We start from the raw sequence: 1153433 nt of genomic DNA, 5'->3' as shown, positions 1-1153433 counted from the left end.
GCACTGCGTAGGATCCTACGGTCTTGGCGTGCATCCGTGCGTCGCTACGGTCCGGTCCCAGGTCGACGGGCACGTGCACCTGCCGCCGACCGCTGGCGACAACATCGATGTACTGTGGAGACCTTACGCCCCACGTGTTGAGCAATTCGGCGGTACGTCCACCCGGCCTCCCGCATGCCCACTATACGCCCTCGCTCAAAGTCCGTCAACTGCACATACGGTTCACGTCCACGCTGTCGCGGCATGCTACCAGTGTTAAAGACTGCGATGGAGCTCCGTATGCCACGGCAAACTGGCTGACACTGACGGCGGCGGTGCACAAATGCTGCGCAGCTAGCGCCATTCGACGGCCAACACCGCGGTTCCTGGTGTGTCCGCTGTGCCGTGCGTGTGATCATTGCTTGTACAGCCCTCTCGCAGTGTCCGGAGCAAGTATGGTGGGTCTGACACACCGGTGTCAATGTGTTCTTTTTTCCATTTCCAGGAGTGTATTTGAGAACTTTCTATCTCAGGGTTCAGCCAGGTCTCAGTCCCGAGAATGATTTGCGCGCCACACGCTTCCTGGAGGGCAGTAAATTGAGGCACTTTATTCCGAACACTCTGAAAATGTACTGCTAATATCTTGATAGCTGAAGTGTCTTTACACTGAGCGCGTCCTGATTTCCCTACCTGCACGTCGACTGGTGAGTGTTCATCAGGACACCTCGCAGTATATCACGTGAGAAATGGGCAAGCAGATTTTCTCACTGGCGATGCCTCCTAAAACCATGCTGATTAGTGGGCATAAGTTTGCCACTCACAAGAAAGTTCATTATATTCGAATTGAGATAATGTTCAAGGATCTGCAGCTAACAGAATTTAGGGACAATGGTCTGCAGTTTTGGGTGTCCGTTCTTTTACCCTTCTTACATACTTGTGTCACCTGTGCCTTTTTCCAGTCACTTGGGACTTCATGCTGGGTGAGAGATATGCGGTAAATGCAAGCTAGTTAAGGGGCCAATTTCTTAGAGTACTCTTTGTAAAACTCGAACTGGAATTCCATTCGGTTCTGGTGATTTATACGCTTTCTGATCTGTACTGGGGCAATCAGGTGACAAACATTTAATGGCATTTACATGGAAGATTAGGTAGATGCTAAGTTCTCTCAATTAAGCGAAGTAATTAAATAATTTTGAGGAGGTTTTTGTAGAAGCAGCCACTTCAGCAGCAGCAGCTAGGGCAAATACGTGGATAAGAAAAGTTTTACAAAGTTCTCCCAAACACACAAACTTCTAAGTTCTTTCGAAAAGCCCTTAAAAAATCCAAATTTACAGAATTATTAATACAGATACAAAAAGATAGAGAGCGTAGTATTACTTGCGGCTAAAAGAATCTTTCAGTGAGAAAATAATAAATGGAGAGAAAATAATGTGAAATGGATATCATATAACATGAAACGAGAAAAGATAGACGCAAGTTTAGTAATATACAGATTGAAGATGGGAACAGGGTGGTATAAAATCATCAGGTATATGCACTTTCTTAATGACTATTGCTCTGTTATTGGGAGGAAGTTGTGAGGAAATCTTCCTAAAAGACATGTCGTGCGCGCAATAAATTACGCTACAAGCACAGGGATCTTGTTTTCCACAACATGACTTGAAGCCAGGAAGAGACTACAGAAAATAAGAAATAAGACGTAAGCAGGCATAGATGTAGTTCCGACCCCTGTTCGGATTTGGCGGACAGCAATCTGCGGTCGTTTGCTGGTGATGCCGTGGTGTACGGTAAGGTGTCGAAGTTGAAAGGTACAAGATGACCTAGACCAACCCTTTCAACAACATGTTTCCTTTAGTTATTTTGTAAACCCTCGCCGCCAGTTTTGTAAATCCTCGTCGCCAGTTTTGTACTCGCTACTGCTGTGGAGGCCGAGTTGCCACTGTTGTTACGGTAGGCGGAATTTGTGAGTTCGCGAAACGGCTTCCGGTGCAGTACACTAATAAGACAATTTCTACCTATCACTGTTACACAGTTGTGCCCCACGGTCAGGTAAGAGGATAGGGGAACCAAGATTCTGCAACACTCCAACAAATTAGACAAAATCAATCAAATGAGTTAAATTGTTTACTTTTCATTGTGACTAGCTGAATAAAGAAGTCTGCAACATTGCTTTTAACACAACACAAAAAAATGCCCTCAATGGCTAAGTGCAAATAATCGATGGTAAACTTCACAGTTCACTCGGCAACTGGCCGAGAGGATCTTCATTCTCAGCGCCGCCTGTAGCGCTGGTGGAACTCGCGCAAGTGGCGAGTCTCTATGGCACTGGCACCAGTTCGCATCTCTGCGCCAGTGGTGTTTTTTGCCCTAGCTGTATCTTGTTCGGACGACACAGCAAGTTAGCATTTTTCCAGAGCACCTAAAGCACGCGCAAATTATGGCCTTCTAACAGAGAGACAATAGAGGGATTGTGGAAAATTAAAGAATTTTCTACCAGGGTATAACATTGCGTAAGAAGTTTTCCAAAGATATGGGAAAGATTATTAAAATACGTCTTTTACAAGAGGTAGCAGAACCATGCTTCGTAAGTAACGCATACTATACCGTTGCATTGTAATGTGACAATATGTTCTCCCCTTTCGTTACGAACGCATTGTCACATTACAATGAATAATCACAGTGCTATTACAAGCAATGTTGCAAGGCCTGTAGTGTGTGACAGTAATGTCATTCTCCTGAGCTCAACACCCTGGTCATCTGGGGGGATGCTGAGTTAGTTTTCCAGACGAACTGAAGCGAGGACATGGAGACTTGCATGTTGGTGGTCCCGAAGCCACCTGTGGCCGTCTGCAGTAAGCGCAGTGGTGCAATTCAAAACTACGTTTTCATTATATATAATGCAAATTATGTATGATCAAGAGAACATTGTGTAGTAGGGACCAACCTAACGTGGTAGCGCACTTGTTAACGCACTGATTTCATATTCGGTGCATAATGTTTTCTCTGTCCGACCAACCTGATTTAGGTTTGCTGTGGCTTTCCAATAATTTAAGAGAAATGGCAGGACCGTTCCTTCAGTGGGACTACGGCCAACCATCTGTGCTATCATTGTTAATATACTCTGTGTGTAAGAAAATTGTAGTACATTATTTTCACTGTATCCAGAATAAGGTTTTCACTCTGCAGCGGAGTGTGCGCTGATACGATATTACTTTCACTTCAGCGCACACTCGCTGCAGAGTTAAAATCTCATTCTGGAAACATCTCCCAGGCTGTGGCTAAGCCGTGTCTCCGCAATATCCTTTCTTCCAGGAGTGCTAGTTCTGCAGGTTCGCATGAGAGCTTCTTTGAAGTTTGGAAAGTAGGAGACGAGGTACTGGCGGAAGTAAAGCCGTGAGGCCGGGCCGTGAGTCGTGATTGGGTAGCTCAGATGGTTTCAGTCTGTAATAAAAAAACTGAGTTAATGGATCAACGACGAACTGAAATGGGTGTCTTGTGACGTCCACACACAGCAGATGCAACGAACAAAATGAGTTTAAAAAAAAAGCAGGGGTCCAGAGTTCGAGTCTCGGTCCGGCACACAGTTTTAATCTGCCAGGAAATTTTTTATTTTCACTGTACTTTGATCACGTATCCTCTATCAGAGTGAGTTTATTCCTATATGAATGAATAAGTAAAATAAATAAAGAGATAGCTTTTCATCTGATTGCGTGTCATTATACGGGTTACTTTAGTTTTATTCACGGACGCTACAAACTGTTTCTACTGGTTCTAGCTGTTACTTCTAACGGTGATACAGCTGTAAAAGACCTAGGACTATCAGACCATCTCTGTCAAATAAAAACAGTGAAGTCAATAAAATCATTCCCTAAACTACGAGCCTACAAACGACACCTATCAGAAATCAAAATAAAAGATTTTTCAAAGGACTAGAAAAACAAAGCTGGGATGAAGTCTATAAGGGAATTAATGTGAATATGAAGTTCTCTAAATTCACCACATTGTTTAAACTGAACTTTGAAAAGGCATTTCCAAAAGTATCCATGTCTATATCAACATCTCACAAAAACAGATGGATAACAGCAGGTATTAAGAAGTCCTCCCAAACACTTAAATACCTCAGTTGCATGAAAGTTTCACAATGATTCAGAATTCTTAAATTTCTATCGTAGATACAAACTGATCTATAGGAAGGTGCTGATTGCTGCAAAGAAAGTCATTTAATGACAAAATAATATATAGTGCAGAGAATAAGAGCAAAGCAGTCTGCGATGTTATAAAAAAGGAAACGGGGAGAGGCAAAGATACGCAGAATAACATACTGTTAAGGGAGGAGGATAAAGTAATAAATGAGTCACAGCACTTAGCAAACTATGTAAGAGAGCATATTTCAAGTTTTGCAATTACAGCAAAAATTCTGCCAAACAAGTGTAACACCTGTAAATAATGTTGCACTAAATACAATGATGTTACTTCCAACCGCAGAGAATGAAGTCAGTAAAACAATTCAAAAACTAAAAAATAAAAAGTCAGTAGGCTTAGATGAAGTACCAATGCGTGTACTGAAACAACGCACAGGGATTATACAAGGCCTCTCAACAAATATAATAAGTGAATCCTTCACATCAGGCACATTTCCAGAGCAGCTAAAACAGGCAAGAGTTGTACCTTTGGTTAAGAAAGATAATGCAGAAGACCCATTTCCCTGCTGTCAGCATTCTCAAAAATAATAGTAGCAATTATGAAAGACAGATTAATGAATTACCTGAATAAATATAATCTTTTAAGCGAATCACAGTTTGGTTTCCGAAGTGGCAAAAATACGGTGTCAGCCATAGTAGGGTTCACAAAAGTTGTGCTTGATGCTCTTGATAAAGATGAGTGTGTCACAGGCATATTTTTGGATCTTTCAAAGGCGTTTGATACAGTCGACTACAAGATTCTATAAAATAAATTAGAAGCGTTAGGAATAAGAGGGGTAGGTAACGACTGGTTTCCATCATACCTAACAGATAGGGTAGAAAGAGTAGAGATAACACATACCTCAAGTAGATCCAAACATTTAGTAAAACACTTATCAGAACCAAAATACATTAATTAGGGGTTCCGCAAGGTAGCATATCAGGACCAGTACTATTCCTGATATACAACAATGACTTTCCCAGCAGTGTTACTCATGGTGAAAAAACCCTCTTCGCCGATGACAGCAATATTATAGTCACTGAGAAAACAAGAGAACTCCTTGCCGAGAAAGCAAATTAAACTCTCAAGGAAGTTTGTGATTGGTCAATAAATAATAAAGTGACATTGAGCATAAAGAAAACCAATGCCATGAATATCAGTTTGAAGAGGAAAAATGACAATGTTAAATTAAATGTATATGGCACCTCTATAGATTGTGTAACAAATGCAAAATTTCTAGGAATTAATATTGATTCTCAGTTGAAGTAGTGTGAACACACAATGGTACTTGCAAACAGAATGTCATCAGCATTTTTTGCCCTTACAATCCTATCGTCAGTGTGTAACATGCATTGTCTTTTAGTTACATATTATTCATATGTACACTCAGTTCTTGGCTATGGAATTCTTTTTTGGGGAACAAATGCACAAAATATGAACACAGTTTTTCAAACTCCAGAAAAGAGCCATAAGAATAATAACCAAAAATACTAGTCGAGCTCATTGTAAAGATCTGTTCAGAACACTGGGGATTATAACTGCTCCATGTGCCCAGTCAGTTGCACACATCAAAAATAACATTGGTAATTACTGCACAAAAAGCTCTGTCCATGACCATGCAACAAAAGATAGACTCGATATACATTTACCAAGAAAAAATAAAACATAAAACTCAAAACGCATTTTCTACCAAGAAATAAAGCCGTACAATAAATTACCAAAGAAGATCAAAGAAATTGCCAAAGTACAGTTATTTAAAAAGGCAGCTAAAAAGTACCTGATATGCAATACATTTTATACATTGAAGGACTACATAGTTAAAACAGTGTAGGCGTTTGATAAAGAATGTTATACAAATAAATAATAATAATAATGATTATGAAATATCCAACATTCCACATAACACCTTCACTTTACGTTTTTTCCGGGAAGTTGCGGTACAGAAAATGTCTCAGAGATCACTAGTGTGTGTGTGTGTGTGTGTGTGTGTGTGTGTGTGTGTGTATGTGTGTGTGTGCGTGCGTGTCTGTGTTGTGAGTGAAGTGTTATGAAATAATGTGTGTATAGTGTGCAGTGACTGATAGTGAGATATGAGTGAAAGTGTGGCATTACATTATTTAATAAGTTATTGGTAAAAAAAAATTGTATACCAGGAGTAAATCTAATGATTGTCTCTAACTAGAAGTCTGTAAATATATGTGTATACGAATTAGCTTATTTTAAATTGATCTATATTTGTAAATACTATGACATGTCCTATATACTTGTAAAAAGGGATCTACGGATGAACAAAGCTACTACTACTACTACTACTACTATTCGTGCACATCGTATCCCTCTATATGATGTAGTTTTCACACAACTCTACACCTTCTGTTGTTGTGAAACTTACTTTTTTTCATTCCTATAATGTTTTAAAGCATTATTAACAACTTTCTTTAGCTGAATTTCAATCTTCAAAATGGGTCATTTATATACATCACACGAGCTGTAAGCAGAACAAAGTCCAAGCTTCGTACGCCTTCAAAGAGCTTCTCATTCTTATTTTTTCAGTGCAGGTACTCCTAAATAGGTGATAGTAAACCAAACGTCTCCTTTGGGTCCTCAGTTGGGATTATGATATTTTCAGATAGAAATAACAGTGTAAATGTGACTGCACTTTTCTGTTATACGTTCCTGTACACAACGTTAACAAAGATTACATACACTCCTGGAAATGGAAAAAAGAACACATTGACACCGGTGTGTCAGACCCACCATACTTGCTCCGGACACTGCGAGAGGGCTGTACAAGCAATGATCACACGCACGGCACAGCGGACACACCAGGAACCGCGGTGTTGGCCGTCGAATGGCGCTAGCTGCGCAGCATTTGTGCACCGCCGCCGTCAGTGTCAGCCAGTTTGCCGTGGCATACGGAGCTCCATCGCAGTCTTTAACACTGGTAGCATGCCGCGACAGCGTGGACGTGAACCGTAGGTGCAGTTGACGGACTTGGAGCGAGGGCGTATAGTGGGCATGCGGGAGGCCAGGTGGACGTACCGCCGAAATTGCTCAACACGTGGGGCGTGAGGTCTCCACAGTACATCGATGTTGTCGCCAGTGGTCGGCGGAAGGTGCACGTGCCCGTCCACCTGGGACCGGACCGCAGCGACGCACGGATGCACGCCAAGACCGTAGGATCCTACGCAGTGCCGTAGAGGACCGCACCGCCACTTCCCAGCAAATTAGGGACACTGTTGCTCCTGGGGTATCGGCGAGGACCATTCGCAACCGTCTCCTTGAAGCTGGGCTACGGTCCCGCACACCGTTAGGCCGTCTTCCGCTCACGCCCCAACATCGTGCAGCCCGCCTCCAGTGGTGTCGCGACAGGCGTGAATGGAGGGACGAATGGAGACGTGTCGTCTTCAGCGATGAGAGTCGCTTCTGCCTTGGTGCCAATGATGGTCGTATGCGTGTTTGGCGCCGTGCAGGTGAGCGCCACAATCAAGACTGCATACGACCGAGGCACACAGGGCCAACACCCGGCATCATGGTGTGGGGAGCGATCTCCTACACTGGCCGTACACCACTGGTGATCGTCGAGGGGACACTGAATAGTGCACGGTACATCCAAACCGTCATCGAACCCATCGTTCTACCATTCCTAGACCGGCAAGGGAACTTGCTGTTCCAACAGGACAATGCACGTCCGCATGTATCCCGTGCCACCCAACGTGCTCTAGAAGGTGTAAGTCAACTACCCTGGCCAGCAAGATCTCCGGATCTGTCCCCCATTGAGCATGTTTGGGACTGGATGAAGCGTCGTCTCACGCGGTCTGCACGTCCAGCACGAACGCTGGTCCAACTGAGGCGCCAGGTGGAAATGGCATGGCAAGCCGTTCCACAGGACTACATCCAGCATCTCTACGATCGTCTCCATGGGAGAATAGCAGCCTGCATTGCTGCGAAAGGTGGATATACACTGTACTAGCGCCGACATTGTGCATGCTCTGTTGCCTGTGTCTATGTGCCTGTGGTTCTGTCAGTGTGATCATGTGATGTATCTGACCCCAGGAATGTGTCAATAAAGTGTCCCCTTCCTGGGACAATGAATTCACGGTGTTCTTATTTCAATTTCCAGGAGTGTTTAAAATCGCTTGAGAGATGTGTGACAGTAAATCATAATTTGAAATTCCCCTTGGTAAACAAGACAGCCAATCACCACCGCATAATGTGTGTCACGACTGTGGGAAAATGATCTATGACTGTACAATAGGATGGCTCGAAGGTTTCCCCTTTACTGTTCTTAAGGCTTTTTGAGACCCCAAGAGTCATAGGTGTCGATAATAAAATGTCATTTCGTTATCTATGCCAGCGTTACTATCCTCTGCAATACGACCTATACCATTCTCTTACTAAATTCCGCTCTACATAAGGATGACGCCGTTGCCTCCCACCAGTGAGACCAGTGAAGTCTCTGGAGGAAACAGACCTAGTCCAGTCACTGCTGTTTAACAAACGCCAGTCGCTGAGCAGTAGATCTTGTCACATGGGCTCGGCTACTTTGAATCATTCGAGGCCCGTAAGTTCCCAGTTATTTCCATATACACACATTTGAGCTCAAGCTATTTTCATACTAAGACTCGAGCCCAGAATCTACGTATGCAAACTGCATTATTTGCCAACAATTTCACGTATCTCGAATAACGCGCTCAGATTGGTACCCTTTACAACAAAAAGTGTTCAAATGCTTGTGAAATCTTATGGGACTTAACTGCTAACGTTATCAGTCCATAGGCTTACACATACTTAACCTACAAACACACACACCCATGCCCGAGGGAGGACTCGAACCTCCGCCGGGACCAGCCGCACACCTTTATATGTTATAAAGGTGTGTGGCTGGTCCCGGCGGATACATCAGGTAAACTGGCATATTGTGGGATATTCTGGATTAACTGTGAGTCCCAATGGCATACGACTGCACCTACACATATACTGACTGCCATGTTTGTGACTGTTCGAAGAGATTTCGGGATTGCAGCTGGTCATCGAAAACTTCATTCCACATGTAGAATGAAGTTTACGTCGACCGGCTGCAATCCCGAGATCTCTTCGAACATTTAATTCGCCGGGAAAATTTTAAATTTCACATGTTTATGACTGTATAACGCTGTTACTTTGCACAATTTTCTCAACACATAGTACTTAGTGGGCATGTACACAGTAATGCGATCATAGTGTGGTATCCAGAAATAAAGCCTAATCAGGTGCAAGTTAACAGCCAGTAGTCGATATGCAGAACAAGTTGGTGTATCTTTTGTGGAATTTACTGGGAATGACTAAATTACCACAGCTTGAAGATTCTGCACTGGGCTGCTCCTTTCAGGTCAGGCAGGTAACGAGTGATTTACGCCACTTGACATCACGTCTGACACGGGGTGTGTTGCTGTGTTGCGGCGTCGCTCACAGCGAGGGCGAGTCACACGGGAGAAGTGGCAGAGTGGCAAAGTGGCAGAGTTTTGTGACGTCACTAACCGCTATTTAACTTTGAGGAGCTATTTCGGCACATAAAACTTAACAAACTCTCTGTTATTTTTCGACAGAGTGCCTCGTAAATTGGATCCAGTAGGAACCAAGGACGCTCCCTACGTCACAATCAGAAAGCGGGACGCCTTACTGGAGTGGTTTCCAACCCTTGTTAGACCATTACCCCTCAGTACAGTCAGAAGGGGCTCTCCCCTTCCCCCCCCCCCCCCCACTCCCCTCTCACCCACATTATCACCAACTTCAGCGCCTAACTGAAGTATAGAATGAAAGACTTTTCTTGAAACATGTTTATTTTTATAATTATGAAGGACGAATGTATTTAGTTTGAGTATGTGAGGGAGGGGAGAGAGAGGGGAGAGGAAACGCATTAGAGTGTGTGACGAAGGAGTTCCTGGTGCACTGCAAGTGCTACCGACAACTCCTTCTCAGATAAGAAAGCTAACTATCCACAGTGAGGGTAGTCACTTGTTACAAAATGTGCTTCCCTTGCATTATTCCTCTCCAATGCAGCACCTGCTTGACCTGCAACCCCATTTAAAATCAAACAGGTTCAGATGTGTGCAATATACTCGCTGTTTGTAAATCACTTAATTGCTGTACTCCTTACTTAGGAACTGGCAGAAATTGGACGACTTCAGGCTGTTAAGATTTTGTGTCTGACTACTCTAGTCATAATAATAAGAACAATAATAACACTGTTACAGCACGATAGCACCCCATATGTAGTTACTGCTGTGTCGTGCTATCAATTAAATCTCTCGAAGCGAGTAATGAAGCCATTTGTGGACTACTTCAGGTACTATCTACAACTTGGAGAATATATTTTTTTGAGATATTTAGCTTTTGTTACGTATATGTCTCACTTTTATCATCAGTTAAGTATGGCACAATGCACAACATATGTACGTAGTGGGTGAACTCTGTGAGGAACCCGTAACGTCCACCACAATGATACTACTAATTGAGAAAAAGTAACTGTGATAATAGTATTGATCTTTTGAAAATAATTTAGTTTCGTGACTGAAACAGAATCGAATTGTTAAGTCTTTACCCCTCAGAAAATTTCATTGTACCCCTCAGAGTTTAATTACTCAAAAGTTGGGAACCACTACGTTATTGTAATAATATTCAGTTGGTGTTATACATGCTGTTTCTAGGCACCAGCACTCTCAATGTACTCAGAACGAATCGTTAATAGTACAATAAATCAATAATAATAAAATATAGGAAAACTACGGAAAACGTCGTATTGGTGGTTAAAGAAATTCATATTTAGTTCTTTTCGCATTGTAACTCGCGTATTGTGCAAGTAATCGTTTTAAGGCCACGGCACTTTGAAGATTCACGAAAAACATGTCCCTTTTGTTAGGAATTGTTAGACTTAGGAGATTAAAGCATTTGGAACCGACTCAATTTGCGACTTCAGTGGTGTCAAGCGAGAGCTCACTGAAGAAAATGCTTGTATTTACTGATGAAAACTGGTTTTGCCTCTGTGACAGTGATGGTCGTATGTTGGTTAGAAGGAACCAGTAGAGGGCCTCTATTCAACCTGTCTGCGTGGTAGACGCACTGTAGCTACACCTTGAAGTTATGGTGTGCGGTGCGAAATCGTATGACAGCAGAAACACTCTCGTGGCTATCCCACGTAGGATGACTGCAAACCTGTACGTCGATCTGGTGGTTCGAGCCGTTGTGCCGCCATTCATGAACGGCATTCTAATGTGTGTTTTCCAAAAGGATAACGCTAGCCCACGTACCACTGTTGTAACCCCTACATCCTCTATAGAGTGTCGACATGTTGCCTTGGTCTGGTCGATCAACAGATCTGTCTCCAGTCGCGCACATGTAATACATCATCAGACAATAACTCCAGCGTCATCCATAAACAGCATTAACCGTCGCTGTATTGACCGGCCAAGTGCAACAAGTATGAAACTCCATCCCAAAAACTGACATCCGGCACCTGTACAACAAATACATGCACGTTTTGCATTCTTGCACTCAATATTCTGGTGGTTACACCGGTTACTAATGTACCACCACTGCAAATTTTCCATGGCTTATTTTCAGCTTAACCTGTGATCTTGCAATTGCCACCACTTAAATATGTTACCTAGACAAATGTATTCCCGAAATTTCATTGCTGTACATTAAACTTTGTGGTGCTACTATTTTTTTCCGGTATTGTAAAACGGACTGTTGATATTTATTAAAAGAAAAAGAGTCGGCTCATCAGAGAGTTGTAGTAGAGAAAAATGATAATATTCGTAAGATTAATTGTTTAATTAATTGATTCTTAACAAATGGCTCTCAGACAATGTAAGTGAAGTGGCCGAACTGAAACATAAGATAAGCGTGATCCGAGGACAGCGAGATATTGGCAGCGGCGTCCCCATGAAGAGTGTGAGAAACAAAAATCGCAGAACATTAGCCAACTGCATGTACCTTTTTTCTTTGATGGGTGAGGGAGCGGGGTATACTGGACTATCCACAAGACCGTTAGAAAAGGCCAGAGGGTGCTTGGACAACCGAAAGACGACGAAAAAGGCCGGATGACCATTGCTCTATGCCATGCAAGGTCAGTGGACATGTTTGATAGGATTTCAGTGGAAGATTTCCGCCAGTTTACACAGTGGGTGCTTGGCCAATCAAAAGACAGTAACATGGCAGGATGAAGTTACTCCAAGCCATGCTAGGTTACGGAAGGGGTTGGAGCATGGTTCAATGGAAAATTTCTGCGACTGCACACATTAAAAGGAATAATGTACTCTTATATCTACTGGTACAAATGTACACTCAATTTGTTACACATTATCAAGCTTATTTCGGAAAGGAAAAAGTCTGCCCATGAGAGACACAAAAAGTAAACAAATAGGCTCTACGATTTTCTTCTCCTAGCACGGAATAGAAGCATGATAAAAAAAATAGCAGAAACCTAAGCTGCTAGGCAAATTCCGGAGCAAACAAAGTATAATAACATTCATATGAAAGTGGGCTGAAATAGGCCGCTTTCAAGGTTACCGTAAACCTGTGCCAGGATGTACATTCTCGGTGACATAGTGTTGCCTTCTCCTCTACATCATAATGATGAGTATTCTGTAACGCTACCATATTCCAAGACGACTACACCGGTGTTCTCAGGGCTTCACACGTACGCTCTAGGTTTTGAGAAAACTCAGGCATCCTATTGCATCTCGACTAGCCAGTGAAAATAACTCAATCTTAATCTTGCAGATAATATCTGTGACTTCCGGAACATTGGGTTAGACGCATCATTCAAAATCCCTGAAATACGGTAGTTCTACGGGATCTAATTATCAATGTTTGGCTTCAGCTGTATGTGGCACACTTGAAGAAACTTGCGGACCCTCGACCATGGCAAAATGAGCCATGTATCGAGACTAGAGATGGTGTTAAACGGTAGTAGTGTGTCATCTCTAGCGGGTAACCAATTTTTTGTTTTGCGTATTTTGCAAGATATTCGATGGCAAGAGACGAAGGCTCTAAATAAACAGCAGTCCTCGTTCCTTTATTGTCATTTCATTGTGCAGAAAGGTGGCAAGTCGGCAGTATAAAATGGCTACTCGTAAGCCGTATTTTTTTTAAAATTCACCTTACTTGAAAACATTAGAAGATCAAAACATACCATGTTAGTAGCAGTAGTAATAGTAGGCGGAGGAGAAGGAGGAGTAATACAGAGAGATCAACTTGAAAGAGACCCCATCTCTCAGTAGATTATACTATTAGAATATGGTTGAAATACTTATGTTGGTGTGACGTAGGTGAAATAATGTTTATACTGTTGGTATGACTGGAGATGCAGTGTAGGGATGTTCGTTGTCCACACACCTAACTCTCGTAAGGTGTTCGGGTGTGTTTTGACTCACAAGGATCTTGGATGGTCTATAATTTTGAAAATATTTGGTTTTAAGAAATTGCATTCATTGACTTTGTTTTCCCCTTAGTGAAGCATATTCTGTCAGAAAAAAAATTATTAGTTTGACATCTACATAGTTCTTCTCAAGCGGGTCTTGTCTTTTTAGACCCTGTGTATTTTAACCTTCATTATCACAATAAAGAGTGACAACATTAAATTTGCCAACAATATGACGGATATGTGCCCAGTAATGTGGGTATAAGGAAATGAAGTCATTGCGGTTTAGAGCAATGGAATGTCTATTTCAGTGGAAATGGAGGAAGGGGGAATGCGAGTAATTGATTTTTCGTGTAAACAAATCAGTTTATAAAATGATCCACTTCTACTCAGGTCACTAGGTTTGCACCTTTAGATTTTATATACTTCATAAGCATTGTTTCCCAGGATAATGGCGTCTTTACAAATTACTGAAATAGCAGGCATACTAACGAACATATCTGACAGTGACGAAGTAGTTTCGGAGGATGAAGATGATTCAGAATGTAGCTCTTCATTTTCACTAGAAGACGCAGATGATACTACAGAACAGCAAACGTTAAGCACTGCAGTTATGACGTCAAAGAATAAATTGATTAAAGGGAAGACAGAACCCCTACCTCAGCTTGGACGGCATACAGTTTGTAATGTTGTTCACCTGACTCCAAGACTAACAAGGATCCCTATTTTCCAATTATAAATGAATACTCAGCTTTCAGATTTTTCTTGCACTATCAAGTGAAAACATTATATTCATTCATTCTAATGCTGAAGAGATGCGTTTATATGGATATACGTGAAATAAATTAACGTTCTTGATCTAGTTGCTTACATAGGTCTGTTGTTCTTAACAGAAGTTTATAAGTCAAAGAATGAGTCTACTGAAGCTTTATGGAATGAGTACAAAGGTCACCCAGTTTTAAGAGCTTCAGTACCAAGAAAAATGTTCAAAACGATATCAAAGGTTACTCGATTTGACCGTGAAACAAGACTACGACGACGTGAACAAGGTATCGGATCTGTGGGAGAAATGGTTAGAGCTATTATCTAAATTGTACGATACCAATATGTTTGTTACATCAGACGAGCATCTGGTTGCATTCAGGGGAAATTATGCTTTCCGCCATCATATGCCTAGCAAACCGGAAAAGTATGGCACTAATTTTTGGGTACTTTGCGGCAGTCAAACAAGTTACGTATGGAACATATCATATACATGGTAATCAATGTCTAAGGGTTGAAACTGAAATAGCTTGTGGCTTGAAAGTGCATATCATTACCTGCAACAACTTTTTCATCTCCAACGAGCTAGGACAAATGCTGATAAAGAGAAATATCATAATGATTGAAACTGTGCGATAAAACAAGCCTTCCATCCCTCCAAAACTATTCAAGAGCAGTTGATTCCTAGTGACATATCAACATTTGTTTTCACAAAGGACACAACTCTTGTATCATACATCCCAAAGAAAAACAAATGTACCGGCTGGTCCATTGATCGTGACCGGGCCAAGTATCTGACGAAATAAGTGTCAAACGAAAAAACTACAAACAACGAAACTCGTCTAGCTTGAAGCGGGAAACCAGATGGCGCTATGGTTGGCCCTCTAGATGGCGCTGCCATAGGTCAAACCGATATCAACTGCGTTTTTTTTTAAATAGGAACCCCCTATTTATTACATATTCGTGCAGTACGTAAAGAAATATGAATGTTTTAGTTGGACCACTTTTTTAGTTTTGTAATAGATGGCGGTGTAATAGTCACAAACATATGGCTCGCAATTTTAGACGAACAGTTGGTAACAGGTAGGTTTTTTAAATTGAAATACAGAACGTAGGCACGTTTGAACATTTTATTTCGGTTGTTCCAATGTGATACATGTACCTTTATGGACTTATCATTTCTGAGAATGCATGCTGTTACAGCGTGATTACCTGTAAATACCACATTAACGCAATAAATGATCAAAATGATGTCCGTCAACCTCAATGCATTTGGCAATACGTGTAACGACATTCCTCTCAACAGCGAGTAGTTCGCCTTCCGTAATGTTCGCACATGCATTGACAATGCGCTGACGCATGTTGTCAGGCGTTGTCGGCGGATCACGATAGCAAATATCCTTCAACTCTCCCCACAGAAAGAAATCCAGGGACGTCAGATCCGGTGAACATGCGGTCCATGGTATGGTGCTTCGACGACCAATCCACCTGTCACGAAATATCCTATTCAATACCGCTTCAACCGCACGCGAGCTATGTGCTGGACATCCATCATGTTGGAAGTACATCGCCATTCTGTCATGCAGTGAAACATCTTGTAGTAACATTGGTAGAATATTACGTAGGAAATCAGCATACATTGCACCATTTATATTGCCAACGATAAAATGGGGGCCAATTATCCTTCCTCCCGTAATGACGCACCATATGTTAACCCGCCAAGGTCACTGATGTTCCACCTGTCGCAGACATCGTGGATTTTCCGTTCCCGAATAGTGCATATTATGCCGGTTTACGTTACCGCTGTTGGTGAATGACGCTTCGTCGCTAAATAGAACACGTGCAAAAAATCTGTCATCGTCCCGTAATTTCTCTCGTGCCCAGTGGGAGAACTGTACACGACGTTCAAGGTCGTCGCCATGCAATTCCTGGTGGATAGAAATATGGTACGGGTGCAATCGTTGTTGATGTAGTATTCTCAACACAGACGTTTTTGAGATTCCCGATTCTTGGGCAATTTGTCTGCTACTGATGTGCGGATTAGCCGCGACAGCAGCTAAAACATCTGCTTGGGCAATATCATTTGTTGCAGGTTGTGGTTGACGTTTCACATGTGGCTGAATACTTCCTGTTTCCTTAAAAAACATAACTATCCGGCGAACGGTCCTGACACTTGGATGATGTCGACCAGGATACCGAGCAGCTTACATGGCACACTCACAATGGGCATTTTGATCACATTAGCCATACAACAACACGATATAGACCTTTTCCGCAATTGGTAAAGGGTCCATTTAACACGGGTAATGTATCACGAAGCAATACCGTCCGCACTGGCGGAATGTTACGTGATACCAAGTACTTATACGTTTGTGACTATTACAGCGCCATCTATCACAAAGCGAAAAAAGTGGTCTAACTAAAACATTCATATTTCTTTACGCACTACACGAATATGTGATAAAACAATGGGGGCTCCTATTTAAAAAAAAAGAAATGCAGTTGATATCCGTTTGACCTATGGCAGCGCCATCTAGCGGGCCATCCATAGCGCCATCTGGTTTCCCCCTTCAAGCTGGACGAGTTTCGTTCTTTGTAGTTTTTTCGTTTGATGCTTATTTCGTGAGACACTTGGCCCGGTCACTATCAATGGACCACCCTGTATTATTGTGATGCAAAAGTCAGTGACGGAACCAAGCGAACCCTTAATTATTTTCGACAACAACGATACGAAATGAGCTGTGGACACCCTAGACAGACGTGAATTATACACTAAAGAGGTAGGCAGATGGCCTATTGTTACGGTGCCAAATGCTATCAACATTTCTGCATGTAACTCTTATGAACTATACAAGGCAACTTATCCCCTAGGGGTCAACAATTTACACAAATATCAGGGGTGGATAAGACTATTCCTAGAAACTCTTGACGAGCAGCTAATTGATGATGATATGAAAAGACGAGGACATCTTCCAAGAGGAAATGCTGCAAGAGAAGCTGTAGAGAGAAGAACATCTTCTGAATCGGCACGCTTCACATCAGAAGAAAATGATCCTAAGAGTAAGAAGAGTGCCAGATGTCACCTATGTGGAACCACTGAAAACAAAATTTTCGTGAAATCCGTTACGTGTACGCTATAAATTCCCTACCAAGAAACATCTTACATACATATGTAAAAACTGTTAGTAAAATTTGGGCATAGTTTAGTAAAATCAATAATCACATAATTATAATATTGATTATTGTATTGCTGTACTATTCAATTATGCAGTTTGAATGAGTAATGCATTACAATCTCTAAATTACAACAAATGAGTAATAAATACCTATAGGAAACAGAAAAAACGGATTTTTTTACCTGAACATCTTAAGTATATGTGCATAATAAACACTGTAGTAGAGTTGAGTTGTGTCCGTTACTGTTGAGCACTGGCTTTTGAAGATGGTTACGTAGTCGTGTCTTGTTCTGCATCTACATGGATACTCTGCAAATCATATTTAAGTTCTTGGCAGAGGCACTTGTTTGTTAAAGTGTGGTAAAGTGTTGAAGAATGTCTATGTTGTGATGAAATCTCATGATGAGTGGTGAAGGAAGTTCACGAGGGAACTTGCAAAGCAGGCACCAGTGAAAAGTATTGTTCAGAAGATAGTTAAAAAATTTCGCGAAACGGTTCAGTGTTAGACAAGAAATCTGCCTGACAACAGTTCTAACGACACAGGTCATTCAGTGTATTAAAGAAACTGGTACGACATCCGTCCATAAATATTTGGATAGATTAAGCTAGGAAAAGAACATTTCATTTGGTTCTGCCCAGAGCGCAGTGAGAAGAATACTGAAAAGTTATCCTTACCGCACGCAAGTTTTCCATAATCTGAATAATTCTGATTATGTAAGAAGGGATCACTAGTGTCATGGTTCAAGATACTATTTAGAGGCAAGATTGGCATTTCAGATCAAGTGTTTTTCACAGATGAAGCTTTATTTCATTTTGGTGGGTATGTTAATAGCCAGAACTACCGGACCAACGGTACTGTCAACCCGCTCCCTATCATTTAGTATTTCCTAGACACACAAACAATTGACGTATTGTGTGAGATTTGAAGGGGACGGGTAGTAGTACCTTTGTTTTTTGAAACCACTGTGGATGCTGCCTTGAACCAAGACATTATCCAAGAGGATGAGCGTGACTGCTGGATGCAAAAGGACGGCGCCACTGCCCGTACAGCACGCTCTACTGTGAAGATGCTACATGGTTTTTTTGGTGAAAGAATCATTTCTACAGTATTGTAACCGCCACGATCCCCTGATCTTAGTAGCTGACACTTCTTTCTGTGGGGCTACTTAAGAAATATTGTTCACAGGAGCAATGCACGTCACCTTCAGAAACTGAAGACAAATATTAGGAAAGTCATCAACAAAACAGACAATGCAAAAGCTAACAGGAGTAGCCAGGAACATTGTCAAGCGTGTCGAACAATGGATGGAAATGGATAGACAACATTTCCATTACTGCTGTTTTTAATGTCCTATGATATAAATTCGCTAATAAAATATTACTTATAGGGCAAACAAATTTTAAACTGAACAGCCTGTAGTAGTACTAGTAGAAGCAACAGTAGATGTTCACTCATCTATAGTTCACTTTTAAGCCGGCCGTTGTGGTCGAGAGGCTCTAGGCGCTTCAGTCCGAAACCGCGCTGCTGCTACGGTCACAGGTTCAAATCCTGCCTCGGGCATGGATGTGTGTGCTGTCTTTACGTTATTCAGGTTTAAGTAATTCTAAGCCTAGAGCACTGATGAGCTCAGATGTTAAGTCCCATAGTGCTCAGAGCCACTTGAACCTTTCGAACTTAATCACTTTTACAAGGCTGTCAGAAGTTATGAAAAAAAATAACGTAAGTTATATATGCAGACATCTACATACCAACGGGTCTATATTGACAAGGATGGGACAGGCATCTTATAAAAGGAAAAATTGGGGCGTGTGCCTGAAGTGATTTAGGAAAACCGTGGAAAACCTATATCAGGACAGATTCATGAAGACTGGATCCTCCGCCCTTCCGAAAACCAGACCAGTCTGTTTAAAACAGTACTACCTCATTCGGTTTACCGCTAGCGACCGATACCGTTTTACAGATAAATTATTTTATGATGTAAAAGGATAGTGCTGCACTGGTCTTTCATTTCTCACTCCCAAACACTGCACACGCTACGCACACGATAGACACTTTTTTTCATACTGTAACACTACACGTAAAAACACTATCAGCTGACACAAGAACCATAGTGATGATGTTTGGTTCGTCTAAAAATTGAGTCAGCTCCCTCTACAATGTGTGAGATGTTGAGCTCAGAAAGGAGATGTGCTTTGGGAATAGATTTCTCAAACAGAAGAGGAAAAAATACCTAGTGTGAAATGGTAGTATTACTATTTATTTGTGTCACATTTTTCTATCAAACTCCAAATTTGTATTACCTAAGTAACTGTTAACTGTAGAGAATGTTTTGATGAACAGCAACTTTCTCGTTGGAAAATTTATTCTAGTTTTATTCGCTGGAAGCAATTGTTGCCTTGGGTTTGATAGTGTTTTTTTTTCTTTTTCTTGGTACATGTATGTCCAGAGTAGATCTGTTCCATGGCCGTAGACACAGTTGTTTACGCAGTATGTATGATGTGTACATCAAATTGCTAAATGTACTTGTATGATGTAGCTAAAAATCCCAGTGCCGGCCGTTGTGGCCGTGCGGTTCTAGGCGCTGCAGTCCGGAACCGCGGGACTGCTACGGTCACAGGTTCGAATCCTGCCTCGAGCATGGATGTGAGTCATGTCCTTAGGTTAGTTAGGTTTAAGTAGTTCTAATTTCTAGGGGACTGATGACCTAAGATGTTAAGTCCCATAGTTCTCAGAGCCATTTGAACCATTTTTTAAAATCCTAGTGTTTTGAGCAGATTTTTGCAGTGAGCTCGACTATTATTTTTGGTTATTAGTCCTATGGTACTTTTCTATACTGTGATAACTGTGTTCATATTTTGTGTTTTTGTCCCCCAGAAAAGAATTCAACAGCTAAAAATTGAGCTTACGGGCGAGTAGTACGTAACGAAAAGACAATGGCTGTTACATACTATGACGGGACTCACAGGGCACAAGTCGGTTCCAGTCCACGTCCCGCCATCCAGATTTAGATTTTCGGTGTTTTCTTATCACTCCAGACAAATGCGGGGATGGATCCTTTGAAAAGGGCATGGCCGATTTCCTAACCCTTTCTTCTGTAATCCGAGATTGTGCTCCATCTCTAAAGACCTTTGTTAAGGGTAGTTGAACACTAATCTTTCTTTTCTCTTTTCTAAGGGCATAACATGCTGATGATACCCAGTTTACATTATTTATTTATTTATTTATTTATTGTTCCGTGGGACCACATTTAGGAGAAGTCTCCATGGTCATGGAACGAGTCAATACATGAAATTATAACACGATTGTAGAAACAGATAAAATGAAATATAAGAAACATATTCAGGCGACAAGTCGTTAGTTTAAATAAAGAAAATCAAGAATGTAACACTAGAATTTGCTTAATTTTTTAGCTCTTCCAGGAGCTCCTCGACAGAATAGAAGGAGTGAGCCATGAGGAAACTCTTCAGTTTAGACTTAAAAGTGTTTGGGCTACTGCTACGATTTTTGAGTTCTTGTGGTAGCTTATTGAAAATGGATGCAGCAGAATACTGCACTCCTTTCTGCACAAGAGTCAAGGAAGTGCATTCCACATGCAGATTTGATTTCTGCCTAGTATTAACTGAGTGAAAGCTGCTAACTCTTGGGAATAAGCTAATATTGCTAACAACAAACGACAATAAAGAAAATACATACTGTGAGGGCAATGTCAAAATTCCCAGACTATTGAATAGGGGTCGACAAGAGGTTTTCGAACTTACACCATACATAGCTCGAACAGCCCGTTTTTGAGCCAAAAATACCCTTTTTGAATCAGAAGAATTACCCCAAAAAATAATACCATATGACATAGGCGTATGAAAATATGCGTAGTATACTACTTTTCGTGTTGAAATGTCACTTATTTCAGATACTGTTCTAATGGTAAATAAAGCGGCATTTAGTTTCTGAACAAGATCCTGAACATGGGCTTTCCACAACAGCTTACTATCTATCCGTACGCCTAGGAACTTGAACTGTTCCGTCTCGCTTATAACATGCCCATTCTGTCTGATTAACATGTCAGTTCTTGTTGAATTGTGAGTTAGAAACTGTAAAAACTGAGTCTTACTGTGATTTAGCATCAAATTATTTTCCACAAGCCACGAACTTATATCATGAACTACATTATTTGATAATGTTTCAATATTACACACAAGATCCTTCACTACCAAGGTGGTGTCATCAGCAAACAGAAATATTTTTGAATCACCTGTAATACTAGAAGGCATATCATTTATATAAACAAGAAACAGCAGTGGCCCCAGCACCGACCCCTGGGGAACGCCCCATTTAACAGTGCCCCATTGGGACTGAAGATCATTACCACTCTCAATATTGCGGAGGATTACCTTCTGCTTTCTGTTCTTAAAGTAGGAGGCGAACCAATTGTAAGCTACTCCCCTTACTCCATAATGTTCCAACCTCTGCAGTAATATTTTGTGGTCAACACAGTCAAAAGCCTTCGTTAAATCAAAGAAAACACCTAACGTTCGCAACCTTTTATTTAATCCGTCCAAAACCTCACAGAGAAAAGAGACTATAGCATTTTCCGTTGTTAAGCCATTTCTAAAACCAAACTGTACATTTGACAGCAAATTATGTGAATTTAAATGCTGCAGTAACCTTGTATATACAACCCTCTCGATAACTTTAGCAAACACCGATGGCATAGAAATAGGTCTATAATTGTCAACATTATCCCTGTCTCCCTTTTTATAAAGTGGCTTCACTACCGAGTACTTTAATCGGTCAGGAAACCGACCACTCCTAAAGGAAAAGTTACAGATATGGCTAAGTACTGAGCTAACATACGTGGAACAATACTTCAGTATTCTGCTAGATACCCCGTCATATCCATGAGAGTTCTTTGTCTTTAGTGATTTAATTATTAACTCAATCTCCCTCTTGTCAGTATCATGGAGGAGCATTTCAGGTAGCAGTCTCGGAACACTTTTTTCTAAGAGCGCTATATGATTCCCTGTTGGGACTAGGTTTCTATTTAGTTCACCTGCTATATTCAGAAAGTGATTATTAAGTACTGTACATATATGCGACTTATCAGTAACACGGACACCCCTACTACGCACTGATTATATATTCTCGACCTGTCTCTGCAGACCAGCCACTTCCTTTACGACTGACCATATGGTTTTAATTTTATCCTGAGACTTAGCTATTCTATCGGCATACCACATACTTTTTGCCTTCCTAATAACTTTTTTAAGCACCTTACAATACTGTTTGTAATGGGCTGCTGCATTTAGATTTTGACTGTTTCTAACGTTTTGATATAATTGCCACTTTGTTCTACAAGATATTCTTATCCCATTAGTCAGCCACCCAGGCTGCCTGTTTGTGCTAGTACCCTGTTTTGAACGTTGTAACGGAAAGCAACTTTCAAAGAGCACGAGACAAGTCTTGAGGAAAGCATTATATTTATCATCTACTGTATCAGCACTATAAACATCTTGCCACTCTTGTTCCTTGATAAGGTTTACAAAATTCTGTACAGCAACTGGATCAGCTTTCCTAAAAAGTTGGTAACTATATTTAACATGTGTTGCAGCACAAAAATCTTTTAGACTTAAAATTTTTGCATCATGATCTGAAAGGCCATTCACCTTTTTGCTAACAGAATGCCCTTCTAATAATGACGAATGAACAAAAATATTGTCTATGGTTGTTCTACTGTTCCCTTGCATTCTCGTTGGAAAAAATACGGTTTGCATAAGATTATATGAATTAAGGAGGTCTACCAGCATCCTTTTCCTTGCACAATCACTTATACAATTAACATTGAAATCACCACATATAACTAACTTTTTCTATTTCTTATAAAGTGAACCAAGAACCTCCTCTAACTTTAGCAAAAACGTTGTGAAATCGGAGTCTGGGGATCTATAAATAACAACAGTAAGAAGTTTAGCTCCACTAAATTTAACCACACCTGCACAACATTCAAACACCTTTTCAGTGCAGTACTTTGAAACATCAATTGACTCAAATGGGATACCGTTTTTCACATACATGGCTACTCCCCCACACAGCAAAGAGCTCCTAGAAAAGCTGCCAGCCAACCTGTATCCTGGTAAAGGAAGCCTCTGAATTATCTCATTTAAGAAGTGTTCAGATATACCAATAATTTCAGAGTCAACATCTATAAGCAGTTCACTAAATTTATCTCTAATACCTTGTATATTTTGATGAAGTATACTAATTCCCTCATTAATCGGATACCCAAGCTTTGTAGAAAGTGGTTTCTTTGTTAGAGAGACTTCCCTTAAGCAGGAATACCTATCAGCTGACTTCAATCTAAAAAAGGTACAGCTCTAACACCCACAACTACCGGAATTTTCCCATGAGTGATCCCACCACCCCCACCTATGCTGTCACCTATAAGTTTTGCCAACCTCCCCTTCCCATACCTGTTGAGGTGCAGGCCATGTCTAGTGAAACCCGTCCTGCTGATAGACTCCACCGACACCACTGAAATGTGACTCATGCCTTCTGTCATCAGCGCACCCCCAAGTCTCATGTTATTACACCTGACGGCTGTATTAAGATGAGGCCGATCGTGACGCTGAAACAGCTCCACGAAATGCACATTCGTGTTGCCAGTCTGAGTGGCTATCTTTTCCAGGTCACCATCTATGTCATACTCCCCATCCCTATCAATACTATTACCAGCCCCACCCACAATCACTACCTGATCCTCTTTAGTAAAATCCCTACATAACCCCCCTACGTTAAAAGTCACCTGAGCCAATCCTGCATTAGGCTTCACAATGCTGGTGACCTGGTACTCACTCCCCAAAACTTCCTGCAACTGCTGGCCTACACCTCTACCATGAGAACTACCTAACAGCAGAACCTTCTTCTTTCTCTTAGACTTTGCAACTGTCCTAGCCACCGTAACTGCTGAGGTCTGCTGCATACTTCCTACATCTACAGCTACTAGAGATTCCTCTCCACTAGACTCTGACAGTTGGTCATATCTATTGTAAACACCAATAGTAAAACTATCTGAAAATCTTCTTCTCCTAGCAGATCTCTTGCCAACAGCCAGCTCCCATTCCCCAACCCCCTTCTCCCTCCTCATCCTATCTAGCTCCTCCTGTGCGTTTTTCAACTGCACCTGAAGGGCACAGATCTTACGCTCCTGCTCCTCTATCAACTTACTCTTGCTACATAACCTGCAGTTCCAGGAGAGGATCTCACCAGAATGCCCACTGGCTTCCCCACTGCATTCCCCCCAGTGAAAAAACTTCGAACAAGTCTCACACCGCAATCCACTACTCACGAACCTACGGCAAAGCCCACACTTCTCACTCATGGTAAAATTTTACAATTATTGAAACAAGAAAACAACTTTATCTAAGTTCCGCTACTGCAATAAGAAGATGTTAAAAACTGACTACAATAATCACAAACTTGCTCTACAAGGGAAGTAACTACTATTATTGACAGTATTAATAAACAACAAATGAGAATATAACAAAATACTAACACAGAAAGAAAATCAAACGTCTAATGACAGTAACGAAACTGAAAGCAGTTCGCAAAAATTTCTTCTGAAGTTATTTCACCGGAAAACACCAAGAACACCGGTTGAAGACTACTAAAGTTCCTAAATAAACTACTATACACAAACAATTAATTAGTACTTAGCTTTCGATGCGCCGCTACAGCTGCAACTGGTCAGCACGGAATGTAAACACGGGTAAGAGGTTAAGTTGCTCGATACGAAACACTCACAAATATCAGGCCACAACACAAGAAATAAAGAGGTGAATGAAGAAACCACTAATAAGTCACTTATATAGTAAATATTATCACAAAAACAGATAAAATATATATCTGAAACCTAAAAATAGATGAAAACTTAGAGAGCGATCTCACACGCAGTCACGCGCTTATGACGGCACACCAACTGCTTCAACCGAAAATCAATATTCATTCCCAGAAATCTTTTGTTTGTTCCCGAGTCTACATAGGTGCCATCTACATTTAATATAACAGGGTCATTTTCCCTGAAATTCATGGCGTTTGTTCTCTTTATGTTGAATGGCACTTATTGCATATTGACCAATTGAAAACATCCTTGAGGATTTCGTTTGATTTTTCTGCAAGGAGCTCTCCTTCTTTTCTCCGTGACGGTAATATTGCTATCATCAGCAAAGTGAATTTTTTACGGATGACGAAGTTGGTTGGTTGGTTGGTTGGTTGGTTGATGGGATGTTTAAGGGGGACTAAACAGCGAAGGTCATCAGTCCCCCATTCCAAAATCAGGCGAGCCGAAAATCTACGGAGGAGGTAAAAACCAAAGGGGGAGGAGACGTCCCCCCAGGCGCTAAAAGAACACAAACGCAGCAACAAACACTACAGACAAGAACAAGACAGGACAGAGGAACACCAGACAGAAAGAAACAGAAGAAAGGAAGATGGCCGGAGACTGGTTGACTGACCACGAGAACAAAAAAGGGAAAGAGTCAACCATCTGACGGCACACCAGAACAGCAACAGACACAAGGACAAAAGACACAGAAAGGGAAAGGTGCAGGACCTCCCTAAATCGAACCATAAAAAGGACTACCACAGATAAAATGTAAAACATTGTCAGCCATGGAGGCATCGTCGGATAAAACCAAAGCCAAAGTGCCCGGGAGATTAAAAGATTGCCGGAGCGCGTGCAGTCGAGGACACTCCAGCAAAATGTGGCCGACCGTCAGCCGGGACCCACACCGACACAGGGGGGGATCCTCCTGACGTAACAGATGGCCGTGCGTCAGATATGTATGGCCAATGCGCAGCCGACACAGGACCACCGAGTCCCTGCGAGAAGCCCGCAGGGAGGAACACCACACATCGGTCGCCTCCTTGACAGCCCGCAGTTTATTCGGGGCTGTCATGCCACGCCACTCAGCAGCCCACATCCCAAGCACCTTACGGCGCAACACCAGCTGCAGGTCGCGAGCCGTAAGGCCGATCTCCAAAGCTGGGGCGTCTATCGCCCCTTTGGCCAGCCTGTCAACACGTTCGTTCCCCGGGATGCCAACGTGACCTGGCGTCCAGACAAAAACCACCGAACGACCAGAGCGGCTAATGGTGGAAACAGACCCCCGAATAGAGGACACCAGAGGAGAAGAGGGAAAGCAGCGGTCGATGGCCTGGAGGCTGCTCAGGGAGTCACTGCAGATGACTATGGACGTACCTGAGCAGGAACGAATATGCTCAAGAGCGCGCAAGATGGCCACCAGCTCTGCAGTAAAAACACTACAGCCAGCTGGCAAGGAGTGCTGTTCAACATGGGCAGCGTGAGCAAAAGCGTAGGCAGTGTGACCATCAACCAGGGAACCATCGGTGTAGACAGGCTCACAGCCCGGAAATGAGGCGAGGAGCGCAAGAAAACGGCGACGGAGGGCCACAGGCGGAACCGAGTCCTTGGGTCCCTGTGCCAAGTCCAGACGGACGGACGGCCGGGACAAACACCAGGGAGGCGTAGGTGCACGGACCCGGAAGGGAGGTGGAAGAGGGAATGAACCCAATTCCGACAGCAGGGACTGAACGCGGACAGCGACGGAAAGCCCAGACCTAGGTCGCCGTTCGGGCAGATGGAGGACCATGGCAGGGAAAAGCAGGCGACGATTGGGATGGCCTGGCGAGCAATGCACGTGGACAGCATAGTCGGCGAGCAGTCGATGGCGGCGAATCCGCAGCGGGGGAACCCCGGCCTCCACCAATAGACTATCCACGGGGCTGGTACGAAAAGCGCCAGTTGCAAGCCGGACCCCACAGTGGTGTATGGGGTCTAACAACTTCAACACTGAGGGAGATGCAGACCCATAGGCCAGGCTCCCATAATCAAGCCGAGACTGCACAAGGGCTCTGTACAATCGCAGCAGCGTGCAGCGATCTGCACCCCAAGACGTGTGGCTAAGGCAGCGGAGGGCGTTGAGGTGCCGCCAGCATTTTTGCTTCAGCTGAGTAATATGAGGAACCCATGTGAGCCGAGCATCAAACACGAGTCCCAAGAAGCGGCAAGTGTCCACCACTTCAAGCAGGTGGCCGTCGAGGTAAAGGTCAGGATGAGGGTGGACCGTCCGACGCCTGCAGAAGTGCATAACTCGAGTCTTGGCTGCAGAGAACTGAAAACCATGAGTCAGAGCCCACGATGCTGCCTTCCGAACGGCTACCTGCAGCCTGCGTTCGGCGACTCCCGTAGTCGTGGAGCTAAATGAGATGCAGAAGTCGTCGGCATACAAAGAAGGAGACACCGACGACCCCACGGCTGCAGCCAGACCATTAATGGCCACGAGAAATAAGGACACGCTCAACACCGAGCCCTGAGGGACCCCATTTTCCTGTGTATAAGATGAACTAGAGGCGGCCCCGACTTGCACCCGGAAAGAGCGGTGCAATAGAAAGGTTTGAAGAAAAGCCGGGAGCCGACCACGAAGACCCCACGCATGCAGCGTGGCAAGAATGTGATGCCTCCATGTGGTGTCATACGCCTTCCGCAGATCAAAAAATACAGCAACGAGATGCTGACGTCAGGCAAAGGCCGTACGGATAGCAGACTCCAGCCGCACCAAATTGTCCGCTGCAGACCGGCCCCGACGGAAGCCACCCTGGGATGGAGCGAGGAGACCGCGCGATTCAAGGACCCAACACAAACGCCGCCCCACCATACGTTCGAGCAATTTGCACAAAACGTTGGTGAGGGTAATGGGACGATAGCTGTCCACCGCCAGTGGGTCCGCACCGGGCTTCAAGATGGGGACAATAAGACCCTCTCGCCATTGCGACGGGAACACGCCTTCGCTCCAAATGCGGTTAAATACCGCGAGAATGTGTCTCTGGCAGTCCCTGGAGAGATGCTTCAGCATCTGCGCGTGGATGCAGTCCGGTCCTGGTGCTGTATCAGGGCAATCGGCGAGGGTAGTGAGGAATTCCTTCTCGCTGAAAGGAGCATTGTATTTTTCAGAATGACGCGTGTGGAAGGATAACGGCGTCCTCTCGGCTCGCTCCTTTAGAGAGCGAAAGGCGGGGGGATAAGAGGCAGTCGCAGAGCTCTTAGCGAAGTGCGCGGCAAGCTGTTCAGCAATGGCGGCAGCGTCCGTGCAGACAGCGCCGTCCAAGGAGAGCCCAGGTACACCCATAGGGGTCTGGTATCCATAAATCCGCCGGATCCGGGACCACACGAGCGAGGGGGAGACATGGGAGCCCAAGGACGAGACATACCTCTCCCAGCACTCCTGCTTACGCCGTGCAATGAGACGACGGGCCAAGGCACGGAGCCTCTTAAAGGCGATGAGGGTCTCCAGAGACGGGTGCCGCCTATGACGCTGGAGAGCCCGCCTACGGTCGCGAATAGCCTCAGCAATCTGCGGCGACCACCAAGGTACAGCCTTCCTCTGAGGGAGTCCAGAAGAGCGAGGGATGGCAGCCTCAGCCGCCGAAATGATGGATGTGGTTATGACACGGACCACCCTGTCAATGTCACCCTGTGGGGGAGACTCAATGGTTGCAGCAGAAGTAAAAGCCGGCCAGTCAGCCCCGCTGAGAGCCCAGCGGGGCAGGCGCCCAGAAGAATGACACTGGGGCAGTGACAAATAGATGGGAAAATGGTCACTACCACACAGGTCAGGATGCACTCTCCACTGGAGGGATGGGACAAGTCCGGGGCTGCAAAGAGAGAGATCGATGGCTGAGAAAGAGCCATGGGCCACACTAAAATGCGTCGGATCACCGGTATTCAAGAGGCTAAGGTCGAGTTGAGCCAACACATGCTCCACGGCCCGACCGCGGTCATCGGAGACAGTCCCACCCCATAGAGGGTTGTGGGCATTGAAATCGCCCAGAAGCAGCAAAGGTGGCGGGAGTTGAGCCAGCAGTGCAGCCAAGACATGCCGGGGGAGCTCCCCATCCGGAGGAACGTAAACAGAGCAAACTGTAATAGCCGGCAAGAGCTCAACCCTGGCAGCGACTGCCTCTAAAGGCGTTTGAAGGGGTACTGGCGAGCTACAGACAGAGTGAAGAGGCAAACTCCACCTGATGCTCGGTGACAGGCAACACGGTTCTTATAGTATCCCCGATAACTGCGAAGGGCGGGGGTCCGCATTGCAGGAAACCAAGTTTCCTGCAGAGCAATGCAGAGAACAGGGGAATCACTCAGAAGCATCCGGAGCTCAGGCAGGTGGCGGAAATAACCGCCACAGTTCCACTGGAGAATGGAAGCAGGAAGGGACTGGGAGGGCGTGAAGGCGACTAAGAGGCAGACGGCGCCTCAGAGTCAACTGCCGCCACCGGGTGAGAGTCAGCTGCGTCCATAGGAAAGGCCTCCAAGGGTTCCATGAGGGCGAGATCCGCGGCAGAGGCGAGGATCTCCACCTCATCCCCGGAGCCAGGACTATGTACAGCAGGCGGTACTGAAACCGCCGGAACGTCCGTCTTCTTGGACCATTCCGTTCCTTCTTCTCGCGTCGGCCCTTAGGGCTGGGAGAGCTTCTCTGAAGGAGCATCAGAGGCTGACGACGACGCAGAAGCCCTACGACCAGCAGGTGGCGGAACCTTCAGCCACTGGCTGACATCCGGCTGGGTAGGAGAAGAAACGGAGGAAGGGAGAGCCCCGAGGGACCCCTTCCACTGGAGAGGAACCGGCAGAGGCAACGCCGGTGGAGGAGGAGGGGGAGGGAACGAGCCCCCCGGTTTTGGAGGAGATGTCACTCCCGAAGTAAGCGTGGGGGGAGCGACAGAAGAGGGTTTGCCCCCAACGGCTAAGGGGGCAACAGAGGAAGGCTTGCCCCCAGGCACGAGGGGGGCAGACAGAGATGCACGGCCCCGAGGGCCGACTGAAGGCGGCACAGATGAGGCGACAACCGTCGCTCGCGTGGGCGACGATAACGTGGCTGCAGCATAAGATGGTCGAAGGGAAGCAGGATACCTTTCATATTTCTGTTTAGCCTCTCGATAAGTAAGCCGGTCCAGGGTCTTAAATTCCATTATCTTCCGCTCCTTATGAAGAACGGGGCAATCCGGCGAGCATGGAGAGTGGTGCTCCCCACAGTTGACACATACAGGCGGAGGCGCACATGGAGAATCGGGATGAGAGGGGCGTCCGCAATCTCGACATGTAGCGCTGGATGGGCAACGGGAGGACATATGCCCAAACTTCCAGCACTGGAAGCACCGCATCGGGGGAGGGACGTATAGCTTGACGTCGCAACGGTAAACCATCACCTTGACCTTCTCGGGCAAGACATCACCCTCGAAGGCCAAGATAAAGGCACCGGTGGCCACCCTGTTGGACTTGGGTCCTCTATGTACACGACGGACAAAATGCACACCACGTCGTTCCAAGTCGGCTCTCAGCTCATCGTCAGATTGCAATAAGAGGTCACGATGGTAAATAATCCCCTGGACCATATTTAAGCTACTGTGGGGAGTGACGGTAACAGGGACGTCACCCAGCTTATCACACAAGAGCAACGCTCGTGACTGTGCTGGGGAGGACGTCTTGAGGAGGATGGACCCATTCCTCATTTTTGACAACCCCGCCACTTCCCCAAACTTATCCTCCAGGTGTTCCACAAAAAACAGAGGCTTCGTCATAAGAAAGGAGTCACCATCAGTCCTGCTGCAGACAAGGTATTGCGGCACGTAAGGCTCCCGCTTGGCACTAGATCGGCGTCCCTCCGATGGCGCAGCCAACGAGGGGAACGTCTGAGGGTCATATTGCGCAGCATCAAAGTCGACTCTACCTCGCTTAGAGACGCTGGTGGCTGTGCGACCACCAGCTTGGTGTGATTTATTGCGCTTCATTGCGCCACATCCGCCCAGATGCCACCTACTCCGAACGAGGGCTCTCCCCAAGGGCGCCACCCAGCCAAAGCAACGGGTACCTGGCCGATATCCCGTTGCCCGGAGTCCCCGTGCCCCAGACAAGATGGGCACATACTCCTTGGCATGCATGGGGAGGAAACAGCTCTGGCATCTGTAGTGCGATCCCTGCGTGGTCAGGGGGCTACCACCAAGAGGGTACATGACGACCCCACCACAACGGACTGGCTACCGTGCTGGATTTTAGGTGTCTAAAGGGTCCACAGGTGTCGTGGGCGCTAAGAGGAAGACTGCGCACAAGATAAGGAGACAACCCAGATGAGGTTGGGTGGAGTCCCCCCCCCCCCCACACGACAACAGGTAACATGCAAGATGGTGGTGCATGATGGACCAATAGAAAAACACCACGTAAGGTGTCCTTCCCCAAATGGCACGCACTAACAACGGAAATTTGGAAAAAAGGAGGTCAAACCCAAGAGGGGACCATCACAGAAGGCCGAAACGTTTGAGACTCCTTTTAGTCGCCTCTTACGACAGGCAGGAATACCGCGGGCCTATTCTTACCCCCGAACCCGCAGGGGGTGAAGTTGGTAATGTTGCTGTTGTGTATCAGGAAGCGGATTGGACCTAGTATGATACCAAAAGGAACTTCTATGTTAACGCTTGTTCGCCCTGATAAATGTTTGACCAAATATTGTAAGATACGATTTGGATTTTTGGATCAAGATATACGCCAGAATTTAGTACCGCCTTCAGTTACACAGTTAATTGGTACATTAGTTTTATACAAAAATAACTACTAGTGATTGCTGTTGTCAGTGATGGTCCATATTGTTTGGTTATTACAATAAGGCAGGAAATAATTATTCAGTGATTTCTGAGAAAATTATGAGCATTAAATTTCATACGTAGGAAACTCCTTTATTAGCCATATCTGGGAAGAACAGGCGAATTAATTATATAAAGCATTATAATCTTCAGATGCGCAGCCCTTCCCGTCTGCAATTTAACAAATTCATTGTTAGGACGCATCCATTAAATCCAGATTAATCACACGACGACGATTCCGACGAGGTACAGAGTAATGATGGACCGAGGGCGCTCGGGAATGATGAGCAAACAATCTGTCATCGACCGACAGCGCCGACTGACTTACCGATTGTCAGGTTACATTATGCTTCACAAAATCTCGTTACCATACAAAACGTATTATTCACGCTCCTTGACCCCTGTGCTTATAAGCTACTTCATCAAATTCGGAGCGCTCAAGAATGCGGTATTAAAGCGTATAAAACTCATCTTATGGCTGCCGGGCGAGGGTGCTTGCCGACACTTGCGCGGCCTCCTGGAAGCGGGGGCCAATCTGCAGTAATTACGGGGCAGGCCAATCCCGGGACCCATACGTCTTGCAGCTGTCTGGAGCTCGTCGCCACGCCGGCCCCGTACCGCGCGTTACCCTCGCGGCCGTTCTCATTAGCCGGCGATGGCTTCGCTTCACCTTTCCCGGACGAAACCCTTCCGGCCACGACCATATGCAGCCCTAATGGTGGGCGGCCCGAGTGGGCCCCTCTGAAGCTGATAGCGACTTCTCACAGCCGCCAAAACTCAAATCGCGTCACATAATTTTCGGAACCTTAAACATCTATATCGTGACGCTCAAACTGCGGACAGCTCACGAACCCTATGGCACTTAATACGTACGGTAGTGTTTTAATTACATCCTGTAAAAAAAACTAAGTTAATTTTTTTTTCTGCAGGAAACCTGTGCGCCACCTGCTCTGTATGTCACATGACGGTGAATGGTTGTCGTGAACTTCCAGAAATCCAGCAGAGATGCTTGTAGTATTTTTCTCCCCAAGATGCAGGAAACGAATTACTGCGCGATATTCCACTTCATGAATGAGCAGCACTGTTTGGTTCTAGCTCATGTAATGGAGTGCCACGGTACTGTAGCACAGATACTCCGATGTGTACCACAACTGCTGACATGTACGTCCAAGTTCTAGGCGCTCAGTCCGGAACCGCGCGACTGCTTCGGTCGCAGGTTCGAATCCTGCCTCGGGCATGGATGTGTGTGATGTCCTTAGGTTAGTTAGGTTTAAGTAGTTCTAAGTTCTAGGGGACTGATGACCACAGATGTTAAGTCCCATAGTGCTCAGAGCCATTTGACCCATTTTGTACGTCCAAACAAACAAAACACCAATTTCTTAACATTTTTTCGAAGTAGTAATTAGAACTTATAAATTACGTTCAAGACTTTAATTGCTGCATTACTTCGGCTTTTCTCAAACCTCAGGCACACAGCACAGTCATATACATACTGTCGATCTTATAAAAGCATAAATACTCTCGACACGTTTATTAGTATAGCATGCAGTAAACTCTTTGTGGTTCCTGTACCTGCGAGCCATTGAAACCTGAACGTGGCCTGTGTCCGTGATTGAACAGACGATGGAATAGGTCTTGTAGAGTCGAGCTGGGAGTCGCGGTGTGGACGAGGAGGTATGGCAAGATGCTGTGTTAAATAAACAACAGTCCCCTTCAGTCACAGTGGTTATTTTATTTCAATGCACGATGCACTTCGAGCCCTGAGGCCCATCTTCACGTGCTTTGAAAGGCTACATCAGTTTTCTTTTCTTTTTTTCAGATTTAGGTTAATTCTGGCCATGATAAGATTACGATAGTGTATTAAGAAGTGGTCATTGTGAACATGAGTTAATAGAAGTAAGACAACTCGAAAAATAACTATTTCGATTAGTGGACACGTGGTTTAGAAGCACATGGTGAGGAAACATGTTTATGAACATACATAAACTTTCAGTCCTGCAGCAAATTGGTAAACACTAGTTAAAACACGCCAAAAAGGTGTTTTTGTGCATGTTATTTTATTGTCCAGTCAAAGGAATAATTCAAGAAGTTCCATCAAATTAATCTTTTGTGCCTTTAAGTAGGAGTTATCCCCATTTCCTCTGGGACAAACATTTTTTTCAGCAAGTTTATTTTCCTCTTCCGAACATTTATTTTGTAAGTGGTTGATGAATGTGGCTGCCAGAAGGCTTGACTTGTTGTTACCTACAGCTACCTTCATTTCTGATAGTTGAGTTCATCATTAAATGAGAAGTAGTTCTGGAATACTAGTATTTCAAGCAGATCGATGTGCTGTGAAATTTCCGGTGTGGTAAGATTTTTGTGTTTGATATGGTTCTTATGGTAATTTCGACTGTCTCTTTCACAGATAGAATTGTTAAATAATAACAGCTGTGCCTTTGTACAAATGCAGCATCGTTACACTTGAAATTCTTTGACCTATTTTACCTTTTGTTTACAAACAGCAAGTTAGCTTTCGATTTGTCTTTGTACTTTAAACTTATATTTACAACGTCCACTTTGTAATGCACCACCATAATCTTACAAAGGCCAGAATTAACCTAAACATGAACAAAAAAAACCTATGTTGCCTGTCTAAGTACCTGAAGGTGAGTCCCTAGGGTTCGAAATGCATCTTGCGCTGAAATAAAATGACGGTTATTACAGACGGCAGTTGTTGTTTTTTTGTAAAAGTGATAAAGTCAAAGAAGAAACACTGACAAAAATGGACAAAATTAAGACGCTATATTTGAGCATAGCTGAAGTCAGAGTGTACTGTTCACTCGCAGACATTGTGCGACATTGTACCTTTTTTCTGAATCGTATTACAGGGTTTGGAGTGGTGTTTTTCTGGTTATTTTTAGAATTTTCGAACATACGTTCCACGTTGAGCTTTTCACTAACCCACCCAAATATTAAGGCACATAAGCTCGTCAAACTTCCATTTCATATGCTTCTTTTAGTGCTTTCAGTGAGAGATAGATTTTTTTTTTATTCGAACCTTTCATGTATTGTGGCTTTATGCGGAAATACTGCGTGTGCTGTACTGGCTTAACTATATTGTTGTTGTTGTGGTCTTCAGTCCTGAGACTGGTTTGATGCAGCTCTCCATGCTATTCTATCCTGTGTAAAGCTTCTTCATCTCCCAGTACCTACTGGAGCCTACATCCTTCTGAATCTGCTTAATGTATTCACCTCTTGGTCTCCCTCTACGATTTTTACCCTCCACGCTGCCCTCCAGTACTAAATTGGTGATCCCTTGATGCCTCAGAACATGTCCTACCAACCGATCCCATCTTCTAGTCAAGTTGTGCCACAAACTCCTCTTCTCCCCAGTTCTGTTCAATACCTCTTCATTAGTTACGTGATCTACCCACCTTATCTTCAGCATTCTTCTGTAGCACCACATTTCGAAAGCTTCTATTCTCTTCTTGTCCAAACTATTTATCGTCCACGTTTGACTTCCATACAAGGCTACATTCCATACAAATACTTTCAGAAACGACTTCCTGACACTTAAATCTATACTCGATGTTAATAAATTTCTCTTCTTCAGAAACGCTTTCCTTGCCATTGCCAGTCTACATTTTATATCCTCTCTACTTCGACCATCATCAGTTATTTTGCTCCCCAAATAGCAAAACTCCTTTACTACTTTAAGTGTCTCATTTCCTAATCTAATTCCATCAGCATCACCCGACTTAATTCGATTACATTCCATTATCCTCGTTTTGATTTTGTTGATGTTCATCTTATACCCTCCTTTCAAGACACTGTCCATTCGTTCAACTGCTCTTCCAAGTGCTTTGCTGTTTCTGACAGAATTACAATGTCATCGGCGAACCTCAAAGATTCTATTTCTTCTCCATGGATTTTAACGCCTACTCCGAACTTTTCTTTTGTTTCCTTTACTGCTTGCTCAATATACAGATTGAATATCAACGGGGAGAGGCTACAACCCTGTCTGACTCCCTTTCCAACCGCTGCTTCCCTTTCATGCCCCTCGACTCTTATAACTGCCCTCTGGTTTCTGTACAAATTGTAAATAGCCTTTCGCTCCCTGTATTTTACCCCTGCCACCTTCAGAATTTGAAAGAGAATGTTCCAGTCAACGATGTCAAAAGCTTTCTGTAAGTCTACAAATGCTAGAAACGTAGGTTTGCCTTTCCTTAATCTTTCTTCTAAGATAAATCGTAGGGTCAGTATTGCCTCACGTGTTCCAACATTTCTACGGAATCCAAACTGATCTTCCCCGAGGTCAGCTTCTACCAGTTTTTCCATTCGTCTGTAAGAATTCGCGTCAGTATTTTGCAGCTGTGACTTATTAAACTGATAGTTCGGTAATTTTCACATCTGTCAACACCTGCTTTCTTTGGGATTGGAATTATTATATTCTTCTTGAAGTCTGAGGGAATTTCGCGTGTCTCGTATATCTTGCTCACCAGAGTGTACATTACGTTACTCGGCAAATATTTAGATCAATATGTTCCGTCTTTATATGTTATGCTTTTTCAGAACAGAAATTAACTATATTCTGGAAGCAATTACAGAATTTTCTGTTAATTCTGAACGTGATGCAAATTTCTTATCTTACGCTTCAGTTGCCTTTTACAACAGATGTAAACTCATTCCAAATAATGTGTACACTGCCTTCGGCCAAGTTAGTTACTTTCTTGACTTATGTGTGCGATGAACATTACGTTACTCGGCAAAAATTTAGATCAACACGCTCCGTCTTTATATGTTGTGCTTTTTCAGGACACAAATTATTTCAGTTGCTGGCTTTGCTGGAGGTGCTGGAATTCATCACTTACATAAAGCATTATTGCATTAAATCTCTCATATGTAGCTTATGGCAGCAAACTGCTCCCAGCATGTTCCAAGTAGGCAGCTATGTCGCAAGCACAGTTACTTACACATTACTTACGTTCAGAAATTTGGAAATTTGTGCTAAGTTTCTATGGGACCAAACTGCTGGGGTCCCTAGGCTTACACACTACTTAATCTAATGTAAACTGACTTACGCTAAGGACAACATACACACCCATGCCCGAGGGAGGACTCAAACCCCCGACGGGGAGAGCCCGCGAACCGTGGCAAGGTGCCCTAGACCACGTGGTTAACCCACGCGCCATTACTTGTGTGACTGCAGATATTTACTACAACTAGTCAGGTTCACGTAAATTAGTTAACTATTTACAGGGTGTTTCACAATGTTTTGACGATTTCACATGTGAATAAATCATTTCGCACAGTTTCTTAACAAATTTCGATTTTTTAACTGCTGCTAGCTTCACAGCCGGTCTTCCTACACTCTCGCCTTCAAATAATCCCATAGGCAAAAGTTTGGTTCTGTTTAATGAGGCGAACTTGGCCTGTTCTCGGGAGTTCGGACGGTTTCCCGAGGGCCGGTTGACTTCCAGTTTCGATGCACTGTCTATTGCATGGAGGTTTATTACCCGTTTTAATATTTTTCAAAAACAGGAATTGGATGTCGTGGCTGAATTTTGAAACGCTAACGAAATGCACGTTGCATGTGAAAGAAGATACGCAGTAGTGAAAATACCACTTTACCGCGAACGTATAATGTTGCTTCGACCCCTACGACATGATTACTGACCTTAATGTGGGAAGTAACTTGACACTCCACACTACTAATAGACGATGCCGTCATTGCTGTATCTCGTTTTTAGCAAGCTTTATTCAAAGTTGAAACCATCAAAATATTATGAAACAACATGTATTTATGCCCATTATGTATACATTGTGCAAAGTAAATTACTCCTGTTCTTTCTCATTTTTCCTTTATGGCGCATTCAAATCGCGTTATTACACGATTTCATGGGTCTAAACTATGTCGATGAGAGGCATTTCAATTCAGGGCACATTTCAAGTTGCAAACTGTTTGACCACACCACTTACGAACCCAACTTGATTAGTGTGCTACGCCATTCTGTTTCGAGTCCTCTCGGGGCGTGATATGGTACTAGTTTTCAATGAGTGCCAGGATTGCAGAAATGCACCTGCAAAGGAACGAACAAATTTAATCAGGAGGCATATGATTTATGGCACAAATCGTGAACGTACTGGTAATCTCGCGACTCTCTGCAACAAATGAAGTCTTCAGTATGCTACTCAAGTAAGAAATCTTCTATTTTTTAGCTGATAACTGAATTACGTCATACGACGAAAGCCGGAGACGCTTATTATAGATGCTTCAGGGTAAATCGAAAGCCAGAATGTTACGAATAATACGGACAGTTGCGAAACAGGGTAATGGGATAATGCAATTCGTTCGCAATGCTAAAATCGAGCATGGTCATTGCGTTGTGTACAGCGATACTTCACCCGCCACTCCGTGGAGAATACTCCATAGCGGACGGCCGGAGTGGCCGAGCGGTTCTAGGCGCTGCAGTCTGGAGCCGCGCCACCGCTACGGGGGCAGGTTCGAATCCTGCCTCGGGCATGAATGTGTGTGATCTCCTTAGGTTAGTCATGTTTAAGTAGTTCTAAGTTCTAGAGGACTGATGACCTCAAAAGTTAAGTCCCATAGTGCTCAGAGCCATTTGAACCAGCTCCATAGCGTTGATATCGCAAAGGCGAAAGCAGAATCTGTAATTCGGGTCGCAACTGACGAACTGAATGAAGGTTGTCAATATCAATTAAATTCACAATCAGCCGTGTAACTGAGATATTATTTTATTTTATTTTGTCTACCAGTTTCGGTATTCCACTATGCCATCTACAGACCCAATAAGCATTTCCCTGGATATGCATATGTCCCTGGACGTCGTGAATTTGGTTTAAATTCACGAAATTCAGTGATTATGGCACTGTCGTTCATTTTGAGAGATGCATATGGGGCCTGAAGATGCTACAGTGGAATGCCGAAAGGGGTCGTCGAAATAAAATAAAATGACATCTCAGTTACACGGCTGTTGGTGAATTTTATTGACACTGACAGTTTCTTAACCAGCTGGTGTCCCCTGTCCATGACGGATCATCAGAGATTGAATGAAGATCTTACAGTAAAAGTCAGTCCCTTAAACTGCAAAAACCTTCCACTCACAAGATTCTCCACACTACGTTACTAATCCTAGCAGTTTCACCTGAAACACATTACAACACGACGCTAAATAATGAGAATCTCTTCAGAAGCGATATGCAAAAAGCTTCCACTCACAAGATTCTCCACACCACATTACTAATCCTAGCACTTTCACCTGAAACACATTACAACACGACGCTAAATAATGAGAATCTCTTCAGAAGCAATATGCAACGACGGTATCAGAATAACCAAGATTAAGTTTATCACAGGTAACATTGTAGCACATTAATGAAAAAGAAGCATAGTCCAGTGCATTCCTAAAAACGAAAAACCAGGCACGTTTTGATTACTCGCCAATTGGAATCTTACCAGCTGTATCCAAAAGCAGCAGGGTAAGGGCCGTAGGAGGACAGTTTTGATCTCAAATTGATACGCAAATTAATTAAATTAATCAGCTAACTACCCCCATCCCTACACCTCACATTCCCCCAACGACACCCACCCCAATCCCTACTTCCCAAAAACATCATGCGTTTTCCTCAGGCGGCACATGGGTTCCCTGACACCTCCCCCTCCAACCACCCCTCTCCAACCAACCCTGTTGGTGGGAATTTCGAATATTAACGGGTATTTTGAATTTTGACTGGAATTTCAAAAATGGTGGAAATTTCTTTGTGCCTGAGCTGTACTGACGTCTCTCTCTTCCGATATATCGAAGAACAAATACCGTCAGCATATTACATATACACGTCACACTCCATTTGTGCAGTCAGTCGTTTGTACACTGTTTGTATAATGTGATATAATGTCATTGTTCCCACTTTGTTTCGTTGCTTATAAAATTTGTAGTTAACAGAGTCGCAATAAATGACTACCGTTCTATCACACAACGGACGCACGAGAGTCCAACTTATTTTCTTACTCAATTATTCCTGTGCAATAGAAACAGATAGTTCCCCTGTAAGTGTTCCTATTGACAGGATTATCCACGCCATGCCCTCTGCACGACCTACGATTTAATGAGGAAATTTCAAAATCAATCTTTGTGAACGAAAGCCGTACTGTAATGCGTTTGTGTGTCACAGGAAACGCAGCCCTGTCAACGAACAGCGGGTTACCGCTAGAGGTAGTAAGGGAAGCGATATACACGCAGGCAATGTAAAACAATAGTCTCGTAGACCTTCCGCGGAGCTCTCGGGGAGGCATAATTAGGAGAAACCTCTGGAGGAACAAGTAATTGAAAACTGAAGCCATTATTTACGCTCACACGGCCATCATTAGGACGCGGCGTTTACCTCTGGGAAACACACGAAAGCACTCAGGGCGGCGGGCAGTGCGCCGTGAGCAGGTGAGGCAGTAGGCAGTCGGCAGTCGGCACCGACCCGCCCTACCCCAGCTGAGGCTGCGTCTAATATATTTAGTGCAGCCGGCAGCGAGAAACGCAGCGCTCGCTTCGCCCTGCCTTGCCTCAGATTACCTGCTGCCGCCGCCGCCGCCGCCGCCGTTGCCGCCGTGTGGAATGCCGCCCCCGCTGCGCCGGCGCCACCGCGGAAGTGTATGCTAAGCGCGCCCTCAGCCCTCGGCCGCCGCCGCCCCCATCGTGAACAGCGAACTCCGCCCCTCGGAAGAACGCAGGTAATACTACTGCGTCCCTTATGAAAACTGGTCCTGCTCCAGAAATACTTTCAAAATAAAGAGACTGCTCTTGTAGAGACGATGGCCTTCTGTGATAACTGTAAGGACACTGTGCCGGCTGTACTCGTACTATCTGACTAGCATGCGCTAGCCGGCAAGTCTGGTAGTCTGGAACCTTCGGTACTGTAAGAGTTTTTACGTCCATATGTTTGAGCGAAGTGAAAGAAATAATGCCAATAAATTACAGTATAGGTTTTTGTCCGAATTTTCATAGCCAAACGAGACGTGGGAAATATAGAAATGGTATGCGAGCTTAACCAGCGATAGATCATATTTTGGAAGAAATAGTTTATTAGCTTGCAGTAAATCAGGGTAAAGAAAAAGTTAATTAGTGATTTAATAAAAAACCTTTGTCCATATCTTCCATAGCCAAACGAAGAGTGGTAAATGGACATATGGAGTTAAAAAAAAGTTAGTTGCTTGAAAGTATTACGGAAATTAAGGACACGTAACTAATGATTTAAGGGAAAATTGAAATAGTTCCAGAATAGTAGTTACTAGCTATGTGAATGAAATGTCAAGATCTTCATCTCTTGAAGGCCTAGCTATTTGGCGTATAAAAAATCACACTGGTGTGACAATTAACCGTCAAAATGATTTCCTTCCAGTCAAGTACTAAATTCAGGATATTTCTAGAACAGAAGACGTAACACTTATGTTGAGTAACAGGTATCTGGGACTGCATAAGACAATGCTATGGCACATAATGCTTGTTGTCTGAACAGGACAACAGGGCGTCGGAGTGACACGATGGATGCACATTGGCGCCTGGGTGACGTGACCTGGCGTCTCGGCTTCACCAACGTCACAAACTTTTGGTATATAGGAAGACCAAATTTCTGTGGCTTGTACTAGCTGATTAGAGTGACGTGTGTCTTCCACTGTTTCTTCAGGCCTGAGGGTCATGCTGTACCGGCTGTCCGGAAGGGAGGGTCGCTGTAGACGCGCGGGCCGATGGTGGCTCTCGATAGTCGTTAAAAAAATTCGTTAAATGTAGGGAATCGCGTGGTGGTAAGGCGGATGAGCCGTGCCGGCTCGCATCGATCAGTCGGTCGCTAGATAGCGGTAGTGGGAGACGATCTTTGGTGGTTCTCCGGTCGAGGAATTTGACCGGCACGAAGATGGACAGTTAGAATTTGCGGGCTGAACTTGCAGGAACATTTGCGAAGCGCGAGGCCGATTTACCTCCTTTGTCGGGGGCCGATAGTAAACGGCTTTTGCAGACCACGGACCCCATCCCGCGAAGACGGTGTTTTGCGTTGTCTATGATAGTGATAGAACCCTGAAAATTTACCTGCGCCGAGCGTGTGGAGATTTTGATTGCCATTTCGCTACTGATACATCCGAGACTCATTCTGTGGCTTCCGCGCCTTGTTTTGTTAAAATCCTAATGCTGTGACTACTAGTTTCTCCTTCCCGGAAGGTCTGCTATGTTTGCTGTTTATGGGGGTTCACTCCGAAAGAACTGAAGTTTAGCTTAAAGGAGGCAACGCTGTTTCATTACAGACGTTAGTCGCAACTGTGTGTGAAACGAGTGCAAGTTACATGATCTGTATTATAGAGCTGGTAAAGTTACGTTAATCAGAACTGCCTGTTAAAATTGTATTTCGAGTGGCTTACCGTGGACCATGTTGAGGGAAGAACTGAGTATCGCTCTTCGTTTTAAATACAGTAGAATCTAGCTTAGTCAGAGTGTCTTTTCACCGTAATCATTTTAGTTAAGCATTTGCAAGACATTTTAGTAGCTTCAGCCTATTTTAATCAAAGTGCCTTTTCACTGTAGTCAAGTTAGTTAAGGATTTGTAAAATATTTTGGTCGGGTTGTTAGTTGACCCGCCCTGAGATTTTCCATGCTTTATTCTACTGAAATTATGTACTCTTCCACTGTAGTTGTTCGGACAGCCTGGTAAGTTTGACATTTGAGATTCGATAGCTGAGACATTTGAATCAGTGGAGGTTACGTTAGTTAACAGCCGCCCAATTCATTGGTTATGCCTAGCGTCTTACTGCAAAACGTCTTAGAAGGCAGCGAGTTTTGAATATTCTTCCACTTCAATATAGTGTTTAACGACTGTTTCTGTTGCGTAACTAGCCCAAGTAACTGTCTGACAATTAATTTTGGGGGCACGTAAGCTCTATTGGTTTTCTCTTTCCTGTAATAAGAGTGTTACCCGTTTGTTAATTGTTTTGTTGCTTGTCATATTCGCTGAATGGGTAGATGCTTGCTTACTTATTTATGTTTGACTGCCGGCCGCTGTGGCCGAGCGGTTCTAGGCGCTTCAGTTCGGAACCGCGCTGCTGCTACGGTCGCAGGTTCGAATCCTGCCTCAGGCATGGATGTGTGTGATGCGCTTAGGTTCGTTTGGTTTAAGTAATTCTAAGTCTAGGGGACTGATGACCTCAGATGCTAAGTCCCATAGTGCTTAGAGGCATTTGAACCATGTTTTTTTATGTTTGACTCTTAAATGGTAATGTAATCAAATATGTGCCGTCCTTTGTAACACAGTGTACTGTTACTAGTTTCCTAAGGTTTGTTCATAGTCTGTTATGCTTCACGCTGCACGGGACTTGACCCATCTGCCAGCTCGCCCGTGGGTGGCGGGTTGACACCGCCCACCCTGTCGGTCGGATTATCCCACCTGTTGCTGGGGTGAACTGTATAACTTCTCCTGGTCCTAAATTTACTTCACCAGCGGACGTGACACATCGATTTTGTGCCTGCTGCTATTACCAAATCTGCTGGAATCATTTAAAATTTTTCCGCCCCTGGTAGCTGAGTGGTCAGCGTGATGGTCTGTGATACCTAACGGCCCGGGTTCGATTCCCGGCTGGGTCGGAGATTTTCTACGCTCAGGGACTGGGTGTTCTGTTGTACTTATCATCCTCATTTCATCCCCATCGACACGCAAATCGCCGAAGTGGCGTCAACTCGAAAGACTTGCACGAGGCGAACGTCTACCCGCCGGGAGGCCCTAGCCACGCGGCATTTCCATTTAAGATTTAAAAGCCATTTCAAAAAATCTTAATGTGAAGGTTCAGATTTTTAATGTGCAGCGTGGCTAACTCCAAATGCCCGTTAATATTAGACAAATTAGCCGGCCGGGATGGCCGAGCGCTTCTAGGCACTACGGTCTGGAACCGCGCAACCACTACAGTCGCAAGTTCGAAACCTGCCTCGGGCATACATGTGTGTGATGTCCTTAGGTTAGTTAGGTCTACGTAGTTCTAAGGTCTAGGGGACTGATGACCTTAGAAGTTAAGTCCCATAGTCCTCAGAGCGATTTGAACCATTAGACAAATTGCTTAGTTTCTGAACTGTTTAAAAGATCTTTTGCTGACGTCAACTGCTGAACTCATTTCCTCGTTAATATGCGTCAATTTGTGTAGTTTCTTGCTTGTTTTTAAAATCTATTTCATTGTCTTAATGGGGTAGCTGACTTTTCAACTATGAACGCTGGTTTCTTGCCTTCTAGGCTAGCCCTAACGCCCGACAGCGTATTAAGCTGTTTTAGGGAAACTACACCCAGTTCACGGTCGAGTAAAGTGTATAGGATGCAATTAAAGAGACTTAAAATGTGGTCTATTTGTAACAAATGCTGTTCACCTATTAAGTGTACAATGAATATGATGTGAAACCCACAGGATTCATTAAATGGCATCACATGTAATATGTTGAACTGTGTGCTCTTTACAACAATTCAAATAGTTACGGATATTCTCCAAGTATCATCTTTCCTGTGCACCTTACGCCACTTCTGAACAAGCCCGATATCAACGCTTTCGCTGCAGAAGACGCCAGGCTAATGTAATTAAGAAAGCTGCGAGATGTGACGCATTTTTATTTGTTCAACGAAAACCTTGCGTCTACACGCACTATATCGCAACTAGAGGCTGGGGCACGTCTTGCCAATGTGTGGAGAGCGTTTTAGGACCCTAGAACAGCAAATGGGGTGTCAATAAGATGATGATTTCTGAATAAAACTTCAAAATTAAAAAAAAAATTGGCTAAAGGTAAGGAATAAAATAGAACCGCAACATTTGCCCTGTCTTGAATGGCGCTCCAAATCATGTACAACAAATGAGGTCTGTCAAATGTATCTCTACTCCATTTCATTTATTATTTTTTTATTTCATGAAAAACCTACACATTGTCTTCAATTTTCTTCTCGGCGGCGCGAATATTGTCAAGTCTCATCGGTTTTTTCCAGTACGTAACGAGCGGACGCGGTAGTAGTTGTATGTCTGGTAGTAGGATTGTTGGTCGCATCGTTAAGGTGGGGATCGGTTGTTCTAAAAGTCAAAGATATTGTGGAGAGGAAAAATCTCATTCAGAAGTCTGCAGATGATTAAATAATAATCAAATACATATAAAAGGTTATCAGAAGGAGTAAGTACTAACCTCTCTAATGCGAGCAGAAGTGAAGTTACTGATTAGGATTTACTTGAATTACCAACTGTAGGAGACTGTAGTATAAGCTGATTCTGGGGTCGACGAAAGAATCAATATCAGTTTAAGGGTGACTTTCCCGGAATCACAAATTGTCGGTGTGGACTGCAAAAGTAGGGGTGTTGGAGACATGGTCAGTGGTGAATGACCTCTATGGTGGGCAGCTGAGCTAGACTATTTGTGGTCAGGAAAGCCTTCCGTTCATCAGTCAAGGCGAGAGACATGAATCCAGCATGGTAATTGGTAGGTACTAGGTAGTTATTGCTGTCCGTTCATACAGAAAGCAGTTTCATAGGTTCGATAATTCTGTGTCAAAATACTGTAATGTAGACCCCGCGGTCGGTGAACGTAGTCGCACGTTGACCCTGGTGAGCGTTGGAGCTGCTGGTCTCAACATGTAGCCACGGCGGCATGATGACTCTGGCGAAAGCAGGCCTCAGCGACAGCATTCGCCATGCAGAGTCGAACTGGTAGCGCATGGCATCGTAAGTGCGTTGCAGCATTGAAATGTGCTCACACAAGCGATGACGAGAAGAAGCAAGGTTTGCCTGCACAGACGATGGCTGATGGCGACAATGTTTTCTTCCAAAGGGCGATGAATAGTAACGGAGTTCGCCCGCACAGACGATGACGCCAGGTAAGAAACATGGTCCACGAGGTGAAGGTGGCCCGCTGCCTGGAGAGACCCAAGTCAGCAACTTTCGGACGTTGTGCAGACAGCAGACGTGCAGCTAGTGGAGACAGCGTCTGGCGGTGGCAACTTGTTGACACATTTATTCGCGATGTCTCGCGTCTTCTTCCTCTCGTACACGGCTCCTCGCGCTTACTGAATACTGCCTGCCCAAAATGATTGGTGCGAGCTACACAAACGCGGCCCGCTATTGTTTCTGAAATGGCAGCAATTCTGTCGCCTAAGCTCTAACAGGCGTGCTTGCTGGGAAACCATTACATCACTTGATTAACTTCTCATAGTTGGCATTCACAGTCATATAATATTTCTTAAAAGACATCATAGTCGCCGTTGACAGTATAAAATATTTATTGTTACTATTGCAATTTCGGCCTTTTCGAGTAACACTGCAAAGTTACCTAAACACAAAAATACAAAAGTGAAGCACAGGGTGTATATACATAATTAACCAAACATTTCATTAAGAAAGTACCTCAATTATAAAAATTGGAACTAAATGTACATTACTTACATTCTGTCAGCGCTTAAGTCAATGTGAGAGCTTATTAACAGATAACACTTGTATTATCCCCTATTATGTTACAAATAAATATTCCCATCCTATCATACTGCCCATTATAATCATAGCACTATTTAGTAAGCTGTATGATGTTGACAGATGAAAAGACTTTACGATATAAAGCTTATAAGTTGTATCCTTGGTGTACACTATCTTTGCTAGGTGCACAGGCAGTATCTTTAGTAAATGTATTTTCGCGCCAACAGACTTAGCTCCACATGTTGTCAGTGCACCTGAACTTGTATGTGTGATAGGTTATTAGAACGATGGTAACATCGACAGTTCAGTATATATTTAACAACATATTACGATGTAATAAGTGTTGTACTCAAGGCATCTTGCTGGACTCTCACAGTCAAACGGCTGCATTTTGACGACAACATGTACTCATGTCAGATAGATTCATATTCTCACAGAATCTAAGTAATGTACATGTATCTCCAATATTTATAATTGAGCTTCTTTCTTAATGAAATGTTTGCTTAATTATTTATATACACCCTGTGCTTCACTTTTTTATTTTTGTGTTTAGGTAACTTTGCAGTGTTACTTGAGAATGGCCATAAGGCCGAAATTGCAACAGTAACAATAAATATTTTATACTGTCAACGGCGACTATGATGTCTTTTAAGAAACTTTACATCACTGTTCAACCGCTTTAGATGTGTCAACAGTCCGCAGCTCGTGGTCGTGCGGAAGCGTTCTCGCTTCCCACGCCCGGGTTCCCGGGTTCGATTCCCGGCGGGGTCAGGGATTTTCTCTGCCTCGTGATGACTGGGTGTTGTGTGCTGTCCTTAGGTTGGTTAGGTTTAAGTAGTTCTAAGTTCTAGGGACTGATGACCATAGATGTTAAGTCCCATAGAGCTCAGAGCCATTTGAACCATTTTTTTGTGTCAACAATTTCACAACCCTGGTTGTGTCCTAATGGCGTAGTAATTACTTCAGCAGTGAGAGTATAACCTGAGTACGGTTTCATATGCTACACTTGCTTATCCCTTGGTGCTGAGGTTACTTGTGTCACACTTTCTATGAATTCGCCTGTTAAGTTGGTCGTAAGGTTTGGTTCCCCTTCCAGGCGATGCCATGGCTCAACACGAGGAACAATAGTTGGTGGGAACAAATGAACTAAATTAATATACAATACGTTGTCATTTATAACTGGTTCTGATCATGTTTGACTACCAGGGTGACTGTCATTAATTACAGGCACGTGACGAACAGTAGATAGACGCTTTGTTTATGTGCCGGACGTGTTCCGTTATTACTCGTCTCCCTTAAAAGTGCAATCGCCAATAACTAAATAAACATTAGTACGCCTAAAATTGAAAACGGAGAGCTTACGTATTATTGTGTGATAATGGAGTTTTCTACGAAACACAGCAATGTGAAACTGCTAAACTTACTGTTAGCCTACTCTTTAAATACTTCTTTCTTTTCTGTTTTCTACTCTGCATGTAAAGCATCTGCTTAGAATACCTGAGGACGGTAAAATTCCTTCCGTTTTAAATGTTTTAATTTAAAAAAATATTCAATTTCAGTTACATGAACCATACACACTTCAGAATTCGATCACACTAATAATTGTTTTATCATTGCAATAAACCTATTGAAATTAAAAGCTCTTATTGTTCTCTCACAAACAAATGTTTTGCTTCTTTCAAACGCTTAGTATATAAAAATTTACTCTATTCAAAATTATCCTTTTTTTATAACATTGGAATCTTAATATAGGCCTATAAGCCTTTCACAAAATTCCGTGATGTAGTCTTGTAGCCCTGATTTTTCTGTTTACAAACATCTATAAATTCCCTAGAATAACTTGTTAATTTATGGAATAATTAAGTTACAAAATTTAAGCTTGCAGATTATTTTGGCAGGCTTCAGAAATCCAAATGCACATTAAAGCATCAACCTCATAAAACAGCACCTATAACTTTTGCCATTTTCAGATCATACGGATTGTAGTTAGAAGGTGAACAAAATTACTTCACTGTCTAATGTGATCATGTATTACTCATTTTTCCTGTTTTTTATGGTACTCTTGAAGACGACATTACTGAGTGAAAAAAATGAAATGACTGTGTGGTATTACTAGCCGGGAGTCAGCATGGTAGGTTACTTCGCCGCCCGGTGCATGCTTTTCTAATCGGCGCCACTTTGGCGATTTTCTTGTCTTTGTGCTGATTATGTTGTATTGGAGCGAAAGCTGGGTGGATTCAGGTTACCTTATCAATAAGATTGTGGTTACGGATATGAAAGTAGCTAGGATGATTGCAGGTACAAGTAGATGGGAACAATGGCAGGAGGGTGTCCACAATGAGGAAATCGAAGAAAAACTGGGAATGAACTCTATAGATGTAGCAGTCAGGGCGAACAGGCATAGACGGTGGGGTCATGTTACACGCATGGGAGAAGCAAGGTTACCCAAGAGACTCATGGGTTCAGCAGTAGAGGGTAGGAGGAGTCGGGGTAGACCAAGGAGAAGGTACCTGGATTCGGTTAAGAATGATTTTGAAATAATAGGCTTAACATCAGAAGAGGCACCAATGTTAGCACTGAATAGGGGATCATGGAGGAATTTTATGCTCCAGACTGAACACTGATAGGCATAATCAGTCTTGATGATGATGATGATGATGATGTGCTGATTATGAGACGAAATGATTAGGGCTACACGCCCAGTCTCAGAGTGAAGAAAATTTCCTATCCATCTGGAATTCGAATCCTGGACCCGACAATTTAGAGCGACGGTTACCGCTAGACCATGATATGTAGACGGTTAATTGTATTTTACAATTCTGTAAAAAAAGTGTTACGCGAGTCTTTAATGAGGCGTCGTGCACAAAGCCAGAATGAGTTGGCAGCCAGCATTCAAAGATCGCTGGTAGTGTGTCAGTCAGTCCGAGTAATAAAGTTTTGTTTGGATCGAGTTATGGCCTTGTGCACTTAATTATCTGTCAATTATTTGTGTAAACATGAATACTTACTCTATTCACAGCCCATTGAGCATACTGATTTGTGTTGTTGAATCTACACAATTCACAGCAACCGAACTGATTGTCGTGAGGACGTTAATTAACGATAAATATTAAGGAAAGGAAATTAAACTAGACTTTGTTGTACTGCATTATTTAATAACTGTGAAAGAATCTAGTAGTCATCAGGAAGTTAGCGGTAGAAGAAAATAGAGACTTTCGAAGCATCGAAACAAGTCGGTAAAGTCCCAAGCTGCTCACCATAGCTACTACAATAAGAATGTATTTACTCCCTGACAAATGCAGAGGTATAAGAGAGACATGAAGTCACACCTAATGCGCAGCCAATACGAACAGCGTGAATCCTACTTCACATCGATGCAATAAAGTTGTGAATGGTGGTCAGTACTATTTCACACCATTTACGATTCAAGCACTTATGCATAATTACGTAAGGACACTAGAGAAAATATTAGTAATATTGTGTCAGTTAAATAATATTTAAAATCCATAATTCGATGGAAGATAAATTACGCCACTGGTCTAGTTCTATAACCTATCTACATCAGAGCCACGACACAGACAATATATCTCTACCACCGCATGTAGTTGAACTCTCTGAATTCTATTTCAGGGAGCAATCTCTTAGAAAAACGCAAATAACTGTTCCGCGCAATTAAGTTACCATTTTATGCTTGTAGACTGAAGACAATCTTATTTTCTGGTGAGCATTCCAGAAAGCACTGTTATTTTTTATTATGCTTGACATTTTAAATGAATTATTTGTGGAGATGAATGGGACGGAGTAATACTTTTTATTGGTTTCAATGATCACAAGGAAACTTCATTTCAGTATGCTATCTCCTTCTACACATATCCTAATGACGAGTAACACATTTCCAATAATTTTCAATTTTGTTAGTGTTAAGATTTATTTTGCACTGATTTACTCTGTCAACGTTAAAATTTTATGATTCCAATTCACTACATATTCAAGCAATAGTCTCCACGGGAAACAGTCAGCAGTATTAAAAACTACTCTTGGAGTCTTGAACGGTTAATAGAAAAAGTCATTATTTTTTCGATATGATTGCAAGAATTCATGGTTTTTCCTAATTACAAATGTTGTCTACTCCTTGTTTCACGAGCAAAAATATAAGCCGCAGAGAAAAATTGATATAAATGATTGTTTGGCAACCATCTGGTGCAAGACCAAGAAAAAATTAAAAATGTGTGAAGCGTCGGTGGAGTGAAAGAAACCAAGTTCGAGAATATTTTTTATTCGTTCCCTATCTTCTGCTTGTATTGGAGTTTTGTCTAACATTTTCAACATTCAGCTAAAATCATTGGCTTTTCATAAGCAATGTAGATTTAGTTACAATCATCTTAATGAGACGGCTGTTTCGGCTGTAGAATGTGCGAATCGTCTTTACGTCTGTATATTTCGAAATTAGAATTATAATAGTTGTGAGATTCAGTTAATTTTAGTTTACTAAAACGTAATATTTAAATCCATTATGGATGAGTACGGTAAGGGTTGTCAAAGAGCATAAGATGACGCTACCGAAATAAATAGTGCTGAACATGTCGTGAAAGCGGAAGAATCATCAGTTCAAATAACCGAACCAGTCGATCATATGACAGAAACGTTAAAGGAAATAGATCTTTTGACCACAACAATGACTACAGTCCTAACACGCGTAGGAGAAATTTCATTAGTGCATACTGCGATGTCAGGTGAAGTTTCTAAAATTATCGAAGCACGGACTGGGTTCTCTGAAACTGTCCGCCAATTATCAGGTCAAGTTTCTGAAATTACTCGAGCCAGACAGGGGTAATAGACCCTGCCGCCAACCATCAGGCCAAGTAAATACTATTTCAGCTGAAAAGGAAATAATTTCAACGGAGCAGTTTGATGCAATTCACATCAATTGACCGAGGAATTGTCTAGAGAAGGACGAACAAACTTACGAAATAACTGACACAAAATCTAATAAATGAGAAGAAAAGGCTAACGAAAAGCGTAAGTCATGCGAAGTACAAGCTAAAATTAAAGAATCAGTGTGTTTACCAAAACTCAGTCTTAACAAAGGGCCTATAGAGGTTCATTGCAGAGAGATTTTAAAGATGAAAGCTGCCAATTCCAATGAACCTAGCCCACTGCTATGACATACTGCTGCATTGAACAGTACTATGCAAGTATTATTTTAGCACCCAGTGGCAGGATATCACAGGCAGCTGGCCTATGTGCCTCTCCTCTGGTTGTGAAGTCTGGCATGTGGCTTATCACACAACACATATTAAGAAGAGAAGTAAAAATTATGTTACTAAAAATCGAAAAGAGGCTGCTTCACAACTATCAGGTTTCTCACTGTCTGTAACTCTCAGCAAGGCATTGCATAATCTGATTCCCAGTCTCACTCACATTTAATTATCAACAGTTTCAATGATTCAAGTTTAACATACATGCTGTCCTCTCTCTTCATTCACTAAGACACTTCAGTTGAATATAGTAGTGGCTCTCTGAAAGTGAAAATTGTAAGCAAATGTTGTTTTTAACCAAAATGCTATTTACCTAGTTATTTATGAGTATTCAGTTAAAGTTCTTCACGAATTTTACTCAAAACACATTAGCATATTAGGAAGTTATTTATCTTGGAAAATCATAAATGCTCTGTTTCAACTAATTATGTGTATTTCAGAAGTTACTTTAGACATCACACTGAAATTCGTACAGACGTTAATTATTATCAGTAGAAATTACTGTAAAAATTTCATATCAACTGGTTTGATGTAAATGTCTCAAATAATACTGTGAAGGTGTGTGACGTTGAGTAGTTGCAAGGCACATGCACACAGCTCAGCTTGACGACCGTTCTGGCTTACCTGCAACGTATGGAACATCCAGCGTGCGAATGCATTCTCTGTAGGACTAGATCATTGAGTGCGGCAAAATATACTCTGACAGAATCACTAACGGCGACATGAATTCCCGTACCACAACCGTAGTGTAGCACAACAGAAGACGAGGTATTGAGGAAACCAAATATTGTATGGTTGTCTGCATGCTTGGTAGGAGCCGAGGTCAGTCTGTCTGCAGCGAGCGTCTGAAGTGGTAAGATCTCCAGCTAAGCGTGTGTCTGCTAAGTCCGTAGCACAATGGATTTCTTAAGTTCAGTCTAACTGAAAATTTAATCACCTTTATTTCAGGTTTATCTCTAAAATATCTAATGTTACCTTAAATTGCAACGCAGTGTATTTCGAGTGTGAAGTTCAGAATATCTTCCGCTAGTTGCTTTGTCACTACTTTGTGAGTAAATTGGAACCACGTATTGATCAGTAACTCTAACTAAGATCATCAATCTTAAATGCAAATGTGCGTGAGATTTTAACGTCTCGTCTTGACAATATTTTTCAATATAGCAACTTTTCCTTATGTTCAACCCACGTGAGCTGTACTTTGTGAGACCAGTACCATGTGCTTATACAATTGTTTGACCCATCAGGTTAATAGCAAGACGATAGTAACCAGTTTGAGGTTTTTCTTTTGTAAATTGCTTTTCGATGTAATTTAGTTTAACTATCAAAATTATTGTGGAGTTACACTCTTTGTATAAACCAAGTTGACCACGTGAAGCATGTGGTGTAAGCACCAAACTAGCCCTCAGCAATTCTTTTCGGGAAGATTTCACAGAGAGTTAGTATGAATTTAGTATACCAGTGTGTGGTAATTTCATGACGGACAGGATTGCGCTACGAACGTAAATTCTTTGGGTGAAAATTGAATCGGTTGGTTGTGGTTAATTTCCTCTTGGATATGTTTCAACGTTCTTCGTGTGTTATTTTATGAATGCAGTGTTGTATGTAGTCTCCCAATCTTGGCTCCCTATTTGATGTGTTCCGTAAGATTACAAACTCACATTTTCACAATCCTAAATAAGGCACCAGTTTAGTTATGAATCAAGTTTGATATGCTGAAATTTTAACGGAACAATGATCAATGTTAAAATAAATGTCCAAATATAAACTGATTTATTTCTTTTTATTTAAATTGTCTTTATATGTATATCTCACCGGCTATCGAAAGATGAATACTAAAAGGTTATAATTAATCTTAGTCTGGTTGGGAATTTGGTAAGCTAGACAGGATACTTGGTGAAACAGTTGCGCAGTAATGCAAGGTTAACTTTCTCACATAGCTCCCAGCTTTTAACCCACTTTTATGGTCTTGAATATCAGCACCGCTTACACGTCAAATTAATGCAACAACATTACAATGGATGTAAATACAAAAGTCGAAAAAGGAAGCGATCGAAAAGTAAGAAGTAGTCGGGGACTTAATTTAAATGTCAGAAATTTACTATTCGTGTCCAGCCACATCTCATTAACACTACGTATAATATTCCAGAAGATAAAAGCGTGACATGGGTGTTTGAAGTATTAAAAGTGTTTTTAGGGGTCAACTGCTCTTTACATAAGCGGGATGTTTGATTAAAATGCTAATGATGTATATGCAGTTACATGTGGCCGTTACTTAAATATGTGGAAAAAGATGTAGCGTACCTACTGCAGGATTGGAACCCAGATGAAATCTATTTACGACTATTCTGAATGAATACTGACTTTAGACTGTGGCTAAATTTAATTGCAATCAACTACTGCAAATATCCTGTAGTGCAGAACTTTCCTACACCCTCCAAAACTAACAATGGACATGCCAGTTCTTTAAGAACGAACCTCTAAATTTATGTGTGCATATTTAAATGGATAAAGCGAAGATTATGGACCTAGGCACAGCTCTTAAAGTGAGGAATTTCACTCCAACGCCATCTGACTGGTGTAGTGTATCGGCTAGGGTTTTGAACTAATTGATAATATCTTCCTGGACACAGGTGGAAAACCTACAACTTAAAGTGAGTGAATAGGTTGAACAGATATAATTGTTAAATTCAATACTCGCATTTATTCTTAAACTCGTTCACAGGAACAACATATAAAATGAATAATCAAAAACCTGTGGTAATTATATCTATCAAACTTTGAATGAAGATTAAATGGAAAGCTAAATAACTCCCACGTCAGTTAAATTACTTCTTGCCCTCTTTATAATTTAGTCTCTATCGACGTTCAATGATAAGTGATAACTTTTTAATCGTGTAATTCTCCCCCCCCCCCCTCTCGGTGGTTCGAGTCCTCCCATGGGCATGTGTGTATGTGTGTGTGTGTGTGTGTGTGTGTGTGTGTGTGTGTGTGTGTGTGTGTGTGTCTGTGTCTTCTTTAGCGTTACGTTAGGTTAAGTAGTGTGTAACCTTAGGGACCGATGGCCTCGGCAGATTAGTCCCATAAGACCTTACCTCAAATTTCCAAAATTTCGTGTAATTCTCATTTAATCGTGTAATCCTTAGTTGGAACATTGACTCGACGTTGGTGCGAAAAACCCAGACGTCCACACATACATAACTAGGCCAAAAGGAGATGAGACGGGTTATCTCCTGCATTCCACAAGTGTGCAATCAAATTCAGTTACTCTGCCGGTGCTGCGAATTATGCTCACCGCAAGTACGACTGTGGCGGTGAGATGTGCACTGCAGATATGCTAGCCGCTTCACATTGACGGAGTCGTCAGCAGCTTTGCGGGACTCCAAGATGTGGCAGCCTGTGCTGTGCTGCTGTGCGGTCAATCAGACATCACAGAATCCTAATCCGATTTCGATGCTGACATTCTCGTGTCCTATACCGATCTGCATTCCTCGCAGCGCTCACTTACCTTCTGCCTAGTCCTTGCCGCCAAATCGTGACAATCGACAATTTCAAAATTGCGAACCATCACATTTCAGTCACCAGGATTCCTTCCAACAGAGAGTAACGCCAACAATAGCGCATGTCTTTCGGCGTCCAAGGACAACATGAAACTCTTCCTTTCTACCTAACAGCATCCATTTCAGCGCTGCGATCCGACGTGACTTATCATTACGCGAACAACAAGTTCTCCCACAAATGCCAGTAGCCTTGCGAATGGATTCAAGAAATTCCGAGAGGACCGCTACGAGGCTAGAGTATGTTTACTGTGGGCATCACTTTCTACACGCGACACATGCTTACCTTCAAGAGAAGTCAGAAAACGTTGAACAGGGACCCCCGATTCCCATGCACGGTGCCATTCTGCTCTCCAGCTGAACGTTAGCCAAAAGCAGTCGTGTGGGAGGACAATTCCTGCCGCCCCCTATTGATTCAAGATTTACTTCACTTCCAAGGATCTTAGACCACCAAGGCCGCGGTCCAATCCACTGGTCCCAGCCTGCTTGGCCGAAGTGTTTCCTGTTCCTCTGTCTCAAGTCCAATGCACGGCACATTCGCAAGCACCACAGAAACATTCAAAATCCATTAAAATTCGCCACCAAATTAATAAACAGACGTTCAAATGACATTGGGCACCCTACTGCCAATCACCGAGGTTTGTAATATCAAGAACATTTTCATACCGATTTTCCTTCTTGGGACGAACAGCATAGTAGGACTGGTCATGATTCGTTTTACCGACTGGCAAGGACGACGTCACACCCATAACGTCTGTCCTACAGACAGTAAAGAGCCACAACATCAAAGAGACGTGATGGATACAATTAAACAACAGGATGACGTCAAACCTGTCAATAGTAGAGACGAAAGCCCGCCAACAGCGAGAGTCCTGATCAATTCATTAGGCGATTGGGCACAAGAAATGGCGAGATGCAGGAGGTCGACCTTCGGTTACTGGCTCCCACCGACAACAAGTTGGGAGGGAATCTCGTCCACGGTGACCAATGAGACGGTAACGTGTGGTCCCGGTCCAGTTAGTTGGTGCATAAAGTTCTAGCAGTGCACAGCGATACGATGGCAGGCCTCTACCGTACTGGTGCAGTTAACATCAATTCGCACACCAGTAAAGATCCAAATGCTGCAAGATTTGCCGCGTAGAGCTGTAGCAAAATGAGCACATTCTTATAATGTATCTGTAATTCATTTAACAATTCTCAAGCCATAATGTCTACAGGAAATGAGTCGCCACTACAAGGAAAAATTTTTCTCTATTGCCCATAGGCTCTTTGACAGTGGCATCGCCGTAAATCGACATTTACTAACCTGTGCTGATGACCGGCATACACACTGCACGTGACTGCTCATGGATGATGTTCTGTATTTGTTCATTTTCACTTACCTATCAACTTTAAATTCTCTAAAGAAGCCACGTTACAGCTTCATTCCGTGTAGTATTAACAAGCTTTAAATCATTTTCAATCATTTGCTCCAATCATCGATAAAAATGTAACACTTTAGCCATTAACTTCCCGTTGTTTAAGAAAAAATTATTTCTGCATTCTCTGGTATGACAATATCTTACTTAATATAAAGTTCCGCTTTCCGATTCTTTGGATCTCCCAGTGAATTCATAATCTGATGGAAACTGAGAAAGACAGGAAGTTTTATAGACAGACACCTTGTTATCGGGGGAATATTGCTAGCCATAGAAGGTGGGCTCACCCTCTATTACGTGAAGTATAAACTCTCCAGTACATCCTTCCGCAGTTCGGGGAGTTGTTCCTTCGGCTTGCTCTGTGGATTAATAAGGAGGGCTAGTGTGCCGGCCAGAATGACTGTGGTTTTTATGCGGTTTCTCACATCTCATTAGGTGATTTCCGGGTTGCGCCTCAGTTACACTATTCGCAGACACTGGAAAATGTTTTTCAGTGAACACATGGTGTGACGTGGGGCGATCACTCTGTTTGTTCGGCAAATAGTGTTCAGATACCTCTGCAGAGAGGTTGTAGGTTGCAGCTTAGTTAGTACACCCTTTCTAAAGAGCTCTTAAAGTCTTCCTGAATTTAATAGTGGTATTATTAGCTAGTCAGCTAGTATCAGTCAACGTCTGCCTGAAAGAACTACGTTTCCTCGAACGCAGCGATCACTCTTACTAGATTATTGCGTAGAGTTGCGCGTTTTCCACGCATAATTTTGTTTAAACTTTTCCCGGCGGAGGTTCGAGTCCTCCCTCGGGCATGGGTGTGTGTGTGTTTGTCCTTAGGATAATTTAGGTAAAGTAGTGTGTAAGCGTATGGACTGATGACCTTAGCAGTTAAGTCCCATAAGATTTCACACACATTTAAACATTTTGAACAAATTCCGTCTCACGAGGAAAGAGTGGCTACATCCAGACATCCTCTACAATTAATTTGCCAAATCTAAATTGAGGTACTGATTCCATGAAGGTAGGTGATGAGGTCAGGAAAAAGAAAAACAAGTTGCCATTACGGATCTAGAACTCAGGCAGATAATTTCACTCGTAGATGTTATCGCAGTTGTGTGTCCTGTTAGTCTTCCGTGGCGACACATCTGGATAAATAAGTTTCGTTATCTCTACATATCCAAGTTTATATTAAAATTCTACTTATGCTCATCTTTCAAGAAATAAGTTTTCCTTAGATCTCGATCTTGAACGGGAAGGATGATCTCGTTGCAGCCACGTACAGTCCAGCTCTGTATAGTGTAAACAAAAAAAATGTTCAAATGTTTGTGAAATCTTATGGGACTTAACTGCTAAGGTCATCAGTCCCTAAGCTTACACACTACTTAAGCTAAATTATCCTAAGGACAAACACACACACCCATGCCCTAGGGAGAACTCGAACCTCCGCCGGGAAAAGTTTAAACAAAATGATGCGTGGAAAACGCGCAACTCTACCCAAAATCTAGTAAGAGTGATCGCTGCGTTCGAGGAAACGTAGTTCTTTCAGCCAGACGTTGACTGATACTAGCTGACTAGCTAATAATACCACTATTAAATTCAGGAAGACTTTAAGAGCTCTTTAGAAAGGGTGTACTAACTAAGCTGCAACCTACAACCTCTCTGCAGAGGTATCTGAACACTATTTGCCGAACAAGGCCTGGAAAATCAGATAGACCCGACAGTACCGTGCAACTGTTAAGAAAATTTTGCAAAAAAATGGTTCAAATGGCTCTGAGCACTATGCGACTTAACTTCTGAGGTCATCAGTCGCCTAGAACTTAGAACTAATTAAACCTAACTAACCTAAGGACATCACACACATCCATGCCCGAGGCAGGATTCGAACCTGCAACCGCAGCGGTCGCTCGGTTCCAGACTGGAGCGCCTAGAACCGCACGGCCACTCCGGACGGCGAAAATTTTGCAGCCGCCTGAATCATATCAGAACCATTAGGCAAGATGCAAATGGCACGTTGTTCGCCGTCCCCAATGTGACTCAGGCATAATAGAGCAAGTGGCAGAGAACACTCAGTAAAAATGTTTCAAGATCACTAAAAAAATTCTTGTATGTCTTTTCAAGGCTAGTCCACGGTTAAGTTCCCTGAACGTGTAGCTCCGGTGTAGCCTTTATGTTAGTAGCTTCCCTAAACAGTGCCTCGGCATAATTTTATGCATTTTGGATGTTAAATTTATATCTTATGTTTCTGTTCCATATATGACACATTTATCTTAAGTTTTACTATACGCTGAATAGGTGTTGATTTATTGATGGTACCGTATTAATCACAGTGTCGACCATTAAAGAAAGGTATCGCCATGGCAGAGTCAACGGCCGTAACACACCAGAAATGCAACGCTTAATGCACAAATTACCGGCTATACATCAAAAGGAGATCGTGTTGCACACCCCGTGGCAACCCATACTAGCACAGCGGATACTTGACCCTAATGACAATAACGAATGTAATCTGGCAGCGTACATTATACTCAGAACCTTCACAAACGGATATGATCACAGCGCTGCTGTACGCTGGACCATAACTCGTCTCAAAGGACGACGTGGCGCTAGCGTCTTGTCCAGTGCTGTCGCTGGGCGAACTCCGGAGGTCTCACCTCTCCTTGTTCTCTCGTCAAGGAACGCCGGTAGCGGCAGTTACAGAACAGTTACTTTCGTGAGAGTTTTTGATGCTACAGATGCCGTCACACTGCCTGTATGTGACACGGGCCACACCTCACACATCTGTAGAGTGTGGGTCTCGATGAAGCGACCGAGCAGGGTAGCGCAGTAGTTTGCAGACTGGACTCGCTTTCGGAAGGACGACGGTTTAAATCCACGTACATCCATCCTGATTCACGTTTTCTGTGATTTCCCTGAATCTCTTCGGGCAAATACCGGGATAGATCCTTCGAAAGGGCATGGCCGATTTCGTTTCAAACGCTTCCTTAATCTGAGCTTGTGCTCCGTTGCTAATGACCTCGTTCTCGACAGGATGTTAAACACTAATCTTCCGTCCTTCCGTTAAGGGCAAAGGAATCCCCAGTAGTAGACTCTCTTGTCCTGCGGAGGCTGGTTGCGGGTGAGATGACTGCCAGGCGTACATGTCGACATTACATACTCACTCAATTCGAACAAAGGGGATAGACAAGCTGAGAAATACAAAATACCCAGGGCGATACACGGCCACTATCGACCGAGGCAGGTACACAGACCAAAACGTACACAGAGAACGACAGACTTCGCAGCCGACTTTAACGACGTAGACCTCAGTAATAATGTAAATGATTGGTATCACTAATACACAAACAATGATGAGTGACTGATTAAAATAACTTACTGTAACAGATACATACTAACCAGAATTAATAAATCTCTACAGGAACTAATAAACCAACAGAAAGTATCCCAAAACAGCGGGAAGTAGTCACTCGAGATGTCGATGGCGTTACTCCTGCACTTAAATGACCAACCCCATCTGACGCCTCTCCAACGTTCTCTCTCTCTCTCTCTCTCTCTCTCTCTCTCTCTCTCACACACACACACACACACACACACAGAGAGAGAGAGAGAGAGAGAGAGAGAGAGAGAGACAGACAGACAGACAGAGAACGGGGGTGGGGGGAGGGAGACACAGACACACGTAGAAACACACACATACACTCCAACTGAACGTCCTAACCGTCTACAGCACCTCGAATACGTACGCCGTACCCTAATCAGACACGAAATAAATGAACACCATGTAGCCGTAAGACAAGAGAAAATTCAGCGGGAACCTTGCTGGTAAAATGTATAAAATTTGTCTGTAACAGCAAGAAATAACAGGGAAAGAAATAAATGCTTCAAAACGTCACAAACAAGAGAAACTAGACCACAAGATAAATAAGAAAACAGTAACTCACACTCTGAATAACAACATACAATGATGCTCACTCTGAAAAACAGAATACGTTTCACTGTTTGGAGATGACAAACTGTGTTTTGCAAAATGGTTCTAATGGCTCTGAACACCATGGGACTTAACATTTGAGTCATCAGTCCCCAAGAACTTAGAACTACTTAAAACTAACTAACCTAAGGACATCACACACATCCATGCCCAAGGCAGGATTCGAACCTGCGACCGTAGTGGTCGCACTGTTCCAGACTGCAGCGCCTAGAACCGCACGGCCACAACGGCCGTGTGCGTTTTGCAGGGTAGATATAAGACCACTAGCATACACTGCTACTAATAGCTTCAGGTGACTTATGTAGCCAAATACAGTGCCGTATTATTTCCAAATTTAGTATATTAGGCTTAAGTCTTTAAGCATAACGTAAGTGAACAACATAAAAGTTGATCTGAGGGTTAATGGCTAAAGGTAAGTGTATTAATTTGAGGTTAGGGACCCTGGCTTGCAAACGACCGAGTCGAAAGCTATAAAGGAAACTCACTCTGTTGTCTCTGACGGTGTACTTCTTCTACCACAAGCTCTTTGCTTTCCAGATTTTCTGAGGAGCTAGTCTAAACCAAAACAAGAAAATACTGTCTAGTAAATATGGGCATACTTCAAGAGCATTTGTTCGATGTGTTTCACTGTGCCAAAGATGAACCAGTGCCAGTTTAGAGCCCATATTTACTAGAAAACTTCTGTTTTTCTTTGGTCCATACTAGCTTGTCCAAAACTTGGAAATCAAACAGTTTGCAGTAGAAGACGTCCGCTGTCAGTCGTATAAGAACGAATTCCTTTTATAACTTTGGACTCGGTCGTTTACACCCCAGGCCGCGCGGGATTAGCCGAGCGGTCTCAGGCGCTGCAATCATGGACTGTGCGGCTGGTCCCGGTGGAGTTTCGAGCCCTCCCTCAGGCATGGGTGTATGTGTTTGTCCTTAGGATAATTTAGGTTAAGTAGTATGTAAGCTTAGGGACTGATGACCTTAGCAGTTAAGTCCCATAAGATTTCACACACATTCGAATTTTTTTTTTTTTTTAATTCCACGCCAGGATCCCCTGCATCAAATTGATACATTTCTCATTCTCCATCGTCCCTGGAGGTCTGTAAGATCATAAAGGAATTACTCCGTATGATACCTCACGTCAGTGTATGCCAGACGTAAACTAATCTAAAATATTGGCACCTAATAATCGCTCCTTTGCTAATGTTATGAATTTTGAGACAAAAATTCATATAAGCTGTATAAAATTTGTAGGCAGAACATGATTTTTTAAGAAAACATTATACAAAAAATCCTCTGAAGATAGGAAACAAGGTGCTGAAACATGTTTGGTGATAATAAAACTATAAAAGTACCTTGTGTAAGGCGGAATTAGTCTTCAGTTTTTAAAATACCAGTTATATGATTATCCGTGGACACGGAACAGTTTGACTTGTACCGGGCAGCTATAATTACGTTGCTGCTATTCAAAGAGGTCCACTGTGGGCTGTAGTTATCGTATAGCAGCCAATGTTGGTAGGTATTCTAATGCGTTAACGCGGGACCGATGTATGCTGGATAAAATATTAGTTCCAATTATTGACACTATGTACAAACCTGGCACTGTACAGCTTCCCGTCGAAGTCTCATACTGAATAAATTGTGTAGATGGCGGTTAATAAAAACATCAACATTATGCCTTTCTCATTTGTTTGACCTTCTGTGTCGACGTCCCGTTCGTAATCCATTACTATGGACACATTTCGACACGTCTTTATTGAATTCACAGAGCCGAATTAGCACTTGGTGGCAAAAATTTGTACTAATTTTCTTGCAGCGTAGATCGGTTCCGCGCTAACGCATTAAAATCCCTGCCAAGTTTCACTGTCATTCGATAATTACAGCCTACATTGGACCTGTCTGAATAGCTGCACTTCAGTTGTAACCACCCGCTATTATTCGCCTCGCCGGCCGAAGTGGCCGTGCCGTTCTAGGATCTGCAGTCCGGAACCGCGAGGCCGCTTCGGTCGCAGGTTCGAATCCTGCCTCGGGCATGGATGTGTGTGATGTCCTTCGGTTTAACTAGTTCTAAGATCTGGGGGACTAATGACCTCAGAAGTTGAGTCCCATAGTCCTCAGAGCCATTTATTATTCGCCTCCCTCATGGTATCGCCAACCTACTGACTGGGAGTGTTGTTATCGTTAATGGTCCTTCACATATGATATGCCGGTGTAGTATAACTTTTTTCATGTAATTTCACTAATGCGATTAAGAGGTGATTATATTTTTCAGAGGTACATAATATTAATTTACATTCACAACAAGGAAGCGGTGCTGTATGTTCTTCTACTTTCATCGGAAGGCCCGCATGCGGCAGACGTTTGGATCAAGTATCTCATTCGACCGTTAGCTCATTACTGCGGTACGGTGGCCTCAACAGCGCACGCGGAATAATACCTTGTACAGGTGCACCATGAAGGCAACTAATTACTCGCCGGTGGAGAATCACTCGTGTAACACGCGGCCGCCGCACAAAGCGGGCGCTAATAAAACGCATCAGACGCGACACAACGGTATTGAGGGCGACCGCGGCCTGGCCGGGCCTGGCCCCGTACCGCCGCCTGTTGTGACGTAATTAATGTCAGCGGGGCGCGACGCGACGCGAGACGAGGCGGCTGCAAGTTTTACGGACGCTCCGCTCCGGAGAGGAGAATTAGCGCACCGCGCCGAGGCCCAGTCCGAACTTTAAAAGTATCCGAGTTCTTAATTTACTCCTGGAGGCGGAGCGCCGTGCTCTTAATGAGAGACTACATTACCACCGGCCGGCTTTCATCCCGGCTTGCGTTCGCTTCCGCGCACAGTCTACTGTCTGATCATCATCAGCCGCGATTCAACGCCGCCTGGCATGCGTAAGGAGTTACCTGCGTCAGCCCCAACTGGCGCCACCCACTGCCGACGCTATGTACACCGGATGATTTATTAGAGACCCCACAAGCTACTCGATATTTTCACTACAGCATTTGAATTAGAAGTACAGTTGGTGCAGAGAGTAAGTGCGTATTAAAACTTCGTTGTGGGATAACTTTATCGTATACACGTACGCAGACCAATGTCGCAAAATTTTGTACGAGGTATTCGTAACGATTCATACTTTTAGGGTTCAAATGGCTCTGAGCACTATGGGACTTAACATCTGTGGTCCTCAGTCCCCTAGAACTTAGAACTACTTAAACCTAACTAACCTAAGGACATCACACACATCCATGCCCGAGGCAGGATTCGAACCCGGAACCGCGGTTCCGGACTGACCGCCTAGAACCGCTAGACCACCGCGGGCGGCATACTTTTAGGCTTCAGAAGGAATGCCGGCCGCTGGTGGCCGCGCGGTTCTGGCGCTGCAGTCTGGCACCGCGAGACCGCTACGGTCGCAGGATCGAATCCTGCCTCGGGCATGGATGTGTGTGATGTCCTTAAGTTAGTTAGGTTTAACTAGTTCTAAGTTCTAGGGGACTAATGACCTCAGCAGTTGAGTCCCATAGTGCTCAGAGCCACTTGAACCATTTGAAGGCCGCGCTGATACTACCCATCTTCGATGGGGAACACAACTGTGGATCATGCTGGTCACAGGACTGCATCAACATAACACGCACAGTTCATAGAGATATATGCCATCTGTGGAATAGCATTGTCCTGTTGAATAATGGCAACGCGACATTTATCCGACAGGTAACTATGAGGACGCAGGATGTCTCTGACCTACCGTTGTGCAGTCACAGCTCTCTCAAACATTACCAGCCATGGCCTAAAATTATTACCGATACTTCGTCCCAACATGGGGGCGGGAGTAACTGCTGTGCCTCTCCGAAACAACGGCATAATGGGATCTCTTTCCATGTCACCACCACACTGACAACTGTCATTCTGTGCAGATTCATTGTTGAACACAATGCGACATCATTCGTCAGCACTTCTTGATTCTCAAGTAACGGCACCACTTTCACTTGTGGTGTTAACAGCACCCTACTACACGGGATAGGATATCCTTCATCGGCTGGTTTCAGACTCCATCCGGTAATACAGGACGACATAGAATGTTGCCGGGAGTTAGTTCCTTGTTCTCCGATGAAAGGCGCAAATATGAAGGGATTACAATATAATTGGTGCAGAACACACTGGATCTGTCTTGTGGCGGTGAGACGTGGTCGACTGGAACGACGACGAGACGTATACCTGCCCTCACGTTTCCATGCAGTCCGACATCGGGCCACTGTCACATCCGATTGCCACACAAATCTGGATATTACACGATTTGACCCCCCAACGAAGTGAAGACTCATAATGAGACCACTTTCTAACTCTGTCAAAATGCGCTATGCTAGAGCCAGCTCGCTGGTTTCATTTTTGGTAAGAGTACTAGCTTCTCAGTCAAGAGAAAGCTTTTTTTTTTTTCCTGCAATGCGGGTTTGGTATTAAAATGAATATTAAATGATGATTGCAGAGACTGAAACGTCTCTGTAACAAAGTAATTTCCATTAATTGCATTAATCGTTTGCACGTGGGGTCTGGCAAGTACGGTACTTGTTTCTGACTCGGTGCAGCATTCGGCAAGCCATTGATGGCAAAGCGATCCTATAGTGCAGAGTGCAATTGCACTGTCGCTACCTGGGCAGTCAGCTATGCGTGTTGACAGCAGGATAGGTAGTTCGGCTGGCTTTCCCCACCCCCTAATGCCGAGTACTTTCGGAGGGAGCTGACCGCTCGCCAGACTATTTCGTGCGGCGTCACGCACAGAGATTCTGGCCAGTTGTGGTGCGTGCAGGTAATATCTTGCAGAGGCCGTAAGGAGACAATCGTGCACACATTGGGCTCACACCGGAATTTCACCGTGTTACCGATGGCACCGGCCCGGCGACCAAAGGAAACGCTTCCGGAAAACTGGGGCAGTAGCTTGGACAGCAGGTAAGACGTTGCGCGGACGTGGAGTATTAACTCGCAGTGAATTCCACCGCCGCCTTCCTGGAGCCGATACTTGAAGATTAACAACCCGAACTTTTGACACGTGAAATAAAACACTTGTTGACTGGAGGACACCTTAAAATGTGGGCAGAGTAGGAGAACTACCATCGACTTTCGAAGGGGCGGAAGAACGATTTCCCTCATATTGGCCAGGGCTACCACAGTTTTCCTCGGTGTGGGTCCAGCACCAAATTGACGTAAATTTGTTTACCGTAACCTGAAAAAGTAAGAGACTGGCAGGAGTAATAAGAAAGTTTTCAGAACGGTGAGGGGCCGTAGGACGGATCCACGTAATTAAAGACATATATCGTTGGCGTCAGTCTGTTGCAGAATCATGGAACGTTTTATGCTTAAGAAACAGTGATTCCTTAAAGTGGTCTAGAAAAAAGCTCTGTCTCCTCCATGAGATCCATAGCACTGTAGACCACATCGCACAGGTTTATGCCGTGTTCCTTGACTTCAGGAAACTGACGTTTAGAAAAATGAAGTACAAGCTGAACTAATATCGGACCAGATTTGCCGGTCACCCTTAACGAAACAAAACCGTTAGTTGGAAATGTCTGGAGTACCACAAGCAAGTGTGATAGGACCGTTACTGTTTACATTGTATGCAGATGATTTAGCAGAAAGGATCGGATGCTGTTTAAGAATTTTCGCAGATGATGCGGTAGTCTATAATTAAGTATCAATCCCAGAGAACAGTATCGATTTGCGAAATGACCTACTGAGGATTGATGAATGGTATAGGGATTGGCAGTTGACCGTGAACGGAAATATACATAACATAATGTGCGTTCGTAGGAAAAGAAATCTACTGCTGTACAGCTAGACTATTGATGACCATTTGCTGGAAACAGTAACAACATTAGATAAGAGTGACTACCCAGAGCGATCTGAAGTAGAATGATCACAAAATAGTAGGAAAAGCAAATTTCAGATTGAGATTCATAGGAAAAATATTAATTAAATCCCCTTAGTAGCCGCGGTGTGTAGCCGTTCGGTCTCAGGCGCCTTGTCACGGTCCGCGCGGCTCTCCCCGTTGGAGGTTCGAGTCCTCCCTCGGGCATGGGTGTGTGTGTGTTGTCCTTAGGCTAGTTAGGTTTAAGTGGTTCTAAGTTCTAGGGGACTGATGACCTCAGAAGTTAAGTCTCATAGTGCTCATAGCCACCACTTACCACAAATAAACAATCCTCTAAGGAAGTGGCTTACGTGACGCTTGTGCGACTGATTGTTGAGTACTGTTGATAAGTGTGGGACCCTTACCAAGTAGGATTTACAGAAGAGATAGAGAAGATCCATCGAAAATGGGCGCATTTCGTCACGGGATTTTGTAGCCAGCGAGAGGCAGGCGTTACAAGAGAGGCGCTGTGCATCACGGAGAGGCTTATTACTGAAATTTCCAGAGAGCACTTTCCGGGAAGATTCGGGCAACATATTACTTCCTCTCACGTACATCTCCGCAAAAGACCACGACGACAAAGTTCGAGAAATTAGAGCCAATACAGAGGCTTACGTAAACCAATCTTCCCATGTGTCACCCGCAAGTGGAACAGGGAAGGGGTGATCAGTTAGCATCCTTATCCACACACCGTCAGGTGGCTTGTGGAGGGATGTAGATGTAGATGTGTGTTTGCTGCATGACCTCTCATTGGTGGTGTTTCCAACTTTATGTCTGGTACGGCAACCAGTAATATTTTGGGGTCTTTCCGTAGACAGCTCAGAGGAACCTCGGTCAGGGCACGAAGCTGAGCAGTACTCTTTGTTGAGAGGCGGAGGTGAGCAGATTTGTGGTCCGGATACAAAGCAGAAAAGTTCTCTTAGCTAAGACACGAAGCAGAAAATTACTATTGTTCGGGACTGAGTTATAGCAGTTCTCTTCGACAGGACGGGGACTGGTACGAGAAATTCAGCTTCTTATGTAGGTATGTGCAGTACTTGCAGTGCACATGCCTTCTGTAACGGCTGAAGTCGCAGCTTTTCTTTTCGCCTCTTAATATTGGTAAGCCAGACGAAACAGAACTAGGCACGTTTTCAGTTAAAGCATAGGGTGTTTCTTTAAAATAACTCTCTGGCGGTCAATGACTTAACCATAACTGAGTTATTTGGATTCCTGCACACATTTTCCTAATCCAATCAGAAAGACACAATCCTCACGTCAAACGCGGAACCATGTACTAAATATACCTGAATGATCTCTTTAGCTAGTTGCCTGACTGTTTCTTCCCTTCATTATACACTTTTTTATTCATTATCAGTCAACTGCTTAATAATACGAATTTCGTGTTACGATTCCTATTCGCCCCAAGGCACGAGAGAGTCATTACGTTTGTTCATTATGTCTCTCCTGTAGAATATTTTTTAATAAACGATGGTTTGTGTTACCATTTTTTCAATTCAGTATTTAGAGAAATGCATCTATATCATCATGAACCCCTTGATCCCTGCTATGACTAACTACTTCAACAAGAACCTCAAGCACGACTCGCTTGCCAAAACTAGTTCCTTTATTAATCGTTTTCATTGTGGAATGATAATGAAATGGACACCCTAGCTGCAAAGAGGCATTCATATACTTCATAGAGGACATGTTGGAAATGTGAGCCCCAACCGGGACTCGAACCTGGGATCTCCTGCTTACATGGCAGACTTTCTATCCATCTGAGCCACAGAGGACACAGAGGATATTGTGCCTGCATGGAATTATTCCGTGCACGCTCCCCGTGATACTCACATTCCCAACATGTCCACGCCACTACATTCGAACTGCGCCTAATAGATGTTTGCCCATCATACTCATTACTCGTGGCATATTAATCTGTCAAGTCCCGTAAGAGTTTGGGCATAGCGTGTGCATTCGCACGAGAAGGTCAATGGCCGAGAAACCATATTTTAACTATATATGAAGGTAGAATCTGTTTCCGAAAGAACATGGTCATTAACGGTAACTGTTCTTTCGGGAACAGATAGTACCTTCATATATAGTTAAAAATATGGCTTCCCCGCCATTGACCTTCTTGTGCGAATGCACACGCTATGCTCAAACTCTTACAGGACTTGGTAGATTAATCTGCCACGAGTAATGAGTATGATGGGATAAAACATCTATTAGGCGCACTTCGAATGTAATGGTGTGGACATGTTGGGAATGTGAGTCTCACAGGGAGCGTGCAAGGGATAATTCCCTGCAGGCGCACTATCCTCTGTGCCCTCGATGTCTTATATGGATAGAGTGTCTGCTATGTAAGCAGGAGATCCCGGGTTCGAGTCCCGGTCGATGCACACATTTTCAACATGTCCCCTATAAGTATATCAACGCCTCTTTGCAGCTAGGGTATCCATTTTATTATCATTTCATTCTAGCGAAAGCTGCGTGGTCATTAACGGTAACTGTTCTTTCGGGAACAGATACTACCTTCATATATAGTTTTCATTGTGCTCTCATGGCCTACTGTTTTAATTTGTGGATGCACAAAGTAACTACGAACTTTAAATCTGTCATGACTTATACACATACAACACTGCCAGGTTCACAACATAACATTTGTATTGCATTGTCACAATAGGATAATGTTCACCGTATAGCAGGTTTATTTGTGGTCATTTGTGGTCGCCTAATATCGAAGACCATCGATGCACCCTTTCACAGCAGAACGTTATCTATGTTGAGTTGTTATGGTGACCGTGGTTGGTCGATGAGCTGCGACATGGCTTGGAGAAGGCGCGTTACAGCTCCCGCTGAGAGCCCCAGAGCACACATGGGCACTGCCTGGACGAACATGACACTGGAAAAGACGTTTTCAAAGTAATACATGGTGGATGCCCCCCCGGCTAGACGCGCGGTGTAACGCGCTGCTTCCCGAGAGGGAAGGCATGCCCGTCCCCGGCACGAATCCGCTCGGCGTATTAGTGTCGAGATCCGGTGTGCCGGCCAGCCTGTGGATGCTTTTAGGGCGGTTTCCCATCTGCCTCGGAGAATACGGGCTGGTTCCCCTTATCCCGTCTCAGTTGCGGCGGTTGCTGCGCAAATACTGTCTCGTGAGCGTACACCATCATTACTCTACCACGCAGACATTTGGGGTTACACTCGTCTGGTATGAGACGTTCCCTGGGGGGGTCCACTGGGGGCCGAACCGCACAATGACCCTGGGTTCGCTGTGGGGTGGCGATACGGTAGGTAGACTGCTGTGACCTGTTGCGGGGTTGTGAACCACTGAGGGCTACGGCAGCGCGAAGCATCTCCGTCATTTCTGGGTCTCCGGTTTCAGTACACAATACATAGCCAAAACATGTCACTAGATCATTAACAATTGATGTCACACATTTATTATATAATGCTATTATTACGACGTCACTTACATAATTAAAAAATTCATCGGCAGAGCGATGTTTCAGAGTAATATGGGTAAATTTAAACTTGGCTAAACACATTTGTGATTTTGCTTTTAATTTTTTATTACAGTGAGGACTATTTTGCTATGTACGAAGGACTTTCTATAAGTAATGCAACACCTTTTTTTCTCGGCCAGTTATGTTGAAAAAAAGGAGATTTCCCGTGGGACATTGTGGAACACTCCCGCTTCAGCCCCTACAGTTTCATGAAGTTCCAAGATGTGGCGGCGCTATATGTAGCTTTTTAGAAAAAGACGTCTATAACGGAGCTGCTTTCCAAGTAGAGAGCTGCAACTGAGTTCCTCTTGGTGGAAAACCAGAGCATCGCAGATATTTATAGGCCCCCTACGGGGACCTGGCAGTGACCAAAATCGCAGTGAGTCTTTGGGCGAGGCATCAGGCATCATCGCAACAGGCTCGCGCATACGTGTTCAACATCTGGTGTGCCGGCCGGCTGCATACAGGTGTGACTGCCGTAATGTTGGAACGTGCGGACACTCTCATTCGAGGCGATCGACGGATCACAATCAAACATATCGCTGCTCAACAGCAACCTTCTGTTGGTAGTGCTGACACACTGCTCCAGCAGTAAAGGTGAAACGTCCCCTTAAAACAATTATACAAGACTATGCTTAAACTGACACACAATATTTTGTTAGCGCAATGCAATCTGACTTTCAATAATCCCTACAAAAGAATGGCCCTGACTAACATTAAACTATACCTTTCACAAATCACTTACCTCACAAAAATCTTTGCTACTCAAGCTACTGCAATACAGCGAGCGCCACTACTGCCAGCTAAAAAAAAGATTCAAACTACGGAAGGCACTAACTACTGATAGGCATAGTTAGCAAATGAAAGATTTTGATAGAGAACAAACAATGTATTTACCTTAATAGTGTTGAAAAATCATAATATACATAGCAGTTCATGATATCCAGTATTACAAATTTCAAAACTCCGCCATCTCTCTCCCCACATCCACCACTGCTGGCGGTTCACCTCCAACTGCGCAACGCTACGCGCTGTTCACATCCAGCTGCCGCTGTCCAACACTACAATGGCAGACAACAATGCAAACTAGCCACAGACTGCACACAGCACAGCCAGTGATTTTCATACAGAGCGCTACGTAACGTTGCCAATAAGAAAAAATAAACAGCCTACTTACAAAGGTCCTCACCACCTAACAGATTACAAAGAAATACCATCTGTTTCGCCCAATAAAGGATGCACTCCACAGGAAGTAATATGTGGATGATGGACGGGTTATTGACGTAGCAATACGTTGAAGCCGAGGTCGACGAATAGAGTGGTACCGTGTGGACATACAGGTCCTCCCAGAAAGATGGTGTAGGGCGATCGCATTGAACGGAGATTATGTTGAAAAATAGGGTTTGTAATCAAAAGAGTGGGAAATAATATTTCGTACTGGTATTCTGCATAACATAAACTTGCCTTCAGTGGATGAAAGTGTTGCATTAGTTATTAAACCCCCCTCTTAATTTCTTAATTTAAAATCTTCTGCTCTTTTACATAACTTTTACTTTACGGCTTTACAATATCAATAAATAAAATAAACTCCGTACATAGGAACCACTCTTATCACCACTGACCGCAGTTTACATTATTTTAAACTGAATTTGGGCGTTTTCTTTTGATATCTGACACACCTACTTGGGAAGCAGCGCACGCCTGTACGCCAGAGGTAAAAAATTATCTATACATTTTAAGGTTCACTATACGCCACGCGTTTGCTCTAATGAAGGAAAATATATTTATAAATTGGTCTTGCACCAGTGTTCTATGTATCTGAATTTTTTGATCATAGGATGGCCTGAGGATTATACTGTATACTGAAACATATACTTCTAAATACATCTGAGCCATAAGTGCTATCTTCGTATCGATTGAGTTCATTCGATTCAGGTCAGAGTCGCTGTTGGTGTTTAGCCGTGGGACATTGGCGTCTTACAACTGTTGACGCTATCTCACACGAGTACTCGGACGTTAGTGTCCTTCAGAGTCATCGCTCACCATCTTGCGTTCCTCATATCCCTTCTATTCCCTACCAGTCCAGATATTTACACAAAACACAAACAACACTAGAACACTCTAGCGGCCATACTACATGTCACAGAGAATTGCTAATCTAATAATTGACATATCCAGCCCTGGTGTATACATCTACGAAGTTAAACTGGCATATGAACATGTCTTCTGAGTGCTTCATTGTTTTGGCAGGCAGCGTAATTCAATAAATCTAAACAAAATTAAAAATTAAAATGAACAAAACGGGAAAAAATTAGTAACATCGTCACTACTATACTTCTGCCACCCTCCCCCTATTTTAGCGTAAAACTCTTCAGGTTCATCACTTAATACTGCAGGACATGTACCACAAACGTATCTGCCGAGACCGCCGAAGGTTTGTGGAACCACAGCTCCACGTCGTTCCATGAGAGGCACTCGATGCAGCCAGTCAGCAGCACCGTGGCCCCAGGTGTCTTGAAACAGCGCCAGTACGAAGATGGCGCCATCTGCACACTGGCGCTGTTCGTCTGTTGCACTTCCCAATTTTGTTGCTGCTATATTTTGTGCTTCAACTTCCTCTGCTGTTGGTCGTGTCGCAGTGACCAGTTCCTCCCAGACACAATCTAGGATAACCTCACCATTGCAGTACGAAAACTTACATACCGCTACAACGACCCTGGTCCCAGAAGAAAGAAATGTTGCAATACATAGCAAATCTAGTGTATTACCTTTAAAAGCAGTTTATCAAATTTCCACTGACGTCAATAAATGGTTCTAGCCAATCTTGTGGCATTAAACTTTGAAAAGGAAAGCAGATACTGTCCCGAACGTTTAAGAGGTTCCCCGCAGTTTATTTTTAAAACATGGCAACAAGTAGTTAAAAGAGTTTGACAGAGTTAAGTGCTTTGGATTAATCGTTGATAATAAATTCAACCTTGCGAAGCACACCACATATCATTCCAAACAAACCTTTATTTTCAGTGCGTATGTTGACAGTTGTAGGTGATGGAAGAGTGATACTTTCATTCCATTCCATGTAAGAGCAGTACTTTCTTTCTATAATGTAATTTTTTGCGGCAACTCATCAAGCCTAGCTAATTTCTTCCAAGGTCAAAAGGGCGTAATAGAAATTATTTCTGATGTAAACTAAGAAATGTCCTTATTTTAGAACATAATAATAGGCTTTAAACCGACTATCTTTAAGATAACGTTTTAGGTCATTATTTAGAATTTGCTTTTATAATTATTTTAGGTTCTGTTTTAAGATCCTTGATTTAATTTAATAATCTTTGTAATAATGACAGATTTAGTATATTTACTTGTATTAAAAGTTTGTTGTTGCTAACTTATTAACAGGAACTAGACAAAATTGATTTCCTTGTTTACCAATAACATGTCCTCTTGAAAATATTTTGAAGTCTAGCCTGCTCACTGAGTAAATTTTTAAAGAGCTGCGGTATTTTGACCGTGCAAAGGTAGCATAATCAATAGTTCATTTGTCTCTAAATCAGTGGCTCATACTAGTGCATCTTAACATATTTACGACTTACTCAAATGGAACATCCTTTGTTCAGATCAACAGCTCAGTTACAAAAAATAAGAATAAAATATTGAAAGTCCATTTCTTTCGACCTAATCAAGAAAACACATTGCAATACAAAGACAAAAGCCATTAGAATTTCAACTACTACTCAACTTCGATATACAGAGAGTCTAAAGGATTCATTGGTGTCCAACTACATATTCAGCAATCATGAATTTCCTCGTAGGACGAGTTGAGGAGTACATTATTAACAAAAAAATACGATCGTGAAGTAAAAATTGACTTCGGAGCTCCTTTAGTGCAGACAACTTTCTGTTCCAAGATACATGGCTACCGAATATTAAGTATTATTATATACACTTCCGTGAAAATACATTTATATTTTTGTGACAAGTTTTTTGTTAGTTCTTAAACGAAAATACATATAATATATTTTTTTCATTTTTCCACTCCCATGAGCTCAATATCACTTAGGATCTGTGGAAGTCACATTAGCATACTGCGCTTCCTTTTATATAAATATGCGTTACACCGAAGTAAAAAAAAAAATGGAATAGCGATATACACAAACACACAGGGCGGTAGTTCGCGCACAAGAGGTATAAAAGGCCAGTGCATTGGCGTATCCGCCATTTATACTTAGGTGAGTGATGTGAAATGGTTTCCGACCTATTTACGGCCATACGACGGGACTTGACAGACTATGAAGGCGGAGTAGTAGTTGGAGCTAGACGCAAGGGACTTCTGAAATCATTAGGAAATTCAATATTCCGAAATCCAGTGTATAGAGTTTTCCGAAATTACCAAATTTCAGGCATTTCTCACCGCGGACATTGCAGTGGCCGATGGCCTTCACCTAACGACCTGGAGCAGCGGCGTTTGCATAATGTTGTCGGTGCTAACAGACAAGCAACGCTGCCAGTAATACATGTGGGATGGTAAGAGTTCATGTTAGGGTTAGAGTGTGGCACGGCCCCCACGAAGCCATGTACTCAAGTACTCCACTGGACACTGTACAAGCTAGTCGTGGTTCCATGCCGCTCGAAGTAGCCGTGCGGTTCTAGGCGCTGCAATCTGGAACCGCGAGACCGCTACGGTCGCAGGTTCGAATCCTGCCTCGGGAATGGATGTGTATGATGTCCTTAGGTTAGTTAGGTTTAACTAGTTCTAAGTTCTAGGGGACTAATAACTTCAGAAGTTGGGTCCCATAGTGCTCAGAGCCATTTTTGGTGGTTCCATGGTGGTGTGTGCTGAGTTTACATGGCCCAACTGAACCCATCATTGACTGTCAATTGTTATGTTCGGCTACTTGGAGACCATTTGCAGCCATTCATGAACTTCATGTTCCTAAACAGCGATGTAATTATTATGAATGACAATGTGCCATATTGCCGGGCCATCATTGTTCGAGATTGGTTTGGCTACCAAGATCGCCAGACATTAATCCCATTGAAAATTTATGGGACATAACCGTGAGGTCAGTTCGTATACAAAATAATGCACCGCCAAATATTTCGGAGTTATGGATGCCTATAGAGGCAGCACGGCTGAGTATTTCTGCCGGGGACTTCCGTCGACTTTTTGTGTTCACCCCACGTCCAGTTGCTGCATTGCGCCGGGAAAAATGAGGTCCGTCACAATATTGGGAGTTACCCCATGATTTTTGCCACCCCAGTGCGTATTCGTGTTTCATTAGATCTTCTGTCGATCTACGTAACAAGAAGTAATGGAAATCTAATCTAATCCACTGCGAGCCACATGGCAGTCACTACTACCACTGTAGTTACACGTTTGAAGTCGGACTGCTAGGTGTATCACAATGAGGTACAGGGCCATGTGACTATGTTACTGTGCCTGTTAACGGTCGTGAAGGATTATTTCTTTTCTTTACCGAGGAAGAAAGTAATTTGTTAAAGTGCTTAGTGGATTATAATTGTTATCCAAACGATATTTACTGCCAAAATTGAACAAGTTCTTGTACAACACATAAGGATTGATGAAGTCGAATGAACCTTAGACTTTGTTCACTTACGAACCAAAATTAAGTTTTCCTAATTTCAATAACCTTTTCGGCCCTTTTATGTGTGATGGACGCCCTTCACTGGAGGTACGTTTAGATGCAATATTGTTATAATACAGGCAAGTATTAATGAAAAAGTCACCCGTCTTTTTTAACTTGCATGTCAAAGAGATTTTGGCTCAAAAAATGGTTCAAATGGCTTTGAGCACTATGGGACTTAACAGCTATGGTCATCAGTCCCCTAGAACTTAGAACTACTTAAACCTAACTAACCTAAGGACATCACACAACACCCAGCCATCACGAGGCAGAGAAAATCCCTGACCCCGCCGGGAATCGAACCCGGGAACCCGGGCGTGGGAAGCGAGAACGCTACCGCACGACCACGAGATGCGGGCTAGAGATTTTATGGGCATAAATTCCTTGAGCAAGTGAGCCTATGATTAGTATAGGACGAGAACCCGAATGAATATAATTGCAAACTCCACTTGAAATGTGCTTCATTATTTTTCTTCCATGCAACATGGGATGGTATCTGTGTTAGTGTAGACTCATTACAGCGATCAAACAAATTTCACTACTTGAACCGTGTTTCGTTTTTAGTTACCATTCAGCTTCCCTTTGATTTTTAGATTCAGTACGGTGAACTACTACAACTGACGTCACTTTAGCGAAATGTGAAAGTAAGAACGTTACGGTTGATATTTTGTATATGAGTAAGTATGGCAATAAACATAAATATTCATACATGTTCATAGGAAAATAGTTTTCTCCGACGGATTTATTTTGTTGGATGTGTAAGTCTATGAAGATGTCTTCTTCAAATGTGAAGTCTAAGTTCCATAAGAATTTCCCATGTTCTGCAAGTCTCTACTTCTCCGCACTAAGCGTTATGTCGAAGTTTGGGACAAACAAAGTACTTGGTTTTTACAGACATTCGCTTACTGTAGCTGAGAGAGTGTGGCAGGAATGTTGCTGGTAGTCAGTGCCTGCTGGGAGAGTGGAAACAAGACGTACAGTGATTTACTCTGTGTAAGGAGGAACTGGGCGATTTATTCTGGAGAAACTCAACAGTAATGCTCAGCACGGAGTCTGCAGTGCCAACGATAGATAAGGTAATTGTTAGTCGTAAACTGCGAGCTAATATCAAACTTTTACTCCGCTCCCTTTTTTTTCTCGTGACCCGGAAACCACTAATGAATAATGCAAGCAGGTCGTTTTTTAGACGAAGACGGGGCGACGCAAAGGCTTGCAAAGCAGGCCCGAGTTAGAAACAGAGACGGTGTCTACGCCGGCTCGCCTGCACGACATACATAATGCATGCCACCCTTTGACTATTCACCGTCTCTGTTACTGGCTCTGTGTTCTCGTCATCTTGGCCCTCTCGACACGAGATTTGTCTCTGTGCCTTATGAGATTATTTAAGTGGGCATGCATCATGAGCTGAAACCCACGCAGTTGAGAGTGGAAATTACGAAGTGTCAAAAGACAGACAACTTAGTAACGTGTTTGTTGAAGCAATTTTCACGATATCTCTCCACTGTGTCGCCGAGAAACTGTAAATGAACCAATTGCAAACCTAAAGGGTTTCCTGTTATGGATCATTACCTCTTCTCGTAGTGAACCTCGGAGATCCATTTGACGTGTCACGTATTTACGTTTAGGAACTGCGAAGATGGCTCTGAGCACTATGGGACTCAACTGCTGAGGTCATTAGTCCCCTAGAACTTAGAACTAGTTAAACCTAACTAACCTAAGGACATCACAAACATCCATGCCCGAGGCAGGATTCGAACCTGCGACCGTAGCGGTCTTGCGGTTCCAGACTGCAGCGCCTTTAACCGCACGGCCACTTCGGCCGGACTGCGAAGAAAGACTTCCTCCATTCACATACATATTACAAAGCACAATTTTGCAACGTCTATTTTAAGCGTGTGTAAGTCTATGAAGATGTCTTCTTGTGCAACAGAGTGACAGTATGGACTACATGGCTGTCGGTAATGTTTTGTAAGTCGTTGATTCTCGCCACTTCCTCAGCTGAGTGTGACACCGCGTTTATGGAAATGGAAAGTGTATTTCCTACGTTTTAGTTTTTGCAGAGGTAAGCTAATTGAGGCCGAGAGAGATTACAGACAAAAATAGTATTCACGAAATTTTCTAAAAGAATCTGTCGATAGTCTGTACTTCGTGTCTGTATGGACACTGTGCGTAGATCAGAGTGAAAGACATCATTTTCAAGATCCGCGAAGTTCTTCATGACCGGGTTGAGCACCTGCTGTGTATGGAGATACTTCTGGTAAAGATATCGGAATTAGGATTAGGACGGCTATAGCAGCCAGGGTGGATAAAGTGTCCTCATCATTTTATTGTCTTGGAGAGACATGTATCCTAGAGGCTAATATTTGAAACCAGCGAATTTCGTGAAGATAGTTGCGCGAGCTCGTCTCCAGTAAAATAATTTGTGTTTTCTCTACTTCTGATGTAGGCGCTCCGAAGTACCGTCCGAATAGTACAACGGTACCGACTGACCGCCGTTTAATCTTCTTATAACATCCGTCACTGGCTGCGGATATGGATTGGTATGCGGTCAGCACACTGCTCTCCTGGCCGTTGTCAGTTTTCGTGACCGCAGCCACTACTCAGTGAAGTAGCTCCTCAAAAGGTCTCACAAGGGCTGAGTGCACCCAGCCTACCAATAGCTCTCGGCACATCCGCACAGTGCCCAACAGCGCTTAACTTCGGGTATTCGGCGGGAGCCGATGTTCCCACTGCGGCAAGACCGTTGGCGCGTCTGATGTAGGACAGGTGACAAAATCATTTGCATGTATTGTATACGGGAGTTAATTGCTACATGCTGATAAAAATTTGTGTTTCACTCATCGAAGCCACGCGTATATGAAATGCATAAAAACTAAAAACTAAACTCCGTCCGAATATGCACGAAGGCCCAACAATACCGACCGGCCGCCGTGTCATCCTCAGCCTATAGGCGTCACTGGAATCTGATATGGAGGGACATGTGGTCAACACATTGCTCTCCCGCCCGCATATCAGTTTACGAGACTGGAGCCGCTACTTCTCAATCATGTAGCTCCCCAGGCTCCCCAGTTGACCTCACAAGGGCTAAGTGCACCCCGCTTGCCAACAGAGCTCGGCAAACCGGAGGGTCACCAATCCAAGTGCTAGCTTATTCCGACAACGTTTAACTTCGGTGATCTGACGGGAACCGGTGTTACCACTGCAACAAGGTAGTTGGCCTATGAAATGCTTACTTGATGTAATTTTGTATTCTGACAACAATAATGGGATTTCTAGCCTACAAAACATGCACTGCATGATGCAAGAAAAGAAAAGATACCGTTTGCTACAACAGCCATCAGCTTAAATAAAGCCAACATGCTAAGATTCCTCAGAGTACACGAATGACTGAAAGAAAAACACTTGCACCCAGCTCAGGATCTACAATGTAATGAAACTGGTGTAAAACAGCTCAATCGAGAAAGTAAACAATTTTTTTGCGGAAGACCGTACGATGAAAACAGAAATGCGCACAACGGAGAACTGAATGGCAATGACAATAATGTAGGCTCTTTTGTCACTGATTTAAATAAGATGACAACTCACCGGACATACACTCCTGGAAATGGAAAAAAGAACACATTGACACCGGTGTGTCAGACCCACCATACTTGCTCCGGACACTGTGAGAGGGCTGTACAAGCAATGATCACACGCACGGCACAGCGGGCACACCAGGAACCGCGGTGTTGGCCGTCGAATGGCGCTAGCTGCGCAGCATTTGTGCACCGCCGCCGTCAGTGTCAGCCAGTTTGCCGTGGCATACGGAGCTCCATCGCAGTCTTTAACACTGGTAGCATGCCGCGACAGCGTGGACGTGAACCGTATGTGCAGCTGACGGACTTTGAGCGAGGGCGTATAGTGGGCATGCGGGAGGCCGGGTGGACGTACCGCCGAATTGCTCAACACGTGGGGAGTGAGGTCTCCACAGTACATCGATGTTGTCGCCAGTGGTCGGCGGAAGGTGCACGTGCCCGTCGACCTGGGACCGGACCGCAGCGACGCACGGATGCACGCCAAGACCGTAGGATCCTACGCAGTGCCGTAGGGGACCGCACCGCCACTTCCCAGCAAATTAGGGACACTGTTGCTCCTGGGGTATCGGCGAGGACCATTCGCAACAGTCTCCATGAAGCTGGGCTACGATCCCGCACACCGTTAGGCCGTCTTCCACTCACACCCCAACATCGTGCAGCCCGCCTCCAGTGGTGTCGCGACAGGCGTGAATGGAGGGACGAATGGAGACGTGTCGTCTTCAGCGATGAGAGTCGCTTCTGCCTTGGTGCCAATGATGGTCGTATGCGTGTTTGGCGCCGTGCAGGTGAGCGCCACAAGCAGGACTGCATACGACCGAGGCACACAGGGCCAACACCCGGCATCATGGTGTGGGGAGCGATCTCCTACACTGGCCGTACACCACTGGTGATCGTCGAGGGGACACTGAATAGTGCACGGTACATCCAAACCGTCATCGAACCCATCGTTCTACCATTCCTAGACCGGCAAGGGAACTTGCTGTTCCAACAGGACAATGCACGTCCGCATGTATCCCGTGCCACCCAACGTGCTCTAGAAGGTGTAAGTCAACTACCCTGGCCAGCAAGATCTATTGATCTGTCCCCCATTGAGCATGTTTGGGACTGGATGAAGCGTCGTCTCACACGGTCTGCACGTCCAGCACGAACGCTGGTCCAACTGAGGCGCCAGGTGGAAATGGCATGGCAAGCCGTTCCACAGGACTACATCCAGCATCTCTACGATCGTCTCCATGGGAGAATAGCAGCCTGCATTGCTGCGAAAGGTGGATATACACTGTACTAGTGCCGACATTGTGCATGCTCTGTTGCCTGTGTCTATGTGTCTGTGGGTCTGTCAGTGTGATCATGTGATGTATATGACCCCAGGAATGTGTCAATAAAGTTTCCCCTTCCTGGGACAATGAATTCACGGTGTTCTTATTTCAATTTCCAGGAGTGTATTTTGCTCTAAGCCCAAGGGACATTATACCTTCGCCAAAATTGACAAAAAAAAAATTCAAAGAAAGAGAAGCCAGAGGAAGGAAAATCCATTGTGCCCATTCAAAACTGAGTAGTTACAAGATACGTTGTAGAAAAATAAGCAAGTCAAGAGATGAAAGGAGCCAATACAGACAGAAGAAAAGCCTCAAATGTCGACGCCTGCAGAAACGAATAGTAATAAGAAATCAAAGACGCAACAGGAAACCATCCAGGAAAGTGCAGGACGGAGTTGAAGAATGCAGTGAAAGAGGCAAGGAAACTGAATGTTTGCATCGTAACGAGACATTCTCGATCACTAAGGACAATGAAGGACTAATTAAATGCTGTAATTGGAAGCAGTGGCTCATAAAGAATTTGCTCCTTGTGGCGAGGGTGATGACATTGTTATGTGTGAATATTGTGTAATTTGACTTTGACCATGTGACAAGTGCTAATGTAAACTGAAAATCCATTAACATTATTCCTTATTCGATAAATTATTGATGTATTCAAAAATGTTTTCTCAAATTTAAACATGTTGCATTCTACAAATATGTGTCTTCTTCATTTCACAATCTTTCCCCTTACTCAGTGCCCCAAAATCTTCTTATGACTTATTTTTCCTTTTCTCTGTATCTAGCCACTTTCCTCTAGCTACTGGGCAATGTGGCGATTTTGCATACGCTCTCTTAAGCCCATTTTCTGATAAGAAACGAGAATTTGAAAAAAAGTACAATTATTTTGTAGATACAGAAATACACTTTATATATTTCATATATATATGATTATGAAATCAGGTCAGAGAAAACAATATTTTCAAAGAGTGGCTACTTTACCCAGCTTTTCCCCGCATGTGATCCTTAGTGTAAGACATTTAACAGTGCTATTGCACCAAAGCGTTTTACAGACATTTATTTCACTATGATTTTCTTTTTCGTATACATTGTAGTGTTGGCACACTGAAGAGTGGGTGGGAAATTGCTCCGCAGCTTCAAATGTTCATAAGTTTTGTGATTGTTGATATTTCTTAGAAAAGTTATTGTATTTTGTTACAGGATCTCTGAGAATATCTTGACGTTCTTGACATCTTCCTATGGTGAACGATAACGTGTAAGAAGGTAGACTTTAAAAGAGTGCGCCCAGGTTGCTTCGCAATTTGAAGCGTGGCGATCTGTAGCCCTTGTATAGCGATGGTGCCGCGGTGTTCATGGCACTGATGCCGCACTTGATGCTATATCCATTAGGAGATGTCTCACCAAGCTAACGACAACTGCGCCAATACTGAATAAACCAAAAGAAAGGTCTGTTCATGAACATTCTTTGGATCGATGGGGTGGTTTCGCACGTTGGGGGACTCATCAATCGACGCAGCTACCATTTTTGGGCAAAAACAAATCCGGGAATGACAACTGAAATATCACATAGTCGACCAAAATTTGCAGTCTGGTCTGGTATGATCGCGGATGGCCTCGTTGGTCCATTCATACTATGAGACATCTTGAACGGCGACCGGGATCGCCAGATGCTGAATGAATATGCGTGCCGACTAATATCACAATGGGAAATTATTGTGGATATTCCTCTCTAGAAAGAAGGAGCACCACATCAATTTACCTGGCTGCACGAATACTTTCCAGGACGTTGGCTGTCGGGGACCCCATGAATGGCCTCCGAGAAGTATCGACCTCACTCACTGCGACATCATCTGGTGGTGTTGAGCCAAATAAGAGGCGTACCGAACAAACCCAGATACTACACTGGACGAATTAGAGGGAGGATCACAGTTGCTGTCGGAAACGAATCTACGTTTAAGTCGGTTGATCAACAATTCAGGAGAATATGTTGAATTGTAGTGTAGTACATGTATTCTAATGGTACTGAGAACTGACACCAGCTTGTTCTGTGAGCAAATATTCATTAATAAAAAATTTATAGACATTTAAAAATAACGAGTGACTTCTCACCACCCCGTATACATTTGTGCTACAGCTTAAATTATGCTTCATCATTACTGTGGAACGCTCAGAAGTGAAATAAGGCAACCAAAAACGGATATTCCACGTCACTAAAGCTGTTCACTGCCATCCTACAGGAAGTTTCTTGATCCTTAAACTGGAAAATCGAAGAATGAAAACGTGTCAAAGAATACGTCGCGAGCCGGGAATACAACCGTCAACGTTGTTGTTGTTGTTGTGATCTTCAGTCCTGAGACTGGTTTGATGCAGCTCTCCATGCTACTGTATCCTGTGCAAGCTTCTTCATCTCCCAGTTCTTACTGCAACCTACATCCCTCTGAATCTGCATAGTGTATTCATCACTTGACCTCCATCTACGATTTTTACCCTCCACGCTGCCCTCCAATGCTAAATTTGTGATCCCTTGATGCCTCAGAACATGTCCTCCCAACCGATCCCTTCTTCTAGTCAAGTTGTGCCACAAACTCCTCTTCTCCCCAATTCTGTTCAATACCTCCTAATTAGTTATGTGATCTACCCATCTGACCTTCAGCATTCTTCTGTAGCACCACATTTCGAAAGCTTCTATTCTCTTCTTGTCCAAACTATTTATCGTCCATGATTCACTTCCATACATGGCTACACTCCATACAAATACTTTTAGAAACGACTTCCTGACACTTAAATCAACACTTGATGTTAACAAATTTCTCTTCTTCAGAAACGCTTTCCTTGCCATTGCCAGTCTACATTTTATATCCTCTCTACTTCGACCATCATCAGTTATTTTGCTCCCCAAATAGCTAAACTCCTTTACTGCTTTAAGTGTCTCATTTCCTAAACTAATTACCTCAGCATCACCCGATTTAATTCGACCACATTCCATTATACTTGTTTTGCTTTTGTTGATGTTCATCTTATACCCTCCTTTCAAGACACTGTCCATTCCGTTCAACTGCTCTTCCAAGTCCTTTTCTGTCTCTGACCGAATTAGAATGTCTTCGGCGAACCTCAAGGTTTTTATTTCTTCTCCATGGATTTTAATACCTACTCCGAACTTTTCTTTTGTTTCCTTTACTGCTTGCTCAATATACAGATTGAACAGCATCAGGGAGAGGCTACAACCCTGTCTCACTCCCTTCCCACTGCTTGCCTTTCATCTCCCTCGACTCTTATAACTGCCATCTGGTTTCTGTACAAATCGTAAAAGCTTTTCGCTCCTTGTATTTTACCCCTGCCACATTCAGAATTTGAAAGAGAATATTCCAGTCAACATTGTCAAAAACTTTCTCTAAGTCTACAAATGCTAGAAACGAAGGTTTGCCTTTCCTTAATCTTTCTTCTAAGATAAGTAGTAGGGTCAGTATTGCCTCACGTGTTCCAACATTTCTATGGAATCCTAACTGATCTTTCCAGAGGTCAGCTTTTACCAGTTTATCCATTCGTCTGTAAAGAATTCGCGTTAGTGTTTTGCAGCTGTGACTTATTAAACTGATAGTTCGGTAATTTTCACATCTGTCAACACCTGCTTTCTTTGGGATTGGAATTACTATATTCTTCTTGAAGTCTGAGGGAATTTCGCCTGTCTCATACATCTTGCTCACCAGATGGTAGAGTTTTGTTAGGCCTGGCTGTCCCAAAGCTGTCAGTAGTTCTAATGGAATGTTGTCTAATCCCGGGGCCTTGTTTCGACTCAGGTCTTTCAGTGCCCTGTCAAACTCTTCACGAAGTATCATATCTCCCATTTCATCTTCATCTACCTCCTCTTCTATTTTCATAATATTGTCCTCAAGAACATCGCCCCTGTATAGACCCTCTATATACTCCTTCCACCTATCTGAACGTACTCAGACATTTCCCTCTTTGAGGTTCTAGGCATTTCAGTCTGGAACCGCGTGACCGCTACGGTCGCAGGTTCGAATCCTGCCTCGGGCATGGATGTGTGTGACGTCCTTAGGTTAGTTAGGTTTAAGTAGTTCTAAGTTCTAGGGGACTGATGACCTCAGAAGTTAAGTCCCATAGTGCTCAGAGCCATTTGAGCCATTTCTTTTAGAAGAACTAAGTGACTCATGTGTAACATTGACGATGGTTGTATACTGCTTATTTGCACTTATCAAAGTAGGTAGTCACTACAAAATTGGAAATTTAAGGAGCTTTCATTGAACATTGGAGTGATTCATGTCGCAAAGTAGTAGAAGAATTAGTAAAACGAAACAGACTGTGCAGAGAAAAAACTGGAGTAAGAAACGGTTTGTGCAGTGAAGAGTCATATAGCGTGGCAAATGGATAGTAGACGGGCAAAGGAAGCTCATTACTGGTTTCTTGGAGATAACCAGCGTCGGCCGGAGTGGCCGAGCGGTTCTAGGCGCTTCAGTCTGGAGCCGCGCGACCGCGACGGTCACAGGTTCTAATCCTGCCTCGGGAATGGATGTGTGTGATGTCCTTAGTTTAGTTAGGTTTAAGTTGTTCTAAGTTCTAGGGCACTGATGACCTCAGATGTTAAGTCCCATAGTGCTCAGAGCCATTTGAACCATTTTTAGATGACCAGCATTTGGGTGGGAGACGGTCCACGTCTGCCAAGCCCTGTTGGTAAGCAGCCTGCACTTAACCCTTCTGAGGCCAACAAGGGAGCTACTTGATCGAGAACTAACGGCCTCGGTCACGAACACTGACAGCAGCAGGGAGAGCAGCGTGCTGACCGTGTGCACCTCCATATCAGTATCCACTGACGCCTGTCAGCTGAGGGCGAAATGGTGGTCGGTCGGTACTATTCGGTCTCCCGAAGCCTGTTCGCACGGAGTTAGTTAGGAGGTAAGAGAATACTGTAATAAAGGGAAAAGTGTACATGATGCATTGTTCAACAGTGGATGACACGTGGTCGTTGTTGTTGTTGATGATGATGATGATCATCATCATGATAATGAATCATGAACGTGCGAAACTACTTTCACTACACCTGACAGACGCATTTCATTCCACTTATACATCGGGTCTGCTGTTCCGCACGCACGTATTTTAGTTTACCAGCGGAAACACTAAACTGTACCCCTGTTTCCAGAGACAGGAACGTACCATCGACTTACGTCCCGCTATCTCCACTCTCTGAAACTGAATGGATAAATAACGACCTACGTTTCAAACCTATAGCACAATTTGGGCAAGTTAGTTGATGTATTAAGTCTCAAATTTGTGAGCAATCTGATCAGTGCCCTGCAGGAGGAGTTTCAAATTGTTCCTGAGGTCAGGTGGACCCGTCTAGTCGCCCGAAACTCGTATTCCGCCGTTAGCTCCGCGTCATTACGACTCCAGCTCGCGCTAGTTAGGACCGCCGCAGGCTCTGCAGCGTCGCCCCTATACAGGCACCTCGCTCGTATGCCTAAAGTGCCGGTCTGACAGCACCTGCTTCCAAAAAGGCGTTCTGTTATACCCGTTAAACTGTACAAATGCCGCAGCAGATACTCCCAAATGAAGGTGTTTTCCTTATCCGCAGAGCGCAGCTCGCTCCCTGGCGTTGCCCTGTCGCTTGCACCACTCGTGATTACAGGGGCGAGGAGAGCCGCAGGAAGGCCTCTCGAATCCGTGTGAAGCTGTCCGACCAGGAGCCAGGTTACCCCGATACAGATCAACAGTCCCCGCACCTGAGGTCGCCCGTGGCGGAGCGGCGGCCGCGCTGAAGATACAATCACAGACACATTGCCCTCCATTCTTCTCTGTTCCGGACGCCGGCCCGCCCGTCGGCAAGAACGCGGCCAGATAGTTACAGGCCACAAGGCGTATTTATCTCTGGAAACCGCATTCCCTTCTCAAGCGCTATGACTCTCCAAATCGTCACGCAATATACTACAATAAACGATTTTACTAGCGAGGCAGGTATATTCGTACCACTCGCACGACTTATTGACGTTAGCGCCGGCCGCGGTGGTCTCGCGGTTCTAGGCGCGCAGTCCGGAACCGTGCGACTGCTACGGTCGCGGGTTCGAATCCTGCCTCGGGCATGGATGTGTGTGATGTCCTTAGGTTAGTTAGGTTTAAGTAGTTCTAAGTTCTAGGGGACTGATGACCACAGCAGTTGAGTCCCATAGTGCTCAGAGCCATTTTATTGACGTTAGCATAAGCTCACAAATCTATCAGAAAAAAATGCTATCAGCAACGTGACTAAGGTTTTATACAATAAGGACCATCAGATTTTGTAGATGAAGTAACCTCAGTATGGTAACCGAGATGTGTTCCATGAAGAGGTTAGAATAGCGAATGCTTTTGGGTGTACGACGTCTGTGCTGTGGAAGGCTTGAAAAATAATGAACTATTTACGGATCTTCTATTCACAACTGTTCGAACTGGCTGGACTTAGCAACAGTTCAGTCGTTCCGACTACTATGACTTGTTGCAAAAGAAATAAGTGAAACAGTTACTTAAGCCCCAACTTCAGCACTTGACATTCAATCAGATCAAGTGACTGAGATGAGCTATAGAAAACTGCTCGACGCATTGATTTTCTGATGGTGGTTCATAGTATACGAAACTGGTAAACTTTTCTAAGTCCATCCAATGCGATAAACAGTCTTCACATATAATAAAAACGTAACTGGCCGATGTCTGTACATAACAGATATTTAAGAAAGCTTAATATGAGGAGTCTTTATGAAAGCAATAGAAGCCAAAACAATTATTTTTAGAATTTTTTTTTTGTTTGTCTGTCTGTCCAGATGTTTGTACGTGCATCACGCAAAAACTACAGCATGAAATTGGATGCGGTTTTTACAGTTGTATTGTTGGAGCTGTAACCTTAAATGTGGTACATGATTCATCTGAATACGCCATTTAGAAGCCGAATTATCTGTACATACACAGTGTTTTCTTTAATTGGGTCAGTACGGGGAAATAGTAAACCGTTGAAGATACTGGAAAAATGACTTAGGAACCTTTAGGTGCTTATTTATGAAAACAATTTTACCATAATATAATTTCTGGTCAAGCCTGAGTTGTCCATGAAAATGAGTAAAATTGCCAATTTTTTTATGTGGCTCAACTCAGTTTCGTATTACTATCATCTCGCTATACAGGTCGAGAAAAATCTGGATAACAAATTTTCATAAGACTAAAGTAAATAAGATAGGACAGAAATGATATAATGCGTAAAAAGTAGTATTTTGGAAAGTTTTATCGTCGTAGTTATAATGTTAACAGTTTAATCCCATTATCCATAGACATTCTTCAATCCATTCTTGAATCGGTATAACTATTATCGTTGATAAGTTTGTCAAGTTGACGCGACTATTATCGTTGGTAAGTTTGTCGAGTTCACACAAAACATCACTTTCATATATTTATTCAGAGGATTTCATCGTGTCTTGTCGATATAACTGAAGTGATACAATTACTATGATTTTGTATAAGTTCCTTCATGTGTTTAAGATATTTCATTCTTGAATTCATTCTTAAATTGGTGTAACTATTATCGATGATAAGTTTGTTGAGCAATAATAATGGCTTTCTCGCGAATTTGTTTGCGTGGATTTCGAACGCTCATGAGTTTTGAAAATCCTGTAGCTTATTATCGGTGAAAAACATGGATATAAAAAATTGAACGTGAAGCTGTAAAAAGGGTGCAACTGTAAAGAATTGATGTTCTTGCAGGCACAGATTCCTTAATTTTCGTAATTTCTTTAAATACAACACTACGCTAATCCACCATCCGGGGCCATTACTATTTCATACATCAAATGTTTGCATCTATGCTTACTAAAACATCAGTTCTTTACCATTACGACATTCTGACAGCTTCTCCTGCAGTTTTTTCTAATCATTTTTCTCACCGATAATAATCTCAACATTTTTCAAAATTTGTGAGGATTCGAGATTAAAACATACGAAATTTCGGGCAAGAGCTAGTTGTGAATAGAAAAATAAGAGACTTTTTTGAAAACTGTGTTCCGCATTTTATAAAAAAGTGCTTACAGTGAACGGTTTTTTACTGTAGACACATTACATCTATAGCTGTCAGCTGTTTTTCACTTAACTGCCTCCCACATTAAGGCATTTGACATGTCGAGAAATGAATTATTCAGTGCCGTCATATAATTCTGCGGCGTACGAGCTAAGCTATGTTTTGACACTCTACTTTAGGTCGTCGCCATCGTCAAGCAGCTGTGATCCTAGCCAAATTTTCATTTACGGAAACAGGTGACAATCAGTGGTTGACTAATCAGGGCTGTACAGAGTATGATCAAACAGTTCCCACATAAAAAGGTTAAATAACGTTTGCGTATATGTGGTAGCAAATTTATAGCGTTATCCTGTACAGAAATGGTGCCACAGCTCGACACACCACGCCTTTGGTTCTGGATGGGTGCTCCGAGCTCATTTGCACTTTCAGAATAAATTTCGGAGTTTATTGTTATGCGTCTTTCCATAAAGTCAAAGGAGTACTCCCTTTCTGTACCAAAGAACAATTGTCATTAACTTCGCTACTGACTAGCCACTGTACAGTTCCAGGGAATTTTCTAGTCTAACATGTTAATGAAGTATATATGGAGACTGAAGCGATGAATCAAAATTCGTTCGAAGGACGAGATCTGAACGCAGGTCTTCTGTTCATTGGGCAGATGTGCTAACCACTACCCCACCCTGGCACAGTGGAATTGCACCAACTATCCTAGCACGACTCCCTCCTCAATCCAAATTCCCAATCACGCCTCAGCCCACGTGGTATTACCCAAAAACTCAAACAGCATTGCACAGGCTCTCCAGCTGTATTTTAATAGAAAAAAAATGTGTCAAATAGCTATGAGCACTATGGGATTATACATCTGAGGTCATCAGCCCATAGAACCTAGTACTACTCAAACCTAACTAACCTAAGGTGTAAGGTGTCAGGCAAATCCAACACCTTCCCTGAAAACCCTGACATGATAAGCAAATCCAGTAGTATGTCACATAGCTCCGAATAAATCGTGACATTAAATTAACGAGTAACGAGTAACGAGTAACGAGTGAGCAAATGGAATACCACAGACTAACACAAGAATGCCTACATGCATGTCATAACTTCCCACCGTGAGACAGACGCAGTTCCGAGGGGAGAAACGAGAACAGAAGCCGAGAGCAGAACCGTGTTAAGTTGGAAGGCCCTACGATAAGGGACGGACACCCACGTCGCCAGCTAACCACCAGGACCACCCCCTAGCCCATGTTAAAAGCTAGAACCCTCCAGAAAAACAGTAGAGATCTTACAATAACACTAAAAGGGCCACACCAGCCGCAAGTTTTACCGTCAGACTTTTTCGCGTCTCTGTTACGTTGCAAACCTAAAAAACATTGCCCCACAACGAAAAGTAACCGACAGGACCACCCCCCAGCCCATGTTAAAAGATAGAACCCTCCAGAAGAACAGTATAGATCTTACAATAACACTAAAAGGGCCACACCAGCTGCAAGTTTTAGCGTGAGACTTTTTCGCGTCTCTGTTACGTTGCAAACTTTAAAAACATTGCCCCACCACCAAAAGTATATTGTTTCTCATTGGATGGACAGAATTTTCGTAGGCAGAGCTTAAGGTTAACATTGAGACCCTGACTGCTCAGATGAAAACACAGCCAGATAGTTTCTTTTTAAACCAACTTCGGTAAATTGTGGTAAGGAGAAGTTAGAAAGGAGTTGCTTCCGAGACGGCGAGCTGGATGGAGCTGCGCCGCCCGCCGTCCCCTGACGCTGCCTAACCATCGACAAGGTAATGAACGCACGCGATGCCGCATAACAGCGCATAAAGCTTCACTCAGAACTGCAGAAGTCTCATCTGTTACACCCCCTTGAGAAGCCACATCAGCCACTGTAATTTGTGAAACTTAATTTAAACCTAGATTATAGATGTGATATGGCATAGGTCATCCTTCGTTCCATTGTATAACTTGGAAACCTACTCAGGGAATATTCGTCCACATTTTTGTTGAACGCAGTTCGCTTTTATCATCCTCTATTAAAATATTTCCTTTTATCAATAGTGCAATTTATAGACAATGTTTTATGAGTAGAATAAAATTTCCAATGGTAAACTTAACTGCTTTTTCGACGTTATTTTACCAGCTAACTAAAAATAGGAAAGCCTCGAACCCCTTCCACTAAATTTAGTTAGTATTAAGATTCTTTTACAGGGAGTGCAGTGGGGCTGACGCTGAAATCATTAAGTATTTGGTTATATCATCGCTAGTCTCACTGAACTGTTCTGAACTCTACATATCATGTGTGGTCTGGCGTCTCCTTACCAGCAACAGGTCCCAGGTTCAAACTAGTCAATTCCCTAAAAAACACGCTCAGAGCGTCGTTGCGCAAAAGTGATAGGGAGACACGACTTAGAACAAACAGACACCACACAGAATATTAGAGACTGGCGACCCTGCCAGGATGGTAAAATACCATGATTGAAGGTCGACCACATGCCTAACTAGATCAGAAAAATATCCTGTTAAAAATTTTTCGTAGTAAATTTTTTTCCCTAAAGTTATAAATAGTCGAAAACAGTAGCTACAGCGATAGATAGTAAGAAAGTATTCAATAGAATGTGAGACATTCTAGCAGAGACAATAGCATAATTAAGTTATGAATTTTAATATTGTTAGAATTAAGTTTTCTCTCCAATGCATGCGCACAGGTGGCGGATACATCATTGACAAGTTGGTTCTGACCCAACAAGTAAGTGAATGGATTGTCAGTCTTGGGTATAATAAGTGTCAAGTCGTGTGAACAAAAAGTTTATGAAACGCGTGAGATCGTATGAGTGCATGTTGACTCGAAGTAGGGCGCGTGAATTGCTTTTAAAACAGAAATTAAGGGATTCGGAAAGATTAGCAATGGCAGATCGAGACCTTGACCGAATTGAGGTAGAAACCCAGCATGAAGATGGACAGAGAATAGAGGACAGTACAACAGACGATGCAGTATCGCGAGAAATAGGACATATAACGCACCATAACGAGGCATAGAAAACGTATGTCAGCATACGACAGAGGAGCAGGAAAGTAGAGAGACAGTTGATGAGGATTTTAACTTGCGTCTTGAATACTTAGAACCCATAGCACAAGTAATGAGAGCTCCCTCACCACAGAGTACAAGGAATGCGAGCAGAAACGTGTCACAGCACAGTTCAATGCAATCTGTTGCGAACCAACACTTGCGCGAAAACACAGAGCGTAGGACGTCAGAAGAAAACGCAATAGGACCCACCAATCTGGCAGACTTATTACAACAAATTGCGGAAACCATGACAAGGCAAAATAAAGACATAGCGAACCAAATTCAAATTCAGAATGCAGAAGCCACGAGACAAATGCGTGAGATTGAAGAACATAACAAAAAAATTCAGTTACACCTAAGTCATATTGAAGACGAGGCAAAAGAATCTCGAGAAGTGATAGGAAACTTAATAACAGGTCACAATCAATTGAGAACAGACATTGACAAGGTACAAGCGGACGTACAAACATTGCGTAACGACACTTAGAACGAGATCAAAACATTACCTAAGAACACCTAGGGAGAAGTCAAGAAACTAGAGAAACAGATAAACGTAATTACTAGACAAGCAGCAGGTACGGGGCGTGAAATTGTTGAAAACAGTGTGTTACACAAACGTATCACAAAAGCAGCGCTGAAAAGATATGATAACCGCATAGTCAAAATAGAAGCGCAAACGAAGCGACAATTTCATAAATTGCGAACAGAGTTGTTGCAAACCATTGAAGAGCGTAGTGAACAAGATCGAACAAGCACTGAGTCTGCAACCACATCCAACTGACGAAGATATTATGCATTTGCGATTCCAATCACAGGCGGAAAGTAACATACGTGAAATCAGACAGCCTGCACCGCGGGTACGCGAAAGTTACAGTGGACAACATCCGATGGATCTAACACAAGCGGAAAGAACGACGGGAGAAATGATCAGAAACAAAAGTGGCGAAAAATCGCGAATTTCATATGGAACTGTGAAGAAGTACGACAACGATCATTTCCTCACAGTCAGAAAATTTCAACACTTTCGAGAAGGAAACTCATTACATCCACGAACTTTTATTGATCAATTCCGAGTAGGATTACCAGAACACTGGACGCTAGCACACAAATTAGACTTTATATGTGCACACGTGTCAGGAACAGTCGCAGAAACCATGCAGAATGTTGCAGCGACATGCCGATCATACTAAGATTTCAGAGAGAAGTTTCTCTCACGATATTGGTCCAGCGAAGCACAGAACAGAGTGAAGTACGAATTATTACAAAACCCATATTTTGAAAATTCAGGAGAGAAGAGTCCCGTGAAATTTTTCGAATTAATGGCAAAGAAAAATCAATGCTTAGATGTACCATACAGTGACGGAGAGTTGATTAAATTATGCGCGATGAAGTCACCATTGAAATACCAGCAATCATTAATAGGTCGCAGAGGCAATGACGTCCAAGCATTTAAAGGTATTCTAAGGGAACTAGAGATCATATTTTCGGAAGATGACGCAAGAAAAAGACGAAGCGCACGTGAAAACGAAAGCAAAAAGCAGAGCAATACACAAGACACAGTACGAAGAAACAATAATTACGAACCACGTGATAACTTCGCACCAAGAAACGAATATAGATTTCAACAAAGAACCGGTTATGGATTTAGAAGAGAATATGGCAATAACTATAATTCACCCAGGAACGGCAACAACTATTACAGAGGGAATAACGACAACCGGAACGGGTGCTGGAGAACCAATAGACCGACAAATTATTAACAAAGAAACCACTGTCAACAAGCTGAACAAGAAAAGAGAATACAGATAGAAGAGGTGGAGGTAAGACCACCAAACCCCGATAAAAGTTCGAATTGACAGCTAAGCGCCCATGCCAAAGAGAATGAGCCACCGACCAAGGACAATTGCAGCATCTTGAACAGAGAAGTAAAAATCTTATCACGAGAAGAGAAGAAGGAAGAAACAAATACGCAGGGACCAGATGAAAACGAAGACAGGAAAATAACAATATTGTGTTGGGACGAAATTAATTGGGAGAATACTGACGAGGAAGATGAATTACCAAAGGCATGCACAACGAATGTAAGAGGAAAGGATGAAGTAATGAGTATTGCAGAGCTATTTGAGATGGAAACCAGGGAAAGCGAGTTCAATGAGGATAATGCCAGTTGACAGAAATTGAAAATAAGTTACTAGTGGGCACACAACCCAACGTATATAATAAAGGAAGTTATGAAGCGATAATTAGACCATTTAGATGCAATTATGTGGAAGTAGCGACGAAGAAGGAGAAGATAGACGAGGATGAGGAAAAATAGAGGATGTTGAAGAAAGCGTAAATGAAGGAAGAAATAGAGAAGAAATAAAAGAGAGAGAAGCAGCAGTCGTAGCTTATCCTACAGAAAGTTCGAATTCACCAGGGAAATTCCTGAAAAGACTCATGTATGATTCAGTGGAGGATTCGATAATGCAAGAAGAAGAAGAACAGAACCAACCCTTTCAAATTCAACAAATTGTGAAGGCCATGGTAAAGCATATCCCAGTCAATATTGTAATTCATAGCGGAAGTGAACTGACTGCGATCTCAGAAAATTTATTCATGCAGTGTAATGCCAATGAGGAATTGCCAGTTCTGATAACACGTAAGATGAAAGAAAGAGGTCCTACTAGAAACAATGCTCTGGAAGATACGAGACAAACAAGGTTAACTCTTTCGCGTCAAGGTCAAAAGATCGAACCCATGTTCGTGATAATACCTAAACTAACTGTAGATTTGATTATAGGCGCAGATTTTTTAAATGATAGACGAGCAATAATAGATATGGGGAAAGGTAGCGTAATATTCGGGAATGTCACACTTCTCTTTGAGCAAAAGCTAAAATTAGAAGAAATACCAGTTATAAACAAACAATTAAGAATGACACGAGATAAAGAGGATCAAGAATTAGAATGGTATGCACAAAAGGGGGAATCGCCTCAACTCATGTTAGAAGTCCATGAAGAAATCGACGAAAAATTGGAAAAAGTTCAAGGTATTTCGGAACACAGTAAAAGAGAATTAGAGGGTATTTTACGAGATAAAGCAGAGGTATATTAACCTAAGACTGGCAGTATTAAACACTTCCAGTACAAGTTTGAAGATTAATTTTATTACTGGTAAATAATCAGCACAATATTTCAAGATTATGTTGCAGATAAGATCGTCAGGAGAAAGAAGAATAAAGAGAGAGGAAGGTGGGAAAAAGAAAGTAGTTTCAATAAAAACAAAAACAAAAATAACACCAATAGTACCATAGATTAAGGTGAAGGGATAAAGCGTAGATAGTCTAACAGCATGAAATACTAAAATGCTATTCACCATGACACTACACAAAAATAAAAAACCAATTTGAGGATTCTTGAAGAAGTTAAGACTCAAAATATCTTTGAATTGTAACATGGAAAGGGCGCCGAATTTTTTAAAGCTTGTTAAGAAGGCGTAAAACAATGTAGGTACTAGACATATGTTAGATGATTATAAGTAAAACTTTTTGTAAGAACTATTGTAAAAACTCTAGCAAGGACGAGATGCAACGACCCACAAGTTGCAACGAGAGAAGTATCAAGAAAGAAAAAGACGTAATTAGCAAGACACGATTCCTACAAGGCAGAAGCGTCGAGAGAAGGGAAAGGACAGTGAGACCAACAGAGGGCCCTTGTATCGAAAGTGGACAGTAAATCTGCCCACTAAGTGGAACCCTGCTGGAACAGAACACGGAACCACAGAGTGGCTGAACCCTGCAGAGACACGACAGGACACCAAACGCCAGAAGGGTCTCGGAATGCCCTGACTCAGCGGAGCGAGCAAAAAACGGCCCGACGAGAGGACTGCTTAGGCAAGCCACCACTGGCAAAAAAATATGTGTAAAAGTCACACTACTGCTATTAAACAGCACACTGATGCACGAAACTGAAAAAACTTCCACAAGGTAAAAATGACACCCCCAAACAATTTACCAAACTTTTACTAAGAGGAGAATTTCAAAGCAACTAGTTATAAATAAATATTTCCGTATCCTGCTAGAGAAGAACCAAGGATCAAGTAAGAAGCGGAGAAAAAGCAGGAAGAAAAGAAGTTGAAGATTCGCAAGATTGAGACCAAGAAAGAAGATGGGTGAAGAATATACGACATACCTTCCCAAATCCCTATCCTATTGTAAACTAGTCGTCTGCGAAGTATTACAACGAAAAACGACCGCTTTCGCGACACATAACGATGACTTTCACGCATACAAAGCCAGTAAACCACAAGATTCTGCACTCACAGCTCCAATCCATTATGGGACCTCTACAACAGCAACACACTGTTACAAAGCCAACAAGGAATGACGAACGAAGCTGTACATCAAATACTTGCCCACATCCCTCTCGCTCAAGTCCATCACCTTCGTGCAAAAACATTCACCTACCTCATGCTTAAACATTCATAGGATTGTGTGAATGTGTGAAATCAAATTATGTGATGTAGGAATTGTGCAAAAGAAACATGTGAAAAACTAAATAAGTTAAGCACACCAGACAGCTAATCAACTACAAAATAACAGTCATTGACTATGGACTTAAGTAAAAAAAAGACTATCGATAAAAATAAGTCATTAGTTCTGAAATGGACAGTATATAAAGAACAAAAGTAAGGCATAATAAACACTAAAACTGTATGCCACTTATTTTCTCCTCATAAAAATAAAAGAATAACTATATTTTACTTATTTTCCCCTTATAAAAACAAAGAATAAAAAATTATCTTGTTGGATGTTTTCCCTTTCTTTAAACGTTTGTACCATTTGTTAGGATAATATCTCAATACTTGTCTATGTATATTTCTTTGTCAAAGCAATTCTTGGAAATAATTCTTATTTGTTAGTGTAACAATGTTGAAATGAGTGTGTAGAAACAAAAACATTTTTACTTGTACATGATATTTAGAAAATGTGTTAGGAATAGATTTTACTTAATTACTACATTTATAAAAAAAATTTCTAAGAAAATCGATGTGAAAGACTCCTCACTTTCGATAACAAACTTCTTAAAAAACAAACTTCACACTTAAATAAAGAAAGAAAATAATTAAAAATAATAATAATAATAATGTAAAAATACTCTTCTCTTGTCAATAGAAACATATTTTTGAGAATAATGTGGAAGAATATAAAAATATAAATTAGTAATACAAACTAGCATAGAACCAGAATAACGTGGCTGAACAGTAGGCAACAAAATGTAGATAAAGGAGCAATTTTTTACTGGCTTAGACAACGATTCAATCATTGCCTAACTTCAGTGCTATAATTAAGTTCAAATGGTGGTGATATGTAAGGTGTCAGGCAAATCCTACACCTTCCATGAAAACCCTAACATGATAAGCAAATCCAGTAGTATATCACATAGCTCTGAATAAATCGTGACATTAAATTAACCAAAGTAATACGAGTAATGAGTGAGCAAATGGAATACCACAGACTAACACAAGAATGCCTACATGCATGTCATACCTTCCCACCGTGAGACAGATGCAGTTCCGAGAGAAGAAACGAGAACAGAAGCCGAGAGCAGAACCGTGTTAAGCTAGAAGACCCTACGATAAGGGACGGAGATCCACGTTGCCAGCTAACCACCAGGACCAACCCCCAGCCCATGTTAAAAGCTAGAGCCCTCCAGAAGAACAGTATAGATCTTATGATAACACTAAAAGGGCCACACCAGCTGCAAGTTTTATCGTGAGACTTTTTCGCGTCTCTGGTACGTTCCAAACCTAAAAAACATTGCCCCACCACGAAAAGTAACCGATAGGACCACCCCCCAGCCCATGTTAAAAGATAGAGCCCTCCATAAGAACAGTATAGATCTTACGATAACACTAAAAGGGCCACACGAGCTGCATGTTTTAGCGTGAGACTTTTTCGCGTCTTTGTTACGTTGCAAACTTTAAAACCATTGCCCCACCACGAAAAGTATAATGTTTCTCATTGGATGGACAGAATTTTTCTAGGAAGAGCTTAAGGTTAACATTGAGACCCTGATTGGTCAGATGAAAACACAGCCAGATAGTTTCTTTTTAAACCAACTTCGGTAAATTGTAGTAAGGAGAAGTTAGAAAGGAGTGGCTTCCGAGACGGCGAGCTGGATGGAGCTGCGCCGCCCGGCGCCCCCTGATGCTGCCTAACCAATGACAAGGTAATGAACGCACGGGATGCCGCATAACAGCGCATAAAGCTTCACTCAGAACTGCAGAAGTCTCATCTGTTACACCCCCTTTTTACGTAATACTAGTGTCGATCGTCAATTAAATCTCTTGGTGTTCACATTTGCTACTTGAATTTAAAATCTGAAACGCGATGATTTTTCTGTTGTATAATTATTGAGAAGCCACATCAGCCACTCTTTTTTTAAACTTAATTTAAACCTAGATTATAGATGTGATATGGCATAGGTCATCCTTCGGTCCATTGTAGAACTTGGAAACCTACTCAGGGAATATTCGTTCACATTTTTGTTGAACGCAGTTCGCTTTTATCATCCTCTATTAAAATATTTCCTTTTATCAATAGTGCAATTTATAAACAGTGGTTTGTGAGTAGAATAAAATTTCCAATGGTAAACTTAACTGCTTTTTCGACGTTATTTTACCAGCTAACTAAAAATAGGAAAGCCTTGAACCCCTTCCACTATATTTAGTTAGTATTAAGATTCTCTTACAGGGAGTGCATTGGAGCTGATGCTGAAATCATTAAGTATTTGGTTATATCATAGCTAGTCTCACTGAACTCTTCTGAACTCTACATGTCATGTGTGGTCTGGCGTCTCCTTACCAGCAACAGGTCCCAGGTTCAAACTAGTCAATTCCCTAAAAAACACGCTCAGAGCGTCGTTGCGCGAAAGTGGTAGGGAGACATGACTTAGAACAAACAGGCACCACGCGGAATGTTAGAAAGGACATGACACACATCCATGCCCGAGGCAGGATTCGAACATGCGACCGTAGCGGTAGCGAGGTTCCAGACTGAAGCGCCTAGAACCGCTCGGCCACATCGGTCGGTTTTTAATAGCATCTCAGCATCGAACGAATTGGGAATGTAGACTGAGGTGTGCTTGGGTAGTCTGTGCAGAGATGCAAAGCCACTGTGCAAGGGTGGCGTAATGTTAAGCACATGTGCGCGGTGAGCAAGAGACCTTGGTTCGAATCCTCGCCTTGGTACAACTTTTAATTCGTCGCTCAGTCTGCATACAACAGAGTTAGGTAATTTCGGCTGCATACCACGTTCTTCACATTTCATCTTTGGAAGACGGAGAAAGTTAACTGGATTCCGCGGTACTGTGTAACTCTGGAACAGTTTGCCACAGCTCTGGTAATGGTGTACGCTTTTCCAGCCGCCAAGGGGTCTACGAATTTGCATATTTTCATTATTTTGTGAACAATTGTTACAGTGCGTCTTACTAGTTAAAATTTTGACAGTATATTTTTTATCTAGATATTTTGTCTCCGTTCTGTCGGGCTTGGCCAGGGCAGTTAAGGCAACCATTCTAAAGGAGCATCTGCGTTCGAATAAAAATCTGCCACAAATTTTCAGCCTTCACCATTAATTTATTTTACTGTCTCTATACGGGTGAAGTCATGATTTATCGTAAAATAGTATACATCTTTAGAATTGTATTTCCCATAGAAAACTTTCAGGGCAGTTTTCTATATATCGGACTGGACAATTCCCTGCTCAGCTTCCCATCCTAAGTCACTATACATGGTTAACAAATTAAACACTTCTAGATCATGATCCACGCTCCTTGCTCTTGGTAAGACATACTGCCCATATTAACCAGGTAAAAGCTAACGTTCGCATTCACACATCCCAGAACACTATATTAGTTTACTTGACACACTACACACGTGTAAACAAAATTAAACATCTGGCAAAAGATCTACTGACTCTCCATAATACCTGCAGGAAAAAGAAGAAGAAGAAAAGAAAAGGAATTCCACTTCTTATCTAGATGCTAACAGATGCGACTGTGTCGCTATGTTAGCTCAAGCTGACAACGATAATCTCTTGTCTGACATCTAATGTGAAGGCTCAATTTGGACGACCTCTACAGTGGTAAATGGTTCAAATGGCTCTGAGCACTATGGGACTTAACTTCTGATGTCATCATTCCCCTAGAACTTAGAACTACTTAAACCTAACTAACCTAAGGACATCACACACATCCATGCCCGAGGCGGGATTCGAACCTGCGACCGTAGCGGTCGCGCGGTTCCAGACTGCAGCGCCTAGAACCGCTCGGCCACCCCGGACGGCTCTACATTGGTAAGGTTGAGTTGAGGTGAGGATTTGTCAGAAACGTGACCGATCACAGCTCAGAGACACCATCATTATTAGTCATACCTTTTATTTAAGAACAAAGTACAACAATAGTAGCTGCACTCTGTGGTGACAACGCCCTGCAGAGCTTGTGCTGAAGATAGCGATTGTGGTTATCACTGAAACAACCGGTTTCCGGTTACATTAGTTTTCTTCACGGCAGTTTAACCTGAACGTTAAAACCAATCAAAATAACCTGTTTCAAAAATAACCGATATTCGATTGTTTGAGATTTCACAGGAGGTTGGTCCTATATGTTCATCCGCACTGAAGAAGGTGGATCCATTGCCCAGATAGGCCAAGCCAATCAACCTCTTCCAGTGGGAATGCCAGAGTAGCGAACATGGGGGAAAAGGGCAGGGACTGCTGATTGGTGGCGCTCGACGGGAATGTGGATCGGCCATGAGGTGTGCCGAATTAGTCCTCGCAGTCGCGGATGGTGCAGTGGTAAACGCACCTGTCTAGTAAGTAGGAGATACCGGCTTCGAATCCCCGTCTGGTATACGTTTTCACTAGTCGACGCTAATTCTACGAAATGTCCCGATGCAGCTGACAGCAGTGATACGTTCCCTTTTCTTTCATTTCTTCCTCTGTCCTCCTACATTTTACATATAATGTATAACAGGTGTGGGTTCTGCGTGGTGTCTTTTCTGTCGGTCATATCCAAAAGAACAGTCACCACGCATTCATATAATAAAATGAAGTCACTTTATTTGGTTAACAAGAGTGCCCATTATTCATAAACGCTTTCAATAAGTACCCAGCTACTGCAAAAATATTGTCTACGTACAAATTTCAGTTTAAGAGAGGCATAAAGGATTTATTGGTGGCCAATTCCTTTTACTCCACTGACAAATTCGTTGATGTAACCAAGTGATGTGTTTATTCTTTATGATATCAAATGAGAGAGTACAGCTGCGCTCCTCATATATCTGTTGGCAACTTTGTTCTTGTTAGAAAACAATTTTGGCATATTTATTTAATATTGGGTTACCGGTGGCCGAAGCAGAAAAGAATGAAGATCTGAATGTACACATCCTGTACTAGATGACACTTATGTCCTAATTTTTCCTGTTTATGATTTATGTACGACTGGATGGTATGTGGGTAAGTAGTGAGCATGGAAACAGATACAGAAGACCATAGTTAATGCATGTGTAGTCACTTAGTCCTCTTGTCGCCTAAAGTATATCAAAGAAGGCAGACAGATAATCTAAAGTAGTGAAGAGTCTGGACTCAGGTTGCCTAGTGTAGCAAAAGGATGCTCCCACCACTCACTGGATGGCCTCCTTTGTGGGCAGCCATATTCCGGTAGTCATCGCTGGTTCCTGATCTGAACGGTGACTTCGTTGCGCGCTCCGAATATTTTTCTACATATTGGTTTATTGTGAAAAAGCCTTAGTTATAAATGATTTATCTTATTCTGAAGATAATAGCAGTGACAAACAGATTGGGGAAGATTTTGGAAATTTTGACGACTCTTTAGGCAGGCAAATCTGGGAATGTTAGAATTCTTTGTTAGGCGGATTAGAAAATAAATCAACTGCGTGTGTAAGATTTAAATTGAAATATTACCGTGTATTGATTACGTAGGCTTTCCCGTCGTAATAAGTCTTGAAAGTCTCTTACTCAGGATTACCTGAGTAAGAAAATTGGCGTGATTAAGTTGATTTGGCTGAGTTCAAAATTGGTTCAAATGGCTCTGGGCACTATGGGACTTAACATCTATGATCATCAGCACCCTAGAACTTAGAACTCAAAAAATGGCTCTGAGCACTATGGGACTTAACAAGTATGGTCATCAGTCCCCTAGAACTTAGAACTACTTAAACCTAACTAACCTAAGGACAACACACAACACCCAGTCATCACGAGGCAGAGAAGATTTGGCTGAGTGATATCGTGTGAATCTTTTGATTTTGGGATGCGTGGGAAATAGAATGGTGAGTACATTAGTCATTTGCCAAACTACTGCACGAGGGGTGTATTGCACTGGGAAATGCGCATAGTCGCTCCGGAAATTAGAATTAAGTTTTTGCTGTTGCTGAGCAACAGTCACACAATATTTTCTTAAAGGAACACACCGTCATTTCACTGTTTTATTGTTTGTTCAAGCAGAACCCAGGTTTCGGCTTTATGTGCCATTTTCGAGTATCTGGCTTTATGTTTTTAACATATATATTGTAGGACACTTAATACGTTGTCAAGCTAAAGTTGGCTATAATTTAAGAAAAATTTTGGCTTCCCACGAAATGCCAGATATAAAATCATCATCTTACTGATCTCTTACAAGATGGTGATTTTACATCTGGCATTTCGTGGGGAGCAAATTTTTTTCTTAACTTATGGACAACTTTGAGCTTGACAACATTTTATGTGTCCTGCATATGTTAAAAACATAAACTCAAATGCGTGAAAATGGCATAAAGGCCGACACCTGGGTTTGACTTAAATAAACTACAAAACAGTCAAATAGCGGTGTGTTCCTTTAAAAAGAAGAATTAAGTTTGTCAGGAAAATTATTGTGCGTGTAGTACTAAAAGTACTAAGCGTGTACAGTAAATCCGATCATGGTCCACATTGGCGAGTACAAAGAAATACATAGAAAATTGCCCTAGGGGACACGGTGCATAAATAAGTTGCCACGATCACTACATAGTTAGGTAAGTGATGTGTGTAACAGCATTAAAATAAATTGAGGAGAAACAATAGAGATAGACATTTCGATTTTTGGTGGGATCCGCAGAAGTAAAAAAATACTTTCATGTTAATGTATGTTGATTTAATATGTCTTCAGACGGTCTTTGCATGCAAGACGTAGAAGCATAGTTTTCGTATTAGGCAGTCAATGAGATTTTTTCGGTGCATGAGAATGAACGGTGATAGAGTATGTGTTTGAATTTGTAGGTTAACAGAACACATGTGGTAGGGACGACATCCCAAACCACTCACAGGTTGTGCACTGCAGGGTTTGATTTCACGAAACTAAAGAATATTAGGATAATAAAGTAGAATTCTGATGTTAACGAACAGTTGTGCCCTATGGGTACCAGTATATAATGTACGAAATAGATTGTTTTAGGCATGTGAGATCTGTGGGAATAATAAATGAAAATCTAAGACGATGGTCCTTGTCAGTTCTAGCCAGTATCCATTTTATTCCCGTCATGCGATCACGTGTTCCACGTTCGACCATAGTCTAATGATAAGTAATAGAGTCATGAAATGTGTAGTACGGCGAAATTCCAAAGTTAAGATTTTACTTACTTTTGAATACATTACGGGAACAGCAGTGATCAATGTCTTATAAATAATTACTAATTTAACAAGATAAATCGTGATCAAGACTGTCTTGATCACGATTAATTTAACAAGATAAATCGTGATCAAGACTGTTTTTAATAGTAATTAAGATTTTACACTGTGGTGTGATTAGAGTTGAGTCACTGCAGAGGTGATGTCACGAGACGGTGTGTCTAGGGGATAGCTGGTCACAGTATTGATTCAGTTGCGCATATTAAAAGTCAAATTACAATCTAAAATTTATATCTCATTTGATTCGGAACTATTAACAAAAAATATGTTGTTCTCAATGTCGCTATATCTGAGACATCGATGTTACGCATATGGCTGGTATATATACTTGCTCGTCAAGTCACGTATCTAGTGGCTGTCCGCTAATTACACAAGAGACCCAAGGAAGTAAGTTCTCACAAGTAACGTGACATCTGCTCATCTTCATTGCAATAACGTGATCAATGTAAGTGTTGCACACCGTTTACTATTTGTTGATGCACGATTACAATTGCTCATGAATTATACATCTTATTGTATATAAATTTGCATGTTTTAAGAAATGAAAGGAAATAGCTTCACGAAAATCAACGAAATGAAAATATATTTCATATCTTTTTACATTTCTCAATTGAATATCAGTTGTGTAAGTGTTGTATACCGTTTACTATTTGATGATGCACGATTACAATTGCTCAAAAATTATACATCTTATTGTATATAAATTTGCATGTTTTAATAAATGAAAGGAAATAGCTTCACGAAAATCAATTAAATGAAAATATATTTCATATCTTTTTACATTTCTCAATTGAATATCAGTTTACTTAGAATCTGTAGAAGGAAAATTATTATTATTCTGTAGATATGTGTCAAGAATGAAACTTCCCGGCAGATTAAATCTGTGTGCCAGTCAGAGACTCGAACTCGGGACCTTCGCCTTTTGAGGGCCAGTGCTCTACGAACTTTTTTTTTAGATGTAATAATCTTTATTGAACAAGCTAACGGTACATATATATACACAATGCAACATTTATTCAAGGTACAATTTAAACATACACAAATGATTGTTCGTTTAACAAAAAATATTAGAAAAACATTAAATACAACAAACTGTAACACATTCTCACATCTTCCTCTTTTTTTGTCGATGCATGCAGAACGTGGATAAGGGTGTTGCATCATGTGACGGGTGGGCATGCCACACCCCAACTATGAAGGGGCTCAAGGAAGTCGCTGCGGAGACAAACGGCAAAAGTCTGTCGGTAAGCTGGTTTTCGGGTGAGGGTGCTATGCGCGGTCACAACTCGGTAAAGGAATTCGACGACTGTATGTGGACCACCCTGAAAGAGGTATTCTAAAGCCTGTCCTCGAAACCAGATGAGGGTGTAATGCTTATCAAGAGGGTAGTGTAATGTCTGGGACAACAACAAGGAATATGGGGTTACCGTTCTTGGCGGGGCACGGAGGTAAAAGCCCAAGATTCGTTGGATGAGGAGCCAAACGTTCCGTTTTAGAGGACAAGTGAGGCGGTGCTCGTCGGTGTCTTCGAGCTGACAGTAAGAGCAGAGTGCGGAGGTGGCCAGTCCTATGCGATAAAGTCGACTATTAGTCTGGAATCTGCCATAGACTGAAACATACTATAGTGCAGACACAGACGACGGTAAAAAGGGTGCAAGCACACACCCCCAAACCGTTCGCCAGTTAATGTCAGGGTGCTGTAGCACCATGGTGTCGCAAGGGTTGGACAGCGTAAACAAACGATAATAGTCTTTTGTACGGGAAGGACGAGTGACTGGAAGATCGGCCCGAACGTAGCTGAGTTATATGAAACAATTGGCGACATGGCGCAATAATGGAGAAATAGGTGTCACACTGATAGGTGGATCGAGAGAAGCTGGTTGGAGGATATCTAAGATACTGCGTGTTAAGGACGGGAACGGCTCCCACCAGTAATGCAACATAGTACGGACAAAGAATGCAGAAGATCGTGCCCGCACGTAGACGAGTCCGAGGCCACTTTTTGCAGTAGGCAGTGTTACTGTGTTGTAGCGGACTTTGAAAAGTGCCGCTGCTGACACAAAATATCCAAAGGCTGATTGGATGTGGCGGCCAAGGAGTAACGGCATTGGGAGGATCTGGGCGACGTTTACCAGTTTAGGGCGACATACTTGTTGACATAGGACACGTTGGATTTGGTTTAAGTTACGGTGCACTTCACCGTGCACATGGTGCCGAATCGACTGCAAGAGCCACCGGTAAGCGAGAGCCACTGTGCGGTGTGTGGAGCTCGTAAATTCGATACCCACGTAACGCATGGTGGTACTGACGGGAGCGGGGTCGGCACATTAACCGGGAGGCCGCGCCCAATGTGCATCATAGTCGATTTGCGGACATTAAGGACGCTACCCGAAAGACGTCCATACTGGTGGATCCATTGCATGGCGTCATTGAGCTCTGTGGAGGAGCAGGTGAGAAAGAGGAGGTCGTCAGCTTTAGCCCTGCAGTGAAAGGTGCAGTCACGTAAAGTGAGACCCTGCAGTCTAGAGGTAAGACCAGTGATGAGGGGCTCAATTGAAATGGCATATAGTAAAGTAGACATAGGGCATCCTTGACGCACAGAGTGGAGTATAGGAATCGGTCCTACAAGCCTCCCATTGACTTGTACCATCGAGACCGTGGGAAGTAGTAGCCGGCGAATGGCATGGACAAAAAGTAATGGGAACCCCATACGTGTCGCCAACATGAGGAGAAATGGGTGTCGAACGCGATTGAGGGCACTTGTGAAATCGACGGATACCAGTGCTGCACGAAGGTGACAAACTGCCGCCAGCGCGATGAGGTCACGGCATTCTCCTAGGGCTGTTTGTAAGGAGGCCCCACAACCACGTGCAATCTGCTCTCGTGAAAGGACCGTAGGTAAGACGGTGCCTATGCGCGCTGCTAAGAGGCGTGCATAGATTTTATAATGCTGCATTTACTAATGTAAGGGGGCGATATGCAGAGACATGAGACCTTTCATTCGCCTTGGGCACCGGTAGAAGAATACCAGTGAAGAATTCAGGTGACATAATTATACAACGAAGAAAAGGGCTACAACGCGTTACAAAGACACACCTTTGAAATGATGCCCTCCGATATCCATGAATATTTTTGCACGGAGAGGACAGATATCATTTTAATGTGAAACAAATCCAACCTGAAACAGGCGTAGAAACAAACAAAAAAGTCACTCCTAAGGAGTTCTTTGCTTACCACTTAATAAATAGAGACGGTGAAACACGACATCACATTCTCAACACTCGCCATTTATTCCAACAATCCCTGGTAGACATGTACGATGAAACAGAAGCGGAACGGATGTTTTGCGTAAGAGTCAATCAGAAGAAACTACGCACGGAAGAATGCATCCACCTTCGAAATGCAGTCATGAATGACGGAAACATTGACGACATTGAAGCAATGGTAATCTTATCCTTGTCATACATAGGAAGTCTGAGACACATGCACGAATACAATCAAGATTCAATGACCTACATAAGAAAATATGGACGACCTGACCTCTTCATAAGACTCACGTGCAACTCGTCGTGGTCAGAAATCAAAGAAAACTATGATACCGACTAGCCCCACTGCATCGACACGACGTAATAGCTCAAGTTTCCGGACAAAAACAAAGCAGATTTATTGAAGTCATCACAAAGTATCACATCTTTGGAACCATTAGTTGCTGCTCGTACACAATGCAATGGCAAAAACGACGACTGGCTCACTCACACAATCACATCTGGCTACAAGGCAGAATCCATCCCACCGATATCGACGAAATCGTCCAAGTGGAGTTTCCCCATCCCACACAAGATCAGGAACTGTGCAATATAGTGGTGAAAAACATGATTCACGGACCATGTGGACATCAGCCACAATTCTCCATGTATGAGTGATGGAAAATGTACGGAAAATTACGAAAAACCGTACTTGGACGACAAACAAACCGTAGTTGTTGGCTATCCCAAATACAGAAGACGGTCACCCAAAATCGTTTGCTTCACAGCAAAAAAACGCATACGAGGTAGAGACGAAATAGATAATAATCAGTAGTACCATATAACACACTGCTTTCCAATATGTTCCAATCACACAAAGATAAAATACTGCAATTCAGTGAAATCCATTAAATATTCCTGGAAGAATGTGAACAAAGGCAGCGACATGGCAGTATCTCATACAGCCAAAGACAGAGAACAACACAACAGAAACGACGAGATCCTCATGCTTGCAATGGGAAGATACATCAACAGTAACGAAGCAGCGTGTCGGATTTTCGGTTTTCCGATACACGAACGCGTATCAGATGCGCAACATCTAGCACTACATTTGGAGAATGGACAGAGAGTTTACTTCACCAAAGACATCGCCAGAAAAATTGCAACCGAACCACCTTAGAACGCAATATTATCAGCATTTTACCAATGTGCCAAACGGATCCATCCACGAAACAAATTACTATATGTCAATTTCCCTGCCTCTTGTGCGTGGAACACGACAAGAAAAATCATTCAGCGACGAAAACGAATTCCAGCAGAAGATCATCCAGGAATCATGAAAACTGCCGCACTAGGCCCAATATACACCGTACACCGTACACCGTACACCGTACACCGTACATCCGAACAACACCGAATGTTTCTAATTCCCGATGTTGCTACACGAAATATGACGTCCAACAAATTCCACATATCTCAAGACTATTGACGGATATCTACATCCGATGTAATGGGAAACATGCCAACGCTTAGGACTTCTGGGAAACGACAACCACAAGAAATTGACAGTACAGGAAGCTCCATTCACAATCTCAGCTGATCAATTGTGAGTCTTATTCACCGTAATTCTAACAGTATGTAACCCGTCGATGCCAAAACAACTACGGGATTCCTTCAAAGAGAATGTGAGTGATGACATAGTTTACTAAACTCGAAAAGCTCATCCTGAACTGACCATCGAATTCAACGAAGACATCTCCAATGAAACAATCACACGCCTAGAAATTAATGTTTAGCAACAAACAACCAGACCTTAGTACAACTTGAAATACAAGCACCACGAAAAGATGTAATTAGCGTGGTAAACTTCGAAATTACAAAGGGAAAAAGCTACAGCATCAACGAACTACAAATGGTTCAAATGGCTCTGAGCACTATGCGACTCAACTTCTGAGATCATCAGTCGCCTAGAACTAAGAACTAATTAAACCTAACTAACCTAACGACATCAGACACATCCATGCCCGAGACAGGATTCGGACCTGCGACCGCAACGGTCGCTCGGTTCCAGACTGTAGTGCCCAGAACCTCACGGCCACTCCGGCCGGCAACGAACTACACCTAAAAGCCTAAGAAACTGGTACACCTGCCTAATATCGAGTACGGTCCTGGCGAGCACGACGTGGCATGGACTCGACTAATGTCTCAAGTAGTGCTGGAGGGAACTGAGACCATGATTCTTGCAGGGCTGTTCATCAATCCGTAAGAGTACGACGGAGTGGAGATCTCTACTGAACAACACGTTGCAAGGCATCAAAGATATGATCAATAATGTTCACGTGTGGAGAGCCTGGTGGCCAACGGAAGTGTTTAAACTCAGAAGAGCATTCCTGGAACACTCTTTGGCACTTGTGGACGTGTGAAATGTCGCATTGTCCTGCTGGAACTGCCCAAGTCTGTCGGAAGAATGGATATGAATGGATGCAGGTGATCAGATGGGATGATTACGTGCGTGTCACGTGTCAGAGTCGTACCTAGACGTATCGGGGGTCTCATATCGCTCCAACTCCACACGCTGCCTACTATTTCAGAGCTTCCACCAGCTTGTACAGTCCTCTGATGACATGCAGGGTCCATGGTTTCACGAGTTTGTCTCCATACCATACACGTCCATCCACGCGATACAATTTGAAACGGGACTCGTCCGACCACATAACACGTTTCCACTCATCAGCAGTCCAACATCGTTGTTAGCGGGCCCATAGTGAGGCGTAAAGTTTTGTGTCGTGCAGTCGTAAAGAGTACATGGGTGGGCCCTCGGCTCCGAAAGCCCATATCGGTGATGTTTCGTTGAATGGTTCGCACGCTGATGGCCCAGCATTGAAATACGCAGCAATTTTCGGAAGGGTCCCATTTCTGTCACGTTGAACTATTCTCTTCAGTCGTTGATGGTCCAGTTGTTGCAGGATCTATTTCCGGCCGCAGCAATGTCGGAGATTTAATGGTTTACTGAATTTCTGATATTCACGGTACACTCGTGCAATGGTCGTACGGGAAAATCCGCACTTCATCGCTACCACGGAGACGCTGTGTGCGCCGACTATAACGTAGCTAGGACGCACCAGGCGGCACTGGGAAAACGTTTCTGACGATAAATGCGTGCTGAACAACAAATCTCACTTGCATTGGCTTCATCCGGCACTGCAGTCGTACTTATGGAAGGCGTACGAAGTACCCATTCCGGCCTACAACCACCGTTGAATATAGCCGATGAACGATTTCTGGTATGTAAAATGTCAAGGGCATCTGGACGGGCTGAACTTGTAATGGGAGCTAAAATTGTCTTCTGTGAGCAATGTACAATGACACATAAAAAATCACTCGAAGCCATGGGCAGAACATAGCAAGTTTTGCGAGGAAACTCTGAAGGGATGGGAAGAGCTCTGCTCATACTTTCAGGTATCTCCAAGTCAACACAAGCGGACGAGATCAATGCACGTTTACAAAAATTCTATCTCTGGCCGCACATACATTTTGCTCAACAACCGATACAAACAGACGAAGGCACATATCCTTCTGACCAGACGACCGGGCTCATTAAACTCAACAGTGACTTCTGTAACATAGCCGCTGCTGAAAACGAACTCATCGACCACATTTATCTAAACATTGTTCACAATTATACCAATCCGGGCTTTGTGTATGAAAGGTCAATCTTGCTTCTCATGTTTTGATATTATTGTGTAAAATGCACTTCAAACCAAATTTCTTATCAAAATGATCATCAGAATTCTATACAGCTTTAGAAGATACTCCGTAATACGGAGGAAAAAAAAGACAGAAAACAGAGTACACTACATACTGTCTCATATAAGTGAGACTATTTAAAGTGGTATTTTAGTTTTAGTGTTAAATAGGCGTGTTTTTATTCTTACAAACCACTTTCGCAACCAAATTTCAGATCACCAAATCGAGAGCATTCACTAATGATCTCCCAACTGCACTACAGCACAAAAGCTAAAGCACAACTGTCTGTATCGAATAAGTCTATTCGCGGCTCATAGACTAGAGCAATTACATTCCCATGAAATACGATTTTTCCAAACCGACATCTTTTCAGCTATCATTTAAAGGAAATAAAAGATTTATTACTTTATTTGGACCAAAATTAGCTAAGTATAAAATAATCACAGAACAAAAAAGTTATAAATAGTTTGTTAGTTTCTTGATAGCAATTCTTTCGCAGACAAAATACTACAGGAAGATATTTCTCTTAATAAAGGAAACAGTATAATGCAGCAGTTGGATTAGAAATGCAACTCAATACTTTATAAATGTCAAGGAATAATTGCGAGCTATTTCTGTCCAATTAAAAGTTTATCGTGTGTCTTATCGCATGATATTCTAACGAAATTGGGGGTCTTGTCAGCTAAAAAAAATTTTTTTGCGTAATTTTTCCTAAATAATGAGGGAGACTCTGGTGTCGTGTAAATTATGTTGACCATAGTGCGTTCTAGCATTTTAGACAGAAGCCCAAACCCCTTTGTAGTTTCTCATGAAGTGAGGGTAAGTAAAACATTATATGATTGAGGAGAATAATGGGTAAAGCAGGCGTCTCCCCTTGTGCTATTTCAGAGTAATAAAATGCGCGCTGGCATGAATGTAGCAAAGAACTGTTGTATTAATTCCTAAGAAGGTATCTCTCGTACATATCATTTATACACAGTAGTCGGGTATATATAACTATTACGTCGCAAATAAATATGTGTTGTGTAAACTGAAGTCCGTTGAACTCCATCTTTGTTCTTGTAATATACTTTTTCTTCCGACACCTTAAAATTATTCGCCTTCTGTAAAATCCAAGGAAAAGTTTAATCCCTCTCGGTAAAAACGTTGTAGCCTTAAAGTTTTTAGAACACTGGGTTTTCGTGTATACATGTAGTAAGCGGTAAGAGTGAGGCATGTGTGAAGGTATGCTAGTAAATATGTACATTAAGCTGCATTTTTCTTTTATTTTAATTTCGTCGCGAGTGCAGAAACGTTATAAGAATAGAGAAGGAAAGTCATGTGCAGAGAAATAAACAGGAGATGGAAATGCAGAATTACATATAATAAATGGAAGAGGAACGAGAAGAAATGCAAACGGAATTCGGGGCAACCCTATTTGGACCCACGATAAGAAACCAGCGGCTGGGAAAGTCCTTGGTGAACACGTAGGTCTAAAAATGTTGTGAGCCAGTATATCAACTGGAGATTCGTAACATTAATTGTAGATTTTATATTTTAATGCACTGAAAGAGTGCTGTCATATTTGCAATGATTTTCTGGAAGTTTTGAACATAAATGTGAATGACGTTGTGTATTTGATGAGTTTATTCAACTTCTGTAGTATCGATATAACCATAATCTTTGTGAGACTGTAACTGAGACCAAAGATATTGAGCAGAATAAGTCAGAGAGTAGCAGACCCAGTGTGTGTTGGACAGTCTGGCTATGTACTTGGTTTCAAAAGGATGGGAGCTGACCTGTCATGTAGTGGAGACAGCGTTATTTAAAAAAGGGATTTTGTAATAACATGTATTGACGAAAGGGATGAGATTACATTAATGGAAGAATGACAAAAGCCAACTTTCAAGGTAATCGAGGTTTTTTGTGTTTGTAACTGTGTAGCTTCTTATTTTTACAACGTAGCATATGGGTGAAGTTCGGTGTAGAAATTTTATAATGCAATATATGGCTTTTTGTCCTATTGTTGAAACAAGCGTCAGGGAAGGCAGTTGTACTCAGGAAAGTTATTAAGGAATATTTTACTAGCTTGTCTAGGTGTGAAAACTAAATGAAAAGGCGCATTGCTGTCATGGTTTAATGAAGCCAAGATAAGCTTGAAACCTTTAATCTCTTTTATCTGATGTTACGATTAGTTCCCCATTTTCGTTTTCTTTCATGACTCTGTTGCACACTCGCTTTGCACATCGCGGGTTGTGAGTGAGAAGCATTTATTGAAAATTGGTAAGATTCCATCTTGCACTGCAAATCGCAAGTACAGCAAATGAAATTTGATTTTTGACAGTCGCATCATTATTCCTATTAGCGACGGGTTGCAGAGCAGACGAGTGTGCCGTGCGCACGGGTAGACCAACATCAACTATCAAAGTTCATGTCCACTGTAAGGCACGGTTATTTTCAGAGTGCATTTGTTAAAATAATATCATACCAGTTCAGACGCTTTATACCAGTTAGCAGAAGATTTCAGTAAAGTGCTATAGCAAAATACTACATTGTAAATTCTCAAGCAGTGATATCAGAAAGTCAGATGTGTTTATTTTCATGTTCGTTTTTTGTGTGATTACAGTAACAGTTCTGGTACCGTGATTGTTTGCTAGACTAAAGATAAACAATATTTAGGGCCAACATTGTAATCTGAGACATTTTATTTTGCAGTCAGGTGGCATATGCAAATTTCATTGAAAACGGATAGCTTTCTCGCAGACGAATTGCTTGAGTTTCATATACTTCCATTCAAAATTTGAGTTTCGCGTAGTTTTGTCGCCCAGCATTGAAATTTCACATTTCTCAGAGACGATCTTGACACATACAACTACGTGTCAAAATAAGTAAAACACTTTCAGCGTAATGAGGTTGCTCATTATCGTCTGTATCGTATTTAAGTTTCCCGATAAATTCATCCTGCTCTCTTTACAGATTACTACCTGTATCTAGAAATAGCTGTGTAGAGCACTAAATTCGAAGGTCAACAAAATGCTGTTTCAAGAATTCTGCAATTTAGACTACAATGCACAGACAAGTTTCGGTGTGCACTGAAAAAGCATATTTCAAACGGAAGCCACTGGACGTTAACGTACATACATTTTAAGAAGAAATGAAGAACAAAATAATGAGGTATGTTAAAAACCCATGTGTATGTAGTACCACTGTCAGACGTCCGCAATTTCTCCTAGAGAAGATAAAATTTGACGTGTCCTTCGAAGACAGAAGAGGTAAGCATGAGAATCGACCGAACAAACTGCAGGAGGACGTGAAGGATTTGACAAGAAACCGCATAGAGAAGCTACCAAAACAAGAAAACGACTGATGAAGATACAGGAAGGAGTTCAGATTTATATGTTATAAAACTTAATCATCTCTTTAAAAATGAGCATCCTACATTAATATGCAGTGAACGAGCATGTGATATTTTCGTGGGAGAATAAATTTATGCTTTGGAGTACTATGTAGGTATTGCGACAGACTATTCCTTCGCTTAGCACTGAAAATGAAACAGAAAGAAAGAAAGATGAAGAAGGGAGCAAACTGCACCATACGCAGCTATTCAGTCCTACGGAATGATACTGAAAAGTCCGACATTAACAAAACTGGGTTTTCACATGCATCAATGTCCAGCAGGTTCTGTGCTATCTTACCTTTAACCATTCTTCAGTATTCTGTCAACATGAGCTGTAAACCTACAATCAAAAAACAAATAACGTTGATGACAATAAGGCGTTGTTAAGTGTATGGCTTGAAAACGTAGCGAGACAGGGAAAAGCAGAAATTACCTCTTGCCTCTTGAAGTACATAACCTTTAAAGTTTCAGTACTAAAATAGAATGAAGAAGGTCTTAGATTGCGGAACAGTAACCAGTAAACTATTGTTTTGAATCAGTATCTGCTGCTGAACTTGAGGCAGGTCACATCTGTGGAGCAATAATTTCTAATAACAAGGAACTCCTTTTGGCTTTGTAATACAGATTTTGCATTAACAGAGAGAAACAAGAAAAACCAAATTGTGTATTAGCCATTAGAATGGGTCCAGGTTACAGCAGCTGCAAGTCCAAACAACTCATTTTTGGTCTGTTACAAGCAGCTAGGGGATTTCATTGATCGGAGCGCTAATGAAAAGCAAATTTGCAAAGATCTCCAACGCAAAATGAAGGATTACGTTCGGATGAAGAAATCCTCAGACTCTCCAACAGTACTTCCGAACCGCAAGAGTCACAACTACTTTCAAGCGTGGTACTTCGCAGACAGCAGAACTTAGTAGGGGTAATAACAACATCACCATTCCATTTATGATGATTAGCTTGAGCAGCCTACCCAAACTGTGTGGAGTCATTGCCTGTATCTTCGGAAAAGATAACTGTTCTCATAGACATTTGTAGATAAGTTTCTAAAAAATATCGAGACTTTTACGAGAACCTGAGGATAAAGTGAAGTGACAATGAGATGCTTAATCACTGCAAAACAACTGTTGAGTGAGTTCTGTTAAACAATGAGAAGCTCTAACAACGATTGAAGCAAATCGAAATTATGGCTTCTGTTTCATTATTTTTGTACAGAATAAAACCAAGAAAAAGTGTTTATCCAAGCCTCTTAGCATTTTAATTTAATAACGCTCGCGTAATGGAGCTTTTCAGTACCATAGATGTTGTACCCCACAAAAATGTGCCACTTCCGGTGGAGTTCAACATTTCTAACGGACGTCCGAAGATCATCTTTCATATCTTCAAAATTGTTCTACGATAATAGCTAGTGAAATTTTAACTGATTACCAGTGTCAGAATAAACAACTATGAACTATTCGCTTGTTTGCTTGTTTTTCTTCTCTAGTGGTTTATGGGGTACAACATTTCTACCGGTCGATATTCAGTTAGGTACTCATGAGTAAATACTAACAGGAACATACAAAGACACACAATAAAATTTAAAATTCATTCACATATTTCCTCAATGCTGCTTATAGGTAAGAGCGTCGCCTATATAAAAATATTTATCCAGTACTGGTCGTGCCTACAGGCTTAAGTGTTGTCCCCCCCAATAGCTTGTGGTTCATGGTAGACTGTTCATTCCAGGAAACTGTATCGTCCTATACAGTGTCCTTCCTTCGTTTCGACATTTACAACAACGCAAATATACCTTCACAGCTTTCAGAAACAGCAACAAAGTTTCGTTTGTAGAGTCACAACTCTTACACGATGTTTTCTGTACTCGTTTCCTCGACACCAGCCACGTAGACAATTTTTTTTTCTCTTTGACGATTATTCATCTGAAATAGATGCAGACAGCCCGGCTATATTTCCCGAGATCGCCTTATCTTTGTTTACAGTAGATGCCTGGTGAGGGCGCGTCCGCTCCCAACGAACCATGGAAATCGATTCGCCGAGCATTCTTCTTCTGTATCGCTCGTCGCATCTATAATTCAATGAAAAGCTCCATTACGGCGAGTGTTATTAAATTAAAGTGCCTTAAAGTGGCTCGGCCATCCCTTTGTACTGCGGAGCCGCCCTTTCTTTTATAGCCGCATTAATACAGAGGAGCTCGGTTATTACGGTAAATCGCCACCAGAATCACACCCCACACTGCACCCCGTGCTTTGCCTTACCTACGCTGCTATAAGGTCGGCTATTAGAGGCGTGAAACCTGCACATTCCGTCAGTCATTAGTCGTGATGTGGAGACTTAAATAGGTGACTGATATACGCAGTGCCGGTTAGTGTGTAGCTTGATTGATATCTTACCGAAAGCACGAGGCAGGTTTTATAACGCTGTTGCGACACATCCTCACAGGATACTGTTAAACTTTTCTTGAGACACTTCAGAGTTAAAAACACTTGCAACGAGCATCAGTGGAGAAGAGAAACGAAGACACATATGAAATTTGGAAACGTAACTTTTATCACAGTTTCCAGATTATTCTTGATGTGACTGCATAGATCAATGACATGTTTATTAAATCTTCAGCAATAGGATAAGTGATCACCCCCATAAACACACAGATCCACACACACACACACACACACACACACACACACACACACACACACACATAGACGATCCGCCTTATGTACTCACAGCTAGGGCTGCTTATACGATTATTTCTCTGTACTCTCCTTTAATTATGAGTTTCAGCAGTAACGTAGTATTATCCAACCATGCCGCCCCTTCATTTCATTTTCTTGTATACTGTACTTTTTCCCTCATTAACTCGTTGCAGGACATATTTCTTTACTCGATCAATCCGACTAGTCTTCTGCTGACATCTGTTATACCACATTTCACTGCCTTTTAAACGTGTTATTGCTTCCACCATTGCCAGTGTGTCTTACGTTCACAGAACTATCTTCCAAGCATAGCTTTTCTTGAATATTTTTTCACGCTCGACGTTTATCGTTTTTTGTGTTAGCAGGTATTTCTTTTTGCAGAAAGCCTTTTACCCTTATGCAGTCTCTGCTACTGATTCAATCTGGCATCTTTCTGCTTTCTCTGTTCTGCTGCCAAGGTAGTAAAATTCGTCCAACCTTTCCATAATCTCTCGCCCTAGTTTAAAACTTAGTCATCAAGCATATCCACCTTCATTCCACAGCTTTACCTTACTGTTCTTTGCTTTGTGTGTGTATAACATACTTGTCAATAGAAAACTTCTGCTATCTGTTACAGTTAAATCTAGGAGTGCGTAGCAGTTACGACTCCGGTATTAATGACCTGAAAATATTCCACATAGGATAAATTTATGCATGAATAAACAACGCAATCTGAATACTGTTAATGCAATGTGGGGCTTTAAGCAAGCTTTCATAGAGCAACGGATTATGTAAAAGGCTTTTAACATGAACTAAAGGGAACCAAATCAGAACCAAGATTTTCAGCCATCCCAACAACTATAAGCGTAAATTTATCTCTTTTTGTAGAAAGATCGTGTGCAGTGCAAATGTTACTACGCCTTGTATGGAAAAATAGCTGTCAAGTATCATGGATCACTAAAACGCAAACTCTCGATGTATTATGGCTGCCAGCATGTCTCCTGAAGTTCTGTGGAATTTAAATCTATCTTATTTGACTGAAAAATTGCACGTAAAGGGGAAAATGCATGGTCTGTTGAAGGTAGGTTATAGCACTACTAATTCTGCTTAAGGTAGATCATTTACAATAAGTTTTGCTTGTGCCTCCTGCAAATGAGAACAAAGACTAAATGACTATGTCAGATTGAGCATAAAAAGTCATAAGGCTGAGGGATGAAATCAGGAGGAAAATAATTAAAGAGAGTTGAAAATTACCTTCACTTATTATTCAGAAAATAGACGCGAGAGTACAGGAATGGTAAATACAAAATGTCCTCATACGGACAACGTGGATGTACGATACCACATACTCACAAAAGCAACAAATTAAAACCACATGCTTTAAAATCTTTGTAATTCTGTTTAGTGAGTGGGAAAGTAAAATGAAAAACGACTTCCGTACGTAGATGATTCAAGCAAAAGTAAATATTATTTCTTACTCAGTCAGGCAAAGACGCGAGCCAAACAAAGGCTTGATCTCAGCTGTATGAATGCACAATTACAAACGTGAAAATGGAGTAATGTAGAATTACCTCAAAGCAACGCTGTCACCATAAACGCTGAAAGTTTCAGTCTAAAAATGCTTATCTCAAATCAGTTGCAAGAGAGAAATTTGAACAATGGAGCTCGATACAGATGGTGTTTGGCTAGTACCAAGAGCAGTAAAAGAGAAAGAGCAAGTGTGTTTTCCCTGGACGCCACGAGATCTAACCGAACTCAGATCTCGTTACTTAGCTACCTAATTAGCAGTCAGGCTTCTGCGTTCAAAACATTGCTTGCAAATACTATTCTCAGTACACAACCAAAGATAAGACTTCTCTACCAAATGTGAGCAAGGACTATACGACCCTTAAACCATTCGGATGAATCGCAACCCATTTACTGGTACATAATATGAAAGTCATTTCTAACAGATGGCTGTCACAATTAGTACACATTCAATTTCAGTTAGCAGCAAACTCATTTCTTGACCACTTTCAGCGACAACTGATATATCAGCAACGTTTCCTATCAAGCTGCTTCCCTGTCGTGAACAACAAACAACCCCCACATCAAGACGAACTTTTAATTCCACACAAATTAAAAATCAGTGGTGACAATGAGCAGTTCTGCCTTTGTCTTGGGGCTGTTGTACCATTCTATCAGTGCTGACCATTCCAGTTGTTCCATATCCCCCCTTTTATATGACTGCCTAAGAAAGGAAAAAAATCCATTTAGTTTAAAATTATCAAAAGCCTTTTCTATAAATACAATCAGCATCTGTATTTCCTTATTTGCAAAATTGGCCTTCTACTATTAAACACAGAGCTGATATAATTTCAACAGTGTCCCTCGATGAGGTCCTTCTTGGCTTCAACTTTCCTTTCGATTTTTTCCACAAAGTACACTTCCGACGGTTCTTACGGATGTGATACTAAAATGGCAGTGATGTAGTATTCACGCCATTTGCTCATACTTTCTTTAAAAGTGCAATACTTACATTTTTTCAAACTCTTTTGGAACTTCCCCAATTACATAAATTTCGTTTACGAGCCTGCATAATTTTGCGGCGCCCCTTGGCCTGATAACCGAAGGAGCTGAGTTTAAGCTAAACCGAATGCGTCCTCTGTCATCTTCTTGCACTCATCTTCTTGCACCTTATCTTCATTTTCTGTTTGTCCAGTTTTTCCTGGACAGCTACGAAGTTTCACCAGATAGTATTTCCATCTTGTCGACGTTTTGTCTGCTTCCCTTACTTAGTCTGCAAGCCATTTTCTCTTTATTAAATGCTCCCTCAACTGACTTTTTATTGGTCTGCAGCATCTACATTACCTGTTTTCATTTTTCAGCTATGTGACGACGTCCCTCTATCAAATTCCCTCCACCATTTCAAGAATTCTGCAATTTAGACTACAATGCACAGACAAGTTTCGGTGTGCACATTTCCAGATAATTTGATTTCTGAATGACCTGTTCACATTCAAAACTTCTACATTTCAGTCATTTATTTATTAATTCCTGTGACTCATCTGCCATCCACAGCTGCCCTTTTTTGCTTTCTTCGGTCTCAGTTCTATTTACAACTCGTCTTTTAAGAGCATTCTAACTTTTTTACATAACAGTAACTCTTCTAGTTCTGATTATTTATTTTATCAAATGTTATTCCAGAGTAGCCTGCATATTATTTCTCCCACTAGTTTAAGATTGAACGTTTGAGCTGTTTTATCCCTAATTTCTTGGATTTCAGTTGTCATTTCGTTCGTTCTAAATTATGGTCGCTGTCAGCTTCAACACCCGGTATGCTGTTATAGTCTTTAATTTGATTCATAACTCTTTGTTCTACTAAAATACGGTCAGTCTCATACCTTCTTTGATCCCCTACTCTCTTAAGCGTATAATTCCTTCTCAAGGGGTTTCCGAATAGTGGGTCACAATAAGTTACTTGCGCACCGCACAGAATTCTTTCAATCTCTCTCCTCTTATCACCTCTGATATGTCGTAGTATAATGTCAAACACTTTTATCATCTATATGTGCAGTTTTCATTTATACCAATGCAATTATAGTGACTGTTGGATATCCTTCAATCTGGCCAATAACATTTTTCTGTTCTCTACGGATAATCCTCAACTCTCCAGGCAATTTCACTATTTATTATTATTCCTACTCCTGCTCTATCATTACCGGGGCTAGTGTTAATAATCCTGTAATGTTCTCTCCATAATGCCCTTCTTTTGGCCATAGTATCTCACTTTTTTCTCAATTACGTTTCTCTGCCAATTCAATTCCTGCCTTTAGATTTGCTATTTCCCACACTGTCTTAGAGTTCTAACAGTCCAAGGGCCCACCCTAATCAACATTCTCTTTTCGTCTGATAGCTCCTCACGAGCAGTACCTGCCCTGAGGTCTAAATGAGACATTAGTCTGTATCTGCGATACTTTACCGATGTCTCCCCACTACTTTTAGCAGAGACCTGCGTGGTTTCCCGTTGTCTTCCACATCACAGTGCAGCATTCAGCATTCGGAAACTGAAAGTGGCTTCTTATATTCACGCATCTTACATAAGAGGCCTACAGGGAATGGACGAAAATACGGGAACACCGAAAACACAACACATTACGATGCCTAACACGGTGTAACAAACTATTTGGAATTGAGAACAGCTTACAATCTTCTCGGAATGGACAAATCCAGTTCCTGCATGGTTTTCAAGGGACTATTGTACCATTCTCCCAACAAAATAGTGGAAAGTTCAATTGATGATGGATGAGGATAGTGATCACTCATTCATCTACCCAAAGCAGATCACAATGGCCAAATAATATTCAGATCTGGTGACTGTGATGGAAGTGATTCATCCCCACGTTTGCAAAACAGATCCTGGACGATAGGAGCTCTGTGGGCAGGGGCCCTGTCGTTTTGGAACACTGCACCACCATTGGGACACAAACATTGTACCGTGGGATGGAAGTGATAGGGCAGTAATGTGACTTTGCAGAGCAACAATGGCGCCAGTGGAACATGTAAAGTCAACGCCAATATTTTGTGTTGCCAGCGTATGCGACAGTGCTCGAGATTTATGAAGTGATAAGTGATGCATTTTTTTCCAGGTATGACTTTTAAGCTTATGTGTGAGAACTGAGAAAAGACTTATTATTATATTGTGACTTATTAGTACATTATGAAATGTAAACAACGTCCAACAACAATATGTTTTATTATTCTTATAAACAGTTTTCTACAAAGACTAATCATATAACAAAACATAATACCACTAAAAGAATGTATTGGTATTGTATTGTCTGTGAAAATTTTCCTTCTTGTATTGTTCTCTATGATGTATGAAGCTGATGAGATGGAAGATAATCTGAGGTCTGTCCTCTTAAATACTGTAAAAGGTAGTCATAAGTGATCAATAGATGAATATAACGTACAATTTACTAAATGGAATTCTAATGTACAGACTTTTATTTGTAACTAGATAACCATCTATGAAAGTTTTAAGTTTTGTGTCCACAGCAAATAGGAAAGAATACCCAATCCAGATTGTGTTTTGTCTGCCGCCATTACGTGGGTGTATGTAGTGGCAATTTCAAACTGCAGAAATAATCAGACATTAATTCTTTCGATAGATATTACAATGTTTGAACTCCGAGGACAAGAACCCACAGGAATTTATTATTTTTCTATTCTAACAGTGAAATTAACATTCAGTAGAACAATGTTAGACTTTACGTAAATGAAATAATTTTATGTGGCTCTTGCGTAAGATTAAATTTTCTCACAGTAATTTATCAGTGACTTTAAATAAAAGTATTTACGACACCGGTGTTGTTATGGGAAGAGGTTGTGGAGTGATATATTAATTATTTGGTGCATACATTTTAATGTCACTTACTGAATCAGTGAAACAACGTTTCAGTATTTATTTGTACTGATAAGGTATGACAAAATAACTCATTACTGTCGGGCTCAGAAGCATGTAAATAAGAATTATCAGAGATTATTTATTTCTTTCAAATAATGCTGTTATTCTTGCTGCTACATTTTGATATGTTTTACAATAACACGTACACACCACCACAACATTTTTAAACAGAAACAAAACCCGTTACAAACACCACGATTTTGCTGACCAAATCATTACCGATCCCGCGCCATGTTTCAGTCTTCGGACAAAATCTCAGCTAGAAGTTGGAAACAGTGTTCACCAAAACTCATCGAACCAAATGACGTTCTTCCATTATTCCAAAGCCCAGGTTTTATTGCTTCGGCACTGCGTTTTCCTGTTATGGGAATTTGCATCACTGATGAGTGGTTTAGGAGTTCCAGCTCGCCCTGCAATTCCCTGCATATGGAGCTTCCTTTGAGTTGTTTTCATGCTGACAATGTTGGCGAGTGCAACATTCAGTTCTGCAGTGACTTTGGCAGCTGTCATTCGCTTATTTTTCGTTACAGTTCTTTTCGATGACTGTCTATTACAATCATTCAACACACACTTTCGTCCGCTTTGTGACTTAGTGGATGATGTGTTTCTGTTTTGCCTGTAGACGGTAGACGGTATAAATCATCTTGCCTCCTGACACATTAAACACATCGGCTCCCTTAGTTACGGGAAGCACCTGCCATACGGGCACCGACAATTTGCCCAGCTTCGAAGTCACTTACAGTAGCTATGACATAATGCACTCACAACACACAAATCACTGAGCTGACCAGTACCGACACTTGCAAAGTGTTGGTGCCGATGTTGGTCAAATACAACAGCTCAACCAGCAGGCTTATCTATAAATTGCGTTTGTGTTAAAGCACGCATTTCACGCGGTGTCTCCCTACTTTTGTCCAACCTGTGTATTTCAGTGTGCACCTATTTAATTATTTAGTAGTGACATCTCTCCATTCCTATATAAAGCAAACAAGCAAGCACTCCGTCTTCAGGCCACAAGCGGCCCATCGGGACCAACCAACCGCGTGTCATCCTCAGTTGAGGATGCGGAAAGAAGGGACGTGTGGTCAGCAGACCGCTCTCCCGGTCGTTATGATGGTTTTCTGTGACCGGAGCCGCTACTATTCGGTTGAGTAGCTCCTCAATTGGCATCACGAGGCTGAGTACACCCCAAAAAATTGCAAGAGCGCATGATGACCTGGATGGTCACCCATCCACGTCCCGGTCACGCCCGACAGCGCTTAACTGCGGTGATCTCACGGGAACCGGTGTATCCACTGCGGCAAGGTTGTTGCCCTCTGCGTATAAAGGTTATACAATAATTAATATCGAAAACCAACATCGATAAATTTATATTATAATGTTATCGCAAAACCAAACGTGGAAGTAAACATGGGTCCGCAAGTTACCTGTTTGTTCGACAATTCGATCATTCTACTGGGGCCTTCAGGATTCCAATGGTGACCTAGGACGGATAAACCCTTCAGAATTCTTCGAAACTCAACGTTTCGACCGCTCTACTGGAATTTTCAGGTTTCCGCAGGTGCTCCTGGATCGGTTTCCTGTGGAATCCTGAAGATCCCTGCAGGTGGATCGATATATCGAGCACTTGTGAAATTCGAGGAGGAATAGGACGATGTCTCACGGACTTTTACAATCAAATCAGTGATACCAGCTGCGAAAGCTCGTAGACTCATAACTTGGACCTGCTGCTGGTTTTAAGCTGTAAGAGGTGCAGTGCAGTACTCCCGACGAAACTTCGCCGCACAGAAGCAGCTGTTGAAACGGAGAGCAGTACGCTTTTTGTAATTTTCAGCGCCATGTCGACTCGACGAACACTGGGTGAGGATCGAGCGAGCAACTGGAGAACTCCTATACACAGCGATATAAAAGGGCCATCTTACAACTGGCGCCAAGCCATACTTTTAGATTCGATGCGTGAGTCAGTATTTTATCCTAGTTTCCAGCTTCATTCCGATGTTGTCTTATGAAATCAGAATCTTTTTGATACATTCATGTGTGTGGAGAGTAGTCGGGCATAAATACAATTTTATTTGCCTTCCCATACTCTTAAGGCAAGAGAGGCGCTGTGATATTAAGGTAGCACGCCACGTCACACGGTCGAACGCGTCTGCCTTTATGCTGTTGACGTCGTGTCCAGATGCAGTGGTGGTGGGCTCTATAATAATCGATGTCAGGTTACCTTAATCGATATGAACTCACACAGAACGAATAAAGAGCCTTATTTCGAGAGGACAGAGGACACGTGTGTCCATTGTCTACACATTTTTCAGAGATGAAACTCTGTAACCTCCCCACAACACATTCTAAAAAATATAACTATATTTATTAGTAATGGAGCCACAGCTAAGTGTGACCTTCCCACAGAAATTTTAAAAACAATATTTATTAGAAATGGTGCCACAGCTAAGTATAAACTCCCCACAAGAATATTAATGGCAAAGACAATTAAATGAAAGCTCGCTATCTGACTCAAGTACAAGTTCCCATAAAATAATGAACGATAATCCCATGATAATGAAACTGTAATGATAACCTAAACTCAATTCAACCGAAAAGTCGGTGTTTGCCCTGTGCGAAACGAGAATAAATTTCTTACCTTAGTGAAACTGCATGTCAAAATTCTGCTCTTATTGTTCTCTGGCGCTTGCATGAAAAGCATTGGAAGTACCTTTTAAAAATCTTTGTTAAAAGGAAATGGAAGGAAATTTGAATGATTGTCTTTAAAATTGCTCTTAAATCAAAATTATTATTGGGGGCGATTTTTGAAAGTTAAATTACAATGACTGTTCGTTACATTATCTGATGAGCGCAAAGCTGCATGATTATTTATTTAAATAAATTATACCTCGTCCTGAATCTCGACCATTGCGATGCCGACGCCCGCCGACTGCTCTCCGCTACTGCTAGCAACCGACTCCAAGCACTACTGAGGACTGACTACTGCAGACTGACTGACTGCTCGCTACTGCGAGTCGAGCGCAACTGCTCTGGTCAGAGATTCTACAATGTCTCAGCATCGCTGCCGCACAACATACGTGTTTCATAACCCTCCACTGGGGGGGCAAAAATTTGGCAGCGATGGTGAGTCATTTGGACTTGCCATCGTAACAAATTTTTCTTTTAATTAATTAACATTTACAAAATATTTAGATGTATCACATGAATTAAATGTTGTGCGCATGCACCGATTACAAAACATTACAGACAAGACAAAATATAAGTACAAAACAAATCAGGAAAGATGTATATACAAATTATTTGACAGATAACAAAGTGTACACACACTAAAAAATTCTTTAGCAGTTTCATAACAGGCAAAAAAGAAAAAAAAATCATGTTGACACGTGTCATGAGTGCACATGCACTGCAGTGGAGAACATATCAGTAAAAGACGAAATGTATATACAAGAGTAACAAATGACATAAATCATAAAAGGTATACAGAATGAACACAAATCATATCGAAAATTGAGAAGAGTGCACAGGCACTGTAGTTCAGTTGAAAACATATTCACATAAGTGCACATGCACTGAAAACTTTTGAACATTTTTATAACAAATAAACGCAAGAGTAGAAAAAATCATCAAATCACAAAAAGTATATACAATATAGATGACAAGAGTGCACACATTCTGCACTTCAAAACAAATCGAAAATGTCTTTAGTATTTTGACAACAAATGGCAAAAATCATGTCGACAAGTGACACAAGTGTACTCGCACTAGAGTTCAACAAATCGAGAAAAAAAAAATGTATAGGCCATGAACATAAATGGTGTTAGTAAAAAAATGATTTTCACTATTAGGATAGGAAAGGAAGGATTGCATCATGGTTGTAGCACTTTAGTTCGCACATAGCTGCACTGAAAGTCCATATCTTTCCACAGAATCACAACTAAGTGATACAATCTGCAGTTCCGTTCCCAGAAGTATTTATCAGCGTATCAAGACAGTGAAACGTCGTAGTAGTATTCCATACTATCATTTGGCAGTATACCAGGTACACCAAACAGTGGGACCAGAATAACGTCTTCATCGCTTACGGTGGTGGACAGCATGTCGTGTCAACACCACGCTCTTAAGAGGCGGCACACAGTGCTTCATAACAAAGTCTTGATTAGTGATTACATAAGTAGTTTCTTTGCCTACAGTGGTGGACAGCATGTCGTGTCAACACCACGCTTTTAAGAGGCGGCACACCAACGTAGAATTAGTGCAAAAACCAAATATAGTGCTCCATGATAATGAGGATGGACAAGACAAATGGATGTTACAATAATTTCAGGTAGTTAGGTCAGAAGGTGAAGGACATTAACTAACACACAAGTCTTGATTAGTGATTACATAAGTAGTTTGCGGTATCCATACTCTAGTCATTGAACATTTCTGTACCATGAATGTAGTATTACAGAAAAATGTTCATTAATTAATTTAAAGACAAGAGTGGTAATCAATCGCCATCAAGTATTGAGTATTACAAAACATTTTTCCTCATTCAAATAACATATTTACAAGTAACTATTAACATTCAGTGGCCTAGCAACTTTCGATTAGTACAAAATATTTATCATCATTCAGTATTAATATGGGAAGTCATCATTGAAAACACTAACAAAACGTTAAGTTACATTAATTATTGGCACTCAGTGGCCAGCAAGTATTGAATAGTATAAAACATTATTCATCATTCAGTATTCTTCATATCATTAAGAAATCATTATTAAAAATCAGTTAATTACAGTCATAGCCTTAATAAGCATGGGCATAATAAGTAATTACATTAATTATGGGCACTCAGTGGCCAGCAAGTATTGAATAGTATAAAACATTATTCATCATTCAGTATTATTCATATCATTAAGAAATCATTATTAGAAAAATCAGTTAATTACAGTCATAGCCTTAATAAGCATGGGCATAATAAGTAATTACATTAATTATGGGCACTCAGTGGCCAGCAAGTATTGAATAGTATAAAACATTATTCATCATTCAGTATTATTCATATCATTAAGAAATCATTATTAGAAAAATCAGTTAATTACAGTCATAGCCTTAATAAGCATGGGCATTATAAGTTACATTAATTATGGGCACTCAGTGGCCAGCAAGTACTGAATAGTACAAAACATTAGTAGCATTAATAAGCATGGGCATTATAAGTTACATTAATTATGGGCACTCAGTGGCCAGCAAGTACTGAATAGTATAAAACATTATTCATCATTCAGTATTATTCATATTATTAAGAAATCATTATTAGAAAAATCAGTTAATTACAGTCATAGCATTAATAAGCATGGGCATTATAAGTTACATTAATTATGGGCACTCAGTGGCCAGCAAGTATTGAATAGTACAAAACATTAGTAGCATTAATAAGCATGGGCATTATAAGTTGCATTAATTATGGGCACTCAGTGGCCAGCAAGTATTGAATAGTATAAAACATTATTCATCATTCAGTATTATTCATATCATTAAGAAATCATTATTAAAAATCAGTTAATTACAGTCATAGCATTAATAAGCATGGGCATTATAAGTTACATTAATTATGGGCACTCAGTGGCCAGCAAGTATTGAATAGTATAAAACATTAGTAGCATTAATAAGCATGGGCATAATAAGTACTCTCATTACAATAGATAGTGGCAATTATGTTTTGGTATCATTAAGAAGTCATTATTCAAGTGACATACTATTCAGAGCTGATCAGTGTTATTCAGAATTATCATAAACTAGTGACATTATCTGGGACTGTTAATACATTTTGTTTTTTCTGCTAGCAATGCATTGCTTTGGGTAATTATAAGGGAAAGCAAGAAGAAATAAGAGAAAAAATTGCTTCTAGGTTGTTCCTATAAATGAAAAGATTGTGTAACGTCATTCGTCATGAGTCAGCTGTAGCAAGGTTATCACATTTATAAATGATAGACACAAGTGGGTAAGAAAAATGCAAGTACTAGAACAGGTATAATAAGTAACAAGTTTAGTAACTATCATAAAAAGCTTCTCCTGAAAGAAAAATACAAAATGGATTATTGAGCTGAAAGAAGAAACGCAGACTATGCTGAAAAGTAGTGAACTTCGAATTAACAGGTAGTGAAATGTGTATAAAAAATGTGTTCCATAGCTGTCCTTTCCAAAACCTTCAGTCATCCTACTACGCAATATAACACCTGCTGTCAAAGTAAACTGCAACAAATACTTAAATAACTACATAGCATAAATACATAACTTCAACATTATCCTCATCTGTAAAGAAAAACTTCATTATTCATATCATCATAACTCCATCATTATCATCACCTGTAAACAAAAACTTCATTATTCATAGTACCATATTCTTCATCATTATTCTTCGTCAGCATTAATTATCATCTGCAAAAAAATCACTTCATTATTCATCACACAACTATTCCTTATCCCTAGCATATTTCATTACTTAAAACTAAAATGTGTAGTTCTGTCTGACAGCTTGCATCAATCGCTTTGTATTCTGAAAGAAAAAATTAGTTAAGACTGCTATTCTGCGATGTGTATAATATATTCTGGTTAATGCTTGTTAATTCTGATCCATTTACTCGTCCTCATTAGCTTATTGCATCTTCTTTCGTTTATTCCATAGGTGAAATTCCCACTTCTGTTTAATTCATTTCCTGTACGCATCATTTATTTCTAAAATTGATGAACAAAGATTAATGTCTTGCATTTAAATCATATACCCATTAAATAGTGACTGGTTAATGGTGACTCAATTAAGCATACAACATAACATGACAGAAAACGTAACATCTCAAAACACAGACAGTGTTTAAGGGCAAAAAGTGTACAGAGAATATCGTAATGCAGCAGCAAAAAAGGAAAATGTAAAACAGTCATGATGTTGAGATATCACAAGGCAAAATGTCAAAGTCAAATGGTGTGTGTTATACCTTAACTAGTTCACAGTGCATACAAACAAAACATGAAAACAATCGTACATACATAAGAAAGACAAAATGTGACATTCGTTGTGTTCAGCTTATATGTAGTGTAGTTAATAGATGCGATAATTAAAGACTTCAATGGAGAGAGAATTTGATAAAATTAATGCGTCATTATAGAGAATTGCATAATTATTCATAAAATGCGTAAGCTCATTTGGAAAATATGCACGGTCTAGTGTGTAACGACAAGAAGAGCGACCTGCTAACCTTACCTTGCCGGGCACTTGCCAAGAAAAAATATACGATAATCATCACTAAGTAGTCATGTGAATATAATTGCATAAGTGGTCATAAAAATGTGTAAGTTCATCTGGAAAATATGCACGGTCTGATGTGTAACGACAAGAAAAGCGACCTGCTAACCTTACCTTGCCGGGCACTTGCCAAGAAAAAAATACGATAATCATCAGTAATTAGTCATGTGAATATAATTGCATAAGTGGTCATAAAATGTGTAAACGGCCTCATAGCATGTTACATCGTAAAGTGGTTTCATTCGATAAAGGGTTTAATGTTTGACACATGATGGTTGCCTTTCGATTTTCTGGTTCTCAGAGTTTCGACGTGTACAACATTGGGGTGAGGAATGCTGCGAATCCGATATGGACCTGCGTATAGAAGTTCAAATTTACTGCACTTACCTTTTAATTTGCTGGATAAATAGTGTGTACGTACTAATATCTTCTGTCCAACGTGAAAATCTCGGTGTCTACAAACCTGTTTTTGCTGTCTTCTCCGGCGCTCTGCGGCACGTTTGATGTTGTTCAGCGCAATGTCAATTATTTCGTGGTGTCGTAATCGACGAGATGTAGGAAATGTTACTAATTCTTTGATTTTGTTTGGTGGTTCAACGTTTTTCAGTATAACAGACGGAGGTAGCATAGTGGATTCATTTGGAATGGAATTAATTACATCTTGAAATGAGTGTACGTGTGTGTCCCAATTAACATGTCTTTTGTGGCAGTATATTCTACACAGTTTACCAATTTCTTTCATTAGTCGTTCACAAGGGTTCGAAGAGGCGTGGTACCTGGATATATAAATCGGAGAAATGTTTCTAGCTCGTAACATGCGTGTCCATATGACAGAACGAAATTGTGATCCATTGTCAGAAATTACTTTCATCACATGCCCTACATGAAATAAGAAATGCTTTACAAATGCTTTCGAAACAGTTTTAGCAGTAGCTTTGCGTAACGGAGTGAAGGTAACAAATTTTGAAGTGAGTTCAACAGCGACAAAGATGTAGCAAAAACCTCTATTAGTTCTCGGAATTGGACCAAAAATGTCTACTGCGGCCATATGTCTTAATTTAACAGGTACAATGGGATATAATGGAGGAATGTGTGAAGTGGTGTCAGACTTAGCTTTCTGGCAAATTTTACATGACGCTAAAACTCGTCGTATACGTTTTTCCATGCTGGCAAAATAACAGTTCTGTCTCAGTATCAGAAAACATTTTCTTGCTCCATAATGTGCGTAGCTTAAATGAGTGTACCAGATTAATTTGTTAACCAGTTCGTCAGGAATGCATAATAACCAATTGTTACTGTCTGGATGAGAGCGGCGAAACAGAATGTCATTGCGTACAGTGTAGTGGTTTCTAATCGTAACATTATTCTTATCTTGCCAAAGGTGTTTAATTTCTTTCCACACATTGTCTCTGCTTTGCTCTCGTGCTATGTCCTGTAATGACGATGAAATAAAATTTTCAAATGCAACTTGTTGAATGTACATGACGCTGAAATTTGCTTTGCAGAAGTTGGTTGCTACGTCTTGCTGATTGTTGCTGAGAGAACGAGAAAGTGCGTCTGCTATAACATTTTGTGTGCCGGGAATGTGAACAACCGTAAAATTAAATTCTTGTAAATACAGTTTCCATCTGCTTAATCTGTCGTGAGTAAATTTAGCTGAAAGTAAAAATTGAATCGCTCTGTGGTCTGTGTATACGGTGGTATGTCTGCCATAAAGAAAGTGTCTAAATCTCGTAAAAGCCCATACAACACATAATGTTTCTAGTTCAGTAACGGAATAATTTCGTTCAGCAGGTGACAAAATGCGGCTTGCAAATGCGATGTTTTTAATTACTGTAGAGCCATCTTCTTCAATTTCCTGAAAAATGTGTACGCCTAAAGCTGTGTTGGAACTATCGGTGGCAATGGAAAAATTTCTAGTAAGGTCTGGGTGCGATAAAAGTGGAGCATTCAACAAAGCATGTTTCAGGTTCACGAATTCAGAATGTGCTTGCTTATCCCAAGACCAAATACTGTTTTTACCTGTTAATTGGCATAATCTAGGTGTATCTAAAGCAGAGTGATGAATAAATTTACGAAAAAAGTTAATTAAGCCCAAAAAACTGCGTAATTGCTTCTTTGTGGTAGGAACAGTAATGTCACGTAAAGCTTGAAGTTTTTCCGGATCAGGCGCAATGCCTTCTGCTGAAATTACGTGTCCAAGAAATTTTATAGAAGTTTTGCCAAAATGCGATTTATTGAGATTAACTGTTAGTCCTTGTGCATGAAAAGTTCGCAACAGTCGTTCTAAAATCAGATTATGTTCAGACCAGTTAGCTTCTGCGATAAGAATGTCGTCTACGTACGTCGTAATTCTGTCTTTAAGTTCTGTCGGAAGTATTGTGTTCAAACCGCGAATAAAAGCAGCAGAAGAAATAGTTAAGCCGAACGGTAATTTACAAAATTGATAACAGTCGCCGAAACAGAGAAAAGCTGTATATTTTCTGCAATTTGGATGAAGTTGAATTTGCCAAAATCCCGATTTCAAATCTAATGTGGAATAAATAGCTGTACCGTGAAATTTCTGTAAAAGTTCCTCTAATGTCTGTGGTCGATCTGTTTCATTAATAATAATGTCATTAATGTGACGTGAATCAAGTACAAGGCGAAGTGAGCCATCTTTTTTCTTAACAATATGCAGCGGGTTTATGTACGGGCTAACTGCTGGTTCAATAATTCCTTGATCGAGCATATCCTGCAATTCTTTTTTAACTTGTTCTCTGTGGATATATGGAATGGGATAATGCTTTGCTTTAAATGTGTCGTGCTGTTTGACTTGAAATTCATACATAAAGCCGGACATAGTACCAGGAATATTGTCGAAAACTGGAGCTTGCTGTAAAAGAATTTTATGTAGCTGCGTGCGTTCGTCGTCTGTATTTGCACTGCTCTGTTTAACTTTATCTGAAATCATCTGCATTACGTCGTAGTCAGCTTCGTCTGGAGTATTATAGTTATGTACGTACGTGTCTGTGAACAATGTGGGATTACAGTCTATGTTACGTGTTGCGGAAATAACCTCTGTGCGATTAATTGTTTCCTCTTCTGTCGATAGTAAATGCTGAAATTCCAAAGCCAATTGCACATTTTCATCCTTCAACATTAAATAAGAATTTTGAAAATCGACCACTGCGTCGTGTTGTATGAGAAAATTAGTACCTAAAATTACGTCTGTTGTCAACAAGGGAACAATCCAAAAATTTGAGTGAAATGTATGACCTCCAATACAAAATGATAAATGCGTCTGTAATTTAACGTCTACTCCTTTACTCGATACTGCTCCTTTCACTTTCGTTTTGCCTAAAGGAAATGTAGGATAAATATTCTCTTTGTTACACTCGTTGAAAGTTTCCTCATTAATGACTGACATAGGTGAGCCAGAATCAATTACTGCTGAAAATTTCGATGAACCTATTTTAATTTCGATGACAGGATGTGAAATAATTTTCTGAACAACTGGTCTTTCCTGCAAAAGTGTGTCTCTGATGTCGTCAAAAGTAATTACATTTTCATGAACAACATTCTGCGTGTTAAAAGTAGTGCTTGTATTATTGGAAGATGCGTCCTGTACAGTATCTAGTCAGATTCTATTCGACGTGTTACTATTATCAGGAGGATGTTGTGGCATTTCTACAATTTGAACAGTTCTATTACTTCTTCCAGACGTGTTACGCTCTGGATGGTACCTACTATCGGGTTCATTCATGAGAATATGTTCTTGCGGATGATTTTGCTGTTGGTAAGATCGACTGTTGTTAGATGTACGCTGAAAATTCTCGTCATTATTTTTACGCCTGTCGTAATAGTCATTCCTATACGGTGTATTGCGATAGGAATTGAAATACTGTCTTCTTTGTACATAGTTGTTTCCTTGCTGCCGTGCGTTACTATTTGTTGGATCTGGGACTATACGTTCACGCGGCGAAACATTAAAGTTGGGTTGACCTTGTGCATTCCATTGTTGGTTAGGTATGTTAACCGGTTGACTTTCACGCTGTTGTGGTGGAAAACGTTTATTGTTACTAAAAGGTGGTTCCTGTTGCTGAAAATTTTGATTATGTTGATAATGAGAATTTTGCCTGTTATTAAAGTTCGGTCGGTTGTCATGCCTAAAACGTCTATTACTTCTACTATTGAAATTACGTGGTTGATCATAATTACTGTAAGTTTGTTGACCTTGATTATTATATGAAAAATTTTTGTTTACAAAAGAATAATCAGATTGTTGCACTTCTAAAAGCTGCAGCAGATCTCTGAATGCCGAAATGTTTTCTTTTTGCTGACCCGTTAGAAGTGACACTCTTAATGATCGTGGTAATTTAGAGATACATAATTGAATAAGTGCAGATTCACTATAGGGTTCACTAAGGTACTGGTTTTGTTGCACCATGTGCTCAAAAAATTGCGTGACACTGGGAAAGTGTGAGTTCTCATAGTTCGGTAAGCTAATTAGTTGATCTTTAATTCCGCGCTGTGTCGTCTTCGACCAGTACGCTGACAGAAACGCATTCTGAAACTCTTCCACTGAATAGCATTGCCTCGCGATCGGTCTCATACGAGTTGCCGGTTCGCCTTCCAAAAAACTACAAATGAATTCAAGTTTGTGTGTTACAGGCCAAGTCGGTGGAAAAGCAAAGCTAAATTGTTGTATCCAATCTAGCGGGTGAATCTGTGTTCTGTCGTTTTTAAACACTTTAAATTTTCTTACTGACAGAAAATGTTTGTAATCGAAATTATCATCTCTGTATGATGGAACAGGTTCAGTATTGTAAGAAAATCTGTTGAACTGTGGTTGTTCGGAATCTAAGTCCCGTACTCTTTGTAGATTACCCAAATTACACGCGCTGCGTGACTCTGGCAAATGTTCGAAAAGTGGCATCTGCTGTGATGTGTTATTAACTGAAATGTTTTTCAACTCTGTTACTTCCTGCTGTAAACTTGACAGTTTTCGACGCAATGTGTTATTAGATGAATCTATCTCATTAATAGTCTGCTGTAGATTTTGAAATTCCGGTGTTTGGTTAAATGAAACCGGTGAAGTATCGTCTGATTTGTTGTCATTAGTACTTTCGATCACATCAATACGACTGGCCAATTCATCACATTTTTCAGTCAGTATTTTTGCCTGATCATCGTTTTTAGAATCGGACGCATTAATCTGTTTTTGCAACTTACGTGTAATTTCGTTCAGTTGTTTAATGTCAGCTTTGACGACATCGGAATCCTGTGTTATTTCTAATTCTTCAAATCTGTCTGTCACTGTCTGAATATCTGCTGTATGTGTATCTGTTTTTGATTTAAGATCAGAAATTTCATCGCGTAATTCCGCGTTCAACTGTTCGATGGTATTAATTTTATCGGACATTGTAGCAATATTGTTATCTACGTATGTTTTTGCTTTCGCAAACATCTTACGTTTGTCTTCTTGTCTCTGTGCAGTGATTGTTTCCATGACTTGACGTTTGACTTTATTTTGATCATCAATAAATTTGCGGAAACGCGTATCACTGTTCTGTATGTGAAGACTAAGACGTTCGTTAATTTGTGTATTCTGTTGATCGAATTTCGCGTCAATCTTTTCATCCATTGTGCGCGAAAGTTCTGTTGTCATTGCTTTAAATTCGTCGCGTAATTGTGTAGCCTTTTCCGAGCATTGTTTAGCGACTGTACTGATTTCCGCTCTAAGTGTTTCTGTTGTGGCTGTTTGCATTTCTCTTAATTCATGAGCAACAGACCTAATTTCTTCGCTACTTTTTCTTGAACAAGCCTCAATTTCCTCGCGTAACTGTTCCTTAGTGTCATGGCACTGCGCGGCAACGGCTCTAATTTGTTCATTTAACTGTCTGGAATTGTTATCTAATTTTTCATTTAACTGTCTGGAATTGTTATCTAATTTTTCATTAAGCTGTCTGGAATTGTCGTCTAATTTTTTATTAAGCTGTCTGGAATTGTTGTCTAATTTTTCATTTAAGTGTTGTTTAAGGTTTTCGTTATCTTGTTTGTTCTGTTCCCTAAGTTGTTTGAAATCTTCACTCTGTTGTCTGACCTGTTCACTAAGTTGTTTGTTATCTTCTTTAAAGTGTTGTATAAGATTTTGACTGTGTTGTTGTAGCAATCTTGCCATAAATTGTTCCAATCCATTATTACCTACTCTATTCTCCGTGCTGTTTAATGGTGGATCTGGAATTGTCCCGCTTTCTGTAACCATTTGGTTATTCTGAGATGTACAAAAAGGTTTGTCAGTCGGATGTACACTGTCAGACACTATTTCGGAATTAAATAAATCCGTCGTACTTTGTGTATCCTGTTCCTTTTCATTAGACAAATTTGTGTGTTCGTCACGTGAATTTAGTAAATCGGTTGTGTTACGCTGGGCAGTGCTCATTACAATAGAGCGTCCCGCGTCATCGATTGTCGTCAAATCAACAGAGGACATAACCGAGTTCGTTTGTTCATCATTAAGACAAAAGTCATCATTAGTGGTTGGAACGCATTGATTGTCAGTGAACGCAGGATTGTCATCATTACACTGCGTGTCACTAGTACTATCGGTCATGTTGTTTAAGTCGGTAATTTCATTCAAAATACCTCGCGATACACTATTCACAGTCTTTCGCGGCATTTTCACAACAGTCACAATTATTCACAAAATAAATAAGCACAATGCAAAATCAACACACAAATACAACAGAGCAACGAATTGCCGATGATCTGAAGAAAGAAAGTCACAAGATTAGTAAAAGCGTTGCGCCAAATTCTAATTATATTTAAGCAATAAGAGCAGATATCTGACTGTTTTTCAAAAGATTCTCAACGAAATACGATCCTGGACCGGGTGTCGCCAAGTGTAACCTCCCCACAACACATTCTAAAAAATATAACTATATTTATTAGTAATGGAGCCACAGCTAAGTGTGACCTTCCCACAGAAATTTTAAAAACAATATTTATTAGAAATGGTGCCACAGCTAAGTATAAACTCCCCACAAGAATATTAATGGCAAAGACAATTAAATGAAAGCTCGCTATCTGACTCAAGTACAAGTTCCCATAAAATAATGAACGATAATCCCATGATAATGAAACTGTAATGATAACCTAAACTCAATTCAACCGAAAAGTCGGTGTTTGCCCTGTGCGAAACGAGAATAAATTTCTTACCTTAGTGAAACTGCATGTCAAAATTCTGCTCTTATTGTTCTCTGGCGCTTGCATGAAAAGCATTGGAAGTACCTTTTAAAAATCTTTGTTAAAAGGAAATGGAAGGAAATTTGAATGATTGTCTTTAAAATTGCTCTTAAATCAAAATTATTATTGGGGGCGATTTTTGAAAGTTAAATTACAATGACTGTTCGTTACATTATCTGATGAGCGCAAAGCTGCATGATTATTTATTTAAATAAATTATACCTCGTCCTGAATCTCGACCATTGCGATGCCGACGCCCGCCGACTGCTCTCCGCTACTGCTAGCAACCGACTCCAAGCACTACTGAGGACTGACTACTGCAGACTGACTGACTGCTCGCTACTGCGAGTCGAGCGCAACTGCTCTGGTCAGAGATTCTACAATGTCTCAGCATCGCTGCCGCACAACATACGTGTTTCAACTCCACAGATTATATTGAATTCTACCAGAAATTTAAGAGCATACACTGCTGTCATTAAAACAGAAACAAACTCAAAAATGAAAATTATGTCGTTCTATAAATGCTCTTTTATACGGACTCGTTAAGGCGAGTGACTTCACCAGTTCATTTTTCATTGTCGCTGCATAACCCTTATTCGGACTTTAAAGACTTTAATTTGTTCCTTCCAGTACTAATTATCTCTCTAATAATAGCTTACACACGCTTATTTTCACATGTGCTGCGTAAAACGTTCTTTAATTGTGACAACAAAATATTAGAAACTGGTAACATTCAAGGCTCATTTCACTTTAGTATTTAATAGTGATTTTTTCATCTATGGTATTTTCAAGTTGAGTATGGCTGTGGTGTGAATGTTCTGATACGAATAATCATTTGCGACAGCGATTTTTTTCCGCTTTTATATGGCGTGTAGTCGACTGTTATAGCTGCTTTGAGCTGCGCTGGAAATGGCGTCACCGTTGTTATTTCTTGGAATTGGTCTTATTCTAATATTCGCCTTTTGTTAGTAAACTGTGTGAGAATCTTAAGTGAGTTTTCTGTATGGTAAAATTCGATTCAGTAAAATTAAGCTCAATGTTTGTGTTTTGGGAGGCACCTAGGTTATTGTTTCTCGCTGGGAACACACGTTGTTTCAATATAAATTCTGATTACCACAAACAAAAACAGAAAAGTTTTTGTTGCTATGGCGTCCTCTGCCTACATTTTTGACGGTCTATTTGGAAGGCTGCTCTACTCAGTCTTCCCTGCCATTGTTCTGTAGATTAAAAATTACAGAATTATGTATAATGGTAATTTATCAATACGGATGGATGTGTGTGATGTCCTTGGGTCAGTTAGGTTTAAGTAGCTCTAAGTTCCAGGGGACTGATGACCTCAGATGTTAAGTCCCATAGTGCTCAGGGCCATTTGAACCACTTTCTTCGTTCTTCCGACGCTAGTTGGTATTATCCGACAAAACGAAACACAGACCTGGTCTGCGTAGCAGCACCTTCGTGTTTACGCCCGAGAAACAGGGAGAGGAGATGCGACAGCGTACGTTGCAGTATTCTTGCAACAGAGGCGCTACACGTCTATACAGCAAATCCATGGGCGACACAACATTTAACCATTAATTTTACTTTTGGTTGACAATACTGTTTGCACAGTACAACTGTAATCGAATTTATCCACTGTTTAATGTATGGACACGTGTCGCCTTTACATCTCACATTTAATTTTCGCGTAAAAGTGTTGCTTGAAACTATGTCATCTTGCAGCGCATCACAACTTTTGACTGCAAGGAAAGTTCCTGCCGCAACATTCTACTGCGTCAATCATGCTAACGTAGTAAGTTGTTCCGTGCGTGACGTTACGTCGGATGAATTGCAGGGTAGCTAAGAGAGATCTGCTTACCTCACTTCCCGATGTCCCATTGGTTATCTTCTCTAGTGGCAACAGGTTCTTACTTGACAAACAGTGAGATCTAGGTTGGTAATGAAGATCACTACTATTATCTTGACTGCTGAACTCCACAAGAGATGCCATCTCATTTTTATTGATTTAATGAGAAAAAAATACTTTATACTTCAACACGTTGCCGACTGAGAATTAACAAAGCGAAGCATGTGGTGTCAGTTCACAGCTTCGAACACCGTATCAAATGATGGTGTGAAAACCTAAAGGACTAAAGTAACTTTCTTATAGCATTTCCCTGCCAAGTAACATAATACGATTAAATTTCGATCACACACAAAAAGAACTGACATAGTATAGTATAGAATGTAACAGAGAGAAATATGCACTGTGGGACACAGAAGTTACAGTGTTCGATGCAGTCGCGCCTCGTGATCCACATAAATGAAGACTGGGCCGAGTTCATCCATGAAGAAACGCGTTTGAGGAGGGAGTACAGTATCACAATAAGTTTGTCGGCGAGTACAGGCGGAGGAGTTCTAGGAACGAGAGGATTTTCAGTGAATGGACGGGTCTGTACTTCACCCCGGTTTAAACCCGATGCGTGGGATGCGCTGGGGAGACGTATTGCAGCATATTCACATGTACCAGCGACCATTCGCCAGTTGTCAACCGCGATGGTTGGTCAGTGGAATGCCCTCGCAGGAGAACTCGTCACTAACGATGTGGCCAGCATAGGATATGCACTGCCGTCCGTGATGATAATACACTATACTGTTCAGCCGTTTGTAATGTTGATGGGTCATCATTAATCGCCGTAGTTGTTGCCGTTGAATAAAAAATCATTTCACGTCGTCTCATTGCGTATTTCTTTCAGTTACGTTATGTAGTATCTGGTTGCAACTCTTTCGATCTATAGTCCTCAAATCACTGAGCTGTGTTACTTGGCACTGACAGTTCATGGAAACATTACATACATCGTTAAATTTTGCACCCCGGTGTATTACCAGCAGTCCATCCTCATATTATATCATTCGTGTCACTCCAAACAATGTCAGAGACACTTTTAACACTAAAATATACACTACAATAAACTAATTGCAAGCAACGTATAGTGAAGCCAGCCAATGTGGCTTATGGCTACGGTGGAGTCTTTGAAACTGAAGACTGTAAGGGAATCCTTTGCCCGCGCGAACTATAGTGTGTCAGCGCTCGACTATCACCGCCGAAATTTGTTTCTTAACACGATTGTTGTGATAAAATTATCAGAAAGATGAAATGGCTTAGCTTCCAGCCAGATCAGCTTTTGATTTAAATGTGCTAAATATGAATCATTGAGATTTAACTTTATCCAATTTGCTGTCAATTTTCATACTGGTACTTTTAATATACACAAATAGATCAAAAGTATCCCGACACTTGACTGAAAATGACTTACAAGTTCACGGCACCCTCCATCGGTAATGCTGGAATTCATTATGGTGTTTGCCCACCCTTAGCCTTAGCCTCCACTCTCGCAGGCGTACGTTCAGTCAGATGCTCGAAGATATCTTGGAGAATGACAGCCCATTCTTCCCGGAGTGCTGCACTGAGGAGAGGTATCGTGTCGGTCGGGGAGGCCTAGCACGAAGTCGGCGTTCCAAAAGATCCCAAAGATGTTCTGTAGGATTCGGGTCAGCACTCTGTGCAGGACAGTCCATTACAGGGACGCTATAGTCGTGTAACCACTCCGCCAAAGGCCGTGTATTATGATCAGGTACTCGATCGTGTTGAAAGATGCAGTCGCTCTTAACAGTGGGAAGCAAGAAGTTGCTTAAAACATCAATGTAGCCAGAGCTGTGATAGTGCCACGCAAAACAGCAAGGTGTGCAAGCCCCCTCCCTGAAAAACAGGACCACACCGCCTCCGAATTTTACTGTTGGCACTACACACGCCGGCAGATGAGGTTCACCGGGTATTCGTCATACCCACACCCCGCCATCGCATCGCCACGTTGTGTACCGTGATTCGTCTCTCCACACAACATTTTTCCACTGTTCAATCGTCCAATGTATACGCTCCTTGCAGCAAGCGAGACGTTGTTTTGCATTTACCGGTGTGGTGTGTGACTTACGAGCAGCCGCTCGACCATGAAATCCAAGTTCTCTCACCTCCCGCCTAACTGTCAAATCCTGATGCAGTTTGGAATTCCTGCGTGATGGTCCCTCTTCAACTTTCGGCGGTCTGTCAGTCAACAGACGAGATCGGTCTGTACCCTTTTCTGCTGTAAGTGTCCCATCACGTTTCCACTTCACTATCACATCGGAAACTGTGGACCTAGGGATGTTTACATTGAAATCTCGCGTACAGACGTATGACGCAAGTGACACTCAATCACCTGACCACGTTCAAAGACCGTGAGTTAGTTGAGCGCCCCATTCTCCTCCCTTACGATCTCTAATGACTACTGAGGTCGCTGATAGGAACTACCTGGCAGTAGGTGGCAGCAGAATGCATCTAATATGGAAAACGTATGTTTTGACGGGTATCTGAATGCTTTTGATCACATAATGTATGTTTCATTACAGTGTCACGTCTCGACCCACTTATTCTCACGCTCCTGGTTCCTTTGCTTGCCCATACTTCGTGCTCCGCACGTTATCATCTCCTTCTGAGGGGCACCATTTAAAATCAAACCCCATAGAACCACTTTCCCCAGTGTCCTTGCTAACTTTGAAGTGGACTTACGCACTGCAAAAGCTGTAAATTACACGCAAATATATTTCCTTGTATTCTTCATAATATCGCAGAAATTGTTGTCTCTTAACATATGTAGCCATAATGCTAATTGCATATTTATTGTAAGCATTTTTCTTGCTCCATCTCGTGTTCCTTGTGTCGTAATTTTCACATCTTTGACTAACTCAAATTTAGCCATTTCTGTACACACTCCGCCGCCTTATCCAGAATTATCATTACTCCTTCCTCCTATTCATCGTCAAAAATTAGAAATGAACAGTCGAAGTAGTCCTCCACGAGGACGTCTCGTCCAACCACTTTCCGTGTTCGCACTGCCAGCTAACAACGCACGCCATTTTGATCTGCAACGTGGCGGTACCTCGTCGCGTGACAGAACTACGTTTCGCTGAGGGCGATTCTACGAATGGCTTTGACGAATAATAATTGCCCTGTGCACTGTGTACATCGTGGAACGAAAGCTGAGCACACACATATACCGAAGTAGCCCAAATAGCTAGCAAATGACGTTTAAACTGGTACATGCATATTTGTCATTATTGGACAGTGGACGATAACCGCTATATATTATTATCAAAACGTTCGGTGTAGTACTAAACTGTTGCTGTTGTTGTTGTGGTCTTCGGTCCAGAGACTGGTTTGATGCAGCTTTCCATACTGCTCTATCCTGTGGAAGCCTCTTCATCTCCAGGTGACTACTGCAACCTACATCCTTCTCAATCTGCTTAGTGTATTCATCTCTTGGCCAGCCTCTACGATTTTTACCCTCCACGATTCCCTCCAGTACTAAATTGGTGAGCCCTTGATGCCTCAGAACGTGTCCTATCAACCGATCCCTTGTTTTAGTCAGGTTGTGCCACAGCTTCCTCTTCTCCCCAATTCTATTGAGTACCTCCTCATTAATTACGTGATCTACCCATCTAGTCTTCAGCATTTTTCTGTAGCACCACATTGCGAAAGCTTCTATTCTCTTCTTGTGTAAACTATTTATCGTCCATGTTTTACTTCCATACATGGCTACACTCCATACAAATACTTTCAGAAACGACTTTCTGATACTTAAATCTATACTCGATGTTAACAAATTTCTCTTTCTCAGAAACACTTTCCTTTCCATAGCCAGTCTACATTTTATATCCTCTCAACTTCGACCAACATGAGTTATTTTGCTCCCCAAACAGCAAAGCTCATCTGCTACTTTAAGTGTCTCATTTCCTAGTCTGATTCATTCAGCATCGCCTTTTTTCATTCGACCATATTCCATTATCCTCGTTTTGCTTTTGTGGATGCTCATCCTGTATCCTCCTTTCAAGACACTGTCCATTCCGTCCAACTGCTCTTCGGGGGTCCTTGGCTGTCTCTGACAGAATTACAATGTCATCGGCGAACTTCAAAGTTTTTATTTCTTCTCCATGGATTTTAATTCCTACTCCAGATTTTTCTTTTGTTTCCTTTACTGCTTGCTCAATATAGAGATTGAATAACACCGGGGATAGGCTACAATCCTGTCTCACTCCCTTCTAAATCATTGCTTCCCTTTCATGTCCCTCTACTCTTACAACTACCATCTGGTTTATGTACAAATTGTAAATAGACTTTCGTTCCCTGTATTTACCCCTGCCATCTTCATAATTTTACAGAGAGTATTCCAATCAACATTGTAAAAAGCTTTCTCCAAGTCTACAAATGCTAGAAACGCAGGTTTCCCTTTCCTTAATCTGTCTTCTAAGATAAATCGTAGGGTCAATATTTCCTCGCGTGTTCCAACATTTCTACAGAATCCTAAGTGATCTTCCCCGAGTTCGACTTCTACCAAGTATTTTGCAGCCAAGAATTATTAAACTGATAGATCGGTAATTTTCACACCTGTCGACAACTGTTTTCTTTGGGATTGGAATTATTATATTCTTCTTGAAGTCTGAGAGAATTTCGTCTGTCTCATACATCTCGCTCACCAGATGGCAGAGTTTTGTCAGGACTGGCCCTCCCAAGGCCGTCAGTAGTTCTGATGGAATGTTGTCTACAACCGTGACCTTGTTTCGACTCAGGTCTTTCACTGCTCTGTCAAACTCTTCACGCAGTATCATATCTCCCATTTCATCTTCATCTACATCCTCTTCTATTTCCATTATATTGTCCTCAAGTACATCGCCCTTGTATAGACCATCTATATACTCCTTCCACCTTTCTGCTTTCCCCTCTTTGCTTAGAACTGGGTTTCCATCTGAGCTCTTGATATTCATGCAAGTGGTTCTCTTTTCTTCAAAGGTCTCTTTAATTTTTCTGTAGGCAGTATCTATCTTACCCCTAGTGAGATAAGCCTCTACCTCCTTACATTGCCGGCCGGGGTGACCGAGTGGTTCTAGGCGCTATAGTCTGGAACCCCGCGACCGCTACGGTCGCAGGTTCGAATCTTGCCTCGGGAATGGGTGTGTGTGATGTCTTTAGGGTGGTTAGGTTTAAGTAGTTCTAAGTTCTGGGGGACTGATGTCCTCAGAAGTTAAGTCCCATAGTGCTCAGAGACATTTGAACATCCTCCTTACATTTGTCCTCTGGCCATACTTTATTAGCCATGTTGCACTTCCTGTCGATCTCGTTTCTGAGGTGTTTGTATTCCTCTTCATCTGCTTGATTTACTGCATTTTTATATTTTCTCCTTTCATCAACTGAATTCAATATTTATTCCGTTACCCAAGGATTTCTGCTAGTCTTCGTCTTTTTACCTACTTGATCCTCAGCGACCTTCACTATTTCATCTCTCAAAGCTACGAATTCTTCTTCTACTGTATTTATTTCCCCTGCAATTGTCACTCGTCCGAAACTCTCTAAAACCTCTGGTTCTTTCAATTTATCCAGGTCCCTTCTCCTGAAATTCCTTCCTTTTTGCTGCCTCTTTACTTTTAATGTACAGTTCATAACAAATAAATTGTGGTCAGAGTCCACATATGCCCCTGGAAATGTCTTACAAATTAAAACCTGGTTCCTAAGTCTCTGATCTACCATTGTGTAATCTACACTCATACTTATAAATTAAGGATAATTGCAGAAAGTGGTGCCACACAACGTGGCACTACACAAAACTGGCGCTAATAGCATAGGCACATTGGGAACACACACGACACAGACCTGTACGTCCACAGTATTGGTGATAAGTTGAGAAAATCGTCGCGAAACACATGTGCTACAAACCGCCACTGTATCCTGTGCATGTACCCCCACATCAATATGAGATATGATCACCAAGCACACGTACACAGGTCGCACAGCGGGTTGGCATACTCTGGAACAGGTGGTCGAGCAGCTGCTGGGGTATAGCCTCCAATTCTTGCACCAGTGCCTGTCGGAGCTCCTGAACTGTCTTAGGGATTTGAAGAAGTGCAGCGATACATCGACTGAGAGCATCGTAGACGAGCTCGATGGGGTTTAGGTCTGGAGAACAGGCAGGCCACTCCATTCGCCTGATGTCGTTTCAAGTTTCTCCTCCACGATGGCAGCTTGGTGGGGCCGTGCGTTGTCATCCATCAAGAGGAAGGTGGGACCCACTGCACTCCTGGAAAGGTACAAGGTACTGGTGCAAAATGACGTCCTGATATAACTGACCTGTAACAGTTCCTCTGTCAAAGACATGCAGGAGTGTACATGCACCAATCATAGCCCACCCCACACCATCAAACCACGACCTCCATACAGGTACCTTTCAAGGACATTGAGGGGTTGGTATCTGGTTCCTGGTTCACGTCAGATGAAAACCAGGTGAGAAACACTGTTCAGACTATACCTGGACTCGTCCGTGAACGTAACTTGGGACCAGTGTTCAAATGACCATGTGTTGTGTTCTTGACACCAGGCTTTGCGGGCTCTCCTGTGACCAGGTGTCAGTGGAATGCACCTTGCAGGTCTACGGGTGAATAAACCATGTCTGTTCAGTCGTCCGTAGACTATCTGGAGACACCTGTTCCAGTGGCTGCACTAAAGTCCTGAGCAAGGGTACCTGCAATACTCCGTGGCCGTCTGCAGTCACTGATGGTGAGATATCGGTCTTCTTGTGGTGTTGTACACTGTGGACATCCCGTACTGTAGCGCCTGGACACGTTTCCTGTCTGCTGGAATCGTTGCCATAATGTTGATATCACACTTTGTGGCTCATGGAGGGCCCGTGCTACGACCTGCTTTGTTTGACCGGTCTCCAGTCGCCCTAGTATTCTACCCTCATAACGTCATTTATATTTGTTCTTTGAGCCATTTTCAACACACAGATACCGTTAGCACGTCTGAAAACGTCTGCACACTTTTCGCTGCAATGTACTCTGACATGCACCAACACACCTCTGGGTATGCGAACTGCTGCCAGCGCCACCATGCGACGACCGCAGGTCAAATGCACTGCATGGTCATACCCCGAGGAGATTTAAACCCGCAAACCATCCACCAGAGCGTTGTTTCACCATGTACCAGCATTATCATTAATTTATGAGTATGATTATATCTGAAAACTTCCAGAATCTCCGGGCTTCTTCCACGTATATAATCTTCTTTCATGATTCTTAAAGCAAGTATTTGCTAAGATTAAGGTATGCTCTACGCAAAATTCTACCAGGCGGCTTCCTCTTTCATTCCTTACCCTCCAGTCCATATTCCCCTACTACTTTACCTTCTCTTCCTTACCCTACTATCGAATTCTAGTCCCCCACGACTGTTAAATTTTCGTCTCCCTTAACTATCTGAATAATTTCTTTTATCGCATCATACTTTTCTCCAATCTCTTCATCATCTGCGGAGCTGGTTGGCATATAAACTTGTACTACTGTGGCAGGCGTGTGCTTCTTGTCTTTCTTGGCTTCAATAATGCGTTCACTTGTAGTAGCTCATCCGCGCTCGTATTTTTTATTAATTGTTAAACCTGAGACAGGGTTGTAGCCTCTCCGCGATGTTATTCAAGCTGTATATTGAGCAAGCAGTAAAGGAAACAAAACTAAAATTCGGAGTAGGTATTAAAATCCATGGAGAAGAAATAAAAACTTTGAGGTTCGCCGATGACATTGTAATTCTGTCAGAGACAGCAAACGACTTTGAAGAGAAGTTGAACGGAATGGACAGTGTCTTGGAAGGAGGATATAAGATGAACACCAACAAAAGCAACGCGAGGATAATGGAATGTAGTCGAAGTAAGTCGGGTGATGCTGAGAGAATTAGATTAGGAAATGAGATACTTCAAGTAGTAAAGGAGTTTTGCTATTTGGGGAGCAAAATAACTGATGATGGTCGTAGTATAGAAGATATAAAATTTAGACTGGCAATGGCAAGGAAAGCGTTTCTGAAGAAGAGGAATTTGTTAACATCGAGTGTAGATCTAAGTGTCAGGAAGTCATTTCTGAAAGTATTTGTATGGAGTGTAGTCATGTATGGAAGTGAAAAATGGACGATAAATAGTTTGGACAAGAAGAGAATAGAAGCTTTCGAAATGTGGTGCTACAGAAGAATGCCGTAGATTAGATGGGTAGATCACATAACTAATGAGGAGGTATTGAATAGAATTGGGGAGAAGAGGAGTTTGTGGCACAACTTGACAAGAAGTAGGGACCGGTTGGTAGGACATGTTCTGAGGCATCAAGGGATCGCAAATTTAGCGTTGGAGGGCAGCGTGAAGGGTAAAAATCGTAGAGGGAGACCAAGAGATGAATACAGTAAGCAGTTTCGGAAGGATGTAGGTTGCAGTAGGTACTGGGAGATGAAGAAGCATGCACAGGATAGGGTAGCATTGAGAGCTGCATCAAACCAGTCTCAGGACTGAAGACCACAACAACATTCCTGCATTACCCCTTTTTGATTTTGTATTTATATTAGTATTAATTTTGTGCTGATATTAGCATTAAACTATAGATTAAAAATTCAATGTTTTCATTTAATTCACAGCCACAGTGTAAGTATAAAATATTTAGTGTGTAAGACACCTGCTATGATTGAAAAACGGATTACCTATGAAAGTAACTCCGAATATGCCTTGAATCATGAGAAATGTTAAGTCGTATCCAATGCTTAGACCCATGACACGAACCAGTAACGCTGTCTGACTGCACAAATATGATAGAATATCACATAGGGAGAGAACGCTTATCTCAAGCTACGATTTTTTTTAAATGTAGTTTCTGTAGAATAAACAGCCGTGGCTTTGGATGCTGCGGCAAAACCGAAACTTACCTTTCATCCCGAAAACTCATACACAGATCTTCAAGTACACTTTTCACAGTAAGCGATGATAGTTTTTATGTTAGTTGCTGGAAGAAATCTGTAGAGTCCTCCCAGTTACTGAAGGAAAGTAGCGCGTTCCGCATCCATTGATAGTATGTTGACTGCAAGTCTGGACGCACTCATTGCATGGGAAAGTGACTGGCAAGAGGAAAGTTATTTCTAAGAATACATAAATTGAAGTTCATATAAATGATTTCAGAAAAGTAATTGAATCACAGTTTCACGTGCATTATAAGTGCTCAGAAAACTGGTGGCACACAGAGTTTCGACACGTAAGGAAATGAAACAAAGCAAGTTTAATATGTGTGACAAATCAGGGAATGTGACAACATTAACTTTGCTACTGTTCGGTTAAATTAATAATAAACGTATTCTGTAGCGAAATGTGAAACACTATATCCTCACAAAGAGAGAAATAGCTGTTTTCCACACGTGAAACACAGTCCAAATCATTAAAATTTCACCAACTTCGAGAATATAATTATGCATTAACCATAGGCTCGCTGTGAACCTTTAACAATATCGTTTTTCAAGTGTGCTCTCCCTGCACAGAGCCAAACATATTACCACCACAGTCCGCAGCTCGTCATCTAGCGGCGAGCGTTGCTGCCTTTGGGTCAAGGGGTCCCATGTTCGATTCCCTGCCGGGTTGGTGATTTTCTCCATCCGGGGACTGGGTGCTTGTGTTGTTCTCATCATTTTATCATCATCATCATTCGTGACAGTGGCTAGATGGGACTGAGTAAAAATTGGACTGTGTACAAATTGGGACTTTGTACGGGCGCTGATGACCGCGCAGTTGAGCGCCCCGCAAACCAAACATCATCATCATCATCTCATCACCACAACTTACAACAAACAACAAATACCAACATCAGACCCTAGATAAGCCTTCTCCCAAGCTCGCCAGGTCAAATACAATTTATTCAGACTCCTGACCCAGAATTTGCAGCGAGGCAGGCCGTGACTTGATGGGTCGTCGCAGCAGTAATTCAAAAAATGCTTCCTGAAAGCGTCATAGAATGAACCGAAGATAACTCAAGTTGCTCGCAATCGACAAAATGGGTGCAGAATTGCATCTTTGCATTCAACCTGCGGCAGATAATACGCGGAAATATTAAATAGTAAAATTAGGGAACTATGTATGGAAAGTTACAATTGTAACAGCTAACTATCAAGTGGAACTGGAGAAAAGAGTGAAGGCACGTAATGCAGATACTCAGGAGCAGCAGCTTCAAAAGTCCATATGACGAATGAGAGCGAAATGGCAGTCTTGAGTCATATCAGCAATCCAGTAAATACTCAGTAATGTCTAAATTAATCCATCAAGCGCTTTCAAACGCGGGAAAGTGCTAAATGTTTATTCAAATATGTTTTTATGAAATCCTGAGGCAGTTATTTTGGCCTCTGACAGCGGTGCACGAACTGCAATTAGGGAGGGTGACTACCTTATCGACTTTAATCAAGATCGCTATCTTAATACCGAAGTTTTAATTGGACTAATAATGACTTAATAATGGAAGAGAGGCGCCCTCCTTGACGCACGGTCCAACTCGATCGGTGATCCCCGGAGGAAGGAGGCAGGCGCCGTGGCAAGAATGCGGGGGTGCGGGCTGATTGCTTTCGCTGCTTAACCGTGTCTGGCGCAGCACGGCCCTGATAGCTTGACAGCAGCGGAAGCGAGTTTGCTGTGCTACTGGCTCTCAGTTCTTAAACACGATCTATATAAATAATCGTGTGTCCCTGTTTCTTAACCGTACACACAGTGGACGCTAACTCCACTGACAAAATTTAGGAGTAATACCTTGAATTATAACATTAATTGTTGTGCTATTTTTGTTGCTGAACTACGTGTTACGAGACAACAAGGTGTCATCTTCAGGCTCAATGCAACTGAACTGCATTAATAGTTCCCTTCCCAACCCCCCCCCCCCCACCGAAAAAAAATCAATCGCCAGCACAAAAACATTACCACTACACGTACACTATATAATCAAAAGTATCCGACCACCCCAAAACATACGTTTTTGATATTTGGTACATTGTGGTAGCACCTACTGCCAGGTACTCCATATCAGCGACCTCAGTAGTCATTAGACATCGTGAGGGAGTAGAATATGGCGCTCCGCGGAACTCACGGACTTCTAACGTGGTCAGGTGATTGGGTGTCACTTATGTCATTCGTCTGTACGCGAGATTTTCACACTCTTAAACATCCCTAGGTCCACTGTTTCCGATGTGATAGTGAAGTGGAAACGTGAAGGGACACGCACAGCACTAAAGCGTACGTTGACTGTCAGAGACCGCCGACAGTTGAAGAGGATTGTGATGTGAAATAGGCAGATATCTATCCAGACCATCACACAGGAATTCCAAACTGCATCAGGATCCACTGCAAGTTCTACGACAGTTAGGCGGGAGGTGAGGAAACTTGGATTTCATGGTCGAGCGGCTGCTCATTAGCCACAATCACACCCATGCCAAACGACGCCTCGCTTGATTTAAGGAGCATTAACATAACGATTGAACAGTGGAAAAAAGTTTTATGGAGTGACGAATCACGGTACACAGTGTGGCCATCCGATGGCAGAGTGTGTGTAAGGTGAATGCCCAGTGAACGTCATCCGCCAGTGTGTGTAGTGTAAACAGTAATATTCGTAGGCGATGGTGTTATGACGTGGTCGTGTTTTTCGTGGAGGGTGTTTGCACCTTGTTGTTTTGCGTGGCACTATCTCCTCACAGGCCTGCATTGATGTTTTAATCTCCTTCTTGCTTCCCATTGTTGAAAAGCATTTCGGGAATGGTGAATGCATCTCTCAACACGATCGAGCAGCTGTTCATAATGCACGGCCTGTGGTGGAGTGGTTACACGACAGTAACGTCCCCTCTAATGGATTGGCCTGCACAGAGTCTTGACCTGAATCCTATAGAACACCTTTGGGATATTTTGGAACGCCGACATCGTGCCAGGCCTCACCGACCGACATCGATACCTCTCCTCTGTGCAGAAAACAGTGAACAATGGGCTGCTATTCCCAAAGACACCTTCCAGCACTTGACTGAACGTATGCCTGCGAGAGTGGAATCTGTCATCAAGGCTAAGGGGCCGCGCGGGATTAGCCGAGCGGTCTAGGCGCTGCAGTCATGGACTGTACGGCTGTCCCCGGTGGAGGTTTGAGTCCTCCCTCGGGCTTGGGTGTGTGTGTGTTTGTCCTTAGGATAATTTAGGTTAAGTAGTGTGTAAGGTTAGGGTCTGATGACCTTAGCAGTTAAGTCCCATAAGATTTCACATACATTTGAACAAGGCTAAGGGTGGGCCAACACCATACTAAATTCCTGCATTACCGATGGAGTGCGCCACGTACTTGTAAGTCATTTTCAGCCAGGTGTCCGGATACTTTTGATCACATGGTGTATTTGTCAATTATCCTATGAATCAGGGAGAGGAATAAAATAAAAAATTAAATGTGTGAAAGATATTTTAATCTTAATCCTGACTTTTATTAACATTTATAGTGGATATTTTTCATTGTACTTTTCACACAATAAAATATAGTCACGCCTTGTTTTTACCTTACTGTAAGGCAGAACAGTGTCCAACGGTCAGTAAACGGCAGTATCTTGCAGGCCGCGCAGTTCTTCTTCCAATCTCCGCTCACGATGATTGCATAGTATGCAGAGCCTGCCCGTATCTCGTTGTTCCGCCGACCGTCAAAATGCTGGAGATCTCATACACCAAATCTACCACTACAACTATCAAGCAAATATTAATCTGATGAAATTATATGTTCAAGAGACGTATTAAGTTTCACCTTTGTATATGATAATGAATAAAGGCCATAGCAACGAATTACTTTTCGTACCAAGGCCGGAGTTCGAACTCTGTTATCCAGCTCACCAGGCACTGCCCCACCCCGGTACTGCGGCTACAAGGATTATTCCACTACGTCTCCTTCCCTTATACGATCTCCAGTTCATACCTCATCCCCTCCTCATGTTCCCCTTCTTAATTCGTGTCGGTATTGCAGAAGCTGTCTAACACTGGAATTGCACCTCTACAATGAATGAAATGGAGATAATCTTGCGTGTACTTCAGGCGTAAGTAATCATTAAGCTGGTGAAACTGTTATGTTCCAGAGACATGTTAAGCTTTAAACTGTGTCTATGATAATGGATAAAGGCACGTTTATCCCCATTTTTTTCAGTGCTATGGTACCATTCCAATGTTGGGGAGCCTCTGCAATACTGATCGAGTTACGAAGGGGAACATTAAGATGGGCTGAATAAGGTGCTGGTGCTGCTGGGTAAGGTGACGTAGTCTGTAAAGAAATTATTGACGTCTGTGTTAGGGAGGGGGACATAACATGATAATCAGTACAGGTGTTACAGCTACACTGCGAGGGAGGCGCGTTGGTTAGAGCGTCTGCCTAGTGAGTTGAATACCTAAGCTCGAACTCCGGCCTTGGTAAGGATTGTGATTCATTGTTTCGGTCTGTGTTCATGCTCACAAGTAAATAGTAATGTTCTGGTACTTGACGACATCATTCGCCTTCTTCAGTCGTCCGCTAACCATATAAACTAAAACATTGTAGTATGTTATATTCTTTGATTAATGGTCGTTCAACTCATGCTTACGTGTCCGTCACCTGTTAGCTGAGTGGTCAGCGCGGCGGAATACAACGCCAAGGGCCCGGGTTCGATTCCCGGCTGGAGGAGGAGATTTTCTCCACTCAAGGACTGGGTGTTGTGTTGTTTTCATCATAATTTCATCCGCATTTCCGACGCTCAAGTCACCCAATGTAGAGTCGAATGCAATAAGTACTTGCCCTCGGCGGGCAAACTTTCCCGAATGGGGGACTCCCGGCCCACAATGGCGTACGCTCATTTCCATTTTTTTCCCTGTCTTTCTTTAAATTCCTATTGACACATGTAGTCAGTGGTGCTATAACGGCCTTATGGTCACAGATTGTTTGCTCTAAATGACTCAGAAAGCTCTGGCATGTAAGTAACTGAGAGATCAATGATATTGCCTTCTCGAGTTGCTTCTGCTCAAGTTATCTTTCAGGGAAGGCATTTAGAACTACTTCACATAAGTCCCTGTCTCCCTGCCTGCTACAGTCTATAGGTAATAGTGATGATATTCTTCTCTCTTTTGAATTATGACTTAATTTATCCAGCCTCTGGGTAGACTTCTACACCTAAAAAATTTGCACGGCATACATACTGTGCGATTCAAGTAGCAGCTTTCTGTGTGCAGCACACCCCTGACCTATTAAGAGGAATCCTAAAATTCTCCATCCGATAGCGGTGTAGTTAAAAGGGAAGACTTTTTTGTATGTAATATTCTCAGTGCAAGGTTAACGATCCATTAGGAAACACAGCATGGTTCTTCGTTAATGGATGCTTCCCAGTTGGATATAAAGGTTCAACAAACAAAAGAGAAAAGGTTATATATTTCAACAAACAAAAGTGGAATTTTCAGAGAGAAAGTTACAAACGCTCTAGGAGTTCTACTAGACGAAGAAACGTGATAAGATCAAATGCGCGTAACATTACTCTTACTACACACATAACTATCTGAATTACCGAGAACCTAGAGCATCAGTCCAGACATACGAACATGCACGACAGACAGACGCGTTCCAGATTTACTAAATGCGGTAGAGTTGTGATGACATAGGTCGCACAATCCTCAAATTCTTCAGATACATTCGTTAGGAATTACACCAAGCTCTTTGTTTTCTGTCAACATACGTGTTACGTATGACAAGGAAGACAAAATTACCGTTCGTAATCTTTATGAAGTACACATGTGGGGCATGTGCTAAGATGACTTAATGCACGTTGACGTAAGGCTTAGGTTACTACAGATATTCATCGTAGCACACTACCACACTTGGTCTGAAAACGTATTTGTTTTTGTGCGACTACTGTTTTAGTTTGTCTTTCGAAGCTCTTGAGTACAGCGTGCATGGTAGTCTGTGTTAATTTAATAAACGTCTTTCTCCCCTTGAGCCAGTTAAGTCTTGTATGCTGCTGGGCGTCGATGCCTATTCGCGTCTACGTAGGTGAGGGAGAACCGCGGAACATCGACGCTTGGTGCAGGAACTGATAATTGGCCTGGCAAGTAAACAGTAAAAGAGATCTATTACTGACATATTATGCTATCGGCGGTAAATCATTGTAACACTACAGCAACAACCTTAAGATTCATAGGAGTAACCGTCTGGAGCTATCTAAAATAGAATGATTTGAAACTTGGGAAAGGAAAAGCAGACGCCAGGCTGAAATTGACTGGAAGAATCTTACTTAAATAAAATTCATTCACAGGAAAATGGCTTACGAAACACTTGTTCGACTTATTCCTGCATTTTGCTCGTCGCCTGTGACCTTTGCCAAATTAGAATAGAAGAGAGTTAGAGGAGATCCAACGAAGAGCGACGTGTTGCGTCACAAGTTCATTTAGTCGGAACGTGTGCTGTAGAGAGATGCTCAGCAAGCTGATGTGACAAGCTACAAGACAGGGCGTGTGCGTCACGGATAAGCCTGCTGACAAAATTCTGGGAAAGCAACCTCAAAGAAAAATCCCCCTGCATACGTCTCTGTAAATGATGAGAAAAATCAGGGAAATTAGAGCTCACACGAACGATTACCGATAGTCATTCATTCATTCCACGTACCGTTCGCACTAACAACAGGTGGAGGGGAGTGTGTGGGTGTATGTTAGTGCGTGTCTGGGGTGGGGAGGGGTGGAGATATTAGCACTACAAGTACGCTCCTCCAAATACCGGAAGTAGCTTGCGCAGTATACGTTTAGATGTTTACAGGGTAGTCAGAAAGACTCTGAATAGTTTTTAAGGGTGTTGCAGGAGAGTTTGTGTTCAGAAACAATCGGTAAGAAAAAAAGTCAATACTTTGTCCCGTTTCCGAGCCAATAAGTTCGTCGCGCGCACAAATTCAAGCACTTGCGTGCCCTAAAATGTGATAATGCTTAGACAAGCTTAGGCCCAAGCGTTAAGTGAGCAAAAGTAATGTTTGTTCGGCCTAAGGAAATCAAACGGAGAACACGTCTGACGAAACCGCTTCTGGCAGGATGCTTGAATTTGCGGGCGCTATAACCTGGTGCGCTAACTTCAATGCCAAATGACAGGTATTTCTCGGCGTAACCACCCCTGAAACACCCTTACAAGATTTTCAGACAGTTTCTGACCACCCTGTATGCGTAGAGGGAAATCTCACAAAGAAAAACAGGGTGCCTCTAATATGGGAGGCATACAGATTGGTACAGATGTCTCAAATCTGAATACTGAGACCCACGATATATTTTTGTATAATTATTGCTATAAAATAGAATCGTCAAACAAGTGTCAGAATGCGCAATATAAGAGCGTCAATGAGGCCGAAAGAAGAAGAGAGTTCAAATTTCAGGAACTGTGGTTGTCATATCGTAACATCTTTCGGGCAATGTGATGTACGCATGAAACCAGTGAATAGAAAATGGTTTAATGTAGTCTTGGTTGGCCACTAGACCACGTAATGTCACTACAGAACAAATTGACAGCATTAGCAGTAACAGCCACTTAACTTCATCCACGTAGATTGCTAAGCGCTGGGCACTGCAGTGGGTATTAATCTGATTGCATCATCGGTTCTACGCCATCTGGTACAGGCTGGATGGATGGAACGCGTGTCATTGTGTCAGCGTCTGTTGCCGGCCGCGATGGTCTCGCGGTTCTAGGCGCGCAGTCCGGAACCGTGCGACTGCTACGGTCGCAGGTTCGAATCCTGCCTCGGGCGTGGATGTGTGTGATGTCCTTAGGTTAGTTAGGTTTAAGTAGTTCTAAGTTCTAGGGGACTGATGACCACAGCAGTTGAGTCCCATAGTGCTCAGAGCCATTTGAACCATTTTTTTTCAGCGTCTATTGTCCATAATCCACAAATATCAGATCGCATCTGGCACGCCAGCACCATCGTTGGAATGGTGAATGGTAGAAGTGTTCTCGGACAAGTCTTTCCTTCGGCCTATCCTACTGAAATGACGCTATTGTCATGAGTGGAATCTCCCAATCACCACTGTTAAGTGGCTTGACAAGAGACACTGAATTCGATGGCCACTCAATACAACACAGGGACTCTAGCCTCAGCTTAGAGATGCTGTTCAGCGAAAGGTACGCCCTTCGTTCTGGTTATTCCATGTATATTATTTCGGTGGAAAAAATACCCAGCCACATGTGATAAGGAACGTTCATTACTTCTATAAGATGTCGCCGCCTTGGATGCTCGTTCCACTGACATTTCGGCCACCGAACGAGTCGGTTAGTTGTCTGTCATGAGATTTCAGGAGATTCTGTGTATGACTGATGGACTAGCACACAAACATAGGGAGGGAAAAACCATAAGATTCACGTCGTTGTTCCGCGGTGTCAGAGATTATGATTTCAGTAAGTTTCACACCAGACTGAATTCTCGGGGAAACTGACCAAATGAGCTTTGTGAAACAAATCACTTCGTGTTGCCACGTCTGTTGTGCAAAGTTCATTTCAGTGAGATGTATCCTCCTTGGGTTTTACGAAGGTTGGTTTTTGCAAACTATCGTTTTGCGTCGGGTCCGATAAGATTTATGTCGCATCATCACGCGAACTTTCTGCTGCAGCTAGAATAGAAAGACTTAATAATTGCATTTACCTCTGTACTAGACACCCAGAGCCGAGACACGTAAGCATTTCTCTACGGTTATTGCGTTGTTTCAGCACCTAAAATAAGTACTAACAAACAACTGACCGTCTATACTTTACTCTCACGAAGACTGATTTGGCATCATACCTTAATGGTGTTTAGCCAGCAGTGATGATACTGATCTGCAGCAGTTAACAAAATGAACATAAATTCGTTGAACATAATTTGCTGAAAGACGTTCTGCTATAAAATGTTTAGTCAGGCAGGTATGCTGTACTAAGCATAGTACATCTGTCTTACTCTTCAATATTGGTATCCTAGACAGTTACGGAAACAATTATGTTAAGTTCAAGACCACATCTGATAAAGACAATAAGATTGAACAGCAGTTGTGTCCATGCCTGACATGTATTTTCGAAGGAAAGAAATGAAAATGGGTTATATTCTCTTCTTGGTTATTCTACAGTTCAGTAATGCACAAGCAGTTCTACTTAATATATGAAGACAGTAACTGTTCTCGAAAGAACAGAATACTGTTGAACTTCAACGGGCGTCAGGTGACGTCCGCCACGAACAATTGAAACGAACAATAACGAACAAAAAATGAGATTACAAAAAAAAAAAAAAGATGGTTAGAGCGTCTGCCATGTAAGCAGGAGGTCCCGGGTTCGAGTCCCGGTCGGCGCACACATTTTCGGCTGTTCACATCGAGGTATATCAACAACACCTGTCGGCAGCTGAGGGTTTCAGTTAGTCATCATTTAGTTCTACTTAAGTCGGCAGTTTTCTTGTGAATATCTTAAGGGGCTATACTTGCAATGTTAAAATAACGCTTATAAATTACATCTTTCCTCACAAAGTATTTGAGGTAGGAAGTTGAACTTTTTACAGATTATTTATTGGAATATGGGCTACAACTTAACACAGGGATTTTACAAAATTTTAGTTCAGTTATTAAAGATGATTTTTTTTCAATTGTAATGAAAATTCACAACATTTTTTTGCAATTTTTTATTTATATATTCAAAAATATACAGTTTTTTGGAAAAATGCTGTGTTAAATTATGCAGAAGGTACTGTGTAACATTTACTGAAAGTTTGAAACAAATATGTTAGGAAGATCCTTAGAAAACATGTAATTAGTATGAGAAAATAAAAGTTTTGGGAATCGAGCGACAAAGATTGGATTAACTTTTTAGTGCATTCCAGGTCCATAGGATGGATTATCTTCATCCTCTGCAAACTCCTCCTCCAGCTTCCTCTTGTTCCTCCTCCTGTTTACTCTTGCGTGTATTTCTAGACTCTTTACAGCCCTGTCTGCAGCCCGAAGGCGTTCCTTGTCTAAAGCAAGCATCACTCGTACCATGTTAGAACCTATCTTCATTCCCATATTTCTAAATACCTTGCACCTTACAATGTTGCCATCATTGAAAGTCGCAACAGCATCATACACACCAAAGTGAAGTGTTTCTATTCCAACACATACAGTCTTGGGGATTCTCGACCATATAACACTATTTACACTTTCATTGGGGTTTTGAGTTTTTCCGTGAATACACTTTTTCAACAGTTCAGGTGCTGCTAAGTCTCTGAAAATAGGTTTTATCACCTCCATTACTGCATGAGGCAGACTATGCGTATGAGTGTACACTTCACCAGTTAGCAATCCTTTGTTATATTTACACCAACTGTCTTCTTCTTTGGGACACAAGCTACGTTGGGGATTTTCATCGGTTGAAGAAGCATGAAAAAAAAAAGAGCCCAAACAGTCTTCTTCATTTCGTCGACACTTTGTGTATTTTGCCTAATAGCCATTCCATAATAGTGCTGTATTTTGTCAATTACACTGTCAGTTAACATTCCCTTCCCATCCAACCCTTTACCATCACTGAGTTTTTGTTTTTTGTACGAAGCTTTCAGTCGCCGAAGTCTTGTTCCCATTCGCTTCTGTACGTGTCCAATACACTCAAATTTCTGCACTACAACATCATCACCATAGGGCTTCAGTCCTTGAACATGTTTGAAACTTTTAGAATCACCGTCACCAAGGTAATTAACATATCGCACTTTATCACACGCCTCAGAAACCTGGAATATACTGGCAACACCAGCCACTTCCATTCCTCCACTACTGCCACTATAGTTAGCTTTGCAATTATTTTCATGTGTACCTTAATATTTCTGTGGACATCTACAATACTTTGATATTACTGCTACATCTAAAACTTTCCCTGTATACATACTGGTGGCAGATACTACACCATGAAGAGATGTGTGTCCCCGTTTATGCCAGGTACCATCGAACGCTGCAGTCAAATCTCTGTTACCATTATTTTCCATTACTGCCTCTTCCACAGCGTTCTTCATAGATTCTATACAGACATCTTCTACTTTAGACCCTATTAATTTATTATAGGTCGTAAACTTGGTTGGGGGATTTGGAAGATTCATGATGCCACAGAAAATTGCACCTGCAGTAGCACCCTTACCAACTGAACGCAAGGAATAAACAAATCTAATGTTGTGTTCGTAGATTTTGCTACCATTTTCTTCAGTTGCAGTTATTGCAACACTGTTCCAAAAGGTGGTCATGTATGAACACTTATCACATTTCAGTTGTATTTCACTAGCAAGTCCTACGTGCTTTATTATGGAGAGTTCCAGACCAACTTCATTACAATGAATACATCTTACACAGTTTGAAAAAATTCCTTTGAGAACCGACATATCAAATATTTCATTCACATCCGATTCGCCCATAAAACATTCATAGTTTTCACTCATTGAACCAAGCTTCTTCTGTGAAGTATTTTCTTTCCCACTTTGACTGCTATGGGCAGGTGTACTTGAGAGGTTAGGTTCACTCACTTGGTTATCGTCTTTATTGTTTACAGTAATAACATATACCTTTGGCTTTCCAACATTTCTCCTTTTCTTAAAAGCCTTCAGAGGATTTCTAATAACTTTACTTTTACTCATTATTATACTTCAACAAAACAGAGACTCAAGGAACAGAATTAATTACGAATATTTTCGAGATAACGACAGAGTAAATAAACATGAAACAATCGACAATCACACCAGCGATATATACTGAACCATCACAGGTTAGCCACAACACATACTTTATCTCACATCACTTAAATGTACCTGATGAACACGGACGTTAATAATAACACCATTTGACAGCAGTTTAACAGCGCCACAGTGGGTCACGCCCATGTAGAACACATTTCAAAAAAAATTTAAAAATATTTGTAGTCTTCGGAATTGAATAAATTATATATCTATTAAAAGGTAATAGTCTGCAGATTCAGAAAACGCAAAAAAGTAAAAATTGAACTTTTCATGATTTTGAGCCTTTCCGGAGCCCTTTAACTTCTTTATTCTAGCAGCTCTTCACATCACCTTACAAACCTGAGTAATTTCGGTTCCAGTATGTAATTTATTTATTTATTTATTCATATAATTCTTTTTTAATTCAGAAATCTTATGATCGATATGGTTTCTCCATCATTACTACTTTTAACTTCCTATTTATACAAACTACAACCAGTAGAAAATATAATCCTTTTCATATTGTAAAATCAGTCAACCATCAACGTTAGTCGTATATATAACCAATTAATACGAAAGCGATTTGGTCTGATAAATAAAGTAATTCTTTGCATATTATCGTAGTTCAAGGAGACCATAGATACATGGATCACTCCCACATGTAGTTTCGCTTGGGCGGAAGAACATGGACGGTGAAATTGCCACACAAAACGATTAAAACCAAAATCTAGCAGGAATAAAAGCAATGTGTATCACAAACTTGTTTCATTATTAATGGGCCAGGATGAAATTCAAAAGGAAAGGCATTCTGCCAAGTCTAGGTGATAGTCATTAACTATTCTGAGGTAATCAGATTCGATGAAACTTTTCCTTTAGTCTGTGACACACCATTAGTTCGCTGAGCAGAGGTAAAGTGGCGAAAACAAACAATATGACTGCAGCAGTAATTAAAGGACGCTCATGTAACCTGAGGTGACCACGTTAGCAGCTTGGATAGAAGTGACATGAAATAGATATAGTTTATAGTTTCATTTCATGGATGAAAGTAATACCAGAGCACTGGAAGGTTTCAGTTAAGATTTTATGAATTGAGTAGAGATTAACAGATACAGAGAATATTAAGGATTCCTTATCAGATAGGAAAAGCACGAGCAGCGAGGTAAATGTGTTACCAGTAATACTGTAGTACGGGTAGGGATTGCCTAGGCTCTTGCAAACACCAGTTCCAAATGGGCAAATTACAAGCGGAGTTACATTGACTGTACTTATTTTTACCGTTCCCGTGTCTTACTTTTCACAGTTTGCTTATTCTTTTCTGTTTGGGTAATGCTTGTTGATAGCTTAATAATTTTACGCAGTTCACACAACAATTGAAAGAAAGAGCTTCCAAACAGGATAAAACTGTTTGCTTGAGTAGGAATCAAACCCAGAACCTTGCCTGTCGCGGGCAATGGTCTTATCTACTGAGTTATCCAAGCACGACTCACCACCCACCCTCAGAGATTTACTTCTGTTAGCCACTTTCATCTCTAGCGGTTCTAGGCGCGCAGTCCGGAACCGCGCGACTGCTACGGTCGCAGGTTCGAATCCTGCCTCGGGCACGGATGTGTGTGATGTCCTTAGGTTAGTTAGGTTTAAGTAGTTCTGAGTTCTAGGGGACTGATGACCACAGATGTTAAGTCCCATAGTGCTCAGAGCCATTTTTGAACCACTTTCATCTAATTTCCAACCTTCACAAAAAATCTGATCCCAAACCAGTGGGACTACCAGTCCTACGAGAAAGGTTATATTAAAGTGTTGTGTCTAGGAATCCTGCATAGTCGGTTCACTAGACTAACTATCAGACAACTCGTATTAATTACAAAATACAGTTACAATTATATAACTTTGAACTGTGTCGCAAACAAAGGGCGACATGCAAAATAATCAGTGTTCTTCAGAATTGACGATCAGAAAGAAGTCTGTGACACATAGAGATAGATAACAAAATGGCTAACGGTGAAGCTGCTATTGAAGTCGGTTCACCAGTCGGGCGCGGTGCTTATGTCGTCTGCACGTCGGGGCCGCTGCTGTCGCGTTGTCGTCTTGGAAGGAAGGTCGATCAACGTGCGATTTGCTGATTTCTTACAGGCTTCTCTTCCCTGTCGTTCCTGACTGGCGTGCCGGTGCTGACTTTACGCCGTCAAATAAGGAAATGGCTTAACCACATCCCAGGGATTGCAACTAGAATGAATTTTTCATCGTGTAGCGACGTGCCTGGATAGCTGAGTCAGTAAAAGCGTTATTCGCGGAAAGCAGGTTTCCTAGATGGAGACCCGAACTTGCACAAAGTTTTAATTTGTTCTGATGTTTCAGAGTTCCAGCGGGATAATCAATATACAAACAAGCCATACCATCACTAAATAACCTGTGAATCCATCATCCCTTATCTGATATTAACTGTAACAGCACATCAGGTGAATAAAACTATATCAAAGAAGCTTGAAGAAATGAAAGAGTTCCTGCAGGATTAATCAGTAATCAAACAAGTCACACTTGTCTTCCCGGGTGCTAATTAATCGATGAACTCAGCATCCTTTGATAATAAATTTAATAGTTTAGCGAACGAATGAAATTTTCATCATACGCTGACGCGCCGGGATAGCTGTGTCGGTAGGAATATTGCTGCAGAAGGTAAGGTTCTTAGTTCGACTCTCAGTCCTGCGAGAGTTTTTATATAGTCTGAAGTTTCACAAATCGCACGCTCCACTGCAAAGAAAAAGGTTGGCTGTGGATCTGTGTTGGGTACTACTAGATTTCATATACACGGAAGTAAGCTTTCTTAGTCTGTGCTGATATACTTGATATATTCCTAGATTTCACCATCCTGTGTTATCCTGCTTCCTACTTCATTCACTACTACACTTACCTCGATTTTGTCGTTTAACAAGTCACTATTCGCGTTGGTTCTAGTTTTCACTTTATCCATATTGTCATCAACGTATATTCTGTGCTAAATATGTCGTAGAGTCAAATCCACAGATAGTTCTTCTACTTGCGATCGAAAGAATATTATAATTGATATCTCTTAGTTTGCCGCTTATCCACTTCTGAAAATACTTCTGGATCTTTTAAAATTTAGTCCCACAAAAAGCCTCAGAAATAAAATGGTCGGATTCGTTAACCAGACATTGATGCTATCAAAATATCATGAAAATTACAAATAATTTCAGAGCTATCATTACAGTTCATCCACGGGTGGCTAATGCTTAGCATGTGACAATTTATATTTCCTCAATGTTTTTACTTGAGTGAAAGCTAACAGCAAGCAACTCTCACATCTAGCAGCTTCATTGTATTCCTTTGTGTTTTTAACAAACACTAGAAGTAACTATTTATGATTTACGTTATAAAATACTGCGCCAGTAACGTTTTTTCACGCATAACAGGACGGTTTTCTGGAATTTATTCCCATTTCCAAGTGATACTATTTACATTACTACTCTAAGTGATTGCTTGTGTGCTGTTTTCTTCTCTTGCCCTGCAGTCCTGGTTTTACTGATTTACTGAGTTTAGATATTAGAGATTATCTCACTCACTCACTCACTCACTCACTGACTCACACACACACACATACACACACACACACACACACACACACACACACACACACACACTGTCTGTTACACAGGACTCTATCGAAAGAGTTTTCATGTATTCAGAAACACTCCATTTGTCGTAGATTGCGTTATTTACATCAAATTGTCACTTATGACACTAATGACTAGTTAAATTAATATTTATGCGTTACATTTTATTTTTATACAAATATTGAGTGGTACGTATGGAGGTGTGAACACATTCATGGATTTGCTAGAGTTATCTACAGGAGAAATATTTGAAGAAATTAATCGAATTACTATCCAGCTTGTCAGTGAGAATTTTGTTCTCTGACCTTCTGTGGCCTACAAAAATCTTCAGCCCCTCCACTAAATACATTGTATATGATTTTTGGAAGAGATCAAGTATCTTCAGATCATCTTCTGGGCTTGTGAATGGGTGTCCAGTATTTTCTAAATGTGTTGTTGTGACTAATTTCGTAAAATAGTTGTATGTGAAACTATCGATGAGTTCGATGTATTTGCAGGAAAATTCCTCCCTAGGTAGTGGCTAGAGCAAGTTTTACATATGATTTTATACATCCCTGAATGTGAAAATCTATTTGTTTTATTGTTTAAGATGTGAACTAATTTCTGTAGTGGTTGGTTTTTTGGGGAGAAATCTATTTCCCCTTTATGAGGCCTAAGTAGGTTTCCTGTTTTTTTGAAAATGTTGCTTACAAAAATATGCTGGCCACACATTTGATTGTATTACTAGTTTTTTCCATAGCACCCGCAATCGGTAACGGTTTTTGTATTTCCCATCACGGAACTGGCAAGTCTTAAGCTAATGCAGTTTACTTAATGTCGTCCAATTTCTGCTTCCAGTTCTCTTAGTTGGAAGGAACTTTGTTCTGTGTATTATTTTGTATGCTGCTTTCTTGGGTATATGTGGGTGCATGATGGGGCCAGGATTGCTGTGGTAGAAGTTGTATTTCTTCTCTTCATTTTGAAATAGTGCCTGCTGTCTTATTTTTATATTTATAAATGTAGCAAATTAATCCTACTATCCCTCTGGTATTCACACAGAAAATTTATTTTCTTCTGCACATTGTTAAACAGGTTTATGAATATAGTTATGTCTTGGTGTCGCCTTTGACTGACATTATGCTATCATCTACGAATCTTTCGTAGTTACTATGATTTTAAGAGGAGTTCTTGGGTACTGAATATTTTCTGTACTGAGTGGTTAACGAAACTGTTTGCTGTAGTGTCATATGTAGATGAGACCATGGCTAGACCATTTGGTCCTTGGTAAATATCACCACTGAAAGCAAAGTAATTTTAGTTTAGAATTAGTTCTAAGAACTCAATAAATTCAAAAATTTCAGTAAACTGTTCTTTCGAATTTCACTGACTTCTGTCGTATAGATACTGGAGTACAGGTGTGTGATTTATAGTGACACAAGATGGTTACAATGTGGCTTATTTATTTGTTATATTTCAGTGATTAATGCATTACAAAACTAAGATTATCAGATGGTTTGTGTGCAGTGTTGTTCATACGGCTCACTGTTGGTCTGTTTGGACATTCTTCCTTATGGACTTTAAGATGGCTTTTAATACAAGAGCTTTAGCATTTACGTAGGTAATTTATTTAATTTCTAATCCAGTCAATAAGAAATGTACTTTCGTTAACTGTCGCTTGATTAAATTCAGAAATATACACCATTTGAGAAGCAATCAACTGATGATTCGAGAAGTTCATGCAGTTGATTTAAGACCTGTAATAGCAACAAACACAGCTTTCATGACATCAATATTTACACAAAATAAAGTGTGCAGTAAGTTCCATTTAGCACTATGGCAACCACTTACTTCTTGTAAGGCAGTAGATTTAATAAAATGACTGGCGGAACGGCTATGGGGTCTACATTGTCCCGAGTTGTGGCTTACTTCTTTGTGGAACATGTCAGGGAACGTGTGTTAAGCGTGGCTCCACCTTCATTTTATCATTATGTTGACGGTATATCATAGTCATATGGAAGCAACATCTGGAGTAATGCTTCAGGGAGCCGTAGGGTACACAGCTGGGCTGTGACCACATCCAGGGTGACTAAAATATCGTTTGGGCCAATTCTAATTTGATTTTTAATTTGTTTAATGAATGTCTGAGGGTTATGTGATATTCGCAGCGGCCATGTAACGGAGACATAAGGGGCTTTCATCAGGCTGAAGTCGAATTGAGTTTGAGTGGCTGTTATGGGTAAAGAATTCAAATATGCATCAGATCTGTGGCAGAGATCTTCAGTCGCAGAGGCTGTCGCGTGGCAGCATGTCACTCTTTCAGCATCTCGTAAGGAGATGTTTTCGTCGCGTTAGAGGTCTAAAGGACATGCTAGCTAAGGCTACTATCGAAAAACCTCTCATTAACATATCTAAAGATTAATGGCTGCTGTCCAAATTCCTGGCTACGCGGACCAGAGGCGGTTGCGTTGAGTACCCAGTGGCTCCCCATGTCATTATACCAGGTGTTGGGACATGTAAGGAAGGAAGAAAGATTATGGTTTAACATCCGCAACACATCGAGCTCATCAGAGATGGAGCACACGCTCGAATGTTTCAACGATGGGGAGAGAAATTAGCTGTGCTCTTTCAAAGGAGCCACCCCAGCATTAGCCAGGAACAGTGCAGAGAAATCAGGTAAACCTAGTTCCAGATAGCCAGATTTAGATTTGGACCGTCGTCCTCCTGAATGCGAGTTGCTCCATGGCGTCGAAGTTGGTGACCAGTTCCTTGAACGCAGGACAGCACGCACCCAAACATCCATTTCACTATCGAGACAGAAGGAGAACGTAAGTTTCCAGTTTTGGGCGTCTTGGTACATTGAAAATCTGAAAGGTGTCTCGGCCGCTGCGTATACCAAAGCCGACGGAGAGTTTCCAGTGACCAGTCCAAACCAGAGTTACAGTCACAACGCCGATGACCACCACATGGATTCAGAAGTTAATCATCCCAATCAGACGGTCCGGAATAACTGCTACGGTTCACATGATATAAAGTCCGAGATCTCTAAGTTTTGGAATAATCAGGTTGAGCCACCTTCTGTGCTCCTTCCTTTCTGCGCTAATGTATTTGGCAAAATAGGACAAGCCATGAGAAGACGAGGAATAAAACTATTTTCCGACCACGTAAGAAGTAAAAGAGATCGTTGGCCCGGTTAGGGACAATCTCGGGATCGAAACCTAACCACTCCTCCATTTTTCTCCCTCACCCTTTCCTCCATGTTCCTCAGTTCTAGTCGCTAACTTCAGTTCCACAGGGCATTATGATCAACTTCTCATTTCACTTCCAGCGTGATCAAGATCATTTTCATGTACCATTTGCATCACTACTATTCCACAGTCATTCAGATAAAATTATGTATGAACTTAAACTATTTCTTAAAAGAATATCCATTTCTGCTTGTATGTAAAAATTAACAATTTGAAGCCACTGACTGCTGTGGCTCAATCTGGTTAAACGGAAAAGAAAGAAAACACATGTTTCTAATATGTATAGGATCGGATATACATCCTAATCTACTTCTCTCTCCTGTCTCTGACCGTCTCCTACTTCTCCCCTCTTTGTCCACCTCCTCCTCATTCAGACTCTCTCTGTCCATCTTCCCCACTCCATCTCCTCCTTACTCCTCTCCCCCTCTCTCCCCATCACCTTCTCCCTCCTTTCTGTGTCCATCTTCTTCTCCCCCCTTGAAGCCTGCCAGCCTCCCCCCTCTCTCCATCTCCTCCTCTCCCCTTTCTATGTCCACTTCCTCCCATCCCCCCGTCCAACTTCTCTCCCACCTCCTCTGACATTGAGCCTTGTTTGTAGCTGCTGCAAATTCAATTTCTGTAGTACTATTCTACCTATTCTGTTCAGAAGCCAGTAAGTCGCAAATACTACTTTTCTATATATACAGAGTGGTCCATTGATAGTGACCAGGTCAAATACCTTACGAAATAAGCATTAAACGAAAAACTTACAAAGAACGAAACTCGTTTAGCTTGAAGGGGGAAACCAGATGGCGCTATGGTTGGCCAGCTAGATGGCGCTGCCAACGGTCAAACGGATATCAACTGGTTTTTTTTTTTTTTAAATAGGAACCCAGATTTTTTATTACACATTCATGTAGTACGCAAAGAAATATGAATATTTTAGTTGGACCACTTTTTTCGCTTTGTGATAGATGGGGCTGCAATAGTCACAAACGTGTAACTACGTGGTATCACGTAACATTCCGCCAGAGCGGACGGTATTTGCTTCGTGAAGCATTGCCCGTGTTAAAAGCCGGCCGGAGTGGCCGTGCTGTTCAAAATGGTTCAAATGGCTCTGAGCACTATGGGACTCAACTGCCGAGGTCATTAGTCCCCTAGAACTTAGAACTACTTAAACCTAACTAACCTAAGGACATCACAAACATCCATGCCCGAGGCAGGATTCGAACCTGCGACCGTAGTGGTCTTGCGGTTCCAGACTGCAGCGCCTTTAACCGCACGGCCACTTCGGCCGGCCAGGCCGTGCTGTTCTAGGCGCTACAGTCTGGAGCCAAACGACCGCTACGGTCGCAGGTTCGAATCTTGCCTCGGCCATGGATGTGTGTGATGTCCTTAGGTTAGTTAGGTTTATTTAGTTCGAAGTTCTAGGCGACTGATGACCTCAGAAGTCGCATAGTGCTCAGAGCCGTTTTTGAACCGTGTTAAAATGGACCGTTTACCAATTGCGGAAAAGGTCGATATCGTGTTGATGTATGGCTATTGTGATCAAAATGCTCAACGGGCGTGTGCTATGTATGCTGCTCGGTATCCTGGACGACATCATCCAAGTGTCCGGACCGTTCGCCGGATAGTTACGTTATTTAAGGAAACATGGAGTGTTTAGACACATGTGAAACGCCAACCACGACCTACAACAAATGATGCCCAAGTAGGTGTTTTAACTGCTGTCGTGGCTAACCCGCACATCAGTAGCAGACAAATTGCGCGAGAATCGGGAATCTCAAAAAGGTCGGTGTTGAGAATGCTACATCAACATCGATTGCACCCGTACCATATTTGTATGTACCAGGAATTGCATGCCGACGACTTTGAACGTCGTGTACAGTTACGCCACTGGGCACAAGGGAAATTACGAGACGATGACAGATTTTCTGCACGCGTTCTATTTAGGGACGAAGCGTCATTCACCAACAGCGGTAACGTAAGCCGGCATAATATGAACTATTGGGCAACGGAAAATCCACGATGGATACGTCAAGTGTAACATCAGCGACCTTGGCAGGTTAATGTATGGTGCGGCATTATGGGAAGAAGGATAATTGGCCCCCATTTTATCGATGGCCATCTGAATGGTGCAATGTATCGTGATTTCCTACGTAATGTTCTACCGATGTTACTACGAGATGTTTCACTGCATGACAGAATGGCGAAGTACTTCCAACATGATGGATGTCCGGCACATAGCTCGCGTGCGGTTGAAGCGGTATTGAATAGCATATTTTATGAGAGGTGAATCGGTCGTCGAAGCACCATATCATGGCCCGCACGTTCACCGGATCTGACGTCCCCGGATTTCTTTCTGTGGGGAAAGTTGAAGGATATTTGCTATCGTGATCCACCGACAACGCCTGACAACATGCGTCAGCGCATGTCCGAACATTACGGAAGGCGAACTACTCGCTGTTGAGAGGAATGTCGTTACACGTATTGCCAAATGCGTTGAGGTTGACGGACACCATTGTGAGCATTTGTTGCATTAATGTGGTATTTACAGGTAATCACGCTGTAACAGCATGTGTTCTCAGAAATGATAAGTTCACAAAGGTACATGTATCACATTGGAACAACCGAAATAAAACGTTCAAACGTACCAACGTTCTGTCTTTTAATTTAAAAAACCTACCTGTTACCAACTGTTCGTCCAAAATTGTTAGTCATATGTTTGTGACTATTACACCGCCATCTATCACAAAACTAAAAAAGTGGTCCAACTACATCATTCACATTTCTTTCCGTACTACACGAATATGTAACAAAAAATGGGGATTCCTATTTTTAAAAAACGCAGTTGATATCTGTTTGACTTGTGGCAGCACTATCTAGCGGGTCAACCATAGCGCGCCATCTGGTTTCCCCCTTCAAGCTAGACAAGTTTCGTTCTTGGTACTTTTTTCGTTTAACGCTTATTTCGTGAGATATTTGGCCCGGTCACGATCAATAGTGAATAGACCACCCTATATATATATATATATATATATATATATATATATATATATATATATATATATATATATATATATATATATATCAGCTGAACAGCACTTTCATCTCCAGCCAGCCCAGTACAATACGGGGACCAGAAACGACATGAAACAAGGCAGGTTATTTCACTTGCCTTTTTTTGAAATCATGTTTCCCTTTTTTATAACAAATGCTTAATTACATATCACGTATATTAAAAGTAAAATAAACTATACTACACCCGAACAGGCCATGAAGGCCCAGCGGTACCGAGCGACCGCAACGTCATCCTCATCCACAGGCGTACCGGATCGGGATATGGAGGGGCGCGTGGTCAGCACACCGCTGTCCCAGCCGCATGTCAGTTTACGAAACCGGAGCCGCTACTTCTCAATCAAGTAGTTCCTCAGTTTGCCTCACAAGGGCTGAGTGCATCCCTCCTTGCAACATCGCTCGGCTGAGCCGATGGTGACCCATCCAAGTACTAGCCCAGCCCGACGTCGCTTAACTTCGGTGATCTGACCGGAACCGATGTTACCACTGCGGCAAGGCCGTGGGCCATGTATTAAAAATAAGTGTATAAACGTATGTGTAATCGAGCTGCCTATTGTCGCTTCCCTTCACCGCTCCCCAGCCGCGCGCCGTGGTCAACTCTAATACTTCCCTGGGGTAAACTAGCCTCAAGTAAATCGACGCGTTTCCACAAAGCTTTCATGTCGTGTGAATTACTTTAAAACCATCACCCAACATTAATTATTCCAATACGGCCATATTATACCCTCTACAAGATCCATTGTGCCTTGTCAGTCATTTTTTTTCAGCCCTACTGTTCGCTCAACGTGCGTTGGGTGATCTTCAATGAATTCATGTAAGGGGCATAGTTCTTGCCATCTTACAAATTTTAAAGCAATCGGTGAAAAAATTTCGGAGATACATGATTTTTCTGTTTATGTGGATTATAAACAATGTAGCTGTGTGTCTTTTTTTCTAAAAATTCATTCATGGCATCTGCTTTTATGTCGTTTGAAACATCTTTCCAAGTCATGTAACCTTTAGCTGAGGGGACTTCCATCTGCAGCTATCCCACCCCTTCATGTGGAACTGAAATAACATGACACTCGGTAAGCTATTTCACATGCCTTTTCCATTCTGTATGACGTCGTTTAAGTGATGAGAGGAAGATATCGGTGGTGATTACATGTTAAATGTTTATTAAACAGCATCAGATACCATGGACTAGGCATACTGCACTTTTCCTAGCCTTATTATAATTACTTTTCATTTGGTACTAGGACAGCCCGTTTTCTGGATGTCTTTTGATCTATATCTGCGTGATGACGCTGCTATTCACAATAAAGTGCCTGGCAGACGGTTCAATGAACTATCTTCAAGATATCTCTCTACCGTTCCACTCTCGAACCGCACGCGGGAAAAACGAGCACTAAAATTTTTCTGTGCGAGCCCTGATCTCTTATTTTATCGTGATCATTTCTCCCTACGTAGATGGGTGCCAGCAGAATGTTTTCTCAATCGGAGGAGAAAATTGGTGATTGAAATATCACGGGAAGATCCCGTCGCAACGAGAAACGTCTTTGTTTCAATGATTACCACTCCAATTCACGTATCATGTCTGTGATACTATCTCCCCTATTTCGCGATAATACAAAACGAGCTGCCCTTGTTTGTACTTTTTCGATGTCATCCGTCAGTCCCATCTGGTGCGGATCCCTCACCGGACAGGAATACTCCAGAATATGGCGGACAGGCGTCGTGTAAGCAGTCTCTCTACTAGACCTGTGCCACCTTCTAAGTGTTCTGCCAATGAATCGTAATCTTTGGTAGGCTCTACCCATAACTTTATCTATGTGATCGTCCCAATTTAGGGTATTTTTAATTGTAATCTCTAAGTATTTAGTGGAATTTACAGCCTTTAGATTTGTGTGACTTATCGCGTAATCGAAATTTAGCGGATTTCTTTTAGTACTCATGTGAATAACTTCACATTTTTCTTCATTCAGGGTCAATTGCCACTTTTCGCACCATACAGAAATCTTATCTGAGTCATTCTGAAATTCGTTTTGCTCATCTGATGATTTTTCAAGACAGTAAATGACATCATCCGCAAACAATCTAAGACGGCTACTGAGACTGTATCCTATGTCGTTAATTTAGATCAAGAATAATAGAGGGCCTATAACACTTCCTTGGGGAGAGCCGAACTGTGACCTTTCTGAGAAGAAATCACGAATCCAGTTGCACAACGGAGGCGATATTTCATAGGCACGCAGTTTGCTTAGAAGACGCTTGTGAGGAACGGTGTGGCTGTAGTAAGGTACAGTGCCTCGGATTTGGGACAGGACGAATAGACTGCTGTGAAAGAAAGAACAGTTAGTTGCTGAGAGCAGAGACTGTGTGGGTGACCACAGGAGTCTGTGATGGCGGATGTTGGGTTACCAGTGTGCAACAAGGAGCGCAGCAGCTGTTGTGTACTTTACAACCTGGGTTTGCCTAGCGACAGAACTGCAGCAGAATTACCAAGCAAACAGTGGGAGAGTGCCGCTTTTCTATGTTTTGTAAAAAGCTTTCACAGTTAACTATTGCTCACTTTCCCAAAGAAACACAGAGTGCATGGCTTCCTAATTCGAGACAACCTGTGATGTGAGGGTACTGCGGGGAGCGAAAATTTGCCATTTGTAAATCAGTCAGTCATGTTAAAGACATGAAGCTGAACCAACTGTGATTTGCAACGTGATTGGACTGGTATTGTGAATCGTTACTTTGGTGGGGTTGGGTCTGCTGGAGGGAATTCATACTGCTGGGCCATCGGATACACATGTTTTGCTATTGGCGGGCTTGTACGCCTTCGTACCAAACTACTGCTGGGTGTAGGAGGATGCTACAAAATGAGCAGATGGTGTGAGTGTTCGCGCTGGATGGAGTTCAGAGTGATTAGGCGGGACAGTGAAGTTGCTGTTCGAAGAGCGCATCTTAGCGGGTCCCCGGGGTTTAGATTTGCAGCTGCTGCATTGTGCCCACATCCTCTGCAGCAGAGCTATGCGTACGCCAGCAGCGTCCTGCACAGGTGACCGATGAATAATTACGGTCAACCTATGTTGTAGCATTAGAGTGATACGGCTTTCGCTGCACTGAGTGCATGAACCTCTGGATTAACCAGCACGTGTTCGTTTGATGTTGAAGAATTTTCAGACCAAATTACTGTTTGATATTTTGCATTTAGAAGGGTTTAGGTATCCCAGTGGGGAAAGTAACTGTGTAATCCGAAATACAGTATTTAAGCTTACATGCACTGAGTTTATAAACAGCAGTCTTGAATAATACTTTCGCTTTTTACTACGTTTTATTGAAAAAATTATTGCGTTTACTGAAAGACTGTTTCTGTTAGAAGCCTTCCACACACATTAAAGTTTTGTGTAAATGACCACTTTAGTTTCTCTAGGTAGGGCACCAGAAATCACGTTATCCATAAAACTGCGCACCTTAATACTGTCAACATCGATCTTTAAGACGTTTCTGGGTCAGAATTAGTTCTCTGATACAGGATAGTTTGTCGCATGCAGCAGGTTTCGCAAACATTAAAAAAACACATCCACAACAATCTGTAGATGCTGACAAACTTTGAAACGTCCCCTTAGAAAAATTAATGAATTACTGTGCTGATAAACCTCTTACGTTATTTGATTTTCAAATAGCTGAGTAGAACTGAACGTACTCAGAAATTTCTCTCTTTACTTACTCTGATCAACACTAAACTAAAACACAATATTTTTAGCGCAACGCAATCTGACTTTCAGAAATCCCTGCAAAAGAATGGCCCTGATTAACAATAACCTATACCTTTCATGAATCACTTACCTGACAAAAATCTTCGTTACTCAAACTACTGCAATACAGCGAGCGCCAATACTGCCAGCTAAATAAAAGATTCTAACTACTTAAGGCACTAACTACTGATAGGCATAGTTAGCAAATGAAAGATTTTGATAGAGAACAAACAATATATTTACCTTAATAGTGTTCAAAAGTCATATAAGTTCATGACATCCAGTCTTACAAATTTACTCTTTCTGGCGGAGACACGTCCAGATCATCCGCTCTCAAAACTCCGCCATCTCACTCCCCACATCCACCACGGCTGGCGGCTCGCCTCCAACTGCGCAACGCTACGCGCTGTCAACATCCAACTGCCCAACACTAGAATAGCTTCTATTCCAGCAATGCCAACCAGCCACAGACTTCACACAGCACAGTCAGTGATTTTCATATAGAGCGCTACGTGGCGTTACCAACATAAAAACCTAAACAGCCTACTTACAACTTGACAGAGGGAATCGACGAAGGCTGGGGGTTTTAACGAGAACTGTCGCCGCAAAATTCCGAGAATATTTCGTACCAGATCCCTTGTTGTTTCCACTTGTGTGTACTCAGCTTCGTATCCTGTATGCTCACAAATCATCTACAAAGCTAATCATGTATTCTTCCTAATGTACTGTACACAAGCAGTAAGTAACCATTAGTTATTTGCTATTTCATACAGGTGATGCACTTTTAATGACAGTGTGTGTTGCAAAGCGGCATACGTTCCTCTCTTCCGCTGCGGACTCAAATCCCGGCTCACAGAGGAATGCCGGATGTCTCCGCGCGGTGCGGCCGGTATTCGGGCCGAGACGTCGGCGCCGCGGGGGAGGGTGCGCTGCTGCGGGTTTAATCTGGGCCGGGGCCGGCGGCCGGCGGCACCCCGCCGCAGATCTGACAAATGAGAGCCGCGTGCTGGGCGGGGACTGCCGTAAATCCTGGCGCTGCCGCCGCCGCCGCCAGAAAAAGGCGAGTCCGAAAACATCGGTCAAGGGTCGGATATTGGCTGTAGCGGCGCGCGGCGTGCGACGGCCGCGCCCCGCGCTGCCACTTCATCTGCGGCCGCGGCTGCTCACTTCCGGATCTAGCCGACCGCCTTCACCTCTCCACGCTCTGTACGGCTGCGGCGGCGGCTTTGTTACACTGACAGTCTTTTTGTTCCGCGTTCATACGGGCCCTAAACAAAAAATGTACAATTGCCATTCACACTGCATTTTTATCACATGCTCGCCGATCATATCGTTTTCATCGGCTTTCCGTCCTAAGCTGCTTAGTAAATGTGTCAATAACAGATTCAATAACATGTTAGAGTCTTAATATCCACTTATCGTGAAGGGTGAAAAATCGCTTGCAACACGTTCTAGATGGGACTAAAATTTGAACTAAAAAATGTAAATGTCATGCGACTAGGGCCTCCCGTCGGGTACACCTATCGCAAGGTCCTAGTGTTTCGGATTGACGCCACTTCGGCGACTTGCGAGTCGATGGGGAATGAATGATTATGATTAGGACAACACAACACCCAGTCGCGGAGCGGAGAAAATCTCCGACCCAGCCGGAAATCGAACCCGGGCCCTTAGGAGTGACATTCTGTCGCGCTGACCACTCAGCTACAGGGGGCGGACAAATCTGAACTCATTATAAGGGGAGGAATAAACAATGCTGAAACTTGACAGATTAAAATAAAGTGCCCTACAGAAATTCGAAACCATAACCGTTGCATAATGAATGATTTTGTGCTAAAATTCTCTTAAATTCGATGCCCACAGAAAAGACTAACAGCGAGCAGTTGGTCTCTGTCTCAATGATTGTTTCTAGGTGTTACTTCCTTCTTCCATTGCCCTAACACATATTGGAAGATCATCCTTACGTAATATGACACATACTTTCGACTACACTAAGTACTTGAAATTACCTATTATCATCCAAAATTTAAGTATATCTTTATTCTATTTTTATTCATGACGTACGACTAATTCAAGTTTTTCCTTTTCGTTTTCTCTCTATAATGACGCCTTACGTTAGTAACGTTCATTAAATGTCAGAATCACCTTTAATCCGCAGTAAAATAAGGGGGTTGGTAGGGAATAGCTTCCCGAAGTAATCACATCAACCACGTTATGGAATCACTGCATCTTTAGTGTTTGATACTATTTAGAAACTGCCTCTTTAAATAATTGAGGCTCACTCTAGATGATATTTTACTTAGTATAAATTATGTGCTTCAATAGCAAAGAGTGGTTCAAATGGCTCTGAGCACTATGGGACCTAACTTCTGAGGTCATCAGTCGCCTAGAACTTAGAACTACTTAAACCTAACAACCTAAGGACATCACACACATCCATTCCTGGGGCAGGATTCGATCCTGCGACAGTAGCGGTCGTGCGGTTCCAGACTGTAGCGCCTAGAACCGCTACGCCACACCTGCCGGCTCAATAGCGAAAGATCGATTAAAGTTCATGTTGACTTTGTGTCTACATATCATTTATGTTTGACTGTTGTTTGATACACCCACGAATGACAACACAATCAAGTTTTATTTAAGTATTTTTACGGTAAGGTTAGTTCTTTTGTATTGTATCGATTCTACACGATACAGTCACATTAATGTGGCCACCTTTTGAATGCCCCAATAACCACCTTTTGCATTACGGACCGCTGCGAGACGTGCAGGAAACGAGTCAGTCAGGTTCTGGAAGGCAGTGACATGGATCTGGATTCGTGCCGAATCCAGTGCCTTGACCAGCCACACTAGGTTTCTCGACTGAGGATACCTAGCGCGAACACCACGATCGGAGTGGGCCCACAGATTCTCGATTGAGTTTAATTCTGGGAAGTTTGCTAGCCAGAGGATTACGGTAAACTGATCCTGGTGCTCTTCGCTCAACACGCTTACACTGCAACCTGTGCGACTCGTTGTGTTGTCCAGCTGGCTGATGCCATCGCGCTGAAGAAGAACAGACTGCATGTAGGGGTGTATTTGGTCCCCAAGGATAGATGAATACATGTCTCGATCCATCGTGATTTCTAGAATGTCGAGACACCCAGGAAATGCCACGAAAACATTCCGCAAAACACAACACTCCCTTCGTTATTGCACGGTTTTTGCTTTTAAACGTTCCACGCCAGGCGTCAACGGCCACCTGTCCGATGATGCATAACGTTTGATTGATCTGGAAATGCTACATGTCGCCATTCAGTGCAATACTGGCGTGCCAGTTCCAGCCTTCGTTGCCGATGAACAGCATTCAACAGAGGCGCATAAACCTGGTGGCTGCTGCGAAGGCTCATACGTAGCGACGTTCTCTGAACGGTGGTTGAGGAGACGCTGTCGGTAACTCTTTGGTTCATCTCGGCACCGTACACATCTCCGCAGCCGTCGTCACCCCTGTCATCGACAGCCCATGGTATACCACAGCTGCCTCGCTGCCGGTTTTAAATACCGCCACTTTGCCACGGACGGTATACTTCAACCACAGCGGCACACGAACAGTTTACAAACTTATCCGTTTCGGAAATGCTTCCACCCGAGGTCTGAAAAGCAGTGACTATGGGCATCAGATAAATCTCTCCGTATCCTCGTTACGGCAATGACTGGACTATTGTCCGCATGCTCCCCCCTCCTTCCCTCCTCCCCACCCCCCACACACACATATGCACACACGCTTTATACACCTTCCACTGCTAGTGCTGCCATCTAGGAGTGGTTATTGCACGTTGAACGTATTCGGTGATCACATTAATGTGACTGGACTGTATAATTGATTTCTTACTAATTTACTAAACATAATATAAATATTGTATGAAAGCATACTAAACTATCAGTCAGTGAGGGACGTCCCTTTTTTGTGATGCATTAGCTCATACTTTAAAGTAGCCATCAACACACACTGATATATACAAAACATTAACTGACTTTTATTTCTTGTCGCAGTTATGATGTAAAACCTAACAATGACGGCACGAACCATTATGTTACAAGGAACTGCCTAAGCTGAAAACGGGGTGGGGTGAGGGGGGACAGGATAACTGTGGCATTTAGTGTCAAAGACGAGTCCAGATACAACGTGTGCCACACCTATTACGTCAGTGTTTTCGTGTGACAAAACGTATAATCGGTGCACAGACTTGAATCATTGCCTGTGTTTGTGTGTTTTTGGTCGACAAATGATAAATAAAAAATTACACAAAGCATGTTTTACGTTATTCTTTGGTAACACAACAACAAAAAATGCTCAAAAACTTCGAGAGAAGAACTGGACTTGCACGTCTAGACAAAACAACGAGCTCAGAGATCAAAAAGATAAGCATAATACCTGCGCAAGCTGTAGATTCACCTAATCACTTTCACTATGCGATCAAAAGTATCTGGACACCCCCAAAACAGGCATTCCTCATATTAGGTGCATTGTGCTGCCACCTACTGGCGGGTATTCCATATCAACCACCTCAGTAGTAATTAGACATCACGAGAGAGCAGAATGGGGCGCTCCACGGAACTCACGGCCTTCGAACGTGGTCAGGTGATTGGGTGTCACTTGTGTCATACGTCTGTACGCGAAATTTCCACACTACTAAACATCCCTGGGTCCACTGTTTCCGGTATGATAGTGAAGTAAGTGGAATCGTGAATGGAAACGTACAGCACAAAGGCGTACAGGCCGACCTCGTCTGGTGACTGACAGAGACCGTCGTCAGTTGAAGAGGGTTGTAATGTGTAATAGGCAGACATCTATTGAGACCATCACACAGGAATTCCAGACTGCATCAGGATCCACTGCAAGTACTATGACAGGCGAGAGGTGACAAAACTTGGATTTCATGGTCTAGTGGCTGCTCATAAGCCACACATCACGCCATTAAATGCCAAAAGACGTCTCGCTTGGTGTAAGGAGCGCAAACTGACGGAACAGTGAAAAAACGTTGAGTGGAGTGATGAATCACGGTACGCAATGCGGCGATACGATGGCAGGGTGTGCAGAAAATATGTCAAACGACACTCAACATCAGCTAGAAGGAGACGGGCTGGATATTGCGTTGTACAGAGCTCGAAGTTAGGACAACGCCAAGTCAGTGCCGGGTGTTCATGGTGGGGTACAGCAAAAAATTTGAGAAGTCATCGTAAAAGCTCTATTCAGTTCCCGTGCTAAATCATTACGGGTTTCTAGCTTTGTAATGCGTTCCCTCTCGCGTCACCTGTTTTGGAAATGTAGATAAGTTACATTCATTCTTCTTGTTTGTGTTTTAGATATAGATGAGTGTACTTGAAAATGAGAAGAAATAAGTTAAAAGGATTGTCTGATGTTAGCTGCAGTACTCACTACAATTTAGTTAAAGTTGTAAAAGAGAACATGAAAACAGTTGTGAGTACTCTGGAAGATATGGAAGAACCATCCGAGGCAAACCTTGATAACAGACCTGTAGCGAGCTTGCGTTTTCCAGTTTAATGTGATTTTACCTGTCTGACTTACATCAGCTTTTGACACACGTAATGCAACAACACCTACGATTCCAGAAATGACTTTGGTTACGGGACTCGCTAAACTAAAAGCCCTGAATGAGGCTTTAACGACAGAATGAACCACCATTTACAGACAATGCTTCTACTTTTGTCACTAAAAAGTGCAAAGATATGCCGATTAACTATCACCGACGAAGAAGAGGAAAATAAAACAATGCCTGGTAAACTAGCTCAAGAAGCTCGATTATCGATTCAAAACGAAGTTAGTCGATCAGTTTTTGAATGCATAGACCGATTTATATAAGTGTCACAAATATACGCGACTATGAAGGAAGTCACAAAAATTTCCAGTTGTTGATTGTTTAAACATAAATTGTGCTTGAAGGTTCCAATGACGCTCTCGCTGCAGCACTCTAGAATATGGACAAATTTACGATGAATTTGATAAGGAGCTCGTGGTGAAAGAAACAAAATGTTCTCGTAGGCATCTATGGGCAACCAGTACTAGTGTGTACGCTGGTACTAGATGGACAGCCGAAGAATTCCTTCAATTTATAATGGAGTGGTACTTCAGTGAATTATTACACTGTACATCAGTCATTCCCTCTCGCCGCTCCCCTCACATGAACCAAGTGTCTTGCTGTGATGGAGTGGCTTTCGTGTCTCGACCATATAGATCGTCATACCGGGACTGGGATCACAACGGAGGGGTTTCTGTTGGGAGGCAAGACAAACGTCTGGCTCCTGATGAGAAGCCTCAACCTTTTCAGTATTTGCAGGAGCAACAGTCTGGACGACAGACCGATTGGCCTAATAGTAACACCCATAATGGCCTTTCTGTGCTGCTACTGTGGACAGCTGAAAGCAAGCGGGAGCTATAACCGTAAGTTTTTCCAAGGTTGTGCGAGCTAACATCCCATAGATGTTCAGGCTCACATGCGGTTCCTATTCGTCGAAATGTCTTGGCTCAAACTCATCTGGGGGTTGAACCGCACGTGCCGCATTACACGCCCTAAATTAGACACTTGTGACCTATTAGTTAAATTGTCTGGCTGATGGAAAGTTTGTTAAATACAAAGTGAACATAACATATAATAACAATAATAATAATATCGGGAACTAAATTAACGACTCACAAATTATGTAGGCCACACAGTTAAATTTGGTTAGAATAATGTTTAATCAGAAACCAAACAAATAGCGAAAGTGGCCGAATTTAGAATTACTATTACACTCGAGTACATATCCATTTGACACAGTTCGATCATTCACAATCTAATCGTGAATCAGAAGTCCAACACTCTGCCTCGTTAACTAGCGAAAAGTTGAGTTCACACCAGGCGCGCGGCTGCTCACCGCTCAGAGACTAAGTCCCGTAATACCACATAGCACCAAATTTTTCTAAGTAGTTTCACTTCTTATCTGCCTAAAGATCGATTGTCCGCTTTAACTTCTCTATTCGAACTGTACGCTTTGGTGTCTCCAGCCGAACTGTACGCTTTCGCGTCTGCGCCAGCATTGTATCTGCCCGTCCCTAGGGGATTTCCCTTTCTGAAGCCGTCCATCTGATTGGCTACAGCTTATTCTACATTATTTTACATTTTCACATATTTAAATAATCAAAGCTTGACCACTTTCACGTTCTAAATAAAGTAACAATAATATCCATTACATAATAAACGTTAAATTCTTTTACTTAAAACCAATACAATTTCCATCTTAACTTTGAATGTCGCGGCCAGTAGCCTTGCATCAGTGTGCTGTCTGTTAAATGAATACAGAACAAAAGTAGCTGTTATGCACTTAACTTTACAACAAATATTCTATTACCTAATGATTCAATAAGGTGTCATGCCGTCACCGTTCAATGTGTTTTGTGTGGAGGAAATGATGATTTGATGCTTAACTGTAAATACTGATAATTTAAATGTACTATACCTTTCCAACAAATGAAGTTACAGAGGCGATAAGTACAACATTTGTCATTTTATTGATGCTCTTCTATATGAAAAGTCGATCGTTAAGATCGACTAAAGCGTTCAGATTTTAGCATTCAGGTCGTTGTTACAAAACTTGTGAATTTCACTTTAACAGTAAATCCTAAACTATTATGGATATGTTAAATATTCAAGTTTTGTTGGGATCACCATGAAAATTAATGAAGGATGGCAGATTAAAATTACTGCTGTTTCATTCCCTGCATTACTACAGAATTAAATAATTTCCATAAATATTTCCCTTCGTGACCGATCTTTTGTCCGCCATCTTTAACACTGATGCGTCTCACTAGCCACAATCGGCTTTTACTGGGTTTCCCTATGACGTAGGTTCTCGCCTGTCTCACTCGCACACTACAGCGCTTCGACCTCAATAGACAATAGACGCCTGTGAGTTCCCCCATCTCGAGGTGAATCTGCGCCCTTTGTGGCACCCGGTCCTTGACGACAGGGTCCGTTTCACAATTCCTGAAGGCTGACTTTCTCGGCTATATACTTAAATGAGAGCGAAATGCTCGTTAACTCACACACCGTACGATTAACTGATGATGGCATTCTCTTCCATTAAACAATCTCCGGAATGATGATCATTATCATCATAGATCTCATTTGGATTTCCAGCCTGGAAGTACTCACGAGGGTGTCGTCTCAGGAGAAACGAAACTGGCATTCTACTGATCGGAGTATGGGATGTTAGATCCCTTGATCGGACAGTTAGGTTTGAAATTTTAAAAAAGTGAAAACCCACCACATTAGTACGACTTTCTCACCAAATAACTCCTTAAATCATGAGGAGATTGAGGAAATGTGTGATGAGACAAACGAAGACTTGTTTTTTATTTATGAGATTGATGCGGTCCGCCACGAATTCTTCTTCTGTGCCAACCTCTTCGTCCCACAGTAGCACTTACGTCCTCAGTTATCTGCTGGATATAGTCCACTCTCAGTCTTCCTCTACAGGTTTTTCTCTCTACAGCAGCCTTTAGTACCATGGAAGTGATTCCCTGATATATTAACAGATGTCCTGTCATCCTGGCCGTTCTCCTTATCAGTGTCTTACGCATATTACTTTCCTATCCGATTCTGCACAGAACCCCCTCATTCGGTACCTTACCAGTACACCTGTTTTTCAACATTCGTCTGTAGCACCACATCTCAAATGCTTCGATTCTCTTCTTTTCCGGTTTTTCCACCGTCCATACGTCATTATGATACATACATTATCAAAAATTTATTCCTCAAATTAGAGCCTATGTTTGATACTAGTGGACTTCTTTCGCTACGAGTGCACTTTTTGCCAGTGCTGGTCTGCTTTTGATGTCCTCCTCGCTCCGTCCGCCACTGGTTATTTTGCTGTCTAGGCAGTACAATTCGTTAACATCATCTACTTCGAGACCATCACTTCTGATGTCAAGTTTCTCGCTGTTCTCATTTCTGCTACTTCTCATTACTTTCATCTTTCTTCGATTTACTCTAAATCCATATTCTGTTCTCGTTACTCTGTTCATTCCGCAGACCATGTAATTCTTCTTCACTATATTCAGGATAGCAATATCATCAGCGAATCGTATTATTGATATCCTTTCACCTTGAATTTTAATCCTACTCCTGAACATTTCCTTTATGTCCAGCGTTGTTTCTTCGAACAGTAGGGTTGAAAGTTACATCCCCGTCTTACACCCTTTTTTTAATCCGAGCATTTCGCTGTTGGTCGTCCACCTTCATTATTCCATCTTCGCTCTTCTACATATGGTATATTAGCCGACTCTCCATAAAGCTTAACCCTATTTGTCTCAGAATTTCGAACATCATTTTTTTGGCACCATTTTTTTTTCTCTAACGCGTTTTCTAGGTCGACAGATCCAGCCAACATGTTTTGATTTTTCTTTAATCTTGCATCAACAGCAACGTCAGAATAACCTCTCTGGCTTCTTTTCCTTTCCTAATTCCAAACTGACCGTCATCTAACACATCCTCAATTTTCTTTTCCATTCTTCTGCATATTATTCATGGAAGCAACCCGGATGTATGAGCTTTTAAGCTGACTGTGCGATAATTCTCGCCCTTGCCAGATCTTGCAGTCATCGGAATTGTTGGATTATATTCTTCAGAGAGTCAGATGTATGTCGTCTGACTCATACTTTCTACACAAGAAGGTGATTAGCCGCTTTGTTGCCACTTCCTCCAATCATTTTAGAAATTCTAATGGAATGTTATCTATCCCTTTTGTCTTATTTCATTTTAAGTCCTCCAAAGCTCTTTTAAATTCTGATTCTAATACTGGATCCCATATATCTTCTAAATCGACTCCTATTCTACGTCTCTCACATGACACAAATGCAATTCTTCCCCATCATAGAGGCCTTCAATGTACTCTTTCCACCTCTCCGCTCTCTCCTCTTCATTTAACAGTGAGGTTTTCTTTGTACGTTTCATCACATTACACTTGTCTTTAATTTCACCGAATTTTATTTTGACTTTCCTATATGCTGAATCAGTCCTTCCAACAATAATCTCTTTTTCAATTTCTTTACATTTTTCTTGCAGCTATTTCGTCCTAGCTTCCTGCGCTTCCTATTTATTTCATTCAGCAGTGACTTGTATTTCTGTATTCCCGAATTTCTCCAAACATTTTTGAAATTCCTTCTGTCATCGATCAATTGAAGTATTTCTTGTGTTACCCATAGTTTCTTCGCAGTTACCTTCTTTATACCTATGTTTCTCTTTCCAACTTCTGTGCCTGCTGTTTTAAGAGATGTCCAGTCCTCTTTAAGCGCCGGCCGCGGTGGTCTCGCGGTTCTAGGCGCGCAGTCCGGAACCGTGCGACTGCTACGGTCGCAGGTTCGAATCCTGCCTCGGGCATGGATGTGTGTGATGTCCTTAGGTTAGTTAGGTTTAGGTAGTTCTAAGTTCTAGGGGACTGATAACCAGAGCAGTTGAGTCCCATAGTGCTCAGAGCCATTTTGAACCTCTTTAACTATACTTCATACTGAGCTATTCCTTATTGTTTTATTTATAGCCATCGAGAACTTCAAGTATATCTCGTCATTCCTTAGTAATTCAGTATCCCACTTCTTTGTGTATTCACTCTTCCTGACCCATCTCTTATACTTCAACCTAATCTTCATCACTACTACATTGTGATCTGAGTCTGTATCTACTCCTGGGTACGACTTATAATTCAGTATCTGAATACTGAAACTCTGTCTGACCATGATGTAATCTAACTGAAATCTTTGCATTTCACCCGGCCTTTTCCAAGTATACCTCATACTTTTGGGATTCTTGAACAGAACTCAGTTGGTCTTTCTCCCCTCTCATTCCTTTTCCCAAGCCCACATTGTCCTGTAACCATTACTTCTACACTGCATTCCAGTCCCGCACGACTATTACATTTTCATCTCCTTTCCCGTACTGTATTTCCCTTTTAATATCCTCATATGCTTTCTTTATCTCTTCATCTTCAGCTTGCGACGTCGGCATGAATACCTGAACTATCGTTGTCGGTGTTTGTTTGCTGTCCATTCTGATAAGAACAACCCTATGAACTGTTCGTAGTAACACACGCTCTGCATTATTTTCCTAGTCCTAACGAATCCTACTCCCATTATACGATTTTCTGCTGCTGTTGATATTACCCTACACTCATCTGACCAGAAATCCTATTCTTCTTTCCATTTTACTTCACTGACCCCTACTATGTCTAGATTGGACCTTTGCAGTTCCCTTTCCATATTTTATAGCTTCCCCACAGCTGTCAAGCTTCTGACATTCCACTCCCCGACTCGTAGAACGTTATCCTTTCGTTGGTTATTCAATCTTTTTCTCTTGGTAACTCCCCCCCCCTTGCCAATCCCCCCCCCCCCCCCCGAAGATCCGAATATGGGACTATTCCGGAATCTTTTGCCAATGGAGAAATCATCGTGACACTTTCAATTACAGGCCCCGAGTCCAGTGGATGCACGTCATGTGTCTTTAATCCAGTGGTTTCCATTGCCTTCTGTATCCTCATGCTGTTGATCATTACTGATGCATCCGCCTATCAGGGCAGTTTCTTAACTAAAAGACAAGAGATTGCCCTGAACCTCTGTCCGCTCCTCATCCCTCTTTGACAAGGCTGTTGGCAGAATGAGAGTGATTTCTTATGCGGGAAGTCTTCGGCCGCCAATGCTGATTATTAATCAAAATTTAAATGGCGACGTGTTTCAAACGCGGTACCTGGGATTTTTTGGTTCGTAACCAAAGGCGCTACAGCAAACGAAGGTATTCAGATAGTACAGGGAGATACAAATTTCATTCTGACTGAGGACTGGAATCCGATAGGAGAAAAGGAACGAGAGGGAAAAATACACTGAAGAGCCAAGGAAACTGGTACACCTGCCAAATATCGTGTAGGGCTCCAGAGATCACGCGGAAGTGCCGCAACACGACGTGGAATGGGCTCGACTAATGTCTGAAGTAGTGCTGGAGGAAATTACCACCGTGAATCCTACAGGGCTCTCCGTGAATCCGTAAGACTACAAGGGGGTGGCGATCTCCTCTGAGCAGGACGTTGCAAGGCACCCCAGATATGCTCAATAATGTTCAAGTCTGGAGAGTTCCGTGGCCAGCGGAAGTGTTTAAACTCAGAAGAGTGTTCCTGTAGCCACTCCGTAGCAACTCCGGACGTATGGGGTGTCGCATTGTCCAACTGGAGAGGCCCAAGTCCGTCGGAATGCACAATGGACATTAATGGATTCAGGTGTTCAGACAAGAGGCTTACGTACATGTCACCTGTCAGTCGTATCTATACGTATCAGGAGTCCCGTATCACTCCAACTGCACACGCCCCTTAACATTACAGTGCCTCCACCAGCTTGAAGAGTCCCCTGCTGACATGCAGTATCCATGGATTCGTGAACTTGTCCCCATACGCATACACGTCCATCCGCTCGATACAATTTGAAATGAGTCTCGTCCGACCAGGCAACATGTTTCCGTCATCAATAGTCGAAACGCGGTGTTGACGGGCCCAGGTGAGGCGTAAAGTTTTGTGTCGTGCGGTCATCAAGAGTGCACATGTGGGCCTTCGACTCCGAAAGCCTATATCGATGATGTTTCGTTGAATGGTTCGCATGCTGACACTTTTTGAAGGTCTAATACTGAAATGTGCAGCAGTTCGCGGAAGGGTTGCACTTGTGTCACGTTGAACGATTCTCTTCAGTCGTCGTTGGTCCCGTTCTCGCATGATCTTTCTCTGGCCGCAGCGATGTCGGAGATTTTATGTTTTACCCGATTCCTGATACTCACGGTACGCTCGTGAAATGGTCGTGCGGGAAAACCCCAGTTCATCACTACCTCGGTAATGTTGTGTTCCATATCCTCGTGCGCCGAGTGTGACACCACTTTCAAACTCACAAAAATGGTGATAGTCTGCCATTGTAGCAGCAGTAACCTATCAAACAATTGCGCCAGACACTTGTATAGGCGTTGCCGTCCGTAGCGCCGTGTTATGACTGTTAACATATCTCTGTATTTGAATACGCATACCTACAGCAGTTTCCTTGGCGCTTCAGTGTAGTAGGTGACAGCCATCTGGGTGAATTTTGCACAGAGTACAATTTTATCATCGCTACCACATGATTTAAGAATCATGGCAGAGAGTTGTGTACATGGCCGTGTCCTGATGGCATTTGAAGCTCTCAGACTGATTATAAATATAGGACAGAGATTTTGGAAACCGGTTTCTATATGTGAGACATTTCCAGTAGCAGATGTGAACTCTGACGATAATTTTCTGTGAACTGTAGATTAAAAGAGAATTGCAATTGGAAAAGGTAGGAAATTAAGGAGATGGAGCGTGAGTAAATTGAAGGAACCAGAGATTTTTTAGCGTCTCGGTGGGAGCTATAGGCAACGATTAACTACTACAGTGGAAACGAATATATTAGAAGACGAACAGGAAGCTTTGAGAGACTAAATAGTGAAGGCAGTGGAGGATCAAATACACGGTGTCGAAATTGAAAGCAACAAACGGAAATTTTGCGAGGTTGCGATTATTTTGCCACGAAACAAAGACGGTACTCGTAGTGAATGATGTCATCAGTCTCATGTTGAGGCAATAACGCCCATTCATCCTGCAGAGCTGGTAGCAAGTCCTGGTGAGTGGTTGGTGAATACTGACGTGATAGAACCCTTCACCCCATTGCATCCCAGATGATGCTCTATGGGATTCAAATCGGAAGTGCGATCAGGCTACACCATGCGTATAGAATCTTCCGTTTCTAAGAAAACATCAGCCATCCATTGTATGTGAGGTCCACCATTATTGCCCATCAATATGAAGTGTAGCCCCACAGCACCTCGCAACAACCGCACATGAGATATCGTCACGATACCTGACAGCTGTTAAACCTTGCCGATTCACCCGTACAATTTCGTAAAGAGCTGTTCGAGTGTTCAACATAATCCCTGCCCCCACAGTTAGGGATTCTCCTCGATATCGGTTTCCTTCCACAATGTTTGGGTCCCGAAATCGTGTTCCACGTTCCCTCCAGACAAGATTGGGACTCACCTGTGAGTAGAACATTCGCCCACTGTTCGACCGGTCCAGGTGGCACGTTGACGACTCCACTCTAGCCGTTCCCTTCTGTGAAGACGGGCCAGAGTTACACATATCAAGCCTCCGACAACAAAGGCCACCCTGCCGAAGTCTTCTATACACCGTTTGCCTCGATACAACACGTCCAGAGGATGCTGCGAGGTCATATGCTAGCTGCCGTGTGTCCTTCCTGCCAAATAACGGTCCTCTCTTTCTGGTGTCAAAAGTGGTCGGCCCTTTCCTGGTCTTTTGGATAGAGTTTCGGTCTCATCCAAGAAACAGCAGTTTGCGACTGTCGTGCTTCCATTCTTCCTGCGGCTCTCCACTGCAAAAAATGGTTCAAATGGCTCTGAGCACTATGGGACTTAACATCTGTGGTCATCAGTCCCCTAGAACTTAGAACTACTTAAACCTAACTAACCTAAGGACACCACACACATCCATGCCCGAGGCAGGATTCGAACCTGCTACCGTAGCAGTCGCGCGGTCTCCACTGCAAAGAGACTGGTAGACGTCTTCTCTTTGTGATACTGCACCGTATGTGACAGTGTACACAGCGATTGTGGATGTGAGATTACCCAAAAAATACAACCCCTTTAGTAGGTGCCCTGACGTAATCGCTCACGTGGTTGTCCTTTGACCGGAATACCATCTTCCGTGCAGGACACGATCGTGCTGACATCTGTAGACAGTTAGTATGATTATATAGTGACACACACACACACACACACAGAACGGGGAAATAGCGATTTATTAAAAAAATGGCTCTGAGCACTATGGGACTTAACAACTGTGGTCATCAGTCCCTTAGAACTTAGAACTACTTAAACCCAACTAACCTAAGGACATCACACACATCCATGCCCGCGAAAGGATTCGAACCTGCGACCGGAGCGGTGACGCGGTTCCAGACTGAAGCGCCTTTAACCGCACGGCCACACCGGCCGACTAGCGATTTATTATTTTAATTTTGGACACCAGTATAGACGAAAAGACAAGGACTGGTGGAAATCCTTGGATGTGACAAGAAAGATTGCATTTAATTGATGAAAGAAGAAAATATAAAAATGCAACTAATGAAGCAAGCGGAAAGGAACACAAACATCTAAAAACGGGAGTGACAGGAAGGGCAAAATGGCTAGGCGGAAATGGTTAGAGAACAAATATAAAGATTTAGGAGAAAAGAGCAGCAGCTGTACGAATATCAAAGGTTCAGATGAAAAATCAGTACTAAGCAAAGAAGGGAAAGCTGAAAGGTGGAAGGAGTGAATAGTGGGTCTACATATAAGATGTAGTTGAGGGCAATATTATGCAAGTAAAAATGGATGAGAAAGTACATGAAGACGAGATACGATACTGCGAGAAGAATTTTACAGCGCCCTGAATGATGTAAGTCGAAATACGACCCCAGGAGTAGCTAATATTCCGTCAGAATTACTAATAACCGCCGGCCGTGGTGGCCAAGCGGTTAAAGGCACTACAGTCAGGAACCGCGCGACCGCTACGGTCGCAGGTTTGAATCCTGCCTCGGGCATGGATGTGTGTGATAGGTTAGTTAGGTTTAAGTAGTTCTAAGTTCTAGGGGACTGATGACCTTAGAAGTTAAGTCCCATAGGGCTCAGAGCCATTTGAACCATTTTACTAATAACCATGGGAGAGCCAGCCATGACAGAACATTCCACTTGGTGTGCAAGACAGGCGAAATACCCTCAGATTTCAAGAAGAATGTAATAATTCCAACTCCGAAAAAATCAGGCGCTAACAGCCGTGAATATTCCGAACTATGAGTTTAATATGTCATATTTGCAAAATACTAACACGAATTCTTTACGGAAGAATGGAAAAACTGGTAGAAACTGAGCTTGGGAATGATCAGTTTGGTTTCCGGAGAAATGTAGGAACATGTGACGCAGTACTGACTGTTCGACTTCCCTTAGAAGGTAGCTTAAGAAAAGGAAAACCTACGTTTATAAAGTTTGTAGATTTAGAGAAAGCGTTTGACAATATTGACTGGAATACACTCTTTGAAATTATGAAGGCAACAGGGGTAAATTACAGGGAACGAAAGACTATATACAACTTTTACAGTAACCTGAAGGCACTCATAAGAGCCAAGAGGCATGAAAGGCTTGTAGCTTATCCTATGTATGATTCAACATTTCCACTGACCAAACAGTAAAGGAAGCCAAAGAACAATTTGTAGAAGAAATTGGTGTCCAGGAAGAAGAGATAAAGACTTTGAGGTTTGCTGATGCTCTTGTAAGTCTGTCGGAGACGGCAAAGGACTTGGAAGAGAAGTTGAATGGTATGGACAGTGTCTTGAAGGAGTATATAAGGTGATCGGAAAGAAAAGAAAACAGTTGTACTGGAATGTAGTCGAATTAAATCAGCACGTGCTGGGGGATTCGAGTAGGAAACGAGACACTAAAAGTAGATCAGTTTCGTTATTTGGGCAGTAAGCTAACAGACGATTGGCGAGGAAGAGAGGATATAAAGTGTAGACAAGCAGTGGCAAGAAAAGCGTGTCTCAGGAAGAAAAAGTTGTTAACATCGAATTTAGATTTTAGTGTCAGAAAATCTTTTCTGAAGACATTTGTCTGGTGTGTAGCCTTGTATAGAAGGCAAATGTGAACGGTAAACATTTCAGACAAGAAGTGAATAAAGGCTTTTGAAATGTGTTGCAACAGAAGAATGCTGAAGATTAGATGGGTAGATCATCTAAGCAACAAGAAGGTTTGAGTATGGTAGCAGAGAAAAAAGATTTACAGTCAAAACGAGGGGTATGGTTGATAGGACACATTCTGAGACATCAAGGGATCCCACTTTAATACCGTAGAGAAGTGTGGAGAGTAAGAATTGTAGAGAGAGACCAAGAGATGAATACAGGAAGCAGTAAGTTCCTGTAGCTATGCGCAGATGAGGAGGCTAGTACGGGAGCTGCATAAAACCAATCTTCAGACTGAAGTCCACAACCACAACAACACATATAATGCAGTACCTCTTGACCATTTGCGTCTGAGTCACATCAAGCGAGAGACATTTTTCTGAATACTACTAAAAAATCTAAACTACTAAAAAATCATCTTCACTGGCGATAAACCAAGAACGAATAGTCAGTCGTCCATTCTGTCAAATGAAAGAAAAGTTTCAAATGAATCAGGTTTCAACGATGTTATGTATGGAGAATATCAGTAAAACAAATGCACTATAATAATATTAATAATAATCGCTATGTCGCACTAAAGTTACGAAAGCAATCGATATTATAACCGTAAAAGCTTTGTTTCCAGGCGAATAAATAAAAATTAATTCTCTTACTCTATTCTTTCCTTGCATTCTAACTAAGGGTCGCTGTTCTAAACGCTGACTTTTATTTTAAATTTCTCAATCGCATCTTTAAGTGTTTTGTTATAGTTACGAGAGCGCAGAGTTCATCCATTATATATATGTGATCTTGGTGTCAGCCGTTACATTCACATTATTCATATGTTACAAAATGTTTAAGATACCTATCATGGGAGAATTATGTTGACATTCTGAAAGGTGAGCTAAGCGAAAAGCACATATTGTTAATGACTACGTTAGGGATCAATGCAAGCTGAGTTAAATCAAAGAAGTCTGCTACTATGTTGCGAGGTATCAAGTAAGCTATTGCTGTTATTTCTACGAATGAACCAAGTACAAGAGTCGTCAGATGTATGAGCATCAGTGATTAATGACCTGTATATTGAAAGCCATCTGTTATTTTAAAGAACAATTGTACCACGAAATTTTCAAAGGAAACAATGTCTCCCACATAAAATGGTGGCTGAAAACCTTGGTTAATCTATATTCAAGTGATACAGGATAAACCACCTACCGAAGTAATATTAAGATGAATTCGATTACCTCATATTCAATTCACAAATATCTAAAGGCAAGGAAAAGCTAAACATGGTGAATGACTTAGTTCAAAATAAATAGAAATGTTTGAAATATGAAAGTGTCTCAGTTACAACCAATGCATGTATGCTGGGTCCGCGAGCTACTGGGAGAAACAGGGTAAGAGAAGCGTTCCTTCCAGAGATCGCAACTGAAAAGACTTCAGATGTACCCGAAATAATGGCGTTACCGTGGTATTACAGAGAGGTTAGACATGCACCAGAATTAATACGTGCACCAGGTGATTTAACGAGCAAGTCAACTGTAACTCAATATCCACTCCAACAAATATTGTGTCCCGAAACGCTAAAGAACTAAAACGAACACTTAAAAATCGTGCCTAAGGCTGTAAAACGACTCTAAACTGATCACAGGGTTCCTAAACTTCATACGACGCCGATCGTAATTAAATGCTAACACTGAAGCGTAAATGCTCACCATTCTGGCAGCCGCCTCAGGTTTCAAATGAAGCCAGCAGCTCCACACCACTCTCCGAAACCGAATGTTCTGTTAACAGTTTGTTCCTCCAACTCTGGCGTTTTAACAAAAATAACTCCGCCAAAAACTCGCTTCAGCCAACCAGGGCTTGTGGTTATTAGTTTGCTCTGTCGAAGGGGAGAAAGTTTTCCACACGAGTTCTCTCCTCCCATTAGCTTCAGAAAGATCTGTGCCACATATTAGCTGGCAATGAGAGCTCTAGCCTTGACTAGCCTGTGAGACATGAGCAAATGGTCGTTTCTCTCCCTCCCTACCACCATGAATATTTTTCGACAGCGTCTGAACTCTCCCCATAGTTTTGGGAAACAATTATGACATCGGTAGGTATGCTATAAGGTAACTTCCTTCTTAATCAGGAGGCTGTCAACTTTCTTCTGGCGCCAGCGTATCGCCTGCTGGTGTACGTGGTCTTCAGTCTCTGACCTGTCTTTTCAGGGCTGGAACCATCGCATCTACAGGAGATATGTGTCCACCGTTAATCAACGAAATGTCGTCCCCGGTCCATACCGCTGAGAATGAACCATGACCAAGTCCCGCCAGGCATGCAAAGCGATCACCCTGGACAGCGCTTCGTCTGAATGTATCTTACGAAGGTTCAAAATTGTCGGAGTGCCGCTTTGCTGGAAAACGTGTGCAAGTCGCGTGTAACCTTGGCCACCCTAACATTACCTAGGAAAATTATTATTTCAAAAATATATGATTTAGTTAATCAAAATATCCACGGGTGTGCTGCCGGTCTATAGTGTCCAACGGGCACAATATTTCGGCTATCATACATGTCGCCATCATCAGGTGAACTGACGGACTGAGCTCCTGTGAACGTGCCGGCACGGAGATCCGTACGCTATGGCTGCTCAGAGCATAGCGTATGGCTGCTCAGCCATAGTGTACGGATCTCCATGCCGACACGTTCACAGGAGCTCAGTCCGTCAGTTCACCTGATGATGGCGACATGTATGATCGCCGAAATATTGTGCCCGTTGGACACTATAGACCGGCAGCACACCCGTGGATATTTTGATTATCAAATACGCCGGGAGAAACTCAAGAATCACATCTGATTTAGTTGTTTCTTGAAGTGTTAAAAGGGGTATCTAACAATCAGTCTAGATTCAATTACAAAAGACCACTTAAGAGGATGACTGCAATTGTTTCTCCTCTGTTCAGACCGAAATTACTTGTGGAAAACAATCTTAACCGACTTGTAATCACAGCGGAGATTTCTCTGTCAAAATGCAAGTGGTGGGAAACCCAACAGCAACTTCCTGTATTATTTGAAGTGATCCATCTCTTTGCGGTTTTTTGTCGCATTTGATGTTCATGTTAGTTGAAATAGGAAGGAGGTGGGGAGTGCCGCCTTAGATTATCACTCATCGAACATACAAACCTAAAGAAAACAGTTGCACACTCCTTTCCGAGAGGTTGGTTATTTTCGCAAGCGTTTATCAGGCTAATGCCAAGGCTAGCTCTCATTGGCCGCCAGTGTGATGCGTAGATCTTTCTGAAGCTCATAGCACAAGAGGAGGACTTGTGTGGACGACTTTCTGTCTTCCAAAAGTCAAACAAATAACAGGAGTCATGGTTGTCTGAAGCGAGTTATTGGCAGAATTGTTTTTGTCGAAATATCAGAGTTAGAGAAACTAACAGTAAAGAGGCATTCGTTTTCGGCGATCGGTAGAGATCAGTTGGTTTCGTTCGAGATTCGAGGTGGTAGCAACAATTGTGAGTATTCACACTAAAGTGTTAGCATTTACTTGAGATCGACTTGACTTAAGTTTAGGAAACTTGCGACCAATTTAAATTTGTTTGAATGCCGTTGTCATAATTTTTGACTTTCCATCCTAATTCTTTCGCGTTTTAGGACGCACCGTTTGTTAGAGTGAACAGTGAGTTACTATTGAATTGTTCGCTAATTCGTCTGGTGCTCAAGAAAAAAATAATCTAGTAAGCATTGGCTCTAAGGTACGTACGTTAAGAACTACTCGTACGAGATCTGTTCATTTACGTTACTAAAAAGCTGCTCATAGCTCTTACGATATGCATTTTAGAGCACGTGTTTACTAGACAATTTTTTTTCTTGTTTTGGTCCTTACCACTTCTCACCAAAATATGGGCAGTACGGAGCTTGCAGTAGGTCTGCTGTCAGAGGTATCAGAAACAAATTCGCTTATAACTTTCATATTGGTCGTTTCTGGAGCAGGGTTCCTCATCTCTGACACATTTACCCTTCTCCATCATACCTGTAAGTTTGTATCACCATCATGGGATCACTCTGTAAGAGTATGTACGGGAAACTAAAATCTAAAGTAGGCAGAGTGCGGACGGCTGTCTTGTGAGTGGCTGTCTCCCCTCTAGAAGAGCCTAGCTACAAGACGTTGGCACCTGCTGATGATATGTTTTCTCTTCTAGTGGAGTCATGGTGAAGCTCGTTTCTTACCTAGACTTGCTGACGATCAATTGGAGAGTTGGTAGGCGGACGATGTGGGATAGGCGAAGTGCTGTACAATTTTTGTAACTGATGGTGATGCTGCAACTAGTCTCTGCCCTCAAAGTTTTAAACATCATTCATATTTCACTTCCAGTAAATTGTGAGATATTGATGTCTAAATTGACATGAAGCCAACGGCCTTGCTGCAGTGATAACACCGGTTCGCGTCAGATCAGCGACGTTAAGCGTTGTCAGGCTTTGCTAGCACCTGGATGGCTCACCATCCAGGTGCGCAAAGTACTGTTGGCAAGCAGGGTGTGATCAGTCCTTATAAGGTTAACTGAGGAGCTGCTTCACCTAGGAGAAGTGGCACTGTTCACGAAAACTGATAAAGGCCTGGAGAGCAGTGTGCTGACCACATGCCCTCCGTAAGCGCATCCGGTGACGCCTAAGGGCTCAGGATGACACGGCAGCCGGTCGGTACCGTTGGTCCTTCAAGCCTTGCTCTGACGGTGTTTGTTTTTCTTTTTAACATAAGACACATGTGTTATTATCAACAACATACTAAACATACTGAAGTCAGCATCGCTGTTTCTGTCTTTAGTTAGAAGCGTTAATAATGTTTTATTAATGAACACAAACGTAACTAATCACTTGTTTTTACTGGAGTGCTCCGTTCCTGGCGATCCGGTCATAAGACATGAATATTAATATTCAACCAGCTCCCTTTCGTAATACTTCGATCGTTGTCTATAAACACCAACCTAAATACATACTCAAGCAGAAGACTTTGCAAGAGAGTAACTATGTTTTATCTTTTAACTTGAAGCAAAAGTAAAAATAATTTAGGAAGAAATGAAACGATGCTGGAGGCAAGGAGATATACGACCCTCACTCGCTATTCTCTCTTCACCGATCACTTTATGAATTTGTTCCAAGATCGAAGGAGCAGTTTGTACTGTCGCTTCATTTTGCTGGAAATATCCATATATTATTGCTCTAATAGCTTTGCCGTTTAGAGTAATTTATCAGAAAATGCTGAAAGCGCTTTGCAGGCGAGTTTTATTTTGGTTGCCGCGTAGTAAAATCCAATGCATCAACTCTTAGCTACGAAACTGTTATCGCCATTATTAAGATTTAGAAAATGACTACAGCGTAATCCAGGACCGTCCACGGGTGTTGTGGCACACTTATAAGATAATAACAGGCGGATCAACAGAGAAAATCCTCTGAAGCTATGTTACCAACATTTCCATAAGAAAACTTGTTCGCGCAAACTAAGTAGACACTCGGCGCAGTGGCTGATGTGAGCGACCCTAAAGGTATTTTCCATTTATACCGAGTCCGCTAGAAAAAATGTATACACTTTAAGGAACGAGAAATTTACTTAGGTGTATGTTTTACATTTAATAATTGGTGACACATGTTGTACAACCGTCAGTTCAGCACTATAAATGCTCAAAATGTTCACCGTTGGCGGCTACACACATAACAGCGGTCGCCGCAACTACCTCAGTCAGTGTTACAGCGGAGATCGCTACACATGTCACTGTAATCACCTGGCGAAGATTCTCCAGCGTATGTGGCTTACGTCGATATACGTTATCTATCACAGTTCCCCACAAGTAAAAGTCCGTAGTTGTTAGATATGGCGATAGTGGAGCGAATTCTATGGGTCTTCTTCGTCCATTCCAGTGCCCCGAAAAATTGTCATCCAGGAAAGGTCGTACGGCTAGGTGGTAGTGTGGTGGCGCGCCGTCTTGTTGGTAGAAGACCTCTTCCTCAGTTCCATAAAGCGCACATATACCTGGCAAAATTCCAGGTACATTTCAGCAGTGACAGTAACATCAAAGATAAAGGGTCCTACTAAGCCCCTAGATGATAATCCATGAACCCCTGGTAGAGTGACCGCTTTATCCACATAAACATGCGGATTTTCCGGTGCCGAGTACACACTGTTATGCCACTTCACGGTTCCATCAAGTTTAAATTGTGCCTCGTCACTCTACACTACCTTCGTCACAAATTGTTCGACATCAGTTACCATATGCTGATACCATTCGCGAAACTCCATTCGGCAATAAGGATAGTCATAATTAATAACGTGCAGTAATAGTGGAATGTAATGCTTTCAGAATTCTTCGTACACTTGTCCTGCTAACCCCTACTTCGCGTGTACATTGCGTAGCAGACTTCTGTGGAAAATTAAGAAACTTTTCCAACACGTGCGCCGACGAAGCAGGACTTGTAGCTGTAAGCTGTCTTCCTGATCTTCCTTTGTGAACATCACAAATCGTTCCTTGTAATTGATAATGATGCGTTTAATTGTTAGGCGGTTTGGCGGTTATGTTTCAAACTCCTGCCTTCACTGACGTTTTACTTCAACTATCAAACTTGAAAAACCACTTCACAATACATTTTCGTTGCTCGAATGTCAAGCGTGCTCCAGCTATCTTGTTTCCTCAATACCGAGATGAAAGTACTAACATCTATTGAGCGAAAGACCATAACACAACACGCTCGTCACTCAAACCGAACGACAATATCGATATCTCGATAGAGCTTGAGAAAGAGTGTATACACTTTTCTGGCGGACTCTGTAGTCCCTCCCATCAGCCTCTGTGTCAAATGTGAACTTGATCTGCACCAACAGTACGAGTTGCATCCAAGATGGCAACTTCCAAAATAAATGCCATTTTGATAGCATAGCTTCAGAGGTTTTCCCCCATTTCCTGCCTCGTGCTACTTGACTTTCAGTTTCACCCTGTAGATACTGACATTGGAAATCCTGCTAAAAGAATGAGAGAAGAGTAGAATAAGACTGCAAAAAATTATATATATATGAAGCGATATTGGAGGCTAGGAGATGTACTACCCCTACTGTCTATTCTCTCTTCACCGAGCACTTCATGAATTTGTTCCAATTTATACGAAATGCTACAGTGAAAAACAAGAAAGACAGCCTGCTGTATTCTGCGACTGCTGAATAACTGTGAGCCACATGTAGTTACATAACAACATCATACGCAGCGGCTCAACAAAGTAAGAGGATTGAAGCACAGCACGTTAATTTCGCGGTTTATTTAAGATCAATAATGGTGATTAACCAACACAATTGTGAATCAATTGTGCGCATCGGGTCCCATAAACCGCTCCAGCGCAGCGTGTAAGCCGGAAACGGCGTATGCTGTTTCGATAATGGAGAGTGCACTTTAATGAAAGCGGGCGCAATTCAGCGGCTGTGGCCGCCACTTCGGAGCCATATTGGCTGCGGTGACCCCCAACTACCGCCGCGAGACGCAAGACGCTGCCGGAAAGTGCTTTTATTACGGGCTGCGCGAGCCACGGGATGGGCAGTTACGGACACAAGATTTAAGAAGCCCCTGGGATGCGGTGTGACTTACGGGCGATGTAATCGGTACCGCAGTTCCCCACAGAGGCGCATCATAAAACACAGTGTGTGAAGCAAGCGTTATCACCTTTGAGCACGGAACTGTTAGATCCTGTTTTGGGATATTGTACTGCATATCGCAAGCAATAAAATTGTGAAGTCGTCTGGCATTAAGTTTAGGACCTTGAAAGTGGAAAGACTGCCAAAGGCATTACTGTTCGGCAGTAGTTATTGAACGTGAGGTTGGAACTGAAAGCCATATGCAATAGTATTTAAATAAAATTATTTGTCTTAGTCTGGCACCAAAACCGGAGCACCTCTGCTATTTAGTGCTCTTTTTTCGGATTATCTACGGCTGGCGCAACTTCTCTGCCCCTCAGCCGGTATCTTCTTTTGCCTTAATTCTCATCGATGTTCATATTCCTAGCCTCCATTGCCTCCTCCACATCATCTTGCCAGTTGCGTTGTGTAGGACACCTTTCCTTCGACTGGGATGGTATCCATCGTATTATCCTACTTGTTATCCATTCAACATGGCCGAACCACAATATCTGTTTTTGTTGGGTGTTGTTACAGATATCTCTATCCTTTTTATGCGTCATTTTTTATCCTATCCATTCTAGTATAGCTTCAGGTTCGACACAAGTAATCCACCTCTGTGGCCAGCGGATATTCAGGTTTTTTTTCATTTTTTCTGTTTTTTTCTAACGTCTACATTCTGGACTATAGCCTTATGCATTCCCTTCCACGCTGTTCTCATTTTTTTGTTCCGCAGAACGGAGTTCATTTCCCTTGTTAAAGCTCATTCTTTATTAATTTTACCTGTGTCCTGTTTAATAAATACTATCTACAATTACTTCTCCTTCTACCTCCAAATTATTTACTTTTTCGTGTCCAACTGTACTCACACTTCTTCGTGTTCATCTTCAGGCCAGCTTTATTGAACCCCTTTTCAAGCTTTCTTATCATATAGCTCAGACCAGCTTCATCTTCTCCTATTACAATCCGATACCCGATCAGGTGCAAAATACAGGCTTGCTGTCCATTACTTACATTCCCATAACCTGACATTTTCTGTACCTAATCTGCAAGATAGCTCTTAGGTATAGCTTAAAGGGTCCGATGGCAAGCCACTTCTCTGCCGCGAACCCTTATTCAGGACCAAATCTTCTCTCCACCTATTCCCAATCCTTACTCTCTCTGTGTTATTTCGTATAATTTCATAACAACTTTCAGCAGTCTTTGATGCAACTCAATCGCTTTCAGATTTTACCTCAGTTTGTTGGTGGATACATTACCATACGCTTTTTCTAGGTCACTCAATGCAACGTGCGTCTTCAAGCCGGCTTTCGTCCGTTTTTCACGTATTGGTTTTGTTGTGAAAATGTTATTCATCGTCGACCCTCTGTTAAGAATCCTGCCTGCTCTTCTTGCTGCTTGTGTATTGTTTCTTTATCTATCATACCTTTAAATATCTGCGAGAGCAGTCTTCCAACGAAACGCGTCGCAGCCCCTACTATTACCTGGGTAATGACCCTTTTCTTCTGCACCAGTTTTCTTCAAATTAGCGTCCATTACGATGGAAAAATCTCCTCTACTTAACACTCTTTCAAACTGATTCCATAGTACCTCCAACAATTTCGATGATACGTACTTCAGAAGCTCTGGATATGTTGACCCATATCCTAGTGCTGTCTTCATCTTACAGCCTCTTGAATAACTTTAATATCTGAAGTTCATAACTCCTGCTGCACACTCATCTCAGATCTAAGCGAAAATTCAGATGGATTTTCTCTGGAACAATCCTCAAAATAATCCTCTAAATACGTTTTACTATTTATTATGTAACATAAAAGTATCCCTTTTAATGTTTAAAGTCATATAATTTGATAGTTAGCTGTTACTTTGCAACTTTGATAAATAAATTTGCTATTTTCTGTATTTCAGTTGTTTCGCGTACTATTCGATGCATATTCACTGCAGATATACAGGTTTTGTACCCATCATTGATCGTGAAAGTCTGGTTATCTTTGGAGTAGCCGATGACGTGTAGCTACAGTAGCTTTTGCTCGGAATGTATTACTCAGTTTGATTCAGGAGTCGAAACTTTGCATTTGAGGGGCCATTTTTTCTCAGGTCAGAGCATGTACGAATCTACTTTCACAGGTAATCCAAATCAAAAACCTAGCAGTAGATTTACAAATTGCATAATACTAGTTACAGAGCCTGTCACATGCAATGTCTACTTTTGCACACTGCATCCCATCATTCTCATGTTGAAAATTTGCCTTTATCTGTGCTGTAGGTCTGAAGTGATGGTGTTCGGAGCCTGCTAATGATGCGATCTGTTTCACCTGAATCATGACGATTAACCCTGGGTAAGAGCGTCGCTCCCATTCTAGGCCAGCGGTATATACGGGCCGTGCCGCTTAGGTCACATCACGTGAGGCTATTACGTCTTACGAGTGCCAGAGACCGTCTCCGCCGAGAACCGACTTACTACTTCAGTTGATCTTAACTTCAATTGGTCTTGTTGTTGTAGTTGTTGTGGTCTTCAGTCCTGAGACTGGTTTGATGCAGCTCTCCATGCTACTCTATCCTGTGCAAGCTTCTTCATCTCCCAGTACCTACTGCAACCTACATCCTTCTGAATCTGCTTAGTGTATTGATCTCTTGGTCTCCCTCTACGATTTTTACCCTCCACGCTGCCCTCCAACGCTAAATTTGTGATCCCTTGATGCCTCAAAACATGTCCTACCAACCGATCCCTTCTTCTAGTCAAGTTGTGCCACAAACTTCTCTTCTCCCCAATCCAATTCAATACCTCCTCATTAGTTACGTGATCTACCCAACTTATCTTCAGCATTCTTCTGTAGCACCACATTTCGAAAGCTTCTATTCTCTTCTTGTCCAAACTGGTTATCGTCCATGTTTCACTTCCATACATGGCTACACTCCATACAAATACTTTCAGAAACGACTTCCTGACACTTAAATCTATACTCGATGTTAACAAATTTCTCTTCTTCAGAAACGATTTCCTTGCCATTGCCAGTCTACATTTTATATCCTCTCTACTTCGACCATCATCAGTTATTTTACTCCCTAAATAGCAAAACTCCTTTACTACTTTAAGTGTCTCATTTCCTAATCTAATCCCCTCAGCATCACCCGATTTAATTTGACTACATTCCATTATCCTAGTTTTGCTTTTGTTGATGTTCATCTTATATCCTCCCTTCAAGACACTGTCCATTCCGTTCAACTGCTCTTCCAAGTCCTTTGCTGTCTCTGACAGAATTACAATGTCATCGGCGAACCTCAAAGTTTTTACTTCTTCTCCATGAATTTTAATACCTACTCCGAATTTTTCTTTTGTTTCCTTTAATGCTTGCTCAATATACAGATTGAATAACATCGGGGAGAGGCTACAACCCTGTCTCACTCCTTTCCCAACCACTGCTTCCCTTTCATGCCCCTCGACTCTTATAACTGCCCTCTGGTTGCTGTACAAATTGTAAATAGCCTTTCGCTCCCTGTATTTTACCCCTGCCACCTTCAGAATTTGAAAGAGAGTATTCCAGTTAACGTTGTCAAAAGCTTTCTCTACGTCTACAAATGCTAGAAACGTAGGTTTGCCTTTTCTTAATCTTTCTTCTAAGATAAGTCGTAAGGTTAGTATTGCCTCACGTGTTCCAACATTTCTACGGAATCCAAACTGATCTTCCCCGAGGTCCGCTTCTACCAGTTTTTCCATTCGTCTGTAAAGAATTCGCGTTAGTATTTTGCAGCTGTGACTTATTAAACTGATAGTTCGGTAATTTTCACATCTGTCAACACCTGCTTTCTTTGGTATTGGAATTATTATATTCTTCTTGAAGTATGTGGGTATTTCGCCTGTCTCATACATCTTGCTCACCAGATGGTAGAGTTTTGTCATGACTTGCTCTCCCAAGGCCATCAGTAGTTCTAATGGAATGTTGTCTACTGCCGGGGCCTTGTTTCGACTCAGGTCTTTCAGTGCTCTGTCAAACTCTTCACGCAGTATCGTATCTCCCATTTCGTCTTCATCTACATCCTCTTCCATTTCCATAATATTGTCCTCAAGTACATCGCCCTTGTATAAACCCTCTATATACTCCTTCCACCTTTCTGCCTTCCCTTCTTTGCTTAGAACTGGGTTGCCATCAGAGCTCTTGATATTCATACAAGTGGTTCTCTTCTCTCCAAAGGTCTCTTTAATTTTCCTGTAGGCAGTATCTATCTTACCCCTAGTGAGACAAGCCTCTACATCCTTACATTTGTCCTCTAGCCATCCCTGCTTAGCCATTTTGCACTTTCTGTCGATCTCATTTTTGAGACGTTTGTATTCCCTTTTGCCTTCTTCATTTACTGCATTTTTATATTTTCTCCTTTCATCAATTAAATTCAATATTTCTTCTGTTACCCAAGGATTTCTATTAGCCCTCGTCTTTTTACCTACTTGACCCTCTGCTGCCTTCACTACTTCATCCCTCAGAGCTACCCATTCTTCTTCTACTGTATTTCTTTCCCCCATTCCTGTCAATTGTTCCCTTATGCTCTCCCTGAAACTCTGTACAACCTCTGGTTCTTTCAGTTTATCCAGGTCCCATCTCCTTAAATTCCTACCTTTTTGCAGTTTATTCAGTTTCAATCTGCAGTTCATAAACAATAGATTGTGGTCAGAATCCACATCTGCCCCTGGAAATGTCTTACAATTTAAAACCTGGTTCCTAAATCTTGGTCTTACTATTTCTTAAATGCTCGTTTAAATTCATGCAAACTTTCGATAACAGTCGACTAAGTTGCGGGTACCTTTTCACTGACGTATTAATTTCCCGTGGGCCCTGCATGGAGCCAGGCATTCACGATGTGTGGCGAGCAAGGCGACTAGTGTGGCATTACAAGTTTGAAAGCTCTCTGTTGGATTCCTTTCATGTTAATTTCTTAAATCTGTTGTCATTTACGGCATAAATTCCTCTTCTAAATTTACTGTGGCGTTTCTGACTATCTGGGAGGAGACTGAGTAGTGGAACGTGTTGCTTTTACACATAAACAAGAACGATCTGTCACACTACTACACTTTAAAACACAGTTTATATGTAATTCATGTCACACAGTCTCATGCGGAACCTACATCGGCTTTCTTTTATATACTGTATATGATAAGATACTGTCATCCCCCTTCCCTTCTGTGTGAGAGGATGAATGAGCAAATGTATTTGTAGTTGCATGCTGTTTGGTGGCAGACAAGCCTGTCTGCTAGAGAACAGTAGGACCAACGTCGGAACAGGTAGCTACGCTTTCTAAAAGCAAAGAGGTTTCTATGCTTAGTATGGTCCTGTCTGTCCCTTGTCATGTTGGTATAGGAAGCTGCCTCTCTGGTCACTTCCGTTTGTATTTGGGAAGCACGCTCGGTAGGAGCGCAGGTCAGTCGGTCTGTGGCGAGCGTCTGAAGTGGTAAGATCTCCGGCTAAGCGCGTGTCTGCTAAGTCCGTAGGACAATGGATTTCTTAAGTTCAGCCTAACTGAAAATTTAATCACCTTTATTTCAGGTTTAGCTCTAAAATATCTAATGTTATCTTAAATTGCAATGCAGTGTAATTCGAGTGTAAAGTTCAGAATATCTTCCGGTAGTTGCTTTGTCACTACTTTGTGAGTAAAGTGGAACCACGTGTTGATCAGTAACTCTAACTAAGATCATCAGTCTTAAATGCGAATGTGCGTGAGATTATAACGTTTCGTCTTGACAATATTTTCCAATATCGCAACTTTTCTTTATGTTCAGCCCACGTGGGGTGTACTTTGCGAGACCAGTACCACGTGCTTATACAATTGTTTGAACCATCAGGTTAATAGTAAGACGTTAGTAACTAGTTCGAGGTTTTTCTTTAGTAAATTGCTTTTAGATCTAATTTATTTTAATTATCAAAATTATTGTGGAGTTGCACTCTTTGTGTAAACCAAGTTGACCACGTAAAGCATGTGGTATAATCATCAAGGTAGCCCTCAGCTATTCTTTTCGGGAAGATTTCACAGAGAGTTAGTATGAATTTAGTATACCAGTGTGTGGTAATTACATGACGGACAGGATTGTGCTACGAACGTAACTTCTTTGGGTGAAAATTGAATCGGTTGGTTGTGGTTAATTTCCTCTTGCATATGTTTCAACGTTCTTCGTGTGTTATTTTATGAATGCAGTGTTGTATGCAGTCTCCCAATCTTGGCTCCATATTTGATGTGTTCCGTAAGATTACAAACTCGCCTTTTCACAGTCCTAAATAAGGCACCAGCTTAGTTATGACTCACGTTTAATATGCTGAAATTTCAATGATCATTGTTAAAATAAATTTCGAAATATAAACTGATTTATTTCTTGTTATTTAAATTCTCTTATATATATATATATATATATATATATATATATATATATATATATATATATATATATATATATATATATACCACCGGTTGTCGTATGACTATTAAAAGATTATAATTAATGTTAGTCTGGTTGGGAATTTGGTAAGCTAGACTGGATACCTGGTGAAACAGTTGCGCAGCAATGCAAGGTTAACTTCCCCAGACAGCTCACAGCTTTTAACCCGCTTTTATTAACTATCAGCACCGCTTTCATAGCAAATTAAAGTAACAACGTTACAAGTTCGTTGCGAGACCAGTATTTCTCGTGGGCCTTGTTCCCATTCTGGTGACGTCACTGTAAATCTTCGTCGTGATATTCATGAAAAGACGATTATATTAAGTAAGAAGTCCACAGTCATATTCGTTTGGGAGTCACGAATTATTACTTACTACGTAGGTTCGCAGCACCAACTATTAATGTATAGAGATACTACATAATGCACCATCTTTATCGATCGCGTTAGACAATTCGGCAAACGTCGAAAAGAACACGATACTTTGCTTATTACTGACTCGTTGTAGTCACACCTCGCTGCAATCACGTAAATATCATACGAGTGTTCGAAATAGAAAATCACGCTTTTCTCACATGATAGACTGATGCGCACAACACTTGTCTCAACAATTGCTTTTTTATCGTTACTTTTGTAACCAAAGAAATAAATGAACAGTCACTGACCTCATGGGCAAATTAAGATATAAATCACACATGTGTTAGTAAAAAAGCAATTTCGATAGACTAGAAGGAGACTAGAGAGCTAGGTGGAGAGACAATTGCAGATAGCTGTACTTTGCTGTCGTCACGTCTGTGGCAACACTGGGTAAAACCTAGGGAATGTAATGCCTGTCAGACGGGAAGTTGCGCTCTTCTAATAATCTTCGGGCTTCGGACCATGAAAGCGTCGTGTTTCTCCACTTACTGCAAGTGTTTCTCAACTAAATTGATTGTACAACTAAAGATAAAGGGTCAGATGGAAACCTACAGATCAGTAACCTTCAGTACATCCTATTAACTTTGAATGTATTGCGCAAGGACGCACAAATGCGAGATAGTCCTATCACAAAATTTTAACCAGTCCCCTCATAATCCTGAGTGACTTGGTTAGCTGCCAACTTACAGTACGACAAGTAATGAGAAACAGTGTCGAGAACCACTGGAAACTAAACAAGAATACGTCCAATCCTAGAGAGAGAGAAGGTTGTTTAACCGAGATGAATCAAGACAATGAGGGACGGTAGCCATGAGTTCCGAAATACGACCGCAGATGCAGGGGCCGAATGACAAAGCTTACTGCATTACCATCAGTGGAGTCGTGATGCCGTGGCGCAAATGGTCTGATTGCGTAGTAGCAATCAGTATAGTTGCTGCAAGCTTCCGATTGGACGGTTTTTGTACAAGGCTGCCGCGTATCGAAAATGTCTTACCGAGAAATTAAGAGGAGTGGCCCAATCAAACATCACAAATTTGGGTGCCACACCACGCACACAAACATATTAGTGAGAGGAAGGATAATGTAATCTACCAGAAACAGGTGGTCACTATAACAATCAGATTTATTACTGTAAAGTAATACACATGAGTTCTCCACTAATATGAACAAATTAACCCTGAAAACTTGGACAAGGATGTTCTAATGGTGAACTGTAACCTTGGCACGCAAGGATAGACACGACAACTGCGAATTTCTGCAGATAACACACGGATACAAGCAGTGTCTGTAAGCATGGTGAGTGAATTACAGGACGAACAACGAAAAACAAGGTGACACACCAGTGACATTGACAAAGAGCACTCTGGAAACAAACTAGCCGGCTGCGAAGTATTAAAACGGAATAATTGGCCCCTGAAAGGAGTGAACTAATTTCACATCCTACGAACTTGCCGACAGTAACAATGGCGGATCTTACCACACTCGCAGCGTAGTGCGGAAAGCAGCAGCAGTGGCTGCTGGAAGTATTGTGGTCAGCTCTCTCTCTGTCCACAGTACTCGAGTGGAAACATCTTCCTGTGCGACCGTAAGGCTCGCTTCACCTGTCTTCAAGCTTCTAATCTTTAATCCACCACCTCCTAACACGAAAAGTACTCTCTTCTACCCCAGCGGGAAGTGTTCTCTTCCAAAGCCTAAAGTGAAGCGCACTCCTCCAAAGTGTAAAGTACGTGTGCAGCTTGAAACGAGTACGTTTCATATGTTTTCATTAAAAGCGATGGCGAGGCATGACAGAATCTCTGACCAGAGAGTTATTTATCGTTGCTAGTCTGCGCTTGACCGCGCGAGAGTTGCGTTTAGCGAGTCGGCAGGAACACTTCAGTTGCGAGTTGGACTCGGTCGGAGTTGTGTGTGAGGAGTCGGCAGGCGTCGACATGGGTCTCTGGTCACGATTCAGGACGAGATATATTGTTAAATAAGGTAATGAAGCAGTATTGCGCACATCTGATAATGTAATGTATGTTAATTGTAATTAATTTGTTCAAGAAATGCCCTGTAACAGTTGATTTACTAAATGTGACACTTCTGTCACTAAATGTAACTGGGTTTTCTCTTTTGATGCAAGTCAATTGTCAGGATGAGCATTCTAAAGCATTCTGTCAGGGTGAAAATATTAAATAAATTAACTTTTCTCTCTTAACAACATGTGGGCAGGGTGGGTTCTTCCTTGGCTCGGGTATGAGGTCGAATGAAACATCATTTTTACGTAAGATAACTTTCATTGAAGATTTGTACAACTGTATCTTACGGGATGTTCTGGTTCGGAGAGCGGCAGCTGTGTCGTATGTGAAGTCTTCTGCTGCGGCGGCGGCGGCGGCGGCGGCGTCTGATTACGCGTAGCGGTGTGTATCTCGTGTCGCCGTCTCGCCCAATTGACTGGAGACAGGCAGTGCGAGGTGGCCCGTTTAATTATTGCGAGCGAAGTCGTGCATCGGATGATACCTCGGGTGTCGCGTCCCAATGTTTCTCTTCTCTAAGCGGCCGCGTGTGTTCTGCGTCGACCAGCGGAGCGGCCCGGCGGGGGAAGGCCAGTGTGGCGGACTTGAACCACGGACTCCCGCTTGCCAGTCTTCGGCTGTCAGGTCTTCATCCCAGCTCACAGGTGACTGCTGATGTGAGGCCGTCTCCTTCCCGTCCTCACGAGTCACCCGGGTATGTAAAAATCCGACTTCAAATACCTTTTAACTTCTGTCTTCTGGCGCCGCGGCTGCTGCTTGCTATTCCATTATAGCGGCGGACTTGGTTCGTCTGTGCATGATGCAGACTCTTCTTGCATGACGGTCTTCAGCACCGAAACTGACTGAAAACTACTGCTACTCTTCTTTTCTTCCTTCTTCGTCTCTCGTCTCGTCTCCGTCCCCGTCTCCGTCTTCGTCTCCGTCTCCATCTTCATCTGTCTGGTCCACTGCGTCTCGCGTATTTATTCACTTCAGTTTACTGGAGGTGAACGACTTCACGGTCATTGCCTCTTCTGTCACGTTGAGAAGCTCCTCGAAGAATCTTCTTAACGTCGGTCATTGGCTCTTGGAATGTAGGCGAGGGCTTTTGATCCCATGTGACGACTGAGAAACACGTGAGCCGGGTATTGCCTCTTCTGTCACGTTGTATAGCTTCTCGAAGAATCTTCTTTACGTCGGTCATTGGCTCTTGGGATGTAGGCAAGGGCCTTTGCTCACATACGACAACTGAGAAACACGTGAGCCGGTCAGGCGATGCCCTGACGGCTGAATCGACAGCGCCCGCTTATGTGGAACTTGCTGACTTCACGGTCATTGTCTCTTCTGTTCTGCTGTTCGGCCCGCTGTTTGCGAGTATGTAACTCTCTAAACTAAACCAAGTTTTTCATTTATATTCTAATTTCTAGTTCACTTTGATTTCACTAATTTATTTACTTAAGTACCACTCAACAGCCCCAATAATAATTTTGTTTTCAAAGCAATCGTTTTTAAGAAAAGAATCATTCCAATCGAAACAATATTTCCTATGCTTTTCCTCCCAGAATCAATTTATCAGATTAATTACTGCACAGGGCCTAAGGTCAGCGATGTTGCCCTTTTACTGTGGGTTTAATGATTAATGTTCATTTCTCAGTTTTTGTGTCGAGTTTACATTGGGCCATTATTTTTCAATATTTTTGTAGTGAAGGTACAGTCGCTTTTATTTCAATTTAACGATGTTTTGTGGGAGCTCAACAACATTTGGGTATGTTTCGATTAACATTCAAATATAGTGTTTTTACATTTTTTTGGGAAGGTTATTGTTTTGACATTATTTGCGGGGAAATTATTGTCACTTACATTATTTGTGGGGAGGCCACACTTGGCTCTATTCATGTTAACATTTATATTGTCTTGTAAAAATTTGCTGGAAGGTTACGTTTAGCACGATGCCCATTTACATTTAATTATATTTTCTTTCATTTCTGCGGGGAGGTTACACTTGGCGACCCTGCCAGGATCGTATTTCTTTGAGAATCTTTTGAAAAGTAGTCAGATATCTGCTCTTATTTACTTAAATATAATTAGCATTTGGCGCAACGCTTTTACTAATTTTGTGACTTTCTTCCATAGATCATCGGCAATTCGTTGCTCTTTGTTGTATTTGTATTTGTTGCTTTTTGTATTGTCTTTGTTTCATTTGTGAATAATTGTGACTTGTGTAAAAATGCGGCGAAAGACTATTAATAGTGCATCGCGAGGTGTAATGAATGAAATTACTGACTTAAACAACTTCATCGATAGTACTTGTGACACGCAGTGTAATGACGACAATCCTGCATTTACTGATAGTCAGTGCGTTCCAACCACTAATGATGATTTTTGTCTTAATGATGAACAAACGAACTCGGTTGTGTCCTCTGTTGATTTGACGACAATTGATGACGCGGGGCGTTCTGTTGCAATGAGCGCTACCCAGCTTAACACAACCGGTTTGCTAAATTCACGTGACGAACAGACAAATTTTTCTAATGAAAATGAACAGTGTACTGGAAGTACGACGGATTCATTTAATTCGGACGTAGTGACTAACAGTGCGCAACCGATGGGCAAACGTTTTTGTGAATCACAGAATGACCAAATGGTCACACAAAACGTGACAATTGCTGATTCACCATCACACAGTACAAAGAACAGAGCCGGTAATATTGACTTTGAACAAATTATGGCAAGATTGCTACAACAACAAAGTGAAAATCTTAAACAACAACTTAATGAAATGAATGAAAAACTAGACAATAATAATGAAGATCTCAAACAACTTAGTGAACAGGTCAGACAACAAAGTGAAGATAACAAACAAGATAACGAAAAACTCAAACAATACTTTAATGAAAAATTAGACAACAATTCCAGACAGTTAAATGAAAAATTGGACAACAATTCCAGACAGCTTAGTGGACAAATTAGAGACGTTGCCGCGCAGTGTCATGATACTAAGGAACAGTTACGCGAGGAAATTGAGGCTTGTTCAAGAAAAAGTAGCGAAGAAATTAGATCTGTTGCTCAAGAATTAAGGGATATGCAAACAGCTACGACAGAAACACTTAGAGAGGAAATTAGCGCAGTCGGTAAACAATGCTCTGAAAAGGCAACACAATTACGCGACGAGTTTAAATTAATGACAGCAGAACTTTCGCGCACAATGGATGCAAAGATTAACACGAAATTCGACCAACAGAACACTCAGATTGACGAACGTTTTAATCACCACATACAAAACAGTGATACGCGTTTCCGAAAATTCATACAGGATCAAAATAAAGTAAAACGACAAGTAATGGAAACAATCACAGCACAGAGACAAGCAGACAAACGTAAATTGTTCGCGAAGGCAAAAACATACGTGGACAGCAATATTGCTGCAGTGTCCGATGAAATTAATACCATCAAACAGTCGAACACAGAATTACGTGACGAAATTTCCGATCTTAAATCGAAAACAGACACATACACAACAGATTTTCAAACAGTGACCGACAGACTCGAACTATTAGAACTAACACAGGATTCCGATGACATTAAAGCTGACGTTAAAAAACTGAACGAAACCACAAGTAAAATACAAAAACAGATTAATGCCTCTGACACTAAAACCGATGATCAGGTAAAAATACTGACTGAAAAAAGTGATGAATTGGCCAGTCGTATTGATATTATTGAAAGTAATAATGACAGCAAATCAGACGATACTGCACCGATTTCGTTTAACCAAACACCTGAATTCCAAAATTTACAGCAGACAATCAATGAGATCGATTCATCTAATAATACATTACGTAGAAAATTGTCAAGTTTACAGCAAGAGGTAACAGAGATAAAAAATATTTCAGTTAATAACACATCACAGCAGACGCCACTTTGCGAACATTTGTCAGACTCACGCACCGCGTATAATTTAGGTAATCTACAGAGAGTACGTGAGTTAGATTCAGAACAGTCACAGTCGAATAGATTCTTTTTCAATCCTGAACCTGTTCCATCATACAGAGACGATAATTTTGATTACAAACATTTTCTGTCAGTGGGAAAATTTAAAGTGTTTAAAAATAACAGAACACAGATTCACCCACTGGATTGGATACAACACTTTAGCCTTGCTTTTCCACCGACTTGGCCCGTTACGCATAAACTTGAATTTATTTGCAGTTTTTTGGAAGGCGAACCGGCAACTCGTATGAGACCGATCGCGAGGCAATGCTATTCGGTAGAAGAGTTTCAGAATCCTTTTCTGTCAGCGTATTGGTCGAAGACGACACAGCGTGGAATTAAAGATCAACTAATTAGTTTACCAAACTATGAGAACTAAAATTTTCCCAGTGTGACGCAATTTTTTGAGCACATGGTCCAACAAAACCAGTACTTAAGTGAACCATATAGTGAATCTGCACTCATACAATTATGCATTTCTAAATTACCACGATCAAAAATGGTTCAAATGGCTCTGAGCACTATGGGACTCAACTGCTGTGGTCATAAGTCCCCTAGAACTTAGAACTACTTAAACCTAACTAACCTAAGGACAGCACACAACACCCAGCCATCACGAGACAGAGAAAATCCCTGACCCCGCCGGGAATCGAACCCTGGAACCCGGGCGTGGGAAGCGAGAACGCTACCGCACGACCACGAGATGCGGGCTACCACGATCATTGAGAGTGTCACTTCTAACGGGTCAGCAGAAGGAAATTATCTCGGCATTCAAGGATCTGTTACAGCTTTTGGAAGTACAGCAATCGGATTATTCCTTTATAAACAAAAATTTTTCTTATAATAACCAAGGTCAACATTCGTACAGCAATTACGATCAGCCACATAATTTCAACAGCAAAGGTAACACACGCTTTAGGAACGACAACTACCAGAACTTTAATAGCAGACAAAATTTTGATTATCAGTATCGACAAAATTATCAGCAGGAACAACCACATTTTAATAACAATAGACGTTTTTCTCCGCAACAGCATCAAAGCCAGCCGGTTAGCATACCTAACCAACAATGCAGTGTGTAAGGTCAGCCAGGGTTTAATGTTTCGCCGCGTGCACATATAGTCCCAACTGCAACAAATAGTAACGCACGCCGGCAAGGAAATAATTACGTGCAGAAAACACAATACTTTAATTCCTATCGTAATGCACCGTATAGAAATGTCTATCACGACAGACGTAAAAACAATGAGCACAATTTTCAGCGTACATCTAATAACAGTCGGTCGTACCAACAGCAGAATTATCCGCAAGAACATATTCTCATGAATGAACCCGACAGTAGATATCATCCAGAACGTAATACGTCTGGAAGAAATAACAGAACAGTTCAAATAGTCGAAATGCCACAACATCCTCCAGAAAATAATAACACGTCAGATAGAATCTGACTAGATACTGTACAGGTCGCATCTTCCAATAACACAAGCACTACTTTTGACACGCAGAATGTTGTTCACGAAAATGTTATTACTTTTGACGACATCAGAGACACTCTTTTAGAGGAAAGACCAGTTGTTCAAAAAACTATTTCACACCCTGTTATTGAAATTAAAATTGGTTCATCGAAATTTTCAGCAGTAATCGATTCCGGATCACCTATTTCAGTAATAAATGAAGAAACTTTCAACGAGTGTAATAAAGAGAATACCTATCCTACATTACCATTAGGCGAAACGAAAGTGAAAGGAGCGGTATCGAGTAAAGGAGTAGATGTTAAATTACAGACGCATTTATCATTTTGTATTGCAGGTCACACATTTCACTCAAATTTTTGGATTGTTCCTTTATTGACAACAGACGTTATTTTAGGTACGAATTTTCTGGTACAACACGACGCAGTTATCGATTTTCAGAATTCCTATTTAATGTTGAAGGACGAAATTTTACAACTGGCTTTAGAATTTCAGCACGCATTATCTGCGGAAGAACAAACAATTAATCGCACAGAGGTCATTTCTGCAACACGTAACATAGACTGCAATTCCACATTGTTCACAGATACGTACGTACTTAACTATAATACTCCAGACGAAGCTGACTACGACGTAATGCAGATGATTTCTGATAAAGTTAAACAAAGCAGTGCAAATACAGACGACGAACGCACACAACTACACAAAATTCTTTTACAGCAAGCTCCAGTTTTCGACAACATTCCTGGTACTATGTCCGGTTTTATGTATGAATTTCAAGTCAAACAGCATGATACATTTAAAGCCAAGCATTATCCCATTCCATATATCCATAGAGAACAGGTCAAGAAAGAATTGTAAGCTATGCTTGACCAAGGAATTATTGAACCGGCAGTTAGTCCGTATATAAACCCGCTCCATATTGTTAAGAAAAAAGATGGCTCACTTCGCCTTGTACTTGATTCGCGTCACATCAATGACATCATTATTAATGAAACAGATCGACCACAGACATTAGAAGAACTACTACAGAAATTTCACGGTACTGCTGTTTATTCTACATTAGATCTGAAATCGGGATTTTGGCAAATTCAGCTCCATCCGAACTGCAGAAAGTACACAGCTTTTCTCTGTTTTGGTGACTGTTATCAATTTTGTAAATTACCATTCGGTTTAACTATTTCTTCTGCAGCTTTTATTCGCGGTTTGAACACAAAACTTCCGACAGAACTTAAAGACAGAATCACGACGTACGTAGACGACATTCTTATTGCAGAAGCTAACTGGTCTGAACACAATATGATTCTTGAACGACTGTTGCAAACTTTTCGTGCGAAAGGACTCACAGTTAATCTCAGTAAATCGCATTTTGGGAAAACTTCTATAAAATTTCTTGGACACGTAATTTCAGCAGAAGGCATTGCGCCTGATCCGGAAAAACTTCAAGCTCTACGTGATATTACTGTTCCTACAACGAAGAAGCAACTACGCAGTTTTTTGGGCTTAATTAACTTTTTTCGTAAATTTATTTATCAATCTGCTTTAGACACACCTATATTATGCCAATTGACAGGTAAAAACACTATTTGGTCCTGGGATAAGCAAGCACATTCTGAATTTATGAACCTGAAACATGCTTTGTTGAATGCACCACTTTTATCGCACCCAGATCTTACCAGAAATTTTTCCATTGACACCGACAGTTCCAACACCGCCTTAGGCGTACATATTTTCCAGGAAATTGAAGAAGATGGTTCTACAGTAATTAAAAACATCGCATTTGCAAGTCGCATTCTGTCACCTGCTGAACGAAATTATTCTGTTACAGAACTGGAAACATTATGTGTTGTATGGGCATTTACGAGATTTAGACACTTTCTTTATGGCAGACATACCACCGTATACACAGTCCACAGAGCGATACAATTTTTACTTTCAGCTAAATTTTCACACGACAGGTTAAGTAGATGGAAGCTTTATTTACAGGAATTTAATTTCACAATTGTTCATATTCCCGGCACACAAAATGTTATAGCAGACGCACTATCTCGTTCTCTCAGCAACAATCAGCAAGAAATCGCAACCAACTTCTGCAAAGCAAATTTCAGCGTCATGTACATTCAGCAAGTTGCATTTGAAAATTTAATTTCGTCGTCATTACAGGACGTAGCAAAAGAGCAAAATAAAGACAACGTGTGGAAAGAAATTAAACACCTTTGGCAAGATAAGAATAACGTTACGATTAGAAACCATTACACTGTACGCAATGACATTCTGTTTCGCCGCTCTCATCCTGACAGAAACAATTGGTTATTGTGCATTCCTGGCGAACTGGTTAACAAATTAATATGGTATACACATTTAAGTTGCGAGGTGCCGGGGCTAGTAGTGTATTTATCACTAAATTCTACTAGAATCCACATGTGTAAATCATGCTCTAAGCCCCCCCTATTCTAACTCCGACTTTTGCTGTTGCACAAGGATAAAACAAATACGCGAACTGACTCTAATCAACCCTGCTAGTGGAGTAGAAGAGAGTTTGGCACCTGCAATAATTTAATTTGATAAATAAGTTAAATAAACAAAGGTTTCATTAGCATAGTGAGGAATGATAGGGTTGCTCTATTGATTAACAGAAAGAAAGTTCTGTCCAAAATAACAATATGATTTATTAAGATTAAACGCAGAATAGTAAAAGAGACACAGGAAATATAAAACATCAAATTGGCTAAAATTGGAGATTCATACAAACACAGTAAAGGTGAAGTTGTCCCTAACTTAGATCGTGAGGTTTAAGACGAAGTGGTATGTGGAGCCAATTCCTTTCCACTCAAATCTCAAGAGAGACACACAGCTAACCCAATAGTAATTGCTGCTACTCGAAACTGAACAAAGTTAGAAAAGGATGAACAGGCGCGCTCTGCTGAGCTCTGATTATCACCTAGGAAAATCCCTATCTGCCGGTGCTGCGGACGTACATTACCAACAGTCTTCTTATCTCCCAGAACACGATCTGGCGTACCGCAGGCGAGGGCTGGTTGCTCCGACGTCCTCGACCGAAAGGCGACTGCCGACTACTCAGAGCACCCGTACAGGCCGAACACCGAACATTCCCGCCCCCACGACAGTGGCCGTGGTTACGTTCCAATCAGCAACTCGAAAACCGGCGGAAATTCCACTCCATTGCCGGAGCACTACCATTCCACCAATGGAGATTCTTGGCGCCAATTTCTGTGCTGATTTTGCAGAAAGTGCGGGAATTTTCCCGCCACAACTGTGTGGGTACACAAGTCATTCCCACGCCTCGCTGGTAGCCCGCCAGAAAGTGTTTTCGCAAAGTTTCTCTGAAGTAACGGAACCTCTAGCCCAGCCGCTACTTCACACCCCAGCGGGCGTGTCTCTTGACAATGTCGGCGTCTGAAAAGCATTCACTCGACTGCCTCACACACGTCGGCTTAACTCTCTCCAGTTCCACAGAGCCCGCCTGTCACCGGCCCACCCGGGTGACGAGAGACGCTGCGTGGGAAGTACGCGTGTTAAGGAAAAGCAACCCTCCACCGCATGCAACTAGAGAGGAGAATCGTAAGATAGAAATATGAGAGGGGGCTCATGCCACCTCTCATTGCCCCTACGCCATTTTAGATTGTAATTGGTGAGCGGTTGGCTCACTTAGGAGCAAGGTAGTGAGTCAATCGCCCAAGAACAATCTTACAAAGTGACTCCACATACCGCACTCTATAAAAAAGATCATTGCAACTGAAAAATGCAACTCATAGAGGGAGGATTATTTATGATGTAGCCAACTTCACCTTCTTAATATGGAACACTAACACTCACATCACACATCCATACCCAGGGAGCCCCTTCCAAACACCGATTCACGCAGACATTCACGCTCTAAACATGGCCCGGGCATCTGAGCCAAATATGGAGCAGTTTATTCTTTACAATCAGAGTTGGAGTGCTCCGCAATTAAATGCCCAAGATGTTACAACAATTTTAATCATTAAACTAACCTGACCTCACTCACACATGATAATATTTAAGTTAACAATCTCTTTGTGAGTTTTCAGAATCTAGTTACAACCTCCGATTCATTCTGTCTCCCTGCAGCAAGAATAACCTTTACAAAATGTTCCCTGAACTGATGGTCCATTCACAATGACAGTGGTGGTATCTGCTTCAGTTTATGGGGACTTCAGGCACACTGTTAGCATACACACAACAATAAACACAAAATACAAAAAAAAACATGATGTGGAGAACAATACAGTAATCTGTAATAAGAATTACAGTGTAAAACACAAACGCATACAAGGTATAACATACATTACAGAAACAACATAAGAGAAAGAAATTTAAGAAAAACAAAAAAAAACAAGGTTCATGGGGCATCAAATTGTGCGTGCACATTGCACAAAGTTCACGACTGTGCTGAGAATGAGGCACTAAATCACATTGTTAGAAATATCCGTGGCACTTCACTGATTCCACTGTACTGACATCACATAAGGCTAAACGTCGGTTGTAGTTGCTACGTTGTGGCAACAGCAATAGGGAGTTCTGGAGTGTCTGCAGTACGCTGTTGAGATTGTAGTCAGACCCACGCATATGATCACGGCCGTATGGTAGGAAGACACAGTGATAGGCTCTCCTCACGTCGATTAATTGTCTCTGAGGTCTACTCGTTGGGATACATCACTAGTCTAGGTCTCTTCTCTCGCTGGACAGAACTTTATGTTTCCCAATATTGCAGTTCGACGAGGGATGATGGCACGTGGAGTGACTCCACAAGTGTGTGAGGTCATCCATACAGGATCGAACTAGGAGCGACTATTGTTAAAAACTGCTCTCTAATAGAGAGGAGAAGTAAGACATGAGACCATACATTTGTTAGTGTGGCACGATACTGCTTTGTGTATGCAGATCGGCCAATGCTAGTGAGTTGTAAAAACCCAAACAGGTGAGTATAGAGCGTCCCTTTCTGTCCTGAGGCACATGAGGCGCAGGTTCTGACACGATATGTGATGTTCTTCGTGTACTCACGACAACGTGGTCTGCCGCAGGGAATCCCTCCAAGCGGCTGCCGCGTCCGGAGAGCTAGCAGGCTGTCGCGTGTCAGGGTCAACGGCCAGCCCCACTTTCGCTTGTGGCGGGGCGAGGGTCCCGTGTAATCCCTCAGGTAGGCAGCCGGGTGACTGTCAGCGTGTAGGACGGGACGCTCGCCCTCTAGCAGGTAGCCGAAGACCTCTTGTTTTTGCGCTGGCTGGCCTCTGCATTGCCACGTTCCTCGTCATCTGTACAATTCTTACAAAAGTCTTATGCCTAACTTTTTCCCATGACCTTCTATGTTATAATAAATTTACATAATGAAACATTGATGGTCTGTCATTTCAGACACTCTTATTTTACTTTTATAGTTATTAATCTATGGCAATCATTATAACATCTAATCTAGACATGGAAATAATTTATTTTGATATATGTGTAGAGACCGATCTCAGTATGTACATGGTGTGTGATAACTGATGCTTTGTAATGGATGAACAACTAAATGTGCGGGCCCGCACTAATATTACTATTAATTATATAGATCGACAGTAGACATGCTTCAAGAATTAACTACCATATCCCAACGATCTACATTCTACGTCTTTTAATTAAATTATGTTGTTATGCAGGTCTAAGTTTTACTGTGCTATAAAGAACATGCAACTACGCTACTTTCGCTCGCCCGTCGTCCCTCCATCTCGGGTCTGTGGTTTGGTGACCTGAAAAATAGCAACTCAACAGGCGCGCGCCACACTTGTGGTAGAAAACCCCCACAATATTAATCTAGTTATTGTTAAATCCTACAGTTTAACTTATCCTAGTATCGTACTTTCCCTTTTATTTATTTATTTATTTATTTTATTTATTTATTTATTTATTTATTTATTTATTTTTTTATTTACCTTATACAATACCCTTACATAGTTCCTGTTACGCTGAGGTGTCTTGCTGCTCGCCGCTATTGACGACAGTGATGTGCGCGCCGTACGACATGACCTCCGAGTTTTCATTACGCCTCACTGAAACTCCAGAGACTGGGTTAGCCATGGCTATACACGACAATAAATTTATAGTTGCAACTTCCTTCTCTATGTGATGCGGTTTTCGCGATCAAAGCACACCTTTCCAGAAGCAATGTAATATGACCAAGCCAGGACTGGTTCCTGTTGAGGATTCAGACACCCAACACACGCCAGCTACACAGTATGTCACGAATATCCAAGTACAATTCCTTGGTGATTCATCTGTGACAAAAACGAGCAGCACGCTAAATCCCCAACCAGCACATTAGCATGGTAGGCTTTTATGCCCTCATTTCTCTCGTCTAGGGCACCATTAGAGTCAAATGCTCACAGGTTCACCCCGACTTGCAAGACAACGATACCGGCGCAGCTCTGCAAAAACTATACTGCCCATATTCACCCTCGAAATCGCGCAATATACCACAATCGTGCAGTGCACTGACGCGTGCCTGCAAGCATTGGTATGAACGTCTCACGAACTGGTTGTGGCCGCTATGGAGCGTATCACGACCTCTCAGAACGCTTCTAAGAGCACGTTCTTGTATGTGCCCGTTTGTGCGACGTCTCATCACTCATCCTTATCCCTTAACATGGACACCAGATAGGAACGGACAAAAACATTGCTCATGAAAAGGTAGTGTCTCCTACTCCATCGACATTGGAGATCGCAAACATAAACAAAAAGAGGATAGCAGCAGTAAATTCTTATGCAAGACAACGCAGCGTGTTAATACTTTAGCAATCTTAATCTATTAATGTAACGATTATTGTTCCCCGAACAAAGGTTCATATATTTGCCTATTCTACTATGTACATTTCTTACACTACTACTATTCTACGAACTCCTTTATGTGAGATATGTGGTGGAGTCCTATGGACTTCTTTCCTTTCAGCGTCTCCAATTCATAAGCATTGTGGTGAGCTGCTCTCCTTATACGGTACGGGCCGTTGTAAACAGAATAGAATTTTTGGCATTTCATTTTTTGTTTGTTCGAAAGTCGGAAAGACTTAACGAGCACCTTTTGTCCAACTTGGAAGTGTCGTAGACGAGCTCCCCTGTCGGCACGTCTCTTCCTGACCTCTGCTGCAGCCCGTATCCTCTTGAGAGCCAAATCCACTATGGCTTGGTGCTGCGTTCGCGCCCTTGGTGGGAAGTTTACGACCTTGGTTATCAAGTCCTTAGGAATCCAGTTTTTTAGTACTGTAATGGGTGCCAATTTTGTTATCCCATGGGGTGCCTCATTGATCACCTCCTGGAAGTCTTTAAGGAAAACGTCCCATGTCGTGTGCTGTTTGTTACAGTACAACCGGCACAAGTTTCCGAGTTCTTTAATAACCCGTTCTGCAGCATTCGAGCTCGGATGGTGTGAAGATATAAAAATGGGATCAATTTTACATCGACGCAACGTCTCCTTCCATGTTTTTGACTTAAACTGTGGCCCGTTATCAGAAATGATTCTACTCACATGACCAACCTGTGGTAGGAAATCCCGGATGAGGGCTCGTGATACAGTTCGTCCTGTCGCCCTCTTCAGTGGCGTAAAGGTAACGTATTTGGACGTTAGTTCAACAAACACTAATACGTAAGTATATCCTCTTCTTGTTCTTGGCAAAGGTCCCATCAAATCTGTTGCTGCTAATTGTCTTAATTTGGTCGGTACGATTGGGTATAATGGTGCCTGCATGCTCACAGTGGTGTGCTTCGCCTTTTGGCAGTCTTTACACACCGACAGTACCCTCCGAATTCGACGCTCCATGTTTCGAAAGTAACACATGGTCCTTAGCTTGAGATTGCACTTGCGTGGTCCGAAGTGTCCATAGCTAAGGTGAGTATGCCATATAACCTTGTTTATTAGGTGTTCAGGGATGCATACCCCCCATTCAGTGTCATTGGTATAATTTCGGTGGAAAATTATGCCTTTACGCAAGAGGTAGAACTGCCTGATGGTGGCGTGTCTTCTGTCTATCCATTTCTGCTTCAATAACACTAGGGCAGGGTCCTTGTCTTGCTCCTTCTTGATGTCCTGCATACTACAGGTAATAAAATTCTCAAAGGCTACTTTCTGCATATAGTAAAGGCAGTAGTGATTTTCCTCTAGATCTTCTTCCATGTTGTGCTCAAATCCGATCGGTGACCGTGATAAGGCGTCTGCAATAATGTTCTGACTGCCGGGGATATATTCTATCGAAAAGTTGTACTGCTGTAGATATGATGCCCACCTAATGAGCCGCCTGTGATTAAGCTTTGCAGTCATCAAGAACTCGAGTGCCTTGTGGTCTGTGTAGACTTTCGTCTGGCGACCAAACAGAAGGTATCTGAATTTTTCAAACGCCCATACAATAGCCAGCGCCTCTAACTCGGTTACTGAGTAATTCCTCTCACTCTTGGCTAGTACTCTGCTAGCAAACGCAATTGTCTTCCACACCCTGTTTCCTTCATGTACATAGTCTTGGAACACCATGACACCCAGACCGGAGTATGAACTGTCCGTTACTATGCAAAGCTCTTCAGCTAAATTAGGGTGTGATAGGATGGGTGCTTGTAATAATGCGAATTTTAATGTTTTCCATTCGGATTCGGCCGCCTCATCCCATTCCCAAGGAATCTTCTTTCCTGTAAGTTGATGCAACCGAGGACTGCTCTGAGTTTTGACATGTATAAAGCGGTTGTAAAAATTTATGATCCCCAAGAACCCCCTTAACTGCTTCTTTGTCGTAGGAATGGGAAACTTTTCAATCGCTTCGATCTTTTCGGGATTTGGCGCAATGCCCTCACCCGTGATGATATGTCCTAGAAATTTCACAGAGGACGTCCCAAAATTCGATTTTTCGATATTGATAGTCACACCGTATTCCTTGAATGTCGCTAGGAGTTCACCGAGGACCGCATTGTGCTCTCCCCAAGATTTCTCCGCGATCAGCAAATCGTCCACATAGCTGGTGACATGACGTTTCAAATTATCGCTTAGTATGCCGTCCAGCCCCCGAATGAATGCGGCAGATGAAACGTTCAAACCAAATGGTAGACGACGAAACCGGTAACATCTTCCAAATGCTAAAAAGGCTGTGTACTGTCTGCAATTTGGATGGAGCTCGATCTGCCAGAAACTCGATTTTAGATCAACTGATGAGAAGATTGATATTCCATGGAAGTTTTGTAAGAGTTCCTCTAATCGTTCCGGTCTGTCTGTTTCGGGTTCTATTATGGTATTAATTTGTCGCGAGTCCAAGACTAAACGAATACTACCATCTGCCTTCTCGACTACTCTTAACGGGTTATTATAGGCTGAAGCCGTAGTTTCTATTATTCCTTCACTCAGCATTCGCGTAATTTCAGCTGCTACTTTCTGTCGATATGCCAAGGGGATTGGATAGGGTGGCACACGAAACTGGTTGTGCGGACGTACACGAAATTCATATTGGAAGTTCTTTATTGATCCTGTCTTGGGAAGGAAGACCTCCGCATGTTCTACTAGTAATTTATGAAGTTCTTTGCGGTGTTCGCCCCTTATATTCTTTATTGCTTCCACTTTTTCTCCTATTTTCTCCTTTATTTCTCCCATTATTCCGACTTCATTCTCATCCGTGTCCTCTCCCCTATCCGCAACGTCGTCCTGTTCTTCCTTTCTGTCTTTCAGACACGCATAGTTTATCCGAACACAGTTAGACGGTAGTTGAGCTGGGATCAGCTGATCGTCGAACTTAATGTGGACGGGATTCCCTTTCCTCAAAACCACTTCACCTCGTCCTAGATCAACTATCGCTTCATGTTCATTTAGGAAGTCCGTTCCTATTATCATGTCGATCGCCAGATTTGGCACGATCCAGAAGTTAGACTCTATTTTGTGTCCTTGGCAGGAGAATTCCAGTCTTGTTTGTTGGGTGACCTCCGTACATTTACCCGCTAATGCCCCTTTTATTTTGGTTTTCTTAACCGATAGGACAGGCCAGTCCATCTCCTGAGAGCACCTCTTGTATGCTGCCTCAGATATTGCTGTTATGTAGCTTCCACTATCTATTATCGCATTCAGACTCTTTTCAGCTATTGCTACTGTGATAAGAGGCTGCCGATCATGTCGAGGAGTTGCTTTATGTTCCTCGAGCAGGATTTCTGATAAATCTTCGTAATCATCCGTAGTTGGCCAGGTCCGAGATTACGTGCGAAATTCCGGCGGCCTGTGTTCGCACTAGTCTGGCGTCAATCCCTAGTTAGGCTCCCCCTCCTCTGACGTGCATTAGGATTTGCGGGTCTGGTTTCAATCTCCTGGTTCCACCGTTGTCCTTGGTTTCGCTCTCTCCAATTACGGTCGCTTTGCCGTTCGTTATTCCTTCTATCCCAGATTCCTTGTCTAGATTGACCCTGCTCCCTGACGTTCTGGTTTCCGTGTCTTTGGTTTCCATAACCTTGAATAGCGTAACCTTGACTTCCGTAACCCTGGTTTCCTAACTGACCAGTGCGATTATGCAATCTGCTGTCGTCTTCTGTTCCTGGCCGGTGGTATTTGTTACTTTGCCCCTTCTTCCTGTCCTTTGCGTCTTGTTTATCAAAGACTACTTCGAGTTCGCGCAATAGAATCTTGAATGCTTCTATGTCAGCTCCACACTTGCCGACAAGTGTCTGTTGGTACCTAACTGGCAATTTGGAAAAGCAAAATTTAATGATTTCTCCGTTACTATATGGACTATCTAAAAATTGATTCTTCTTGAGTAAATCATCAAGAAATTTGGTTGCGCTCCTATGCCCGGACACTTCCAGTTCAGGACAAAATATTATTTCCTCTTTAATCCTATCTTGCGTTTCCTTTGACCAGTAGGTCCGCAGGAATGCACCAACAAATTCCTGATAAGTCCGACACGTCACTGCCACACCCCGCATCTTTTCCGCGGCTTGGCCTTCGATGTGTCCACACATGAATTCTAATTTTGCCTGGGTTGGCCATGATGCCGGTAATGAATTTGTAAACTGCATCACCCAGCTCTTCGGATGCATCGACCCTCCATTTTCTTTGAACTTCTGGAATTTCAGTATCGACAGGAAGTGATTGTGATCAAAATCCTGTCTGATCCTCGCACTGGTGTTGTCACTCGTTTCCGATACTTGCACGTCTGCTGAGTGTCCTGTTCTATCTTGCTGATAACTGTGATGTGCAACCTCTGTATCACAGTGGAAGTGGCACTCAGAATTCACTCTCCTAAGTGGGCTATAATTATTGGAGCTATTACTTGCTGTTTCTGCGTGTGCATTGTTAGTTCCGCACTCTGTCACTGGGCTAGAGCACGGCGGGCTTTTCCTCGGAGACACAATTATGTGTACTCCATCATGGGTATCCGAACGCGCAGTGCTCGTGTGCCCGTATTGCTCTAGTTTTGCTATCCGACTCTCTACTTCTTCCATTCGTTTCGTGGAGTTCGCAACCGCGATATTACCTTGAGTTTTTAAGAATGCTAGGGATTTTGAGTGGGATTGTGTTGTACGTCGCAAGCGCCCTGCGAGTTTAGAAGTTGCTTCCGCGACTTTCATTGCCCCTGTTGCTGCAGTTTTGGCAAGGCCTGCTACTTTTTGTGCTACCGTTGACATTTGTTTTGCTTCTCCACATTCTTTCTTTATTGTTAATAATTCCCCACGAATTTCCCCTATATGCGAAATTATTGCCTCCGTGTCCTTCTTACGCTGTTCGTCAGCTTCTTCCTTCTCCTTCTTACGTTGTTTCTCCTCTTCTTCCTTCTCCTTCTTACGTTGTTTCTCCTCTTCTTCCTTCTCCTTTTTACGTTGTTTCTCCTCTTCTTCCTTCTCCCTCTTACGCTGTTCGTCAGCTTCTTCCTGCTTCTTACGCTGTTCGTCAGCTTCTTCTTTCATTGATCGTAGGAAGCTCAGTATTGGGTTTACGTCATCTTCTTGATCCTCTTCAAACATGGGCGATGTAACTCTGGACACCTGGGCGCTAGAGCTCTGACGTGACCGAGCTGGCCTCTGTCTGCACTCGTTCGTTTGACTATAAACTTCTGCTACCGTCTCGACCTGTGTGCCTGTCTCTGTTTCATCCTCTACTTCACTATCATAATCACGGCCGCAACGCTGCTCTGAGATCGCGTCCAAATCACCTTCCTCATCAATGCCCCTGGCGTCCTGTCCTGCTAAAAATGTGCCCATCTCATCTCCGAACCTATTCCCGTCAGTAAACTGCCCCTTATCCATTATGCTATCCTCTTTTGTTTTAGCTTCGCCCGATAATAGTCGTGCCTTACTTCTCGTTATCATTCATAAAAACAAATTCATCTAAAATGCACAATAAAATTAATCTACTCCATATATTTTTTACACATAAACATAAAATTTCAACAACGCTGTTCCAACGCTGTAATCACAAACACAATTTGATGTGGTACAGAAACCGCACACAAATCCGACAAAGTGCGATGCGGTACAGACACCACATCAGCGAAACACAAAAAAAACAATGAACAAAAAATATATACACTGAAAACAAAAACTGTAGTCATGCGCCGCTACTTAAAACTAAACGCGGAACTACAAAAAAAAAACTTGGGTATTAATCATTAAAAAAAATAGAGAGAAAAAAAATTGAATGTTCCTACTAAGAATCCTGTTTGTTTATCAGAGATTCACAGGAAAGATCCGAGGCCAAGGGTCGCCATATTATGCGAGGTGCCGGGGCTAGTAGTGTATTTATCACTAAATTCTACTAGAATCCACATGTGTAAATCATGCTCTAAGCCCCCCCTATTCTAACTCCGACTTTTGCTGTTGCACAAGGATAAAACAAATACGCGAACTGACTCTAATCAACCCTGCTAGTGGAGTAGAAGAGAGTTTGGCACCTGCAATAATTTAATTTGATAAATAAGTTAAATAAACAAAGGTTTCATTAGCATAGTGAGGAATGATAGGGTTGCTCTATTGATTAACAGAAAGAAAGTTCTGTCCAAAATAACAATATGATTTATTAAGATTAAACGCAGAATAGTAAAAGAGACACAGGAAATATAAAACATCAAATTGGCTAAAATTGGAGATTCATACAAACACAGTAAAGGTGAAGTTGTCCCTAACTTAGATCGTGAGGTTTAAGACGAAGTGGTATGTGGAGCCAATTCCTTTCCACTCAAATCTCAAGAGAGACACACAGCTAACCCAATAGTAATTGCTGCTACTCGAAACTGAACAAAGTTAGAAAAGGATGAACAGGCGCGCTCTGCTGAGCTCTGATTATCACCTAGGAAAATCCCTATCTGCCGGTGCTGCGGACGTACATTACCAACAGTCTTCTTATCTCCCAGAACACGATCTGGCGTACCGCAGGCGAGGGCTGGTTGCTCCGACGTCCTCGACCGAAAGGCGACTGCCGACTACTCAGAGCACCCGTACAGGCCGAACACCGAACATTCCCGCCCCCACGACAGTGGCCGTGGTTACGTTCCAATCAGCAACTCGAAAACCGGCGGAAATTCCACTCCATTGCCGGAGCACTACCATTCCACCAATGGAGATTCTTGGCGCCAATTTCTGTGCTGATTTTGCAGAAAGTGCGGGAATTTTCCCGCCACAACTGCGTGGGTACACAAGTCATTCCCACGCCTCGCTGGTAGCCCGCCAGAAAGTGTTTTCGCAAAGTTTCTCTGAAGTAACGGAACCTCTAGCCCAGCCGCTACTTCACACCCCAGCGGGCGTGTCTCTTGACAATGTCGGCGTCTGAAAAGCATTCACTCGACTGCCTCACACACGTCGGCTTAACTCTCTCCAGTTCCACAGAGCCCGCCTGTCACCGGCCCACCCGGGTGACGAGAGACGCTGCGTGGGAAGTACGCGTGTTAAGGAAAAGCAACCCTCCACCGCATGCAACTAGAGAGGAGAATCGTAAGATACAAATATGAGAGGGGGCTCATGCCACCTCTCAAAGTTACGCACATTACAGAGCCAGAAAATGTTTTCTTATACTCAGACAGAACTGTTATTTTACCAACATGGAGAAACGTATACGACGAGTTTTAGCGTCATGTAAAATCTGCCAGAAAGCTAAGTCAGACACAACTTCACATATTCCTCCATTACATCCAATTGTACCTGTTAAATTGAGACATCTGGCCGCTGTAGACATTTTTGGTCCAATTCCAAGAACTAATAGAGGCTTTTGCTACATCTTTGTCGCTGTTGAACTCACTTCAAAATTTGTTACCTTCACTCCGTTACGCAAAGCTACTGCTAAAACTGTTTCGAAAGCATTTGTAAAACATTTTCTATTTCATGTAGGGCATGTGTTGAAAGTAATTTCTGACAATGGATCACAATTTCGTTCTGCTATATGGACACGTATGTTACGAGCTAGAAACATTTCTCCGATCTATATATCCAAGTACCATGCTTCTTCGAACCCTTGTGAACGATTGATGAAAGAAATTGGTAAACTGTGTAGAATATACTGTCACAAAAGACATATTGATTGGGACACACACATATTCTCATTCCAAGATGTAATTAATTCCATTCCAAATGAATCCACTATGCTATCTCCGTCTGTTATACTGAAAAATGTTGAACCACCTAACAAAATTACAGAATTAGTAAACTTTCCTACATCTCGTCGATTACGACACCACGAAATAATCGACATTGCGCTAAACAACATCAAAAGTGCCGCAGAGCGCCGGAGAAGACAGCAAAAACAGGTTTGTACACGCCGAGACTTTCACATTGGACAGAAAATATTAGTACGTACACACTATTTATCCAACAAAGGAAAAGGTAGGTGCAGTAAATTTGAACTTCTATACGCAGGTCCATATCGGATTCGCAGCATTCCTCACCCCAATGTTGTACACGTCGAAACTTTGAGAACCAGAAAATCCAAAGGCAACCACCATTGGTCAAACATCAAACCTTTTACTGAATGAAGACACTTTATGATTTAACATGCTATAATGCCATTTTGCTAGTTTTATGATCACTTATGCAATTATATTCACATGACTAATTACTGATGATTATCGTATTTTTTCTTGGCAAGTGCCCGGCAAGGTAAGGTTAGCAGGTCGCTCTTCTTGGTACATATCAGACTGTGCACATTTTTCCAGATAAACTTACGTATCTTATGAATAATTATGCAATGTTATCTAGTGACATATTAATTTTATTAAATTTTCTCTCCATTAAAGTCTTTAATTCTCGCCTCTATTAACTACACAACATACAAGCTGAACACAACGAACGTCACATTTTTTGTCTTTCTTAGGTATATACGATTGTTTCATGTTTCGTTTGTATGCACTATGAAATAGTTAAGATATAGCAAACACCAGTTGACTTTGACATTTTGCCTTATGATATCGCAACATCGTGACTACTTTACTGTTACATTGTGATACACTGAGTACATTTTTGCCTCTGAACACTATATAAGTTTTTCACATATTACGTTTTCTGTCATGTTATGCTGTATGCTTAATTATGTTACCATAAACCAGTCATTATTTAATGAGTATATGATTTAAATGCAAGACATTAATCTCTGTTTATCAATTTCAGAAAGAAATGATGCGTGAAAGAAATAAATTAAACAGAAATGGGAATTTCACCTTCGGAATGATCGAAAGAAGATGCTAGAGATAAGGAATAGTTATGTAGTGAGTAATGAAATGATTTTTTTGCAGATGATAATGAATGCTGATGAATAATGATGAAGAATATGCTACTATGGATAACGAAGTTTTTCTTTACAGGTGATGATAATAATGGAGTTATGATAATATAGATAATGAAGTGATGGATAATGAAGTTTTTTCTTTACAGATGAGGATAATGTGGAAGTTATGTATTCATGCTATGTAGTTATTTAAGTAGTTGTTGCAGTTCGCTTTGACAGCCGGTGTTATATTGCATAGTATAATGACTGAAGGTTTTGGAAAGTACAGCTATGGAACACATCTTTATACACATTTCACTACCTGTTAATTCGAAGTTCACTACTTTTCAGCATAAAATGCGTTTCTTCTTTCAGCTTAATAATCCATTTTTTTTTGCAGGAGAAATTATTTATGAAATTAATGTGCTATAAGCAGTTGTTCATTAAATCTAATCATTTATGAATGTGATTACATATACTCTATTTGTTTCATAACCTTGATACAGCTGGCTCATGACGTATGATGTTACACGTTTTCATTTACAGGAACAACCCAGAAGCAAATTTTTTTTCTTTTTCTTTCTTTCTTCTTGCTTTCCCCTATAATTACCCAAAGCAATGCATTGCTAACAAAAAATGTATTACCAGTCCCAAATAATGATACCAATTTAAGAGAGTTCTGAGTAATACTGATTAGCTCTGAATAGTATGTCACTTGAATAATGAATGCATAAATACTATGCACATAATTTCATTACTGTACTGAGATGACCAATGATTAATTAATAATTCTTTGTAACTGAGAAATGAATGCTAATGCTACTGATAACTGTATTGAGATGACCAATGATTAATTAATAATGCTTTGCAACTGAGAAATGAATGATAATGCTACTGATTACTGTATTGAGATGACCAGTGATTAATTAACAATGCTTTGTAACTGGGAAATAAATGCTACTAATTACTGTATTGAGATGACCAATGATTAATTAATAATGCTTTGTAACTGGGAAATGAATACTACTGATTACTGTATTGGGATGACAAATGATTAATTAATACTGCTTTGTAACTGAGAAATGAATGCTAATGCTACTGATTACTCTATTGAGATGACCAATGAGTAATTAATACTGTTTGTAACTGAGAAATGAATGCTAATGCTACTAATTACTGTATTAAGATGACCAATGATTAATTAATGATGCTTTGTAACTGGGAAATGAATGCTACTGATTACTGTATTGAGATGACCAATGATTAATTAATAATGTTTTGTAACTGAGAAATGAATGCTAATGCTACTGATTACTGTATTGGGATGACCAATGATTAATTAATAATGCTTTGTAACTGGGAAATGAATGCTACTGATTACTATATTGGAATGACCAATGATTAATTATCAACATTATTCTGCAATACTATGTTATTGACTACCTCCTGTTTTAAGTAATGACTTCTGATGATTTGTAATTAGGGAATCAATGTCAATGTTCTCTGTAAAATGTTCTCTGTAAAACGAGTGACTTCTGATGATTTGTAATTAGGCAACGAATTTCAATGTTCTCTGTAAAACGAGTGACTTCTGATGATTTGTAATTAGGCAACGAATTTCAATGTTCTCTGTAAAACGAATGACTACTGATGATTTGTAATTAGGCAATGAATGCCAATGTTCTCTGTAAAACAATTTATGAACATTTTTCTGTAATACTACATACATGGTACAGAAATGTTCAATAACTGGGCTATGACTGCCGCAAACTACTAATGTAATTCCCAATGAAGACTAGTATGTGACTTAATGTCCTTCACCTTCTGACCTAACTACCCTGAATTACTGCAATATCCATTTGTCCTGTATATCCTCTTGATCATGGAGCACTATATTTGGTTTTTGCACTAATTCTACGTTGGTGTGCCTTGTAAGAGGGTGGTGTTGACACGACATGCTGTCCACCACCGTGAGCGATGGAGATGTTATTAAGGTCCCACTGTTTGGTGTACCTGATGTACTGCCAAAATGATAACATGGAATATTACTACGACATTTCAGTGTCTTGACTACGCTGATAAATACTTCTGGGAAAAGAACTTCAGATTGTCTAACTTGGTGTTGTACTTCTGTGGAAAGATATGGACTTTCAGTGCAGCTGCGTGCAACCTAAAGTGCTACAACCATGATGCAATCCTTCCCTTTCCTATCCTAATTCTTGTAACATAGTGAAAATAATTTTTTTTTGCTAACATCGTCTGTATTAATGGCCTATACATTTTTTTTCGATTTGCTGATATATTCTGAACTACAGTGCGTATGCACTTTTATCATTTTTCTAACATGATTTCTATTTATTGTATATACATTTTGTGATTTGCTGATACATTCTGAACTACAGTGCATGTGCACTTATGTCACTTGTCAACATGATTTTTGCCATTACGTTTATTTGTTGTGAAAATGCTAAAGAGTTTTTCAGTGCGTGTGCACTTTTGTCATTTTTCTAACATGATTTCTACTCATTGTATGTGCATTTTGATTTGCTGATATGTTCTGAACTACAGTACATGTGCACTTATGTCATTTGTCAATGAGATTTGTACTCATTATGTTTATTTGTTGTGAAAACGTTGACGAATTTTTCAGTGCATGTGCACTTATGTCAGTTGTTAATATGTTTTGTACTCACATTTTGTCATTGTCTAATATGTTTTGTACTCGGTGCATGTGCACCACATTTACTTCATGTTCTACATCTGTATATTCTGTGATTGTAAAGTTAATTAGTCAAAAAAAATTTGTTGCTCATGGCAAGTCCAAATGACTCAGCATCGCTGCCAAATTTTTGCCCCCCCCCCCCCCCCCAATGGAGGGTTATGAAACGCGTACGTTTCATATGTTTTCATTAACAGCGATGGCGAAGCATGACAGAATCTCTGACCAGAGAGTTATTTATCGTTGCTAGTCTGCGCTTGACCGCGCGAGCGTTGCGTGTAGCGAGTCGGCAGGAACAGTTCAGTTGCGAGTTGGACTCGGTCGGAGTTGTGTGTGAGGAGTCGGCAGGCGTCGACATGGGTCTCTGGTCACGATTCAGGACGAGATATATTGTTAAATAAGGTAATGAAGCAGTATTGCGCACATCTGATAATGTAATGTATGTTAATTGTAATTAATTTGTTCAAGAAATGCCCCAATAATAATTTTGTTTTCAAAGCAATCGTTTTTAAGAAAAGAATCATTCCAATTGAAACAATATTTCCTATGCTTTTCCTCCCAGAATCAATTTATCAGATTAATTATTGCACAGGGCCTAAGATCAGCGATGCTGCCCTATTATTGTGGGTTTAATGATTAATGTTCATTTCTCAATTTTTGTGTCGAGTTTACATTGGGCCATTATTTTTCAATACTTTTGTAGTGAAGGTACAGTCGCTTTTATTTCAATTTAACGATGTTTTGTGGGAGCTCAACAACATTTGGGTATGTTTCGATTAACATTCAAATATAGTGTTTTTACATTTTTTTTTGGGAAGGTTATTGTTTTGACATTATTTGCGGGGAAATTATTGTCATTTACATTATTGGTGGGGAGGTCACACTTGGCTCTATTCATGTTAACATTTATATTGTCTTGTAAAAAGTTGCTGGGAGGTTACGTTTAGCACGATGTCCATTTACATTTAATTATATTTTCTTTCATTTCTGCGGGGAGGTTACAAGCTTGTGAACGCTCTGTAACTTCGCTGCATTTTCGCCAGAGTAGGAACTCGCCTGCGAATAGTGGCAAAAGTTGCAAGCGTCGTCCAGTAAACCTCAAGTAAACTCTCCTTCTTTTGCGGATTTTTGCTGTTTTCAACCGTTGCTGCTCTGAGGTGGCGAGTAAGACAGAAAATCTCTCCCATTACATGTCACAGTTTTGGAATGGACCTATAAGACAGCGGAGACGAAGGCACAGCCGAGAACCTGCGTGGTCTAGAAAACAGCTGTAGGAATCAACCAGAACTGTTGATTCTGAAAGTTATAACCGAACGCTATTGGGAGGCGTTGTAACGAAGATCATCTGGGAAACAATGCTTGACCTGAGATCTCTTATCGTGCCAAAAATGCCTCGTGCAAACAATTCTATGTTTTTGTGACAGAAAGTGGCCGTCCCAAGACCTGCCTGGAGATGAGACGGAACGAATTATTTCACTGTTTACCTGTGGCTGCGACTTCGCCTCGGATTCTGGACAATTTTATGGTAGTCACCTCCTCTCAAAAGGATTTTTATCTTTCGGTAGCCAGCCCATAGGCTTCCAGCTGAGCAGTCTCTTCACTGTTCCAAAAAAAGAAAAGTGAGCGGTAGCCAATAAAAGGAACAGTCAATCGGGGTGCTGACTTTCTGTTGCACCTCTTATACACACTGTCAGTATTCGATTGTATAATCAAAGGAAGTGAGCATAAAATATTCTGTGGGACAGTTTCAGAGAAAAATTGCCACCTTACATTGTGTGCCAAAATGGCGGTAACTGTTACGGCGTAAAGTCAAGCGCCAGCACGCCAGTTGGGAACGATAGAGACGAGATGGCTGTGAGAAGACGTCAGCCAATTACACACTAATCGACCCCTCACCAGGACGACAACGCAACAGTAGCGGCCCCTATATCTGCGGTGTGAAGACGTTAAGGGGTCAGAGATGAGTGTCACCTCTTAGCAATGAGACATATGAAACACAATGTGTGAAAGGTGTAGTTTAGGCCGGAGGTGGCTTCCTGATGGTTTAGGGGTGCATTTCTTTCAGTGACTTGAACTGATTCATTTAGATTACTGTGAACAGACCCAAGATATATAAATTAAATATTCTCTGTGACTGAATGTTATCCTTTGCGCTGCATCTTCAAGAAGACGGTGCTGTAAACAGTCTGGACTTCCAAGACGTTATTAGCCATATTCACAGACCTGCACATATTTATCAGCGGTGTGATGGCCACTCAGGCATCCTACCGCCACCCAGCCTTAATCCCTAAGGAGCGTCTGGGGCTATTTGGAACAGCAGGTGAAATGAAGCTATAAACATCCTCATAATTTGGTAGCTGAATGGACTCAAACCATCAGTGAAAGACTTCAGCTAAATACAGCACTCCTGAAGACACTTCTGGACTCTCTTCCTCACTGAATTGAAGCCATCACACCTAGAAGTGTTGCTGACGGTATTAGCGTGATGTGTCTTGGAACTGACTAATTCGTTGTCTAGTGTGCTTATTTTATATGTCTACATTATTTTTAACATTCCCATGATGGTTTTCAATGCTGCTTCAAAGCAGTAAATAGGTTTTTAGAAATATGTAAGAGAGCAATAGCGCCAAAACTTTTGAAAATCACATGTGGTCTGTAAAATGCTGAAAGGGCCGCTGACGGAAAAGTCATTGACCGAGTGCAAAATGACTTTTTTAATTCAGTATCACACATTTCAAAATTTGTCATCCTGGAACTGCGAGTACTCAGTAGACATAACTGTTATACACGAAATGCATTCACAGTCCCGAATGGAATGACAGCAATAAAATTTTGTGCCGGACCAGGATTCGAACCCAGATTCCCTGATCTTTCGCAGACTATTTGGAACTTTGGTGTCAGCACTCCAAACATGGTTGATGATTGGAGTGCTAACACCAGAGTTTACAGATAGTCTGCGAAACCAGTTATGTAGGCCACTGATGCTGTATATACAAGGATCGTGTCAACCCCTTCAGCATCAACTACAGCCTGAAGATGGTACACTGAAGCGCCGAAACTGGTAGTACAAAAAAAATAAAATCATAAGGACGGCGTTTCATTTTCTCACAACAGTAAACAGCCGTCGTCCCCAAGACCTCCTGTCAAAAGGATGGACATACAGAAAAAAATTTTCACTTACGTCATTCCATTATGCAGCTGATGGTTGTCCATATTCGCAACTGCGAGTACATTTCATGTATTTCATGACGCCTATAGCGCCCGCAGTGTCTGTTGCAGCATGCATGTCCGAAAGAATATTGCATCGTAACTGGGAATGACACAGGCACTGCAATATCGTATAATAGTTACTTGTTGTAGAGGTAAAAGACATGAGCAGACATTTGTGCTAGGTAAGGCACGCACCAGCAGGCGGAAATTTTTTCTGTACGCGGACCCACGCAGCGTCTTCACAGCTGCTTCCACAAAACATTTCAGGGAATATTTAAATGAAATGAATATTGATTCTATTGAAAGGTGTTAAAAAATGGAGAAATAAATGAAACGGATTAATCCAATATACATTGTTAATATTGGTGAAGAAAGCAGGAATTAAAAAATAAAGAAGACACTTTAATCTACAATTAGTAGATCAATATGCAACGTGTCAGTAGAGCAAGATGCAATAACTCCAATCTATGGTAATTCCATAAGAACGTGAAAATTTAACAGAACTGACGTTGCCCAAACAATAACGACTTATTGAAGAAAATCTACTAGGAGTAGGCCAATTAAATATTATACTAGTTACCACATTTCATGCAGAGATATAGGAATGAAGGCGCTCATCTAACTATAAAAGAAAGTTAACGGTCACTATAAAAACTTGGTTTACTACTAAAGGATGTCAAACAAATCATTTACCCACTGAATTAAGCGTGTAAACATTTACTAAGTCAAAAAATCGTTGTAATTATGGAATATAGTCTAGGCATACGTGGATGGAGAAACGAAAGCATAAGGTGAAACTATGTTGCAGCTACGGCAAATGACTGCAGAAATAATTAGTGATTTAAAGAAAGAACCCCGGGAAAGGAGGTACGAACGCCAATAGAATCGCCAAAGCGCATGATGGTAGCAACCAGTTGGCTGCGAACGTTAAAACTACTCAATTAAACCCTGATAAATTAATTAGCCCTGTGTCGTCCTCGGCTAGTTGACTGCATCGCCGGCTCCTGGTTACCACTCTTAAACGGTGAGAGTGTGGAAGATGGCAACAGTAGTGGCTGGAAGTTTCGAGTCCGAATCCACTTCTGTGCTCTGCTCAAAGTCAGAAAAATCCCTCTCTGCAGTTCTCTGAGATGACCTCGAGAATATGTTACCTTTGTCCTCTCTACAGCACATGTACTCATCGATCTGCTGGCTGCAAGTCTGTTTGGACTTTAGGTACTCACCTAAGCTTAGCTGATTCTGGCAGCATAGGAAACTCTCCGGCTAGCTGCAACAGACCTTATGAGTTCCCGCCAACAATAATTTTATAAACTAGTTTAAAAAATTCCTCCACTCACAGATTTTGTCATGGTTAACCGATAGTGGTGTGGCATGGGAAGGAACGCAGGAAAACTCCCCTGTTCCATGACAGGTTTCTAACCCCAGATAACCAAACAGCTTGCATGGAACATGCGCAAGAAAATGCACCTTCTACTGAAATAACTATTGTCAGTCAATCACAGACCGTGTTACTCAGAAGTCAACGAACATTTCTTCATGGAATGGCAACATGACTACAGACAATGGCTGATCCCACAGTATCACGCTCTGAGTGCTATACGTGGCTTTCAGATTTTCTCAAGCTAAGAAGTATACCTTCTAGTGTCTTGCACAATGCAGTTTTATGGCCTACAAGCCCTCTTCCTTTGTGCTCGCTATCCAGAGACGGGACACGGCAAACTCCTTGTCTTTACGAGTACGTGCTCGTGGGCTTCTTTCCGTGATAAACAAGTTTATGATACTCTGATATTCCTAAGTTAAATTTCATTTAATGAGCTAGCTAAAGAAAACTCCAAAGGCTGCAGAAATAATAGGTTCCCCTAACTATGAAAAAAGGAAAGTAGAAAAGAAGTAATAACGTATTATGCAGAACACTCTTGATCACATAAAAACACTTTTATTCATAAGAAGTGACCGACTTGATCTGATGTGGTTCATTTTCGGGCCATACTACTAGACTCATGATTTGTGGATAGGACCTACTGTTGTCACTTATAGGTAAAAGATTTTTTATTGGATCCAGACTGTTCTGTATAATATTTTATTACCAGCTCACTGCGACCTCTGCTGTTCCCAGTATGTTTTCAAAGATTACCAGAAGCTGTCCAATCATTTTCAGTAGTGAATACTGTCTGCAGTAATCAAACACAGTTGAAGAATCGACTGTACTGACGGGATGTGCACAGTACTCTATAAAATATTCTGTGTGCCAGTTTGAGCATTAGTGCATGTAACACACAATACACTTTACTCTAAATGTCCTATGATCCCGGGGCGTGTTCGCATGATGCAGTACATGAAGTAGACTCGTTGAGACATTAACCGTAACTCTACCAGAGCAACCTTGAGAAAAGATTATGTTGATAATCGGGACATGTACTGATGTGACCCATATGAAAAGGAGTCATGAGAACAACATTAAGGATGTTCTGCTATACATAACGATTAACAGAAATTTTTATTAAAAACGCTACTCCTCCAGCTGTACGTGATTTGATATTTATTTGGCTACTAGTTTCGACGTTGCGTCAACGTCATCTTCAGGCCCGTACACTTCGATGATAACAATTGTGTGTGGCTGAGTACTAGAAGTCCGCGGTGAGACCAATACGTGCTGGTATAAAAATTATACCAGCTGATGTCCCACCATCATCCAATTTAAATATGGATGTACGAAAATTAATAGAAATGGAGATTTGAAGTAAAAAGGCTTGCTGTTGAGCGAGAAAACTTTACGATTTTGTCAAAAGCCGATTTTTTTCTTTTGTTGAAAGGAATAGTGCAACGAGCGCACACATATGGTCACATTATTTGTAATAAGCAAACTGCAACGTATTTTATTGTAGCTTATTAAAAGGTGTATCTAGTATTACAGCTATGCTTTCATTTCCAATTATGCGGCTGTTTCTGTCCCTTGAGGTCACTTTTTTTCGTATTTTAAATCTATAATTAACTTCTAGAGTGGTCGCACTGTGTGTGGAGAGAGTAAATAGAGTACCAAGGACCACTTTATATCACTCACGTTCTATTTTTGTGAGGTGCACAGGTAAAAAAATATTTTGGTACTGCTCTGCCTATGCCCGAATTTTCTATCAACTTTTACCCTTACTGGCGTAAGATGCTCTCAATTTGCCCCTTATTTTAATCTTCCCTGTTTCTTTAATCCACTCTGGTAATGCTCCAAGTGTGATGTGTGATGTTAAAGAAATGGTCGAGCGACTGTTTTATTCGTGGATGAATTACATGTCTATAGAATTCGTTCGGCAGATCTCCGTTCTTTGGTAAGATCCCGGGAAAATGAGACGGGTGTAATAAAGAAACTGCTTCTGAAACACTAATGCTCAAATGCCTGATTCCCAAATCAGATAGGACTAAAAGGAGATACTGACCACATAAAAAATGGACGTCACGAATGGCCCCCGAAGTGATGAAAATCCAAAACTGGTAAACACTTGAAGAGAAACACTGACCATCCTAGCAAAGACTGCTTTCAAATTGCCAAAGAACGATGTTAGTAAGAAATTAGGGACTGTACTACAACCTCCTACAGGCTATATCGATCACGTAGAGACCGCTATGACAAGATTAGACTTACTACAATGAGCACATAGGCAATGAAGCAATAATTTGCCCCACGATCCCCACGCGACTAATATGGGAAAAAACCTTAGTACATGGTGCAATGGGAAGTGCCATCTGCTATTCACTACTCTTTTCTTTTTCAGAGAATAGATTAAGACGCAGATGTACAAATCAGTGTGGCACCCGAATTCTCCATGGATAGACTTGCCTAACTCTATCATGTATTCAACTGATATTGCTTCCCACCGTCAAAGTAAAGCGCATTAGGTAACATTTATTTAGGTTGTGTGTCAGCCTAAACTATTTTGTTCCAAATATTTCGGCATTACTTAATTTTTAAACTCCACGGTTCTCTAAACTGTGAATTGTTCCATAACAGTAATCTAAATTAGAACAACACTCTTGCAGCAACACTCTTAAACCATGCGAAACATAAGACCTTCACTGATGCTCTGCAGGAAGCCGGTTAGTCGTACTTTCAGAGCTGCCGCATGCCCCATTATCTCCGCGGTGTTTGCACGCCGCAGCAGGCACGACATCTGGCGATGCCATCACTGTACACAGGCACCACCCACGCACGAGGGGCTTCAGAGACACCTGCGAGAACACGGCCGTCATGTGTTCTTGCAGCTTAAAAGGCAACCGCCGCGGCGGCAGAAAGCCCAGGGCAGGGCGCACCCCCTGCTTCTGATGCTTTTACTCTGCTGCCTCGCTGCCGGTGTTCCATCAAGCTCCCCAAGAAAACGTGTCGGCCGTCCTGTGTAAGCAACGTAGACTGGGGGGAGATCGATGTGCTGACTCTGGTGTGTTGGTTTCTTTGACGGTATTTAGTTAAGCACTATTACACTAAAATAATGAACTGGCGACTTGCGATTAGGACTCGGGCGCTGAGTGATCGGTACAAATTTAATTATGTGTACAGACATTCCGAGAATCAAGGATAATGACGATTTTTTTTCCTCTTATCGACATTCATGCTGGGACGATATCGGTTCCGGTGATTCCAAGACATTCCAAAATGTTCTAAGTTTATATCTGAAATCGGATAATAAATAACAAAAGAAGTATTTATTTCGTGTGATATAATTACAAATCAACAATTTCTTATTTTTCCCCTTACTTATACAGTGAAACTTTGACTCTTGCAAAATTTCATGATTCTGGGCAACGAGAGGTCACCTAAAGATTATGAGGGGTGAGTTTTCAAGTATTAAAATATATGACATAAATGGCCGTATCTTTTGGGTGAATTCACTTACAGGCTTAATGTTTTTACACCGCCAAGGGACCTTCGGTTTTAGCATGTGACACAAATTTAAACTTGGCACGCCAGCTTGTTTCATAGAGAAGTGTCTTAACAGAAGGATATACACACAGACAGGCGGATAAAAGACGACAAAAAAGTATTTTTCGGGTTATATAATTGCAAATAAAGAATTTTCAAAATTTTCCGTTGCTTATACTGTGTAACCTTGTCTCTTGACGAATTTCATGACTCCATATCAGCTGCAAATGGCCTATAGGTTTTGGCGAGTGTGTTTTCCAGCCTCAAATTATGTCAGATAAACGGCTGCATTGGCTTAGAACCTTACAAGTTTCACATCACCAAGGAGCTATAAACCTTCATATCTGATATAAAACTGGATTTGATACGCCAAATTGTTCCAGAAAGAAAAGGGCCTTAGCAGAGGGACAGACAAGCAGATAGACGTACAAAAAAATGACAAAAATATTTTTTCGCGTTATATAATTATACATTAAGCATTTTCGGATTTTTTACCCTTTACCTTGGTTATGAAACCTTGCTTCTTAACCAATTTCATGATCCTAGGTTAACGGGAAGTACCCTACATCTTTTTATGAGTGTATTTGCGATATTCAGAATTTTATGACATAAATGGGCATATTTTTTGAACGCATTGCCTTAGAGACGGTACAGTTTTTGCATCGCCAAGGGTCCTTAGACCTTAATATGTGACAAATTTGAACTCGATACGTCTTCTCGTTGCTTAAGAAAAAGGTTCTTAACGGTCGGACAAAAAAAACTATACTCCATCCAACCAGGTCTCAATACTCTCAACGGTACTGACCGACCGCCGTGTCATGCTCAGACCACAGGCGTCGTTGGATGCGGATACAGAGGCGCACGAAGTCAGCAGACCGCTATCCCGGCCGTCGTCAGCTTTCGTGACCGGAGCCGCTACTTCTCAGCCAAGTAGCTCCTCCCTCAATTTGCCTCACGAAGACTGAGTGCAACCCGCTTATCAACAGCGCTCGGCAGACCGGAAGGTCTTCCATCGAGTGTTAGCCGAGCCCGACAGCGCTTAACTTTGGTGATCTGACCCGTCAGATCACCACCGGTGTTACCACTACGGTAAGGCTATTGGTAGACAGGCAACCAAGTGATCGTGTAAGGATTGGGTTTTTACAGACTGACGCACGGAATCCTAAAAGCAGAACTATAGAAACATCGTGTTAGTGGGGATACTAATATGCTTCTTTACGTTATGGAGCACTTAGTATCCTATATTTTGAATTTTAAAGTATCCCAAACCAAAACTCTTGAATTAGTTGAGTACGAAATTATTTTACTCTTAGCGGAGCGTACTTGGGTATACAAGGTAAAAAGCAACTCGATCTATAAAATTTCTCAGTTTTTTTCGCGCGGTCTTCAGTGGTTCGTTACAGAGAGGTAACATAGGTCTGATTTATTCGGCTTGTTACCAGTCGCTTCTTTTTATGTAAAAATAGCTTCACACTAGTGAATAAGCTTGTAATATTTAACCACCAAAATGTACAACACAAAATGCACAATAATGTAACAATCCTGACACTGAACACTCTACCGCACTGTTGTAACCGGCGTTGGGGACAGAGCTGAGAATAGCGTCGTTGTGACAGTGCTCTTGCATTGCAGTGCCTGAATCCACATACGAGGTTGAAAGAGACCCACTCTTTATTAGTAAACCTTTCCATTACTAGATTCAAGTTTCAGAAACGAAGAATAAATTGCTTATTACTGCTGTCAACAGCATATGCCATAAATGAATGTAATAACTAAACTAGACACACCTTATAACATCCACATATGCCTTGTTGTGCAGATATTTTCGGTGTCGAACAAGGACGAATGGGGGTAGGAAATAAAACTAAATGTCATTAATGTGTTACGAGCCACGGTAGAGCAACGGTCCCATATATACCAATACTTAGAAACTATCCCGTAACAAATTCCGAAAACTTATCGATGAAGTTCTCACGTGATGAAACTGTATTCGCATTATGAGAAAATTTTATCTGTGCAGAAGCTCCGCTGCATCTACTCCCCGAGTATTACCCCCAATTAATTGCTGTGTAACCTATGTTATCTTTCAAACATGAGGAAAGTATATAAAGCTGAAGCACTTAGTTGATTTTTTCAGGTTTCCGAATCGGAAGACCGCTGTCCTCGGGAGACAAAAAAATACAGGTTCTAACGTCAGTCTCGAACAAAATTTCAGATTACAAAAAAATTATCAGTTTCAAAGCAGGTCAAGAAAATTAGTGACCTGAGAAAGTTACAAAATAGGATCAATGCAAATGAGCTATATATCACTGTTATCCATGATCATTTGATCCCAATTAACAACCCTGAAAGCCATTAGCCAATGCAAATAGTAAGATGTGGACTGTATGAAATTGTGAGGTATCATAAATGACGGCTTCACATAAGATAAATAATGAGTGAAAATAATTGCAACAAGAAAGGGATCGATTTATTTTGGGCAGATCATCACAGGAAACAGCTTAACCACTGGAGAGCAAGCGACGACAGAACTGAAATAAGACTGTAAATCTACGTTAATGAAAGCAGTCTTGCGAGAATTCGATAAATGCAGTGAACTAAGTCGAGCTCCAGTCCTTTTGCGTCCAAAGATATTGTTTATTGGGGGCAGAACACTGACTTCTGAAATGAACTACAGCATAACGGTCTAATAAGTCATATACCATGTATTGGGTAACAATGGCCATTTGCATCAACCCACACATTTACATACTTTCCTTGAATCTTTTGCGCTCACAGATTCCACCGTGCCTGTGGGATTTAGAATCTATCAAACATTAAACAAGTACATGAGCAACACTAGGTGCAACTCTTCGCTTACCCTTCTGAGTTACTGATTTCATTTGTAAAAAAGGAGAGACTGCGTCTATAATTTTATCAGAAATTTTGTAGAGTCCATTAGTTTTTAACTGCTTTTGAAGTATAGTAGTCACGCATTCACTGTAGCATTAGGTTCTCCCAACAAGCGGCAAACGGCAACGCACAAGACTGCACTTTCCATCATAATTTGAAAAACGTAGCAACTGACATCTCCTATCGTCAGTGTTATCAGAGTCGTTGGCATGCCTCTGAGGATGTTGCCATAATGCAGCGAAGACGTACACACAAAAGTATCTAGACATGCAATATACCATATATCATAGTTTAAATGTCCAGGGGCAAATATGTGCATATATTGACGAAACGAGGACAATTTAAACACAGCAAAACAAACTTCTTTCTGTTCAGTCATTAGCGTAACGTCTGTCGTCTCTATAGTTTTTGTTTCATCTTTGCTATCTTCTCTCTATTCAAATAAAGCGATAACTCCTCCAATGAGATTGCTGGTCCAAACACACATCCTTCGGTCTCCAGTCTCATCCATCTATTGATCAAGCTGAACAAATGTGGATCTGCCATCTTCCTTGACACTGATCACAGATACAGAAAATTCCGAGATAAATAAATATATGAGTAAAAAAATTAAAAACAGAGTGTTGCTTAGTAATAATATAACCAGGCAACTCATCATAGTCACTGATGGTTGGAAAACGAGGTTCTGTTAATACATCATCGTTTGCCGCTCATAATCGCTCATCTGGTCCACACTTCGCTTGGAGCACCTCCACTTACAGGTTCTACCATTGACTGTAAGACATCAAACCAAAGAAACATTTTACAGGTACGTTAGTAGTACTAGGTACAGGGTTCAGGTTTTACACAACTCCAGAGGTCACTCCTCATTTCTGTATCCATAGTCCTAAAAGACTAGTTTATGTGACTGCTGCTAGTAAAACTGTGGTCAAGCAACAGCCCACATCAACAAGTGAAAGTCTGACGGAATTTAAAACTTGTAACTCGTTGAATCTCATAATAAGACCGTCTTTTACCACAAAACAATGTGTGATTTACATTTTTCCAGCCAAAGGGCAGCGCTGTGACTGGCTAAAGTCACAACGATGAAATGAACTTATCACTGATGAACCAAAGCAAAAGACCGTGCCACGGACAAAGCACTTGCTGTTGACGAACACTATGGAAGGTTTTTAGTCCTGAAACCATATGAAGGAGATCGATATCCGGATCTCTCTTGCAAGACTTTGTATTTCAGTGCCACAATTATTACTCCTGAGTGGTCTGTTTTCAAGGCTTAGGCGGAAAGATTTATTATTTGTCTATCGTTATTCAGGCAAGTCTGAAACATATTTCTAGATTTATATTAAGAATTTCCTTCTGAAACTGTGCTTCAGCCAGGAATGACGCAAGATGTAATAACAAGTGCTAGCAGTTTTGAATAAAAATCGTGCACGTGAAAATATCCATGACTGAATTCGTTTATTCAGTTATCCATTCAATGTCACTAAAAGCGACAGGTGCACATTTGTTGTGGCATATGACAGGATTTTCAACAATAAAGATACTGTGATACCGTTGCGATTCCAAAGTAGCAAGGGATAGACACGATTTTCAAGAGATTTGAACTGAAAGAATGAGAAATTCAATTATTGAGACACGAAAGAAACATAAGTAACGTCTAGTGAAAAACAAAATAAGGAGGCACGGCAAGAGAGGTGACAAAATTCTGGTTCGCACGAATGAAGATCATACAAGATGGCATCAATGAAGGCATACACTTTCGAACCAAAACGTTACGACCACTACGCACCGTGACGTTGGATGCCGGCTGATGGCATTGGATGCGGGTGACGCAGTAATACAGCTATGTAAGCGGAGCAGACACGGACGGGGTAACCGTAGCGAAGATATGGGCGCAACAGAGTTCTAGTGGTGTTGTGGCATTCGGTGCTTCATATGCTGGTAGAAGTTAGAAAGCTGTGGCGGGAATCCTAGCACCCAGCTGCTAGCTGCACCAGCAGAGCGGGAGTCCTAGCACCCTGCTCCTAGCTGCACCAGCAGATTCAATCTTGTTAGGAGTCAATTAGCCGGCGACAACGCGCACTGCTCCTGGGAGCCACGCGGTCGGATTCTCTTCAGACGTCGCTACACCGTCGTATTTATACCACCAACTTCATTTCCCTTCCTCCGTAGATCTTCAGTGCAACTGAGAGCAGATGTCTTTTTCTCTAGCTCCTTTTCTCTGTCTGTCTGAATGTCTCCCTGCCTCTCTCTCTGTCTCTCTCCCCCTCTCTCTCTCTCTCACACACACACACACACACACACACACACACAAACTCACTCAACAAATGTTTCTTCTGCGTGATTCTTTTATACGATGTATTAACACCAAAGCTATTTCAGCGAGCAAAAAGAACTACACAACGCGGTAGATACTCAAAATTGAGATTATGTACTGATCAATCAAAAAACCTAGAGAACGAAGAAAACAAAGACCGTACACGAGGTTTGTCGTCATACACGTTTCTGGCCAGCGGATTTAAAGAAAATTATTTGAAATCCTAATCATTAGTACACCAAAATTTACGAATAGTTCAGAAAAAGTTTTATAGCTTATTAGTTGAGGTAATTTGAAAACATTATTCGAACTTTAGGCTGTGCTGACTGAAAATGTCTATTGTCCTTCCATTGCTTCACTTTGTACAGTCGTAATTGTATGCACGATGAAGTGCAAGACTGCTGTTGATTGAGATTATATTTCTGGAAAGAATTTTACATTTAAGCAAGTGCACACTATACATCACTCGCTAAATATTCATATCAGTCCCGACTGGCCATTTCTTTTAGTTATGTCATCTCATTTGTTTGATGCGACATGCCACCCGGCCACGAATTCTTCTGCTGTGCCCACCTTTTCATCTGAGAGTAGCACTTTCAACCTACATCCCCAATTATTTGCTGGATGTACTCCGATCTTTGTCTTCCTGTGTAGTTTTTACCCTCTACAGCTCCCTCTAGTGATGTAGAAGGTATTCCCTGTTGTCTTAACAGATGTCGTATCATACTGTCCCTCCTTCTCAGTATTTTCCTCGCAGATTCTGCGGAGAACATCCTCATTTCTTACCTCATCAGTCCGCCTTATTTTCAATACTCTTCTGTATCACCAAATCTCAAATGCTTAGATTCTCTTCCGTTCCGGTTTCTCGGCAGTCCATTTTTCACTACCATAAAATGCTGTGCTTCAAATGTACATTCTCAGACATTTCGTCCTCAAATTAAGCCCAATGATTGATAATATTAGACTTCTCCTGGCCAGAGATGCTCTTCGTACTAGTGCTTGTTCGCTTTTCATGCTTTCCTTGTTCCATCACCGTTTTTTTTTTTTTTTTTGTCTAGGTAGCAGAATTTCTTAATTTCATCTAGTTTCCAATGATCATTTTTGATGCCAAGTTACTCGGTTTTCTAGTTTCCACTAGTTCTCACTACCATAACATTTATTCGATTTTCTCTCAATCCATATCCTGTACTCATTAAACTGTCCATTCAAGAGATCGTGTAATTCTGCTTCACATTCACTGAGGATACCAATGCCATCATTGATATCCATTCACTCTGACTTTTAAGCCCACTCTTGCTATTTTCTTTCACTTCCGCCATCGCTTCTTCGATGTATACACTGAACCTTACGGCGGAAAGGCTATATTCTTGTCTTACACCATTTTTAATCCGAGCACTTCGTTCTTGGTCATCATTTTTATTATTATGCCTTGGTTCTCGTACATACTGCGTATCACCCATCTTTCGTTATAGCATACCCTAAGTTTTCTCAAACATCTCGAATCCTTTGACAGTGTCTAAAGCTTTTTTCAGATCGAACACTTTGCACTGAAGTCTCGCCGACTGAAAGATCTGAGGAGAGCTTCGATTTTGTTAGGGGTTAAAGAAGATTATTATGAAATTCAGAAACACAGGTGGGCTTATTGTGTCACCAGGAAGAGGAACGCTTTCTATTCCCGTGGAAGTAATTGACGAGGTTCCAGAATAAGATTTTCACTCTGCAGCGGAGTGTGCGCTGATATGAAACTTCCTGGCAGATTAAAACTGTGTGCCCGACCGAGACTCGAACTCGGGACTTTTTCCTTTCGCGGGCAAGTGCTCTACCATCTGAGCAACCGAAGCACGACTCACGCCCGGTACTCACAGCTTTACTTCTGCCAGTACCTCGTCTCCTACCTTCCAAACTTTACAGAAGCTCTCCTGCGAACCTGCAGAACTAGCACTCCTGAAAGAAAGGATATTGCGGAGACATGGCTTAGCCACAGCCTGGGGGATGTTTCCAGAATGAGATTTTCACTCTGCAGCGGAGTGTGCGCTGATATGAAACTGCCTGGCAGATTAAAACTGTGTGCCCGACCGAGACTCGAACTCGGGACCTTTCCCTTTCGCGGGCAAGTGGTCTACCATCTGAGCTACCGAAGCACGACTCGCGCCCGGTACTCACAGCTTTACTTCTGCCAGTACCTCGTCTCCTACCTTCCAAACTTTACAGAAGCTCTCCTGCGAACCTGCAGAACTAGCACTCCTGAAAAAAAGGATATTGCGGAGACATGGCTGTGGCTAAGCCATGTCTCCGCAATATCCTTTCTTTCAGTATTGCTAGTTCTGCAAGGTTCGCAGGAGAGCTTCTGTAAAGTTTGGAAGGTAGGAGACGAGGTACTGGCAGAAGTAAAGCTGTGAGTACCGGGCATGAGTCGTGCTTCGGTAGCTCAAATGGTGGAGCACTTGCCCGCGAAAGGCAAAGGTCCCGAGTTCGAGTCTCGGTCGGGCACACAGTTTTAATCTGCCAGGAAGTTTCAATTGACGAGGTTGGTGTTCGTCGTGCCGTGTCACGATAATTGTATATCCCGTAATCAACAGTAAGGAAAGTTTTGCGATCTGTTTTACACTGGGGCCCCTACAAGATCCAGACATGCAGCAGCTGGAGCCTCATTATCCGCAGCAACTTTCTGAAAATGCTTTCGGTTTCTGGCATGGCCGGGCAACATTCTATGGACTAACGAGTCACGACGAATACACTCGAACTGCCTAATTTGGTGTACTTTTAAACCACGTGTTGTGCACCCAGAGACACTGCACTCGCCGTGTAGGAGAGTGTGCTGTTAGTTCACAGGCACCTTTACTCTCAGACCGTTCTTCTTTGAAGAGAATACACCCAGAAGGTTCATGAAAAGTACCGTGACGTCTGCATGTTTCCGATTCACCTTTGTGCCGGTGCAGTATATGATATACAGGGTGGTCCATTGATAGTGACCGGGCCAAATATCTCACGAAATAAGCATCAAACGAAAAAACTACAAAGAACGAAACTCGTCTAGCTTGAAGGAGGAAACCAGATAGCGCTATGGTTGCCCGCTAGATGGCGCTGCCATAGGTCAAACGGATATCAACTGCGTTTTTCTAAATAATAACACCCATTTTTATTACATAATCGTGTAGTACTTAAATAAATATGAATGTTTTAGTTGGACCACTTTTTTCGCTTGGTTGGTTCAAATGGCTCTGAGCACTATGGGACTTAACATCTGAGGTCATCAGTCCCCTAGAACTTAGAACTACTTAAACCTAACTAACCTAAGGACATCACACACATCCATGCCCGAGGCAGGATTCGAACCTGCGACCGTAGCAGTCGCGCGGTTCCGGACTGAGCGCCTTAACCGCGAGACCACCGCGGCCGGCTTTTCGCTTGGTGTTACATGCCACTGTAATAGTCACAAACGTATAAGTAACATTCCGCCAGGGCGGACGGTATTTGCTTCGTGATACATTACTGGACCGTTTACCAATTGCGGAAAAGGTCGATATCTTGTTGATGTATGGGTATTGTGATCAAAATGGCCAACGGGCGTGTGCTATGTATGCTGCTCGGTATCCTGGACGACATCATCCAAGTGTGCGGACTGTTCGCCGGATACTTACGTTATTTAAGGAAACAGGAAGTCTTCAGCCACATGTCAAACGTCAACCACGACCTGCAACAAATCATGATGCCCAAGTAGGTGTTTTAGCTGCTGTCGCGGCTAATCCGCCCATCAGTAGAAGACATATTGTGCGAGAATCGGGAATCTCAAAAACGTCGGTGTTGAGAATGCTACATCAACATCGATTGTACCCGTACCATATTTCTATGCACCAGGAATTGCATGGCGACGACTCTGAACGTCGTGTGCAGTTCTGCCACTGGTCACAAGAGAAAATACAGGACGATGACAGATTTTTTGCACGCGTCCTATTTAGCGACGAAGCGTCAGTCACCAACAGCGGTAACGTAAACCGGCATAATTTGCACTATTGGACAACGGAAAATCCACTATGGCTGCGATAAGTGGAACATCAGCGAACTTGGCGGGTTAATGTATGGTACAGCATTATGGGAGGAACGATAATTGGCCCCCATTGTATCGATGGCAATCTAAACGGTGCAATGTATGCTGATTTCCTACGTAATGATCTACCGATGTTACTACAAAATGTTTTACTGCATGACAGAATGGCGATGTACTTCCAACATCATGGATGTCTCGCACATAGCTCGCTTGCGGTTTAAGCCGTATTGAATAGCATATTTCATGACAGGTGGATTGGTCGTCGAATCACCATACCATGGCCGGCACGTTCACCGGATCTGACGTCCCCGGATTTCTTTCTGTTTGGAAAGTTGAAGGATATTTGCTATCGTGATCCACCGACAACGCCTGACAACATGCGTGAGGGCATTGTCAACGCATGTGCGAACATTACGGAAGGCGAACTATTCGCTGTTGAGAGGAATGTCGTTACATGTATTGCCAAACGCATTGAGGTCGACGGACATCATTTTGAGCATTTATTGCATTAATGTGGTATTTACAGGTAATCACGCTGTAACAGCATGCGTTCTCAGAAATGATAAGTTCAGAAAGTTACATGTATCACATTGGAAAAACCGAAATTAAATGTTCAAACGTACCTAAGTTCTGTATTTTAATTTGAATAACCTACCTGTTACCTACTGTTCGTCTAAAATTGTGAGCCATACGTTTGTGACTATTACAGCGCCATCTATCACAAAGCGAAAAAAGTGGACTAACTAAAACATTCATATTTCTTTATGTACGACACGAATATGTAATAAAAAATGGGTGTTCCTATTTTAAAAAAACGCAGTTGATATCCGTTTGACCTATGGCAGCGCCATCCAGCAGGCTAACCATAGCGCCATCTGGTTTCCCCCTTCAAGCTAGACAAGTTTCGTTCTTTGTAGTTTTTTCGTTTGACGCTTATTTCGTGATATATTTGGCCCGGTCACGATCAGTGGACCACCCTGTATATTTTGGAGTGATAACTTACTTTGGAAGAGCGTGGCTGTATGGAAACCACAAATCTCATGCAAGATGGGCAACACATGATGCCGCTCGGCCAGTGAAACATCTCACTAACGCAACTTTCCACAAACGTTTTATCTCCAGAGGTTTTCCACGTGCATGGCGTGGAAGATCACGTCATCTGAATCTGTGTGATTTTTGGCTCTGGATATACGTAAAAGAACGCGTTTACCGGGGACACGTTCGCTTTTTCCTTATCTGCAGGTCAGTATGCAGAAAAACGTTGTTCACATTTCACTGAAACCGTGGCAGTCAACTGCTGACCATGTCGTTTTACTGATGCAGTACAATGTCGGCATCTCTGGTGCTCATATCGAACAAATTGTGTAACTGGCAGTTAATAATAAGAACACCGTTGTGTCTTTCTCACTTGTTACATCTTTTCTGTCCCCATGCCCTTCCTAATCAGTTACATATAGAAACACTTCCATACGTCTTTCTTGCATTGAGAGCGCCGGATTGGCACCTGGTGTATGCAACTATGCTTTAGAATATGTACCAGGTTTCACTGCCATGCGATGATTGCAGCCCACAGTGGAGCTGTGGAGCCTGCACTATAATTATATACGAATGTTAATGAAATCCAGACGAAAATGTTTTGCACACTTTAAACGGAATAATATGAAGGAAGTAGAAACGGAGTATTGTAATGTACATATATGTACAATCATACAGTCTCTTTTCAATACTTCTAAATGTTCCTGCTGCAGCAACGCTTTTCAGTGCTACCGTAACTGCGCGTGACTTCCTGTATGAATCTGCGTTCGTACATCATGGAGATGAACCCGGCTTAGGTACAATGAGGTGCGCCAGTGAGACAGCACGGCTCAATAATGCAAGATTTCATACGTGTACGTTGCTGATTTCCTGTACAATTTCTTTCAATAGAGACATGGTGTCCTTAACCCCTATCAAAAATTTCACTACATACTTGTTCAACCAGTATTCTGGACCATCTGCCAAATCAAGATCTCTAGTGTGCAGCGGACAAAATCATATCGATAGTACAGTGTCATAAATCGATTAATTTGACAGTAATGAAACGATTTCAGTTACTTTGTGACTCGATGTCTCTCTGGGAAGGTCTGAGATTCAAAATCGAAAGGTCTGTGATTCAATGCTCACTCAGCCCTGGATATAGTCTGTTCCTTATTCATTCTTTCATCTCTGGCAATGATTTCAGTCTATGAAATATGGAGTAGTTGCTACACGGTCCTCGGTCTTTATTGAATAATATTCCAAATATTTAACAGGCTGGTTAAAGTTAGGTAGAAGATTGTAGAAAGGCTATTACATATCACGTCCAAAAAGTCAGTGGCTACTACACTCCTGGAAACTGAAATAAGAACACCGTGAATTCATTGTCCCAGGAAGGGGAAACTTTATTGACACATTCCTGGGGTCAGATACATCACATGATCACACTGACAGAACCACAGGCAACAGAGCATGCACAATGTCGGCACTAGTACAGTGTATATCCACCTTTCGCAGCAATGCAGGCTGCTATTCTCCCATGGAGACGATCGTAGAGATGCTGGATGTAGTCCTGTGGAACGGCTTGCCATGCCATTTCCACCTGGCGCTTCAGTTGGATCAGCGTTCGTGCCGGACGTGCAGACCGCTGGAGACGACGCTTCATCCAGTCCCAAACATGCTCAATGGGGGACAGATCCGGAGATCTTGCTGGCCAGGGTAGTTGACTTACACCTTCAAGAGCACGTTGGGTGGCACGGGATACATGCGGACGTGCATTGTCCTGTTGGAACAGCAAGTTCCCTTGCCGGTCTAGGAATGGTATAACGATGGGTTGGATGACGGTTTGGATGTACCGTGCACTATTCAGTGTCCCCTCGACGATCACCAGTGGTGTACGGCCAGTGTAGGAGATCGCTCCCCACACCATGATGCCGGGTGTTGGTCCTGTGTGCCTCGGTCGTATGCAGTCCTGATTGTGGCGCTCACCTGCACGGCGCCAAACACGCATACGACCATCATTGGCACCAAGGCAGAAGCGACTCTCATCGCTGAAGACGACACGTCTCCATTCGTCCCTCCATTCACGCCTGTCGCGACACCACTGGAGGCGGGCTGCACGATGTTGGGGCGTGAGCGGAAGACGGCCTAACGGTGTGCGGGACCGTAGCCCAGCTTCATGGAGACGGTTGCGAATGGTCCTCGCCGATACCCCAGGAGCAACAGTGTCCCTAATTTGCTGGGAAGTGGCGGTGCGGTCCCCTACGGCACTGCGTAGGATCCTACGGTCTTGGCGTGCATCCGTGCGTCGCTGCGGTCCGGTCCCAGGTCGACGGGCACGTGCACCTTCCGCCGACCACTGGCGACAACATCGATGTACTGTGGAGACCTCACACCCCACGTGTTGAGCAATTCGGCGGTACGTCCACCCGGCCTCCCGCATGCCCACTATACGCCCTCGCTCAAAGTCCGTCAAGTGCACATACGGTTCACGTCCACGCTGTCGCGGCATGCTACCAGTGTTAAAGACTGCGATGGAGCTCCGTATGCCACGGCATACTGGCTGACACTGACGGCGGCGGTGCACAAATGCTGCGCAGCTAGCGCCATTCGACGGCCAACACCGCGGTTCCTGGTGTGTCCGCTGTGCCGTGCGTGTGATCATTGCTTGTACAGCCCTCTCGCAGTGTCCGGAGCAAGTATGGTGGGTCTGACACACCGGTGTCACTGTGTTCTTTTTTCCATTTCCAGGAGTGTACATCACAGTAGTGGTAAAAGCAGCTTCTAGATTTTGCTAGTAAGGAAGGTTGAGCGGAAACGACAACAAAACGTTTTCTATAAAATATAGAATATAAAAGCAAGGGTAGTAACGTTAAAAATGCAATAAGAATTAAACTGTTAAATACAGAGGTGAGAGCAGATAGGAAGAAAGAGTACACTAAAAGCCACTACGAAGGGGAAGATTTGTCTAATATTGTGAACAAGGTGGAACAGGAATCGATATAGAAGCGGTAGGGGCTCCAGTAGCAGATTCAGAATTAAAAAGAGCTTTGGAAAACTTAAGATCGAATAATGCGGAAGGAAAAGATAACATTTCAGCAGAACTTATAAAGTCAGTGGGGAAGTGGCAGCAAAACACTACGAGTCTGGCGATACACCATCTGACTTCCGGAAAACGTCGTCCACACAATTGCGAAGATTGCAGGAGCCACAAGTGCGAGAATTATCACATATTAGCTTAACTACTTATTCATCCAACTTGCTGACAAGAATAATATACAGAAGAATGGAAAAGAAAACTGAAGATATGTTAGATAACAACCACTCTAGCCACAGTGAAGGCACCAGAGCGGCAGTTATGACTTTCTTGTTGATAATGGAAGAAAGACTAAAGAAAAATCAAAAGACGTTCATACGATTTGTCGACCTGGAAAAAGTTTTCGTCAACGTAAAATTTTGCAGTCTGCCTTAAATTGCCCATAAGGTTTAACTCCACGTTGTTCTGAATCTCACACTAGATCTGTTAGCGGTTTAGAACTAACTGATGAGACTATTCTGTTACGAGTGTTGAAGTATGCCAGTTTTTTCTGTTAAGTTCGGAAAGAATCTTCTGAGTTTGTGACAGTTGTAAGGGGGACCCTTGTGCAGAGATGGAATGTGTTGACATTTCTTCGGAGTCCGAAACACTTTAGGTTGTGGACCTCAGAACAGGCTGTTCCAGAAGTAGGACACACGGATCTGTTCGCTACCTGCGACGCACTACTGGAAAAAGGCCACTTTGGGCAGACAGTTTCGACAGTTGTTTATACTTCAAGCCGATCTTAAAAGTTCCTCGGAAGAAACAAACACTATTCCTGCTCTCTACACTTTGCTATGGAACAAAAAACGAGAGACATATGATAGTTTCGTAAACCATTAAAACCAACGTTCCTGGGTGGATTCCCGTGTCTTTCACGATGCACATCGAAATTCCTATCGTTCATCAGCTAGATTTTTGTTTTCTGAGAGAGTGGATCTTTGAGGAAACAAGTATGGTTTTGCAGCCCTGTTTCTTCCAATAAGGGAAATGAAGAAATACGCTGTCACATAAGATTGTGCACTACCATATTTTCTTCTGGAAATGTTGGATGATAGCTGACTCTGTATTCAGGAGAGCATGCTGTGGCTCGATAACGAGCTTGTGCCAAAACATAGTGGAATTGCAGTGGAAGGCGCTACAGTGATAACGCCGTCTCTGAAAGGTAGAACCCAAGGATAACATAATATCAGAAGTTCATCCAAATGTCAGGTCATTAGTAAAAAAAGCCTTCTAGAAGACGCAGAGTGTTACGGCAACCAGTTATACCGATTATCTTTAAATTTCGATGAGAAAAGAAAAACGAGCCAGTAATTAAGACTGAGGAGATATTTTCAATAATGTTTGAAAAAGACTCCAAGCTGACGACAGCTTAAAATAAGTTCTAAATCGTGCGGCCTGCGTATAGAAATTACAACGGTTGGAGATCATATACATACTGAAAAGAAGTTTAAATGCAAGTCATACCCATTGCCAAATATTGTAAATACGTTAAATTATGACGAATAGAGACTACTTCCTCGTCGTCTTTCTTGGAAACGACATGAAATCGGCTATTTTTTCACAATTTGTAAAATATTAACTAATGAAGACCGTCAGGACTACCTCAAAGACATACCCTTTCTAGGCAATCATTATAGTATTCCCCTAGATATTCTTAGGATTAAAGTCTGTATGATGGTGGGGACATCGAATATAAAATCGTTTCAGTCGGAACGCAAGCAGTGACATACAACTAAGCCTGCATCAGTTAGTTCTCCCTCTCATAAACACATCTTGTTTTAACATATGAAAAATGCGCATTAAAGATTACTGTATCTGTAATGCTAACAGTGATAACCAGTATAATGACAACTGCTACCTCGACTCCATAATGGATTATATCAAAACTCTATCTGTGTTGGATGTTGGACCTCCATGAGTGCCGATGTAACGACTGACTGAAAAATCTAACCGTCACTTCTTTATCCGTTATTCAATTACCGTTATGAATATCGTTGCTACATCCTGGGAACAAAAATGTACCCAAAAATGATGTCCTTAGAAGTGCACATACGTAATCCCGTCTAGAAGTGTGAAACGCGCCTGAAACTGGTAAAGACATAATATCCTAATAAAGCGAGTGGTCGAAGATTTTTCAAAGTTTCAACATAAATTAAACTAATTTCAAGTAAATCAGGTCGTAGACTACAATATGCTGTGATGCACTATTAAAGAGGACACAAATTCTTAGTGTGCCTGTTTGCTAGTTGGGAAAAGTGGTTTATCCCACCATTGCCTCTGCCTCTCCACAGAAGTGTCATTCCTCACAAGTGTTCCAACCACGAGTGTTTCCATTATTGAAGTTGCATGAATGTAGAGGTAAACGTCAGACTTCACGAGACCAACTCTCAGAACACTTGAAGTTGATTCCTCGTGAACACTTCTTACAAGTCCTTGACTTCTAAATAAATATTTCGCTTAATTTTGCAACGTTAACACGGTTTCTATTAGGAGCAGCGTACATAATCTTCGAGCTATCCTCACATACGTTTGCTCTCGGATGCTCACTTTGTGAACTTCCTGATCTGGTTACTGCTTTGAATATTCCTTTACAGTCCGAAATTCTGTCATCTGGAAGGAAATTTCATTACTAGAGTATTCCATTATCACGGAAGATACAGTCTGAGGTTTGTAATTTCATTATTCAGTTCATTTCGAGGTCTCGTTATTTAATCTCGTTCTTCGTTCACCTCATTGAATCAATTGTGTGTTTACAAATACAGGAAGCTGAAGACATCAAGGAAGAAATTATGAACGAAAAGTACAATATTGCCTACGTTCTGTAGTATTAATTTGTTATGTTAACCGGTTCTTGGTTTATGTGGCCATCTTCAGACTGCTGTAAGCGAACGGTAATCGAACTGTTTTTTGTGAGTTTTAATTGTCTTATCCCGCGTTGTCTCGTGTGTATTCATCTATCGTTATTTCTGTAACTGATATAACACTCCGTGTTAAATTACGTAATGTTTAATGTAATGATAGAGCCTAAGAGCTGCTCAAACCATGACAGCATCTGTAGTTTCAAAATACTCGTCATTCAGTATATCTAATTCATGTGTATCAACAGTAGCCGGATGGAACACCGCCTCACGCTATCTCTCATCCCCCTACCCTCCTAAAAAGACGGGAGACTGCAAGTCTGAGTCTCGGTCGTGAGTCATTGCAGCTGCTTGGGCACAGCAGCGTCAACCGACTGGAGTTTCCGGCGACCCATCGGCACTTTTGCATCCTGTAGCCTGTTGTTACGTCAGCTACCTGTTTGGAACACTTCGGCGCACAGGGCGTGCAAAGCGGTTGACCGACGTGATTGCCAAACACTGCATCCGGGAAGTTGACTTTCACATCCTCTCAGTCTCCAAATGGTACAAGCAACAGTACTTAGCCGCCATTACACTTGTTTCACACTGGATGCTGAAGAAATTCTAGGTTTATTTCGCAAGGCCGTAAACAGAGATAAGACGTTGTGTACATTGTTCCTTTCTGTCATCAGAACAAGCGGGCGGGTTAGATGTACGTTCATTTAATTGTGATACCTTGCGAATTTCTTATTAATAAGACACTGCACCCACGACAAAGCTAGAGTCGGATACGTACTTCTCTCTTCTGCCCTGGTACAGCATCTGAGAGCTGTTTAAAGCAGAGAGTAACACATACTTGTTTGATTAAACATTTATGGTAAGAAGGGTTCTCGAGATGAAAACACTCCCGATTAACTATGTTATCTTTGTCTAATTAAGGTCCTTACATGCAAATCATGCCGACGAGATGATTATCAGTGAGCGTAGCAATTGTATTACTAATTATTTTTCCCATAAACGTGTGACATTCAGTGCACCTTCACTGCGACAGTAGAGTGGTTTGGCAGAGATTTCTTGTATTCAGGCACCAACGCCTCAAAATGACAATAAGCCGTATGTTCGGACAACCACGCCGACTGCTCATGTTTTTTTCCATCCTAATTCGCCCTCGTAATTGTAGGGAAAGATAGAATTTAATCTTCTCGGAGGCAGTAATAGCTCAGTTCTACAAGTACGATGCAGAGTAAAGAAAGTAACAGCATTAGCTGGATACGATTTAGTGACTGCCAAATTCAGCTGTGCCTCACGAACATCGAGATTCTCCTTTATAAGATCCCCTGGTGCAATTTCCTGCTCATTTTCAATGTGGTAAATATCTGTGAATGGATGCAACGTATAATTCAAGGTCTCTGTTTTGTGTACTCTCTAAAATATGCTAAAGTATATTGAAGGTAGTAGTTTATGTAATTCATGATGACTTACTGCTCTTTGTAGGGGACCACATAATTAATCAGCAACATCACATGTGATTCGTAGTGGTCTAATTGGCATACGCTGAAGTGAATCTTTAGATTACGTCACATATAGGGTGTTACAAAAAGGTACGGCCAAACTTTCAGGAAACATTCCTCACACACAAAGAAAGAAAAAATATGTGTCCGGAAACGCTTGCTTTCCATGTTAGAGCTCATTTTATTACTTCTCTTCAAATCACATTCATCATGGAATGGAAACACACGGCAACAGAACGTACCAGTGTGACTTCAAACACTTTGTTACAGGAAACGTTCAAAATGTCCTTCGTTAGCGAGGATACATGCATCCACCCTCCGTCGCATGGAATCCCTGATGCGCTGATGCAGTCCTGGAGAATGGCGGATTGTATCACAGCCGTCCACAATACGAGCACGAAGAGTCTCTAAATTTGGTACCGGGGTTGCGTAGACAAGAGCTTTCAAATGCCCCCATAAATGAAAGACGAGAGGGTTGAGGTCAGGAGAGAGTGGAGGCCATGGAATTGGTCCGCCTCTACCAATCCATCGGTCACCGAATCTGTTGTTGAGAAGCGTGCGAACACTTCGACTGAAATGTGCAGGAGCTCCATCGTGCATGAACCACATGTTGTGTCGTACTTGTAACGGCACATGTTCTAGCAGCACAGGTAGAGTATCCCGTATGAAATCATGGCGGTGAATCGAGGAAGTACAGTACATACTGACGAAACTAAAATGAGCTCTAACATAGGAATTAAGCGTTTCCGGACACATGTCCACATAACATCTTTTCTTTATTTGTGTGTGAGGAATGTTTCCTGAAAGTTTGGCCGTACCTTTTTGTAACAACCTGTGTAATGCAGTTATGATGGTGTATATGGCTCATGGTATCGAAATACTTCGAAACAGGCAATAGAATGCAAGTGAAATGCTGTAATTTATTAAAATCAAAATTATTAATACTGTCACACGAAAACATTAATTATTCCATCAACATCCATCGCAGAAATACCTTGGCATCAGAGACAACCAATACACACCTAAATCAAGTTAATGAATTTGGGAGGAATATAGGTACTTTTAATTATAAATGGCACTATATAGTCTTAATCTTTCACATGAAAATCAGTAAAGTAATTACAATTAGTGCCTGCATACCAAAAGAGCAGACATTTTGTGAATTCCGCAATTCACAGTTGTATTGATTTATGTCTGACTCTCGCCTTCAGTCGACAAGGAAATTACTGAATATGTTTCAACTCGTGTGTTCGAACTTAGTGGTATTTTGACGTCGACTCTCTCTTAACTGGAGGTTTTGAGGTTTATACTCGATGATGCTCAGAGTCAAAATCTTCAATGCAACCCTCATCATATTCAACTTGTGGTCTCTCTCACGTAATGTAAAGCTAGAATCACACATTCTCAGGAATTGGTGTCGAATGTCTTCCATTAAATGTGGATTTTAGTAGTTATTATTGATGAAAATGTCATCTCCTTTATTGCAGTGTCTTGTGTCACTAGACGTTTCCATTTAATAAAATTTGACTTTTGAAGAAGCAGGTTATGACTATTGATTCTGTTTACACTACCTGATCAAAAGTATCCAGACAGCCCTGTGCAATGCGAAACTGACGACTGTTTGTAACGAGAAGCGGACCCGCCAGTATAAGAAAATGCGAGGAGCGTTGTGTTGACAGCAGAGAAGCAGTTAACAGCAGAATGGGTTGGTCAGAAGACTACTGTGACGCCGAACGTGGACTGTTCATTAGACGTCACCTTAGTAACAGATCCGTCAGACGTTTCAACGTCTGTATGGCTGCCCAAGTCAACTGTTGGTGAAGTGATTATGAAGCTGCAAAGTGAAGTTCCAACCGCAGCTAAATCAAGAACAGACAGAACTCGTGTACTGACAGACAGGGACTGCCAAGAATTACAGGGGGTAATTGTATAGAATCGCATGAAATCGGCGTCGGATCATTTACGAGTTCCAAAGTGCTACCAGCGATCAAGCTAACACAATGACTGCGCATAGGGAGTTAAAATTGGGTATATTGTCGAACAGCTCCTCACAAGCGTCACACATATGCAGCCAATGCTAAGCGGTGCTTGAGAAGGTGTAAGAAGCAACGCCACTGGAAGTTGGATGACTGGAAACAAGCGTTACGGCTCGATGACCGACGCTCTACCCTGTGGCAATCTGACAGAAGAGCTTGGGTTTGGCAAATCCTTACCTGCCGTCATGCGTAGTGCCAACAGTAAAGTACGGTAGAGAGTGTGTTGAAGTATGGCAGTCGATTCGTGATTATAGTGCGGTTCCCTCATTGGGCTTCAGAAAACGTCAAGTTGGGAAGGATATGAACACATTTTATAGAGTTGTGTACTACGCACAGTAGAGGTACAGTTCGGAGTCGATGACTGTATCAGCACAAAAATGCACCCTGTCACAAAGAAACATATGAGACAATGGTTTGGGGACGACAACATTCACGAAACAGACGGGAGGCCAGTGGAACGCTTTTGGGACGAGTTAAAATATCGATTTTGCTACTGTTCTCAGCATCCAATATCACTATCTACTATGGCTTCGGCTTTTCAAGAAGGGCGGACAGCCGTCTTTCGACAGATATTCAGATACCTCACTGATTGCGTCCCCAGCAGAATTTAAACCGTCATGAAGGCGAAATGTGGACATGCCCCATATCGGCGACCAGTGATCGGTGTCTATATATTTTTGATCAAACAGGATATAATTTATATTACTTTGATAAACTTACGATATGGTTGTATTACACAAATAGACTTACTTGCAAGCTTATTATATCACAAGCTGAACGATTCTGGCAACGAACAATGTACTATTCAACAACATACATCATCGTATTATTTATTATTTTAAAATTCTTGTCATTGTTTATTTAAAGCATCCAATAGTAAAAATTGAAAATTAAGAAACAGTCGCTAGAAAAACGCATGTGATTAATTTCAGCACGAAATATTGCTATAACCAGTCCGAGTTAAGTATGAGTATGATCAGCTGTAATAACCATAATAATGTATCACAACAAAATACTATCAACTTTTCGTTCCTGTACGAACACTGACGGAGAAATTTTCTGCAGAATAACATAGTAATTTTTGAAGAAAACGCTGTACAACATTTTGTACTAACTAGAAATAAGGTAACTTTTTTCTACCAGTTATTTTTCTAGTAATTTTCGAGTTAGTTGAATTTTCTGGCTGATTTAAATGCTTGTTCAAACAGTGTATCATTTTGTTCAACGATCGGAATAATTATGGATTCGTATATGCTTTGTTTTGCACGTTCAAAGACTTTTCGACAATTTTAAGCCACTGTTGAATAAAATCTTTGACGTAGGAACAATGAAACGATAATAAACAGCAATAACGAGTTCTTTTAGCTATACCAAAGGCAGCGCTTAAAATGCAACGCATTTATACGGAACAAGGTAACACTTGCAAAAGCGGGATTTTTCCCACATATAACCAGAACGGTAAAAGAGTATGCCAATGTTTCTTATGATAATCGTACAAATACATTTTTGTGTCATCTGTAAGACTTTAAACAGTCTCTTCACATGCAAATCACGAAAATCAGATTTTGAGTGCACTTTATGTGCAAATTTAGACTGCTGTATCGTGGCCATGGCTAAGGCTTCCACAAAACAACATGACGACAGTTAATTACATGTATTTATCTCCTTTCCTACAAAATTTGAACAGATTACCAGAAGTTGGAAACATATAAGTGTCGCTCGTAAAAAGTTCACAATAATGTGCTTTTTGCATATAAAATGAACCTAGATTTTTGAAAGCGAGTTTTCAATTTAATCGTAACACTGCATGTTTTTATTCAGTGATTCAAATCACGTAAAAACGAATTTTACATGCTACATTTAATTAAATCGTATCTCGACAATGCATAAAGATTACTGGATAAAAAACTTCGTTTTGACTTCATCTGTTTAACTGCCTTCGTGCAAAGTTTTAACTGATCCGTACAAGTTTAAAGTATATTAGTGGCACGTTTCAGAAACGTCCCAGAAAGGCGTGTTTCTTTGCACGTAAACTCCAAACGAAGCAAGATTTTTTCAATCGCTTAAAATTTATCTTAGACCAACATCCAATACACCAGTGGACCAAATTTACTCCAGTACGGAGTTATTTGAGGCTAACTGCTTTTTCACATAAAATCCGAACGGTAGACATACAAATGATGCAATTACCTGAGCATTAATTTCAGCCTAATTAGAATCTTTTGGAAAAGGAATTAATAGACTCGCATAATCTGCCTGAACGCCAGCTCCGGTTCGTCGTTCAAACCTTGCTTATTATAATGTTACATAGGTAAAGTAAGACAAAAACCAAAACTTGCTACACCTTATTCCCAATGCAAGCAGGCGCAGAGCACCAAGACTCTCCAAACCGCGATTCCCCGAGCGGCCTGTTCATACATATTTGTTACAGTGCTTTCGCTCTGTAGCGCTTTACATGCGTATTTAAGACTGGTTAACTGAACAACACAACGAATCCATGTAATTTTGGATCTGATCACGATGTAAGTATTAGCCATTAATAAATACAGGTACCTTCGAGATTTATTCCTTTACATGTTAAAATTGTGCATATGTAATGAAATGAATTAAAGCCTTATTCTAGTCGCACGATTAGCTAGCAGCGGTTAAAAACACTTATCAGAAAAATAAATGCTAGAGCAAATGCATTTAACGCTGATGAGAGGTAGTTTTCACCCAATACACAAAATGGGCTTGAACATTTCGCTTAATGAGGTCATAAAACAAAACGTTTATATGTCAGTATCAACAGCTTTTGGAAACTAAAGGCTTCTTTCTGAATCAGTTTAAGTACTGAAGTCACTCGTCTTGGGATATCCGTTGAAATGACACGATGAAAGCCGTGCATACCGAGGGTGACTCTGATGGATGCCTAAGCTACTCCGAACACGATTAGTAATCACAAGTCTCATTCGAAATTTTGCAAACACAAATATCTCAGCCACGCGAGTCAAAAAACTCTCTGTAAATTTCCATCCACGTTAGGTTCCGTTATGTAATATCTCTTTATATTCGATGAATTATTCTGATACAATTCTACCCCTGAATGACGTTTACAAATTTCTTCATACTCGCAGAATCCATGAGCAAAATAGTTTCATACAATAGCTATGCCATGAGCGCATAATTATTCATTGTAGTACTCTCTCTGGTGGTTGTTAGAAGAAAAAAGTTTCCGAGATTGTCTTCGTGCCGATTAGCCTGAGCTTGGTTTAAAGAATTGTAATCTGAATATTGAGATTTATGACAAAAGATAACTGAGACGAAATTGTAGGATTAAAAGGGAAATATACATATATATTGCTCCTTCATACAAAAGGTGTGTATTTGACATTTGAGAATTAATGATATTCATCGATATTTTGGGTAGTGGTTAATCAGAAGGGAACTTCCGAAGGACTGGATACGAACCTGCATTTAATAATCCAAGAGCTCCATCACTTCTTTGGAAGGTTAAACTTCATCAAAGCCAAATATCCGCTTGATCTGAGGTTTCCCGACTGATTACACAACACTCCCAAAATTACGAGGCATTTTATTTGTACAGATTAGCAGACTGCCCCAAAGCACGAGCCTCCAGAGAAGAAGAATCATCGCCTGATTTCATTCTAACAAGTAAAATTTCTGAATCATTTTGAGTGACTGAGCTATGACTGTGTCTCATATTATGAATGATTGATTGCTCGAACGAATTGAGAACTACATAATTATATAGAAAGGAGGAAAAATTACAATTAGTTAGTCAGTTTTTCAGATTAAAATGTAAAACACGCCTTCCCAGTCTTTGATAATGTTAACAAAGTACTGTCTAATCAACACTTTCTCTGATATCGATTGTTAGAGAAAGTAATAGATTTTCTGTCAGTACCTATGACACTTACTCGGTTTCGCCAGCCGTTATAGTTGTTGATGCTCGACCATGACTATTTCTTTCCATCTTGAAAACGCTTTAACCGATAATCATTACTTTTTCCTTGTAAGTCGTACTCTTAGCTCATTTATTTGTTTCATAGTTTAATTCTTATTTTCTTTGCGTGTTTTTGTGTACTTGCATAGTTTAATTCACAAATTTCGGGGGTATTATAGTATTTGAGAGTTGTAGCATCGCGTTTTAGTACTCGTATAGTGCAAATTCGCGTAGTCATCAGTCATATGTTTGTTTTGAATGGATTGTGAGATAAAAGAGATGAAAAAAGTTGTTTGGGATATATAGGGACTGAGCCTGTCGTTCAGGGGAAATTGGCCACCGTCCGTAAACAGCTGGAAGCTGTGTTGGGCGTGGTCGACAGGTTCCAGGCTGTTGCCCTGGGCCGCGGTGACGATGGGACCCCCAAGGCGAGCGCTTTGGCGCCTCTCGGACCTGTAGCATCGCCTAGGATGTTTGATGCCACTGCGCCCTCGGATTCGGACGTCCCTGACGGTCGACACTTGCCTGACGGTGATTAGCGATCCGTGGCGGGGTCGAGAATCCCTGGGCGGAAGGCGAAAGTTAGTGCTGGCCGCAAGGCTGTACCCTTACGCCTCCGTAACAAGTTTGAGGTGCTGCCCACTGCTCAAAGTACTCCTGAGCCAGCAAGGGCGGCCTCCCCTGTTGCGGCAGTGGCCGGTCTTCCTGAGAGGTCAGGACAAGCGCAGAGGGTGGGATTGGTTCTCATTGGGAGCCCCATGGTTAGGCGGGTGATGGAGCCCCTTACGGATATGGCAGCTAAGGACGGGAAGAAAGCCAATGTGCACTCCGTGTGCATACCGTGGGAAGTCATCCAAGATGTGGCAAGGGTCCTTCCGGATGCCATGAAGGGTGCAGGGTGCAGCCAATTGCAGGTGGTGGCTCATTCAGCACTAATGATGTGTGTCGCTATGGATCGGAAGAGATTCTCTCTAGTTTCCGGCGGCTGTCTGAGTTGGTGACGACTGGCAGTCCTGCTATCGAGATTAAGGCAGAGCTCACAATCTGCAGCATCGTCGACAGGACCGATTGCGGACCTTTGGTACAGAGCCGAGTAGAGGATCTGAATCACATGCTCAGACGGTTCTGCGGCCGTGTAGGTTGCAGATTCCTCAACTTGCTCTATAGGGTGGTGGGGTTTCGGGTTCTGCTAAATAGGTCAGGTGTCCACTATACACTGGAGGTGACTGCACGGGTAGCAGGGGCTGTGTGGCGTGGACTGGGCGGTTTTTTATGTTAGACAGTCTTGGGAAAGATCAAAAAGGGCTCCAGTCTCAAACGGTGCAGGGCAAAGAAACGACGAGAATCGACCAAGCAACAGCCGGTATTGTAGTTGTAAATTGTCGTAGCTGTGTTGGAAAAGTACCAGAGTTTCAAGCGCTCATAGAAAGCACTGAAGCAGAAATCGTTACAGGAACAGAAAGCTGGCTAAAGCCGGAGATAAATTCTGCCGAAATTTTTACAGAGGCGCAATCCGTGTTCAGGAAGGATAGATTAAATAAAGTAGGTGGTGGTGTGTTTGTGTCTGTTGGTAGTAGTTTATCTTGTAGTGAAGTTGAAATAGATAGTTCCTGTGAATTACTATGGGTAGAGGTTATACTCAACAGCCGTACAAAAATTATAACTGGCTCCTTCTACCGACCCTCCCCCCCCCCTTTCCCGGCTCAGATGATGTAATAGCTGAACGCATAAAAGAAAACTTGAATCTCATTACAAATAAGTACCCCACTCATACAGTTATATTGGTGGAGACTTCAACCTACCCTCGATTTGTTGGCGAAAATTCATGTTCAAAGCCGGTGGTAGACAGAAAACATCTTCCGAAATTGTACTAAATACTTTCTCTGAGAATTACTTTGAACAATTAGTTCATGTGCCCACACGAATTGTAAATGATTGCGAAAACACACTTGACCTCTTAGCCACAAATAATCCTGATCTAATAAAGAGTGTCATGACAGATACAGGGATTAGTGAACACAAGGTCATTGTAGCGAGGCTCAAAACCATATCAACCAAAACCACTAAAAATAAACCCAAAATATATCTATTTAAGACAGTAGATAAAAATTCGCTTGATGCTTTCCTAAGAGAGAGTCTACATTCCTTCCAAGCTGATTATGTAAGTGTAGACCAGATATGACTCAAATTCAAAGATAGAGTATCGACAGCAATAGATAGATCCATACCGCATAAGTTAATAAGAGACGAGACTGATCCACCATGGTACACAAAACACGTCAGAACACTATTGCAGGAGTAAGGAAAAAAGCATGCCAAATTCAGAAGAACGCAAAATACCCAGGACTGGCTAAGTATCACGGAAGCTCGAAATTTAGTGCGGACATCAATGCGAAATGCTTTTAATAGTTTCCACAATGAAATATTGTCTCAAAATATGGTAGAAAACCCAAAGAGATTCTGGTCGTATGTAAAGTATACAAGTGCCAAAAATATGTCACTGCGCGACAGCGATGGAAATATTATCGATAATGGTGCCACTAAAGCGGAGTTACTAAATATAGTTTCCCGTAATGTCTTCACGAAAGAAGACGAAGTAAATATTCCAGAATTCGAACCAGAACAGCTGTTAGCATGAGTGACAAAATGGTTCAAATGGTTCTGAGCACTATGGGACTTAACATCTTAGGTCATCAGTCCCCTAGAACTTAGAACTACTTAAACCTAACTAACCTAAGGACATCACACACATCCATGCCCGAGGCAGGATTCGAACCTGCGACCGTAGCAGTCACGCGGTTCAGGACTGCGCGCCTAGAACCGCTAGACCACCACGGCCGGCCATGAGTGACATAAGAGTAAATATCTTAGGTGTTGCGAAACAACTCAAATCACTTAAGAAAGGAAAGTCTTCCGGTCAAGATGGTATACCAATCAGGTTCCTTTCAGAGTATGCGTACACAATAGCGCCTTTCTTAGCAATCATATACAACCGCTCACTTGACGAAGGATCCGTTCCTAAAACTGTAAAGTGGCACAGGTCTCACCAGTATTCAAGAAAGGAAATATGAGTAATCCATTGAATTGCAGACCCATAAGACTGACCTCGATTTGCAGTACAATTTTGGAGCATATACTGAAAATTATGAATCAACTTGAAGAAAATGACTTATTGGTACATAACCAACACAGATTCAGAAAATATCCCATGAAGTAGTGAGTGCTGTTGACAAGGGATCTCAGGTCGATTCCATATTCCTAGATTTCCAGAAGGCTTTTGATACCTTTCCTCACAAGCGACTATTAATGAAATTGCGTGCATATGGAGTATCGTCTCAGTTTGGTGACTGGATTCCCGCTTTTCTCTCATAGAGGTCACAGTTCGTAGCGATAGACGGTAAATCACCGAGTAGAACAGAAGTGATATCTGGCGTTCCGCAAGGTAGTGTCATAGGCCCTCTGCTGTTCCTGATTTATATAAATGATCTAGGTGATAATCTGAGCAGCCCCCTTAGTTTGTTTGCAGATGACGCTGTAATTTACCGTCTAGTACAATCATCAGTCGATCAATTCCAATTACAAAAAGATCTAGAGAGGAATTCTGTACGGTGCGAAAAGCGGCAATTAGCACTAAACAAAGAAACGTGAGAGGTCATCCACATTGGTACTAAAAGAAATCCGATAAATTTTGGGTATACGGTAAATCACACAAATCTAAGGGCTGTCAATTCGACTAAATACCTAGGAATAACAATTACGAGCAACTTAAATTGGAAAGACCACATAGATAATAATGTAGGGAAGGGGAAACAAAGACTGCGCTTTGTTGGCAGAACACTTAGAAGATGCAATAAACCCACAAAAGAGACAGCCTACATTACACTTGTCCGTCCTCTGCTGGAATGTTGCTACGCGGTATGGGATCCTTACCAGGTAGGATTGACGGAGGACTTCGAAAAAGTGCAAAGAAGGGCAGCCCGTTTAGTGTTATGGCGCAATAGGGGTGAGAGTGTCACTGATATGATACGCGACTTGAGGTGGCAGTCACTGAAACAAAGGTGGTTTTCCTTGCGGCGAGATCTATTTACGAAATTTCTCTTCCGAATGCGAAAATATTTTGTTGACACCCAACTATGTAGGGAGAAATGATCATAATAATAAAATAAGAGAAATCAGAGCTCGGACGGAAAGATTTAGGTGTTCCTTTTTCCCACGCGCCATTCGAGAGTGGAATGGTAGAGAAGTAGTATGAAAATGGTTCGATGAACCCTCTGCCAGGCACTTAAGTTTGAATTGCAGAGTAACCATGTAGATGTAGATGAAGGTTTCTATTCAGTATACTTCCATCAACATCACGTACAGATTGGAAGATGTTTTTCATGATTTATAAAAGGACCTGATCCATTGTTATTTGTCACGAATTTTCAGGCCCACTTTGCTTGACGAACTATGGGAGACGGATCGGGTTAAATCCTACGCGGTGCTAGCTGACATGTCTTTTTCCAGGCATGCTTTTACCGTATACAGTGATGAGTTAAAACATTATGACCACTGTCCACTGCGACGCTCGATGCCGCCTGGTGACGTTGCGGGCACGCAACACACCATGTGTAAGCGCTGCAGAGACGGGATCACCCTAGCAAAGATATGGGCTGCAAACGGGGAAATTCAGCGAGGCAAGCGACTGTCAAAGGACACGCTATTATTATGTAGAGCCTGTGAAGGAGCATCTCTTAAACGGCGAAACCGGTCGAATGTTTACGTACTATCGTCGTGAGCATCTACAGAAAGAAGTATAAGGACAGTGAAACTACCACAAGGGGCTAAATCATTGGACGTCCACGACTCCTCCCAGAACGTGGAGTTCGGAGGCTTGTCTACTCTGTAAAGTAGGATAGATTCTGATCTGTGGCACCTCTGTCGGAAGAGCACAATGCTGGAGCACGCACAAGCGCTTCGGAGCACACGATTCATCGTACACTATCGAACCCGGAGCGCCGCAGAAGACCGCACATATGTGTTCACATGTTGACACAACGACGTCATCAGTTGCGACTGCAGTGGGCGTGGGACCATTGGGATTCGACGATCCATCAATGGAAACATATCGGCTCTTTAGGGGAATCAAGTTTTTGTTAGACTAGGTCGTCTCCACAAACACCGAGGTGAACGACGGCTCGAAATGTACTGCGCGCCACAGACGCAGGCTGGTGGGAGCAGTATTATGCTATTGGAGACATTCTCCTGCGATTTCATGGGACCTGTGACAGTAATCGAAGACACAATGAAGGCTGCAAACCACTTGCCTCCCTTCATGTTTGGTGTGTTCCCCGACGGCGATGTCATCTTTCAGCAGTATAATTGTCCGTGTCTCGGGGCCACTACCGTTCTACAATGGTTCCAGGAGCTTTACAGTGAATTCGCCTGATTTAAATCTAATGGAACCCATATGGGTCTCTATCGGGGGCCATCCCGGCGTAAGCAAGTCAGAGGCCCGTTACTTACATGAGCTGAGCTTAGGCATCTAATGCCACATACCACAACAGACCTACCAACAAACTGTCGGGTCCGTGATACGCAGAATGAGTGATGCATTTCGTTTCAAGGACGAACAGACAAGCTATTAAGCAAGTGGTGATAATGTTTTGCTCATCACTGTACACAGTACATGCACAAACTATTTACACATACAATCTGCGCAACACAGGTAACAATCTGGTTCAACGCTACTTGGCGCGGAACTGACATGTCTGCATAATACCTGAGTATATGCGCAACCATGCACGTTCGGTAAAACCGCAAAATTTTTACACACAGATTCTACGTATGACCTGGTCGAATGTAAAGAAGGTACCAAACGTGTAAACCCAACCTGCAGTGGTATTTTTCTTAAGAGAGACGTACAGCATAAAATTCATTATATAAAAGATGCGACAAAACCACAATTTTGAAAATATGTGAATTAAATGTTGCACCATGGTTTAAAACGAAATTAAAACATTTTCTATAAGGTTGTTTGGGTCATAGGTATTTAACTCTTTCATCGGATTTAAAAAAATTAAATGATAGTTAATTGAAATCCTCAGCTGCCGACAGGTGTTGTTAATATAACTCGATGGGAACAGCTGAAAATGTGTACCCCGACAGGGACTCGAACCTGGGATCTCGTGCTTACATGACAGACGCACTACCCATCTTTTTTTTTCTTTTTTTCTTCGATATAGTTCGTTGCGTTTGGTCTAAGAGGACGTCACAAGACATCCGTTCAAGTTGATCACTGATTCCTTGACCCAGTTTTTTATTACAGAGAGCACGCAACCCTCTGACCGAACACGCCGAGCTACCGTGCCGGCATTCCGTCTGAGCCACCGAGGACACAGATGAATAGCGCGACTGCAGGGACTTATCCCTTGCACGCTTCCCGTGAGACCCACATTCCCAACTGTCCACAATCTACATACGTAATGTACCTAATAGATATTTACCCATCCACTCATTTCTCGCGCACACTAAGGAGATGATTCCCGTAAGAGTTCGGGCAACCTGTGCACATTTGCACAGACGAAGGTCAATAGCTGGATAGCCTTTAACTAGAGATAGTAACTGTTCTCGAAAGAACAGATACCATTGATGACCGTGCAGCTTCTATAGAATAAATGATAATTAATTGAAACCATTAGCTGCCGACAGGTGTTGTTGATATACCTCGATGGGGACAGCTGAAAATGTGGATGGGCAAATATCTGTTAGGTACATTACGTATGTAGATTGTGGACAGTTGGGAATGTGGGTCTCAGGGGAAGCGGGAAGGGGATACGTCCGTTCAGTCTCGGTATTCATCTGTGTCCTCGGTGGCTCAGATGGGTAGAGCGTCTGCCATGTAAGCAGGAAATCCCGGGTTGGAGTAACCGTCAGGGCACACATTTTCAGCTGTCCCCATCGAGGTATATCAACAACACCTGTCGGCAGCTGAGGATTTCAATTAACTATCAGTTGTTCTAGAGAAGCTGCACGGTCATCAATGGTATCTGTTCTTTCGAGAACAGTTACTGTCTTCATATATATAGTTAAAAAAATTTATAAAATAATATATGTACCTTTTTTTCAGAAACTATTCATGAGACATCTACAAAATTTTCTCTTTTTAATATCTTTCCAGACTGAAAGCTTCTCTCACGAGGATTCGTGAATATATCGAGTAAGAGATTCTTAACAATTTTTTAATTACAATACTGTAAGCATAGTATAAACTTCATGCAAAATTACAAGAACTTTGCCCCATATGCCTTCTTACACTCAGAATTTCAGAGTTTACTCTTGAGAAAATATTTATTGTGTCTATAGAAATTAGTGTAGAAAATTTCATAGTTCTAGCCTTCATACACTCAGAAAAATTTACATAAACCTTAAAAACATAATTTTCAGGAAATGTAATTTAAACTTTAACATTTTTCGTATGTCATCTCTTCAGAAAGGCAGATATTTCTACTCAGGGTCCTCATTCCTTGCAAGATTCCTTTTCTGGTTTCTTGTTTTCTGCCTCGTTTCCCTTTAACTGAATTTTCAGCTCCGGAGAGGCGCTGTAAATTTACTCATCTTGATTTAGGGGTTTGCCGTGAACACACTACTTTAGAAGTTCAGGATCGCCTAGAAACCATTAAGAGGGCTTGTCAGTACGCAGGCTACAATGTGGAAGACTCTTCGTGAATGCAGGGGTTGTTACCCTCTGAGCCTGCAGACACTAACACGAGTTAATGTGGTAGAGATGATGAATGCTGATTTGTTGCTGTTTCTCATTTCTTACTTTCACAAATCTCTGCAAACGCAATTTATCCTGTTTTTTGCACACTCATTGTGACCGTGGCATTATTGACAGACGAGAAACTCGAACCCTTGCGCTAATTTCCGCCAGTACTCAGAGCAATACAGAAACTGCTTCTTCATAAACAAAGCAGCTGATTTGTTATTGTTTCTAAGTCGCAGTTGACCTGTAAAACTAAATAGTATGTATCACCGCCTTCTAGATTTTCCCGCTCAAGTTTACTGAAAGTACATCTACATCTACATCTACATACTCCGCAATCCAGCATACGGTGCATGGCGGAAGGTACCTCGTACCACAACTAGCATGTTCTCTCCGTGTTCCACTCGGAAACAGAACGAGGGAAAAATGACTGCTTATACGCCTCTGTACGAGCCCTAATCTCTCTTATCTTTGCGGTCTTTCCGCGAAATGTAAGTTGGCGGCAGTAAAATTGTACTGCAGTCAGTATCGGATGCTGGTTCTCTAAATTTCCTCAGTAGCGATTCGCGAAAAGAACGCCTCCTTTCCTCTAGAGACTCCCGCCCGAGTTCCTGAAGCATTTCCGTAACACTCGCGTGATGAAAGTAATCCACGGAATCGTTGTTCACTGAGCTAGTATTGAAGTGTTGCGTCAAAAAGTGGCCGAGCAGGAAGGCCGCGTCACACATTTAATTATTTTTCAGGCATTTCGGATGTGATTTAATCGTTGAAAATTTGGGAACTTATTGTTCATGTATTCTGCTGAAAAATAAAAAATAAACAGCAATTTGACATTTTCTGTCAATTTCATGAATGTCCTCCCTTAATGATATCAATCACCGAAAGCATAAGAAATGGTCAGAACTTACATACTGATTTGATAGAAGATGTAAACACAATATGCAAATCACTGTGCCACATGTTCAGCCATTGATCCCTGTGTTTGACATGAAACTATTCTGGACTAGCAGCGAGAGGAATCACGTTAGAGTAAGTCCCATCTTCCGCGGGAAGAGCGTGTTGTGGCGATTGATGTTCCAGCAGAGCGCCACGCACTAATTGACCGTTATCTGCGAGCGACGGTTCGGAATGAATGCGCACGCCATCCCCCATAAACGATATCTCCGCGGAACTGCCGTGGCAAGCAGCGTCTGCCGCCGGTTGAAACGTAATCCCAGGAGCGAAGCCAGACAAGCAGGCGGCGGTTTGTGGGGGCTGCGGGGTCGGCTCGAGTTCTGGTGTTGGCAGCAACGTTTACACAGGAAGCCGGCCCGACTTCTGTCCGAGAAACGGGCGCCGTGAGGTGGGGCAGCCATCCGCGCGCCTGCTACGCCCACGCCACGCTGCAGCAGGATGGGCCGCCTCGCTTCAGCAGTGGGCGGGCGCTCTGTTTCTTGCTCCCATCAGTAAGCGATGATCCCTTCATCCACCTTCCTTCCAAAGCTATTCTAATCTAGCCACTTTTCCCAAATACTATACAACAAAACTTGGCACTGTCCAAATATATTTGTTTTGCAAATTTTCTGTTAGAAATGAAAACGAAGAATGAACTCAGTTTGTAGTGAATTATCGAAAAAATTTAATTTCCATGTATTCATTAAAACACCTTTAAAATTACGGAACAACCGTACGAGGGTGAGTCAAATGAAAACCTTAAATATTTTTTAAATATTATTTATTGTGCAGAAGTGGTAAAAAGCTGTATCACTTTTTAACATAATCTCCCCCATGCTCAATGCAAGTACTCCAGCTCTTACAAAGTGCATAAATTCCTTTAGAAAAAATTCTTTTGGTAGTCCGCGCAACCACTCGTGCACCGCGTGGCGTACCTCTTCATCAGAACGGAATTTCTTTCATCCCATTGCGTCTTTGAGTGATCCAAATATATGTAAATCACTTGGGGCAAGGTCTGGTGAGTATGGTGGATGAGGAAGACACTCAAAATGCAGGTCTGTGATTATTGCAACTGTTGTACGGGTAGTGTGGGGCCTTGCATTGTCATGTTGCAAAAGGGCACCTGCTGACAGCAATCCTCGTCGCTTTGACTTGATTGCAGGCCGCAGAAGGTTCAAATGGATCTGAGCACTATCGGACTTGACATCTGAGGTCATCAGTCCCCTAGAACTTAGAACTACGTTAACATAACTAACATAAGGACATCACACACATCCGTGCCCGAGGCAGGATTCGAACCTGCGACCGTAGCAGTTGCGTGGTTGCAGACTGTAGCGCCTAGAACAGCTCGGTCACTCCGGCCGGCAGGCCGCAGATGATTTTTTAGGAGATCTGTTTATGCACTGGTGACAGTGGTCCCTCTAGGCATGAATTCTCCAGAATCACGCCTTTTTCGTCCCAAAAAGAGAGTCAGCATAAGCTTCCCTGCTGATGGTTCTGTTCGAAACTTCTTTGGTTTTGGTGATGAGGAATGACTCCATTCCTTGCTCGCTCTCTTCGTTTCCGATTGGTGGAAGTGAACCCTGGCTTCGTCCCCAGTAACGATTCTTGCAAGGAAGCCATCACCTTCGCGTTCAAAGCGCCGTAGAAGTCCTTCACAAGCATCAACACGTCGTTCTCTCATTTCAGGAGTCAGCTGCCGTGGCACCCATCTTGCAGACACTTTGTGAAACTGCATCATGCACAGTGTGGTGTGCTGACCCATGATTAATCTGTAAACATGCTGCAATGTCATTCAGTGTCACTTGGCAGTTTTTCTTCACTATGGCTTCAACTGCTGCAATGTTGTGTGGAGTCACAACTCGTTGTGCCTGATCTGGACAAGGAGCTTCTTCCACTGAAGTCACGCCATTTGCGAACTTACTATTCCATTCATAGACTTGCTGCTGTGAAAAACATGCATCACCGTACTGAAGTTTCATTCGCCGATGAATTTCAGTAGATTTCACACCTCCACTACGCAAAAACCGAATAACAGAACGCTGTTCTTCCCTGGTGCAAGTCGCAAGTGGGGCGGCCATTTTTATACTGATACAGCGACGGTACCTGTGCATCTGCACTATGCTGCAACCTACAGGTCATTCTGCACGCTGTTTGTAGCACGCTTACCAACTTACAGGATAACGGCGCGAAATTTCGATTTGTTATTACAAATTTAAGGTTTCCATTTGACTCCCCCTCGTATATGCATAATGAACAAATTAGCAATAAACGAATGTGTAAGACCAGTATCCTAATTAGGAAACATGATCCCGAAAGTTTCGGTACGCTGGGTGCAGCTGCTTCGCCTTACTCCCACGTGATTTCGTAAACGACTCTATGGTAATGCCTCTTCATTGCACTATAGATGGCTATCGTTTCGCCTAAAGCAGTTTCCATTTCGCAGATGAAAGCTGTCAAAAGTGCTGTCAGATATTAGGGATTTTCTTAAGTACACTCAACTGTAATAGTTACTTACTAAAATGAAAACTTCACGCATGATGCTGCAGTTTATCACATATCTCGTTGCTTTTAATGTCTTATTTCCCGGCCTACGTGTCGTGTAAAGATGTATATGAGTACGTACACTCTTTGACATAAAACTCGACCGGCGGCCGGCCGCTTCAGAGGCTAAGTCCGCGCCGATCGCGACATGGGACAATAAAACTGGCCAACTCGCTAATTCTCTAAGTCCGGTTATCTGCACAATCTGGCAACACTGCAGACTGCGGCACTTCCTGGAGGAAAACTTGTCCCATGATAGAGAAACACTAGGCTGATTACGCCTGTGGTCTAGCGGTAGCGTGCGTTGTTTCTGTTCGTAATGTCAGTGGATCGAGAGCAGCTGGCATAAAATATTTTTATAGCCTCTTCTGTCTGAATGCTGAAGACGTGAATGTAATGGTAGCGCAGATTCAATCTATTTCGCTTTTATAAATGCTTCATACCTCGTTTCTTTTCCTTTCAAACTCAATTATTTGTGCAACTTTTGGTCAATGTTCGGAAGTTTTCATCAAGTCGGGGTGAGCGTCTGTGTTGTAAAGTGTATTACAGTTCTTGTTTCATTCCTTATGGCAACTCTATGCGATAAACTGTGTGAATACCTTGCAATGCATGCTCTGTAGCAGTGCAGGAACACTGCACATTTGGAGTTCCATGTATGGGTTCATGAAGTATTTAATGTTGATCGGAAGTGATAGTTAAGGTCATCAGATTTAGACCAGAAAAATTTGTCGTTTTGGAGGTTTCAGAGAACGGAAAGGAATTGCTAACGCCGGTGTTAGAAAACGTCTACAGTTAAATGCTATTGCAAAAATTTAGAAGAGGGGAACTATATTAATCAACATGTGCACTTCATAAACAACCTTCTGACATGTTGGACCTATATGACGAACAAAACTCAAATTTATATCGTTGACGGTCGCTTTGAATCTTTTCAGGATCTATTTTACAGTGAAGCACCTTGGCATTTGCAAAGCAGACATCCATGATATTAACTTAATTTACTAAGTCGAATCGGACGAAGATTGATGTTTAAAGGCATTCTTCAGATTTTGTATAAAGAATTTTTACTAGCCGTTTGCAACTCCATTAATTAAAATGGAAAATAAAAGGTTGTAGTCAGCGGCTTCCACCGAGATTCGAACTGCTATGTCATACAGTACGACCACGGCAACGCACAAGGGAACCTCTTTTTCTTTAATTTTGCTTTTTTTCTTTTACTTTTTTTGACGATTACCCCTTTTTTTCTCTCTTATTTTAAAGCCCCTTAGGAAAATGGCCATAAAAAAAGAAACTAAGTGCCACCGCCACTTTTCATCCTATAACAAAAAAAAAAAAAATTGGTCCACTTCAGGCGTTGGCTCCTGACTAAACCTACCCCAAGAGTTGCCTATATACCAGGGGAAATATGGGAATTCAAGGTTAGGGCTATCATTACAAACAAAACAAAATCTTCCTTTTTGTGAATTTTATTTTTATTTTGATTTTGTTTTGTTTATTTTGGTTGTGTAATTGATCAGACGCCTTCTGCGCCCCGCTGGTAATATGTTGAGTCACGTCTTCTCGAAATTGGTGTGTTCCGTTCAGTAGTTCAGAAATGTTCATTGGTTCAAACTGGAAACCTTCTTCACTCTTGGCTTAACACATTCCAGCTGCGAGGCGGGTCGTGGAAAGCACTCCCAAGGAAGTTCGAGAAAAATTGTCTGTATTTTGGGTGGCGGACAACGACATAATGACGGTCGTTGGGGTATGTCCAAAAATCGAGTACAGAGTCTACAGTTTGTCCAACTAGTTAGTGAATGGCATGTCCGCAAATCCAATTCACAGCATTGGTCTTTGTTCGAGGAAAATAGTCACGTCCCGGAACTAATAATGAAAGGGGAGTATTCCGATTCAGAATGTCCCGCGTTAGAAAAGCCACAATATGACGAATAACCTCTGAGCTAACGACACACTGGCGACCACAGACGGACTATAGTCACTGCGATGTTGCCTGAGCCTCAAAACGCAACCTTAAAACACACAAACAGGTGTTACTTATGTGAAGAACGCCGTTCTTGGAGTGCAGAAATTAATTATACTTTCTAAGTGTCTCATCTTACAGTGGATTCTATCGTACGAGTCTTCGATGTGGAAAACGAATGTCAAGTGAATTTAGCGAGGTAACGCCGGCCTACACCCGGAAGTAAATGCACTATCAGAGTGTTGACAAATACTTGCTACGACGCTGCCATTTCTCGGTTCTCTTACGAGGCAGCTCTTCAGCGAAATGCTTGCCGTGATTCTCCGATACGGTCCTTCAGAGTGGAGACGCGCGCGCACGTTTGGTTTTTATGCGGCGTTCTCCCCTGATGGTTTCTGACGTCGCCTTGTGGGCTATGTCTACATTTGAGACATTAAATTATCATTAATCCAGAATGATACAAGTTTCAGCTTGCTTCCGGCGCGGAAGAAGGCTGTTGACGCCGACATTATATCATTTCAACGTAGGGAAAGCAAAACGGGTCATTCAATGTTTCTCATTCAACATAAAGCATGTGAGATAATTTTCCGTAACGTTCATAATCATCTAAAAATACAAACGAAGTAAAAATACATCTGAAGCTTATTCGAATTGAATATAATGTAAAATACCAAACGCTTTGCACCTCGATGTCGAATTTGTCCACGTGCAATCTTTTGTAGCATACAAAAAGAATGTCATGATTACCACGAGAATGAAGAAATATGTTGGTACAGATGGAAGCAAGAAGAGACGCAGTCAACAAATATTCGATTCCTCATGGCATTCATTTCATTTGAGACGTAAGAAGAGTTAAAGCGGGATATTACTTTCGTTAACACGAAAGATATGCCGCACATATTGATAACGAGGAAGTCTGCGTCTTCATACGTTTCCTCCTTGAAATCTGTATGCTCTCTTATACACTAAGTAGCCTGATCATTGTTTCAGTGATGTTACCCTCTTGTTTGACCCCGTAACGATGAACAGATTCCAAATGCATGTCTCTGCATGAAAGTAGCTGTTCGAACCCTTCCTGGGTTGCTTTTTGTGTTTTATTGCTTGGAATTCCTGAAGCAGACCACTGTGCCTTCCCCCCTTGTGGGTTAGGTCTCAAAACTAAACCGCTTTTTATCCAAAGGCATAATTTATTTAGACAGCATCAGCACAAGACTATCAAACAAAGCCTTCCATTTACAGTTGCAACACTCTAACCAGCACTGACCGAAGTGTAATCCACGGTCATGGTCCGAAATTAGCAGCTGTCTGCTACTGTGGCAAAGTCCGTAGTACACTTTCGATTCCGCAGCACCATTTTATCTGGTAACACTGTGTAGTTGCAGAGTTGTGCCAGCATGTCTGTCCTCACACTGTCAACTTTATGTATCTCACTTCTCCTGTAGCGTTGATCACAAGGAGCAGAAGTAAATGAGTGTATTCTGCATGACGTAACATTCAGTATTCCCTTCTTTCATAGCCACTCTTCATGTGCATCGATACCAAATAGGAATGTGAAAACTCTTGTGAGTGAGAGAATGACAATAACAATCGTAACAAGAACAATCAAATAATGAATAATGTTTATTCCAACGCAGAACGAGAATGGCTTTAAATATAAAAATCTATATCTATATCCATATCTATTGATCTTTGAGTTGGCACAATGCAAATATATTCTTAGCATTTAGTTACTGAATTTAGTTCGAGATGTTTGCAGAGAAAAGGAAAAGTCGGTACTTCTCGCTAGTGTAATATAATGTGAACCAGCAACTACCATTTCCTTAGAACACGACTCAAGCAGGTCCCCAAGTAGGTATCAAGGCACTGCTGCATTCTGTTCCCTGACATTGCTCTGATGACGGTTAATGCAGATAGTTCCGATTATGAAATACAAAACGTATTGCAGGTTAGTTCCTAGGATAGTAACATTAAATTTGCGTTGTAGACGGCACATGAACGTGACGACTATCCATATTACTCATCAATATAAAATGACAATATTATGGGAATTTAGCAGGATTACTCAACATGAATTCTGAAATTTGTTGACTGACCGCACAGGTGCTAAACGTCGTCAAGAGTATACGATGGCCTAATCGCATTAGGAATATGAAGATCGTCTTCGACAGCTCGCAACTTTCACATTGCTATCTCCACCCTACTCCAGACAGCCCTCGGTGGAGTTGCACTAAGTTGCCGTTGCAATGTAAGGCCTTCAAACCGACAACAGACCACATATTGAAAAATACAAGCGAGTTCTCTTGCAGCGTAAGCTTATTGTAACTAATTTAAAAATTATTGGACAGGAACATTGTCCTATTCAAAAAAAGCTGTCTAGCAGGTCCTCTAATCGCTCCTTGGTACAGTCGTTTGACTATTGAAAATGGTTCCAACAAGTCACCACTAGAAAACACTGCTCTGTACCGCAATAACTCAAGATGTAAAGTAATACCACGGTACTACAAATATCAGGGAACACCTTATCACAGATAAGACTGTCCTTAAGGCTTGTAAGCTCACATTTATTACAATAAATGACATACCTGAAATGTTACCACTCTCATTATTACGTCAGATTGGTAATGCACGTAGTAAGTTCGTCGTATTCATGATTTCCTCTTCAAAGTAACATACCGTACTTTTTATTTAACACAAAATGACATTAAAAATTTAAGTTATTCACGAGCAGCTAGTTGAGAATATGTATGAACTTCAAATGACACGACGAACCGTCTTGTTCCGCATATGGATTCAAACCCAGCTCATGCAGACTAAGCAAAGATTTCGTTACTGACGGAAACTAACAGTCATTCCTGATTAAGCATACAGAGAGTGATATACCTCGATTTCAGACAGTATCAGTTAGCAAATATCAACTTTAAATTGCATAACGCAAACATTTTTAACAGACGCGAATTCCTACCCATAATCTATTGTCCCTGTTAACGAACTACGAGAGATGTTAAATATTGCTTCTTCACAAGTAACTTACTTGAAATGCCGTGAGGTAAAGCTTTGTGTTGGACACGGATTCGAACCCAGAACCTAATCGGATTGCTATCGGAGCACAGTCAAATGTGACATATCGGATTTTCGCGGCAGTAGCTAGATGTTTTAACTGAAATGACGAGACGAAACATTAATTTTTTCCTTCCCAGGACTCCTACCCGGCACCTATCGCTGTTATATTCTAGAGAAAACGAACGTTAAATATGGGTTTGTTGCGCCAGCAGTGATATGTGAGCATGTTTGAACTAGAAATAATATGACGAAGAGTTCAGCGCTCACTGGGAATAGAGCCCCACACATATCGTTGTTGACTACACACAAAGAGACGTCAGCTACCGAATTTTTCTCCACCAGCTGCTCAGAATAACTTCTTGAACTTACAGTCATCTCGCAAATAGTTCTGTGTCTCACTGGGAGTTAAAAACGTCAGATATCGTTAGTGTTGACAACGAATGAAAATACATTAAAATGGCTCTGATGGTTCAAATGGCTCTGAGCACTATGGGACTTAACTGCTGTGGTCATCAGTCCCCTAGAACTTAGAACTACTTAAACCTAAGGACATCACATACATCCATGCCCGAGGCAGGATTCGAACCTGCGACCGTAGCGGTCACGCGGTTCCAGACTGTAGCGCCTAGAACCGCACGGCCACTCCGGCCGGCAATACATTAAAAATCAAAATTCTTATCCACCAGCAGATAGTTGTTCTCATGCTAGAGCTTCATAATACATAATTAAATCTTTAGTGCCGGGCCAGGATTCGATCCCATTCACGCGTGATATGTGGAGATGTTAAGGAATCTGCAGTTTTGAACAAACAACAAATTGTAGCCGAGCTGTATTGTCACGAAGGGATCAAATTCCGCGTTAAGGGCGGTCTGAGTTGCATTCCCAGTTCAGAACCAATCTTGTCGACATACAGAAGCTCAGATAAAAGATGGAATAAGTGTATTGTGACCATACATAGCGTTTGTTTCGTCACTTGAAATAAATAACTAGTATAAGAAAGGTTACTGGTGATAGAGTTTCTACATGTCGCCACTCCAGACTTTATTGTGGTTCAACCTACCGTCTACTTGGTAGAGAAGGAAAATCATCTTTAACGTGAATTTTCAGACCACACTACCATTACACCTTCTTCACTTGGTGTAGCCAGGAGAGAATGGACTCTGTCTCTCCCTATCTAAAATCATTGACAGAAGTGGGAATCTAACCCAGACCATAGGTATAACAACCTACCATCCGTCCAACAGACCACGAAATCCTCTTCTCTCATTTTTCTATCGTAACGCCGTTGCGCCACACTGGATGAGAATTCTGACACACAGGCGTCCTGTAGTAATTTGCACCATGTTCAGTAAATTCATTTACTTGGTTGACCGAATCACCATGAACTAGCTGCCTCGGCTACCCAGTGCATACATTCCACTCTATATTTTGTAATCACCGAAATAAAATCACGTAACTGCCACCTACACAGAACTGCCAACAGTGTAGGATGCAGAAGTTTAAATAGGAAGTGTTCCTTTCCACTTGTGCTATTCTGTTGCGCCATCTGTTTGTAGAAAACGTCGTTCAGTAAAAAAAAAAAAAAAAAAAAAAAAAGCTGTAACTGTTTGTCTCTCAGAAGTCAAGACCTGGCCATATGCATAATCTCACAGTGCTGTGGAATCAAAAAGTTCTGGAGGAATAGTTGTCGAGCTCTGGAGTTGTAGCTACGTGTCAGCTAGTAGCGTAGATAAGATACGCGAGTTCGAATACATTCAGTGCTACATTTTTTAAAACGCAATTCTGCTGTCTGCTGAAGTTGTCAATCTAATGGAACTTTGAACATACTTCCCTTCACTTCTCAACCCAAAGTAGTCGCATGTGGAAAAAGGGCTAACTACTGTGACATTTTGTTCTGTTCAGGTTTAATAGACAGCAGGCAGCAGATGCATCTCGAAGATGTGTAGGGAGAGCGCATCGTGCCATAATATGTCAGAAAAGTATTTTCTACATTAGCTGTCGTGTGGTAGTGAGATTTTATTCTTCTTCAAAATTTTTTTGACAGCTTTAACTCAGAACAAGTTTTCTACATGCATGTAATCAATAAACTGCACGTGCATTGTCATACTGTCATAGATAACATCAGAGAATTCGCATATATCGTTGATGATTAATTTCTCTCTCATGTTTACTATTGTTTTAACAACACTATAGGGAACCTTACGAAAATTGTGCACTGTATTATAAGAAATGAAATAAAACGAACCACGATAACCTTACGACGAAAGTATGTTTTAATAAAACCGAGTATCTGTACACAAATGTGCATCTATCGACACGAATTAGTAAAATACTACTCACTTAGATTTTGATTGGGTCTGTGTTTCATTGGTATGCTGTGTCGTACTCAAGAGGTATGCAAATGTGGCATTTCATAAATATAGTTACGAATTCCTAGAAACCCAAAATTCGCTTGTCAGCAGCGGAAAGAGGCGTTGCCTGTTGTGCAGCATTGTAAGTTTTTCAACATTGCACTATGAGCCGAAAGTATTTTCTTGCGATTTCCTTATTGATGTTTGATCCGACTCCTTGTAGCTCTTTCACAGAAGGGATAAAAACGTTGCAGTCAGTGAGACTGGAACTGTAAACCATAACAGACGCTTTTCCACAGGTCAGCACGTTACCACAGAGCTGGCGAAGAGGTATGGGTCTGAGTGTCCTCTTACGACGGCAATAGTGCCTAGAACTCGTAAACCGCTATTTAAAGGTCGAGATTAGTTGCGATTTCCACCTGCAACGACTTTCCTGGGCTGAAAACCGTAAATTTACAATGTTTTGTTACCCTTCAAGCGATAATAACTCAGATTATTCAATGGAAATGACAGGTAAAATCAAGTGAACTTTGAGGCTTAATTCCGTGCACACCAGGAAGTAACTCGTCGATCACAGAGTTGCCAAACATACGTTGCCTTGTTGCCAAATCTCAGTTACAGTACCAGCAGGAAGAAGACGAACCGATGTGATCCTACAGCGGGCTGGGAAGTGACCATAGCTGGTGTCTCCGAGTCGCGGCTGCTACGGCCTGGAATACGTAATGCGTCTGACTCGCTTACTGTAACTAGGTTTAGGGACTGGAGCGTAGTTACTAATAATTCTCAGAACTGACTGCAAACTAAGCATCATAAATCAGTAACTCTCATTGTTGTTTTTATATTTCTTTAGTAAGTGTACTCAAAACTAAGAAACTCATTCACAGGCGTTTTCGTGCCTCGCCGATAGTCGAGCACAACAAACAAATAAAAATAAAAAAGAATGTTTATATGTGTGTGTGTGTGTGTGTGTGTGTGTGTGTGTGTGTGAGAGAGAGAGAGAGAGAGAGAGAGAGATAAAAAAGAATGAGAGTGTAAAAAATTGTTGTAAAGAAATTGAATCATGGTATTTAAAGAAATCTTTCATTGTAATGACACGTTCCACATCATTACGAAATGTCGTATTCATGATCTATGGAACAAGAAGTAATCTAATGTAATGTAATCTAATCTAATCACATCATATTGATGACTAGCCATAAAGAGTCATGAATTACCGAAATTTTTGCAAATACCGGTAACCAAATCTAAACTTGAAAATAAAAGACGACAAGTTTTGTAATAAACCGTGACTCCTATCAAGACCCTTTCGTCCCTGTTATCTAACCACGAAAGATGTCTGATATACCTCCATTCTGAAGTAACAAAGTGTGCATGCATTTAAAGATGAAGTGCATGATGTGAAGTTCTGTAACGGAGATACAAACCCAACACGTAATCGAATTGTTAACTAAGAAAAATCAAATGTTACGTATCGGTTTTTCTTACGAGCCGCAAGGTGTCTGAATCTAAAATAAGGATACAAACTTTTGTGCCTAAGAGACAATCGAACTGCACACCTACCGTGCATCCACGAACGTAGCTTAAGTATCAGTGTTTTACTCACGAACAGTAAGATGTGTGCGTGTTTGACCAGAAATAACGACACCTATTGCGATTGTTGGCAACACATGAACAGTCATTAAAAATGCGCGTTAATTTTCACTAGCAGGTGGGTGTGCACTTGTTAGAGCTGGAAATGAAATTATGAATATTTTTGTACTGGATCAGAATTCGGACCCACATATTTACCTTTGGAGGAGACCTAGATAAGACTTCAGTCTTGGGAAAAGGAACGAAATGATTGAACTATAGTGTTCCGAGAGATTCAGATCCTCGAAAGAGGAGATACGAATGCGAATCACAGTCCAGCACCAAATTTTTCAACGTCTCTAGTTCAATCAAGTACAAGTAAACTAAGAGCCCTGTCCCTTTAAATGGCTATCGGTTCATCAAATAAAATAAAATTTGCTAATGTAAGTAAGCTTACTGGCGACTGTATTTCTGTTTACAATGACTTCCGCTATGTCATTTCCCAACGTACACTGGCTCTGCCCAGTTGGTAATGAAGGAACGTGATGCTGATTCTGGATTACAACGTCTTTCTCTTGAGGTTACCAGAGGTAAAATAAATCTGTTTGTGCTTCTTAAAAGCAAATGCCTGAACCCACGAATTGCACCTGTGATAGTTCGTTCCACCAGACCATTGTGGCCACATTTCCCAGCCCCTGGAGTGTGCTGTAACGGATGATGAGCTTAGTTTACAAAATTAATCACGGTGGAAAAAATGCGAGTCTATTAAATGGTTAAGTAGAAGCATGCTTCTGACGCAGAGATTATGCTATTCTCATGTCAGCAGGATGTAAAGACTATTCTAGGCATCATAGGCTGGATGTGAAGCCCTTTTTGATTTTTCACAAATTCAGCAAATTTCTTAGTTCGAGAAAATCCACTGTGAAGTGTGAAGTTGCCGGATAATTCGATTATTACTGTTATTATTACTATCATTTTATTCATACCGCTGCTGGAACACAAGTGCTTGAAGATCATTTAATGCGTTTTGGTTACTATAGAAGTAGTTTCCCAAGAACAGGTTCTTTCCCTGTCTACAGAATCCTTTTCATGTTAATATCAAACATCAGCAATTACTCTTAGATTACATTAAAACTGAAGTAATTGACGAAGACGTTACTTGATGACAAAAACGCGCTGCATTTCGTCATTTACTTGCACCTAGAAATGGTTATCGAGTACTGACAAACCAAAAGGCAAGAGATCTTACTGCCTTCCGATATACGTCGTTGTCAGTTCTTCCACATGATTTGGTCGACATGACCTGTTTCAAGTTGTGTATGACAGACAATGTTTTAGAAAATCTATTGTTTCCCTTTGAAATAAACAGAAGTATTTTCATTCTAAGCTGTCCAAGTACAAAATTTGCGCAATATTGGTTCAAATTTAATATTCGCTTCTATAATGTAGGAAAGTATTTCACAGCTGCAAAACTCGCATCCGGAACATTGACCTGACCATAAATTCTAGCTCAGAGTGACACCAGTTTAAATAACCTCATGTAGCGAAGACTGTTTGCCAGTGCTCTTTCTCACCGGAAAATACGCAATCCACTCATTTGGCTAAATAAGTACACTGTAACAGTAATTTCTGTCTGAAATTTGTCAGTAAGCTTTTGCCGGCGAAATACGGCAGAGTGCGGCCGGTAAACAATTCACAAATCACGACTTAGTGCCGAAAAGACGATTTCTTTAAACATTATCGAAGCTGAGGGAATTTAGTTTCTGCTTAAATCGTCTTAAGCAGCAACGTTCACAGATATCTCAAATAGGAAAAAGCTCATTATCCAGGTACGAAGGTTGTGAAACAAACTTCCCACAGTTTGTGTCAGGTTGATCTTTTCGTCTGATAACACTGCTTAAGTATTTTGTCTAAGAGGTATCACAAGTAGTGTTCCTGTAGCTATGGGAATCATTGGTTGAAAACGAGTTTAACACCAATTGGTACAGTGCCGCTAAATATTCAAAATTATTATCAACCTAAGTCTGAGTTCATCCACAAACTGAGGCGTATTTATAATATTGAAGCTAGATTGTGTATCCTTGTCTTCCTTGAGTGGTCATTGGAAGGCGTTTACACACACGTATACAATACTATGAATACTTCGAACGCTATGGTTAACGTTGCTCTCATAAACTACTTTTGTTTTTTTAATTCTTCTGGGTCTTCAGCGTGCAATATGTGTTGTAGATACAGTCTTAGACCAAAAAATTGACCGCCGAGTCGTTCACGTAAGGTGGACAATACAGTCGTGCTCCTCTCAGAATTCTATGTCTGGCAACATGCTCGATCTGGCAACATGTAGACTGCGGCACTTCCCAGAGGAAGTCTTGACTCCAGTCTTAGTACATTACTCTTCACTACGACCGTAGTCTTGAGGTAAAACGCGAGACCAGATAATATTATATAGTAGATTCGCTTGAATTACACTCATAGCTTCAGCACCGAGAGGAAAGGGGCGATAAAAATTTTGTCGATATGTGCTTTCGGTCGCCAGACGTCATATTAGCTGGTCTCGCGTTTTACCTCAAGACTACGGTCGTGTTCCAGCAGCGGTATGAATGAAATGATAGTAATAATAACAGTAATAATCGAATTATCCGGCAACTTCACACTTCACAGTGGATTTTCTCGAACTAAGAAATTTGCTGAATTTGTGAAAAATCAAAAAGGGCTTCACATCCAGCCTATGATGCCTAGAAGAGTCTTTACATCCTGCTGACATGAGAATAGCATAATCTCTGCGTCAGAAGTATGCTTCTACTTAACCATTTAATAGACTCGCATTTTTTCCACCGTGATTAATTTTGTAAACTAAGCTCATCATCCGTTACAGCACACTCCAGGGGCTGGGAAATATGGCCACAATGGTCTGGTGGAACGAACTATCACAGGTGCAATTCGTGAGTTCAGGCATTTGCTTTTAAGAAGCACAAACAGATTTATTTTACCTCTGGTAACCTCAAGAGAAAGACGTTGTAATCCAGAATCAGCATTAAGCATCACGTTCCTTCATTACCAACTGGGCAGAGCCAGTTTACGTTGGGAAATGACATAGCGGAAGTCATTGTAAACAGAAATACAGTCGCCAGTAAGCTTACTTACATTAGCAAATTTTATTTTATTTGATGAACCGATAGCCATTTAAAGGGACAGGGCTCTTAGTTTACTTGTACTTGATTGAACTAGAGACGTTGAAAAATTTGGTGCTGGACTGTGATTCGCATTCGTATCTCCTCTTTCGAGGATCTGAATCTCTCGGAACACTATAGTTCAATCATTTCGTTCCTTTTCCCAAGACTGAAGTCTTATCTAGGTCTCCTCCAAAGGTAAATATGTGGGTCCGAATCCTGATCCAGTACAAAAATATTCATAATTTCATTTCCAGCTCTAACAAGTGCACACCCACCTGCTAGTGAAAATTAACGCGCATTTTTAATGACTGTTCATGTGTTGCCAACAATCGCAATAGGTGTCGTTATTTCTGGTCAAACACGCACACATCTTACTGTTCGTGAGTAAAAAACTGATACTTAAGCTACGTTCGTGGATGCACGGTAGGTGTTCAGTTCGATTGTCTCTTAGGCACAAAAGTTTGTCTCCTTATTTTAGATTCAGACACCTCGCGGCTCGTAAGAAAAACCGATACGTAACATTTGATTTTTCTTAGTTAACAATTCGATTACGTGTTGGGTTTGTATCTCCGTCACAGAACTTCACATCATGCACTTCATCTTTAAATGCATGCACACTTTGTTACTTCAGAATGGAGGTATATCAGACATCTTTCGTGGTTAGATAACAGGGACGAAAGGGTCTTGATAGGAGTCACGGTTTATTACAAAACTTGTCGTCTTTTATTTTCAAGTTTAGATTTGGTTACCGGTATTTGCAAAAATTTCGGTAATTCATGACTCTTTATGGCTAGTCATCAATATGATGTGATTAGATTAGATTACATTACATTAGATTACTTCTTGTTCCATAGATCATGAATACGACATTTCGTAATGATGTGGAACGTGTCATTACAATGAAAGATTTCTTTAAATACCATGATTCAATTTCTTTACAACAATTTTTTACACTCTCATTCTTTTTTATCTCTCTCTCTCTCTCTCTCTCTCTCACACACACACACACACACACACACACACACACACACACATATAAACATTCTTTTTTATTTTTATTTGTTTGTTGTGCTCGACTATCGGCGAGGCACGAAAACGCCTGTGAATGAGTTTCTTAGTTTTGAGTACACTTACTAAAGAAATATAAAAACAACAATGAGAGTTACTGATTTATGATGCTTAGTTTGCAGTCAGTTCTGAGAATTATTAGTAACTACGCTCCAGTCCCTAAACCTAGTTACAGTAAGCGAGTCAGACGCATTACGTATTCCAGGCCATAGCAGCCGCGACTCGGAGACACCAGCTATGGTCACTTCCCAGCCCGCTGTAGGATCACATCGGTTCGTCTTCTTCCTGCTGGTACTGTAACTGAGATTTGGCAACAAGGCAACGTATGTTTGGCAACTCTGTGATCGACGAGTTACTTCCTGGTGTGCACGGAATTAAGCCTCAAAGTTCACTTGATTTTACCTGTCATTTCCATTGAATAATCTGAGTTATTATCGCTTGAAGGGTAACAAAACATTGTAAATTTACGGTTTTCAGCCCAGGAAAGTCGTTGCAGGTGGAAATCGCAACTAATCTCGACCTTTAAATAGCGGTTTACGAGTTCTAGGCACTATTGCCGTCGTAAGAGGACGCTCAGACCCATACCTCTTCGCCAGCTCTGTGGTAACGTGCTAACCTGTGAAAAACCGTCTGTTATGGTTTGCAGTTCCAGTCTCACTGACTGCAACGTTTTTATCCCTTCTGTGAAAGAGCTACAAGGAGTCGGATCAAACATCAATAAGGAAATCGCAAGAAAATACTTTCGGCTCATAGTGCAATGTTGAAAAACTTACAATGCTGCACAACAGGCAACGCCTCTTTCCGCTGCTGACAAGCGAATTTTGGGTTTCTAGGAATTCGTAACTATATTTATGAAATGCCACATTTGCATACCTCTTGAGTACGACACAGCATACCAATGAAACACAGACCCAATCAAAATCTAAGTGAGTAGTATTTTACTAATTCGTGTCGATAGATGCACATTTGTGTACAGATACTCGGTTTTATTAAAACATACTTTCGTCGTAAGGTTATCGTGGTTCGTTTTATTTCATTTCTTATAATACAGTGCACAATTTTCGTAAGGTTTCCTATAGTGTTGTTAAAACAATAGTAAACATGAGAGAGAAATTAATCATCAACGATATATGCGAATTCTCTGATGTTATCTATGACAGTATGACAATGCACGTGCAGTTTATTGATTACATGCATGTAGAAAACTTGTTCTGAGTTAAAGCTGTCAAAAAAATTTTGAAGAAGAATAAAATCTCACTACCACACGACAGCTAATGTAGAAAATACTTTTCTGACATATTATGGCACGATGCGCTCTCCCTACACATCTTCGAGATGCATCTGCTGCCTGCTGTCTATTAAACCTGAACAGAACAAAATGTCACAGTAGTTAGCCCTTTTTCCACATGCGACTACTTTGGGTTGAGAAGTGAAGGGAAGTATGTTCAAAGTTCCATTAGATTGACAACTTCAGCAGACAGCAGAATTGCGTTTTAAAAAATGTAGCACTGAATGTATTCGAACTCGCGTATCTTATCTACGCTACTAGCTGACACGTAGCTACAACAACTCCAGAGCTCGACAACTATTCCTCCAGAACTTTTTGATTCCACAGCACTGTGAGATTATGCATATGGCCAGGTCTTGACTTCTGAGAGACAAACAGTTACAGCTTTTTTTTTTTTTTTTTTTTTTTTTTACTGAACGACGTTTTCTACAAACAGATGGCGCAACAGAATAGCACAAGTGGAAAGGAACACTTCCTATTTAAACTTCTGCATCCTACACTGTTGGCAGTTCTGTGTAGGTGGCAGTTACGTGATTTTATTTCGGTGATTACAAAATATAGAGTGGAATGTATGCACTGGGTAGCCGAGGCAGCTAGTTCATGGTGATTCGGTCAACCAAGTAAATGAATTTACTGAACATGGTGCAAATTACTACAGGACGCCTGTGTGTCAGAATTCTCATCCAGTGTGGCGCAACGGCGTTACGATAGAAAAATGAGAGAAGAGGATTTCGTGGTCTGTTGGACGGATGGTAGGTTGTTATACCTATGGTCTGGGTTAGATTCCCACTTCTGTCAATGATTTTAGATATGGAGAGACAGAGTCCATTCTCTCCTGGCTACACCAAGTGAAGAAGGTGTAATGGTAGTGTGGTCTGAAAATTCACGTTAAAGATGATTTTCCTTCTCTACCAAGTAGACGGTAGGTTGAACCACAATAAAGTCTGGAGTGGCGACATGTAGAAACTCTATCACCAGTAACCTTTCTTATACTAGTTATTTATTTCAAGTGACGAAACAAACGCTATGTATGGTCACAATACACTTATTCCATCTTTTATCTGAGCTTCTGTATGTCGACAAGATTGGTTCTGAACTGGGAATGCAACTCAGACCGCCCTTAACGCGGAATTTGATCCCTTCGTGACAATACAGCTCGGCTACAATTTGTTGTTTGTTCAAAACTGCAGATTCCTTAACATCTCCACATATCACGCGTGAATGGGATCGAATCCTGGCCCGGCACTAAAGATTTAATTATGTATTATGAAGCTCTAGCATGAGAACAACTATCTGCTGGTGGATAAGAATTTTGATTTTTAATGTATTGCCGGCCGGAGTGGCCGTGCGGTTCTAGGCGCTACAGTCTGGAACCGCGTGACCGCTACGGTCGCAGGTTCGAATCCTGCCTCGGGCATGGATGTATGTGATGTCCTTAGGTTTAAGTAGTTCTAAGTTCTAGGGGACTGATGACCACAGCAGTTAAGTCCCATAGTGCTCAGAGCCATTTGAACCATCAGAGCCATTTTAATGTATTTTCATTCGTTGTCAACACTAACGATATCTGACGTTTTTAACTCCCAGTGAGACACAGAACTATTTGCGAGATGACTGTAAGTTCAAGAAGTTATTCTGAGCAGCTGGTGGAGAAAAATTCGGTAGCTGACGTCTCTTTGTGTGTAGTCAACAACGATATGTGTGGGGCTCTATTCCCAGTGAGCGCTGAACTCTTCGTCATATTATTTCTAGTTCAAACATGCTCACATATCACTGCTGGCGCAACAAACCCATATTTAACGTTCGTTTTCTCTAGAATATAACAGCGATAGGTGCCGGGTAGGAGTCCTGGGAAGGAAAAAATTAATGTTTCGTCTCGTCATTTCAGTTAAAACATCTAGCTACTGCCGCGAAAATCCGATATGTCACATTTGACTGTGCTCCGATAGCAATCCGATTAGGTTCTGGGTTCGAATCCGTGTCCAACACAAAGCTTTACCTCACGGCATTTCAAGTAAGTTACTTGTGAAGAAGCAATATTTAACATCTCTCGTAGTTCGTTAACAGGGACAATAGATTATGGGTAGGAATTCGCGTCTGTTAAAAATGTTTGCGTTATGCAATTTAAAGTTGATATTTGCTAACTGATACTGTCTGAAATCGAGGTATATCACTCTCTGTATGCTTAATCAGGAATGACTGTTAGTTTCCGTCAGTAACGAAATCTTTGCTTAGTCTGCATGAGCTGGGTTTGAATCCATATGCGGAACAAGACGGTTCGTCGTGTCATTTGAAGTTCATACATATTCTCAACTAGCTGCTCGTGAATAACTTAAATTTTTAATGTCATTTTGTGTTAAATAAAAAGTACGGTATGTTACTTTGAAGAGGAAATCATGAATACGACGAACTTACTACGTGCATTACCAATCTGACGTAATAATGAGAGTGGTAACATTTCAGGTATGTCATTTATTGTAATAAATGTGAGCTTACAAGCCTTAAGGACAGTCTTATCTGTGATAAGGTGTTCCCTGATATTTGTAGTACCGTGGTATTACTTTACATCTTGAGTTATTGCGGTACAGAGCAGTGTTTTCTAGTGGTGACTTGTTGGAACCATTTTCAATAGTCAAACGACTGTACCAAGGAGCGATTAGAGGACCTGCTAGACAGCTTTTTTTGAATAGGACAATGTTCCTGTCCAATAATTTTTAAATTAGTTACAATAAGCTTACGCTGCAAGAGAACTCGCTTGTATTTTTCAATATGTGGTCTGTTGTCGGTTTGAAGGCCTTACATTGCAACGGCAACTTAGTGCAACTCCACCGAGGGCTGTCTGGAGTAGGGTGGAGATAGCAATGTGAAAGTTGCGAGCTGTCGAAGACGATCTTCATATTCCTAATGCGATTAGGCCATCGTATACTCTTGACGACGTTTAGCACCTGTGCGGTCAGTCAACCAATTTCAGAATTCATGTTGAGTAATCCTGCTAAATTCCCATAATATTGTCATTTTATATTGATGAGTAATATGGATAGTCGTCACGTTCATGTGCCGTCTACAACGCAAATTTAATGTTACTATCCTAGGAACTAACCTGCAATACGTTTTGTATTTCATAATCGGAACTATCTGCATTAACCGTCATCAGAGCAATGTCAGGGAACAGAATGCAGCAGTGCCTTGATACCTACTTGGGGACCTGCTTGAGTCGTGTTCTAAGGAAATGGTAGTTGCTGGTTCACATTATATTACACTAGCGAGAAGTACCGACTTTTCCTTTTCTCTGCAAACATCTCGAACTAAATTCAGTAACTAAATGCTAAGAATATATTTGCATTGTGCCAACTCAAAGATCAATAGATATGGATATAGATATAGATTTTTATATTTAAAGCCATTCTCGTTCTGCGTTGGAATAAACATTATTCATTATTTGATTGTTCTTGTTACGATTGTTATTGTCATTCTCTCACTCACAAGAGTTTTCACATTCCTATTTGGTATCGATGCACATGAAGAGTGGCTATGAAAGAAGGGAATACTGAATGTTACGTCATGCAGAATACACTCATTTACTTCTGCTCCTTGTGATCAACGCTACAGGAGAAGTGAGATACATAAAGTTGACAGTGTGAGGACAGACATGCTGGCACAACTCTGCAACTACACAGTGTGCATGGGGGCTTAATAAAAGTTGAATGCAAATAATTTTAATTTTTTTTGCTTTAGTAGCTGTCTGTCCGATTACGAAGTCTCGTAACGGTTGGCCCTGACTGTTATTATTACGCTATCTGACTGCATAGAACAACAACAAAGAATGAAATGGAAATTTTCATTAACACACTTAATTAATTAAGTCCCCAGCAACTATAAAACCTACGAAACCAAAGCACAAGTGTAACTGTTCTGTGTGTGGAAGTATGACTCAACGTACGCATCTGGCACGGTTCTTCTTCAACAACACAAGAAATTTTAAATATCACTTATACTGAATTAATTAAAGGAAATAAAAATACCATAATTACTCAAGAAAACCAGAATTACACTCTAATCCAAGAACACAAGCCAGATCCTTTGTTGACTGAACCTGTAATGACGCATTATTTAAAACATGGAAATAATGAAAAATAAATCAAGTTTCGTTACCTTCATATATTGACCAAAATCACTCTCATAATTACAATATATCTCCACACCGACTCGCTATTACCACATCTCAACAAGAACTTTTCAGTATCACATCCCAGCAAACACTCCTTACTAGCACATCTGAACACGAACTGACTACTACGAGTCCTGGACAAGCACTGCCCACTACGACATCTAAATAATCACTGTGCCAGTGGAGGCGGCGGAACAATGCTCTCTAGCGATCTCTGGCGCTGTGGCTCAGTGTAGCCACCTTTCATATGCCCTTCCTCCACGGCTAGAATTTGATGGTATTTTTGCCAGCATTGGTGGTGAAAATACCACCAAATTCGTCAAAAAAATATAGACAAAAATAAAAGATAATATTAATACGTAAATATCATATAACTAGATAAAATTTTGGCTTTGCACTGACCTTTCAATAACCTATTATATAGAATACAGTAAGCAATACAAATTCTTTCATACATGTGACTTTACATAACAGTTTATACAAGTATTATGTGGTTAAACAGTTCAATCAATAGCGTCAGCAATGACGAATATGTGCAGGTAAGAGTCTCATAACTTTCCACAAACAGTAATACACAAAAAATCAGTTTATACAAATATTCACATAAACGCTTTCCATAGCCCAAGAATAAGCAGTTGACAGTTCCAGCAGTAGCACCCAGCAATGGTCAACAGGTGCAAATACCAATAAGTAACATTTTTTCAATAGAAGCAGTCCATCAGTGGCACCCGCAATGTTGAGCAGGTGCAGACACCAACAAGTAACACCATTTCAGTAGAAGCAGTCCATTAGTGGCACCAGAAATGTTGATCAGGTGCACACAGCAACAGGTGACTTCATTTCCGTAGAAGCAATCCATCAGTGGCACCCAGCAATGTTGAGTAGGTGCAGACACCAACAAGTAACACCATTTCAGTAGAAGCAGTCCATTAGTGGCACCAGCAATGTTGATCAGGTGCACACAGCAACAGGTGACTTCATTTCAGTGGAAGCAATCCATCAGTGGCACCCAGCAATGTTGAGCAGGTGCAGACAGCAACAAGTAACACCATTTCAGTAGAAGCAGTCCATTAGTGGCACCAGCAATGTTGATCAGGTGCACACAGCAACAGGTGACTTCATTTCAGTGGAAGCAATCCATCAGTGGCACCCAGCAATGTTGAGTAGGTGCAGACACCAACAAGTAACACCATTTCAGTAGAAGCAGTCCATTAGTGGCACCAGCAATGTTGATCAGGTGCACACAGCAACAAGTCACATTTCTCAGCAGAAGCAGTTCCATAAAATTCACTAGCACTGATCACACTGTTCATCAGAGTTTATAAGCAGAAATTAAACATGTCCTAGTGGCACCAATCATGTAGAAAAGGTACAAGTAACAGTCCATAATTTTTTACAATCACTGATCACACAGTTCATCAGCAGAAATTAAACATGTCCTTGTGGCACCAATCATGTAGAAAAAGTGCAAGTAACAGTCCATACTATTCACCATAACTACTGAGACAGTTCAGTCATGAACAATAGTTTGAATGCACATACAATTTCTTTAACAAATTATTATCAATGCTCTTACACTAAACATACAAATCATAATAAACACACAAATGATATCAGGTAATTGTCACATTAACTATTACAGTACACAATAACAGTTAACCTATAATATTTATGGGTGTCAGTGCAAGCCACAACAAACAAGTGAAATAATATTTAGGAGATAGGTTGGGATCACTTCTCTGGGATTATAAAAGGAAAACACACAAAACACACTCACTCATCTTTCATCCACATTAGTGCTACTGTGTAATTGAATAGTGTTAACTGTGTAAATGCAATTCTGTCGAAATTTTATGTTCATTATGTGTATCAAGTAGTAGTGGCAGCAATGTATAACAGTCAATAATAGTTAGTCAACGTCATAGTCATCATGTCTAGACCATTGTTTGCCAAGCCAGATCAAATTGTACTGTTGCTGAACAACTGTCAGTGAGCCAAGATATGCAAATACTTCCTCTCTTCAAAAAAAAGTGTATACTGCTTAGTGATTTGACAAAGTGTGTGTATAGACAATCTTCCTTCCACTTTAGTGTTCTAGTCTGCCATCTTCATCCTCCTTGTTCCATATAAACCAACAAAACAATATGCTCCTCATTTACTTTACCTCTTATCCACCAAAACTCCAATAATCATCAACTTCACCTAATCTCAATACCTCAATAATACGTCGATACATATAAACCTCAGCACCAATATCATTTCACTTCCATAACAACTCTTTCCTCTAGTCAGTCTCCTCGAACAAGTACAGACAAAATCCTAGTGCAACTTCAATTCATCATCCCATAAAATCCGAAGACACAGTGTCCACACACAACCTCTGTGTAATCCATCTGACCCAAATTTTCTACTCATTATAAATTATAAGATACATTTTGGTTCCTTGTCCATCATTAAATAAAAGAAATGCATACATGACCTCTAACAGACTTTAGTTCGAATAACTCTCAGTAATTAAGTACGATTACGGAGTGTGAATGATCATAATATTTCACAGTGTGTACACCACTTCAAGAATCAAAGCAGAAGCAAACATGTGGAGTATTTTTTGTGTCAAGTGTCACTTCCTATTTCAATTGCTCACGAAAATGCAGTGTAATACTGTCAATGGTCTAAACCTAGTTTTGGTCTGTCATGTCGTTAGCTTCCTTCCTATTAGCATAAATTTATACAGCTTCCATAAAACCTCAGCTCATGTGACTTCTATGACTTTCTTTTACTAATGTCGTTCGTCGAATTATAGCAGTTCATTTTCTTATCTTAAAAATATAAGGCACTGAGCGTAAGCAAAACATGCAATAGCGAGTAAATATACCAGTAGAGAACAGAATGTCAACAAGTGGATGCAGCACAATCCCTATAACAAGGCTCTGCCAAGCGAACAATCTACAATTAATACCATAGTGTAACCTAGTCTCTATGTTTGTACACAGTATATCAGCATTTCTATATACTAAATTGAAGAGTAGTTATGACAACAAAACAGAAATGTGTAAATATGCAATCCATAAGCAAGGCAGCAAATATGTTATCTATCATAATAAACAGGTCATTAGCATCATATCAGCATAAGCAAATAAATGTTTATATGTAATCTTAATAAGTAAACATGAAGGCGCAAGCAGATAAATCACAAAGTATAACTTACATATCTAACCACATCAGCACAATTAATCAGGTGACAATTATAATTTAAATAAATAAGCACAGCAGGCACATAATAGAAAAATATGACATCAGTGAAAAAGCATAGCAGCCAAGCGATGCATAATATACGCAAGTAATAACACTGTTCATTAATCAATAATTGTCAAAATCAGTTAATATGCGTAAGCACGTCGCTTCACTAGTAAATTCATAGAACATGAAATTAGCACAAAGTATGAATCACGTAATCGCAAGCAGCAAATTACGTCTGAAGTACGTACCTAAGTGGAATTATGTTACCTGAAAAATAAACTCAATTAACCGTTACCTTTTTTTGTTTATTACTTTCTTCTTCGAAATGACCTTCTTCCTGAAAATTTTCTCCAAAGCAAGTCGTCTTAACGTCGGACACGCACAGAATTTACCTGAAGGTCTTAAATACTTTATACAACCGTATCCTGAAAAATACTGAACGTTAATAACATAATTTATGAAGTCCTTATAGCTTTATACAGAATTTATTCGGAGAAATTAAACTGTGTATTTATTTACGTCTGTCAGTGCATTCGCACTGAGCGCTCGATCAGCTGTAGGCGCGTGACGTAGGAAGTGATTGTTTGCGGTCAACGACTGCCTTGTGCGGCGCGCAGACTGACTGTTGCTTTGAGTATGTGCCGCCGCCAAAACACAGCGCGGTACTCTTGCATTCTCCGCATGTTTACGTAGCTGTTAGTTTCTCTAAAGTATGTCATTCTACAAAAATTTTTACGTTCGATATATGATGTATTCCCTTAGAGCGCCGAGATTTAAGAGTTTCTACTTCAACAGTGTTATCATGAATAATTTTGCGAACTCTATACGGACCGTTATAAAGCAGAAAAAATTTGCGACATAAGCCTTTTCCTTTATGAGATAAACGGTGGGACTTAATTAACACCTTCTGGCCAACTGACAAGATTTTTAAACGACCAGGACGCTTAGCTGATTTCTCTCTTCTAGCAGCCGCCGATGCAATATTTTGTAGAGCCAGGTTGACAACTTCAGAATGCCGCAGTTTCCGTGAAGGCGGAAAAGGAACGATTTCAGAAATGCGATTTGTTGGTACTTTATTTTTTAATATCAATAGAGGCGGTAAAGAAGTTGAGTCATTAGGAAGTTCATTCAGAATGTTTTGAAAAATATGAAGATACTGATCCCAAGTTCTGTGATTCTGATGACAATAAAGACGGCACAATTTATTGATTTCCTTCATCCATCTCTCTGAAGCATTAGATTGAGGGTGAAAAAGTGAAATGAAAATTGGTTTAATCTTCCGACGCCGTAGAGTACGAAGCCAAATTTTAGAGCGAAACTGTGATCCATTATCTGATATAACCTTATCAACATGACCAACTTCTTTAAGAAAATGTTTGATGAAAGCGTTAGATACTGAACGAGCTGTTGCTTTGCGTAACGGTGTAAAACACACATATTTTGATGTCAGTTCCACTGCTACGAAAATGTACGCAAAACCATTAGTAGAACGAACCACTGGACCGAACAAATCGACTGCAGCCATCTCCTTTAATTTCGCTGGAATGATAGGAAACAACGGTGCTCTGTGAGAAACTGTTGGCGGCTTAGCCTTTTGACATAATTTGCATTTGGCAAGAACAGATCGAATACGTTTTTCCATATTACTGAAGTAGCAATTTTCTCGTAATTTATGAAAGCATTTTCTGGGACCAAAGTGCGCATAACTGAAATGTGTGTACCAAATCAATTTATTGACCCACTCATCAGGAATACAAACTAACCAAACAGAGTTGTCGACCGATTTTCGTTTGAAAAGAATATCATTGCGAACTAAATAATACTGTCTGATCGCTACGCTTTCCTTTCTCCTCCACTTCTCCTTAATGTCCTTCCAGATTGGATCCTTATTTAGCTCCTTAGCGATGTCCTGGAGCGAAGACGAAATAAAGTTCTCAAACGCCACACCTTGAATGTACATCAAACAATAATGGTTTTCTTTGCAGTCCTCTTCAGCACTTTGTTTCAAACCCATAGGTGCACGTGATAAAGCATCAGCAACAATATTTGAAGATCCCTGTATATAAACAATGCTAAAATCAAATTCCTGTAGGTACAACGCCCATCGTGACAATCTGCCGTGAGTTAATTTTGTTGACATAAGAAATTCCAGAGCTCGATGATCGGTGTAAACCTTAGTATGTCTGCCAAACAAAAATGTGCGAAATTTTGTGAAAGCCCATACAACAGCCAAAGCTTGAAGTTCCGTAATCGAATAATTCTTCTCTGATTTAGAGAGAACACGGCTTCCAAAGGCAACAGTTTTCTGTACTACAACGCCGTCTTCTTCTATCTCTTGGAATAAATGTGCACCTAGGCCTTTGTATGATGAGTCCGTCGCCAAACAAAAATCTTTAGATAAATCCGGATGTGAAAGAAGTGGAGCAGCAACTAAAGCATCACGAAGTTGTTCAAATTCTGATTGAGCTTCCTCATCCCAACACCAATTAGAATTTTTTCCAGATAATTCACATAAACGAGGTGTGGCCAAATTGTCCAATCTAACAAAGCGTCTAAGAAAATTACAGACACCAAGGAAACTACGAACATCACGTTTTGTGGTTGGAACAGCATAATTACGAATAGCGTCTAGTTTCTCTGGATCAGGGAGAATACCTTCTGTAGAAATAATGTGACCGAGAAATTTCACCTGAGAACGACCAAATTCTGATTTTTCCAAGTTTACTGTCATGCCAACTCGTGCAAAAATACGTAATAATGAATCCAAAATTTTGTTGTGCTCACTCCAAGAACGTTTAGCAATAAGAATGTCGTCAACATAAGAAGTAATATTGTCACGAAGATAAACAGGTAAAATTTCATTTAAACTACGAATGAATGCTGCTGAAGATACAGTAAGTCCAAACGGTAATTTCCGAAACTGGTAACAGTTACCAAAGGCTAAAAAAGCAGTATATTTTCTACAATCAGGGTGGAGTTCTATTTGCCAAAAACTTGCGCGCATATCAATCGTGGATAAAACTTTAATTCCATGGAAATGTTGAAGAAGTTCATCTAAATTTTGTGGACGGTCAGTTTCAGGAATAATAATATTATTTATCTGTCTGGAATCCAGAACCAAACGAATTGACCCATCCTTTTTAAGAACAACGTGTAATGGGCTGGTATAAGGGCTGACTGCTGGCTCAATAATGCCCTGATCTAACATGTATTGAAGTTCATTCTTAACCTTGTCTCTGTAAGCCAAAGGAATAGCGTACGTTTTCCCGCGAAATGGTGTGTGTTCTTTTACTTTAAATAAATATTGTAAGCCTTGTATAGTTCCTGTGTGATGACTAAAGACTGTAGCATGTGAAGTCAAAATATGGTGCAGCTCTTCTTTTGCAACGTCATCCGGCACTTCAGCTTTCTTAACCTTTTCATTAATTAATTCTTCGCTACTAATTATATCCTCCATCGCGTCTCTGTATCTATTGTCATTGTCATGAATAAACACACTGTCGTCATAATGCTCAACGAAAGCATCAGAAGTAAGAAACCTTAAACATTTTGTATCTGATTCAGATCTTGCTAAACACTCGAAAAATTTCAAACATTTCGGCATTCCGGCAACAGTCAAATTCACACTTCCTTCTTTAAAGTTCAAAATTGCCTTATGTGTGTTAAGAAACTCCATACCTAATATAATCTGTGTACTGAGTAATGGAACAATAATAAAATTAGCAGACAATTCGTATCCTTGACAAATGAAATTTAGGTTGGTCTGTTGTTTAACTTCCACACCTTTTCCTGAAATCGCTCCTCGAATTGTAGTTTTAGAAATAGGTAACACAGGACAGGCAATAGTTCTTTCACATATACGAAAAACTGATTCACTAATGACGTTCAATGGGCTCCCAGAATCTAAAACTGCAGTGAACTTATTCTTACCCACACATACTTCAATGACAGGATGTAAAAATGCGTCTACATTATTTTCCTTTTCATCTAGCAAAATGTCTCTCATGTCTTCCAGGCGTACGTAGTGTAAAGTCGTAGTGTCATTACTTTCTGAACCGTCTATATTGCTGCCAGAAGCCGAAGCTGCAAGTCATGGTCGATTGTTTGCGTCACGTCTTTGATTATTCCCGTCATTTCGCGGATCAATTTCTACTATTTCTACTTGTCTCTCTGAATTTATGTCACGCGGAGGATGCCAATTAGGTCCTTCCTGTCTGTTGGATGCAAATTCTTGGTTGTGTCTGTTATTAAAATTTCTGTTTTCCTGTCTGTCTGCATAACTACTTCTTGTATAATTTCGACTGTCACTTCTGAAATTATTGTTAGACCTACTACCCTGGTTATTTCTGTAGTAAGAGTTTCTATTATTGTATGAATAATTTCTGTCTTGATGATACCGATTACTGTTTCCGTATGATTGATCATTCCGGTAAGAATTACCGTTATTATAATTGTCTGTGTAATTTCTGTTGGAACGTCTGTTATTGTCATAAGGCTGGTATCTATTGTCCTGTCTGTTACGTCTGTCATTCTCAAAATTACCCATATAACGCCCGTTCCGATCACTATCCCTTTTCTCTGAAAATCTATCGTAATTACTGTTACTGAAAAAGTTACAAAAAGTCCCGTCGTCGTTGTCATACTCAAGTTCTTGTAACAAAGTCTTAAAAGTCTCAATGTCGTCTTTACATCTTCCAGCTAAAGCAATTTGTCTTATGGATTGTGGCAGCTTAGTTAAACAAATGCGAATTAATTCAGTCGGGCTATAAGGGTTGGAAAGGAACTGATTCTTTTGAATCATATCTTCAAAATATTCTGCTGGCGTGCGGAACTCAGACTGTTTGAAATTACGCTGCATAATAAGACTGTGTTTGACTCTGTCTTGTGTGTTTTCGGACCAATATGCCGATAGAAATGCATGATAAAAATCATTCAGATTATTACAATCTCTAATGAGTGCACGCATCCGCGTCGCCGGTTCGTTTTCTAAATATCCACACATAAATTCCAGTTTGTGACTTAGTGGCCAATTTGGTGGGAGTGCATACATAAATTGATCTAACCATGCACATGGATGTATGTCATTCTTAGAATTACGGAAGATCTTAAATTTCCGAACAGTCAAAAAGTGTTTATAGTCAAAGTTTTCGCCTCGTGGCGACAAAGACCTACCGCGTCTGTCCCAGTTTGAATGTCGATTATTGTCAAGTTCGCGCGCCTGGCGCTCTCTTGCTGCATCCCGTAAATGAAACAAATTACTTTCTTCAAACCCTTCTGCTATCTGTGATTCTAAATTTCTTCTACTATCTTTTCCTATAATTTCACCTTCGATTTGTTTGACTTGCTTTCGTAATGCCTCAACTTCCCTTTTAACGCGTTCATTAAATTTTCCTTGATTTTCAACATGCTTATTTATATTCTGATACTCTTCGGTTTCTGCAAATGGTAATGGAGCTGTACCATCCGAATCTCTGTCCCCATGTAAACTAAGATTTGTCAATTTATCTGAAATCTCCTCAACTCTTTCCGATAAGTCACCTATTTTTTCTTTCTGTTTATTTACGTCTTCCGTAAGTGTCGCGACTCGGGTTTCAGTGTTGACACATTTGGTAGTAAACTGTTCATATTGTTGTGTTAGGTTATTTAATCTGTCATTTGGTACGGATTCCTCGATTCTCTCAAATATTTCTTCCTTATCGTGTGCACGTTGTAAATTTAACTCTGAAAATTTCTGTACTATCACGCGATCTCTTTCTTCCTGTTCTCTATCCTGTTCCCTTTGTCTAATCTCTACTGCAATTAATCTATTATTGTGAGAATTCAAAATCGGTTGTACTTCTTCTCTAATTTCTTTCTTTAATTCATCTTTCATGTTTTTGAAACATGTCCCTATTCGTGAATCTAACCGTGTTTCCATTGTTTCCAACTCTGTTTTTAATTCAGATCCAAACCGTGTTTCCATTGTTCCCATATCAGTTTTTAATTCAGATCGTAAAGTTCCCATTTCTGTTTTTAATTCAGATCCCAGTGAGTCAAACCGTGTTTCCATTGTTCCCATTTGTGAGTCCAGCCGAGATCCCAAATTTAATATTGCACCCATCAACTGCTCCATATTAAATTGTTCAAAATTCTTTTCGCCCCTAACATTTCCCGCAAAACTAACTTCCTTCTGCATAGCCATTAAGCTATCTGTGTTCGATACTATTTCCGAATCTTCTATCGTTAATCTCGTATTCTGTGAATTTCCTGATTGAGAAAAATTTTGAAATGGTTCCGGACTATTTTCCCGACTTATTACATTGTTTTCCCCTTCATTATCCATCATACTGTTTTCCTCTGTTGGCGAGTTCGCCATGTTAACAATTTCGTTATTCTCACTATTCATCTTTTTTGCCTTTTTCATCGATCGCGTAATCATTTACAAAGCATACAAAACTCGTCACTGTACGGAATTTACACACAATGGCTCTTTATCTCCAACAATACCATTCACTCGAAATGTTTCCCTCAAACACGATTAACGAACAATTGAAATAATTGCACTAAGTCGTCAAACGCGTATACAAGACAACAAATCAAATTCAGAGAAAAAAACACCATTATAAGAATGACACTTACCAAATCTACACATGCAAAACAGACTATAATTACTAAACTACAAATTACTACAACAATGCTACTGTCCACTATTTCTACAATCAGAAGAATTCCAAGGGACGATCCGAAGCAGTGGTCGCCACGTGCATGGGGGCTTAATTAAAATAAAATGCAAATAATTTTAATTTTTTTTTTTTAGTAGCTGTCTGTCCGATTACGAAGTCTCGTAACGGTTGGCCCTGACTGTTATTATTACGCTATCTGACTGCATAGAACAACAACAAAGAATGAAATGGAAATTTTCGTTAACACAATTAATTAATTAAGTCCCCAGCAACTATAAAACCTACGAAACCAAAGCACAAGTGTAACTGTTCTGTGTGTGGAAGTATGACTCAACGTACGCATCTGGCACGGTTCTTCTTCAACAACACAAGAAATTTTAAATATCACTTATACTGAATTAATTAAAGGAAATAAAAATACCATAATTACTCAAGAAAACCAGAATTACACTCTAATCCAAGAACACAAGCCAGATCCTTTGTTGACTGAACCTGTAATGACGCATTATTTAAAACATGGAAATAATGAAAAATAAATCAAGTTTCGTTACCTTCATATATTGACCAAAATCACTCTCATAATTACAATATATCTCCACACCGACTCGCTATTACCACATCTCAACAAGAACTTTTCAGTATCACATCTCAGCAAACACTCCTTACTAGCACATCTGAACACGAACTGACTACTACGAGTCCTGGACAAGCACTGCCCACTACGACATCTCAATAATCACTGTGCCAGTGGAGGCGGCGGAACAATGCTCTCTAGCGTTCTCTGGCGCTGTGGCTCAGTGTAGCCACCTTTCAAGTGTTACCAGATAAAATGGTGCTGCGGAATCGAAAGTGTACTACGGACTTTGCCACAGTAGCAGACAGCTGCTAATTTCGGACCATGACCGTGGATTACACTTCGGTCAGTGCTGGTTAGAGTGTTGCAACTGTAAATGGAAGGCTTTGTTTGATAGTCTTGTGCTGATGCTGTCTAAATAAATTATGCCTTTGGATAAAAAGCGGTTTAGTTTTGAGACCTAACCCACAAGGGGAGAAGGCACAGTGGTCTGCTTCAGGAATTCCAAGCAATAAAACACAAAAAGCAACCCAGGAAGGGTTCGAACAGCTACTTTCATGCAGAGACATGCATTTGGAATCTGTTCATCGTTACGGGGTCAAACAAGAGGGTAACATCACTGAAACAATGATCAGGCTACTTAGTGTATAAGAGAGCATACAGATTTCAAGGAGGAAACGTATGAAGACGCAGACTTCCTCGTTATCAATATGTGCGGCATATCTTTCGTGTTAACGAAAGTAATATCCCGCTTTAACTCTTCTTACGTCTCAAATGAAATGAATGCCATGAGGAATCGAATATTTGTTGACTGCGTCTCTTCTTGCTTCCATCTGTACCAACATATTTCTTCATTCTCGTGGTAATCATGACATTCTTTTTGTATGCTACAAAAGATTGCACGTGGACAAATTCGACATCGAGGTGCAAAGCGTTTGGTATTTTACATTATATTCAATTCGAATAAGCTTCAGATGTATTTTTACTTCGTTTGTATTTTTAGATGATTATGAACGTTACGGAAAATTATCTCACATGCTTTATGTTGAATGAGAAACATTGAATGACCCGTTTTGCTTTCCCTACGTTGAAATGATATAATGTCGGCGTCAACAGCCTTCTTCCGCGCCGGTAGCAAGCTGAAACTTGTATCATTCTGGATTAATGATAATTTAATGTCTCAAATGTAGACATAGCCCACAAGGCGATGTCAGAAACCATCAGGGGAGAACGCCGCATAAAAACCAAACGTGCGCGCGCGTCTCCACTCTGAAGGACCGTATCGGAGAATCACGGCAAGCATTTCGCTGAAGAGCTGCCTCGTAAGAGAACCGAGAAATGGCAGCGTCGTAGCAAGTATTTGTCAACACTCTGATAGTGCATTTACTTCCGGGTGTAGGCCGGCGTTACCTCGCTAAATTCACTTGACATTCGTTTTCCACATCGAAGACTCGTACGATAGAATCCACTGTAAGATGAGACACTTAGAAAGTATAATTAATTTCTGCACTCCAAGAACGGCGTTCTTCACATAAGTAACACCTGTTTGTGTGTTTTAAGGTTGCGTTTTGAGGCTCAGGCAACATCGCAGTGACTATAGTCCGTCTGTGGTCGCCAGTGTGTCGTTAGCTCAGAGGTTATTCGTCATATTGTGGCTTTTCTAACGCGGGACATTCTGAATCGGAATACTCCCCTTTCATTATTAGTTCCGGGACGTGACTATTTTCCTCGAACAAAGACCAATGCTGTGAATTGGATTCGCGGACATGCCATTCACTACCTAGTTGGACAAACTGTAGACTCTGTACTCGATTTTTGGACATACCCCAACGACCGTCATTATGTCGTTGTCCGCCACCCAAAATACAGACAATTTTTCTCGAACTTCCTTGGGAGTGCTTTCCACGACCCGCCTCGCAGCTGGAATGTGTTAAGCCAAGAGTGAAGAAGGTTTCCAGTTTGAACCAATGAACATTTCTGAACTACTGAACGGAACACACCAATTTCGAGAAGACGTGACTCAACATATTACCAGCGGGGCGCAGAAGGCGTCTGATCAATTACACAACCAAAATAAACAAAACAAAAATCAAAATAAAAATAAAATTCACAAAAAGGAAGATTTTGTTTTGTTTGTAATGATAGCCCTAACCTTGAATTCCCATATTTCCCCTGGTATATAGGCAACTCTTGGGGTAGGTTTAGTCAGGAGCCAACGCCTGAAGTGGACCAATTCTTTTTTTTTTTTGTTATAGGATGAAAAGTGGCGGTGGCACTTAGTTTCTTTTTTTATGGCCATTTTCCTAAGGGGTTTTAAAAGAAGAGAGAAAAAAAGGGGTAATCGTCAAAAAAAGTAAAAGAGAAAAAGCAAAATTAAAGAAAAAGAGGTTCCCTTGTGCATTGCCGTGGTCGTACTGTATGACATAGCAGTTCGAATCTCGGTGGAAGCCGCTGACTACAACCTTTTATTTTCCATTTTAATTAATGGAGTTGCAAACGGCTAGTAAAAATTCTTTATACAAAATCTGAAGAATGCCTTTAAACATCAATCTTCGTCCGATTCGACTTAGTAAATTAAGTTAATATCATGGATGTCTGCTTTGCAAATGCCAAGGTGCTTCTCTGTAAAATGGATCCTGAAAAGATTCAAAGCGACTGTCAACGATATAAATTTGAGTTTTGTTCGTCATATAGGTCCAACATGTCAGAAGGTTGTTTATGAAGTGCACATGTTGATTAATATAGTTCCCCTCTTCTAAATTTTTGCAATAGCATTTAACTGTAGACGTTTTCTAACACCGGCGTTAGCAATTCCTTTCCGTTCTCTGAAACCTCCAAAACGACAAATTTTTCTGGTCTAAATCTGATGACCTTAACTATCACTTCCGATCAACATTAAATACTTCATGAACCCATACATGGAACTCCAAATGTGCAGTGTTCCTGCACTGCTACAGAGCATGCATTGCAAGGTATTCACACAGTTTATCGCATAGAGTTGCCATAAGGAATGAAACAAGAACTGTAATACACTTTACACCACAGACGCTCACCCCGGCTTGACGAAAACTTCCGAACATTGACCAAAAGTTGCACAAATAATTGAGTTTGAAAGGAAAAGAAACGAGGTATGAAGCATTTATAAATTCATCGAATGTAGCGAGGTGGTTTAATTTCGTCCCAGTCTATAAAATTAATTTCGGGCCATACTCAGCTCTTGCCGATTAATGTAATATAATACCCGCCTACTAACCAGGGCGTCTGTCTCCGTTGCTTTTGAGCGTGAATGGAAATCGTAGAAATTTTCTGTAGAGCAACACTTAATAATAAAGCGTTTTAAATCATCAAAAGCGATGAGCGGGAGCAGGCGCTTTCGATAAAGAACGGGGGAGTGCAGCGCCGCTGCTGTCGCCACGGCCGCTGCCGGTAGCCAGCAAATGGATCCCGGAGCTTTGCCGCGTACGGCGTCCAGAGGAGGACAGTCTGCAGGAAATCTGCCGCAAAATCGTTACTGGATAAAATTTTGATATCGGTGTGTCAGAAAGCGAAATAGATTGAATCTGCGCTACCATTACATTCACGTCTTCAGCATTCAGACAGAAGAGGCTATAAAAATATTTTATGCCAGCTGCTCTCGATCCACTGACATTACGAACAGAAACAACGCACGCTACCGCTTTTTTTTCTTTTTTTATGTTTTTTTAATTTTTTTTATTTTTTTTGTTTTTTTCTTTTTTTGTTTTTTTTTTTTATAAAATGGAACTAAAAAAAACAAGTGCCACCGCCACTTTTAATCCTAGAACAAAAAAAAAATCTGGGCCACTTCAGGCGTTGGCTCCTGACTAAACCTACCCCAGAGAGCTGCCTATATACCAGGGGAAATATGGGAAATCAAGGTTAGGGCTATCCTTACAAACAAAATAAAATCTTCCTTTTTCTGAATTTTATTTTTTTTTGTTGTTTTATATTTTTATTTATTTAAATTTTTTTTTTTGTGTGTGTGTGTGTGTGTGTGTAATTGATCAGAGGCCTTCTGCGCCCCGCTGGTAATATGTTGAGTTACGTCTTCTCGAAATTGATGTGTTCCGTTCAATTGTTCAGAAATGTTCATTGGTTCAAACAGGAAAACTTTCTTCTCTCTTGGCTTAACACATTCCAGCTGCGAGGCGGCTCGTGGAAAGCACTCCAAAGGAAGTTCGAGAAAAATTGTCTTTATTTTGGGTGACGTACAACGACATAATGACGGTCATTGAGGTATGTCCAAAAATCGAGTACAGAGTCTACAGTTTGTCCAAATAAGTAGTGAATGGCATGTCCGCGAATCCAATTCACAGCATTGGTCTTTGCCCGAGGAAAATATTCACGTTCCGGAAATAATAATGAAAGGGGAGTAATCCGATCCGGAATGTCCCGCGTTAGAAAAGCCACAATACGTCGAACCAAGTGCCAAACCTCCGCCGCCGGTCCGCAAACAAACCGATGTTCATCATTGTCTGGCACTCCACACGTGGAGCATAGAGGTGATTGGGCGAGGTGGATACGATGAAGGCGAAATTGGTTGATTTGCTTACCATTGACAGTTAGGTACCAGACAGATTGAACATTCGTGTCAAGGTAACAGGCGAACACCGCGCGCCATACATGACGCCAGTCAACTTGGGGGAACTTTTGTTCAATCGGGTTAGGTGGACGACCTAATTGGAGGACATTGTATACTGCCTTTGTCTTGAGTAAAAGCTGTCTTGGTAAGGTGAGGCGTAGATAACTGAGTTCCAGAAAGAAGTACCGGATATAATGGAACTGGGCCGGAACATCCGAGATCATCACTGGGGCTGACAGTGAGACCGGCGAGTATGCCGACAGGAGGAGACCAGTGAGGCTCGTTGGGCAACGGTTCCATACCGTCATCTGGGAGCTGATAAATAGGGCGCGAGCTCTATCCGGCACGTGAAACAGACCTATCCCACCTCGTTCACGGGGAAGAGTAAGGGTTGTATAATTAACTTTGAACAACATCCCAGAGCTGACGAAAGATGCCATCGCTGCCAACATGCGACGTGCCACAGTAAGCGGGAAAGGTAGAACTTGCGCTACATGGGGAACTCGGGATGCGATATATGTATTAACATATCGAGCTCGTTGGAGAATATCTAGGGATCGAAGGCGATGGTCCATAAGACCTGCTCTGATCATTAAAAGGAGGCGTCGGCAGTTGATGGTGGCTGAACGCCGGAGATCAGATGAAAAATCTATTCCCAAACAACGAATGGTATCAACGATGGTGAGAGGTGTAACGCACTCCACGGGAAGTCCGGTGCCAATGAACATAACTTGTGACTTACGTACGTTTAAAGAGCTACCCGACGCCTCACCATAAGTCGCTACCCACGTCAAAACAGCTCGAACCTCGTCGGCATTACGTAAGCAGATGACTACATCGTCAGCATAGGCCGTGCAACAGAATCGGTAGCGATCTATGGACAACCCTACCAAACGTTGTCTTAGTCCACATAGCAAGGATTCCAAGGAAAAGGCGTACAAAATTGCTGATAGAGGGCAACCTTGACGTACAGATCGACCTATTGTTATCGGTGGAGTGAGTCTGCCATTGTACATAATCCTGGATGAGGCACCCCGCAGAAGGCGCATCACTACCGTGATAACGGCGACTGGGAAACCCATATGGAGGAGAACGGCCGTAAGGAACGAATGGTCAACCCTATCAAAAGCTTGACTAAAGTCCAAAGACGCAAGTGCCCCAGAGAGGCGTTGTGCCTGGGTAACGGCGATCATATCCCTGTAGCGGCATAAAGCCGTGCGAATATTATTATCTCCTCCCAAAGATGCTTGGTCTGGCGACACAACATGTCGGGCAACGTTTTTAAGACGTGCTGCCAAAAGGCGAGTGAAGATTTTCATATCACTGTTAAGGAGGGTGAGGGGCCGATAATCACTGATATTGTTGCCACCGTGCGGTTTATGTACAGGAATAATAATTCCTTCCATGAAAGCGTCCGGCACGGGTACTTCCGGAGACATCAGTTCCCGACAGATGGAGGTGAAGGTGGACTCTAACAAATCACGGAAGGTGCGATAAAATTCGAGGGGAAGACCGTCGGGTCCTGGGGAGCGATTGATGGTTCCTGCCCGGATCGCATCGCGGACTTCCTCACCAGTCACCTCCGACATCAAGTCAATCGCCGCATCTCCTGGGATACCACCGAAGTTGAGCTGTGAGACTTCCTCGATCAACTCTGGGGAATGTGGAATTGCGGCGTAGAGCTGCCGGTAGTGGGCGTGAAGCACATTCCCTATTGCAGATTGGGTTACGTAGCGACGCCCTTCTTGATCCGTTAGGACGTGAATCAATTTTCGGCATCGATTTTGTCGTTCTTGGATGATATGGTACATCGACGGATGTTCATGAGGCATGCGATCAGCAGTACGAGATCGTACTATCGCTCCTTCCAAATGCCGTCGCATGAGATTGGAGATTTGGGCCTTAGCTTGGTTCATCCTTGTATGGCGCTCAGGGGAGGCTGGCATCGTGGAGCATTCTCGTAGGATCCTGTAGTAAAAGTCCATAGTGCTCTTCCTCCAGGCGACAACATCTTTGCCATACCGGATCAAAGTTTTTCGAAGAGCAGGTTTTGCACACTGGATCCACCAGGATATGGTAGACGGATACGTGGGTCGGCGTCTATTACATGTAATCCAAGTGTCTTCTATTAGAAGTCGACAGTCAGGTGAATTAAGAAGTGCCGTGTTCAGTTTCCATAAACCACGTCCGTGCCATACTGCCTGTCTTGTGAGAACAACATCACAGAAGTAAGCCTCATGGTCTGAGAAAGCAACAGGCCAGATTTCAGCCTGTCGAGTGTGTTGAATTAGGGATCGCGAGATGTAGATGCGATCCAGTCGGCTAGAGGAGTGCGCAGTGTAGTACGTAAAGCCCAAAAGATCACCGTGAACATGTCTCCACGTGTCGACAAATTGTAGCCGCGTGACGACTGTTTCCAGAGCTGCGCATGGTGAGTGACGCGGCAATTGATCCTGAGGTCGCTGGGTGCAGTTGAAGTCTCCACCCATGACCCAGTCATCGTGTGGTCCCATAAAAAGGGGTGTGACTTCATTCGCGAAGAAGGCATTGCGTTCACGACGGTAGCTGGAGCCCGACGGCGCATAAATGTTGACGATGCGTACACCAAAGAGAGTAAGGGCCATACCTCTGCCGCTGGGGAGGTATAGGACATCTTCGGCAGGAAGACCTTCGCGTAAGATGATGGCAACACCACTACCGGTGTCCGAAGCGGGAGAAAGATGCACCGTGAAGCCATGTGGTGGTGAAAAATCGGCGACATGCACTTCCTGAAAAAGCGCAATATCTATGTCCGCATCATAAATCATATCGCGGAGCAGCGCTAGTTTGTGGGGCGCACGAATGGTCGCGAGGTTAATCGTTGCGACACGATAATGCTGGTGTTGGAGTCCCACAGGCACAGGTGGGGCTTCTTCTTCAGGAGCGAGAGGTCGTCGATCTTGCCGGTCCGCTGAAGAGGCTGCTATTGTGGAGAGTTTGCGGGCGCGGGCGCAACCGATGGGGGTGCCCCATCATCAGCACCGTCCACCCCAGTCCCTTCGATCTCCACGTCGTCTCCCCCGGAGACTGATACTGCGGTAGGGCATCGGCTGTGCACATCATCCACGTGGAGAGGAGACGTAGTTTTCGTCTCATCGGATAGGCTCTCTTCAACGTCGACCTGTGGGGGCGACGGCGTCAGTAAGGAGGGGTGTTCGTTGCCAGTGGTCGCCTGTGGCGGGTCTTTCGCATCAGACTTTTGGTCATCAAAGAGCGGTTTGTCGTCCATCTTCGGGTCTGCATCCCTGGTATCCATCCGTAGAATGGATTCATCAAGGGTGTACGGCTACGTTTCTTTCTCTTTCGTGTCGACCCTTGTTTCTAACATGTTCAGAGTCCGATTGCGGGTGGCTTTCGTCTGACTCTGGACCAGTCTGAAGGAAAGCAGAAGTAGGTACCACTCCCGGATCAACATCCATCTCAGTAGCATTTTCAGTCACAGTGCTGCGATGATTCGGCAGGTTAGGATCTGGCGTCTGGGGCACCTCAGAAGGAATCTCAGGAGCGGTTGCATCTACCTGATCAGACGACGTCAACGGAGCAGGAAGACTCTGTGGAGACGTGCTACCTTCCTGGGCAACCTTAGCGTATGTGACAGGGATCTGAATCATCACTGCTGGGGACGCTTCCTCGCCGACCGGCGTCTGGATCAGGCGGCGTCGCATGCAGGCGGATCGGACGTGGCCTTCTTGTCCACAACCCGCACATGTTCGGGGTTGGCCGTCGTACATGACAATGGCTCGCACCCTGCCAATGGTCAGGTATGATGGAATATGTTTTTTCAGTTCAATTTTGACCTGACGCACACCATTAAGGACATGGTAGGTCGTGAAGGTTTGCCATTTTTCCTCTACGTAACCGATGACGTTACCGTATGGTTGTAACGCAGAGACAACTTCGTCCTTCGGCACTTCAAAAGGTAGTTCAAACACCCTAATCGTGCGTTGACCGTACTCTGCGAGTTCAAGTGTTACAGCTCCGACGTGACCATCAGAGTATTTGAACTTAAGTCCATTGGCATGGCGGCGAATAACATCTTCACACACCTCGGTGTTTGTCATTTTAATATGAACGACACTACTCGTGATCGAAAAATGGATTCCGATAACGTGGTTAGGATCTAAACGAACTTCTTCACGTATGAACGTTTCAACTTCATGTGCACGAGGTCGCGCATGTTCAGCTGGGAAGGAAACTTTAAGGGTCGCACGGCGGTAAGCGCTCGACATGTTGTTCACGGTGGACGGACACAAGCCTTAAAGCTACGACGCGGAAGTAAACAACGCCTGCAGCGGAGCACTGGCCGGCGCGCGGGGCCGTCCGCACGCTGCCACGGCTGAGAGCCGACTGGACTTAGTAAATTAAGTTAATATCATGGATGTCTGCTTTGCAAATGCCAAGGTGCTTCACTGTAAAATAGATCCTGAAAAGATTCAAAGCGACCGTCAACGATATAAATTTGAGTTTTGTTCGTCATATAGGTCCAACATGTCAGAAGGTTGTTTATGAAGTGCACATGTTGATTAATATAGTTCCCCTCTTCTAAATTTTTGCAATAGCATTTAACTGTAGACGTTTTCTAACACCGGCGTTAGCAATTCCTTTCCGTTCTCTGAAACCTCCAAAACGACAAATTTTTCTGGTCTAAATCTGATGACCTTAACTATCACTTCCGATCAACATTAAATACTTCATGAACCCATACATGGAACTCCAAATGTGCAGTGTTCCTGCACTGCTACAGAGCATGCATTGCAAGGTATTCACACAGTTTATCGCATAGAGTTGCCATAAGGAATGAAACAAGAACTGTAATACACTTTACAACACAGACGCTCACCCCGGCTTGATGAAAACTTCCGAACATTGACCAAAAGTTGCACAAATAATTGAGTTTGAAAGGAAAAGAAACGAGGTATGAAGCATTTATAAATTCATCGAATGTAGCGAGGTGGTTTAATTTCGTCCCAGTCTATAAAATTAATTTCGGGCCATACTCAGCTCTTGCCGATTAATGTAATATAATACCCGCCTACTAATCAGGGCGTCTGTCTCCGTTGCTTTTGAGCATGAATGGAAATCGTAGAAATTTTCTGTAGAGCAACACTTAATAATAAAGCGTTTTAAATCATCAAAAGCGATGAGCGGGAGCAGGCGCTTTCGATAAAGAACGGGGGAGTGCAGCGCCGCTGCTGTCGCCACGGCCGCTGCCGGTAGCCAGCAAATGGATCCCGGAGCTTTGCCGCATACGGCGTCCAGAGGAGGACAGTCTGCAGGAAATCTGCCGCAAAATCGTTACTGGATAAAATTTTGATATCGGTGTGTCAGAAAGCGAAATAGATTGAATCTGCGCTACCATTACATTCACGTCTTCAGCATTCAGACAGAAGAGGCTATAAAAATATTTTATGCCAGCTGCTCTCGATCCACTGACATTACGAACAGAAACAACGCACGCTACCGCTAGACCACAGGCGTAATCAGCCTAGTGTTTCTCTATCATGGGACAAGTTTTCCTCCAGGAAGTGCCGCAGTCTGCAGTGTTGCCAGATTGTGCAGATAACCGGACTTAGAGAATTAGCGAGTTGGCCAGTTTTATTGTCCCATGTCGCGATCGGCGCGGACTTAGCCTCTGAAGCGGCCGGCCGCCGGTCGAGTTTTATGTCAAAGAGTGTACATTTAGCGGCATATGTAGATACCGTCAACGAAGTGTGCTGCGAATTCCGTTAGCAGAAAATAAGTAATAAAATTAGTCATCATGCACGACCCGGCAGTTTTTCACTCATCTCAGAGTTTATGACATCATATCTTCTGATGTGTAGTACCTTGATATACATTTTGTACGTGCATTTAGCGGCATATACAGGGTGGTCCATTGATAGTGACCGGGTGAAATATCTCACGAAATAAGCATCAAACGAAAAAACTACAAAAAACGAAACTCGTCTAGCTTGAAGGGGGAAACCAGATGGCGCTATGGTTGGCCCGCTAGATGGCGCTGCCATAGGTTAAAGGGATATCAAATGCGTTTTCTAAAATAGGAACGTTTTCTAAAATAGGAACCCCCATATTTTTTACATATTCGTGTAGACATAAAGAAATATTAATGTTTTAGATGGATCACTTTTTTCGCTTTGTTATAGATGGCGCCGTAATAGTCACAAACGTATAAGTACGTGGTATCATCACGGTGTTGAGAGTGCTACATCAAAATCGATTGGTCCCGTACCATATTTCAATGCACCAGGAATTGCATGGCGACGACTTTGAACATTGTGTACAGTTCTGCCCTTTTCCCACATGCGACTATTTTGGGTTGAGAAGTGAAGGGAATTACGTTACAAGTTCCATTATACTGATAACTTTAGCAGACAGCAGAATTACGTTTTGAAAAATATAGCAGTGATTGTACTCGATATCGCGACATTTTATCTACCGTGCACGATACTTACCATTACGCTACTAGCTGACACGTGGCTGCAACAGCTCCAGAAGTCATCAACAGTTCCTCCAGAACTTCTACATTCCACAGCGCTGTGGGATAATGTATATGGCCAGGTGAATACTTTTGAGAGACCAACAGTTATACCTTTCCTTTTGCACTGCACGATGTTTTCAACAAACAGATAGCGCAATAGAGTAGCTCAAGTGGAAAGGAGCACTTCCTATTTAAATTTCTGCATCCTACACTGTTGGCAGTTCTGTGTAGGTGGCAGTTACGTGATTTTGTTTGGTGATTACAAAATAAAGTTGAATGTATGCACTGGGTAGCCGAGGCAGCTAGTTCATGGTGATTCGGTCAGCCAAGTAAATGAATTTACTGCACATGCTGCAAATTGATACAGGGAGCCTGTGTGTCAGATGTCTAAGCCGGTGTGGCACAATGGCGTTAGAAAAATGAGCCACTGAGAACAGGATTTGGTGGTCTGTTGGGATGATGATAGGTTCATATATCTATGGTCTGGGTTCGATTCCAGCTTCAGTCAATGATTTTAGATAGGGAGAGATAGATTCCCTTCTCTTCTGGCTACACCAAGTGAGGAAGATATAATGGCATTGTGGTCTGAAATTCACACTAAAAATGATATTCCTTCTCTACCAAGTAGACGTTAGGTTGAGCCACAATAAAGTCTGGAGTGGCGACATGTAGAAACTCTATCACCAGTAACCTTTCTTAGACTAGTTATTTATTTCTAGTGACGAAACAAACTCTATGTAGGCTCACAGGATACTTATTCCATCTTTTATCTGAGCTTTGTATCTTGATAAAATTGGTTCTGAACTGGGAATGCAACTCATACCGCCCTTAACGCGGAATTTGATCCCTTCGTGACAATACAGCTAGGCTAAAATTTGTTGTTTGTTCAACACTACAGATTCCTCAACATCTCCACATATTGCACGTGAGTGGGTTCGAATCCTAGCCCGGCACTAAAGATTTCATTATGTATTATCAAGCTCTAGCATGAGAACATCTATCTGCTGGTGGATAATAATTTCGATTTTCAATGTATTTTCATTCGTGGTCAACACTAGCGATATTTGACGTTTTTTACTCCCAGTGAGACACAGAACTATTTGCGAGATCACTGTAAGTTCAAGATGTTATTCCGAGCTGCTGGTGGAGAAAAATTCGGTAGTTGACGTATCTTTGTGTGTAGTCAACAACGATATGTGTGGAGCTCTATTCCCAGTCAGCACTGAACTCTTCGTCATATTATTTCTAGTTAAAACATTCTCACATGTCGCTGCTGGTGCAACAAACCCATATTTAACGTTCGTTAAACAGCGATAGGTACCGGGTTGGAGTCCTGGGAAGGAAAAAAATTAATGTTTCGTCTCAACTAGCTGCTCGTGAATAACTTAAATTTTTAATGTCATTTTGTGTTAAATAATAAGTAAGGTATGTTGCTTTGAAGAGGAAATCATGAATACGACGAACTTACTACGTGCATTACCTATCTGACGTAATAATGAGAGTGGTTACATTTCAGGTATGTCATTTATTGTAATAAATGTGAGCTTACAAGAGTTAAGGACAGTCTTACCTGTGATAAGGTGTTCCCTGTTATTTGTAGTATCGTAGTATTACCTTACATCTTGAGTTATTGCGATACAGAGGAGTATTTTCTGGTGGTGACTTGTTGGAACCATTTTCAATATTCAAACGACTGTACTAAAGAGCGATTAGATGACCTGCTAGACAACTGCGTTATGTGGTTGCATGCGAATCAGGCGAAATGCAATTCAGGTCGTTCGGATACTATCGAGCACGACTGTACATGTATCATTTTGTAAAGGAACAATATTGTTACTATTGTGTGTGTATCTCGTAGCGAACAAATCGCTGATATGTGTAAATGGATAGCTGCAAGGACATGAAAAAAAAATCGAATAATAATATTAATCAGTCTTAAATACCTGCTTCCTCTGACGTCCCTGATAAAGAGTATATAAAATAAAACTGTATCAGTGGTCTGCCCCCTTATCTGAGCGTTAAGAGAGTCAAAGTGTCACGCAGAAGACACGGGCCTCACTCCATGTGTTGCCTATAAGTGAAGGCCATTCACTCCGACGTTTGAATAGCTACTTGAATAAGATGCAGCATCTCAAACATTGACATTACGTTTTAACGTCACGAAAAGTATTTCATAAACTATACGTTCCTCTTATGCCGCTCCATAACGATGCCTTGCACACATATTGAACTAGGGTTCGCTCAAAATTCACACTACTTTTCCATAGTGAAGCTAAGCACGCATGCATCATCTATCAGATGACCTACTATACTGTCCCTTCCTCTATCCGCTTTTAACATCCTTCATAAGAACCACTTTTCAAATGATCTGCTTTCTTTCCTCTTCTTTTCCCTCGACCGTCATTTCACTTGCAAGAAATACTGTGACACATACAAACTGTTTTACTAACACATTTGTATTTCCAAAATTCGTAAGAGTAGTGGCCAATACTTCAGCAAAGTTTTTGCGCTCTGTCATACCATGTTCAAATGTTAATTACATCAATAGCAACGCTTTAGACTCTCTTCAATGTGATAAAATAACAAACCTTTTTATTTTCTCTCTAGAACAGCTTCCACCCCCCATGAACCATTGACTTTGCCGTCGGTGGGGAGGCTTGCGTGCCTCAGCGATACAGATAGCCGTACCGTAGGTGCAACCACAATGGAGGGGTATCTGTTGAGAGGCCAGACAAATGCGTGGTTCCTGAAGAGGGGCAGCAGCCTTTCCAGTAGTTGCAAGGGCAACAGTCTGGATGATTGATTGATCTGGCCTTGTAACACTAACCAAAACGGCCTTGCTGTGCTGGTACTGCGAACGGTTGAAAGCAAGGGGAAACTACAGCCGTAATTTTTCCTGAGGGCATGCAGCTTTACCGTATGGTTAATGATGATGGCGTCCTCTTGGGTAAAATATTCCGGAGGTAAAATAATCCACCATTCGGATCTCCGGGCGGGGGCTACTCAAGAGGACGTCATTATCAGGAGAAAGAAAACTGGCGTTCTACGGATCGGAGCGTGGAATGTCAAATCCCTTAATCGGGCAGGTAGGTTAGAAAATTTAAAAACGGAAATGTGTAAGTAGGCTGTTTAGGTTTTTTTATTGGTAACGCCACCTCTGTATGAAAATCACTGGCTGTGCTGTGTGCAGTCTGTGGCTGTTTTGCATTGTTGTAATACTCGCCATTGTAGTGTTAGGCAGCTGGCTGTGAACAGCGCGTAGCGTTGTGCAGTTGGAGGTGAGCCGCCAGCAGTGGCAGATGTGGGGAGAGAGATGGCGGAGTTTTGTAATTTGTCATGAACTGCTATATATATTATGACTATTAAGGTAAATACATTGTTTGTTCTCTATTAAAATATTTGCTAACTATCCCTATCAGTAGTTAGTGCCTTCCATAGTTTGAATCTTTTATTTAGCTGGCAGTAGTGGTGCTCGCTGTATTGCAGTAGTTCGAGTAATGAAGATTTTTGTGAGGTAAGTGATTTGTGAAAGGTATAGTTTAATGTTACTCAGGGCCATTCTTTTGCAGGGATCTTTGATAGTCAGATTGCGTTGCGCTAAAAATATTGTGTGTCAGTTTAAGCACAGTCGTCGATAATTTTTCAAAGGGGACGTTACATATGGCGACCCTGCCAGGATACCTCACTGGAATCTTCTGATTTTTTTCTTGTAGTTTGTGTAATTGGTGTAGCCATTGTTTATTGCTAGCGCATAATCATAGAGAGAACTTCCTTTGTAGTTGTAGTTTTTCATTGTTGTACAGTAAAACAGTTGTGGCATGCATGGTGGATTTGCACGAAGTATTTCGCAGCTGCAATTAACTAGATATTATTTTCAGTGTTATGTTAATGTGTTCTCTTATTTTTGCTCTTTAAATTGTGCTTTTCTGTGTTATCGTGAAATATTGTGACAATAATGGCGTGTGAAAAACGTAACACTAGGCTACAAAGTAAACTGAGAAATAATAGTGACGACGAGCGTAGCTTATCAGCACCACTGTGTAATGAAGTAACAGACATTCAAAGTAGTAATTTGGTAATTGTGCATAGGGAAATGGAGCGGGCGGCAAACAATGGCGTAGGCAGTGAAACAGTTAGTGAACAGAGAAGCATTATCGATCGATCGCTCGGCAACAGCTCGCCTCAGGAATCCGAAATGACAGGACACAATTTTTCAAATACTGTAGATTCAGGTTTTGCGTCCTCACCGTTTTCTCAAATAAGTCAAGACACATTTTCTGCTTGTCAAAATGTGAATGTTGCCGGTGCAAATGCACTGCCGAAAAGCGTGGAGGAACAGATTCCAGACACTAATGCATTGTTATTACAGCTAATGCAACAAATGGAACAACACCAGAGACAAACACAGCAAAAGCTTCAAAAGTTAGACACAATGGAACAAAATCTTCAAAATCTAGACACAGTAGAACAAAATCTTAAAAAATTAGACACAATTGAACAAAATCTTCAAAAGTTAGACTCATTGGAACAAACTCTTGAACAAACACGTGAAGATTTAACTACTGAGCTACATAACATTGAATCGAAATGTCAAAAGGTCTGTAATGACGTAAAAACTCAAATTTGTGAGCATTTTCAACCTATTTTTTCGCGGCATGAAAATGCATTACAGAATCACCAAGCAGCCATAAAAGAACTGCAAACTATTGTTCATGAAAATCATGAGACCTTGCAAGCTAAATTTGACTCAGTTGCATCTACCGATTCGGTTACGCAACTTGCAAAAACTCAGGAAAACTTAGAGGACACAGTAGATACTCTGAAACTTGGTTCAGAAAAACACACTGAGGAAATAAGTACACTATCGGAGAAAGTAGCCGAACTTTCGGATCAGTTCACTAATTTATCTACGAAGGTAGATGATAATCTGAATGACACAAAACCGGTAGTCTTTAATGACACAGAAGAGTGTGAACAAATTAGGAAATTCAATCAAAATCAAATCAATATACAGTACAAAAGAGAAATCCGGGAAGTACAAGATCAGTTGGCACAAGTAATACAAAAATTACAAATTTCAGAAGACACTCGCGCTCCAATACGGGAAGAGGGACTTAGAAATACAGAAAAGACGCAAAATAATAACACAGGGCATTTCGGAAGTTATGAAAGAAACTGGCAATGTGCACCGAATTTTGAGATGGAACGGCCGACACGACCTAACAATGACCGATATGCGACTCGCCGACATGATGATTTTGACTATAAGCTGTTCATTACTACACGTAAATTCAAAACATTTAAGAATTCTGGCAATGACATTCATCCACAAGCATGGCTCCATCAATTCTCTCATTGTTTTCCTCCCAACTGGTCGTTAGAGCACAGATTAGAATTTATGTGTGGCTACTTAGAGAATGAACCAGCTGAAAGAATGCGATCGGTCATTCTCGATTGTCACAGCGAAGGAGAATTTTATCATGCCTTCCTCTCAGCGTATTGGTCTCAAGCTACACAAGACCGAGTAAAACACAGCATCATAATGATGAAACGTTTCGAACAATCTGAATTTTCCAGTCTTATGAAATATTTTGAAGACATGTTGCATAAGAATCAGTATCTTTCAAACCCATACAGTCCCTCAGAACTCATCCGCATTTGCTTAATCAAATTACCTGAACATTTACGGCAGATTATTTTAGCAGGATGTTGCAAAGACGACATTGAAGCTTTTCAGGGACTGTTACAAGAACTGGAAATTGACACTGACAATCGCGGAACGCAGGAGCACAACAATTACAGATCACATCCGTCGCAATTCTGCGATGAAAGAAATAATAACTGGACGCGACAAGGCTATTCTCACAACACAAATCGTGACCAAAACAGACACCACCCGTATGACAACCGTTGGCAGAGTAGTAATAATTACAGGGAAAGATCAGCTCTCCGCGGTAATGACTATTACAGAGACAATCAGAGAAACAGACAATATGGGAACCAAAATAATTATTATCAAGGGAGGCAGAATAACTTCAGACGCAACAGTTCGGCGCACAGTTACGATTCAGGGAGAAATTCTCCACCACGTGACGGACAAGGAAGAAACTACAGAATCTGCCGACATGACGACAGACGATATATTCGTAACGACAGGCCTGAATTGCATCAGAACTGGTGGGATTCAAACAGGGCAGGGCCTTCTCGTCAGAGTGAATTTGTAGAAGTTAGGTCTCCTAATCCCAATAATGCCGCGCGCCAACAAAGAGACAGACAATGACTCGCACAGCAGGCAGCCGCGTGCGCCGGCTGGCTCAGAAAAAAATAACATAGACGCTAACCTTGAGAAAAATTCCAGTATTCTTTACCGACGTATACCGCATGATAATTGCGTTCAAGTTGAAAATCTGAGTACTATGAAGAGTAAAGGATTGCACCACATTTCACATGTAAAACCGTTTATTGAAAGATAATCTGCTTTTTAAACTTTGTCTTTGCCATAAAACTTTTCACTTCACATTCCTAGTATGCTTTGTCAGACTTAAGAAACTGTTAACATGCAACAATGTTTGAAGTTAAATATCCAGCCTAGAACCTAGGGAACATTTTTAAACAGAAATTACGAATGCATTGTTATAGTGAACAGACTACACAGTGTTGTATTTGTACATTCTTGCTTGTTAGTTGCACGATTACATAACGACTATCAGGCTTACATACTTAGGACACATACTGGTACTGCTAATGAGATTTTAATGCAACATTTTGGTTTACTTGAAAATACATTCTGGATTTAAAGCACTTTCCGTGAGATACCAGATGACACAGTGGTTAGTTTATGTGACAGCTACACGATTTTATCACGACGCTACTAATGAGTGATAGTTTACAATGTTGCTTTTGCAGTGTTTCAGTTTTATATCTACACAGTTTTCTGTTTTATTCTGGAAAGTAAAACATGTTTTAGTAGTAACTTTTGTGGTATAGCTACAATGAGACAGCCTTTTCCGTAGCACAACAATACGTTACAACACAGTACTTTCCCCATCACGGCAATAAGCGTAATAACTAAGATATCTATACGCATAGCATTTCACTTTTGTGTATCATGAGGTAAGTACACTGACTTCTGCAGAACTTAGCTTTCGGAGGACGATAACTACGACACTTCCACAGATATTATTTTGCAACAAGACGCACATTTAGCGCTACAGGACACGTATTTGAGTGATTAATTTCGCACTTAAAACATTTTTTTTTTAAGATATTTGAAGTGCAATGATACAAGGGTTTTCCGTGATACATTTCATTCCATTGCTGTAATCTGTAACACCTGAGGGTATAATTACATTAATCCTCAGGGGGGTACACGTTTACTTTGTGTACCATGTGTTTGGCAAGCACAAGGAGCCCTAGCTAATATGGTATTTGCTTATACAACTTTACACATCGGTACCATATTTCTCTAACACATAAATTACACAGATATCTGATTATTTAACAGAGAAACAAACATTTTTTTATTACATCAGTGACAGATGTTTACGCAATTACACAGTTGGATAACTTCACACTTATGAAACTGTATTTTGTCTGTACTTTGTAAACTGTTCATATTTTTTCGGAACCATTGTGATACTATGAGAGCTTTGAATGATGTATTTGGTATGGGATCATGATTTTTAAAGTACGTTTGAGGTAGATGACACTATTTAAATGAGCAGAGAATTTTTTTAGGTTTTGAAATTATTGCAGAAAGCTACGACGATTTTGAGATTTGACTGAGGTGTTATGATGTTATTATTACGACGACGATGTGTATTATGCTGCTGAGGTATGTTTATGATTAATAAGCTGATGCTATATGAGTTATTTGATTATGCTAATGATGAAATATTGAAGAAGTGTCGACGAATATGTATATTTGTAATAAGGTAAGGAATAATGAGTAGAGGTTAGGGACTCTGACTTGTAAAAAATGATGTTGGAAACCAAGAATCGTACTTTAAGAGTTATGAAATGTATGTAAATGCGTGAATGTATTACAATGCTGACGAAAATTTTTTTGGACTCTGTTATATCAATAGGATTTTGTTTCTACAGATTTGTAACGCAAATTCTTGACCTGTGAAATAGTTTTATGTGAGACTGTCACTGTAGCGGAAACTGCTGTCGTAAATATTTCCGTAAGAAAGTTAAATGCCCACGTGCATGTAATGCGTCGTGGGCACCCAGATGGGCGACAGTCGCCTGGAAAGAAGTCATTAGTGAGTGCCTTTAAAGGCACAGGTGAAAAAAAAAAAGGGAGGCCATTATCCTCGCTATTGACGTTCCTTTGTAGAAAGCATCGCAAAAACGACACGGTCGAACTTAAAAACATATGATTATCCTGTGGAGCTCTTAATTTATGATATTTACTAAAATGCCTAATGAAACAATGAGAAACATTTCACGCCTATTGTCTTGCTAATTGAGAGAAATGCCATATGGCTTGCTTTATGTATTTATTAACTCATTTTGTTTAATATCTAGTGTCTAGCTGCACTGCAGCATTGGTAAAAATAAAATTTTATAGATGTATTAATATAAATATTTTCTGTCTACAGATCGAGTAAATAATAATTTTTTTCAAAAAAATGAGGGAGCACAAAAAGACATTTACCTTCACAGGAACTGCATTCATAATTTTCTTTTCAGGTACTTGGTAATTTCTTTTCTAGAATAAATTGTGATGCATCACTCTAGTGTTAAGATGTGACATAGGTATTAGACATGGCCATTTTTAGTGTAATATTTTTTTCTGCTTGAGCTATGTCATGTTTAGATATCTGCTGTTTGCCAGGCATAGTGTTACTGAATTTGACTTTGTATTATTCTGTTAAGCCAGTTTTACTAATGATTTATTTTTATTGTTTGCTGCACATTGCCTTATATTAGTTGTAATATTGCTGCTTGCTTTGCGAATTTGAATATTTTGTCATTGCTGTTTGTGTTAATTGTTTTGTGCTGCTGCATTGCCTCATCCCTTAGTTTAGCTTCTGAGCTCAGTAGATTTAAGTTAGCTTAAGAGGGGTAGACTATATATGAAACTAACTATGATGAATTGGAAGAAATGCATTGAGAAGTTATACGAAAAAAGTACAGAAAGCAGGTATAGATAGGACTTTTTGGAAATAATGAAGAACGAAGGGAGATCTCCGAGAAGTAAAGAAAGTTTTGTTTGCAAAATACTGCAGTAGAAGAAACCCTGTCCTTTCCCTGTGTTATCCCAGTATGTGTTTGTGTACTCTTGTATATTTGTGTTTTTCCTGTCTTTATATGTTTAGCTGATGTTGTTCTGTTGTAGAATTTTTCTAATACTGTGTTATTTACTTTGTAAAGATGTTTAGACATTATTTATGCTATTTTGTTTTCATGCTCATGTGTGAAGTTGATGTTTCGAAAGTCATTCTGATCTTTTATGTATGTACTCAAGTCATAATTCCTGTAACACTGATGTATATGTTATTTCGATTCTTTTTTAAAGCCCCTATTACTACAAATGTTATCTGTATTGTTATGTTCTTTAACGATGTATTTTGTACCTTTGTAATTGTATTCTTATGTTATAAAATCGTAATTTACACCAGTTCATCAAATTAAGTAACACGTAAGTTACATTTCACTGCACACGTTTCGGTTGGTCATAATATATGCACAGTATGTGAGAAGTTGGGACTGTTAGTGTTTGCACGTGTGTTGATAATTCAGCAAGGGACTGGATAACAGCATTGCTGGTTCTAAGGACAATTAAAAAAAACTTTGTGAGTGCACAAGTGGTGGTTATGGACTTGCTATATTCTCCGCAAGACTCTTCGATGGTAATTGAGCACCTGCACAGTCGCAACAGATGGCTGCTGGCCGTCTCTACAAGGACTACAGTGGGTCTGCATCTTTGATGGCCCACCAGTACCATTATCTCTACAAGGACGACAGTGGGTCTACATCTTTGATGGCCCACCAATACCATTATTTCTACAAGGACTACAGTGGGTCTGCAACTCTGGTGGCCCACCAATACCGTAATCTCTACCAGGACTGCAGTGGGTCTGCTCTGTGATGACCTACCAAACGATATTCTTCAAAACTTCGATTGACTTCGTTGTGGGTTTGCTCTGTTGTGGCCCATTACCTATCAGCATGTCAAGAGTCAGCACTGTCTTTCCGTTGGAAGGACAACACTACTTCTACAAGACTGCATGGAAATCCACTACGTCTGTGTGCATTGTCTTTTACTGCTTAGACTTTGAGAAAAACACGGCAATTTTAGTGTGATCAACGATCAGGACTGTCTTTATGGACTGTGAGAAAATTTTAGCTTTTGACCAACATTGTATCAATAAGTGTGTGCATTTGATTTCTTTGTTATTGTAATTGTGAAAAAAATTTTTAACAAATATGTATTGGCCAGTGCCCAAAAAAATTTGTAAAATTTTTTGTGGGTAGCATGGGGGCTATGTAAGTAGGCTGTTTAGGTTTTTTTATTGGTAACGCCACCTCTGTATGAAAATCACTGGCTGTGCTGTGTGCAGTCTGTGGCTGTTTTGCATTGTTGTAATACTCGCCATGTAGTGTTAGGCAGCTGGCTGTGAACAGCGCGTAGCGTTGCGCAGTTGGAGGTGAGCCGCCAGCAGTGGTGGATGTGGGGAGAGAGATGGCGGAGTTTTGTAATTTGTCATGAACTGCTATATATATTATGACTATTAAGGTAAATACATTGTTTGTTCTCTATTAAAATATTTGCTAACTATCCCTATCAGTAGTTAGTGCCTTCCATAGTTTGAATCTTTTATTTAGCTAGCAGTAGTGGCACTCGCTGTATTGCAGTAGTTCGAGTAATGAAGATTTTTGTGAGGTACGTGATTTGTGAAAGGTATAGTTTAATGTTACTCAGGGCCATTCTTTTGCAGGGATCTTTGATAGTCAGATTGCGTTTCGCAAAAAATATTGTGTGTCAGTTTAAGCACAGTCGTCGATAATTTTTCAAAGGGGACGTTACAAATGGATAGGTTGAAGTTAGATATAGAGGGAATTAGTGAAGATCGGTGGCAGGAGGAACAAGACTTTTGGTCAGGCGAATACAGGGTGATAAATACAAAGTCAAATAGGGGTAATGCAGGAGTAGGTTCAATAATGAATAAAAAAATAGAAATGCGGGTAAGCTACTACAAACAGCATAGTGAACGCATTATTGTGGCCAAGATAGACACGAAGCCCACGCCTACTACAGTTGTACAAGTTTATATGCCAACTAGCTCTGCAGATGATGAAGAAATTGAAGAAATGTATGATGAAATAAAAGAAATTATTGAGATAGTGAAGGGAGACGAAAATTTAATAGTCATGGGTGACTAGAATTCGGTAGTAGGAAAAGGGAGAGAAGGTAACGTAGTAGGTGAATATGGATTGGGGGTAAGAAATGAAAGAGGAAGCCGGCTCGTAGAATTTTGTGTAGAGCATAACTTAATCATAGCTAACACTTGGTTCAAGAATCATGAAAGAAGGTTGTATACATGGAAGAAGCCTGGAGATACTGGCAGATTTCAGATGGATTATATAATGGTAAGACAGAGATTTAGGAACCAGGTTTTAAATTGTAAGACATTTCCAGGGGCAGATGTGGACTCTGACCACAATCTATTGGTTATGAACTGTAGATTAAAACTGAAAAAACTGCAAAAAGGTGGGAATTTAAGGAGATGGGACCTGGATAAAGTGACTAAACCAGAGGTTGGACAGAGTTTCAGGGAGAGCGTAAGGGAACAAATGGCTGGAATGGGGGAAAGAAATACAGTAGAAGAAGAATGGGTAGCTTTGAGGGATGAAGTAGTGAAGGCAGCAGAGGATCAAGTAGGTAAAAAGACGAAGGGTAGTAGGAATCCTTGGGTAACAGAAGAAATATTGAATTTAACTGATGAAAGGAGAAAATATAAAAATGCAGTAAATGAAGCAGGCGAAAAGGAATACAAACGTCTCAAAAATGAGATCGACAGGAAGTGTAAAATGGCTAAGCAGGGATGGCTAGAGGATAAATGTAAGGATGTAGAGGCTTATATCACTAGGGGTAAGATAGGTACTGCCTACAGGAAAATTAAAGAGACGTTTGGAAAAAAGAAAACCACTTGTATGAATATCAAGAGCTCAGATGGAAACCCAGATCTCAGCAAAGAAGGGAAAGCAGAAAGGTGGAAGGAGTATATAGAGGGTCTATACAACGGCGATGTACTTGAGGATAATATTATGGAAATGGAAGAGGAAGTAGATGAAGATGAAATGGGAGATATGATACTGCGTGAAGAGTTCGACAGAGCACTGAAAGACCTGAGTCGAAACAAGGCCCCGGGAGTAGACAACATTCCATTAGAACTACTAACGGCCTTGGGAGAGCCAGTCCTGACAAAGCTCTACCATCTTGTGAGCAAGATGTATGAGACAGGCGAAATACCCTCAGACTTCAAGAAGAATATAATAATCCCAATCCCAAAGAAAGCAAGTGTTAACAGATGTGAAAATTACTGAACTATCAGTTTAATAAGTCATGGCTGCATAATACTAACGCAAATTCTTTACAGACGAATGGAAAAACTAGTAGAATCCGACCTTGGGGAGGATCAGTTTGAATTCCGTAGAAATATTGGGCACGTGAGGCAATACTGACCCTACGGCTTGTCTTAGAAGCTAGATTAAGGAAAGGAAAACCTACGTTTCTAGCATTTGTAGACTTAGAGAAAGCTTTTGACAATGTTAACTGGAATACTCTCTTTCAAATTCTGAAGGTGGCGGGGGTACAATATAGGGAGCGAAAGGCTATTTACAATTTGTATAGAAACCAAATGGCAGTTACAAGAGTTGAGGGGCATGAGAGGGACGCAGTGGTTGGAAAGGGAGTGAGACAGGGTTGTAGCCTATCCCCGATGTTATTCAATCTGTATATTGAGCAAGAAGTGAAGGAAACGAAAGAAAAATTCGGATTAGGTATTAAAATCCATGGAGAAGAAATAAAAACTTTGAGGTTCGCCGATGACATTGTAATTCTGTCAGAGACAGCAAAGGACGCGGAGGAGCCGTTTAATGGAATGGATGGTGTCTTGAAGTGAGGATATAAGATCAACAAAAGCAAAACGAGGATAATGGAATGTAGTCGAATTAAGTCGGGTTATGTTGAGGGTATTAGTTTAGGAAATGAGACACTTAAAGTAGTAAAGGAGTTTTGCTAATTGGGTAGCAAAACAACTGATGATGGTCGAAGTAGAGAGGATATAAAATGTAGACTGGCAATGGGAAGGAAAGCGTTTCTGAAGAAGAGAGATTTGTTAACATCGAGTATTGATTTAAGTGTTAGGAAGTCGTTTCTGAGAGTATTTGTATGGAGTGTAGCCATGTATGGAAGTGAAACATGGACGACAAATAGTTTAGACAAGAAGAGAATAGAAGCTTTCGAAATGTGGTGCTACAGAAGAATGCTGAAGGTTAGATGGTTACATCATATAACTAATGAGGAGGTATTGAATAGGATTGGTGAGAAGAGAAGTTTGTGGCACAACTTGACTAGAAGAAGGGATCGGTTGGTAGGACATGTTCTGAGGCATCAAGGGATCACAAATTTAGTATTGGAGGGCAGCGTGGAGGGTAAAAATCGTAGAGGGAGACCAAGAGATGAATACACCAAGCAGATTCAGAAGGATGTAGGTTGCAGTAGGTACTGGGAGATGAAGAAGCTTGCACAGGATAGAGTAGCATGGAGAGTGCATCAAACCACTCTCAGGACTGAAGACCACAACAACAACAACAACAACAGCTTCCAAGGAGAAAGATCCGGGAAAAGAGTGGATGTAAAGGATCACAGATTCATTCGTTACTAGCTTCACTAAATTGTTTCAAGAGGCAACGATTATAAAGGTAATAATGCTGTTCAGCTTCCACTGGATTAAGAAGCCGCGTTTGGTTTTCTGAAAGGAATGCTAGCTGGCAGTAGCATTTCCTCATTTCATTAGTCTATATTTTTTCGGTTTGATGTGGCCCACCACGAATTCCTCTCCTACGCCAACCATTTCATCTCACGGCAACAATGAGCAGCAAACGCACCCTAAATCTTTAATTATCTGCTAGATGCATTCCAACTGCTGTTTTCCTCTACAGTTTTTACCCTCTATAAAAATGTTCAAATGTGTGTGAAGTCTTATGGGACTTAACTGCCAAGTTCATCAGTCCCTAAGCTTACACACTACTTAACCGAAATTACCCTAAGACAAACCCACACACCCGTCCATGACTGCAGCGCCCAAGACCGCTCTGCTAATCCCGCGCGGCTTACCCTTTATAGCTCCCTCTAGTACCACGAGCGATATCCCCTTGCCTTAAAAGATGTCCTATAATCCTGTCTCTTCTTTTTGTCAGTGTTCTCCAAAATTTCCTTTCCTCGCCGATTATGCGGAGAACGTCCTCATTTCTTGCCTTACCAGTCCACCTAATTTTCAACTTTCTTCTGTAGCACCATATCTCAAAGGCTTCGCTTCTCTTCTGTTCTGGTTTTGCCACTAACTGTATCCCACTCCCATGCAATACTGTGCATCAAATAAATTCTCAGAAGATTCTTCCTCAGTTAAGAGCTGTCTGATACTAACAGAGCACAAACAATTGATTGCTGGAAACGTACAGTCTCAGAAATTTCGTCCTAAGTTAAGAGCTATGTCTGATATTAGCAGACTTTTTTGGCTGTTCTCCTGCTCCATCCGTCATAGATTATTTTCCTGCCTAGGTATCAGAATTCCTTAACTTCGTCTACTTCGTGATTTGCAATTGTAATGTCAAGTTTCTCAGTGATTTCATTTCTGCTACGTCTCGTTACTTTGGTCTTTCTGCGAATTACTCCGAATCCATATTCTCTGCTGATTAGCCATCTACATCTACATCTACATCTACATCTACATGAATACTCTGAAAATCACATTTAAGTGCCTGGCAGGGGGTTCATCGAATCACCTTCATAATAATTCTCTATTATTCCAATCTGGTGTAGCGCGCGAAATAGGAATACTTATATCTTTCGATGCGAGCTCAGATTTCCCTTATTTCATTATGATGATCGTTTCTACATATGTAGGTTGCCGTCAAAAAATATTTTCACATTCGGAGGAGAATATACATGCAGTAACTCTTCTTCACATTCACTGAGGATACCAATGTCTACAGTGAATCTTAACTATGATATCCTTTCACCCTGAATTTTAAGCCCACTCTTGAACCCTTCTTTTATTTCCCTCATTGCTTCTTCGATGGGCGAAAGACTACATTACTGTCTTACACTCTTTTTAAACGAGCATTTCGTTCTTGGTCTTCCAGTCTTATTGTTCGCTCTTGCTTTTTGTACACAAACTAACTCCCCATGTTCTTTTTTTTCTCGGTACATATTTGTTGTTAAGTGTCAGAATTCGGTGACAATATACACTCCTGGAAATTGAAATAAGAACACCGTGAATTCATTGTCCCAGGAAGGGGAAACTTTATTGACACATTCCTGGGGTCAGATACATCACATGATCACAATGACAGAACCACAGGCACATAGACACAGGCAACAGAGCATGCACAATGTCGGCACTAGTACAGTGTATATCCACCTTTCGCAGCAATGCAGGCTGCTATTCTCCCATGGAGACGATCGTAGAGATGCTGGATGTAGTCCTGTGGAACGGCTTGCCATGCCATTTCCACCTGGCGCCTCAGTTGGACCAGCGTTCGTGCTGGACGTGCAGACCGCGTGAGACGACGCTTCATCCAGTCCCAAACATGCTCAATGGGGGACAGATCCGGAGATCTTGCTGGCCAGGGTAGTTGACTTACACCTTCTAGAGCACGTTGGGTGGCACGGGATACATGCGGACGTGCATTGTCCTGTTGGAACAGCAAGTTCCCTTGCCGGTCTAGGAATGGTAGAACGATGGGTTCGATGACGGTTTGGATGTACCGTGCACTATTCAGTATCCCCTCGACGATCACCAGTGGTGTACGGCCAGTGTAGGAGATCGCTCCCCACACCATGATGCCGGGTGTTGGCCCTGTGTGCCTCGGTCGTATGCAGTCCTGATTGTGGCGCTCACCTGCACGGCGCCAAACACGCATACGACCATCATTGGCACCAAGGCAGAAGCGACTCTCATCGCTAAAGACGACACGTCTCCATTCGTCCCTCCATTCACGCCTGTCGCGACACCACTGGAGGCGGGCTGCACGATGTTGGGGCGTGAGCGCAAGACGGCCTAACGGTGTGCGGGACCGTAGCCCAGCTTCATGGAGACGGTTGCGAATGGTCCTCGCCGATACCCCAAGAGCAACAGTGTCCCTAATTTGCTGGGAAGTGGCGGTGCGGTCCCCTACGGCACTGCGTAGGATCCTACGGTCTTGGCGTGCATCCGTGCGTCGCTGCGGTCCGGTCCCAGGTCGACGGGCACGTGCACCTTCCGCCGACCACTGGCGACAACATCGATGTACTGTGGAGACCTCACGCCCCACGTGTTGAGCAATTCGGCGGAACGTCCACCCGGCCTCCCGCATGCCCACTATACGCCCTCGCTCAAAGTCCGTCAACTGCACATACGGTTCACGTCCACGCTGTCGCGGCATGCTACCAGTGTTAAAGACTGCGATGGAGCTCCGTATGCCACGGCAAACTGGCTGACACTGACGGCGGCGGTGCACAAATGCTGCGCAGCTAGCGCCATTCGACGGCCAACACCGCGGTTCCTGGTGTGTCCGCTGTGACGTGCTTGTGATCATTGCTTGTACAGCCCTCTCGCAGTGTCCGGAGCAAGTATGGTGGGTCTGACACACCGGTGTCAATGTGTTCTTTTTTCCATTTCCAGGAGTGTACGTTAACATGTTATGTCCATGTCCTGTTTTTCTACGTAGTCTCCATCAAGTTCTATGGCCGTACGCCAACGTTGTGGAAGATCATGTATCCCCTGCTGGTAAAAGCTTTTGTCCTGTAGGTGTAGCCATGTTTTCAATGCATGACTGACACTCTTATCATCTTCAAAGTGTGTTCCCCGTAGAGAATCTTTAAGCGGCCAAAAGAGATGCAAGTCCGAGGGTGCCATGTATGGACTGTAGGTCGATGGGGCAATGATGTCCAACCAAATATGGTGATGTGTTCCCGGGTTCTCACATTTGTATGTGGGCGTGCATTACCATGTTCGAGTTAGATTTCTGCTGGATTATTGTCCTCTCGAACTCGTCGGAAACAGTTCTTGAGTTTATTCTGAGTCTTCAAGTGTCCCTCTGAATTGATGGTTGACCCTCCTGACATCACATCCACGAGAATGACGCCATCACAATCCCAGAAGATTGTCACCATGACTTTTCCGGCAGAGGGGATTAGCTTAAAATTCGTCTTTTGTGGTGAATGAGGATGATGCCACTCCATGGACTGCCTTTTTGTTTCCGGCGCGAAGTGATGCACCCAGCTGTCGTCCTCGTAACGATCCGTGACAGAAAGGCCTCTCCGTAGGTCTCAAAAAGCTCCAGCAATTCAGATGAATGTCCTTTCTTTGAATCTTGTGGTCCGCTGTGAGCATTCGTGAACCCATCGTGAGCATCTCTTTGAATATTCGAGAGTCTCGAACACTGCAGACGCACTTCCGATGTTCACCGACAACTGTAGAGCCAATTGACGTGTTGTGATGCGCCGGTCGGCACGAATAATGGTGTCCGCACGATTCAGCATGTCTGGAGCAGTGGCTGTTACAGGACGTCCCGAGCGTAGCTGCTCGTGGAGCTCTGTTTCTGCATTTCCTGGGGGCTCCAACCTTCTTTACCTATCACCCAACTGTACTCCTATCAACTGTAGCAACGCCATACGCTGCACACAAACGTTTATGAATGTTCACCACGGTTTGTTTTCTGCACAAAGGAATTCAATAACAGCACGCTGCTTGTAACGTGAGTCGTATGTAGACGTCATTTTGACGCTGCACTACGGCTCTGCCATCTGGCAGAACGGTTCGAAATTCACTGGCGCGCAGAAAAAACACCAAATGTGAAGCACCAACAAGGAAGTTTGTCTATGTGCATTAACGTTTTTTTTTTTTTTTTTTAAAGTGGGGCATTGCTTATTGAACGATCCTCGTATATTATCTGCCTTTCCCTGTAGCTTAACCCTATTTTTCTCACAATGTCGAACATCTAGCACCATCTTACGTTGTCGAATCCTAGAAACGTGTCTCGATTTTCTTTGTTCTTCCGTCTTGCTTCCATTAGTAACCACCACGTCAGAACCACCCATCCTAAAACCAGACTGTTCATCATCTAACAGATCCGTAATTTTGTTTTTCATTCTTTTGCGTACTATTCTCGTCAGCAACTTGCATGCATGAGCTGTTAAGTTGATTGTGCGGTAATTATCACATTTGTTGGCGATTGCTATCTTCGGAATTTTGTGATGTTTTTCCTAAAGTTTGAAGGTATATCGCCAGTCTCATATATTCTACACACCAAAATGAAGAGTCGTTTTGTTGTCACTTCCATCAATGATTTGAAATTCTGATGAAATGTTATCTATCCCTTCCTCCTTATTTTATCTCAAGTCTCCCAAAACTGAAGTGCTTGATTCGTTATCACAGTGTCTCTAGCCTCAGAGAATTTCAAGAATATCTCATCATTCTTTTTTCTGTATCTCACTTCTTTGCGCACTGACTTTTCGTGACTAGTCTCTTAAACTTCAACCTACTCTTCATCATTACTAAATTGTGAGCCATATCTGCTCCTGTGTATGCCCTCCAATCCAGTCTCTGGTTTCGGAATCTGTGCCTGGTCACGATGTAACCCGACTGAAATCTTCCCCTACCTGCCGGCCTTTTCCACATACTCCTCCTCCTCCTGTGATTCTTGAACAGAATATTCGCTATTACAAGTTGCAATGTATTGCAGAACCCAGTTAATCTTTCTCCTCTCTCATTCGTAGTACCAAGCCAACATTCTCCCGTAACCCTTTCTTCTACTACACCCCCCCCCCCTCACAACAACAGTATTCAAATCCCCCATGACTATTAGATTTTCATATCCCCTTACTTACTGAATTATCCATTCAATATCATATATTTTCTTTATCTCTTCATCTTCAACTTGTTATCGGTGTTGGTCTCTTGTCGATTCTGATGAGAACACCCTATCACTGAACTCAGTCTCTGTCCTTCCTTCCTATTACTGCGACATAACATTTTCCCTTTTCAGATTTTCTAGCGTCCCTACCACGTTCAAACTTCTGATATTCCACGCCATAGTCATAGAATGTTATCCTTTCATTGGTTATTCCATCTTTATTTCATGTTCCCCTCTCTCTTGGTAGTCCTCTCCTGGAGATCAGAATGGGTGACTATTACGAAATCTCTTGCTAATGGATAGATCATCATGACACTGTTTCAATTACAGATCGCGTGCCGTGTGGATACAAATGCAGTGGTTTGCATTGCGTTCTGCATCCTCACACCTTTGATCACTGCTGAGTCTTCTGCCTTTTTGTGCAGTTTCCCACCCCAAAGGCCAGTGAGAGACCTGAACCTCAATCCGCTCCTCCGCCCTCTTAGACAATGCAGTTGACTTGAATGTGACTTCTTACACCATTAGTGTTGATTTCTATTCAAAATTTAGGCGGTGGCGAGATTCGAACCAGGGACCGAGGATGCTTCGATTTCTCACTACAGACGGTACGCCCCCTTTTTTTTTACGCTACCCCTCCCCCACCCCAGTTTTTCCCCGGACCGCTTCCACTTCAGGCGTTGGGCCCTAACACCCCTATTACCCCCCAAAAACCTATCTAATCCACAAACAGAAACAATAGCTAGTGCCACAGCCACTCTCACCCTAAAAGGAAACTAGGACGTATGTTTGCCACCATTTCAGGCTCCGCCCACGAAAATAATGAAATTCCTCGTTGATCGGATTGTTAAAAAAATTAAAAATAATAAAAGAAAGTGTATAATACTTTTATTACATTTTATTTGTTTCATTTGTTATTTTTGTAATTTGTTTTTTATTTTTTTTATTTTAATCTTCTCCTGATGATGTCCACAGCAGCCAGAGGGTGGGATATCCAGGCCGTCTTCTCGTTCAACGAGGGTTTGCATCATGTAACTACGGTTTATGTCTTTCATCATTCCACCATGTGCTATATCGTCAATCTCTTCTCACACTCGGTACACCCCAACAATCTGGAGGGTGCATAAACGAGGACCACTAGTAATTCGCAAAGAGCGAACCGTAAGGCGCCTAGCGCCGTAAGACCGTGCAGTTGCTCGTTAAGCAGTGCCAAAAATCAAACAAGTCTGCAACGCCATAACTAATGAAGTAAGACAAGGCCATAACTTTAACCCAAACCGTGGCGTTGTGACGAGCAGCAGGGTAATAAGTGACGTGGGGATGGCTGAGTTCGATGGGCTCTACGGACTGAGGCGTCCGTCGCAGCGACAATACCAACATGCGAAGTGGGAGGAGTCAGCAGCCGGCAGCTGTATCACAAACGAAAAGGTGCGAGCCGGTGGCGACAGCGGTACATCCGGGACAGAGAGGGTCCTCGGCAATATGTATGTTGTATAAACGTTGTCGGATGCGGAATTTTTCAGTCGTTATCACATAACACAGCGCCCTCATCGCGGTGGGAAGGCAAGGCTAGTGCATTTTACTCCAAACCCGCTTCCAGCCAACCGCTGGTTGTCGACTTACTGTCACATTAGCAGGCAGCGTCCGTTGGAAGTAGCAGTTGAAGTCCTCAGATCTAGGAGCCCGAATGGCTGGTAGGACATTATCATTTCAATGCCGTTCGCCTGTATGGGTAACCTTAGTGTCTCGTAACGGGTCTTGATCACCCTACCATTGCTGACTAAATGACCAAAGGACGCCTGGAACTTGACAGCAACCGTAGCGGACATTGGGAGAACATGTGTGCAATGGTTAAATTTTCTGGTGAGGTAGATGTTCACAAAATGTACCCGAATGATCAAGTCAAGTGTTCGAAAAGTATGTAGACGATCCTGCATGCGGATCACATTAAGTAGTCTGCGATACGTAGCTGCTGCTGTACGCTGTACGCTGCACGTTCCCGCCGAAGGTCACTTCCTAAAATTTCATTGCCGGGACCTTCGTAATGGGCACTGGCGTACTGATATTCAGTCCTCTGCCAACATCCATGTAGTGTGACTTCTGCAGGTTGACACGGCCTCCGGCCACCTCGCCGCAGCGGCAAAGACTCGCGATCGCCGTACAGGTATCTTCTGCCGGTCTCACCAAGAAACCTACATCGTCCGCGTAGGCAAAAGATTTAAAACGCACATTGTAGAGGAGAATGCCCTCCGAAAGCAGCCGAAATCGAAGGCGACGGCGAAGAGTAAGGCTGACACATGGCAGCCTTGTCTCACTGAGCGCACTGTAGTAACGATGGCGAGCGGTAGCCATATACAAGGACGGTGGAAGGGGCTCCTTGCATGAGACGGAGAACCACATTTGCCGATATTGGGGACCGATTCATCTTCCCTAAGACAGTCTGCTGGAAATCTTTCTAAGCTCGGTCAAGTATGTGGTCTAGGTTAACCGCCTCAGGGGCGCCTTGTAAGCAACATGCCGATATGAGCTGTCTGTATATTACTGCAACCTCTCTGACGTGTTTGGTTGGCGTCATTGGCATCTTTGACAGTAGTGAGGAGGCGAGCACGATGTACGGGTGCGAACAGCTGAACAGCTTGTATTCCGAATTCACTAATGTCAACGGCCGAAAGTCTTACTTAGCCTCTGCACCCCCGCCCCCACACCTCCCTCCACCACCACTTTTGGTTTTGGCACAGGGATTACCATGTCCTCCAAAAAATCGCGAGACAGCACATTTTCCGTCAAACTTTCCCCATCAGATCAGAAAAGATGCTATAAAAATCAAGCTGACGGCCATCAGGACCAGGGGATGTGTTTCTTGCGCCCCGTGACAGGGTCATGCTTTATTCTTCCAGTGTGACGGACTCCAAGAATGTGGTGTCTCCCTGCGCCCTAGCCGAAGGTAGCAGGTCGTGCAGGATGTCCTCTACTCCTCATTGTCAGACAGTTGACCTAGCAGATAGAGTGTGCGGTAATAATCTGTGAGGACGCGGGAAATGGCGTTGTGTGTCTCTGCACGTTGCCCGTCCGCCGCAGTAACTGTCGTGATGAGTCACCTCTTACGACGTCTCCGTTCACTGACGATGTGCTAAAGAGAAGCACGTTCCTCTGGAATGAAATCTTGCAGTCTCGTCGAACAAGGGTGCCTCCAATCCGGCAGCCATGATCTGCAAAAGTCTTGCCTGTGTCTGGTGGACGGCTGTTTGACGCTCTGACGAAGGTTGCTGCGACGCTAGTTCCCTCAAGACTGTGCAGTGAAGCTGTGAGGGCGATCGTTGCCAAAGCGGCATGTCTCGTCCATACGCCATAAACGTGCAGTGCACAGCTGGTTCACCATCGTATCGTGGAATCATAGGTATGAAGTTGTCGCTCACATTATCAGTGATGGCCAGACGGCAAGCCTCTTCCAGGAAAATGTTGACGTTAAGAGTCCAAGGTCTTCTACTACGGGTCATCTGTTGTCGTAGCAGGACCACGGCGCAGATGAAGGTAGTTTTCACCGTGTAATCCCTGAATCTTCTCTTCAAGGTTTCCAGCAAGGGTCTAACCGGAGTCAGTACTCTATTTACAGCCCTTGATTCTAGCTCTAGACGTAAGCTACCTAGTGGCTTAGACACAGCTGGTGACAGACTGCTTTACGAACTCTTAGAGAGTTCGATAATTCCCCAGCCTACAACTCTTCCAGTCTCTTAGGCCAGGGAACACTGCAAGAAGCATGACGGAAGGTTTCGATTGAATATACATGAAATCTGCATTCATATCCACAGATGATACCAGGGCATTCGTCAACGTAGACCTTTAGTACGTGCTCTAGGTCATCTCACTATGAAGAGTGGAGGCAAACAAATTCATACACTTCCTCATGGATGACAAATGGAACATTTGTTCACTGATTATCCTCATTTTGCTGTTAGGATCCGTTAACTCATCAAAAAAATCTCATCTTCATTCCCTGGCTAATTTTAGCATGGCTCATTAATGCAGTAATCAAATCCATAGGCACGTTACTGCAGTTTACTTTTACGAGTAGTTTCCCAGTAGAGAGTTCGATCATTGCATTTGTCTTGCTCCGGAAATCAGTATCTACGATGTGTTCAGTCATCATGCCATCAAGGAACACATGAGAGAACATCCTTTTCCCTAACCTGATCTGCAACAAAGCCTGGACTTCCACAGGTTTAGATTTGGGGCTCGCTGTTCCTACACCATCTCACAGGAAGTGGCAGTACTTTCTTCGGCTAATTAATGTTTTTAAACATACTGGCAGATACAGCAGTTTCTCACACTCCAGTGTCGAGAATAACCATCACAAGTAATCCATTAACAATGGTTTTAACTGAAGACTGCACTTAGTGTTCCCTGTGCTAATCACATTCGCTGTGTTCCTGGCACAACTCATCCCGCTTGTTCACACGATTGATGTATCTAATGAAATGCATGTTGTGCTGCATTGCCGTACTGCTCTCTGAGACTGGGCCAGTGATTACCTTCCTGGTCTCATTTAGTTTGATGATTGATCGGGAATAGCATCAGAGTGATGTTCAGTGATGCTCATTCTATGCTCACGACTCCAGGAATGGTATTCAAATCTGTCATTATGTCAGTTTTTCCGCCAACGGGTCGATTAGCAATAATGTTGATTGTGATCAAGCGTGTTACCGCGATCATGATTTTCATTGTATTTGTCTCGCCTCTCACACCATTGCTGCACGAGCCCTAGCGATTATTTGATCTTCGCTGCTCGCTAGGAATTCCAATTGTTTCGATCGTATGGTGTTTTGTTGCCCCGTTGTGAAGTACGGGCACTTTGCACAGCCCTCTTGCCTCTGTGAATCAAATCTTGTTGTCTGTCATGGACAGGAATGCATCCAGTTCGTCATCTGGTGCATTAATTGATTTTTGCCTATTGGAATGGGCAGTTTTGCTTTCATTAAGAGAAGAACATTATCACGGTTTGTGAAGTCCTCGTCCCAGTATTTTGTTTATTGACATATCATTCAAAGTAGCGCCTAAGGCTACGTTGGCGCTCGTTGTCAGTCTCAGGATTCAATATTTTTTGAAAGAGTCCCTGGACACCCCTCAACCAGCAGCTCGCCAGAAACTACCTCTCAAAGTGTTCGTAAGACTGGCATACATCTGCAGTCTCTGTCGCACAGAGATTTGCATCACCTTTAGCGATTAATGGAGTCGAGCCTAGCCTGTAAATGGAGTCATTATTTGTCACAACATTAGCCTGTGGTTGTGAGCTCGGAGCACAAAAATGCCGTTTTTACAAAACAGATTGTTGCCAGAACTGTCGGATGTGCTATCAGTCTCGATCATTAGATTTATTCTGTTTACACTTTTCCTCACCTTAGTTATCTTTAAATTCAGAGGTGTTAGAATCTTTTGATTTCCTCAATATGTATGTTAAGATTCTGCCTGTGAACCGTGCTCTTTTTTAACTCAATTAAATTATCTGGTGACACCCTCACCTACACACTTACCAGTTTCTTGTTTATAAGCTTGGAGCATAGTTCTGCTCTTCGCCTGTTGTTCATTTTCCAAATGGAAAACTTTAATTCCGTAATATTACTTAATTGCTTATCCTTTTCAGTAAGCCACTTGTCCATTTCGTCTTTCATACACTTTTGGTGGCAGTCAATTGCTCGGAGATAATCTTCTCTGGTTTCTTAGAAACTTTTCGATTTTGACATCAAGGTCATCCTGCGCCTTTGTGTTTGCTGCTGACAATTACTCTTCTGAACGTGAGGACTCATGTGTACGAGAAATATTTTGCTCAATGCGAAAAAATTTCTTCAGTTTTCATCTGTACTTTTTTTTAGCCTTTGCGTGAATTGTCAAGACAGTGTTCATAGTTAATGTATCACTTTCTAGCTATTTTAATATCTTATCTATTAGACTAACAGGTGTTCTTCACTACCTGATTACATTTTGAATTAATATTAAAATTTATTACACATCCACAAGCAGATACACCACTGCTAATATACTAACCTTCACCGAGCGATGTGGCTCATTGGTTGGCACACTGGAAAACTGTTCAAAACCGCGTCCGTCCATCCTGATTTAGGTTTTCCGTGATTTCCCTAAATCAGTTCAGGCAAATGCCGAGATGGTTCATTTGAAAGGGCACGGTCGATTTCCTTCCCCATCCTCTCCTAATCCGATGGGACCAATGACCTCGCTGTTTGGTCCCCCTGTTTAGTACCCTCTCCCAAACCAATCAACCAACTAACCTACAAAAAGCGATAATACCAACAAAGACGCTTTTACTAAAATGTAGAATTTCACGGCCGGAAATATCATGTCCATTATAATTATCCGGGCTGTTATGCCGTGGTCGGTTGATGAATTCTGTGTCGATTCCCAACGTTTCGTCTCCGACTGCGGGAGACATCTTCAAGGGGGTCCGTAGCTCGATGGAAGGTCCAACACACCCGCTGGCTCGCTACTGACTGCCGCTAAATTCCGTGTCCGCGCGCTCCCACGCCGCGGCGTGACGTCACGTGTTTTGAAAACGTCAGTGCAATTGGCCGCTGTCCGTCGCCGTCGATCGCCGTTGCCATCACCCAGTAGTGGACGGGTGGTACACATCTTCTTTAACACCGGCATCCATATACCGTTTAATTTCACGCCGCCCTCCTTTCGGTTGAAATTATTTGGGTGTTTAGCGATTTCGATTGCTTCCCTGTAGAGCCTTTCGTAATATCCGCTTGTGGCCGCTAGTACTTGCGTCTCCTCGAAACGAATATTGTGTTTCCCTGGCTGGAAAGCATGCTCCGCAACAGCTGATCGTTCCGTTTCTCCTCTTCTACCATTTCCCTTGTGCTCTTCCAAACGTTTAGAAACCGTTCTTTTTGTGGTACCCATGTAAACATCACCACAGCTGCATGGGATCCTATACACTCCAGCTTTTTCCAATGGTTTGCGAGCGTTCTTGGCAGGCTTATGGTATTCCTGTATCTTCCTGGTGGGCTTGTAAATTACGATAATATTCCGCTTCGTCAAGATCCTCCCTATTCTTTCCGTTACATTTTTAACAAACGGCAGGAAACCCTTAGATTTTGCAGTAGCCTGTACGTCAGTATGATTTCTGCGTGGCTGCCTCAACGCACGTTTCATTTCGGCGGACGAATATCCGTTCTTCATTAGTGCATTGTGGAGATGTTCCATCTCAGCGTCGAGCAAGTCAGGTTCACAAATGTTTCTAGCTCTGTCCGCTAACGTCTTGATAACATCCCGCTTCTGCTGTGGGTGGTGGTTCGAATCCCGGTGCAAATAACGGTCCGTGTACGTGGGTTTGCGGTATACTGAGTGGCCCAAACTACCATTTTCGTTTCTAAAAACAAGCACATCGAGGAAATGTAATTTGCCGTCTACCACCTCCTCCATTGTAAACTGAATTCTCGTGTTTATACTGTTCAGATGTTCGTGGAACCGGCTTAGTTCCTCCCTACCATGTCTCCACAGCACAAACGTGTCATCCACGTATCGGAACCATACATTTGGTTTTTTGCTGGCAGTACCTAAGGCCTGTTCTTCGAATTTCTCCATAAAGAAGTTTGTAATTACGGGACTTAGGGGGCTTCCCATAGCCACGCCATCCGTTTGCTCATAAAACTGTTCATTCCACTTGAAATATGTGGTCGTCAAACAACACTTAAACAGTTCTGAAATGTCGGCAGGAAAAATTCGATCCAGCTGTTCGTTTTAGAAACGAAAATGGTAGTTTGGGCCACTCAGTATACCGCAAACCCACGCACACGGACCGTTATTTGCACCGGGATTCGAACCACCACCCACAACAGAAGCGGGGTGTTATCAAGACGTTAGCGGACAGAGCTAGAAACATTTGTGAACCTGAGTTGCTCGACGCTGAGGTGGAACATCTCCACAATGCACTAATGAAGAACGGATATTCGTCCGCCGAAATAAAACGCGCGTTGAGGCAGCCACGCAGAAATCATACTGACGTACAGGCTACTGCAAAATCTAAGGTTTTCCTGCCGTTTGTTAAAAATGTAACGGATAGAATACGGAGGATTTTGACGAAGCGGAATATTACCGTAATGTACAAGCCCACCAGGAAGATACAGGAATACCTTAAGCCTACCAAGGACGCTCGCAAACCATTGGAAAAAGCTGGAGTGTATAGGATCCCATGCAGCTGTGGTGATGTTTACGTGGGTACCACAAAAAGAACGGTTTCTAAACGTTTGGAAGAGCACAAGGGAAATTGTAGAAGAGGAGAAACGGAACGATCAGCTGTTGCGGAGCATGCTTTCCAGCCAAGGAAACACAATATTCGTTTCGAGGAGACGCAAGTACTAGCGGCCACAAGCGGATATTACGAAAGGCTCTACAGGGAGGCAATCGAAATCGCTAAACACCCAAATAATTTCAACCGAAAAGAGGGCGGCGTGAAATTAAACGGTATATGGATGCCGGCGTTAAAGAAGATGTGTACCACCCGTCCACTACTGGGTGATGGCAACGGCGATCGACGGCGACGGACAGCGGCCATTCGCACTGACGTTATCAAAACACGTGACGTCACGCCGTGGCGTGAGAGAGCGCGGACACGGAATTTAGCGGCAGTCAGTAGCGAGCCAGTGGGTGTGTTGGACCTTCCATCGAGCTACGGACCCCCTTGAAGATGTCTCCCGCAGTCGGAGACGAAACGTTGGGAATCGACACAGAATTCATCACCGACCACGGCATAACAGCCCGGATAATTATAATGGACAATGACGCTTTTCCTGTAACCAATTGCTACACACTGCCTGCTAACCGAAACAAAAATAAAGCCAAAGCTCTTCTTCCACTTTATGCTTGACATACAAAACTGTTATTATATTCAACACTGCAAATGGCAATCACAAATAGAAAAATAGTCTGAAAATTTGAGAAAGGCTCTGTACACAAATGTTTGAAAATGACATTACTCTGTGCAGAGATTCGACGATCAATAAAAGGAAAATCCTGATGTCCTATATTTCAGTCGTCGTCGTCTCTTAAATTGTCCTTCTTTATTGGTCGGTATACTCGTATTTCCTTCCTCTTGTGTGCAGTCGTAGTTACAGGTTTCGCTAGATGGAAGAGAGAAGGATTACATGTATTAACACTCAGTAATTACTGACCTTTAAACGGTGACCAACTAGCGTCGGCGAAATAAAAATAACGACTTTTTTATATGCAGAAAAAATTCCATTAAATGCTAATAACTGTTAATGAAAATAATGATGTGCCTCAAAAATAAATCACTCTCAAAAATGTGTTTTACAGGCACTTTTATCACTGGAATAATCAACGCCATCTGGGAAGATCAAATGTTACATCTGTTTACCGTTAGTTATATTCTCACGCAGTTGCTTAGATAGCCAACTCGTGGAACGGCACAATACTAAGAATAATAAATTTAACAGTGAGAGACATCTTTGAACAATGAATACATTCAGGTCATTAGATGCAAATGAGATATGTGTATTAGTTCTTTTATCTTAATACACTCCTGGAAATGGAAAAAAGAACACATTGACACCGGTGTGTCAGACCCACCATACTTGCTCCGGACACTGCGAGAGGGCTGTACAAGCAATGATCACACGCACGGCACAGCGGACACACCAGGAACCGCGGTGTTGGCCGTCGAATGGCGCTAGCTGCGCAGCATTAGTGCACCGCCGCCGTCAGTGTCAGCCAGTTTGCCGTGGCATACGGAGCTCCATCGCAGTCTTTAACACTAGTAGCATGCCGCGACAGCGTGGACGTGAACCGTATGTGCAGTTGACGGACTTTGAGCGAGGGCGTATAGTGGGCATGCGGGAGGCCGGGTGGACGTACCGCCGAATTGCTCAACACGTGGGGCGTGAGGTCTCCACAGTACATCGATGTTGTCGCCAGTGGTCGGCGGAAGGTGCACGTGCCCGTCGACCTGGGACCGGACCGCAGCGACGCACGGATGCACGCCAAGACCGTAGGATCCTACGCAGTGCCGTAGGGGACCGCACCGCCACTTCCCACCAAATTAGGGACACTGTTGCTCCTGGGGTATCGGCGAGGACCATTCGCAACCGTCTCCATGAAGCTGGGCTACGGTCCCGCACACCGTTAGGCCGTCTTCCGCTCACGCCCCAACATCGTGCAGCCCGCCTCCAGTGGTGTCGCGACAGGCGTGAATGGAGGGACGAATGGAGACGTGTCGTCTTCAGCGATGAGAGTCGCTTCTGCCTTGGTGCCAATGATGGTCGTATGCGTGTTTGGCGCCGTGCAGGTGAGCGCCACAATCAGGACTGCATACTACCGAGGCACACAGGGCCAACACCCGGCATCATGGTGTGGGGAGCGATCTCCTACACTGGCCGTACACCACTGGTGATCGTCGAGGGGACACTGAATAGTGCACGGTACATCCAAACCGTCATCGAACCCATCGTTCTACCATTCCTAGACCGGCAAGGGAACTTGCTGTTCCATCAGGACAATGCACGTCCGCATGTATCCCGTGCCACCCAACGTGCTCTAGAAGGTGTAAGTCAACTACCCTGGCCAGCAAGATCTCCGGATCTGTCCCCCATTGAGCATGTTTGGGACTGGATGAAGCGTCGTCTGACGCGGTCTGCACGTCCAGCACGAACGCTGGTCCAACTGAGGCGCCAGGTGGAAATGGCATGGCAAGCCGTTCCACAGGACTACATCCAGCATCTCTACGATCGTCACCATGGGAGAATAGCGGCCTGCAATGCTGCGAAAGGTGGATATACACTGTACTAGTACCGACATTGTGCATGCTCTGTTGCCTGTGTCTATGTGCCTGTGGTTCTGTCAGTGTGATCATGTGATGTATCTGACCCCAGGAATGTGTCAATAAAGTTTCCCCTTCCTGGGACAATGAATTCACGGTGTTCTTATTTCAATTTCCAGGAGTGTATTATAAAAACCCGTTCGCACAGTAATACATGAATCTCTATGTTCCTCGACGTTTTACACCCCTCGATATGTTATGCATGCAACCAGTACTGAATAGGAGCAGTTGAAAATTGTATTCTGCTCATATCACTGCTGAGAGTGGAAAGGCTGAAGACTAAACACACACGCATCCGCAATACACAAATGATATACGACATTTAATCAGCAATGTAAAATTAAAAATTAGAGTAGCTTCTGTGCTTCAAAAATTAATCACTGACTAAAATAAATTAAAATTCGAAAAAATAGTAAATTATTCTTTGATACTACAATAGATACCGACAGTACACAATGTAACGACTGCTTCTTATTAGATTTTGAGCTTTACTTTAATACCTCAAAGAACGTATTGAGAATAAAAGGCGCTATATGGAGCTTATGCTGTGCTTGCACGGACGAACTTTAGTATAAAATTGGACACAAGCATAGACAACAGAGGACAAATAAGCAAAGAAAAAAATTTGCCTTTGATGCAAATTTTATGTCTGACGTATGTTCCATGAATACAAACAAAACTTTATTTTATCGATTTTGGTTGAATAACATCGCAACAGTTTTAATCAAATACACTGTAGGAAATACTGCAACCAGCCACAAGTTTTCTTGAAATTATTTTATTATACCATTACTAGTTTCGGGCCTGAGCCCATCGTCAGTTGACTTCTTTGCAAGTTTACGTTTTTGTCTTACTAAAAAGCTCTCCTTTACATATTATAGGATATAGGCCTATCTCTGTCTTTTTAGGAAGACACAAATGTAAAATTTTTAAAGAAGTCAACGCTGCCATCTGACTATGGGTTCATGCCCGAAACTAGTAATGGTATAATAAAATCATTTCAAGAAAACTTGTGGCTGTTTGCAGTATTTCGTAGAGTATAATAAACAAGCAAATATGTTTTTGTAGCGAAAAGTCATGTCTAATTGAAAAAAAAAATTATGCGCCTCCTAAGTATGTCCCAGTAACATAAGAAAAAGCGTTTTCGTAGCAAAGGGTTATGTCTATGTGAAACATTTTCTTTTGTAGATGTTAGCCAGAAAATCAATTTCTCTGTCAAGCGACTGTGGCTACAGCTCTCGTGAGAAGACGTTCACAAGGCGATACAGTTGCTACACAGGGTAGATGAAATCTTCTCTGTGTGTGACATCCAGGAAAAGATTTTCTCCCACTCTTCTACAGAGCTCACTTAGTTCACCATCATTTTGTGTCATCAAAAATCAAATGTCTGTACAGCAACTTCTTCCGCAGATCCTCAAGAAAAGCTGTCTCCAGACGACTTTTCGATGTGCTAAGTCCAGTGCCTGCGTGTGCGTGCTTGTGAAGAAGAGATTTTCCTGAAGCTGCTGCACATCGAAAGCGGATTCTCTGATCCCCAGTCGATAATTAACTCAGAACAAGTAAAGGTTTTTCACGTAGACAGTTGTGACAAATTATTGCCGCCTACGGTTATCTTCATTTAATTCATGTGTAGAACAATTCTCTAACAGGGTTACAATGTAATGGGTACATGCTTAATATTATTGGTATATGAAGTATGTTGCTGACATAAATTTCATCATTATAGAATGTCATTGGTATGCAGGGTGGTCCATTGATAGTGACGAAATAAGCGTCAAACGAAAAAACTACAAAGAACGAAACTCGGCTAGTTTGAGGGGGGAAACCAGATGGCGCTATGCTTGGCCCGCTAGATGACGCTGCCATAGGTCAAACGGATATCAGCTGCATTTTTAAAAAAATAGAAACCCCCATTTTCTATTACACATTCGTGTAGTACGTAAACAAATATGAATGCTTCACTTGTACCTCTTTTTTCGCTTGGTGATAGATGGCGGTGTAATAGTCATAAACGTGTAAGTACGTGGTATCTGGCCGGATAGTTACGTTATTTAAGGAAACAGGAAGTGTTCAGCCACATGTCAAACGTCAACCACTACCTGCAACAAATGATGATGCCCAAGTAGGTGTTTTAGCTGCTGCTGCGGCTAATCCGCACATCAATAGCACACAAACTGCGCTAGAATCGGGAATCTCAAAAACGTCGGTGTTGAGAATGCTGCATCAACATCGATTGCACCCGTAAAATATTTCTGTGCACCAGGAATTGCATGGCGACGACTTTGAACGTCGTGTACACTTCTGCCACTGGGCACAAGAGAAATTAAGGGACGATGACAGATTTTTTGAACGCGTTCTATTTAGCTACGAAGTATCATTTACCAACAGTGGTAACGGAAACCGGCATAATATGTGCTGTTGGACAACGGAAAATCCACGATGGCTGCGACAAGTGGAACATCAGCGACCTTGGTGGGTTAATGTATGGTGCGGCATTATGGGAGGAACGATAATTGGCCCCCATTTTATCGATGGCAGTCTAAATGGTGCAATGTATGCTGTTTTCCTACGTAATGTTCTACCGATGTTACTACAAGATTTTTCTCTGCATGACAGACTGGCGATGTACTTCCAACATGATGGATGTCCGGCACACAGCTCTCGTGCGGCTGAAGCGGTATTGAATAGCATATTTCATGGCAGGTGGATTGGTCGTCGAAGCACTATACCATAGCCCGCACGTTCACCGGATCTGACGTCTCCGGATTTCTTTCTGTGGATAAAGTTGAAGGATATTTACTATTGTGATCCACTGACAACGCCTGACAACATGCGTCAGCTCATTGTCAATGCATGTACGAACATTACGGAAGGCAAACTACTCGCTGTTGAGAGGAATGTCGTTACACGTATTGCCAAATGCATTGAGGTTGACGGACATCATTTTGAGCATTTATTGCATTAATGTGGTATTTACAGGTAATCACGCTGTAACAACATGCGTTCTCAGAAATGATAAGTTCACAAAGGTACATGTATCACATTGGAACAACCGAAATAAAATGTTCAAACGTACCTACGTTCTGTATTTTAATTTTAAGAAACCTACCTGTTACCAACTGTGAGCCATATGTTTGTGACTATTACAGCGCCATCTGTCACAAAGCGAAATAAGTGGTCCAACTAAAACATTCATACTTCTTTACGTACTACACGAATACGTAATAAAAATGGGGGTTCCTATTTTAAAAAACGCAGTTGATATCCGTTTGACCTATGGGAACGCCATCTAGCGTGCCAACCATAGCACCATCTGGTTTCCCCCTTCAAGCTAGACAAGTTTCGTTGTTTGTAGTTTTTTCGTTTGACGCTTATTTCGTGAGATATTTGGCCCGGTCACGATCAATGGACCACCCTGTATACCTGTAACAACAGCACTTCCGTCTCTTTTCTGCCAACTACATACATATTGTATACGTTTTAATTATCATTAAATCAGTAAAGAAAAATTGTTAATATTTGTCCAGACGATTCGTTTCCTTCAATAGCAAAACTCGGTATTAGTAAGTATTCGAATACTAATGCCATTGGTATAGAATACCAAATTACTTTGCCTACTTAGCCGACTCGTTTGCTAATCGGAAAGCCGCACATCTTCCGCATTTAAGATGCACAGCAGGATCGTGTGTAACAGCTGGTGAAATATGCCGACCACCACCGCCGTAGTCAACAGCGAGTAGACACGGCTCGCCGTCCCAGAGAGGTCGTCGCGTGCCGCCTGGCCAGCTGGTGCTGGGGTCGGATGACGGGCGCACTGTGCACCAGGTGTGCCAACCGTGCCTTCCCGTTTCGTACAATCTGTCGCCCGCAACCTCTGCGGCTTCCGTCACGCCCGGCGTCCAAGTCAACGATCCATATCGACTGCATACTCCTCCGTTTTCTGAGGGTAGTGAATGAGATTACGATGTTGAAGTGGGACCAAGGTAAACATTCCTGGTCAGCTGAGAATAGCCTAGTAATTAAGCTTTCAGTGAATTGCGTAATACGTGTGAGCACTTTTATCGATTGTGTGTTGGTAATACGACATGACAGTCAGCACTATCTGCTGATCGTGCTTTACCGACATACTTTCACGTAATTTTTCCATTTTCCGCAATGTAAACGGTGACTTTTTGATGATGTTACAAACTATCTGGGATTATGGAGGAGGATAAATACATAAGTATGAGGCAAAGGATCCTGGTCCAGAAACGGTCGAGTCGAAAGCTGTCAGTGAAAATCGTTCTGATACCTCTAACAGTGGACATCATCCACTGGAAGCTCTTTGCTATGCACATTTTTGGAGGAGGTACTATGGACAAAACATGAGCTCTAAAGTGCATACATTTCTTTCTACTTTTGGTTCATACTATCTCTTCCCAAAGTACGGAAATCAAAGAGATTGCAATAGAAGACGTCCACTGTCAGAGGTATCAGAAAGATTTTCGCTTATAATTTTCGACTCGATCGTTTCTGGAGCAGAGTCCCTCACATCAAATTGACACATTTACCCTCTCTATCATCCGTAAAAAATTTATGACACCATCACTGAATCACCCTTTATATCTGGTAGTGATATTTGCCTAAAAGAGTAACAGTTAAAAACTCTATGTTAGCTAGATTGTAATTTTTCATTATTTTTGTTGTTTTGACTATACAATTTCCAGTTTCACTTCTTTTTAGCCAGTACTTTATCGACTGTATTTGTGATCACAATCCTTTCCCGCCAGATGGCACATACGTAGAGGAACGCTCTTTGGCGCAGCGGAAATAGCGTTTGTTTGCATTTATTCGTAGAGAAAATATAGTATTAGGAAATTTCTAAATAATTCATGATTACGCTAGATAGGGAAACGAAATTTAATCTCAGTGCAAGCCGAATGATGTAGTGAAATCGACTCCTAGTCAGGCAGCGCATTTCGAGAGCCGCAGCGGAATTTTAGTATGATTTAGCGGAACGGAAGGTATTTCGAAATTTTTAACTCCATTCGTAGCTGATTAAAATGGACAGCTGAAAATGCACTATCTATGAACGCAGGAATCCTGATTAAACTGTGCGAGTGGTACAACATCATATCTCGTCAGAAAGATATGCTGGTTTGTAAAGATTTATTAGACTTTGAAACTGAATGTACATTGGGGGCTTGGTATCTAATGATCAGTCACAGTTATGGAATACCCTTGTGCACTGGTCAAATGATAAATGTCTTGTAGCCTTGCTGCTCTGCAGTCCGATTTACCCACAGATAACACAGATGCAGCTTCTTCTTTTCTTTTTTTTAGGCTTTAGTGGAAAGCTGAATATACGATGTTTTTATCACCGATCTGATGGATGTGGTTACCAGCTGTAATAGAGATTGAAATGTTGAATGACTGTACTGTAGTAATGTATGTGATTATCTGAAGCGTACGATCAGATGTAGGTTATCCCATCAGCTTCTTTTATTCTTTAGACAGCGTTTCCTTTTCTTTATGAAACTTTTCTTGGTAGTCTGTTCTTCCAAACTATTTCACTGTTGTTGATCATTGAAACATATAAATTGGTTTACTGGAACGATGGTCAGTGCCAAGTACTCACGAATGTGTAGTCGACTTCATTCAATAGCCTGTTATTATGAAATCATAACAACCTTTACTGCCTGAACTTTAATGTCATTAGTTTCTGCATTGGTATTCCCCCCCTTAGTTGTGTTTATCACAGACCTTGAGGATCATACCGAACGAGGTGGCACAGTGTTTAGCAATCTGGACTCAAAGACGGGAGAACGGCAGCTTAGGCCATGGCCCATCATCCAGGTTAATGTTTTGCAGTGTTTCTCTTACGTGGCTCCTTTCGCAAAGGGTACGGTGATATCCTTCCTCATCGTACTTCCACCCCAAACCTGGGTTCCATTAATAACTACCTCATCGTCGACAGGACGTTAAAACACACGCTTCTTGAAAACGTGGTTGACTGCTGATGGGACATTTTATTTATTTCTCGAACCAGAAACATACATCTTATAAATAGTTATGACTATATTACTTTAACCCAAAACGTAGTCACAATGCCTTTTCTGTTCCTTGATGAAGTTCATCTGATGTGCAGGAGGCACTGAAGTATTTGATAAACAGTATGGTCATCTCCACAGTCAAACCTAATATCATCTTGATCAGTGTAGCCCCATCTTGCCAAAGAAACCTTTCATCTGCCAACTCCAGATCTCAGTCTATTCAGGGACATCCAAGTCGTCCATTCTTCATCATAGCCAAAAGGTAAAGTTTCATTAACTCTTATCCCGCCAGGGGGAAGGAAGGTCGTAGCCTTTTTATAGCTGACTTTTAACAGCCATCAATCAATTCATGAAATGCGTATTTGACCATCTGCTGTTTTATTGAATACATTATGCATCAACCGGTTTCGGTCCTAGACCATCATGAATGAATATCTACTCAAAAGTACAAGCGTAGACAAATACAGTGCACAGCTATATTTTAAGATATTATAAAGCGGTAGCAAAGGAACTTGAATACTTACAAGGTTACAAACAGTTGAAGTAAATACATCTCTCATTCCAGTACTTGACAGTGAATACGTCTCATGTGCTATAATATGTGATACATTCCGTTATAGTACATTCTACACAGCGCATTTAGTGTGCACTCTGCAGTGATATTAGGTATAGAATGGTATGTACACTAATGACAAGGCAAGAGAGGCAACTACTGCCACGGTACAAATACTGAAGAGCTGGTCAAAGACCTTCCCTGAAGCTTTTCATCATATGACACAACGTATATCGATTACGAGTTGCTGCTGATTGCAGGAGACTAGATTAACTTTGGTGAGGTTCTTTGATAATTTCTTATGTAAACAGATACTACCAAAGAAGTTCGCCAAAGATAATCTGGTCTCTTGCAATGAGCAGTGAAAATCCTTTCATCATATGATACAATGTATATCGATCGTGAGTTAACTGCTGGTTGCAGGAGACAAGATTATCTTTGGCGAACTTCTTCAGTAGTTCTCATGTAAACAGAAATTAACCTTCTCATTACTGTACATATTGCCCTAGTAACTGCAGTCACTACTATATGTACTGTGTAAAAATTACTATTTGTTACATATTATATAGCACATGAGATACATCCACTGTCAAGTAACGACATGAGAGATATATTTACTTGGACTGTTTTTAACCTTGTAAGTATTCAAGTTCCTTTTGTAGCCCTTTGTAATTTCTTAACATATTTCTGTGCACTGTATTTATCTACGTTTGTGTCTTTGGATGAACTCCGTTGATGCTTAAGTTTTTCAAGAAAACAGCTGATGGTCAAATATGCATTTGATATGTTATGGTTCTGCAGGTGTCACTGAGAGCTATTTCCACTTGCCTGACGCGTTTTGAATAATACCTGACAGGACATGCACAGTCTACCGCAGAACGGCAAAGTGCCATTGCAGAAGTTGGTGTAGCTTCAGGTTGGTTACCACCCCCCACATACACCCCTCCCCCTCCCCCACATACACACACATACACACCAGTGTCCGTAGATTTTTCCTGGTGGAAACTTCTGCCTTGCAGTTCGTGGGGTGCTTCTTGAAAGTAAGAGAACTATCAGATATCAGTCTTAGATATTTTGGAGACTCATAGTGTTCCAGCTTGACGCCTGACCATACTACCTTTAATTTGCCACCATCTTCACTGTTTCTCACACGAAAAGCACAGATTTGTGTCTTAGGTTGATGAACAGTCTCTTCCAGTACGAAACTGATGGGTGCATTAGTGGCTATCTCATGTAGATTTGTAATGGGCGTCAGAATTCTGTTAATGGATAACTTCTAATAGATATAATTTTTTGCTTCCTATTTATCCGTGATCTGTTGAAATCACATTCTTCTTGATTCTAGGAAGACATGACGTGCGTCAGGTATTGAGAAAAGTGGTAGCAGCAGTCACGAGAAAACTAATATCATAAATAAATAAGGTATCGATAATCGCGCTTTTTTCAGATACGGTATGTCGTCAGTTAATTAAACACCGTGAGCCCATTATTTACTGCCACGATCCTCCACCTCCCCGTTGATAGTGAGTCTCGTTAGGAACCGGGAAGCACACCTGCTGGTTGTCGGCGGAGCCCCATCTGCTGCTTCAAGTGTCCGGCAAACTTGTTCATTGCCGTCAGCATGTGGTCCTCCAGTTCCGAAGCTGTAAAGGGAAGAAAGAGGAGTGAGAAGGAGGGTGCGGGAGGGGGGGGGGGCGGTCAACCGAACGTGTGAACAGAACAGGTCGGTCTCCGGCCATCCGATACGAGGCGGCCGGAGAAATTATGTCTGTACACGGGAGTGGCCCGGTACCCTCAAGGGACCGATGGAGAGCAAAACAAAGAAAAAGAGAGGCACGCCGAGGGACGCCGAGGGTGATAAACATAAAAGGAGAAGGAGCGGCGACCGGCCGAAACACTCGAGTGCTTGCTCACTTCAGCATGTGTAATTAAATGCTATAGAGCGCAGCCGAGCGGCCGGCCACCGGCCAGGGAACGGGTTTGAGCCGAGCTACTGAGGGCCGCCGCCTCCGCCTCCGCCTCCGCCTCCACGACTCGCCACTGGCCCTCCACTCTGCCCCCTGCCCTCCCTCATCCCCTCCCCCCTCCCTTCAGTGCAGCGACACTCTCCGTGCTCTTTAGCAAACTCAATTAGCCTTTGGAAATTGGGAGTGCCGCTCTCTAAAGCCAGCGCGCCTCCTTTTCGGGGGCAAAACGCGTTCGTTTGCACTTGTAATTAAGATCGCTGCTCCCGTCCACTTGTCAACAAGGCCGGATTAAAATGAAAAAATTGGCCTTGGAAAGTCGCGGTCACTACAGTGTTTTCAGGGCGTTAGCTGGGACTTAAAGTTGATCCCTACGGAAACAGACCCTCACAGTCATTAGCTGACGCTGAATATTTTTCAGTTTTTTGGACACCACCGCGCACATGAGTAAATAAAGCCAACGTATTCTCTTCTTCAGGAATGTTTGTGTTCATCACGAAGTTAATTCCTTTTGCAATTGAAATCCCTAAAAACAGGATGAGCTAGGAGAAAGAAAGTATCGAAGGGCGAACCCAGAATACCAGAGTAATTTGTCGTTTGAATGGTTACATTTATTTAAGCACCACGTAATAACAAGACTAAATAAATATAAGAATCACAAATAATTATGAACGACAGGGTAAGGTAAATAAGTTGCTTACAGCAAATATCGTCTTTAACAAATGATTTTACCTCACCAGTACACAAAACTCAGAGCCAGTTGTTGTTGTGGTCTTCAGTCCTGAGACTGGTCTGATACAACTCTCCATGCTACTCTATCCTGTGCAAGTTTCTTCATCTCCCAGTACCTACTGCAACCTACATCCTTCTGAATCTGCTTAGTGTATTCATCTCTTGGTCTCCCACTACGATTTTTACCCTCCACGCTGCACTCCAATACTAAATTTGTGGCCGGCCGAAGTGGCCACGCGGTTCAGGCGCTGCAGTCTGGAACGGCGAGACCGCTACGGTCGCAGGTTCGAATCCTGCCTCGGGCATGGATGTGTGTGCTGTCCTTAGGTTAGTTAGGTTTAACTAGTTCTAAGTTCTAGGGGACTGATGACCTCAGCAGTTGACTCCCATAGTGCTCAGAGACATTTGAACCATTTTTGAACTAAATTTGTGATCCCTGGATGCCTCAGAAAATTGATGCGTCCCATTAGAAAAATTAATGAATTACTGTGCTGATAAACCTCTTACATTATTTGCTTTTCAGACAGCTGAGCAAAACTGAACGTACTCAGACATTTCGCTCTTTACCTATTCTGGTCTACACTGAACTGACACACAATATTTTTTAGCGCAACGCAATCTGACTTTCAGTAATCCCTACAAGAGAATGGCCCTGACTAAATTAACCTATACGTTTCACGAATCACTTACCTCACAAAAATCTTCGTTACTCAAACTACTGCAATACAGCGAGCGCCACTACTGCCAGCTAAATAAAAGATTCAAACTACTGAAGGCACTAACTACTGATAGGCATAGTTAGCAAATGAAAGATTTTGATAGCGAAAAAACAATGTATTAACCTTAATATTGTTCAAAAGTCATATATATATATATATATATATATATATATATATATATATATATATATATATATATATATATATACTCCTGGAAATGGAAAAAAGAACACATTGACACCGGTGTGTCAGACCCACCATACTTGCTCCGGACACTGCGAAAGGGCTGTACAAGCAATGATCACACGCACGGCACAGCGGACACACCAGGAACCGCGGTGTTGGCCGTCGGATGGCGCTAGCTGCGCAGCATTTGTGCACCGCCGCCGTCAGTGTCAGCCAGTTTGCCGTGGCATACGGAGCTCCATCGCAGTCTTTAACACTGGTAGCATGCCGCGACAGCGTGGACGTGAACCGTATGTGCAGTTGACGGACTTTGAGCGAGGGCGTATAGTGGGCATGCGGGAGGCCGGGTGGACGTACCGCCGAATTGCTCAACACGTGGGGCGTGAGGTCTCCACAGTACATCGATGTTGTCACCAGTGGTCGGCGGAAGGTGCACGTGCCCGTCGACCTGGGACCGGACCGCAGCGACGCACGGATGCACGCCAAGACCGTAGGATCCTACGCAGTGCCGTAGGGGACCGCACCGCCACTTCCCAGCAAATTAGGGACACTGTTGCTCCTGGGGTATCGGCGAGGACCATTCGCAACCGTCTCCATGAAGCTGGGCTACGGTCCCGCACACCGTTAGGCCGTCTTCCACTCACGCCCCAACATCGTGCAGCCCGCCTCCAGTGGTGTCGCGACAGGCGTGAATGGAGGGACGAATGGAGACGTGTCGTCTTCAGCGATGAGAGTCGCTTCTGCCTTGGTGCCAATGATGGTCGTATGCGTGTTTGGCGCCGTGCAGGTGAGCGCCACAATCAGGACTGCATACTACCGAGGCACACAGGGCCAACACCCGGCATCATGGTGTGGGGAGCGATCTCCTACACTGGCCGTACACCACTGGTGATCGTCGAGGGGACACTGAATAGTGCACGGTACATCCAAACCGTCATCGAACCCGTCGTTCTACCATTCCTAGACCGGCAAGGGAACTTGCTGTTCCAACAGGACAATGCACGTCCGCATGTATCCCGTGCCACCCAACGTGCTCTAGAAGGTGTAAGTCAACTACCCTGGCCAGCAAGATCTCCGGATCTGTCCCCCATTGAGCATGTTTGGGACTGGATGAAGCGTCGTCTCACGCGGTCTGCACGTCCAGCACGAACGCTGGTCCAACTGAGGCGCCAGGTGGAAATGGCATGGCAAGCCGTTCCACAGGACTACATCCAGCATCTCTACGATCGTCTCCATGGGAGAATAGCAGCCTGCATTGCTGCGAAAGGTGGATATACACTGTACTAGTGCGACATTGTGCATGCTCTGTTGCCTGTGTCTATGTGCCTGTGGTTCTGTCAGTGTGATCATGTGATGTATCTGACCCCAGGAATGTGTCAATAAAGTTTCCCCTTCCTGGGACAATGAATTCACGGTGTTCTTATTTCAATTTCCGGGAGTATATATATATATATATATATATATATATATATATATATATATATATCAGTTCATGACATGCAGTCTTACAAATTTACTGTCTCTGTCCAGATCAACCGCTCTCACAACTCCGCCATCTCACTCCCCACATCAACCACTGCTGTTGGCTCACCTCCAACTGCGCAACGCTATGCGCTGTTAACAGCCAACTGCCCAACACTGCAATGGCAGACAACAATGCAAACTAGCCACAGACTGCACACAGCACAGCCAGTGATTTTCATACAGAGCGCTACGTGGCGTTACCAATATAAAAACCTAAACAGCCTACTTACAACATGTCCTACCAACCGATCCCTTGTTCTAGTCAAGTTGTGCCACAAACTCCTCTCCTCCCCTATTCAGTACCTCCTCATTAGTTATTTGATTTACCCATCTAATCTTCAGCATTCTTCTGTAGCACCACATTTCAAAAGCTTCTATTCTCTTCTTGTCCAAACTATTTATCTTCCATGTTTCACTTCCATACATGGCTACACTCCATACAAATACTTTCAGAAACAACTTCCTGACACCTTCGCGTTAGTATTTTGGCGCCAGAATTAATATAAAACAGGATTTTTTCTTCTTTTGTGACGTCAAGATCTCCTGGCGAAAATGTTGTAAATAGTCTTCACGGATCTGCCGTCGGATGATGTCGTCCAAATTCCACAATATTTCCTCAGAGCGACTGTCCGACATCTTCATGTGGTTGAACCTAGGTACGACTGCCGGTATCCGCACGTCGACGCCCTGTACATAGAACACGCGAGCCAAGAATGCGCAGGCGCGGAATTCACGCATGCACGATTATTTGCAGGTAGATCTTGCCCTCTGCTGAAAATCGCAGAGCGGCCCTCCTGCGGCTAGACATTACTCACTAAAAATCCGTGCTAGACCAGTGTTATGACGAGTCTGTCATCGAAAAATCTTGATTTTCTCGTTGTGATTTTTTGTTTTTTTGTTGAAAAAGTCTTCTTTTTCGTGTAAAACAGAAGCTGCTCAATGGTCAACAGCGAAGATATCTTTAAGACAATTTAAGGAAAAAAACGTCACTTAAGACCTTGAAACGATTTTTGAAAAACTAATTAAGTACCTTTCTTTTTAAATTAAACAGTGCCTTAACACACAAGAGGGCAAATACACTGCTATAATCAGCACACTGCTATAATCAGCACAAATTCTGCTGAAAAACTTATCAAGTACCAAAACCGTAACATAGATAAAGATTGTCCACTCGTGAGACAAGTACAATCATAATTTAAGCTCAAATCGGTAATTATGATTAAATTATTTTTCAATAATAATAAAGACGGTACCTTGTGCTCAAACAAGTTTAGAAGAAAGTTAGCTATCCGAAATTCAAAACGTTAGCAATACAAGCATATTCCAAAGGAGATGTATAACTTTAAACAAAACTTTCAAAAAATGGTTCAAATGGCTCTGAGCACTATGGAACTTAACATCTTAGGTCATGAGTCCCCTAGAACTTAGAACTACTTAAACCTAACTAACCTAAGGACATCACACACATCCATGCCCGAGGCAGGATTAGAACCTGCGACCGTAGCAGTCCCGCGGTTCCGGACTGCAGCGCCTAGAACCGCACGGCCACCGCGGCCGGCAAAACTTTCAATAAGGTTCCATAGATCAGAAGATTAAGTAGTATAGCCACTACTTAACTTAAAATTTATTAGCAGCCAGCGCGAACCTGCGCACTAAGGCAGTCGCGTACGTTCCTGAAAGGCAGTGTGTAACAGCAACAAGCCCTCGCATCCATCGGCCACTGAAAAACTGGCTGCAAAGCTCAGAAGACTACATAGGGCTGTTAACACACACCATAGGGCAACCGAACAAGTTAAGCAAATATTAATGGCCACTTTATCGAGAAATGGTCAGCCAAAGGCCTTTTAATATGCCACCAAGTCTCATAAATTTATCTTTTACCACATTTACAAAATATCAAGGATGCCTATTAGTGGCGAGGGTAATGTCTCTTAAACCATTCAGTTGAATATAATTTCATACAGGAAGACTTAATAAACGCCCATAGAATAAGATCTGACAGCAATTTAGCCAAATCACAAGGCAAGAACCCTTGCGTGAACCAAACAAGCAGTAGTTCCTTCTATGGTATTTCGACACGGAAATCTACAACACAATTTTAACACATGTACTGTATAACATATGTATAACACATATATAACAAAATATATAACAAAATATTAAATGCAAATCCTTAAAAACACTTAAGATCACAATGCAACCTGCAAAAACTTTTTGCCACAGCTTATTCACAAAACAGCTTCCCTTAATACTACTGCACAAAAAGGCGTCGTCTATACCAATGGTAAAATCTAGCATTAAGGATAACCATTGAATTTAGTCTTTCACACTGCGTGTAGACAACACAGGCACACCACAGCGAAGCACTCAGTGGTAGACAGAAACCCCGAACCAATATTTCAGTAAGCCGTCAAGTACAGGCAACAGTGTGTGAGAAATACTGACCATAAACGCATGATGTGGCCAATATTTGATAATCCTGGAAATATCCAGTGCAGCTTCCAATACCTAGTCCCACACAGCAAGGAATATCAAAGCCGCACAAATTAACGGGCTCTCACATAAAGAAGCTGTACTCGGCACGGTGTCATAACTCTGACTTCACCAGTTACACCAGGCCCTCACATAAACTGAGCTAACGGCTGACTCACCCTGTACGTTCGGAACTCAGTCCGTGTTGCCCTCTAGTCTGCTGTCATTAGCTGTCCGCTCTTACTGCCCCACCAACACTGCGCAGGGCCTATTTTAGAACTCGCTCTGCCAGAGATAATCATCGGCAACCTACAACGATTCGCGCTGCCGATAGTACTGCCAGTGAGTAATACCGGAGATCAAGACATGCGAAATCGATTGCAAGCCCCCCGTGGCCGCGTATTAATTTACTAAATCATTTGTGGTGCAGACAGAATTCTCTGTCACAAATTCGTAAATTATTTTGAAATTTATCAACAAAAAAAAAAAAAACACAAATATGTATGTTCCACATTATTAATGTATTTCGTAAACCGGTTTTCGGCTTATAACACCATCTTCACATCTTAAATGACTACCGTCTTCAAATATGTTTCAATAATGGCCCACGAAATAAATGAACTCTGCAGAACTTCCACAACTTGTAACTTTCATTGATAAAAAATATCCGTGATCTACTATGGTGAAACCGATTCACAACTGTTAAGCTGCTGGGGGTAATGGGTGTTAACACTGTAAGAAGGAAGCTACTCTAGATAACTCTTTGAAAACACACACACACACACACACACACACACACACAAAGAGAGAGAGAGAGAGACATAGAGAGATACAGACAGACAGAGAGACACTCTTCACACACTCGCATGCATCACTGTTGCAGCCTTTTTCCTTTCATTATAAACCAAAGTTCATATTGGTTTCAGGTTTGTGTAAGGTTCTCACAGTACATCAGAAGAATTCCACCACCAAAACAACTGTTGACATCAAAAACTAAATGCTGATTAATATTTCACTTATGGAAAAGCAATGATTTGCAGAGGTTGAACAAATTTCACGTCACACTGTGAAAAAGAAAATTTTACTGAAGCTACTGTGCCGTTGTGCAGAGAAGGAAAAGTCCATTGTTTCAGTAATAAATCAACAGATAAGTTTCCAAAAGTATAATTTTAGATAACGTGAAACATAGCGACTACAAATAAAACCTTTTCCATACAAATAGCAGTCAAAATGTCTGAACATGGATGCAGTGATATAAAGTAGCAAAATAACGTATTTTTAATTAGAGTGTAATTTCATGATAGCGATGACAATTTTCAAAGAAGAAACTAAACTTTTTAACACACACTGGAAACCTCAGAACAAAAGCATACAGAAATATCAGGTCAACCATTTAATACACGTTTCTGTGTTTATACGAGGTGCATTCAAGTTCTAAGGCCTCCGATTTTTTTTCTCCAGACTGGAAAGATAGAAACATGTGCATTGTTTTAAAATAAGGCCGCATTCATTGTCAATACGTCCCAGAGATGGCAGCACCGTACGGCAGATGGAATTTTACCGCCAGCGGCGAGAATGAGAACTGTTTTAAATACTTAAAATGGCGATGTTTTCCTTACTTGAACAGCGTGCAATCATTCGTTTTCTGAATTTGCGTAGTGTGAAACCAATTGAAATTCATCGACAGTTGAAGAAGATCATGTGGTGATGGAGTTATGGATGTGTCGAAAGTGCGTTCGTGGGTGCGACAGTTTAATGAAGGCAGAACATCGTGTGACAACGAACCAAAACAACCTCGGGCTCGCACAAGCCGGTCTGACGACATGATCGAGGAAGTGGAGAGAATGGTTTTGGGGGATCACCGAATGACTGTTGAACAGATCGCCTCCAGAGTTGGCATTTCTGTGGGTTCAGTGCACACAATCCTGCATGACGACCTGAAAATGCGAAAAGTGTCATCCAGGTGGGTGCCACGAATGCTGATGGACAACCACATGGCTGCCCGTGTGGCATGTTGCCAAGCAATGTTGACGCGCAACGACAGCATGAATGGGGCTTTCTTTTCGTCGGTTGTGACAATGGATGAGACGTGGATGCCATTTTTCAATCCAGAAACAAAGCGCCAGTCAGCTCAATGGAAGCATACAGATTCACCGCCACCAAACAATTTCGGGTAACCGCCAGTGTTGAAAAAATGATGGTGTCCATGTTCTGGGACAGCGAGGGCGTAATCCTTACCCATTGCGTTCCAAAGGGCACTACGGTAACAGGTGCATCCTACGAAAATGTTTTGAAGAACAAATTCCTTCCTGCACTGCAACAAAAACGTCCGGGAAGGGCTGTGCGTGTGCTGTTTCACCAAGACAACGCACCCGCACATCGAGCTAACGTTACGCAACAGTTTCTTCGTGATAACAACTTTGAAGTGATTCCTCATGCTCCCTACTCACCTGACCTGGCTCCTAGTGACTTTTGGCTTTTTCCAACAATGAAAGACACTCTCCGTGGCCGCACATTCACCAGCCGTGCTGCTATTGCCTCAGCGATTTTCCAGTGGTCAAAGAACTCCTAAAGAAGCCTTCGCCGCTGCCATGGAATCATGGCGTCAGTGTTGTGAAAAATGTGTACGTCTGCAGGGAAATTACGTCGAGATGTAACGCCAGTTTCATCGATTTCGGGTGAGTAGTTAATTAGAAAAAAAATCGGAGGCCTTAGAACTTGAATGCACCTCGTATTAGAACAACATATTTCTAACGTTTCGAATATATTTACCAGTTTATGAAAGTAATGTAGATACCTTAATTTGAGGCTCTGAATCCTCAGTTACGAAATACTATAAATAGTTTGGCAACTCCTGTAGTACGGTAGGAAGTAGGTAAATTGGCAATGGTGGAAGGAAATTATTTTTCCACTTGAATACACAAACATTGTAACATGAAATCTAGGAGTCTATAGGCAGAGACTTTTATCACTGTTGAACCTAAAATTGACAGCGAAGGTAAACTAAGTGGCTGCTGCCTCGTAAGGGGAGAGCTAAGAGAGATACGTTCAATATCGCAATGCATACGCCTCACTCTCACACCGGCGAGGAGAACACGACAAATGCCATAACCCGATTTCTCATAAACTTCGCTCAGCGAAAGAAGACTAAAAATAAGTGAGCATGTGTCTTGGATTATCTGTAGATACTCGACCGTTTCTGAGAAAACGACAGTCAAAGTTTTCGACTAAATTTAGAAGCCTCTTGGCGTGTAATAATGTCAACTGAAATGGTGGCGCAGTAAGCTGCCTAGCGCCACTCATATTTGTATCCCGTGTTCGAAACCCAGTATTTGTTTTTATTTAAGGCTACTACACGAATGTTTAGAATCAAGTTAGGGGATACAAGGATATATCAGTTATAAAATTACGACTGGGTTTCACAATAAGTGACATACATTTGTTATATATATTTTCGGCTTAGATTCTTTCGACATTTTCGGATTGTCAGTCCACAAGTGATCGTTGGAATTTTCAACAGATGTGCCTGCAGACAAGCTTCAAGCTCTGTGTAACAAATTTAGTGAACTTTTTGTTGATGGTCTCGGCTGTGCGAACAATTTTATAGCTCATGTGTCACTCAAAGACAATGCACAACCAAACATTTGTCGAGCAAGGCAAATGCTCATTCCCATTAGGGTACAGGTCGGTGAACAATTACGGCAATGGAAAGCTGATGGGGTCATCAAGCCAATCAGTGAATGTTAGTGGTCTTCCCCATTAGCCATCCACCTCAAACCTTCAGGAACACACAGACAAAAAAAAAAAAATGTTCAAATGGCTCTAAGCACAATGGGACTTAACATCTGACGTCATCAGTCCCCTAGACTTAGAACTAACTAAACCTAAATAACCTAAGGACATGACACACATCCAGGACCGAGGCAGGATTCGAACCTGTGACCGTAGTAGCAGCGCGGTTCCGGGCTGTGACGCCTAGAACCGCTCGGCCACAGCGGCCGAAACTCTCAGACAGCTAAAGACATGTATCCCTTTCCCCGCCCGGAGGAACTGATGGAGAGGGTTGTTATTTTTCCAAGACAGACTTGGCAGATGCTTGCTCCGTTTGCCTATGGATGCCTACTCAAAGACTTTTGGTTGTTAATATTTATCTCGGGTTATTTGAATTTCAACTTCTGCCCTTTGGTAGTGCCTCAACACCGGCGATTTTTCAATGCTTTTTAGAAAAAGTGACTGCCAAGGTGACTTCTTGCTCAAATTTCCTGGATGACATTTTCGTGTCTGGAAATTCTGTAGAACAACATTTAGACAATCCCTAGTGCCTATTTCAAGTACTGTTATCGGCAGGCCTCAAGTGTCACAATGTGCTCTTTTTTTTAGAGATGGAAACAGAATATCTGGGACATGCCATTAATGCGCATGGTATTCACCATACTCAGACTCATTTGCGAGCCATCAAAGATTTGCTGGGTTCCAAAAATCTAAAGGAACTGCCTCTCAGATTGCAGCTACGCTTCACAAGTTACAGCGTAAGGATGTTCCGTGTGCATGGACCAAGGAATGATAGCTGGCTTTTGATCAACTGGAGCGGCCGCTACCTAGTAACACGTGTCTCATATATTTTGATCCGGCTAAACCAGTGATGTTAGCGGGCGATGCTTCTTCTGTTGGCCTAGGTGCTATTCTGTAGTATCGTGTTGGTGCAATGGATCATCTAACAGCATTTGCTCTAAAACTTCTAAGACTCAGGACTGAAACAAAAGCATTCTCGGTCATTTATGGTGCAACCAAGTTTCATCATTACCTCTACAGAAGGAAATTCTACTTGGTTACGGACCATAAGCAACTCCACTATTCCACCCAACCAGTTCTGTTCTGCCACACACGGCACAGAAATTGCAACGATGGGCTTCATTGGAATATCAAATCCTGTACTGCCCTACGGCTCAACATTCCAACGTCATTGTGTTGTCAAGGTTACCAGCGGACATGGATGAGCAGTTTGACTCCTCTGAAGCATCGTGTTGTCAGGCAGATGCACCGGACACTTCCACAGTTCACAATTTTCCCATGGGCTTTCGATGCATAGCACAAGCAGTAACAGTGAAAGCAAATTTAAGCATTTTGTTGAATTACATGCGGTCATGGTAGCCAAGGAGAGTTAAGACATTTTTCGGCAGGAAGTACGTCGATACCTTGTCCACCGTCTAGCCTCGTCAGTACAGCGCGGTGTTTTACAGTTACACACTGAGAATGATCGGGCCTTGATCATCAACCCATGCGCCCTTCAACAGGATGTTTTAAGGTTGTTGCCTCAGGGACACAGAGTCATTGTGAGGACAAAGCAGCTTGCTCGACGCCATTGTTCTTAGCCCATGCAAGACTATACTGGTCATGTACTTTGACGTGAAAGATTACAGGCAACTGCGCGTTTACACCCTGACAGCAATGCATATAACTTGTAGGACTTCCTCTGGTCTACCTGGCAATGTGCCTGCGAAATCGATTCCGCCCTCTGACAGTGGTTGTTGTTCCTAGCCTGCATTGTATGTTACCACTTTTATTAGAATCTTAAATAAAACTTGAATGCTGAAATGATTAATGATGTTGTGACCATGCCACTATTGTACTCAATTACTGATGGGCGATTAATATATCAACACAGGATTAATCTTTTACAATAAATGGTAAAAGTTTTTTGATAATAAAATAGGGCAAACAAATAAACCATGAACTGTTGATAACAGAAATAGAGGAACAAATAAGCAGCACTCCATTGGGTGGCATATGATTGGCAAGGACTAAGGTTTATCTGTGTAATCTATTTACCCTGGCTCAAAACATGTTTAACGCTACCTGAAACTATCTAAAGCTGAACAGACTTTGATGGGTTTATTCTCCACCTGGGAGAAAGTGGCGAGACTGTGATTCTGTTTTCCCTAACAAGCCGGAGCAGCGATATTACACACCTTCCTCGGTGCGTAGCACTGTGTCAGGTGACAGCCGTGATGCAGAATCTGCAGAGTAGTGATGTGCAGCGCCTGCAATTCGTTATCGCGGGCACGAAATGTGCGAAGTGGTGGGTAGGCAGATTCAAGCATATCACACTCCCATTCGCCGGTCGGTCCATGGACCAATTTGGCTCAGTTATACAGCAGGGCGCTCAAAGAGATGAAACATCAAGCCAGCAGACATGACATGAATAAGATCGTTATTGGAACAGTAGGTCACTGCAGGTGACTGAGGTCTGAATTGTTGATACAGCTAAGACTTCGCTACAGACTCCCCAGTCAAGACCAGTGCCAGTGCAAAGTCACACTCAGGACGAGTATCGCAAGTGCAACCCACTCAAAACAAGATTCAAGACCAGAATATCCTCTCCAGACTAGAGTCTGAATCACAAGGCCCATTTTTCCGCTTGTACCTTTCCATCAAACGTCAGTAAAATGCCCCTGCTGGAGAAGCAGCCAGTCCCTAATTCGTAAATTTCCGTGAAGGGAGAAGATGTTATGCTACCGAATTGCTTTTCCCATGGCCACTTAAGGCAGCATGTTTTGAATTTTCGTTTGGGCCTAAAGTGAACTACACATTTATCACAGACATCATATCATTACCTTGACTCTCGAACGCTACAACATGTCCAACCAACATGTCAAAATCCTGAGGGTTCTCATAATACTTGACAGGCGGCAGGACGACATCACCTGATGGCCCCACTGACAGCGTCCAGTCCAAGGCGGACATGGAAATCCGTGAATTTTTATGGACGCCAGCTCTTTACGCAATTGGCTTTTAGAACAGTGTCAAAACACTTTGGCTGGATGATCCACTTGTGTCCTGTGCCTCTGTGCCTGCTCTGGCCAGAAACGCCTAACAGGTAGATCCAGGTATGCAGTTCTTCGCCTCTGCAGCTGAAAGCAGTGTCTACACACTGTTCCAAGAAATTCTTGGGACCAGCGTTCTGTCCCTGGTAAGTGATTTGAGATGTTCCTCTTCCTAAGAGCTGCACATGGCTTCCATCCTCCAAATGTCCACTGCAAGATTCACTGTTAAATAGCCAAACTGCCTGTTTATTCTCGCTCCAGACAGTACTATTCAAAACAGAACTACCATAAAGGTTCGACACGCATTACCAACGTACATGCTCCTATCAACGACTACTCAAGTTGATAACTTCCTGTCATCTCACAAAAATGATGTTTCTGAATGGATTACCTCGTTATAACCAGGAAATTCTGAGTTCGACATACCCGCAAGGTCAGATTCCTCAGATTCGGCTGAGACTTCTCAAGTAACTTTCTCTTGATCAAAACTACCGGTCTGCTCAAAAATGGCTCTGAGCACTATGGGACTCAACTGCTGTGGTTATCAGTCCCCTAGAACTTAGAACTACTTAAACCTAACTAACCTAAGGACATCACACACATCCATGCCCGAGGCAGGATTCGAACCTGCGACCGTAGCAGTCGCACGGTTCCGGACAGCGCGCCTAGAACCGCGAGACCACCGCGGCCGGCAAGATACCGGTCTGCCACTGATCCATCTGTGACGAGACATTCTGCCATCTGACAGTGATTGTTATTGCTAGCCGGTGTTGAATCAGAGCGTTAGATAAAACTTGAATGCTGAAATGATTTAATGAAATTGTTGTAAGTCATTATTGTACCTAATTGTTCATGGATGATTAATATGTCAACAAGGGATTATTTTTTTATAAAATTTGGCAAAAGTTTTTTAATCATAAAATAAGACAAGAACACAAGTTATGGGAGATAACAAATAAATCATAAACTGTTGACAACACAAATAGAAGCAACAGATAATTAGCACCCCACTTGGTGGCGTTTGGTTGGCAGAAACTAGGTCTATCTGTGTAATCTATTTACCGTGGCTCAAAACATGAGTAATGCAGTCTGTAATTATCTAACACTGAACAGACTTCGATGGATTTATTCTGCACAGAAGTTATCCAACGCTGGTGCAGCTGGGAACAAGTGGCGAGACTGTAATTCTATTTGCCCTGACAAGCCAGAGCAGCGATATTACACCCCTTACTCGATGCTTAGCACTGTCTCAGGTGACAGTCGTGGTGCATGCGTCTGCAGAGTAGCGATGTGTGGTGCCTGTAATTCACTATCGCGGCCACAAAATATGCAAAGTCGGGGGTTGGTGATCTGTTAGGCGGATCGCAATTACTCTCTCATAGAGCACTGAAAATTCGGCAGATTAAAGCATATGACTCTTGTTCGCCGGTCATTCCATGGACTAATTTTACTCATTTATACCGCAATGTGCAGAAGGAGATACGATAAGACTGTTCTTTGCACAGTGAGTTGTTGAAGATGACTGAGGTCTAAATTGTTGGAAGAGCTGAGACAGCACCACAGGCTCCCCGGAAAGGACCAGGGCCAGTGGGATGTCACACTCAGGACAACCAGCTCTTAACAAGAGTCAAGACCAGAATCTCCTCTCCAGACTAGAGGCTGCTTCAAATGCAGCAATCACCAGTCAGTGTAAGGATTCTCATTTTGAGATCCAGGACGCAGTACTCTTCAGCATCTTCCGACCCAGACAGCGACGGCAACAGGGGAGCGTTTCGTGTTTCCTTGGTCACAACGTGTCCTTGGTTTCTTCCCCTGCAGACTCGCTGCTCAAAAGCACAGCAACCAGCTTAGCCCTCTGACACTATGTGATGCTATCGCTGCATTCCGTTTTACAGATTCAGCACGCAGCCAGGGGCCTGGGTCAATGCTGTCTACCGCAGTTTAGATGGCATCTCAGCCTGAGGCGCTTCCCATTCTTCAAATGGACGCGTCTTCGTCACAGTTGCCCATGCCCTGGATGCAGACGGGTGCTGTCTCTGCAGTTTGCCAAGCATTCCCATGGGGGCTCCAGACGAATCCTAGGGCACGGACGGGAGCCTGTCGCCATCCCATGTGCTGTGCCTGCACCCAGACCTCTCACTCGCCGTTCGCACTGCATCTGGGGGTGGGGAGGGGGAGCGTGGGGGGGGGGGGGGGAGAGAGTGGTCTCTTAAGTATAGCAGGCACCACCAGGTAGCACCACAGGCGTCGACAGGTCGACATCCCACTCCATGGATGGCATATAGCCAGCAGTTGCTGTACCCAAAAGCCGCAGCGGTGGGCGCCACCACAGAAGTGGCTCGCGCGGGTGCAACAACAGAGCAGGCAGTTCCAAGTCAGCTCCACAATCCAGAAGACCGCCTTCTATTTCTGTACTTCGCTATCGAGTCCTTTCAGTGAACATCCTAGAGAGAGAATGACTGTTTACTATCCAGTCTCAGATTCTGAAATCGTTGTTGAACTTCAGAGTCGGCTGCCTGAAGCGAATTTTACGTAGCTGAGTATACGTCAAAAAATGTGTGTGTTTTTGTCACTAATCATTATCAATGTTTCAGTTTTTTCTCGTTCTCCTCTCGTAGTGTTTCCATCAGGACGCTATAAATTTTTGAGGTTGGAGACAAGTAAAAACCCTTCTGTAGTTGTATCAGAAGTATGACACAACGCCATCCGCTACTGGCAACGAAGTTACCCACAGATGGCAGTACCAAAGTGATCAAGAACTACCATGATTAAGAAAATGACATGAAAGGACTAAGTCCCTTTAACTAATATCATTTATCCTTTTGACAACAGACATTTATTTTACAAACTACCAACAGGTTCCCATTAAGAAAAACAGATAGGAAATTTTCAAGGTAATTTGCCATGATAAATTTACGCACCTGAAAAAATTCAAAATGCTGAATAATACAGTTACTGAATTACAATAATACCCTCTTAAGCGCCTTAAGCAGGATACAAGATCATAGGACGTAAACAATATTAGCCTTTAAAAAATTTAAATAAAAAAAAATTAATGAAACAGTAAAATATTAAAACTGAGCTCTAGATAAATTTCTGCAAGCGAACTCAAGACCAAGACATTAAGCAACCAAGGTAAGGTCTTGCCATTAGCTGGAGGTGGTAATACACAAAACTTAAAGGGCTGGGTAATAATATTACCAGAGAGCACACCAGCTTCCAAAACATACTGGAAACCGATAATAAAATTCAGAAACCGTTTATTCTCTCGCATAAAATAATTTAAAAAGAAAACGCAAAACTTAACAGAAAAACTAGATAACTCATAGGATACTGACATAATTTTTCATGAAAGCGGGGTACACTAAATAATAACACAAACCGCCACAATAACCAAATATGATGCTAGGCACCAAATTTCGTACGCCACAAATGAACAGCCGTGATATTGAGTAGGCGTGACCACCAAATACAGATCGGGGATAAACCCTACAGCCTAAGGCCGGACTGAATGTGGTAAATCCACATTACATAAACATGTCATTGCTAGAACAATTAATCACAGCAAATTTTTAGAAAGACGCTGCCCAACGGATTGACACAAATCTCTTCAAAAACACACACATAAACAGGTTGTTTGTTGTTGTGTTCAGTCCTGAGACTGGTTTGATGCAGTTCTCCCTGCTATTCTATCCTGTGCAAGCTTCTTCATCTCCCAGTACTTACTGCAACCTACATCCTTCTGAATCTGCTTAGTGTATTCATCTCTTGGTCTCCCTCTACACCGAGCGAGGTGGCGCAGTGGTTAGACACTGGACTCGCATTCGGGAGGACGACGGTTCAATCCCGCGTCCGGCCATCCTGATTTAGGTTTTCCGTGATTTCCCTAAATCGCTCCAGGCAAATGCCGGGATGGTTCCTTTGAAAGGGCACGGCCGACTTCCTTCCCCGTCCTTCCCTAATCCGATGAGACCGATGACCTCGCTGTCTGGTCTCCTTCCCCGAAACAACCAACCAACCAATCTCCCTCTACGATTTTTACCCTCCACGCTGCCCTCCAATGCTAATTTTGTAATCCCTTGATGCCTCAGAACATGTCCTACCAACCGGTCCCTTCTTCTTGTCAAGTTGTGCCACAAACTCCTCTTCTCCCCAGTTCTATTCAATACCTCCTCATTAGTTATGTGATCTACCTATCTAATCTTCAGCATTCTTCTGTAGCACCACATTTCGAAAGTTTCAATTCTCTTCGTGACCAAACTATTCATCGTCCATGTTTCACTTCCATACATGGCTACAGTCCATACAAATACTTTCAGAAACGACTTCCTGACATTTAAATCTATACTCGATGTTAACAAATTTCTCTTCTTCAGAAACACTTTCCTTGCCATTGCCAGTCTACATTTTATATCCTCTCTACTTCGACCATCATCAGTTATTTTGCTCCCCAAATAACAAAACTCCTTTACTACTTTAAGTGTCTCATTTCCTAATCTAATTCCCTCAGCATCACCCGACTTAATTCGACTACATTTCATTATCCTCGTTTTGCTTTTGTTGATGTTCATCTAATATCCTCCTTTCAAGACTCTGTCCATTCCATTCAACAGCTCTTCCAAGTCCTCATTCTCTGACAGAATTACAATGTTATCGGCGAACCTCAACGTTTTTACTTCTTCTCCATGGACTTTAATACCTACTCCGAATTTTCCTTTTGTTTCCTTTACTGCTTGCTCAATATCCAGATTGAATAACATCGGGGACAGGCTACAACCTTGTCTCACTCCCTTCCCAACCACTGCTTCCCTTTCATGTCCCTCATGGTTGGTTCAAATGGCTCTGAGCACTATGGGACTTAACTGCTGTGGTCATCAGTCCGCTAGAACTTAGAACTACTTAAACATAACTAACCTAAGGACATCACACACATCCATGCCCGAGGCAGGATTAGAACCTGCGACCGTATCGGTCACGCGGTTCCAGACTGCAGCGCCTAGAACCGTACGGCCACTCCCGCCGGCCATGTCCCTCATAAACAGGTAGCGCAACAATATTGTCCTAGAATCACACAGAGTCAAATAACAGAGGCGTGCATAACGACTCAGTGAATATAAATTCGCAACATCAGCTCAAACAGCTTGCGGAGCTGGAAGTTGGGGCACAGAGCTGAACAACCAGATACCGACAGCATAGGCGAATCAAACCTTTACCTTCTAGCCATTCCAGGCAAAAAGAGTGAACGACGACCCGGAAAAGACGTCGGCCAATCCACATCACGTGACCGTTGCTCCAAGCACTGCCGCTAGCCCCAGTTTCACACTGCACGAAGACTACACGTAAACTGCCTGCAGTGCATTGTCGAAGGCCTCTTTCGACGCCGCTCTAGCGGCCGCCTTTGAAGCCTAACAGGGCAGCGATAACCGCACAAGGGAGTAATACTCGCTACCCGGTGAAACGCCAGGAAAAAAAAAGGTTCAAATGGCTCTGAGCACTATGGGACTTAACTGCTGTGGTCATCAGTCCCCTAGAACTTTAGAACTACTTAAACCTAACTAACCTAAGGACATCACACACATCCATGCCCAAGGCAGTATTCGAACTTGCGACGGTAGCGGTCGCGCGGTTCCCGATTGTAGCGCCTAGAACCGCTCGGCCACTTCGGCGGACGGCGACGGTTGTTAGGAACTTTCGACAGTGGAAAGGTGGAATGAGCCGCCTCGGCTCATCTATCTTCGTGATGTGAGGCAGAAAGAATGCAGTAAAGGAATTATTTTACTAGAGAGTCTCTCTATTCCCCTTAGCCAGTCGATCTAATCTATAGTGCACATAACGACTGGAGTCGTCGCATCTCTCGAAAGTCCCTGAGTCCTGGCTTTCAATCGAAACATATTTTTATTCTGTACGCCGTACTCTCCTCGGAGACCTTGTTCGTTCTCACAACTGGCTAGCTGCCTCAAGTTGCAAAAGAACACTACAAAGAACAGTCACGGAAACCATACTTCTTAGATTTGTTAGATCTGGTATAATTGGTATTACATTTTATTGTGTACATACTTTCAGGCAACATTAATAATTTAAATGGGTTGGATATCCGCAACGGAAAAATGATATGTTAATAATGTTACGGAGCAATTTTGGAAAATCTGTGCCGTAACGTACACTATCGCACTGGTAGCTCATACCTGCCGTCAAAAACACAAGTCCACTCTTACTTCGTATACATGAATACACCAGTACAGACGATATAAATTGAGGTAACTGGGTCGCAAGATACACTAAAACATGCATACGTTATCGTATGGAAACATCTGTTAGACAAACACTAAATACGTCAGTATTTGGTCAACTGCTCTCGAAAACATCCATGTCACTTGCAAGGTCTACAATATCACATTTTTAGTTAATTCAGCTGCACGGTAGTATAATGAATTTCATAAAAGTCGGTAACGGCCAACACATAAGTGGCTCTGTCATCAAACCTAGAGCATCGAATAATGTCGACCGACCTTTCCTTCAGTCTCTACCTTAATAGAAGTTGGATTCATCAAAGATACTCGTCGGCCAGCGTTAAATTCGGCCTTCGACATTCGATAACAGACACATTATCAGTTACCTCCTAAGTTCCCTTCATGAAGCGTAGTTGATGCCTTTGAATTTATCCCACCAAAATGATATTTGCGACTGAACCTTGGATGGAACACATTTTCTCCAGGCACCAGCTACGTAGATGAATACATGAATACTTCATATTAGAAAATATTAACTAACTTGCGACTTCTAGGCTGTACAAAGGAACAGCCTTGCTGCATGAAATATTTTATTTCATCGCTGGGATTTCGAACACTAATAAATTACGTTGTTCACAGCTACGATACATTCGTTTAGCAAATGGAAACTGTTGCAAAATTACTGAACACTCTTCGTACTTACGCATTTTGAGCTTTTTTGAGAAGGAAGATCTTTGAAAAAAATCAATACCCATTCCACAGACAGAGATCTTCTGACACTCATCCTGCTCTGTTCCTCCTTGAGACTTCCAGAAAGTTCAAAATATTCAAATGGCTCTGAGAAGTATGGGGGCTTAACAGCTGAGGTCATCAGTCCCTAGAACATAGAACTACTTAAACCTAACCAACTTAAGGGCATCACACACAACAATGCCCGAAGAAGGATTCGAACCTGCGACCGTAGCGGTCGCGCGGTTCCAGACTGAAGCTCCTACAATCGCTCAGCCACAGCGGTCATATCTTCCAGAAGGCATTCGGCATAGTCCCACATAATGATTTAGTGCATAAAATGCTGGCTTACCTTGTATCAAAACAGATTTGTTACCGGTTTCATGACTTCCGGGCAGACAGAGCTCAAATAGTCATACTTAATGTAATGAAACTGAGAAAACCCACAAGCTAGTGGTTTGAGGCCGTTACTGTCACAGTGTATATAAAAGATAATGTGGACTGTGTGGGAAGCTCCGTCTCCGTGAGACTGTTCATGGACGATGCCATTCTGTATAGAATAGTAGCAACGGCACAATGCTACCAAATGCAAGGCGATTTACAGAGGGTCGACAATTTGTGCATGAACTGGCAGGGGACCATAACCATAAGGAAATGTAAATTATCATGATGAAAAGCCGAAGAGATCTGATACTGTTCGATTACACTATTAGTGATGAATCACTGGAAACACTGACCGCTATTCAACAGAAGCCTGCAGAAAAAATTAGTACACCTTTTAGATGTTTCCATGTCATTCAAGATTTATTGTTACAACAGTGCATATAGAATACTTGAAATGATTACTTTTACAAATAAATACCACAAGCGGTTCTGAGGTACCAGTTATCGACTCAAGCTGAAACACTCATGTCAGCACGTGGTGTAGTCTCCACGGGCGGCAATGCAGGCGCTGACTCTAGCATCCAGTCGATCGAACAGATGTCGAGCACTCTCCTGGGATACATTATCCCACGATTGCGTAACCTGTTAACGTAGTCCTGTAAGAGTTGTTGGTTGACGAGTCGCACGAGTCACTTCTCGTCCCATCATATGCCACACGTGCTCGATTGGAGACAAGTCCAGAGATCGTGCTGGCCGAGGAAGTTGCTGCACGTCTTGTAAAGCACTTTAACTTTCACAGACAGTATTACTGTTGGAACAAGACTTCAGCTTCCTGTTGCAAGAATGGCAAAAGAACGATTCTAACAACTTTGAGCACGTCTGAGTGCTAGTTAGATTTCCCTCCAGAAACAAAAGGTGAACGAATGGTGTAGCTTATCGCACCCCAAAGCATAATGGGATGGGACCAGTGTGATTTGGATGAATACAGGCAAAGAGACAGCGCTCATCGAATCTACATCGTACTCGCAAATGACAAAAATGTTCAAATGGGTCTGAGCACTAAGGGACTTAACATCTGAGGTCACCAGTCCCCTAGAACTTAGAACTACTTAAACCTAACTAACCTTAGGACATCACACACATCCATGCCCGAGGCAGGATTCGAACTTGCGACCGTAGCGGTTGCGAGGTTCCAGACTGAAGCGCCTAGAACCGCTCGGCCACAACGGCCGGCCGCAAATGACACTCTCTTGTAGGCAGAATGTGCTTTCATCGCTGAAGACCACGGCTCGAAATTCCGTCTTCCAAGCGATCCTCTGATGGCACCAATCGAGCAGTGCAGTAGATGCTGTGGCGTGCGTGGAACAAAGGGTAGAGGTGTACGTGTCCATAGACCCACTGCTAATAATCGGTTCGCGACAGTTCGTGTTGACACATCTGGGTTCACAAGCCCTCTTATCTGTGCTGCGGTAGCTGTACAATCTGTCGCTGCTGCCCTTACAATACGACGATCCTGCCGGGCGTCCGTGCTGCGTGGACGTCTAGAGCGTCTCTTACTAGTGCGAGAATGTTCATGTGTCCACTGATATCAGCGTAATCGCACAAATGGCGCAACACATCAAACTTGTGTGACAATTCTCCAAAAGGACCATCCCGCCACCCGGAAGGCCACAATCTGCCTCATTTCAAGCTCGTTCAGTTGGCTGCAGGAAACAAGAATGTATCTCAGTGGTGTGGTTGCCTGTTTGTTTCACACGTTTCCACCACACTGAACCCTCTGGCTGTGAGCATTCCCTGTTAAGGGGTTAAAGGGAGACACAGATGGCACTTTGGTAACTATGCCACTACGCTTTTGTCGGCAGACGACGTTGAAACCATTATCATTACATCTACTACCAACCAAATATTCCGCTATCGGATCAAAATCGAACTCGTTTTTCTAGCTGTACTAACGTTTTTTCTGGCAGTGTAGTTAAGATTGACAGCCGGGAGCGACTTAAAGTTAAATAACCACACAGGACTAGTTGTAAAAAAAGCAGGCCTTATGAAGGAAATTCCTCACAAATCAGTCGTGTAAATTGACTGCATTCTGTGAAGTCTTTCTGCAGCATGGAAGAAGGAAAATCCAGCTTCCTGTAGGCCTACTGCACGACCTCGTTCAAACTCAGTGAGGTGTCGATAGTGGTGCCCTTGTCGACTTAAAAGCGTTCTTGACTAACATCAACAAACCGCGTCCAGTCTCAAAGATAACTAACCCTCGCAACCGTTACGGCGTGTATACAAAGCAATCCTGATTTGCATCCTCATAGAAGCGCTACTAGTGCCTCTCTTATGCAGTTGACGCAAAATCTGAATATTCAGTTGTAGAAACACGCATACCAATTTCCGTTTATGATGCGTAACTCCCTCATGGTGTTGCGATTTTTTTCCGTAAGTGTAAATGTAGATACTAGCAATACCTGCAACTACACAAAGTCCTCAATACGTCGCAAGTGTCAGTTGTGATCAGAAATTGTAAGTGCATTATATTGGAGCTAACTAAATTCTAACGTGGACAAATCATTTGTGGTCGTATAGTGGGTACTTCGTAATCAAGATAGCCAAAACGTTTCTTGTTTCAAGAGGCACCATATCGAATATGTATACGCATGTTGAATGATCGTATCGGCGGTCGTTGAAGAGGACCGTGACGAAAAAAAAAAAAATAACGATAACTAAACTCACTCCCACTCACGAACCCTGTCAATACCAAAACAAAACGAAGGAGGTTCCTCAAGGTGTGAACTGCAAGGCGAGATGGAATTCTGAAAACACTCTGTAGTGATGTATATATCTACAACAGGAAATGGTGGTACCAAAGTCATAAGACGTGAACTATGCAGCAATGGAAGGAACTCATTTGGTCGGGTGAGTATTGTAGAAAACTTTTTCCAAATCTTTGACCAAGTTTAAATCCCAACATGAAACATATCGTGGTATTACGGAAAAGAAAATTAAGAATGTGTTAGATGATGATCAGTTCGGCTTTAGGAAGAGTAAAGGCACCAGAGATGTAATTCTGACGTTGTGGTTGATAATGGAAGCAAGACTAAAGAAAAACCAAGAAACTTTCATAGAATTTATCGACGTGGAAAAAGCGTTCGACAATGAGAAGTGGTGCAAGATGTTCGAAATTCTGAGAAAAATTGGGGTAAAGTACAGGGAGAGATGGGTAATATACAATATGTACAAAAACCAAGAGGGAACAACAAAAGTGGACGACCAAGAAAGAAATGCACGAATAAAGAAGAGTGAAAGACAGAGTTGTAGTCTTTCGCCCCCACTGTGGAATCTTTACATCGAAGAAGCAATTACGAAAAAAAAAAAAAAAGATTCAGGAGTGGAATTAAAATTAAAGGTGAAAGGTTATCAGTAATACGATTTGCTGATGACATTGCTATCTCAGTGAAAGAAGAATTACATGATGCGCTGAATGGAATGGACAGTCTAATGAGTACAGAAAATGGATTGAGAGTAAATCGAAGAAAGACTAATGTAATGAGAAGTAGCAGAAATACGAACACGATTTATGGTCACGAAATAGATGAAATTAAGGAATTATGAGGCAGCAAAATAACCAATGACGGATTGAGCAAAGAGAATACCACAAGTAGAGTGGCACTGGCTAAAAGGGTATTCCCGTCCAAGAGAAGTCTACTAGTATCAAACATAGGCATTAATTTGAGGAATAAATTTCTGAGAATATGCTTTTGAAGCACAGCATCGTATGGTAGTGAAACATGGACTGTGGGAAAACCGGAACAGAAGAGAGTCGAAGCATTTTGGATGTGGTGCTACAGACGAATGTTGAAGATTACGTGGACTGATAAGGTAAGAAATGAGGAGGCTCTGCGCAGAATCGGAGAGGCGGCGAACATGTGGAAAACACTGACAAGGAGAAGGGACAGGATGATAGGACATCTATTAATATATCAGGAACTGACTTCCGTGGTACTAGAGGAAACCATAGAGGGCAAAAACTGTAGTGGAAGACAGAGGTTGGAATACATCCGGCATATAACTGAGGACATAGGATGCAAACTCTGAAATGAAGACGTGGGCACAGGAGAGAAATTCGTGGCGGGCGGCATCAAACCGGTCAGAAGACCAGTAACTCAAAAAAAAAAAAAAAAAAAAAAAAAGTGTGATATTCCATGGGCCTCGTTGATACTCTACATGATTGCATTACTGCCAAGTATTATGTGACGATTTCGGGTGATCAGGTCCATTCCATGATCCATGATACGATATTCGTTGCCCAGTGGTGGCGCTCTGTTCTAAGGCGAGAGGGCCCCTGTTCACACCGTTCGCATCGTAAAGCACTGGTTTTGTGAGCACGAGGGTGAATTTTCACATCTTCCATGACCACACAGTCACCAAATCTCTCGCTATTACTGAGTCTTTGTGGCCTAATTTAGAGAGAAGTTTGCATGATTGGTATGCATCTCCATCACTATTTTACACTATTTTGCAAGAATGGTGTCAGTGTAAGATTCTCTTGAAAACTAACAGGATCTCTATTTATCCCTTTCTGAGATGACTGGAAGCTGTTTTGAATACTAATGGTTTTCGTACACTGAACTCGGTATGGTAATGTGTTTGTGTTGTTTCCATATTTTTGTTGAATTCCTGTAATTAAATATTAGACAGCAGGAAAAAATGCATTTTCTTAATGAAACGAAATGATCTGTTGTTTACTTTTTACGTTTTATTCCATTTACATTGTGTTATCGCAAATTCTAGTTGTCCCCTGACGCTTACTTGAAGCAGATCCACTGGAATCGCAGGTAAAAACTGCAGCCGCTTGCGCTTTTGCGGTGGTCTAGGTCTAGCTAATTTTCTGCCATATCATTCAAGACACAAAATAATTTCCGCCACACAAACACATGCAAATACCTCTTGTGTCTGGTATGGTGTTCTTCCACTTCCCTTCTAGTACGGAGACCACAACCAGCAGAGAGCATTCATTATCTCGCAGGAAATCTGTTTTGTTAACGGGTGCTCATTAAATGCAGAAGACGAAGGCAAACACAATACCCATGACACCACTAATGAGCAGCTACTTGTTGCTCACGAACGCCATTACGGTATCGAAATACGAAACGGCCCCTTAGAAAGATTATAAATTACTGGGCTGGTAAACTTCTACGTTATTTGATACACAGACAGCTGAGTAAAACTGAACGTACTCAGACATTTCTCTCTTTACTTGTTCTGATCATCAATAAACTGACACACAATATTTTTAGCGCAACGCAGTCTGAATTTCAATAATCCCTACGAAAGAATGGCCCTGACTAACGATAACCTATACCTTTCATGAATCACTCACCTCACAAAAATCTTCTTTACCTGAACTACTGCAATACAGCGAGCGCCAATACTGCCTACTAAATAAAGGATTACAACTACGGAAGGCACTAACTACTGGTAGGCATAGTTAGCAAATGAAAGATTTTGATAGAGAACAATGTATTTACCTTAATAATGTGTGTGTGTGAAATCTTATAGGACTTAACTGCTAAGGTCATCAGTCGCTTACACACTACTTAACCTAAATGGTCCTAAGGACAAACACATACACCTATGCCCGAGGGAGGACTCGAACCTCCGCCGGGGCCAGCCGCATAGTCGATGACTGCAACGCCTAAGACCGCTCGGCTAATCCGGCGCGGCCCTTAATAATGTTCAAAAGTCACACCGGGTGATCCTTTGATAGTGACCGGGCCAAATATCCCACGAAATAAGCATCAAACGAAAAAACTACAAAGAACGAAACTTATCAAGCTTGAAGGGGAAAACGAGATGGCGTTATGGCTGGCCCGCTATATAGCGCTGCCATAGGTCAAACGTATATCAACTGCGTTTTTTAAAATAGAAACCCCCATTTTTAATTACATTTTCGTGGAGTACGTAAAGAAATATGAATGTTTTAGTTGGACCACTTTTTTCGCTTTGTGATAGATGGCGCTGTAATAGTCACAAACCTATAAGTACGTGGTATCACGAAACACTCCGCCAGTGCGGACGGTATTTGCTTCGTGATACATTACCCGTCTTAAAATGGACCGTTTACCAATCGCGTAAAAGGTCGATATCGTGTTGATGTATGGCTATTGTGATCAAAATGCCCAACGGGCGTGTGCTATGTATGCTGCTCGGTATCCTGGACGACATCATACAAGTGTCCGGACCGTTCGCCGGATAGTTACGTTATTTAAGGAAACAGGAAATGTTCAGCCACATGTCAAACGTCAGCCACCAACTGCAACAAACGATGATGCCCAAGTAGGTGTTTCAGCTGTCCGCACATCAGTAGCAGCAAATTACGCGAGAATCGGGAATCTCAAAAACGTCAGTGTTGACAATGCTACATGAACACCCGTACCACATTTCTATGCACCAGGAATTGCATGGCGACGACTTTGAACGTCGTGTACAGTTCTGCCACTGGGCACAAGAGAAATTACGGGACGATGACAGATTTTTGCACGCGTTCTATTTAGCGGTAACGTAAACCGGCATAATATGCACTATTGGACAACGGAAAATCCACGATGGCTGCGACAAGTGGAACATCAGTGACGTAGGCGGGTTAGTGTATGGTGCGGCATTATTGGAGGAAGGATAATTGGCCTCCAATTTATCGATGGCAATCTAAATGATGCAATGTATGCTGATTTCCTACGTAATGTTCTACCGATGTTACTACAAGATGTTTCACTGCATGACAGAATGGTGATGTACTTCCAACATTATGCATGTCCGGCACATAGCTCGCGCGCGGTTGAAGCGGTATTGAATAGCATATTTCATGACAGGTGGATTGGCCTTCGAAGCACCATACCGTGGCCCGCACGCTCACCGGACCAGACGTCCCCGGATTTCTTTCTGTGGGGAAAGTAGAAGGATATTTGCTATCGTGATCCACCGACAACGCCTGACAACATGCGTCAGCGCCTTGTCAATGCATGTGCGAACATTACGGAAGGAGAGCTACACGCTGTTGAGAGAAATGTCGTTAAACGTAATGTAAAATGCATTGAGGGTGACGGACATCATTTTGAGCATTTATTGCATTAATGTGGTATTTACAGGTAACCATACTGTAACAGCATGCGTTCTCAGAAATGATAAGTTCACCAAGGTACATGTATCACATCGGAACAATCGAAATAAAATGTTGAAACGTACCTACGTTCTTAGTTTTTTCGTTTGACGCTTATTTCTTGAGATACTTGGCCCGGTCACGATCAATGGACCACCCTATATATATATATATATATATATATATATATATGTATATATATATATATATATATATATATATATAGTTTTACAAATTTCCTCTGTCTGACGGACACACGTCCATATCGCCCGCTCTCAAAACTCTGGCATCCCTGACCCCACATCCACCACTGCTGGCGGCTCACCTCCAACTGCGCAACGCTACGCGCTGTTCACATCCAACTGCCCAACACAAGAGAATATGCCAACAAAGAGTCCAACCAGCCATAGACAGCACACAGCACAGTCAGCGATTTTCACACAGAACACTACGTGGCGTTACCAACATAAAAACCTAAACAGCCTACTTACAAATATATCTCTGCACAGATGTCTCCTCGAACGACTGGCTTCCAGTAAGAAGGTATTGAGGTAGACTATGGAAAAAAGCACTGTAACATGTTTTTTGTTATATTTCTGTTTCAGCATACCTGCATTTTATTTAACTCAGTTCATAGTTACGCTGTATATGCTACTGAATCATTTTCATTTTAACCACGTTTTGATTAAAATATAATATGTTTCTCTAATATTTGTGTGTTTTTTTCCATTATATGCCTTGTTTTAGACTCTCATACACATACAAAAAGGTATTTTTTTACGGCAGGACATCACATATTACAGAAATTAATTCAGTAGCGGCATTGCGTCTGATAAAGATAACTCCTGAGAAAGAAGGCGTTATCTCCTGATTAAAGGTGTAGTTTTGAAACAAAAATTTGATGACAGCATTTCCTTCAACACTCGAATTCCCTTATGGACTAAAAAGAAGTAGCAGCCCTTGTAAAAATAATTTCATGTTTTGGAAAACCACGTGACACTTCAAAATTGTTGGTAGTTTCTTTCCGTTTGTCGTCAAACTCCGTTTGAAGTACTAAGCCTTTTTAACGGGCAACTTTGACATTGATGTGAGTATTGCTGTAGTTACGAACAGAACTTTCGATTCTGTGCATTATAGTTACCAGGATATAATGTGATACATACTTCTTAAATGGCCGCAAGAGACCAGTTCATGTAATTCATACTGGAACTAAAACTGATTTTACACAAAGCAGACAGAGAAGTCATTTGAAAACCATTGTGGCACACACTGATATTTCAAATTACTCGTATTTAAATTCCGAAGAATGGATTAATTCAAGTATCATGTTTATGTCCCTGTGCAGTTTCCTGGCGATGAGAAGGGTTACAAGGTTATTAAAACCAAAGCACCGAGTTGTGAAACTGGTGCCCTTTCTTATGGATGTTTGTTCCTTTGCCAAAGATTGTATGTATATGATGATACTACTGAAGCAGAGCCACGAGTGACGCTGCGACGTCATAGCATCGCTGAATGTGCAGTCAGCCAGCTATGGTTGCGGTTTGCTACTGGATGTGGTAAGCGGCATCCGGAACGCAGGATGAATTAATTAGCCGCGACCGTACACCGTATGATTATTCCCGGCAATTTAATTGATGAAAAACTTGATAAATGATAGCGACAATGGACACAGAAAAGGAAGCATCAAGAGGATTTTTACATCGGCATTCCGCTCATCACCGGTGATAGGCCTTGATTGTAATGTAAAAGTGCCTCGTGTTCTGGCATTGTGAAGCAGAAGTGTACATTCAGTATTTCTAGGAGTTGGATAACACTAACTGTCCCTCATATATAACTATTAACAAGGAAAACACGTCAGGTGCCATCACCCAATTTCCCAGGAAGTTCGCTAAGTGGAAAAGAGGTCAAAATGAGCGAATACGTATCCCGGCTTATTCTTAGGTATTCGCCCGTTTCTGAAAAAACGAGGATCAAAGTTATCAAGGTACCCATGAGCTTTTTGGCGGGTAAGCAGTTCAACCGAGGATATGTGGTGGGTAGAATCGTGGATTCACACATTTGCGCACGCTGTTGAAAACCGATTGTTATTTTTGATTTTGTTTCTTATTTATCTACCAACGTTCGTAGGATACTACAATACGTATGTTTTCCTACGTATACTGAAATAAAGTTGTCTTTGTTCGTCTAGTAACTGTATTGCTGGTGAACGAATTTTAAAAATTAAAAGATGATATTAAATGATTTCTTGAAATCCTTTTTCGTGACATTACTGTAGTGTATCATTATTCAAAATCAATTTCAAGAGTCAGTTTTCGGCAAAGTGATCCGTTATGCGTGGTTAAAAGTGAAATTATTTCCGTCGTGTGAAATCATCAGCAATGTTAAAGACGTTTATTTCCCGAGGGAAATTTATAAAAAGAAATGTCATGTTGCAAACCTGCCTTCGCGCGATCTCGTGGTTTTCGTAACTTCGATGCATCCAAAATTTCTACGACCGGTTTCATCCAAGAGAATTCACGAACCCACCTGAACAATAAACATAATAATAAGACATAAGGATTAATATAAGAATTCCTTCTTCCTTGGCAAAAAAAAAGAAAAAAAGAGGATGTGTGATCATATCCGTGAAGGCGTGGCTGAAAACGCCACTTGTATGGTCGAAATTGAAAGAATTACTGGAGCACCACACTCCTGCTGACCTCGCTCTACCCGGTTTATGGAAGTACAGGTTGTTGTAGTTGTTTTCTTTACCCGCTAGATCAGTCACGCCAACGCACACGTTTACAACTGCCACACTGTCAGACACAGAAATTTGGGAAGTCTCTGTTTCCACAATTAATGAACCGGCATCTTCTTCTCCATGTAGCACTTTGACATCTCCGTCCTCAAATTTCTTCATGAGCATAAAAATCAAGTGGTTCTGATCGCTCTTATTTGTGAGAAATTTATGTGTGACTGCAGCCCTTGTATCTTCACGGAAAATGATATGTGATGAAGAACCTGGTGTCTTTCAACGACGAGGTCTTTCAGAAGACGTCCCCTTTTGCGAAGCATTAAGTGGATAAACAAAAATTCAGAGCTTGAACGTCTTCTTTTCCGATTAGTGTTCTTGTCGGAGACCATAGAGATTGCCATGATTCCTCCCATGGAATGGAAAGTATTTAGTCCGTCAATCGTGCAGATGTTAAAATCTGCGGCATCAGAGATGAGCTGGACTAATCTTTCCCTGGTTGTGTCAGAACGCTGAGGTCGTACAGTTGAGGGGGTCACAAACAGGGAAGCTTCCATACATGGAGCTCCGAATTCAGTTGCACTTCGAGCGTCGACAATAAGCCTTGATCCGAATCTTCTGTACATGAATGTACTGAGTCCAGTCAATAGTGAAGAAAAAAATCAGTGCATGTGACAAGGCAACACACTTTTTTCCATTTATCTAGAGTTCATTTTGACTTGCAAAACAACTACAAAAAAGAATTTCTTCGACCTTCAAGTGTATTCACGCTTAATAGTGCCTGAAAATGAAAATCTAGATGCTTATTTAAAATGAAATTTCACGCTCTGCAACTTTGATAACTAGGCATTTTTCATTTGGAGCAGCCGTTTTTGGATTACAAACGTTGGAGACGACTTTTTAGCCAAGTTAGTAAAAATGAACGAACTTTGACAACTGATTACAGCCAAAAGGCTGCACCGATTTTGACATTTAAGTATGTTATTTGACGAAAAATGTGAAGTTTTTTCATTTGACGCGGGAAACATTTTCAGTAGGATGCATAGATTTCCCGTATTGGGCGAAAATCTGAAACAAATACGAAAAATTGCTCAAAGAATTCTGGAGGACGAAAACCCAGATTTAACATACTATATACACAAGGTAAAAAAATATGACAGAGAGAGAGGGAGAGAAACAGAAACAGTAATGTCACGTGAAATGTACTAACATTAAATTATTTAATTCATTCGTAAATGATAAGATGCTGAACCATATTTAATCGGCTCAATTATGTATTTTGGCGTAACTGTGGGGATACGTCATTGAATGATCACTCAGCTTCGATTCCAGGCAAAGCAGGCAGCAGACTTCGCTTTGTTAGCAATATGCAGAGAAAACGCGGTGTGTGCTTACAAAACACTTATCCGTCCCATCTTAGAATATAGTCCAAGGATAGTGAGACCCATAACGAGCAGGACAAACAGAGGGAAAACTGAATACAGGGTGTCCACAATGCGACTCCAACATTGTAATATCCTATATCTTTCTCATTTCAGATGTTTGACCTGTGAATCCTGAAGGGGCAGACAGAGCAACTCAAGTTTTTGGTGTGCAAATTTGATACTCCAAGTGGCCGTAGTGGAGCTGCAATCAATTGTTTTAGCAAAATGGAGGATATGAAGGAGCGTGCACAAGTGGTCTGGTGGTATGCAGAGACAAAATCGGCGACCCACGTGCAAAGTAACTTTCGTCGAGTTTACAACATAGCGCCCCCGTCGTTCAAGACTATAAAGAAGTGGTGTAATCAGTTTTTGGCTACTGGGAGTGTTGCGAAAGGGCATGGTGGTGGTAAGCCTGGGATCAGCGAACATCATGTGGAACAAGTGCGGCGGTCATTCGAACAAAGTCCACAGATAACAGACCTGCAGCCAAATGTGATGTTTCAATACGACGTGCACCACGCCATTGGAGCCTTGATGTCCGAAAATTTTTACATGACACATTCCCGCAACGATGGACTGGCCGTGGAGGTCCAATTCCTTGGCCGCCACGTTCGCCCGACATAACCCCCTCGATTTTTTCTTGTGGAGTTATGTGAAAGACCGGGTATACGCTACACCAGTAAAGGATCTGCAAAACTTGAAACAGCGCATGAGAATTGTCATCAACTCTGTCACAGAACAGATGCTCCGCAACACATGGCACGAAATCGATTATACACTTGATATTCTTCGCGCTACCCGTGGCGACCATGTTCAAGTGTACTGAACCGTTCACCTGTGTATGAAAACTTGATAAGCTGCTGTATGATTTCCCTGTATTTTTTCGTCAATAAATTGTGTGTCCTCTCAGATTTTATGAGTTCAAATGTTGGAGTCTCATTGTGGACATCCTGTACTTTCAAATAAGGGTATAACGAATGTTCACGTGTTTGTCTGACTCACCGAAGAATGTCACGGAGAAACCGTAACTGACAGCTGATAAAAATCAGTTATCCCGTGAAAGAATACTTATGTAATATCAAAAACAATATTATTTAAAATGTCGAGGAATATACTGCGGCCCCCTACGTATGACTATCGCAGTGGTTATAGAAGAAATATAATTACAGAGCGCACAGGAACATTCACGTCACTGGAAGGGGAAGAAATCCTAACACGTGACAGAATACCCTATGCAATGTACTTCACAATCATTTGCAGAGTACGTATGTGGGTGTAGATGGCAAAGAAGACCGTGAATAGAAGGATGAACTAATACGCATAAAATGTCTGTTCCGTAGAAATAAACCACTTGAAAAAAGGTAAAGTCCACGTCTGGTTGCATGTGGGCGTGCTACTGACCTGACTGCAGATAGACTGCAGCTTTTTTCGCCCCGGCACTCGAGGGGGAGGGTGGGCAGTTCATAGCACCACCAGCCATTTTCACCCATGGAAGATTTCCGGCTCTCATTTGATAGCAGGATAAGTGGACCTCGGTCCGTCACCTACAACAGCTGAGCATGCAGACTGTCGAGGTCGTCTTCTCATACGGTGAAGAGTCCTGTACCCTTTGTACAGAGATTGAGATCAGTCTTGAATCCATCGAGATCAGTCGTGAACAGTGGACCATCGTTATCAATCTCTTCTCGCACCTGGAACACCCCAGCTGTCCGGAGTGTCCATGGAGAAAGAAACCCAGATAATTAGCAAAGTAGGACTGGTAATTAGCCGGGCATTGCAATTCCGTGTGTTTGTCCAGCAAGAAGGACCAGTAATCTAATACTTCTTTGACACCATCGCGGAAGAACCAGTGCAGCTCAATTTCTTTAAAAAATGGTTCAAATGGCTCTGAGCACTATGGGACTCAACTGCTGAGGTCATAAGTCCCCTAGAACTTAGAACTACTTAAACCTAACTAACCTAAGGACAACACAGACATCCATGCCCGAGGCAGGATTCGAACCTGCGACCGTAGCGGTCGCGCGGTTCCAGACTGTAGCGCCAGAACCGCTCGGCCACCAGCGGCCGGCATTTCTTTAAACCAATTGACTGCATTTCTCTCGTCAGGTGGAAAGAAGGCCGTATTCAGGTGCAGTAGATAGAAACAATGAGCGCGGGTGGCCGTCATAAGAATAGGGTTAACATCCGATCTGTGAGTTGCCGAATTGAAGCAGCCATACCACACGTTAACCGATGTACGCAGGTATACATCTGCCGTCAAAGTAGACATTGAAATCCCCGTGCCACGCTAGTAACACTGTGCTGGACAAACATAAAAAAAGTGGCACGTAGTCCATCTCCGCTGTATCTATGGGCTGCACAGTAGCACAGTATTACGACAACGTGGCGGGGCATTTCATTGTGCGCCATGTCATTAGACATGTAACTACATACATATTGTAAGGTGGCTATAATTTCGCACCTTACAAGCACTCATCTACCTACTTTGCCGTGATCTACAACCGCAATTAGGTATCATTTGATAGGTTGTACATGGTATACAGTGTTATAACAAATGATGGAAGCGATTTCACAGATCTACAATAACTTTATTATTTGAGATATTTTCACAATGCTTTGCACACACATACAAAAACTCAAAAAGTTTTTTTAGGCATTCACAAATGTTCGATATGTGCCCCTTTAGTGATTCGGCAGACATCAAGCCGATAATCAACTTCCTCCCACACTCGGCGCAGCATGTCCCCATCAATGAGTTCGAAAGCATCGTTGATGCGAGCTCGCAGTTCTGGCACGTTTCTTGGTAGAGGAGGTTTAAACACTGAATGTTTCAAATAATCCCATAGAAAGAAATCGCATGGGGTTAAGTCGGGAGAGCGTGGAGGCCATGACATGAATTACTGATCATGATCTCCACCACGACCGATCCATCGGTTTTCCAGTCTCCTGTTTAAGAAATGCCGAACATCATGGTGGAAGTGCGGTGGAGCACCATCCTGTTGAAAGGTGAAGTCGGCGCTGTCGGTCTCCAGTTGTGGCATGAGCCAATTTTCCAGCATGTCCACATACACGTGTCCTGTAACGTTTTTTTCGCAGAAGAAAAAGGGGCTGTAAACTTTAAACCGTGAGATTGCACAAAACACGTTAACTTTTGGTGAATTGCGAATTTGCTGCACGAATGCGTGAGGATTCTCTACCGCCCAGAATCGCACATTGTGTCTGTTCACTTCACCATTAAGAAAAAATGTTGCTTCATCACTGAAAACAAGTTTCGCACTGAACGCATCCTCTTCCATGAGCTGTTGCAACCGCGCCGAAAATTCAAAGCGTTTGACTTTGTCATCGGGTGTCAGGGCTTGTAGCAATTGTAAACGGTAAGGCTTCTGCTTTAGCCTTTTCCGTAAGATTTTTCAAAACGTCGGCTGTGGTACGTTTAGCTCCCTGCTTGCTTTATTCGTCGACTTCCGCGGGCTACGCGTGAAATTTGCCGGCACGCGTTCAACCGTTTCTTCGCTCACTGCAGGCCGACCCGTTGATTTCCCCTTACAGAGGCATCCGGAAGCTTTAAACTACGCATACCATCGCCGAATGGAGTTAGCAGTTGGTGGATCTTTGTTGAACTTCGTCCTAAAGTGTCGTTGCACTGTTATGACTGATGTGAGTGCATTTCAAGCACGACATACGCTTTCTCGGCTCCTGTCGCCATTTTGTCTCACTGCGCACTCGAGCGATCTGGCGGCAGAAATCTGAACTGCGGCTTCAGCCGAACAAAACTTTATGAGTTTTTCTACGTATCTGTAGTGTGTCGTGACCATATGTCAATGAATGGAGCTACATTGAATTTATGAAATCGCTTCAATCATTTGTAATAGCCCTGTACATGAATATCTTAAGAAGACTGACATTGTCACGTACGCCTTGTATATAATTGTTAACGCTTTTGCATGGAAGGGGACGGAGTGTCTTTATTATCAAAACGGCGTAATGAATGATTGCCTATACTAGTATAGACTGGAACGCCAGTGGAGATGAAACGGCACGCGGAACTCAAGCCCTGGGTGGAAGGCCCACACAGGTGTGTTGATCCTGCTTAAACACAGGAAGTAGCATGACGGACATTAGGACACCTGAGCGCTGGAGCACAATAGAGTCGCGGGCAGCCAGTATTGTAGCCAGTATTGTAGGATAACCAGGAACTCTGCAAATCCTGGACGCAGCTGAGAAGAAGGAGGAAAAATCTCCTCGGAAATCACGCAGGGTGGGTTATTTCCAAGGAGTTTTACTCAGAAGCGTACCATTGTATGAGTATAGGTATTTTTCAATAAACTCTCCGAACTGGACGTGAAGATGATTCGCCCTCTGCAGTTACGAGGGATGGGAGCAGAGTCTTGCTGGGAAGCCAGCGGTGGAGAGGAAGAAGTTTTCAGTTTTGAGCGCCCATGTGTGACAGTCGCTCAGTATCAGCTTTGTTGGTACAGACCGACTTGCTGTCTTTGCTTTCAGGAAAGTTATAGTTACAATGGTTAGACACTGTACTGTTGCGAACTTTTTCGATTCTGGATTTCACCTTCTGGTTGGAAGTCGTCGTTGAGTACGCAGCGGTCAGTGATTGAGAGCACTTCTTCTGCCTGTACTTACGTTGAGACGTTATTTGAACTCCTTCCTTGTGGCTGGGAGTTCGCGTTTCTCGTCTGTTGAACACAGAGAGGAGAAGACAGTATTAGAGTATATTAGTCAGAAGACCACCTTCTGCGTCCTAATGTTTGAAAGAGTTTTATTTCGTGGATGGAGCTCTTCCATCGTCGCAGACGTGTACGAGAACCATCACTCCGACGAACCGGACGCAGCACATACGGTGATATTGCTAATTACTTCGGCTTATTAGGGCTATAAAGCTAAACAGCTGTGATTACGCTAGTTTATTTCCACTGAGGTTCCACACTACCGTAGATCATCTTTGAAAGTAGTGTCTTCTGGTGTTTGCTACGTAGATGTTATTTATGTTAGATTGCGTGGCCATAAAAAGGGGCAGAGTTAGGCGATTGATCAGAAATTTTAGTTAGGAAGTAAAGACATTTGTAATAAAGGGTTGTTATTTAATCTACAATATATGTATAATAAGAAACAACGTTTATCATTTAGTAGTACTAGTTGCCGTAATCATCCATTTAAGTTGAGGTTGTAATTTATATGTTAAAGAGCATTAAGAGATCCTAAGATCTACTTCAAGGGGTAGTCAGAAAGGGCCAAATCATCATTTTAGCGGCCGGCCGCGGTGGCTGTGCGGTTCTAGGCGCTTCAGTCCGGAAGCGCGAGACTGCTACGGCCGCAGTTTCGAATCCTGCCTCGGGAATGGATGTGTGTGATGTCCTTAGGTTGGTTAGGTTTAAGTAGTTCTAAGTTCTAGGGGACTGATGACCTCAGATGTTAAGTCTCATAGTGCTCAGATCCATTTGAACCATCATTTTAGTGTTCAATATTTTCCGTTGCACACATGCATTTTACACCTGGAAAATAAAAAAATTAATTACGTAACTTTATTTTTTCGAGGTTATAATGACAACCTTATTCATACCCGTAATGTAGATCTTTTATTAAACACGGTTACTTAAGTCACTGTTAGCCAAGATGTGTCAATTTATCTTATCTTCAATGCATCAGTTTAGTTCGCTAGTTTCTGAAGAATTTTTCTCAATCAGAAAATTCCTGAGTGTTGTGTGACATGCTTCCTTTGATGAAGTTTATACGGAATCATTGTCTGCTTCGGGAAATACAACCCGCCTGTGCGGTGCTGTGGGCAGCTGAGAGGAGCTTCATTACGCCATCCCATGGCCATAATTCCTCCATAATTTCAATGAGAATTAAACGCTGAGCTTAATAGGCTAATCGAGCTTCTCGTGCACATCAGCCGAGATAATGTATCGCAATTACTGCATCGGCATAGCAATCTGTCAATAGACACGCTACATCCACTATTACCAATTATCAGAACACACAGCAGTCATAAATTAGTTGAAATTAATGTGTGATACGCAGTTTTTCGTAATCTACTACGCTATTAAGACAAACAGTTCTCGCTTCCTCTTGCTACATCCGAGCTGCCCAAATACAATATTTATTGTAGGTTCGTACCATCTTGGCAATATAACTTTCTCTCTACGTGTTCTGGTTTGCAATGCTAAAGAAAATCAGGTAGAATACTTCGCAGAATGGTAGAACGACAGCGAAACAACAATTATTCTGTCTGCCATATGAAATGTCATGGTGTAAAAGTGTCATGTGAGACGGTGGCTATTGTAGAGCTACGTTGTCTGTGTTTAAGTTTACGATTTTCAAGGTTGATTTATTTAATTTCCCAATTAACGACATTTAAAGTAACCGTTAACAGTGTACAGAAGAAATGCTATCTACTTAAGTAAAATACAGCGTTTGTCATTAACTGTCTTGGTCCGGTAAAATGTATATAATGATATTCGAAGGACCTACAAAAATTAGAAAGAGAGTTTAACCTTCCATCGATGATGAGGTTGTTAGGGACTGAGCCCAAGATCTGACAGTGTAGGGAACCACTGTGGTATGGTCCTTCGGCGATTTATGGAAACCACAGAAAACCTAAACCTGAAATATCGCTCGAGAATCTGAACCCTGCTCCTTCCGAATGCGGACTCAGTGACCCGCAAAATTGCGTGACTTCACATCAAGAATCAGAGTAACAGATGTTTCCTTACCAGTATTGATCATTTTAGTTCGCTAGAAAATACACGTCGTTGCATAAATCACCCACAGTTTTTTGGTTTCTGACTCACTATCTAAGGATCGATTGAACGTGACAGCTGCGTCTGACGAGATTACATCTCCCGTAGCGAAATAGGATTGTATCTAGTTAGGTTTTTCATGACTTTCGTGAAAACTTCAAGTGTAGGAATTCTACAAGTGGTAGAAACGTCACATATTTGGTACAGATCAATTAAAATGTCATTATGATCATGATCTCGAGAAGCACCCACGAGCTACGTTTCTGAAGATCAATGCATGGAGTCACAGACCTTCATGTAGTTTTTATAACAGGAATCAGATCATTTGCTCTGATTGTTGGAGAACCGTGGTGAAGTTTCCTTCTCGGACATGTTCGACTGGTCAATTGACGGCTAGGGAAGACACAGCGTGCGTCTTTCTGGCACGAATGCATGTGAATTTATCGGCATATTGAAAGGTCTCTGTTGGATTCCTTTCATGTTAATTTCTTAAATCTGTTGTCATTTACGGCATAAATTACTCTTCTAAATTTACTGTGGTGTTTCTGACTATCTGGGAGGAGACTGAGCAGTGAAACGTGTTACTTTTACACATAAACAAGAACGATCTGTCACACTACTACACTGTAAAACACAGTTTATATGTAATTCATGTCACACAGTCTCATTCGGAACCTACATCCGCTTTCTTTTATATACTGTATATGATAAGATACTGTCATACCCCTTCCCTTCTGTGTGAAAGAATGAATGAGCAAATGTATTTCTAGTTGCATGCTTTATGGTAGCAGACAAGCCTGTCTGCTAGAGAACAGTAGGACCAACGTCGGAACAGGTAGCTACGCTTTCTAAAAGCAAAGAGGTTTCTATTCTTAGTATGGTCCTGTCCGTCCCTTGTCATGTTGGTATAGGAAGCTGCCTCTCTGGTCACTTCCGTTTGTATTTGTGAGGCACCCTTCAGGTAGGAGCCCAGGTCAGTCTGTCCGTGGCAAGCGTCTGAAGTGGTAAGATCTCCGGCTAAGCGCGTGTCTGCTAAGTCCGTAGGACAACGGATTTCTTAAATTCAGCCTAACTGAAAACTTAATCACCTTTATTTCAGGTTTAGCCCTAAAATATATAATGTTATCTTAAATTGCAACGCAGTGTATTTCGAGTGTGAATTTCAGAAAATCTTCCAGTAGTTTCTTTATCACTACTTTGTGAGTAAAGTGGAACCATGTGTTGATCAGTAACTCTAACTAAGATCATCAATTTTAAATGCAAATGTGCGTGAGATTATAACGTCTCGTCTTGACAAAATTTTTCAATACAGCAACTTTTCTTTGTGTTCAACCCACGTGGGGTGTACTTTGTGAGACCAGTACATCATGCTTATACAATTGTTTGACCCATCAGGTGAACAGTAAGACGATAGTAACCAGTTCGAGGTTTTTCTTTTGTAAATTGCGTTTCGATCTAATTTATTTTAATTATCAATATTATTGTGGAGTTACACTCTTTGTGTAAACCAAGTTGACCACATGAAGCATGTGGTGTAAGCATCAAAGTAGCCCTCAGTTATTCTTTTCGGGAAGATTTCACAGAGAGTTAGTATGAATTTAGTATACCAGTGTGTGGTAATTTCATGACGGACAGGATTGCGCTATGAACGTAACTTCTTTGGGTGAAAATTGAATCGGTTGGTTGTGGTTAATTTCCTCTTGCGTATGTTTCAACGTTCTTCGTGTGTTATTTTATGAATGCAGTGTTGTATGTAGTCTCCCAGTCTTGGCTCCCTATTTGATGTGTTCTGTAAGATTACAAACTCACATTTTCACAATCCTAAATAAGGCACCAGTTTAGTTATGAATCAAGTTTAATATGCTGAGATTACAATGATCAACGTTAAAATAAATTTCCAATTATAAACTGATTTATTTCCTTTTTATTTAAATTCTCTTATATATATTTGTCGTATGACGATTAAAAGATTATAATTAATGTTAGTCTGGTTGGGAATTTGGTAAGCTACACTGGTTACCTGGTGAAACAGTTGCTCAGTAATGCAAAGTTAACTTCCCCAGACAGCTCACAGCTTTTAACCCGCTTTTACTGTCTATCAGCACCGCTTTCAGAACAAATTAAAGCAACAACATTACAATATGGCTGGCATCGTTCTGTCGAAACAACATTTCTCGTCGGAAAAATAGAGGATTATGCGTAAGTAATTATGTCAGGATTTTTCTTTGAAATATGGACTCCCCTCCCTCCCTTGGTGAGGTTTGGTGAGATGTGATACCTACCCTCCCTCCCGCCCCTCTCAACCCTTCATGAGAGGTTTAACCCGTAGTCGGGTTAAATACATATGTAGAACGATATTTTAATTTGTTTTAAATATTGTTTAAAACACGTTAATGAAATCATGTTTTGTTTAGAAAGCGCGTTGAAAAGTGTTTTTGACGCATGATTAAAAACACTTTATTTAAAAAAAAAACGACAACTCTGAGTAGTATTCGGGTGGACAGACAGACAGACATACGGACAAAAAGACTCCATCAGAATAGTATCAACCATCTTGACGTGTCCCTATGACACTAATCTTTTATTGGTATGTAATATACATTAAAGGTCAATGAACCTTAACTTGATTTGCAGATAAAAGACAACATTGTAATCCCGTAGATTTTCCCGGCATGTTATATGATTATGTTCTTCACGGGTATGCCGCCAGATATAATCGTCTACTATACATGATATTTCGGCGATCCATCTGGCCGCCATCTTCAGGTGCCGCAACAATTCCTCATCCTTGGCTGAGCCCAGAAGAGCACGAGTCTTTGTAGGTGGCCGGAAGATTGCTTTGACACGATGTTTCTTTAAAAAGCAATCTTCCGGCCACCTACAAAGACTCGTGCTCTTCTGGGCTCAGCCAAGGATGATCTGGGATTACGGAAGGCTGGAATTTATAAAATACCTTGCGAGTTTGGGAAAGCCTACATTGGTCAAACCACACGCACAGTACACGACCGCTGCGTTGAACATGAGCGCCACACTCGCCTTTTACAGCCCAGTAAGTTGGCCATAGCCGAACATTGTATATCCACAGGATATACTATGGATTATTCGGCCACGAAAATTTTGGCCCCATCGAGATCCTTCTGGGATTCAGTTGTGAAGGAATCCGTTGAAATACGTTTAGCGGAAAATCTCATTAATCGTGATGGCGGCTTTTTATTGAATAAGGCCTCGGACCCGTTGATTTCTTTAATTTCAACCAAAAGAAAGTTTTTTATGACTTCTGACATGTCAAGCGACAAGTAATTTTATATATAATTTTGAAATTTTCCTTTTATTGTTTTGGACACATCTGTGTGCATGTTTTACTTTTTTCATCCATTCGTTGGCGCTCCATAGATGCAGTAATATTGTAGAGGGCCTTGTAATCGACAGGTGGCGCGCATGCTACGGTAACTTGCGCATGCGCGCCTGCGGCACTTTTAAGTATAAATAGAGCGACTTGCACTAGCAATCTCCAGGCTGAAGAGCGGCGTAGTAAGCTGCTGCCAGCCCGCCCCCTTCGGGGGGAATTGAAATTCAATAAAGAAAAAAAAAAAAAAAAATAGCAATCTCCAGTGTCAAACACTCGCCTGAAGATGGCTGTAAGGCTGGCAGCCGAAATATCGTGGAAAGAAGTCGATGAGATCCGGCTGCAATCCCGAAATCTTATGGAATATTCGATACGCCGGGAAAATTTCAAGAGTCACAACTTAAATTTAGTTTTTAAAAGCTCTGTAGAGGTTATTCAAGAAACAACTCTGTATTTTGAAACAGTTGACATGAAAGTATGTTCTGGCCTCAAAGCGTCAATGTGGTAGACTTAAAAATCTGCTCCGAGAGATTTTGTAAGAAAACGCTAGAGACACTAAAAACTTATTTTCAGATTTTTCCGTTACTTCTTGGTAGAACAATTCCATAGTGAAGGTTGAATAACAGGGGCACTGTTTTCGTTCTACTGGTTTTTGTTTACTCAGACTAGTTTTCGGCTATTGGATCATCTTTAGTAAACGACCTGAATATGGCACAATAATCCGAAAACCAGTGTGAAACAAACAAAAATCTGTAGAACAGAAACAATGTACTTGCTATTCAACCTTAGATTCTAAAACTATCGCTTCGGTCTGGCATGTAGGCCTACTGGGGCAACTGTACACACGTAGAGGTATTCATTTGTATAAAGCTTCACGAGTGTCTTAAAACATGATTGAGCCCCACAGCTTTGTTATTCAGTGTAAAGTACTAGAAAGAATCAATATTAAAACTTAGAGGGCATTGACATATGAGAGTGTGGAGCGTTACTGCTGCATATGACTTATTCCGATCTGTCAGAATTGATTATTTGACAAAGAGCGTGGTGAGACCTTCAGCATCCCTGAAATTCGAAGCACTGCGAATAGTTTGTCTACCAAATTAATTATAACAATAAGGAAGGTTGACAAAACGCTTAATTAAACTTAGAATTACGTTTTATTTGCCCAATAATCACCAACATTTTTTCGCAACTGAATACGTGGGTTGAGTCTTGATGCTAGCTATGGATGCATGCAGTGCGGCGATGATGATACTACCTTCATTCAAATTGTTATATGTGCAAGAGCTGATATCGGGCTACACCGACGTATGCGCGACCGTGATGTTGTGTGTAATAGACCTTGTAACTGCTGCAAAACTGACCTTTTTTTTAAGTAGAAAATGTTAAAAAAGCACAGACGATATACACTGAGTCAGAAATGGTTGTTTGGCTTAGCAGTGCTGCCGTTAGGAGAAGGGCAGTGTGTAGAGGCATAATATTATCTGACTGTCGAGGGAGTGCAGCAGAAATTTGAGAAACATTTGCCGGCCGGGGTGGCCGAGCGGTTCTAGGCGCTACAGTGTGGAACCGCGCGACCGCTACGGTCGCAGGTTCGAATCCTGCCTCGGGCATGGATGTGGTGTGATGTCCTTAGGTTGGCTAGTCTTAGGTAGGTCTAAGTTCTATGGGACTGATGACCTCAGCAGTTAAGTCCCATAGTGCTCAGAGCGATTTTTTTTTTTTTTTAGAAACATTAACTGGCAGAATTCGTAGATAGGCGCCGTACATGCCATAAGAAGGTACTTCTAAAATTCCGAGGCCCGTTTTTCAGCGCAGAAACTATGAACATTCTTTAGCCACCTACGTATCAATCGCGCTGAGATCTTTCAGATAAAATTAGACATAAAATATCTCACACAGAGGCTACAACTAATCATTGAAACCAAGCTCCTTTTTTTCACGGAAAAGCGCAGGCTTTAATGAGTGATTCAATAAAAAGTATCCCCTGCTGTTCGCTTTACAATGACTGGCAGAGTACAGATGAAAGTGTGGATATACACACACAAAAAATGAAAGAGCACGAAAAATTGGTTTTTTAAAACAGGAAGGGTGGGGGTACAGTCTATGTACAGTTCTCAGTACTTACGTTAGAATACCTATAGGACTTAGAAATTTGTGGTTTGTGACAAGTGAAAGAATTAATCACCAAGCTTTTGTTATTATGTCAATAAGCCTTGCCCCTCCCTCCAGAGGTTCGTCCTCCCTCGGGCAAGGGTGTGTGTGTTGTTCTTAGCGTAAGTTACTTTAAGTAGTGTGTAAGTCTAGGAACCGATGACCTCAGCAGTTTGGTCCCGTAGGAATTCACACACATTTGAACATCAATAAGACTTGCTCGAAGAATGTCTAATCTGTGCATTCCTAAAGCATCGAGTGCACATCGTCCAGAGCAACGTCGTGAAACGGCATGAAGAAGGCGCTGACCCGCACGCCAATGGAAAGAGCGGGCAGCGCCACACCTCCCAGAAGACAGAGTTTGGCCGCAGACTTCGAGAGCATCAGTATTATTAGGAAGACGATCCATAGCCTGTGTTCTGCGAGTAGTAATAGCGACTAAATTACTTGCAGTTAGGAGGCATAGGAAGCCACTTCATAAAGGGAAGTTACATTTCTTTTCTTTTTACAAACAAAGTGTTATTTAATCTACAACTGTTATGTACAGATAATTTTGGATTCCTGCCACCGGCCATCGCAATTTCTCTCCTTACTTTCTTGAGTTCGAGCTGACTTCCGCAGTAACCGACACAGCATAATCTATATTCGATTTCACGCCATACGTTTGACAACATTCCGCGTGTAACACCAGCAACGCCATCTTTTATTCTTCTTTTTAACGTACCCAGGTAGGTACTTGTGTAGCGAAAGCATTGTCCTTTATTTAGCCCCAAGAAACGAAATATTAAGGTATCATGTCTGGTGAATGGCTCTGAGCACTACGTGACTTAATTCCTGAGGTCATCAGTCCCCTAGAACTTAGAACTACTTAAACCTAACTAACCTAAGGACATCACACACATCCATGCCCGAGGCAGGATTCGAACCTGCGACCGTCGCGGTCGCGCGGTTCCAGAGTGTAGCGCCTAGAACCGCTCGGTCACGCCGGCCGGCTCGTGTCTGGTGACCTTGCAGGCTGCACAGTGAAATCATAGCGCGCAGTACACCTGTGAGCAAATGTTTCATCAAGAAAATTTCAAACACGTAGTCCCCTATACGGAGGTGCACCATCTCGTTGGAAAATCACACCAGGCTGCAAGCCTCTCAGCTGCAGTTCAGTAGACTGTTCTAGCATTCCAGATATATGTTAGCTGTGTATGATTTTTTGACAAAAGGAAAGGACCCAATACTCCGTTATGCGCTGAACTACAGCACATATTCATTTTAGGGAAATCTTTAAATGTGATCTACGACAATATGTGGACATCCCTAACCCTATATCCTCTCGTTCTGGTTGTTAACTTTACGTAATATGTGTAAAGTATCCTCATTTGAAAAACAAATTCGTTGAAGATAGTCTTTTCTAGCATCGATTCGATTCAGTATCTCAATTGCAAAAGCTGGTGGACAAGTTGCATTAACTGGTTCTAGCGAGTGTTTCATTTGGTTCTTATACGCATGAAGGTGTAATATGTTACGCAGAATTCTTCGCACTGTGGTCCTACCCCCCTAATTCATAAGATGCGCGTCGAGTAGATTTGGAACGGCTTCATAAGAACGCATTGTGCACTTTGTTCACTGACCGAAGTCGCCCTGTTCGCGGAAGATCCAACACACAGCCAGTCTGCTTGAACGTCATGTATCAAGCAACAACACTCCTTCTGCCGGATGCTTCTCTTCAGTATTACATTCGAAAATTACACTGCATAGTGACTGAATATTTTGTCTCGTGGCCGGCCGGTGTGTCCGTGCGGTTAAAGGCGCTTCAGTCTGGAACCGCGTGACCGCTACGGTCGCAGGTTCGAATCCTGCCTCGGGCATGGATGTGTGTGATGTCCTTAGGTTGGTTAGGTTTCATTAGTTCTAAGTTCTAGGCGACTGATGACCTCAGAAGTTAAGTCGCATAGTGCTCAGAGCCATTTGAACCATTTTGTCTCGTGACACAACAGGACATAATACGGCTTCTCCTCGCGTGACGCCTTTTTATAATAACGGCGACTGTAGTGCTCTCTACTCATCTTCTACCTGCAACAAAGATATGAAAACAAGCTTGATGACTTATTCTATTATATGTCACAAATGACAAATCTTTAAGCTCTGCAGTTTTAAATACAAAAGTACAAAAACCTTAGACCTAGCCTCTAGATCAGTCTTTAAATACAAGAACGAAGAAAAGCATATTTAAGTAAGACCAGAATTCAGGTCACTAAGAAAGTAACTCCCATTGAATTCTGCACTACACTTAAAAGTAACACAGATAGATGACCCTATTTTTCAACTTACTCTCCAAATCTCTGTAAACAACGGTCGACACGTTCTGCCAATAGTTCAGTTCCTCTACGACAGAAATGTGCTCATTGTTCGCTGAGCCATTCGAGATTCGCTGTAAGACCGTCCTCGTCGTTGGAAAATATCTCTCCTTCCATACGTTCTTTCAACTTGCCGAAACGATGGAAATCGCATAGTGCAAGGTCTGAACTCATCGATTAGCAGAAATCACGGCGGCGTTGGTCGAAGTGGTGGCACCGTTTCGCTGCCATGGACTCGACATTGTATTTGGTCCATTCACCGCCAGAATTTAACGGTGAATCTGTGTGTCTAAATTTAGCCGTTTCGCCGACAAGAATCACAATGCCCCGCGTATCTTAACTTTCAGGTACGTTTCCAATTGCCTTAGCATTTCAGTGGCACACTGTATTGCACCTGTTATCCCCACACCAGTAGACTGCGTCTGCAGGAAACCCGGAACATGTACTCTCTTCCGCCAGCTCGCCGCTCTTTTTGTACAATGGTCTTAGCGCGATATGACGTGTCTAACTTCCTTTCTGATGTCCGTACGTAGTATCTGACCTGAAGTAAAAACGTAGCAGAAATATTAGGATATTCGTGTCTGTGAAGGACGTGTTTTGTGGCATATTCCTGATGTAATTGTAGCTTAGTTTTGACATAAAAGTTATCTGGGTGTGGTACAGCGTCATAATGTATGAAACTACTGCTGCAGGAGAAAAACCAGCGTTTCGGCCACGGTTGCAGCGGTCTTCTTCTGGGTCTATTGGTTACCCAGAAGGCCGCAGCAACCGAGGCCTAAACGTTGGTTTTTCTCCAGCAGCAGTAGCTTTATAGATTATGACGCGGTACCACACCTAGATAACTTTTATGTCGACTGACTCTGGCCGCAGAAGGCTGCGCAATTATAGTAGCTTAATTTCTTTGGCTGGATCTTTCTATGTTATAAACAAAGTACTAAATTATTTATGACTGCCTTTTATAACACTAAATTAGGCTAAACATTTATTTTTATTTAGTCCAAATCACTGTCGTTACTGGGACTTTGTTCTGTCATTTGCTTTTGAAGTCGTGCGACTGGTTTGGTGCTATCCTCCATCTGTTCCTATGTCGTGATAACCTTTATTACCTCTTCGTCATTACAACACGCAACGTCATTCACACTAATCTGTTTTCCATTTCTAGACTTTGGCAGGTCTTACTGTTTTTCCTGCTCCTCCCGCTGCTGAGTGATGGATACCCTAGCAGATTTCCGTCTGATCTATCCCATCTTCTACCAAATTAGTTCTACTAAAGGGTACGTGGCACTGAAAGGAAACCACTTTCTTGCAAACTGATTACACCCTGTCTGCGGGGCGTGGTATTGCGGTAGCGTTCTCGCTTCCCGCGCAAGGGGTCCCGGGTTCGAATCCCGGCGGGGGCAGGGATTTTTCTTTGCCTCGAGGTGACTGGGTGTTGTGTGTCTTTCATCATCATCTTATCCTCATTCACTCGCAACTTGTGGAGCGGCGGCCGAACCGCCCCGCGAGGGGTCTCCCGCGTACCAATGCCATACACTCATCATTATTATTATTCATTATTATTACACCGTGCAAGACAGCGAGCATGAAGTTCGCGTGTCGGAATGACTGTGGCTGACACGTTGCAGGTCGCCTCGCTGGCTGTACGTCGTGCAGCTGACAGCCGCTTTAAGCGGGCCGCCCCGCAGTGTCACGTCCTTTATGTGGTAGCCAGGTGTCCGGAGTGAAGTGTCCCCGATAATAAAGACATCTGGGTCGTACTTTACGATTACTGTTGTTTCCAGTGTTTTAGGGCCCCATTCCTTACGGCAGAGTGGAGGCGCGAGGCTGGAGGGAGGACTGAAGGAGGAAATATCCGACTCACTTACAGGAGAAGGAGCGGAACGATTACGGGGTCGGCCGTATAATTGTAGCCCATACGTAAACGTCGACTGTATCCAGCGTGCCGGCGCGTTTTTGTGCGACATGGCGGCGACTGGAATTTCTTGTTTTTGAAGCGGCGGCGCGGGAGACGATTAAAGGAAGGCGGCCCATTCATCGGGACAGCCGTGGTAAGGGGCGGGGGAGCGTGGTACTATAGAAACAGTGACAGCGAAACCAGGGGCTGAGTAAGGGATACAGGCTTCGATTTCTAAGCCAGTAACATAATTCCTTTGGTGCAAGTAAGATACTTTTAACACAAAAGTGAAGCACCAGATTAATATACCGGGTGATCAAAGAGTCAGTATAAATTTGAAAACGTAATAAACCACGGAATAATGTAGATAGAGAGGTAAAAATTGACACACATGCTTGGAATGACATGGGTCCTTATTAGAACCAAAAAAAAAGGTATTGCTTCACGCGTGCAAGATCTCTTGCGCGCATCGTTTGGTGATGATCGTGTGCTCAGCCGCCACTTTCGTCATGCTTGGCCTCCCAAGTCCCCAGACCTCAGTCCGTGCGATTATTGGCTTTGGGGTTACCTGAAGTCGCAAGTGCATCGTGATCGACCGACATCTCTAGGAATGCTGAAAGACAACATCCGACGCCAATTCCTCACCATAACTCCGGACCTGCTTTACAGTGCTGTTCACAACATTATTCCTCGACTACAGCTATTGTTGAGGAATGATGGTGGACATATTGAGCATTTCCTGTAAATAATATCATTTTTGCTTTGTCTTACTTTGTTATGGTAATTATTGCTATTCTGATTAGATGAAGCGCCATCTGTCGGACATTTTTTGAACTTTTGTATTTTTTTTGGTTCTAATAAAACCCCATGTCATTCCAAGCACGTGTGTCAATTTTTAAATCCCTATCTACATTATTCCGTGATTTATTCAGTTTTCAAATTTATACTGACTTTTTGATCACCCGGTACACCAAGAAGGACTTGTGCGACATAAGCGAAAATTGGTAGGCGTCTTTTTGCATCTGAAAGATGATTTATCTTCAAATTTCGCACCAGTCGCAAACGAGTGGCGTAGTAGTAGAGAATGCAAATCAGCATTGCTTTATACACATGATGTAACGTTTGTGTGTTAGTTACCCCCTGATACTGGACGTGGTGAGTTGATGTTAGCCAAGATTCCCTTTAGGGCGACAAAGAGGTCGTGTAAAAGGGTTACTATAAGCTGGATGAGCCTTTTGCTATATTGCAGGACTTGGCACGAATGTAGCCACTGTACATGATTGATGGCAGAAGTGGTCACGAGAGTGTACGGCTGCAAGAAGACCAGGCTCCGGACGCCCACGTGACACCAGCGAAAAGAAGGACCACCGTTTTCGGTGTAGGGCATCGTACTGCATGTGCAGCAGCAATTTGAGCAGTAGTTGGCATCACAGTGACGCAAAGAACTGTTACAAATCTTGAAGGACAGCTTCGAGTCAGACGCCAAGTAGCATGCATTTCACTGACCCCAAACCACATGCATTTGTGACTTTAGTGATATCAAGCGAGAAGTCATTGCAGGGCAGAAATGAAGTCTATTGTGTTTTCTCGTGGAAGCTAGTCCAGCATCGGTGGCACTATCTGCCGTTTGTTGGTTAGAAGGAGGTCAGCTGAGGACCTGCACCCTACCTCTCTGACCTCTCTGTGTGCCAGACACACTAGAGCTAACAGTGGAGTTACCGCCAGGGTTGCGATTTGATTTGAAAGCAGAAGCAGTCTCGTTGTTATCCCAAAAACACTGTCTGCAAAACTGTACATCTATGAGGTGATTCGACCAGTTTTGCTGCCGTTCATGAACAGTTTTCCTTTAGGAAACCACCCCTTGGACGTACACATACCGCTGTTGTAACGCAATATGCTCCACAGAGTGGCGACATGTTCTCTTGGCCTGTTCGATCACCAGACCTGTCTCCAATCGAGCAAATATGGAACATCGTCGGATGTCAACTCCAACGTCATCCACAAACATCGTTAACCGTCCCTCTACTGACCGACCAAAGTAACAGGCATGGAACTCTATCCGACAAACTGACATCCGGCACCTCTACATGCAGGCTTTCATGCTTGCATTCAACATTACGGCGGCTACACCCGCTGTTAATGTACTAGCATTTCACATTTGGAATGGCTTATCTCGCTCATGCATTAATCTGTAATCTAGCAATATTTCGCACTTAGATTGCCTTGTGAGCTTGTGATGTTAATCAGTTAAATAAGTTACCTATATTAATGTATTCCCGAAATGTCATTACTCTATGTTAACTATATTTTGGTGTTTCGTTTTTTTTTCATCAGTGTACTTTACTGAATCGATTCTAAAGTCACAATGAACGTCAGTCGGAAGTTATTCTTTAGTATTTCCATGCCTGTTGAAAGGCCTGAAAATGATGAGATCATTGGCATGAGGGGTATGGCAGCAGTACCATTAGATCACTCAAAAAGTTGGTTGCAGTGCAGCGACTGAAGAATGAGTGACGACGCGATGTGGCAAGACGAGTAGAAAATAAAACATTATCAGTGGTCTTTAATGAAAGATATTTACAATTAGACTTGTCTCCTAGATTGAAATACAGTTCTTAAAAAATTTACGTAGGATATTTTATGGACCGTTTTCGCGCACATTGGGAAACGCCGTCTGCTTGCATGCGTTTGAAGTATTCTTTCGTTTGTACTGCTGTTTCTATCTTAATCCCATATTGATTTAGAGAACTACATATATCTTGAAGTGAGAAACACTAGTACTATTTTTTATATATATTTCTGGTTAAATTTCTCATCTGTGTTTCCTATAGTGATACTAACTTTATCATTAGTTTTTCCTTTGATCTAAAAATGTTATCTTTCGCATTTTATATCTATTTTATGGTTTTAATTGTGTTACTATGTATTTATTTAAATACTGCTGTTACTCAAAAATGAGTAAACAGCAATGCAAAGTAGTGAAATGAAGAGTGTGTTAGAGGTAAAGGGGTGGGAAGCAAGAGGTGAATTGAAAGGTGGGGGAGGGTATAGAGGAGAGAGTGAAGGACAGGACAGGAAAAGATTCTTTCTTTCATTACGTGATTTTTCAGTTATTTAATACAGTGTCAGGATTTCAGTATTTTAATTGGTCACTGGGTAACTGTTGAATACGTGTTAATGCATTGTGTATAAGGACGTTTTATTGAAAAGGGCGGGAGTGTCTGTCTCTACTGAGTTTTAAGATGCTTATATCTTTTTCCATTGTGCTTGGCCTATGGTATTCCTGTTTAAGGACGTCTGCAAATGTTGAATGAATTCTACTGTTTTTCCATGGCCAGATGTGCTCTTCATGTCTAGTGTTAGATATCCTGGCAGTGATAGCATTGTAAATTGTTTCGCATTGCCTGCAATTGAAATAGGGCAAGATGCCAGACTATTGGCATCTGTCTGGTTTCGGTTTTAGTTTAGGGTTGTGTCTCTCTATTCTGCTCAGGCGTCGATCGCTATTACTTCATCATTTCACTTTCGAACTCCTGCACTGATATACATCTCTGTGCAGCTGGTCCAAACCTGGAAAAAGGCTCACCATTCAAGGCACTGCTCGTAAATTAAATTTGCTGGTGGACATTTCAGTGACTTGGTAGACCAGATTTAAACTAGGCTAACCAAGTTTTAATGTGGAACCTCCCATTCACACTACACATTAAGAACTTTCTTAATGAATAGTAATGCTTCTCGTAGAAACACGCTCTGTTCTGGTTGTTGACGCGGATGCCACAGATTCCTCTCTAGCTATATTTGGTGGAGATAATCCAACTGAACTTTAGATTCACTGGATTCATTATGATTTCTGTTCCTACTCTCTACTAGCAGTAAGTGCAGTACCGTCACTTGCGTTTGCCTTACTTCTTTCGTTAATGCCTTCATGTCTCGTTTAACTGTGACAAAATCCTCTTATTCAGAAAGGGGCACTGGCAGAATCGTCTCTGAAACCGGACGCTTGTCTAAATTTTTCATTCGCTCCTCAAGGTCTAAGTGAGAATTCTGCGTTTTTTTGACTTTCCATACAAGAGAAGTGTGAACATCCCCCTTCCTTTACTTTCATTTCGGCCTGGAAAAGACTATCCACTCCCCTCTGAGCTGTTTTGCAAACATTACGGTACGTTTATCCATAGCTTCGAATTTCTAATCTATCACTTCTATCTTCATTGAAAATTACTTCCTATCTTTCTTCATTTCTGCCCTGTCCTCGTTTACCTCCTTCCTCTCGTTTTCTATTGTTTCAGACCTTATCTTCACGTAGACTTCTCCTCTTCCAAACATTATTTTAACCCAAGGTGGCATATCTCCCATATCTTTCACCGTATTTTCACTTTCGTTTGGCTGTCCGTCACTAGTACTTTCGCTACCCATAACGCCTTCCTGCGTTTCGAGTACGCTTTCCGTTTCTTACTAGTTCCTGTACTGGAGACTGAGGCAGCTCAGTTTTAAAATCTGCAGAATTTTCTACCTTCCTGATTTTTTTCGCTTCGAGAGATCGGGTTCTATATATAATGGAACAGGCAACGAAACAAGAAAAAATGGAAAACTGAAAGATAATCTTTAAACATTATCGAGCCAACACTGTGACACAGAAACAAATTCCCTATTGAAAACTGAATAGATTTCACACTCTGAATATGTTTTCATCACACGTTAGATGAAACTATCATTGTAAGAACACCCTCAAAAACATACCTAAGACATTTATAATTAATAATAAAAAAGCTGCTGCTGCTGAAAAGTAATTAATTAAGTAAAGCGGTAGGCGATAGGTAGTCATCAAAACTCGGAAAAACACGAAAATGAGTCCCACTGTGCCATTCTGGTTGAATTTCAAAAGACTAACCAAAGGGAAGTATTCTGGATCGAAGCAGACGTGATACATTGCGGCTATCGGTGCTGTTGTATGTGCGTGTGCGCGTCGATCGGGGTTCAGAAGTCATTAATGCAAGCTGCCTGCCACACTTGTGAGCTCAACACTTAAAAAACCAAACAATTGATTCCATGCTCAGACACATTTCAACGCACTTGCACATCCGTTAAACCGATAATAATTCAAACTGTACGTACTGATGGAGCTGAAATTTCATTATCAAAGAAATAAAAATTTAATTAAATGCATATAATTAAAAATGACCCAGATAACTTTCAAGGTTAAAGAGAAACATATGTTTATCATTAGGGTACCTCTATGACATTGGAAACACCGTTACAGTGAGACTATAGTGAGTAAGAATCCACTGATGATATTTATTTTTAAGCACTACCTCACCATTATTTGTGGGAGAAAATTATGGAGTGAGAAAAGTTATTTTATAATACACTAATTTGCTTAGTCTCAATCACTATGATTTAAATTGAGGTTCTATTCATTCATAGTTAACTTTAATGAGAAACGCAAGCGGCAATGTGCTAAAAATTCATAGGTCTTTTTGGACAACCAAAATTATAATATTCAAATCAGTGAAAAAATTGTGTCTGTGCAGATGGCACCTGATGCTCTCTCGAAGACTGTAGACTGACATGCAAATTAATTTCCAAAGTCTAGGTAACTCACAAAATGCACATATACTGGATAACATCACTCTAGATCCAAATACAATAAAAAAATAACGATAAAATGCAATCACAGGTATTGAAACAGACCAAAAATGCAATAACAAGTTGTGAAACAGACCCGCAAATTGGGAGTTATGCAAAGTAAGAACAAATGCAAACGCTGAACGTGAGTCTCACTAGAAAACTGCTAAAGCAGTTCTCCGAACAGCAATGAACGAGACTCGAGCAGCCACCGTGCACTCGCTCGGAAATCGACACCTCCACACTCCAAGTGATGCCGACTAGACTGTCTCCCTCACACTTCTCACAGTTACCGAAGGAGGGGAGGAAATTACAAGTTTTACCACAGAGGCAACTGAAAATGTCTCTCTCTCTTCCTGCGTGCAGGAAAAGCCTTCAGAATTTCCTTATGTATTATTTATTGTCTTCTCTGTTAACAAACTGATGTTGGCAGAATACCGCCTCTCACCTTATGACTGGCGGAATGATACCTGGGCACATAAATGAAGCTCGCTTCCCATGCTTTTAACGGGAACATAGCAGTGGCCTTGCTCTCCTGCTTCCGTCTTCCGGACCACCTAAGGGGTGTGTTCAAATTAGTCAGGACCTCTTGTAGCCAGCATCACTTTGAAAGAAACTTTTATACCGCTATGGTGCAAGACACACTCATAGTGGCTTAACTCGTGTGGCTGCTGCCGGTCACATCTTCTGCTGGAAAACCTCTCAGGATTCGGCCAGTGTCAAGCTACTGCCGAAGACTTCATCACATTCCACAAACTGAAGAAAACACGAGCTAATGTACCAGACATCATAGGTCCTACTTTCCCATCCAGAAAGTTTACGACGGTATAACATAAAATGATTATATACATTGTCAATTAGTGAGATGTTACAAACCAGTGTCACTACTGGAGTTATACAGGTCGAACCAAAACTCACACACTCGAACACCATAAAGCGATTCTTTCCATACCAACAGTACAAAAATGACTAAAAATATTGTCCATCACATATTTTCGGTAGAAAATAGACATACAAAAAGATCATTTTCAACACCGTTATCACATCTGCGACAGGTATCTTTGTTCAGAATTACGAGCACGTAACTGTGGTGCTTGGTTAGTGCAGTGCGTGGAGTTTTGCGCTACAATACGAGAGTTCGAGAGCTCTAGTCCGGGTCATGATAAATTTTATGTTATAATTGTGGAGTGTGTTGTATAGTATACGGATTTTTAACCGTTATGTAGCAGCTACAGTAGGTCTTATACAAAACATGTACAGTTATTCACGAGACATGATACTGGTAACCATGATAGTTGGTACTAACCATCAGGTCAAAAAACAGGAGTTTATACTCTAACAGATATGTCATTGGAACAACTGCAGTGAGAGTTCCTAGGATAAAAGAGGCAGGGATAGACCAAGGAGGAGGAATATCGAGATTTCCTTTTTTAACCCCTCATGCGAAGGGAAGTATTAGTGGAAGAAGGAGGCAGTGCTGACAATGAACTCGATAGCAAGGAGCAGCGTAGAGCATGGAAGTTCAAACAAAAGATGTGTATTTTAACACTAATAGAAACGATCGTATTGTCACTTCGTGATGATACTGAAGAATTGCAAATGTTTTGTATAATTCACCAATGAAGAAACCAAGTATTATATCACACAGTCTAAAATGTAGAACCATTATCGAAGCCTCGAACTCTAGCATTGAGATGCAAAACTCTACCCATAACACTAACTAGGCAGGACCATTTCATAGTATGCTTATGGTACATGCCAAGACTGTTTACCTCTTCAAAAATGGTTCAAATGGCTCTGAGCACTATGGGACTTAGCTTCTGAGGTCATCAGTCCCCTAGAACTTAGAACTACTTAAACCTAACTAACCTAAGGACATCACACACATCCGTGCTCGAGGCAGGATTCGAACCTGCGACCGTAGCGGTCGCTCGGTTCCAGAGTGTACCGCCCAGAACCGCTCGGCCACCCCTGCCGGCGTTTACCTCTTCAAAACATTTATCGCTAGTTGCTGTATCATCCTGCCACGATAAAACCATGGTCTGCAGCAGTTAGTTTCTTTGTGTGGTCCAAGTTTTATTGAACTATGGTATTAGGCAGTGACAAATAATGTGGAAGTTACTTTTATCCGTAGGTTCTGGACACCAGTGCGTACATAAAACGGATTATTATCCTATGTGGAACAGTGCATAGTTCGCTAATTGCATCTAGCATACAGCTGGTAGCACTGGAAATCCGAGGCAAGTTTTTGTAAAATTCCTCTGCGATGTGGATCTGTCTATAATTCAGGTTCTCGGAAGTTTTAGACTTTTAGCTGTAGTCGGAATGAAGGGGCTGAAGAGGGAACACGGGGCTGAGCGCCGTATATCAAAACAAACGCCGACAGTAAGTTGCGCTCGAAGGAACAGGGGCACGGCCATTTTCATTAGAAACATCTGCGGCTACAAGGTCATTGATTTCTAGCGCAGCGCATTTTAGGCGGTAAAGAAAATTTATAATGCCATTTTATACCTTCTGTGGCTGCCCTCGCGAGCAGAGTTTCCCAACTGTTGCCAAGTGTAACAAATGGCAGGGGAGGTTTTGGAAATACCCTAGTCTCCTCCGCCGGCCGCCTCTGTAGGCACGCTACGACGCTTCGCGCTGCTGCGGCCACAAAAAAGCTCCTTTTGTGGTGGGCGGCGTGACTTGACAGCGCCGGGACCGCCTCCCATTGATTGCCGGGGATGGGTGGCCCTGCGGAACATCTCCGTCCGACCGTACGCCCGTCTGAGTTGCTGCTTTACCAAACAACGGCAGCGAATCGGTCCACGGCCGTGAAATAAGGGGAAACTGTTTTCTGTGAAATTTTTCAGCCCTGCTTCCAGTTAGTCGAGCTGTGCTCGTTTGGTCATTTTCATTGTTTCGATGTGGATTCGAAGTATTATCCTTTACACATCAAATATAGATGTGAACGACATAATTCCGCTTCAGGCTGTTAATAAAATGGCACGGCCTCCTCGTGAAATAAATATTGGTGCACTTCTCGTTAATTTGATAAAACATGACGTCACTAAATAAATGTGGGTATACTAGCCATGGAACAGAGCGCGGTGAAGTTTTTCTCATGTGAAAATTTATTTTCTCCTGTTTCTGTTCCACTGGTATATACTCATAAGCAAATAAACAGCATATCAGCTTTAGTATGTACGAAGGTGTTTACTAGTTCATGGGTCACAATCCTGAACTGAATGTGTATTGAACCTGACAATATGTTCCTTGAACGCTTCATGACGTACAGTGATTTCCTGATAGTATACAACGGCACATTCGTGCAATCCAAAGAAAACCACCACGTGCTTGTTTTAGAACTTCCCTTGCGATACCCGCGTGTGTGAACTTAGAAATCGTTAATGGTGCCAGAAAATAGACTCCGAAACACTCCTTAAGATCCACTGTTGATATACTTAACACAATGGGACTACGCTACCTGAAGTTTGGCCCTAACATGAGATCCAAAGCTGTTGTCACAAAATCAAATAATAACTACATTTTAAGCCGGCCGGAGTGGTCTAGCGGTTCTAGGCGCTACAGTCTGGAACCGCGAACTGCTACGGTCGCAGGTTCGAATCCTGCCTCGGGCATGGATGTGTGTGATGTCCTTAGGTTGGTTATGTTTAAGTAGTTCTAAGTTCTAGGGGACTGATGACCTCAGAAGTTAAGTCCCATAGTGCTCAGAGCCATTTGAACCAATAACCACATTTTAAATACAATTGGTAATATATATGAGATGAAGGGAACAGTACCTACTATAAATGAAATTCAAATTCAGATAAAGTTACTTTGTTAAAAGTTTCACTTCACACAAGAAAACTAACATGTTGACTATACGAATATAACTTGATAAAAAATCTAACATGATAAACAATTATCAGAATAGGTACGGTGTGCAAGGAAGGATATGGATTCAATGATGTGAATAAATACTACGAACCCGAGTTTCGGTACGCAGTGGTTGACTTCCGAACTAAACTGAAGAGAACACATCTTCTTAACTGGTATCTAATGACACTGTTGCGTCGGTGTATTCTAACAAAAAAGATAAACCCCAATCTAGCGAACCGGAGCTGTACAATAGGCTCCCCAATCTCTTGTCTTCTCGATGGACGCGAGGACGTGGGTCAGCACGCGATCTGCATCAGCCCGGAATCTGCAGATCGCGCTAACTCGTCGGCACGACGTCCACGCGCAGAACACCAGAATGGTGACCCCCTCAGCGATCAAGCACGTGAAGTCGCCTCGAAGACGGCCGATCCCGGAGTACTCCGTTTGCACCAGCGCGACAGCAAACCCCAATCACGCAAGTTGTTATTTACGTCTGCCCAATGGCGTGAAACTGGTTACATAATGTGCAATTAGAGGAACAATCAGGGCACACTCTCCTCTGAAAGTCTGTGGCGGTAATTCCCGTCTGAACTAAAGAGGCGATGGACGAATCAGAGAGTTGTTTATACAACTCAGAATTTCCTACATGCCATGCGAACGCAACGGGAACTTTACTAGTTCCTGCCGGCCGCGGTGGTCTAGCAGTTCTAGGCGCGCAGTCCGGAACCGCGTGACTGCTACGGTCGCAGGTTCGAATCCTGCCTCGGGCATGGATGTGTGTGATGTCCTTAGGTTAGTTAGGTTTAAGTAGTTCTAAGTTCTAGGGGACTGATGACCACAGATGTTAAGTGCTCAGAACCATTTGAACCATTTTTTCACTAGCTCCTGTCCCCACAGCAGCAAGCCTGGCCTCTTCAAGAACAGTGAGATTTCTCCAAGTGATATCAGGTGGCGGGCCAGTCTTTTAGCCCCACAGCCCGCTAGCCAGCACCGGACAGTACCGTACACCACAACACTGAGAATCCTATCCTTCTTTGAGTGACACGAGTGTCTCGCAAGGTTAACTCGAGTAGCTCTACCACCCACTTAAGCCAGGGACTTAATCCTCTGAGTGACGAGTGATCTGCCCCGTTATTCCCAGTGCTGGGTACCTCGGCCGTTCCCCACCTTCTGGGGAAATGAACTACAAGGTTCCCACAAAGTCCCTCGGCTGAAGCGACAGTAGTTTCGACAGACAACCTCTGTAATTTTTTGTCCAGTACAGTTCTTAGAATCAAGTACGCTAATCAAAGTGAAATAAAGTGATGAGAATTAAGTGTCCTGCATATCTCCAGTCATAGTAAGGAGCAAATAGAGTCAGCTTATTCATGGAAGGATGCAAGCCAAAGGGATTGTAAGCTTTCACCCTTCTTCAGTATTCTGCACAAATCCAGGACGTAAGGAGTTTCCACTATTGACTGGATGATCATTTAAAAAAGACATCTTGACATTTCAACCAGAATTACAGACATTTCAAACAGCACTGGGCTAACGAATTTTGTGTGGAAAAGGTCCTCTAATGGCCACTATTACTGCAACACCAAGAAGGATAGAAAATAATGAAATTTCACTTACGTTCAATGCCACGTGTACTAGAATAATACATTATTCTATTTTTACGTGATTTACGCTGTATACAGAGTTCGAAACATAGTACACGGTTCTAATCTGACTGCACATCATACCGAACTCAATTTAAATAAAAATTACGGGGACTATTCCATCGTGCTTCAGATCTATGTCAGAGTTCATCAAACGAAACGATTGGCGAAAGGTGGGTTACCTGTCTCACCATTGGGTGAGAGAGATTTGGACGTCGTACTGGCCTGACCCGTAGTCGGACACCCTCTGTGTCGAAGTAGGTCAGTGTCCTGGCACAGCATTATGTATTACGTTTTTTGTTGAAAGATGACGTCAAAGAGACCTCAAGGATAAAGACAGCCACCAACATGACCATACCAAAGTTACCGACTATGACGTACCACATGTCAGGTCGCGTGACAGCATAACGACGACGAAATCAATCTACCATTATTCGTTCTCGCAGGAGGCTCCACACTTTCATTATGATGCTGTAATCTGAACTGGGACTCCTCTGTTCGTGTGAAGTGGTGCCATTTCAGGGCGGGTGCTGCCGGTGGATGCATTGCTGTCGGCGCGCCACTGCCTCGTCGAGGGTGGCCGCAACAATGCTCTTCGTTCTGACATTCCGTGTTGCTCCAGACGCTCTCGTATGGTTCACTTCGGTAGTTCATTTGCTCCAGACAAGTGCAGCCCCGTATTCAAAGTACGTGACTTGGATGTACTATCTTGCACGGTCCAGTGGACTATATGTCAGTCCTCTCGGTCGCTAGGAACATGAGGCCGCTGAGACTTTGCATAGCGTTGAGTATGTTCCTTCTGAACCTATCAGCACCATTTTCTCATTAGAGTCGTGATCTCAGACCAACGCGAGCAGCAATGTTGCGGAACAGCAAATCATTGCCTCTTTAGACCATGTTAAATTGTGACATGTTACAGAAGTGTGACCTTCTTGCGCGTGTCATGACACTATCTTCTTACAACCAAACCAACATCCAAACGATTTTTGTAAGAGAAACAGGCACCGAAATTTTTCCTCATGTACAGAATGTAGATGGAGTAACTCTCACCTGCTATTATGGTTCTGCTGAAATGCTGAATGCATCGTGTGTCACGTACTGCGTCTTCCAATATTAGTGACCAGCAATATGTAACGTTTCCGACATTATTGACAGCGTATCACATTTTATTCGTTTCGAACCATTAGTGGCAGATATTTGACCACCTTACACTAATGGTTACAGCAACTCAATGTGAATTTGGATCTACGTAGGTATTTGTTAAAAAAAGAGATAATTCTTAGTTGTTTCATCCAGCGTGCTTAAGCTGTTCTTGACTTCCCAACATTTCTATCTAATACAAAAACGTGTCTCCGTTCAAAGAGTGAATTTATGCAAATAAAAATACTTCATTTATAGGTTTCCGGCATTGACAGAGGCACATTCATGTTTTTCCCATCAGTCTTCTATCTGGTTTGATGCGGCATCCCAAGAATTCATCTCTTGTGCCAACCTTTTCTCCTCAGAGTAGCACCCAAAGTCCTGGATGATACGTTGTGGTCCGCAGCTCGTGGTCGTGCGGTAGCGTTCTCGCTTCCCACGCCAGGGTTCCCGGGTTCGATTCCCGGTGGGATCAGGGATTTTCTCTGCCTCGTGATGACTGGGTATTGTGTGCTGTCCTTAGGTTAGTTAGGTTTAAGTAGTTCTAAGTTCTAGGGGACTGATGACCATAGACGTTAAGTCCCATAGTGCTCAGAGCCATTTGATGCGTTGTGTGCATTCTTTGTCTTACGTTTAAACATCTACAGCTAACTCTAGTATCACGGATCTGTTCCCTGATGTGTTAACTCATATATTATCACGTGTTCTTTCTTTTTTGCTAGTATTTTCTGTGTGTTCCTTACTTCATTCATTCTGCGGAGAATATCCTCATTCCTGATACTCCTTTATAACACGACATCTCAGTCGTCTCGATTCTCTTCTTCTACGGTTTTCCCACAATCCGTAACTCACTTCCATACTCTACAGTGATTCAAGCACACATTCTACGAAATTTCGTCCCCAAATTACACTAGTGGACGTCTTTTGGCGGAGGAGACCCTGTATGCCAGTGCTAGTGTGCTTTTGATATTCTCGCTTCGTGCATCACGTCTTCATTTGCTTCCAAGACAGCAAAATTTCCTCACTTCGACTAATCTGTGGTCACCAGTTTTGATGTCTAACTTATCGCTAATTTTATTTCTGCCGTTCCTCATTACTTTGGTCCTTCGTTAGTTTACTCCCAACCCACTTTGTGTAATGATTAGACTCTTCATTCCATTCAACAGGTCTTGCAATTCTTCTTCACTTTCACTGAGGACAGCAGCGTCTTCAGAGAATCTTATCACTGATATCCTTTCACCATGTATTTTAACCCAGCTCTTGAACCGTTCTTGTATTTCCATCATTGTTTCATCGACGTGTAGAGTGAACAAAGGGACGAAAGACTGCATCTCTTACTCTCTTCCCGTTTGGTTCTTGTGTATGTTGCCTTCTTTGCCTATATCCTACCACTATTTCTCTCAGAATATCGAACAATTTCCATAATTTTACACTGCCGATGCTTTTTACAGGTCGACAAATCCTTTGAATGTATTTTGATTGCCGGCCGGTGTGGCAGAGCGATTCTAGGCGCATAAGTCTGGAACCGCGCGACCGCTACAGTCGCAGGTTCGAATCCTGCCTCGGCCATGGATGTGTGTAATATCCTTAGGTTAGTTATGTTTAAGTAGTTCTAAGTTCTAGCGGAGTGATGACCTCAGATGTTAAGTCTCATAGTGCTCAGAGCAATTTTTGTTCAAAAGATGGCTCTGAGCACTATGGGACTTAACATCTAAGGTCATCAGTCCCCTAGAACTTAGAACTACTTGAACCTAACTAACCTAAGGACATCACACACATCCATGCCCGAGGCAGGATTCGTACCTGCAACCGTAGGCCATTTTTGTATTTTGATTTTTCTTAAGTCTTGATTCCTCTATTAACCGCAACACCAGAGCTGCCTCTCTACTTCTGTACACTATTCTTGTCACGAACTTCGATGTATGAACTGTTAAGCTGATTGTTCTATAGTTCTCTTACTTACCTGCCCGTACTATCTCCGGGATTGCGTGGGAGACATTTTTCCGAAAGTCTGATGGTATATTCCACCAGTAACTTAAATAGTATTTTGGTTGCCACTTCCCCTAACGATTTTAGAAATTTCGGAGGAATGTTACCTGTATCTTCTGCCTTATCTGAACTCAAGTCTTTCAAAGCTCTGTAGAACTGTGGATCTAATACTGGATCCCTAAGTCTTCCACATCTACTCCCTTTTCTGCTTCTGTCACGTCAACAGACAAATCATGCCCCTGGTAGTGAAAGATGCTATATCTAGATCACGGGTCTTACGATAACTACAACAAATACTGACCGCCACTAACATTCTTAAAAATGAGAGATCAGATAGCCCTCCCCAAATTAAATACTACTTTTTGTGGAGTTAGTGAGTCTTGGTTAGATGCGGCCCGCCAGAAGTTCCTGTCCTTCGCTAACCTGTTTATCTCAGAGTAATACGTACACCAGATACCCCTGATCATTCGTGGGGTATAGTTCAGTCTGTCTTCACCCATAGGTGCCCTTCACGGTTCCTTCTAGTATTAAGTCAGTCATTCCATGATATATCAACACAGTTCTGAACTCTTGACCCCTTTTTCTCGTTTTATTTTTTCACAGATTCCCGTTCTCACCGCACCATCTCCCTAGTTCTTACATTACCAGTTCAAGTAATTTTCGGCATCTTTATGTAACACCACATTTCAGACGCATCGATTACGCTCTTTTCTGCTTTTCCCACAGTCCAGTACAGCCTCAGAAATTTCTTCCTCGCTTTAAGATTTACATTTGATATTCGAAGACTTGTTTGAGCGAGGAAATTCTTCTTTGCCCCTGATAACGTGCCCTTTATATCCTACTTGTTGTTTTGCTTCCAAGACATCAGTATTCTTTCTCCTAGTCTTGGCACTCAACTTCAATATCAACTACTTCAGAACCAACGTCACTTATTCTACGTCTTTCTGATTTCGACTTACTTGCTTCATCGTCAGTCCAAATGCTGTGCTCACTAGACTATTCAATACATCAACAAATCTTGTTAATCTTCCTCAAGTTTGTTGATTGCCAATATAAAATGGGAAAACATGTTCAAAATTCTACGAAATACTACGGGTAGGCTGTAGAGTGAGGCGGGTAATAGAGTGAGACGGGGAATATACAAGACAATGAAGTGACAAAAGCCATGGGACACCTTCTAATACCGTGTGGGACCTCCTTTACCCGGCGTACCGCAGTGGCTTGACGTGAAACGAAGACCATAAGTCGTTGGAAGTCCCTTGCAGAAATTTTGAGCCATGCTGGCATTCTGCCTCTAAAACCGTCCATATTTGCGAAAGTGCTGCCGGTGTTTGATTTTGTCCACCAACTGACCTCTCGATTATGCCCCTTAAATATTTGATGGGATTCATGTCACGTGATCTAAGTGGCCATATTATTCGCTCGAATTGTCCAGAAAGTGGACGGTGACATAGCGCATTGTCACTTTTAAAAGTTCCATCATTGTTCGGAAACGTGAAGTCCGTGAATGGCTGCAAGCGGTCTCCAAGTAGAGCCCATACCATTGTGGAGCCACCACCAGCTTGTACAGTGCCTTGTTGATAACTTGGGTCCAAGGGTTCGTGGGGTGTGAGCCAAAATTGAACCACATCGTCAGTTCTTACCAACTGAAATCGGCACTTATCTGACCCAGGCCACGGTTTCCAGTCGGTCCAGCCGAAATGGTTACGAGCCCAGGAGAGGCGCTGCAGGTGATATGCTGTTATCTAAGGCACTCGCAACACTCCTCTGCTGCCAAACCACATTAACGTCAAATTTTGCCGTAGTGTCCTAAACGATACCTTCGCCGTACGCCCCACATTGATTTCAGAAGTTATTTCACTCAAACTCTAAGCAAGCGCTGCTGCTCTCATTCGTTAAGTGAAGGCAGTCGGCACTGCGTTGTTCATGGTGAGAGGCGATGTCTGAAATTGGGTATTCTCGACACACTTTGACACTGTGGATCTCAGAATATTGAATTCCCTAATCATTTCCGAAATGGAACGTCCCATTCGTCTAGCTTCAATTACGATTCAAAATCTGTTAATTCACACCGGACACCTTTCACATGATTTACCTAAGTACAAATTACAGCTCCGCCAATGCAGTGCCTTTTTATACCTTGTGTACGTATTACTAACGCCATCTGTGTATGTGCATAGTACTATCCTATGGCCTGTGTCATCTCAGCGTACGTACAAAAACCACAAGGGAAAAAAAGCAAAGAACATCAAAAATAAAGAGCTCGAATTAGAAAGGTTAAAAAAGAAGACTTAATATTTAATTCTTCTTAGTCCGTACATAACATCAATGCCAGAAATAAAAGAACGGCTCATAAATGGGATTACAATTCAGAATGAAATGATATTAGTGATAAGATTCGCAAATAATGTTCTGTTCTCATTGAAAGTAAGGGAGCCTTATAGGGATGTTGTATGAAATGAACAGTACAATGAGCGCATGCTATGGATTGACAGTAAACCGAAAGAACGTGAAAAAATGAGAAGCAACAGAAATGAGGGTAGCGACGATCTTCACATGAAGATTGGGGGGGGGGGGGGGGGGGGGACAGTGCAAACGTAAATATACAAACACCAAAAAAAAGTTTTCCATCAGCCTGGTTCCCAGAACTCCTACAGATAGACGTTGGCTTGGACATTGTATTACGGACAGTCCCTTTGACTGTTCAGATATTTCACTAAACCCACCAATAGATGTAAACAACCATGCATTAGCAGCGCCTATTGTAGTATGGGGTCCGACAGCCGATCAGTTTCAGGCATTCCACCAAGAAGGAGGTACATATCTCTTGTTGTCTGTAGTTCAACCACACCTACACGCTCAATACTGCGGTTCGATAGCGTCCGCGCTGTTACTTTGTACCAGGGAAAGGCTCGCAATAAGGGAAGTGTCCAAGCGTCTCGAATTGAACCAAAGCGATGTTGTTCTGACATGGTGGAAATACAGAGAGACAGGAACTGTCGATGACACGCCACACTCAGTCCGCCCAAGGGCTACTACTGCAGTGGATGACCGCTACATATGGATTATGGCTCGGAGGAACCCTGACAGCAACGCCACCATGTTCAGTAATGCTTTTCGTGGAGCCACAGGTGTGGTCCATCTTCTAGTGTCGGAAGTTCCATGCGGCTTTTCGCGGATGATGCTGTAGAAGTTGCCGCATTAGAAAATTGTAGCGCAATGCAGGAAGATCTGCAGCAGATAGGCACTTGGTGCAGGGAGTGGCAACTGACCCTTAACATAAACAGATGTAATGTATTGCGAATACATAGAAAGAAGGATCCTTTATTGTATGATTATATGATAGCGGAACAAACACTGGTAGCAGTTACGTCTGTAAAATATCTGGGAGTATGCGTGCGGAACGATTTGAAGTGGAATGATCATATAAAATTAATTGTTGGTAAGGCGGGTACCAGGTTGAGATTCATTGGGAGAGTGCTTAGAAAATGTAGCCCCCAACAAAGGAGGTGGCTTACAAAACACTCGTTCGACCTATACTTGAGTATTGCTCATCAGTATGGGATCCGTACGAGATCGGGTTGACGGAGGAGATAGAGAAGATCCAAAGAAGAGCGGCGCGTTTCGTCACAGGGTTATTTGGTAACCGTGATAGCGTTACGGAGATGTTTAATAAACTCAATTGGCAGACTCTGCAAGAGAGGCGTTCTGCATCGCGGTGTAGCTTGCTCGCCAGGTTTCGAGAGGATGTGTTTCTGGATGAGGTGTCGAATATATTGCTTCCCCCTACTTATACCCCCGAGGAGATCACGAATGTAAAATTAGAGAGATTCGAGCGTGCACGGAGGCTTTCCGACAGTCGTTCTTCCCGCGAACCATACGCGACTGGAACAGAAAAGGGAGGTAATGACACTGGCACGTAAGGTGCCCTCCGCCACACACCGTTGGGTGGCTTGCGGAGTATAAATGTAGATGTAGATGTAGAACCACGATACCATGCAGCACGGTGCAGATAGGCCCAACAACATGCCAAACGGACCGCAACCCGGTCAGGCTGAACGCCTTAGACACACTGTCCAGCGAGTGCAGCAAGTTGGAGGTTCTTGCTGTTTTGGGGTGGCGTTATGTGGGGCCGACGTACGCCGCTGGTGGTCATGGAAGGCGTCGTAACCGCTGTACGATACTTGAATGCCATCCTCCGACCGATAGTGCAAACTTATCGTCAGCATATTGGTGAGGCATTCGTCCTCATGGACGACAATTCGCGGCCCCATCGTGCACATCTTGTGAAAGATTTCCTTCAGGATAACGACATGCTGGCCTTTGTGGCCGAGCGGTTCTAGGCGCTTCAGACCGGAACCGCGCTGCTGCTGCGGTCGCAAGTTCGAATCCTGCCTCAGGCATGGATGTGTGTACTGTCCTTAGGTTAGTTAGGTTAAGTAGTTCTAAGTCTAGGGGACTGATGACATGAGATGTTAATTCCCATAGTGCTCAGAGCCATTTGAACTACGTTGTACCACCATACAGCGGGACATTCAGCGGTGATCGTCAACATTGGTGTACACACTGGTACCTCTAATACCCAGTAGCACGTCCTCTTGCATTGATGCATGCCTGTATTCGTCGTGGCACACTATCCACATGTTTATCAAGACAATGTTGGTCCAGATTGTCCCACTCTTCAACGGCGATTCGGCGTAGAGTCCTTAGAATGGTTGGTGGGTCACGTCGTCCATAAACAGCCCTTTTCAGTCTATTCCAGGCTTGTTCGACAGGGTTCATATCTGGACTACATGCTGGCCACTCTAGCCGTGCGATGTCGTTATCCTGAAGGAAGTCATTCACAAGATGTGCACGATGGAGCCGCGAATTGTCGTCTGTGAAGACGAATGCCTCGCCAATATGCTGCCGATATGGTTGCACTATCGGTCGGAGGATGGCATTCACGTATCGTACAGCCGTTACAACGCCTTCCACTACCAGCGGCATACGTCGGCCCCACATAATGCCACCCCAATTAGCAGAGAACCTCCACCTTGCTGCACTCGCTGGACAGTATGTCTAAGGCGTTCAGCCTGACCGAGTTGCCTCGAAACACGTCTCTGACGATTGTCTGGTTGAAGGCATTTGGTACAATCATCGGTTAAGCGAACGTGATGCCAATCCTCAGCGGCCCTGTCGGCATGTTGTAGGCCCGATCTTTAACTCCCTGCATGGTATCGTGGTTGCAAAGATGGATCTCACCATGGTCGTCGGCAGTGAAATTGCACGTCATGTAGCCTTTTTCGCACAGTTTGAGTCGTAACATGACGTCCTGTGGATGCACGAAAAGCATTATTGAACATGGTGGCGTTGCTATCAGGGTTCCTCCTAGCCATAAACCACTGGTAGCGGCAATCCACTGCAGTAGTAGCCTTTGGACGGCCTGAATGAGGCATGTCATTGACAGTTTCTGTCTCTCTGTATCTCCTCCATGTCCGAACAGCATCGCTATGGTACACTCCGAGACGCCTGTCCACTTCCCTTGTTGAGAGCCCTTCCTGCCACAAAGTAACAATGCGGAATTGATGGAACAGTGGTATTGACCGTCTAGGCATGGCTGACTTGCAGACAATACGAGTCGTGCACCTCCTTTCAGGTGGAATGCCTGGAACTTATCAGCTATCGAACCCCCTCTGTTTAACAGGCGCTGCACATGCGTTGTTGTTTACATCCTTGGGCGGGTTTAGTGAAATCTCTGAACAGTTAAAGGGTCTGTCTCTGTCATACAATATCCACAGTCAACGTCTATCTTCAGGAGTTCTGGGATCCGGGGTGATGCAAAATTTTTTTTGATACGTGTATGTACAGGTATGACACATTTATAAATCTGTCGCTCTTCAGTACACTGTCTACTCAGAAAATGCCGAGCCCTGGAGACTATGAAAGTCTGTAAATGTTATTCATCTGGCAAGCACACAAGAGGGGGGACAGTGCATGAATGTTGGAACTTAAGTACACCCGCCGCTGGAGCTCCGGGAGAGGAATAGTTGCATCTCATTGGCAGCGGCGTAATTGTTCGTGGCAGCTCCCTCGTGCCGCTGTGGCGGCTGTAGGAAACGCGGCGACGTAATTGGCTGCGCGCGTATTTGAAAGTGCGGCCGATACCGTAAAATACAACGCAAAGAGTGAAAAACTAGTACGAAGTAGTGTGAAGACAGGAAGAAAAATCACGTTTAACAGACGAAGAAAAGAAGCGAAAAACGAATAAGGAATTGAAACTGGCACGTCGTCCTTAGTTGGCCCGTCCGAGAAGAGAAATAAACTAAGCGAAATGAAAGAACTCTGCTGCCTTGAAAGAAAAATATTACATGACGGACGAAGCAAAGCAGACTAGCGTAGACAAAGAGGGTACTCCTCGGCAAAAGAAGTCTCTTAGTATCAAACATAGACTTAATTTCAGGACGAAATTTCTGAGATTATATCCTGGGACCCCAGTATTGTATGGATGTGAGGAAGAAGACTACTGAAGGGTTCCGATGCAGTGGTTTTTAATGTTGTTCAATATTAGGTGGGCTGAAAAGGCAAGGAATGAAGAGGTTCTCCGCAATATCGAAGGGGTGACGAAAATTTTCAAAACACTAACAAGAAGAGGGAATAGAATTTTGCGGAAAGTGTTTGGCCGTCGCAGAATAACTTCTATGGTAGTAGATGGAGCTGTAAAGGTTTAAAACTGTAGGGGAAAACAGAGAGTGGAATACACCCAGGTGAATAATTGAGAACGTTTGGCACATGTGCTACCCTGAAAGGAAAAGGGTTTCGTGGCGATCTACATTAAACGAGTCAGAACACTGTGACCGCAAAAAAAGAGACCTCTTTACCTAGATTTGTAATTTGCGAAAGTCCCTTACCTTCTTTTCGTAGCCTAGCCTTAATGACAGTGACTAAGCTAGGGCCCAAGGATAATTTCTTAATTATGATTGTTAGTACGAGTTGACAGGACAGGGCAAGTAGTCATTTTGACAAAATCATATCATACAAGGGTAGAGTTTTATTATCTGACTAATTGAGCTACAGAAAGATGAAAGAGAGATGGTAATTCAGCGTTCCATCGACAGCGTGGGCGTTAGATACGGTGAGCAACCTGGGATTACGAAGTGATGGGGAAGGAAATCGGCTTTGTCCTCATCTAAGAAACCATCCAGACATTGGCCTGGAGTGAGATGGAGAAATCATAGGAAACCTACATCTAGAAAGATAATCTATTTGAACCGTCATCCTCCCGAAAGTACATCATGTACGCTAACCTCTGAACCAGCCCGCTCGGTATTTAACTACTGTACCACACCTTGCGTTCTTTTCTCACTGGTACGCTGCCGAGAGCCACGAATGCCTTTCTGTATTTGCTAAAATGGTGGTATGAGGTAAGGAAAGCTCCTGCAAACGCTGTATTACCATTCTATGATAGTTGTGGTAGAATTACGCGTCTTCTTTCTTTCTGGTAGAGAAAAATGTGTAGAGTTGTTCCCTGAGGCGTTATCTCATCTGCTGGTCACTCCTCTGCGAGCTACGTGTCACCAGACAAGATCCCCGAATGCATACCTGTCCTGGCGGCAGCGAGAATGCGTCGTCTCCAAGGATCACGGACAGAGTGCAGAGAAGGAAAGAGGCGAACACACCACGCCAGTTTCTTCGGGACCTCTCGGTAGCCCCGAAAGCCGCCTCGGGGCGGCACTCGTTCGGGCCAGATCGGCAGCACTCGTCAGCACTCGTGCAGTGGCGGCGCGTCCGAGCTACCGAATCCGGCGAGCCCCGCCAGTAACCGCATCGCCTCCGCGCCGAGAGGTGCGCGCGTCGAGTGGATTCGTTGGTGCGACGCCGCTGTGCAATAGACAGAGAGGGAGCAACTGCAGTCCCGCAACACACCCAGACACTGGTACAATATGTGTGAGCCCCAGGGCGGAAACTGTGGAACCGGCAGCAGTGCTCTGACCGATAATGACAAGCTGTCACGAAAATTAGGAACACTTTCCTCTCAAATACACATGGTGTTTGACAACGTGATGTGCATCATTCCCAAAGAAAAACGTTCCCTACATTTCCATCTCAATCCTACGATCACTTACATAGATAACAGTATCTGAATACAGACAATAATATCACTTCGCACGTTTCGTTTGACACCAACAACTGATGGACTTTAACCTAGTGTGCAATGCATGAAATGACACACTTTCATCCGTATAATGTTCGGGTAAATCTTTCCTATCGTACAATTATTAAAATAGCTGTGTTATTTCAAAATAAAAACAAATGATATGCTGTCTATGAGTGCCGTAAATTTGGACTGATTTTGCTGGTGATGAAAAAATACGCAATGAGGTTATTAGCTACCGACCGTCACGCAAGAATGAGATGGCGGTGGGTCTTCAGCATCGGTTTGCTGTTTTGCTGCAGTGCTGCTGCGTCGAGGGTTACGGAGGAGGAGACCGGTGAGTGATTCATAGCGACCACGAGGTTGCTGCAGATTTCATCTTCGCGAACTCTATTTCCGTGGCCATTGCTTGTTATGGCAACCGAAGGTTGCACTTTGCCACTAATATAAACAATATTTCCTTCAGAGACATCATGTTTCATCGTGTACTTTGTGGTTGTACACCTTTCCAGACTGCAACACACAAAAATTCGTAACTGCCAGTGATTGGAACAGCTTTCAACACGTAATACGAGCAGTTATGACAGACCTTTATTGTTGTTTATTGTGCTACGTCTCGATGTTATTTATCCAACAGCTTCTGCAACAAGTAAACTAATAGGGACTCAGATTCCTGAGTGCATGTCCGTGCTGTATATTATCTCTGAAACCTTTGACACGTGACCTTATTATATTGTCATATTCAGACACGTTTGGCAACGACTTTAGCCAAATCGTATATAGCATTGAAGTGTCAATTGGGATGCGAATGTAGTATTACTTATATCACTCACACGAAAGCGGAACTTGTTCTCCCCAGATGCTATTTATCTAATATGCCTCATTTTTGGTCGGATACCAGTATTTTGTTCAATGAAATTGAAGTATGAAATTCATTGGACGATCCATCATGTAATAACGCATACTGCCCGCTACCGTAAAACTGTTCACCACTTTATTACATTTCAGCTGCCTCAATGCGACTCCATAACGATGACAGCAATAATGATTGCTTTCATACTGGCGTCCTGGTTTCGTTAGATTTTGCGAACCAGTAAATACTGAAACATGGCCGTGTAATGAAATCTGAATTACTCTGTAAAGGTCATCTGCTGGTACGCGTAACCAGCAATTAATTATAAATGACGCTGGCAGACAGTATTCGCTTCTGCAGTGTTATCCTTTGACCAAAACGATCCTCGGACTGAAAATATTGAACACATGTCACGTACTCGCTCGTCATCGAATGCTCGTCATTTAGTTAGGTTTGGCGTCGATGAGCACCTTTTTCCGACATTAATTTTTAATTTTTTAGTATGCAACTGAAGAGTTATTACTTTTTATACCATTCCATTGAGCTACGGCAGTGACCAGTGCTATCTATCTATGGAAAAATAAAACATTATAACATTTCAGCAAAACGTCCCATGACAGTGTACTGACAACATTTTCGATCTATATTAGCTTTCGATCTAGAGAGAGAGAGAAAGAGGAAGAGAGCGAGAGATGTGGGTAGAGGGAGCGAGAGAGAGAGAGAGAGAGAGAGAGAGAGAGAGAGAGAGAGAGAGTGAGTGAGAGAGGTACAATAAATGTCACAGGTTGGCGATGTTTTTCCAGATACCACAGACACCAAAACTGGCAAAAATATCGTAGTCTTGTTTTCCTTGAAAAATATTTACCCGTTGGTGCGTAGCCATTAAGTGAATAAATGCAGTATTGTCTGCCATTAGGTACTAAATGACCGATGCACTAATGATACGTAAACACAACCGATGTCCGTGACAGGATGCTGCGAGAAAGGAGAGGAGAGATGAAAAGGGGTTCCAGGCTCTTTGAGAGATGTCCTAATTAAAAGAGGACCCTCTCATTCTGTTTGATCCAAAAAGCTCATTTTCCTTTCGGGTCGAAATTTGTCACAGGCTGGACACCGTTAATTAGGGACTGGAGTTCAATCTAACAGCGGCGCCTGCGACATCTGAGGATTTGCAGCATGCGTGTGTGTGTGTGTGTGTGTGTGTGTGTGTGAGTGAGTGAGTGAGTACGCTGCCTGGCCGCTAGCGGGCGGCGCCATCTGGGCCGTATAACCTACCTAAATATTTGCCTTCGTACCACTGTGTCTGCACCTTTGTGGGAGTCTGGGTCTGCGACAAGTGCTTGCCCCTCGGGTGGTCAGGTCCCCTTTCAACTACCGAAAACCGTTCCAGGTCCCATGAGAACGACTAATTCTGGATTCACTGGTCTTGATGTTCCTTCCTACCGCTTTCAGGATTCGGTGTTATCCCCGCAACTTTAAATTAAATACCTTTAATTACAAAAATCAAGCCTCATCCGCAGTAGTGACTTACAAGACGATGTTTCAGGTGAAACTGCATGAAAAGTCAAGGCATAATCATCATTGTTATGTTCTAACCACGTAATTAAGTTTCAACTGAATAGAACTCGTAATCTCCAACTTTTATCTGTGAATGATAACAAGCAGGTAAACCACAATCTCCAGTTTATTAAACGATAGCACGAACAGAATGCTCAGTTACCCGGAAGATTTCACTTTCGAGTGAGCATTATATCCCTTCCCCTAGCCTCCATTCCCTCTCTCCCACCATCCTCGCCCTCCCTTTCCCCTTCTACTTCCCCCTCCTGTCACCGCGAGGCCCCTGCAACACAAAACAGAAACGTATTAGCTAGCAGCTGCTCAGTGATAGTTATTATATATAAGGCATGTTAGAAATAATTTTGCTACTCATCTAGATAAATTTATTTAAGTAGATCCTTTAGATTCTTTCTTTCGTTACATTTTTTCTAATTTTGTAAATGTTATATTTGACGAAAAATGCTTCTTCTTATGGTATCAGGTGGAAATGAATCCGTTAGAGCGGAGTTGATTCCTCCGTAATGGAAATTCCTGTTTGAAAAAGAGTGGGCGTGGTAGGGGCAGGGGGAGGGGTGGAAAGTCATGTGAAAGTAATAGCTGATTCTCTTGCTTTGGAAGAGAATGCATCTGAAACTATTGTTCACTGAACATGAAGTTCATTTCTCCACGAATCAGGCCAGTGCAATTAAGTTCATTGAGCTCCCATATCAGAATGCCTTATTGGCGCTCCCAAGGTTCCATTCTGACACACAGCTTCTCACCTTCCTTTCCCGAAACCTGTGGATAATGCTTTAGGCCTGTATTACGCTGTAAAAGAGAACTGACGAAAATATCTTTAATAAAAGATGTTGACGGTGTATTGGGGGTACATTTACTGTACAATAACGCGGTAAAAGGCTGGTCAGAGAACTCTGACAGTGAAATACGGGCATTTGACGCCAATCTGATATGAAAACTGACCAAAAAGGAGGAAAGGTTCGAACTTTGATCCGGCAGTCCGGTAACCTTTCGGAACGGGGAACATTCACTTAACTCCAAATGTTACGAGGGAATCTCCGGCTCCTAAGGAATATATACGTACAATAGTTTAGTTGTCAGTAGTGAATTCCGATTAAGACGAAATGTTTTTCTAGCCTACAGTGTTGGTGTAATTTATAATCCAATAAATTAAATGAAAGAACTTGCGATCAGTGGCATCACTGAGGAATCCTCTGAGATAAATATCATGAGTAACGGTAATGAAATAATGTTCTACCTGAATAAGCTACAACGCAGGTACTGTTTTGAACAACGTCACCATCTACTTTTTCTTCTCCTTTAGTTTTCCTTCAGTGAAAGTAGGATTGTTCACAATATTAAAAATTGTTTTACATTTTTCTGTTCATTAACATAGCACTTATATAGCGTGCTTGTTAATTCATAATTTATCATGATGATGGTTTATTTGTACGTCAGCGACACACGTAAGTAGACCTCACAGTATCGTTGTTACCTACTCATGTACAAATGAGTCGCATTTATATAAACGCGTTGCAGCACTACAGATCTAAAAAAATTCTTGACGACGTATTCCGTTGTACACCCTAAAGACTTATATTACACTGCGTGCTTTGCTAGTGCGATGACGTGATCATATTTTCAAAGGATGCCGCTGACCGACTTTGTTTGGAAACACGCACCCTCAGTGCTTTGAAAAATTCACGTGTTTAGAAACTGAATTAACGTTTAACAAGCGTGCTCAAAACCCAATATCGGTTCTGAACATGGATTATCCATAGTAATTAGTTTACGCAAAATTGAAGCTATTATTGTTAATTAGACAAAGAGTTCATTATATTGTGTGGCATTAACGAAAATCTAATTACCTCTGAAGGGCTTGCTGATGACACAGTCGAGCGTTTCCAGTCGCAAAAAAAGCTAACGAGTAGGTTAAGCGACGGGAAGCTTTGCCCGTCGCCAGGTTTTATTATCACACTTGCTTTAAATACAGGTTTTTTTTCTTTTTTTTTGCGTTTCATCGTCTGCTTAGCACTAATGCAGCGAAACGTAAACTAAAATCAAGGAACCGAAAAGCAGATACTTGCTGCAGTTATTGTAGTGCATTTACCAGCTGACTTAATGTGGAATACCATGTAAATTTCGATTTTACCATCTCTATCGTTGTCACTTTCACGGCAATGTACCTAGCTGCATTAGGACTCTCTGTTGTAGGCCTTACTTCTGTAGCAGCTCTACAAGGAACATTTTCAGCTGGTTGCACGCCTTGGTACTCGTTTCTATGTTAGTAGTGCATACAACTATTTTAACATCATTATAATGATCACAGGATAAATCAAGAATAAAGGCAAAGTGAAAAGCTCATTTTTTCACTTCAGTGACTGAACCCTAGACAGTGAAGTGGATACTTAGAGAACCAATTCGTATCCATCCCTATAGACAGCCCCTTCATGAAAGTAATAACTTTATGGTAAACTGGATAAGTGTGAAATTTTGAACTGTCGTTAAAAGTTTAGATAAAGTTTCATTTCTGCCTTTAGATTTAAATATCTTTTGCTTATTTGTAGTAATTTGTTCAAATACTTGACTATAAATGTTTTATGATCAAATATTGTAGATGGAAAGACAGGTTCCGTGTTTTCATGACGTTTGTCTATTTACCACCGCAGAAAATCTATCTTTTATACCTTGTTGTTGTTTCCTTCTCTCCGAATACTGGTTTGGTGCTCCATTCTGGGCTGGTCTATCTCTTCATAGCTACTGCAACCTACATTCACTTAAACCTGTTCACTGTAGTTAGTCCCTGGTCTCCCTCTACAATTTCTACGTCCGTCCCTCCCTCCCTACTCCCCCCCTCCCCTCACACACGCACACTCACTACCATCTACAACTGAAATGCCTGTTCCTTGGTGCCTCAGGATGTGTCCACTCAGTGGTTCCCTTCTTTAAGTCGCATTGTGCCATATTTTTTCCCCAGTACGGTGTCGTTCCCCTTCATCACTTATCCGATCCACCCATCTAATATTCAGCACTGAACTATAGTACCAAATTCTAAAAGTTTCTATACTAGTCTTTATACTGTCCTTTGTCCAAGTTTCTTTTCATACAAGGCTAAGCTTCAGATAAATACTTTAGTAAAATACTTGCTAACACTTAAACTCACGTTAGATGTTAAAATATTTCTATTCTAAGAGAAGTCGTATGGTCATTTTTTTCACATGTTTTTACATATCTCTGGAAATCAAACCGATCTTACCCGAGATCGGCTTCTACCAGTCTTCCTACTCTTCTGTAAGTAATTCTTGTTGGTGTTTCGAACCTTGATTTATGAAACTGCTAGGTCGGTAACATTCGCACCTGTTGGCACCTGAGTTCTTTGAAATTGTGTTTATTACATTCTTCTCAATGTTTAGGGCATTTTACGTGTCTCCTACATCTTACATACCAGGTGGAGAAGTGTTGTCATGATTCGCTCTCTGAAGGACCTCTATAATTCTGATGGAATATCATCTACTCATGGAGCCATATTTCAGCTTATATCTTTCAGTGTTCTATCAGACTGCTCTGGCAGTAGTATATCTTCTGTCTCGTCTTCATCTGCCTCCTCTTCTGTTTCCGTAATCGTGTCTTGAAGTTTTTCGCCTTTATATTGACCTTCCAACTATTCCTTCCACTTTCTTTGTTCACTAAGTGCTTACCATCTGAGATCTTGATATTCACATAGCTGTTCCTTTTATTTCTATTAAAAGTTTAAATTTTTCCTCAAAAAATAAACATGTGTTGGAGCACGCATGAATACTATGGCACTTCGTCATCAGTTCCTTTGCTACCTCTGAAAAAAATTGGCCGTGTCAAAGGAACAATCCCCGTATATGACTTAGGGAAATCACGAAATACCTACAGCTGGATGGCCTGGCGGGAATATGAATCACCCTCCTCTCGAATATGAAGCAGTCCTATGTCGGACAACTGCTGTGCTTCGTTCGTTGCTTTTTTATTGTTTCGGCTTCGTCTTCATTATGTCGTTGTTATATAACAGCTGATATTACACTGGACCCCATGGGGATCGTTGTCAGGAAAATATTACCTGCTACCCACGTTTCATTATACCCTAATGATAAATTGTCAGATTTTATATTACAAATTTCAGTGCTTACCACTTTCTGGTCGCGCAGGTTTGTGAAATTAGAGTTTAATTTTATTATGTTATGTTTAATATATCATTCTTACACACTTCGTGTTCTAGTAAGAACAAATTTTACACTTTATTAGAGATTAATGTGTTGACTCATACAGAGTGTGTGTGTGTGTTTGCGTGTGTGTCAATGCGCGGTGAGAGGAGGGTGGGTGGTGGGGGAGTGGAGACTGCTCAAGATGACTTTAGACACAGATAGTAACTTAGTACATGTCCTTTTTGAACTAATTCTGTCCGAATGGGACTGACGCGGCGCAGTGGTTACCATTTCGTACGTTGTGGATCAACACGGATACTGTATAGGTCGACACAAGGGCAATGTGTAACGGCTTCCAGGGCGAGACACGTTTTTAAATCGGTTTGCAGTGTTATTGAGTAATGTATGTACTGAAAAACTTGTCGAGTTTTTAAATCAACAGTAATGAGAGATAATTTGGCAACTACGTTACTGAAAATAGAATCTTAACAAATCTTTTTCTTTCAATGTTCCATCAATATGTTTGTTAGAATTTAAATGAGAAGTGTTTCACCCGACAGTTACAATACGCACTTTGTTCGCCATATTGAAATTTTGTCTACTCTTGCAGCCAAAGTAACCGTTTTCAGTTCAAGCTAATAATCAATTTGCAGGAACTCTGAATACGTCGCCATCGTATGACTCCTTAGTAAGACGTAATTTTTACATGTCATTAATAAAGGCCAGATTGAAACAGAAGACATAATCAATCTCCCTAATTTGTAAATTTCCTTCTCAAGGACTGAATTCTCCTACTTAAGAGTGCTATACGAATACTGAATACATGTTTACGTAATCCAATTTACTCCCTATAATACGTATTATAAGTTCTTTAAATACCAAGTGTTACTCGTGATTTAACAATCCATTGTTTTCCTATATCCTTATCGCTATGAAAGTTTCTTGTATTTTCAGTAAATTTCCAGCCCAATTCATGGTAAAATTTTTAAACTAACACGACGAATATCATCTTTGCAGAGTGTGGGAATACCAAACACTTCACTGTGAAAGCAATATTTGTACCCTCTCTTACAAAAATAAACGTACAGGTACGTGAGCATCGGATTGGAAGATGAACGAATGGTTTTCGAACGTCGTGATGAAACGAGTTTGGAGACTGCGAACTGGAACTGGATTCCGAATAAAATACGACGACCGCTGGAATTCTGTAATTGGCAAAGGCTTGCAACTCGCGATACTGGGACCATAATTTATTGGACATCGAACGCACATTGGCAATCAGCTAGAAGGGGCGAAAGGCACTTAAACCTCATCCAACATTCAGCAGCTCTTTCGCCTACAGCTGCCCACAGTGACTAACCAAATGCCTCGTTCTGCGTCGACCACCTCGACAAACGAAAAATCAAAACTGCAAGACGCTTTACATTCAAAGTGTTTCATTTAAAAGAAAGAGAGGACTACATGGCTTTCCTTTACAACAGACTATGTTACTCATTTCTTTTCTTTTTTTCTAAACATTTCCTTTTGATATTACATATCACGACAAAAATAAGTTAATTTTTAACGTTCCCCTTTCTTTTTGTTCGTCCGCTCAGCTTTAGTTATTCATTTCACATTTATACGCTGTCGATTTCAGAGCGATGTGGCTCAGTATTCAGATCGACTTACAAGGACAGATCACAAAGGACTGAAGCTGTGGTCCAAATTAAAACGTTAGAACTGCAGTCTTTCCAGGCTTGTGTTTACTTCTCTGGTGACATCTGCATTCTGGGATTTGGTTACACTGTTTAGCCTATTTGTACAAGTAAAACACTGAATACATTCGTCCATGTTGCAGTACATGTCTGAAAATTTGATGATCGAACGCGATGATGCTCCACACAACAGGAAATGTGACAGAAAAATACGCCTATGGCCAAAGACTAAGGCACAAAACTAGACGTCACGTAAGATATAATACTAGATCATACATAATCTACGCACTAGTGACTACCAACTCCTATTTCATCTCTTTAATTACTGCAATACTATCGTACATTTCCTGAACAAATACAACCATTCTATTAGGCGCCCCATAAATTAAAATTTTTTGGGAATATATGAATATTACTGTCGAAAAAATTTATTGATTTACTTCTGTTATTGGACTTTTTCATAGGCACGATGCAAACTCATTGATAAACTCTAAACTTGGAAGCACCAAGAGAAGAAGCTGTGCAGAGCGAGCACATCAGTCACCGGCACTTTGCAATATCATACTTCGCCTACATATACTACTTCCTCAAATTCGTTGCATGCCAACTACGGACCATGTCAGTATAAATGTTTATTTCTCTTATCATTCATCTTTCTCCAAAACTCTTTCATGTTCTCAGAATGTGCCCTTTTCCTGTCATATGACCATCAGAGAACAGGTTTTTCTGTTTTAGTTACCTGAAAGCCTTTGAATGTCTTCAATCCTAGTCTCGGTTTGTCTTTCCTGAGTGAGGTCTTCTGTTCGATCCGCATTTCTTCTAAGTCATTCTTTGTCTTGCCTCCCTACACACTTTCATTGTCTGTTTTCTTGTTTTGGAAGAACGTGTCGATCTCCTTTGTTAATCTGTCTTCCATCTCTCCCTCTAGACATCCATAGATGATTGTAGCATGTCTTTACCTGATCGCTTCTATTATTTTAGGCTAGTATTCTGTTATAATTATACTGTTCTATTATTTTATGGTGGAATGAGCATAATTGAATATTTTGTCTCAAAACCAAATTGCCGTCTGTTTTTCTTGAGTGGTCCTACTATTTTTCACAGGAGTGTTCTCTCTATCATTTCCAAATATTCTAACGCCCTTTTCAGTCCGGATAAAAGTAGTACTTCCATTTCTTAACGGACGTCTGGTTTCAAAACTGCATTATAAAGGGTTGAGAGGAACCTGGGTACTTAAAAGAAAACAACCAGCGCGCGATATTGGGTTTTTATGAGCTTTTTGAATTTTTTATTTTCGTAGTGACGGTTGAGTGGTTCAGTTTAAATCCCTATGATTCATTTATTCAGAATACTAACCCTTTGTTACAACTACGTTCTTAGTGCATCTTTTCTTGCCTTGCAAACATTGATAGAATCTCCTCCCCCCACTGGCCTGTTTGGCCAAAATAAAGAAATAATTCAGGAGAGAAAAGACCCTAGAAATTAGTCCAGATGTATATTAGTCCAAATCTATTCCTTTCTGCATGCCTTCAAAACGTAATAAATTGTACTTTACAGTCATTACGATTCAACTTCACGTTAATTTTTTCTTTTTCTGGAAGTGTTAAAGTTATTTTGCTGTATTTCTTACATTGCAAGAAACGGGAAAACACAAGATTAATTCTTGTGACAATAAATATTTTCCGTCGATAAATATAATGACTCCTTTTCATTTTTGTAAGGCTAACTATGTATACTTTTGATGTTAATCAAATTTTAGTAATTTAATTTAGTTGGGTTTTATTGGTTTTTGATGAGTTTTTAAGTGGTTTCCTTTAAAACCCATGTGGGTCTTTTTTAGTAGATTTAAATTACAACAACCATAATTTAACACCTTCAGAAAAATATTTTTTCAGATTTCTCGTTTTCATATATAGGCCTACTCTTTTCATTCTTTCGTTCCTGATTTCAATTGTTTCGTACTTTACTTGATTTTTTCGTCTATATTTTCACCCAGCTTCTGAAGGTGGCTGGGGTAAAATACAGGGAGCGAAATGCTATTTACAATTTGTACAGAAACCAAATGGCAGTTATAAGAGTCGAGATGCATGAAAGGGAAGCAGTGGTTGGGAAGGGAGTGAGACGGGGTTGCAGCCTCTCCCGGATGTTATTCAATCGGTATATTGAACAAGCAGTGAAGGAAACAAAAGAAAAATTTGGATTAGGTATTAAAATCCAAGGAGAAGATAAAAAAACCTTGAGGTTGGCCGATGACATTGTAATTCTGTCAGAGACAGCAAAGGACTTGGAAGAGCAGTTGAACGGAATGGATAGCGTCTTGAAAGGAGGATATAAAATGAACATCAACAAAAGCAAAACGAGGATAATGGAATGTAGTCGAATTAAGTCGGGTGATGCTGAGGGAATTAGATTGGGAAATGAGACACTTAAAGTAGTAAAGGAGTTTTGCTATTTGGGGAGCTAAATAACTGATGATGGTCGAAGTAGAGAGGATATAAAATGTAGACTGGCAATGGCAAGGAAAGCGTTTCTGAAGAAGAGAAATTTGTTAACATCGAGTATAGATTTAAATGTCAGGAAGTCGTTTCTGAAAGTATTTGTGTGGAGTGTAGCCATGTATGGAAGTGAAACATGGACGATAAATAGTTTGGACAAGAAGAGAATTGAAGCTTTCGAAATGTGGTGCTACAGAAGAATGCTGAAGATTAGATGGGTAGATCACATAACTAATGAGGTATTGAATAGAACTGGGGAGAAGAGGACTTTGTGGCACAACCTGAGAAGAAGAAGGGACCCGTTGGTAGGACATGTTCTGGGGCATCAAGGGATCACTAATTTAGCATTGGAGGGCAGCGTAGAGGGTAAAAATCGTAGAGGGAGACCAAGAGATGAATACACCAAGCAGATTCAGAAGGATGTAGGTTGCAGTAGGTACTGGGAGATGAAGAAGCTTGCACAGGATAGAGTAGCATGGAGAGCTGCATCAAACCAGTCTCAGGACTGAAGACCACAACAACAACATTAAAATTTTCTATCTTGTTAATGTTGCTGTACTTGATTTTTAAAATTCTTAATGAGATACTTTCATAGATCACGTATTCTGTCGTTTCAAATGATATCTATAGACCCGGATTCTCAGCTCTTTCCTTCAGAGTTCTGATCTTTTTCTTTGCAGTCTCTGATGTTCCTTCTATTGTTAAGAGATCGCCTGCAAAGGTCAAACAAATTACTGCTTCTTCCGATTTACACAGCCTTATGTAGTTATTGCTTTTTGTTTTCCCTCCTAAATAATAAAGGTGACAAAATCACCTCCTAATCTGACTCCTAATACAATTTGGAAGGGACTAGAAGTTGTTCCGAGAAATTTATGTTTAGATACTGTCTTCTTAGGCGTTTATTTAGTTAGTTCCAGAGTTTTCGTACGTACTGCAAATTCCATCTGGATTTTGCGAAGAAATTCTCTGCCTGTTGAATCATATGTCTTTTCAAACTCAACGAATATTAACGCTACCTTGTTATTTGATAGTTTAATATACTTAATTATTTGTTTAGGGCTTAGAATTTGTTCTGGACAGGATCTGTTATTCTTAATTCCAATTTGTTTATCTAATTGAAGAGATAATGTGCCCAGAAAAGATTTTGTATTCTAATGATAGTAATGAAGTTCCTCTGTAATCACTGGTATATCTTTTGTGCCCTTTCTTCTGAAGTGTGTGAATGAGTGAGACCTGTCACATTCTGAAACTCAGTGTCCCAGATATTATATAGCATTTCTTTTATTACTGTGACACCTAGACCTCCACCAGCTTTTAGAATTTTTCCTATGAGCCCATCTTCATTGGGACTTCGTTGTGTTTTAATTGTTTATGTAAGTTTTAATCATATCGATGCTTGGTGGTTTTGAATTTTCATTTGGAATATTATCGTGGAATTTCAGTTGTGTGGCCGATGTTTCTCAGTTCAATAGCTTTTCGAAATAAGCCGCCAATAACTTAGTTTCCTTCATTGTTAAGTGCATGTTTGCACTTTCTTTCTTGAAGCATAGCAATTGTATGTTTTGTAAAAATCTCTTATGTTTTATAAAGTGTCCTCTATACTTTTAAACTGCTCCTTTACAAAGAACTTCTTTTGTGCCCTAATAATTATCTGCACGCTTCTTCTCAAACAGACACATTTTTAATATACTGTTAGTTTTTCTGCTATAACAGCTGTTCCAAGCTTTCTTTTTTGTCTAAGTGCCTCTTCACATTTACTATTCCACAACCTGTGCGTACTTTACTACTTCAGATGCAATATGTTTAACTGTTTCTGTGAAGTTTTTGGCATCAGTATTCATCTCCTTCAGCATCTTATGAAAATCGTATTCCTTTTCTTTCAGGGTTTCGTTATACATTTTCTTAGTCGTACTGATTTTTCTGTGACTTTATGTTTTGTAATAAATCCCACGTGGATGTCAGATGGGCAGTGACCGTAATCAACTTCCATTCCTCTCTTGATTCTTCTGTTCTTCTTTCTTTTGTTATTACTTTTAATAGTAATATTTTAGGAGGATTAAGAAAAATTATTTCCAAGTTTTAATTACTCATCCTTACATGATTCGTGACATATTTCCACATCTGTATCAATATCTATACTCTGAAAGCTTGCGATGCATAGCACAAAGTACCTCCGATACCTCTCTCTTTATATCCCTATCCTCTTAACATTCGTGAAGGATACACGGGAAGAACGATAAAAGTTGCATGAGCTCTAATTTCCGTAATTTTCTCGACGTCGTAATTTCTCGAGACATATATGAGAGGAAGTAATATGATACCCGAATCTTCTCTCGAAGCGCCCACCACTGGAATTTGTTGAGCATTGTTACGCTCTCGCACCTACTGAATCATCCAACTACAAAACACACTGCTCTTCGTTGGATCTTATCTCTTCCCTTAATCCAAAGTGGTAAAGACTATATATGGATGACCAATAATCATGAACAGATCGAACATGAGTTTTGTAAGGCAGTGCTTTCACGGATGAATAAGATTTATATAGGTGAATAATCAGTGTTTAGCTAACCGGTAATAGGAGAAACTCCTGAAGAAGATCCCAGCACAAGGCTCGAAACGTCGACTGTGTAGAGAAAACTGAATAGGAAAATGACGCGGCTTAACAGTCTAGAATATTTGATCTTGTTGAGCTTTACCTGCTGGTACGATACTCGATAACCTCATATTCTGTCCAATAACGACAGGATGTCGTAGGGGAATGGTAAGTCTTCAGGGATATGACAAGACCGCTCGTTTGAGGCAAAAAACTTCTTATGTACTACGGTTTCTTAGACAGAACACATTTAGTGCATTTGATGCTTGACTTTACGCACGACTGGTTTGAATCATCCTTAACAAAGATAATGCAAAAAGTTGTACCGAATAATTCAAATGACGTTGAGGAGGTAGGAAGTTTTAGTGACTGGGTAGAAACCACGAAGTGAATCCAACAGGGTACTATTTTTGGCGCACTCCTACTCATATGGCAGAAAGGTATTCCGAGCTAAGCGGCTGAGAGCAACGGGGTAGATTGGGCTGGACTAAAACGTGAAACTGGTTGGGTGGGTAAGACAAACACATGCGTGCCACCATTCGGAATAGAGCGTATGTCCATACGAAGTTTTTTACTTCGAATGAGGGTGCCTGTCATATCACTGGATATTGATGATTCCTCCTGAAACACCCAGTGTGGAATGCAATACTATAATAAAGGAATAGAGTTTCTTCTAAGATGGCGCTTTGTCAGAATGAACTGTGTTCCGATACAACGTCTGTTTTTGTAAATAAGAGTTTCGTTGTCGAAAACGTTATAACGCTCACTATAAAGCGGGTTCCGCACTTCTACAATAAACTGACGATAGCTTTATAGGCGTGCAACTATGAGTATTCTCCCGACGATCTTTCTTGAAGACGCGACCGACGTTCGCTTCTTGCCTTCGCTGCACCAGCGACCTACGATAATATGCTGATAGAAGTGGAGTAAGTTTTTCTGCATAATCACTATACAGTCGAAAAAGTATCTCATCCAGTCCGAATGCCTTTCCACTGCTGGGTGATTGTAATTGAATTTATTTTTATGTTACGACTACTAGGCTGTCTAGAAGCCACGACGGTTATGACAGCACATACATGTAAATAGCAAACAAACATAGGAATTTAACTAAGGTACGAGCGGTGTTACGAGACAACATTCAGTACAGAGCCTGTTTGCTGAGAGCGATTTGCATCCGCGCCCAAGCAGCGTCGGCAGGCGACCTTGAGCGGGGCAGGGGAGCAGCGCCCTCTCCTGCCAAGGCCTCGGGCAATCTCCAGACGCTCCGAAATTGAGCAATATCTCTTGTGGTCCCGGTGGAAAAATCACTCGTTTCCGCTTATACATTCCGGACCAGTTACGGCCAGACACGTGGAGAGAGAAAGGAGGGCATGCGGCCTCCTGATGTATAATGCACGTGACTTTTACTTGAGGCCGCTCAAAGATGTTCTGCTGTCAATCTAGACGAACAGCATCCATGTTCATACGCATTGTACGAGTAAGGGAAATTCGTTTGCTAAGAATGTGCCACCGTTGTCTAAGTAAAGGACAGTAATCCTTTATCTCTCTCTCTCTCTCTCTCTCTCTCTCTCTCACACACACACACACACACACACACAAATCAATCACAGGCACACACTACTATATCTTCTACATCTACATCTACATACATACTCAGCAATCCACCATACGGTGCGTGGCGGAGGGTACCTCGTACCACAACTAGCATCTTTCCTCCCTGTTCCACTCCCAAACAGAACGAGGGAAAAATGACTGCCTGTATGCTTCTGTACGAGCCCTAATCTCTCTTACCGTATCTTTCTGGTCTTTCCGCGAAATATAAGTTGACGTCACCTCAACAACATACCCCTTGAGTGTTCATCGGAGGTGAGGGTATCATTTGGAGTGCCCCAGGGAAGTGTGGTAGGTCCGCTGTTGTTTTCTATCTAGATAAATGGTCTTTTGGATAGGGTGGATAGCAATGTGCGGCTGTTTGCTGATGATGCTGGTGTACAGGAACGTGTCGTCGTTGAGTAGGAGGATACAAGATGACTTGGACAGGATTTGTGATTGGTGTAAAGAATGGCAGCTAACTCTAAATATAGATAAATGTAAATTAATGTAGATGGATAGGATAAAGAATCCCGTAATGTTTGAATACTCCATTAGTAGTGTAGCGCTTGACACAGTCACGTCTATTAAATATTTGGACGTAACATTGCAGAGCGATATGAAGTGGGACAAGAATGTAATGGCAGTTGTGGGGAAGGCGGATAGTCGTCTTCGGTTCATTGGTAGAATTTTGGGAAGATGTGGTTCATCTGTAAAGGAGACCGCTTATAAAACACTAATACGATCTATTCTTGAGTACTGCTCGAGCGTTTGGATCTCTATCAGGTCGGATTGAGGGAGGACATAGAAGCAATTCAGAGGCGGGCGACTAGATTCGTTACTGGTAGGTTTGATCATCACGCGAGTGTTACGGCAATGCTTCAGGAACTCGGGTGGGAGTCTCTGGAGGAAAGGAGGCGTTCTTTTCGTGAATCGCTGCTGATGAAATTTAGAGAACCAGCATTTGAGGCTGACTGCAGTACAGTTCTACTGCCGCCAACTTTTATTTCACCGAAAGACCACAAATATAAGAAAAGAGAGATTAGGGCTCGTACAGAGCCAGATAGGCAGTCATTTTTCCCTCGTTCTGTTTGAGAGTGGAACAGGGAGAGAAGATGCTCGTTGTGGTACGAGGTACCCTCCGCCACGCACCGTATGGTGGATTGCTTAGTATGTATGTAGATGTAGATGTAGACATTTCAAGCATTCCCTTACTGCCCAAGTCGACTGTGGAAACTTAACTGTGAAGTGGAAACGCGAACTGACGACCGCAGCTAAACCATGACCGGGCAGATGTCATGAACGAGGACCGACGAACAGCGTGGCGGGTGGGGTAGGAGTGCGACGTAAAAAAGGATTTCAAATCAGTGGAAGGAATCACTCGTGAGTTCCAAAGTGCTGCAAGTAGACCAGCTGGCTCAATAACCTTGGGGGGGGGGGGGAGGAGGGAAGAATGGCCTATAATGGATGAACAGGTCCTCAAAAGCCACTCGTGTGTAAAGCCAGTGTTAACGGAAGTTAAAAATGTTAACAGTAGATGGCTGGAGATAACTGTTTAGTTTTCATGCTATAACCTGTACCAGACCGATGAAAGGATTCTAGATTGGTAAACGCCTCGAGAACGTTATCTGCTATGACGTGAAATACAGAGGAGGTCCTGTTACGGTATGGATGTGATTTTCGTGACTAGGGTGTGCTCCCCTTATTTCGTTTAAGAAAACGCAAAATTCAGAAGCCTGTGAACACATTTTCACATCATTATGTAATGCGTACAGTGGAGGAACAGTCGGAGACAAGAACTGTATCAGCTTTGCATTGCACCACATCAAAAAGGAGCAGGTATGATGCAAGGCTTGTAGACAATGTCGTTGTGGTCTTCATTCCAGACTGCTTTTAGGCAGCTCTCAATGCTACTCTATCCTGTGCAAGCCTCTTCATCTAATCATAACTACTGCAACCTACAGCCGTCTGAATCTGTATACTGCATTCATCTCTTGGTCTCCCTCTACGATTCCATCACCCCTCCCACCGCCCACCCCCCACACATATATACACAATCCCTCCAGTACTAAACTGGTGGTCTCTTGTCTCTCGATGTGTCAGAATGTGTCCTGCCAGGCGATCCCTTCATTTAGTCAAGTTGTGCCACAAATTTCTTGGCTCCCCAATTCAGTTCAGTACCTCCCACATCTAATTTTCAGCATTCTTCTGTAATACCATATTTCAAAAGCTTCTATTCTCTTCTTATCTAAACTCTTTAGTGTCCATATTTCGCTTTCATAGATAGCTGCGCTCCACAAAAATACCTTCAGAAAAGACTTTCTATCACTTAGTTCTATATTCGACGTTAACAAATTTCTGTTCTTCAGAAATGCTTTTCGTACTATTGCCGGTCTACATTATATATCATCGCTACTTCGGCCATCACCAGTTATTTTTCGTCCAAAATAATGAAACGTATTTATTACTTTAAGTGTCTGGTTTCCCAATCTAATCCCCTCAGCATCGCCTGAGTTAATTCGACTACATTCCATTATCCTTGCCTTGCTTCTGTTGATTTTCATCTTATATTCTCCTTTCAAGACAATTCCGTTGTTACTCTTCTACTTCTTTAGCTGTCTCTGACAGAATTATAGTGTCATTGGCAAACCCCATTGTTTTTATTCCTTCTCCCTGAACTTAAATTCCGACTCCAAATTTTCTTTTCCTTTAATGCTTTCTCAATGTATAGACTGAATAATAACGAGGATATGCTGCAAACCTTCTCAACCACTACTTCCCTTTCATGCACATCGACTCTTATAATTGGCGTATGGTTTCTTTACTAATTGTAAATAGCCTTCTCCTCTATTTTACCCCTACTACCTTTAGAATTTCGAAGACAGTATTGCTGTCAACATCATCAAAAGCTTTCTGTAACAATCGTTATAAACGTAGGTTTGCTTTTCCAATATTGCCTCGCGTGTTCCTACACTTCCTCTAAATTCAAACTGATCATCCCCGAAGTCGGCTTCTACCAGTTGTTCCAGTCCTTTGTACAGAATTAGTGTTCGCATTTAGCTACCATAACATATTAAACTTATAGTTCGGTAATTTTCACACCTGTCAACAGCTATTTTCTTTGAAATTGGAATTATTACATTTTCTTTTTTGGACAATACCGTTTGTGAAATTGATTGTCCTGATCAGAGTCCCGTCCGGAATCCAATCGAGCACGGTTGAGGTGGATGAGCTGGAACGTCTAGCAAGTTTCAGACCCGGTTTTCGTCTCCCGTTCTGAATCTAATCGAAGATGGCTGAGGTGGATGAGATAGTGTCTATCTCGTTCCAGACCCGACTTTGGCCTCCTAAGAAAGAACGGGTTGCTATTCCTCCACAGCGTTTCAGACACGTAATTGAAAGAGTCCCAAGAATGTTCAATCCGTCATAATGGCGATCGGTGGACGCACACTATAAAACTGTCCACTGATATGTGTGCGGATACTTTTGATCGGATTGTGATATAGGATAACTGTAGCATACTGCTGGATGGCGGGGACGAAATTTCAGCTGACATCTTATACCTGAAGTAGTAAACTTGAAGATCGCACTGTAAAATAAGATATTTAGTCAAATGTTTCAACACCAACCCACATCTCGATGAATGATAAACCTAAATTCGTTGTGAAAATCCATAGAATCATTCTGTATTTGCAAAAGAAAACGCATAAGACTCCTGTACAACCCACAAATTCATTCTGCAGCAGTGTCTGGAATCCTCGTCAAGCCTGTTTGAAGGAAGAGGTTCAAAGTTTGCAAATAATGTTATGGTTGTAAAGCTAATTAGACCCATTTAAAAGCCACACGAAGGTGATCAAGAATTTTAAATGAGGATCAAGGCCGAATACATGAAAATTATTAATCGCAATATGGTAAAAAGAGAGGTAACATTTCAAACCCCAGTACAACCTACTGTAGTAAATTCTCCCCTAATTCATCTACCGAATTCCGCATGTTATCCGGTACTGATTTGTGAATTGCGAATTAATCACCAGCATACTGGATTTTAGAGAGTTAATAAGTGGCACGTTAGAAGATATGACATGAAGTGTTTCTCAAACCTGTGTAATACGAGACTGATTAAGTGGCAATATCCATTTCATTACTATGAAATGCCGAACACGGGAACGTTACAACATCATCTACCCTCTAAGTACTGATAGCCTATCAATAATGGAAGCTCCTTCCCAGACCAGACACCCGTGGATAAAGCACCAATGTTCTATCATGCGTTATTGATGTCGTCTGCAAATGTCAGAGTTCCAACATGTTGTCTGAAGTTGATTTGTGAGCTATGAACCGACCACCACCACGCGGTGTTTCAGAATGTTGATAAACGTCTAATCAGGAGCTATGACATTTATTCATCCATATTTTTCTGAAACTTGCGTAATAAGAGACTGATCAAGTAGCATTACCCATTACGTTACGGATCAAGTGGCATGATCGATTACGTCGCTGATCAAATGGGATTATTATCCATAACGTTCCGGAAAAACACTAAAAGTAAGAGGGAAGACACCAACCAAAAAGAGATATTAATGGTAAGTAGTAATATTACAACCACTGGGCAAGCACCAGCACGTGCAGGTACACATATGGTTGGGAAGAGGATTAAATCTGACGTACCGTCGGCGATGACGCAATTAGAAGTAGAGCAGAAGCTCTGTCAGGATGCTGTATGAGAAGGAAATCGGTTGTTTACTTTGCAAACCAACTAAATCATTTCTTCATAGCGTTACGTACGCGAAACAGGAAGTTTTCAGTCATTTATTTTTTTCACAAAGCGTTAGTGTAATTGTGATACATGCGAACCGAAGACAGAGAAATTTCGCATGCCATTTAGCACATGCATGATGAGTTTTGTATAATAAGTTAATTTTGACTGCTTTCTCTGAAGTTAAACTTCGTGTTACGTGCACGCAACATTGGGAAGAAATGGGTTAATTTATGTTCGGAATTTACATAAACCTTTACTCTGGATGGTCGGACAGGAATCTGTACTTCCAGAAAGTGACTCCAGTGCTTTCACTCGACTAAAGAGTATCATAAGGCAACCATCAACGTGAAGTTAACAGGAAGCACTAATTGTGTGACCGGACGACTCGTTTCAATTGTTTGTGTACTCACTGCTATCGTAACAGACGGAGCTGTTAGGCACGCATACAGGACGGTTCAGCGACTGTGAAGAGAAGCACATCTGCAACCGTATGGGATGAACAGCGTGCTCCGAAATATTTGCGGGTTTTCTAGTACCGTTCTCTGCTCTCGCTCTCGCCTTATACTGCAGCCTGTTATAATTTAGAGAGCACGAAATATTTTTTTGTTATGTAAGTAACAGACGCCTTACTCTACCAACCTTTACCTTACATTCATATACTTCCGATACATTCGAACAAGCGACCAGCATCGACATCTCTGCAACGCTTATTCTAAGCCGACAAGAAATAGTAAAATATCCGGAATCAAAATCGCTTACACGAGTAGCTTCCCTTACTTGGTGTGCACAGATTCCTCCAAGTGTTTCCTTTCGTCATAGCTGTTACATGCCTTGCGTAAGCGTTACGTGACTTGAAAGAGTTGTTATCATATGGTTGCGTCGGTTTCCTGCATTTACATTAATGTAGGTTATGAATGCTGACAGCGCTTTTGATAGTAAAATGTTCAACATTTGATTGGTCCATAAGATAATGGTACGAATATTCCAGTGTCACTTTTCACTGTCTTTCCATAGCAGTTACCATCGGAAGCCACCGTTCATCTGAGGAGTGAAATACTATATTGTGAGTATTAATCTGCATTGGGAGAACAGTAACGCACTCTCACGTAGATAACTTACCCATAAAATCTGGAGTCACATGACTGAGGACGATATGTGAGACGTAAAACAAAGAGGTCCTCCATGAAAAAGAGTAAAACAAGGTAGAAAAACGCTCTAGTAAATTGTAGCTCATTTACCAGCACCGCAATTTTATGGTGAGAGAGAGAGGAGGTGGAAGTACAATAATTAAATTGGGTTTAATACGACCCACCATTATTCTTGGGTTGCAGGTTTTGTGTAATCGGCAACAAAAAAAATTACATCTATTGTGCGAGTAAGAAGCAGAGCCACTATAACGTTTCAACGAGAATAAAGTGTCTAATTAAGAACATAACGTAACGTTTGGCCACAAATTACAACAGGAGTCGTTTCTGAAAACAGTAGCTCAAGGGATGGCAGAACGAAAGAATCGTATAGGCACGTCTGGATATGAGCACATGAGGCACGTCCTCGATGATATGGGATGGAGCAGCTACGCTGAAATGAAGACCTGAATCAGACAATCATACGTCTACCTATGGGGACGCGTCATTAGTTACCGGATTCAAAATAAATGTAACGTATTATTCAACCTTAGGGAGCAATGGAAAATCTTTCGCAGCGAACACAGAATATAAGGCAACGTACAGACTGTGTGCAGTATGTTTTCGTTAAACCCCTCCAATATAGCTAAGATCACTCAGATTATTTATCGTTTATGTAGACTTTTATATTCATTACGATTTACTAAGGTTGTCTGAGATACAACCTTGGCCAACAATATTCTCCAGTAGGCTTTCTAACAGGCCAGATTTAGGCACAGACCATGTAGGCCCATGCCTAGGGCACCGACAAGAAATGATACGCCGATAGATCTCGATCAGCCTTTAGATTTTCGGTACACTTGATCACAGATGCAGAGAGAGAGAGAGAGAGAGAGAGAGACAATGAGAGAGGGAGAGAGAGATAGAACGTGGAAAAGCAGTGCAGTATCACTGCATCTAATATATAGTTTGGTTTGTTACGGCGTTCAATTGGAGGGCAAGTGTTATTGTAGCAAAGGTAGTAAGACAGATATTATTAATTACCGACCAGCCTCCCTACATATCTCTTTTTGAAAGATACTGCTAAAAATGACGTATGTAAGAAGCATAACACAGCTCACATAACACAGCTCTCTCAAAATAAGATACACATTCTCAATTTTGATTTCAAATGGTTTTCAACATAATACGCTATTTTCCAACTTACAGTCACAATATACAAAATTTAAAGGACAAAATACGGCCTAATGTCAGAAGCATTTCATCGTGCAGTTCACAGGCTTCTCCTACAGAAGCTATAATATCATGATATCAGTGGGCCCGACGATAACTTGTTTTCACCCAGTATAGCTGAAAGGATACAAACTGTTACGTTATGAAACCCAGTGAGTGTGTGCAACGAAACAGTAGCTTCATAAAAGAGAGTAATCACTGCAGGTGTATCACAGTGACCGATACTGCGTCCACACTTGTTATACATAAAAGATCTTTCATTACGTATCTAAGAAGAAGCAATGCTTCTCTTTGCTGACGATGCAAATGTTATAATCGAGCTCCATAAAATCAACAACTGAAAAGACAAACAATATTCTAAGATTTTCTGATTCTCTGCAAGCAGCTGTTGTGACACTGTTAGATAGGTAAGCCCATCCACCACGGCAGTATCCTAGTACATCAGACGCTAAAAGGGGTTTTAATTGTTCTTAGGCCAAAAAGCGCATAAAATGCAAAGTGACAACGGTTTTTAAATGTCTGTGGCGAAAAACCGGATGAAAAGCAAGGTGACATCGGTTTTTTAATTGTGCTGAGGCCAAAAACCGCAGAAAAAAAAATTAAATAGGTTTTTAATTGGCGCGAGACTGGCGCAAGACGTCTCAGTATACCGTCCGCCGTTTTTTGCCATAATCTGAGATCGAGAAACAACATTTCCATAACAGATCGGCCGGTCGGTGTGGCCGTGCGGTTCTAGGCGCTTCAGTTTGGAACCGTATGACCGCTACGGTCGCAGGTTCGAATCCTGCCTCGGACATGGATGTGTGTGATATCCTTAGGTTAGTTAGGTTTAAGTAGTTCTACGTTCTAGGGGACTGATGACCTCAGAAGTCAAGTCCCATAGTGCTCAGTGCCATTTGAACCATAACAGATCACAGCATCTCGAGACTCACGTTCAAAATGCTTTGCGCAATACATGCCTTCTGTTTAGCTACATTCATAATTGCAGTATTGGACACCACATCTTATCACCCCACAGTCAGAAGTCAACTGAATTATATCAGGTAATGTGGACGACCAGGCTATAGGGAAACGACGGCTGATAATTCTAACATTTCCGAAATGCCTCTGCATCAGCTCCTTCACTGACCGTACAACGGTCGGAGTAGCGCCGTCTTCCACAAAATGATTCTACCGACACATCCAAGCTGTTTAAGTGTAGGAATGACGGTGCGCAAAAGACTCTCATAGCGTTTACCAGTGATGCTACGGATAATAGGACTCACAGGACTCATCTCTTCGAAAAAATACTGCCCTACGATAAGCGACGTCGTCAACACGCACGACACGGTCACCTCCTGTAGAATGAAGTGTTATGTGCAGATTCTCTGTTGCCCATATCCTCAAATTCTGCGTATTGACATGTCCTTGAAGGTGTAAATGGTCATTTATTGTCTACTTCCATGAGAGAAGATATTCCAGAGCAAATGTCTTGACGGCAAGTCAACAGGAAGCAACTCCTGAACGTGGGTGATTCTTCATCGATATCAATGCAGGATGTTTCGTAGCGCTTTATACACCGTGCACGCAGGCATGTCCAATGTTCGGGCATTCCCCGTGCACTGCATGCTTGCAGTCCCTCGTGCAATGCTGTGCCCACATCTTCAACAGACGTCGAATCATCTGCTTTCCTCCCTCTACCACACTGCGCTTCAAAGAACTTGCTTTTTCGGTTTTTGTAATCATTTTTCCAGTTCATTAGCAGACGTCAGACGAATGCCGTTATTCAAACCCTTGAGCCTATCGAACTTTAGCTGGGCTACTGGCGCACAATCATAGTTCTTATGAAAGAGCTTTGCCAACAGCGTGCGACTTTCCATGGTTAGGTAGGGCCTCTCGGATGCAAACTAAGAGAAAGCCGTGTACCACGCCTCCCTTGCTGTGCGTATTCTAACGCTTACAGAGCCATGTACTGGTCAAATTTTCGTTAAATTCGTGAACTGAAACGTTCGGCATCATAGCGAGAGTTGCATTTCACATCGAGTCGTGTGCAGATTTATATTTTTGTTTGCCAGTTGTCATCATCGTCCTGATGTGGGATACAGTAGTTACGTTGAACTGAAGAGAGTAGCTGGGAAGCGACGAGAATGGATACGAGGTCAAACCATCCTTCGAGTTGACGATCAAAAAGTAACGCACCTTCTTCCTCCTCAGTAACTCGCTAAAAATGGCGCGCCGAAGCTAAGTGACCAACAATAAATGTGCAGTTTAATACAGTGTATATGTAGCCAACTCTGTCTACCACTGTAATCAAGATATAATTGCATAGCGTATTACATTTGTGGCCATTTCCAGACGTTTTGCTTTGTCGAAATTAAGAAACGGCCACCACCATACTCGTATTCGAATGAGATCTGCAACAGCTGCTTCGCGGAGCGGACGCAGCTGCTCTGAAGTTGAGTTTCCTCATTATGATTACCTGAACTTTGCTGCACACAAAGCGCTCTAGCCTTTTGTTCCGCCTCTACGATTACGTACAGCAGAATTTAACGTGAGGACTTCCGGAAGTTAAGTTGAGAGCGAGCCGATACGGACAACAGTCTGCGAGATGATCTTGACGTGTGTACTCGCAGTTGTGCAGGGCGCCCGCCCGCCACTGTGCGTGCCGCTCGCAGCCTCCGGGGGCAGAGCGGAGGCGGCGCTCAATGGCACAAGCGTGAATGAGCCGGCCCGCGGCTCTTCCGCCCTCATCGCGCGTCCAGAATACCCTCCGCCACCCACCTCCCCCCTCCCCCCTCGCGCTGCAGTAAGCACCGGACGCGCCTCGCAGCACTTTTGCGCGTTTCCTGCTGCCCCGCCAGTACTCTACCTGTCTGGCCCTCCGGAGCCTAATACGGCGAGCGCGGAAAGGAAAAGCCCTTCTTAGTGGGCCCTTCCGCAGAGACCCTCTCCTCTTCTCACAACGCGACCGCCGCCAGCTGCAAGAAATACCTCATTCGCGCGCACCTCGTTAAACTTCAGTGCCTGAATTATCCTCTGCAACCTTTCAAATTCGTTTGGTCGCTGGTGCTGTTCTGAACACTCGGCTGCACAGCTAATTTTACAGATTCTTCTCTATAAGGACGCAGCTTATTCCAGTGAATTACGACGAACCGCCTGCAAACACACTGTATGAAATCGGATTTTCCGATTTTAAGTTTTAGTGGTGTGTTGTGAAAGAAAGTAAGCTAGAGTGAAGATATCAGTTCATAAAATAAGTACACACAAGGTGGTAAAAATTTTCGACAAATGCACTTGTGTACATTCCAAAGATGCCGGACTATAACTATTAGCAGTGCGCCTATTTGTTGCTGCTAGATCGTATCATTTAGATCTGATCCATCGTAACGAAAATTATGCCATTAATTATGAAACTTGGTAAGCAGCTGACGCAGCGCCTGCCAATGGATCATATTGCCACTGACGTCTTCTGCGTAGTACAACAGAAGTGCTCAGCAGCTGTCAACAACACTAGACTTGTAGTTAGTTCAGTAAACTAATTTGGCGGTATCTGTCAGATGATTGCTTTGATCGACCAGACCGACGATTTACTGTCATGCTTCTCTTGCGTTCCAAATTCAGTGGAAAATTCCCTAACAGGCGCATTTAATTCACGTAAAACTTCTCTAAGGAAACAACCAAACTGTTTCCTTTTTTTGAAATTAGGTACACCCAACGTCCTCGTTTTCTTGCTGGATTCATTTTAATCATTGGTTTGATCTGCAAAGCACAAGTCCTATCATCTTGTCACTTCTCAACAATCAAGCTTTTCCACATATTCCTTTCCCCGTTGATTCTGCAGACGACTCTTCCATTTCTTGTCAGTCCACATAATTTTCAGAACACCACACCTCAAACGCTTCGATTCTCTTCTCATCAGGTTTTCCCACAGTCCATAGTTCATTTCCATCCAGTGTACACTCTCAGAAATTTCTTCCTCAATTTATTTATTTATTTATTTATTTATTTAACCTGATCAGATTAGGGCCATCAGGCCCTCTCTTACATCGGACCAGTGTTCCACTCATGCAGCATTTCACACATCAGAGTTACATCATGACCATAGTTTAAATGAGAAAATTAGCTTACTCTAGTGACAATATGAATAAAGAGTAGTGACTAAGACCTAATAAAGTAAATGCGGAAGTATTTTTACAACAGGTGCTATACATAGCGATAATGATAAAAGCAATAATAATAACAGTAAAAAAATCAAATAATAATGATAAACATGACTAAGACCTAATAAAGTAAATGCTGGCAGTATTTTTACAACAGGTGCTATACATACAGATTATGATAAAAGCAATAATAATAACAGTAAAAGAAATCAAATAATAATGACAAACATCAGAAGGATTGGCAATAGTAATGAAGGTTTGTGCAGATGTACATAATATCTTGGTGTGCAAAGTAGATGTTTACTAGTATAGCGAGTTTTGGGGAAGGGAGATTTAAGGAGGGGGAAAGATGGAAATAATGAGGTGAAGTGCATTCATGTACAGAGGAAGGCATTACTGTTGCTTAAGTAGATACATCTTTAACTGTTTTTGGAAGCCGGACATGTTTTTAAGTTCTCTAACATAACGAGGGAGGTTATTCCAGAGTCGGGTTCCCGCTACTGTAAAGGACTTGGAGAAGGTGACTGAGCGATGCAGTGGAACGGAGAGGATTTTATTATAATGGGAACGTGTGTTTCTGTCATGTTGTTCCGACATGAGCGTTAGGGACGAGGAGAGATATGAGGGACAGTGTACATTTATAAGGCAGTAGATGAGACAGAGTGTATGGAAATCTCTGCGTTTGTCTGCACGCAGCCAGGACAATTTTGCATATGCTGGCGAAATGTGATCAAAAAGTCGAACGTCACAGGTATATCGGACGCAGACATTCATGACCAGTTCTAGACGTCGGGAATTTTCCTGAGAGAGGCCTTGTAGGATAATATCGCTGTAGTCAATGATTGGGAGTATAAGCGTTTGTACTAATTTCTTTTTCAGATCGAAAGGGAAGAGTTTTTTATATTTTTGTAGGACATGAAGGGATGCTGATGCTTTTTTGCACACTGCAGTTATGTGCCCTGTCCAATTTTGATTTTCATCCATTATTACTCCCAAACTCTTTGCTGAGGGAGAGAAGTTAATATTTGTTCCATTTAGGATAAGAGGTGGTACGGATTCCCGATGTTTTGGGCTAATGAGCTTAGAGTGACCAACAAGTAACGCTTGGGTTTTAGATGGGTTTAGTTTTAGACCTATGTCCTGTGCCCATTTTGACAGTGCATCGAGGTCAGTAATGAAATTTTCAATAGCTTTCTTGAGATTGCTTGGTTTCGCAGTTAGATACAACTGAAGATCATCAGCATACATATGGTATTTGCAATAGGTCAGAACCGATGACACATCATTGACATACAGAGAGAAAAGTATAGGACCTAATACTGAGCCTTGGGGAACGCCTGACACTACCTGCCGCCATTGTGATTTTATATTCCCAGACAGGACGCGTTGCTGACGAGACGTCATGTATGAGCGAAACCATTGCACTGCACTTGGTGAGAAATTTAGATCGCTAAGTTTGGCCAGTAAGATGTCGAAGTCGACAGTATCAAACGCTTTGCTGAAATCTAAGAAGCAAATGATAGTCGCTTCTTGTCTGTCCATGGCAAGTTTCAGGTCATCTGTCACCTTTATCAGAGCGGATGTTGTGCTTCGATGTTTACGGAAACCTGATTGGTATTCGTCTAGTAGGTTGTTAGTACTTAGGTAGTTGGTGAGCTAGTCATGAACTATATGTTCTAAGGCCTTTGATAGTGCAGGAAGAAGGCAGATGGGGCGGTAGTCAGAGGGTGCTGTGGCGAAGTCCTTTTTAGGCAGTCGCTTAATTTGTCCCAGTTTCCAGGCCTCAGGGAAAACACTTGTGATTAATGAATCGTTGAAAATGTCTGTTATAGAGGGCAGTAGTTGGTCAATAATAAGTTTTACCATCTGGATAGTGATACCATCATGTCCAGTAGATGCTGATCTAATCCGCATTATGGCTTTCTTGACAGTACTGCAAGTGACGTGCTGTAGATAGAATTTTTCTTTGCTACAGTCGTTCATCCCCATGAAGTAATCAATGATTCTCTGTTTTTTTTTTTTTTTTTTTTTTTTTTTTTTTTTTTTGCGTTTCAATTTTGGTTGTAGGTAATGTGAAGAATCGGTTAAGTTCTTCAGTTGGGACCATGTGATTTTCTGCAACTTTTATTTTGCCGAAACCGAGACTACGGAGATTTTTCCACAGGATAGCTGGTCTACATCTATTGTCAGCTAATGTACGGGCATGTCTGAGCTTAGCGTTTCTCACCGCTTGACTGACTTTGTTTCGTTTCTGCTTGTATACAGCATGATTTTCAGGTGTAGGGTGTATCTTGTATGCTCGGTGTGCAGCATCTCTGAGATTCATGAGCTGTTTTAGTTCATCAGTCAGCCAAGGTGCAGGTTGCCTTTTTACTTTTCTGGTCTCTAGTGGAGCATATTTGTCATATAGTTGAGTAATTTTGTTAGTGAAATCCTGGAGTTTGTCGTTTATGTCCATGAGGGGAGTAGAGGTCATCCCCCAAACAATTTCTTGTGCCTCAGTTTTGAGTTCAGGCAAATTTATGCGTACCTTCGGTACCAGAAGCTAGTCCGCTTCTTAAATTCACCTTGCTTCATCTCTAATGTTGTAAGTTCTTCTTTGCTTTCATATAATTCCTTCATCCATACAATTCCTTCATCTAATACGTGACCCCATTTGCTTGTTAAGTTTATGGCTAATTTCATTCCAGCTATTCCTGATTACGTTAGTCTGTCTTTCAGTATACTCTTAATCCATTGAGTGTGTTTCCTGCGCTGTTCATTCAATTCAACAGGTCCTATACTTCTGCCTCACTTTTGATGAAGATAACAGCGTCATCTGCGAAATTCATTATTAATATCCTTTCACTCTTAACTTTAATCTTACTTATTGTTCCTTCTACTATTTTCATCATAATTCTTCATCGGACATGTTCAACGGTAGAGCCGAAAACCTCAATCTTTGTCTTTCTTAATGCGAACTTTTCTCTCTTGATATTGCAGTTTTATTCTTCGCGCTTGTTTCTTGTTCATATTGTATACCATTCGCTTTCCTTATAGCTTAGTTCTGAGAGAATTTAAAAGATCTTGTCCCATTTTACATTGTCAAAGGCTTTTCCTAGCTCTACAAATCCTGAGATCAAGGTTTACTGTAATTAACCCTCCAGTTGCCACTTATGACGTTGTAATGTTGTTGCTTTAATTTGCTATGAAAGCGGTACTGATACACAGTAAAAGCGGGTTAAAAGCTGTGAGCTGTCTGGGGAAGTTAACCTTGCATTACTGCGCAACTGTTTCTCCAGGTATCCAGTCTAGCTTACCAAATTCCCAACCAGACTAACATTAATTATAACCTTTTAATCGTCATACGACAACCAGAATTTAAATAAAAAGAAATAAATCAGTTTATATTTGGAAATTGACTTTAACATTGATCATTGAAATTTCAGCATATTAAACTTGATTCATGACTAAACTGGTGCCTTATTCAGGATTGTGAAAATGTGAGTTTGCAATCTTACGGAACACATCAAATATGGAGCCAAGATTGGGAGACTGCATACAACACTGCATTCATAAAATAATACACAAAGAACGTTGAAACATATGCAAGAGGAAATTAACCACAACCAACCGATTCAATTTTCACCCAAAGAAGTTATGTTCGTAGCGCAATCCTGTCCGTCATGAAATTACCACACACTGGTATACTAAATTCATACTAACTCTCAGTGAAATCTTCCCGAAAAGAATAGCTGGGGGCTACTTTGATGCTTACACCACATGCTTCACGTGGTCAACTTCGTTTACACAAAGAGTGTAACTCCACAATAATTTTGATAATTAAAATAAATTACATTCAAACGCAATTTACTAAAGAAAAACCTCGAATTGGTTACTATCGTCTTATTATTAACCTGATGGGTCAAACAATTGTATAAGCACGTGGTACTGGTCTCACAAAGTACACCCCACGTGGGTTGAACATAAAGAAAAGTTGCTATATTGAAAAATATTGTCAAGACGAGACGTTATAATCTCACGCACATTCGCATTTAAGATTGATGAACTTAGAGTTACTGATCAACACGTGGTTCCACTTTACTCACAAAGTAGTGACAAAGCAACTACCGGAATATATTCTGAACTTCACACTCGAATTACACTGCGTTGCAATTTAAGATAACATTAGATATTTTAGAGATAAACCTGAAATAAATGTGATTAAATTTTCAGTTTGGCTGAACTTAAGAAATCCATTGTCCTGCGGACTTAGCAGACACGCGCTTAGCCGCAGATCTTACCACTTCATACGCTCGCCGCGGACAGACTGCCGTGGTCCCTTCCTGAGGGTGGCTCACAAATACAAACGGAAGTGGCCAGAGAGGCAGCTTCCTATACCAACATGACAAGGGACGGACAGGACCATACTAAGGATAGAAACCTCTTTGCTTTTAGAAAGCATAGCTACCTGTTCCGACGTTGGTCCTACTGTTCTCTAGCAGACAGGCTTGTCTGCTACCCTCAAGCATGCAACTAGAAACACATTTGCTCATTCATCCTCTCACACAGAAGGGAAGGGGGATTACAGTATCTTATCATATACAGTATATAAAAGAAAGCGGATGTAGGTTCCGTATGAGACTGTGTGACATGAATTACATATAAACTGTGTTTTAAAGTGTAGTAGTGTGACAGATCGTTCTTGTTTATGGGTAAAAGTAACACGTTCCACTACTCAGTCTCCTCCCAGATAGTCAGAAACGCCACAGTAAATTTAGAAGAGGAATTTATGCCATAAATGACAACAGATTTAAGAAATTAACATGAAAGGAATCCAACAGAGACCTTTCAACGTTATCTTATTTGCTCGTCTGCTTTCGACTCTATTACAATTCATTCCAAAGTGTGTTAAGTGGTTACGCCGAGGACAGTACAGACACGTAATGAAATGCATAAAATTGGACGGCATGTGTCGTTACCTGTTGGAAAATAAATTTACTTAAGTATTAATTTAGTCCAAACAGTTTACCCAAAATCTACCGCACCAGAGTTGTAAACTGGGACGTCTGATTTCAGCAAGCATGAAGTCAATAACTGCAGATTAACTCCGGCATTCGAAGAGTGACAGCTCAACCACACCGTCAGGAGGGAGAGAACAGCATGGACTTTATAGGCCTGTACAATCACAAGTCATCTAAACCATTTCTGTCCTTTCACTTATTCTGATAGAAAATTTTTGTGAGAAAGGCATCTATGATACATACGATGGTGCACAGACAGCAGATTTAATTAAGTGACTGAAAAAAATTGTCCACATATTAGTAGTGGTCATCAGAACTGAACGGCAACCTAAATTATTAATAGAGTTACAATAGCGAGAACTGTATTTATTATTGCTTGTTGTGATTATTCCCCTTAAACTGTGGTTTTAATCCCAACGACACAATTTTCTCGTATCTTCTTCCGTACTTTCTATTCCCTATCTGTTTGTAAAGATCTCTGACGGATATTATGAAGACCTTCTCAGGTGATCCTCTTTCAGACCAAAAGGCACTTGCAAGCCTTATCACGAATATGAAACACGTGAAAATTAATGTATGTTCTGTACAACTCATGACACATCGTGCAATTCAGAGATTCTATATCTCTTCGAGAGTGTCTTCTCTCGAATTCCGTAGTGTCTGATTTTCTTAGAAACTTGTTCATTTATTTATATGTAGTAACAGCATACTACTAGTGATGTGAAGAAATGCAGATGAACTTCTGCATAATTATGTAAAAGGATTAGCAGTGAATGGCTAAATTTTTTAAAGTATCAGCAGGGTACCGCCAATTATCCAGCATAGTCGATAGTCAGGTGATTATATACGTAACACGGATTCAAAAGTTATAAACATCCTGCAGCACACTATCACAATTAGTGAGTATTATTTTATCAAAGAAACTGAGTTCTGCAGTCCATTTCATTTTATTCCAAATACCGGTATTTAAAATAACGATCACCTCGTCCATGCCTTGAAGGCCCAAGTGATGTCGACAGATCACCGTGTGATGCTCTGCCATACAGCATCATTTGGACGCAGTGTGGAGGGGTATGCGGTCACCACGCCACGCTTCCAGCCGTTTTGCTGGTTTCCCGATCTTGCAGCAGTTATTCTCAATCAAGTAGCTCCTCAGTAGGCCTCCATAGGGTGAGTGCATCCCATACCAGTCCTCCTCAGTGGTACTGGTAATTGAACTCGACTCCTCGCTCCGCCTGGCAGACGTCTATGCTAACCACCCAGCGGCGGAGGCAGACCAAATATGCAGGGTGTTACGGCTACAGGTGCAGCTATTGTGAGAGTTGGTAGCTTAATATGTACCCACTACAATGCGTTAGTAGTTTTTTCTCTGCATCTAACAGTCTTCCCACATACACATCACGTAACTTGCTATCTGATGTTTTCTACATGGTCGAGACTTCAGCATGAAATGGGCTACACCAGTCTGTACGGACTACCCGTTTGTGTTCGTGTGTGTACACTCCAACTCGTGACCTGCTGCCCAGGGAAAATAAACATTAATGGCTTGCTTGTGTTACGCGTAGGGGAAACCGGGGCTAGTTAGCATAGTTCTTACTTTACGACTTTTCTATTTTCTCCTTATATGATCCAATAGTGGTATCCCTTGGCTATTAATTAATGATGAAAATATCACTTAGAATTGCATGCTGCATTCGTAAAAAAAAGTTTACTAAAACGTTACATCTATGCCAATTTACCCAATACATGGGGCAAGTTGGCTGGACTAGTATGGCATGGTTAACAGATTCTGAGGAATAAACACAGGTTAGTAAATAAGACACTTTTACTTCAGAACAATATGAAGAATAAATGGTGTTGACATTTTCTTACTTTTAGATCTTTCAATTACCAGTACATTTTGTGTAAGTGTCTGTCAAAAAGGCAACAATATTAAAATATTATTAAGTCAGTAAATGAACATGATAATAAAATAAAAAATGACGACGAAATTATAGAATCACAGCTTCATGTCCACCAAGAAAGTAGCACGATTGCTCCTTGAAATGGTGGGTTTAGTTTTCGCACAGTCTGTTACTTCCAAGTGTTTCGTTTCGCTTTTTCTTAATAACCTTGCTGCACTTTTCGTATAGTTATGAATGATACTGAAGAGCACTGTCCCCAGCGTACCGCAAGTCTTCTTAGTCTATGCCGGTACCAAATGGACATCATTCGAAAAACTACGCATGTAATATCTAATATTTTAAAGTTTTTCAACAGATTTGCTCTTGATGAATATTCTAGACGAGACACAAAAAGCACAAAAACTACGGCACAAACATATGTGGTCCCAGAAAAAAACAATGCAACATGTTAATGCCATCGTAACTGTTGAAAAGCTGTAGTGTGATTTTCTGTTCGTCACGAAATGGATATAAACGTGAAAGGATATTTACCAAAATGAACGTTTTTAATAAAGAAGTGGTCAGCAGGACTTTGTTAAAATAATACAAAGGTCGGTAAAGTACGTGCCTAACTGTGACACAAAACTGAATGTGACGGTTTGGAATCATCCGTTAATCGCCTTTCAGGAGACGTTATGAATTTAGAAATTGTATCGGTGAACACACATATTTTATGGGACGAAGCGATACTGATGAGTCGAGAGCTTCAGTTTTGCGGGCTATGCGTTTACAGTATACGGAGGGAAACAGGCCCGTCGTTTATCTGGAAGAAACTGGCCTGAAAGAACCAACAGGCACTTTTGTATAGCGAATAACGGTGTGTTCGTGATGGCTGCAATGATGAAGAGTCTGCAACCGCTGCAAGTATAATCTCTTGGAGAGGGAGGGACTATTCTCGGCCCTATTAAAGAGAGCCGTCGGAACAAGAATCCTGGTGGCTGCATATAAGTCTTGCGCTGTCGAGCATGGAGCTCCTCGAAAATAAATCGCATTCGTAAGAGACACGATACAACAATAATGTCTCGTATATGTTACCAAAATTAATTTTATAGTTTTCTTGACAACCATATCGTTGTTAGTCTCTAAGAGGTCTAACAGAGAGCCGTTTCATCAGCGACGACATATTTCGTTACAAGACCGAAACAGTTTCGTATCTCTTATGGTATTTAATTTTTATTTCTGGTCTCGGAATAGTTCTACGTTGTACCTACAAAATTTTTGTCGCATACATCTGTAATGATTGATAATGTACATATAGTTTTTCAGTCCTAATATGTTACTTCTGGGCTTTTCTGTACGTTGAAACAAAAAATAAATGTCTTGAAAATTTCTTGTAACGTTAGTCTTTACTTTTTTCCTAACGACTGCTACAATTCTCTATCTGAAAGCACCCATCGTATTTTATTTGGCTACAAATAATAATAATATTTTCATTCGGAATTTTTACTTACATTTGAGATTACCGCTCACTGCTAATGTTGTAAGTAAGACAGATACTCTCAACCCGCCTATTTTAGTGACGACCACTGTAGGAAATGCAACATTGTCCATCTAAATTATGGTAGTGACGTTTCGTCGGCGTCCCACTTTCCCGTTATCATTATCAACAGAATCACCAACCCACTGCATTCCACGTAGTTATGACAGTCATTTTTCCATTTGAAAAATAATATTTATATTATTTGTACCCAAGATCGCTGCTGGGAAGGCTCCTTCGAAAAGTGTTACTCTGAAAAGGGTACGCCCGATTTCCATCCCCATCCTTTGGTAATCCGACCTTGTGCTTTGTTTAGAACGACTGCGCTGCCGATAGGACGATAAACTCTAATCTTCCTTCCAAGATCACTGTCTCCCAAATGGCAGCCAGTACATAGCCTCATAGATAACACGATCCCCTCTCACATCTCATGCTGCTTAATTAAATTTCTGTTCATCAACCTGGAATTGTTTGGAAGTGTGGTTCCAATCTTGTACGCTTCCCTGTACCATGACGCTATTGTCAGTATGCTTAACTGTTTAAAGAGCCGTCTACAACTGATCAGCTGGTTCTAGAGTGTACATTACACATTATTTGTATTGCACGTTTCTGTAGTACAAATATTGACTTCAACAAACCCACGAAATCATTCGTATTGACGAATGAGAGTTAAGGAGAGAGAGTGAGAGAGTGACAGAGAGAGAAATGGAGACAGAAAGAGAGACGTTGTTGTTTCTTCTGATGTTTTCATTTCCAGAAAAGATTGTCCTATTTCAGCTAACCGCAACGTGGACGACGGCAGAAGTCAATTTAAGCGCGGTCTTGATAGTACCTTGAAACAGTGTCCGAGAGTCGTCGTTGCCTTCCGTGCAGAGTGTCTTGCGGCAGAATTTAGGTTTACACCGCAGGACGGCAGTAAACCTCAGAGGCGGTCGTATCTGAGGCGGTCCTCGAGCTGCGCTTGCGGGAGCACCTTGTTACGGTGGCCAATGGGAGGAGAGGGAGCGGGCTCGCCCCGCTGCCGGCATGCACTTGTTATCTGCGGCTCCCCTGCCAGGCAGTCGCGGTTTCACGGCGGCCGCCCCCTGCGCAAATATTAGCTCGCCAAATGGGCAACGCCTGTGTACATTAATGCAGGAAAATATATGCGGCTATTTCCACTTCGCCACGCGGACCATATTTCAAAAGAAGGGACGTGAAGCTTGTTAGGCGATAGAAGCAGTTTTCTCCAGCACGTTGGCGCCCTACTTCATTAACAGAGTGGCACAATCCTTCTTAAATGTACAGGGCAATCTGAAAATAATGAGAGAGGTAAAAGTGTAGTACTCGAAAAGGGTCGTAGTTCGCTCAACTTTGTCACAAATTCATAATAACTTTAGTGATTATTTTACTCTGAAGTGGACGTTAATACGGGGTGTGAGCACCTTTCGACTTTCTGATTGCTTGAGCTCTGCTGCGAACACTTTCACTGAGATGTCTGAATCTCTGTGGAGAAATTACAGCTCGTTATTCCTCATGAGCCAAACCAGAGAAATTTCATATCAAAACATCTTCAGCCGTCTGAATTTCCAGTTTTATTTTATTTGCGCTACCAGATTCAGCGTTACATTACGTCATCTTCAGGAACCGTGACCGACGTGAAGCACGAATCCCATTTCTTGTGCAATCGAAATGGGGGCAGATTTCTTCATAACATAGCGAATCCCTTCGATCGTCACCTGGAGTCTGCAAGTCTACGGATATCAGCTACTGGACGCTGCCCCTCATTCTATTGTACATGAGGTGGGATTCGTCCTACACGTCGATCGGGGCCCTGAAGATGGCGTGATGTAACGCTGAATTTAGAACAAAATAAAATAAAACTGGTAATTTCGGCTGCTGAAGATGTTTTGATTTGACATTTTATATATGGTCCCGCGACCATCTTGTATAAAGATGGACTTACAGAAACCAGGAGATAGTGTGGTTGAACGCTGGGGTCTGTACCGAAGTCGACATCCTAACTAATCACAAAAGTGTTCCATTGGGTCCAGGTGTGTCCATTTCAGGACTGTCACTGTGTCACAAATGCCACTTTATGACAAAGGGCACTGTCATGTTGATATAAACGATCGCCTTCTCCGAAGTATTCCCCTGCTGTATATGGTACAAAACGCCGTAAAGTGTGTTCATATCCTTCTACATTTAGCGTTTTCTTAAACACGATAAGGGGACGAAACCCAATCCACGAAAAACGGTCCCAGACTGTAACGTCATCTCCTTTGTACTCCGCACAACACATGGTGGCATCTAACGTTCAGCAGGCATTCCCTACACCCAAACCCTCACATGGGCTGGTACAGGATATAAAGAGATTCATCGCTATAAACACTTATTCCCAGCCACCCGCGGTCCAGTAACGTCAATCTTCACACCACCTTAGTCGACTACTTCACCCCATTCTTTTTAACTACCTACACACACTGTTCTGGTTGAACTCCGTCCGCTCATTTCATGCGAGTTTTTACAAATACTTTTCGCAGTGTTCGATGCTCGACGTTCCCTGTCCGTCTGGACGTGATGTCTATCTGACCTTGGCTTAGCAGTGGTTGTTGCTTCGCGTTTCCACATCACAAGCATAACACCAACAGACGAATTGGGCCGCTTTGGAAGGGTAGAAATTTCCTTGATTTATGAGGGTCTGCCTCAGTATTTTTTATGTGAAAACTCTTAAGACATTTTAAACAAAACAAAAATTATGAACATTCTTCAGATCTACATATTTATTTCTCAACAGTGTCACCCTGGCGACGAACTCTCTTCTCTCAAAGAGACAGCAGTTTGTTGATACCGTCACTGCAGAATGTTTGACTTCGTTGACCAGCCACAACCTCACCTCTAATAGCATCGCTTCATCACTATCAAAGTGACGTTCTAGAAGGTTTTCTTTTTAAGTTTTGGAAATAAATGAAAATCTAATGGTGCCAAGTCGGGACTGTATGGAGGATAATCGAAGACAGTGAACCCAAGATGTCGGATTGATGCAGACATAGCAGCGCCTGGCATGCCGAGGGAGCGAGTGCCCCACGTGTGGACCGACTCTTCAAATTCGAAACTCTATTGCAGCACACTGTTTCTCTCGCACCGACATGGTTACGTTACACACCGCTATCTCACACGCTACAGTTGGCAGCCCTCTAGCGGCAGAGGACTGCAAATACTTATGTAGACATTAAATGTAAAAATGTAGAACGTTAATTGTTTTACTTAAAAGGTTTTAGTAGTTTTCACATTACTTTTAGGCACGCCCTCGTGTTTGGAACTCAATTGATATCCAATAACGGCGCCACTTTCGAAATGACTACACTCTCTTGATCGACCGACCCAGTCCGATGATGATTTTCGTTTGTCGGGCGCTCGACGGCGTAGTTATCAGCGGCCGTACAAATTCCCAATATTTTCACTTTCCAGCCTCGCCAATTGCTGTGTGATGATGAAATGATGATAACAACACGTAAACCCAGTTTCTGGGCGGAGAAAATCCCCGACATGCCCGGGAATCGCAGCAGGGACCCTGTTATCCCGGAGCAGCAGCGCTAACCACTAGCTGCAGACCAGGCCCAGTCTGCTGTACCTGCTTCCTTACTAACAATACAATACTTCCCGCCCTCTTTTATACTCTCAGACCCATCACTCGTGAGATCAAGGTGTGTATTCCGCTTTACATAGGGGTGTCTGGATACTATTCATCAGGTAATGTATATTACAACCTTTTATCGGAGGACTGTCAACTAACGCAAACACCTACGGCTATCTCTTGCAGGACGATTCCAGATCACACACCGCCAATATGTCTACTACTTCTGTCTACAGGACTTCTCCACTGCCGTTTTTACTGTCTTTATTTCGAAGACTGGCTTGATACAGCTCTGCGCGCTAGTCTGTCTTGTGCAATCCTCCCTGTGAAATTATCACAAACTATATCCATTCGAACCTACTTGCTGTAATCAAGTCTTTGCCTCCATCTAAAATTTTTACCCCTCAAATTTTCTTTCACTATCAAACTGACAATGCATTAGGGCCTCAGGACCTGTCCTATCAACCGATCCCTTCTTCTGCTCCAGATGAACCACAAAATTCTTTTTCCACAATTCTATTCAGTACTCCCTCAGTAACTATTCCATCTATCTATCTAATTTATAACTTTGTTCTGTAGCACCGCATTTCGAAAGTTTCATTTCCGTTCATGTCTGAACTGCTCATTGTCCACGTTTCACTTTTCTAGAACGCTACACTCCTTACAAATACCTTCAGAAAACACTTCCTAACCCTTAATTCATATTCTATACTGATATATTTTATCTGTTTGGAAAGGCATATCTTGCTGTTGCCTGTCTGCATTTTATATTCTCCTTGTCTAGGCTATCTTCAGTTATTTTGCGGCCGAAACAGTAAAAACTCACAGCTACTTTTCCAGTCCGATTCCCTCAGCATCACCGGATTTAATATGAATAAATTCCATAGCCCCTGTTTTACTTTCCTTGGTATTCATCTTAGAGTTTTTTCTTCTTTTTTCAGGACACAGTCCGTTTCGTTCAGCAGCTCTTGCAAGTCCTTTGCCATCGCCAGTAGAATTGTAATATCATCGGCAAATTTATTTCTTCTCTCAGAACTTTAATTTCTTTTCTAACCTTATCCTCGTTTCCCACTACTGCATTATGAAAGTATAGGGAGACGGTAAAACCGCGTCTTACTTTTTTCTCAGCTACTGCTTTCGTTCCATACCCTTCGACTCCTATAATCTCAGCCTGGTTTCTGCACAAGCTGTAGATAACTTTTCACCCCTAGGATTATGCGCTTGTTATTTTCAGAACTGCAAATATTACGTTCCAGACAACGTTAGAAAACGTTTTCTCTAAGTCTACAAAAGTTATAAACACAGCTTTTCCTTTCTGTAACCCATATGCCAACATGCGCCGTAGAGGCAGTATGACCTTGTCTTCGTACATCTCTCTATCCGTGACTTTTCGCGTACCGTTTCCACCAGTTTATCCAGTCTTCCATAAATAACTCGTGTCACTATTTTTTAACCATTGCTTGGTTCAGTAATATTCATAAGTTTCAGTACCTACATTATTGCTATAGGAATTATTACATTCTTATTGACACCTGAGGCTATTTCACTTGATCTATCTTGCATACACAGTAGATTTGTTTTGTCGTGGCTGGGTACCGCAAGGGTCTCAATAATTTTGAGGGAACGTCGCCTACTGCAGGGGACTTATTTCGAGGAAGGTCTTTCAGCTAAGTCAAATTTTTCTCGCAGTATTATATCTCCCAGCTCATCTCCATTTATTTTTTCTTTCAGATTTCGCTTCTGTGCTTAGTACTCGCATCTCGTTCGTGTGCTTTATATTCATATAGCTGATCCACATGTCTCCAAAAGCCCAGTATCTCTATAGACGTAACTTGTCTTTCCCCTTGCTGTGCATGCTTCTATAGCCTTTCATTTCTCGCCTAGGCATTTCTGCTTTGCCATTTTGCACTCTCTGACAATATCATATGTTAGACGTCTGTATTACTTTTTGTGTGCTCCTGCAGTTTTATATTATCATCTTCCGCCAGTTAGATTCAGACCCTCTACTGGGTCTTGTCCTGTTGCATTCAGTACTTCATTACAACTCAATTTTCTATTGAATTTCTTAGCCCTGATTCAGTCAACCGTTACCTAATGCTCCCTTTGGAACTCTCAATAGTCTCTCGTTCTTTCAAGTTTACCGGGTCACGTCTCCTTAACGTACTACGTTTCTGCTAGTTCTTTTTTTTTCATTTACTCAAGGAGCCTACAACTCAAATTGAATCAAAACCACAAAAGTCAGAAACAAGCTTACTATACCGTGTCCGGTGACGAGCGTCTCCCTCGTTTTGGAATCTACTGGGATACTAAATTTACACTGGCCTGACAGTATGTGAAACCGCAGATCTGCTTCCGCTGCAGCACCGAAAGCAATCCCAGGCAGCTTAGCAGTGGCTGTTGAGCGAGATAACGAGGTCAAACAGAACCTCTCTGCGACTCCCCAGTAGAATTGCCCGGAGTGCGCCTGAGAGGTATGCAAACCTCCACTCGTGGCTGTTGCGCACTGCAGCGTGAACATATTGGGTCTAGCGAGGTACACCAAGTAACAGTCTCATCTAACAACGCAGCCTTGATACAGAAAAAAAGAAAGTATCAATTTAGTCGGCTATTATATTTCCGAACGCTGTTAAATCTTTTATTAACATGATAGCGGCAATATAACCCACTAGTAGAATTGTCCGAAAAGGGGTCACACAAATTAAGAAATACAATACGTGGACTTCACTTTTATTTATATCTTTGAAGTTTTCATAATAGTTAAATGAGAAAAATGTGTTGAATAATAGCGCAGTCATGTAGAATCAAACATTTCATTAAGATAGTGATGAAGAATTAGAATTGTAATTAACTGGAAAATTGGTTTGAACACACTGGTTTACCAGGCATGGTCCTATTGGTGGTATGCTGCACGTTTCTCCGACCTTTAAAATTACTTCCTTAGTGTAGCATCAAGTAAATATTAAATCGGGAACTGGAGTAATAAGACTCGCTGAGATCGATAACTTCCAAAGAGTTTTAAATTCGCTGACGACCGTCTGCCTTCTTGCGTCTTTAACGAAAATCATAAAATTATTCATAATTTTTCGAGTTCCGTTCACTCTTACTGTGTCTCGCAATCGCGGTAGTACAAAAGTCAATGACTGTATTTGCAGGAGCATTACTGCCAGTTTTTCTTGTGTTTTATTTTGTTAAATTATGTGGTTGGGTCCATTCCCATTCGACTTCAGAGCTATTAAACACTGCCCCTAATACAAGCTTTGAAGTTTTTCTTTTGAGAAATTAAATTTTCATTGTATGTTTTACAGAATCTGCAACCTATGTGTTCAGATGAAAACAAACTACAGTTAAATGTAAAGAAATCTTTATACCAGTGTAATAATTACGGTTCATGTGTAACAGTGTCCGCAGCTCGTGGTCTTGCGGTAGCGTTCTCGCTTCCCGCGCACGGGGTCCCGGGTTCGATTCCCGGCGGGGCCAGGGATTTTCTCTGCCTCGTGATGACTGGGTGTTGTGTGTTCATCATCATTTCATCATCCATTGACTCGCAAGTCGCCGAAGTGGCGTCAACTAAAAAGGACTTGCAATACGGCGGCCGAACTTCCCCGCATGGGGCCTCCCGGCCAACAATGCCATACGATCATTTCATTTCATTTCATGTGTAACAGTGCACAACATCTACATCTACAAACATACTCCGCAACCCACAGTCCGGTGCGGGGCGGAGGGTACCCTGTACCACTACTAATCATTTCCTTCTCTGTTCCAACAGCTAACAGAACGAGGGAAAAACGACTCTCTGAATGCCCCGTATGAGCCCTAATTTCTTGTATCTTCATGATCCTTACGCGGGATGTATATTGCTGACAGTAGAATCAAGCTGCAGTCAGCATCATATTCCGGTTCTCTAAATTTTCCCAATAGTGTTCTTCGCAAAGAAAGTAGCCTTCACTGCAGGAATTCCCATTTCAGTTCCCGAGGCATCTCCGTAATACCTGCGTGTTGCTCGAACCTACCAGTAACAAATATAACAGCCCGCCTCTGAAAAGTTTCGATGTCTTCCTTTAATCCGACATAGTGTGGAGCCCATATATTCGAGCAGTAATCAATAATAGGTCGCACCGAGTTGTATAAGCTGTCTCTTCCACAGGTGAACCACACTTTCCCAAAATTCTCTCAATTAACCTAAGTCGACTGTTCACCTTCCCTACCGCAATCCTCACAAGCTCGTTCAATTTCATGTCGCTTTGTTGCGTTACGCCCAGAGATTCAAATGACGTGACTGTGTCAAGCTGGACTCTACTAATACTCTATCTGAATATAACGTTTTTTTCCGCTACTCATCCGAATTAACTTACTTTTTTTATGTTTAAGGCCAGCTGCTATTCAACAACAGTACAACTATATTGTAACTGTCAGTGACATTGTCATACCTATCCCAGCGCGCAGCAAGGCAGTGGATGGCTCTAGTGTAGAAACTCGTAGGTTGCTGATGGATCTAGCTTTCCGTGGTGTCCTGCACTTCCCTGTCACAAGTGAGCTGATGACTCTTCAGAGAATGTTTTAAGGGGCCGAAGATATACGAACCACCTGGGGAAATATCTGAGTTGAAAGGTGGGTGTTCCAGGACTTCACACCGGAATTTCTGAAGTGGCTCTAGGGTCTTCTTAACCATAGATACTGCCTCATAACGCTGACACTACTTTAATATTGCGCATCGTCCCCGTACGCCTCTTTTATCTTGCGATAGTGGAGCTTTCTCCCTTTATGAGGGAAGAAATTGGATTATCGCTCTTTGTGCTGATCGGGAGGAATGTATCATACAATCAGCTGCAGTAACAATTCTCCAGAAATGAGAAAAAATTGCTTCTAGGCCATTAACAAGGTAAACTCACACAACGGCCTTATCTGTGGGAGCGAGAAACCACACACCTCTAATAGAGCACAGCAGTGGCTTTTCAAAATTGGACGTTTCCTGTGAGGCATCGTGCCAGTAAATGACAGCCCATTTTTCTTCGAAAAATTGTTGTGAAGACTACATTTTGCAACTGGACGGTGCTCCACCCAATTTTCACTGGAACGTACGTGAGCTTCTTAATGGTCTCACAAGCTGCGCCAAAGTCGCGAATTGAACGTGACCCGAATACAGGTTCAACATGGTTCAAATGGCTCTGAGCACTATGGGACTTAACATCTGTGATCATCAGTCCCCTAGAACTTAGAACTACTTAAACCTAACTAACCTAAGAACATCACACACATCCATGCCAGAGGCAGGATTCGAACCTGCGACCGTAGCGGTCACGCGGTTCCAGACTGAGGCGCCTAGAACCGCACGGTCACAGCGGCCAGCCCCGAATACAGGATAAATTTCTTTTACTTTACGTCTATGGTTACAAATTTTTTGTCATCAGACTACCGCTTTCGGTCTGTTCAAAATGGTTCAAATGGCTCTGAGCACTATGGGACTCAACTGCTGAGGTTATTAGTCCCCTAGAACTTAGAACTAGTTAAACCTAACTAACCTAAGGACATCACAAACATCCATGCCCGAGGCAGGATTCGAACCTGCGACCGTAGCGGTCTTGCGGTTCCAGACTGCAGCGCCTTTAACCGCACGGCCACTTCGACCGGCTCTTTCGGTCTGTAATGACCATCTTAAGATCTCTTTTACAAAAACATGTCTCAACCGTGTTCTTTACCGACGCTGAATTGTTCGCGCTGCAACACCAGACAACATCTTTCTCCACTGGCCATCCCGTTCGCCGGATTTAACACCCTGCGATTCTATCTGTGGAGGTTTCTGAAAGACCGAGTGCCAATGCCCTTATTCCTTGAGGAAGTGTGTTATAGGATAAAGCATGCTCTGCAGACCGCACGGGATGCTTGCTACACCGAGTTTGGGAAAAATTTGATTACTATCTAGATGTGTGTCGTGTGAGAAAGGGTGTACTTATTGAAGGACTGTGATTAATACATCGAAAACCTGGACAGTTGGCGCTGCTTACTCTGTAATGCTTGCCCATACAAAGTAATATCGATTTATTATTAATTTTAAGACCACACCACTCATTTATAAAAAAATAAAAAATTGTTCAAATGGGTGTGAAATCTTATGGGACTTATTTGCTAAGGTCATCAGTCCCTAAAAATACTTAACCTAAATTATGCTAAGGACAAACACACACACCCATGCCCGAGGGAGGACTCAAAGCTCCACTCATTTTTAAACGGCCTTTATTATTGTATTAAATTATTCAAGCCATTTACAGGAAGGACATACAGTCTGACGCGGTCCTCGGAACACGAATTGTTAAATGGTCCTGCTGTATTTTTCCCTAGACTGCAGCAATCTAACTCTACAGAAACAAAATTAAGAAATATAAAATTACAAGGGCATAATTTCAGTAAAATCAGTTTGGGTATTGGGCCTCTCATTATGAAATATTAAAACAACTAAAATACCGACGTTCCGTGCGACATTGCAGCGGTTCTCCTCAGAGCGACTTTTCAGTTACTTGATGATTTTGTTCAGACTGACACTGGCCATGGAACTTACGAAGTTACAAAGATCATAATCCAATAAGATTGACATCGGAAGTTAGGATCTTCTGGACGAAGAGAAGATGCTATTGGACAGTACAATTACGGGCTAAAATAATATGATCATAGCTTATTGGGAGAGTGAATGCCTCCTGGTGGCGTAGAGGGTACTTGACGCTGTGATGAACGTATGTAAGTGGTCTCTCTCTCTCTCTCTCTCTCTCTCTCTCAGTCGGCTTCTTATTTGTACGCACCACTCTAGGATGTGGTCAGGCCGCCTCTAAATCTGTGCACAGTCGTAACGGTACAACGACCTCGCATTTGGATGCGCGCTTACGTGTGCGAACCCAGCGAAACGATGGAAGTAATATTGACAGAGTATCGGTTACATATTTTGTGGTTCAAAACACCGACAGGCTCATCTCTGTACACCGGCTCTCGGACGGTGACGAATCGGCGAACGAGAGGACGTGTTCGCCGCTTCGCGTGTCCCGCGCTGCCCCGGCTGGTGCGGGCTGGCGGGCGCGTGCAGCGGGTCGAGTGCGCTTTTGTGTGTGGCGCGCTATTGCAAGCCTGCGCCACTGCACGCCGCGCCGCACCGCCGCCTTTGTGCCGAGTGCGCCGGCAAAGCGTCGGTGGCCCTTATTCTTTCCAGCGCTCACACCGCTGCTCCGCTGAAGAGCTGGCGAAGGCAACGCCGGAATATTGCTTTCGGTGCTCCTGTGTTTTCTGTGTTGCTCGTTTTACTAGGGTTGACAAAACCCCTGCGCGGGAGCATCTCTTGTTATCGTAGAGCGGCAAAGCAGCGCCGCTGTCAAACCGCGCTGAGTGTCCCTTGGATCAGACCCTGCATACGTCTTACGCAGCGCTGGCGCATATTACCAGGACTTTTTTCTGTCGTGAACTCGAAACATTTTACAATACAGACTAGACTTCAATATTCACCGGTGCGTCTGATGCGCTTTGTTTCAATGTTGGCTGAGTTACGCCGGATTTCCCCTTTCTAAATAAGATAAGTCGAAACATCACCATTCTGTTGTTGATGTTGTGATCTTCAATGTGTTTTATGTGTAACTAGCCACCATTCTTTATGATTCTATAGTATCTATTCGAAAGCATCTGGACACCTATTACTGGACATTAATATGAGGTTGACCACCCTTCGTGATATGCCTAAATTACTCAGGGAAATGCCGGGATGGTTCCTTTGAAAGGGCACGGCCGGTTTCCTTCCCCATCCTTCCCTAGTCTGAGCTTGTGCTCCGTCTCTAATGACCTTGTAACCTCCAGACAAAAAATTTATATGTATAATAACCTCCCAACAGTAAAAAATATAATTATAACATTGACATTTAGTGTAACCTCCCAACAGTAAATTGCGTAACCTATCAATAATAAAAAATGTGACTAATCTCTCAATAAAAAATTGTGGCTCACTTATAACCTATCAACAATTGACTGTGAATTTAAACTGGTAAATTTTGGACGTCAGCAGTGCTGCGTCATGGCCCTGAAAGATCATTCTGAAAAAATTGAAAATTCTTACCTCAGGTCGCCAGATAACGCATATATATCTGCTCTTATAAGAAATTATTCTGGCACAGCCGAGTGCAACGCTGGCCGAGGCGCATTTACTTTATATTATATCGCTCAGGCTCCGCCATCGCTACCCCACGACCGGCCCAGCCAACTCGATACACACGACTGCTCGCTACTACTACACAATTCCTACTGCATACAACACTGCTCTCTGGTCTGAGATTCTCTTACAGCTTACATATCGCAGGCAGCGCGTGAGCAATCCATCGAAATTACATCTGCTCGAGTGCGCTAGCAACAAATTCTTTAGTCTTGGACCTCTTACATAACCCCCCACTGGGGGGGGGGGGGGGCAAAAATTTGGCAGCGATGGTGAGTCAATTGAACTTGCCATGAGCAACAAACTTTTCTATAATCTATTTAGTTACTAAGTCTACAGTCACAGAGTATATACATTATTGATAAGTGTAGAACATATTAAGAAATTAAATAGAGTGCACATGCACTGAGTACAGAACATATTAAGAAATGACAAAATGTATACGCAATGAGTACAGAACATATTAAGAAATGAAATAGTGTATACGCAATGAGTACAAAATGACATAAAGTGCACACGCACTGTAGAGGTCTTTAGCATATTTACAAGAACTGAATACATTACCAAATGAAATAATGTGCCCACGCACTGTATAAGTCTTTAGCATATTGAGGACAACTGATCATATTAACAAATGAAATGGAGTGCACACGCACTGTATAAGTCTTTAGCATTTTTTTACGAGAATTTAAACATATTGAGAAATGAAATAAAGTCTTCAGTATTTTTACAGGAACTGAATACATTAGGAAATGAAATAAAGTGCACACAGAATGTAAAAGTCTTTAGCATATTTAGGACAACTGATCATATTAACAAATGAAATGAAGTGCACACGCACTGTAAAAGTCTTTAACATTTTGCAAAAACTGAATACATTAAGAAATGAAATAAAGTGCACATGAACTGTAAAAGTTTTTACCATCTTTTTTTTGTATGAGAACTGAATACATCAGGAAATGAAATGAAGTGCATACGCACTGTATAGGTCTCTAAAATTTTATTTAGAACTAGGAAAGGAATGGGAAGGATAGCATCATGGTTGGAGCACAGTGGGTTGCACATAACTGCACTAAAAGTCCATATCTTCCTACAGAAGCACAACACCAAGTGTGACAATCTGAAGTTTTCTTCCCTGAAGTATTTATCAGTGTAGCCAAGACACTGAAATGTTGTATTATTATTCTATGTTATCATTTTGGTAGTACACCAGGTACACCAAACAGTAGGACCATAATAACATCTCCATCGTTCAAGGTGGTGGAGAGCTTGATATGTCAACACCACATTCTTGTAGATCCATACACTCACATTAGCGTAGAATTAGTGCAAAAACCAAATATAGTGCTCTATGATCATGAGGATGGACAGGACATATGGATATTGCGGTAATTGCTGGTAATTAGGTCAGAAGGTGAAGGACATTAAATCTTATGCTAGTCATCATTCAGAATTACACTAGTGTATAAAAAACTGTGAATAATTATTGGCATTCATTGGCTATTTACACAACATTTAAGTAGTATGTATGGAGTATTACAGAACATTAATCATAAGTCATATTATTACAGTAATTATTGGCATAGCATTTATGCGTAAGTCATCTAGTTACAGTAATCATTGGCATAGCATTTCTGCATAAGTCATCTCATTAGAGTAATTATTACAGAACATTGTTCATAAGTCATCTAATTACAGTAATAAGTAGCATCATAAGTCTTCTCATTACAGTAATTATTCGCATCATGTCAGCTCATTACACTAATCATTGACATTGCATTTATGCATAAGTCATCTTATAACAGTAATCATTGGTATAGCATTTATGCAGTGTTACAAAACATCTTTCATAATACATCTCATTACAGTAATCATTGGCATAGCATTTATGCATTATTACAAAACATCATTCAGTATTACTCAGAACTCATCATTCAAGTGACATAGGACATATTTAAAATGTAACACACTGTAACTATCACCCAAGGTCTGTAGTCCAATAATACATAGATCTAATGGATTCAATACATCAGAGAAATTTGCATTATATTTAGGACTAGAAATATATCTTAAACTGGGAGCATTATTTAGTTGTATACCGATAATAGTTGTGACTGTTAATAATTTTTTTTTTGTGCTAGAAATGCATTGCGTTGGGATCGATAATTAATTGCTGGGGCATGAAAATATTTGCTTTTGACTTATTGCTGGAAATAAGGATTAATAACGTCATTCGTCATGAGTCAGCTTTAGCAAGGTTATGAAACAAGTACAGTATATGTGATCACACTCATAAATGATAGAGACAACTGGGTAAAGAAAAGAAAAATGCAGGTACTAGAACAGGTTGAATAACTAACTGCTTATAGCACATTAATATCACGAAAAACTTCTCCTGAAAAAAATACAAAATGGATTATTGAGCTGAAACAATAAATGTATTCATATTATGCTGAAAAGTAGTAAACTTCGAATTAACAGGTAATGAAACGTGTACTCAATATCTGTGTACTGTAGCTGTCTTTCCCAAAACATTCAGTCATTATACTATGCGACATAAGACATGCTGTCAGAAGGAACTGCAACAAGTACTTACTTAAATAACTACATAGCATTTCTTAACTAACAGTAAATATATAAACGTCATCATTATCATCATCTGCAAAGAAACACTTCATTATTCATTTTACCATAACTTCATCATTATCATCAAATAGCTCTGAGCACTATGGGACTTAACATCTGTGGTCATGAGTCCCCTAGAACCTAGAACTACTTAAACCTAACTAACCTAAGGACATCACACACATCCATGCCCGAGGCAGGATTCGAACCTGCGACCATCATTATCATCACCTGCAAAGAATAGACACTTCATTATTCATATTAATATTACCATTTACTTCATACAACTATTCATTATCATTCATTACTTCATATAGTATAGAGTTTCTTACTTCTAGCATATATCATCACTAAAATTAACATCTGTAGTTCTGTCTGACAGCCTGCATCAATCGCCTCGTATTCTGAAAGAAAAATAATTAGTCAAGACTGCTATCATACGATGTGTATAGTATATTCTGGTTAATGCTTGTTAATTCTGATCCATTTACTCTTCATGACAAGATATTGCATTTTCTTTCCTTCATTCTGATGGTAAAATTTTCACATCATAGTAAACCACTGTGGTTGTTTAATTTATTTCTTTTACACGGTATTGCTTTCTGAAAATGATGAATAAGGATTAATATATTGCATTTAAATCACATACTCATTAAATGAAAACTTGTTTCTAGTGATACAATTAAGCATACAGCATAGCATGACAGAAAACGTGTTAGGTCAAAAACATAGACAGTTTTCAAGTGCAAAAAATGCAAACACAATACCATAATGTAGTTGCAAAAAATGTAAAATAGTCAAGATGTTGAGATATCATAAGGCGAAATGTCAATGTCAACTGGTGTTTGTTACATCTTAAAGATTTCACAGTGTATACAGAGAAAAATTCTACTTTCGATAGGAAAATAATCATATATACATAAAAAATGGAAAATGAGCACGGTCTGATGTCTAACGACAAGAAATACGACCTGCTAACCTTACCTTGCTGAGCACATGCCAAGGAAAAAAAAATACGATCATTATCAGTAAGTAGTCACATAAATATAATTGCATAAGTGGTCATATATATATATCAGGAAATGGCATTACACTGTGATAAATCATAAACTATGTTCATTCAATAAAGGCTTTAATATTGGAGACATGGTGATTGCCTATGCTTTTTGTGGTTCTCAAAGTTTCGACATGTACTACATTGGGGTGAGGAATGCTGCGAATTCTATATGGACCAGTGTATATAAGCTCTAATTTACTGCATCTACTCTTTCCTCTGTTGGATAAATAGTGTGTGCGTACTAATATCTTCTGTCCAATGTGAAAGTCACGGCGTGTACAAACCTGTTTTTGCTGACTTCTCCGGCGCTCTGCGGCACGTTTGATGTTGTTGAGTGCAATGTCAATTATTTCATGGTGGCGTAGTCGACGAGATGTAGGAAAGGATACTAATTCTTTAATTTTGTTGGGTGGTTCAACATTTTTCAGTACAACAGTCGGAGATAGCATAGTAGATTCATTTGGTATGGAGTTAATTACATCCTGGAATGAGAGTATGTGTGTATCCCAATTAATATGTTTTTTATGGCAGTATGTTCTACATAGTTTACCAGTTTCTTTCATTAGTCGTTCAGAAGGGTTCGAAGAAGCGTGGTACCTGGATATATAGATTGGAGAAATGTTTCTAGCTCGTAACATACGTGTCCATACTGCAGATCGAAATTGTGGTCCATTGTCGGAGATTACTTTCAATACATGACCTACATGAAATAAAATATGTTTTACAAATGCATTCGAAATAGATTTAGCAGTAGCTTTGCGTAACCGAGTGAAGGTAACCGATTTCGAAGTAAGTTCAACAGCGACAAATATGTAACAAAAACCTCTATTAGATCTGGGAAACTGTCCAAAAATATCTACAGCGGCCATGTGTCTCAATTGAACGGGTACAATGGGATGTAACGGAGGAATATGTGAAGTCGTGTATGATTTAGCTTTCTGGCAGATTTTACGTGACACTAAAACTCGTCGAAAACGTTTCTCCATGTTCGCAAAATATCAGTTCTGTCTCAGTATAAGAAAACATTTTCTTGCTCCATAATGTGCGTAACTTAAATGAGTATACCAAATTAATTTGTTAAGAAGTTCGTCAGGAATGCAAAATAACCACTGTTGCTGTCAGGGTGAGAGCGGCGAAACAGAATCTTATTGCGTACAGTGTAATGGTTTCTAATGGTAACATTATTCCTATTTTGCCAAAGGTGTTTAATTTCCTTCCATATGTTGTCTTTACTCTGCTCTTGTGCTATATCTCGTAATGACGCCGAAATAAAATTTTCGAATGCAACTTGTTGAATATACATGACGCTAAAATTTGCTTGGCAGAAGTTGGTTGCGATGTCTTGCTGATTGTTGCTGAGAGAACGGGATAGTGCGTCTGCTACAACATTTTGTGTACCGGGAATGTGAACAATTGTAAAATTAAATTCCTGTAAATAAAGTTTCCATCTGCTTAACCTGTCATGTGTAAATTTAGCTGAAAGTAAAAACTGTATAGCTCTATGATCTGTGTAAACGGTAGTATGTCTTCCATAAAGAAAATGCCTAAATCTCGTAAATGCCCATACAACACATAATGTTTCAAGTTCTGTGACAGAATAATTGCGTTCAGCAGGTGACAGAATGCGACTTGCAAAGGTGATGTTTTTAATTACTGTAGTACCGTCTTCTTCAATTTCCTGAAAAATGTGTACGCCTAAAGCTGTGTCAAAAGTTACTTTTTATGAGAAAGATAATTATTAAGAGATTTTTTAAAACATTTACATGGGACTTGATATGACAATACTACATATGCGCGAGGCTGCTTTTACCTTATATTATATTGCTCAGGCTCCGCCATCGCTCCCCCACGACCGGCCCAGCCAACTCGATACACACGACACACGACTGCTCGCTACTACTACACAATTCCTACTGCATACAACACTGCTCTCTGGTCTGGGATTCTCTTACAGCTTACATATCGCAAACAGCGCGTGAGCAATCCATCGAAATTACATCTGCTCGAGTGCGCTAGCAACAAATTCTTTAGTCATGGACCTCTTACAACCTCGACTTCACGTTAAACACTAATCTCCTCCTTCTCTATGTCCACTCGTCGCCTTTGTGACGACTTCAACTCTGCTGGGGACACTTTCAGTGACCTGTCTATATGTTTGTAGAGACGGAAGAAGAGAGGACTGTAATGTTGGACGCTGAGGTCTGCAGCGACTTGCTACTGCTCTACAGTTTCTATTTCTAACGGTCTCTGTTCCCGTGCAAGCGATGCCTATGCTCCACAAACGTCGGTTTTTCTTTCTGTAACCTACCTCCTAAGATACGTATTATGCTAAGTATTTTCTCGCGTGATCCCATATTCCTTTGGAACCCATACTGATTTTCCCTAAGGTCGGTTTCTACCTGTCTTTCCATTCTTCTGTAAATAGTTCGTGTCAGTAATCTAGCAACCATGTCAGCACGTTCCTTCTTCAGGACTTTTTTCTGTCGAGAACTCGAAACATATTACAATACATGCAATACAGACTAGACTTCAATATTCACCGTTACATCTGAAGCGCTATGTAGCAATGTTGGTTGAGTTATGCCGGATTTCCAGTTTCTAAATACGATAAGTCGAAACATCGCCACTCTGTTGTTGTTGATGTTGTGATCTTCAATCTGTTTTCTGTATAACTAGCCACCATTCTTTATGATTCTACAGTATCTATTCGAAAGCATCTGGGCACCTATTACTGGACATTAATATGTTGTCCACCCTTCGTGATTTGCCTAAATTGCTCAGGTAAACGCCCGAATGGTTCCTTTGAAAGGGCACAGCCGGTTTCCTTCCCCATCTTTCCCTAGTCTGAGGTTGTGCTCCGTCTCTAATGCCCTCTACTTGACGTTAAACACTAATCTCCTCCTACTCTATGTCCACACTTCGCCTCTGTGACGAACTCTGCTGCGGACACTTTCAGTGAGCTGTCTATATGTTTGTAGAGACCGGGAGAGGAGAGGGCAGTAATGTTGGACGCTGACGTCTGCAGTAAAGTCGACATTAAAGTTACGTGCGACTTGCTGCTGCTCTACAGATTCTATTTCTAACGGTCGCTGTTCCCCTGCAGACGATGCCTATGCTCCACAAACATCGGTTTTTCTGAAACTTCGTGGCAGATTAAAACTGTGTGCCGGACCGAGACTCGAACTCGGGACCTGGCAGAAGTAATGCTGTGAGGACGGGATATGAGTCGTGCTTGGGTAGCTCAGTTGGTAAAGCACGCGAAAGGCAAAGGTCCCGAGTTCGAGTCTCGGTCCGGCACCCAGTTTTAATCTGCCAGGAAGTTTCATATCAGCGCACACTACGCTGCAGAGTGAAAATCTCATATCGGTTTTTCTTTCTGTAACCAACCTCCTAAGATATGTTGTATGCTTAGTATTTTCTCGCGTGATCCCATATTCCTTTGGAACCCATACTGATTTTCCCTAAGGTCGGCTTCCACCTGTCTTTCCATTCTTCTGTAAATAATTCGTGGCAGTATCTAGCAACCATGTCAGCACCTTCCTTCTTTGCAATGGGGATTATTGCATCTTCTTCAAGTCTGACAGTATTTCTCCTGCCTCATATTTCTTGCAGATCAGCTGGAATATTATTTTCTTGAGAATCTCAAAAATTTTGATGTAATGTCGACTACATCTTGGGTCTTGCATTCTCTCAAATCTCCTGCCGGCCGCGGTGGCTGAGCGGTTCTAGGCGCTTCAGTCCGGAACCGCGAGACTGCTACGGTCGCAGGTTCGTGTCCTGCCTCGGGCATGGATGGGTGTGATGTTCTTAGGTTAGTTAGGTTTAAGTAGTTCTAAGTTCTGGGGGACTGATGACCTCAGATGTTAAATCCCATAGTGCTCAGAGCTATTTGAATCCATTCTCTCAGATCCTTCAGTGTTCTAATTCTTTCCCATGTCACCTTCGTATGTTACCTCTTTTTCTATAACATTGCTTTCACATTTGTTTCCCTTACGTAAAACTTCTGCATTTTCCTTCCATCTGTCAACATTCCTTTCCTTGATAACTATCGACCTGCCACCTAAGCTCTTAATATTCATACAGAAGCATATCTTTCCTCTTCAGTTTTCCTATAGGCGGCGTCAAATGTTTTGTATTTTTGTAACCATTCTTGTTTTGCCATTTTAGACTTCCTGTCAATCTAATTTTTAGACGTCTCTGTTTCCTTTTGCGTGCTCAATTTGATGCATTTATATATTTTCACCTAAGTCAGTTAAATTCAGTACCTCAAATGCTATGTAAGGACTTTTACGGGACCATCCTTTTTGCTTTTTGGATCCTCCTCTAACTACACTAAAGCTAAGCAATCGTCTTCTTTTGTATTTTTTCCCCTGTTGGTTTGGCTAATGCTCCCTTTACGCCTCCCAGTACCACCTGATATTTTCTCCTTAATTTCCTAGCCTTCTGTGCTTTTACGTACTGAGTGCTGGCTGTTGTCTCGGCATCTTCGGTCGACGTGTTTCATGACTTTCCTGGTTTTTCCCCAGCACTAGTTGCTTTCATTGTCCAAAATTCACTCTCCATTGCCGGCGGTGCTCTGGAGTCGAAACTGACGCTGGACATCATGCTTTTCTTTCGTGCCAACTTCTCAGTGTCGTTACCCTGTCACCTGCAACGTGTGTTCATCACAAAACAGGATTCAGAATCCGTTTATCTTGAAGGTTTCTACCTTTTTGCTACAACCATTGCCGTGTTTGTGAATTTCTAGGGCTTCCCTGAACAAGCGAGCCTGGTAACTGTATTCACAGCGTGAAACTGCATACCGGCGAATTTTATTATGCGGCCGGTCTCACACAGCATGTGCTCTGCCACGGTCGATGTCTTCATCCGACACAACCTACAATAAAGGAATTGGTACAAATACAGAATACCATTCATAAATTTCTCAGTTTCACAAAAAGCAAACAAAATATCTGTAGCACATACTCTGGGAAGTATTTTAATTCTAGGAACATCTCTAAACTAGGTTTAACACAAAATTTGACATTTTTGGCGCTTCAAATTATGAGGTACATACGTGGAATAGTCCATTGGTTCCAAGTTTATTAAAGCTATAGCAAATAATGAAAAATCTAATAAATAATTCATTGTCAAAGAAAACAGTACACAACAGAATACCACACAAAATAGACCATTTTCAGTTACTACATTCATTACTCTACGTAATTTCACTTGCGGAAGTCATACACATGTCATACTTAATCGTAACCTGCACATTCAGTTTACGCCCACATTTCGCACCTTACACACATTGCTCTCTCTTCCACTTTCTTATCCTGCGAAAATCTACCTGAGCAAAAGAGACAATAGGTGTCTTCATTAGTGGGGACACTGTTGTCCGAACCGCTGCTCAGGGTGGACGTAACACCTCTCAAACTAGAAACATCAACCTCACAATCAGATCATTCCTAGTTCCCAGGCTTCGATCGTCTCCAGTTCCTTGCTCCAGTTTATTTGTTGCTGTCGCCGATTCTTCAAGAGATCTGTCGTATGCTGGCATATTTGGGACTGGTGAAGAACCTACCTTTCTTTCGCCGGTGCCTGGCATCTTGTTTATTTGTGGAACGGATGAGATTTGCCGAGGTGTAATTTCGGATGTGACGGGAGATGTTCCTGCCTAGACTTCAACATTAGCCTGTAGGTTTTCTGAAGCCACAGCTGCTGCAGATGGTTCATTGACTGCGTATCACTGTGTAAAACCTCAATTATTCCTTCATTGTTGGAAAATCTGTATCACGAGATATACGAAGGTAAACAGGTATATCCCTCTCACCCTTATCTTATTTACTGCTATCTCCTGTGTCTGTCATTTGAGATAGGCCTTCCCAAGCAGTTCGATGACATCCGAGTTTGTTACTGGAGGTACATTTTCCCTCATGCATAAGCATACCATTCCGGAGTAACAGGCTTCCAAAGGACTCATGTAAGTTTCATTCAGTATTTGCACGTAGTGGGAGGCTTGAGGAGCTAGACACAAGATGGTGACATGCGAGATTTGTAACATCAAGATTTCAGGTGTGTCTGTAATCCCCATCCATATTCAGAAGCACCGGTGGTTCTATTGATGGCTTCATCTTTCTCTGGAAATATTAAAACCATTCAGTGAACAGCTAGCTTTGAATCCATCTAGAGGGATGGCATGCAAGAATGGACCCATGTGGTGCACCTCTCACTGATGTGGTTTATATGAAGGAATGTCATCATGGGCGCGACAAAATTTCGGGTAGCATTCTTACATGTGACAACGGTCACCAGTGATCCACGCTCTGCAGATGAGATGGATGCTGCTTGTTGCTTTCCCTTTCGTACAACAACAGGGGGAACTTTCTCTGCAGAATTCTTGGACCAGTTACCTCGACATTATATACTGTGTCCGGTGAAAAGCTTCTTTTCTACATCTCTACATCTACATCTACAATGAAAATATTGCCACATTTTCTCTTGTGGGATCTAGACATCTGTTAAAAGAGGTTGCTGTTGGTTCTCGAAATATCATTTTTGTGCCCCTTCAAGAAAATGCGTGATCACCCTCTTCTAGCCCGTTCACTCAAAAATGTTTTCTGGACATTAAAGGTTTTGGCAAACTAAAAAGCCATCTGTTGTAGATCCTTTCAGGAAAGTCCAAATGATTTACTTTCCATTGCCGTGCTATAATTTATCAGCTGTTTGTTTGCAGCTAAATAAGCTGGTAAATCTGATTTTACTAGCCTAAATATAGTGGCCGTAGAAACATGGGAAGTTGCCACCTTCAGCTCATCTTCTCTTTAAATGCTGTTTGCAAGCAAACTCATCCCACTGGTTTCCAGCTCCTGAAGTCATTCCTGAAGCAAACTTTACATAAAACAGGTGTGAAAGCACAGTACAAATATGGAAAACTGTTGTCAAATATGAAATACTGGTATTCCATGTTAGTGATACGTCAATCTAGAAATCTAGAATCGAAAATTAAATTTAAATAGGCAACAAGCACGCCATTTTCAAGATCACTCTATCAGCTAAACGTCTGTTTACAAAATGTATCAATAATTTATGCATTACGACAAGATTGAAAATGGAAACCACCAACCTGCAACAATTATGCCTCCTAGTGAATTCGTTAAAACAACTGCACTTACTCGTAATGTCTGTCAGCTGCAATATGAATTCATCTCAAACCAGTCTACAGTTGCTGAACGTGGTACTCAAGCAGCTCACCAGAGTGCAGCACTTAGAAGGCAAGAACAATAATAAGAAATACTAGTTTCATGTTACTAACCGTATTCCACACTTGTACCTCTTCCTGTACTACACACATCAAAAATGTTTTGTATCACCTTGGTTCCGAGAGTTCCGGAAGCTGTACAGAAAATTGGAATAGAGATCAACATAAACATCACCTTCGCCTTCTTTACTGCTCATAAAAACCACGTACTGCATGTTGTACTACCAAACAGCGAGACTTATAGAGGTGGTGGTCCACATTACAGTGCACACCGGTACCTCTAATACCCAGAAGCCCGTCCTCTTTCGTTGACGCATGCCTGTATTCGTCGTGGCATCCACAAGTTCGTCAAGGCACTTTTGGTCCAGATTGTCCCACTCTTCAACGGCGATTCGGTGTAAATCACTCAGAGTGGTTGGTGGGTCACGTCGTCCATAAACAGCCCTTTTCAATCTATTCCAGGCATCTCGATAGGGTTCATGTTTGGAGAACATGCTGGCCACTCTAGTCGAGCGATGTCGTTATCCTTAAGGAAGTCATTCACAAGATGCGCACGATGGGGGCGCGAATTGTCGTCCATGAAGACGATTACCTCACCAATATGCTGCCGATATGGTTGCACTATCGGCCGAAGAATGGCATTCACTTATCGTACAGCCGTTACGGCGCCTTCCATGACCACCAGCGACGAACATCCGCTCCACATAAGGCCACCCCAAAACAGCAGGGAACCTCCACCTTACTGCACTAGCTGGGCAGTGCGTCTAAAGCGTTCAGCCTGAACACACACGTCTCCCACAATTGTCTGGTTGATGTCATACTCGACACTCATCGGTGAAGAGAACTTGTTGCCAATCCTGAGCGGTCCACTCAGCATTTTGTTGGGCCCATCTGTACCGAGATGCATGGTGTCGTAGTTGCAGAGATGGACCTCGCCATGGACGTCGGGAATGACGTTGCGCATCATGCAGCCTACTGCGCACAGTTTGAGTCGTAACACCACGTGCTGTGCCTGCACTCCGAGACGCCTGGACGCTTCCTTTGCCGGCCGCAATGGTGCGGTTTAGGCGCTACAGTCTGGAACCGGGCGACTGCTACGGTCGCAGGTTCGAATCCTACCTCGGGCATGGATGTGTGTGATGTCCTTAGGTTAGTTAGGTTTAATTAGTTCTAAGTTCTAGGCGACTCATGACCTCAGAAGTTAAGTCGCATGCTGCTCAGAGCCATTTGAACCATTTGACGCTTCCCTTGTTGAGGGCTCTTTCTGGCACAAAGTAAGAATGTGGACGCGAACGAACCGCGGTATTGACCGTCTAGGTATGGTTGAACTGCAGACCACACGAGCCTTGTACCCTCTTCCTAGTGGAATGATTGGAACCGATCGGCTGTCCGACCCCCTCCGTCTAATAGGCGCTGCTTATGCATGGTTGCTTAAATCTTTGGGCAAGTTTAGTGACATCTGTGGACAATCAAAAGGGAGTGTGTCTGTGATACAATATGCACAGTCAACATCTGTCTTCAGGAGTTCTGGGAACTGGCGTGATGCAAAACTTTTTTGATTTGTGTGTTCACATTCGGTATTGATGGATCATCAAGTCATTTCAGCACCGACGTCTCACACGAACGCGGTATACATTATATTTCCGATATTGCGAAGGGATGCCTTTTGTCATTTGGCGATCTGAGACACTTTCATTTTCTCGGGTGTTCTTACAAATAGTCTTTACTCGATGTTTGTGCGATATATGGGAGGAGAATTTGTGCGTCACGTCCGCCATGATTAATGAAAAGTCGGCCGAAGATCCCGAGACGAAAGCCAACACATTAAGTAGTGCCATGAAAGCATCAACAACTTTTCTTCTGCAATTTATTCAGTTTTAATGAATGTTTGATAACCAATAAAAATGGTTCAAATGGCTCTAAGCACTATGGGACTTAACTTCTGAGGTCATCAGTCCCCTAGAACTTAGCACTACTTAAACCTAACTAACCTAAGGACACCACACACATCCATGCCCGAGGCAGGATTCGAACCTGCGACCGTAACGGTCGCGCTTTTCCCGACTGAAGTGCCTAGAACCGCACGGCTACTCTGGCCGGTATGACCAATAAATTATGACCAAAGTCCCCATGTTCCCCTGGAAATATTGTGCCGAGAATTATTTAGTATCGAAATCTCTGTTATGCCATTACATAATCTGAAAGCTTCCGGCGTCTCCAAGTTCCTTCGCATATACGATTTGTGTGATGTGAGAGGAAATTTACGTAGATGCTCTTAAGGAGTGACAAGGGTTCCGGCGACGGCTTAAGAACGGTTTCGTGTCACACGGAAAGTCCACGTTTACCGGATATAATACTGGTGTGCCCCTTGTTGGGAAGACGATCCCTGCCCACGGTGTCAGAGGATGGCAACCCAAGGTGGCAGGGCAGCTATTACCGACACGACTGGCGTTGGCGCCAGCACGCAGTGGGACGCGCGCGCCTGTGTTTTGCCCGGACCGCGTAATAATAACAGCCCTGGCCGCCCGGTACTCGCTACCCCTTGAGGCCGCGCCGAGACGGGGCGGTGCGTTTTTGTCGGCACTCGCCGCCGCCGCCTCCGCATCAACAAGTCGCCAGCCCAGCCAGGCCGCTTCCCGTAAACAGGGCCACCGCTCGAGGCAGCGGCAGCCCGCCATTATATCGCCATCATCTAAACACGGCGTGGCACACACCGCCTCCTACCCTTCCCACCGCCTCCCCTCTCCCCACCCTCTACACTGTTTGATTTTTCCCTGCGCGGCACTGCTGTTGGTTTTGTGCGCTCTGATGACTAGCATCTCCGAAATTTCCAAGCCGAGTTGATTCGTGTTCCCTTGTTGACACAGCGAGAAAAATCCCGATGCGAGGAATGTGAATCAACATGTACACGAAAAAGCGTTTTCCGCACACTGTTCAAAGTAAAAGTAACGGGACGGAGTTTCGAAACTCATTCAACGATCAGTAATCTCAATACTCTGGTGCGCAAATAAATAAATAAAATAAAAAAATTAACAAATTTTATCGAGAGAAAGCGTCCAAGGCATTGCTGTTGGTCTTAAACCGAAAAATAGCGATTACAAATACACTGAACAGTCCACGTTTTGCAGCACGGACGTCTGCGGCACATGCAGAATGAGAGTCAGTGAGGTTCTAGAAGGTACCAACAGGAATACGGAGCCACGCCCACTCCAGTGCCGCGGTCAGCTGCGGTAGGTTTTTCGGCTGAGGATCCATGGCGCGAACAGCCCGACCGAGGTGGTGCTGCATATTCTCGATCTGGTTTAACTCCGGGGAGTTTAGTGGCCAGGATACGGTAAACTCGTGCTAGTCCTCTTCGAACCAGGCACGAACAATGGGAGCTGTGTGACACGGTGCATTAGCCTGCTGGTAGATGACATCGTGACGAGGAAAAACAAACTGTTTGTAGGGATGGGCAGGGACCACAAGGATACAAGTATAGCTATGGTGATCCATTTTACCTTCCAGAGAATGCCACGAAAACATTCCCTGCACCATAACGCTTCCGCCTGGAACCACGCGACTGCTACGGCCGCAGGTTCGAATCCTGCTTCGGGCATGGATGTGTGTGATGTCCTTAGATTAGTTAGGTTTAAGTAGTTCTAAGTTCTAGGGGACTGATGACCTCAGATGTTAAGTTCCATAGTGCTAAGAGCGATAACGTTTCCTTCTCCGACCAGGACGTTTCGACGATTGCTGGAAGGGCGTGAACCCCAACAACCGTCTGTCCGATATAGAACGCGGTTCATATGAAAAGGCCACCCGTGCCACTGACTGAACGTCTACATCTACATCTACATGACTACTCTGCAATTCACATTTAAGTGCTTGGGAGAGGGTTCATCGAACCACAATCATACTATCTCTCTACCATTCCACTCCTGAATAGAGCGCGGGAAAAACGAACACCTATACCTTTCTGTTCGAGCTCTGACTTCTCTTATTTTATTTTGATGATCATTCCTACCTATGTAGGTTGGGCTCAACAAAATATTTTCGCATTCGGAAGAGAAAGTTGGTGACTGAAATTTCGTAAATAGATCTCGCCGCGACGAAAAACGTCTTTGCTTTAATGACTTCCATCCCAACTCGCGTATCATATCTTCCGCACTCTCTCCCCTACTACGTGATAATACAAAACGAGCTGCGCTTTTTCGCACCCTTTCGATGTCCTCCGTCAATCCCACCTGGTAACGATCCCACACCGCGCAGCAATATTCTAAAGAGGACGAACGAGTGTAGTGTAAGCTATCTCTTTAATGGACTTGTTGCATCTTCTAAGTGTCTTGCCAATGAAACGCAACCTTTGGCTCGCCTTCCCCACAATATTATATATGTGGTGTTTCCAACTGAAGTTGTTCGTAATTTTAACACCCAGGTACTTAGTTGAATTGACAGCCTTGAGAATTGTACTATTTATCGAGTAATCGAATTCCAACGGATTTCTTTTGGAACTCATGTGGATCTCCTCACACTTTTCATTTAGCGTCAAATGCCACCTGCCACACCATACAGCAATTTTTTCTAAATCGCTTTGCAACTGATATTGGTCATCGGATGACCTTACTAGACGGTAAATTACAGCAACATCTGCGAACAACCTAAGAGAACTGCTCAGATTGTCACCCAGGTCATTTATATAGATCAGGAACAGCAGAGGTCCCAGGACGCTTCCCTGGGGAACACCTGATATCACTTCAGTTTTACTCGATGATTTGCCGTCAATTACTACGAACTGCGACCTTCCTGACAGGAAATCACGAATCCAGTCGCACAACTGAGACGATACCCCATAGGCCCGCAGCTTGGTTAGAAGTCGCTTGTGAGGAACGGTGTCAAAAACTTTCCAGAAATCTAAAAATACGGAATCAACATGAGATCCCCTGTCAATACCGGCCATTGCAGTATTGGCGTGAAAGTAGCAGCACTGGTAGTTCATGAAGAGCAGTTAGCGTGGATGTATGAACCAGGCACTTGCTCGGAGGCTTTTATGCAGCAACGTCCGCTGAGCGATGGTTGAGGAGACATTGTTGGTAGACCAAAAAAATGGTTCAAATGGCTCTAAGCACTATGGGACTCAACTGCTGTGGTTATCAGTCCCCTAGAACTTAGAACTACTTAAACCTAACTAACCTAAGGACATCACACACATCCATGCCCGAGGCAGGATTCGAACCTGCGACCGTAGCAGTCCCACGGTTCCGGACTGCGCGCCTAGAACCGCGAGACCACCACGGCCGGCGGTTGGTAGACCCTTTGTTCATCTGGATGCTCAGCTGCTCAACAGATCCACTTCTATTCGCCCGTGTACACCTCCTCAGCCGTCGTTCACCCCTGTCATTTATGGTGCATGGTACGCCACAATTGCCTCGGCGCGGGTAAGCGAACAATTTAAAAACATAACCGTTTCGGAAATGTTTCCACCCGCGCACGGTCAGATAAACTTTTGCGTTTCCCCATTACGGCAACGAACGGACTGTTTCCCGCGTCCCCCGGATCGTGCAGCGAAACTTTGTAGGGCATCTTCATCTATTTACCTGAGAATCAGTTGGTATTATTTACACCAAACACAGACAAATTAACGTCCTCCTTAACTCTCTTAGACTGAAGCGCCTAGAACCGCTCTGTGTAGAAACGAATTGGTATCCCGTCAGGTCCAGTGGACTTTCCTGCTTCATGCTTCCATGCTTCCATCAAGATCAGTTTTTTACCCGATCATGCACGACCGCGAGCTTTTGAAGTGGAACGTTTTCTACGTGACGACGTTAAAATTGACCCGCGAGACATAATTGGTATCCATCTCTCTATCACGAGCAGTGTTGTCTACGTCAAGCTAGTAAGTGACGAGGTGTGCAACAGAATCGTGAGCGCACATGCGAACGATCTTAAATTCAAACATTCTGATGGCCATATTGGGGCGGTCTCTATCGATCACGCGGGGCTTGGCCTCCGTACGATACGCGTCTTCGAACTCCCTTTCGAAGTACCACCGGACGTATTCACCGCGGCTTTCCAGCCCTACGGCAGAGTGATCAGCCATATGGCCGAAAAATGGACCACCTTTACAACGTACCCAGTTCTTAAAGGGGTACGACAGATTAAAATTGAACTGACAAAACATGTTCCGTCATATCTTGTCATCGGCGGATGTAGGGCGATCATTATGTATGACGGTCAGCCACGCACTGTCTCTGGTTGTGGCCAAGTAGGGCACGTCCGGTCGGATTGTCTCCGACGACGGCTTATTCAAATCCCGACAGGTGAATCTATGACTCCTTCTACGGTGACGACCCTTCCTCTCAATTATGCCGAAGTTATACGGGCAGTAACCTTTTCCGATGCTGACGACATTAGTCCGATAGCCGCTCCCGATGGCGAGACCATAATGACTTCTGCAGTACAGGATCCGCCCTCTACAACGGCGCCCCCACCAGAAGATAATCACCGACCGACCTTGCAAGAAGTCGTGGATGCCAGGATGGACATTGACCCACGGGTTGTGCCGACAGCGGCTTTTCTTCCAGACATAGGAGCAGCTGAAGAAATCCACCCACATTCAGATACTGAAACACACGTCCGTAAACAGCGTTCCCCGCGAAAACACAAGAGACGGTGACGTGCTCCATCGGACGAGTTCTTGCAGCGATCGTCTGACATGGACTGTGGAAATTCAGACGACGGATCCGACGGAACAGAGGCCGCTGTAACTTCAAACTCAACAGATCGCCGTGGTGACGGCTTCAGCCCCACCGACATCACAGAACAGCAGGATCACAAGCAGACAGCCACTTCCGATTCCCAGCCAGCAGAGCCGATGGAGTCAGCGCCGAGTGCCGCAGCAGCCACTAACAGCCACCAACAGCCGTTGGTATTTCATGGCGACTGGGCGGACGACTGTGAGGAACACTCCTTGCCCATCGTGTCGGACGACACGGGGGGAAATTTACCCCACCAGTGTTGATCCTTTCCCGCCATCAGTTACAGTGACGATACAGCCTTACAAGGGTATTGATGGCCAACACGGATGCTGTGGATAGACCACAAACTTACCGCGTTGCAACTATAAACATCAACACTATACGGACGCGCGCTAAGTTATCCTTGATTCAGGATATGTTGAACTCTGCTTCCATCGACATAGCCCTTCTCCAGGAAGTGTACGTCGACGACTTCCTAGGCATGTACGGTTACGATGCTTGCGTCTCTCCAGCTTCCCCAACAGGCAGCGGTGTCGCTGTACTTCTTTGGGAAGGGATAGTGGCGGACGATATCCTGTTTCTGCCTGGGGCAAGAGGAATGTTGTAGAATTTTAGAACATGTTTTTTGCTCGAGTATCATGGATTCCGGAAACAGCGATCGTGTGAGACCCAACTCGCTTTATTTGTTCATGAGACCCAGAAAATATTAGATACAGGCTCCCAGGTAGATGCTATTATTCTTCACTTCCGGAAGGCGTTCGATACAGTTCCGCACTGTCGCCTGATAAACAAAGTAAGAGCCTACGGAATATCAGACCAGCTGTGTGGCTGGATTGAAGAGTTTTTAGCAAACAGAACACAGCATGTTGTTATCAATGGAGAGACGTCTACAGACGTTAAAGTAACCTTTGGCGTGCCACAGGGGAGTGTTATGGGACCATTGCTTTTCACAATATATATAAATGACCTAGTAGATAGCGTCGGAAGTTCCATGCGGCTTTTCGCGGATGATGCTGTAGTATACAGAGAAGTTGCAGCATTAGAAAATTGTAGCGAAATGCAGGAAGATCTGCAGCGGATAGGCACTTGGTGCAGGGATTGGCAACTGTCCCTTAACATAGACAAATGTAATGTATTGCGAATACATAGAAAGAAGGATCCTTTATTGTATGATTATATGATAGCGGAACAAACACTGGTAGCAGTTACTTCTGTAAAATATCTGGGAGTATGCGTGCGGAACGATCTGAAGTGGAATGATCATATAAAATTAATTGTTGGTAAGGCGGGTTCCAGGTTGAGATTCATTGGGAGAGTGCTTAGAAAATGTAGTCCATCAACAAAGGAGGTGGCTTACAAAACACTCTTTCGACTTATACTTGAGTATTGCTCATCAGCGTGGGATCCGTACCAGATCGGGTTGACGGAGGAGATAGAGAAGATCCAAAGAAGAGCGGCGCGTTTCGTCACAGGGTTATTTGGTAACCGCGGTAGCGTTATTGAGATGTTTAGCAAACTCAAGTGGCAGACTCTGCAAGAGAGGCGCTCTGCATCGCGGTGTAGCTTGCTCGCCAGGTTTCGAGAGGGTGCGTTTCTGGATGAGGTATCGAATATATTGCTTCCCCCTACTTATACCTCCCGAGGAGATCACGAATGTAAAATTAGAGAGATTAGAGCGCGCACGGAGGCTTTCAGACAGTCGTTCTTCCCGCGAACCATACGCGACTGGAACAGGAAAGGGAGGTAATGACAGTGGCACGTAAAGTGCCCTCCGCCAAACACCGTTAGGTGGATTGCGGAGTATAAATGTAGATGTAGATGTAGAATGGCACTCACAGTACTGGGTGTCCGCCTTATCAATATCTACGCACCTTCCGGGACGGACAAACGTCGCGAACGTTCACGATTCTTTGCGGAAGACGTCGCCCCGCTCTTCCAAGGCCGCCACGACCATCTGGTGTTTGGAGGTGACTACAATTGCATACTGGCGCCCAGAGACCAACTCCCACGACATAATCCGTGCCCGGAACTCGAGACGCTAATTCGAGACCTGCAGATGGTGGACACTCGGGAACATCTTCACGCCCACCGACCGGGATTCACGCACTTCACGAGTCACTCTTCCAGTCGTATCGATCGAATTCATGTCTCACGCTCTCTCGCCGCTGGAACACAGGATGTGGAACTGTGGCCTGCAGCATTCTCGGACCACTCAGCTTACATTTGTGCCGTCACCCTGCGGCGGCAACAAGTGTGTAGAAGCCGCAGCCCGTGGAAATTAAACATCGCTCACCTATCGTACCCGGATTGCCGCCAAGCCGTTGAGGATACGTGGCATTCGTGTGAAAATCGCCTCCTGTATATCCCACAACGATCCGCACTGAGGCGAACGTTGATAACCTACGGTCGTGACCACGCTACTTGGCGAAGACATACACTCGACTTTTACTTCCGGGTCATTCGCGACTGGGAAGCTATGGCGCCGTCTCCGGAACGACAAACGGCGGTCCACCGTGCTAAGGCTCAGATCCTCGCTCATATGCGACGCCACCTAGAGGGGGAAGTCATCCGCTCGAGGACGCAGGATCGGATACCGAGCGAACGCTCGTCAATGTTCCACGTCCTTCGTGAACGTAAACGACGCCAACGAGCGCTGATACGCTTCATCGACACGGAGGACGGTCATCGCCTCACCACGCAACACGACATAAACACAGCGTTCTACGATCATTATTCCCAACTCTATTCCGCTCAGACCCCTGATCCGACAGCACTGGAGGACGTCTCTCAGACGATTTACGGCACCGTCACCCCGGCAATGGAAGCGGCCTTGATGGAAGAAATTACAGAAGAAGAAGTGATCGACGCCATTAGAAAAGGAGCTGTCAACAAGTCTCCGGGTCGTGATGGCCTCCCCTTGGAATTTTACCGGACGTTTCAATATTTATTAGCCTCCCGATGGACGGACATCTGTCGCGAACTACTATCCCCGGACGTTCCGCTCCCTGCGGCCCATGTGGAAGGGATTATTATTCCTATTCACAAACCGTCCGGTGGCTCACGACTGCAGGACTACCGCCCGCTGACGCTATTGAACTGCGACTTTAAGATCTTTTCTTGACTGTTGGCGGCGCGGATACGCCAGACCCTACGAAATATTATCTCACCCGATCAAACGTCATTAGGAGGTGACAATAATATTCAAACAGCACTCAGTGAATATCGTGACTTGATCTCACTGGCGAGGGCATGTCGTCTGAAGGGTGCACTGGCGGCAATCGATTTTAGACAAGCTTTCGACCGAGTGGACCACAACTATTTGGAAGCGGTCCTCCAACATATGCGGTACCCACAGCCATTCTTCACTGTCGTCATGCGACTACTCCGTGGCGCGACGTCCAAGGTGATCGTCAACGGCCGACCTTCGCAGCCCCTCACCATTTCTCGATCGATACGCCAAGGCTGCCCTCTGTACACTTTACTTTACGCTGTGGCCATGGAACCTCTCCTCTGCGGCCTGCACCAACGACTAACGGGTATGACGTTACGAGGCCACACTTTCCGATGTAAAGCGTACGCTGACGACCTGGTGATTGTCATCCGCAACGGTGACGACACAGCTAGCGCACTGAATTGGATAGCGAAATAAGGCATGGCCACTGGTAGTCGTATCAACGTCGCAAAATCGGTGGCGATGAACATCGGGGTCGGATTGTCTGAGAACAGTGTCACCCCCTTACAGCTCAGAGATAGATTGAAATGTCTCGGCATTGATTTTACAGACGATATACGATGGACCGCTGCTCACAACTTTCGACGGCTTTTACGAAATGTTCGGAATGGAATTGCCAACAACCGCCAACGAGCCCTGAACATCGTCCAAAGGACCGTGTATGTTAACACACATTTAGCGTCACGCATTCCGCACATCGCCCAGATATTACCTATACCGGTGATGTTAACTCGCCGTATACTTGCGGCTTTTGGGTCCTTCGTGAGTTCTGGAATGCTTTTCAAGATCAAATATGAGACTCTCACCCTTCCCCCGGATCGGGGAGGGCTTGGCCTTTATCACGTTTATGACAGAGCGGTCGCCCTATTTGTGAGCACATTAGTCAAACTATGGCACCGCCGTCCGGACAGTCTGACCAGTTTGTTAATAGAAGAACTAGCACCGCCCTCCCTGTTGCCGCCTGTGCCGATACACCACGTCCCCTCCTCGCTCTTCTACATCGGTGTCTTTTACCTCGAACTCAGTTACGTTCGACTTGCCTAACCAGCGACTCAACTGGCGACGGCAAAGGCGGTTTATAGGGTCCTGCAATGTGGACGACCCGATAACGTTGTGGAGAGGAAGCACCCGAACGTCAACTGGCGAGTAGTGTGGAGGACAATTCACCACTTAACACTGGACACTGACGTCACGGCGATGTGGTATATCACTGTCAACGGTAAGCAGGTGACCAGATCAAGGCTACATGCGATCCACATGGTAGACTCACCCACGTGCACGAGCTGTGGCGTTCAAGACAACGACGAACACCGTCTTAGCTGTGGCGAGTCTACGGCTGTGTGGCACTTAGTGAGGCAAATGTCAGCATACTTCCTTCGGGTAACGCCGAATCATATCGACCCCAAGACTATCTTATTCCCGGATGAAACGTATTACCCACGCACTAAAACTAATGCAATGACGTGGCTTCGTGGACATGCAGTGCGTTATTTGTTTCAAGACGGCACTAAGGACACTTTAGACTTTTCGAACTATTTGCAGGAACGACATTGCAAGATCCTCCGTAACCCAAAGTATCCACAATATTTTTCCAATTTTTTGTGGAGTGCGTTCTACGACCCTCCACGTAGCTGGAACATCACGGGTAAGAGAAGCTAAAATTATAATACGATGATAGAACACTACACGGTACAACGTGGGATCTACTTTCATCATTACGAGAAGTCATACCTGGATGATACAGCAGATGGAGAGTTTCGTTGTGAATCCTCACACTCTGTAGCAGTATTTGCCCCATTTCCTCTTTTTGTCCCCGGTGCGAAAAGGTCTTCGCGGTTTTAGTTTTCCCATCCGGTGCAAGATGTAGCACTGGTTAATGGTGGTATGGATTCCACCCTTCAGTTTTGTTTCATGGTTTCCTTCGCCCCGTACTTTGCTCTCTTTCTTTATGCCTTTTTCTACAACTATTAGCATGGTTTTAGTTATGTGCGTCCCCAACTCGACGCAACGAGTGCACTTACTAGTTTTCAGTTACTTACTGTTAAAAAAAAGGGGGGGGGTTAGCGTAAAAAAAATGGAAATTTAATTTTTTATTTTCACTTTATGTCACAAACTCTTATAAAAAAGAGTGGTATCGTTTCTGAGTAGTAATCAAAACTTCCTCGGTCCCGGGTTCAAATCCCGCGATTGCTTAAATTTTGGTTAACAATCAGCATTGGCGGCCGAAGACTTCCGGCATAAGAAGTCACCCTCATACTGCCAACGGCCTTGTTAAAGAGGGTGGAGGAGCGGACGGAGTTTTAGGGCACTTTCTTGTCCTAGGGGTAGGAAACTGCCCCTAAAGGTGGAAGATTCATTAGTGATCAAGGGTATGAGGATGCAGAAGGCAATGCATTAAAGACACGTAACGTGTATCCACAGGACATGTGGCCTGTAATTGAAAAGTATCATGATGGGCTCTCCACTGGCAAAAGATTCCGGAATAGTCCCCCATTCGGATCTTCGGGAGAGGACTGCCAACGGAGAGGTGACCGTGAACAATAGATTGAATCGTCAACAAAAGGATAACGTTCTACGATTCGGGGCCTGGAATGTCAGAAGCTTGAACGTGGTAGGGGATCTAGAAAATCTGGAAAGGGAAATGCAAAGGTTCAATTTAGATACAGTGGGGGCAACTAAAGTAAAATGGAAAACAGACAAGGATTTCAGGTCAGATGAGCATAGGATAATATCAAAAGCAGTAGAAAATGGTATAACGGGGTAGGATTCGTTATGAAAAGGAAGGTAAGGCAGGGAGTGTGTTACTGTGAACAGTTCAGTATTAGGGTTGTTCTTATCAGAATCGACAGCAAACCAACACCGACAACGATAGTTCAGGTATATATGCCGATGTCGCAAGCTGACGATGAAGAGATAGAGAAAGTATACGAGGATACTGAAAGGGTAATACAGTACGTAAAGGAAGACGAAAATCTAATAGTCATGGGAGACTGGGATGAAGTCGTAGTGGAAGGAGTAGAAGAAAAGGTTACAGGAGAATATGCGCTTGGGACAAGGAATGAGAGAAGAGAATGACTAATTGTGTTCTGTAACATATTTCAGCTAGTAATAGCGAATACTCTGTTCAAGAATCACAAGAGGAGGTGGTACACTTGGAAGAGGCTGGGTGATACGGGAAGATTTGAGTTAGATTACATCATAGTGAGACAAAGATTCCGAAATCAGGTACAGGATTGTAAGGCGTACCCAGGATCAGATATAGACGCACATCAAAATGTAGTAGAGATGAAGAGTAGGCTGAAGTTTAAGACATTAGTCATAAAGAATCAATACGCAATGAAGTGGGATACAGAAGTACTAAGGAATGACGAGATACGCTTAAAGTTCTCAAAGGCAATAGATATAGCAGTATGGAATAGCTCAGTAGGCAGTACAGTTGAAGAGGAATGGACATCACTAACAAGGGCCATCACAGATGTGGGAAAGAAAAACATAGGTACAATGAAGGTAACTGCGAAGAAACCATGAGTAACAGAAGAAATGCTTCCATTTGATCGATGAAGAAGTACAATAATGTTCCGGGAAACTCGTGAATACAGAAATACAAGTCGCTGAGAAATTAAATAAATAGGAAGTGCAGGGAAGCTAAGACAAAATGGCTTCATGATAAACGTGAAGCAATCGAAAAAGAAATGATTGTCGGAAGGACTGACTCAGCATACAAGAAAGTCAAAACAGCCTTCGGTGACATTAAAAGCAAGGGTGGTAACATTAAGAGTGCAACGGGAATTCCACTGCTAAATAAAGAGAAGAGAGCAGATGGGTGGAAAGAATATATGGAAAGCCTCTATGAGGGGAAAAATTTGTATGATGTGATAGAAGAGGAACAGGAGTCGATTTACAAGAGATAGGGGATCCAGTATTAGAATCAGAATTGAAAAGAGCTTTGGAAGACTTAAAACAAATAAGGCAGAAGGGATAGATAACATTTCATCAGAATTTTTAAAATCAAGGGGGAAGTGGCAACAAAACGATTATTTACCTTGGTGTATAGAACGTATCAGTCTGGCGACATAGCATCTGACTTTCGGAAAAATATCATCCACACAATTCCGAAGACTGCAAGGGCTGACAAGTGCGAGAATTATCGCACAATCAGCTTTACAGCTCATGCATCCAAGTTGCTGACATGAATAATATATAGAAGAATGGAAAAGAAAATTTAGGATGTGTTAGATGACGATCAGTATGGCTTTGGAAAAGGTAAAGGAAGCAAGACTAAAGAAAAATCAATACACGTTCATAGGATTGTCGACCTGGAAAAAGCCTTCGACATTGTAAAATGGTGCAAGATGTTCGAAATTCTGAGAAAAGTAGGGGTAAGCTGTAGGGAGAGACGGATAATATATAATATGTACAAGAGACAAAAGGGAATTATAAGAGTGGACGGCCAAGAACGAAGTATTCGGATTAAAAATGGTGTAAGACAGGGATGTAGTCTTTCCGCCCTACTGTTCAGTCTGTACATAGAAGAAGCAGTGATGGAAATGAAAGAAAGGTTCAGGAATGGAGTTAAAATTCAAGGTGAAAGGATATGAATGATACGATTCACTGATGACATTGGTGTCCTGAGGGAAAGTGAAGAGGAATTAAATGATCTGCTGAACGGAATGAACAAACTAATGAGTGCAGATTATGTATTGAGAGTATGCGTAAATCGCAGAAAGACGAAAGTAGTGAGAAGTAGCAGAAATGAGAAGAGCGAGCAACTTAACATTAGGATTGATCGTCACGAAGTAGATGAAGTTAAGGAATTCAGATACCTAAGTAGTAAAATAACCAATGACAGACGGAGCAAGGAAGACATCAAAACCAGACTAGCAATGGCAAAAAGGGCATTCCTGTCCAAGGGAAGTCTACTAGTATCAAACATAGGTCTTAATTGGAAGAATAAATTTCTGAAAACGTACGTCTGGAGTACAGCATTGTAGGGTAGTGAAACATGGACTGTGGGGAAACCGGAACGGAAGAGAATAGACGCAATTGAGATGTGGTGCTGCAGACAAATGTTGAAAATTAGAAGGACTGATAAGGTAAGGAATGAGGAGGTTCTGCGCAGAATCGGAGAGCAAAGAAATATGTGGAAAACACTGATAAGGAGAAGGGACAGGATGATAGGACATCTGTTAAAACATGAGGGAATGATTTCCATGGTACTAGAGGGAGCTGTAGAAGGCAAAAACTGTAGAGGAAGACAGAGATTGGAATACATCCGGCAAATAATTGAGGACGTAGGTTGGAAGTGCTACTCGGAAATGAAGAGGTTGAGAGGTTGGCACACGAGAGGAATTTGTGGCGGGCCGCATAAAACCAGTCAGAAGACTGACGGACGACGCCCCCCTCCCCCCCCCCCCCCTCCAACAAAGTCTTAACGTCTAACTTGTCAGTCTACACGTCCCCCTTTACTTCTGTCCTTACAACACTGGGTGCCTAGCGCTTAGTTTATATCAAGCGCATCAGAAGTAAGTAATAGATGAAAGGAGAAGGAATTTCATTGCGTACTTAGCACATAAATGACAGGAACTACAGTTTTCAATTGTAGCAGTTGTCTGTTTAAAATATGTATCCCGTAGACCTCACGCTTTCGGATATAAGGTGTTTGAAACAACTGTTTCCTTATCAAGTTAGCTGCAGTTCTGTGCTGTTACATAAATTGAGTTTCGGTTTGTTATAAACGCACTAATAACCTATCTGTGAAAAGCCGAGCATATAAATTTTTACTTCAGTCCGCTGTCTTCTGTATTCACACAGGACCGGTCGATGAAGTGGTTTGTAAGAACCTTTGTAAGCAACTGATGTTTCCCAACTTTCCTTTTGTGAAGACTTTTCCGTTTCTTTAATGGAATTTCGGTACCCCCAACTACTCCTTCCTTTTTCGCTTTTGTACTTCACCTGTTTCGTTTCTCGCCTAATTTCATTGTGTAAGGCGAACTGTTTTAGAGTGCCTTTGTAATGTGTTATCTCATTATTCTATTTGTGACCTAAACCCTTATAACACCCTTCGTTATCATTTCAAGTATAATATTAAGTTTATTAACCTATGAATTTGTCACCAACTAACCTTTCTTGGCAGCTCTCTCAGTTTTCGGAATCTTGAATAATGATTTGCAACATAGCGCAAATCTTTCACAAGAATATGTTACACTGCCAGTGAAATTATTACAGGTACTTGTGGTTGTGTATACTTGTCGTAGCACTGTTAGACAATTTCCAGGCGGTAATTATTATCCAAAACTAACCATCTGTTAATGTGCAGTAGGTCCTTTTCAAAATTCATAGGGTAAGACACTCGGTGAATGATTTTGTAGGGACAGATGTCATATAATAACCAGAATGTTACGAATTAAGCTTCAACGCTGAGCAGTAGATCATAAAAATTAAAAGTGTTTTCCACATTTTGTGATAAAAGGTAACATGAGGTTTTCACACGTTTGCTACAGCATGGATATTTGAAGCGACTCGAGGGACAGCATTTACTCCAGGAACCCTTACAATTTTTGCCGTGGCATCTAGCGTACTTGGCAAAGCTTCGGTCTCTGTGTTCTCTACACAGTTGCTTTGCATTTGTTTGTAAAATGTTCTTATTTTACTTTCAACTCGTTTGGTGATAAGAATACCATTCAGCTTCTAAGGAAATATTTTCCTTTGCTACGAGTGTTTCTTTTTCATTATGCACACATTTTCACTGCACAAGACACACACATGGCAGGTTATGTAGCTTTGGAATTTTTCTTTCTGAATGTCAGAAAATGACCAACTGACAGTCCTTTTCTTACACATGTACGAAGAAACAAGCTCCTTCAGTATACCAATGGTACCTATTGTCGCTTTACAAACCAAGATCGTGTTTGGTTGTTGTCGTGTGTAGTGCTTATTTCTTTACAATTCTTATAGTTAATGAACTACTGTTCAACTTACAACAGGGTCCTCACAGCAAAAACCAATTTTTTTAATGATAACAATCTGTCGCACTGACTTTCAGTGAATGGAGTGACACATCTTCCTATTTTGTAATCACCAGTAATGACTAGTTTGGATGTTCATAGCTACTTTCATGTAGTAGTAGAATCCATTAAATGCTCTTTCACGGATTGTGGTCAAAGTGTTCATACAATGGAAAAAGCCGTATAACAGGAGGATACACTGTTCAATCGAAGCCTTACAACAGTGCAGCCTCAGATGAGCAGTCACAACAGAGTGGGTCCATTTGTTACAATTTTAGCCCTAAAGTAGAAAACGAGAAAATATAAGTGCAAATGAGACCTTATAAGTAGGCTGTTTAGGTTTTTATGGTGGTAACGCCACGTAGCGCTCTATATGAAAATCAATGACTGTGCTATGTGCAGTCTGTGGCTGGTTTACATTGTTGGAATATTTGCTATTGTAGTGTTGGGCAGTTGGATGTGAACAGCGGGTAGCGTTGCGCAGTTGGAGGTGAGCCGCCAACAAAGGTGGATGTGGGGAGAGAGAAGCCAGAGTTTTGAGATGTTAATATGAGCAGACGATCTGGACGTGTGTCCGTCATGAAATTTGTGAAGATGGATGTCATATATATATATATATATATATATATATATATATATATATATATATATATATATATATATATATTATTTTTCATTATTTATTTTATGGCCTTCATTGGACCACTGTAGTCAAAAATACAAAGTTCTAAACAAGTTGTTACACAGGGATACAATTTGGTTCGACAATAACTTAATATGATAATATATAATTATATAATAATATATATAATTATATATATAATATATATAATTATTAGAGGCTATTCTTATATGAAAGGCGTTTTGCTCTTCTGTCTGCCCAATATTTCTTCATTCTTTCAGATATTTTCTTTCTTTCTTCATCTGAGACAACTCTTCCTGTACTCCTTTTATTGATTTTCATTTGTAGTCTGGTTTGCGGGTCTTGCAGTATTCTGGTTTTCTCTGTCTTGTTTTTTAGGTCATCTACTGTAATTTGAAGTTCTTTTATATCTTCCTTAATTTCTGTGATCCATTTAACGTCGCTCTTGCTATTCCACAATTTTTGTATTATTTTTTTACTAATTCTGTTTTCTGGAGTTCTCATCAGATGTCCAAAGAATGAGATGCGTTTCTTCCTGATTGTGCTCATGACTGGTTCTATTTTATTATATACTGTTTCATTTGATGCTATTCTCCAATGTCCATTTATTTTATACTGTTTATTTATACATGTCCTAATTATTCTTCTTTCTATTTTTAGTATTCTGTCAATTTCCGCTGTATTAGTTGTTTTGAAGATAGTTTCAGCTGCATACGTTATTTCTGGTTGTGTAACTGTTTTATAGTGTTTTAATTTTGCACCTATAGATAGGCTTTTTTTGTTGTATGTAGTTTTGGTAATGTAATTTGCATAGTCAGTTTTTTTTATTCTATTTTGCCATGATGGCTTCTCATTTAGATTGTATGTTATTATTTCGCGTAAATATTTAAATTTATCAACAATTTTGATTTCCTGTTCTCCTGTTGTAATTTTGTTTGCAAGTGGTGTATCAGTTAGCATCATCTCCGTTTTTTCAAATGATATTCTAAGGCCTACTTTCTCTGCTATTTCGTGTAGTGATTTCACTTGTTGCCTGGCTTCTTGAACGGTGTTGGCTAGGAGAGCAAGATCATCAGCGAATCCCAAGCAGTTTAAGCTAATATCATCTTTTGCACTTCCAATTCTTATCCTCTTTGGATTGTCCTTGTACCATTCTCTCATTATGTATTCCAGTGCACAGTTGAAAAGTAATGGTGATAGGCAGTCACCTTGTCTTAAGCCTGTTTTTATGAGGAATGGTTCCGAAATTTCTCCTCTAAACTTCACTTTTGATTTGGTGTTGGTTAGAGTGAGTTGTATTATTTTAATTAGTTTTGGATGGAGTCCTAGATTTCTTAAAATTTTTAATACTGAAGGTCTGTGGAGACAGTCATATGCCTTCTTAAAATCTACAAATGTTATTGCCAGAGGTTTGTTCCGTTTCTTGTAGTATGCCATAATTTTAAACTAATTATCTGCTCTGCACAGCTTCTCCATGGTCTGAAACCTCCCTGATAGTCCCCTAACTCCTGTTCTAATTGATTCTTTCATATGGGATCTTGGATAGAATTTCATATGTGCAATCTAGGAGAGAGATTCCTCTGTAGTTGTCTGGGTTGCTCTTATCTTCCTTTTTGTGTAGTGGGTGGATGATAGCTGTGGTCCAATGTTCGGGAAATTGTTCTGTTACCCAAATTTTTGTTAGAGCCATGTGTAAGGAGGTCTTGACTGTGTCACTTGCATGTTTCCACATTTCAAGAAAAACTTGATCTTCTCCACATGCCTTACAATTTTTTTGTTCTTAAAGAATTGCTTCTACTTCTTGGGAAGTTGGAGGGTCTAGTTTGTTAGGTTTGGTTTTTATTGGAGTATTTATGTTGATTTGTGAGGGTTCTTTGGGGTCCTCGCAATTCAGAAGTTTGTTAAATGCTTTTGCCATGATTTCTGCATTTTCCTTGTTACTGTGTGTCATTCTTCCATCTTCATCTTTCAGTATTAGTGTAGGGGCCTCATATTGTTGTAGTTGTTTCCCAAAGATTTTGTAGTAGTTCCTGGAGTTGGTTTTATGATAATTACCTTCTATAGACTTTATAATATCTTTATGAAATCCTATCTTGATTCTTGTAATATTTTGAGTGAATTTTTTTCTTTCATTTTTTAGGTTGATGGCATTTTCTTCAGTTTTATGTGTTTGAAACTTTAACCATGCTTGGTATCTATCTTCATGGAATTTGTCACATTCTGATGTCCACCATGCATGTTTCCTTTGTGGGTTCAAGGGAGCTAGATTCTCTGCCTCTTTTTTAAGATTAGGCACTAGTTGTTCTAGATCATCTGTTAATTTGATGGTTTGTGTTATTTGTTGGTACTTATTATTGGGTCAAACCTCCTTTTTATTTTATTAGTTTTTCCGGTCCTCTTATGTAACGGTCTGAATTTGATTTTAATTTTAACCATATAATGGTCTGAGCCTGTGTCTACTCCTCTCAGTACTTTATCATTGTGGATCTCCTTGTGAAAATTTTTGTCCATACAGACATGGTCTAGCTGCCACTCGCCCTTACTCCAGTCTGGATGTTTCCATGTTTTAAGTTTACTTGGCTTCCTCTTAAAGTATGTTGATTTAGATATAAGGTTGTGTTCTCTGCAGAGTTCTACAAGTCTTTGACCGTTTTTGTTTGTAAATTTATGTGGACTCCATTTTCCAATTATATCTTTATATTTCCTTTCTTTTCCCAACTGAGAATTGAAATCTCCCAATAAGATTTTTACATTCTTTTTATTTATTCTGTTCACGGTTTGTTCTAGAAGGTCCCAAAATTTATCTACCTCTTCCTTTGTTTTTGTTAGACAACTTTTTCATTTGTTGGGGCATGAGGATTTATTATTGTATAGGTTTTATTCATTGTTTTAAAGCTTAGAGTCGCAATTCTTGGTGATACTGCTTGGAAATCCGTTACTGAATCTATTATTTTTATGTTTACTAAAAACCCTGTTCCAAACTGGGGACATTGTTTCATTGCCCTCGGTCCTGGTTTCCCATTATAAATTCTGTATCCTTGTGATTCGAATGGGTCCTCTGTGGCCTTTCTCATTTCTTGGATCCCTGTTATTAAATTTTTTTGTTTATTTAGTTCATCTGTGAGCTCCTTGAGTTTTCCGGTCTGAAGTAGGGAGTTTATGTTGTGTGTTGCTATATAATTTCTTTGCTCATGTTTAATCTTCTTTTTGTGTTTTATTGTGCATTTGGATGGTTGTAAACGATCCGATTCGTTGCTGTCTTCTAGTTGACTACCCACCGAATCCGTGGTAGCCTTTTCCTGCCTTTTTGAGCAGGACGGTGGAATTTTTTTCCTAAAAGACCTTTCCATTTTTGACTGTCGAAGGTTGTCAACCTTAGTTGGAGCAAGCTCCGATTTACAACTACGGTTGTTAACCGCAGAGGTTGTGTTTGGTCCGCGAGAGCTATTTTATTTCACTCAAGTCCGCCAGTAAACCGGTGAGGACTTCCCTATCCGCCACCTGGGACGCGCACGTAGGAGTATCACCTCTCCTCCTACTATGACAGCATAGTAGGTTCGTGGATATATATATATATATATATATATATATATATATATATATATATATATATATATATATATATATATATATTGATGACTTTTGAAGATTATTTAAGTAAATAAATTGCTTGTTCTCTATTAAATTCTTTCATTTGCTATTTGCTAACTATGCCTATCAGTAGCTATTGCCTTCAGTAGTTAGAAACTTTTACTTTGTTGACAGTATTGGCGCTCGCTGTATTGTAGTAGTTCGAGTAACGAAGATTTTTGTGAGGGAAGTGATTCATGAAAGGTATAGGTTATTGTTAGTAAGGGCCATTCTTTTGTAGGGATTACTGAAAATCAAATTGCGTTGCGCTAAAAAAAATATTGTGTGTCAGTTTACTGTTGATCAGAATAATTAAAGAGAGAAATGTCTGAGTACGTTCAGTTTTGCTCAACTGTTTGAAAATCAAATAACGTAAGAGGTTTACCTGCACAGTAATTCATTTATAATTTTCCAAAGGGGACATTTCAACCTGCGGAAATGTAGAACTATGAAGAGATAAAAAAATAAGGAAGAAAGCATTGTTTGTTGCTGAGGGCTTAGTTTCTCTAAAAATAAATGTCTGAGAAGTGTCTGCGCCAGTCTATATGTGATGTGAAAACTTTTGAGATGGTCTTGACTGCTTTGCTAGTAGCATCATGGCTCACTGATGTAGTGGTGAATATGTTACGTACTGTGCAGAATTTTCGTAACTATACTAATTAATTGATGTTTAAATTAACAGTTTTCCAGTAATATATAACGCTCATTATTAAAGCGAACACTTTACGCTGATATGTTGAAAACCATTTGAAGTGAGTAGGCCTACAATCCGAGGTCCCTGGTTACAGCATTAACTACGACATTTTGAAATGTGTTGGCCTAATGACAGAGACAAGTAAATTTGTTGAACGTGGACATTGGGTGTGAGAGATAAATGGCAGGTTTCTCACAGTGTTTACGACATAACGGGAGGTGAGGTGGTAGGGTAGGCGTAAGGGGATAGCTCCTTCTCCTTGACCGCAGCGATGCTATCTCGACAGCCGGGGGCTGCGGACCAAGTGGCCAGGCTGAGTGAGACGTTCAAGGGCCAGGCCGGCCCCTCTGAGGCTGGGAGGAGAAGGGGGCGCCTGACTGGACCCGGTCGCTAACGAGAGGCGAGGCGTGCTGTGTAGGTCTGATAGCAGCGCCTGCTGTCGCCGCCTGTCGGCTCCACTTCACCGCTGCTCACGCTGCTGCGCTCATCACGGTTATGCGTTGAGAAGAGGAGTGGCCTTCTCAGCTTACAACATCTGCCACGCAATTCCGCTTAATCTTCCATATTCTGAGAACAGCTTTGTTAACACGGCGAGCGCTGGCACGATGAGCAAGCGCCGGGGAGGCGGAGCTTACATTCCGACCCTCTTATCCTGATTTACTTTTCCTATGTTTTCCTTGTTGTTCTTCTGCTATATCAATATCATTCTGTAATTACTGATGTGAATAGTTTTAAGGTAGTATCAAGCAGGGCAATTCCCCAGCAACTACCTGATATTTACTTATCTCCTTTTTTATTTACAGGAACTGTAACACTTTCTTTCTCTTGGTATCCTACCTTCCTTCAAAACACTGTTAAATATTGTACTAATATGTTTATACTTATACTATTCTTCTATCAATTCATTAAATATGCCATCTGCCCCTGCTGATTTTCTGTCTTTAAGTCTTTTTATTCCAGTGCGTATTTCCTCCACTCAAAAGTCATTTTGCTTCTCATTTTATGTGCTTTTGTGCCTGTTCAATTTCCATTTGTTATGTCCTTATACTCTACTTTAAAATAATTTTCCGGGGAAAAGCTGCACGGTCATTAACAGTAACTGTTTCTTTCGAGAACAAGTTACTGTGTTCGTATATATGGTTAAAGGCTACCCAGCCATTGACCTTCGTCTGTGCGAATGCGCACAAGTTGCCCAAACTCTTACGGGAATCGCCAAAGCGTGCACAAGTAATGAGTGGTTGGGCAAATGTCTATAAGGTACAATACATATGTAGAATTGTGGACAGTTGGGAATGTGAGTCTCACGGGAAGCGTGCAAGGGATAAGTCCCTGCAGTCGCGCTATTCATCTGTGTCCTCGGTGGCTCAGATGGATAGAGCGTATGCCGTGTAAGCAGGAGATCCCGGGTTCGATTCCCTGTCAGGGCACACGTTTTCAGCTGTCCACATCGAGGTATATCAGCAACACCTGTCTGCAGCTGAGATTTTCGGTTAGGCATCATTTTCTTTTGTGTTCCATGAAGATGTCATTTCATATCTTTGTACATCGCTCCCAATATCCCCCTTTTTATTTTTCGAGTATCCGAGTTCACCCTATTACGAATGATCTTATAGCCCCTATAATCGTTTGTTGTTATTTGACACTTTGAAATATGGATCAAGCGATCTGTCATGTTCAAATGTATGGATTAAAAAACGTACGTCAATATAGCAAAAATGTGTTTATCGATACCTAGTTTCGATTCATTGATGAGCCAGCTAGATAGAAATATGAAATAATTATTTTGCTCACTGTGTATCAGTCACCAGACATTACACATCGTCGTCATCTGTTGGTCTGAATCGCTCTTATCTTTGACCTAAAAATGGTTCAAATGGCTCTGAGCACTATGGGACTTAATTTCTAAGGTCATCAGTCCCCTAGAACTTAGAACTACTTAAACCTAACTAACCTAAGGACATCACACACATCCATACCCGAGGCAGGATTCGAACCTGCGACCGTAGCGGTCGCGCGGTTCCAGACTGTAGCGCCTAGAACCGCTCGGCCACTCTGGCTGGCTATCTTTGACCTAGAATGGCTTTATATTTTATGAATACTTTCTGCTTCTGAACAGGTAACTCTTTAATATCTTGGTTAAACCATAGTGTAGTACTGCCTCTTAGTATATTTACCCTTTCCGCACCTAAAACAAGGAATTAGGAAAAAAGGAGCATAATATATGCTGTTTTCGCACTAAGACAGACTATTGAGAAAACCATACAGTTTAATAATCCATCCTACCTGTGTTTTGTTGACTTGCCAAAAGCTTTTCATAAGATTAGAAAAAACCTTAATTCAAACATTAATCGACGAGAGTGTCAGTGGATATAGTAAAACGTCATAGACAGTATACACACGAAGGATTGAGAGATGAAATTACGAGAAAGAAACTAGACAAGGAGACTCATTCAGACCACTCCTCTTAATTTAATAATGAACCAAATCACTGATGCTGTAACAAAAATTCTACTGTGTAAAATTGGAAATAAAGTGGTGAATATTATATACTATGCTGATGATGCTGTACTGACAGCAGATAATGAGGAAAATTTACAAAGATTACGTCACTAATCTAATAAAACAGCTAAGCAATATAACTTGGAAAACTCATCTAAAAAAAATCAGAGAGTATGGAAATTTCAAAAGATCTGTTAGATGTAAATTGGAAGCAGATGGTGTATTAATTGAACAAGTGATGAGCTTTAATTATCTAGAAACTGTTATCACCAGCTATAATGGCTTAACCATGGAAGTGAAAAACCAAGTGATAAAAGCAGTAAGGTTGACCACATGCCTGCAGAGTACTGTATTCAAAACTGAGGGGAAAGTGAAAATACAGAAGACAAAGGTGTGCCTGGAGCAGAAGCTAGGGTGGAAACGAAAAACAAAAGCTGACAGCAATGGAAAAGGAGGTACTAAGACGTATCCAAGATATGACCACGTGGGACAAGAGAACGAATGACTCGGTAAGGGATCCGTGTAAAATACAAAAATGGATTCCACAAGACTGGTTAACATTTGTAAACACGGACAGTCACAAATGGCTCGATAAGGGATCCGTGTAAAATACAAAATGTATTCCACAAGACTAGTTAACATTTGCAGACATGGACAATCACAAGGAAAACGACTGCCCAGACGACCACACAAAGGGAATGCGACAACAGTTGGTCCAGTGCAACCACGGAATGAGTTCGACAAACAGGGGAGACCCTAGTCAGCAGAGAAAGAAGAAGTGACTATCCACAACTATTTCAAGTCATTGTCGATCCTGTCGCCAACGGTCTTGCCGCAGTGGTAACACCAGTTCCCGACAGATCACCGAAGTTAAGCACTGTCGGGCCTGGGTAGCACCTGCATGGGTCGCAGTCCCGTCTGCTGAGCTCTGTTGGCTAGAATGGTGCACTCAGCCCTTGTGAAGCAAACTGAGGATCTGCTTGACTGAGAAGTAGAGGCTCCGGTTACGAAAACTGAGAATAGCCGGGGAACAGTGTGCTGACCACATGCCCCTCCATATCCGTCTCAAGTGACGCCTGGGGGCTGAGGATGACACGATAGTTTGTAAGTACGGAATAGAACCCTATACATTATTCTCGACTGGGAATACTCATCGGAGACATAGCGCGATGTAACCACTCTTCTTCTCTATACATGTAAAATGTCTGTGACTGTTAGCTGCTGACGCTGTAATGTACGAAACATTGTTACCTTTGAGTGACTGTAGGAGGAAAAAGGAAGACTTTGACAAAATTTCTATTTGATGTGATGAACATGGAAAAATGTAAGTTAATGCGGACGAGCAACAAAACTAATCTTGAGTTGAGCCGCTAGTGTTAAGTGAGGGTGTTCAATGGTGACTATATACTGTGTATCCATTAGATCTAAAGGTGCTGCTTAGCGAAACGTGTCAGGATTAAAAAATAATACGGCGACTACGACAAAAGTAAATTATTTAAGCCAAACTTGGTCACAGATCCGTTCAAGGATTTCGTGTCCACAGTAATGAGAAACAATCTTAAAATGTTCGACTACGGTGTTAGTCACGTCTATTAGTTATCTAGGAGAAACGATTCATACTGACATGAAATGGAAAAAGCACGTAAGGTCGGTTGTAGGGAAAGCGATTTGTCGATTGCGATTCACTGGCAGAATTTTAGAAAAGTGTAGCTCTTCTGTAAAGGAAACCGCTTACCTAATTTCATTTCTCCTCCGAATGCAAAAATATTTTATTGACACCGACCTACATAGGGCGGAAAGATCACCACGATAAAATAAGGGAAATCAGAGCTTGTACGGAAAAATATAGGTATTCATTCTTTCCGCTCGCTGTACGAGATTGGAATAATAGAGAATTGTAAAGGTGGTTCGATGAACCCTCTACCGTGCACTTAAATGTGATTTGCAGAGTATCCATTTAGATGTAGATGTAATATTGAGCAACACGCCCGTGAGTACTGCTTGAGTGTTTGGAGCCCACCCCATCGGACTAAACGAAGAAACCGAAGTAGCCAAGAGGTACATGTTCTATTAACACGCAAGTATTACGGAAATGCTACGTGAAATCAAACGGAACTTACTGAAGGAAACAAGACTTCTTTTCGCTAAGCACCATTCATAAAGTTTAGCAGAACGAAGCTGCTGCAGAAGGCTGCCGCTACCTCATAATACATCTCGCTTATTGACGACGAAGATAAGACAATAAGAGAAATCAGAGGTCGTACGGAAGCATACAGACAGTCGTTCTCCCCTCATCCCATTTGCGAGTTGAACAGGAAACGGAATGTCCAGCAGTGGTACAAGGAACCCTCTGCCATGCACAGTATGCAAGTTTGCGGAGTATGTACAGGATGACTCAAAAGTCCGTTAAGATTTGGAAGTTCAACACTTCACGGAATAATGTATATAGAAAGCTAAAAATTGACATACTTGATTGAAATGAAAGGCTGTTTCATTGAAACCAAAAGAAAAGTGCACAAAATGACCAAGAGATGGAGCTTCATATTGTACAAAAGCAGTAATTGACATAAAAACTGGTTTCTAGTTAACACTTCTTTATAACAAAGGCTCAGCGAGGCGGCTGTCATTCATTAGCAATACCTGTAGTGAGGGACAATGTTGTGAACAGCACTGTGCAGGTTATCAGTAGGTATGGTGAAGAATTGACGTCGGATATTGTCTTTTAGCAACCGTAATGAGGTAGGTCGATCACGGTAGACTTTTGACTTCTGGTAACTCCCTAGCCTATAATCACACTGTCTGAGGCCTGGGGATCTGGGAGGCCTTGCACGAGTGAAGTGGTGGCTCAGCATGTGATCCTCACCAAATTACAAGTTTAGCAATATGGGATGGAGCGCCATTCTGCGGAAAGGTAGAACCTTCCAGCAAGCGCTTATCAGCCAGATTAGGGTTGGATCGGTTCTGTCACATACCAGCATACCTCGTGCCCGTCACTCTGACAGTGTGGAAAGCAGCAACCCGCATATCCTCGAAGGAAAAGTGACCGTTCATGATTGATGTGGCAACTCCATATCACGCCGAGATTTCCTCGCCACGCGAAGTAGTTTCCATGAGAGTTCTCGGATTTTCGGTCTCCCAGATTCTGCAATTGTGCATGTTGACAGACCCCTGGACTGTGAAATGGACTTTGTTTTTTCACAACACGTTAGACAACCAACCATCGTCTTCCCGCAATTTCTGAAGCGCCCACACCGCAACAGCTCTCCCCATCACAAAATTGGTGTTAAGAATTCATGATGAGCAGGATTGTGTACGGATAACATTAGTGCTCTCCAAACAACAAAGAATGGAATGCCGGTGCGACTGCACGAGAACTGTTTTCACCAAAGGGCTTTCAGTAGAAGACACGTGCTCACAGTTCTTAAGGTATGTTTAGAGCCCACATTTAGTGGTCAATTTTTCCGTCCATGCTACCACCTCCTAAGGTTATAAAATAGTACCGGCACATGTGTTCCCGTGTCAGAGGTATCAGAACGATTTGCGCTTACAAGTATTGACTCGGTCGTTTCCGGACCAGATCCCCTTACTTAAAACTCATACATTTACTCTCCTCCATCATTCATGTAAGTTTGTAAGGTTATCAGGGGATCAGCCCGTATATGCAGATGTAGATCTTCATGACCCTCGATCTCACAGACTGTTAAAGAATGGACCTTATTCCATATAAGGTGGAGAGAAACAATCTGGCAGTAGGGTCAGAGCACTTGGGGGACGTCGAAATGAGCGACATTTTCCAAATAACGGTAGTTCGGAACTGTACCGTTGTGGAGCAACGGCTTTAAAATGGCAGGCAACCAGCGATGAGCGTGTGAAAGTACACTCCTGGAAATTGAAATAAGAACACCGTGAATTCATTGTCCCAGGAAGGGGAAACTTTATTGACACATTCCTGGGGTCAGATACATCACATGATCACACTGACAGAACCACAGGCACATAGACACAGGCAACAGAGCATGCACAATGTCGGCACTAGTACAGTGTATATCCACCATTCGCAGCAATGCAGGCTGCTATTCTCCCATCGAGACGATCGTAGAGATGCTGGATGTAGTCCCGTGGAACGGCTTGCCATGCCATTTCCACCTGGCGCCTCAGTTGGACCAGCGTTCGTGCTGGACGTGCAGAACGCGTGAGACGACGCTTCATCCAGTCCCAAACATGCTCAATGGGGAACAGATCCGGAGATCTTGCTGGCCAGGGTAGTTGACTTACACCTTCTATAGCACGTTGGGTGGCACGGGATACATGCGGACGTGCATTGTCCTGTTGGAACAGCAAGTTCCCTTGCCGGTCTAGGAATGGTAGAACGATGGGTTCGATGACGGTTTGGATGTACCGTGCACTATTCAGTGTCCCCTCGACGATCACCAGTGGTGTACGGCCAGTGTAGGAGATCGCTCCCCACACCATGATGCCGGGTGTTGGCCCTGTGTGCCTCGGTCGTATGCAGTCCTGATTGTGGCGCTCACCTGCACGGCGCCAAACACGCATACGACCATCATTGGCACCAAGCAGAAGCGACTCTCATCGCTGAAGACGACACGTCTCCATTCGTCCCTCCATTCACGCCTGTCGCGACACCACTGGAGGCGGGCTGCACGATGTTGGGGCGTGAGCGGAAGACGGCCTAACGGTGTGCGGGACCATAGCCCAGCTTCATGGAGACGGTTGCGAATGGTCCTCGCCGATACCCCAGGAGCAACAGTGTCCCTAATTTGCTGGGAAGTGGCGGTGCGGTCCCCTACGGCATTGCGTAGGATCCTACGGTCTTGGCGTGCATCCGTGCGTCGCTGCGGTCCGGTCCCAGGTCGACGGGCACGTGCACCTTCCGCCGACCACTGGCGACAACATCGATGTACTGTGGAGACCTCACGTCCCACGTGTTGAGCAATTCGGCGGTACGTCCACCCGGCCTCCCGCATGCCCACTATACGCCCTCGCTCAAAGTCCGTCAACTGCACATACGGTTCACGTCCACGCTGTCGCGACATGCTACCAGTGTTAAAGACTGCGATGGAGCTCCGTATGCCACGGCAAACTGGCTGACACTGACGGCGGCGGTGCACAAATGCTGCGCAGCTAGCGCCATTCGACGGCCAACACCGCGGTTCCTGGTGTGTCCGCTGTGCCGTGCGTGTGATCATTGCTTGTACAGCCCTCTCGCAGTGTCCGGAGCAAGTATGGTGGGTCTGACACACCGGTGTCAATGTGTTCTTTCTTCCATTTCCAGGAGTGTATATCCGGTGAGCGGAAGTGTCTGGATGTGTCTCAACAGTGCAATTCTGTCCCACTACGCTGCTGAATTTACTATAAAAATGATATTTGAGGGAAAATTTTTGTTTAAAATGTAATATACATTTCCTTTTTCATCGTTGTCTTAGTTCTCGGTTACTAATATACTGTACTTGTTAGCATAAAAGTTCATTCATTCTCTGCATTCATTAGCAAAAACTGGAAAACGTAGGCTTCCCATTTCATTATTAACAACATCGCGCCTAACAGTATCGGATGTCGACTACCTTACTGTACTGCTGTTGCTGTTATTGTCTAAAGAAATTAATGACGTTCCAATATTTTTATCGTAGTTCATTACTGAGGCTGGCTTTCCCCAGTAAAAATCACAGAGAATGCGAGACTAAGATCACAAGCTATGGTCAGTAATTTAGAGCTTTCCTACCTTTGCCTGTTCCTCTGAGACTATTATCTTCAGCTAATTTAATTGCTGACTGCGCTGTTTAGCAGAAGTATTAGCTGGCGCTCGCCGCTGATGGACTAGATATAATTTTTCCTCCACAACGCGCGTTTCCGACCAACGGTCATACGGATGCTCGATACGATACCTGCTATCCTGCTCTGACTTTATTATCAATCAGGCTGTTTAATGTACATCTACATTCACATCTGGCCCAGGCGTTCAAGTTAACCGGAAAAATCCCGGTTCGAGTCCCAGTCCGGCCAAAATTTTCAATTTTTCCCTCTGATGAATATCAACGTCCACTGACAGCTAATGTCATTATTTCACTTGGACAGTAATTCCACTTCGTTTCGCCGACAGGGCATTCATCGTGGAGGTCCTATTCCAAGGACAGCTGTATCACAAGACGTCAACAGACTTCTTCTTCTGGGGACATGTGAAGAGACTAAACAACGAGACAACGGTCGATACTGACATGGACTTTATGCTAACACTGTCTCAGACCTCGAAGTAGTACGCCAAACTCCTGCGATCCTCGGGGGCGTGAGATGGTGCTTCCGAGATCGTCGTGGTAGATAATTTGGTCAGTACCTGTAGAGGAACGTTTCTGTATTTGCACGTACTGTATTGTAGAGTGACAAAACAGACCGAAAACTCTGTGATAAAGGAGTACGTGTTTCATCCGATGCTTGTCTTCTATAGCGCACCGCTGATGAGCATGTGACCCAACTATTTGTTTGGAATTATAAATGTTTTTTCATATGCATCCTATGCAGCTGATAGCAACTTTTAGTCATAAAATTGAAAATTCTTGAGATTCGTGAGAGCTGTAGAGCGTTCTGTGTATAAAATATTTGGGAAGTTCATGTTTCATTTTTGTAGTTGTAATGTGTGTCCCACACAATATTTCAGTCGCACATGCACAGTAATCAATCAAAATAATATTGGATACGATTTGAGAATAAAGGAAGCAAAGCTAAAAACAATTTACCAAGGGGTTTTTCATTGGCTATTTGCAGAAATTTTACTAAAGATTGTTATGGCTAGTGACTGCAAAGCATGCTCCCGCAGGGGAAACAAGTGTACTGAAGACCGAGGTGGACGAATTTTGTTGATTTATCCACCCTGATCCTCACCGTTGCTAGATTTAGCACTTTTGACTTGACTGATAATTTAAAACTTGTGTTACAGCGATAAATAAAAACTATTACTACACTCCTGGAAATTGAAATAAGAACACCGTGAATTCATTGTCCCGGGAAGGGGAAACTTTATTGACACATTCCTGGGGTCAGATACATCACATGATCACACTGACAGAACCACAGGCACATACACACAGGCAACACAGCATGCACAATGTCGGCACTAGTACAGTGTATATCCACCTTTCGCAGCAATGCAGGCTGCTATTCTCCCATCGAGACGATCGTAGAGATGCTGGATGTAGTCCTGTGGAACGGCTTGCCATGCCATTTACACCTGGCGCCTCAGTTGGACCAGCGTTCGTGCTGGACGTGCAGACCGCGTGAGACGACGCTTCATCCAGTCCCAAACATGCTCAATGGGGGACAGATCCGGAGATCTTACTGGCCAGGGTAGTTGACTTACACCTTCTAGAGCACGTTGGGTGGCACGGGATACATGCGGACGTGCATTGTCCTGTTGGAACAGCAAGTTCCCTTGCCGGTCTAGGAATGGTATAACGATGGGTTCGATGACGGTTTGGATGTACCGTGCACTATTCAGTGTCCCCTCGACGATCACCAGTGGTGTACGGCCAGTGTAGGAGATCGCTCCCCACACCATGATGCCGGGTGTTGGCCCTGTGTGCCTCAGTCGTATGCAGTCCTGATTGTGGCGCTCACCTGCACGGCGCCAAACACGCATACGACCATCATTGGCACCAAGGCAGAGGCGACTCTCATCGCTGAAGACGACACGTCTCCATTCGTCCCTCCATTCACGCCTGTCGCGACACCACTGGAGGCGGGCTGCACGATGTTGGGGCGTGAGCGGAAGACGGCCTAACGGTGTGCGGGACCGTAGCCCAGCTTCATGGAGACGGTTGCGAATGGTCCTCGCCGATACCCCAGGAGCAACAGTGTCCCTAATTTGCTGGGAAGTGGCGGTGCGGTCCCCTACGGCACTGCGTAGGATCCTACGGTCTTGGCGTGCATCCGTGCGTCGCTGCGGTCCGGTCCCAGGTCGACGGGCACGTGCACCTTCCCCCGACCACTGGCGACAACATCGATGTACTGTGGAGACCTCACGCCCCACGTGTTGAGCAATTCGGCGGTACGTCCACCCGGCCTCCCGCATGCCCACTATACGCCCTCGCTCAAAGTCCGTCAACTGCACATACGGTTCACGTCCACGCTGTCGCGGCATGCTACCAGTGTTAAAGACTGCGATGGAGCTCCGTATGCCACGGCAAACTGGCTGACACTGACGGCGGCGGTGCACAAATGCTGCGCAGCTAGCGCCATTCGACGGCCAACACCGCGGTTCCTGGTGTGTCCGCTGTGCCGTGCGTGTGATCATTGCTTGTACAGCCCTCTTGCAGTGTCCGGAGCAAGTATGGTGGGTCTGACACACCGGTGTCAATGTGTTCTTTTTTCCATTTCCAGGAGTGTATTTCTTTCGTTTCAGAATGTTAGCTCGAAACGTCAGTAGCATCGTCCGAGTCCACACTGCGAACATTACTTCACTAGCGAAATGCAGCGACATAGCGAGGACGAAGTAAGTTCGTTTATGAGTGTTGGGCCCCCTGAATTAGCTAAATGCAGTCAGTCTTTCAGAAGCCGCTTACTGCGTTTTAATACGCCGGCGTCATTAGTACCATGCCTCAGCCGATTACTGAGGCTGGGATGCCAGCGTTTATACAGGGGTACAGTTCTCCACAAAGTAAACGACTCCTCCCCACGTTTGTTTAATGGGGTTAATTGCATGTCATTTATGGAGTGGCAACAAGGGTTAATTTTTACTGCAGTTCATTATCTCGCTTCGGCGTTTATTGTTATTGCCCTACCCGTGAAATTCTGGGAAACATAGAGGGAGCGTGACAGACATAAAACACCTGGCGTCCAGAGAATTGCCCGGGGCTTAATGTGAGGGGCTGTTGTTGTCTGAAAGGAGAGGGAAATCTCACCGTAACTGCAACTATCACGGCACCAACAGTTCGTGAGAAATTTACGCTGAAAATAGCTGAGATCGTTTTAAGCATAATAGCAGAAATGTCGTTAGGACAATATTGTCGTATGAAACACCCAAAGTTTGTTCATAGCGTCTGAGATCCCCGTTACTTTGGGATGGAAATGAATTATTCTCTGATATTCAGCTGGAAGTATTTACATATTCCTCCATAATTAATAATCTGAACTGTTCTTCTTTTTCAGGAAATCCACTTGCTCAAATGAAATATGTTTTCCATTCCTACAACTCAACGGCATCTGTCGTAGTTAACTGGAAAAAATAGTGAAGAAAACGTGTCGCCTCGACAGCAAATGGCAACGATTATCCCTCCCTGCTCATCATTCACAGCATCACACAACCGTGGTGCCACCGTTTATAATCTGAGAGAAACGGATCAGTTAATATCCAGCCAATATCGATGCTAACATGAGTAACCGATATTTTCCCTGTCAGTGCGAAGGAATGAGAGACCGCATTTAAGCTACTGTTTTCCCTTGTAGACACTGCTGAAAGAGTGGCATCACAAACTACTTAACGCCTGAGATTTAATAAGGCTTCTGTGCCTGCTGATCGGCAAGTGAATCACAACTCGTCACAGTAAAGCGATTTTGAAGTGAGCGCGTTTAGAGTGAACTTCATATCAGTGTGAAATCTTTCACTTCAGAAGTGAATCTTAGTTCAGCTTGCAAATGAAAGGAACAGATTTATCGATCAAACACTCACAACAGGACATCTCATTTCAAGGCAATATACAGGGCGTTTGATAGATCCACACGATTTCCAGACTAGACCATCTACACTAATGAGCCAAAATATTGCGACCACCTCCTTAAAAGCGTGTTTGTCCACCACTGGAACGCAATACAGCTGTGATTCTGCGTGCCATGGATTCGACAAGTACTTGATAGGTTTCCAGGGGTTTGTGGCACAGGTCACACAGTTTCCATAATTTACGAGCGGATGGTTTGTGGGAACGGAGCTGGCGCCAGATAACGTCCCAATTATGTTTCATCGGATTCAGATCAGCCGAAATGATGGCCAAGACATAACGTGAGTTCACTTTCATGCTTCTCAAACCATTGCAGCACGATTCTAGCCTTATGACAATGACAGTTATTCTGCTGGAAGATACCATTGCTTTGAGGAAGACATCAAGCATAAGGGGGTGACAGGTGGTCCCTAACAATTTTTACGTAGTCCACAGCTGCTTGTTGCCTTCGATTATTACCGCAGGTGCCATGGAAACCAAGGCGAACGTTAACCGTCACATAATAAGTTCCCACCGGTCTGCGTCCGTAGCGCGCTGCATGTTTCTAGCAGCCGTTCGCGTGGGTGACGGCGTATCTGGACAATACCATCGAAATGGTTTAACCATAAACGGGTATCATCCGACCAGGCGAAAGGAATCCATTGAACCGCGATCCAATCTAGATGCCGCCATGCCCACTGTAGCCATAACCGACGGTGATTTTAAATCAACATGGGAACACGTAGGGGTACTCTTCAGTGAAACACCCAGTTTAATACTGTGGAGTGAATAGTGTCCGCCAAAACACTTCCGCCTACGCCAGCAGTGTTTTCTACAATCAGATCTGCCACAGATCGCCGCCTATCCTACTTTAGACAGCGGGCAAGCCTCCGACCCCATGTTCTTCTCGTCTATACGTGGCTTGAGCATTCCTCAATCACTTTTGCGCGGATACTCAAGACAGCCGTTTCCGAGATGCTCGCTCCCAGGAACTGGGCCCCAACAATCTGACTTTTAGCAAAGTCGCTTTAAGTCGCTGGATTACCGCATTTGCGCCACTTATCGTAGTTAGAATGGTTCCCCATTCGCCTCTGTTCCGCTCACATACGTCTCTTATAGCGTCACATTGCGTCAGCGCTAGCAGGCAACATACAAACTCGAGATAGGCAGCGGTTTTGATGTTTTTGTTCGTCAGTGTACGTGAATATGAAATCTTGGCGTGCTTACGCATCGAAACTAAAAGTTAACTTGAGCCTTTTCTCAGTGTCTGGTTCATGCGGTTGCCAGCAGAGATTTCCCTGAAGCACCATTTTCCAACGAGCGTCAAGTCGAGATGGCGATCACACAGCAACAAAAGTTTTTCGTTTACCTTTTCAATAGGTGCAGCTCACTTATCACTGTGATGTCAGATTTTCGTGTAGAGTATGGCACTAGAACTCCTAATAACCGCGACGAAGGATCATCCGTGAGGATCATATGGACGTACATTGCATCAGTGGCCTCCAAAGTCAGTACATCTCAAGGTAGTTGATATTTCTTTGCGAAGAGTTTTGACTGACTCCGTCCTAAGTCCCTCTTCCCCTTCTAACAACTTTGGGTAAAATGTGATACAGCATAACAGCTTGGATGCTTGTCGTGCGTCCAGTGGAGGCATGTTGAATATTTGTGATTATGAAGAATGACCATGCTTAAGATCCAAACGGATTGCCCATCGAATTGTTCAGAAGGAGATCAGGTAAATTTCTCAGACTGTTGGTTGTTTTTCCTCTACGTCAAACAGTCTAGCTACAAATACAACACATAATTTACTACCTGATGTTTTATGGACGGTTGTAACTGCAGGACTAAGTGGGCTACATCCGAAGTATAGACTAGCCATTTTTCGTCCATGCGTCCACACTTCAACATCTGATGTGCTGCCCAGGGTAAAACTAGCATTTGTGGCTTGTTCTTTTCAAATGTGCTTGGTGGTGCTAACCCACCTAAAAATATACTACTCATAATAGATATAACTGTTAGTTTGCAAATGAAGTAAATACTGATGTAATATTGTTCAGCATAGTGTCATCAGTCACCAATAAAAATATTTACACTTCTACCCAGTAGTTCCTGTATATAAACGGTGACGGAAAAAAATATTCAAACTACAGAGGACTGAGAGTAAAGCATTCGGTGTCTAGATTGTATGGGAAAATTATAAAGGCGAGAATAGAATCACAGATTGTGGACGAAGACGAACAGAATGAGTTTCAGGCTAGAAGACCTTGGACAGGCAGTATCTTTTGCCTAGGACCGATCGTGAAGAAAAGATTGTCCAGGAATTTAGAAATCCAAATGGTTGTCATAGATCTTGAGAAAGCATATGATAGCATTCCCCCCTGTAAATTGTGGACTGCAGTCTTACAGAACAGAGCGAGTCTTTTATACGTTCAAGCCGTTATAGTTTTACAAGTGCTACAACTTGTCTAATTAAAGTAAAGATGTGCGATAGGACCTATATTATTTAAAATATACTTGATTTCTGCCGTAACGTTATGGAAACGTTCCAGGCATAGCGTGGGTGTGTCTACGCATCATGATAAGCTCTTTGTTTTGTATTGTGATTATGACCAGTATTGGAAATGAGGTTTCACCATCAGTTTAGAGAAAATGGAATGTTTGGCTACTACAGGAGCGTGTCAAGACCTAAGTTACATTTTGATGCACTAAGGTCTAAGACATCTTATAAATATTTGGGAGTCATCATTAACAAAAATGGATGCAGTAAAAGCGAAATTAATAGCTGCATTGCCCAGGGTAGGCAAACAACAGAACAATTAAATGGCATTCCATTCAGCACACATCAGAAACGAAGATTTGGATATTTAAAACTATTGTAAAATATAAAGCAACGCATGTAGCAGAAAGAGGGGAAATTCATGAAAGAACTGAGAGGAACTTATGGCCAGTATAGATGGCATTTGGAGATGTTGCTGCAGGTTGACACTGTAATGGATACAAGCGAAGAAAAACAATTCAATGGATTCCAACTAGATGAAGAGGACATCCGGTAACAACTTCTGAAGAGGGAGTCAGAAGAGCTGTGTCACAAAGAAATTTGCTGGCGATGACTCGAAAGAGAGGAGGCTTTTGAAACTAGGGTGTGAGAAACGAATATAATGTTGTATGAAATCGAAGTAAAGAATATGAAAACTTCGATCCTAAGCGAGTGTTATGTGCGTCCATGTAAAAGACATACATTTATTTTGAAAATAAAATCCTTTGTAGTCCAACCCGCAACGTAAAATTCTCTCTAAGTCTCTATCTTCATTTGCGTTGAGGATGTAGTTTTGTGAAATGGGATGAATCTTCTTTAGCTCCCTGTGTTACATGGTTTTGCACATGATTATGTGGTTGCACATACATTCATGCTTTTCAGCGTGGGACCGGGACTGCGTGCGTTTACTGAGATGAAATCTTTTGACACATGTATATTTCCCATTACTGGTCGGGAAAACAATTATTTCAGCCTGTGCAACGTCAGCATGTTTAGAACGCTCTCGCGTGACGTGCAGCAGTTTGCATCTCACCTCTCCGAATCAATGTCGTGCAGATAGTAGCTTTGCGATAGGCGTGGCATTAAACTGCTTTGAAGTCCATATACTTAATGGCACCATGCACTGTTGTATTTGCTGAGTATTGCTGATCAAGGCATTCACAATCGGCGTTGACCGAAATTGACACATCCTTTTCCTATACGACTTTTTTTTCCCTTTCAATTCGACTATGTACTTGATCCGTATCAGTTTGCTTGGAGTGTACAGTATTTCCCTACCATTTTCCGTGGTCACGAAGGACTGTTCGCTGCCGCTATCCGTACGGTGAAGACGATGATCAACACGCACGATTTCACTAGACGACGCATTTACGCTGCGCTACTGTGAGTAAACGAGTGTTATCGTAACATGGATCAACCGCCTGTACTCCACAATTTGTATTACTTTTTGCGTGAGGATCGTCAGTCACGATTTGACCCACACGTCGAGTGACATTAGACTCCGCTTCATTGTCACTGCTCGGTTGCAACGTGAAAGCATTTTGACTTCCACATTCGACCACTAAACCCGAAATAATAGTCATGAAAGGAAAGAGATCAATGTTAATGGTCTAGCCGATGACGAGACTATACAAGACAAATCACGTTTGACAATAATTGGGATGGCCATGGGCTGTGTCGATTTGAAGGTACAGTTCCATCATTTGTCTTAAGCGATTTAAGAAAAAAAAAATCACGGAAGAGCTAAATATCTCGAAGACGATTCACAAGCTATAGGTGCCGTGAGTAGTTCTGTGAAAGGTCTTGCAGGAAAACATCGCTGTACGGTATGGACAGGTGCTGAGGGGTATTCATGCCTTTATTCAGTCTGGTTTAGGTTGTCATATATTTCTTCTAAGCTCGTCTACGAAAGAGAAATATTTATGTTTGTCTGAAACTGTCAAAACGTCCTACTAATATGGGATTGGAGTCCAACCCATCCAAAACACAAGTGCTTCTCGTTTTTCAATTTGAGGGCCAAATTGAAAAAGAAGAAGCACTTGTGTCTTAGGTGGATTCGGCTGCAATCACATATTCCGTATCCTTTTAGCGCACAGGCCAAGATATAAATCCTCCTCGTGTTGAAGCATTTTGCACTTCAGCATCACTGGAGGTCTTCTGAGTCGCGTTCGGCTCAGTCGTCTAATAGAGGGTGCCTAGAAAGCTGTTTTCTTGGGTAGCTGGACAATAATTCAAGAAAATCTTATTAATGGAGTTTAATACAGGAAATTAAATACACAATATTTAACTTGCATATTTACAAAGATGGGTCGCCAGCAAATGGCGACATACAAATAATCAATGTCCTCCGAGATATACAATTTCCATGCACATAAATAATACAGTTCACAAGTCGATGCTATAGTGTTTATATCACGACTCGTCTTCTAGTGAGGCCGCGGCTGGGCAGAGCGGCACTTGTATTCTCTTCGTATAGTGGCCGATCCTGTCGTGGTGTCGTACTAGTCAGAGTAATATTGGCTGTGGTGTCACAGCCGTATCTGCTGTAACGTTCCAGGCCGACGTGCCGGCGCTTGATGTTACGCCGGAACAATCTGTATGCATGACGTATTCCTAGTGTGACAGAGCCAATGATTCGTCATTATCGGACATATTGACGACCACTGCGAGTCGCCTGCTAGCAGTTGTTTCTATGGCGCCCTTGTGGTCCCAGAAATGATGTATTTTTAACGAGGTCTCAGCTCGAGTGAAACAGTTGCACTGCACTTGAAGAAAAAAATTTGACTATTGATTCCTATTAATTACAATATTTTGTTACGAAAAGTTCATTTCACGCCTTGGAAAACCAACATGTTAAAGTGAGCTCAGAAATTCAATTATCAACACCGAGATAGAATGAAGGGTCTTCCCAGCTTTATGTATCTAAGCAAAAACAGTCCTATGTTAAATGAAAGTACTGATACATACTGATGGAGGCATGTACCACATTCTACTGAACCCCTGCTGATTGTCGTAGTGGAAAGAAAATTTCACTGATGCTGCGTTGCCTCTCAAAGTGTTATAATCGGAAAAAACCAGACAAATGCCCCCAACCACTCCCCCTCTCTCCCCAGGATTTATCACGGTAATTTTGTGTAATACAGCCTCTAGCCTTGATATTTACCTCAATAAAGGTAGGAAGACCACACCATTCTTCAAGTACAGCTCATCCAGCTGACGCCCGTAGAGCTACCAAATTAAAAGGGTGTTGATTGCTCCGTTTGATCCACTGTATCCAAACAGTCCGTATAATTTTCTTTTGGGATTAAGGGCAGGTGATTTATTGACTCAGCTGGGGTACGATAGAGCGCCTGAGTGTTCGTAAAACCAGGAACAGACCCGTGAGCATGGCTATTGTCATCTTGTAAGAAGGGAAAGTTCCCGGCATGCTCTTCAAGAAGACGTAGGAGAAAGGATAACACTTGGTCAGCGAAAACGTTGAAATAAACACTCTGGTGTCATGGTAAAAAAAAACACCTCCAACATCTCACACCACAGCCTCTTGTCTGAAATGCACTCTTCACGCACCCCAGCTTAAACGAGGCAACTTCGCGATTTATCACACCACTTTTTCCCTTTCAGATGATGTGGATTCGTTTGAAGCCATGTAGGATTTTCTCATTTCGTGGCATATGTACTATAGCTACACCTATAGCCACCCTTTACGTCTCCCGTAGATGCTGCCGGCCAGCGGCTGCAACTTGAACAACTTCATACGTTTCGAGTTTCAGCAGACAAGAGCAAATGCAGGAGCCACTTTTGTATGGAGTGTACGATTCTCTTTATTTTTAAATTGTGATTGAATTTATATCTATAAGGCATGTTTCGCCCAGGGATTAAGTAGAGAAAACTGTCCTGTTCAAATTTATACTCTGTTTACTGCGATAGTAATTAAATTTTTGTATTTATTTTCGTAATTATTGCGCTAGTTCCCTTTGAGGCCATTGAGGCTTTAAGGGCAACATGAGTATAGGTGACAGGTTTTTGTCTTTGCAGTTATGCACTATGTACTCTTGCAGAATAGGAGAGGAAATTCTTGCGTGCCTTTAGGAAGGGATTTCTTTTGATGCCGACACAAACTGATGGTAACAGTGAAAGTGGAAATGTTGTATTAGGTAAAGACAGTGATCTCGATTTTCGAACGAAAGAATCGGTGTTTTCTTCCATTTTTTCAGAGTGTGAGAGGAAAGAGCCATCAGTAAAAAATGTGAAACTGTTGTTTCAGTTAATAATAATAATGAGCGTGTGGCATTGGTGGCCGGGAGACCCCTCGCGGGGCGGTTCGGCCGCCGCTCCACAAGTTCTTTAACGCCACTACGGCGACTTGCAAGTGAATGAGGATGAAGTGATGATGAAAGATACACAACACTCAGTCATCTCGAGGCAGAGAAAAATCCCTGACCCGCCGAGAATCGAACCCGGGACTCCGTGCGCGGGAAGCGAGAACGCTACTGCAAGACCACGAACCGCGGACTTGTTTCAGATGAAAAACCTGCGCCAGAGGTGAAGTATTTGCCAATGAATGACACCTCTAGGTACTTGGTACACTGTAGCGCAAAGATGGTACATCACAGAAGCGGAAGTGTGCTCTCTGTCAAGTAGCCGTATGACTAAGTGCAGAAGCAAGGAAGTATATTTTACCTTATTATCAAAAATAACATTTCATGCACAGTGGCTCTGTATATGTTCAATTAATGTATGTAACACTTATTTTCACCTTATTCTGTTACTATGTATATCTAATAATTCAATAAAAGCAAGAATATTAAAAAAACTAATTTTTAAGATTTCGAGTGTGAAAAGGTTATATATGTCCAGTGACCTAGTATCCAGTTTCTGTGCTGTTTGCTGCATTAAAAGCAATGGCTTTTTTTAGAGGTGTTGCGTGTAGGGCCTAATTCCCTTCGCAATTTTTGCTCGGAAACGACTTGAAAGTACTTGCTTTCATAGACAGCATCGATACCTCTCGCTTTTGAGATCGCTTATCCTTGAGATGGCATGTCTTTAGTCTTTGCTCCGTGTCAGGATCTCTTTACGACCATATTTCTTACAGTATTTCACATGGCTACGGATGGTACGCTTTCCATTGTAGAGGCGTTGGTCAGTTTACGATTATACATCAACAAGTCGGGCAGCTTCATTCAGAGTGTAGTCATTCGCACGTCCTTTCCGCCTTTCTGTCACTGCTGCACGTCGACCCATCTTTCTGTGATGACTCCATACAACCCTCTCATTGTGATCAGGAGTACATGGACACTGCTCTGTAAAGCGTAACTGACCACTCGATGTCAAGAGAGGCGGCCCGCCAGTATAAAAGGAAGTAGGGAACATTGTGGTGTCAGTAGCGGAACTGGTCGGTCAGGTGAGTTCAGTGATTTCGAACGTGGGCTGATCGCTGGATGTCACCTGAGTAACAAATCTATCACGAACAATTCAACTCTTCTTAATTTTCCCAAGTCGACTGTTGGACATACTGGGAAATGAAAGTGTGTAATATCGACCCCACCTAATTCAAGATCAGGGAGACCTCACGTACTGACGGACAGGCTCCGTCGAGCGTTGGTATGCTGGTTATAAGAAAATGCATGGATTCAGTGGAACAAATCACACGTGAATTCCACAGTACTGCAGCAATCCGCCTAGCACAATGAATATAATTAGAGAGTTAAAGAGAATAAGGTACAATTGTCGAGCAGCTCCTCATAAGGCACACATTTCTGTAGTCAAAGTTAAATGACACATGAGATGGTGTAAAGAGGGACGTCGCTAGATATTGGATGGAAACTAGCGTGATTTGGACTGATGGATCATGCTGTACCACGTGGCGGTCCGAAGGAAGTGTTTGGATTTGGATATTGCCTGGGGAGTGCCAACAGAGAAATGTGGAGGATGTGATTCTGCGGAATGAGTGTGTTTTTCGTTGTTAGGGTGTAGTTCCCTTAGTGCGGGTAAGAAAATACTAAACGCTTGAGGACATGTGCACTTTTACGTCATTGCCTACTATAGGCAATAAGATCAGATGTGGCGATTATATCAGCATGACAATGCACCCTGTCATAAAGCATCTTTTCTGCGGTTCTAGTCTGCGAACAGCAATCATCCTGAAACGGGCTGACTGCCCAGTGTCCCGACCTGAACCCAATGGAATCCATTTGGAATGTAGAATAAAGGGCGCTCATATCCAGGGGGAAAGGAAGCAGCTCCACTTTAGCTCTCAAGTAAAGGAAAATAATTCAGTGTAATCTGGCTGTTTTTGTTTCAATAAAATGATTTAAAAGTAGGAATAACACAGATTTTTAACAGGACGGAACTAGAATTTTTTAATGGCTACTTAAAAGTCGCAGCTCGTCTTCCAAAACATTGAAAATGCTCCCAAGTCTTGCACACCCCCGCCCGTCCCCCTCCCACAAATGGGTGCCCTTGGTTAGAACGTCGGATTCCCTGCAGACCCAAGCGCCCAACATCACCACCTTTTCTGGGTTTGGTTCTTGAGGAAGAATGGGCTGCCATTCCTCCACAGACGCTCAGATATTCCAGTGAATGTGCCCCCAGCAGAGTACAAGACCTCAAGAGGGTATGGTTGGGCACGCCCCAACTTAATGTGTCCGAATACTTTTGATCAGATAGTGTACGCTCCATTTCACGGCTATGAATTTTATCAGTGGTAGAGGGTCACATGACCGTTTCGTACCAATTCAACATCAACTACAGCACTTCAGGGGTGACTCATTTTCTTTTTCTTTTTTTCTGCCAATCTTATTTAATCCAGCTCTCACTTAAAATACGTTGCGGATAGTACACTATGGCGAAATCCCAGACACACGCGGTAGTGACATGCTACGACTGTAGCTCTCACAGCTGGACAAGTCAAGCGATTCTCGTGCAGAAGGAACCTGGGCCTCCTCCCTACCGCCAAGCCGACCGCGAGGTGGCCAGATGCGCGCCGCGCTCTCGGCCGGCGCCCCGAATGAAGTAATTGCCGACAACCGGGTAAGTGGCCTTCAACGGTTGTGCGCACGGGGCCGGACGGGCCCCGCCTCATCATCCTATTCACTCCCAATCACGCGTGCCCACCAGGACGTGCGTGCGTCGAATGAGGAGAGCGGCCGCCGGCGACCCTCAAAATTGCACGCACACGCCACGACTTCACACTGTGCATTGTTAGATACCCCATTCTTAACTTTTCTTTCTTACGAAACACAAAATCGCTTCTACAGCATAATGAGTGTATACAGAAAGAGAAAAGGAGGCAAAGAGGAAGATAAAACTTCTCGGCTACGCAGGTATTTCAGTTTCGAAACTTGTTTAAGATACGAATGGTTGCGATAACGAACCATTGGCAACAAAATTTAGATGCTGCAAAATCTGTCGCCCATCTGAAACACACAAACAACAAAAATAAAATTTCACTCGTTGTCACATTATAATAGCCCTTTGGTGAGGTTCAAGAATTAGGTGGTTACATAGGCCTTTTTCTTTTATACAATGAACAGCCAAAGAAAGCGGTACACATGTCTAATATCGTGTAGGACCCCCGCGAGCACGCAGAAGTGCCCGAACACAATGTGGCATGGACTCAACCAATATCTGAAGTAATGGTGGAGGCAATAAACACCATGAATCCTGCAGGGCTCTCCATAAATCCGTAAGAGTACGAGGGGGTGGAGAAATCTCCTGAACAGGACGTTGCAAGATATCCCAGATATGCTCATAATATTGATGTCTGGGGAGTTTGGTGGCCAGAGGAAGTGTTTAAATTCAGGAGAGTGTTATTGGAACCACTCTTTAGCAATTTTGGACGTGTGGGGTGTCGCATTGCCCAAGTCCGTAGGAATGCACAATGGACATGAATGTACGCAGGTGATCAGAGAGGACGATTACGTACGTGTGACCTACTAGAGTCGTATTTAGAAGTATCAGGGCTCTCACGTCACTCCAACTGCACGCGCCCCACATAGAGACTCCGCCAGCTTGAACAGTCATTCTGGGTCCATATCGATGATGTTATCTCCATACCAGTACGCACCCATCTGCTCTATACAATTTGAAACGAGATTCGGCAGACCAGGCAACATGTCTCCAGTCATCAAAAAATGGTTCAAATGGCTCGGAGCACTATGGGACTTAACAGCTGTGGTCATCAGTCCCCTAGAACTTAGAACTACTTAAACCTAACTAACCTAAGGACATCACACACATCCATGCCCGAGGCAGGATTCGAACCTGCGACCGTAGCAGTCGCGCGGTTCCGAACTGAGCGCCTAGAACCGATCAGCCATTGCGGCCGGCTCCAGTCATCAAGAATCCAATGCCGGTGCTGATGGGCCCAGGCGAGGCGTAAAGCTTTTGTGTTGTGCAGTCATCAAGGGTACACGAGTTTGACTTCGGCTCCGAAAGTCCATATCGATGATGTTTCGTTGAGTGGTTCGTACGCTCACACTTGATGGCCCAGCATTGACATCTACAGCCTTCTGCGGAAGGGTTGCACTTCGTCACGTTGAACGAATCCGTTCTTGCAGGATTTTTTTCCAGCGCAGCAGTGTAGGAGGTTTTTATAATTTACCGGATTCCTGTGATTCACGGAACACTCGCGAAATGCTCATACGGGAAAATCCGCACCTCATCGCTACCTCTGAGATGTTATGTTACGCCGCTCGTGCGCCTACTATAACACTACGTTCAGTCTCACTTAAATCTTGATAACCTGCCGTTGTACCAGCAGTAACCGATCCAACAACTTCGCCAGACACTTGTTGTCTTATATAGGCGTTTCCGACTGCAGCGCCGTATTCTCACTGTTTACATATCTCTGTATTTGAATACGCTTGCTTATATCAGTTTCTTTGGTGCTTCAGTGTATATGCCAGTGAGTTTATTTTTGTGTTCCCATTTGAATCGAATGCACTTGTGAACTTCAAAAAGCTTTATGGGTCGCAGGTGTTTCGACACGGAGACAAATTACTGCGCTGAAATTTTCTAGGTCCGTTATCAACTCCGCACTGCGACTGACTGAGTTACCATTTGACTGCCCGGGAGCAATGCTGTTGTGTTCGTGTTGACTCGTCATCGTTACTATAGGTGTTATACGCGGCGGCTTTTTATTTGTAAAGCTATTGATAATGTGTCAGTGGCTACATCTTCTAAAGTTGGAGCACAGGTTATTTTGCAGGGATCGTCATTTTTTGTTGTTCGTGTCTTGAACTTCAGTGTGACTACGAGTGGTGAAGAGCAACATGGTGATGATTGGATAACTGCTGCTGTAGTTCGTTGTTCTGATCCCAAAACGATTCCTGGTCTAGAGAGCTTCGACAGTCGTGATATGACTTCGTATAGTACATTTCACATTGGCGAGGTATTTAACAAAGATATGGGTCGTTTCTAGTATGCCTTCGGTTTTGAGTACTAGGATTCGTCGTAAGATAAATGAGTCTGATTGAGTTTCCATTTGGTTTAAGGGTCATTTAAATTATAAAAGTATTAATATTATTCACTGTAACGTGGTGACCATTCATGAAAAATAGGCATAGAAAAGTATAAATCTGGCGTAAATTCAATAATAGAAACACTGCCTTGAACCAAATTTCTTCTTTCCCTTGTAAAAATCACCCAAGACAGTGAAAAGCAAATTTAAGCTGATACATTAATAAACACGGAAACCACAAAATTACTTTCAGCATCCGATTACTTGTTACACTTAATGCTTATTTGATCGAAAAATACTAATAGTCTTCTCACAGAGACGATGCAAGGTCAGTTATATCTTGAAAGGGGGAGTGGTATGATCATTTTTATTACTATGGTTTGCCATTAAACGTACTCACGCTCGCTGAACAAGTACACGGCCTGATATACGCAATGGGTAATGCTAACGCATTCCAACAAGCTTTCACTATAGTGAATCACCAGTGCTTGTTAATGTTCAGTGCTCTCAACCATGGGGAAAGGAAGTTGCAAATGAAAGAGACAACTCCTAACAAAAAAAATTCAGTTGAAGTATGTATTCTGTAGACACACTAAGACACAGTTACTAAAAGCAGAAGTAGTTGCATTGATACTTGAAAGGGGGGGGGGGAGGTTTACGTGAAGAACATACTACACTCTAGACAGTCCACGCAGTGTGCCAAAGTGGCTCAACAAGAGTAAGTGTCGCACATTAATTCTTACGTGAGAATGGAGAGAGAACACGGCTTAAAGTCGGTCTGATCGGAGAACACGAATAAAAGAACACGTGGGCGGCAAATTCACTCCGCAAATGATGATAGTCGATAATTAATAACCGAACGAGACGTTTAAATCAGCTACATTACCAACTTTCAAGCGGAAGCTTTTGTTTAATGGACGAACCAAAGAACGCTCTCAGGCACCGTAACGCACGCAGTATACCTCTTCTACAGACGGTGCTTTTCCAGGACTTCTCGTATGGTTGGGAAACAGCGGCAAAGTGCCTTTCAGCCAGTCTTTTGCAGCTAACGGAACTTTTAGGGTGCCAGTTATTTGTTCGTGCTATCAAATCCCTAAACTGCCGTTTCGCTGCTGCATAGCGAAAATATATCGCAGGCTGGGTGCACCAGGCTATGAAATATTCTTCCTGGCATTCCACGCATGGATCCAGCTTCTCGAAGTGAACGCCGCTGGAGACTTAAATTCATTCAACTTTGTGGGTATTATGTGGAACGTCCCTAACAGACTTGTATAAACAGTTCTGCCAGATTGATACGTTTGTATTCCGTAAAAGAAAGTTCTGCAACTCGCAAATTTAGAGAAGAATGTTCCGACTAAATCTCAGTCGCAAAAGGAAATCAAATATGAGTTACTAGATTCGATAATACTTTTCCCAAAGCTAACTTCTTCAAGTCAACAGACTTTCGATCGGTCTGATGCACACCTCCGCCTTTTCCTGTGCTATATACATTTTTTGTGATAGCCAAGATCTTTATTCTAATTACTAGTTTAGACAGAATCGTGCTATCATCTTCAGACTGGCATTACACTTTGCGTATATATTCACATACATTTGCAGTCAACATTTTGAGAACAAATTGAATACATTAAAAACTCTACACAGTTAGTCGTTTATAAAACAGAGTGCTATCAGATGGGTTGTCACATGAATAAAAGGTAAAAGTACAACATCTATAGCAGCAATAGAGTTAAAACAACTCGTCATGTCGACCCCACAAGAGGTCGTCGACAAGAAAGGTATACAAGGCCTTTGTTCCGCAAAATTGGCATAAGACTGTTGAGTTAGGTAAAGCTTACGATACCCATTCCACCTAATTCCAATGCATACAACCCTGTAAGGTCTCCAAATGCAGTATGATCATGGAACTCAAACAGCTATTAAAAATTCTTACTCTGAAAAAGAAAAATGGAAAAATGTCAATGTATTCAAAGGAGGAAAGTCCATGACCCATATACTTCATACTGTACTTCAGCTAAAACACCGGTCACGTTAATCAGCTGCAAAACAGAAAGCCTATGTTGTCATTTCTTCCTCAATAGAAGAATGAGTTTTATAGTAAAATTTGCAACATCTGGTCCAAAGAATGGAACTGTGTAAGATAAAGGAGTCATTTTTGAGTTCCTCTGTATGACTGACACTAGGAACGAAAACATTCTTATTTTCACTTAGAAACAGTCGGTTTCCTGGTACGACACTTAGAACGTTCTTAAGAAATTATTTATTTTCTAATTAGTCTGGTTCTTTTTTTTGTGTAATGATCAGGTGGGCAGCATAAGTGTCAGAATACCTTCTCAATCTTTTGAATATAAATAAGTTATGTACAAACAGAAACATTGTTTCTTGATTTCCCTGAAAAATGCCACAGTTGGTATTTGGAACGTTTTCCACTTCCGCTCTCATCTGTACATTCAGCAGATCTTCTAGTTTTCATATGAGAACTTTGTTTATATGCATTACGAACTACCACCGTTTTGATGAACAACTGCATGTCATATAAAAGCTCTTGTTTCATCAAGGAAATAATAATTTCGTCACCCCCTAAATATTTTCTAGAAACATTACGAGTGCAACTAATTACTCACCTGTTCTAATATATACGGTATCACGAATATTAGTGATGCATCTGATTACTTCCTTCCTTGTGTACTGTTACCTTTACGAAAGTGACCTCGCGTGTTGGGCCCTTTATGACCACTTATAACTGTGGTGGGCGTACTACATGAAACAACTGTCTCGATTTGTATTGTACTGTATGGAACTGGGGAACTAGAAACGACGGAGAGGATTCGTCCCCGCCGTAGCCCTCAGAGGTTTACAACCCCACAACATGCTACAGCAGTCCACGCACCCCACCGCCGAACTACACCGAACCCAGGGTTATTGGGCGGTTCGGCCCCCCTGTGGACACCCCCGCACCCCCGCCCCCCCCCACCCCTCGGGAACATCTCACACCAGACGAGTGTAACTACAATGTTATTGTGTACGCGAACGTGGAGAAAGTGTTTGCGCAGCAATCGCCAACATAGTGTAACTGAGGCGGAATAAGGGGAACCAGTCCACATTCGTCGAGGCAGATGGAAAACCGCCTTGAAAACCATCCACAGACTTGCCGGCACACCGGACCTCGACATTAATACACCGGGCGGATTCGTCCCGCCCTGAAAGCAGTGTGTTAGACCGCACGGCTAACCGGGCGGGCAATAACTATCTACTCAACATAATTCTCGCCGATAGATCAGATTCAGTTATCGAATAGCTGTCTCCGCCGAGATCCTGGCGCAGTAATTAATATAAACTGTACGCGCAGTAAGGACATGGGTCCAGTATCATTCAGCAGATAATCTTGGGGAAATGCTAGGATGTCTCCTTAAAACAAGGACGCCTGATTCATTCTCCACTGTTCTGCTGTTGGTTACTCTTACAATTATTCAGCAGGGAGAGAAATGAGGAACGGTGTTCATATCAGCATCCAGATTTAGTGTTTAGATAGTTCCCCGTAAAAGACCTGGGTGATTTCCTTCCCCCTCCTTGTTCTATTCCCGCTTGTGTTCGGTGTCTGCTGGCCTCGTCATCGGCAGGACGTAAAACATTCATTTTCAGCTCTTTCTTCTAATACACGAGACAACGCCAAGACGATGACATTGAAACGAAGAGGTAGGCTGCGGTATGACTGATTCTACTAATCGGGAAACGAAAGGATTTATGGAAACATCGATCTTTTGGCAGATACTTCGTTACTACTGAGTGTTGTATTATAAATTTCATAGGATTCCATAGGGAGCATCAATTTGAATAAAATGATTTTGGGTGTTAGTCCACGTCAAAAACAACTAAACCGCCGATGTGTGCTTGCTCGGTAGCCATGGATGCAGCAATGAAAAATAAGAGAGGCTATCGAAATAATTTAACGACCCAACAGGAAGGGACAAAGAACATGACTACAAGTTATCGATGGCCCGGCTGCTAGCGATCCCAGTCCCAAGGGCACCGGGTGATCGCTGCCGACCAGCACCTCCTCATGACCAAATTTCAGTTTATAAAGAAGGGGGCAGGAAACACTACCCCAGCATACAAGCTGCCGATTTGCTGTTGTCTACCACTTACCCGCCAGAGTAGCGCGGGCAATAGCTTACTGTAAAGCCGAACATTACACACGAAATATAACCTGGCCATGGCAATGGCATTCCAGAATGAGACCTGACAGGAGAAATATGACAGTATACATGGAACACCATCCCCAGAATCTAGAAATTGATCACTCTGAAGAGGGATGCCACAAAATCGGTCGAAACGTTGGTAGATTATTTGTTTTAGTGTTTTATAATGACGGGGCGTAATGATATTAATCAAAGAATATTGTATGCATTGGTAAGCTTATGGAACCACGATTGTGACAATGAAAGAGGAGACAATTGCAAAGACTAAAGGGCGCCAATGTGTTTATTGTTAACTCTATTTTGAAAAAGTGCTCATATATAGGGAATCAAATAAAAACGTGTAAGCAGGTATACGACGGACAGTTCTCGTCCCCATTCACTCTTTTTTTCTCTTAAAGGAAAAATACTTCGTCTTCTGCATTGATCCACCAGGTAACTCACAAACAATGACAGCAGTTCGTACGTTGCGGTCTTGTGATTTCATTAAATTTCTGTAATAATCGCGTGGGAAATAACTTATACAGTGCCTGGTGTCTCTTCCCTACTCCATCTTCACGAACCCTGAATTAACTTTTGGTGGTAAATATTACTATATTTACTACAGTATATTTCATTATACGTAAAGAAAATATTGTTTTCAAAGCTAAATCACGGACAAACTGTTAGAAGCAACAGACCAATTGTCAACTAATTTTCATCTGCATTACTTGTTTTGTTTTTGAGATTACAATTATTTTATATATAGTTGGCACTATCTGAGTTGGATTTCATAAGGTAATGAAACAAACCAAACTGATACTGATCTGCATTATTTATTTACGAATTTGTTTCCGAGGTCAGGATTATTTTATTGATTGTTGACTCTCTACGAGTTGACTTACGTAAGGTAATGAAATGTACACTTTTATTTTTAAACAAGAATCGTTGCTGCTCCCAAACTTATATTGATCTGCATCATTAATTTAAGAAACTGACAACAGAATGGAATAAATCAGTTGTTTGGGGAAATCGAGAGCGGAAACTTCGTTGTCTGGAGTTACTCCGCGATTTAACATACGAATTATCACCGAAGCTACGTCTAAAATAGTGAAAGATCAGTCAAAACTTCATAAAATTGATTTAGACATATCACATCGCACACATCGTAGGGGCGATGCTTCCTCTATACAAAGCTGATTTTAAACACAGCTTCTCTAAAAATTCATTAAATTGCACCAGTTTCATTCAACGCCTTCATTTGCTGACACCTTGTACTCACAGTCTACGCTTCAAAATCGTCATCCAGGTGCACGCATATCTCTATTCCATGGTGTCTTATTACTATACCTTCTGTAACGTTCTGTAAAAGGAAGATATGTGTGTCTCTCTATCACAGAAGAGAGGAGGGAACCTTGGGTCAAAGATGCAGCGTAAACTTTTTCCGATCGAGAATTCCATGGCTACAGTGGCCCGTATAAGGATTTGTATGGGTGTGTGTTATGACATTTTTCACGAGTAGTGTGTAAGGTCAGTTTTTAATTTATACTCTCTAGATATTTAAAAAAAATTACTTATTTTAATAGTATGTTATGATGCACGACTCTTATTTTGTCAATATATGATTATACAAAGATGCCATATTATCCAGTTGCTGCCCTTTTAAATATTGATGTGTACATAATGTACATAAAATCTTATCACAGATTGCATTTTCTATAGAGCAGTGGCAAATATTAGCACGTTTACACGTTGCACCTACATTACTCATAGTAGCAATAGAAACGTGAATTGTGGTTTAATATGTTTGTTATAATGCAGTTACTTATTAAAGTTTTATATTTCCTGCAACTGATCCGAAGATGGCTGCATAAGCTATCAATGACTGAAAATAATTATAGTAAAAGTGCCTCTACGAACATGGGTTCATGTTTGATACTATTGAAACTTCTCTGTTGGATTCCTTTCATGTTGATTTCTTAAATCTGTTGTCATTAACGCATAAATTCCTCTTCTAAATTTACTGTGGCGTTTCTGACTATCTGAGAGGAGACTGAGTAGTGGAATGTGTTACTTTTACACATAAACAAGAACGATCTGACACATTACTACACTTTAAAACACAGTTTATATGTAATTCATGTCACACAGTCTCATACGGAACCTACACACGCTTCCTTTCATATTCTGTATATGATAAGATACTGTCATCCCCCTTCCCTTCTGTGTGAAAGAATGAATGAGCAAATGTACTTCTAGTTGCATGCTGGATGGTAGCAGACAAGCCTGTCTGCTAGAGAACAGTAGGACCAACGTCGGAGCAGGTAGCTATGCTTTCTAAAAGCAAAGAGGTTTCTATCCTTAGTATGGTCCTGTCCGTCCCTTGTCATGTTGGTATACGAAGCTGCCTCTCTGGTCACTTCCGTTTGTATTTGTGAGCCACCCCTCAGGAAGGGACCATGGCAGTCTGTCCGGGGGCGAGCGTCTGAAGTGGTAAGATCTCCGGCTTAGCGCGTGTCTGCTAAGTCCGTAGGACAATGGATTTCTAAAGTTCAGCCTAACTGAAAATTTAACCACCTTTATTTCAGGTTTAGCTCTAAAATATCTAATGTTATCTTAAATTGCAACGCAGTGTAATTCGAGTGTGAAGTTCAGAATATATTCCGGTAGTTGCTTTGTCACTACTTTGTGAGTAAAGTGGAACCACATGTTGATCGGTAACTCTAACTAGCATCATCAATCTTCAATGCGAATGTGCTTGAGATTATAACGTCTCGTCTTGACAATATTTTTCAATATAGCAACTTTTCTTTATGTTCAACCCACATGGGGTGTACTTTGTGAGACCAGTACCACGTGCTTATACAACTGTTTGACCCATCAGGTTAATAGTAAGACGATAGTAACCAGTTCGAGGTTTTTCTTTTGTAAATTGCTTTTCGATCTAATTTATTTTAATTATCAAAATTATTGTGGAGTTACACTCTTTGTGTAAACCAAGTTGACCACATGAAGCATGTGGTGTAATCATCAAAGTAGCCCTCAGCTATTCTTTTCGAGAAGATTTCATAGAGTGTTAGTATGAATTTAGTATACCAGTGTGTGGTAATTACATGACGGACAGGATTGTGCTACGAACGTAACTTCTTTGGGTGAAAATTGAATCGGTTGGTTGTGGTTAATTTCCTCTTACATATGTTTCAACGTTCTTTGTGTGTTATTTTATTGAATGCAGTGTTGTATGCAGTCTCCCCATCTTGGCTCCATATTTGATGTGTTCCGTAAGATTACAAACTCAAATTTTCACAATCCTTGAGAGGCACCCACATGCCTTGCGCATACTGTGGCATCAAGCAGTCAGGCTCGCAAGATGAGTGGTCTGCCAAGCGAGTGGATTCATTCTTGTTTATCGAGTAACATGAACTCTCGTACTCACAATTAAGTTACAAATTATCCTCCTGTATGAATAATACGCAACGGAAACGCATATCTGACTATCAGTGATTTACAGAACTCTGACTGTTCACTATGCACTGGCAATACCACATTTTCTTTTTGTCTTTTATTTAACGGCTTTTATCAACACGTGGCCACCGCACTGAATATGAATGGCGCACACATTATCAATTCGGGACATCATGACAACATACAATTCGAAGGGAAAGTCCAACAATCTTTTTCTTTTCACTATCTTATTTATTTCGATAAATTCTATAACCTAAACATACAAATTCTATAACCTACAACAATAACACATGAGAAATTGCGCCCAGTGGGGCATGGCTTTACATTGGTGAATCTCTATCTTATGGTCTCGTAATTATTTAACGCTACAGTGCACTTTCTGGATTGGATGGTGGATCTTTTATTATTTCTCACACTTCGACTCTCACAATCATCATCATGAAACTTTCCTCCAGACCGAGCAGTACAAAAGGAACACGCATAACCCACCAATCTTTTGAAACTACCTCGTTACTCTCCCATGCAAACCACACATACCCAAATTACATAACATACACCACACTACGACATGGAATACAAACACTAAATAGTCAAAACACTATCACTTTCAGCTTTCCCACTTCAATTAGTATTTATCCCAGTTTCACACGACACTGCCCCACTTTGTAATTCTACTTTCCTACTATGAACTCTGGAGATATTTGCACGTCTTCCTGTGCAATGCAAGCCAAGTGGCGTTGCTGGATAGACGGCCGACTCACCTTGCTTCTCTCTCAGAGTTTGAATCTAGCGTCACACGGAATCATATCACGCAAAGTAATATTAAGAACATATTCATCACACACGCGAGTCCTCAACTGATACCATGGATGAGTACTTCTCTTTATCCTTTGTCTCATACACAGATTGAGACTCACACAGTACTCACCACGTGGAAGTACTCGTCTCTAATTTCAAGTCCTGCACACGCCATTTCTTAAATATTTCAGCTTATGTTACACACGCTATTTCTTAAATATTTCAACTTATTGTACACACGCTAGTAATTCAGCTTAACTTAAGCACACGGAAGTATTTCAACTTATTGCTACATGTGGTTTCATTGTGACCGTTGGTCACTTCCGAAGATTACTACAATCCCATTAATATTACCTGCCTGACATTTAATTCTCCCCACAAAAGTTCCTGAAATAGAGAAATTATTATTTCAAACTACTCTTAAATATTCCACATGCATACCATGTCTCCACTCTTTTGTCATTACGGAGCACAACTCAAACAGGTCTTAACAGCACAAGATCCAGCGGCAGAGTCCTGAAACATGGCCGTTCTTGAGGTCCTCTCGCACCTCTGCTGAAGTGGGGGAGCACCTTGCTACCGTATTGGTCAGCCACATTTCTGGCGCTCAAAGCTCAGGTAAATTTCATCTCTTTGGTCCCACCAAAGGTGGCCAAAGAATCGTCTCAAAGATGATCATATATTCACATTCACTATCTGCGGTTAGCAGACGACCATACATTCATTCATTTCACAGATCTCACCAAACTGGATGTAGGGATTTACTTTGTGGCAGTGCACATGTGATCAATTAAATAAATAAATTGTCATTCTTTCCCACACTGGTATCCGGCTTCGCTGTATTAATTGAAATTGAGTTTTTTTTTAAAAAAATGTGTTGCTCTGACAAAAATAATGAAGTATGTTGTACCTATTTTCAATGTCGGGCAGTACTGTACCCTTTCATCCTAAATAAGGCACCAGTTTAATTATGAATCAAGTTTAAGATGCTGAAACTTCAATGATCAATGTTAAAATAAATTTCCAAATGTAAACTGATTTATTTGCTTTTATTTAAATTCTCTTTATATATATATATATATATATATATATATATATATATATATATATATATATATATATATATATATCACCGGTTGTCATATGACTAATAAAAGATTATAATTAATGTTAGTCTGGTTGGGAATTTGGCAAGCTAGACTGGATACCTGGTGAGACAGTTGTGCAGTAGTGCAAGTTTAACTTCCCCAGACAGCTCACAGCTTTTAACCCGCTTTTATTGAATGTCAGCACCGCTTTCATAGCAAATTAAAGCAACAACGTTACACTATTACACTTCATTTGGCCAGGAATACTCAATTTGCATCTTATACTGTGCTTTTTATATCTTCCTTTACTCATCTGTAACATTATTTTCCTTCCAAGGTTGCAGAATTTCTTCGTGTGTTTCATAGTCTCCCATTTTTATTTAAAATTTAACTTAACTTCGTTTTCTGCTAATCTGCAGTTCTTTTGGCTTTATTCGGTTACTCTCAGTCCATATTCTGTACTCGAAAGGCTGCTCATTCCACTCAACAGGTCCTCTCAAAAACCACTCTGAGTGAGGGTAGTAATTTCATCGGCTAATCTTATAATTTATATCCTTTCAGTGAATTTTAATCCTCCTGTTCAATCTTTCTCTCATTTTCGTATGCTTTTTCAATATATAGGTAGATTGAGCAGAATTGGCGGAAAGACTGCTACTCTGTTTTACACCCGTCTTAATCCGAGCAAATAGTTTATGATCTCCCATTCTTATTTTTCAACCTGGAAAAAGTATTTCATATAGCTTTTTGCTTTTGGTTGGGAGCAAATCAATGAAAACAGGAAATACACTCGTCTCTTCTTCTGCTTCCGATGCCAACGTGTATGGTGTACAGTTGTCGAACCGTTTCGAGCAACTTTCGAATGTTCTGTCCATAAGAACAGTTCCGTTTGTACACTGTATTTTCTCCGCTTGTTCAAAGCTGAAAACCAGGATTGTTTTGAAAGGAGGAGACACATTAGCAGTTTTCAAAAGGACTCTTACCTTCGGAAAAAAAAGATGCATGGTTGTTCACCGAAAACTGCATTCTTAGGCTCTGAAATGGTTACAGTTACAGCCATGAAAACAGTGTTCCCCGAAATATCCACTTATGGTTGCAACATCATTTCAGCCAACGTCTATGTAAGAAAATACAGGAGCTTGTATCAACGAAGGCGCAGAGAAAAATAATTAAAGATAAAACATTTAAACATGCGTAGGATTTGTGTGCTTAGTTAGTCCTAAGCTTGGCTTATCCTTATTACAAAACGTAGGCGGAACCTCCCCACTGTTGCGGCTTCCTTTGATGGTCGGAAAACCCACTGCTAAAATACTTGTCGGAATACAACGGCGAGATCAGGGGTCGCAGAGCCCACGGTGGGCAAGCCCACGACAAGAAGGAGGCGATGCGGCTGCGGCGACCTTGGCGGCTGCTCCGCATACTAGGAGCGTGGCCAACGCACGGGTCACGGCGCTCCATTGTGTCGGCACCTTTTTGTGGGACAGGTAGGCGCTGCGCTTCACGGCACCCCCGGCTTAACCCTGTCGGGCGCGGCTGTTCTCCTTTGAGGCGTAATCTGGCGCAGCCTTACGGCGGGCACGCGCGCCCGTGTTCGCCAGCCTGCCGGCGTGCAGGCCCGGCCCGTGGCTAGTGGGTGAGCTGGAGCTTATACGTACCGTGGTAAGCCTCCGAGGCTTGTCGTCGCCTTCGCCTCCTCTGGTCGCCCTGACCTGCTGCGTCGCAACGGTGAGCAGCAGATAATACTTCTATATTACCTACACAATCTACATCTTCTTTCTGCTGTCATGCCTTAGACCTTGATCGGTCTGTTCCAGTGACGTTTCATCTTTCCATCTTATAGCTGTTCTTCCAGTAGTGTTAGAAGTCTTGACTCCTCTGTCCGCGACATTTGGGGTATTATTTTTTGCCTTTTTTCTTCAACCTTTCCATTTATACCAAATGTTTAAAATTCCTTCTTAATATCTATATTTATTCCACAATATAAGTTCTCGAGGAATTTCATTCCACTGGCCTTTAATATTATTTTATCTCTCATATTTTCATCGTCCAAGATTAGCTCCCAATGTGGCGATAGGTCACATAGCGTGAAAAAATAATATAGAACAACAAAGTGACGTCGTAACAAAATAAATGTTATCGCAGAAAATTCACAAAGACTATGTAATCAACTAATACGATCTGCGAATGTTACTGTAATCTCTGTACCTTTTTAAAAAGGATCGCACTCGCTTCCCTTTTGTTTCTTGGTAGTGTGAGAAGCTATTTTATGACGAGGCACGAAAACGTGCAAGTTTCATGTAATATTTAGTCTAAATATAATCAAATAGTACTTAAAAGTGTTGGTAATGTTTTACTGTAACAGATCAATATTCATGAAGTGAACGCTTTATGTCAATTTTACAGGGGAAAATTGGTGCAGAGGTTAACGCCATTGTTCTAAATGAGAACGGCCCAGAGTCGTAATAAATATTTGCTAATTTTGACAAATAACAATAAATGTAAATGTAGGAGGATTCTCTTGATGAACGGTTCTTCCTTTGTAATAGTAAATTTCATCAGTTTTTCCACCACTGAATAATATTTTACTGTCTTTCGTCCCCGCTTAAAGGAAGTTAACTGTGGGAATCTCGTCAGCATTGCAATATCACTTACGTCTAACAAATAAGTAACATAAATGAACTGCAGCAATTTAAGCAACTATATATAAATGCAACTTACTACGTTGGTGGTGTCTTTTAATATAAAAACAAGACGTCGGGCAAAGTAACTGCGAGAAGTACCACAACTGAGTCACTGGCTTAAATGATTTTTGAGTTGTGAAGCAGGAAGAATACTACTAAGACCAACTTCTCATAACATATAAAAACCAACACATAAAAAAGAACCACACCATAGTACAGCTTGGTAAAATTAAAGATAAGTTCCTATTCTTAATTTCTAATGGTACCGTTAACGTAACAACTTACCAATTCTACCTCCTCTGTATGTTAGCAAGGTCCATAAAAACTGATATCTGCTTGCACTGTGTCCTTGTTTTCTATTACTATTTCAGGCATCTCTCTGCAGTCCATCTTCACTGTTCCAGATTTAAGGCTGTACATCTGCTAATACACCACAAGACAAAAATAAATAAATAAATTAATTAAAAAAGCAACGCTCCATGAAAGAACTATCCAAATGCAAAAGAAATCAGTAGATGTCATTCACATCTACAGACAAACAAATGATCGCAATTTTAGATAAATTGGATGATTCGCTTCACACCTTCTGCAAGTCAGTAACGCTTTGGTGCACCTCTGGCTTAGCATCAATAGAATGCTTGGATTTCCTTCTGAGTGGTATCGTGCCAAATTATGACCAACTGGCACGTTAGATCGTCAAAATCCCAAGATGGTTGAGGAGCCGGGTCCATAATGCTCCAAGCGTTCTGAATCGAGAAAAGATACGGCGACCTTGCTGTCCAAGGTAGCATTTGGCAAGCGCATAGACAAGCAGTAGAAACTCTCGCCTTGTGAGGGCGGACGTTATCTTGTTGAAATTTAAGCCCACGATGACTAACAATGAAGGGCAACAAAACTGCGAGTAGAATATCATCGACGTCCTGCTGTGATGTAAGGGCGTCGCGACTGGCAACCAAAGGAGTCCTACTATGAAATGAAATGGTACCCAGATCGTGACTCCTGGTTGTCGGACCGTACGGCGGGTGACAGTTTGGTATCCCATCTCTGTCTGGGGCGTTTCCAGACATGCCTCCGCAGGTCATCGCGGCAAAATTCGATGCGGAACCCATCACTGAAAACAATTCTGCTTCAGTCATTGACATTCCAGGCCGAAGTCATATCTGGAGACGCTTCTGACAGCGGTGGGATACCAACGTGACTGTCGCCCCTATTCGGTCCCACCACCAGGACTGGTGATCTGGGTGCCTTTTTCACAGCACCCCTTTGGTTGTCATCCGTGGTACCCTTACTGCGCAGCGGTACGTCGACGTTATTCTACCTCCCCATTTGTTGCCCTTCATGGCAAACCATCCTGGGCTTACATGTGAGTAAGATAATGCCCGCCCGCACACGGCGACAGTTTCTATGCTTGTCTATGCCCCTGCCAAACCCTTCCTTGGCCGACAAGACGCTGGATCTCATCCCAATTGAAGCTTGGAGCATTATATGCAGGGTCCTCCAAACAGATCGGATTTTTGATGACCCAACGCGCTAATTGGACAGAATTTCGTACGATATCCCTGAGGAGGACATCCAGCAGCTCTGTCAATCAATGCCAAGTCGAATAACTGCTTGTATAAGAGCTCTAACATGGAAATTAAGCGTTTCCGGACACATGTCCACATAACATCATTTCTTTATTTGTTTCTGAGGAATGTTTCCTGGAAGTTTGGCCGTACCTTTTTGTAACACCCTGTAGAATGTAACTTGGCCATTATTAACCGTCTTGGTTAAAATTAAGTGTATTATTCTTTAGTTCCTTACACGAAACTACAACCAGAGACCTAGACATGGAAATCATAAGGATAAACAACAACAAAGCCGGCCGCGGTGGCGGAACGGTTCTAGGCGCTTCAGTCCGGAACCGCGCGACTGCTATGGTCGCAGGTTCGAATCCTGAATCGGGCATGGATGTGTGTGATGTCCTTAGTTTTTTAAGTAGTTCTAAGTCTACGGGACTGATGACCTCAGATGTTAAGTCCCATAGTGCTCGGAGCCATTTCAACTAGTTAAACAACAACAAAAAACTCCTCCTTAACTTACAGGAAAACTACCACATCCAAAAACAGAAAAGAAACAACTCATAAATCATCAGATCAGCTTGGCAAACCACACACTCTTCAAACTGATTGACCAATTAATATAACATTAAAACTACAAATATAACCACAGGCTCTATTTACCACTACCATTTTCTCCCAGATGTGTCATATAATCACTGTCCAGGCCACCTCTGTCTTTCCTCCCCCCCCCCCCTTGAGGAAGGAAAAAAAAATCGTTTCATAGGTTGGCAACACTCACAACGCGAAAAAAAACAAACGAATAGACATAAACACTGTGGAAGTGATGAATGAAAAACAGTTAAGAAAGCCAATCATAAATAATCCAGCGCTGGAAATAGCGCAAAAAGCCTAAAACTGCAGATGCTTTGAAAATAAAAGCGAAACGCGTCTGGTGTATTTCTTTTAAATTACATTGCTACGCGGTATAGTGGCAGCACTCAGATAAGCGTAGCCTGATGAATCCAAACGTCACGACAGTCCTTTTCTAACTCCTTAAGATTCAAATGGTACGGAATGACACACTCGCGTACGAGGACTTTCCGGATGTAGGACCTATACTACTCATGAAAGTCTTCCCGTTTTGCAGTTTATTCGCAGGGAAACCACGACTAAATCCGTAAGGGGTAACTGTAACGTATTTCTTTTTGCGCCCTTGTGCTTCTCCCTCTCAAGTCATCATCATTCTTTCTCCTTCCCCTAATCAGCCGCCCACACCCAAACTTACCACAGATTACCTATAATAACAGTTGTTAACAGTTGCTGCGGAAGACGGCCACACAAACAAACGTATTATTTCTCAACGGTATTTTCTTGATGGGATTGGTTGAGATAAATCTAACAAAACGTGAAAATGATTGTTTATAACTCGCAAAATATCGAGAGAAAAGGAGTGTGTTATAAACCATTCAATAGATCGATTTCTTAGCTTACCAATGGTATGTAATATTTCATGCCATCTGTTAAAAGAGAGGCCGAGGACTGTTGGCACATCGGGTGCACTCAGCTCCTGTGACGCTAATTGAGGAGCTATCTGATTGAGCAGCAGCGGCTGCGTGCACGAAAAACTGACAACGGCCGAGAGAACGGCGTGCTGGCCACATGCCCCTCGGAATCTGCATTCAGTAACGCCTTTCGGCTGATGATGACAAGGCGGTCGATCGGAGTTGTATACACGTAAGCTATGAAAGGAACAATTTTCTTTGTTGTATTCCTTGTGTTTCACCGTAATTTGTTCTTGTTTAAATTTATTGTCTGTACAACTTCTTCCTTTTCTGAATCAGTTTTAGTTTTTCCTTTCAAAGAATGCTCTCGATTTGGATTTCTGTGTTTTGGTTATTATTTTTGTATACGTGTTATACGTTGAGTTCAATAAGGACATCCTTCTATAATTTTTGGGATTTGATCTTCACCCTTCTGGAATACTGGTCTTATAATCGATATCTTCCGTTCTTTTGGTACTTCCTTCCTTCTCCAGTAAAGACCCAGATATCGAGGAACCTTGATGTCAATACCACCGAAGATGATTTCATCAGTTCGCTATTTACGCCGTCAGTTCCTACTGCCCTTCGGATCTTTCCGTATCTGATGTCATGCTCTACTTGTTGGTATTCAGCGTCATCTGGATTTCATTCCAAAGTTTCTTGATTTTATATATTCATTTCATTAGTCCAGATTTAACAGTAATAATGCAGTTGGTCTTCCTTCTTCATTATGTAACAGTGTGCCTAGGGTATTAAAAATAAATGAGTAAAATTTTATGTAGGGGGTCACTAATAGTATAACGCAGCTTTACATTAAGTTTTCGAAATTTTTATTCGAGTTTAGAAAATAATATAGAAATACCAATTTTAATGCATGTACAGTTATTAATAATCCTTTTCCTCGTAAGCTATTAAACCTATCACTGCCATACTTAATCTGAATTATGTCTACATCCATATAAACAAACAAACAATTGCAATTTTGAATATATTTGACAAAAAAGACTTTATAACGTTGTACATCTTTTGTATAGGAATCGGTATAGGAATTTCCGCTCCTTTGTCTATATAATCTCATCTTAAGCAAAACATTTGAAAATTTAACTGACTGTGTTAGTTTAATGCGCTGTGAGAAGTATATGGGCCAAATGTCAAGGCATTATATCTCAGATATCCTGAGAAAATATACGCAAGTGACAGAAAATGCAGTTTCCGCGAAAATGAATTTAAAAATTAAATTTCTATTTTCTTGAGCTTCTCAGAATCTTCCAGAATCGTAATCAGGATTTTTTTTGTCTTAAAGACTTGTCTTATTACTTCTTTTATCGTCTTGTTTTTCTTTACTAAGTTCTGCATAGGCATTTCATCTCTATATACATGATGACTGTTAGAACCGTTAGAATGAAAGCCCCAGGCCTGAAGCCCAAATGCTGTTAACACTCCCACTCCCCTTGTCTTTCAACGATTAAAAACAACTATAGCATCGTATCTTCCAAGTTTTACAACAGTAGATGATGAAAATATTGGGGAAGCATTTCCAGAGAATCACATTCAGAGACTCATTTTTAATATTTTGAAATTCTTCTGAACATACTTCCCTACTAGTAAAGGAATCTAAATGCGGACTTGATATCATTCATTACATATTCAGGAACTCATTTCTTGGCGGTGCAGAAACTGTTATTCCGCAGACATTTAGGTAAGGGAACGTGGACAGAAAATATCGAATAAAATAGATTTTTTTATCACTTCCATCTGATTTAGAACTTTGGGAAATAGTGGTCAATCATCATGCATATATTATTACTCAAGTCAGCATTTCTTTTTCCCAAAACGTGCAGTACAGGGATGAATGAGATACTGTTAGAATTTTTTTGTAACCGGCTTTGACACTGCGTTCCGATTTTGCCCTAAAACTTACGATTTGTGGTAAATTTTAACATAAAAGATAGTTTAAACTATCATAGGCAAAATGCCACCATGGATTCCCGGACTCATACCTATATTTTAAGAAGCTTATTAATCACCTATGAGAGACTCCTTTTTCATATTATCTTATTACAAATACCATTTTCTTTTTTTCATAGTACTTATTAAATAGATAATTTGTATGCAGCGTTGCCACAGTTAATAACCATGACCACAGCGGTAGTCTATTGTCTCTGTCCTTCGTACAAGCTATCTTTTATAAACGATTATACTTTCCGAAATGACAAAAATATCTGCCTTCACCGACTTGCATTGTGATTTACCTTTTGCTACTACGGCGTAACGTGCTTACTGTAACTGACAGTCCCTGATCTCTGCCCGTCATACAAGCCGGGATAACCAATCTGAATACAAAACATGTTTTTGGACACATGGAAATGTATATACAAGGATGTGCCATAAATTATTATTTCACGTCGTTCCGTATATTTTTGAAGATGTTTTATTTTCATTCCCACAACTACCCTTATCTCAACGACCAAACGTATTCCAAATACTGTCATTATTTAAAACTATAGAAGTGCGAAAGTTTCACACGGACCACCTTATAAATTTTTTTACTGAATGGAAACAAAATACAAAAATGAAACTTTTGGTCACATTCCACATCTGCCGCATCTGAAATTATGTCAGTGAAATTCGTGTGAATGTGCGGCCGATTCGTTATTTGATTAAGCTCCCGAGGTTTCGGCTGCTATCGCAGGAACCCACCCGGGTGATCACATGGGTGTTAAAAATTGCTGATTTTACCAAATCATGATGCGGTCACACACACAAAAGAATTTCATCGAACGTCCGCGAAAGCCTAGGATCATATACAGCGTGCACCCGAACTTTGAGTTTGTTGACAGATACAATCTAAGCATCGAAACGTGCCTTTTGTTCGTGACTGGGAGCTTGCGTAGCGTCGCGCGAGGTTACATTCGGTGGCCGCAGACATAGTTCACACACCTTTTGCGATATGTGGGACACGAGAAAAAAATTCGTGACGTATTGCTCGACATATTTAAGCGGCAATGTCTACTGAAGGGCTCAAATTATCTCTCTGTTCTACTACACACGTAAAAGCGGTCTAAATAAAGATCGGCTGCCTCACTTTGACTGTTAGACAGCATTTAACTTTTCATTGATCTGAAGTCAATAATTAAGAGCCCTGTAGCTAGCTGTATAAATATTCTCAAGAAGATTCGGAGATCTGGTCACAGGACTGGAATACTTACAAAGCTTACTGTGCCTACACCGCCTCCAACTGACTAACAACTTCCTCTAATATCCTCGTCACAATACAACAAGAATATACACGGTCCAGTCACATTAACGTGACCACTGCCTATGTTCGACGTTAACGTGTAATAACCACTCAAAGACGGAGGATGGCAGCACTAGAGTGGAGGATAAGTAAACGGCGTGTCGTAACCAATGAAACCGAGCGATTTTTCCGACGTCCAGAAAGGTACGATCATCGGTTTTCGAGTCAAAAGTGGAAGCATTTCCGAAACTGCTTAGTTTGTAGTCTGTGCCGCATGGTTAAAGTATTCCGTGCATAGCAAAAGAACGCAATCCAAAACCGTCGCCAAAGTAGCTGTGGTGCACCATGGGTTAAAGATGACAAGGATGAATGAAAACTCCAGATAAGTGTACCAGCGAGTAGACGTGCAACTGTTGAGCAAATGAGCTGCTAGATGAATCGAAGGGCTACCAACACTATCGCCTCAACGAGCGTTCAGCGAATGATGCTGCGTATGGGCCTCCGCTAGATGTGTACAAACTCCCCTTCCAGCTCAACCTGCGCAACGGAAAGCCAAGTGCTTAAAGCACAGTGGTTAAAGCACAGGTTGTGTTATCAGTCCAAGGTGACTAGCAGGGTATATGTTTCCGTCGGTAGTTTCACGGAATCTCGTTTATCATAACGATGGCAGCAGCAGAATGAATAAACCATACTTAAAGGCGATGACGAGAAATTAAAAATTTGGTAACATATACTAGCCAGGGAACAGAGCTCAAGTCCAGCAGGGGAAGCGTTTTCATGTGTTTATGAGGCAGTTTCAAGTATATCGGTAGGTGTCCCGCAATGAAAATTGTGTAAAAACATACTAAACACTCATTCGAGTATATTACCATATTGTTAAAATCATTCAAAAACCAAGATCGCACAAAATATTCCTCTTTTTCATTCAAAGCAACAGGTTTCAACAGTCTTAGTTGTCTTCTTCAGGTCTGCAACTGATTACAGAAGGATGCGCTGAGTCGACGCAGCACATTAAATAAAGAGAAGTAGACAACATAGGATTCCAATGAATGACACAGAACACTTTAGTACATGCGATACCTCCAAGTATTAGGCCGCTGTCATCGTGAAAATTATCCAGATACCAATTTAACTGGACAGTTTTAAAATATACAGTTGCATGCAGTGAACAGGAGCCAGTACGCTTGGAGGGCCCCATCTCCCTATCCTCGATGTGTCTAATGACCCGAAACGGGATAGTGCTGTGCCCGATGCGTCGCTATTGTTTTGCTGGTAGTGGGAAGAATTACAGATATAGCTTAATTGTCTCGAGCAGCCGGGCCAACTGGCAGCACTACTGACGCGAGGTGGTTATGTGGTGGTAGCACTGCAGAAAATTGTTCTGTACGTGTGAAGTGGGATGGTTGGCGAAGGTTTTTATAACAATGTGGTGGGGATAAAAACTTCAGGAATACTGTTTAGGATGCCATCAACTCTCATGTAACTGCGACTTACAAGGGAACCTCCCCATCGCACCCCCCTCAGATTTAGTTATAAGTTGGCACAGTGGATAGACCTTGAAAAACTGAAAACAGATCAATTGAGAAAACAGGAAGAAGTTGTGTGGAGCTGTGAAAAAATAAGCAAAATATACAAACTGAGTAGTTCATGGCAAGATATGCAATGTCAAGGATACTGAGAACGCAGGAGCGCCGTGGTCTGGTGGTAACGTGAGCAGCTGCGAAACGAAAGGTCCTAGGTTCAAGTCTACCGTCGAGTGAAAACTTCAATTTTTTATTTTCAGTTTATGTGACAAACTCTTATGTTTTCATCACTTTTTTGAGAGTTATTATCGCATCCACAAGAAAACCTAAATCGGGCAAGGTAGAAGAATCTTTTTACCCCTTCGCCAAGTGTACAAGTTAGGTGGGTCGACAACATATTCCTGTCATGTGACGCACATGCCGTCACCAGTGTCGTATAGAATATATCAGATGTGTTTTCCTGTGGGGGAATCGGTTGACCTATGACCTTGCGATCAAATGTTTTCGGTTCCCATTGGAGAGGCACGTCCTTTCGTCTACTAATCGCACGGTTTTGCGATGCGGTCGCAAAACACAGACACTAAACTTATTACAGTGAACAAAGACGTCAATGAACGAACGGACAGATAATAACTATGCAAAAATAAAGAAAATTAAATTTTCACTCGAGGGAAGACTTCAACCAAGGATCTCTCGTTCAGCAGCTGCTCACGCTACCACGGGACCACGACGCTCCTGAGCTCATTTTGTCCATGATGTTGCCTATGCGACCCGTGGACTGCTCAGTTTGTATATTTTGCTTATTTTTTCACAGTTCCACACAACTTCTTCCTGTTTTCTCAATTGATCTGTGTTCAGTTTATCAAGGCCTATCCACTGTGCCAACTTATAACTAAATCTGAGGGGGGTGCGATGGGGAGGTTCCCTTGTTAGAAGAAAGGAAGGTTAGGGTTTAACGTCCCGTAGACAACGAGGTCATTAGAGATGGAGCTCACGCTCGGGGTGTTTCAAGGATGGGGAAGGAAATGGGTCGTGTCTTTCCAAAAAACCCATCTCGTCATTTGTCTGGAGCGATTTAGGGAAATTACTAGAAACAAAAATCTGGTTGACCGAACCCGGATTTGATCCGTCGTCCTCCCTAACGCAAGTGCAGTGGACTTACCGCTGAGTCATCCCGCTCTCAATTTGTTGGACACAGAAGTAAAGTTTAATTTGAGTAACAGCACTGCCTCTGTTCCTAAGACAGGTGGTGTGTTTGACCTGTCTGGTACGCAATTTGTGGATGGTGACTCCAATGACACTAGAAAACAACGTGTTCTACACTGCAATATATTATGACAGACCATAAAACTGACTTCCAGGAACGGTGCATCGCAAGAGCAAGTTTCGACCGGCTCTCAGCCACAAAACTATCTTATAATTGGAAGAGATAGTTAACTGTGTTCAACCCCATTGTTCAAGAAGTGACTGAAGAGAACATACAGATCGAAGGAAACATTTCATCCATATGAAAGATGCAGGAACGGGCGACTAAAAGTTCATGACTGGTCTTAATGTTTTCCAGGACTTTCTATTTGATGCAGGAACGGGCGACTAAAAGTTCATGACTGGTCTTAATGTTTTCCAGCACGTTCTCTTTATATTCATTTACCTTTTAGCTTATCTGTTTACATCTATGATAAAACTGTATTATGAAAGTTTAATTGAACTCCGTTTCTACATTAGACTATCTTTGCGTCACAATCTTTTTAAAGTTATTCACCAGCGTTGTATCCTCTCTGATGACGATAGACGTTGTGTTAAAACGGCCCTGTAGTCGCAAAAATCTGTTCACTGAATAAATATTGTATAAGATTCACAGTTTTATTTTTCATTTACACTTTTTTCGTTTAATGAACAGGTAAAATACTCGTACATTCCTGAGCCGAGGGTGTATAACCATTTAGCAACATGATTATTGCTGTTAGTGAAATTGTCTGAGCTACACCCCCCGCCTGAGACTGCGCTTGAAGGTAGTAGTTATGTTCTAGGAAGAAAACCTGATAGCACTGAAATATCTCCAGGGTGAAATAAAGCACATCACATAACATGTTGATTGATAAAAGTGAGAAATAAAGTGAGAAACAAGATACATTAATCGAACTAGCTGATACTGAACGTAGGTAGTGCTCCTGCTCAACGGCAATATACACTGATCAAAAATTGTAAAGTGCTAAAAGACGTTAGTCGTCCTTTAAATAACGTGCGTCTTTAAAGGAGGAAAATTTGGGGGGGGGGGCGGGACTGATTAGGGGGGAGGAGAAGAATGATGATGACTTGAGAGGGAGAAGCACAAGGGCGCAAAAAGAAATACGTTACATTTACCCCTTACGGAATTAGTAGGGGTTTCCCTCAGAATAAATTGCAGAACGGGATGACATTCATGAGTAGTATAGGTCCTACAACCGGAAAGTCCTCGTACGCGAGCATTTGAATCTTAAGGAGTTAGAAAAGGACTGTCGTGACGTTTGAATTCATCAGGCTACGCGTATCTGAGTGCTGCCACTATACCGCGTAGCATGAATATTCCCATCTCTGGTGGAAACGTTGTTGCAGCGTCTTGACTCAGAAATATAAATCCTTGGTGGGCTTTCTTGTTGTAGTAATATTCCAGACTGTCGAATGCTGTTATTGGAAGAAGTCTGCGCATGTCACGAAGTAAGACAAAAAGGAGAACAGAGACTGAGATGGAGAAGTTGGCATCCGGTTGGCTTTTAGCGCCGTTACTTCGACTATCAGAAAATAAAAGCAACGAGGCGACGAGCGTCGGAAGTGTATTTCTGGCTGCCTCCTACTTGGTGGCTGCTGAATATTCACTAAGAAAATTGCTTGAGAGAAGAGCACCGTTATGGCGCAAAGTGTTCTCGGATGATGTTGTCGAAGCCTCTTACACCTAGCGATGTGCATTAGCGCCTGTCTCTTCTCTGTTGTTTCCTCTAGGGAAAATGAATGCCACACGTGGACTGTTTGTCTTTCATTTTTATTAAAGAAGTACGGTTCCGTCACTATAACCTGTTTAATTAAATCGTACGCGCAATTTTTTGTAACCTAAGCGCATGAAATATACAAATTACCTTCTAGCAGTACATATACAAAACATATAGCTGCTTCTAGAACCATGATTCGCGTAATTATCCCTTAGAATACGACGATATAAAAAGTTATTCTGATCACTAGTACCAAAAATTGCCTAAAGGACGAACTGTTCCACTGGTGAGTAGGTTAGACACTTCTGATCATGGTATAGGTTCAGTAGCAATAAATAACTATGAGGGAGTGATACTGGGAAGATGCGTTGCTTCATTTCGATGTTGTATAGACACACCGACCAAATAACGCATTAACTATCGATACTATCATGACTCACCTTCAGCACATTTTTTTTTTCCCCAGGCAATACTGAAATCCTCGAAACAGAAGCACATATTTCTACATCTGTTCCGAAATCTTATATTGTATATCGTTAAGGTCAGGAAGAAGGCAGTTAGTTGGAGTGCATTGTTTCGACGATGATCGCATGACTGTTTACATGTCTCAATAAATGGTACGGCACTTGTATTACGAAATAAGGAAAATGAAAAGAAAAGCCTATGCCTTTCGCTTTTAATGACTAATGACTACCAGTTCACCACAGAAAGAGGTGGATTACAGAGAAGACTTGAAAATAAAGTTAGCAATGGTAGAAGTTTCTAAAAGCACACTAGGAGGTAACTGATTACTTGGGAATACAGTACAATCTTTTGCAATTACCGCAAGTATTTTCCATTGTTACTCAGCAACATTGTTTATTGAGGTACACGTGAAAGCCTCTAAAGTCACTTTATTATGTCGAACGTGTTTCCCTTCGTTCAACCGAATGGATTAAATATTTCATAAAATATGTTTTAAAAGAAATCCGTTTACTGATCCCTCCGATTTCTTGAAAAATATCATTATTTACTCTACGTAAAGAAAATTTGTGAACCCATTAAGTATCTCTGCACGTGATAATTGCATCAGATTTTGAATTTCTAAATGTAAATGGTTTATTAATTAGTATTTTATTTGTGTCTGAGACGAAGTATATTCCATTAATTTAAAAACGTTTGATTGTAGTTTTCTGATCGGAAATCGAAATCTGACCACTGCTCTTGCCTTTAAGCATCAAAGAATTACCTTTAAAGGCTACAAGAGTAATGCTCACAAGTCTTTTGACTAGTATGATGCTGTTCGCCACCAGTTCATCTCACAATCAGAGGAGCAGTTGCACCTAACGTCTTCAGTTATTTGTTGCATACGTTCCGGCGTCTGTCTCCCCCAACAGTTTTTACCGTATGGTACAATTGAAGATATTTCTTGATGTCGTTGCACATATCCTATCACTTGGTCATTCTTTTCCACGTGTTCCTCTCCTCACAGACTCTGCGAAAATTCCTAATTTCACTCAACATGAGTTTCAATATCCTTCCACAGCATCACATCTCAAACGCCTCGATTATCTTCTTTTCTTGTTTCGCGTCCATACAATGTTACCGAACAAGCGTGCGCAGTGATCAGCACACTTGACTCACATTCGGGAGGACGACAGTCCAAATATCCGTCCAACCATCAAGATTTAGGTTTTCCAAGATTTCCCTAAATCGCAACAGACATATGCCGAGATGCTTTCTATGAAAGGACACGGCCGATTTTCTTCTCGTCGTTGATTATTCCGAGCTTGTGCTCCGTCTGTAGTGACCTTGTTGTCTATGTGACTTTAAACCCCAATTTTCCTTCCTTTTTATTTACAATTATGTATTCCACACGTAGATTCTCAGCAATTTCTTCCAGTATTTCAGACACCTTTCAGTGGGGAATTTCCTCTTCGCATCTTTTGAATGTTTCAGTCTGCTTCTTGAATTACCTTTGCTTCGTCGGGCATGTATTGAAAGGTCTCTGTTGGATTACTTTCATGTTAATTTCTTAAATCTGTTGTCATTTACGGCATAAATTCCTCTTCTAAATCTACTGTGGTGTTTCTGACTATCTGGGAGGAGACTGAGCAGTGAAACGTGTTACTTTTACACATAAACAAGAACGATCTGTCACACTACTACACTTTAAAACACAGTTTATATGTAATTCATGTCACACAGTCTCATGCGGAACCTACATCCGCTTTCTTTTATATACTGTATATGATAAGATACTGTCATTCCCCTTCCCTTCTGTGTGAGGGGATGAATGAGCAAATGTATTTCTAGTTGCATGCTGGATGGTAGCAGACAAGCCTGTCTGCTAGAGAACAGTAGGACCAACGTCGGAACAGGTAGCTACGCTTTCTAAAAGCAAAGAGGTTTCTATCCTTAGTATCGTCCTGTTCGTCCCTTGTCATGTTGGTATACGAAGCTGCCTCTCTGGCCACTTCCGTTTGTATTTGTGAGGGACCCCTCAGGAGGGACCACGTCAGTCTGTCCGTGGCGAGCGTCTGAAGTGGTAAGATCTCCGCCTAAGCGCGTGTCTGCTAAGTCCGTAAGACAATGGATTTCTTAAGTTCAGCCTAACTGAAAATTTAATCACCTTTATTTCAGGTTTATCTCTAAAATATCTAATGTTATCTTAAATTGCAACGCAGTGTAATTCGAGTGTACAGTTCAGAATATATTCCGGTAGTTGCTTTGTCACTACTTTGTGAGTAAAGTGGAACCACGTGTTGATCAGTAACTCTAACTAAGATCATCAATCTTAAATGCGAAGGTGCAAGAGATTATAACGTCTCGTCTTGACAATATTGTCCAATATAGCAACTTTTCTTTATGTTCAACCCACGTGCAGTGTACTTTGTGAGACCAGTACCACGTGCTTATACAACTGTTTGACCCATCAGGTTAATGGTAAGACGATAGTAACCAGTTCGAGGTTTTTCTTTTGTAAATTGCTTTTCGATCTAATTTATTTTAATTATCAAAATTATTGTGGAGTTACACTCTTTGTGTAAACCAAGTTGACCACGTGAAGCATGTGGTGTAATCATCAAAGTAGCCCTCAGCTATTCTTTTCGAGAAGATTTCATACAGAGTTAGTATGAATTTAGTATACCAGTGTGTGGTAATTACATGACGGACAGGATTGTGCTACGAACGTAACTTCTTTGGGTGAAAATTGAATCGGTTGGTTGTGGTTAATTTCCTCTTACATATGTTTCAACGTTCTTTGTGTGTTATTTTATTGAATGCAGTGTTGGATGCAGTCTCCCAAACTTGGCTCCATATTTGATGTGTTCCGTAAGATTACAATCTCACATTTTCACAATCCTAAATAACGCACCAGTTTAATTATGAATCAAGTTTAAGATGCTGAAATTTCAGTGATAAATATTAAAATAAATTTCCAAATATAAACTGATTTAATTCTTTTTATTTAAATTCTCGTTATATATATATATATATATATATATATATATATATATATATATATATATATCACCGGTTGTCGTATGACTATTAAAAGATTATAATCAATGTTAGTCTGGTTGGGAATTTGGTAACCTAGACTGGATACCTGGTGAGACAGTTGTGCCGTAATGCAAGGTTAACTTCCCCAGACAGCTCACAGCTTTTAAACCGCTTTTATTGTCTATCAGCACCGCTTTCATAGCAAAAAATGGTTCAAATGGCTCTGAGCACTATGGGACTCAACATCTTAGGTCATACGTCCCCTAGAACTTAGAACTACTTAAACCTAACTAACCTAAGGACATCACACACACCCATGCCCGAGGCAGGATTCGAACCTGCGACCGCAGTAGTCCCGCGGTTCCGGACTGCAGCGCCAGAACCGCTAGACCACCGCGGCCAGCGTAGCAAATTAATGCAACAACATTACAGTATTATTTGTCCTCGAAAGGAGGAGAATTCCTTCACTTTATCTATTTTGTGGTCCTCAATTTAGTTGTTATTGTATCGCTAGTCTCATGTCTGCTGTTCCTAATTACTTTCGTCTTCCTTCGGTTTACTCTCAATCCATATTTTGTACTCGTTAGACAGTTCATTTCATTCCCTGAGGATCGCGATACCATCAGCGAATCTAATCATCGATACCCTGTCATCCTTAAATTTGATACCCCTGCTGCACCTTACTTTTATTTCCGTCATTACTTCTTCGGTGGATAGATTGGTTAGCAAGAGTCAAAGATTTCATCTTTGTCATCCTTTCTAATCTGAGTACGTTCTTGGTCTTCCAGTGCTACTTTTCCCTCTCGGTTCTTGTGATCTTTGCGTGTTACTCCTCTTTCTCTTTTTTTCTGAGAATTTTGAACGTCTTCCACCAGCTAAACTATCGAATGACTTTTCTAGGTCGACAAAACCTACAAACATATCTTGATTTTTCTTAATTGTAGCTCCATTATCAAGCGCAGAGACAGAACTACATTTTCCTAAAGTTAAGCTTTTGTTCGCTTAACAAATCCTCAAATGTCTCTTCTATTCTCCTGTCTATTATATTTCTCAACGGCTTGGGCACGCTAGCTGATAAGGTGATTGCTCGATGACTTACTCCCTTATCTGCCCTTGACGTCTCTGGAATTGTGTGGATGTTATTGCTCTGGAGGTCTGATGTTATGTCAACAAACTCATAGATTCTGCAAATCAACAGTCATTTGGTTGCCCCTTTTCACAAAGGTTTTACTAATTCCGAAGGAAACTAATCTGTGCTCACCGCCATATTTGACCACTAGTCTTTCAAAGCTCTGTTGAGTTCAGACTCTGATACTGAATTCCCTGTATCTTCCATACAGACTTCTTCTTCTTCTTACCTACACACATCAAAAAAAGTTATGCATCACCTCCGGAACCTGTACAGAAAATTGGAATAAAGATCGACATAAACATCATATCCGCCCTTTTCATTGTTCATGAATACCACACACTGCATGTTGTACTACCATACAGCGAAAACTTCAGAGGTGGTGGTCCAGATTGCTGTACACACCGGTACCTCTAATACCCAGTAGCACGTCCTCTTGCATTGATGCATGCCTGTATTCGTCGTGGCATACTATCCACAAGTTCATCAAGGCACTGTGGGTCCATATTGTCCCACTCCTCAACGGCGATTCGGCGTAGATCCCTCAGAGTGATTGGTGGGTCATTTCGTCCATGAACGACCCTTTTTCAATGAATCCCAGGCGTGTTCGATAGGGGTCATGTCTGGAGAACATTCTGGCAGTGTAGTCGAGCGATATCGTTATCCTTAAGGACGTCATTCACAAGATGTGCACAATGGGTGCGCGAATTTTCGTCCACGAAGGCGAATGCCTCGCCAATATGCTGGCGATACGGTTGCACTATCGGTCGGAGGATGGCATTCACGTATCGTACAGACATTATGGCGCCTTCCATGACCACCAGCGGCGTACGTCGGCCCCACATAATGCCAACCCAAAACAGCAGGGAACCTCCACCTTGCTGCACTCGCTTGACGGTGTGTCTAAGGCGTTCGGCCTGACCATGTTGCCTCCAAACATGTCTCCGACGATTGTCCGATTGAAGGCATATGCGACACTCATCGTTGAAGAGAACGTGATGCCAATCCTGAGCAGTCCTTTCGGCATGTTGTTGGGGCCATCTGCCGGCCGGAGTGGCCGTGCGGTTCTGGGCGCTACAGTCTGGAACAGAGCGACCGCTACGGTCGCAGGTTCGAATCCTGCCTCGGGCATGGATGTGTGAGATGTCCTTAGGTTAGTTAGGTTTAATTAGTTCTAAGTTCTAGGCGACTAATGACCTCAGAAGTTGAGTCGCATAGTGCTCAGAGCCATTTGGGGCCATCTGTACCGCGCTACATGGTGTCATGGTTCCAAAGATGGACCTCGCCATCGACGTTGGGAGTAAATCTGCGCATCTTGCAGCCTATTGCGCACAGTTTGAATCGTACTACGACGTCCTGTGGCTGCACGGAAAGGATTATTCAATATGGTGGCGTTGCTGTCAGGGTTCCTTAGGTAGCGGTCATCCACTGCAGTAGTAGCCCTGAGCGAGGCATGTCACAGACAGTTCCTGTCTCTCTGTATCTCCTCAATGTCCGAACAACACCGCTTTGTTTCACTCCGCGCCGCCTGGAACATTTCCTTGTTGAGAATCCATCCTGGAACAAAGTACCAATGCGGACGCGACGAGCCGCGGTATTGCCCGTCTAGGCACGGTTGAACTACAGATAACACGAGACGTGTACCTCCTCCCTGGTGGGATGACTGGAACTGATCGGCTGTCGGACCCCCTCCGTCTAACAGGCGCGGCTCATGAGTAGTTGTTTACATCTTTGGGAGGGTATAGTGACATCTCTGAACAGTGAAACGTACTGTGTGTGTGATACAATATCCACAGTCAACGTCTATCTTCAAAAGTTCTGGGAACCGTTGTGATGCAAAACTTTTTTGATATGTGTATGACGTCAGTGGACAGTTTCTCACCTTCGTATGTCTTCACGATGTACATTCCAGCTACTTGCTCTCTCTCCTCTGCTTTCAAATGTAGATTCATTTTGCGCTCTTAATGCTTTCCGCTTTTAATGTCACCGAAGGTTATTTTGACTTTCCTATATGTGGAATCACTTCTTTCTCCTACCATTTGTTCTTTGATATCTTCGCGTTTCTCCTGCAGCCATTTCGCCTTGGCTTACTTGCACTGCCCACTTATTTCACACCGGAATTTCACATTGCCGGATTCCTGAACATTTTTGGACGTCCTTTTTCCGTGGATGAATTGAAGAAAGTCATCGTTGCCGAAGGTTTCTTCGCTGTTACCTTATTTGTACCTATGTTTGTTTGTCCTATTTCTTTCTGTTATCGCCATTTTTAGAGACATCTTCTACTCTTCAACTAAACTGCTTACTGTAGTACTCATATCGCAGTGATCTCTGTCTGCTTCTGGGTACGGCATACAATGATTTCGGGATTTCCTTCTGACCTTGAGTAACCCATCTTTATCACGTGTACCTCTCTCCCTTGTGAATTTTGGATAGTGAATTTGCTTACTATCTGAAATTTATTGAGGAACAGACTTAGTCGTTCTCCTCCCTCCTTCTTTCTGCTGCATTCTATTCTATAACTTCACCTGCTAAAGAGTTTCAATCAGCCATGTCCCTAAACATAATTACATTTTGATTATCCTCATATACTTTCTTTACGTTTTCGGTTTGTGACGTCGATAAGCGCCCCTGCTGTGTCCTTGTAGGCGTCGTTTTGCTCTCGATTCTGAGGAGATTAATCCTATCGCTGAAGAGTTCAGATGAATTCACTCTCCACTCTGCCTTCCAATTCATTATGAATCCCGTTCAATCTTTTTCTACTGCTGTTAATATTACCTTATTGTCATCTGATTGGAAATTCTCATCTTCTTTCCGTTTCACTTCAGTGATTTCCATTGTATCTAGACTGAACTTTTACATTTCCCGTTTCAAATTACCTAGTTTCCCTGCCACTCTCAGACTTCTGACATCCCATGCTCCAATCAGCAGAATGTTACCGTTCCTTTGACTATTCCGTATTTTGTATCTGGTCACCTGCCAATTAGCGGCCCTCTCCAGGAGGGGAACTAATTAGGAACATCTTGTCATTGTAGAGATTTCATGATAGTTTTTCAGCAACAGTTCACATGCTCTGTGCACACACGTTATGTCTTTAATGCTTAGATTATGTTGCCTTCTGCATTTTCATGCAGTTGATCACTGCTGATTCTTCCTCCTCCTGGGGACAGTTTCACACCCAAGGGCAAGATGGTACCCCGAATGTATGTCTTTTCCTGCGCCCTCTTTAATTGGGTCGTCATATGCTATAAACACACAATTGTGGTGTTTCATTTTATTTCTTACCCTCGCGGCGCAGCATTTTGCAATATTTACCTATCACTTCCGTTGAATATCTACTTGTAGGTCGTTAGAACTAAAGGGAAACTGAATGAGTAAGGAGTGACTGTTCTTTCTAAGTGTGTTACAGTCTCATGAAGGCATTTTTCTAGTGATTAAAAAGATATTCATGTCGTATTAAATCTGTAACTAGTGGAAGAAAGTTAGTATCACCCTACGTTGCATTTTATCCAAATTTATTCAATATATCGGATCCAAGATGGAGGCGATAGAAGTGGTAATGTCGCAATGACTTCATGGCGGGAAGCTCAAATTTTGGTAGGTAAATAGGTCAAATGGGCTACCTCCACTAACTTAAACCCCTCCCTTCCCCCCTCCCCTCCTCCATAAAATGGCAGGAAGTTCAAATTCCATCAGGACAATGCAACACACCATGGCTACCTCCACTGACCTAAGGAAACGGCTATCTCCTCTAACCTAAGTCATCCGACAGCCACCTCTTCCTAGGAATTGGTGGGAAAAGGACTCAGCCTGTGCTGGGTAGCTGGATAGGATGGGTGTAAGTCTTTATTTTGCAGACAGTCTTTATTTAAACAGAGACAGAGCTCCATCCAGTGTCTTCACCATGAGGTCTGGAGTCCTACTGACCTGATACACAGGCGGTCTGTGGGGAAAATGGCGGAAAAATGACTCAGCCTGTGCTGGGTTGCTGGAGACAGGAAGAAGTGTACTTTATTTGTTTTGGAACAATTTATTTAGGGACGGATTTCACGTAGTTTATTTATTACACTGATGCAATACACATTCTCTGACGTGCTTGGAGTCACATTTCACAGCCTACAGACCTGCAAACTACCCGTAAATCACCGAAATAATGCAGTCCATTGATGTGCAGACACACTTTCGAAATAATGCATACAATTTATTTATGGGCGGATTACTCATATTTTGTTTGTTACACTGATACAAAACACCTACCCTGGAGTGTTTGAGGTTGCAGTAAATAGTCTACAGACCTGCAAACTACTCATAAATCACCAAATTAATGCAGTATACTGATGTGCAGAAACGAAAACAACTAGTAAATTGTCAAAATAATGCATGTAAAAGCCTCTGCAAACACGCTTGCTAATTGTCAACCGTTGAAACCATGCATTGCACAGCCTACTGGCCTGTTCACAAAATAATGCGACAGAAACGAAAACAATTCGTAAACCTTCGAAATAATGCATATATAACACTCTGCCAACACGCTTACAACGATAAATAGCCTGAGCCGTGGCAGGACTGGAGCCAGTAGTATCTCTGATATGAGTTTCATCGATTTCCTAGTGCAGAGATTTGTCTTTGGGCTTGATCTTGCACTATTTCAGAAATAATTTCCATGAGGGGACCTTTAGCTAATGGAAGCAATAGTGCCAATAACATAGAATGTTCTACCATTAAAGCATCTGAGTAATTTTGCAACCACATTAATAACCACAACACCAATTGAATTTGATGGTTGCATCAATTCCTTTATATCACGGAACAGCACCATTATCAGATTGGCCGAGCAGTTCAAGGCGCTTCAGTCCGGAACCGCGCTGCTGCTCCGGTCACAGGTTCGAATCCTGCCTCGGTCGTGGATGTGTATGATGTCCTAAGGTTAGTTAGGTTTAAAGATGGTAGATCACTTGCCTGCGAAAGGCAAAGGTCCTGAGTTCAAGTCTCGGTCCGGCACACAGTTTTCATCTGCCACGAAGTTTCATATCAGTGCACACTCCGCTGCAGAGTGAAAATTTCACTCTGGAAACATCCCCCAGGTTGTGGCTAAGCCATGTCTCCACAGTATCCTTTCTTTCAGGAATGCTAGTCCTGCAAGGTTCACAGGAGAGCTTCTGTAAAGTTTGGAGAAGTGAAGCTGTGAGGACGGGGCGTGAGTCGTGCTTGGGTACGTCAGATGATAGAGCAGTTGCCAGCGAAAGGCAAAGGTCTTGAGTTCGAGTCTCGGTCCGGCACACTGTTTTAATCTGACAGGAAGTTTCATACCAGTGCACATTCCGCTGCAGAATGAAAATCTCATTCAGGTTTAAAAAGTTCTAAGTTCAGGGGATTGATGACTTCAGATGTTAAGTCCCATAGTGCTTAGAGCCATTTGAACCATTTAAGCAATTTGGCAAAATTAGTCTTAAGGTTAGAATTTCCTAGTGTCTCAATTGGTGGATTATTGACACTGGGTTCAAAACCCATACTTAAGGCAACCACGCGAGACTGCAAGTGTTGAATTTTTACTGGTAAAAATCGAACGGGTTTTTGCCTGGGCCTCAGTAGGCTGGATGGTGTATAAATCCGAGAGACAATTTAAATAAAGCGCCAGATAGGCCTGTACACGAGCAATTTGACTGTCTTTCGGCTGGACTGACTCAAGGAATGAAATGGTGGTTTGAACTTCCTCGACTGAAGTAGTCAAACGAGTGAAGACTCCACCCACCTCTTGAGATGTTGTAGTGGCTAGCGAAACCGGGATGCCAATAACTGTGTGAAGACGGGCAACCAATTAAATGACACTATTGTCCGTCGGCGCGTCCCTGACTTTTAATTCGTAGAGAAAGTGTTCGCGCCGAAGGTGCGAGATTCCCGCACAATCTCGTGAGAGCATGATGTACTTGCTTCCTGAAAGTTCAAGTCAACATTAGAATTACCAAAACAACATACTTCATATCAGGGCACATGAGCTGGCCGGAGTGGCCGAGCGGTTCTAGGCGCTACAGTCTGGAGCCGACCGACCGCTACGGTCGCTGGTTCGAATCCTGCCTCGGGCATGGATGTGTGTGATGTCCTTAGGTTAGTTAGGTTTAATTAATTGTACGTTCTACGCGACTGATGACCTCAGAAGTTAAGTCGCATAGTGCTCAGAGCCATTTTTTTGAGCCAGGGCTCATGAAAATTAACGCAATTCAGAAATGAAATGTTCACACTGCCCCCCCCCCCCTCATTATAGGTCAAAGCTTTGCTACCATTGGTACGCTTATACTTAACATGTGTTTGTTTAACCTTTAAATCTAAAGGGCTGGGTGGAAGGGCTGACTCAATAAAGTGAACACTTCAGTTCCAATGGGTTTATTAGCTACCCGAAACAATCACATAAAATTTGACATGCGCCACTCAGGCAAGATTATTTAAGAGACTTACATTACATAAAATCATAAACAAGTTAATAAATCACTAGGAAAACATTGTGAACTGCCACTCAGGCAAAATACTTAAGAAATTTTCATTACATAAAATCATAAGTTAATAAATCATTAGCCAAACATTAAGCACCGCCACTCAGGCAAAATATGACCATAACTTTAACAAAGCAACTCTAGTTAAGACACAACAGAAAATGTGTACGAACCGAAGAATGGTCCACGCTTGTAAGGCCGAAGTTTAACCACGCACGGTGGAACCGACTGAGAGAAGTAATAATACTTGAAATGGTTCAAATGGCTCTGAGCACTATGGGACTTAACTACTGTGGTCATCAGTGCCCTAGAACTTAGAACTACTTAAACCTAACTAATCTAAGGACATCACACACATCCATGCCCGAGGCAGGATTCGAACCTGCGACCGTAGCAGTCGCGCGGTTCCGGACTGCGCGCCTAGAACCGCTAGACCACCGCGGCCGGCAGTAATAATACTTGACTTCGAACCAAGATGTGGCTCTGTTTGCAACCCCACGTCGTGTAGGCCACCAAAATGTGAACCAAACATACGCTACGAAAGAGGAACACACGAGCTCAGGAGAAGTCCACTGCCTATAAGCCAAACTTGTAAGCTAAAGGGAAGCTCTACACTCCGGTTGCCCGCTGCCTCATCTTACTGAAACACAGACCACACCCGACAACAGGAGACAGGAAACTTTTCTTAATTTTAACATCTAAAATAGACCAATAAATTAACTCTATTAAATCATGGCTAAACAACAACTAATTTCACTCTCAAGTCCTTCAAGTGAAACAGTACTTGATAAACAAACACAAAGAGTGGGAAATGAACTGGCTCGCTAGAACCGACACTGACTAGAACTTAAGGACACACATCTGCAAATACATCGATATTATGCGGAAGCAGAGCACACGCTTAGTAAGAGGCCTCAAATGAAATCAAGCAAACATAACATCACACGTCTTGCAATGTCTTATTGCACCAAGAGCGATTAAAATGACAGTTAACTAAGCGTACTTAGTAAACAGCGTACTTGGTGTCTTGATGCTGGGACGATGTTGCGAAGATGTCAAACCATCGCTTAATAAGACCATAACAGCATGTCCCTACAAGGAAGCGGGCACATCCACAACTCACGAGGTTGCTGAAGAATGCACAGCGCCGACCAACTCCCGCCGCCTCCAGTATAACCACGTGACAACCGCCGTCCGGCCTCAGGCACGCCGTCTTCGCTCCTGTCCGCCAGCCAATCGCTGACTCGAGCACCGCGGTGTAACGTTCTCAAAGGCTTGTGTCCTCTCCCCTACTCGCGGTCGGCACACCCTTACATCTCATGCCGGCCCAAGCCCAAAGACAAACCTCTGCACTAGGAAATCGATCGTACTCATGTCAGAGATACTACTGGCGCCAGTCCCGCCAGGGCTCACAGCCGAAAATAATGCACAGACACCCAGTGCACGTGAAAACGCTTTCCAACTGTAGTCAACTGCGACATATCAGCGAACTGCTCCCCTACAGAACTCCTCTGGGCACACCGTTGATGGCGCGATCCCTTCCTCTACCTGCAGTCCAGCCAAGATCTAATTGCCGAGCGACTAACCCTCGCAGACGCTGCAGAAATCCGTTCCATTGCTTCCCAGAATAGCACAGGCTGCATTGTCCCTAGCGATCCTAATGGGACATGCGAGCTGCGTCTAGCCATGACCACGTTTACGCCGGCTAGTGTGACCGAGCGGTTCTAGGCGCTACAGTTTGGAACCGCGCGACCGCTACGGTCGCAGGTTCGAATCCTGCCTCGGGCATGGATGTGTGTGATGTCCTTAGGTTAGTTAGCATTAAGTAGTTCTAAGTTCTAGGGGACTGATGACCTCAGAAGTTAAGTCCCATAGTGCTCAGAGCCATTTGAACCATTTTTTGAACCACGTTTACCAGCCAAGCGTGGCTGACACATTGCCATGAAATGCTCGCGAAGCTACACACTATCGCAGGCGCATCCCAAAGGTTCTCAACGTTATACTGATGTCACATGGCTATATAAAATAAGAGCCAAGTAGACCTCTAGGAAATTGTATAGTGTCTCAGAAATAGTTAACGGTCGCTTTTGTAGGAGCTTTTACGATGTCTCAGCTTGACTGCATGGAAGTTCTTGCCCTAACAGAACCTGTTTATGGAAATAGCGCAGAACAACACCGAATACATCCCTCCTCATGTTCCTAACGTGGCAACACATCCGTCACATGTTACCCTTTATGGAAATCGTTATGTAGTGCTTTCAACAAACATCTGCGAGACGCAAACGTTCTCACCACTATGTAGAAGCTCCTACATCCTGGCACAAAGAACGTCTTGTGAATGAATGGAGCATTATGATCGGCTCTTATTGATTAGGCCATCGAATTACTGATGCCGCCGGTGTGGACGCACTGTCCATCTTTTCGTTTTTTTTGCTGCAGACGAGACTTCCAGCGGCGAAAAACTATTTTGTACAATCACCATGCTGCACTGACAATTGAACCCTGCAAAGTGACCCACAAATCATCAAATATGGCCGGACGCTGTGGCTGAGCGGTTCTAGGCCCTTCAGTCTGGAATCGCGTGACCGTTACGGTCGCAGGTTCGAATCCTGCCTCGGGCATGGATGTGTTTGATGTCCTTAGGTTAGTTAGGTTTAAGTAGTTCTAAGTTATAGGAGACTGATGACCCCAGATGTTAAGTCCCATAGTGCTCAGAGCCATTTTTGAACCGTCAGATGTGGAAAGACACTTACTCAATTACACCGCTCTGCCACTGAGGACAGGAGCTTGAATATTACTGTGTGAAACGGATCTCCAACCCGGCAATATATCACTGCCTACCATTTCGATGTAGTAAACATCGAATTAGTATTCTGCACCATACAAAATCGCCCCTTTTACATCATTCGTATAGCTGTCGACCGCCGGACGCTTGTAGTTATACAGCGAAGACAGACAGCATAATCACATGCACTGAAGGTATACTTCTCGCTGTCCTAGGTATTTCCGGCGAGGTCGGGCAGTCATCCACCCCTAACGTGTGACCAAAACGTCCTCAGTGGACCGAAGTCACTCTCAGAACTGTTCTACAAATTCGGGGTCGGCTCCCCTCGGCAAAAACTCGTTACTGTTTCTGGTTCCGACCTGGTTGCTTGCTTGCTTTCTACACCCATCTCCAGACACTGAGATTACAAAAACATACGTAACTTCGCATGGTTTGCCAGAATATCATGCCATTTACGCGATACTTCTCGATATCAGGCACATAGCAATATCGCTTGCATAGCAGTAGTCCTCCAGCAATATAATTCCGAAGATATGGACTGGAAATTATTTCTGTAGAAACCTGAAACCTTAGCGAGGTGGAACATGCTGTAAACCAATGAGTAACTGGAAACTTATCCTGTCTGTGAATACCTTCACATGGAAACGTGAAGAAAAAAATAGAGGAAACTGGTATTACCACTCGCGAATACTGATGTCGGTGATGTAACAGATTCCATATCATCCCTATAATTTTCAAAGTCAACTAAGATGTTTCTCATGTCTAGAGAACCAGCAAGTGTGTCTTCCACCTGTCTTTCACCTGCTAGATGCACACACCACAATCGCTGTTTCCTCAACTAAATAAAGGTGCGAAATGTGCAGAAGCAGTCAACTGGACAATTTACATGGGAGGGAATGGTCCAGCGCAAACACACATCCATATATAATCTTCTTCAATTTTTACGTGATCACGAAAGCTGTCCAACACATACTAAGTATTAGTTTTCTATTCAACCGTCCAGAGAACGACACGGTTAAGTCAGGTACATTCCTACACCCCCAACAGGCTTTTCCATTCGGACGCTCCTGCCGTTAACGGATACGTGACTCATTCCCGCCACGGGCCACTAGCACTGCACGCCAAGCACACATAAGCAGAATCACCATCCTGGGAAATCAGTCACATATATATTTGATCGCTATACTTAAAATTAAATGTTACCATTGCAGTCACAATTGAACGACATTCGACAATCAGCGAAGTATCGGAAATACATCCCGCTGACAGCTGCGGCTCTGGAAATAGAAATATCTGTACCATTCTTATGACATGACGTACTTTCTCCCTCGCTATCACAGTATTCCACGTCAAATCATACCTTCCTTACAACTTGACATAGTCATTTCCTTTGCACATGTCGCACATAAACACACACTTATAAGCCTGATGCTCAAGGCGAACCTATCACACATCCCCTACTACTAAGTAAAACACTCTGCCAATAACTGATCGCTGGCGATGCGAAATAATACTGAGAGAAAATCAGCAATGGTTGGACAAGTCCCATAAGTTTTTCTTGCGAGTGCAACGACTGTGTCATAGAAAGAGAGGCGTAATCGTCTCACAAACTGCTAAATATTGAACACAAAACATTCCCATACTACTATCACAATCGGTCTTGGTTCTGCAGGTGCACACAAGTATTCATGTTAACTGGCTTTATAAATCGAGGTATGGCATTACCTCCAAATGAAGTGGTGTTTCCAGACAAATACCGAGTTAATGAATATACATGGTGATCGCCAGAGTCTATTGTATCAGACCAATGGTGCAGTTACAAATCGCCGACAGTGAACCTCGTAATAAAATTACCAAATTTTGAAAGTGATTCGGCTAAGTAACATGGTATGAAACTAGTATTTGCAACTCCCTCACGCTGCCGTCGCTAGATATGTCTCCAGTATTTGTAATACATTATGTCTCGATGCCATGTCAGAGGTTCGGTGATATATCGACTGGGTTATAGGCAATGGTTGATTGAGAAGGATCACAAACAGTAGTAGATGTTGGGTGACTGAGGTCGTAATAAATGTATACCAGCTTTTCAGATCTCTAATGTTACGCTATCCGCTAGAAGTGCTATCTGGGATTTGGAATCAAGTCTTTCCATTCAACCACATACCTGCATTGTATCCTATGGAGAAATCCTTTAATTACTACAGCCACTAGTGAATCATATTTCTGACACTCTCATATCTCAAAACATGTCACCTCTTTCGAAACTATCAGCCACAGTAAATTTTAGATAGTCCCTATGCCTTTTGCAACTTGCCATTTCTGCATCTTTGGGCATCTGACTGTTCCAGTTTAAGTAGGAACTGAGCAGAAGTCAGAGAGCGCTGTATCTACCACCTTCTGCAACCCGTGTAGAAACAGAGTGAGCTGAGTTAGTGCGACAGGACTGTGTTTTGACCATTCGGTGGAAATAGGAACGTGTTGTTGTAGCTCTGCCAACATTGAACGATGCGTAAAGTCAGCGCCAAACGAAGCCTGCTCCTGCAATATGAGGTAGTATAAAAGACAGTATGGGAACTGGGCGGGAGGACGAGGATTTTGTTACTGCATTGTGGTGCGCCCCAAACTACATGCATGTACTACAGATACGCATACCTCAGAGCCCATTCACGTCTGTCACCCCAACATTCCATCATCGTTATTCTGTACCATCCACAAGAGAAAAATTACGGATTATAAAAGCTCCACTAGCTTCATCCAACAGAGAACCCTATAAGAAGATATTTACCGTATCTCTCCTCCCACATACCGAAAACAAATACCGTCTGCGCGCCGGCGTCAAGCACAAGTAACGTTCCTATTAAATATATAGCTATTGATCCGTGGCAAGGACCAGTGTAAAATTGCATCGCGTGTAGCGTAGGAGGATGATAGCAGTTTAGAAACTCTTCACAACGCCGCCAAACTCTTCCAGTTTCCTTACGTTGTACTTGAAATCATCCAGTGTGTGTGGTGTGTTATGGTAGCAGCGGTAACATCATGACTTACACTGTGCGACATCTAGTTTTCTGCGAGAGGCAATGGGCCAGATCGTGTTAATGTCAGTTTAGCAACTGACACAGCATTTTACCTCCCAAAAAATGTATCAAACAATGACACAGGGTCACATGGAGGGTCTCTTTGACTTATAGTTTGTGGTATACGGTTATCCTCTTCAGACCATGAAGCTTCCATTATGGTTGCGAATACCACTATACTTTCTTGTTTTTTTGAGAAAAGTAGAAATCAGTTTTACGTTTAGTGAAAACCTGTATTCAAGCTGCGTCTTTTGCTTCACTTTGCAACCACAAACCAAATTGCAGACAAAGACATTTGAAGACCTTGGTAACTTCCAGCCCTACACATTTCTTTGTAGTGTTCTACCAATCCAAAAAAGTAACATTTACCAAGTCCTTACTGTTTTGGACATGGCTGTTACTCAGCAACCGTATACTAGTTTCAACATAGGATTCAACAGCCAACATGTTGCACGTAAACGATAGGTACATTGATCTCGGTTTTGACACACACAAGGGGTGTCTTCATCGGAATGAAATGTTGCTAAATCGTACAGTTACACTGCAAAAAATCAATAGTCAGAATTTGGAGAAGCTATGTTCAAGTCAAAAGTAAAATAAGCCTCTGCCACATGTCCTCAGCTGGGAGAAACGTTAGACTTAAAACAAGCCATTTCCGAGGTTCTCTCTCGAGCAAATGATGATTTCAATTTTCTGCACATTATTTCGACGAATGTCTCCGCTAGGTGTAGTCTTATGAAGGAAGAAGTGCTAGCATATCACACTCGATCCAGACGCTTTAGAGATGCAGGTAGCGCCCACCATGATGTTCAGGCATGGTCTCATATTTCGCTGTGTTATTCTCGTTGGTAGTTGCCTCTAGCCTGGTTGACAACACACTTGGAAATGACAGTCGCTGCCACACATGTACAATATCTAATCTGCTGCGCTCTAGTCCAGTTTCATCTGTCAGAATTTATGAAGCGGCCTTATTGTGGTATATTTGGCTATTTGTAAGATACGGCTGTCCATGCCTGAATCTGTTGCTTCCGTCTAGAAACAAGATGGCGAGTATCTTCGAGCCTCTAGGCCACTGACACTATAACTGATACAGAGCTAACAATTTGCAGGCAGCCTGTTGGAACATATTTTCGAAAGGACCTGAAGCGCAAGACCGCAGCAAACCAACGCAGAAGTTTGGTTTATTGGATGGATTGTGGGCGTCTATGTTGTTCTGACACGACTACAAGATTTCCTGTCCCTCTACAATCTTCAACGGAAGAAGCAAATAATGTATTTAAACATGGAAAGACATTTATTAAGCGTTCTTTTACTTTGTATTGTAAAGGCACAGATATCGATCCGGCATTCGACGGATCGAATCTGCCCCTTACGCTTGTTTGCTGCTGTACAGCGCGCCTCTCTGAAACGGTATCGCTAAGAGGGATACACCGTAGTTCTGGAAGATGTGAATCGGGACTTCAGAGACGGTTGGCGGGAGAGAGTGAGTCAGTCGCACTCGAACCATACCCAGAGCTTTCACGTGAGCAGGCCACGTATAATATACGGTACGGGAGCGCGATCGCAGGTATTGCGTTAAAAATACTAATTTGTCGACTATGAAGCGTTTAATACTGCAAAGGTGACCGTACACCAAAAGAGTGGCAGTGGCTAGTCATATTATATCGTGAATGATGAGTATATGCAAGTGAAGTATGAGTGCGATTAGAAACCGTCTTAATGTGATTTGTTATCAAGGAAAAAATAAACTCGAATGTTACAAGTGTGTCAGCTAATTTATAAGCCAAATCACTTTTGGATGGAATTGTTTTGTGTGAACGGAGTAGAGAGGACATTTGTCGTAGGCTACACGGTTCAGACTCTAAATACCTACGGTTGTACAAGTTTTCCCCTTAATCAACTGGCTAATCTAGATGCAAGATGTGTTTAAAAATATCAAAAATGAGACGGCAGCTGCAGCTGGAATAATTGCAGGTCAGCAACTTTTGTCAATTGGCACAATAAAAAACCAGACAAAGTAGCAAATTTCACTATTTTGTATTTACTCGATGACTAGTTTCGGGCCGGGACCTATCTTCAAATCATAGTGGCTGATAGTCAAAACGGTGTTTCCAAAAATGCAAAAACCATGTCAAAAATATATACGAAATGCAAATGAAAAGTTACAGCGCATTCATGTGCAGATAAAGGTTCTTTTGCACTTTATACGTATGTGTTTTTGACATGGATTTTGTATTTTTGGAAATACTATTATGAGCCGTGGTAAATATTGCTGTTTTGAAGAGCGCGCCGCAGCGCGTTGTGTGAAGCAGTCGCGCTCCGTTTCTGGCGGTGGCGCCGCTGTGGCAATTGCAGCTGTGGTGTCTCCCTCTGGTGGGAAAGGGGAAAGGTAGCCTGTTCAAGTGCATTTAAGGGGCGCTATGAGCTCGGCGGCTGGTCAGTGGGGGCGAGTGGGGCTCAGTTGGTCAGCCGGGTCAGTGTGGGCCAGTCAGCGTCGGTCTAGTATGAGTTAGGCCGCCAGTCTGCTCGAGTATGCTCAGGCAATGGGCACTGGCGGTTGGATCGATCGGTTGGTCGGTTGCGCACTGAGACACCAGATGACTTGTCGGCCTGGAGCGTCGGCGCATGTGAGGTCGCCACGTGAGTCCAGTGGGCCGCGCCGTATAGCGCGGGGTAGTGGCTTCGCGGCCGACACCAGAGCAGCGGGAGTCAGCCTACGACATCGGTCTGGCCGGGGCGAGTTGCGACGCCGTGAGACGGGAGATCGGCGCGCCTTCCTGCGTCCGTTGAAGCGGCTGGCAGCGGACGGGTCTCTCGTCCCCAGCTTGCTCGTCTGTCTCCCGTCCGCTTTTGTTAGGCAGTTAGTGTCTGTCTGTCTGTCTGTCTGTCGGTCTGCCATACGTTAATAGCTGCCTTTGTCATGTTTGTCGGATTGGGTGTTAATGAATTTAATGCTTAAGGTGTAAAGGCCGAATTCCTGAAATATGTGTTTGAGAGGCGGTATATGTGTAATGTAGAGCATGGGTTTTTCTTTGAATGGTCATTTTAGTAAATAAAGTTGCCACCGTTCCACCGTAAGGGTTTTATTTTAAAAACAAGTTGCACTTTCGGTGGCAAGTAAATTTTTTTTAATGTGAGTGTTTTGTACCATTTCCATCCCTCCTACGGGGTGCATAGTTTATGTCTTTATGTGAGTTTTTAAAATTTTTAGTTTAAAGTAATCTGGTGTTTGCAGATTTGCACCAGTGTGGTCTTTCAGAGGCTGCTGTGAGCGGTCATGACTACGGCCGTGTGGAAACGGAGCGGCAAGCTTCTCAGCCAGAGAGCTCATACTGTCAAAAACAAAAAAAAAGGTTATTTCTGTATCTTAATAAACTGATATTTGGAGGGTGCTTTGTGATTATACTTTTTTTAATGTTTCCTTTTTTTTTAAAAAAAAGGGTTCTTAGGAATAATATTTCCATTTGTTGAAAGAAATTTGTTTTCATCAGTTACCCACTGGCAACTGGTTCCACGCGCACATAGTGTGATTAAATATGTTAATGTTCTTGATGAATCGCTAATAAATAAAGTAAATTCTTTGAGAAAAGATTTTGAAAGTAAATCCACGGTTCAATGACTATTTGGGACGATGATTTGAAAATGGGTCCTGACCCAAAACTAATATCAGAGTAGGTCAAGGAAACTGAAATTGGCAACTTGGGCCGGTTTTTCGTTGTACTGAAACGTTTCCAGCAACTGATATAAAGAACAAGGGAGAGCTCGCTATACGATTCCAATGAAGCTCACACCTCTGCCCTTGAATGCTCTAGAGGTAATGGAAAAGGTGTGGAGTGGGGCCGAGGAGGGACGACGCTTGTGACCTCAGTGAAACCCTCCTACCCTTCCCGTGAACTAACGGGAGTTGGCAGAAAAATCTCTGGTGATAAAACTACATGTAAAGGTGACAAATTATGAACAACAGTTAGTAGATAAGTTTGCGACTTTGCCTAAAACTCCAACGTCGAGTGCACATGTTCGCATTATTCATTGTCAAGTGAAATTAATCTTCTGCATGTAATGACCGCCACGTTGTACACACAGCTGCAAGAGATCACTGCGACACGCGAAACGGCGCGGCTCAGGCGTGCGTGTAAAAGCGTGACGGCGGCGTGCCGTTTCCCCCGGTAACGAGCTGTGTGCGTGTGCCGAGCGGGTCCGGGCCGGCGGGCGGCACGCGAACCCGACCCGCCTCCCTGATGCTGATCGCACCGCCAGGCAGCGATTACGGGCCTCGGGCCGCCGCGCCAGATATGCAGCTATCGCCGCAGAACGCGGCCGGGCGACCTGAGCGACACGACGACAATGCCGCGCAGATTTACAGCCGGGCTACATTTGTAACACGGCTGTGACAAACGTCGCCCGGACTCAGTGATACTTTGTTACTGTTTATGATGGCGCGATACATCACCGCGATACTAAATTGAGTATTTCCGTGCAGGTAGCAAGGACAGATAAATGTATCTGAAAAAAAAAAAATACGCGTTTGGAATTTATTGGGACTGTTCCCATCGCTGTAAAACCATGCTCCATGCTTGTTTCGTCTGTAGATGATGCACTAGGCTCGTATGCGTTTGGTGATCAACCATACTGATCAATAGGAGACAGCAAAGTCAATACAAACCAGTTGGATGCGCATACGGCAGCACTTCTTCTTAGCCGTCTACAAGAATAATATATGCATAAGAAAGAATTTAGTCATAGAGAGCTGACAAACTAGCAGCTCAATCGACTTTTCTTTTATTTTATACGCTAAGGGTAAACCAGAACACCACCGAAAAAATTTCAGAAACTGTTCAATGATTTGGGAGCACTGTAGTATAAGGGAAAAAAATGGTTCAAATGGCTCTGAGCACTATGGGACTTAACATCTGAGGTCATCAGTCCCCTAGAACTTAGAACTACTTAAACCTAACTAACCTAAGGAGATCACACATATCCATGCCCGAAGCAGGATTCGAAACTGCGACCGTAGCGGTCGCGCGGTTCCAGACTGAAGCGCCTAGAACCGCTCAGCCACACCGGCCGGCTAGTATAAGGGACACAAGATGTCTGTTGTCTTCTAAGGAATAATAATTCAAGTTGTGATTTATTCGATATTTCTACCACAGTCACCCTTCTACTGTAACACTTTTGAAAATGCATTACTTCTTAAGTAATAGAACCCAGTAAGTTGTCCTCGATGGTGAGTGTTCATCGGAGGTGAGGGTATCATCTGGAGTGCCCCAGGGAAGTGTGGTAGCTCCGCTGTTGTTTTCTATCTACATAAATGATCTTTTGGATAAGGTGGATAGCAATGTGCGGCTGTTTACTAATGATGCTGTGGTCTACGGGAAGGTGTCGTCGTTGAGTGACTGTAAGAGGATACGAGATGACTTGGACAGGATTTCTGATTGGTGTAAAGAATGGCAACTAACTCTAAATATAGATAAATGTAAATTAATGCAGATGAATAGGAAAAAGAATCCTGTAGTCTTTGAATACTCCATTAGTAGTGTAGCACTTGACACAGTCACGTCGATCAAATATTTGGGCGTAACATTGCAGAGCGATATGAAGTGGGACAATCATGTAATGGCAGTTGTGGTGAACGCGGATAGTCGTTGTCGGTTCATTGGTAGAATTTTGGGAAGATGTGGTTCACCTGTAAAGGAGACCGCTTATAAAACACTAAAACGACCTATTCTTGAGTACTGCTCGAGCGTTTGGGATCCCTATCAGGTCGGATTGAGGGAGGACATAGAAGCAATTCAGACGCGGGCTGCTAGTTTTGCTACTGGTAGGTAAATGCTTCAGGAACTCGGGTGGGAGTCTCTAGAGGAAAGGAGGAGCTCTTTTCGTGAATCGCTACTGAGGAAATTTAGAGAACCAGCATTTCTGGCTGACTGCAGTACAATTTTGGTGCCGCCAACTTATATTTGGCGGAAAGACCACAAAAATAAGGTAAGAGAGATAAGGGCTCGTACAGAGGCATATAGGCAGTCATTTTTCCTTCGCTCTGTTTGGGAGTGGAACAGGGAGAGAAGATGCTAGTTGTGGTACGAGGTACCCTCCGCCACGAACCGTATGGTGGATTGCGGAGTATGTATGTAGATGTAGATGAATGTGCAATCAACAACACGTACCTCACAAAATACTGAGTAATGCAACTATCTTCGTATGCAAAACTACTGCGGTATTTTTGCCACCGCTGTAGGATAATCCCTCAGTTGCCTTGCTTTGCCGCTCATCTGTTATATTCAGTGAATCCGCACACGACGTGCATATCGGCCAAATTTTCAGTATTAAACCTGCCCACACGGCTGCTTTTCACTGTTAATGTACTACTAAAATTACCAGAATAACATATCCGAGACAGGACCGAGCAGTACTGAATGTAAGCCTCAGGGAGAAGAGTAAATGTGGGAGTTATCGTTGGCAATATCAAGCAGCGCGAGTGAATGGAACAATTCTTTCTTTTTTAACCCTAACCACATACTGTAATTTGTAATGTTGCACAGAATTTTCACTTCAGAATGATTACAACATAAATAGGAGTAAGAACTCAAACAAAAAGCGATTACTCAGTAACTAGGTCATTGTTATCTTACGACAAAATACCCTGAAAATATCCCTCAATGACTTCAAAGCATTTTGTCAGTTGAGTTCGGTATCGCCCTAAGAAACTGGTGAGTCACGATTTTTATTGTAGTTGTGGTAGCTATTTGAAAGCATATTACTTCACAAAATAATGACAGCACAATTAAAATGATTTGTGAAGAATAACACTAGTTGACAAATTTAAACTTTTTTTCTGCATCTGGTTTGTAAATGGGTGGATTTGCCTAATTTTGGGGTTGTGAATACACTGATAAAATTAGTTTTTCTCTATGGCGTCACATTTCCAAGATACACAGCAGGATAAAAAATGGTAATAGAGAAAATTGACACACTTAAGTCAAACAAAAATACTCATTCAGAACATTTGAAATTAATACTATTTTGTATGTATGTATTGGCATGATGCCAATAAAAGGTCCAAAGGTCCAAATTAGTTCAGAAAAAATATTTTCACCTTTAATCGTCTTTTGTTTTTGAAAAATGCGACGACGGAGCTCTTCATTGTTTGCCGCTTCATCACTCCCCCTAACTAGACCCCAGCAGTAGCCACCCATCATCGAAGGGTTCCAATGGCCTTGGTAACGGTGTTCCGTGGTAAGAATGTTTTGGTGAAAGCGTTCACCATGCTAATCGCTTACGGCTCCCAAATTTTCCGTGAAGAAATCAAGGTGAGAATGTAAAAAAGTGAATTTTAAGTGACATTCAGCCCCCCATGTTCTTATAGTTGTCCAACAGATCATTCACAATGGTAACATAGTTCTTGTCTTTTCTGTTACCCAAAAAGCTCTTCACAATTACTTTAAAAGAAGACCAAGAAGCTAATTCGCTATCTGCGAGTTTCGTATGAAAGGTTGCATCTTACAGCAATTTTCTTATTTGTGGTCCAACAAATACACCCTCTTTCAGCTTTGCCTCACTTAATTTGGGAAACTTTTCTTTTAAGTGACTGAAGGCCTTACCTTCTTTATCCAGAGCTTTTACAGAGTTGATGACAATGCCCAACTTGATATGAAGGGGAGGCAAAATTATTTTATCTGGCTCAATCAATGGGGCATTGTTCACATTTTATGTTTCCAGGACATATGACTTTCTTATAGGCCATTACTTGACTGTGTAATCGTTCTTGGTGACACGGCTGTCCCAACGGCACAAAAAGCAGCAGTATTTCGTGAATACAGCCTGTAAACCTGTAAGGAGTGCAAAAACTTTTAAATCACTGCAAAGCTGCCATTCATTATCCTTATATTTGATTGCCTCTACCAGCAAAGCCATGGTTTCATAAGTTTCTTTCATGACTACTGCGTAAGCCAAAGGTACCGATGAAAATGCATTGCCGTTATGCAGTAGTACTGCTTTCAAGCTGCTTTTACTGGAGTCAATAAGTAGTCGCCACTCCTGTGGATTTTGTTGTACATCTAGCTGCGTCATCTGACCATTAACATCTTTACAGACACACACTGAATTCTGCATATCGAAATAATGAGCGAAGGAAGCACCTCTTGATCTGAAACAGGAAATTTTTGTCCCTGGAGCTAAAACGTTCCGTTGTTGCAGTCTAGACCCCAAGAGTTCAGCTTGCTGTTTCGAAAGTTTTAGATCGCGAACCAAATGTTCAGTTCCTTTTGATTAAAGAGCTGAGGCGAAGTGTTATGATATTAAAGGCAGTACTCTTCTATATGTTCAATACTTTCTGATTCACCTGGCATGGTGTCTTGTTCTGTGGCTTTCAAGTTACAGACAGGAACAGGCAATCCCTCATCATGGGGCACAGTCAAATGCACTGGAGATACATTTGGATACTTTATTTTATGTCTAGTTTTGCTTGAATGTCCCGAAATATTTGTAACAGTCTGAATAATGGTCGATATGCTCACACTACCCCACCAGAACAGCGAATGGTGCGGCTCGGCGTTTTCCTTTCAACCACTCGGTTAAGGTTGTAGTACACGTTATGCAGGCAATATGAGGTGCAAAATTTTTATCTTCATCATCAACAGGGCATCAAAATACAATTTAGATGCCTTCTTAACCAAATCAGTGATTGGTTTTCTTTGGGCTTTTGCAGTGAATTTCCCACACATATAACAATAGCTGTCGGGGTGGTTTAGACAGCAACGAGATTTACTAGTTGCCATTTTTCTTAGTGTAAGTTTGAAACACAAAAAGTTTCCACTAGCTTTCACAGGAAACAGTCACTGAGGATCTCTTTCACACCACTGGATTACAACGCCAACCATTTACCGACGATTTTCAGATCTTCTAGCTCTCCTGTGCAAATCAAAAACAAACAATTGAACATCAAAACAGAAGAACAGCAAAAATCGAAATATTGAATACAAAAAATAAAAAACCTTTAAAATCTCAAAAATGGTGCGTGGTAGAACTTTTGAAAGGCATATTCGGATTCTACACACCAAAATACAGAGTAGTTGACGTATCACATCACAGATGGCTGTTGACTAGTGAAATTGGTAAAACAACTGAGAAAGTATAAAAACTTGATAGTTTTGGTAAAGTGGAACCCTACAGTAGCAGACAGGAGAGAGCAACGTCTTCAAATAGAGGTAATCCCCTGCTGGAGGTCCAAAAAGAGTTTCAGTGACAGTGAAGATAAAGGGAAGGAAATATGAAAAGGAGGTATGAATTACACCACATAACACATTAAGACGATTCAGCCAAATATTGGCCGGAAAAGGGTACACGATGCGAGTAAATATTCTGAACGTTGCCTCGCTGTTAAGAAAAGGTACTTAAAGTCTAAGGAACGAAAAACAGACGGAGATGAATTGGAAACTGCTGACGGGAAGCTCAGTGCATTAAGCACAGTTCAGATGAAGAGTTACGGAATATAATGATGAACGAACTAATTAATTAGAGAGACCGTCTGAGGTACTAGGAAGAGAGGTCACCTTCATAAATAGTACTTAAGCTTCTCCACCAAAGTAAGAAATACTAGAACTCGATATACTTGGTCGGTCTCAAACATAACGAAAATGGTTTTAGAAAAACCCATTTTTTGAAGTCCACTTTGAAAACAAGTACAATACTTCTTTTCGAAGTTTTCCTCTTAAGAGTCTGTATATGGAGTACAACGAATTTATTTCTCTACTATTGGCTTCTTCTCTGAGGTTTAGGCGGTGTTACTTCAGTATCTTTGTCTTCCCTTATCTCATCTACCTGAGAATTGTTATAGTTCGTGGTTGAGCAGTAATTCAGTATAGCAACAATAATTAAGAAACCGCGCTACTCGTAAAGTACATAGTAACAAACAAACAATGGCCAATATAAAGAACCCATTCCGAATGGTATGATTTAAATAGACGACTATCTGAATGTGCATTACGAATACACAAAATATTAACGAAAATCGTAAAGTATACACTGAGGTGGAAGAAAGAGTGGTGGAATAGCGAAGTGCACAAGGTACAAAAGGGCAGTGCTTTGGCGGAGCTATCATTTGTACTCAGATGATTCGTGTGAAAAGTTTTACGACGTGATTATAGCCGCCCGATGGGAATTAACAAACTTCGAACACGGAATGGTAATTGGAGCTAGGTGCACGGGACATACAACTGCGAAAATAGGGAGTTCTATATTACGACATCTACAGTGTTAAGAGTGTGCAGAAAATACAACTTTCAGGCATTACATCTCACCAAAACATTGGCTGGCGGCCTTCATTTAAGTTCGAGAGCAGTTCCGTTTGCCTACAGTTGTTAGTGCTAAAAGACAGGCAACACTGCGTGAAATAACTGCAGAATAAATGTAGGACGATCGACGAACGCATCCATTAGGACAGTGCGGCGAAATCGGCGTTAATTGGCTATGGCAGCAGAGAACGACGCAAGTGCCTTTGCCAACAGCACAACACCGCCTGCAGCGCCGCTGTGGGCTCGTGTCCATATCGTGCGGACCCTAGACGACTGGAAAACCGTGATCTGGTCGGAGGAGCCCCAATGTCAGTTGTTAAGAGCTGATGGCAGGATTCGAGTATGACGCAGACATCACAACGCCACGGACCCAAGCTGTCGACAAGGCATGTGTAAACTGGTGGTGTCTCCCTAATGGTGTGGGCTGTGTTTACATGGGATGGACTCGGTCTTCTGGTCCAACTGGACCTATCCTTAACTGGAAATAGTTATTTTCTACTACGTGAACACCACTTGCAGCCATTCATAAACTAAACAACGATGGATTTTTCATGGATGACAACGCACTACGTCACGAGGCCACCATTCATCACAGTTGGTTTGAGAGAATTTGGAGAGTTCAAGCAAATACATGGGTGGCCCAACTAAATCGAACATTTATTGGATATAATCGAGAGGTGAGTTTGTGCATAAAATCTTGCTCCGGCAAAACTTTCACAATTGTGGGTGGCTGTGAAGGCAGTGTGGTCCAATGTTTCCGAAGGGGATTTTCAACCTCTTGTTGAAGCCCATGCCACGCCGAGTTGCCTCACTACGCCGGGCTAAAGGAGGTCCTACACGATTCTGGGAAGTATACAAGCACTATCGTTACCTCAGAGTACATTTAGCGAGGATTTTCTTAGAAGTATTTATTTTGCACAAACAAGAAAGATCGGCGATACATATAACCCGATGTTCTGTGACTTCATGAAAGACTTTGCTTATCCGTCTAAGCGATAACAGTCAGCAAGATACATAGTCGGAAGCTGTCTTTCCCAGTCAGACCTGGCCACTGCTGCAACACTCGGCCATCACCACCCACTAATTCATACCCTTCTCCAGAACCCAGAATGGACATTGCCAACCATTGGTACTTTACATGGTAATGACAGACGCTTAAGCACTTTCGTGATAGCGTGCCAGCATTCCAATTGTCCCACAGCAATACTGAAACCCAGAGAAAGCTGTCTGCAGATGGTTTTATTAATAAAATGGACATCATGTTTCTTCTATCAAACATCGTAATGTAATGATATTGTTTTGTAATTGCTTTTTGTCAACAAAAACTGAAAGTAACTAGCTGTAGTCCAAAACAGAACACTGAAAATTTGAAGTAGTGAAATGTAAGCTGATGGTCACAAATCGCCTTTTCAATATTAACTGAGAATTCTTCAGTCACCTGCAACTATTTTATAATTAATAATTCCGAGTAACATTACCTAGCTTTAGAATGGTTGAACTTAGACGTATCGCCATCTATCTGACCCCCAGCGGCGAACCTTAATCGAGATCCGCCGCTACACAAGTGATATCAAATGTCATCTGACAAGAATTCATACGTGAAACACTGCAAGGGCATCTTATTTATATCCCTCGTTCAAATTCGTACCCTTGAGAAAGTGGGTCTTTACGTTGGGAAGACATGTTTTTCGTATCTCTCTGTCACTAACTTAGCTGCTGACTGTCCAGTTTTTAGTCTGACAAGTCATTTATTTTGCCTCAAACGGCACGAGTATTTCACAATTCATTGTATGTTTTATATATTGGAACGAGGTTTGACTGAATGATTTCTATTGGGATTACGTCTGCATATTTTACAACAAGATACCATCGTCTTCAGGCTGGTTAGTTGACGTGAATGCTAGCTCGGGTCCTATTAAACTGTTATTTGCTTGTCTGCCGTGAAACGGCTGATTTGATAGAAAAGTCTGTAAGACGATTCACAGTTTGTTATTTACATGTCGTGTAGATCACATGTGGAATATAATCTGCGATACAGAATGTGAAGTTTAGACACTGGTTGAACCTCATATGTATGGCATTTACAGATATCTAACAGGCAAATTATTTAAAACTGACAATTCTTCTATCGTACAGAAGGAAATTCACCCAGAAACAACTGTAACCTGCGCATACGAATACCTTAGGTCTCTGTGAGAACTTTGTATTGCTGTGGGTAAATTTTTAGTAGCTTCATTCTTTTCTTTCTGGAACTAAGGTATGCAGATCGCGATTCCTTCTAGTGTTCTATTTGCGAATGTTACTATTATTCTCACAACCGAATGGTGTTGACAACATGTTTCAACAGTGACTAAATACTCTGTGTTACTCCGTACTGATCAAATTGTTGCTTCCGCGTAATAGCAATCGTAAGAATGGTATCGCTGTAGGTTTTTCCCCCTAGGGCTATAAAACTGAGCTTCGACCATGTTGTGCCCTACATACGCATGGCCTTAAGGGATTTTCCTTGGCCCGAGGTAGTGAGCATGTCGAAAACCACAATTCCAAACAATGGACGAAGGCAACTAGGTCAGCGTTAACTTTTCAATCGTGTTGCTGCATGAAGCAACGTAACAAATGTGGTTTGTAGCTTTCTTGAAAATCATACAAAGCAGGTAGACAGGTTGAAAGGGAGCTCTGTTTCAAATTTCGTAAAAATTGAAGCTAATTCTGAACGACGCATGCGGGTAAGTGTCACACGAGAAGAATAAAACCAGAAGAGCAAGAACTAAAAGGGACAATTTCCTAGCTAGAATTAATTTCCACGTGAGTAGAACTTTATGAAAAGGGAAGCTGTCTTCGCAGCAGCAGATGTGCAACCCACAATAGCGCGCGGAAAACGCCCACGACCAAAGGCCGCGTGTAAATGAATACGAGCCCCATTGTCTCAGCGGCGGCCGTGACACCCGTATGGGCATATAACCTCATTCTGCTGTCATACGTCAGGCCGGAGCATATGCCGGAGGGGAGAAAGAGGCTCAAAGCGATGTTCTCGTGTACTGCGACCCTCGCTGGGCCAACTCCCATCCCTTCAGGAGCGTCTCACTCGCCCCTCTACGCCACGCCACATACATACATACACACACACACACACACACACACACACACACACACACACACACACACAAAGCGTGCGCACGCGAGCGCGCGTTTACATAAGTACATATAGACACACAGCCACTGCGTTGCGATAATCTGCTTCTATATAGATCTTAAGGGACTTCAAGTATGTTGCTCAACATGTAACTTGATTTCGTGTAATGTAGAAGATATAAAGGGATTCTGACTGGCTCTGACCGAGGCTATCAAATGGCTTAAAAACTTAGAAACTCGGATAGTAAAACAAATTACGAGCTGCAGTGAACCATTTGAAATATATAATGACATTTTCCTTTTGCCCGGATGTGTGCAGCAACTCGACGTGGCAAGGATTCAACAACTCATTGGGCGTCCCCTGCAGAAATACTGCGCCATGCTGCCTCTGTAGTGGTCCATAATTATGGAAGAGTTGCCGGTGGAGGATATTGTGCTAGAACTGAACTCTCAATTTTGTCGCATAAATGATCTCTGGCCGCATCATTCGCGCAAATTGTCCAGAATGTTTCTCAAACAAATCGCGAACAACTGCGGCCCGTTGGCGTGGCCGGCCGGAGTGGCGGACCGGTTCTAGGCGCTACAGTCTGAAACCGCGCGACCGCTACGGTCGCTGGTTCGAATCCTGCCTCTGGCGTGGATGTGTGTATTGTCCTTAGGTTAGTTAGGTTTAAGTAGTTCTAAGTTCTAGGGGACTGATGACCTGAGAAGTTAAGTCCCATAGAGCTCAGAGCCATTTGAACCGTTTGAACCGTTGGCGTAACGCATTGTCATCCATAACATGATCTCTAACATAACCATAACCATTTCCTATCAATGTCTGGTTAAGTTGTATCAGAGGACCCAGTCCATTCTACACAGCCTACACCATTATGGAGCAACCACCAACTTGTATAATGCCTAAGAACATCACACAACACCCAGTCATCTTGAGGCAGAGAAAATCCCTGACCCCGCAGGGAATCGAACCCGGGAACCCGGGCGCGGGAAGCGAGAACGCTACCGCACGACCACGAGCTGCGGACTGGTTTTTAGGCCATTTCCCACACCCAAAATGTGAATACCGTACTGGCGTCAAACCCCTGCCTCAGTTACACGTTTCACTAAAATTTCGAAACTTTCGCATACTTTTGCATGAATAACACTGCACGCACACTGTTGCGGAACGCACTGCAGCTTCTGTGACTGAACTGCACGTTCTCAACGTGGATCCATCTTGCTTTATCTTGGAAAGTGAAAGCGTGTGTGCTACATTTCCGCCTAATTTTAATATGTTACTGTCTGTCAAATGCCTGTGAAAGAAATGCCAACGATGATGGCAGTGTTTATGTTATGGGCCATATATATCTTTAGTTGAATATGTAAACAGTGTCCATCGAAACACTGCAACCAATTCGGCAGTGTCGTTGGTTGACGTTATGAGGGCGCCATTTCAAAGACAACAACCTCCATTTATAGTAATTACCGTTCCTGGGAATTCTCCAAATTCGTGATATGTATTCGCAATTAAGAATATGGAATGCCATCAGCTGTATAATGGAATGACGACAATGACAATTCGTGCCGGACAGGGAGTCGAATCCGGATTTCCCACTTATCGCGAGTGGTCACCTTACCATCTGGCTACCCGAGAACGACTCACGACCAGACCCAAAGTTCCACATGTCGTCAACAATGTGGCTACAAAGTGTACTCGTACATCCATTGTGTATACTCCCATACAGGGGAGACCCTTTACTAGAAAGTCGCTGGCCCGATTTCGGCGGATAAAACGATACCTGTTATTCCGAATTAAGATGCAAAATTCCTTCGGAGATGCATGCACTGGAGTGTTGGCGAATATTATGGATTAATCTGAAACTATGTGTCCAGTGTCTCACGTAATGAAGCCATTGATGGCGGTAAACATGAGCTCGGCTATAAACTTACATATCGACAATGCAACTTGTAATGGTACATGAATTACGCAACCATTACGGCACCTCACCTGAACCTCTCGACTCCAGTAATATTCTACTGTGTTCCTGCAAAGTAGTTAACATATTTCTGAGACAACGTTCAGATTTGATTACATTTGTGATATATCGATATGTTTATATTGCAATGATATTATTCTTATGAGTATTCTTTCTGTTGTCACTATGATTTTTGACGTAGTTGTAACTCTGATTTTTGGGCGTGTAAGCGATTATTAGTTGGTTGTTAACTTGTTAGAGAGTCGGATCTAGAAAAAGTCAAGTCGTGGACGTCATGTTGGAAAGACGAATATTGTAGTCCGCTTACAAAATGTGAACTTTAACACTGTGAGGAAGATGTTTTCAACAAAAGTGTAATCTCCAAGAATGGTTTGAGAAGCGCATCTACAAAACTTTTGAATATAGCAGGATAAAACCTAGGCCTCTTTGCATCCGAGCTTGGAATCATAAACACCTAGATTTTCAACGATTGAGCCATGATTTTACGACGAGACGAGCGTGGGAAACACAAAAAGATGAGTACCTAGTTTTTTCATTATTACATGAAATGACTATTAACTGTGCTCTAATGACACCTGCCACATAATATGACAGTTGTTGCCCGAGATAATGCAGTATTTAGCAGCGTGAGCAACACCACAATCGTTATTAAAATTTTGACCTTTGTTGAGGTAGGGTTGTTAGAAACTCCTCGCTTTAATATGTATCACGCACAAAAAATGAATTACCACCGATTGGAAGTTATTTGTTTATAACACCATTTTCAAAGTAATGGTAATCGATATTCCTTACGATTTGGCTAAAGCGATAAGTGCTCACGATTTCTGTGGCGCAAATTATACCATTATGCTAACCAGCGTCTTTTATGTATTTACTAAGTTTCCACATTACTGCTGAGTCGTGGAGTTCGCTGGTGCAGCCATACTGAAAGAATGTTAGTGTCCCATAAATAGATTTACCCAGATATCCTCAACAGAACCATCCGAGACCACTATTCGCACTGACACACAACACCAAAGCACCCATATTTCTATTCCACAATCTAAACTTCACTTAGCTCTTTTTGAGTAAGAAAGCGAGGTGGAACTGTGGTTTCCAACACTGAATTCACATTCAAGAGAAACAGGACTCAAAATCTTATCCGGCCACCTGTAATTAGATTCCTGGTACCTCGCGTAAATGGTGACACATGAAGATCATCGAACGACAATACTTTCGTAATACTGCCGCACTACACACACCGCCTACCCGAAATTATTATGGCGTTTCTTGTCAGATGGTTTCTATCAGTATAGGTACATTTCTTAAGTACCTAGAAGCGTGCCGTGCGTCATTAAAGCTCGCGTGTTATTAAAAGATCGCGAACGGGACGTTGCAGTTGTAGTTGACTGTATATAGAACATCATCCTCCACTGCAGCGTTCAGTTAGGGAGAAATATGTGATCGAAACCCGCAAGCTGGAATGTAGTATGATCACGGATGTTTGAGAACGAAAGCTACAAATGATTATTGTTAAATACAAAGGAAGGGCGAAACGAAGACTAGGCATCATAGAAAAATTTTGTAAATTCTAGTAGTCTGATAACACTTACAGGTAACATTTTCCTTAGATTATTGAACTTTCGACTTCCAAGGGTAGCCAAGTGCTGATAAACATATGATTGCCCATTATTAGTCCTGAGAGTACTAAATATGGTCAGTTAGTCTTGAGCAGGGAGTTCTGTATCTCTGGGGTCATTACGATATAGACTGTAAAGAATCAGAAACAGTATAATTTGATATAAAACATCAGTCCACAGTCGACATTTGGATGGAATTCACTCGCAGATGTACGTCGCGTCACTGTAAAACCATGTAATAGTAAAAAAGTACTATTATGACTTAACACAAATAGCCGGTATGTCCACCTTTGGCACGGATAACTTCGGCGACGCATAGTGGCACGGAAGCAATGAGGCCTTCGTAGGTAGCTGGAGGGAACTGGCATCACATCTGCACACGCAGGTCACCTAATACCTTTAAATTCTGGGGAAGGGGGCGGTGAGCTCTGATGCCACGTTCAGTCACATCCCAGATGGTTCGATCGAGTTCAGGTTTTGCGAGTTGAAAGGGCCATCACATCAATTGCAACTCGACACTGTGTTCCTCGAACCACTCCACCGCAATCCTGGCCTCGTGACATGCCGCATAATCTCACTGAAAAGTGATCGTCATGAAGGGGTTTGTGTGGTCTGAAATCAGTGTACGATACCTCCTCTTGGCGGTCACGGTGCTCTCCACGAGCTCGACTGGCGCCATGGATGCTCACGTGAATGTTCTGCAGAGCATAACGGAGCCGCCGCCAACTTGTGTTCCTCTTGCAGTATAAATGTCAAGGATCCGCTCCCCTGGAAGAAGACGGATTGGCGCCATCGCATCGGCATGATGATGAACGTATCGGGATCAATGCTCTGTCACTGCGCTAAAGTCCGGTGCCGATCGTCGCGTGCTCATTTCGTTCGCAGTTGCCGATGTCTTTACGGTAGCATTGACACATATATGGGTTGTCGGCGGCGGAGACCTTTCGTCAGGGGTGTTGGGTGCACCATGTGTTCAGACATACTTGTATTCTGTCCAGCATTAAAGTCTGATGTTTGTTCGCCACAGTTCGTCGGCTTTCCTGTTTGACCAGTCTACAACGGCCGTCATCTGTGATGAGGGATGGTCGCCCGACCCCACGACGTCTGGACGTGGTTCCACCTTGGCTTCGGCTGGTGTTGAATACACTCACCACTGCGCACCTTTGGTGTTTCTGGAGTGGGTGCTGACCAGCGCTCGGTACATGCAGAATTTTAATAGACCTTTTCTTTCGCCGTTGTTACAACAGGAAGGCAGTGTGTTGTTCCAACAGCATAATGCTTGCCCATACATGTCCGTGAAGCACAACGTGCTCTGCAAGACGCTATAATGAAAGTGGTCTGACTACATCATGCCTTATGTACCATGTGTAATTATGGATACAAGGTGTTTTATCACTCATTCTGCGATGCCCATTTTCGTCATAAGTTTTGTAAATATTTCCTATTAAAAAAAAAAAAAAACTTGATGATGATGTTTGGTTTGTGGGGCGCTCAACTGCCCGGTTATCAGCGCCCGTACAAATTCCCAATCTTTACTCATTCCAGTCACACAACTTTCATGAATCATGATGAAATGATTAAGACAACACAAACAAACTATTTTCATGAATGTTATAAATGTCAGAGAGGTACGTAAGCATGGAGAAATTTAATAATGTGTGACCAATGTGTTGTTATCCTTGTATCTACAGACTATCAGCGGGTAAAGTAATTGAGTTGTTGTGATGTAGTTCGTCGAGAGAGCTTGTGTATGGCAGTATGTGGTCAAAGTGGGCTAGTATTGTTCATTATATCTAAATAAAAATGCTAAAAAGTATCTTTTAAAATTGTGAAGTACAAAGGAAATGTGTTATTTAAAATTTGTGAAATGAAGTTAAGAATATATCAACAAAGTGAAAACTGAAAAGTGTTCTTATTTTTTATTAGAATTGATGCAACAAAATAAAACACGTGAACTCCTGCAAACCCAAATATTCCGTGAATATTCTATAGGAAAGCGAGAAAGAAGGCCCATAGATGTGAACCATGAGTAACAGCGAAGAATTACTAATTATTTTGATCAATCAACATTTCTGAGCTTTCCATCCTGTTTACGCTGTGTGCTGTTATAACGGACGAAGTATATGTCCTGAAAATCAACAGAGACTGAATTTAAATAATTAATCAGTTATTATAGGGTAGGGGTCAGGACGTACAGCAACTTCCCCGGCCGACACAATCGAGCACGTGTCTGATATGATAGGACGAGAAGAGACTTGCGTGACTCGTCAACCAACAACTCTTACAAAACTACGTGAACAGGTCGAGCAGGCGCGGAATAACGATCGACTGGAGGCCTCTGTGGTGCCTACATCACGTATGAATATGGTTGTTTCAGAATGAGTCGATACGTCGTACATCAGAAACGCTTCTGCTACAGACCTGTAAATGTAATCATTGGATGTACTCCATATGCACTGTTGCAACAATAAATCTTAAGTGAATTGGACACAAGGGCGTACTAATTTCTTTCGGGCAGTGTGTGTTGCCTATGGCTGTCCGAATTTTTATTAGGTTACCGAGTAAATGTCTGAAATAAATCGATTAAAGACTTCACGAGATTTTTGCCAAAAAAGTTTCCCCTTTATTTAATATATGTGTATTTACATACCAAACGTATTACAAAACATGTTGCCTATGTCTGTCCGAACGTTTATTAGAATATCGTGCAGTAATGTGAAGTAAACTGGTGAAGCACATTTCGAGGTTTATGGCAACAAATTTAAACAACGACGTCTTTATATGGTACCATACATACAGATAAATATTTCAACAGCATTCAAAATTTATGACGTACACATGTGTAATAAAGCCAATGGAAGTTCTGCAAATACTATAAGGTTCATTCGTCAATATATTTACAAACTGGAAATAATTCCAAGTAATTCGTGTCTTGATAGTGCAGTTTCCGAAATCTGTGAATACGCCAGACGCCTGTTACTTCGGTTTAGGGGGAGATTTCAAATTTCATGTCAGTGGCGAGTTTACAGGAGGTTGGCAGATTAGAGGCACGATAGGTCTGGGACCTCATGTATCCGGATCCTAACGCGCACACTAATTGGTGGTTTGTGTAACGATGCGCTGAACGGCGCTTTAACTCAGTGAGCGGGCAGGACGCCAGCTGGCGTTGGCGGCGTTTGCCGTGTGTCAGTCGGCTTTTTATTTCGGGAGTTCGAGGGCGTAACTTCATCAGCGTGGTCACACTGACCCTAACTCATTACTGAGCGGCAGGACGGCTCAGGCAAGAAGTGTGTCCTACACGGTACTGAGGTTTTGCCACGGCGTCAGGGAAGTCTGCGGAGCTCTATGATAACCATCTCGTGTTTGTCGCGAGTTGATTCATAGTGTAGGTGGGGCGTACAATTACATTTTGATCAGTAGCATGAAAAGGGGGCATTTCAGAGTTTAGACCTCTACTCACGAAAGAGGAGATAGGGCGCTGGTAACTACAGCCCCTATGACCGCTACCTGCATTTTAATTGCTGTCGGAACAGCAATGCACACTGCAGTAAAGTTTGTTTCCTGTTTCTCTAAACACAATGTATTGGCTGATTCACAGTAAAGTGGTGGTACTCAATGATATAGATGATTACCAGCTCTTTTTGTGCACAACGAAATTTGGAAGCGCTTTGCTATACTGTAGCCAGTCCACACGACAACTGAGTCCGCAATAGCCGACGGTAAACCCTACCATTAACATGTGGTTTCTCCCATCATCAGATTCTAGCCGCCATTGTTCTCCGCTTGTCGAGGCATTCTCAGTGCATCCTTTATGCAGTGTACCGTGAAAAGCCTATTGACTACAAGACCTCAGAAGTGAGAGTATGCTACTCGTTGGCCATCGCAAATCTTAACACGGGCAACTGCTCTGATGTAGTGCGTCTTCACCCTGCATTGGACTGCTAAGCCGACGGCTGGTACAGTTACCACGTCCCAGTCACGTGACATGCCAAATTATTCCACACTCTGTGGCGAGAAGAGTTCAGACATCTTGAATTCATTTGCTCGTGGGTGTAATTTTGGTTACAAAATACAAGATGCTCTCTCGTTCTCCATAATGTAAATATTCACGTCGTGTTCGAGATTACAGCTGCTAACTGATCTCTACTTCTTGAAGCTTTAATCACTAATAATTGGTATAACAGTAAGCATTTTTCATGTAATACTGAGAAAGTATAATTTTGTCTTTCTCAACATTTGCAAATAATAAATTCGTTATTACGCCTCGCACCTCAAGATTTTTTTAGTGCACTGCTGGCCCGGTTTCCAAGTGAGGTTTAGAGTATGTCTCGATTCCTCGCATATTTAAGCTTGAAGAAACTAACGGTATGAACATTTATATACACTGTTTTCCATCAAAGTGTTTCATTAATAGTTTCGTACATCAAAGCACGTCTTTAAAAAACGGTAGAATGCAAAAAGGCGAATTGGTTGCTGCATGGTTAATATTTCTGATGTTTACATTTAGCAAAGCAGTGAGGGTGTGGTCTCTTAAAATGAAGTTGTACTTTTATTACCGACGTTTTGTATCTGCTGGAGATAATGGAACTGTTGTATAACTGATTTAATATTTGGGTAACAATTCACAAACTTAGCCTGGAAATTTATAAAGAATGAAAAAGAAATTTGATTGTTCCGCCCAAATTTCATTTATGTTGTTAAGTAAACATACGATAACGCGAGTGAAACTGCCTTGCAGCTCGGACTTTCGCATTGCATTTTTCACATTTCCCAGTTCTTTTAGCGAAAGCGTTCACTGCTGATATCAACATGAGTTACATCACTACATTCTTTTTCAAAATTTTGGAACTTTTTTTGATAAAGACGCAGATGTAAGTTGGAATTGTTGCGCCATGAAGCGCCACTCGGATATTGACAAAACGTTATGAAAATATTTATTACATGACGTACCAAATGATTACTGCTTCATTCCGTTCGGAAGTTCGTCATCAACATGAGTATCAGATATGACACTTCATTCCCCCCCCCCCCCCCCCCCCCTGGCACAGGTATGGTTCAAATGGCTCTGAGCACTATGGGACTCAACTTCTGAGGTCATCAGTCACCTAGAACTTAGAACTACTTAAACCTAACTAACCTAAGGACATCACACACGTCCATGCCCGAGGCAGGATTCAAACATGCGACCGTAGCGGTAGCGCAGTTCCAGACTGAAGCGCCTAGAACTGCTCGGCTACAGGGCCGGCTAGGCACAGGTATACTCTTGTATAAGTTTTAGCATGGGATCACATAGTCTCTGAATGTCACTGGGACGTTGCACGATCGACAGGTCGTGCCACGTTTCGTAGAACAAGATCATTGGCGTTAAGGGGGCGTGGCATGTTTGCCGCGACTGACTTGAGACCGTTTTCCGGGAGAGGCATTGAGTGAAGCAGCACGGAGAGCGCAGGCATGTGGGGCAACGGGCTGGCTGTTTGTTCTACTGCCTGTGTGACTGTCAAGTTTGTCTGGATGAGCATCTTCCGGACGCGAGGGACGTGCACTGGAATAGGGACCTATTATTCCTTTGGCCGGCCAGATTTGGAGGCGAGAGGCGGGTCGTCGTCATCCACTCATCTCCTGGCGATTCCAAGGTTTTCCGATGTTCGTCGCCGCACAGCGCCTTTGGATGCTCGGCGAGCTACTTTCAGTTCGATACTTCGGCGCCGAGACTACGCAGCATTCGTAATGATTGATCCTGCTCCCCGCTTTGAGGGTGATAATTGTGACTGGCTCGGTTCTAGGCGTGTTTGTGCATTGCTGCTTCTATACCGAAGTCGGTTTAGCCTCCTATTGTTGTTGCCTGTTCCTGTGTCTGGCCAGACGCTTCGAGGAGCGTGTTGCCGAATAAAAACGTAATAATAGTTGTGATTTGATTCATTTTTTTAAATTATTGAGGTTTTGTAATTTTTTTATTATGGTCAGTGTGTCATTGTTCGTAACGTTCAAAAGTTTGTTTCCTGGTACATTGTGTACTAAATTATCAAGTCGTTTTCTTTGGATATTTGGAGCCCAAAAGCTCGTACGTATTACGGAGGCAAATCTTGCTGCAGGTAATTTGGTGGGTTATACTTACAAGCCAAGCTCGCGTTTAACGTATGTGAGGTTCATCAGCCAGCCGTTGGGCTCTTCCTTCCACCAAAGCTTTCCGTCCCGCTTGGCGGTTAAGTATTTACTGTTTCCGCCGTGATTTGAAGCTGAACCTCGTGTGGCCGCTGAACTTTTTTACAATCAGGTTTAAGTCGAGGGATTGCCTTGGCCACTTACTTTACTGCCTATTCACGACTTATCACAATTTTTTTTCTCTGTGCTGTGAGGTTGTAGTCTAATAACTTAAGTTTTTACCTATCTTACTTAGAAGGTCCTTCTCTGTTCATATTTGTCCCTTGGGGTGTGTACCCACTGGTTGCTTATAAAAAGGGAAATGCAGTGTGTAGCATATGTAGGGGCCGTTCTTGCGGACCACATTTCCCGATGCTTGGTGGATCAATATAAATGAGCTTTGTTTTCCTTTATTTTAATGTACCTTTTAACTAAAAGTGAATTACAGGTTTTACTTTAGTCAAACATATTCTAGAGACGTTTACTACCAGCCTGTTTTGAAGACTGTTTTCCTATTTGGAAATTTGTGGTAAGATGTTATGGGACCAAACTGCTGAGGTCATCGGTCCCTAAGCTTACACACTACTTAATTTAACATAAACTAACTTATGGACAACACACCCACCCACGCCCGGGTGAGGACTCAAATCTCCAACAGGGGGCGGGGGCGGGGGGGGGCAGGGGCCGCCGAAATGTGGCAAGGCACCCTAGACCACGCGGATACCCCACGTGGCTGTTCTTCTGTCATGTTATACTTACTTAAAACAGGATAATTTCGGGCATTCTGCTGCAAGTGCTAATCGCAGGGATCGTTTTGTCAAAAAGAAGTCTACGGATACCAGTGACTGTATGCTGGCCCTTATTTCGATTGTGCAAGAGGTGGGATTCTTGCAACACATCGGTCAAGGAACCTGAAGATGGCATAGTGTAATGCTGAAACTGTTATCAAAAATAAAGTAAAACTGAGGACAGACAGCAGAAAGTGTATTGATTTGATATTTTCTGTTGAAGAGTCGAGGCCCCGCAACCATCCTATATAAAGACAGACTTACAGAGATTTGTGGTAATCTTTAGAGAACGTTTACCTGGTTCAGGGTCTAAGCTCTGGGTACGTATTTTACTGAGGCAAGTCCCCCTAGTACCAGTATTTCATCCAACCATTCAGCGTTTCATAGGGTACGTAAGGGCAAAACTCTTGATGTTCTCGAAGAACTAGAACTTTACCGTGCTGTAAAGCATGCTCTTAGTCACTCTCTCAACACCCAAGCTGGATTGAAACATAAATCGATCTTAGCTAATATTTAATTGAACTTATATCTGCGTGTCCATATTCTGATTCTTTGTCTCTCCCTCTCTACCCCATTCCCCATCTTTGAGTCTTTTGACGGTTCGATACTTTGTGGATCCATCTCCATTTACGTTTTTCAAAGAATTTCAAGATTTTCTATCATTTTTCTCACTCTCAGTCCACCTTAGCTCTTCGGCACATGTGCCAATTTTCTTGTGGAGGTGCGCCAGGAGGTGCGCTGGCTCCGAGGCGGGCTCTCTTAGCGGGAGCGCGCACCGCCAGCGGGCAGTTGGTGACGTGCGTGACCCACTTGCTCGGAAGAAGAATCCACCATCGTCCAGGGCCGCTCTGTTGCCCGGGATCCGTGATCCGCTCTCGACTGCTGGCGAGCGTACCTCCCGAGTGCAAAGAATAGGTTTGGCCGGGCCGAGGGGACGAGACCGGTCGGACTGAGTCAGCTGTCCGTCTCCAGTGCAGACAGTCTCTGCCCGATCTCTATCGCGGTCAGCACATCGGTATCCGGAAGACATCATTTCAGCTACTTTCCGTTTGTCCGGCAGTCGACAGGAGACTTTGGGAGCAGCGACTCACGGGAGAGAGAGCCGTCCACCACGAGATGACTCCCTCAACGCCTAAGATAGACTACTATAGCATATAGGCAACTAGATGTGCAGTCGGCTGGAGAAGCGTGGGAGTGCGGTCCCTCCATGCCCACTCTTGCATGGTGACCATTCAAAAAGATCTACTGTCACCTCCGCTTTCGTTAGTATCTAAAAAGTATTCCGCCGAAAATACAGCGATTTATTTTCGACTGGCTTGCTAACGATTTGTAATTTCAGTGAGGTGTCATTAACGGAAAATCTCAAGTAAAACCTGCACATTTCTCTGGTTGCCATGTCAAAATTTGTTTTCTTGCCAAAACACCACCGAGTTTACACTGTCTCACCTCACTAACGTGGTGTAGACACAGTTGCGAGCCGCGCGGGATTAGCCGAGCGGTCTGGGCCGCTGCAGTTGTGGACTGTGCGGCTGGTCCCAGCGGAGGTTCGAGTCCTCCCTCGGGCATGGGTGTGAGTGTTTGTCCTTAGGATAGTTTAGGTTAAGTAGTGTGTAAGCTTAGGGTTACACACTACTACACCCGTGGTCTAGGTTAGAGTTACCCGTGGTCTAGGGGTAGCGTCTTTGATTCATAATCAAAAATCCGGCACGGTAGCTCAGCGTGTTCGGCCAGAGGGTTAGCAGCCCTCTGTAATAAAAAAACTGAGTTAATCGATCAACAACGAACCTAAACGGCAGTCTTACGACGTCCGCCCCGAGCAGATGCAACGAACAAAAGCGAAAAAATGAGATTTTTTTAAAAAAAGGGTAGCGTCTTTGATTCATAATCAAAACGTTTTCGGTCCCGGGTTCGATCCCCGCCACTGCCTAAATTTTGATAAACAATCAGCATTGGCGGCCGAAGACTTCCGGCATAAGAAGTCAACCTCATTCTGCTAACGGCCTTGTCAAAGAGGGCGGAGGAGCGAATAGATGTTCAGCGCATTCTCTTATCCTAGGGGTGGGAAATTGCCTTATAGGCGGAAGAATCAGCAATGATTACGACATGAGGATGCAGAAGGCAATGGAAACCACTGCATTAAAGACACATAACGTGTATCCACAGGACATGTGGCCTGTAATTGAAGTACCATGAGGAAAAGATTGAATAATCAACGAAATGATAACGTTCTACGAGTCGGGGCGTGGATTGTCAGAAGCTTGAACGTGGTAGGGAAACTAGAAAATCCGAAAAGGGAAATGCAAAGGCTCAATCTAGATATAGTAGGGGTCAGTGAAGTGAAGTGGAAGGAAGACAAGGATTTCTGGTCAGATGAGTTTAGGGTAATATCAACAGCAGCAGAAGATGGTATAACAGGTGTAGGATTCGTTATGAATAGGAAGGTAGGGCATAGGGTGTGTTACTGTGAACAGTTCAGTGACCGGGTTGTTCTAATCAGAATCGACAGCAGACCAACACCGACAACGATAGTTCAGGTATACATGCCGACGTCGCAAGCTGAAGATGAACAGATAGAGAAAGTGTATGAGAATATTGAAAGGGTAATGCAGTATGTAAAGGGGGACGAAAATCTAATAGTCGTGGGCGACTGGAATGCAATTGTAGGGGAAGGAGTAGAAGAAAAGGTTACAGGAGAATATGGGCTTGGGACAAGGAATGAAAGAGGAGAAATACTAATTGAGTTCTGTAACAAGTTTCAGCTAGTAATAGCGAATACCCTGTTCAAGAATCACAAGAGGAGGAGGTATACTTGGAAAAGGCCGGGAGATACGGGAAGATTTCAATTAGATTACATCATGGACAGACAGAGATTCCGAAATCAGATACTGGATTGTAAGGCGTACCCAGGAGCAGATATTGACTCAGATCACAATATAGTAGTGATGAAGAGTAGGCTGAAGTTCAAGACATTAGTCAGGAAGAATCAATACGCAAAGAAGTGGGATAAGGAAGTACTAAGGAATGACGAGATACGTTTGAAGTTCTCTAACGCTATAGATACAGCAATAAGGAATAGCGCAGTAGGCAGTACAGTTGAAGAGGAATGGACGTCTCTAAAAAGGGCCATCACAGAAGTTGGGAAGGTAAACATAGGTACAAAGAAGGTAGCTGCGAAGAAACCATGGGTAACAGAAGAAATACTTCAGTTGATTGATGAAAGGAGGAAGTACAAACATGTTCAGGGAAAATCAGGAATACAGAAACACAAGTCGCTGAGGAATGAAATAAATGGGAAGTGCAGGGAAGGTAAGACGAAATGGCTGCAGGAAAAATGTGAAGACATCGAAAAAGATATGATTGTCGGAAGGACAGACTCAGCATACAGGAAAGTCAAAACAACCTTTGGTGACATTAAAAGCAACGGTGGTAACATTAAGAGTGCAACGGGAATTCCACTGTTAAATGCAGAGGAGAGAGCAGATAGGTGGAAAGAATTCATTGAAAGCCTCTATGAGGGTGAAGATTTGCCTGATGTGATAGAAGATGATACAAGAGTCGATTTAGAAGAGATAGGGGATCCAGTATTAGAATCGGCATTTAAAAGAGCTTTGGAGGACTTACGATCAAATAAGGCAGAAGGGATAGATAACATTCCATCAGAATTTCTAAATCATTCGGGGAAGTGGCAACAAAACGACTATTCACGTTGGTGTGTAGAATATATGAGTCTGGTGACATACCATCTGACTTTCGGAAAAGCATCATCCACACAATTCCGAAGACGGCAAGAGCTGACAAGTGCGAGAATTATCGCACAATCAGCTTAACAGCTCATGCATCGAAGCTGCTTACAAGAATAATATACAGAAGAATGGAAAAGAAAATTGAGAATGCGCTAGGTGACGATCAGTTTGGCTTTAGGAAAAGTAAAGGGACGAGAGAGGCAATTCTGACGTTACGGCTAATAATGGAAGCAAGGCTAAAGAAAAATCAAGACACTTTCATAGGATCTGTCGACCTGGAAAAAGCGTTCGACCATATAAAATGGTGCAAGCTGTTCGAGATTCTGAAAAAAGTAGGGGTAAGCTATAGGGAGAGACGGGTAGTATACAATATGTACAACAACCAAGAGGGAATAATAAGGGTGGACGATCAAGAACGAAGTGCTCGTATTAAGAAGGGTGTAAGACAAGGCTGTAGCCTTTCGCCCCTACTCTTCAATCTGTACATCGAGGAAGCAATGATGGATATAAAAGAAAGGTTCAGGAGTGGAATTATAATACAAGGTGAAAGGAGATCAATGATACGATTCGCTGATGACATTGCTATCCTGAGTGAAAGTGAAGAAGAATTAAATGATCTGCTGAACGGAATGAACAGTCTAATGAGTACACAGTATGGTTTGAGAGTAAATCGGAAAAAGACGAAGGTAATGAGAAGTAGTAGAAATGAGAATAGCGAGAAACTTAACATCAGGATTGATGGTCACGAAGTCAATGAAGTTAAGGAATTCTGCTACCTAGGCAGTAAAATAACCAATGACGGACGGAGCAAGGAGGACATCAAATGCAGACTCGCTATGGCAAAAAAGGCATTTCTGGCCAAGAGAAGTCTACTAATATCAAATACCGGCCTTAATTTGAGGAAGAAATTTCTGAGGATGTAGGTCTGGAGTACAGCATTGTATGGTAGTGAAACATGGACTGTGGGAAAACCGGAACAGAAGAAAATCGAAGCATTTGAGATGTGGTGCTATAGACGAATGTTGAAAATAAGGTGGACTGATAAGGTAAGGAATGAGGAGGTTCTATGCAGAATCGCAGAGGAAAGGAATATGTGGAAAACACTGATAAGGAGAAGGGACAGGATGCGAGGACATCTGCTAAGACATGAGGGAATGACTTCCATGGTACTAGAGGGAGCTGTAGAGGGCAAACACTGTAGAGGAAGACAGAGATTGGAATACGTCAAGCAAATAATTGAGGACGTAGGTTGCAAGTGCTACTCTGAGATGAAGAGGTTGGCACAGGAAAGGAATTCGTGGCGGGCCGCAACCAACCAGTCAGTAGACTGACGACCAAAAAAAAAAAAAAAAAATCTTAGGGACTAATGACCTTAGCAGTTAAGTCCCATAAGATTTCACACACATTTGAACATTTTTTATTTTGCTGGCACGATGGGATCGGGAAGTGACAATCATATAGCACCTTTTAACCAATTGCCTGCATTACTTCTGCTTCGGTACGCACAGGATCCTGTAGGCAAATGTTACGTTTTAGAGACCGCCATAACTTCAGTGGCGGAGAAGCAGCGCATGCGCAATGTTTGAGATACATTCGTTATTAGTTGCCGTTTAATTAACATGGAGCGTATTTTTCTACAACACATATGTTTTAACCGGTCATTTGGTAGTGCACACGCAGCGAATACTGCGCAATCAGTGCAGTGTTGGTCGACACTGTGCTGTCCCATGTCGCCCAACAGTAATAAAAGTCATTCAAAAACTTCAGAACTAGAGGAGCAGGGAGACCTGAAACAGTTCTGACAGTTAACACAGCAGAAAACATCGAGGAAGTTCGACAAGCTGTGGAGGTCAACCCTCGGCTTTAAGCAGTACGGCTTGTTCACGCTTTGTGCAATTCAGACAGGTCATTTCGTCACATCTTGCAGTTATACCTCCACTTTCATCCTTTTAAAAAATCATAGGATTCAACCGATGAAGCTCAATGACTATGCACGGCGGAATACGTTTGCAGCAAGCATGCTGGAAATCTGGGAAAATGACGTTATTCTGATAATGAACCCCATGAACAATGGACCTTGTCGTCGGTGGGGTGGCTTGCGTGCCTCAGCGACACAGATAGCCGTACCGTGGGTGCAACCACAACAGAGGATTACCTACTGAGAGGCCGGACAGACGTGTGGTTCCTGAAGAAGGGCAGCAGCCTTTCCAATACTTGTAGGGTCAACGGTCTCGATGACTGATCTCGCCTTGTAACATCAGCCAAAACGAGCATGCTGTGTTGGTATTGCGAACGGCTGAAAGCAGTGGGAAATTACAGCTGATATTTTTCCCGAGGGCATGCAGCACTACTGTACGCCTTAAATGATATGTTGTCTCCTTGGGTAAAATATGACGGAGATGAAACAGTCCGCCATTCACATATCCGGGCGGTGTCTACTCAGGAGGATGCCGTCATCAGGAGAAATAAAACTGGCATGTAGGTTTGGAAATTCAAAAATGGGAGTTGATAGGTTGCTGGTAGATCCAGTGGCAGGATGAACAAGACTTCTGGTGAGATGAATACACGGCTATAAAACAGCATAGTAAACGCATTATTGTGTGCCAAGAATCCACGAAGTTCGTGCCTACCACAGTAGTACAAATTTATACGCCAACTATCCCCGCAGATCATGAAGAGACCAAAGAAATGTATGATGATGTAAAAGAAATTATTCAGATACCTAAAGCAGACGAAAATTTTATTCTCATATGGGACTGGAATTCGATAGTAGGAAAATGAAGAGAAAAAAAAAAGTAGGTGAATATGGGCTCGGGGAAAGGAATGAAAGAGCAAGCCACGTGGTAGAGTTTTGCCAGAGCATAATTTAATCATCCCTAACACTTGGTTGAAGGATCATAAATAAAAGGTTGTATACTTGAAAGATACCTAGAGACACCGGAAGGTTTGAGACTGGTTATATCATGGAAACACAAAGGTTTCGGAACCAGACATTTCCAGGGGCAGATGTGGACTGTGACGGCAAGTTATAGGTTACGAACTGTAGATGAAAACTGAAATTGGATGAAGTACGAAATTAAGGAGATGGTATCTGGATAAGCTGAAAGAACCAGAGGTTGCTGAAAGTTTCACAGGGAGCATTTGGGAACAGTTGACTACAACATGGGAAAGGAATACAGTAGAAGACGAAGTGGTAGCTTTAAGAGCCGAAGTAGTGAAGGTAGCACGGGATAAAATAGGTAAAATGATAAGGCCTAGGAGAAATACTCGGATAACGCAAGAGATACTGAATTTATCAAATGAAAGGAGAAAAAATAAAAATGTAGGTAATGAATCAGGCGAAAGGGAATACAAACGTTCAAGGAAGAAATTGACAGCAAGTGCAAAATGGCAATGTAGGAACGGCTAGAGGAAAAATGTAACGATTTAGAAGCATATTTCACTACTGGAAAGATATATACTGCCAACAGGAAAATGAAAGAGGCCTTTGGGAGAAAGAGAATCAGCTGTATGAATGTCAAGAGATCAGATGGAAAATTATTCCTAAACAAAGAGGGGAAACTGAAAGGTTGAAGGAAAATATAGAGGGACTATACAAGGGAGATGTACTAGAGGGCAACATTATAAAAGTGGAAGAGGACTCAGATGAAGATGAGAAGGGAGATGTGATACTGCGTGAAGAATTTGACAGAGTACTGAATGATCTTAGTCGAAACAAACACTCGGTATTACATGACATCCCGTCAGAACTGCTGATAGCCTCGGAAGAGCCAGCCATGGAAAAGCTTCCATTTGGTGTGCATGATGTATGAGACAGGCGAAGTACCTTCACACTTTAAAAAAATGCAATAATTCCAATGCTAAAGAAAGTAGGTGCTGACAGGTGTGACCATTACCGAACTTTCAGTTTAATAAGTCGTGGCTGCAAAATACCAACACGAATCCCGTACAGAAGAACGGAAAACATGGTAAAAGCCGACTTCGAGGAAGATCAGTTTGGATTCCGGAGAAATGTAGGAACACGCGAGCCAATATTTACCCTACCACTTACATTCGAGATACGTTAACGAAAGACAAACCTACGTTTATAGCATTTGTAGACCTAGAGAAAGGCTTTGACCATGTTGACTGGAATATTTTCCTTAAAATTCTGAAGCCAGCAGGGATAATTTATACGAAGCGAAAGGTATTTACAACTTGTATGGAAATCAAACGGCAGTTTTAAGATTCTAGGGGCGTGAATGGAAGCAGTGACTGAGAAGGGAGTCAGACAGGGCTGTATGTAGCCTATCCCCGATGTTATTCAATCTGTACGTTGAACAAGGAGTAAAGAAAACCAAAGAAAAATATAGAGTAGGAATTAAAGTTTATGGAAAAGAAATAAAAAACTTCGAGGTTTGCCAATGACACTGCAATTCTGTCAAAGATGGCAAACAGCTTGGTGTGTGTGTGAAATCTTATAGGACTTAATAGCTAAGCTTACACACTACTTAACCTAAATTATCGTAAGGAGAAACACACACACTCATGCCCGAGGGAGGACTCGAACCATCGCCGGGACGTGCCGCACAGTCCATGACTGCAGCACCTTAGACCGCTCGGCTAATCCCACGCGGCACAGCTTGGTAGAGCAGCTGAGCAGAATGGACATTGTCCTGAAAGGAAGCATATAAATTAACGTCAACAAAAGCAAAACAAGGAAAATGGGATGCAGTCGAATCCGATAAGGTGACGCAAGTGATTTGGATTATGAAAGGAGACACTTAAAGCAGTAGATGGGTTTAGATATTTTGGCAGAAAAATAACTTACGATGGCCAGAATAGAGAGGATATAAAACGTAGACTAGAAATGGCTAGAAAAGTATTTATGAGAAAGAGAAATTTGTTAACACCGAAAATACAATTAAGTGCTAGGAAATTTTTTCTGAAAGTATCTGAAGTGTAACATGTATGGAAGTGACACTCATACCATAAACAATTTAGACAAGAAGGGAACAGAAGCTTTTGAAATATGGCGCTGTAGGAGAATGTTTAAGATTATTTCCGTAGATCACGCAACTAATGAGAAGGTACTCACCAGAACGGGAAGAGACAAGAAATTTGTGGCACACTTTGACCAAAAGAAGGGATTGGTTTATATGACACATTCAGAGACATCAAGAGATCACCAATTTAGTACTGGAGGGAATGGTGGAGGAGTAAGAATCTTAGAGGAGGACCAAGAGATGAATACTGTAAGCATATTCAGAAGGATGTAGGGTGCGGTCGATATTCGGGGATAAAGAGGCTCACACAGGTTAGAGTAGCCTGGAGAGGTGGGTCAAACAAGTCTTGGGAATGAAGACCGCAACAACAAACAGCGCCGGCCGGAGTGGCCGAGCGGTTCTAGGCGCTACAGTCAGGAACCGCGGGACCGCTACGGTCGCAGGTTCGAATCCTGCCTGGGGCATGGATGTGTCTGATGTCCTTAGGTTAATTAGGTTTAAGTAGTTCTAAGTTCTAGGGGACTGATGACCTCAGAAGTTGAGTCCCATAGTGCTCAGAGCCATTTGAACAATTTTTGAACAAACAGCGCGTGATGAGGCTCATTTTCACTTATAGGATGCTGTGAACAAACGAAGTTACCGGTACTGGCAGGAAAATAATTCATGGAAACTCCACGACAGGCCCAGTTTTCCATCAGTGGGCCCTACTTTTTCCGAGAAAATGGTCGCATTGTGACTGTGAACTCACAATGTTACCTTACGATGTTGCGATATTTTTTTGTCAGAATTGAGAAGATATCACATTTACTTTGGTTATATTTGCTTTCAGTAGGACGGGGCTACTTCCCATACCTCAAAACTACCCATGGCTTTTCTAAAGAAACATCTTCTAGATCGCCTCATTTCTTTGCATGGGCACGTGGAGTGTGGTCTACTCGATCTCCGGATTTTTCTCCGTCCCATTATTTCTTATTGAGCTACCAGAAATCTCTGGTTTACTTTGGAAAACCAACGGCTCTCGAAGTTCTATTAGACGTCATTCGTCGAGAAATTCCGCTTGCTATGTTTGAAAGGAATAATGACAATTTTTTCAGTCGCCTTAACAATGCCTAGATAAGTACAGCTGCCACTTTGATTATGTCATTTCTCGCACCTGAATTGCAACGCATTCTTGTTTATGCTGTATGTTTCTTGAACTGCGTTGTATTTGTAATCTTTGCGAAATATAAAAAATATTATTAATTTAAAAAAAGTGTTAAAATGTTATCCTGCAATCGGATCCTGTACTTTGCTGTTGTCAGGAAACAGTGGATACGTTATAATGCAACTGAAAATGAGAATCCCACACACCACAATAATAATGGAGGTAGTACGAGAAACAAAGATTGCCCTCCTCCCAATTTGGTAAAGAAGAAGAAACGAAATTCCTGCTTCTTCTGCATCTGACGTGGGCTAGTGGTTGAGGCTACCGTCGGGGGAGCTGCGCTTACCGCTTTTACGAGGAACACGATACCGTGCTACTAATTTGGGCAGCGCTCTAAGTCAGGCCGGGAGAAGACCGTAGCTGGGGAATGCCGGCCCGCACGGAACGGAGCGTGCAACGTGATACCTTTCCACTCTGGACACGCCGGTCGTAGCGTCCGGGTTACAGCGGCTCTGCAGCGGACGTACCGGAATAGGGCCTTCCGCTTCTGTTTCCATTTGCCGCGGGCGCCGCTGGAGAGAAGGCGAGCCGCAGGGCTGGCGTGGGAAGGAGACGGCAAACGGGGCCGGGCTCTGCCGCTATACTGGTGGTTTCGTTCCTGGAAGCCGCGGCTATTTCCGCAGAGGGCGGCTGCGGCGGCGGCGACGGCGGCAGCGGTGGCGGCGGCGGCGGCGGCGGCGGCGGCGGCGTTGGGCAAGCGGCTTGTTTGTGACATCATTGAGCCGAGCGGATACGCCAGTTAAAAAGTTCCCGTCCGCCAAGCCGTGGTCAGTTTGTGGTGGACCTCTGAGCGGCCGCGTGCTCGCAACGACCGCTCCAGCGCTTGCCTGTCCCAGCGCGATGACGTCATGGGGTGGTTCATGCCACCGTACAAACGGCTGCCCACCCCCTGGACAGAGGACGAAGGTTTGTGTGCAACACAGCTGATTTTCACCTCTCGGCTCAGCTTTTATTGCTTATTTTATTTGCTTGTGCCTCTAAGTACGAAACTGCTAATATCCGCTCAATTTTCTAAAAAAAAAATTATGATATTTCCTGTTTTTTCTTGTTAAACTGTCCGCTGCTCATGGTCTTGTGGTAGCTTCTCACTTCCCAAGCACGGGGTTCGATTCCCGGCGGGGTCATGGATTTTCCTTACCTCGTGATGACTGGGTGTTGTTGTGTCGTCATCATCATCATCATCATCATCCTTCATCCCCATTACGGTCGGAGGAAGGCAATGGCAAACCACCTGCATTAGGACCTTGCCTAGTACGGTGGTGCGGGTCTCCTGCATCGTTCCCCTACGCTTTGTCACGGAGTATGGGACTTTATCATCTCATTAAACTGACATCCATATTACAGTGTATGTACAGGAGTTGGACGAAAATACGGAAACACATGCTTATATAAATCCAGGTACTGGCCAAGCCTGCAGGTAGTGCAGTTTAGTTTGACCTTGAAAGGCGTCTGTCCAGTGTTTTCACTACGTTGCAAGTATCAGCAGATAAGTGATCTTTGTGGTTGTCAGCGTACTGTCGCGGACCTAAGTGAATTCTAACGTCGCAGTGTTGTACCTCGCATGGTGGGCGCTTTCGTACTAACGGGAACCGGAATGCTTGTTTTTGAAGGAACACCCCGCCATTTGACTGGTTTGCTGTTTATTTAAGTACATCCCAGGATACGGCCTTTTATACCATTTTTGATTTTATGTCTTTCACAGGTATTGCAGGACACTGAGTTGTACTTAAATAAACAGTAAAACAGGCAAATGGCGGAATGTTACTTTAAAAAATACTGTATGTCTGTTGCTCAGCAACATAAAAAAAATTGATGTTTCAAGAGGCATTGTATCGAAGACTTACATCGGCTACAGGGACGGCGGGAAAATACCATACGCTAAGTCACAAAGCGGACGAAAGTGATCATGACGGACGGGCATTGAAGGGGAGTTCAAAATGGTTCAAATGGCTCTGAGCACTATGGGACTCAACTGCTGAGGTCATTAGTCCCCTAGAACTTAGAACTAGTTAAACCTAACTAACCTAAGGACATCACAAACATCCATGCCCGAGGCAGGATTCGAACCTGCGACCGTAGCGGTCTTGCGGTTCCAGACTGCAGCGCCTTTAACCGCACGCCCACTTCGGCCGGCTTGAAGGGGAGTCTGACGAAAATTAAGAGACGACAACTGTGAAAGTCACTGCAGAAATGAATGTCACATTCGACAACCCGGTCAGCACAAAAACAACACGAAGGGATCTCTATAAGCTGGGAATTACACAGCGAGAAGGAATTCCAAAACCACACATCAGTGATGCAGATTCCAGTTATCGGATAACGCGGTACAGAAGCCACAAAACCTGGACTGTGGATCGTCACTTATGGCCTACTTTACGTCTTAAGAGCGAAATATGGCAGGGCTTTGGTGATGATTTGAACAGCCGTGTTATGGTATCCATTGACTCCACGGCTGCTCATCAAGGCCGCAGTATTGCCAAGGATTATGTGACTGTTTTGGCTGATCAGGCACATTCCACAATACAGTGTTTGTTCCTGAAAGGTGAGGCTTTGTTCCAAGACGACAGGGCCCTGTTCACACGTCTCGCATCGTCCAGGACTGGTACTGTGAGCACGAGAATGAATGGTCGCATCTTCGGTGTCAAAATGGTTCAAATGGCTCTGAGCACTATGGGACTCAATTGCTGTGGTTATCAGTCCCCTAGAACTTAGAACTACTTAAACCTAACTGCCCTAAGGACATCACACACATCCATGCCTGAGGCAGGACTCGAACCTGCGACCGTAGCGGTCGCGCGGTTCCAGACTGCAGCGCCTAGAACCGCTCGGCCACTCCGGCCGGCAAGCGTGGTAATGTGTAGTGTTTATGGTGTTTCTCTCATATTGTCGTCCACTCCGAGTATGATGATTAACATTACACATCAGAATCTGTGACAAAATTGTGTGCTGGACATGGACGCGAACCAGGATAATTGGCATTTGTACAGAGCGCAGTTCCTAATGTTCAATCGCACTCCGTTTTTCGGACAGACTCAGAGCTTCGGCTTAGTAATAAAACCTTTTCACCTCTTCGAAATTACCTAGCAACGGGTTTATACGGGGATTAAAAAAAAGTGTTCCATATTTTGAGAGATGGTAGGCCTAATATGCACCAAAGCAAGTAAACATGGGTCTAAAACGCATAGCTTAAGAGTTATAAGCACTTTTTGCTCTTCGCTACTGTGAAACACGTCTCTTCCACTGTAAATTATTTGATAATACGAACGACCCACAGATTGCAGTAAACAAATGAGGACACATTACTCTGTTATTGTCCATAAATATAATAAAATAAGACAACATACAGCTGTAAACCGGATTCACAGTTTCGGGTAAGTGCAGTGTATACCTTAGATAGAATCGAGCCAGTTTGTGTCTCGATAAACGCTTTATATCTTATTTTTATCTTTACACTTACCAGCATAAAGTTAGACTACATTCCACATGGTAAATGGCAAATACGGTCATCTGTTATAGTGTGACGAATGGAAGCATCCGTCGATCTCGTGTCCTGTATGCTGAAAAATGTCCAGAGCGGACGATAACATCTGCACAATTATTGTCCTTTTTGTTAGTTCATTTGTTTACTGCATCCTGCAGGTCTCCCGTAATAGCAAAGAGGTTGCAGTAGAAGAGATCAGTTTCACAATAAGATGGACAAGTGCTCAAAGCTCTTAAGACATGTGTTTTAGAGTTCAGGTTATTCGTCATTTTTTTCTTCTTTGTTCCATACTACCACCGTTAGAAATAAGAAATACTTCTTATTACACTTTGCATAATAAGTTATTATGTCAACATCGCCTAAATCCTACAACCACCAGTTTTAGCAATTCATTGCTATCTTCAGATATTGTAATTAATCCCCACACAGCGGCCGGCCGGTGTGGCCGTGCGGTTCTAGGCGCTTCAGTCTGGAACCGCGTGACCGCTACGGTCTCAGGTTCGAATCCTGCCTCGGGCATGGATGTGTGTGATGTCCTTAGGTTAGTTAGGTTTAAGTAGTTCCAAGTTCTAGGGGACTGATGACCACAGATGTTAAGTCCCATAGTGCTCAGAGCCATTTGAACCATTTTGAACCTCACACAGCTTCAGCCTCCTTAATCATATGACGACATACCTTGTACCATTTCGTGATGTTCTGAATGTGTATAAATTGAATTTTATATATAATGGCAAACTGTTATTTGATTAATTATTACATCTGACGATGGCAATAAACTGCCGTAATCGATAATGTGAATGTAGTAGTAATTAGGCACTCTTGATATAATAAATTACTGTAGAAACTTTTATAAAGTCGCATGCTCCTGTTTGACAATATGTCAGATTCTTAGCAACAGGTTGAAGCTCTGAGTCGGTCCATGAGAGCTATCGGATAGCTCAGTTGCAAGACAAGAAGCACATCAGATACCTGTCCAGCCATCCCGAATTAGATTTTGTTGTTTCCCTCTATCGCTTGACGCAAGTGCCCGAACGGTTCCTCGCAAAAGGACACGGTCTATTTCCTTTCCCACTCGTACCTGTGCGAGCTGAAAGTTCGCTTCCAATTACTTCCTCCTCCTCGGAGCTAAATCTCCAGATTTCATCTTTACTAAAAGCAGACGAATTGTTTCGAGTCCCGGTTCGGCACACAAATTTTAACCGCAGCTTATATGCCACTAATATGAATGTGTCACTTCTGTCAATTTAACGTTATTAGAGGCAAAGTTACGAAAAACGAAACGCAGTATTTCGCACACGCAAGTGTGCTTCTTATTCGAAGATCGTTCAGCTTAGTATTCACGATGTGCTACCATTAAAATTCTACTTATGCATTTCTTTCATATACATTTTTAAATAATATTTGATAGATCATGACGGTAGCAGACTCTGACGACAAATTAGATGGTTTCTGCGTCCATCCTGTTTCGGGACGACCAAGTTTGGTACCTTGCTTATAAACGAATACGAGTTTAATAAATAACTTTCATAATCGCGTTTTGGAAACGTGGGTCAGCTATCACGATGAAATGCCTTCCCGATTACCAAATACCTTTTTGTCCTAAACTACAGAGTAACAAAGAAGGCAAAGACAACTATGTAGCGTGGAAGAACCTTACAGAGTCACATATATGAACTGAATGTGGGTGAAACATAAAACTGGAAAAAACTGTTGAATCCTATAAAACAATGTCGAAGATCATCTTCTTATGGTAGTAAGTAAAGGCTAAAAATGACAATCATTCACACATTATTGTCGCCATGCCTTATTAACTTCGTAGAGCGCAGTACTACTCTCTCTGTGTATTTGTGGGGCTGAGGCTTGTGACACAGCGAGAGACCTCAAGTGTTTTGTTTACAGTGATGCCTAAAGCAGTCACTGACAGGCTCGGCTATTTACTGCTGGTATTTCCCAGAACAAAGATGCACTCAGTGGCAAACACTTCCTGCAACACACGAGAAACACTCGATTCCTACGCAAAGCTAATGTTCATATAAGCCCACTGCGAACGATATGGAATCTCTAAAACTGCTAAAATCAATATTATCACATACTGACTGCAACAAACTCTGAAATGAACTCAGAACAGCTGAGTCGCTCACGCGGTATTTTCATCCATTTGACTCCACGACAACTTTCCAGTGTTTCTGAGACAGCTTTGCTTACTGATGAGGCCAGATTTATTTTACATGTTTCATAAAATTCATATTACTTCAATGAAATAAACTGATAAAAGTTATTTTTCGTACAAATGTACGTCGTTGTGAAACCTGTAGTGGAAAACTGAAGAAAAACTGTATATTTATTTATTTATTTACTTTTTGGGTCATCAGTCTTCTGACTGGTTTGATGCGGCCCGCCACGAATTCCTGTCCTGCGCCAACCTCTTCGTCTCAGTGTAAAACTCGCAGCCTATGTCAAAAATGGTTCAAATGGCTCTGAGCACTATGGGACTTAGTTCATCTGAGGTCATCAGTCCCCTAGAACTTAGTACTTAAACCTAACTAACCTAAGGACAGCACACATATCCATGCCCGAGGCAGGATTCGAACCTGCGACCGTAGCGGTCGTGAGGTTCCAGACTGAAGCGCCTAGAACCGCTCGGCCACACCGGCCGGCGCAACGGGGTCATTCCCCCTCTTTGCTGTTGTGGCGTGATTGTAAGAAGATGGAATGGCCGCATATTATGTTCCGCACAGAGTGACAGGTGGGGATTACTTTGGCGGTGTCCTCAAGGACACTTAATCAAGTTACCTTCCATTAGGAATGTGGATACATTCAACGAATGCGATACGACCTTCAAATGATGGAGCACACCAATCAGCCGTCCTTCTCTATCAGGTTTCATTAGGCAAGACTACTACTCTTGAACGAGCCGTGACAGAAATCCGAACAACAGGGGGCTGACATATTAGGACATGCATTGATACCATGAGATAGTGCTTTGATAATGATAAGGCACCAGCCGAAATCTAGATCTGCCTAATAAAACCTGAAAGAAAAGAACGTTTGATTGCTGTGATCCGTCATTTGAAAAGACACTCTGTGTCCGTCCCACACCACACGCTGTAGTCGTGGCCTACCTTGGTAACCGGCAACTGCGGTCAGTGCTACATCTGATCGCTGATTCTCATCTGCCCCTCCCTAGACAAGTTTATGTGTTCGGGTAACTCACTGACGCCTGTCAACTTAATATCTGTTACGTTATCGCATCCGAGACTGGATCCGGCACGCTGGATTGGGCAACTGGCCAGCTGTTTTTAACAAATTTTTAGAAAATCATTGTTCCGTAACTGTAATGATGAAATTTGGCTTCTGTAATGTTAAGAATCTCATTAAGGGATATTGAAATTATCAGACGTACGAAATGTTTTATTCATTCATATTTTTATTCCGAAAAAACCTTGTACACACCGTTATTACACAATTTCCACGATTTTGGTATGTTTTAAATCATATCACAATTTCGACGTCACCACGAGTTTTTTTCGGTACGTTTTCTCTTCCGGCTCTTAATGGTACCGTAACAGACTTCGTAGACGCGTGTTGGGTGCAGTTGTTTTATGACGCTTTTTACTACCAGAGTTGTTTCACAAATGTTCATTTGAGACGCTTCAATACATTACACTGAGATGACGATAGTCATACGACAGCGATATCGACATATACAGATAGCGTTACGATCGCGCACGTGAGGTACAAAAGGACAGTGGATTAGCGGAGCTGTCGTTTGTATTCAGGTGATTCATGTGAAAAGGTTTCTGACCTGATTATGGCCGCACGAAGGGAATTAACAGACTTCGAACGTGGAATGGACATTCTGTTTCGGAAATCGTTAGGGAATCCAATATGCCAACATGCCCAACATGTGTCGAGAATACCAAACTTCAGGCATTATCTCTCACGACCGACCAACGGTCTTCACTTAACGACCGAGGACAACGGCGTTTTCGTAGAGTTGTCTGTGCTAACAGGCACGCAACACTGAGTGAGACAACCAAAAAAATGAATGTGGGACGTATGACTAACATATCTGTCAGGGCGGTGCGGCAAAATTTTGCGTTAATAGGCTTGGCAGCAGACGACGCGAGAGCCTTTCCTAACAGCACGACATCGCTTGCAGCGCCTCTCCTGGCCTCTTGACCGTATTGGTTGGACCATGTAAAACGGTGGCATGGTCAGATGGGACCCGATTTCAGTTGGTAAGAGGTGATAGCAGTGTTCGAGTGAGGTACAGACCACACGAAGCCGTGGGCCGAATTTGTCAAGAAGGCACTCTCAAGCAGATGGTGGCACTGGAATGGTGTGGACTGTGTTTACATGGAATGGACAGGGTTTTGTGGTCTAACTGAACCACTTGAGATCATTGCTAGCAACTCACGGACTTCATGCTCCCAAGCAACAATGGAATATTTATGGATGACAATGCGCCATGTCACCTGGTTCAATTGTTCGCGACTTGTTTGAAGAACATTCTCGATAATTCTAGCGAATGATTTGGCCACTCAGATCAGCCGATACGAGTCCCGTCTAACGTGTACGAATGAAACAGAAGAAGGAGGCAAGAAAGAGAAGCTTCCGCTAGTTCACTTACAGTATGTGAAAGGCGTCAGTGAGCGGCTAGGTAAAGTCATCCACCGGCGATGTTTGAAACTGATTTTTCGCAGGAGCCACAGGATCCACGACTTGACAGATTCCATAAAGAATGCAATGAAGAAACTAAATACTGCAGGAGTATATGGACTACTTTGTGAGTGCGGAGCTGCCTACGTACGGTGAGGCAGGGAGACCAGCCAGCTCACGAGTAGCAGAACACAAATGCTACGTGCGATCAGCACAGTATAACAAATCGGCGAATGCGGAACACCACCGTGACTATGCTCAGACTATCTTATTCTAGGACGCCAGTGTGCTGACGAAAGAGTCGTGGACACGTCAAAGCAAAAGACGAGAGGCGATTGATGTTATTAAGCAGCCTGACAACATTTATAGCGAGGACGGCTGCGAACTTCCGGCGTACTGCAGGCTATCCGCATTCAGCGGGGCAGTAGTCCCACCGGGTTCGCTAGTGACAGCCTAAACAAGAGGAGTTGTCAGTGCATTTCCGTCCGCACGAGGAAGAAAACGTGCCCACCAGAAACCAAACGTAGATCTGCACACTGTCATCAATCAATAATCCACGAACAGATTCTTTCCTATTCTCTCCCTTTCGTCATTCTAGAACCAAAATTGTTTCGCGAGTGTGACTCATTGACACCGATCGTGTGCAATAAACAGAGGCTTCTTCTCTCCACCAAAACCAGTCTTGACCTGAGGAAGGTCGTTGTAATACGGTGAAAACATCGGTTTTACAGTCTTCAATCAAAGTATTTTATACAATGACGCGGTACAACTGAAATAATCATGGCATCGACCGCGGAAGCCTCTGTAGCCCAGTTCGTACAGGTTTTGTTGGTGTCTAACCAGCTCCGATCCAAGCGAGGCTGCCCCCTCGCTACCAGCAGCGCACAGTGCTCCAGCGCCCCGCGGTCACGCGCCATTTCCCTCGCGTCCCGTGCCAGTGGGCACGCGGCTGGCGTCGGCCACGCGCTGCGGCGACCCGCATTGTGCTCACAAAGGCGGCTCGCTGCAGCAGGAAGCGGCGCCAGATGGCCGCGGCGCTACCCTTGTCTGCGCGCAGCCGCCGGCAAGCGCGCTAGTGCTCACTGTGCGCCTCCGCCGCCGCCAGCACCTTCTGCTAGGGATCAGAAATGAGCTCCGTGTACTCGCTTTAACCCTTTGAGTACCAACTTGGCGTATGTGTCTCACGATAGGTCACGAGAGAGCCAGTTGAAATCTGTTACATGTTATCGCTAAGTATCAGTGTCCCACTGGCAAGGGAAGCGTACTAATGGTTAGCAGAATTCTAATAGGTTGTGCTGTCCTCTAGTTTGATCGTTAACCCTCGTCTCTGTATTGCCACATCGAACCAGTTCGCACCTGTAGATAGGCCACCCTAACAGCAGATTCGCAAAGCGTACTGCCTTCGCGCCTTACCGGGCACATCGTGTCACCGACTTCCATCCACGGTGACGCTTGCCACATCACAAATGAAGCCCGTATTGAGCAGCTGTAGTGTGCGCTATATACTTGGAGAGACACTCTGCCCACTGATGTGTGTCTGTTTTCAATCTGCCTTTTAGTTTTTGCGGAGTCGTCTTCTGAATCCGTGGAAGTACTTATGAACAATCCTGTATGTGTAACTTCCTGGCAGATTAAAACTGTGTGCCGGACCGAGACTGAAACTCGGGACCTTTGCCTTTCGCGGGCAAGTGCTGTAACAAGTGAGCTACCCAAGTACGACTGACGCCCTGTCCTCACAGCTTTACTTTCGCCAGTACCTCGTCTCCTGCCTTCCAAACTTTACAGAAGCTCTCCTGCGAACCCTGCAGAACTAGCACACCTGAAAGAAAGGAGACGGGGCGTGAGTCGTGCTTGGGTAACTTAACTGTTAGAGCACTTGCCTGCGAAAGGCAAAGGTCCCGAGTTCGAGTCTTGGTCCGGCACACAGTTTTAATCTGCGAGGTAGTTTCATATTAGCGCACACTCCGCTGCAGAGTGAAAATCTCATTCTGTAATCCTGTATGTCCTATCCCAAATCCCAACCCCCTTAAAAAAATTGCGAGAAATGTATTGCTTCTAACTAGGACTTTTATTTAAATAACCATACATTAATGTTTTCGAAATGAAATTGGTAGCAAAGGGTTAAACTTGCCAGCGAGGCCTGTGGCGTCATCTCCAAGCTCACCGTCTGTCTCCGCCGCAGTCCAATTCTCACCTGAGGCTGCTGTTGGGTACAAGTCGACTCGGTTCGCTCAGAAAGGAGTAGACGAGCTCGCAGGTATATTCCCCCTACATACACCACCGTTTTGAAAGAAATTTCGGCCATTAAACTGTAAATTACTATTTCTTTATTCCACACAATCACGATTTCTGCCATTCTCGAGAGCAACATCAACTCTCACAAAACGTCCGACCTCCCTACAGAACAGAAGTAACCATTAGGCGTGACGATTACTACACAGGGTGAAGCACCTAAAACTTTCAACGGAAATATTACGGAAATGGAAAGTGCCATTGATGTGCCGTTTTTACAGAACAGATTGATAGTCAAGGGGCTCAGACTGTAATAGCACTTAGAAATTCCATTTTGTGCGAAAATACAACTTTTTAAATGTAACAATTACCAGGCTACAACGACAGTACCAGAAAACGTGACATGAGGATGAAGTGGAATCTATAAATGGTGATTAATTATTGAACTAAATCAAAGATATGAGTTCTAAGCGACACAAGTTGTTGTTAGCCCATAAACGCAAGCTGCCGGGACCAAATGAATACGGAAATAGTGAGCTTTCCTTAAGACAGTTACGTTGCAATGAGCCCAGTTACAGTTTGACGCAGAACATATGTTTTCTCGTGGTGGTGCTGGAATAAACAAAAATAAAACCTTTGCACCAATTACTTTGTAAGGGTGTATATAAAGTCCGGGAACACCTTCAATTATTTATTGCGCAAGAATTAAACATTGTACAGATCTCATACATATTGCATTTGGAAGAGAAACTCTGAAAGTTTTATTTTACAAACATTCGATAAGGCAACCATGAGTGACCCGGCAGACGTCAATACGGTAACCGAATTCTTGCCATACCCGTCCCAGCATGAGCCGGCCGAAGTGGCCGTGCGGTTAAAGGCGCTGCAGTCTGGAACCGCAAGACCGCTACGGTCGCAGGTTCGAATCCTGCCTCGGGCATGGATGTTTGTGATGTCCTTAGGTTAATTAGGTTTAACTAGTTCTAAGTTCTAGGGGACTAATAACCTCAGCAGTTGAGTCCCATAGTGCTCAGAGCCATTTGAACCATTTTTCGTCCCAGCATGGCATCGTCGACTCTGGCAGTCGCTTCCCGGATTCTCTCCCGGAGCTCTGCTACATCACATATTAGAGGCGGCACATATGTCTCCCCACAGAAAAAAGTCACACGAAGTGAGATCTGGTGATCGGGAATGCCATTTCATGATATAGGTATCCCCTTCTGTAGCACGGCGGATCCATCGATGCGGCAGCTCCGTGTTCAGGTACCCACGAACTTCACGATGAAAATGGAGTGGAGCCCCATCCTGCTGAAAGATTGCTTTTCAGGCATCAGACATTGCTGCAAGATGCCTAAGTAGGAATGTCTCTCGTACGCGCTCCACATTCACGTCACTCACACTGGGACGTCCACTTCTCTTCGCCGGGCAAAAGCAACCCGTTGTAACGAATTTGTTGCGCCAGTGGTAAATGGCCTTCCTTGTTGGTGGCTTCCTACCGTAATTGGTTCTAACTATCCGCTGAACAGCTGTAGCACACTTGTTTTTGTCTAACTCCAACACACAGAAAGCTCGCTCCGCACCTGAACTCGCAATGACTGCGACTAGCGATGACTATCGGTAAATTACCAAACTATGCTGTGGCGGTATACATGAAAAAAAAAAAACCTGTCAGGGATTCTCTTTACAATGGTATATGTGTGATATCTGTAGAATGTTTGGTTCTTGTGCAATAAATCAGTTGCACACCAGGATCGAACTCTTCACGGCAACCGGTCACATGCCGCTAGTAATGACAGTAATGCCCAAGAGGGACTACATTAGTAGCGTGTGGATAAGTTGAGATTTATGGTCTGACAGAAGATGGGCGGTTGTGATGACCAGTGTAGCCAGACGGCGAAGTGGTCAGCACATTTGCCTGCTACGGGAATACCCGGGGTCGAATTACGGTCCGGCACAAATTTTCAACTTTCCCTATTGACTTAAATCAATGTCCTCTAACAGCCAATGTCTGTATCTCCTTTGTGTCTCAGTAATTTGCGTTTAAGCTCTCCGCAGTCTCCTAAAACACAATTTCGTTAACGGCCACCTGATCTTGTGAGCCAGCCGAGGTGGCCGAGCCGTTCTAGGCGCTACAGTCTGGAACCGCGCGACCGCTACTGTCGCAGGTTCGAATCCTGCCTCGGGCATGGATGTGTGTGATGTCCTTAGGTTAGTTAGGTTTAAGTAGTTCTAAGTTCTAGGGGACTGATGACCTCAGAAGTTAAGTCCCATAGTGCTCAGAGCCATTTCAATAATTTTTTTGATCTTGTGAGTCGGTCATTTCGCCTTGTCAGTGCTCCTTTACAGCAGCAAGATCGTATGCCCGTCATCCGTACAAATAATAGGCCACCATTAGGCTTACAGACTTGCTTGCTTAAGAAGAGAGAACAAGTATGAAGCGACCGCAGGGCCACAGTTGTGTGACACACATTCGTGGAACTATAGCCGGAACGAAGGAAAACCATCAGCGGCGCTTTGATTTCTGAAATATGCCACCCGAACATCAGACCCGCACTCGGTCCGTTTTGGATCTCTACTTCCTGGTGGAGTCTCCCTATCTTTCTGCCCCTCCATAGGTCCAAGAGGGACCTAGCTCTTTCAGTTTGTCGACTCAGTAGGCTATGGCTTTCGTAACAGTGGCACCGACGTCGCTAACTTCCGTTAACAATCGACGTCAGCCTAAGACCGCCGATCATTTAAAATCAGTACGCTAGCACATGCGGGGGGCACAACACAGCCTGTCTCATTGCCCGAACATACAGACTTCGGACGACAGCCGATTAAATTAAAATTAGATGTTTCTCGGTCGAATGGGCCGACATTCTCAAACACGAAATAAGGACTACGAGAAACTGATGAGTTTAATTCAAGAAAGTAGGAGTTTGTGGCATCCTGAGGATGAAAGATATCTTAATCTGGATATAGTTCGGGATCTATGGACTGCATCGCAGTTTTATTGGAAACCATAAGTAGGAAAACCTTACGGCGTAAATTATAAGCCTAAAAAGAATATGTTCAAATGAGAAAGCTGGCGTATCTTACGCTTACAGTTACATTAATGATTCACTTTTGAGCTGTGTTAGGTGAGTACTGGATGCCTACAAATTATTATTATTACTGATTACTAATGTCTTTAAGCCACTAGTGTGGCGATTCTCTTATACGAAATGGTTTATAAATGTGGTATACGTGTTTTCCACTTTTCAGTGCCTTGTATGAACAGAGTATTTTATTCTAAACTTAATGTTTGTCATTCACACGTATGCTGAATGACACTCACTGGAAGTTAACTGACATATGTCGTTTTGTTGGATTTACTTGAAGTTATGCAGAGTGTTTGTAATCTTCCATTGCAATGTCACCATCAATCATCATATGCAATAGAACGTTTCCCTCGTCACAACATATATTTGTAAAACTTGTATGGCTGTTCCGGTGACTGAGGAAAGCGTGCACAGTACTCACCGCGTTCTATAGGAGACAGATTTCGTTCATTCGCATGCATTCGGCGCATTTTTAATAGCAAAAACTGCAATGCAGCAACTCCTCTCCAAACACAGAGGTGTCGAGGTGTCCATTTCGCCAAAGATGGTTACAGTAGTTTATAACCTCGTTCATAGAATATGTCAACCTAACTTCTTTTATCCCGCCAAAAACTGACGGAGATAGGACGTATTGCAGCCAAATAGTCGCCCTAAGTTATCGGACGGCCTCTGGCGATTGTGATTAAGATTCATCTGACAAGGGAAGCATAAACATAAGTGGGCATCGATTCCTCTCATCTTTGTCACGGTTCTTCTTGTTGTGTTCGCGGAAGGGGGAGGGGGGGGGGGGAGAGGAGGGCTCTGTTACCTCCAGAATATGTTACTAAGTGGTTGCCATTATCCTTATACAGTAACGACACGTACCCTCCGCAAATACAACGGATGTAATTCCACCATTCTTTCAATCCTTTAAAGAACCAACATAGCTAATCAATACTGCTTATGTTACAAGACCAGATCAGTTATTCAGACTGTTATCCTTGCACCCGTTGCAGAGACTGCTGACTCTCTTCAAGAACCATATGTTAGTCCGGACTCTTCAAAGATACCCTTGCAATCTAGAGGAAGTGGCAAAATAGAAACACCAAAAACTCATTACTTTGCCCCACACAATTTAGAAAAACAGTTGGCATTCAGAACAGCTTACAGTCGTTTAGCATTGATTAAATACAGGTCCTGAGTGCTTTTCAAGTGAATCATACCATCTTACTCCAAAATAGTGGGAGGTTAAGGTAAGGATGATGCACGTGGAGAGTGATCACGCGCTTTTCTCCTCAAACTAGACCACGAAGGCTCGATGACATTGAGTTAAATAATACTGGTGAGCAGTGGAGATTCGACAATACTTCCTCGTGATCACAAAACCAGTCCTGGACAATATGAGGTGTGTGAACAGGGTCATTATCGACTTGTAATACGGCATCACCATTGGAGAATAAACATTGGATAGACCTAATCAGCGAATGCAAGCTAAAATATAAGATAAAAAGTTGTAATATGTGCGCTGTTGTTCATTTATAAGTCAGATTTAATGTAAAAGAGAATGTTTTCAGGGCATTAAAACTGGACTCATAATATGTTAGGCACTCGAAGGTTATAGTTACACCACTGGCTACCACGAAGATGACGTGCTACAGACGCGAAATGTAACCGACAGGAAGAAGATGCTGTGATATGCAAATGATTAGCGTTTCAGAGTATTCACACAAGGTTGGCGCCTGTGGCGACACCTACAACGTGTTGCCAAAAGGAAAGTTTCCAACCGAATTCTCATACACAAACAGCAGCTGACCGGCGTTGCCCGGTGAAACGTTATTGTGATGCCTCGTGTAAGGAGGAGAAATGCGTACCATCACGTTTCCGACTTTGATAAAGGTCGGATTGTAGCCTATCGCGATTGCGGTTTATCGTATCGCGACATTGCTGTTCGCGTTGGTCGAGATCCAATGACTGTTAGCAAAATAAGGAATCGGTGGGCCATGCTGACCTCGTATCACTACCAGTCGAGATGACAGGCATCTTATCCGCATGGCTGCAACGGATCGTGCAGCCACGTCTCGATCCAAGTGTCAACAGGTGGGGACGTTTGCAACAACAACCGTCTGCACGAACAGTTGGACGACGTTTGCAGCAGCATGGACTATTAGCTCGGAGACTTTGGCTGCGGTTACCCGTGACGCTGCGTAACAGACAGGAGCGCCTGCAATGGTGTACCCAGCGACGAACCTGGGTGCACGAATGGCAAAACGTCATTTTCTCGGATGAATCCAGATTCTGTTTACAGCGTCATGATGGTCACACACATCCGTGTTTGGTAACATCGCGGTGAACGCACATTGGAAGCGTGTATACGTCATCGCCATACTGGCGTATCACCCGGCGTGATAGTACGGGGTGCCACTGGTTACACGTATCGGTCACCTCTTGTTCGCATTGACGGCACTTTGAACAGTGGACGTTACATTTCAGATGTGTTACGACCCGTGGCTCTACCCTTCATTCGATCCCTGCGAAACCTTACATTTCAGCAGGATAATGCACGACCGCATGTTGCAGGTCCTGTGCGGGCCTTTCTCGATACAGAAAATGTTCGACTGCTGCCCTGGCCAGCACATTCTCCAGATCTCTCACTAATTGAAAAAGTCTGGTCAATGGTAGCCGAGCAACTGGCTCGTCACAATACGCCAGTCACTACTCCTGATGAACTGTGGTATCGTGTTGAAGCTGCATGGGCAGCTGTACCTGTATACGCCATCCAAGCTCTGTTTGGCTCAATGCCCAGGCGTATCAAGGCCGTTATTACGGTCAGAGGTGGGTGTTCTGGGTACTGATTTCTCAGGATCTATGCACCCAAATTGCGTAAAAATGTAATAACATGTCAGTTCTAGTATAATATATCTGTCCAATGAATACCCGTTTATCATCTGCATTTCTTCTTAGTGTAGCAATTTTAATGGCCAGTAGTGTAAAATGTAGTAACAGATTTCAGGGTTCAGCGTCCCATCAACGATAGTGTCATATGCTCTGACGGAAGAAGGATGGCAAAGGAAATCAGTCTTGCATTTTTCAAGTATCTGTCCGAGTATTTGTCTTAGGCAATTTAAGGAAACCATTCAAAACCTAAATTTTTATAACTGGACTGGGATCTGAACACATGCCCTTCCGAATGAGAATACAATGTGTTAACTGTTTCGTCACCTCCGCTTCTACATGTGCTTTATTCAGCACCTTGCTTCCTAGCGATTACATTTTGTTCCTAAGCTATAAGGGTTCATGTCAAACTTTGAGGTTACAGTTGGGATAAATGCTTATTTTTAAAATTTGAGCGATTGTTTATTTTATGCTCTTATTAAATATTTGGAAAGTCGTTGGAATGAACGGTAATGTGTTGAAGAAAAACAAGCCCTTCTCATGTCACGTGTTTTGCAAAGGTCATTTTGAACGCTTCTCGTGTTTCAAAGGGCTAAGGTACTAGTGACATGGACTTCGAAACGCAGTAACTATCGACTGACTCGACTGAGGATAGTTTGTCTTACGTCGTTTACTTTCGTTAAATATTAGCTGGAGGACAATGCAGCATGTTCACCCTGAAGTGGGTGTTATACAGCTGTGGTAACTACCACCACAAAACTTTGCAATTTTTAAGATCGAACTTTACGGAGATGAATTCTGCAGACTAAACTGTTGCTACTCTATCCGCAACCTGCGAGGAGTTTAAAGGATCTAATGCAGTTCTGGAGCCGCCCATTGATTCGCTTCAGTATGCACTGACAGCGAGACCCGTGTGCCGAGCCAGAAATTCCCACGTGCTGCCCGGCCCGACAGGAAACGTCGCCACACTGTAAGTTGTGGCCCTGCATCGTCACGCAGTGAAGTGTGCTGCCGATTGAAACTATGTTAATCCAGTGGGGAAGTAGTACTGTGACAAGGGTGTGCAGCAGAAATCACCGGAAGGGCTTGTACGCATCGAAAGAATCGTGTGTTGTGTGTGGAACATGTACACGTATTTGAAATGTAAATCTCACCATGTGAGCGCATACAGTGAGTAAGCCAGGCGGAACTTGGGAATCTTCCCTGTGCTGATAATAGCTATGTCGAACTTTGCCTGTATGCCCTTCAAACACCAGATTTTTTTTTTTTTTTTTACTTTCTCGACAATCAGTTTAGCAAATTTTTGGGACTGAATGCCTGTTGTTTCTTTATTGTAAGAATCATTTCGGTTTATACTGGAACCATCTTCGGCTAACAATTAAACTGTGCAACCCTTACATTGTTTTAAATGTTCCGTTGCAGACAAAAAATCTAATTCAAATGTTCAAATGTTTGTGAATTCCCACGGGACCAAACTGCTAAGATCATCGGTCCCTAGACTTACACACTACTTAAACTAACTTATGCTAAGAACAACACACACATGCATGACCGAGGGACGACTCGAACCTCCGGCGGGAGGGGCCGCGCAATCCATGACATGGCGCCTCAAACCGCTCGGCCACTCCGCGTGGCTAAAAATTTAATTATTGAAACCAATCTTCACAACTAAGTCTGCCAAGCGAGTGGAACGAAACCATATCACCTGTCAATTATTTGTTAGGATTTTTTTTTCAGTATTTTAAGATGTATGTTTGCCTATCATCAATTTTCTGTAGTACTTTACTTATCTCACATTAGTCAATCCCTTTCACTACTTGCATAATATAGAACTGCCTCATTTCCGTTTCATGGCAAGGGTCTGATCATATTGTTAACGTTCATATTCATGGAAAACCGTTGTTAAGGTATTTGCGCACTGCCCGGTTAACCATATTTCTTTATCTGCTGTAGCGCTGCTAATGCTTGTGACCTACTGGATGTCATGTAGCCCTATATCTTGTACTGGACACGAGACTTCAAACACGCTGACTCCGTTGCCGAAATATTTTCCATTGGGCACTGTATATACACTGAGGTGACAAAAGTCATGGGATAACGATATGCACATTTACAGATGGCGGTAGTATCGCATACAGAAGGTATTAAAAGGGCAGTGCATTGGCGGAGTCGTCAGTTGAACTCAGGTGATTCATGTGAAAAGGCTTCCGACGTGATGATGACCGCACGCTAGGAATTTAACGCGGAGTGGAAGCTGGAGCTAGACACGTGGGCAATTCCATTTCGAAAATTGTTAGGAAATTCAATATTCCGTGATCCACAGTGCCAAGAGCGTGCCGAGAATGCCAAATTTCAGGCATTATCTCTCACGACGGACACGCAGTGGCCAACCGTCTTCACTTAATGACCAAGTGCAGCGGCCATTGCGTAGAGTTTTCAGGGCGAACAGACAAGCAACTGCGTGAAGAAAGCACAGAAATCAATGTGGGACGTACGACGACCGTATCTGTTAGGACAGTGCGGCGAAATTTGGCGTTAATAGGTTATGGCAGGAGATGACCGACGCGAGTGCCCTCGTCAACAGCACAACATCGCCTGCAGCATCTCTCCTGCGCTCGTGACCACATGATTGGACCTTAGACGACTGGAAAACCGTTTCCCTTCAGTCTGGAACCGCTCGACCGCTACGGTCGCAGGTTACAATCCTGCCTCGGGCATGGATGTGTGTGATGCCCTTAGGTTAGTTAGGTTTAAGTAGTTCTAAGTTCTAGGGGACTGATGACCTCAGATGTTGAGTCCCATAGTGCTCAGAGCCATTTGATTTGAAACTGTTTCCTGGTTAGATGAGCCACGATTTCAGCTGGCAAGAACTGATTGTAAGGTTCGAGTTTGGCTCAGACTCCTTGAAGTCATGGACCCAAGGTGTCAGCAATCCATTGTGCAAGCTGGTGGTGGCTTCTTGAAGGTGTGGGCTATGATTACATGGAATGGAGTAAATACTCAGGTCAAACAGAAGTGATCATTGACTGGAAATGGTTACATTCGGATACTCGAAGACAATTTGCATCCATTCATGCACTTCATGTTCCCAAACAACGATGCAATTTTTGTGGCTGACAATGTGCCATGTTACCCGGCCACAATTTTTCGCGATTGGTTAGAAGAACTTTCTGGACAGTTCAAGCGAATGATTTAGCCACTCAGATCGTCCGATATGAATCCCATCGAACATTTATGGGACATTATCGAGAGATCAGCTCGCGCACAAAACCCTGCACTGTCAATTCTTTCGTAATTATGGACGGCTGTAGAGGCAGCATGGATCAGTACTTCTGCAAGGGACTTAGAACGACTCGCTGAATCCATGCCATGTCGAGTTGCTGCAGCATGCACGACAAAAGGAGATCCGGCACGCTATTAGTAGGTATCCCATGACTATTATCACCTCAGTTTATTGAATTATAAATTAAAACTTTGCAAGTATTCAATATCAAGATATAATACAAAACAGCTAATCGCGATACTTAGGTTGTCGATAAGTATGTTCTAACATTGTGACTGCTCGTCTGTGGTTTGTGTGGCACAGGTCCGGCACCACTCCAGCACAGGTAAGATACCGTTCCAGAATAATAACTCCTAACATGTGTTCGATGTCGTCTTTTTAATTTCCATAAAGTTCTCGATTTATGAAAATGTTTCAGTTGGTTATGTTTGCAGTAATGTCCTATGAATTGGGTTACTTCACCATTATTCACTTCCTTCGTTAATTATTGTTGTACGCCCCATCATCTAAAGAATCACTAATTTTATTCCTCACATAAGAGTATACCTTGTACAGTGATACACTTATACAATGGAGTCCACTTTTATGAAAAGCAGCAAATACGAGAACGTATGTGGATATAAAATGAAAATAAATTGGCCATTAGGCAGGATTTGTCGTCGGAATCTAAGTGGAGACTTACACTTGTATTCATAAGCCCCTGTCATGTACATGAGCGCTCATGTGTTAGTTTATAACTTAGCGAGAGAGTGATGTTCCCATGAATGAAATAGGAGGTGGGTGAGGGAGGTAGTCGTGGTCGAGAGACAGCGAGAAAGTCAATTAGAAGAGAGAGAGGAACTGCGACTATGGAGAACAGCCAGTGCAAACAAAGGTCACAGAAATCTTTCCCTTCATTTCGGAAAACTAGACTGTTGACCGAACATTGTGGTTAATTTTCTTAGTCTCCCTTATTTCAGTGAAATGTCAGTTTGAAAAAGGCGCACTAAGCATGTGTCATTCCTCAATAAATTCTCCCACACTAGTTCGATTGTTCTCTCAAGTGCACCTGTTGGAAGAACATTGGTTATGCAGTCTAACCGTTGAAGTAGAAGATTTTCTATTACAGCTGCAAGTCACAGGTAAAAACAAAATATGATGACAGATAGCTTCTCTGCAACAAATCTCAGGAGACGTAATTTAAGGGGCATAAACATTTAAATCTTTGGTAACTGCATTACTTGAGAGAGTGTGTGCGGTGCGGGAACTTCCTTATTCGGCGGCCGTTACTCATTGTTGGGTCGATTTTCTTTTTTTTGACTTAGTTTAATAGTGATCATGCAGTGGACCTTGGCGACTTATTTTCCCGATGGCCATTCGGCCATCGCAGCCTAGCGTGCGTTCAAGGACCAGTTTAATACTGTGCATCCAGGTCATGTTCCTGATCGAAAATCGATTGTTATGTGGGTGGACAAGTTTATGGATGTGACTCTTCAAGCTTACTTGTTCATGGAGACTGGTAGTGTGCAGAAAATGAAACCAAGGACCTTCAAGGACCACCAGGTCAGGGCAAGAACGCCTGAGAGCTACATGAGGAATCCCTTTATACAGAACGTGTGAATGTTTGGTTTCCATTTTCCAGAACTGGAGTTATTGTCTAACGGTTTCTCAAAGTGAATGGTACCGCAGTAACGATCACTACTAATCGTTATGTTCAGATGACTGAGAAGTTTTTTCTTCCCGATCCTGATCGATGGAGGGTTTTCTGGTATCCAACAATATGACGCCACAGCTCAAACGGCTCGAACGTCGCTGACTCTCTGGAGTGAACACTTCCCCGACCGTCTTATCTCCTTGAGCGGCGATCTTCAGTGGCCAGGCGTTCGCCAAATTTAACCCCCCTGCGATTTTTTCTTATGTGGCTGTCTTAAGTCCTTGGTGTATACCACCAGTCCAAGGACCCAGGGTGAGCTGCAGAACAATATTCGTACTGTTCTTGCCAACATAGACGGGGATATGCTGGACAAAGTGGACCGTAACTTCCGATTTCGACTCTCCAAATGCATTTAGCGGAACGGAAGCCATATTCGAGATGTCATCCTGAAAACCTAATGATGTAGAGCTTTAAATGTGCCTCTGTGTAAAGGAAAGATAATTAAATTGATGTATCCAATACTCTCTGTTTTATGATTCTTTAAAAATAAAGAAATTCCCACGCCGCCCCCTGTACTTATGACCTGCTGTTACGAAATGAAACTAACCAGTTTAGAATAACTCATACGAACACTGAACCATCATCATACTGTTTAAAAAAAATGGACCCATCGTCAACATAGACACATATTTCAGCGCAATGGAACCTTACCAACATGTTCTATCTGAATGAAGCATACCCTTCCGCCGACCTTAGAGATTCACGTGTTGACACTTCTTAGAACAGATTCAAAATGGCTCTGAGCACTATGGGACTCAACTGCTGTGGTCATTAGTCCCCTAGAACTTAGAACTACTTAAACCTAACTAACCTAAGAACATCACACACACCCATGCCCGAAGCAGGATTCGAACCTGCGACCGTAGCAGCAGCGCGGCTCCGGACTGGAGCGCCTAGAACCGCACGGCCACCGCGGCCGGCTTAGAACAGATTCACCTAACAAATACAACCATTCACAGATCATTAGTTGGCCCTTGGATGTACTTCACGCAGAGTGTATAATGCATAGTTCTGTTCTATAGCCTCTTCTCATTTTTTTGATAGAAACTTTGAATTTACAAATACCCACTTTTTCAAATTTTTACCAAATATTTACGACAACGTGAATAGCTTAATTTTAGAATTTCCTTGCTGAAGACCTTATAGTTCGGATTAATATACAGATCACTAATTTCATAGTGTGTCGTAGTAAAAGGGCCCTTACTTTCCAAAATTATTTGAGTACATGTTTTGTGAATCTGTTTATTATGCATGAAAATCTTGAGTTTTCCATAGCTTTCTGTTTGCATGCAATAGAAATTTATTTAACATCATGTATCACTTAAGGTTTTTGCTCTTTGCTGTTGTACCAGAACTACCAGAACTTTGTATTCAAACTTTCTTTGTATTTCGGATGCTGTGGCCAGCCACTGCACTAACTTTAGGACCTATGTATGCTACTGAATACTTCCACACTATCACGTGAGTAACCCTTAATCAAGTTAGCACGTGACATATTACGAAAGCATATAGTTTATGAGGCATAAACGACACTAGCAACACTTGAGCTCTGTGAACTTAATTTTAGGCAATTTACTAGGTATTAGAAAAAATTGCGATTAGTCTTTGAAAGACAGATACTGCATAACTTCTCTGTTCAGTTTTAGTGCGAGAAAGTTTGTACGAGAAAGAGTGAATCCGGAAAAATGTAAGTGTGGCGTAGACCGGTTAGAATTACAATAGAGGCTTCAAAATGTTTAGAAAGCGAATCGAAATTTCAGTCTCTGGAAACATTAAGATGAACATGGTTTAGTTTGTTTTCTCTTATCATTTGTCTCACTGAGCATAAGAATACAAAAAATCTCTTGAAATTAACAGTTGTGGCCACAGACGTACGAAAAAAACCAGCTGTTACGTCATTTTCATTCTGTCTGATGCATCTGACACAAAGTAGAAAAATTATAAAGATTTGTTAAAGAAATATTTTTAAAAGGTAAATACTTTTAATGCCTAGACCAAAATTTTCATATCACAATTAAAGTTCGCTAATTAGTTTCGGTTGATATCTGCAACCATCTTCAGATCTGTAACACGTGTAGGAAACGTACTCTAAGAAAATTATGTACATTCAATTAGAATACAAAAACACTGTACAACACCTGAGAAAAAGTTATGGGTAGCCAACTCTAGATGTAAAAATGAACATACATGAGAGGCATTACCATAGTTTATACTACACTGTTAAGTTGCTTTGTAAAATGTTTACTTTTACATCTAGAACTGGGTCTCCATTACTTTTGCTCAGGTGTTGTAAATGTTTTTGTATTCTACTTGATCGTACATAATAATTGTGATAGGAAAGCTGCAGTCTAGGCGTTAAAAGCTTTTACTTTAGAAAAAATTATTGGTAAACCACATTACGACCACCGTCGCTCCCCTCCCCCCCCCCCCCCCACTTCCCCCGCCCATCGATCTTGCCAGGCTTCACTGCCGAATTATAAGAATTAGCCAGAAACTGAGGTCGTTTCGACCGACCATCCGCCTATGATAACTTCGAAAGTTATGTGATTTTAGAGTGAGTTGTGGAGCGGAAAAATACGTTAACTGTGTAGTTACTGAAAAAAATCTTGTTCTTGTTTGAATGGTGTTATTAATATCAACTCTTCGTATTTTTGCTGTAGGACTATGAGGGAAAAAAAACAGCTTCCCTCCAAAAAGCTAACCTAGCACTTAAAATAAATGATGAGCGCTTTACATAAAAACTGCCATAACACATCCACTAACGACGATGAAGCTAAAATTGCAGGAAACCAGTTTGACCCGAACACTTACAGTTATCTCAATCTTTGCTAGGGAACATTCATGAATGGAGCACGTAACGTATTTGCTTACGGTACAAGGTCTTAGTGAACTAGTTGTCTATCCTGACGATCTTTATACCTGCTGTTCGCAAGTGACGCGGTTGTCTACAAGAAGATAGTAACACCAGAAGACTGTAGCGAATTGCAAGAAGACCTGCAGAGGACTGATGAATGGTACACGGACTGGCAGTTGAGCCTGAACATGCATAAATGTAACGTTTTGCGCACAAGTAGAAGAAGATGTCGGCTTCTATTGATTTCACTATTGGCTTCAAATCACTGGAAACTATAACTACCGTAGAACACCTATAACAGGTTCGGTGGAAGATGAGACGTTACGGTTTCTGGGGCCTTGGCGCAGCTGTTTACCGCCTCTACTCAGGCACATAACACGATTGTGTATGCTCTTATACAGAAATACTTTTCAAAATATGAAAAAGCACTGTGCCAAGGATGGTACGAATTTTTTTGGTAACAAGTTTGGTACCGCTCTTTTTCATTGAGTCGTTGAGCAGAGGTGGTGATTGCTTACACTGACGGAACCGATTTCGGACGGTGGAAGGGAGACTTCGCTGTGATCCGAATGGAGTGATGTTGACTGAGGGATGCGAAAGACAACTGAAGTCAACAGTGGGGGGAACCCCATGTCCTAACGCCCGAGGTACTACACCAACTCGGCGTTTGGAATTCGTGGCTGTCCGCAGCTCGTGGTCGTACGGTAGCGTTCTCGCTTCCCACGCCCGGGTTCCCGGGTTCGATTCCCGGCGGGGTCAGGGATTTTCCCTGCCTCGTGATGACTGGGTGTTGTGTGGTGTCCTTAGGTTAGTTAGGTTTAAGTAGTTCTAAGTTCTAGGGGACTGATGACCATAGATGTTAAGTCCCATAGTGCTCAGAGCCATTTGAACCAATTCGTGGCTAGCTGGTGTTGTGTACGATTGATGCTATAATTTCTGACCTATTCTATAAGCTATCTTACAGCTAGTATCGCAAGTAAATGCGGTTACCCTGTGCCTAGAGAGCAATGCTTCGATCAGATACTGTAAGTTCACTTTTTAATAGCTTTTCTATCGTTTTGCTGCATTCATTGCTCTTTCGGTTCCATGGGAACTTCTGTAACGTGTTACTGCTGTAATGGCCAGGATATATACTGCACACTGCTTTGCATATTCAATGGGTGTAATCCTTTAGAATCAGATACTAGTTAAATCTATTTAAACTGACGATGCAACGTGTTCTTGTGTCGTGTAGCTAATGAATTGTTCAGGTGAACATTTTAGTGGTTCGTTACGAACTAAAGTTCATATGCCAATGAAGACTGGTTGTTTACCACTCCACGTGGCAATGGAACCAGGTGGATGTTAATAGAAGCCAGGGTTTGAGCAACACTGTCCATGATCCAAACCTGTAGAAAGCCAAGTTCATTGTAAAGGAAAGGTTATAAATGTTCGATTTTTAAAATTGTGAAGTCCTGCAAAGTGTGGTTTTACTGACATAGAATAATATTTTTGAAAATGCTCTGTAAACATTCCATTGGCAGGTGCTACAGGAGATGTGTTGTGCATCGCGGAGAAGTGTACTACGGAAATTACGGGGCAGTACGTTCCGGTCGAGGGCAAAACATTAATTCCGCCTGAATACTTCTCGGGAAAGGGGCACAATGGAAACGTCAGAGCAATTAGACCTGTTACGAAGGTTCGCCGACAGTCATTTATCTCACGCGCCATTCGATAATGGAAGAGGAAAAAAGGGTAGCAGGTAGTGGCACCGGAAGTACCCTCCACCAAACACGGTAAGCTAGACTGCCGAGTGTAGATGTAGATGTCGAAACAATGAAGATCTAAAATAAAAGTAAGTTAAGCAGTCGACGATAGGCAATGCTGTTTGTTCTTATTTTGGAAGAGTACGCAGTTAACGAAGACAGAACGTTGTGTGCGATTCACAAAATGTTTGCAAATAACGGGAAAAGAAGGAATTTGTTGCATGATTATGTAGTAATTCAATAAAAATATTTCTTATTTCGAGATGGTGACATTCCTTCACATTAACTTGCTGCACCAAAGCCTGTGTGCTCTTTGTAAATATAGGAACTTGAGGAAACTATTTGACGTCAATCTTTCTGGGGCAAAACATTTAACCTGTAACCAGCTTCAACTGACATAAGCAAATAAACTACTGGCCATTAAAATTGCTGCACCAACAAAAAATGCAGATGATAAACGGGTATTCATTGGAGAGATATAGTATGCTAGAACTGACATGTGATTACATTTTCACGGAATTTGGGTGCAAAGCAAAACCCAGAACAACCATCTATGGCCGTAATAACGGCCTTGATACGCCTGGGCATTAGTCAAACAGAGCTTGGATGGAGGGTACAGGTACAGCTGCCCATGCAACTTCAACACGATACCACAGTTCATCAAGAGTAGTGACTGGTGTATTGTGACGAGCCAGTTGCTCGGCCACCATTGACCGGACGTTTTCAATTAGTGAGAGATCTGGAGAATGTGCTGGTCATGGCAGCAGTCGAACATTTTCTGTATCCAGAAAGGCCCGTACAGGAACTGCAACATGCGGCCGTGCATTATCCTGCTGAATTGTAGGGTTTCGCAGGGATCGAATGAAGGGTAGAGCCACGGGTCGTAACACATCTGAAATGTAACATCCACTATTCAAAGTGCCGTCAATGCGAACAAGAGGTGACCGATACGTGTAACGAATGGCACCCCGTACCATCATGCACGGTGATACGCTAGTATGGCGATGACGAATACACGCTTCCAATGTGCGTTCACCGCGATGTCGCCAAACACGGATGCGACCATCATGATGCTGTAAACAGAACCTGGATTCATCCGATAAAATGACGTTTTGCCATTCGTGCACCCAGGTTCGTCGTTGACTACACCATCGCAGGCGCTCCTGTCTGTTACGCAGCGTCAAGGGTAACTGCAGCCATGGTCTCCGAGCTGATAGTCCATGCTGCTGCAAACTTCGTCGAACTGTTTGTGCAGATGGTTGTTGTCTTGCAAACGTCCCCATCTGTTGATTCAGGGATCGAGACGTGGCTGCACGATCCGTTACAGCCATCCGGATAAGATGCCTGTCGTCTCCACTGGTAGTGATACGACGGCGTTGGGATCCAGCACGGCGTTCCGTATTACCCTCCTGAACCCACCGATTCCATATTCTGTTAACAGTCATTGGATCTCGACCAACTCGAGCAGCAATGTCGCGATACGATAAACCGCAATCGCGATAGGCTACAATACGACCTTTATCAAATTCGGAAACGTGATGGTACGCATTTCTCCTCATTATGCGAGGGATCAGAACAACGTTTCACCAGGAAACGCCGATCAACTGCTGCTAGTGTATGAGAAATCGGTTGGAAACTTCTCTCATGTTAGCACGTTGTAGGTGTCGCCACTGGCGCCAATCTTGTGTGAATGCTCTGAAAAGTTAATCATTTGCATATCACAGCATCTTCTTCCTATCGGTTACATTTCGCGTCTGTAGCACGTCATCTTGTGGTGTAGCAATTTTAATGGCCAGTAGTGTATTATCACACTTTTAATTAACATATTGTAGAGGGCATCTATAAATCCACGTATGTCCTTCCGTTTCTACTGGCATTAGCTTACTGCACGCACCTCGGGGCCCAACCTGGCGCTCGCCGGCGCCGCTGGAGAGTGCAGGAAGCCGTTCCTCGGCGCCTTTGTTGACAGTGGTGGTGTTGTAAAAGCCCGCACTGTGCTCGCCACAGCGCCTGCCTCGGGCGGTTAATGCGGAAAACTTCCTCTTGAGCTACTCTCATTTCTCTTCGTAGCTCGCGTTAAAATTTCATCGAATTTTCCCAGCAGCCTCACAAGTGGGAGAGCACAGAGTGCAGGCTGAGGTGGTGCTGGCCCACAGGCAAGCTTCGCCGGGCTGCGCCGCACCGCGTTCTTTCGCGGACACTTGGCGCCCGCCGTCGTCTTTTTCTCCCCTTTGTAGCTCCACGCGGCGGTTTCGGTTCAGGCAGGAACCGCTGCTTAGAGTGCACTTTATCGCCAGGCGCTATACACATATAGCTTGCTTCCAGGGCAGACTCTTATTAAATAGCACTCTCTAGACAACTCCTTCGCCTTATAGCGAGTGGAGCCTAGATTGTCAATGATTACCATCTGGATTGCCATAAACAAGCACGAATTTTTATGCTTGTATGATATTGGATTCATTTATTTCTGGGTTTTCTCTGTGACTGGGTAAATGAAGCTAAAGTTTCTGTCATTCGTCTCAAGTGTTGGGACTACAGAAAGGAAGTTCCACTATTGCGCAATAAGCACGAAATACAAAAAATAGCGTCAAAAAATGGTTCAAATGGCTCTGAGGACTATGGGACTCAACTTCTACTGTCATCAGTCCCCTAGAACTCAGAACTACTTAAACCTAACTAACCTAAGGACAACACACACATCCATGCCCGAGGCAGGATTCGAACCTGCGACCGTAGCGGTCGCGCGGTTCCAGACTGTAGCGCCTAGAGCCGCTCGGCCACCACGGCCGTCAAAAATTGCCTCCCCTACCGCGTCAGCACCGACTCTAGCCTTCGAAATGGCCTCAGTTCACCGACCAATAGAGTCAACAAGTTTCTTCAGTTATGCCCTATTCAGTAGCAGCAACATATTCATGATTATTTCCCTTGGAGATACCATACAGCGAGATATTGTTAACTACGTTCTACCCTCTGTTACTAATACTCTCAGATACTTTTATGTGCTGTTTTAGCGAGGCAGGAGAGGTTCTATAACTTGAGTGTACGTCAGACCAGGAAAGTGTGAGTGTAGCTCTATGTTCACAGCTTTTGTCGTCTTGCTACACAGACGAGTTGACAGTTTGTCCATTATGAAGGTAAAGGAGAAAACGTAACCGTCAGTCAACGACAACGTTGAAATGAAGGTCCTAGTTCATGTTCACGGTAACCTGAGAGAAAGAAACATTCCCAAAACACCGCAGTAGCACTTTTTGCCTGACGTGATACAGTGGTTAGCACTCTGGACTCGTATGCGAGTGGAAGACGGTTCAAATCCCCGTGCGGCTTTCTGTGCTTTTTGTGATTTTCCTGACTTGCTCCATTCAAATGCCGGGCTGGTTCCTTCCCCGTCCTCTCGTAATCCGAGCTTGTGTTCCGAGTGTGATTACGGCGCTACCGAAGGGGCGTTAATCTTCGTTCTTTTTTTATCTCTTGTCTGAACCTAGAACCTCCGTCACACTGCAATTAAATTCACTGTTGTGCCATAGGTGCATTCGCTGCTGAGCGTCATTTTAAGACAAAAAAAAATCGCCACTCTCCGGACCTCACTATACTCCTCCCATCAGCTACTGTCCAATTTCTCTGCTGTAAGGGCCATCGAGGACGTGTAGCTTTATATAAGGTTTTGGCAAATTGCCTTTTGCGAGGTATAAGACTCCAAATGTCCTTTATAAGCTGTTACTTTCGCTATGTCCGCTCCGAAACGGATCTGCATTCATTAACACCAATAACTCCTGCTCGGTTTAAAGCCGATTGTCATTAATAAAGCGTGAAACTCGTACTGTCGGTCAATATCTTTTTACGGCCACTACACCCCGTGTTTCATAACAGTCATGTGGTACACCGTTTTTTCTAAACGTCTTGGACATTCCGTGGTGTTTATGAGCACAGTAGGTCCCTGCTACCAATCCGCGTCGCTTCACCTTGTCAAACACCCCCCCTCCCCCCCCCCCCCCCCCCCGCTGATTTTATACAACCCATTGGCTTATACAGAGTGTAACGGGTGTAAGTGCAGATATTCCTATTGGTGACTGAGAACCGTGTACTGGAAAACATGACATCAGTATTCACATCATTTACAGACTAATAATTATAGGCATTAAAAGTCGTATGTTTCTAGGTCGGTAAGTCCTCGGGCGTCTGTTTGTAAACAGAGGCCGGCCGGTGTGGATGAGCGGTTCTAGCCGCTTCAGTCTGGAACCGCGCACCGCTACGGTCACAGGTTCGAATCCTGCCTCGGGATGGATGTGTGTGCTGTACTTAGGTTAGTTAGGTTTAAGTAGTTCTAAGTCTAGGGGACTGATGACCTCAGATGTTAAGTCCCATAGTGCTCAGAGCATTTTTTTTTTTTAAACAGAGAGCGATAAGCGGTTACGTCATCACTGAGATAGGCTCAGACAGAGTGTATCCCAGAGTGCCCCAGAGAGCTACAACACCAAGAAAAATCGCTTCTCGGCTTTTGGCTCTGAGCACTATGGGACTTAACATCTATGGTCATCAGTCCCCTAGAAGTTAGAACTACTTAAACCTAACTAACCTAAGGACAGCACACAACACCCAGTCATCATGAGGCAGAGAAAATCCCTGACCCCTCCGGGAATCGAACCCGGGAACCCGGGCGTGGGAAGCGAGAACGCTACCGCACGACCACGAGCTGCGGACTTCTCGGCTTTTGGCAAGATCAGTGTGTAGTTCTTTTTTTTAGGTAGCGATAAGGTATAAGGAAGACTTCATTTAATTTCTATAATAATGAGTGAGATCACTTACAATTTTTATTTTTTTACAATTGTCAACACCTTTCACCTATACTGACATCCATGTTGTAAGAGCAAGAGCTTATTCCCCCCTGGGCAGCAGGTCAGATGCTTAAATGTGAAAGCCGTGGATGCAAAACTATACTGGCAGACGTAATCCACTTAGTGGTGCAGTGTTACTGTGCAGAAAACATCAGGTCATAAAGTTCGTGATATGTTTGCGGGAAGACTGTTCGAAGCAGGGAAGAAACGTTGATGTGGCTACATATTAAGGCACTACGTATACAAATATTTGCACTTATACCTGTTACACCCTCTTTGTAGACACACACCAATTTATGTATGAGCATGCATCTGAAAATCCATTATGTTCTTCCTGATCCTTATTATTTTTTCCGCAATTCAGTCATTCAGCCATTTTACCGTCACAGTCTTACGTCATATAGAAAATACGTTGCCATCATGAATAAGGTATATATTTACTTAACAGAATTTACTGACGCGGAGGGTTCGATTTCCGACAGTATGTCGTGAGGTCTGACACGGTGTGCATTCAGCCTCGTAAGGCTGATGCGAAATTTTTTTAATAAAATATTTTCTCTGTCCCTCTCACCCTATTCTCTTAAATGAAGAACTGCAGATTTTCAGTAGCCTCAAAATTATCTGCTGGCATCATTAATCACTTTCGCTCAGGTGCGTCCATCAGTAATTCAGCACGAATTGTGTAGAAAATACAGTCTTAGCTTTTCGGTAGAAAAAAAATTCGCTATCAAATGACAGAACCTGTTGTCATACGTAAAACTGTAGTAATTTATGAGATCCTTGGTCAAATAATATTTCATATGGCTCGCTTGTGTGTTAAAATCCATTGTCATTTGTAAAAGAAAGCAACACCCAGGGAGACATTACACAAATTTCACGAGGCAATGAGTACAGGAAAAACTCTGCTAAATATGAATTAAGGACAGAACTATCAAAGGCGAGATTCCCAAGAAATACCTCAGTGATGTAAAGATTTGAACTTGTTGACAACAAAACATTCAGCGAAAACTCAGGTTCTGCTTCATAAATGATAATATTCCGCAGAACAGAGAATAGAGGAAACACCACATTCACAGAATACAGGCCCAGAGGTAACCAAAGTAAGTAACACTGCTACCTAAGCCTTTCAGGAAAAGTCATCAGGGATTCGCGGAGACTCACTGTAACGATCAGTATCCAGAATATCACATGGAGCCGGATCAAGAGCTTTGTCTTAGTTCTGTCGGCAACGGCTACTAGCTATCCCCTTCATAAAGCGCAGCAGCTTCGCGGTAGCGAAAATATCAACCACTGCAGTAATATTAATTTTCACTGAAGTATGTCTATCAATAGTTCAGGTCTAAAACACCGGCACCACAGGAAATTCCTGGGATGGGCGGCAGTGTGAACATAAGCGCTACCTGCTGCTTCACACGTCGCTGTGTGCCTTATGCAGCATTCCGTATCGTTCCTTGGGGAAGGCCGTGTTCTGCCTCGCTGCTGTTTCTGCTGACGTCATACTCGACATGTCCGACGCCGCCACTGACGCAGCGCTTTCAGGCGACAGACGATGTTTTACATATAGATAACTCGCGCGCCTTCAATACGCTCCACGATAAATATTAATGTCAGAGTTTTGTTACCGAAAAAGGCAGCCCATATAAAGCTTCATGCGACGTCCTATGTTTCGGGATTAAGCGAGCGAGGTAGACTGGCGCACTGAAAAGAACCATCAAGTTACACATCTTGAAACACATGGCACCAGGCGGAAAGATTACCACTTCATCCACACTGTTGCTGAGTGAATTACAAGAGAGGGAGATAGAGAGATATCAGTAATCGGAAATGTGAACTCAACAGGCAATAATGGTGAAAAGACTTTTGCCTTTTATTTTATACGCAAAGGGTAATCCAGAACGCCATCGACAAAATTTCGGAAGCTGTTCAAAGGTTTGAGAGCACTGTAGTATAAGGGACACCAGGTCTCTGTTAGCTTCTGAAGAATAGTATTTTAACTGTGATTTATTCAGTTTTTTACCGCAGTCACCTCTGTTCCTATAACAATAATCTTACCAATAGTGAAAAAGCATACAATACGCAATCACCAACACGTACCACACAAAATACAAAGCAAGGCAGCAAGCCTCGTGAACAAAACTACTGTGATATTTTTGCCGCCACTGCAGGATAATCTTTGCATTGCCTCGTTACGCCGCTCTTCTGTTGTATTCAGTAAATCCATACGCGAGGTGCAGAACGACCACGTTTTCAGCAATAAACCTGTTCATACTGCTGCTTTTTACTGTTAACGTGCTACTAAAATTACCAGAATAACATACCTGAGACAGGTCCGATCAGTACTGAATGCAACCCGAAGGTGAAGAATTTTACCATTGTCAACAGCAGGTAGCGTACCATTGTCAACAGCAGGTAGCGTGAGTGAATGGAACATTTTTTTTTTTTTTTTTGCCCTAAACGATGTACAACATATATCGTTGCCATTTTCACTGTTGCACAGATATTTTCACTTCAGTACGAAAACAAATTAAATAGGGATAAGAACTCAAAATGCGAGTGCTCAGTAACGAGCCACTGAGGTCAAGGTTACCTCGTGAAAAAACACCCTGAAAATATCGCTTCATAAGCGCCAAACATTTTGTCCGTGGATCTCGGTATCGTCCCAAGAAACTGGTGATTCATTATATTTGTTGTAGATGTGAAAGTTATTTGAAAGCATATTACTTCACCATATTATGACGGCAAAATTAAAATGATTTGTGAAGAATAATTCGAAAACAATTGAGAAACTATAAAAACTTGATAAGAAAGTAGAACCCTACAGTAGCAGACAGAAGACAGAGACGTTTTCAAGTAGAGGTAACAACAATGTAGGAAGAGATAGAGTTCTACTTGCCGCAAAGAAAACACGTTAAGTTGCAGACAGGCACAACTGAAAGATACTTACATAAAGCTTTCGGACTCAGCCTTCATCAGTAAAAATAGAAACCATACCATTCATACTCACAATGAAGCACACGTGTTGCACACATGATCACCAACTCCAGCATCTCGGGTCGGAGATCCCTGTTTGTCTATTGCAATTTGCTTCTGGAGGTCCAAAAAGTGTTTTAGTCACAGTAAAGATGATGGGAAGAAAAAATGAAAAGGAGGCATAACACATAAGGACTGTTCAGCCACAAAATGTTGACCAGAAAAGGGTACCCGATGTGGGTAAGTATTCTGAAAGTTGCCTCGCAGTTCAAGGGACGGAAAGCAGACTGTGGTGAATGGAAAATTGCTAACGGGAAGCTCAGTGCACTAAAGGTAGTTCAGACCAAGAGTTTTAGAGCATAATAAAGAGATAATAAATTAATTAGAGAGACCGTGAGAGATACTGGGAAGGGAGATCGTAGTCACAAGCATGTACTTAATCTTCTCCATCGTAAGAAATGCTAGAACTCGATATCTGTCTATAAGGCATCGAGAAAGATTGTAGAAAAATCCTTTTTGTGAAATCAGCTTGGAAACCTAACTAACCTAAGGACATCACACACATCCATGCCCGAGGCAGGATTCGAACCTGCGACCGTAGCGGTCGCTCTGTTCCAGACTGAAGCTCCTAGAACCGCTCGGCCACGCCGGCGGGCAGGAATTAGTTTCTCTATGACTGGCTCCATTCTGAGGTTTAGGCGGTGTTCCTTCAGTATCTTTCTCTCTGTCTTCCCCTTCCCTTGCATCACTGAATTTTTACAGTCCTGGTAGGACAGTAATTTAGTACGATAACAGTTATTAAGATACCGTGCCATTCCTAAAGTAAGTAGTAACATAAAAACAAAGGCCAATGTAAAGAACCGATTCTGATGGGTATGATTTAATTAGACGAGTATCGGAATGTGCAATAAGAATACACAAAATACTGAAGAAAATAATATACTATACACTCAGATAATTAAAGTCATGGGATAGCGATACGAAGATATACAGATGGTGGTAGTATCGTGTACACAAGGTATAAAAAGACGATGCATTGGCGAAGCTGTCATTTGTACTGTGGCAATTCGTGTGAAGAGGTTTGCGACGTGATTATGGCGCACGAAGTGAGTTAACAGACTTTGACCACCGAACGGCACTTGTAGCTAGGTGCACGGAACATTCCATTTCGGGAATCGTTATGGAATGCAGTATTCCGAGATCCACAGTGTCAAGAGTGTGCCGAGAACCAAATTTCATACATTACTTCTCACCACAGACAACGCAATGGCTGACGGCCTTCACTTAACGACCGAGAGCACCGGCATTTACGTAGAGTAGTCAGTATTAACAGACAAGAAAAACTGCGTGAAATAACAGCAGAAAGCAATGTGGGACATATGACGAATGTATCCGTTAGGACAGAAAGGCTAAATTTGGCGTTTTATATGCTGTGGCAGCAGACGACTGCCGCGAGTGCTTTTGCGAACAGCCTGCAGCGCCGCTCATGGGCTCGTGGCCGTATCGGTTGGACCCTACATGACTAGAAACCCATGGGCTGGTCAAATGAGTCCAAATTTCAGTTGGTAATAGCTGGTGGGAGGGTCTGAGTGTGGCGTAGACCCCACATATCCCTGTACCCAAGTTGTCAACAATGCACTGTAAAAGCTAATGGTGGCTCCATAATGAAGTGGGTGTTTTGGTCTAACGGAACAGACCTTTGACTAGAAATGGTTATGTTCGGCTATTTGGAGCCCATTTGTAGCCGTTCATGAATATCATATTCCCAGATAACGATGGAACATTTATGGATGGCAATGCGCCAGTCACTGGGCCTCAACTGTTTTCGGTTAGTTTGAAGAACATATTGTACAAGTGTAGCCAAAAATGAATCTATCAAACATATATGGCACATAATCGACAGGTCAGTTCGTGGACAAAATCCGGCACCGGCAACACTATTGCTATCCTGAACGGTTATAGAGGCAGGCTCAATATTTGTGCAGGCGACTTCGAACGACTTACTGAGTTCTTGCCACGTCGAGTTGCTGCATTACGCTGGGCAAAAGGAGGTCCATCACGATACTAAGAGATATTCCATGACTTTCGTCACATCAGACTAGTGGCTTTCTGGTAAAACCAATGTTTCTCGGTTGATTCCTCATCGACTGTGAGCCGAAAATCGATGTAGGGTCTATTGAAATGGGAAAATTTCTTTGAGATATCGACCAAATGTATACTGGTAATGGCAAGGAAAGCGTTTCTGAAGACTATAAATTTGTTGAGTATAGATTTATGTGTCCGGAAGTCGTTTCTGAAAGTATTTGTATGGAGTGTAACCATGTATGGAAGTGAAAGATGGACGACAAATAGTTTGGACAAGAAGAGAATAGAAGCTTTCGAAATGTGGTGCTACAGAAGAATGCTGAACATTAGATGGATAGGTCACATACCTAATCAGGAGGTATTGAATAGAATTGGAGAGAAGAGGAGTTTGTTGCACAACTTGACTAGAAGAAGGGATCGGTTGCTAAGACATGTTCTGAGGCTTCAAGGGATCACCAATTTAGTATTCGCGGGCAGTGTGGAGGGTAAAACTGGTAGAGGGAGACCAAGATTCAGAAGGATGTAGGTTGCAGTAGGTTCTGGGAGATGAAAAAGCTTGCACAGGATATAGTAGCATGGAGAGCTGCATCAAACCAGTCTCAGGACTGAAGACCACAACAACAACAACATCGACCAACAGCTTCTGATGTTTACTGTATGTGTTAATCTGTTAACGTAGGAGGTCATTCAAATTATCGTCGAGTAGATTAAACCTGGTCACGGTTTCGCTCTTCTGTGATATGAGTTCCAAGACACCAAACACGGAGTATGTAGAGCCCTGCACTTCCAAGAGACAGAAAAAACGTATAAACAGCTCTGTCTCACACTCTTAAACGACAGTGATTGCCGATGTGTTCCTTTAACTCTCCAAATCAGAGCGTGACAGAAACCATTGTGTGGATGAATTCCAGGTTGACCTTTTATGGCCTCAATCTCATGTAACATGTTACGTGTTTTCACGCGTGGTGCTGTCAGGGAGCAAATGTACCGCCGGTCACTGGTCCCCTGTAACACAGGATACCCACAGAAATGCGTTTGCGGAGAGAATTCTCGGACACAGACCGGCCATAGCGGCCACATTGCCTGCACTCTGTTTCTTTGATGTGGCGCGTCTGTTGCTTCGAGCACTCGTGCAACATGTGTCTCCCTCAACCACTGGCTTTTTTTCAAGCGCAGCTCGCTTTACTGTTGTGACAGTAGATCTATCGCGTTGGATGGAATTCGTTGCAATCAATCAAAGAACAAAATTTCAGAGCCTCTTCGTTTGCTAATTATTTAACCAGAAAAAATAAACTTTCGACATATTTCAGTTATCTTTCTTATACGAAAGGCTCGGACAAGCAGTATGTTCCGTCACAGAGAGTAGAGGTTTGAGCAACCTTCACTATCTTAACACGTCTGTTGGGGAAACTGTCAGAAAAATATCACATGCCTACGCCAGTAAATAATTTGTAGTAATATCATCTTTATTCTTGTTCCGCATAATCACAAGTTCAATCAATCCTTTTGTTTCCAAAGTCCTGAATCATTCACCGCTCTAAATTAACATTTCAGATCTCGTTCTCGTACTGAATGTTATTCGAGCAGCTCGACTATTTTGAACAGAAATCTTGTAGCATATCATTTTCTGGCTTCGCGTATTACTGCAGTGGCGGAGGCTAATTTCCGCTTGCAAGGGGAAGAAATGTTTATGCGGCCTCAAGTCGACGGGCGAGGCTTTTCCTAATCCTCGTAAGTGGATAGTGCTCGAAGCAAACAAGGCTGACCTTAAGGACGAGTGAATTCTCCATGACGGCCGATGTTTTCGGAAGTGCTTGAAAGAAAGTTTTAAAACGTCGTGCTGGGATGCAGCATCCCACAAAGGCTCTATTATCGGGAGCAGGAAACGATGACTGAAAATGCCTACATCTTTATCCTGGATGAAATTTTCACTCTGTAGCGGAGTGTGCGCTGATGTGAAACTTCCTGGAACATTAAAACTGTGTGCCGGACCGAGAGAAGAATTTTTGGACTTCTGCGTTACGCAAGAGAGCTTTTGTGGAGTTTGGACGGTAGACGATGAGGTACTGGTGGAAGTAAAGTTATGAGGACAGGTTGAGATTTGGGTACCTTAGTCAGTAAAGCACTACCCCGTGGTAAGCAAGGTTCCGAATTCGACTCTCGTTCCGGTACATAGTTTTAATCTTCCAGGAAGTTTCATTTCGACCCTGACTCTGATTGACTGGAAGGCCAAAATTTTGATTAATTCCGTGGAGCGGTTTGGAGTTCGTGTAATGGAAATTCTGCCGGCAGCACTCGTGGGTTTGTATTTTAAAGTGGTTAACATTCCGAAAGACTAGAGTTAGAGATCCTTAATGATCAACTAGGTTACTTTTCCGATACGGAAATACTGGAAATCATTCGAAAGTGCATTCCCGTGCACGGGTGCAGAATTCTTCACAGGTGCTTTCCTGTTTTTCTCGCCCGCTGTTTTCGATCAGTGAGCGTACACTTGCAAAAAACAAAAAAATATATCAAGAGCAGAGCGTCGTGCATATTAGCTCGCCGGAGGTGCGGCTGGGTTAAGGAGACGGTCTTGGCTATGGTCTATTTATGCCAATAAATTTGATTTGTCTCTGTACAAAACTGAGAGTGGTGTTTTTGTGTGACTCTTTCCCTACCGACTTTCTGCTGTGTTTCTCTCTTGAAGTTTAGAATATCGGCGGAAGTTGCTAGATATTTGGGTCTGTGTATGAACTGTTAGTGGTAAACATATTCCACTCCACTATTGGGATTTTTTACTGTTTCCTGAAAGTAGATAGCTTCAGGGCTTGTAATTGATTTTGGAAAAGTTTAACCCTGTCTCGTGGGTTAAAGCGAGCGTGCCGGCCTTTATTTAGAATGACTGGTAGTGCAGCAGAGCAGAGGATTAAGTCATTTCCAGTTCAACCTGTCAAGCACTACATCGCGTAATTTGTCCTTACATCGCTAAGAGCAACTGCTTCTCGCCCCGGCTGCGATTGTAATTTCGCGCGACGCGACGGAATCTCCAAGGCACGGAATTCCGGGACGCTTCAGTGTCAGTTGACCTGAGAGCGGCATTTTTAACGCTTGCAGTACTACTGTTGATGAACTTTCCTGATTGGCTGGAAATGTACATGGACCGGAACCAGATTCCTGGGTAATGAGGCTACCAACAGAGTTACTCAAACACGACGCACGAACCACCCATAGCTGGCATACCTGTCAGTATTTTCTTCCACCGAATTTCTCATCTCAACTGCGTACCAAGTTCGCTCAGCGCTTATGCTTAGCGGGACATTACAGAGTGACTTGTTCATAGCTAATGGCTTGTTCCCATAATGATGATGTCACTCCAAGGAAGAGTGAATGCGGTTAATGAACTTTCTGGCACTCGAATACAGAACGAACAGAACTCTTGAATGTCCAGAAGTAACTCCCCGGAAAACGCTCTCTTCCACAAATGGGGTGGCGGGTACTAGTCCAGCGACGTAAGCAGAGCAGCTTCTTAGGAGTATATAAGTTATTGAGGAAATACCTACTAGTGGAAAATGTATAATGGTTCAAATGGCTCTGAGCACTATGGGACTTAACTTCTGAGGTCATCAGTCCTCTAGAACTTAGAACTACTTAAACCTAACTAACCTAAGGACATCACACACATCCATGCCCGAGGCAGGATTCCAGCCTGCGACCGTAGCAGTCGCGCGGTTCCAGTCTGTAGCGCCTGGAACCGCTCGGCCACACCGGCCGGCGAAAATGTTAATGGATCGTGGGTCGATTTCTATGTCCATCGCCTAGGACACAGAATTTTCACAGGCCTTGAATGAATCATAAACACATGATCCTCCAATCAGGCATGAATGAAGGATGTCACCAACTGAGAGAGGCAGCAATACGGGGAAGCATATCCGACAAACACCTAGCTAAAAGTGAAATCAGCTGCTGTTAAAACTAAACAAAGCAACACCAACAAATGAAAACTCATTTACAAAGTTAATGAACCCTCGAGAAACACCGACTTTTCAATCTACTGAGAAAAACAAGGTGGCATATATATTTATTTGCATAAAATGTGTCCGTATACGCCGGTGAGGTCAGCTGAAACTGGAGTTGTGGATAAACCTAAGCAAGGAACATAGAAATAACTGAAATTTTGAGTCTAGGAAAAAGGTTATCCTCTAAACACTAAACGCTATACGATGATGGGAAGCTACATCATCAGCAAAACCGATTAAGGCAGTTTTTTTAAGTGATGGTTAAGGCATTACTTTATCGAATTTTGATTTAATATAACCTTTAAATTCCCTCGAGACAGATTGGAATTATGTTTGTTCTTCTCACGAATTGATATTTATTTGTCGTTTTTTTATGTTGTGTCCTTAACCCATAAAAAAGAACGTATCTCATTCTTAGCTGAATTTTCCGTGAAAATTAAAATTAAGTGTTCAGGTTCCGGCCCGATATACAGTTTCAATCCACCAGGAAATTCCACAACATTGTGAAATCTACTTTTAGAATTTAACTATATTTATTAGTTGTAACAACAGCTACTACGTCAAGTATCTTTTGCTGTAATTGCGACAAGTAGGAACACAGAAAACAGGTTCCGTCGTTTTTGTTCAATGAAGTATATGATGTGTTCCTACACAGTGAAAGGTATAAATGGTTTCAAATCGTTAATGTGGGAAATTCGGTGTACTCAGATTTTCTTTAGCTTTTTTAATTCAACTAATACTTCCGGCCCTCGGTGGCCGCGACTGGTAGTGTAGTAAGGTGTAGCAAATGGCGAGATTTTGCCGTGAGTCAATATGAACTGGAACACAATTTTCAAAATTCTGTCGTCCGTCTCAGTGGCGTTATTGCGTCTGTGCACTCGACCTTAGACAACTTCTACAAAATTAACTATTGTGCAGCGGTAACTCAAAGTAACGGAGACAATATTTACTATGAAGGACCTACCATTGTTCCTTTTATTCCAAAACTGCATATGTATTCTGGAAAAGAAAACAAGAAGCTGCAGTTTTACCATAACCGAAAAATATTTGCTTTTTGCTGTAACTATGTAGTCGCATCTGACACTAAGTACCAGCACAAAACGAGTCCAACTACCCAGTAGCTAATTCTCTTGCATGACTGGGAAAGTCAGTAACACACCAATCTAATAGGGTCCTCATACTCATTTCATCCCTATTGTCGACGCGCAAGTCGCCCAATATGGCGTCGCTATGAGTGTGAATCCTGAATCCTTCCTGGTCATGCTAGCAAAGTTTTATGAATTTATTTGTAAAAGTATAGACAGTGTAACTTAAAATGTCCTGCGGTGCCTCTCCTGCTCCAAGTCGGCCCGTTTCACGTCCTACCCCCCTTAAGTAAAAAATTCGATACGTTGCGCTGTTTCCGAGTTAATTAGCATTGAAGTGACCCCATCAGGTCGTTGCGCGCGCAAATTCAAGCTCCCCGAACACGATTAGTGTCAGTTGTCCTTATAACGTAGAAGATAGCGGACGCGACAGCCTTTGGTTGGGGCTCGATCCTTGCTACCATCCCAAGTGCAATATTTCTACCGTACTCTTGTTCTGTTACAGGAAACCAAATGAAGACCACGTTTGGCGACACTGTATCTCGTGGGCCGATTAGATTTGCGCTCGCAACGGCCTGAGAAAACTTCAGTGCTAATTATCGCGGAAACGGCGACACGTTTAGAATGTTTTCTTCACCAATTCTTTCTCAGCACATCTACCCTGCAACTCCCTTACGAGGTTTTCAGACTGACTGCTCTGTACAGAGAGCAGATCGTCGACTTTGGGCCTACGAAATTTAGCATGCCATAAAAAAAATGTCCTGAATAAAACAGTTTCAAGGTGGGACGTTTCCTGAAAAAGCCAAAGAGTCGATTTCTGCAGTGGAACTCTAGAGAAGGCCTAATACCAAGTTTCATGAACTCATCTTCATTTTGTCGAGGTGATAATCGAAACTTTATGAATACCCATCTTAGATTAGTCCGTGTACAGTGAGAGGCCCAGAGAATAGGTAGCCGCCCCAGAACGCCGGAACGCGCCTCCACAGCCCTAATCAGCCGCCCGAGTTCTCCTCATCTTGAGCCCTCCCGTTAACGTGTGGATCGTGCCTCTCCCTCCTCGTATCGGAAAGACCTTGACGGACAAGGTGGGAACGCCCTGGAGGGCTTCGTGCAGGGTGCGCGGGGATTTCTAGGCAGAGGTGATAATAACGGCGATGAAAGGGGGCGTGGCCGACGCATTCCACCCCAGAGCGCCAGGGGGCAAGCAGCAGCGTGAGCGCTGACGGCTGGCACGGCACGGAGGCGCGTAGGATGTGCTGGCAGCAGACCACCGCCACATCAAACGTCAGCCCCAGGCGCTCCCTTCCCGCCTGATTGCTGCACCCAGTCTAACTCGCCTAGAGGGTCTGACTGATAACGTACTGGTTTGCTGGAATGTATTCGCGCAGTACATACACCCACCCAAGACGGAGAATATGTTTCCAGGAAACTTCCCCGACATTTTTCCACCGTAACCACGAGAGTAAGAAGGTCAGATTTATGAAGTGCTCGACTGTCTGCTCTCTTTAAGTAAACTGAAGGTGAAGGGAGGCAAAAGGAAGGAAATCATAATGTCAACTGCATCGGTACTTGACGGGGAGTGAGTGAAACTGTGTGCCGGACCAGGATTTGAACCCGTCTCCTCCTGCTTACTAGCCAGCTGCGTTAACCGATGCGCCATCCGGACACAGTGTTTATCGCAGTTGCGCGGACTGTCTCGGTACGCTCCTTGGCCGACCCATATTCCCACCTAGAGCCACCTATCCTCAATCTCTGTCCATGTCGTCGCTATTCTGAGATCCCCGCAGAAGGTCGAACGCTACTTTGCATTCTCAGTGAAGGTCGTGGGTTTATAGCCCATCGAGGAGATTCAGTTTTATGAATATGTGGTGTCTGTTCAGACATGTCCGAAAGAACAAACAACACGCTTTCATTTAATACCAGTACTCTTCTTCGTCACACTTCTCCCCGCTATTCATGAGCGGTGGAGGTCTTTTTGTCTTCAGCAGCATGTGCACGACAGTGGTCACATGTTTTACGTGGGGCATCCTATTAGGACAGTCGACGATAGATACGAGGGATATCAGATGCATGCCCTACTAAAACCGAGAAATAAGCTGTAGCTGAGCACAGCCTCGAATATAATCATGAAATGAATTCCGATGAAATGAGAATAGTGCTGCAAACACCAATTTCCTAGGGCACCGTAGCTGTAGGTGGAAATCAAACACAAAGGTTTCAGATAACGTAATAAACTAGAACTGATATTGCACTTTAAACGAGGCTGGGCGTCCGGATTCAGTTTATTGAGATGTCTGTGGACATCACATCCTTCAGAGCTGTGAAACGCTCAGAGAATGTTCATCACACGGAATTTCAGCGTGGGCTCTGAAGAAACAGAAGAGCATCAGAAGGCGTAGTGGGCGTCGGGAGTGAAACTCTGCTATAAATAAAGTCGCGAGACCAGCAAAAGTACATAGTCATTTTGGAGTCCAGCTGGCGAGTACACGTAAAAGACTGATGGGCCGGTTGTCGAAATATTGTGCATAAAATGCATGTTTCCGAAGAGCCGCAGGCACACTATTAATCATTCACGCCGAGAGAACCTGACGTTGCTTCACTGATGGTTACAATGTGTGTGTTTATAACTCTCTGTATCTTCACACTGTAATTTCCTTTAGACACCATACATGTCTGAAGAACATTGTAAAGTGAAAATACAGACACCGTATAAAAACAGACATTGTAACCATCAGTCATATATCCATGTTTGAACGGGCAAGAAAGACGATAAAATATTTGTCTCTAGCTGTGCAAGAATCACGAAATGTGGGAACGCAACGGTTTGTGGGCGTCGTGATACACGAAAATTTGGGTCGGTCCTGGATGCGTGATCGGATATCCGAAGTGGTTAAGGCGACCGCTCGCAATATGTGAGAAATCCAGCTTCGAGTACCGGTCCGTCACAATTACCAAGTGTTACAAACAGATGACGTCAATATACATTCGCAAAATGCGAATCCATTTCGTAATATTTGCAATGCTGCCGGAAATGAGTCATCACGCGGTGATCCACTTTGCAGCGGGCAGCGTCATTCTGTTTTTGATCATCTGTTTATTTGTTTAAGCTGATCTGATTAGGGCCATCAGGCCCTTTCTTACATCGGATCGGGATTTCACAAAGACATTACCTTTCTTACATCATAGTTTCCTAAGATATAACAATTTTAAAATGAAAAATAGGATTAAAGTGAATTGAGTGTCTGTAGTGGCTATGTGAGTAAATAATACTATGAAGTAATAAAGTTACACAGGCAGTACTTGTACTGCTGCAGCTTCTGCCACTGATAGTACTACTACTACTACTAATAATAATAATAATAATAATAGTGGCAAGATATAAAAAGTGTTTTCTGTATAACGAGTTCTGGAGAAATCAGATTTAAGGAGACTGCACCAGCTAAGAATACTGGGAAATGAGGCATATTTGGTCAGAAAGTAGGATGTACACGAGTAACGAGTGCGTACAGGGACAATGGTAATCCTTGTTCTTGCTTTAGTAGCTATGTCATTAACTGTCTTCTGAAGCTGGAGATGTTATTCAGTTCCCTAATATAGTGCAGAAGCTTTTCGAGAGCCGTGTTGCTACTTCAGAGAACTTCGAGAATGTGGCTGAACGTTGTGGGACACAAACAAATTTTTTCTGATGGGAACGGGTGTTTCTGCCATGTTGTTTGGCTATGAGCTTTAATCTCGAGGAGAGTTGTGAGAGACTATATACATTGATAAGACAGTAGAAAGACAGCGGGTATGGAAATCTCTGCATTTGTCTGCAGTCAGCCAGGATAGCTGTGCAAATGATGGTGAAATATGATCAAAGAGTGGAACATCACAGATGTAACCAACACAAGCATTTATAAACAGTTCCAGGCGTCGTGAGCGTTCCTGAGAAAGACCCTGCAGGATAACACCGCCGTAATCAGTAATTGGAACTATAAATACTTGAACAGGTTCCTTTTTCAGGTCAACAGCGAACAGCTTTCTATATTTTTGTAGCGCATGGAGAGATGCTGATGCTTTCTTGCATATGGCAGTTCGTCAGTCCAATTCATGTTTTCTTCTGTTATTACTCATAGGCTCTTTGCTGAAGGAGAGAAGTTCACGATCTCCCATAAAGGGTTAAAGATGATAGAGATTCCCTATATTTCGGGCTAATGAGACTAGAATTACCAACCAGTATCGCTTGGGTATGCATGGGTTGAGCTTTAACGATTTATGCTGCGCCCAGTTGGATAGTGGCCTGTTACTACCTATCTCCATTGCGCTTTACGGTGCCGGATATGACACAGTGTTAGCGAGACATCAGGTATGAGAGAAACCATTGCACTGCACTTAGCGAAAAATTTAGGCTACTAAGTTTGGCAGGTAAAATGTCGAAATCTACAGTGTCAAAGGCTTTGCTGAAGTCTAAGAAGCACATTATAGTTGCCGTTTTTGCAGCCATTGTAATCTGCCACCTTTATTAAGGAAGATAAGGGCTACGATGTTTACGGATCCCTGATTGCTATTCGTCTAGTACGTTGTCCGTAGTTTGGTAGTTTGTTAACTGGTCGTTACCTATATATTCAAAGGCCCTGGACAGTTCAGGAAGAGTGCAAATAGGTCGGTAATCAGAGGGTGCTGCCGCAACGGCCTTTTAAGGTAGTGGCTTAATTAGTTCCTGTTTCCAGGCCTGAGGGAAAACGTGTAGGATTAAGGAATGATTGAAGAGATCTGTTTTAGTGGGCAGTAGTGTGTCAGTAATAAGCTCCTATCATTTGGACTGTGATGCCATCATGTTCAGTACATCCTGATCTGATACACATGATAGCTTCTTGACGGCATTTGAAGTAACGTGCTTTAGATGGAATGTTTCGTGGTTACAGTCGTTTACCTCCATGAAGTTTCGTTTGTGGTTCAATTGTGGCTGTAGGTAATGTGAAGTAGTAGTTCGGTTTATTGGCTGGGCCTTGGCATCAGTTGCAGCTTTTACTTTGCCTATGCCAAGAGCACGTAGGTTTTTCCACATGGCAATTGGTCTTTTTCTGTTGTCGATCAATGTATAGACATGTCTGAGTTTTGCATCTGTCACACCGTCATTGAGCCGGCCGCGGTGGCCGTGCGGTTCTAGGCGCTCCAGTCCGGAGGTGCGCTGCTGCTACGGTCGCAGGTTCGAATCCTGCCTCGGGCATGGGTGTGTGTGATAGGTTAGTTAGGTTTAAGCAGTTCTAAGTTCTAGGGGACTAATGACCACAGCAGTTGAGTCCCATAGTGCTCAGAGCCGTTTTTCACACCTTCATTGATTCTGTTCCGCTTCTGCTTATAAGCAATACGATTTTCGGGCGTGGAGGCGTCTCTGTGATTCATAAACCGTTTTAGTTCCTCAGTTAGCCAAGGTGCAGATTTCCTTCTTACTTTTCCGGTCTTTAGGGCAGCATATTTGTCATACAGTTGAATAAGTTTGTTAGTAAATCCATGAAGTTTTCAGCTTATGTCCGAGAAGGGAATAGAGGACGTCCCCAAAATTGATCCTAGCCCCTAAGTTGAAAGTTAAAATAAACTAATACTTTCGAAGGCAGGTATGTAGTCAGCTGCAGTTTCTTTCTGGGACATTCTAGCGAGCACGTCACGAAATTTCTGTCATGTGTAGACATGCCAAGTGCAGATATTTGAGAGCTACGAATTATTCTGTTTGGGTATTTCGTTGCAAGTGTGTCTATGAGAGTGTGACTATTGCTCATATGATGGGTAGCAGCAAGCTGAAGTGGCAACATGTATTGCGTGCTGGGTACTGCCAAGTGGTTACGTAGGGCCTACACCAGGACTACACATCGGTATGTACTTGAAACGGAAAAGATAACTACACAGCTTTAACTTCCGAGGTAATGATTAAAACTTAATGATTGTACTTGTATATGGTATCTATGCGGCAGTAATAAAAATGGGAAATTATAATAATTTTGTTAAATATGTGAGATAATTATTTAATTTGCCAAATGAAGACGCACTGAATGAAATGACTGAATCTGCGGACTGAAAATTAGTGAAAAAGCGACGTAGCTGTGTTCTGTCGGCCGGAGTGGCCGAGCGGTTCTAGGCGCTTCAGTCTGGAACCGCGCGACCGCTACGGTCACAGGTTCGAAACCTGCCTCGGGCATGGATGTGTGTGTTGTCCTTAGGTTAGTTAGGTTTAAGTAGTTCTAAGTTCTAGGGGACTGGTGACCTCAGCTGTTAAGTCCTATAGTGCTCAGTGCCATTTGAACCATATAACACTTCTAATGTTGCAGGACTAGATGGAGACTTCGAAGAATTACAAATTGGACTGAACAGGTTATTTAGAACAGGATTCGGCGTGAGAAAATAATAATAAACACGAAATTGATTACGGCTAGTACGAAGAAGAAGCGCCAGATATTAAATATTGCATTACTCAGCAATCATTATTACAATAACTTTCTAATCATGACGCAAGTTCGTGTATGTTCAGAGCTCCACTAATTTCAAACTACGACATGAGTTATAACATGTATGATAAAACGACTGCGACAATGCGTTCCAAAGAAGCGAATGGATACGTGTAAAGACCGAAGAACTGAACTACGGGATATCCTTGAGAAGAAAGATCGCTCCTCCGCGGCTCGTGGTCTAGTGGCTAGCGTTGCTACCTCTGGATCATAGGGTCCCGGGTTCGATTCCAGGCCCGGTTCGGGCTTTTTCCTGCGCGGATACTCTGTATTTGTGTTGTCCTCATCATTCCATCATCATCATCATTTATGACCGTGGCTAGATTGGACCGTGTAAAAAACTGGACTGTGTAAAAAGTGAGATTTCGTATTGGCGCTTATGACCGCGCAGTTGAGCGCCCCACAAACCAAACATCATCATCAAGAAAGATTGCTCTTATAAGCCATCAATGAAAGCACATGATATAAGAGAACAGAAAAAAGGCTAAATAAATCACTTATCGGCGGAAGGACATCGGCTAACGTCAACAGAAATAGCGAGCTCGAAATTAATCAGAGAAACATAGTGAGTTCAGAATCAGCCAGAGTATATAGTATCTGTGCGGCAGTAATAAAAATGGGAAATTATAATTATTTTGTTAAGTATGTGAGATAATTATTTAATGTGACAAATGAAGACGCACTGAATGAAATGACTGACTCTGCTATTTTTGTTTGATTAGCAGCTGAAACCTACATGTCAACATATTTCAACGGTGTAATTGCCTGCAATCTTCTCACGAGACGCTGCTACTGAATCTTGTCGAACTCATTCGAAACCAGAGATGGCTCCCTACACAGGAAGCAAAAAGGGCTTGGCGCGTAAGGTAGAAGCAGAGTAGCGCCTGATACATGTATACACGGGGCGGATATTAATACGAAAACGGTCTGCCGACCTAGAAAGAAGCACTGTAACTTAAATAAGGTTAAAAACGGGTCCGCGACTTACTGACAGGGGAGCTTTTTCATACTGTGCAGCGCATGTGCCTGATAGGCTACAACCGCTGTAAAAATTAGTGGTGTCACTGTTAAGTCGTTGTGCACACCCATCCCCCCCCCTTTCCACTCACACACACACACAGGCACAAACACACGCACACACACAAACACACACACACACACGCACACACACAAACACACACACACACAATCAGCGGACATAGTTGCTGTCGGATCCTGTTGACCTGTTTTTAAGGATAACAAAGAAAAGTTTATGTGGCGTTTATCCTTCTGGATGCAATGTTACTTTAGAAATAATACTTTGCTTCATGCTGCTACATCTGTACTCTTTACAGATACGTACATATTTAAAGGTATTACTAAATTACAGCCGGCCGAAGTGGCCATGCGGTTCTAGGCACTGCAGTCTGGAACCGCGAGACCGCTACGGTCGCAGGTTCGAATCCTGCCTCGGGTATGGATGTGTGTGATGTCCTTAGGTTAGTTAGTTTTAACTAGTTCTACGTTCGAGGGGACTAATGACCTCAGCAGTTGAGTCCCATGGTGCTCAGAGCCATTTCAACCATTTGAACTAAATTAGAGACATTCTGGGGATAAAACTGAATCCTGAAAACGTTACTCCCTCTCCATCCCCTAAAATTATGTATATGATGTAGTTTTAAAAACTAGCCAAGATTTAAAATGCATATGGTAGAATTCACAAGAGGGAAAGAACGACATTTCTGCCGTAATGGAGACCACCGTGTATTTAAGCAATTACATTTCAAAATTGTTTATTTACTGACAGAAGTTCACAGGACTTTTCAGAATTTAGCAGACAGTCGTACATATCGGCCATCTTCAGACAGTATATAAAAATTCACATCATTCATAAAACTACGTAAGAAACTTCATTGTTAATTGACTATGTGGTTTCCTTAGTGATTTATTGAGTACGTGTGTGATCTGAGGATGGCCGATGCCGGCTGAAACCATGTTGTCTATTAAAATAATATGTGATTTCACCATTGTGCACAACGACCAACTGTAGAACTAAGAGCAAAGTACGTATCCAGTATGACTCCGTGGACATGTTATTCTAATTTTCTTGAAGTTATGATGGCAAATATTTTTTGCACATTATGCACTGTGGTGATAAAACTCGTGGGATTCCTCCTTATATCGTGTCGGACTTCACTTTGCCTGTCGTAGTTCAGCAACTCGACGTGGTATGGACTCAAAAACTCGTTCGAAGTCCTCTTCAGATATATTGAACGATGCTGCGTCTACAGCCGTTCATCACTGCGAAAGTGTTGACAGTGCAGGATTTTGTCCACGATCTAAGCTCTCGAGTATGTCGCATAAATGTTAGAAATGTTAGATGGGGTGATCTGCCTGGCCAGATCACACGCTCGAATTTTCCTAAATGTTATACAAACAAATTGCGAATAGTTGTGCCCTGGTGACATGGCACATTGTCGTCCATAAGAAATCCAGCCTTGTTTGGGAACATAAAGTCCATGAATGGCTGCAAATCGTCTCCAGGTAGCCGAACATAAACACTTTCATTCAATGTTCGGTACAGTGGGACCAGTCCACAACATTATGGAACCACTACCAGCTTGTACAGTGCCTTGTTTCCAACCTGAGTACATGGCTTTGTGAGGTCTGCGCCACACTCGATCCCTACCATCAGCTCTTACCAAATGCAATCGGGGCACATCTGACCACGTCACGATTTTCTAGTCGTCTAGGATCCAATCAATATGGTCACGAGCCTAGGAGGACCGCTGCAGGCGATGTCGTGCAGTTAGCAAAGGCACTCGCGCAAGCCGTCTGCTGCCGCAGCCACAGCCACAGCCAAATTTCGCAGCAGTGTCCTGACGGATACGCTCATCGTACGTCCCGCATTGATTGTAGTTAGTTAAAGCAGTGTTGTTTGTCTGTTAGCATTGACCAGCCAGGCAAACGTCGGTGCTCTCGAGAGTTAAGGCCATCGGGCATTGCGTTCTCCGTGGTGAGAGATAATAACCGGCTGCAACTCGAGATGACCTTTAAGACCAGAATCTACAGACTTGCAGGCGAAACGATATCCACCACCGCTTAGGAATCCGTAAAGGTCAGTTCATCACTTTATAACTGACGGCTCATTTACAGTGTTTCGAAATAAACGTAACCGTAGACGTTAACAATGTTGTGACAACGCCTTGCCTTTGCTTGCACATACAGTACATCGTATCGCGGAAACCATTGGTTTTCAGACTTGTGTGAATTATGATTGTTTCCTTAGTCAATTCTCCTCTAGTCGCCCCTTTCGTTTGTACCCATAATAGTCAAACACTTTGTATAGTTTCGAAAGTCTGTTTCAGTATATTTCGTAAGTTACCATTTACGAATAAAGTGTACTTTGATTAATTATATTTATTCCTCGTCTCGCATAATTTTATGCAGGGTGGTCTATTGATAGTGACCGGGCCAAATATCTCACGAAATAAGCGTCAAACGAAAAAACAACAAAGAACGAAACTTGTCTAGCTTGAAGGGGGAAACCAGATGGCGCTATGGTTGGCCCGCTAGATGGCGCTGCCATAGGTCAAACGGATATCAACTGCGTTTTTTAAAAATAGGAACCCCCAGTTTTTATTACATATTCGTGTAGTACGTAAATAAATATGAATGTTTCAGTTGGACCACTTTTTTCGCTTCGTGATAGATGGCGCTGTAATAGTCACAAACAAATTGCTCACGATTTTAGACGAACAGTTGGTAACAGGCAGGTTTTTTAAATTAAAATACAGAACGTAGGTACGTTTGAACATTTTATTTCGTTTATTCCAATGTGATACATGTACCTTTGTGATCATTTCTGAGAACGCATGCTGTTACAGCGTGATTACCTGTAAATACCACATTAATGCAATAAATGCTCAAAATTATGTCCGTCAACCTCAATGCATTTGGCAATTCGTGTAACGACATTTGTTTCAACAGTCAGTAGTTCGCTCTCCGTGATGTTCGCACATTGCCAGGCGTTGTCGGTGGATCTCGATAGCAAATATCCCTCAACTTTCCCCACAGAAAGAAATCCGGGGACGTCAGATCCGGTGAACGTGCGGGCCATGGTATGGTGCTTCGACGACCAATCCACCTGTCATGAAATATGCTATTCAATACCGCTTCAACCGCACGCGAGCTATACGCCGGACATCCATCATGTTGGAAGTACATCGCCATTGAATCATGCAGTGAAACATCTTGTAGTATCATCGATAGAACATTACGTAGGAAATCAGCATAGCCGGCCGGTGTGGCCGTGCGGTTCTAGGCGCTACAGTCTGGAACCACGTGACCGCTACGGTCGCAGGTTCGAATCCTGCCTCGGGCATGGCCGTGTGTGATGTCCTTAGGTTAGTTAGGTTCAAGTAGTTCTAAGTTCTAGGGGACTGATGACCCCAGATGTTAAGTCCCATAGTGCTCAGAGCCATTTGAACCAAATCAGCATACATTGCATCATTTAGATTGCCATCGATGAAATGGGGGCCAATTATCCTTCCTCCCATAATGCCGCACCATACATTAACCCGCCAAGGTCGCTGATGTTCCATTTGTCGCAGCCATTGTGGATTTTCCGTTGCCCAATAGTGCGTGTTATGCCGGTTTAAGTTTCCGCTGTTGGTGAATGACGCTTCGTTGCTAAATAGAACGCGTGCAAAAAATCTGTCATCGTCCCGTAATTTCTCTTATGCCCAGTGGCAGTACTGTACACGACGTTCAAAGTCGTCGCCATGCAACTCCTGGTGCATAGAAATATGGTATGGGTGCAATCGATGTTGATGTAGCATTGTCAACACCGACGTTTGTGAGATTCCCGATTCTCGCGCAATTTGTCTGCTATTGATGTGTGGATTAGCCGCGACAGCAGCTAAATCCCCTACTTGGGCATCATCATTTGTTGCAGGTCGTGGTTGACGTTTCGCTTGTGGCTGAACTCTTCCTGTTTCCTTAAATAACTTAACTATCCGGCGAACGGTCCGGACACTTGGATGATGTCGTCCAGGATACCGAGCAGCATACATAGCACACGCCCGTTGGGCGTCTTGATCACAATACCCATACATCAACACGATATCGACCTTTTCCGCAATTGGTAAAGTGTCCATTTTAACACCGGTAATGTATCACGAAGCAAACACCGTCCGCACTGGCGGAATGTTACGTGATACCACGTACTTATACGTTTGTGACTATTACACGGCCATCTATCACAAAGCATAAAAAATGGTTCAACTAAAAATTTCATATTTCTTTATGTACTACACGAATATGTAATAAAAACTGGGGGTTCCTATTTTAAAAAACGCAGTTGATATCCGTTCGACCTATGGCAGCGCCATCTAGCGGGCCAACCATACCGCTATCTGGTTTCCCCCTTCAAGCTAGAGAAGTTTCGTTCTTTGTAGTTTTTTTCATTTGACGCTTATTTCGTGAGATAATTGGCCCGGTCACGATCAATGGACCACGCTGTATATGTCCGGCTACTTTCGCCAGAAAAAGGTGGTGACGCGAGGAAAAGCAGTGGTGTCCGCCAATCATATGAGTCAACAAAAGAGAAAAACACTATAAGTGAAAGAACTGCTCGACTATTTAGAAAGGAAAAGCTGGTTTCGATGGAGAGTATTGAAGAGTCCCTACTCTCTCCGTGTCAGCGACTGCGGCTGGGATTAAGGGACAAAACTGGCCATAACCGGGGCGCTCTAACGGCACAGTACTCTCCCACTGCAGCTTCTCCACCAACGCTTACTTTTTTTTTTTTTTTTAATTCCACTGACCGTGCATCCAGATCGGACAGTGACGGCTGAGCGAGTCCTCCTCTCGCCGCCGAACAACAGCCCTGGTGCCGGCGCCGTCCACTTACCGGCGCTGATCCCGCACTCTTGGCCTGTGTTTTTATTTCGCCACTCCGGGTACTTTCCTATTTCCACGTGCCCGCTGGTGCGCGACAGCGAGCGCTCTGCGCCAGGCGAGGCGAGGCGAGGTGAGGTGCGCGCCACGTGGCCGGCCGACTGCAGCGTGCGGGGGCGGAAATAACGGGGGCGGATTAACGCCCGGCCGCCTGTGCGTCCCGATAAATCTGACGCCGCCACTACGGGCCGACACGTCGCGTCGCTCTGTGGCACTCGCCAGCATTACTGACTCTTCCCGAGGGATTCGCGCCCCAACTACTGCCGCCAGACACGTGCAAATTTCATTTCTGGTGTCGTTCCGAAGGCACGTCTCCACTTCCGAAATTACGGACCGGTTGACAAACTGACTTTAAACACTCAAGACACGTCATCCACTTCGTTCTTCTCAATTCAATGACCAGAATCCTGTATGGGTGACATCACGCTAAGCTCTTATGATAAATAACTCACCATCTCGAAAAAAAAGGTACGTTTTCCCAAACCACTATACAAATGAACGCATCGAATTAATTGTTGCACTACAGAGATACAAAATTGTGGTAGGACAAAAGATTTAAAAAAAGAATTATGAAATTGGAAGGAAGGTCAGCGTTGGCCGTAATATTGATGGTTTATTGATAGCAAAATCGATTTTCAATCACATAGTGATCATCTTCAGTGCTGTGGTGTACAAATTAAACTCATAGGCACTGGTATCAAGTCATTATCAGGAACCAAAGCTAACAAACGATCACAATAACTCACGAGTTATCTGCGTCCCAAAACACTGTGGTCACGATTTTTCCAGCTGAGGGCGGCGTCTTGAATTTCTTTTTCTGAGGCCAGTCTTTGTGACGATATTCCACAGATTGACGTTTCGTCTCCGGGTAGTAATTGTGTACCAGACTGACGTTTCGTCTCCGGGTCGTAATTGTGTACCCATGTTCCGTCTCCTGTCACAATTGAATGGAGAAGGGCTCATCTTCATTCTCGTAACGCGAGAGGAGTTGCTGGCCAATTTCAAGTCTGTGAGCTTCCATTTCAGGAGTCAGCAACCGGGGTTCCTATCGTGCACAGATCTTTCGATAGCCAAGCAAATCAATAATGTGACCCACACGTTTTTGTGAAATGCCGACTGCGCTTGCAGTTTCTCTCTGAGTGATACGACGATCGTCCTGAATCCATCTGTCAACACTTTGCTTATGAAACTCGGTGGTTGCTGTCACAAGCCGTCCAACTCTTTGTTTGAGACGCAGGTCAGATGTTCCCCCCTCAACATATTTAAACTTACTCGCCCAACGACGCACAGTACTCACATCGACACAGTCACTATAAACAGCTTTCATTCTTTGATGAATCTCCTTTGGGGTGACACCTTCTGCTGTCAAGAATTCAATGACTGCACGTTGCTTAAATCGCATTGACTGACTGTCTGCGCAGGGTTCCATACTTTCCACAGTAACAACACAACCGTTCAGTGCTAAAGCTTCCCGCCAACTGGAGCTGTAGAGAAGTGGCTACGGAACAAGCCAGTACCTGCTACATACCAATGGTTGCATCTCTTGAAGGATTAAGAAAGTGGAGGCATTACCTCACCAATTTCAGTCAACCCTCGTACTTCAATTCATAATGTTTTGGTTGTTGTTGTCTTCACTCCGAAGACTGCCTTGATGCAGTTCTCTATGCTATTGTGTCCTGTGTGAGCCTCTTCATCTCTGTGTAACAACTGCAGCCCATATCCTTTCGAACCTCGTTACTGGACTCGCTCCTTGAACTTCCTCTACAATTTTTACCTCTCCCCGTCCTCTCCAACAAATTTCCACAGTTACCGAACTGACAATTCTTTGATGCCTCAGGAATATGCATATCAACCGATTCCTTCTTTTAGACAAGTTATGCCACAATTTTCTTTTTTCCTCAGTTCGATTAGGCACCTCATCTGTTATTGTCTATGTATTTAATTCTTCTACAGCACCATGTTTCAAAAGCTCCTGTCTTCTTCTTGAGTCAATTACCTTTCACTTTCACACCAGGCTGCACTCCAAATACCTGCCAAATTCCCGCAAAAAAGACTTCCTACCACTGAAATTCCAGTGTTCAGAAATGCATGTCTTGCTATCGACAGACTACATTTTATTTCTTCCTTGCTTTGACGATCGTCAGTGATTTTCCTGCCCAGTAAAACTCGTCTAATGCTTTTAGTGGCTCCTTTCCTAATCTAATTCCCGCAGCATCGCCTAATTCAATACGACGACACGCTGTGCATGCCGTTCATCCAAGTCCTTAGCCCCATATGACAGAATTACAATGTCATCGGCAAACCACGAAATTTTAATTTTTAGTTCAAATGGCTCTGAGCACTATGGGACTTAACATTGGAGGTCATCAGTCCCCTAGAACTTAGAACTACTTAAACCTAACTAACCTAAGGACACCACGCACATCCATGCCCGAGGCAGGATTCGAACCTGCGACCGTAGCGGTCGCGCGGTTCCAGACTGAAGCGCCTAGAACCGCTCGGCCACACCGGCCGGCCCGGCTTTTATTTTTTCGTCGTGAACTTAAATTCCCTTTCCGAATTTTTTCTTGGTTTCCTGCACAGTTTGCTCAACGTACAAATTGAATAACATCGGGGTTAGGCAACATTCCAATCTCATTCCTTTCTCAACCATGGTTTCCCTTTCATATACTTCGACTCTTATAATTGCAGTCCTGTTTCTGAAATAACTTTCGATCCCCGTATTTTATCCCTGCTACCTGCAAAATTTCAACGAGTATAGCCCCGATCAAGGGGTTTTCAGACCAATAAGAAAACGGATAACCGTGAAACATCTGAATCTGCCCCCTATCAGAGAGTTCGTTTGAGCCTCACAGTGTTTTTATTTCATTTATTATGATTAAACAATATATCAGCACCAATAGTCATTTCAGTATTATTTTCTCCTTCTTTGCATAAATAAATAGATATTGATTTCGTTGTGTCTTCAGTTTCCTTCTTACAAGAACAGTTAATGGCTCGTCTCCTAGAATTACTCCGTACCATTTCTTTTGACAAAAAGTCTTGCAGCGATCTGCGACCATATTTGGCTGAATTCTTGTAGTAAAAAAAGAATATAGCGACCAAAACAAGATTATTTCTCCGTACGGCGCTTCGTGAAACAGTTGTCAAGGAGGTTGCATGCTCTTGCCTTCCTCCTACCTTTGGACTGAATTCCTCCGCCATTTATAATGGGCCCTATTGGTAACATGGATTTCAAATCACACATAAAAACCATTGCCACGGATGGAAAAACTGATACATGACGGAAAAAGAATGCTCAGACCATCTGCTGATGGAAACTCGAAACTTCGAATTTGTAATTTGACAGTTGACCACCCAGCAATCGAGCTACAGGAACATATACTAAAAGACATGAACTGAATTTTATAAAATATTCTCCGAGTTTGTTGTGTTATTCCTAAACATGAAGCACACGAGAGGGGTGTGAAATGGGAGATAAGTCAGCAGAAACGAGATATCGAGAGTATAGGCTCGTGAATACCATTTCACACACTAACGTAAAGGAATAAATAAATGTGAACTCAGTGCAAAACAAGATCACAGCAAATCAATTAGGTTAGCTATAAAATTTACAGAGGATCGGATAACGATATCTACTTACAGCTATAGTGATACTGCGATAAAACAGAAAAATACACTGGTGTGGAACACTGAAGGTCGAAACTAACTTTCGCATGATGTGTCGCTGCCAAGTAATACGGTTCGATAAAACTCGGACCATACATAAAGACATTGCAGTTATAAGCAATGAGACGAACGGAATTTGCACTTTTATTCAAAGAAAATTGTTACTCTGAAGTCATCATGATTTGTGACAGTTACCTAGATATTAGAAAAAACGGAAACTGGTTCTTAATAATGTGCATGATCACCACGGGCAGCAATGCATGTTCTGCAGTGTGCTCCCACTATATCGGTTGACCAGGAGTTGTTCTGGTAGGTCATTACGTTCCGCCATCAGCCTGTTGACACCAGCCAGCTGGTCACTGGTGCTCGTGTACCTGTTGCAATACGTCTGCCCAACGCGTCCCACAGGTACTCGATGGGATTTTAGTCTGAGAGCCGGCAGATTAGTCCATTTGCCTAATTTCCTCTCGTTCCAAGAACTATGCCGTCACGCATTACCATCCATAAAATTTTTCTAAAGGCCTCGTCGCTACTGCTATGGAAGTTAAGTTGCCACGGTTTACAGTAGGCCGAATTTGGGAGTTAGTGAAACGGCTTCGGTGCAGTACACCACTAAGACAATTTCTCCCTGCCAGTATTACACAGCTATGCCCCAAGGTGAGGTAACAGGATAGGAGAACGAAGGTTTACTTATCTTTCTGACTTGTGGAATAATCAAGTATGCAACACTGCAAGTAATATAAAACAAAAAAGGCCCTCAATGGCTAAGTGGAAATAATCTTAGATAAATGTCACAGTACATAGCAAATGCAATTTGCAACAAATGTCTGTTCACTAAAAGACTTTCTCTATCTAAGGCATCCCTGGACGATGATTTATAACCAAGTGGGTGAGAGCTGCTCTTTCATCTTCCGAGTAGGCTTTAGTCCGTTGTCGTCCAGTCATTGACAGATTGTACTCGGCCGGCAATTCGCCTAGGCGAAGTCGTTATCTTCATCCTCAGGGCCGCCAGTGGCGCTGGTGGAACTCGCACAAGTGGCGAATCTCTACGGCACTGGCGTCAGCTCGCATCCTTGCGCCTGTGCTGCTTATGTCGTGGCTGTGTCTGTTTCGGGCGACACAGCAAAAATGAAGGCAAGCCGGAATGCACCGTCCAAAAGATGCGCATGATGAGGTAGTTCAGCGACACAGTGAGTGCACCGTATTCAGGGGTTTGGAGGTCAGTACGGCTATTCAACATGATACTTCTACACTGCATAACACAAGGACCACCATAACGATCATGTGCTGATATGACCAACAAGCTTCGTCGGATGCAGTCCAGCGTCTTAACCGTGCGTCGTCTCATTGGGTTAAAAATTAATTGCAAAGACATCTCAGAACATTTCAAGAACTTGTCTTACTGTAATTGCATGAAAAACCGGAAATTTGTGGTAAGGACTTAAGGGACCAAACTGCTGAGGTTATCGGTCCCTAAGCTTACACACTATTTAATCCACGAGGGTAATCCCAAAAGTAAGGTCTCCTATTGTTTTATAAGTACAGAACTCTGTTTGTGTGGCAGTTGGTCACAGTGTTATGAAGAGCGTTTCACGCGCTGTGTAGACATGGGCACGTTGCGCTGGGGCGCTCAGTCTTGGCTTGGCACCCGTTGAGAATGGAGCTCCCGTTGGATGTTACCGCCAAGTGCGAATTTCACGCAGTTATTCGGTTTTTGAGCGCAAAGGGCACTGCACCGATTGAAATCCATCGCCAATTGACGAAAGTGTATGGTGAGTCGTGCATGGATGTCAAAAATGTTCGTAAGTGGTGTAGAGAGTTTGCAGCTGGTCGGACCGAAATTCACGACGAACGAAGGAGCGGGAGACCGTCAATTTCTGAGGAGAGAGTGTTGAAGGTTGAGCAAACCGTGCTTGCAGATCGGCGGATCACCCTGGATGAACACTGCACGTTGATTCCTGAGGTTTCTCGAAGCACCGCTCACAGAATTTTAACGGAAACATTGAACTACCGGAAGGTGTCCGCAAGATGGGTGCCACGCATGCTGACTGAGGACCACATACGGCAAAGATGCTTTCCGCGCATTTCTTCACCGCCTTGCAGCCGAACAGGACAACTTTTTGGACTCAATTGTCACGGGTGACGAAACCTGGGTATACCACTTTACACCTGAAACCAAGCAACAATTACGCCAGCATGGTGGCGAGCTGGTGTGACATGGGCATACAAAAACTGCCACAGCGTCTACAAAAATGCATCGACATAAATGGTGATTATGTCGAAAAGTAGCTAAATGTTCAAGCTGTAAACTGATGTAAACCATCGTAGAAATAAACAGGTCTATGTACTTGTAAAAAATAGGAGATCTTACTTTTGGGATTACCCTCGTAACTTAAACTTACGCGAACGACGACACAAACACACACCCATGCCCGAGGAAGGACTCGAACCTCCGACAGGGGGAGCCGCGCCGACCGTGACAAGACTGCCCAGACCGCGCGGCTACCCCGCGCGGCAATTGAATGATTTACGTGTAACTACCTGATGTAGTGTTTTGACGTACGGAACATTCATTATCCTTGCATAGTTTTGTCGATAGCAGTAGTGGGATGTGAAACTTGAATCGTTGTCTTCATCTTAAATCAGATTCCCTCCCGTATTACGAGCAGTTATCGCCAAGGAAAGTCTTCCTTCCACAACAGTTTACGAACAACAATTTGCTCTATCCGCGTCATTTCGCACAAAACTTCCGACGGAAGAGGCAATTGTTTGTTTTCTTTATCGCCTTGCCGTTTCAGAGAACTTGTCACTTGAAGCAATGTCATAAAAACAGAAGGCCGTTTATGTTGCTGTAAAATTTTCACTAGCGTATCAAAGAATTTTATGACAACAGTTGTTTCCCCTTCAAAAAAGTAGCACATACAGAGCAATACTCCATGCAGCAATAAACTCTTGGATTATCTTAAATCAAGAAACATCTTCATACTGAAACAGCGTAATAGAGTAATACTTAAAACTGATAAATGTTGTAGTTAAATTCTCAAATAACCCTAGGCATTTATCGCACGAAACATTGATTCTTTTACAATGTTGTCGACTGTGTGCGAAAACTGTGTGATACATTACTAGTGATACATTCTGCATATTGCTCGGTAGATGACTGCGATTTGTGAAACCACCTTTTCAATTAAACTATTAAATAATATGATGAAAAACGTTAAGTATATAGCTTGATAAGAAGCATTCGATAATCGGCAAACAAACCTGTATTTGAAAGGCAACTAGGACAAGTGACTACCATAGTTTTTTTTTTTAAATAGAAGTATCATAATATTTAATAAACGTTTAAAACGTTTAAGGAGTGTGCACACAGTATCTCAAATCTTCGGTTTTCTACAGTTGCTTTCTCCTGCTATAAGAAAGAGATTTTCTGTCGAAAGTATAGTTAAACTGTACTTTTTACCACTCTAACACATTCATTCTGGTATTAAACCTTTCCATCATAATCATTTCGTTTAAAAGAAATCCATGGCTGCCTGTTGAATGTTTGTAAGTTCTTATATTTCATTTTTTGGACAGTCAACCGACGTTTATCTATTAATCTATGGATTTTCTCTCTTTGATGCATCTCTGATCGTCTCTAGAGCCTTAAATATTTCGTGTTTTATTACATACCAATCCATTCCTCTTTCATACGCCTCCTTCTTTTTAATTAAATAATTTTTCACTGTCGTGGATAATTATTTCACTTCATCCTATTGTTTTCTAATTTGTCAAATATCCTACAGCCTTAAATGCTCCTTTTCTATATCATATCTCCCAACCGTAAGGCTGAGACTTGTGTCTGTATCCACTCTTTGGTGTGTTTTGTGATTAGTTAATTATTTCCGAATCTTTGACTGAGACAGTCACATACTTCTGAGCAGTATGTGATTATTTTTCTGTTTATTTCTTGACAAATTTTGAGAAGAGTACACAGCTCGCTAACTCAGGAAGAAGGCTTCTCGTAATCTTTTTAAGGAGGGTCGGGTACAGATTTTCGTAATGTGACCTGACTTGACCACAGGCCAGTGACAGGGGCTTTAGAGAAGGGACGTGGACCCCCAAGGGGCTGCAGTTTGCGAAACTCAGATGAACTAAGCCTCTGATTCACGCTTTGTAGGCAAATACCAGCGATTTTCTCCTTGGAGGCGGAGTGACGCGAAGGGGCGCAGAAGCCAAGCCTCCCACAGTCAGAAAAATTGGACCCATGCCCCTCTGACGTTAAAATATAGCCTGGGGCGCAGAACCCAAGCCTCCCGCGGTCATAGAAGGATCCCAGTCCTCAGGGTCAAAGCGAGCAGTAACATACATATTTGTAGTCCACGCCGTAACGCCTCTGATTATCTTGCTATTGCATAAATGTGAATTAGTGATTTTTGTACCGGTTCGTTTAGCCTTAACCAGGATGCACTGTTAGAAGATGAACTGTCTCAGCTTTACTTTATAGGAAACTTATTTCAAACATTGCATTCCATCTTTGTATTTTGCCACCTGTTCCTTCATGAAATTTAAATCCAGACAAGAACTTTACTTCTTTCTGTTTCTTGAGGAATTGGTTGCACTTTTGATGTTGAGTTAAATTTGTTTCATTACCGCTCTAAGTATCTGGGCTGCAAGAGCACTGCACTATTGTATTTGCTGTGGGAACTTTCGCAAGCGTCGGTAGATTCTGTCTGTTGCAATTTAGTTCTTGACACACGAATGGAGGGAAGGGTACGTTTTTGTCTACTTTAGCATCTGCTAAGTGGTCGCAGGACATTTGTAGTTTTTTACACGCAGGCAACACTGACATTAACTAAAATAGTCACCAATCATATCAGGACCCAGCACTGGCAAGCCAAATATCTAAGACAGATAATTCCTGATTTCATTTCTAGAATAGGAGTCAAGTGCTAGTCCCAACGTTTGTATCTTTCACCACCAGCTCTGTGTGAAATTTGCAACCTTGGATTCTTACTCACTTGCAGCATTCATCATGCTTACTTCACGCTCTAAGAACATTGTTGAAGGAAATAATGTCAGACATAGATTATCACATTTATGTACGACTGTTGGAACTAATAAAGGGAAGTTTTCCTATCGTTCAACAAAGAAAAAGCCATTGGAATATAATGTACATTAACAGTAAAATGGACCGTAAACAGCTGATAAAAACCTTGTGCAATATTTGAAAATTCCGTGAACATACAATGTGTAACATTGACTAAGTACCTTATGGTTTTTAGCTTCACATAATATTACAGTGTTCTTGTCAGCGTCAATATCCAACAACAAAGCAGTTCAACCTGAAGTCTTCACACTTAATGTGTACATAACAGAATACTTGTAGGAACTTTCGATAGAAATTTCCACTTAGCTTTGTAAATGGATTTACGAAAGCTGTCGATATATTTAATGGTTATCTCTTTCGTATGTTCTCATTTCGGTTTTTTATACCTTGCCGTTTGGGAACAGTGCACCAGAAATTCGCTGCCTTTCACTCCAGATTTCGTTATCCAGTGGATTGGGTCTTGCCTACTACTGTGGTTCAGTGAAAATGGTCGGCCGATGAATGGAAAAACTCTTGCATGTTGAGATGCGCTCTGTATGGCGAGAATGGGAAATATCTGCAGGGTTTCCCTGTATTCACAAAAATAAACCTTAAGTCTCGCTGGTCATTTTGTGAATGCCTGGGAGTCCTACCTCCACGTATTTTCGAAAGGTGTGGACTTGGATTTGATAAGGGAAAATTGGAGAGAATTGTGGTGGTGACGCCACCTGGTGCACTCGTGGTCCTTAGATGGTCAGGGGGGGGGGAGGGGAGCTTTTTCTGCTGCCGTTTCGGCCGTCCTTATCCGGTGGTGATTAGCGCTGATCGACGCACGCTTGCTGAGTTGTAGGTGGCGCTCTTTTCCGTGGAGGCGTAATCAACTTTCTGAACAGCTTACAACTTTTAAGATTTTACTTATACTACTTGTGTTGCTTGATTAGTTGTATTTTTAATTGAGTCTTGTATTTGTTGAAATTGCATTTGCAAGCTCCACAGATTAGGGAAGCTTGTTGCATTTCCCCCTGCAGTCTTCAAAGTGACTTCGTATCCCCACACCGTGTTAAGGAGATTCTGTAATTCCAGTTGAGATTCTGGAGAGCCTTCCACTCCTATATTGTATGTGTCTTGGTACTCAATCACATTGTAGAAAATTGTCTTTCATTAAGTGCGATACCTCATTAAGTGTAGTATCTCATTTTGATATACTGTAACATGCTGAATTTGGTTCGATCATGAGCGACTGTAGAGTAAGTAAATAATTTTCCAGTGTTATTTGAATCAAAATAAATGCTTAGGTCACACAACCAATTAATCTTGCATGAAACAAAGTAAGATAAAACAATATTCGCTAATTAGATAAAAGCAATTCATGTAGTAAAAACATGTATCGACCATACTGAAAGAAGTCAATAAGCTTTAGGAAACGCTAGTCATAATCAAAATATGTAGCTTTTTTATTTATCAGTGACGTGTTCCTTTCCTTATGGGTTTTTATATTTTTATGTTGTACTAGATTAAGTGTTTATACTGTAATGATTGCTGGTTGATCTTCTAATTCAAATTATTCTTTATTAGACTCTTTACATTACATAACAATTTTTGGTGTTTTCATTTAGGCAAAAAGTATCATCGTACATATGATGTGATTCACAAATGTTTGTAATGTTAGTTTATAGTCAGACTACTAGGAATAACACCCACACTCTCTGGAAAATGTTTGTTATACGAAGATGTATATCAACTCATTGTATACTTGCGTACGATATTTTTTCAACAGAGTAATTAGATTAGTAGTTAGATTAATATGCCTGTTGTTAAAATTACTTGTTTCATACCTCAACGTTAATCAAGAACATGAAGAAAAAAAAAAGTGTCACTACTATGCCATCAGCACAACTAAATTTCTTCGCGTTTCTCTGCTGCAAGAACAACGCGTGCAGCCTCTATTTTCTTATTCTGCCTCAAACCTCTGCAGCGTAGACTGTAGCTCTGTTTCAGCAGACAAATACTGCGTTTGTTTGATGTGGCAGTTCTTTTCTCTGCTCGCTCTCGCGCGCTTACTTTGAACAGGCGTCCTTAGCGACGTATTTGCTGTGAAATGCTGTTGGAAAATGCACTAACGTCACAGGCTCGACTTAACTTTTAAAGTGGCCTCCTTTGTGCAACAGCTTTACGATTCTCTTTGTAATCCCCCAAGTGATTTGGAACGTTTTTCTTTTGATAACATGACAAGCGCTTTGTCTTTCGTTGCGAAAGGCTTCAATTTTTACCTTTCGTCGGATTTGATGTGATTCTAAGGTTATGAGGCCTTTTTAGAAGGCTAACAGAAATCTTCTGAGGTTTACATGTTTACTTAATATCCTGCGTTTCTATGCGCTGCTTTCCAAGTACATACTATTTTTCATATGCCATACCACTCCCACAAGTTTGATATTCACAGAACTGTTGCATCATATATCTTTTTTCACAATTTCTTATATTTTTAAGTAACTCGAATTTGTGTATCGAAGAAATTGTATTTCGGTGTCATATAACTGTATGGACTAAATTCCAGATTATATCTCCCAGGAAAACTTTACGTTCGTCACCAGCAATCGAACGAACTAGGGACCGTCACGCCAGGAACAAAAAAGGGTCAAATGGCTCTGAGCACTATGGGACTTAACATCTGAGGTCATGAGTCTCCTAGAACTTAGAACTACTTAAGCCTAACTAACCTAAGGACGTCACACACATCCATGCCCGAGGCAGGATTCGAACCGGCGACCGTTGCGGTCGCGCGGTTCCAGACTGAAGCGCCTAGAACCGTTCGGCCACTCCGGCCGGCACGTCAGGAACACTAGCTATTACACCATGGACTTTATCACATTCGAACTAGAACAAGTACCTAAGTCACAATTCATTCATAAAATACCAACAGAGCTGGACAAGTGAAGGGCGGTCTGGAAGCAGTAACTCGTGCACAAGGGATTTTGTTTTTCATATATGAAGTAGCAGGATCGTTTTTCTAACTTTCTGACCAGATATCTTTTATTTTCACCTGTACAGCTAAGCAGCCGACCTGTCACTGAGTGAGGTGATGCAGTGGTTTCAAATTGGACCAGTTCAGAAGCTGAGTTTAGCCATTGTGTCTTTATATCTGTATAATTTGTTTATTGCATATGAAGTAGTATTACGGCTCCATAGTTCGTATCAAGAGAAATTTCACTTCAGTGAGTTCATATTCAACTTTCTCTACTGTCATTATTAACTGAAACGTGTCCAGAATATTTTTTAACAACATTCCCTGGTCTCACTTGATATTTTGTGGAGGTACTTATAATATTTAAGGAATCAGAATCACGCATGTTGCTCTGCTTTCAAGCTACAAATAATTTTGATCTCCGGTACACCGTGTACTCAACAATTTTAAATGTATTTCGGTTACATTGCGCTATAGATCAGCGTTTATGTCAGACGGTCCAGAGTGTAAATAGATGAAATTTTTTGGACAAAGTGCCTCCCTACAATCTACACCCATCTCCTAATTCCCGGTAGACTGTGAGCTGACAAAGACGATCATCCAATGCCTTCAGAGTGCCTTTCGAGCATCTGTTCATTGTAACCAACATTCCGTTTCCTATGGAGCACCATCGACTGAGCCTGAAAGAAGAAACGAAAATGTGATGCTGATGCTATTATTGTCTAAAAACTGTAGCAAATTTACTATCTTCGTGTCCATTAAACAAGTTTTTTTGAGGTTCAAATAATTCTTTATAAAATGTAGTTAAAACACCTTGTTCATCCAGGAATAAGTAAAATGAACTGATGGGGTGCCACCTCTCAGATAACACTATATCACTCCCATTCCCATACTTATCGTCAATCAACAAATTTCACAATTAACCAGGTAATCCACTATAATTTACTGAGACTCAGATAATTCCGTGGTAAATGTGCTTACATCGTAATTAATGAGCGTAAAAGTAAAACGATGCCACCCATCATATCAATATAACACTTTGATTCTTATATTTATCATCCATCACCAGAAGGCTTCTACTTCACCTGTAAATCTCTTTTCCACTGCTAATATCAATAAATCATGTAATTACGTCCTCGTACTCTAGGACACTATTGAGAGAGGGTTTTCCGATCGGCGAACTATTGGGCAATATCTCCCAATGACCCCACCAAATTCATCTGAGGTGTTTCACTTCATTATACAACACACGGGAGCTAGACATTAGTCATGGATAAATGTCACCATCTGTGCCGTTCTCCATAAATTGTACACCTTCTGAAAAAGGTACCAGCAGAATCTTGTGGTTTATCAATTCGACATCAGACTAACGTCAATAGTGTACCTGTAAATGCCTATCGTTTTGTCCTTCCATCCGCACGTTCCTTGCGTATGTAACCCCAGTTTGTCTCATATATCAGATTTTGACTCTGAGAGTTGGAAAGCGATTACCATTTGACGCATAACAGCATAAAGCACAACATCTGCGCAATGGTGTCATTGTCAATAGCGACAAGACACACGAAAGTGAAAAGACACTTGGGTACGTCCTATTTCAAACCTGCAACTATCTACCGTATTAGTGTCCAAATGGCAAGACAGAGTGTCACCGAGGATAGTTTTTAATGCACGTTGTATTACGGAATCTCGACATTCCACTAATGGATGGAGCGTGCGATGACTTCCATGCATCGATGCTTTTGTGTAAACCGCAACTAGTTTTATCTTTACTTTCTCAAGGGGGTGACTATAGCATGCTTACAAATTTCTCCCAGGAAGCCCACCAGAACTATTTTCCAAGTCGGTATTATGGGATGTTATGCGCGTTTTCTGGACTACTTGCAAAGTGAGATGTTGAAGGATTTGCTTCACACTTGTACGCCAGTCGAAAGTGATATACCGTTGTCGTATATAAGCGGTGTAGCTACAGCAAGAAGGATCAGGTTCGCCATTTGAGCCTTTGATGCTAGAAACTGCAACAGTGGTCCATTCCATTCCATTTTAGTATGGAACATTAATAGTTGACACAACAAAGGTGCTTGCACACGATAGAAAAGTTTCTGTTGTAATCTCATGCACGATCAGTGTTGATATTATTTTAGTTAGCCCGATCGGCTGGAAAACATACAGTAATTTGTGTTAGCCAACAGCCTTGCCGCAGTGCTAACACTGGTTCGCGTCAGGTCGCCGAAGCAACGCACTGGCGGGCTTCGCTAGCACTTCGATGGGCTACTGTCCGGGTCTGCAGAGCGCTGTTGGAAAGTGGGGTGCATTTAGACTTGAGGTAAATCTAGGAGCTACTCGGCTGAGAAGTAGCGGCTCAAGTAACGAAAACTGACTTACTGCCGGGAGACCGGTGTGCTGACCACATGCTCCTCCATATCCGCACCCAGTGACGCTTGTCATCCGGCTAAGACACGTTGGTCGTTCTGTACCGTTAGGCTCTTCGTGGCCTGTGGCCCTTCGAGGCCTGTTCAACGGAATTTAGCTACAATGTGAGTTTCATAATATTTCATGGAATTTCTTCTACACTCGCGCTCATAAATTAAGGATAATTGCAGAATGTGGTGCCACACAACGTGGTACTACACAAAACTGGCGCTAATAGCATAGGCACATAGGGAACACACACGACACAGATCTGTACATCTACGGTATTGGTGATAAGTTGAGAAAACCGTCCCAAAACACATGGGCTACAAAACGCCACTGTTTCCGGCACATGCACCCCGACGTCGATATGGGATATCATCACCATGTACACATACACATGCTGCACAACGGGTTGGCATACTCTGGATCAGGTGGTCGAGCAGCTGCTGGGGTATAGCCTCCCATTGTTGCTCCTGAAGTGCCCTAGGGGTTTGAAGACGTGCAGCGATACGTCGACCGGGACGTGCTCGATGGGGTTTAGGTCTGGAGAACAGGCAGGCCACTCCATTCGCCTGATATCTTCTGTTTCAAAGTACTCCTCCACGATGGCAGCTCGGTGGGGCCGTGAGTTATCATCCATCAGGGGGAAGATGGGACCCACTATACCCCTGAAAAGGTGGACATACTGGTGCAAAATGATGTCCCGATACATCTGATCTGTTACAAAGACATGCAGGTGTGTACGTGCACCAATCATAATCCCACCCCACTCCATAAAACCACGGCCTCCATATAGGTCCCTTTCAAGGACATTAAGGGTTTGGTATCTGGCTCCTTGTTCACGCCAGATGAAAATCCGGAGAGAATCACTGTTCAGACTATACCTGGACTCGTCAGTGATCATAACCTAGGACCACTGTTCCAATGACCATGTACTGTGTTCTTCATACCAGGCTTTACGGGCTCTCCTGTGACCAGAGGTCAGTGGAATGCACCTTGCAGGTCTCTTCAGTCGTCTGGAGACTGTGCGTCTGCAGACAACTGTTCCAATGGCTGCGGTAAGATCCTGAGCAAGCTTACTTGCAGTACTCCGTGGCCGCCTGTGGGCACTGATGGTGAGATATCGGTCTTCTTATGGTGTTGTACACTGTGGACGTCCCGTACTGTAGCGCCCGGACACGTTTCCTGTCTAATGGAATCGTTGCCATGATCTTGATATCACACTTTGTAGCACACGGAGGGCCCGTGCTACGACCTGCTGTGTTTGACCAGCCTCAAGTCGCCCTAGTATTCTACCCCTCATAACGTCATAAATATGTGTTCTTTGAACCATTTTCAACGCCAGGTCACCATTAGCACGTCTGAAAACATCTGCACACTTAACTCGCTGCATCTTACTCTGACATGCATCAACACACCTCTACGTACTGCTGCCAGCGTCACCGTGCGACGACCGCAGGTTAAATGCAGCGCATGGTCATACCCCGAGATGATTTAAACCCGTAAACCGGCCACCAGAGGGTTGTTTCACCATGTATCAGCATTATCCTTAATTTATGAGTGTGAGTGTAGTTCTTGAACTGAAATTCTGCACGGTGTTTAATAATTACAGAAAAATACATGGAAACTCTTCGGGATACAACTGACTATGCACATATCAGTCTATGCAAACGAAACAAGGAAGGGAAAAGTTATGCCAAATTCAATTTTCTGGGAAGAAAACGAAAAAATATTGTTTTTGTTATGTCCATGCATATGTGCTCTTGCAACATTACGTGTGGTGCAACAAAATATCTGAATCATTTATTAAATTATAAGAGGAGAACGTGCCACTAAACAATAGAGGGCTCTATAGCAAATGGCGTCACTACTCCGAACTCATCATATGATTTCCATAGATTCTCTTTTAGCTATACAGTCAAGGAGGTAAACGCACAGGAATACATGACCATCTAGCTCTTTACTGCCTGACCAAATATTTCGAAAGTAACTTTCTGAAACCTGAAAGCGGCTTCGTCAGTGGAAAGAGAAGTGCCAAACTAAACCTGCAGAGTATTATAGAATGCATCCTTTCACGTTACTCTGTGTAAAATAAAAACTTTTGCCTGCTATGTTTCATCTGAGTTGATGTTTATATTTTCGCGTTTGTAGCGTCTACGCAACTCATTCAGAGACACCAGACAACCCACATAGAGTTCACCGCATTCAGCGATTCATTAAGCCTGAAGCAACCGTATTTGTATGGCACTGTTTTATGTTACTACATTACTCACGTCGCATTGAGCAGGGCTTCTCGGATAGAAGATTCAAATCGCGCACATTGAATCACTGAGTGCGTACAAGAGCTGCAGAATTCAGCGAAACTTCAGTGCAGGAAACGAACAATCGCTCACTGGTGTGTTGGAATGAATCTGAGGGATGTTGGCGTCACGAAATTCCTCCGAATAATTTTAGGTAGCTTACTTTTTATGTTCTTTAGAAAAAAAGGAGGAGGTCCTTGCTTTGAGCTGCGGCGTTTAACTCTTCCCTCTCCTTTTTTTCCCCAAGTCTTTCTCCTCTTCTCTGTCTGCCTTTCCATTTTTTTTTAATATGAAATTTTTCCCATGTCCGCGTCCCAGCAATGGCGCTTTGTTACTCCGAGGCCAGGCGGAATGGTCTCCCGAACAGAGAGGACAGGGAGTAGTCGCGAGGAGGAGGAAGGAGGGAGGGAACGCGATGAAAAATGGCGGCGTGGACGTTCAGAGTTACAAGGAACATCCGCGTATTTTCATATTCGCCCCTCCAGGCACGTACAAAGCTCTGGCCGCCAGCTTCGCCCCAGGCCAGCCCTTCCGGGAGCCTTCCTGTGCCGTCCGCCGTTCCGTCCCTCGCTGTCCGCGGCCGACCGCGCATGCGCGCAGCGGCGGTCCTTGTTTGTAACGTACGAGTGCCACAGAACAATATAGCACTCGCTGGAATAATTTTCACTGCTGCGGGCTCACAGACGTACGTACGTACGTACGTCCCTCCGCTGCTGCGCTGAATTATGCGGCCGCTCCGCGTTTTCTGCTGCGACGATTTACGGTGGCTCCGCTCGCCGACACAGCGGGCCGCGGGAATATAATTTTATTCTCCGAAATGTTCGACGCCACGTGCCGGCCGCTGCTGGCAGCGCGAAACCACCGCGCTGATGGAAGTCAGCGCCTGTGAACGCGCATCTGCGATTGACGGCGGACGACGGATGGTGCAGTTGAGGAAATACCGACAGCGGCGGACAGAGTTTGATGGACAATTGGAGTGTTGTCGATTTTTTCCCCACTACACGAGCCTCTGCAAACAGTTCAAGCAAGAGCTGTCCCATTCTTTCGGTTTTATTCAGAAGGAAAACAGTATGCATCACAAAGACCAGTAATCGCTCCAGTTGCTAAAATGTTCATATTTTTAGTCAACGACTGTTTTTGCCTTTTACAATGAGGTCATTTTCTAGTGGTTCTCAAAATGATATTCGAAATGCATGATGTATGGATATTTAATTGAGTTACAAAGCCGGACATGAAAAACTTTATGTTTACACATGTGCAGTATAAGTACAAAAAAAAAAAAAGAAGGAAAAGAAAAAAATAATTTACGTTGTGCTTTGGTGAGGCAACGTCAAATGATTACGATACTAAATGTCGGGTAGATTCAAAAGCCATGTATCAAAAAATATTTTAGTAAAATGGTTCAAATGTTTCTGAGCACTATGCGACTTAACTTCTGAGGTAATCAGTCGCCTAGAACTTAGAACTAATTAAACCTAACTAACCTAAGGATGTCACACCCATCCATGCCCGAGGCAGGATTCGAACCTGCGACCGTAGCGGTCACGCGGTCCCAGACTGAAGCGCCTGCAACCGCACGGCCACACCGGCCGGCTTTTAGGAAACATCGACGCTTTATAACCATAAAAATTGTACATTTTGATAAATTAGAATACTGGTAAGCTTTAGCGTTAAAAGATGTTACATTTTGACACGGTGGAAACTCAAAATTGCACACTTTATCAATGAAAAGTAGTTATTTAGAGTAAGTAAAATAAGTCAAATGACGTCACATGACGTTAACGCAACGTAAGTCTTAGGCGCAGTACCAAAATTTGCTGTTCTGCCTGTAAGGCGACCAACACTGGATAAATCACAAATCATCACTGCACTTTTTACTGCACGATATTTACACTAGGCTTATTTATCAATTCTGTACATTGTTGCATGGCGCTGTGGGCGAGGGGTTCTAGGCGATTCAGTCTGGAACCGCGCGACCGCTATGGTCGAAGGTTCGAATCCTGCCTCGGGCATGGACGTGTGTGATGTCCTCAGGTTAGTTAGGTTTAAGTAGTTCTAAGTCTATGGGACTGATGACCTCAGATGTTAAGTCCCATAGTGCTCAGAGCCCTGTTTCTACCGAGTTAGGGAGTGCCAGCGCCCTCCAAGCGTGGAGAAACTAACAACCTATTGTGTTGCTCAGCTACATACCATGACCCGTTCCCCATTATCTATCTTCCATTAACAGCTTTTTGTGTTACTATATTTACAAAGGAGTAAAATAAATGCATGTGATCAATCAGTCTTCATGAATCAGAGAAGGAAGTACATTTTACGAAGGAGTGGATGTGTATACCAAAGACTGAAGTGATAATCAGCAAAGACAAAGACTCCCGTCAAAATATCACAAAGTAAAGTGTAAAAGGTACATAAAATGTTTGGTGACAGAAAGTAGAAGCTCTTTAGAAGAAATAAGAAGAAGAATATCCCCCTCAAAAAGAAAAAAAAGTATTACAGTTATGTTTAGCATTGAATGGTGGCGATCTGCTATTCGAGAACAGTCATTCCAAACCGATCCAGTTATTTTTCCACTTTGTTCCTGTGATTTTGGACAAAATTAAAACGTGCTGACAGAGTGAAAAGTGAAAAAATACTTATAGGAATATGTGAGGAAGGAAGACAAGTGGTAGTTCAAATTTCAAATGGCTCTGAGCACTATGGGACTTAACATCGCAGGTCATCAGTCCCCTAGAACTTAGAACTACGTAAACCTAACTAACCTAAGGACATCACACACATCCATGCCCGAGGCAGGATTCGAAACTGCGACCGTAGCGGCCGCGCGGTTCCAGACTGAAGCACCTAGAACCGTTCGGCCACTACGGCGGGCACTAGTGGCAATAACAAGAATGAGGGAAACGTATTGGCTGGGACATACTGGGCTGATTACGTGACGATGTTACAAACTTTCAGAGGTCATGAAGAACGGCAAATGCGTCACTGTGAGGTAGGTGACCAGGTCCTGTCAGAGGTATCGGAACGATTTTCCATTTTTTCAGCTCTATCGTTCCCGGACCAGGATGCCTTACCTTAAATGTATGCATTTACCTTTCTCCATCATCTCTGCAACTTTGTAATATCTTCACGGAATTACTCTATATACGGCGAAGAAACTGTTTGCAGCATTCAAGTGAAAATTCCACGGTGGGGAAAGAGAGGAAGAAGGAAACTTTTAATCGTAGACGTCATTGGCAATAGTTTAAGGACGAAACACTGGGCAAAATCGAAAGCCAGATATATAAAAAAACCTTAGGAAGAAAATAACACATAGAAATGGAAAGATAAATACATCGTTAAGTATGTAAACTTAAAATAGCGAAAAGACCGAAATGTTTGGCACTTGGAAATTTCATACGTTACCCTAGAATTAAAGAGAATGGAGGATAAAAAGTCTTACTATAAAATATGCCGCTCAGTGAGTGGAGATACATGTAGAGCCAAATGGAGAATACAGCAATCAGCATCTCCTAGCAACGCCATCTTAAAATGGATCAGAGTGGAATTAATATTTAGCATCACAGTACTCTGTGTAAAGATGAAATTCGATCAATGCGCGTCATACAACAATGCCCAGCGACATCATTTTGTGCAAGTAGAGGTATCGATCACAACATAATTTTGAACGATGACACCAATACTAGAAAATACGAGGGCCGTTCAGAAAGTAACCTCCGGTTGATTTAAAAAAATACACCAAGTTAAATAAAAATATTTTAATATATACATCTTAGAACTACATCTTTGCACTATTTTTCTACATAGTCTCCATAGCGATTGAGGCACTTATCGTATCTCTTCACAAGCTTTGAAATTCCTTCTGCATAAAAATCACCCGCTTGTGCCTGGAGCCAGCCTGTGACCGCATCTTTGAGCTCTTCGTCGTCATCAAACCGCTGTGACGCGAGCCATTTCTTCAAATGCGTGAAGAGTAGTATGATGTTTCTCTCTTTCGATTCTAGTCAGTTGTCTATTGTTCGCTTTGGCGTTATATCGTTGTATCACCCTCAAAACTCATGTAAAGGTCTCTTCAGTCTTTGATCCTTACCTGTACGCAAACTGAAGGTGGACGGGGCTAAAAGGTAAACTCTTTACACTCTTTATGGCAACTGCGCCGACTACCCCTGCACGCCTCTCGGCCGACACACACTCCCACGTGGCGCCATCTATCCGCAGTCCCTGTCGATGTCCCCCGTGCTCGCTGCTTACAGATTCCACAGGAGGTAAGACGTAATTGTGCCTACGCACTGAAGAAGGTAGATTCGTGTCCCATAGAGGCGTATCAATTACACGAACGCAATGTGTCTGCTCTTTTGGACATGTCCGAAAAAACAGACACCAAGCATATTTATTTCTAATTACTTTTATTGATATCTTGTAGTAAACTGTTTAATCAAAAGTATCCGGACATACCTATTAGTGCGGAAAAATAAAACGTGGTGTACTGTGTTGCCAGGGGACATGAAGCTTAGCCCTGTGGTCAACGAGGCTGAGCTGTTGGCGGAACTCTCATCCCAACATCGAAATCCGCTGGGCCCGTTGCATCTTTAATGATGCCAGGCATACTTTATCGGATATTCACCGAATCCTCATCCTCCATTGACTCTTCCTTACAGAGGGAGTCGTCACATACAATCGCTGTCATAAAGTGGACCCCTCCCACTTCCCAGTCCAATGCTACCGATGGCAACGCTGCCTCAAGTACATTGATCATGTTACCTCCGCCTGCAAGAGCCCCCCTACTTGTCCCCACTGCAAAGCTTCGCACTTCTTAAAGAACTGCCCCAGCCTCACCTCTCCCCCCTACTGCAACATCCGTAACGAACCCCACCCTACCTACTCCTCAAAGTGAAAAGCAAAACCTCGTCCTGTCACCCCTGAGCTCACCGTCCCTGTCCGTCTCGTTGATGGCCCCATTCACCCCAACAACTCATTCCGCCCTCCCCTACTGCAGAGGACATCATCCGTTTCATCACCATTGTGCTCCAAACCATCCATCCCTTCCAACACTTTCCGAAATCTTCCATCTTACCACCTATGCCACCTTCTCCCACAACCAAGCCCACATCACCTTCACCTCCCTCACCACCCTCATCTAAATCTTCCCTCCCATGACACAACAACATTACAGTATCCTGTGCAATAATGTCCGCTCTCTGCCCACCCACAAACTCCTCTTCCTCACCACCCTCCATCAGCACCACATGGATGCCTTCATCCTCAATGAAACCTTCCTTAAACCCCATATGTCCATCTCCACAGTTCCTTACACCCTTCTTCACACCAATAACCCGTACACTCTGGTGCATGGCGGGGTTGCTATCAGTCACCTCAAGCACCTCCCTGTTCGGTAACCACCTCTCCTCAACAATCCTGCCGAGCATCTCACCCACAACCTCTTCTTCCCCACCCTTACCGTCACCTGTGCCACCATTTATGTCCACCCTCATACCCCCATCCCATTCGATTTCCGGGCCCACATTGACTGCACCTTCTCCACCTACATGATTGCCGCTGACCCCAATATCCGTAGCCATTCTCCTGCTGAACTCCAGCAGTAGCATCGGTTTCTAACCACCCTCCAGGGGACCTGGTTCCCCTCCCCCAGCACACTTGACCCGAATCCAACACCACTACCAATGTGATCCTTACCTCTCACAACCTCCTTGGGCTCATCACTGTGGATGTCCTTGACCTCATTGGCAGTGACCATGCTCTTGTTATCCGCACAATCTCTAAAGGTCACCATCCCCACCCTGCTCCTCACCCTTATATCCCTCCTAAACTTGTCCACAATGATTCCTGTGCCAACTGGGTTGCCTACCGGAACTCCATTCACACCATCTGAACTTAACACTCCCGTCACTAGAAAGGACATTAGCCTCACACTCCACACCAAACGCAACACTGCTCCTGGCCACGACCGCATTACCTACTTCCACCTCAAACACTGCCTTCCCTGCTTCCTTGCAGTCCTTGCCACCCTTTACAACGAAATCCTTGCCACTGGCTTCCACCCCGTCGTGTGGAAAACCTCCTGTATACTGATGTTCTCCAAACCCAACAAGCCTCCATCTGATGCCTCTTCCTATCGCCCTGTATGTCTCACCTTCGTGTTCAGCAAGCTACTGGAATCCATCCTTACCCAGCGCAACCATCACCACCAATACCAATACCATCTCCTCCCCAACACCCAATGTGGCTTTCGACCTTCCTTCTCTGCTGATGACCAACTCCAAAACCTCACTCATCTCCTCTCCCTCCAGCTTAACTCACGTCACACCACAATTTTTGTCTCCCTTGACCTCGAAAATGCCTACAACTGTGTCCGGCATCCCAGTCCCCTGTTTTAATTCCAGACCTATGCCCTTCCTATCAGCTATGTTCATCTGATTGCCTCCTTCCTCTCCCACCGTCCCTCCTATGTTACCATCCCTAACGCCGATTCCCACACCTTCTACCCCTCCATGGGTGTGCCCCAGGGCTCCGTCCTCTCCCCTCTCCTTTACCTCCTGTACAAGACTGATATGCCCCAACAACCCCTCCAGTACACCTCCTGCAGTATGCCGAGGACACAGCCTTCCTTGCCCTCTCTCCTACCCTTCAATGGTCACAACGCCTTTTCCAGAATCACCTTGACCTTTTTGCTGCGTGGTGCAAACAGTGGCTCCTGAAAATCAATCCTTCCAAGAGCCAGGCAATCATCGTAGGCCAGCCGGAGTGGCCAAGCGGTTCTAGGCGCTTCAGTCTGGAACCGCACGACCGCTACGGTCGCGGGTTCGAATCCTGTCTCAGGCATGGATGTGTGTGATGGCCTTAGGTTAGTTAGGTTTAAGCAGTTCGAAGTTCTAGGGTACTGATGACATCAGAAGTTAAGTCCCATAGTGCTCAGAGCCATTTGAACCACCATACTGTCGCTAGTTGTGTTTTTATCTCATGCGAACAGAAACCAGACTGTCGCTGTGTTTTGTAATTGTCCATGTCTCCTTTCTGTATGTCTTCATCCGCATCGTCAACGTCGTATTTGTATTTTAAGTTCCGCAGCTTTCCGCCATTTTACTGTTATTAACAAAGTCACCATTTTATCGCCTTTTTCATATTGTTTGTTCTCTCATCATTGTTTTGTTTAAATTTCTCTCGGCTGTAGAGTAGTGTATTAAGCTGCTATCAGTCCGCCCCTCCACAGGTGGGGGGAATCAAAAATGAATAAAGAAAAAAAAATTGCCAGTGGAGAAGGAGTAACAACAGAATGGACCGGTCAGAAGAGCTCAGTGACTACTAATGCGCTCATAAAATGTCGTCTGGGTAACATATCCGTCATGAACTTTTCAAACCACCTAAAGCTGACCAAGCCGACTGTTGGTGATGCGACTGTGAAGTGTAAGCGTGAAGGAACAGCCACAGATAAAACAAGATGGACAGGGACCGTTGAGAAGAGAAGGAGGAAGAAATCGCTCGTGAGCTCTAAAGTGCTAACGTAAGTCCTGCTAGCACAACAATTGTGCGTGTGGGGATAAAAAAAAATCGAGTACAACGCTCGAGCAGCTCCTCGTAAGTCATATATTTATGTAGTCAGTGCTAAGCGATGCTTGAGGTAGTGTAAAAAGCAACACCATTGGACAGTGGATGACTGGAAGTGGGTGATTTTGAGAGATGTGTCACATTGTACCCTCTCGCAATCCGATGGAAGAGTTTGAATTTGGCACATTCGGGGAGAACATTATCTGCTATGACGTCCAGTGCCAGCACAGAAATATAGAGGAGTCGGTGTTATAGTTTGGGCGTCGTTTCCGTAATTGCGATGTGGCCAAAGCATTAGTCTTAGGAAAAGGCTGAATGCGGAAGGATATGAACACACCATTGTCTACTGCGACGATGATCATATCAGAGTGACAATGCACCCTGATATAAAGCGGCATCTGAGAAGCAATAGTTTATGGACAATAGCATCCCTGGAATGGACTAGCCTGCCCCAAGTCCCGATCTTAGCTCAAAGGAACACCCGCGGAATGAGTTAGAGCGTAGACTTCGCTCCAGATCCCAGCGTGCGACATGACCACTTTCTCTGGTTTTGGTTCTTGAGAAAGAATGGCCTTCCACTCCTCCACAGACGTTTAGACACATCACTAAAAGTGTCCCCAACAGAGCTCAAGCTATTATAAGGATTAAGAGTGGACACACCCACACCACTAACAGGTTCCCGGACACCTTCGCCACCTACTGTATTATTAATTCATCCTGTTCCCATTTGAAGTAAGAGTGACAGCGGGAGCACACATGGACAAAATTATCACTCGTTGACGTACATTGACGACAAGTTGCCCAAGTTGTCCAGTTAATGGTATTTTCTCGGGTAAAAATGCTCCTGTAATGTGCATAATTATTCATTACTCGTAAGGGGCTTCTTAGCAGCAGCGCTTTACCGTGAAGTACGATGTTAACAGTAAACAGTTTCAATGATTCGTTCTGCGGATATTACTTTCTGTGATTGGTACCTCGTATTACACCATTTCTCTCCTTAATTTACCGAGCGGGGTGGCGCAGTGGTTCGCACACACAACTCGCATTCGGGACGACGAATGAAATGCGCGTCTGACCATCCAGATTTAGTCTTCGTACATCCATAGTTGAAATAAAAATGAAGAAATTCCTCCATCTCTTTTTAAGGTGTCGATTTTATTTTGGCAACTAGTTTCAACATTGTAACAACGCCATCTTCACGCCCATACATTTGGTGACGTCAACTGCCTGCGGCTGATACTAGAAGTCAGTGGTGAGACATGGACGTGCTCCGTGTGGAAGGTGGTTACTAACGTCAACAAGTGTATGGGCCTGAAGATGACGTTGTTACAATGATGAAACTAGTAGCCAAAATAAAATCTACACCTTACATACAGCTGGAGGAATCTCTTCATTTTTAATATAAATCCAGATTTATGTTTCCGCTAATATTCCGGGATGGTTCCTTTGGAAGGGCATTTTCCTTCCCTCGATACAGTGCAATATTGCAACCGGTTTGCTGGCCTGAGTGGCCGAGCGGTTCTAGGCGCTTCAGTCTTGAACCGCGCGACCGCTACGGTCGCAGGTTCGAATCCTGCCTCGGGCATGGACGTATGTGATGTCCTTAGGTTAGGTAGGTTTAAGTAGTTCTAAGTTCTATGGGACTGATGACCTCAGATGTTAAGTCCCATAGTGCTCAGAGCCATTTGAACCATTTTGCAACCGGTTTCTAAAGACGTCGTCGTCGATCGGACTTTAAATCCTAATAATCTCTCCATCCTTCTCTTTTTATTTTTCCATCCACGAATCCTGATTTACGAGGTGCATTCAAGTTCTAAGGCCTCCGATTTTATTTCTAATTAACTACTCACCCGAAATCGATGAAACAGTCGTTACTTCTCGACGTAATCGCCCCTCAGACGTACACATTTTTCACAACCCTGACGCCATGATTCCATGGCAGAGGCGAAGGCTTCTTTAGGAGTCGGTTTTGACCACTGGAAAATCGCTGAGGCAATAGCAGCACGGCTGGTGAATGTGCGGCCACGGAGAGTGTCTTTCATTGTTGGAAAAAGCCAAAAGTCACTAAGAGCCAGGTCAGGTGAGTAGGGAGCATGAATAATCACATCAAAGTTGTTATCACGAAGAAACTGTTGCGTAACGTTAGCTCGATGTGCGGGTGCGTTGTCTTGGTGAAACAGCACACGCGCAGTCCTTCCCGGACGTTTTTGTTGCAGTGCAGGAAGGAATTTGTTCTTCAAAACATTTTCGTAGGATGCACCTGTTACCGTACTGCCCTTTGGAACGCAATGGGTAAGGATTACGCCCTCGCTGTCCCAGAACATGGACACCATCATTTTTTCAGCACTGGCGGTTACCCGAAATTTTTTTGGTGGCGGTGAATCTGTGTGCTTCCATTGAGCTGACTGGCGCTTTGTTTCTGGATTGAAAAGGGCATCCACGTCTCATCCATTGTCACAACCGACGAAAAGAAAGTCCCATCCATGCTGTCGTTGCGCGTCAACATTGCTTGGCAACATGCCACACGGGCAGCCATGTGGTCGTCCATCAGCATTCGTGGCACCCACCTGGATGACACTTTTCGCATTTTCAGGTCGTCATGCAGGATTGTGTGCACAGAACCCACAGAAATGCCAACTCTGGAGGCGATCTGGTCAACAGTCATTCGGCGATCCCCCAAAACAATTCTCTGCACTTTCTCGATCATGTCGTAAGACCGGCTTGTGCGAGCCCGAGGTTGTTTCGGTTTGTTGTCACACTATGTTCTGCCTTCATTAAACTGTCGCACCCACGAACGCACTTTCGACACATCCATAACTCCATCACCATATGTCTCCTTCAACTGTCGATGAATTTCAATTGGTTTCACACCACGAAAATTCAGAAAACGAATGATTGCACGCTGTTCAAGTAAGGAAAACGTCGCCATTTTAAGTATTTAAAACAGTTCTCATTCTCGCCGCTGGTGGTAAAATTCCATCTGCCGTACCGTGCTGCCATCTCTGGGACGTATTGACAATGAATGCGGCCTCATTTTAAAACAATGCGCATGTTTCTATCTCTTTCCAGTCCGGAGAAAAAAAATCGGAGGCCTTAGAACTTGAATGCACCTCGTACAGTCACAACAGAGAGCAGTCTTCTTTTGTACTATCTCTTTTTGTCGGATCTATATTTATTGAAGTAAATGTCTTTAACCGTGAAACACCACTGGCTTTCAGTAAGTAATATAACACACTTGGTTTTATTCAGGATTACAGTATACCATATTATCCCTCACTCTTTTGGCTAGAAAACACATTTTTCAGTGTAGTCTCCGATCAATGCGACGGCGTTATGCCACCTTACTGGGAGGGCGTGTATGCCCGTATTGTACCACGAGATGTTTGATTGTTGGTTTTGCGCCAAAAGAACCTCAATGACAGCTCTCTGCTTGGAGCACAACTCTGTTACAGACGCCATTTTGAAGGCTACGTATAGCGTCACCACCTTTCAGAACTTCATGAAACTCTAGGAACTGAAGCGGGTGTATTACATGATGCCTCACAACAAATTCCACATTTTTTCAATCGACACAGGCCGAGGAATAAAATGTGTTGCATTGCTTACTGAACGCCCCTCGCATATTCATACTATTTGGCCTCCAGAAGCACTAATCACCGTACCAAGTAATATAAGGCACTAAAAAAATTATGCTCCAAAAGATAGAGAGGGAGCAGCTGGCAATACAGTTAACCGGAACTAAATCAAAACGGAGAAAAAAGCTGACCGAAAATTCAGTTTTTAAAATTGTGAATCCCGGACACGCATGCTGCTTATGCACCCGGCACTGGGGCGACCATTGTTCGGGCAATCCATTGCAGGCGGGGTTCTCTTTATGGGCGCGTCATTTCCTATCGCAATAACACTTTTCCCTCGCCGCTTTTGGCGAGGGGCGGGAGCGGAGGCGGGGGCGGGTGCGGGGGCGGCAGAACTGGCCGGGCGCCAGGGCGTGTGTCGCGCGCCCCGCCGCCAGCCACCGACCGGCCGGCCGGCGGGGAGTTGCCAGAACTGCAACAGGGGCGGGTCTCTAATCTGGGACTCCGTGTCGCCGTCGCTATCTGTCTGCCCACGTCCCCATTTTTACGGCTCTTCCAGACCGGCGTAATGAGGGTTGGGCGTCCATCCCCATCTCGGAAACTACATACAGGGAGTTTCCGTGATGACTACATAATCTTTCATGCATAATGCAGCAGGGAAAAGTATTGATTTGAGGTAGGGAACTCTGCGCCAGGATCGGCCGACTCGGAAGTTATAAATCGAGAAGAGGAAAAAATGGTTCAAATGGCTCTGAGCACTATGGGACTTAACATCTGAGGTCATCAGTCCCCTAGAACTTAGAACTACTTAAACCTAACTAACCTAAGGACATCACACACATCCATGCCCGAGGCAGGATTCGAACCTGCGACCGTAGCAGTCGCGCGGTTCCGGACTGCAGCGCCTAAACCGCGTGGCCACCGCGGTCGGCCGAGAAGAGGAATTTTCAGATTTTCTATTGGTCTAATGAATGTAACACGAACCCTAGCACACATATTTTTGTAATAATTAACCTACACAGCTTTAGCAATGTGTTACATCAGGTAGGTGGGGGTAAGGCCCCTCGTGCGTTAAAAGCCCTCACTGCCATCGCCTCAAAGGTGAGAAAGTAAGGCAAGTCTGTTTTCTACTACTTTTTTCTGAATCATCAGTCTTATGATTTGTTTGATGGGGCCCACCAAGAATTTCTCTTCTGTGCCAGTCTTTTCATCTCAGAGCAGCAGATTCAACCTACGTCCTCAATTATTTGGCGGATGGTGAAGTCGAAAGAGGGTGAACTGTTGATCAACAGCTAGGAGCATCTAAAGCGATGGAATGAATATTTCAATGAGGTATTCAACATGACGCTGATCCATCAAGAAGAACAAAAGGAGGAGGAACTAGACTAACAGGGAGAGTCTGCACTGCAAATCAGTACTCACCCTCCCAGAAAGAGCGAAATTATCATGGCACTTAAAAGCTGCACCTGGTGTAGACAGTGTGGTGGCCAAAATGCTTATGGTAGATTATGAAGTAACAGCAGATATGCTACTGCCCCTGTCCCAAGAAATCTGGAATACAGGAACCATCCCAGTAGAGTGGAGATAGGGGATCATTATCAAGTTGCCCTAAAAAGGAGATCTGACAAAGTAGATCAACTGATGTGGCATCACACTCTTGTCAGTACCCAGCAAAGTATTGTCAAGGATTGTCTTAAAACGTCTCAGAGCGCCCATGGATAGTAAGATCAGGAATGAACAGGCTGGTTTCAGAGAAGGCAGATCATGCACAGACTAAATCAACACCTGGAGGATCATTATTGAGCAATCCGTGGAATACTGGTCTCTTTTGTATTGGGCTTTTGTTGACATCGAAAAAGCCTTTGATAGGGTTCAGCGTGAAGCCATGTGGAAAACAATGCAGACTTACGGAGTACCTCCAGAGATCGTCTGTATCGTGAAGATGATGTACAGAGAATCTACTTGCAAGGTTAAACATGATGGAAATCTCTCATAACCATTCACTTTAAATTCTGGAGTAAGACAGGGTTGTTTGCTTTCACCGCTGCTGTTTTTGCTGAGATTAGGTGGTGTCATGAAGAAGGTAACCCGAGAGAAAAGGAGAGGTATACAGTGGACTTTATATGATAGCTTGGAGTACCTGGACTTTGCGGATGAAATCTGCCTTCTGTCCCACGCTTTCAAGGATATGAGTGAGAAGCTTAAGGAATTGGAAACAGAAGCTCAGAGAGTTGGATTAAAAATAAACACGGCTGAGACTAAAGTGCTTAGCACGAATCGTAAGAACAAGAGTGCACTAGCCGTGAAAGAAGAGGAGATTGAGTAGGTGGAGAGCTTTTGTTATCTGGGAAGTATTGTTTCCAAAAATGGAGGGGCGACAGAAGACATCGAAAGCAGTATCAAAAAGGCAAAAGAAGCCTTTGCCCAGCTGCGACCAGTTTGGACATCTCGTGAAATATTGTTGATGGTAAAGCTTAAAATCTTTTACTCAAATGTAAAATCTGTTCCCCTTTAAGGGTATGTGACGTGGAATGTGACAACACAAATTAAAACAAGAGCAAAAACCTTCGTCAATAAATGTTTGAGGATTATACTGGGAGAGCGATGGCCAAATGTTATCTCAAACCAAGAACTATGCCAACGAACCCAACAACGGAAAGCCGAGATAACCGTAAAAGAAAGGAAATAGGGATGGACTGGACACGCGCTGAGAAGGGGCCCGCAACATATTTCACAGCAGGCTTTAGAATGGAACCCACAAGGAGCAAGGAGGAGAAGCAGACCGAGGTCGACCTGGTGCAGGACTGTTGAAGCTGAGGTAGCAGCCGTTGGCCACTCCTGGAGCAACATCAAGACGATGGCAACGAACAGGGTCAGATGGAGAGCTCTAATATGTGCCCTATGCTCCACATCGGAGTAAAAGGAATTAAGTAAAGTAAGCCACAATACCCAATAGGGAACAAAAAGAGTGGAAGGTCAAGAGCAGAGCGCTCGGATTAAAACGGATGTAAGAGAAGGATGTGATCTTTCATCCCCTCCGTTCACTGTACACATAGAAGAAGCAATGATGGAAATAAAAGTAGAGCTCTAGAGTGGAATTAACATTCGAGGCGCAAGGATATCAATGATATTCTCGCTGATAACATTGCTATCCTCAGAAGAAGTGAAGAAGAATTACAACGTGTGTTGAATGAAATAAACAGTCTAATAAGTACAGATTATGGATTGAGAGTAAATCTAGGAAACACGAAAATAATGCGAAGTAGCGGAAATGAGAGCAGAGAGAAAATTAGGATTGCTGATCACGAAGCAGATGAAGCAATTCTGCTACCTAGACAGCAAAAAACCCATGACAGACGGAGCAAGGAGGACATAAAAAGTAGACTGATACAGGCAGAGAGGGCATTCGTGGCCAAGAGAAGCCTACTAGCATCAAAGATAGGCCTTACGCTGAGGAAGAAAGTTTTCAGAATGTACGTTTGGAGCACAGCATTGTATGTCAGTGAAACATGGACTGTGGGAAAATCGGAAAAGAAAAACTCGTAGCATTCGAGATCTCGTGTCACAGAAGAATGTTGAAAACTGGTTGGACTGATACGGTAACCAATGAGGAGGTTCTGGGGAATCTGCGAAGAATGGACCATACGAAAAACATTGACAAGAGGAAGGAGTGGGATGCAAGGACGTGGAGAATTTTAAATGCAGTAGTGTCAATGAGGAATTCGTTCATTCATCTTTTCAAACACTACATAATACAATGTTAAAGTAAAACATCAGAGAAGTCACTTGTAAGTAGCAACTAGCAGGGACAGGATAGGATGTTAGGACATGTGTTAAAACATTATGGAGTAACTTCCGTGCTCTGTAGAGGCAAAAACTGGAGAGGACGGCAGAGATCGTAATACATCCAACAAATAATTGAGGACGTAGGTTGCAAGTGCTACTCTGAGGTGAACAGGTTGGTACAGGAGAGGAGTTCGTAGCATCAAAATAGCCAAAAGAATGATGACTGAAAGAATAAAAACAAGTGAAGAAAAGAACAACCACAGTACGTGGACGCAATATCCTCAGACGGACACGCACTGGAAACTAAGAACGGAAAGGTAACAAAAGTAGAAAGTTTTAAATACCTGGGAGAGATTATACACAATGAAGAAAGATTCATAAGACTACACAAGGTGTACAGACTTACATGGAACCACTATAACAAAAGAAATACCTCCATCAATCCCCAATTAAGATACTATAATACAGATAATACTTACAAAAGACCTTTTAGGAATCACGAAGTACAGAAATCGTGACGACAGCGAAAATGAGGGAGGCAGAAAAACAAGAGAGGAAAATAGTGAGATAGATCTACCGGCCAGTTGAGAACTCTACGACGAAAGAACTACACGAACAGACGGAAATGTTTGTAGACAAGATCTACAGACTTATGCACAGGAATAACGAAGACAGACAGATCAAGAAGAATTTTTAACATAAGTGACTAATGTAGTGGACTGACAAGGCAGCCAGTCCACAGAGACGGGTAGCCGAAAGGGCACACGTACACACACGCCGACTGGCGCGAAGTCTGGAACAGGATTCGTAATGAATGTGATAAAGAAAAGAACGTAGCTACTAGAACACTTTTATATCGTCCTTTGGTATACAGCATTCTTGATGATACAAGTGAGACTATCTTGAGATACATGCAGTGGTACAAATGGTGCCTTGCTAGGTCGTAGCCATTAACTTAGCTGAAGGCTATTCTAACTGTCTCTCGGCAAATGAGAGAAAGGCTTCGTCAGTGTAGTCGCTAGCAACGTCGTCGTACAACTGGGGCGAGTGCTCGTACGTCTCTCTAGACCTGCCATGTGGTGGCGCTCGGTCTGCGATCACACAGTGGCGACACGCGGGTCCGACATGTACTAATGGACCGCGGCCGATTTAAGCTACCACCTAGCAAGTATGGTGTCTGGCGGTGACACCACAACTAACTAATACACTTAATACCAACTTTGTAAAGGAAGCGATGGAACACTTTAAGGAAATAAACATATTCACAGAAGACACGACAGACAGGAGAAATTACAAAGAAAAAATTAGATAACTGAAATTTGAGAAAACGCACAAAGAGAAAAAAAACGCAGAAAAAGTGGAGTGGAAGAGTGGAGGAAGAAACAGAGTGAGTATACAAGAGGTTTTTTTGGGAATAAACAAGAAAGGGACAGATAAAAAATCAACGAAAATTGATTACGTTGTAGCGCTGTCTTTAAGAAGAAATTGTCGATAATATAAGAGGCGGTCAAAATGTTTCCATTCGAATGCTCGGAATCGGTATGCCAATCAAGCAAAATGCCATTCAGCATTAAGACAATCATCCCACCGGCGCAGCAGGATGAAGATGCCCTTTCTGTGAAACACCGTCTCCTGCAGCGTGAAGAAGTCTGAAACTAACTGCTGCACAACACTGTCCGACAGCAATCGTTGATACATCAAGGCCTTTTTCAGCGACGTAAGGCATGATAATCGCATGGGGACAGATCAGGACAACAGGCCGGGTGCTCGAATATCTCCCAATTGAGATGTAGTAAATTCTGCGTTACGACGTTTGTGATACGATGACGTGAGTTATCATGAAGCAATAGTAGCCCATGTCGCGCAACGTTTCACAACGGTGGCCTTCGGCAGATCTGCTGCCCCATACACATTCCTCGTTCTCCGATGGGTCTCTACCGATGTTTGTCTTTCGGCAACAGGGAAAAGAATACCGGCACGTTGGTCCTGTTTGGAGCATTCGGTATTGACGTCCCCATATGTCACGTTTCCGCATTTAACGCATGCGCGTCGGAAAGATACGAATGCCACACTGAACCCAAGCTACAGTAGTGGAAATCAGTATGAAGACATGGATAAGTCTGTTGGAATAGTAGCGAACATTGTATATGCAATAGTATGATACCTAGTATGCTGACAAATGGAGTCAAATGTTGTCGGATTTGATGTCAGAAGTACAGTATATAATGAGACATTAACGATTCAGGTGACAGAGGATGGAATTCGATATAAAGGCAGTCAACTCTGTGGGATGTTAGTACGGATCTGTCCTGCAGACACCATTAGTGGCAGTGCGTACTATGTACATTAACCATAATGTAATTAGCCACATGGAAAACAATTACCATGTGAGGAAAAAGCAAACTTTGCGTAGAAGGAAATGGAGCTCCCTAATCGGCAAATCGCCAAGAAGTTGAACCACTCTAGTACTGTGACTTATAACTTCGTCAAATTCGGTGCGCGACATGGACAGACGGAAACGGGGGGAAATTAGAAAATTATCTGAGACATGAAAACGGCTACTTTTGAGCAAAGCAAGGGTGACAAACTGTTGTTCCTCTGAACTTGTTGCTGATTTATAATTTCCAGAAAGTACCAAATGTATGCAATAGATTATGTCAAATTGAAACAACTTGCATTCCAGAAACGACTGCAGAAACCTGATCTGATACCCAAACACAAAACGGGCTGGATTGGAGTTTGCTGTAACACATAGGTAATAAACTTGTAAGTGGCAAAAAATGATCTTCAGTGATGAGAAAGTTTTTAATGTAGACAGTACGAATGGATTTAAATACGACTGGCACGGGCTGAGAACACAGCAACAGGTTAGAGTGAGCACAAATTTTGGTTGACGAAGTGGTATGCTTTGGGCATCGTCCTGCTCTAAAGGTGTATCACGCATTACTTGGATGAACACTAGAATGACCTATAAATTGTACACTGAGATTCTAGAGATGGTATGGATTAGAATGTGTGAGGACCTAGGGGACGAAAGATTAATGTTTCAACAGAATAATGCATCTGTTTAGGTTTCTGCACAACAAAAAAGTTGTTTTAAAACACAGATGTAGATGTCTTGCCCTAGCCTGCAAGTAAAACGGATCTGAACCCCGAGGAAAACCTTTGTGAAGTACTTGCAAGGCGTGTTTCTCGCAGTGGAAGGATATCTGAGGCCGTACGTGAGCGAGCGGTACGAGAGGAGTCGGCAACAACTTCGTTGCAAGACCTGCAACCATAACAAAGTCAATGCCGATGAAATTTTTGAGGTAATTCGGAAGAACGGAGAATGGATAAAGTATTTTAAACACAGCTGCACAACAGCAACGGTTCCACGTAATAAAATCATAAACAGCCGACCAGTTGCAATGGATAAAGAATTTAAATTTGTCTTCTTCAGAAGGTGGCAATTTTACATTAGTATGGACTGATGTATCATCGCCGTTTTTACAAATGTCTGCATAGATCCATTTGTCCAAATTAAAATATAGCCCTAAAAATAGGGTTTGTCATGTAAATATAAACTCGTACATGGATGTTGCAGAGCTCACAATGTACACTATTGGCCATTAAAATTGCTACACCAAGAAGAGATACAGATGATAAACGGGTATTCATTGGACAAATGTATTATACTAGAACTGCCATGTGGTTATATTTTCACGCAATTTGGGTGCATAGATCCGGAGAAGTCAGTACCCGGAACAACCACCTCTGGCCGTAATAACGGCCTTGATACGCCTGGGCATTGAGGGAAACAGAGCTTGGATGGCGTGTACGGGTACAGCTGCCCATGCAGCTTCAACACTATACCACAGTTCATCAAGAGTAGTGACTAGCGTATTGTGACGAGCCAGTTGCCCGGCCACCATTGACCAGCCGTTTTCAATTGGTGAGAGATCTGGAGAATGTGTGAATGAGAGATCTGTATCCAGAAAGTCCAGTACAGGACCTGCAACATGCGGTCGTGCATTATCCTGCTCAAATACAGGGTTTCGCAGGGCTCGAATGAAGGGTAGAGCCACGGGTCGTAACACATCTGAAATGTAACGTCCACGGTTCAAAGTGTCGTCAATGCGAACAAGAGGTAACCGAGACGTGTAACCAATGGCACCCGATACCATCACGCCGCGTGATACGCCAGTACGGCGATGATGAATACACGCTTCCAATGTGCGTTCACCGCGATGTCGCCAAACACGGATGCGACCATCTTGATACTGTAAACAGAACCTGGATTTATCCGAAAAAATGACGTTTTGCTATTCGTGCACCCAGGTTCGTCGTTGAGTACACCATCGCAGGCGCTCCTGTCCGTGATGCCGCGTCAAGGGCAACCGCAGCCAAAGTCTCCGAGCTTATAGTTCATGCTGCTGCAAACGTCGTCGAACTGTTCGTGCAGATGGTTGTAGTCTTGCAAACGTCCCCATCTGTTGACTCAGGAATCGAGACGTGGCTGCACGATCCGTTACAGCCATGCGGAAAAGATGCCTGTCATCTCGACTGTTAGTGATACGAGGCCGATGGGACCCAGAACGGCGTTCCGTATTACCCTCCTGAACCCACCGATTTCATATTCTGCTAACAGTCATTGGATCTCGACCAATGCTATCAGCAATGTCGCGATACGATAAACCGCAATCGCGATAGGCTAAAATCCGACCTCTATCAAAGTCGGAACGTGATGGTACGCATTTCTCCTCCTTACACGATGCATCACAACAACGTTTCACCAGGCAACGCCGGTCAACTGCTGTTTGTGTATGAGAAATCGGTTGGAAACTTTCCTCATGTCAGCACGTTGTAGGTGTCGCCACCGGCGCCAGCCTTGTGTGAATGCTCTGAAAAGCTAATCATTTGCTTATCACAGCATCTTCTTCCTGTCGGTTAAATTTCGCGTCTGTAGCACATCTTCGTGGTGTAGCAATTTTAATGGCCAGTAGTGTAGTAACACAACTGGACAAGAGTACCTTTTACCAATTTCCATCCAGGAAATGCAAAAGTTTTATTTTGGTAATCGTGTTATGACTGAAACTATGTAAATCCGTCATTGCTGTTTATGTCTACTACTTGTATAGTAAATTTGACACATTTATGCTTCAGAGATTGTGTATTACTTTCATAGGGTTGTGGGGAGGAGACCAAACTGCGAGGTCATCGGTTTCATCGGATAGGGAAGGATGTCTGCCGTGCCCTTTCAAAGGAACCATCCCGGCATTTGCCTGTGGTGATTTAGGGAAACCACGGAAAACATAAATCAGGATGGCTGGACGCGGGATTGAACCGTCGTCCTCCCAAATAGGAGTCCAGTGTGCTAACCATTGCACCACCTTGCTCGGTTTACTTTCATAGGATCCCTGCCTTTACAATCCTTTCCAATACCGCATACCCACATCGGAGTCGCACTTCACTGCATACACGCTGCAGCAAAGCGGAAACTTTTTGATCGCCCCTTATATAATAATACAGTAGATGATTCACAGTGAGTTTTCATTATTACTAAATCCGAAAAAACAATATGACGAATGTGGTATGCGAGTCAGATGCAACCGCAAAAGATCTAAATTTGAGTTCATACACAGCACTGGTAGCCATTTTCACTGGAGTGACAGTTGCCTTTCCCGAAATAACGATTCAACATCGGAAAAAGGACTCGCATTACGTCGGAGTGCACATGACCCGGAGTTGGTGCGGAGAGCAGTATTGGATCAAAGTCCGATAATTTCAGCCAGCAGGTCACGCACCGGCCGCTACTCTTTGCGGCGAGCCGCGAGCCGCCGGCGCACGAGCGCACGGCCCAGCGGGCAGCGGCGCGCGCTGTGAGGCGTGCGCCCTTTGGCGCGTGCTGCTGTGTTGTGGGGCACGCGCGCGTGCGGCCGTGACAGTCCGCCGGCAAGCAGAAAACACGTGCGCCGGCTGCAGCCGCCGCTGCTCCGTGCCCGAACTTACAGCGGTCGCCGCAATAAACGTCGCTGTAAATTTCTCTGGCTCCGTAGCAGCTTGAACGAGCAGAGAAAAGTGGCAAAAGTAAATAAAGACGGGAGAATAACGCCCCGGCGGGCAACGATCTGCGTCAGTTTTCCTCCGAGCTGCATATTTACTAATCTCCCATATTTGATGGAATAATACAGTACAGCATAACATTTTCTTCAAGTGCATCAAATACAGCCCTGTGAGTCGACATACAGTCAACGTCAAACTCGCACGCACTGAAATGAATGCTGAAACGCCATTTACGAGGATGTGCTGAAAAGAAATGCCACGAAAATGTTTATGTTTTGAACTCTTAACGCCTTTTTAATCAAAGAAACGTTGTTATCATTCTACAATTTTATTCCTCATGTTTATATATCTGTAGCCCTCAGCATCTAGAACGTTACGAATCGTTACATGTATTGCGTGGGTGCACAGCTTCGTGGCGTTGTTGCGTAAGTTTAATCAACACAATAGATGGTTCAAATGGCTCTAAGCACAATGGGACTTAACATCTGAGGTCATCAGTCCCCTAGACTACTTAAACCTAACTAACCTAGCCGGCCGCGGTGGCCATGCGGTTCTAAGCGCTTCAGTCTGGAACCTCGCGACTGCTACGGTCGCACGCAGGTTCGAATCCTGCCTCGGGCATGGATGTGTGTGATGTCCTTAGGTTACTTAGGTTTAAGTAGTTCTAAGTTCTAGGGGACTGATGACCTCAGATGTTACGTCCCATAGTGCTCAGAGCCGTTTGAACCATTTTCTAACTAACCTAAGGACATCACACAGATCCATGCCTGAGGCAGCATTCGAACCAGCGACCGTAGCGGCCGCGTGGTTCCGGACTGAAGCGCCTAGAACCACTCTTTCACATCGGCCGCACAACACAATAGACATACATAACAGAGACTTCAGTCATCAATAACATATTCTCCTTCACTATTTACAACAGTCTACTAACGCTGGAGCAAATTTTCGATTACACGACTACAGAAATCACGTGGTTTTGAGGCGAAGAACTCGTTTAACACTGTTCGGAGCTCATTTTTATCAGGAAAGAAAGGTCCTTGAAGATTGTTCGATAGAGGTCGGAACCATAGTGCTCAGAGCCGTTTGAACCATTTGATAGAGATTGGAAAAGATGAAAATCTGTGGGCGCAACATCACGTGAATGAGTTGGGTGCGGAAAGACTTCCAAACCCACCTCCTGTATAGCGTTTTTCTGACTGTCTAGCAGATGCCAGCGGACGTTATCGTGTAGCAGCATCCCTTCACGCAGACTTCCTTCTCCTTGTTCTTGGACTGCGATCACAAGACATCTCAGTTGTTAATAATAAATGTCAGGAGCGACGGTTACACCTCAGGCAAGCAGTTCATAATACACGACACCGTCGCTGTACCACCACGTGCATAAAAATGCCTTTTGTGGATGCGGGCAGATTTTTGTAAGGTGAATTGCAACTTTGTTCGGCTCTGTCATTCTTTTCTTTTCCTTATATTAGAATTAAGACATCATTTTTCGTCACCATTGACGCTGAAGGATGTGGTGGTTGGCGTTGTTGACAAGCCAATTGATGCGTTTAAACGATGTTCATCAAACTCCGAATGTCTTCCTAAATGTCACTAATGTCAAAACGATCCCCCCTTAAAATGAGAAAACAATTTTCTTGGCGTGTTCTGTCCAGCTTACATTTTTCTCATACGAGGAGTACCATAATAAAAACAACAACAAAAATGTATCGGAGTAACATTGCCATGGCCGCAGCTTGTGTGGTACGCATTTCTGCCGCTAGGCGTGTATAGCGCAACTCATTTGCCAGTTCAGTTCCGCCTATGTTCTCGACCTGGCTTATTGTGTTCATCTGCAGTGACTATTTTTGCTAGCGCTGTTTTGTTCTTGTTTCGTTTTTATGATCAAAAGTTTAAGTGAAGAACGTGCAGGAGTGAAATTATGTTTTCCACTTGGTAAAAATACTGCTCAAACTGTTTTAACGTTGAAAACAGTTTACCAAGATGACGCTATGGGAACGCCTCAAGTGTACGAGTGGTTTGCTCCTTTCAATAATACAACGCAATAAAGCAGACTGTTCATGCTATCCTTACCTATCTCGTTAAGTAGGTAGTACGACTGTAGCTCTTGCCAGCACTCAGTGAAAATACTTGATATTCTGTTACCAAGAGACCGGCACGCCACCACTAGTCAGCCACTATCATTGATGAATTGTTGTTGCAGCTTGGAATGACATACATCTGTCTGTAATGCAAGCTCGTTTCGAATCGATGTCCATTCTGGTTAGAGTTTCTGTTACTGTCACAGATGGCAGGTCTATGTACTAAATTGCACACCGTATACAGTCCCAAATCATCAAAATGCTTGATCGTATTTTCTTCCTACTACCTTACTGGGAGGATGTGTATGCTACCGTGGTACCACTCTACTGGTCGAAGTCGGAGACAAAGTCTTGGTGCATTAGTAATCTCCCTATCACCCTCGCACTGCGTCAAATAGATGGAAGTCGGAAGTTGCTATACGAGAACAGTCAGTGCAATTTCATAATTTATATCTTTCCTGGTACTGTATGTTTTAATGGGCGCAATATACGAGGGGTGTTCAGTAAATAATGAAACACTTTGTTTCTGAATGCAGATTGGTTTTATTCAGGAAAACAATCCACCATATTTATTCCCCACTCCTATTTGGATACAGAACTATATTTTTCAGCATAATTTCAGTTCTAACAGCTTTAATCTACCTTACTGGGAGGATGTGTATGCTACCGTGCTACCACTCTACTGGTCGAAGTCGGAGACAAAGTCTTGGTGCATTAGTAATCTCCCTGTCATCCACGTACTACGCCAAATAGATGGAAGTCGGAAGTTGCGAGATCCGCACTGAAGATTTGAGACATCGTCTCGTGTGCGCAGACTTCTGTGAGGCCTTGCGTTGTCATAGAGAAGTAGAAGTTCGTTTGCATTTTTGTGGCGTCGAACGCGCTGAAGTCGTTTCTTCAGTTTCCTGAGAATAGCGCAGTACACTTCGGGGATGATCGTTGGTTTATGAGGGGGGACATCGAACAGAATAACCACTTCAGAGAGGCGGAAGACTGTCGCTGAGGATGCAGCTTAAAACTTTTCTTTGGAGGAGATGAGTGGCGCTACACCGCGGGTAGCCGTTTTGTATCGGGCTCGAAGTCATGAATCTATGTTTCATCGCATGCGAGGATGCTCAACAAAAAAATGTGATCAGCTTCGTTTGGCGCAAGCAATTCCACACAAATGGTCCTTCGTTGCTCTTTACTGTCTTCTGTTACGCGGCGAGGAATCCAGCGGGCGCACATCCTTTGAGCACCGCAACTGATGGACAAGTGTGACAGCTCAGGCGACAGAGACATCCAATTGCACTGGGAGGTGTTATCCGTTGATCTGCTCGAATGGGAGTGTCCCCACGTTCCAACACTGCAGCAGTTAGAGCTGTGTGCTGCCGGCCGACTCGCGACAGCTCGGACAGATTTGCGCAACCTAGTTGTGATAAGGACTAATCCTTTTTTTCACTGCCAGGTCTCACAAGGGAACCTCCCCATCGCACCCCACTCAGACTTAGTTATAAGTTGGCACAGTGGATGGGCCTTGAAAAACTGAACACAGATCAATCGAGAAAACAGGAAGAAGTTGTGTGGAACCACGAAAAAATAAGCAAAATATACAAACTGAGTAGTCCATGCCCAAGATAGGCAATATCAAGGCTGAGGGGAGCTCCGGAGCGCCGTGGTCCAGTGGTTAGCGTGAGCAGATGCGGAACGAAAGGTCCTTGGTTCAAGTCCTCCCTCCAGCGAAAAGTTTTATTTTTTATTTTCAGTTTATGTAACAAACTCTTATGTTTTCATCACTTTTTTGGGAGTGATCATCACATCCACAAGAAAACCGAAATCGCGTAAGGTAGAAGAATCTTCTTACCCATTCCCAAGTGTACAAGTTAGGTGGGTCGATAATATATTCCTGTCATGTGACGCACATGCCGTCACCAGTGTCGCATAGAATATATTAGAGGCGTTTTCCTGTGGAGGAATCGGTTGACCTCTGACCTTGCGATCAAATGTTTTCGGTTCCCATTGGAGAGGCACGTCCTTTCGTCTACTGATACCACGGTTTTGCGGTGCGATCGCAAAACACAGACACTAAACTTATTACAGTGAACAGAGACGTCAATGAACGAACGGACAGATCATAACTTTGCGAAAATAAAGAAATTAAACTTTTCACTGGAGGGAAGACTTGAATCAAGGACCTCTCGTTCCGCAACTGCTGACTCTAACCACGGGACCACGGCGCTCCTGAGCTCACATAAGCCTTGATGTTGCGTATCTTAGGCATGGACTACTCCGTTTGTATATTTTGCTTGTTTTTTCATAGTTCCATACAACTTCTTCCTGTTTTCTCGGTTGATCTGTGTTCAGTTTTTCAAGGCCTATCCAGTGTGCCAACTTATATCTAAATCTGAGAGGGGTGCGATGGGGAGGTTCCCCTGTCAGTAAACACTCTGCAAGCGCCTGTGAATGTCTGCGATGCACTGGTCTGAAGGCTACGTATAGTATCACCACCTGTCGGAACTTCATGACACAATAGTGACTCAAGCGGGAATATTTCATGATGTCCAACAACACATTCATCATTTTTTCAAGCGAAATTGGCTACAAAAAGTGAAGCTGTTGCATTAATTACTGAATGCCCCTCCTATCTCTGGGAGACGTAAGTAACTCGAGATAATCAATAAATACGCAAGGAACTAAATCCACTAAAACAAATAACCGAGGCGAACGGGTACACAGAATGCTTGTCATACGTCCATACAACAAAACAATCGAAAAAGAACAATACAAGCATTCAGAACTACAGAAAACTGTAAACAGTGTGAAGAATTTTGGCGAATAGTGTATAAAAACAGAACTGCATTTGGACAGCGCTTGACTGCGAACAAACATAACGTAACTAGCGTAGACAACAATGTGCATACTGTACACGCTGCGCCTCAAAGGGAAGTCTGTTCACGTTTTTGGAAGGACAAAAGACTTATAGGACAGGTAACGCCACCCTTCCACACTTCTTAATGAAAAGAATTAATTTTCACCGAACGCCTACTTTTCATTAAGTGCCAGGCGGTTGTAAATCTTGCAGACGGTGGTCAAAACAGCCTGAAAATCATGTAAGGGTGTTGCGGGGGAAGTTGTGCTGAGAAGTAAGTCAAGAAAAAAATTCTATACATTGCACCGTTTCTGAGTTAATTATCACTGAAGTTAGCTAGTCAGGCCATTGTGCGCGCAAATTCAGGCCCCGACAGAGACTGTATCACCAGACGTGTTCTTCGTTTGGTTTCCTAAAATCGAAGAAGAGAACGATACAAAAATTGGGTCATCGGGTGGTAGTAAGGTTCGAAACCAGCCAAAGACTGAACAGTCTCGTGCGCTACCGTCTACATTATGAGACCACTGACACTAATTGTTTCTGGCGGGCAGCTTGAATTAGTGCACACAACGACCTGGCTGGCTACATTCAGTGCTAATTAATTCGGAAACTGAGCAACACGGTGACTGCTTTTCTTCATAATTATTTCTCAGGACAACCTACCCTGTAACATCCTTAAAAGCTTTTCAGACTGTTTCTGACCGCTCTGTATACTGGTGGAGCTTCGTTTCTACGGCGGCCCTGTGCTGCTCACTTTTCCTTGTCTTGAATTCGGCGAGGTTGCCGTGCGCGCAGCCTTTTCATCGTATTTTGATAAGCTGCTATGAATTCGCTTAATAGTGCACTGTATACGTCACAGACAAGCACAATGAACCAGCTATTATAATTTTAATGACATATCATTATGATACCTTTCTTGAAACATTACAGCTTTTATTAATTGTATTTAGCCGGCCGCGGTGGTCTAGCGGTTCTAGGCGCTCAGTCCGGAACCGCGCGACCGCTACGGTCGCTGGTTCGAATCCTGCCTCGGGCATGGATGTGTGTGATGTCCTTAGGTTAGTTAGGTTTAAGTAGTTCTAAGTTCTAGGGGACTGATGACCACAGATGTTTAGTCCCATAGTGCTCAGAGCCATATTAATTGTATTTAACATTGTGTCCATTTGCATTAGGTCTTCCCCGCGTCATCCGTGGTTTCTTAGTTCCATGTCGTCTGTGCCTGTGCCTTTTTTTTTTTTTTTTGTCCTTTGGGATGCTGCTGTCAATTATCTTCAGTGTACTACATATTTCACTGCTACGTTTTATAGCTAAAACAAATATTTCTCTTTACACTTAAATCTTCAACTTTCTTACGAGAAGAAGAAATTGACCTAGTACGTAATCAATGACTATTCATGTCTACACATTGACTGATACTCTTTGTTGATGGTTTTTCACAACCGTAGGGGTGGAGATTCTCATTGGTCCTGAGTAATACGACTATTTAGTATTGCGTCTCTGATGATAAAGCTTTCATGCGTGAAAAGTACTGACGAAGGAAAATGTGGATCGACTGTAAGACACTGCAAGAACTATTGGCTGAACAAGACATGAAGTCCGAAGCCAGCAAGAGTGAAAACATGCACTTTCTGTGGATGGTATGGGTGTGTCTGCATTTCCTGTAATCCTTGCCACACAGTTCTCTGCGGATCACTCATTTCTCGTGAAACTGGTCGACTGCTGGTTCCAAGTGCTTCATCCACTCGAGAAATCGCGTCATGTTCTAAGTCGGGAGTCATTGTAATTCTGCAAAACTTCTCCGCTTCTCTGCTGCTTCCATTTGCTTACCCAATTACGAAAACCATGTTTTAAAAAATGTTCAAACGTATGTGAAATCTTATGGGACTTAACTGCTGAGGTCATCAGTCCCTAAGGTTACACACTACTTAACCTAAATTAACCTAAGGACAAACACACACACACACACCCATGCCCGAGGGAGGACTCGAACCTCCGCCATGACCAGCCGCACAGTCCATGACTGCACCGCTATAGACCGCTCGGAAAATCATGTCTGCAAGCTCCGACACCAGGTACGACTTAATCTGCTTAGGACTACAGTGAGCTACAGTACAAACATTAACACAACGATTGCTTATGTCAGTAAACAGACGTCACCTGCATTCAATTAGTTGTGTTACCATCCAAACTTCTACACTTGAATGCTCGTCGAGATTGTGTTCCCTGTCAATTAAGCAACAATAACGTCGGTACGTGTGTTACACTGTCAGAGATATCAAAATGATTGTCGCTTATAAGTTCCAATCAAGAACGAATTGCGCAGGTTAAAAAAGAGTGTAAAACGGGGATATATTCGTATGCCTGTGCTGTTCAACCTATAAATCGGAGAAGCATTGTGATATATAAAAGAAAGATTCAAGACCGCGATTAAAATTCAAGGTAAAAGGATATTAACGACAGTATTCGCTGATGATATTGCTATCCTCAATGAAAGCGAAGAAATATTCAGTACACGTTAAATTGAACGAACAGTCTAATGAGTACGAAATATGGATTGAGTGTAAATCGAAGAAATACGAGAGTAATGAGAAGTGACGGAAATGACAACAGCAAGAAACATAGTTGGTGATCACGAAGAAGATGACGTTGTGCCAGAGCGACACAAACATCCGTCAGTAAACCCGATTATTCCACATGTCAAGATCTCGCCGGGAAATCCTGAAGAGTTACAGCTTTAGAGGGATTTAATGCCTGTGGTGGATTTTTGCTCAGGTGACGTCCACTGACACTAGTGTATGCACGAAGTCACTGGGTCTCCCGACCGACCAGTTCTGTTGTTACTGCTTCTCCCCGTATCCTTTTATACTTGCGAGTCTGCCGCTCGTGACACTTGGTGGTCAGTTCCGAATACATAGGCGTATCCGAATATTTCTGATCAGGTTGTGTATTCTGTTAGGTTGTAGCACAAGTTCGAAGCGTTTTTGTTTCGTTTGTTGTTATTCCGGTTACTATGGGTTCAGGAAGACCTTCGGGGTTTGATGCGGAGCTGTTGGCAAAATATCGATACATTCTCAATATGGCCAGTAGTGCATAATGAATTTGACGCAACTGTTTTCCGTATTGTTTACTTGCAGTAGAGTAAAAATTACTCAGAGAGATTCTGCACACAGGTGAAATAGGCATCTGTGAAAATTTGCAATCGACACAGTATGAGTATGAATAAGGGCACACAAGGTGGTGGGATATAGTCTGACAAGCTTGTTATTCCGGTTACTATGGGTTCAGGAAGACCTTCGAGGTTTGATGTGGAGCTGTTGGCAAAATATCGATACATTCTCAATATAATATCGATGAATGGCAGCGATACTTTCTTCCCGATATATCGATATCAAAAGCGCAACGTCGAGTGCCGACATTTTTATTTTATATTACATTTTTTCGCAGTTTTCGGTAAATATATGAAATTGTTCTTTTGAAGTTGTGGTCGAACATAATTACTTTCACTGTGTGAAGGGATCTTACTACTTTCTCAGCTTTCATCATGTCCAGTCTTTCTCTTTGACTGTGCGAAGCAAGTATAGATGGTAGAAGAGAAGTATTTCGGATGCACGGGGGGGAGGGGCTGTGTGGGTGGGTGGCTGTGGAGATGAAATAACGAGAAATCCGATGTAAAGGCGATAGCACACCGGTTGCGTTAAAAACAATTTTAATGGAACTACTCTGCTGTTTCTTCACACCGGCATTCTTCAAAAGCAGTTACTGAAAATGATAAACAAAAATATAAAAGACAAGATCGATATTTGCGGCGGGTGGAGACATGTAATGGGAAATGCCGATGGTATCGGCGCTACCATCAGAAAGTGCAACATTTACCTTCACCACGCAATTTTCCTACATCAGCATGAACAAAGGTTTCTTTCGTCATGTAGCCAATGACAAATTAAGAAAACAAGGTATCAGAGGTTAACTGGAATGAAATATTGCATGACAGTGTACCATGTACACAGTTGGTAATTAAAAACACAACAGTCGACCAAAAAAGATTGTAATACAAGCTTTTCATCTACACAATGACCCATTCATAATTTAAAGGTTTTCACATTAAGCGTTTTTCTTCCAGTTCTTCCTCTAAGGGGGATAGGCAGGCTGCTAGCTTGTCGATGTACAGAACACCTAACAATGAATCAATATTTAAATATACAAGTCTAAAACCGGCAGTATATTTACAACGTGCAGTCGATATCTGTATAGACCAGTAAGTGGACAATTTCCCTCCGATATATCGATGGTTTCTGTCAATACATTGAGCGGCTGCAATGGTCCTTTTAAATATCGATATATCAGATTACCGATATTTATAAAAATATCAACAGTCCTAGTTTAATGAAGATCGTTTAAGCGGATTAATCAACAATGATTCACGACACTGTATTCGACAAACGGTAGATGTGATGAACTGTGATCATTCCACCATCGTGCGACATTTGCATGCAATGGCGAAGGTTCAAAAATCGGCTGCTTACGTACCGCATGCTCTAAGCCTGGCGGGTGGCCGTTATGCATCTTCGCATGCTCGTCATCAATTGGCTCGTGAACGACACCGAGTATTCCTATCCTGTATCGTTGCTAGTGACGAGAAATTGTGTGTTTCCGCTAATATAAGGAAAATAAAGGGGTAATGTGCTCTAACAAAGCAGCAACTCCAAGCAAAAATACCTGTCCACATGCACAAAAGATATTGTTCTGCATCTCGTGGAACACCGACGTCGTGGTGTAGTATGGATTGCTTCTCCGAAGGGTAACCCTCTCCGCTGACATTTATAGTGAAGAACTGAGACGTCTTGCAGACGCAGTCGAAGAACAATTACCAGGAAGACTGCGCGAAGTGCTGGTACGCCACGAAAACGCACACCCACATTCTGCTACACTAACAAAAGAAGTACACATTCCGCACTCACCTTATTCATCTGATCTTGCGTCATCAGATTTTCACCTTTTTGGCTGTATATCGAATGACACAACGAGTCCTTTGCCCGCAAGACCATGAGACCTGTACATTCGCGGGACCGAAAAATTACCCCAGCGTCGGCAGATTGTTGTAAATAATGAAGAAGAATATACTATTGATGACTAAAGTCTGTTGTGTGCATTAAACGTATAGAATAACGACACCAACTCATGCAACGACCCAATATGTCACATATGGATCGTGAGTGGCAGTTAAATCGGGCAGGGTATAATGTAAGATTCGCAAGTTTAGCTTCTAATGTTAACTAGGCCAACTTATGCGATATGATTGATCGACTGTCGTGAAGTGAAGAGACGCGGACAGCGTGAGATCTTTTCTGGAGCTGCAGTCGAGGTGGCGCTTGATACTTTGCTTCTCGTCTGTCGTCGAGTCGTTTAACTGGCGACTCTGCCCTAAACAAATGCACTTCCTCCTCGCGGGAAGCGAGGGAAGAGGCGTGACAGGAGTCCCGACCGTTAGTTTTTGTAAGCGATTGGCTGCTGACGTGTGGCGAGCCAGACTGCCGCCACGTGGAGCGGGAACAGGCCGCTGGACCGAGCGCCGGCCAGTGTCCCACGGTGGTGGGCAGACAGGCAGTCCAGCAGTACACCTGCCACGCGGAGCAGCCGCCGCCACGTTGTTAGTCCCAATCAGGCTAATTCTCGCGTGTCCGCCCGCCGTCAACTGGCGCGTCTTGTCAACTGCGCCACCCTTCCCTTCCCTTCCACTCGCAAGCGGCTGACGGCAGCTTTATTTTAAACAGGCTGGGTTGAGTGGCTGACAAAGGCACAGTCACGGCAACCTGTGACTGGTGGCTGGTGCTTACAAGGGAACCTCCCCATCGCACCCCCCTCAGATTTAGTTATAAGTTGGCACAGTGGATAGGCCTTGATAAACTGAACACAAATCAATTGAGAAAACAGGAAGAAGTTGTGTGGAACTGTGAAAAAATAAGCAAAATATACAAACTGAGTAGCCCATGGGCCACATAGGCAACATCATGGACAATCTGACTTGTAGAGCGCTGTGGTCCCGTGGTTGCGTGAGGAGTTGCAGAACGAGAGGTCTTAGGTTCAAGTCTTCCCTCGAGTGAGAATTTTACTTTCTTTATTTTTGCTTAGTTATTATCTGTCCGTTCGTTCATTGACGTCTCTGTTCACTGTAATAAGTTTAGTGTCTGTGTTTTGCGACCGCATCGCAAAACCGTGCGATTAGTAGACGAAAGGACGTGCCTCTCCAATGGGAACAGAAAACATTTGATCGCAAGGTCATAGGTCAACCGATTCCTCCACAGGAAAACACATCTGATATATTCTATACGACACTGGTGACGACATGTGCGTCACATGACAGGAATATGTTGTCGACCCACCTAACTTATACACTTGGCGAATGGGTAAAAAGATTCTTCTACCTTGCCCGATTTAGGTTTTCTTGTGGATGTGATAATCACTCCCAAAAAAGTGATGAAAACATAAGAGTTTGTCACATAAACTGAAAATAAAAACATTAAATTTTTCACTCAATGGAAGATTTGAACCAAGGACCTTTCGTTCCACTGCTCACCTTACCACGAGACCACGGCACTCCTGGGTTCCCAGTCTCCTTGATGTTGCCTATCTTCCCGTGAACTACTCAGTTTGTATATTTTGCGTATTTTTTCACAGTTCCACACAACTTCTTCCTGTTTTCTCAATTGATCTGTGTTCAGTTTTTCAAGGCGTATCCACTGTGCCAACTTATAACTAAATCTGAGGGGGGTGCGATGGGGAGGTTCCCTTGTTAGCAATTTGCCACAAATAGCAGTAGTAGTAGTACTAGTAGCAGTGGCAGTAGTAGTTTTATTCATCTGTAGATCCCTTTACAAAGATATTGGACATGTCGTGGTATACAGTTTAAAAACAATAAAAATAACGCTGCATTTTCAGCGTGTGGAATACCTTGGTGGCGATTCCGCAACATTTTCAAATGCATTTCGCGTTTAGATCTCTCAGCATCATTTTCAGATCTTGCAGTTTTGTCAGCAACCCACCGTGCCTGTGTACGAGCCTTATATCAGAGTAACACATAGACCTGAAGATGACCCAGAGAGAGCAAGACATGTCAAGAAATTAAAAATGCGCAACTGAGACTGAAGAACAAATGAGAATTATTTTAAATCCCAATAGAATTGCTGCTCTCTCGCGACGAATGTGTCGGCTATAGTGATTTACATCCACATTTATACTCCACAAGTCACCTTACAATGCGTGCCGGAAGATATTCGCCCACTCTCCCTGGTCCATTCGTAAATGTCTCCTAGAGGAGTGGCTCTAGAAAAACATCCACATGAGCTCTAATTTCTCTCATTTGCCAAATTATTCTGACGCAATTCTTTTTAAGTATGCGGCGAAGTATGAGTGTAGGCCTCCGCAGCATTTGTCGCAGTCAATAAAATTCTTCTGGATATGTGACTGCACTGTCAATCGCTTTGCAACAGTAGCTGAAACGTCGGAGAATTTTACACATTGACAATGCAATCACGTACTAGGCAGAATGTTATTGAATATGAGACGATGATTTACAGAAGTGGATACGTCAGGTGAAACGTTGCCTGGTCCAGAAACTAATGAGTGAAGACTTTTTTTTGTCATCAGCCTTCTGACTGGTTTGACGGCCCACCACGAATTTCTTTCCTGTGCTAACCTTTTCATCTCAGATTAGTATTTGCAACCTGTGTCGTCAGTTATTTATTGGATGTACCTCACTCTCTGTCTTTCTCTACAGTCTTCGCCCTCTACGGCTCCCTCTAGTACCATGGAAGTTATAACCTGTCTTAACAAATGACCTATCGTCCTGTCCCTTCTTCTTGTCAGTGTTTTCCGAATATTAATTTTCTCGCTGATTTTGCGTAGAACCTCCTCATTCCTTACCTTATCAGTTCACCTAATTTTCAACATTCTTCTGTAGTACCACGTCTCAAATGCTTCGATTCTCTTCCGTTCTGGTTTTCCAACAGTCCATGCTTTCGGTTTTCCAACAGTCCATGCGTTACTTCCACACAATGCTGTGCTCCAAACGTGCATTCTGAGAAATTTGTTTCTCACATTAAGGCCTGTGTTTCATACTGGTAATCTCTCTTGGTCACGAATGTCCTTTCTACCAGTGCTAGTCTGCTTTCCACATCCTCCTTGCTCCGTCCGCCATGGAATATTTTGCTGCCTAGGTAGCCCGGAGGCATAACTACTGGACAAGATCCTCCAATATCGCAGTCTCAGGTAGCACCTGAAGAAGGCCACGAGTTACGTGGCCGAAATATTGTGCCAGAGCAACACAAACATCCGGCAGTAGACCCGATTATTCGACATGTCCCTCTATAGCTGTCCAGTCGTCTGTCGTGACACTGAAGTCGAGACGCGAAGGAACAACCACTGCTGAAGCAAGACCAGGGAGACCTCATGTACTGACGAACACGGACCATCAAGCAGTACAGGAGATAGCTATAAAAAAATCGAATTACATATGTGCAAGAAATCACTCGGACCTCCAAAGTGCTATCAGTAGTCTAGCTAGTACAAAGACCTTGCGCACACAGTTTAAAAGAATGGAATACAAAGGTAGCGAAGCTCCTCACGAGCCACACGTTTCCGCAGTCAGTGCTAAGCTGCTCTTGAGACGCCGCTGAACAGTGTGTGACTGGAGTTGACTGATATCGAATGCTGATGTGGCAGTCCTATGGAAGGATTTGCCTTTGTCGAATGCCTGAAGAACGTTACTTGCAATCATATGTAGTCCAACAGTGAAGTACGGAGGAAGTCCTGTTACGGTAGGGGGGTAGTTTTCGTGATTAAGGTGGGGCCCCTTTACTGGGCATAAGAAAACACCAAATGCGCTACGATATGAACACATTTTGCAAAATTTGCTCTGCGTACAGTAATGGAACACTTGGTTTCTTGCCCCAGTTAGCTTTGAATCAATACTGCACTGAAAATAGACACAGCAGTGCAAATATTGACAGTATTAGTGGACCACTGTATTATTGCATGTGGGAGTGAGGGCACTCCAGTCACTTATCGTGTTTATCGTGATACAGTGGTGGAAATTTATATTGGTTATTTGTGGAGAAAAGATGTTTACTAACATATTTGATATCGCACGCATTTTCCCGTACAATTAACAACAAATCAAAACAAAACACATTTCTGTTTCACCATCAGAATTAGGCCGAGTACCTAAAAATTTGGAAAAAGCTGGTCTTCGGGGCAGGAAGGGGCGGAATTTGCCATTGTGATAATGTCCCGTGAAAAGCCTCTCTCGGGTGAAGAGAAATCAAATATTAAGGAGTACCAAGAAATGGAGCCGTCTAATAGCCAGATTGCTAAAGAAATAGGACGTTCCAGTTGTATTAATGAAACATTTGTCAGACTGGGTGCACGGTATGGCGAAAATGTCAAATATGGCCGGACAAGAAAACTGTCGGCATCAAATACGCGTTTGATTCTGCGTAAAGCAATCGTCAACGGTTTGTGTTCCTCTCAAATCGTAGCTGATTTGCGGTTATCAGTCACTTCCAGACGCGTTAGATAAATCCTGGCTGAAGACACAAGTCTGGCGTTCTAGAAACATCTCCTTAAGCCATCTTTAAATAATGCACAAAGGGAGCTCGACTGAAGTTTGCGGAAAGACGTATGTCATGGGCCATAGGGTGGAACAAAGTGATTTTCAGTGACGAGAAGAATAATTTGGATGGATCAGATGGTTTTCAGTATTACTAGAGTTATCTCCGTACCAAAGAATATGTTCAGTATGTTCAGATGAGTAGAAACTTTGGCGGTGGCAGCGTTTTCATCCGGGCAGCATTTCTTGCTAAGGGCAGGTCCAACACAGCATGCATGCATCGGAAAACGAAGTCCACAGATTGTACAGGAATGCTGAAAATTAAATTGGTTTATATGCATGAGACATTTCACGATGGTAATTTACTATTACAACACGGTGTCGCTGGTATCCAAGGTTCTGCCAAAACAAAGTCGTGGTTTCAAGATAAAAGGATTCCATTTCTGAGATGGCCATCGAGATGTCCGGATTTAAATCCCATGGAGAATATATCGGGCATACTAGCACGACGTGTTCAGTATAATGGACAGTTTAAGACTGTGACCTAGCTGAAAACTGCAATTCGATTGGAGTTGACATCAATCTCCGAAAGAAAGTTCACTTCACTTATACAATCAATGCCTAAGAGGATTTTCGCAGCTTTTAAAAACAACGGGAAGTTCGACTAAATACTAGGTAAAAGTTTTGATATATTTACTGTATACGTTAGGTTATTGTGACAACAATTCTTAAGTGCCTTTATATCACTTTCCACCCCCAAGTACCAGTGCTAATGGGAAAATGAGAATGTGTTTTGTTTTGCTTGTTGTAAACTGTAATGGACTAAGTGCAACACCAAATACTTAAATAAAATTTTCTTTCCACAAATGCGTTTATAATAATTTTCACCATTGTATTTCATGACGACACACTGAAACACTTGACACTATTATGCACAACAGTTTTGAAATGATTCACTGCACGATGCGCTAGCTATCCTTAGTCACCACCGTACTCGTTTACTGTATCGTCACTACGAGTTTCTGATACTGGCTATTGGAGGCCAAGCGCAATAATATGATGGTCAGGTAGTACGCGCTGTGTGTCTTCCATTCATTTACGGTACCAGCTGTTGGCAGTAGTAATGTCCTTTGTAGCTCGTTGCCATCGAATCCGTATTCAGTACGGCTCGTTTCTGATTAGAGTTTTGTTTTCCGGCAGAGTTAATTCAGTGTAAACAGTGATACACAGCTGTACTGTTAATAAGTTTATTGATGAAGGCCACCGGCCTTGCCGCAGTCGTAACAGCAGTTCCCGTCAGATCACAAATCAAGCGTTGGCGGGCTTGTGTAACACTTGGACGGGTGACCTTCCGGACTGCCGAGCGCTGTGAGCAAGCGGGGTGCACTCAGCCCTCGTGAGGCAAATTGAGGACCTACTTGATTGCGAAGTTGTGGGTCCGGTCACTGCTGGGAGAGCGGTGTGCTGACCACACGCCCCACCTTATTTGCATCCAGTGACGTCTCTTGGCTGAGGATGACACGGCAGTCAGTGACTACTGTTTGACCCTTCCGAGACCTGTTCGGACGGAGCTTAGCTTTTTAAAGAGTTTCCTGATGAAGAGTTGACCAGTATGCAGCCCGTCTGAAAGCAGTGGAAGAGCAGCATTACAGTGCAAAGCTGAGCTCTCCGCCCTGACGGCAAACATATGACAGCACTTTGGTAACTGAAGGTTATTGCACGTCTCTCTGTTTTGTCTTGTACCTTTTTATTATTATCTGTTACAAGGTTCTTGGATTGTTACCGTAGTCTAACAAAACAGTCGCGACACTCCGTTTGTTTCTGTTACCCACTGCGAGAGCAGCGCACGAAGCAGCCAGCAATCTACGCTACTGAATATGATTTCGGATGAGGGAGAATGATATGGTTTATACAGATTTGTAACAAATTTTTTCAATATAGAGCGTATGTAGTGCTGTAAAAATCGACAAAAATGAGAAATGACACCTCATTTGCCTTCCTTTAGTTCCCAGAGGACTCTGAGATTCGGCTCTTTTTACATTTATTTCACCGATAATTCACATCTCTTGGTAATTTAAAATGCATGGAATGCACAAATATAATAACTGTTTCGTTAATTAAGTATAAAAATACATAAAGAGAAACGTTATCCTATGGACGCATGTGTGCTTTCTCAAAACTTGGAGCGTTAGTGTGGCTCGCAGCAGAGAGTTTGTTTCGCGTCAGACTGTTTTACTCTGCAACGATCCGCCAGAGACCTTGGGTCCCTTATATCAAAATAGTCTAAAGATATCCCAGGACATCCTCTGAAAGTTTGTCGGTAGACTTCTGGTTCTCCTTGTATTATATTATAATTATTATCATTATTAAAATCATAGACGTCTGTGGAGTATTAGAGCGAGGATGACCGCATTTGCTTGTCTGGAGCTTTAGGTTTAAATAAAACTCACATGTGTTCATGAAGAGACCCTATGACACCAGAGAAATATTCTCATATTGCTTGAAACAGTTATAAGTTTAATAAACCCAATATTCATCAGAATTGTGAAATTACTCTTCCATGTAAACACTGGATGTAATAGCTACGCGATGTACAAATTACACGGTGCTCCATTCTCTGCAAACAAACATAAATTTCAATTGGAAGAGGGTGAGCGCACAAATAAAAGTATGAACCGTTCCGTAAATTATCGCATCACGGATTGAATTTCTCCATCAGCAGAGCAAATAGTTGTATAACTCATTTCGGGCTCGGGTGGGAAGGTGTTAATAAACAGTACATTCAGATAGAGTGGGCGCCGTATAATACCGGAGCGCATCGCCGCAGACTGTTAAATTAGCGATTGTACGGGCTAAACACTCTCATCGACATACAAATGTGGGTGATAGCCGGGCTGTGGCGGCCCTCGCAGGATAATGGCGCAATTTCCGGTCCGCCCAGCATGTCTGGCGCGCCCGCCGTACCTGCGCGCCTGCTTGTTGTGACGTCACACTCACCGTGCAGTTGTCCGCCAGGGCGCAGCACGGTACTCCGCTACTTTCAGTTTGCATGGATAGCTCTGGTCGTAACAGTTATTGAGTTAAATGGGAGTTACCTCGACAGTGTTACCAAATCGCATAACTCTTTAAAGCTGTTTATGCCATGCAGATTATTCTGTTTAAGCCAAGCACACTTACACGTTGCCTTTTTTCGTCGATTTCTGAATCAAGTCACCCAACCGACAGAACAACTTTTTTGAAAAACATCTTCACCATTGGCTGCATGTATTTATTAAATATCCCAAAGCTGCTGTATCTAATTTAAGTCATCGTCAGGTGGATTATATATTGAAATACAGCAACTGTCAACACTGGTAAGGTAAATAAAATGTGTGTTTGCATTTACGACTCTTGTCAGCGTTTCTTGTACACACCGTCGACACGTAACAGATCGTAATGATTTTCGAGGTTCATAGTGTCTACACATGTCAACATGGTACACCATACGATAACGGAAGCTGAGAAGACTCATATATATCCGCCTCCTTTTATTTCTTTTACCTATGTTGACAGTTACGGTGTTTCAGCATTTGTCACATATTTTAAATATTTTCGCTGGTATAGAATACGCAGAAAAACATGATACCATTCTAATTACATGGTTGTTGAAGCCCTTCTGGTATTCCACCGCAATACTTTTCTTTGCTTTCATCGAAAGACCACATCATTTAGGGAGATCATGACAGGTCTACATATTATGTAATCAGAAACACCAATCCAACTCTTAAATTAATTCAGGCAGGACTGCAACTCCAACATATATTTTTCTCCGTTTTATGCAATCTTATGGATACATCACACAAAAAGTATCAATAGAATTAAGGAGACATGTAAGATAAGTTACATATAAAAGTAGATTTTATATGGAGTAAGGGACCATTTCAACTGAGATGGTTCAACATTCACATTAGCGAGCAGTATATCGTAAAGATGTTGTTGTGCTGGTCTTCAGTCCAGAGACTGGTTTGATGCAGCTCTTCATGCTGCTCTAACCTTTTCACACCTCTTCACTTCCGAGTAACTGCAGCAACCTACATCCTTCTGAATCTGCTTAGTGTACTCATCTCTCGGTCTCCCTCTACGATTTTTACCCTCCACGCTTCCCTCCAATACCAAACTGGTTATCTCTTCAAATGGTTCAAATGGCTCTGAGCACTATGGGACTCAACTGCTGTGGTCATAAGTCCCCTACAACTTAGAACTACTTAGACCTAACTAACCTAAGGACATCACACAACACCCAGCCATCACGAGGCAGAGAAAATCCCTGACCCCGCCGGGAATCGAACCCGGGAACCCGGGCGTGGGAAGCGAGAACGCTACCGCACGACCACGAGATGCGGGTTATCCCTTCATGCCTCATAACGTGTTCTACTAACCGATCCCTTCTTCTAGTCAAGTTATGGCACAAATTCCTCTTCTCCCCAATTATATTCAGTACCTCCTCATTAGTTACGTGACCTACCCATCAATCTTTAGCATTCTTCTGTAGCACCACATTTCGAAAGCTTCTATTCTCTTCTTGTCAAAACTAGTTCTTGTCTCTGTTTCACTCCCATACGTGGCTACACTCCACACAAGTACTTCAGAAAAGACTTTCTGACACATGAATCTATACTCGATGTTAACAAATTTCTCTTCTTCAGGTCGCTTCCCTTGCCATCGCCGGTCTACATTTTATATCCCCCCTACTTCGACAGACAACAGTTATTTTGCTTCCCAAATAGCATGTGACGAATAAAAATTTAACGTGTGAACAAATTTAACATGGCAACAAATAGCAATATCAATAGTAAAGATAAAGAATTTTAATTATACAGTAAGCATCATCTGGTATTGTCAGTCGTAGTAATTGAAAGCGCGAAAGTAAAAGAAATAAACGAATTAATGGAGTCAGGAAGGACCAGAAGCAGCGTTTTGTTGTGAAGTGATCTATCGGAACACTGATTTCTATTTGCCTTAGATACCAGAGGCGTCGAGATTTTCACAACAGGCAGTGCTGAAACGTGCATATTGTTGAAACAGTCTTATGACTGATATATGTAGGTTCTCTGCAGAGTACGAAACGTTGTGGTCCTGATGTGTCTAGTTTTTCTTTATTTTAGTCTTAATCTAATTATATTCTACTGAATTCGAGTGTGGTGAAGATGCTTGACATGTGAGAACGTTTAGACTAGCTCATTCACGAAATTCATAGTGTCATTACTGACTGAAAACTACAATCACCTAGAAATATGACAATGAGACGTAGCCACAGAAATACAAACAAAGCGCATTATGTGGTTGGTCGTGCCAGTCAGACACAGGCAACTTTCACTGTCATGGATTTTTTTCTGCCTTAGCAGATCTTTGAAATCGGCTTTCAAAAAGCAGAGCTGATACTTCTCCTTCTAGTAGCTTCGCAAATTTTCTTTGCTGATAGAAAACATTCTGCTCCTCGAGCCAGCTTCGAAGGTCGAGTGCCGTTCCGTCGTCTGAGACTCTGACACGCCGATGACGTGGCCAAGAAAGCATTCTCACTAATGTGTGTTACACCGAAAACGGTAATTGACGAGTTGCCATGTTAAATTTGTTCACATGTTAAATTTTTATTCATCACTAATTTTCAACATGTGTTATCCATATAAATAAAATGTAAATGTTTGTTTGTTCAGAATCGTGATCTCCAAAGCTCTTGACTGATTGCTTTGAAATTTTGACACAATGTTCCATTCTAATACAATCGTGTTTTCAGGTATCCATTTCTTTAATATATATATTGTTGTGGCGTAACAAGCTAGTCACTCCACACTGAGGAGGAAGCCGAAAGGCACGCGTACATACACGCCGACTGGCGTCAAGTCTGGAACAGGATACGTTATGACTGCTATAAAGAAAATACGTAGTTTTGGAATATACTTAACTTTTAATCAATCCTTGTGATACATCTCTCTTGACTATACAAATGAGACTCGTAAGATACATGCACTGTGACAATTGGCTCCTTGCTAAGTCGTAGCCATTAACTTAGCTGAAGGCTATTCTAACTGTCTCTCGGCAAATGAGAGCAAAGGCTTCGTCAGTATAGTCGCTAGCAACGTCGTCGTACAACTGGGGCGAGTTCTCGTACGTCTCTCGAGACCTGCCGTGTGGTGGCGCTCGGTCTGCGATCACACAGTGGCGACACGCGGGTCCGACATGTACTAATGGACCGCGGCCGATTTAAGCTACCACCTAGCAAGTGTGGTGTCTGGCAGTGACACCACATATATAATATATTATAAGCCGTCCAGATTGCTTTTCCCTCCACGCGCAGCTGCTTGCAGTTTGGCGTCGGCAGCCAGAGACAGTGGTCATGTGTACACATATGCTTTGCATGAGTGTATGTGTGTGTATGTTGTATAATTCGGAGGAAGGCCTTTTGTCCGAAAGCTTACTTGTTTGACGTCTTCTTGTTGTGCCTATCTGCGACTCAACATCTGCGCTGAATGATGAGTGTCAGTCTACACTTTTCATATTTTTGTGATGATACTGATGATGATGATGATGATGATGTGTGTGTGTGTGTGTGTGTGTGTGTGTGTGTGTGTGTGTGTGTGTGTGTAACTTTCTGAGATTTTTTGTAACGGAGTTTCCCTATTAATAAATAGATAAAAAATTATATATTATATTTGTTAAAAACATATAAAAAGCACATGCGTATTCCATTACAGCATTGCGTCTAAATTTTAAAGAATGCGGTCAAAAACTTTGGGAGATGAGTAACCAGGAACATTAACATTTTCTACTTAAGTGCAAACGTAGATGTTCGTTCCTTCAAAATCTTCTTCAACGTCTGCTTTGAAATACTGACACAACATTGCGTTCGAACTCTAAGTGTTTTTATATACCTACTGAAAAGCCATCTGGCATATGTTAAATATATATCAGTAGTAAAATGGGAAACGTTACACACATATGAATGTTGGTTTCTTCGAAATCGCTAATCTCCGAAAGTTCTTGACCGATTGCATTGAAATTTTGACACAACGTTCCATTTCTATAAGCGCATGTTTTCATTTACCTATTTTAAATACATTAATACATAAATTTATATAAATTTAATAATGCGAAGCATTACGAAATATAAAATAGCGAAACACTGTTAGCAAACAGGAAAGTTGTATTTATGGATTACTGGGTTTTGATGAGATTACTACTGCAGAATCTGAATTTGCAATAGCAATAAACACGGCTCAAAGCCAGAGAGGAAGGGGGGGGGGAGGAAGAGGAGATGGCACAGGGATGGAAGGAAATGGACATGGAACATAAGAAGGAGAAGATGGACAGAGGCAAGGGCAGGAGGAGATAGAAGAGAAAGGGCGTAAGAGAGACTGAGACATGGGCGACAGATGGGATAGGAGGAGATGTGGAGAGAGGGGGCAGGAGAAGGTGGACAGAGGGATGGGGAGGAGGGGATGGACAGAGATAGAGGGAAGGAGGAGGAAATGGATAAAGAAAGGGGGAGGGGGAAATGGACAGAGACATGGGAGAGAAGGAGATTAAGAAGTATATCCAATTCCTAAACATATTAGAAACGTGTGCTTTCTCTTTTCTTTCGTTTCCATTTAAGCTGAATGAGCCACAGCAAGGCGTCGCTGGGTACTGCTAATAAATAATATAAACTTCAGTTCCTTGTTTCACATTATAGTGTCATGAAATTCCAGCAATGATTTGATATCGCATTTCTACTACCTGACAACATTACAGTGTAACGTATAATTCCTGGAAGTCGTCCAACTGATTGTTGGGTTACCGAACGGTTTGTGGTATTATGGCGAAACGGGGTATTTTCCAACCATAAGATTATGTGTTGGTCTTCCTGTAATTTCTTTACGTGGTTTGTAGTTGTGTCGTAAAATAGTGGCTTAAGGGCACGTGAGGCAGGTGTTTTCAGCACCTGGCAGAAGGAGACTTACAAAAAGTCCTGGCAGGAGACAACGCCTTGAACAAAAGCTAACGAGCCTGCCGGCGACCCTCAGAAGGTCAGAGGTCATGTTCAAGAGTGTATAACAATTCTGAAGTTGTTCGGTAGTAATCACTAACGGTCAACAAAGGGATTTTTACATTATGGAATATCTATGAAATTACATAAGAGCCTGTAAGTTGGCAGGTTGGAATAAATTTCTTGTTATCTATGAGGGCGTGCTAAGAAGTAATGCCTCTGAATTTTTATTTGAAAACTCTTAAATCATTTTAAAGAAAATACGTCATTAACATTCGACATCTTTATTCTTCATGTCTGTACATCTGTAGCCCTCTGCCGTTAGAGGTCTACGAATTGTAGTGAATAACATACTACTAGTATGTCAGTGCCTGAGAAACAGCGGCCTATATTAGCGTTTCGATTCGAAGAGTTCATCCACACACAGAGCACCTACTCCTTGAGCGACACAGTGCCAGATCACACACTACCGCTGCGACATCTGCAACAAACCGACGCCCTGGACTCACTGTCATCGACCATCCTTCATACAGTCCCGACTTGGCACCATCTGAATGTCATCTGTTTCCCAAATTTAAAGGACACCTTTGAGGACCCCTCCTCAACAGTGATGTGGAGGTGCAAACAGACGTGAGGTTATGGTTCAAATGGTTCCAATGGTTCTAAGCACTATGGAACTTAACATCTGAGGACATCAGTCCCCTAGACTTAGAACTACATAAACCTAACTAACCTATGGATATCACACACATCCATGCCCGTGGCAGGATTCGAACCTGCGACCGTAGCAGTAGCGCGGTTCCCGACCAAGTACTACGTGCTACAGACGTGAAATTTAACAGACAGGTAGAAAATGCTGTGATATGCAAATGATTAGCTTTCCAGAGCATTCACACAAGGTTGGCGCCGGTGGCGACACCTACAACGCGCTGACATGAGGAAAGTTTCCAACCGATTTCTCATGCACAAACAGCAGTTGAATGATGAAACGTTGTTGTGATGCCTCGTGTAAGGCCCAATTAAAGCCTATCGCGATTGCGGTTTATCGTATCGCGACATTGCTGCTCGCGTTGGTCAATATCGAATGACTGTTAGCAGATTATGGAATCGTTGGGTTCAGGAGGGTAATAAGGAACTCCGTGCTGGATCCCAACGTCCTCGTATCACTAGCAGTCGAGATGACAGGCATCTTATCGGCATGACTGTAACGGATCGTGCAGCCACGTCTCGATCCCTGAGTCAACAAAATGGGGACGTTTGCAAGACAACAACCATCTGCACGAACGGTTCGACGACGTTTGCAGCAGCATGGACTATCAGCTCAGAGACCATGGCTGTTGTTACCCTTGACGATGCAACACAGACAGGAGCGCCTGCGATGGTGTACTCAACGACGAACCTGGGTGCACGAATGGCGAAACGTCATTTTTTTTCGGATGAATCCAGGTTCTGTTTACGGCATCATGATGGTCGCATCCGTGTTTGACGACATCGCGGTGAATGCACATTGGAAGCGTGTTTTTGTCATCTTCATACTGGAGTATCACCCGGCGTGATGGTATGGGGTGATATTGGTTAAACGTCTCGGTCACCTCTTGTTCGCATTGACGGCACTTTGAACAGTGGACGTTACTCTTGAGATGTGTTACGACCCGTGGCTCTAACTTTCATTCGATCCGTGCGAAACCCTATATTTCAGCAGGATAATGCTCGACCGCCTGTTGCAGGTCCTGTACGGGCCCCCAGCACGTTCACCAGATGTCTCACCAATTGAAAACGTCTGTTCAATGGTAGCCGAGCAACTGGCTCGTCACAATACGCCAATCACTACTCGTGATGAACCGTACTATCGTGTTGAAGCTGCATGGGCAGCTGTACCTGTACACCCCATCCAAGCTCTGTTTGACTCAATGTCGTGGCGATTTAAGGCCGATATTACTTCCAGAGGTGGTTGTTTCGGGTACTGAATGGTTCAAATGGCTCTGAGCACTATGGGACTCAACTGCTGTGGTCATAAGTCCCCTAGAACTTAGAACTACTTAAACCTAACTAACCTAAGGACAGCACACAACACCCAGCCATCACGAGGCAGAGAAAATCCCTGACCCCGCCGGGAATCGAACCCGGGAACCCGGGCGTGGGAAGCGAGAACGCTACCGCACAACCACGAGATGCGGGCTCGGGTACTGATTTCTCAGGTCTATGCACCCAAATTGCGTGTAAATGTAATCACATGTCGGTTCTAGTATAATATATTTGTCCAATGAATACCCGTTTAGGATCTGCATTTGTTCTTGGTGTATCAATTTTAATGGCAAGTAGTGTATGTTGAGAAATAAATATGTAGACATGAAGAATGAAGAAGTAGAAAATAATGTTTGTTTCACAGAAAAAAAGCGTTAAGAGTTTTCACATAAGAAATTTGCAGGCATTACTTTCCAGCACGCTCTCGTAAACGCCTGTTAAGCTTTAGGCTAGGCGCAAATTGAGACGCGTATAGCGCGTGTGGCGCGATGCAGCGCAGCGCGTGTTTTTGCAACATCACAGGTTCAAATGGGACCGCGCAAATTGCGACGCGACGCGACTGGGACGCGACACGCGCCTGTGCCAGGTCGCGCGGCGTTGTGGTTGAGGCCAGGCGCAAATTGAGACGCGTATAGCCCGTGTGGCGCGACGCAGCGCAGCTCGCGTTTTTGTAACATCACAGGTTCAAATGGGACCGCGCAAATTGCGACTCGACGCGACTGGGGCGCGACACGCGCCTGCGCCAGGCCGCGTGTCGTTGTGGTTGAGGCACAGTTTCTCGCGCCGCGCGTCGCGCTTGCCTCCCTACCACCGTGGGAAATTTGAGGCGGGGAGTCGAAAAGTAGCCCGGCCATATGTTCACATCGGAACGGCGCATATCAGCAGTGGTAGTATTGCCAATACGATAAATTTTGCCTTACTGTGTACTGAATTTTATTGCCTTTGGGCAGTGTTTCGTTTTTCGCCACTTAAACGCTCCAGCTTTCTTCGTTAGCACGTTATACTTTTCTTTTACTTATATCTGCATAGTTTTGTTTTGGTTTTCTTCTGTTAAGAAAAATGTATACTTCAGTAACTGATGAGCCATTGGCCGCTGGAATTGCACCATATGCCTCCGCGATGTTTTCAGATCGCAAAAGGGTAGTGAATAAGGAAGCAAGGAATACTATAAAATCATGTGATTAAGAATCAAGGCAGGAAAGTAAAGCTAGGTTATCTTCTCGCTGCCTAGTAAGCTAGCGTATCTGTACGATCTGTTACAAAAATTTAGAAAGGGGTAATCACAGGTGTGATCCCTTTGTGCTTCTGGTAAAAAGCGTCCAAGATTTGAAGTATAGAAGTTTCAATGTGATTACTCTGATACCGATGTAATAATGTAATACGACACACTGTACTACATGGATGTGAACAACATATTTCCTCTGCAAGCTAGAAACAGTCGAAAAGCAGTCATAAATAACAATGTTTTAATTGGTTCGCCGTGATGAGAAAAAGCATTTCAATTTTTGCATGGACATTATCAGCATTAATAAACTAATTATACAACAACAGGCTACACAAATGAAGAAAATGGTCGGTATTATTACGAAAGTAGGAATATCCTAAAAGAGTGTTATGACTAGATATATTTAATTTGTTGAAATGTGCTGCTGACAAAGGCAGATCTACTTTCATGACAATGTTTTTCGAACTCCATCTCACAAGGCACACATGGCTAGCTTGTGCATTCCTGTCAGTCGCATTATCCTTCGCTGCTGACAATACACTGACCATTGTGTTGTGCGACAGATCAATTGTTTATTTTTCTCAGTAACAACTATTTTATTCGCGATCACGCATTGTCAGTTTGGCAAGCCCTAGGTGAGTAAACAGTATCTGGCATGTGCCTATCATTCCGCCTGAAGGAACGCTCGTCATTATTTTAATACTGCTCACAAGGGAACCTCCCCATCGCACCCCCTCAGATTTAGTTATAAGTTGGCACAGTGGATAGGCCTTGAAAAACTGAACACAGATCAATCGAGAAAACAGGAAGAAGTTGTGTGGAACTATGAAAAAAAATAACCAAAATATGCAAACTGAGTAGTCCATGTGAAAGATAAGCAAAATCAAGGAGAATGTGAGATCAGGAGCGCCGTGGTCCCGTGGTTAGCGTGAGCAGCTGCGAAAAGAGAGGTCCATGGTTCAAGTCTTCCCTCCAGTGAAAAGTTTATTTTCGCAAAGTTATGGTCTGTCCGTTCGTTCATTGACGTATCTGTTCACTGTAATGAGTTTAGTCTCTGTGTCTTGCGACCACACCGCAAAACCGTGCGATTAGTAGACGAAAGGACGTGCCTCTCCAATGGTAACCGAAAACATTTGATCGCAAGGTCATAGGTCAACCGATTCGTCCACAGGAAAACACGTCTTATACATTCTATACGATAATGGTGACGGCATGTGCGTGACATGACAGGAATATGTTGTCGACCCACCTAACTTGTACACTTGGCGAATGGGTAAAAAGATTCTTCTACCTTGCCCGATTTAGGTTTTCTTGTGGATGTGATAATCACTCCCAAAAAAGTGATGAAAACATAAGAGTTTGTCACATAAACTGCAACAAATGAATGCAACAGTTTCACAGTCGCGCAGTTCTCCCTGTGCTCTGTCAAAACATGTTTTTAACGTTTTCAAATTTTTCCGTATGTAGACCAAATCCTGCATATGTCCAAGCAAATCTCAACATGTACTGGAATTTTGGAAAGCGAAGTTGATTATGTGTGAGTTCCTGAACTTGGATAATTATCTGAAAATAAAAAAATTTCACTCGAAGGAAGACTTGAACCCAGTACTTCTTGTTCCGCAGCTGCTCACGCTAACCACGCGACCACGGCAGTGCTGTGCTCGCATTATCCTTGATGTTACTTATCTTGCGCATGGACTACTCAGTTTGCATATTTTGGTTATTTTTTTCATAGTTCCACTCAACTTCTTCCTATTTTCTCGATTGATCTGTGTTCAGTTTTTCAAGGCCTATCCACTGTGCTAACTTATAGCTAAATCTGAGGGGGGTGCGATGGGGAGGTTCCCCTGTCAGATCAAGAGAAGGAATAAAATCCTTTGGTAAGTTTCCATTCCAGTCGCTCAGTGTTAAAAATATGATGGGTTACGGGGATTCCACCAAAATTCCAACAGAATTGCCAATCTGTTTTTGTGTGAGTTGCTAACCTTTTCTCATTCGAAGAAGCATCACCATTTATGAGTAAAGGCCACATTTCTCTTGGTGACTGGTTTAATTGTGCTTCCTTTGTCACAATGTAATTTGCCAAACTCATCTCACAGCAGCTATTGAGACAGAATTCCGAAACAGAGGGCCTCATTAAACAAGTAATTGGCAATCACAGAGCTCAATAGCTTACGAAAAACCTCATAGTATCGGTTTGCAGTAACATGAAAGAAGAAATTTCATGTTTATTTTCATACTAGGAAGCTCTTGAATCGCTAGCTGTCGATAACTCTTAAAAAATTAGTCACTGGAGTGAAACAAATAAAAAAAGAGGTATAAGTAGTGATGTATCGCCATAGATAAGAAAGTTCCGTGTGTTTAATAATTGCCAATTACTCTCCTCCTTGTGTGCTATCATTAGCCAAACTTTCGATGTCTCGAGCGGTTTAGGAGATACGAGAGATGTTGCGAGTATTTCATTCTCGCGGGCGTGAGATCGGGAGTGAGCGCGCTACATGGGATCCATTTTCTCGATATCCGAGGCAGATAGAGACCTCCTCCCAAGTCTAAACAAAAATTCAGCATGTTAGCTAAATTTCATACGCAGCAACTTATGGTGTAATACGCACCAAACGCAAAATCATAGTGACCCCTAATTTTCGTTGCAAACTTTTTGAGTTTTGCGTAGTGTCTTACTAAAATGTGTACATCACAATAAGAATGGTCATTAGCGATGTGATGGGCACTTCGTCACGAAGCTGACATATAACGCTACAAGTAAGGCAAAAATCATATATTTTCAGAGAATAGTTTCTGTAAAATCGTTTGAGAAAGTTAAGAGGTTGCCCACGCTTCGGCTCTGTCAGCGCAGAGCGTCGCCAGTAGGCGCGTGCGAAGTATGGTGTACGCGTCGCAATATGCGCTGGACCCGCGCGACCCGTGCGGCACGTGCGTGTCGCGCTGTAGTGTCATGTCACGTCACACGTGCTATACGCTTCTCAATTTGCGCCTAGCCTTAGTGTGTGCGCACATTCTTGGTAGGAAGAGGCCTCGTACTAAAGACTGCGACCATTGGTTAATTGGAGCTGGTGTTTAATAAAAGTGCAGGAATTGTACCTGTAAAACTGAAGCCCCAAATGACAGTTCTTTCGGTGCAAATTTAGCTTGTGACTTCTGACCTATCGACGAAGTTATCTTACAGCTGCTGCTCCTGGGTGGCAGGTGCACTCCAACCCACAGAGGGCTCCTATTGTTTACTTTGGAGCGGTTGCTCCAAGCACAGCCGCAGGCAGTGTACTGATTGTTAACGGTTCAAATTCTGACAGTTTGCAGTCGAGTGGTTGACTCTCGGAATATCGCCGAAATCAGTTAGATAGCTGAATGCTATAAACCACTGGTTTTGGAGAAGCGACAACTTCAAGTAATCCTTTCCGCTCGTCAAAGGGACGCTGGTGATCTAAGATGGTTTTCTAGAATATAGAAGTGAGGTGAACTAATCCGGGGACCGCCAACGAAAGGGTCCGAGTAAATTGCAATCCATTGCGTGAACTGGCTTGTGAGTCATGAGACATGAGCGTGTAGAGTGTAGCCACGGCTACGACATTATAATGATTATAATTATATATAAAGGAGCTACAAAATAACAAAGATATAGGAACTAGTAGCTTTCATTTAATTTATTACTTATGGCGTGCATGACGAATTTCTATAACATACATCTCGTCATTGTAACAGCCAAGGTTTTACTAAGAAGTGACCTGTCTAGAAACATAACGTACTACCCATAACGTACTACCTAATACGTAGTGAGCAACGTATTTCTCACAGAAAATAAGCTGGTTCAGCACATATTCAAAATTAAGGGAGCTCTTGAGAAAACTAGTCTCTGTAAAGCGTGACTGAGCTTGTTATTTTCCTGTATTGGACCCTTCCCGTAGCTTCGACAGCTGCGACGAGCCTCGCAGGTTGCTGGCAGACGTATGAAATGCGACGGAGGCGCCCAGGTGAAGCTGACAGCGCTCGGGAAACTTTATTGCATTTTGGAATCCGATTTCGAGACGCGACGTCGTACCTATAACATTCCGAGGATCCCTCTAAACTTAAGACGAAGGCTTGCTCTTCAAAACAGCACACTTGGGTGCACTCTCCCATGCATCTTGGCTTTGAAAACACACACACACACACACACACACACACACACACACACACACAGAGAGAGAGAGAGAGAGAGAGAGAGAGAGAGAGAGAGAGACTGAATATTTGTCACATTGTTTGCGTATGTTTGCCGTTTTGCAAAGGCCGTGTGACCACGAACGGCCTTACAAAAGTAATAGTAACACAAAAAGCCAGTATGTCTTCTTTATATTACATAACTGCTGTTTCAATCAGACGGAAACCGTGTCAGACCAGTATTCACTGTCATTTATATCGTTGAATGGAAACGCCGGCCAGAGTGGTCGAGCGGTTCTAGGCGCTTCAGTCTGGAACCACGCGACCGCTGCGGCCGCAGGTTCGAATCCTGCCTCGGGCATTGATGTGTGTGATGTCCTTAGGTTAGTTGGGTTTAAGTAGTACTAAGTTCTGAGGGACTTACGACCTCAGCAGTTGAGTCCCATAGTGCTCAAAGCCATTTGAACCATTTTTTGAATGGAAACATTTCCCGCAGTAGAATGTAAATATATACAACTTCACTCATAAATTAAGAAACTTACAGTGTGTACTGGGAAATATTTTCATTCAATCATTTCAAGCTGGGTAATTGTCAGGGAAGAAAATATTTTTATCCTAGTTTCTCTTTCCCGTACAGTTCTAACTTAGGAATTCTATCACATTTCCATTCGCCTAGGTACATTTTATCTACTGCTGTATTTCCTGAATATGAACTTAGTTTCATCATGATGCACTTAATATGGTGCATGATGTTGGCAAGTGAACATCAAGAATACTGGTTGTCATTTCATACCACACAAGGTCACTACGTACAATGATTCCGTAGCGTCTTAGCTTCGCAGTCACAAGATATTCCTCTCACACATTATGTCGAAGCCGATGCCTTACTTGAGATGCTAGCCAACTGTGTTCGAGAAATCTGGAGCTGTTTTTGCTGATGTCATCATCAAATTCGTGAGTTAGAGCTGCTGAATAAATGAACGGAGTGAACTTTATTCGGATATTGCCAAATCAGCAGCATAAGAATGATTTAACTTAAGGATTAAATTTATTTAAATGAAGAAAACTCTAAACAAAGTAGTTAAGGATAGCGATGGGAAAAGCCGACAGGTTAAAGTGATACCAGGAATAATCAGTATTTTTCGGTATGTGTTCGGTTTTGGTTGTAACAGGTTTCTTTCATTTTTTACTAATAACTGGGTAAAAAAACCGGCATATCAATGTTTCATACCAGCAGTGGTAAATTATTTTGTTTTTATATAGGACTCTTTTCAAAAACAAATAATGTTTATTCGTAAATTTTCCAGTGCATTCAAATATTGGGTTATTAAAGAAATTGGGAAAAGCATCCAGCACTATTTTAATAATAACGCTTACAGTTATAAACATGACATAGGAATGGGTACAGCATTTCTGAGGCAGTATTGTGCCTGTAGCGTGTGGCGTGGCCTATTAGACCTAAAGTGTGTACGTGCAGTGTGCAGTACTTGCTTCCACCTGGTCTGTAAGATAATCTCTCGCTGTCGTCATGGATCATCACTTGTAGTGCAGTATGGTACCAGTCCTAGTTTGGAAGTATTTCACGAAGTGAGGTTGCAATGAAGTACAATGTTCCGCATTTACTTTAAAAGATTAAAACCTGGAGGAGGCACTACAAACTTGCGACATCATACAAGGAGAAAACATCCGCGGTTTTCCGTGGAAGTGAAGGTAAATTTAATTGATGTCCCCATAATTTTATTAACATCCTGTGAACGTGGGATAATAACCGAACCCTTAATTTTGTGGTTGCTTCAGGGTTAAAAAGGGTCAAGAGTGACGATGTAGCGAAGTCGTCAGTTCCTCACTTTTAGCTCTCGATGTCACCTCTGCTTTCGCTATCTTTGCTGGAGACAGTGAGACGGATTTCTGTCACAGCCACAAACCTGTATCGTTAGTGATCTACTACTCCTTCACATTATAGGTTTTCAAATATTTTCTGGAGTCTTTGTTTATTATTGGGAGTTATAACAATAAAAACCAAAATCATTTATTTCAGAAACCGGTTATTTCGAGTAGTTTTAATAGTAGGTGAAATTGGAGAAGAAAAGAAACGATGTAACCGAAAACAGATAGTTTCGGCAGTAACCGCCATTCCTATTTCTGGATAAGTAACAAATGACCAGAAAAGGATATTCAGTTTTTTGATGACACTAACAACTTACATTAATCCCAAAAACTTAAGCTCATAACAGATGCGTGAAAGGATTTTTCTACCTCATAAATATATCTTTATCCCCAATTACAGAAATAAAAGAAGAGAAATTTCTATGTGAAAACGGTACTACCGTTGCGCTGCCACAGGCATCTCTTTCGACTGAGACCGGCGTCACTCTTGGATCCATATCAGCGCTCCGGGCCATAATGTGATTCTGGTATGCAGCTTCACGCGACGCGTGCCGGACACTGGTCATTACGGCTAGGAGGGCGAGCGAGCAGCTAATTAACGGTAACGAGCGGCTGGCGGCCACGGTCGACACTCTTCCGGGGTGTCCTTCAGTGGGCTCCCCTCTGGAGCAACCAGCGCGCACGCACGCACGCACACACACACACACACACACACACACACACACACACACACACACACACTCAGACGCACGCACGCACGTACGCAATGAGAGGTGACTGGAAAGTCGACGTCTCAAGACTGTGGATTGCTTCTCTTTGTGAAAAATTAAGGAGAACTACTCCGTTTGCTTTTAATCTCTTTATCTTTGTATCAGGAATCTCGCGTCAATTGAGAAAGACATAAAGAATCTAGACGTGGCAAGAGAATCTGAGAGAGTGTACTACTATTTTTAATCGCTGACTGTGCTGAGACTGAATGACCAAGAGATGTTAGGGGAAGAGGAAGAACTACAATTTACGTTCAAGGGGTTCGTAAAAATACAAATAGAGCATGAAATGACGATAAATGTAGGAAAGATCAAAATGATAAGAACTGGTAAATATAAAGATTATAAAATTTGTCGATAAAAAATACTGGGTCGATATCGCTAAAATTCCTTTATTTGGTAACTAGTTGCAGCCCACTGACGAGGCGTCTTCAGATTAATAAAACTTTTATCACTTAATTCCGTGTATACCAGCCACCAGGCAATACACATTGTCATAATCTGTCCAGGTGCATCACACTTATTGTCATGTACAAACTAAAGTAGCTCGTCATTTTTACATACAATTTACTTGGTATACACGGAATCAACTAATAAAAATTTTATTGATCTGAAGATGACTCGTCAATGAGCTGAAAGTTATTATTACATAAAGGAATTTTAGCTATCTTGACCTAAAATTCTTTATGCAGATATTTTAACACAACAGATCGCATGTATTCTCATTTGACAATGCCAAAAACAACGGTGAATGTTTCGCCAAAACGTCCACGGAAGGAAAAAAAGGTCTTTTAGGTACTCAGCGTGTTTGCTGAGAAAAAGTGGAAGCTGTGTTGATAAAATGAGGAGTAGTATATCTGTGGGTAATACAGCTTTTGAAGATGTGGAAAGCATTTTGACATCACAAAGTCTTTCAATAGAATTTAGAAAGTGTTTCATCAGAAGTTCACTATCGTAAAGTATGTAAACACCACTCATGGATTAGGCCTTAGACCTGTTTCGACTCGCCGGCTGCTGCCTATAAGGCAGTACAAGGAGCGATCCATCATCATGTGACATGTCATCAGCATGTGGCCAATCCCTCAAGAGGTCGAATGGACCCCGTACCAGCCCCCCCCCCCCCCCCCTGTCTCAGAAAAATCCGACGAGGCACTAGGAATCGAATACGAATCCTTCCGCAACGAATGCAGCGACGCTGACCTTTCGGCTTCGGAAGCGGTCGAGTATCCTATGAAACCGAATCGGGGAAACACGATTCAGCTTTCTCAAAGCTGAAAAATAGTTGGATAGTTTTGAAACGTTGTTTTGGAGAAATATTTTGAAAGTGATGTGCACAACAGATTGCTCTGTTATCTCTTTTGCCGTTTCATATAGCCTTGGGGTATTTGTGTGCCCATAGGCCATTATCGCAAGAAGATTATTTACGAGGAAGATACGTACTCTCACGGTGAATTTAAGGGCGCTGATAATCATGTCACTGAGTGCCGTGAAACCATCATCACCATAATAATCATCTCTATCAGCTGACAGAATGATGAATGGAGAATTGCTTCTAAGAAAAGGAGGGGAAAGATACTAGTGGTAATCGTAACAATGAGGAGGCAGAGCCATTTACTGCTAATACATTGCCTTGCAACGTGGAATTATTACACAAGAGATTATAGGAAGAGACGAAGAAGAAGGAATACTGAATAACATTGAAAATAACGAAATAACCAGCAGACGAAACGAAATGTGCAGGGCAGACAAAAGTGGAGGGAATCCTGTCGATATCTGTCATTCGACAGATACGCCAAGGATAGATTTTGGGAGAAAAAGCTAGCGAAGACAACGTCTATCTTCAGCTACGACCCGAGAGATATGCACTTCAAAACACTTTTTACTACAGTAGAACTGAAACTTCCAAAACCTATTGCGTTCCAAGAAAAGAAAGGCCATAGTTTCCGCACTCGCTCAAAGATTATTAAAAAATCGCATCCACAATACGTAATACATTCAAAACACGGGACAGAAACATTGGCTGCGGAACGAATACTGCAATACAAAAACAGAAATAAAAGTAGATAGACACGAATAGTCTGTTACCTTGCAGCCCAGTTGCAGAGACTGTGATAAAATCTATTTCGGAGTGACTAATATGACGTTTGATACAAAATATAAAGAACACACCAGGATGTGGAAATACAGCAGAAACCATTCAACATTTGCGAACGGAATATGGAAATCGTTATGTAATGACCAAACACTCTACCTGTCGCGTGCATTTCACTTTTATGGCTTGCCCTTCCCCGCCCAGCCCTCCCCCCGCATCTATATATTTCGTAATGAACTGGTTTTAGATGTAAAAAACAAACCAAACTGTAAGTTTTATATAAAGAAAAGGAAAAGTTTATGAAAGAATAAACACTTTTAACGGATTTAAAGCACTTTTAAAAAGTACACTCCTGGAAATGGAAAAAAGAACACATTGACACCGGTGTGTCAGACCCACCATACTTGCTCCGGACACTGCGAGAGGGCTGTACAAGCAATGATCACACGCACGGCACAGCGGACACACCAGTAACCGCGGTGTTGGCCGTCGAATGGCGCTAGCTGCGCAGCATTTGTGCACCGCCGCCGTCAGTGTCAGCCAGTTTGCCGTGGCATACGGAGCTCCATCGCAGTCTTTAACACTGGTAGCATGCCGCGACAGCGTGGACGTGAACCGTATGTGCAGTTGACGGACTTTGAGCGAGGGCGTATAGTGGGCATGCGGGAGGCCGGGTGGACATACCGCCGAATTGCTCAACACGTGGGGCGTGAGGTCTCCACAGTACATCGATGTTGTCGCCAGTGGTCGGCGGAAGGTGCACGTGCCCGTCGACCTGGGACCGGACCGCAGCGACGCACCGATGCACGCCAAGGCCGTAGGATCCTACGCAGTGCCGTAGGGGACCGCACCGCCACTTCCCAGCAAATTAGGGACACTGTTGCTCCTGGGGTATCGGCGAGGACCATTCGCAACCGTCTCCATGAAGCTGGGCTACGGTCCCGCACACCGTTAGGCCGTCTTCCGCTCATACCCCAACATCGTGCAGCCCGCCTCCAGTGGTGTCGCGACAGGCGTGAATGGAGGGACGAATGGAGACGTGTCGTCTTCAGCGATGAGAGTCGCTTCTGCCTTGGTGCCAATGATGGTCGTATGCGTGTTTGGTGCCGTGCAGGTGAGCGCCACAATCAGGACTGCATACGACCGAGGCACACAGGGCCAACACCCGGCATCATGGTGTGGGGAGCGATCTCCTACACTGGCCGTAAACCACTGGTGATCGTCGAGGGGACACTGAATAGTGCACGGTACATCCAAACCGTCATCGAACCCATCGTTCTACCATTCCTAGACCGGCAAGGGAACTTGCTGTTCCAACAGGACAATGTACGTCCGCATGTATCCCGTGCCACCCAACGTGCTCTAGAAGGTGTACGTCAACTACCCTGGCCAGCAAGATCTCCGGATCTGTCCCCCATTGAGCATGTTTGGGACTGGATGAAGCGTCGTCTCACGCGGTCTGCACGTCCAGCACGAACGCTGGTCCAACTGAGGCGCAAGGTGGAAATGGCATGGCAAGCCGTTCCACAGGACTACATCCAGCATCTCTACGATCGTCTCCATGGGAGAATAGCAGCCTGCATTGCTGCGAAAGGTGGATATACACTGTACTAGTGCCGACATTGTGCATGCTCTGTTGCCTGTGTCTATGTGCCTGTGGTTCTGTCAGTGTGATCATGTGATGTATCTGACCCCAGGAATGTGTCAATAAAATTTCCCCTTCCTGGGACAATGAATTCACGGTGTTCTTTTTTCAATTTCCAGGAGTGTATTATGTTGGTCTGCCAAACGGAGATAGGAGAACTGTCTAGTTTTAAGATCAAAATTATACAGGTGGTGGAGGATCCTAAACACAGTACTTCGGGATAAGAAACAAAGGTTCAGATAGGAACATTTAGTTTTTTGTTGACACGAACAACTTAAACCTATCACAGCAGCATAAGTTCCTAGTGACTGTTCAAAGTGAAAACCGCCAGTTTTATCTCATGCACTGCAAAATAGTTATCTGAAAATATTGAATTCTGGATTCGTAATGAATTGTCCCACTGCATATACGTGTTTATATACGGCAGGAGCATAATTACCTCTGCATACCATATTTTTCGAAGTGCACTCTTCAACTTTTAGTCGACGGTTGGTCATTTACGAATATTCCTGCTCACCATAGAACACATTGCCCCAAAATTCTACTGGGTGAATTGTTTTTCTCAAGAGTCTTGGTGTTACTCATCCAGATTCCCAAAACGCTTTACCCACAACTAATAATATCTTCCAATTAACATGATGCCCATTTATAAACTAATACCTGCATATTTTTTTGGCTTTTCAGGCCGTACATTAAGCTATTCCAAAAATAAATGGAAGGCTGTGAGTTATTGTAACGAGTAATACTATATATTCGACAACTGCTCATGACCTATAGTCAGTCAGTGGTAATTCACCATGGACACATCAGAGAAGATTATTAGTTAAGGCACGGGACCAGTGTCGAGGTGGAAGTGGTGGTTTATTACGAAATACAGGGCGGGGAAAAGAAAACATTCCCGGGAAATATTTCCTTCACCTTAAGCTAGACAACCCACTGTCTGCCCTAGGTAAGGAAGACGTAGTTCGGTTGCCTGTCTTAAAGTGCATGAAATATTTTCATCTAAGTTGTACATTACTTTTCCAAACATCTGTGTCACACACATATCTCGTTATAGGCTATGCACTCTTAATTTCGGATCTCTTACTATCTCAAGAATTTATCCTAAGAGTATAGGACAGTTCGTACAGAAGTCAAGACTAATAAGAGATACATGTGACAGTATAAAACTGTGTACTAAACAGAAACTTTTCACATAGACTCTATTGAGGGCATACTCGGCACAAACAAATTTCTTTCTCAAGGTAGTTACAAAACTGTGAAAGAGATATCAGGAGGAATTACGCATTACAAATATATCACAACAATATCCATAACAGAAAGGTTGGGAAACTCTGATATTCAGTTTTTTCCATGGTTATTTGTGATTTAGTGCCAAGAAAATAAGCGGTCAAAAGCAAATGAAACTTCTGAAATTTTTTGGTAAGTGGCGATGAGCGTTTCCTTTGCTTAAAGAGAAGCAAACACTGTACTGTAGGGTGAACCATTTATTTACAGGAAAGGCATCGATATGCCATATGCCGTCGCTCTTTGTAAAACCGAAGTACAGGCACAATGGAACCCAGCCATTCTTACCAATTGGTTATTTAGAGGAAAGTAGAAATGTTCCTAAATGGTTCGTAACCAAATCATAAAATAATCCTCTAAGGACATTTTTCAGCTTCAAGCTTTTTCAGCTTTACAGATTTCTGTTATTCCGTTTATCTGTCAGGTAACGATTTGCAGAATCATGTTGCCCGATAGTGTGGCATTCACTGAAAATATCCATGCGATGCAATTTGGTAACAAATCTCCTTTTCCCAAGAATATGTTTTCTTTGCAATAATACGAAAACTTCTTCTGACGGAAGAATTGTCTTATTCAGAAAGAGATCTGTATTCATTTCATGCGAATTTGTCTGCCGAGTGGAACCACTTCAAGAGTATAAATGAAGACCGCAGTTCATACGCCACGACCGTAGTGCAGAAACTTTAATTGCTACAAGACGACCGGTTTCAACAGTCTCATGCGGTCATCACCTGATCTTATGGAATTTGTTACAGAAATTGCATGTTACATTAAATGAAGGCAAAGCATGTAACACGGCATTTTTATAACCAGTTCCATAAGACCAGATTATGACGGGATAATCCTGTTGAAACCGGTCATCTTGGTACAAGAAAAGTTTCATTACTGCTATCGTGGCGTACGAAGCGTGTTCTTCATTTCCAGAGTACGTTTCACCAGAATCGTTACGATGCGCAATATATTACGAGTTCTGTCGAGCCACTGAGATTCGGAAACTGAAATGATAGAGAATGAGAGCCTCAAGAAGGTAGTCTTTTGCCCTATATCAGGCAACTTCAACTAAAATCTATCAAGTTTTAAGGAAACACAGTGTGAAATAACCTTCTCAGAATTCGTCGAACAGGTCCCTACTAGGTTACTGCTGCCTTTGGTTTTCACAAAGGTTAAATTTTCGTGTATGGGAAGTTTCGGACTGATATGAGCAGTTGAAAATACCAGTACTGTAAACGATCGGTGCAGGAAACATAAGCAACATACTCCTTTACAACAAGCAAACAAATCTGCAATTACAAACTACTGGGTCACTGTTATGGTCATCGCACGGATTACTCAAATACGCAAACATTGGGCTTAGTTTCAAGATACCAACTCAGTATAAATAACTAATCGATTTACATTCGATTACAAAAACGCCTTTTAAGGGGCATAGGGCGCTTAAATACTGCATGGGTCTGTGTTAAAACAATGTAAGGGTCAAGAAAACATTTGGATATGATAGCCTTTGGCTTAGATCGTTGGATGATGCCTATCAGGCGTATTTCGTGTTCTCGGTTGCTTTTTTCCACATTTTGCACCGGTGTAGTCCCACCCACAGGAAATTTAAATCGCGGCACATCAGGCTTTTCCCCTGCAGTTCGTGCTTTGAAAATGAGTGGGTGTTTCTCACCAGAAGTCAAGGCCGTCTCAGACGTTTTCACCTGGTTGCACTCCTGCAATCTTTTCAGGGAGTAAATGTGCTGATTGTGATTTAAGTATTATATTTTCTAGGATATAACTGACGTACAAACTGAAAGATTATAACAGCCTAGTAAGAAACAGCATATGTTGTAAGATACTACTGGTACGTTGGAGTCACAATGTTCAATCCAGCACACAGTTTTATTGTATCGAAAAGTGTGACACTGGGCTTAGCAGAATAACTAGTTAACAATGGCCCAAAATTTGGATCCCCGTCCAAAGTAAAATTAAGAATATTTTCCAGCTAAAGGTACGTTTTGATGGAACTCAGAGTGCTCCACAAAAGGACACCTTAGTGCTTTTATCGACATGTAATTCTTCAGGAATTCTGAAGTCTAATGTATGTCAGAAGTGATCGGAGTATGTATTTTATTTTTATATAGATCCACATACAGCAATTTCAACAACCTACAGTATATCTGTGCATGGAAATTTATCTGTTCTTGTTGGAAGTCCTGTATGTATATCGTTTCATAAAGTGTTTCTTGTTCTTCATTGTACGTATAACGAAAACTGGGTTAATCAGAAGGAAAGGTTTGGTCAGGGTCAAATACTATATGGGATATAAAAACGTCAAGAGCTGCTCCCCATTCTGTTACGAAAGTAATGCCTGTACGCTACCGGAGAAAGGTTCCTGTGATCGATTAGAGTTTTCCTCAGACTGAAATTCTTTCGCTATCGACGTTCCTGCTGCACACACTGTTTGATTTCCCAAGGGGTACCTAGATACGTGGACGACTGGTGTGTTGTCCGTACCCTCTTAAATTGGCCGTTCACTTCTAAATTCCTTATTTGATTCCTACCCTCTTACCTTTTCATATGTTGTACCTAAATTTTTTCTTGCACTGGAATTGGTTGCTGATGGTACTATTGAAAAAGAAAAGAACGTTTGACACATTTTTGTATTACAGTCACATTAAGTGTCTGTGGCAGAACGTGGTCGATCAGTGACCACATCGTCTCCTGTAATACCTTAAGTGCAATTTTGCTTTTGTACACGTTACGATAGCATAGATGTCATGGACTTGATATTCGCAGTTGCATATTTATTTTATTTTTCTACATTATGTCTTTGCAGCGCCGTCACATCGGCATGTATCACACTGAATCTTTCTGGGAGATTAAGACTGTGTGCAGGACTGAGACTGGAACCCGGAATCTTCCCATTCGCGAGTAATACTCTACCGTCTGAGCTACCCAGGCTCGAGTCGAAATCCGTCTTCACTGCTTCAGTCCTTATCTTTCAAAAGCTCCAGAACCTCTGCTATATACCTGGAGGCACTTCCGTTCTCGGAAGGAACCATAAAGCGGGGAAATTGCATAGCTGCTGTCTAGAGCGTTATTTCAATATTTTTTATTCTCCACTAAATGTCAACCTAGCGTTACGATTCGAGCTAATGTATCACATCCTTCCTTTCCTCAAGGTATCTGTTTAGAAGATTTCATATGTTTGTCGTGTGAAAACAATGTGTTCAGCTAAGTGGGTCCTTGTGTTCTGAACTGAAGTCTACCACATTACAGCAGTAACATCCATTCCCTAGTACAGGCCTTTTTTCTGTATCGTAGTGTTTCCTGACGTTGTATGTCCTCATCGGAAGGTGTCACCTCACAAGTTTAGTAGAAGTGAGAATCATGTACAGCTTCTGTTTAAGACTTCTTCCATAATCAACAGCCCCTTGTGAAGTACGCGATAAGGTTTCATTCTGAGCACCTGAAAAATAAATACGGAAACCTATTCCTACTTATCTACATTCTAATTGGGAATCGTCCATTGTAAGATAGTTACCGGTATTACCGAAGTGACGTGGCGTGTAAACTGAGAAAATTTTAATGGAAGTTACCCATGACTGCACTTATGTTCAGTAGCCGAAACATGGATTGTTTAACAGAGTCGAATGGCTTGTCCATCTCTAATGACGTACCCTTAGCTGGTAAGTTTCAAGTTCCTGTCTTGTCAAATGCGGCCATGTCTACCATTGTGTCATTAACTCGTTTCAGGCGAGGGACGGAACAAATCCGTCATCAAGGCTACAACCGATTCTGTCACCCATCTCTTTACAAACCTAACTACTGATCCACCACTAAAGGTGGCTGTCACAAAGGTGTCTTAAAGTCCCTCCTTCCATCCTGTATTGGCACTTTTTCACGCAACAGCTATAAGCTAAAAATACAACTTCTGATTTCTTTTATACGTTTTGCTCCTTACAGTTCGTATCAATTAAAGAAGTATGCCAATAATATTAATAATTTACAGAAATATAAATGAAGCAAATACAAATGACTGCTTCAATCATTTCCACAATGATCAGCTGCAACGTCAAAACGTTCTTCGTGACAATGAGACATGATTTCACCTAGACATTAAAAGCAGTATCGCCAAGAAAATATACAACAGTATTTTATTCGCTGATGTATTAGAACTCATCTACAATGGAGAGTTTTCATCAGCCTTAAACAGGGATATAATGAAATAGGAATTCAGTTAGCTGATAATAATAGGTATTCTTGGGCGGCAGTGAACTCAAAAGATCGAGGGCTTGAGATTAACATCGCTGTATGGGCCCGGGCGAGGAGGGACTGGGAGCGTTATAGACCCGCCAATAAACTCAGTTAATATGGGCGCTATCCCCCGGGCGTCCACGACAACTTAACTCATAACGAAGTTTGCTACCGATGGTGGTCACTCCGGGCAGTTAGGCCCTGCTATCCCACGGCCACAAGAGCTGGGGAACCCACAAAGCGCCATCGGATCCAATGCCCGATCTCAGATGGCGCTTTCAGCGTTAGACCTGCACACACACACACACACACACACACACACACACACACACACACACCACGCATCGTATATTCATATACACTGTTTTGAAGATGACTGCTATAGAAAAAATCATCGAACTACCCTGTCACTTAACATCTCCTGCGCCTCTTAAAGCAAGCTGCGTGTCCACGCTGAATGTATATGTGCTAGTCAAACAGCATAATTTCTTACCAAAGGAAGTCTTATAGATACGAATGACTTTAGTTACTAATATACTACCGTTCTAAGTGTTTTCACTATCTACCACTACTATGGATCTGTTGTTCAAAGCCGGCCGCGGTGGTCTAGCGGTTCTGGCGCTGCAGTCCGAAACCGCGGGACTGCTACGGTCGCAGGTTCGAATCCTGCCTCGGGCATGGGTGTGTGTGATGTCCTTAGGTTAGTTAGGTTTAAGTAGTTCTAAGTTCTAGGGGACTGATGACCTAAGATGTTAAGTCCCATAGTGCTCAGAGCCATTTGAACCATTTGAACCATTATTACGCCAACAAAATAAGGTGAAAATATTGCAGTGAGCACAGCAACATAAAAGCAGGAGCGCAAAGTAATGATTCAAGGTGTTATTCACGAGCTAATCTAAGTTTGTTCACCGACTTCGTGGAGAACGTCTGAAGAGTTAGAGTGCGACGCCAGAGGTGAAGCATGGTAGAGGGTCCACGATGGTGAAGGGACGTTTTACGGGTGATAAAGTTAGTAGTATAGTAAGAATTAACAGAACATTAGAGATGGAAAGATATCACAGGCTGTTTGTTAACCATCAGTGCAGTTCCGTCTGGCAAGAGACATATTGGTCTTGGGTTTGTTACGCAGCAGGACAACGATTCCGAACATGCTTCTGACTTGGACAGATCGTATGTCAACAGAAAATAGAAATGTGGGGAAATGAAGAACTTGATTTGGCAATTCAGTCACCTGATTTAAATGCCATTGACCTTACGGGTTGAACTTGACAGGGAGAGCAGGAAACTAAGGTCGTCTAATGGTGAAAATCTACGGAATAATTTACAGTTGTGTTGGACTGCGATATCTGCAAAAACGCAACAGTATCTTATCTCCACAATGCCAAAGTTTGTGTAGCTGTTCTGAGGGCAAAGGATGCATACTTCGAAGAGGCTAAAATCTAAACCATAACGTACTGCACTCAATGATAGAGTAAATATATATTTTGTTGGTCTATTTAGTTTGTACGACGTGTTTGTACACTCAAAGAAAGTATATAGTTCTGATCATGGGTGATCGAAAACTTTTGATCGATATTGTATAGGTCTACTGAACGGGGCTATTCTGAAGGTTTTGAGAATCAAATTTGTACTAATTTATTGACGTCTTCACAAATATTGCTGCGTATGTCGCTACATCATCCAAAAACTGTTCACGAATTGTCAACGACGTGTCTACTTGGGAATGTTACTCAAGAAGTAGTTGTAGATGTACACATCTGCTATTCATAACACAAACCGAAAAAAATTAAGGTCGGAGATTAGCGGTTCATCTCATGCAGGTCATTAGAAGCAATGGCATTTGCTCTGTCGCAAAGGAATCAATAGGACAGCATTATTTTACTTGCAGAGATACGGGAGGGATGATGCTGGCCGCAGATCTGCTAAAGGAACCAACCCAGTTTTCACCTCGAATGAATTAGGGAAACAACAAAACTCGTTTCTTAAATGGTTCAACTGGATCCAGAACTCCTGCCGAACGTGCGTCACTGAACTCGGAGGGCCGTTATTGGAATGATGTGTCAGTTAACAGTATTTCTAGTTTTTGCGTGATCAACAGTTCTCAAGCATGTTGTTTGATAACGATTAGAACCGTACTATACTTCACTGGAGGAGCAAAAACTTGTTAATTTGCTGTCATGTTCTACACCGACTGCCATCATTGATCTCCATCACGCACCAATTGATGTCATTCAGCCGGCAGTTCTGGCCGAGCGGTTCCAGGCGCTTCAGTCCGGAACCGCGCTGCTGCTACGGTCGCAGGCTCGAATCCTGCCTCGGGCTTGGATGTGTGTGATGTCCTTAGGCTAGTTAGGTTTAAGTAGTTCTAAGTCTAGGGGATTGATAACCTCACATGTTAAGTCCCATAGTACCGAGAGCCACCTGATCTCATTAAAAATTCCGAATATTATGATCTGGACTCAATTACTGAGGCACCCACCGACTGCAGAACATCTTATTATGAAGGCATTCGTCTCGTAGAGGTAACGGATGGTCCACTCTCAATACTAAGCAGAATGTACCGATAAGAGAGTCCCCCTCAATGATTTTCTGTAACTGTAACGCATTCGTTCTGTAGCATTGTTGCAGTGCTTCAAGATATTCCGTGACTGAGTTCGTTGCAACAACGAAATATCACTCGTGACAAAGAATACTTCCTATCATAGTTTCTCACTATAGCCAGTTTAGAAACAGCAACCTATTGTGGCTCAAAAAAAATCTTGAGAAATCCTCCGGTGACATCGAGTGAATACCATGCACAGCTGTAAGCACTGGAATGATAAACTTCCACGGCAAGACTTTACATAGTTGAAACTATGGAGAACACACTAAACTAAGAGCAGTTATCATATCAGTTTCGTAGAAATTCAGCAGTAGTATACCTTCGATTATTCAGAAAATTTGGACAGCTTGGAGATTTTTCTTCAAGACTGAGACGAATGGAAAACGAAGCTATGTAGGTTCCGGCGTCTATCCTATTATGAGCTATTACTTCAGCCTATGAACAGAGGAGAAGCTATTAGCATTTTCAGGCTGTCCCCTTCTTTTTGATGTGTACGTTTCCCCAGTATGTCAAGGACCCTTCGTTGCAGTTTGTCGAAGCTGGTCATCTCAGTTGTCTTCTCTCAATCTCAAAGTAGTAAGTCTTCCTGAAATCTGGAGAAAAACGCATATTCCCAACATGCCACTAACTACAGACTTGAAGTTTCACTGTTCCACTTTTCTGAGCAGCAGTGAGGAATTACGTGGCAGCCCGTGTGACCTCCGGATACGCTGCCAGTGGTTTCCGCCGGCGACCTGTCGGCTGCGGACGTTGCAGCTCTAAAGCCGGAGGCCAGTGACGTCATCGCCGGACGCGCCGCAGAGAACCGCCCACCTGCCGGCTGGACCTCCTTCCTGTCCAGGTTTCCTGCACAGCCTCCGGCCGCGGCAAAAACCACAGCGCAAGGCGGTCAGCGGATGCCGGTGACGGCAGTCAAGGCTCCAGAGACGTTCGCCTTATTTTTAGCTGTGACCTCAGCTTCTACGTCATTCACACATTATAAACGATACTGAAGTTCGCAAGCTCTGCATGATGTCTGACTTCATTTCGAGTAAGAGACAAGCAATAACAACAGAAATATGCACTCGCGGTTACATAAGTCAATGTAACCTCCCAGATGGACTTAGAACGCATATGCGTCAAGTGTAAATTTTCGCACGTGTAACTCTTCTGTGCAGAGTGTAAAGCAAAACATGTTCATGTCTGCCAGCGTTAAGGAACGACCGCTGTGATATTCACTGCTGACCTTTAAAGGTGCAGCATAACAAGAAGCCGGCTGCGGTGGTCTCGCGGTTCTAGGCGCGCAGTCCGGAACCGTGCGACTGCTACGGTCGCAGGTTCGAATCCTGCTTCGGGCATGGATGTGTGTGATGTTCTTAGGTTAGTTAGGTTTAAGTAGTTCTAAGTTCTAGGGGACTGATGACCACAGCAGTTGAGTCCCATAGTGCTCAGAGCCATTAGAACCATAACAAGAATAGAAAATAACAAAATATTACTTATTATTCCGAATAGTAGGAGAGATACTTGATTAAATTTGTAGTTAATTTGGGGACATAAAGGATGAAATGTAGTGGACACTTGTGCCACCTCCGGCAAAAGCAACGGCTCAAATCTGGATGAGCGTCGATTCGAATCGATCTTGGATGGCAGATACGTGTACGTCGTTGCATAGTTCTTCAGCTCTATGCCAGATTTCGTGAATCATAGTGGCTGGCAGCCTGTGGTATGCCAGTCCCTAGCCAACCCATCAACAGATATTTTCGGTGGGTGAGAGACCTAGAGACCTGCTCACGTGGGCAACAGTTAACACCCTCTGCACTGGGGCATGTCAGGACAGCAAAGGCAACATGCTGTCTCATTTGTTGAAAGAAAACATGACGAAGTCCTCGAAGAGACAGCACAGACTTTAGAAAAGTGGCGCCTACTGTCTAAATTTCCTCTTGGGCTAATCAAAAACGACAGTGTTGTCGTCGTACGCAATAGTAGCTCACAATATCACTAGGGATGTTCCCCCATATAATTATGGCAATCTGGCAACGGTCGTTCTCCTCGAAGTTTCCACACACGGGTACAACTGTACGTAGAAATGGATTCATCTGAAAACAAGACGTGGAGCCACTGCTACGTCCAGCGTTTACGCACCACTATCTGCTCGTTTATCTGTTACCGCGTCAGGGAAAGCCACGACAGTGGTCACCATTCGTGGTGTTCCACAGTACGTGAATTCTTGTCTTGCTGCAAACAAGCAGATTTCCTGGCACCAGGTCGCTGATGTGGTTGTACGATCCCGCACGGTCGAGCGTTTGGGATCATTGAGATCCTGCATAGCGTTATGTATGGCCCTCCTGATCCAACCAATTATACATTCGCATCACGTACGTCGGACTCCAACCAAGAGCAACAATACAGTGGTGGGATGCCTATCGACCGTAGTCATGCCACTGCCAGTTTCGGCATGCCCTGGTAAATTGTTTTGTAGACGACGCCTCACACGACCTACTCATAAACAAACAACGTTCTTAGTAAATTTATGAATGAGATGGCATATCTGTATTTACCTTATGTAGCAGCGCGATAGCACCAATTATTTGAATATCGAAGCGTGTAGAACTATACATGACAGTTTGTTGGTTGATGTATGTCGCCTTCATAGTGCTGTAGTCAGCAGTGTGCAGTTAAAGTACTCGGTTTTGAAGGTTTGGGTTCTGAAGAGCAGGTGGCACATGAAACGTGAAATGTGCATTATTCCTGAATTATATCAAGGAAACCAAGTAGCGGAGTGGGAGCTCTTTTCGAGATACTTTCGTTGTAGTATGATGATGGAGGTCTGTGCTGACAGAGATCAGGTACCCTCTTAACCCAGGCATCTGATGATCATCGAGTGATCATCATACTGATTTGTCACCAGATAGATGGGTAGCTCTGTGAACGATATGACGTCAGCGAAATAACATTATGAATATGATGATATCTCTTAAGATACAATTACAGAATTTACCGTAGCATTTAGATCTCGATAGCTGACAATCTAAGTATATCAGTTTATATCAAATGACAAGTCTTCGCGCACAGCGGAAAATCTGTCGAGTATCATTATGGTTTGCCACACTTCGCCCCATCGGCGTAAGATCTATGTATAGCAAAAGGATAATTGTGGGTTTCTAGAGATGCCTCAGACCGTTGACAGGAAGAGGACCTCTGCGAACAGGTCGACGCATGATGTTTTGTTTGGTAGCAGTAGTTAAGTTTCATAAAACTACCGAATGTCTGACATTACTTAGTTCAAAATGACATAGGATAAAATTATGGAAAATATAGAAGTAAAAACTAGATGGCCAAATATTACTGGACGGTAATACGTTGTTATTCTGTCTCCGTTTCCGAATGTACGTACTACAAATCTAGTATTTTTAACTGAGAAGTAAAGTCTACTCCAACTAACTTGTTCTTGTAAAAATAATGTATCACACAGAACGGTATTTAAGCGAATGTCAGAAATTTTGTTTTTCCCCACTAAATACATTTTCTAACAAAACCCTGGATTCACTTCCTCTCTGACAGGGCAGGTGTGGACAACCTTTGATGACCCACGTGTCTGATTCACATACTTACTTAAGCTCGTGGGCCACTCTCGGCAGATGACGCGACACCAGCGCTCCTAGCGCACGAAATCTAAACACCAGCGTCCATGATGTTAACGTTTATGGGGTGACGCACGCATTTTATCGGCACATGCCAAAAAACTATGCCTCAAAATACGTGTTTTTGAGATGTTTACATTAATTTTCGCGTCATAAACGCCGTTTCCTTTCTTACGAGGTTTCGGATTGCTGCCTTAAAAACTTCCATTGCGTAATTCTGTGACGCTGCTCTCTCCATTTCACGAATTTCTTACGCATGCTGCATTAAAACCAATTATTCGATACTCTACAACACATCAAAAGTCTCAACAGTCACAGGCGGATGCTAGAATAGGAGTTTGACATCAAATTGTTGGGGCAAAACACAGTTAATATAGTCGCTCCTTCCGCGTTTATTTCATCAGAGCGGGTACATCTATTTTACTGTACACAAACGAAACGTAAACTCTGCGAATGGCCCGAACAATTGGTCAGCTTCCGCAGTTTAAATTTCAGTCGATTACTTGAATGCGTCCTTAGTACAGCCCTGAAGAACAAATCACAGTCGGCCGGTGTGGCCGAGCGGTTCTAGTCGCTTCAGTCTGGAACCGCCCGACCGCTACGGTCGCAGATTCGAATCCCGCCTTGGGCATGGATGTGTATAATGTCCTTAGGTTAGTTAGGTTTAAGTAGTTTTAAGTTCTGATAACCTCAGATGTTAAGTCCCATAGTGCTCAGAGCCATTTGAACCATCTTTTGAACAAATAAATCACAGTCGAGACGCTTCTGCATCTAATTAAAACAGTTCATACTTCTTATCAGAAATTATTACTTATTAAATGTCCACCTCTCACAAATTCAAATTTGCGAGCGTATCTTTTAATAATATTCATGTTTAAGACAGCAATTACCTACATATTCTTAATAATGTAGGGTAAAAAAGTAGTAATCCACAGCCTGCACGTCATTATCACAGAGTCAAGAACAACGAAAGGTTCTCTGCGGAACCCGTTCCTAAAGCCCGTCTCACACGGAGCAAGGTTCGCCGCAAGTTTGCGAGATGGCGTGCATGCCTGACGGCTTGCAGAGAAAGGAGCCGGCTATCTTCCATGCCGAAGCTCTCCCACGACGCAAGATCGGCAGCTAGTTGTGTTATCAGCCGCATGTTGTATCGAACGAAGATGGCTGCTTCAGGTACAGATGTTCAGAGCAAACTGGAGTTATTAGCTGTTTTGCTGCTAAACGATGCAGAAATGCATGCTAATGAGGGAAGAAGAAAGAAAGAATGGACGAAAAACTGGATTAAGAGGAGAAACGCTGGAAAAGGTGTGCCCTCCATGCTTCATAAAGAGTTGAGGTTAGTTCGCATAACACCTACTTTTGTTTGAAAAGTATCACCATTTCATTACTGCTTGACTTTATAAATATACCAATAATGACGGTTATATACTACTTTATTTTGAAGGATAGAAGATCGTACATCCTTTGCAAATTTTAAACGAATGGATGTATTGGTATTTGAAGAACTACTTTGTATGGTTTCGCCTCTGATTCAGAAGAAAGACACGGCACTTGCAACTCTTTCGAGTGCTTCTGCACGCAAGTGTTTATTAATAATAGTTTGCTCTTTTCACGACGTACAGACACTGTTCTTCCATATAAGTACATATCAATGCTTCAATCGCTTCCTTGGACCACTGCGGTGTCATTATTTAATAATTATAAGAACTTCCTACCGCATCTCACAACAGCAGAAAAGCGACTATCAACAAAGACTTCCCACCCAAGCTCTCCGCGTCTGACGTCACATTCGAAACGTCTCATGATTGGCCAACGCAGGCAGCACGCAGGGAACCTTAGAAGAAAAATAGCACTGGACCTATCCTGGAAATCTTACAAGGTACCCAGCAAGGTAGCCCGCTAGCAGACGACGGAGCCTGCAAGGTAGCCGTCGCGCGAGACAGCAAGGAAACTTACAGCGAATCTTGCTCCGTGTGAGACGGGATTAACCCAGGGCTGCCCACAGCGCGCTGAACTTGGCGCGTGCAGCATGGGCGGGCTGCGTGTGCGCCAAGACCCGGCCTGTCACTCGGCTTTGCTCGGAGCTTCCCGGAAGTACCCAGTACAGCGCGGTCATTTCATGTTGCATTGCGGTGCGGCATTTTCGGTCGGCGTAACTGTCTTTAGTTCGACACAATCGTAGTGTCAGCACTGTTTACTCTTCGTTGTTTGTAGTGGTATGAAGGACATTCACATTCAGTGGTTGTTTCCCCAAAAAGAAGCAGAAGAATTGGCAAGTAATTTATTGTACTGCTGTGGTGATTGTACCTCATCTGACGTACTCAACGTGGCCTTTTCACCACGTAAGGCCACTGGTTGTGTATTGCATATTTGCGTGTAATGCTTGAAATGAAATTAAAAATAACAAATATGTTGTAATATGAATCGCTCACAGCGAAAGTTCCTGTGTCTGCACTGTTTAGTAATGCTTCACACGCAAATGATATGATCACTAACCAACACATTAAAGTCTCGTGTTTTGTTTATTCTGTGTGCATCAAATATCCACAAGACCAGGACATGTTATGAGAGCATCATGGCCACGTTATAACTGTCACCTAGGTGACAGACGTGCTAGCTCTTTGACATGGCAGCTCCCTCACTAATAGTTAGTTGTGTAGCTAGCAATGCTAGATGCCCTGTCAAAGTTCAGATGTGAACTGCGGGAAATGAATTCAGCCAAAAAGTGATGACAGTTCATTATATCTATGTAAACAGAGAAAGGTCAGTTAAGGGTTAGTTGAAGTCATCTTCCACGTTGCTGAGATGTCTATGTACTTGTATTGTGTAGCAGCAAAGCAAGGACACTACTATCGTTTTGATAGCTGGGCACTACCCGACTCCGAAAACACAGCAATTTTTGAGTACAGCTGGTCATTCTGGGACTCACAGAAAATAGACCTGTAGCACACCATAGAGAAAATTCAGAGAGATACTGCAAAAGAGTCATCAAGCACCGTGGAGAGCTTTACTTCTAAGTGTATGTTCCCATAGAATCATGTTACAGACTATGTATTTCCAGATAAATTTCGTGAAAGGACTGTAATGTGGAATTAGAGTTAATATAGGGGTTTATGAGGCTTAATCCGTATCCCGCGCAGCCATTCGCTAACGGAAGAGGAAAAGGAAAGAGAGAGAGAGAGAGAGAGAGAGAGAGAGAGAGAGAGACAGGGTGCATGAAAGAGAGAGTGAGAGGGGAAGGGGGGCTGTGATAAAGGTAGAGGTACCTGCGACACAGACGATTATTCTGCCCTTGGCATTTTGATATAGACAATATAGCGTTTTCAACACAATGCGAACCTTGCTGACTCAAGGTACGCTGCTTCAGAATGGTTAGTACGCAACTGTATAATGTTGTTGTTGTGGTCTTCAGTCCAGAGACTGGTTTGATGCAGCTCTCTATGCTACTCTATCCCGTGCAAGCTTCTTCGTCTCCCAGTACCTACTGCAACCTACATCCTTCTGAATCTGCTAAAAATTTCTCTTCTTCCCAATTCTATTCAATACCTCGTCGTTATTTATGTGATCTACCCATCTCAGCTCAACTGTATAATAACTTTTATAATTTTTCCTTACTTTTTTATTTCATTGTGTCGTTCAGGTAAAACAGTAGACATATAAGCTCGTATATTAATGAGCGTATTTGTTGCTCACAGTACGGATTTCCTTGTATGAAGCAGTTCATGCCTTTTGGTGCCATGTCGTGTCAAGAGTTACGGTTAATAACAAGGTGTGTGACTTTAGAACGAGCGAGTCAACCCATAGCACGTAACCACTGCAGCAACATCTGTATATTCACGCAACTGAGACGGACAAAATTAAAATTTATCAAATTTTCCGCACAATGATCTCCGCCAAACAGCTAAAGTTGAGATGAGTGTGTGTGTGTGGATTTGTGGTACTCTACGACGTGATTATTAGCGCTGAAGTAAAGGAACTCCGCTCTTACGACAGCAGATGACAATTTAATTTACGTAATTTATATATTAAAGAGATTGATAAGATATATTGTCGCATTGTCCATACAGTGCATTTTTTGATACAGGCATATCATTAGTCTTCCAACAAACCTCGGTTGACTGGGTATTTGTTTCGTGAACTCATAACTTGTGTTCTAGCCAAGAGTATTGGTAGGTGAAAGTGTGCCTCAGCAGATATTACGTACTCAGAATCTGAAAGTCGTGTCTCTGATTAATTTTACAGCCTATACAAACCTGTTTCATATATAAATAAAAGTACAATCCACCAGGTTTCCGTCAGCTTTGATTAAATAATTCCAATACTCTTTTTCTCCTTTGTACATGCCACCAGCCTTCAATAGACGTAATCCGGTGTAGGTCCTGCACGTTTGCCTCAAAGGATTGCAGACAAAAATATGTTTGAAAATAATTATAACACTCTAGATCGCAAGGAACATTTATTGAAAGGTGACTAGTTCCGATCATCACACGATCATCTTCAGACCTACAACAGTTTTGATGGACAATGGACGTGTTCAGTCTTCAGCAGTTGACTATAGTCATTCAGCTGTTCCTGCTCCAAACACAGCCATTGTCCATCAAAATGGCTATACGTCTAAAGATGACAATGCTATGATCAAAACCAGTCACCATTCAATAAATGTGCCCTGCGATCTAGACTGTTATGGTTATTTTTAAAGACTGTGTTTGGATCGCTGATATCTCCAGTAATATTTCTAAAAATAAAGAAAATGTCAATTAAATTGGGAAAGAATTACTCCGTTCGTACTAGTTACTGGTACTGGAATTCATCAGTACTTGCTCATACTTCTCGTTTCAATCCTCCGAAGAAGATGAAGACCAAAAAAAATGTGTTTGTGTTCCATCTGAGACTTCCACACTTGTCCCCGGAGCTAAAACAAGTGGCGTAAACATCCCGAACACTGCAGCTGCTCGCTCTGTTTCCTGAACTACTTATGGGAACATTTACACTACTGCTTGCTGCTGTCGGGAGACCAGAGCCACGGGCGCGTTGGTCGGTGGTGGTAACTGGAAACAATGGTTACTGATTTTGCGGAAGTCCTAAGATTGCGGGGCAATATTTTTTTTATTTCCCGCATTTCCCTGTTATTATATTACGATTGATTTACTGCCTTCCTGATAAATGAAACAGGTGGCACAATGTTATTTACCATAGATTTATAAGCTGTGAGGCGCAAGTGCTGCAGTCTCAAATAATTTGTTCTTATTAACGAAGTTTATCACGAGGCTTACACCCTAAATATAGTCATTTTGATAATGAGTATTTATGTATTGATTCTTCACTCATATTGGCACATGATTTCAGCTCGTGAACTGAACTGAACTACAGCGTTTCACAAGTTCATCTAGCTTTGCAGTATAGAAGCATTGTTTACTAACTTGGTAGAGTACTTTCATGTACACGCAGCCTATGAAGATATTCGTTCTACAACTTTTCGATTGAAATCTTGAATCGTTGACTAAAGTCAATGTCTGAGTTACTTTAGAGTTATGAGAGACGTTTGGTGATACGAACATTAGGCCGCGGTCGGTGTCTGTGCTTAGTGTTTCTTATTATAATGCTGGAGACGTCCTCAGAAGCTACAAATACTTCGTTAGTTGACTTTAGAATTCATACGAGCTCAGAAAGGCGAAGTGCTTTTTGTTCAGATTGTATGAGTTCGAAAATCAACCAACGAAGACGTTATAGCCTCTGACGATGTTTCCTGCATTAGTAGACGAAACCTTACGTACAGACATATACACCATCGGTCATGCCCTGTGCCCATGTAACTAAAATCAGCAAGAACGTAAACACTGGTCGTGAAAACCTGCATAGTATGATTCTGGGAGTTTATTATGAAAGCACAGTGGCGAAACACTTTCAATCGTATCCCTAAAAAGAGACTTTCATGGTTCGTCGTTGTTGTTTTAACGATTTGTTTCAGTAAATTTGTTGTTTGTTTGTACTTATCTCCACGGAGCTGAAGTCCTGGATTTCTCTTGCTTTTACCGTTATCATCACCTACGACTCTTTTGTGTTTTCTTTTCACACGGTTTTGATAACTCTTTGTCTTAGAGTTTGCTAAAATTCGGCGGAGACACCATCACCACTGTCTTGTCGACTTTCCATCAGTCTAACAGACATTTATTCACGCTACAGCCTTGTTCCTTCTCTCCAGTCATTTCATTCTTCTGTAGTGTTGTCATACCAAAACGGCTGTGCCTACGTGACAAGCCATGTATCCACTGCAGATGACTGGCCGAAACTTTTTAATACTCAACTTCTGTTCCCATACTTTTGTTTATGCTCAATGTTCTCTTTGCTAATCTATCTTTCCACGATACTGCATTCTTTACCGTCTAAAACTCAAAGAATCAAGAATGTACAACAGCGTCCGCAGTCCGCACTTCACTCGCTCGAATACAATATCTGAGGTAACTTTGTCCAAAATTGTGTGTGGATCTTGCACCGAGTGGAAATATATGCCTTAAAGGAAGTCTTCGCCGATTATTCTCATTTCCTTGCGCCACTTAGGCGATACTTCTACATCCACATCTACATCTACATCTACATCAACATGACTACTCTGCAACTCACATTTAAGTGCTTGGGAGAGGGTTCATCGAACCACAATCATACTATCTCTCTACCATTCCACTCCCGAACAGCGCGCGGGAAAAACGAACACCTAAACCTTTCTGTTCGAGCTCTGATTTCTCTTATTTTATTTTGATGATCATTCCTACCTATGTAGGTTGGGCTCAACAAAATATTTTCGCATTCGGAAGAGAAAGTTGGTGACTGAAATTTCGTAAGTAGATCTCGCCGCGACGAAAAACGTCTTTGCTGTAATGACTTCCATCCCAATTCGCGTATCATATCTGCCACACTCTCTCCCCTACTACGTGATAATACAAAACGAGCTGCCCTTTTTTGCACCCTTTCGATGTCCTCCGTCAATCCCACCTGGTAAGCATCCCACACCGCGCAGCAATATTCTAACAGAGGACGAACGAGTGTAGTGTAAGCTGTCTCTTTAGTGGACTTGTTGCATCTTCTAAGTGTCCTGCCAATGAAACGCAACCTTTGGCTCGCCTTCCCCACAATATTATCTATGTGGTGTTTCCAACTGAAGTTGTTCGTTATTTTAACACCCAGGTACTTAGTTGAATTGACAGCCTTGAGAATTGTACTATTTATCGAGTAAACGAATTCCAACGGATTTCTGTTAGAACTCATGTGGATCACCTCACACTTTTCGTTATTTAGCGTCAACTGCCACCTGCCACACCATACAGCAATCTTTTCTAAATCGCTTTGCAACTGATACTGGTCTTCGGATGACCTTACTAGACGGTAAATTACAGCATCATCTGCGAACAACCTAAGAGAACTGCTCAGATTGTCGCCCAGATCATTTATATAGATCAGGAACAGCAGAGGTCCCAGAACGCTTCCCTGGGGAACACCTGATATCACTACAGTTTTACTTGATGATTTGCGGTCTATTACTACGAACTGCGACCTTCCTGACAGGAAATCACGAATCCAGTCGCACAACTGAGACGATACCCCATAGGCATGCAGCTTGATTAGAAGTCGCTTGTGAGGAACGGTGTCAAAAGCTTTCCGGAAATCTAGAAATACGGAATCTACTTGAGATCCCCTGTCGATAGCGGCCATTACTTCGTGCGAATAAAGAGCTAGCTGCGTTGCATAAGAACGATGTTTTCTGAAACCATGCTGATTACGTATCAATATATCGTTCCCTTCGAGGTGATTCATAATGTCTGAATACAGTATAATTTTCCTTGTTCTTCCTGTCTCCTGCCCTGTATACTAGTGAATTACTTTTTATGTCACATACAACAAGAAAGTGTCACCGGCATAGTGAGACGTAAACACTATTCATGAAGGTGAGACTGGTAGTAAGACCATAATTTATTATTTATAATTTATTAAATTCCAGGAAATTCTCGATAGAGGCTGATGAATAGAGCAACGTATTTCTGTGTAAATCGTAGCTATGCAGAATATGGAGTTTTGTCCGTGTATAGTAGATAACCAATGCCTAATAACAATGTGGGATTGGCATTCTTTGCATACTTCTTCCATGACGCTATGTTGCTTAAGATCAATGAGTAGCCTCGTCGATGGGAATCAAGTTACATCACTTATATTAGACTGCGGCCCGCTTTACTTGAAAGGGGAGATTGATTTCTGAATTGTCGGATTCTTCATTTCAGTATTTTCAGCAAAGTTGTAATATTTAATGTTACTTTCTCTCTGAAGTTGATCACTGTTGTTGTGTCCACATGTAAATTTAGTCATATACGGTACTGAGGGGGGACACACAGCAGCCACTTTACAGATCTATCTATTTTGACGTTCGCGTCAAAGTTTTATCGTTAGTAGTATGAAATAACGCCAGGCGTCCTTTTTGTAGTCGCGACGAAGCAATATTCAATTTGCATACTGATGAAGCGGCAGAAACAAAACTGTGAAGCGAAGAGAATGAGATCGAAGGTATCAGAGGAAACTGCAGGTACGTAAACGAGTTCGTTAGGGAAAAAAATTAACAAGTGAATGAAAGGAAGTTTTTGGTTGCACAGGGAACCGAAAGGCAATTAAAAAAAGGAAACAAGTTATTGCTAATCGAGCCAGACGTAACTGCGTCAACAAACTGCATTAAACGACTATCACAGGAGAAACCTGAACTAATTTTTTTTCTGAGAACAGCGTGATTTTTCGAGAACAACAATGTTTCAATGGCACTTTGAGTACTGAAATAAGATGAGGTAAAATGGAAATGAGCTTATGGAGTTGTTGGCGAGGATGCCTCGTCCGGGGAAGTTCGGCCACTAAGTGCAAGTCTTACTGCAGGCGACGCCACATTGGACGACTTGCGCGCCGGTGATGAGGATGAAATGATGATGAGGACAACACAACACCCAGTCCGTGAGCGGAGGAAATCTACAACCGGCGGGAATCGAACCCGGGCCCGCTGCACGTTAGGCAAGCACGTTATCATACAGCTAACCAGGCAGACTAAAATGAAGTCATTCACTGATTACTAGCAAATCTTTTTCATGCGAATTTTTTTCCGGGTCAGAAATGTAAGTAGGCCTACATTATTACTTAAACTTTTGACTGTGGGAATGGCAAGAAATGCAACTTTTATTTCAACACTGACCTTACATTTGAACGTGTGCATACTGTGAAAGCCATTGTGTATCGTTATTTACGCAGACAGTGATGTTGCTTTAGTCAGTTAACTACTCACATCTTACTTCTCACTGTTAAATCCAGCCTGGTCGTCAATATGGGAAGTCTAGGAAACCTGTTTTCTCGGATGGCTAGAGAACATTCAAACACATCATATTAATGAGTTTTATTACAAAATGAGTAATTACAATACTTAACTTTGTTTTACACAGATGTGTCGCAAGCAAAGGGCCACATACGAAATAATTAACTTTCTTCAGTATAACAATTCCAAAGCTTGGTATATAGAGGGTTCAAGCGAAGTAATGAGCTTTGACGCTTCTATGCAAGTCGCTAGTTTGAGGTTGCTGTTTGACTTGGGCGCGGTAAGTCGGGCGCGGTACTTACGTTCTCTTCACATGGGGTCCGCTGCTGTAGTGTTGTCGTCCTGGAGAGCGATCGGTCAGTGTGCAATTGGCTGACGTCTTTTCAAAGCAATCTCTTCTTTCTCGTTCCCGACTTTCGTTCTGGTGCTTGACTTTACGCCCTAACATTTACAGTATACACTACTCAGCATCCCATGTCTACATTTGATAATACTGCAACATCTTACTTTGTGAAGTACTTACGAGATTTCAAAGAACTGAATAATGACATTTTACCATGATTTGTTTCTAGGTATTTCAGTGTCTCTGAGTTAGTGTAAGATTTTTACTTCTTTGCTTGGGGTAAAGTCTTGATGGTACGAATTAAATAGGTGCGGCAACAGTGAGATATTTTAATGTTAATAAAAATATCTTTTTCCCTTGTAAAATCTGTAATAAAGCTTCCTGCGTTGATTCAACTACTTATAAAATTCACACCTTAACTTGCATAACTTGTTAGGCTTTGAGGCTTTAATTGAAACTGATGACCGTGAATCAACTGTAAAATAACTGCCATAACAATGTATTTTTCCACTTGAAGGTATAGGTTTCGTGTACCGAATTGAACGAAGTGCATTGGCCAGGAAGAATTCATATCATGTTATTAACCTTCTAACCTCCGATACAAACACATGGGTATTACAAGTTTAACATGTGTATCTGCGTATATATGCAGGTCAGCCAGATGGGTGTTACGAACTTAACATGTGTATCTACGTGTCTGTCTCTAGCACAGCAGGTAGCAAACGACAGGTGCGATTTTAATGGAGTTTTTTTTTTAATTTGAAATCTGGTCTAATCGGTATTGTTCTCATCTATGCTCCACAAAAGTCTGTTCAGCCGTTTAAATTTTGTGTGTTAAACTAAGTAAAAATATTTTCCGACATTGCGCTCTCTTGGTATACACTACGTAATACTGTGTGTTTCATCTAGTACGTAGCACCAGATTGTAGAGCCCAAAAAGATCTAAATAAAAGTGCATGAGAACTTCAGGTAATCTTTTACAGTTGACCAGCAATGATGACTTCCGTCTTTTGAAGTCGCCTGTTTCAGCACCTGCAAAGTAGAAAAAGAGTGATTGTGACTCAAGTACAAGAGATAAACGTACGCTCCCACAGACATTTTTCTTGTTCTTTTTGAGGTCTATAATTCAGTACTAAATAAGATGATTTTTGTCCTAGTAGTTTAGGCAGCCTATTGTAAGAGTGTGCAACGGCAGCCCACTGTCTTCAACTTGATTTAGAATTATCGCCGCTACTTATTGCCTATGTTACCTAAATTAGCTAAATATGTATTAAAACGCAGTCAATGAATGGCTGTGTGTATGAAAAAAAAAATAAATTGCATCCGTGACTTATTAAACTGATTGTTCAGTAACTTTCACATCTGTCAGCACCTGCTTTCTTTGGGATTGGAGTTATTATATTCTTCTTGAAGTCTGAGGGTATTTCGCCTGTCTCATGCATCTTGCTCACCAGATGGCAGAGTTTTGTCAGGACTGGCTCTCCCAAGGCCGTCAGTAATTCTAATGGAATGTTGTCTTCTCCCGGAGCCTTGTTTCGACTCAGGTCTTTCAGTGCTCTGTCAAACTCTTCACGCAGTATCTTATCTCCCATTTCATCTTCATCTACATCCTCTTTCATTTCCATAATATTGTCCTCAAGTATATTGCCCTTGTATAGACCCTCTACATACTCCCTCCACCTTTCTGCTTTCCCTTATTTGGTTAGAACTGGGTTTCCATCTGAGCTCTTGATATTCATACAAGTGGTTCTCTTTTCTCCAAAGGTCTCTTTAATTTTCCTGTAGGCAGTATCTATCTTACCTCTAGTGAGATAAGCCTCTACATCCTTACTTTTGTCCTCTAGCCATCCATGTTTAGCCATTTTGCACTTCCTGTCGATCTCATTTTTGAGACGTTTGTATTCCTTTTTGGCTGCTTCATTTACTGCATTTTTACTCGCATATTTTCTCCTTTCATCAATTAAATTCAATATTTCTTCTGTTACCCATGGATTTCTACTAGCCCTCATCTTATTACCTACTAGGTCCTCTGCTGCCTTTCCTTAACTATGTGTGGTAAAATGATATATTTTTGTAGGTGCAGTTAGCGGCATATGTGGATACGCATGATGTGGCAGTTTTTCAAGCATCTCATTGTTTATGCAATCATATTTCCGAACTTTGTTAGGAGGTGTTTCTTAACCGCACTCCAATTGTTGCGTCGCGGCAAAGAACATTTGTGCCAAGTTTGGCTGCAATGGCTCCAGTGATTTAAGAGGAGGTATGGAACACAAACACGCACGCACGCGCGCACACACACACACACAGACACACACACACACACACACACACATCCGTATACTCACATACGTATACACATACACACACCTTCACGCCCGCACGGCACACACAAAAACATATATACATACATTTTTATAACATTTATGGAACACAGACATTCGAGAGGATGTTAAAAGCTTTTTAAGATTATATTCTCTGTCAGCTGACACCTTACACAAGATATTCAGTATGGATGCGTTGCTGAGAATTACGTCGAATTGTTTCCAACAGGCTTGGAAAGTGAGGCCGTGTGGCCGGTATCGGAGCGTCCGCTACGCCGCTCCGCCCCTGGAGCGATGCCTCGGCCGAGCACTTGTTAAGTGTTTGTAAATGTCGGCGTCTTACTGGAATTAGCGCTGACTTTAACTTGGCTATTAACGCTGGAGCGTCGAGTGGCTCGAGAGACGGAGCGGGATGGGCGAAGAGAAGAGAACAGACGAATCAGGGGCAACGAATGGAATGGGGAAGTAAGAAGGCGGTGAAGAAATCCCCGGAACATTTTTGGCCCGCCGCTGTCTTTCGCCAGCTACTCTCCGTCCCTGCCCCCACCCCCCTCCCCTCTTTGCTCCGGAGGCTTTTGTCGCCTGACGGCGAGGGGGGTCGCGCTGGAGAGGCGCTCCAGCCTCCTGGAGTGGCATACGCGTGCTACAGGGGTGTGCTCGGCGCTACTTTCTAGGCTATCTCATCGCAAATCTTGAACTCCGTGCGAGCCGCTGTGGTCGCCTCGTAGGTTCTTTCCTATATTATACTTATTACTACACATTCAGGATAGCGAAGGACCGTAGTAAGAGGCAGGGATCCTCCAAGTGAATGACAAGCATGTTTCATCCAGTAGCTGATAAAGGAATGAGTAAATGAATATGCTACATTTTATTCTTGTCGAATTTGAAGTGTTTGGTGCAGAAACCATATTCTTGGAGTGCAAAAAATTATATTTTGACTTGCTGTTTGCTGCCTGTCGTTTTGAGTGTCTTCACCGATGACTGCTTCCCGACGTTTCACCACCACGGAAGACTACCACTGTCACAGAATCACTGCAAGCAGAAGAAGCTGAGAAACAAGACATCGTTCAAAAATCTATTTTGTTGGCCCTTACCATATACAGTCAGTTCCACAAGAAAGTGTTCGCCATAATTTTAAATATACGAGTAATATCCGCAGTAACTTCCCCGGTAGTGGTCTAGAATCTGTAATAAATGTGTTTTTGCACAGTGTATAGATAAAGAACGTGAGAGTGGAATGTTTTGTTATGTCGGTTGGAGTTCAAAATGAGTGCAAAATATCTGAAGAGTCACGAGGCAGTGTTCCATGGAGCTGCTGCTAAAATTCTGAAGTTAGACATTCGCTGCGAAGTGGATCAAACGATATTTAGAGGTTAGAAACGTGGATGATTTACCAGAGAGAGGGTTAAGGTGCCAAGCAAAAATCGATAACGGCGAAGATTGGATTAACTATTAGGTAATTGTACAATTAGTAATAATACGTATTTTCATATAAACTTATACAATAGTGTCTTTTATTTCGTACAGATAACGGTGTACACTTTCTTGTGGAATTGACTGTATGACGCTTATTTTCTTACCGGTTTGAAATAATATAAGTAGGGCACCGACTCGATGCAAAACTTTTTCGTGCTTCCTACTCATCACTTTATGTACAAAACGTTAACAGCAATCGTTAAAAGGTACTATTATCCAGAGGTTAAATCGAGGAGAGTTACACAAGTGGCGCAAAACTTTTTGTGGAGTTTCTGTAAAATCAAATATGAAATGCTATATAACTCAAAGTACCGGGTGATCAAAAAGTCAGTATCAATCTGAAAACTTAATAAACCACGGAATAATGTAGATAGAGAGGTAAATATTGACACACATGCTTGGAATGACATGGGGTTTTATTAGAACAAAAAACAAATAACAAAGTATTTCTAAACGCTTGAAAGATCTCTTGCGTGCGTCGTTTGGTGATGATCGTGTGCTCAGCTGCCACTTTCGTCATGCTTGGCCTCCCAGGTCCCCAGACTTTAGTCCGTGCGATTATTGGCTTTGGGGGTACCTGAAGTCGCAAGTGCATCGTGATCGACCGACATCTCTAGGGATGCTGAAAGACAACATCCGACGCCAAAACCTCACGATAACTCCGGACATGCTTTGCAGTGCTGTTCACAACATTATTCCTCGACTACAGCTATTGTTGAGGAATGATGGTGGACATATTGAGCATTTCCTGTAAAGAACATCATCTTTGCTTTATCTTACTTTGTTATGCTGATTATTGCTATTCTGATCAGATGAAGCGCTATCTGTCGGACATTTTTTGAACGTTTGTATTTTTTTGGTTCTAATAAAACCCCATGTCATTCCAAGCATGTGTGTCAATTTGTACCTCTCTATCTACATTATTCCGTGATTTATTCAGTTTTCAGATTTATACTGACTTTTTGATCACCCGGTATAATAAAGGTCTCTTTACTTAAACGACTACTTCGCATATTTTTGTTACATAATCTTAGGTTATGTGTGTGCGTTAGAAAATTAATGACATTCTTTCTTGTTAACTGATTCTGTAGTCTGTATTTGCCTTCTCTCTCCAATTTAGTCGCTGTTGCGTCTAGAGTCTGGACATTTCTTGCCCATGTGTGTTCTTATACTACTATAACTGACTCTAACTCTTACTATTTCTAAGTTCGTTCATCAGTAGGTACCACGACGCACAACTAACTATATACATTGATACTGCAACAGTTGAAACTTTTGTAGCTTGATTTTCAGCAATTTGGAGCACTTCTACTAGGCTTCCATTAGTTACGCTTTGTTACTGTGCATGTAATTATAAATAAGGCAACAAAGTACGTATCTCAAAGATATTCATCTTCTTGAATTGGAGTTTACCTTTGGCACCCAGGTTGACCAATGACAGTCTTCTCTTCGTGACTTTCTTTAGTAGGTAACGTCATCTGAAGTTTGTTCGAAGGTTTTCGCAGTCACAACCAGTTTCTACTAAATTCCTCTGCATCACTCTGTAAAATGATGAATAATCGATTGGGTTGCTAACAAATTTTGTAGTATGGTGCAGATTACATTCCAGAAGAATTTTATGGAATATGGCATCACCTGTTGTCAGCAGCCCTTGTGTTCTCATGTACACATAGAGGATTCGTCAACACGAGCAGTTTCTTGATGTCTTTTCTAAGAACATAGTTGTCTTTCACAGCAAAGAGAATCTCTGTTGTGCGATTTGGTAGTTGTGTTACACTATCACTTACACAGAAAAGAGTTATCTGGAGTAACCGAAGACAACGTCTAGGTGCTTCTGCGGTTGGGGAAGTACCGCACGTCATGCTTTGTACGACACATTTGTGCGCTAACAGTCAGCGATATTGGCATGTAGGTGCAGGCTCTAATGACAAGGCCACAAATGCACAAACAGTTCCATGCCACAGAGCTCTCATAAAAACGAATAAGGGATATCAATTACGGCACTTGAAATGAAAGTCGGGAAATGAAAGGTAAGACCCTTTTATATTTCCTTAGTCACTTACAGATTACATTAGCTCTTCTTGAGATCGTGGGAAAACTTTCTAGAGATAGTTGAATTTCATAGCAATTATACGTCCAGTTTTTCGTAAGCTAACAAGAAAAGTTCATATCAATATCTCTTCTGTCTCGGTGCGACCAAATTTGACAAGACAATTGAACGCTAGCAGCGTCGCAGATACAGTACCCGCTCTTTGCTTTACACTCTTTACTGGATCAGTTGTTAAACATACACTCTGACTAAACCAAACATATAATTAATATAAACAGACATTATAATGCCCTAGGTGTTGATAAAACATTTGTAACTAGCGATGCATCTCTATCAACTGAATAAATAAATACAAGTCTTGTCACAAGCTGCGGGCGTACTGCTAATCTGTACGTGTGTGAAATGACTTATCACTGCGTATGTGAACTGTCTCTTTATTGCGACCGTCTAAGGAATTAAACTCATTACAGGGAAATCGCAAGTTCATGGCATGACGCAATATTAGTATGAATGAAATATATCTGAACTAAATCTATTTTTGTCGCTACGAAGAAAAAAACAACAGAATTAAAAATCATAAAAGCTCTCTGAGGGCTCGGAATAATTCTCCATCGATACCAGCGCCCCTGGCGTCTGACAGAGAAATCCGACTGACAGCGGCGCCGTAACGGTACTTAAGACGTCGGCACATGGATCGTGCTGTCGAACGTACACGTTGAGTGTGCCGAGTTCAACATGCTGCTTAACGTTCAGAAACGACGCAATTTGTGCATACTGTACGTGGGCCCCAACGTGATATATGCGATATCAACGCACCCCAGCGGCAATTGTCGGCGGTATGTGGCTCTTAAATCACACTGTTTACGTAATGGACTGGCGTGAAATTCCTGTAATAGTTTTATTAAAACGTACTTTCCTCGTTTGTCCACATGCTAGTCAGGTTGTTCTATCTGAGTATACATGTAAACTACAATATCTATAGAAGCATGTTAAGGCAAAAAGGAAATTACCATGTCCAGCCAATAAGTACATCCTCTTACAAATGTTTGATTACAATTAGTGTGACACAAATTTATAGTAGGTATCCAGATAAAACGAAAATTATTTCATCATGCTCACGTTTTAGTAAAAACTTAAGGTAATTCTTACTTGATCATTGCTCCTACTCCGTAGCAGAATCTGAGTAACAAGTCTACTACAAAACTTAAAGAAAAAAAAGGCAAATTATCTTACTGCTAGTAGTGCAAGGTGTCCTGTAGATCAAGCCGATCGAACAAACTTACTCCTCAAAAAGAGCGCACTTATATTTACGTAACATCGAATATTGTAGTATATACTTCTACTAAACAAATAAGAAAGTATCAGAGCCTACTAGAAAAGCGAAGGCTAGAAACAAAAAAATAGGAATTCAGCGGGACACAAACCGCCAACATTTCATTACTGTCACATACTAATGACGTTACCCAGTGCTCTACAGCTACAACTGATTCTGGTTGATCATATCTAGCTTATTACCATGTCTTGAAAGTCTTAATCACAGCTGTACTACTAACTGAAATTTAACTATAACAAACTGTACAAGGAACAAAACGTTTTAATGAATCATCAACATACCGTTGCCTTCAAATGGCATACTCTGATAACATGCAAGTTATAACAACCCTTTTACCACGATTTTCATGTTTCTCGTAATTTTATTACAACGAATCATATAATTAACGGGGGCTTTCGAGAGCTCGTCAGTTTGCAGGCACTCAAAAACGGCATATATACATACGGATTTCAGCTGAAAGCCAAACTGACGCTTTACAACTCTGCACCTGCGGGAGATGGCTTGCTTGTGAAGTAGCTGACGTTTTGGCATCTCATTCGCCAACGCTCAAACGCACGTTCAAAATATCTGAAATGTTCGATATTGATCTGCACGTTCGGAAAGACTCGCCGAAGTGCTATTCCACGGTGTGACGTCAGAAACGCAGCACGCTGAACGTACAACGTTCGGACGCACGGCCCTTGTGCCGACTTCACAGTCACACCACACAACTCTGCACTGCACTACACTGCCAGACAACTGAAGTTCGGATGCTAGAAAGCTTTTCAAGTTGGCGCCGTTTCGCTGGCTAGTGTGCTAGTTTCGCTATTTGATGAAGCGTCTTCTCATTCTGCTTCACCACAAGAAGTCTCAAGAAATCAATCCCGAAATCTGCAAGTCAGTAGCCAGTTTCTCTTATCTGTCCATCTGATTTTCAACATTCTTCTACGGTACCACATCTCAAACGTTTCGACTAACTTCTGTTCCGGTTACCCCATGCAGTGTAGTGCTCCAGACGTAAATTCTCAGAAAGTTCGTCCTCAAATTAAGGTTAGTAGAATTTTTCTGCCATTGATGCCCTCTTTGCCTGTGTTAGTATTTTTTTTATGTCCTCCTTGATTCGTCCGCCTTGTATTAGTCTGCTTCCAAGTTGGAGAAATTCTTTCCTTCGTCTACTCCGTTATACCTTATTTTGTTAAGTTTATCATTAATCTCATTTCTACTACTTCGCATTACTTTCGTTTTACTTCCGTTTATTATGTTCTCATTGGGCTATTCATTCCATTCAAGAGCTCCTTTGATTCTTCCTCATTTTCATTGACAATAGTAATTTCATCAACAAATGTTATCATCGATTCCTTTCCACTACGAAATTTTATTCCATTCCCGAGCCTTGGTTGCTTCTTCGTGTATAAAATGAATACTGAGGTCAAAAAACTACATCCCTGACTTACACAGTTTTTAATCCGAGTACTTGGTCTTCCATTCTGATTGTACCTTCTTGGTTCGTGTACGTATTGTATATTACCAGTCATTCCCCATAGCTTACATTTCATTTTCTGAAAATTTGGAACACTTCGCACTAATTTACATTGCTGAACTCATTTTTCAAGTCAACAAACCCTAATAACGTATCTTCATTTCAAGCGGATCATTACGATCTTCCCGTGAACTTGCAACGTTTTACATAGTTCACTGTGTGTTCTTCACGGACTTTCACCACAGTTTCCCGGGCGATCGGGAGTTGATATCTCGACTTAACTGCCGGATGCCGCGGCCTGCGGTAGTCGGATCAGTGATCGATCGGTCGCAGCGAAGCGCAAATTAGGTGGTGCTCCCTGCGAATGGCTTCTTCCGCGCTCTCAGCCCAGGGCTCTCCGGCGAGTAATGTGCATCCCGCAGAGATAGCGAATCGGGATTCCCATCAGTGACGCTGACTGGCGAATATTGAATAATGCGCGCCGACTCATTTGGAAGGCAGATTCAATGTTTGCCGGAGGACGGCGGGCACTCGCTGTGACAAACTGCATAAAACTTTGAAATGGCCCGCTCGTGTATTATGATATCTGCGTATTAGGGATTCCTGCGCTGTTAACTCCGATTTGCAAGTACAAAAAAAGGGGGGGGGGGGCAGGAAGTGAGGCTACTATTTTTTCAGCCAAAGGAAACAGCGTGCAATGTTTCTAGTGACACATCTTAAGTATTCAGAACCGCCGTGCTTAAATATTGTTCTCTCGAATGAAGAACATCAGCATCATGCTCGTGATGGATCAACGAGCAACAAAAATATCACAGTGTTGACTGCTTACCTACCATTTGCTTTCAGCGGAGACACAGTGACATGAAGAACGTGCTCAACTGCTTTGTTCAGTGCATCCTTTACTTCACATTTGTCCAAACTCTTTTCTTACGACGCATATTATGTAACAAAAATACTCGTTTGCACATAGCTACTGTAAAATATCGCACTATATCACAGATCCATAAATCACGACCTCCTTTTCGGATGCTTCAGATATATATATATATATATATATATATATATATATATATATATATATATATATATATATATTAGTTTCTTCCCACTTATAATCAGATCGACAAATATATTTTTCTGATTAATGGTTTCCGGAAAAATGATCATATTATAGCCTTACTATACGGGGTGATTCCGTTATGATTTTACAAGCTTCCAAGCATAGTGGAGATCAATTGGAGGTAAGGGACCTTGGTCTGATAAAGAATAAGTCGAATGTTACAAAGGAAAATCGTTCCGATGCTTCAGACCTTCTGACAGTGGACGTCCTCTACTAGAAGCTCTCTGCTTTGCATGTTTTGGAAGGAGGCAGTATGGACCAAAACAAGAAAAAATATGTAAATTGAAGCCGCGAGGGGTAGCCGCGCGAGCTTGGGCGCCTTGCCACGGTTCGCGAGGCTCCTCCCTTCAGAGGTTCAAGTCCTTCCTCAGGCATGGGTGTGTTTGTTGTCCTTAGCGTAAGTTAGTTTAAGTTAGATTAAGTAGTGTGAAAGCCTAGAGACCGAAGACATCAGCAGTTTGGTCCCGTAAGAACTTATCACATATCATACGACTAGTAAACACGGGCTCTAAAACGCCTACCTTAAGAGCTACGAGTACTTGTTCACTAGAAGAGATGTGTTTCACAATAGCAAAGATGAACAAGTGCTCGTGGGTCCTAAGATATGCACTTTTTGAGTCCACGGCGTTTCAGGACCAGGGTCCCTTATCTCAGATTGATAGATGTACTCATTACACCTAAAAATTTGTGACATCATCACGGAGTCACACAGAGTAATTACTTCAGCTCTTTACACTCTTCGTCTTTTTTATCTCTCTTATCGTCCCCTCATTTGCTTCCCCTCCACTATATTATAGGGTACATCATCAATACAGTAAATGCGAAAATTGACGCGGGTGGAAGTATGAGGTAAAGAAGCGAAGACGTTCCAGTAAACATGGATCCGCAAACGAGCTGTCTGAAAGTTAATTGTGAATCTATGGTTATCAGCCTCTCTAACTGCGCTGTGAAATAATGTCCTACTTCGTAAAAACGTATTTGAAATGTAAAGTTTTTGAATAAGTTCCTACCTAGATGGGCTGAAATTTCAGCCATGGTCCATGGTTCCGCTATACCGGAGCCGGCCACGGCGTGCCAGACTTCACGCACGCAGCGTGTGCTGACCGAGGCTCTGTATGTCTGTCTGTCGCTCAGCTTCGCTGGACTCTTCTCGGAAGTAGCCGGGGCAGCACGACATTTCATTCAACAATGCGGTGCGGCGTTTTTCGGTCAGCGCAACTTTCTGAGTTCGGATGAACCGTGGTGTCATTGCAGTTTACCCTTTGCTATTTGCTCATTTGTATGAAGGACGTTCACAGGTCCTGTCGCTGTATGCACACAAAGAAGATGTCTAATGGTCTGTCGCTGCAATCCTTTACAATAAATGGGACTGATAGAAGAGGGCAATGAGAATTTTGAAATTGCTGCAAGTCGACATTACGATGCGATGCAGAAAGTATTCAAAAATGTTGTTCGTAATGAAAGCGCAAAATAATTACGACGATCAACAGGCAGGATTCATTGTTTTGTACATCGAGATACATATTTTGCTAAATTTGCAAAAACGGCTCTGAGCACTATGGGACTTACCTTCTGAGGTCATCAGTCCCGTAGAACTTAGAACAACTAAAACCTAACTGACCTAAGGACATCACACATATACATGCCCGAGGCAGGATTCGAACCTGCGACCGTAGCGATCGCGCAGTTCCAGACTGTAGTGCCTAGAACCGCTCGGCCTGCCCGGCCTGCTCTAAATTTGCAGGCATGGAGCACGTGAAGAAGGTAATGGTACAAATAGTAAAATTTCTGTCGCATGGATTATTCCATTCCCAATTGAAAGTTTGCAACGGAACTGAACAAAGTATGGAGACCCCACGTATTACTGCAAAGTAGGTTGGTTAAGTCAAGGGGCATGCCTGGAAGAGTTTTTCGATTTAAACTCGCTGTTGTTGAATTGGTGAAGAAGAAAGGAGTGCAGGGACGAAAATTAGAACATCCGTAACAGATCGCAAACTTAGCATTTTTGGTGGACTTGATTGCACATTGCCACATTAAGACATTGCATTGTAATTTCTTTCTGATTTCAGGGGGATGAATTTTAAAAGAAAGTCGCGCTATAGAAGGGAGACGTTCTGATAAAAACAGTCCACAGACCCAAGCTCACTGGCGTTAAAGAAAAGGGGAGGTCTGAAGAATTTATTGTTACCTTGAAAGAAATACAAGGGTAGTTTAATAAAATATTTGAGGACACCGTCAATCTTACGTCTGATTTCGAGACCGTTTGCCATTTGAGTTGAAATGGCCCCTGTGTCTATGCAGATATATTTGATTGATCTGCAAGGTAATTTCAGGTTTTTTCCGCTGAAATCGTACAGGACGTCTACACTGCTTTTCTCAAGTGGAGTGTCAAAGTCTCCATAACGAGGTTCAGAAAGTCCTACAATATTTCGATCAACATACGTTTCTGAAAGAAATTTTTTCGATTAAGAAACTTAATAAGTCATGGTTATGTAGAAAATTTAGTAGGAAACTTTGTGAAATGGTCTACATCTGTCCATATGTCAATAGCTTGTAGGCCCTACCAGATAAAAATTGTATTACGTATTCAACACGCCAAAAATAATTAAGCAACACTAATATTTGCTCTGTTTGTGATCTGTGATGTTGAGAAATGTGAAATATAAAATCAAGTCATCTGCCGTGCGACTGCATTGCCATGTAAATGTAGCGCGTTCGCAGTATTCCTCTCTTCCCCCTCCTTGCACTCAGACTGCGTGGCATGGCGGTGGGGAAAACGTGCAGCGAGTCTGAGCGCTTTGGCACTCTGGCCCTGGCACGGCGTGCGAGCTGAAATCTTGACAGACCCTGTGCTATAAGGTAGATGCACGGTGGTGCACCAGCACATATTGCTGCTAATATAAGACGACATTGAAATGGTCAATTTGATCCAAAATGAACAAGCCGAAAAGCGCAGCATAGCCTCCAAGATCACCTGGCATCTAAGACCACCTCACCTCAATCTTCAAGATTTATGTTTCTTGGGTCTTCTCAAAATTTCCGTCTTACCTTTCGTAGGACATTACTTTATGATCGTCCGGTAGTATCTGTTCATACTGCGAAAGACAAATGCTTATCTAAGAACGACAGTATCTTCACTTTAAACTGCATTTAAGTTCTCCTCTTCTATTTATTACTTCTTCGTGAATAAAACTATTAAATCCAGTAACTACAACATGATTAGCCGAAATTACCTTTTTCAAAATGAGGTAGTAATTTTTTTGTGAGAGAGAAACTAGATTACAACACCACTTTAGATATTTAGAATGGCAGGTTGTTGTATGGATTTAAAAATATATGAGACGAATTGACCTTGGAAAGCTGACTGTGGTGGAAGCCAATTTGTTGACTGTTTCATTTAATCGCTTGGCCGCAGACCAGAGAACATTCTGATGCCAGCGGACGAAGTCTAAATCATTTATCCCCTTTTAAGCTCCACGTGGAACGGAAGTTGAAAAATCAGTACAAGTAAGTTGTAGAACAGGGATTAAATATAGAGTCAAAAGGGCTGTGAAATGTACGCGTATGTAGTATAAAGTGCTGATGTCTATGTAGTTCCTCCCCGTTACAAAAACTACATAAGATGTAACTGATATTTCTACTGTCACAGGTCAGATAATGTTCGACGTTCCTCGGAAGAGGTCCTCTGGGAGTGTGAATTTAACGATAGGTGCATTCATTTCGTTCCTTTCTAAGGCACTGTTTTTCTAGACAGAAAGTGAAAGCTGACTGCAGATACGAAAGCCTAGGTTCATAACAAGCATGCGTTACGGATAGAAAGACACGCCAACAGTCAGTGTTACATAATTACCGTCCCAATGGGTCCTCCTCTAGCTAGGAAACTGCACTGCCAATTAATGACACCGTTTGATTAGACTTTGTTCAGGAAAGCAGCTTTCCTAGATAGCTACGATGTCTTACCGATTTGTGATCGTGGCCGATGTCATTATTCTTGTTAAGACCGTAACGCTTACCCCGTCTCACCAATGCTTTGGTTGAATTTTCTCACTTTGAGAGAACTTAAGGGCGATCTGTTTAATTGTTAAAAACCATTCGACATCCAAGATGGCATAAAATATTTTTTATCTTAGAGAACGGGTTTCAACAGACCACGCTATCTTTTCCAAGTTTAAAATATTTTGTTGTAAAACACGTTCATTTTTCGCTGACCTCACGCACAAGTTGTAAAGTGGGTAAAAACAGCATGTTATATAAGGTTTTTAATCAATAAAATATTTAAAAACATAATGAAACTTGTGCGACACGCTGTATCCATACATAAGTTGCTCACAGTTACTTGAAGCAACAAGCAACTATGAGCAATATGTATATGGACATACCCTGTTGCACAAGGTTCTTTATGTTTTTAAACATTTTAGTGACGACAAACCTTGTATAATGTGATATTTTTATGCACTAGAGATTTTGTGCGTGAGATCAGCGTAAAATGAACACGTCTTTCAACAAGAGATTCTGATACCTAAAAATGACAGCGTACTCTGTTGAAACTGGTTGTCTTAGGTAAAATAATATTTTATGCGATCGTGGCTGTTGAATGGTTTTTAACAACGCTTTGGTCATCAATCTAGGTAGATTCGTCTACTTACACCAGTGGTCGGAACATCCACTAATCTGTATTATTACAATTCAAACACTTCGTGTCCTAAGAGGTTATGTGAGATGACGTTGATAGTGATCCATTTCATGTACTCAAAATAATATTTTAAGCATAACACTACAACGGGCAGCCATCACCTATAGGAATTTAGTTTCGCACATTATCCATTGATGCATGGAAGACAAACGACAAAACGGTCCCTTATGACATTGTCATGGGAGCATCTTTATCATCGTCAAACAATGTGTTCATGTAACGGTTGGATTAGCTTTCCCGTTACTGCAGAATACGCTGAAGTCTAATATTAGTTTTGAAATTTTCGGTAATCAGCTGACGCTTGGAAGGAGGTGCTGGCACAGAAACTCTCAAGTCACTATATATTTCTCATAGTGCATACTAAAATTCAAAATATGAATTGAAGGAAAACTTTTGACTGCTTAAGTGTCCACGAATCTTTTATTTCGAACGTCTAATTCAGAAGGGATATTCACATTATTTGCTCCGTTGCTTGGTTTTAATCTCTTTCACGTTGGTTAAAATTTTTTAATTAAAATCTCACGGGTGGCTTCGTTATGTTTTTGTTTCCATTATCTGTGCTCTCTGAATTGACTTATCAGAGAATTAATGAAAAAATCAGTCTTTTTGACTTTCAAACATGCAAATTGGTTCATTCTGCAACTGTCAGAAAACAATACATTTCTACCAACTCAATTCAGTTTTAATAAATTACAGCGCCGCTGTAGGTCCATCTTTCATTACTTCGTTATAGAAGCCGTCTAAGAACAACTTGGCTTAAGAACAGAAATGGTTGTGTGTAGTACATGTATTACCAGTACATCGCAGATAGCTTAAACGACTGACAACACAAATACGGTATGCTACTTGACTACAAAAGTTCAACTTTCCATTGTAGGCCATGTATATTTACGTCTCAACCTTCGAACTGTCACCATAAATGCAAAATAAATGTTCAGATCCCTGTGGTAGCTTAAGGACTGAACCAATAAAACATTTGCTACAGTTACTAGGTGATGAAATATTCGAGATTGGTACTTTCTTACCAGTACTAGTGATCCAAATGAGATACCCAGTTACGACCATCCAACTTCATGACATGACATCGGAATTCAGTCGACGCGCGGATTACGGGCAAACGCACAGGTAAGACCTTTTAGTAACCCTTTCCTCCCACTTCGCAAGCAAAGAAGCTATATTCGTTTTTTGGTATCATGGTTGTAAGAGCGGAGGGGACAGCAGTTATATGGTGGATACGAAAGTGGATGTAGTGTTATTGTGAATCTGTCACGCCTCGGATGTTCATCCGCTTGTATCCCTCTGCATATGAGCAAGCACCAATTCTCATGCGAATATTATTCTTTCTGTCTTATGCTACGCAGTGTTACACGAAATGTGTTGACGTAACTCAGTTACATGTTAACAAATGCCAGTATCTGTGTAAACATTCATTCATCGAGTAAGACCGGCATGGTGTTAGAGAAGGTAAATGACTCCTTGCGCACCTCCAGTATACTGGATGCAGAGGGACAGCAATCTCATTTAGATTGTAATGTAAAAAGAGATAGCCAGAGTTGCAACTAAAATGGGTGTATATTTAGTCTCTAATTGGTCTTGTGCTACGCCCTTTCTCAAACCAAGCTATGGTCAAAAGTCTAAATTACACTATATCCAAACACATGTTCACATTAAGCACGAGTGCAAAGCTTAAACGGACAGCATATCACAACCAGCACATACCAACGTTTTCCAAGCAACATGCACATGCAAAATAGCAGTGAACAAAGTGCTTACTTACGTTTAAGGTCTCAAATAGCGGTAGCTTTGGAAAAATTATTTTATAATTATGGTAAACATTTATTGTAATGCAGAGCTTAATATGTTCCGTATTTTCTGCCCCCCGTGAACCATGGACCTTGCCGTTGGTGGGGAGGCTTGAGTGGGTAAAATATTCCGGAGGTAAAATAGTCCCCCATTCGGATCTCCGGGCGGGGACTACTCAAGAAGACGTCGTTATCAGGAGAAAGAAAACTGGCATTCTACGGATCGGAGCGTGGAATGTCAGATCCCTTAATCGGGCAGGTAGGTTAGAAAATTTAAAAAGGGAAATGTATAGGTTAAAGTTAGATATAGTGGGAATTAGTGAAGTTCGGTGGCAGGAGGGACAAGACTTTTGGTCAGGCGAATACAGGATCATAAATACAAAATCAAATAGAGGTAATGCAGGAGTAGCTTTAATAATGAATAGGAAAATAAGAGTGCGGGTAAGCTACAACAAACAGCATAGTGAACGCATTACTGTCGCCAAGATAGACACGAAGCTCACGCTTACTACAGTAGTACAAGTTTATATGCCAACTACCTCTGTAGATAACGAAGAAATTGGAGAAATGTATGATGAAATAAAAGAAATTATTCAGATAATGAAGGGAGACGAAAAATTAATAGTGATGGGTGACTGGAATTCGGTAGTAGGAAAAGGGAGAGAGGGAAACGTAGTAGGTGAATATGGATTGGGGGTAAGGAATGAAAGAGGAAGCCGCTTGGTAGAATTTTGCACAGAGCTCAACTTAATCATAGCTAACACTTGGTTCAAGAATCATCAAAGAAGGTTGTATACATGGAAGAACCCTGGAGATACTGACAGGTTTCAGATAGATTAAATAATGGTAATACAGAGATTTAGGAACCAGGGTTTAAATTGTAAAACATTTCCAGGGGCAGATGGGGACTCTGACCACAATCTATTGGTTATGAACTGTAGATTAAAATTGAAGAAACTGCAAAAAGGTGGGAATTTAAGGGGATGGGACCTGGATAAACTGAAAGAACCAGAGGTTGTACAGAGTTTCAGGGAGAGCATAAGGGAACAATTGACAGGAATGGGGGAAAGAAATACAGTAGAAGAAGAATGGGTAGCTTTGAGGGACGTAGTGAAGGCAGCAGAGGATCAAGTAGGTAAAAAGACAAGGGCTAGTAGAAATCCATGGGTAACAGAAGAAATATTTAATTTAATTGATGAAAGGAGAAAATATAAAAATGCAGTAAATGAAGCAGGCAAAAAGGAATACAAACTTCTCAAAAATGAGATCGACAGGAAGTGCAAATTGGCTAATCAGGGATGGCTAGAGGACAAATGTAAGGATGTAGAGGCTTATCTTATGAGGGGTAAAATAGATACTGCCTACAGGAAAATTAAAGAGACCTTTGGAGAAAAGAGAACCACTTGCATGAACATCAAGAGCTCAGATGGAAACGCAGTTCTAAGCAAAGAGGGGAAAGCAGAAAGGTGGAAGGAGTATATAGATGGTCTATACAGGGGCGATGTTCTTGAGGACAATATTATGGAAATGGAAGAGGAGGTAGATGAAGATGAAATGGGAGATATGATACTGCATGAAGAGTGTGACAGAGCACTGAAAGACATAGGTCGAAACAAGGCCCCGGGAGTAGACAACATTCCATTAGAACTACTGACAGCCTTGGGAGACCCAGTCTTGACAAAACTCTACCATCTGGTGAGCAAGATGTATGAGACAGGCGAAATTCCCTCAGACTTCAAGAAGAATATAATAATTCCAATCCCAAAGAAAGCAGGTGTTGACAGATGTGAAAGTTACCGAACTATCAGTTTAATAAGTCACAGCTGCAAAATACTAACGCGAATTCTTTACAGACGAATGGAAAAACTGGTAGAAGCCGACCTCGGGGAAGATCAGTTTGGATTCCGTAGAAATGTTGGAACACGCGAGGCAATACTGACCCTACGACTTATCTTGGAAAATAGATGAAGGAAAGGCAAACCTACGTTTCTAGCATTTGTAGACATAGAGAAAGCTTTCGACAATGTTGAGTGGAATACTCTCTTTCAAATTCTGAAGGTGGCAGGGGTAAAATACAGGGAACGAAAGGCTATTTACAATTTGTACAGAAACCAGATGGCAGTTATAAGAGTCGAGGGGAATGAAAGGGATACAGTGGTCGGGAAGGGAGTAAGACAGGGTTGTAGCCTATCCCCGATGTTATTCAATCTTTATATTGAGCAAGCAGTGAAAGAAACAAAAGAAAATTTCGGTGTAGGTACTAAAATCCATGGAGAAGTAATAAAAACTTTGAAGTTTACCGATGACATTGTAATTCTGTCAGAGACAGCAAAAGACTTGGAAGAGCAGTTGAACGGAATGGATAGTGTCTTGAAAGGAGGATATAAGATGAACATCAACAGAAGCAAAACGAGGATAATGGAATGTAGTCGAATTAAGTCGGGTGATGCTGAGGGAATTAAATTAGGAAATGAGACACTTAAAATAGTAAAGGAGTTTTGCTATTTGGGGAGCAAAACAACTGATGATGGTCGAAGTAGAGAGGATATAAAATGTAGGCTGGCAATGGCAAGGAAATCGTTTCTGAAGAAGAGAACTGTGTTAACATCAAATATTGATTTAAGTCTCAGGAAGTCATTTCTGAAAGTATTTGTATGGAGTGTGGCCAAGTATGGAAGTGAAACATGGACGATAACTAGTTTGAACAAGAAGAGAATAGAAGCTTTTGAAATGTGGTGCTACAGAAGAATGCTGAAGATTAGTTGGGTAGATCACATACCTAATGAGGAGGTATTGAATAGGATTGGGGAGAAGAGAAGTTTGTGGCACAAGTTGACTAGAAGAAGGGATCGGTTGGTAGGACATGTTCTGAGGCATCAAGGGATCACCAAATTAGTATTGGAGGGCAGCGTGGAGGGTAAAAATCATAGAGGGAGACCAAGAGATCAGTACACTAAGCAGATTCAAAAGGATGTAGGTTGCAGTAGGTACTGGGAGATGAAGAAGCTTGCACAGGATAGAGTAGCATGGAGAGCTGCATCAAACCAGTCTCAGGACTGAAGACCACAACAACAACAACATTTTCTGCTCATCAATGGTTTGTAAATTTTTAAATAAGCACTACAGTTTACGTTGCTGGAATTCTCATATTTAGACTCCCCCTTGCCACCTTTGTACCCCTCCTTAGCGCCCATCTCCTCCTGGGCTTTCCCACCCCTTTCTAATCCTTTCATCCCATCTACCTCATCCACTTCATTTTCGTACTGCTTTTGTTTCCCCCTCCCCCTTTCGTTTCCCGTCGCCCTACCCCCTCCCCCTCCATCCTACCGTAGGCCGGTGTGGCCGAGCTTTTCTAGGCTCTTCAGTCCTGAACCGCGTGACTGCTACGGTCGCAGGTTCGAATCCTGCCTCGTGCATGGATGTATGTGGTGTCCTTAGGTTAGTTAGGTTTAAGTAGTTCTAAATTCTAGGGGACTGATGACCTCAGGTGTTAAGTTCCATAGTGCTCAGAGCTATTTGAACCATTTTGAACCCAATAGTGTTACGAAAGGGCAACGCTATGTAGACTAATATGTAGTAATGTTGCGTCGTAATTCTATGGTGACATATTGACGTCTCATGATTTACGGCACGTAAATCTTACCCTCTCTGGATCTGTAAGTTAAACTTTAGTATTATTCTTGTAGAAATAGTAAACAGGCAATCAGTTGCAAACTGGAAAGTTTGTTAAATGGTTTAATAGACCTTCGAATTTGCAACTTCTGGGCTGTTCAATATTCGTACAAGAAGATTTCATTCTACGGTTACTGCTCCAGCCATGTACAAAATTTTAAAACTTTAGTATTACATTGTATTTTATGTGATTGGATTAGCACGCTTACAAAACATATGTATGTGCCACGTGTGTTATGTAATCGCCTTGTACACTGTTTGTTTTTTTAAGATTGTGAAATGCTGTGGAAACAACTTTTCCCAACATAAAAGAATCACGGCTGGAAGAGGGCAACACCCCTCCTAGGTTTTCTAGTAGCTTCCAGCTTGACCAGCATCATTCGTTAACGAACCTATGTTGGGACCATACACAAATCTACGCACTTCGTTTACTGCTATTTTCAACGAGCATTTTACTTGGCAAACATTGGTATGTACTGGTTGTGATACGCTGTCCATTTATGCTTTGCACTTGTATTTAATGTAAATATGTGTTTTCACATACTGTAACTTTAATTTTTGTGCATAGGTTGGTCTGAGAATGGTGACCGGGTAAACAAACGTACATTTAAGTTGTATCTCTGGCTATCTGTTTTTGCATCGTAAATGACCCCTGTTTATTATTTTTTAGTTTACTTATTATTATTTGACGTGTAAGAAGAGAGTTTCTTTAGGTCATCATGGTGTGGAAATCTTCCAAGCAAAAAGAGCACAATACAGGGAAAGATAAGGTATCAATAATATCCACAATAACCAATACGAAAGTAGTTAAGTGAAGAATGAAGTAATGTCCACCGTAAGACCTTTACAAGACTGGTGTTATCGATTCTTTTACACGGACGTCGAAGAATGTAAAGAGGAAATAAATAAAATATCTATTGAAGAATAGAAGTACAACAGACATTCGTCCTAAGGTTTCCAGATCATGCAGTTTTTTTCTAAAGTAGCGAAAATGGAGCAGACAGATTGAGTACCACAGCAAGTGATTTAGCTTTGAAACAATACATAGTCGTAATGTCTGAAGAGCAATTGGAAACTGAAGAGCGGTTTTACCAACATAGGGGGAGACAAAGTAGAGAGAGGAAGTGAAAGTTTTATGTCGAGGAAAAGAAACACGTACCGGTACCTTCGACGATGAACTGGAGAAGTTATAAACGAACTTCGGGTGATGGAGAATGCTTACATTAACCGAAGTGATTAATAGAGTACCAATATGGTACTAGAAATGAGGAGATCGTTACTCAAAATGTATGTCCCACAGAGTGTGGAAAACCAATGAAAAATTAAGTGCAGCTGGAAGATATTAAAAACATAGTATGTTGGTAAACTACGAAATGGACAGGTTAAACAAAGAACGGGTTTCATAATAAATGGATTAAGTTACAGTATAGTGAGACAAGTGATAACATGTACGGAATATTTGACGTGATAGCCTAAGGAGCTTCGAGATCATGCAAAAAAGAAAGAATGACTGGAGTGTACATAAAGTGTATATGACATGCCAAGTAAATTAGAAGTAGTAGGTGTAGAACGTAACAAGTGATAAGATAATGATGGTAGAAGAGTTTGTGAAACCTCTGTCCATGAAGAAAAAAAAGCGGCAGTTGAAGTTTTAAAGTCCCGGTGCTCAGGTTGGCACCTGACGACGATGGCGTAAGAAATGAGCAGTGACCTTGTGGAAAACATCATTCCAACATCAGCTTCGAAAAGGATCATCAGCCGACAATAAGAAGAGGAATGCGAGTTCACTGTCTTCTCTCTCTCTGCTTCTAACCTGGTCCAATCACTTACTATGGAAATTACTTAGCCTACTCTGAAATCTACTTCTACATTATAATCAACACACTGGCTTATAGTGTGCAGTGGAGTGAACTTCGAGTACAGCTGTAACTGTCGTCTCCTCCACCCCCCCTCCCACCCCACCCACCCCCAAATATAAGTACCACCAACACCACCACCACAACAATTCACTGCACTGCAGGACTGATTGACAGCTTCCGTTTGACAGATGGTGTTCATCAAAGCTCAGCTCTACCTCCGCTGGTTTTTGTTATCCGTTTCAGTCATCAGCTATGGTTCAAATGGTTCAAATGGCTCTTAGCAGTATCGGACTTAACATCTGAGGTCATCAGTCCCCTAGAACTTAGAACTACTTACACCTAACTAACCTAAGGACATCACACACATCCATGCCCGAGGCAGGATTCCAATCTGCGACCGTAGCAGCGCGCGGTTCCGGACTGAAGCGCCTAGAACCGCTCGGCCACACCGGCCGGCATCAGCTATCAGCTACGAATCAAGCACAGGAATAACGGTTGTTGGCAATCCTCCGTGCGAGTATCTCGTGGTCTTTTCGCGGGATAAAAGTAGGATCGTACACTCTCTCAGTTTTGACAGTAAACCACACTGTGATGCACTACATTTCTTTTGTGCCTGCCCTAAGGTTTGGATGAGCTTCCCCGTGAAGCTTTAACGTTTATCAGACATACCTGTTACAAAACGAGGTACCTTTCTTTTAAGCCTCCGAGAACCTCTGGCTACAGTTGTGCACATTAACTTTTACTGTGTGTTAGCTGCAACAGAACTATTTTTTCCTAATGGAAACATGAGGTACACATTTCTCAGTGTTCAACCTTCTCATCACGCACAAGTGCTGCCAACTTTTGGGAATCACTATGAAAATATCCACTAGACAATGTAACAGTGCGCAGCAGGCTCGTAACCTCGCATTCGGGAGGACGACGGTTCAATCCCGCGTCCGGCCATCCTGATTTTGGTTTTCCGTGATTTCCCTGAATCGCTCCAGGCAAATGTCGGGATGGTCCCTTTGAAAGGGCACGGCCGACTTCCTTCCCCATCCTTCCCTAATCCGATGAGACCGATGACCTCGCTGTTTGGTCTCTTCCCCCGAACAACCCAACCCCAACCCCAGGCTCGTAACCATCGGAATTCACGGGTGTGGTTGGTTCACTATATTCCACTGTATAATTGAATATTGTTATTTTGCATGGTAATTATTGAATGATCAGTTTACCATTTATTACAAGAGAGAATATTTGATTGTTAGTTATTTTAGTCCATAAAATGAAGCCAAATTTAGAAAGTACGTTTTGAAAACGGTTACTTATTTTTGTATAAATAAAAAATCATTAAAAATAACCTAAGGGCATTACCACATAAAGAAAAAAATTCTTGTCTTACAGGATTAATTGTCTCTAATTCCTCTAGCAATCCTATCTGCTAATTTTGCCAGAATGGCGAACAGTATTCAAGCATGTTTCGAACGAGGGTGGATTACGCTTACTCTCTCGATGAACTGAATTTTCTCCTGTTGAGAAATGAGAAGGAGCGATCTGTTTTACTTGAAAAAATTTTAGAAAGCCAAGATCACATAAATATTTCATTACCTACAGCTACGGGTTTCAACAGACTTTGCTGCCATCTTTAGAATTTCAAAATTTTTTATGATAAAACGTGTTCATTTTGAGTTGGAGCCTCATGTCAAGTTGTCATGTTAGTAACTAAAATGTTGTTCAAAATTGTTGAGGCTTTCGTGGCCACTTGTTGACAAACTGCCTATTGGCTTCTGTCTCGGGTTCTTCGGCCGACGTTCATCTAATGATTTTTCTGACGTTTCGCCAGCACGAGTGGCTGGCATTGTCAAAGCTTCACCCTCCATTGCCGGTGGTGAACTGGAGCCGAAGATTATGAGCAAAAGATCCGAGACCTATTAGATCCGACGACGTACCGAAAACTAAGCGCAGATCCGACGCAACGTATCACGCGGAATACGAATCGATTAATCAAGGCGTCTTCTCTGCCGGCGGACATACAGAGAAACCTGCGCAACACAGAAGCCCTACCACCTCGGCTGTATGGATTACCCAAGATCCATAAGAACAACGTTCCACTGAGACCGATCGTTAGCGCTCCTGGATCACCGACATATAAACTGGCAAAACACTTGGCCTCTCTGCTCCAGCCACACGTGGGGAAGACCGACACATACATTAAGGACTCAGGACATTTCATTGAGAAGCTGAAGAAACTGAAACTTGCACCAAACGACATCCTGGTCAGCTTTGATGTTGTTTCGTTATTTACGAAAGTGCCACTCAGTGACGCCCTGGAGCACATCGGTTCCATTTTTCCGCTAGACATCAGAAAGCTGTTCCATGCATGTCTCACCACGAGCTATTTCACGTGGAATGGCGATTTCTACGAACAGCTGGAAGGCGTCGCCATGGGTAGTCCTCTCAGTCCAGTGGTGGCCAACTTCTTCATGGAACAATTCGAAGCACAGGCACTGGACTCGGCGACTTGCAAACCTAAGGTGTGGTACAGGTACGTCGATGATACTTTCGTGGTGTGGAGCCATGGTGAAGAACAGCTCAGTGACTTCCTAAGACACTTGAACAGCCTCCATGCCAACATAACATTTACCATGGAAGTAGAAAAGGACAAGAAACTGCCATTTCTAGATGTTCTGGTCACAAGGGATGTTCTGGGACACAGCGTGTATCGAAAACCGACTCACACGGACCGATACCTGCACAAACTGTCAAACCACCACCCGAGCCAGAAAAGAGGCATGATTAGTACGCTCGTAACGAGAGCAGGACGAATATGTGAGCCGCAACACCTCAAACGAGAAATGCAACACCTGGGAACTGTCCTGAGGAGCAATGGTTACTCCACAAATTATATTAGAAGTGTAACAGAGCCCAAACCTCGGCGAAGTAAGGAACCGGAAAAAGAATTGTCGGGTACGGCCTTTCTGCCATACATTCCCAGAGTGACGGACAGAATCGGCCGTATATTGCGCAAACATGGCGTAAAGACGATTTTCAAACCGACAAGGAAGATCAAAGAGTGTCTTAGATCGGCGAAGGAGAAAAGAGACCCACTTGCAATGTCGGGAATATACCGCATACCATGCACATGCGGAAAAGTTTATGTCGGAATGACTGGACGATCCATTAACACCAGGATCAAAGAGCATAAACGACATTGCAGGTTGGGGCAGGTGGAGAAATCGGCCGTGGCAGAGCACGCACTGAATGAGACCGACCATGTAATAAAATTCGCCGACACGGAAGTTCTGGCTGTAGAGAAGCACTATCACACGCGCTTGTTCAGAGAAGCTGTAGAAATACAAAAACACGCGAACAGTTTGAACAAGAAAGAGGAAAGCCATAAGGTCAACGGATCCTGGCTTCCCGTACTGCAGCGAACGACCGTCGCAGGTAGCAAGAGGAGAACCGCACCGGAAATGACCGCGGAGAAGCCCTCGGACGTTGGCGCGCCAGGTACATATAGCCTGCGCCCGCGAGCTCGGCTCCAGTTCACCACCGGCAATGGAGGGTGAAGCTTTGACAATGCCAGCCACTCGTGCTGACGAAACGTCAGAAAAATCATTAGATGAACGTCGGCCGAAGAACCCGAGACAGAAGCCAATAGGCAGTTTGTCTAAAATGTTGTTCTAACAAAAAGGCTTGTCATAAATAAAACATTTAAAATCAAAAAGCACCTTGTGCTCATGGCACTGAACATGTACGTAGCGCTCACAGATGATTGTTACGGTATAGAAATCAACATCAACAACATCAAAGTGCAAGGTGGATCTTCGATTATTAGAACATCTCCAGCTAACGTAAACAGATGTGTTACTATGAATTCTAAGGTGTTCTGTGATTTTTAACAATCAACTGCGAACGCTACATACATGGACATGGCCACATGCACAAGGTGCTTTTTGATTTCAAATGATCTATTTACGACAAACGTTTCTATAATGCGCTACATTTTAGTCACGAACGTGACAACTTGACGTGAGGTCCCCACTCAAAATGAATACGTTTTACAACAAAAATTTTTTGAAGACTTGAAGATGACAGCAAAGACTCTCGAAGTGGGTTGTTGTTAACGAATATTTCTGAGATCTTCGCCTTATAAAACGTTTACTGTCGGCGAACGTCACTCTGGCATCTGGCTTTCCTACGATTAGTTTCATATGGTCGTTGTACTTGAAATCCTTTGTGTTAGCAGAAGAGCCAACACCGTGTTACGAGTGGAGGCCGAAACGCACGCGTTTTAGCTCACGCAGGCTGGCGTGAGGCGGGAGGAGCTATATTGACGTGAGGTCTGGAGCATGAGAAGGAATGAGAATTCAGAAAGCGGACGTAATTAGTTTGATACTTAACTTTAATCCATTAATGATGAACGTCGCTCTTGACGGTACATGATGCACAATTTTATCTGTTCAGAATACATTCTTGAAGAGAGTAATTATAGTATCTGAGTATGGCGCCTTGCTAGGACGCAGCAAATGACGTAGCTGAAGGCTATGCTAAACTGTCATCTCTGCAAACGAGAGCGTATGTAGACAGTGGACCATCACTAGTAAAGTCAGCTGTACAACTGGGGAGAGTGCTAGGGAGTCTCTCTAGACTATACCTGCCGTGTGGCGGCGCTCGGTGTACAATCACTGATAGTGGCGACACGCGAGTCCGACGTATACTAACGGACAGCGGCCGATTTAAAGGCTACTACCTAGCAAAGTGTCTGGCGGTGACACCACAAAATCGCTGCATAAGCTTCCTCAGGGATATTTAGTGGAAGTGGATGCTTTCAGTGATGGCTCGAAAATAATGCAGTCACAACAGGACTTCAAGCCTATGAGAATGAATGAATGGTAAATTCCACGCCCACGAAGAGAAAACATCAGGGACGAGGGATCGAGGAACACAGCGAAACCAGTTTTGTTATCAGCGAACTGGAACCGCGGCGCAATCTCCACGCGAGCAGCCGGCGTACACGAGAGGCCGCGTTAAGTCTGCGTGCTCCGCTACGTTGGCGGCCGCATCGATACCCCGCGGCCCACCCTGGGCTGAATATTTCACGGAAACGCCGGCTGTCGTCGTGGAAGCCATCGATTGGTGCGTCGCGAACCGCCGCGGCCTGATAGCCTCGCTTCCAGCAGCGCCTCCGCCCCTGCCGCCTCCGTCTCCAGGGCAGTAGCCCCGGCGGCGGCCGCTGTAAATTTCCTAACGGGTCGCGACAAAAACCGGCGCGGGACGGAAGCCGCCACTCGACTGCCCGGCAGGGGCCGCATCGCCTCGTTACGGCCAGCCTGCCAGCTCCGGCGGCGCTCGCACTTGACAGTAATGAGCTCAGCCCGAAGTCAAGTCCAATTTCGGCCGCGTTTCTACGAGTCGCAGTGCGACTGCGCTACGATTGCCTGTCAAAACAAAACTTTCTTTTAGTTAATCTTTTGGTCTCGTAATGTCTCCTCTCCCACATAGGAGATTTTGGTTTTTCGACGATCGATAAGAAGACAGACAGCCCGCCAGCAGACGCGATTCCACCAGGGAAGTGGTCGTGATGGTCATCACTATGAACTGGCTTGGAAGAAAATCCTAAGAAATTTTGGTCTTATGTCAAAGCGGTAGGTGGATCAAAACAAAATGTCCAGACATTCTGATCGAGTGAGGTGGCGCAGTGGTTAGCACACTGGACTCGCAGTCGGGAGGACGACGGTTCAATCCCGGGTCCGGCAGTCCTGATTTAGGTTTTCCGTGATTTCCCTAAATCGCTTCAGGCAAATGCCGGGATGGTTCCTTTGAAAGGGCATGGCCGATTTCCTTCCCCATCCTTCCCTAATCCGAGCTTGTGCTCCGTCTCTAATGACCTCCTCCTCCTGCAGACACTCTGTGACCAAAATGGTACTGAAACAGAGGATGACAGACTATAGGCCGATATACTAAATGTCATTTTCCAGAGCTGTTTCACAGAGGAAGACTGCACTGTAGTTCCTTCTCTAGATTGTCGCACAGATGACAAAATGGTAGATATCGAAACAGATGACAGAGGGATAGAAAAACAATTAAGATCCCTAAAAAGAGGAAAGGCCGCTGGACCTGATGGGATACCAGTTCGATTTTACATAGAGTACGTGAAGGAACTTGTCCCCATTCTTGCAGCGGTGTACCGTAGGTCTCTAGAAGAGCGTAGCGTTCCAAAGGATTGGAAAATGGCACAGGTCATCCCCGTTTTCAAGAAGGGATCTCGAACCGATGTGCAGATCTATAGACCTCTATCTCTAACGTCTATCAGTTGTAGAATTTTGGAACACGTATTATGTTCGAGTATAATGATTTTTCTGGAGACTAGTAATCTACTTTGTAGGAATCAGCATGGGTTTCGAAAAAGACGATCCTGTGAAACCCAGCTCGCGCTATTCGTCCACGAGACTCAGAGGGCCATAGACACGGGTTCACAGGTAGATGCCGTGTTGCCGGCCGGTGTGGCCGTGCTGTTCTAGGCGCTACAGTCTGGAACCGCGCGACCGCCACGGTCGCAGGTTCGAATCCTGCCTCGGGCATGGATGTGTGTGATGTCCTTAGGTTAGTTAGGTTTAAGTAGTTCTAAGTTGTAGGGGACTGATGACTACAGATGTTAAGTCCCATAATGTTCAGAGCCATTTGAACCAATTTTTTTTGTTTTTTTTTCTGATGCCTTGATTCTTGACTTCCGCAAGGCGTGCGATACAGTTCCCCACAGTCGTTTAATGAACAAAGTATGAGCATATGGACTATCAGACCAATTGTGTGATTGGATTGAAGAGTTCCTAGATATCAGAACGCAGCATGTCATCCTCAATCGAGAGAAATCTTCCGAAGTAAGAGTGATTTCAGGTGTGCCGCAGGGGAGTGTCGTAGGAACCGTTGCTATTCACAATATATATAAATGACCTTGTGGATAACATCGGAAGTTCACTGAGGCTTTTTGCGGATGATGCTGTGGTATATCGAGAGGTTGTAGCAATGGAAAAGTGTACTGCAATGCAGGAGTATCTGCAACGAATTGACGCATGTTGCAGGAAATGGCAATTGATTCTCAATGTAGACAAGTGTAATGTGCTGCGAATACATAGAAAGAAAGATCCTTTATCATTTAGCTACAATATAGCAGGTCAGCAACTGGAAACAGTGAATCCCATAAATTATCTGCAAGTAGGCATTATGAGTGATTTAAAATGGAATAATCATATGAAGTTGATCGTCGGTAAAGCAGATGCCAGGCTGAGATACATTGCAAGAATCCTAAGGAAATGCAATCCGAAAAAAAAAGGAAGTAGGTTACAGTACACTTGTTCACCCACTGCTTGAATATTGCTCACCAGTTTGGGATCCGTACCAGATATGGTTGATAGAAGAGATAGAGAAGATCCAACGGAGAGCAGCGCGGTTTGTTACAGGATCATTTAGTAATCGCGAAAGCGTTACGGAGATGATAGATTAACTCCAGTGGAAGACTCTGCAGGAGAAACGCTCAGTAGCTCGGTACGGGCTTTTGTTGAAGTTTCGAGAACATACCTTCACCGAGGACTCAAGCAGTATATTGCTCCCTCCTACGTATATCTCGCGAAGAGACCATGAGGATAAAATCAGACAGATTAGTGCCTACACAAAGACATACCGACAATCTTTCTTTCCAAGAACAATACGTGACTGGAATAGAAGGGAGAACCGATAGAGGTACTCAGAGTACCCTCCGCCACACACCGTCAGGTGGCTTGCGCAATATGGATGTAGATTTAGAGATGTGGACCCTCTACTCTCCTCCAAATAATTCTCAGTAGAAGTATTTATATTTTATTGTACTAGTCAACTTGGCAATGTGCCAACGGACACGCCGCAGTTGTAACACCGCTTCTAGTCAGATTACTCAAATTAAGCGCTGTCTCGACTGGCTAGCACTGGGACGGGTGACTATTCGGGTCTGCCAAGCTCTGTCGGCCAGCAGTATGCACTCAGCCCTTGTGAGAACAATTGAGGAGCTAGTTGACTGAGGAGTAGCTACTCCGGTCACGAAAACTGACAATGGCCCAAAGCGGTTTGCTGACCACATGCCTACCCCTCCATATCCGCTTCCGGTGACGCCTATCGTCTGAGGATGACATGGCGGTCGGTTGGTACGGTTGGGCGTTTCGAGGACTATCCAGACGGAAGAGAGATCCCGTAATGCTTCACAATTGCTAAACGTGTATAGTATTTGGACATACGTCATAATCAACATCTCCCCCATATCTCTGTACACCTCTTCCTCCCACCGTCAACACAAGATATGTAACAGACGTAACCATACAGGCAGAAGGTGTAAAGAGGAGAATTGTCACATCACATGTAAGTCAAATTTCCATCTCTTATTTATTCCATTAAATACATCCACAACCTATTATGTATCTTATTTATTATCATTATCTAACTTAGCAACAAATTTAAACGAAATTGTCGATATGCATTTGTACTTACGTACAGGGTGAGTCACTAATTATTGCCACCAAGAATAACTCCGAAAGTATGATAGGAGCTGAAAAGTTTGTGGGACAAATGTTGCATAGAACAACGGGGGCCATAATATAACGTTTGTTTTTTGTTGCTGGGTGAGGTCGCGTCAGAGATATGAAGGTCAACTCCTTTTTTTTTCTAAATTGGATGGTTTAGATTGGTACTTATATTCTGATAGCGGCTATCGAGACGCCTCCAATTATATGTAACACTAAGGTGGATTGAGTGGTATTCCTTATCACATTGGCACTTATAGAAGCACATGCCCTGACAATACTCTCTTTTATATCTTCAGGTGTAGCTGGCACGTCTTTATAAACAATGTCTTTTACGTGTTCCCGCAAGACAAAATCCAGAGGCGTCAAATGTGTCGAACGAGCCGGCCACGACACATCTCCTCCGCGTCCAATCCAACGATCTGGGAATTGTCTCTGCAACTCATTTCTAGCTATCAACGAAAAATGTGCCTGACACCTATCGTGTTGATACCACATTCTGTTCCTTGTTCCCAAAGGTGTTTTTTCCAATAACAGACCTGATGTTTCTTGCAGGAATTTGGTGTACTTCCTACCATTAAGATTCCCTTCGATGAAATAGGAGCCTATAATTCTGTCCTCCAGAATCCCACAACATACATTCACCGATGACGGTTTTCTTTGTGCAACTTGCAGCAGCCAACATGGATTTTCAGTTGCCCAATAATGCATGTTATGCAAATTAACATTTCCGTGGTCCGTGAATGTAGCCACGTCAGTAAATAAAATCAAATTAATAAATGTGTCATCCTCTGAATCTGAAGTTGAGCCCATCGGCAGAATTCAAATGCGATGCATACAATCCATGCGAGTTAATTCTTGGTGGAGACTGATATGGTAAGGATGATATTTATGGCGATGCAGAACACGAACAACACTACTCTGGCTCATGCCAGATTCCTTTGCGATTTGACGCGAACTAACACGAGGATCTAGAACCACAGTCGCAAGTGTACCAATTACCGTCTCCTCGTTAGTAACCGTCCTTTGACGGATATTTTTCGGATGCGTTAAAGATCCAGTTGTTCTCAATTTATCATACAAATATTTAAATGTACGACGTGTAGGGTGAGTACGTTGAGCATATGTTTCAGCGTAAAAGCCTCTAGCTCTCACTGAATTTCATTGGCAGTCTCCGTAAATGAGAACCATATCGACTTGTTCTTCGATGGAATACATGATTCAGATTCGCTTGATTCGACGATACTAGTCTTATCGTTCCTCTTAGTGTTGTATTGCGAAACCGTAGCATGGTGTTTACGTGTTAATGGAACGTTAGATGGATACGTCATATTCGGCGAATATTTACTATTTGCACGATATACGAGGGAGAATTTTCAGAGCATACGCTTCGATAAGTGCCGAAGTGATAAGGAATACCACTCAGTTCATGACAAGAAGATTGCAGCGCTGCATGAGAGCAGTGGTCATCACTTCGAACACCTTCTGTAAAAGGACGTTCATGCCACCTTCGTGACCTTCGTTGACCTTCAAAGATCTTACTGTCACACATCATTGGATTCGCCTCGATAGCCGCTATCAGAAAATAAATACAAAACTATAGCATCCTGTTAAAAAAAGAAAAAAAAAGAAAAAAAAAGTTGACGTTCATATCTCTGACGCGACTCCACCAAGCGACAAAAAAACAACGTCATATAATGGCTCCCGTTGTCCCATGCAACAATTGTCCCACAAACTTTTCAGCTACTATCACACTTTTCACTGTCCACCTATTTATCCTCCTCTCTCTGGTCTTCAGTCTTGTTTATGGTTATTGCAATTTCAGATACCGTAGTATTATTCTAATCATACGCTCATTAGCTAAAAATACAACTTCTCTGATTTTTGTGAAAACCGATTGCGAGGAAGAAAACAAAACAGGAATCCGTTGTGTATACAATTTTTGTTTTAAAAAAAACAAGCATAATAGCAAAAGTATGTAGGGGAGAAAATTTTTTTTCTAATCGTTTAAATGCCCTACTCTCGTAGCTAAAACGGACTGCGAGAAAGAGCCGGCCGTCGTGATCGAGCGGTTATAGGCGCTTCAGTCCGGAATCGTGCTGCTGCTACGGTCGCAGGTTCGAATCCTGCCTCGGGGATGGATGCGTGTGATGTCCTTAGGTTAGTTAGGTTTAAATAGTCCTAAGTATAGGGGACTGATGACCTCAGATGTTAAGTCCCATAGTGCTTAGAGGCATTTGAACCATTCTGAACCGTAGGCGAAAAGAACTGAAAGAAACAGTTGACCTCTCGTCTACACGCTCGTATGATGACAGTGGTGACAATCGGAGTGCTTAGTAAAATAATAATCATACAGTGAGTGTGGACTTCCATTTTATACTGTGTGAATTATAAACTTATCAAATTTGACTCAGTCTAAACTAACTGCATGACACATACACGCAAGACCGCTACGGTCGCAGGTTCGAATCCTGCCTCGGGCATGGATGTTTGTGATGTCCTTAGGTTAGTTAGGTTTAACTAGTTCTAAGTTCTAGGGGACTAATGACCTCAGCAGTTGAGTCCCATAGTGCTCAGAGCCATTTGAACCATTTGACACATACACTCCTGAAATTTTAGGTCGTGTCCATTTCAAAGACTATATTTTTCTGAACTCAAATTTCTTGGACGTTATGCTGAACCAGTGTACCATTCATAATGTATTATTACATTAAAACATTTTGTGGTAATTAAACAATAATTTACATCTATATAAAATATTTTATGTATTTATTATTATTACTACTATACTTAGCGAATTCTCTCAATAAACTGAAGACTTTAAGCAAACAGCACAGACAAGTTTTCCCTAGTTTCTCCTTGCTGTTCCAACAGGCTTTCATTCTTTCCGAAGAGATTTGTTTCCGTTCTTGCGGCCACTTTGGCCTGTACTGTTTTTGTTTTGGTTGTTCTGATGTAATTTCTTATTTGTCTACTTCGTGTTCAAATGGCTCTGAGCACTATGGGACTCAACTGCTGTGGTCATAAGTCCCCTAGAACTTAGAACTACTTAAACCTAACTAACCTAAGGACAGCACACAACACCCAGCCATCACGAGGCAGAGAAAATCCCTGACCCCGCCGGGAATCGAACCCGGGAACCCGGGCGTGGGAAGCGAGAACGCTACCGCACGACCACGAGATGCGGGCCTACTTCGTGTCTCGTGGTGTATCTTATTATTGTTATTACTGTTATCAATATTAAAAGCACCTGTGGCACGTTACGAGGTGCATTCAAGTTCTGAGGCCTCCGATTTTTTTTCTCCGGACTGGAAAGAGATAGAAACATGCGCATTGTTTTAAAATGAGGCCGCGTTCATTGTCAATACGTCCCAGAGATGGCAGCACCGTACGGCAGATGGAATTTTACCACCAGCGGCGAGAATGAGAACTGTTTTAAATACTTAAAATGGCGACGTTTTCCTTACTTGAACAGCGTGCAATCATTCGTTTTCTGAATTTTCTTGGTGTGAAACCAATTGAAATTCATCAACAATTGAAGGAGACATGTGGTGATGGAGTTATGGATGTGTCGGAAGTGCGTTCGTGGGTGCGACAGTTTAATGAAGGCAGAACATCGTGTGACAACAAACCGAAACAACTTCGGGCTCGCACAAGCCGGTCTGAAGACATGATCCAGAAAGTGGAGAGAATTGTTTTGAGGGATCGCCGAATAACTGTTGAACAGATCGCCTCCAGAGTTGGCATTTCTGTGGGTTCTGTGCACACAATCCTGCATGACGACCTGAAAATGCGAAAAGTGTCATCCAGGTGGGTGCCACGAATGCTGATGGACGACCACATGGCTGCCCGTGTGGCATGTTGCCAAGCAATGTTGACGCGCAACGACAGCATGAATGGGACTTTCTTTTCGTCGGTTGTGACAATGGATGAGACGTGGATGCCATTTTTCAATCCAGAAACAAAGCGCCAGTCAGCTCAATGGAAGCATACAGATTCACCGCCACCAAAAAAATTTCGGGTAACCGCCAGTGCTGAAAAAATGATGGTGTCCATGTTCTGGGGCAGCGAGGGCGTAATCCTTACCCATTGCGTTCCAAAGGGCAGTACGGTAACAGGTGCATCCTACGAAAATGTTTTGAAGAACAAATTCCTTCCTGCACTGCAACATAAACGTCCGGGAAGGGCTGCGCGTGTGCTGTTTCACCAAGACAACGTACCCGCACATCGAGCTAACGTTACACAACAGTTTCTTCGTGATAACAACTTTGAAGTGATTCCTCAAGCTCCCTACTCACCTGACCTGGCTCCTAGTGACTTTTGGATTTTTCCAACAATGAAAGACACTCTCCGTGGCCGCACATTCACCAGCCATGCTGCTATTGCCTCAGCGATTTTTCAGTGGTCAAAACAGACTTCTAAAGAAGCCTTCGCCTCTGCCATGGAATCATGGCGTCAGCGTTGTGAAAAATGTGTACGTCTGCAGGGCGATTACGTCGAGAAGTAACGCCAGTTTCATCGATTTCGGGTGAGTAGTTAATTAGAAAAAAATCGGAGGCCTAAGAACTTGAATGCACCTCGTAAAAGCGCGGGTTTAGGTTAGTTATACATATCAAGGGAAAAATAAAAGAAAAGAAATTAATCGAACTGGATGAGATTGGAGGTTGTGCAAGATATGTAAAGATGTAAAAATTTGATGATTTGTTGAGGAGACAAAGGTTCACAAATTGAATAAGCCAGGAACGCGCTGCTCCATCTGTGGCCGTTAGGCAAGCAGTTATTCAGCGAGCGGGTATTATCTTGCTGAAATTTAAGCTCAGGAGGGCTTGCCACGCAGAGGCTCCAAAACGGTGCCTAGAATATCGCCGACGTACTGTTGCGCAGTAAGGATGCCGCGTAGGACAACCAAACGGATCCTGCTGTGAGATGAAATGGCACCCCGGAACATCACTCCTGGCTGTCAGGCCATATGGTGGGTGAGAGACGGGTTGGTATCCCCCCGCTGTGCCTGGCGTCTCCAGACACGTCTTCAGCCTGGAATCTCATTGACGATCGCCATTGTGGTGTCAAGTGAACGAGTGCGCTATGATATCAGCACAATGTGATGTACGTTTTATGTTTGTGGTATTTTGTGTTTAAAATGCTGATGTCCCTTGCCACCTTTTATTATAGAACGTCGTAACATTACTATGTGACTTTCAAGTTTGTAAAGACCATGTACTTCTGTTACAAGATCCAATGACGACAGCACAAATCTGTCGAAATCAGCATTCAGTAAAGGATTTACAAGTGCTCTTGGCGTACCTGATATTCCAGAATAATAGAGATATCTTGAGTTCCAGCCTTGGTACGGAGCAGAGGCTATTGGTTTCTGGTTTTCAGGCGGAGCAGATGGCCTCGTGCCGCCTGCTTTCGTCTCTACTCCCTCCGACGGTCACTTTCCGTATTACGCTCGCCGTCGTTCCTAAAACCAGCCCGCACGGACCCTTCTGTATTTCGTAATTTTCGTAACACACTGCGAGTCTCATTTAATTCTCTCGTTTCATTTCGAATAGGCCTCCGTTAAATACATCTTCCATCCTTGAAACAGGCCACCTCCATTGCCTCTAAAATCCAACCCTGACGGGCCCTTCTGTATTTCGTATTTTTCATAATACACCGCGAATCTCTTTTAATTCTCTCGTTGCATTTCGAATCGACCTCTGTTAAATTCCTCTCCCATTGTTGAAATAGGCCACTTCCGTTCCAGATGCGGTCTATACGTAACGTTTATTAATAATATAAGGGTAGTGACAATTTAACCATGCTTTCAGGTCAAAGCGAACGGACGATCCGTATTTAGAGTTATTTATTGGTGTAGCAATGCAGAAGATTACTCCGGGTCCGCTAATAAAAGGTTGTGATTAAATCTGTGGAGTAATAAGTCGCGAAATTTATCTTGCACGTCACAGCTGCCTGAGAGTCTGTGGACACCCGCCGCGACCACGATTGGAACCGTGCGCGCCGTTGCGGAAGCTACGATTTGAGACGAAAGGAGCGTTTCAACAAGAATGGGAGTTCTGGAACATATGCTGCGCTGTCGAATCCTTTTTCCTTCTCTGATCTGATGTAATAATTTAGATGTCGCCTACCGGGATCGTATGCAGCGTGCAGTGCCATGGGGCACACGGACGCGGCCGTCGGGGTGTTTTATAGTGACCTTGCGACGAAAGTGTGAGAAAGAGCGTTGCAATTGGTCCGAGTTTCGCAGTTAGGCCGAGACGCCATCATCAGGTGCCCCTAGCGCATATTGCTGGCTCCTCTGTCTGATAACGAAACATCATGCCTTTTGGAGCCTTACATCCGGCGCGATATAAAGAACAGAGTATATCATCTCGCACAGACTGCTAGAAATAAACCGCACTGCTTTGGTGACGTAGCAGCAGACGACCACCCCTCTGCACTTCTGTAGTCTGATAGCTGTGCACTGACGGGCAATCGCACGATGCGGACGTCACGGAGCCAAGTGCGTGTTGTTTTCGTCGTCAGAGAAGCATGTTGTGCTGCACTGCGCTACGGGCGAGCGGCGCGGAGGGGCTGTTTCATTAGGAGCGGCGGCGGGCCTGGAAATTGACTTAATTGCTACAGACCTCCGCGCGTGAGTCACCGAGCCACGGGCACTGGCTGCAGGGAGGGGAGCCCCTACCCCTCTCTGCTCGCGCGTCCCTACTAGAGCTCCCGGGCGCGCTTTATTGGCGTTTGCAGAGGGGGACGAAAAGTGGGCAAAGGCTGGTAAAATATTTATCGCCCCTCTGGCGGGATGTGCCGGGGGGGACTGTCGTCAACCAGATGCTGGCTCAGCAGCGCTGGGTGGTTAGTGCTGCGTTGTCCGACGCATGATGGCCGCACTCTACCGGAATGGCCGGACACCATCTCTGTGAGGCACTTCAGGTACGCTTGGCAAAAAACTTTTAAACAGCTGTACTGCGAGCAAACTCTCATCTTGTTGCAAAAATAGGAGAGTCAACTGACACAAGCTTGCTGCAGAGAATTATTTTATTTTATTTTTCGTTCAGTCTTCTGACTGCTTTGATTCGGCCCGCCACGAGTTCAGCTCCTGTGCCAAGCATTTCGTCTTAGACTGTCAGCTGCAACCTAGGTCCTCAGTTATCTGGTGGATGTATTCCTATCACTGTCTTCCTCTAAAGTTTTCACCCTCTACAGCTCATCCTAGACAATGGAAGTCATGAGGGTCGTTCAATAAGTAATGCTCCACATTTCCTTTAGAATGTCATTAATATGCATAGACAAACGTCCTTGTTGTTTCTTCACATTTGATGTTTGTACAGTGCACCGGTGAAGTTTCGAATCGTTCTGCCAGATGGCTGAGTCATAGTACAGCATCAAAATGGCGTCTACGTACGCCTCTCGTTACAAGCAGTGTGCTGTTATTGAATTCTTGCGTGCAGAAAAAGAAACTGTAGTGAGCATCCATAAACGTTTGTGTGCAGTTCATAGAAGTGCAGTTGGGCGATGGATAAAGTATGTTACTGCCTGAGAAAATGTAGAAACAGAGCTCTACGATCGGCCACCCTCGGGACGTCCCTCAAAGTCACTGCTCCAGACATGCTGCATAGTGCGGATGCCATTATTCGTGCCGACCGGTGCATCACAACTCGACAATTTGCTCTACAGTTGTCGGTCAAGATTGGAAGTGCGTCTGCAATGATCGAGACTCTCGGATATTCAAAGAGCTGCTCACGATGGGTTCCACCAATGCTCACAGCGGACCACAAGGTTCAAAGAAATCTGAATTGTTGGAGCGTTTTGAGATCGACGGAGAGGCCTTTCTGTCAGGGATCGTAACGGGGGGCGAAAGCTGGGAGTACCACTTTGTGCAGGAACCAAAAAGGTAGCCCTTGGAGTAGCATCATCCTCATTCACCATAAAACAAGAAATTCGAGACAACCCCCTCTGCCGGAAAAGTCATGGTGTCAGTCTTATAGGATTTTGATGGCGTCATTCTCGTGGATGTGATGCCAAGATGGTCAAACATCAATCCAGAGGCATACGCGAAGACTGAATAAACTCAAGAACTGTTTCCGACGTGTTCGATCGGACAAGACTCAAGCAGAAATCTGGCTCCAACACGATAATGCACGCTCACACACAAGTCTGAGAACCCGGAAACACATCGCAATATTGTCCGCCCCTGGTAGCTGAGTGGTCAGCGCGACGCACTGTCATACCTAACGGCCCGGGTTCGATTCCCGGCAGGGTCGGAGATTTTCTCCGCTCAGGGACTGGGTGTTGTGTTGTCCTTATCATTATCATTTCATCCCCATCGACACGCAAGTCACCGAAGTGGCGTCAACTCGAAATACTTGCACCAGGCGTACGGTCTACCCGACGGGAGGCCCTAGCCACACGGCATTTGCACGGCATCGCCAAATTGGGTTAGACATCATTTCCTCATCCGCCCTACAGTCCAGAACTGCCACCCTCGGACTTCTATTTCTTTGGACCGTTTAAAGATTCTCTACGAGGAACGCACTTCCAAGATGACGAGAGTGTCAGTCATGCAGTGAAAACATGGCTACGCCTACAGGACAAGAGCTTTTACAGCAGAGAATACATGCTCTTCCACAACGTTGGCGTACGGCCATAGAACGTGATGGAGACTACGTAAAAAAATAGGACAAGGAGAAGACATGTTGATGTATATTGTCACCAGAGTCTGACTCTTAACAATAATTATTTTCTGGGAACAAAAATGTGGGGCGTTACTTATTGAACGAGCCTCGTATTGTGTGATGTCTTAACACATGCCCTATCATCTTCTCAACACTGTTTTCCATAAATTCCTTTCCTCGCCGATTCTGCGGGGAATATCCTCATTCCATACCTTGTCCATCCACCTAATTTTCAACGTTCTTCTGTAGCACCACAAGTCAGATGCTTCGATTCTCTTCTTTACCGCCTTTTTCACAGTCCAAGTTTCAATACTATACAATATTGGGCTACAAACGTACATTCTCAGAAATTTCTTCCTCAAATTAAGGCCTATAATTGATTCTGGCAGACTTCTCTTGGCCAGGAATGCCCTGTTTGCCATTGCTGGTCTGCTTTTGAAGTCCTCCTTGCTCCGTCCGTCATTGCTTATTTTGCTTCCTAGGTAGCAGAACATTTTAACTTCATCTACTTCGTGACCATCAATCCTGATGTTAAGTTTCTCTATGTTGTCATTTCTGCTACTTCTCATTACTTTCATCTTTCTTTGATCTACTCGCAATCCATTTTCTGTACTCATTAGACTTTTCCTTCCATTAAGCAGATCCTGTAATTCATATTCACTTGCACTGAGGACTGCATTCCACCAGCGGATCATATCATTGATATCTTTTCACCTTGAATTTCAATTCCATTCCTGAACGTTTCTTTTATTTCCATCATTGCTTCTTCGATGTATAGGATGAATGGTAGGGGGGGAAATACTGCATCCCTGTCTTACACCAATTTTAATCCGTGCACATTGTTTTTGGTATTCCAATCGTATTATTCCCTCTTGGTTCAGGTACATAGAGACCTTCTTTCCACTGCATTTAATAGTGGAGTTCCCATTGCATTTTTTTTTGCATTCTTGAGTTATTTATTATCTGTATTATGAGATCCACTTCACACAGCTGCCTTTAATGTTGTTTCTTATTCTCTACAGATTTCAAAGTGTTCAGTGCTTCCTCATCTAGCGCATGTGATGACCATCAACGTACTGTGCAACCACAAAATACACTATCGTCTGTATAATGATTTTTCTGATGTTACGGCAGCGCGAGTGGCTGGCATTGTCAAAGTTTTATCCTCCGATAGCAACCACTTTTTTTTTATCAACAATAAGGGGCCTTGCCACAGCTGTCTCCTTCCTCAGGTTCTCTCGATCGCGGGCTACTCGCAGTGGCGTGAAATATCATTTGCAACCATATCTTGGCTATTTGTTTTAACGTTTTAGGTCTCTTGACTCGTCAAGTCGCTGCTCAATCACGGATAGAATACCAGCGAGCATCTAACATTCTGCGTGGTGTCTGTTTGTTCTAAGTCATGTCTCCCTACCACTTTCACGCAATGAAGCTCTGAGCGTGTTTTTTAGGAAATTGACTGGTTTGAACCTGTGACCTGTTGCTGGTAAGGAGACGCCAGACCACTCATGACATGTAGAGTTCAGAAGAGATCAGCGAGACTAGCGATGATATAATCAAATGCTTAATGATTTCAGCGTCAGCTCCATTGCACTCCCTGTAAAAGAATCTTAATACTAACTAGATTTAGTGAAAGGGGTTCAAGGCTTTCCTATTTTTAGTTAGCTGGTAAAATAACGTCGAAAAAGCAGTTAAGTTTACCACTGGAATTTTTATTCTACTCACAAAACATTGTTTATAAATTTTACTATTGATAAAAGGAAGTATTCTAATACGGATGATAAAAATCAACTGCGTTCAACAAAAATGTGAACGAATATTCCCTGAATGGGTTTCAAAGTTCTATAATAGTTCGAAGGATGACCTATGCCATATCACATCTATAATCTAGGTTTAAATTAAGTTTCATAAAAGAGAAAACTATCAAAAATGGTCTACAGTGACCCTCAATTATCGTTAATTACTTATTTAACTTGTCGTAAATTACAGTGGCTTCTCAATAATTATACAACAGAAAAATCGTCGCGTTTCAGATTTTAACTTCAAGTAGCAAATGTGAATACCACGAAGTTTAATTGACGATCGACACTAGTATTACGTAAAAAGAGGATGTAACAGATGAGATTTCTGCAGTTCTGAGTGAAGCCTTATGCGCTCTTGTGCAGCATCACGTGCGTTCATTACCATGTCAGTTGTTAGGCAGCGTCAGGGGCGGCGGGCGGCGCAGCTCCACACACCTCGCCGTCTCGGTAGCAACTCTCTCGAACTTATCCTTACTACTGTTTACCGAACTTGGTATAAGAAAAAGGTATCTTGCTGTGTTTTCAACTGACCAATCAGCATCTCAATGTTAACCTTAAGCTCCACCTACAAAAGTTCTGTCTATCCAATGAGAAACGTTATACTTTTCGTGGTGGGGCAATGTTTTTAATGTTTGCTACGTAATAGAGATGTGTATACTCTCACGCTAAAGCTTGTAGTTGGTGTGGCCCTTTTAGTGTTATCTTAAGATCTATACTGTTCTTCTGGAGGGCTCTATCTATTAACGTGGGCTGGGGGATGGACCTCCAAGCGATCGGCCAGAGATGTGGGTGTCCAATTGTCCCGCTCTTATCGTAGGGCCTTCTAGCCTACACAGCTCTGCTCTCGGCTTCTCGTTTCTCCCCTCGGAACTGCGTCTGTTTCAGGGTGGGAAGGTATGACATGCTTTTAGGCATTCTTGTGTTAGTCTGTGGTATTCTATTTGGTCACTCGTTGATCGTATTACTTTGGTTAATTTAATGTCAGCATTTATTCGGAGCTATGTGACATATTGCCGGATTTGCTATCAAGTCAGAATTTTCATGGTAGGTGTTGGATTTGCCTGACACCTTACAAGCCTTCCACCCGAAATTATCCATGACTGCCTTGTGACATGGTCACAACAGAAAGCACCTGCAGAAAATCCCCGTTTTATCTCGTTACCTCATCTCTTTGACCATTTCCCCCGTCTCTCTTCCCCTAATGAATTTCAGAAGCTTTAAGTACTTCTTATTTATAGCAAAATCAGGTTTTATAAGGTTATGAGTTCATCCTCCTATCTGACCATTCCAAGTTAGCAGAAACAAAATAAAATGGAAACAATATGTAAAAGATAGGGCATCCAATACTAGAGCCAGAATTGAAAAGAATTCTGAGACTGGCGACGTACCATCAGGCTATCGGGAAAATATCATACACATAATTCCGAAGATAGCAAGGGCAGATAAGTGCGGGAACTATTGCACAATCAATCTAACAGCTCATGCATCCAAGCTGCTGAACAGTGTAATACACAGACAAATGGAAAAGAAAACTGAAGATTTATTAGAAGATCGGTTTGGCTTTGTGAAAGGTAAAAGCACCGGATAAGTAATTCTCACATTGTGCTTGATCATGGAAACAAGACTGAAAAGAAATTAAGAGACACTCACAGGCTACGCCGACAAAGAAAAACTGTTAGACAGTGTAAAATGATGCACGATGCCCAAAATTCTGTGAATAATGGGAGAAAGCTACAGGGAAAGACGGTTAATACACACTATTTATAAATCTTAAACACGGCTGTAAATTCATCAATTGTAAGGTAGTAAACTTAGGTTGAAAAAAAGTCAGCCAACTAGTTCAAATAAATGTTTGTCTATACACTTTTCTTAAGCCCCCACATTTAGCAACCTCTGCTTGTGGCAGTCTTTAGCCTCAGAGTGTGTGCATTTTGCCATTTAACTTTTGCTATTTCCTCATATGCGTAATGTTATATTCCAGATGCCATCATTGTTTTTCATTGTACACAAACGCAGCTTTTACGTAGGCAAGAGTCTTACTTTAATGGGCCACTACAAACGACATTTAATCTTCACACCTGAAAAACTATGTTGCTGCAGTCTTAAGTCGTGGATTGTTATTTGAGTTCTCAAGATGACTGTTTCTTATGACAAGTGCCGTCTGCCTTTATTCAGTGTACTTTGTCAATACGTGGTGTAACAAGTAAGTTAGTTTATCTTACAAGTGTTTGTCTACAATTATTACTACTTTGTCTTGTTCAAAAGAAGTACTAATGTAGTTTTTTATGGTCCACAGCATAAAATTCATGTTGAAAGGATGTCAATGATACGATTCGCTGATAACAGTGATATCCTCAGTGAAGAGGAACAAGAATCACAGGACGTGTTGAATGGACTGTACTGTCTAATGAGTACGGAATATGGACTGGAAGTAGACCAGAGAAAGAGGAAAATAATTAAAAGCAGTGGAAATGAGAATAGCGAGAAGCTTAACATCAGAATTGGTGATAAAAGAGCAGAGAAAGTTAAGGACGTCTGCTACTTTGGAAGCAAAATAAGGCATAATAGACTAAGCAAGGAGGTCATAAAAAAGCGGACTAGCACTGACAAAAAGCGCATTCCTGACCAAGAGACGTCTCCTTGTATCAAACGTAGATCTTAATATGAGAAAGAAATTTCTGATAATGTATATTGAGCATAGTATTGTATGGCTGTGAATCATGGACTTTGGCTTAAGAGGAACAGAAGAAAATCAAAGCATTTGAGATGTAGTGCTACAGAAGAGTGTTGATAATTGGAGGAATTGGTAAGATAATGAATGAGGACGTTCTCCGCAGTATCGGCGAAGAAAGGAACATATGTAAAATACTGATAAGGACATGTGTAAAGATATGAGAATACGGTACTGGAAGGAGTTGTAGATGGTAAAAACTGTAGGGGAAGACAGAGATTGGAGTACACCCAACAAATGATTAGGACGTAGGGTGCAAGTGATACTTTGAGGTGAAGAGGTTAGCACCGTAAAGGATTCCTTCAAGGGCCGCAGCAAGTCAGAGGATTGCTGCTTCCCCTCCCCCGGTCCACCGCCACCCCTTCCCCTCAAAGAAAAAGAAAAAAAAAAACAGTTAATAGAGATTCCCTTGTCGGATAATATCATCAACATAAACTTATGAAGTAGTTCATCCTCTGTTCTAAATACCATGAAACTTCTCTGAGGTGCTTTCGATGATTGTCTTCCTTGCAGGAGAGAGTATTCACCAGGAAAGGGCGTTCGGTTGCTATAGCCGTCTTAATATTGTAGAAAGATGCATTTTTCTATAGAGCTGGGCACAGATGGTAAACGAATTGCGTTTCACAATATAAGAAGTAAGTTTGTTTTACTTTGAAAATACTTATGAAGTTTCTATTTGTAGAAGGTGTAGTAAAGACACAAAATAAATAAACATTGTAGAATCAGTTTTCGCTGTGTAGTAGCGTTTGCGTCAACATGAAACTTTCTAATGGATTCAAACCTTGCACCGAACCGGGACGCGAACCTAGGGCCTTTGCCTTCTCAAGACAAGTGGTCTACAAACTGACCTATCCAAGCTCAACTCACGATCTACCCTTACAACTTCACTTCCACCAGTACCTCTCCCACACCCCGAGCATCACGGAAGTTCATCTGCGTATCTTACGAGATTAGTACTCCTGGAAGAAAAAATATAGCTAAAAAATGGTTACCCACAACCCAGAAGATTGTTTCAAGAATGAATATTCACTCTACAGCGGAAGTACGCTGATTTTTAACTTCCTAGTAGAGAGCTCAGTCGATAATCACTTGCCCGTGAAGGGCAGAAGTTCCAGGTTTGATATGTGATGTAGCACACAGCTTTACTCTGTGTGGAAGTAGATAAACTGTCAACAATGTGTCTACAAATTTGTCGTATAAATGACGTCACAGTATTGATGGTATATCAGAAACTCTGAACAATGGTAAGTGTATCATAGAAATCACATGAAGTGTTCTAAATGGGTGTTAATCTCTGCAAGGGAGAAGCACGCAAAGCTGTTTACAGTTATATTGTAATTTTTCTTCGTTATTCACCAAACTATTCCTATGCTCTGTCAGCAGAAAGATTATGGTTGTTCTTCACGTGTCAAAATAAATTATTGACAGAATACGTTAAAACCATTATTAATGTGGAATAAATTAATTTAAAAATATAAATCACTTACACGTTCAGGTAGCAGTGATCGTCGCTGGTAATGGTGTTTCGAACGGGGTTGCGGGTAGTGGGTGCAGGACGCAAAATTTACTGACATAACTGGGGCCACAAGATTAAAGCTTTGAGGTACGGGCGGAATCAGGGAGATGCGAGCTGGGTGGTGTGTCCTGACTTTGTATAATGGTTTGTAACGATATAAATAAATAGTAGCCTATAAGTAAAATCATCGAGGTGCAGATAGAAACAATAATCTGTACTATCACTCGAATACGACACAACACACGTGTATGGGCTCTCTATCCAAGAAACGGGTGGAGCGTAACACAAAGTCAGTCTGTGTTCTTCCGTTAGCTTGAGAAGGAAGTCTGGAGTTCCCATGGTTGATACACTATTATGTCATTTCTCTGTCTACAGGGTGTTTTTTCAGAAAGCTTTTTGTAATGTATGCAGGTAACATAGTACGTTTAATGCGAAACTGGCCGATTACACACTCACTCACATGCACAAAATCCGAGAACTGACGTGTAATATAAACGTTTGCAAACAGTGTTAGTACAGCAGCAGCGTTTTAGTGTTGTTAAAAGAGAGTAGCCGAAGAACATATTTACTTCGATTAAGCGGTGATTGGATTCTGCAAATATGCTAATGCGATAGATACATATTGCCCACATCAGAATGAAAGTAATTTAAACGAGCGAGCGAGTTATGAGGTGGGCATAATAAATTTGTTCATGTTTTATCCGTTATCGATAAACACAGGGTGTTCGAAAATTATCATGGCATATATTGCTACACTCTCATCATAATACTTGCACTCTGCAGATTCACATTGATCAGCACCAATTAGCTGTAAAACGCGGGAATCGGAAGATACAACATTTCCTGAGTTTATAAGGAAGTCGTTCGAGTTCCTTCCTTTAATGAAGTCGAATGAACAAGGATCATATGAGAACTGCGCAAGAGTAAACGTAAGTTTTACTAACTTTCTTTGCGTGATCTGTGTAAGGCAAATACTTTTTTTTTTACTTTTCTTTAAATACTGTTTTTAGCATTCTGTGCTTCCACTTGATTGTCTCCTATCTTACGAAGAAACCTGTAAGTCCAGGTATTTTCATAAAATTGTTGTAAGTATTAGAGGTAATACTGTAAAATGATCAACCAGGTTCGCGCACAGTCAAAAGTGGCGTTCACTGAGATATGTAACATTGCTGACGCCACACAGTATGAATACTATGACTTCTCTCTTCTGTGCAAGCCCGCAAGAGAACGTAATCAAAATACGTCGTATGATGAATTTTTAGAGGTAGGTTATTCGAGGGTATTTGAGACTTGGTTGTTGCTTATAACTCGTGTTACTAGCGCTTAACTGGCAGACCTTGAGGGAGAATCATCTGTGGTGTGATGCTGTTCTTGCGGAGTCCGATGGCGATTAGGGTGGGTCGCAGGACTGTTTGCGTTAAACAAAATTGTGAATGGCAGTGCGTGGGTTGACAGCCTCACGAATAGAGTCTCTTCACTCAGGCTTCTGCTGGGAACTTTGATACAATTTCTTTATCGATTATCCATTATCGATGTAAAGTCGATCACGACACCTGACAACAAATCGTTTGACATTAACCAAATTTTATCAAGTGAATTCCCATTTTTAATTTCTTGTACGTAAGACATATTTATGAAGTTAGCAGAAAATTCTGTTTGCTTGCTGATCTCACTGAAACTGTGTTTTAGGATTACTATAACAAATCCGTATTTTGTATGTTGAAAGCAATTTAATACGTTATCCCATTTTCCTCTGCCATGTACTGAGGAACTAAAGACCATAGCAGGATAAAATATTTCATAAGGAACCGACTCATTTAGTTAATGTTAAACCTGTAACACATATTTACAAATGAATATTCAGATTAATTTTTTTTTTTTGGGTCATAAGCTGGCTTGATGCAGCCCGGAAAGAATTCCTTTCCTGCACCAACATCTTCATTTCGAAGTAGCATATACAAAAATGGTTCAAATGGCTCTGAGCACTATGGGACTCAACTGCTGAGGTCATTAGTCCCCTAGAACTTAGAACTAGTTAAACCTAACTAACCTAAGGACATCACAAACATCCATGCCCGAGGCAGGATTCGAACCTGCGACCGTAGCGGTCTTGCGGTTCCAGACTGCAGCGCCTTTAACCGCACGGCCAATTCGGCCGGCCTAGCATATACAGTTTACGTCCCAAATTATGTACTGGATCTATTCTAATCGCCGTTTTACTCTACAGTTTTTACTCTCTACAGATGCTTCTGGTACCTCGAAGACATTTCATGATGTTTTAACACATGTCCCACCACACTGTCCCTTCTTCTTGTCAGTGTTTTTCATATATTCCTTTTGTCGCCGATTCTGTGCAAAACCTACTCGTTTCTTATATTACCAGTCCACATAATTTTAAACATCTGAAATGCTTCGATTCTCTTCTGCTCCGATTTCCTTACTGTCAGTGTTTCAGTACCATACGATGCTGTGCTCCAAATGGACTTCCTCAGAAATTTCTTCCTCAAATTAAGACCTATTTTTTATACTAGAAGACTTATCTTGGCCAGCAACGTCCTCTTTGCTGCCACTAGTCTGCTTTCTATGGCCTCCATGCTTCGTCTATCGTGGGTTATTTTGCTGCCTAGTTGGTATTCTGATTTTAAGTTTCTCGCTGTTCTCATTCCTGCTACTTCTCACTACTTTCGTCTTTCTTCAATTTACTCTCAGTGCATATTCTGTACTCGTTTGAGTTAAATTCTTCTTCCTTTGCATTGAGAATAATCAGTTGGGTAACTCATCACTGATATCATTTCAGCTTGAGTGTTAATCCCGCTCTTTAACCTTTGTTTTCTTTCCGTCATTGCTTCTTAGATGTACAGATTGAACATTAAGAGGGAAAGACTACTTCGTTGTTGGTCATCAGAATCAATCAAAAGACCGTTTTTAATAGCAACAATTTATCAGAAGATGCTGATAATAAAAGACCATAATTTTAATCCAAATGCAACATCTGAATTAGTAATGATAAAATATAGATTATAATATTAAATTCACCATAACATCGGAAGTATTACTGACTGACAGAATGTAAGACCACTTTTGGAATCAGTCCAAAATTTCCTTTCTAATGAGTTATTTTAAATATTTTGTTTTAAATTTTATAAAAATTCCTCTTGTTTTATTTTGTTAAGATGGTAGACATGTCTGTGGAAGTAACAGTCGACTCAGGTACGACTGCTGCTACATTAATATACACTGAAATAAATTTAATGTGTTACAGAAAACCTTTTTAAGTTAATACTAACACAAAAATACCCCAAGCCTTCAGGCAGCTTGATTCTATTATGTGAAACTGACGAGGAGACGGATATTTTTAAATACATTTTAGAAAGACGCTAAGCGTCACTTGAGAGTGGATTGATGAAGGGAGACGGCACGTAGATATGCAGTAGTTTCAGTATTTTTGAATGGCAGCAAATTATCGGTTGACAATAGTGTACGAACGTGTTGGATGTCAACTGTGACTTTGAGCCTCTTTGTGAGTTGTTTACGAAATAAATAATGAGCTACGAAGACATGTTTTCGATTTTACAAAAGCCTAATATTAAAAGTGAACATTGGGATCGTCGATCTAGAATCGACTTCATCTTTGCCACAATCACTGGGGTCCAGAATTCATCTTTGTCAACCCTAAGCTAAGGTTATGTTACGCAACGAAGACAATAGTAGCTTGTGACCACCGTTGCAGATCGTGTTGGCTGGACGTTAGGCTATCTAGATCGCTTTTCACATCTTTCTGTTGAAGATAAGACACTGTCAAGTTAGTATGCGAGCCATCTTCAACTGAATGTATTTACCACAGAGAGTTTAACACGGCCGATAGTTATCTGAGACATATGACGATCGTTCTTACGCTCGGATAGGTCGCTCAGTCTCTGTAATATAATCTAACTCGCACTCACTGTTGGCATTATAGACAATATGTGCTTGAAGTGTATGGATAAACATCACTGATGTATGCTAGAAAAGGTGTAATTTTGTAGCTGCTAGGATATATTGGCTTAATGCGGACTCGGCAAAGAATTTTTCTACGTAGAATTGGTGAGGTCGTCCACGTACGGTACAATAGCGTTGAATGGTTGTTTAATTTTCTCTCCTTGACCCATGTTTTGCTTGTAGACATGATTCTGTTTGTGATTCTCCCCCGCAACGCCTAGCGCTGAAGTGCTCCTGGAAATATGTCTTCAAACGGCCAGCTTGACAGATCTGGTTTCAGTCTTCTCCAATAAGTGGTGGTGGGACAAAGCTGCAGGCATCTATTGGCATCTATTGGCATCTCTCTCATATTTTTTATTTTTTTACCGTGGATAGTATCTGTTCTGCCTTTAAAGTTCTTCTGTTTATCAAAGGCGGTCATATATGGAAATTATATCGTATGAAATTTATTTTGGAGTTATAGTGGTCATCGTCTAATTTCTTAGACCAATATCTGAATAGATATACGAATGCCTCCCAGTATATGTAAACAGATATATTAATTTTAAGACTGTGTTTTAATTTACATTTTTAATTTTTTTTCAATCAGTTGGGCTTAGCATAAGCGTAAGCGATGTTCATACTACCACCTTATTGTCAATTTAGCACCGTTGTGGGCAGAGCTCTAGTTCAGTTAGGCAAGGTTAGAGGAGAAAATAGGTTGTGGCCTTCAAGGATGAGCCACCTCGTCGTTCTCCGTCACTGACTTAAGGAAACCATTAAAAATTTAAATCGGAATTTACATAATGTTTTACGGGTCACATTGAACTTAGTCAAGATATTCAACTGCAGATATTCCACAAACATGTGTCTAAAAAAACAGTCGTATACAACCGAAACAAATAATAATACTCTCAGTTAATAAACTGTTTTCAAATAAAATTAATTGCAATTTCTTAAGCGGCTTCTTAGCAGCATTATACACAAGCATTGCCTATTATTTCGCTTATCGTTATGAACGTAGAACAGACTTCGTCCTGTAATGTGCCTTCATCCACACTCTGAAAGACACGTACGGTGTGTGCCGAAGTGTGCCTCCGCTACCATTATTATTTCTCTCTTTACCTGCCCAATCCGCAAGTGATGCGTGCGAGGTACTATGGTCGGTGAAGCGCCTATGAGCTCAAATTTCCTGATATCCTCGTCGCCTTCTTTTCGTGAGACGCGTGTGAGAACTATTAATATGTATACCAAATATTAGAGCGTACGTTCTCAGAATTTCAACAGTAAACCTCACATTGAAGCACAACACTCCGTTGTGTCATGTGCCACTCGAGTAAGGTGAGCGTCACTGTGGCCCTCTCGAGCCTGCTGGACGATCCCTTGGCGAAACTAATTATCTCTCACTTCTCTATCAGTCCTACCTGTAAGTGTTCCAGACTGATGAGCCGTACTCAAGCATCGGTCTATAGTCAAGCATTTTTTCCCCACAGCCCACTTCACGCAATCGCTCCACTTCAGGTCGCTTCGGAAATTTACTTCTCTGTACATTACCACTGTTTGTGTTTCCAGAGATTTATCGGAATCGAAAATCAGTGGATCTCTTCGGCTATTTATACCCAGTATTTACGTTCATGGTCAATAGCTAGCACCAGAACAAACCGTAGATCCCCGAAAATCAGTGGATCTCTTCGGCTATTTATACCCAGTATTTACGTTCATGGTCAATAGGTAGCACCAGAACAAACCGTAGATCCCCTGTTAATCTGCCTGCATTTCGCTAGTTTTGCTTTACACAGCAACACATCCCGCGGTTAGCCTCATGGATGATTCAAATGGCTCTGAGCACTATGGGACTTAACATCTGAGATCATCAGTCCCCTAGAACTTCGAACTACGTAAACCTAACTAGCCTAAGGACATCACACACATCTATGGCCGAGGCAGGATTCGAACCTGCGACTGTAGCGGTCTCACGGTTCCAGACTGAAGCGCCTAGAACCGCTCGGCCACAGCGGCCGTCCTAGGCTCATGGAGCTTTCTATGGTACACACTAGGTCATCTACACCGTAAACACTAACGGGCCTATAACACTACTGTGCAGTACCCAGAAATTAGTGTCGTCCTATCAGAGTAGAGAGCGGATAAGTGGAAAGATTATATTAAAGGAATCCATGAGGGAGAGGACTTGTCTGAAGACCTGATAGAAGATGAAACACTGCCGTTCAGTACCCCAGAAATTAGTGTCATCCTATCAGAGGAGAAAGCGGAGAAGAGGAAAGAGTATATTAAAGGAATCCATGAGGGAGAGGACTTGTCTGAAGACGTGATAGAAGATGAAACAGGAATCGACAGATAAGAGATAGGGGCTCGTTAAGAGACAGAATTTCAAAGAGATTTGTACGACTGAAGATCAAATAAGGCATATATAACAATCCATCGTAAGTTACAAAAGCATTGGGGACGTAACAACAGAAAGAATATTCACGATTGTGTTTAGAATTTATGAGCCTGGCGATATATCTCCACCCACACAAGGACAAAAATTGTCGCACAATCAGCTTAACAGCTCATGGATACTTTGCTAACAAGAATGATATACAGAAGAATAGAAAAATTAAGGATGTGCTAGATGACGATCAGTTTGGCTTTAGGAAAGATAAAAAGCACCAGAGAGGTAGTTTTGGCATTGCTGTTGATAATGGAAGCAATACTGAATAGAACTCAGAACACGTTCATACGTTTTGTCGACCTAGAAAAAGCGTTCTAAATTTTGAGAAAAATAGCGATATGCTATAGGGAAAGACGGGTTGTATACAGTACGCGCAAGAACCAAAAAGGAAGAATAAGACTGGAAGGCCAAGACAACTGTTCAGTATATACATCGAAGTAGCAACGACGGAATTAAATAAAGGTTGAAGATGGAATTAAAACTCAAGGTGAAAGGATATCGCTGATAAGATTCACTGGTGACGTAGCTGTCCTCAGTGACAATGAAGAAGAACTGCAGGATATTTTTAACGGAATGAACAGTCTAATGAGTACTGGATAGGCATTGTGAGTAAATCGAAGACAGACGAAAAAATGGGAAGTAAATGAAACGAGAACAAGGGAAAAATCAGCATCATAACTGGGAATCACAAAGAAGAATTGTAGAGTGGTCAGTAATGCCTTCTCTGATGCCGCTCAACCACCTTCCTGCTCGTGGCACGGTTATGCTACCCTCCTTCCGGCTCGTGGTGCAGCCCCGTCATTTTAAATACGGACTACCGATTTCAGCGCGCTATTTGTTTGCATCTGATGTGTGCGGTGGGGAGATGCTCTAAGGCAATTACCACTCCGCTGTGACTTGTTAACAACAATAAAGAAGGAGACGGAATTTCCTGCTGTTCCATTTGATTCCAGGCTCTCTCGTTACACCAGTCTGTGCTTCTAGGCTTTCTAATGACGAAAAATCGTACGTTGCAGGGCAAAAATTAGCTACAAAATACTCATCGTACACCTTTTAATATGACAATTACTCCAGCTGATCTGTGTCAGTAGTTTGGTACAGCTGTTAAGACAAAAGACGATAATGTTTCACTAAGTCGCTTTAAGCAATATACTGGATCATTTCTCCGAGAAGACTACGCCTAAAATTCTCCCTCATCTTTGTTCAACTGAGATATTGCTGTCTTAATGATCCTGATATTAACTGTATGTGAATTTCGTCACATTCTTTTTTCACTAACGTTGCTCGTTCTGTTTAAGATCATTACACCATTTTTTGCCTTGTGATATGCGAACAATGTAAAAAACGTTTAGAAACTGAATTCTCAATCTCAGAATATCTTCAAAACTCTGAGACTCTCAACGTAATCTCTGGGTCAAGGCGTACGTATCGAGGAAAGTACGTACGAGAGATGTTGCGCTGCCACTCTAACGGCGCCCCACCCTTAAATGGTAATAGAAGATGATCAGAAACTGCCTGATCATCTCTTAATGGTCTTCCTAGGTACATTGTGCTCACAAATAAGTTTTAAGAAAAAGTCCATACGTTGCGCCTCTCTCGAGTTAATTGGCACTGAAGTTAGGCAGTCAGGTGTTGCATGTTGCTTATTCAAGTGGCCCGCCAGAGACAGTGTCGCTAAACCTGTCCTTTATTTGGTTTCCTAAAATCGAGCAAGAGAATGGTAAAAAATTGGACATGGGACGGAGGTAACGATGGAACCCGAGCCAAAGACTGAGCAATCTCGTGCACTACCATACACGATATGACACTAATTGTATCTGGCGAGCAACAGCCTGACAGGCTAACTTAAAATTAATTAACTCGGAAAAGGCTTTAGATATCGAATTTTTTTTCTCAGCAGTTGTTTCCCGGCACAGCCAACTCTGCAACACCATTATCAGCGTTCCAGACTATTTCTGACAACCCAGTAATCTCACACTGAAGTATCATCCTCCGCCACCACACAAATAGAGTATCTACTGATCATCAGTTTGAAGGAAACCAGAACTCGTAATAAATATTGATAAGTAGCAAGTGTACCGAGATCCTTTTGTAGTGCAGTCTCAAAACCGTCTCGCAATTCACCACTGTTCTCTTTACCCCTGAAAACGGCAAAAGGCTCCATGTTCCAAAAGCTTCCAGTAACAATGTGATTTCAATTTCTCACACTAGTCTCGTGTTACCAGATAAAAAAGTACTGAAAAAACGAATACAAAAAATTAATAAAATACTCTCGGATTTCAAGCCGCCTCAAGTGGTTAACAGTCCACGAACTTTCATCAGAAATCTCATCTGCTACCGTCCAGTGGTTGACTGTCGTATAGATGCCGCTGCCGTTTTTATTCAGCCGCGCCGTTCCCAGTGAAGTCGCTCAGGTCCGCACCATACATGGTAATGTTTCGGTGGCGCGACCGCCGCGCCCCCATCAACTCCCCAATCACAGGACCCCAGACCGTGATCAGCTGCAATCCACAGCCTTCATTGAGGGTAGCGTCCAATATTTTGATCTCTATTGCTTCGTTTATTGCTCTATCCCAGAAGCCGTTGATCCGTTTAATAATAAAAGTTCCGTCGAACGCATTTCTGTGTCGGTTTTCCAGTGCGTGTTCCGCTACAGCTTACTTTGCATGGCAGCGGTCAGCAGTGCGGGCAGTCTGACTGACATAAAACTGCCGACACCCGCACCGTATTTTGTATATTCCATGTGTTCTGAGGCTTACATCGTCTTTCACAGGCTTCATTAGTTGCCCCATCTTGACGGGGGCCTGAAAACTGTTAATTTTTAGTCTCTTCAGAAGCCTGATAATCTTTCCTGTTATTGAGCCACAAAACGGTAAAAACGCATTCTTATTCGTGTCTAGGAGTTCATTCTTTCCGCGAGCTATACGAGATTGGAATAATAGAGTATTGTGAAGGTGGTTCGATGAATCCTCTGCCAGACACTTAAATGTGATTTGCAGAGTATCCTTGTAGATGTAGATGTAGATGTCTTCTTCGAAGGCCTTCTGCTTTCGTGAATTAGACGAAGGTCCTTGCGGAATTTGTCTGTTGTTGTAACCGTTTTCCTTGAAAGCTTTATGTAAGTGATCCAGCTCCCGTGGCAGGTTTTCGTGGACAGTTAATCACTTCCCGCGGCTAGAAACCCGAGAATATTTTGTTGATGGATATTGCCGCACGAGCATGCACCTAATATAATATAAAAAAGGTATTCGCATGTACTGGAACGTAGCATCCCCGATAGCAAAATAATATGCATAAATCTCTTCCAACTATACTGTCTCAGTTAAGCACATTATAGGCAGTAGGTACCTATTATGAAATGGTAACATTAGTCTGTTTGCTGATTAAGTTACTCAATAGCTATGAGTTTTGTTTTATAAGAAATTATACTTCGTTTGCTCTAAATCCCCAAAGCTCACATCCTGGCCACACGCTTGTTTATGTGATGCATGTTACAGGAAATCGGGTCAAACTTCAGCTGAAAAAAATGGCTCTGAGCACTATGCGACTTAACTTCTGAGGTCATCAGTGGCCTAGAACTTAGAACTAGTTAAACCTAACTAACCTAAGTACATCACACACATCCATGCCCGAGGTAGGATTCGAACCTGCGACCGTAGCGGTCGCTCGGTTCCAGACTGTAGGGCCTAGAACCGCACGGCCACTCCGGCCAGCAAACTTCATCTGAAGCCGAGAATAAAACGTTATACAGGTTGTAACGGTTATAAATGCAGATACTTTTATTTGTGGTACTTTAATAAGCAGACACATCAGTGTGTTGGTTATTTTTCTCTGTGTCGAACGGTCTTAGCGCAAACAAAAAAAAAAATGGTTCAAATGGCTCTGAGCACTAAGGGACGTAACATCTATGGTCATCAGTCCCCTAGAACTTAGAACTACTTAAACCTAACTAACCTAAGGACATCACACAACACCCAGTCATCACGAGGCAGAGAAAATCCCTGACCCCGCCGGGAATCGAACGCGGGATAGCGCAAACACTGCACAAAATTTACTACATGATGTTTTCTGCACTGTCGTAACTGCACCACTAAGTGGACTAATCCTGACGGTACAGACTAACCGTTTTGTATCCGCGTGTCCACAGTTTAATACCTGACCTCTTGTGCAGGGGAAAACAAGCATTAATAGCTTTTTCTTGTAAGTACTACTCAATCTAAAAACATACAGCTTGTAATAGCTATAGTTATTAGTCTGCAGATGTAAATCTAATGTTGTTCAACACACCGTGCACTCATAAAGTTCATCTCTTGGAACAAATATAAAGTTAACTAATTTATTTTCTGTTTGTTTGTTCATACACATCCCCAGTCCTCGTTCACACTGAAATCACCACACCACAATACCATAGCACGCCGCTAGAGGAGGTAAAAGCAAATATTGCAGCCTACCTTAATTTTATCATTAGGCTGAAACATTTGGTTTTGGTTTCTCTAGATGCCTGCTACAGTACTGTGGGGAGGGGATTTCAGTGTGTACCAGGACTTCAGACGCGTACGAGCAAACAAACAGGAAATTAATTACGTAACTTTATTTTTCGAGGTGATAATTAAAACTTCATGACCATTGATCCTATGTTTTCGCTGGTTTAAGAGCTGCTTCTCAGTCCTTCATTTTAATTGATTTTCAGTCACTGCGGTGTGTTAGTGAGCTGGTAATTCTGTATCAAACAACAGATAATGTTATTCACACTCAGAATACACGAACCAACGATTCTGTAAGGCATTTTCGAGAACTCAGCACCTTTAAACGGGAATTAAAAGCAATAAAAAAAGCCTACAGTATTTAGCAGCTTAAGCAAGCAGAAACGCGTGGAAAAAAAGGTTCCAAATATTTTAGTAAAGCGCAAGGACAGCGTGTAATTTATAGGCAATTTCCGCTCGCAATTATACGGGAGTGTTAGCGAGCTCTCTGGCAGCGCCGTGTATGCAATAAGAGCAACACATTCTCAACTGCGCGCCGCCGAGCCGCCTGGAATTAGGCTATAAATTGCGGTGCGCGACTCGTGTGGGGGCAGATCTCGCGCAGACTCCGCGTTAAGAGCCGCCGTGCTGCGGCCGCACACCTCCTCCACTTCCGGCTCGCCGTAGCAGGTGACGCTCCATCGCCGCACCGCCCCGTGATTTCCTTGCTGGAGAGTCGCCAGCCGCTGCGGCCATAGCACATGCCTCTGTGTTTCACGCTACGGCCGATACCATGTGCACTATGATTTCATTTGTGCGTGCGTTTTAGGTTTAATCCACTTTATATACTACTGGGCATTAAAATTGCTACACCACGAAGATGACGTGCTACAGACGCGAAGTTTAACCGACAGGAAGAAGATGCTGTGATATGCAAATGATTAGCTTTTCAGAGCATTCACACAAGGTTGGCGCCGGTGGCGACACCTACAACCTCTTGACATGACGAAAGTTTCCAACCGATTTTTCATACAAAAACAGCAGTTGACCGGCGTTGCCCGGTGAAGCGTTGTTGCGATGCCTCGTGTAAGGAGGATAAATGCGTACCATCACGTTCACCACTTTGATAAAGGGCGGATTGTAACCTATCGCGATTGCGGTTTATCGTATCGCGACGTTACTGCTCGCGTTGGTCGAGATCTAATGACTGTTAGCAGAATATGGAATCGGTGCGTTCAGGAGGGGAATACGAAACGCCGTGCTGGATCCCAACGGCCTCGTATCACTAGCAGTCGAGATGAGAGGCAACTTATCCGCATGGCTGTAACGGATCGTGCAGCCACGTCTCGATCCCTGAGTCAACAGGTGGGGACATTTGCAAGCCAACAACCATTTGTACGAACGGTTCGATGACGTTTGCAGCAGCGTGGACTATCAGCTCGGAGACCGTGGCTGCGGTTACCCTTGACGCTGCAGCCTTGACTCTGCATCGCATCAGGAGCGCCTGCGATGGTGTACTAACGACGAACCTGGGTGTACGAATGGCAAAACGTCATTTTTTCAGATGAATCCAGGTTCTGTTTACAGCATCATGATGGTCGCATACGTGTTTGGCGACACTGCGGTGAACGCACATTGGAAGCGTGATGGTATTGGGTGCCATTGGCTACACGTCTCTGTCACCTCTTGTTCGCAGTGACGGCACTTTGAACAGTGGACGTTACATTTCAGATGTGTTACGACCCGTGGCTCTACCCTTCATTCGATCCCTGCGAAACCCTACATTTCAGCAGGAGAATTCACGACCACATGTTGCAGGTCCTGTACAGGCCTTTCTCGATACAGAAAATGTTCGACTGCTGCCCTGGCCAGCACATTCTCCAGATCTCTCACCAATAGAAAACGTCAGGCTCGTCACAATAAGCCAGTCACTACTCTTCAACTGTGGTATCGTGTTGAAGCTGCATGGGCAGCTGTACCTGTACACGCCATCCAAGCTTTGTTAGACACAATGCCCAGGCGTATCAAGGCCGTTATTACAGCCAGAGGTGGTTGTTCTGGGTACTGATTTCTCAGGACCTGTGCACCCAAATTGCATGAAAATGTAATCACATGTCAGTTCTAGTATATTATATTTGTCCAATGAATACCCGTTTATCATCTGCATTTCTTCTTGGTGTATCAATATTAATGGCCAGTAATGTACCTACGGATTCGCGCAGGTCTTTGTAGGGTGAGTTGCTGCTTTGTTTGGGCTCAACCACTCCTTTCTTTTCCTTCTGTTACCATAAAGACGCCATTTCTCGTCACTAGTAATGAAACATGATAGGAATGGTCGGTGTCGTTCACGATCCAGTTGATGACGAGCAAGCAGCTCTGCCGCTGCACATAGGGCCTTTCGCTGATTTCTATGATTTTCGTTTAGAGCATGCGATACCCGTACACACGATTTCTGAACCTTCCCTACTGCATGCAAATGTCGCACGATGATGGAATGATCACAGTTCACCAATTTGCAAGTTCTCAATTACAAAGACGTGGATCATTGTAATGCGTTTAAACGATCTTCATGAGACCCCAATGATCTTCCAGAAAGCCGGCCGGCATGGTCGAGCGGTTCTAGGCGCTAGAGTCTGGAACGGCTCGACCGCTACGGTCGCAGGTTTGAATCCTGCCTCGGGCATGGATAAGGGTGAGGTCCTTAGGTTAGTTAGGTTTAATTAGTTCTAAGCTCTAGGGGACTGATGACCTCAGAAGTTAAAACCCATAGTGCTCATTGCCATTTGAACCATTTTCTTCCAGAAAGCGGGGAGTCACTAATCACAACGAACCTCCTTAAAACGAGAAAACCATTTTCTTTCTGTGCTCTGTCCAGTGACACTATCGTCGTACATGGCGCAAAATGTTTCTCGCTGCTGTCGCCCCTCTACTGAACTGAAACAGAAGAATAAGTCGGAAATATTCAGATTTTATCCATGTGGAACTCCATTTTCTAGCGTCTACTACTCCACTCACTATCATCAAATGACAAAATGACAATACGTAAACCCAAACAGCAACAGCGAACTGCGAATAAAATATGAGAGTCAGTATATATACTCAAAGCAGTCGAATTACCAAATGCAAAATTAAAAACGCTACGAAGTTACGTAGCAACAATAAGTAATATTCACATTATCATGTAACACCTGTTTGGATCGAATGATCAAATGATACGAGGATGGAAAAGCTTTGATCCTCCAGTGATTACTCCGAACGCCGCTAATCACATAGTGATCACCCGAAAAAGGGAAGATGGACCGTAAAATTCAATGTTTACTTGATACAAAGTTTGTTGTATATACGCAGAAATTAGGCACTGAACGAAAAGATAAATATTTTTGCTTCCGAAACCATCAGACTATAAACTGCATTTAATGGCCACATGCCCGCATCCCGTGGTCGTGCGGTAGCGTTCTCGCTTCCCACGCCCGGGAGGGTTCGATTCCCGGCGGGGTCAGGGATTTTCTCTGCCTCGTGATGGCTGGGTGTTGTGTGATGTCCTTAGGTTAGTTAAGTTTAAGTAGTTCTAAGTTCTAGGGGACTGATGACCATGGATGTTAAGTCCCATAGTGCTCAGAGCCAATGGCCACATTCTTAAACAAGTGTCCTATTTCAGATATCTCGTATGTGATATCAACTGCTAATGTAAGGAAGGCCTAAGCCAAAAAGTTAATACGTCTCAGCAAGTATGTGAGACTGTTGAACTAGCCAACATCATCTGCAAAATAAAGAAGCAGACAGACAAGAACAAAATTTTACAATGTAATGGCAGTTTTTTTCCTACTCAACGGAAGTGAGCGTTTTACTCTTACAGAGAAAGTTTAGTTAAGAATATAGACTCTAAGAGGAGTGGGCCGAACAGGAATACACTCCTGGAAATGGAAAAAAGAACACATTGACACCGGTGTGTCAGACCCACCATACTTGCTCCGGACACTGCGAGAGGGCTGTACAAGCAATGATCACACGCACGGCACAGCGGACACACCAGGAACCGCGGTGTTGGCCGTCGAATGGCGCTAGCTGCGCAGCATTTGTGCACCGCCGCCGTCAGTGTCAGCCAGTTTGCCGTGGCATACGGAGCTCCATCGCAGTCTTTAACACTGGCAGCATGCCGCGACAGCGTGGACGTGAACCGTATGTGCAGTTGACGGACTTTGAGCGAGGGCGTATAGTGGGCATGCGGGAGGCCGGGTGGACGTACCGCCGAATTGCTCAACACGTGGGGCGTGAGGTCTCCACAGTACATCGATGTTGTCGCCAGTGGTCGGCGGAAGGTGCACGTGCCCGTCGACCTGGGACCGGACCGCAGCGACGCACGGATGCACGCCAAGACCGTAGGATCCTACGCAGTGCCGTAGGGGACCGCACCGCCACTTCCCAGCAAATTAGGGACACTGTTGCTCCTGGGGTATGGGCGAGGACCATTCGCAACCGTCTCCATGAAGCTGGGCTACGGTACCGCACACCGTTAGGCCGTCTTCCTCTCACGCCCCAACATCGTGCAGCCCGCCTACAGTGGTGTCGCGACAGGCGTGAATGGAGGGACGAATGGAGACGTGTCGTCTTCAACGATGAGAGTCGCTTCTGCCTTGGTGCCAATGATGGTCGTATGCGTGTTTGGCGCCGTGCAGGTGAGCGCCACAATCAGGACTGCATACGACCGAGGCACACAGGGCCAACACCCGGCATCATGGTGTGGGGAGCGATCTCCTACACTGGCCGTACACCACTGGTGATCGTCGAGGGGACACTGAATAGTGCACGGTACATCCAAACCGTCATCGAACCCATCGTTCCACCATTCCTAGACCGGCAAGGGAACTTGCTGTTCGAACAGGACAATGCACGTCCGCATGTATCCCGTGCCACCCAACGTGCTCTAGAAGGTGTAAGTCAACTACCCTGGCCAGCAAGATCTCCGGATCTGTCCCCCATTGAGCATGTTTGGGACTGGATGAAGCGTCGTCTCACGCGGTCTGCACGTCCAGCACGAACGCTGGTCCAACTGAGGCGCCAGGTGGAAATGGCATGGCAAGCCGTTCCACAGGACTACATCCAGCATCTCTACGATCGTCTCCATGGGAGAATAGCAGCCTGCATTGCTGCGAAAGGTGGATATACACTGTACTAGTGCCGACATTGTGCATGCTCTGTTGCCTGTGTCTATGTGCCTGTGGTTCTGTCAGTGTGATCATGTGATGTATCTGACCCCAGGAATGTGTCAATAAAGTTTCCCCTTCCTGGGACAATGAATTCACGGTGTTCTTATTTCAATTTCCAGGAGTGTATATCAGACACGGAGACAGTCGACGGGTGCAAAATGCGTGTTCCATAAATCAGAACATCTCAAAATGCCAAGTGAACACAGCACATTGACAGAATGGCGGCTCTGAGATGCTCCAAGTAAATGATGCTTCACCAGTCCGCTGGAAAGGGATCAGGCTCCCTGAAATGGTGAAGTTATCAATAACGGGTATAAATTCCCTTCACGTCTACAGTCACAAATTTTTTTGTCATAAGACAACCGGTTTCGGTCTATAATGACCGCCTTCAGATCTGTTTTATAAAAGCATGTCCTAATGTTTAGCGCTGATTTTTTGTTTAGCATTAGACGATGTCACTAAGGCTCCAGCAATTAGGGTATGTCTTTATGAAACAGATCTGAAGATGGTCATTATACACCGAAACCGGTAGTCTGATGACAAAAAATTTGTGAGCATAGACGTGAACTGAAGGAAATTTATTCTCTATTCGGTTTCCTGTTCAATTCGCGACCATGTCGCAGCTCGTGAAAATAACGAGTATGTCACATGAATCCAGAACAAGCATTTTTATAGCAGTATAAGAAAGAATATCCCTTCTACGTACAGTAAAAATGGGAAAATTAGCGTTGTTTATGCGCTCTCGTGGAATCCTATGTAGACAGGAGGCACTTACGCCTCATTTGTAAGATGAGTAGTGTGTATGACGGGTGAAAAAATATTCGTTTTGAACTGTTCTGTCTCTACCGTTTCAAGTTGCTAATGCAACAACCCAACCACAGTGAAAAAAGTGTTAGTAAATAGAACTTGCTAGACCACTAGAGATGAGGCCAAGATTCTACTTTGAAAAGCAACTTCGGTTTGTTAGCTAGCAGTGGATGAATGTTTAGTATTAATGAGGCTTCCTAGATAAGTGGACAGAACCACAATTACTTGCACAGTCGTCTACTTTTGGGTCCATGGATACTTAGGTAAACTTTGGTGTTGCCGTAGATAATGACAGAATATCAATGTTATCCGCGTTTGAAGCTTTCATTTCGTCTCCTTCAATTTTTAGTTCCTTTTCAGAAATAATCCTTAGTTTCCTACACTACATGCTCTTGCTACAGGCACAGTTACATGAGAGGGAGGCTACAACAGTACCTCATTTCCATATTAACCATTTGCCAATTTTCCTGTCGTTCGCCTCTTATACACTCCTGGAAATTGAAATAAGAACACCGTGAATTCATTGTCCCAGGAAGGGGAAACTTTATTGACACATTCCTGGGGTCAGATACATCACATGATCACACTGACAGAACCACAGGCACATAGACACAGGCAACAGAGCATGCACAATGTCGGCACTAGTACAGTGTATATCCACCTTTCGCAGCAATGCAGGCTGCTATTCTCCCATGGAGACGATCGTAGAGATGCTGGATGTAGTCCTGTGGAACGGCTTGCCATGCCATTTCCACCTGGCGCCTCAGTTGGACCAGCGTTCGTGCTGGACGTGCAGACCGCGTGAGACGACGCTTCATCCAGTCCCAAACATGCTCAATGGGGGACAGATCCGGAGATCTTGCTGGCCAGGGTAGTTGACTTACACCTTCTAGAGCACGTTGGGTGGCACGGGATACATGCGGACGTGCATTGTCCTGTTCGAACAGCAAGTTCCCTTGCCGGTCTAGGAATGGTGGAACGATGGGTTCGATGACGGTTTGGATGTACCGTGCACTATTCAGTGTCCCCTCGACGATCACCAGTGGTGTACGGCCAGTGTAGGAGATCGCTCCCCACACCATGATGCCGGGTGTTGGCCCTGTGTGCCTCGGTCGTATGCAGTCCTGATTGTGGCGCTCACCTGCACGGCGCCAAACACGCATACGACCATCATTGGCACCAAGGCAGAAGCGACTCTCATCGCTGAAGACGACACGTCTCCATTCGTCCCTCCATTCACGCCTGTCGCGACACCACTGGAGGCGGGCTGCACGATGTTGGGGCGTGAGCGGAAGACGGCCTAACGGTGTGCGGGACCGTAGCCCAGCTTCATGGAGACGGTTGCGAATGGTCCTCGCCCATACCCCAGGAGCAACAGTGTCCCTAATTTGCTGGGAAGTGGCGGTGCGGTCCCCTACGGCACTGCGTAGGATCCTACGGTCTTGGCGTGCATCCGTGCGTCGCTGCGGTCCGGTCCCAGGTCGACGGGCACGTGCACCTTCCGCCGACCACTGGCGACAACATCGATGTACTGTGGAGACCTCACGCCCCACGTGTTGAGCAATTCGGCGGTACGTCCACCCGGCCTCCCGCATGCCCACTATACGCCCTCGCTCAAAGTCCGTCAACTGCACATACGGTTCACGTCCACGCTGTCGCGGCATGCTACCAGTGTTAAAGACTGCGATGGAGCTCCGTATGCCACGGCAAACTGGCTGACACTGACGGCGGCGGTGCACAAATGCTGCGCAGCTAGCGCCATTCGACGGCCAACACCGCGGTTCCTGGTGTGTCCGCTGTGCCGTGCGTGTGATCATTGCTTGTACAGCCCTCTCGCAGTGTCCGGAGCAAGTATGGTGGGTCTGACACACCGGTGTCAATGTGTTCTTTTTTCCATTTCCAGGAGTGTATGTCGATATATTTTGAAAAACCATGTGTTGCGAAATATCAGAGTAGTTATTTAACTAGGTCTGCAAGAAGTACTGCGCTTTCCAGACATGTGGTGAGTAACGCGCGCCCTTTCTGTGTTGCAGTGGTGGTGACGGATACACAGGCCGTCCAGGGAGGAGTGGCCAAGCTTCCGTGCGACATCGTCCCACCCATCGCCAACGATACGGTCCACCTCGTCATCTGGTACAAAGATGGGCTCAACTCGCCCATTTACAGGTGAGTGAACATCACACAAAAATCGAACAACGCCGTCATCGTCTACCTCACAGGGAAATCCATCAGAGAGCAGTTACGCATGACATAATCCAGTTCCAACAGTACCTTTTCATACAGGCAATGCCTTTTCATAATTTCCATGACACTGAATTTCGCCGTAATAAAATGAATATGAAGTGTTTTCGGACCATTGTCTCTAAAATTTACTATCACTGTTGCCTAGTATACTACGCCCAACTCCACAGATTCCGCTGTTCTAAGGTTCAATCATGATCTAATATACATTTTGTGGGTAGCTTAGTAAGGGACGAAGAAGTACACAGCGTGTCATACCTATGGCGTCATCGACGATGTCATTGGAGATACGCTCTGTGCTTCAGTGTCTCTTACTACACCACTAATGTGGTCGCAGGTCTCACGATTCCATAATGGCATCAGTTGGGAAATGTGCCGGAGTGCAGGTGTAATGTTCCACAGCAACGATATTTTTTTGTTCAAGTGATACAAGAGTGTATGAGAGCCACAGAGACATAACCCAGAGAAACGTGCTGCAACTAATCATTTCTGTAAGGGCCCACACACGTTTCGTCACATTCAGTGCACTGCAGTTGCACCTACTCACAATAACGGAGAAGTTTCTGAGAAGTGGAAACGTTATCAAACAAGTAAAGACCAGCATCTCTCCGGAATGCCTGAGAAATTTATTGATTTATAGCACAATTATAAATCGATCTATGTAAACCATTGGTCAAACATTCCGGTCAGTTCTTACAGACGTCTGCTAGTCCACTTAGCGTAACGAAATAACACTAGAAAGATAACACACCTGCAGTGGGGAAGCGACATACTGCAACACTGTGAGCGCAGTTAACCTTGCAGTATGATTAAAAGCGCCAATCACCTGGCTAGTTCATTTTTAAGAAACTCGTTTCGTTATGATTACTTTAAATAGAAGAATCTTTATTACTTATTAAAATCTGTGGAAGTTAGAAATTTGTGGACACCACTTTATGCTTCCTTCAGCTGAACGTTTATTTCGTTCTATATTTTCTGTGACTGCTTACTTATTTTATTCATAGGTTGATGTCAAATACAAAACATCGTCGCCCAAACATAGATATTTTGCCTACATTGTAAACGCTAATCATTCTCAACATTAGGAGAAAACATTACCATATTTAATGTTGAGGTACGTCAATGAAAACCAGGTGGCGATTTCGTTAAGACACTTCATTCACACTCGTTAGGAGCGGTGTTGAAACCCTTGTCAGTTCATACGAATAAAGGCTTTCTATTATTTCCCTGAATCGACTGAGGTCGACGCATGAATGGTTCCTTTGTGAAAGTGTCAGTTGAGCTTGTGCTCCATCTTTGTTGACACCATCATAGATACGGTGTTAAACCTGAATCTTCCTTTCTTCTTTCTTTCGAGTGTATGGTATCGTTCACACGTGGCTGAGCAATCATAAACGCGCTGTTAGCTGTCTGTTAGTTCATTAATTTTGAACGATTTGTGGATGTGAGTATACTTTGTGTTTGAAGCTCATTGGGAATAATCATTTTGGTATGTTTTACTAACTCTAAATTGTGTTTCATAGCTGTAGCGATAAACTTACATTTTCGCGGTTACGAATATAAAACAATGGTTTTCAGTCTCATTTTATAGGATTTAGGAATACTGCTGTTATTGTCTCTGATTTATCCCTCATCTTCTCTGCACTATACAAACGTGGTGAAACACAAAGGGACAAGAAATAAAACCGTTATTCATGGCATAAAAGTGACTCTATTAGTCATCCTTTCCTAATTTTCTATTCAAATTCACACAAGATACCATTTCTATTGAATAGAAGAAAGAGCTTTGGAGGGTTATGTGTCATAAAAACAAAGATATCTATAGCAGCTAATGGTCCAAAAAGTACAAAATATTTAACAATATTTTTTGTAAGTACTATGCCTTCAAACGTTACGATTTGGGTTAGCTATTAGGTGAATCTGGAGGACAAAATTAAGTTCTTTCTATACATTAATGTAGGAATGTTTAAATGACTTCAATATCCTTTGTATTGCCTTCTTTACCCTTGATGACTGATTAATCTGTTTTAATGCTGTAGATTGCCGCCTCATATAAACGGGCGCTAGCCATACGAATAATCTTTCCAACCTTAGTGAAGGCGGGATAACAGCTTAGTGGAAACGTTTGTTATAACGTGTAACAGCTCGGAATGGTAAGTTATGTATACTCTCTATCGAAAAGTGGGTTAAATGCATTGAATCGTCGAATCAGGTGTAACGTCTCGTTATGAAATAGTTTAAAGAACCAGCATTACGGATGCTTTCTTTGAAGTCGCTCCTGTTCTAAAGTTTGATGCAACCATGAATATCCTTGCAGTATTTATACTGCAGTTACGCACATAATATTTATCCGGACCGAAAAATTCTGGTAAAGCACGTAATTAGGCAGTGAAATAATAAGAACTAGCTTAAAGAGTGATTGGTATTCAATAAGCATCTAGATAACATTCATTAATCACTTCCGAAGTAATGTCGGTTGATAATATAGCTCGTGCCGCAGGTTAGCACCCATTGTCAGCGTAATTAAAGCGAGGCAATGATAGTATCTGTGCAGTTAAAGTGGAAGGACTGACAAAGCATTCTCCTTGGTCCTTGCTGTAAGTGAAATTTCATTTACAAACATTAATCAACTTCGCAGCACGTTTTTCTCGTCCTTAGAGCTTACTGTAGCTTTAGCTGCAAGCTATGTAGCAACATGAACGGTGTATTTCTGAGAACTTCGTCATGTGTTCCTATCTCCTTTTCCAACTGGGATACACAGCAGAATGATTTCTTAGTATCACGGTGCTTTGCTGATATTCACATATTTGTGGAGTAAATTGTCGGTTGAAATCACTGATTATAAGAAATCACCGATCCAGGTAACTACATAAAACAAAATTTAAAAAAAGAGATATGAATGGGAGACTGGAGCATAATGGAATAAATTACAGCTGTGTAGATAGGTTTCGCTTTCAACAAAGAGCTCAATCTCCTACACTGTAGCTGAAAACGTCAATAGAAAACTAGTAAAAGATTTTCAACAAAATTCTTTTCATTAATTTCATACAATCACCAATGTCGTTAATATTCTAATATTCAGTTTTATCGCATTAGTGAATTTCTGTAACGTTTCGGAAAAGTTTTCTTGCAATATTCAATCCTCGCTTGTCGTATATGAAATACCATTTTTTATGTTTTTGTGCAGACAACATCTGAGCAGGGGGGGATATGAAATGGTGAAAGTATAGGAATGGTATTGCCATGTAGTGTGGAACTGCCCACAATGCCAAACACAACGGTAAACAGACATAGAAGACCGACACAGAAAACTGCAGATAAGACCTGCAGAATCCAAAGAGTAACCACAGCTGCCACATCTCGTGTTGATAATGTCGTTCCTCTTAACAGAAGCAAAGTGATGTATTGGAGATTTGTATTAGATGTTACTTGGATCTGTGAAGTTAAATGCAAAGTTGAGTAATCCTTCTGCACAGCGAAAGTATGGGACATAATGTGAATAGATGTTATCTTAAACACAAAGTGATAAACGAAATGACTTGAGTTCGAGAAAAAATCTGTCGTATGTAAATTCCTGATGTAGCATTTACTGGTAACGATTAAGGCTGCTAAGACGGAGGAAGGTGAGATATTGAGAAGTGACATGTGAATTCGAATAAAATTGAAAATACTGAGCACAAATTTTTCAAGGATAAATGAATGTTACTAAAAACAGAAATAAACGCAGTCCGAAAACAAAGGTAGTAGTGATAGAATTTGGTTTTTCCTCTACTATTGCCTCCCACGCGTCACCTTCACCACTAACAAAAGCAGCCTGCAATTAGTAAACATTATTATTATTAATATGTAAATTGTAATTGAAGGAATTTCCTCTGGTAAATTACTGTCATTGGTACGAGATGAAAGAGGTAATCATCTTTGGAGCCGTGACAGTTTTTGTGGTAGGCATATGGATTTGTTTTCAATAAGAAATACCTCCTACTGTGTATTACTCAGCTGAACAATTTTTCCTTCTTCTGCAAATCGTAAATTAAATTGTCTTGAAAACCGCTAGTAAATTAACCGCTTGTTGCAGAAACCCCTCACGTCCACTCTTTAAGGAAATTGAAATTATGTGATCATATGATAGTTTGAGAATACACGCATCGATTTGTGTGAAAACCCTCATATCAGCGGTCAACAGTGGCTCCAGTAGCTGGTGGAAGTTTTCATTTGATGCAGGAACACCTCATGTGTAGCAGATAAGGGCTTTTCATACCTGCATTTTTCCCTGATGTACATTTCAGGATTTTGGCATCAATTGCAAGTGAAGCGTCAGTTAGTGTTGAAGTCAGTCTAAATATAAGGTAGAAGAAGTGCAAAGCGTTACAAACCAATGAGTACTAGAAAAAGAAAGTAGAATTAAAATCACAGAATATGTGAACTATAAAGGTGAAACAGTTAAGCCTAAAGAACAGGGTTTTGATTGCAGGTAAGTAGTTTTCGTTAACAATGCCTGCGAAACTACTATTATTTTTTGGTTTCTCTGTTACTGTTTCTCGTCTTACGAATGCACTGATCTGTTATTATGGGTGCAAGTGGAAATGCATGTCTACTAAAATCACTGTAGTACAGTATGATGAAATTATATTCCAAGTTCTCAAGTTTCGACGCTACAAATCAGCAAGATGGTTACTTGCAGAGTCCAATGCAAGTATGTGTCATTGTAAGGAAACGTCCAAGGTTGTCAGACGGCATTAGCCTACCTGTCAAGAACAAACCCAAAGGTCAAGTACAAATACTGGCTCTCTTGCTCTGATGGCCGTGTTCAAGTCTGCAAGTCTTCATTTTTATCCATGTTTGGTGTTTTTAATGACAGATTGTGGAGATTAAGAGATCGACTAATCTCTGGTAAGTCGCCCCAGAGATATGCGGGGAAAACAGCGGTCAGCAAATGTATATCCAGCTGACGTAACATTGTTGGTTGAGAACCACATAAATATATATCCAATTCATGAATCACATTACACAAATAGAGACTACAAATACTTGGCTTCAGATCATAATGAGAAGAAAATTTCAGTTTGAAATTTGGTGAACCGCAGGTTGATACATTTTGTGTTTTTGAAGAATTAAGTGTGAAAATAAGAATTCCCACCTTAGATGACAATGCAAATCGTGTGGCCGCATTCGTACTACTAATTCATAAAAGAAAAGCTGAAAAGTTCCACAGCATAATTCATCGTGTGCTGAACATATGCAGAGATTCTGAAGATGTTGCCAGAATTTGCGTTGATAAGACGCAAATCTGATGCTTCTAATTATCCCCTTTCAGGATACATTCTATTTGTGTCAGCTTATTTAAAATGTCTTCAATATATACAATTTAAATTCTGGGAAGGCTGTATTCTACACATGTGATGAAACAAAAGCTAAAACGAACCCCAATGAAGCTTACTGCTTTGTCTTAAGTTACATGAATAAATGTGTTGCCAAAAATGTCCTGCATTTCCATATTTTCTATGACGGCTGCGCTGGCCAAAACAAAAATCATTGTGTAATACGACTCATGTTAACATTGACAGCCAAAGAAAGCTTTGATTCAGTCCGTCAATATTTCCCCAGCGGAGGGTACAGCTAGCTGGCTTGTGATAGGCACTTCAGTGTTGCGAAGGGAAACGTGAGAAAGACTGAGAGAGTGAACTTGGTTGGATTATACAGAATTAATCATCTCTTCTAGTTCTAAGAGAGCTTACACGGTGCACATAGCGAATAAAGAACAAATTCGTGCATTCAAACCAAGGTGGCCTGCGCATTACAAGAAGAATGTGGTGTCTGTGAAATCACAAGGAAGGAAAATTCCTCGAGAAAGGAAGCAGCATTCCTCAGTTTCAGACTTTATGGAGTTTTCCTGCAGCAAACTTACTCCTGATGTGGTGAAAACTTGAACTTCATTGGCGGATGCAGGAACATATCTCCAGACTTGCAGATGAGCAAATTCCAGGTATTCCATCACAATCACTTTGCCATCTGAAGCGTCAGCGATTATTGACAAAATATGGCAGATGTAAAAAAAAATAAAACCTTACCTACCTCATTCCGAAGACATCAAGCGGTTCTACAATTATTTACACTCCCAGTCCACGTATGTGGATAAAGAAAAGTGACTGATCCAATACAGTGGTGAAATATTTACTGCTAGTAATGGTTTTACATGAAATTGTTTAATTCACTTAAGTTTATTTACATTTGTTTCAAAAAACCATCAAGATTCAAAACTTGTGGAAAATATGTACATCCCATGTCGTTAATACAGATTAAAACTGGTTCACATTGTGACTCTGCGTGAATAATTATCCAGTTTTTTCCATCCCCTGAAAAATCATTCGTACTGGACATGAGGGGTCTCTGCAACAAGCTACTTTTGTACTGTAGGAAAAATATCACCCTGAAGACGGTACTGTAATTGTTTATTTGATGACACACAACAAGAAGTTCCTTATTCATGCTGATTTCCACATCAACTTAAACGTTATTTTTAGCGTAAGTAAGACATACGTCGTACTTCACTGGACCTTCACCAGATTTCACCAAGAAACGAACAATTCATGCCTCTTATCGCACTGAAGTTGACAACTCTATGACGTGCAGTAAGCAGAGGTCTGCTCCATGCAACTCTGCTCCACATATGCTTGGAATATACTTCCAAAACGATGTCTGGTTGTGGCTGGCGTCAGTAGCCTTATCTTGGTACTTAACTACTGAAAGGACTGTTTGGTTCCAGCTGGTATGTCCACAGCAGAGCAGAGGGTAAATCTGTACTTGATGGTAAATTTAGGGCAGCGTCAATGGCAAAATAGTCATATTCAGCCTTACGGTTGTAATTTTACTAGTTTACCAGTCAGTGCTTATAATGGTATCAAAAGTGTCTAAAATATCGAAATAGTGCGCTGATTTCGATTTATAAAACATAAGTCATAGGAAAGTTACAAGAATTGATAAGGTCCTCCATACTTACAGGTAAAATTAGAGTTTTAGGTGGATCAGTTATCTGCAAGTTAAGAAGGTAAGGTGTTCACTAACAATATAATTCAGCTACAAAAATGTTAGACAAATAACAAATGAAGCTATCGTTCGTCCTAAAATTCGACAAATTAGTGAACGCAACAATAACTAGCTTAATCTGTGTGGAACACGCGTGCTAAATAGTTTTCCTCCGTAGCTTTTATCGGTGCGAGGGAAATGAACTTCATATAGCCCACAAAAATATTTGCATATAACACAAAATAATTTCTAGGTAATTTATTTTCGGAAATAAAATACGCACATTTTTAAGGAATTATTATCTCCCAAGGAAGATGCTTTTAGTCACGAACTGTAGTACGTCGTAATTTTCGTAATATCGTCTTTCGGTCGCAGCTATTCTTCTTTATTTCTCTTTTCTAACGTCTACCCCGTGGGTGGTAGGATATAGCAAATTTAATTTTCATATTTAACTTTGTGATCGGATGCCCCTCATGACGCCACAGTCGTCAAGGTAATCTAAGGAAGGGAAGTTGCGCGCGGCATCTGTCTGTGAGACATGCGAACTTCGTTCTGTGTATTCCCTTATTTTAACAAGTTATGTATCGTATTCTCAGAGAACTTAGGGACCAGCCCACCATTTTCTCCAACAAGCGTGGAAAATCGCTTAAAATCCACACTCAGCCAGGCCACTGTACCGTATCACGGTCGTTAAACCGCTGCGCTGCTTTGAGCCGAGACTTGGTCTGGCAAGCTATAGCGCTGGGCCTTATGCTATACAAGCAAGACTTTCAGCCGCAACCGTAACACTATTTTATTATACATCGGGACGTTTGTCTCTATCACTAAACCAGAAGTAGTGGAGTATATCGTGAAATTCATATGAAATTAGCTACGTTTTTTCAGCAGACGACTTTTGATACATTTGAAGCCAATTCCTAATCCATCACATCGGCATGGCACCGTATGTTACGCGGGGAAAGGAAATTTAACAATATTTTGTAGTATTTTCGTGGACATTCAACGTTAGTATTTATTTATAAGTGAACATTAAATATATATAACACTGTACATCACACTTGCTAATTTCAGTATCTTTCTTTCTCGTTGGAGTCAAGAGAAAAATGTATATTTGCTTGCTTGTGCTCCTAATTACCCTGTTCCTAAATTCATGACCCTATGAGACGTATCTGATGGGCACAATAGGACTGTAGCACTATATATGCCGAAAACCAATTCCCTAAATTTACCCAACCAGGCTTCGTGAAAACAGTGTCGGCTCTCTTTTGACGATACTCCATTACAGTTTCATATAGCTTAGATGCTTCACATCTTAGTTTTATTTCATGTCGCTTCTCATTATTGTCCACAAGTATTTAACGAGTTGTTCCCGTCCGCTTGTAGTTGGATACTGTCCGGTTCTTTCACACGTTTATCAGAATTATTTAGCGTGTCTTCGTATTTGAAGGGAGCTGTCATTCAGTCAGCCAATGGCCTTTCCGCAGTGGTAACACCATTTCTCGTCAGATCACCGAAGTTAAGCGCCGTTGGCAAGTGGGGTGCACTCATCCCTTGTGAGGTAAACTGAGGAGCTCCTTCATTGAGAAGTAGTGGCGCCGGTCTCGTAAAAAGACAGACGGCCGGGAGAGCGATGTACTGACCATATGCACCTCCATAAGCGCATCCAATGACGTCTGTGGGCTGAGGACGCTATGGCGGCCGGTCGGTACCGTCGGGCCTTTATGGACTGTTCGGACGGAGTTTAGTTTTTAGTGTCATTCAGACTACTTGGGGGACAGACTATCAAAGTCATGACGCATTTTCTTACGATCATCCAGCGTCGATAATTTCCTATAGCCAACGTCATCGTCAGCAGGTCCATTGGAGAGTGTCTTTAACACTGAAGTTTTCTGGCAGATTAACACTGCGTGCCGGATCGTGACTCGAACTCGGAATCTCTGCCTTTCATGGACAGGTGCCCTACCGTCTGAGCTACCGAAGCACGATGCGACCCTTCCTCACAGGTTTACTCCCGCTATTACAGGTCGTGAGGCGTGCTTAGGTAGCTCAGTTGATCTCCGGAGTGCTTTCTGCGACACCCCTCGTAGCTGGGTCATCCACGTTAGTAGCAACTGACATGCGTTCCATTCCCCCATTTTACAGATTCGATTCCTCAGCGGTTATACATACACACTTGCAAGAAGACATGCGTCGATGATCTATTGATGCGTCGCCGCCACGCGAGTTTTATCCCGCTGATGTCGAAGGCGATTGCCAGTCTTTGCGAAGACGCACTAGTGCGACAGAGATGGATTAATAATAATAAAAATAAATAAAATAAAAATAAAACAAATATAATTAAAAATCATAAAGAATATCCTTGCATCCTTCTGTCCTGTTTAGTAGACGTTCTTGGGGGCGTTTATCAAAGAAATTGGTAGAGTATCTGCCCGCAAAAGGCGAAGGTCCCGATTTCGAGTCTCGGTCCAGTGCACGGTTTTAATCTGACAGGAAGTTTAATATCAGCCCACAGTCCGCTGCAGAATGAACATCTCATTCTGGTTTTAATACTATCTGATACATCTTCTATGCATGTTGTTAATATGTCCCTATCATCATTTGCATTTCGGGCTAGAAGTATTTGTCTGTTCCGAAACCAAACAATTAAAATCTGATCGCACTATTTGCTTCCAGGTCGTTCTATCCTTATTTTATCCTTGAGTCTGTAGTCATTTCCGCGGTTTCCGGCTTTTTATCCATACGTAGTAGATGGTCATGCCATTCCTTTCTAAACTATTGGATCTTTTCACCTATTACCGTCAAATGGAGCTTCTCTCTTACCTTACTGTTTCTATTCCGATTTTTGTCAAGCCCAAGGTCACAGAAGACTCGTTCCTGCTCCTTCAATTATCTTTAAGTATTTGGTCGTTAAAGTCCATAATCCCGAATCACAGACAAGTAAAAGTACAGTCATAGTAGTGCAGAACTTAAGTGCAGTCTCTTTCCTCAGTCTGTGTCTGTGTTAGTCCATATTACAAGGCACTTCAAATGAAATCGAGACATATAGCAAAAATAAGTAAACTGTTTATTATTTCAAAATCAATCGCTATAAGTGTTGATACATTTATCTCACGGTGAGACAAGGCCGTCTTTGCTCTTATGGATAAATGTTCTCGGATTCTTACGGAACCATGACTGTGTCCGAAATCGACGGATCTCATGGGGAGAGACCGGGACTGAATGGAGGATATGTAGAGGCTTCCCAGCGAAACTTTAGCACCGTAGTCGAAACAAGCTCTGGAACACATGGGCGGGCATTGTCTTGCAACAGAATTATGCCGTCTCTCAACATTCCTGGACGTTTGGACTTGATGGCGCGCTTCAGTTTTTGCAAAGTGTCCACGTACTGCTGTGCGTTAATTGTGGCGCCGTTGTCCAGAAAGTCAACGCGCAGCTGGCCCTTGCAGTCATAGGAAAATGTCGCAATGACTTTCACGGAGCTGGCGTGCATGGCTTTGAATTTTTTTGCTGAGGGTAAATCCGTGAGCTTGCATTGGTGGCTCCGACGCTTTCTCTCCGGCTCAAAATGATGATACAATGTTTTATGTCACGCGAAAATAAGGGGCAGTAACCGATGCTCCTCGTCGTGATACCAAACCAGGTGCTGCAGTGTTGTCGAAATTCTTGTCACCTTCTACCTTTCTGTGAGGTTTGGGGATCCCACTACCAACAGATCTTCTGAAGCTTCAGATTCTCTCTCGTGATAGTTTGGGCGGTCCTGCGACTGATGGGTAACATGAGCCGAATATCTTTCACCGTCCATCGCTGCTCAGCATCCAACACAGGAATGACAGAAGGGGTGATGACCCGATGAGCCTGTTTTGACCGACTGCTGTCTTTCGAAGGCACCCGGCCTTCTCGAAATCGTTTATTCCACGCAACCACACACGCGCTCGACGCACTGTGTTCGCCATAGACAGCAGACATTTGGGCACGAATATCACTTCCTGACACTCCTTCCGCAATCAAAAACCGCACTAGACTCGGCGTTTCTCTTTGCCAGGGTCGACTGTGAGGTCGAGCACGTCTAACAAAGTAATTCTGGAAATTTGTGGCAAGGTTCTATGGGACCAAATTGCTGTCATAAGTTGCACGCTTACACATTAACTAACGTAAGTTAAACTAACTTACACTTAGGACAACACACACACCAATGCCCGAAGAAGGACACCAACCTCGACGGGGGGAGACGTGCCAAACGTGAAATGCGCGGTAGACTGCGCGGCTACCCAGCGTGGCTAACGACGTATAGCACAGCGGTGAACGTTCGCAGTGTTCCTTACTGATTCCCAATAGAGGACACGCGTACAACCCACACCTACCTAACTTACCAACGTCAGCGACCTGCTCCTTATTTGGTTTGCCTCGTTTCATTTGACTGCTCCTTACACTGACTGTATCAGAATCCAGCAGTCGGAAAGTGGTATCCATTATCAGCTGAAGGTTGTCCATCTACGGGCTTCCTGAGGCAACACAAATTATAATACCTATATTTCGCGTAATATTCTACCGAATTAAAAAAAAATTAAGTGCTATCGTAATCTTCTCATTAAGAAGTATACTCTTACGTTAAAAGTTTAACACAACAAGATAAGCATGACAGAAAATGTGTGTCTGTCTTGATGTAGCGTAGCTGACAGTGCGAAAACAACCGGAATTTATTCATCCTGTATTTGAGAGTGAGAGCACTTAGCGACTTGCAACCAACTTTACACATAATTTCAAATCTGTACGAAACTTTTTCTCGCTGACACCCCGTTCAAAATGATGAAGAGAAAAAAGTGTATCTGCTTGCTGTTCATGCAGTATAACTTCAGCAATAGACACGCGAAACACAGTTTGTACACAGTATCTAGACACACCACTGACTGTATCTGCAAAATTATATCATTGTACGACACATATTTCAGGACACATGTCGTCGCAAACATCGAGTTGCGTGAAAAAGTTGCTTTCGATTAAAATTGTGCCCAAGTCATCTAAAACATATTCAACCAGCGTTTCATAATAAGAGTCTAGCGACTTCCAACAAACTGAAAACATAATTTCAAACCTTTTCTGAACTTTCTTCGGTTAAACGCTTAACGCCAAATATTTGAATATTAACTCATCGCCGGCCGAAGTGGCCGTGCGGTTAAAGGCGCTGCAGTCTGGAACCGCAAGACCGCTACGGTCGCAGGTTCGAATCCTGTCTCGGGCATGGATGTTTGTGATGTCCTTAGGTTAGTTAGGTTTAACTAGTTCTAAGTTCTAGGGGACTAATGACCTCAGCAGTTGAGTCCCATAGTGCTCAGAGCCATTTGAACCATTTTTTTATTAACTCATCTGTAAAGTAATCAGACCTTTAAAGGTGTTTTACAAAACGGAGTTTTAAAGGGATTATTGGTATATCCTACTGCGCATACTTGTGTAGAGTGGATGTAACTTCGTTCTGTTAAACACTCCTCCCCAAGTATTGAGTCGTATCAGTCGAACATTCCTAGAGCCAATCGTATCTTGGGTAGAGGTAGTGTGCTCGTACAGTATATTATACATATATCTTTAGCTAAAATAAACAGAATCCACTCTTGCTAATATCCCAGGTCATGTTAACGTAACAACAGAAATAAGTCACCAGCTCCTCTGAAGGTTTGTCATTAATTTTAAAAAATTAAATTTAAATATGAAGATCCTAGTCATACAGACAGCTGTATCTCATTGTTAGTACAATAACTCTGTATCATTTATTCTTGGGCATTCATGTTAATGCCAATCATGATTAAAATATTTGCTATAAACAGCCTGTAGTATACGTTAATATATAAACAGAAATATGATATCAGATCACCTGAAGTTTGTTCTTGAAGTAATATATATATATATATATATATATATATATATATATATATATATATATATATATATATATATTATTTTGTACTCTCGTGTTATCGCCAGTATGATTAAAATATTTGCCCTTATATCGACTTTAATACATGTAAAAAAGAAGAAATTACAACTCTGTGCAAAGTAGGCCTATGCCACATCTTTTTGTCAAGATCTTTGTTACAAGCAACAGTTGTAAAGCACATGCTGAATGCTGGAAAAGTCTCGCTGTCAGAGTGTAAATTAATGTAGTTTGTTTGGAAGTCTATGTAGTGATATAACAACTGGACATCAAAATGGAGGCAGACAGAAGGACACTAAACGAAAAAGGCCGCCTATACTGTCGCAGTAAGTAAAAAACTAAATTTACTTGCATATCGACAGATAAGCAATAGCCATGGCGATACTTAAAGCGTGTTACATCTTTTTGTCATAGAGCCAGCACCCAACATTATGCTAGCAGTAATGATGTAACTTCCTGAAACAATCTGAAGATGAACCTGAAAAGGTTCGAAACCGGTTCATGGAACAAAACATAATTATTCAAAAAAGTTACTTTTTGCAGTTTTGAATAACTTAAAGTCACGGTTCTAAAATATCCGTAATGGGTAAGCATAATCTAGGATCTTCATTATCGGCATACAGTGTGGTGCAGTCTCAAGCCCACAGGGGAAATATAGCAACACACAAATGTGTCTATTACCCAGAATGATTTTTGTTTCACGTGAATGACGTTGCCTTAATTCATATTGACTCTTTGCTGTTAGGGGCATGGACTTGTAATTCTACCGGCCGGAGTGGCCGAGCGGTTCTAGGCGCTTCAGTCTGGAACCGCGCGACCGCTACGGTCGCAGGTTCGAATCCTGCCTCGGGCATGGATGTGTGTGATGTCCTTAGGTTAGTTAGGTTTAAGTAGTTCTAAGTTCTAGGGGACTGATGACCTCAGATGTTGAGTCCCATAGTGCTCAGAGCCATTTGAACCAACTTGTAATTCTATTTGGTTGTTCTTTCGTCCTGCTTATAGTCGAGAGTAACCAGCACTCCACATGCAGTTGCTACCTGCCCATCTCGTTTCAGGCCACGGAAGGGAACCTGCAGTTACAATTAGCTTCGACGCCCCAGGTGACCAATGTTTCGCCCAACGATCTTTCCAAGATGGGGTCGTAAATTGACACTGCCGTTAGGAAGCGCAATAATTTCACGGTCAGTGGCTCAAAGAGAGAACATCTGTTGTACCGTAAGGGTTGCCGCCTGCGAGGAACAAAAGAATTATATTTTCGAGACGATGTAGCAGGACGGCGAGCGCCGGTGTGAATGAACAACAGGTCATTACACGCTTGGGGAGCCACGGAGCCTCGCCTGCCTTGATCCGTCGCCAGCCGCCTGGCGCCAGCCATTGTGAGCCGCTGATAAGTTGGACGCGGGGAGCCGCCCCAGCCAGTTCATCATTCCGCGACACCCTTCCCTGCTCCCGGCCTCATTCCTCCAGGGAGGGCGCGTTAATCCGGATTTGCACACAGCGTGCCGCGTCACGTATCTTCCAGTAGCGAGGCTATCGAACACAGAAACGGACGAACGAGGAGCCCTTATCGAAGTTCCTGTTAGATCCTTTCAAGCATTTTACTCCAGTTCTTCCGTCCATTCCAATCTCGGCTGGATGACAAATTATTACCTTCGTTTCTACAGTTTAACAATGCCAGTCAACTTTTGTCTTCCCTTACGTTCAAAAACCGAGAACACTCCTTGCCTCAGACTGTGGTGAAGACATTGTCTTCTAGTTCTTACTATTTCCACAGCATCGAGAGTCAGGACCAAAAAATCAGGTCAGCCGATCATATGGGTGCAGATTCCGGATAATATATTTTGCAGCTACGGATTTTATGGAACAACGTGACTATTTCCTCTTATATGATGACAAAATTTCTGGATCGTGAAGAAAGTTCTTTTTCTAAAAAACACTGCTGATGATCACCGAAACTTGTTTGAAGATAACGTACAAAGAGATTACCTCAAGGCAGATTGCCAAATCTGATATTCAAGTGAATCTATATGGTTCCACAGGCCTTTTCAAGTCTCAAACATCTGCGTTGCATGTATGCGGACTGAAGTGAATGAATGAAAAATGATAAAAATGGTTCAAATGGCTCTGAGCACTATGGGACCTAACATCTGAGGTCAACAGTCCCCTAGAACTTAGAACTACTTAAACCTAGCTAACCTAAGGACATCACACACATCCATGCCTGAGGCAGGATTCGAACCTGCATGGTTGCGCGGTTCCAGACTGAAGCGCCTAGAACCGCTCGGCCACAACGGCCGGCTGAAAATTGATACCAAGGCCGGGATTGTAGCTCAGGTCCACCAGATAGAGGCGCTAAATACTACGTCACCCTGGTACAGTGTTTTTATACTCTTGCATGGCCTACCCTAGCATGTCTGCTTCCTCAGTCCAAATATCCATTTACACCTCAGCCGACTTGGTATTTTCCCCAACCGAATCAGCATTGCAGAGACTCTCAAACCGTATTGTAATAGCGAGAAATCATTCCTGAAACACAGTCATAGGTGCTTTATTCAAATGAAACTATATGGTTCCGGAGACCTATCCAAGTCTGAAACATATGTGATGTGTGTATGCACACAGAAGCAACGAATGAAAATGTATACCAAGGCTGGGATTCGAAACCGGGCTGGGGCGTCATTGGGTTTTCGGACTGAGGAGAGAAGCGTGCTAGGATAGTCCGTACAGTTGTGTAAAGTCACTGTGCCAGGATGGTGGAGTGGTTGGCGCTTGTGCCTGGTGAGCGGGAGAATCTGGGCCTTGGTACAATTTTTCATTCGTCGCTTTAGTCTGTATATATAAGTCCGATACTGACTCGTTGCAAATGCAGACCAATCATATGAAGAACTTAACTGTGCAAGGGCTGTTACAGAGAAACTCATATATTTCACAAATTTTCTGATGAGTATATGAAGTGATCTACGCAGAACTTAATTTTACACATTTAAAAGAGATCATGCGATTGCCGTGGGATAAGAGCAGCGGAAACTTCAAAGGCTTGAAGAAAAGGAAGAGTTTGGTCTAACGTCCGCTCCATGTCGAGCTCACTAGAAATGGAGCATAAGCTCGGATTGTTTTATAGACATGAAGGAAATAGGCCGTGCTCTGCCTAAAGAATCATCCCAGCATTTGCCTGGAGCGATTTAGGGAAATCACGGAAAACCTAAATCTGGGTGGCTGGACGTGGATTTGAACCGTCGCCCTCCTTAATATGCATCCAGTGTGCTAACTATTGTGCATCCTTGAAAAACCACACAGCTTTTCAATCAGTTATAAGAGTTTCTCGAGTAAATACTCACCAACTTTGTGAAACTGAAATGCTTCCCCTCCCGTGCTGTCAGACCCTAATGTAACACAATATTTTAACTTTATGAAATACGTACGTGCTGAAAATTTATGTTCGCATGAAAACTATATTTTCATTGCTTCCTTGAATTGCTCACATGGACTTAGGCTATAGGGCTGAAGAGTTCGATCTCGTGTAGTGTTAGAGTAGAGTAATAACATAATTCCTGTTGGTTATACAGTAGTTAGAACAGAGTCATGGCACTAAATACAAAGAATTTACAATAGTGAGAAAGCACACACAATTATAATAAGATTGGGAAAAGTAATAACATGGAGAGCAAAAAATTTTGCGCGTAGAAACGGACCATCCGTGTCTTACAAACGTCATATTTAATTGTAGTAAGGTAATTTGCACTAGGCCTGCTCTGTGGGACGTGTTCTAATCATGTTTACTGTCGAATAGACAAACCTGCGGACCAATGTGGGAACAGGGACAGCTGCTTGGAATGCGATAGATGAACCAAGTGAACGACGACTGTCAACACGTGCAGCGCAAAAAGGTGCAACATGAAGATCACTTAGGAAATTAATTCTCAGTAATTGGAATTGTGGAAAACTGGCAAGGATTATCACTCAGGACAGCAGAGCAAAACTCGGCAACACAGAGAAGCCCGAGAAAGGGCACTCTAATCCCCCTACTCGAACTCCTCAACTTCCCTTTCAGATAAAGGATTGCGATTTCCGGCAAACAGGTGTGTCCGGCAACGTCACCTTATGCAGTTGGAAACGTAGATCAAAACAGAGGTGTTAATTCCAGTGCCAAAAAGAAAGTTACTGAAAAGTTCTGTTAGACATGCGGGATAACGAAAATGAAAATCCAGAATAATATGTAGTACAAGGGGCCAGAGATTCCACCTTATCGAAAAAAAAAGTTGTAATAGTAAGTGACGTTTGCACTGAATCATTCCTAAATTTACAATTTTACGAGATACTTGAGAATAGTACAATCTATTACAGTCTGTTAAATAATGTCGGCTTTCGTTCAGTACCACAAACCTAAAAGAAAACTAACGATATACGAGCATTACTCCAGAACAATATTTACAGTGGCAAAATGGACTGATTGTACCCTCTGAACCGTGTTTCGCATGAAGCTTAAATATAAACATTTTTTGTCATACTGCCGGTGGGATTCTGTCTTGAGTGCTCCGGACGAAGTTTGTTTGATGATTTTTCTGACGTTTCGACAGCACGAGTAGCTCGTACTGTCAAAGCTTCCCCCTCCGTTCGTGGTGGTGGTCTGTCATCGAGCTCGCGGCCGCAGATTACATGTAAGCCCTTGGACGATGGCGTGCCAAGTATTTATAATCTGAGTCCACGAGATCGACTCGTGCCCGCCACCAGCGATGGTGTTGAAGCTTTGACAATGCCAGCCACTCGTGCTGGCGAAATGTCGGCAGAAGAGCCCGAAACAAAAGTCCACAGTCGGTTTGTCAACAACTGGCCACGAAAGGTTTAACAATTTTGTATTTTTCGTTATCAGTTACGACACATAAGATAATAATTTACGTTTATATAAATTTTGTAATAAACAATTGTTACAAATTTACCATTAGGTTAGAACGCGCATCTCGTGGTCGTGCGGTAGCTTTCTCGCTTCCCACGCCCGGGTTCCCGGGTTCGATTCCCGGCGGGGTCAGGGATTTTCTCTGCCTCGTGATGGCTGGGTGTTGTGTGCTGTCCTTAGGTTAGTTAGGTTTAAGTAGTTCTAAGTTCTAGGGGACTGATGACCATAGATGTTAAGTCCCAGAGTGCTCAGAGCCATTAGGTTAGAACTGTTTTCCTTATACAGTACGGTTTACCGACTGGTTTCGGAGAGTAATCGAGTGAAAATAGTGTCTGCTCCTTATTGCTAGGTTCGTGCACTGACGATAAGGGCAAGCTTGGACAGTTACGGAGTTCTTGTGTCCAACAGATAAAATTTGAGTAGTTAATGTGAGCCAACAGAGCACTTGTGGAGGGTTGAACAACCACTTTCTACATAAGCAGATTCAAATTCGAGTAGCACAATTTCAAATGTCTTGGCCGGGTAGGAATCTTCAAACTTCGTACGTGGCGTAGGATAATGACTATTTTACAAGAATAAGACACTAGAATTAGTTCCAACAATACCTCATCGATAAGGGATAATTTGGTTTTATTGTTCATACGAGATACCAGCTGAGGGGCTGACAGCATCTGTTCAAGCATTGAGCCTCCGAGAAACGTCGAATCGTCAGATCCTAGGAAGAGACACCAACAAAATGATACATCGTTTCGATCACTTACCTCTTACCGTTAAATACGCACTCCGCAGCCACATTATCTATTTATATGTTTTATGACTATAAGAAAATAATTGATGAATTAGCTCTCACAATACAGGAACTGATACGGTTCTACGAGAGAATTCCTAAATTTCAATGACTCGTACTGAAATTACACGGACAAAAAGTGCTGTCGGAGAATTTTGGAAATGATTGTAGTTTCATTGCGTATCTTAATCTTGAATCATAAATTTGATTGCTGATTTCTAGTTACGGAATTACAAAGGTACTAGGTACAATGTTAAGTCTTCTGACACTACTTCAATGCAAATGTTATTTCTGGAGCTCACGTCTCAAATAAATAGGCAGCGGTATGGTATAAGACAGTCAGTTTAATGATGGGATGTTAAAGTATTCATCAAGCCGGGAAAGCGCGCTGGAGCCCTTGAAGCGGGTCATTAGAGTCTGTGACTCATTCGATGTGCTCGCACGTCCCCTTGGAGACATTTCCCCTTTGCTATCACCACAGAGACCCCCCGGAATTATTCCTCCCGTTCCTTTTGGTGCAATTACGACCCCTGCTGTGAATTTTTCTTCACCCTGTCGACAGCCATCCTGCTGCGTAGCCATCATTTCGCCCCACGGAATTCATCTTCCAGGAGAGTCTCGCAAATAACAGTTCTGCTGCAGTATCAGCAGATGTTTAGCCCCACGTCCTCTGCACTATGCGCGCTATAAATGCTGGAACATGGCAGATATAGACTAGAAATATTAGAAGAAGTCGTTCAAAGTTCAACGCCAGCAATGCTGATTCTCTTTGGCCTCATGATTCAGTATGAGTCCACCTCATTTTGTTTTTCATTTCACTTTAACGTAGCAGCACTGTATTTGTCCTAAAACTTAAATTTCATGACATTTATAAGCCACAAAAATGTCATATTATTTAATTTTTTCATCAAATAAGAAAATCCGTTCGATAGCCTGCATTTTCACCCATGTAATACCATGATAGACCATCGTCAAGTACGAGGGACGTTCAATAAGTAAAGAAACACATATTTTTTTCGCCTAATTTCGGTTGAAAAAATTCGGAATTTTTTTGTGGGACATTGCGCTTCAGCCCTTATAGGTTCATTAAGTTCCGATAGATGGTGGCACTGCACGTAGCCTTCAAAATGGCATCTGTAGCAGGTGTGCGTTCCAAGCACAGAGTTGTCATTGTGTTTCTTTTGGCGCAAAACCAGAGCATCGCTGATTTTCACAGGCACTTGCAGAATGTTTACGGAGACCTGGCAGTGAACAAAAGCACGGTGGGTCGTTGGGCGAGGCATCTGTCATCATCGCAACAAGGTCGTGCAAACCAGTTCGATCTCCCGCGTGCCGGCTGGCAGCACCCAGACATGTTCTTCCTCATCTCGCACCATTCGACTTCCATCGGTTTGGTCCAGTGAAGGATGCTCTCCACGGGAAGCAGCACGTCATGTTGACCTTCCAATAATGTGGCATAAGGCTACTGTATTGAATGGAGTTTTGTTGAAATATAGGGATTTGTAACCAAAGGAATGAGAAATAATATTGTGTATTAGAATCCTGAATAAAACAAACCTGCTTTTAGAAAAAGAAATACATTGAATTATTTACTGAAATGCTCTCGTACATTCCAAACCCTACTAAATACACTGTCGTTCAAAACTCAAGGACGAAATTAAATTTCGCATGATATATCACTGCTACGTAACATAGCTCCATGAAACTTGAACCACACATGGGAACAGCTAGTACAGTACGGTACAGAAAGGAACTGAAAAAAATACGTAATGAGACCAGCAGCAATGACACTTTTATTTAAGGCAATAATTACACTAAAGTCACCGTGATTTGTGATGGTCCCTTTGACATCACAAAACTCGGGACATGATTATTAATAGGGTCTATGACATCTCGGAGTGAAACATGGACGATAACCAGTTTGGACAAGAAGAGAATAGAAGCTTTCGAAATGTGGTGCTACAGAAGAATGCTGAAGATAAGGTGGGTAGATCACGTAACTAATGAGGAGACATTGAATAGGATTGGGGAGAAGAGAAGTTTGTGGCACAACTTGACTAGACGAAGGGATTGGTTGGTAGGACATGTTTTCAGGCATCAAGGGATCACAAATGTAGCATTGGAGGGCAGCGTGGAGGGTAAAAATCGTAGAGGGAGACCAAGAGATCAATACACTAAGCAGATTCAGAAGGATGTAGGTTGCAGTAGGTACTGCGAGATGAAGAAGCTTGCACAGGATAGAGTAGCATGGAGAGCTGCATCAAACCAGTCTCAGGACTGAAGACCACAACACACACAACACAACATGACATCTCGGATGGCAAAGCATGCTCTGCAACATGTTGCCATGCTGTCCACAGATCCGGTAAGACATTTTTTCGTCAGGGCGTTCAGTTCCTCAACCAGTGCGTTTGAAAACTGTTGAAGGGTCGTTTGTGCGTGTCGACATGGTTCAGAACGTCTTCCCAACGCATTTATTATGTGTGCGATGTGCCTTAAGTCAGGAGACGGGGTCCATTCGTCGAATACCCTCTCGTTCCAAGAGCTACTCCGACAGCAGTGTTCGGTGCGGTCGCGCATTGTCATCCTTAAAATTGAAGTCAGGCCTAGTGCAACCCTCAAAAGGCACACATTGGCAACGAGTACAGTGTCGCAATAACGTTAGTCAATGAGTATGCCGTGTTCAAAGAGATCATTGCGGCATCAACATTAATAGCTCCCACGCACCATGACACTTGGACAACCAAAACGATAATGTTCGACATCGTTCCTGGGTACATTGTTCCTACTTCTCGCCCGTGAGGGTACGTAATGCTCGACTGGACCAGCGACCCAGATGGAGACCACAATGACACCCCATTCAAAGTCCCTAAGGTGCTGAAAGTGTCGCCTCTCACGAATACGCTGCCTTCAGTCACCAGTCAACACCTTACCCTGTTCAGCCTCTCTACCGTGCCTGGTAACAACAAACAACACAAAACACGAAAAACACTAACATACGCTGGTGGCCGTTCTACCTGTCACAAAGAATTACTACTCTAATTATTTTCATAGCCGCCGAGGGTATGTACTTCTCTTCTAGGTGCTTAATTTATTCGTCGGGTAGTGTAAGTTTAATAATGGACTCAGATTTTCACTGACTGGACAAAATTAATGGGAAGGCACTTTATGTGACTTTGGTTGCCATCTGCGGAAGCTTATGCGGCGTATTTTTCACCATACATTTCTGATATAAATGAGTTTCTGACCCCCACATTCCAACTGGAGGCAATTACGGTTCAAAGTGGACTGTCGATCTGTGTGCATACGGCACTGCGGCGGATACTAGATTTCCGTTCGTCAGATGCTTTTGGTCGACCTTGTGGCAGATTACACGTGTTACAACACCTGTTGACCTCGAGCACTCGAAGTCTTATGTAATCTACGATACACTATGACCCACTCATCGTGTACCGATTATCATCCCACGTTCAATGTCGGTTGTCTGCCGACGTACTACCATGATAATAACTGTAGCTACCTGTCTGCGGCAGGTTGCCCATATATCGTATCACCATTCACGTCATTCACGGCATCCAACCGCAACATTTGGGCGTCATGTACATCACGTCTTAAAATAGGGTGACTTTTCACGTGAATTTTTGTTATAGTTTACGGTCAACGGAAAGGTATGCTATGGTATCAGTAGTAAGGTCGTGTTGTGGTAGTGCATGTGGAGTACGCTACCTGTGAAAACCAGCGAATTATAATCTGCTTTGTACTGTTCAAACACAGCTGACCCTCACATCTACTTAAATTCTTTCCTTATTTGCCGACACATCTTTGCAGGTGACCGGTTTCGACCGTCTCGAGAAGTCCTCCTATGCGGCATCTGGATTAGAAAATGGCACTTTGTTAAAATGATACGATCGCAAAGATCATCTGTAAATATTAACGTGATTGTGTCGGATAAGAAAAAAAAATAACTATTTTTAACAATCACAGTCGTCACCAGACGATATAAAAATAGTGTCGTACCTTGTCCATACCTTCTCCTTTGTGACGTGTCGCACAGCGGACACGTCCGCTACGCCGAATAGAGCACTTGAAACAAAATCAGCCTAATAAAACGCCAAGAACACCATCAGGTTTCCAACCCGAAAAAAGCAAACCGAAGTCAAGAGAATATACTGGGAAAATTCCCACAAGCTGTTCGTAGGAATGTCTCCCCAGTTTCTTTATTTGCAGAAGTGAGAGTCTCACAACGTATGCAGGAGAACTCCTGTAAAGTTTGTGGGCTAGGAGATCAGATATCGGTACTGGCAGAAGTATAGCAGTGAGGCGTGTGTCTTGGGTCGTCCCTGGACATATCTGTCGGTAGAGCACTTGCCTGCGAAGGGCAAACGTCTCAGTTTTGAGTACCGGTCAGGCACACACTTTTAATACCAGAAACGTTTCAACATTGCCTTTATTAAAGGTACGACAAACAGTTGAAAATAAATATCCACAGTAAATTTTGATGAGACATTATTCCTATCCTTATCTACCCTAAAACGTCTAAGCCATGAATTGTTTCCTAACTGGCAAAGAAGGTAAATCGTACAGAATGTCGTTATAATTTTGTATAATACGAAACGTAGCCTGCATCAGCTGCCCGAGCGTCCTCTGCTTCGGCCGGCTGCGAATCCTAAGGAGCAAGTGTCACGTGGCCAGCTCGAGCATCGAATGTTTATGTTAACCAATAATGTACCGTTGCCTCCCCTCACGTCACTTTTGCTTTTCAAAATGCTTCAAATGGCTCTGAGCACTGTGGGACTTAACTTCTAAGGTCATCAGTCCCCTAGAACTTAGAACTACTTAAACCTAACTAACCTAAGGACATCACGCACATCCATGCCCGAGGCAGGATTCGAACCTGCGATCGTAGAGGTCGCGCGGTTCCGGACTGTAGCGCCTAGAACCGCTCGGCCACTCCGGCCGGCACTTTTGCTTTTAATGCAAGTTCTGTGTGGTATATAAAAATCGATTAACTTTCCTAGATGATCTGATGAGACACCGACTTTCTTCGCCTATTTTTCCTGAATTTAGGAAACACTTTTCCATAAATAGGCGATGCACGATTTTTGTGGACTCTTTGTGTTTTTAGACTCACAGGGCCTTTTGGACAGTTGGTAGTCACGGCAGGGCGGCCAATCATTTTGCCTGCCACCAGCCCATTGGCGCCACCCCCATCTCCCGCTTCATATCCTAGGCCTACACGTGGATACAATTTTTGAGCTAATTACAGCACGCGACATTTATCTCTCTTTATCTTAGTTACGTGTTTCGTTCGATTGCAAGTGACATTTTACGATGTTTGTCTAGAAATTAAGCTGTTGTTGAGGCCTCGTTTTGTGTTGGTTTTGATTTGGAGGACTAGAATAGACAGAAAGTATTTTGTTCACTATTTTGTAAATTTTACTACATATTTAGTTCGTTTGACCTCTGGCAAAGCACCCATAGAAAGGTTTTAAGATTTTGAAACGTAAAGTGCGGTGGAAACTTTCATGCTGTACGATTCTGCGCAACGAAATCGCTCTGTGTTTTGTTATGGATTTTAAAATCAACACATTTGTGGACGTGCACTATGTAAGTGTTATTCCAAGCATTAGAAAATACTTTGCAGCAAACCATTCTCTGTTTAGTGGTAAAACACAAGATAAACATTTACAAAGCGTGGTCAAGCTTCATATGAGTAACATGAGCAGTATTTTCAAAGATGCTGCTTTGGTAAAGATGTTTGGTTATCGATGCCGTGAGAATGTATGGGCGTAGTAAAATAAGTCTTAGCTAGTGCAATGGAATTAATTCTTTGTTAATGCAATGGAATTAATTAAAAAACTTATTTACAATAAATTCTAATATGCTGAATGGTTAGGATTACACTTAAAAAGGCTATATATAAGCAATACCAAACGCTGTGCGCAGTATCTGTATCAAACTATGAGTATAATTTAAATGTGGATTTGACTGTAAAGATATAAGTAATGTATGCTGCTTTCAGACACAATGGGTAAAAATATTTTTTGACACTGCTTTCAAATTACTGTGGTTATTTTAAACTTTGGGAAATTTACATTGATTTAAGCAATGAAAAGACTTCTCGGAAATTATTTAGGATGGAGCTGTTGAATGACTCTGTTTGGTCATTCATAGTGACATCAGGAAAAGTGTTCTTATGCTTACGAACCTCAACCGCCTACAGAAGAGAATCCCGAAACCGGTCATTATTTGATTAAAATAAACCTTTTTAAACCATACTTGTAGCTAGTTGTCGTTTCAGTTATTAGCCTGACTGTATTACAGTCGCGGTCCTCAAACGTGAATTTTTGATAAAATAGCTTTACTCTCCCTGTTTCAGTAAACTCAACAGAGCTATACGTAACAACCAGTGCTGCAGGTATGGCTGAAATTGGCAGCTTTTTTTCTTTTTCCTGTTGGCTACAAGGTTAGGTCAGTGATAAAGTTTCTTAATGCACGAATTGTAGCGCTAATAGAAATGTCTTGCCAGCTGTGTTAGTTGTAAGGGCCGAAACTTGAGAGCTAACTCATGCTACAACACCGGTATAGGCATTTTTCTGAAGTTCATCAAAGGATCCAAACTGAAAAGGGCCGTAGGTGATAGTCCCTTCATGGAAGACCTTGTGGATCTGGTATGGCAGTGCATTATGAAGAACCGTCGCTCCACGATTATGGATCTCAGCAGGTAATTTCCGCAAATACCCACCCTTGCTTTATGGATTTGATACTAAGCACCTGGCTTCGAAGAAAGTGTATGTCAGTTGGGCACTGAAACACCTGTCCTACGAATGCAGTATGAATCATTTACGAGCAGCACTGACATTTCTGCAGCGGTACAATGATGGAGTTAGTTCCTCGATATGATTGTCACTAGCGATAAGGCATGGGTGGCTCTCTTTACCCGTGAACCAAGCAGCAGTCGTTACATTTTTACAAAGAGAAAGAGCTGAAGATGACTGCCACACCCTAGTTCCAGTCCCAGGCGGCATACTTCTGGGAAACAGTAATAAAATGGTAACCCACGCTATGGTATATGTCTCAGTTCTGGCAGAATATACTCTGAGGTGGCTAAGGTCGTGGGACATTGATGTGCACATATACAGATGGCGGTCGCATCATGTACACAAGATATAAAAGAGCAGTGCATTGGCGTAGCTGTCTTTTGCGCTCATCTGATTCATGTGAAAAGGTTTCGACATGATTAGGGCCACATGGTGGGAATTAACAGACTGAACGCGAAAGGTACTTGCAGCTAGACACATGGGGCACCTCATTTAAGAAATCATTAGGGAATTCAGTATCCCGAGATCCACAGAGTAAAGAGTGTTCCGAGAATACCAAATTTCAGGCTTTACTTCTCACCACGGATAACGCAGTGGCCGACGGCCTTCACTTAATGACTGAGAGAGCGGCGTTGGTCGAATTGCTAGTGCTAACAGACAAACACAGCGTGATATACCCTCAGAAATAAATGTAGGACGTATGACGAACGTATCCGTTAGGACAGTGCGGCGATATTCGCCGTGAATGCGCTATGGCAATTGAAGAGCGAGTCGAGAGTCCTTGCTAACAGCACGTCATCGCCTTCAGCGTCTCTCCTAGGCTTCCGACCATAACGGTTGGACTCAGGACGACAGGAAGACCGTGGCCTGGTCAGATGACTTCCGATTTCAGTTGGTAAGAGCTGGTGGTAGGGTTGGAGTGTGTTTCCGACCCCACGAAGCCATGAACCTAAGCTGTCAAAAGGCACTGTGCAAGCTGCTGATGGCTCTGTAATGGTGTGGATTGTCTTTACATGGAATGGACTGTGTTCTCTGGTCCAGCTGAACCGATCACTGGCTGGAAGTGGTCATGCCGGGTACATGGAGACCTAGTTCCCAAACAAAAATGGAATTTTTATGGGTGACAAAGTGCCATGTCACCGTACCACAGTTGTTCGTGATTGGTTTTAAGAAGTTTCTGGATAATTCGGGCGAATTGACCATCCACATGGCCAGACATGAGTCCCATAGAATATTTTTGGGATATAATTGGGCGGTCAGTTCGAGCACAAAATCCTGCACAGGTAACAATTCCGCAATTATGGACGTATTTGTGGCAGCATGGCTCAATATTTCTGGAGGCTATTTCCAAGGACTTGGTAAGTCCATTCCACGCCGGGTGAAAGAAGATCCGACACCTTATTAGGAGGTATATCATGACTCTTGTCACCTCAGTGTATGACAAGAAGTAGCTCAAACATTACTACATATGTTGCCATTACAGTATGTCATGTAACTACGTCTTATTTTTTAAACAGGGTAACGTAACTTCTGGATTATGGTTGCAATTCTGGAGATAAAGTACACTTGTACGTCAGCAGATGAGAGACAGCGCGGCTTTGGTCTTCTTCCGGCAGCTTCGACGCGCGCGGGAAGAAGAGCCTGGAGCACGGCAAGCACTGGACGGACGCGCAGGCGCTGGGCGGCCGCGCCAAGTTCCAGCCGCGCGAGTCGCCCGCCAAGCTGGCCGTGGAGAACGTGCGGGACGCGGACGCCGGGGTCTACCGCTGCCGCGTCGACTTCCGCAAGTCCCCCACCCGCAACTCCAAGGTCAACCTCGACATCATCAGTGAGTACACATACACCGCCCTCCGACTGAGTCCAGTCGCTCTCTGCCATGCATCCGCTCAGCAGAAACATTTTGCGATGTTCGACGCAGTAAATGTGTTGCCACTGTTACAAATTACGAAAATCGATCATGTCAAAAGACCTTTGCCTGGAAGGGAGAAACTGCTTTTTGTCATCATTCTTCTGGGTGGTTTTATGCGATTCGCTAGGACGCCCTCTTCTGTGCCATCTTTTACATCTCAGAGCAGCAGTTACACGAACGTCCTCGATTATTTGTTGGAGATATTCAGATCTCTCTGTTCCTATACAGATTTTACCATCTACAGCATCCTCTAGCATAACGTAAGTCAATATTTGATGTCTTAATACATGTCGTATGATTCTTTCTCTTCTTCTTGCTAGTGTTTTCCACATATTCCTTCCCTCGCCGATTCTCTGGAGAACCTGCCTTTATTACCCGCCCCCTTCTCCCCAACTAATTTTCAACATTCTTCCATAGCATCACATCTCAAGCTCATCTATTATCTCATCCAAGTAGCTGACGCAGTAGGGGACGCGCATTCGAGAGGACGAAGGTTCACACCCGTGGCCGGACATCCAGATTTAGATTTACCGCGATTTTCCTAAATCGCTGTAGGTAAATTCCGGGATAGTTCCTTTCAGTGGGCACGGCCGATTTCCTTCCACATCCTAGACACAATCCGAGCTCGTGCTCCGTCTCTAGTGACCTCGATGTCGGTGGGACGTTAGACGCAATCCTCCTTCCGTCGATTATCTCCTTTTTCGGTTTTCACATATTTCATGACACGCTATGATACAATGGTGTTCTTCAACGAAATGTCTGTTGTGAGAAATCTCTTCTTCAAATTAAGACGCTTTCCAATACTAGTAGACTTGTGTTGGCCATGAATGCCGTCTTTGTCTTAGTCAGCTTTTTATGTCCTCCTACCTTCATTCGTCTTGTGTTATTTTCCTTTCAAGATAGAATTCCTTCACATCGTCCATTTGTGCTCCCCAGTTTTGATGTCAAGTTCAGCGCTAATATCATTCCAATCAACTCTCATTGAAACTAAGTCATTAATCTGAAGATGGTTTCGAACAAAATGCTTTACTAGGCATGATCCTTTAGGAGGTGGTTTGCCGTTCCTTCCTCCGACCTTTGAACGAACTAACCTAATCAGTTATTGGGGGACCAACGATCTGAGTTGGATTCCGGACCATGGAACAAAACAGCATGTTTCAAATCAAAAAATATTGCTAGAAGTGAAAGAATTAGTAAATGACAGATAAATCTATCGGGGGTCGAGCTGGAGGCCTCTGAATTTGTAGTCTGGCCCTTCACCACCGAGCCACATTAATCCACACTATCTCTGCCTTTGTGCTACTTGCTCTCCGATCATAGCATGTGCTTATTAGACTGTTCATTCTGCTCAGCAAGTCCGGGGAAACTTTCTTACTTTAATTAAGGATAGCAGCTGGGAACTGTTTACTGAACGATATTACATGAGCATTTACGTCATTTCCAGACTACTGTTAGGAGTAGTAAGTTTTTTGGCTGGTTACTGCTTCCAAGTAATGGCGGCAGGTGCATTTAATGGTTGAATTCCCCTGGTCAGCAAATCAGGTGTTGGAGTATGAACACATGGAGATGAAAAACGGTTAGTCTGTACTGATCTGTAATCAAAAGACGGATGTCCCCATTGAATGTTTCATAGCTGCCCCTTGCCATTCATGCAAGGGGTGCTTAGTAGTGCTATTACGACCGTGCAGAAAATATCTGTAAAAAATCAATGACGTGTTTATGGAAGCCTGTTCAACGGAGAGAAAGAACCATCAACGCATTGAGGTTTTGTACATATTCAGCTACTCATAAAAAATTACCATTCATACCTGTTACAGCTTGTGTATATACGCTCTAAGGCAAAAAAAAGAAAAAAAAAGAAAAACCCCTAAAGACTTATCTCAATGGGACGGAAATCGGTAGATGTGATGTACATTTAAACACAAGTAAACGATTGAATTTCGGAAAATTGGACGACGTATTCAAAAGAAAGAGGCTTCACAAATTGAGCAAGTAAATAGCACGTTGAGACCTGAGTTTCTCCTGGCGTATACAACATTCAAATAACTTCCGGGAATTCAGCCAGGTAACACTTTCAGCGACTGCCGATATTTCGGCGGGAGAACACCCCGCCATTTTCAAGGCAAACTGCAACGGACAGGCGACGTAAATGCAAATTTAAAACGTCGGTTCTCGGACTGATGCAGGAAACGTATCACACACACTGAACACTAATGCCACCAAAGATGACCAAAGTCAGAGATATCGATAGACTACGAACTCACACTACTGCCACCAAAGATGACCAATGTCAGAGATATCGATAGACTACTATCTCGCAGGTGAGGTAGCATTGACTCTGTCCCTCCGTTTTTTTTTTTAATGATAATTCTGAGTCGACACCTAAGTCTACTGCCTTTTTGCTTTACGTAGGAAACACTTGCAATAAGATCGGTCGTATTTTACGGAAATACGATGTGAAATGTGTTTTGCGTCCTCCATCTAAAATTAGAGTGCTTTTGACTTATGTTAAGGTTGACCTTGGTCTGTGTAAGGGGGGTGTATATCGCATTCCTTGTAGCTGCGGAATGGCATATATTGGTCATACTATCAGGACCGTGGAGGACCGATGTACTGAGCATAAACGGCACACACGATTACAGCAGCCAAGTAGATCTGCTATTGGCGAACATTACTTGGATACTGGTCACCCCATGTTATATAATAACACCCAGATATTAGCATGCACGTCCAGCTATTGGGACAGTGTTATTAACGACGCAATTGAGATTAAATTAGCGACCAACGTCGTTAACAGGGATGGAGGTTTTTGCTTAAATTCTGTTTGGAACCCGGCTCCCTCCCTTGTCAAAAACTGAAGGACGGAGTCAATGCTACCTCACCTGCGAGTTCGTAGTCTATCGATATCTCTGACTTTGGTCATCTTTGGTGGCATTAGTGTTCAGTGTGTGTGTTATCTTTCTTGCATCAGTCAGAGGACTGAGGTTTTAAATTTGCATGTACTAAGCCTGTCCGTTGCAGTTTGCCTTGAAAATGGCGGGTGTTGTCCCGCCGAAGTATCGGCTGCTGCTGAAAGTGTTACCTGGCTGAATTCCCGGAAGTTATTTGAAATAACACGTTGTTCCCCCTCGGCCTGGAATCTCATTAACTGAAGTAGAATTGTCTTCAGTGATCAGTTCCGCTTCGAACTGAGCCCCAACGACAAGCGAAGGCGGATCTAGAGAAGCCCTGGAAAGCGGTGGGATACCAACTCGACTGTCGTACGCCATACGGTCCGACAACCAGGAGTGATGGTCTGGGGTGCCATTTCTTTCCACAGCAGGACTCGTATAGCAGATCGGTCCGTCATTGATACTCTACGCTCCGTTTTTCTGCCCTTCATGGAAAGTCATCCTAGGCCTACACTTCACTTCTGTGAGATAATGCCCACCAGTACACGTCGAATTTCTACTGTTTGTCTTCATGTTTGCCAAACTATACTGTGGCCAGCAAGGTCGCCGGATCTCTCCCGAATTGATAACCCTTGGAGCATTATGGGAAGGGCCGTCAAACGGGATCCTGAGTTTGACGATCTGAAGAGCCAGCTGGACAGAACTTCGTTCTATATCCATCAGGAGGACATCGAACAAGTACATCAGACAGTGTCAAGTCGAATAACTGCTTGCATAAGGGGCGTAGGTGGATCTAAGCTTTATTGACTTCCTGTATTTCTGAAGCTCGTTTTCTTGAACAAATGATTGAGTTTTTCTGAATGTAGTGGACTGTTAAGGCAGCCAGTCCACAGTGAAGTAGCTGAAAGGGCACGCGTAAACTCACGCCGTCTTGCGTTAAGTCTGGAACAGGATTCGTAATGAATGTGATAAAGAAAAGAACGTAGCTACTAGAACACTTAACTTTTATATCGTCCTTTGGTATACAGCATTCTTGATGATACAAGTGAGACTATCTTGAGATACATGCAATGGTACAAATGGCGCCTTGCTAGGTCGTAGCCATTAACTTAGCTGAAGGCTATTCTAACTGTCTCTCGGCAAATGAGAGAAAGGCTTCGTCAGTGTAGTCGCTAGCAAAGTCGTCGTACAACTGGGGCGAGTGCTCGTACGTCTCTCGAGACCTGCCTTGTGGTGGCGCTCGGTCTGCGATCCTGACAGTGGCGACACGCGGGTCCGACATGTACTAATGGACCACGGCCGATTTAAGCTACCACCTAGCAAGTGTGGTGTCAGGCGGTGACACCACATTCCTCCCCCGCAAATCGGCGAACGGTTGTGTGATAAGGCTTCCGCCCGCTGTGGGGAGGACCCCATGTTGACGTAGGCGACGAGGTGGGGAGCCTAACAACAGGCGAGGCTGTGCCACCCGCACCATGCCATTCGGTCCGAGGGGAGCTAGGAAACGCCTGAAAACCTAGTCCAGGGTGCACGTCAACATGCGGTGTATGCGCCCGTAATGAGACAGGAGGGGCCGAAGGGTCGACCTCAATTGCGTCGGGGGATCCGACGCGCGATGACGACATCTGGTCCGGAGCGGGCAAGAGTCCCATGGCGGAGGACAGCTGGTCACTGGAAGCGATCGGCGGCGCGCGACCCTGGGAGGCGCTGGGCGGCTGCAGCGAAGCGTCCACTGCGGGCAGCGCCGGCGGGAGAACAGGCGGCGGCGGCAGCGGCAGCGGCGCGTCGCCATGGGGCAAAATGGAAGGCATCGTCGGTAACACCTGGGGATGAGGCGAGCCAGTAGATGGGTCCCCAGGGCGCTGACCGGACGGCACCGTCGCTGAAAGCAGACGGGGAGCGGCAGAACCCGGGCGACGACAGAGGCGCAGCCGATTGAGATGCTGACGCACCTCACCAGAGGCCCCCAAAACCAAATACATCGCGCGGCCGAGGCAGCGAAGAATGCGCCCTGCGAGCCAACGCTGTGAACCTCGATAGTTGCGATAGAAGACAACGTACCCAGGAGCAAAAGCAGGAGTCTGCCGCTGCACAGGAACCTGATGCGGCGGATGCAGCAAAGACATCAAGGTTCGATGAGGACGACCGTGGAGCAACTCAGCCGGCGAGCGACCATCGCGGGGCTGAGAGCGATACGAGGACAAAAAGAGCAACAATTCGTCCTCCCGAGAGTGCGACTCTTTCAACTTCAACATCTGTGACTTGAAAGTCCGGACCAATCGTTCAGCGGCACCGTTTGACTGAGGCGAAAACGGCGCGGATGTCAGATGTTGAATACCATTGGCCTTGCAGAATGACTGAAATTCTGCGGACATGAATTGTGGCCCATTGTCGGAAACAATAGTCTGTGGTAGACCTTCAATGCAAAAGATAGCGGACAACGCTTGGATGGTGGCCGAAGACGTCGTGGAAGACATCCGGACAACAAAAGGAAAATTACTGAAAGCATCGACCACAACCAACCATCGAGCATTCCAGAATGGACCAGCAAAATCGACGTGCAAGCGTTGCCAAGGGGAAGTGGCTTTCGGCCATGCAAAGAATTTCCGCGGCGGTGCGGATTGTTGTTCGGCACACGCCATGCAAGAAGAGCACATATTCGTTATCGCAGCATCGATTCCAAACCAAGTACAGCGCTGACGAGCAAGTTGTTTCGTACGCACTATACCCCAATGTCCTTGGTGAAGAAGCCGTAAGACAGAGGACTGTAACGAACGTGGGACCACTACTCTGGACTGATCATTATCAGAACGCAACAACAAAACACCACGTCGTACAAAAAGTCTCTCCTTGTGAGCAAAAAATCGGCGAACCAGCGGATCCGCGATCCGCGACTTGGACAAGGGCCATTGCGTAGCAACAAAACGCAAAACAGTAGCAAGGACAGGGTCAGCAGCTGTGGCTGTAGCTACACGACGAAAATCAATCGGAAACGATTCGACCACATCATCGGTTTCCGAATCCATGAACATGCAAGCAAGTTCGGAAGAAGCGAATGCTCGATCCTCAGCAACAGGCAAACGGGACAACGCATCAGCGTTTCCGTGCTGAGCAGTGGACCGATACGAGATATCGTAGTGATTGGCGACCTCATAACGCAATGCGTGGGGAACACTGCGAGCTCTGAAAAATTTCGGTTGCGCGTTCACTTTGAGTTCCAAATGTGCATCATAGTTCTTAGTGCAACCAAGGCCCGGTGCAAAAATGTCTGCAAATTCGTCACAGAGACTAGAAACACTGGCTGAAGGCACAGTCTGATTCACTGATAGGACCTGATTTACGATAGACAAGTTAAACAATTGAAATAAATCTAAACCAAACAAGTTCACTGCAGTAGAAGAACGAAGAACGTAAAATGACACAAGTTTCGTTTGGTCCTTGTAGGTAGCAAGAAGAGTGCACTGTCCTAACACAGGGATAGCTTGTCCGGAATAACTGTTGAGCTGAACATTTGCGGCACGCAACGGAGGTGCGCCCAGTTGTTTGTACGTGGCGTGATTGAGCAATGAAACTGCAGCTCCGGTATCGAGCTGGAACGGTATCACTTGTCCGGCAAAGTCCAAATCTACAAAAAGTTTATTGTCCTGCTGACGACAAGAGCGACTGTTTTGTGCAACGCGAACAGACACTGGTACAGAATCTTGCGCGACGTGACGGGACTTTCGTCGACGTCGACGCACACTTTTTGTGGGACGAACACAGTCACTGTTAGCGAGAGGAACACTGGGCTGAGTGGCAGTAACTACATGAATGTCCATGGGCGAAGGTTCCCGAGCCTGGGTGTCCTTGATTCGATTCCGGCGCGAAGCAAAGGGCCTGGAATGGGTGTGAGTGTCTGATCTAAGCTTTTTCTGGCAAACAGTTTGAACATGTCCTTTCTTATGACAGAAAAAGCAAATAGCCTGGCGTGACGGGCAATTCTCACGCGAATGTCTAGTTGCACACCGCGGGCATGATTTTAGAACTGCATTGGCATGCTTATGCGGCACACGTGTTTGAGAGCTAGGCTGCAGCTGCGCGGACGTGCGCGAGGGCCAGTTAGCGTCCCGTGCAGCAGGCCCGGCGGGCAGGTTAATGTGACACACGGCTGGCGAAGTTGCAAATGATTCCTGAGCAAAGTCAGGTGTGTCTTGCCTATCTAAAATGTCTATCACTTGTTGAAGGGAGGGATCGACTAGTTTCAAAATCTGTTCCCGTATGCGAACATCAGAAACGTTCTGTGCTATTGCATCACGCACCATAGTATCTGAATACGGGAGTCTACAGTCACATTCAAATGCACACTCCCTAGTAAGTCCTTGCAAAGTTGCAACCCACTCCCTATTAGTCTGACCGGCCGTACGTTTTGTACGAAAGAACGTATACCGTTTTGCAACGACATTGACTGTTTCCTTGAAATAGGCATCTAAAGCAGACAAAATTTCTTCGTATGACAGAGTTGCTACGTCGCGTCGGGGAAACAAGTTCACTATCACACGGTAGGTGGACACACCTACACATGAAAGCAAAAACGGCTGCCGCTCATTACCTTGAATTCTGTAGGCGGCGAGATGAAATCCAAATTGTCGGGACCATTCAGTCCACGTTTCTTGGGTTGAATCAAAATTACGGAAGGACGGTGCAACTGCGTTTTGTGGCTGCGGTAGCGATGAAGCGGCGGCTGCCGCATCGTTTTGCAGCGCACGTTGACCCTGGACGAGCTGTCCCAGGGCATCCAATAACGCCTGCGTCTGCTGATTCTGCAAACGATAAAATTCGGACAGTACATCTGGAGAATGTGGCGAAGCCATGACACAAGCAAATTAGTGCAATACGAACGCTAAAGTCCCTTTGTAGAGTCGTCGCCAATGTAGTGGACTGTAAAGGCAGCCAGTCCACAGTGAAGTAGCCGAAAGGGCACGCGTAAACTCACGCCGTCTTGCGTTAAGTCTGGAACAGGATTCGTAATGAATGTGATAAAGAAAAGAACGTAGCTACTAGAACACTTAACTTTTATATCGTCCTTTGGTATACAGCATTCTTGATGATACAAGTGAGACTATCTTGAGATACATGCAATGGTACAAATGGCGCCTTGCTAGGTCGTAGCCATTAACTTAGCTGAAGGCTATTCTAACTGTCTCTCGGCAAATGAGAGAAAGGCTTCGTCAGTGTAGTCGCTAGCAAAGTCGTCGTACAACTGGGGCGAGTGCTCGTACGTCTCTCGAGACCTGCCTTGTGGTGGCGCTCGGTCTGCGATCCTGACAGTGGCGACACGCGGGTCCGACATGTACTAATGGACCGCGGCCGATTTAAGCTACCACCTAGCAAGTGTGGTGTCTGGCGGTGACACCACACTGAATATGTATTAATTGATTTATTTGTACATGTACATCACATCTATTTCCGTCCCATTCGGATAATTCCTTCGTAGTGTGTCATTTAATTGAGCACAATGAAACTTCTCGAAAACTACACGTCGAATGTAAAGAAAGTTATAATTTCAATTTGATTGTCTCGGGGGGGAACATCCAATGATATCACACACGACACGCCACCCCACCCAGTACGTGGGTGGCGAGGGGAAACTTTGAAATCTTCAATGGGAACCACCGTCTTTTTATCGAAGACTACGATTCTACTGCAAAATCTACATACATTTTGTCTGAAGCATTTTCTTCGTTTCGCATAACCAATAGAAGCGAGAACACAATAGTAATTTGCAACACACTACTCAATCGCGCTTAAATATAAAGTGGCTCGTGGGATACGACAGGCCAGTATTTCATAGCTTCTAATTGGAAACGCCATTCGCAACGTTGTATTCCTCCGAGATATCGAACAGGGGACTACTCGACGCGCCACCGTGGCCGTGTAGCTAACTACGACGTGTCATAATAGGCAGGACACACATCGTGCAAATATAGAACAGACAGCTGCTCCAAACGATACAATACTTGTGCACTGTTTGTTGCCTGCGCATCTGTCTATCATTTGGAGAACAGACGTGCAACTGGACGATGAATGTTGCTACCACTGAAGAAAGAGTTGAAATGATTGTGATTTACGGAGAATGTAGAAGAAATATGGAGGAGGTTGTTGCCTTGTGTGTCGAGCGTTTTTCAGAGAAATCTCGCTCTCGTTCGTCCTTTTACAAGATTGTGAACGTCGTTATATCTGGCGGCAACAGACCGGCGAGAGAAAACAAAACAGACGTGTTACCGCAGAAGCTAATGAAATATCTATACCAGGGGCAATGCATCACAACCCATGGATAAGTGCCTGCCAATTAATCAGCGATTCCGGAATGTTTGTAGGTAGTACTATCACAATATTGCATCGTTATAATTACCAGCCATATCACGTGTCACTGCATCAAAAACTTCATTGCGCCGATTTCCATAACCGTATAGTGTTTTGCGAATGCGCATGTCAACAAATGCAAACGACCGCAGTATGCTTTGTCGAAACACTATTTTCTGATGAGTCTACATTCACAAACCATGATAGCGTTAACAGGAATAACACGCATTACTGCAGTCTAGAAAATCCCCACTGGTTACGGAAAGTTGACCATCAACGACCTTGGGCTGTTACCGTAAGGTGTGGCAGCATGGGAGACAAACTCACAGATTCGTATTTTTATCGACAGCAAGTTTAATGGACGCAAATATCCAACGTTTTTGGAACAGGAACTACCGGTACTACTGCAGGAGATGGCCCTGGACGTTCGACATCGTAATTGGTTTCGGCATGACCATTGCCCAGCACGTTTCGCAATTGAAGAACAGGAGACCGTATTTACACTGGTTGGTGGATCGGCACAGGTGGCCCTATTAATTACCCCGCTAGGTCGCAGGATTTGACGTCGCCAGATTTCTTTCTGTGGTGATATTTACAAGATAAGGTGTACCAGCAAGTGGCAACAGACTATGAGGACATGGTCGATCGCATGAGAAACGCCTATGCTGACATTCCATCAGATATACTTCTGCTCCGTGTATGGTCATTTGAAAAGCGGATCACTAATTTTATTGAAGTTTCGTGCTAAATTTCAAAACTTACTCTTATTGAAAAGGTAGAATAGCGTTCACCTCGAGCCACGGCCACAGTGTCGCTTCGAATAGTCCCCTGTTTCATATGTCAGAGGAACGCTGCGAAAGGGGTTTCCAATTAAAAGTTATGAAATACTGGCATGTCCTACCCTCTCAGAATGGAGATGTGGTCCCACGTGCCATTAGATATTCAAGGGCCATTGAGTAGCATGTCGTAAATTATTAGTGTACTCCTATTTCTATTCCTCCAATTACAGTGCCATCTTTGGCGAAACGAAGAAAGTGCTTCAGATACAACGTATGTAGATTTTGCCGTAGAAATGCAATCTACAATAAAAAAAACGAAGGTTCCCATTGCAGATTTCGAAGTTGGCCCTTGCCATCCACACATTGGGTGGAGTGGCGGGTCGAGTGTGGTGTCATTAAATGTTCACCTTCGAGATAAACAAATTAGAATTATAATTTTTTTTCGTCCGATGTGTAGTTTTCAAGCTATTTCAGTGTCTTCTGTTAAAATGAACACCCTTTATATGTGGATGTTTCAAAATTAATTAATTCAAGTTACACACTTCTAGAGGCTGTAGAGTGTACTTACTAGATAAAGTTTTAAACAGGAACCCATGTCCGGAAACGTCATCGAACAATGCTACAGAGCGTCAAAGTTGTAGGCGCCATCGCCTGTAAATGTGTGTATATACAGGGTGATTCCGTGGTGATGTTACAACTTTCAAGGGTGATGGACACTGATAAATGTATCACTCTGAGGCATGATTCCCTGATTTGGAAACGAACAAGTCGACAGATACGAGCCAAAATCTTTCTGATGTCTCTTATAGAGGAATACATGTAACGGTACTCTTGATACAGTGCATGCAACTTTCCGTAGTGGGACTCTGAACCAAGGACAAGAAAAAAGTCTAGTAAACATTGGCTCCAAAATGCATGCCTGAGGGTGAGTACTTGTTCATCTTCGTTAGTGTGAAACATCTCGCCTGTTCAACAAGTGCTCGTAATTTATAAAGTATGCGTTTTAGGGCCTGTGTTTATCGAACATTTTTTCTTGTTTTGGTAGATGCTACCACCTCTGAAAGTTAGCTACCCTACAATCTTAGCTACAACAGCACCAGTACATATCTTCCAGCATCAGAGATAACATACCAAAAACGATTTTCGCTTGTAACTTTCGGCTCATTCTTTTCCAGTACAGGGACCATTTCCTCAAATTGATACATTTTTTCTTCTCCATCGTCCTGGAAACTTTGTAAAATCATAATGGAATCACTCTACATGTAGATACACTTGTAGGCGCCGGCGCTTTTAACTTACAAGCGCCGTAGTGTCATTGGATGACGTTTCTGGATATGGGTTATTATGTAAAACTCGATCCACTAACTCTTCTCTACAAAATCTAGACGCGTGTAACATGAATTGTGAAGCATCCTGTATAATACATCTTTAACCTTACACATCAAATATTTTCCGTAATTGGCTACGTTACAGAAATAGTGGTGAGAAGTGCATACCATGCTGAAAAGAATTGTAATGCTAGACTCAAAAATTAGTTCACCAACAGAACATCAACGGCACATGTAAAAGATCTCCAACATGCCAACATATGCCGCAAGTAATGAAATTGTGTGTTGGTACAAGTTGCCACGTCGAGAACTGTGGGTAGCTTATAGGTTAAATGTCTTACATAAGTTAAATATGCTACGTTTAAATGAAAACGTGTACGTATCTCGGACCACTAAAGGTTCTTCAATAAATTGACGCGACACGCTGGAGGTAAAGACGTATATTTCATTTTTAGGCTGTACAAACTTACCTTCAAAGTGTCTGTTATTGCAACGCCTCTTAAAAATTCATTGTGTCTAGGCATAATACTATTTGATCTAATTTTGGAAGCTACCTCTTCCTGCATGTTGTGAATACTAGGCAGCAAGGTGTTTGTTTGTTAACGGGCCAACAAGCAAAATGACAGCTTTGTCTCTCGTTAAGACTGGAAACAGGGTATGTCATGGATAACGCTCCTTGCACTTGTCTACATGATAGTCTAGGGCGAAGGCGAAGTTTTTAGATTTCCCCATCCGCATCATTCTTTAATGAAGTATTTTAACTCAGATTTCAAAATTCTCTATAACTTGACATCTCATTTATGCCACTCTCAAAAGGTATCTTTTAGGTAATGGCTGGGCTTAATTTAAAATCGAGACCACTTGGGGAGATTAGAATATAATCTCAGTTTATTTGCTATCTCAGAAACATTCCTTGTATTCGATTCGCTTTCTATACTTACAAAATTAGTGGTTAATGACTTTAGATCTATTGTCAATGAGTCTCCTGATCCTTAATTAAGGGCATCACACAGTAAAGGAATCAAGGGGAGTATTTTATCATCTGAAAGTTACAGTTTCGGACTCAACATCCAGGCATGTAAATCGCACGATAATGCGCAAACTGCGGTAACTACGGGACTTGTCAGGTGTTCGACGAGTGCTGTGGTGTCTTAACCACTTTGTGAAACCAAGGGAAAACCGCGTCCAGACGTCGTGGTATTGGGTGGCCACCCCTCAGTACAGATATCTGACGTCGTATGCTGAGCAGACTGGTAAAACGAGACGGGCGGCGAACTACGGCGGAACTAACATCAGACTTTGATGCTGGGAGGAGTACAAGTGTGTCTGAACACACAGAGCACTGCACACCCCTAACGATGGACCTCCACGGCCGACGCCCCTTGCCATGTGACAATGTTAACAACACGCCATCGGCAACTGCGAATGAAACGGGCACGTGGCCGTCGCCAATCGACGTTGGCGCAGTGGCAGAGCGTTGCATGGTCTATGAAACCCGATACCTTCTTCATCATACCGACGGGAGGGCGCGAATCCGTCGTCTTCCAGGGGAACAGCTGTAATGCGAGACGGAGATAAGTGGCGGCGGCTTTATTATGCTCTGGGGAAATTCGTGTGGGCATACATGGGTCCGGTGAAGCTCGTGCAACGCACCATGACGGTACACTGATTGCCGACCACATACATACATTCATGACGATCATGTTTCCTGATCGCAATGGAATTTTTTAACAGGATAATGTGCCATGTCACCAAGACCAGGAGTGTGATGTAGTGTTTCGAGGAACACATTCGCGAGTTCCAATTAATGTGCTGGCTCCCAACTCCCCAGATCTGAACCCGATCGAATACTTCTGTGATTTGATTCAACGTGACGTCGGAGTTCATCGAGCGCCTTCCCCGGAATTTACGGGAATTAGGTACTTGTGTGTGCAGACGTCGTGTTAACTCTTTCCAGCGACCTACCAAGGTCTCATTGCTTCCATGTTGTAACCTCCCCACAAAAATGATCGATAACAATTAAATGTTTAATGGAGCCAAGTGTAACCTCCCCGTAAAAATATGAAAATAAAATGAATTGAATAGAATTGCAAATAGTGCCAAATGTTAGCTTCCCACAGTAATAAAACTTAATGATAATAAAAATGTGCAAAAATGTTAAGTCCCCACAAAATTAACGTTATGGTGCACCAGATAAATTTTATAAGGGCAGCTGCGCTGACCTTAGGCCCTGTGCAATAATTAATCTGATAAATTGTTTCTGGGAGGAAAAGCATAGGAAATATTGTTTCAATTGCAATGATTCTTTTCTTAAAAACGATTGCTTTGAAAACAAAATTATTCTTGGGGCATTTCTTGAACAAATTAATTACAATTAACATACATTACATTATCAAATGTGCGCAATGCTGCTTCATTACCTTATTTAACAATATACCTCGTCCCGAATCTTGACTAGAGACCCATGTCGACGCCCGCCGACTCCTCACACACAACATCCTACTCGCAACTGTTCCTGCCGACTCGCTACACGCAACAGAACTCTCGCGCGGTCAAGCGCAGACTAGCAACGATAAATAACTCTCTGGTCAGAGATTCTGTCATGCCTCGCAATCGCTGTACTGAATACACTGAACACATACGTGTTTCAATGTCATGACGCGTTACCGCTGCTATCCGCGCGAAAGATGAACATGATGGCTATTACGCAGCACGACAAAACTCTCTTATGTGAATGTAATGGAATGAAACTTTTATTATCCTATGATTTGCATCTGATTGGTTATGCGATCACTCTGGAACGCCACTACGTACTATAAATTATCGTGGACTGAATTTGTTTTAGGTGCAACAGGCAATATTATTATTCTGAATCATTGAAACTACTGGAAATATTACAAGCGTCTGGTGTCCATCACGGATCTGGGAACAGACTGACACAAGTGCTCAGAATCTACCTATGAATTTTACACACGACAAAAATATCATCATCATATTGATTTATTTTCTCTATTATATTCTCATAGCTAAAGCCTTTGCGCAGGGTGCGCAAATGATTTGAACACACTGACTGGGCTGTAACTACCTTTAAACAATACCTAAACTTACACTAATAGACGCACAGGAGGATATGAGCAAACTCAAAATAAGTGACAGATGTGGTGCGAAGTGCGCTTCCTTAAGTCAAGTACATAGAAAATCCTACAATAAGTTGAGCTTGAATTCACAGCTATTTCTGCTAACTGCTCAGCTAATCGGCATACAAGACAAAGAAATTCTCCAAAAATTTCAAATCTGCTGCTTTAAACCAACGATAACTCATTTTCTCAAACATGTAAAAGCTTTCCACTGCAGAACAGTTAAAGAATAGAATTTCCATGACTTAAGGCTCTCGTCTGTTTTCGCGCCAATTGTTCTCCCTACTATGATACAAAGAAAGATATGTAAAATTATCATTAATTCATTACAAAACGCGCCACGACATAGAAGCATTTCACTTGATCTATACATTGAAAGACCTGTAGTTACTAATTGTTTACTTACCCGAGTACCAAGCTGGTAGCCGGTACTCCATCTCACCCACCATATTACCACCATTTAATTAGCCCGAAATTGCCAAAATAATCACATTATCATGCGTTTCTTCATTGACACTGACTACAAAGCACACACTATTCGCGAGGTTAACGATTCTTTGGTTCACTGCCGAAAATGGCGTACCCCGCGGCCACCGTTCTCTGCTCCATGGCTGAGCCGCCTGACTCCCTCTCTATCTATCGAGACTCGATACCCTTAAAGTCTGCCAGTTTCTTTGCCAGTCTTCCCTAAACTTTCATCATTCCGAACCATCACCCTCACTGTATCTCTGGTTAGTCTTTCTGCTACTAGTACAAACACACCGTCATTTATACTTTCACATGGTAGGAAGGAGAAAAGGGACAAGTAAGTGTGACCATTGAAATAAAACAACACTCTTTGCCTTTCCACATGCTCATGGGGCTGGAATGTGAGAATCTTTACGTGTAGCTACACATTCTGCCATTACGACATTATTTCCACACAATGTAAATTAACTTCATATGCAAATAGCCTCATGGACTGTAATGGAACGAAAGATGCAATTACGTTTCATCTGTGCACAGAAATAATCTAAACGTAGTTAAAATAAAACTGATATCAGCTAAGGAATCGAAAAACTTCATTAAATATTTCTCTTACAGTTATTTGTTTAGAACGTTAGCCATGTTGTAATTTCTTAGCCACGACCCACAGAATTGATAGCAGACTTTAAAAGCAACGTTTCAATGTTCATCATGTTGTAACTGTGGACTACTTCAACGTTTGTCAATTCTGAATCAGAGCTGCAGAATTTCCTTGAAAGCACAACAGTTTCACATTATTCCATGTTTTCGCAGCGGTACCCTTTATATGAGGAATAGGCAACAGTTTTAACAATAACAACAAAAAATGGAATAGGATAGTTATTTTTTTGTTTATATGCCGGTACGTATCTACATTTCCGGTCGCACTAAAATATCGGTGTCACATAACAGTAGCTCACCGCCACATGTACCAATACAGTATCAGTGAGCAGCGTGCTCCGGCACTGTAGCTGTAGGATTTCAATGTGTTTCCTGTACCTGCAAATCAACAAAAAATAAATAAAGACGTAATTTAATTTTTCCGAAGTTATAACTAACACATAATTAACACTCCTCGTGGTTTGACTATGAAAGGCACCACAAAAGATTTAACCAAAGCACGTCCGCGTACTCTTGTCTTACTTCTGGCTTTCGATACCATTCAGAAAATACTGAATCCCTAAATCCTCAATAGTGGGACAAAAATACATCTCAATTTTTACTCACACATCAATTGCTTAGCTCTGTGTGCACTTTCTGAGTTCGCGTAAGTGCTGCTGTATATTCTGGTGCCCTGCATCATTCTGTAAAGTATTACCTTCACGTCATTCTCATCTACACTCTCCGACTGTTTATTCCTATAGTTTCCAAGAAAGAAGGTGAGAAAAATCCACCTGCGTATATTTTTTATTAGATTTCTGCAGTCACTTTAATACAGCAATAGAGGGAAAACCGCATACACTACTCTTTAAATTATGAATGTAGCCGAAAACAAAGTGACGCTTGCGGTCACCAACCGATGATCCGATTAACGACTTTGTATGACACAGTGAGTTCCAGCAAGTGCATTCTATATTAACCCCGAAAACTAGTGCACAAACTGTTTGTAAAACGTGACACTTCATTTTTGTCGCAGAGTCAAACTGAGTGATGTTTTTTGGACTACCCCACCAGCAGTCAGCAGTAAATTTTCATACAGCTGGTTCTGTTATGTCAGTTACAACGTCAACAGAATGTTGTTCTGAAGGCTTTCGCCGCAGTTCTGTAGTACTTCTATAATATTTCATCTTTGTAATTGCTGAGGCGCGCATGTGTTATTAAATGCATCATATTAAAATCCAGCGATGTTTTTCCTTAAATTAATAACGGTTTCTCTCTTTTTATTCTGATACAACAAGCTATTATTTTAACATTTGACCCCTTGATTTTAAATTACGGTCTCTCGGAATGAGAACAAGCCGGAAACATATCATTGTATTTTTCTTCCCAGACGGGTAGCGACATTGCAGTACTGAAACATGGTTACTTTGCTGTTCACTGTTAAAAGCATCGTTCACAAAATGGAAAAAAAAGTGTTTTGCAGCTGAAGCCATTCTTGATCATGGCTTCTGCGGTTTTACAGCTCGTGCGGCTACAAAACAAAACCCAGTGACATTTACGCAAATGCTCAATGCTGGAACGTTATGAAAGCATCAACGTAAATACAGTCACATTTTCTGCTCGTCATAAGGAGGTTGAATTCTATGAAGGACAAGGTCAGAGTACATACAACAGGGAGATATTTTTATAGATCCGGTATGTTGCCAGAACATTAATGAAGCTCCCAAGCACTTGGACAAAAGTCGGAGAACAGCCTACGCTTGACCCATTTGCTTAGCTATCAATGTAACCCGTGATCAGGATGTCATAATTTTCAAGCTAGCCTACTGTTATTTATGCATGAGGCTGGTAGGATTCATAATAGTGACATATACTTGTATGTTCTGAAGAATCAACAGCAACGCTAATAGAAACGTTGAATGTGGATATCAAATCAAGCGGCCGCAGATTTTTTGAAGGAGCTATTGCGGCTGTGTCATGAATTATTTAAAGAACATATAATGCCAAGTTTCAATCCCAATTGGAACCTATATTTTTCTGTCCAAGGGACCTGCCAGTTAGGAGTAAACATCCTGAGATTTGAAAAAACTTGTCCATTAAAGTAATTTAAAGCGTTAATCATAGCATAGAACATGAAAATACCCAAAGTTCTGCAAAAAAGTCCGCCTGCTTAGGTGGGTGGTAACGTGCTTGCCTCCCATGCAAGCGTGCCCAGGTTAGATTCCCGGCCGGGTTGGAGATTTTCCCGCTCATGGACTGGGTGTTTTGTTCTCACCATCACTTCATCCTCATCACCGCCACGCAAGTCGCCCAGTGTGGCGTCGACTGAAGTAAGACTTGCATTTGGCGGCCGAACTTCCCGGATGGGGCCTCCCGGGCAACAATGCCACACGCTCATTTTATTTCCGTAAAAAAGCTACAAGCTTCACTCTAACTTGACGAAATTGAACAATCAGTAATATAGAAGGATTCTTTGCCCAACATTTTAAACTTGATTATTCTTAATTTGACTCGTTACCTCTTTGTGGCTGTCCTCTCACCGTTAATGAAGGTAAAGATATCGTCTGATTCGTCAAATAGATTAAAAAAAAACATGCCAAAAAAAATCAAACAAAAATCTGTCTTCCATTATTTTGAAGGAACTATATCTTCATATTTACTTACAATTACACGGAGTATTCTTGAAAGTTAAGTACTGGGTAGACCCTTCCGTTTAGGTTTTATCCGCGTCAACAAGCTGAAACTGGCCTTGCATGCTTACAAACTATTAGTATTACTTCTTGTGCTGTAGTATTAGGTTAGTGCATAACTTCCTAGCGTTTTCGTTCTGCGTGTTTGTAATCGGGTTGCTAATGGGTTTATTTATCGACTGACATTTTTTATTTGTAGTTCACTATTGCCATTTGAGTTAACATGCTGTCATTTTCTCATTTGGAGATAGTGTGTGGTGCTGCAGACGCTAGAACATGAAGTGTCAAGTGGAGAAATCGGGTCACTTCTGACATTTCTTCTATTTGTGTTCAATAGACGGGTGACAGGAGCGGAGACAGCCGGAAACACTTACGCAGTCTATGGTGATAATGCCTTTGGACAGAGCATGGGAAGGAAACAGTTTTGTCGTTTTCACAACGATCATTTTGTCATTAATTACTCTCTATGTTCAGGAAGGCAATCGGGATTTGATGAAGATCGTTTAAGCGAATTAATCCATGATGATGATATTCAGTGTATTCGAGAACTGGCAAACGTAATGAAATTTGATCATTCGGCCAATCGTGGGACATTTCCTTGCAATGGAGAAGTTTCAATAATCGAGTGTATGGGTACCGCATGATCTAAGCCAAGAAGCGGGTGGGCATACATGCACCTCTGCTTTTTTGTCATCAACTGGCTCGTGAACAACGCCAACCATTCCTATCCTGTATCGTTACTAGTGACGAGAAATGGTGTGTTAATGCTAACATAAGGAAACTAAAGGAATGGTTGAACCCAACAAAGAAGCAACTCCATATACAAAGACCTGCACGCATCCACAAATAATAATGTTATGCATCATGTGGAACAGCGACGGTGTGGTGTACTACGAATTGCTCCCCGAAGTGTAACCATCACTGCTGGCAATTATTGTCAATAACTGAGACGTCTTGCAGACGCAATTCAAGAACAAAAACCAGGAAGAATGAGTGATGCGATGCTATTCCGCGGCAACGCCCGCCAGAATTCTACTAGACTAATAAAAAACACTAAACAACGGTTGGGTTGAGAAGTCATTTCGCACTCACCTAATTCACCTGATCCTGCACCCTCAGATTTTTACCATTTTCCCTGCCTATCGAACAGCCTCCTAGGAACTTCCTTTCCGGATGAAAATGTGCTCGGAACATCACTCTACGTGTTCTTCGCCTCAGAACCACGTGATTTCTACATTCGTGGAGTCGGAAAGTTACCCCACTATTTGAATACTGTTGTAAATAGTGAAGGAGTATAGACAGGGTTATTCTAGATGATGGGCCTATTTTCAGAAATTCGTATGTCTTCAAGTACAAATCCAAAATGAACAAGCTTTATACCAATGGAAAGGCGAAGTTGCGAAGTTTTTGGCGGGCGGCGGTGGGCGGGCGGTGATAGTTTCAGAAGCAGCCGGTAGAGTTCGCGGGGCAATAGGGCCGCCATTCCGTTTCACTGTCAGTTGTGAGTGAGATGGCGAGTGTAGAGCACAAGGTTGTCTGCCTTCTTGAATTCGCGAAAAGTGAGTCGCAAATTACAGTTCAGCGGGCATTTCGTACCAAATTCGGTATTCAACCACCAGCTCGCAAAGCCTTAGCCTTTGTTTTAAACACTCCCAGACTGGGAGTGTGTGCAAAGAGAAAAGCACAGGCCGACCGCGTGTGTCAGAGAATGATGTCCGATGGATCTTAGAAAGTTTTGTGCGCAGTCCCAGGAAGTCTACCAATAGAGCCAGTCGAGAACTTGGAATACCCCAACCAACTGTATGGAAAGTTCTGTGACGGCGTTTGCTGTACGGGATCTACCCATTACAACTTGTGCAGGCTCTCAACCCCAATGACAAAGAGAAGCGTCTCGCATTTTTTGGCTATGTGCTAGCAAAGATGGAGGATGACGTATTTCTACAGCATGTAATTTTTAGCGATAAAGTGACGTTCCACGTTAGTGGAAAAGTCAACAGACACAGTGTTCGCATATGGTGTTTGGCAAATCCGCATTCACCATTGCAACACGAAAGAGACTGACCGAAGATCATTTATGTACCATTTTTCTTTGCGGAAAGAACTGGAATGGGAATCACGTATCTGGACATGTTGGAACAGTGGCTGTTCCCACAACTTATGGGAGATTTCCAGGACTTCGTTTCCCTACAGATGGAGATCCGTCCCATTGGCACCGTGGTGTACGAGGCTTTTTGAATGACTCCCTTACTCAGCGCTGAATCGGTCGCAGGGGATTTGAGGATCTGGCTCTGCACTTCTGGGCACCGAGTTCTCCTGATCTCACACCGTGCGACTATTTCTTATGGATTATGTTAAGGTAACTGTTTAGGTCCCGCCACTACCAACGACTCTGCGTGATCTGAGGAACCGGGTCACAGCTACCGTGCACTCAGTAACAGCAGATACGCTTTTCCGTGTGTGGAACGAGTTTGGCTACCGCGTCGATGTTTTCCATGCAGCCAACAGGGGCCACACTGAACATTTATAAGATTTATCACATTTATAACTACTAAATAATTATTAAAAACTAATTTCTTACGAATTATTAAATTGATATCAAACTTTATGAACCGGCCGCGGTGGCTGAGCGGTTCTAGGCGCTTCCGTCCGGAACCGTGCTACTGCCACGGTCGCAGGTTCGAATCATGCCTCGGGCATGGATGTGTGTGATGTCCTTAGGTGAGTTTAAGTAGTTCCCAGTTCTAGGGGACTGATGACCTCAGCTGTTAAGTCCCATAGAGCTCAGAGCAATTTGAACCATTTGAAACATTATGAAACGAAACTTTCACAATTCCTCTTTGCATCGGTTTACAGCTTGTTCATTTTGGATCTGTTCTTAAATAAACACGAAGTTTTGAAAATGGGTTAGTCATTTAGAATAACCCTGTATTACTGACGACTGAAGTCTCTGTTACGTGTATCTGTTATTGAAAAACGCTACGAATTTATGCACCAATCCAGTATTCTGTTAGTAGGCTCTAACAACCGGTGGTGACTGTTTTCCCTTTTTTCATATTTGCCTACGTGCACGCAGACAACCTCAAACTTACACAATTTGACAATCAAGGTTCAATTAGTAGTATACCAGTAAACCCCCACCACTGATTCTTTAAAGATGCGAACACCCACGTATAAAAAAGCTACTAACGTCTGGTTACTTTTCAATGAGTTAATGCATTTAATATTTGACGTTAATCATATAAGAGAAAAAAGCATATAAAATATTTGAAATTATGTTTAAAGTTTGTTGGAAGTTTTTTAATGCATTCATAATCAAACACTGGATGAGTACAGTCTGGGTAATTTGCGCACAGTTTTAAGCAAAAGCTAGATTTTCTTGTATAGCACTATTTATGATGTCATATCTCCTGAACTATGTACCTGGAGTTGTATAATTTTGCAGGTAGATTCAGTGACTAATGTTCATACCTATTGGAAAATGTGTCTTGAATATATTTAGACGTAAAGAAGTTATAAGTTCACACGCCATGCCTGAGGCTTATGTTTTAATGTATGAACAGCGAAAATGTAGTAAGTGATAAGCTTCTTCCCTTTCATCTTTTTGTGTTGAGATAGGTGCGGGTGTGGAGGGAGGGGAGGAGAGAAGGTCGCTGTCAGTGAGAAAAAGTTTCTTAAGGGTTTTGAAATTGTGTGCAAAGTTTGTTGGAAGTTCCGTTACATGTTCTCGTCCTCAAACAGTGGTCGAATATATTCTGCGTAATTTGGAGGCCGTGAGTTGCGCTACCTCAAGACGTAGGCTAGACGAAACTTTAAACAATAATGCTTTTTCCTACTTTGTTAAACCTTCAACATAAAATTATACCTCCGAATGAGAAAATTACGATAACATATTACATTTTAAAGTTCGGTCAGCTATTATACGAAATATTGGTAACCAAATTTTTGTTGCTACTGGAAGTCGTTAGATGTGCCCCGGATGAGCCATATAGTAAGCCTGGTTAAACATTTGTAGTCGAATAAAATGTCACTTTCCGTTTGCTACTGTCCATACTAGACAGAGAGTTCGTGTCCTACAATCAGATGACTAACGTTCTGTCTAGCAAGTGCGAGAACAATCACCAGGTTTCGTCTCCAGTCACAATGACTCTCAGATATTCATCTGCCTCTTCTGCAGTTCTGAGATTACTCGTCATCGAGACACACACAGACTACTGCAGAGAGATTGTAGCATTTCCAGAACAACGTGAAAACAAATTTAAAACATATTCAGAAAACACAGTGCAGAAACCGTCTTGAGATTCAGTCACATCAAAGTTGTCGACCGTTCACTCGGCTGACTAATTTTTAATAGCGGTCTTAACTGAGTTTCGCAGTGGTGGGAGCGGGCAGGCGAGGCGATGTCAGTATCATGTGCATTTCGAAAACATGTAATTAACTCACAGTCTTACCACCATGAGTGGCTCTTAGTACCTACTGCTGTCTCATATGATGATATCGCCAGTAACACACATATCCAGTTATTCACACTCTGTTCATCAGATGGCGTTTATAGTATTGGACGAGTTGCGAGCGCTTCGGTTACGAGTTATTTCCACTACGACAACGGCTTGGTATTCTCCGCCAGTATAACGTACTCTATGCCTGTGATAACTGTAGTTAACGTACTATCTGTGTGCCTCATCCATTGGTAGAAGTCTTTGCACTGCCTTTGGCAGTTACCGTATCAATGTTTCAAGTGTTAAGTATCGGCGACCATCACGAGTGAGAGGAGAATGAAGTGGTGAGTTCGCGCTGTTGATAATATCGCTGAGTTTAAAGAGTCCCTTGTGGTGGCCCGACACTTGCCTTCGGTCCATGAGAGGTGGTGGAGAGGACCAAACTTAATACTGGATATTAGAAGGAAATCTGGTGAGCTGGAATGTTACGCCACCATAATTGCATCCCTCGTCTTTCAACGAAAATTTTATTGCTACCAGGCAATTCTAATCGGTTACCATTACTCCGAATACTACCGCACAAGCATGCGTTAGCATCCTGGTATGGGCCGGTAAATTTTTGAGAGTGGTATCAAACCTCGAAATGGAAATTTTCCGTCTACCACATCCCGACACTATTAGTATACTGAGTGTAGTCTTTCACTCAACTGCTTAGATGTCTGCAATTAATTGAAATTATAGTTGAAGTTCTCTGCTTTTTAAAAATTATTTGTACCTCTGTGGGCAACTATCTCTAGATCTGTAATCAGTTTCTGTATCTTAGCGGGTGTAGTAGTTAGATTAGGTGGTTTAGCAAGAAGAATTACTATATAAAGATCAAAACTATTTAATAGGAAATGAGGTAACTTTAGTCCCATCTTTTAGCGCCAACGGTCGGACAGAATTGACAAAAACTAATTTGACAAATTTTAAAAGTGAGAGATTTCCTTCTCACATGTGGAGTTTACGCGGCATCGTACTCAGAGTAAAACTACAACCACTTCTAAATAAAATCACGCATCAGTACGCAGCCACAGCAGACTGCTAGCTGCACTTGATGAGAAGTTGTTTTTAAATTTATGTATGTAACAAAAGAAGAAATATACTATTATTCTACTGCAGCACGCATCTATTTAAAATTGTCTCCTGCAATGGTGATGTTCTCGGAAAAAATGGGTTTCTTCTCTTTACTTTCGGAGATTTTTTGAGATAGCGCCTAGTCATCATTTTCACATGTTGGTAAGAATGAAGATAGGAAGAAATGTGTAGTAGCACGTTACAACATACATTTGTGCTTTAGTACGCTCACTGGTTCAGTAAGCAGTTTGCCATATATGACACTGAATTTCATTTCGAAAATTCTCTACGTCTGTGGCCTAAGATAACAAGAGTGAAACGTGCAAGGCTGAATAACACAGAAAAAATTCTTGTGCCGTTAGGACAGAATTAATCAAAAAGAAATAAAATTATTTGTTGATTAAACACTTTTCTGATAATGTATTTATTTTCACCTTCAGAGTCACTTTCACCTCGAGAAACCTTTTTCTGTTCTTTCTGCGTTTGAAAACACCATGTTAGTATGATTTTTAAGATACAACGACATACAGCCCAAGCAGTAAAGGAAACAAAAGAAAAATTTGGAGTAGGAATTAAAGTCCATGGAGAGGAAATAAAGACTTTGAAGTCTGCCGATGAAATTGTAATTGTGTCAGAGACAACACGCAGTTGAACGGAATGGACAGTATCCTGAAAGGAGGATATAAGATGAAAGTGAACAAAAGCAAAATGAGGACAATGGAATGTACCCGAATTAAATCAGGTGATGGAGAGGGAATTAGATTAGGAAATGAGACATTTAAAGTATTAGATAAAGTTTGCTGTTTGAAAAGCAAAATAACTGATAATGGTCGAAGTAGGGAGGACATAAAATGTGGACTGGCAATGGCAAGTAAAGCTTTTCTGACGAAGGGAAATATGCTAACATCAAGTACAGATGTAAAAAAAAAAAAAAAAAAAAAAAAAAAAAAAAAAAAACCACATCAGCCCCCTAGACTTAAAACTAAGTAGACCTAACCAACCTAAGGACATCACACACAGCCATGCCCGAGGCAGGATTCGAACCGGCAACCGTAGTAGCCGCGTGGTTCCGGACTGAAGCGCCAAGAGCCGCTCGGCCACAGCGACCGGTATTTAAATGTCCGCAAGTCTATTCTGAAAGTATATGTATGGAGTGTAGCCATATATGGAAGTGAACATGGACGATAAATTGTTTAGAGAAGAAGAAAATACAAGCTTCCGAAATGTGGTGCTACACAAGAATGCTGAAGATTAGTTGGGTAGATCACGTAACTAATGAGGAGGTACTGAATAGAACTGGGGAGAAGAGAAATTTGTGATACAACCGGAGTAGAAGTAGTGATCGGTTGGTAGGAAACATCATGAGGCGCCATGTGATCACTAGTTTAGTACTGAAGGGAAGCGTTGAAAGTAAAAATAACAGAGAGGGAACAAGACATGAATACAGTAAGCAGATTCAGAAGTATATATGTTGCAGTAGTTACTCGGAGAGGAAGAGGCTTGCACAAGCTAGAGTAACATGGAGAGCTGAATCAAACCAGTAATTGGACTGAAGACCCAACAACAACAGCAATTCATTTATGAAACAGCGGAAATGAAATACGCGCTAATTACTACAGAAACATTACCAAACCAAAGTAGTAGCGTTCAGACATACCTTCGGGACGAGGAGTTGTTTATTCTTAGTAGGAGTAACAAAAATAACAGTATTGATACGTCTAAGAAAAATACCTAGGACGCAATGGGTGTGTGTCGTTATTCCAGTGCATCGCGTCTGTCGTTGACTTAACGAATTGTCTTGAATTATTCAGCTACTGGGAGCCTCCACCTTGCCAGAGTACTCAAATTTCAACACGAATTTCGCCACATAGCGTCACATTCTAGGAGGGCATTGACTAATAATAAACAGATTGTTGTTGTTTACAAGCTACAGTATTTCGTCGATATAACAATTTTAGGAGGCTCGCCAATCGGAGAAATTTCGGCTTAATTTCACACGCCGTGTTATTAATTCGGAACGCACTGGCATTACCGGCCGTAGTCAACCGTAATTTGCGTCTGCTGACAACATGTTGCACGTTTAATTGACCATTAATTCGGGCGTTGATGTACTACTGTAATTTAGGCTTCGATGTTACTTCAAAATTACAACCTCGCTGTGCACCCGCTGTTAATGACAGTGACTTACGTTATGAGATTCGATAAAACGATATTACACGTGAGGCATACTGCTGACACCTAACACGTGTCAGGTCTAAATGAGGAAAAGTTCACTACGGCACTGACTGTGACGTGCTCATGTTCCAGGAGCAGTTGGCCGAAATTGCCTGGTGTATCCCAAACACTGCTTAAACTGAACTCTCCGACGTGGCATTTTCTACCCACTCCTTACTTCGATAGACAGTAACACTATCGGAGGGAGTTAGAGCCTGCAGAAGCCGGTTCTAGCGCTGGTGAGGTAATAAACACATAAACAGAATATGTCCGGGAAGAGATGACAAAGTGGTCCACACTTGAGGGACACAGTATTGTATGCGAATGTCGTGGCAATATCCTCGATCTCTCTGCAGTATCTTGTGAGGTATGGTCGGTACATTCATCTACATCTAAATCTACATACATACTCCGCAATCCACCATATGGTGCGTGGCGGAGGGTACCCCACAACTAGAACCTTCTCTCCCATTTCCACTCCCAAACAGAACGAGGGAAAAATGACTGCCTATATGCCTCTGTACGAGCCCTAATTTCTCTTATCTTATCTTTGTGGTCTTTCCGCGAAATATGAGTTGGCGGCAGTAGAACTGTACTGCATTCAGCCTCAAATGCTGGTTCTCTAAATTTCCTCAGTAGCGATTCACGAAAAGAACGCCTCCTTTCCTCCAGAGACTCCCACCCGAGTTCCTGAAGCATTTCCGTAACACTCGCGTTATGATCAAACCTACCAGTAACAAATCTAGCAGCCCGCCTCTGAATTGCTTCTCTGTCCTCCCTCAATCCGATCTGATAGGGATCCCAAACGCTCAAGCAGTACTCGAGAACAGGTCGTATTAGATTTCCGTCTGGCAACGCCGCCTCGAAAATTGAAGGCAAACTAAATCGATTTCCTCTCCGTCGGCCGCATTAGATAGCTGATCTCTTCCACACTACTAATCTGTCTTGACTCCTGGTTATCAAGTTGATGTTAATTTTCCTATTTTAGCTGTAATAATCGTCTACATACGAATATTTTTCTGACTTACGTATCGACGTTCTGTATACCTGTTTTTAGGTACCCAGTTTTCTCTGAAACTCTCACCCATCATATTCCCAAATATTTTTATGTTCATTTCTCTTGATCAATTAGTGTATCGCTGACATTGCATAATAATTTTGCAATCGAGTTTGAGTACCTCCAGTGAATGTTCCTTTTTATTGTTTTCTTCTCTTTTGTCATACTGTGAAGCTGACTAGCAAAAGATAAGAGTCCTTTTAACAGGAGCTGGCTGCGATAAGCTTCCCTTCTCTGCAGGTCACCAAACACAGGACAGTAGGATCATCGCGTTACGCGAAACAGCACAAGAGACTCCCCACATTGTGAATGAACATGCGGTACTCTATCTTCTTTAGGATGTGATCTCTCAGATTTTCTGAGCCTGGCAGATTAATGGTGTGCTTCCGAGCAACCTCTGCTGTCTCCCGGGAGCACTTCCACTGGGATGTTATTTTAGATGTCTGCGCATTATAAGAATACATCTACATCGATTACTTCCTTAATGACCAAATGTCAAAACCCATCAGAAATACAGAATAAAGCTTTGGGTTGGGTTGTTTGGGGAAGGAGACCAGACAGCGAGGTCATCGGTCTCATCGGATTAGGGAAGGATGGAGAAGGAAGTCGGCCGTGCCAGAATAAAGCTTTCATTCCTAATGAACAGCCAGAATGAAAACAGTTGTAGCTTCCACTGCCTATTTTGGTGCCATTCGGTGCGAGTAGCGCGTATAACAGCACTACATGTACTCTTCTTCCTTTCTTTCATTTGCATACACTTCCATGAAACACAAACCAAAACTAAATCGCACACAAATAATACAAGTTCCTCTGGGTGGAGCAAAACAGCTGTACATTTACGACAAATGACGGTTGTCATTATGAGTTAACAATTTACAAACAAAGGCACTAAACTGCTTCTTTAACCTTCGTCGATACTGTGTTTTCCTGGTATTTTTCTAGCCCCGAACTAATATCAACTAGAGAACTATCCACTATGCTGTCAGGCATACAAGTAAATACATCCTTATTATAAGGAATCTATGCCAATTTTGGTGAATTATAGTGTGTTTTTTGTCACTTTTTCTAACAACGTTGGTCTTCATTACGATTTCAGTTTTGCCCTCTTACATTGAAGATAGCTAATTTTCCCGTTTCATTACTCACTTTACTCCTTGTAGGGGTACTTTTATACCGATGTTGATGAACAAAGTGCGCAAACAAGCGAGCAGTCAGGATAGCATGAAACGATACCAACTGATTTCTAGATGAATTACAGACCACGACCGGCATTAGACGCGCAAGATTGGGTAGGAATTATTCATTGAAATGAGTGAAGTAGCTCTAGGAATGTGAAAAATGCTGTTGTTTTGTAAGTATGTAAGAGAGTGATGGCGGCTGTAATATGGTTCAAATGGCTCTGAGCACTATGGGGCTTAACATCTGAGGTCATCAGTCCCCTAGAACTCAAAACTACTTAAACCTAACATAAGGACATCACACACATCCATGCCCGAGGCAGGATTCGAACCTGCGGCTAGAATATGTTTGTAAAAATATTTAATAAATGTCTGGAATTTCAGCAGTAGTGTTATTTAGTAAAAACTGGAACCATCGTAACCAAAAATCAAGGAAATTATAAAAATTTTGAATTTCATACCACGGTTTGAACTAGTAGTTCAGTGAGTTACGAACCTCCACTAACGTTGTGTGAGACGTGGTGCCGTCACAGAGTTACGACGATGATCTTACAACATTCAAGATAAATTACATGTATATCGCTGAGGCTTATACTCCTGAATTATTAATTAATCTCGACGCAAAGTAACACAGCACCAAAGTAAAATTTACAAATCCTGTGAACAAAACAATATAATAGTTTGGCTAGAAGGTCCATATGTACAGCTATTCCTTTGTGCAAATATTCCACTGGATCTTGATACGACTTCGTAACTCAATATTTAACGGTACTACTTTATCACAGATTGCAGCACATTATCTTGTAACAAGGTGCCAAGTAATAGAGTGAAGAATGAAACAAAAAATATTTTCTCAAAGTCTACAAACTGCCAAGTTCAAATGTGTTGTTTGGATGCGTTTCCGCGTAAGAAGTAACGCTACCAGAAATGACTTCATCCACATTCGCCGGGCTCTGCTTTCAAGTCTGTCGGAGCCATTCAGCTGAATGCCCGCCGCAAGCACGTGTACTTTCTTTCGAAGGTACTCCCAGTTCTCGCTTCGATGCCCCCGGGAGAAAGTGGACTGCGGCAGAGCGCTACCTTTCCGCCTGGTCCCTACCCCGACCGCCGGCCAGGAAGGTAATCTTGGAAGACGTAATATCCGGCCGGCCTTATCTGGGCAGTTGGAACTCGAGACGCCGGCCGCCGGCCAGCCGATAGGGGCGAGCACGTGACCCGCGGGGGCGGCCGCCCCTGCCCGCCGTCCCGGCGCCGCGGCCACTGCCGCCGCCAAGGACGAGAGGCTCTCCTGCTATCTTGCCGCGCCGACCAGTAGCTGGTCAACTGTGGCATCACAAATAATTTGCTTATGACAATGTTCATTATTATTTTATCGTACGAACTCTTACCGGATTAATGCCAATAGCACTGTTGCTCCCCTAAGTTTCCCTGAATCAGTACTACTTTATAAAGACAAATTAATAGCTTGAATACACAGTATTAATAGTCCATAATAATATGTATTTCATACTTCGTTATGAATCGGTTTTCGGCTTTTAATGTTGAGTTATCTATTAACATTATACAAATGGTTCAAATGGCTCTGAGCACTATGAGACTTAACTTCTGAGGTCATCAGTCCGCTAGAACTTAGAACTACTTAAACCTAACTAACCTAAGGACAGCACACACATCCATGCCCGAGGCAGGATTCGAACCTGCGACCGTAGCGGTCGCGCAGTTCCAGACTGTAGCGCCTAGAACCGCTCGGCCACACCGGCCGGCGATATATTATACAGATAGTCCATACAACTGCAACGAGAAATCGTAGTTGTTCAAAGATTGTTGTACAAACCTACCCTCATCCTTATTAAAGTTGCAGCAGTCAGTTGTTATTTCTCCCATTAGATAATAAACTGTCCACACCCATATCCCATAGATTTCTCTTTCTCTCCCCCCCACCCCCCCACCCACCCTTCCCCCTTTTTCTGCTCATCACATTGACCAGTCTCGACATATGACATGACAACTTGTGCCATTACTCACTTGCACAACATTTTTCGATTATGCACACATATAAAACTTCCTGGCAGGAGAGCTTCTGTAAAGTTTGGAAGGTAGGAGACGAGATACTGGCAGAAGTAAAGCTGTGAGTACCGGGCGTGAGTCGTGCGTCGGTAGCTTTAATGGTAGAGTACTTGCCCGCGAAAGGCAAAGGTCCCGAGTTCGAGTCTCGTTCGGGCACACAGTTTTAATCTGCCAGGAAGTTTCATATCAGCGCACACTCCGCTGCAGAGTGAAAATCTCATTCATACACACATATAATTTTAAAATGTGAATATACTGTAGTAGACGATTTATTTTTTCAGAGTCTCTTCAGATACTAAGCAATGCTTGTGTTTTGTATCGATACACCCATAAAATGTCACACCTCTTTGCACAAAAATCTCTATACAGTTACGAAGTCTCGCTGAAATTGTGTGGACTATCCATTTAGTATTAAGTTATCTGACGATGGCCTAAGAAATCGAAAACCAGTTCATGACGAACCACTAAATAAATCTCATTGTGTAACATTAATACTGTGTATTTAAGTTATTAACATGTCTATGCTCCTTCAAGAACCAACGGAATAATCCATAAATATTTAAGACAAATTGTAGTTTAACGTTGTTGCCCAAAATCTCAAAAACTATTTGACCGACTTGCGTCATATTTTTTCACGACGCTCTAACGTACGTTCGGTCGGATACAAACTACACATTTTTTATGTATGTGGTACATAAATATTTGTATATTACATAAAAAAGAAATGTTGTTAGCAAAAAATTTTGAAAAGTTCTAGACCAATTTAATTAAAATGCTTACATGATACTCTAATATGCATTCGGGTGGACATAGACTGTATATGTATTCTGTGTATGTGGTATATGAATGTATAATAGTACATAAAGGGGAAATATTGCTAACAAAAAGCTCAAAAAGTTCTTGAGCGATTTACTTCAAATTTTTATAAGATAGTGTTACAAACGTTTGGACAGACAAAGGCTACTTATTTTTGAAACATGTACGGTAAATAAATAAATATGTAACACACAAACGGAAATGCTGTCAGCAAAAGTCTCGATACGTTCATGGCGAATTTATTTCAGACTTTTATACGATACTCTGATAAGCGCTAGGACAGATTTTGACTGTATATTTTTTAAAATATAGATCTTTATGATATACCAGGTGAACGTTAATAAAACTCCAGTGTTGGATTCCGGAGTGGAAATGGAAGAAACAAGATCCGACGAATATGTTTCCGGAAAACCCGCCAGGATAGCCGAGAGCGCTACCGCGCTGCTTCCTGGACTCGGGTAGGCGCGCCGGCCCCGGATCGAATCCGCCCGGCAGATTAACAATTACGGCCCGTGTGCTGGACAGCCTGGATGTGGATTTTAGGCGGTTTTCCACATCCTACTAGGTGAATACCGGGCTGACCCCCAGGTCCCGCCTCAGTTACACGACTCACAGACATTTGAAACACATTCACACTATTTCACGAAATTCACTCTACGCAGACAGCTGGGGTACACGAATTCTGTCCTGGGACGTACGGGGTGGCGGCAGGAAGGGCATCCGGCCACCCGTTAAAATTAACATGCCAAGTCCGGTTAACCGTGGCCGACCCTGCGTAACCGCGGGACAAGGCGCACGCAATAGAAATAAAATATTTTTCCGGAAATGGACGGTGTGCGTGAAACAACAATAAACCGTCCCAGAACACAGTACAGAGGTGCATCGCGTCCACGTCACAACAGATGTTGAAACTGGCCTGAGTGCAATGCAGTTCACCCGTTCACACGTCGCATCACGGATTGCCACACTCTTTCGCACTTTCCGGCCTCTACCCGAATAGTGTCACAGGCGTCGTAAATACGCTATGAAAGGTGTGCACTTCAGGAAATAGGTCAGTATACATAACACTTTCATATACTCCCTGAAGTAGAAATCGAGGCCATGCTACAGGACCTCCGTGCCGTGTCCCCTGTCCAAGCCGGCCGCGGTGGTCTCGCGGTTAAGGCGCTCAGTCCGGAACCGCGCGACTGCTGCGGTCGCAGGTTCGAATCCTGCCTTGGGCATTTGGGCATGGATGTGTGTGATGTCCTTAGGTTAGTTAGGTTTAAGTAGTTCTAAGTTCTAGGGGCTGATGACCACAGATGTTAAGTCCCATAGTGCTCAGAGCAATTTGAATTTGAATCCCCTGTCCAAAGCCCAGGAAAGGTGTTATTGAGGTGTGAGCGAACTGTAATGCGGAAGTGGGGTGGTGCTCCGTCATTCAGAAACCACATAACCTGTCGTACTGCCAAAGGCACATTCTCATGTAGGCCAGGGCAAAGTATCCCCCAGGAACTCTAGGTACGTTCCTCCATCGAGGCATTGTAGAATAACAACCGATCCAAGTGTGTAGTGGCCAAGAAGGTTTTTCCCACCTATTAATGATGAACTGATGCTAATGAGACCCCTCAACCATTCCCCAAAGATAGTCTGTCGCCCAGAGATGACGATTGTGCAGATTGATGTTGCCAGTTCTGGTAAACGTTTCTTCGTCGGCAAAGAAGAAGTTCCATAATTGTGATGGTCTGGTGCAAAAACCATCGACAAAATTCGGTCTGTAGGAGGAAATCCGCCTCTGATAGTCCCTCTATTCGTTGAAGGTAACAGGGATAGTAGCATTTGTCATGCAGGGTACAAATAATCGTACTTTGGCTTACACCATGTCGGCGATCCGTTTGCCTGGAGCTTGTACTGAAGTTGGTCTCAGTATCGTGTAGAACCCGGTCCTCCAAATCTGATGTACGCACAATCCGCCGCCCACCTGCATGTTCTGCCTGAAAAGATCCATGATCACGCAAACACCCAAAAAGGGCTTGAAATGTTACGTGATGTTCTTGGTGTCTGTGAAGGTACTTGTTTTGGTACAGCCGTGTTGCTTCCCGATCATTTCTACCTGCTTGACCATACATACACACCATTTCGGCGTGTTCTCAACTTGAATACCGGACCATTAAGCTGCTTACAGCACGCTGTGTCAATCACACAACCTGCAACACACAAGGACACACATGGCACGTGGCTAGAGAAACTTTCATTAATCAGCGCCATCTAACGTTGCTACGATGCATTTTGGACACACATTCATGGGACCTTTTTTCCTCCTTTTCCAGTCAGTATTCTGTTCTTGCAGTTTGCATGAGTTATTAATGTTCACCCCATATAAATATATATTATTTACTATATAGCAAATACTTGGTATATAGCAAAAATTTTGAAAAAGTGCTTGATCGTTTTACTTCAAATTGTTACATGATGTTCCACTAACATTCAGAAGGACATTGGCAATGTATTATTTTAAACAACAATGTACATGTTTTCTGTTACAAACGACTGTGAGAAAGGAAACGTGCTGCGAAAATCTGTAGTTTCGTTTCCTTTCTCGCAGTTAGTTGCAAAATATCTTCTAAACCATTAGACAAACTGTTTTTCCCCATATATTCTTCCTCCTTATATGTAATTGTAAACAAAAACTGTATACGCAACAGCATGCTGTTTTATTTTCTTCGTCACAGTCAGTTGTAAGAGGAAAGCTGTATCTATGCCTTACCAACTTATGATTAGAATACTGCGTGGAATCTGAATCATCCGAAGCTTTGCAGTCCCACCCGTTAACAGCTTAAACCTATTAGAAATACTGTCACTGAAGCTTCTATCCCCACAGATCCAGCAGCTGGCGATCTCCCTCTTGTACCTTTTATTTTAAGAATTCCAACCGATTTTACCATTCATTTTAAGTGACTTCATTTCTTCATTTCCCAATCGTGGTTTTGTTTGTAAAAACAGTAAAAAGGCTCAAGATAGAGTCAGAGAGAGGAAAAGGAGTCGGACAGGGAAGGGGAAGGGGATAAAATGGACAGAGAGTAGGGAAGGGAGGGGATGGACAGAGAGTGGGATGAGGAGGCGATGGAGAGACATTGGAGGGGGAGGGAGAAGGAGATGGACGGTGAGAGGGGGGAGGAGGAGGAGATGGGCAAAGAGAAGAGAAAGAAAACGAGGACAGAGAGAGATGGGACAAAGATACTTGGGCTTCTACAAAATTTCTGTTCATATCGGTCCTCACGTCTTTTGGAAAACAATCAAGACAGATTCAAGTAAACTCATAACACTAATTTTATCTACGGGAAATGTTATGGTTGCCGAAGACCAAAGTGACTGCTTTGATGGATACGGTAGCTGCAACTAGTTCTTCGAACTTCTGTAATTTCTCTTTCTACCATGAATTAAATCTCTAATCACTGTAGCCACTGGAATCGGGGGTAATCTATAGCTCCGATCTTTGAGATATTTGTTCTTTGGGAAAGAACAGTCATCCATTTTATGTTGGACCTACTAAAGAAACTGCTTATGATTTAAGTGCGAGTCTATACCATCAATGCAAGGTAGACAAATCTATCTTAAAAAACTAAATAATATTGTTTACTATGGTTTTCACTGACTCTCTCCTTTACCAGTTGATAAATTTTGGGCCACAGTTTCATAATGTTTCACAAGTCAACGCCTCCAGCCGGAGGTTCGAGTCCTCCCTCGGGCATGGGTGTGTATGTTGTTCTTAACGTAAGTTAAAGTAGTGTGTAAGTCTAGGGACCGATGACCTCAGCAGTTTGGTCCCTTAGGGATTAACACTCATTTGAACATTTTGAACAAGTCAACGAATTCTTCCCCACTTAAGTACTCCTATACAGTAAACAGTTAGTGTATAATGTTTTCCGTTTCTGAAACGTTATTAATCTATTCCAAAGATTTTTGGAGTCTGTATCGATGTTAGCTTACTCTGTAGTAGTACTTGACATCTAAGGATGGATCTTGCTGATTAAGAAATAGTTTGTTGAAACAGACAACTAATTTTACATAGATATTTGAAAGTAGTATAAACCAGTGAGAGTCTTATGATACACTGTAGAAGCGCCTTAGCAAAGAAATTCTTTGTGCAGTTACATTTGAGAGCACATACGCATGGGTGTATGTGTGTGTGTGTGTGAGTGTGTGTGCGTGTGTATGTTTATGTGTGGTGTGGCGCTCGTAAGTGTACACGTGTGTAGAGTATGATGTTAAACTAACCTCGTTAATGGCGAAAATAGTATTAGAGAGGCAGTCTTCTTAAATAACCCGGTCCACAGGAAATCTAGGGTATTCCCAGGGGGGCCACTGAGCGTAACGATTCCATCTGGCAACCTGATGTCTTCCATCTGAATGACAAGTACTCACTCAATGAGACTGCTTATGTACAAAACACTGAATCATTGAAAATAAATTACATTTTCAAGCCAATGCATTGCTTTCCGTGCGTGAATATTTCTTATCTCCTCTTTGAATGACAGTTATTTCCCTATCTCTGACCATTCCGAAAATCCCTTTTGCATGATGTTGAAGTACTTCATATGTCCCAATATTGACGTTAAAGGAAAGTGCGTCAAGAATCTGACCCTCATGAACCAAGAAACTTCATGCGTCGTATTATCCCATTTCCCATTAAATTATTAATGATGTTGGCTACAACTTATCTTCGTGCTTCATGTGATATTACAGGCGTAATCCTACAAAGCTAAGGGCTCTGGGCTTCTCTTAACAAGGAATGTGTCGCAAATCACGGTTCCGAAATGAAAATCAATGGTTCTCCCCCTTTCCCTATTCCATCCCTGGTGAATTCTGGAATATATAGCCCACAACGTTGTCGGACGATATCCCGCGCCACCCTCTTCCTTTGAAAGCGTGTGCACTGACCTAGTCGTCAACAGAACGTTCCGTAACTTTCTTTTGTAGGTTATGTGAAACATATATCGCGACCACTAGATACTTGTTCACCTCTCTAACATTACGTATTAGAGAAAGAAGAACTGTAAGGTTAAGACTCATATCTGCTGCGTGTAATGTAAACTACCAGTAAAACAAAATCACAGATCAATTGAAGACATGAAGTCTGTATATGAGTCCACGATGATTTTATTTTTAGCACTTTTATTTTCACAAGTCCGTCTTGATCACATAGATTTCTTTACACTTTATGACCGGTTCTGATATAAAGGATGGTCAACAGAATATTAAGTAACTTTCTTAACTTGACGATGATTTATATCAGAATATTTTAATGATTTGAAGATGGCGATAAGCCGAAACCAGTCATAAAGTCTAAAGAAGTCTATGTTATCAAGACGGACTACTAAAACTGCTGAAAACCACAGATAATTATTCACTTTCTCTAGAACTACAGTCTTCTGAATAGATATGTAAGTTTACAGTAGCTACCAATATTTTAAATCGTGGTGTTCTCACAACGCTGAATGAAGAGCAGCAATTAGTTCCTCCTTTATAAAAAGCTTTTTTTTTTGATAAGCTCAAAAACTGAACACTTTTAAAACCACATACGAATATACACTTATGTGATAACAGTTATGGAATAGCGAAATGCATAAATGGCGATGGTGGTAGTATCGCGTACACAAGGTACGAAAGGGCAGTGCATTGACAGAGCTGTCAGTTGTGCTCAGATGAGGCATGTGAAAAGTTTTCAAATGTGATTATGGAAGCACAACGGAATTTAACAGACTTTGAATGGGGAATGGTAGCTGGAGCTAGAAACATGGAACATTCCATTTCGGATATCATTAGGGAATTCAATGTTACGAGAACTACAGTGTCAAGAGTGGGCCGAGAACACCAGTGGCCGACTGCCTTCACTTAACGACCGAGAGCAGCAGCGTTTTCGTAGAGTTGTCAGTGCTACCAGACAAGCAACAATGCGTGAAACAAACGCAGACAACAAAGTGGGACGTACCGAGAACGCATCCTTTAGGACAGTGCGGCGACATGTGGCTTTAATGGGCTATGGCAGCAGACGACCGGCGGGAGTGTCTTTGCTAACAACACGATATCGCCAACAGGGCCTCTCCTGGGATAGTGACCATATCGGTTGGACCCTAGACGACTGGAAAACCGTGGCCTGGTCAGATGAATTTCGATTTCAGTTGGTTGGAGCTGATGATCGTTTCGAATGTGGAGCAGACTCACGAAGCTAAGGACCCAAGTTGTCAACCAAGCAGTTTGCAAGCTAGTCGTGGCTACGTAATAGTTTGGGCTATGTTTGCATGGGTTGGACTGGGTCCTCTTGTTCAACGGAACCCATCATTGGCGCGAAATGTTTATGTTCGCCTACTTGGGGACCGTTCGCAGTCACTCATATACTTCACGTTCCCAAACAAAGATACAGTCGTTATGGGTGACGATGCACCGTGTCACGGGGCCACAATTGTTCGAGATTGCTTTGAAAAACATTCTGGACAGTTCTAGCGAATAGTTGGGCCATCCGGATCATCCGACATGGATCTCATCGAACATTTAAGGGACATAATCGAGAGGTCAGTCCGTGTATACAACCCTGCACCGGTTACACTTTCGCACTTATTGTCTGCATAGCTCAATAGTCCTGTACAGGATTTCCAATGACTTGTTGAGTGCAAGCCACCTCGAGCTGTTGTACTGAGCCGCGGAAAGAGAAATTCCACGTGATATTAGGAGGTATCGCATTACTTTTGTCGCGGGAGTGCATTTAAGCGTAACTTTGGCAGTGAAGCCCAACACCACCGTCACAATCATTGGCAACAAGAAACTTCATAGAAATTATCTGTTTGTCGAGAACGTTTCTGTCTGCATCGTCAATGGTCTTATTTTTATAATCTGCAAGTTTTCGATTAACGCGACACTGAAGGTTATTTGTCTTCATTTGATTAATATTGGTGTTGTGCGTCTCATTTTGTAGCTCTGGTATTTTTTGTAGTTAGAGACACTGTTGAACAAATTTCGCCTTTAATCCCTCATACGCCTTTATAGTCTCCATTAACAGAGCGCTTGACGGTCTTATTGTGCAATTTCGTTACCGGGTAAGTTAATACAGAAGGAAGTACGGAATGTGACAAATTTCTCATTTCAGTAACCCTATTACAGAAGCACAAGCATCAAAATCAATCAGAGCGAACGTCTGACGTGGCGACATGGTTTAAATTTGGAGTAATTAAGAATGGATGATGTTTCGTAACCTCTTCAATCGATATAACGAAGGCTTTTCACTCTTTTGTTTCTCTATCGACAAAATGCCTAATCTACAGTACATTCTGTCTCCATATTCCGCTGACCATTTCACTCTTTACTTCTCTCTCTCTGTCTCTCTCTTTCTCTCTCTCTCTCTCTCTCTAACTCACTGACTTACACGCGCTCAAACACTCACACACACACACACACACACACACACACACACACACACACACACACAGAATATTCCAGAGTACTATACAGAATATTCCAGGGTACTAAGTCGCAAGAGTTCATCACCTTAAGAAAGCTATTACATCTATATAAGAATCAAAGGAATAAACGTGCAACATAGCTTTTCATGTTATACGCATTACGCCGTATCGACATCCCGACACTTCGCCTGAAGATGATGGAGACGCATTCCATCGAAACGTTGCTACGAGATGCCGACGCTATTCAGCTGTCAACCCGTGAAGACTTCATATATGAAATACGCCGAGAAAGCCTGCACTCACATACAATATTTGCAGTCTCCCAAGCTCCTTCATTAGGTGTTCACAAGGGTTTTAAGATGTGTGATGCAAAGACAAGACAAGTTTAATTTTACAGTGGCGTAATGTACTCAACCAATGCTGTAACCAGAACTGATGTCCATTATCAGATATTACTTTCTCTATGTGACCAACTTCCTTCACAAAGTGTTTAACAAATGTGGCAGATAGAAATTTTGCTGTTGCTCTATGTAGTGGAGTAAATGACACAAATTTCGATTCAATGCCACGAAAACAAATGAGCAACCCTTGTTTGTTCTGGGAAGGGGTCCAAATAAGTCGACAGCTGTGAGTTGTCTTAACTTAGTGGGGATTAAGGGAAACAGCTGATCAGAGTGGATATAGTAGGAGGTTTGTCTTCTGATCCAGTCTACATTTTGAAAGCGCCGAACAAATTCTTTTCTCCATATTATGAAAAAAACCATGTGTGATGTAAGTTGTAAAAACGTTTTCTGGCCCCAAAACGAGCGTAACGTAGGTGTATGTACCACACATGTTTATTCACCAAGTCATCAGGAATATATACCACCCACAATGCACTATTAGGACTCCTATGTTTGAATAGAATATTGTTCTGTATCAGATAAAATTGTCTCACAGTTACACTGTCCATGTCATTCCATTTCTCTTTGATTTCCCTCCATACAGGATCCTTACCGTGTTTCTTAGAGATGTGAGCTAGTCTAAGTTGAATGTATTTCTCAAATGCAACCTTCTGAATGTATAAGATACTAAAGTTATTTTCCTGACAATCTTCTTCAGTTGCTTAGAAAAGACCAAGAGGTCAACGAGACAAAGTGTCAACAATTGTGTTTTGTGTTCCCAGATTGTAAACGATAGTAAACTGGAACTCCTGCAAAGTTAAGACCCAATAACTAAGACGATCATGATTTGACTCAGAAGTCATCAAAACTGGAGGGCACCGTGATCAGTATATACCTCGGCACACTTGCGATAGAGGAATTAGCGAAATTTATCAACTTCCCAAACCATATTCAATGACTCCATTTTGGTCACTGAGTAATTACGTTCTGATTTAGTCAAAATGCAACTGGCAGACGCAATAGCTATTTTGGTAATGGCACCATTTTCCTCAAATTCTGGAAAAACGTGCATGCCTAGTCCAAATTTACAGATGTCAGTAGAAATACAAAAGTCACTTGAGAGATCTGAAAGATATAATGTAGGCACTGCAAGAAGTGTATCCCCAAACTTTATAATTTATCCTGAGCTATCTTGTCCCAGTCAACTCCTACAACATAGGAGTGGTCAAGTTTTTCAAGTTAATGAAATGAGGGCAGAAAGTAATGGGCACTGAAAACGCTCTGAGTTGACGTTTACTTGTAGGTAATTTTTGCGATAGCTTCCAACTTTTCTGAATCAGCGTGAATGCCTTCTTTAGATATGATATGATCAAGAAATTTAATACGTGTAGCAGTGAACGGAGAAGACTGTTATGTTCTAACCATGAATTTTCTGCAACGAGAATATCATGAACATAGGTGGTATTTTTCTCTTCTTCAAATGTTCAGGAAGAACTGAGTTTAATCCACGAATAAAGGCAGAAGACCAATTGTTAAGACCAAAGGGCAATTTACAAAACTGGTAACAGGTACCAAAGCAAAGAAAATCTGTATATTTCCTACAAGAAGGGTGAAATTGTACTTGCCAAAATCTTGACCTTATATCGGAAGCAGCTAACACCTCTACACCATGAATTTTATGTAGCAATTCCTAAAGTGTCTGAGGACGATCTGTTTCTGGAAGAATAATGGTACTGATTTGTCTGTAATCTAACACAAATGAATTGACCCATCTCTATTTTCAACAACATGTAGTGGACTGTTGTAAAATCTCATGGCAAGTTCAATTACACCTTGAGCTATCATGGGCTGGATCTCATTCTTTACTCTTTCCCAGGATACGAATGGAATAGCATAAGGAGGAACAAAAAACTTCGTATGTTCCTTGACATTGAATTCATACAGAAAATTTTGTGTGTTACAAGGTTTGTTGACAAAGGCTTCAAAATGTGACTAATATCGAATAATTCATGCCTATCTACTTCAGAAGCATCATCTACACTGTCTGCTTTATCAAGTATAATTTCAGAGATATCAAATGACAGTTCCGTTTCCTGAGAAGTATTCGATTTATGACAAATAGCATCACCGGAAGGTTATGATTTTGACGAAAATTTCGAACAATTGATGTCTTATTTATGTTTTGCTATCCAATCCTCGAACTGAAAACACATAAACTTGCCATCGACTACAGATTTCGCCTGAGCAATGTTAAAATTCGAAATGACTTTGCATTCAGCCAAGAAATTGACACCCAGTGTCATTTGTGTAGTAAGATGTAGCACAATTAAGAAGTTAGCAGATAACTTGGCAAATGAAATCCAAACGTATTTGGTTCATGACCTCTACAGTTTTACCAGTTTACCTTAAGTTTGGTTCATTGCAATATAATTGTTGGAGAAACAGTTGGCTCCTGACATTTACTGAAACCTGCCTCACTGTTAAATAGGACTATCCGAGTCTAATAGCGGTGATGAGGAAACCTGTACAACATAAACTGACAGTATGGGACTGATTAAGGTGTTCTGATTGTCTACTTCCTCTTCCAACAAGGTTTCTCTAATATTATCAAACTTGACAACATTTATTCGTCTCTCCTCTGAAACCATGTCACACATTGCTTTTCCTAAGAAGGTGTCACCAAAATCAACTACCATATCATTAGTTATGTACTCTACTGCTCGTGGATGTACACTTGTTTCACATTCACTATTATGTCATGCAATTAGTTACCCATTCAAAAACACTGATTTCCCTTAAGTTTAGTGCATGGTCCTCAAAGGTCTTCATATTAACAGGATTATTGTCGGCTTCGCAAAACATATGTTCCTTATTTTGATCACTAATAGGCTCACACTGTTCATTTAGCTCAGTAATGGGTTCACATTGTATAATTTCTATAGTATGAATGGAGGAATTATCTATATCGACAAGCGAGTCATTTGCCGCTAGTGCCATCAGTCATCCCTGTGATGGCCCGTCACGTCTAACATTATCACAAGGATTGGGCGGTCTAATCTCAACTACTTCAGCACGTCGTTCAGGACTAAAATTTCCACAAAGCACCTCTTCTGATTATTTCTTTCGTAATAAATGTTATAATCACGCGAACAATCTCGAGTTTGGTTGTGACGATAGTCATGTGATCTGAAATCAGTGTTATCAGTTTCTCGATTTAAATTAGAGTTTAGTCTTTCCCAATTACCGGTTTCTTTTCGTCATACTGACCTCTGTTGGAATCATCATTGTTGCCGTAACTTCCTTTTCTGTCTCTGAAACTGTCGCGATTGTACGACTGGTCTCTCGAATGTCAATTGTTTGAATAATTAAGATCATGACTATTAAAGAATTGATTATTCTGTTCATAATTGTTGTTCAGATACGCAGAATACCCATCATCTGATTGGCTTCGTTGTGACCGCTAACTTTGTCTGTTGCCGTCTCTGAATTTACTTCCTGAGTAAAATTCCTCGTAGTCAACTTTGAGTTCTGGCAGTAAATTTTGAATTGTCCTCTTTACAGTGTCCTGCCAAAATAATGTAACGCAAGCGTGGCGGTAGTTTAGTCAAATTCTTGTTAACTCAGAGGGACCGCACGATTTCATTAAAAAGTGAATCTTGACTATCATGTGCTGAAAATAGTCTGCTGCGATGGAAAAGTCTGATTGCTCAAAATTCTTTAGCATAATGATACTGTTTTTTTTTATTCTGTCTTGTGTTGTTTCAGACTAGTATGCCAATGAAAATTAAATGATCGTGTGGCACTGGTGGCCGGGAGCCCCCAACCGGGGAAGTTTGGCCGCCGAGTGCCAGTTTTATTTCAGTCGACGCCACATTGGGCCACTTGCGTGAATGGATGAAATGATGATGTCGACAACACAACACCCATTCCACTGGCGGAGAAAATCTCCAACCCGGCCGAGAATCGAATGCGGGCACGCTGCATGAGAGCCAAGCACTTTACCACCCAGCTAAACAGGCGGTCAGTATGCCAATTCATCTCCCGTGTGGCATTCTTGTGCGATTGCTCTCATTCTTGGGGCTCGTTGAGCTTCTAAATAAGTACACACATATTCGAGTTTATGGCCAAATGGCTATGAAGGTGGCAGACAGTACCGGAATAATTGTAGCTACTCTCCGGCGTGCACGTTATTTACAGAATTTCGAAAACTTTAAGCTTTCGATCTGTAAGAAAATGTTTGTAATCAAATGAGTCATTATGATGAGAGGGAAAATTATTTTTCACACTGTGTGAAGCATCCGCACTATTTTGTTTGCTTAACGTACACGGTTCGCGTGTCAGTATCCGCGCTATTTTGTTTGCTTAACGTACACGGTTCGCGTGTCAGTATCCGCGCTATTTTGTTTGCGTAACGCACTGCGTTCGCGTGTTAGTAGACCTACATGACACAAATCAGAAAATTCGTCAGGAGTGTGAAAACGCAAACTGTGGCTATCGGTATCATCATGACCTTGACTGATTTTCCGTTCACTGCGCTACAATTGGTCATCCACTTTCCTTACACCATACTTGTAGTATTGATTAATGGTCATCTGTCTCTGTTTAAAACGATGACGAAAAAGACATTCTTCCGACTCTGTAAAGGGAACAGGCTGTGTAGCTTGATAATTTTTGTCTGCACTGCTAGTCAGTTGCTTACAGGAAATTCGTCTACCTGCTTGGTAACTGTTTTTTAGCCTTAAATGATTCGCTTTGCTGTTGAAAGCCTTGTATCTGAGTTTGAAACTGACTATCCTTTTGGCCGTTTCAATTGGTTAAGCTCTCAAATTTAGATTATTTATTGCAGGATTGAACTACTCACATACATCTTGTCTAGTCTGTTTCATCTCATCGTTGAAACGTTTAATCTCTTCCTTAACAATTTCTTTAATCTCTTCTTTAAAACTTTTATTGTTTTCTTTAACTCTTTTAAACTCTGATAATAGTAGCTGCAACAGATCGTTGTCCGTATCTTTGGCACTTCACCAGAAGGAGTGGAAACTGCCTCAGTTTGATTAACAGCTGTGGGTGCAAAACCTGAATCTTGAACCACAGGAATTGACTGTCGCAATAAATTACGTCCTACGGACTCGCTGTCTAAAACAAAATCCCCAGCTGCACTTTCTTGTTCCACGTTTCTACATCTACATCTACAAAGGTACTCCACAAGCCACCGAACGGTACGTAGTGAAAAATTACCCTTATCAATAGTGGCAGGCATGTCCTATCTGTATCAGTTTAATCAGTATTGTGAGAGGATCACCATTCAAATATCCCTTCTGTGTCTACAGAACTACCAACAGCTACATCAGCAGCAGCTCTGGCATTTGACCTAGCTGTTGTACCTTTTGACATTTTAATACAATTACCTTACAACAGCAAAAGAAAGGCGATCTCGGACTGAATAGGAACACTGCACAACTACTGAAAACACTTCCTATACATTTCAATAAAAGCATAAAAGTATTTAATTTCCCACTGACAGGGTTCATCCTGTAAGTGCAAGTTAAGATTCTGGTAGTATCACTGTACAGTAAAATGACTATACTTCACTGTTGGACACACAATAGTGTACCCCATAATAAGTCAGTCTACCACAAACACACTTTTAAATGTAGATATAACGTCAGTAAAAGAAAAAAAAATCCTTGTCAGGAACTCTTATTTTAAGCACATACGTAACACTACAAATGAACTAAAATGAAAGTATCTCAGTTGCACTAAACTCTGTAAAATAGTTGTCACAAATCGGTATTCAGAACTGTAGAAAATACGCAAAACTCAATTCTTTTTCAAACAAACGTTCCTGCTAATAAATATAAAATCAAACTGAGTTGCTGTAATGGCATACAGTGTATAATTACTTCAGTTGTTGCGCCAAGTACCTTGAAAGTAACTTGAAATTTTAATATGTTCATGGTTGCAAAAAAAACTTTATCTGACTGCAAAAATCAGCTGACTACCATGTGATTACGCATCATGGAACAAAATGTCGACAGTTGAAAGATTCTTATTTATTTAAACTCATATTCGTAAGTGTCAGGTTGGTATCTGAGAAATATGTAAAATTTATTTTTGATATCGAAATATGTAAATCTGAATGCAGAGCAACAGAAATACCGGCGTGTGAAAATTCAATTTCGAACAGAAATATGCGGAGCTCATGCTACACGAAGTGAAATCCAGCCAAGCCGGTACATCAAACAATTCGTATACGAAAAAGCAGTCCGCTTTCAATGAAATTTACATATGTCAGTTGACCACAAACAAAATGACTCAGTTTAAAATGTTGGTCCTGAATATAGCTAATCTTTGTTTCTAGTCTTGTAAACAATTACTGTACCAGAACTTTTGTAATTACACAGCAAATGAACACAAAAATTCACGCTTCTGACTTTCTGATAAAATTGTTTGAAAATGCACAAGACAGCACTTCTGAATTCTTCTATTGGTATGAAGCCTCCGAACTGATACCGATACTGTTTTCAAAACTACACACTGCCAATCACTGTGCTTTACAGTGGATACGAACTCTAAAAAATGTTAAAATATGTGTGAAATCTTATGGGACTTAACGGCGAAGGTCATCAGTCCCCAAGCTTACACACTATTTAACCTATATTATCCTAAGGACAAACACACACACCCGTGCCCGAGGGAGGACTCGAACCTCCGCCGGGACCCGCCGCACAGGGATACGAACTCTGATGGCAATTAAATTTACTGGCGTACCAGTGAGCACGGAACGCTCTTCTGCTCTGCAGCTTGTTGCTATTACGAAATGGAATTTCATTTGCCGTACTTGCGATGTGCAATACAGGAAATACCTTACTTATTTTCATAGATGCTTGTCAGTACACAATTCGTGATGTGCAATCCGAGTCTGCAAACAGTCATGAAAGTAAACTAAAATGCGGAAATGATGTTAACTACTGATAAAAACGATGAAAGATTCCAAGTTTAACTGTGCGCCAGTAAGCAATAACAACAATGCTCCTTTTCACAAAGTCCCCACACTCAGACATGTTAGCAAAATATTTATTAATAACTCTCCATGTACAACTGCCTCCCTTGACACTTGCTTAAACTACAAGAAAAGACCATACACTTCATTACAAAATTACTACAGCAAACTTGAACCACATGTTATATTCCAACAGTGAGAAGCTACAAAGTTACAAATATAAAAAACTGGATTCTCTTAAAAGGTAGCTTTTATCATTCTTCTCATTTTCTCAATGCCCTTCCTCAAAACATACGGCGGGCCAGCTTCCACCCTTTTTAAACCAAGTACATTGCCAGACTGTCTAACACACTCTGCTACTGCTACTCTCTAACTTACCCTGACAAAGGAAAGTTAACCACCCCGACCAACACCTTTGGTCTCAAATACTGTCTTACTAAGATTATGGGTATATCGATATTACAAAGGTTGAGTTCATTTATCACATTCGCCAGTTCATTCGAATTTATGGCCAAAACATCCTAAAAACCGTCATCGCAAGTAGAACAGTCGCCTTTCATCTTTCCAGTCGAAAACGTTATTAGTACTAATCACATATCGCTCACTTTCTTACTGAATGATTGCACTGACAAACTGATAAACCGGAGAGTTGTTTAACATTTTTACATGTTACAGACCTGCTCCACTCATTTTCGACTTTCACTACTGATTCTAATATTTGATTCAGAATTTTTCTTTTGGTATATTCTTTAGTTGTGGATTACGCAAGAAAAACTGGAGGCACGTAGGTTAACTGTATTTTGAAAGTTGAAGAACGACATGTAATTGTCTCCGTGTTAAGGGACTTGTGTAGCACCGAGCAGCCACAAGATAAACTACGTCTGCTGCCGAGTCTGAACATACTGAATTTTGATTTTCCTTGGTAAGTAAGAAATTTCTGTCCGTTGAATTCCATGTGTGTGTGCATGTCAGTAAATCCATTCTAAAGCGTATCCTTATTCCAAGTGTATAAGCAGTATGAATCTCTATACAAATTGATGATCTCCGCTCCTCCATTATGTGCACGTGGTGAACAGAAGTTATGTAAGACTTTTATGTTTTACATGTCATCAATATGATACTAAGTTTGTAATAAATAATCATATTTCTGGAAACAGATTAATTTTCATTCAAGATTATTTCAGATCCCTTGTAAGATGCAACTAATCTAGCAAAGAAAATGGACACACTAAATGAAAGTAAATGAATTAGACACTGGATGGTCGTGCCGGATCTTGAGGTATCGGTTTCGTTAGTTTTTTCTTTGTCAGATGAATGAGAAAATGTAGGGCTGAAATGTTTTATTTTAGTAAGTACGACCCTTGCATTTACAGTAAACGATTTATCCGACCGCGAGGCGAACTACGGCGAGTGAAATCTTTCCCTGTGTATTAACTTATAACAGAACTTCGCTCCCCTCCCGTTTTCATGAAAACTGCGCTTGATAATAAGCAGTTAATAAAAGAAAATGGTACAATTAGGACAAAACCCTTTGCATGCGGCTACAGCTGATTAGGCTTACTTTATTAACAGTGTTTGCTAATGAAGAAATTAAGATACCCCTCTCTGTCACGTAGCCACCCGGTTTAGCAATGCTTTATGTGATAAACAGGCGTGCCTTACGTCAAATTAACATACCCCCTTGGAATTCAATGAGGGTTGCTAGTAAATCAATCAGATCAATGGAATTAATTCTTTTGTAACAATGAATCTCTTCAAATAAGTACCTGAATAAATGTAAAAGGCACTGAAAATATGAACATTTAACCAAACCGGTATTTTAATTAGAAGTAAATAAATACTCAAAACTTCTTAACAAAATACGTTGTGAGCTGTACGTGGCTTTCCGATTCTTAAGAGCAGGTAGCAAAATGGTTCAAATGGCTCAGAGCACTATGGGACTTAACAGCTATGGTCATCAGTCCCCTAGAACTTAGAACTACTTAAACCTAACTAACCTAAGGACATCACACACATCCATACCCAAGGCAGGATTCGAACCTGCGACCGTAGCAGTCACCCTGTTCCGGACTGAGCGCCTAGAACCGCGAGACCACCGCGGCCGGCAGAGCAGGTAGCAGATTGTTAAACGTCTCGTAGACATTAACAATGGAGCTATGGACGCAGGTACAAGGATGAGAAAGAAGAAAACGACCATGACCAATTTCAGAAACCATCCCACCATTCTGCTGCTGTAATTTAGAGAAACGATGGAAAATCTGAATGAGGAAGAACAGATGGTGACTCTAATTTCCACAGTTCTAAATACCAGTCCAGTATCTCATCCAGTTGGCAAACTTGGTTATTTATTTTCAACATGTTAAAGTCATTTGCAGAGTCAGGACACGAACACGTATGCTAACTTTTCAAGGGTAGTTGACCACCAATCATGCTTGCCAACATGGCGCTTAAGCCATAAGGAGCATCGTAATTCGATATTGCCTCGTTTCGTGAGCTTGAGACACTCCCACAAATGTAAAGAAAAAGCGACGACCAATTTCCAATTCCATAATTTATCCGCCCAAGCCTGTGCATCGTTTCTAATGACGTATTTCGGTGGAACTTTAAACTACGGCCATCAGTCGTCCGCCAGATATGATATTGCAATACATATCTATTCAACGAAAACGGTATTAATAGCGGGTTTCCAGCGTAGGATATTAACATTCGTATAGGAACACAGAGGTACAGCACCATTACTTACCTGTAATTCATTTTAAAATAAACTAAGCTATACGATGAGGTGACAAAAGACATGTGGCAGACATATGCAAATATGCATATGGCGGTAGTATCGCGTACACAAGGCATAAAAGTGCAGTGTATTGGCGCTGACGTCTTTCCTGCCCAGGTGGTTCATGTGAAAAGACCTCCGAAGTGATTACGGCCGCACGACGGGAGTTAACAGACTTCGAACGCGAAACGGTAGTTGGAGTTAGACGCTTGGGACATTCAGTTTTGGAAAACATTAGGGAATGCACCATTCCGGGATCCACAGTCACAAGAGTGCGCCGAGAATACCAAATTTCAGGCATTACCTCACAGTCGCCGGCAGTCTTCACTTGACGATCGAAAGCACAGGCGTTTGCGTAGAGCTGTCACTGATAAGAGACAAGTAACACTTCTTGAAACTGATAACTGTGGGACCCATGACGAATGTATCGCCGGCAGAGTGGCCGAGCGGTTCTAGACGCTACAGTCTGGAACCGCGTGACCGCTGCGGTTGCAGGTTCGAATCCTGCCTCGGGCATGGATGTGTGTGATGTCCTTAGGTTAGTTAGGTTTCAGTAGTTCTAGGTTCTAGGGAACTGATGACTACAGCAGTTAAGTCCCATAGTGCTGAGAGCCATTTGAACCATTTTTGAACGAATGTATCGGTTAGGACAGTACGGCCAAATGTAGCATTAATGGGCTGTGGCAGCAGACGGCCGGTGTGAGTGTCTTTGCTAACATCACGTCATCGCCTGCAGCGCCTATCCTGGGCTAGTGACCACATCAGTTGCCCCTAGACGAATCGAAAATCGTAGCCTGGTCGGATGAATCTCTATTTCAGTTGGTAGGAGCTGATCATCGGTTCGAGTGTGACGTAATCTCACGAAGCTAAGGACCCAAGTTGTTAACATTGCAGTGTGCAAGCTAGTGGTGGCTCGATAGTGGTTTGGGGTGTGTTTGCATGGATTTGACTGGGTCCTCTTGTTTAACTGAACCGATCATTGACGGTAAATGGTTATGATCGGCTACTTGGGCTTTATGTTCCTAAGCAACGATAGAGTGTTTATTGATGACAATGTGGTATTTCATGTGGCCACAGTTGTTCGCGATTGGGTTAAAGAAAATTCTGGACAGTTCGAGCAGATGGTTTGGCCACCCAGATCGCCAGCCATGAATCCCATACAACATTTATCGGAGATGATCGAGAGGTCTGTTCGTGCACAAAATCCTGCACTGTCAACATGGCTCAATACATCTGCAGGTGACCTCCAACGACTTGTTGAGTCCATGCCCCGTCGAAATGCTGCACCATGCCGGGAAAAACGAGGTCCTACACCATATTAGGAGGTAACCTGTATGGTAAATGAAAGTAAATATCAAAGTATTACATTGATATTTAGTTGTTTCCTCGCTGGTTCTATTTGCCCCTGGGTTAGGTTTATACCAATTTTACAGTGTGTTGATGTTTGTCACTCACCTTCCATTTCACTGATTTGTCTAATTATGTTTTAGCTGCACCTGTAAGTAGTGCCACACTGCAGTTTTCTTCCTTCCTTCAGATTTGTCAGTGCACATACAGGATAGTAAAACAAGTATTCAGCTCGATGCAAACGGAATACGTCCGCCACTCGGCGTCAGCAGACGGGGAATACCCTGTAGGCAACGCAATCAGTGGCGGCTTCCCACAGTCTTCGCCTCCCTGCGTAACAATGGCACCAAGGAGCGCAAGCCGGGAGCGGAATCCTAACTACCTGTTTTCCATTCCCCGTAAACGTCTACGCCGTTATCTAACTTAATTCCAGCCGAGGACATTAGAACGAATGTCGAGGCGAGACCTAGCGCGGTGTTCTTCACAAACGTGGCTCCCTCCTCGGAGTCTCGCCGGTTGCCACCAAGTTCGTGATAAGCCTCTTGGAGACGAGAACTTGTAAATAATAGTGCAACGTCGGCTGCGAAGGTGTTGCGCAAAGTTGCCCTCGCAATATTACTTGTGCTAAGGGCGGGAACGTACCCAAGCGAGACCTCAGAGCATCTACAAGAGGTTGTACACTGGTCCAGACATGGATTGCGTCGTTCTGCTCAGTAATGGGAAACGTACACTTTTATCCCCCCGTGAATCCAAACAGTTTCGAGACTCGATTAATAAAAAAACCTAGAAATGCCGATAGTGTGGTTTTAATGCTTCACAGGTTCTACGTAGCCTTCTCCTCCCCCACCGCCCCTCCCCCTCACTCTGTTACAGTGCAGAGAACTTTCACATAACCATTTTAAAGTGTCATGAAAGTTCTTCTTTGACATGTTCTTCAACTAGCGCGGGATACGTATGGGATACATCGTCAAAGCGTTGAATCTCCACATGAAGCTCTGCACTTGCTTTTGGTAGATTCTTATTGATAACGCCAGTTTTCGTTACCCATGATAACTTTTTCCAGAAATGAATGGTCCGCGTTTTGCATTTCAATGAAGCGGTGGTAGGCGTCCACGCATCGTTGTTCTTGTTTAGAGTCAAGGCGTACGGGACAGAATTTGCACAGGCACTTCTGGAGAATGTCTCGAACACTTCATTTAGAGGCGATGTCTCATTGTGATATACCACACAACAATGTTGACACACTACGGCCTCACTTACACTACTGAGACTCCTCACAAGTAAATAATCAACTAACAGAATGGTCGAATCCACATCTGTTGCTTACAGATGTTAGTTCAAGCAGCCACCGTAGCTTCTGCGGTGTCGTCGCTTATACGCCAGGAATAAAATGAGTGTAGAATTGTTTTGGACGGATGGTGTGTTAATAATAGGCAGTTAATAATAAGATTCACAGATGACGTTGCTGTTTTCAGTAAAAATGAAGACTAGTCACAGGATCTATTGAATGCGATGAACGGTCTAATCAGTGCATATTGTGGACTCAGAGTAAACCGGAAAAGGACAAAGGTTATGAGACGTAGCACAAATCAGGACAGCGAGAAACTCTACATGAAAATTGGAGATCACGAAATAAACGAAGTTAACTAATTTTTCTACCTATGTAAGCCATTATGGACGGAACACAGAGGACATAAAAAAGAAGAAGACTGGCACTGGAAAAACGGGTATTCCTGACCAAGAGAAGTCTACCAGTACCAAACATAGGCCTTTATTTGAGGAAACAATTTCTGGGAATGTATGTTTGGAACACAGCATTATATGGTAGTGAAACATGAACTGTGGGTAAATCGGATCAGAAGAGAATTGAAGCATTGCACATGTGGTGCTGCAGAAGAATGTTCATAATTAGGTTGACTGATTAGGTAAGAAATGAGGAGGTTCTCCGCAGAATCGGCGAGGAAAGGTATGTACGGAAAACACTGACAACAAAATTGGCCGAATGATAGAACATCTGTTAATATTTCAGGGAAAAACCCCCATTATACTAGAGGGAGTTCTAGAGGGTAAAAACTGTAGAGAAAGACAGAGATTGGAAAACATTCAGAAAATAATTTAGGACGTAGACTGCAGGTGCCACTCTGCCAGGCACTTGAATGTGATTTGCAGAGTATCCATGTAGATGAGATGGAGTGGATGGTAGAGGAGTGGAATTCGGCGTGGCGGTCAGCTTCAAACCAGTCAGAAGACCGATGACCGAAAAAAAACTGCCTTTATTTCTACTTTATACTGACCTACATATTTTGCAGCATGAAAGGCTCCACGGTCGGAACTGACAGATTTCACTGGGGATCTTCAACCTGGCGGGCTAGCCGCTCCGAAGACAGGTAGTACTAACAAAAAGGGGAAATGGGTCTTCGTGCCAATGCAAGACGAATTGAAGTGCTATCAGAGACCAGTATTTTACCAAAATCTGCTTAAGAATTCGTATATGATGCTTCATCAACAGCACAGACATGTCATCACAACAAACTCATGCACAGAGATTTGGTATCTAGTAATTACGAGACTGCCTCATACAAATATTTTAGTAAATGAGAATAGCAGCCTCTTCATCAGCGAAGGTTTCCTTCAAGTTTTGAGGTGGATGTTAATTTTGCTTTTGCTCAGTAATATTGGCGGTCAACCAAACTGGCCGTTACGCTCGTACTACGCCAGCAGAGCTGCGGTTGATAACTATTTCACCACCTTTTTACAGGCGTATGTAGCGAGATTATACGAGGTTGGCAAGATAATGCTTTCAGCGTTGTAGTATTTTCAAGCGCTATTACCCAAACGTAATTCATCATGTTTTTTTATTATAGTGTCTGATTGCTGATGGGGCTGAGCAAATAGATCTTCTGATGAGAGCCGTATAATTTTTGCACAACATGTGTCTTAGTGTTAACCATACCTTCCAGAAAGTTAGTTTTGAATTGCTAGATCAAATATTACGTATTGCCTGTTATCTCTTTTGGTCTCTCAAAAAGAGTTACGAGTGAGAAAACTTTTGTCAAATGAAGAGATCGTGATGGAGATGAACACGTTCCATAAACTGAAGGAACAATGGGGTGAGTAGTACAAACATCTGTCAATACGTGAATCAACAAATTTCCTGATGGGAGGAGCTTGGTAGATTTATTACGTACTCTTCTGATTTTATTTATTCGTTTATGTTTTGTTATATTATGCTTTGTTAATGATTTAATTAGATGTTCAGGTCTGATGCAGAGATGGAGAGAAAATCAAAGGAATGTCCGCTTTAAATTGCTGATGAGTCCCTGGCTCATACAGGAACATTACGGAGAGTGGCATAAAAAAGAATAAAACAATCAAAAGAACGTACGTTTTAGGGGTTACGGGGATAATGTAAACAGAACAATATCTTAAAGTATTGAGTAAATGTTTTAGTAAATACAAGAGCCAAAATAACGAGTTATCCTTTGGACAGTAGAGTGATTCCAGTACTGTAAAGTGAGATTTCTGTAATGGTACACAAACGTTCTGTTATCGGATCCGTATCAGGACTTGTCTATCCAAACGTGTAGACTCACAACCAGTGAGCAACGACAGACGAAAACAAAAGGTTATAAGACAACTGTGGCTTACAACCTCAGGAATGAAAGCGTTAAGAGAACTGCAATTATTTGTTAAAACCTTGTGAAATCTTATGTTAATCATATTTCAACAAACTGCCACTTTAGTACAACTAACTAAACTGCTTGCTATCGCTACAAGTTATATTGTTTACTTTTTCCGCAGAGTAGCTAATACTCCAGTAAGGTACCTTCATTAATAAAGCGCTCCATATCTTTAGAAGCAGAGTAGAAGTTAAAGTCAAGCTGGCAAAGAAGAAGTTGAGATGAAAGTGCCTCCGGGCATTAGAAAATCTGATATTGAAATTCCCGAGGATGCCGGAATGTGTAACGAAGTTCCAACTCTACAGCAAATTGTTTTTCATGTGTGAAATATGCCGGGAATACAGTTCACAAAAGTCAGTCTTTCTACACTTGGATTTCCCTTCGTAACACTGTGTATATTGATGCAATACACAGATGCATTAAGGCTTCTATGAACCTTTCTAATTGTGTATCCGTCAAGGTCACTACAGAGACAACTGTTTCTCCATCCACATCGTTATTTTGGAACCTAGTAACCATACTTTGTCATATTAAAAACAGTCACAACATACATAAGAAAATATTAAACTTTCGTCCCGTTTAAACCTCACAGACGATAAAATGGTTGCGTTCAAGGTGAAAGCAGGAGATATGGCCATAGTTGTGTGGTGTCAGCGCTGAGATGTACCTCCAAGGCGCGCCAGCATATATGATTGCTTCAAAAATTATTCCGATTTCTTTCCTTTTTTTTGGGGGGGGGGGGGCACCCGATAAAGCCTCAGGGAACGATTCAGAGCTTCTGTGAAACGATTAGTAATGTCTCCTTTGTCCCGGCTACATGTTCGCACAATACAGGACGCATACTAATTCATTACACAAATGATTCGAGATGCCGATTAAGAAAAAACTGCTACTCCAACATTATTTTGACTTGGATCTAGATGCTACAAAATACTTACTGCTAAACCGAACATTGCTACTCCAACATTATTTTGACTTGGATCTAGATGCTACAGCTAAACCGAACATTGCTACTCCAAAATTATTTTGACTTGGGTCTGTATGCTACAATATACTTACTACTAAACCGATCAGTTCGTGACGCTCATGGTACTACTTGAAGGCCATGGTACTAGACTATCGGAATTACACGCAAAAAAAAAAAAAAAAAAAAAAAAAAAAAAAAAAAAACTATGAGTTGAGAAATTTTAGAGAAAACATTGATGTTGAAGAAATAGGAAGCAATACTTGGACAGTACTGCTACCTACTTCGTCGCGCTTTAGTTATGTTTCGTAAGTTGTATTTAAATTGGTCTTGCCATAGACAGGAAAAATGTTGGTCTGCTGGCAGTGAAATGGATACTGATTACGCATGTTTATCGTTTCGAGAAAGTAACAAAACTATTTATCTGAATATAGCTTTCACAAAGATTAGTGTCATCGATTCAAACTTTACGAGAATGTTGAAGGTCAAACGGTAGCATTACTGCACGGAGAAAGAAAGCTTCAACATTACACTACCAGAAAACATATTTGTAGCTCAATCTTCGTATAGTCCAATAAGATATTCCAAACGTATTCATAACTTAAAGTAGCCATTATTAGAACGAAATGTATATAATTACCTCTCCTTTAACAGCATCAGTAAAATATCATAGCATTGAAACTGTTCTCTCAACATCCGTGGGGCCGGCCGAAGTGGCCGTGCGGTTAAAGGCGCTGCAGTCTGGAACCGCAAGACCGCTACGGTCGCAGGTTCGAATCCTGCCTCGGGCATGGATGTTTGTGATGTCCGTAGGTTAGTTAGGTTTAACTAGTTCTAAGTTCTAGGGGACTAATGACCTCAGAAGTTGAGCCCCATAGCGCTCAGAGCCATTTTTGAACATCCGTGGGTTAATAGTGCAAAGCAAATTGCTTCTATGAGCGAACGGAATGAGGTATTTTAAAACAGCAGTGAAAGATAGTCAATTCTACTCTCTTCTGTCGTTCTGAATGACTAAAAATATCGATTTACTTCCTCTTAATCTCTCTTATGGGATGTAAACCACAATTTTTTCCATACACCTACAGTTACCGTGACATTTCATGTAATATTGAAATACTTCATAAGCATACTTATATCCTTCAATTCCTTGTCCTCGAAAAACCACGAACCTGAAATGGAGCTATTCTTCCGCATCTACGTCTATTACGTTTGTACAACTTATTCTTCGCCTCTTCTAACTTGAAAAGCAGCTATCAGAAATGAAAATGCAGCTGTTGAAACAACGCTTTGAATCTTATTTCATAAGTACGAGGATCAATTTAAAAGTAAGAACCGATTTGCAATGGAGTAAGAGAAACTTTATTTATGTACTTCAGTTGTATCAAAAACTACAATATAGACATTTTTCCACTTTCAGTATAGTCTCCATGAACATTTAAACATTTGTCAAGTCGTGGCTCTAGCTTTTGTATCCTAGCATCAAAGAAGTCTGGTGCCTGACCGCCAAACTACCTACTAACAGTTTCTTTCAACATGTCATCATTTTCCAAGTGTTTTCCAGCAAGAAATTCCTTCAGTTTAGGAAACAGATAAAAGTCTGATGGTGCTAAGTCAGGGCTGTATGGTGGATGATCCAGTAACTCCCAGTGAAACTTGTCCAGCTGCGGCTTTGTTCTTGCCGTAACGTGAGGCCTAACATTGTTGTGAGGCAGAACGACGCCGCTAGATAGCAGTCCCCGTCTGCTTTGTTCTGCGTTCTTCTGTCAACAATTTCGGCACCCATTTTGCTGTAGTGAAGTTTGTCACAAAATATATAATAAACTGCTGATCTTGAAACTCGTGGAAATTTCTGAGGCAGCTCGTTAATAGTGAAGCACCTGTTTTGGAGAATTGCCTCACCAAATATTTATGTCAAGTCTTCATTCATGACAGTAGGCCGCCCAAATCGCTCTCCATCATGAACATTTGTCCTGCCTTCATCAAACAGCTTACACCATTTACGCACATTTCAATCATTCATTACACTTGCACCATAAACTTCAACAAGCTCCTGGTCAATTTCAGCAGGAAGAACTTGTTATGCATTTAAGAACCGAATAACCGAGCGCATTTCACAACTGGAGAGATTACTGACTGACATGGCGACAAACGAAACAGTGTAACCATATACCCAACACCGGCACAGACGTGAAACGTTTTGGCGGCCTTGTGAGAGACGGGCCAAGAATGGCCGACCTTCAAGGAACGGCACTTGACAGAACGCGGGGCATGATATGCTATTGCTGTTTTTTTTTTTGAAAATGACCCCACTGTATTGCCCAGAGATAATTCTTTTAGCATTGGGCTTATACCTAATATGAGTATGGTGTATAACGTTAACTGGCCCTCAGAGGGGGGGGGGGGGGTGTGACTACAAAATCTACAGGTAAAGTGGGGGGGGGGGGTTGACTACAAAATCTACAGGTAAATTAATAACTTTCACAAAGCATAATTTCACGTCATACAGGAAATGATAAATAATATTGTTCAGGACTTCGCCTTTTGGCAGCACCAGTCATTACATTAGTTAATGTTTTCAAGGTGTATGCAGCTAGTTGCGGAAAACGAAAAATCAGTCATGGAATCGGACCGCTTCCGTATCCAAATAATTAGCGTCGTTGCCTATGATAAGGAAGGACCCGTGTTCGTCTCCGGATACCTCTTCAGATTCTTCTGATTTAAGGAGGTCAGGACGGGGGGCCGCTCGGCCTTGAGAAGTCAAATGAGGAGCTGCTTGAATAAAGAAGCAGCGGCGCCTATCATGGTTCATATACTGGTAATAGCGGCTGGAGACATTGGTGACCTGCTCATCATATACTCCATGATCACCATTCACTCGTCGTGCACAGCAGTCGACCTGTCGGAACAGGCCGAAGGCCCCAATCCGTGAGTAGTTTTACGTTCACTACTGAAATCACATTTCACTTTGTTGCCCTGCCGGATATTTCACTCTGCTCCCTGCAACAAGACAACCGAGCATTTGTCCTGGTCATTTTGAAACCCGCACTGCCTTCACCACGGTCACAATGTCGCAAAAAATACAATAAATTTACGCATTGTTTTAATTGCTAAATTAAGTTTCTTCTTAATTAAGCACGATTATTCTTTTCTGCTCACGAGAGAAAATTCCCCCAATTTGTGGCGCAAGAATTCAAATCACGCACAATACATGTAACAGCCAGAAACCTTTCGGTGGAGGCAAATGGATTCGGGACGGTAACATCTCTGTATCGACGGCAGATTAGCAGGACCAGAGAGTATATTTTTCCACTATGCTCAGGACAAGAGAGAGGCGTCTGCGGTGGTGTAACATCAGACAAATGGTTCAAACGGCTCTGAACACTATCGGACTTAACATCTGAGGTTATGTCCCCTAGAACTTAGAACTACATAAACAGAACTAACCTAAGGACATCACACACATCCATGCCCGAGGCAGGATTCGAACCTGCGACCGTAGCAGTCGCGCGGTTCTGGACTGAAGCGCCTAGAACCGCTCGGCCACTGCGTCCGGCTTAACATTAGACTCTGGATATAACAAGTGGAGATGGTGCTGTAGGCTTACACAGTACTTTGCTTTGAAGCCAGCGCCGCCTAGGTAGATGACCCAAACATTAGCTTGTTCTTGTTCTTAATATCTGTCGAGTGCACGTAATATTTGTTTTAAACAGAAAACGTTACAGTGCTTTCATGGATAACACAGCGTCACTGAGGCATTTTGAGATGTTTTTCTGGTCTTAAGTGCAAATTTGATCTAATAATGCAATCCATTTTGACTTGTTAACGCAAGTTTCTCTTCGTTATACGTTTCAAATAACGAAAGAGAAGCATGTGATACATAATGGCTGCTTTCGTAATCTAGCATTTTCCTTAAAACGGACTGACGAAACTGTGTTCCGTCTATGTCGTCTTCCTGAAACATGCTGAGAACATATCGCATCCCGCCAGGAACAGTGACACAACTTCAAAATGCAATACCTGAGAGAACTCGACTTAAAGAATTAATTCTATAAAACTTATACTGATATAGCAAAAGCTTCTTTTAAATTTCTAATACCGGCAAGTATTGACGGCAGTAAATTCCATTATATTTTTCGTGCACGTTGGAACAACTCAGACGTTTTTTTCACAGACTTTCACTAAAGATGACGTTTTCCAATTTGTGTCATCTTCTTTTCGGGGTGCAATATTTTGCTATGTCTAGTCTGTTTCCCAGCTTTCTTTCTCACAGCTTTCACCCAAAGAGTTTTTCGAGTCAGACTGAGAAAATCTAAAGTTAAATTACGGGACTGAAACCACTACAGTATACGTAAACGACGCAATCAAAGTCAATGTATATAAAAGAAGATATCGCCTGAACGACTCCACTTACGAATGAAATGTGATTCCTTGAAAAAGCTTCTGGCGGGAGCTAAATATGCATTCTGATTCGAATGAATTATTTTCCTTTTATGAAGCACAATGTACAGTTGTAAATGTTACTAACATTGTGGACGTCAGCATCAAGTTTCTGACGTAATGACAGCTCCCACTTATTACACCTTACGGGTAGCTTCTATCCAAAGCTGGACTAAGTCTACCAGAAGCAGTGGCTTTGAACTTTACATGTATATTGACATGTGAAGTAATAAGCAGATGTGACAGCCATGTGGAAGTCAGGCAAAAACAAAACACGTGCGTCTGTGTCCAGCACACTGAGAAAACTTGCGTTCGACATCCTGTATTATTCAGGTCATTCGCTAGTAATGCAATATCTTAAGGAAAAGTTACAGTTATCATCGTAATTATGAAATCTATACAGAATGTGTATACGTAGTGAAGAGTTTTGTTTGTGCTAATAAAGCAGATCTGCGGTGTCTTTCTTGAAGATAGCAAATTAAAGATCTACAGATGATGCAGTGCATCTGAAAGTACGGAAAGACGACATGGCCCCAGAGAAAATTTAAAAAGTGTTTCTCAGTTTAGACGAAAAAAATTATAAAGATGAATATCATACGCAGAATTTCTTCTTGCGTGTCCTTCTAATGTCTGTTACTCCGCGACCTTATTATTTGGCCTTGACTTCTTGGATAGCAAAGGATTTTTTTCTTGTTTATGATATCGATCAAATGATCAGTTGTTCCGTTCTGGACTATTTACAATTTTATATTGTGCTTTATAAAAGGGAAACAGTTCATTCAAATTAGAATGCGTGTCATAATTTTTCAGTTGACCTCGCGGAGTGTCGTAGGAACGTTGCTGTTCACAGTATATATAAATGACCTTGTGGATAACATCGGAAGTTCGTTGAGGCTTTTTGCGGATGATGCTGTAGTATAAAGAGAGGTTGTAACAATGGAAAATTGTACTGAAATGCAGGAGGATCTGCAACGAATTGACGCATGGTGTAGGGAATGGCAATTGAATCTCAGTGTAGACAAGTGTAATGCGCTGCGAATACATAGAAAGAAAGATCCTTTATCATTTAGCTACAATATAGCAGGTCAGCAAATGGAAGCAGTTGATTCCATAAATTATCTGGGAGTAGGTATTAGGAGTGATTTAAAATGGAATGACCACATAAAATTAATCGTCGGTAAAGCAGATGCCAGACTTTCATTGGAAGAATTCTAAGGAAATGCAATCCGGAAACAAAGGAAGTAGGTTACAGTACACTTGTTCGCCCACTGCTTGAATACTGCTCACCGCTGTGGGATCCGTACCAGATAGGGTTGGTAGAAGAGATAGAGAAGATCCAACGGAGAGCGGCTCGCTTCGTTACGCAATCATTTAGTAATCGCCAAAGCGTTACGGAGATGATAGATAAACTGCAGTGGAGGACTCTGCAAGAGAGACGCTCAGTAGCTCGGTACGGGCCTTTGTTGATGTTTCGAGAACATACCTAAACCGAGGAGTCAAATTTGTATGAAATCTTAAGGGACTTAACTGCTAAGGTCATCAGTCCCTAAGCTTACACACTACCTAACCTAAATTATCCTAAGGACAAACACACACACCCATGCCCGAGGGCGGACTCGAACCTCCGCCGGGACCAGCCGCGCAGTCCATGACTGTAGCGTCTTAGACCGCTCCGCCAACCGAGGAATCAAGCAGTATATTGCTTCCTCCTACGTATATCTCGCGAAGAGACTATGAGGATAAAATCAGAGACGTCAGAGCCCACACAGAGGCATACCGACAATCTTTCTTTCCACGAACCATACGAGACTGGAATAGAAGGGGGAACGATAGAGGTACTCAAACTACCCTCTACCACACACTGTCAGGTGGCTTGCGGAGTATGGATGTAGATGTAGATGTAGATGTCCGCGTCGTAGCTAACAAACGCTGTCACGGCATTGTGTACATGGATCACCCTTTATTTATTTTAGATCTTTATTGATTCACATTCTTTCCTTTGTAATCAAGTTAAAAAAAAGTACAGAAATAAGTCCTCATTGCAATAGTGACATACAAATTATCCGTATTTTGGCGAAAGGAAAAGCTACGTGTTGTTTTATTACAGGTGGCTGTATTCCAGTTAGAAAACAGAGACGGAAAGGCAGAAATAGAACAGATTCACAATCGCGTGAATCGAATCCCCACGACATGCAATCTGTCGCTACACAAGCAGTTGCTGGGAGAGGACGAAGCCTGTGACGCAGAGCGAGGGTGGGAGGGAGGGGGATGAGCGACGCAGACACAGTTAATCAGAGGACTGTGTGCGGGGCGTGTGCGATATCGCTGATATTGCAAATGTAAACATAATCCAGCGAGCACGCGCGGCGTATGTTAAACCGAGCTCTCTCTCTCTCTCTCTCTCTCTCTCTCTCTCTCTCTATCTCTTCCTTCCTCTCTAGTGAGATTTGCAGCGTTAGCAACTGTATTGATGTAGGACTTCCAGGTACCGAACTTCATCAGCGTTGTGGTTAGGACACAACTGTTACGTGCGTCCATTTTAAATACAGTCAAAATTTAAGGTGCTCTACATGAAATATGCAAGCATAAAGTGTGGTTTCAGATTGCAGCTACCCCTCCCTACTCGGCTACTAACTAACGTTTACCTGCAGAGCCCTTACCTCAAACTTTATCATTAGAGAAGCTTTGGTTTAGTATTTGGAAGAATGAGAATTCCATCCTTCGTTTGACTGTCCCGATGTGCGGACGTTCTCCTAATCTCTTCAGACAGATAATCAATGTCGATTTCTTTCCCTTTCCACGCACAACTAAGTACACCATCTATGACTTATTCAACATCAGTCCTAAGCCGAGTAAGAAATTTCTGATAATTTACGTTTGGATTGAATCACGGGCTGTCGGATAATCGAAAAGTAAGAGAAGCGAAGGGCGAAGGGTTTGAATGTGGGATCCAGTTACCCAGTTGTAATGTGTTTCGTGTTTCTTAAATCATTTCAAGCGAAGTAAGTGTGGTTCTTTCAACAATTACGGTTCTTAACATTTTCGTCATTCTTGTCAGATACGAGGCCACTGTATTTATACATTGTCATGAGGGTCATGGGAACTAAAACATTAAACTTAAATACTTCTCATCTCTGTTACTGGCGACGCCAAAACAAAGGTCGAATCTGTAGAAACAAGCGAATGGAGTGTGGAGAGCAAGGGTAAGTACAGCTTTAAAGTGACGAAGAGCAACTTTTAAGTTTTTTTTTTTTTTGTACTACGTGGTTTGCGATGGACATGTCTGTACTGTCTACGAATGCGAACTGCTTTCCCAGGCGCATATTGCTCGCAGTGTCTACTACACTCTTAAATTTACTACAGCTTTCATGTAGTACGCAAGTATGTCAAAACGACATCTGTTCGGTAGATTTTACTTAACGTTAGCACCACAGCACATCCTAATCATCAGAATATATCTCTGGAAATTTCATAGTTGATTTTAATATCATCAACTGCGCCCATCAACTAGAAAGGTACTGCTCATATCCGTTCATGGAATGATATGCATCGGAGTTTCAATCAGTACTGCACACTACCAAGTACGAGTCATGCCTCCATAGGTAGCGCTTTTGCCGTCTGCCTGTGTATCAAAATACTCGTCCTAAAGTGTGTCCCGTTGATTTTCCATTATTTCATTATAATGGATAATTCGCACATGGGAAGGTACAAGAAAACGAAGGAGAAATCATAGGAGAAGGTAAAAATGCATTTTCTGTGTGTAACATAGCTCGATTAATTCAGCGAATCGTGAGACTATGTTATACAGGTATGTTTGGCATACCAGTGAAAATTTACAGCTAAGTTTCTGATAACTTCATTGTTCTTTATATATTTTTGTTTTACCTCGTAATTGGAAAGGATTTGCTTCCTCGCACAAAGTCACACCTTCACGTAGGTGACGGTGGTAAGTCCACGTGGATTTCAGCGTCATGTTTAATTTGTTTATGACGTTTAGAGAGAGACAAAAGGGCCTGGGTGAAAGCCATTGCCGGTGAGTAGCAATATCCGATGGACAGATAATTATCAACAGAGATGTCCTCACTCCGTGAGGCACTATGTAGAGGTAGTGAATCTAACTCAGGACATTCGCGCAACCTCATATTAGCACTAACTGTGCAGAACAATCTTTTCTCTTTTTGATGCCCAAGTATTCTTTCTTCACCAACAAGAATCGAGCCGTGTATCTCTAAGTGAGGGACAACGTACTACCATGCTTTAGCGTCTTCAACTACGAAGTCAGATGTGTATTACGTATGGAAGGCATTCGAGCAGGCAGCGAAATGTAGTATCTATAACTCGTATTCCGAAACCAAGGCTAGTTTAGCTTTTAGTTTTTTAAATCACTCTTTGCTAGCGACTTAGTGATGATACCTGAGGAAAGGCGAAAGGGAAATTCCGTTAAAATCACCTGCATCATAGCACATTATTAGTGCCAATTGTCTGTATTATTTATACACACTATATCTGGCCTAACACAGCACCTGATGTTGCCGAATTTAATGATTTTCATTGACGACCTGTACTGTAAATATGGCCCTTAGCCCATTGACGTGGGGGACAATCAAAGCGCCCTTTTCTTTCTCTTTTCCATTCCTTTTCTCTCTTCTAACTAAATCAGCAAATGTATCTGTCGCTATAGACCATTTACAAATTTCTTCTTGCTCTTCTTTATCGACAATGCAATATCGCTGTCAACGTGGAAGAAGGGAGACATGTAAGTTTTTAGAATATCGTTCAAGAGGACCGTTTGGACACGGATCTCTGTGTACAACTGTCCCTTATTCCAGTCGTAATTTCGGACTAACTGTCCATGAACTGTCTACCTTTCAGTACAGACCCAAGGTCGACGCGCAGTTTGCCGAGCGCTAGCTGACAGTACCAGTTTCGGTTGCCACAGGGCAGCAAAACCGCAGACCTAAAGAATCAATAAAAAAGGTGAAGTCAGCGCTGCAGTTTTTTTACGGTTGAAAGAAACAAGAGGCTGTCAGAGCAGTTCGTATATTAATGGCGCTTCTTTTGTAGCACCTACGAGCACGTAATTGGCAGGAAACGCTCTACAGAATCAGACAGCCGGGTAGTAACTTTTCTGTTTGGATTTTTTTAACCTATCCCTGTACCAGTTCTAAGTGATTTACTGTCAAGATACTGAATAACCATTATTTGTTGTAAATCACATTAATTCAGCCATTTTCTCTTGTCGGTACCGAATGCTAACGTCTTTCGTAGGTATTTAAGATTCACATTTTCCAGTTTATTCTCCATAATTTAAGGGAAAATGAACAGTAAACGATTCTCAAGGCATGCCAAGGTTCCTTGTTATTATTTAGGTAAAAAAGTTTGAGTAGAACTTTCTGTAGCTAAAATATAGAAAGATAATTTCAGGAACCTTATTTAACCATGAGAAGAACAGTTTTACGTACCAGTTGCTATTAAATGAAGTCACAAAACGTATTCGTGACGAACAGGTTCGCGAAATTATAACATGCATCTTGAGTGTAAGTAATTGCCCATGACAGCCGCATCCGGTTCCATTACTCTTCCCGCTTAGGTATGTCAAAGATAAAAATTTGGGGTGAATAGCTTCAGTTTCATCTCATTAAAGGTGTAGTTTAAGAAAAAAGTTTATGTTACTTATGAATTCTTCCGTTACTTCTTGATAGACGAATTCCATATTTAAGGCTGTTTCCTGAAGAAGGCCCATTAAGACAAAACTAGATTGAAATAAACAAAAAACAAAAATCAGTAAAACAAAAACAGTGTACTTGTTATTCAACCTTAAATAAAAAATTTATTGCTCTCCGTGAACTTGGTACGTTACACATCCAGAGGGGGATAACCTAGTACGTTATGTTCGGCAGTTCAACCACGGTGGTACCTATAGGCTTCCAGATCGTTCATCAGTTGTGAACTGCACAATAATTCAGGTACATATTATGAATAGTACGTAGGTATGAAGAAATACAGACCTGATGTATAACAGCTTCGCAAGTATTATATATTCACTGTTGTTTCTCGCACACAGCTTGCGAGGTACAGGGTGTTTTATCTATGATGGAAGTGCTGTCCCCGGAGTTGAGCGCGAACCAGTACCCTCGCAGATAAGGCTGCCATCACTGAATCATGCTTCGTCCCATTGTTAGTACAGCGTGCAAGGTGTCAAGTTTATTCTCGCTCAAAACCTAGAAACCGAGTAAGCAGTGTTTTTGAAAAGAAATCGTTGTGTAACTTCAGGCTGGTATGTAGGCAGAGCCTGTTCACAAAACCACGCTCACAAAGTGACGGCAACGCCTAATAAAGGGACTACACTACTTTTTATGGATATCTTACGGGTTGGTTTTACTAGATTGTCAGGGAGAGGTAATGGATAATAAACTTAAGTTTCATCGTGGGTAACAGGGGTCTAAGACCACTGTTTTGTCTCCTTGCTTAAATGAAATCATATTACTGTGTTTCGATGTCGTTTCTACGTTGTTGTAGTTTCTGCATCGTAGAGAGGTTGATCCTGAGATGGTTTCTCTTCTGATGAAGCAAGGTTACCCTCATAGAGATACGTAAACTAACAGAACAAATGAGATGGAGTTCTGAAAGCCCTTTGCACATACACAATGAGCCTCAGCTTGATATGAAAACAGGACTGGCATCTGCAATTATTGCAACACAAATTGTGGGACAGATCTTTACCCTCCAAACCATAACTTCCAATAGACATTTGAACACTAATTAGCTCGTTTACTTTTTTCCCAGAGAAGTAACAAAATCTGAGAAGGCCTTACGGTATCTCATGTAGGGCAGTGTAAGAGCGCACACCGTCTATGCTTCATTGACAGTATTACGATAAGTTTTTGGTGATAGAGATTACCCTCTATCACACAGATCCTCGTGACGTAACTTATATTGATTTTCATAACTGCAACGATCGTACTGCAAACTGCAACGATCGTACTGCAAGTTCTCGAACGTTACCTGGTGAAAGGTATCCGGACACACACCAGTGCACAATATTATGAGGCTTTCCACATGACCTGCACTCTGCTAGGACATGTATGGGGTGTCTCGATGTCTGAAAAGGAATGATAGTGCAGTCTTCCTCAAGGGCCGATATCTGATAAGTTCTTCGCTGGGGTCTAGTGAGAAATCGACATTCTAACTCATCCCAAAGATGTTCCATCGCATTCTGGTCGGTACTCTGGGCAGACCAGTCCACTTCGTGAATGTTGTTGGTGACGAAACATAGTCTCACAAATGCTACTTGATATCAGGGTGCATTGTCACGCTGATGCAAACAATGGCGATTTCCGAAATGCTCCTCTACTGTGCGCAATACACAATGCTGTAAATTGTGTTCACTTCCTTCCACATTCAGCATGTTCTCACGGGATCACAGCCTAACCTCGAAAAACTCCGCCATACAGCTACACCACCTCCTTCATACTTGGCAATTGCCACTACAAATGATTGTAGGAAACTTTCTGTAGGCATTCCCCAAAAGCAAACCTGGTACAACGTATAGTGCGATTTGATCTCCCCAAATCATTCGTTTCCAGTGAGTGGCATCGCACTTTACTGCACCTCGAGGGTCGCGCAGCACTCTACAACCACCCTACGCATTGCCCAAGGTTGATGATGAGTTGAGTTGAGGCGGTGCACAACATCACGGTCATCAGCGCCCTGACAAAAAGTCAACATGAAATCTCATGCGTGGGTACAAAGGCTGTCCCCCCATGCAGAACAGTTTATAACGTACTAAAGTCTGCCGCTCTTCCTCAACAGTTTAGGGATGAGGCCTGATAGTTCACAAAATTTGACCACTCTTTTAACACTGGTATCGGTATCTGCGAGGACGGTGGGCAGATCTCCAGTGAGACCGAGGGCTGCCCTAATATATTATACAGGACACACGTAGCCACAATATGCTGAACTGAAAGCGGCACGCCACAAACTTCACAGAAAGGTGTATCTTCCCCCCGGAGCAGGAAGCCATTTGTGAAAGGGCTATGCCCGATGCGCAATCTGGTAAGCAAAACCTCCTTCCAGCGACGAGGCTGATACGAAATCCACCAAGCTTTTGTGGTCGGTTTGAGCGACCGCTGTTTGTTGTCTGACACCTGGAACCATTCACTCTCCCACTGACGCATGATACATCTGTCAGAAAATGAGATAATGGCGTGCAACGGGATGGGACATTGATGGACAGCACCATCCCAACATGCTTCCTTGGCAGCTTTATCTGCCATGTCGTTACCCTGTATCCCAATGTGGCCAGGTACCCAGCAAAAGTTCACCTCTTTGCCACGGCATTGGAGCAGCTATAACCAGTCATGGATGAGCTGAATCAGCGGGTCTACCGGATACATTTAGTGAAGCGCTTGCAGTGCACTAAGAGAGCCGGAACAGACTAGAAAACTCGTACGGAGATGTCTGTTAACCCTCTCCAGTGCCATTACAATGCCATATAACTCCACATCATAATTTGTAAATTGTTCTGGAAGACGCACTTTAAAAATCCTATTAGCGAAAACCACAGAAAAACCAGGGCATTCCACGCATTGCCCAAGCGTCCCTGTTCTCCAGTGGACGAGATATGCCTGGTCTTCCTTTAGGTGTGGTTGTTGCTACGTGTTTCTACTTCACAGTCATATTACCAACAGACGACTTGGGAAGCTCTGGAAAGGTTTAAATCTCCCTGATGGCTGGCCGGAGTGGCCGTGCGGTTCTAGGCGCAACAGTCTGGAACCGAGCGACCGCTACGGTCGCAGGTTCGAATTCTGCCTGGGGCATGGATGTGTGTGATGTCCTTAGGTTAGTTAGGTTTAGTTAGTTCTAAGTTCTAGGCGACTGATGACCTCAGAAGTTACGTCGCATAGCGCTCAGAGCCATTGGAACTATTTTTTTCTCCCTGATGGGTTTGTTACTCAGGTGACACCTAATCACTAGTCCACGTTCGAGGTCAGTCAGCTCTCCTGGCCGACACATTCTGCTGTCTTTGCTTCTCTACTCACATGACAGTATTCCCCGCTTTCTTTTACAGTGGCGGTCCACCTCTAGTAACTTCTAGTAGTCAGTTCCGCGTTGCAGTCTGCCCACACACTTTTGATAAGCAATGTAAATGCAGCAACCCCTTACACACAAAAAAACCTCATTTTTGGCTCAGTTTCTCCATCTGCAGAGGCTACTGCAGCGACCTAGGGTGACGAATCTCTACGGGTCAGGGAGCCGAGCGGTCGTGTGGGACTGTTCGGGAGCTACGCCTGGAGGAGTCACAATTCAATGACATCTGGAACGACATTTTATTGTTAGAAATACGCAGAGTAAAGTAGCTCCTTCATAGCGTTATGCAGCATGTAGGTCTGAAGGGCGCACTAGGGAAACAGCTGATGCGCCTGGTCAGCGAATCGTCATGCTGTTGTGGCTGGTCTGTGAGTAGCAGCCGGGAGTTGTTGTGTGGGCTGCTGCGGAGGAAATGAGTAGGCGTAGTTCCTTATCGGTCATGTTCGCAGCACACAGTGCAGCTCTAAACCTCAGCACTCTTGTGGGCTTCTCGTAGTGCTGAGTGAAGCGGACAGCACGGTCCAGTTGATGTTTGTCGTGAAGGATGGACTTGGTCTCATACCATGTGAGGACCAAGACTGCAGCAGGTGCTCACGGAATGGCCAGGGAGGTGCGTGGAAGTGCTACCGCGTGTGGAGATGACAGCTTGCAGACTATCCATGAGCGACCCTCATGGGCTGACAGCACACCAGTCTACTCCTCATCCGCGATGGCCAAGGAGGCAGCAGCGACACATCATGGCTGTGGCTTGCATCGGAGTGGCTGCGTCTTGGCACTGAAGTCAGCAAGCAGGAAGCAGGCAGACCTTACTTGATCAGATTGTAGTGGTTTCAATGAAACTCAAGAGCTGCTCCTATGACACAGTGACTCTAAGTGGATGAGACAATTTCCCTGGTCTACTGGACTCCATGGTGGTGCTTGTCTCTATCCTTAGTTGTCCAGCTCAGGCCTTTCTCCAATGTTTGACTATTTTTGCCACGTTTTCTTTTCTGTCCGTTCTATAAAAACTTTTCAGCTGATTTGAAGCCGAGTCCCCGGTGAGCTACAGACATCAAATTTTAAACATAACTCAAAACCGGATGACAGTGGAATATTAACTCTCCCCTGCCGGACATGTGGCAAAGGTTACTTTTACTACCACTGTCATTTACCAGTGAGCTAAAGACTTGAAACTTGTAACATACCTCAGAACTTTTAACAAGGAAAATCGCCGAACTGCCGTGAAATTTGAGACGTTGTTTTATTTTATTTTGACAACCAGTTTCGGTAACTCACTATGGTATCTACAGGTCCCATATGCACTTCATGTTTAGACAATGAAAGGTATCGATGTTAGCATACTAAAGTCGTCAGTGCCGGCCGGTGTGGCCTTGCGGTTCTAGGCGCTTCAATCTGGAACCGCGTGACCGCTACGGTCGCAGGTTCGAATCCTGCCTCGGGCATGGATGTGTGTCATGTCCTTAGGTTAGTTAGGTTTAAGTAGTTCTAAGTTCTAGGGGACTGATGACCACAGATGTTAAGTCCCATAGTGCTCAGAGCCATTTCAATCATTTGAGGTCGTCAGTATCTGGATACAATGAATTCGCATTTCGAGTGTTTCCTTCGAAGACTTCACAACAGAAGCTCGGAACTGCATGACAGTGCAATATTATCTCACTTTCTTGTCTGGTGTGTTCCTGTTCAAGCTGCGAATGGTTCGAGGGAAGGATGATTACCTGTGATTCTTAGTGTGAACTCGAATCTCTTTAATTTATCCTTTCACGGTCTTTTCGAGAGTTACACTTAAGAGGGAACAAAATATAGGTAGGTTAAGGTGAAAAATTGAAACAAAGCTGAGACATATCACATCTCTGTTGCAATCTTGTCAAAATGTTTGAAGCTGATTGAAAAGTTTTGTACATGCAAGACTAAAAACCAGAAAATAATTATGAATAAGAGTGGATTTTCAATATATCACTTTTTAAAATCCGATTAAAAAGTATAAATAATTTTTCCTAGCACCATACAGATTCATAATCCCATACAGAGAGTCTTGAAAATTTGTGACTGAGAATTTTTAATGTCTATGAAAAACGAAACACGTGGGGCACATTCAATACATAACTGACGTATGAATAGTTCACTCCCTTACTATTACAGTACCCAATAAGTGATGTAAGAGTAGTTCACCTCCTTACTTTTATCTACTACACACGCCCCACGCTTTTCGTTTTAAATTGTTTTTCACAGTTATTAAAAATTCATAATCACACTATTTCACGACTATTTTTGCGGTTTTAAGAATCTGTGTGAAGCTACGAGAAATTTCTTATTCATTTTAGTCCGATCTAAATCGTTGTACACAGTGTGTCCCAGTTGCGTTAGGACTGCTTGCCTCTATCTCCTAACTGCAATGCTATCCCGTGGCGAGTTGCGGCGTCACGATTCTTAAAATTTCAAAAATAGCTGTGTTGAAAGTCAAAGCGCTAGCACTTCTGCAGCAGGCATCCCAGCTGCGGATTTAACAGTAAATACTACGTTATCAGAAGTATCCGGACACCCCGAAAAACAGACATTTTAGGTGCATTGTGCTGCCACCTACTCCCAGGTACTCCATATCAGCGACCTCAGTAGTAATTAGACATCGTGAGAGAGCAGAATGGGGCTCTCCGCGGAAATCACTTCCTCGAACGTGATCAGGTGATTCGGTGTCACTTGTGTCACACGTCTCTACGCGAAATTTCCACACTCATAAACATCCCTGGGTCCACTATTTCCGATGTGATAGTCAAGTGGAAACGTGAAGGGACACATACAGCACAAAAGCGTACAGGTCGACCTCGTCTGTTGACTGACAGAGGCCGTCGATAGTTGAAGAGGGTCGTAATGTGTAATAGGGAGACATCTATCCAGACCATCACGCGGGAATTCCAAAATGCATCAGGACCCACAGCAAGTACAATGACATTTAGGTGGGAGGTGAATAAAACTTGGATTAGATGGTCGAGCGGCAGCTCATAAGCCACGCATCACGCCGGTAAATGCCAAACGACGCCTCGCTTGGTGTAAGGAGCGTAAACATTGGACGATTGAACAATGGAAAAATGTTGTTTGGAGTGATGAATCACGGTAAACAATGTAGCGATCCGACGGCAGGGTGTGGGTATGGCGAATGCCCGGTTAACGTCATTTGCCAGCATGTGTAGTGCCAACAGTAAAATTCGAGGTGGAGGTGTTATGGTATGGTCGTAATTTTTTCATGGAGTGGGCTTGAACTCCTGGTTGTTTTGCGTGGCACTATCACAGCAGAGGCCTACACTGATGTTTTAAGCACCTGCTTGCATCCCACTGTTGAAGAGCAATTCGGGGAGGGCGATTGCATCTATCAACACGATCGAGCACCTGTTCATAATGCACGGCCTGTGGCCGAGTGGTTGCATGACAATAACATCCCTGTAATGGACTGGCCTGCACAGAGTCCTGACCTTAGTCCTGTAGAACACCTTTGGGATATTTTGGAACGCCGACTTCCTGCCAGCCCTCGTTGACCGACATCCATACCTCTCCTGAGTGCAGGAGTCCGTGAAGAATGGTCTTCCATTCCCCATGAAACCTTCCAGCTCCTGTCTGAACATATGTCTGCGAGACTGGAAGCTGTCATCAAGGCTTAGGGTGGGCCAACACCATATTGATTACCAGCATTACCGATGGAGGGCGCCACCAACTTATAAGTCACTTTCAGCCATGTGTTCGGATACTTTGGATCACATAGTATATGTGAGACACTCTCCGGAAAATTATAGTGGAGCAGTGGGACAACATCAAGGTTTTCGTGTCCTCCAGCATTTGTGGGCGAGAATTCGATGCGAGTACTCAAAGGCAAGTTCCTGATTATTCTGCCATGACGACATACCAGCCCACAAAACGAAGATTATGCACGAGTTTACGGACAGCAAATGGATCACAGCCCTGGATTACCCACCGCATTCACCGAATTCAACCGACTTCAGGTTGTTTCCCATACTGAAGTTGGCAATGAAGGTACATCGTTATGAAGCATTTAAGGACATCCAAGAGAACTGTACTGCATTATCAAGAGCGACTCCAAAAAAGGACTACAGTGACAGTTTCAAAACACTTTTAAAACGATTTCTGTCGTGTTTTGATTCAGGGTGAGACTATTTTGAATACATACAGTGATATTGTGAACAAGATCCATAATTTTTATTATTCATAGCTACAGTTCTAACGTAAATGGGGCTCTCTGTACATTTCATTTTTATTTAAATAGTTATTTTGTTTCCATGGAGATAGTGAGAGTAAGAAAACGTTGTTCCTTATTTACGAAAATTCATAGGTGATGTGTCGGCAGCTGGGCCAACACCTTGTAGAATGAAGTGGCTGAAAGTGCACGCTAAACTAACGCAGACGGGCGTGAAGTACTGGAACATGAGACTTATTAATGAATAAGAAGAACAGTACGTAGCTGGAATAATATACTTAACTTTATTCTCTTGTTAGAATACATCTCTTGAATAGTAGTAAGCTATAAGCACTGATACAAATGGCGCCTTGCTAGGTAGTAGCTATGGAATAAGCTGAAGGCTATTCTATCAGTCTCTCGGCAAATGAGAGGAAGACTTGGTAGGTCTGGTCGCAAGCTATGTCGTCCGTACAACTGGGGCGAGGTCTAGTCCGTGTATCGTGACCTGCCATGTGGTGGCGCTAGGATTGCGATTACACAGTGGCGACACGCGGGTCCGACATGTACTACAGGACCGCGGCCGATTTAAGTTACCACCTAGCAAGTGTGGTGTCTAGCGGTGACACCACAATAGGCAGCGATTACGTAGTGACGTTTTGCTTCAGCTCACGGATCAGTATTATATTTTAGGACTGACTAAGGCCGCGACCAAGTGTGCCGTCGGATCGCTCTTTTGTTCTCGCCGCAGGACGAAGCAGCACATAATAACGCTCACTTACCACTCGAGACCAAATTACGAGCTCAGCAGGGCGACACGAGGCAAGAAATATGCGCGCGCGGCCGCGATTCCCTCTACCGTAGGCACGGGCTTCGGCACACGAGTGCACACGCGCTCTGCGCGACTAACTAACCCGCCTCGCCCACAGCGGTAGGGGCGTTTGCGCACGCCGCGCGTGGTCCGGGCACGGTGTTTGCACTGTTTGGGGCGACGTGCGGCGCGAATTTAATATTTCGGGCGGTAAACTGTCGCGGCGCGCCGGCGAGTGTCCGTCGGCGCCGGCCGGTGTAAATAATTGAATGGCGGCAGAGCGCGCGCACACAGCGCACAGTGGTGCACGGCGGGGCGCGGCCGCCTCTATCGACTGCACACTGTGCTTGTCACGCACCCGCCGTGTTCAATACATCATAAACCAATTCACACGCACAAAAGGCTCGCCGGCCGCCGCCAACGTGCGCGCCTCCACCGATATATTGCACTGTTAATTTATATCCCCTGGCCGTCACCTCGCGCCGGCCCATCCACACCCGAACCATCACGTATCTCTTCCCTCCTCCCCTCACCATATTTCCATACAACCCCCTCTCCCCCCTTCCCACTACCTGCCCCAACCCTCTACCGTTCCACAGTGTACACCATAGTCGTTCGTCCGCCGAGCGGTGCTTTGTCGCGCTGCTAAAAATAAAAGAGGGCTCGAGCCAAAAGCGTCCACGCGCGCGAAATTATAAATCGATGAGCGGATTGTTTTTGATGTGGGCGAGAGTCGCCGCCGTCGCAGGCACGTCGCGTTTGAGGGACGCTCCGCCAGCAGCAGCAGCAGCGTGGGCGAACGTCCGCAGTTTGCCAAAGCCGGCGTTCTTTCGCAGGAGCGGCCGGCGGGAGGCTGTCACTTTTGAGACGCGAGCGCCCGACGTCATACACTGTGGTTGTCAGACGGATCATTGATAAACTGTGCTCGTAGGTCAGTCCTGTTTTTGATAGGTTAATTTCGCCTCAACGCCGGGCATATTTTAACAATAGCCGCCCCACTCCTTTCGTTTCACATCCACCACTTCAACTCCCTCCCCTCTCTTAGCCTATTGTACGAGCCCTCTCATACTGCTGCTGCTGGAAGCCTTTCGTTGCGCCTTCACAGTCAATATCCGTCGATCGCTAATGGTACGGAGTTAAAACATTCCCAGACCAGGCGTATTGCTTTTGTGAAACATAGCGCCCGTCCTGTAAATTTCTTTTATTACTAGCAGGCTGGAGCACGAAAAACGGGCCCCGAGTAGTAGACTGCTCATTGTCGCCTGCCAGTTGCCGTCTATTGTTTCGAAGCTGCTGCGACTGCGTTTTGTACTGGCAGTACGAAATCCGCTGCGATTTGGTTAAGACGTGTGAAGTAAATATCTCTGCGAGATACATCCTTTTTAAGGAATAATAGCAATAGTGAAAAAATACGTGATTACCGGTTCATTTGCTGGCCGGTGTGACCGAGCAGCTGCTACGGTCGCAGGTTCGAACCGTGCCTCGGGCATGTATGTGTGTGATGTCGCCGGCCGTTGTGGCCGAGCGCTTCTACGCGCTACAGTCTGGAACCGCGCGACCGCTACGGTCGCAGGTTCGAATCCTGCCTCGGGCATGGATATGTGTCATGTCCTTAGGTTAGTTAGGTTCAAGTATTTTTAAGTCTAGTGGACTGATGACCTCAGATGTTAAGTCCCATAGTGCTTAGAGCCATTTGAACCATTTGAACCGGTTCATTTATGGAAACGCGGGACATTTTTGTAAAAAAGTCTCGTGGTATTTCCATACCGGCAAAGAGCAGTACATAGGCTTTAATGACAAAGTAACATACTACACGCTCAGCTGTAAACGAAAAAAAAAATAAAAAAAAATTAAATCGTGCCTCCTCCGTTCGTACACCTGCTGTGATAGCGGATATTTGAACACGAATGATCCAAAGAATAATAATCAATTAAGTTCGCCAACAGCCCTCTAATTGAGATGTTATTTTACTTTATTTTGGTTACCAATTTAGGCATTCCACTACACCATCTTAAGGCCCCACATGCATCTATCGAAAATAAACGATATTGTCATACAGTGTCTGGATGTCCTGAATTCAAAACTGTATCCCAAGTGCTTCATTCGAAGACTTGATTGAATGTACGCGAAGTTGATCCCCATCATCATAAGTATGCTGTATTTCAATAGCATGGGGTGACCTGTCACACTTAACTCGAGTTACTCTCACGAATTCGTGAAAGATTCGCAGAAGAAAAGGACTGCTACGGCCGCGTTCGCTGGACCTAACCACTACTGACTTTTATTTGTGGGGCATTATACGGTATACACAAATAATACAGTAACTTCAGAAGACTCGAAGGACGACATTCGTAATGAAATTTTGAGAACTGGTGCGGCAGAGTTGCACGAAGTGTATGTTAACACACTGGAGCACGCGCAAAAATGCATCGAAGCACAAGGAGGTCATTTTCAGCACCTAATGTAACGTAATGTGAAGGACAAGATCAATTAAGTAAATACAGACATTGACATTAGCTTATTTGTTATTTCTTTGTTATATAGTTACTACATGTTTATCAATTACTCTTCAACTATAAAATGCACGGAGAGGTGCTCCACAATGGAATCATTTCTGCGCTGAGATTGTCGGAACTGAGGGCTACAGGTAGCTACGGAATAATATTATGTTTGTAAAAATTATACCGCAAATACAAAACTGAGGATATTTGTGGCAACCATTTTATACTTGCGCTAGATTTTTTATGAGAAAACTATATAAACAACGACAGTTTTACAGTTTTGTTCGTCAAGTCTGGCCGGTGATCATCAGGTAGTGAAGGATGACATACTGTTCATCTGAGTTTGCAACTGAGTACTTGCTGGCTATTATATAACCGCTCATAAGCAACTGAATATTCTTATATATCTATTCACCTCTGTTTGGCATGCATTTTACCCATCACAAAGTAAGAGCTTCTGTTAATTGTTCCTCAATATCGATAAATACCGTAATGCGCAATGTGACGTTTATATCCTGTCTCCGTTGATCCACTGTGGACGTGGGACAGTGGCTGGTCAACTATTTAACAATGAAATTCGCAACAAGTCGCAGTTGAGATGTTATTTTATTTTATTTCATGATTAAGTTGCAATCACGTCTTCGAAGGAAGCACATTGGATATGGTTTACAGTTCACGACATCTAGGAACATACAGACGGCAAAGTGGAATGCCGAAACCGGTAGAAAAAATAAAATATAAAAACATCCCAACTGCAAGGCTGTTAGTGAATTTCATTGTTAAATTTACATCCCGTTGTTAGTAATGATGGCGTGTAGTGACTCCCGGAACACGACATGTTATTCTAAACAAACGAGAGTAAGGTATAAATCATGCATTGCCCTGTTTCTGCATCAAACTGAGTGGACGCTTTTCCATGGTTAATGAAACACTGCTTGTCGCATGGTTTTGTTTCCATACTCGTGATTCCTTTGGTAATGGTTCGTTCCTCTAACGGGTTCCTTTCCAATTGGATACCGACGTAAAACATGCTTCGGCGGTCAAGAGAGCGATGTTTGGATCGTTCAGTGACTACCGTAGTAAAAATATTCTCAAAAGATCTTTCAGAAACCCCTAAGAAATTCTGGTCGTATGTAAAGGCTGTTAGTAGCACCAAAGTTAGTGTCCAGTCACTTACGGACAAGACAGAAACTGAAATTGAGAACAGAAATGCAAAAGCAGAAATACTGAACTTCGTTTTCAAATTTTTCTTTGCAAAGGAAAACCCAGGGGTATTGCCCTGAAAAGAGGAGTGTATTAGGTGACCGTGTCAGTGGGCTTGAGATTCAGCTGAAATCGTTAAAACCGAACAAAGCCCTAGGGATGATGGAATCCCTATCAGATTCTCTACGCAGTTTGCGACTGGGTCAGCCCATCTGTTAACTATAATTAATCTGTCGCAGATTCCTCTAAAAAAAAAAAAAACAAAGAAACAATGCCCAGTAGCTGGCAGAAAGCGTAGGTTACAACTCTCCACAAGGAGGCCGGTAGAAGTGGCCCACAAGGCTACCGTAGAATATCCTTGACATCTATTTTCTGCATAAAAAGACATAATGAGCTCAAACATAATGAGGTATCTCGAACAGAATGACCTCCTCCATGCCATACAGCTTGAATTTCGGAAACATGGATCGTGTGAAACCCAGTACCCACTTTCGTGACATGAAATCCTGAAAGCCATGAATCGAGGCAGTCAGCTAGACGCAGCATTTCTCGATTTCCGCAGACCATACTACTCAGTACCACATCTATGCTTTCTAGCAAAAGTACGATGGTGTGAGTACAAGGCGAAATTCGTGAATGGTTTGAGTGTCTCGTAGTAGAGAAATCGCAGCAGATTATCTTGGATGGAGACCGATCGACAGATGTACATATAACTTCGGGTGTACCCCAGGGAAATGTGTTGCATCTCTTGCTATTCATGTTGTAGAGTAATGTCCTCCCCGGCAATATTAATAGTAACCTCACACTTTTCGCAGATGTACAGTCTGAATGAAGTTGCACAAACGTTCAATCACACCTTGATAAGATTTCACAGAGGATCAAAAACTGGGTACCTGCTTTAAATGTTTGAAACATAAAATAGTTCACTCCACAAAACGAAAAACATAGTAACTTATGAATGTAATATTAGTGAGTCACAGATGGGCTCGGTAGAGCGATACAAATGCCTAGGTGTGACATTTAGTAGGGAAACGAAACCTCAACGATCACATTGGTTCAGTAGTGTGTAAAGCAGGTAGCAGACTGTGGTTTGTTGGTGTAATACTAGGGCAAAGCATGAAGCTGCAAAGGAGATTACTTACAAATCACTCGAGCGATCCATCCTAGAATATTGCTCAAGTGCGTGGGACCCATTCGAAAATTGGACTAGCAGGGAATATTGAATGCATGGAGAGAAGGGTAACGGGAAAAGAGTTTGTTTGACCCACAGAAGAGTGTGACAGAGATGTTGAAAGATTTGAATTGGCGGACTCTTGAAGACAGACGGAAATTATCCCGTGAACGTCGGCTCTAAATGATGAGTCGAGGAACATACTAAAACCCCTGCATATTGCTCCCATAGGGACTGTGACGTCGAAATTAGAATAATTACAACACACACAGAGGCATTTAAACAATCGTTTTTCCCGCAGTGCATACGTGAACGAACGAAGAAAAGCACTAACAACTGGTACAGTGGGACGCACCCTCTGCATGCACTTCACATTAGTTCGCATGGTATAGATGTAGATACAGATCTCGACGTGGAAATTACTGCTTTGGAGTTATTCACTAAGGCGTCTCTAGGATTTTCCGCATTGCAAAGATCCCTTCTTATTTCTCGTAGGTCCAATATCAACCACAGAATCATCAAGCACATCACCAGTAAAGTAATTATAAGCGAGTTATTGTGTTAAGCTGTCATCAAGCACATCATTAACTGAATCACAGAGGCTCTAGGTCCGGGATGAATACGTGCATTTTCTGCATCTTTATCAGCCACGCCCTCTGACGCATCTAAATCAAAATATGAACAGAGGTTTTCAGATTCTGCAGCATCTCCGCTTCACTGTGTCCCTCTGCAGTCATTACGCTACGAAAGAAATGATGCTAATGTAACCCATTATCGAAACAAAACGCCATAAAAATGAATGAACGCTCGTTTATTGCATGTCCTTTTTAAAGACAATCGTTCGGACCACGACATCAAGGGAAAGCAAATGATGGAGTATATCCGACTATGTAACGCAAGAGAGAAGATGTGTATTTTACTTGAACCTAATATCTCAGCGCACATGTGCCTGGCTACATGTTGTGCATGTCACACTATCTGAACATTTCACACATGAAAACCCATGTATAGAGCTCTGTATTCTCGAAGAATGGCAATAAAGCGGTGCTTGTAGAACAGCCTAAATGTAACGCGTTTGTATCATGCCCGTCATATTCTGATTTCAAAACAACGCTTACACATTTTGATGAGAGCCTCTTATGTTTACTTGCTCAAAAAAACCATTTTTATTCGGTACTAATAACTTAGTAGACAACCGTTAGTACACTATACTGTCTCAAACGCAGTTACAATAATTTTTGTCATGAAGAAGTTTCCTGCTCTTCTTTACAATGACACATATATCCTATGACTTTCCTAAACAATACTATACGCTGATGGGAGAAAGCCCTGCAATATCATTACAGCTGCACAGCAGATATATCTTGTAGCAGGTGTAGTTGCATCGATTGAAGTTGCCTGTACGGACTGTTAGCACACAGCAACTTAGTTGTATAAGTGCAACAGAAACTGGAATTTTGTCAAGAAATAGAGACCATTATTAGAAAGAATATTTATAGAAAAAGTTAGGGCTTGTGGCCTCTAGGAAGTGGACGATTAGCAGCACGTTTCACCATTGTGCCTGAGGGCAACGTAGCCCTAATCGTGTGAGAAATGGGAGTCACTAAAATCCCCCCCTTGGACACGCAACACCTGTTGCAGTGGTTTGTTCATCATTAGGAAAAAACATTCTCTTGCTGGCAACAGCAGGAATTTATCGGGGATGCAAGGAATTTGCTACTGAAAATCCAATAGCCTTCACCACATTACCTGTTTGCCTATGCCAGTATTTTGCATTGTTTCAACGGAAGTGGATTTCGCGACACAATAGCTGGCTAGCTTGTTTACTGATACAGTACTACAACGATTATTGACCGGAGTTTGAAAACAGGTAGCTTCATCTTAACCTACAATCCTCTTCAATCGACGCGAGCCAATAAATTGTTCATGACTATAATTTGGTCACTCCGAAGTGTGGATAGTGCGAAGAGATATGATAATCATTTTTAAGATTTCGATGATAGGTCACAACAGAAATAAAAGATTGAATTGTAACGTCGAATTAGTACAAATAATCGTAAGGGTGCCTTTTTCTTCTTATAGATGCACCGCCTCCTATTATTAATAGTACATCAGTCATGTGATTCGTGTTCGGTGTCGCAGAATCATAGCAAAAAAAATGCAAGTCTTAATGAACCAGAGAGATTTAAGCAAGCCTCCAACTCATCTCACGTTTCCAATTTTGCTAACGGCAATGTTTGTTTATACTCACTCACGACGTTAATTTCGATGACGGTTTGTCTCTGTAATTCCTCACTTGATGGAAACCTTAACGAAGAGGGTGCATAGATTCATCGTTAGGAAACTCCGTACTGCTATATAGAGCGCTATCCAGACTTTGTCTCTTCGATCTCGTTAAATGAGCTGGCAAGCAAAACTCCCCAGTCACAACGGGTTAATTTAGAAATTTAGTCACTCTCAAACGGTTCAGCAGTCTATCGCGTTTCTGCTTTCCACTTTTTTCAAGCGGCATGCAGCCTACCACGTAAAGCCACTGAGAGGTGATTATGACGGCCTGCACGTTCCTCGTACTATTCTACTACTCGAATCTACACTGGTACTAAAGGAGGCTTGAGGCTCATTCTTTTACTAGAAGGCATTTTTTGAGTGATAGATAGGAATGAAATTTTAATTCCATGTCTTTGAAATAAGATGTAGAGTCAGAAAGCCTAGTTTCCCCATTGCACTAAAAATTTAATTTTAGTGCAAATACACCGAGGGGAAAAATTCGCAAAACCAAAAAGGAGTTGTGCGACATAAATTAAAACTAGTAAACGTGTTGCTACATCTGAAAGTTGGTTTCTGTTCAAATTTCGCATCAGTCGCGGAAGAGTGGTGCTAGTAGCGCCACTACGAGGAGGTAGAAGAGGTTTGCTTTAAATACACGCTGTAACGGTGGTGAGCGTTTATTACCTTTTAGATTGGACGTGGTGAGCTGATGTTAGTCAAGAATGCCTTTAAGGTGACAAAGACACCATTATCAACACATCTCTGAGTTCGAACGGGGTCGTGTATATGGCTACAAGAAGGTGGATGTGCCTTTCGCGATAGTGCCGAAAGGCTTGGCAGTAATGTAGCCACTGTACACCACTGCTGGCAGCCGTGGTCACGAGATTGTACTGTCGCAAGTACGAGGTGCATTCAAGTTCTAAGGCCTCCGATTTTTTTTCTCCGGACTGGAAAGAGATAGAAACATCCGCATTGTTTTAAAATGCGGCCGCGTTCATTGTCAATACGTCCCAGAGATGGCAGCACCGTACGGCAGATGGAATTTTACAGCCAGCGGCGATTATGAGAACTGTTTTAAATACTTAAAATGGCGACGTTTTCCTTACTTGAACAGCGTGCAATCATTCGTTTTCTGAATTTGCGTGGTGTGAAGCCAATTTAAATTCATCGACAGTTGAAGGAGACATGCGGTGATGGAGTTATGGATGTGTCGAAAGTGCGGTCATGGGTGCGACAGTTTAATGAAGGCAGAACATCGTGTGACAACAAACCGAAACAACCTCGGGCTCACACAAGCCGGTCTGACGACATGATCGAGAAAGTGGGGGATCGCCGAATGACTGTTGAACAGATCGCCTCCAGAGTTGGCATTTCTGTGGGTTCTGTGCATAAAATCCTGCATGACGACCTTAAATTGCGAAAAGTGTCATTCAGGTGGGTGGCACAAATGCTGACGGACGACCACATGGCTGCCCGTGTGGCATGTTGCCAAGCAATGTCGACGCGCAACGACAGCATGAATGGGACTTTCTTTTCGTCGGTTGTGACAATGGATGAGACGTGGATGCCCTTTTTCAATCCAGAAACAAAGCGCCAGTCAGCTCAATGGAAACACACAGATTCACCGCCACCAAAAAAATTTGGGGTAACCGCCAGTGCTGAAAAAATTATGATGTCCATGTTCTGGGACAGCGAAGGCGTAATCCTTACCCATTGCGTTCCAAAGGGCACTACGGTAACAGGTGCAGCCTACGAAAATGTTTTGAAGAACAAATTCCTTCCTGCACTGCAACAGAAACGTCCGGGAATGGCTGCGCGTGTGCTGTTTCACCAAGACAACGCACCCGCACATCGAGCTAACGTTACGCAACAGTGTCTTTGTGATAACAACTTTGAAGTGATTCCTCATGCTCCCTACTCACCTGACCTGGCTCCTAGTGACTTTTGGCTTTTTCCAACAATGAAAGACACTCTCCGTGGCCGCACATTCACCAGCCGTGCTGCTATTGCCTCAGCGATTTTCCAGTGGTCAAAACAGACTCCTAAAGAAGCCTTCGCCGCTGCCATGGAATCATGGCGTAAGCGTTGTGAAAAATGTGTACGTCTGCAGGGCGATTAGGTCGAGAAGTAACGCCAGTTTCATCGATTTCGGGTGAGTAGTTAATTAGAAAAAAAAATCGGAGGCCTTAGAACTTGAAATCACCTTGTAGATCGGACTCCACATGGCCACGTGGCACTACCGAGAGGGAAGACCATCGCGTTCGGTATATGGATCAGGTGCATCGTGCACCATTTGCGGTTGGCGCCACAGTGACACAACAACCTGTTACACATTGTTTACTTGAAGAACAGCTACCAGCCACACGCTCTGTATTCCACTGATCGTAAGCCACCTCCATTTGCATCTTCAGTCGTGTCAAGCTAGAGCTCAAAGGAGGGTAGGGTAGAGGTGTGTTATGTTTTATGATTAAAGCTGGTTCTGCCACGGTGCCAGCGATGGCATCAGTTGAAGACGTACAACCAACCTGTCTGCATGTTAGACACTCTGGACCACAGCTGGAGTAACTGCCTGGGGTGGGATTTCCTATGACAGCAAAAGCAATATCGTGGTTATCCCACGTACCCTGATTACAAATTCGTGCATCTGTCTGGTGACCTGTTGTATGAATAGCATTCCAGGAGTGTTTTCCAACAAGATAACGCTTGACCACCTACCGGTCTTGTAACCCAACATACTCTACAGAGTATCGACATGTTGCCTTAGCCTGCTCAACCACTAGATCTGTCTCGAATTGAGCACGTATGGGACATCATCGACATGCAAGTTTGCAGACTTGCATTGAACACTCTGGCGTTATATCAGTTATCAACCTACCAGCATTTTACATTTGCAGTGGCTCATCTCGCGCTTACATTAACATGCGACCTCAGAATTTGAATCACTTAAATATGTTACGTAGACAAATGTATTTCAAAAATTTCAGTCCTTTACATTAATCATTTTTTGGTGTTGCGAATTTTTTCCAGTCAGTGTAGTTCTAAATTCCTAACCCGCTATTCAAGTGAATTACTTCCCATAATAATCGTTGTTGGGAATGAACAAGTTTCGAAAACATTTCGGTACTGATCCACATGTACACAAATAGAATAAATTCCTACCAAGTTGACTTTTATCTGCCTGATAAGAAAGACCTCATCAGTATTCGGTTCCGTATGTGTACAGTGTCGTATACATTTTTCCAATGTCCTTATCTTGCAGCATTAATACCAAGGGTGGCCACTGAAATTTTACCGGGAAGGAGTAAGACTGCGAAACTGTAATTTTGGAAATAAATGACTTGATCATTTTCTAGATGTGTCATGCCGCAAGATCTAAATTTTGTAGCTAACACAAAATGAATACACAAGATGTTTAGTGGAATCACGAGGATCACTTCGAGAAGTGTACGAGAATTCAGTAATGAATAAAAACTCTGCACTTCAGATTCCAAGAGATGGGGAGAGGATAGAAAGGACATCTATGAGTAATACCACTGTATTCACCCTTTACTGTGGCCTTAATTATGAGGTGTCATCATTTCGGCTTTTGAGACGACAGAGTGTGAAACTAAATTGTCAAATGAGTAGCCGAACTGAACGACAGTGGAATATTATGACCTAATGCAAACATTGTGAGTTAGGGAGGTACTCTATAAAGGTACACTGTTGCACTTCGAAGAGAAACATACAAAAACAACAAGCAATACAACGTAATGCTGAAAGTGAAGCAAAGTATGTCTGTTTAACCTTTGATACTTATTCTGAATTGTAGACTATTCACATGCTATCGATATATTTTTAAGTATGTTCTAGTGCCATGTTCTGGGTTAAGGTATTTTAATTAACATTTCGGAATTATTCTCCTTGCAGAAATGTAGAGTAAATATTTTTTATTTGAGGAAGGAAGTCGCCTCATTTGATTTTGAGGTGTCTTTACCACAGAGAATACATTTAGTCGTCGCACTAATGAAAATGGGCACACATCTGTCCTCGTGAGACAGGAGTGGTAAGATCTTATTGGAACTATGCCGATCACTAAGATAGTTATATAATCGAATCCTCGTTTTACGTCGGCTTCTGGGCTATACAACAACTGGCAAATACACAGACAGTGGGGTCAGTAGTTGGTATCCTTACGATACTTACTTCAAAGTAAAGTTGGGCCTACAACTTGTTAAGATCGGTGTTATGTTTCGCTGCTGTTGAATTATGTCAATAGAAAATCAACCAGGCCAAAACATAAGTAAATGGAAGTAATAAACTGATGAACATTATTTATAACCTAAGAAATATGTAAACAACGATTATAGTATGTAAGAAAAATGTTTTGTAAAATATATTTAAGTTCTTAGCATATCGATGGTTACAGTGAAGTATCCGCTCCAAGCTCTTTGTTGGCGGGAGAGCCCGCGCATTGATACATAGGGAGGGCGGCGAGTAAGCGCGCAGCACTGTCGACAGAACACTCTTGAGTCAACCTTTGTGCAGTGAAGTTAAGTGCAGAGACAGAGCGGTGTGCCACCAGCTATACATTACTTGAAGAATACTATAATTATATAATTGGTAATTGTTCATGAATTATTAAAAATCGACGTCAGGAAGACATCAAAGGTATTTAAGCGCTAACTGCATATTGTAAGTTCGTTGTTACATTTTTAATCTGTCTTATGTAAACGATCCCCAAACTGAAGTTTTATAAATTGAATCATTATAAAGAGTTAAAAATTTATAATCTGTCATTTTCAGACTATATCAGTTTATCTCAGTCAATATCGTATTATTTTTCATTGAACCCAGTAACCACAATATTTAACTTTTGTTGAGTTTTCTCAATTTTTTTATTTAATAATGACATTGAATTTAGCACCAGTAACTTCAATCAAAGAAGTAAATGAATACTATGTACAGTTTTAGCTCACAAAGTTGCAATTCTAGTAAATGACTGCCAACCCAAATAATTGTCAACAATAGATCAGAGTGAGTATATTCAGACATGCAGTCAGATGACGTTATCCAGAGGCGACCCAGTAAAATAAAAGGTAAGGAAAATATATATGTATGTTGTCACGTTCACTGCATAGACAACCAGTACTAAGGGCCACGGCGTAAGCTTATGTGGCTGGCCAATGTGGGCGAGCTGTTCCAGGCGCTTCATTCTGGAAACGCGTGACTGCTACCGTTCCTGGTTCGAATCCTGCCTCGGGCATGGATGTGTGTGATGTCCTTAGGTTAGTTAGGTTTAAGTAGTTCTAAGTTCTAGGGGACTTATGACCTGAGATGTTAAGTCCCATAATGCACAAAGCCATGTGAGCCACTTTGGCTTATGTGTTCACGTCGAAATAATCTTCTTTTAATCAGTTACATTAATATGGTTACCAATAAGGGCACAAGGCGTACAGCACTGTGTACGCTAAAGACTATAAGATCAGACACATTGTCAAAAGCTAGTCCAGGGAGGAAAGCTGCAAGGCACAAAAAGTTCTATTCTCTTTCTCTCTTTTGTCAGACGGAAAGTAAGTTAAATTATTTTATTCTAGACGGGAAGGTTATCGTCTAAACGCATTAAGTTCAATCATTATTTCTTTTATTTATTCGACGGGAAGTTTTCACTCTTAATGAACATTATGCATGAATTTGAATGTATGATGATGTGCTTCCAACAGAAATGAAGAGAATACAGAGGTGAGGCAACAGATAAATGTGCATTTCTTACGCCACCGGACTAGCTTTCACAATGGCGTTTGAGGAGAATGGGATACTAACCACAAACAGGTGTCTGTTCTTAAAATTTTGTGAAGGGGCTGCATCTCTCCTCAGCGACATGGTACGCGATAGGAAGGAGAAAAACTGACATGTTTTCCAACCTTAAAGAAACAGGCTCGCACGTTAAAGCTCAGATTTGGTGCTAAGTGTTTCTTTCACTTTACTTCACAAATGACACTATTATTATGCAACGCTTTTTGTTCTAAAAAGCGTTTGTGACAGACAGTATAAAGTTAGTTCCCTACAACATTTTCAGACTAAACACATTATGGACACTTCATTGCTACAGAGGTCATCAAGAAAGCACGCCACTTTCAGTGTACCTGTTTCTACCAGAGTTAAAGTGGTCTTGTTAGGTCTCAGTTCGGGCCTCATAACCGAGTAATAAAATTTCACCACTTTTGGCTCAAGCACAGTAGAGGCTCATAAGCTTTCTATGCGACGTATAAATTTCAAGAGATATTATTGTGTGTCGCAAAACTCCTTCTTGCTATTTTATTCTGTCAGTGTATTTTCTGCTCGGAGAGAACAGTTGTGGAGGAATTTGGGGCAGTTTTCTGATGATGGCGTTACTCGTAGATAAAAAGGTAGCCTCTTGACTCTGAATCGGATAGAAAGCGGGCAGATTATATTTTGGAGGCGACACTACAAATTTGTTATGTCAGCTGAAACGATATTACTATCGACTGACCGAATCTGCTTAGTCAAGCGACAAGAGTTTGATAGGCGTCTGGATTTTATCATATTTTCTTTCGCAACTATAAATGCCAGCGAAAACTAATAACAGAGGTTCGATGCGGGAAATTAAATCCATCATTTGGTGAAGGCGAGGAAAGTGTGTTAGCGCCGTCGTCACGCCTGCTGTGACGAGAGAGGAATGGCAGACGCTACGCTGTTTACGGCTGTTTGGCGGTAAGTGTCAGATTTCCATAGCAAACGGGTACTACGAGCTGGTGATCATCGCCCTTTGCCCGTCCCCTAATTGCAGGGTCTGCACTTTCTCGTTAGCTTGCTAATTAGCTGAAAGCTCCGCAGGCGGATGTTCCACAGGGTTCTCGTTTATAGAGGTATTAACGCTTCCGCTCCACTACTCGTGCTTGAATGTCGAACCACTCTTCTTCGACAGCAGAATAAACTGAAACGTGTTGCTTCGAAGCGGATGTACGTCGTCTCTGCAGCCTGTCGCCTACTTTGCGTTAGACCAAACACGTGAAAATTTATTACTAACATAATAGAGAAACATAATATAAGAAAAACGAAGTTGTTCAGAATCCTAAGAAATGTCGAGACAAAATCTTACCAAGTAGCAGAAATAATAACTGAGAACAGCAGAGAAGGACAAGTACTATTTTAAGATCTATATAATGAGAGCTCGCAGCTTATCGCTACTGCTGCTTTACTGCAGGGGGCGTTCAATAAGTACTGCAAAACATGCTTTTATGAAAACAGGTTGATTTCATTCAGAATTACAATACACGGTATTACTCCCCACTCTTTCGGCTACAAAACTCTGTTTTCTTTTCTCTTTTTTTTTTCAAAATAATGTTCGTTCAATGTGACGGCTTTACGCCACCTTACTGGGAGGATCTTCACGCCCGATGGTTCCACTCTACTGTTCGACGCCGGAGCCAGCGTCTTGCAGCGTGAATTACCTCCCCATCAACCACGTACTGCTTACTGCGGACAGCATCCTTCATTGAGGCGAGCAGATGGAAGTCGGAAGGTGCGAGGTCTGGGTTATAGGGTTGATGAGACAGAAGAGTCCAACGAAGTTTTGTACCATTCTCTCGGGTGCGCCGATTTGTGTAAGGTCTTTTGATGGTATGGAGAAGGAGAATTTCGTTTGCATTTTTGTAGCGACGAACTAGCTGAACTCGTATTTTTCAGTTTCCTGTGTGTGTGTGTGTGTGTGTGTGTGTGTGTGTGTGTGTGTGTGTGTGTGTGGTGGGGCGGGGGGGGGGGGACACGGGGAAGATCGGACAGGTTTGCGCCACCTTGTTGCGATGGTGACAGAAGCCTGGCCCAACAACTTACTGTGCTTTTGTTCACTGTCAGATCTCCGTAAACATTCTGCAAGCGCCTATGAATATCTGCGATGCTCTCTTTTTCCGTCAAAAGAAACTCGTGACAGCTCTCCGCTTGGAACACACCTCCGCTACATACGCCATTTTGAAGCTTAAGTACATTGGCGCCACCTGTCGGAACTTCATGAAACTATAGGGACTGTAGTGTGAATATTCCATGATGCTACACAGCACATTCTGCACTTTTTCAACCGAAACTGGCCGAGGAAAAAGGTATTGCATTACGTACTGAACGCCACTCGTACAATACCGAAGGAATTACGGAAAGAATAAATGTAAAAATCGGTAAAATTGTAAGGTGAATACTTACCACCGTTACGAGTCACAGAAGTAAAAACATCTATATAACGTTAGCGAGAATGAACATTACCCCCACCCTCAAGTACCTTGGTGTCACCCTAGACCGCCGCATTTCCTGGATCCCTCATCCCTCATCCCTCGAGCGCGCACGGAGGCTTTCTGGCAGTTGTTCTGCCCGCGAACCATACTCGACTGGAACAGGAAAGGGAGGTAATGACAGTGGCACGTAAAGTGCCCTCCGCCACACACCGTTGGGTGGCTTGCGGAGTATAAATGTAGATGTAGATGTAGATGTAGATGTAGATGTAGATCTCCAGATAGTCCAAGCCAAGGCACGTACCTGAATCCATCTCCTTAAACTCCTCTCCAGCCAAACGTGGGGTTTGGACCCCTCCACTATCCTCCGCACTTATCAATTCCTCATCCACCCCATCCTCTGCTATGCCTGTGCTGCCTGGATATCCGACCCTCCCACCTACAATAAGTCCATCCAAATCCTTGAACGCCATGTGCTCCGCCTCGCCTATCGCATCTGCCTTCCATCCCCCACGCGGATCCTTTATGGCTTGATTCACTTCCCACCCCTTCTCCTTTTCCTCTAACCAATACGAATCCTTTACACCTCCCGCAAGCTCGATCCTCCACACCTACATTTCTCTCCCATCCTTGCCCATCCTGGCTCATTGCTGCGCTTGTATTCTTGCACCCTGCCTGCTCTCCATCTTCACACTCTCCATACCCTTGCTCAAGGTGGCTTCTGCCAACTTCCCCTCCCTGATGATGTCTTTGTTCATCTACTCCTACGAGATCTGACCACCCCTCCTCTATCTCCCCATCTTTCTCCCGGGCTCCCTCTCTTCCCCCCCCCCACATTCCTTTATCCCCCCTCCTCTCTTCCTTGTCTCCCTCTTCCTCCCTCCCCCTCCCCGGGGTTTCCAATTCCTACCTTCTCCCGTCCACCCTCCCTTCTTTCTCCCACTGGCTCCTTCCCCCCTTCCTTCCCCCTTACCTGCCTTTCCCCTACACCCAGTGGCAGCCCATCCCCCTTCATCATGTTGGTGTCTGTTCCGCCGATGATCGTCACCACAGTGGTTCTGTGCGCCAGTGTTTCTTCGCTTTGTGCTACGGTGTTTTCATCGGTGTCCTTCTACGTTTGTATATCCAACTGGATATCTACGTTTGTTTTAACTGTTGACCTCCTTTGTGTACCCAGTGCCTTCAATCTAACGGCTTCGTATCTATGATGTTAAGGTTATCATCTTTTACCAAGCATTTTTTTCTTGTCTTTGTTTCCTACTGTATTTAACGTTGTACCTATTGGCAAAAGAGAGGCGTATGTAGGCTGCTGCCGGCTCGCCTCGTAAGAGGAATGAATTTACAATACAGAAAAAAAGAACATTATTCATAGCACAGAATCTGAGTAAATAGGTAAAGTAAGAAGAACAGTAATGAAGGGTAGTAGCAACGAAACACCATAATTAGGAATAATACAGTACAACAAGTGAAATAATTGTGCGCTTTAGATGCAAGAGTACACAAACAAGCTGATATAACAGGAAGATTAGAAGCAGACTGAAATATCAGCAGAAAGCTATCTTTATCACATTGAGCTCTACTGGTCTGAAATACTTCGAGGAAATTCCGGGAGGGTTTTGAAAGGTCTATATTCCGTCCATGGAGAAAGTGCCTGAAACTTTTTACACAGTATTTTTATATCTTTTAGACAGCAATACCTTGAAAAGTCTTTAATTTTGAAGGGATTCTCTGTCTGTTAAAATTATAAATCTTATGTCGCATATGGTGAATATGATGTACACGACGTTCCTAAGTTGTCAGTATGATAACGCATAAAAAGTACTTCAAACATGTTTTGAGTGAAAGTTAATGAGACGACCATTAGAAGTAAATGGCCAAAGGTCTGTCTCGTAAGCATATTTCAGAGTTTTATTTGTGTGATGGGGCTGAAATAACTTTTTCTAAGTTCTTCGATAGAACATCCCTAGTGAAGAAGTGTGTAGTTTAACACAGTTTTGTGGCAGATTACTTGCTATATTGTCGGTATTAACCATTTGTACCGAAGCGTGGAATATCTTATGTGCTTAAGAGACATTTGGAAAACAAAATACAGTTCTGCATCCAAGTATATGCACAGACAGAATAGAATGAAGGAGGAGATTAGCGTTTAACGTCCCGTCGATCACGAGGTTGTCAGACGCAGCACAAGCTCGGACTAGAGAAGGATGGGGAAGGAAATCGGCGGTGACTTTTGAAAGGAACCATCCGGGCATATGCCTGAAGCGATTCAGGGAAATCACGAAAAAGGAAAATCTGGATGGCCGGACGCGATTTGAACCAACGTCCTCCCGAATGCGAGTCCAGCGTGCTAACCGTTGCGCCACCTCGCTCAGTACAGAACTGAATATTTCTATCATGAATGTCACAAATTGTGCTCTGCCAGCAGAGCAAATAACTTATCCTTATTCCGCGCCGGCCAGTGTGGCCGAGCGTTTCTAGGCGCTACAGTCTGGAACCACGTGACCCCTACGGTCGCAGGTTCGAATCCTGCCTCGGGCATGGATGTGTGTGATGTCCTTAGGTTAGTTAGGTTTAAGTAGTTCTAAGTTCTAGGGGACTGATGACCACAGATGTTAAGTCCCATAGTGCTCAGAGCCATTTGAACCATACCATTTGAACCTTATTCCGCCATATAACAGTTCCACCGAGATCGTCATAAGCCAACTCTTGGCTACTTTGACATATGTTACATTATTTGGCTATAAGCTCCACGACAAAAGGGAGGGGCGGAGGGGGGGGTCAAAAACTGAGTTTCTTAATTTCGCCAATTGTGAGTTATTTTCGCCATGTGTTATGTGATTGGTACGATTTATGTGACACTTCCGATCTTACTGTGTTTTACGATAAACTTCCTGTCGGATTAATACTTTGTGCCGAGCTGGGTTTCGGTCCTGGGACCTACCGGCTGAGCTACCCAGGTTCATCTGCGAAATTTGCAGGACCAACTCCTGGCTTCAAGTCCAAGCAAGCCATTTTACTCTCCCAGAGGGTTCACATCAACGTACACTTCGCTGCAGAGTGAAAAATCTTGTCCCGGAATTTTTCTCTAGGCTATAGCTAAGCCATGTCTTTGGAATATCATTTCTTCCTGGAGCACTAGTCGTGCAAGTTCCGCAGGAGATCTTCCGTGAAATTTGGAAGGTAGGAAATGAGGCACTGGTGGAAGCAGAACTCTGAGAAAGGATCGTGAGTAGTGCTTCGATAGCTCAGTAGGTACAGCACTTGCCCACGAAGGGCGAAGGTCGCAGGTTTAGGTTCCAGCACGGCACACTGTTTTAATCTTCCAGAAAGTTTCTTGTCAGCACAAACTTCGTTCTAGGTGAAAAAATTCATTCTGTGTCCTACATAATGTGTCCCCACTGCCTCTCCCCTCACCTCACTCACCCCTCACCATGTAATATCGTTTTAAACTAAAGTCCACAGACATTTATAGCACTTAAAGGATAAATCTTTTACGTACGTACGAAACTGCTACAATGAGACTTTTTTCAATTGGCACTGAATAGCCGTGAACCTGAAACCTCGTCAAATGCTCTTACAGATTTTATCTCGATCTTCCCTGTCAATGCGTGGGCTCCGTGAATCTGCTAATAAAAACTCTGCTCGTCTGTTTAGTGCAGACGGAGCTGCAGGCAGTAGAGTCAATACCACCTTCCTGCCTCTACGTTCCATTGGATCTCTTCTGCGTACCTTACTGGATTAGCATTCTATGGAGAAAGGATAAAATTGAGGAAAGTCTTAGGCACATTGTAAGGATTGATTCTAGAATGGGTCTTGCAGTGCGCAACGGAGTGAGTGCATTATTTTTATCCGGTACTCGAGCCCAGACACTAGCATTTATATTATGGTAAGGTTTTCTGGAGGTGCAGAAAACAGAATCGTTTAAATAAAGGGTTCTATAGATATTTTCCTTTTATACGTTTCATCCAAAACACCGACAAACATTTATCGCTTTTAACTAAGCATTAATACTGTGCTGAGTGTGTTGCGTTACTTCTTAGGATTCGTAGGTGACTTACATTTTCTTAAATGAGTATTCATTATGTTCTTGTGTGTTGTTGCAGTACCACCTGAGAAGCTGGTTATCGTGGAAGAGAGAGGTTCTAACATCCCTCACTACATCCTAGGGCCGTACAACGAGGGGTCCAGCGTGAATATCACGTGTATCGCCACCGGAGGTAAGTACCGTGTCCAAGTGTCTGCTTGATTCTGTAGTGATCGTGGTGTCACTCGCTTCCGGTTACAAATGTTCTCATTAGTGGACAATTTTATCTGCATACTCTCGCTGCCTTTTACTTTTTATGGACTCACATTTCTGAATCAACTTCCTTCACGCAAGTTTCTCAAAATTATCCTCACAGTAACAGTCTAATCATCATTTACTTCGACGTTGACGCGACATACTTTACTCACTTTTGAGGGAAAAATTATATATAAACCTTTTTAAATCCTCACGCGACTATATTCATTTGGTTTTCCGTTGCTCCCGTGTTTCGAATAAAGAGACAGAATGGTTCGTTAAAAACTTTACTTATGATTTACTCTCTCCCCTCCACCGATCCTTTAATGTACAAATCAGTCTGTGTGGTCTCAGCAATTAGTCAGATACTAACGGAATATTAGAAAAAGTATGACCTGTCCAGCTAATTACCAGATCATGTAAAAAAACCTACTCATTTCGTAGACCCTTTACTTCTTTACTCCCTTAATAGTGTCACGGAATGGAACATGTTTTACAGAATTTCTCTTAAAGGATGTCCACGAAGTGCAGGTTTTGTTGTGTATGGTTTGGCAATTATGTTTTGGCGCAGTACCACATGCTCGATAAAGCTGTTAGAAATTACATTTTCTGTTATTGTGGTATCTTACTTTCTATGCAATGAACAGGCTAAATGAAAATCAATTCGGAAGCTTATGGACGTTAAACAACTTTACCGATTATAAAAAAAAGAAAACATAAACACATAATTATTCGATTAAATTTACCATTTTTCATTCTGTCTAATAGTTAAAAACCATATGTGGACATAGCCTGTGACACAAGGTAGTTTACATTTTCAATATTTTAGCGATGACAAACCTTTTATAATGTGCTATTTTTATCCACTTAAAAATTCTTGTGCCTGCGGTCAACGTAAAACAAAAGATTTTAAGACCTGAAGATGACAGAATAGGCTGTCGAAGCCGGTTGTCTTAAGTAAAGAAATATTTTATTCAATCTAGGCTACTGAACAGTTTTTATCACTTCCTTACTATTCATGTTGAGTAGTGGATCCTAATCCATGCTTCTGTCATAAATTTGGAAGACTGTAAACGACCTTTCAGTGTACATTCCGAATTGTGACAAGGTACGGTATAGTCGGTATAGAACCACGAAGCGCCAAGTTTAGAGGATCGTTTGTGCCTAGCAGTAATGTCTCAGAAATAGAATTCATTTTGTTAAAAGTATATTCAAGCAGAAAATACCCTGGGATAGAGTAAAAATATGCTTCCAGGTATGAAACCTCTTTTACTGGCGCCAAAGCGTGTGACGTTTGGAACTAAAGGCGACGATGTACTGAAATTGTGAACCTTTGAATAACGCTGCTACTTGAGAAAAAGCTGCATCGCAGTGTACATGGTCGTGTAACAATCCAGTAACGGCGTCACGATAGAGGCCCTTTGCTTGCAAAAAACGAGGTAGAAGATTTTATTTTCTTATCTTGTGTATCTGGTTGACAGTATGTTCAATCAAGATTTTTGACTTCCAAAACCCTCTTTTTGTGGCCAAAAAATCAAGAAATGTTCGCACTTTTTTCAGGTTTTCGTCTGTTACTCGAAAACCATGCATCCTACTGAAAATGTTACTCATACCAAAACGAAAGAGCACTAAAAAAAATGCGTCGAATGATTTATTCAAACTTCAAAATCGGTGCAGCCGTTTGGCTGTAATCATTTGTCGAAGTACGTTCAGTTTTAACGACTTTTCTAAAAAGTCGGCACTATCGCCTGTAACTCAAAAACAGTTACTGCAAATGAAAAATGTCAAGTTATTAAACTTGCAGAGCATGAAATTTCTTGTTACAAAAGCAAGTATTTTTTCAGTTTTAGGGACTTTTAAGCGTTCATACACTCGAAAGCCAAAGTAATTCCTTTTTGTTGTTTTTCTTTTAAGTCAAAGATAGTGAACGAAACGAAATTTCCAGTTGGAAGAATGCTCTCTAATGAGAACATATGTATTCTCTTTGTATATATTTTTAATTTTCTTCATTCTTGTGCGTTTTTAATCGTTTTCATCCTTGCCTCAAATGGTAAGAGTGGGTTGCTAAATTCGAAAGCAGGTACATGGTAATGACCAATATGTATTTACGTAAGAGTAATATAAAATTTGTACAAATCAACAAATAAAAGAGCATGACAAGGTTAAAGAAATAATTTAAATATGAGAGATTCACATTTTATTAAATTTCAATTCTATCGACATCGTTTCGGAGACTGCGGCAGGTCCTGATCCAGCATCCGCTCTTTAGGATCCATAGCGACACCTTCAACAACTTACTTCTCCTGGAACGTACCTTCTGTTTCTTCCTCATCCTTGTCGATCCAAATTTCTGGAGCGTTCTCGCAGGATTTCCACGACAGTGTTTGCGCGTCGAGGAGCAATTAAGTCCAGACTTGCGACATCCACATACTGATGTGCATACTGTTTTGAATGCGCAGGAAACCATCTTCAGTAGCATGTGTGGTTCCTTATCTTTCTTCATCGTCACGGGAAACAAACCTGTAAATTTTTTTTTCTAGCCCCAATGGCATGGATCCGCTCTGACGCACCTGATCTCATCCAAATATGCGCAGTTGGAATTCCCATGCAGTGCTAACATCGGCTGTTTCCCTGCCTGTGCTATTAAGTTTGAGAGACTGAGGTTTCAACAAATTCAGCAGCTTCCACTTTGACGCTTCTGACGCAGCCAAGATTGCACTTAGTGGTGGGATATCAATGAGTGCCACCTAGCTGCTTCCGATGTTGGCGGTAGACTTCCATGTTTGAAAGATTTTCTCGGGGCAGACTTTACGAAAAGCTCGCACCTGATCTCATCCAAATATGCGCAGTTGGAATTCCCATGCAGTGCTAATATCGGCTGTTTTCCTGCCTGTGCTATTAAGTTTGAGGTTTCAACAAATTCAGCAGCTTCCACTTTGAGGTGTGGCTGTTGGTCCATAAGGTTTATTAATTTCCCTTTTCCTTGGCCAAAAAACGAGGACGTGGTATCACACCCTGTGAAGGTATGGCTGAAAAGGACATACGCAGGATCGAAATGAATGAACTGCTGGAATACCACAGTCCTGCTGATTTCCCTCTTCCCGGTTTATGGAAGTACAGGTTGTTGTAGTAGTTTCCTCGACCCGTTAGGTGAATAACCACACCTATATCCTCGCTTACGATTGCCACACTGCCAGACTCAGCAACTTGGAAATAACTGTTTCCACAGTTAATGAATCGACATCTTCTTTTACCTGTAGCACTTGAATATGTCCATCCTCAAATTTCCTCAAGAGCACAAAAATCAAGTGGCTCTTGTTGCACTTATTTACGAGAAAATTTCCCTTTGCGATTGCAGCATTTGAATCTTTATCGAAAATGATGTGACGAAGAACGTGGTGTCTTTAAACAACGAGATCTTTCAGGCTTTGGTCCCCTTTGAGAAGCATCACTTGGGTAGATAAAAATTCAGAAGTGGAACGTCTTCTTTCCCGATCAGTGTACTTGTCAGACACCATAGCTGGTAGGGACAGATTGCCATGATTTCTTCCATGGAAAGTATTCAACCCGTCAGTCGTGCAGATATTGAAATCGGCGTTATCAGGGATGAGCTGAATGACTCGTTCACTGGTTATGTTAGGATGCTCAGGTCGTACAGCCGAGGACGTCTCCAACAGAGAAGCTTCCATATGTGGAACTGCGATCCCATTTGCAGTAAGAGCGTCTACAGTAAGTCTTGATCCGAATCTCTTGTACATGAATGAACCGAGCCTGATCGATAGTGAAGAGAGAAGTGTCCGTGTCCCTACTGCAGGAAGGAAGACTGGTAGATAGAACAAAGGAAAAAAAGGAAAGAAAGATAGCCGTCCTATCCAACAGTTTATTTCTTCTCGTCAGCAATGAAAGTAGATTAAGGAGAAAATGGTCTTAGACAACCGGACTGGAGTCTCAGAGATCTGATCCTAACGGCTGAGACGGTACAGATCTCAAATATTACCGTCAACGTGAAACTCCGCTACAGGTTTGACGTCTCCTTAGTTCGCTGCCGTACACTGCACGAGTTTGTTATTTCAGCTAATTTTCGCCTTATATTAGACAACAAAAGTGAACGAGAGATCTCGATGAGGCACGGAGTGAAATGAATTTTACCAAAGTGAGTTCTTCTCTGTTGTAGCCGACCAATATGTACTCTTACGTCTGGTGAAACGACATGGCTTTTACAGTCAGCCTCGGCCGTTCAGGTTTGAGTATACTCTTGACATCGACCGTTACGTCAAGTACGATGAAATTAAAAAATAGCCTAATAAAGAAAGAAGATATTAAAGACAGTCACCAAAGACGGAAGAACATGCTCACATGCTCGGATTGGTTGTTAAATCTCAAAAAGCATAAAACATATGAAAAGAAGCCATATACCAATTTTGAAATGAAGTATAAAATTGAAATAAAAAAAAAATCACTCCTCGCCACAATGTCCGCAACATTGTATATAGTGTTTTCGATACCGCGTTTCAGGATACATGTGTATGAGTTTCCGACTTTCGTAAATGGAGCATTATTTAAGGATCGATGTTTATTCTCTTAAGCAGCTTAATCTTCTGCGGTTAATACTTCTGTATTATGATAACAACGAAGCTTTTCCGTTTATAACGGCCTTGAGTTGAAAAAAAAGTTATAGTCTGGCATCGAAAAGTATATCCAGGATAACCAGAAACGTCTTACAATATTCAGATAGAAAAATTCCCTAGAAAACAATACAGTGCTAAGCACAGTGCGTGCAATGAATGCAAGCAACAAAAACGCGATTTCACTAACAACACAGACATGGTTGATTTCAACAGAAGTGTCAGAACTAGAAACTGAGGCAGATTTGAGTCCGAACGACGAGTTTACTCTCGCAGATGCGTCATCTTCCACGAAGTTTCTTTCATACGATAGCGATGAAAGCACTTCAAGACGATATTTCAAGATAATCCGTCAGGCATCTAGTAATGTGCATGTGGCCGTTGGGCTTTAAAATTATCGGTGACTAGCAATATCATTGCGTTCTTTCCTTTCCTGGCACGAAGTATTAAACCTGCTGCAACCTCTGTATGAGGATTTTGACATTAACATTAACCGACAGAAGAACACATTACGAATATTTAGCTACCTCCGTGGCAACGTTATCAAGAGGTAAATCTTAAAATCTATGCAGGGTACAAAAGCTTTATTTGCAGCGTTCCACGCTGTAAGACAGCAGCAGCGTCCCTACCACAGCCTGTAAGGTTTCCTAACCTTCTTAAGTACCCTCAGCTCACAGATGGTTAGCATAACTCGTATATTCAGGAAGAATAGGGTGCTGAAATGAAATATTGCTCTTTTCAGACACAGTTATTGCAAATCCAATACTTGCATTCCCAGAATTCAGATAAAATGAAAAAAAGAAACTGAATAAAACACACAGTGCTAGATGATGTTGCTGGCTGGCAAAGTTATTAAAGTGGGTTGGAGTCATACTAGAACGATGCCTCCCTCAAGATAACAGCAACAACGCATTCTGATTATATGTGAGGGACTGACCGAGATTGTGAATCACTAGTTGAACGTCAATACCACAGGTTGGTTGAAACGCAGGGCTGCAGGTCAGATGTACTCTCTGCAGTGGAGACTGCGTCCTCGGACAAAGATTGCTGGTAGGCCCAGCCTGCCGATATGCTCACCACTGAACTACCCAATGTGTGATGTGGAAACTGGCCGCAGGTACACAACTACAAAGCCCACGGCCGGCGTGCTGTCGCGCCGAGATGTACAGAGAATCACAGCAGGCGCGCCGAAAGAAACCAAGACCGTCCTCTTCGGTGGCTCTCCGCCGATTTTTCGAGCATACTGGGTACCTCGGCCGAACTGCCCAGACTGTCTTTACGGTGGACATGCACCGAATGCCTCCAAAACTCTCCTCTCTTCCCTCTTCGACACGAAATCCTCGTGGAGTCGTCAAAAACTGTCCCCTCCAATGGCCAAGCTGCCCACTCAAACTGCGCCAATGGCGTACTTACAACACCGCGCCAGGACTCCCGGTTAGACACGGCATAGCGGTATTCCTTCGATGAGAAAGTTTGCTGCCAAAATCTGTGCTCTCCGAAGCTGAACTTCGCGTCAGAGAAACGCGCATGCATTCCACTCCTGTGGCAGACAATGCACTCCTTCCTGGAACAAATCATAAAGCTTATCGCCCGTCTGTCGGTCGCACACTTGAGGTGGAGAACAGGTTGCTGGTCATTGTCCTGCTGAAAACTGGGCCGCCCCCGTGGGCCGACTTCATAGCGAGGTGTTACCGCCTATGTTCACAAGCAGAGTGGTCACACTTTTGTAGAATTCCGGATGATATCCTGGAAGAGCCTGCAGGTGTTTCTTTTATTTCTGCCGCCCTGGTCACGTCTTCCTGCCGTCCTCACCGACACGGAAAAAAATCTAGTGCCATAACTATGACTGCTAGCGGCAATCAAACTCTGTCATTCGCTGTCATACCTACAATTAATCGTCCTGATGGCTCACTACGTAGATGAGATGGCTGTAGTACCTTTGCAGGGACTTCACAGTTAGCAAGAGATGAAAGATGGTGTGGCCAAAGGGTTGCTACCTCTCGCTACCTTCCACTGGCAGAAATTATGTCGCTTGGGAAGAGTCTCAGATTAGAAAAGAGAAAAATAATTGCATAAAACCATTCTTGTTCGTTTTAACGGAAAGGAGAAAACGTGGAGAATACTTTGCCAATCATCCGATTCTACTACTCGTAAATATCACCCATCACAGATATATACAAAAGGAGGAACGAACCACTCATCACTTTCACACTATGCTCTGAACACATGGGCTGAAGGCCACGTAGTGATCCGCAATGAATAAATTTGTGGATCGTTGGTCACATCAGTATTTCTGACAAGCATTTTTTTATTGAAGGTCAAAATTAACAAGGCAACATACACGTGTCCAGCAAGGCGACACTCTCACACTTACTGAGGCAAGTTTTATAATTATTCCAGTACAGTTGCACATACATCTACATTTACAAAAATATTGAAGCCCTTTGACAATGAGCTCCATAAAATTCCATATCAGTACAAATTTATCCTTGACTGAAGGTCCTTGCATATCACATACTTTACACAGAGGCACTACTGCTAACTCCATTCACCCCACTTTCACGCACATAGAAACATCTTGCAATAAAATGATGAAGAACTGGTTGCGAAATAGCACAAAAATAGTGAATAATGGATATGTGGATCATCTGTCACTGTGTTGCATGTGAGAAGGAAAGCGTAGACATGACAGGTAAAGAATAAGATTTACATAGGCGACAACGAGGTTACATCGTAATTAATACAGACTATTCGAAAAAATGACATTCATTGATCGCTCTCACATCAGTACCCTAGGAATGGAGATTAATGATACCGACACAAAAGGGTTTTGGTGACATATTCGCACAACACACAACACTATTTTTTCTTTGGTATCGCAGTTATTTCAAGCTGCCGAACAAAGCTGCTCCTGGATGTGGTGTCGAATGGAGAGTGCAGATCTCACGGAGAGATTCAGGACTATCTGTGGTTGTACCACAGAGTGTGTACAGTGGAAGACATCCTTCCTCTAGTCGTGGGAGTTGGCTTCACTGGACGGCGTGGTTCCCAGCGAAGGCGGGGCAGCACATGAGGTCAGCAAGCGGGGAGCCCAACGATTTTTGAGGCAGCACGGAAGGCTCAGAGTAAGGACTCTTTGACAGTGGTACGACTGAGGGCTTGTTATTTTGTGATGACGCCATTGGCCTTGTCTGGGAGATTGGTATTACTTTCAGATGTCAGTGAGAAGGAATGTCTCTTGTACGTGCAGATAGGCAGTAGGTGACAGGAATGATTCTTGAGGTATCAGGATACTACCATACAATTTGATAGATGTGTTGATAGTGGTGATCAAAGAGAATATCATTATAACCGGTAGTACGGCGTTGTTCCCCCAAGGAAAAAATGGATAGTATGGGAAGTCTGTTAGTAGCACAGATCTGTGTAACAGTCACAGATTGGTCAAATGATTACTTGCATACACTCTCGGTGTAACGATGTATCGTTGTGTCTCTCTTCACCGCAGTCTAGGCAGTGAGCTATTGTTCCTACAGTGGAGAAATTGGTCTCCATTAGGGCCCTGCTTTGCTGCTGTTCCCCGCTCGCTCTCATGGTGAAAGGGGTGACGCGTATCTGCCCACTCTCACGTGCGCCAGTCCACCTCCTATAGTCTTAGTCGCAGATAAGTATTTGCCAGTGAGCCGGTTCGGCACGTGGCTGCGGACATCCCTCAATAGGTCGGCCAGGGAGAAACACGACCGACCTCCTTCCAGGAGTGGCGCTTGTTGAGAAACGGAAGGTTCCAAATGATTGGAAAAGAGCACAGGTAGTCCCAGTCGTCGAGCAGATGCGCAAAACTATAGACCTATATCTCTGACGTCGATCTGTTGTAGAATTTTAGAACATGGTTTTTGCTCGAGTATCATGTCGTTTTTGGAAACCCAGAATCTACTCTGTAGGAATCAACATGGATTCCGGAAACAGCGATCGTGTGAGACCCAACTCGCTTTATTTGTTCATGAGACCCAGAAAATATTAGATAGAGGCTCCCAGGTAGATGCTATTTTTCTTGACTTCCGGAAGGCGTTCGATACAGTTCCGCACTGTCGCCTGATAAACAAAGTAAGGGGCTACGGAATATCAGACCAGCTGTGTGGCTGGATTGAAGAGTTTTTAGCAAACAGAACACAGCATGTTGTTATCAATGGAGAGACGTCTACAGACGTTAAAGTAACCTCTGGCGTGCCACAGGGGAGTGTTATGGGACCATTGCTTTTCACAATATACACTCCTGGAAATTGAAATAAGAACACCGTGAATTCATTGTCCCAGGAAGGGGAAACTTTATTGACACATTCCTGGGGTCAGATACATCACATGATCACACTGACAGAACCACAGGCACATAGACACAGGCAACAGAGCATGCACAATGTCGGCACTAGTACAGTGTATATCCACCTTTCGTAGCAATGCAGGCTGCTATTCTCCCATGGAGACGATCGTAGAGATGCTGGATGTAGTCCTGTGGAACGGCTTGCCATGCCATTTCCACCTGGCGCCTCAGTTGGACCAGCGTTCGTGCTGGACGTGCAGACCGCGTGAGACGACGCTTCATCCAGTCCCAAACATGCTCAATGGGGGACAGATCCGGAGATCTTGCTGGCCAGGGTAGTTGACTTACACCTTCTAGAGCACGTTGGGTGGCACGGGATACATGCGGACGTGCATTGTCCTGTTGGAACAGCAAGTTCCCTTGCCGGTCTAGGAATGGTAGAACGATGGGTTCGATGACCGTTTGGATGTACCGTGCACTATTCAGTGTCCCCTCGACGATCACCAGTGGTGTACGGCCAGTGTAGGAGATCGCTCCCCACACCATGATGCCGGGTGTTGGCCCTGTGTGCCTCGGTCGTATGCAGTCCTGATTGTGGCGCTCACCTGCACGGCGCCAAACACGCATACGACCATCATTGGCACCAAGGCAGAAGCGACTCTCATCGCTGAAGACGACACGTCTCCATTCGTCCCTCCATTCACGCCTGTCGCGTCACCACTGGAGGCGGGCTGCACGATGTTGGGGCGTGAGCGGAAGACGGCCTAACGGTGTGCGGGACCGTAGCCCAGCTTCATGGAGACGGTTGCGAATGGTCCTCGCCGACACCCCAGGAGCAACAGTGTCCCTAATTTGCTGGGAAGTGGCGGTGCGGTCCCCTACGGCACTGCGTAGGATCCTACGGTCTTGGCGTGCATCCGTGCGTCGCTGCGGTCCGGTCCCAGGTCGACGGGCACGTGCACCTTCCGCCGACCACTGGCGACAACATCGATGTACTGTGGAGACCTCACGCCCCACGTGTTGAGCAATTCGGCGGTACGTCCACCCGGCCTCCCGCATGCCCACTATACGCCCTCGCTCAAAGTCCGTCAACTGCACATACGGTTCACGTCCACGCTGTCGCGGCATGCTACCAGTGTTAAAGACTGCGATGGAGCTCCGTATGCCACGGCAAACTGGCTGACACTGACGGCGGCGGTGCACAAATGCTGCGCAGCTAGCGCCATTCGACGGCCAACACCGAGGTTCCTGGTGTGTCCGCTGTGCCGTGCGTGTGATCATTGCTTGTACAGACCTCTCGCAGTGTCCGGAGCAAGTATGGTGGGTCTGACACACCGGTGTCAATGTGTTCTTTTTTCCATTTCCAGGAGTGTATATAAATGACCTAGTAGATAGTGTCGGAAGTTCCATGCGGCTTTTCGCGGATGATGCTGTAGTATACAGAGAAGTTGCAGCATTAGAAAATTGTTGCGAAATGCAGGAAGATCTGCAGCGGATAGGCACTTATTGCAGGGAGTGGCAACTGTCCCTTAACATAGACAAATGTAATCTATTGCGAATACATAGAAAGAAGGATCCTTTTTTGTATGATTATATGATAGCGGAACAAACACTGGTAGCAGTTACTCCTGTAAAATATCTAGGAGTATGCGTGCGGAACGATTTGAAGTGGAATGATTATATAAAATTAATTGTTGGTAAGGCGGGTACCAGGTTGAGATTCATTGGGAGAGTGCTTAGAAAATGTAGTCCATCAACAAAGGAGGTGGATTACAAAACACTCGTTGGACCTATACTTGAGTATTGCTCATCAGTGTGGGATCCGTACCAGATCGGGTTGACGGAGGAGATAGAGAAGATCCAAAGAAGAGCGGCGCGTTTCGTCACAGGGTTATTTGGTAACCGTGATAGCGTTACGGAGATGTTTAATACACTCAAGTGGCAGACTCTGCAAGAGAGGCGCTCTGCATCGCGGTGTAGCTTGCTGTCCACGTTTCGAGAGGGTGCGTTTCTGGATGAGGTATCGAATATATTGCTTCCACCTACTTATACCTCCCGAGGAGATCACGAATGTAAAATTAGAGAGATTAGAGCGCGCACGGAGGCTCTCAGAAAGTCGTTCTTCCCGCGAACCATACCCGACTGGAACAGGAAAATGAGGTAATGACAGTGGCACGTAAAGTGCCCTCCACTGCACACCGTTGGGTGGGTTGCGGAGTATAAATGTAGATGTAGATGTATATGTAGATTGTGATTAGTACCAAAAATACAAATAACCGTAATGCGGAATGATTATGGTGTTTGGTGGTCTTCAGTCCAAAGGCAGGTCTGATGCAGTTCTACACTCTAGTGTATCCAGTGAATCTTTCAATAATTACCTCAACTTGCATGCGTTTGAACCTGTTTACTGTATTCAGCCCTTGATCACACTCTACAGCTTTAAACCCCCACATTTTCCGTCATCACCAAACTAACGAATGAATGGCTCTGAGCACTATGGGACTTAACATCTGTGGTCATTAGTCCCCTAGAACTTAGAACTACTTAAACCTTACTAACCTAAGGACATCACACACATCCATGCCCGAGGCAGGATTCGAACTTGCGACCGTAGCGGCCACACGGTTCCAGACTGAAGCGCCTAGAACCGCACGGCCACACCGGCCGGCCCAAACTAACGATTCCTTCATACATTAAGAAGTGTCTTATCAACTGATCCCTTATTTTAGTCAAGTTGTGCCATAATTTGCTGTTTCAAAAAATGGTTCAAATGGCTCTGAGCACTATGGGACTTAACTTCTGAGGTCATCAGTCCCCTAGAACTTAGAGCTACTTAAACCTAACTAACCTAAGGACACCACACACATCCATCCCCGAGGCAGGATTCGAACCTGCGACCGTAGCAGTCACGCGGTTCGAGACTGTAGCTCCTAGAACCGCTTGGCCACCTCGGCCGGCTGCTGTTTCCCTCAGTTCGGTTCAGTATCACTTCATTAGTTACTCGATCTACCCACCTAATTGTCATAATTTCTCTGCAGCACCACATTTCAAAACCTTCCATTATATTCTTGTCAGACTGCTTATCGTTCACGTTTCGCTTCCCCACAACCCTATATAGCAGACAAATACATTCGGCAAAGGTATGCTTACACTTGAGTTCATATTAGATGTTAACAAATTCTTCTTTCTCAGATATACTTTTCTGCTTATAGCTATTCTCCATTTTATACTTCTCTACTCAACCATCATCAGTTACTTTACTTCCCAAATATCAAAACTTATCTACTATTTTTAGTGTCTCATTCTCTAGTCTAATTCCCTCAGCATCGTCTGATTTAATTCGGCTGCATCCTACCATCCTAGCATTACTTGTGTTTACTTCCATCTTACATCCTCTTTGTCCGCAGCTCGTGGTCGGGCGGTAGCGTTCTCGCTTCCCACGCCCGGGTTCCCGGGTTCGATTCCCGGCGGGGTTAGGGATTTTCTCTGCCTCGTGATGACTGGGTGTTGTGTGCTGTCCTTAGGTTAGTTAGGTTTAAGTAGTTCTAAGTTCTAGGGGACTGATGACCATAGATGTTAAGTCCCATAGTGCTCAAAGCCATTTGAACCATTTTACATCCTCTTTCTCAAGACTCTCTTCATTCAGTTCAGCTAAACGCAAAGTTTTTGTTCAAATGATCTTGCGTTTCCCGTATTTTATTCTTGACACTTTCATAATTTCAAAGAGTGCATTCTGGCGATGTCAAAAATTTTCTCTGAACCTAAAAATTCTGTAAACGAGGGTTTACTTTCTTTAACCTATTTTCTAGAGGAAGTCGTATAGTCAGTAGGCCTATCGCCTCCTGTGTTCGTACATTTATCCGGAACCAAAACTTATCTTCCCCAAGGTCAACTTTAACTGCTTTCTCCATTCTTCCGTAAATAAACAATATACATATTTTGCAAAAACTCCATGCTATTCACCCCTGACAGCACCACCTTTCTCTGGAATAATTACAGAATCTGAGGGCATTTCACGTGTTTAATAGACAGGCAGATTATAATTAAAGTTAAACTTCTAAACTACTGTACAAATACCACCTCTGGGCAGAATGTCGAGAAATTGGAACGGAATATTATTGGAGAAGGGGGAAAATGTATGTCAGAAGAAAAATAAATAGTTACAAAATGTAGCAATAGATGTCACTGGATGCATCATAATTTAATAGTGGTCGACGACAAGTGACAAATGAATCATACAACAGTGCCTAAGGTTTAGGTCTGACGTTAAACAATGTGTACTACTCAGTGTGCATGAGTGTACAGGTGTGATGCTGTTAGTTACGTAACCCCATCCAGCACATATCACATCAGATGAGAAAAATCGGTTTCTAGTTGTCCTGAAGCCAAAAATCGCATAAAAGGCATCAATCAAAATAAAATCGGATTATTAATTTCCGCGTGACTGGCACAAAACATGTTCGCTATGCTGTCCACCGTTTTCTGCAAGTTAGTCTGGCCTATCCATGGATACCCCTCTGCTGTGATTGTACGAACGATACTACTTTTTGTATCGCTGAGGCATGCGTGCCACCTCATCTTGGCAAGCGCCGTGAAGTGAATAATTTATCTGTCGTGTTATTATGTGTTCAGTCGTTTGGTACTGTTCTATATTGTATAAAAACGTAAGGTTATTATAAATTAGGATTATTTTCGTACAGCAGCCATTTTTGACACTACAGTTTATCTCCGTAGCTTCCATTATTACACCTCTGCACAGATCCCATCGTCAATAACAAAATTTATCGCATTCCTTATAGACACGCAAAAGGGAAATATTGAAAGCAGAAAATAAAAAACTGTTACATCATCGTTTCTAAATGCAAGTTATGTAAGAAATGGTTTGTGAAATACTTAATCAGTCCTGCGTTTTGCAAAGTCTCGGCGATTACAACCAATTTTGGCCTTTACAATTCCTACATGCAATAAGTTTTGTTTCAACCAACAGATGACGTTAGTATCAAATGGAGGCAATTGCACAGCAACTATGGACGGTCTTGTTAACACAAAAAGTCAGTATATTAGCAATAAAATCTCTCCATGCAATTTTTTAAACTAAAATTCGGTAATAAAAGTATAGTGATTACATGTTCGTACTTCATACATTAACTAATGGGAAACGGTTTCTGAAATATATTAACAGTCTTACTGCATCTTACAGTGTCTTGGTGATTCCAAGCTAACTTATTTCTGCCGGGAAGTTATTAGTTTGTAGGAGGTCTCTACCATTTCTGTAACCGTTATGAATTTAAAGTGCACACTCAGTTATTTTCATTTCTGCACTAGATGCAACTGTGTCACTCCAGGAAGTCTAATCGTATCTCTTGACAGCACAAGAAGTGGTGCAGCTTTGAAGAAACTGAATTCATATTTGGCATGACTTCAGTTCAGACCTACGAGTGACCAGTGAGATTAAGTTTTCCATGGTTTTTAGAAAGCGATTAAGACAACTGCCGCAGTTGTTCCTTTTAAAAGACCAGTTCCATTTCTTACCCCGTCCTTCCCAAATCTGAGTACGTGCTCCGTCTCTGATAACTTCCTTGTCGAAGGGCCGGATATTTAGCTAGAGTCCTCCTCGAAACTTCCTGCCAGATTGAAACTTTATGCCAAACCGAGATTCGAGCTCAGAATCTTGCTTTTGTGGCCAATGACCTTAGCGGCTGAGTTCTCCATGTAGTCTCACGACTTGCCTCCACAGCCTTACTCCCGCTAATAGCACTCTCCTAGGTTCCAAACTTTCCAGAAGTTCTCCTGCACGCTTGTGGTACTGGCATTCCCAAATGAGACGGTACAGAAATGACTTGGACACTACCAGGGTACTGTTTCCAGAATGAGCCATTATGTTTTCAAGACAGCTTAGTGTATTTTTGCTAGAATGCTGCATTATGATCAGCCATAACCTGATGGATTGTTTCTAGAATAATTGACACCGGAAAGGATCTTCGTTGTGGCTAACTCATTTCTTCGCATTATCGTTTCTTCCAAGAGTGTTAGTGTCGCAAGGTTCAAACTGTGAAGATTGTAAGGTAGGAGAGCTACTGGTGAAAATGAAGCTGTGAGGGCGAATCGCCAGTCGTGACTGGATGGCTCTGTCAGTACGAGCATTGCCTGTGAAAAACAAGGTTCCGGGTTCGAGTCCCTTCCGGCACACAAATCTACTAGGAAGATCAAAACAGCACACACTGAGGTTCAAACAGAATGATTCATTCTTAAATCTCCCTTTCTACGTTCCTTTATTCAGATCCTCATCTCTGATTTTTGCGAACGTTCGTTAAGCAAAGCACTCAGTTTACGCTACACATCTCTGCCAAACGGCTTCGAGATTTAAAGTTTTGGATGGCAGTTGGGCTGCCCGGGAGAACAGCGCGAGAAGTCGCATCGCTCACCTGCTAGGGAAAGGGCATGTCGATTTCAGTTGACCGAAGCTGGAGTTACGCATCACGAACTAAACAGTTATTTGTAGAGGTAGTACACACAGGGTGTGTGAGAAGAATGATGAGACTGATTTTTTTATCTGCCAAAGTTTTTTTTTCAGGCAACGTATTGTCCCCTTCAAAGTAGTTACCTTCAGCAGTTATACACAAGCGGGGCCGTTGTTTCTAGTCTTGGAAGCAGCGCTGAAAGGCTTCAACTAGAGTCGAAAGTGATGTTTTTAACACATTTTCAATTTCTGGAAAAGAAGGTCACAAGGACTCAGGTCAGGTGAACAGGGGGCTGTGCAATAACAGAAATGCCTTTCGAGCTAAAAAATTCTGGGTTGGAAATGATCGTATGACTTGGGGCGTGGTCATGATGCAGCATTCACTTGTCTGCAACGTCCGATCTCACACGATTCACTCTTTTCATGAGTCTTTCAAGGACATCTTCGTAATACGCTTGGTTGACAGTTTGTCCTGGAGGAACAATACCCCTACTGTCAAAAAAGCAAATCGGTATTGTTTTGATTTGTGATTTGCTCATTCGAACTTTTTACGGTCGAAGATATGTCTCAGTGTTCCACTCCTCACTTTGCCTCGGAATCGAATTCAGAAATCCAGGATTCATCACCTGTATTACACAACTGATCCTCTGATGGTCATTGGCAATCCTCTCAAGAAGATCGACGCATACATCTTTTCGACTGTTCTTCTGCTCAATAGTGAAGTTTTTCGGCACTGTTCTGGCAGAAACCTTTCGCATGTGCAAAACTTTGGTCAGTATTTGATGTATGGTGAAAGTGTTTAACAGGTCACCCATCATCCTTGTTATTCAACGTCGGTCTGATCTCACAAGAGCAAGCACAAGTGCGAGGTTATCGTCTGTTTTTGAAACTGAAGGTCTTCTTGAGCGATGGTCTTCTTCAACGAGTTCTCGGCCTTCCGAAAATGAGTTGTGCCAGTGAAAAATTTGGTGCTCTCAAAAGTCACGTGATGGATGTGCGGAGCTGAAACTCGGACTCAGCAACTGGAAGGGATGAACACAGCGGTCTATACAAGCAGAACAGGACAGCGTTGCCAGATCGTTCACAGTGTTGTCAGTATATGAAGAAAAATTAAATTTAGTAGTGGGGAAAGCAAAGTTTTATTCCCAGAACAGATTCAAGAATAAAAAATATGTGAGTTACTTGCAAAACCTTAGAATAATTCTATTATGGCTATTGTGTATTCGAAATTATCACCTGCATTAATCAATGAGTTAGTTAGATTGCAATGATTAGCCCAAAAATAATTACTGAACCAAAATTCTGTTTAATCGTGTAATGAGATTTAGTAATTGTCAGACACGTAATTGGCGGTTGCGTTGAATAAATCAGCCCTTTTGATCCTGACTACTTTTCTTTCAGGTACCTGTTGACCAACTGAATATGATAATTGACCAACACATTATATTAGAGAACGTGGTAATGATATTATACTTGTTATACTGAGTTATGTGTCCGTATCAGTAAGGCCGGTGTCTAGAAATATGCTTGCAACTTTACTACAAGAACGATTCGAAAGTTTTCCAAAAATTGCGAGAAAAATCGGATGTCTATCGGACTATCATACTGGATAATGGCTTGGTTCCCTCTTCATAGCTGAAGCAGTACTATGAGATGTTGTCACTTGCAGATGATAGGATGTTTGGACGACAATATTGCGTTTTCCTGGTAGATCCCGTCCTTCCACATGTACTTGATAGCACGTGCCACGCCTGTGGCACGCATACGTTTTTTCTGAATGTAATGGTTACTTGTCACAAAATTCGTATTGCAAATGATACCAGGGGAAGCGACAGTTACTAACAGCTTCCAATAAAATGCACACCTTCTGCACAATAATTGTCTCGATTTCAGCGTCCAGTGGTGTGTGTGGGTGTTGACATTTGTTGAAGTAAATTATAGAGAGGGCACTAAAGGGAGAGCACTACACAATCCAATATGCGGAATGTATACGTCGAAGTTTAACGTGCAAGAAGCACTCTTGTCTCAAATAAGCAATAAGATATTTGACTATCGTGTCATCACTTCAGCGAGTCACGATGCCGATCTACGATGAAAAGAGGTGAACGGTATAATTAGGAAGAGTTAGGGCACCCACTATTAAACGTTACTGGATAGAATGTCATTGTTGATGACGTGAGTCAGTAATAGCGTCCTACTAGTGAGTGAATTGTGGAGGGGAGAATGGGGGAGTGGAGGTATTAGTCGACCATGCACGATTCATTTAAGAGGATCCAGTCCAGTGAACAAATTTACTAAGCTATAAAACTAAATTTATTTGCCCAAAAATGACGAAAATTGGAAGTGTTACACCATGAAGCAACAGTATGGTATAAATCAATCTTTGTGGAAATGTCATTACATTTGTTTTTGTTGTGGTCTTCAGTCCTGAGACTGGTTTGATGCAGCTCTCCATGCTACTCTATCCTGTGCAAGCTTCTTCATCTCCCAGTACCTACTGCAACCTACATCCTTCTGAATCTGCTTGGTGTATTCATCTCTTGGTCTCCCTCTACGATTTTTGCCCTCCACGCTGCCCTCCAATACTAAATTGGTGATCCCTTGATGCCTCAGAACATGTCCTCCCAACCGATCCCTCCTTCAAGTTGTGCCACAAGCTTCTCTTCTCCCCAATCCTATTCAACACCTCCTCATTAGTTATATGATTTACCCACCTAATCTTCAGCATTTTTCTGTAGCACCACATTTCGAAAGCTTCTACTCTCTTCTTGTATAAAGTACTCGTATTTGTCGTCCATGTTTCACTTCCATACATGGCTACACTCCATACAAATACTTTCAGAAACGACTTCCTGACACTTAAATCTATACTCGATGTTAACAAATTTCTCTTCTTCAGAAACGCGTTCCTTGCCATTGCCAGTCTACATTTTATATCCTCTCTACTTCATCCATCATCAGTTATTTTGCTTCCCAAATAGCAAAACTCCTTTACTACTTTAAGGGTCTCATTTCCTAATCTAATACCCTCAACATCACCCGACTTAATTCGACTACATTCCATTATCCTCGTGTTGCTTCTGTTGATTTTCATGTTATATCCTCCTTTCAAGACACTATCCATTCCGTTCAACTGCTCTTCCGAGTCCTTTGCTGTCTCTGACAGAATTATAATGTCATCGGCGAACCTCAAAGTTTTTATTTCTTCTCCCTGGATTTTAATACCTACTCCGAATATTTCTTTTGTTTCCTTCACTGCTTGCTCAATATACAGTTTGAATAACATCGGGGAGAGGCTACAACCCTGTCTCACTCCCTTCCCAACCACTGCTTCCCTTTCATGCCCCTCAACTCTTCTAACTGCCATTTGGTTTCTATACAAATTGTAAATAGCCTTTCGCTCCCTATATTTTACCCCTGCCACCTTCAGAATTTGAAAGAGAGTATTCCAGTCAACATTGTCAAAAGCTTTCTCTAAGTCTACAAATGCTATAAACGTAGGTTTGCCTTTCCTTAATCTAGCTTCTAAGATAAGCCGTAGGGTCAGTATTGCCTCACGTGTTCCAATATTTCTACGGAATCCAAACTGATCTTCCCCGAGGTCGGCTTCTATCAGTTTTTCCATTCGTCTGTAAAGAATTCGTGTTTTATTTTGCAGCCGTGACTTATTAAACTGATAGTTCGGTAAATTTCATATATGTCAACACCTGCTTTCTTTGGCCGCGGTGGTCTAGCGGTTCTAGGCGTGCAGTCCGGAACCGCGCGACTGCTACGGTCGCAGGTTCGAATCCTGCCTCGGGCATGGATGTGTGTGATGTCCTTAGGTTAGTTAGGTTTAAGTAGTTTTAAGTTCTAGGGGACTGATGACCACAGATGTTAAGTCCCATAGTGCTCAGAGCCATTTGAACCAACCTGCTTTCTTTGGAATTGGAATTATTATATTCTTCTTGAAGTCTGAGGGTATTTCGCCTGTCTCATACATCTTGCTCATCAGATGGTAGAGTTTTGTCAGGACTGGCTCCCAAGGCCGTCAGTAGTTCTAATGGAATGTTGTCTATTCCTGGGGCCTTGTTTGGACTCAGGTGTTTCAGTGCTCTGTCAAACTCTCCCATTTCGTCTTCATCTACATTCTCTTCCATTTCCATAATACTGTCATCAAGTACGTCGCCCTTGTATAGACCCTCTATATACTCCTTCCACCTTTCTGCTTTAACTTCTTTGCTTAGAACTGGATTTCCATCTGAGCTCTTGATATTCATACAAGTGGTTCTCTTTTCTCCAAAGGTCTCTTTAATTTTCCTGTAGGCAGTATCTATCTTACCCCTAGTGAGATAAGCCTCTACATCCTTACATTTATCCTCTAGCCATCCCTGCTTAGCCATTTGGCACTTCCTGTAGATCTCGTGTTCGAGACGTTTGTATTCCTTTTTGCCTGCTTCATTTACCGCATTTTTATATTTTCTCCTTTCATCAATAAAATTTAATATTTCTTCTGTTACCCAAGGATTTCTACTGGCCCTCTTCTTTTTACCTACTTGATCCTTGGCTGCCTTCACTACTTCATCCCTCAAAGCTAACCATTCTTCTTCTATTGTATTTCTTTCCCCATTCCTGTCATTTGTTCCCTTACGCTCTCCCTGAAACACTCTACAACCTCTGGTTCTTTCAGTTTATCCAGGTCCCATCTCCTTAAATTCCCACCTTTTTGCAGTTTCTTCAGTTTAAATCTACAGTTCATAACCAACAGATTGTGGTCAGAGTCCACATCAGCCCCTGGAAATGTTTTACAATTTAAAACCTGGTTCCTAAATCTCTGTTTTACCATTATATAATCTATCTGAAATCTGCCAGTATCTCCAGGTTTTTTCCATGTATATAACCTTCTTTTATTTCATCATACATTTCTTCAATTTCTTCGTCATCTGCAGAGCTAGTTGGCATATAAACTTTTACTACTGTAGTAGGCGTGGGCTTCGTGTCTATCTTGGCCACAATAATGCGTTCACTATGCTGTTTGTAGTAGCTTACCCGCATTCTTATTTTTTTATTCATTTTTAAACCTACTCCTGCATTACCCCTGTTTGACTTTGTATTTATAAACCTGTATTCGCCTGACCAAAAGTCTTGTTTCTCCTGCCACCGAACTTCACTAATTCCCACTATATCTAACTTCAACCTATCCATTTCCCTTTTTAAATTTTCTAACCTACCTTCCCGATTAAGGGATCTGACATTCCACGCTCCGATCCGTAGAACGCCAGTTTTCTTTCTCCTGATAACGACGTCCTCCTAAGTAGTCCCCGCCCGGAGATCCGAATGGGGGACTATTTTACCTCTGAAAAATTTTACCCAAGAGAAATACAAAATTATTGAACTCTCATTTCCTTCGGAACTGATGACCATTATCAACATCAGCATGAAGTGTGACACACACGAGCAAGAATATACTTTTGTGTTCATTGTCGGAGAGCACAAATGGCCTTCAAATGTCAATTTGAGAATGTCATAACCTCCCTAATATGTATCGTCGGTATATGAAGATTGCTGGCTGATGTGAAAGTATACATCTACCAACTGCACGCCAAACATGTTGCATGGCTGACGAATGAAAGGGATCAAGAATCCATACATTCCTCAAAACACTTCTGTTGTGATTGTTTTGCAGCCTGGTCACGAAGAGTGAGACATCAATGTTTAAAATCCTTGTAAAAGTTGCTGAGCGTTCTGCCTCCCATCAACAGTTACGAAATACGTCCTGCTGTCATCTCCTCAACCAGCTCCCCGCATCAAGATATTAGGACTTGGGGACACGTCTCTCGAGAATCGCTGCTTCCCATTATCTTTCACCACGTCGTCTATGGCGATGTGAGCGTGGATCTGAGAGCTACGAACACAAGCGAAATTCTCGCTGTTCATCATAGAATGATAATGTCCCCAGTTCGCGCTTGTACTCTTGCACCTCAGAAGACTGACAGTGGAAGGTCCCACACCGTCTGCATGCCTGACATGTAGGAGGAATCTGCTATGTTCTGTGGAAGAAAACCCCTGGGACGCATTTGCGACGATTAGTAGCAGCGGAAGGCGTGTCTCACTATCTTATCTAGGGGGTTACTGCATGAAAAGTTTCTGTACCCATATCATCTACAGCATGTTCAGGCCCTAAGGCCTCAGGATCGACATGGCAGACTCCAGTTGTGTCAGTGGCTGTTGCAGAAGTAAGCCACAGAACCCATGTTCACATCCAAGATTTTATATTTTGATGAGGCAGGGTTCTCAAGAGATGGAATTACGAATTTCCATAAGGAGTATGTATAAGCAGATGTAAGCCCCAAGCAATTCAAGAAGCAGGGCATCAACATCAATTCTCAATAAATGTCCGGGCAGGCGTACTTGGTGACACATTAACGGGCCATAAATGTTACCACAAAGGTTAACTGGGGTGCATTATCTGGGCTTCCTCTTTAATGTATAGCCACCCTTGCTGGAGGGTGTGCTATTGCAGCAAAAAATATAAATGTGGTTTACGCGTGATGTGGCACCAGCACACTCTCATCACAATGTGCCCGAAAATCTGACACAGACATTTCGTGACCCATGACCCTTGGATTGGTCGCGAAGCGAGGGGGGGGGGGGGGGGGGAAGGGGGCGCATATATGCTCCTTCACCAGACGCCAATCCTGTAGACTTCTGGTTATGGGGACATTTGAAGGAACTGGTCTGCGCCACACCAATTAGCAATGTGTGGACACTTTGGACACTACAGGGCTGTGTCCCCAATACATGTCAGCAGGTACGGGTATAACAGCAACTAGGTATACTTCAAAGAGTGCGTCATTCCTTTCGCTGGAGAGCAGATGGATCCATTATCATGAATGGACGCCATGTTGAACACCTCCTTTATCGCATATAGTGTGCATTTCTGTACCCATTCTTACAGGAATTAGAAACTATGCATTTCCCGACCCATGTTTATTGTACTTATTTTTCTTGTTTGTATTCGACACTTGTTTTGGACACCCTGTATATTGTCGAGAAGGGAGTGGGTCACCTCACAGCTCATCACGCCGTTTCCTGGACGGGGGGGGGGGGGCAGCCGTACAGTGGTCAGTGATATATGAATAAGAAAATGTGCATTTGGCCGCACAGTGCAACTGCGCCATCTTGCACATGTGGGTAACCGCACTGTTCCATGGTTTGTGGGTGATCACGGAAAAGATAGGCGATAGCCTGGTCTATGAACCACGTGATAGCATAGTGTTTAGCTGGGGGAAATGAGACGTGTGTGGGGAAAGTAGGAGATCGGAGTGGACTACTGCTTATGGGGTGCCGAGGTATCAGGGCAATACACATTGTGTGAAGAACCAGACGTTGCGTTTCGTAGTGGATATAAGGCGGTGATCATCGGTGTCTTTGCATAGACAACTTACGCAAAGTGGCGATACAGCCAGACTGATACGGTGTAGTCGTTTTGGACACCCTGTATATTGTCGAGAAAGGAGTGGGTCATCTCACAGCTCATCACGCCGTTTCTTGGATGGGGGGGGGGGGGGGAAGGCAGCCGTACAGTGGTCAGTGATATACGAATAAGAAAATGTGCATTTGGCCGCACAGTGCAACTGCGCCAGCTTGGACATGTGGGTAACCGCACTGTTCCATGGTTTGTGGGTGATCACTGACGTCAGATGCCAAGTAATTTTAATCGGACTACAGCACTACTAGATGTCTGATGTCGCAGTTTCCCAGACGTATTTCCGCGCTCGCAGGTCGCCCTCCGCCGCGGGTGACGTGGTGGCAGGACAACGCGCTGCTGGACGACCAATGGGAGGCGTTGCCAGGCCGGCGCGTGCGCAACACGCTGCACCTGCGGAAACTGGCGCGCCACCAGCTGCACGCCGTGCTCACGTGCCAGGCAGCCTCCAGCCCGCTGGCCGCGCCCCTGTCTGGAGCCGTCACCCTGGACCTCAACCGTGAGTACCTTCGTCCCCACAAGTTCATTTTATTAGGAAACTAAGCAGTTCATTAAAATAAAAACACCCTCCCTCACGATTTTCTGAGTGTCCTCGACACGAAAAAGCGGATATCACTTAACGTTATAACCACTGTAAAGGAGTAAATTTGGACTATGTTAAATTTAGGTCATCGCCTTTCAAACAGCGGTTATTGGTGGCCACCAGTTTTCTTTGACTATCAGAGCAGCTCCTCGGTTTGGAGAAGGACGCCAGGAGCGCAGGGAGACATTTCTAGGAGGTAGTTGGCGGTTAGGAACACTCCGGTAATGTCAAGCTATTAGACGTAAAGAGTTCCCTCAGAACTCGCTGATAAGGCAGGCAAAATTTTGGCAGCAATGGCCTTTTAGGGTGACAACGGAAGATCCAGAAAAAAAAAACCGACGCATCACGAAGAGATTATCTGAATGGGAAGGAAATCGTTAGATGTGATGTACCTGTACAGGCAAATAAATGATCACAGTTTCAGAAAAAAAACGAACTATTTATGCAAGAGAAAGATATTCACAACCTGAGCAAACCAATAGCGCATTTGTTCACCACTCGCCCTTTCGCAAGCTATTATTCGGCTTAGCACTGATTGACAGTGTTGTCTGATTGGCTCCTGAGGGTATCGTGCCAGATTCTGTCCAACTGGCGCATAAGATTGTCAAAATCCAGGTGGGTTGGAAGTAGAAACTCTCGCCTTGTATGGGCGGCCATTGCCTTGGTGGAATGTAGGTTGGCTTTCCATGACGGGCAATAAAACGTACCGCTGTGCTGTACGGCTGCCGCCGATGTCAACCAGAGGGGTTCTGCTATGAAAGGAAATGTTATCCCAGTTCATGACTCCCGCTTTTAACACCATATGACAGGCGACAGCCAGGTTGGCACCTGACCACTTCTGGGGCGTCGCCAGAAATGTCTTCGGCCGGATATCCCTTTGACTGGAGTGGAGAGTCCCGCTTCGAAATGAGCTCCAATAAACATCGAAGTGGCATTTGGAGACATCCCAGATAGCGGAGGGACGCCAAAACGACTGTCACTCGCCATATCTTGCCCTGTATAGCAAGCCATCCTCTACTTACATGTCAGCAGGTTAATGACCGCTCGCACACGGCGAGAATGTCTACTGTTTGTCTTCGTGCTTACCAAACCCTACCTTGGCCAGCAAGTTCTTGAGATCTCTCCCCATCTGAGAATGTCTGGAGCATTATGGACCGTGTTCTCCCACAAGCTCGGGATTATCACGAAGTAATGCTCCAATTGGACTGAATTTGGCCCAATATGCGTCAGAAGGACATCCAACAACTCTATCAATCAATGTCAAGCCGAATATCTGCATGCATAAGGTCAGAGGTGGACCATTGCGCTTTAGATGCTCAAATGTGTGCGAAATCTTATGGGACTTAACTGCTAAGGTCATTAGTCCCTAACTTTACATACTACTTAACCTAAATTATTCTAAGGACAAACACACACACCCATGCCCGAGGGGGGACTCGAACCTCCGCCGGGACCAGCCGCACAGTCCATGACTGCAGCGCCTGAGACCGCTCGGCTAATCCCGCGCGGCAAAAGTCTTCTCCAAATTGTAGACTTGGCTGAATTGGTGAATCTCTTACCTCTGAGTAAATCTTCCAATTTTTCTGGAATTCTAATAATTTTTTGTTCGTACTCGTACGTCGCATTTGCCGATTCCAGTTCCATTCGGATAAATCCTTCGTGGTGCGTCTTTTCTTTTTTCTTTTTTTGCCTTGAAGTGTAGTATCTACTCTGACAGTCCGCTTCTTTTTTGATAGGACTGAGTTTCTAGGTAGCTTGGTCATTCAGCTTCACTTTTGTCGATGTACTGGTGCAGGCAACACGTAGCGTCTGTGTCCATCACACGGGTCCTGCTATGAAATAAAAAGACTCGCCAGACCGCCATTCAGTATGGCGGGCGGCAGTTGGGTCGGTATCCCTCCGTTGTCTGGGGCGTCTCCAAACGTCTTCGATGGTCATCGAAGCTCATTTCGAAGCGGGGCGTTTTGCTTGCACTTTGAGGGAAACTCGCTCATGTGGTGGGTAAGAATCGAAATGATTACAGAGATCAGACTTATGGGACAAAATTATTTCCGTATCCGAGAAGGTAATGGGTTTTTATTGACGATGTGTGGAACTACTTTGAAAGAACTTGCTCACTGTCCAAAGGGTCGGCTGCCACTCTCTGGAAATGCGCTACATGTCACATGCTGATGGCTGGCACCAATACTGTACAGTTGAGGCCAGAAAGATCCGCTGGTTTGGTTTAATCGAATAACTCTTCCAGTCCCGTGTTGATCCTTTTGTCTCCCCATGTCTACTGTATGTTATATCTGCTATAACACGCAATCCACGCTCTCTATTTTTCTACGTCAAAATATTAAACTTTGGAAATTATCCCACTAAGTCGTCCTTTCTCGTAACACGCAGTTACTTGGTGTACCTATTATGTCTTTATTTTGTCATTATATGTCAATTTAATGTTTAATTTGTTTATAGTTAACCATATTTTAAATACACAAAGCGGACAAAATTCATCGGAAGTCACTGTGAAACGAGTCGGTCGTCGGTTACTGAAGCCTTATCGGTATATTTATGTCCCGGTAGAAACAGCTTCCTGACACCAGAAGTCCATATCGGTGTACCGTGAATCGCATCGTCTGACCCTCTGGAGGCGAAGTGTAACTCTTGCTATCATCCTGTGTGTTAGTTTAAGCGTGTGATATCTAAGATCGGTGTACACAGTTTTGGTCACGCAACTACCCTTTGCGATAGCATTGTCACGTATAATGGCCCCGTGAAGTCAGTTCGTCATGAAAACCATTTAACAGTTAATATCGATACAATGTTCAAATGGCTGAATAAAAATAAAAATTTCAAAAATAAAAGTGAAAGTAGAGAGTGCAACACGAAATTAATTTACACATTACACATAAAACGAACAATGTTTACAAAACAGAATGTGAACAAATGCATTTATTTTTCGCTTCTTTCACTCCAAATTATCTCGAGTTCACTGAAATGGCTGAAGACTCATATATACCAATATTATGTTCGACAGAAAGAAAACACTGCTTGTTTGGGAAAATATGACACACTAAAAGATGTGCTTTATCAGTACTGTGAACTGAGAAACAGAACATCGCTTAATTTAAGGAATATTTCTGAAATAGAATTATGCCACAGGAATGGCACAAGAGAGAAATCAGGTGCATAACGGCCAAATTGTATTACAGATTCTTCGACTGGAAAAATCTACTGATATCATATACAACAGGGAAAGAAACAGCTTCCTGACACCAGACGTCCATATCGGTGTACCGTGAATCGCATCGTCTGACCCTCTGGAGGCGAAGTGTAACTCTTGCTATCATCCTGTGTGTTAGTTTAAGCGTGTGATATCTAAGATCGGTGTACACAGTTTTGGCCACGCAATCCTGAATTATTGCGTAGTCTCCGACAGGTTAGCACCGATGCGCCTTGTACAGATTAGTCGATCGAAATCGGTTAACTTGACACAAGTTGCCGTGTTCACTAGACTCCTGTCTGCAATCGACTGCTCACATCTCGCTTTAAACCACATTTAGCCATAACATTCGGGCGGCGTGAAGGGTACATCCTCATAAGGCAGAACACTTGCCATCGCGTTTGACCGCTCATTTTGTCTGCAGTTTATTTCTCTTTGTTCTCCCACTGTTCATTTACTGGTATCACACAGTGATGTAGCCCTAACGCAAAAGTTTCAGCAACGTCTTTCCCTGTTGTATATGATATCAGTAGAGTTTTCCAGTCGAAGAATCTGTAATACAATTTGGCCGTTATGCACCTGATTTCTCTCTTGTGCCATTCCTGTGGCATAATTCTATTTCAGAAATATTCCTTAAATTAAGCGATGTTCTGTTTCTCAGTTCACAGTACTGATAAAGCACATCTTTTAGTGTGTCTTATTTTCCCAAACAAGCAGTGTTTTCTTTCTGTCGAACATAATATTGGTGTATATGAGTCTTCAGCCACTTTCAGTGAACTCGAGATAATTTGGAGTGAAAGAAGCGAAAAATAAGTGCATTTGTTCACATACTGTTTTGTAAACATTGTTCGTTTTATGTGTAATGTGTAAATTAATTTCGTGTTGCACTCTCTATTTTCACTTTTATTTTTGAAATTTTTATTTTTATTCAGCCATTTGAACATTGTATCGATATTAACTGTTAAATGGTTTTCATGACGAACTGACTTCACGGGGCCATTATACGTGACAATGCTATCGCAAAGGGTAGTCTGTAAAGAGGTCAGCGATTATTCCTGGTACTTAGACACAGAGTTGTTTATATGGCATACATTTATATCGTTATTATGGCGCATTTCGCCGTCAGCCATTATCAGAACTACCCTTGTTATTTTCATTTGGTATGTCTTAATAATTATCATGATTACCTGTTTCTACGATATTTTACTTAGAGTGCTCCGTATACAGGGTGGTCCATTGATAGTGACCGGGCCAATCATCTCACGAAATAAGCATCAAACGAAAAAAATTACAAAGAACGAAACTCGTCTAATTTGAAGGGGGAAACCAGATGGCGCTATCGTTGGCCCACTAGGTGGCGGTCGGTGTTAAAATGGACCGTTTACCAATTGCGGAAAAGGTCGATATCGTGTTGATGTATGGCTATTGTGACCAAAATGCCCAACGGGCGTGTGCTATCTATGCTGCTCGGTAACCTGGACGACATCATCCAAGTGTCCGGACCGTTCGCCGGATAGTTACGTTATTTAATGAAACAGGAAGTGTTCAGCCACATGTGAAACGTCAACCACGTCCTGCAACAAATGATGATGCCAAAGTAGGTGTTTTAGTTTCTGTCGCAGCTAATCCACACATCAGTAGCAGACAAACTGCGCGAGAATCGGGAATCTCAAAAACGTCGGCGTTGAGAATGGTTCAAATGGCTCTGAGCACTATGGGACTTAACTTCTGAGGTCATCAGTCCCCTGGAACTTAGAATTACTTAAACCTAACTAACCTAAGGACATCACACACATCCATGCCCGAGGCAGGATTCGAACCTGCGACCGTAGCGGTCGCGAGGTTCCAGACTGTAGCGCCTAGAACCACTCGGCCACCGCGGCCGGCATAACATTAGACTCTGGATATAACCAGTGGAGATGATGCTATAGGCTTACACAGTAAGTACTTTGCTTTGAAGTCAGCGCCACCCTGGCCGGCGGCGTTGAGAATGCTACATCAAAATCGACTGCACCCATACCATATTTCTTGCACCAGGAATTGCATGGCGACGACTCTGAACGTCGTGTACAGTTCTGCCACTGGGTACAAGAAAAATTACGGGACGATGACAGATTTTTTCCACGCGTCCTATTTAGCGACGAAGCGTCATTAACCAACAGCAGTAACGTAAGCCGGCATAATATGCATTATTGGGCAACGGAAAATCCACGATGGCTGCGACAGGTGGAACATCAACGACCTTGGCGGGTTAACGTACGGTGCAGCATTATGGGAGGAAGGATAATTGGCCCCCACTTTATCGACGGCAATCTAAATGTTCCACCGATGTTACTCCAAGATGTTTCACTGCATGACAGAATGGCGATGTACTTCCAACATATTGGATGTCCGGCACATAGCTAGCGTGCGGTTAAAGCGGTACTGAATAACATATTTCATTACAAGTGGATTGGTCCTCGAAGCACCATAGCATGGCCCGCACGTTCACCGGATCTGACGTCCACGGATTTCTTTCTGTGGGGAAAGTTGAAGGATATTTGCTATCGTGATCCACCGACAACGCCTGACAACACGCGTCAGCGCATTGTCAATGCATGTGCGAACATTACGGATGGCGAACTACTCGCTGTTGAGAGGAATGTCGCTACACGTATTGCCAAATGCATTGAGGTTGACGGACATCATTTTGAGCATTTATTGCATTAATGTGGTATTTACAGGTAATCACGCTGTAACAGCATGCGTTCTCAGAAATAATAAGTTCACAAAGGTACATGTATCACATTGGAACAACCGAAATAAAATATTGAAAAGTACCTACGTTCTGTAATTTAATTTAAAAAACTTACCTGTTACCAACTGTTCGCCTAAAATTGTGAGCCATATGTTTGTGACTATTACAGCGCCATCTATTACAAAGCGAAAAAAGTGGTCCAACTAAAACATTCATATTTCTTTACGTACTACACGAATATGTAATACAAAATGGGAGTTCCTATTTAAAAAAAAAACGCAGTTGACATCCGTTTGACATATGGCAGCACCATCTAGCGGGCCACCTATAGCGCCATCTGGTTTCCCCCTTCTAGCAAGACAGGTTTCGTTGTTTGTAATTTTTTCGTTTGCACTTATTTCGTGAGATATTTGTCCCGGTCACGATCAATTTACCACCCTTAACGCGTCATATTAAGGATGCTGCGTGAGGAGAGAACTGAAGGACCCACACTCGGAGGAAGAAACAAAATGAAACTTCAGTGATTAGAATATCGAGTTAAATTTACAAAGAAACTGGCAGTATGAGCCGACTTCTCAGTATGAGATGCACCGTCTCTGGCTTCGATGCTTGCACTGTTCCGGTTGGGAAGGCTGTCATAAAGCCATCGTATACTCTCCTGAGGCAAACTGACCCACAAGTATTGAATCTGGTTCTTGGTATTCTGAGTAACAGCACGTCTGAGCTGGACCCACATAATTATGTTCTATTTTGGAGAGATCTTGGGATCTTGCTAGTCGCGGGAATACGTCATCACAGTTCACAACGAAACGTCCCATGTCTGGACTAGCATTGTCCTGTTGGAAAACTGCTCCACGACACTGTAGCATGAAGAGTTACGGTGTAAGTGAGAAATCATTGTGACGCCAGAGTACACCCAATCACTGCCAGCCGTGATCTGGAGTTACATACGACGGCTTCCAACACCACGACGCTTGGAGTAACACCGCTTTGCTTCTCCAAAACACTGGGAGAATTAGATCTCTCACGAGGTCGCCGCCATACCCGCCGCCGAAGTCTATTCGCAGTAGTGTAGAACAACGATTCATCGCTTAACACAATGCGACGTCATTCAGCAACAGTCCATAGTTCGTGATGACGGCAGCTCTGCAAACGCAGCCATTTGGATCGTAGTGTTAACACCAGCCTGTGTATAGATGATAATTCCCTAGACCGGTTCCGGGTATTATCAGGCCAACGGTAGTGCGGAATGACAGAATGTAGCAGGAAGTTTACTTGATTTCGAATGGGATGTCTGGTGCGGATGTGAAAGGGTTACGATGTGCTTGGTGCAAAGTACGGCGACGACGAGTATTCTTGCACCTCATGTTCCCATATAGTACAGAACAGAGCCACTGTTACATCCGAATGCCCACAAATCTGGATGGAGACCGACAACGGGGGCGCCTTTCATACTATGTTAGCTGCTGACAACGCTCTCACATGAGATCGTGGCATCTCTATATCCTTACATCTGAGGCTTTTCACGCTCCTGATATAACCTCCTAGGCCGTGTAAAAACATTAGACTAACAACACTAGCGCACTCTGGTGGCCATTCTGTCTGTCACTGATAATTGCAGCTTTAATCATTTACTTTTCTTTCCATAGCGTGTACATGTACCAAATTACGTTGATATCCGACCATGTCTTCTGAGTACTTCATTTTTATGTTACGCAGTAATAGCAACAAACGTAAGTTACAGCTTATGCACACTCTGATAATCAGCCAATACAAAGTATGAGTAACAATATTGTATATACAAGGGTCATTGCAAACGTTTTGCACAATAAGATAAATGAAGAAAATAATTTATTTTACAAAATACCTTTACAGGCATTCAATATTATCTTCACTCTGGCTTATGATAGCTTCCGAAAGTTCTGACATATTCTGCGTTCCGGATAGAGCACCTTAATTGCTGAACTGTCTGATTAGTGGTGTTACCTCACTGGAAGCTTCAGATATTGTATTAAAACGTTTCCCACGGTATTTTTCTTTCTGTTTGGGAAGCAAATCAAAGTATGATGGTTTCATGTCAGAACTAGGTGGTGGGAGGCGAAGTATTTCCCATACATATTTGTCGATCGTTTCCCTCACTGGTAGGACAGTATGCGATCTTGCATTGTCGTGAAAAATGAGGACGCCAGCTGGAAACAAGTGAGGTCTTCTGTGACGAATTTTCTGGCGCAAAACGTTTTGCAGAAACAGCTCCTAGTACGCGTCTGTTACAGATCTCCTCTGGAGTACTTCATTTGCATCTATGACTCCATTCATGTTATACGCAAAAATCATCGTCAGTTTCACTTTTGATTGTTGGCAGTAGAATGTTTTCGGCCGTGGAGAGTCGGAACTAATCCATTGTGATGACTGAGACTTCAGATTGGGCTCAGAAATTCGTATCGAGGCTTCATCAAGTGCAATAATATTGTTCAGAAACTGTTCTCCTTCTGCTCGATAACTTGGTAACAATTTTTCTGCGCCGCCTTTGTTACCCGTTTTCTGTTCTTCACTCAGTTCATGCGGAACCCATGTGACAGCAACATTTCTCATATTTAACTTTTCAGTTACGGTACTGTAAACTAAAGTGACAGACAATCTGGTATCATGTGCGATTTCCTCATATGTTTTTCGTCGATCCTCTCTCAAAGTCATTAACAATAACCTTAGAGGTTTAGTCTGTTGCAGTTAATGGCATTCCAATTACCGTGTTGTCTTCAGTGCTTACTCAAACTCCATGGAAACAAGAAGACAACCTCGATACTGTGCTACGAACCATCACAGTATTCACACAGACCTCTCTCATAACACTAAATTTCCGTTGCGTTCATTCCACGTAGGAATTCGATTTTGGTGTGAGAACGGCGGTCATTAAGTGTAATCCGACCTGACTCGATTTCAGCTTACATTTTAAAACTAAATTCTCCACGAAACAACCACGCGAAGAAGCAAACACGTATACGAGAGTCACACGTAAGTCCTGCTCATAACTGGCATGAATTTCAACTTGATCACGCCATCGTAACGGTCGTGCATACGGTGTGCAGGACTTTCGAAATAAACCTCGTGTGTTTTCTTACGTGTGCTTTCGTAACTGATGATCGCAAATTAAAGTGCGACCTAGAATGAGGGCAAAAGGGTCAACACCAGGTAGCAGTTGCGCGACCTAAAAGGAAGTTGGTAGTCGTGTTTTTACATTTGAAAGAGGTTGTCTATTGAAATTCCGCGTCAGTCGCATAAGAGTGGAGCTTGTAACGCTACTACGAGGATGCAAATCAGGTTGGCTTTAAACACTGGCAGTAACTGTTCTGACTGTTAGTTACGTCTGAGACTGGGAATAGTGTGTTGTTGTTGTCAGGAATGTCTTTCTGTCGGCAGAGACGCCATTATAAATACTTCACTTAGTTTAAACGAGGTACTGTAATAGGGCTAAGAAAAGCTGGAAGTTCCTCCTGCGATGTTGCAGAAAGACTTGGCACGAATGTAGCCACTGCACCTGCTTAGTGGTAGCGATGGTCACGAGAATGTATGGTCGCAAGAAGACCGGGCTCCGGACGGTGAAGTGGCGCTACCAAGGGGGAAGACCACTGTGTTCGGCGTATGGTACTGGCTCATCGTGCTACATCTGCAGCAGCAATTTGGCCAGCAGTTGGCAACACGGTGACGCATCGAACTGTTGGAGATTGGTTACATCTAGGGCAGATCAGAGCTAGACGCCTTTTAGCGAGCATTCCGCAGAACCCAAACCACTGCCTATTGTGACTTCAGTGGTTTCAAGCGAGAGTTCGTTGGAGGGCAGGGTGGACGTCTGTTGTTTTTTGTGATGAAAGCTGGTCGTGCCTCGGTGTCAGTGATGACCATGTGTTGGTTAGAAGGAGGCCAGTTGATGGCCTGCAATCAACCTGTCCGCGTGCTAGACACTCTGGACCTACACCTGGAGCTATGGTCTGAGGTGCGATTTCGTACGACATCAGGATCACTCCAGTGGTTATTTCGCACACTCTTACTGCAAAATTCTGATGATTCAAACTGTTGCGCTACCACTCAGGAACAGCAGTCCAAGAGGCGTTTTCCAGTAGGACAACGCTCGCATGCATATCGCTGTTGTAACTCAACAACCTCTACAGTGTGTCGACATGATGCCTTGGCCTGCTATATCAGCAGATGTGTCACCAACCGAGTACATTTGGAACCATCGCCAGATGATACCTCCAGCGTCGTCTTCAAACAGCATTAACCGTCCATGTATTGATCGTCCAAACGCAACAGGGATGGAATTCCATCCCACAAACTGACATCTCGCACTTGTACTACAAAGTGCATGCACGTTTATATGCTTGCATCCAACATTCTGGTAGCTACACCGTTTATTAATGCACCAGTATTTCACATTTGCAATGACTTATCTAGCACCTACATTAAACTGTGAACCTGCAACGTTAATCACTTAAACGTATTCCCGAAATTTCATAACTCAACATTAATTATTCTGTGATGTAGCGATTTTTTCCGTCAGTGTATTTCCAAAACTCTAGCTTCTAGCTGGTTAATAAACGGAAAAGGGAGAGCGACAGGAGCACGCTGGAGAAAATTTTAAATAGCAGGGCAGTGGCTCGTGGACCGAACAGAAATTACCCGCGGGCTGGTGGCCATAAATCAGCGGTGGCTGTCTTGCGCCATGGCGAGAGCAGAGCCGGTCACAGTGGCACGGCCGGGCCGCGCCATGGCTGCGCGCCTTTAATACGCGGCCGGCGGTAAACCGGGTAATTTATTACCACCGGTCGGCGCAATTTCGATGCTTACTTGGCGAAACCTGTTAATGAATAGATAATACGGCGTTCAGCGGTCACTGCATCGACTGTTCGTTGTATAATAACCGCGTTGTAGCTTGTTGTGAGCCCTTAGGTGCTTCGGAGTAGCGTAAAAAATTTCTCGCCGCTTAAAGTCAACAGCAGATATACACGTCCTGTGCTTTGTGATCACTTCTGTCGACCGTCATCGTTCTGGCTGTTATCTATCAAGTGGTGTTATTCCGGAGAGTGCGTTCTTGCGCAGGTTTGTGTATTTGATGTTGATTACAAATCTAAATGTCAGAGTAATTTTTATTATGTGAATTAAAGGTGCCGGGGCATAAAGGAAAGGCACCTATGATATCAGCTGCATCTGGACTTTATACAGAATCAGCGGCGTCTAGTGGAAATGTGTGCTGGACGGGGAATCGAACCCGGCACCTCCTGCTTGATAGGCAACTACTTTAACCCCTGCGCCACCCAGACATAGTGTTTATCGTAAACGTGCGGACTATCCCGGCATGCTGCTTAGCCAACTCTCACTCCCACACAGTGCCACCAATCCGTAGTCCGCATCCATGTCCTCCAAGCTCGCTACTTTGAGAATCCCTCTGCAGGTAGAAAGCAAATCTGCATCCGCACTGAAGTTTATGCTTTCATTGCTCCTCGAGACGAATCATTTGTATGATCGTGTGGTGTCTGTTCTTTTGGACATGTCACACTTTGTGTAGACTGCGGTTGGTGGCAATGTGTATGAGTGTGAAGTCAGTCGGGGAGCATCCCAACATTTGCGATTTGCGATAAACACTGTCTGAAAGAGCTGACAAACTAGGCATTTCCCAGGTATTCATTTTACCATTTTTTTAAATCAGAAACGAAAACAAAAAAATGAACTGTGTTTGTAGTATCATTTCCCGGACTGTTTCCGTGCGCTGGGCGCATCTGTGTCGTGTGTCTACAATACGATTTTCAAGCGACTCTTTGGGAACGCCTCTTCATAGCTCCATAGCCGACGATTGTTTTTGTCTACCGCCTTTTTCCTGCCAGGAGTCAGTGTTATCCTTAAGTTAACTCGGCTGTGGGAGAGTCAGGGTTTACGAGTAATATCTCTTGAACTACGTGTCGTATAGTGATATTTGTGTAGGTACATTCAGCGGCGTATTTGGATATTGTCTGCAAAATATGCCTCGAATAGAGCTAGTAGCAAGGAAGTAATAAATTTAGTCCTCATGCACAATTCCGCAGTTTTTCGTGCATGTCAGTGTTTATGAGGTCATATCTCCTGAACTACGTGTAGCACCGTGATACAATTTTGTAGATACATTTAACGGGAGCATTTAACGAAATATGTGGATAGTGTCTGCAAAGATTTATTGCGAATAGAGTTACTAGAGCAGAAGTAATAAATTTAAATGTTGTGCATGATGCGGGAGCTTTTCTTGCATGTCGTTGTTTGCGACGTGTTGTGGTTTACGACGAGGAGATGTGGAACGTACGCACACACACACACACACACACACACACACACACACACACACAAACAAAAGCCTTAATAAGAATCTAATTTCAGCGAGGAAGAGAATCCAGTAGAAGTCAATGATTGGTGATTATGTCTCGCAGAGCTACCAAATTGCGGCGATGTTGACTGATATGTTTCACGCTGTTTCAGTCTATCTCAGGTACTTTGAATGGAAATAAGATGGGGAGATTCAGCAAGGCAGTCGGGGTGCAGTAGCGCGCCAAGGTTTTCATAAAACCACGGATCTGTAAACACTTCTGTTGTCGTCTTGGATCACGATGCCCAACTTCGTGCCCATATTTTACGATGCTAACTTATTATTCACGAATAAGTGACTTACTTTTCATATAATCTTAGTGAAAATACAATATTATTTGCTTTGAAGTACTTCTTAACTGGATGATTTGCATGTAGCATCTTCTTAGGCCCCTATCTCGGGTCATAGTACAAGATGATATTTCTCAACTAATATACTTCCCGAAACGAGAAATATATTTGTTAAATGTCACCTTGAATTGTGCTTTATCTATTCCTACTATGACCTAAATTGTTTCCATAACTGAAAATATATGTCGAGATAAAGATATAGGTTCTGTGACCTTACTGACAGCCCCTACTTTCTGCCCGTCGTACAAACCGCGACGAACATTCGCAATTCAAAAAACACGTGTAAACGTACGTATAAATCATAAACGCATGATTGTTATTTTATCTCAGTTCATTTTTAAAGAGGTTTTCTCTTAATTTCGTTATTTTATCTCGGTGCATTTTTAAAGATGTTTTCTCTTCATTCCCATAACTATCCGTACTCGACGACTACACCTTATCCAAACACTGTCATTATTTAAAACTATAAAAATTCGGAAGTTTTGCACCGTTCCCTGGTAACAAAAGCAATTATGAACAGTTTGCGCGAGTCGTTAATCATATTAATAACATAGTACTAAAATGCCAACGAAAGAAAATGACGACGAACATCAGCTATAATTGTTTGAAACAGTACGGGAAAATAAATGAAATTCAAAGTACAATGACTACAATGATAACTTTCAAGAGTCTTTGCCACGTATATACCACTTGTAAAATTCTTTTCATATCATAACACTCACAGCTATTTTATCTTTGGATAACTATGCGAAGAGACGAAGGAACAAAGTACATTTCAATACTTTGTCGTAACAACGTGACAGCAACAATGAAGCACATGTTATCAACTCGTTTAACGAAGGATTCTCATATAGGTTTCTCTTGCATCAGTATCACTTCAGTGATTCATGTAGTATGGCTCTGTTATTACAAACACGGTACTCCTTATTCAAGATGTTTGGTTGAAAAAAAAAATAAAAGGGGGGGGGGGAAGTTTACGACGGGGATACCAGACACACATCCCCAAAACAACGATATACACACCTGGAAATTGAAATAAGAACACCGTGAATTCATTGTCCCAGGAAGGGGAAACTTTATTGACACATTCCTGGGGTCAGATACATCACATGATCACACTGACAGAACCACAGGCACATAGACACAGGCAACAGAGCATGCACAATGTCGGCACTAGTACAGTGTATATCCACCTTTCGCAGCAATGCAGGCTGCTATTCTCCCATGGAGACGATCGTAGAGATGCTGGATGTAGTCCTGTGGAACGGCTTGCCATGCCATTTCCACCTGGCGCCTCAGTTGGACCAGCGTTCGTGCTGGACGTGCAGACCGCGTGAGACGACGCTTCATCCAGTCCCAAACATGCTCAATGGGGGACAGATCCGGAGATCTTGCTGGCCAGGGTAGTTGACTTACACCTTCTAGAGCACGTTGGGTGGCACGGGATACATGCGGACGTGCATTGTCCTGTTGGAACAGCAAGTTCCCTTGCCGGTCTAGGAATGGTAGAACGATGGGTTCGATGACGGTTTGGATGTACCGTGCACTATTCAGTGTCCCCTCGACGATCACCAGTGGTGTACGGCCAGTGTAGGAGATCGCTCCCCACACCATGATGCCGGGTGTTGGCCCTGTGTGCCTCGGTCGTATGCAGTCCTGATTGTGGCGCTCACCTGCACGGCGCCAAACACGCATACGACCATCATTGGCACCAAGGCAGAAGCGACTCTCATCGCTGAAGACGACACGTCTCCATTCGTCCCTCCATTCACGCCTGTCGCGACACCACTGGAGGCGGGCTGCACGATGTTGGGGCGTGAGCGGAAGACGGCCTAACGGTGTGCGGGACCGTAGCCCAGCTTCATGGAGACGGTTGCGAATGGTCCTCGCCGATACCCCAGGAGCAACAGTGTCCCAAATTTGCTGGGAAGTGGCGGTGCGGTCCCCTACGGCACTGCGTAGGATCCTACGGTCTTGGCGTGCATCCGTGCGTCGCTGCGGTCCGGTCCCAGGTCGACGGGCACGTGCACCTTCCGCCGACCACTGGCGACAACATCGATGTACTGTGGAGACCTCACGCCCCACGTGTTGAGCAATTCGGCGGTACGTCCACCCGGCCTCCCGCATGCCCACTATACGCCCTCGCTCAAAGTCCGTCAACTGCACATACGGTTCACGTCCACGCTGTCGCGGCATGCTACCAGTGTTAAAGACTGCGATGGAGCTCCGTATGCCACGGCAAACTGGCTGACACTGACGGCGGCGGTGCACAAATGTTGCGCAGCTAGCGCCATTCGACGGCCAACACCGCGGTTCCTGGTGTGTCCGCTGTGCCGTGCGTGTGATCATTGCTTGTACAGCCCTCTCGCAGTGTCCGGAGCAAGTATGGTGGGTCTGACACACCGGTGTCAATGTGTTCTTTTTTCCATTTCCAGGAGTGTATTTGAAAAACAACGCACACAAATTATTCCAGAATAAAGCAACGATTATATATATATATATATATATATATATATATATATATATATATATATATATATATATATTCTGAATCCATATAGCTCAAATGAAGACAGCGATACCAGACCCTCGCCCCTCCCTCCCCGCCCCATAAAAGCCACATAAGCGAGAGACTGCGCACTCGAATTCATCTAAAATAAATCGAACAAAAAATGCAAAAACACACAACTGGAATCGAATATTTCATTTGATCTCTATATCTTAAACGAAAAACAAAAAAATTCCTCCAGAATAAAACGAAGGAAATTATGAAAAAAATACACAAGCGCAACCGCAGTGTAACCGGACCTACATACCTCAAACGAACTGATACCATACACTCCCAAAACACAACCACATAATCGATAATTAGCACACACGAATTCCTCTAAAATGAAGCGAACATACTATACAAAAACAAATAACTGCAATCGAATATTTCAAAAAATTATGTCGTGTAAACGCCGACAGGTTTTCCCTACACGTGCCACAAAATAACGACTTAGTAAAAAAACACAAATTCCTTCAGAATAAACCGAAAGAAAATACATAGTAATAATGCAATCGCACTACAAGTAAAAATTAACAGTTCAAAAACCCAAAGCAAATTAATAACCAATAAATACCATAGACATCAAGTGCACCATTACTACAAACTACAAGGCAAAAACAAACATTCGTCATAAGAGTGAGCTACTGGTAACAAGAAGGGGACACCTATAAGAACAATCGATTTCATATACGCGGCACCTCCACGATGTCACACTAACAAAAAGAAAAGAGCACTTGAAAAAAAAAAGCAGCAAAATGTTTGTGAAAGCCATATTTACAAATAACATAACTACTGGTTTCACTCACGAGCTGCTGAGTTAAGCATTGAGGTTCCTGTTTAACCCCACCCTCTACAAACTTGTCACAATGCACAAAAGAAAATACACGGTAATTATAATCAATAATCGTTTCACTCATCACAATTTAATTTCTTGTCTAACCTAAATCGTGCCAGATGCAGGAAGATACAGCCAAATACTAGTAACAAAAAAATAAAAATGTAATCGCAACTAATTTCTCTATCAACTATTTAAGCTACGGTCTTAGGTTCCCCCATAAACACACCCACGTACACAAGGTACATCTGGAATAAACAGCACAGTTTACAAACAAATGGTTCAAATGGCTCTGAGCACTATGGGACTTAACTTCTGAGGTCATCAGTCGCCTAGAACTTACAACTAATTAAACCTAACTAACCTAAGGACATCACACACATCCATGCCCGAGGCAGGATTCGAACCTGCGACCGTAGCGGTCGCCCGGCTCCAGACTGTAGCGTCTAGAACTGCACGGCCACTCCGGCCGGCCATTTACAAACATCTTAGATTAAATTAACTATTAGGACAATCAGTGATAACAGTTAATAACAAGCCACTTACATCCCTAGAAACATAAACTCACGACGTCACATAGGAGGCCATTGTCAAAACAGGTGAGTGGAACTGAATCGTGTGCTTGACCCGAAAAATGTTTGCACAATAAATTTTAAGCCATCAAGTATGTAGCAAATGTTGTTTAGCAGTTAGAGAGACTAGACTTTTTCTTTTAATTTACTCGGTGTTACACAAAATGAGCAGCTTGGTACAGTAATAAACCAATGTAAGGGCATTCTTACAGAAAATAGTTCAGATACTAGAGTGCGTGTCTGAGTAAGATCGTAGGATTGTCGGTCCAAGCTTTTCCCCGTAATTAACTCTGATTTCCCCCATTTGCGTCATCCAGTTAAAGCAGGGTTTAGGTTTTAATAATATCTCCAACATGGCGATTAGTTCCAACATAAATAAATTTAATAATAATAGACAGCAATGAGAAATCATAAAGATAGCACAAGAAGATTGTGAAACTATTTTACAATGCTACATTAAACTTGTAAGTTTCAATTTTTGGGAGGTATTTGATGGCAGCTACAACGAAAGTATAAATCGGAAAGCGAAAAGAGCACAATTTCATTGATTATATGGTTTCATTCCTGCCAGGTAAATGTTATCAATTTATTTCCTTATATGCCACTTGTCGAACTATTTAAGTATGTGGCCAAAGGATTAAAAGAAACTAAAGAAATTCATCTACGTGACATCAGGATGTACTTTCACAAGTGTTAATTAAAAACATAAAGCTCCAAATGGAAAAGTTCCAAATACACTTTATTCCCACAGTCTTTAGTTACAACAAAAGGTTAGCTACAGTCACTATGAAGGTCAAACACGTTCTTGACGGGGAAGATCGTAATCGTCAGTATACAACATGTTCCGAAGAGATATCGATGGCCTCTGAGTACCGCATCCAAATCTTTCGCCAATTTGAGTAGTCTATTCCAGTCGAAGCTGGAAAATGTAGTCCTAGATGTTGCAAAGCATTCCAGAGGTTCGTGGTACGTCAGGGAGAAAATCAGCGCAGTTCACCAGACAAAGATCCGCATTGGCTGGCCATTGCACCCAACGAGATACTCAGTCAACTAGCCGACACTTGGATACCACGAAAAACGAGCATTCGCTGATGACACTGCTTTCGTGGGTGAAAGTGAGGAAGAATTACATGATCTGCTGAATGGAATGAACAGTCTAATGAGTACAGAATAAGGATTGAGAGTAAATCGAAGAAAGACGAAAGTAAGGAGAAGTAGCAGAAATGAGAATAGCGAGAAACTTAACATCAAGATTGATGATCACGAAGTAGATGAAGTTAAGGAATCGTACTACCTAGACAACAAATTAACCTATGGCGGATAGAGCAAGGAGGACATCAAAAGAAGACTAGCACCGGCAAAAACGGCTTACCTGGCTAAGATAAGTCTACTAGTATTAAACATAGGCCTTAATTTGATGAAGAAATTTCTGAGTATATATGTTTGGAACACAGCATTGTATGTTAGTGAAATATGGACTGTGGGAAAAGCGGAGAAGAAGAGAACCGAAGCATTTGAGGTGTGGTGCTACAGACGAATGTTGAAAATAAGGTGGGCTGATAAGGGAATGGATGAGAATATTCTCCCCAGAATCGAAGAGGAAAGGGATATATGGCAAACAGTGACGAGAAGAAGGGACAGGATGATTCGACATCCGTTATGACGTCAGGAAATGACTTCCATGGTTCAAGGGGTAGGTATAGAGGCCAAAAACTGTAGAGCAAGACAGAGATTGGAACGCATGCGGCAAATAATAGAGAATGTAGGCTGCAAGTGTTTCTCTGAGATAAAGAGACGCACAGGAGAGGAATTCGTGGCGGGCCGCATCAAACCAGTCAGAAGACTGATAGCTGAAAAAAAAAGAAAAAAATCTCTCTCTACCACTAGTAGGACCAGTTAACAGTACTAATTATGAGGGCAGACTATTTTGCATATTGGACAGACAGACAGAAAATGTAAGACGAAAGCCATCTACAATATGCCTTTGGCGTCCACTGATTTCAGTAAGAAAATTGTGCCAGATACCTCGAATATCTTCTATAATTACAACTGAAAGAATTGCGATAATAGAGGCACCGATGTCTGTTCGAAGAATACCGCCTATGAAAGTATTAACATTAACATACTCGACGTTTGTAGTGAAATCACTGGAAGCGTGTAATTGGCCCAGGACAGATGATCACTTCTTTATTAAAACAAAACGAGAGATTACAGAAAGTAGAAACCACAGTTTGACAGTTGATGTAGTCTGGGTTAACAGCCAGAATGGTACAATCAATAACTAGATTACTGAGCTTCTGGCAAATTTGGAAGTTTCTAGTGAAGGTTGTCTTGGTATTCTGCATGAACATCGTATTAGATCTGCCTACCATCGAAAATCACCACCGAATGGAAAGAACAATGAAACATGCAGCAACTAGTTCGAGATAGGCACAACGCGGATGTACAATCTACCATACAGCCCAAGATCTGTTTTACAGATCGCAGTTTGTCAAGATGAACCATCATCGTGATTTCCAGGATAAGGTTTGGACATTGATGTTTCCCCTATCACCTGTACAGTCTCTACATTAATGCAGCGCCTCCTTGTGACCGTGACAATGAGTCAGTCGGGGATGTACGTAATAACATCTGTTGTCCTGTTGCAGTAAGTATGAAGTTGCGAGAAAAATGTGTGCAACAATTGAGTTTATCATATGTCCAGTTTACCTTTTACAGAAAGCTAATTTCAGCAACCAAACAGGATGGCTTTATGAAGTTATGGATCAAATGCCAGTCAATTGAGAGAGAAAAATGTGCGCTGTCATCAATATTTGAAGGATAAGAGCAAATCAATGCTCTCCAACAATCATAATATTAAGTATCGGAAACCCAAGGCAATCCACTATCGCACATACGTAACGAAAGCTTCTAGTTACGCTCACATTATTTTACAACTCTACTTATTTTGTGGACAATTCTGAAAATCGTGAGGGATGAGGGCGTACAGTTAATAGAAATGTGTCTGTATCAGCGGTTTTGACGTATGGGAGATTGCAGTGGAAATAGTTTCATTTCCTCATCGCAAGCTGTAAGCAGGTCATATATAGTTAACAGCTATAAAATGCTCCAGCAAAATCCTTTTGATTATTGGAGTTATCAGTGGAAATCGGTAACATCCCTGTTATTGTGAAACAGATTACCATCAAAGAGTGGTGGCAGTTAATCGCTACCACATTATAGTGTGACCCAAAAGTCCGTTGATACTTGAAAATGCCACAGTTAATGGAAACATATAGATAGAGTGATAAAATTTGACACACGTGCCTGAAATGAGATGAGGTTTTATTGAATCGAAAACTAATGCAAAAAGTGCCCAACAGATGGCGCTGGACAGGAGCACATCAGTGAGGCTGCATGAGAATCGTGTATAAAATACGCTGTAGTAAAACAGGGAGTCATATTATCCATGATCTGGCTGATAACCATCTGCTGGAAAGTACGACTTTTATGCAGGATGGCGTTCCACAACATACTGCTATATGTGTGAAAGACTTCTTGCGCACATCGTTTGTTGAGGATTGCGCGCTGAGCCTTCACGTCCGTCATGCTTGACCTCCCAGGTCCCCTGACCTCAATCCGTGTGATTATTGGTTGTGCGGTTGCCTGAAGCTGTAAGTCTACAGCGATCGTCTGACCTAATTACGGATCTTCCCACTCTCGAATGGCGCGGGATAATCGAGCACTTAAATCATTCTGTGCAAGCTCTGCTTTTTCTTATATTGTCATCAATTTCTTCGTATATAGGTAGGCGCTATCGAAGGAGAAATTTGGTAATTGTGATTGCTATCCCAATTCACGTATCATGTCTGTGGAGTATCTCCCCTATTTCGCGATAATTCAAAATGAGCTGCCCTTCTTTGAATCTTTTAGATGTCATCTGTTGCGGATCCCACATCGCACAGCAATTCTTCAGAAGAGGGTGAAGAGGCGTGATGTAAGTAGCCTCTTTCACAGACCTGCTGCGTTTTCTAAGCGTTCTGCCAATAAACCGCAGTCTTTGGTTTTCTTTCTCCATAACGTTATCTATCTGATCGTTCCAGTTAATCGTAATCTATAAGTACTGAGTTGAATTTAAAGCCTTTAGATTTGTGTGATTTATCGTGTAACCGAGATTTAACGGATTTCTTTTACTATTCATGTGAATGACTTTATACTTTTCAATGTTTAGAATCAATTCCCGCTCTGTCGCACCAAGCAGACATCTTACCTAAATCATACTGCAATTGGTTTTGATCATCTGATTACTTTAAAATGTGGTAAATCACAGCATCAACTGCAAATAGTCTATGAGGGCTGTAAAGATAATCGACAATATCATTTATGTAGACCAGGAACAACAGATGGCTTATAAAACTTCCATGGGGAACGTCAGATGTCACTTCCTTCTTATTGGATAACTTCTCATCGGTTACTACGAACTGTGACATTTCCGAAAGGAGCTCACGATTTCAGTCGCACTACTAAGACATTACTCCGTTAGGCACGGAATTTAATCAGAATTCTCTTGTGAGCAACAGTGTCAAAAGCTTTCTGGAAATCTAAAAATACGAAATCACTTTGACATCCGCTGCCGACAGAATTCATTAATTCACTAGAGATGTGTTTCACAAGAATGATATTTTCTGTATCCGTGCTGACTATTTGTCAATGAATCATTTTCTTCTAGGTAACTAATAATCGCCGATGACATTGTAATTCTGTTAGAGACAGCAAATGACCTGGAAGAGCAGCTGAACGGAATGGACAATGTCTTGAAAGGAGGATATAACATGAACATCAGCAGAAGCAACACGAGGATAATGAAATGTAGTCGAATTAAATCGGGTGATGCTGCTGGCATTAGATTAGGAAATGAGAGGCTCAAAGTAGTAAATGAGTTTTGCTATTTGGGGAGCAAAATAACTGAGGATGGTCGAAGTAGAGAGGATATAAAATGTAGACTGGCAATGGCAAGGAAAGCGTTTCTGAAGAAGAAAAATTTGTTAACATCGAGTAGAGATTTAAGTGCCAGGAAGTCGTTTCTGAAAGTATTTGTATGGAGCGTAGCCGTGAATGGAAGTGAAACGTGGGCGATAAATAATTTGGACAAAAAGAGAATAGAAGCTTTCGAAATGTGGTGCTACAGAAGAATGCTGAAGATTAGATGGGTTGATCGCATAACTAATGAGGAGGTATTGACTAGAATTAGAGAGAAGAGAAATTTGTGGCACAACTTGATTAGGAGAAGGGATCGGTTGTTGGGGCATATTCTGAGGCATCAAGGGATCACCAATTTAGTATTGGAGGGCAGCGTGGAGGGTAAAAATCGTAGAGGGAGACAAAGAGATGAATACACTAAACAGATTCAGAAAGATGTAGGTTGCAGTAGGTACTGTGAGATGAAGAAGCTTGCACAGGATAGAGTAGAATGGAGAGCTGCATCAAACCAGTCTCAGGACTGAAGACCACAACAACAACAACAACAACAACAACAAATAATCTTCGAACACAATATATTCCGAATTCGTGCTGGAAATCGACATTAGTGATATGGGTATGTAATTCAGCGGATTACTTATACTTCCCTTCTTTTGTATTGTTGTGATTTGAGCAATTTTCCACTCTGTAGATACGGATCTTTCGACGAGTGAAAAATAACTGACTGGTACACAATCTGGACCGGGCGCCTTGCCTTTGTTAAGTGATTTAAGCTCCTTTGCTACGCCGAGGATATCTACTTCTAAGTTGCTCATGTCGGCAGCTGTTTTTGATTCTAACTCTGGAATATTTACTTCGCCTTCTTCCCTATAATTCAATTGCTATGCTAATTATTGCTTTTGTATGATATCGAGCGCCACCTATGGATCATTTTGTTCACCTTTTTTGTTTCAATTAAAACCCAATGTCATTTCAAGCGTTTGTCTCAATATTTACGTCTCTACCTACATTGCTCCGCGAGGTACTGAATTTTCATTTGTTAACGGACTTTCGGGTCACCCTGTACAATTCTTATAAAAACTTTTGAAGCTGATCTTGTTCGACTGAACAGTTCAATACATTTCAACAGCTGCGGGTTCATTATCTACAGCGTCTCCGACTGACGATTATTTTGTTTCGTCGTTGAAGTACCGAAATATCTTTTTAGAGGTATTGAGCTACCTCGTGATTTGAGTATACATGATTCCACAATGTGCAGCAGAGAAAATGGTCTTGTTGCAGCTGCAATGGAATGCGTATTATAAAAAATAAAGTGAATACTTGGAAGTTAACTTGTGGTGTGTCCTATTTAGGGGTGACTGATAGATGCGTCAATATGAAAAAGGGAAGAATTTTCATACCACCATACTCAACCGGATGCACATTGATACTGTGGAGCAAGAATTACCTAACGCCAGTTTACTTCGGCCCTCGTACATGTACCAATGAGGTGGCTAATTTCTCATAACCGCAATTGCTATAGAAATTATGTGATAACTCCTGCAAAACATGGAGCTGTGGAAGGAAGTTAATTTATGACCACGAACCAAGAATTTAATATGTTAAGCTGTAACAATAGATTTATTTGTGTAAGGACAAAATTAAAAGTTGGATCTTGACACAGAATATTAGAGTGGCAGGTTGTATAAAAATCACGAACATGAGGAGGAATTGCTGCTGGTTTGCTAACAATATACACCTGTAATCCTTGCTTGACTACAGAAAAAGTGCTGTGGACTCCATTGTGAGTGGAGAATCGTTAATACTAATGCAGGATATGCCTAATTTAAAACTATGATTGACCACTAATAGAAAAGACGTTGCTTTGCATGCAAACAGATAAGTGCTGACTGAGGCAACTGCAGATGGCAACAAGTGGTGGTAATGTAGCTTATAATTCGCTATATGCAGTTGCTCCGACACTGTACCAAAACTGTGGTAATGTGACGTGAAGTCGACGGGGATATGGTGGCGATGTCAAAGCTGCAGGAGTCTTCATGTCTAAGCTGCAAGAATCGTCAACTGCCCAGCGTCCCTTCTGCCGTCCTCCGGAGTGGAGCACGATTAATTCGCGGCCGCGTGAAAAGTTAATTATCGAACGGGTGTACGGAAGAGCACCACTATATGCAATCTCTCTGTGGACACGGAAAAGATTAAACGACTTCACCTTACGACCCTCCAGAAGCGAGTGCCCGATTTTCTATCTTCCACTCGATAACATGTACACAGATGCCGTTGCTCTCGAAAATAGCCAGTCCTGGCATAGGAACCAAACCCGTCATCAATCATGAGCCAGAAACAGATGCTCTCTGCTCACAACAACTAAACAGAAAAACACCGTGTGTCAATCTGAAGGCGTCCCGCCAGGTCTAAAAAGCGGCTTGAACGTAGTCCACCCACTATCACAAGCCCCGCCAAGTCTGCATACGGGACAACCCAAGCGTTGAGTGCAGCGCATTTACCGAACATCTAAATTTGCTAATCTAGGTGTGGTGCCATCCGGTGGGCGTCCTGCAGAACTAGAGGAAGTTTCCGCGAATTCTAACACACCAAGAGGTGTGATTGTCACAGCCCAGAACTGTGCCGTAAGGGAACAAAATTAGGCTTCTATGAACACAAAGAGCGAGCTGTATAGTGATTTAGCTGTTGCCGAGCCGCAGCGGTGCGGTGACAACTTGAAAGACCAGATGTGACTGTGAGGTCCTTCGCCGTTTTCACTTATTGCCTCGCTTCCTGCCGGAAAGCTCTCCGATTCGCCAAAGTCACGGATACGGCCTTGGCCGAGTGCAGTTACGGCTTACAGCGAGCGGAACATAGTGTTCAGAAAAGAGACCCATCCCTTCACCGATAAAATTCACCAGACGTGCAGGTATTGTCAGCTCAATCACAGATTCATCCCTTGTATTACATAACAGAAATAAAATGTCAACAAGTAAATTATGACCTATTTGTATGTCGAATCACAAAAAGGAAAAAAAAAAATGGATAGGAAATGGCCTGATGGGCCTTCCAACGAGGGTGGGTGGGGCACCTTTAATACGTTAGTAAGATAGAAATATGTATAGGAAACAAACATATTCCTCGTTTTCGAAAATACACTTTACTTCCTGTGCGATCGTCCACTTATGATGCTAAAACAACGCTTAACCTTACAGTTAAATTCATAATGCTGGTGGAGGTGGAGCTGTGTTCAGCTATCAACGTATTCAAGAGTGCTGTATCAGCTCTGTACTGACGTGCCCTTCAGTATCCCAGCGCTCACTGGATCTAAAAATACCAAGCGAACCTTCCGCTGGATACCGCATTCGTGGATAAAACATTTAATGGGATGCCTCAGTATATTTCCCTGGACCTGCCCAAACTGTCGTGAGTTGTCCCTCACATAGAGATTAAATTGTACAAGTCGAAGCAGAAATTATTGTTCTAAAATTTTACATCGTACATGAGCGATCTCGATTACTAATGTTTTGTCTACGCTACATAAACAGTTGCTCACCGCTGACAAATTCACGTGTCGAATTCCGCTTACATACTGTGACTCTCGCGAGGCAAGGTGCTGTTCGATCGGAAAATATCGTCTGTCGTAATTATCAGCAATGTAATCTCACCTTATAAATCATGGACGGAGCAATATTCCGCACATGGTCTCGTGCTACGTGGTACACTTCATGCAATACGCCGTTCGTCCAAGAAGTTCCGTGGCTAGTTTTATTCCTGGCTTACAAGAGAGGTCAGCGCTGTAACTATGATAACAACTTGGACTAAAACCTTGAACAATAGATGTGCAGTCGACCAGTCAGCTGTTACCAGGCTGTGTTAAATAATGGACGTGTGGCCGTAGTGTGTCAAAGTTGTTGTGTCACAAATCGCAGTGAAGCAATATCTCTAAATCAGGTGTTTAATGCATTGTATAGAAAGTCTCGTGGAAGAGAAAAATATGATAAAAGTTTGTCCCGCGCGCAATGCCTCCCGAAAACAACCAACGACGTGTGGACGCCTGCCACGACTTGACTGAAATACCGAGCGCGGACAATTCTTTTCCGGAAAAAATTATCACGGATGACGAGACTTGGTGTTGTCAATACGAAACCACCACAAAACGACGAAGTGCAGGATGTCACAAGAGGTGTCAGTGCCTTGAAGACATAACCGAGATTCGAAACTAAAGTGACGCGCGGGTTAAACAACGTACCGGAGACGGATTTTTCTTACAGTTGCACATTCTTACATGAGCGATCTGTACGTTTTACTCATTTGAGGGGAGACAATGTAGAACACTAGAAACATTAAAACTACCCTCTCAGCATTTCTCCTTTCTTTTTCGAAACTGAGTCTCTCTTTTTGTACTGACTGAGTATAGTTGTATGCCTCCTGTTTTCAAACCGAGAAACTATACCACTAGCCTCGCTTCTCCAGGCAGCATAACTACAGTTATGATTTTGATGGTGCATTTGAGAACAGAGATGACGCAGACAAAAATGTTACTAGCACAATTTGTCAGCAGAATAAAAGTGTTCTCTGGTGAAACGTCTTGTCACAGCTGAAACGTATCAACCTAATTTTTTACCAACTATGCCGATTTTTTTCACTATCAAATAATTCATCTACAAATCTTTAGCGAGCAAAAGTTAATAACTTGCCTCTCATGACGAGACGAAACTACACTCGTCTGGCCACAACTGTGGGTTCTTTGTTGCTCTGGGAGATGACTCATTGGAAACTCAACAAATCAAATATTAGTTCACTTGCATATATTTGCATACATTTACATCTCTTCTCTTGAAATACATTGTTCAACAATTACAAAAGTCTCATTTTCGTCTGAGGCATGAATAACTATTTAGTCTTACTCGATCATGCTGACTGCTTCATCTGAGGTCACGACCTCAGCTTATCTCTTTCATACTCGGTTCTATACTGACCTCCATGCGAGGTACTGATGTGCTGAGAGAAAGGGCGTGTCTCCTTCAGCTTCTCTCACTCATCGTCAAAACATAACCTTGAGTGTAAAGTAATACATTTCCATAGCTTTGTTCTTCTGGTGCTACTAAACCATGATATTTGGTTGGATCTTCGTTGTTAGAACCACGCCACATGACCTAAATAATTGACTTACGAACGTATGAGAGGCACTCAATAAGTAATGCAGCAAATCTTTTTTTTTCTGAAAGCAGGTTCGTTCTATTCAGGAATCAAATACTCCATATTATCCCCCTCTCCTTTGGCTACAAAACCCTATTTTTCAACATAATCTCCGTTACACCTTAATGGGAGGGCCCGTATGCCTGTATGCCCCTCTACTAGTCGATCTCGGAGCCAACGTCTTGCTGCATCAATAACCTGCCAATCATCGACGTACTGTTTCCTGTGGAGTACATTCTTCATTGGGTCAAATAGATGGAAGTCGGAAGGCGCTTGATCCGGTCTGTGGGGTGAACAAAGAAGGACATTCTAATGAAGTTTTATGAGCTCCTCTGGTGGACACATACTTGTGTGAGGTCTCTCATTGTCGTGGAGAAGGAGAAATTGTTTAGCATTTTTATGGGGACGAGGACGCTGAAGTCCGTTCTTGAATTTCCTAGTGATAGCACAACACACATCAGAGTTGATCGTTGCACCATGAGGGACGACATCAAACACAATATCCCTTCAGAGTCCCAGAAGACCATCGCTATCAACTCACCAGCTGTGGGTGCGAAGGAATGGTGGTGTGGTGCCACTCCTAGGACTGCCGTTTTGTTTTCGGTTCGAAGTGATGGACCTACCTTTCATCGCCTCTGACGACGTTAGAAAAAAAAAAATTTGCGACCATCTGGCACACGGGAGATCGGACATGTTTGCGCGACCTTGTTGCGATGATGGGTCGCTCAACGACTCACCATGCGTTTGTTCACTGCCAGGCCTCCGTAGACATTCTGTAAGCGGCTACGGATATCTGCGATGCTCTGATTTCCGGCCAAAAGAAGCTTACTAACAGCTGTCTGCTTGGAACGCAAGTCCATTTTGAAGCTTATTTATAGAGCCGCTACCTATAGAAACTTCATGAATCTGTAGCGGATGAAGCATGACTATTGCACGATGCCCCACAACAAATTCCGCATTTTTTCCGGTCGAAACTGTCCGAGACAATAAAATATCTTGCAGTACTTATTAAAGGCAGTTTGGAAAAGATTTTACGATATCGTGTAGTGCGAGAACAGTAGAAGCGAAATTTTATCGAAGCTGAGCCCCTCGACACGTTTCACCAACACTGGAAAGAGAGTGCAGCACAAGAAGAAGACGATAAACGACAAAGAAGGAACAGCCAGCTGATCTAGCATTTCTCTCTCACTTTCTCCTGTTTTTCCGGTGGCCTGTGGGCGAGAAGTGGGCAGCAAAGAGAAAGATAGGTTAGACCGAGAAAAGCTAGAGACCGTTTCGTTTGTAAATGCAAGGAAGTTTAGGTTACTGGCAGCGAGACGGTTTTACCCGCGATTTAGCGGCCGCGAGAGGGAATAATGCGAGTTTTATGTCGGTGAGGAAGGACGGTAACGGGATAGCTCTAGGTGCTCCATCTCCGTTACGGGTGGGGAGTGCTGCAGTTAATCTGCATTAGGCGCCGGGAACGGACGGCGCGTCCCCTCAAAAACGTTCGCCGGGCCCCTGTAGCCTGGCCACCGCCGTCGCGCTGCCGGCCCTCCCTCCCTCCCTCCCTCCCTCCCTCCCCCCGAAAATGGGCCGCCGGCCATTAAGTTAAAGGCGTCGCAAATATGCAGCAGCACTGCCAGTAGCGGCGGCGGTAAAGGCGACGGGCGCGAGAGGACGCCGCTGCGCGTGAAAAACTGTAACGGCGCGGCCGGGCGTCGCGTCGGCCGCTCTGGCCGGCCCCGTCCTCGAGAACGGCCCGTCGGCGCCTGCCAGCGGCGCCCAACCACCGGCCGCTGCGTCCACTCGGCGCCTTCCTATCTGGCGCACGCTGCCCTGCCCTGTGACAATCGTCAACACCGTTAAAGCCCTTGTGGAATTGTGAGGGGACCATTCGAAAAGTCCATTGGCTGCAGTCGTCACTCCACACATTTAATACATGGGGGGTCATTGTGCGGCGATATTCACCAAGAACGTTACTAGAAAATGTGAGAAGTAATGACAACATCGTCAACCCTGTGTCTGTACCGGTTTTTCCAAAGCGACGGGTTTTGGTGGTCCACTCCATTGTCCGTCGCCAGACTCCTACTTACAGGGTGGGCGAGAACTTCCCGTACCCCTAGTATCGTATGAAAATTGATATAATTTGTTTCAGTGCCAGTACTTACTTAAATATTATGTGTCCCAAAGGCGGTTCCTCTACAGGTTTGCAGGTTTATGTTACCCCAGAGAATTTTGTTAAACTGTGCGTTCGGAGATTTATACAGGGTGTCACAAAAAGGTACGGCCAAACTTTCAGGAAACATTCCTCACACACAAGTAAAGAAAAGATGTTACGTGGACATGTGTCCGGAAACGCATAATTTCCATGTTAGAGCTCATTTTAGTTTCGTCAGTATGTCCTGTACTTCCTCGATTCACCGCCAGTTGGCCCAATTGAAATAAGGTAATGTTGACTTCGGTGTTTGTGTTGACACGCCACTCATTGCTCTACAGACTAGCATCAAGCACATCAGTACGTAGCATCAACAGGTTAGTGTTCATCACGAACGTGTTTTTGCAGCCAGTGCATTGTTTACAAATGCGGACTTGGCAGATGCCCATTTGATGTATGGATTAGCACGGGGCAATAGCCGTGGCGCGGTACGTTTGTATCGAGACAGATTTCCAGAACGAAGGTGTCCCGACAGAAAGATGTTCGAAGCAATTGATCGGCGTCTTAGGGAGCACGGAATATTCCAGCCTATGACTCGCGACTGGGGAAGACCTAGAACGACGAGGACACCTGCAATGGACGAGGCAATTCTTCGTGCAGTTGACGATAACCCTAATGTCAGCGTCAGAGAAGTTGCTGCTGTACAAGGTAACGTTGACCACGTCACTGAATCGAGAGCGCTACGGGAGATCCAGTTGTTTCCGTACCATGTACAGCGTGTGCAGGCACTATCAGCAGCTGATTGGCCTCCACGGGTACACTTCTGCGAATAGTTCATCCAACAATGGGTCAATCCTCATTTCAGTGCATATGTTCTCTTTACGGATGAGGCTTCATTCCAACGTGATCAAATTGTAAATTTTCACAATCAACATGTGTGGGCTGACGAGAATCCGCACGCAATTGTGCAGTCACGTCATCAACACAGATTTTCTGTGAACGTTTGGGCAGGCATTGTTGGTGATGTCTCGATTGGGCCCCATGTTCTTCCACCTACGCTCAATGGAGCACGTTATGATTTCATACGGGATACTCTACCTGTGCTGCTAGAACACGTGCCTTTACAAGTACGACATAACATGTGGTTCATGCACGATGGAGCTCCTGCACATTTCAGTCGAAGTGTTCGTACGCTTCTCAACAACAGATTCGGTGACCAATGGATTGGTAGAGGCGCACCAATTCCATGGCCTCCACGCTCTCCTGACCTCAACCCTCTTTAATTTCATTTACGGGGCCATTTGAAAGCTCTTGTCTACGCAACCCAGGTACCAAATGTAGAGACTCTTCGTGCTCGTATTGTGGACGGCTGTGATACAATACGCCATTCTCCAGGGCTGCATCAGCGCATCAGGGATTCCATGCGACGGAGGGTGGATGCATGTATCCTTGCTAACGGAGGACATTTTGAACATTTCCTGTAGCAAAGTGTTTGAAGTCACGCTGGTACGTTCCGTTGCTGTGTGTTTCCATTCCATGATTAATGTGATTTGAAGAGAAGTAATAAAATGAGCTCTAACTTGGAAAGTAAGCGTTTCCGGACACATGTCGATATAAGATATTTTCTTTGTGTGTGAGGAATGTTTCCTGAAAGATTGGCCGTACCTTTTTGTAACACCCTGTATACAAGTGAAGAAGTAGAGTGCCATCTATCGCTTTTGCAATGCCCGGGCTTTGAGCACTGAACGCAGCCGGTTGGCAAGAAAACGAGCCTGCAAACGCGAACCTCGGTATCTCAGTGAGAGTACAGATTACGGAGGCAACGGTTGGCAAATCATTTCTCGCATAAGAGCCTTGTGCGTGTCAAGACTCCCAGCGACCCAACCGGGCGTGGAAGGGGAACCCGGGAGCGAGCTAAGCAGCATCTGACCCCGACAGGTGGACGGGGCAACAAGTCCTCGCTAATCTGCGGGGACGACTGGACAGTCGGACGCAAGGTGTATAATCACATTCAGGAGGAAGAATCAGCAGTGTTCAACGGCGTGAGGATGCAGAAGGCAGTGGAAACCACTCCATTAAAGACACATAACGTCTATTCACAGGACATGTGGCATGTAACTGAAAAAGTGTCATGATGATAACTCCATTGGCAAAAGATTCCGGAATAGCCTCCCATTCGGATCTCTGGGAGGGGACAGTCCTAGGGAGGTGACCATGAGAAAAAGACTGAATAACCAATGAAAGGATAACGTTCTGCAAGTCGGGGAGTGTAACGTCAGAAGGTTGAACGTGGTTGTGAAGATAGAAAATCTGAAGAAAAATGCAAAGACTCAGTTTAGATACAGTAGGGGTCAGCGAAAATGGAAAGAAGACCAGCATTTCTGGTCAGGGTAATATCAGTTGCAGCAGAAAATGGCATAACGTGAGTTTGATTCGTTATGAATAGGAAGGTAGGGCACATAGTGTGTTACAGTGAACATTTCAGTGATCTTATCAGAATCGGCAGCAAACCATCACCGACAATGATTATTCAGGTTACGTGTCGACATAATAAGCTGAAGATGAAGAGAGAGAGAAAGTACTTGAGGATAATGAAAGGGTGAAGTGAGATGAAAATCTAATAGCAATGGGGGACTGGAATGTAGTTGTAGGGGAAGGAGAAGAAGAAAAGGTTACTGGAGAATATGAGCTTGGTGTAAGGAATGGGAGACGAGAAAGACTAATTGAGATCTGTAATAAATTTCAGCTAGCAATAGCGAATACTTTGTTCAAGATTAACAAAAGGTGGAGGTATAATTGGAAACGACCGGGTAATGTGAGAAGATTTCAGTTAGATTACAGGGTAAAGAGATTATCCGAAATCTGATACTGGTCTGTAAGGCGTGCTCAAGAGCAGACACAGACTCAGGTCACAGTGTAGTAGTTGTGAAGAGTAAGTTGAAGTGTAAGAGATTAGTCAGGAAGAATCAAACCGGAAAGAAGTGAGATACGGAAATACTAAAGAATGAGATACCCTTGAAGTTATTTAAAGCTATAGACAAAACAATAAAGAATAGGTCAGTAGGCAGTACAGTTCAAGAGGAATGGCTATCTATAAAAAGGGCAATTCCAGAAATTGAAAGAAAAAAAGGTTACAAAGAAGGTAACTGTGAAGAAATCATGGGTAACAGAAGAAGTACTTCAGTTGATCGATGAAAGAAGTACAAAGATGTTCAGGAAAATTCAGGAATACACTAATACAAATAGCTGAGGAATGAAATAAGTAATAGGTTCTGGCAAGCTAAGACGAAACGGCTGCATGATAAATGTAAGCATATAGGAAAGTAGAAAAACAACCTTCGGCGACGTTAAAAGCAAGGGTGGTAACATTAAGAGTGCAACGAGAATTTCACTATTAAATGCAAAAGAGAGCGGATAGTTGGAAAGAGTACACTGAAGGCCTCTATGGTGGGAGGTGGGGGGGCGAGGGAAGATTTGCCTAATGCAGATAGGGGATCAGTGTTAGAAACAGAATTTGATAGAGCTTTGGAGGACTTACGATCAAATAAGCAGAAGGGATAGTTAACACACCATGAGAATTTCAAAAGTCATTGGGAGAGGTGTCAACAAAACTACTATTCACGTAGGTGTGTACAATTTGTGAGTTCGGCGACGTATTATCTGACTTTCGGAAAAATATCTTCCACATAATTACGAAGAGGGCAAGAGCTGACAAGTGCTTAACATCTAATGCGTCAGAGTTGCTGACACGAATGACATACAGAAGAACCGAAAAGAAAGTTGAGGATGTATTAAATGACGACCAGTTTGGCTTTAGGAAAGGGAAAGGCACCGGAGAGGCAATACTGATGATGCGGCTGATAATGGAAGCAAGACGAAAGAAAAATCAATACACATTCATAGGATTTGTCGACTTGGAAAAAGCGTTCGACAATGTAAATGGTACAAGAAGTTCGAAATTTTGAGCAAAATAGGGGTAAACTAGAGAGAGAGAGACGTGTAATATACAATATGTACAAGAGCCAGGAGGAAATAATAAGAGTGGACGACCAAGAACGAAGTGCTCGGATTAAAAAGGATGTAAGATAGGAGGGCGGTATTTCGCCCCTACTGTTCAATCTGTACAACGAAGAAGCAATAATGAAATTAAAAGAAAGGTTCAGGAATGGAATTAAAATTCAGGGTGAAAGGATATCAGTGATACGATTCGGCCGGCCGCGGTGGTCTCGCGGTTCTAGGCGCGCAGTCTGGAACCGTGCGACTGCTACGGTCGCAGGTTCGAATCCTGCCTCGGGCATGGATGTGTGTGATGTCCTTAGGTTAGTTAGGTTTAAGTAGTTCTAAGTTCTAGGGGACTGATGACCAAAGCAGTTGAGTCCCATAGTGCTCAGAGCCATTTGAACCATTATTTTTGATACGATTCGCTGATGACATGGCTATCCTGAGTGAAAGTGAAGACGAATTACATGATGTGCTGAATGGAATAAACCGTCTCATGAGTACAGAATATGTACTGAGAGTAAATCGAAGAAAGTTGAAAGTAATCTGAAGCAGCAGAAATGAGAACAGTGAGAAACTTGCCATCATGACTTATGGTCATGATGTAGATCAAGTATCAGACATAGGCCTTAATTCGAGGAAGAAATTTCTGAGAATATTGTACGGTAGTGAAACGTAGACTATGGGAAAAACGTAGTGGAAGAGAATCGAAGCATTCGAGACGTGGTTCTTTAGACGACTGTTGAAAATTAGCCGGCCGGAGTGGCCGAGCGGTTAAAGGCGCTACAGTCTGGAACCGCACGACCGCTACGGTCGCAGGTTCGAATCCTGCCTCGGGCATGGATGTGTGTGATGTCCTTAGGTTAGTTAGGTTTCAGTAGTTCTAAGTTCTAGGGGACTTATGACCACAGCAGTTGAGTCCCATAGTGCTCAGAGCCATTTGAACCATTTTTGTTGAAAATTAGATATACTGATAAGGAAAGCGATGAGGAATTTCTGCGTGAATCGGAGAGGAAAGAAATATGTGGAAAACACTGTCAAGGAGAAGGTACAGGATCATTGGACATCTGTTAGGACATCAGGGAATGACTTCCATGGTATTAGAGGGAGCTGTAGAAGGCAAGAACTGTAGGGGAAGACAGAGACTGTAATACATCCAAATAATTGAGGACGTAGGTTGCAAGTGCTACTCTGAAATGAAGAAGTTGACACAGGAGAGGAATTCTTGGCTGGCCGCATCTAACCAGCCAGAAGACTGATGACTTAAAAAGAAAAAGCGCGCGCGCGCACACACACACACACACACAGCACGTATAAAGTAGCTAGAACCTTAGGCCCTGTATATCGGAGGTTCTCAGCAGGCTCTGTAAAGCGGAGGTTCTCAGTGGCCTGCCAGCCGCCCTCCTCCCAAAGAGAACCGAATTTGTCAGATCTTCGAAATAAGCGGGATTCCCGAACCTCTCTTATAAGTTCGCGTGCAGCTGCGAGCGAAGTAATTATTTCCTATACTTTTTGTCCGCTGTTTTATCGTGTGCTACAGAGAGTTTTGGGACAGCAAGTCAATATCTGAAATAATGAATCAGATAATTTCCTTGCTCTATCAACCCATCAAATTACGCGAGTTGAAGGAAAATTACATATCCGGAAGTTACGTAGGCCGATTCATACTTTATTAATTTCGCAGACAGTTATAAAGAAAAGTCGTCAGTTCAATAGAAAATTTATCTCTTTCGAGGAGAGCTTTCGTGGACTGAACAGGGAGTAAGTGACATTTCACACACCCTTCCTGTCATTTTTCGTTCATTGATAAGTTTTAACGCAGAATTAGATTTGGTACCGGTATTAAAATCGCATTTATAAAAAGAAACAGTTTTCAGAGGCACCCCTAAAACTATCCAGAATGAGCACTTCTAAAGCGTGCTTCAAGCCTCCCAAGGGGAAATCAGAAAGGCTATTAAGTGTGTGGAGTTTCTGGCTGTAATGGTTGGTGGTTATTGTGTATACGTACATCGTTATTGGAAGAAGAGTTGATTTCAGGACGTCATAACGCCAGAAAGCATGGTGCTCAGATTTTGGCAACGTACGTCATACAGCAGATAAATTACCACTTGACCAATTGTCTACACAAACTAATAGCACAAATATATGATGATGTCAAAATTATAAGTGGTTCGTCACACGGTATGCAAGCTCGTGTTAAAGAAACGTTTTATAATTCGCCTCACATTCATTACTGTGTGTATCAGTTGAATCTCACTACTCTTGGAACCGTTTCGATTAATAAGAATGGGCGAATATTTTTCACCAAAATTCAGTGACTTTGTAGTTCTTTTTCAGCAATTCCACAAAGAACAGCAATTTTCGGTGAAATGGAACGAAAACGGCTGTCACGTTGAGGTCTGTTCCTTGGACTTTTCAATCCAGGGGTGTCAGCACTACTCCCAAATATAGGGACGATACTATCAAGTGCATGAATAATACTGCGAACGGGGCAAAATGTGTAATGAAATTATTATCGTATAAGCCTATGGCTTAGCAATGATTTCGAAGAGCAATAGTTTATTTTCTGTTTCTCGTTTTTTCATAAAATTATGATCCATGTACATATTTTGTATACAAGCTACGGAAAAAGGAATTTCACCAAACTTACGCACAATATCAGCTGATACCTTTTGAGCATAAAATTACAAACATTTGGAAATGCGTGACTGAAAATGCAACAGATTTGCACAGTTATCATATACAAGAGCAAGAACTGAAGGTGTGTAATCTAGTGCAGGAAGCAATAGTAGTATGGATGATTTAAGTTACGAGGCGAAAGAAAGATTTGAATTTACTGTCCACCTAGTCTGAGCCTCTCTCTTTCTAACAGAGGAATTCACCACTTACTCTTCCAGTTTTCCAGAAACTTCTTTCGGAGCTTTTGTTGAACTCTATTCTCTTTTAAAGCAAATACACATCTAACGAAACTCTCTGTTGTGTATGGAAGAGTGGAATATAAACATATGTCTGGACTTTTGAGCTTCATGGATTACGTTTCTCTCTATGGGACGAAATTTATTTTCCTAAATCCTGAGTTAAAAAAATGATTGTAAAGTTGGCAGACGTAAAGGAAAGAATAATAGAACTCCTATGTAAGTTGTCACCACAACATCAAACGGCAGAGACAAAATCGAATGTCGTTAACATATATTCTGCAGAGGGAGAGAGGTCAGTAAGGCAGGCCTACTAGTTTTTACATTCATAGAGTGGCGGTTCATCTTAATTTCTTCTATTCTACAAAGTAATATTTTGTACTGTGTATATGTTCTGGTGTTATTACGAGCAGATGCTGCAGTAACATGAGCGAACGATCTGCTCACACCGTGAATTAGGCCTACCAAAAAAATGATAACTATGCTCACTATCTGTCGTTTGTTAATTGTTTTCTTGGTGAGCATAGCGCACGACCACCATTTCTGGTCACGAGCCGCCACTTGAGTGTCCAATATATTGATATTTTTCTCATCACGCTGTAAACACATATCCATACGCTTCCATGTCCTTCTTGACATATTTTGGAGCATGTTCAGAGTTATAGTGCGAAATACATCCTCAATAGCATTGCGCAGGTCTTCGTTTGCATCATAACGGTGTGCAGATACACACGCCTTAATAACTCCCTGTAACGAGTTGTCCGCTGTGGTGTGGTCAGGACTTCTTGGTGGCCATTTCAAGAGCTTTAGTGTCGATGATGAACCTTGACCTACCCACCGTCCTAGGAAGTGTGCATTTACGAACTCGAGCACTGCAAAAGCATAGTGAAAAGGTGTTCCGTCTTGCCACAACCATATGAAATCTGTGAGGCTCCTTTCCTGAAGCTGAGGTATTAACAACGTCTGTAACGTATACCTTCAAAAAAGTACGTTCCAACCAAATGTTGTATGTCATTGCTGCCCAAAACACTACTTTAGGCAGGTTCCTTTATACCTCGACTGTGTAATGAGGATTCTTTTTGGCCCAAACGACAATATTTATTGGCACGTGAGTTGCGAAAAATGGCAATTCATCTGAAAAAAATATTATCTTGGCACGACTCAATACATTTGGAAATCGGTATGCACGGTATGCTAAGACGCCCTTATTCCGATGTGTATGCGATAACTCGTTTAGGAACGTCGGTCTCAGGAGTCTGAACTTAAGGTTTTATTTCATGGGATTTCTCATTCTTGTCTTCGATGTACCGAGTTCCGGAGCACGTTTACATGTCGAGTTCAGAGGAGATGGTTCAATGGGCGCAGAGACTTTGGCACATGTTTCTCCTCGCGTCTTCTTCCTTCCACTCCATGGCCTGTCTTTAACACTGCCAAAAGCAAAAGCACGTCTTTCCCATTCCAGAAGTATTGCGTTTCGCGATGGAGCCTTATTAGATATTTTCTGAAATGCTTCCATAATCAGTCTCACTGTCTGACCTGTGTGCTGTGGGTCGCGCACCCACACACTTATCACTTAGCGCTCCTCAGCAGTGTAACCATGACCGGTCACATGTGTCGTGGCTACAAATTAAAACTCGGCTGTGACTGTGAAAACCTTTTAATATGAATTCTAACTATTGATAAGGAATAACGTAGCTATTAAACTGCATAATAACATCTGATACCAAATAGGGGTTGCAGAGCTACATGGACTTCTCGCCCACCCTATTCAAATGAGACAATAACATAACAACCAACAAGGAAAAGATAATAGTACCTCTTACTAAAGGGTATAACAAACCAAACCACTTACAAAATTTGACGTTTCCAGTGGGAGATCATTAAACCATCAAGTAACCATAATTAATTGTCTTCTGCAATAATATATTTACTGTTGAACAACCAAACGGCTACAACAGATGCTTTGCTCCGTAGGGGTAGCCAATCGTGTATAATTAGTAAGTGTAACAATTGAAGAGGTTTCATAACTTAGAGGAACTGTATCTCTCAGTAGACACATCCATATTAATTCAAGTTTACATTTACTGTGTGCGAAGGTTCACCCACCTGCGCCTGTTATAAGTAAACTGTGAATAAAAATTAAGTTCTTCGCCGGACAATAAATGTAAAAGCTACAGCACCAAAAACTAATAGGTTACACTAAACCTGTAAAATCCCTCCCCATGGCTCATGACAAATACATAAGTAGTCTCTGACCAAACTAGTAAAAACCTGCAGTCAACTTAAAATAGAACCAAAATGGATAAAACTAATCCATGAAACATCCTTAAACCTCCACGTGCTATTCGCGGCAAATAATAAAAGTTAATTCGGATCAAGAACCAAACCCAAGTGTTACCACACTAAGTAAGACATAACTAACAGCCGGATAACATCCAGTCGACAATGAACCTATAGATACCAGAATGAGATTTTCACTCTGCAGCGGAGTGTGCGCTGATATGAAACTTCCTGGCAGATTAAAACTGTGTGCCCGACCGAGACTCGAACTCGGGACCGAGTTCGGGTCTCGGTCGGGCACACAGTTTTAATCTGCCAGGAAGTTTCAACCTATAGATAGCCATATACTCGACAACTGGAAAAGAAAAACAATATACGTAAAATCACTTCCTGCTGCATATATGAAGTCACCTATACAATAACATATGCAGTCATGAGCAAATCTCAATATGAGAAGCTGGGCGTCCCAAGGTGATCGAGTGAAAACATCGCCATAGCGTCCTTAGGCCACACAGAACAATAGAAAATAATTCGGATTAGAAATATGGCAAATAGTATGTGTAACGAGATCACAACAAACTGTGATACAGCTCCGTGGTGAAAACTGTTGTTATGACCAATCTGTAAAGCAATAGGTCTCATGTGATTAATTCCGCCATCCATCATGTACATTAAAACAAGAATACCTATACACGAAACTGTCGACATGCTTCATCATAAAATAGGACGTTACTGTTCTAAGACGCTCTAGTGGCAATCTTACGCAGGTCTTCGGCTGTTAGTGCAACATATGCAATAATACAACGTCCGTAGCTATACGATAAATAAACTCTTAAATGCTTAGATAGGAAGTAAGTAGCCAGAAACAACTAAAATAACCAAACATGCAATATTGTTTGGGTAGATCTGTGACGCATATCGTCGCCATACAGAGCGCTGGGACAACTCTGCGAAACGTGTCTATATGGAACAGAGACACATCCAATAACAACGCAATACGTATTTCATGTACATACGTAGCGATTATCTGTATGTAAATAGATAGGAGAATGTGAGAGACAAGTAGCTGACAAGAAGTTGTGGCACAGGTCGCACACAGAAGGCGGGGGCCATAATGTCGCTTTTCAATACGAAATATTCACAAAACTAGAATACACTGAAAATCCAGGCAAATAAAACTACTTCGCAGATCAAAAAAAAAGGTTCAAATTGCCCTGAGCACTATGGGACTTAACATCTGTGGTCATCAGTCCCCTAGAACTTAGAACTACTTAAACCTAACTAACCTAAGGACATCACACACATCCATGCCCGAGGCAGGATTCGAACCAGCGACCGTAGCAGTCGCGCGGTTCCGGACTGAGCGCCTAGAACCGGTTGACAACAAAGAAATACAAAAGATTTAATATGCCACTGTCATTTTTGTACCAGACTCAAAACTTAACACAGTGCCCTCGTTTATCTCTGTTCTACTCAAAACAACGTGGTGGAAGATAACTTTGATTTAGCCTAGCAGTATAATAATCGGGTCTTAGATGGTCTGTTTTCCACGTGTCGTAATTGGAGAACCAGCGGTAGAATCAGCTTTGTAATCAAAATGAGCGGACGGGAGTTTGAACGCAGTACTTCCTGAATGCGGGTCTTGTCCCTTGTCCGTGAGCAGTGTGGTACGGTGTCTGAGATCACAGACGTGACGTTGCATGTATGGAAGTGAATAAGATGGGTTTATCAGGATAATATTATGTCATTCACACGAATATAATAATTTCACTTTACCGGTTTCGGCAAATGTCGAGCAATTTGTTATCTTTAGATGCTTATAAAATTAGGGATATTATAAATCTTTAGAGCATGACTATACATGTATGTGAAGTGTAAGAAGTGTATTACAGAAACGTAATTCGTATAGGTTTCGCAGAAGTCACTACTTTCTTCGCAGAAGCATACGCGTAATGCCGTAATATGTTTAAAAATGTACATATTGCTTGTGATTATCCTGCCTCGGGCATGGATGTGTGTGATGTCCTTAGGTTAGTTAGGTTTAAGTAGTTCTAATTTCTAGGGGACTGATGACCACAGATGTTAAGTCCCATAGTGCTCAGAGCCATTTGAACCATTTGTTGTGCCAGCAGCAACGTAAATACATAAAAGGTTATAAAAAGTAGAACTACGCTGTATGAGAAAGTCATGCATAATGCAGGAGAGAAAAGATGGCACATAATTCTAATATATAAAGGGAATGGGCTAATTTTTAAATTTGATAAGTGATGTTAAACAGTTAATAGTGCCTGTTTTTCAGTGCAAGGTGATCATTCAACAAATCTCTTTGATTTAGGTGGGAATGTTCACATATTTCAAATTCCTCTAAAAGATTCATTTTGCAGCCCTTGTCCATTATAATTATCCGGGCTGTAATGCCGTGGTCGGTTGATGAATGCAATGTCGATTCCCAACGTTTCGTCTCCGACTGCAGGAGACATCTTCAAGGGGGTCACTAGCTCGATGGAAGGTCCAACACACCCACTGGCTCGTTACTGGCTGCCGCTAAATTCCGTGTCTGCGCGCTCCCGCGCCGCGGCGTGACGTCACGTGTTTTGAAAACGTCAGAGCAATTGGCCGCTGTCCGTCGCCGTCGATCCCCGTTGCCATCACCAATAGTGGACGGGTGGTACACATCTTCTTTAACACCGGCATCCATATACCGTTTAATTTCACACCCTCCTCCTTTCGGTTGAAATTATTTGGGTGTTTCGATTAGCTCCCTGTAGAGCCTTCCGTAATATCCGCTTGTGGCCGCTAGTACTTGCGTCTCCTCGAAACGAATATCCAGCAGTCGGAGACGAAACGTTGGGAATCGACATAGCATTCATCAACCGACCACGGCATAACAGCCCGGATAATTATAAGGGTCATGAGATTTCTGGCCGTGAAAGTCTACATCTTAGTTTGCAGCTCTTGTCATCTATGGGCAGAATTTACATGTTAAGCAATGACAGAAGAGGAATAGTGTGTTTATAGACGTTGAGGTGTTCTGCGAACGTTGACTTTGATGAACTCTCATTATCTTTTATAATTGCGTGGGCTTCCGCGGCCAGAGTCAGTCGACATAAAAGTTTTCTGGGTTTGGTACCGCCTCATAGTGTAAAAACTACTGCTGCTATAGAAAAACCAGTGTTTCGGCCACGATTGCAGCGGCTACAAGAAGGCCGAAACGCTGGTTTTTCTATAGCAGCAGTAGTTTTTACATTATGACGCGGTACCAAACCCCGAAAACTTTTATGTCGGTCGTCTCATTATCTTTGTTGGTCAGTACTCCCGAAAGCGGGTTTTAAATGCCCTCCTTGTCTGTCCTACATAAAAACTCGGTCATAGATTACATTGTATTTTATGCACCCCCAGATGCAGGTTCGTTTAGCCAGTAGATATAAGTTACAGTGTCCTTGGATTTACAATGAAGTGGACCTATTCCCAAATCTGTTTCCCCCACGGCCTCGTAAACTGACAAACGGCAGGGAGAGCGGTGTGCTGACCACATGCCCCCCCTTCATATCCGCGTCCAGTGACGCCTGTGGACTGAGGATGACACGACTGGTCGGTACCGTTGGGCCTTCGTGGCCCCAACAGATTTAGTGCATCAAAATTTTAGTTTACGTCGCAATCACGACTACTAAACGGAAATAGCGGCAGTACGTTTGACGTCTTTAGTTGATTTAAAGATCGTCTCAAATTAGAAATTTTTATGCCTTAGTGCTGTACAATTTAGAATAATTTCATGTCGAGCAGTCTGCAAGTAATTGCTAACTAATCATTACTACTCACAACCAAAATACGAAAGAGTTAAAACTGAAATATATAGGTTGTCCCAGGAGTAATGGTAAATATTCAGGAATGTGTCAGGAAAGACTATTCAAAACAAAAATGTCTACTAAACATGGGCTGTAAAATCATACCTTAAGAGCTGTGAGTACTTATTCATCTTCTATACTGTGAAACAGATCTCTTCCATTGCAAGCTATTTACCGTCCATTTTTTGAGAGGTGGTAATGTCGATCAAAACAAGAAAAAAGTCCAGTAAACTATGGCTCCAAAGTACATAAGTTAAAAGCTATGAGCACCTGTTCATCTTCTCCACTGTGAAAACGTCTCTTTTACTGAACTCCTCATCGCTCTTAAGGTATGCATTTTAGAGCACGAGACTTCTTCTCTCCGAATGATCGTTTCCGTCATATCCCTGAATATCTAGGACATATCCCGCGATACCTGTATGCGTATTTCATGTGAGTGAGGTTCCACGAATACTGGGACATTTTAGTGTAAACAAAGCAGTTTTCCATTCACGATACTTCATTTTCTTGGTGAATGGAAATGAATAGCAATCTTCAGTTTTGATTGTATAAATTCTTCTTCCCACCATCGACATCTGTGATGCCGAATTTCTTATATGAAACGATGTAAAATTCATTCGACGATACTGATTGTGCTGCGCTCGTCAGATGACACAATGATTCGGTTCAAAACTGGCTATGGCGAGAGAAATTGAAATAGATTCAAAATATGTTAATTTAGTGGCTCGCCGCTGCGTTACAGATTTATTTATTTCTGGGCGTCTATATGAAAAGAAAATACTTACAGACTTATTTTCCAAGCATTTCTCCTTAAAGTAAATTCAGATATAAACTTAGAATCGTTTCTTTTTATAGTATTAGGAGTTTAACGATGTCACGAGGAAAATATATTTAATACAATAGTCGTGTATTAAATGTATCACAGGAAAGTAAACTTTAATCAATAAGACGATGAGGGACCACTCGGCTGAGTTTTCGGCATGTATGTGTTTCACATATGTTATCTGTTTTTCGACTCATTGTCTCAGCGAGGACAAAGCACTTCATTTCTTGATTTATTTAATCCTAGTGAGATATTTCAAAGTTGTAAATTAAATAATAGGACTGTCACAGTTGTAAAACCCGAAACCCTTGAAAAAGCTCGGTTCCTTGGCACTAGGAAGTGGTGCGATCTCAGACGGAACGGACTTGTTTTGAATAAGCTTCCTGAGTCCCTCTCTTTTATAGGGTACACTCTTTACTTGTTACATAACAAGTCCTCCTGAACCCACGACAACTGGAACTCTCTATAAGTGCATCTTTGTACAGATGGTGCTGGAACTCGGCTGTTCGGTAGAAGGTGTTTTGAATCGACATTTTATATTTGGAATGTTTATTATTCCAGCTTTCGAACAGTGAAATAAGCTGCAGACAGGAGTGGAAAACTTAGTTAATTTGATCCATTGTAATTAAAAAAAATTATACTTTTTGTACAGTGGACAAAAAATTTTCATCGAATGAAATGAAGGCAACGTATTTCAGTACTGTTAGTAACGTATAGCCTGACTTCAGGGGAGCGTCTGATTACTGAGGCTAGCGGTCTGTGCTCTGACCGACACACATATATATATATATATATATATATATATATATATATATATATATATATATATATATATATATATATATTCGATAAGTTTAAATTTTTTCTGTAAGACGAGAAGCGAGATACTGTAAATCTTGCTGCATCATCTCCGTTGACTCCAGAAACTACCAATATCCATTTCGGGTTTGAAAGCAAGTATCACATCACGCTCTGCTGTTTAATCTATTCCGCGGCCTGACGCTCCACTGCCGATGAAATCGCATATGAGAATAATTCCAGAAAACAAAACAAAGCAAACAGTGCACACCTGGTCAAGATAGAAGCAGCTCCTGTGAATGCAGAGGGAACAACTGAAAACCACGAACACCAAGGACGTTTTCTCGAAAGGAGAGTTTCAGCCTGACGCTGTTAAACGGTTTTTTGAGGGTCGAGGCTGGACTGTAAAACGACATTTTATCAGTTCGAAGCATACACATGCACATGAATTAACAAAATCTGACGGATAATGCAATACAGTTGGAGCACTGAATATTACTGTCATGTTTTTACTTAAAGCCAAATATTAAGGCATACACAGGTTTTCCGAAACTGTAAATTAAATATCAAAATGTAAAAAAAGATAACACCAGCCTAAAGTGGAAAAAAATGGCATTTGTTTAGTGTGAACATATCGCTGTAAAAGTCACTTCTTGGTTCAGCTGAATCAATCAAGCCCGGACGAATGCCTTGACCCGTGACATAATGGTGTTTCTGAGTGACTTGATACGCGCGCAGATAGAGAACAGAAACTGACGTTACTGTATTTTTTTGACACCTCTGTTATTTTTTGGAACGCATGTTGAAGTGGGAGACTATTATGTAGCGTAGGCGGAGGTGTAGGTTATGTGAATGGTGATAATTTGGTCGTGAGTTGGATAAGCCCGCAAATTTGAGCACGAAATCTTAGTTGTGATGAGGTACTCATCTGCAATGTAGCCCGAGGTATAGGTCACCTTGAAAAGTGACTTCATGAGTCGGTGAAGCTGTATCGAGGACCTCAGCTACACTCACTTTCGTATTTACACTAGAAATACGAACATTTTTTAAAAGTGTATCCTTCCATCAAGAGTAGTTTGGATGCAAATCAAGAGGTTTTGTTCAACTGCTATTATAAGAAATCATTGACACAGGGTGACTTGATAAACATGTTTGGTATCAGAAGGAGTATTCTGTACTTCCGTTTTTGGCAAGAACATAGTCTCAATGAACAAAGGTGCTGGTAAAATAAACTACTTCTTTTTGCAGCTATTGGTAAAGTTCGCACAGCACATGAAAAAGTAAAAATTCTCGATTACGTCAGGCAAGTGGTGCACATTTATAAGAACGCACACTGTTTAACATGAGATGTTTAACAATGAATGAAACAAAAATTAGTCACAGGTAAATAAATAAAATGTGAGTAATAGAAGGGGGCGGGCGTAGTAGAGCTCCTACATCAATAGTTGAACTAGGAAAGAAGCACTCAGCAGCCCGAAATATTCGACGTCTCCAGTGATGCGCACAAATTCCCTCCGCCGCGCACTAGTTGCTTTTAGTGGGAGCTGGCTTTTGAGTACCGTGAGTAATCTCGCTCTTTCAACTGTGTGACGAGCCCCTCCACGCTCTTCCACCGCCGGCCTCTTCCCTCGCGTTGCGAATACTGACAAGATCGGCCCGCTATGAATGACTAAATGGCGGCGTAAATCGGAATCCATCCACCCTCTCTGAGAACGGCTATAGATGCGCGGCGAATGAAAAATGAGATCGTTAGGGACAGAGCGCGGTTTGGAGGCAGCTGATGGAGGGTGCGTGGGGGGATGGGGAGGGGCTATCTGTTTTTACGCCCACCCCTCTTCTTTTCCCTTAAATCTGTAAGCAGCTCTCCGATACCGGATCGATCCGACCGAGTTAGAAACAATTCTCGGAAATGGTTATGTACATTACCGTTTTATATCGATTCTTTACGGCAGCTTTATACCAGGCGCGCTCTCATCGCCGCAGTTTAATTTGCCGTTTCGGAGAAACACGGAGAGGCGTTCCTGTCACTGCCCACCGGCAAGACCTTCTCTTATTTTTATCCTCCGGTCCGTCTCGAAAGCTGAGTAATCAGCGCGAGACTGTCATGCCCAAGGGCCCGGGTTCGGTTCCCGGTTGGGTTTGATTTTTTCTCCGCTCGAGGTCTGGGTATAGCGCTGTCTTCATCATCATCTCATCCCCATCGACGCGCAAGTGGCCAAAGTGGCGTGAACTAAAAAGTCTTGCATCAGGTGATCGGTCTGCCCGACGGCAGGCGCTAGCCACACGACATTAGATTTCATTTTTTTGTCCTTCGAATAACAAGAAAGAAACATTCTGCCACGTTGCGTCATTTTACACTGTTATCGTCAGAAAGTAACTATCACATCTTGCTTACAGTACACAAATCCTTTGTTTTATATTCCCCAGCTGCATTGTGGAACAGAACTGCCTCACAAACGTCGGCGAAGTGAATTATTTTCCGAATGAGTTAGTGCGTTTATACGGACATGGATCATTGTATACAGTTTGTCAACATTGTGAACAACTATATTTCCCTATAGTTAAAGCTGTGTGCTGGAACATGATTCGAATCCGTGAACTTGCCTTTCCCCGGCAGTACACTAACACGTGTGATACCAGGGCATCCCCCCCCCCCTCCCACGCATCATTCCACACCGCGGACCGACTCAAAACCACGGCTGAGAGGGGAAAATTTCGCCCCAGTAACTACACAGACTCTGTGGAAAAGCCATACATGACACCAGATCTAATCTCTTGGACTTGCTAATCCCACAGCAGGGTCCCTGCAGAATCTGAAAGAAACAGGTAAGAAGCTTACGAGAAGCAGAGGCCTTAGATTAGTTGGGTTGATCTGATGGAAGAAACCAAACGGTGAAGTCATCAGTCTCATCGGATTTGGGAAGGAATTCGGCCATGCCCTTTCAAAGGAACCATCCCGGCATTTGCCCGAAGCGATTTAGGCAAATCACGGGAAACCTAAATCAGTATAGCCGGATGCGGGATTGAACCGTCGTCCTCCCGAATGCGAGTCCAGGGTGCTAACCACTGCTTAGATTCGAATTATATATTAATTCCTTCTGCTGCTGACGGGCGTTGAAATACGTCAACGGGGACAGGTGAAAATAAGTGCCCCGATGGGGACTCGAACCCGGGATCTCCTGCTTACATGGCAGACGTTCTATCTATTTGAACCACAGAGGGCACAGAGGATAGTGCGACTGCAGGGACTATCTTGCACGCGCCTCCCGTGTGACCCACATTTTCACCATGTATGTCCACATACTACATTCGTAGTGTCCCTACCCAACACACTCATTACTCGTGGAAGACATTCTTACCAAGTCCCGTACAGCTTCGGGTAATATGTGTGCATCCGCACCGAAGAGAAAGGTCATGGCCAGTATTGCTAGAACTATGTACTTATATGGATACGGTGTCTGTTCTTTCGGACATGTTCGAAAGAACAGACGCCATATGCATATAAGTATACTGCTTAGATTAGTTTGTCAGATTTTATCGGGTGTGGACAGCGCACTGTCCCTCATCCCTTAAAGGTAGGTATACAGCTTTAAGTTTCCTCCTGCCAGACGTATTTTTCTTACCTATCACAGTGCTAACAACGCAAAAGATAGGCAAAGTTGCATCTGAATCAGCTGTGTGGCCCGCACCTCGTGGTCGTGTGGTAGCGTTCTCGCTTCCCACGCCCGGGTTCCCGGGTTCGATTCCCGGCGGGGTCAGGGATTTTCTCTGCCTCGTGATGGCTGGGTGTTGTGTGCTGTCCTTAGGTTAGTTAGGTTTAAGTAGTTCTAAGTTCTAGGGGACTTATAACCACAGCAGTTGAGTCCCATAGTGCTCAGAGCCATCAGCTGTGTGACTGACTGAAGTAATTCCGGAAACACTACGTCTTGAGCACTGAATTGTGTGGAAAAGAGGCGTTGACATCTAACTAGTCGAAAGACTATTGACTTACAAAAAGTCGTCTGTATCCGGATGTATCGCCAGAATGACGAAACCAATTAGTAAGACAATATTGCAACTTCCGTAATAGACTTCTTTAATACTGATCTAATGTATCAATTGAAGACATAAAGTCTGTAAATGTGTTCGCAATCATATTATGGCAACTTATTTGTAAAAGTCCTTCATAAGTTGTACAATAAATAAATTACCTGTTTCGGCCATCGCCATCTTTATATACTCTTATGTTACAAAAATGAAAACAACGGTATGTCAAACTAAGTTCAGTTAACTGAAGCAAAATCTAGTTCCCCACTGGGTTGGGTCTTGTGATCAGTCCCCCTGCGTCCTAACGCTGTGATGCGTTGTAGTGGCCATAGCCTCCCCAGTATCCTGTTGCCGTCGATAAGCACCTCTGTAAGAGCAAAAAAAAAAAAAAAAAAAAAAAAAAAAAAAAAAAAAAAAAAAAAAAAAAAGGAATGTTAACATGATTAACAGGCGTGGATACGAGCTAGGCATATCATAAAAATATTCCGGTACATCTGTGTACGAGGGCAGATAATAAGTGCTGGTGATGGCGTGGCTGCGTCCTGTATTAACACAAATAACTGAGACCTGTAGGAGGTGCTAATGATAGGGTGCTCTTGACTAACCATTATTTAAATTCAATATTTAAAATGTAGTATGCATAGTCGTTAATTAAAGTAATTTCATATGGAAAAACGGTCGTCTGACAATAAAAAATAAACTGACAGACAGTATGTGGTAATAAAATCCATACTTAAAACCCACGTAAAACTTATAATGAGTAATACTGACCTGTACAGATCGTTTCTTTCTACCGTCCCCTGTCGTCCCCGCATGTGGACTGCCGTTACTTCGTGCACTCTTCCGGTCTCACTCTGGGAGAGTGTATGGGTGTTGTTCCTCCAGGATCGCCTGTTCCCCACTGGGTTGGGTCTTGTGATCAGTCCCCCTGCGTCCTAACGCTGTGATGCGTTGTAGTGGCCATAGCCTCCCCAGTATCCTGTTGCCGTCGATAAGACACCTCTGTCCCTGGAGCATCATCACGGAAGGTCGTCCCGCCGTCCCGCTGGCCACCCCTGCATCCATGCTGGGCTGTTCTTCTCTGTCCATGGTCTGCTCCGTACGCGGAACGCCTTAGCCTTGCCTGCTGGATCTGGTTGGTCGTTCTCCAACGTGAGGCGGCGCTTCTTCCGGCGTTTTGGTGACCGCTGTTTCCGATGCCGAGCCTCAGGGTCAGAGGTCAGCATGACTTCTTGATGGTCTTGGGGGACTTCGGAATAGTGCGCCGTCGATTTATAAACGTCCGTAAGTGCCGTATTAGAAGGAGCTGCGAGCGGCACCGAAGAAAAGGCGTCCTTTAACTGCTGTACGCGGTCCAGCGTTACGTCATCCTTCCATGGTTCACCATGATCTGCTTCTGTCTATACGTTCCGGTACTTTTCTCTCGCGCGTCCTACGCCATCGAGTAATGCCGCAATATATGTCACTGGGAGCATTGACGGATGCGGCGTGAGTGGTGGACTATCTCGTGGCAATTGTAACAAGCTCCACTGCGCACACTCAGAAAGTACGTGTCCCTCCGTTTCACAACTAAAAATGGTTCAAATGGCTCTGAGCAAAGAAGATTATTTCGACGTGAACACATAAGCCTAAGTGGCTCAAATAGCTTTGAGCATTATGGGACTTAACATCTCAGGTCATCAGTCCCCTAGAACTTAGAACTACTTAAACCTAAGTAACCTAAGGGCATCACACACACCCATGGCCGAGGCAGGACTCTAACCTGTGACCGTAGCGGTCGCGCGGTTCCAGACTGTAGCGCCTAGAACCGCTCGGCCTCTCTGGCCGGCTTTTCACACCCAGAGCACGTTCGTGGTTGTTCGTCATAGATGACAATTGCCCTACAACCAGCGATGCACAGGTACGACGGCACGTATTTTCATAGTTCGATCCGCATTTGTCTGACTCCATTGATAGGGTACGTTTTGAAACTCGCCAATTTTGTAGGCACAAGGGATAGAACCGTTCCGTAAGGACGCAATGCTTTCGTCACCAATTCTTCTGGAACTTCGAATGGAAGCTCAAAGACGCGGATCGTTCTTAGTCCTACGCCGGCGTGTTAAGTTATAACCGCTCTGAATATTCCCGTCCGAACGACAGAAACGACGTACTTGTCAGTGTCGGAGTAGTAGTTCCTCATATGCTGCCTCATCAATGAGCTTGATGTAGACTACGCTGCTGACTACGGAGAAGAGTATTCCCACTAAAACGTCAGGTTCGATTTCTGCCTCATACCGTAAGCCTTCGGTGGAGCATATTCGTTAATAAATATAAAGTTCGGTGTCTATTTGCGGAACCACAAGACTACGATTCGTTCTGCGTACTACCACGGCACACAGCTACACAGCGTAAACACCTATCGCGCATACATGTGGCAGAGGCGTAAACTCCGTCCCGACCCCTGCGCCGCTGAAGCCTGACTGCAATTAGGCTATCCAAGCAACTTACGGCCAAACCCAAACTTCCGTATGGTGTCAGCCAGTTGTCTAAACCGTGTACTCATACATTCATTACGTACCGTATATTCCTGTAAGAGCGAAATATTTTACATGAAAGTCGCTTGTCCGGTGTCGGCGGATAATTGCGATATGGCACATGCCTGTGCAAAGCAGTGCGATGTTTCTTTAAATATGCATGCACGCAATTCGTAATAAATTCGTAATAACACGGGCACTCCAATATCGTAAAAATGTTTGAGATACCTTTCTCTTTGGTTAGTGTAGTGCCCGCTGGCTTCAAGTTAACTTGTAACTCTGAATAAATAACAAACTAAGAGGTTAACACAAAAGAATCAAGTGATCCCATTCGAACAAACCCGCTCATACGAATCTCTTTCTGAATTCATCGAGTAGCCCAAATTTCTAAAAATCCTACACATATAAATCTTCACTTATTCCAAAATCGTACTGTAAACTAGCAAAGCTTCATCTACGTCAATAAATGTTGGTGTGATATTGAATAGTATCACTGATATCGGATACAGCTGACACTCTCTGTGCATCAACTGAAAAAGATCGAATTCGTGGTCCTGATTGCTTTACACGTTCGCGTTCGGATCGTTTGGATATGTTTATGGTCGAGATTTCCATTTCGTGTCTTTCCACTGCACGACTATTTACAGAATATACACTAATATGCCAAAACATTATGACCACCTGCTTAATAGCTTGTCTGTTTGTCTCTGCAACGAAATAGATCACTGATTCTGGCATCACGGATCCCGCAGTTTGTTCGTAGATTTGTGGGATTTGTGGCATTACAACGCGTAACTCATGTAATTCGGGTAAATAATGGGCCGTTGATTTGCGTACGCAAATTACATCTGTGCGTAGACTTGTTCGTAGACATAGTTTCGGTTCGCATTAATAGCGGGCCACTGATTTGCCTACGCGATGGTGGCGCCCCATAGCGACCAAGATAGTTTCCATAGCACTTACATCAGGCGAATTTGGTCGCTGAGACATAAACGTCTGTTCACTATAATGCTTCTCAAACGCTGTAGCAGGGTTCTGGCTCCGAGAGACTGACAGTTACACTGGTGAAAGATGACAACGCCGTCTGGGAAGACATCAAGCATGAAGTTATGCAGCGGGCTGCCAGCTGTCAGCGTGTCTTCGATTACTAGCAGGTCCGACACTAGCGCACGAGAATGTCTCCCACAGCATGATGCTGCTCCCACCAACTTGCGTCCGTGGAGCGGTGCAAGTTTCCAGCCGCCGTTCACTTCGGTGACGGCATTCGTGGAGAAGACTATCGAAATAGTGTAGCAAAAATGTGATTCACCCGATAAGCCGACACGTTTCTATCGATCGACGGTGGAATCCCGACGATGTCGTTGGATCTACATGTGAACACGTGGGGATGGTCTGCTGCGGAGCTCCGTGTTCAACGATGGACGATGAGCGGTCCACTCTGAAACACTCGTGCGTGCACCAGTATTGTGCCATTTCAGCAAAGATGCAATAGATAACCATCTATCGTGCTTTGCTGAGCAGAGAAGCCTTCGCTGCCACGTTGTGTGAAGAGTCGTGGACATCCATCTATTTAGCTATATATACGAAGACAGTAACTTGTTCTCGAAAGAACAGTTACTGTTGATGACCGTGCAGCTTTTCCCTGGAATAAATGATGACTAACTGACAACCTCAGCTGCCGACAGGTGTTGTTGTTATACAAAACTGTTCTTTCGAGAACAAGCTGCTGTCTTCGTATATATAGTTAAAAGGCTACCCAGCCATTGACCTTCGCCTGTGCGAATGCGCACAGGTTGCCCAGACTCTTACGGGAATCGCCAAAGCGTGCGAGAGTAATCAGTGGGTGGGCAAATGTCTATAAGGTACAATACATATGTAGAATTGTGGACAGTTGGGAATGTGAGTCTCACGGGAAGCGTGCAAGGGACAAGTCCCTGCAGTCGCGCTATTCGTCTGTGTCCTCGGTGGTTCAGATGGATAGAGCGTCTGCCATGTAAGCAGGAGATCCCGGGTTCGAGTCCCGGTCGGGGCACGCATTTTGAGCTGTCCACATCGAGGTATAACGACAACACCTGTCGGCAGCTGAGGTTGTCAGTTAGTCATCATCTATTTAGCGCCTAATGGTAGTTTCACTGTCCTTCTATCTCTTTCCGTTGATGCTCACGACCGTAGCATTCGACGAGCTTCGGCGTTGTCGAGATACTAGTCCACATGATCAGCTTAATAATAATCTGCCCTTTGTCGAGGACCTTTATCTCAATGGATTTCCTAGTTTGCAGCCCATATCTTCGCTAGGGTGACCATACATCCATGTCTGCTCCGCTTACAAACTTTTGTTACCCCGTCACGTGCCCGCAACACCTTCAGGCGACAACCAGCGTCGTCGTGGTCGGTGGTCATAATGTTTTGGCTTTCAGTGTAAGTAAACTTCATTTGGTTGATATTTTCAAAGGCGTCTCTATAAAGAGAGAATCCTAACTCCACCGACGAGATATACGTATTCAGTTAAGCTGTAATGAATTTTGTTTGGAGAACAAAACAAAAAGTGTAAGTCTGGGTGTTGTGTACTACTTTTATATTGTCAATCAGTGTAAGGGACCAGGTCGCTTCTCTTTATCGAAAATGGAAGCGAGTTGTATTTAATTGCTTTACTCTGCGCTTTACTTAAGAGGCTCTTGTGATTCCATTTGGAATGTGTAAATAGTGATATATTTTGCGAGCTTTGCGGTAACTGTGGTTGTGCTTAGTGAGCCGTGGCGGGGTTGCTGGCGTCCCTTTCGAATTCGTGACGCCACTAGCTCAATATGTCTTGTCATGACCCTCTGGTTTGAGGCCACTAGGATCTTTGCTCGAGGCTGTTGATGGGTACGGGGCGTGTAGTAGGGTGAGGGGGGGGGAGAAGGGGGGGGGAGCGAGTTGGGGAGTGGTAATGGAGCAAGGAGGACGGTGGGAGAGGTCCGCCCGGCGTGTAAGGCGAGCACTTGCGCGAACGTCTCGGGCAAGAGGTCCAGCGACTGGTTGCTGGGCATATTTGGGGGCCGATTTGAATCGAAGACTGAGTTCGAGTGCCGTCTTCGTGCGTGGTCTGGCCAGCCAGCTCTGGGACGTGGCACACCGATAGACAGCTGAAGCCAGTCTCGCTGCGCTGAATTCTGGGCCCCCTTTGGACCTGCAAACTTTAGCTTCTATTCGTGAATTTCAGATAAGTTTTGGACTTTCAGGTCTTAATTGTTATTTTCTTATTAATACCTATAGGTCTGTTGGGATATTGCGATTTCTTAGCTAACCGTTCTCACCAACAGTTGGTTCCTTGAATTGTGGCTGCCGTTTGCTTTCATGGATCGATACTGGCCTTGGTTGTTTGTTAACAGGATACCTTAAACTGTGTGAGATGATGGTGTTTCCTGAGCAGGAACGATAACGTGCCGTGGCCGGAACCCCGCCCCGCCTCCCCGACGTCACCCAGTACCTGTATGTTTGGATGTTAGCTGGCGTCCCTGTCAAATGTATTCGAACACCGCATAAGTACCTTCCTCTCGTAATTAGGCCGGGTGCCAGTTTCGAGATACCTTCGGACATTGCAGACGTCATCTCTCTGTCAATTACATTGGTTTAGTGGGGGCCTGGATCTCAACATCTGCTATTGCTGAGGCTATGTAATTGGGTTTGACAGCCTAGTTTTCTTTCGGGCGTTTTGCCGTCGTTGTAGAGACGGTATCTTGCAGGCATGCGGGTTTACCTTTTACTTGCTTTCAAGTAATTAACCTTGCTGCGTTAATATTTCTTTTGCCGGTGTTTACTCAACGAAAAAACGTTGTAAGGCCGATTCGCTCGTTGTAACCTTTCTTGGCCTTCGTGTTTGGTGTAGTCTGTGCTTCTTGCGATAAGCCTTCTGGTGCATCGCTTCTGATGAGGAAATTCATACTGTTGGTTCCTTAACTGAAGCAGTTATTCATGAAGACCCACCTGTTTTCTGTTTGGTAGTCTTGTTTAACTGAAGCTGTTATTAAAGAAGGCTGCCTATTTTCTATTTGGTAGTTTCACTTAACTGAAGCTGTTATTGGAGGCCTGTCAACTCAAGCAGTTGTTATTGAAGGCTTGCCTGTTCCCTCCTAATAAAATAAAAGCTATTTCGTAATTTTGGTTAGCTGAAACTCTTGTTAATCGTGACCTACCTGTTTTTGGTTCAAATGGCTCTGAGCACTATGGAACTCAACTGCTGTGGTCATAAGTCCCCTAGAACTTAGAACTACTTAAACCTAACTAACCTAAGGACAGCATACAACACCCAGCCATCACGAGGCAGAGAAAATCCCTGACCCCGCCGGGAATCGATCCCGGGAACCCGGGCGTGGGAAGCGAGAACGCTACCGCACGACCACGAGATGCGGGCCTACCTGTTTTTATTGACCTATTATTGAGATCTGGTATCTTACTTAGTTTGTGTTGTAATTAACTGAAATTGTGACTGCCAGAGGCCTACCTGTTACAGAGGAATTTATGTCAATAAGGCAGTAACAGAAATCACGCATGATGGTACATGTCCGCTAACTTCCTTTACCTATTAGTGTTGTTGAGGTGTAGAGTTATTACCAGACCTGTTGAGTACATATTGAGTTGCAACAGTGTACATTATGAGTGACCACTGCGTAGGACCCATGGCTATGTGGTATGTGCATGTGGGACCTTGTTATCAGCGACTAATACACTTTGAAAGCGGCCTGATTGTGGCTTTCTATTTGGCTTCCTGGTAGAATCGTGCAATATCTACGTCTATGTGGTATTCGGGTGCGACAATGGCCAGCGGTTGAAATGCATGTGAATATGTGAACATGAGGATCAGCATACTCATCGTCAAGATTTCAGACACCCAGACCTGACCACCACGAAACAGGATCGCCGTATTGAGCCCAAGCATATCGTAACCGGGAACCATTATACGCTGATGCATGGCGTCGCACTCTGTACAGCGATGAATCAGAAGTCTGTACTACCCGGGATGGTCCAGTCGACAACGCCTGATGACCACAATAGAGAATCGCCCTAATGATCACCAAGTATATCGTAACTGAGAACCATGGATGAATGGTATCGGATTCACTGCCCAGGATGGCTATCGTGCGGCGGCGACCTGGGAAGACTATATGTACTTGCAGTGTTTTGGAGAAGGATGGCGGTATTTCTCATGGTGTGGGAAGTCATCGTGTACGACTTCAGATCACAGCTTGCTGTGAGTGAGGGAACTCTGACGGCGCAACGATAATTCACGCTAGGCGCTCAGTCAGGAACCGCGCGACTGCTGCGGTCGCAGGTTCGAATCCTGCCTTGGGCATGGATGTGTGTGATGTCCTTAGGTTAGTTAGGTTTAAGTAGTTCTAAGTTCTAGGGGACTTATGACCACAGATGTTGAGTCCCATAGTGCTCAGAGCCATTTTTGATATTTCACGGACATCGTGCGTCCTCGCGCGTTACCTCTCATGTGACAGCATCGTTGTGCCATTTTCAACAGGACAATGCTCGTTCACAAATGGCACGTGTCTGTATGAACTGTCTATATGATGTTGAGGTTTACACTATCAAGTGTTTTGTAAATTTATTCGATTTTTTTTTAATCATTGAAATAATATTATGCGTCCTCTCAACCCTTGAAGTTTCATTTCGTTTCGTCTTCCCTTTCTGGGTATTTACTCTTCTTGCCATGCAGTGTACTCGGATACGCACGTTACAAGGCGCGGACTGCACAGGCGTCACTGTTCTGTGTGGTTGCGTACATGCTTTGAGATGTTGCACTGAGAATAACACTAGCGGTCCGTTGTTTGTTGCAGTGCGTCCGCTGTGGGTGCAGCTGACGAGCCAGAGGCGGCCGCTGTCGGCGGACAACACGTACGAGATCAGCTGCGAGGTGGTGGGCACGCGGCCGCCGCCCGTCGTCACCTGGTGGAAGGGAGGTGTGCCGCTGCGGAACACCCGCGAGATGGTGAGTCCGGCACCACCTCACGCGCAGGTTACAGGGCACAGCGAAACTACGAATCTTGATTAACAGGCTGCAACGGTCCAGGTCCAACCAGGTGACAGGTTCCAGAAGCCTACGGTAAGTTCCATGTAGGCTGTGACGTACAACGGAGCATCCACTAGATTTCGGGCATGCAGCCGCGTAAATATAACTCCTTCCATTGTTATTTCAGCCGCGTATCGTTCGGCCAAGCTTAGACTGACTAGGAAGACTGTCGACAAGGGAAGGTGCCAAGCGCGGCTTTGTATACTCCACCGTGGCGGTACTGCGCATGCGGGTCACAGATGATGGTCGGCGGCAAAGAGCTATATTAACACAAGCGTCACCTGTGGTGAAATCGTTCAGACATTCGATTGCTTATCCATGTATATTCGGCAGCGGTAACATCTTGACTGCTTCTCTGCAATTTAATTACACCAAGAGCAAGATTCTATGCCTTGTAGTAGTTGTGGTCTTCAGTCCAGAGACTGGTTCGATGCAGCTTTCATGCTACTCTATCTTGTGCAAGCTTCTTCACCTCCATGTAACTACTGCAACCTAAATACCTCTGAATCTGTTTAGTGTATTCATACCTTGGTCTCCCTCTACGATTTTTACCCTCCGTACTTCCCTCGAGTACTAAAGTGATGATCTCTTGATGCCTCAGTGTCCTACCAACCGACCCCTTCTACTAGTCAAGTTCTGCCACAAATTCCTCTTCTCCCCAGTTCTATTCAGTATCTCCTCATTAGTTACATGATCTACCGATATAATGTTCAGGATTTTTCTATAGCACCACATTTCAAAAGCTCTACTGTCTCCTTGTCCAAACTATTTATCGTGCATGTTCCACTTCCATACATGGCTATACTCCATACAAATACTTTCAGAAAAGACTTCCTGACACGTAAATCTACACTGTATGTTTACAAATTTATCTTCTTCAGATACGCTTTCCTTGCTATTGCCAGTCTCTACTTCGACCATTATGTTATTTTGCTCCCCAAATAGCTAAAACTCATCTACTACTTTAAGTGTCTCATTTGCTAATCTAATTACCTCAGCATCACCTGATTTAATTAGATTGTATTCCATTATCCTAGTTTTGCTTCTGTTGATGTTTATCTTATATCCTCCTTTCAAGATTTCAAGACACTGTCCATTCCATTCAACTGCTCTTCCAGGACCTTTGCTGTCTCTGACAGACTTACAATGTCGTCGAAAAACCTCAGAGTTTTTATTTCTTCTCAATAGATTTTAATTCCTACTCCGAATGTTTCTTTTGTTTCCTTTACTGCTTGCTCAATATACAGATTGAATAACATCGGAGATAGGCTACAACCCTGTCTCACTCCTTTCTCAACCACTGCTTCTCTTTCGTGACCCTCGACTACTATAACTGCCATTTGGTTTCTGTACAAATTGAAAATAGCCTTTCGCTCTCTGTATTTGATCCCTGCCACCTTCAGTATTTGAAAGAGAGTATTGCAGTCAACACTGTCAAAATCTTTCTGTAAATCTACAGGTGCCAGAAATGAAGATTTGCCTTTCCTTAATGTATCTTCTAAGATAAGTCTTTCAGTATTGCCTCACGTGTTCCAACATTTCTATGGAATCCAAACAGATCTTCACCGAGGTCGGCTTATAACAATTTTTCCATTCGTCTGTAAAGAATTCGTGTTAGTATTTTGCAGCTGTGACTTATTAAACCGATAGTTCAGTAATTTTCACACCTGTCAAGACTTGCTTTCTTTGAAATTGGAATTCATATATTGTTCTTGAAGGCTGAGTGCATTTCGCCTGTCTCATACATCTTACTCATCAGATGGTAGAGTGTTGTCAGGGCTGGCTCTCCCAAGGCTATTCGCTGCTCTAATGGAATGTTGTCTACTCCCAGGGCCTTGTTTCGATTTAGGTCTTTCAGTGCTCTGCCAAATTCTTCACGCAGTATTCCCATCTCATCTTCATATACGTCCTCTTACATTTTCATAATATTGCCCTCAAGTACATCGCCCTTGTATAGACCCTCTATATACTCATTCCACCCTTCTGCCCCCCCCCTCCCCTCCTTATTTGCTTACAACCGGTTTTCCATCTGAGCTCTTGATATTCAGAGAAGTGGTTCTCTTTTTGCCCATAGGTCTGTGTAATTTTCCTGTAGGCAGTATCTATCTCACCCCTAGTGATATGTGCCTCTGCATTCTTACATTTGTCCTCTAGCCATTGCTGCTTAATTGTTTTGCACTTCCTGTCGATCTCATTTTTCAGACCTTTGTATTCCTTTTTGCCTGCTTCATTTACTGCATTTTTATATTTTCTCCTTTCGTCAATTAAATTCAATATCCCTTCTGTTATCCAAGGATTTCTAGTAGCCTTCGTCTTTTTACCTGCTTGATCCTCTGCTGTTTTCACTATTTCATCTCTCGAAGCTACCCATTCTTCTTCTGCTGTATTTCTTTCCCCCGTTCTTATCAATCGTTCTCTAATGCTCTCTCGGAAACTCTCTATAACCTCTGTTCTTATAGTTTATCCAGGTTCCATCTCCTTAAATTTTGACCTTTTTGCAGTTTCATTTTCAATCTATACGCCTTATCCAAATTAAAACCATTATTTCTGTTTATGAAGTTATTGGTTAATCTAATTCTTATGACTTCCTTGAAAACACAATCCCAAAAGGAAGAGGTGGGTGTTAAAATCTACACGTTAGTTAACCGAATGACCCGTATCTGTACAATGTTCTATCACAACTGAATTATTTGTCTGTAGTAAGCGTGTGTATCTTCTTTGTTCTACGCACCTCTCATGAACGGTGCGTGTCGTCTGAAATAACCCGTATCTGTACAATGTTATATCATAACTGAATTATTTGTCTGTAGTAAGAGTGTGTATCTTCTTTGTTCCACGCACCTCTCATGAACGGTGCGGGTTGTCTGATCTGTATAAGACTTGTCACATTTTCCACAAGGAAACTGATTCACACCCACGTTACAAAGAAATCAGTCATCCTGTTTTAAAAATGACTGCCTTTCAGCAACCGTTTGTAAGTTTCAGTGGAGAAATAACACAGGAAACCGGTTGCAAATATAATTTAATACATTTACTTAGGTTTTAACTCCTTTAAGTTGAAGCAGTTATTAATACCCAAGATGACGCCTACGGGTGTATTCATCAGAATGAAAATGTAGAAGCCATAAAGTTACATGGCGAGAAGGCAATAGTCAAAGTTTATTTGGTAATCTTACTTAACTGAAGCTGGTATCATTGAAGGCCTGATTGTTTTCTAATTGGTAACAAGGAGACATGCTCATGAAAATGACCAAAAATTTGAAAAAAAAAAGTTTTTTAGACTGTAGAAAAGAGCATTTCATGCTGATTTACAAAATGTATAGTTTACGGGCATTATCATTTTCTGTTCGTTCTAAAATTGCAGTTGAACGTAATGTTGCACGGGGGCCACGTTCATCTGTCAGTTTGAAGTGCGTCAGAATACGTGATACATTATTTTGTTCTGTCATTTCTTCCGTCGTTAGTTACGGATCGTTAACACAGGTGTATTATAGAAGTTACTGACTCCCAGAACCAAAGTACCGGCATGTCTAAAAGGATATGGTTCGAATGTAAACGAAGATCTGAGACAATGATTATGAAATTAATACGCGCGTGATTTTGTAGTTTTTATATGTTGTTTTGTGTCTGTGTGTGTGTTTACTGTGCTGCAAATGCCGAGAAAAAAAATTAGCCCCAAAAGAAAGTTTCGCGGCAATCAGTTCAAAACAGAACCGAATAATACACATCTGTTGCTTCAAAAGTAGCCCGCAGAAACTGTGTCTACAGGCAATGCCTCTAGACGTAAACTTTCGCTTACTGAATATAATAAGAAGAAGCCTAGTAGTATTGTGAGCACCAACAACGAAGGAAACGTTATTGTGAACCTAAATACGCTCTCAAGACTTTTGAAGATTGCTATGAAATGTAAGTACTGCAATTGTGAAGAGAGTATTGACGTTTCTGAGGACATTTCAGCGATAAACGGTCTTTCAAGTGGTTTAGTGATTGCTGTAACTCGTGTAAGATGAACAGTGATACTATAACATCGCCAGTAACTGCTAGTCGACATTACAGTGTAAATTTTCAGCTTGCTAATGCAATACGAGATATTGGAAGGGGAAGGGGAGCTGTCCAGACTTTTTGTGCATGATGGATTTGCCTCCACCATCCACGGAGGATTGACATATACAATAAATGAATACAAAAAGCTTTATGCGGTGTAAGTGAACATTCAACGAAAACAAACAACAGCAGAAGCAATATCCTTGTCTGACAATATAGACATTGTAGCGGCATTTGACGGATCTTGGCAGAAGAGAGGTCATACTTCTCTGAATGTAGTTACAACTGCCACAGTTATGGAAACTGATAAAGTAGTAGAATATGAGGGTCTAACAAAGCACTTCCAGGGTTGTTTAAGTAAATTTAATATCATCCATGTTTGTATAACGAACTTTGATGGTCCAAGTGGAAACATAAAAACTAAAGGACTTCTAAACATTTTTAGAAGATCAGAGGTCAGTCGTGGTGTGAGGTATGTAGGCTACCTTGGGGATGGAGACTGTAAAGGACACACTACTATTGTTAATGGCAGGCTGTATGGGGTCACTCTGATAGAAAATCTTGAGTGTGTTCGGCATATACAGAAAAGAATGGGAGCTCGGCTGAGAAAGTTGTGTAAGGACTTCAGTGGAAAAAACTGTCAGACGGAAAACGCATAGGTGGTCAAGGTCGTCTTACAAAAAGTGAAGTTGATTCTTTGACTCAGTATTATGGATTAGCAATAAGGAGAAATGTAGGAGATTTGGTGAACATGAGACGAGCCGTTTGGGCAACATTGCTTCACAGAGTGTCAACAGATGAAACCCCACAGAATGGTTTGTCTCCAAAAGGCGAAGATTCGTGGTGCAAGTAATCGTTGAGCAATGCTACAGGCATACAGTATACTCACAAGCATTCCTTACCACTTGCTGTGATGGAGGCAGTTAGGCCTATATATTGGGATCTGGCAAATAAAAATCTACTTAGGAAATGTATGGTTGGTCTCTCTCAGAATGCAAATGAAAGCTTCAACAGCTGTATATAGGAGGGAACACAAAAAACTGTATTTCTTGGGCTGACAATGCCGAAGATGGTGTAATGGAAGCAGTAATAACATTCAATGATGGTGCACTTTCAAGGATCAATGTTATGAAAAATTTGAACATCCTGACTGGAAAGAATATGGCTTCAGCTCATACTGCTATTGACAAGCGGCGGGTAACCGAAGCAGAGACAGCTGCAGAAGCTGCTACCAAGGAGTAAAGGATAAAGAAAAGAATGAAGAGAAAGAGTATGGAGGATAAGGAAATAGGAGGACAACTGGATTATGCACCTGGAACGATCTAAACGAGCATAGTGGTAAGTTAATAAATCTGTAAACATTCTTTTGCGATTTACCGAAAACTTGAATTTTCATCATTCAGGTAAACTTTTCTCCTAAATGACTGAAGTTAAACTCACAAAAATTGGTACAGATATTTAAAATGACCTCCTCTATCTCCCTTGTCTACTATTTCCTAAGAAATTTATAACGTGATGATGATGTCAGAGATATTTGAGCTATATTTTTAAATGTTTTTGTCGTAGTAAAATAAATTACTTGTCTTTTTCACAGATCAGCATCTGGGAAGGAAATAGAAGGCATAAAACACTTATCTGAATGTTGTCTGTACTCTGACTCTTTTCCAAGCTCTGCAGTCAGTGGTTCCAAGAGGAAATGGTACTGCAGAGAAATACAGTTCCGTTTTTTATACTACATCTACATCTACATGACTACTCTGCAATTCACATTTAAGTGCTTGGCAGAGGGTTCGTCGAACCACAATCATACTATCTCTCTACCATTCCACTCCCGAACACCGCGCGGGAAAAACGAACACCTAAACCTTTTTGTTCGCGCTCTGATTTCTCTTATTTTATTTTGATGATCATTCCTACCTACATAGGTTGGGATCAACAAAATATTTTCGCATTCAGAAGAGAAAGTTGGTGACTGAAATTTCGTAAGTAGATCTCGCTGCGACGAAAAACGTCTTTGCTGTAATGACTTCCATCCCAATTCGCGTATCATATCTGCCACACTCTCTCCCCTACTACGTGATAATACAAAACGAGCTGACCTTTTTTGCACCCTTTCGATGTCCTCCGTCAATCCCACCTGGTAAGGATCTCACACCGCGCAGCAATATTCTAACAGAGGACGAACGAGTGTAGTGTAAACTGTCTCTTTAGTGGACTTGTTGCATCTTCTAAGTGTCCTGCCAATGAAACGCAACCTTTGGCTCGCCTTCCCCACAATTTTATCTATGTGGTCTTTCCAACTGAAGTTGTTCGTAATTTTAACAACCAGGTACTTAGTTGAATTGACAGCCTTGAGAATTGTACTACTTATCGAGTAATCGAACTCCAACGGATTTCTTTTGGAACTCATGTGGATCACCTAACACTTTTCGTTATTTAGCGTCAACTGCCACCTGCCACACCATACAGCAATCTTTTCTAAATCGCTTTGCAACTGATACTGGTCTTCGGATGACCTTACTAGACGGTAAATTACAGCATCATCTACGAAAAACGTAAGAGAACTACTCAGATTGTCACCCGGGTCATTTATATAGATCAGGAACAGCAGAGGTCCCAGGACGCTTCCCTGGGGAACACCTGATACCACTTCAGTTTTACTCGATGATTTGCCGTCTATTACTACGAACTGCGACCTTCCTGACAGGAAATCACGAATCCAGTCGAACAACTGAGACGATACCCCATAGGCACGCAGCTTGATTAGAAGTCGCTTGTGAGGAACGGTGGCAAAAGCTTTTCGGAAATCTAGAAATACGGAATCAACTTGAAATCCCCTGTCGATAGCGGCCATACTTCGTGCGAATAAAGAGCTAGCTGCGTTGCACAAGAACGATGTTTTCTAAAACCATGCTGATTACGTATCAATAGATCGTTCCCTTCGAGGTGATTCATAATGTTTGAATACAGTATATGCTCCAAAACCCTACTGCAAACCGACGTCAGTGATATACGTCTGTAGTTAGATGGATTACTCCTGCTATCCTTCTTAAACACTGGTGCGACCTGCGCAATTTTCCAATCTGTAGGTACAGATCTATCGGTGAGCGAGCGGTTGTATATGAGTGCTAAGTAGGGAGCTATTGTATCAGCGTAATCTGAAAGGAGCCTAATCGGTATACAATCTGGACCTGAAGACTTGCCCGTATCAAGCGATTTGAGTTGCTTCGCAACCCCTAAGGTATCTACTTCTAAGAAACTCATGCTAGCAGCTTTTCGTGTTTCAAATTCTGGAATATTCCATTCATCTTCCCTGGTGAAGGAATTTCGGAAAACTGCGTTCAATAACTCCGCTTTAGCGGCACAGTCGTCGGTAACAGTACCATCGTCACTGCGCAGCGGAGGTATTGACTGCGTCTTGCCGCTTGTGTACTTTACATACGACCAGAATTTCTTCGGATTTTCTACCAAATTTCGAGACAATGTATCTTTGTGGAACCTATTAAAGGCATCTCGCATTGAAGTCCTTGCCAAATTTCGCGCGTCTGTATATTTTAGCCAATCTTTGGGATTTCGCGTTCTTCTGAACTTCGCATGCTTTTTCCGTTACCTCTGCAACAGAGTTCGGACCTGTTTTGTGTACCACGGGGGATCAGTTCCATCTCTTACCAATTTATGAGGTATGAATCTCTTAATTGCTGTTGCTACTATATCTTTGAATTTGAGCCACATCTCATCTACATTTGCATAGTCAGTTCGGAAGGAATGGAGATTGTCTCTTAGGAAGGCTTCAAGTGACACTTTATCCGCTTTTTTAAATAAAATTATTTTGCGTTTGTTTCTGGTGGATTTGGAAGAAACGGTATTGAGCCTAGCTACAACGACCTTGTGATCACTAATCCCTGTATCAGTCATGAAGCTCTCTATCAGCTCTGGATTGTTTGTGGCTAAGATGTCAAGTGTGTTTTCGCAACCATTTACAATTCGCGTGGGTTCGTGGACTAACTGCTCGAAATAATTTTCGGAGAAAGCATTTAGGACAATTCCGACTGTTCCTTGATCCAAGCACGTCCTGTATTTGCCATGTACCCTTTGAGATTGCAGCCCACTCCGTACTTTCCCGAGGCCTTCTAACCTAAAAAACCGCCCAGTCCACGCCACACAGCCTCCGCTACCCGTGTAGCCACCAGCTGAGTGTAGTGAACTCCTGACCTATTCAGCGGAACCCGAAACCCCACCACCCTATGGCGCAAGTCAAGGAATCTGCAGCGAACACGGTCGCAAAACCGTCTGAGCCTCTGATTCAGACCCTCCACCCGGTTCTGCACCAAAGGTCCGCAGTCGGTTCTGTCAACGATGCTGCAGATGGTGAGCTCTGCCTTCATCTCGTAAGCAAGACCGGCAGCCTTCACCAAATCAAATAGCCGCTGGAATCCAGAGAGAATTTCCTCAGATCCACACTGCAATCAGTAACACCAGCTGTGTATATATCAATTAAAATTACATTCCTATCACTTTTAGTTTGGGAGCTACAACCCTTCAGAGTTTCAGGGGCAGATACACACACGGTGCGCATAACGCAATGCGCCTTCTAAATGTGGCGCGGCCGAGTTGTAACGTCGCCGATGTCACGGAGCGAGAAGCCTTGTCGATGCGCTGTTAGACTGCCGACTGTCGCCGCACACGGCCGTATACACCACAGTTACTGACATCGGATGAAGATGGCATACACGAACAACGAGTACGTTGACATGTTGCTGATGCTCGGCTAGTGCCGACACGATGCCACTGAAGCAGCTATGGCGTACGGCATGAGACATCCTTGGCGAAGAGCTCCGGCAGCCATTGCGTTCTTACGCGATGAACAACGACTTCGGGAAACAGGCAGCTTGATAATGCGCCGCAGTAACAGACGAAGAACTGCAAGAAGTGAGGAGACGGATGTGTTTGTTTTAGCTGCAGTACACTACGATCCTCATGTCAGCTTACGAGCTGTTGCTGCAGTCGCTGGTGTCAGTCTCACATTTGTGTGGCGTATAGTACACGGCCACAGGTTTCACCTGAACCGCCTGTCACTGACACAGGAGTTGCATGGAAACGATTTTCGTTACAATCTGTGAATGGGCCATGCGTAATTTCACGCTGGAGTTTTTTACAAGGTGTTATGTTCTCTGATGAGTCCACGTTCACAAATTATGGTGCAGTGAATCGCCATAACGTGCACTACTGGGCCGCAGGCAATCTTCGGTGGGTACGACCTGTCGATCGTCACCGTAGGTGGTCTATTAATGTATGGTGTGGAATCCTTGGCGATGAAATCATCGGTCCACACTACTTCCCAGATACACTGACAGCGTGTTTATAGTCGACAGTTTGGGTGGTCTCCTTGAACATGTGTGTCTGCACACGAGAGTCCATATTTGGATGCAGCACGATGGTCACCCAGCCCATTCTGAGCGTGATGTTGTGGAAGAATTAAACAACGGTTTGCAAGAAGGTGGTTGGGGCGCCATGGTCCTCATTCATGGCCCGCAAGTTAGCCCGATTTAACACCATTAGATTTATTTTTGTGGGGATATCGAAAGGATCGTGTTTATGTCACTGAGCCCACATCCCCAGATGACCTAAAACGGCGCATCGAGGACGCATGTTGCTCCGTGACACAGGCAATGATGCATCTCGTCTGCAGATCCTTTAGAAGGCGCATTGTATTGTGCATTCACGAACATGGACACACATTTGAACATCTCATTTAAATCAACTTCCCACCGCCAGAACATCCATCACTTAAGACACAGCCATGTATTATGCACAGCGTGTGGTATCCGCCCCGGAAACTTTGAAGGGTTGTAACTCTCAAACTAAAAGTGATATGAATGTAATTTATATTGATGTATACACAGCTGGTGTTACTGATTGCAGTGCATGATAGAAACAACTATTGTTCCATTTTAGAAATTGTATCTTTTTGCTGTAACGCTTTGGATAATAACACAATAAACTATGTTCATAGCTCCGCAGACAGTGTAACGTTTCTTATGGTGACCTACCGCAATAAATATTTCCGTCGCCTATTACTTCGTAACTTACAGAGGCAAACACTTTTAGCGAAACACCCTGTATGTATGTGAGTGTGTATGTGTGTGTATATATGTATGTGTGTATTTGTGGGTGGAGGTTGGGGGAGGGACATTCGATGAGGATACATTGCGAGAAGGTTATTATAGCGAGTCTGTCAAAGCCAACTTTGCATCAGATACACATCCGGCAGTGGCCAGAGAGTGCACAGCTCTCTGACCGGAAGCCGCGCGGCCAGCGGCATTATTAACTGGCGCGGCGTGCCACTGCTTCCGGTTCATTCGGCGCGGCACCTGTCACCTGTCAGCGCGAGACCGCCCGCCGGCCTGTAATTAGCGGTTATAATGTGCGCCACGCTGAAAACTGTTTGCGCGCACTTGCCGCCGCCACGACCCATTAATTATTAGAGCGCGCGCTACCGGGATTAGGCGGGTACCCGTGGCGTCGGATTACGTCGCTGCTAGCGGTCCAATCATAGCGGCGGCTGCGGATTTCCGCAGTCACACGAGCAGGCATGCGCTGCTGCGGGCGGCTCAACCTGCCCTTGTGACTGCAGCCTCTCACGGTGCGCGTGCCTCGCCGATCCTCTCATTCGTTTCATTAACTGCAGCAGAACGAGGTACCTCAGATTTCAATCCAATTATGATTCTGTATCTTCTTATGCACAAAAAACGCCGTGACGCTATGCACTTTCCTTCTTCACACGTTTGGTTTATTGTCAGATATGGAAACCATTACTTTACTCCATCGTCACTGATGAATCTACATATACATCTACATTTATACTCCGCAAGCCATCCAACGGTGTGTCATTACGTCCCTTTCCTGTTCCAGTCGGGTATGGTTCGCGGGAAGAACGGCTACCGGAAAGCCTCCGTGTTCGCTCGAATCTCTCTAATTTTACATTCGTGATCTCCTCGGGAGGTATAACTAGGGGGAAGCAATATATTCGATTCCTCATCCAGAAACGCACCCTCTCGAAACCCTGACAGCAAGCTACGCCGCGATGCAGAGCGCCTCTCTTGCAGAGTCTGCCACTTGAGTTTGCTAAACATCTCCGTAACGCTATCACGCTTACCAAATAACCCTGTGACGAAACGCGCCGCTCTTCTTTGGATCTTCGCTATCTCCTCTATCAACCCGACCTGGTACGGATCCCACACTGATGAGCAAAACTCAAGAATAGGTCGAACGAGTGTTTTGTAAGCCACCTCCTTTGCTGATGGACTACATTTTCTAAGGACTCTCCCGATGAATCTCAACCTTACACCCGCCTTACCAACAATTAATTTCATATGATCATTCACTTCAAATCATTCGGTATGCATACTCCCAGATATTTTACAGAAGTAACTGCTACCAGTGTTTGTTCCGCTATCATATAATCATACAATAAAGGATCCTTCTTTCTATGTATCCGCAATACATTACATTTGTATATGTTAAGGGTCAGCTGCAACTCCCTGCACCAAGTACCTGTCCGCTGCAGATCTTCCTGCATTTCGCTGCAATTTTCTAATGCTGCCACTTGTCTGTATACTACAGCATCATCCGCGAAGAGTCGCATGGAACTTCCGACATCATCTACTAGGTCATTTATATGTATTGTGAAAAGCAATGGTCCCATAACACTCCCCTGTGGCACGCCAGAGGTTACTTTAACGTCTGTAGACGTATCTCCGTTGAGAACAACATGCTGTGTTCTGTTTGCTAAAAACTCTTCAATCCAGCCACACAGCTGGTCTGATATTCCGTAGGCTCTTACTTTGTTTATCAGGCGACAGTGTGGAACTGTATCGAGTACTAGTGTTATGCCGCTTATTCCAAAAATACCTTGTTGAAATCGGATGAATTACTGTTCTCAGAATTTAGCATGGACGAGGGGATTATAGAACAGAACAAGTTCAAATTATGTGTCATCACAAATAATGAAGATATGAGAGCGCTATTTGATGATGATGTTCTTCCCTCTCTATACATTCACTTGTTGTGGTATGGGAACAGACAAGATCCCAGTGCACTACTCAGGTCGTGGGCTGCAGTAACCGGCGCAGAGTTCCACAATACTGACATCTGAAAGCTGCAAGTCATTTTGCATGCCCTTTCATTTAATCGGAGGATTACTCATAACTCGAGGGTAATAACGGCGCAGAACATTATCGGAATGTTTTATTAAAGGAAATTAGATTACAGTGACTGTACGTACTAAGCTCTTGCTAACTTCATGTCATTACCTTTAACTGGGTGCAGGTCATCCTTGTCTTGTCTATGCTTTCTGTGAGTGTGTGGGAAAGTTAAGCACCCTGAATCTGGAGTAGAGAGATCAGTGAACGCAACGAAAAAAGTAGTACTCTGACATCAGCCCAGGCGGGCAGTGTCTGATGTTGTCTCCATGAAAGTTAACAAGGTATGGGCCAGACGGGTGGGGGGGGGGGGGGGGGGTTGCTGGTTGCCAGCCATTGTGCGTTTTTATTTTTACAGCTGAGGCCTCCCTTGTGCCCGAGCTGCAGACGGGGAAGGGTCACTGTCAACAGATGACTAGCTTTCTCGTATTCCGAAGAGTGCTGTCAGGAAATAACGGTCTCGCACATTTTCAAAAGAAGCATGGCTTGTAAAAACATAATGGTCTATTCTCGGACACAACTGTTTTTACTTTCAGAGAACCTCTGATGCGAGGCTAGTGGCTGGGCGCGAAAACGCGTGATTGGTAAAAATCTTTGTGACGTCTCAGAGACGGATCAGAAGCGACAGTTTGCTGATAGTAGGGCGAATCGAAATATCATTGGGTTACATCATCACACGTTATCATGGCGGGATGTTTGTGCTTGTAGGATCCTCACCATTGGCCGGACGAGTGTTCGTATTCTACTACTGGTGGGCATGTCCTTTTTGGCGGAAAGAAATAGCAGTTCATATATTTCAGCTAGGAAAACTGGAATTCGTTCGGAGATGAGGAAAATGTGCACATCAGTTGCACACCAAAAGTGGTCGCGGAAGAATCAGAAAGTTTGCGCATCTTACGCACATCAATAGTGTTCGTTTGGAGAGAGAGTGCACCTCAGCACATGAGATGAGCAGGATCCAGGATTGGTGCCGCCGGAAGCGCGACTCTTGTCTCTGTCGCAGATCACCACACAGGACTGCTGCATTCTGCATGTCTGTAGGTAAATAATTATGATGATCATAATTAGCAGCATCGGCATCATAGCGGATCTCTTATTCTACGTTTTCTCAAGTCACTGCGATCATCTGTCTCAAGTCGATCATTGCTTTAGTAGATGCATACCAGTATAACTCTGACAACAACAGTCACTGTATTCCTTTGTTTAAGAGTTCGAAGCATAATTTTCAGAGTGACAACAGTTTAAAAGAGGTATGTTTCTTGGTGCTTCAAGGAACGCCGAAAACTGATAAATCTGCTGGTTAGAATTCACACACGGAGACTGTAACTCAGTGAGTACTCTTCATGTTCTTATCGGTTTAACATGTCTTTAATTGAATAAATTGCTGTGTTCCTCATAAGTTTATTTCTGCTAACACCTTCCGTTCACATCCGTTATATTTCTTTGTAATTCTCCACTTTAGGATGCATAGCTAGGGCCATAAATTATTATTATTTTCTTATTGGGTACACTAATTATATCTCTGGTCTTAAATGTGTGTCCAGCCCTTAATTAATTTTCTAAGACAAGGTAATCGTTTTTACGTGCACAGAGTTGTCCGCAGCTTCTCCAGTAGCTATTTAGCTGTCCAGGCAGGGTCCAGCAAAAAAATGTTCAAATGTGTGTGAAATCTTATGGGACTTAACTGCTAAGGTCATCAGTCCCTAAGCTTACACACAACCTAAATTATCCTAAGGACAAACACACACACCCATGCCCGAGGGAGGACTCGAACCTCTGCCGGGTTCAGCAGGGTCCAGCCTCCAGGAACTTAGAGGGCAATGAAGTATGAGCCTGTACTTGTTTTCCACTTGATAAGTCTCCTTTGACCGTTTATACGCCCAGGGAAAGGCGAACATGTGATCGACACGTTGGGCTATGCGTCAACGACTGCCGCGTGTCATACTCTGGCGTGAGATCGCCGACCCTCTTCTGAAGCAGCTATCATCGACGCAGACAGGCGGCGAACCAATGACCCCTGACTTTAGCCATCAAGTCGCTTTCACTCTGCAACGTCCTCATGAGGCCACCTGGTGCGTGTCCTGCCACTACTTCATGGTCCGAAGGATGAACAGAGGTGCTCCCAGCTCAGCACCGCTGGGGTCTGACGCTGCTGGTAGCTGTGGCCCAGTCATTAGTCTCATCCACCATTCGGATGTTGCTGTCGTCTGTCGCTAGGCTGGTCAGCGGCGCGGCGTGGCCGGCCGGTGTGGCTTCAGTCTGGAACCGCGCGACCGCTACGGTCGCAGGTTCGAATCCTGCCTTGAGCATGGATGTGTGTGATGTCCTTAGGTAAGTTAGGTTTAAGTAGTTCTAGGTTCTAGGGGACTGATGACCTTAGATGTTAAGTCCCATAGTGCTCAGAGCCATTTGAACCATTTTTTTTTTTTTGGTCAGTGGCGTGCTTCACTCCGGCAAGCGAGCCGTAACGCTGTCACGCCATCCTGAATCAGCAACAGCCGGCTGCTTCGAGTGCACGGCAGTCAAGGCCTTCCACTATCAGGCAGCCTCTTTGAGAAGGGCTTACAGTGGAGCGTCCATCAAGCACGCCGGTGTGCAGGGTTCACTGCTCATCGCCTTCCTTCTGCTTACTGCAGCGGAGCTGCACTGTGCTTATTGTTTGACAAGAATGACCCGCCCTTATTGTCTGCGCCCCCATCCACTACCAGCTCAGAATCTCTCACCCACAACACTATTATACATTCTTCAATGTGACACATTTTTCCCAGCGATAGATGGCTACGCAGGAAACATTTCACCACGAAAAATGTACCCAACGGGATTGTCCGTTATATTCAAAATACACGGAAACTGAAAATATTCTTTAACAATTTAAGAACAAGCTCACAGGGTACTTAAATAAAAATTGAACAAGAAATAACGGAATATACATTAGTTTTGAGTTTACACATTTAGGAAAAAAAAAACAAAAAACTATAAATGCCAACGTGTATTGTAATTTTTCTGATAAAAAAGGACTACCTTGCCTTTGACAATCATATATCATAATTCAAATGTACAAACGGGAAATCGACTTATATGAAACCAAGATTATAATGGGCAATAAGGACAATTACTTATAAATGTATCCCATTAATACATTCCTTTAATTAGGAAAAATTCGCCACTGCTAGATAATAAATCCCTCCAAAATTTAACAATTTGAAGAAAAAGGCACTCAAGGCTGTTCAAATTTTAAACTTGGCGAGCGCTATATAATAAAATTTAAGAAAATATAACAGCGCGGACAACGGCCGTCCACAGCTGTGCAAAGCTTTAGCCCAGCTGAATTGAGCTCTTAAACTCACATTAATTACAACACGAAATAAGATAATATCTCTTCTATAAAAGAAAAGTACAACAAAAATACTATTACTGTTGCTGCAAAAGCCCGCAACAAGGTTGCGTAATTTAATTCTCTGTGGCTTGAGGTGATCTAGGAGGCGGCAAACTCAGCGAAGACGATGTCGGCAGCCGACGCACGCAGGTGGCCGGTCCACAGGAGAGCTACGGGGCCCTCAGCGTGTTTCACAACAGCCATAAGACTGAAACAAACTAAGGGGACATCTAATTAAAAAAAAAATGGTTCAAAGGGCTCTGAGCACTATGGGACTTAACATCTGAGGTCATCAGTCCCCTAGAACGTAGAACTACTTAAACCTAACTAACCTAAGGACATCACACGCATCCATGCCCGAGGCAAGATTCGAACCTGCGACCGTAGCGGTCGCTCGGTTCCAGACTGGAGCGCCTAGAACCGCTCAGTCACACCGGCCGGCTTGGGCATCTAATTCGCGGAATCACTAGCCACTACTACAATCTCGTAATTGAGTGTCCAGTGACTCCGCAAAAGTTGACAGTTCTCCGCACAAGGAGCCTCCAATCATTTTCACAATTTTAAATATTTTTACCCTCTCAGGTTTGCTGCTGAGTATAAGAACCAACAACACAATTACGAGGCATTGCAGCCCCTTGATTCTGCCTAGCTCCGCGACGTAACATAACGGGACAGGAAACAAACGCAGACACCACCAATGTCGCCTTCTCCTGACTTAGCCTGTCTAACTTGTTTAACTAGCTCCAGGCTCACTGGGTCGACGGACAGCACAGTAGTGCCATAATCCAAACGTCAAGCGCCTAATGAATCATAGTCTCCAAAACTGCAGACTATCCGTACATCCCCAGATTAAAGGGAAAATGACTTGAATTTACAAATGAAATAAATTTTAGCGATCTAGAGGGCCCGGATAGCGTAGAATAAAGCGCACTCGGGAGTAATGTCGGAGAACCGCCGCGTCAACAGACCACGTGTCAAATACTGAAGGCGAGCGTGACCAAAACGGCGCCCCAAACAGAGCATCACTCCCAGCCGAGCCGAGTCCAAATTGACGCCGCTAACCACGTTGCCGCTGACAGCTATCGCAGGCCGCTCACGACGGCACGGCTGCATCCCGTACTTAGAAAGCTCTCTCTGTGGCGAGGAATCACTAGTTCTCTGGTCCGCACGACGAGAGATTTGAAGAAGGAAGCCGCCACGGCTCACTCGTTCTTCGTCATTCAGAGTGCACTACCTAACATATGTGTCATATGATGGTTCATCGTTGCCGTACACTTCCAACAACCCAGAATGTATTTTTGCTGGGCGCTTCCCCTTCGCATGCAGGACACAGTTACTGCACTATATTCCACTTTATCGATATCCTGCGCCGTTTCGACCACAGTTCGCGGTGCTCTGCGTTTCCGTGGAGCGGATATTTCTGTCTCCCTCTCTCTCTCATTCTCTGTTCGTTGAGTCGATTCCGACTCTCCGCGTCCCTATGAACGAAAGCACGCCAATTTCTTCTGTTCAGCAGTTTCTTCTGCAGACGTTCCCGGTAGGAGTCCATTACTTCTGTGATGACATCGATCCACTTCATCTTTTACCTCGCTCTTCTCATCGTGTCTTCGATCTTCCCCAGCGCTAACACCTCTTCCAGTGAATCAAGTCTCCTCATAATTCCCCCAAAGTAGTTTAGTTATTGTTCCATTATCAGATCTCTCAAGGAGCAGTCTGGTTTGACTCGTTATAATACTAAAGTATTCATATTTTTGTTGTCCATAGGACTCTAAAGAATGTCCTCCTACACCACATTTTATAGGACATTTATTCTACGCTGTTCTGCCTTTATTATGGTCCAGGTCTCACGTCCGTACATCACAACTGTGAAGACCATAGCCCTTACTATATAGATCTTTGTTGTTAAAATTATGTCGCTACTCCTTAAAACATTTTCAACGTTGCACTTTGCCTAATGTCAAGTAACAAGCATCTCTTGATGTCGTGGCTGCAGTCAGCATCAGCAGAAATCTGGGAGTCGATACAAAAAATAGGAGCTGCCTCCACTGCTTCTCTTCCTATATGCCATGGAGTGATACGTATGGTTCCCATAATTTTCTTTTTATTGACATTCAGCATAAAGCCAGACTACGCACTTTCTTATTTCACTTTCACTAGGGAGTTTTTACAGCTTCCTCACATTTTTGGCGTCAGTATTGTATCATCCGCATATCCAACGTTATTTATAAGTACCCCAGCTATTTTAATACCGGTTTCAACTAACGCAACGTTTCCCATAATGTGCTCTGCTTACAGATTGAACAAACAAAGTGACAGTACTCAGTCTTGCAGAATCTTGACACATTTAGTTGACCCATATATGATTCCCATTTTCAGTGTACACCAGGTCAAAAGGAAAGTCGTGTTTTTATTTTTTCGAGGTGATAATTAAATCTTAACGTCTACTCCACATGGAGCTGTTAACTAGAAGACTATACATCATATCGCTAGTTTAAATTATATACCAACTTTTGTATCTCATGAAGAGAAAAAGTGGGAGGGGGTGGGGGTGGGAGGATGTCCAATGGCACCTTCTAATGATCTGTTAGCTGCGTGACAATGGAAGACTTAGAGCTGCGTTAGTATAGTTCAAGAAGAGAGAACCACCTGCTGGCCTTGGACACCCACCTCCTATTCTAACAAAGTCAGCTTTCATAATAAATAATAAGATTAAGTTTTCGATGTGTTTTAGAGCTAGCTACGGGTGGGTGGCAGGGGCGGGGTGTTCGTTAGGCACTCTGTTATAATCCCGACTATGTGCCTGGTGCTTCCCTTTAACCGACGTCGTTAATTAAAGGTAAAATGTGCACTACTTCACCAAACTCTTTAGTCACTTCCAAAAAAATGGCATAAAGATTTCTGGATACCCTTTCTAACGTATCCTCTTCAGTTAATACACGATTAATTTGAGCCATTTACCGCCCTTTGAGGTAATATTTAATCCCCTTTTAACCGTTAGAAATCTCAAAAATGGTTCAAATGGCTCCGAGCACTATGGGACTCAACTGCTGTGGTCATAAGTCCCCTAGAACTTAGAACTACTTAAACCTAACTAACCTAAGGACAGCACACAACACCCAGCCATCACGAGGCAGAGAAAATCCCTGACCCCGCCGGGAATCGAACCCGGGAACCCGGGTGATTAGAAATCTAATGAGCTGAAATCCAATATACAGGGTGTTACAAAAAGGTACGGCAAAACTTTCAGGAAACATTCCTCACACACAAAGAAAGAAAATATGTTATGTGGACATGTGGCCGGAAACGCTTACTTTCCATGTTAGAGCTCATTTTATTACTACTCTTCAAATCACATTAATCATGGAATGGAAACACACAGCAACAGAACGTACCAGCGTGACTTAAAACACTTTGTTACAGGAAATGTTGAAAATGTCCTCCTTTAGTGAGGATACATGCATCCACCCTCCCTCGCATGGAATCCCTGATGCGCTGATGCAGCCCTGGAGAATGGCGTATTGTATCACAGCCGTCCACAATACGAGCACGAAGGGTCTCTACATTTGGTAGCGGGTTTGCGAAGACAAGAGCTTTCAAATGCCCCCATAAATGAAAGTCAAGAGGGTTGAGGTCAGGAGAGCGTGGAGGCCATGGAATTGGTCCACCTCTACCAATCCATCGGTCACCGAACACTTCGACTGAAATGTGCAGGAGCTCCATCGTGCATGAACCACATGTTATGTCGTACTTGTTCTAGCACATGTTCTAGCAGCACAGGTAGAGTATCCCGTATGAAATCATGATAAGTGCTCCATTGAGCGTAGGTGGAAGAACATGGGGCCCAATCAAGACATCACCAACAATGCCTGTCCAAACGTTCACAGAAAATCTGTGTTGATGACGTGATTGCACAATTGTGTGCGGATTCTCGTCAGCCCACACATGTTGATTGTGAAAATTTACAATTTGATCACGTTGGAATGAAGCCTCATCCGTGAAGAGAACATTTGCACTGAAATGAGGATTGACACATTGTTGGATGAACCATTCGCAGAAGTGTACCCGTGGAGGCCAATCAGCTGCTGATAGTGCCTGCACACGCTGTACATGGTACGAAACCAACTGGTTCTCCCGTAGCACTCTCCATACAGTGACGTGGTCAACGTTACCTTGTACAGCAGCAACTTCTCTGACGCTGACATTAGGGTTATCGTCAACTGCACGAAGAATTGCCTCATCTATTGCAGGTGTCCTCGTCGTTCTAGGTCTTCCCCAGTCGCGAGTGATAGGTTGGAATGTTCCGTGCTCCCTAAGACGCCGATCACTTGCTTCGAACGTCTTCCTGTCGGGACACCTTCGTTCTGGATATCTGTCTCGATACAAACATACCGCGCCACGGCTATTGCCCCGTGCTAATCCATACATCAAATGGGCATCTGCCAACTCCGCATTTGTAAACATTGCACTGACTGCAAAACCACGTTCGTGATGAACACTAACCTGTTGATGCTACGTACTGATGTGCTTCATGCTAGTACTGTAGAGCAGTGAGTCGCATGTCAACACAAGCACCGAAGTCAGCATTACCTTCCTTCAATTGGGCCTATTGGCGGTGAATCGAGGAAGTACAGTACATACTGATGAAACTAAAATGAGCTCTAACATGGAAATTAAGCGTTTCCGGACACATGTCCACATAACATCTTTTCTTGATTTGTGTGTGGGGAAAGTTTCCTGAAAGTTTGGCCGTACCTTTTTGTAACACCCTGTAGATAACATGTATACATTAAAAATGTAAGACAGGTCAACTAACTGTTAAAGGTCAGCAAATACAATAAATACACTCCTGGAAATTGAAATAAGAACACCGTGAATTCATTGTCCCAGGAAGGGGAAACTTTATTGACACATTCCTGGGGTCAGATACATCACATGATCACACTGACAGAACCACTGGCACATAGACACAGGCAACAGAGCATGCACAATGTCGGCACTAGTACAGTGTATATCCACCTTTCGCAGCAATGCAGGCTGCTATTCTCCCATGGAGACGATCGTAGAGATGCTGGATGTAGTCCTGTGGAACGGCTTGCCATGCCATTTCCACCTGGCGCCTCAGTTGGACCAGCGTTCGTGCTGGACGTGCAGACCGCGTGAGACGACGCTTCATCCAGTCCCAAACATGCTCAATGGGGGACAGATCCGGAGATCTTGCTGGCCAGGGTAGTTGACTTACACCTTCTAGAGCACGTTGGGTGGCACGGGATACATGCGGACGTGCATTGTCCTGTTGGAACAGCAAGTTCCCTTGCCGGTCTAGGAATGGTAGAACGATGGGTTCGATGACGGTTTGGATGTACCGTGCACTATTCAGTGTCCCCTCGACGATCACCAGTGGTGTACGGCCAGTGTAGGAGATCGCTCCCCACACCATGATGCCGGGTGTTGGCCCTGTGTGCCTCGGTCGTATGCAGTCCTGATTGTGGCGCTCACCTGCACGGCGCCAAACACGCATACGACCATCATTGGCACCAAGGCAGAAGCGACTCTCATCGCTGAAGACGACACGTCTCCATTCGTCCCTCCATTCACGCCTGTCGCGACACCACTGGAGGCGGGCTGCACGATGTTGGGGCGTGAGCGGAAGACGGCCTAACGGTGTGCGGGACCGTAGCCCAGCTTCATGGAGACGGTTGCGAATGGTCCTCGCCGATACCCCAGGAGCAACAGTGTCCTTAATTTGCTGGGAAGTGGCGGTGCGGTCCCCTACGGCACTGCGTAGGATCCTACGGTCTTGGCGTGCATCCGTGCGTCGCTGCGGTCCGGTCCCAGGTCGACGGGCACGTGCACCTTCCGCCGACCACTGGCGACAACATCGATGTACTGTGGAGACCTCACGCCCCACGTGTTGAGCAATTCGGCGGTACGTCCACCCGGCCTCCCGCATGCCCACTATACGCCCTCGCTCAAAGTCCGTCAACTGCACATACGGTTCACGTCCACGCTGTCGCGGCATGCTACCAGTGTTAAAGACTGCGATGGAGCTCCTTATGCCACGGCAAACTGGCTGACACTGACGGCGGCGGTGCACAAATGCTGCGCAGCTAGCGCCATTCGACGGCCAACACCGCGGTTCCTGGTGGGTCCGCTGTGCCGTGCGTGTGATCATTGCTTGTACAGCCCTCTCGCAGTGTCCGGAGCAAGTATGGTGGGTCTGACACACCGGTGTCAATGTGTTCTTTTTTCCATTTCCAGGAGTGTACAATCAGAAACGAAATTATACAAGATGTTACAAAAATGTATGGCCAAACTTTCAGGAAACATTCCTCACACATAGAGGAATAAAATATGTTTTATAAAGATCGGTCGGGGAACGCTTTTTTGCCACGTCAGTGCTAATTTTCTACTTCTCTTCATGGCTATTTTAATCATGGGAACCACAGAGAAAAAGAACTTGCCAGCATTACATGATACGTTTTCTTACATGAAATGTTCAAAATATGCTTTTGATTACAGTATGAAAACGTCCTCAAGTGAAATGTTCAAACCGCCCTCCGTTAGTAAGGAGAGCTGAATCAACCCGCTGCCGCACTGAATCCCTGATGCGATGATTTATCGCTAGAGAACCACGTCATCAACAAAGATTTTCTGTCAACGTTGGTACCGGCTTTGTTGGCTACTGTATGTTATGGCCTCACATTCTTCCACCCTGGGTCAACGGAGAAACTTACCATGCTTTCTGAGAGAATACTTCCCCTGTTCTGTTTCATGCATGACGAGGCTCTCCTGGTTTCAGTGTTAATCTTCGTACATTCCGTGAGAGATGGCTAGGGAGAGGTTCCCCAGTCCGTATTGTGAGAGCATAGGAATGCTCTGGTGTACATGACCCCGGTGTGAGATGTTTTGTTGAAGGCTGTGAAACAGTAGGATATCAGCCTTTGAGTGTTTTAATACAACTTTTACTACCTAAAAGATGAAGGTCATACAGATAGGTAAAATCCACTGCTTTTCATGAACAGATACATCAATAAAAAATACCTTTCTTAGCTTGTGCTTAACATTGGAATAAACTTTCTGTTACATGGATCAGATATGGGAGCTCTGATTTACGAATCAAGGACATTACCAAGTCAAGTACGTAACGCAGTTGTTGGCTGGTCCTGTGTTTATGAAATTAAAGCCTGAGATACGACCTAGTTAAAACGTTACTTCTTTTATTTATTCATTTTCTCTGCTGAATTAGTTTTACTCTGCTCGTTATTCAGACGTGAACTTTGCAAAATATTCACTGTTATACAGTGGTATTCCAAGATTTCATATTATACATTTACGCTTTGCAATTTACAAAAGGCTCCGCTTAAGCTTTCAAATTATGGTTTGAAACTAGTAATGTTATGTTCACGGAAAACTAACTGTCTTTCTGTCTGTAATCCACATTTTCTAATTTGAAAGTGTCTTCATGTGATTTTAAAAGAAAGCTGCCTAAACAGATGTTGAGCAATGTGTATTGCAACTGTAAAAAATTGGACAACTGCTTTAGAATATTTAGTTTATTTAATTACCAGTCAATGTTGCGAACAGCCCGGTCGACTTGGTCTTACAGATTCTCTAAATCCAGGGATTTTGATGGCCAGGGAAGTACGGAAGACTTATCCTGGAGCGCTTAAAAACACGCACGTACATTGCCAACTGTGTGACAGGTTGCATTGTTCTGCTGGTAGATGCCATAGGGTCGAGGAAAATCAAACAGCATGTAGCGACTGGGGGGCGGAAGGGGGAAGGAGATACGTGCCCCAAGGAGTGATGCGCACTTTTGATCCATTTTGCCGTCTAGAATGACGAGATCAAGCAGGGAATGCCACGAAAACATCCCTGAGATCATAACGTTCCCTCCTGTTTGTAGGACGTTTGTTTTCAGATGTTGCACCAAAGGATGGAGAATAAAACGTGCTTTATCTGCAAAGACCACCTGTCGCCACTTACTGGAAGTCCAGTTGCTCTACTGGAGAGCAAATTCCACCCTTCGTCGCCGGTGAACAGCGGTCAGCATGAGTACACGAACGAGGCACCTACTGCGGAAGTCCGCTCGCAGCAACGTTCGCTGAACAGCCTTTTCGTTCGCCGTTCGCTGGTAGCCCTTTGTTTCATCTGGGTGGTCAGCTGCACAACAGCAGTACGCCTGTTCTCCCGTACACATCTACGCAACCGACGTTCACCGACGTCACCTAAGGTTCGTGTCGTGGTGTACCACTGTTGCCTCGGCGCCGGTTTTCAATTTTCGATAGCAACATTTTGCCAGGCACGGTATACTTTAAATACGACTGCATGCGAATACCTTACAATTCTAGCTGTTTCGAAAATGCTTGCACTCTTCGCCCGAAGGCCAATGATCATGCCCTTTTGAACATTCATTTTCGCGTTACAACAACGACTGCACTTTTCCGCTACCCCCCCCCCCCCACCGCCCGCCCCCCCCCCCCCCCCCCCGACACACTTCAGATACCCTCCTCTGCCAATGCCACCACCTGCCGTCTGTGAGTAGTTATTGCACGGTGTTGTCAAAAATAGGCAGTATTCACATTAATGTGGCTGGGCCGTGTGCGTACACCAATATTCCATCCAATTCACAAGCTGAGCACTGCGTGGCATTTTGAAAAGCAATTAAGCAACTATCATATTGGAGATTTGACCTTAGTTCCAGTGCTTGCAGAAAATAATAACGAATTAAGGATGTGTCCCCCTTTATGTAAGTACATAAATTTTTGTTTTGCTTTAACAGCCAAACATGTTTCACTATATTTGTGGCTTCCTAAGTGCTTTTTTTTCTTTTATTTCACTTGTATTTCACATTGTGTGTGTCCTGTGGCTTCCAGACGAAATTAGCGACATATATAACTTAGTGCACCATGTCATCACTGTATTATTTGGCTAGTCCTCAGGTGGGATAGGTTTGTTTTTGTGTGCCAAACGTGTTTTTGTTGTTTTTGTGTAGGTGGAGTGACCTTCTCTCCCCCTCAGTTGGTGAATACTGCGTCTTGCTATGTTGCAGTGGCATTCGCAGCACAAATTTGTGTTTCACGTTTGGCACACGAAACAAACCTTTCACATCTCAGGACTAGCAAAATACTACAGTGGTGACATGGTGCACTGTTTTGGAACGGTGGCTGATTTCGTTTGCCAGATACAGGACACACACATGTAAAATAAAATAAAAATAAATGAAAAAAACTTACTGAGGATGCCACAACTGTGATGAAACATATTTGGATATTAAAGCAAAACAACAGTTTATGTACTTGAAAAAGGCGGATCCATCCTTAATTAATTATTAAATCCAACAATTCTATATCTTATGAAACCAAAAAGTCCAACTCTCTCTGGCTTTCAAAGTATCTGCAGAACGATGCACGATTTTTGTATGTAATATGATAGCAAATAGTACGTCGCTAAATACCAGCCCTTCAGCTATGTATTATGTGTGGTTACAATGATTATGGTTGTCATATTTTAGATATTATGTTCGATATGATAATGCTTGCCATATTCCACTGCTGACATATTTCTGAAGATAGTATCTTTCTACGGAACATTTCACTCGCAGTCTCCATTCGAATGACGCGCAGTTTCTTTCACTATATGGGGTCGTCTGAATGGTCGAGACATACTCCAAAATTACTTCCAGTTCACACGTCTACTTTTGTAACGTTGCTCTAATATCAGTTATTTAGTCATACGACATAAACGAAACAATAAACAATGAAATTTAATATTTCGAAACAGGTGATGTGAATAAAAATATCGTGATAGTATCTGTTGGAGAGATTATAACTCTCTTCGTAAAATATTAAGTCTCCATCAGTTGGCAACTAAAAATTAAAAGGTAGCTGAGTGAAGGTTAGCAACCTTTATATGGCGAGGCAGAGGGGACGTGATGCGAACGATTCGCGACGGTGGGTTGTTTGCATGTTGTTTCCCGTTTTTATTTGATAATCGGTAACAGCAGTCGCTACTCCTGATCTAACCTTATCACGTGTTTGCCCGTTCCTGCACTGCTCTGGCTTTTAGTGCAGACGCTGGCATAATGGAACTACGTGACTTAGCCGTTAGGTCCGACTCCCTCAGTCAAGCGTACCGCACCACCCCCCGGACAGAAAGCCAGAGCCAGCTTACTGATGGTTCGGTTTGCACGGTTAACGCTCACCGGCCGCCGGCTCGCGGAATGGGGTGCGGCTGCGCGCTGCCGGGGACATGCAGCCTTTCCTTCGGGTAACCCCTCTCCATCCCCAACCAACAGACCGGGATTTATGGCTCAATTACCAGCGGGATTATCTTGGCGTGGGATCACACTCCCCGCCTCATTTATTTTCCCGCAACTGATATCACTGGCAAAATATACCACTGCCATTTAGGAGGAAAATAAATTGCACATTATATCTTTGATCGTGGTGACAAATCAAAATGTAATAACGGTTTTTCTCTCCCTTTCCGAATTTAAAGAAATAATCTAAACTCTCTTTTTTTTTGACGTGCTGGCGGATTACTCCCGAATCCAAAACGGTGCTGAATAAAGTAAGATTTAAAGTAACCTACGACGTGCATTTTACTGCGTGCAGATTACTGGCGTGGAATTCGCTTAGGGGCCCGACCTGGAAAATTGGACTGAAATTTAAAGCGTTGAATTTAATCTCGCAACTGAGATTAATGACGCAGCGTGAAATCTCAGCTCCTTCGGCGTGTCCACGTAGAAACACCTAAGGAAAACTTAATGCACTGATTTCGGACCAAGTTACGAAACAGTCTCAGGAGCTCTGGAAATATATATATATATATATATATATATATATATATATATATATATATATATATTGGCGTATATACATTAACTGTAAATATTACAATTTTCGGTAACGCGACATTTTTTGATATACAGAAATAAGTCACTCAGATGGTACGTTGACTAAATTGACATTTCTGTTGAATAATGTTGTGTTTTGCTTATTGTTGTATGTAAATCAATTCTGATTCTGCAATTTCTTTGTAGTTTAGCACTGAAGATGGCAATTTATAGCCTAAATTTGGACATACAGGAATAATAAAAAAAAAAACTAAATGGAAATGCGACTGATTGCAGTGTTCCTATCCTTCCACATAATTCTGCAGAACTATGGATCATCGCAAGGACTTTCACAGTCACAGAAACTATAGGATGTCAAATTGCTCAAATTTACAAACATATTTACATTTAAAGACCATTGATCCGTTTGGCCCTCCATACGGTGTGGTATCTCAGCCACCTTGAGGCTAGGTACATAGACTAAAGCTTGGCCGTTTATTGCTTAACAACTCCAAATTTTCGAAAAGCATATAAATGCCATTTTTCCTGATGTACAAACTCTCAAATTACTCAACTCTGTTGCTAGACCACTCAGAACGGAAGCAGATCAGTAAGCAATGCCAAAATGACTCACAGTTCTTCAATGTCCTGCGTTGCAGACTAGCCCCGACGGTAACACGACGACCAGCACGCTGACGTTCGTGCCGTCCATGGAGGACAGCGGGAAGCTGCTAACGTGCCGCGCCAGCACGCCTCTCATCCCGGACAGCACTCTGGAGGACTCCTGGAAGCTCGACATCTACCGTGAGTCCACCTATTTTCCTTTGAAAGAACAGGAACTTTTCAGTATTCAATGTTAAAGTCTTAGACGTGAAGTTACTTCAAGAATATATCTTTCGCTCTGCAGCGTTGTGTTCGTTGATTTGAAACTTCCTGACATGTTAAAACTGAGTGCCAGACCGGGACTCGAACCTGGAACCTCGCTTTTCGCGATCATTGTTCTTTCCGGCTGCGTTGTCCTGGCAGGCTCACCACCCGCTTCACAATGCTCTGAGAGCACTGTCTCCAAAATGCAAGGTTTTGGATTCTATCTACGGTCCGGCAGAAGTGTTGCCAAAAGTTTCCCCAAGTGGTTCAAATGGTTCAAATGGCTCTGAGCACTATGGGACTTAACATCTATGCTCATCAGTCCCCTAGAACTTAGAACTACTTAAACCTAACTAACCTAAGGACATCACACACATCCATGCCCGAGGCAGGATTCGAACCTGCGACCGTAGCAGTCGCGCGGCTCCGGACTGAGCGCCTAGAACCGCTAGACCACCGCGGCCGGCTTCCCCAAGTGAAATACCCTCATATTTCCCTGATTTCCAGACAAGTTTTAGCAATTTTTCCTGACAAATTCTGAGAGAGTAGCTGTAAGTTAAGACCAAAGTTGACAATCTGCAAGACACAGTAGCGCAAGCAGATGACGTTTCCTGAAGTGACCAAAAATCTTAAGTACTAACATCGACATCTTTTCTAATGAACAGTTTTTAGATGGGGAAAGCTAGCCAAATGGTTTATGTATTTCATTAACACTGCTGATTGTTATTTCAATAAAACGAAACACATTTGGTGACAAAAATACGCATGTGCTTGGAGTCGCAAGACAGATTTAAAATACCTTCACTTATTTCAGAAATAACTTCAGAAAAGAAGTAGGCCTCTTGAAAGGAGTGTATAATGCTGGGAAGAATTGCGTAAATTAACACCGTAGATGACCGCCAGTACATGTTCGTTATCGTCCGTTATTACCCACTGTGTTATATCTATTATTTTACAGGTATTGTGCGATTTTTCTTTCGCAAAGTATGTGAGTACATTGCGTACAAACTGCCATCAACTGACACAATTTCCTTCTTCTTATCGCCCATACTTTCTAAGATATAAACTACTCTTGAAGTGCCAAAATGTGCTAGAGCAAATAAAATGTCTGTAAAATGCCACACTGTACAACGAAAGTGCGGCGAGACAGTTAATTGCTGAAATCTATCGGACATGGCCTCTGATCTGCTGAGGAGCACCGCAGTCCTGGGTCCATGGATAAACCATGAAAATCTGCTGCATTACGCGACACACAAACAGACCCGGCCTGCGGGCAGATTGACGAGACGAGGTACGACGGGCAGGGCCAGCACATTAGTGGGAATCGAATGGCTTCGGATCGACAGGCCTGAACCATTACAGATACCTGCAGAAATGGTCTGAGTTTTTTGGCCCGTCGCGGAAATCCACTCATGTGGCCACCTATTCACGAGCCACAGACAGCATGTTGACGAAAGGAAGCCACGGTGAACAATCCATGCAACAGATAACTTGTTCAAATACTCTGAGGATCAGTAATAATGAGAATGGGTTGCGATTCACCGTAAAGACAATTGCTGAGCCGCAGACAGGCATGTAAAAAAGACAATCGCACCCTCACAACTAAATTTTCCGCCATAACTTTTGTCAGAAAACGAGAGGTTGATTCAAATGGCTCTGAGCACTATGGGACGTAACATCTATGGTAATCAGTCCCCTAGAACTTAGAACTACTTAAACCTAACTAACCTAAGGACATCACACAACACCCAGTCATCACGAGGGAGAGAAAATCCATGACTCCGCCGGGACTCGAACCCGGGTACCCGGGCGCGGGAAGCGAGAACGCTACCGCACGACCACGAGCTGCGGACGAAAACGAGAGGACACAAGCATTTGACCAATCACTCAGATACAACGTATGCGCACGTGACCACCGTCTCTGGCCGCTGCATCTATAATCTCTGAGAATCTTATCCAAACAATCCACTCTCTTCATATCTACCTGCCTCTCATCACCAGCTGCTTGGCTACGGCAAGAAGTGAAGACAATACTGACTGCAAGCTGAGGGGAGCGGTAGAAAGGGGAGAGGTAGTAGGAATGAGGGAGTAGGAAAGTAGAACACGTACTCAGCTGCACCCAGCCAGGCCAGTGACGATGCATAGCACCTCAGTAAAAAAAAAAAAAAAAAAAACCATCTACTGAGAGACAAACGAGATTTTGCCAGTGTTGTTTTCAAATTTTCTCCCCTGTGTCTATTACATACAAAGAGAATCCTTTAGAGCAACCTGAAATGCTGTAAGATTTTTGAAAAGGAATAGTTCCCTCGAAACTAAATACAAGCTCGCATACGCTCCCATAAGCAGAACGTTGTATCTCTCAACCGCCAAACACTCGTTGACACGTAGCAACGTTATTTGATAGTGTGGATCTCGTTAATCATTAGAGCGCGAGTATAAAATCTAGTTAGCAAAGGAAAGTAGCGTACATTACTGAACAGTGCGTCAATCGTGTGGCGAACATTAAACAGTACCGGAATGTGTATTCGTAGGTCTCATTCCGAGGAGGCTATCAGTAAAATAGTGTTTCACGATACTTGAGCGGTGGAAATAGGGATTTCTTGTCAAGGCAGTGCTTCGTCTGACACGACAGAGGAAACTATAGACATTCTACATTGTTTGATAATGTTGCAACGGTTTCGTCATGGTATTCCATAAGAAACTGTGACAGCAGACTCCAGAAGTCAAAGGGAACGAAGAGCTGAGAAATGATTGCTTACACACCACGATACAGGAGTAATCGTTTCTCCAACACATTTGTCATGTTTTATTAAGTACAAATATTTACAACTCCTTGTCCCTCATGTGGGGGATATTGGTATGGGTTTTGCAATTGCAGCATTTGTTTTGAATAGACTGTCAGCAGCAGTTTCACTCGAAAAAGCAAAAAGAAAAGTGCAATTGGTGCTGACAGTGTGTTCAAACTATTTACATGTCGTATTAGTTATGAACAACAAAAACCAGAGGTGTACAAGATAATCTGTGGAGTAAATCTTATTTTCTTCGTGATGAATTTAAGTATAATCTATGGTTTTACTCTGTTATTGCACACTAAACGTAGTTTTACCACTTTCACATAGAAATACCTACCTGAGAAACAATGTCATTTATGAAATGTAATTTTTAGATGTTCCCATCGTTACGCTAGAGCTGGGAAGCAACTTGAATGCCACCAGCATCAAGGAGGGATCGGATGTTTACTTCGAGTGCAACATCAAGTCTAACCCGTGGGTCTACCGAATAAGCTGGCGACACAACGTAAGTACGACGAAGCTCCACTTCTTATTCGACAAAATAGTATGTTTTCGTATAAGCTGTCTTCTGCAATCAGCCGTCGTATGTACAATGCGCAGCCACTACCGCGAAATGTTGTAGTGAACTATTCTGTAGTGTACGTGACATAGTTAATTGTTGATAAAAATGTGTATCCCAGACCATTATGTGCTCCTGCATTGACTGATATACTGTTCAAATGGTTCAAATGGCTCTAAGTACTATGGGACTTAACATCTAAGGCCATCAGTCCCCTAGACTTAGAAACTACTTAAACCTAACTAACCTAAGGACATCACACACATCCATGCCCGAGGCAGGATTCGAACCTGCGACCGTAGCAGCAGCGCGGTTCCGGGCTGAAGCGCCCAGAACCGCTCGACCACAACGGCCGGCGATTGATATACTCTCGATACTAATAGGCCAGTAGAGAGTGAGTAGAAACAACATCAACTACGCACAGGTCAATAACCTGTTTATTTAAGAGGAAATCTATGTATTAATTCTACGATTTGCTCGTTGCTGGTTGGCGTATTTTCATTGTACACGTATTTGACGTCCGGTTATAAGTTATGCATCCAGTTAGCGTACAGTGGATTGACGAATTGCGTTACAACTTTCTTGTGCACGTCTTGCAGTCAACTATATGCTAAGTTCGCAATAAATCGGGTGGTATGTGATGCGAACCACTTCCGTAACGATGGTGACATTATGATGCGTCCCATTAAACAACAGACATGCTGCTTGTCTACGACAGTGTTGGTGATCAGGTCGAAGTTTCTGCACGACTGTGCGTGTGGAAAGGATGTCCAACAGGTGTTAGTCGCTCTTTTAGAATTTGACAGCCACTGCGAGGATGCCAAGAGAAACAAGAAAGGACCACGCACATACCCTGTATTCCTGTTGGATTTACCGAAGTGAAGCATTTTTTGTCACAATTTACTATACTTACGGTAGAGTTACGTGATTCGGAGAGCCTACCGTACATATAGTACGCCTCCTGAATGCTCTGTCAATTATGTTGTAAATTACTTGTAAGCTATGTCAGCTGTCAAACACTGATAGAGGCCGTCGGCTCTCGCTTCGACAAACTTGCCTTTGAAGAGGTCTTACCGAGAACCGTCCACAGGCGTTCGCCACGTGACGAATATAATGCTGAAGCCTGGAGCTGTCCCCATTACTAGTAATTACATCCCTACCATTCTACAGAGATGCTGGGTAAAACAAGTGGACAACTTCCCAGGGTCAGTACAATTTGCGAACTGTATCTTCAGCCGTGAATGTCACATTTCCCAGTTTTGGTGCTACCAACGAATATACATTTACTCGAGATGAGTATGTGAACTTCCTCAATACATTGTAAATGTAACCAACTCACATCATACACACACACGTGTGTGTGTGTGTGTGTGTGTGTGTGTGTGTGTGTGTGTGCGCGCGCGCGTCGCGACCCTTTGGGCTGGGATAATTTTTCACTAGATGTTTCGCGTGCATCTAATGACAATGAAACTTACTCACATATGTTCTTCAAATCATAGCGGGTAAGTTCCAATGTTGGTTTGACACGTAATGATGTTGCAGAATGCAAAACAGTGGATATTGAAATCACTCTGATACGAATGCGAGGCATCGTCTGGAAGCCACTGACATTGACGAGCACTATGGGACTTAACATCTGAGGCCGTCAGTCCCCTAGACTTAGAACTACTTAAACCTAACTTACATAAGGACACCACACACATCCATGCCCAAGGCAGGATTCGAACCTGCGACCGTAGCAGCCGCGTGGTTCCGGACTGTAGCGCCTAAAACAACTCGGCCACAGCGGCCAGCCGACGGAATACATCTAGCGACCGCTACCTGTCGCCATTTGCGCATGCAGAAACCATCATTACTGAGAATTTTGTGACCTGTGCGTAGACATCTGGTGCATTATCGACCGTGTGATCAAAAGTATCCCGAGACCTGGCTGAAAATGACTCACAAGTTCGTGGTGCCATCCAGCGGTAATACTGGAATTCAGTATGGTGTTGGTCCACCCTTAGCCTTGATGACAGCTTCCACTCTCGCAGGCATACGTTCAATCAGGTGCTGGAAGGTTTCTTAGGGAATGGCAGTCTATTCTTCACGGAGTGCTGCTCTGAGGAGAGGTATCGATGTTGGTCGGTGAGGCCTGGCACGAAGTCGACGTTCCAAAACATACCAAAAGTGCTCTATAGACTCTGTGCAAGACAGTCCATTACGGGGATGTTATTGTCGCGTAACCACTCCGCCACAGGCCGTGCATTATGAACAGGTGCTCCATCGTGTTGAAAGATGCAATCGCCATCCCCGAATTGCTCTTTAATGGTGGGAAGTAAGAAGGCGCTTAAAACTTCAATATAAGCCTTTTCTGTGATAGTGCCACGCAAAACAACAAGGAGTGCAAGCCCCTCCATATAAAACACGACCACATCATAACACCAATGCCTCCAAATTTTACCGTAGGCACACACGCTGGCAGATGACGTTCAACGGTCATTCGCCATACCCACACACTGCCATGGGATCGCCACAATGTGTACCGTGATTCGTCACTGCACACAACGTTTTTCCATTGTTCAGTCGTTCAATGTTTACGCTCCTTACACCAAGCGAGGCGCTGTTTGGCATTTACCGGCGTGATGTGTGGTTTATGAGCAGCCACTCGACCATGACAGCCAAGCTTTCTCACCCCCTGTCCAACTCTCACATTTCTGGATCGTGATGCAGTTCGGAATTCCTGTGTGATGGTCTGGATAGATGTCTGCCTATTACACATTACGATCCTCTTCAATTGTTGGCGGTCTCTGTAAGTTAACAGACGAGGTCGACTGTACACCTTTTTGTAGTACATGTCCCTTCAAGTTTTCACTTCACTATCACATTGAAAACATTGGACCTAGGGATGTTTATGAGTGCGGTTCAAATGATTCAAATGGCTCTAAGCACTATGGGACTTAACATCTGAGATCGTCAGTCCCCTAGAACTTAGAACTACTTAAACCTAACTAACCTAAGGACATCACACACATCCATGTCCGAGGCAGGATTCGAACCTGCGACCGTAGCGGTCGCTCAGTTCCAGATTGAAGTGCCTAAAACCGCTCGTCCACAGTGGCCGGCGTACAGATCTATGACGCAAGTGACACCCAATCACCTGATCACGGTCGAAGTCTGGGAGTTCATTGGAGCGCCCCATTCTAATGGCTACCGATGTTGCTGATATGGAGTACCTGGCAGTAGGTGGCAGCACAAACCACCTAATATGAAAAACGTAAGTTTTTGGCGGAGTCCGGATACTTTTGATCACATAGTGTATTTCCGGAAACTACCAAGGATTTGTCCAAACCATAGGACAAAGTATCGCTGCTGTTGTACGTTTGCAGTGTGGACCAAAACCCTGCTGAGCAGGTGTAGTCATAATGTTTCAGATTAATAGTGTTTATGATTACTAAACCCGGTCCCAGATGAGCCCACATACGGTCCTTAGTGGCACAAGATGACAAAATTTTGAATCCTTTTTACAATTTTCTGGTTGACGTGTTGCCTTAATTGGGTTTCAATCCGTGCAAAACACGCACATTTTCGTCCACGGATTGTTGTCACACTTCAGCTTTTCACATCAGCTAATCCGAACTTGGTTTCCGACATGAGAAATGATTACGGTTCTTTCTGACTTGTAGGTATTGTTTCTATACAACCAGTAGGGTAGTCGTTAACTTTCGATGCTGCTAAAAGGCCAATTGTGAAATAAAGCTCTTAACTGACTTTTACAGGGCCAGCCGCTGTACAACAACGCGACGGCGGGCACAATAGTGAGCAACCAGAGCCTGGTGCTGCAGGCCGTCACGAGGGAGCGCGACGGCTTCTACACGTGTGTCGGCAGCAACCAGGAGGGCGACGGCGAGAGCAACCCCGTCCACCTGGACGTCAAGTGTGAGTGCCGGGCTGCAAAGTCTTCATCGCTTGCCTTTTATAATGCCTACCCTTCACAATCAGTATACGACTACTGCTAACCACGTTTACAAAACCTGAAATCGAGAGTTCTAAGGACATCATCATCAGGAGAATGAGAAGACAGTCTCGGTGGCGTTCAATAATTCTGGATTTGCAGTAACGTATCTCGCACCAGCTCCCACCCTCCTTCGTTTCACGTGACTATAACTACTGTTAAGCAAGATCGCTGTTATACAAAAGAAAAAAATCTAGTCCTGCAGTACGTCAGCACGATACGATTAATATGGTCCATACTTGCGAAAACTGAAGTTTCTATTCAAATATTAGGGGTTTTGAATACCGGTTGAACGTTACTGTCGCTAAATTATTTGGGGACATGTCTGGTGTCCTGTCTGCTCGTAGCTTTCGTGCTATTCGTCGACGTTGCACAGATACAAATTTTGCTACTGATTATCCGGAGAGCTTATCCGTTTCTGTAAAACACTTTTGCTGCCGTTGACTAACAATGACCTAGTTTTAGTCATAGTCCTCTAAATCACGACGCTCCTCAACCTCTGCAGAATCGACCACATGCTATCAATTTGTCTCAAACACATGTGGTCTGTATTACTCACAGTTCTCGCCATGGAGCCGGTTTTACGAAGCAGGAGATTTTGCTCCATTTCACTCGGAGCCTCCGACCTGAAAGCACAGTTGAAACTAGTGGATCGAACTAACTGCATTCTGTTTTCATCAGTAGGTATTGATAAATATTATGCAGAGGATGATCAGAAATTATCGCTTTCCGTGTGCTTCTGAGCGATCAGAATGCACAGAAGATGAAAATTGTCAGAAATCTGTGTCTACTGAAAACACACGAATAAAACTTTCAAATTCATAATGTTTTGTATAAAATTAGTATCGTGCTTAGTAGGGTGTTAGCAGATGTGGTTTTCGAAAAAGACTGAACTGTTAGAAAAATACGTAAACGTTTGAAGATTGTAATGAATATTGGGGATAGTATAAGTTTAGACATATGAAGGGGGAAAAATCAATTATGAAAATGCGAACAATTAAACAAATGATGGTCTACGCAACAAGAAAATAAAATCGCCTCTGGCGACTTATCCTGAAGAACAAAAGAAACTGGTAAACCTGCGTAATACCGTATAGGGCCGCCGCGAGCACGCAGAAGTGCCGCTACACGACGTAGCATGGATTCGACGTATGTCTGAAGTAGTGGTGGAGGAGATTCACTCCATGAATCCTGCAGGGCTGCCCATAAATCCGTAAGCTTTGCTTCGTGCAGTCATTATGGGTACACGAGTGGGCCTTCGATGATGTTTCGTTGAATGGTTTGCACGCTGAAACTTGTTGATGGCCCAGCACTGAAGTCTGCAGCAGTTTGCGGAAGAAATGCACTTCGATCACGTTCAACGATTCTCTTCGGTCGTCGTTGGTCCTGTTCTTGTCGGATCTTTTTCCGGTGGCAACGATGTTCATGATTTGATGTTTTACCGGATTCCTGCCGGTACATTCGTGAAATGGTCGTACGGGAAAATCTCCACTTCATCCTCGGAGATACTGTGTCTCACCACTCGTACGCCGATTGTAACACCACGTTCAAACTCACTTAAATCTTCATACCCTGCCATTGGAGCTGCCGTAACCGATCTAACAACTGTGCCTTTTAAAAAAGAGGTGGAGCTCCTCCAGCCCACACCGGCATGATGGCCAACACAAAAGGTCTACTGCCATCTCTGCATAAGGGTTTGTATTCACTAAAGTGAGGTGTCGCAGGATGTGGGTACTGCGATGTTTGCGTACGTCTGGTTAAGATTAACCATTAATACGCGCTCATCTGGAGATAGATTGGTCGAAATCTGATGAAGGGTAGCAGTTTTAAGGGCAGAGGAAAAAAAGTGCCAAGGCAAGAGCCAAGGGAAAAAAACCTCTGCGATAGTTAGATCGGGTGGTAAGAGCAGTAGCGGTTGTCTTGCTGCCTGCGATAGGTTGTGCAAGGATAGGCTTTGTAAGTAGTGGGTATCATGCATGTCGATACCTTGACGTTGTGCGTTTGTGCTGCTCGGCGGCTGGCGCTGGGTGCTGGTACAGAGTCCTCGTTCAGCGTCCTGCAACCTGCAACAACAACTGTGCCAGACACTTATTGTCTTATATAGGCGTTGCTGACCGTAGTGCCCTATTCTGCCTGTTTACTTCTCTCTGTATTTGAAACGCATACCTATAACATTTTATTCTGCGCTTCAGTGTATATTAATAAAACGTTTTACTAACATTACACTTACATTGCCTTCGAAATAATCATCGTTTCCCTACAGGAAAAAAAGACATTTGACCGCAGCGATATTTAAAACAAATGCTTCACATTTAATTATCTTTTCTTACGTGGGGCTCAGAGGCATTTCAAATTCGTTCGGCATTTCACCCTTCGGTCGTTGTGGACTGTGAAATTTCTGTGGTTTAGCCTGTGTCAAAATTTAAAACAATTAGGCATCATATACAAGTCATCGTCAGATGGCCACTCTCCGATACCACTGTATACAATGTTTTCAGCATTCTCTGCCAAAATAATTGCGAGCCACTGCACATATTTAGTCTTCGAGAGTGACGTATTGGCGATGCTGGCCTGCGTACAGAATGCTTGAAGTAAATCAGTATTGCTGAAGTAATGCTCCCCTGTTAGGGGGAGTTCGACCGCCGTATGCAAGTCCTTTTTAGGTACCACCACAAAGGCGACTTGCAAGTCAGTGATGATGAAAAAGATGATGACACATAACACACAGTTCCCTGCCGGGAATCGAACCCGGGCACTCTGCGTGGTAGGCGATAACGCTACAGCTACGCTACGGAGGGGGACAGTATTGCTCATTCTTACAGTGAATGGTTGGCACCAAAATTCCGACTTGTAGCTAGTACGAAATGAATAGCCGAGGGGGAGAAGGGGGAAAACGGCTGCGTAGCCTGTGTACGTTCGTGGCTCTCACTGGCGGCGGTTTGGTGCCCGCAGTTCGGCCGGTGTGCGCCTCCGGCCAGACGCAGATGTACGGCGTGGCGCGCCAGGAGACGGCGCGCGTCTCCTGCGAGGTGGAGTCGAACCCCGGCGACGGGCTGAACTTCAGCTGGCGCTTCAACAACTCGGCCGACTCGACCGACATCGCGGCGGCGCTGGTGGTGGTGGACCGCTCGCGCAGCGTCGCCCTCTACACGCCGCACACCGAGTTCGACTACGGCACGCTGCTCTGCTGGGCCAAGAACGACGTCGGCGAACAGAAGGCGCCCTGCGTCTTCACCCTCTTCCCGGCCGGTGAGTGACCCCAGTCACCTCAGGCATACACGCCGATGGATATGAGTGTATACAGTGGAGGAACATACCATCTAAACCAGTGGTTCCCTGCTTGTGAGTAGCTACCCCCTGAAAGCTAAAATGAAATTTTCTGAGCGGTAAAAACTAGAAGATTCGATTCTGTTTCAGACACATAACTAAATTATTTTCAAAAGATCATTACTAGTATCACAATTTTGTAAGAGTGTAGTAATGAAGTTGGGTTACTGTTTCACAAGAAGCAGCATTAATGCGATGAACGTCACAAGTTGTTCGTACAGTACACCCAGTAAACACATATGCTGTGCTTTGTCCCGTACATAATTAATTATAAAAGTGAAGCATATGCGTAACAAATGCTAAATATCTCAAGAAAAGTCTTCTCCAAATTGTAGAGAATACCTGCAGTTATCCATAAATTGCTTCATTACTATCTACGAAACCGATAAACGAATTAATTGATAGCGCGACACAGCGGTTATTACATAGGGCTACTATAGTGCTATACCCTGTATTATTATTATTATTATTAATACTGTTACTGGCTGTGGTCAGACTCAAAGAATTAACAGCCTGAAGTTCCTATTTCTGCCACTTCAGAAATAAAGAGGGCAGCAATCAAGTGATTTACCAACAATAAGTATAGTGCACACATTTTAACGTGGTTGATTTTTAATGGGGTTGCAGTGTTCAGGTCAAGCGAGTGCCACAATCGAGAGGAATAATGCAGGGTAAATATGTTTTGTAACAGGTGTCTACCCTAAGTGTGGATAGTTAGGTTTCTTATCTGAGAAGGAGTTGTGAGTAGCACTTGCAGTGCTCCACGAATTCCTTCGTTATTCGTTCTAAAACACACACACACAAACTAAATATCATTCATCTTTCATCACTTTAAAAATAAGTATGTTCCAAGAAAGGTCTTTCGTTCTACAATGTATTTAGGTGCTAAAGGTGGTCACAATGTGGTGGAGAGGGAGGGGCAACAGTCGGTGGGGGCGGGGGTACTAGCTAATGTCTAATTGCACTCAGGGGTAATGGTCTAAAAAGGATGGAAACCTCTATCCCGAACCATTGTGTACAAAGTTATTCGTTAGCGTAAATACCTGACTAAGCTGTAATCTTCAGATTTGCAAGCTTACAAACACTACAGAAATATTTTCACTGTTGTGTCTGCAATCGTAAATAAACGATTTCACATGAGTTCTTTTTGACGTACACACTGTGTACAGGTTAGCAAATCATGCGGTGCCATAAACCGCACTTTTGTTTCCGTATCATCTTAATGGACTCTGAATTTGAAATAGAACAAAATTATCTTTACACAGGTTATTATAGTAAATGTACAAATTCAGATATGTGCATAAAATAACATTATCCAACAGTAAAAGGAGAGAAGAATATTACAACTATAACCGTCCCTTATGGCAAGACGGAGTCGTAGAAGTGTGGGACACCGATAAGCGCCGCATTTGTCAGCCTTGACTGCCGGCAACATGTAGCCCGATGCCACTAAGGCTAACAGAATAATACAGAGTACCAGCAGATGGCAGCAGTCTCATGAATAATAACAGTAATAAATGTTTCCTCGGTTTATTTTTTATAAACCTACATGTGACAGTATACGATAGAGTGCAATGTGAAACATGTAACATGGAAAACAGTAAAATTTCAGTTATATGAAATGGAAACTACACTAGGTGAAAATACTTCGTCAATTTTTAAGATCCATAAACTATTTCCATGAAGTCAGTTAATATTAAACATCTGCTACAAGCTAAAGCAAAGACGCTAATGAGACACAACGTAGATAACAATAAGAGGATTTTTAAATTTTTGTATTTGTAGGGATCAATAACCTCCAGGCTCCAGATGCTTAATATTCCTAAAGATGGTCCGTAGTACGCTCTAACGCGATGTTCAGTTAATCGTGCGAGTAGCTAATTTCGACTAAGTGTCACTGTCAGGCACATTTGCAACATCTGTATATCATGTCATTTTCAAATCACTCTTCACTGCAAGTAAAAAGTAGCCGCATCCTGTCATTTTACCAAAGTATTCACACAACAGTGACACCTTTGAAGGTAGTATTCTGAAATTTGCCCTATGTACATGTTGTTGTACATACAGCAAACTTCACTTATTCTGTTTGAATAACAAATCGTCCTCGAAATTTCGACTTTTTGCATACGCCATTCAACGTCCACGACCGGTATTTTACAACTTTCTTCTATATTAAAATTTAAGACAGTAAGACTGTGTTTATAAAAACAAAATACCCATAATTTCCACTTTAGCTTTTACATATAATGTTTGTCAATGGCAATGTTAAAGTTCACATGTGTAGTGCGTTCTAAGAATAGCTAAAACTAAAATTTCAAAATGAAGTTAAATGTATTTACCAGTTCAGTCACCTGCAATATATGTTTTTTATTGGAATAGAGTATCAATAGATACAGTTATGAATCTTCATTTTAAAAAAACACTATAATTTTTATCCATTGCCCTGTAATGTGGTTGCTGTAGGGCATGTGCCTATCCTACTGGGACAAGGATAAATGGGGGGCTTCTTGGAGGGGGGGGGAGAAGAAGGAGCGTAGCTGCACCCGCTCCTCCTTAAAAAAAAATGATCTTCACGAACCGAGCTCGCAACACGCACCTTCACCCAGACATATCAATGCAGGAAGTCTGAAGTAATGGGAAACATGTGGCAGATACTGACAAAAAAAATGGCTCTGAGCACTATGGGACTTAGCAGCTATGGTCATCAGTCCCCTAGAACTTAGAACTACTTAAACCTAACTAACCTAAGGACAGCACACAACACCCAGCCATCACGAGGCAGAGAAAATCCCTGACCCCGCCGGGAATCGAACCCGGGAACCCGGGCGTGGGAAGCAAGAACGCTACCGCACGACCACGAGATGCGGGCCAGATACTGCCAAATAGCAAGTGTACCCATAACCGTTATTGACGAATCTCAGAACTATTTCACCGTTCACTGTGAAAATAATGTGAGTCGAAGCGAGAGAACCTCATACATCTGTATCTAATATAAAACCTGCGTAGGAAAATATAAATGAACTGCGAGCAAGCAATAGAACACAGTATATTTCAAATTCATAAACAGTTCCCACAGGTCCGTAGCAAGCTAGTGTCTATGAATTTACTGCAACTGCCCCTTCTCGCAGTTCCGCATGTCATCACTGAGAAAACACTGACGGTTTTACCTTCTGGGGGTTACAGGTCGTCCCGACCCGCCGCACAACTGCAGCATCGTGAACCAGACGGCGGACTCGCTGCACGTGGAGTGCTCGGAGGGCTTCGACGGCGGGCTGCCGCAGGAGTTCGTGATGGAGGTGTACGACGCGGCGTCGCAGGCGCTCGTCGGCAACGTGAGCTCGCGCGCGCCCGCCTTCACCGTCAGCGGCCTGCAGCCGGGGCTCGGCTTCGACGTGGCGCTGCTCGCCGCCAACAGCAAGGGCCGCAGCCGCGCCGTCACCCTGCACGCCTACACGCTGCAGCCCGCAGAGCGGCGAGCAGGTACTGCAGTTCCCGAGCTCTCCCCAGCACGCTTATTGCTGAATGACTTCCCACTCGCACAATTAATTTTCATTATCAAATCCGTGTTTACACATTAGTCACCGCGGAACAAACGTATCATCCATGGTCACATCATTTGGTTCATGTTTTGGCTACTGCGTGCACAACAGCTGGTGTTCTGTGTCTGGAAGAAGGTTACTTTTCTCAGCCTCGAGACGTTGGGTCAAGATTTTCGCAATCCTTCTACATGGATGTCTTTCGATCTACTAGAGAGGTTAAGGACCTGTGACTATCTTACGCCCGGTGTTTTCCATCACACTTCGCCAGAATCTTCTGAAACGTTCTGGCAAGAGGCAGCACGTTCCAGAGAAGTCCTACTAGTGGTAGCAGAGATTATCCAACAGAAATGTCGGCAATGTGTTCGAGAGTCTTATTATCTGAAATATCATTATGTTAAAACCATTTTTAATCTGGTGAAATCTGGAGTTGGTGAGCAGCTGTCTGGATTGCAGGAAGAAAAGTTTCGTCCTCCTTATGGTGCTGAAGTGGTGTTTTGGATATTGTGTCTATCAGGTTAGTAGTGAGTAATGCTCAGCGATCATACAGTTATTCTGCCTGTGATGAAAGCTTTGAAAGGTTTTGCAAGTGGGTTCCTGAGCGCAGGAGTGGAATTCTGCTTCGTCATTTGCTGGTTCCCTAGGTAACTCTGGTGTGCGTGTGTTTACTCGGTAGAAAGAGGTCGCAGCAGAACTTTGGGCACGTAGACAGCTGAAGTTGTTGTTCAATGAAAGACGCGACCATGTTGAGAATCGGTAGAAGATAATAAATTCCACTTTTCCAGTGGAAACTTGAATTGTGATGTTTTTGTTTGTCTCCGTCTCCTGTTCGTTTTCAGACCGTTATCCTGTTTTGTTTCCGCTGCTGAATTTAAGCGTAAAATGTTAGAAACTAATTGAACATGCTGTAGCGACTGTTTTCAGTTCCCATCATTTAATCTAGGGTTCGGATCTGAGAGTATTTTGACAGTTGTTGGATAACTTCATGACAAATTTCATCCTGTCTCGAGACTCAAAGCGAGGCTGATGACCCTTACTTACACTGATTTAAAAGCATAGCAATGCTGACGATTAGTCCGTGGCCTCTAGTAAGCGTTTATGAGTAAACCTGCGTAACATTATGTCGCCTAGTTCGTCTCGAGCGCCTGCCAGCAATAAGAGTGTGAAGATTCTGGACGAGAATGGGACACCGCATGAGCCACGGAAACTCCCAGGACGAGATTGAGGGTGCGTTACATGCCGTTGTCCAATTCCTAATGCTGACATTAGGGCATTAAATACAACGAACTTATATGTCCTGTCGGCACCTGTGTTATTGTCAGACAGCAGTCTTCGAAAATTTGTGAATAGTAAGTAACAGAGCATAATAAGGAAGTGCGAGTCAGTTGAGTAATTAATATCGATAATGAGTTTGTTAAATTCTGGTACGCGTAACTTTTAGAGACTTCATAGAGATTAGCATTGCTGTTCTCTACTATTTGTTATGATTAATATGATATGCTCAAAAATTTGATGTTCACTTATTTCATTATTAGTGTGAACTTCTGTCATGGTAAAGGACGCATTGTAGAAGTCCGTTCTGTTGAGCGTCTCTTATTTATAAATATTGACCGAATGCAACTTGAGAACATCAATTTTCTCCGATATATGTAGGAGAGCTACAACCTTAAAATGCATGTTCGTGTCCCATAAGTCATGTGCAATTCAAACAAGCAAAGAAAATTTTTTATTATCCTTACATTTTTATAACCTCTATTGGATAATCTGCTTATGTATCTGAACTGATATTTGTGCGTTTTCACATAAATCATACAGCTTGGTGTCTCAGGTTTTCTTCACGCTGATCACACACTATACTAGCCTGCTATTAACAAGTGTTTCAGATTTTCGTAAGTATTATTTGTCCAATATCGTTACGCGTACTGTTTCTGTCGTTTCAACCATATTATCACCACCTGAATCTATAAATCGAAGTATTTACGTGGTAGTACATCCTTTAATATCAGCATATAGTTATATTGATTTGAGTTACAAGCGAATATCACATTTAAGGCTGGCTGACAAAACGCGAGATTTAATTGGGAAGTAACAGTTAAAAACAGAACGTAATTTTTAAAATAACATACATCCGAATGTTTAAGGTTTCAGTTTGTTTTCTGAAAATGTATAACTGCAGTACAGGACGATTAGACACACAGGCTAAATGTTTTGGAATAATTAATGTAATTTCTTAAGCAATTAATGTAATTTCGTAAGCAATTAATGTAATTTCTCATAGCCGAATTGTAGTAACCTTAATTAGTTCTTAGTTTTCATTATTCTCCTACAGATGCTCATATTGACCGATCAGTCGATTTTCCTGTCAACAGAGTGCCGTTTTATTGTGTGTAGTAACAGTTAACATTCTGAATGTAGAACAATGTTGTTTTTAATAGAATTACAGCTCATTGTCTTACTCTAATTATGTAATTTGTAGTCCATCATAGAAGCTAAAATATGTAAGTACGTATTGCGTCCATATTCATGGAAGTTTCTTTTAGCTACATTCTATGGCTAAACTTCTTCTAGAATAGTATACATTCTAGTCAGTACTATTTTTATAAACGGAATAAGTAATATAATTAAGAACTTGGTTTTTAAATACAATTAATATTATAAATAACAGATGAAATTTACCTTGACGTTTAATCATTCGTATTTGCACATATCTGGCAATAATCAATTAATTGGTGGAAATTCACAGATTGCCGATCGATAAAACATATTTCAAGTAAATATAGTTTGCATAAGGTCCTGTAAGTCGTTAGGAGTTCTAGTTCAACAAATGGATCGTCCATCTATGAGAATAAAGATCAACACTACAATGATTCTGAAATACGGCACACATGTTGCTTAATAAATTATAGTGACTGATATCGTAGGACGATCCGCGTCTATTCATGTGATTTATTCCCGCAGCGGCAACGACGCACGTTCTGGAGATCACACCCATCCTCGGCATCTTGATTGGCGTCGTTTCGGCGTTGGTGCTGGTCGCAGTCGTCATAGTCATCGTGATGCGGGTTCGCGGACGCAGCGGCGCGGAAGGCGAGAAATCGCAGAGCGTGACGAGTGGCGGCGACAACGACGACGACGACGAGGACTTCGGACTGAAGAGCCGCAACGGCGAGATTAAAGCCGTGAAAGCGACCAGCGGCACTGCGGTCGCGCGCGACGGAGGCGTCGGAAACGGCGACGGCGGCGTCGCTAACGGAGGCGGCACGCAGAAGGACGCCGAGGGCAGCGCCGAGGGCAAGGACGAGAGGGACCCCGACATCATTCCACAGAGCAGCGGTAAGGGCGACCCTCACAGCTAGTGCGTTACCGGTAAGATGCGTATGTCCGAAAACACACACATGCGAAGCGTTGCGCCACGAACACCTTGACCGAACTCTTTCAAAGTTTGTCGATTGAATTTTCAATTTTATTCGAGGTTATTTTCAGTATTTCCTAAACAGAGAAGCGCCATTCCTATAGGTGTACTTGATTTCATTGTGTGTATCTGACGTTAAAAGTATTCCATTATTTGGAAGGCTATGTCACAAGAAACCGTCCTGACAGGGTAAGCTAAATTAAAGGTTACTGCCAATAGTGAATTGTACGATCCTGGGAAGGGGAAACAAATAAAAGCTACTACTTTGCATAAAATGTGTCCTGAGAAGATCACTCAAAAAATTTCTTTATTCTGTGTTAGTTTTGGCATCCTGGGAGGAGGAGCCCAATAAAAATGTTACTGTTGTATGAAAAGACTATAATTGCGGCATGAGTCATGTACTGAATATGTTCACATTGAAGCATCGTAATAAACCAAACTGTTTCTTTAATTTATTCAATCTCTTTAGTTCGATAAATGGCTTCGTAGCCCAGTGGCTCCTGAGAAATTAGAAATTCTACGGATAACTTTTTTTCGCTTACATGTAATGTATTCGTATTTGCTAATATGGATTACGATCACACGTATAGCGGAATGACAACAATGAAAATGTGTACCGGACCACGAATTAACCCGTATTTCCCGCTTATCGCGAGTAGTCACCCTTACCATTGGCCTATGCGAGCATACTTCACGACCAGAGCCAAACTTCCATATGTCGTCAACCATGTATCTACAGCCTGTACTCGTAAATCCATTATATATATTCCCGTACAGGAGAGACATTTTAAATGAGAGTCGCTTGCCTGTTGTCGGCAGATGTAAATGATATAGCAGTTTGTTCAGAAGTACGATAAATGTTGCTTTGGACACGCATAAAAGGACGCATGTCCGAATGTACATTGCATGGAACTTCTGAACAACAAATGCACTACCGTTCGGTATTGCATTATTTCAACTGATTCCAACAGCCAAAGAAACAGAATCTTGTGTCTAATTAAAGTAGAAAAAGGCCTTATGCTATTCCTCCAAGACGCTTTGAGGATTAAAGAATTAACGAGGACGAATAAATTAATTTTACAATTTTGTTTATTACGAGGGTGTAAAGTTAAAGTCTTTCGCGACGATATTCTTGCCAAAACTATAGTATTTTCATATAAAAGTAACCTTTTATGTGGCTCTCCTTCCCAAGATGCAAAAATTATCTGAGTACGTACACGTTTTATTTAGCTGACCCGATAACAACATATTATTTTATGCACAGTAATAACCTTTTATTTGGCTTCCATTCCCAAGATCGTCCAATTCAGAATTGGCAGTAATGTTTTGTTTGGCCACCCTGTCTAGGAAACAAGCCTTTTGATGCTACTGGAAATTTTCAGGAGACCACTGATACACATGAGGTCCCGCAGCTTACTGTCATTTTTTGGACGTTGAGAAAAGTCGAGTCATTGGCATAAGGGACATATAGCATCATACCGACAGACTGCACTGACTGTTGATTGTACTGCAACGACTCCAACTCGGATGATGAAGATATAGAATGAGAACAACAGCGTGGCAGAAACAGTCTTTGCAGAAGGTTCAAATGGTTCAAATGGCTCTGAGCACTATGGGACTTAACATCTATGGTCATCAGTCCCCTAGAACTTAGAACTACTTAAACCTAACTAACCTAAGGACGTCACACAACACCCAGTCATCAAGAGGCAGAGAAAATCCCTGACCCCGCCGGGAATCGAACCCGGGAACCTGGGCGTGGGAAGCGAGAACGCTACCGCACGACCACGGGATGCGGACTTTGCAGAAGGGCTACGCCACTTGAAGATCAGAGAATTGTTTGCCTGGCTATGATGAATAGGCGGTTGACAGAAACGGAAATCCGGTTATAGTTAATTGACAGTGACAGCGAACCGTCGGGTACAGATTATTGACAACTCGATGGAGATCTCGAGCTGCATGTGTCCTTCACCGCTGTTACCATACCACTGACTACAGAGAAATGCATGATATAAAAGCAGGAGTCAACTGGTACATTGACTGATAGTCTATGTGTCTCATCTCTCTTTGTGATGTTGCCAACGTAGATCACAGAAAGCAGCGATTTTCCATACTCATACTTCTCAGTATGTTGTGATCGTCGTATGGGAAGCTATTGGACCTATTACCAGGACGGATTTCGTAGTGGCTGTAAGAAGGCAGAATGCTCACTAGTGTGTCAAAGGAATTGTGAGCACCTGTTGTTATATCATTCATGACCAGGGCACCAAACAGAATATTACAAAAGTACTGTACGAGAACCCGCACTTTAGTTCACACCAAAAATTCCTTGACTTACCTACGGATCTTTGACTGACATGGCCGGTCGCCTGATTTGTCACAGAGCATGTGTGGGGAGCGATGGGAAGACGTACACATTCATACCATCTTGCAGCCGGCAATCTTCATGAACTTGAAGAACTAACACAGCAGGTGTTCCAGGCATCGCTAGAAATCATATGAATCGATGGTGACAAATCATATGAATGCGTGGTGACTGCTCGTTCGGACACGTCCAAAAGAAGAGACACTGCGCTAAATCCGCAATAGTGGTAGGTATCATGTAAATTGAAGGTGGAGGCGAGGAGGAGGGAGAGGGGAGAAAGCGAGGAAAGCGACTGAACTAATGAAATGAGCTGCATGTCTGAAAGAATAGACACCACAAGAATTACACAGCTGTGTTACATATTATGTAAATTGAAGGTAGAGCTGGGAGAAAGGAAAGGAACTAATGATATCCACTGTATCGGGACTTCAGGTGGAATTAGCGGCGAAGAGTGAAAACATGTGCCGAACTGTGACTCTAAATTAGGATCTCCTGCATATTACGAAGTTACGTTAACCACTGCGCCACCAGGACACGGTGTTGATCACAAATGCGCGGACTACCTCGGCACGCCTCCCAGCCGACCCACACTCCCACACTCCTATCCGCTGTACCAGTCCATGTCATCCCTGCTCGCCAATGATAGATTCGCCCTTGAGGTAGAAAGTAAATGAGTATCTGCATTGAAAGTTGCGGATTCATCACCCATCGAGCCGAATCGATAGTATGAATGCCTGGTATCTCGTCTTTCAGACACGCTTCTGGTTTCATTAGTTCCTTCCCTTCCCTTTCACATCTTCCACCTCCTCCTCCAATTTACATAATATGTATCACAGCTGCGGGTTTTGAGTGGTGTCTGTTCAGAAAGAACAGATACCACGCATTCATACATTCGATTCACCTCGATGGGTAGTGAACCCTCAACCTTCAGTGCAAATGTGCATTTACGTTCCCTCACAGTGAGAATCTAAGATTAGCGAACGTGGAGTATATGGACGGGGACTGCAGATAGATGGAACTAGGCGGGAATGTTAGTCGGCTGGAGAACGTGCCGAGATAGTCAGCGCACTTGCGATAAAATCTGTGTCCAGGTGGCGCAGTGGTTCACGCAAATGCCTAGTAAGCAGGACATCCTGATTTCGAATGCTAGTCCACCACACATTTCCAGTCGTCGCCGTTTATTCCGCATAAAGATGATATCATTAGTTGCTTCCCTCTCCTTGCCTTTTCCCCTTTCCACCTTCAATTTACGTATTTACAAACACTTGCACAAGACGATATTGCTTTCACATTACTACGAATACATTACTGTTTTGGTGTCTGTGGGGGCCTCATCTCATAGTGATGTTGATGATGGATATCGTTCCTGAATGGAATAAACGTCGTATCATTTAATATCCATTACGTGATGAATATCGTAACGAAGTTTGATAAATATCGGATACGTGTTTCATGGTGTAACTCTTTCGATTTATGTTAGTGTACGTGATTGACGTAAATAATTTTCAACTTATAGATTCCAGTACTTTTAAAACGCATCTTTGCTTCACACATTCATTTTCATCTGTTCAAAGCCGATTCGCCTATAACTGCTCATCTGAAGATCATACAAGCTGTGACATCTTTTGTGTGATTAATTCAGCGTTATCATAATGCAAAATCTGCGGTACGAAAGATGTTACAAAATGTTACTTATTGTATTTGGTGATACCGAGTCATAGTCGACACGAGTCAGAGCCAAATGTGAACAGATCGGAAATAAATGCGTCTGGCTGTAAAAGTATTAACACATTTCACCAATTAAGGACTTCTCCTTCTAAGATAAGTCGGTCTTTCCACGAGCCAATACGTTATCAGACCGTGAATGTTGGTCCAAAATGTCAAGAATGTCCTAGTCGTGACAGAATCGCTCATTATGCAGGAGGTGTCTCCAAAGGCTCACAGAGTTGGTTCTGCTGTCGTTCTTTAGGAAAATACTGCGATTCTCGTATAGTACTGAATCACACCGCTGAATAACTGCAAATTAGCTGTTTCAGAATTGTTGCTAGCACTAGTTCTGAACGACTTCACTGTGTATTACCTACAAAAACTGTACAACTGAATAATTATAACTTGTTTGGTTAAGATCCTCAAAGTAGGCAAATCATTCATGAGTCGGTTAAGTGTTTTGTCGAGACCGAATGTAAGTGCATTCTAACCCTTTCTCGCGGCTCCGAAACAGTCAAATGCGTCTATGCACAAGGTCAAGTTTGGTATGCGATCAACCATACAGCCTTTGGACAGCGGATTCCAAGAGTAACTGATTGCTTAGAACCGCTAAAACGCTTGCATCTTGTGCAAGAACTACAAGACGAGTCGTATTTTACTGAAACGTAAAATAGGCTGGATGAATTTAAAGACTCTACAGGAAACAACAATCTTGGGCGAAGGGTAAACTTTATACTTTGTTGGTATAGTGGAAACAGATAACATACGGACGTAAACGAATGACATTGAACAGTTGCGCATTCGTCACAGCCGAGAACTAAAACTTCTTTAAGTTTCATGAAAGAGGAATGTTTACAGTTCTTTTATTTTTTTTTTTAAACGCAACAGTTTATGTTTCCAAGAATCAAAACTGTTAAATCTGACATTCTGATGAGGACAATCCACGAAGCTTTATACATTTTCCACAACCTTCCACTGACCTCACAGCCTGAAACAATGGCCTGGTTTCTGAGGTTAGTGGATAGCTCGATCTGCAATTGAAGTTCAGGCACTTTGCTTGCAGGATCTCTGCTTCCACGTATCGTTAAAAGAGAGAACTTTTTCATTTTATCGCTGAGATCGGAGCATAAATCTGCAACTGAAGAAGTTTGATCACTCACACAGACGTGTATAACAGGGAGTGCAGAGGAAAACCCGAAATCGTTTGTATGTAGCTCAGTCGATGCATGCTGTTTATTGTGACCATTCTTGCGATGTATAGCTGTTAATGTGCTAGATGTTCTGAATTATTGTTCGGGAATTTGTGGTTCTTACTAAGTGGCCTCTATAAAAGACGTCGTTCTGCTAGATTTGTGTCCGACCTATTCTATCTGAACTAGTTTGTTATAGAGATTCACACGAATCGTAATAAAAAACATTGAGGACCTGTTCGCGAAATGCTTCTGTGTAAGGTTAGAATCAATATTCGAAACTCACTGTCAAACGATCATATAGAGAATACCTTCAGGAAGAGCGATAAACCAAGTTTACAAATTGAATATTTCTGCATTTCATTCTGGAGTGAAGTACAAATAGAACAAGGAAATCATTTCAAATTTCTGTTGTGTATATGGCAATACGTTTATTTCTCTGTAATAAATTTGTTTTATTTTCAGATAAAGAGTCGAACGAAGATCAGAACAAAGCACTGGAAAACATGAGGGAAATTCAGAGGCAGATATATGACAATAAGATTCCTAACAGGATGTACTCACCGCAGTTTCGGAATCTAGCTAATCTACCTGCTAACGTAAGTACGACTGTTATGTAAATAACTAAATTCAGTAATTTTTAAAGTAGTATATCTTATGAATATTTTAAAATCCTCTTGCAAACTTCAAGCTAGGTGGCAGGTAGTCAATATTGGAGAAAAAAAAACATGTATTTCACCCTCACAGTTTTCTTTCGCAAAGGTCCACTTATAATTAAAAATTTCCCACCAGTTTCCCGACACGTGATTGACGTATGCGCTGCGTACATTCTGTTACCTCACTGAGGGGGACAGGTGAGTCGCTTGAAAGCTTATTAATTTCCATTTTTCAGCCAGACGAAATTTCTTTACTTAAAAAACCTTTTGTTTTCAAAAGTGAGAGTGACTGACAATAATTTTGTTTTTCGTGTCACATTGTTCATCATGCACTTCTCTGAAACAACCGTGTTGTTTGCTCTCGAGGACACGAAAATGTGAATTGATCTGTTCAGTAATTTTAATAGCTCTTTATTATAATGCACAATCACGACTGAAGTTATGTTGAATAACAACCCTTAATTGCAACTGGTTTCGGTCTTCGAGCATCGTCAGGTTTAGTGTTATTTTTCGAGACTGTCTATGATCAAGCGTCATACTAAAAGACAAAAAGTTTCCGTTTTTCCTGTTCGCAAATTTATGGCCATTGGATCAGCACGTCTCGCATTTAGCGTGCGAATGTATGCGATAAATCGTCATGACGAATTTATCAGAATTCAGATAATCGAGTGCAACTCATTGTATAAGGAGTGACGTCATCTACATCTACGTCTACATAGTTAGTGTGCAAAGTACACTTAAGCGCCTGGCAGGGGGCTCATCGAATCACCTTCACACTAATTCTCTATAATTTCATTCTCGAACAGCACGAGGAAAAAATAAATAATTCTATCTTTCCGCGCGAGCTCTGATTTCCCTTATTTTATTATGATAATCGTTTCTCTCTATGTAGGTCCGATTCAACAAACTATTTTTGTGTTCTGAGGAGAAAGTTGGTGACTGCAATTTTGTGAGAAGAATTTGCCGCAACGAAAAGCATTTTTGTTTTAACGATTTCCACCACAAACCCTGTAACATCTCTATGTAGCTTTCTCTCCTATTTCTCGATGATACAAAACATGTTGCCCATCTTTGAACTTTGTTGAAGTACTCCAGTAATCCTGTTGGTATGGATCCCACACCGCACAGGAGTACTCCAAAAGTGGACGGAAGAGCGCAATGTAGGCAATCTCTTCAGTAGATCTATTGAATCTTCTAAGTGTTCTGCCAATAAAACTCAGTCTTTGGTTCGCATTCCCCACATTTTTTCAATGTGTTCTTTTCAAGTTAAGCAGTTCGTAATTGTAGCTGCTAGGTATTTAGTTGCATTTACGGCTCTTAGATTCGATTGATTTATCGTGTAACCGAACTAAAAGGGATTCCTTTTAGCACTCACGTAGATGGCCTCACATTTTTCATTATTTAAGGTCAACTGCCAATTTTTGCACCATACAAATATCTCATTTAAACCGTTTTACAATTAATTTTTGTCTTCTGATGAGGAGCATCATCTTCAGACAAGCTAATACGACTGCCCAGATGATCGACTCCTAAATCATCTCTGTAGATAAGGAACAGCAGAGGACCCATAATACTACCTTTGGGAACGCTATAAATCACTTATGCTTTACTCGTTGACTTTCCGTCAGTTACTACGAACTGTGTCCTTTCTTTCGCATAACTGAGATGATATTCCATAAGCGTTAATTCTATTACAAGCCGCTGGTGAGGTATGGTGTCAAAAGCCTTCTGGAATTCTAGAAATACTAGAAATTGCTTGTCAATCGCACTCAACACGGTGTGAGTAAAGAGCTAGTAATGTTTCACAAGAAGAATGTTTTCTAAAATCATATTTACATGTGTCAATAGATCGTTCTCTTCGATGTGATTCATGTAGCTCGAACATAATATTTATTCCAAAATCCTCCTACATATCGACGTTAATGACTGGTATGTAATTTAGTGGATTACCCTTGTCACCTTTTTTAATATTGCTGTAACCTGTGAAACTTTCTAGTCTTTGGGTGCGGATCAAAATGGTTGAAATGGCTCTGAGCACTATGGGACTCAGCATCTTAGGTCATAAGTCCCCTAGAACTTAGAACTACTTAAACCTAACTAACCTAAGGACATCACACACACCCATGCCCGAGGCAGGATTCGAACCTGCGACCGTAGCAGTCCCGCGGTTCCGGACTGCAGGGGTGCGTATCTTTCACCGAGCGAGCGGTTGTATATGATTGTTAAAAATGGAGCTTTTGCATCAGTATACTCTGAAAGAAATCCATACAATCTAGACCGGAAGACTAGTTTTCATTAAGTGATTTAAGTTGCTTCACTACTCCGAGGATATCTTTTTGCCGCATGGTTAGAGGCGCCATGTCACGGATTGCGCGACTCTTTCCGCCGGAGGTTCCAGTCCTACTTTGGGCATGGGTGTGTGAGTGTTGTTCTTAGCATAAGTTAGTTTAAGTTAGTTTAAGTAATGCGTAAGTCTAGGGACCGATGGCCCAACAGTTTGGTCCCGTAGGAATTCACACATATTTGAAAATTTGATATCTATTTTTAAATTACTCATGTTGGCAGCTGGTCTTGATTCACATTCTAGAATATTAACTTCGTCTTCTTTGGTGACGGAAGTTTTGGTAGGCTGTGTTTAGTAACTCTATTTCCATTCCTATCGCGCAGAGAAATACTTCACATACGACCAGAATCTCTTTGGATTTGCTGCCAGGTGTCGAGATAATGTTTCATTGTGGAAACTATTATATGCACCTCGCATTGACGTCGAAGCTAAATTTTGAGCTTCTACAAAAGATTACCAGCCTTGGAGGTTTTGCTTTCGTTTAAATTTGGCATGATTTTCTCGTTGTTTCTGTAACAGTGTTGTGACATATTTTGTACTATTTCTTTTGTAAGTTGTTTGATATAAATCTCTCAGTGGCTGCTGATACTATTTCCTTGAATTCGGGCCACATCTGCTCTACTCTTACGGTGGTTTGGAGACAGTGTCTCAGGAAGGCGTCAATTGAATTTTTTTTTTTTTTTTGCTTGTTTGAACAGATATATTTTCTGCTTATATTTGGTGGATTTGGTAGTTACCGTATTCAGTCCCCTAGGACAACCCGGAGCTAACTAATCCCTGAATCCGTTTTGATGCCCATTATTAGCTCAGGATTATATGTTACTAAAAGATCAGGCGCGTTTTTACAACCGTTAAGTATTAGAGTTGGCTCAAGAACTAACTGCTCGAAATAATTTTCATAGAATGCGTCTAGCGTAATTTCGCACTGTGTTTCATGCGTACTTCCCGAAACGAACATAATTCTCGTCAACATGTCGAGGGTAAATTGGAGTCATATTGTGTGAGTCGGGCACTTGTTTGTACTTTTCAGCAGTTGTATCACTTGAGCTGGGAGATCGGTAAAAGGACCCAATTATTATTTTTCTTCTGGTCAAGAATGACCTCTACCCTTACTAAGTCACAGAAACTATCTACTTCAATTTCGATACAAGATAAACTACATCTAACAGCAACAAATACGCCACGGCCAACTGTATTTAGCCTATCGTTTCTGAATACCGCTGGGTCTTTCGCAAAAATTTCTGCTGAACTTATCTCCTGCCTTTGGAGCTCCCAACAACCGGTAACGATCTGATCATCAGTACTTTCTATTAGTGCTTGGAGCTCTGGTACTTTTCCAACATAGTTACGACAATTGACAATTCCAATACCGATGGTTCCTAGCTCTACATTCTTCAAAAATGGTTCAAATGGCTCTGAGCACTATGGGTCTTAACAGCTGTGGTCATCAGTCCCCTAGAACTAATTAAACCTAACTAACCTAAGGACATCACACACATCCATGCCCGAGGCAGGATTCGAACCTGCGACCGTAGCAGTCGCGCGGTTCCGGACTGCGCGCCTAGAACCGCGAGACCACCGCGGCCGGCTCTACATTCTTCCTGTGTTCGATTTCCTCTTTTGAGACGGAAGGGCTTTTTGTGTTTCCTCGAGGCCTTCTAAACTAAAACCCGCCCAGTCCACGCTACACAGCTGCCGCTACTCGTATAGCCTCTTTCTGCGTGTAACAGACTACTGGCCTGTTTACATATTTAGCGTAACCCGAAACCCCACCGCCCTATGACACAAGTCGAGGATTCTGCAGCCTACATGGTAATAGAACCGTCTGAGCCTGTGATTCAGGCTTTCCATTCGGCTATGTACCAGAGGTTCTCAATCGTTCCTGTCGACTGCTGCAAATGGTGAACTCTGCTTTCATCCAGCAAGCACGATTGTCAGCCTTTACCACCTCAGAGAACCGCTCGAAACTAGAGAGAATCTCTTCCGATCCAAAGCGAAACACATCATCAGTATTAGCGTGAGCAACCACCTACAGTTGGCTGCACGCTGCACTCTTCATGGGATCCAGAATGATCCGTTCCACTTCTGGAATGATCACCAGTAAGCACACAGAGTGTACACTTGCTTTCTTCTCCTCCTTAGCAGCCATGTCCCTAAGGAGCCTCATAATTCGCCTAACATTCGAGCTCCCAACTGCCAATAATCCCACACTCTGTGACTGTTCGGATGTTCCATCTGAGAGGTTTCCTCCGAAACAGGACAAACGACTGCATCTGGCAGAGGGGACACTGTCACCCACAGATGCCATCTGGGACTAGTTTGTCTGGTTAACCAGGGAGGCCTTGCGTTCGGCCCCCGGGAAGTCTTTCACGGTCTGCCACGGTCCGGACCAATGGCCGGATTCGTGGGTCGTTCCGGACCTCCACTGTATCCCTACGAACAGACCACAACAGTGATGCCCGTCCACTGCAGCCTCAAGCTGGTACGCGAATTCAACACAGCCCACAGATGCGAGTGAAATGTCGCCAACTCATGTCGGATGCACACACAGCAGTCGCAGTTCCTGTCCATATTAAAGATCGTGGAAAACTATACTAAACAGGCAAACAGACGACTATCGACTGGAGCTACGAAATTCTACAGTATACACTGACGTAAAAGCAAGAGCTGTGTCTGGTAAACTAGATTAACACGCAGATATTGAAAAACTAAACTACTGGGGTGACTAAATAATTCGCTCCTTGTTAGGAACCCGTCGAGTGTCACACAATCGGTTACTTTCGAACGCAAACTAAAATGCTAGGACTGTGTCTAGTTAACATTAAATTAACACGCAAAAGTTCAAATGTAAATCACCGTTGCACACAAATGAATCTACATAGATCGCTTCTGGTTAGGAACTTGTAAAATGTCACAAAATCGATTACTTTCGTGCTATTGCTCGTCCAGCGGCTGCTTCCTGACTCACATTTCCACGGAAACTAAATGTTACTAGTAGTGGTCACGCACAGGTGTAGGGAACTTGCATAAATTGTTGGGACTCAAAACCATCAGGTGTTTCAGTAATGTAAACTGGAGCTGATCTTATCATAATAAAGTAGTAGAGAAGTTAACATAGGGCATAGAAATGGTCGGAGCCTGTGAGTAGTAACAGGGATGTGTCGTGCGTGGTTTGTTAAAAAAGATATTGGCACCGCTAAAGACGAAGGAAATAGTGCCATCACAGCAACATAAAAGTCCGGTATGCTATCAAAGAATAAATGAGGATGTTCTATTTATTTATACAAGACGTATGTTGAATAGTGTACAAGGTATAACAGCAAGCAAAAGTTGTTAACTCCCCGAACATAAAATCGAAAGCAAGAGCAACGAAGAAAAAACTGAAACACTAAAGCAGAGACTTGAAGGTACTTAGAGAGCGATTGTCTTTGTTATACGATGGAAATTCCATAGGACCCATAATTGCTCAAACGTATCCAAGTTCTACTGAATCTGTTTAGCTTTGTGACCAAAGTTTATAAAATAGATTTTCTGCTTTAGTCACTTTTATTTACCAATATGTATTAGCACGAGGCGTTTCGGCAGCATGCTGCCATTATCAGGTTCATTACGGCTAAATGTACATTAATTTGTAATTACATATTCCTTTAAATGTGACGAGGTCTATTTGCTTGTTGTTTCATTGAAGTTGTGTACCGAAATTTATCCCAGTCGAGAAAGAATAATTTATTTTACTGTGCACTTAATGTATGTTGCATAATCTCAGCTACATATTTATTCACATTGCTGAATATATTCTCTTCTGGCAAACAGAGAATGGAAATAAACACAATAAAATAAACGCAATACCGTCACATGTACATCCAAAACATGTGTTATAGAGCTACGTACACAAAATTTTAGTGTTCAAAGGAATCATAAAGAAACGCTTTTTTACGTGACAAAAATATCACAGTTGCACCGGTTCACTGATATGGTTCCATGAAAGCTTTGACGCTAGTGATGTTCAAAGACGTTGCTCAAACTGCCCTGTGATGAATACTGTTTTAGAATTGTTACTGAAAACGTTGTCCGTTTACATCAGTGCACAACCACCACCTGCATGCTAAAGGTTGCCCAACACGTTGAAAACAACAAGGTGTTTCACGAATAACCGCTGCAGCTTCAGCCAAACGTGATGTCAGTTCTTCTGGCGACACTTGTTAGAATACAAATACAACGGACGACATTTTCGGCAACATATGTAGACATATTCATCACACGGTGGTTTGAACACGGTCTCTGAACATCACTATCGCCAAAACCTTCTTGTATCTCTAGCAGGCAAAGAATTCAACAGCAGTATTCCTGTAATATAAAAATGTGTTTCTTTTACATCTACATCTACATCTACATTCATACTCCGCAAGCCACCCAACGGTGTGTGGCGGAGGGCACTTTACGTGCCACTGTCATTACCTCCCTTTCCTGTTCCAGTCGCGTATGGTTCGCGGGAAGAACGTCTGTCTGAAAGCCTCCGTGCGCGCTCTAATCTCTCTAATTTTACATTCGTGATCTCCTCGGGAGGTATAAGTAGGGGGAAGCAATATACTCGATACCTCATCCAGAAACGCACCCTCTCGAAACATGGCGAGCAAGCTACACCGCGATGCAGAGCGCCTCTCTTCCAGAGTCTGCCACTTGAGTTTGCTAAACATCTCCGTAACGCTATCACGGTTACCAAATAACCCTGTGACGAAACGCGCCGCTCTTCTTTGGATCTTCTCTATCTCCTCCGTCAACCCGATCTGGTACGGATCCCACACTGATGAGCAATACTCAAGTATAGGTCGAACGAGTGTTTTGTAAGCCACCTCCTTTGTTGATGGACTACATTTTCTAAGCACTCTCCCAATGAATCTCAACCTGGCACCCGCCTTACCAACAATTAATTTTATATGATCATTCCACTTCAAATCGTTTCGCACGCATACTCCCAGATATTTTACAGAAGTAACTGCTACCAGTGTTTGTTCCGCTATCATATAATCATACAATAAAGGATCCTTCTTTCTATGTATTCGCAATACATTACATTTGTCTATGTTAAGGGACAGTTGCCACTCCCTGCACCAAGTGCCTATCCGCTGCAGATCTTCCTGCATTTCGCTACAATTTTCTAATGCTGCAACTTCTCTGTATACTACAGCATCATCCGCGAAAAGCCGCATGGAACTTCCGACACTATCTACTAGGTCATTTATATATATTGTGAAAAGCAATGGTCCCATAACACTCCCCTGTGGCACGCCAGAGGTTACTTTAACGTCTGTAGATGTCTCTCCATTGATAACAACATGCTGTGTTCTGTTTGCTAAAAACTCTTCAATCCAGCCACACAGCTGGTCTGATATTCCGTAGGCTCTTACTTTGTTTATCAGGCGACAGTGCGGAACTGTATCGAACGCCTTCCGGAAGTCAAGAAAAATAGCATCTACCTGGGAGCCTGTATCTAATATTTTCTGGGTCTCATGAACAAATAACGCGAGTTGGGTCTCACACGATCGCTGTTTCCGGAATCCATGTTGATTCCTACATAGTAGATTCTGGGTTTCCAAAAACGACATGATACTCGAGCAAAAAACATGTTCTAAAATTCTACAACAGATCGACGTCAGAGATATAGGTCTATAGTTTTGCGCATCTGCTCGACGACCCTTCTTGAAGACTGGGACTACCTGTGCTCTTTTCCAATCATTTGGAACCCTCCGTTCCTCTAGAGACTTGCGGTACACGGCTGTTAGAAGGGGGGCAAGTTCTTTCGCGTACTCTGTGTAGAATCGAATTGGTATCCCGTCAGGTCCAGTGGACTTTCCTCTGTTGAGTGATTCCAGTTGCTTTTCTATTCCTTGGACACTTATTTCGATGACACTTTTATGTCTCCAAAGCAATTTAAAATTTTATACACGTAGTTGCTTTAAGCCCCATATAGTGGGAGTATGGAGCATTATTTACGTTTCTTATTATGATGTTAACTCCCTAAAATTAATGGAACAGTCATTCTTCATTGGAGAAATGCAATAACTGTTATCTACTCCAGCACTTCAAAAATTCCTCTCCAATTTTGTGCTGCAGTTTTATTTCTTTCGTCAGGTCATTTATCTTGGATGGGCTTCCGTTGGTAGTGTTGTGAGTTTTCCTCGTAAAAGGATATATGCTGGGTGAGCGCTTCATTTCATTTTGGACAACGGATTTGGAACTTGTGATAGCTTAAACATTTACGCGAACAGTTTGTAACCTTTTCTTCCTTGGCGCGCCAACGATCGAGTACTTAGCGAAGGCATCGTTTCTAGAATACAATCAGTGTTTTCCACCAACATTGATAACAATAAATAAGTAACGCCGAGTAATGCATAACACGTGCCGCTCACTCCGAAGTAGCAACTAACCTTAGTGTCTCAGAGTGAATATAACGAATTGTACGTTATGGAATACAAACATGAATTAATGATGACCTTATCATAGAACACAAGCCAGTCCTCGACACCGATTGTAATCAGCACGCTTAGACTATTGGCGGATTGTTTTGGGAAAGAAATACCAGTATGGTATAGTAGAGAAATATTTGTACGTCAGTCATGTAAGATATTCCAGGCTCACTTCATTCGGCTATAGCAGTGCACTCGTTCATGGAAACATTCGACGAGAGTAACCTCCTCTAAGTCGCAGCTTTTATAATGCCCGCATTATATGTTTGAAACATTTATTAATTTTGAAGCCGGGGCCCACAATCTACAGCTATCATCTTACGAAAGTGAAACATAGGCCTAACAACAAGAATCTTGGAACACAATAGAGCCCAAAACTTGTAACTAAAAAAGTGTTGGAACCGAAGAAATCTCTAGAAATAAGGGCAAGATCACGAAAATACTTTCAGCAAGACAATGTAAAAAGGCCTGACACAATGTTGTAATATTAATTAACACTGGCAAGAGATACTACAATCACAAACATCACATATCATGTACCTCTTTACATACGAATGCTATCTTGAACTTAGTCAAAATGTGCAAAGAAATGGTCATAAGCCTACAGGACTAATAGGGTTGGAACCTTATGGATCAAAGGAGCTGATCTTCATTATCTCAGACTCATGTACCCACACGAATTAAATAGTACTCCTTTACCATAGAAGAGATGTTCGGTAAAGACTGCCTCTCAATCTTTTACAAATTTTAATTCAGAAGTATACAAATTAAGAGTATTGTTATTGTCAGTACATTCCTACCCCAGTGTGATGCACTTGTCTCACGTCCGCTGCTATTCCTAAAAGATGTGGCGGACGCTGTTCTTTGAGATGCACTTCAAAATCGCCTCTAAAGCTTCCACTGGCAGGATTTCATTCTCAAAATGACGCCCTGTAAGGTAGGTTTTGGCAGAGGGTTGGAGGAAAATGTCACAAGGTGGTAGCTCTGGACTTAAAAAGTAAGCGGTACCGTATAAATTCCTTTCTGTTGAATACGTCTGTCGCAGTTTAGTCAACATGAAGAATAGCATTATCCTAACTAAGCCTCCTCCGTCTTCATTGGAATGTAGTCCTTCATCAGCGGGCCCAGTGTTAGTGTGCATCACACTGCAGTGACTTCAGTAACTCTTGGAAAGGCTTGAATGTAAGCCATATCTTTGAAACCGAAGAAAGGAATGATTACGACCTTATTCGCAGACATGTGTACACATGTAGTTTTTGGGGGGTAGCTGGGTACGTAGCACCCGCTAAGCACGAATCCGTTTCATTTCTGTGTCATGTCAGTATACCCCCACTTTATCTCCTGTGATGATGTTATTCCTCCGTGCATAATCCTCAGGTATCTTCAATATTCTGTGTTCATTTCCATCAAACATCAAGAGGATTATTCTTTTTCTCCAGAGTAAGCAATTGCAGTATCCAAAGGTTCCTTTAAAACAGCATGAACAGTTCCACTTCTCAAAAATGCGAACTAATTGTCTGTGAGATAACTGCGAATAATGGTCGGGCTCTGTGCCATGTCCGTAACATGAACGCCGTACCCCCCTTGAAATCAGAAGATTCACCGGCCATCTTGAAATGTCTTGAGAGAATAAATATTTTTGTCCTCTACTGCTATTTCATCCCCCTCGCGCCATGTGGGCTGGGGGCTATCAGCGTGAGCGAAGAGCACTTTTTAAAATTATAAAAAGAAGAGCTCTTACTGAAGAACAAACGTTGCAAATGGTTTGAAAACAATCAGTAGGACGATTTTTGGTGGCGCCTACTTAAAAAGAACATTAGGACCGTTTTCTTTTTTGAATTAAAAATCAACGGACCGACAAATACAAAAAGAAAATTTGCACATCTTAGAACGATGAAATCTAGAAAAAGGCAGTGCACTCTCACTACTGCACTGGGAGGAAGTATTTCTGGAGAAGAGAATATGTTCGATAGCTCATCCACACAATTCTGAAGACTGGAAAAGCCGCCAAGTGGAGGAGTTATCACAAAGTCAGCTAGACAGCTCATGCATCCAAGTTGCTGACAAGAATAGTGTACAGAAGAATCGAAAAAAAATTCAGGACTGTTAGATGACCATCAGTTTTGCTCTAGGAAAAGTAAAGACGCTACACAGGCCGTTCTGGCGTTGCGGTTGATAATGGAAGCAAGACTAAAGAGAAACCGAGACATGTTCGTAGTATTTATCGACCTGGAAAAAGGGTTCGACAATGTAAAATGCAGCAAGATGTTCGAAAGTCTGAGAAAAATAGGGGTAAGCTATAGGGAAAGACGGATAAATTGCAATATGTACAGGAGTCAAGATGGAGCAATGAGAAAGGAAGACCAAGAGCGAAGTGCTCGGATTAAAAAGGGTGTGAGATAGGGATGTAGTCTTTCGCCAGTACTGTTCAGTCTGTACACTGAAGAAACAATGCCGGAAATAAAAGAAAGGTTCCTTGATAAGATTCGCCAGTGACGCTGCTATACCTAGTACAAGTGAAGAAGAATTACAAGATGTGCTGAATGGAATGAACAGTCTCATGAACACAGAATATGGATTGAGAGTAAATCGAAGAAAGACAAAAGTAGGGAGAAATAGCTGAAAGGAGAACAGCGACAAATTTAACATCACTATTGGCGATAAGAAAGTAGATGTAGTTAACCAATTCTGATACCTAGGCGCCGGCTGAAGTGGCCGTGCGGTTAAAGGCGCTGCAGTCTGGAACCGCAAGACCGCTACGGTCGCAGGTTCGAATCCTGCCTCGGGCATGGATGTTTGTGATGTCCTTAGGTTAGTTAGGTTTAACTAGTTCTAAGTTCTAGGGGACTAATGACCTCAGCAGTTGAGTCCCATAGTGCTCAGAGCCATTTGAACCATCTGATACCTAGGCGGCAATATAACCCATGATGCACGGAGCAAGGAGAACATAAAATGTGAACTAGCACTGGTAAAAAGGGCATTCCTGGCCAAGAAAAGTCTAATAGTTAAAAAAATGGATCTTTCTTTGAGGAAGAAATTTCTGAGTGTTTGTTGTGCTACAGAAGAATGTCGAAAATTAGGTGGACTCATAACGTAAGGAATGGGGAGGATCTCCGCAGAAACGGCGAGAAAAGGAATGTATAGAAAACTCTGATAAGAAGAAGGAACAGAATGGTAAGACATCTGTTACTTCCATGGTACTAGAGGGAGCTGTAGAAGGTGAAAGCTGTAGTGGAAGGCAGAGATTAGAATACATCCAGGAAAGAATTTCAAGTGCTACTCGGAGATGAAGATGTTGGTACAGGACAGGAATTCGTGGAAGGCCGTCTGAAACCAGTCAGGAGACTGGTGACTCAAATAAAAGAAAGTTTTTACGGATGTGAGTAGAATTGGTAGGGGTCTGTTAGGTAGGAAAGTATGGAGACGATGGCAGATGCTGGGATGATTTGTGGGGAGACAGTAGTTGGGAAAGACAAAGAGTGTAGAGAAGTTTGCTGTATGGGTAGGTTAGTGATATCATGGAGAAAAGGATGGAGATGGATGTAGGGGGAAAAGTGGAGAGGAGTGCTCACGTGGAGGGGGTAGGTGGGGAACAGTTAAAGTTGGTAGGAGGGATATATATATCGGGGCGGATCTAATTGACTGGGAGAGAATTAGTTGAAACTGCGTATGTGTGGGTTATTGAGTGTGTGTAGGTATAGGGACTGTGGGATGAGGGATTAAAGGCGCAGCAGAATACCAGGATTTGTTGTCAGAGCTGAGACAGTGGGGTTATTGGAATATAGTACAGGAAATGCAGAGGTGTTCGATGTGGTTGAGGAGGAGTGGGGATTTCAGAAGATGGTAGAAGATTCATATGCGGAGAATTAAAAGATGCGGAAAACGAGACGAAGTAAATGGCGTTCGAGAATTTGGAGGGACTTATGGAATGCGCCAATGAAATCAAGCTTGACAGAACATAAGACTCTTCAAAAGCTATCCTGAGTACATCACAGCCTCAGAAGAGTTCTGGTTTAGACACGAACAAAGTTTTATCACGTAAAGCTGCTCACGAAAATTAGATGTGTTGAAGTTTTTGTGGCACTGAAAATGCGCTGTCGCTGCTTCACTGCTGCAACTCTACTGACACAGAGGTAAATTCAACACAGCGGGTACTTTCAGAGTATAACATGTAGATTTCTAAGTTAGCGATAGATGGCTCCCCTCTTCAATGCTCACTCTGCAGAGAATTAACGCCAGTCTTTATTTAACATCCGTGGCACATTTAGCATAGATGAGGTGTGTAGGGATATCTTGGCATCAAATGGAGGCTCACCTGTTCTTCAAGAGTTTTACTCGTTCTCCGATTACGCTTCACAATAGGACTGTGTTACGCCTAAAAGAATTTTGTGGAAGATCCTTCAGAAAAGATTTTTTATAAAATCTTTGATTTTAAGCTTGGTAATTTTTACAAAACCTTTTATAAACGTTGGAGTTTGGAATTAACTTTTATAGAAGATTATATAAAGACGTTGGACGGCGTGATAAAGGCTTCTCCAGGTCTGGATGGTTCTTGTAAAATACAAAGCAATAACTTTGTTGGACTGGTCCCATTTTTATTTTTGGTATTAATATCATTGAGCAAAATGTTAGTCACACATACGGAATGCCACACTGTTCGTTTCGAAGGGCTGTGGGCGTCTGCTTTGGACATGCCCATGACTACACAGTGAACGAACTTCCCAGTGGGTTTGTACACATAATCAGGCTTTCAAATTTGTCTTCAAGGATCGGTATACCATTTGCAGCCATGCAACAGGGAATATGAACAGTGGTTATAGGAATATCCTAACCTACGGGGAAGAGAGACAAGTGTAACACCTGAGTTTCTACCACAAAACCCACCTGTGTGAGGTAGGTGGTTCTTACCGCCACAGTACAGTAGTTCGCGTTAAATGTAGGAAGTCCCGTTGAAATCAGTGACAGTCGGTTTTAACTCGATAGGAAATGCTGCTGTCAATGAATGTTGGTCCATCTCGACCATTTACCTGGGGAACAATGTGAAGGGTGCAACATCCATGGGCATGCAATGCAGGAATTTGCAAACGGAAATTTCTTATAGTGACACATAGATCTATACATCTTCAGTGAGTCGAACAGCACGTAAATTGGAACTAGCTGATTTGAGGCGCCTCGTGTGCTCTCAAGAATTGCAGTTTCCCCTGTTTTAATATCATGGAAGGCTTCCAGTGCACAGACGGTCCAATGAGGTGTTTAACTCGCACTTTATGGGGGGTGTAGCTCACCCCGGATGTCTTCTGTGATGTTTCGACTGTGTTTTTTGTAATGTGAATTGGGTCCATTGATTCAGGCTACCGTGAACATGAACAGCGTTTTTATTTCAAAATTCTCGACGACCAAGTGTTGCCCTATCTCCTATATTTTCTATATGTTTATGCTGTGGACACTCCCACCTTCCAAGAAAACATCTACTATATTCACAAGCCTATACGATTACGTTCCTGGTTCAATGAACACCCGGGCACTAAATCGCACCTCAACTGGGCGTTAAATTACTGTACCTTAATCTTACAGAAAATGTCTGGGACTGTCTATAACAGCCGGTGAAACGCAACAGTCAGAACCAACTCTACGGGATCTAGAACTGAACATTAATATGGGTAAGTCTGAAATGATAGAAGTATGCAGAAAAGCCCCTTATAGTGGATCAAAACAGGCTGGAAAACGGAACATGGACAGAATGGAAAATGTTAAATATCTGAGCACCTGGTTTAGCACGAATAATAACGTAAGACAGGAAACTGATAAATGTATTGTCAGTTTATCTAAAACTTATTTCAGCCTTGAGCAGACAAAAAAGAAGTGTGATTTCTGACCAAACTTAATGCCTATAATGCAGTGATAGGGCCGGTGTTTTTATATGGGACAAAAACCTTAACACCACAAAGAAATATGAAGAGAATCTGTCGATCTTTGAACGAAAGATCATGTGAATGGTAGTAGTACCAATTCGCGAAGAGAACATCTGGAGACATAGAAAGGACCATTAACTGTTGGACTTGATTAACTTGGCGAACATCGTGCAGGAAAACAAAGCCTAGAGGATAAGCCTGGCAGGGCACGTTGTTAGGAGGCCAGACAAGTGCCTGGCCAGAGTTGTGCAACTGGAAAAACCTGATGGACTTCGTTCATTTGGAAGGCCAAGGAAGCGAACGGGCGATCAACTGCAGCTGTCTATCAATAAGTGCAAGATCAGAAGTGCAAATGATCTCCATCTATGGAGGAACGTCGTAAGGTCGGCACATGATCTTCAGAGTCCGTGGTCGCTGATAAGTATGTATGCAAGTATGGGATCTAGTCATCAATGAATAGCCTAGCTGGATGTGCATTATCTGAAAAGCGAGTGCAGTCTTCTCCTGGTCGAGTTGAGGTTGTTACCAAGCCTAGAACGTCCTGATAGGCATACGTCACAGTTACCTCTTCACACACACGCACACACACACACACACACACACACACACTCACACACACATAACATACACTGATGAGCCAAAGCATTATGACCACATGATTAATAGCTTGTTTGTTCATCTTTGGAACAAAATACATCACTGATTGTGCTTATCAGGGATCCTACAGTGTATTTCTCGGGTCGTGGTGGTACGTAGTATTAGATGTCAATACACAGTCATGTAATAGCCTACGCGCAAATAACGGGCCGGTGATTTGCGTCTTCGGTGACGGCGCCAGATAACGACCTAGATGGGTTCCGTGGGATTTACATCAGGCGGACTTGGTCGCTGAGACAAACTTGATTCACTACAATGCTCTCAAACCACTATAACACGGTTTGGGTTCCTTGAGATGGGCAATTATACTGCTGAAAGATGACGTAGCCATCTGGAAAGACATAAAGCATGAAGGGATGCAGGTGTATCGCTGGTGTTATCATGTCTTCAACTGCTATCACAGGTCCTACAAAAGCGCAGGAGAATGTCTAAAATGAGATAGTACTGATCCCACCAGCGTGCGTCCGTGGCGCGCTGTACGTTTCGAATCGCCGTTCACCTTTATGACGACGTTTGTGGGGATGTAGGAGTGGTCTGCTGTGGAGCTCCATGTTCAACAATATAAAATTAAATGTATGGACAGAAACAATTGTGCGTGCACCAGTATTGTGCTCTTTTGGCAGAGATACCGCAGATTATCATCTATTCCACTTTACAGAGCAGACAAGCCTCCGAATCTTACGTACTGTGAAGAGTCGTGGACGTCCAACCATTTAGCCCCTAGTGGTAGTTTCACTGTCGTTCTACCTCTTTTTGTGGACGCTCACGGCTTTAGCACGTATAAATTCGACCACCTTCGCCATTTTAGAGATATTCGCTTTCGTTCACAGGCTTGTGAAATAATAATCGGCTCATCGACAAAGTTGCTTATCTCAATGGATTTTCCCACCTGCAGCCCATAACTTCGCTAGGGCAGTCCGTCGTCCGTGTCTGCTCCGGTTACATACTTTTGTTACCGCGACACGAGCCCGCAACGCCACAAGGCGGCATTCAACGTCCCTGTTGGCTGTGGTCATACTGTTATGGCTTATCAGAGTATTTCACACGTATTCGTACATTCTTACATGTCTCCCTTCTTATCCCTACCTCAGCTCCCCGAGGTAGTAAGAGTATCATAATGCACAGTACCTTTGTAGAAACAGTAAGTCATATAAATACCGAATTTGGTGAAACAGCTCCATGCGTTTTTGAGTTACATTTTACTACGCGCCTTACCCACTCCGCCCACCCATAGCGCTCACCAATGAGTCTAGTAACCCCGAAAACTGACGATACGATATTGGTAACGACTGTTACTGACAATTTTTACATGTATATCTTCTCACCAACACTATGACTGCTAGAGATAGTAGGGGCATATTACCTCCAGAGTGTTCTTATACACTACTGGCCATTAAAATTGCTTCACGAAGAAGAAATGCAGATGATAATCGGGTATTCATTGGACAAATATGTTATACTAGAACTGACATGTGATTACATTTTCACGCAGTTTGGGTGCATAGGTCCTGACAAATCAGTACCCAGAACAACCACCTCCGGCCGTAATAACGGCCTTGATACGCCTGGGCATTGAGTCAAACAAAGCTTGGATGGCGTGTACTGGTACAGCTACCCATGCAGCTTCAACATGATACCACAGTTCATCAAGAGTAGTGACTGACGTATTGTGACGAGCCATTTGCTCGGCCACCATTGACCAGACGTTTTCAGTTGGTGAGAGATCTGGAGAATGTGCTGGCCAGGGCAGCAGTCGAACATTTTCTGTATCCAGAAAGACCCGTACAGGACCTGCAACATGTGGTTGTGCATTATCCTGCTGAAATGTAGGGTTTCGCAGGGATCGAATGAAGGGTAGAGCCACGGGTCGTAACTCATCTGAAAAGTAACGTCCACTGTTCAAAGTGCTGTCATTGCGAACAAGAGGTAACCGAGACGTGTAACCAATGGCACCCCATACCATCACGCCGGATGATGCGCCAGTATGGCGATGACGAACACGCTTCCAATATGCGTTCACCGCGATGTCGCCAAAAACGGATGCGACCATCATGATGCTGTAAACAGAACCTGGATTCATCCGAAAAAATGACGTTTTGCCATTCGTGCACCCAGGTGCGTCATTGAGTACACCATCGCAGGCGCTCCTGTCTGTGAGGCAGCGTCAAGGGTAATCGCAGCCACGATCTCCGAGCTGATAGGTCATGCTGCTGCAAACGTCGTCGGACTGTTCGTGCAGATGGTTGTTGCCTTGCAAACGTCCCCATCTGTTGACTCAGGTATCGAGACGTGGTTGCACGATCCGTTACAGCCATGGTAATGCTAGTGATACAAGGCCGTTGGGATACAGCACCGCGTTCCGTATTACACTCCTGAACCCGCCGATTCCATATTCTGCTAACAGTCATTGGATCTCGACCAACGCGGGCAGCAATGTCGCGATATGATAAACCGCAATCGCGATAGTCTACAATCCGACCTTTATCAAAGTCGGAAACGTGATGGTACGCATTTCTCCTCCTTACACGAGGCATCACAACAACGTTTCACCAGGCAACGCCGGTCAACTGCTGTTTGTGTATGAGAAATGTGTTGGAAACTTTCCTCATGTCAGCACGTTGTAGGTGTCGCCACCGGCGGCAACCTTGTGCGAATGCTCTGAAAAGCTAATCATTTGCATATCACAGCATCTTCTTCCTGTCGGTTAAATTTCGCGTCTGTTGCACGTCATCTTTGTGGTGTAGCAATTTTTATGGCCAGTAGTGTAGTGGTGTGGTAGAAATTTCTGGAGATGTTCCGTATCTGTGCTTTCACGTCACGACTTTCCCACTTCCACCCTTCACCTCAATGGGTAGTTTTTACCTTCACAGTAAGCTAGTAGAATCAGTCTTATGGTTTTTGAGGAGATGTGGAACGACTACACATACATAAAATGATTTGTATGATTTGATAGATTACCGTGAGGACTAACTATCTTTGCAGTGTGTTTATGAGCAGTATGTTGGTTAACGGGACGTCGTGTGTCCGCAGCGTGTCGTGGGGGAGGTGACGTATGCGGAGCTGGCACTGTGCGGGGCCGGCGCGACGCTGCCGCGGCCGGTGGAGCGCGTGGCGCGCCCCGAGCCCACGGTGTACGCCCAGCTGGACGTGGTGCGCCAGCAGCTGCTGCAGCAGCACCAGCAGCACCAGCAGCACCCACAGCACCAGCAGCTGCAGCTGCAGCAGCACCAGGCGCTGGCCCAGGCCCGCAGGAGCCCCGCCGTCCAGCTGCGAGACCTCTGCCTGCAGCAGCCGCCCACGCCTTCCCTCTTCCTGCACCCCGCCTCGCCGCTTCGCCAGGACGACGAGCAGTTCGTCAGCGCAGCGACGCCCCTCATCGCTCAGCAGCACGCCCACCCGGACAGCAAGGTAGGCAGCGTCTGCTTCCGTCGTTAGTAACTTACCTAGAAAACATCCATCACCGTCATCATCACCTTCACTCTTAGTGGTGGGGGCATGATGTCTGTTGTATCTTCGTGAGCTGGTCTTATACTTGCCATGTTTTCTTAGGTCTTTCCAGAGTTTTTGCTTACTGTGGTGCATATTTCCCAGGAAACATTCTGAGAAATTTTACTTCGTGCCACACCTACCTCCGTCTGTACGTTAACTGATGATCAAACGCCAATTTTTATAGGTACCCTCCAGTATATACCTTCAAACCATCTTTCGTAGAGGTTTGACGACTTCATCCATCCATACCTCAGACATTTTCCAGGTAGTTTCATCATCAACATTTACATAATCTGTTCGTGTGTTGTGTATATTTCCCACAAAATCGTGACAAATTCATATTTTATGCAGGACTTACCTACACCTGGACGTTCATCTAAGATCATGTGATAATCTCACAGTTAATGTTATTGTTGTTGTGGTCTTCAGTCCTGAGACTGGTTTGATGCAACTCTCCATGCTACTCTATCCTGTGCAAGCTGCTTCATCTCCTAGTACCTACTGCAGCCTACATCCTTCTGAATCTGCTTAGTGTATTCATCTCTTGGTCTCCCTTTACGATTTTTACCCTACACGCTGCCCTCAAATACTAAATTGCTGCTCCCTCGATGTCTCAGAACATGTCCTACCAACCGATCCCTTCTTCTAGTCAAGTTGTGCCACAAGGTCCTCTTCTCCCCAATTGTATTCAGTACCTCCTCATTAGTTATGTGATCTACCCATCTAATCTTCAGCATTCTTCTGTACCACCACATTTCGAAAGCTTCTATTCTCTTCTCAGCTAAACTATTTATCGTCCACGTTTCACTTCCATACATGGCTACACTCCATACAAACACTTTCAGAAACGACTTCCTGACATTTAAATCTATACTCGATGTTAATAAATTTTTCTTCTTCAGAAACGCTTTCCTTGCCATTGCCAGTCTACATTTTATATCCTCTCTACTTCGACCATCATCAGTTATTTTACTACCCAAATAGCAAAACTCCTTTACTAATTTAAGTGTCTCACAGTAAAACTCCAAAAATTTGAGCTTGAACTCAGATGTCGTAGTTCTTCCTCGATTTCATCCACACATGCCTCACATTGGTCAAGCAGAGTCGTTCCCTCAGATTTTCCTACCATCAAAACTGTGGCTTGAAGAGGACAAGCAATGCAAGCCACGTTCATTGCTGAATTAAATTTGCCTGCTTTCATTTTTTGCGCATTATTAGTGCCATCCTTTGAAGTTCCCTGTTTTAATTTTCTTCCAGCCATCCATATTTCCCATTAGACGAAAACCTATCTTGGAAACCTACCCGTTCTGAGGACGCCTTGGACTTAGCTTATTTACCAGCATTTACAAAGGCTTGATAGTAGATACTGCTGCCTCCCCGACTCATCTGTTTTTTTCTGTCGGGTAGTCTCCTTTAGAAAGACCTTCTTCTCCCGTGTGCTTCACTCCAAATTAACTGTATTGCCTAGCGTCTGTTTGGCTTTCGCTTTCGCAGAATGAGGATTTCATTGCAGAATTGCTGAGAGAGCGCAGCAACAAACCTACGAGTCATGGATTAGGACACTTGCGATGGCACCATCTTTAAAATGATACTGCAATTCCACCAAAAAGCAAACAATAAAATAAACGTAGTCCAGTATATGACATTGGATAGAACACTGACATGCAAAACTCACATAGAAACTACACTGAATTTCTGTGGAACAATGTCAGTAGTTAACATTACACACGCATTTGAATCGTGGTGTGGAGAAGAAAGAAAGGAACAAAATTAGATGTTGTAGAAACACAAAGACTAAGGCCTGTCATAGGTAGTAGGAAATGAGACGATAATAGAAATTCCGATATGTGCAATGGGTCGAATACTGTTTCATTGATCGGTATAGTAAAACAGTTCAGATAAATGACGCCTTAATCTACAACGAACGAATGACAGAAGTCTGAAATTTTTGAACATTAAAAACCAAATGTCAAAAGATATATGCGTCAGCTATGGAAGCGATGGACAATGGAACATACAGCCTTGCCTAGCCTATGGTTGCAAGTTAATGATACTAATAAATATTGGTTACACGCCTTTCTTAGCTCTACCTACAGCTGTTATGCATTATATGCAATTATTTATTTTTGCTGCGAATAGAGCAATTTAATCTGTCTCAAACGGTAGTTCTGGCCACGTAATAATCAGTTGTTCTTTTTCTAGCATACTGTTACTGTTAAACCAAGTCGTCCAGTTACCTAAATATTGTGTGCCATAAACAGTACAGTAGATGTCCTGTAACCTGGATATATGACTAAATGACCTCTCTTCAGCCATTCAGATTTTGAAGTGCGTTTTATTGTTCTCCAGAAAGCTTCAGTCTATCAAAACTGTCACGCAGCTCCTATTTTGTTCAGACCATCATGAGATAACTACTGTTTCGGCTGTAGAATATCCGCCGGAATGACTTTCTCTGCGGCCACTGTGATAAACAAGGTAAGAATACAAAGTCATGTCGTGACAGGGTGTTGCTAATTCGTCTTCATTCTCAATCGTAAGCCTAAAGAGTGATAACATATGAAATGTAACTGCAAGCTAGCCCTGCGTGGTTGTCACACTTCTTTAACGCTAGGCTGCATCTGAAAAATGCCTATAAAAGACCTGAGGCTCTTACTTGATGGCAGATATTCGTCCACCTGCAGAGAATAGTGATCAGTTTTCCATAGCGCTGTGAGTTGTGATGACAGGCGATGGTATCACTGTTTGGAATAGTTCCGTAGTGAGATGACAGTTAATGAACGGGACAAGCCTTCGCCACAAAGAATAATGGAAATAAATATTTTCTCTCAATTATTGCTATTTGCTGTCGATATAGTGACAGCATCATCAAGCTAGACCATCCGGACTGTCAGGCTCACAAACTGCGAAAACCTTTGTGATGAGGAGGAAGTTCTCTATTGGAGAAAATGAACTATTCTTTACATAAAGAACGGATTATTAAAGCCGAATGACACACACACACGCACACTCACACACGCACACACACACACACACACACACAAATTTTGAGTTTTTGTTGTGATTACCGACATTTTTTTCCCTGCAGAGAGATACTTATTCCATATGTACAAAGCCTAAGTGGCGCGAATATGAACTGTGCCCCTATTCAGAATTTACATCATGGTCCCAATAAGAAACTGAAAACGTTGTGAAAAAAAGTTTTCGTTAGATTTTCTTTTTCCTTTTCTGCTTCCGTGCAGATAAGGCAGTTCTCAGTTGGCTACGAAAGCGGCGTGGCTGGGTGAATGGTATGGTGGAGCGCCGGGGGGGGGGGGGGGGGGGAGGGGAAAGGAATTTGCCAGTTCCGGAATTAATTAGCCTCATAATTAACGGTAACTTTTTTCCCTTCTAGTGTAGCGATGAGCATTGACTCAGGAAAACATCCAACATTTTAGAGTGAGTGTGTGAGTGTGTGTGCGTGTGTGCATGCGTGGGTGCGCGCGCGTGTGTGTGTATGTGTGTGTGTGTGTGTGTGTGAGTGTATGTGCGTGTTTGAGACAGAAAGTTTTTAGTGACGTATTCAGAATATTTTCTTTTTAACTCTTTTCATTCCCTATTCCTTATTGGGAAGAGCTACGTGAGCTTTTGAAGAATGGTCATTTCAGCCAAATATCACAGAAGACTGAGAATGGAGCGAAGAGGTTTCAAAATATTTAGTATTTTGGAGGACATTTCAAGTCCTGGTGGTCGCATGATATTGACCAATGGTATCTCTGGTTGGAACCAGGGATTGGAACTACTTTTAAATTAATTCCGGAGTATGGATGTCCACTGTCGCAGCAAAAAGTTAAAATTGTGTATAAGTTAAGTGTGAATGATATTTCTTACGACATTCATTGCCTACTCTTAAGGAGCGAGTTCGACAGGTTCACAATAGGGTCAGTGTTGTTGCCCATAGCCACAACCAGTAATTAAAATGAATTTTACGTAACAGACAGAATATAAAGGGAAGTGTTAGAATATCGCACTTTCGTTCCTCGATGTCTTACACAAAAGGCGAGCTAGTTAGTAGTCTGCCCTAAATAACTCTTAGAGATGCAATAACGCTTGACGCTGTCAACATAGAAATAACCGGCAACATTTGTGTGGGCTCTGATTCTCATTCAACATTAATTTCTGAACGTACCCCAACGTAAAAGGCGTAACTGGTGTGAAAAGTAGCAACTGTCACAAAGCACTCGATTGGTGACCCCATTTCAGGAGAGCGTTCGCGGATGACTGAGACAACATAAAGCGTTCTTTATTAAAATGGTATAAAATTATATGGAGCGTAGACTTAAAACGAATACTGTAGTTCGTTCTGATTATAAAGGTCAAGCAGGATAAAAATAAATAAAAATGAATAAAATGCTTAATTTAAATTTGCAGAACTTCCTTTGCATTACATCAACCTGTAAGATTGAATACAGCAGTATTTTCGTTTCGGAATCGACATATCCAACTGGGGAAAAATATTTAGGGCTTCTCCAGTGACATTTACAACTAGAAAATGAAAGCCTCTGGGCTGTTGGAGCACTGCTTTCTGCGATAAGAGAAACGCTTCAGCATTTGATTCCTGGTGAGCGAATGGAGTTCCGATCAAGATGAGAATGATATCTTATTAGTGGTCTTCGAAATAGTTGAAAATACTATCTAATGCTTTGATGCCATTTAAAATCTCAAATATCAATCAGAAATAGAGAATTTTGCGATATCTTTGTATCATTTCTCTCTTGGTAAGAATTATTGAAAAATGATCTTCTTAGTGTTGGAATGAGACCTACACCTGGAAAAGCAGTTGAAAACTATCAGGAGAGAAAAATGGGACACAATGCACGAAACTGCAATTGCGTTGCTCTTGGATCGTTACTTTTATGCTTCCTAGAAGGAATGATAATGTTCCATAACTAATTTCGGTAGGTAATACGTGAGAATTTTCTGAGGCATAATTAAATCAATAAGTGGGACGAGGGTTTCCTACGTACTTAAACAGATTGTATACACTGTAACTTAATAGCCATCCTTTTCAAAGTATCAACTTTTTAGGTTGTCGCATTCTGTGTTACGGATATGAAAATAAGTAGTCCATACTAATGACCTGATCTGAACTTTCATTTTTCAGGTAATGCTGCAGTCCGTATCTGACAAAGCAAGAGGGAGCGCCATCAAGACTCCACGCGTCACAGCAACGCGATTTTGACGCGAGCATCCAGAAACGCTGCCTGTGGACTGCGCCGCAGAGGGTACACCTACTGCAAAGACCTTCGTCCGAAGTTACGGCTGAAGACTGACGAATTCCTCTTGCGAATACTGCAGTTCGAGTGGGCAGTTTTACGGCTGTACTGTCAGTGTGGAGAGAACGAGGGTATTGTGGTGTAGCGACTACACAGTGACTATGCGAAAGCGACAATGCACACGGTTCGCAAATGTTCTTGTGTAAATTATCAGTATTAATTATTCGCGAGTAAATGAGTGTTTTGTGTGTATTGGAGAACGTGACGAACATTTCTTGCAACTTTATGAAGGAAACGGCACGGTTTTCATTAATTTGGTCTCTATACAACACAGAACTTGTTTAATATTTAAGATTCTACAGATAGGTGTAGGAAAAGTGTCCGCATTTGAATCGGACGACGGCTTGGCTGAGAACTTCATCGGGAGAGTGGAATTTCTGAAGCTAACTTTAGAGAGAATAATTAAGCAAACAATGTGCCTAGCAGTAAATTTCAAGACTCCAAAGTGCAAACTACAGTCGGTGCGAAAAAAAGATATGTCTACGTGCAAGCGGAAAGTACTACTTTTGGTTAATAGTTCGTGACAATAATGAGCAGAGCATCAAGAGACACTGTAATGTTCTGATACGCTGAATAAGAGAAAACACAGCACTGTCCAAAATCATCAAAGACAACTGGTTTGTTATAAATATCGCCAACTTACCAGTGTTCGCTCTGTGGTGAATGATTTCGTGACAGTGGGAAAAATACACACTTACGTGACAGAATACTACTGTGCCTGTGAAATTTTATCCAAAACTGCAGTACGAAAGGGGAAGTATAGAGCTTATCGTAAAAGTAAAACAAGACGTCAAGAAGTCCTCAAGAGTTCCAGAAAACTAGTTGTTCCTTGCAGATTCAGTTACCGCCCGGTTAAAATAGAATAACTGCTGTTAATTTGAACGTGCCTTTTGTACATGCGTATTTCATAATCCGAATCTTCAAGTAACAGTAAACGTCAGAGCATTAGTACGACTAAAAAGTTTTCTATGAATTTTGAAAGGAATTGTCAGAGCATAGTCGGTAGAATATCTGGTCTTTTGAAACAAAATTTGGCACAGGGTTTAAACGAAAGAAAGTAAGTGGCTTTACTAAATATTGACACATTAGTAATGTGTCAGAAATTTTCCAAAATTTGCAATTTGTAAAGCAGCAACCAAGCAACATCTGGTCAATACAATTCCGTCCTGCGTAAAATTAAATTTAATTACAGTGATCTGACGTGGTCAATCCAGCAAAAGGAACGTTTTGGTGCAAGCATTCATTACATTCAGGTGTTTTGTATAACATTCCACAACCTGTAAAACTTTTCTATTAGTGTGCGGCTAGCATTATAACTGTTTCCAATGGTACTGTACATTTACTCGGCGAGAAACTACGGAGAGCTAATTTTGATCGACAAAGATTTTTGTTTCAAATAAAATTTTAATTACCTTATGGCCACAGAAATAAAGAAAAGCGGTATTTACATGACGATAATGTTTTGTCACACGTTAAAGTAAATAGATTTCGAACGTGACGCAAAACTTAATTAAGAGGATGAATTTTTGGGTCGTTAATGGAAATCTCCAGTTCTGTAGCTGTGCTTGATATTGTTCATTAATACAAAATATAACCCGACGTAATTGAAACTCTACAAAAATTGTGTTTCATATACTAGTTTTATACAAATATTTTGTCAGTTATTGTGAATAAACATCTTTGACATTTGATGCTGTGTTGATACCTCCTTTGTCCATGGTCCACGCTGTGTTGCTTATGTTAGTAACGTTCAGTAAATAATCACTGGCAAAATTTTATGGTACGGCATGGAAAGAAATCTTAATTATCTCCAATTATTAACAAATATTTGGTCTGGAAATATCTGATATATAAGAAAATTACTGAGGTAAGTCGAACTGCGCAAGAGCTTACAGCAAAGAGGTACTGTGGACCATAAAACTTAGTTTCAATAATGATCTGAATGTTGTGATGCTAGATTCTCACGGCTCAGTAGTGAGAGGTTCAACTCACATACAATTGGCCAACGTCTGCAAAATTTTGTGGCGTGACCGTAAGACACTTACAGAGAGACCCATCACATGCCACATGGACTTTTGTGGATGCAGGGAGGAGATGCAGGGCCATTTATTTAATTTCAGTATCGAGTACCGCCATCAGGCCAATGCAACAAAATATGCAAATCGTCACAACGTTACTGTTCTCCGGGATGAAGGGCTGCGCTGCCATTTCGTAAATCGAATTTCGCAGCTTTCTGGTATCGAACGTGTCTCGACATGTACGTATGTGTGTGTGTGTGTGTGTGTGTGTGTGTGTGTATGCGTGTGTGTGTGTGTGTGTGTGTGTGTGTGTGTGAGGTGCAATAGAGCATCTGAACAACGGTGAAAGAGTTTCTTGCTCCATTCTTCTTACGAAGTGTGGTGGTGGTCAATATCAACGATTGAAAGCGTGCCATGCTTTTTTAATTTAATCTATGACTGCTTAAGAGACTTTGAGCTATTTTTGCCCTGAAATGTAAACACTTTATACAAATCTGACTCGTATGTGAACAAACTCTGACTAGCTTTACATTTTATAGTGGCAAGATCTTTCAACAAGTGCAATGTAATAATTAAAGGAAGGTTTAACAAGAGCTATGAAACAACACAGACCTCATGCAACTGCTATCAGTTCATGTGAAACATCTGCATCTGATGGCTACGTGCTAAGCAAATGTTTTTGCTTCCTGTGTCCCTCACCTTCTAATTTGAGAAACACTCAGATAGTGTGGTAGCAGGAATGTTCTAGCTGTCTCCGTCTCCTCTGGCTTGTGCCTCGAGGTTCAGCACCGTCGTTAACTTACCTGTGTGGCTGAAAACTTTAAGTAATAGAACAGTAATCTCCGCTTAAGGTAAGTTATTCCTTCGCGGTTAACATAGTCAAATGACTGTAACACATTTCGAAAATGAGTTCTTGAGTAAACACATGGTGAGGTATGGAAGATGAGGAGGGTTAACCTGAATAAACACCAGGAGAAATAAAAATAAGCTCACACTTAATATAATTTATGTGATTCAATACAACATATATTTCATATACAAATTCAGTTCAACGGACCAGGTGCCTTTTTACTTGACTATTCGGATACAACAAACAAACAAAAAATTATCACGTATTAGCAATTATGCACGAAATAATATTCGGTGAGTGGAAGAGCAATGAAATAAGCTACTTAGAAACTTGGATCACTGAAATAAAATTAGATATTTGTCCCACGAGTTCTGATAAGACAAGGACGTTGTATTCGCCTGCAAAATGCGTTGCAGCAAGAAATCTAATGCTCTACAATCTGGAAAACCAATTAATGCAAAATTACGTAAGTAAATTCCCAAGCATAAAGGCACCATAGTTCAGAACTAAGTCAGTTGAATGTGACCAGATCCCCTCCATAGCGCCCATGCTACGAGGTAGGATCAGCACGTCGACATCACGGCAGCGAGCGGAAGGAAGCTGCAATTCTGTACTCTTTCCTATTCGTCAGTACATGAGCTCTGTCTGGTTTTGGGTTAGCTGTGATTGTTCACTCTCGTTTACCCTTCACAGTCACATTGAGAACAGTCGACCTTGGCGGCTTTAGAAGAGATATAAATCCCTGATGGACACTATCAATGATGAGGTGTCTGTCGGCAGGAAGGTAGACACATAGAGTGGTGGCGGAGGAACGAAATTATGACGGTAGCACATACAGGACAAGTCAGAAGGCTTATTGCGTGAGTAGACAGGTCTCATAGGCCACGGTGAAGGCAACCTGTCTAAGTGAAGGACACTAAAATAAAAATCCGTTGTCATCGAGGTTGAGGGTTACACGATGGGCTGGTGCGTCACTTACGTAAGACACTGAAAGACCTTTTTACGCACAAGACATGCGACTCCTATGCGCCCAAGTCTTTCCTCACGGTTTAGCTATGTTTAGTTACGGAGCATTCATTGAATGAATACCAGAAGCCCTCAGGAATGTCATCTATGCATCAACCATACCTTTGCTACATCTAGATTGGTCTGCCTGCTTTCCTCAACGAACAACGATAGGAGGAGGAGGAGGAGGAGGAGGAGTTTAGTGTTTGACGTCCCGTCGACAACGAGGCCATTAGAGACGAAGCACATGCTCGGATTAGGGAAGGATGGTGAAGGAACGTGGCCATGCCATTTCGAAGGATCCATTTGCCTTAAGCGATATAAGGAAATCGCCGAAAACCTAAATGAGCGTAGCCAGATGCGGGTTTGAGCCGCCATATTCCCAAATGCGAGTCCAATGTGCTAAAAACTGCGTTACCCCGCTCGGTACGAACAACCATATGCATCCTTTTAACCTTGGTTACGTTTCTGAATCCTTGACTATTGCAACACGATATTCTCTATACGTGACAGTTACTTGGTCCTCTGTAAGTATCTGATTAACTTCCATTTCTTGGGACAATGACTTGCTTTGTAGCGCGTCTACTTGTTGTGCATGCACATTATTCCGCAATTCCTGTACATGAAATTTTACATTCCCTGTTGAGTTAAAGTTAGGCGTGTCGTGTTCGTAGCGTATTGCTACATTCCACTAACGTTCCGAGCCCACACAATGTCTTTGCCATCTCTTTCCGTGTGACGATCACGGGTATTTCTGCTCGTATTTTAAGCTTGTCTGTCGTGTTATTCATACTCTTTGTACTCTCTCGCACCCGCTTTAACATCACAATAGTGCAGACCCGTTTATCCTCCCACATGGACCCCACTTGCCGCACAGTAACTAGATAAGTTCTTAGGTCAAGTCTGTGTCATTTACCTGCTCATATTCCGAGTTAATTGCACTAAGCCCGTTTCTATGCCCCCCGTGTGTGCCTGCTCTATACTATCGCATCCTGAACGCTTCACATTATTTAAGATGTGTGGAACATACTTCTCACATTTAACGCTTTTAGTCCCAACAGTACAAAAAGAGTTAATTTTAGAAGTTTACAAGATGTTAACCTTTATCGTCACAGTATGCAGCGACTACAAGAAGAAACTGACCAAAGGAAAGAATCAACTGTTTTAAGGTTGTGTTTTCAATTCGGAACCAGTGGGACATACAGTATTGAACCACCCATTTAATGAGACGTATCTGAAAGTAATATCTCATTTTTCCTAGACACAGTCTCACATGAACTCATAGTGCCTAAAAAGCTTATAGTCATAAATAACAGGCAAACATGGGCCGAAAATGTACTAAATTTATGTAAAAAGTGCTTACTCCAGGGGTTGGATTTCGAAACAGCATTAGTAGTAAGTACAGTCTCAGATTTACGTTACGTAGCTTTGCATGACTCTCGTTGTCGGTGATCTCATTATAATCCATGTAATAAAAGCCACACTTCACAATCTCGTAGCACAATCTCCGTGCTTAATATTCTTCTGAACACTACAAGTAACTGTTAAGACGCGCTATATTCGTAGATGTACCTCAGTGTATCCCCAGATATCTCAGTTCTGCAAAAACATCGCTAGTTTCATGTGAAAGGCACTGGTACTTAAAAAATTAATAATGTAGTAGTGTCAGGTAGAAAACACTGATACTCAAATGGTTAAGGTCGTATGTCGACTTGTAATTCCGTTCCGTAGACAACAAAACGTTTGATGAATGAAAGAGACCAAAAGTACGACATAAAACAGCAACATCAAACAATATAACATCTCCGCCTATTGAAGCTGGCAGGCATCCATGACTTCTTCTAGCAACGGAGGGCTTCAATCGGACGCGGTATGAAGTGAAACGTGAAAGTATATCACTGATGAGATTCACTGATGACATTTCTATCCTCAGTGAAAGTGAAGAAGGATTACAGGATCTGTTCAATGGAATGTAACAGTTTAATGAGACGGGAGTATGGACTGAGAGTAAAGTAAGAGTAAGAAAGACGAAAGTAATGACAAGCAGCAAAAAATGAGAACAGCGAGAAACTTAATATCAGAACTGTTGATCACTGTAGATTGAGGGAAGGAATTTTTCTGTTTGGGTAGCAGAATAACAGATGACGGACGGAGCAAGCAGGACATAAACAGAGTAGCACTGGCTAAATAAACATTCCTGGCCAAGAAAAGTCTACAACTATCAAACAAATGCCTTAGTTTGAGGAATAAATTTCTGAGAATGTACGTTTGGAGCACTGGATTGTTTGATAATCGGACATGTATTGCGGGAAAGCCGCTATAGGAGGGAAGAGAAACATCTGAGATATGGTGCTACAAATTTTTTCCCGGTATTGAAAAATGTCTTAAAAGGGCGTCATTCTAGAAATCTGCAGAATATTCAGCAGAACGTGTTCTACTTGTTAAAGACCCTACAAGTTGTACGCTGCTGTCAAGACTGGGAACAACTCCACCGGCGTATGGATGCCGAAGGGAATTGCTTTGAATGGGACAATATTGTTGTTTGATAAAAATAAAAACTTTGGAAGAAATAAATCTGTCTCATTACTTTGCTCACACATTTCGTATACTTTGCATTTAGACTTTGTTCGAACATTGAACCGGAAATAAAAAGGGTTCATGTCAAGGATCCAAAAGCAATCTTTAGTTAAATCAGAGAAAACTCCATGGACCCTATTTAATTTCATCGATGTTGTCAAATGGAAGCTACTGTTGGACACTGACGCCAACCTCCTGTTAAGTAACAGCTTACTGTCTTTCCTTTGAACTACATCACAAATATTGCAGAATTAATGTGTAACACAAAATTGAAATATGACCTTAACTTGAACAAGAATTAGCTCAGGGTGATTTTATAGGTGTCATGACCAGTAGCATTTGAAGAGGTCTGTTGAAACCGTAACCGGTTGTGATTCAGCCATAGAATGTGAACTTAAATAAACAGATGTTCGTTATAAGTCGTCACTGAATTCCTTCAATCAAATGTCATTTTTACAAAGAGCTGTATTCGTAGAAATGCGAAAGATGCTTTGAATATCCTCAGCCTCCAGATTTAATGGCAAACGTATCGGAATGTCCACACAGTATTCGTGGGTGTAGTAGCAACGGATGTTGGAGAGCAGAGGCGTATTCCCGACAACAGGGAAGCTGCGGCAAGAATGCTTTTTGTCCGCCCGAGCCCTTCAGTTGGGGAGGGAGGCGGGGTTTATAATGGCGAATCGGCAGAAGGCGGACAGGCCGTTGCCGGCGGTACAAAGCGAAACCTTTGCTGGCGGGTTGCCTGCCTGCAGGCGCAACACGCGGCTTTTCTGCCCGGTGGCGAACGCACTCGCTGGATGTCGCAAGCCCACGGCCCAGAGGTGTGTGGCTGCTGACTGGATGACGCCTGTCTGCTGCGTCAAACTCGCGACGGTTCCGTGCGAAGAGGTAGATCTTAAACGCTGTATCTGAGTAAGAATTGGAGGATTCAGAATGAAAGTGGTGTACATCAAACTCGGTTTTGAGAGTAAGGCTGCTACAAGCAGACGTGAGCCTCGATTTAACTTGTCGATTTACTTGGACTTACCTGCAGTCATACCACTCTGCATACATTTAGATAAGTAATTTAAAGTTCCCTCAATGGATTAAAAGGAAATGACTCTCGAAATGAATATATAGTGCCAACCTTGCAAAACTGTTAAGCCTTTCACGACTACAGACGTGCCCTTTGGATTTCGTGCTGAGACGCTTTTGTTATGGCTACTTTTCTCGCCAAATGCTGGTGCCCTATGCTGAAAGACGGCGTTCTGGCCGATATGAAATACCTGTCACCTGATATTGTGAAAACTAATAGCTGATAGAAATTGTTTTTGCACATCTGACAGTCTGATACCTGTACTCGATAAAGAACTGAATTTCTTTTCGTTATCCGTCATACATACTGCGCTGCATCACATTAAGTAGTTTAATGCCCGAAATTGTAAGGAGTTCGCAGAGGTAAAAACGTATTGCGTAAAGTTTACTTATGATTAAGCTTAACTCGTACAGTACAATGAATGAAATATAGATAACGTATCGAAATTTTATTTAAAATTGAGAACGGAGGCACATCTCATTTCGTTTTCAAGTTGTTGGGTTGTATATCCAAAGGACGGTAGTGCCCGACGCACCCAATCCCGTTCATGCGATCTTCGGGCTACTATGAAACACTTTTCACTCGTTTTAAACAAAAATATTTGGTGCAAAAATTTATTATTTGCACATCTTACAGACTGGTATCTTCTCCCGACAAATGGATGCATGGAATTTCGTTATAACCCGTGGTTACTGTGCTACATCAAATTAAATAAACCATCGCCTGAAATTTTAAAGATTTCACAGATGTAAAAACGCACAACGTGGACTTTGCATAGGGTTGATCTTAGTTCATACATTTTAGTGAACGATATGTCGATAGGATGTCGAAATTTTATGTAAAATTGAGAGAAAAATGATACCTCGTTTCGTTCTCGATTTATTGGGTTTTAATTCGAAGAACGGTTGCGCGACATACCCCTTCACGTCACTCTGCATCGCGAATTGTTTGGTCTTAACAAACGTCATAGCTCATAAAAGATTCGAGGTATCGAAAATGATAGCACGCAATGAGACACGTTTACTGCATCACAAATACTCGAAACCCTTTTATTCGACCCTTCTATTCACCGTTATACGGCAGAAGCTTTTCACAGCAATTGGAGTTCGGCGGCACAGAACCCATTCAAATTTCAATAGCACTGCAGGAAACCCAAGCAGCACGCGTATGCACGTCCACAGCACCTGGGGAACGGCGTAGCAGGAGAAGTCCACAGCAGCGAAGGGCTTGAATAACAAAGGGAGGGAATGATTAGCTGCAGCATTAATAGAAAGAGTCCACTCATTGCCCGATTTATCAACGCTAAACACACTCACATGGAAAACAGAATATAGGGAACATTTAGATACTCGTAAAAGCATCCCACAGTATATATGGGAAACAATTAACTTATTCTTATCATAATTTCGACACTTGTGAGTAGGATGCAATGTATGGGAGGAAGAAAACGAAAATTTCTGTCTCGAGAGACCGTACTCGAATCTAAATTCACTTATACTACAGAAATAACAGCATTGACAATCCTGTGAGATGGTTTTGCTAATCAGGTATGTAAAGGAATTAACGATACACATTTGGCACTCTAATGAGAATCATGGGTAAGTATGTACACAAGTGTTCATTAAGATAAAGTTCATTCGTGGAACGACAACAGTAGGGAAATGGTTAAAGCAGTAGTAAACAAATCAAAAGCCGCCATGAGGACCCTAAACACAGCCAATGCTTGATAAAAGGTACTGAAATGCGCCAGGCTGGTGCCAGATGGTCGTTTAACTCTTATTGCTATTAATTATTCCTCCATCACGTGACAGACATTTCTCTTTCCATTAGTTCAAACTTTGAAATCAGAATGGGTGATACTGATGACTGCAACTCCTGACTATTTAGTTTACATGTAGAACTGGCCTGTAGAACTTGGCTGTTGCGGGGAGCCGTACAGCTAGAAACCATGTGTTAGCCAAGGGCCAGCAAGGAGCCCCATGGAATATCTAAAGACCCTCAGTGCAGGGTGGAGGGCAACGCTCTGTAGGAGCCAGTCACGAAGGCAGGCAGTCACTGTACCTTTGCTACTATGTGTTGGCAGTATTGGGGCACAGGCACTGTGGCCCCGAAGAACCGTTATCCAAGATGGCGGGAATGACGTCACCCAAGATGGAGGCTGTGACGTCATTAAATATGGTGGATTTTGGCCGAAAGTTTGAAGTTTGGCGGTAAAGTGCCATGCCCCCCCCCCCCCCCCCCACACACCTCCAGAAAAATGGCGGTAAGTTCCAATTCCAACTGGATAATGCATTACACGTCTGTTAAGCAAAGAAAATCTCGGAAAGATAGACCACTTGGGCTACCTCCACAAACCTAAATCACCCGACCGCCACGTCCTCCTACGAACTGGCGCCATGTTTGAATTTTGACGGTATACAAATGTCACTTGGGGTTTCGCTGCTGAGGTGAGAAAATGGCGTGAAAGAAAGGACACTCGTACTAACCTCAGTCACCCAACCGCCAACTCCTCCTAAGGATTCGTGGCAAAAAGGGCTTTGAGGTAAGTCTTTATTATTTAAACAATTTCATGCAAATGTGCTCGATAAGCGGTCCAGACCACAACTGCCTTAGTACACATTTCCACCACCAGAGGGTGCTCTTATCTGTGATGTAATCCAAGATGGTGACACCCAGTGTGTTCACCATGAGGTCCAGAGCCCAACTGACTTAGTACATTTCGCCACCGCCAGAGGATGCCACCATGATGGTGGGTGATGATGCAGTTACCGTTATTCGAGATGGGTGCATACATTTTGTTCGGCATGTGCTCTAGAACACAGTCACTGCAGAATCTCATTACATAATCCAAGACCATCTGCTTTCTCTGTCACCCGTTTGTAATGGGATACGCGGCATGTGTACGGCCAGTGAGTGAGTGACTACTGACGTCACAGCCTCTATCCCACATGTTAATATGGGTGCCACAGATAGTCTTCTGGAAATATGAATGTAACTGAACACATGTGACACCCACATCGCGCATCTAACATACGAATTACCTAAGTAGTTAATTCCAATTCAGTCTTAATTATATTCAGTAACTGAATATACCATTTTGATATTCAATGATCAAAGGAGAAGTTCGAGATTTTCCCACTAGGAGCGCAGTGTTCATTCATTTATGACATAGCACCCCCCACCCCTACAAAGCTGAAACGCTATTGGCTACTATAGTAGTTACGTGATTCGGCGTCATAGAACCTATATAAACCAAACTACAACCCGACTCGCCCTCACTCTGCTTCTGTACTTGCTTCAGTGGATTTAACGTTTCCATACTTTCTGTTTCACCATGAAGCGATCAGGATCCATCAGCAGCGGCGACAATGGCAGCAGAAGCAAACGCTGCTGAGTAGATGAAGTTCATTTACCTGGTAAATACATTTTCAGTGGTCAAATATCTGTTTCAGCCACAGTCCACTGACTGCTGCCTCCTTTAACTGATTTTATCATGGACCTCATGGTGAACACACAGGGTGTCACCATCTTGGATTACGACACAGACGAGAGCGCCCACTGGTGGTGGCGGTGTGTACTAAGGCAGATTTGCTCTGTACCTTGTGGCGAGCACATTTGCATGAAATTATTTAAATAATACAGACTTATGTCAAAGTCTTTTTTTCCCACGGATCCTTAGGAGGAGATGGCGGTTGGGTGACTGAGGTTAGTACAAGTGTCCTTTCTTTCGCTCCATTTTCTTACCTTAGCAGGGAAACCGTAATTGACATTTGTTTACCGCCAAAATTCAAACTTGGCACCAGTACATTGGAGGAAATTGCCATCACATGATATAGGTTAGTGGAGGTAGCCCAAGTGACCAATCTTCCAGCGATTTTCTTTACTTAGTAGAGGTGTAATGCATTTCCAGTTGGAATTTGAACTTCCCACCATTTTTTCTGTCGCAGGGGGGGGGGGGGCATGGCACTTACCTGCCAAAATTAAAACTTACCGCCAATATCCGCCATCTTGAATGACATCACAGCCGACATCTTGGATAACGGTACTTTGGGGCCACAGCGCCCTTGTCGCAATACTTTCGGCCCCCGGGTGGTATTACACAGTGGCTTTTTGGAGAAGCTGCAGAGGCGGATGGCAGCCAGACATCCCCAAACAGCCATTAGCAGTGGGTACTAAAGAGAAAGCTGAGACAGTACGGGAGCTGTGTGGTGTCCTACTCAGCTAAAATGGTATCACGCAGTGCTTGGCGTTTGCGGGCCTGATACAGATCATAAAAGGACAGTATGAAGATGGTCACACACATAAAAAAATGGCTCTGAACACTATGGGATTTAACTTCTAAGGTCATCAGTCCCCTAGAACTTAGAACTACTTAAACCTACCTAACCTAAGGACATCACACACATCCATGCCCGAGGCAGGATTCGAACCTGCGACCGTAGCGGTCACGCGGTTCCAGACTGAAGCGCCTAGAGCCGCACGGCCACAACGGCCGGCTGGTCACAAACATAGATAAGATCTTATTTGCCTTGTGAGAAAACAGAAGACATATTTGAGAACTGAATGTTGGCCACTTTCAAATGAGCCGTTACGCACCCCACTCCGATGTCAGAGAGAGCTTGCAACCGAATGCTTCAGAAAATCGTGAGAAGAAAGACGATCAGACAGTGCCAAAAAAGTGCAACTTGGGGATCATTTTCCGAGGAAAAACAGAACAGTTGCTGCTCTCAGTGTGTTTGGCCACCAGTTATTTCAACAGTGGGAGATTTTGCTAAATTGTTAATTCTTTGCCATCTTGGAAAAACATTAGATTCGACGGCTTTATAGTAGGTGAGAGCGTAAGATTTATTATGAGGTATCCCATTGGGAGATCTACTCAAAAACTTTGTGACTGGAAGGCAAGTGTGTTTTCACTGGTTTCTGTGAACAATTTAGAGCAGAGAAGATTTTTCAGACGTTTAGCCTTTGGATTTTAGAAGATGAAATATCAGGACAGACGATAAAAGCACTTCACTTTGCGCTTTTAAAAGAGTGATTAGCGAAACGGTTGACAGAGACTTCAGTTTCACTTCGCTCTTAGATTTTGGATGAATAATTATAGTAATGGTAGAGGGGAACAGATTTGAGGACTGCAATCTAAAACGCAGGTATAAGAGGCAAGGCACCATATGCAGTCCACATCACAACAAAGGGGAAATACGGTAAGGTCTTGGTGCCAAGGCGATGTGAAGATGAGAGCGTTAGGAATATATAGACACATTTCTGTAACGTAATGGGATCTTGTTTCAAAATTTCACTGAATATTTGGAGGATCACTAGTGATTTAGGCACACCAGTATGCTTCACCCAGCAGCCAAACGAAGCGATCCGCATGTCTCCAACAGAATCGTGTATTGTGAGTTGTGAATTAATAATGTGATTCTCTTCTTTATGTAACCCCCGTGGGCTTTGTTGTACTACAGGCACTTCTGGCATAGCTTGTTTAGAAATTTTGTGTTTCAATTTCATTCTATTTCTAGTCTTTCGGAGTTGATGCTGTGCTATTATCAAACCATCTTTTTGCCCTTGATTGAACCTATGTCTGTAATAAATTTTGGGAACTTTGGACCTCACTTTAATTGCAGTAGCTAGACGAACACCCCAAAATACACTTCTTTATATTGATATTTGTAAACATTATATCCTGGACTCAAAAGTTATAGATATTAACGTTCTATGCTTTCCACTCCAAGACAGCTTTTCATCTAACATCTGAATCTGTCGGGAGCTATTAGAATCTCAGTAGGGTAAAATTGATGCATGTCAGAAAGGTAGGTACTAGCAGTCCACGAGCTCGGTGGGATCTAACACCAGACTGGCGGACTGTGTCAGGATTTATTTCCATTAAGTAATCTTCTGATCGAATTCTCAAATTGCCTATTTTGGAATTGCTTTCCTTTCGTAAGATGATTATTTCCTCTGTTTCGATTCTGGTTGTTGTAATAACATTAGAACTTTAGAGTTGTTGGGAAATCTGAAATTTTGTTTTATAAAATATATTTTGCATCAGTTTGTCATAGAATTAGTGGAAAGATTAATTGCACATTGTTCAGGACAAATGGAGAAATTTTAAAAAATGATTTCGAGGAAACTCGTAAAAGTGGGAGAAATAGCTCAAATTGATAGTTCAGTTTATGTTATTTATTTTTATTTGTTTGATGTTTGTGTGTGTTTGGTCCATTTCCTAGAAGTGATCAGTGTTGATATGTTGTTGCTATTTTGGAAAAGTTTCTTTTAATGGGTTTTGTGTGTGATTGCAGATGTGATTAAGACACTTGTTAGATTCGGACAGTTGTTGCGAATGTCATTCTCCTTTTCATTAAATTAGTATCGAATGTATTCAAGCTGGGAAAAGAGGGGCACTAACAGGAAAATACATAGTGACAATGATGGAGGAAACACGCAGAGGAAGGAGAGCTGCAGAGGTACGCAAGCCGGTAACTTTGATCTCTGATGGGAGGAAACGTAGGCATGGTTGGATGATGTAGTGATTTTAGTGTCCAGAATAGAGACGAAAATGCGGACTTCACAAATGGTGGCAACGAGAGTGAGAATGAAGTGGGGCTCCAAAATTCGGATGCGAGCGTGTCTTCAGCAGATTTTGGTGTGGGAGGCACTGCTGATTCAAATTCTGCGAAAAATAATGACACTCATTTGGGCCAACCAAGCATAACGTCACAAAGGCAACTGAAGAACACGAGAAGGGCTCTGCATTCGAATTTCTGAAAGAACTGAGATAGAGATAAGGAATCGAAAAGTGAAACAAAGGAAATGTGGTGTCACCGCCAGTCACCACACTTGCTAGGTGGTAGCCTTTAAATCGGCCGCGGTCCGTTAGTATACGTCAGACCCGCGGGTAGCCACTATCAGTGATTGCAGACCGAGCACCGCCACACGGCAGGTCTAGTCTAGAGAGACTCCCTAGCACTCGCTCCAGTTGTACAGCCGACTTTGCTAGCGATGGTTCACTGGCTACATACGCTCTCAATTGCAGAGACGACAGTTTAGCATAGCCTTCAGCTACATCATTTGCTACGACATAGCAAGGCGCCATATTCTTCTGGAATGTATTCTGAACTTATAATATTGTGAATCATGTACCATCAAGAGCGACGTTCATCATTAATGGATTAAAGTTAAGTATCAAACTAATTACGTCCGCTTTCTGAATTCTAATTCCTTGTCATGTTCCAGACCTCTCGTCAGTATCGTTCTTCCCTCCTCACGCCAGCCTGCGTGATCTAAAACGCGTGCATTTCGGCCTCCACTAGTAACACGGTGTTGGCTCTTCTGCCAACAGGAAATATTGAGATGATGATGAGGTCCCATACTCCGAGGAGCGTAGGGGACGATTCGGGAGACCCACACCGCCGTACTAGGCAAGGTCCTAGCGGAGGTGGTTTGCCATTACCTTCCTCCGACCGTAATGGGGATGAATGTTGATGATGATAAAGACGACACAAAAACATCCAGTAATCTCGAGGCAGGGAAAATCCCTGAGGCTGCCGGGAATCGAACCCGGAACCCCGTGCGCGGAAAGCGAGAACGCTACCGCAAGACCACGAGAGGCGGTGGAGCCCGTGCTACCGAAAGAGATGTCGGGAAAGCGGGTGGAAGAGGCAGCAGGAAAGGACTGCAACTGGAGCAAATTTAACGGATGTAAGGAACTAATCAGTGACGTGGAGCATTGTCAAAATGATCAGGAACACCATACTGAATAGAATGAAATTTTCACTCTACAGCGGAGTGTGCGCGGATATGAAACTTCCTGGCAGATTAAAACTGTGTGCCGGACAGAGACTCGAACTCGGGACTTTTGCCTTTCGCGGGCAAGTGTTCTACCAAGTGAGCTACCCAAGCACGACTCACGCAGGAGAGCTTCTGTGAAGTTTGGAAGGTAGGCGACGATGTGCTGGCAGAATTAAAGCTGTGAGGACGAGGCGTGAGTCGTTCTTGGGTAGCTCAGTTGGTAGAGCATTTGCCCGCGAAAGGCAAAGGTCCCGAGTTCGACTCTCGGTCCGGCACACAGTTTTAATCTGACAGGAAGTTTCACCATTCTGAATATGTTGCAACAATGTGCGAGTGTTTCGGAACAAAAAATAAAGTAGAGGGCAGGAGAAGTCAATCACCACTTGTGCGAAGCCACAGATAGGCTTAATATTATCGAGATGACATGTGGATCACATATGTGGAATTGGACAGTACATGTCCGTTATCAGTTGGTCAAATGTCAGAAGTTCAGTTACCCCTTGCGTTACACGAACACAAAAAATTCTTAATAAACAGCAACAAAGGAAAGCTGGGCACTTAACAAACGATTATAGAGGTTTTGAAGTGAAGGTAGTGGAAGAGTTAGGCTGGCGTGGAGATGCCAACAGCATGTCACAGTGCAGATATGGTGGACGTGGGATCAGATGAGGTATCCTGGAACCAAGCGATGAGATATCAGATTCTTCTCTATGATCAAGAATTGAAGAAAGTCAATACCTGGGCACTTATTGTCAGATTACGACAGCAGAGACTGAAGACTTTGATTTCAAATACTACCTATCAGTAGACAAGTTTCGTATGTTTAAGGGTAATGACAACACTCAGCATCCGAAGGCTTCGATGGAACAATTTCTTAGGTCCAGAGAGAGATTTTCACTCTGCAGTGGAGTGTGCGCTGATATGAAACTTACTGGCAGATTAAAATTGTGTGCCGGACCGAGACTCGAACTCGAGACCTTTGCCTTTCACGTTAAAGTGATTTATCAAATGAGTTACCCAAGCACGACTCACACCCCGACCTCACAGGTAGGAGACTAGATACTGACAGAAATAAAGCTGTGAGGACCAGGCGTGAGTTGTGCTTGGGTAGCTCATTTGGTAGAGCACTTGCCCGCGAAAGGTAAAGGTCCCTAGTTAGAGTCTCGGTCCTGTACACAGTTTTAATCTGCCAGGAAGTATCAATTTCTTAGGTGTTTCCAGCCTTATTGAAAATTAATTCACAATCTTGAATTCATCTGTGGATATCTGGAAGGCTCACCTGCTGTAAGGATGCATCCAACTGTGATACAATGTATAACATATTTCTTGGATAACGTCTGGTCAAAGTCCGTTTAGGTGAGTGCAAAGGCAGATATAATTATGGCATGTGACCGGCATTTTTAGGAAGAATCAATTTCTGGATATGCCGCATAGTCCTTCCAAGATCGCTGTTTTTGCTGTCAGAAGATATGTGTTGATAACTAACAGGTTCTTGCTGGAGGCTGTGGTGAAGGTATTGAAAAATTTCAGTCTTACTGCAAGAGCTGGAATTCGTCGAATGACGAGGATACAACTGAAAGAGACAGTACGAACTGGGGGAATTTTTCTGGAACACAGTGACCTCATGATGAATGCCAGAATAACCATTGACAAGTGTGCGGAGAAGGACAGATCTGGCTGTACCATCTGTACAATGGAGGATGGTTGAAATGGCTCTGAGAACTATGCGACTTAACTTCTGAGGTCATCAGTCCCCTAGAACTTAGAACTACTTAAACCTAACTAACCGAAGGACATCACACATATCCATGCCCGAGGAGGGATTCGAACCTGCTACCGTAGCGGTCGCGCGGTTCCAAACAGTAGCGCCTAGAACCGCTCGGCCACTCCGGCCGGCCATGGAGGATGCAACAGTTACCTGCTTAACAGGAATCCTAGATTCAGACTGAGTGTGATTGAACAGGACCTACTCAGGCAATGGTGGAGATTATGCAAATTCCGTCCCCAGATTCTTGATCAAACCAGAATGCTGGTGCCTCTGTCACTACAATGACAAGGAGGCAGCACAGGACCTATAACAAAGAAATATTTAACTGACGTTGGAACAGAAGAAGACACAAAATAAATTTTGTCAGACGAAAAGGGAAGGGCAACCACGAAAAATCTATGCCAAATAGTTACTATATTAGTAGATTTTTGGTCTAGTAGTCATTTTATATAGCAGCCGTCTGGTCAACAATAACTGGCTGACATTGCAACTACAAAAAACGAAGGTTAGAGGAGCAGTCGCAGGAAAGAGCATGGATACGCACCAGGTAGTACTGTTGTAGTTTTGTGGCAAGGAAATAGACTGGAGTGGAGCCAAAGTTGTCAGTCTCGCAGATTTTTGGTATGAACTGACTGAGAGACAATCTGACTGTCTTAGTTCTAACGAATGGAGAAATAATATTACGGAGGATTACGCAGGTACAGATACGTTTTGATGAACAGGTGCCTCATGAAGACTTACCAGACAATTGTTTGAAACTGTTTCTTGAATCAGACTAGTTGAATACGGGAACAGGAGGTCGATAAGAAGATAGAGGGAGGCGTTTTTCAAGTGATCAGTCGCTAATTGAAGACGAGATGAGACAGAGAATTCAGGAGACCATACACTTACTTAGAGGTGTTGGTACAAAGGAAAGGAGGAGTTAACAGAAATTCTCACTAGCAATACGTCTGTTTTTCGACAGAGTTAAATCCTATGAAGAATTTCCACAATAAATTTACTGTGAGGAAGCACACAAAGTTTTTGTGCGACTGTGTTCCATTCTCTTGTGTACAAGCAGGTGTTTGAAGAAATGTGGGAAACACTTTGGCAAGTGGTAACTGAGCCCGTACAACAGCCTCCCGCTGGTCATGAAAGGATAAGCATGGTACAGTTCGTCTGGCACTAGAGACACAATGAATGAACACCATCGCTGCAACTGAGCCTGATAGGCCACAAAACTTCTAAGAAATATATCAGACAGTCCATAAGACATAGGTTTTCTAGTCATTGGACCTCCGTTCCGACTACTGGCGGATAGTGTTGCAGCTTTTTCTAGGCTGTAGACAGACTTCCTGATCTTTGGCCAATGCCATTCTTTCTGACTGAACATTCTGTCTGCCACATTTATCCTAAAGCATGTCAGTGTGCTGGACAGGTCGTTGCGCTGCCAACAATATGTAGTTGAGATCGTAACTGTACAAAACTCATCGGAGATAAGCCGGACCAACTCGCATGAGTTGCTGGTGCCACACGTGGGGTATGGCCAGCGATATCCGGCACCTATCGATATCTGCAGCCCGCAGCGATGGTTTTTGACGGAGCGCTTGGCGCGCATTTTGGGATTTCAAAATACCTGGCCAAAAAGTGCGGTGGGAATTTGACCAGTAGGGCAGTTCAAGGCAGTGGTTCCGAGGAGTGGAATGTGCTAGACGTGTGTGAGGTACCAGGTAGAGGACGGACACAGGTCGTCGATATGTCTTGTACGGGGCTGGAGGCTGATCACGCAATTACTACAGTGACGCAGAAAATTGCTCTGGGATGTAAGTGCACCTTTGCTGACCTATACTACTGGATGGTGGGAGAGACATCTGTGACAAGGTCGTTTGATAAAGGAAACTGAAAGTGTAACTCTGGGTAATGTGTAGCACTCATGCGCTGTTCATCAGTGTAGGCTGCCAGGTGGCTTCCGTTTATCGAAAATGCAAGCCAGTTGATTTAATTGTTTTAATCCACCACCCTGATCAAGCGGGTTTTTTGTTTCAATTTTCAGACTGGGTAATGTGTAAATACTGGTTAATTTGCGAAATGTGCGACAGCTGTGATTGTGCTTAAAAAGAGAGAGAGAGAGAGGAAAGAAAAGAAGAAGCATAAAATAGAACGTTGGTGATGAGTGGTTTGGCCTAAACATTTCCTGTGCTGGTAACATGCACCTTACAGACAGTTCTGTTCAGTGGAATCTACCGGCACCTAAAATGTATTGAGATATTAACTGAAAAAGAAACCGTAAGTACTCTACATGATTCGCTTAAGGACTTGGCAGGCTGGGTGTATCCGTATTAATACCTGGGCATTAGTGCGCTAGGTTAAACATTTATATTCTTAAAAATGGTGCCTTATTCAGGGTTGGGTTGCAATAATTATTGGACTATTTGTTAAAGTATCTTGTGTCATAAATGAAGTACGGTCTGTTTTTTAAAATGACCGCCATATTCACGTTACAATTTGTCAGTCGTGAACACTGGTGTTTTAAAGTTGGGTGATAAATTCTCAAATGATTTCTAGTGAAGATAATATTTCATCTTATGCAAGCTGTAAAAAATAGGCCATACCGAAACGGAGGTCCTAAACTAAAAATTAAACCACTTTCGCCATGTTGCTTTGGCGGATAAAAAGTAAGACACGGTCGACAGCCCGCGCGTCATTTAATAAAACGACCGAGATCTCAGATGGCAAACCCAAATGGGAACGTAAAAGTTAAAAAATGGACATTCCATCAGGGGTCCACAAGAGTGTAATAGTATCTCACCGTCATCAAGGCAGTTGGAGAAGCAGTTCCATTCCGACTGATGTCAGCACCCAGGTCACGGATCGAAAGCAGGATCGAGAAGTGCAAGCTTCTCTACGTGGAGAGACATCTGCAACATCCGGCATGTTAGCTTCCTGATCTACATCAACTGGACCTACTGAGAGGCAGATGGTTCCTTGAAATCCAAGTGCATAGAGAAGCTATACAATGCAATTGCATTTAAAGCAGTTTTAATGACAAGGTGCCCTCGCAATCAATTGGAAGTATGGACATTTCCACAAGAATAATGCTGAATAATTTAATGGGAGGAATCTACAGCTCAAGAAATGAAATGCATGTTCCACGTAAACCCCAATTTTATAATAAGTTCTTGTATGTGCACAGATTAAAAGAGGATATGACAACATTTCGTTACATACACGTCAAGAACATTCAACTCAGACATGGATTCAATTGCAAAAAGAAGTACAGTAAGGGTCTGAAAGGTTATCTGATAAGGATACGTCCGACAATAATAGACCAAATCCTAACAGTTCCATTAAACGAAATGGAATAGCAAGAATACATTCACTGCATAGTTGAGAAAAGGAAAGAGAATTACACATACACTATCCCTGCGAATTCAGTTATGGTGACTCTGCGTGAATTTTCGTGGGTCTAGCAACGTCGTAACTCTATTGCGACCTAATTTGCTCAAGTTGCTGTGTGAGTTTCCCATAACAGTAAACAGATGAGATGGCTGCAAACGTGCAGGTGGAGGTCAGCAGAATTCTGACTGCTACGAAACTAGCCGTAGATATTGCCTTGGCCTCTCCCCATCTCAGTGTACATGACAGTCCTCTCTCCAAGCGTTCGAAGTGACGTGAAGTGAAATCTGCAGTATAGTCTGCAAGCATCTGTCTGCAAAGTGCTCTTGCTGAGACGTCGTCTGGCTAACAATTCGTCTGTCCGCTAAGTGAAGACGCGGCGCTCGCGGTGTCTGCTCTGTGCGTGGCTTTCTGCTAAAAAACTTTTCCCGCCAATGCCAAGATTTCTTCTAGCTTCCGCTAATAGTATTTCTAGTTTCACTCCCACCATTAATTGCAAAAAATCATAGCTTTCGGAGTCTATCGGCCAGCTCTGTACTGAAAATTCTAGGCCTTGGGTCTCTGTAATGAATGTATGATTTTAGCCAGCCAATGAACATTTGTTTCTCATGGAAAAATACTGAAACGGCACCTTGTTTTTTCGCAAGTTTTCTGCATACACCTCTGTTACAGTGGGAGGCAAAGTTTCTCCTATCCCCCTGTAGTGGCCTCCGCTAGTCGCTCCTGCCCCTGCTGGTAGAAAACGACACAGAAGATGTATTTCTAATGTTTTATTCGATTTCAGATCAGGTGAAAATACAGATATCCGTTGAAATGTGGCCTCTCAGTTCTGTTTTTTGCGACTTTGGTGGACGTCCAATAGTGCTTCAAAAACAGATCATGTTTTCGCAGGAAGGCTGCACAGTAAAAGCAGGTCTCTCTTCTGCTGGGAAGATTCGCTACGGTGTAGGCTTAATAGCAGGAAAGTCTGCCAGTTTTGTCCCTTAGCTGGCGAAAGTGCGGAAAGACGCCACACGTGAATTTATTCTGTTGAATATTCCTGCGGTGTCCTGCATTTGCTCCTCTGACGGCCTACATCCCATGGGTCAGCCGTCTTGCTATTCGCGCTTCCTGTTTCACTGCTCGCCACGGACAGTTTCACTGGCGGAATCAAAGCACATAACCCCATATTGTTAATCAGAGAAGAAGCCAGCTGGCGATCAGATGTCGCTGAGTAGCCCTTAGCAGTCTGCACAAAAGACAAAGCTGAGACAGTGTGGGACTTGGGCATTTTATTTGCATGATGCATTTTTCCAGCTAAAACGATACGACACGGCGATCGCTGGTCACATGCTGGATACTGGTCGTAAAAGAATAGTGTGATGGTGGATGCAGAGGTAGATATAAACGTATTTGGCTCCTGAGTGGGAAAAATTCACGTTTGTGAATGCAACGGAGCCAGTATGCCATCGCACCGTAGCGAAGCCATAGAGTTTCTTGATCTGAGCACTGCAGAAAGCGATGGGAAGGGTTATGATCGGACAGTGCTCAAAATGGAGCTTGAGAAGGGAGAGGGGATTGGACGCCGTTAGCTTGAGAAGGGAGAGGGGATTGGACGCCGTTTTCCGAGAAAAGCCAGCGCAGCTGCTGCTCGCACTGGCTACTGCAGGATCTTTTCTCAAGAGTGGGAGTTTCTTTTAAGTTACTAATGCTTTGATAGCTTGGGCAAATAAGAGGCTCGCTAGAATTTTCGCAGGTGCGAAGGCAAGTTTTGGTACGAGGTATCCCATTTACAGACCTGTTTACAAAGTTCGTGACAGGAATGCGAATCTGTTTCGGCGGGGTTTCTGTGAGAAGCTGGGAGTAGGGAGGATTTTTCAGACATTTAGCCTTCGGCTTTTAGATGAGAAAGTATCAGGACAGTTGCAGAGACACTTCGCTTGCAGCTTTTAGACGAGAAAGTGGCGAGATGACGGAGAAAGACTTCAGTTTCACTTGTCTCTTAGCTTTTGGACGAAGAAGTACCGGAACTTTGCAGAGAGGCTCATTCCGGTACTGCAACCTTCAGATGGGGCCCGTATCCTTCACGTTCGCAGTGTTAAGTTGGCGTAAGGAATCCATTGCGCAACGAGCAGGAAAGATGGTAAGATTGGTTGGTTGGTTGATTTGGGAGGGGGTTCAAACAGAGAGATCACCGGCCCCATTGGATGAGCGATGGATGGGAAAGGAAAGTGGCAGTGTCGTTTCAGACGGACCGTGCTGTCATTTGCCTGACGCGATCTAGGGAAACCACGGAAAAACTAAATCGTGATGGCCGGAAGCGGGTTTGAACTATCGTCCTTGCGAATGCGAGTCCAGTGTGCTAAACACTGGGCCACTTCGCTCTGTCAGATGGTAAGACATTGTGGCCGAAACATAGGGAGATGAGGACGGTTAAGAATACAGAGACCCATTTCTTTAATTTAATGGGATCTTCATTCAGAATCGCGGTGAGTAATTGGTGGCTCGCTGATGATTCTGGCACTTCGTTCCCCTCTAGTCGATGGCAGATCAAAGCAATCATGATATCCTCATCAGAACTGCGTATCTACTTGTTTAACGAGTTGTTAATTAGTAATCTGATTCTTTCCTTTACCTAACCCCATAGACTTTGTTGTACTCTTATTGAGCCTCTTGAGACATTATATGGCTCAAATGGCTGTGAGCACTATGGGACTTAACATCTGAGGTCATCAGTCCCATAGAACTTAGAACTACTGAAACCTAACTAACCTAAGGACACCACACACATCCATGCCCGAGGCAGGAATCGAACCTGCGACAGTAGCGGTCGCGCGAGAGACATTTTATGTTTCAATCTCGTTTTATTTTCAGTCATCCAGAAATTATGCTGTTCCTTATCAAACCATCCTTTCTTTTTCATTGAATTTAAGAGTATTACTAGTTTTGTTTCTTTGGATCACTCATTAATTTCAATAGTGAGAGAAAACCCCCAGACCCCCTTCTTAGTACTCTGTTTTTAAATGGTCAAATGTGTGTGAATTCCTGAGGGACCAAACTGCTGAGGTCATCGGTCCCTAGACTTACACACTACTTCAACTAACTTAAACTTACTTGCGCTAAGGACACCACACACACCCGTGCCCGAGGGAGGACTCGAACCTCCGGCGGGAGGAGCCGCGCGATTCGTGACATGGCGCCTCTAACAGCGCGGCACTCTGTTTTCTATTCAGGTTAACCGCACAAGCAAAGAAACACTTACCACGCCGAAATCCAAACACTGAGTCCGTGCTAGAGTGACTAAAACCTACGCTTCTTTCACCTCCTGTCATTCACGCGAAGAAGACTGCACATAGACCAGCTCTTGCAAGTCAAGGTGTGTGAGTGGCCTTCTGTCACACAGCGACACGAGAGTAGATCGCTGTCGAAATTGCCCCTACTAAGAGAAAATTTCGAAGTAACCAATCAGAACCCCATGAAAGAAAAGCCAGAATTGCCTATTACTGATAGCCGATTTACTGAACTGTTGGAAAGTCATAAACGTAACCGAAAGACACACACATGAAAGAAAAAAAAAAAGCGTCTTAAATGAGTAACGGCCACCACCCAAGGCGTGAGCGTGACTGCACTCAGGAGTTTTTCACAACAGAAAATTTGAAACGGCACTGACTAGGCGCCCTCGCTCAAGGCAAGAGCGAACCTACTGGCAACGGCCAGGCGAGGCTCTGGACCATCACCACGCCATGGCATGAGAGGTGACTGCCGCTTGGCGTCAGTGGTCATGCTAGGGTTTGGATCCATTGCCACTTTATGGCAGGAAAGGCCACTGCATTCAGGGGACTCACTCACCAGAAAATTCTTCTGTACAGCGGAACTTATTACTTAAGTAAAAATTAAAAACTACTCACAGACTGCCTAATTACTATATGGAGACGGGATATGAGATGTGCTGACTATCTGTCTTTCGCAGTCTTTTATGTTACTGTGGAAGATGCTACATTCGTTCTTTTCATCAGAGTGGCGGAAAATAGTACCTAATCAAACGAGTCCGCCAGACAACTGGCAGACGCGGTTAAGAGGCCATGCTAGGGTTTGGATCCATTGCCACTTTATGGCTGGAAAGGACACTGCATTCAGGGGACTCATTCACCAGAAAATTCTTCTGTACAGTGGAACTTATTGCTTAAGTAAAAATTAAAAACTGCTCACACACTGCCTCTACAGCGAGTGTACCTAATTACTATATGGAGACGGGATATGAGATGTGCTGACTATCTGTCTTTCGCAGTCTTTTATGTTACTGTGGAAGATGCTACATTCGTTCTTTTCATCAGAGTGGCGGAAAATAGTACCTCATCAAACGAGTCCGCCAGACAACTGGCAGACGCGGTTAAGAGGCCATGCTAGGGTTTGGATCCATTGCCACTTTATGGTTGGAAAGGACACTGCATTCAGGGGACTCATTCACCAGAAAATTCTTCTGTACAGCGGAACTTATTACTTAAGTAAAAATTAAAAACTGCTCACACACTGCCTCTACAGCGAGTGTATCTAATTACTATATGGAGACGGGATATCAGATTTGCTGACTATCTGTCTTTTGCAGTCTTTTATGTTACTGTGGAAGATGCTACATTCGTTCTTTTCATCAGAGTGGCGGAAAATAGTACCTCATCAAACGAGTCCGCCAAACAACTGGCAGACGCGCTTAAGGGGCTGAAAAGATAAACCACTTTAATTAATTAGGTTACTGGAGAATATTGGGCTTGGTGGTACGAATGAGAGAGGAGAAAGGTTGTGTTCTGTAATAAACTTCAGCTGCGGTAATGGCGGATGCTCTGTTCAAGGTATCACAAGAGGAGGAGCTATACTTGGAAAAGCCCGGGAGTTACGGGAAGATTTCGGTTAGATTACACCATGGTCAGGCAGAGGTTCTTCAATCAGACACTGGATTGTAAAGTGTACCCAGGAAGATATATAGACTTAGGTTACAACGTAGTAGTGATGAGGAGCAGGCTGAAGTTTAAGAGTCCAGTCACCAAGAATCAGTGAGCAAAGAAGTGGGATACGGACGTAGCACGGAATGAAGAGATATGCTTGAAGTTATCTAAGTACATAGATGTTGCGATAAGGAATAGCTCGGTAGGCAGATCAGTTGAAGATGGATGGACATATCTGAAAAGGACAGTCACAGGAACGGAAAAAGAAATCTTAGGTGCAAAGAACGTAACTGCGAAGTAGCTTTGATTAACGGAAGAGATACTTCATTTGATCGACGAAAGAACGAAGTACTAGAACGTTCAGGGAATTTCAGAGATACAGAAACACAAATCATTTTGGCATGAGATAAATAGGAATTGCAGAAATGCTAAGGTAAAATGGCTGCATGAAAAATGTAAAAAAAAAAAAAAAAACTGAAAAAGAAGTGATTGGAAAATTGGAAATTTGTGATAAGTTCTGTGGGACAAAACTGCTAAGGTCATCGGTCCCTAGGCTTATACGCTACTTAATCTAACTTAAACTAACGACAACTAACACACCCATGCCCAAGGGAGGACTCGAACCTCCGACAGGGGGAGCTGCACGAACCGTGGCAAGGGGCCTTAGACAGAGAAGTGATTATTGGAAGGAATGACACACCATGTAGAAAAGTCGAAGCAATCCTCGGTGTAATTCAAAGCGACGGTGGTAACATTAAGAGAGGAATTGTAATCGCATTGTTAAATACCGTTGAGTCAGCGGGTAGATGAAAAGAGTACATTGGAACCCTCTATGAGGGAGAAGATTTCTGATGAGATAGGCGAAGAAACAGGAACTGATATACAGGGTGGTCCATTGATAGTGACCGGGCCAAATATCTCACGAAATAAGAATCAAACGAATAAACTACAAAGAACGAAACTCGTCTAACTTGAAGGAGGAAACCATATGGCACTATGGTTGGCCCGCTAGATGGCGCTGCCATAGGACAAACGGATATCAACTGCGTTATTTAAATAGGAACCCCCATTCTTGTTACATATTAGTGTAGTACGTAAAGAAATATGAATGTTTTAGTTGGACCACTTTCTTCGCTTTGTGATAGATGGCGCTGTAATAGTCACAAAAGTATAAGTACGTGGTATCACGTAACATTCCGCCAGTGCGGACGGTATTTGCTTGTGATACATTACCCGTGTTAAAATGGACCGTTTACCAATTGCGGAAAAGGTCGGTATCGCATTGATTTATGGCTATTGTGATCAAAATGCCCAACGGGCGTGTGCTACGTATGCTGCTCGGTATCCTGAACGACATCATCCAAGTGTCCGGACCGTTCGCCGGATGGTTACGTTATTTAAGGTAACAGGAAGTGTTCAGTCACATGTGAAACGTCAACCACGACCTGCAACAAATGATCACCGCCAAGTAGGTGTTTTAGCTGCTGTCGCGGCTAATCCGCACATCAGTAGCAGACAAATTGCGTGATAATCGGGAATCTCAAAAACGTAGGTGTTGAGGATGCTACATCAACATCGATTGCACCTGTACCGTATTCCTATGCACTAGGAATTGCATTGGGGACGACGTTGAACGTCATGTACAGTTCTGCCACTGGGCACAAGAGAAATTACGGGACGATGACAGATTTTTTGCACGCGTTCTATTTAGCGACGAAGCGTCATTCACCAACAGCGGTAACGTAGACCGGCATAATATGCACTATTGGGCAACGGAAAATCCACGATGGCTACGACAAGTGGAACATCAGCGACCTTGGCGGGTTAATGTATGGTGCGGCATTATGGTAGGAAGGACATTGGCCCCCATTTTATCGATGCCAATCTAAATGGTGCAATACATGCTGATTTCCTACGTAATGTTCTACCGATCTTACTACAAGATGTTTCACTGCATGACAGACTGGCGATGTACTTCCAGCATGATGGATGTCCTTCACATAGCTCGCGTGCGTTTGAAGCGGTATTGAATAGCATATTTCATGACAGGTGGATTGGTCGCCGAAGCACCATACCATGGCCCGCACGTTCACCCGATCTGACGTCCCCGGATTTCTTTCTGTGGGGAAAAATGGCTCTGAGCACTATGGGGCTTAACTTCTGAGGTCATCAGTCCCCTAGAACTTATAACTACTTAAACCTAACTAACCTAAGGACATCACACACATCCATGCCCGAGGCAGGATTCGAACCTGCGACCGTAGCGGTCGCGCGGCTCCAGACTGAGCACCTACAACCGCTAGATCACCGCGGCCGGCTCTGTGGGGAAAGTTGAAGGATATTTGCCATCGTGATCCACCGACAACGCCTGACAACATGTGTCAGCGCATTGTCGATGCATGTGCGAACATTACGGAAGGCGAACTATTCGCTGTTGAGAGGAATGTCGTTACACTTGTTGCCAATGCATTGAGGTTGACGAACATCATTTTGAGCATTTATTGCATTAATGTGGTATTTACAGGTAATCACGCTGCAACAGTATGCGTTCTCAGTAATGATAAGTTCACAAAGGTTCATGTATCACAGTGGAACAACCGAAATAAATTGTTCAAACGCTCCTATGTTCTCTATTTTAATTTAAAAAACCTACCCGTTACCAACTGTTCGTCTAAAATTGTGAGCCATATGTCTGTGACTATTACAGCGCAGTCTATCACAAAGCAAAAAAAGTGGTCGAACTAAAATATTCATATTTCTTTACGTACTACACGAATATGTAATAAGAAATGGGGCTTCCTTATTTTAAAAAACGCAGTTGATATCCGTTTGACCTATGGCAGCGCCATCTAGCGGGACAGCCATAGCGCCATCTCGTTTCCCCCTCCAAGCTAGACAAGTTTCGTTTTTTCAAATTTTTTTGTTTGACGCTTAGTTAGCGAGATATTTGGCCCAGTCACGATCAATGGACCACTCTGTAGAAGAGATAGGGATCAAGTATTAGAATCAGAATTTAAAAGAGTTTTGTATGACTTAAGGTCGAATAAGACAAAAGATAAATAACATTACTTCGAAATTTCTAAAATCATTAGGAGGAAGTTGCAACAAAACAACTATTGACGTTGGTGTGTAGAATCTATGACTTTGGCGATATACCATCTGACTTTAAGGAAAGCGCCATCCCAACCTATCAGAAGATAGCAAGAGCCGATCAGTGCGAAAATTATCCCACAATCAGCTTAACAGCTGATGCATACAAATTGCTGACAGGAATAATATACAGAAGAATGCAAAAGAGGATTGGGGAAGTGTTTTACGACGTTCCTCACTGACAGCGAAGAAGAATTATAGGATCTTCCGAGTGAAATGATCCATATAATGAGTATAGAATATGGAATAAGAGTAAATGGAAGGCAGATGAAACTAAATAAAAGTAGCAGACACTCTCAAAGTAGATGAAATTAAGGAATTCAGTAACATAAACCATGACATGAAGCGGGGAAGACATTAGAAGGAGACAATTACTGGCAATAAGGTATTCCTGGCCAAGAGAAGTCCCCTAATATCAAATTACTTTGAGGAAAAAATTTCTGAGAATGTACATCTGGAGCTTAGCGCTGTGCGACAGTAAAACATGGACTGTGGGAAACAGGAAAAGAAGAGAATAAAAGCATTTAGGATGTAGTGTTACAGATGTATGTTGATCATTTGTGTACTCACAGGGTAAAGAATGAGGAGCCTCTACGCAGAATCGGAAACGAAAGGAATATATGGAAAACACCGACCAAAAGCTGGATGATACGCCATCTGTTAAGATTTCACGGAATAACTTGCATATTAATATAGGGGCTGCAGAGGGTAAAAACTCTAGAGGAAGAACGGGATTGGAATACATTCAACAAATAATTAAGAATGTATAATTAAAAAAATTAAAAAAATAGTTATGACGATTACCTGATGCATTTATGATGTCGGCAGGTAAAGTATAGGATTTTCCACCAACTCCTCCACAGTTTCTCAGGCAAGCGTTGCAGGTCCCGTCGTTTCAGTAATCAGATATGAGGCCACTCGATTGGAAAAAGTGGAGTAGCGCAGACCGAGATGATGTAGCCTGTAGAGTACAGATGCCCCTATGTGAGTATTCCTGACTTAGGTATTGAATATCGCAAAATGCTATGGGCCCTGTGTCTGGAACGAATTAATAGTAGAGGAGAATTTTGTTCCTTGGTACACGTTTCATACTTTTGCCTCTCTGTAATGACAGATTAATATAATTTCTTGTTAGACTCTGAAATGATAGAACTCACCGTTTATGTGCCACGGTCTTTTTCGGAAATTACAAAAATTCCTCCGCAAAATTAAGGTTTTTAAATTTGTAGAAACGTGTTCTAGGATACAACGTCGTCATGTAATTACGACAACATATTCTATTGAAATTAAAATGTTGTCCAATCGATCAAATCTTTTCAGTACTGTATCTTCTAGCTGTTACATTGAAAGGGTACAGTACCGCCCGACATTGAAAATAGGTACAAAATACTTCATTATTTTTGTCAGAACAACACATTTTTTTTGTAAAATAACTCAATTTCAATTACTACAGCGAAGCCGGATACCAGTGTGGGAAAGAATGACAATTTATTTATATAATTGATCACATGTGCACTCCCACAAAGTAAATCCCTACATCCAGTTTGGTGAGATCTGTGAAATGAATGAATGTATGGTCGTCTGCTAACCGCAGATAGTGAATGTGAATATATGATCATCTTTGAGTCGATCCTTTGGCCACCTTTGGTGGGACCAAAGAGATGAAATTTACGTGAGCTTTGAGCGCATGAAATGTGGCTGACCAATACGGTAGCAAGGCGCTCCACCACTTCAGCAGAGGTGCGAGAGGACCTGAAGAACGGCCATGTTTCAGCACTCTGCCGCTGGATCTTGTGCTGTTAAGACCCGTCTTAGTTGTGCTCCGTAAAGACAAAAGAGTGGAGACATGGTATGCATGTGGAATATTTAAGAGTAGTTTGAATTAACAATTTCTCTATTTCAGTAACTTTTGTGGGGAGAATTAAATGTCAGGCAGGTAATATTAATGGGATTGTAGTAATCTTCGGAAGTGACCAACGGTCACAATGAAACCACGTGTAGCAATAAGTTGAAATACTTCCATGTGCTTAAGTTAAGCTGAATTACTAGCGTGTGTACAACAAGTTGAAATATTTAAGAAATAGCGTGTGTACCATAAGTTGAAATATTTAAGAAATGGCGTGTGCAGGACTTGAAATTAGAGACGAGTACTTCCACGTGGTGAGTACTGTGTGAGTCTCAATCTGTGTATGAGACAAAGGATAAAGAGAAGTACTCGTCCATGGTATCAGTTGAGGACTCGCGTGTGTGATGAATACGTTCTTAATATTACTTTGCGTGATATGATTCCGTGTGACGCTAGATTCAAACTCTGAGAGAGAAGCAAGGTGAGTCGGCCGTCTATCCAGCAACGCCACTTGGCTTGCATTGCACAGGAAGACGTGCATATATCTCCAGAGTTCATAGTCGGAAAGTAGAATTACGAAGTGGGGCAGTGTCGTGTGAAACTGGGATAAATATTAATTGAAGTGGGAAAGCTGAAAGTGATAGTGTTGTGACTATTTACTGTATTGTATGCCATGTTGTAGTGTGATGTATGTCATGTAATTTGGGTATGTGTGGTTTGCATGGGGGAGTAGCAAGGTAGTTTGAAAATATTAGTGGGTTATGCTTGTTCCTTCTGTACCGCTCGATCTGGAGGAAAGTTTCGTGATGATGATTGTGAGAGTCGAAGTGTGAGATATAATAAAAGATCCACCATCCTATCCAGAAAGTGCACTGTAGCGTTAAATAATTACGAGACCATAAGGTAGAGAATCACCAATGTAAAGCCATGCCCACTGGGCGGAATTTCTCGTGTGTTATTGTTGTAGGTTATAGAATTTGTGTGTTTAGGTTATAGAATTTATCGGAATAAATAAGATAGTGAAAAGAAAAAGATTGGTGGACTTTTCCTTCGAATTGTATGTTATCATGATGTCCGAAATTTATAATGTGTGCGCCACTCATATTCAGTGCGGTGGCCACGTGTTGACAAAAGCCGTTAAATAAAAGACAAAAAGAAACGTGGTATTGCCAGTGCGTAGTGAACAGTCAGAGTTCTGTAAATTACTGATAGTCAGATATGCGTTTCCGTTGCGTATTATTCATACAGGAGGATAATTTGTAACTTAATTGTGAGTACGAGAGTTCAGGTTACTCGATAAATAAGAATGAATCCACTCGCTTGGCAGACCACTCATCTGGCAGGCCTGACTGCTTGATGCCACAGTATGAGCAAGGCATGTGGGTGCCTCTCAACATTATCTCTCTATTAAAAACCAATAAACAATGAGAGAAATTAAATTAACTAGTAGCATTATGAAAAACCCCTACAAGTTACATTCATTTTGAAACACACTATGCGATCAAAAGTATCCGGACACCACCAAAAACATACGTTTTTCATATTAAGTGCATTGTGCTGCCACCTACTGCCAGGTACTCCATATCAGCGACCTCAGTAGTCATCAGACATCGTGTGAGAGCAGAATGGAGCGTTCCGCGGAACTGACGGACTTCGAACGTGGTCACGTGATTGGGTGTCACTTGTGTCATACATCTGTACGTGATATTTCCACACTCCTAAACATCCCTAGGTCCACTGTTTCTGATGTAGCAGTGAAGAGGAAACGTGAAGGGACACGTACAGCACAAAAGCGTACAGGCAGACTTCGTCTGTTGACTGACACGAGACCGCCGACTGTTGAAGAGGGTCGTAATGTGTATTAGGTAGACATCTATCCAGGCCCTCAAACAGGGATTCCAAACGGCATCAGGGTCCACTTCAAGTACTATGACAGTTAGGCGGGAGGTGAGAAAACTTGGAATTCATGGACGAGCGGCTACTCCTAAGCCACACATCACGTCTGTAAATGGCAAACGACGCCTCACTTGGTGTAAGGAGAGTGAACGTTGGACGACTGAAGAGTGGAAAAACGTGTGGAGTGACGAATCACGCTACACAATGTGGCGATCCGATGGCAGGGTGTGGGTATGGTGAATGCCTGGTGAAACTCATCTACCGGTTTGTGTATTACCAACAGTAAAATTCGGAGGCGGTGGTGTAATGGTGTGGTCGTGTCTTTCATGGAAGGGTGTTGCACCCATTGTTGTTTTGCGTGGCACTATCACAGCACAGGCCTACATTGATGTTTTAAGCATGTTCATGCTTCCCACTGTTGAAGAGCAATTCGGCGATTGCATCTTTCAACACAATCGAGCACCTGTTCATAATACATGGCCTGTGGTGGAGTGGTTACACGACAAAAACATCCCTGTTTTGGACTGGCCTGCACAGAGTCTTGACTTTAATCCTATAGAACACCTTTGAGATGTTTTGGAACGCCGACTTCTTGCCAGGCCTCAGCGACCGACATCGATACCTCTACTCAGTGCAGCACTCCTTGAAGAATTGACTGCCATTCCCCAAAAACCCTTACAGCGCCTGATTGAATGTATGACTGCGGGAGTGGGAGCTGTCATCAAGGCTAAGGGTAGTCCAACTCCATACTAAATTACAGCATTACCGATGGAGGGCGCCACGAACTTGTAAGTCATTTTCAGCTTGGTGTTCGGATCCTTTTGATCACATAGTGTAGTATCTTTTTGCAGTTAGCACAAATTTCCATTTTCTGGACATGTAAAATTGTTAAGACCTTAAAGAAACTCAGTTTATTTGCAAGTATCACATGTTCCATAATAGAAGACTTTTTCTGCTCCCAGATACAATATAGTGGACGACCGAGGATGTAAGGCCTAACTGTCCACATTTTGTAAAAGTAATTGTAAAAATACATACTACTGTTTCTTGAGAATCAATGATGTATTGCAAATAAATTTAATATTTTATACAGCCCGAAAATGTGTATAACGTTGAACATTTACAAATGCTGAACAATTACAACATCATGTCTAACATTGACAAAAGCTGCAGAAATCCCCTTATGTCGGTGTCTAGTTGAGCATTCCTTCATGTGATTCTACAATCAGACTGACGTACCGCCCAAAACATATCATGTGTTGGTAGGTACATTATCCTCTGAGTACAACACTCCCAGCATTGAATAATGGGCACATGTTACAGTTTCACTCTAAATATTTGCCTATATTCGTCACGAATTTAATTTTGTTCAACACTTAGTTTTTGTAGATAAACTAGCTAAGAAAGTTGTACAATAATCTTCACATCGAATCCAGTCAATTAAATTTTCGTCGCGTTTCAGTGTGTGATCAACGGCAATATAATGTGAAAAAATCATCACATATAATACTTCAATACATACTGCAATATTCAGCAACGAAAATCTGAACAATGTACCTTGGAAACAGACAATAATACAGAATTATAAATATTCATATATGCATTTTCTCCTTCGCATTAAATGTTGGCAAGACTGCATAAACACTGTCGTCGATGCCTATTCGTACCCTTAAAGTTTAAATCTATTTGTACACAGTTGTAGTATAAAAAGCAGCGTCCGTCCCACCCGCCTGCGACATCAGCATCCCGCATGAGAGAATATATATGCGGGATGCCTTCATCACAGCGGCTGAAACCAAAGTAGATGTTTACGGTACGACCGAAGCGGCTACCGGAGACGAAAACACGGCTCCTGTTTCAGTCAACGGCAGCCACGGCCGAGAACCACGGTTCGACAGTAAGCGCCAGAAGTCACGATCAACAAGCGGACTATTTTCCTACGCAACTCACGTGATCGGAAACAGTCCCAGAAGATCCATCCACCAACCGACCTTTTAAGCCGCACACTCCGCCCGGATTTGTAGGAACCTGCCACTCCGGCCACAACATCCACGTGTCTCGTCTGCTGGTATTCCCGGATCGTCAGGAGCGGTAACTTCGAACTGAAGCTCAAGAGCGTCGTCTAACGATGGTCTGGCTTCCCTGCACAGCTTTGTGCTAGTGTGCCGATCACTCTCTATTAGTTGTTTCTTCTCTTTGGTAGACTTTCTCGAGCGAAAGACTTGTAAGGAAAACATTTTGTATCGTTATTCTTCTGTTATAAGTCGCGAAGTGGGATTTATAATTAGTTTCTTGCATAAACTGTGTTTTATTTTGACTATTTTGTCGACATCAGCATTATTCTTTTTTATTGGTTTATTCCAGTAAAAACAGATCTAGGAATATCGTCTGCGTTTTGTCGCTGCTACTGCAGATACAACATAAAATATAAATAGTATGCTCCGCAAACCACTTTACACTGTGTGGCGAAAGGTGTTTGTGATTTTCTATCGTATTACACTTGCATATTGAGCGAGAGGAAAATATATGTTTATCATCCTAAACTCTTGTCATATTCTAATTGTCCCTCCGATATTTGGAGCGGTAGAATTGTTGCACAGTTTTCCTCAAATGTGTGTTGTTTACATTTACCCACCTGGGTTCCCAAAGATCCCACTATTGTTCCCCGAATATCTTAGTTAGAGCTGCATATACATTGTATTAGTTAGATAGGTGAGATTATGAAGATGTACTGGATAGATCGGCGAAATAAGATATTTATGGCACAAGTTTACTAAAAGAAGAGCTAGTTCTATTAGACACATCCTGGAATATAAAGGAATAGTTAATTTTGTACGGACGGAATACTGAGGGCTTGTGAGTAGGTCTAAATGGATGTAGAGAACAATACAGGCTTGGCTATAGACCGTGTGTGGACCGCTACATCAAGTTTGGACTCAAGTTATAAGGTACATTTTCCACTGACGTGACGCAAAATGTAACGCAATATATTGTAATGAAGGTCGCGCGTGGTGCCTCTTACCTTTGCGACACTCGTGTTCTGACTGCAGCGAAACGACGAGCAACAAGAAAAAATGGTTCAAATGGCTCTGAGCACTACGGGACTTAACATCTGAGGTCATCAATCCCCTAGAACTTAGAACTACTGAAACCTAAGTAACCTAAGGACATAACACACACCCATGCCCGAGGCAGGGTTCGAACCTGCGACCGTAGCAGTCATTCGGTTCCGGACTGAAGCGCCTAGAAACGCACGGCCACCGCGGCCCGCGAGCAACAAGACATTTCCGCATTAGCTGCAATTATTAACTCTTCTGACATGGACGTCATTTTGGCTGATGACTATTTAAAGCTCAGAAAACTGAAAAAGAGGAGGAAGCAATGTTTACACTGCAGGCCATACAGTGCTACAAATATCGATCACAATTCAACGGTGGTTTCTCGTGAGCTCTCTGAAAACGAACACAAATTCCAGGAAGTTTGCCGAATGAGTCCAGGCAGTTTCCATATTTGTAACTAACTATTATCAGCCACTCTGACAAATCAGGACACAAACTTTCAACTTGCCGTTTCTTTTGCAGAGAAGTTACTCTTCGCAATAAGGTAAGTTGGTGCAACTTTACACACAAAAAAGTTTACCTTTAGTAGTACCACCTCTTATGGTGCTTCAGTTAATGCAGTCCATACATAAAAAAGGTTGCAGGTTAATGAAGCTAGGATAGTATTTCTACAACTGCTCAGTGTCACAAAGATTGAGGTACATTCGGATTAAATGTCCATGAATTTGAAGTGAGATCAGTCACCTTCGGTGATTTAGCAGCGGGTGATGAACTCTGTACATGTAAAGACGTCTTTCCAACTTGAAGCCACTAGCTTCGGCTAGTATCGGTAGCATATCAGAAGGAATAAACAGGACGCCGCTCTGCCTAGCATGTTGCAATATTCTTGCATGTAGCATGTCGCAGCTCACAACGGACGACATTATATATCGCATACTTATTCGAGACCGGAATAAGGATGGGTCACATCTCAGCATAAAAACAATTTCGATGTGTTACCTACATGCAGAAATTTGTGGCTTAAAATGCACCAGATTTAAATCAGACATCGACTAAATTCTCCATTGAAAACTTTCGTTAACTGTGGACAACAACGAAAAAAAAAAATACAGTTCATTTTCAAGCTGTCATAAACCATAGGATAATTTTATTTGCCTATTAACTTAATTAGAATCGAATGTGAAAGACTGCATAGTGGAGAACACATGTGAATGTGTATATTGTGGTTTTTAATTTTTTAACCAGAAAGTGAAAGATTTACTGAGAAACTAAGTAGAGTGACAAGCGCACCTTTTTTTCGTTTATATATAACTGTTTTTATAGACACATCAAATGAATTGATTGGTTTTCCTGTCCCCTCCCCTCCTCATGTATCAAATGACACTGTTGAGTAAGGGAACTAACAATCCTTGTTGTTCCAGGGAGCATCACATAGATAAGTGTTGGTGTTGTTTATCTGTAGTCCCTATGTGAGTCAGTCAAGTCGTTACAGCTACGTTTTTACATCTACGTTTCCATACTATTACCCAATGTGAGTTGCATCTGCATCGTATTGTGAGTTGCGTCGCATATCGTATCACACATCATAGTGCATACTGTATAACCTCAGTGCCAACCGCTCCCAATAATGACATAAAAATTGTACAATATAAATTATGTACAAGGTAGAGGCACTCTCTCAGGTAATTAAATATACACAAAACTGAAGTTACACTACATTCTCATTCTTCAGAACTCAACTGTTTAAGATACTGTTTCAAACTACTGAGTTTCTGGTAGATACATTAGATTCTCTGATACTTCACTTCTGCAAGATGTCACTTGATACTATTTTCAACCGTCGAAAAAATAGAAAAAAGTTTGTTAAATATATTTGATATAATTGCTGGCTGATACATGAAAGCAAAAGTCTATATTATTGAAACGCTTAATCGTTTTCTTCATAGTTTAGAAAAAAAAGGATTGGGAAACGCTTAAAACGTTACCTCCTGCTGTCACCCGAGAGCGTCGGGTGAAGACACGCTTGCTGCTGCTGCTAGAGGCCATGGAGTCTTAGCGCTGTGCGGTGAGCAAGATAAATTAGACGAGTTACTGGTCCGTACATTTCCTCGAAAAATCTTCCCTACGAACACCACAGAATCACTCACTAAACCTAAAAGGTATGAGGACTCACAGGAACTCCATCTTGTAGTTACCACTGGAGCAAAACGGTAATGATTATCTTACAGTAAGCCTAGTATAGCCCACATCCTTCGTTAAACATCACCTCTAGTTAGCTGATGTCTGCGCGCTCTGTTATGCAGCCTTTTCCTATGGAGTAGCTTCACGCCCTGTAGACAGCAACGTACGTATTGAAAACAGGCAAAAGGCTAAGGTTGTACCTTGACAAGTCGACAGAAACTCACTACCGAATTCTTTTTAATCTTTGTACACGGTGAGAACAATTTTCAAAATACTCTCCACAACACTACCTCCACCCAAGAGCACACAAAGCTTGCATCGTACACCTAATGAAGTATGCCACGACCTCTATATTTCGCGATCTCCAGAAACGTTTAAAGAAATTATTTAGCGTTTAGGTCTTTTAACCAACCACACTGTGGACAATTTCGTTAGCCATTTACTGCTTCCGCTAACAGCGCATTTGTAACGTGCTGGTCCTTGGCAAGATTTCTGGGGTTCTTTGTGTCACGGATACTGGAAATAGCCGACTGTCGTAGTGAAACTACTCGCCATTACAATCGTCCTATCAGACTCAGGAGGATTATACGAGCCCATCGTCGTCGAGGCGAACAAAATTCCCTTCCTACTGCAATCATAAAATAGCCGAGGCAACCTCAATAGCCACCAGAACTCATGGGCAGCCTGGAAATCATATGTCACACACTTTGGTGTCTTGCCTTATTAACACATCAACCGATATGCTCGTCTGTCTATCAACGATGACTGAATTGCAGTTCTAAGAAATGTTAGAACCTTTACCATTTCATGAGTATAGTATTTCAGCATCTGAATCGTGCAGCGATAAGTTGTTGCTGCTGATGGTATGTGTGTGTGGATATGTGAATTCCTAAGAGACCAAACTGCTGAGGTCGTCGGTCCCTAGACTTACACAATACGTAAACTAACTTAATGTAACTTATGCTAAGAACAACACACACACCCATGTCCGAGGGAGGACTCGAAACTCCGGCGGGAGGGGCCACGCAATCCGTGACATGGCACCTCTCACCGCGTGGCTACTCCGCGATGCAAACTGATACTATCATATTGTATTGGCAGTGTAGAGCCCCCACTGTGTCACGAATACCTCGATGTACAGTGTTTGAGGTTTAACGTAAAGCACGTGAGATGGAGGCAGATTGGCGTCAGTTGTGCTATATTCTGGAGGGAGGTGAGCCGGTAGCCCGCAGCTGACAGTCGGCGGCCAGCGTGACACTGATGGAGCGGCGCCTTTCAGACGAGGCCGGCGCGCGGTCGGCTCCCGCTGCGTGCCTCCATGGAGAACCCCCAGCGTTACTCCTCCTCCCGCCCCGTCCCGAAACGTCCAACCGCTTTTCACGGCCACCCTCGTGGGGGCGGCACCAGCTGTCCCCCGTTACAACCACTTGGCTCTGTTCGAAAGCCCAACAGCCGGGACTAGTCAGAGAGAGCTTACACTTAACCCTAGAGAATATAGTAATTTCTAGTTTTTCGGATATCATTCAGCGGTTGATATATTTTTCCAGTAATAATTAGGTAGCTCTCATGTACTTTCACTGTATTTCACAAAATATAATGACACATTTCGAGAGACTCCTCTCCTCATCAGGTTGTCAGCACTCAACTCATATGGCTAACAGATTTTAATATTACAACGGTCTACATCTACATCTACTTGATTACTCTGCAGTTCACAATTAAGTGCCTGGCACAGAGTTCATCGAACCACCTTTAAGCTACTTCTCTACCGTTCCACTCTCGAACAACGAATGGGGAAAACGAACAAGAGCGAGTTCTGATTTCTCTTATTTTATAAGGAGGGTCATTTCCCCCTATGCAGCTGAGCGCTAACAAAATATTTTCAGACTTTTAGGAGATAGCTGTTTACTGAAATTTCATGAGACGGTCGTGCTGTAACGAAAAACGTTGTTGTTTTAATGACTGCCACCCCAGTTTATGTACCAGATCCGTGGCACTCTCTCCCTTTTTTTCATGACAATACGAAACGATCTGCCCTTGTTTCACTCTTTTTATGTCCTCTGCCAATCCTATCTGTTGTGGATCACGCACCGCACACCAGTACTCCAGACGAGGGAGAGAAGCGTAGTGTTCGCAATCTCCTTGACGGACCTGTTACGTTTTCTGAACGTTCTGCCAATAAATCACAATCTTTGGTTTGATTTCCCCATAAAAGTATCAATGTCATTGTTCCAACTTAGGTTATTCGAAATTGTAATGCCTAAGTATTTTGTTGAGTTTAGAGACTTTACATTTATATGAGTTGTGGAGTAACGGCAATTTGGCAGATTGATATTAGTGCTCATGTGGATGACTTCATATTTTTCATGATTTAGAGTCAACTGCCACTTTTTGCAGCATGTGAATCACAACGCCGTATATAAATTAGAATGCCTAATTTTGAACACGAAAACAGACACCGAAACATTGAGAAAAATGAACGCAAAATCGTAAAATAAATTCTGGCCCCAGAGCGTGTACATGAACAATACCGACTCAGAAGGAATCAGGAGATCAAGCAATACAGAAAAGAGAGACATTAGAGAAAGATGGTTAAGATTCTACGTACACATTAAAAGAATGAACGCACATAGACCTACAAAACAAACAGTGGATTTTTTGACAACAGGAGAAAAGCCAATACGGCTTCGATGACTGGGGTAGGCGGGATCAGAACTCATCTGGAAACGGCAGGAATTACTCCAGAAGATGTCTCAACCGCGAAACCTTCAGGCCCAAAATTCACACATGGCGGGTAGACCAATAGAAACAGCCGCAGCAGAAAACTGGGACAACATGGTCTCAAGAGAGACAGGAAAAGAAAAGAAGAAATATGGACTCAAAGAAAGCCATATCCCCACCTCTTAGTGATTTGCGCAATTCTAGTCGGCTCAATCGCAAATAATAATTACGCACTCGTATGAACTGAGTGTTAACCTGATGATGAGAACATTGTCTCTCAAAATGAGTCGCTGTATGGCGTGAAGTGTATGAAAGTGGTTGGAGATTACCCATTTATTACTGATTAAATACCAAAGTACCCACACAGTAAGACGACACGTGTTTTCAAAGCTCTCTTTGTTTACAGTCCTGGAACAGAAAGATTATATTTTGTATTTAAAAATATTTTCCATTAAATGATGTTTATGAAGTACAGAAACAGTCAGCCAAATTATTGTTTGGATCCATTTTATAAAAACAACACCGGTTATCAAAACACATGGTTCGCTGATTTACGTGTTTACAGCTCTGGGATGAACAGATATTAAAGGTTTTTGCCAATGATGGTGGAAATCGAACTAACGCTACGAGATCCGTGTTAGAGTGCAATTAAATCTAGGGACTACTTGGAACATTAGTTTTAAAGAGATTCTTCAGAGAATAATTTTCACGTTGCTCTTGATGCCGGCACAGTTGCAATCATTCATTGTTATCTCCGTTTGTCGAACAAAAACCCGAGTTATCGAGAAGATCCAACTAAATGTAAACAAACACGAAGTACTTACAAGATTTTCGGCAACCCAAAGGTTTGAATACAACAGGGATTTGCTAGGCATGGCGCTATTTGAGTTGGTATGCACTTCTCATCTTTGAACTGGCTGAACAATCAAGTTGTTGGAGACCTTCAGCTTAACATGGATACTGAACCACGATGTAACTAGCTTGTTTTCCACATTAGCAAACGTTGCTGGAGCTGAAAGAAGTTATAAGTGACGGATAAAAATCTTACGATAAATCAGCGGTCGAGACCCACACCTTTGGATGCAGAGGTATTTTAGCTCAGAGATAAGGCGATATTGCGATATACCACAAAATGGAAGCACTTGAAGGAGAGGAGGCGTACATTACCGTTAAATTGAATTCAGTCGAGTATTTCAGAAAAAAATACAGTGTTTTCGACAAAAAGAGATTTACAGCGTTGCTATATTTCTTTACAGAATTATAATATAAATTAGTGTATTTTAAGATCGCAAGTATAGACACATCTGTCATCTGAATGGCCCTGGTAACAGTACAATAGAAAAATATTGTGTACTTAGTTGTATGTCTGATTTAATTCGGTATAGATTTCAGTATTGTAGACTTAGTATTTCAGTTTACGGGTGTGTCGAGAATCTTAATTTACAATGCAGTGTGGAGCCCGCTTTGCGTACAATTTCTTTTTAAAAACAGAGGTATCGGACTACTCATTGAGAATATGGTTTTTCTGGGCACTTTGTACGCTCTGTACACTCCAAGACAAAAAAAAAGAAAGGACGCACCATGAAGGGATAATCCGAATGGGACGGAAATAGGTAGATATGACGTACATGTACACAGAAACAACTGATTGCAATTTCACAAACAATGGGTAATTAATTGAAGAAAAGTTCACACCTGACAGAACACAGTCATACTGTCACTAGCCTGTACAGCAATATTTAGGTTTCGCGTGGGGAAAATAAGGGCAACACTTCAAATATTCTGTAGGAAGTGAAAATTCTACATTCCCTGTAATAGTTTCCTGAACGTAATCTTAATGGTCAAGTTGAACTTAAACATCTTGGTTTATTAGACACTTTCGACTGTGTCACATTTTAATGCCTAGTTCTCATATGTTTTTACTACCTTGTCTCTCCTTCTTTTACTGATTCGCACTTTAAGGAAAAATTGGTTCATCTGCTTCCATCCAACTCCTCCTACATGGCCTGACATCAATCAGTTCGTGTACAGTAAGCACTTTGGCCAGGTTTGGTTTTGGTGCTATCTCTTCAAAAAAATTTAGAAGTACCTAATCTCGATTTCGTTCCTTTACAGTATTTTAAATCGAGCATGACTTCTATAAAGCTCATGACGCTAGTGTAGATCCTGATTACCATTAATCTTTTTATAACTTACCATTGCATATCATAGTTCAGGACTTTTAATAGCTGCTATCTTGAATTCACTCTGTAACTATAAACGCGCTGCTTTTCAGTGGACAACATTGGAACTAATAGTAGTTTTTACGAATTTACGCTGGTTTTATCACATTGTAAGGTTTGACCCAGCCTTTTCAGCAGCTGAGCTATTATTCTGTTTTTCTAGTCACCTGCGAACGTGCATGTGCGTTCCGCAAGACCCCTGTCTCCATGTCGCTATCTAGCGTTTCCCCATTTAACTAAAACTTGAGGCAGAATAACTGGATCTTTACCAGCATGTTTCTCTTAGGCAAAAGAGGGACAGTTAGCTGCTCGAATTTCACATTATCCCGTTGGTGATCATATACGATCTGTATTTATTATTTTGGTATATAGGGATCCCACTACTTCACCAGAAAGTTACTGGCTGAGAGGAATTTATTAATATTTTATCTGCCTGATAGTCTCTTGATAGGAGTTTTTTTATTAGCTTTGTTCCTTTCTCAGCATCACGGGAGCGTCCTTTATGTTCACTACTTCGCAAAAAATTGCTGGTAATGAAATCTGGCCCATCCCTCTCATTTTTCACCATATGAACGTGCCTCGATTTTGTGAGAATGTTCATCGTGTATAAAGTTTCTATTATAGTTACGTTTTCTTGCCGTACGTGAGTGTTCGTCTATCTTTTCATACAGATCGCACCTAATGATGTAGTTAAAATGCTGCGAAACCGATTATTCTTATAACTTGCACCTGAAGCAGTCTTATCGTTTCAAAATTACTGAAGAAAGCTATCGTCACAATCTGAAAAAGATTGATCGAATGCGATCATCCACGTACGTTACCACGTCAAGTCTTACAAAGCTGGAGTATCATAATTATACACGAAATCTCAATAAATGTATGAAAATTTCTAGCCCCCTTTTTCTATGTGAAAATTAAGAAACCCATAATTATAAACTCTCGGAGACGGAGGGATCTAAATAAAAAGCTGCGAACTGCTTCCATGGACTCTGTAATTTCCAGCCCCGTATTGTAACAAACCACATGACTGCCAGGATCGCAATGATACTGTCACAGCACTAGGATAAAACTGTCACTCGCCTCTTTGGTGTAATTGTACCGTAGCTGGGGAGTCAAAGAGTCGCTTGCCCTCTGTGTCGCTGTCTGCCTAATGTGGCGTGTACGGCAAATGCCCATGTCGTTATTAAAAGAGTTACGATGAAACAGTCAAGTTTCAGTGCAACGGAACATCATTTTGTGCGTTTGTTCATTTCTTCCACAGATTTCATTGATTCCCTCAATCAGTTAGTTGGTAAGACACAGGAGTTACGTCACAAAAACATTAAATTTAGGTTTCTATGGGGGATTGAGTTGGAGTGAATATTGTGAAGTTACTAATCTGTGTATTTGGAGTTAACTGACAGGTGACAGATGTATCTTCTTCGTAAGTTCTTTGTGTACCGAGAGGAAGTGTGACCCATGATTACGGTTCTGTTCGAGTTGCGTTAGGCACGATACCCACTGAGGCTATGTGATATATGATATGACAGTGCAATGAATATCACGTACGTATCCGTGTGCCACTTGTGCTCCCAGTGGAGTGATACAGCATGCTACAAGACGCAGCAAGTGGCAATAGAGTGTGGTGCCACACTACCAAACTCGCTGTGAGCACTACGGACAACCTACAATATCACCTGTTTACTCATTCCTAGAGGTATGGCTGTGCTTCCAGAGTTAAAAACAAATTTAATATGTTTGTCAGATTTAGTCTGCATCAATGTGTGACCTGAAATGCACCGGACATAAAATGGCCAGTGACTATATATTTCACCGCAAAATTTTCAAAACATGTAGGTATTTTACTTCAGGGGGGTAGGACCTCAAACGGGACGACTTGGAGCAGGAGAGACACCACAGGAATTTTTAATTTCCACTGTTTATACTTTTAAAAATAAATTCATAAAACTTTGTCAGAATGACCAGAAAGGATTCAGAATTTACACTTATAGTGGTGGAAGTTCAAAAATATAAGAAAATAATTTACTTTTTACATTTGTATTTCACCTTTTTTTCACTTACCATTGGCTGTACTTCTTGCTATAGGTACACTTTTCTTCATACGTAAGGGAGATTCTTCAATGAATTTTGCACAGCATACAAACCATACTTACAGGTCTATGATTTTCCAAATCTATTAAAAACTGTGATAAAATTGAGATAATTAACTATAAAATTTGAGTTTTTTCTAAACATGAAATTTAAAATGTAACAGCACATTCATTTTTTCATAAATTAATTAATTTCTAGAGTTTCATAAACGTAAAAAGTATGGTTTGTATTCTGTGCAAAATTCATCGAAGAATCTCTCTTACTTATGAAGAAACGTGTACCTATAGTAACAAACGCAGCCAATAGAAGTGAAAAAATGATGAACTTTCACATGTAAAAAAAATTTATTTTGCTATTTTTTTTTAACTTCCACTGCAATGATTGTGAATCCTGAATCCTTCCTGGTCATGCTGACAAAGTTTTATGAATTTATTCGTAAAAGTATAGACAGTAGAAATTAAAATGTCCTGTGGTGTCTCTCCTGCTCCAAGACTGCCCGTTTGACATCCTATTCGATGTATCAAAATAACCATCGGCAACGGTGGAAAGGAAACCACTTCGTTATCACGATGTGATGTGAGAGGGTAATGTGCGAGAAAAAAAAAAAAATATATATATATATATATATATATATATATATATATATATATATATATATATATATATATACCTAATAGTTTCGTTGGAGTAGAGCGTGGAAGACTGTAATGCGTAGAACATATGCGAACCTAAAACCCGTGGTAAAGAGATATTTATATTAAAAGCATCTGGAGAGGGTAGGTTTCACACTTCTGTAGACTTTCATTGAGTTCTGTACTATAGAAGAAAGCTGTCAAAATTGTTTCCATGTCATCCTAACTGACGTAGTGAGGTGTGGCCTGTTAGTACGTCCTTTCGTTAAGCATAATATCATACCTCGAGAGTGAGTTTACACTTATGTGGGTACACATTTAATTGATTTCGACACTATGTTACACTGAAGGGTCAAAGAAACTGGTACACCTGTCTCATAACGTGTTGGGCCCAGTGAAGTCGCAGAATTGACGCAACACGACGTGGCATGGACTCAACTGATGGCTGAAGTAGTGCTGCAGAGAATTGACACCATGAATCCAGCTGGGCTGTCCATAAATCCGGAAACATAGGAGGGGTTAGGGGCCCTCTTCTGAACAGCACGTTGCAAGGCATCAGAGATATGCTCAATAATGTTCATGTCTAGGGAGTTTGGTGGCTAGCGGATATGTTTAAACTCAGAAGAGGTTTCCTGAAGCCACTCTGTAGCAATTCTGGATGTGTGGGGTGTCGAATTCACCTGCTGGAATCGTCCAAGTTTGTCGGAATTCACAATGGACATGAACGGATCCACGTGGTCAGACAGGATACTTACGTACGTGTCACCTGTCAGAGTCGTAGTCCGCAGCTCGTGGTCGTGCGGTAGCGTTCTCGCTTCCCACGCCCGGGTTCCCGGGTTCGATTCCCGGCGGTGTCAGGGATTTATTCTGCCTTGTGATGACTGGGTGTTGTGTGCTGTCCTTAGGTTAGTTAGGTTTAAGTAGTTCTAAGTTCTAGGGGACTCATGACCATCGATGTTAAGTCCCATAGTGCTCAGAGCAATTTTTTTTTCAGAGTCGTATCTAGACGTATCAGTGGTCCTATATGACTCCAACTGCACACGCTGCACACAGTTGCAGAGCCTCCACCATCTTGAACAGTCCTGTGCTGACATGCAGGTCCATGAGTTCATGAGGTTGTCTCCATACCCGTACACGTTCATCCTCTCGATACAATTTGACTCGTCCGAACAGGTAACATGTTTCCAGTCATCAACAGTCCAATGTCGATGTTGACGGGCCCAGGCGAAACGTAAAGCTTTGTGTCGTACAGTCATCAAGAGTACACGAGTGGGCGTTTGGCTCCGAAAGCCCATATCGAAGATATTTCGTTGAATTGTTCGCACGCTCATACTTGTTGATGGCCGGGAATTGAAATCTGCGGAAGGGTTGTCCTTCTGTCACGTTGAACGATTCTCTTCAGTCGACGTTGGTTCCGTTCTTGTAGCTTATTTTCCGGCCGCAGCGATGTCGGAGATTTGATGTTTTACCAGATTCCTACCCTCGTGATATGGTCGTACGTGAAAATCCCCACTTCATCGACATCTTGGAGATGTTGTGTCCCATTGCTCGTGCGCCAACTATAACATCACGTTCAAACTCACTTAAATCTTGATAACCTCCGATTGTAGCAGCACCAACCGACCTAACTACTGCGTCACAAACTTGTTGTCTTACATAGGCGTTGTCGACCGAAGCACCGTATTCTGCCTGTTATGTCTGTATTTGAGTATGCCTGCCTATACCAGATGCTTTGGCGCTTCAGTGTATCTATCTGAAACGCCAAAGTTTAGTGTTGCCGGTACAATATTCGTTTGGAAAGCGTAAAAGCACTCTTGGAGAGAGACTTTGGGTGGAATTTTCATTGATTTCGGTACGTTATTCATTGATTTCATCATAAAATTGATGTGAAACTCCAATGACATTTAGAAATAGTATGGAGACGACTGAGTTTAAGAAGGCAGCGCGAAAGATACTTAGATGTGAAAGTTCCGAGTGATGATGGAAAATTGGTTTGGCTGTGGACAGGTAGGTTAGAGGCCTGCTTGTGGGGTAACGTTGCCGGCCGCCAATGGCCGCTGACTGACGGCCGTCTGCTCTACGTGCTGTAGTGTGTGAGAGATACAGCTATAGTATGGTTCTGGAAACACGTTGCTTTTGCTCATACTGAGGCAGCATGCTGGGGGACTCTTGGGTACGTATTACTACCCATTGACAGCGACGGATTAGGCTGGACATGACATTTCCGTTCATCAATGTGAAGTGTGCTGTACAAACATTACATTGACCACTGCATCGTAGAAAATATCAGTTTCCTGTCATATGTATGCGCCGTATTTCGATCGGTACGAATCAGCTTGCAAATAAGTGTAAGCGCGTTTTGGCTTGTAAATATACGTAAGTGTGTTTCATTCTGAAATGTTTCTGGTCCTGGTACATGTAAATCTGCATATTTGACGACACTGTGACATCTGGTTCTGTTGCTGTCTGTAAATAGCCATCATCCATTGATTGCAGAATTTTTTTGTTGTCACGTTAACAAGTTTAGCATGTCAACATAATTCTTTTCGCTTGACAGCCTTCGTACAAGCTTCCACCACCAGGAGGATGAATGTACATCTGTAAATTCTTCATTTTCACTGAAGAGTGTGTGTATGGGTTATAGGTTATTTTCGATCTCCCTCTATTTTACATGTTTGCTATCATTTTATTTTGAGTCACGTGAGTTGTGGCTGCAGAGCTGTCACAACAGCAAGCTAGCTTTGGGAATCGTATCTTCTACTCTCCATTTCACCGTAGGTTATTGAATCGGTAGTATGCACATGATCGAAGCTTCTACACTTCATTTCATGTATTAAATCTGTAGTATGCATGTAGTGTTTCTCTACCCAGAACTGTCATCGACAGACAGTGAGTTGATGAGGCTTTTTATGTCTTACGTAACACGGCGACCCTGGTGGCTATCAGCTCTGTCAAACCCTCTGGGTGTGGCAGTGGTGCACAGTGACTGACCTCTCGGCTGTGCAAAGGGAGCTCTCCTTGAATAGCTAAGGGAGCTGTCCATGATAAGCTATTTGTTTAAATTGAGACCCAAATGATCATACTAGACAGCATACGTTTTGGACTTTCACTGAGGGGCCTAAGTCGTGGTGGCGGCATGGAAGGTGTGTCCGGAATGGTTGTAAGACGTTGTGGTCTCCTGACCTTCATTGCTTACATTTCCGCCCTCACAATCATATTCTGCACATCAAGACGCTTCATTCAAACCCAAACTCGATAAGATAAAGTCAATGTTGTATGAATTCATGTAAACGATATGCAAATAACTAATAAATCGCAAGTGCACACGGTGGTTGAAATGCTCGAGGCTGGCGTACACACATACATTCCAGACACGACGGTCACCGGAGCTTTTAGTTCGAAAGAGGCAACCGCACGCCAATAGGCCAGTCCCAACCCATCTACGTCGGCCGGTGGACACCCATGGAGCGAACAGCGTTCGCCCGAGGGAAAGGAGGAACGACCCCATGTTCGGCTTAAAAGCAAATTCCGTTACATTGTGCGGAAGCGGCCAGCCTACGCATTCTTCACACATAACACGCCGTTTCAGAGATTTTCACAGGGAGACAGCAAACGCCAAACGCCGATACTACAGATTTCCAGATTGGTCGTCTTAAACGAAACGTCATTCTCCCGTTTTAGAAGAGCAATCTGATTGGCAGATGATATTTCTGACACCTTGAGCTGAAGGAGTAATGGAAGAGACCGAAAGATATACCCCTTCACATCTGGCGTGGAGAGGCCCTGTTCGGTTGCCGCTTTTGGAGCAAGGAACAAGTCTCTCCTCAGTACTTCACTGGGAGAGCACCTCTGTCGCGAGTGAATCGAAGTGCTACTCTCTGTATTGAGTCCTTGCGATTAAGCGTTGTTCACTGTGTTGGCCGACACACTTACTGTGTGGTGTGAATGGACAGAGCTATAGTTAAACGCCTGCGAGCGAATTTTTGAGTGGCATCGCGGTGGACTGGTTATCTGACCGGTGTACCACGCCAATAGACTAGGGGCGAATAGGTATCCTTGACTTCATCAAGGTGTAGAGAGAGTTTGATTGGCGAAGGTCAATCCAGATAGAACGTGAGTTATCTTATTTGTCAGTAGCGAGCGGCGCAGACAGCAGTCATCGCAGCTTACTGTATTGTGCGCTACAGCTATTGCGAGCCCCATATTTCCTCCACAACAGTACACTTCAATGCATTTCACACGCCATGGCCTCGATCATACCTAGCATCGTTCTAAAGGATAATTATTGAAGTTGAGTAGTCGCGCCTCTCAGCCATTCTGCCAAGCCAATAACTATCTTAAACTCTGTATAGAAATTTCATTAGCGAATCCTATCCTTGAGAGGTAACTTTACATTCCAAAAAGAACTAGGATATAACTTGTTCAATTCGTAACTAAAAGTGCCATTGTGATTTCTCAGAATTTTTGCAAAATAAATAATAACTTTCGTTGGTTTCATGTTTTTCTTACACTAACTAGCACTATTCCAGTACCCAAGTATCCCAATAGTTATGTAAGAAATTTTGTGAACTTTTGTGTATTTCCTTACAGCGGATGACTCCAGATGATATTTATTGCTGAAAGTTTTTCAGGCGTTTTTCAGACGTTAGGAGCGTCTGTCTGACTTCTGTAGTAGTGTGGGGGTGGAAATTGCATCCTGCAGGAGACACATGGTATAGGGTACATCTCAGATTAATTCGTTGCGCAGAATAACAGAATAACAGATCAGCCCCACGCTCACATGGTCTTTCCCTCCCAATTTTTAAATAAAGATTCAAACTTAAGAGTTAGGAGAAGCACTATGCAGTGAATAGTAGTATCAGAGGAAAACATATCAAGCACATTAGCAGACACATCTGGTCCCTCATGACGAATATTCTTTGTCTCTGATTTCTTAATGGCACTATTCCAGAACCTGGATTCTGACATCATACAGCCCGTGCCAGCGCCTGTGCCAGTTTGCCCAGACCTGTGAACGTATTTCTGAATTCCACACTGCTATAAATAGCTCAACAAGTCTCAGCTTGATTATGACGTTACAGAGTCGTCAGTGCCAGTATTCTGTCTTCGATTCTGATGTCTTAGAGCTGCGACAGTATGCCCGTTCACCATATTTGACCGCCATCTTTGATTCCGACGTCATACTAATGCTGCGCCGGTATTCCAAGACTCGGATTGTGATTTAGAGCCAGGGACAGCATTCCAAGTCAGCCAGCCTGACAATACCCCATGTTGGACACGGCGCCAATTTGTACTTAAGACTTCCTGCTGTTTTTGAGTTCCTGCCAATTTATGAATTTCCCGCTATTTTACTCATAGAACAAATGGCCGTCGTCAGAGGGGGAGGGGGGGAGCAATCCCATGAATTGTCGACGGCACACACTGTGCCAGAACCAGCCCAGAATAGCTACCGCTGTCCATCGATCACACCGTCGACTAGTCATACCCCAACAGCCCCCTTTAAAACACAGTCCAATAATGACAACACCTATCTTAGCACATGTGTGTTCTTATTTCATTGATTCCTCTTCAGCTAACCAGTGTTTTGCAACACAAGATTTTGTAGAATCGTTGGGTTTGGTGCGTTTTATGTGCTCCTGGTTCTTTTCTTCGAGTGTCCACACAGCGTATCCAATTCTAGGCTTTACCGTAATTATACAGAACTTTGTAGACACGCGATTTAAGGACCTGCAAGTCACCCTTCACCATACCAAACAGTGCACACGTTTTCGGAGGTGAACCGGCTGGTGTGGCCGAGCGGTTCTAGGCGCTACAGTCTGGAACCGCGCCACCGCTACGGACGCAAGTTCGAATCCTGCCTCGGTCATGGATGTGTGTGATGTGCTTAGGTTAGCTAGGTTTAAGCTGTTCTAAGTTCTAGGGGACTGATGACATCAGAGTTACGTCCCATAGTGCTCAGAGCCATTTGAACCATTTTTCGGAGGTGAACTGAAACTGTAATTAATGTTATGCTAAGTCAGGATTTGCCGATTTTGATCAATCCTTTGCTGTCGTAAGGCAGATACACCATTGTGTTACCTTCCCAGTCGTATTCTTTTTGCTGGGTCTGTACCTCGTAGAGTTTATCTCTTGCTATCTGTGTAGGCCATGTTGCATTTGGTGTTTGCTGTATTCTGAAGGTGATTTAGTATTCACTCTAGGAATACATCCCCATGTGATGTCTTTCACAATTTTCTTTCCGGAGCATTGCAGTTTCATATGCCTTTCTATGCAGTAATCTCGTAGATACTAGGGGCTAGCATTCCACCTGCTTCTGTGTTTTGAACCGGTCACGCCGCTACAAATTATCTAACGCTCCTGCATTGTCAGTCATTACGCCTATAACGTACTTGTCATCTGAGGTATTCACAATATGCATTGCGCATTATCGGTGGTGTTCCATTTTTGAAACATACCGCAGGGGGTCCATGCTATTAACCTGTCTGTGACCAATCAGGCTGCAGCACAGAAGCATTTCCTGAACTTTGGCTAAACAATTTACCATCGGCCTGTAATATTTCTGTTGTCTTGCGTTTTGTCTTCCTCCGTTTTTAGTACAATGAAATTTGAGTTTTTCCAGATTCTGGGCACCCGTCCGTGCAAAACACATTCGTTTAATAACACTGTTAGATGTGAATCAAACTCCAGTCTACTAGCTAATGCAACACTTCTACCATAATTCTGTCTTGCCCAGGGGATTTCTTCTTCGTTATCTTCATTATTACCAGGTTTCTTCCTGGGCAAATGGAATCACAATTTGTTATTCATCTGCTGCCCTAGTAATTCAGAGCGAAGATACCGATGGCATTATGTGTGTTCTATCGTCGTACCGTAGGCCAACAGAGTTCTGAGTAAGTACTGTACTGATGTCTGCCCGAGGCCCACGAGAAAGACAGGCCGCGGCGCGTACGTCACGAAGGTAGGCCTGAGCTCTCTCGCTCGCTCAGCTCAGCGTACAAACTAAATGTCTACACCTGTTAGCTCATAATCAAATGTGTACGTACAAACGAGAATTGCATCTTCTACTAGAATCCTCTGTTATGGAGTCTTACTGTTATTAGTCCTACAATGATCAGAAGTCCGTAGGGCTACTTATAATTTGTTACTGTGCTGGAGTAAAATAAAATAAAAATCGGGCCAAAATGATTATCACTTGCATAAGGCACCACTTCTTGTATGAAATAGGACTGTTAATCGGACTGCCAATCGGACGTCGTCATGCCATCGGAAGTAAACTTTGACAACACAGAGACAAGTCGAGCGATGTTAATGACAAGTTTGTACGGAGATTTTTCTACTCTAGCTTTGTGTAATAGTTCATTAACTTGTTGTTTGACGGTTCTATAGAAACTCATTCTTCTTTGTCGTTCCGTTTCCCCAAAGGATCTCTGGCAGCATCTCCTCGCCTGCTTTTCTCTGCGTCTTAACTCTTGAGCGTTAAGTATCTGCCAGCAAAAGACTTAGACAGACCAAAATTGTAGGGTATTCATGAAACACTTAGTAATTGGTGCATAGAAAATAAACTAACAATAGCAGAATAGAAAACAGTTTATATGTTAATGAAAGGAATATTATCGAGTTCGAGAAATCCCATAAATAGAATAAATAACCAATCTGTCAAGAGAAAAGAAGTGCAAGGGTTAGTCAAATGAAGAGAGGACAGGTGGGAAAAAGTAAATAAATTGTTTATTATTTCAAAAGTTATTGCAATAACTTTTAATACGTGTGTCCCTCTGTGGGACCAGACTGTGAATGCCTTCGTGGAAAAACATTTGCGGTTGCCTGCGGAACCGTGATTGACCCCGTGCGTATACATCTTCGTCGGCAGCAAATCAACGGCCCTGATTGTCTTTGTTGAAAGCTCTAAAAATATGGAAATCGCGCTGGTAGAGAACTGCAGATCAGGCGAAACAGTCTGCGAACAAGACGCTCGCCCACATTTGCCAAGGTTGTTTAGAGTACGCTGCAGAAGTTCCGCTGGGAAGCTTCTATACATCCCCCATACAGCCCAGATCTCTCCCCAAGCGGCTGCCGTAGTTTTGTAGCCCTGAAGAAAAATATTTGTGTCTGTAGATTAGCTTCGAACGAAGAGACGCTTGCCTGTGAACAATCACGGTTCCATAAGCAACCGCAGACAATTTTCCAAGAAAGCATTGTCCGTTTTGTCTCACAGTGGGGTATATGTATTAAGGCCTACGATATTTACTTTTGAAATAATGAACAGCTTACTTCCTTTTTTCCATTTGTCTCGTTTTCATTTGACTGTCCTGTATATACACCGTAAGTACAAACGTGTATCGACGAAAATCAAACTTCCATTAACACATAGAAATTGTTTGCCAGGGAGGCACTGAAATCCTGAACCAACTAGAAACTATTGTGAACTACTGCTCGAGCGTATGATCTCACAGATTCAGAAAGGTAATGCCAGCACAGGTACTTCACCGAGCACAGAGAAGCTTACTTCTGTACCTAACAGGGGCATATAAAATTTAAAAAAAAATCCCTACGCTGCGCCATTTCCTACTTACTTAGCATTGAAGTTAGTAAATCGGGACTTTTCGCTCGCAAATTCAAGCGGCATGCCAGAGAATGTGCGGCCATACGTTTTCTTTGCTTGGTTTCCTAAAACGGAAGAATGTGACAGAAAAATTGTCGTGGGACGGTAGTAGGGATTGATACTGAGTCAAAGGCTGAGCAGTCTCGCAAGTGATAATTTGCCATATGAAAACAAATGACAGTCTGTACCTGCCGAGCCACTTGAACTTGTGCGGCATGCTATATAACTTAAATGCCAATTAACTCGGAAACGAGACAACGTATCGAATTTTTCTCTTAAAAAATATTAGTCAGCACAACCCACCTAATCACACCCTTTGGGGATTGCTTCTGATTACCCTTCAGAACAACACTGACTTAGGCGCTACTGGTGATATTAGTCTTAATGCTATTGGACGTCAGTCGTAAGGAAGAGGGAAGCAAAATATTGGCTTAAAAAGAGCAAATGTGGTATGGTGAAGGAGATATTGGGCACAAGGGCCACACGAACGTCATACGTCCTTCCGACCAGGAGAACTATACACTACCACTCGGAACATGGTCTATATCCCAGTTACTTACTGAAAATACAACGTACCACGGACATTTGTGAATTTGGAACAATCGCCATCCCAGACCATATCTTCTGAGCGTGTGTCACTAGAAAAAGCGTTACAGACTAGGATAGTAACGTCTTTTGTGTTACACCAGTCTATAAAATAATATGAAACGAAGAGTTGTGACAGAAGCTGAACAAGCTGACAACCAAAATGTTGGCTTATGAACTGAAAGCCTGCATGGCTAAGAGACAACCAAGAAGAGGCCACACATCATTATAATGAGACGCACCAGGGCGGAACATCCACTTCATACAACCTTCTGAAAGCAGCGAGAGTGTGAGCTTGGAGGAGGACAATGAACGATGAGCTTCTGACAGCTGCCACCTAATCTCGACACTTGGGTGGCACGATAGCACAAAACCTGCAAATCCTGAGCTGTTCTCAACGGGCCAGAGTCTAATTATCGAGTCAAAATGAAGAAGCTTGGTTTCAAAAATGGTTCAAATGGCTCTGAGCACTATGGGACTTAACATCCATGGTCATCAGTCCCCTAGAACTTAGAACTACTTAAACCTAACTAACCTAAGGACATCACACAACACCCAGTCATCACGAGGCAGAGAAAATCCCTGACCCCGCCAGGAATCGAACCCGGGAACTCGGGCGTGGGAAGCGAGAACGCTACCGCACTACCACGAGCTGCGGACAAACTTGGTTTCGTTCTAATACCAAGTACAGTAGGATAGTGTAGCGCAGTATTGCCTAGTGTTGAATAGTACACTGTAGTCTGGAATTAAAAATCAGAAAATTTGTAATGTAGCAGGTAACGTAGTACAGTAAGCATGTGCCTTCCAGATTCCACATGAAAATGAATGTGCATCAGATGGTCAAATACTAGCAAGTAGATTTTTAAAATTATATATAGTTTCTAAAGCACCGAGTGGTTACACACACATCGAAAGAGTTTTGCATCACCCCAGTTCCCAGAACTCCTGAAGATAGACGTTGACTGTGGATATTGTGGATATTGTATCACAGACACAGTCCCTTTGACGAGTCAGTGATGTCACCAAACCCGGCCAAAGATGTAAACAAGCATGAGCAGCGGCTATTAGACGGAGGGGGACCGACAGCCGATCATTTCCAGTCATTCCACCTGGAAAGAGATACTCAGCTAATGTTGCCTGTAGTTCAACCATGCCTAGACGGCCAGTACCACGGTTTGATCTCGTCCGCATTGTGTCCAGGCGTCTCGGAGTGAACCAAAGCGATGTTGTTCGGACATGGAGGATATACAGAGAGACAGGAACTGTCGATGACATGCCTCGCTCAGGCCGCCCAAGAGCTACTAGTGCAGTGAACGACCAGTACCTACGGATTATTCTCGGTGGAACCCTGACAGCAACGCCATCATGTTGAATAATGCTTTTCGTGCAGCCACAGGACGTCGTGTTACGACTCATACAGTGTGAAATAGGCTGCATGATGGGCAACTTCACTCCCGACGTCCATAGCGATGTCCATCTTTGCAACCATGGCACCACGCAGCGCGGTACAAATGGGCCCAACAATATGCCCAATAGACCGCTCAGGATTGGCATCACGTTCTTTCCACCGATGAGTGTCGCATATGCCTTCAACCAGACAATCGTCGGAGACGTTTTTAGAGTCAACCCGGTCAGGCTGTACACCTTAGACACACTGTCCAGCGAGTGCAGCAAGGTGGAGGTTCCCTGTTGTTTTGGGGTGGCATTATATGCAGCCGACGTTTGCCGCTGTTGGACATCAGTAATGGATGTACGATACTCGAATGCCATCCTCCGCCCGATAGTGTAGCCATATTGGCGCCCCCATCGTGCACATCTTGTGAATGACTTCCTTCAGAATAACGACATTGCTCGACTAGAGTGTCCAGCCTGTTCTCCATACATGAACCCTATCGGAACTGCCTGAGATAGATCGGAAAGGGCTTTTTATGAACGACGTGACCCACCGACCACTGAGGGATCTACGCCGGATCGCCTTTGAGGAATGTGACAATCTGGACCAACAGTACCTTATTGAACCTGTGGATAGTATGCCACGACGAATACAGGCATGCATCACTGCCAGAGGACGTGCTACTGGGTATTGGAGGTACTTGGGTGTACAGAAATCTTGACCACCACCTCTGAAGGTCTCACTGTATGGTGGTACAACATGCGATGTATGGTTTTCATGAGCAATAAAAAGTGCGGAAATGATGTTTATGTTGACCCTCAGAACTGAGATAATGTAAAACTTTTTTTGATATATTTAATTAAACTTTCCCTATTTAATATGTTGTAACACGGAAACTAATTGCCACACGATTACCAAACTTAGTAGCGTTAATGTCAAGGAGTTGAGGAAGAGAAATCATACAGAGTCAATTTAGTTGAAACACTTTTAATGTGATGATGCGGTACATCATACCATTACATACCGGTACCATTAACGCTACAAAAGGGGTTCGGTATGGCGCCCATGAGTGTCCAGAAGAGTCTTAAAGCGCAGGATTGCTTTCTGCACAGCAGAACTAAGCATGTCCGTAGGTGTACTGGCTACCTCTCTTGATATATTGCGCTTCAGATAAACACATGTGCGAATGTTCCTTTGGTAAACCCTGCCCTTAAGTTAGCCCCATAACCAGAAATCACAGGGAGTGAGGTCAAGTGATCGTGCCGGCCAAGCATTTGGAAACGATCGGCTAATAATTAGATCGTTTCCAAATGTGTTTCGGAGAAGCAGGTGAACTTCACGAGCGATGTGCGGTGGGGCCCCATCTTGCATGAAAGCTGTTGATTTCAATGGGTGTCTCTCCTATAGGCCGGGTGTGACAGCCTGCCGCGGTGGCTGAGCGGTTCTAGGCGCTTCAGTCCGGAACTACGCGGCTACTACGGTCGCAGGTTCGAATCCTACCTCGGGCATGGGTGTGTGTGATGTCCTTAGGTTAGTTAGGTTTAAGTAGTTCTAAGTTTAGGAGACTGATGACCTCAGAAGTTAAGTAGCATAGTTCTCAGAGCCATTTCAACCATGTTTGAACCGGGTGTGACATGCTAGCGAAGCGTATCGCAGTGACGCTGGCCCGTCACACTGCTCGTCATTTGTACTTGTGTCCTAGCCTGTTCAAAAAATAATGATCCAACGATGAACGTAGCCGTTAAGCCAAATCATACGGTGACACGTTTACCATACAGAGGAACTTCAAGCACAATGACTGGACGTGAAGATCCTCGCTCATCAAATTCCGTGTGTTCGCCTCACCCATCAGAAGAAAATGAGCTACGCCTGTCCGTAGGCTGGTCTAGGGCCAGGCCTCATCAACTTCAGTTCTTGCGAGAAATGGAGAACGAAGTCAACACGTCGTTGTGCGTATTGTGGTGCAAGCTGCTGTACGATATGCATCTTATACGGATACCATCTGAGAACGGTTTGAAACACCTTCTGTACAGTGGACCACTGGACGTTCAACTATCGTGGCAGAGCACACGCATTGCCGTACGATCGGGAACTGCACGCAGCGTTGTCTACACAGCAACACCGATCTCATCAACCACATGTAGTGCAACCGCTCGTCCTCCTCTTCCAGGAGTGACGCCCAGTTCTCCAACTTCTTCGTCATGCTCCGCACAGAAAGTAAGGAAAGAGGACCCTTCCGCAATTCTTTCAGCCGGCGTTATAATCGAAGTGCAGCTGCAACATTACTGCAGTTTTGATAATAGAGTTTTACCATTAATGCCCTGCTCTTTTTGTCCCACCTAATGTTGACACATCAACAAGTGCTCTGCGACTGGTTATGTCTGTGAGACTATGAATTCGGCACCTGCTAGCCATTGTTGGAACTGGACATTGGCGTTGTGACGCATGGAAATCAAGCAGCCCATACTCTGAAAATTGATGCTACCAAGTTTGGTACTCGTGCGGTTATTAGCTTCCTTGTTATAACATGCTGAATAGGAAAAGTTTAATCTTAACCACCCGGTAGATATTTTCAGTAGATTCTTTCCCTTAAACGCCGTAACTCTTAGTCACGCTAACATATTTGAAATCATTTTAAACTATTCATATATCAATGCATGTGCAACACTTGATCTATCTTTGTATTATTGTAACATACTAAAAGAAAATATCGAATATATAAACAAATAAATGTTTGCTTCTCACCGTGTCCATTGTTCTTGAACATGTCATTAACGTGGTTGAGCTCACTTGGTAAGCTTTCTTTGTCTGATATTACACGGGATCTGTGGACTGCTGTACGAAGGACACTCTCACACTGTGCAAGATGATGGCAAAGGTGGCCGCTGTGGCCGAGCGGTTCTAGGAGCTTCAGTCCGGTACCGCGCGGCGGCTAGGGGTCGCAGGTTCGAATCCTGCCTCGGGCATGGATGTGTGTGATGTCCTTAGGTTAATTAGGTTTAAGTAGTTCTAAGTCTAGGGGAATGATGACCTCCGATTTTAGGTCCCGTAGTGCTTAAAGCCATTTTTCAAGATGTTGGCAGATGTCGACAGGTGTAGTAATCGGTGATGGTGCACAGTTCAGTCTCTATCCCAGAACTGATTTCACTCTTTTCTTGTGAGGCTAATTACAGTTCATCGCTGCTCTTCTTTTGACTGTCGTTCTATTGCCGCCAGACGTTCCAGCTTGCAAACTCGTAGAACAGCTTTGAGATTTGTCCGGCTGAGATGAAGAAGCAGCGGCAACCTACTCCCTAGAGTCAAGCGAGAGTGAGAATGTCATCTCTAACCGGAGGGTGAGCAATCTCGCAAGTGCTGTGTTCAGTCGCCGACCTTCGTATTGGATCCTCTCTCTTACATGGCAAGACGTGCTCTTCTTGTGATCCGGCTGGCGGCCGAGGTTCTTATATGAATGGCGATCCTCCCGAATGTCAGTATTGTTCTGGAATTACGGCACCTCATGAAGATGGCGAGGAAGTCGAGGAGACGCTCTTTGCTGTCGTGAAATACATCCACTTCTTAAGATCACACCATCTTTATGCAGTGGCGGATACAGGAAAACCTCAAGGAGGTGGCGCTAAAGATATCTGGAGCTTCCTTTAGTTTTACCGCAATAAAAAGTAATAAAGTCACTTGCAAAGCTTAAGAAAGTTTTATTTGAACTGATTACACACATATACAAGACAGTGCCAGCTTATGACTTACACAAGTTAGAATTCTATGCCCCTATTCTTCCTGGAAAATTGGTTAATTACATCGTCAACAGGACAGTCAATATCAGAGTGAGTGTTCAAGAGAGCTAAGCCATGAAGTCGAACCTCCTTCATTGTCGACCTCAGCCATGTATTCCTACGCCACAATGGTAAAAACGTCTTTGTACTGTAGCAATAGATACAGGTAGACAAGCAAATATTTTGTACATTGTGTGTAAAGTAGGATGATCAGATCTAGGACAGACAACGCTTGCATAACGGAATCACGATCATTAAGGGCGTTTATGCTCGTTTGCTTGTATTGAAGAATCTCTCCGATTACTCTTTTTAATCACAAAGTCGACTGACGAAAGAATAGCGTGCGGGCAACAGGGAGGGGGGGGGGGCGGTTGGCAATGCGGGGCCTGCAACTGTTTTTATGAAAATTGATTAGTTACCGAGGAAATGTTCAGACATTTCGGAAAAAGAGTCTTGTCAAAGCAGAATCGTTGAGATCCTTTCGTAAGAACCGTGAAGCATACTTTCTTTCAGACGACTGATCATCTGTCGCTCAGATATTCGATTTCTACACTAACTTTTGTATTTCTTATGTGACGTTTACGGTGTTCCGTTAAGACTAAGGCCGTGCAGAGTGGCTGCGCGGTTAGAGGCGCCATGTCACGGATTACGCGGCCCCTCCCGCCGGAGGTACGAGTCCTCCCTCGGGCATGAGTGTGTATGTTGTTCTTAACGTAAGTTAGTTTAAGTAGTGTGTAAGTCTAGGGACCGTTGTCTTCAACAGTTTGGCCCCTAAGGAATTCACACATTTGAACATTCTTTTGTTGAGACCAAGAAATGTTTACTTCTAATTTTGTGAGTAATCTTAATGAGTTCATTTCCGACTAACAGAATGACAATGTTACTTCTGAGGTGCTTTATATTATACCTTATGTTCAGCAGTTATGCCTGTAGGTAGCACGATAATCGTCTGGAAGCTGTTTGTTCTACTGTATCTCAATCCAACCTCCGATTTTTACGACACTCTGTCCGACTGTAGACGTTTAGAACTAAAGGTAGACAATACTTACCGTAATTTCTCCCTTCAGAAACTGTATGTGGAAAACGAGATGTCATTCTCGCTTATTCCCGATATAAGTCCAACATTCCTGTGCGCCTCGGGTTGCTCGCTCCTGTAAACGCAAACGTGTGTACCCAGCAAACATACTTGTTTGTCATGCGCCGAAACACGTGTTGCATGGGGCAGCTAAACGTAACGGCTTGGTAGTCATTGTGCGTACACACCAACGAAAATGTATTTTGCGCCAAAAGGCCTTAGACAATATTAAGGCATAATAATTATATAACAATGACGAAAAAAGATGAAAAAGATAGAACTAGAGTGACATCTGCTGAAACATACGTGAGACCGGTGTTTCAAAGGCAAAATACTTGGTAATAAGAGGCATAGATAGGAAACAGTTCTTCGAACAACTAAATCTTGAAAAACCACAACTATAAATAATAAATTGGTTGGTGGAAAACTCGAGAGCTCCGCAACATCTCTGTGACTGTTACGGACTAAAAGTTCTTTCTATTTTTTCAGAAGAATGTAAGGGAAATAAATCGTAGTTGCAGCTACAGATGGCATAATCGTGTTACAGCTCCTAACTCGTACTCTGCATCTCAACATTCACTAACCGACTGCGAAGAAAAAATTACTCTTACTATGTCTGTGTAACCCCCTTAATTTTTCTTATTTTATTACGTGGTCTCTACTGGATGTAACTGAATCGTTGGCCAATCTTCCTCGAATATCAGGTCACTGAAATTACTAAGCTGGATTTTGCCTACGCAACGCTACGTTTCTTACAAAGATTCACATTTTATTTCTTGAACATTTCTATCAGACACTGAAGAGTCGAAGAAACTGGTACCCTTGCCTCATATTGTGTAGGGCCTCCGCGAGCATGCAGAAGTGCCGCAACACGACGTGGCATGGTCTCGAGTAATGGTTAAAGTACTACTGGAGGGAAATGACACCATGAATCCTGCAGGGCTGTCCATAAATCCGTAACAGTACGAGGGTGTGGAGATCCATTCTAAACAGCACGTTGCAAGGCATCCCAGTAATACACAATAATGTTCATGTCTGGCGAGTTTGGTCACCAGTGTAAGTGTTTAATCTCAAAGAGTGTTCATGGAGCCACTCGAAAGCAATTCTCAACTTCTCGGATGTCGCATTGTCCTGTTGTAATTGCCCAAGTCCGTCAGAATGCACAATGGACATGAATGGATGCACGGGATCAGACAGGATGCTTACATAGGTGTCATCTGTCAAAGTCGCATCTAGACGTATCAGGGTCCCCTATCTGTCCAACTCCACATGCCCCACGCGATTACAAAGCTTCCACCAGCTTCAACAGTCTTCTGCTGACATGCAGGGCCATGGATTCATGAGGTTGTCTCCATACCTGTACACGTCCATCCGCTCAATACAATTTGAAACGATCCGCATGGAGTGGCCGCGATGTCACAGGCACCATGTCAGGGATTCTACATCTACATCTACATTTATACTCCGCAAGCCACCCAACGGTGTGTGGCGGAGGGCACTTTACGTGCCACTGTCATTACCTCCCTTTCCTGTTCCAGTCGCGTATGGTTCGCGGGAAGAACGACTGTCTGAAAGCCTCCGTGCGCGCTCTAATCTCTCTAATTTTACATTCGTGATCTCCTCGGGAGGTATAAGTAGGGGGAAGCAATATATTCGATACCTCATCCAGAAACGCACCCTCTCGAAACCTGGCGAGCAAGCTACACCGCGATGCAGAGCGCCTCTCTTGCAGAGTCTGCCACTTGAGTGTATTAAACATCTCCGTAACGCTATCACGGTTACAAAATAACCCTGTGACGAAACGCGCCGCTCTTCTTTGGATCTTCTCTATCTCCTCCGTCAACCCGATCTGGTACGGATGCCACACTGATGAGCAATACTCAAGTATAGGTCGAACGAGTGTTTTGTAAGCCACCTCCTTTGTTGATGGACTACATTTTCTAAGCACTCTCCCAATGAATCTCAACCTGGTACCCGCCTTACCAACAATTAATTTTATATGATCATTCCACTTCAAATCGTTCCGCACGCATACTCCCAGATATTTTACAGAAGTAACTGCTACCAGTGTTTGTTCCGCTATCATATAATCATACAATAAAGGATCCTTCTTTCTATGTATTCGCAATACACTACTTTTGTCTATGTTAAGGGACAGTTGCCACTCCCTGCACCAAGTGCCTATCCGCTGCAGATCTTCCTGCATTTCGCTACAATTTTCTAACGCTGCAACTTCTCTGTATACTACAGCATCATCCGCGAAAAGCCGCATGGAACTTCCGACACTATCTACTAGGTCATTTATATATATTGTGAAAAGCAATGGTCCCATAACACTCCCCTGTGGCACGCCAGAGGTTACTTTAACGTCTGTAGACGTCTCTCCATTGATAACAACATGCTGTGTTCTGTTTGCTAAAAACTCTTCAATCCAGCCACACAGCTGGTCTGATATTCTGTAGGCTCTTACTTTGTTTATCAGGCGACAGTGCGGAACTGTATCGAACGCCTTCCGGAAGTCAAGAAAAATAGCATCTACCTGGGAGTCGGTATCTAATATTTTCTGGGTCTCGTGAACAAATAAAGCGAGTTGGGTCTCACACGATCGCTGTTTACGGAATCCATGTTGATTCCTACATAGTAGATTCTGGGTTTCCAAAAACGACATGATACTGGAGCAAAAAACATGTTCTAAAATTCTACAACAGATCGACGTCAGAGATATAGGTCTATAGTTTTGCGCATCTGCTCGACGACCCTTCTTGAAGACTGGGACTACCTGTGCTCTTTTCCAATCATTTGGAACCCTCCGTTCCTCTAGAGACTTGCGGTACACGGCTGTTAGAAGGGGGGCAAGTTCTTTCGCGTACTCTGTGTAGAGTCGAATTGGTATCCCGTCAGGTCCAGTGGACTTTCCTCTGTTGAGTGATTCCAGTTGCTTTTCTATTCCTTGGACACTTATTTCGATGCGCAGCCCCTCCCACTGGAGGTTCGAGTTCTCCCTCGGGCATGGTTGTGCGTGTTGCTCTTAGCATAATGTACTTTAAGTAGTGTGTAAGGCTAGGGACCGATGACCTCAGCAGTTGGGTCCCTTAGGAATTCACACACACACAAACACACAATTTGAGCGAGACTCGTCCAACCAGGCAACATGTTTACAGTCATCAACAGTCCGACGTTGGTGTTGACGGGCCCAGGCGAGGCGTAAAGCTTTGAGTCGTGCGTTCATGAAGAGTGTACGAGTGTGTATTTTTCTCCTAAAGCCCATGTCGATGATATTTCGTTGAGTGGTTCACACGTTGACACTTGTCGATGGCCCAGTATCGAAATCTGCAGCAATTTGAAGAATGGTAGCCCTGCTGTCACATTGAACGACTCTCTTCAGTCGACGTTGGTTCCGTTCTTGTAACTTCTTTACTGGCCGCAGCGATGTCGGAGATTTGGTGTTTTACCGATTCCTGATATTTACGATAGACTCATGAAATGATCGAACGGGAAAACCCCCTTTTTATAGCTACCTCGGAGTTTCTGTGTCCCATCGCTTGTGCACCGACTATAACACCACGTTCAGATACACTCACATCTTGATAACATGCCATTGTAGCAGCTGTAACCGATCTAACAACTGCGCCAGACAATTATTATCTTACATAAGCGTTGGCGACCGCAGTGCCGACTTCTGCCTGTTTACATATCTCTGTAATTGAACACGCGTGCCTACAGAAGTTTCTTTGGTGCTTCAGTGAACTTTCATTTTGGCTACATTTGCCTATAGTGATTCCTCCAGCGCAACCACGAATTTGTTCAATTTTTATTATAATAACTGTTTGATAAGAAGGTCAAACACTGTAGCAGTCCTGTAAAAATGGATGACTCTAGTGTTTCCTATATTCAACTTGATGCGAGTTATTACTTCAATTTTTCATTTGTCGTTAGCATTACCCCCTGGTGTTTAACCCATTGAGCCATAGGTCTTTCTGCCTCAAAGCACCATTTTCCTCCTTTTTAAGTACTAGTGCCTTTCCAGTGAAACAACCGATGTCGTTGGAATACAGCCACTCAGTGCGGTATACTGAAGTACTTTGACGAATGCAGTACAATGCAGCAGTCGCTTACAGCTTTCAAAGCAACATTCAGCGCGGAGTGTTTCCTACGTGACTGTAGGAGATTTGTATCTGCAAATGTTTGCTACACAGCTTATTGGAGTATTGGTTTTGCATAGTCATCACACTGAAGAGATCCTAACAGTGCAAATAAAAGTATCTAACATTACTGTAACGTATATTTCAGTTTGTAATGCAGATTTTATGGGTGGTTTCGACAGGAAAGTATTGGGGCTGTATGCACTTCTATAATCAATTTTGTAATTGGATGTAAAATTTAAAATTATTAAATTTGAAGCCCGTTTTTTGTTTGTTATTGAAGACTAAAATTTTTTTAGGCGATATGAGTTCATGGAAGTTTCGAAACATCACCAATGACCTAAAGGGCCGTCTTTTAGAAGAAGAATGTTCGAGTGATTTAGATTCAAAGACAGAGGCAGAAAGTGACCCTGAGGATGCTTCTGTAAATGTTCTCCGTCAGGCAAGTACATCAGGAACTTTGGCTCTCTTGCCGTGTCCTGTACTACTCATTGAAAAGGCAGTTCATGACGATGTTGCGACGACAATGAAGATGAACCTCCCACTACAAACGCACAAATACGAGTAAGACGGTTCACAACGTATAAATTAGCAGCTGCGAATAAATTCTCTGAAGAATTCGGATCAAATGTTGAGGTAAGTGTGAATGTCCCGTGAAAGTGTATCTGACGTAGTTTCCACAGGAAATGATTAGAGGTTGAGAACAGTATGTTCCGGAGGCTCCAAACTGAAACCACCATCATAAAGCAGTCGGTTGCTTAGTTTTTTTACAAGTTCTTGATGTATTCGTTGCTTACGATGACAATAACATTTTAATTTTGTGAAAATTTTAAATTTATCTGTTTTTTCATATTGTTCGGGTTCAAAGGGTTAAGCAATGGCGCAGCTTCTGAAGATTATCACTACAACTGTAATCGGATGCTAGTCTTTGTTTGAGAGTTAAAAACAGCTGTAATTATGTAGTCAGCATGGAAATTCATGTATTGCTTTACAACCGCAAAGTGATGAATTTCATGTAGGCAACAGCATAGTCCTCCCTAAGAGGCTCAAACCTCTTTTAAGTGTTTTACGAGTATATGCATAACGATCATGGTGGGCCAAGTCATTTCCGCACTTCTTCCCTTCGTATGCCGTCATTATACTCTCTGACTACATCTTCTATCAGACTTATTCTGTGGGACGAAGATCCTTATTGACCAACTAAGTAGTTGGACGTAGACTATTGTTTCCCTCTTTTTTCCTCAATTTTGAACCACATATTTCTATTAACTTAGGTTTGATCCACACAGCTAGGTTTGACGTCCACCTCTTCAGTATTTCAAACGGAAGTGCGGGTCATGCGGAGAAGGTCGCCCAGTAACCCGCGTAGTATCCAGACCATGTGTGAGGCGGGAGGGACGGAAAGTTGGCGGTCGTTAACTACCCGTACTGTGGTTGCCTCCTGAGCATGCAAAGACCGCACTATTCATGCCCGAGCTGTCACTGCATGACGAGGAGAAGGTGCCTATCACTTTGGGCACTTAAGGATGACGGTCACTGGCCATCACAACACGTGATCTTTGTTCTGGCAGTGTCGTGTGCGTGGGGAGAACCCTTGTTCGGAGTAGCCGGCATCATGGCGCATATCTGGCGTCATGAAAAGACCGAATTAATCAGCCGATGGCCGCGAGGGTGACAATTTTTTAGACTGCAATTCGGTGGAGATCGTCACAACCCTACGCACATTCCTTCCTTGACCACGTCGAGGAGAAAACCAAAACAAAGTACTAGCAGTTCTTTAATGCCCTCTGTTCCTGCTTTGCATCCGAGGAGACGGAGAGGCGTTTCTCCCTAGTAAGCCAGTTTTCTTTTTGAAGAATATTGAAAAAGCATTTTGCAAACTCTCTTCCCTGACAAAACTGCGAAGTAGTTCCATCTTAAGACGGTAAATCCTACTCATTTCCGGGCGTAACACTCTTGTAAAAAGCTAGGTGATCTACGTATCGCCATATACGGGTGCAAGACTACGTTAACACTTAGAGAAGCGCAGGATCCACTCACTACGTGGTCTACTTCGAAGTCCTCCTGCCAACAAGGCTGACAACGGAGCATTCATCCTCGCTTTTCAGAGGCTTTTGCTTCTACAGGAGATCAAAATCAGGGTATACTCCTGCGAC

General features: G+C 42.7%; 1 protein-coding gene across 2 annotated transcripts; it reads left to right on the top strand.

Moving 5' to 3' along the window:
• Positions 1 to 421383: 421383 nt before the first annotated feature.
• On the top strand, positions 421384 to 1088191 carry LOC126259988 (nephrin-like). 2 transcript variants are annotated; one of them, XM_049957120.1, is made up of 15 exons: positions 421384 to 422038; positions 811406 to 811538; positions 838681 to 838892; positions 931701 to 931814; positions 955040 to 955243; positions 1011264 to 1011415; positions 1038614 to 1038758; positions 1041988 to 1042118; positions 1045931 to 1046090; positions 1049119 to 1049415; positions 1052677 to 1052973; positions 1055988 to 1056362; positions 1062169 to 1062302; positions 1080770 to 1081147; positions 1086369 to 1088191. In XM_049957120.1, the coding sequence occupies exons 1-15, from the start codon at positions 421909 to 421911 to the stop codon at positions 1086444 to 1086446; spliced, it is 2940 nt and encodes a 979-aa protein (XP_049813077.1). In that variant the 5' UTR covers positions 421384 to 421908; the 3' UTR covers positions 1086447 to 1088191. The 2 variants fall into 2 exon arrangements, with proteins under 2 accessions (XP_049813077.1, XP_049813078.1); XM_049957121.1 differs by lacking the exon at positions 421384 to 422038 and adding an exon at positions 599817 to 599938.
• The last annotated feature ends 65242 nt before the right edge of the window (positions 1088192 to 1153433 follow it).

The sequence above is a fragment of the Schistocerca nitens genome, chromosome 5 (assembly GCF_023898315.1).
Source record: "Schistocerca nitens isolate TAMUIC-IGC-003100 chromosome 5, iqSchNite1.1, whole genome shotgun sequence".
Taxonomy (NCBI): domain Eukaryota; kingdom Metazoa; phylum Arthropoda; class Insecta; order Orthoptera; family Acrididae; genus Schistocerca; species Schistocerca nitens.
This window is presented reverse-complemented; position numbering and strand designations above follow the sequence as displayed.

What these genes read in the sequence shown, in the direction of transcription:
- LOC126259988 (XM_049957120.1), top strand. Translation starts at nt 421,909, where the DNA reads ATGAAAAAATACGCAATGAGGTTATTAGCTACCGACCGTCACGCAAGA. An exon ending in TGCGGAACACCCGCGAGATG is followed by an intron (nt 1,011,416 to 1,038,613) that starts GTGAGTCCGGCA and finishes CCTGCGTTGCAG; the next exon opens with ACTAGCCCCGACGGTAACAC. An exon ending in TAGCTAATCTACCTGCTAAC is followed by an intron (nt 1,062,303 to 1,080,769) that starts GTAAGTACGACT and finishes GTGTGTCCGCAG; the next exon opens with CGTGTCGTGGGGGAGGTGAC.